At 39.1% G+C, this 889,729-nt stretch overlaps 7 protein-coding genes, 1 non-coding gene and 2 pseudogenes across 37 annotated transcripts; 3 read left to right on the top strand and 7 right to left on the bottom strand.

The window, feature by feature from the left end:
• The first annotated feature begins 782 nt into the window (after window positions 1-782).
• On the top strand, window positions 783-83,548 carry APOOL (apolipoprotein O like). 5 transcript variants are annotated; one of them, XM_056808977.1, is made up of 10 exons: window positions 844-1,089; window positions 1,253-1,302; window positions 63,973-64,068; window positions 67,819-67,938; window positions 72,845-72,899; window positions 74,779-74,877; window positions 77,513-77,604; window positions 79,319-79,429; window positions 79,596-79,701; window positions 82,846-83,548. In XM_056808977.1, the coding sequence occupies exons 2-10, from the start codon at window positions 1,288-1,290 to the stop codon at window positions 82,944-82,946; spliced, it is 795 nt and encodes a 264-aa protein (XP_056664955.1). In that variant the 5' UTR covers window positions 844-1,089; window positions 1,253-1,287; the 3' UTR covers window positions 82,947-83,548. The 5 variants fall into 5 exon arrangements, with proteins under 5 accessions (XP_056664956.1, XP_007507467.1, XP_056664955.1 ...); XM_056808978.1 differs by lacking the exon at window positions 1,253-1,302 and having other exon boundaries at window positions 783-1,089; window positions 82,849-83,548; XM_007507405.2 differs by lacking the exon at window positions 1,253-1,302 and having other exon boundaries at window positions 783-1,089.
• Window positions 79,596-138,689, top strand: LOC100617106 (probable ATP-dependent RNA helicase DDX53). Of its 2 annotated transcripts, XM_056808970.1 has the most exons (4): window positions 124,913-125,051; window positions 125,740-125,820; window positions 128,400-128,516; window positions 135,022-138,689. In XM_056808970.1, the coding sequence occupies exon 4, from the start codon at window positions 135,104-135,106 to the stop codon at window positions 137,951-137,953; it is 2,850 nt and encodes a 949-aa protein (XP_056664948.1). In that variant the 5' UTR covers window positions 124,913-125,051; window positions 125,740-125,820; window positions 128,400-128,516; window positions 135,022-135,103; the 3' UTR covers window positions 137,954-138,689. The 2 variants fall into 2 exon arrangements, with proteins under 2 accessions (XP_003342337.1, XP_056664948.1); XM_003342289.4 differs by lacking the exons at window positions 124,913-125,051; window positions 125,740-125,820; window positions 128,400-128,516 and adding an exon at window positions 79,596-79,701.
• Window positions 87,523-124,869, bottom strand: SATL1 (spermidine/spermine N1-acetyl transferase like 1). Of its 2 annotated transcripts, none has more exons than XM_007507408.3 (6): window positions 124,429-124,869; window positions 96,698-96,749; window positions 94,465-94,545; window positions 93,552-93,653; window positions 88,963-89,003; window positions 87,523-87,855 (listed from the first exon to the last, which is right to left on the bottom strand). In XM_007507408.3, the coding sequence occupies exons 1-6, from the start codon at window positions 124,699-124,701 to the stop codon at window positions 87,685-87,687; spliced, it is 720 nt and encodes a 239-aa protein (XP_007507470.2). In that variant the 5' UTR covers window positions 124,702-124,869; the 3' UTR covers window positions 87,523-87,684. The 2 variants fall into 2 exon arrangements, with proteins under 2 accessions (XP_007507470.2, XP_007507468.2); XM_007507406.3 differs by having other exon boundaries at window positions 124,510-124,862.
• On the top strand, window positions 135,185-252,214 carry ZNF711 (zinc finger protein 711). Of its 16 annotated transcripts, XM_016426752.2 has the most exons (15): window positions 135,185-135,318; window positions 147,839-147,992; window positions 152,268-152,373; window positions 159,955-160,143; window positions 163,347-163,434; window positions 186,446-186,528; window positions 188,378-188,483; window positions 217,107-217,212; window positions 227,908-228,438; window positions 237,940-238,098; window positions 241,656-241,805; window positions 243,613-243,750; window positions 244,948-244,992; window positions 248,655-248,798; window positions 249,412-252,214. In XM_016426752.2, exons 4-15 carry the CDS (start codon window positions 159,995-159,997, stop codon window positions 250,587-250,589), a joined length of 2,877 nt encoding a protein of 958 aa, XP_016282238.1. In that variant the 5' UTR covers window positions 135,185-135,318; window positions 147,839-147,992; window positions 152,268-152,373; window positions 159,955-159,994; the 3' UTR covers window positions 250,590-252,214. The 16 variants fall into 16 exon arrangements, with proteins under 16 accessions (XP_016282238.1, XP_003342335.2, XP_056664942.1 ...); XM_016426750.2 differs by lacking the exons at window positions 135,185-135,318; window positions 147,839-147,992 and adding an exon at window positions 150,138-150,292; XM_007507417.3 differs by lacking the exons at window positions 135,185-135,318; window positions 147,839-147,992 and adding an exon at window positions 150,140-150,292 and having other exon boundaries at window positions 227,908-228,141.
• A 39,581-nt stretch (window positions 252,215-291,795) lies between these two features.
• Window positions 291,796-347,221, bottom strand: POF1B (POF1B actin binding protein). The gene is made up of 16 exons (XM_007507410.3): window positions 346,732-347,221; window positions 330,560-330,634; window positions 328,158-328,238; window positions 321,432-321,533; window positions 313,210-313,374; window positions 306,568-306,701; window positions 303,922-303,949; window positions 302,350-302,424; window positions 301,053-301,145; window positions 299,428-299,541; window positions 298,096-298,248; window positions 297,488-297,607; window positions 296,659-296,787; window positions 294,717-294,802; window positions 294,160-294,274; window positions 291,796-293,245 (listed from the first exon to the last, which is right to left on the bottom strand). Exons 1-16 carry the CDS (start codon window positions 347,038-347,040, stop codon window positions 293,240-293,242), a joined length of 1,785 nt encoding a protein of 594 aa, XP_007507472.1. The 5' UTR covers window positions 347,041-347,221; the 3' UTR covers window positions 291,796-293,239.
• Window positions 330,562-885,720, bottom strand: CHM (CHM Rab escort protein). 9 transcript variants are annotated; one of them, XR_008914554.1, is made up of 21 exons: window positions 885,653-885,720; window positions 856,360-856,426; window positions 841,025-841,097; window positions 839,153-839,274; window positions 810,327-810,681; window positions 788,314-788,430; window positions 787,587-787,707; window positions 783,106-783,331; window positions 695,408-695,485; window positions 670,412-670,516; window positions 669,968-670,031; window positions 667,007-667,103; window positions 645,685-645,786; window positions 642,255-642,415; window positions 618,974-619,211; window positions 615,091-615,316; window positions 570,007-570,107; window positions 531,426-531,504; window positions 531,246-531,320; window positions 529,221-529,273; window positions 330,562-330,634 (listed from the first exon to the last, which is right to left on the bottom strand). XR_008914554.1 is itself a non-coding variant. In XM_056808972.1 (16 exons), exons 1-15 carry the CDS (start codon window positions 885,699-885,701, stop codon window positions 619,005-619,007), a joined length of 1,944 nt encoding a protein of 647 aa, XP_056664950.1. In that variant the 5' UTR covers window positions 885,702-885,720; the 3' UTR covers window positions 607,142-615,316; window positions 618,974-619,004. The 9 variants fall into 9 exon arrangements, 5 of the variants coding, with proteins under 5 accessions (XP_056664950.1, XP_056664953.1, XP_056664949.1 ...); XR_008914555.1 differs by lacking the exon at window positions 615,091-615,316 and having other exon boundaries at window positions 330,574-330,634; XR_008914556.1 differs by lacking the exons at window positions 330,562-330,634; window positions 529,221-529,273; window positions 531,246-531,320; window positions 531,426-531,504 and adding an exon at window positions 548,049-548,130.
• LOC100018138 (progestin and adipoQ receptor family member 4-like) lies at window positions 502,956-504,910 on the bottom strand. The gene has a single exon (XM_056808976.1). It carries the CDS (start codon window positions 504,820-504,822, stop codon window positions 503,995-503,997), a length of 828 nt encoding a protein of 275 aa, XP_056664954.1. The 5' UTR covers window positions 504,823-504,910; the 3' UTR covers window positions 502,956-503,994.
• LOC100012038 (annexin A5-like) lies at window positions 670,449-699,123 on the bottom strand (annotated as a pseudogene).
• Window positions 729,086-745,885, bottom strand: LOC130456115 (glyceraldehyde-3-phosphate dehydrogenase-like; annotated as a pseudogene).
• On the bottom strand, window positions 862,228-862,336 carry LOC130456205 (U6 spliceosomal RNA). The gene has a single exon (XR_008914799.1). It is a non-coding gene; the product is annotated as a U6 spliceosomal RNA (small nuclear RNA).
• Window positions 885,721-889,729: the final 4,009 nt, after the last annotated feature.

The following is an 889,729-nucleotide window of genomic DNA, read 5'->3' as shown; positions in this document are numbered from 1 at the left end:
TCAATTGTAATCGCTTTACGCAAAATCAAAAACCAATGCGCTTGCATGGTGGGGCTTCGGAACCTCCCGGAACCCCTTTGGGGAGGGACTGTCAATCCGAAGTTGCCCGTCGGAGTTGTTCCTTCAGACAGCACACCTCTGCTCTGGGGTTTGTTGGTTGGGTTGGTTTGGAGTACTTTGAAAGTTCGGAAAGCGAGGTGGGCAGGGCAACCGTTTTGCGGATGAAGAAACCAAAGCTGACAAGGTAAGCAATTTGGCCCTAGTGACACAACTAATATGGATCAGGAATGGGATCTGGACGCCGTTCTCCGGGTCCGCTAAATCGGGCCCAGTGTTCTTAAGAAGAGGGACTAGATCTAGGTCCCTCTCCCTTTGACTTTTCCCCCAAGTTAGAGAGAACGGCTTCATTGCCTTGCTTTGCTTTATTGACTTGGCTAGTCTGCCTAACAAGGAGCCTACCCTCAGGCATAATTGTGAAGAAGGCAACAGACCTTCCCTAACATCTCTAACGTGCCTCGCCTGCTCCCTCTTTCCTCCCAGTCCTGCGAACTCCCACTGGCTACCCCAGCCCAGCCCGGAATGCTAAGCCACCGGCCAAAGGCCGGCTGCCGGACTTAGCGGGGAGAAGGCAAGGCTCCAAAAGAGTAAAGGAGCCTGACCTTTTGGCCAAATCCCTTTACACTGAGATGTTAGGGCCTTAAGGAGTTAAGGACCTGCTCAGGAGCATTGGTAGAGAAGAGCCACTAGGAGCAAAGTCTCCTAGACGTCTCCAGATCCCACCCAAAGCCGGTGGGCGGGGCGACCTGCTCAGCTGGGCCCGCCCCGCCCCGCCCCAGCCAGAGGCCCCACCGGCCCAGGCCAGGGACCAACTTAAGTATTCTCTCTAGCGATGGGGATTGGCTGCCAAGGGATCATTTCAGCGCCAGCCGGGCACCGAAGCTCAAAGGCTGGCTCCCAGGAGCGGGCGAGCAAGAAGGGGACTCACTCCTTGAGTCCAACGAAGGAGCCCTCATTGAGGGGCTGCCTTCCCTAGCACCGGGCGGGGGTAAAGGGAGAAGGACAACCGCCTCTTCCCGGACTGACTCCAGGGTAAGAACTGAATAGTTAACCACGTGGGCTCAGAGCAGCCCAGCAGGGGATAGGGAGGAGGGGAAGGGCAGGGCGGAAGTGGGGAGGCTGGGGGGGGAGGGGGCCAGAGGGCGGGGCCTAGCCCAGAGAGTAGTCGGTGTGTCCCTCTCGGCTCCCCGTACAGGAAGCCAGGGCTGGAGAGGAGGGAGCCACCCGGACATGGCGGCTGCGGGGGTGAGTCTTGTCCCCTTATCCTCCTTTTGGCTTTGTTGGCAGGGCCCAGATGCCCTTGCCACGACGTGGCCCTAGTTCCATGGCTCCAGTGCGGGTGAGGCACTCGAGGCGAGGCGCCTGGAGCTCGAATGGCGGGCATGAGATAGGGTGGAGGTGGAAGGGTGGGGGTGGGGTGGGGAGCCGCTCCCTGGCATTGACCTCTCCCCATTCTCCTTGTCTTCTTACGGAACCACCACACCCTGGAGTCGGGGTCGCTCCCAGTTTCCCCATCCACCCCTCTTCCTCCCACTTCCCCTGGGCTGAACCTTGGGAGACAATGGAGGGGATGACCAGCTGGGAGGGGGAGAGGTTGGGCTGAGAATTGCCCGTCTCCTTGCGGAGCTGGCTTTGGGGGAGGAGCAAAAGGGAAACAATTGGGAGCATGAGTCAGCCTATCCCCGCCGTGTTTTGGGGGAGGGGTTTACCTCACACCCGACGAATATGATTTTTATGGGGCTTATTTTGGGGAAGGTAACCTGGAGGGAGATTTCGCCGTTCGTCTCTTAGCACAATTGAGATTTTTCTGGAGAACCTTGTGGTTTGGAAGCCATTTGCTTCCGTGAGCTGCTCCATAACCCTGGGAGATTATTCTGGGTTCGTTTTGTCCCCCATTTTAGAGATCAGGAAAATGGAGGTAGAGATTGGGCCTTACCCAAGGTCACACAGAGATAGTAAGTGAGCCAACCAGAGTTAACACGCAAATCCAGGGCACTATCTCACCGCCTGTTGGCTGTTGATCTATCTCTAAGTTTACAGCAGTGGGGCTCACCATACACTATTTTGACAACTGCGTAGGCCCTCCTGTCAGGGCCATATCATGGGGAATCAGCTTCTTCACCAGAGAACACCCAATATGATATGTTCAGCAGCATTTCTTTGTATAAACTGACCGCCCATGTCATTGGGCACTTTCCCTCAAAGCAAAGCCTGGACTAGGCTTGGGGCCAGATAAAGACTGGTAAGTTTTGGTAACACTTAAGGGGTGCCCCTCTTACCGACCTCCCCCTTGCTTTCCCTCCTCCTTTTCCTTTCTCTATGAACACTCATTCAGAATCCAAGACAGTTCCTGGTGTTTTTTTCAATTTACTGTCTAAAATATGACTATTATTCGAAGCTCGGACAAATTAAATCCAGATATTGAATGCTCCTGTGATATTTCAGTTCATCTGAATTTAAGGTTACTTTTCCTGTTAAATAGGGTAACAAGGTTTTTCACAGCACTGTTAACTGTGACTATTTCTAGTGTAATCAAGGCAACCATGCTGTAAAACCATGAGTGATATCCTAAATCTGGTCAACTTTCATGGATGTTACTTTGCCTCATAAATTAATGATGATGTGCATATATCACCGTATTTATACCATGACCTCTGTAAGACAGTCTTTCTAGACCAAACTGTTAGGAGGTGTTTTTGTGGATGTGTCTAAATATTGGAAAATTAAATATAAGGTTTAAAAATTGTTTTGTCAAAAATTCAACTGGTTCCCAAAATGATGTTTGACTTATTTGTACTTGTACATGGTGGACCCTTACAATGAATGATGTGTTAAAAAGTTTACTTGAATTTGTTGCATTTCAGAATTATAAAAGTGTTATCTGTTAGTGGAAAATTGTATGAATTAAACAATGTGATTGTTGATTTTGTGATGGGGGGGGTTCTAGTTTTGCTGTGAAAAAAGATAACCTTATTAAAGAATTGTCATTTAAATTGGGATTTGACTCTTAATGCTTAAAATCCTTATGACAAGTTGTCCTCCATGGCAAATAATAAAAGTTTGCTAATACAGCTTGAGCTTGCTTAAACTAAAAGGCTCATTATTAGCCTATTGCATTGATCTGTTGGTCTTAGATGAGACCATCTCTTTGGTAAGTAGAGCTGAGCAAAGTGTGCTTGAATTAGGAACTTATTTCTATAGCACTTCAAGGTTTAGAAGGTTAAAACCAAAACCTGTGAGGTAGGCAGGACAAGTTTTATTATTCCTGTTTTACAAATGTTGTGAAGTGATTTACTCAGGCACACATAATTTAGTGTCAGAATTAGGACCAGAAGCCAGATCTCTTGTCTCCAAGTCCATTTGCACTACATTGTGCTGATCTAATATGCTTGGTACCAATGTTGGTTTGTTGTCTCTTCCTTCTGTGGGACCTACTTGAGATCTTATTTTATTAGATCTAATTATCAGGTTCCTGTTCCCCTCAGTGCCTCCATCAGTTTGATTTTATACCTGGGAGTTTGGGTTAGAGAAATGCAGTTTTCAAAAGAAAATTAGTTGGCTAATTTTAAAAAGCAGCACTAAATGGAAGCCTTAAATGCTTTTTGATGACAGCGGGTTTTAAAGAAGGTGGCAGTAGCTGCTCTCTGACACTTTTTCAACCCTGTGGAGATGGAGGAAAAGGCAATGCTCAAATAGGCAAATGAGGCCAGTCTTAGCTTCTGTAATTCACTCTAGCAAGCAAGTATTTTTTGAGGATCGATTAATAAAGATTTTACTAAGTATCTGCTGTCTGCAAGAAAGTCATTGTGCTAGCTGCTTTGGATACCGAGATGAATAAGACAGGTCTTGCCTTCAGTCTAGCAGAGTTAAGAAATATTCAGTATTCCAAGGAAAGAAAGCCATAAAACACAGAACAATTCCATATATACAGGTTGTCTGGAAAACCTGCAGACAGATTGATAAGAGACTAATTTCCAGAACTGCATAGAACAATGGGGAAAGACTGAAACCTCTTCTTTCTTAATCCCCTTCTTTAGAGTTCATAGGATAAAGGAGATCATGGTCCCTGGTCTGTGGGTCACATCTGACTCTCAAGGTGATATCGATTCTCTATAATTCACAGACATTCCCCACCTAGTGTTCCATGAATATCTTAATATAAATTATGCTGAAATATACAGAGGAGAGCTATGAACAGAATTCCCTCAGAGTTCAGAGAAGGAAGAGATCATTTTTTTATTGGGAGAGTAAGGCTTCATTAAGGTAGCAATTTCTAAGCTGGCACCTGAAGGAAAAAAATTCACTTGACCAAGAAAGGAGAGATGGTACTGCATTTCCAGATTTTTAAGGTCAGTACACATTTGAGGGCACTGAAGATTTTTGAATTGGGTGACCTCATAGCTGTGATTTACAAAGATTAGATTGAAGTGGGAAGGAATTATTGAAAATATCTAGATGAAATGTATTGGGTACCAGAACTAAGGTGAGGATGAAGACAGCAAGAATGGAAATGAAGCAATAGATGAGAGTTAGATTCAGCATACCATTTATCAAATGATTATGAAGACTGAAGGAAAGGGAAGAATCAGAGATGAATTCAGGCCTTTGTACCTGTCTGGTGCCACTGACAGGACAAGTGAAGAGGGGAGTTGAGAGGAAAGACTGTGGGTGAGTTTGATTTTGAGTTTGAAGTATAGCCTGGCTACCTACTTAAAAGCATGTAGGAGAGAGTACTGAGACAGTATGGCATAGTAAGCACATATCTGAGCTGAGACTGAGTTTTAATCTCTCCTCTCACTCCTTCAGTGACTGGACAAGTCACTTAACATGGCCTCATTTGTAAAATGGAGTTAATATTACCACCCACCTCACAGGGTTATTGTACATATCAAATGAGATATATATGTAAAATGTTTTTACAAATCTTAAAGTGCTATATAAATGTTAACTCTTGTTAATAACATATTTTAATTATTGTAATGACTTATTGTTTTTAATAATAAGAATAAGTATGCTTAGTAATATCCTATGTTGAACTGCTACCCAATGTGGTACATTTGGGCCCATCGACACAGTTGCCAGCAGAAAGGCCATCTCTCTGAGCAATGGACACATTTATGAGCTGCTGCTTCCCTGCTTGACCCACAAAAGGTTATAGAATGATATCTGCTAAAACAGCATGAGTTCTGGAAAAGCCCTGTCGCTGCCTTAGAGGTTCTTGAGAGTGTTTTGGAGATTCTGGGGGTTGAGTCAGAACATTCCTTTCCTCTCAAGGCCTATGAAATGTATTGAAAGGTAACAGGCAACCTTTCTATTGAGCCTGCCCACTCTTCCACCCATTGAGATACAAAAACAAAAAGCAAAACCAGGACCTGCTTTCCAGAAGTTCATACCTTATGGAAGGGTGGGGGTTGCATTTGACATATCAATAATATACTAAATACTTTGAGATCAGGAAGACTAACACTAAACTAATCCAGCATTTGCCTTAAAATGAAACTGAGGTGAGAGCGTTTCTTGGGAGAGGCTGGAGGAGTCAGGGTTCTGGGAGGGGAGATGCAGGTGCGAAGGCCACTGGGCTGGTTCTAAGGGCCATTCCACTTAACACTGAAGACTTCCTCAGGAAGCTTCCATCTGTTGTTCTACCTCCAGCATACTACTGCCACTTTCGCTCACTGATGCCTTGACTGGGCCAAAGTCCTGGGAGCCTGGGAAAGGCAGAGAATTCTTTCAGACAGTGAAAGTAGGACATAGGCACAACCAAAAGTTCTTTCCCCTTTGGCATCCTCCAAGTATCTTTGGGATGACCTGCTCAGTGACTTGGTACATCATGTAACCCATGAGTGGGGCCCAGGTCTCCAAGACTGTATGGACACCAGAAGTTGTCTTTTGCCTCTGAAAATTTAGAAGAATTTGACAACTTCAAGGAACCACTTGCCTAGTTCAAAATAAAAGGCTTTTAGGTTTGTTTTTATTGGTCTCAAATGTAACACAAAACATTACCAAAAGAATAACAGTAGGGAGGAATACTAGAGGTTATGTATTCCGGCCTTTTGGTAGGTGCAAGTGTTTCAACCCCAAACACTTCCTAGTTTTCTTTTCTGTATAACAACATGCAAAAGAGGTTTGATGATAATAACAAAAGTTAAACATGAACAAAACAAGAATCACAAGCACAGTCCGATCCACCCTGCATATGTAAAGTGCTGCTACATACTACTGGAGATACACAAAAGACAAAAATGAAGAAATCCCTGTATTCGAGAGGTTACCTTCTCCTGTAGGGAAAGTACCTATACGAGTATGTACAAAATTAATCTAAAATTGGGGGCGGGGGGCACTAACAACAAATGAAGTGACCAGAAAAGGTCACTTTTAGGAGAGGGCACTTGATTTAGGGATAATGGAGGTCCAGAAGGTGAAAATGAGCAGGATGAACCCTGTGGACTTGGGGAAGAGCCCACAAGCTGAAGGAAACTGCGGAGGTCATCCAGAGTAATCCACACTAAGCCAAGAATCTCTTTGATCTAATCAACAAGGTGCTCCTTATGTGATGACCTCCTAAAAGGGGGAACCTACCACATGCCAAAGCAGCCCCTCCCCCTTTAAAATAACTCTTATTATTTGCAAGTTTTCTTTACATGAAGCTTCACTTTTCCTCTTTGTACCCTCCACCCTTTGGTCCTCATTTGAGTTTTCCAAGCACAAGCAAAACAAGTTTTAATTCCTTTTCCACATGATAACCCCTCAAATGATTAAGCATAGCTGACATTTCGGTCATCATCATTCCCCCCCCTCCCCAATTTCTGTAGGATATACATTCTTAATTCCTTTAACCTAAATTGAGGTTTGGAGAGATCATGGCAACAAAATTCTCTTGGTGGGTACCTTTTGTAGTAAATCCAGTGGCCGTACCAGAAAAGAAAATAAACAAAGCAGAAAGTACATGTACTTGCAGTCAAATTTATTGGGATAATAATCCGAGAGGGTATTCAATGGGTTCTTGGTTTCAAATGAGAGTGGCCCCTGAGTGCTTTCATTTCACTTCCCTCAGATTTGCAAAAGATCACTGGCTTCCATTGATAACCCCTTCCTGTATATATGTGAGTCAGCTGGGATGCAGGCTATTGAAACTCCCTGAGGCCCTGAGACCAGAGATCTGTTTTCTGTTATATGCAGACAAGTTTAATTTCCTTGTTGGGGTTTTGAGGTTCTCACGGTTTCTTGTCTCATGCCAATGTCTATATGACATCGGGTCAGAAGCTATAAATAGAATATAACTTGGGCCTGAATCTATGAGGAGACATCCTGTTCTGCCTGCCCACTCAGGATGGGAAGGAAGAAGTTGAAGCTTTTTGATGGGTGCTTGTTCTGTGAGTTGGTGATATTTGTACAATGGATGAGAGAGATTGAATCAATCTTAGGAATTCAAGGTCAATGATGAACAAGGATCCTTGATGCATTTTTAACAACAACAACAACAAAAAAACAGTGTAAAGAAATTCACATGCATGTACACAAGATACATATGGTGGGTAGTGTTGCTTATTGGTTAGAGAGCTAGCCTTGAAGTCAAGAAAACCTGGTTCAAATCTCCTGGCCAAACCAAATGACCTTTTTCAGTGTTTTCTAAGCCAATGGTTTTATAAATTTTTGATCTCAAGACCACTTTACACTCTTAAAAATTATTAAGGACACCAAAGAGTTTTTGTTTATGTGGGTTATGCCTATCGGTATTTTGTTGGAGTAGAAATTAAACTGATAAATTTTAAAAATATCTATTGATTCATTTAAAAACAACCCATCTCATATGAGCATAAATAACATTTTTCAACAAAAAAATTCAGTGGGAAAAATGGCATTGCTTTACCCATTTTTATAAATCGAATGTCTAATTTAATAGAATTATAGTGATAGCTAGCATTTGAATAACATTTAAGTTTTGCATAATCCTTTAAACTATTGTTTCATTTGATCCTTACCACAACCTTAGAAGGTAGTTGCTGTTATTATCCCTTTTTTTCAAAATGAAGAGACTAAGGCAGAGACTAAGGCTTGCCCTTTGTCACACAGCTAGTAAGTGTCTGAGGTCAAATTTGAACCCAGGTCTTCCTGACTCCCATTCCACCATTCTACCTATGTACCACCTAGCTATGTGGCATGTTGTTTTATTGAAATATATGAAGAAAATCTGGCCCCAAACAGATATGTAGTTGGAAAAAAGTGGACTATTTTAATAGTAAACTCTTCTTAAGCTCCTACTATGTCTCAGGCACAGTACAAAGCAACTGCTAATAAAAATGGCAAAAGACAGTCCCCTGCCCTTGAGGAGCTCCCAGGCTAATGGAGGAGAGAACAAGCAAATATGTACAAACAGGCACTATCCAGGACAGATGGGAAATAATTAACAGAGGACAGGCACCCTAGAAATTAAGAGAGGTCAGGAAAAGCTTCTGTAGAAAGTGAGATTTTAGCTGGGACTTGAGGAAACCAGGTAGCAGAGATGAGGAGGGACAGTCAGAAAAAAATACTCACACCAGAAAAATTAAATGCATTGTTTAGAGAGTTACCAGGAGGCCAGTGTCCCGGGATCAAAGAGGGGGAAGGAGAGTGGGGTTAGAGATGGAATTCATAAGGTATAAGAAGACTGGAATAGGGGTTAGAGGAAAGTAGGTTATGAAGGGCCTTGAATGCCAAATGGGATTTTATATTTGATTCTAGAGGTGTTAGGGGTTCACTGGAGTTTATTGAGATTGGGGGTGACATGATCAGATCACTTTTAAGGCAACTACTTTGATGGCTGAATGAAGGATGGACTGGAGTGGATGAAGACTTGTCAGGAAGCCAAAGCAGCAGACTATTATAGTAGTCCCAGGCATGAGGTATTGAGGGCAAGGTAGTATCATGAAGATAGTTTTGACTTCCACAAGATCCCTTGTTGTCAGGGACCCAAGGGGACTGCACTTGGAGAAACATAATTGGAGGCAGTTCTCTTAAACGAAAAATTGCAGAGGAGGTGTTAACCTATATCAGGTGAGGGAGCGGATTCATGTCCTGTACCAAGGAAATCACAGCTCTAGTCCAATACTAAATTTCATATATGCATGCCAGAGAGGTGAACAAGAACTCCAGTGGTATAGTACTAAAGAGATTTGTCTACTTTAAACAATTTCTCCATGTTGAATAAGTAGGGCATTCTTCAGTGAGTTCAGTGCATAGCTTCCCATATTTCTCTCCATCCAACTCCTCTCTCATATAAAGAGAATCCAGCTTTCATATTAATAAATGTCCCAACATGCTACTTTTTCAATACAAAACTCAATCTTCATGACCTTTTTTTCACTCTACTTTGACTATATTGAGATGGTCATATTCTTGATCTTGCTATTGCCCACAAATGTTCTGCTTCCCTGTTCATAATTCATTATCTGATTATAATATTTTACCATTCCATCTTTCCCTGGGCTTTACAATCCCTAATGCTATTCTTCATTCTCCCCATGACTTCAGTCCTTCCAACCCTCAGGATTTAGCCATTCCATCACTCCTACTCTTACTACACTGCTCTCCATTGCCAATCTTGATTTTCGTTTTAATGAACTTGTTTCATTCTACACCATCTCCTATTGCCCTATCATCATTTACAACTCCTTATACTTCTGTCATCATCTGCTTCTTCTCTTGTGATGTGCTTCTGAGGGGAGGCTGTAGGAAATCATGAAACTGCTGATTAGGCCTCCACATGTAACCTCAACTAGATACTCATTGTGACAAGGCAGTCCTTTTACTCCCTCCTCATTGTTTCTTTATATTCTATGACAAAACTGTCTCTATTGTAGCTCCTCAAACCTCTCACAGCATCCCTCACCCTTTTATTAGAGAAAATCAGGACTACACACTGAGGACTCCATACCACGTCCTTCATTCCAGACTGATGAAGAGGAAGTCATGAATCCACTACATGTATCTTCACTCCCCTCTCACATTGTACCCTTCTCTTCACTCCAACAAATTTCACCAAGGTTTAGATGCTCTAAAACTCTAGGGAGTTACCTTTTGCTTCTAGGACTAGGTATAAAGTTCTCTGGACCCTTCTTACCTTTCCATTCCTATCCCCAACTCCTTTCCATGCCCTAAGATATTATCCAATTACACTGGTCTACTTGCTGTTCTTCACACCTGAATCCATCTCCCTGTGCCTTTCTTCTGGCTTTCTCCTGTGAAGATTGGATTGAGCTCTCCCCTGATTGTTAACAATGAAGATACTTAACTCTTCCTTTATTGGGAAGATTGAATTGTAATCCACAATCTATTTTAGATTTTGATCTACAAAAGGTGATAACTCAATATTTTAAGTAGATCTACCCATTTTAACTATAAAAAGGTGTTAAGTAACCCAAAAAGGTATAATCTAACCAAAGAAGGTGTGAACTAAAGAGTGGGCAGTCCTAGAGAAAAAGCATCTGCTGTGATTGGTAGACATGAAATTTAGGGGGAGGTGACACAAGAGAAAAAGATCTTTAAAAAGAAGATCAGAGGCCAGACGAAGATATTTGATTCGGTGAGATATCTGACTCAGAGTTGGACTGGAGGAACTGGACCCCTAGAAGATATTGTGCAGGAGACCTCAGACTACTTTCATTTTAGACAGTCACCATTGGTGAGTGAAAAGCTGGCTTAGTGACCCTGCCTTTCTTGTCGGTCTAAACCTTAGTTCGAGAAAGGCCCCTCCTCTTGAGGCTTTTTCCCCCTGGCAGGGGTTAAAAATTCCAATTGATATCAGAAGAAGCCAGAGATACTCACTCTCTCTCTCTCTCTCTCTCTCTCTCTCTCTCTCTCTCTCTCTCTCTCTCTCTCTCTCTCTCTCTCTCTCTCTCTCTCTCCCTCCCTCCCTCCCTCCCTCCCTCTCTTCCTCTCCCTCTCTTCCTCTCCCTCCCCTTTTCTCTCTTCCTTAATATCTTCCCTCTATTGTAAATAAACTACCATAAATTCCATTTTACTTAGTAATTCATTTTGGGATTTAGAAATTAAATCCCTGATGACCACCTATATAAATAAATTTTCACACTCCCATTCCTTGAATTTCCTTCCTCTTCACCTCTACTCCTGTATTTATTCAAGGCTCACATCAAATGCCACATTCCAAATAAAGACTTTTCCAGAACCCTTTCCCTCTCCATGCCCTCCCTACCCCCATTCAGTTGCTACAGCTTTTCCCTCTATTCTCCATCTACTCCCTCTGTATCTTGTATATGCCCATTGATTTACATGTCTCCTTATTAGACTATGTCACAGAATTTGAGAGTTGGAAGAGACCTCAGAGGGTATCATCTTCAACCCCTCCTACTGGATTCTCCCTGACACATAGATAATAGCAACAGGCAGCTGATGGCACAGGGGACAGAGCCTCAGGTTCTTTTAGGAAGATGGGTTCAGATATAGCTTCCTTTATTAACTGTGTAACCCTGAATAAGTCATTTAATCTCTGCTTCAGTTTTGTCATCTGTAAAATGGAGATAATTATAGCACCTACCTCCCAGGGCTGGTGTGAGGATCAAATAAGATAATTATAAAGTATCAGACACGTTGTAGGTGCTTAATAAATGCTTTCCCTCAAAGGAATCCCGACTATAACATGACCAACAAGTGGACGTCCAGGAGCTTGTGCTAGAATTACCTCCAAGGAGGGGAGAGCCCCACAACCTTCCTTTGCAGCTCATTCCCTTTAAGCCTCAGGTGGCCTCTTTGTGACTTCTGCCCCATGGGGACAAAGGGAACAAATCTAAACCCTCTTTCACATGACTTGAAGACAACTATTTTGGTTTTCTCTTTCCCCTCAAACCACCCTCCCATTCCCTCTAGAGTTCTTTTCAGGTTAAACATGTTCAGTCACTTCAAAGAGTCTTCATGTCATAGGCTTGAGGCCTTTCACCATCCTGGTTGCCCGCCTACACATTCAAATTTAGATGCCCAGAAATAAAGTACTCCTGATGAGGCATAATAAGGGTGAAGTAGAGTGAGATTCTGTAAATCATTTAAGAATTTCCAAGCAAGTGCTGCCTGGCCATGCCTTCCTCCTCTTAGAGTTTTGAAGTTCATTTTTTCTGTACCCAAGTACATGATTTTACATTGATCACTGTTACGTTTCATATTATTAGATTCAGCCCAATTCTTCAGCCTGGCAGAGTTTTGGGGATGTTGTATCTGGCACTCGTGTATCAATCATCCTTCCCAGCTTGGTGTCATCAGCAAATGCCACCTTCAGCTACTTCCAGGTCACTGATAAAAAGGTTAACTGGCATTAGGCCAATCACGTGTCCCTGGGATATATTGACTTTGGACTAGTAATAACGATTCTGAATCTATACATCCAACCAATTCTGAACCTGTCATTTTCTTAGGAACTCTGGGACCCAGGGCTTCGGTTTCTTATTTTGTAAAGTGGGGATCATAATAGCACAGGCTCATTGTGAGACTCCATGGGGATGAAGCTCTTTGCACACCTAAAGGCCCTATAATAAAGGCTGTTTATTATTTACTGCTATTGTTATTTGTCATCCATAGCCCTCCCATCTTCTCCACAAGAATAGTATGTGATATTTTATGAAAAGCCCAGCTAAAATCTAGGTCCAATATATCTACAACAGTTCCTTCATCTACTTAAATTTCATAATCCTGTCAAAAGTTAGGTAATGAGATTAATTTGGCATGACCTATTCTGTGGAGGCTATGCTGGCTCTTTTTAATCATTGCTTCCCTTTCTGTATGTTCCAAATCTATCTGTTTAGTGAGCCTTTCTAGAATTTTTTCAGCAATTGAATTTTTGACCAATAGTTTGCAGGTATTGTTCTTACTTCTTTTTTTAAATTGGGATATAATTTGCCTTTCTCTATTCTTGAGGTAGCTCTTCTTTTAGAGGCAGCTGGGGAGCAGAGGCGTGGAGCCAAGGGGACCTTAGTTCATATTTGGCCAAATAGACTTACTAGCTGTGTACCCTCTGGACATGTCACTTAACCCTCTTTGCCTCAGTTTCCTCAACTGCAATGTCAGAATTTTAATAGCACCTGCTTCCAAGGGTTAGCCCTGTAATTGGCACATAGTGGGTGCTGTATAAATGTTTATTCCCTCCCTCCCTCCCTCCCCTCCTGTTCTTCATGATCTTTCAAATTTCACTTTGAGTGACTCAACATTTGACATATAAGCTCCTTGAGGACGGAGGCTGATTTTGCCTTTTTTTAATATCCTCAAGCACTTAGTAAATATCTGTAGACAGAATAAAGCGTAGCCCTAAGTAAGAGGAGGCATTGGTTGGCTTGCTTCATGATTTGGATTTAGAGTATTTTAACAAAAAGCAAAGAAACCTATCTTTTGCAAAATAAACCAGGGAACCCTGGAGGGTTTTGCGTTTTTGTTCCTGGTTTGGACTTTTTTTCTGGTGTGGGTGGGAGGAGGAACAAGCCTGAGGAAAAGAAAAGGCACCTTTTTAGTTGAAGTGCTTAGAAGTGCCACATCACTGTTGAATTTTAAAAGTTAGGATAAGGAAAAAATATTTTTTAACCCCAAATCATCTCTGGATTCTAGGAGAGTGATCTCATTTTCTAAGAGAAAGCAGCCCCTGCTCCCTCTGGCTCCATTGAGAAGGGGTGCTGTTATTGATAACTACTTCCTTCACTGATTATCTTGGAGAGCCAGGAGCCCCTTTGTCAACCTTTCCCTCAAGTGATTATCTTAAGGAACTGACAATTTAATATTAAAGAGAGAAAATAAGAAGGGCACCACGTGCTCTTGCTTGGCTGCTTTTAAGAAAGGCTAGGTCTAAAAAGAAAAATGAATTGGAAAATTAACTTTATCTCAGTACCTTGGGAGTTATTTTTCAGCCTTGGAATGCAAATCCCAAAGTCTCTACAGGATTGCGGTTTTAAGAGACATGTAAAACACTTGCCAGGTGGGCTGGCTTGTATCTGAGATGGACTGGAAAGGGTGAAAGATAGGTTTACTGTTCTGATTCTACTTCTCTGGCTGCCCTTCTTATGTGTTTCCCAGGGAGTCTGACCAAAACTTAAGAGGACACTATCCTGAGTTCATTGTAAACTAAACTCAAATTTCCCTTTTTGATTGACTCATCGAGTTTGTGGGTCCACTAAAAATTGGAGATCTTTTTCAGATAACTCATTAAGTCCGGCCCCCTTCTCATAGTTATGAAGGTAATTTTTCTAAAACCCACATGAATTTAGATTTATTACATTCCATCTTCTTCAATTTGACCCAGGATTGTAGCTTGTTACTAACCTCTTCACTAATGTCATAGAATGTTACCTTAATTCAAAGTCAAGCCCAGTGACCCATGATTTCATTGTTCCTGCCTCTTTTTAAAATTAGAGCACTATTTCCCCTTCAATCTTGATAGCACCCCTCCTATTCTTCATAATCTTTCTACATCCAGTACTAGTGGTCCAGCAATCTTTTTGGCCATTTATTTCAGTGCATTGAGGTGTAGGATATTGGTGCCTGGAAAACTGAACTTAGCAAAGACATCTAGATATTCATACTTTCTTACTACTTCTTTTTAGTATTACTTCCTTTTTTCTTCTTTTGTTCTTTCTAGTCCAGAGATCATTTATTTCCCTCTGCAGAGAAAATAGGAGCAAGGTGAGTTGAGTAGCTTCTGCCATCTCATGCCACAGGCCCATCAACTCTGGGCAGGATGTTCATAGTCTGTTTCTGTCTTTTCCCCAGAATAACTAAGAATAACAAAGAAAACCCTGTTTGTTGTTCTTAACTCTCATTGCCAATCTGAGCTTGATCATTTCCAAGCTTATTTTTTCCAGATCCATGACCTCCTGATATAGTTTGTATTTGAGATCTCTGCTCATGGTTTTTTTTAATTGAAGCTGGCTAGTAAACACACTCTCTCTCTCTCTCTCTCTCTCTCTCTCTCTCTCTCTCTCTCTCTCTCTCTCTCTCTTTGTCTCTGATCTATTTAAACAACTTCCTCTTTTCCTCCTCTGAAATCTGTTTGAGAGCTCTCATCCTCCTGAGTTAATTTCCATTGAATGTTAGACCCATCCTTTCTCTGAAGCCTTTGCAAATCTAAGTTGGTTAATGAGGTCTCCCAATATCTAAGGATAATGTTAGAATGGCTCACTTCCCCCTCCTTATGTATTATAAATTCTTAGATCAAGTAGTCACTTTCCCTTGATGTTCCTATCATTTCCACCTCCAGTAATAATTTTCTTTTTTGTTGGGCAAACTTGGGTCCAAAATAGATTTTCCCCTCCTTGATGCCTTTTTCTTTTGAAGGACAGCACAGCAGTATCCATTTACATTGTTAGTGTCTTTATCTCTTTAAAACAAGTTGGGAAATTAATTGTTTTGCTTCTGGTGCATGGAGAACTTTAGGAGCATATAGCAGAGTAATTGAAGTCTCCCGTCATGATTATATCATGCCTCAGTGTCAGACTTGTAATATTTGCCCTAAATTTTATCATTGGTTTCTTCCTTCTCTTCAGGTAATCTATAGCCAACAAACCATGAGTGTTTCTTAAAGGGTTCTGGCCTTAGCTCTTTTCCCTCTGTGCTGATTCTCCCTTTCCAGTCTAGATACACCTTCTACAACTCCCTTGCCCCATACTCTTGGATCCATCCACTGGCATTCAGGCTCTTTCACAAACAAGCCGCTTCATCTTCCAACTCTTTGAATTTCTCTGGCTACCCCTCATGCCTAGAGTGCTCTCTCTTTCTTCATCACTTACCTGTCCACTTCCCTCAAGTCCTAGCTAAAATCCCACCTACTTAACCCTCCTTCATTCTTCCATTGGAGACTCTTCTCTTTATCTTGTTTTTCTGTCTCCCCATTGCATGGTTAGCTCCTTGAGGGCTGAGATGATTTTTTGCCCTTTTTATTTATATCTATTATGCTTTGCCCAGTACTCAGCTTACAAAAAGTGCTTAATAAAAGTTTGTTTACTGTCTGTATTTATTGCCCCATTTTAGACATAAATAATAATAGCATTTATATAGGATGTTTACTCACTTAAAATTGCACTAAAACTTTTGGGACACCCTATCACTTTAAGGCTGGCAAAGTGCTTTGTGTATTAACTTATTTAATCCTCATAACAACCTTATGAAATGTAGGTGTTCTTATCTCCATTTTATAAATGAAGTTCCTGGCTGGTATAAGTTATATGACAAGGTCACAGCTAATAAGTGATGCTGAATTTGAACTCAGTTCTTCCTGGTTCTTTAAAAAAAAAAAACAACCCTTACCTTCTGTCTTAGAATCAATACTGTTTATTGGTTCTAAGTCAGAAGAGTGATAAGGGCTAGGCAATGGAGGTCAAGTGACTTGCCCAGGGTCACACAGCTAGGAAGTATCTGAGTCCAGATTGGAACCCAGGACTTCCCATCTCTGGGCCTGACTCTCAATCCACTGAGCCACCCAGCTACTCCCAGTTTTTCCCAATTCTTAAGTCTAATGTTCTGTCTGTTGTATCACCAAATTTAAGATTGTAAGTCACAGCTGAGTTTCTAAAATGTATCTATGAAGGAAATTTCCTTATTAGAGGCTGTCCATGATAAATTAGCAAACGCTCTTCCTGCCTCCCCAAAATAAATAAATCTTTCCGCCATGGATCCTCTACCCCAAATCTCAGTGATACCCATGGTATTTGAGTTGCCTTCTTGAATGTGATTACAAGTTTACCTCACTTATTACACATCATTTGGGCATTTGTGTATAGATAAGCATCTGTGTGGGGGGGAAGACTTAAAAACTTTTTTTTTAAATCTCCTTTGTCTGCATGTGGCCCATCCTTATTTTACACAGGAAGTAGATCACTTCTTATATAGTTCAGTTAATTTAGTTTAAAGTTTTCTAATTTAAGAAAAAAACATGGATATAAAAAAGTTATAACAGATAGCATATTAAGTTGTTTTTATTTGGGAACTTATTTCACAGTCCTAAACAGGGCAAGAAATATAACCCATTTCTTACTCTTCCCATATTTTGTTAGTCCTCAGTAACTGGTTTGCAAGTCAGAAAGCATTTTTTAAGCACCTACTATTGGACTAAATGTGGAGATTCAAAAAAAAAGATAAAAAATGATCCCAGCTTTCAGGTAGCCCAGATTCTAATAAGGGTGAAAACATGAAAACAACTGAACAAACAAACAAAAGAGATGGATAGGAGAGCTAGAGATAGTCCTGGAGGGAGGGCCCTAGCAGCATTAGCATTCCAGTAGAAGGCTGGAACTCATAAGGTGGAGAGGATCCCAAGTATGAATCCCCAAATGGAGTATCTTGTTGAGGGATGACAAGGAGGCCATTGTCACTGGATCCCAGAGCACATGCAGGAGAGTACTGTATAAAGACTAGAAAGATAAAAGGTGGAGGGGTGGGTTATGAAAGGCTTTTAACACTTAACAACATTTTCTATTTGGTGCTGGAGATGATGAGGAGCCTCTGGAATTTGTAGGGGGATTGGAAGGGATTGACATAATCTAGACTTATGCTTTAGGAAGATCATTTTGACAGCCGAGTAGAGGATAGGTTTGTGGAAGGGAGACCAACCCAACTAGTTGGCTCTGGAAATAGCCCAGGCATGAGGTGATGCGGTCCTGTTCCAGAGTGGTGGTAATGTTGGAGGAGAGAAGGGAACATATTCAGGAGATCTTGGGAAGGAAGGCAGAAACAATAGGACTTGACAAGTGATTGGGTATGAGGGCCAAAAGAGAAGAGCTGAGGATGACACCTAAATTGTAAGCCTGAAGCACCTCTGATCAGATGGTGGTGTACTTGATAGTTATAGGGAATTAAGGAAGAGGGCTGGTTATACAGCTTAGAATATTCTAGAATCTTGATGTTCCTTTATTAGCAGCTTAATGGATCCCATCTGGGCTTCTCTTAGAGGCAACATGATTTATGTGAATATTGATTTGCTACCTTTCAATACTTAGAATGCTGTGATGTGCAGAGTACAGGAGGAGAGGTACAAAGATTATAAATCAAGGCAGAGTTCTCACAGTCATGCTGCTCAGCAAGAAAGAGCAGCTTCTCTGTTTAACACCAAAGCAACTTCTCTCCTAGGGAATAGCATGAAAATGGAAGGCATTCAGGCCACATAATTTGAGAACTGGAAGGAACCTTGGTGACCATATCCTCCAACTTCTACACAAAAGCAATCCCTACCATAATGTACATCTTCTTAACACAACCAAGGTTGAGGAACCAACCACCTTTTTAGGTAGCTCATTCCACTTTTGACAGCTCTAATTGTTGGAAAGCTTTCCCTAATATCAAGTTTAAATGTGCTTCTTTGCATGGTTCACAAAGTCGTGCTGTGGATAGAGCATTGAACCTGGAGTCAACAAGATGTGAGTTCAGATCCAGCCTCAGATACCTGCTAGCTGTATGACTCTGGACAAGTCTGCTTCAGTTGCTTCAACTAAGGCATGGGGGAATAATAGTATTTGTCTTATAAGATTGTTTTAAGGTTCAAATGAGATAACATTGGCAAAACTCTTGACAGTGCCTGACATATAGTAGGCACTTAATAAATTTTTATTTTCTTTCCTTTGCTCCTAATTGTACACTTGGGGGAAAAATGGAACAGATTACCCCCCATTCAGCATGCAGATACTCAGTTACGCTTCTCATGTCTCCTGATTCTTCTTCTTCATGCTAAATATGCCCTGTTCCCTCAGCGAGTCTTTCTGTAGCATGACTGTCCCTTTTTGGGTAACTAGTTGCTTTTCTCTTTCTAAAATATCATAGATTTAGACCTTAGGGGCCCTTTATTTCATCTCACTCATTTTACATATGAGAAAATTGGAACCTAGAGTTGGTACATGACATGCCTAGCACGTATATTGGTGCTAAGCAACAGAGGCAGGATTGGATGAATTTGGGTCCTGCACACTTTGCATTGCATTGTATTGAAAACTGGACAAACCAACTTACTCAATTGGCTACTGTTAAGTGCCTACTATCCCTAAGGGAGACACAAAGTTAAGGAACAGGTGGTCCCCATTGTCCTACCTATTGCAGCCAAGGAAAAGGAGTTCCATTTAGAAATACTGTTGTTAACGCACAGTGTCCTCCAACTTAAACATCATAGGATTTCTTTGATACTGCTCTTATGGTGCTTTTTTATGAAAAATTTTTATTGTCATGTAAAACAAGACACTTCCATATTGGTCATTGTGTAAGAGCAAACTCATACATAATCAAAACCCCTAAGTAAAGGCACGAATAATATACTGATGTGAAAGATGACTCCAATAGTTCTTTCTCTGGAGGTGAATTGCATTCCCTGGCATAAGTCTTCAGGATTGTCTGAGATCATTGCATTGCTGAGAGTAGCCAAGATGATAGGTGATCATCATAAAGTATTGCTGTTATTGTGTACAATGTACTCCCAGTTCTGCTTATTTCATTCTGCATCAGTGCTTGAAGATCTTTCCAGCTTTTTCTGAAATCATCTGCGTATCATTTCTTATAGCACAAGAGTATTCCATCACCAACGTGTACCACAATTTATTCAGCCATTCCCCAATTGGTGGACAATCACTCAATTTCCAATTCTTTGCTACCACAAAAAGAGCTGCTATAAATATTTTTGTGCAAGTAGGCCTTTCCCCTTTTTTATTATCTCTTTGGGATATAGGCCCAGTCGTGATATTGCTGGATCAAAGGGTATGCACAGTTTTACAGCCCTTTAGGCATAGTTCCAAATTGCCCTCCAGATAGTTGGATCAGTTCCATGCGGAGCTTTCTATTAAAGTTTTTTGGGTATTTATGTGCTCCATTACAGATTATAAAATTCTTTGAGGATGGAAACCACCAACTACCATTTATTAAGATAAGACACATTGGAGTAGAGGGGGGAAAGCCTAAACATGATCTATGTGCTTGGAACTTATAAATCTGACAGAGGAATGCGCCATATAGACAGATGACTATGAAATATTTTGTATATGAAATGATTCATGAGGTCTTGGGAGTAAAGGGAAGATCTTTACTGACTAGAGGCATCAGGCACCCTTAGAGTGGTAGTAACAGAAAGATGGGAAGGGATGGATGCTAGAGATGTTTCTGAGGAACCCCACAGTTTTTTATTCTTCTCAACTTCCATAACCTTCATTCCACTTGAGTAACACACAGATGGTCACAACCTCAAAAGCACTGTCACTCACAAGTATTTCACTTCCTTGGTCAGACACTCAAATTCTCCTTTCTTATCCCTTATTCCTCTAATACTTTTATTTATCCCTTTACCTTGCCTCTCCTCAACTTATTTTTCCACCTCAATGGTCCTCTAGTCCCCATATTCATCAGTACATTTTCTTCTTCATTCTCTTATAATAAGGTGACTCTTCTCACCAAGGTCAATCCCTCTATGTATCCTTGTCCATCTTATACAGTAGACTACCCTCCACTGTATCCTCCCCCCACCCAGAAGCCTTAAAAAAACTCTCCCATAACCTTTTTCCATTTAACATAATCCTGGGGAAGACTGTTTAGCCTTAATTCTTCCGTTTTTATTTCTCTCTTCTCCCCTCTATCCACCTACCCCTTTTGCAGTACAGCTTCCAGCCCCATCACCCAACTGCAACTACACTCTCCAGAATTACCAGTGATCTGTTCATTGTCACATTTAATGGCCGTTTCTCTATTCTCATCCTTTTTCTACCCATCTCCCTGAAACATTTGGCATTGATCCCACTCCATCCTGGATCCTCTGGCCCAAAACACAGATATGATCATGTCATTAAACTCCAGCTGCTCCCTCTTACCTCTATGGTAAAATATGAATTCTTCTGTTTAGCCTTTAAAATTCTTCACAACCTGACCTTGGGCATCTTTCTGTGCTCTTATAGTTCAGCCCAACTGCATGTTTTGCCATTCTTCAGAGGTAATTCTTGTTTTCCCATCTATCCCTGCCTTTGTCCTGGCCATCTCCCTTGCCTGGAATTCACTTTTTCTCACCTCAGCCTTTTAGAATCCCTTTCTTCCTTCAGGACTAGGCTCAAACATTCCTTTCTATGTGAAGTCTTTCTTGATTGCCCCAGATCCTGATGCCCTCCTTCCCGAAATTCCTTTGTATTTTGACTTTTCTATATACACTTTGTTACATGTCTCTCCTAAAAGAATGTAATCTAAGTGGCCTTTGTTTGGGGGTACTTTGGCCTCCCACAGTACTTGACACAGTGTTAGATCCTTAGTCCTTACTGATGGGAGTTCTAATCATTGGGTTTGGGGAAGAATGTCTCTTCCCACTCTTCCAGTCTCCACCCCTCTTCATACATATTCAAAGGTTGAAAAAAGATGAGGAGCTCAGAAACCTCCAGTAGAAAGAAGAGTGGTTTAGGGGAGTAAGAGAGTGTAGAAAGTCAAGGGAGGAAAAAGCATCAGAAATGAGGGTTAATAAAGACATGTCGTGCCATCTGTAATTGATGATCATTTTCTTTATCTAAATATGACTTAGTCTGACTTATTCAGACAGCTTGATGACATAGTAGATTAAAGTGCTGGGCCTAGACAAGGAAAGCTGAGCTCATATCTGGCCACAGACACTAGCCATGTGACCCAGGCAAATTACTTAACCTCTGCCTTGGTTTGCTCAACTGTAAAATGAGGATGATAATAGCACCTACCTTCCAGGGTTGCTGTGAGGATCAAATGAGAAAATATTTGGAAAGCACTAAGCTCAAAGCCTGCCACTTATCTTGATGAATATGTATTGTCTTTCCTGTTAGAATTATAGACTCCTCATGTCAGGCAAGAACCACGTGTGCTCAGTTTCCCCAGTACTTAGCATAGTGCCTGGAACATGGCAACTACTTAATAAATATTGGTTGACTGGTTGATTGAGAGTGTTTAGAAGGCTTAGTTTTTAAGATTCATGTTGTTGATTTTTCTAACCTAATTAAGATAGAAATTGGTATTGATAATAGAGAATTGTGGAAAATCCAGTTTTTATTGATAATCTGCATAACTTTAGCTAAGAACGGGCCATGATCCTACCTGCCATTGCATGGAGATATATCTTTCTAAGCAACTCAGTAATAGGAAACCTGGGTCCCAAGAGTAGGCCACCTCCCAGTAGTTGGCAGCAACTAGATGATATACACAAATAATCTGCTTGGTAAATGGTTAAGGAGTTAGCATATATATGATGACTGCATGATGGCATTTGGGGTAATTTTCAAGCTTTCGCATATTGTAGACTCTCATACTTTGGAACCCCAGTCTGAACCACACCGTGGGGAGATCTGGAGTTGATAGACTTGACACTTGATCCAACATGCTCTCCATGAAAACATTTTCTTTCAGAGAATCCCTAAAGAGGACTTTCAGAATTTGGGGGATTTTTTTAGAAACCTTTGTTAGAAAACACTATCAAACTGAGTTTTAATTTGAATTTAACTCATTTGACTTTATTGTATTTATTTCCTTAATGGTCATCCTTGAGTTGATGTTTGGGCCTTTATTTGAAAGTAGAAAAATAGAGGACAAACATGTTTACCTTTACTGCAACAAGATAATCCTTCTACTCTTCAGTAATCAAATTACCATCCCTCTCTCCACATCAGCTAGTCCAAACCTCATCTCTTCCCATGGCATACCCTCCTGCCATCTTCTGCAGATGGATGACCTTGCCTTATATTTCACTGAAAAATCATAATCCTTTTACCATGAGGGCCCTTGTTTCCCTCTCTGTTGATCTCATATCATTCAGGAGTTTACTTACAAATAACTCCTACTTCCTTCCTGTTTAGATAGCCTTTCTCCTTGTGAAGACTAAGCCTTCTTCATATGCCTGTGATTCCATACTCTCCTGTCTACACCAGCAGGTTGCCTCCCCTTTCTCTTATCTTTGAACTAGTCCTGATGACTTCAGATCCACCTATGTCTCTCCTCCCCCATTTTTTTGAGAAATCCTCCTTTGATGCTACCTACCATACCTTTTAGCTATCTTCCAGTTGCTTCCCCCCTTTCCCAGCTACAACTCCCAGGAAAAACCGCCTATGCTGAGTGACTTCATCCCTACACTCTCTTTTACACTATCTGCAATATGACTTCTACCTTCATTCACACAAAACTGCTCTCTCTAATGACTTTAAAAAAATAGATTTTTATTGATATCTTTTGTTTTTATATTAGTTAGATTTCCCCTTTTACTTCCTGGACAAACTGCAGAAGGACAGTAAACCAGAATTGACTAAAAGAAAAAGATTGGGATGAATTGCATTCATGAAATTATATTATATTTTCAGTGAACTCAGGCTTTTCCCTGAAACAAAAAATAATATTTTTAGCCAATATTCTTTCTGTGAAGCTATATGGCTACAATTCATAGATTATTACAGTCTCAGAGGAATCAAAATGGAAGGTCATCCATAGGGCAGTAGAGGAATATAGTTTTAAAAGACTGTATCATATTACAATTGACTAAATTTCAGATTAGCTTTACAACTACCATCGGAGAGATGAATGATGAAAGAAGAGGCATACCAATCAAAAAGCAAGAATAATAGCCCTTGTGGACAGCCAGTGTGCTCCATTGATACCCATGTGGTATCAAGATCGTTTTGAGAAGAATGGCATCCTAGTAACTCTAGAAAGGTAAATTATGGGAGGGCCTGGGATACCAAGAGACTTGATCTTTACCTACTTTGAATTCTTAAAGCTCCTATTATCTACTCCCTCACTTTAGCACGTAGTCATGTCCAGCCCCAAAGGGACCAAGTGCCTTTGGGAGATAACAGTTCTCTCCTTGCTTGTGATCTTCAGACAAAAGTCAGAAGGATTTCTTTTTCAAGTATGATTTATTCTATATGGTGAATTACTGAGATCATTTCATATCTCTGAAAAAACTGTGTATTTATGATTATTAACCAACCAGTAATCCAGGCCCCAAACCTGCCCCCAAATTCACTTTCTAAGTAACTATACAACTGTTCTTAAAAGTATCTTTATACATGGGTATCAATGCAGCAGGTGGGCTGTCTACATGGGCTCTCACTCTTGCTGCCTGACCGGCTTACCTCTTTTTTCCATACAAAGTCGGTTTTGAACCAATTCTCTTTTTAAAAAGCTCTAGAGAGGAGTTGGCCATGGTCTGACTCTTGAATGGCAAGTAGGTTTTTGATTGGCAGAGAGATGGAGGACATTCCAAGCAGGAGTCAGTATAACTAAAGGCTCCAGAATGGGATTTATTACAGTATATCTCAGGGATAGAGAAGAACCAGAGAGGGCTGAAATCAGAGGGTTACTTTTAGATAGCAGTAGGAGACAAGATCAGAAAAATACTAGAGAACATGCATGCCAGGCCAAGTTTGAATTTGATGTGGTAGGCAGATGAGAGTTCTCCAAATTAAGACCAGATTCCTGTTTCTGATTTTTAATGCTGCGCTGTAGCCCCAATTCACCTCATCTCCTTTTAGTCATTTACTAAACAAAATGTGGCTTGAACAAAGTAACACTAACTACCTGCTTACCAGATATAAATAAAGTATTGTGCTAAGTGGTGGAGGAGATTGGAAAGAAGTAAGAGAGATCTATCTTGCCCTTGGAAAGCTTATAGTTTAACATTCAAAAAAATAGAGCAGACACTTGAGTATCCTAAAATACATATCGAGAAACAAAACTACTAGATCTAATGAGGGAAGGCCCATTTGCGATTGGGAGTGGGGATTGGGACTGGCCTCTTTAAAGAAGTGACATCTGAGCTGAACCCTGAAAGGGCGGAAGGATATTCCAGTTCAGAGAAAGCTATGGAAGCTAGAAATATTGGCATCAAGTAGCCTGGTCAGGATAAAGTGAGTAGCGGCCTTTTGGACTTGCAGAATGATGAACAGCCAGAAAGGTAGATTGTGTAGCCCGATGGTGGGCGGTTTCACGAAGCCAGACAGAGAGATTGGTGTCTTTAATGACTCTACTACCTGATCCCTTCAGTCTAGCAGTTGAAAATTCCTTGAGTGTTAAACCTATATTCCTTCCCCTTCTGACTCCAAGAATAGACTTTTGCCATAAAATCTACATTCCAGATCAAAGCATATTCCTCCTGACAAACAGGTATCTGTTCAAATCCTAGCTTCTTCCCATGGATCTCAGTTATCCAAAACCAATGATTTGGTAATGTTTATCTTTAGCCTGAAGAAAGTAGAGTGGATATTTCTTGGGTTACATTTTTAATTTTTATGAAAATTAATACTGTTCTACAACCTGATTTACTTCCTGGTGATCTGGTTTCTTGACATTGGCCTATGGGCCCATGATCATTTGTGGCTTATTGGGGTCTTGTTTTGAAGCAGATTCTCCTCTCCCTTTAGCTCTCAAATATTAGGCTAGGAATCAGGTCGTAGAGATAGACATGTTGTTTACTTCAGAATTGTTCTGTGAGCTGTACAGCAGTATGAGTAGGAGATAATAATCATGCATAGCCTTAGCAAATTTTCTTTAGGAATAATCCAGATTGGAGGAGGTAGATTTCCAGTAGAGTGAGAATGAAAGTCACATTCTCATTTAATTTCCATGAAAGTCTAACACAGGTGGGGTGTAAATTAAGACATAATGGAGTCCTTAATCTTGGAGGAGTGAGACATTAAAAGCTTTGTAGTTTAGTGGCTGTTTTACTCTCGTTTTTTTCACAGATTCCTTATTTTTTAATCTACCCTTTGAAGTAGATTGTTTGAAATGCACACATGCACATTCCAGTTAACAGAGGTCCATGGGTATCACTTGATTATTGGAGTTTGATTTGTTGGGCTTTAGGACCCATATCTTTGCCTAGAAAATTTGCTCTGCTTCTTAAATGTTCTTTTGCTGCTTTTTCCATGCCCCTTGATGATTCCGTGGCTGATGCACACAGCTTTTCTATAGAGCTTGACAAGTACTTGAGGGATGAGTCACCCGCCCTCTTGTGTTCTGAGGAGAATGAGCCCTATTACATGTGCAGCTCTGGTGCTGACGCACTGAATCACCCGAGATTGCTGTGAAATAGGCCAAGAGCTCCTTTTTTTCTTTTTTTCTTTTTTTTTTTTGGTATTTTCGTCAAGGAAGGGCTTTTAGACTACAGCTGCCAAATGGAACATTAGTGCTTTATTCCCTTTATTATTTCAATGAGAAAAAAAATACCGTAGTGCCTCTTAATGGAGAGGGTGGGTTGCAGTGACATATTCCATAGTCAGAAACTTAATTCCCAGAGGTAGAAGAAGAATGGAAAGGAAGATGCAAGATAAAAGGGTAGCAACTAAAATCAGGTTTGACCCAAGAATCTGAGTTTTGAAGAGAGCTTCAGGTACTTCTAACCAAATCTCAGCCTGCTTATGAATAAGGAGACCCTCTGCAGGTGTCCACACTTCCTTGCTGGCCTCTTCTAGAACTAACCTGCTGTCCTTCCAGGAGTCCCATTCCACCTTTTGAGATCTCTCATTGTTAGGAAATGTTTCCTTCCATTAAATATCAATATGCCTCTTTACAACTGCCACCCATTGGTTCTAGTTCTGCCCTTAGAGAGGAAGGAGAACTAGAACACTACTTCGACATGACAGCCTCAGTTAAACATGAGTGTCCTGCCCTTGTTTCTCTCCTCCATCCACCCTACCCTACTCCTATGTCTTTTCTCCTATAAGAGAAACCCACCTAGTTCCTCTCTTACTACATGATCTCAAGGCATTTCACAATCCTATTTCCCTTCCTCATGACATTTCCAGCTTTTTATTGCCCTTCCTAAAATTTGGCTCCCACAACCACAGTGGCTGCTATGGGGAGGATAGAAGAAATTCTGCCTCCAGAGGTTTCCAGAGTAGGCCTCTATTAGTACAACCTGACACTGTGTTTACTTTCTTGAGTCCAATATCACAGTTGACTCACAAAGTTTTCAAATCACTAAAACCCCCAGATCATTCCAGAGAAGCTACTATTCAGCCACAGCTCCCGCATTTTGTATGTGGAAAGTTGAATTTTCAAAGCTTGGTATGACTTAGCATTTCTCTTGCTTAGATTTAATTTCCTTAGATTCAGCTCACCGTTTCATTCCCTTGTCAGTCTTTTTGGTCTCTGTCACCCAACATCTTAGCCAGCCCTCCCAACTTTCTTCATTTGCACACTTACCAAGCATGGCATCTAAGCACAGCTTCTTGGATCATTCCATAAGATCACCTCTTTCCAATTTGATATCATACCTTTGCTGACTTTCTGCCTCCAAATCCATCGAACTGCAATATTCCCTATCCCATATCCCAAACATCTTCCCACAAAAATACAGCGAGAGAGTTTGTCAAATGCCTTGGGAAAATCTAGATAAACTGCATCTGCAGCAGTTCCCTGCTTTACCAGTCCAGTAATCCCATCCTCAAGGAATTGAGTGGAGTCTGGTGTGACTGTTTGATGAACTCATGCTGGGTCTTGGTCACCACTTCACTAACCATCCCTTGAATAATACATCCTAGAATTTCAGTAAGACTCAAAGTCGAATTTGCAGGCCGATAGGTTGGTAACATTTTTCCTTCTCCAGTTCTTTCCTTAAATGTGCTCCTTCCCAGAAATATTTTTAATTGTATAAATAAAATAGAAGATTCCCCCAAATTAGTGAAAATTAAATCGTAATTCTTTCCCCCTTCAAGTCCACAGACTCCATGATAAGAAGCACAGCTCTAGAGTTAGACGAGACCTACCATCTAGTCTAACTCCTTCATTTTATGTATGAGGAAACTTGTGACTTGCACCTGGTACAGTGCCTAGCAAACATTAGACATTTAATCCATGCTTATTGTTTGACTACTCAAGGCCATACAGGCAGGAAGTGACAGTTCAGAGCCAAACTTGGGCCACGTTCCACACTGCCTTCCTGACTCCAGCTTCCCCTTCTCTCTGTCATGTAGTATTTGTAGCCCAGCTACAGAAAGCAGTAACTTCACCCTTCTTTGATGCTCCTCTTTTCCCAACATAGCTTTTTAATATCAGTCATTTTTGAATACACCTCTTCCCCAGCTAGTGAGCCTTTCCCTGTAATAAAGAAGGAACAAAATAGTTGTTAAAGTAAAGCCCACCAATACACTGACCACATCTGACAGCATCATACAACATTGCTCCCCCTATTGTTCCTCCCCACCTCCCACTCGGCCCCCACTTCACCAAAGAATGATTGGAACTGTGTTTGCGTAACTCGCTCTTTTCCAAAACCAAGATAGGCCATTGTCATTGTACAGCTTTCAGCATTTTTTAAAATGACCTACAGGGCTCAGATTGTTTGGTTTTGATGGTTTGTCCTTAGTTTTCCTCACTACATCAGCTTACTCTGAGCTTTAATGTTCTTCATGCTGATCTTAACCTATTCCACTTTTGTATTCATTCTCTGCCATCTACTCTTGCTTCCATTTTCTATATGTGCTTTTCGCACCTAATTTAATCAATTCCATGTGCATGTATTTAGATTGCTTTCCTTATCATCACTGTTGTTCTTGAGTCTTCAGAATTTCATTCTGAGAGTTTCTTATCTTTTAGAGACTAACTTTTCCTGAATCCTTTGAAATCTGCTCCCTTAAAATGTATGTTATATGTCAGTAGGTGCCTGATTTTTCACTTCTTTTTTTGTCCCAAATTTAAGGAGCGTACCCAAACCAGCCATCTCTTCATTTCTTACCAGGCTATCCGCCAGACTTCTCCATCATGCTCCAGAAAACTCTTCATTCTGGAATATCATTCCAGCCTGGAATTTTACACCTCAGCCCCTTGTGATGCTTTGCTTAGATTGGATGGCTCTTCCCCCACCCTCCATTTAAAAAGAATACCCAAACTAATCCTCTCTTACTTTCTCAGCAGGTTGCTATCTGAACCTGGCTGGGTACCTTTTTCTGGTACCTCCCCCATTCCCTATTAGAATGTAAGCTTCTTGAGGAACAGGAACTGTCTTTCTCTTAGCTCATATTTGTATCAGCAGCACTTAGCACAATGCCTGACACATAATAAACTTAATAATTTATTAGATTTAGTAAATGCTTGTCCTTGATCAGCAAATTCTGTGTTCATGGAGTGTTCGTTTCTCTTTCCCTTGGATTGCCCATCATTTTCACCTTTGCAGCCAATTCTTCTTTGTTGGTGAAAATCAGGTCTCAATTAGAAGTTTTCCTTATTGGTTCTTCAATGTTTTAAAGGAGGAAACTATCCTTAAAGCATGTCAAGAAGTAATTGGTTTCTCTGCATTAGTTGCATCTGCACCTAGCAGATGTCTACATTTTAGAGTCCCCATACCATACCTCTGACTGGTTTTAAGATTTGTTTTAAAAATTCTTCATTGATTTCCTCTTTATTGTCCAAGTGGTCTGTAGCATAATCAAATAACAAGATTCCTCTTTATTCCTTAGCTGGTGATCCTCCAGATCTTCTCCACTTTGCTAACACTCACCCACTGCTGCCCCCCAAAAGACACCCACGACCCTCTTTCCTAGATTTCTTCTTATGATTATATCTTCTTTGGCATACAATTCTGCTTGGCCCCTACCATGTTAACACTAAAGTCAGTATCTCCTTCCTATTTTATTTATGATCCAGTAAAGCATAAACCGAATGGCAATGTTTAGTAGCACCATTGATTCTTTGTGGTCTGCCAGGGTTACTCTTGTCTTCTACCTAATGTCACAAAATAGGATGAAATTCCCATTGGTATTCCAGCGGCCAATTGTTCAGATTCTGGCATTTGTGTTCTTTAGTAATTCCTGAGATGCATTATCAGGGGAGGATGGTGGCAGCTACTTCTTGGTGTCCCATCCTCTTTTCCTCCCATATTCTACTGTTTCTGAAGCAAGCATCAACTTTTTGTGTTTCTTCATAAAGTTTTAACTCTTGAAGCTACAGAAAGCAGACAAGTGCTCTGCTTGAAGGAAAAAAAAAGGCTTCCCTCTAGCACTCATCTGGACTGCAGCATTGGAGGTTAGGATGGCATTGCTGAGGAGGCAAGCCCAGAACAGGCCCTTGAAAGGAAGGTTATACCACAGACAAGCAGAGATTCAGCAGAAAGGCATTTTAAGTTGGGGAAACAAATTGATCAAACATGTTAGTGCTGGGATGCTTGTGAAATGTTTGGGGAGAATGAATAGAGCAGTTTGGCAAGAGTAGTTGGGAAAGCCAGACTATGAAGGACTTTAAATGGCACAGTGATGAGTTTTTGCTTTCCCTTAAGAGCCACTGAAAGCTTTTGAGAACAGGAGTTTTAAAACACTTTAAATACAATAAAAATCCCCTGCTTGTCTTCTCAAGACACCATTCTTCCCAAACCCAATCTCTTTTGTGGTCCTGAAATGGTAATATAGACAACCAAACTTAGATGATTCATTTACATACAGACAGACATATAAACACAGTGAGCCTTTAGTATTCTTACAAAATACTGTCAGAATCACTCATTGAATTTTTTTGACTGATCTTAATTATCAAAACCTCAAAGAATCCAAATTATGAGTTATTTTGAGATAGTAAAAATTGGATGGGTTGCAGGCCTCATTTTTATTTTCTACCTTCAATTTTTTTTTGTTTAGCCAAGAGACACAATGCGACTTTCAAATATAAGAAAGTCATAAATGTTTCTCGTTGTAATAATGACATGAAAATCGCTGGATAATTAAAAATGTTCAAAAACATGTTCAGGTTATTTAATCCTAAAAAGCAGTTATTGCCTAAAATACTTTCACATTAATGTCAAAATGCTCTGCCTGTTAATTTAATAATACATTAAATTTCAACTCTGGAACCCAAAGGGAATAAGTAATTTTAGATAGCCCTACTTTTTGAAATTGCCACGGTTTAACCATTTACATGACAATTCTTCTAATGTTGCCTTAAACATTTTTTCTATCGTGTACTTATTATATCATTCCCTACCCTTAAACAGTATAGTACAAATAATTTAACATTTCTTCAGGGAAAAGACAAACCTCTGAGGGTCTCATTCAACTCCAGTATTCTGAAAGTCCAGCTTATTTCCTGTGTTGGATTGTGTTATGCTTTGATGGATATGCTGTGGTGAATTGTGAGGTACCAGAGGCTGATCACAGATCATCCCAGCTGGGACTTTCCAACTTTTATTCTTGGATCAAGTCCTTGGTGTCTACTTGTTTTAGACATTTGTCTCATTCTTATGAAATTAAACTGACTCATTCAGCACCAAGTAACGTGGACATTGTCAAAAGGATATATCTTTCAGATTGACACAGAAAAGGGAAATGACAAAACTTGGAGGGGATGTGGGAAAATTGGAACACTAAATGCACTATTGATAGAGATATAAAAAGGAAAAGAACCTACTTGTACAAAAATATTTGTGGCAGCCCTTATTGTGGTGACAAACAATTGGAAGATTTCAGAAAAACCTGGAAAGACTTACATGAACTAATGCAGAGTGAAGTGAGCAGAACCAGTAAAACCTCATACAGAGTAACAGCAATATTACATGATGAACAACTGTGAATCACTTAGTTTTCCTCAGCAATACAATGATCCAAAATAATCCCAAAGGATTCATAATGAATAATGCCATGTACCTTCAGAGAAAGAATTGATGGAATCTGAGTGCAAACCAAAGAACACTGTATTTCACACTCTCTTCATTTTTTGTTTGAATTTTCTTCAACAAAATGACTAATGTGGAATAATGTTTTAAATGATTTCACATATAAAATCTATCAGATTGCTTACAGAGGGGAGACAAGGAAGGAGAAAATTTGGAACTCAAAAATTTTGTAAAAACTGAATGTTAAAAATTGTTTTTACATGTAATTAAAGGAAAGATGAAATATTATTAATTTTTTTAAACCAATGCAGGTTAGAATCTTCTGCAATTTATAGTCTTAGAGAGTTTCTTAGAGCAGAAGTGTCACAGTTCACAATACTTCCAAGTGTTCCATAACCAGATTAAAATGTAATTGGGAAATAGTTAACCAAATAAATAAGAATACAATAAAACATATGATATTAAAACTTTTTAAAGGATGTGTCTCCCTTCTTTCAGAACTAATTACTGAATAGAGTTGAGCCTTTTCCCATGTGGTTTTCTCAACCATTCTGAATCATTTTTCTCACTAAGTTTTGCTTTATATGATCATAATAGTCCACAGGTACTTCCTTGTCAGATTTTACCCATTTTTCTTTCTCATTTGGAGTTAAGGTACATGATGATGATATGTGAAAGTGCCATATTCTTGATCACTTTGGGGAGGGTACACCTCAGAGCCTACAAATTCTTCACTAGCTATCGATCACACTAATGTAGGAAGCCACAAGTTTTTCCTTGCTATCTGACTTGGAACAGAATCCCAGGCACAAGCCACATTAAAAACTGCATCTCTTATGTTGTAACAAGATGAAAAATACTTTCTATAGAGTACGACTATGTTGGATCAACTTTCTCATAAAATGTCTTCTATAATAACGTATAATGTTATGAAGAATACACTGTTACATAGTTTGCATCAGTCTGGGAACAATGAGGGAAAGAAGCTGGTAAAAGTATTTACAGTCACTGAGTCGACTTCCTCAGGGTAAGTGCTGCAATTATCTAGCAAGAGAACTGTTAAACTTCAAAGAAGCTTTGGTTATGAAATGGTCTTTTACTAAAAGTACGAGAAGATGAGAGGGAAGAAAAGGTTTTTTTATTTTTTGTTTTGCTCTTTATCTTTGCTTAAGTTCTGTAGACAACAGGTAAGTATACGACACTTTAAAGCTAGAGGAGTGCATTTTTTACTTGCCAAAGATTTTATTTTATTGAAAGCTGAAGCATTAGCACATGTTATAACAGTCAACCTATCTTTCTTCATAAGTCCCAAGGCACTTGATTTACTGGTACCTGCAAGGTCCAAGATCTAGAGCTGTTAAGAACCTTAAAATCATTTTATAGATGAGGAAACTGAGACTCAGAGAGTCATAACCCAGCCAAAGTCTTACAGGACTTAAATTCAAGTGTGGTGATTCCAAATTGAGCATTCTTACTCCATACCATACTTCCTCCCAACAGTAGAAGTTGATCTCTATCACTGAGATCATTAATGCTGTAAAAACTGTGCAGGGTATGCTATAATTGAAGATTAATTCTCTTTCAAAAAGCTACACATGATTTGTTGACTTGACCTAATACCATATCATTATAAAATAACAAAGCTATTCTGAAAGCAGTTAAGCTGCATTTACAGACTGGTAGATAACATTTCTTTTGATTTTAGCATTAGACCAATAATAGGCATGCCTTCTGATCTTTCAACCAAAAACTATTCTTTTAAAGCACGGTCCAGATCTTTCACTTGCTATTTTTCTACTATGTTGGATGACTTGAAATGTTCCAAAAAAAATTTTTTTAAGTGCACATTGTGAGCCATGCTGTCACATGGAGACAAAATAGAAAAAGAGGGAATGGAGCCATGATAGTGGATAAAAAGGAAGAGGCTTCCCTGAGTGCTCCTAAATTCCACTCCGAACAACTTTAAAATAATGCCTCAAAACAAATTCTGTAATGGCAGAACCCATAAAAGGACAGAGTAAAACACTTTTCCTTCCCTAGTCAGCTTTGAAGCTTGGCAGGAAAGGTCTGTTGTTGTACCAGAGTGAGAATGCAGCACTGGTCCTGAGAGCAACTGAATAACAACAGATAGTAAGGTGGTGGGACAACTGATCAGAAGGGGATCAAAGGGGTCCCTTTGCTGACACTGGATACAGGACTCTGTTACATTGTCCATATGCTGTTCTGGGTGCTAGCCCTTAGTCACAGTCCCAGGGTGAGGAGGACCTCTCACACAGTAGAGCATTCAGCCAAAGAGCTGGACACTAGTAACTGTTCTGGGGATGGGTGGGAGAGAGAGAGACGAAACAGTAAGTTACTAAACCAACAATATTTTCCTAAACTCACCCCCCTACCAAGTCATAGGATTATAGTTTGAAGCTGCAAATAACTTTGGCACTCATATAGTTCAATCTCCTCGTTTCGTTTTTAATTTTTACCTTAAAGACCAAATAGACCTATTAGTTCCATATACATTGTAGAGCAGATGATTGTATGAGAAACTACAGAGCTGTATTATGTAGACTTTGCATTTAAGTTCATAATAAATTCGGCATATTACTTTAAATACTATGCCGCTTGTCATTTCTTTGGCTTTCTTTCTGTTCTTATCTCTTTTTGAGTGTGGGGAGGGGGAGAGCCTTTCTCTAGTCCCTCTCCTTTCTATATCTTTCCTTCTCCCTCCTCTGAAAAGAAAAGGAAAAAAAGTTTTGTAACAAATATACATAGTCAAACAAATCAAAAACCCACATCAGACATGTCCAACAATGTATCTTATTCTGTCTACGGAGTTTATCACCTCTGTCAATAAATGGGTTCCATGCTTCATAGACCTTCTGGAATCATGGTTGATCATTTCATTGATTAGAGTTCATAAGTTTTTCAAAGTTTTTTTTTCTTCATAATGTTGTTATATAGACTACTATCCTAATTCTGTTTACTTCACTCTGTATTAGGTCATACCTGTCTTGATGGTTTTCTCTCAAACCATCCATTTTTGTCTTTTCTTGCAGCACAGTAGTATATCATTACATTCTTATGCCATCATTTGTTAAAGTCATTCCCCAGTTGATGGACACTCCTTTACTTTCCAGTTCTTTACTCATACTAAAGGCACCACTATAAATATTTTGTATATATAGATCTTTTTCTTCTCTCTTTGATCTCTTTGGAGCATAGGCCCAATAGTTGTTTGTATTTCTGGGTCAAAGAGCATTTGAAGTTTAGTAACTTTGGGGGCATAGTTCCAAATTGCCTTCCAGATTAGCCAGATCAGTTCACAACTCCACCAGCAGTTCATTAACAGGCATATTTTCTTTTAATTCCTCCAACAATTTTCATTTTCTTTATTTGTCATCTTTGCCCATCTGAAGGTTGCTTTCATTTGTATCTCCCTTAATTATTAGTGATTTGGAGCACTTTTCATGACTGTTGATAGCTTGGATTTCCCTGAAACTTGCCCTTTCATGTCCTTTGACATCTTTTGAGAAATGGCTTTTTTGTTTTTATAAATTGGAGTCAGTTTTTGTACTTTGGTAATGGGACTTAATATAAGAGAAACTTGCTGGAAAGATTTTCCCCCTCACTTTTTCGCTTCAGTCTTAACTATGTTAGTTTTATTTGTACATAGTTATTAATTTTACACAATCAAAATTGGCCATTTTATCTTATATGATCCTCTCTGCCCTTTATTTTGTTATGAACTCTTCTCTATCCATCGTTTCCTTGCTCTAAGTGATATATCCATTTGGAGCTTAGCTTGATATATGTATTGGTCTAATTTCTGCCAGACTATGTTCCGATTTTCTCCGTGTTTTTGTCACATTGCTGTTGTTCATCCTTTTGTTTTCAAAGAGAACCAATGGTATCATGAGAGTGATGTCTTGACTTGCTGTGAATTGGATTTAAGTGAGACAGAATTGCAGAAAGTCATTGGCTTCACTCTTCCAGAATCATCTAAGTCCAGTGGTGCTAACCTGAGATGCAATGGATTGCTTTAAACCAAGCTTTAAGCACTTCATAGCACCTGCTTCAGCTACCTTCATGGCCATTGGAACAAATTGTTCTCATCTGTCCAATCAACTGGGAGAAGTCTTCCTGTGCTTATGTAGACATTCCTCCATAACTAATGTGTAAAGAGAATTCCCCCCATGCCACAAAGTTGAATATCTCAAAACTTTAGTAGTGGTTAAAAAAAGAGAGAGACAAAAGCCAATGAGTAGAACAGACTGGACACACAAAATACAAAAGCCAAGAAATGCAGTAGCCTAGTGTTTGATAAACTCAAAGATCCCAGCTACTAGAACAAGAGCTTTGTGTGTGACAAGGGATGTATGGGGTGTCCAGGGAGGACTAGCAGCTCTGGTGCAAGGGCTTGCCAAGCCCTTTCAGGGCTGCTCATCACCTTTGGTGTCCATCTCTCACTCAGCTCACGTCTAGCTGTATAAAGTAATCCTTTGGTAGTTTGATTGGCATAGTACAAAATAAGTAGACTAATATAGGTAGTATTGTCATTGTTATTATCTTGATTTGGCCTACCCAGAGGCAATTAATATTATTCTAGTTACTTTGGTCTTGATGTCTGTAAAGAATGTTCTGTAGTTGTATACATATAGTAACTGTGTGTGTCTTGGTAGGTAGAATTCCAAGTATTTCATTCATCCTTCATTATTTTAAAGGGAAGTTCTCTTTCTATTTCTTCCTGCTGAATATTGTTGTTAATGTATAAAAATGCTGAGGATTTATGTGGATGTATTTTATGTCCTGCAACTGTGCTGAAATTATTGTTTCAATTAAGTTTTAGTTGAGTCTCTAAGGTTCTCTAAGTAAACCATCCTATCATCTGTAAAATGCATTCATTTGCTTTTTGTGCTTATTCCCTCAGGTTTTTTTCTGGTCTGATTGCTATGGCTAGCATTTCTCGTACTGTATCAAATTATAATGATTATTTATAATGGACATCTTTGCTTGACCCATGATCTTTTTGGAAAGACCTCTAGTTTACCCCATTGTGGATAATGATAACTCTTGGTTTTAGAGAGATACTGTTTACCATGTTAACGGAAATGGATGTTGTATTATGTCAAAATTCTTTTCTATATTTTTTGATGCAATCATATAATTTTTATTATTTTTGTATTGATAACTTTCCTAATATTGAACCAATCCTGCATTACTGGTATAAAACCAACCTAGTCATAACATATAATCTTTTTGATTGTTGCTACCATCTCTTTGCTAGTATTTTATTTAAATTTTTTGTTCCGTTACTTATTGGGGATGTTAGTCTATCCCTTCATTTTACAAATGAAGACCCAGAGAGGTTGAGAGATTTTAGCAAGTTCACACAGGTTCAGTTCTCCCTTTTCTCTCTATGTTAGCACAGGGGTACATGGGATGTTAAGGGAGAACTGGCCCCTGTGGTATAAGGGCTGGCCCATCTGTGTTCAGGACTGCTCATCCACCTTTGGTTTCCACCTATTACCACACTCTCCCCTGTGGTTCCAAGAAGCAGTCACATTCACAGTAGCCACATCCTAGTAGAACTTTGTGACCGAGGGAGGGAGACAAGCCTTAAATTCATTAGTGAATTAGGGAGGATACATGTGAAGATTCCCCCCCAGTAGAATGGCCAGATGAGAACAGTTTGTTCCAGCAGCCATGAAGGAACAGATGCTGTGAAGCACTTAGAGTTTGATCACCTATCAAAGACGTGATCATCCTGGGGCTATGGCCAGTCATCCTGACTTTTGTCCTGCCACTGGACTGATGACTGGAAGAGAGTGAAGCACTGTGCTTCACTTAAATCTAATTCATGAGCTGCTATCATTGAGACTCTTCATAAATAAAGGATTACCAACAACAACAATTTCATTAGCCTGGAACTTGTAAAAGGTACTTTACCTTTGTCGGGTCCCTTTCCTAAAAAATATCTTAAAATGCAGAGAATTGCAAAGGAATTCAATTATATTGAAAAGCAGTTGGCAAGCTATGTTAAAAATCAAGGTCACAGACCCTATTGATTAAGAACTCCTGCTCTCAAGAAAATATAGTTCTTATCATAGGATAACTTTGGGCTCTCCTGATGCTCTGTTTACATGTAGGCCCTATTTTATGGAGACCAGTATACTTCTATGGTCCAAATGTAATTTGAAAATCTCTTTTTCTTTGGGGCTCATTTGTTCTTGGCTCTATTCATTTGTTGGCAGGAGATCACCATCAAAGAGAGGGTCTGTGTGTTATTTTCCCATCTTGATTCTGGCTCTGGTGCTTTTCTGGAATTTCATCCTTAGAAGAGCTGAAATTCTCTTTTTAAATTATCTACATTTCCTTTAGGCTCTCCCAAAAAATCATCACTATAACAGTATAAGAAAGTGGAGGGGGAAGAGTTCAGCAAAACCAATCAATGTATTTTAAAAGTCTGACATACGCTATACTGCATATCCATACCCCTTCTCCTCAGCAAAAAAAGGCAAGTAGATGCCTTTTCATGTCTCATCTTTGAGGCCATGCTGGATCATTTGCATTTCACAACATTTGATTTTAATTGTTCCATTGTTTTTGTTGCCCATGCATTCCTACAGTTATTACGTATGTAGCTTTCCTATTTCTCATATGATGTGACTACTAAACTGAATCAGCTCGTATGTTCTTTGGAAAGAAGGAAACAAGCATTTATTAAGCACCTAATATGTTTAGCCACTGTGCTGAGCGTTTTCCAAATGATTAATTTGATCCTTACAACGACCCTAGGAGATAGGTATTATTATTCTCCCCATTTTACAGGTCAAGAAACAGGTACACTCCGAGAGGTTAAGTGATTTGTCCAGAAGCACACAGCTACTAAGTTACTAAACTCTGATTTGTACTTTTGTTTCCGACTCCAGGCCCAGTGTTCCATCCACTGCGCCATTTTGCTGTAGAGTCTATAAAAAACTGCTGTTGTAATTATTTTCATATTTGTCAGGCTTTTACATTTTTCATTGATTTTCTTGAGGTTTGTGCCCAGTAATAGATCCCCTGGTTGAAAAAATTGTAGACATTTTCTTTGCATGATTTCACATTGCTTCCCAGAAAGATTGGACCAATTCATAACTCCACCATCATATTTCCACAATCCTTCCAAAAGGACTATTTCCATCTTTTAGCATCTGCCAATTTGCTTCATATGAGGTGAAACCACGGGGTGATTTTACTTCTTTCCCTCTCCTATTAGTGATTTGCAACAGTTTCACATGATTGTTAGCAGTTTGCAGTTTTCCCTTTGGCAACTATTCATTGTTGTTATTTTTTAATATCTGCCCATTGGGAAAGTATCTTTTGTGTTTTAAACATTTCTGTTAGTTGCTTCTGTGTAATCATATCTTTGTCAGAGATATTGGATACCCAGAGTTTTCCCTAATTGATGACTTTCTTATCTTAGTTCTATGCATTTTCTTTGTGCTACAAAGTCATTTCAGTTCTTCTAATTGACATTGTCTGTTTTATCTTTTATTATTGCCTTTATCCTTTTGTTTGTCTAAGAATTAATTCATCTTCCCACCCAAACTGTAAAAAGATTAGTTTCTGGGTTTTTTAGTGGTAAGACTTTTAATATTCAGATCACACATATTTGGTGTTTATTGTGTTATATGGTTTTCAAGATGTTGAACTAACTCTGATTTCTGCCAGACTGCTTTCCATTTTTCCCAGAAATTCCTGTCAAATGAATAGTTTTCCCCCAGGTAATATGTATTCTAAGGATTATCAAAATACACAGTACTTTTACAAAAATATATCCTATAGTAGGACATGGAGAATGTAAATGTCAAAAAGTAGAAATATTAAACACTTCCTTTTCAGACCTTAATATAGTAAAAAATAGTAATAAATACAGAGAGACATAAAATAGGGAGTTAATAACAATATCCTAAATTGTGAGTGGGTCAAAAAACTGTAGAAACAATTCATGACTATGTAAAAAGCAGTTATAATTATAAAGCATACCAAAATCTGTGGGACACAAGTAAAGCAGTCCTCAGGGAAAAATTATATCCCTGAAAACCATATAATTAATGAATTAGAAAAAAAGAAGATTAACCAACCAACCATATAATTTGAAAAATAGGAAATTCAAGGTTATAAATTAAAGGGGGGAGCCTAAAAGAAGAAAACCTGAAAATTAGAGGTGAAATAAGTTGATTAAAAAACAAAAGGACTTTGGAACTGATAAAATTATAAACTGATTTTTTTTAAATACTAAAATCAATAAACTTTTACCTAACTTGATAATAAATAATAATAAAAAATTAATGAACAAGGTGTAATCACAGCAAATAGGAAACAAAAAGTGTTACCAGAATTAGCTATTTGCCTTTGAAATGAAGAATTTAAAAGAAATTAAAGTTTTTTTACAAAAGTATAAAACTCCAAATAAATATTTTTTAAAAATATTTTTCCATGGTTACATGATTTATTTTTTTCTCTCTCTTCTCTTCCTTCCCCCCTCCTGGAGCCAACAAGTAATTTTACTGGGTTGTACATCTGTTATCACTTGATGCCTATTTTCATGTTATTTGTTTTTGTAATAGAGTAATCTTTAAAAACCAAAACCTCCAATAATATACCCATAAAAACAAGTGATAAATCATATGTTTCTCTTCTTCATTTCTACTCCCACAGTTCTTTTTCACAATGTGGATAACATAACATCCTTTCGCATAAGTCCCTCAGGCTTATCTTGGATCATTACATTGTTGCTAGTAGCAAAGCAAAAAAACATTTGAACATTCCACAATGGTTCCATTTCTGTGTACAATGGCTCTTAGTTCTGCTTATTTTACTCCACATCAGTTCATGAATGTCTTCCCAATTTTTATAGAAATCGAGCAGTTCATCATTCCATACAGCATAATAGTATTCCATCACCATCATTTACCACAATTTGTTCAGCCATTCCCCAACTGAGGGACACCCCCTTATTTTCCAAAATTTTGCCATCACAAAGAACTTGGCTATGCATATTGTTGTACAACCCTTTTTATTTCTTTGTTATATTATATCTCTTTGGGGTACAAACCTAATGGTGGCATTGCTGGATCAAAAGGTATGCATTATTTTAAAGCCCTTTGGGAATAATTCCAAATTGCCTTGCAGCAGAATGGTTAGATCAATTCACAACTCTACCAGCAATGCATTAGTGTCCCAATTTTGTCACATCCCTTCCAACATTTATTATTTTACTTTTTCTGTCATATTGGCCAATCTGCTAGGTGTGAGGTGGTACCTCAATGTGGTTTTGATTTTAATTTCTCTAATCAGGAGGGATTTAGAACATTTTTCATGTGATTATCGATAGTTTTGATTTCTGCATCTGAAAACTGCCTATTCATGTCTCTTGACCATTTGTCAATTGGGGAATGGCTTGATTTCTTGTACATTTGACTTAGTTCCTTATGAATTTGAAAAATTAGACCTTTGTCAGAGGTTTTTGTTACGAAGATTGTTTCCCAATTTGTTGCCTCCCTTCTCATTTTAGTTACATTGGTTTTGTTTGTACAGAAACTTTTTAATTTCATATAGTCAAAATTATTTATTTTACATTTTGTGACTCTTTCTAAGTCTTGCTTGGTTTTAAAATCTTTCCCTTCTCAAAGGTCTGACATGTTCTAACTGCTACATGAGCTCTCAAAATCGTTAGCTAATGGTAAGGACATCTGTATTCAAATATTTGATAAATACTAGTTTAGAAAAATGAAGAGTAGTGCCAATTAACTATCACTGAAAAGTTATTCTTCAGACTTCAGCCTAACTTAGATTCCTGGCAAAATGATAGAATATATTATTGAAAGGACAGTTTGTGAGTACTTGGGAAGGAACACAGTGATCACTGTCATATGCCCTCCTGGGTTCAGCTAGCCAGCAACTCCATGATCATTTATTCCTACTATGTGCCAGACATTGTGCTAAGCAGTGGGGATACAAAGAGAGGCAAAAAAAACAGTTCCTGCCCTCGGGAAGCCCTCAGTCTAATGGGTGAAACAGCTATATACACCATCATTACATGCAGGATGAATTGGCAATAAGATTGAGGAGAACAGGGCAAAGCTTCATTGAAGAAAACCAGAAATCCAGGAGATATAAAAAGAGAGGGAAAGTGTTTGAAGGTTCAGTAAAAACAAGTGATAGCAGAAGAATCTCATTTCTTTTTCTTCAAAGAATTACTTTAGTGGTAGATCAGGGCAATTCTCTGTATATAGAATGCTCGTTTTTTAGCAACGCAATTGAAACTTTTCTTGTATTTTCTTTGTGGGCTGGATGAAGTGATAGGAGTTAAGTATTAGTACAATTGGGTAGATTTGGAACTCGGATTGTATTGAAAGAATATCCATGAACAGATTGGTGTTACCTGGGAATGAGACCTCTAGTGGAATGCCACTGGGCTCTGTACTGATCAACATACTTTGCACTGGGGCATAGATAGCATCCTCATAAATTTTGCAGATGATTTGAAGCTAGAAGAAATAGTGAACATTTTGGCAGCACTGAGAAACAAAAATATTTCAGGCTAAAATGAGTGTGTATGTCCAAAAAGGTGATAAACATAAAGTCTTTTGAGTTCACAGTATCTACTTGTCTATATTTCTCACTGCATCCTATTCTCAACCCTTCCCAGACAGTATTTTTAAAGGAGGAAAAAAAATTCCACCAAAGAAAAACACAATCAGAAAAAAGTCATATATGATATCTCATGACTGTGCTCTCCCATTTTTGCAAAGGAAAAGGCAGAGTGATGTTTTCTCTTCCCTCTTTTTTGGGAGTGTGAAGATGGGATTAACTTTCACCTGCCCATTTTTAGATTTAATCACCAGAAGCTTATACACCCCACTTACACTTGAATGGGGAAGGTCTGTGACCCATGTCTGGGAAAGTGGATGACAAATCAGAAACCACTGACTGCCCCCTGGGTAGTCCTAAGCAGAACTATAGAGTATCATTTGTCCATGTAAAAGTAGAGGAAGGCACAGGAAGTGATACAAAGAAGTATCTTTAAAAGGAGTTACAACTTCCTGTGAGGCAGTTCTTTGGAATTCGAGGCTGGTGAAGAATCTGCTTGTTGGACCTGAGACCTTGGATTTGGTGAGACTGTTCTTAAATCTCTCCTGTTGAATTACCACGTTCATGAGTGAAAAAGGCTGACTCCTTCCCTGGCTTTCCTGGAGGTACTAGCCCCTGGAGGGACCCCTCATTTGGGAGGAGGTCTCTTGGCTAAAACCTTTGTTAATTGACCCTGGGGCCCTCTAGCTGGGGCTTCTGGAGCCCTGCTGGCTAAACCCAGGGCTTGAGCAATAGTCTAGCTCATTAAGCTAGATTTATTCCTCTTCTCTCTTTCTCATTTCTCTACTTTCACACTTTCCCTCTATTTTATAAATAAATTGCTAAAAAATCATTTGGAATTGATTCCATTCCTGGCGACCATACTCTTAAATAATCTAGTCCAACCCCTTAATTTCTGCCCCTTACAGGAGTCACCCCTTAATTATAATTTTAGCATATTCAGTTTTTATTGCTTTGTTGTTCTTTCTATTTTCATTGTGTATGTTGTTTTCTGTCTCTACATCAGTTCTTAGAAGTCTTTCTGTGCTTATGACTATTCCCATCATTTTTCATCTTTTGCCAATTTTTGGAGATTGAGGACAAACCAGAGGATTGTTTTGATATGCATTTCCCTTTTTTATTAGTGATTTGGAGCATGTGGTTATTTTTTTAAATTCTTACCTTCTGTCCTAGAACCAGTATAGTTCTAAGAGAAGAGTGGTAAGGACTAGGCAATGGGGGTTAAGTGACTTGCCCAGGGTCAAACAGCTAGGAAGTGTCTGAGGTCATATTTGAACCTAGGACCTCCCATCTCTAGGTCTAGCTCTCAAACCGCTAAATCACCTAGCTGCCCCAGGAGCATATGATTATTAATAGTTTTCAGTTCTTCTGAGAACTGTACTAATTGTTTTTTGAGGAATAGCTTTTGGTCTTAAATATATGTAGCTTGTATACTTATCCCTTATTAGAGACATTTATACAAAGATTTTCCCTGCATTTGACTGTTTCCCTACTTTTGTTTTTGCAGAAATTTCTTTTTCCATTTTCATATAATCAAACTTAATTTCTTTCATAATTGACTTTTTCTCGTTTGGTTAAGAATTTGCTGGGAGTACTAAGCAATCTTATGAAAAAGTGCTCTAAATAAGTAATAAATAGAGTTGCAAATTAACACAACTCCAAAGTATTACCTTATGCCCATCAGATTGGTTAAATGGACAAAAAAGGAAAAATAATAAATGGTGAAGGGCCTGTGAGAAAACAGGTACTTTAATATTCTGTTGATAATGCTGTGAATCAGTCTAGTCATTCTGGATAGCAATTTGGAACTATGCCCCAATGAAACTGTGTATACTCTTTGAGTAACACTGCTACTAGGTTTGTGCCCCAAAGAGATCCGTGAAAGGAGGTAAAAGATCCATCTGTACAAAAACATTTCTAGTAGCTCGTGTGGTAGTAAAGAATTGGAAATTAAGAAGGTGTACCTATCAGTTAGAGAATGACCAGAGAAGTTATAGTATATGAAGATCATGGAATACAACTCTGCTATAAAAAATGATGAAGGGAATGGTTTCAGAAAAATCTAGAAAGACTTGTATGAATTGATCCAAAATGAAATGAGCAGAATCAGGAGAACAATATGGTATAAAGATAAATAGCTTTGGAACTCTTTAAGAAATCTGATCAACAAAATGCCCAATCACAGTTCCAAAGGATTCATGATGTTTTTTAAAAATGCTATTCACCACCCCAAAAAGAGCTAATGTACTGAGTGAAGACTGAAAGGTATTTTGTTTTCTGTGGGTTTTTTTTTCTTGAACACATGGCCAGTATGAGAATTGGTTTTGCTTGGCATTATATATATATTTGTAATGAGTTTTGATTTTCTTGCATTCTCAGTGGATAGGAGAAGGAGAAGGCAGAAAATTTGAAACTGAAAAAATAAGGGAATAAATAAGGAAGCAATTAAATTATATTCACACAGCACAGCCATGAATTCTACATAATCTTGTAACTATTTAGGTTATCAATATGATTAAAAAGGGGAGGTAGAAAATGAAATTAACAAGAAAATTAATGAATAAGATACAATCACAGCAAAGCCAGAAGAAAAAGAAAGTAGTATCAGAACCTGCTATAAAGTTTGCTGCCCTGAAAATTGAGAACTCAAAAGAAAGGATTACCTACAAACATAAAATACTCACACTAACAGAACACTAAATAGACATCATAATGCAACCACAGAAAAAGAAGTTGAGTAAACTATAAAGGGGTAGGGAGAATCTGGATGTATATGGATTTGAAATTAAATAGATGAGAAATCTATCAGAATTTTAAAGAAAAATTAATACCCTTACTACACAAATTATTCTCAAAAATGGATAAAGAAAGCATTCTACTATGCTTCTTTTATGAGACAAATAAAAGCCTGATATCTAAACTAGGGAAGAATAGAGAAAAAAAAAGAGGAAATCTTTAGGTCAGTATTTTATTTAAACCCTTACCTTCCATCTTGGAATCAATACTGTGTATTGGTTCCAAGGCAGAAGAGTGGTAAGGGCTAGGCAATGGGGGTAAAGTGACTAGCCCAGGGTCATATAGCAAGTAAGTGTATGAGGCCACATTTGAACCCAGGACCTCCTGACTCTCAATCCACTGAGCCACCTAGCTACCCCCTTAGGTCAGTATTCTTAATGAATCTTGATTCAAAATTTTTTTAATAAAATTCTAGAAAAAATACTAAAGTAATTTATTAAAAAATTAATTCACTAGAATACCTCCCTTTCCTACTGTTATTTTACATAGTTCTAGAAATGGTACTAGTAGCAGTAGGATGAGAAAAAGAAATTAGAGACATAGATATACCATATTTCACTCCCTCTTGTTTTAATTTAATTTGAACAAAAGGGTACATTGAGGCAGATCTCTGAGCAAGATAGCATTTATTAGCAGGAACATGCTACCTGTCAGTAAATGGGTCAGTGGCATGCCTGCATTCATGTCAAAGACCCTAAGCAAAAGGACAGTTCCCTTTTTTGTACATTGGAGGGAGAATACAGACCAAAAAACAAAAAAAGGGTAGCTGACATCATGGGATTGAACACAAAGTTATTGGTTACAAAGCTGAGGCACAGAGAACAACATGATTGTTAGGAATTTGATAATGGGGACTAGCAGTGATCTCCCCTTCTTCTCTTTTGAGACTAAGAAGTGCAGGATAGTGATCTAGACTTTTGGACAGCAAATCAGACATCCCAGAATGATCGCTTGGTGACCTAAAGATAATAGACCCAAACTTCCTTTCTTTCTCATACAGTCCCTGAGGTTAGCAAAATTCCTTGAGGCAAGAATGGATCAGTGATGAGCTGGAGAGCTGACTTTCTAAACTTAACCCATTACAAACCAGCTGAATTTTGAATTTAAGTTCAGAGTCAAAGAATTATGACTTTGGCAGCTATAGGAAAAAAGCAGTTACTGGATGGATCAATAAGAAAATGATCCAGTATCAAGTTTAATCTTCTTACTATACTCCCGTCTCCTCCTGGACAATTATCTCCCCCGTTCTTCTCATAATTCTAGAAAAACTTTTGCCCTGAAGCTTGCTGTCCTGAGTGGTGACTGCCCCTTTGACTACTATTTTGGGAAAACCAGAGTCATCTTTGACTTAATTCTGTTCATTGTCTCCTCACCACCCCCTTGCAGGTACACTTCCACCTGCCTCTTTCCCTACACTCTTTGGTTCCGTGAACCACAATCACATCAGTTTGACCATTATCCTTGGATAGAATGTGACAGGCTTCTCTCTTGTGGCTCCAGTCACTATCCCTGTAATTTTCTGAACTAGAGTGCCCCCTCCCTACTCCTACCACCTCCCCCTGGCCACCACTCCAATTTGCATGTTGGCTCCCACGTTAGAATGGAAACTTCTTGAAGGTAAGCCTCTTTGCTTTTGTATATTTATCCCTAACACTTAGCACAGTGGCACATAGTAAGCATTTAACAATAATTTTTTTTAAAAATTCATTCGTAGGAAAACTATCACTACATTGATGATATAATACTTTACTAAAACAATTCTAGGGAAATAGCAAAGAAACCAGCAGTCTCTTAGTTGCCTTTTCAAAATTTATCAACTTCTCTAAAGCATTTTGACACTGTTCACTTTTTTGGGCTCTATGTCTACTCTTTCATTTCTGGTTTTTTGAGACATTGTTCTCTCTTGGTCCTCGACCACCCTATCTGATCTCTCTTCTCTATCCTTTGCCGGATCTTCATCCCTATTCCTATCTCTCCTCTGACCTTCCATTTGGTCATCTCATCAGCTTCATAAGATTCGGTTATCTACACATGATTCCCATTTTGTACAAACTAAATTCGTGTTTCCCACTCAAATAGACTCCTGTTCCCAACTACCTCATTACTGTCATGATAGCACTTTCCTTCCAGTCACCCAGCTTTGCAACCTCAGCATAATCTTCATGTCCTCCCTCCCTCCCCCCTCCCCCCACATATAAAATCAGTTGCCAAATCTTGCCAATTCTACCTCCCTAACATCTCTCACTTCCCCTCATTTCTTTCTATCTACACAGTTATCAATATAATTCAGACCCTTGTTGGTTCTTGCCCAGATCATTTCAGCATCTTCCAAATTACTCCCACTGCCTCCCATCCTTACCCTTCCAATTCATTCTGTATATAGCTGCCACAGTCCATTCCGTTATATGCAAGTTTGACCATGTTACTCCCCTACTCACTGAATTGGGATAAAATAGAAATTCCTCTGTTTAGCTTTTAACTCTCTTCACAGCCTGACCCCAATCTCTCTCTCCAACCTCACTGTACATTACTCCCTCTTCTGTAGTCTATGGTCCATCTAAACTGGTTTTCTCTCTCTTCTTCTGGCTCTGTGTTTTCGCCTTGAATATGCTCCTTTCTCGCCTATACTCCCTAGTATCCCTCTCTTCCTTCAGGACACAACTCAGTTCTGAGTTCCTTTTCCTAATCTGTTTTCCACACAGTTACCAAAGTGATATTTTCAAAATTGTAGGTCTGATCCTGTCACCTCTCTACTCAGTAAATACCAGTGGCTCCCTATTATATTATGATTAAATTTAAACTTCTCCATTTGCCATTTAAACCTTTTAAAAACCTGTGGCCATGTTGGCTTTTTTTCTGTTCCTTTCTTTCTTTCTTTCTTTAAAAAACATAACCCCGTATCTTCTGTCTTAGAATCACTACTAGGTATTATTTCCAAGGTAGAAGAGCAGTAAGGGCTAGGCAACTGGTGTTAAGTGGCATGCCCAGGGTTACACAGCTAGGAAATATCTGAGGCCAAATTTGAACCCAGGACCTCCTATCTCCACTCCTTGTTCTCTAGCCACTGAGTCCTCTAATTTCCCTTTTGCTGTTCTTCCCACATAACACTTCATCTCTTACTCTGCATGCTTTTTTTATTGAATGTCCTCCATGCCTGGAATGTTTTCCCTCCTCACTTTTACCTCTTTGAATTACTGACTTCCTTAGAAGTCATCTCAGAGACCACTTTCCCCCTGCCACCCATTTCATGCCTTCCCTTCTAAGGATGTCGTCCATCTACTTCTGTAAGGTTCTTACATGGGTCTGTTTATAGACACATTATCACCCCCATTAGAACGTGTAAGCTCATTGAGAGCGCTGTGGCTATTTGGTTTTAGCAAAGAGCTCAAGATAGTGACTAGCTCATAGAAAGGCCTTAGTGAATGTTTGTTTGATTGATTTGCTGGACTTCAAGTCCACAGTACGACATGCTGCCCATTTTAAGCCAGCCTGACCTGTGAGGTGATAATACTGCTGTGTTATCTACCCTGGTCAGACTGTATCTGGAGAATTATGGTCAATTCTTCATGAGACATTTGTGGGAGAAGATTGATAAGCCGAAGTACATATAGAAGAGAATGGCCAGAATAGAGAGGAACCTGGGGAGGGGGAGGACAAAGAAGGCGGACAGGAGACCTAACAGTTGTCTTCTGCCATATGAAAGGATGGCATGTGGACAATAGGGATTGGATTTGTTTGGGGGTTTTAAAGGGCATTGGTGACTATTAATAAATGAGTGGATTTACGTTTCAAAAGTATATTTGAGTTACTATCCAAACAAATTTAAGGTTGGTGTATGAAAACATATCTGGACAGGACAGTGATTTTACTTAAAATATCTTTGGATTATAAAATAGCTGCTGGGTTCAGAAACAGTAGGCTCTCTTGTGAATTAGTTCATTGTAATTTCCTTCTTTGAGGCCTTTGATATATACCTCAGAAAGCTAATGCCATCCTAAGCCCATGGGAAAATCAAGACCACAGTGACAGGTACTTATTTAAGAACTGATACCATGCATTTACCCCAAAAATGCTCTTGATACTTTTCTTTGTTAATTATGTCAGGATTTGATTTCATCCAAATGTACATGAAATTATAATTCAAACATAGAAATTAATAATCTTATGGAGTTCTGTAGATTACATATGATTTAAAATTGTTCCCTTAACACACAAATAGTAGTACCAGATTTGTAAAGATGCATAGATGTTGAAGGTGTACAATAATCATTTGCACCGAATTCAGAATGAGAAGAGAAAAATAAAGAACCGAACATAAAGAGAAAGTAAGCATATACTTTGTAGTTTACCTTTAGAATTATCACCATTTCCTGAGTTATAGAGGTCTTTTTTTCCCCCAGAATAAACATTCATATTTCACTGTATTTCAGTGGATTCATTCACTGTTTTTCATGCCTCTTCATCCTTGTGATTCTTGGAATCTATTTCTACTTAAAGATGTTTCCCCTTTTTGTGATTTTTAAAGTTAGCATCTTTACCTTCAGCAGAAGTACTGTGCCATATGACAATATGGTAATTGCATTAAAATGAGGAGGATGGATACTGAGTATAACTCCAATGATCTAAAAAAAAGGAGACATAAATAAAATTTTTGTTTTAAAAAAATCAGGTTATACAATAACACCTCCAGCATCTGCTTTTTTGTTGGTTTGGATACTGTCTCCAGCAATGCTAATGACAGCTTCTTGACAGGTTAGTAGACAGTCTGAGAATAACTAGTCTCCTAAACTCATTGCCAGCCTATATCCTTATTGATTAGTCCTCAGAAAGCAGACACATTTCCTCCTCTGGTTTACACTAAAAGCTTTTCCACCTTGGGAGTGCCTGCTATAGTTTGTGATCTGCTGGCACAGCCTTCAAGAATCCACAGTCACTTCCATACACATGGTGAAGCATTAGAATAAGCCCTTAGTAGAATAATCTTAATCATAATTATTATTTTAATTTGTTACTTTCAGTGGTAATTACCTATTTCCTTTGCATAGTGTGATCGCCTTATAAACCACATGCTACTCTCCGCAAAAATAGCTCTGAGTCATTATGGCATTTACTCTTTGGGACAGTTGACTCATGCTAAACATTTTTCCAAATGGACAGTGATTAGCCTTGGGAATTTTGTTTTGGACCATTAATTATACATTTTGAAATCCTTTTATGATTGCCACATCTAAGTAATTAGAGTGCAAAAGCTGACATTAGGTTCAAATAATATTCTGTTATGTGAATGAAAGTTTCCTGGTGGCTTTACCCTCTATAGTTTCTAGAAACATAGTCCAGTTCCTATGTACTATTAAATAATCCAGTTGCAAACTGTTGTGAAGTCAGGTTTTCAGGAACTAACAAATCACAGCACACTGTAGCATGCAGCGTTCTATTAAGCTCTTAATGGCTGTTCTGAATTTTGATGACTAATCTCGGGTTGTCACAGCTCATTAGTTGCAGGGAATGGACGTGCCAAATACTTCAGAGCAAATTGCACATGTAATAATGTGAGCTTAAATGGATTTTCCCACCAATCCCACTTTTCAGGTGCATCTCACCATTTACATTGGACACATAGTTCTATTCAAATATGTTAGGATTCTGGGACCATGTTACTTTGGGTGAAAAGGATATGCTTACATCATGGGGACTGGACATTTTTTCATAGGAAACATTTTTGGTGAGTTTTCATTTGTTTTGCTCTTAACTTAAACACCAGTTAAAATGAGCATTCCCATATACATAGAAGAACATAAAAAGATTATTGTGTATGAAACTCTGAGTCTCTTATATACAGCATGCTTGTTTTTGTAAAAGATATTAAATTCAACATGTTACTTCCAAAAATACTTTTTGTAGTTCCTTCTGACATTTTTTTATTCTCCTGTGCATTGTTTTTTGAAAATTTTATTTAGTCAATTTAGAATATTTTCCCTTGGTTACCAGAATCTGTTCATTTCCATGTTGTTGGTATTTGCACTAGGATGTTCATTTAGGGTCTACATCCCCAGCCATATCCCCTCAACCCATGTGATCAAGCAGTTGTTTTCCTTTTGTGTTTCTGCTCCCACAGTTTTTCCTCTGAATGTGGATAGTGTTCTTTCTTGTAGATCCCTCCAAGTTGTTCAGGATCACTGCATTGCCACTAATGGAGAAGTCCATGACATTTGATTGTACCACAGTGTATCAGTCTCTGATGGTGAACCTTTTCCCTTCTCAACAGCCATACCATTGAGAAAACAAAGAAAAGAAAAACAAACTTCTTGTAAGAAATATACATGGATAAGCAAAACCAATTTCTCCAGCGTTCATGCTCACAAATACATGTCTTTTTCTACATCTTGAGCCTATCACTTCATTGTGAAGAGTTGGGAAACATACTTCATGTTCAATATTCTGAAACCATGGTCATTGCATTTGTCAGAACATATTCTTGTAAAGTCTAGTTCTTATTAACACTGCAAATCCAGGACCATGACACAGGTCAAAATAGTGTGTTCTTGGCCCGCAATGAAATTTTTGTCCAGTGTATGGGTTGTTCTTTTCAGCATATAAAAGCAAACTAGGTCTTAATTCTTAGCCTGGAAATTAAAAAAACCATTTGTAGGCCTTGTGTTTTTCACAACCATGATCACAGACGTCAGAATTATGTTATAGACTTAGATGTTTCCCAGCTTGTAAAGAGTCTCATCTCAGAAGACTAATAGTAAAAATCTATACTCTAAAATAGGGAGTCTACCCGGGAAGATATGGCTAACACATGCAACAAATTCATGGCTGAAGTGTTTTCTTTGAGACCTCAGTGGATCCATTAGGACATCAGTTAGTGTATTCCTTCACCCACTACAAATTATAGCCCATCTCTTTTGTCTCACCTTTTTTGGTCCTTATTTCCATGGACCCTCTACCCAACATATTTGAGGCCTTCTTCTAAGTCTTGTAATAATTTGTGGATATCAATATAGTATTCAGATTGTCTGTTCTTAGCCCTTTCACATTCCAGACTCACTTCTCAGTATAGATGCCTTTTTTGATAGCTTTTATCATCATATCTTTTATGCAACTGATCATTGGTTATATGCTATAATCTACTTAGGTGAACCTTTTTGTTCTCCATTGCCCTTTGAGTTAACTATAATTTGATTATTTAGGCTTTAGGGTGATCTATAATCAGTGATAAAAATTAATAATTGTCGGTTCATCCTTTGCTTGCTTCCTTTATTTTTATAAATAGAATTTATTTACAAGTGTCTTAGCCCCTTCCTCCCCTCCCTGCTTCATAGAAGGTGTCATCCAGGAGACAGATATGTATATATACACAAAGAGAACTGCTACAAATATTTTGGGACAAATGGGTTCTTTTTCTGTTTCCCTCATCTCCTTGGGAAACAGACCTAGCAATGATATTGCTGAATCTAAGGGTGTAACTCTGGGTGTCATTTCAAATTGCTCTCCAAAATGGTTGATTACATAGCATATGTTTTTTCACTTGTTTATTTGGGTATATATTTTAGGGTATTGGTTTTATAAGATTATTCACTTACAAAACTGAACAATATATAAATATGTTTTGTGTGATAATACATGTATAGCCCAGATTGAATTGTTTGCCAACTCTAGGAGGGGGGAAAGAAGAGGGAGGGAGGGAGGGAGACAGTTTGGATCATATAACTTCAGAAAACGTATGGTGGAAATTTATTACATGTAATTGCTAAATAAATAAATACATGAAATAAAAATAAAAATAAATGGTTGGATCAATTCACTGCTCCACCAACGGTGTATTAGTGTACCTACTTTTCTACTTCCCCTCCAGCATTTGTCATTTTTGCTCCTTTGCTATTTTAGCCAATTTGATGAGTGCGAGACATCTTAGAATGGTTTTGGTTTGTATTTCTCTAATCAGTAGTGATTTAAAGGTTTTTTAATATACCTATATATGTCTCTGATTTCTTCATCTGAAAATTGTTCATATCTTTTGCCCATTTATCAGTTGGAGGATGGCTCTTATTCTTATAAATTTGACAAAATTCTCTTTGTATTTTATTTTTTTATTTTTTTTAAACCCTTACCTTCCGTCTTGGGGTCAATACTGTGTATTGCCTCCAAGGCAGAAGAGTGGTAAAGGCTAGGCAATGGGGGTCAAGTGACTTGCCCAGGGTCACACAGCTGGGAAGTGTCTGAGGTCAGATTTGAACCTAGGACCTCCCATCTCTAGGACTGGCTTTCAATCCACTGAGCTACCCAGCTGCCCCCTCTCTTTGTATTTTAGAAATGAGACTTCTTTCCAGAGGTTGTATAATTTTTTCCCTCTGTTTTCTACTTTCCTTCTGATCTTGGCAACATTTGTTTTATTTGTACAAAACCTTTTTAATTTAATGCACTCAGAATTATCCATTTTACATCTTACAATGCTTTCCATCTCTTATTGTCTCATAAATAAATCAGATAGATAATGTTTTCTGTTTTTCTAATTTTCTTATGATATATCCTTTTATGTCTAGATCATGTATCTATTTTGATCTTATCTTAGTGTATGTTCTAAGATCTTGGTCTATACCTTGTTTCTGCCACACTACTTTCCTATTGTCCCAGTAATTTTTACCAAATGGTGATTTCTTATCCCAAAAACCCAGATCTCTGCTTTTGTCAAATAGAAGATTACTATATTATTTTACTACTGTTTGTTGTATGTCTCTACTGTTCCACTGATCTACCTTTTTTATTTCTTAACCAGTACCAAATGGTTTTGATAAGTACTACTTTATGATCTAGTACTGCTGGACCACCTTCCTTTATATTTGTTCATTGATTTTTTTATATTCTTGGCCTTTTGTTCTTCCAAATGAATTTTGTTATTATTTTTTTCTAGTTCAATCAAATAATTTGGGGGTAATTTAATTGGGATGGCATTGAATAACTAAATTCGTTTAGGAAGGATTGTCACTTTATACTGGATCTGTCCATCCATGAGCAATTACTATTTCTCCAATTATTTAGATATGACTATGTAAAAAATGTTTTATAATTATGTTCATGTAGTTCCTGGGTTTGCTTTGGCAGGTATGTTTCCAGGTATTTTATTTTCTGTGATTACTTTAAATGGTGTCCTCTAATTGCAGGACATTGTTAATAATATATAAAAATGCTGATGATTTGTAGGGTTTATTTTAAATCTTGCTACTTTGCTGAAATTACTGATAGTTTCAACTAACTTTTTAGCTGAATCTCTAGGATTTTCCACATACACCATCATGCCATCTACAAACCGAGATAATTTTATTATCTGCGATTTTTTTCTTCTCTTGTTGTTATTGCTAGCATTCCTAACACTATATTAAGTAATATTAGTGATAATGAGCATCCTTGTTTCACTCCTGATGTTATTGGGAAGGCTTCCAGCTTATCTCTATTGAAATAATACTTGCTGACGATTTTAGGTAGGTACTTAATATAATTTTTTTTTAATTTTTATTTGGTCATTTCCAAACATTATTCATTGGAAACAAAGATCATTTTCTTTTCTTCCTTCCCCTCCCTCCCACCACCTCTCCCATAGCCCATGCGCAATTCCACTGGGTATCACATGTATTCTTGATTCAAACCCATTTCCATGTTGTTGGTATTTGCATTAGAGTCTCTCCTCAGTCATATCCCCTCCACCCCTGTAGTCAAGTAGTTGCTTTTCATCGGTATTTTTACTCCCACAGTTTATATTCTGCTTGTGGATAGTGTTTTTTAGATCCCTGCAGATTGTTCAGGGACACTGCATTGCCACTAATTGAAAAGTCCATTACCTTCGATTGTACCACAATGTATCAGTCTCTGTGTACAATGTTTTCCTGGTTCTGCTCCTTTCGCTCTGCATCACTTCATGGAGGTTGTTTCAGTACCCATGGAATTCCTCCACTTTATTATTCCTTTGAGCACAATAGTATTCCATCACCAACATATACCACAATTTGTTCAGCCATTCCCCAATTGAAGGGCATCCCCTCATTTTCCAATTTTTGGCCACCACAAAGAGCGCAGCTATGAATATTCTTGTACAAGTCTTTTTCCTTATTATCTCTTTGGGGTACAAACTCAGCAGTGCTATGGCTGGATCAAAGGGTAGACAGCCTTTTAGCGCCCTTTGGGCATAGTTCCAAATTGCCCTCCAGAATGGTTGGATCAATTCACAACTCCACCAGCAATGAATTAATGTCCCAACTTTGCCACACCCTCTCCAGCATTCATTACTTTCCATTTCTGTCATGTTAGCCAATCTTCTAGGAGTGAGGTGATACCTCAGAGTTGTTTTGATTTGCATCTCTCTTATTATAAGAGATTTAGAACACTTTTTCATGTGCTTATTAATAGTTTTGATTTCTTTGGCTGAGAACTGCCTGTTCATGTCCCTTGCCCATTTATCAATTGGAGAATGGCTTGATTTTTTGTACAATTGATTTAGCTCTTTGTAAATTTGAGTAATTAAACCTTTGTCAGAGGTTTTTATGAAGATTGTCTCCCAATTTGTTGCTACCCTTCTGATTTTAGTTACATTGGTTTTGTTTGTGCAAAAACTTTTTAATTTGATGTAGTCAAAATTATTTATTTTACATTTTGTGACTCTTTCTAAGTCTTGCTTGGTTTTAAAATCTTTCCCTTCCCAAAGGTCTGACATGTATACTATTCTGTGTTCACCTAATTTACTTATACTTTCCTTCTTTATGGTCAAGTCATTCACCCATTCTGAATTTATCTTGGTATAGGGTGTGAGGTGTTGATCCAAACCTAATCTCTCCCACACTGTCTTCCAATTTTCCCAGCAGTTTTCATCAAATAATGGATTTTTGTCCCAAAAGCTGGGGTCTTTGGGTTTGTCATAAACTGTCTTGCTGAGATCATTTACACCAAGTCTATTCCACTGATCCTCCTTTCTGTCTCTTAGCCAGGACCAAATTGTTTTGATAACTACTGCTTTATAGTATAATTTGAGATCTGGAACTGCAAGTCCTCCTTCCTTTGCCTTTTTTTTTCATGATTTCCCTGGATATCCTTGATCTTTTGTTCTTCCAAATGAACTTAGTTATGGTTTTTTCTAATTCAGTAAAGAAGTTTTTTGGTAGTTCAATGGGTATGGCACTAAATAAGTAAATTAATTTGGGTAGGATTGCCATTTTTATTATGTTAGCTCATCCCACCCATGAGCAATCAATGTTTTTCCAATTGTTTATATCTAGTTTTAGCTGTGTGGAAAGTGTTTTGTAGTTGTGTTCATATAGTTCCTGTGTTTGTTTTGGCAGATAGATTCCTAAGTATTTTATATTGTCTAGGGTGATTTTGAATGGTATTTCGCTTTCTAATTCTTGCTGCTGAAATGGGTTAGAGATATATAGAAATGCTGATGACTTATGCGGGTTTATTTTGTATCCTGCAACTTTGCTAAAGTTGTTGATTATTTCGAGTAACTCTTTGGTTGATTCTCTAGGATTCCTTAAGTAAACCATCATATCATCTTCAAAGAGTGATAACTTGGTCTCCTCCTTGCCTATTTTGATGCCTTCAATTTCTTTTTCTTCTCTAATTGCTACTGCTAGTGTTTCTAGTACAATGTTAAATAATAGAGGTGATAATGGGCATCCTTGTTTTACTCCTGATCTTATTGGAAAGGCTTCTAGTTTATCCCCATTGCAGATGATGTTTGCTGATGGTTTTAGATATATACTATTTATTATTTTTAGGAAAGGCCCTTCTATTCCTATACTTTCTAGTGTTTTTCAATAGGAATGGGTGTTGTATTTTATCAAAGGCTTTTTCTGCATCTATTGAGATAATCATGTGGTTTTTGTCAGTTTGCTTGTTAATATGGTCAATTATGTGGATGGTTTTCCTAATATTGAACCATCCTTGCATTCCTGGTATGAATCCTGCCTGGTCATAGTGGATGACCCTTGTGATGACTTGCTGCAGTCTTTTTGCTAGTATCCTATTTAGGATTTTTGCGTCTATATTCATTAGGGAGATTGGTCTATAGTTTTCTTCCTCTGTTTTTGACCTGCCTGGCTTTGGGATCAGTACCATGTTTGTGTCATAGAATGAATTTGGTAGAACTCCTTCTTGGCCTATTCTGTCAAATAGTTTGTTTAATATTGGGAGTAGTTGTTCTTTGAATGTTTGATAGAATTCATTTGTGAATCCATCTGGACCTGGGGATTTTTTCTTAGGGAGTTCTTTGATGGCTTGTTCAATTTCTTTTTCTGAAATGGGGTTGTTAAGGTAATTTATTTCTTCCCCTGTTAGTCTAGGCAATTTATATTTTTGTAAGTATTCATCCATATCACCTAGATTGCCATATTTGTTGCCATATAATTGGGCATAGTAGTTTTTAATGATTGCCTTAATTTCCTCTTCATTAGAGGTGAGGTCTCCTTTTTCATCTTGGATACTGTCAATTTGGTTTATTTCTTTCTTTATTTTAATTAGACTGACTAGTACTTTGTCTATTTTATTTGTTTTTTTCAAAGTACCAGCTTCTAGTCTTATTTATTAAATCAATAGTTCTTTGACTTTCAATTTTATTAATTTCTCCTTTGAATTTTAGGATCTCTAATTTAGTCTTCATCTGAGAATTTTTAGTTTGTTCACTTTCTAATTTTTTAATTTGCATGCCCAATTCATTGATCTCTGCCCTTCTTAATTTGTTAATATATGAACTCAAGGATATAAATTTCCCCGACTACTGCTTTGGCTGCATCCCATAGGTTTTGAAAGGATGTCTCATCATTTTCATTTTCTTCAATGAAGTTATTAATTGTTTCTATGATTTGTTCTTTAACTAACTGGTTTTAGAGAATTGTATTGTTTAATTTCCAATTAATTTTCGATTTACCTCTCCATGTTCCCTTACTAATTATTATTTTCATTGCATTGTGATCTGAGAAAGTTGCATTTATTATTTCTGCTCTTTTGCACTTGTTTGCAATGTTTTTATGCCCTAATACATGGTAAATTTTTGTAAATGTACCATGTGCTGCAGAAAAGAAGGTATATTCCTTTTTGTCCCTATTTATTTTTCTCCAGATGTCTACTAACTCTAATTTTTCTAAGATTTCATTCACTTCTCTTACCTCTTTCTTATTTATTTTTTGGTTTGATTTATCTAGTTCAGATAGAGGAAGGTTCAGATCTCCCACTAGTATAGTTTTTCTATCTATTTCGTCCTTGAGTTCCTCTAGTTTCTCCTTTAGAAATTTGGATGCTATGCCATTTGGTGCATACATGTTGAGTACAGATATTTCCTCACTGTCTATACTGCCTTTTATCAGGATGTAATTACCTTCTCTATCTCTTTTAACTAGATTTATTTTTACTTTGGCTTTGTCGGATATCATGATTGCGACTCCTGCCTTCTTTTTGTCAGTTGATGCCCAATAGATTTGGCTCTACCCTCTTACTTTCACTCTATGTGTATCTACCTTTCTCATATGTGTTTCTTGTAGACAGCATATGGTAGGGTTTGGGACTCTAATCCACTCTGCTATTCGCTTGCATTTTATGGGTGAGTTCCTGTATCCTAATATTCTTTATCATTACTTTTTATAAAGGTACTATGTACTGCTGAGAAATAGGTATATACTTTTCTGTTCCTATTCAGATCTCTTCAGATAGCTCTTACATTTAACTTATCTAAGATTCTATTCATGTCATTGATTTTTCTTACTTTTTAAATTAGATTTATCTAGTTCTGAGAGAGGACAATCAAGCTCCTCTATTATTTTGTTATCCATTTCCATCTGTAACTATTTAGTTTTTCCTTTTAAAATTTGGCTGCTATAATGTTTAGTGCATATAGTTTTAATATTGATAATGCTTTCATATTCTTTGGTACCTTTTAACATAATATACTTTCCCTATTTATCTTTTTATTAGATCTATTTTAGCTTTAATTTTGTCAGAGATCATGATTGCTACCCCGCCTTTCTTTGTATCAGCTGAAGTATAGTATATTGTGCTCCCACCCTTTATTTATTTATTTATTTTTTACTCTATATGTGTTTCTTGTAAACGACATATTGTTGGGTTTAGGTTTTTGGTCAATTTTGCTATCTGTTTTCATTTTATGGTGAATTCATCCCTATCACATTCAAAGTCATAATTGCTAGTTGTGTATCTCCCTCCATTCTCTTTTTCCTCCCTGTCCTTCTCTTCCTCTCTTTTTGCTGTATACCTCCTCAGACATCTGATTTTTTTTACTACCTCTCCAATTTGCACTCCTTCTTAGAACCCTTCCCTTATCTTCTCCCTTTGCATTCCTACTTCTAAAATAGCCCACCCTTCTGAAGATCTCTCTCTTGTCCAAACCTTTTTACCTTTTAGTTCTTATTCTATCTACTTTTCAAAAATCCTTTCTTTATCCCCTTCAATCCTGTCCCTCTATTTCTTGATATGAGTTCATTTCTAAAAATCTCACCTGTATCTTGTCCTTAGAGTCCTTCCCATGTCCCCTCATCTTAACCCCCAAATATTTTATGCAATTTGTAGTTACATAAAATGGAATTTTCCTTTTCTATTGTTTCTTCTTTGGTTTTCTTATTACTATATGGAAATGCTATTGATTTTTGAGGGTTTATTTTGTATCTTGCAAGTTGACTAACGTTTTTGCCCCATGTAGTATCTTTACTGTTTCCCCTAGGATTTTTCCAAGTATACCATCATATAGATTTAACAGATAGATATGGTTTTATCTCCTCTTTTTTAATCTTCTGTATCATTTATGCCTTTCATTTTTTCTGTTATTTCCTGTCCGTAGCATTTCTAGAACCATATCAAATAATAATAGGGAGAGTAGGCAACCTTGTTTCATTTCTGTATTATTAAAAAGAGGTTCTAATATATCCCCATTGCATATGATACTTGCTTTTGGTTTTAAATAAAATCTTTTTATAATATTTTTTTAAAAATCCTTTTATGCCTATTCTTCATGGGTTTGTTTTTTTTTTAGCATGTTTAGAGTTTTATTCTTCATCAGTCTTTCTTTGCATTTTTTAAAACCCTTACCTTCCGTCTTAGAATCAGTACTGTGTATTGGTTCCAAGGAAGAAGAGTGGTTAGGGCTAGGGCAATGGGGGTGAAGTGACTTGCCCAAGGTCACACAGCTAGAAGTGTCTGAGGCCAGATTTGAACCTAGGACCTCCAGTCTCTAGGCCTGGATTTCAATCCACTGAGCTACCCAACTGCCCCCTTTCTTTGCATTTTTAAGATGATTGTGTGGATTTATATGTTTTGTTTTCCTAATATGGAACTGGCCCTGCTATTCTGATATAAATCTAACTTGACCATACTGGTTGGAGTTTTAATTGTATATGTAATGTCATGGTTGTGGTTACCTAGAGTTCCATAATTTATTTCTTGACTGCAAGTACCCAAAGCATTATGTGAAAAAGAATAGCCAAAATCAAGAAGATACCCTCCAAAGCAAGGCAAGACATTAAGTGTTTTAATTGGTCAAATTGCGTTTGTTCATTTCCGTCAATATATGTACCCTTAATAATAGTAGTAGTTTTTTTAATGTGTAATGAATAGTCAAAATTATTTGTGTTGATCAATCTCCCAGTGTCCCAACAGTGTTCATGCTGCTGTAAGTTTCAGTAGTTTAAAAGTCCATGAAAACTTTGGGGGCATGCTAAGTACTTGTGCTTTTAACATGTATTTCTGTTACAAATGCAAAGTCGACTCATTTGATTCAAGAGGGTTTCTATGACAGGTGGGAATAGGACATTGGTGTAGCCAAATCCTGTGATTGGACATCAATTTCCTCCTTTCCCTTTCAATTCATTTTCTTCTTCTCTAAAATGAAGGGATTGGACCAAATGGGCTTTGAGGCTTCTTGTGCTAATGCTCCATAATTGCTCCATGAGTTTAGTAATATTAATCTGGAAGTGCTATCTGGGATAGTTTGGAAGTGAATTCGATTGTAGTTAAGTAGAGATAACACAGTCATTATAAGGAATCCAAGTAGACAGTGTGTGATGAAGAAGATCTGAATTAGGGTGCTGGAAAGGGGGATGGAGAATAAAGACGGTATGCTAGATCACTGTCTATGCCACCTGGAGCTCGTAGTGGATCCAAAGAATCAAGTAGAGTAGTGAAGTAGACTGGGGATAGGGACTACAGCTATAGGTCCACTGCTCATAAGACACTCAATAATACAGTAAAATCAGTATATCTGAATGCCTTCCCTAGGCCTTTACTCCTAACTTGTCCTGAGCCTCATTCTTCTCACAGTATAGTAGGAAGATTATAATGTAATATGCTCTACCCCTCTCAGGACTCTTGGTATTATTTTTTAATCTGCTCCAGCGTTATGTGACATGCTTTTCAATTTGAATATGTTGATGTGGTTTTCCTATCTAAAGAGGCCAGTGTTTAGAACTAAACTCTTAAGATGATGAATTTGTTAGACAGATATTCTTTTTAGTAGAAAATTGTTGAGCATTAGAGTTTGAGTGGAGGAGGAATTCTTTAAACCTCAGTTCTGGTAGCAAAAATCCCTTAGGGAAAGACAATGAGATAATGTTGATGTGTTGGAAGGGAGAAAATTGGAAAGAAAGAAATCTTACTAAAGCAAGCCTTCACCAAAGTCTCTAAGCTTTTATTCTTTTGGTAAATAAATGTACTTGTAAGGACTGAGTCTTAGGAGAGATTTAACAGATCTTCATTCATTTAAAGTTTTTCAAACTCTGTTATTTGTAAACCTCTGCAAGATGGGGTTCTATTCTAAGAACACCTTGTCCTTGTTTTAGAATTTTTCATTGATTGAAAGATACATCCAGATTTTTTAAAGTTACTAAATAGGTTAAAATTAAAAGCTTTCTCTTTCCTTAAACCTAGAACTGCTCCTGATTTTCAGTTGCTCTCAACAAAGAAGGAAGGAATGAAAGAAAATAAGCATTTATTAAGCACCTAGTAATTTCCAGACACCATGCTAAACCAGTTAACTAATGCATTGTTTCACCACCCTGGCCTGACTTCAATTCAACTAACCTCAGTCAGGTTCAGTTACCTTAACTTTAAACAGGGATCATAGGAGCAGCTCATTTCCTTTTTCTTTCTTCCTTCCTTTGTTGAGAAGTGAAATAGAACTAAGAGTTGCGTTTCCTCAACTTTTTATTTGGACAGTTTACAAGGAAAACTTGGGGTTTTTCTTGTCAGAAAGGGATTATAGAAGGCTAAATCTAGAGCTGAATAGGCCTTGAGCCACCACCTGATTATTTGAAGCCCAGGAAGTTTGGTGGCTTTGCCAAGTCTACACATGCAGTGTCTGAAGCAGGATTCAAACCCAGGTCCTCTGGTTATGGAATTAGTGTTCTTTCCCCTGTACCCAAATCAATATTGCAATGCTGTCTTGTGCTAATTTTCTTATAATATTAATTCAAAGAAAGTTCAAGGAAGGAAACAAATTTTGTCTTCATCCAAAGTTTGAAAATGATCAAAAAGAATATTTGGAGGGCAACTGGATAGCTCAGTGGATTGAGAGTCAGGACTAGAGACGGGAGGTCCTAGGTTCAAATCTGGCCTCAGACCCTTCCCAGCTGTGTACCCTGGGCAAGTCACTTAACACCCATTGCCTAACCTTTACCACTTTTGCCTTGGAATCAAAATGGAAGGTAAGGGTTTAAAAAAATTTTTTTAAGAATATTTGGAAAACAGTTCAGTGAGAATGGCTTTGTGAGTTGGGCAGATGTTGTATCCCAGAAACTTTCTTAATGAATCCTAGGGTTTCTGAGTTCTCCTCTAAAATGGGAAGGAGAGCAGTGAACTCCAAGGAGCTCTGGAACCTTGGAATCAGAAAACCCAAGTCCTGGTGTTGATCAGTGACCCTGGGCCGAGACCATCAGTACTGTAAGGATAGTGAGCTCGGCCTATTTCCTTAAGCAGCCACTGCTTAATACATACTAGGAACTTTGCCACCTGACCCTGGTTCCATTCCCAGTTCTAGAAATGAATTTTGTTCTTTCCACTTGTGCTGCCTAGATTGAAAAGCAATCCAGAGATCTTGTACTAGGTTACCACGCTATGTCTGGGGCCACAACTTGAGGCCTGCCTGAGAGTAGGCTTGGGTTTCATTCACTGCTTGGAAGAGGAAGGGGTGGGGTGAAGGTGCAAGCAGATGCTAAGACTTCTAAAAGCCTCCCACACTGAGCAGGAGAAACGACTGTTGTGAAGCTGCTTGTAGCAGTCCTTTGAAAAGCACTGGATTTGGAATTGGCCAAATCAGAATCCATTCCTAGTTCTCTTAAGCTTCTTTTATTTGTATAATCTTGGGCAAAACAATTTAAGTCTCTGGGCCTCGGTTTCCTCATTCGTAAAATGAGAGGTTTGAATCGTTTAAGTTTCATTCCAGCTCCAGGTTCTCAGAATTATAGACCTGACATTGTGAGAAACAATGCTCTAGGGAAATATTTGCCACCCACTTTCCCTTTTGTTTCTCTTTCCTCATCCACCTCCTTTCTCCCCTCCAAAATCATCCAGTTCCTTGGATCCAAAGCACATTTGTCATGCCTTACACTAAAACCTTCCCACTCTAAAAATCAATGATTCATCTTAGTGATCATACTATTACACGTTGAAATGTAGGTAGCTAGCACTTAACGTCTTCTGGTATCTGTTAATAAGAAATATGAGAAAGGGATTTGGGGGAGAAATAATAGCTGACATTTCTACAGCACTTTTTAAGCTTTACAAAGTTTCTTACATGCTTTTCATCCTTACAACATTCAGCCGAGAAAGGAAACTGAGGCTCACAGAGATTACATGTCCTAGATGGAAGGTTTCTGCCGACTCCTTAGTCTAGCTCTACCTACCCCACCAACAAATGACACACATATGATTGCAGAACCTTATAGGAAAGGGTCTTTGGTTGATGAGGTCTCTCTCATTTTTCTCAGATGAAAAAACTGGCAGCTATCACTGCTTTTGCATCTCTGAATGTGTATGCCATAACTGAAGAAGAAACCCCCCAAAAGCCTCTGCAACCAAGTCAGGTAAGTTGGCTGCTTTGAGGTTTTTCCTTTTGTGATGTAACAAGAGTATCAGACATTAATGAGTTTTAAAGCATACCGACCTCCGCAAATAAGAGAAATGAATTAAAAATAGATCTATGAATTCCATAGCCCAGAAACCAATTTCTTTTCCATAAATTAAGCTCCTACTAGGTGCTAGGCAAGATTGCAGATTTTTTGAAATATAAATTATACCTTCCCTGAAGCCATTTATTATTCATTTGTGGAATAAAACTGATTAAATTCCTAGGAGTGGGTCCTACCAGGAATGATTAGGGATGGTACTGTGACGGAGGTAGCATCTTAGCTGAGCCTTCATGAAAAGAAAGGGATTTTGAGAGATGGAGAGGGCTGAAAGTCTTCTGGGCTTGGGGGCTGAAACCCTATAAAGAAAGAAGAGTTAGAAGATGAGGAAGGAACTAGACTCCAGGTTTACTGGAATATTGCATGTTTGAAGAGAAAATACCAGGTTGGAAGCAGATTGTGGAAGTTCCTGAATGCCAGACTAAAGAGATTGTCTTTTCTTGAGTACACAGTGAGGATCAGGGGAGTGGCATGAGCAAACCTATGCATTAGGAAGATTATTTTGGCAGCAGTGTGAATGATGGATTGAAGAGGAGAGAGACCCAAGTCAGAGAGACCAGTTAGAAAGCTATTACAGTAATTCAGGCAGAAAATACAGTAATGGCAGCCTGAACTAACATCCTACCATAGTGGGATTGGAAATGAGAGGACCAGTGCAAGAAATAACAGAGATAGACTTGCTGGTACTAGACAGTTGACTGGATATAGGGGATGAGATAGCAGGAAGAGTCAGGAATGATTACAGTTTGGACGTGTGGGGTTTTAGAAATGGGTGGTGCCCTCAATAGAAATGAAGCAGTTAGGGGGCAGTCCAAAATTTGGGCTGCATTTTGATGAGTTCAGTTTAGACAGGGTGACCTGAGATGATGGAAGGCTATTCAAGGGGAGATGTCCAATAGGCAGCTAGAAAGGCACACTTGAACCTTAGGAATGAGACTTGGACTGGAAGTAAAGATTTGGAGTCATCTGCATAATATAATTGTGAGAGAAGGCCTGGTTTTTAAAATCATTTTTCCTTCTGAAAAATGGCTTTTTCAATCAAATAGCCATGCAGAGAATGTCTTAGGACTTCTGGGTAGTCTGGCATGTAACATTTACAAGAATGTGTCCTCTTAAAGAAAATCCCATGGGAATTTGCAAAACAGATAAATGAGAATTCTATCTTTTATGATAAGAGTTTTGTTGCAAAGTTCCTTTAAAAAGCAAGTATTTCAGTGCCTTAAAAAACAAAAACTAATGTATGAACATTTTAGTTAAATCATACTTGATTTGGGTATGACTTTGCAGAATACTGTTAAACAACATGTCCCAAAATTCTTAGTGAAATTTTAAGCCTTCATAGCTTTCATCTGCACTAGGACTTTGGGTCACCTGCTACTAAATGTGCTTCATTTTAAAACTATGTATAGCAAAACCTCATTTAGACAATCTTGAGGAATGGTGGTAGGTAGAGCTCTGGACCTGGAATCAGGAAGACTTAAATTTAAATCCAGGCTCAGTCACTTAACCTCTGTTTGCCTCAGTTTCCTCATTGCCAAATAGGAATAATAAAAGCACCTACCTCCCTAGGTTGTTGTGAGGATCAAATAAGATGATATTTATGAAGCACTTAGTACAGTGCCTGGCAAATAGTAGGTGCTCAATAAATACCTATTTCCTTCCCCTTTTCTAAAATATTTCTCCATCATCCAGGTAGTTATCACAATTGAATGTCTCTGGTTATTGACCTCATAAAGTCTCAGAGTTATCATTCTAAACATGAGTTTATTATTCAAGTCTGTGAACTTTAAAAGTGTATGAGACTTGATTGGAAAGCTCCTCCAGCTAATTCCTTAAAGTGGTTTTGAATAAATCCCTGGTGTTGTTTCTTGTCCTTTGTTGATTTCTACTAACAATAATTCTTAACTGAGTAAAGCACTGTTAGTTGGGTTCCATTTAATTGAGACTTTACTATTTACTGGTCTCAGTCCTCCATCCCTAATAAAGAACAAGTATGTGCAGGGTCTTGCACCCATGCTCAGGGTGTTCCTTACTGTAGGCCTTCTCTAGAAGGAGCTCCCTTCTCTGCTCTACCTCAGCCCCCTATTATTCAGACCAGAGACCAGGAAACTGGGGGACCTGAGAGGCTTTCTAGTCTAACTTTCTCATTTTAGAGATAAGGAATCTGAAGTACTAAGAGGTTTCATGACTTGCCCAGGATCCCCCAGCCAAGGGCTGAATCTGAGTATATTCTCATGTCCTGACTACAAACCCAGTGCTCTCTCCCCCCTCTACTGCTCACCCATCAGGGCCAAGGAGGTAAATGATAATCCCATGAACTAAAGGACCCTGAGACTGGTATATCATCATCCTGCTGGCTGATGTTTGAAACACTACCTTTGGGGTTTAACCTCTTTAAACCCCAAAGGGAGGGAGGGAGGGAGGGAGGGAGGGAGGAAGGAAGGAAGGAAGGAAGGAAGGAAGGAAGGAAGGAAGGAAGGAAGGAAGGAAGGAAGGAAGGAAGGAAGGAAGGAAGGAAGGAAGGAAGGAAGGAAGGAAGGAAGGAAGGAGAGAGAGAGAGAGAAAGCATTTATTAAGTTCTTTCGTGGCAAGAACTGTGACTAGAGATGCTGATACAAAAGCAGACAGGCCCTGCCATCAAGAGAGGCTGTTCCCCGCAGTGGGGGAAGTGGTGGCCAGGGAAGGACTCTTTAGTTATTGGGATAGAGTGGGCGCTAGGGGAGGAGGAGATGGAAACAGATCATTCAGCAACCAAGGAAGAATTGATTCGATCCTGGTTCATGGTTTCTTTCTTTCTCTTTCCAGCGTTTGGCACAGTGTCTGACACATAGTAGTGCTTAATAAATGCTTGTTGAGTGTGCTAGGTGGGGTTAGTGAGAAGGCTAGGATGTTGTGAAGGAGGTGCTGGTGAGGAGGGAAGGAAGGGCAGCATAGGCAGGAGCTTTCCTGAAGTGTTCCAGAGAGATAGTCACTAGTTAGGGTAGTGGAGCCCCAAGAAGGAGGTTCCTCTGGGTCCTGGTTTCTGACATAGAGCTGTTCTCTGATGTGATCTTAGATTGTTATCAAGGAGGGTGTGAAGAAGTGCCCGGAAGGGAGGGAGTGAACTAAAGAAGTCACTGGCTTCCTTGCCTCTGGAACTGCTGGCTTAGTAGTGTCCAAAATAGTAGTGAATCGACCTGGATGACAGGGAATCAATCATTCAGTAACCCTTGCCTGGCAGTAATAGTCTATTGAGAGGCCCATATCTCTGGCAGCCAGAAGAATGAGCCACCTGGGAGCCCCCAGGCGGTCTGGTTTGGTTACTGCTTTTCACACTTGGATTTTCTTTAATTATGTCTTGTACTTAATATCATGTGTTCCAGCCTTTCTAGATAATTGAAGGCTGAGCTGATTAGCCATTGTTTTGTTGGTCATTTACCTAGAATGTATGAAACACTTCAAATGTGCCAGGTACTGTGCCCCAAGGATGTAAATGTAGGGAGACTCTTTGTGAGAAGAGGGTTTTCTTCCTTGAGCTTTTTATTGTGTGTGTGTGTGTGTGTGTGTGAGTGAGACAGAGACACAGAGAGAGACAAAGGGGGGGAAGAGGGAGAGGGAGAGATAAACTTGGATATAAACTTGTGTTTTTGTTTCTTTTTGCCTTTCCAGCTCCCTATTTATAATGCACCATCTCTCCATTCTAAGTACATTGAAGAGCAGCCTGGCCGCTTACAAACGGGCATTGCTTCCATCCGAACTACAGCCTGGCATTATGTTGGATGGTGCAAAGTAAGAACATTCTGTTAGTGATCCCTCTCCTAACACAAGAGCTCTAAAGTGCCTGGTTTGTGTTCTTGTCAATACAACAGTTCGAGTGTTTTCAGGTATTGCTTGGTGTGAATTTTTCCCACAAAAACATTTCTCCAGGTTGTCGTTTCTGAATCATTCCTGATCAGAGTAAGTCCCATGTTGCTCCCAGCTGGGCCTCGCCCTTCCAGCCTTTCTCCGCAGCCCTGTTGCTGAGCACTGACCGGAATGAGCAGCGTCAGCCAGACAGCCAGCCAGCGTCATAGTGCTCTTGGTATCAGTGTGATACTGTTGTCATTGAGTGACCTTGACGCCTGCATACTGACATCAGGATCAGTGTCACCATCACTCTAGCCATCCAGTCTTGCTCCCAGACCAGCCTGTATCCATTTATTTTTTTATTTTTGAGATTTTTTAAAGCACATTTTCTGTGATTCACATACCTGTGTGTGATATGAGTCTTGGAAAATTCCACGTTGTGGATTAAGGATGGGTCTGTGAATTTGTGGGGTGGGCTGTTTTTTTTTTAATATATATTAAAAAAATATGTATGTATTTCAGTGCCTTCGTTTCCTCGGTGATCCTGGGTTTTTTCTTTTCTTTTTCATGAAAACACGATTCTGAGAAGGGGTCTGTGGGCTTCGCTAGATTCACCAGGGTCTAAGATGCACACAAAAAGGTTTAGAACCCCTCCTCTAATTGGTCTTCCTGGTTTTCTAGGAGGACATTTTGTTATTTTTTATTCTGAGCTCGTCACGATCTTTTTTCTGACAGTACTGTTTGTCTTTTTAAGGAGGCTCAATACATTCTTAATAGTTTGATCTCAGGGAAAATGTCTTGACTAATTAAGGTCTGATTCACACACCTGAGGCTAATGCCAGCAGTCGGATGATTCAGGCGGAGGTCCCTGGAGACCAAATTTTCCTTAGTGTTCTCCAATTTGTCTTTAGTGAGGCAAATTGCTCCTGAGACATCCTTAAATTGCTACCATAGCTGTCACCCAACTCAAGAGCAAAAAGGACATTTAATGTTAGAAGGAATGGGCTGAGAGGCACTTTTGAAGACATTTCATTTTGCATGTAAACAACTTTGCTCTTAGAATTAAAAAAAACAAAAAACAAAAACGCCGCCTGGTCTTCTCACTGTTCGGGTGCTATCCTAGATGTTGGCTTTGAATTCCTACCTCTGCAGCCCGAGCATTTCAAAGCTTGGGGCATCGCGCCCCCTTGTGGTCAGGACTAATGATCCAGGGTTTCTATTCCACTTTAGATTGATTTGTATGAACTATCAGTAAAGACAAACAATCGAGGAGCATTTCATTTGTCTTTGAAGCCTACCATCACGATGCTTCTATAGTTTCACTTCTTTTTCTTTAGCTGCCACTACAGTGAATATGTGCCTCTTACGAGATAAAGGAGCTCTTCCCAGGGCTTGCTGATCTCCCATGTCTTCTTTTGTTCTTGTCGAAAACAGCACCTTAGGTTTCTTTCCCTCTGAAAGCTTCTTGGGTTGTTGCCATCAGAGCATCTGGTTAAAGAATTTGGGGAGTCAGAAGGCTTGGATTGCTTATAGTATTCTGTCATGTATGTACAGCATGAGCTTCAGTGGAGAACTTTGTGCATTAGCTAGTGAGGGGAAATGGTCACATCTCAGGGCGGCTGTATTCCAGGAGTCCAGGAGCCTTCTCCCTGCCCCGGATGCCTATTTTTTATGTTCGCTACCCTTAGGGAGGGAGAAAGAAAAGAGGAGTCGGTACCCCGCAGGGGTCAGCTCTCCCTCAGCCTGCCTGAAATACTACTAGGAGAGAATGGTTTTTTTGGTATTGGCACATTAGAAAGGAATTCAGGATAACTTTAGGAAGAGAGCTGAGGACTGTGAAGTAAGGCTGGGCTGACTAGGGTATTACACTGACTTGTCCTTTGCCCCAATGAATCACTTCTCTTGTCTCTCCCAGCAGCTTTCTGCCTAGAACCTTCAAGTCATGCTGCCCCATTAAATGACCCCAGTGTCCACTCTTCTTAGTTTTCAACACTCCAAGAGGGAGTCGTTCCTATCATCTCATGGAAAACCCAGTGCCCTCATCAGACACTCAGAGATACCAAGCTACTTCCTGAATTAGAAATCTTAGGGATCTACAGAGAATCCTCAGCAGCTTCTTCCTTTCCCCATTTCTAAGATTTTAGATAGAATTAGGAAAAGAAGTGGAACCATGATTTCTCTGACATTAAGAACTCCCTGGTGAGGAAACTCCCCGTACCAGTACAGGTTGGTACCTTCATTGTAATTTAGAACCGTAGAAATTTGCTTAGATCAGAGAACAAAATATCAGTCACTACCAAAACAATCCATGTCTCCAGACCACCTTTCGGTTAATTAAAAGTCATAAACTTCAGTGTTGATGGAGCTATGGAGAAATGGACACACCACACTGGAACCACTCCTAACAGAGCTAGGATTTGGCACTGTCCTTTGGCAATATACAGTAAGAGCAATGAAACCGTGTACTCATTTTGGTGCAGGTTTTGTCTATTAAGAGTAAACCCTAAGGATGCTATTGAAAGAAGGGGTAAATTTTTTATCTGTATGTAATTAGTAGGATAATTTGTAATAGCAATACACTGGGGAGAAAAAACCTAGAGTCTAATAGTTGGGGAATAGCTGAATACATTGTGCTATGTGAATACAATGAAATATTACTGCCCCTGAAACAGAATAATCATATATTCTCCAGCCATGTGATCTAGGATATCTGTAATTGTGGCAGCTTCTTCCACTATGTGGATCACAAACCTTGAAATGGAGGAGTTGGGTCTTTGGGAGTTGCCCATGTTCACATAGCTGACAAATGGGATTTGAACCCAAGTCTCCCTAATTCTAAGGCCAGTTCTCTATCCACTTTAGTATTCTGTCTCTCCAAATATCAGCAATAAAATCCTAAAAGATGCACAAAAGTCAAGTTTCTTTATCAAAAATCAACACAAGGACTTCTTTCTACAAGAGGCCTATCTTGATTTCCCCTAGCTGGAAGCCACTGGTCATTTTCCTATAGTACCTTGTTTTCATTTTTAATGCATCCAGTGTTTTTGTATACATGTATATAGGTATCCAAGCATGTGTGTGTGTGCATGTCATGTCCCTCATGAGGATGTAATCTTGAGGGCCGGATCTATTTCACTTCTGTCTTTATACCCCTATTGGCTAATATCATTCGCATTGTATAGTAGATGTCCAACATGGGATTGCTTTATTGATTGATTGGTTACTGTCTTGTAAAATATAAGTAGTGGAGGGTCGTGATTTTATGTTAGTCACTTTTTATTTTTGATATTCTATTTGAATGCTTTTGTTATTGGTCACAGATTTTAAAATAAGAATCTTTTCTACCTTGAACAAATCACTTGGTTTGGTGCCTTTGTTTCTCCTCCAGTAAAACAGAGAAGAGGCCTGCCACCAAGTAACGCTAACCATGTTCTTCCTGGCATTCCACTAAACAAGGCCTGTTCTTGTTTTTCAGTTATTCAGTCATATCTTACTCTTCGTGACCCCATGGACCATAACTATGAAGTTTTCTTGGCAAGAATACTAGAGTGGTTTACCACTTTTCCTTTTCCAGTGGAACCTTTTTACAAGCAATCAGAGGTTAAAGTGACTTGCCCAAGGTCACACATCTAGGAAGTATGAGGCTGTATTTAAACTCAGGTTGTCCTGACTGTAAGCCCAGTGCTCTTACTACTGAGCCATAGCTGCTTCTACTACTACTACTACTACTCCTCTATAACTACTGAGCTATAGCTGCCTCTGAACAAGGCCTAGGATTATATAATAAAAGATAATAGAGCGTGCATTGCTGAAGAGCTCTGAAATGAGGCAGTGAAGTCAGAACTTCTAGATTTGAGTCATAGCTGTACTGCTGATTAGCTTTGTAACCTCAGGCAAGTTGTTTGTCTGTACCTCAGTGCACTTATCTATAAAATGAAGAGATTTGACTAGATGATCTCTAAAGTTCCTTCTAGCTTTTTAATATTTCAGACAAGATTCTTGATTCAGCTAGGGTGAGTGCTCCCTCTGCAGTGCAGATGACTCCACTACACAAGCATACACATGTATCTGCCTTCTTAAATGGCTTCACGAGTTCATCTCCTTGTAACCAACCTTTTAGTGACGGAGTCACATTTAGCTAGGCCAGCCCTCAGACAGCACAGTTCATGATCTGGACTAGGCCCAGAGCCTTCCCAGTTTGGTAGGACCTGCTACCTCTGTTCTGCTGGCATAGCCTTCAAAAAAGACACCAGCATCACCTCCCCATGAAAACATGGCATCTGAGGAGGACTTCAATGCATGGAACTCACTATGTACTGAAGAGATCTTTGCCCTTCCCTCTTTTGATTTGTTGTTTTTTGCTCTTCCAGACTGTTATGTTGTTGATGCTCTGACCACGTAAATCAAATGGTTCATCTAAAGTGAACAGTAGCTCCCTTCTTAAAATTTTGTCCTTTTTGATAGTCTTCAATTTGATAAGTATTTATGTTTATGTATTACCTTGCGAGTTGCTCTTCGGTATTTATAGATATTTCAGGAAGAAAAATTATAAGTACTCTTATTTTTACTGCATGAGAAAAGAGAGCTTCAGGTACTTTCTGAAGGTTTATGACAAAAGCTACAAGTGGGAGCCTCAGTTCAGTACCCTGTTTATTAGTATTTCCCCTTTGATATGTTCAGTGGTTCCATTTGTCTGTTACCCCCTTGACTCCTGCTTCTCCCCCAAAAGCCTTCTTCCCAAATTCCTATTCACTTGCTTTATTTTTTATCTATTTTAAAAGATACCAATTATTTTGTGTCATTTTTTTAAAGACTCAAATGGCTAATATACTTTTTCCCTTTTTTATAGGGTATTTATGTTTGGATGAAAAATGGAATAATGGATACAGTTCAGTTTGGGAAAGGTAAATAAACTAGTCATAATTCAGAATTTTCTGGCAACTACATGAATCATAAGATTAAACTGAGAGAAAATATACTCAGTCACTTTTTCCTCTAGATAGACAAGAAGAAAATAAATAAGTCAGTAAACAGATCACCTATATTGGGGCTTGGTTCCTCTTTCTAGGTTGTTTATCAAAAGTCAAAAAAGAAATTGAGGACAACAATCCAGAGTTGGGGACTATTTAAAATAAAATACACTGTTCTAAAAAATTCATGAGAAATAAGTTGCAATTGTAAACTGCCAATTGAAAACTGTAATTATAGATTATTTCATTTTTATAAATAAAAAACTTCCAGGAAGTAATAACACATAAAATCAGTCTTTGAATATTAATGCCAGTGGATGACAGCAGTGGCAGAAGAGTGACACATCCAAAAGACATTTTTATTTGCCTTGGGAAGGTGTTATATGATTTTTGGCACAACAGATTCCCCTTCCATTTAATCATGCTTGGCTTAGGTTAACAGTCAGATGAGTTTGCATCCTCTGAACATAGGAGAAGACAACTTTGGAATTTAAATTCATTACAGATAATCTACAAAGTTAATGATCCACACAGAGTTATAAGTATAGGAATTAATTTAGAGTTATAGGCCAGCCTTAGCTCATGACCCCTAAGGAATGATTTGAATGTGTGATTTCCTTTGAATAGATTGCTAATGGCAATAGTCCATTGCTTTGATTTGGTAGAGTGGTTTAGTGGGAGAAATATGAGATTGGGTATCAGAGCACCTGGGATCCTAGCCCAGCTTTTTGCTATGTGTGACTTTGGGCAAGTCACATAACCTCTTCTGGTTTCATCTGGAAAAAGGACTTGGAGTAAAGTGTCTTCCAGTTCTAAATCTGTGATCTTATGCACCATTGTGGTCTGGACTTCCCATTATGTCCCTTCTCTCCATCTATACTTCTTAACCCATCCCTGCTTATTAGTTTCCTTTCAAGGCTAATGGTCACATTGAGGCAAGTCAGGCTGGGAAAACCATGTCAGACTGGGGTGAGCAGTGTCCCAGAGCCCTTCAGAGTCATTGAAAGGCCATCATTCCAGAATTGAGACTTCTTGCCTTTGCTCAAATTGAGGTCAAGGTTTAGGTGAATTGGAGAGATGAATAGACCAAGACCGTGCTTTTCTCTTTTTGGCATTTCTCTGCTCTGCTCATTTGAAGCTTTTCAATAAAGACCTGGGTTGCCCTCTTCACCTGTACATTTTGTGGCATCTGCTGAAGGCCAAGCAAGAGCTACAGCACATTCACAATCCGGATTTCACCCTACACTAATTTCCTTGGCCTGCTATATGAGATCTTGAAACATGAACAGCATCTGAAAACTAGCAGATAATGATGTCCTGTTTTCTTCATTTAATAAATGTCTCGTGCTTACCTCTTGAGTCCTGGCTAGATCTGTATTTTGGCTAGCCCCCTTAAAGAATGAAGTTTGGTTTGGGGTAGTGAAGGATTCTATTTAGTTTTGTGTGAAGACAATACAGGACAGTGACCTAGCATGTTTGCTAAATATTCCTCCTCTTCCCATGTTCCTCTCCATCTTGTAGCCATCAAGATTCCTAAGGCCTCTGTCCAGTCTTCCAACAAGTAGTCATGTGACAATGGACAAGGCACTTCCACCCTCTGAGCTTCGATTTCTTCATATGTAAAATGGTCCCTCACAGCTCTGGCGTTTTGTGCTTTTAGGACCCTTCTAGTGCTATTGGAGAATATGTTGAAAAGTACTTGCTCAGACTGTTAGTAGGTAGTTGGCTTTGGCCTTTCTGCATTATATTTTTACTGTAATATTGAGTTAAAGTATTTTCCACTAAATTGTCATTTTTTTTGTAATTTCTTGAGATACATATGTTTATCTGAAGAATCCACCTCAAGATTTTCTTCCCAAAGTTGGTGTGATTACAGCTTCAGGACTGCTAGGCTTGATTTCATCAAAAAACGGTAACTTTTGCTTCATTATCTCTTTCTTGTCAGTTTTTTTAAAAGGATTAACATTTTCATAAATTATAGACAAAATTATTTTTAAGAGTTTTTGTTCTAGACGTGCATGCTCCTAAAAAGATTATGGTATTTCAAATAACCTTTAAAGTTTATTAAATTTTCAAAATTTGTTCTTGTTATCTATTTTAAAGAAAGGATGATAGAGTCTTTTGAAACTAGAAGGTAGTCTTTTAGGAATTTCATGTTAATATGTACATGTAAACAGCTTAAATGTGAATGTTTATAATGATTTTCATTTAGAAATAATTATAAGCTATGGTCTACCTATATAGCAAGAAGGTTATATTCATAATTTGGTTGAAAAGTTAAAGACTTTTTGAAAGTAGCACATATTACTGTATTCCCTAGGTTATTCAACAAAGTAGCTCTGGCTCTTAGGATAAGGTTGTTGACTCCAAATAGGAGTTCCCTCCTTGCCAGAGTTGCTTTTGATATCTGGTAGGGAAGAAGAGGAAGGTATGAGTTATATTTCAGTCTTTGGGGCTGAAACAACAGAGAAAAGGCAAGCATATAAACAGACTCTATCTTAATTGCTATGAAAACATATATAGTCATTTATTGTAGCTAGAGTTGAGATTCAGGAGAGAAGAGCAAGAGACAGGAAATTCAAAGGCCACACTTGTACTTATCCTGTGGCCCAAGAGAGTAGTCAATAACCTGGTGTGGCGAGCACATTGGAGATTTGTTTGGTTTTGTTTTTGTTTTTGTTGTCAATTTTAAACATTATTCCTTGGATACAATAATCACATTATTTCCCTCCCTCCCCTATCCTCTCCCTTCCTGTAGCCAATGTGCAATTCCACTGGGTATTACATGTGACCTTGATCCAAACCTATTTACATGTTGGTGTTTGCACTGGGATGTTCACCCAGAGTCTACATCCCCAGCCATATCCCCTCGACCCATGTATTCCAGCAGTTCTTTTTCTTCAGTGTTTTTACTGTCACAGTTTTTACTCTGAATGTGGATAGTAGTTTTTCTCGTAGGTCCCTCCAGGTTGTTCAGGGTCATTGCATTGCCACTAATGGAGGAGTCCATTACGTTCGATTGTACCACAGTGTATCCGTCACTGTGTACAATGTTTTCCTGGTTTTGCTTCTCTCGCTCTGAATCACTTCCTGGAGGTTGTTCCAAACTCCATGGAATTCCTCCACTTTATTATTCCTTTGAGCCCAATTAGTATTCCATCACCAGCATATACCACAATTGTTCAGCCATTCCCCAATTGAAGATCATCCCCTCATTTTCTAATTTTTTGCCAACATTGGAGGTTTTTTGCATTCAGTACACCCCACACTACCCTACACCATCTGCACATAGTACATACGCTGTCTGTTTGAGCTGGTCAAACTGGAAGTAAGCTACTGATTCATGGTGGGAGAGAGAGTAGTAAGAGAAGACCAAAATCTTCCTTCTTGCCCATTGGAGAAATGCCTGCAAAGCCTTCCTATCACTATAGTTAAGCCAGGCATAGAAATCAACTTCTAAATCATTTACAATCTGAGGAGTCTCTTTTGTCTTCCCAATGTTAATTGCCTTTCTGCTGGCAAAGATTCCTAGCCTAGTTTAATATATAAAAACATTGATGACAAAGTTGATAAATTGTTTTTTCCATTTAGCTTGAGAGTTGAATGCAGTAAAGACTGGTCCTCAAGCCAAGGGAAATGAGCAAACTTTAAGTTACTCATCCCATGAGCTGCGTGGTGCTCTTGCAGATGGGGAGGGCCTTGGTACAAGTCCTGTCTCTAAAACGTACTGCTTATGTGACTTTGGCAAGCTGTCCTACCTCTGTGCTCTTCAGTTTGGACTTCAGGACTCGATGACCTCTGAAGGCACTTCCACTACAGTGTCCATGATCCTTTGATTTAGCTAATCACCTGGTGGCAGAGATTATATTCAATATGTTTATGACATCTCTGCAAGCCATTATTGCTAATAATAATGATGATAACAGCAACATTCATGTAACACCTTAAGGTTTGCAGAGCACTTTACAATTATTATCTCATTTGCTCTTCACAATGACTTTGTGAGGTAGGTGTTGTTATAATCTTCATTTTTCAGATGAGGAAACAGGAGCAAACCGAGCTTCGTATCTCGCCCAGGGTCACTCACAGCTGGTGTCGGAGGCCAGATTTGAGCTCAGGTGTTCCTGACTCTAGTCCAGCATTCTGCCCACCATATCACCTTGCTGTCGCTACCACAATGAAACAGCACACTTTGTTTCATTTCTAAACCTGGGAAAGGTTAGGGTTTACTAGTTGTGCTTCTTGGGCATTGCAGTGATGCCTCACTTTTAAAACAATGAATAAATAGAGCCAGGAAAAAAGCTGTGTTCAAACAGTCAGCAGCATGACTGTACAAACACTGCACATGATTGGAGCATGACAGCTGGGGGATGAGGGCCATGTATTAATTGAGTTGAATTCTTCAAGGATATTTCAGCTACCATCTTGATTCTCTGATTCCCATGGGCAATTTCTTATAGGATGTTGGCTGTGAAAGGAAGATGGGGAAAACATTGATGTTGTAGAAGCATCTGTTTGGAGTTAAATACTTTGTTTGGGTTCTACAGGCTCTAAATTTAAGAAAATTGCTTATCCATTGGGACTGACCACTTTAGGAGCATCTGTTTGCTACCCAGCTCAGGCGATAGTAATTACTAAGGTAAGTTCTTTTCATAGTGATGGTATCAACATTCTTATATTTGTTTAAACTCAAAGCTTTGCAAAATTTAAATGTTGTACCACACCTGCAGCCTTTAATTTACAGAGAGATAGAGTTGATATCAACAGTCGTGTGTTGGCATTAGTCACACAAAATCACATTAGCATCTCAGCATGATAAATACCACACTCTTAATTACATGACCATCAGAAGTGAACAGACAGGATGAATTTACTTAAATAAAATTAAACAATATAAATGCTCTTTTTTATATTAAGTTCAGTGACTGCATTTGAATTTATACAGAGGGGAGTGCTCCATTGTTAAATGCTATAAAATTAAAATTTTAATTAACAGAAAATTGCACCTGCTGGCAGCTGTTCAGTGCAGCATATTAACATAATGCTAGAAACAGCCAATTGATATTCAGCGGTGGCTTCTTAAGGCTTAAAAATATGTATGTGAGTGTGTGTGTGTGTGTTTGTGTGTGTGTGTATTTCAAGTCTAGAACACCATCTGGAATGAGGAAATCCTTTCCCTGAAAATCTCATTTCTGCCCTTTTGCAGTTTTTCTTGTCAGCTCAACTGGACAGCTGAATGGTTTCTTCTCATTTCAGTCCTTGCCATTCTGGGATTTGCTTTGTGCACACATGCTCTGGGTAGTTTATAGCTTGCTGAGGCTGGGAGGTTAGAGATCCCTAGGCTTTTTCTTTTTTCCATAACTACAAAGCATTTTCCTCCTGTTTTAAATAATACAGACTTCCTCAAAGAATATTCTCTATTTTTGCTTCTATTATTCTATTTATTATTATTATTTTTTATTTATTATTATATAGCTAAAATGCCTATTTTGTGGCAAGATGTTGGAAGGAGATCAAGGATAGATTGTGATACTTTGCCGTATGACCAAAACACAGTAATAGATAAGCAGACAAGTATTACTATAGCTAGATACGAGGCCAAAGAAAAACAAGCACTGAAGAGACTGCTTAGGAATTAGCTGGATTTTGCCACTGAATTCCCATAGGTTGATAACCCACATATTTCCTGTTTCACTTTGTCCTTCAGTTCATTTTCAGTCATGTCTGACTCTTTGTGACCTCGTTTGGGGTTTACTTGGCAAAGATTGGAGTGATTTACCACTTCCTTCTCTAGCTCATTTGACACATGAGGAAACTGTGACAAACAGGGTGAAGTGCCTTGCCCAAGGTCACACAGCTAGGAAGTATCTGAGGCCAGATTTGAACTCAGAAAGATGAGTCTTCCTGACTCTAGGCTTGGCACACTTTCTTTTGAATTTGTCCTTTATACTGCCAATGATTTATCAAAGTAGAGTATAATCAGAAGCTCTTCCAAGATGGACAAAAAGAAACTAATCATTTACCACTGTGACATTATGACTGGTTAGGTTCTGTTTTTTTGTTTGTTTGTTTGTTTTGGATATTCCCATGGTATTTCTTGAGAAGTTTCAGTGAAGAGAAACAAATTGTCCTTGAAAATGTTAGAAACATTGTGTAGTCAGTACTAATATTTCTAGAGCTCCATGCCCACATCTGAAAGCTGCTAAACATTTTGATAAATGACTTTGGCTTTGTCATGGAAGGAAATGCCACCTTTTGGAACCACCACATATGCGTTATTCCAGAAAAGCTATTATTGCTATTCTCTACCCCAAAAAAAAGTTTGACTCTAAATCCTGCTGTATCCTAATTAGGTTACTGGGGAAAAGGCCCATGCAACAAGCCAGCAGATTTATGAAGTGCTCGGGTCATGGTGGACAGAAAACTACACACAAAAAGGAGCTGAACTCAAAGAAGAAACTGAAGTAGGTTTCCAGCCAAAGGAAGTGCTTTATTCTACACTTGTTTTTGTACCTGAGAGAGGGGGTGGCAGATAGACATAACATTGTTGTTAACCTGAACTCGTTAAATGTTTCATTGTTTCAATGAAGTGATTCACTTACGGAGGAAAAATATCTTTTTGGTGAACAGCTTAGAAGAGAGATCAGACTTGAAACACCGACAAAGATGGCAGCAACAGGATCTAGCACATCTGCATTCAGCGTTGAGGTGGCAAGAAAACTAGAACCATCCTCAGGTGTGTTTGGAAACATTTAACTTGGCTCTGATTTGTCTTATCCTAAATCATTTCTGATGGTAGTAAGACAAGTGTCAGCTTGTCTTTGATAGGTTTGCTTCATAAATATTCTCTTTTTCCATAAATATTGTCTTTTTCCAGCCACTTCAGGGCTAGGACTGTGTTGTGTTTTTTATCTATGCACAGTAAAGGGTTGTGCAGCTATAGCTGGCTGACTAGCTGGATTGACTTCAGGAGTAGAGACAGTTACCGTTACTTTTAAAACTTTGGGTGGAGAGAGATGCTGTGGTATATGTGGAGAGAATTACACCTTTCCGGGCTTTATAAGTTTATAGTCCACGGAAAGTCTACCATGTAGAAGAAATAGCTTATGCTCATGTTGTGCGTTCCATTTCCTTCGTCCTATCGTTCTTCTTTATTTCTCTTTCCTTTCCCATTTTCCTTCCTTCAGATGCTAGGAGGAGTTTTAGCGCCAGACATTGGAAATGATAGCAACTGTTAACATCAGTGCCTTTCCAGGTGTTAGCATTTGGGAGGTTGATCTAAGAGGAATGATCAAGCCAACTGGGGAAGCGCGAGTGTGTTCATTGTGAAGAACACTGTTTGAAACAGTCATTGATTCAAAGTCTTTGATGTCTCTTTTTTCATTCCCTAACACATGAGAGATGCTATGCTAATTGATATATTCTGTCAAGCAGTAAAATCAAATTACGGTCAACTCTTAGGACAAGGGGCATTAAATTAATTTCAGCTTACATATTCAATAATTTAACCATAGGATCTGAGCTACTTTTGGTCACTCTTGTCTTCATCTGGGTTCTGGAGCCCTTCTCGAGTATATCCTATTTCTAGGGTGGTGGATAAGGTGATGATACCATGGAAACCATTTTATAGAGCTGCTGTTCAATGATTTTATCCACATCTATGGTGCCCACTCTCAACATGTCTAATCCAGAGTTGACTTCTTCCTCAATGGCATTAGAAATGAATGATATTATTTCTATTGTATCATTTACTTAAAAAAAATTGGAGAATTTCACAAAGGCTATTATTTTTAATTTTCTCATTTATTGAATTGACTCCTATCCATTTTACATACCAAAAATTAAACAATTTCTGGCTTTCTTAAGCTTATTTAGTAGTGAAGCCTGAAATCTGTCTGGTCTTTTCCCACTTAGATGCTTGGCTTTTTTTTCCTCTTTCATTCTGTGATAGGACAACTTAAAATCTTTTCCCTAGTTCTGTACTTAGCTTAGTTCTGTAATTTTTAAAATCTTTCTTCTTTTCTTAACTTTCCTTTTAAATAGTTTGTGTCTAAAGGGACTAAACCACTATGAGTTGCCTAAAAGCTTGATGTATATTTGGAAGGAAAAGTTAGACTTTCTTATGAGAGGAACAATAAAATGCATTCCAAATAAATACACATTGATTGAAGAATTGAGAGTCAATTCAAAAGAGATCTTTAAGCACTACCTGCTACATATCAGAGCACTAGGCCAGGCCCTGGAAAAGACAGCACGGTTTAGAGAATGTATAGTCCTCGTCTTCATGGAATTTAGAATCTAGTGGTAGGCTAAGATATGCATACACAAATGACACCATTTCATTCTGAGTCCATAAGGGAAGTATAAATAGTGTCACATGAGGTGGTAAGGGCAGAGTATCACTGACTTGGGGGGGGGGGGGGAGGACATGGAGGCTTTGCAGAATCGATAGCATTTGAGCCAAACTTTCTAAGATGGGTAGGATTTCAACAGGTAGAGAGAATTCCAAGCATAGGATAGGAAAGAGTATAGCCAAAGATGTATCTGTGGCGAGTGAGTACTCCAGTTTGACCAGAGCCAAATGTGCACAGGGTGGAGAACAGTATGCTATAGGGCTAGAATGGTAGGGTGATGCCAAATTGTGGAGCTTTTTGAATGTTAAGGAGAAGACTTGGTCAATTGGGAGCTACCCAGGATTTCTGAGCAGACCTTTTGCACCTTTGTGAGGGAAGCTCTTTGACTACTGTGGGGCCAGGAGAGGAAAGCAGAAGTAGTCCCTGAGTAGATGTGGGAGGTGAAGGAGAGAGAAGTCAAAGCTCATGCCAAGGTTTCAAACCTGGGAGATGAATGATACTACTGTCTAGGAGAGGAGCAGATTTGTTGAGGAAGATAATGAGCTCTGTTGGCCACCAGCTCCACCCCCCACCCCCCAGGTTCTAATAGTCTCACCTAAACTGAATGAGAAAGCCTCTAAAGAAGCTAGTTGGAGTTGAATCCGTCCGGGGGTGAGGGTGGGCGTGGGGGACAGAAATGTCCAAGAATAGTGAAACCATTAAGCAGGTAGTTAAGCGCCCAAGTGTATGAAGTACCTATCTGTTTACATTTGCTTTGAAGAGTTTCCTCCTTAACAAAACTGCAGCTTAATGCTTAGCTTTTGATTGTTACAGCAAATATTAGTGACTTGGAGGCAGCAAATACACATTAGTAGCTCAACTTATGATACTTAGGGACTGGGGCCTTTATAGAGAACTAGATGGTGAATTTGTTCCTATTTCAGGAGTGCTTTGTTTTGTGAAAAAGGAATGTTCTGGAAAAGTTGGATGGAAAACAAATTCAGATGCCCCAAATCCTCTCATTGACTTTCACTGTAAAGTAGGATTTTCTTTAAAGGGAGGAAGAGGAAAATGGGCCCCCAAAATGGGGGAACATAAATACCTTCCCAGTAAAATGAAGTCCCTACAAGTCAATGCAAAGAAGCCAGGGTTATGTTTATGTTGGGGAGAGGGAGTTGAATATCTCGGGCAGAAGTTGCCTGGACTAACCCCTCCACCCCCACCCCTGGGAAGTTGCAAAGTTATTCGACTTTCATCATCCCCATCCTGATATTGTGCATCTCTTCAGCCACTAGTTTCTAGCACTTTGTGGATTCTATTGACACCAAGAAATACGATTTTGCTGAGCTGATTCCATAAATTCCTGCTACCACAAACCTAATAATAAAGTTTTACTAAATAAACGCCCACCCCCAGGAATCTTGAAAAGCTTTGTCATTAGGTATTGTATATCAGCGCTGTCCCTACCTTAAGCATTTCTGTATAACAAGGTATACCTGTAGCAAATGCCATCTGACTTCTTACACTTTCTCATTTTAATGCTTTAGCAGGTGCTGTTACAGCCACACAGTTTAAGGCTGACCCCAAGCTCATGGATCACGGTCAGTCCAATCCCGAAGATGTAGATATGTACAGCACTAGAAGTTGAAATAAACTGCATACAGATCTTCAAGAAATAGAAAGCTTGGCAAATGACAAAATAACAATGGAAAGATCCTATAACTGTGCCCCATAGGCTATATAGTTTAATCAGGTGTTTTCTTAAATTTTCATTCAAAAATTCATACACAGTTCACTAACTCATCAACCAGACAGACTCTGAAAGCAATCTAAGCAATACTCGGTGATTGACATCAGAGTTGAAGTTGGTGTCATCGGGATGCATTTGATGCCATACAGTGGAGCTCACTTTACACAGAAGACAGAATAAAGACATAAGCATCACAGAGTCTTTGACATTTTAAATATATCTCTCATGTAGCTGCCCTCTTAATATGTCAGCTAAGCAAGAATCCTGGGTAAATGTTTTCTTTCATTTTACACTTTGGAGGTTTGGAGCCAAATGTTCACATTAAAGTACTAGGACTTGATGTTGGCATTTTCAACCATCTTTAAATGTCAGAAACCATCTCTGGCTGCTGCATTTGTCTAATATATTGCGTTTCTTTAATATATATTTAAGCACCAAGAACAAATCTTTTCAACATCCTTTATTATTACAAGTAATTGAAATAAAATAAATTTGTGTGACATCTTTGTACAATTTTATTTAACTTGATACCAACCTCATATTGGGCTTAATACCCATGGTTAAGAAAAGTTATCAGCTCAGCTCTTGAAGCCCACGAGGGCTTATTAGGTAACTGGGTTCTTAAAGGCTATGTCACTGGAATGCAGACTCTAGCAGGTTCTGCCAAGCGGGAAAGTTGTCATGTAGGAGCTCCTGAGATGGACTGTCTTCCAGTGACCATCCTGGCTGAGTTTGAAACAGTTCATCACTAGAGTTGGCCAACCAAGTGATGACTATTACAGCCACAGCCACTCCTGAAGACCATCTCCTATGGAACGGTGGGGATGTGATCCCACATGGGTAGGGAGAATAGTGATACCAGTGAAATCACGGATTTTATGAAATGTCATCACAAGACTTTTCCAAGACCAAGTGAGGAAATACAAGCATGGTAGTGGGATTGTCCAAAGGAGAGATTTGGGCAGTAGAGAAGGAGGAGAATTCTAACTTCAGGAGATCTGCTGTTGGAACCGCCCACCATCAAGCTTACTGTTCCCTCTCTGAAGGGAGCAGCTACAAGCCTGAACAGGAGAAAGACTTTGGTATGTAAGTGGTGATAATAGGCGTCATATAGCCTTCCCAGACATATATAGCACTATTCTCTCTGATAATAAGGAACTAAATACCTTGCTTCTGATGTGTGTTTACATGCATCTTCAAATCCAAATCATTTACTCCTTCCTCACTCATAAGACCAGGATGGTTATGTACTACTTCTTTTTTTAACACTGAGATACAGTGAAATGTACTGTGATTTAATGAAAAGGATGTTTAAAACTAACTTCTTAAAAACTGATTTAAAACCTTTGATGAGCTTCATAAGTTTTGAGGGCATTATAAAATTTTCATTACACTTAAGTAGATAAATGTAGATCTAGAATAGAAAAACAAACATAAATTCATCATTTTGTGATTGTTTCCTTCTTGCATTCTTTTCCCTTCACATCTCCACAGTAAATTAAATACTTTGTGGTGCAGCCTCTAATTTCTCTAATTCAGTTTGCATTCCCTTTTGCCCTTTTGTCTTCTTTCTTCTGCTTTGAATCTTCTCTTCACACTGCTCCCTTTTTCTCTTGGCATGCGTCCTAGGCCGGGGGTGACAGTCAAGTCTCCACTGTTCTCCATCAGGATTGAAGGTGTCAGCTCAATGAGGGTTTATCCATCATGGGAGGCTGGTCCAAAATGTAAGGGCAGAATGTACTAGTGTCTTGGGGAGACTGTGCATTGATGGAGTTTTCATGGTTAGTGTGTGAGGCTATTTGCTTGGCCCATGCTTTTTTTATAAGGACTTTACCCAGAGAATTGTGTGTTTTGAGGAAAAGGCTCTTAATGACTTGGTATCGGTGCCAGAAAAGAGACCAAAATATTCTTCGGTGTGATAAAATTGTGTTGATCTTGCACCAGTTCAGTAGACCTTCATGTCATTCAGCACCACTGTGGTGAATTGACTTGCCTTAAAATAGAGAGGGAGAGCTAAAAAGTGAATTTTCTGTGCACAGTAAGTAAGTAAGACAACATTGTGCTGTTTCCATTTGCTTCTTCCAATTAGCCTCTGCTGCCAGGAGCACTTTTCCCATATTTGTAATGCCACAAAGGAGGAAATTTCTAGCCTTTACTTTCCCATGACTGCCTTATATCATTCTCCCAGCTCACTTGAGCAGCCTGTCTTGCTCCATATACATCTATGCTTCTCTGGCCTCCTACCTTGCCCCTGCCTGCCTTTGTACATCTTCCATGAGGCACATACACATGGGTCTTAAACTCGGTGGGAAGGGGGGTGGCCTCATGAAGTGTATTTGAAAAAAAATTAAATGGCAAGGTTTGGGAGTAAAAGGAGTAATGCCTTCTGGAATTCTTAGCAATTGAGGAAGTTAGAGGTGTGCCTCAACTCTTGAGATTTGTATGTTTGTTTTTTTGTGCAAAATTAGGGTTCTAGGGCAAATATTTAAAAACCATCGGTTCGGAAGTCCACTTAACAGGTCTAATACACCTGAGGAGAAGAGGTGTTACTATGCTGGATATGAAAAATGAAAACTTACCTGGTCTCTGTTTCCCTAAAACAGTTGTAAATGCCTGAAGAATATAGTCTAGCTGCATTGTAGTTAGTTGAGTGTCTATGGCTATGTTAAAATTTTGTCTTAAAACTCTTCTGTGAAATGGTATCTGGAGATTAAAGGCTCACAGGCACTGCTGCAGGGGTCAGAGAACCTTTGGGGGCGCCATTCCTGTAATTCCTTTCAGCATAAGGGATTTCTATCCTGTGAACTCTGCTAATGCAAATGAGCCCAGGTGTGTGTTTGGTTCAGAAGTTGGCCTTGATCTTCCTGTGTCTCCTCTTCCCAAAGCTATCCTCCTTTGAATGATGGGCCTCTGACTCCACATCCTGGAAAATCATGTTAAAATATGCAGAGCAGTCTTCCTCTCCCTCCTTCCCCCACCCCCATCTCACTTACCATTTGGGATTTCTCCTCTTTTTCTACTAGGAACAGTTTTAATCCACCAAAATGTATTACAGTAAAGAAGCTTAAGTAGAAAACGAATGAACTTGATTTAAAGGTGGAAATCTAGTTTCCCCAAAATTTTATCTAGTAAGATAGTTATTATTGAGTAAATTGTTTCTGCTTTGGTTGTAGCTGAAAAAATGAAATTATGTGCCAGGCACTAAAATTTTGTGTGTACTTGAAGCAATTTAGTTTTAAAATCTTAAGTAATGCTATGAGAAAAAGTGAGCCTAGCCTCTTTACCACATAATACCACCTTAAAATGGGGAATGTGGATTGGGATTCAACTCACAAGTTACATTGTAGGAAATTACTTCACATTTCTATCTCCATCTAGCCAGGGTCTGGAATAATAGCTTAGAAACCATTTGATTGAAGTTTTGTGCCTTAATTTCATTCAGAAATTTTGTAAACAAACCAGTCCTGAATTTAGGTTCATATATCCCATGTCAGAGTGAAAAGACAGAAATGTTGCAAATTGTAGAATATGGTGTTAGGTCTGGCATCATATTAGGTAGGGTGCTTGCTAGGCCTGGAGTTAGGAAGACGGCCTGAGTCTAAATTCAGCCTCAGATACTTACTAGCTATGTGACCCTGAACAAGTCTTTTAACCTTTGTGTATACCTCGGGGGCCTCAACTGTTACATGGCAATATTACTAGCACCTTCCCAGAGTTGTGAGATCAGATGAAAGACTATTTGTAAAAAGCATTTAGCACAATGCCTGGTACACAGTTGTTTCCCTTATTCCCTACCTCCTTTCCTTCCCCATCCTTGTAGATGCAGTAGTTTAGAGGACCTTATACAGAGAGTCAGAAGCCATTCCGGATGAACTTAACCATTGTTCGGATCTCTTAGGGACCAGAGAAGCATTTAGTAGCTGGGAGCTAGACAGTGGGCTTCTGGGTTCTAGCTAGGGTGTACTGAACCAGTTAGTTGTCACTTATGGTAGTGAATTTATAAAGAGAGTTCATTCAAGCCAAACCTTGCTTTGATCTTTAGAGAAATAACTACCTTGGTTTACTTGATTCATCCTTTTTGTTTGATTAATTCTAAAGACCCCCTGCAGTCTAGAAGGTTCATAGGACTTGGAGAGCATTTAGTCTATTCAACCCTCATTTTAGAGGACAAAACTAAGGCCTAGTGCTTCTGACTTCAAATGCGGTGCTCTTGGGAAAGGATGTCTCAAATTGCTCTCTTCTAAACCAAAATATCTCTAATTACCACCTCAAATTTGTATCGGGGAAGTGAAAGGCATACAGAGAGCAAACTAGAGAGAGAAAACTCCCCCATATCCTACAGGGGAAGTCCTGAGGCAGGTCTTCAAGGACAGCTTCATTGTTCAGTTTGAATTTCAAGTGTATATAAAATAGACATTTGTGTGACTGTCGACAGGCAGACAGAACGAGAAAACCACAAAACAAATAGAAGCGATTGTTAGATGAAGATAACCAAAAGTTTACTGTGTTTCACCAACTGTTTAAGCAGGGGGTCTATGTAAAGTCTCAAACTAGAGGCCGGGGATATGCTGTACCTAGTACACCTAAGTCAACAAGGTGACAGTTTAGAACTTGGAATGACAGTTTGGAAGCACTTTCAGTCTTCATTAGCCATTTTTAAGAGCTCTTTTCTTTCAAACCGGAACAGATGCCAACCTTCCCTAGTGGTTAAGTCCAGGGCCCCCCGCCTGGTGTAGTATTCTGTAGATGTCTGGTTCCATATGACTACAAGGAAGTTCATGCAGCTGCAGCGGTTCGTAATTGCTATCTGTTTAAAAAAACAAAGACTGGGCATTCTTATTTTCTAAATGGATTAGCAGATTCATTCCTTCATTCAGAGAGTGCCCTCTATACTCAAGAGGCCTTGGTGCACATCTAATTCTACGTAAGGACTCTTCCAAGATTTCTCTCTTAAAACATTTCATATCTGTAGAATGGATAATTCCATTGTTTTGAGTTTTGCAACCCTTCAGTTTAACAACCCCCAAAATAGTGCCATTCATTAGGTTTTCTACAAGTCCTACTGATTTTTTGTATAATTGTGGCATAAAATAGCTCACACTCATAATGCTGTTCTTCCATCTTTAGCATGGAACTTCACCCTGGAGGTGAAATCACTTGTAGTTAACTAACAAAAATATCATTGGATGACCTGCCTTCTGGTCAGTTCTCTTTTACAGCTATGATATAATGAAGCCTCTATAAATAAATATAATTGTAATAAATAATTGGCATTTATATATCATTCTAAGGACTATAAGCAAAGCACTATACACGGATAATCTCATTAATCCTCAAAACACCTCTGTGAGGTAGGTGCTGTTATCCCCATTTTACAGACAAGGAAACCAAGGCTGAGAGGTTAAGTGACTTGCCCAGAGTCACATTCCTAAGTCTCTTAAGGCAAGATTTGAACCCAGGTCTTCCCGTCTGCAAGACCAGGATATTTCTGAATGTAAAACCAATTTGTTTAAACTAAAATTTACACAGTATTCCTTGATGTTAATAGCTGATCTCCACATAGAGCTTTATATACTTTTTATATTCCTTTTGATTTTCTCAACAACTATGTGAAGTAGGTCCTGTAAGCATTAACACTATTTTGCAGATCAGAAAACTGCAGCTCAAAGAGTTGAAAAGTTGGCCCAGGCACAGAGCTAAAGTACTAGTGGGCCAGATTTGAATACAGGTCCCTCCTGACTCCCAAGCCTAGGACCCTTTCACACACAACTACTCTGCTTCTATATTTTGGTCTGTTTAACTTTCTGGATGAATTAGTTAATCCAATTTTACATAATTCTAAAGACTATGTGGAATGTTTAAAGATAAACAGATAACATTTAAGTTACAAATGCTAGTTATGAGTAATACAAACCTGGCTTAGTTTCTTCAAAATTTCGGACCCAATACCTAAACCTTTAAAATAGAGAATGCAAAAATGAGAACAGCAGAAAAAGTAGCCCCAAATACTAATTCATGCGTGGGTACTAGTTACAAATACAAGAGCTTCACAGACACAAGTTGCCCTATGGATTTCATATTTGGAAAAGAAATTTGGTTTGTTGGACCTTTTAAAAAGATCAGTAATAACTATTTCTTCCTTCCCCCTTTAAAGACAAGCATATATCTCATCTACTACTCTCAACTCACCAGTGAAGGAAGGATACTATTTCTCTGAAAGGAAAATATGTTGTAATAGCCTACCCAACTTGAACCTTGAAGAGGAAACAGTAAGTCATTTAGCCCTTCTATCTTATTATCAGTTCCGAGGCAGATGGGCAGTAAGGGATGGGCAATAAAGGTTAAGTGACTTGTCAGGGGTCACACAGCTAGGAAGTGTCAGAGGAAAGACTTGAACCCAGGATCTCCCAACTCCAGGCCTGATGCTCTATCCACTGAACTACCTAACTGCTCCCAAGTTAAATATTTTAAGTCCAAATGTAAAAAAATAAAATGAAGAATTGAGACAAACTTTTTGAGTTAATAACCTGATGGTTTCATTGATGGAGAGAACAGGGTACTGGTGAAAAACCTCTACCAATGTAGATAGATCTGCATTTCTTCTACAACTTGGACTCTTAGTTGGGGCTGGGGAGAGGGGTTAACCCTAGGCACTGAAAAGTTAAATGATGGGCCCATGGTCACGTAGCCAATATGTGTCAGAGGCATGACTTTACCCCATGTCTTCCCATCTCTTACAAGCACTCTATCCATTATACCCCAGTGCTTCTCAAAGCACAGTTGTGGTTCACTAACATTCTGTATGTTAATGTATAAATGATATTCCTGATTCCTAAACCTAAAGTAGAGTTTTATACTTAAAAGTGTCCAGATTTATCACCCAGTCCAGAACCTGGTGGCCATTATCTACTGACCCTCCCTCCCTCCATGCCATTCTCCTTCCTTCTAAAGTAAGTTCTCCCAACTCCTACCCTGATGATTATCAGGCAACTTCAATATTAATAATGATTTTCCTTCAAGTATCCTAAATCATCAGTTTCTAAATCCCTTTGGTTCCCATAACTCAGTGCTCCATTTCACCTCAGTTATATCTTGCTGTCATCTACAAGCATTCCAACTTTTGTGTTTGTGAACTCTGAAATCCTTTGATCTGATTTATCATAACCCAATTTTTTCATTCCACCGTTCCCTATTCCTCATAACTTCTAACCCCATTTTTGACCTCCCCAGAACCTCCAGTACTCCTGTCCATCAGCCCCCATTCTTCTACTGGCTGTACTGTCCTTTCCTAATTTTGACACCTTAGTGAACGAGTTCAGGTCTCCACTATCCTCACAGCTGAATCCCTTGCCTCTTTGTCCTGTTGCCACTCATGTCACACTGAGACTCAGTCCTTTTTACTTTCAAGCGTCCACCTCCCTTGATCTTGTTGACATTGTGCTGAATTGAGCTGATGGAAGTCATAAAACCATGATAATCCATTACAGATTGATGTCCTCTAATTTCAACTAGCCTCTCCCTGCATCAAAAGCAGTTAGTCCTTCTGTTCCTTTCTGATCAGTTCTCTAGTCCACTAGCCACAACAGCTGTTCTAACTCTCATCTCTCCTCAAACTTCTCACAGCACCCTTCTCTCTCTCCCCCTAGTAAAGACCTTACTACCTGCCTGACCAAAAAAAATTGAGGTCATTTGTTATGAGCTCCTCCTCCCTTCATCTCATCACTCAAAGGTCTTCCCTCACAATTTCCTTCACCCATCTTGGATGAAGAGGAATCCTTTCTTCTTGCCAAGGCAAACTGTGTGCACCCTTGCTCTCATCCTTCCTATCTTCTCCAATAGATTACCTCCACTATCCTCATTTTCTTACTAATTTTCATCCTGTCTCTGTTACTTGGTTCCTCTCCTGCTGGCCACAAACATGTTCATGGCCCCCCTATACTTAAAAAATATACCCTCACTTGTTCAAACCTCCTGTCTCTCCTTCACATCCTATATCACATCTTCCCGTCTTGTCTAAACTTTAAGAAGGCTGCCTACACCAGGTGGCTCCACTGTCCAAACCCTCTACTTCTGACTTCCAACATTGAATTGAAACTGCTTTCTTCAAAGTTGGCAGGGAAGGACAGAGCCAGAATGGTGGCTTAGTAGCAGCAAAAACTGGAACCACTCCAACAATTGGAAGAATTCTTCCAAATCAACCTTAAAATAGTGCCTCAAAATGACTGAAGTCACAGAACCAACAAGGAGACAGAGTGAGGGGGCTCTCTTGCAAAAAACAACTTGAAAGGTAGGCAGAGAGAGTAGATTTTCACAGAATAAAGGGGAACCATTAGTAAAATTGCACACAGAAGAGTGCAGGCCAGCCACCCCCCTACCTAATGTGCCAGGTTCTGAGCCTGGGCATAGGCCAGCTTTGGGATCCCGGGGCCTTGCCTAAGCCAACAGCAAAGGCCCTACATCTACCCCTTGAAGTTAACACTTGGCCCTTTCAAACCTACAGTTAAGCCCCTAGCCCCAGGACAAAATAGCTCATCGTGCTTTTAAGTTCTACAAGCCACCAGCAGAGAAAACAGAATTAGTAGTTTTCAGAATTGCCAGCCCACAGGCAAAAAAAAGGCTAGGAAAATGAGCAAGTAGTAAGAGAAACACCTAACCATAGAAAATTTTTATGGTGACAAAGAAGATAAAGGCACTGATTCAGTAGGGAACAGTGAGATCAAAGCAGCCACATGCACAACTTAAAAGAAAAATGAGAATTAGTCTCAGGCACTGGAAGAGCTCAAAAAGAAATTCAAAAATCAAATAAGAGATGCAGAAGAAAAATGGGAGAGGGAGAATGAAAGTGTAAAAAGAAAATAGCTTAAAAAGCAAAATTTGTCAGGTGGAAAAAGAGGCACAAAAATCCATTTTAAGAAAAGAGGGTTTTTTAAAAAATAAACAATTGACCTACTGGCAAAAGAGTTTTTAAAATCCAGTGAAGAAAAGAGTTCCATGAAAAGTAGAATTGATCGACTGGAAAAAAAAAAAAACTTTTTTAAAAAATCCAATAAAAAAAGAGTTCCAAGAAAAGTAGTAGAATGGATCAATTGGAAAAGGAGGATCAAAAGGTCATGGAAGAAAATCAGTCTTTAAAATTTAGAATTAGGTAGATAGATGCTAATAACTTCATGAAACATCAAGAAACAATAAAATCAAATCAAAAGAATGCAGAATAAAAGAAAATATGAAATATCTCTTTGAAAAAAACAACTGAACTCAAAAATAGATCCAGGAGAGACAATCTTAAGAATTATTGGACCACCTAAAAGTCATGATCAAAACAGGGGGAAAAAAAGCCTAGACATATTATAAAAAATTATCAGTTAGCAATGACCACTTAATTGTGTGGTCTAATTGCCTTTTCTCATTCCTCATTCTTAGCCTCTCTGGTGCTTTTAATGCTATTAATAACTCTCTCCTCCTGGCTATTCTCTGCTCTCTAGATTTTCATGGAACTGCTCTCTTGTGGTTCTAGTTGTTTGATTGTTCCTCATTCTCCTTTGCTGAATATTCATCCTTGTCACACCCGCTAATTGTAAATGTCCCAAGGGCTCTGTCCTGGGCCCTCTTCTATTTTTTCTTTACATTGTCTCACCTGGTGATCTTGTCAGCTCATCTCTGTGCTGATCACATCTCCAAGTTCATTCATATATCTCTATATCCATTCATATTTTCTCCCCAGAGTGTAGTCTCACATCACCAGTGACCTGTTAGTCATTTCAAACTCCATGTCCAAAATAGAACTCATCTTTCCCTTAATCCCAGCCCTCTTCTGAACTTCTCTGTTACTATTGAGAACTCCCATACTTATGACCTTGGTGTCCTCCTTGGACTTCACTCATCACTTGCCAAATCTTGCCATTTCTACCTTCACATTTTTCTTCTATATCCACTTCTCTCTACTCAAACAATCATAACCCTAGTTCAAATCCTCATCCCCTCTTGCTTAGACCAATGCAATATCCTTCTGACTGGTCTCCTAGCCTCAGATCTCTCCACCTCACAAAGTGATCTTAAGTATTGTCATGACCATGTTGGCCTCACCCCCTCTCCAATTTAAACTCCAGTGGTTGCTTATTCCCTCAAGTAACAAATATAAAGACCTTCATTTAGTAGTCTTCGTTACCTAACTTCTTTCTATCTTTTTAGCCCTCTACTTTTCAGCACCGTACTTTCCAGGACGCTACTCCCCTCCATTCCTTCTAAGATCCCCCATACTGACATACTTGTTGTTTATCACACTTATAACCATGCTTTTGCACTGATTTTTCCCTGTGCTTAAAATCTTCGCTTTCTACCTCTTAACTTCCTTCAAGTTTCAGTAGAAGTGCCACCTATAGGCCTCCTTTCCCAGTCTCCTCAGCTGCTAATGTTGTAAGCTCTTCAGGAGCAGGAACTTATTCTTGCCTATCTCTGTATCCTCTGCTCTCATTGCACATAGTAAAAACTTAATAAAAGCTTTACCTCGAAAAGGTTCCATGACATAGAAGTCTTCCAGGTACAGTAACTTGCCAATCCATGGATCATAGGTGAAATAGTACATTGCAAAACCTACTGTCAGAGTGCCTAGGGATGGAGTGTGCAGAAGGTTGAATACTTTCATTTTTACTGAGTATCAACATATGTGTTCTATTAGTCCTTCAGAATGAATTTTTGGTTAGAATCCATTTGCAGGCAGCATATTTCCAAACTCTGCATGAATCTCTGGATTAAAGTTACTGATTGCCAATCTCTGTTACCTGTTTTCCTCAGTTACTCAAGATCTTTGGCTGTGTGTCACCAAAGAGCTTTAATGGAAGTTTTTCCTACGAAGGAAATAAATCTTGCAATGGGAATTTTGTTCTGTCATCTCAGTTGTGTTTGACTCTTTATGACCCCAACATTTTTCTTGGCAGAGATACTAGAGTGCTTTGCCATTTCCTTCTCCAGCTCATTTTGCAGATGAGAAAACTGAGGTAAACAGGGTTAAGTGACTTGCCCAGGGTCACCCATCTAGAGTCTGAGACCAAATTTGAACTCGGATCTTCCTAACTTCAGGCCCAGCGCTCTATCCACTGTACCACCTAGATTCCCTTCTAAATAAGGGTAGGCCTATAGAATATGGCTTCACATTTTCCCAGGAAATATGTGTCCATGGGCACCTTCAACTTGAAAGGGTAATCTAGAACCTTTCATCTTTCTCTGTCCTTATTCTAGGTTACAATAGCAAAGTTTGCAACTGGAAAAACTGGTAGCTGTAGGAGCTTTCTCTGTAACCCCTGGGCTCTACAAGCTTCCCCAATATAGTATCTCCTATTTAGCAGCTGCTTTTTGTTACATTTTGTCTTCCTGGCAGAGTAGAGCGAGTATAAAAACAGTTCCGGGGCATATATCTTACCTGTCAGCTCTGCATCATCTGGTACTTCTGCAATAAGGCAGTAATAAAAAGGGTGGTCCCCAAAGCCATCTTTAAGTAAATCTGAAAATTCAATCCACATACAGAACCTTCAAGCAATCGCTTCTAGTGAATCACTTGCCCTCTTTGTAGTATGCGTACCTGTGCTACAGAGCATGGGCTGTCATCTGGAAGGGGGGATGATGAAAAGGCCAAACTGAGGAGGATTTGAAGCTGCAGGCCATTTAAAGACCACACTGAAGTCATAGCACACTGGGAATAGTATAAGATGCTTCCAGTGTCACAGAGCTGTAACTGCTCCCCTCCCCCATTAGGCCAGAGAGTATTTTCTAGATTTCAGTGCTCTGCCTGCTTCCATAAGGATCCAGTCCTCTCATTTACTTCCTCTTGTTTCAGTGAAACATAGGAGAAACTCTGACTTGAAAGTTGAGCTTTTACAATAATGATTACTACTGAGCGTCACAACCCAGGGATAACCTCCCTGGGCTAGACCCACTATCCCTCTGGAGGTCTTATATTTTAACAATGTCACAAAAATATGTGGAAGAGAGAGGGTATGTCAAAGGGTGATGTGTCATTCCCCCACCCCCATCTCCAACCCCCTCCACCCAAAAAAGCCTGGGTTCCTTTAGTCAAATTGTTTTATATATATATATATATATATATATATATATATATATATATATATATATATATATATATATATATATATATATATATATATATATATGAAAGCATACTTTTCGTCTGAAACCTCTTACGGTTCCTGTGACCGGGAAGGGAATCTTTATTCGAATACTTTAGCATTTGACAATCAGATTCTGCATTTATCCGATCCAGAATGTTGAGGACTTTTTAGCAATCCATAAACATATCCAAGATCCTTCTATTTCACTGGTGTGGAAAGTTCCTTCACTGACACGGATTGGAACACATCCAGAAGCTAGAAAAGACATCATGGCGCTTGAGATTCACTGACATGCAGTGACTTACTTGCCCATGGCAGCTGGGGTTGAAGCATCTTTCTAACTCACTGTGGGACACTGCTGCTTTTTACCTATGCTTTATGATGTCACTTAGCCCCTCCACACCACAGCCTTCAGCACTTCCTGCCACAGCTAAATGTTTAGAACACAGTGACGGAGATAGTCCTGGGGGAAGGGGGGAGTAAACAGTCTATCTTTTGGAGATTTTACCTTAGATAAGTGCATCTCCTTTAGATCTATTGGCCTCTCTTAAGTTCTATAGCTCGCATCTCCATACTGGCCAAAGGGCAAGGTGGTAGAAGCAATAACACTCATGTTTCTTTCACACCTGAGGGCTCACAGAGCACTCTGCTCACAACCCCTCCAGTGATCATTGAAATATATCCATTTTACAGATGACAAAACTTAGATTTTGAGGAAATGGCTTGCTCACACTCCAAATGCAATTCTCTCCATTATAGCGCAGAGGACAGGGAAATACTAACTGGATCTCCAGGGAGAAGCAGGGAAGCAGTCTGGGGCATGGAAATGGAGAAGCTAAAGTCTCATAGCTTAACATAGATCTCTGAGGAGAAAGCTAGCAGGTTTTGGAAACATAAAAGAATCCTGTAGCAGTTGTGCAAGGCAGTGCACTTTATTTTATTTTTTAAACCCTTACCTTCCGCCTTAGAATCAGTACTATGTATTGGTTCTAAAGCAAAAGAGTGGTAAGGGCTGGGCAATGGGGGCCAAGTGACTTGCCCAGGGTCACACAGCTGGGAAGCGTTTGAGACCAGATTGGAACCCAGGGCCTCCCATCTCTGGGCCTGGCTCTCAATCCACTGAGCCAGTGGATTGAGCCAATCACCACCCCTGGCAGTGCACTTTAAGTATGCATTTCTTCACAAAAGTATTGGAGAGGCCTGCCAGGTGAGTAACATTATCTTTGTTTTGTAAATAAGGAAAATGAGACTTAAGGAGAGGAAATACTGTCTTAAGATTATACCATTTGTTAGCATTGGCAGAGCCTGAAGCTGAACCATGATCTCCCTATTCCCTAGCCCCGTGGCCCCCTATTCCACCATTCTGCCTAGAAAATTTAGGCAATACATTTCAAATAGTAAGACCATTTAGAAAAGCTTATTGACTGTAGAATGGGTACAAAGGACAACATAAATAGCAGATTCCATAGACACAAACCATGGGCTTTTCTTTTTTCCATCTCCAGGAAATATCATATCACATCTTACCTAAAAGAGTTAACTTCACAGCATCAGGGCTGTTTCCATAAGCAGCTAATTCCTGTCAAGGAGAGAAATGATTTATAAGTAATTCTTGAGGGCTACATCATCATTTGACAGACTTGACATTTATACACTAGAGTATTTTGCAGTGGACAAAATGAGTCAAGATGGACCCCAGCCCTCCAAAAGCTGATAATCTACAATGGTCCCAACATACATGGAGAACATATATAGCAAAAGATTGCATACTTTGGGGAGTTTATTAATAACTGCAGTTTTTCTCCCTGAAGGCAATCCTGGCATCTCAAAGGCTAGGCCAGTGACATTCATGCTCTGACATAGAAACTCCACCACCATAATGTGTCTTACTCTAAGGCCCAACTTGGTTAAGGTTGACCACAACACGAGAACTCTAACACCCTCTTCTAAAGCTATAAAAGAAGTTGTAACTTGCATCACTGGACCCTTGAAGTACCACCTGAATTATCTAGACCGTAGCTAAATCTACTCTCTCCAGACTATATAAAGGAACTGGGAAGGAAGTTGGGCTTGTGTTTGTTTTGTCTTTGAGGCCGCTCGCTAGTCAAAGTAGATGTCCTAAAAGTTCCTACATTGGAAAGCTTGATGATTTTATCCGATCCTTTAAAGTGTACTCATGTGTATGCAAACTTCCAGAAACTCTGTGGTTATGTGTTTTCAGTAGAGGATTTCTAAGTACTGAGGATTGCCAAAGTTTGGCCTACTAACAGCAGGAAGAAGTAGCAGCTGGCAGCTTGACAGAGGAGGAAGAGACAAATCCAAGGACTCAGAAGGCATCTTGTGGCCATTTTGTACAGGGACAAATAGCCAATTAGCCCCAGCGGCATTAATATATTTTGCTAAAGTAGCATATTGTATGTTACAACTGAGTTGCCAACTTGAAGCAGTGAGGGAAGATTCCACACTGGTAGTTCCCCAAACTGACGAAATGATAGTTACTAATGTTCATAATGATCCTAAATTAAAAGCGGTCAGGGACCTTAGAGATCATCTATCCCAACTCCTTCATGTTGTAGATGAGGAAATGGGCGCAGAGGGTCAGTGACTAGCCCAGGGTAGTAAGTAGCAGACACACTGACTTAAAGTCTAGTGTCCTTTGCACTTTATCAAGAAAAATGGAAATCCTGTTTAATAGCTTTTGCTTAAAAAATTGGGATGCATACGATATATTTTGTGAAGATTTGCTTATGGTAAAAAGTTTAGCTGCTTAACATGCTAAGCTTTAGTTATCAGGAAAATATGCGCATTTTCCCAGGGAAGTCAGGTGAGTGCAGCATTACTATGGGTCCAGCATGTGCTTGCACAGGGACATTTGTGATAGTGCTGAAGGTGGAGAGACAAAATGTTTGTTTAAATGTGGACCTGGGCAAGTTGTCAACTTGTGTTTGGGACATGGTACATCAAGGACTGAAGGGGCCACAGCTGAAGACATTCTCAGTTTTAGCTTGGGAGGAGCATAGGTCAAAATGGAATCGTTGAAATAAGGTGGATGAAGTATCCTGGGAGGCGGCATGTCCAGAGAAAAGAGCTCCTGGTCCCCCATGGAGAGATGAGTAGGGAGGAGACAGGTATAGATACAGTAATGGCTCCAGCACCATCCCTCCCACCTATGAAAGGGTTTGTTTGAAACTACAAAACTTGGATCTGCTTGACTTTTTCTTTGTTCAATGGAAAACTCATACCAGGCCACAAAGGTGAGATGCTATAAACAAAGCAAATGGTGAAGATGGCAATATTTTAGATCCCAAAGCCATGTGAGTCACTCCTCCCAACAGCTACTGCCAGAAAAAAGTCCTCATCAGGATAAATGAGGACAGTGCTAAGACACCAGTGAGGTGATGGATGGTTGTGACAATCTATTTAAGTGAATTATTCATGCCAGAAACATTGTCACATGCTTCCCTCCACTCTGCTGCCCCTAGAGCAGCAGCATACCCTCTTTTCCCTACCAAGTTTCTAGGAAGTAGAATCAAATGCATCTGCTGCTGGTACTACCACACACCCACTTGGTCCTTAGCTGTTTGAAATCTTCCTTCTGTACCAATACTTCTCTCCAGGGCCACAGTCGGTGACCAAATCCAAGAATTTGTTTCAGTGCCTTGTCAGCTTTGACATCTCTCATCTGTCTGCATGCTATTGAATCATCATGGTTTTCCTGTTGCATTTACTGTTCCTCTTCATACATCTATCACCAAATGTGAGAACACCTCAAAGACCTGTCCTTGGACCTCTTTTTTTATTCTCTCCCTCGTTGATCTCATCCACTCAAGGAGTGGCTCTACAGTCTGTGTCTCCCAACTCCAGCCTTTCTCCTGAGCTCAGGTTCCATGTTTCCAACTGCCAGCTGAGCCTATATACTATCAGCACCTCAAACTCAGGATATTGAAAGTTGAACTCTTCCCTCCCTACCTGTCCAAACCAAGTCCTCTTCCTACCTTCCTTATATCTATAGTACCACCTTTCTTAGTCATCCAGGCCCCAGACTTCTATTTGTTCCCTTACTACTACTCATCCTCTAATTAGTCAGTCCCCAAACCCTACAAATAGTTGATAATTCCTTGTTGAATCTAGTTAGTGGGTGGAGAAATGTCCTCTGAGTCCATGGAGATGAATTAAAATCAAAATATATAAAGCCAGACCTTACAGTTCCACAGCTAGGTATAGTTTTCAAAAGACCTTTCCATTTCATAGGAAACCTGACCATATATGGTCCTAGGTTCTAACTGAGGAGAGCAGCATTTGCCCTATGTCAAATTTACCCAGGAAGCAGTAAATTCAGCCATTTTGTTTACCTGTATTCTGTGTAACCCCAGTCCCTTGCTCCTGCTTCATAAAAGAAATGTTCATGCTCGATTTATTATATGGCCACTTTTTAGTACAGAAGAATTTAAGTAAGGCTTCCGTAAGAATAGTGGCTAAGATCTTTTACTATAGTGTTGTTTTTAAGTATCTATCATTTCTAATGGATCAGCCAGAGCACCCAAAGTCACCTCTCAAACCTGTCTGTCCATTCCATTTGTGGATGGCTCTAATTTTTAGGTATTTTCTTTTTATCCAAGCTTAACTCCACTTCTCTACAATTTCCACCCACTCCTAGTCCTGTCTGCTGGGATTAACCAGAGCAAGTGAAACCCTTCTTCCCCTGGATAGGCCTTCAGATATTTGAAGACTGCTATCTTCTCTGTCTTTCCCAAGTCTTAATTTTCTGTGGCCTAAAGTTCTCACTTTTTTTAACTGATCCCAATATGGCATGAATTAGAGACTCACCACCATTCTGGTGGCCTTTCACAGAATGCATCCCAGACTGTATTATTCTCCCTAAAATCTCACACTTAGAAACCAAACAGTACACTCCATTTGGGTGTTGATTAGAGCAGGGCAAAGTACAGCAGGACTAGCTTCCAAGTCCCTGAACACTTACATTTCCATTTGTGCCACTTAAAATTTCACTCATTGGGAATGGGGGAGGCCCTGTCACATAAATGTCAAATGAAGCTTTCATTTCCTTTAACCCCATTACACATACACACCCTTCTCCCACATTGCCTAGGCAGACGACTTCCCTCATCGTGGATCTTTGGAACTCCCCAAAGTGGTTCTTAACATGTATCCCCATTGACCCATTGTTGGCTTGTGACAATGTTTCTGGATACCAAGACTCTTATCATCCAGTAATCTGGTATTCAATCTTTTTCTGTTTGAATTGTGTGCAGATTTTGGAAGCATGCCATCTGTACCTTCCTCCAAGGCACTGATAAAAATAATGGCCAGGTTAGGTCCAAAGATAGACCCCTGGAGTGTTCCATTAGGGGAAATAACACTAGGATATCCACATACATTTGATCAAATATATCAATTGGTTCTGTGCTGATGTGACAACTGATGTACCTTTTGCTTATGTCAGTGTATAATTGAAGCAGTAGCAACAATACAGAAAGGATGACGGTAGCATCCCTGGATTGTGAGTTAAGACCTCTGGATCCAGAGGTATTGTCAGAAAGTGAAAAGAGCCCCAAGTCTGAACTCAGGATCTGGCTTTGGAATTGTGGTTCTTCCATTTACTGGATGTTCCAATTGCCTTCCTTTTGGTCTCAGGGGGAGTTTAATCAGGTGGCCCTAGTCTCTGGTCCCTTTTAGCTCTGTTTTGTTCTTAGGATTCCTGCTGAGATCTGTGATTATCTGAAAACCAATTCCCATCTAACACCAATACGGGATAATAGTTCCCATTTGAAGAAGCCTGAAATCTTAGATCTGGAAGAGCCTAACCCGTCATGGTTAGGACACATGTCCCTGCTATTCCTGGCTGAAGCATCATATGGGATCTCTCGTTAGCACTCTACCTTCCACCTTCTATTGCTAACTCTAGACCTACCACCCTTCCACTCAGCTCTTGGGGGAATAGGGACCATCACCATTAACTCCTACCCACTCCCAATCACTTCTCTTGGAAGGAGACCTTTGCAGTTGCCCCTGGCTCTGAACCTACCACCCTTCTGCTTCTGACCCTTGGCCTAGCAATGATCACCTTTATGTCTGAACCTACTCCTCTCCCTCTCTCACCTTTGAAGGGAGGCAGTGAATCCTCCTTAGCTTTGGACCTGCCACTCTCTCACTCACTTCTCTGTGGGAGGCCAGATGCCCTTAGCTGTGGACCTAACTCTTCCCTACATCTGATCTGGTAGGGCAAGGGTCATTGCCTTTAACTTTGTACCTGCCCCTTCCTGCACACCTGAGGTCAGGATCCATTCCCTGGCTTGCCTCTCTGTAGGGGGTAGAAGTCATCTTCCTTAACTATGGAATCTCCCCTCATTGAACCCTCCTCCTGGCATGGGGGACATGGTAGACATCTAGCTTAACTCCTGACTTGCCATCTTTTGACTCCTTTCTGTGGGGGAGCCTGGATCTTTTAACTCTGGACCTCTTGCTTTCTTGCACCTACCTTGCCAGAGACTGTGGCCCCGAGTTGTGGGCCTGTTACCCTTCCACTCATCTTTCTGTGGGGACCCAGGGGCCTTTAGTTGTGGACCTGCCACCTCCCTGGGCCCATGAACCATCACCCTTAATTCTGGATTTGCCTCCCCCTCTCAATACTGGGGGGAGGGGGCACTGAGGGTATCACGCTCTTATTTCTGGATTTGATGTAAAAGCCTCTTCACACCATGTTCTCTGGGAATCATGGGCCATCTCACCAAATTCCTGATCTGACACCTCTGGTTCAACTCTCTGCTAGGAACCAGAGGTACTTATCTCTGAACCTATGTCATCTCATCAGAGTGGGTAACCAGGTGCGTGGACTCCATTATCCTTCAGCTGCTGTCCTTCACCTCTGCAGGGGAGAGGGACAGGGTCCATGACCCCAAGTCCTGTACCTGTCCCCTCCTGCTCACCTGATAGGTGGAGTAGGGGAAAAACAGAATCCATCATCCAAAGCTCTGGACATTTCTTTCCTGGTTTATATAGCAGAGATCATCTCTATTAATTCTAGACCTGTCCTTGCTCATTTCTAGTGGAGAGGATCCTGGGGCCATCACCCTTTTCTCTGGACCTGCCACTGTATGACTCCACCTTCTGCAGGGATGCCAGGATTTAACTATCAACCTGCCACTTCCTTCTCACATTTATGCAGAAGGCAGGGGCCATGGCTGTTTGTTGGATCTGTACCTGCTCCCCTCCTCACATATCTACAGAAATTAAGGGCCGTTGCTGCTTGTTAGCCCTGGGCCTCTGCCTCCTTGTCACATCTCTACAGGGGTTAGAGACTATCATGTGTAAGCTCTGGTCCTGCCTGCTTCCTTTTCACTTCTCCATATGGGGTAAGGACCATGGCTGTTTGTTAATTCTGGACCTCTCCCCCAACCAGTCACATCTCTACAAGGTATAGGGGCCATCACCTGTTAGCACTCTACCTGACCCCCTCTTTGTCATATCTCTACATGGGGTAGGTGCCAGTTAGCTTTCTACATGCCCCCATCTTTGTCACATCTCCACAGGGGGTAGGGACCATCATTACCTTTTAATTTTCTACCTGATTCCATCCTTGTCACATGTCTATAAATGGTGGGGGCCATCACCTCTTACCTCTGGACCTGCTGTCCTCTTGTCCCATCTCTACAGGGGGGTAGGGGCCATCGGTGGTTACCTGTGCCCCTACCCCTCTCCTTTACTCATCTCTATAGGAGTAAGGGTCATTATTGCTTGTTAGATCTGTACCTTTCCCCCTTCCGTGTCACATCTCTGCAGGAGGTGAGGATGAACACCTAACTCCGGACCTGTATTCTTTCTTTGTCATATCTTCACACAGGGTAGGAGCCCTAACCTACTAGTTCTGGACTAGCCCCCCTCATTGTTACATTTCTGCAGATGGTACAGTCCACCTCCAGTTACCTCTGAAAGTTCCTTCCTCTTTGTGACAACAGTACAGGTGGTAGGGACCAGCACCTCTGAGCTCTGGACCTGGCCCACTCCATATCATCTCTAGAGGAGGGACTTTCTCACTACATCTTTACAGAGGATAGGAGCCATCATCTATTGGCTCTGGGACTTGCCCCCTCCTTGTCACATGTCTAGAAGGGGGAGGAACCATGGAGCTTACCTAGCTCTGGACCTCTACCCATTTTTTACACATCTCTATAGGGGATAGGGGCCATCACCTGCTAGCTCTGGACCTCCTTGTCACATATACAAATGATATGATCCATCCCCAGTTATCACCAGTCACCTCTGAACTTTCCTTCTTGTAACACCTATACAGGTGGTAGGGACTGTCACCATTTAGCTCTGGACCTGCTCCCCCTCCCCCTTGTCACATCTGTATTTGGGATAGGGGTCATGACCTATTAGCTACCTACCTGACCCCATCTTTGTCACATCTCTACAAGGGGTAGGGACCACCACCTACTCCTTTCCTTTTCAAATCTCTACAGAGGGTAGCGATTATGACTCTTTGTTAGCTCAGGGCCTCCCCACTCCTTGTTACATCATTCCAAAAGGTAGGGACCATCATCTGTCAGCTCTGGACCTGCCTGGGCCAACATCATGACCTCTGATCATTCCCATCTCCCTGGTCACATCTCTTCCCGGGGTATTGACCATCACCTGTTGGTTCTGGACCTCCCTCCATTTTTCATCTCTACAGGGAGTAGAGGCCATAACCAGTTTCCACCTGCCCCCATCTTTATCACATCTCTAGGGCTGCAGGGATCATCATCTGTTCACTCTGGACCAGCTCCATTCAGGTCCCATCTCTACAGAGGGTCAGATCCATCACTAGTTGCCAACTTGTCACAGCTGTAAGGGGGTGGGCAATCACTCTGCCACAGCTGCACAGGAGGAGGGACCATCACTGTTTGTTGACTGAGGACCACTTGTCTCCCTTGTCTCATCTCTATAAGGTGTAGGGGCCATCACCATCACATAGATCCAACCGGATTCTTGTCACATCTCTGCAGGGTGTTGGGGCCCTCACCTTTATCTCTCTACCTACCCCTTCCTGTCACCTCAGGACAGGAATTCAGGCAATCATTTGTTAACTCTGGACATGCCCTCATCCTTGTCACATCTCTACCTCTACAGCGGGCAGGGGGGTGGGAAGGGGAGAGCCATTGAACATTAGCTCTGGATCGGCCCCTTCTTTGCCACATCTTTTTAGGAGGTAGTGGACATCGCTATTTACCTCTGGACCTGCCCCCTCCTTTTTACAATTCTGAAGGGGGCAGGAGCCATCACCTGTTAGCTCTCTACCTTCTCCCCTCCTTGTCACGTCTCTACAGAAAGTATGGGCCATCATCCTTTAGCTCTCTAGCTGCCCCAGTACTTGTCTTATCTCTACGGGGTCAGATCCATCATCACTTGCCTCTGAATGTCCCCTCCTGACATCACTACAGTTGGTAGCAACAAACAACTATTAATTCTAACCCTGCCCCACCTTCAGACAGCTGAATGGGGCCAGGGGGGGTCAGCTCTTGCCCTTTCCTCCTTTTTGTCACATCTTTAGACGAAGTCTAGGCAATCAACATTACCTCTGATTATGTCCATCTCCTGTTATATCTCTCCAGGGGCTACTGACCATCACCTATTGTCTCTTGACCTGCCCCGTCCTTGTTGCATCTTTAAAGAGGGTCAGGGTCATTAACTGTTAGCTGTGTCCCTGTCTTCTCCCTCCTTTTCTCATCTATACAATAAGGAGGGGCCATCACGGTGAGCACTGGACTTTTCCCTTTTTTGTCACATCTCTACAGGGGGACAGGCAATAACCTGCTAGCTTTCTACATGCCCCCATCTTTATCATATCTCTACAGCATGTGAGGTCCTCACCTGTTAGCTCTAGAGCTGCCCCACCCTTTTCACATCTCTACAAGGAGAATATGCCATCAGGTGTTACCTCTGGACCAGACCCCATCCTTGTGACATCTCTACAGGGGTGGAGGCCTTCATCTGTTAACTCTAAAATTGCCCCATCCTTGTCACATTTCTAGGGTGGGTAGGGCCATCACCTGTTACCTATAGATCTATTCCCCTATTGTAACAGCTCAGTTAGAGGTAGGGGTCATAGCAATTTGTTAGCTCTGGACCTGATCCTCTCATCAAGTCTCTCCTTGGGGTACAGACCAACCCCACAACTTATGACATTTCTAAAGGGGTAGGGGCAATCACCGGTTAATTCTGGATGTTTCCCCTTCCATTTCACATCTCAACAGAGGTTAGGGACCATCACCCATTCTCTCTGGACCAGTTCTCCACCTTATCACATCTCCATGAGGGGATAGGATCCATATCTCTCATTAGCTCTGGGCCTTCCCCCTCCTTGTCTCCTCACTACAGGTGATTGGGGCAATCACCTATTAGCCCTGGACCCATCTCCCTCTATATCACATCTCTACAGGTGGTAGGGGCCATCTTCTGTTAGCTCTGCACCTCTTTCCCTCCAGGTCTCATCTCTACAGGGACCAGATCCATCATCAGTTTCCTCAGAATGTTCCCTCCTGCTTTTGACATCACTATAGTTGGTAGCAACTATCTACAGTTAGATCTAGCCCTTCCCCCACTTCTGATAGATGTATGGGGTGAGGGGGGCCATTACTACTTGTTAGCTCTGGACCTTTTCCCCTTTTTGTTGCATGTTTACACTGCATAGGGATTATCACCTTCTGGCACTGGACCTGTCCCCATCCTTGTCACATCTCTACAGAGATAGAGACCTTCACCTGATAACTCTGGACCTGCCCCCCTCCTTATCACTCCTCTGCAGAGGGGTTGGGCCATCACTCTTTTATTACTTGTGACATCTCCCCAACCTTTTCCCCATTTGTACAAGGTGTAGGGGCAATCAGCTGTTACTTCTAGACTTTTTCACTGCTGGTTGCATCTCTAAAGGGGATAGAGGCCATCCCCTTTTGACTCTGAACTTGCTCCCATCCTTGTCACATCTCACAGTGAGTAGGGCCCATGGCAGTTTGTTAGCTCTGGGACTTTTCCTCTCCTGGTAACTTTACTGGTTGGGGTACAGACCAGCCCCACACCTTGTCACATTTCTAAAGGGATAGGATCCGTCCACCTATTATCCCTGAACCCATCTCCCTGTGTATCTCATCTCTAGAGGTGGTAGGGGCCATCTTCTGTTGGCCCTGGGCCTTCTTCCCTCCAGGTCTCATCTCTGTAGGGGTCACATCCATCATCAGTTGCCTCTGAATGTTCCCTCCTGCTTGTGACATCACTACAGTTGGTAGCAAACACCCACAGTTAGGTCTAGCCCTGCCCCCTCTTCTGACAGCTGTATTGGGAGAGGGGGGCCATTACTTCTTATCTCTGGACCTTTCTCCCCCTTGTTGCATGTCTACAGTGTATAGGGATTATCACCGTCTGGCCCTGGGTCTGTCCCCATCCTTGTAACATCTTTAGAGTAGGTAGGGGCCATGGTAGTTTGTTGGCTCTGGACGTTTCCTCTCCTTGTCGAGGTTTTCCCCTCCATGTCACATCAATACCAAAGAAAGCTGCCATCACACATTCTCTCTGGACCAGTCCTCCTCCTTATCACATCTCCGGAGATGGGGATAGGATCCATCACCCATTAGCGCTGGATATTCCCTCCTCTTTGTCACATCACTATCGCTGATAGGTGAAGATACACTGGACCCCCTCTTCTCCCATTCCCGTCTCTACTTGGTATGAAGACAATTACCATTACCTCTGGACCTTCCCTCCTCCTAGTCACATCACCCCATGGGGTAGGTGCCATCATCTCCTAGCTCTGAACCTACCCCCATACTTGTCACATCTCTACAGTAGGTAGGGCCCATGGCAGTATGTTAACTCTGAACCTTTTCCTCTCCCTGTCACTTGTCGCCTTGGGGTACAGACTACCACCTGTTAGATCCAGACCACTGCCCACACCTTGTCTCATTTCTAAATGAGTAGGGGTAATCACCTGTTAACTCTGGATGTTTCCCCGTCCTTGATACATCTCTTCAGAGGTTAGGAGCCATCACCCATTCTCAGTGGACCAGTCCCCCACCTTATGACATCTCCATGGGGGAATAGGGTCCATCACCCATTAGCTCTGGGCCTTCCCCCTCCTTGTCTCCTCACTACAGGTGATTGGGGCAATCATCTATTAGCCCTGGACCCATCTCCCTCTGTGTCACATCTGTACAGGTGGTAGGGGCCATCTTCTGTTAGCTCTGGGCCTCCTTCCCTCCAGGTCTCATCTCTACAGGGGTCAGATCCATCAGTTTCCTCTAAATGTTCCCTCCTGCTTGTGACATCACTACAGTTGGTAGCAACCATCTACAGTTAGGTCTAGCCATGACCCCCCACCCCCACCCCCACCCCCATTCTGACAGCAGTATGGGAAAGGGGAGTAAATACTACGTGGTAGCTCTTGACCTTTCCCCCTTTTTGTTGCATGTCTACACTGCATAAGGATTATCACCTTCAGGCCCTGGATCTCTCCCCATCCTTGTCACATTTCTACATGCATAGAGTTGCATCTCTAAAGGGGATAGAGTCCATCCCCTTTTGACTCTGAACTTGCCCCCATCCTTGTCACATCTCACAGTGGGTAGGACCATCATCTGTTAACCTGTAGATCTATCCCCCAATTGTAACTGCTCAGCTAGAGGCAGGGCCCATTTTGTTGGCTCTAAAGTTGTCCCAGTGGGTAGAGGCCATCCCCTGTTAGTATTAGACCCTCTCCACTCCTTTTCTCATCTCTACCTGGTATATAGAAAATTACGCATTAGCTCTGGACCTTCCCCCTCCTTGTCTCCACACTATAGGTGATTAGGGCAATCACCTATTAGCCCTGGACCCATCTCCCTCTGTGTCACATCTCTACAGGTGGTAGGGGCCATCTTCTGTTAGCTCTGGGCCTCCTTTCCTCAAGGTCTCATCTCCACAGGGGTCAAATCCATCATCAGTTGCCTCAGAATGTTCCCTCCGGCTGGTGACATCACTACAGTTGCTAGCAACCATCTAGTGTTAGGTCTAGGCCTGCCCCCCACTTCTGACAGCTGTATGGGGTGAAGGGGGCCATTACTACTTGTTACCTCTGGAACTTTTTCCCTTTTTGTTGCATGTTTACACTACATAGGGATTATCACCTTCTGGTCCTGGACCAGTCCCCATCCTTGTCACATTTCTACAGGGTAGAGACCTTCACCTGATAACTCTGACCCTGCTCCCCTCCTTATCACTTCTCTGCAGAGGGGTTGGGCCATCACTCTTTGTTACTTGTGACATCACCCCAACCTTTTTCCCATTTGTACAAGGTGTAGGGGCAATCAGCTGTTACCTCAAGACCTTCTCCCTGCTGCTTGCATCTCTAAAGAGGGTAGAGGCCATCCTCGTTTGACTCTGAGCTTACCCCCATCCTTATCACATCTTACAGTGGATAGGACCCATCACCTGTCACCTGTAGGTCTATCCCCCAATTGTAACAGCTCAGCTGGAGGTAGGGGCTATGGCAGTTTGTTAGCTCTGGACCTGATCTTCTCCTTATAAAGTCTCCTTCCGGTACAGACCAGCCCCACACCTTCTGACATTTCTAAAGGGGTAGGGGCAAACACCGGTTAACTCTGGATGTTTCCCCTTCCATTTGTCATCTCTACAGAGGTTAGGGGCCATCACCCATTCTCTCTGGATCAGTCCCCCACATTATCACATCTCTTTGGGGGAATAGGGTCCATCACCCATTAGCTCTGGGCCTTCTCCTTCTTGTTGCCACACCACAGGAGATTGGGGCAATCACCTATTAGCCCTGGACCCATCTCCCTCTGTATCACATCTGTACAGGTGGGAGGGGCCATCAGCTTTTCGGTCAGGGCTTGCTTCCCTCCAGGTCTCATCTCTACTGATCCATCATCAGTTGCCTGTGAATGTTCCCTAAAGCTTGTGACATCACTACAGGTGATGTTTTGTTAGTTTGTTAGCTCTACACCTCTTCCAATCGGAAAAGGCCATTCAACACCTGCTAGCTCTGGATCACCTCCCCTCCTTTTCCCATTTCTACCTAGTATATATACAATTACCCATTGGCTATGGACCATAGCTTCTCCTTGACAAATCACTGCATGGGGTAGGTGCCATCATCACCTAAATCTAAATCTACCCCCATACTAGTCCCATCTATAAAATAGGTAGTGACCGTGGTAGTTTATTACCTCTGGTCCTTTTCCTCTCCTTGTCATCTCTCTATTGTGGGTACAGACCAACCCCACCTTTCATTTCTAAAGGGCGAGAGGCAATCACCTGTTAACTCTGGATGTTTCCCCCTCCTTGATACAGCTCTACAGAGGTTGGGGCCCATCACCCATTCTCTCTGGACCAGTCCCCCACCTTATCACATCTCTATGGAGGGATCATCATCACCCATTAGCTCTGGGCCTTCCCCCTCCTTGTCTCCACACTACAGGTGATTGAGGCAATAACCTATTATGCCAGGACCCATCTCCCTCTGTATCACATCTCTACACGTGGTAGGACCCATCTTCTTTTGTGTCTGGGCCTGCTTCCCTCCAAGTCTCATCTGTACAGGGGCCAGATCCATCACCAGTTGCCTCTGAATGTTTCCTCCTGCTTGTGACATCACTACAGTTTGTAGTAACCATCTACAGTTAGGTGTAGCCCTGCCCCCCCCCCTTCTGACAGATGTATGGGGTCAGGGGAGGCCTTAGTACTTGTAAACTCTGGACCTTTACCCCATTTTGTTGTATCTCTATAAGGGATAGAGATTATCACCTTAAAGCCCTGGATCTCTCCCCATCTTTGTCACCTATCACAGTGGGAAGGGCCATCACCTGTTACCTGTAGGTTTATCACCCAATGTTCACATCTCAGCTAGAGATAGGGGTTATGATGTTGGGTCTGCACATTTTCCTCTCCTTGTCACTTCAGACCACTGCCCATATCTCTTCATTTCTGAATGAGTAGGGGCAATCACCTATGAACTGTGGATGTTTCCCTCTCCTTGGTACATCTCTACAGAGGTTTGGGACCATCACCCATTCTCTCTGGACCAGGCCCCCACCTTATCACATCTCTATGGAGGGATCAGACCATCACCCATTAGCTCTGGGCCTTCCCCCTCCTTGTCTCCTCACTACAGGTGATTAGGGCAATCACCTATTAGCCCTGGACCCCTCTCCCTCTGTATCACATCTGTACAGGTAGGAGGAGCCATCAGCTGTTGGGTCTGGGCCTGCTTCTCTCCAGGTCTCCTCTCTATTGATAACATCATCAGTTGCCTTTGAATGTTCCCTAAAGCTTGTGACATCACTACAGTTGCTAGCAACCATCAACTCTTAGTTCTAACCCTGCCCTGCTTCTCATAGCTGTATGGGGGGAGGGGAAACATTACCACTTGATAACTCTGGACCTTTCTCCCTTTTCATTGCATCTCTACAAGGGATAGGGATTATCCCCTTCAAGCCCTGGTCCAGTCTCCATCCTTGTCACATCTGTACAGGGGTAGAGGACATCACCTGTTAAGTCTAGGTCTATCACCCTATTTTCACATCTCAGCTAGAGGTAGGGGCCCTGGCAGTTTGTCAGCTCTACACCTCTTCCAGTTGGAAAAGGCCATCCAACACCTGCTAGCTCTGGATCCCCTCCCCTCCTTTTCCAATTTCTACCTAATATATAGACAATTACCCATTGGCTATGAACCTTAGTTCCTCTTTGTCAAATCACTGCATGGGGTAGGTGCCATCATCTCCTAAATCTAAACCTGCCCCCATACTAGTCCCATCTGTAAAGTAGGTAGCGACCTTGGTAGTTTGTTACCTCTGGTCCTTTTCCTCTCCTTGTCACTTCTCTAGTTGGGGTACAGACCAACCCCACCTTTCTCTCATTTCTAAAGGGGGAGAGGCAATCACCTGTTAACTCTGGATGTTTCCTCCTCCTTGATACATCTCTACAGAGGTTAGGGCCCATCACCCATTAGCTCTGGAGCTTCCCCCTCCTTGTCTCCACAGTACAGGTGTTTGGGGAAACTATGTCTTAGCACTGGACCACCTCTTCTCCCTTTCCCATATCTATGTAGTATCTGCACAATAATCCCTTAGCTCTGGACCTTCCCCCGTCCTAGTCACATCACTCCATGGGCTAGGTGCCATCATCTCCTAGCTCTGAACCTACCCTCATACTTGTCACATCTCTACAGTAGGTAGGGCCCATCGCAGTTTGTTACCTCTGAACCTTTCCTCTCCCTGTCACTTGTCCCCTTGGGGTACAGACTACCACCTGTTAGATGCAGACCACTGCCCACAACTTGTCTCATTTCTAAATGAGTAGGGGCAATCACCTGTTAACTCTGGATGTTTCCCCCTCCTTGATATATCTCTACAGAGGTTAGGGCCCATCACCCATTCTCTCTGGACCAGGCCCCCACCTTATGAAATCTCCATGGGGGAATAGGGTCCATCACCCATTAGCTCTGGGCCTTCCCCCTCCTTGTCTCCTCACTACAGGTGATTGGGGCAATCACCTATTAGCCCTGGACCCATCTCCCTCTGTATCACATCTGTACTGGTGGTAGGGGCCATCTTCTGTTAGCTCTGGGCCTCCTTTCCTCCAGGTCTCATCTCCACAGGGGTCAGATCCATCATCAGTTGCCTCAGAATGTTCCCTCCTGCTTGTGACATCACCTCAGTTGCTAGCAACCATCTACAGTTAGGTCTGGCCCTGCCCCCCATTTCTGATAGCTGTATGGGGGAGGGGACTAATTACTACCTCTGGACCTTTACTCCTTTTTGGTGCATCTCTACAGGGGAAGAGGCCTTCACATGTTGACTCTATGTCTATCCCCCTATTTTCACATCTCTGCTAGAGGTAGGGGCTTTGGCATTTTGTTGGCTGTAGACCTCCCCCAGTGTGTAGAGGCCATCAACTCTTAGCTCTGAATCCTCTCCACTCCCTTTCCCATATCTACGTAGTATCTGCACAATAATCCCTTAGCTCTGGACCTTCCCTCCTCCTAGTCACATCACTCCATGGGGTAGGTGCCATCATCTCCTAGCTCTGAACCTACCCCCATACTTGTCACATCTCTACTGTAGGTAGGGCCCATGGCAGTTTGTTACCTCTCAACCTTTTCCTCTCCCTGTCACTTGTCCCCTTGGGGTACAGACTACCACCTGTTAGATGCAGACCACTGCCCACACCTTGTCTCATTTCTAAATGAGTAGGGGCAATCACCTGTTAACTCTGGATGTTTCCCCGTCCTTGATACATCTCTACAGAGGTTAGGGCCCATCACCCATTCTCTCTGGACCAGTCCCCCACCTTATGACATCTCCATGGGGGAATAGGGTCCATCACCCATTAGCTCTGGGCCTTCCCCCTCCTTGTCTCCTCACTACAGGTGATTGGGGCAATCACCTATTAGCCCTGGACCCATCTCCCTCTGTTTCACATCTGTACAGGGGGAGGGGCCATCAGCTGTTGGGTCTGGGCCTGCTTCCCTCCAGGTCTCCTCTCTACTGATAACACCACCAGTTGCCTTTGAATGTTCCCTCCTGCTTGTGACATCACTACAGTTGCTAGCAACCATCAACTCTTAGTTCTAACCCTGCCCTGCTTCTCACAGCTGTATGGGGGGAGGGGAAACATTACCACTTGATAACTCTGGACCTTTCTCCCTTTTCATTGCATCTCTACAAGGGATAGGGATTATCCCCTTCAAGCCCTGGTCCAGTCTCCATCCTTGTCACATCTGTACAGGGGTAGAGGACATCACCTGTTAAGTCTAGGTCTATCACCCTATTTTCACATCTCAGCTAGAGGTAGGGGCCCTGGCAGTTTGTCAGCTCTACACCTCTTCCAGTTGGAAAAGGCCATCCAACACCTGCTAGCTCTGGATCCCCTCCCCTCCTTTTCCAATTTCTACCTAATATATAGACAATTACCCATTGGCTATGAACCTTAGTTCCTCTTTGTCAAATCACTGCATGGGGTAGGTGCCATCATCTCCTAAATCTAAACCTGCCCCCATACTAGTCCCATCTGTAAAGTAGGTAGTGACCTTGGTAGTTTGTTACCTCTGGTCCTTTTCCTCTCCTTGTCACTTCTCTAGTTGGGGTACAGACCAACCCCACCTTTCTCTCATTTCTAAAGGGGGAGAGGCAATCACCTGTTAACTCTGGATGTTTCCTCCTCCTTGATACATCTCTACAGAGGTTAGGGCCCATCACCCATTAGCTCTGGAGCTTCCCCCTCCTTGTCTCCACAGTACAGGTGTTTGGGGAAACTATGTCTTAGCACTGGACCACCTCTTCTCCCTTTCCCATATCTATGTAGTATCTGCACAATAATCCCTTAGCTCTGGACCTTCCCCCCTCCTAGTCACATCACTCCATGGGGTAGGTGCCATCATCTCCTAGCTCTGAACCTACCCTCATACTTGTCACATCTCTACAGTAGGTAGGGCCCATCGCAGTTTGTTACCTCTGAACCTTTCCTCTCCCTGTCACTTGTCCCCTTGGGGTACAGACTACCACCTGTTAGATGCAGACCACTGCCCACAACTTGTCTCATTTCTAAATGAGTAGGGGCAATCACCTGTTAACTCTGGATGTTTCCCCGTCCTTGATACATCTCTACAGAGGTTAGGGCCCATCACCCATTCTCTCTGGACCAGTCCCCCACCTTATGACATCTCCATGGGGGAATAGGGTCCATCACCCATTAGCTCTGGGCCTTCCCCCTCCTTGTCTCCTCACTACAGGTGATTGGGGCAATCACCTATTAGCCCTGGACCCATCTCCCTCTGTATCACATCTCTACACGTGGTAGGACCCATCTTCTTTTGTGTCTGGGCCTGCTTCCCTCCAAGTCTCATCTGTACAGGGGCCAGATCCATCACCAGTTGCCTCTGAATGTTTCCTCCTGCTTGTGACATCACTACAGTTTGTAGTAACCATCTACAGTTAGGTGTAGCCCTGCTCCCCCCCTTCTGACAGATGTATGGGGTCAGGGGAGGCCTTAGTACTTGTAAACTCTGGACCTTTACCCCATTTTGTTGTATCTCTATATGGGATAGAGATTATCACCTTAAAGCCCTGGATCTCTCCCCATCTTTGTCACCTATCACAGTGGGAAGGGCCATCACCTGTTACCTGTAGGTTTATCACCCAATGTTCACATCTCAGCTAGAGATAGGGGTTATGGCAGTTTGTTGGCTCTGCACATTTTCCTCTCCTTGTCACTTCAGACCACTGCCCATATCTCTTCATTTCTGAATGAGTAGGGGCAATCACCTATGAACTGTGGATGTTTCCCTCTCCTTGGTACATCTCTACAGAGGTTTGGGACCATCACCCATTCTCTCTGGACCAGGCCCCCACCTTATCACATCTCTATGGAGGGATCAGACCATCACCCATTAGCTCTGGGCCTTCCCCCTCCTTGTCTCCTCACTACAGGTGATTGGGGCAATCAACTATTAGCCCTGGACCCATCTCCCTCTGTATCACATCTGTACTGGTGGTAGGGGCCATCTTCTGTTAGCTCTGGGCCTCCTTTCCTCCAGGTCTCATCTCCACAGGGGTCAGATCCATCATCAGTTGCCTCAGAATGTTCCCTCCTGCTTGTGACATCACCTCAGTTGCTAGCAACCATCTACAGTTAGGTCTGGCCCTGCCCCCCATTTCTGATAGCTGTATGGGGGAGGGGACTAATTACTACCTCTGGACCTTTACTCCTTTTTGGTGCATCTCTACAGGGGAAGAGGCCTTCACATGTTGACTCTATGTCTATCCCCCTATTTTCACATCTCTGCTAGAGGTAGGGGCTTTGGCATTTTGTTGGCTGTAGACCTCCCCCAGTGTGTAGAGGCCATCAACTCTTAGCTCTGAATCCTCTCCACTCCCTTTCCCATATCTACGTAGTATCTGCACAATAATCCCTTAGCTCTGGACCTTCCCTCCTCCTAGTCACATCACTCCATGGGGTAGGTGCCATCATCTCCTAGCTCTGAACCTACCCCCATACTTGTCACATCTCTACAGTAGGTAGGGCCCATGGCAGTTTGTTACCTCTCAACCTTTTCCTTTCCCTGTCACTTGTCACCTTGGGGTACAGACTACCACCTGTTAGATGCTGACCACTGCCCACACCTTGTCTCATTTCTAAATGAGTAGGGGCAATCACCTGTTAACTCTGGATGTTTCCCCGTCCTTGATACATCTCTACAGAGGTTAGGGCCCATCACCCATTCTCTCTGGACCAGTCCCCCACCTTATGACATCTCCATGGGGGAATAGGGTCCATCACCCATTAGCTCTGGGCCTTCCCCCTCCTTGTCTCCTCACTACAGGTGATTGGGGCAATCACCTATTAGCCCTGGACCCCTCTCCCTCTGTATCACATCTGTACAGGTAGGAGGAGCCATCAGCTGTTCGGTCTGGGCCTGCTTCTCTCCAGGTCTCCTCTCTACTGATAACATCACCAGTTGCCTTTGAATGTTCCCTAAAGCTTGTGACATCACTACAGTTGCTAGCAACCATCAACTCTTAGTTCTAACCCTGCCCTGCTTCTCACAGCTGTATGGGGGGAGGGGAAACATTACCACTTGATAACTCTGGACCTTTCTCCCTTTTCATTGCATCTCTACAAGGGATAGGGATTATCCCCTTCAAGCCCTGGTCCAGTCTCCATCCTTGTCACATCTGTACAGGGGTAGAGGACATCACCTGTTAAGTCTAGGTCTATCACCCTATTTTCACATCTCAGCTAGAGGTAGGGGCCCTGGCAGTTTGTCAGCTCTACACCTCTTCCAGTTGGAAAAGGCCATCCAACACCTGCTAGCTCTGGATCCCCTCCCCTCCTTTTCCAATTTCTACCTAATATATAGACAATTACCCATTGGCTATGAACCTTAGTTCCTCTTTGTCAAATCACTGCATGGGGTAGGTGCCATCATCTCCTAAATCTAAACCTGCCCCCATACTAGTCCCATCTGTAAAGTAGGTAGCGACCTTGGTAGTTTGTTACCTCTGGTCCTTTTCCTCTCCTTGTCACTTCTCTAGTTGGGGTACAGACCAACCCCACCTTTCTCTCATTTCTAAAGGGGGAGAGGCAATCACCTGTTAACTCTGGATGTTTCCTCCTCCTTGATACATCCCTACAGAGGTTAGGGTCCATCACCCATTAGCTCTGGAGCTTCCCCCTCCTTGTCTCCACACTACAAGTGTTTGGGGAAACTATGTCTTAGCACTGGACCACCTCTTCTCCCTTTCCCATATCTATGTAGTATCTGCACAATAATCCCTTAGCTCTGGACCTTCCCCCCTCCTAGTCATATCACTCCATGGGGTAGGTGCCATCATCTCCTAGCTCTGAACCTACCCCCATACTTGTCACATCTCTACTGTAGGTAGGGCCCATGGCAGTTTGTTACCTCTGAACCTTTTCCTCTCCCTGTCACTTGTCCCCTTGGGGTACAGACTACCACCTGTTAGATGCAGACCACTGCCCACAACTTGTCTCATTTCTAAATGAGTAGGGGCAATCACCTGTTAACTCTGGATGTTTCCCCCTCCTTGATACATCTCTACAGAGGTTAGGGCCCATCATCCATTCTCTCTGGACCAGGCCCCCACCTTATCACATCTCTATGGAGGGATCAGACCATCACCCATTAGCTCTGGGCCTTCCCCCTCCTTGTCTCCTCACTACAGGTGATTGGGGCAATCACCTATTAGCCCTGGACCCCTCTCCCTCTGTATCACATCTGTACAGGTAGGAGGAGCCATCAGCTGTTCGGTCTGGGCCTGCTTCTCTCCAGGTCTCCTCTCTACTGATAACACCACCAGTTGCCTTTGAATGTTCCCTAAAGCTTGTGACATCACTACAGTTGCTAGCAACCATCAACTCTTAGTTCTAACCCTGCCCTGCTTCTCACAGCTGTATGGGGGGAGGGGAAACATTACCACTTGATAACTCTGGACCTTTCTCCCTTTTCATTGCATCTCTACAAGGGATAGGGATTATCCCCTTCAAGCCCTGGTCCAGTCTCCATCCTTGTCACATCTGTACAGGGGTAGAGGACATCACCTGTTAAGTCTAGGTCTATCACCCTATTTTCACATCTCAGCTAGAGGTAGGGGCCCTGGCAGTTTGTCAGCTCTACACCTCTTCCAGTTGGAAAAGGCCATCCAACACCTGCTAGCTCTGGATCCCCTCCCCTCCTTTTCCAATTTCTACCTAATATATAGACAATTACCCATTGGCTATGAACCTTAGTTCCTCTTTGTCAAATCACTGCATGGGGTAGGTGCCATCATCTCCTAAATCTAAACCTGCCCCCATACTAGTCCCATCTGTAAAGTAGGTAGCGACCTTGGTAGTTTGTTACCTCTGGTCCTTTTCCTCTCCTTGTCACTTCTCTAGTTGGGGTACAGACCAACCCCACCTTTCTCTCATTTCTAAAGGGGGAGAGGCAATCACCTGTTAACTCTGGATGTTTCCTCCTCCTTGATACATCTCTACAGAGGTTAGGGCCCATCACCCATTAGCTCTGGAGCTTCCCCCTCCTTGTCTCCACAGTACAGGTGTTTGGGGAAACTATGTCTTAGCACTGGACCACCTCTTCTCCCTTTCCCATATCTATGTAGTATCTGCACAATAATCCCTTAGCTCTGGACCTTCCCCCCTCCTAGTCACATCACTCCATGGGGTAGGTGCCATCATCTCCTAGCTCTGAACCTACCCTCATACTTGTCACATCTCTACAGTAGGTAGGGCCCATGGCAGTTTGTTACCTCTGAACCTTTCCTCTCCCTGTCACTTGTCCCCTTGGGGTACAGACTACCACCTGTTAGATGCAGACCACTGCCCACAACTTGTCTCATTTCTAAATGAGTAGGGGCAATCACCTGTTAACTCTGGATGTTTCCCCCTCCTTGATACATCTCTACAGAGGTTAGGGCCCATCACCCATTCTCTCTGGACCAGTCCCCCACCTTATGAAATCTCCATGGGGAATAGGGTCCATCACCCATTAGCTCTGGGCCTTCCCCCTCCTTGTCTCCTCACTACAGGTGATTGGGGCAATCAACTATTAGCCCTGGACCCATCTCCCTCTGTATCACATCTGTACTGGTGGTAGGGGCCATCTTCTGTTAGCTCTGGGCCTCCTTTCCTCCAGGTCTCATCTCCACAGGCGTCAGATCCATCATCAGTTGCCTCAGAATGTTCCCTCCTGCTTGTGACATCACCTCAGTTGCTAGCAACCATCTACAGTTAGGTCTGGCCCTGCCCCCCATTTCTGATAGCTGTATGGGGGAGGGGGACCATTAATATTTGTTATCCTCTTTTTGTTGCATGTCTACACTACATGGGGATTATCACCTTCTGGTCCTGGACCTGCCCCCATCCTTGTCACATTTCTCCTGGGTTGAGACCTTCACCTGATAACCCTGGACCTGTCCCCCTCCTCACCACTACTCTGCAGAGGGTTTGGGCCATCATTCTTTGTTACTTCTGACATCTCCCCAACCTTTTTCCCATTTGTACAAGGTGTAGGGGCAATCCGCTGTTAAGTCTAGACCTTCTCCCGTTCTTTTCCTATCTCTACCTAGTGTATGTCCCCTTACTCCTTAGATATACACCTTCCCTCTTCCTTGTGACATCTCTACATGGGATTGGAACCAACTACTGCTAGATGTAACACTGCCCCTTTCTTGTGACAGCTATGCAGGAGAGAGGAGCAATCAGCTTTTACCTTGAGCCAGCCCCACTCCTTGTCACAGCTGTACAGGTCAAGGGTCCATCACTGTTGAGTGAGAACCACTTGCCCCCTATAGTCCATCCCAACACAGTGTGGGGGCCATCAATTATTGCACATAGACTTAACCTATTCATTGCCAGACCTCTGAAGAGTGTTGGGCCTCTCACCATGTAGCAATCTCCCTACCCCGTCCTGTAACCTCCATAAAGGCGGTTCAGACTCTCACCTTTAGCTCAATACCTGCACTTCCTGTCACATCCCTACTTGGGCTGAGGTCCCTCACCTTTAACTATCTACTTGCCCCCTTCCTGTCATATACCTTAAAGAGGTTGGGACCCTAACCATTAGCTCTCGACCTGCCCCCTTCAGTAACCTCCCTAAATGAGGTTGAGGCCCTCCCCTTTAGATCAATACTGGCCACTTTCTGTCACTATCATACTAAGGATGAAGGCTGTCACTTTTAGCTCTCTACTTGCCCACTATTGTAACCTTAGAAATCATTGGGGCCCTCATTTTAAAATCTCTACCTGTCCCTTCCTGTGACATCCATAAAGGAGGTTGGGACCCTCACCTTTAGCTCTCTACCTGCCCCTTCCTGTGACATCCATAAAGGAGGTTGGGACCCTATTCTTTAGCTCTCTACCTGCTGATTACTGTCACAACCCCACAGGGGCTCAAGGCCTTTAGCTCTCTACCTGACTTTTCCTGTCACACCTCTAATGGAGGTTGGGGCTCTCACCATGTAGCTCTCTCCCTGTAACCTCCTTAAAGGCAGTTGGGACCCTCTCCTTTAGCTCTCTACCTGCCCCCTTCCTATCACATCCATCAAGGAGTTTGGGATCCTCAGGTTTAACTCTCTACTTGCTCCTTCCTGTCACATCCCTAGAGGGGCTCAGGGCCCTCACCTTTATCTCACTACCTGCCCCCTTCTATAATTCCAATAAAGGATATTTGGACCCTCACATGTATCATTCTACCTGCCCCCTCGTAACCCCTCTAAAGGATGTTGGGACCCTATCCTTTAACTCTCTACCTGCCCACTCCTGTCACATCTCTAATGGTCTTTGGGGGTCTCCCAATTTAGTTTTCTATCTATACCCCCTTGTCACTTCTCTAATGGAAGTTGGGGCCCTCATTTTTTAAATCTCTACCTGCCCTTTCCTGTGACATCCATAAAGGAGGTTGAGACCCTCACCTTTAGCTCAATACTTGCCACTTCTTATTAGACCTCTAATGGAGTTTGGGGCCCTCAACTTTAGCTCTTTACCTGCCCCTTCCTGTCACATTTATACAAGGGCTCTGATCCCTCAAATTTTCTCTCTACCTGTCCCTTCCTGTCACATCCATAAAGGAGGTTGGGACCTTCACCTTTAACTCTCTACTTGCCACTAACTGTCACAACTGTAGAGGGGCTCAGGGCCCTCACCTTTGGCTCTCCATCTGCCTTTTCCTGTCACATCTCTAATGGAGGTTTGGGCTCATACCATGTGATCTCTACCTGTACCCCCTTGTCACATCTCTAATGGAAGTTGGGACCTTCACCTTTAGCTCTCTACCTGCAACTCCCTGTCACATCCCTACAGAGGTTTAGGGCCCTCACCATTAGCTCTCCACATGCCCCCTCCTGTCTCATCTCTAATGGACTTTGGGAGGTCCCACAATTTAGTTTTCTACCTGTACCCCCTTGTCACTTATCTAATGGAAGTTGGGGCCTTCATTTTTCCTATGACATCTCTAATGGAGGTTGGGACCATCATCTTTACTCTCTACCTGCCCCTTCCTGTCACTTCTATATAGTAGTTTGGGGCCCTCATTTATTGCTTCCATAGCCCCTTCCAGTTACATCTCTAATGAAGGTTGGGGCTCTCACCATATAGCTCTCTCCCTGTCCCCTCCTGTAACCTCCTTAAATGAGCTTGGGACCCACACCTTTATCTCTCTACTTGCCCCCTCCTGTCATATCTCTAATGGAAGTTGGGGTCTTTATTATTAAATCTCTACTTGCCCCTTCCTGTCACATCTCTAATGGAGTTTGGGACCCTCCCCTTTATCTCTCTACCTTCCCCTTCCTGTCACATCTCTACCGGGTCTCAGGTCCCTCACCTTTATCTCTCTACCTGTCCCCTCCTGTAACCTCACTAAAGGATGTTGGGACACTCTCCTTTATCTCTCTACCTGCCCCTTCCTGTGACATCCATAAAGGAGGTTGGGGCCCCTTCCTGTCACATCCCTACAGGGTCTCAGGGCCCTCACCTTTATCTCTCTACCTGCCCCCTCCTGTAACCTCTCTAAAGGATGTTGGGACCCTCACCTTTAGCTCTCTACTTGCCTCCTTCCTGTCACATCTCTAATGGACTTTGGGGATCTCCCCATTTAGTTTTATACCTGTACCCCATTGTCACTTCTCTAATGGAGGTTGAGGCCCTCTTATTCAAATCTCTAACTGCCCCTTCCTGTCACATCCATAAGGGAGATTGGGACCCTCACCATTAGCTCTCTACCTGCCCCTTCCAGTTACATCTCTAATGAAGGTTGGGGCCCTCACCTTTAGCTCTCTCCCTGTCCCCTCCTGTAACCTCCTTAAATGAGCTTGGGACCCGCACCTTTATCTCTCTACCTGCCCCTTCCTGTCACATCCCTACAGGGGCTCAAGGCTCTCACCTTTATCTCTCTACCTGCCTCCTCCTGTAACCTCTCTAAAGGATGTTGGGAGCCTCCCCTTTAGCTCTCTACCTGCCACTTCCTGTTACTTCTATACTAGGGCTGAGGGCCCTCACCTTTAGCTCTTTACCTGTCCCCTCCTGTAACCTCTGTAAAAGTGGTTGGGACTTTCACCTTTACCTCTCTTCCTACCTTTTCCTGTCACATCTCTATTGGAGGTTGGAACCCTCACCTTTACCTCTCTATCTGCTCCTTCCTGTCACATTCCTACTTGGGCTGAGGGACCTCTCCTTTAGTTCTCTACCTGTCTTTTCCAGTTATATCTCTAATGGATGTTGGGCTTCTCACCATTTATTTTTCTACCTTCCCCCCTCCTGTAACCTCCTTGAAGGAGGTTGGAATCTTCACATTTAGCTCAAACCTGCCACTTCTTATTAGATCGCTAATGGAATTTGGGGCTCTCACATTTGCTTCTCTCCCTGCCCCCTCCTGTCACAACTCTACAGGATCTCAGGGCCCTCACCTTTATCTCTCTACCTGCCCCCTCCTATAACCTCAGTAAAGGATGTTGGGACCCTCTCTTTTATCTCTCTACCTGTCCCTTCCTGTGACATCCATAAAGGAGGTTGGGTCCCTCACCTTTAGCTCTCTACCTGCCCCCTCCTATAACCTCAGTAAAGGATGTTGGGACCCTCTCCTTTATCTCTCTACCTGCCCCCTCCTTTACCCACACTAAAGGCTGTTGGGGGCCTCACCTTTAGCTCTCTACCAGCCCCTTCCTGTCTCATCTCTAATGGACTTTGGGGGGTTGGCACCATTTGAATTTCTACCTGTACCTGGTTGTCACTTCTCTAATGGAGGTTGAGGCGCTCATTTTTAAATCTCTACCTGCCCCCTCCTATAACCTCAGTAAAGGAGGTTGGGACCCTCACCTGTAGCTCTCTACCTGCCCCTTCCTGTCACAACTCTACAGGGGTTCAGGGCCCTCACCTTTATCTTTCTACCTACCCCCTTCTGTAATGTCCTTAAAGGAGGTTGGGACCCTCTCCTTTATCTCTCTACCTGCCCCTTCCTGTGACATCCATAAAGGAGGTTGGGACCCTCACCTTTATCTCTCTACCTGCCCCCTCCTATAACCTCAGTAAAGGATATTGGGACCCTCACCTGTAGCTCTATACCTGCCCCCTCCTGTAACCTCTCTAAAGGATGTTGGGACCCTCACCCTTAACTCTCTACCAGCCCCTTCCTGTCTCATCTCTAATGGACTTTGGGGGTCTCACCATTTAGATTTCTACCTGTACCCCCTTGTCACTTATCTAATGGAGGTTGAGACCCTCATTTTTAAATCTCTACCTACCCCTTCCTGTGATATCTCTAATGAAGGTTGAGACCCTTATCTTTAGCTCTCTACCTGCCCCTTCCTGTCACTTCTATACAGTAGTTTGGAGCCCTCATTTATTGCTTCCATAGCCCCTTCCAGTTACATCTCTAATGGAGGTTGGGGCTCTCACTATGTAGCTCTCTCCCTGTTCCCTCCTGTAACCTCCTTAAAGGAGTTTGGGACCCTCACCTTTAGTTCTCTACCTGCCCCGTCCTGTAACCTCTCTAAAGGATATTGGGACCCTCCCCTTTAGCTCTCTACCTACCCCTTCCCATCACATTTCTAATGGACTTTGGGGTTCTCACCATTTAATTTTCTACCTGTACCCCCTTATCACTTCTGTATTGGAGTTTGGGGCCCTCGTTTTTAAATCTCTACCTGCCCCTTCCTATGACATATTTAGTGGAGGTTGGGACCCTCACCTTTATCTCTCTACCTGCCCCCTCCTGGCACATCCATAAAGTATGTTGGGTCCCTCACCTTTTCTCTCTACCTGCCCCTTCCCATCACATCTCTAATGGACTTTGGGGTTCTCACCATTTAGTTTTCTACCTGTACCCCCTTGTCACTTCTCTAATAGAGCTTGAAGCCCTCATTTTAAAATCTCTAACTGCCCCTTTTTTCACATCTCTAATGGAGGTTGGGACCCTCACCTTTAGCTCAAACCTGCCACTTCTTATTAGATTTCTAATCAAGTTTGGGGCCCTGAACTTTAGCTCTCCACCTGCCCCTTCTTGTCTCATTCATCCAGGGGCTCTGATCATCACCTCCCCTTTAGCTCTCTACATTCCCCTTCCTGTCATATCCATAAAGGACTCTCAGTTTTAGAGATCTACGTGCCACTCCCTGTCACATCCCTACAGGGTCTCAGGGCCCTCACCTTTAGCTCTCTACCTGCCCCCTCATGTAACCTCTTTATAGGAAGTTGTGACCCTCATCTTTAGCTCAATACCTGCCACTTCTTGTCACATACCTACTTTGGCTGAGGGCCCTCACCTTTACCTCTGTACCTGCCCCTTCCTGTCACATTCCTACTTGGGCTGAGGGTCCTCTCCTTTAGTTCTCTACCTGTCTTTTCCTGTTATATCTCTAATGGATGTTGGGCTTCTCACCATTTATTTTTCTACCTTCCCCCTCCTGTACCCTCCTCATAGGAGTTTGGGACCCTCACCTTTAGCTCTTTACCTGCCCCCTCCTGTGACCTCTCTAAAGGATATTGGGGCCCCTCATTTTTAAATCTCTACCTGCCCCTTCCTGTCACAGGATGTTGGGCAAATCACCTGTTAGATCTTGTCCCCCCCCCTCCTGTTCAGCTCTCTGTGAAGGTTGGCACCCCTTCTCCGTTGCACCTGCCCCGGGTCCGGATCCCTCACCCCTGTGTCCCCATCTGCCACCCTTCTCACTTGTCAGTTCCAGGTTGTTGCCCTTCATTACCTGTGGAGCTTCCACCACCTTTTGCCCACCTCCTGGCACCTGTTTGCCCATCCCCCAACCTCCTGTTCTAGGGCAGCTCACTTTGATCAGCCTCAGGATCTCAGGGCAGTCCTGAGGCTGGGCTGGACGAACTCGGAATGTGGTGGCGGTCATGGTTTGGCGGCAGAGAGTAGCTTTCTCTGTCTGGGTTGTCTGAGTTGCCCTGATTCTCTCCTCCGTCTCCTCTCTAATTTCCGGCACCAACCCCTCATGGGAATTGAACGGTGCAGCCATGGCAGGGGCTGGCGCCCATCCTCCCTGCCCAGATGAGCAGGAAGGGAAGGATTTGGGGCAGCTAGGAGAAGAAGTGGAACTATTAAAACGAGAGATGAGGAAGCCAGAGTTGGGCACTGGAGGGGGAGGAGAGTTGGAGGTGGGAGGAGTGGGCCTATCCCGGTTGGATGGAACTCGAAGGGCCCCGCCCCTCGCGCTGTCAGTTGCTGTCACAGAGGTCGTCGCTAGGAGACGCTCTATATACATTCTAACCTGAGCTGCCTCTGGTCAGAATGGTTGGGAGCTTTGACGGAGGCGGTTGGTAGTCAGCTGGCTCCGGCTCCGGACCCTCCCAAACACCTATTTCGGAGGTAATTTTAGGGGTCCCCGCTCAGGAACCTAACAAAGGACCCTCACATACTGCTTTCCAGCAGAGTCCATGTCCCGGCAGCCACTGCCTTCGAGCTCTCTTCTCCTAGGAGCTTTCCCCCTTGAATTTGCCTTAGTCTGGGGGTTTGTAAAGTACTTTAGGGTTACCCTTAAGGGCCTTTGCCGGTCCACTTTCACCCAGTTATTACGGAAGCTGCCGGAACTTTTCCGGGCCGGTTCTCTTCCCCGTGGAATCGGAGGGGCAATTTAAGGGCCCTTTCACTCCACTAGTATTCTGTTGTTCTCCTGGGTTCTAATCCTTGTCCTTTTAAAAATTAATTTAATTAATTTAGACTATTTTTCTGTATTTATATGATTGATATTCTTTCCCTCCCCTCCCCCCACCTCTCCTGTAGCCAAGGAACAATTCCACTGGGTTTTACATGTGTCATTGGTTCTAATCCTAATCCTAAAAACCAAACAAACAAATCCTAGTTCTGCCACTTATTTTGGGTAAGTCCCCTCACCTCCCTGAACACCCTTGGACCCCGCCACTGTTTTGTAGGATGGAGCCCCTGAGTTCAAGTTTCAATCCAGCTGGATAGCTTTGTTTAAGTTTCCTAACTTCCCAGAAACTCAGTTTCCTCATCTGTCAAATGAGGAGATTGAAGTTAATGACCTTATTTTAAGTTCCTTCTAGCCTAAATAGTCTGCCGTTCTGTAGTGCAGAGGACCAAAATCCCAGCCCTGCCATTTACTGTGGGACCTTGGGTAAGTAACTCTCACTTGTCACAGCCTGTTTTCCCTCTTCCACACAATAAAAGGGATGGCCCCAGATGACTTCTAAGGGCCCTTTAAATTCTGCTAGTCTCCGATTTGGGGTCAAATCCCAGTTCTTCCATGAGTGATCTTGGGTGAGTAAATCCCCTAATCTCCCAGGGGGCCTCAGTTTCCTTATCAATAAAATGTGGAGATTGGGCTAAGCAACATTTAAAATCCCTTCTAGCTGTAGTAATCTGTAGTTCTGTAGTGTAGTGGACCTGGTTCCAAATCCCAGTTTAGCCATTTACTGTGTAACCTTGAGGAAGTCCTGTCTCTGGACTCCCCAAGCTTGGGGGAGAGGGAGTGAGGGTTTTATGACCTCTAAGGGCCCTTCCAGCTCTATTACCTTATGATTCGGGGACACATAACCTGGGTTCAAATTCTAATACCATTTTTTTCTCTCTACCCTTCCCTCCCCCTCTCCTCCTTCCTTTCTCTCTACCCCTCCCCCTCCCCCCTCCCCATCTCTCTCTTCCTCTCAGTTTCTCTTCCCCTCCCTCCCTCCCTCCTTTCCCCTCTTCCCTCCCTTTCTTTCCCTCTCCCTTCCCCCTCTTCTCCCTCCTTCCCCTCTATTTTTCCCTCTCTCTCTCCCCTTCTTCCTACTTCCCTTTCTCTCTCCCTCCCCCCTCACCTTCTCTCCCTCTCTCCCCCTCTCCCTCCCCAGTCTCCTTTCCTTGCCTTCTCTCCCTCTCCCACTCTCCCTCTTTCTCCCTCTCTTTCCCTACCCCTCTCTCCCTCGTCCTCTCCCTTTCCATCTTTCCTTCCACCTCTCCCTCTTCCTTTCCCTCTCTCCCTCCCCCTCTTCTTCTCCCTGTCTCCCTCTTTCCCTCTCCTCCCTTTCCCTCTCCGTCTCCCTCCTTTGCTCTCCCTCTCCTTCCCTTCCTCTCCCTCTCTCTCTTTCCCTCTCTCTCCACCCCTTTCCCTCCTTTCCTTTCCCTCTCCCCGTCTCCCTCTCTTCCCCCTCCTTCCCTCTTTCTCTCCCTAGCTCTCCCTCCTTTCCTCTCCTTCCCCTCTCTCCCTCCATATACCTATTCCTCTCCCTTTCTCCCTCTCACTCCCTCCCTTTCCCTGTCTCTCTTCCCCCTCTCTCCCTACCTTTCCCTCTTCCTCTCCCTCTCCCTCCTCCTCCCCTTCTCTCTCTCTCCCTCCTTCTGCTCTCCCTCCTTCCTTCTCTTTCTCTCCCTCCCTCTCTATTTCTCTTTCAGTTTCTCTCCCTCTCTGCCTCCCACCTCTCTCCCTCCCTTTCCCTCTTCCTCTCCTTCTCCCTACCCCTCCTCCTCTCCCTCCTTCCCTTTCCCTCTCCCTGTCTCCCTCCTTCTCTCTATGTCTCCCTCTCACCTCCTTCCCTCTCCTCCCTTTCCCTCCCTGTCTCCCTCCTTCCCTCTCCCTCTTCCGCTCCCTTTCTCTCTCTCTCCCTCCCCCTGCTCTCCCTCCTTCCCCTCTCTCCCTCCTTTTTTCTCCCTCCTCCTGTTCTCCCTCCTTCCCTTGTCCTCTTCCTCTCCTTCCCTCCCCCCACTCTCCCTCTCCCTTTCCCTCTCTCCCTCCCTCCCCCTCTCTCCTTACCTTTCCCTCTTCCTCTCTCTCCCTCCCCCTCCCCCTGCTCTCCATTTCTCCCTCTTTCCCTCTCACTCTTTCCCTCTCTCCCTCTCCCTCTTTCCCTCTCTTTCTCTCCCTCCCTCTCTATTTCTCTTTCAGTTTCTCTCCCTCCCCCTGCTCTCCCTCTCTCCCTCCCACCTCTCTCCCTCCCTTTCCCTCTTCCTCTCTCCCTCCCCCTCCCCCTGCTCTCCTTCCTTCTTTCTTTCTCTTTCAGTTTCTCTCCCTCTCCCCCCCCCCCCATTCTATGTATAATCTTGGACAAACCACATGACTTCTTTGGGTCTAACTTGCTTCATTTGTAAATGAAGACATTAGTCTGGATACCTTGTTAGCGCTTGTTTATGATTCTGTGATCCAGAAGACTTGGGTTCAGAACTCAGTTATCTCCTTACTCCCTTGTGTGACTTTGGGTTAATCATCTAACCTCTGGACCTGTCTAGCCTGCCTGGAGGGGGCAGGGTTGGTCCAGGTCACTTCCAGCTCCTGCAGTTTAAAATCTCTGTACTAGAGATCATGGATTAAATCATAGCTGCCATTCTCCACTTGGCTTGGGTAATTCAGAAAACCTCTCAGAGTAGGGCCTCAGTTTCCTCTTCAAGAAGTGTTCAGGTTGCCCTATATGACCTCTCCCTTCCTTTCCATTCTGTAGTTCTGCGCAGCTGCCCAAGCTGTTGAGTGGCCCAATATTGCCAGGGGCCTTAAAACAACAAGCCAGGCAGTCCAGTGGATTGGGAAGACAAGCGGAAACAGGCGTGCAGCTCCCCTTCCACTGTGCTCTCCAGATAATTCATTGGGGCAGGGATATTTGGCTGGTTTGGTTTCCAGCAGAGGCCTCAGAAAGGCGGCCTTGGAGAAGATTCCTGGGCCTTGGCACCACTTGGGAGCTTTGGAGAATCCATCAACTCGCTTTATAACATTTCTCTTTCTCACAGGGCTGCTCTCGAACCAACCGAGGGACGGCTGTCTCTCCCTGCCCACGTGCAGGCCTTCCCGCCCGCCGTGCTGTTATTGTTGTACTCTCCTGCTTTAGAGTACGGCCTATCTAATATGTAAGTGTTAGAGCCTGTGTAGTCTAATCACCCATTTGTCCAAGTGAATTTCGGTATACTCTGGTAGAACTACACGTTCATTCTCAGCACTGCTTCCTCAGGCAGCTGGCCCCACCTGAGAAGCTCTTGGAAGGCAGGGTTGGAGAGCACCTTCTCAGGCCGGAGTGCCGCCTCCCCCCACCCCACCCCCACCCACCAGGTACCCTATGCAGAGAGAGCTGCAGGATCACTGTAGTTGCAGATCTCCTCCTTGGCCACGTGGTGGTAGCATCATCACTCATTATCTACTCAGATCCCTACCCATAGACAGCTAGCCTAGTCCCTGACGGAGTCACCTCAATGCCTCTCCACTCTGAACCCCGACTCAGTAATGACCTAATGATGTCCCTGAAGCAAAGATTAGTCCCTGGTTTAGCTGTAGAACACTTGAAGGCCTGAAATCCCGGTGAGAGCTAGTCTGGTTACAGGCTACAAGATTCAGCTTCCATTTCAGCAATCTGGGGAACATTTCATCTCTTTTCACCTCCTTGTCACAGTTTCATCTAGGTACCAGAACCATATTTTGTGAGACTCCCATCCCTACATCTTGTTCTTGTTACATACATTACAGTTTCAGACCTCAGCCAGGCAGATCAGGGGTATGAAACACCCCTTCCCTCCATAAAGGAAACCAGCTTGGGGGCAGCTCAGTGGATGGAGAGCCAGGCCCAGAGATGGGAGGTCCTGAGTTAAGATCAGATGTGAGACACTTGCTAGCTGGGTGACCCTGGGCAATTCCCTTTACCTCCATTGCCTAGCCCTTACCGCTCTTCTGCCTTGGAACCAATACACAGTATTGATTCTAAGATGGAAGATGAGAATATTTTTTAAAAAGAAAAGAGGAGGCATCTGGGTGGCTCAGTGGATGGAGAGCCAGGTCTGGAGACAGGAGGTCCTGGCTTCCCAGTCTAGCCTGGACAATTCCCTTTACCCCCATCACCTAGCCCTTGCTGCTCTTCTGCCTTAGAACCAATACCCAGCATTGATTCTAAGACAGAAGGTGACAGTTTAAAAAAAGGGAAAGCAGTTATCAGGGAAACAGCATAAGAAAGAGGAGATAATAAGTCTATTTTCATACACCTCCTCCCCAAATTGTCACATCTGTGAGATTTTTTAAAATTTCTCATTTTGGATACAGGATTTTGTTAATATTCTACATGGAAAAGTCTCATATTGAAATTTCCTCATGGAGGCCCTAATCACAAGCCATAGAACTTGTATGCAAGTGTGTATTTGGTTTGATTATTACATCTTACTCCTTCTCAGGCCCATTTCCCCCAATATTTATCTTCACTAAAAATAGGATTTCATCTAGAGTAGATAGCTGCTGAACCCCAACCAAGAACCCATTCTACTCAATTGAGTTTTCATTTCAAAATTTGGCAACTCCTCTCATCGCAGCCCCCACCAGGTAGGTGATTCTTGGGGGCTGTTTGTTAGGAGCCAGAAGCAGTGGCCTAGGCCATTAGCAGATGAAACCTCCCAGCTCCTTGTGATTCTGAAATGCAGCTCCAGTACTCTGACTTCACACCTGAAGCTCCTGGACGGGATTTGATATCTTGATTCAATGAAGTCAATACCATCATTGGGGAAACACAGACAAGCATAGCTGAACCCCAACTTTAAGTCAAACACATTTCTTGCAAACACACAAAAATGACCAAAGAAATGAGCCAGGGTAGTAGTTGGGACCATGATCTGCGGGATTACCTTCCACATTATACTGTATAGCTGTAGAGATAGAAATGTCCTATGTATTTTAGTGCTTTGTGTGCTGTTCCCCCCACCATTAGACCATGAGCAACGTTTGCCTTTCCGTGTATCTTCGGCTTAACCTAGTGCCCACCGCATAGCCAATATTTCATACATATTTGACTGTCCACTCCGCACTGTTTGAAGAAACCCAACTTTGGAGTAAGTTGCCTTGGCTCTTGGTAAAAGGTTCTCCCTCTACAGACATGTTTCTACAAATATCTAGTGAGGAATGTAGGCTAAACTTTCTCTTCCGCGTTAAAACTGCCCACCGCACCCCAATTCCACAAGTATTCTTAAGGAGGAACAAGGGAAAGTTGACAGTTAGCTATTCTCAGAAGGGGCTTGGAGACCATTGGGGGGTTTTTTGTTTTGTTTTTAAACCCTTGCCTTCTGGCTGAGAATCAATACTGTGTATTGGTTCTAAGAGCAGTAAAGGCTAGGCAATGGGGTTAAGTGACTTGCCAAGGGTCACCCAGCTGGGAAGTGTCTGAGGCCAGATTAGAATCCCATCTCTAGGCCTGGCTGCCCCATTGAGTGCCCCAGCTGCCCTCTTCCACAGGTATTCTTAAGGAGGAACAGAGGAAAGTTGACAGTAAGCTATTCTCAGAAGGGTCTTGGAGACCACTGGTTTAATGACTTGGCTAATTTTAAGGTTTGAGGCATTTCTCCTCTCATTTCAATGGTCAAAATGGGCTTTTCCAATTCACTTCTGTGCCTTTGAAACAATTAAGTGACTGCCGTGAAGTCTCCCCCTGCTTCTTCCGTCCACAATTAGCTAGAAATTGGACTGGAGATTTCATAGCTAGAGTGAACTCCTGGATGAGGAAATTCCCTCTGCCGGCGTGGTATCTTTCCTGCAATTTCAAGGTTTAAGAAAGAGCTAGCTGCCCACAGCTTTCAGAGGGCCGGTGGATGTGCCCAGGGTCACGCAGCCAGCATGCATCAGAGACAAAACTTGAAGTCTTCTGGCTCCAGGGCAATATTCATCCTCCCATGCCACCTTTTTCTGCAGTGCCCCTGGGTTTTTGAAGGTAGAGGACTAGCTCAGCAGACTTTCTCAAAGCCTTAGTCTAGATAACAATGTAGGCTCATTACTAGACAGTTGGCCTTGAGGTGATGGATTCCTTTTGGGCCCTAACTCATGATTTTACCAAGGCAGAGAAGGGTTTCCTTGGGCATCTGTGTGGAGGGGGGGAGTGTCCAAACTGATGAGATGACCCATTTTCAAGTCCCAAAACAAAAAAAGGAAAGGGAAAGAGTAAAATCTGAAGAGCAATGCCAAGAGCTGACTACCAAACAACTTTTCTAAACTAGACCCCTTTCATTTGTAGGCAGCCAAACCCACTTTCCCCCTTGCAAACCCTTTTCTTTTAACAGGATGGTAAGTTAACTAGTTCAAACGTCATATCCCCCAGCGGTTCTCCTACCTGTCTCTGCAACCATTCTAGGAAAGTTTCATATGGAGAAGCATCGTTTTCCCAAGCATGTTGACCAACTGTCACTGTCTAACTTCCCTTCTTCCCTTTATTTGAATTCACTCTTCAGTTAATCTGCTATGGGCCTACTATGTGGGAGGCAGGGAGCTAAGTAAGCCCTAGAGACCCAAAGAGGGAAACAAAATATAGCTATCCCTGTGCTCCTGGGAAAAACTGGATTTACTAAATATCTCCAAGGCAAACAGGGCCACATAGGTAAGGGAGGGAAGTACGGATGCTGACTTCTGAAGGAAACTAGGGATGCTTGGTGGTTGGGAAGACTTCAATTCGAGGATTGAATTGTGGACAGCTGAGGCAATGGTGCTCAGAATTGGGATATAATGATGGTCTATAAGCCTTTAGTGCCTGGAAAGCACTGTGAGAAGTGATGGGGACACACCACCTGACAAAAATGGAACTGTCCCTGCCTTCGAAGAGCTTTTTGATGGGGGGAGGGGGGGAATGGGCATGTATAGAGGAATATGCAAAATAGGATCTTGGATAAGGGAGGCATCCATCAGCATCTGATAGAACCAGGAAAGGGCCTCATCCTGGGAAGAACATTCGCTGGATAGCAAATACCAAGGCCTGGAGATAGGACGTGGATTATCTTGCACAGTAAACAAGCCAATTTGCTGGCTACAGTAGGAGTAAGAGAAGGGAAAGATGAAAGGAAGGGACCAGGTTGTGAAGAGCTTTAAATGCGCAGCAGGAGAGTTTCTATTAGATGCTGGCGATAATAGGCATCACTGGAGTTTGATTAGGGGGCCACAGGGTGGAACACAATCAGACTATGTTTTAAGAAACACATTTTGGCAGCTATGTAGAGGGTGGATTGGAGTGGGGAGGGACTTAAGGTAGGAAAACTGGGCAACAATTATACATGCAAGAAATGGTGTCCTGAACTGGGATGGTAGAGAGGAATCCTCTACCCAGAGGGGTCAAGAAGTAAAAATGACCAAAATGCACATGGCAACTGATTGAATATATGGGATAAGTGCAAGTAAAGACTCAAAGATGACTCAGTTTCTAAACTTGGATAAGTAGGATGGTGGTGCCCTTAACAATAATGGAGAAGTTCTGAAGAGGAGTTTTAAGAGAAAGATAAAGGGGAACAGTAAGTAGGCCCCTTTTTGTTGAAAAGGAGAGTATATGAAGAGGAATAAGAAGCAGCAAACCGAAAATGGTAGGCAAAAGCGATGATCCAAATTCACTTCTCCAAGTTCATGGGACTGATCTACCACTGACTCTGATTATCTTTTATCACAAAACATAATTCTCAGGGGACATTTACCTCCAAGTGCAAAAGGAAGTCCCAGATGAAAGGAGGGGACTGCTCTTTTCCAGGGCCATTTTAGAATAAGGTAGAGTTGTACCACAAGAGAAGGAAAGGGGGAAGGTAAGAGTTCTTCAGAGATCATCATAGTGTATAGATGTCCACAGAACAAAAGGCTATAGAGGCCATCTAGGCCATCTAGTTTAGAGTTCAGTTGCTAGTAAAAGGCCAAAGTAACAATCACATTTCCAGAAGCTAAGTAGAAAAGCTGATGTCAACTGTTTGAGAATTCTACTTTATTTGAACTTTGGAACCGGGAAATCATAGCACTAGATAACCCCTCGCATTAATCTAGGGTAGTTTTAAAAGGACTAGACTAAGCCTTGTTTTCAGTTACATACTCTGATATCAGTTTCTGTTTAGAACATATTCCACCCCACTTTCCCTAAGCGACCCTGTTTTTTAATAAGCAGCTGGGTGGCTCAGTGAATTGAGAGTCAGGCCCAGAGATAGGAGGTCCTGGGTTCAAATGTGGCCTCAGACACTAACCAGCTGGGTGACCCAGGGCAAGGCACTTCACCCCCACTGCCTAGCCCTTATCAGTCTTTTGCCGTGGAACCAATACAAAAGTATTGATTCCAAGACAAAAGGTATGGGTTTGTTTTTTAAATAAGCCAAGAATCACCAAGTTGGAGAGGAGCAGAAAGGCCATCTAGTCTGACCCATTCTTGTACACAAGCCCTCTCTATAGAATACTCAGTGATATTCCAACTTCTGCTTAGAGATATTGAATGAAATGGTACGTAGTGCCTCCCAAGGGACCTCATAACTTTTAGTAAGTCTCCATTTGCCTCTTTACCACCTGCCTTCTGAGATCAAACAGAACAACCCATTTCCATATGGTAGACCTTCAGACATTTGGAGTCAGCTATCGTGTCATTTCTAGATATGAAAGAATTTGATGACTGCTCAATATTTGTGACACTAAGATCATGGGGTGAACAAGAACTATCTCACTGGAGAGGCATAGTTCTAAGGAAGGAAAGCCCTGACTTGGGAGTCAGAGGACCAGGGTCTAGATTCTAGTCCTGTTTCTACCTGTCTGTGGGCAAGTATCATAACCCTGTCTGGGCCTTAGTTGTCATCTACAAAGTGGAATAGATGTTCACTCTCATCTCTTTCGACCTGAACTTTGAAAGATAGAGTTAGACTTGAAGATGCCCTTGATAGTGGGACAATTTATCCCCAACAATGAAGTTCTGTAGGAACAAATATAAAATAGATCTAGGGAAAACCAGTCTCTGCAAAGTTGTCATCCCACTTGATTACCGAAAGGATTGATCAATCCAGCAATACAGTTCTCGTATGCTAGCTGTCTAGCTATCTGATCTATCACCACACACTCATACTGGCATATCTAAGAAATAATGTACTATGGTACCTTAGAATTGTGCAGGTAGCCTAGTGACAGGAAACATGCCCAAGATGCATTCGTTGGAGTTGTTGGGTATTTAGCGAGGAAAGATGACTGCTGGCATAATTATCTTCAAGCACAGAACCAAGTTAAGGTGGTGGTAATGAATGTGGTTCCTACATTCCATAAAGATAGAACAAGATTATATTATAACTCTGCCCTGTGAGATTTCAGAGTATCTCTGAATTGGAAGGGAACTTGGAGGTCATCTAAGCTAGTCTAACCCATAGTTGAACAAAGTCCTTGCTAAGTTCTAGACTCAACTACCATAAAAGAACTATCAGAACAACCCTTTCATATGGATATTTTCAGTTACTTCTAAAGTCAAATTAGCCTTGCTATATTTTCATGGACAAATTCCTTATTTCTGACTATGAGTCACAGAGATTCAGCTCTACACAAAGGTGCACTCTAATAGTGCTTTGTGGGTCAAATGAATTTGTGATATTTAAGTACTAATTCTCAGGTCTCTTTTTCACCCAATAGGGAGGCCATGAAGAGTCTACTGCTAGACAGAGCTCTTGCTGTCCCTGATTTGGGGTAGAGACGACTCATCCCTTCCATCTGTATGGAAACGGATCGCAGCTCTGCTGCTCACTATGATGTGTCAACTTCCGGATCCCAGTCATCAGAGAATCCAGGCTCAATCCCATCTCGAGCGACCACGGGAGAAACAGATAAAAGCTATGCCGCTCATCATTTGGTGCCAGCCTCTGAACCGTGGACCGTGGAGAAGCCAAAACCACCTTTGCCTCAGTCGCCCACAGCAGAAACAGAGAGAAGGTATGCCGCTCACCTTCTGGTACCAACCTCTGATCCCTGGTCACTGGCGGAGAAGCCAAAATCACTCCCATCTCAGCCATCCGCAGTAGAACCGGATAGCAGCTATGGTGCTCACTCTTCTCTGCTAACTTCTGAGCCCTGGTCATCAGTGGAAAATCTGATATTTCCATCTCAGGCATCCACTACAGAAACAGATAGCAGCTATCTTGATCACCTTGCTATGCCGCCTTATGAGTTATGGTCACCGGTGGACAAGCTAATGCCACTCTCATTTCACTTGTCTCCTGTGGAAAAATTTAACAGCCACACTACTACGTACAATAGCAACCTTACTTCTTCTGGTTTTGACGTACCCTCAGTGGTGTCCAAGACACCATTGGAGAAGTCGCTGCCTCTCTCACCTTATCAGCTTGAATCGTATAACAACTTTGCCACATGTACCATCAGTCCTCCCTCTTCGAGCTTTGCTATGTCCAGCTCTGAGCCTCAGGCATCAGAAAAGAACCTGATATCGCCACCATCTCGTTCATCTACTAGAAGCAAGTCTAGTAGTCATACCATCCATAACATCAGCCCTGCCTCGCCTGGCGTAATCTTGCCTGCCTCTGAGTCTCAGCCATCCAGAAAGAATCTTATATCACCACCGTTCCATTTATCCACCAGAAGAAAGTCGACCGACTATACCACCCGTACCATCAGCCCTGCCTGTGCACGTCAATCATCATCAAAGCACCTAACTCCACCTCTGTCTCCCTTTTGCAGCACAGAAACAGCTAGCAGTTATGCCACCGGTAACATCGGCCCTTCCCTTCCAGGCCCAGCCCATAACATTGGTACAAAAGGGCAGGGAAGAGGCAACCTCAGGGGTTTGAGTGGCCCCCTGGCAGCACAGGAGACCCAGGCCCAGAGCTCCTGCAAGAAAGATTCACCTCTCTGCTTCATGATTAAGACCGGAGTGATTGGAGCCAGCACAAGCCAAAGAGGCAACAAAGTGAAAAAGTTGCCAGAATTTCCTGGCTCTAAAATGCGGAACCCCAGAGGAGAATCTGAGTCAGAGGCAAGGGCATATGGCAAACAACAGAGCCAGAAACCAGCTAAGTCGGCAATGGAAGAAACGGTTAAAAAAGCAGAGAGGTATTCTAAAGAGGGAGCAAAAAGGAGCGGCACCTTGAAAACATCTACTGAAAAGGCCACCGAAAGGAAAGTACCTGTGATTGATTGGGATGCAATTAGACAAAGCCACCTGCAATACATTAAAAATAAGTGGGGAAGCCTACCACCTGTCAAAAAAGATTTTTATGTTGAATCAGCGAGAACAAAATCAATGTTACAATCAGAAGCAGACAGGTGGCGCAAAGAAAACAATAATGTAACTTGTGATGATTTAAAAACCAATGAAAAAAGATCTATTCCGCACCCTGTCTGCCAATTCGAAGATGCATTTCATCAATATCCGGAAGTTATGGAAAATATCAGGAAGGTAGGTTTCAGCAAACCCACGCCAATACAATCACAGGCATGGCCAATCATATTGAAAGGTATTGACCTAATCAGTATTGCCCAAACAGGTACTGGGAAAACATTAGCGTACCTGATGCCAGGCTTTATTCATCTTGACCACCAGCCAGTAGCCAGGGAGGAGAGGAGGGGGCCTGGTATGCTAGTGCTCACACCAACCAGAGAATTAGCGATTCAAGTTGACAATGAATGTAAGAAATACACTTATAAGGGAATTAAAAGCATGTGTATATATGGGGGAGACAAAAGTGGTCCAACTGAGCATATTCCCAGGGGTATAGATATTATCATTGCCACCCCAGGCCGACTTAGCGACCTGCAGATGAACGACCTCGTCAATCTTAATAGTATTACATACGTGGTTCTAGATGAGGCTGATAAGATGTTGGATATGGGGTTTGAGCCTCAAATAATGAAAATTTTATCAGATATACGGCCAGATAGGCAAACGGTAATGACCAGCGCTACCTGGCCCGATATTGTCCGTCATTTGTCACAAAAATACCTAAAAGATCCAATGATAGTTTATGTTGGCACCTTGGATCTAACCACCGTGAACACCATAAAACAGAAAATCATCGTAACCACTGAAGAAGAAAAACGAGTTTTGCTACGTTCTTTCATCGATTCGTTGATGCCTGAACATAAAGTAATTATTTTTGTGAGCAGAAAACTTATTGCTGATGATATATCCAGTGACCTGAGCATTAAGGGCATACCTGTGCAGTCACTCCATGGTAGTCGAGAACAAGATGACCGAGACCAAGCATTAGAGGAATTTAAAAAAGGAATAGTGAAAATATTAATAGCTACAGATCTGGCATCACGAGGTATCGACGTCCTCGATGTCACTCATGTTTTTAACTTTGATTTTCCTCAAAACATTGAAGAATACATCCATAGAATTGGACGTACGGGACGAGCTGGACAAAGTGGGTCATCGATCACTTTACTCACCAAAGGCGACTGGAGCGTTGCGGGGGAGCTAATTAACATCTTACAGCGGGCCAACCAAGAGGTCCCCCGTGAGCTTGCATCAATGGCTAGGCAATATAAGCAGTACAAACACAGAAAGAACGAGGAAAAGAAGTTAAGATATTATAGCAGGCCAAGATAATGTAGATCACTTTAAGATGTCTTTATACTCCTCTTTAATGTTTAAAAAAGTGTTTTAAAGAATCCTCCTGAATTGTTTTCATCTGGTAATCAGAAAACCCTAAAATTGTGTGGGGATGTGATTAAGAGTGTGGGGAAAGGAAAGAAAAAAAAATGTACCTGGCATTCCAGTGCTCTAGTATATGTGGGAGTGGGAAGAGTCTGTTCTCCCAGGTGGTCAAGGTGAGTTTGAGCTCATGTCTCCATACCGAGTGACCGCACAGGAAAGTGGCTGAACTAAAAATACAATAATGCAATAGGTAATATAGATTCCTTCGATAAGAAGAGTAGAACATAAAGCAGGCTATCCAATCAAATGCACACAGGTCCTCTGGGAATTGAAAAAGATAAAATCCATTTCTGATTTCTATAAATCAGTTAAGGGCAGTTTGCTCCAGTGGACAAGAAATGAACATCTTTTCTACTTTTGTATTGACAGCCCACTTTCTAGACTACACTGATATGATTTAATGCAGCGGTTCTCAACCTCTCAATTTGTGGCCATGAGAATACATAATGCATATCAGATATTTACATTCTGAATCATAACTGTAGCAAAATTACAGTTTTGAAGTAGCCACCAAAAGAATTTTTTGGTTTGGGGTCACTGCAACATGAGGAACTGTATTGCGGGGTCACGGCATTAGAGAGGTTGAGAACCACTGATTTAATGGCATGAAAGCTTGCAATAACAAAAATGCCCTTCCATGCTCCTCCTTGAGTCATTCCACTGAACATCTCATCAAATAGATGATACATTTATTGTTTCATTCTCTATATCTTAGTAGAACTCACTACCAACTTTGGAGAGCCCCTAAAGTGAAGGGCATCCAATCTATATTTGAAACATTGCAGCCCTCGGAGTTTAGCACAGTCCATTTCATTCTTGGGTCATTCCTTATCCAAAGGGCACTAGTTAGCCCAGACCAATTCTGGAAAGGAACTGCAATATGAGGTCTGCCTCAGGGTATACCCAAGAGTCAAGTTCGATTTGTGATCCCTGGGACTATCCTAGAAAGGATCCAAATGGATATGAATCACCCCCACTCCAAGTCTTAAAATTAAACCATTCTCCCAGGAATCAATTCATCTAGAGATGATAGAATTGGACCAGACTGTGTGGACTGTCCCACCTTTAGACTGCTATATCCCTTAGGCTTTTCTCTTCCACTCTTCAAGCCCTAACTTTCATTTTCCCTTCAGTATATCTTATAAATGAAATTCTTCCACCTTTCTTCTGCTGCCAATCTAGTTCAGCTCATCTTGTTTCTTTCTCCTCTGCTGATCCATGTTGTATCGTACTACCACACCAGTCTTCCTAAATACCACTGATTAAAACGCCAACTATGGGCTGGGCATTGTCCTAAGCAAAGGCCTAATACAAAGAGAAAAAATGAAACATTTCTTGTTCTCAGGGAGTTTACATTCATTCTAACAGGAGATCACATGTACAAATATAAGCATATAGAGATCATATAGAAAATGAATGCAATGTAGTTTGGGAAGTATTGACAGCAGCACCGAGAGGGATCAAGAAAGGGTTCATGTAGAAAGTGAGTGGTTCTTGAGCTGGGCTTGGAAGGAAATCGAGGATTCCAAGCTATGGAGATAAAGAAGGAAAGCATTCCAACTATGAAAAACAGTCGGTGTAAAAGCGTAGAGATGGGAGATGAAATGTCATGTGTAAAAAATAGAAAGTAAACTAGTAGGACCAAACCATAGAGCATATATACGCATAAGAATATTGGGAAAATAAGAAACCTCCACTATATGAAGAGTTGTAAATGCCAGAAAGAAGAATGTATTTTTGATCTTAGAGGTAACAAGGAGCCACTGGAGTTTCTTGAGTAGGATGTTCTTGTGAGGGTAATGGGAGATATGATCAAGCCGTCATTTTAGGAAAGTCACTGGTATCTATGTAGGGCATGAATTGGAATGGGAAACATTCAAGACGGGAAACCCAATTAGAAAATGATTACAATCGTCCAGATTGAGGTGATCAGGGTCTGAACTAGGGTCATGATTGTATGAATGGAGAGAAGGTAACATTATCAATCGGGGATGTGGAGGCAGAAGTGACAAGATTTGGCAACCAATTGGATGTTTATGTTGAGAGTAAAGAGATGGGGATGACATTGAATTTAGAAACCTGGGTGACAAAGCATGGTGATATTGATACCTTAACAATGGGAAAGTTCGGGGGGTTTGACATGTTGAATCTGAGATGTCTACATCTGGATCAAAATGTCCAATAAAGGGGGCAGCTGGGTGGCTCAGTGGATTGAGAGCCAGGCCTAGAGATGGGAGGTCCTAGGTTCAAATCTGGACTCGGACACTTCCCAGCTGTGTGACCCTGAACAAGTCACTTAACCCCCATTGCCTATTAAAAAATGTCCAATAAGTAGTTTGTAATTTAGGGCTAAACTCTGAAGATGGGATTAAATCTCCCAACCATAATTTTACCCCTTACAAGACAGAGACTAAAGCTAGTTACGTAGATCTGAAAGTCATCTGTATAGAGATGATAATTGGACTCGTGGATGAGGTCACTAAGTGAGACAGTGCAGAGAGTAAAGAAGGCGCCATACCAAGCTTTGGGGGAACACAGCAGCCAATGAAGGCACAGCTAAGGAAACAACAGTCTGACAGGTTGGAAGAGAGGCAGAAGAAAGTACCCAAGAAGGTAATCAAACAGTATTAAGTGTTGCCTGGATCTAAAAACCCTATTATCCAGTTTCAGTTTCCATTGGTGGGGGTCTGTTTAAAACATCCTGAAGCTGTGGTTATATCATATATCAGGTACCCCTTGGGGGCTGACTGGCCCTGGAATGAGTGAATCATTGGAATGAGTGGTGCAAACTAACTGATGCTGTCCTCATAAGCACTTCTTCCTTCAGTGAGGAAGGTGTGTGCTACCAGATCTTGGCATTTCTCCACTCTCCAGCACAGCTCTCTACCCCAGAGTTGAACCTCTTGGAGTCCAAACTGATAGGATTTCAAGCCTCACAAATCCTTCCCTCCATACTATTATTAAGCACCTAAAAACTGGATTAAAAGGTACCAAGTAGTAACTTTCCTTGCCAAACTCAGAAAGTCCCTTGTTAGCAGAACCAAAGCACCATTCCTCCCCAACATTCACTCTCCTCTCCAGTCAGAAAGCCCCCTGCTGTCCCATGATGCTCCTTGCTTTGCTTAGAACGTTCACCCCAACCCCTTCCTAAATCCTAGCCATTCAGGGGACAACTGGGTAGCTCAGTGGATTGAGAGCCAGGCCTAGAGACGGAGGTCCTGGGTTCAAATCTGGCCTCAGACACTTCCCAGCTGTGTGACCCTGGGCAAGTCACTTGACCCCCATTGTTTAGCCCTTACCGCTCTTCTACCTTGGAACCAATACACAGTATTGACTCCAAGACGGAAGGTGAGGGTTTAAAAAAAATCCTAGCCCTACTCCAGAAGCTAGCCGAAGTCCGACTTCTTCCATCAAGTGTTCTCCTAGAGTATTCGAACCTACATTGACCTCTTGCTTCTCTCAAGTCATGTGTGTCTCTTATGCCTCCCTAGCTCAACCATGAATGGATGAACAAATGAAACATTAACATTTATTAAGTACTTTCTGTATACAAATCATAGTATGTCATGTGAATATGAATATTATTGGGCAATTACGAAATAACAACTAGAAGAAGAGATATATAGACAGATATATGAATAGATGCAGAATGAAATAAGCTAAATCAGGAAAACAGCATATGCAGAAACCAATTATGGGAACAAACCAATGAGATGAAGCTACATGTTATTTTTTTTAAACCCTCAGCTTCCGTCATAGAATCAATACTTGCATAGGCTCCAAGGCAGAAGAGTGGTAAGGACTAGGCAGTGTGGATAAAGGGACTTGCCCAGGGTCACACGGCTAGGAAGTGTCTGAGGCCAGATTGGAACCCAGGACCTCTCATCTCTGAGCCTAACTCTCCATCCACTGAGTCACCCAGCTGCCCTCTACACATGATCACTATAATGGCCAAGCTTGCAAGTGCAGAAGAAAGAAAGAAATGGATCTCCCTCTTTTCACTGTTGAGGTTATAGAACATGGATATGCACTCCAGTGCAATTAACATGTTGGCACATTTTGCTTGGTTGTTTGGTATTTTGTTTTGTTTTTCACTGTTAAAAAGGACTGAGGAAGTGGTACATTTGGAAATTACTTGTTAAACAAACAAACCCCCATTTCAATGAAAGATCATAGAGCATGGGGGAGCTGCTTTAGGACTGGAACAGTGAAAATAGCCCTGTCTTCATGAAAGGGGACGAGAATGGAATCTGTTAGCTCCATGGCGATTCCAGCTTGACTGTGATTCCTGGGAAAATTCGAGAATGTATTGTTTAAGGGATATTATTCAACATTTATAAAAGGAACTAATGTTCACCAAAAGCCAGATGGCTTTATCCAAGAACAGGTCATGCTAGATTAACCGTTTTGTTGCCAGGGTTGTTAGATGGATAAGGGAATACTATAGCTGTTGTTCACCAAAAATCTACCAACATTTTGCATAACGTCTGCCCCATGTGTTACTGTTCTGGGCAAAATGGGAGATTTTGTGATAGATAATGGGGTGCAGTTAGGTGGACTCCAAAGTGAATGGACCCACCTGAAGAGTCACAATGAATGGCTCTCTATCAGCTTAGGAAGGGGTTCTTAGTGAATTTGTCCATGAATTTGGTTTTTCGCTACTTGAAAACAATTTCACTAGAAGCGGTTTCTTTCATAAGAAGGATCTGTTTCATTTTATGAATTTAAAAACATTGTTCTGAGAAAGGGAATGCAGACTTAAGCAAATGACCAAAGGAATCCAGGACCCAAAGGGGTTGATAACCCCTTACTTGGGTCAAGGTAGCTGGTGGAGTGCCAAGGGGATCTGTACTTGACCTCTGCTGTTTAACATTTTGTAGCAATGACGAGGATGGCGAACTTATCAAATATGCAGATGACACAAAGCCGGGAGGAATAACTAACAGAGGTCAGAACAAGTTGGTCCAAATCTAAGAAGGTGAAATTAATATGGATAAATAGAAAGTTTTTCACCCGAGTTGCAAAAATACAAGGTCAGGGAACAGTTGATCTGAACAGGGACACAGCATAGTGTAGGAAGCAGCTGGGTAACTCAGTGGATGGAGAGCCAGGCCTAGAGACAGGAGGTCCTGGGTTCAAATCTGAATTGAAACACTTCCCAGCTGTGTGACCCTGGGCAAGTCATTTAACCCCCATTGCCTAGTCCTTACCACTCTTCTGCCTTGGAGCCAATTGCAATAGCTTTTGGGGCTTCCAGATAACACTCATAACACTTTTTCCAGTTTATCAATCTTGTCTCTTAAATATTTCAGTTCTCTCCTAATTGTCTCCATGAACTCATTTGTCTCTTCCTCTTTTTCTTTGTTTACTTTTGAAACACATACAGCAGTTTTTCTCAAACTACACAGTGTTGGCTCCAAGACAGAAGGTGAGGGTTTAATAAAAAAAAGCAGAGTGTACTGGTCTAAGGAGGCGACAGTCTCACAGTTGTGTGATTTGGTCAGAACCTTGAATAATATAGTTGGTTCTGAGTACCAGATTTTAGGAAAGACATTGATGATGTAGGGAATTTTCAGAGGATGGTGACCAGGATGGTAAAGGACCCCAAGATCATACCATGTAAAGATCAGCCTAAAGAACTGGAAATTTTCAAATCTGAAAAAGTGAAGATTCACAGTGGAGGGGATATGAAATCTGTTTTCAAGTCATGTGAAAGAATTAGACATTTTAAGTCTAAAGAAGTAAAGTTTGGGTGGGGGGGCATGTTTTCTGTCTTCAGATATTAGAAGGACTGCCATGTGGAAGAATAGTTCTATTACTTTGGCCTTTCTATCGATTTATGTCCCTGAGGACATGAGCTGTTTGGCTTTTGTCTTTGTATCCCCAGTGCCTTGCCCATAGTAGACACTGTGTAACTAGGATTTTGCACCCCTGGACTTCATTTGCCAGATTTCCCTTTTCTTCTCCACATTATGTTCTTACATGTTGGACATAAAAGTTTCTGGAAGTCCACCCTCTCTCGTTCTCTTCTCCCACTTGCACAGTCAGGGAAACCCCTTTTTGCTTAGGCTATCACATTCCTCTACTTCAAGTGGTTATGAATAAATCTTAAAAAGGATAATACTTGGAGTATTGGATATTAATTTTTAATCTTACAACACTAAATAAATATTGGCTCAAATTGAATTCTCTTTGCCCCAGGCTACAGAACTAAGGACATTGGGTTGTCCAAAAGAGGCAAGCGTTGGCTTGGTTTAAGGGCAAACTTTCCAACAAGTAGAACTGCATCAAAATGCACTGGACTACCTCTGCAAATGCAATGGGCTTGCCCTCTCAATGAAGGACCTCTTGGTGGGTCATAGAGGTCCTTCTTGTTAAGAGATGAGTTGCTAGAAGTCCTCAGAAATGCCTCCTTACTCTGAGATTCCGAGATAAAAGGAACAATGCTCGCCAATATATTAAATCATAGGATCATTGAATTTCCGAGCTGGAACATCAAAGCTCATCTAGAGGGAACCATGTTCCAGTGAGCTATAATAATCAATTACCAAGCATTTCTTAAGTGCCTGTCATCAGTAAATCCTTGTTACACTGGTATCTCTATCTCCTACTCTCCTAGGCACTAGGGGACACAGAGAAAGCAAGCCAGCCAGTCTCTCCATCCCCTGAAGGAGTTTCTAGTCTCTTCATTGGTGGCCTTGTAGAAAAGTTGCCTTCTCCAATGGCTGCTCTGATGATATAGAATAATGTTCTCCCAGGAGGAAGAACAAGGTGGGTACTTGGAGCAGGTCTTTGGCTTATGGAGGCAAATGCCTAAAATCATTCATTTTTTCTGTTGTAATGGATACATTGGAGCAGCCAGGTGGTACATTGGATAGAGTGCCTGGCCTAGAGTCAGGATAACTCATCTTCCTGAGTTCAAATCTGCCCTCAGACACTTCCTAGCTATGTGAACCTGGGCAAGTCACTTAACTCTATTTGCCTTGGTTGGCTCACCTGTAAAACGAACTGGAGAAGGAAATGACAAACCACTCTAATGTCTTTGCCAGGAAAACTACAACCTGACTGAATAGATAAATCAAGATTGTTTTCATTTTCTGTTTATAATACCAAAAAATCTAATACAGAATAAAAGATGAAGCATTTTCCTGAATTGCTGAAATGATACAATTTTTTTAAAACCCTTCACCTTCTGGAAGAAGAGTGGTCAGGGCTGAGCAATGGGGATTAAGTGACTTGCCCAGGGTCACACAGCTAGGAAGTAGCCAAGGCTTAGATTGGGAAGCCAGGATCTCCTGTCTCTAGGCCTGGCTCTTAATCCTCTGAGCCACCCAGCTGCCCCCTCCTTCCTTTTAAAAAATATTCTTAAAACTAGATTTAAACAATTGGAAAAACATTGATTGCTCATGGGTAGGATGAGCTAACATAATAAAAATGACAATAGTACCCAAACTTATTTGCTTATTTAGTGCCATACCCATTTAACTACCAAAAAACTTTTTTTACTGAATTAGAAAAAAACTATAGCAAAGTTCATTTGCAGGAACAAAAGATCAAGGATATCCAGGGAAATTATGAAAAAAATGTGAAGGAAGGTGGTCTTGCAGTCCCAGATCTCAAACTATACTATAAAGCAGTGGTCATCAAAACAATATGGTCCTGGCTAGGAGACAGAAAGGAGGATCAGTGGGATAGATTTGGGGTAAGTGACCTCAGCAAGACAGTCTATGATAAATGCAAAGATCCCAGTTTTGGGGACCAAAACCCACTATTTGATAAAAATTGCTGGGAAAATTGGAAGACAGCGTGGGAGAGATTAGGTTTGGATCAACATCTCACACCCTACACCAAGATAAACTCAGAATGGGTGAGTGACCTGAATATAAAGAAGGAAACTATAAGTAAATGAGGTGAACACAGAATAGTATACATGTCAGATCTTTGGAAAAGAAAAAATTTTAAAACCATGCAAGACTTAGAAAGAGTAACAAAATGTAAAATCAATAATTTTGATTACATTAAATTAAAAAGGTTTTGATCAAACAAAACCAATACAACCAAAAATAGAAGAGAAACAACAAATTGGGAAACAATATTCATAACAAAAAACTCTGACAATGGTTTAATTACTCAAATTTATAAAGAGCTAAATCAATTGTACAAAAAAATCAAGCCATTCTCCAATTGATAAATGAGCAAGGGACATGAACAGGCAGTTTTCAGTCAAAGAAATCAAAACTATTAATAAGCACATGAAAAGGTGTTCTAAATCTCTTATAATCAGAGAGCTGCAAATCAAAACAACTCTGAGGTATCACCTCACACCTAGCAGATTGGCTAACATAACAGCTATGGAAAGTAATGAATGCTGAAGGGGGTGTGGCAAGGTTGGGACATTAATGCATTGCTGGTGGAGTTGTGAACTGATCCAACCATTCTGGAAACCAATTTGGAACTATGTCCAAAGGGCAATAAAAGACTGTCTGCCCTTTGATCCAGCCATAGCACTGCTGAGTTTGTACCCCAAAGAGATAATAAGGAAAAAGACTTGTACAAGAATATTCATAGCTGCACTCTTTGTGGTGGCAAAAAAAAATTGGAAAATGAGGGGATGCCCTTCCATTGGGGAATGGCTGAACAAAGTGTGGTATCTGTTGGTGATGGAATACTGTTGTGCTCAAGGGAATAATGGACTGGAGGGATTCCATGTGAACTGGAATGACCTCCAGGAATTGATGCAGAGTGAAAGGAACAGAACCAGGAAAACATTGTACACAGAGCCTGGTACACTGTGGTACAATTGAATGTAATGGAGTTCTCCATTAGTGGCAATGCAGTGATCCTGAACAACTTGGAGGGATCTATGAGAAAGAACACTATTCACATTCAGAGGAAACACTGTGGGAGTAGAAACACTGAAGAAAACCAACTGCCTGAATACATGGGTCCAGGGGATATGGTTGGGGATGTAGACTCTAAATGAGCATCCTAATGCAAACACCAACAACATGGAAATAGGTTTTGATCAAGGACACACGTAATACCCAATGAAATTACGCATTGGCTTCGGGAAGGGTGGGTAGAGGGGAAGGAGGGAAATAATGTGATTATTGTAACCAAGGAATAATGTTCTAAATTGACTAAATAAAAAAATTAAATTAGAAAATATTCTTACCTTCCATCTTAGAATCAATATTGTATATTGGTTCCAAGGCAGAAGAGTGGTAAGGGCTAGGCAATGGGGGTCAAGTGACTTGCCCGGGACCACAGAGCTAGGAAGTAGCCAAGGCTTAGATTGGGAAGCCAGGAACTCCTGTCTCTAGGCCTGGCTCTCCATCCACTGAGCCACCCAGCTGCCCCTTCTTTCCATTTTAAGAACACATTCTTGTCTTTCACCTTAGAATCAATACTGTGTATTGACTCCAAGGCAGAAGAGTGGTAAGGGCCAGGCAATGGGGGTTAAATGACTTACCCAGGGTCACACAGCTGGGAAGTGTCTGAGGTTAGATTTGAACCCAGGACCTCCTGTCTCTGCACCTGGCTCTCAATCCACTGAGCCACCCAGCTGCCCCCAAACTATACAATCTTATAATGCTACTATGGAGTAGCATTGTATGTGATTGTTCTAATGCTGCTGCCTGCTAGGGGGTACACATCGTTGACCCAAATAAATGGTTTCTCTTCTCCAGATTCCAGCAACTCCACAGGCAATAAAAGTATATTCTACTAATAAAACCGTATACTTTCTAAGCATGTTGAATTCTGTTTTTGTTCCAGTGAAGGGCCTTAAGGCAGGACTAAATCAACAACCAAAAGAGTGAGAGAAGAAATGAGACCAAGCCGGCATGTGGAAAGTAGCAGGTAGCATCATGAGGCAGTGTTGAAGTTTGAAAATGGAGTGGGAAGAAGCTAGATGGAGAGTGTGGTAAAGGTAAGAAAATAGAAACAATTCCAGTTTGGTTCAATGCCTGCCCTACGTATGCTTTGGTAGAAAGAGCACTGGACTGGGCAATCACAGGGCCTGGCTGGGGCCAAATCCTGGCTCCTCTTGGGCAAATCTCTTCCCCTCACTGGGCCTCAGTTTCGTTGGGTGGAAAATAAGAGAGTTTGGCCTGCTATTCTCTGGGACGACTTCTAGCTTTCAATCCGATCATCCTGTCCCGAGATAATTGGGGGAAGCCTAACCTTCCCAGATTATCACAAGGACTCAAAAAGCAAAAGCTAGGCTAGCTTAGGACGAAAAGAATGAGGCTTGCTAAGAGGCAGGCGATCGTCCTCCTTCCTCAGCAAAAACAGGGCAGCCTACATGTTGCTTTATTTCCTCGGATCGAGACATCTTATCTCTTTTTGCTCAACTCTTTTCTTTGTTACAAGAGAATGTTCAGTTCTGGAGAGGAGGAGCGGGGGACACTGTGCTATGTCCAGAAATGAAGATCTCAGAACAAGTACACGTCACCCTTAACTATTCACATATTGATTTTTCCCATCACTTTCTTCATGTTGATGGACCTTCCCCTCCCCGTCACCTGGGTAACTTGGCAAAACCCATGGATTTCTTCTCAGAATCCTATAGAAAATGGAGAGAATTATAAAGAAAACCTATTATACTAAAATACATGTATAACGCAGATCAAGTTGCCAGCCAGCACTGGGACAGGGAAGGGAAGGAGGGAGATAAGTTTGCTCATATAACTTAGGAAAACTCGTGTGGAAATGTGTTGTAATGTAATTGGTAATAAATAAGTAAATTGAAAGTACACAGTTATTAGAATATTTGAAAGAATCAAGTTCATGGCTTTCAGGTTAAGAATCTCTCATAAAACAACTCTAGGTGGTTCAGTAGATTGAGAGCCAGGTCTAAAGACATGGGAAGTCCTGGGTTCAAATTTAGCCTCCAGTACTTCCTAACTACATCACTTAATCCCCATCACCTAGCTCTTACCAGTCTTGTGCCTTGGAACCAATACACAGTATTAATTCTAAAACAAAGATAAGGGTTAATAAAAAGCAACTCTTCACCTCAGTCTGGTTTCTCTCTCTTTTTTTTTAAACCCTCACCTTCTGTCTTGTAATCACTACTGTGTATTGGCTCCAAGGCAGAAGAGTGGTCAGGGCTAGGCAATGGGGGTTAAGTGAGTCACCCAGGGTCACACAGCTGGGAAGTGTCTGAGGCCAGATCGGAACCCAGGATCTACTGTCTCTAGGCCTGGTTCTCCATCCACTGAACTACCCAGCTTCCCCCTTGGTTTCTCTTTGATGCTCAAAATATTTCCAGGTCACCTCCCCTGCCTTTACTTGATGTGTCCTAAGAAACTGCAAATCATTTTAATATCAGCCTAAGCTGATGTTTTAGATGATCCATTCCACTGGCCCCTTTGTTAATAGAAATCATCAAGAGTTTAACATACTACCATGTATCAACAGGGTAGAGAAAGTGGGATGGGGGTGGGGGGCAGTTATAGTAAAAAAATGACCATATCTCCCCAGGCAATCAGATCCAAGACATACTCAAATTCATCCAGTTTGTCTCAGATGAAGCAACACTACATGAGCATAAGACCAGTGTTTCTTCATGCATGAGTTTGTCTCTGGTCCTCAGCAAAGTGTGTTCCACTCTAATTGGGTGGACTCGTCTTGAACAGGAAGAGGGTAAACCATTTCAGCAAAATGGCCACTCCCCGTCAACTCCCCTTTCCTGGCATTTTTCCTTTGCATTCTCCCATCTTGCTTTCCCTACTTTCCCTTTTGACTCCTTTTCTCCTCTTCTTTTCTCTTCTGCCCTTGGCTGCCAGAGGCATCTAATCTAAGAGGCACTGCCTAGACGCACCAGTGATGCTTAGGACAAAGAGGATGACTAACATCTGGAAAGTCCTTGGGCTTGTGCAATAAAATGTACAAAGGTGGCCAACTGGAAGCCAATCATAGCCCCTGCTTAGGTCATATTTATGCTATTTATAGGACCTGGCGCTATCAGGAATAAACCAAGAAGTTAACTAGTAATTTGTCCAAGGAAGTGCTGAAAGAGAAGGACATTCAGAAGCCCCACTCATTAATTGTGTGCGTACAGTATCAGGATTCTTCTACGGCTCTTAGTGGGGAGGATTTGCTTGGGTCTTCTAGCCTGGATTTGTGCCTTCAAAATGGTGTCTGGAAACTCCATCCTGGCCCAGATTTTGCTGGTCTCCTGCAGTTTTCTGACTGTCCATTGTTCTCAATGGAACAATTCTCAACGTAAGAAACTTTTTTTAACACTCTCTGTTACCAGTGGGTAGAAATAGGGAGGGTGCATTTTACAGTAAGAAAAGATTAAGGCCAGGATTGGTAACAAAAAGAACAAAGCGGGGTTGGTGGTCTTCCCTGATGGTATTAATGTTGCTAGTAGTAATAGTAACTTCCTGAAGTTGCCATTGTCCGGAGCAAAAAAGATCTTTATTTCTGGATGGAATGATTAAAAAGGTCTCCTTGTGTCCATGGTCGGATCCTGTGGACCATCAAGAGAAATTTAGTTACATTTCTGTCGTAACATTGTCCGAGATCGTCTTGGGGACTTTCTGAACGATTTGTTTTTCAGACTCCACATTCAGTACGAAAGGAAAGAGCAATATTTTTTTAATTGGAGGGCGGAGTGTGTAAACTGACAAAATGGGAACAGGACTCAGAAAGAAAGCAGATAGAGCAATAAATTATCTCAGCCCATTTATGTCCGAAATATCTCTAAGCATGGCGCTCTCTTTAAGAATCTGCATTTTGAAAGCAGCAGTTGTTCAAGTACCGTCCGCAGCTGCTCTGGGTACATGGCGTGTCCTCAATAAATACTCACAAATTGAATGTTACTTAGAATATGACAGTGTTTTGACTGAGTTTCTGGAATGAATGAATGAATGACACACTTATGATGTTTAATAGAAAGTGGTTATGACTTCATTGGTGTCTCCACTTACCTGATTAATTAGCACTGGTGCTGGTGGTTGGTAATGACTGAGGAAGGGAGGTGAACAATGAGGTCTTTCACTTGGCTAAAATAATCTACACACCCAGGTTTGCGTCCTTCTGTTCTCAAGGACTGAACTCTCACCCAAAATACCATTGGTGGGGTCTGTTAGCCTTTTGCTTTTTTAAAACAATTATTAATCTAGTGTAATCGGTGTGTGTCGTGTTCTACATTCAGGAAAAAAGTGCCAAATGAAGGGGAAAAATTCTTCCTCTCATTTGTTTCTTTAAACCCTCACCTTCTGCCTTAGAATCAATACTTGTATTGGTTCCAAGGCAGAAGGGTGATAAGGGCTAGGCAATGGGGGTTAAGTGACTTGCCCAGGGTCACACAGCTGGTTAGTGTCTGAGGCCGGATTTAAACCTAGGACCTCCCATCTCTAGGCCTGGCTCTCAGTCCACTGAGCCACCCAGCTGCCCCCTCTTCCTCTCATTTAGATATAGTATATTAAGTCTAATTACTGTCTCACTCTTCCCCCACCCCAGCTGCTCTGGAGTTAGGGGCATGTTGGGCAAAAGACTATCCAGAACCTCCAAGAAGGCTCATTTGGATTTCAATTGGGTCAGAATCAAAATAAGTTTCCCTTTCATGTGAATAGCATATCTTTGTGTCTACAAAATAGTATTTCATGTATATATAAACTGACTAGTTCTCACAGGGCTGTCCTGGCAACCTAGAACCAAGTATGGAAGGAACTTCAGTGCCTCCGAGGCTCCAGAGCTCTTGGTGGGGCAAAAAACACCCTGGAAACAAGACAAGTGTGATATCTTTGTGGTTCGAATTCTTGTTTTGGCTGTCCTCCTGCCATGTCAGATCCAAAGTGATGGGAACGAATCTCATTTAGGAGAAGGGGCTCCTTGAAATGGGCCCCTAAACACTTCCTTTCTTTAAAGAGCCCTGGAATCAGAATCAGAACACTTGGGTTCAAAGCTTAGCTCCACTGGGTGAGTTTGATCAGTTGACTTCAACTCTTAGAGCCTCAGTTTCCTCATCTGTAAAATGAGAGTCATTATAGCAACTCTGACTACCTCACAGGATAGGCAGGAGGATCAGATAAGGTTTATGGGAAAGCACTTTGTGGTATTATTGTGTTTTCATATTCTTAAATGTAAGTTATTTTTGGACCACTTACATGTTAGATGTGTCTGTAGTCTTTGTTAAATATTGTTGAGTGCTTTTTAAGGTGGGTTGTGGTTTTTGTCCCCTCATTTACAGCAAACTGCACATCTCTGGATGACTTTGCTGACTGCCTAGGAGATGTAGATGGCTTCTGTCCCAAAGGTATTCCTTGTGCGTGCAAAGATGAAGTACCTTTTTGCAAGTAAGTTTTCCTCCAATCCGCACAACCATCTTCCTGAAATAGGTTGTAACCAATCATTTTCCATGGCCTCATTTAGTCCCTCTATTCAAACATACAGTCCCCTGTCTTATGATGACATCTCCTCTCTGTTTGGTATAATTGAACTCTGTAACAAATATGCGGAACCATTGCTTCAATCCATTTTCCCAGTTGTGTCCCAATATGGAAGCCCCAGTGACACTGACTTCTCTTGGCCTTCAAGGTATCAGCAGTGTGCAGCGCCCCTTAGACAATATTATGTGCCTTCCTGTTCTCTCTCTGGGTACAGTTCTCACCCATCCCAGATCTTCCGGGACTCGCTAGCTTCCCAGAAAAGAGAGTACGTATCTTTTTCATCAGGCTTTGTCAAGCTATGCATACGAATTTTGGGCTCCACATTTCTCAGTTAACAGTCTGACACAGTCCAAAGAATAATGGATTTGAGTTAGCAATCCTGCGTTCAGATCTCACTTCTCTTGCTCCCTCTATGCTTTAGACAAGTCAGATTTCGTGGGGCTCAGTCCATCAAGGGGCTAGACTAGATGATGTCCAAGATCCCATCAAGCTCTGAATCTTCAGACCTACAAGAAACTAAAGGGATTAGTGGTCCTCCTCCTTCTGTGCAGTATAAATCAAGTGATATTTTAAATACTCCAACAGAGTTTGTTGTTTAATATAAACATGCAGGGAATTGTTTTGCAAATCAAACATGCATCACCTAAATTTATTATTTTTTTTTAGTTTGTATTTGAATTATTTATAGTTTTTACATGTTTATTTAAAGTAAAGTAGGTTTGTATAGATTCCCAGAATCACCTCATTGGATGTACTTCCTCATAGGGTGCTTTTCTAACCAACCCTGACCAGGAATCACCTCTTGTTAACATCCTTGATTTATGGCCATCCAGCTTCCACTTGAATACCTCCTGTAGGAGGGACTCCCTTATTTATTTTCTAATTCCATTTTGGGATCTCTCCTCACATCAATCCCAAATCTGCCTCTCTGCAACTCCTCCCCATTACTCCTACTTCTGCCCTCTGAGGCCAAAGAAGACTAATCCCACTTCCACATGACAGATTTCCAAATACTTGAACATAGCCATCATGTCCCTGCTTAACTATTTGAGCTGGAAAAGGCTTGCTGATATCTCTTGTTAAAACATGAATCTACCCTTTGTCTATGTATTTTTCCTTGTTTTCAGGTCATAGGGTCATATATCTAGAGCCAGAAAATCTCCAAGGCCACCTTGTCCTAACTTCTCTTTTTACAAGTGAGGAAAATAAGGCCTGTTTAACCTATTTTACCAAATTGCCTAAGGTCACACAGCTAGTAAGTGGAAGATCCAAGATTTGAACCTGGGTCTTTTGACTCTAGACCTAGTTTACCCTTCCTAGTGTAAGAACACCAAATAGCTTTCATTTGAAAGTTGTTAGAATTCTTAGAAAATACTTTTTATTCACTCAAAAGCTTAAGAGTGAGTTGGTCAAATGATGGAAGAAAAGATTGGCAATACCCACTTGTGAAAAGGAGTGGTTTTATGAAAGAAATGAGCAGTACTCAAAAGAGAGGGTAGTTTGGTCTAAGACTGACCCTGATTACCCTTCTCCCCCTTCTTTATCGTCACTCCTATAATGTCCTAAACATACTTCAGGGCCTTTCCTTCATTAACACAGATGACAGCCCCTTTCTATTTGAATGGAGGAACTTCTACAGTTGATGTGGCCAAAATATTCATTCCCTATGGCCATCCCAATGTTAATGAACCTCTGTGAGTCAAGCTCAACTGGCGTTTGTATGGTAGACCATCTCTTAGCCTAGACACAGTTGAGTAGGACCTCTCTGCTTTTGTGCTTTGTTGGCACAGTCATTGAGAAGCATCTACCATGTGTAACCATCGGAGGAGGATTTGAGCCTATCATTTATTTTTCAGATTTTAGTGACTGTTCATCCCTAGAGTCTGCCTGTAGATTTTTAGTGTGCCTCCTTTGAAGCTCTTATCCCAAGAAATATACCGTATCTAATACAGAGGTCCAACTTAATTCATTGCCTAACCTTAGTTCACAACCCATAACTTCTCTGTCTTACTTTGTTCTTGTTTGTGGATTAATCATACAAAAAGCACTTTGAGTTCTTTGAATGGTGGTTCCCAGGATATTTTAGGAACTCTTTTATTACTAACAATTATACAACTCATTATTTGAAGTAATCTTTAGCCAGTTTTACTACAGTAATCATTGCAAGAAATCATGAAGCCCTGCTGAGTCCTTATCTAATCTCAGTTGTATACTCCTTGCAACAATGCATTTTTTCTACTCCTCCCTGAACTTTTCTCTCTCCCACCCACCACCATGACTGTTCCAGATTTCCTTTTCTATCTTCATCCTTCCCTTCCTTTTCCCGGATCCTCTCCCACACAGAGGCCATTTGCTGAGAGCTTCCTCTTCAGCCTTTTCCTCCTCTCTCATCCCTCTGACATCAGCCTCCACCATCTCCTCTGTACGCCAGTCTCCACTGAAGACGTGGTCCTTCTCCTTTCCAAGGTCAACTGCTGTAGGTGTACCCTTGATTGCATCCCTTCCTATGTTTTTCAGTTGATTGCTCTCTATCATCTATACTCTCTCTCTAATCTCCAATCTCTTCTTATCTACTAATTTCTTCCCTGCTATCTATAAGTATGTCCAAGTGTCCCCAGCCATTCCAAACCCTCACTAGGATTGTACCATGCCCTCTGAGTATCATCGTATGTTTATGTCATCCTCTCCTTCCTCAGCTAAACTTCTTGAAAAAGTCATCCACTCCTTCTCTTCTAAACCCTCAACAATGTGACTGCCAAGACCCCCTTCAAAGTTCCCAATCATTTCTTAAGTGCCAAATCTAATGACCCTTTCTCCTTCCTAATCCTTCCTGACCTTTCTACAGATTTTGACATTGTTGACCACCCTCACCTCCTGTATATTATCTCCTCTCTGGGTTTTTGTGACACTGTTCTCTCTTCCTTCCTTTCTGACCACTCGTTCTTCATCTCCTATGCTGGGTCTTCATTAATTATGGGTGATTTGGACCCTCTTCTCTTTTCTCTTTATACTTTCTCACTTGGTGATCTCACTACCTGTCACTAAACCCACCTCAAACTCAACATTTTTAAATCAGAATGTTATCTTTCTTCTAAACCCACCCCTCTTTTGAATGGGTTCCCCATTATTGTTGCAGGTACCACTACCATCCTTGCTGTCACCCAGATTTGCACCCTCCATGTTATCTTTGACTTTTCACTGTCACTCATTCCACTTATCTTATCAGTTGCCAAATCTTGTATTTATTCCTCCACTACATCTCTTCTCACATCTTCTCTCCACTCCCACATTCAGCATCCTCATTCAGGCCCTGGTCACCTCTTGCCAAGTCTATTTCAAGAAACTTCTGAATTGGCCTTCTCGCCTCCAATCTCTTCTCACTCCCATCTATCTATCTTCCACATAAGTGCTAAAGTTATTTTCCTAAAATGCAGGTGTGTCCACATCCATCCCCTATTCAGTAAAGTCCAGGGATTCCCTGTGACTTTGGGGATCAAATATAAATTCCTTTATTTGATATTCTGAGCTTCTCACAACCAGACCCTTTCCTATAGTTCCAGTCTTTATACCCATGACTTCCCTCCAGACAGAGGAAGGATCTTTTGGTCTGTCCATTCTGGTCTCCTACTTGTACACCATACACAGTGTTCCATCCCCCAATTCTGGGTCTTTGCTCTCCCTCTTCCTCTCCCCCCCACCTCCTGGCTTTCTTCACAATTGAGCAGAAAGGACTCCTTCTGAAGGAGGCCTTCCCTAGAACTCCCAGCAGTGAGTGCCTTCCTCTCTCTGTCTACTTGGTAGGGTTCTTGCATGTATCGTCCATACACATATTATCTCCCCAATTAAAAAGGGAGCTTTTCTTTGGTCCCCCATCCTTAGGGCAGCAATAATATAGAGTAAGTGGTTATTAAACGCTTGCTGATTGGTTGACTGGCACTGACAAAATAACATTGGAAATGCCCATCAATCAGCAAGCATTTATTAAGTGCCTTCTGTGTGCCAAGCACTGAGGATACACCTACAAAGAATGAAGTAGGTCCTGTACTTGAAGAGCTTACAGTCTTACAGGAAAACTGGAAGTATCTATGTATGTATCCATGAATCCATGTATCTATCTATCTATTTGCCCACACAGAAAAATAGATAAATACACATAAATATAAGGTAGGTAAAGTCAAGGTATTTATGGAGAGAGGGTATTTGCAATCATGCGGAGCAAGAAAGGCAAAGTAAATTATCTCACAATTATTCTTAAATGGTCTCATGGCATTGCTTAAAAAAAAAGAAAAGCAAAGAAGACATATTCATGTTCAAAATGCTATTTTGCCTTAAAGCAAAACATGGAACAGAAATCAACTTGAAAATGTATTTCCAGTGGGCCGTTTGCTTTTGAAAGTAGCCCACCTCAAGAGGGACAGGTTCACCAAGCGTTCGGAACCAGGGTCAAACTGTAGCCCCCAATACTCCCAGGTGAAGCCTGGAGCCAGATGAAAACATCAGTGGGAAACAGCTAACCAAATCAATACAAGTTATTGAAGATAGATCGCATGAGTGTGTGTGGTTTTCTAAGTCAATATGTGCTCATGGGGACCTTTACATATGGTTTAGTGGCCCCCGTTTATATTTAACTTTGAAGTCATTGTTCTGGACCACTTACCCCATCTACTGACTTACAAGCAGTGTCAACATTTCACTGTAACTAGACAGCAAGACAAAATTGGAAATCTTTTTCTTCAAAACATGATTTCCAATCGGAAAAGCATTTTCGATTTTAGCGCTGACTGGTAAGACACATAGATCAGAGTTTGGTAAATAATGGAAAGTTCTTTCCTGCCACTTCCCCAAGCTGAATAACAAAGATAATTCTGATATATTTTTTATAAGAAATATATGAGCCTGGGTGAGAGCTGATCAAAGAAAACATCAACTTTCACAAATGGATTCGGTTTTATGAAGCGTTATTACTTTGCCCTACTTGGATGTATCACGGTGGCACCAGGGTGGTTCTAGATGCTCAGAAACTATGAAACACAGGCCTGGGATTGATTATCTGCCTATTGGCCAAGGAATGGGCCCAATGAAGTTATACAGGGATTGCAATTTGCAATGAAGGTAGAACCTACCTCAGCAAAATGATAACTTCTCAAAGAAGTGTGTGTGTGTGTGTGTGTGTGTGTGTGTGTGTGTGTGTGTGTGTGTGTGTGTGTGTTTAAACCCTTACCTTCTGTCTTGGAATCAAAACTGTGTATTGGCTCCAAGGCAGAAGAGTGGAAAGGGCTAGGCAATGGGGGTCAAGTGACTTGCCCAGGGTCACACAGCTGGGAAGTGTCTGAGGCCACATTGGAACCCAGGACCTCCCATCTCTAGGCCTGGCTCTTCATCCACTGAGCTACCCAGCTGCCCCCTATATGTGAGTTTTCATCTGTATCTTGTCCTTGGCAATGTGGCTATTTCTTCCAAGTCATTGCCATACTTAGTTTAGCCTGCTAGAACAACATGACAAAAAAGTAGTTTATTTACTAAGAAGGTGGCTTATTTCTTGATCCTCCCTTTCCCCTGCCCCAGCCTTATTCCCTCACCCCTCTGGGTAAGTAGAACATAGCAAGCAATTCAGCCTCTAAAGCCATTTCCCAGAAAACTCTCCCCTGACCATTGCCTTTGGAGAAGGCCTCATTTCCCAAGGCAGTCCCATTCAACAAGTGCTAAGTGCCTAATCTTGGCAAGGCCCTGTGCTGAAGGCTAGGAATACAAAGGGAGATAAGGCCCTGGCTGGGACCTAATGGGGTTGGGGAGGGGAAGGACACCTCCAGACAAACAATTGTGATAAGAGGGGGCAGCTGAGAGATCCAGGCAAAGGGTTGCTAGGAGAAATGTGAGGAGAGAGGACCTGGGGGGAGGGAGGGAGGGAAGCTTTGTGGGAATGAAAGAAAAGAACCTATTAAGGCAGATAGAAAATAATCTGGTTTCCCTGGAATGCACATGAAAGGCAGTTTGCAATTTCAGGAAGCACTTATTAAGTACCTACTATGTGCAAGGCCCTGGGGAGACCAAGACAAGAGAGGGAGAGACCCCTAACAACTTGGGGGCCAAGAATGATTTCCTGGAGGAGATGGCACATTGGGCTGAGCCTTGAAGGCAGTTAGGATCTAAGAAAAAGAGGTGAGGAGGGAATGTCTTCTAAACCCAGGGGCCCAGCGGGCCTGGCCAGAGACCCAGAAGCCTGGGAGAGAGCACCACATTCTGGGAATATACTGTGTGTGAGGAGGAATGATGGGAACTAGAGCTGCCAAAAGAGGTGCAAGCCCAAGGCTGAAGGTTTCCTGAAGGCCAGGGAGAACAGTTGGTGGGCAATAGAGAGCAGGCAGCTTCCAGAGCTCTTGGAGCCAGGGAGCGGGACATGGCCAGACTTAGTTAAGATGGTCTGGGCAGCTCTGGGAATGATGAATGAGAGAGAGGAAAGCCTACAAGCAGAGCCCTATTAGAAAGGGAGTGCAATACTCCAGGTGAAAGATGCTAACAGTAGACACGTAGTTTGGGTGACAGATTGTGGAGAGCCTGAGGATGAACAGCAGAAAGCCACGCATATTTTGGGGGTCAAGTAGTGAGAGCCATAGGGCCGTAGGCTTCTCTTTGGGGGCCCATTCTGCTCCAGTCTCCATTCTGAGATTACTAAAGATCGGTCAAGGCTCCTTCAAAAGACGAGGAGTGCAGGGGCAGCTGTGTAGCTCAGTGGATTGAGAGCCAGGCCTAGAGACAGGAGGTCCTGGGTTCCAATGTGGCCTCAGACTCTTCCAGCTGGGTGACCCTGGGCAAGTCACTTCACCCCCATTGCTAGCCTTTACCACTCTTCTGCCTTGGAGCCAATACACAGTAAGGGTTTTAAAAAAAGAAGAGGCGTGCATGGGTACCATTTATTCTATAAAATGGCTTCCTTCTAGGTTGGGGTGGGAAAAGGAACCTGAGGAGGAGGAGAGAAGAGAAGAAGAGAAAAGTCAGGGCAAGTGGGTTCTGCTGGCAATTTCCCTATTTCTACTCTTCTTCCCCGCTCCTCCCTCTATATCCAATGGGGGCCCCAGTCAGTTACTGGCTTTCTTTTCTCACTGAAGAAGGGAGAAGCAGACCTAGAAGTTTCAGATCCTGTAAGCCAGGCCCAGTTTGCTTCTTCCTCTTCCCAGCTCTCATTGTAAGAAAACAACGAAGGGGAAGGGGTCCCCAAGCATGGCAGGAGTGGGGGTTACGGCTTCCATTTCTCACCACTGGCATCATTCCCTGGCTGCTGGTTAGGGAAACCTGGACGGCAGCTATGGAGCTGCCTCACTGTGTGGGCTTTTCTGGAAAGTGTGACAACACCCATCTCTTGAGGGCCATAAAGTGAAACAGCATACACTTGGGGAAACAACGTAGTGTTTGATTTAGCTGGGGCTGAAAATGTCTCTTTTCCCTTTACCTAACTAATGAGTCATTTCTATTTCTATTTTCCATCTCTAGATGCCCAAATTTCAGAGGTCAGTGGGGAAATTACTGGTACATGGGTGCCAAGTGTGACCAGCTCTGGAATACCCTAGACTTGATTTTAATAGCAGTGCTCCCTGGTATAGGGCTGACCTTAATAGTCGCTGTAATAATGCAGACTGTCCACTACTGCCAAAAGAGATCTAAGCGGAATACTGGGGGCCGGTAAGATATTTCTGAATTTCTTTTTATATGTCGGTCAACATGCACCCGCCTCAGGAGAGAAGTACTCAGTTGGCTTTTCCATCTCTTCAGTTGCTTGGTCTGTGTGCACATCCAAATGTGAACTAGTGTGCGGGGCTGTGTGTACCAGGGTGGGATGGAATGAAATCCAGAAAGCCTCTTCCCAGAGCGCCAATCCATTTCAGTCAGCCATGGCACTCACTGGGTACCTGAAGCATGATCCCCCTGCTACCAACCCCTAACAACCTTGCTATCTCACCTGATGCCACTTTATGTTAGCACCCCTGCAACAAGGCTTATCCAGGTTGGCTATGTGGAGGCCCTACAAAGTGTAGCTGAAAAAATCCACAGGTAAATGCCAGAAAGCCCGAGCTCTAGCCCAAGCTTCTACTGGCTCTTAGCCATGTTACTTTGCCCAAGTGACTCAACCCTCTCCTCCCCCGGCCCCACCCCACCCCGGAGTGCTCATCTATAAAATGAAGATGATGGTGATGGTGGTGACGGTGATGATGAGGACAACGATGACTGCTCACATCTATGGAGCACTTAAAGGTTTACAAAGTGCTTTTGACACATTACTTCATTTGATCAATCCTTCTCACTACAGCCCTATAAAGTAGGTATTGGAATATTTTACATTTGAGGGTTTAGAGAGGTTAAGTGACTTATGGTAGTCACAGAGCTCCTTCATATGCAGGGTAAGATTCAAACTAGGTCCTCCTGGCTCCAAGTCCATCCACCCTGTCTACTTCCCTCATGGGATTCTTATGCAAATCAAATGAAATGAAGTGTGTGAAAATGCTCTATAAACATAAGATAGTATAAATATAAATAGACATTATTGAAACTCAACTCCAGGTACTTATAATGACCAAGCATGGCCCTTCTTTGCAGCGGTGGACTATGGGTATATATTTTTATTCTTTGTTCTAAGGGATACCTAGCTAGATAAGGGGAAGGGAGAGGGGGTAAATTCAGAAAAGGAGGTCATATAAAAACGATATATCAGTGAAAATTTAAAATAAAAAAAATCATCCAGTAAGTAAAATTTGCCAACAACAACAGAGAATCATCCTGGAGGCCTGGTAAGAGAGAAGATTGCAATGGTGGGTGGGGACTTCTTCCACTTTGTCCCTGAGCACAAAAAAGTTTTGGAAAAGTTAAAATCTCCTCTGTTTGGTATCAATTCATTAATTTCAAATCTATTTTGAGGTGTCATGTCCCACTGATGAGCTATGGCTTTCTTTATCCTGATATATGGATTGTTTGGAATATGGAATTCCATGACACTCCCAGTACCATATTCCTAAAAGTGCTATGTTATCTGTTAACCAGAATTAAAATTTATTTTTTTACTTTTTTGGGGAAACTCTTATCTCTTGTCTTAGCATGTATAGTGTGTATTGATTCTAAGGCAGAAGAGTAAGGGCAAGGCAAGGGGAGCAAGGAATGTCTGAGGTCATATTTGAACCCAGGACATCCTGTCTGCAGGCCTGGCTCTCTTTCCCCAGAGCCACCCAGCCACCCCTTTGTTTCTTATTTTTGCAAAATGAAATTTTAAATATTTTGTAAAATTATGACCACTATGACTCATTGCTCCCAACATTCCTACCTTCCTTTCCCCTGACTGCCATGTTAAAGTAAAAAAAAGTCCTGCCTTCCACTTTTAAGTCTTCTACTTCAATATTGGCCTGACACCCGGAGTTCTGGCCTCCATGGACCAGCTTCAGTCTGGGAGGCTCCTCATGAATCAAGACACCAACAACTATTTAGTAAGCATCTACTCTGTGTCAGGCTCTGTGCTAAGTGTTGTAATTAAGTTGCTCCGTGGTTCAGACTTCCACCCAGGGCATTCCCTAGGAACATATGAATCTGACTCACATCTTGATCCTCTTCTAAAAGGCTAAGGGCCTTCAGCTCCCAGGCAAGCATTCAGGCTAACAAAACACTGAATATAGAACAGGTTTGATTTAATATGAGAGCAAACTTAAAGGACACGTACCTGGACACATCAATAATCAAAACAAATCTTATGCCCTAGCAGGTCAACCTTCTTCAGTGACCTCTAAAGTCTATATGACTCAGCGTCCCAGTGAAGGGATGGGTTCTGATTGCTCTTTCAGCTCTATTTCTCCTAGGAGAACTTTTTGTTCTCTCTTCCCAGGGAACCTGGGCCCTGCTAGCTCTCTCTCTTACCTCCTGATGCTGAATCTGTTTCAACTGCTTGACTCGTATCTCTTCCTGGGGTCAGAGTTACCTGTCTCCTTTGAAAGGCCTAGCCCAAGCATCATTCCAAGACTTCATCATCCATGAGCCAGTTCCTTGAATCTCATTGCTTCTACCATCCTTTAGCTATCAACTTCACCAATTCCAGAACAAAGGGTCATAAGTACTGGATACAGACAAGGCCACATTGTGTCAAAGAATTTACCCAGTTCGTTGAATTTTCCCATTCTTTAGGAGTGGATAGAGGGGTGCATTTCTCATTCTTCTAGGCTGCGTCTGGGCACGTGCTACATAGGCATTGGGTCTGTGACCCTCAATGGATTCCTCTTTTTCACCAATCCTATTTCCTCCTCTCTAAACTGAGTATAACAATACTTATTTATAGAGATCAAATGAGATAACAGATGTCAAAGTACTTTATTTATTTTTTAAACCCTTACCTTCTGTCTTGGAATCAATACTGTGTATTGGTTCTAAGGCAGAAGAGCAGTAAGGGCTAGGTGATGGGGGTCAAGTGACTTGCCCAGAGTCACACAATTGGGAAGTATCTGAGGTCAAATTTGAACCCAGGACCTCCCATCTCTAGGCCTGGCTCTCAATCCACTGAGCTACCAAGCTGCCCCTGTCAAAATACTTTAGAGAGCAGAAGATTTAAAAAGAGGGGCCCTACAAGTGTATTTATTCACAGGTCTTTTTTATGTCCTCTTGTCAAAGCAGCAAACTGACCTATCTCACTCCAGGTAAGATGCAATATGAATTAGTAGGAACCCCTGAATTTTGCATTTAACCATATTGCAGTATATACTTCCTCTTTACTCATTGTTTTTAGGAGTCTTTAAATTGTGAAAATTCCCTTTTTTTTCTGAAACATGATTGAGTTCATCCAAAAAGTGATCTGGAAACCATAAACAAATATGACGCTCTGATTTTGTTTCCATGTTGTCTTTCTTCTCTGCCAGCCAAGAGGAGGCTGAACCAAGACTCCAACCTCATTGGAATGCTGCCTATGTCCATGATAAGGCACCTCCTCGACATCTGCGTGCTCAGGTAAATGATGAAACAATAGAATTCATTTGTCTGATCAACTTGAGTTCTATACATGGCGCCAAACCTAGGAAGCTTCAGATTAGAAACTCAAAGGAGATTCATAAAGTGAAAGAACTAGACAGACTTTCATGGTGAACCCTCCAAGTGCCCCACATGCAGTATGCTCTAACTGGTACATTTTCAATATTGACTTTGCTATTTGATAACTGCTGCCACTTCTGAGCGTTTTTGTGCAAGTTGACTTGTTCTATTTTGCATTGCTCTTTCAGGAATTGTCAGTACTAATCTTTGAAAATTTGCTAGCAATCAGACTGGAGTGGGTGGAGGTGAGACCCACAGCTTGGCTTCTTTTTGCATTTAGCTTGTGGTTTTCCAAGTTGTCCCACCTCGGATCTAAATTCAATGTTTCTCTGGAAGCAGTGTATGCAACTATGTTTTGTTTTCTCTTGAGGAATTCATCATTGCCCTTTTTCCCCTTGAAAAATTCTTGTGTTTTGTATTTCAGGCATATGTGGTTTCATTATTTCCATAGAACATAACACTTTTGTATCAGTTTCAACTGGTAAATTCTGTAAAGTAGCCAGACCAAAAAAAACCTCATGTGCTAGCGAGAGGCCCAAGTGATGGAAAAATCCTAAAAATCATATAAATGAATCCTGGAGTGGCTCAACCTCCTAAAAAGGGAGCCAATTATTTAGAAGCAGCTGCTGAAAATGAGCAGGAACCCTGTGTTTTGGGGATTGTTCTTGTTCTTATTCTTGTTCTCCTAATTTGGCAACGATGATCAAAGATTATGAAGCTGTTGAATTATATTTTCAAACATAATTGACTAAGAGTGGGATGAGAAAATGTAGAAGACTGTCTTCATTTCACAAAAACAGAGCAGTATTATTTTCTCTCTAATGGAGAAGCCATTTCAATGAGCATTTATTAAGTGCCTACTGTGGCTCAGGGAGAAGCTTGTGGGAATGAATGCACAAAGGCAGGAAATAGATGTTTAGGGAACAGTTAGTCCAATTTGCATGGAATAGAGAGTGAGTGAAGGACAATAATGTGAACTGTGGCTGGAAAGGTAGGTGGGTGCCAGCTTGGAGAGGACCTCAAATACTACGATGAAGGGGCAGCTGGGTGACTCAGTGGCCTAGATATGTAAGGTCCTAGTTTCAAATCGGGCCTCAGATACTGCCTAGCTGTGTGACCCTGGGCAAGTCATTTCACCCCCACTGCCTAGCCCTTACCACTCTTCTGCCTTGGAACCAATATGCTGTATTGAGTCTAAGACAGAAGGTGAGGGCTTAAAAATGCTAGGATGAGGAGGACTATGTATGTATCAATAATTGTAAGCAACTGAAAGTTTTTAATCAGTGCAGTGGCATGCTCAAACCCTGTCCTTAAAAAGATTTTGGGGAGGGGCAGTTTTGTGCAGAATGAGCTGGAGAAGCTAGAAGTGTGGCACCAGTTAGGGGGCTTAGTTGAGAGTTGCTCTGGGCCTCCACTGCCTCTGAGAGGGAGGGATGGATGTGAGAGCTCTAGAAGTAAAATCAAAGACTGATAAAATAATGGAGAGAAAAGAGGCTAGGACAGTGAACCTTTTAGAGAAAGAGTGCTGTGCCCCACCCCCACCCTACCTCCTAGACCAAGTGCCATGCCCAAGCACCCCTCAGACTGTGTGCCATGCCCTGCCCTCCCCTTACCCAAAACAGGGAGGGAAGCAGCCCCCCCATTGGGCTGCTGAGTGGAGAGGGTGAAGTGAGGAATGTCCTCAGCATGTATAGAAAGGGAGAGGGGAGTGATCCAAGTGCTCTGCTTCCTTCCAGCTCTGCCGCCTGTGAGCCCCCCACCTTACCTGCTTTGTGTTCCCATTGGGCTGCTAGGCAGAGGGGTGGGGGATGTGAAAAAATGTCCTCAGGCATGATAGAGAAGGGGAGGGAAGCAGCTCCATCAGAGACCCTCTTCCTTTCTAGTAATGAACTCTGGAGAGGAATGGCCACATGCCCACAGAGAGCACTCTGCATGCCATCTTTGGCACCAATGCCATAGCTTTACCATCACTGGGCTAGGAGAACAGAGGTTATGAATGAACCTTTGTGACTAGAAGGAAGGAAGGAAGCTGGGAAGTTGGGAGAAGGAGAGGGTTTAGGAGGGAAGACAAGAATTTCTCTCTTGGACATGTTGAGCTTCATATGCTCATTGGACATTTAGTGGAGATGTTGAACAGACAATTGGGAGCTGGGGGCTGGATGTGAACTCCTAAAGGGAGTCGTCTGAGTAAACATCACTGAATGCAGGGAAATCCAAAATGTAATCAAGGGAGAGAGTACAGGTAAGGAGGAAACGAGAGCAAGCCATGGACTAAGTTTGGGTGGTACCACATGCTTAAGGGGTAGGCGATACGTAAAAAGTGAAAAATAAATTTCCCAGTACTGTTCAAACCCCATTGATGAACTTTAGTGATCTGACTATCCAGTTTGAACGAAAAGAGATAATCTATGCTCAACTCTAAACTTGGTCCCATGATGTTTATTGTCACAGCAATCTTATTTTGCGTCATTTAGCTCCAGCTCTTCTCCAGGCACCTTTCCTTCGGGCTGTTATTGGGCAGTGCTGAGTAACTGAATTTCTATTTATATCATTCAAGTGTTTAAGAATCTGTTGAGGACATCTTCCTCTTCCAACTCATTTCCAAAGTACAATCTCCCCAACAAGGTGATGTTTTCTTGCTTGTGGTCACATTCCTGAAGCTAGTAGAAAGAAGGGGTGAGAACAAAGCTCACTTTCAGGTACCTATGGTTGGGGAAGGTCACCTAAGAAAGGGGGAAAGGGCAAAGACTCCAGAAGAAAACCTAGGGTCCTGCACTAAGCTATTAATGTCAAACATTGTCTTGTGGCACTTGACCAAAAATAGTTGTCTCCTTTTTAATTTCCACGTCCGGAATAGGGTAAACCATTTCCCCATTACTATGGAAGCAGGGGTGGTAAGCATTTGGTTTCAAGTATTCTTAGTAGACCATTTTCTTTATTCCAGTTAAACTGGCTTATATTAGGGAAGACCTCAGTTTACTTTATGGAGAATGTGGGATCATGGATTTAGAGCTGGAAGGGACCTCGGAGACCATTGAGACCCCTCATTTCACAGATGACAAAAGTAAAGCCCAGAACAATGAGTTGTCTTGCCCATAATCACATGGGTAATAAGAATTAGAATTAATTAGGATTTGAACTCACACCCTCCCATTCCAATTCCAGTTCACTTTCTACAACATCAAAGGAATTAAACATTTGCATGTGTGTGCAAGTATTCATGGGCATGCACACACACATACATTAATTCATTCATTTAATAAACATTAAGTATCTACTGCACACAGAATTCATAGACAGGAGTTTTCTCAATTTGGAAGTCTTTTGATGGCTGTTCAGTATTTTTAAAATTGCTTTGGTAATGAATAAAATTAGCAATTTTGCTTCTTTTTCCATTTGAAGAGAGGAAAAGAAAGTCACTTATAGAGGCACAGTGATAGGAGGGCTAAAAAGGATCATAGGAAGAAGTGACCACACTAATGGATGGGGCCGGGGAAAGAGGATACAATGGAGGAAGGAGTTGTTATGGCTATAGCCAGTGAGATTATACAGCTTCAGTTTAGGGGGGATATGGCCCACATTGTATTTCCCCCCCTAACAACTTGGCAAAAATTGATCCTGGGATGGTAAGGACGCTTCAGGTTGGGTTTGACTAGATGACCTTTGAGTTCTGGTTACTTCCAGGTCTAAGATTCTGTGATGCTCTCTGCTGGGGTACATTGTCATCATCATCATCATCATCATCATTTGTATCTTTCAAAACCTTTTAACATCCAGTCATTCAAACCTCATCACAACCCTTAGAGGAAGATAGATCAGTGTTATCCCTCTAGCATAGACAAGAGAATTGAGTCCCAAAGTGGTCAAGAGACTTTTTAGAGTAACACTAGAAGTTAGTGGAGGAGTCAGGACTAAGATTCCAGTCTTCCGAATCTGAGGATGAGGTCCTGGCAACAGAGGAGGGACACTTCACTAGATCAGACTGCCTTCTGTATATTTTGCAGAATGGCAGTTACTATATAATAGTAAGCAAAACAAATTCCACTGCCTACTAGTGGTTACCACCTTCTCCCCCTAGCTATTCTCTCCTTTCTGGGTTTTCGAGCACAGATCTCTTGGTTCTCCTCCTACCTATGTGACCTCCCCCCCCTCCCCAGTCTCTTCCAATGGATCATCATCTGCCTTGTTCCTGAGTGGCAGAGGGGAGCCAAGGCTCTGGCCAGGGTCCCCTTCCCTTCCTCTTCCCCTTCCCATTCCCTCCCCTCTCCTCCCCTCCCCTCTTTCTCTCTTTCTCTCTTTTTTAACCCCTTACATTCTGTCTTGGAATCAATACTGTGTATTGGTTCCAAGGCAGAAGAATGGTAAGGGCTAGGTGATGGGGATTAAATGACTTGCCCAGGGTCACACAGCTAGGTAGGAAGTATCTCAGGCCAGATTTGAACCTAGGACCACCCATCTTTAGGCCTGACTCAATCCACTGAGCCACCCTCTTTTCTTTCTACACTCTCTTGGTGATCTTATAAGCTCTCACGTGCTTAATTATCATCTCTATGAAAATGACTTCCATATCTGCCATCTATAGTAAGTGACAGATATATATTGATTGATTGACTGAGTTTTTAGGAGTAAGGAAAGCTTAGTTTTTTAGTACAGAAACTGAGAACACAAAAAACTTGGAGGACCACTACAATGATATATTGTCATAGAATATTAGAGCTCAAAGGGAGTTATTTTGCACATGAAGAAACTGAGATCCACAGGAATAAAATGACTTGTCCAAAGTAATGGAACTATTGGCACAACAGAGACTAGATCCTGCCACTGGACCATGTGACAAAAAGCATGCCATTTCCATATTTCCTGGGTTCCTTTGTCTTTTACATTTATCTGAGTCTCTTTGTACTCATTTCCCCCCAAAGTTACTGGTTTGGTGCTTTAGAAATGTATCTTTTAATCAATAATCTATCTCATCTTTAGTCTTGCCCTTGAATGGGCACAAATTATTCTTATCAGTAGATGGCGGTGTCCCACCTTCCTTGTGCCCTTGAAAACATCTCTTTACCGTAGCTTTTGATGCCTTTTTTCTTCCAAAAGTGACTTTTGTGAGAAGAGAGAAAGCCCGCTTTATTCCACAAACTAATGGTCACTCTCACGTTTGCTGTCCCGCTCTTTGGAGAAAAAATGTCACAGGTACTTGCGGCACTTGTAAGATATTTCACCATCGAGCATCACTCAGTCACCAAAAAGGTTTGCAGTTCCCACTGTGGATACAGCTCTGTGCTACCCCGGAAGGGGAACAAAAAGCAAGAAGCCAGGATCTGTGAGCCCCACAAGTTGGCAATCCGGTTAGGCAATTTAGAGCAGAAGATAGGCACAACAAGTCATTGGGTTCAGTTGTGTGGTGTAGGCCTTGAGTAGTGGAGGAGGGCCACAAAATAGAAAAGCCAAAGTGGTCCTTTGTGGAACTGACTTCATGGCAAAGTTAAAGTTCGAGCTGGACCTGAGAGGGCCAAAGGATTGGGGCAAGGGAAGGAGAGCCAAAGGAAAGGGTTACTCCTTGAATCATTAAATCCTGGAATGTTAGAGCTGGAGGAGAGAGAGCTTGGAGATCAATTTAGTCCATTCCAGTTTTACAGAGGAAACTTTAACCCAGAGAGAGGAAGTCATTTGTCTGAGATCGTGAGGTTCTTTCAAGTGTGGTGAAACTTTAACCCTTTAACCCAGGCAATCTCAAGCCTAGGCATCTAGCGAAAGGAAGTGAAAGATGAAAAGAGAACCCTCCTCTCTGCCACAGTATTTCCAGTGGCAACCAAAACAATGGAAGCATTCTGGGTGCCTAGCAGCCAAGTCACAAGCATTTATTAAATGCCAGTTGTGTTCCCAGGCACTCTGTGCTAGATAGATACTTGGGCAAAAAAAGACAAAAGTGGCTCAGTAGATTGAGAGCCAGGCCCAGAGATGGGAGGTCCTGGGTTCAAATCTGGCCTCAGACACTTCCCAGCTCGGTGACCCTGGGCAAGTCACGTGACCCTCATTGCCTAGCCCTGACCACTCTTCTGCCTTGGAGCCAACACACAGTATTGATTCCAAGACATAAGGTGAGGGTTTAAAAAAAAGACAAAAGTGAAACAGTCCCTTGTCCTCAAGGAATGGCTGAACAGCCTTAAACATAACCATAGTAACAACAATGGCAACAACTAGCATTCATCCAGCACTTTGAGGATTCTGATGCTCATTGAACCCTCACCAAAACTCAGGGATACAGGTGTATCTCCATCATATAGTTGTGAAAACTGAGACAGACAGTGGGGAAATGACTTGCCCAGAGTCACATTGCTAGTAACGGTCTGAGGCTGGATTTGAACTCAAGTTTTCTTTACTCTATCCACTGCTCCACCCCACTGCCTTGAAGGTAATGGAATGTTATTGTGTAGTACAAAATAATAAGAGGAATTCTGAAAAACAGAGAGATTTGTTCTGAACCGATGCAGAGTAATAATCAGAATGCCATCCTTGATGATGACAGCCATATGAATGAAAAGATTTTTTCCCTTTCATTTCTTTCATAGCACACAGGTCTTATCTGACAACATCCATTCTGTAGCTCCAGCCGCCTATCTCCAATTTGCAGTGAGCCTTCTGAAGACAGCTGGGTCTGATGGGGACTGGGGACTCTGATGCCTTCTGGGGATGTCTCCATTTCACTGGGACCATCCTGCAGATTGTTCTTGTCCTTCTGTTTGCATAAATTCACACAAAGTCTTTCCAAGTTTTTTTGAATTCTTCAGATGAGTCATTTCCCACAGGGCAATGGAGATGTTGCACATTCCAATTCCTTCAGCCATTCCCCAACTCCTGGGCACCCGCCCCCTTTGTTTTTAATTGTCTTGTCAATAGAAAAAATGCTGCTTTACATGAGGCCTTTCTTTGGGTCATCGTCCTTGAGGTGTATGCCCCATATGGGTCAAAGGGCATACGGCCATGTTAGCATGGCTCCAAATTGTTTTCTGGAAGGCTGTACCAGTTGACATCTGTACCAACAGTGCATTAGTATGCCTCTCTTCCCACAGCTCTTCCAGCATGTGCCATTTGTGTAATTCTTGGCAGTGTGAGGTCAAACCTGAGAGTTGTTTTAATTTGGGTTTATTGTGAGCCATTTCCTCTTTCATTTTTTCTTAGCTAATTTTGTAAAGTGCTCTGCAAACCTTCAAGTGCTACATAAATGCTAGCAGCCATTTTTATGATTATTTTATAAATAATAACTCTCAAGCATTGGATAGGAGATCAGGAAACCTAGGTTCTAGTCTTGCCACTAGCTGAATTACCTTAAGTAAGTCATTTAACTTCCTATGGGCCTAAATTTCAACTGTAAGATAAGAGGTGAATGACATCTGTATGACAAACAAATAAAAAACATTTATTAGGCCCCTATTATGTGCCAGGCATTTTACCAGAAGCCCTTCCAGCTCTAGCAATGACTGGTTTTCTGATGCTTGAGCCTCTTTTTTTTTTTTGCAAAAAAAATGCCCTTTTAAAAAAATAATTTGTCCTTCAGCAGTAACAAAACCTCAAGCATTGCAACAATTTTTCCTCCCATGACCTCCCCTCCATTCATTCCTTCAGGTGGGTGTGAAATAGCTCCCAGAATGTGCCCTACTTCCCAGTTCTTTGAGGGCCCTTCCATAGGCATCTTTCCTAGACTTCAGTGTCAAGGACAAGTAAGCTGCCTTCATTTATCAATGAACCCATTTGGTGACCTCAAGCTCCTCAGTGGCCAATGGCAGAAGAGGAAAGGGATGGTCTCAGAAGGCCTGCAGGCACTCACTAGTTATTTGTCTTATTTAGTAGAGTTATTTGCTTCAGAATCCAATTGATCTGTCTCTTGGGTTTATTTCCTGGGTTGGAAGCACTAGCTTGGTGCCCATTTTCCTAGATGTTTCCTTTTGGTCCTGTGATTTCATTGGTGTGGAGAACTTGGCAGCACCCACTCTGCCCAGGAAATGGACCCATTTCCACTGGTCCCTGGGTAGGAGAAGAGAAGAGGGGAAGCATTTGAGTAATTCTTCTCCTTGGCTCAATGGGGTATTGGGATGGAGAAGAAGGGGAGAGGCATAGTAAAGCTGATGAGCAGCCAGCCAGAGTTGGAGGCAAAATTCCAAGAAATCTATCCAGGCTGCAGGGCCTCCCCACAAGGCACTAGAGGCTCCCTTGCTAATGCCACACATATAAATCCCCCACTCTTTGCATCTAAGTCTTTCCCCTCCTCAGGTGAAACTAGAATTTCCTTTTCTGGAAGTTGTCGTCCCTCTGAGAAGGTTCTTGTCCTATATGAATAAAGGAGAGGGGCCTAGAAAGGCTAAATTAATGGACAAGGTGGTAACCTAGTACTGAGACAAATAACTAGTGTGTGAGGAATGTGGGTGTTCTTATCTTAACATTCCACCTGGTTCCCCCTCAAAAATATTTCTCCGAATGGTTTTGGTAAAAAAATCCATGATGTGTTTTTTTTTTCAAGAAGATCACACCATGAAACATTGAATTCTTGCTCGCCTCTAGCTAGAGAAATGTCTCTGGATGAGGTTCCCAGGTCCTACTTCTTCCTTGACTTTGATCTCTTAAAAGACCCAGTAGGTTGACTCCACAGTGACTCAGAAAAGTCTTTTTGTACCAGGGTAAACTCAGATCTCCCTTGGGTTTCTGGCCTTTCAGGCAGCAACAATGTCTTCAGAATCCAATTGACCTGACTCTTGGGTTTATTTCCTGGGCTGGAAGCTCTAGCTTGGTGCCCGTTTTCCTAGACATTTCCTATTGGTTCTGGGATTTCATTGGTGTGGAGAACTCCCAGAGAGGGCACTCTTTTTAGCATTATGGATCAGCACCCACTACAATTTAATAGTCTTAGAAAGTTCATCATGGCTACTGAGGGGTTGAGTGGCTGACTCTGGGTCAGTAGACAGTAGGGAATGGGTGAAGGGAGAGGGAGGGAAGCCTTGATCCCAGAACCTCTTCATGCATAGGCTGGCTCTCTAACCATTTGATAACCCTGCCTTTCTTCTTATTAATAAGGTTCAGCTGTTTCTTCTTAGTTATAGACTTTGTCTCACATTGAAGCTTATCTGCCCTTTAGTATGTTGTCCTGCTTTTGATTGCATTATGGAAAGAGTTATTAGAGAACTGCCAGAGACTTAGGAATCCAGTAGTCCAACTGGCTCATTTTAAAAAGAAAGCGAGGCCCAAAGTCACCTAGCTAGTGAGTAGCAGAACAAGGCTCAGTGCGGTGAAGAATTCTCCATTTACTTGTGTCCTCTCCATCTTCTAGATCATTGTTGAAAGCATACTGCATGAAACTGGCCCAAGCATCTCTACCCCATGGATTCTGCTCTTTGGGTTTCTTCATTCAGACTTTCTCTTCTTGGAAGTTGTTTCTGTGTGCCTCCTTGCTGGTTCTTTCACTCCTGTATTCATTTTGTGGTGTTTTTGTACTATTGATTGGAGGGGATTCTGATGGTGACCTTGAGCTGCTCTGCCTTACTCCGCCATCTTGGCTCCATGCCTGGAAGGAACTGATTATCCCCATTTCTGTCTCTAAGCCAGTTCTCCAGCCATGACAGGACTGTTTTCCCAATCTCATGATTGATCAGTTTGTAATAGTTTGGGGTACAGAACCTTACAAAACAGAGAGTTTCCTAAATACGGTGGGTCATCTCTACCATTAGCTCTTTGAGGACAAGGCCTGCTTTGGCTCTGTGTGGCTTAATTAGCACAGTACCTCAAACATGCTAAACATTTTATAAATGCTTCTTGATTGGTCGACTGATTGACAATGGGGGGGGACAAGATAGCACCATAAATTTAATATGGTGTGCATTTATTGAGCCTAGCAAGTATAGAACCCTGCTAATATGTGCTCTACCTACCTCCCAGGGTTGTTGAGGAACACAAAGACCCCAAACCAGGACAGATCTGACCCTCTAGGAGTTTATACTGGAGTACAGCCATACGGCTGATCTTAAGTGTGTGTGTGCTGCAAAAGGGATTCAGGGGAGAGGGTGATCAGAGAAGGGTTGGAGGAAGAGGTGAAATCTGAGCTGATCTGAGTGGGCTTTCAATAAGTTGGGATGGGGGCTCAGTGTCTTAGTCAAATGATTGACAAAATAAAAGGGTAGGAAAGGTAGCTAAGCGAGTCTGTGCTTCTCTAACAGTAACAAAACAAGTTCCCATTGCTCTGGCATTTCAAGGTCTGCAAAAGATCACCCCCTCCACTGCCGACCATCTTGACAGGATGTGAGTACAGATATGACCTCCCCCTTTTTCTAGATAAAAAAGCTACATTTCCATGAAGTCAAATGTGGTGTCCATGACTGTCCAATCAGAAAATTGCAAAACCAGAATTGGAAACAAAGTTTCCAGACTCCAGGACCTTTTTCCTCCACATTATATTGAGTAGTCTCATTTGGGGCGACTACAAGGAAGGGAGTAGTTGAAGATTAAGTCTGGCAGTAGACTATGAAGACCCGAATATGCGATGTGGTAAGTTTCTATTTTGTTTAGTGAGAAAGAAGGGAACGTCTTCTAAGCCTCTTATCCAGGATGGGAAGATGACTAAATTAAGAAATGTTAGACTAGAGAGTTAGAAAGAATTTAGAGCTAGAGGTAGAGATCCGGGAGTTCCCCATCTAGAGAGGCGATTGATGACACCATAGAAATAAATGAGAGCACTAAGGGAGAGAACATAGAGAAGAGGGCTAAGAACAAAAGCTTGAGGAGCACCCATATTTTGAGGGGTAGGAGGAATAAGAGAAGGCCCACAAAGGAGAAAGGGAATTATCAGAGAAGTAGAAGGATCAGAGAAGGTAAAACTTTCAAGGAGGTAGTTTTCAGTGAGGACTTAATGAGCAATCCATCATTTCTACAATTCTGCTTTTTTTTGAGTGATGGTGATGGTGTGGAGGTAGATAATGGTATGGAAAGACTCTGCACCAGTCAGATTAATAAATTGTACCTTAAAGTCTTAGAGTCTTGCCTGGGACACTGAGAGGTTAAGTGACTAGTCAACTTGTCCACTTGATGAGTATGTGTTGAGGTAGGATTTGAACCCTGAACTCTGAGGACAGCTTTCAATTGACTATGCCATTCTTTTTCTCTCTTTCATTCATAAAAGAATAACAGATTTTGTATCGGTCCTACTTTATCTCTGTAATTTCTTGATATCAATTTGTTTTCATTCTACTTAGAGAGGGGTGGAAAGGGGCTTGGGCACCCAGGCTGCTTGTGCACAGTGAAGCAGCTTCTTTTTGCTCATGGTTCTCTGACCCAATTTTTCTGATCCCAAATCTGATCACATATATCTAGCTCACTTCAGGAAATTTTAAGTGTTTCCCCAACACACACACACACACACACACACACACACACACACACACACACACACACACACATACACACATACACCTTTAGTGAGTTGCTACAATCTTTCTTGGCTCCAGGAGACATTAAATGCAGAGGGGAGATCAGGCCAAGCTCATAAAAAGCACTGAGCGAGAATCAAATCGGACATTTGGCCAAAGAGCTGACTTGGAAGGGAGGAGAAATAACAGTGTGGAAGCTAGCATAGTATCTTGTCTCTTCCGGAGTCCAGTATGTATTCACCCTTGTGCCCTGGAACCAGTCTGGCTGTGGCCCAACCCTAGGAGGAATCGAGCAATATTCTGAATTACAGAGCTGCCCAAGAGGCTTAGCTGCCCTTAGATCAGAAGTGCCAAGGTGCTGCTCCAAGACCAGCCCCATGAAGATGGGCTGGACTGAGGGAGACAGCTCAGACTAGCACCCCAAATCCTCTGTTGAGGCTGAGATGCACCCCACTTCTTCCAAGTCATCTTGGCATAGGGAATGATTAGAACCTGGGCAATGATAGAAGATACGGGCTTGGGAGGAGTGGAGTGGTTTCTCCACATCATGAATCAATCCTTAACTGTAAAAGCAGAGGCCACATCTCTGGAAAGCTAACCAGGACCTCCTCTCTTGTTTTTGGAGGTTGAGGAAGGGAAGCTGGCAGTTAAAAGTAATGAGCTCCACTATTCTCTGTGACCACAGGCACATCACACAATAGTACTGGGTTCGGTTTCCTCACCTGTGAAGAAGTGGGGAGAATGCCCTGTTCTGCCTGCCTCAAGGGACTGTTGGGAGTAGGGAGGAGAAAGTGGAAAGGGCCTTCAGAACCCACCCTAGCCAACTTAGCTAGAAGTAGCTTGGTAATTCCATTGGACAAATCTCCACGTGCATGGCACAGTCTAGAAAGCAGTATGCCCTCCAGCTGCTTCCCTTCTCTCAGAGGGAGGGATAGACCCAAGTCTCCCATAGATTAGATGGCCACATCTATGCATCTCTGTATGATCATTGGAGGAGGAGAAGGGAGGGAGCATTAAGCTGGGAGGGGCAGGATCAGAGAAGGCTTCCAATAGGAGTTGGCATCTGAGCTGAGCTTAGAAAGCAGGAGGGAAACTGTAGAAGGCAGAGGTGAGGAGGGAGTCTATTCCAGGCAGCTGGGCAGCCAGTGCCAGACATGGAGGAGGTAAGAGAAAGGCTTCTTAACTAATGCTGGATACTGAAAACAATTTAGGAATTCCAGCTTAGGGGCTGATTTTTCTTTGGATCTGTGTCTTAGCAAAGAGAATGCTCCCTTAACCTATGCATGCAGCTCATATCCCAAACATTTACTTTTAGCTTTTGTGTGATTTTTGAACACAGCCCCCTTGGCCCACCACCTAGAGAGCCTACACAGGGTGCTAGAAGTCTTCTCCTGGCTATTCTTCAACTCGTGCATGCTAGGATGGGGCTGTTATTCTACTTTCCCCCTTTTTCTGCCTATATGTGTCCTTGATTACGTCTTTTATGTCATGTCGTGGGTGAGCACAAGTCATCATTATGCTGCTGCATAGTGAGAGCCAACATCCATTTTTTCCCATTGCCTTTTGGGTCTTCTGAGATCACAGCATTCCATGAGTTTGGGCCACACAGCACTGTCGGGAAAATTTGGGGGTTAAGCAAATGCATTTTTGCAGCAGTCAGCAGCTTGGGGATCACTGAAACTTCTATATGATTTCCAAAGAACAATCCAGCCTGTTATCCTCATCCCCATCCTTCTCTTCCCCCATCCTTCTCTTCTATCTCTTCCTCCTCCATTTCCTCCTCCCCTTCCTTTTCCTCTATCTCCCCCCTTCCTCCTCCTCCTCCTCCATTCTGGGCCCTTACCATTGTCCATCTGCTGCAATTGTCTAATATATATGTTCTAATGTACTACATCAGAAGCCTGTGATGCATATCCAACTTCCACATCATGATCTGGACCACGTGCACACACGCATTCTTCAGCCATTTGGTGGAGATCCATGGGAATTTAAGACTAATTCGAAATGCCGTTCCCACCCTCAATAAATCAAATTGCTATTTCAAACTTTTGAAACCTCCAAATTCTTCTGAAAAGTGCCAGACTCCGAGTCTCAAGCTGTAAAAAAGGAAATAAAAGAGTCCAGAATTTAAAGAGTATCTAGCTTGCTCACCTAAAAAGTACTGTGAGGCTGCAAAGTTTGCTGCTGGATTTTTAGCATATTTTCCCATTTACTGTCTCTTTGGAAATAAGTTGTTACCTTTCTTGCTTGTAAAATGTAGTGTGCCGGAAAGCATTTGGACATAGCATACCCATATGAGTGCCAAAAATATGTTCTAATCTTGGAGGAGTATAGTAGCCTATTTTTCAAGCCTTCCACAGAAAATGTAACTACTGTATTTTCAGCCGAGTGAGCATTTTTTTCTTTTAATAAGAGTACAGATTGCAGGGAGGTGGAGTTGAAAAATAGGAGGAGGTGTCCATATAGTTTATTGCCAGGGGTAAAAATAGTGGAGATTACAAGAGGGAGCGTCTAAACCAAAAGAGGTTATCGGCAGTAATTCACTATGGCAATATTCTTGTTTTGTGCAGTTATGTTTCTAGAAGTTGTATGGCTTTTCCTAGAGTACCCAGCCCTTAAATACTGCCGGTGGGGAAGGCAAAGAAGCATTATACCACTAAATCACCCCATGCCTAGTATAATGCTGCACATTGAATAGGACATTGGTAATTAACAGATGATAAAGAAGAGTGGAGTTTGCCAAGCGTGCCTAGCTCATGGCCCAGGAAGCCAGAGAATTTGAGTACTTGTCACATTCCCATTACCCTCCTTCATTTCTCAGTCTCGGCTGGTTTAATGTATTTAAAGATAGTAGCTGATTACTCCTACAAATAGTAGCCACAAACGTGGCCAGGACACTTTTTATTATATATTTCTTCAGTCATATAGAATTAGTATGCAATCCATTAGCTCGCTCCCACTAGAATGCACATCGCCCATTAAGATAAACCCGAACTAGACTGTTCCAGGCTGGATTTTTCCAAAGCTCTCTCTATAGGGAACATTGCTGCTGTCCTCCCAGGGATTTCCCACTGCTTTCCTTCTTGATATGTCTGGTTCTGGCCCACTGAGGCAGCAGGACAGACAACAGACAATTGTTGTTTTATTCAACATTGTCCTTGTTTTATTCAAGCTTTGACTTGGGGTAAATTCTACATGTGCTCTGAATAAATCAAGCCTAGATTTTAATCATATACATTTGTACTGCAAAAGGGAAACTGAGTCAGCAGCTAACCCTTTAGCTCACCCCACCCAAGAGAGGTTCTGGGATATTAGTGCTAACATGCAACTTGCCCCTCGAACTATATATAAAGACACTCAAAAAATCAAGCAGAGGTAGACGTTCCTTACCTAGGGTTATGAAATCGTTCATCTGGTTTGTCTTTCTCTAAGGCTGCTGACCATACAGCATGGCCAGAACATCCATGTTTTGGAAATCTACCTTTGTCTCTCTGTTTCAATCCTGTCATTTTATTAACGGAGTCCCATTTCCTTTCCCTATGAATCTATTCCTAAATTGAGAAATGAGAATTTTATAATGTCCCTTCTCAAAATCTTAGATGCTTACTGTATGCAAATGCATCATTGGAAGCAGTTTACCCTTAGATGAGATCAGAGAATGATCAACGTATAATATCAACCCTCAGTAGTCTTCTATGTATCCTTTGCATCATTTGTCTCAGTTAAAACCATATGTCATCTCCAGCTCCAGCCTGTATTTTTTTTCTACAAATCAAAATGTAGGCCAGTATTTTTTAATTGAAAATTTTTATTTAATTAATTAATTTAGAATATTTTTCCATGGTTCCATGATTCATGTTCTTTCCCTCCCCTCCCATAGCCAACACACAATTCCACTGGGTTTTACATTTATCGTTGATCAAGACCTTTTTCCATATTATTAATATTTGCACTATGGTGATCATCTAATCTACATCCCCAAACATATCCCCATAGACCCATGTGATCAAGCAGTTGTTTTTCTTCTGGGTTTCTGGTTCCACAGTTCTTTCTCTGGGTGTGTATACATTCTTTCTCATAAGTCCCTCAGAATTGTCCTGGATCACTGCATTGCTGCTAGTAGAGAAGTCCATTACATTCTATTGTGCCACAGTGTATTCATCTCTATGTATAATGTTCTCCTGGTTCTGCTCCTTTCACTCTGCATCACTTCTGGAGATTGTTCCAGTTCCCATGGAATTCCTCCAGTTCATTATTCCTTTGAGCACAATAGTATTCCATCACCAACAGCTACCACAGTTTGTTCAGCCATTCCCCAATGGAAGGGTATCCCCTCATTTTCCAATTTTTTGCCACCACAAAGAGCACAGCTATGAATATTTTTGTACAGGGCTTTTTCCTTATGATCTCTTTGGGGTACAAACCCAGCAGTGCTATGGCTGGATCAAAGGGCAGACAGTCTTTTAGTGCCCTTTGGGCATAGTTCCAAATTGCCCTCCAGAATGGTTGGATCAATTCACAACTCCACCAATAACGCATTAGTGTCCCAACTTTGCCACATCCCCTCCAGCATTCATTACTTTCCTTTGCTGTCTTGTTAGCCAATCTGCTAGGTGTGAAGTGGTACCTCAGAGTTGTTTTGATTTGCATTTCTCTAATTATAAGAGATTTAGAACATTTTTCATGTGCTTATTGATAGTTTTGATTTCTTTATCTGGAAATTCCCTATTCATGTCCCTTGCCCGTAGGCCAGTATTTTTAAGCATAAAATAATAATGATGAATGTAATAACTAGAATACAATCAACACATGCATCTGGATAATCTACAGAGCTTGGCATCTAAGCCAATGGGATCAGGGCATGAGGCCTGATTTTCATGGGCTTTGATCCAGCTGGCAGTATTAGACTGATTGACAGGCATTGGCAGTGTTGCTAGGAGAATTCACTAGCACTTGAGACTTTGAATTTAATAAATATCTTAAATCTATATAATGTATAATCTATGTGAATTTGAGCCCATTTTAGAAAGTAGCCATCCCATGATATATTCAACTAGCTGGCCAGGCCCTCTGTTATTTCATAAAATTGGTATACCAATGGACCTCAATGAGTTGCTTTCTCACTCAGAGTGATGACAAGAACCTATAGGAAGAAAGAAGAATGAGTATACATTGGGATTATAAAACCAGGAAGGCTTTTCCTAAGCCTCAAATCCAACAAGTCAAGCTGATTATACTTTATAGATGGACCCAGTCCCACTGTATCTCTAGCATAGGAGCTGAAGCAAATGTTGTATATGTGGGCACTTCTTACAATTGATAGCCAACACAGTAGATGGCAGCCAGGATCTCTAAGGAACTTGAGCTTGTCAGGGAATAAGAGGAGGGATGCTGGAAAAAGACCCAATTTAGTGTGTGTGTGTGTGTGGGGGGGGTGCCTTAAACTCAGGTTCCAAAAAATCAGCTTTGTAAATATAAGATGGGAGAGGCTTGGCTAAATAGCAATTCATCTGCAAAAGATTTAAGGGTTTGAATGGGAGTCATATGTGTGATATGGGAGCCAAAATGGCTAATATGATCAATTATGAGCTGTACTCTTAGAGGCCTGGTGTCCAGCATGAAGAAAGTGATATAGTCCCAATATGCTTTCCTAGTCAGATAAATCCCAAAACCTTATGTTCATTTCTGGGCATCCCATTTTAGGAAAGTTGATAAGCTGGAGAACACACAGAGGATGATGAAGATCATGTCACATGAGGACCAGCTGAAAAAACTGGGGGTGCTTAATCTGAAGAAGGGGAGATTTAAAGGGGAACCTGCTAGCTATATCCAAGTATCGGAAGGAGTGTCATGTAGAAGAGAGATTAAGCTTGTCTAGTTTGACCCCAGAGAACAGAATGCAGTGGATGTCACAGAGGCTGATTTCGACTTCATGTCAAGAAACACTTCCTACCAAGTATAGCTTTCCAAAAGTGCATCCAGTGGGCTGCCTTTGGGGAGAGTAGCCTCCTTGGGATTGGAGGTCTTCCAGCAAAGGTTGAATGTCCCCTCCTTGGGGAATCAAGATAGGGGGATCCTCGTTAGGTCTGGGTTTAGACTAGAAGGCCGCTGAAGCTCCAGAGATTTGAAAACTCTGGGACATGCCTTAATTTTCATAAGTGCCAGTATAGTCTTTGAGAGGGAAATCTATAGATTGAGAGAGAATTGTGGGTCATCTAGTATAATGAATCTATTATCCCAAAGAAATTGGAACCCAGTGCAAACCGTGTGACATGTGTTAACATCTGGTCGAGCGTTATTATTCCAAATGTTACTCAGGACCGTTATTATAGGCATAGCCGAGGCTGTTATCACAGTTACTTTGGCAAGGATGCTAACTTTCTCAGCCTCGGCTGTGGCCATATGTTTCTTCTCAAATAAAAAAATCCATGGCACAGTGGTGTGCTGACCTCTAGAAGCAAGCCTATGATCTCGGCACAATACGATACAGTCACTGGGTAATTGAGCCTTGGCAGCAGCTGTTAGTTGTAGCTTTGTTACAGATACTCCTGTGCAGTTCTCAGGCTGGTATGAGGCCTCAGAGATGCAGCTGGACCTTCTCCCTGTTGTTTTGGAAAAACGTGTAGTGCCAAGGCCAGGACTTTTAAAAGGCCACATTCCCGGGGCCCACCTGAACATGGGGGCAGAATTGAAGAGGAACAATTGAGATTTGGGGTTTGTTCTAATATCTTCTCTCCTTTTTCCTAAATGGGCCAAGGATACCATTCTCCTTCCCACTCTCTTCCAGTCAATGGACACATTTTTTTCTAATTAGAAATGGACCAAAACCATGTCATAAATAGGCTATACAGGAAGGGTAGGGCCTGTAGTTTCCAGCTGAGATTTATGACTTCCGTTGGCACATAGGCATTGCTAAAGAGATTCAGTTGCTTTCTGTGTTCGTGTCTTTAACAAGAACATTGAATCCCCAAGAGATAAGTAGTCTACAAGCTGGCGTTTGCTTGTCCTTTGACTATAAGCATCGAAGTTAGCGGCTTAGTTTGTAAACTTCTGCATTCCCTAGTGAGAAAGAAGTGAGGGCTTTGATTACTCTGCAAGTAAATATCCCAGACTTCCTTTCTACTCAAAAACTGGGGATCATTTAGTCTAACCACTTCATTTTATTTTTCTTTTCTTTTTTACCATTCACGTGTAATAGCAATTTTCTACATAACCCATTCATTTTATAAAGGATGTCACCGAAGTCCTGAGAAGTAGTTAGTTACATGTTCAAGGTCACTGCATGCACTGAGTAGCAAAGGATAGATTTGGATCCAGGTCCTCCAACTCCAAGTGGCTGTATTCTTTCCATGCTTCCCCTTCCTTTCAAACCTCTCCTGCCCCAAATGGTATTTTAAGGGGGGGGGGGAAGGGTGAATACCTATAGAGAAAGATAATACTGACATTTGAAATTTCCCAAAACATTTTCTTCTTCTACATGATTTTATCTTATACTTGTAACATTCCTAATAAGATACACTCCAGAGGAGGACATTGATGCTGAGAGACATGCAGGGATTTGGCCCAAGTCACAGCTAGGCAGTTTCAAAGCAAGGGCTGGCTAAGCCAGTGATGGCAAACCTTTTAGAGACCAAGTGTCATGCCCCTCCCCACCACCACCACCACATGCTGGGTACAACCGGCCTTTACACAGGGGAGGAAGAAAGTGCTCCCATTGGGCTGCTGGACAGAGGGGCGAGGGGAATGTGAAAACATGTCGTCAGGCTTGGTAGAGAGGAGGAAGGGAGCAGCTCTGCCCGAGTCCCTCTGCCTTTCTAGTAACAAACTCTGAGAGGGAATATGGGGGTGGGGTGGGGGTGGAGAGGGTGGCGTGTGCCCACAGAGAGCCCTCTGAGTGCCATCTTTGGCACCCATTCCATAGGTTCACCATCATTGGGCTAGGCCATAGGCCTCCTGATTTCCAACCTGAAGGCCATTCCTGTGAAGTTCGATGTTTCTCTTCTACCACGGATGGAATTTCTTGTTGGCAGAAATGATGCGTGAATGAGAGCCAACTGCCAACTGCAAAACTGTGGGAAACAGGAGTCAGATTCTCTCACAGCTTAAATTACTCCCCGATTGTAAAGGAGACACCTTTGGCAGCTGTATTCATTCTTTCAGGCCTCTGGGATCCTCCAGTGCCTCGGGGTAGTGTTTCACATACTAAATAGTACCCAAGAGAGGTGAAAACGTTTTAATGATGCTTTCTCCTCTCCCTCCCTCCCTCCCAAGCTTGCTCACATACTCTAGATGGGAGTGTGACATGGTGCAGGCTGTGCTTTCAAATGCCTAATCTCATTATGCTTCTACACTTAGTAGCTGGAGAGAATCAAAAAACATGGATTCAAGGAAGAATGCTAATAAACATGGACTCAGTAAGCGGAGTTTGGCTCAGTTTTACTGGTTTTCAAGTTTGATTGGATGTGATGCTGCCCTCGTGTGTTTTCACTTATACCCACGATGGGTGGTTTTAAGTTTCTTACATTGCCTTACTGGCGATTTGGGAGTATGTTTCCTCACCATGGATGCCACACTTGCCCAGAAGTTTCACTGACCAGGGTAGGGAGTGTTCAAGAACAGCACAGAAAGGGGAGGGCAGGGGGGCCTTTAGTGCCAGACTCAGCCACAAAATTCAAGGCAAGGACATCCATATAAGCTGGTGTAGACAGCTAAAGTCAGATTTATGTTGACCATTATTGGTGCAGATGGAAAAAATCTTTTTGTACCTGGCATGATAGCTGCAGAGGAGAGAATTACAGATTTACCACCACTCTCCTTTTATCCCACTTAATCTCCATATGGGTCCCCAGTAGTTATGTTGAAAAAACAATTGGGGCAGCTAAGTGGTATAATAACTAGACTGCTGAGCCTAGAGTCAGGAAGACCTGAGTTCAGATCCATAGTAGCTGTATGACCTTGGATAAGTCACTTAATTTTTGTTTGCTTCAGTTTCCTTAGCTGTAAAATGGGGATGATAATAATGACACCTACCTGCCAGATTGTGATTGAGGATAAAATGTGAAGTGCTCAGTATAGGAATTCTAGAAATACTATTATTATTATTATTATTATTATCTGGAAGTGGAAGGAGGAGGTGGATGGGTCATATTCAGCCTACTGACTTAATTATTTCACTGGATTAATTAATTCATAAATAAGCATTTATTAAGTACCTACTATATGCCAGGCATTAGAAATACAAAGTCAAGGGGGCAGCTGGGTGGCTCAGTGGATTGAGAGCCAGGCCTAGAGATGGGAGGTCCTAGGTTCAAATCTGGCCTCAGACACTTCCCAGCTGTGTGACCCTGGGCAAGTCACTTGACCCCCATTGCCTAGCCCTTACCACTCTTCTGCCTTGGACCCAATACACTTTATTGACTCTAAGAAGGAAGGTAAGGGTTTAAAAAAAAAAGAAAAGAAATACAAAGACAAAAAAGAAACAAGCCCCTGTTCTCAAAGGGGTTTGCATTCCCTCTAGGCACCACATGCCTCAATAAGGATATTCAAAGTAAATAAGAATAATTGTCTAAGGGGAGTATGAGGGTGATCAGCGGCTGATAAGAAATGGCTTCCTATAAGGGGATGCCTCTCATCAATGTAGACACTTCCTCCAAAGGAATAGACCCAAGCCCAGCCATGTCTTCTCATACTACAAGTTCAGGACTGTGTCTTCTCAGGATGAGGTCCAACCAGAGCTGTGCTAGAGGCAACTCAATGGACTTTCGAGCTTAATTAATTAAATTGATGGTTACAATTTCAGTATGAACATTTATTGAAATCTCAGGAACTGAGAAATGCTCCAAATCAGGACTTGATTTATTTTTTGTTGATTGTCTAGACTTAAAAAATTATGGTGAAAATATTGATAATGCAGATGAAACTTAAATGTATACCCTGAGTACATTTTTGGTATGGAGAGTTGATTTTTAAATATTTAGCAATATATTCCTGGCTCTACCCAACACACTGGGATCTATATCTCCTGACGTTACAAGGGAACCAATGGAGCATACAGAGGGCCCACTGGTCAACCTCTTACTCTGGCTTCTATCCTGACCCACATTCTGGTGATACATCTTTTTGATGATCTCTCCTGTACTTTTGTAAAGTTCTCTATGAGTAATCGTTCATTCTTGACTCTCCATTGCCCCTTGGAAAAGCCACAAATACTACTTTGGAAATGGTGGTAATCCATAATTTGCAATCCTATGGCATTATTAGGCCACTTGATAATAACTTGTATAGAGCAGTAGGCCTAAAGTCAGGAAGACATGAGTTTACATTCTGCCTTAGTCTCTTACCAGCTACGTGATGCTGGGCTGGTCACTTGCCCTCTATTAGCCTCAGTTTTCTTATCCCTAAAATGAATGAATTCACTTAATGGCCCCCAAGTTCTCTTCTATGTTTAAATCTATAACCTTATATGAATATTGGTATTAAAAGACAGGTCCCTGTTTTAGAGAGAAGCTTAGAGTCATTAAAAACACTGGCACAATCTCTTAAATGCCACACAACCCACTTCCTTCCTCCTGTTTATTTCTAGGCTTAGTTCATTATCCATCTTCAGAGTTTGTCCAATTTATTGACAGACCAGCTTTATGGGCATATCATCCTCTGTCCACTTGGTATTTGTCATTGTTTTCTTGGTTTTTCCTGTGTGAAGAGTTAAGTGAAGCTTCTACAGGCGACTGTGGCTCCCATTTAGAAGGCTCACCCCAAAATAGGAGTATCTGACGGTTCTCATGTGAATCCATAGTGAATTCTTCTGCCATTTTGAACTCTACACTGGGTATCCTCCATGCCAGTGGGGAATACCACCTTTGGCTAACATACTCACCGTTTTTTTCTCACTTGATAATGAGAAGCCCATGGATAATCAAGGGGCCATTGAACAAAGTGATTTTTTTTTTATCATTTTTGCCCTAGGATCCTGGTATATAATTTGAACATAAGTGTGGGAGACATCTTGTCAGAGACAGTGTCTTGCTCTACCAAATCAAATATTTTGTCATAGTCAACCAACAAGAAAGAGGGGGATCTTTTGTTTGCTATGCCTTTCGGCATATGAGAACTGCTGTAGAATGTAATCTGCTGATGCCTGATTTTCCTTCTCCAGGCCACACAGTGCCTGGCACATACATAGTAGGTAACATAATAGATGCTTATTGACTCTTTTTTGACTTCTCATCCTGGGATATACTTGGTGTGTTGAGTTGAGAAAATAAGTGTATTTTAAGGGTAGATAAAGGTAAGCAGTTAGAATAGAAAGATGAGTAGTTATTGATACTTTCTCAATTGCCTTTTTTGGGGTAATAATAGGTTGGGATTTTGACCAAGTGTTTAATATCTTCCCATCTTGCATATATCTCAAGAATCGATCCCTCAATTCCCTAATGGTTGCGCTGCTGCTAGTGTCAACCTCCTCCATACATACCTGGGAACTCATTTCTTCTTCTTCTGTTTTAACATTTAACTGTTTACAGGAAAAGTGGAATTCACCAACACGAAATGCCTTACCAGGAAGTCCTACTTCACCACAAATACAGTTTTCTCCAAGAGACTTTAGGTAAGCTATTTATTTTTATTTAAACCCTTATCTTCCATCTTGGAATCAATACTGTGTCTTGGTTTTGGAACCAAGCAGAAGAGTGGTAAAGGCTAGGCAATGGGGGTTAAGTGACTTGTCCAGGGTCACACAGCTAGGAAGTATCTGAGGCCAAATTTGAACCCAAGACCTCCCATCTCTAGGCCTGGCTCTCAATCCACTAAGCTGCCCCAGTACACTATATCTTCATGGAAAATTAAAGATTGTAGCTTTGAGGAAGATGGATATGTTGTCAACAAAGCATTTGACAAAGTTTCTCAATCTCTATCTCCATTGAGAAAATGGAGCCATATGAGCTAAACGATAGTAGAGTTAGGTGGACCTGGAACTGGTTAAATGATCCAACCTAAAATATAGTGAGTGGATGTCAGCTTGGAGGGAAGCCTCCCATGGAATACCTCAGGGATCTCTGCTTAGTCCTATAATGCTTAATATTTTTCTCAGAGTTTTGGATGAAAGCATACATGGCATGCTTATCAACTGTGCAAGTGATATGAAGCCTTTAAAGATAGCGAATCTATTGAGTGACATAGTACAGGTTCATAAAGATCTCTTGAGGATAAAATGATAAGATTACCCAGAGAAGATGATGTTTTACAGAGATAAATGTAGTCTTTCACTTCCGTGGTAAAAATAACAATTATAATTGCAACTGGCATTTTTCTGTTGCTTTAAGTTTTGCAAAGGGCTTTATATACCACCTTATATGGGTCTAAAAAGTCAATTCCACAAATACCAGAGAGACGGAAGGGAGAAACCAGAAAACAAAAATTAATGAGAAAAAATTGGGTTTCATTTGGCCTCAAGGTTAACATGAGTGTGACATGGCAGGCAGTAAAAGTAACATGATTTTAAACTGTATTAAAAGAGGTCCAGTGCCCCAATTGAGGGATGTTGAGAGAGGTGATAATCCCATTGTGCTCTGCCCAGATCGAAGCCTATTTGAAGTATCATGTCCAATTTTGAGCTCCATGTTTGAGTACTGGCACTGGTAAAAACTAGAATGTATCCAGAGGAAGGTGGTTAGGATTGTGACAAGTCTAGAAACCATGGCATCCAAGGATAGGTTGAAGGAACTGGGAGTATTTAGCCTAGAGAAGCGAAGACAGAAAGGAGACATGATACTGTTCAAGTATTTAAAGGGTTGTCAGGTGGAAGACAGGTTAGCCTTGTTCTGCTTGGTCTCAGAGGGCAGAACCAAAAGGTTGTTTTCAGGTTGACATAATAAAAAATTCCCAACCATCCTGTGTAAAAGTCAAATGGGCTGCCTTGGAAGGTAGTGAGTTCTTCCTCATTAGAGGTCTGCAGGAAGCACGATCCATCAATGGTATCTATCATAGAGGTGATCCTTTCCAGTATGTTTTGGGCCAAACATGCTTATATTTTTTCTCTTATATTGATTGGTATATAACAGCTTGTAAATATTTCCCTAAATATTTCCTATATATAAAATATTCCTATAAATAAAATATAGAAATATTTACCAAAAGAGTTATACCATACTAGTAATCTAGTTGCCTTTTCTTTGCCTTCCTTTCTCCATTCCCAGTCCCCACCTCAAGTGTATGGAAGACCCTCTGTCATTCTGAGCATAACTAAGAGGGATCTCCAAGCAGGAGCCCTTATTTTCATGCTTTGGAGTATACAAGAATGATGATTGACTCTTATTTCTATGAAGGTGTTGTTAATTAATGCTACGAGTCAAATGTACCTAAAGAATCTGATTATAATCATCTTATTGGTTCTATTTTTTCTTAAAGCATTTGCAAATTATTTGCTATATTTTTTCTTTTTTCTTTCATGCTTTTAGAGAAGACGGTAATTATGTGCACTTATCTTCGGACCAGTTTGTGTTTCCTGACGTAGAACCAATGGAAAACATTTCTTTTTCCGATTTGAACATGGATCTTCCATCTGTACGTATTTCCTTCTCAATATTATTGTCATCATGGTTTGGGTGTCATTTCCATCTGTGCATGCATGTGTATACATTTACTCCCTCCTTCTCCTAAATGAGTTCAACAATATGATTCTGGATACCATTCAGTGACTCATCTCCTTCAACTTGTAACCATTACAAAAGAGATTTGGGGTTAATGGAAGTAAGTACTTCATCTGAACTTTTGGTAATGCTATCCTTAAGAGTTTATGCCATGAGACCACCTTCTAGGTCAGATTGCCTTATACCAAAACCTGTTTGGGTCATCATAGGAGCTTTGCTTATTTGAATGCCATCCAAGATGGACATAATTTATACTGAATTCTCTTCTACTTATAATGACTCCATGAGTAGGATTCTAGTGAGTTTTCAGGTTATTTCAGTTGAATTCCACCAAATCAATATTAATTTGAGAACAAACATATATCGTTGGGTATTTTCGATGTTTCGTATAAAAAGATCAAATAGTAGAAGAGGAGGCTTCATATATTCACCTTGTCCATTGCTTAATTAAAGAAACAAAGCCTTAATGATATGTTTGAGTTGGGTGATCATCTAGTGTTTTAAAGACATTGCAAATGCCTCCAGAGCCCAGAGTCTATTCTCTAGATCCTCTAAAGTCCATCATACGATCCTAGCTCTGAAGCTGACAGGGAACTTAGAGACTATCCAGTCCAAACTTTTCATTTTCTAGAGGAGGACCTGAGGTCCAGAGAGATTAGCTCTAACCAAGTGACTCACCTACCTTCTTTTTTCAATCATATATTCCTTGGATAGCATACTTTTTATAACTTCTTCAGATTTCCTTTTGAAAAATGTCATAGAGCCTATGACTCCCACTGTTCATCTCACCTTTTGGGTAATCTCCAACTTTATTTCCTTGGAGACTATACTATTCCATGACTTATAGCTATAAAATGTCACAAAAGAATACTGGTCTTGAAAAGGACATTTCTTTCAAAGAGAAGTTTGGGATTATTTAGAGAACTTACTTGGACTTTACTAAAGGCAAACCAGCCCAATCTTCCTACTGTTCCTAGCTGAGCCTAACTCATATGTATCTGTCCAAGATAGATATACTGATGGATAAATTCAATAAGTTTTCTATCCAACTGTACATCAAAGTCTGGACTATAGGTATTCTTCATCCACTTGATTTTTCACGTATGAATAGTTAGGCCTAGTTCTCCTGAGTGATTATTAATCTCATTTAGGAAAGTCTACAAACTTCTTTGACTGGCTTGACACCTGTCAGTCCAATGTCACACCATAACAGGAGCATCTGGAGGAACTCATCATCTATGATGGGGATCCCTCTTTGTCTTGAATTTTGTGCTGGGATACTTCATAATGATACCAAACCCCTTTAGTGAGTACATCTCACCATGTATAACACCTTCGTGATTCTTACCTTAAAGGAAAGTATACATGACATATGGGGGGGGGGTTGGGTAGCCTATAAGTCTTTAGCCTCTCTTAGTCCTTCTGAACCTTATGTTCTATCAGATATTTTCTCTACCTTCACCTAAGCCCATCTTTGCATGAAAGTCACTATGTATCAGTCTATATGGCAACCTAATTTGGAAGATCCTATTGAGATGTTCCTGGCTTTTTCTTTTGTATCATACGATGGTGCCAAAATGGCATTTTCCATGCACAATCTCATTGCACATACGTGTCATATGCCCTGCAATATGAGATAATCAGATATTCCACAAAGTGATATTTCTTATTGCCTTTGGATACATGAAAAACCCCACTCTGGCACATCCTTTACCTTTCTAAGAAGAACTGGAGCCTTTTTCCATTTAGCTGCAATTTCTTTTTTTCTTCTGGTTTCATTTCTACAAAGAATGCAAAGAAGAATATAATTCAGTTCCTCACTGGGCACACTCACATTTAGAGTAACAACAGTTCAAGTAAAAACGGTGTGATGCTTACTATCACTGCCCCCTTTCCCACCTCGCTGCCAACACAGAAGCTGGCCACACAAACCTGAAGGCTCTTTGATATTTTCCTTTGCTGAATGGGTTAACATACCCGAAGAATTCGTCACCAAATGGCCAGCCTCCGCATACTAAGCTAGGTTGGTGCTTGGAAAGCAATTTGGTCAGTTGTTGAGACCAGACTCAAAGTCTTTTGACCCGATATCAGATCTCGGACTCCACCAGCAGAGCCTTTGAAAAACCAGGGTCCTCTCCATGCCAACAGCAGTCACTGAAATAGTCCTCTGTGAAGAGAAAAAAAGGCTGGTGAGCATCGCTAAAGCCACCGATTGAATTGGTCTCCTGAAAGAGTCACGTCGACCAGCTTCAACTTGAAGCTCTGAGGAGGTGAATTTAGCTAAGCTCACTCAGCCAGTACGTGTCAGAGGCAGGACTTGAACTGATGTTTTCCTGACTCCAAGGCCAGTTGCCTTGCTATATGTTCATATATGTATACTTTAATATAGTTGTCCTTTTTAACCTGTATGAAGGTAAAGGATGACATGAAGCTGTGTGGCTATCTGAGCTAATCTGTATATAGACAAAGAATATATATATATACGACAAATTAAGCAACAGTACGAGAGTTGTTAAAAGGCAGCGTATAATTCAGCTGCAACAAAGTGGAAGAAGTTCCAGGAAGTAGAAGAAAGAAATTGGTCAGAAAGAAGGGATATTTAAATAGGACCTTGAAGGAAAAGCTATATTTTGGGAAGTTAAAAGTTAGGGGACAGAAAGAACAGTGTGGAAAAAAATTGGAAAATATGTTCAGAGGATGGCAGTGAGGATCATAAAGTTTTAAATAGATGGGACCTTAGGGATATATCTTCTAGTCAAATCCTCTCATTTTACAGGTAAGGAAAGTGAAGCCCAGAGAGGTGAAGTGACTTGTCTGAGGTCTCACAGACAGTAAGAAGAAGAGACAGGATTTGAACTCGGGTTCTCTGACTCGAAATCCTATGGTTTTTCCACTATACCACACTGCCTTTATATAAATTTGTTTCCCCAACAAGCCCCCTCTTTAGTGGTGACCTAACATAATCTTCTTTTAGCAGTTTATGGGGTGTTCAGAGAAGACAAGAGCCTTTGGTGGGAGGGCTTGCCAAGCCCTTGTCTGGGCTGCTCATCTACCTTTGGTGTCTACCTTTAACCGAACTCTCACCTCTGGCTCCAAGAACCAATAGCATGCCCAGTAGCCATACCCTAGTAAAACCTTCTTATTAGATGGACACGATAGAAATTTAGGGTTAGAAATGTAGGGTTAGGGCTAGAAATCAGCACAAATTTAGTGTTAGGGTTAAATTCATGTTAATTTCTAACCCTAAATTTGTGCCAGGTTGAAGGTAACCAGTAGGCCACCAACTCATCAGTGAGTTAGGGAGTATCTACCCTGAGCATGTGAAGACTTCTCTCAGTGGAATGGGTAGATGAGGATAATTTATTCCAATGGCCACAAAGGTGGCTGAAGCAGGCACTGTGGAGTGCTTAGAGCTTGGTCAAATGTGGAAGACGCCAAGGTCATCTCTCCATCCTGAGCCATAGCCAGTTGTCCTGACTTTTGGCTTGCCACTGGAATAGATGACTCTGGAAGAGAGTGAGGCTGACCACTGTGCCCTTCTGCCTCACTTAAATCCAATTTATACATGAGTCAAGATGTCATTGGTCTTCTTCAAAAACAAAGAAGGAAAGAATAACAACTTTTTTATCCCTCACAATAATTCCTAACAAAGAACTATGAAGAAAATATATGCTTAAGAAAAGCATGCACACTCACTCGGATTTGGATTTGATTAATCTGATAGTTTCCTGTAGTCTCAATCAGATAAAGATGTTTCACTGGAAAGGGTTCACATTCATTTCCTGTGTTTCCTCATCTCCCACTCTCTTCTCAATTCTTTGCAGTCTAGCTTCCAGCTCCACCACTCAATTCAAATGGATTCCTCCTAGGCTATAAGCAAATTCTTTAGTGTTAAATCCAGTGGCCTTGTCTCTTTCCTTATCCTATTTGATCTCTCTGCAGTTTCTCATGCTCTTGACTATCCCTTCCTTCTGGATATCTTTTTTTTTCCCACTTAGTCTCTGTGACACTCTTTGTTCTATTATCTTCTGTTCAATCCTTCTTAGTATTCTCTACTGGCTCTTCCACCTCCTACCTGGGTTCACAACCCTGGAATTGTTGACTCTTCCCTCTCCTTCCACTCACAAAGCCACTCAGTTACTAATTCTATTCAGTTCTACCTCCATAACATCTCTGTCATTTGTGCCCTTCTCTCAACTCCCATAGCTTCTGTCCTCCTTGAAACTCTTATCCTTCCTTTCCTGGACTATTGTAATAACCTCTGTCTTCTTTTAAAAAACTTTTATTCTAACATTCATATTTTTTTAAATTTGAGCTCTAAATTCTCTCCCTCCCACCCCTGCTCTATCATTCAGACTCACCAGTTTTTTCTCTGGAGTTTTTTTCATCATTTTTCATCATGTTTGGAAATATCTTGGATCATTGTATTGATCAGAATAGCTGAGTCATTCACAATGGATCAGTGTATAATGCTGCTGCTCTTGTGTACCAGGTTCTCCTGGTCCTCCTCACTTCACTTGCATCAGTTCATATATGTTTTCACAGGTTTTTCTGAAAGCATCCTGTTCATCATTTCTTATAGTAAAATAGTATCCCATCACCATCATGTGCTATAACTTGCTCAGGCATTCTCCTGTTTGATGGGCCTCCCCTCTACTTCCAATTCTTTGCTACCACAAAAAGAGCTGCTAGAAATAGTTTTGTGATATGGATCCTTTTCCTTTTTTAAAATTTCTTTGGGATAATATCTAGTAGTAGTATTGTTACATCAAAGGGACAATAATCTTTTTTCCAAAACCCTCACCTTCTGTCTTGTAATCAATACTGTGTATTGGCTCCAGGGCAGAAGAGCGGTAAGGGCTAGGCAATGGGGGTGAAGTGAGTCACCCAGGGTCACCCAGCTAGGAAGTGTCTGAGGTCAGATTTGAACCCAGGACCTCCTGTCTCTAGGCCTGGCTCTCCATACACTGAGCTACCCAGCTGCCCCCTACAGTAATCTAAGTGGTCCCTTGCCTCCATTTTCTCTTCTTTCCAATACATGTAGTCAAATCACTTCATTGTATGGATGATGATACTGCGGCACAATGGGTTGAAGGGAATTTCCAAAGGTCACCCAGTGGCAGAACCAAGACACATGAATCCCTGATCTTTGGATTCCAAATCCAGGGCTCTGTCCATTCTACTGTAATACCTCACCCCATTGACCACTGTGGTCTCAGCAAAGGACTTAGTTAGGGGATTATTTAGAGGCCAGAAAGCTACAAGAGAGAAGATTGTAGAGGTGGGTCTCAAATACTGGGATCAAAAGTTTTTTCTTTACATTGTAGGTAATGGGGAAGCATCAAAACTTTTTAAGCACAGCCGTGATGTCATGAAAGGAGTGTATTAAGAGCATAAAGTTGATGACTATGTGCTAGTTTGATTGGATAGGTTGGTGGGAAACCTGGGAGATCATTGTGATGGATTTATGTGTAATTCAGTGAAGATGGGCAAGTTGTATGTTTTCTTAAACTTTGTGAAAGATGGGAGGTACTCAGATGGGCACAAATCTTGCAGATGGCATAATATCAGAGTTTTCTTTCGGTCCTATTTTTAAGGTTTTATAAAGTAAAAACTAGGATCACCCTCAAAAAGTAACCAATTCATGTAGTATAGGAGGGGACCCCTCTCTCCCAAACATCTATAGCTTTAGAGTTTCCAATATTGGCAGTGTGTGATACATTTTGGAAGCATCACAGCATTGCTCTAATTGATGTGCCCATCACATCCTGTCATCTTGTATGAGAAGTTACGGTACAATGTGCACTTCAATATGAAGTACTCTTTGTCATGGTGCCAGAAGAAAGAACAGTGTTAGTAAAAAAGGTGGGCAGAAGACTCAAAGGGAAGCCAAGGGCCCAAGAGCCTTTTGTAGGTTCTTCTATCAAAATATAAGCAAGATGAGTGGTGGTAAGGGAAGAAGGAAGGGGCAAGAGAGTTATAGGAGTCACCTACTAGAGAAGGAATGCCAAAGAAGAAGGGTGTTCACAACACCTCAAGATGTGGCCAAACTGGTGGGAGCAGTAGATTTTCCTCAGCCCTGTATTAGTTCCATTTTGGTTCTCTCATCCAGAATGCTTATATTGTAACTAATAAATATTGGGGGGTGGGGGGCTATGGGGAACTCCTGGTTTGCAAATTCTGTTTACCAACATAGATCTCAGCAAGCAACCAGAACTTGTCACCTTAAGGAGTTGTGTGGGGCTCCTGATCAAATAGGTATTATATATGTATGAGAACTGGGACTCGAATCCCAGTCTTCCCTATTCTAAGACCTCCCATCTCTCCATTCTGTTGACATGCTACTCCTCAACAATAATAATTACTGATGTTTGTATAAAGTGCTTTCCATATATTATCTCATAGCTGGGCCTCCCAACCATTCTGTTAGGTGGGTATTATGGGCATTATGATCTCCATTTTATAGTAAAGAAAGCTGAGGGTCCGAGAAATTAAGTGACTTTCAGAGAAAGATATTGGACCCTTTGTTTTAAGAATACATAAGACCTGGAGTAGTTAGGTACTGCAGTGGATAGAACTCCAGGCCTAGAGTCAGAAGGACCTACTTCAAATCTAGCCTGAGACACTTCCCAACTGGGTGACCCTGGGCAAATTTCTTACCCCCCCCCATTGCCTAGCCCTTGTTGCTTTTCTATCTTAGAACTGATACTAAGACAGAAGGGAAGGGTTTAAAAAATACATGGGTGCCAAGACTTCCTTCTAACTTCTCGTTGCTCACAATGGCTCAGAATTTCTGAAATTTATAGTTGTGGGAAACTTGAGGACTTCTCCCCCAAGGACGGTGAGAATCATTGAATCTTCTAAAACAAAAAATAAAGACATCTCAAACTCACAACCTAAAGTAGCCGTACTTAAACCTTTTTAAATTTTAAAGTGGTAGGCTCACGGGCAGCTAGGTAGCACAGTAGATAGAGCTCCAGGCCTGGAGTTGCAAGGACCTGGATTCCAATCTGGCCTCAGACACTTCCTAGCTGTATGACCCTGGGCAAGCCACTTCACCCCCATTGCCTAGCCCTTACTTCTCTTCTGTCTTAGAACTGATGCTAAGACAGAAGGTAAGGGTTTAAAAAAAGTGGTTGAAAGGTCTCTTTCTGATGAGAACATACAGTCATTTAAGTATGAGATTTGCAATTTGCAGAAGCCAATATATGACATCAAATGAAGTTTTCGTATGGAAGCAGACATAACTAAAGTCAGGCTCTAGCTAGTGGAATATATAAGTCATATTGCCATAAGGGAGGAGAAGAAGGAAAAGTCATGTTGTGACATAAGTGTAAATTCAGATACAGAATTCTGAAAGGAAAACAAATTCAGAATCTGGTCTTAGAGCTGACACTAAAAGCACAGACTTTTTACAGCCTGGATAAATGTTTACATTATGGTACAGGTAGACAGTGTCAATATTCAGCACCATGCACGCTTGAAGTACACATCTTAATTCTGTAATACTGGGGAAAGCATATTAGTTTAACTTATGTGTGAGTCTCCGACAGGGTTTGCATTGTGCTTCCTCTTTTAATACAAACACTTTTAGTGGTGCATAGTGTTTGAATTTGTTTGTCCTAGTCTTGGTATTTTAACACTATAAGTGCAATGTGGTTTGCACACAGTAACTGTCTGTCAATATTTGTCGAATGGATGGATGGATGGATGGATGCATGCATGGATGGGGAATTGGGTGGAGTAACAAGCAGTTCTTCCAGTCACTCAAATCTTCACACAGTGATACTTTGAACTAGGTGATCCCAGGCAGAATCCTATCTAAAGGTGAATAATAAGAGATTTCTAAAATGATGCCCACTTATATTTGGTACTTTTAACTTCTTTGCAGAGATTTTCCACGCCAGGAGTCCCAATGTCAAACTACGTGCCAAGGGGAAAACAACAAACTGGATACCTAAATGTCGAGAGGCCACAAATGCCTTTTAAATTAGGAAAGGTCCAAATCAGACCTACCTATTAGAGAATTGTCTATGGAAAGGAAATTGGGGAGGCATTTATAAAATCAGGTCTGGGGACTGAGAAAAGGATGGCTTGATTGCCCCCGATGAATGCTATGTGCCTAGTGATTTAGTTATGTTCATTGATATTACTAAAATCAACCACCCTCTGAAATTTAAAGACATTCATCAGTTTATTCCATTTCTAGAATCTTTTTCTGATACAATCATTGTGCCTAAATCATGGTGCCTGGGTTTCAGATTTTAACTGAGATTCTTGTCCAAGCACTGGTACAGCTCAGAGATTCTGTGATTCTGGGGTAGCTTCTTCTTAATCTTTCAAAGTTGAGAACCATAACCATAGGCTTACCTTCTGCAAATTGAGCTGACTCTCGGCTTCAACTTTGTCCTTATCCAAGTTTCTTTCACACTCGTGGATTCTCAGTCATGTTTGACATTGCTTTGTACACTTTCCTGCCTTCTCTCTTATTTCAAAGCATCTTTACATTTTCCCTGCTTTCTCCACTCCTCTTGTCCCTTGATTCCCTGTATCCATTTTCATTAATCTAAAAGAAATGATGAAAAGCTGCTATCTCCATACTTTATCAGAACTCGGTCTTCCTGAGCTATGTGAAGTATCCAATGAAAAAGATCATTCCAGGGGCCTTGAGATTATTGAACGCTGTTAAGTCACAAAATAAATTGGGGAAATTGCATACAAACAAAACTGTAAGTACTCTCAATTTAATTCGAAATTTGTCATTTGCCCAAATGCTGAATTCTTCGTATTAATGGTTCGTATGGTTACCAAATGCCAGCAGTTTGCAGAGAGATCAGCTCAGGGGTTCTGGTTAGCCCCTGCTCTTTGGTCACTCAGCTGCCTTAGCTTTAAATCAGCATAACTCACTGTTGCCTTCTCAAAGAGTATCTTGTTGTCCCTTCTACTCCTAAGGTCTATAAGCTGTGGGAAAGGACCCACCATTGGTGACTGCAAGAGAAAAATATCCTGGGATCTCTTCCTTTAAAGTCCTAATCACATAATCATTTTCTGGGACTTTTAACTAGACTGAGGCCATCTTGGCTGACCTTATTTATACCTCTAAGAACTATTTGTACTTTTTGTTCTAGGATAAAAAATAAAGCACCATTTGCTACCTAAGGCCAAATTCAAACCAGGTCAATGCCTACCAACTGTGCTCTCTTCAGCCTTTTCGCACATGCTGAGAGAACTACACAGTCACATCATTACTGCCTCCACATCCACCATCATTAAGGAACATTCATTGTACACTTTGAGCTGTCTGAAGCTCAGGGGAGATTACGCAGTATAAACAGACCGAACATGGGCCTTCCCATATTGGGGATCCGATAACCATTATTTCAACAGTAGGGGTTAGGGCCTTGGCCTGTGTGGGGGGCTCCTGGTGAGGAACTCTCTCTCCCCCAAGACTGAATGGCCTCCTTTCTACAACTCAGGAGCTGTCTAGAACAACACTGAGAGAGGAAGGGACTTGACCAGTGGCACAGGCAGCATGAGTAGGAGGCAGGCCTTTAACTCAGGTCTTGCTGGCCTTGAGGCTAGCTTTTTATCCACTAAGAACAGTGCCTGGAGCTTTGACATTTTTCCTTATACTGAGCTCATGCTTAATGTGTGACCATTTTAAAAGAGGAGGAAGTACTTTTTCTGCATGGTTTGGTTTTGAATTAGTCCCTTTTGTCTAAACAGACACTTTAAGTCTCCTTTCACATCTTGGCTAACCGCAGGCCCAGCAGCTGCAGAGTCCATCAAGCTCCCCTTTGCCTCCTCAGGTCCATTTTTTGTTCAGGCTTAATCCAGGATGAAGAAAAGAATTCACTTCCTTATATCACTAAAGGGATCTCTGAAGCAAAGAATGTCAGAGTTGGAAGAGATACTTGCTGCTATTCGAAAAGTGACATGAGGGAATCACCAGTAGGAGGCAGGGTGAAGCACCTCATTTTCCAACCCAGGATTCTAGGATCAGAGTGCTTCAGAGTGGTAATCAGCTCTTCAATTAGTGATTCCAATTCCAAGGGGACACCAGGAACATTCAGACACACACCAGACGTATTCGTGATGCTCCATGCAAAGTAACTATTGTTAGGATTCCAGATTTCAACAGGGACTTGGGGTTCTGAATTATTAGAGTACAAAATGACTATTGAACTGCTACTTATCAAGCATGTACTATGGGGCTAACACAATACTAGCTAGCCTCAGAAGAAGACAACATGCCAGTCAACTTTAAATCTTCCTTTGTGTTTTGATTTAAGAAAGAAAAAAAGGAAATCGCTTTTTCAATGACAGCATGGTTCCATGAGAACACTTAATTTGGAGCCTGATGCTCTCTGTTCAAGCCCCATTCTGCCATTTATTTCCTGTGTCATCTCTCTGGGACTCAGTCTTCCACTGGGAAAAGGAGGGATTCCATTAGATGACCTCAGAAGTTCCTTCTAGCTCTAAATATGAGCTCCTATGAGCTCTTAATTTCTATCATTTGCCTGATTTCCCTGTTGTCTTTCAGGATAAATATGGTAAAGGTACCCTAGCAATTAAGTAATGGAAGGATGCATGGCCCAGGTACCCAAAATAGGCAGTTTTAGAGATCATCAGTTCCAAACTCTTTCTTTTACAGATGAGGAAACTGAACCTCAGAGAAGTGACAGTTCCCTATCCAGGCCACATTCCAATATACCATACAGTTTCACTAGCTTTTCATCTTTTTTGCAGTCAGAATATTTTTTTAAATTTAATATTAAAATTTTTTTACCAATTACATGTAATAACAAATTTCCACATAAGTTTTCCCAAGTTATATGATCCAAACTGTCTCCCTCTTTCCTTCCTTTCCCTCTCCTGGAGCTGGAAAACAATTCAATTCGGGTTATACATGGATTATCACACAAAACATATTTCCATATTGTTCATTTTTATAAGTGAATAATCTTATAAAACCAACCCCCCCAAACATATACCCAACAAACAGGAGAAAAATCATCTGCTTTCATCTGCATTGCCCTACTCCAACAGTTCTTTCTCTGGCCGTAGGTTGCATTCTTTGTCATAAATCCCTCAGAACTGTCCTGGATCATCATATTGCTGAGAGTGCCTAAGTCTATCAGGTCATGTATGTCTTTTGAGCTCTTTCTAAAATCATCCTGTTCACCATTCCTTACAGCACAATAGTAATCCATCACTATCATATACCACAATTTGTTCAGCCATTCCCCAGTTGATGGACATCCCTTTAATTCCCAATTCTTTGCCACCACAACAAGAGCAGCTATAAATATTTTTGTACAAACAGATCCTTTCCCATTTTTTTATCTCTGTGGGATCCCGACCTAGTAGTGGTATAACTGAATCAAAGGGATTGCATTGTTTGATAGTCCTTTGGCCATAATTCCAAATTGTCCTTGAGAATGGTTGGATCAATTCACAACTCCACCATGCATTCATTAGTGGCCCAATTTTGCCCATATCCCCTCCAACTTTTGTCATTCTTCTTTACTGACATATTGGCCAATCTGATAGATGTGTACCTCAGAGTTGTTTTAATTTGTGTTTCTCTAATCAAGAGGGATTTAGAACATTTTTATATGATTATTGGTAGCTTTTATTTCTTTATCTGATAATTTGTAGTCTTATAAATTTGACTCAGTTCTTCATATATTTGAGAATTGAGACCCTTATCAAAGAAATTTATTATAAAAATTTTTTCTCAATGTTTTGCTTCCCTTCTAATCTTGGTTGCATTGGTTTTGTTTGTATACAAGCTTTTTAATTTAATATAATCAAAATTACTCACTTTACATCTTGTAATGTTCTCTGTCTCTTGTTTGATCATAAATTCTTCCCTTCTCCACAGATCTGACAGGTAAACTATTCTATGTTCCCCTACTTTACTCATAATATCACTCTTTGTATCCAAATCTCATACCCATTTTGACCTTATCTTGGTATAGGGTGTGAGATGTTGATCTAAACCTAATTTTCCCATGCTGTTTTCCAATTTTCCCAGCAGGTTTTGTCAAATAGTGAGTTCTTGTCCCCAAAGCTGGGATCTTTGGGTTTATCATAGACTGTCTTGCTGAGGTCACTTACCTTCCTTCTGTCTCTTAGCCAGTACTATATTGTTTTGATGATCAGTGCTTTGTAGTACAGTTTAAGATCTGGTGCTACTAGGCCCCCATCCTTCACATTTTTTTTTCATTTGTTCCATTGATATTTTTTCTAATTCTATAAAAACTTTTTTGGTAGTTTGACTGATATGGCACTGAATAAATAAATTAATTTTGGTAGTGCTGTCATTTTTATCATATTAGCCTGGCCTACCCATGAGAGTCAGAGTGCTTTTTACAATTTTTTCAGAGCACAGACTCCTTCCTTGTTACAGCACTGAAATTAACCCTTGGTATAAGAGAGAAGTATTATCTCCATTTTACTGAAAAAGAAATGGAAACCTAATGTTTCAAAGTAATTTTGCCCTCTGAATGAGACCCGAAAATCCTGGCCTCATTTTTCACTCTTACCATAGATGGACAAGAAATACAAAACTGGCTTAAATAAAAGGCTTCTCTCATTAGCAAATACAGTCAGTTTTAACAGAGATGTGCCTCAGCTTCTCTAACTGTAAAATGTTCTTGAGGCCTGCCCTTCCTTACCTGCTGGGGGTGTTGTAAGACTGGAAAAATGTTCTTTGAACTCTTGAGAACAGAGATGCTTCATCACCAAGGAATTGGAGGAGCAGCTGCAGCAAGCTATGATTTTTAGATCCCAAAGGCCTTAGCTTAACAAATACAGTCAGATTTGGGGCTTCTTTAAACTTATGAAGTTTCCCTTTCTAGCAACTGGAAAACCATGTGTTTAAACCTTGAGGGGAATAATGTGTTCCTGACATGAAATGAGAACATTGTTTGCTTATATACCCTGGAGGCAGGGGGAGGAGAGTCTTGAGAATCATTGCAGGTGCAGAGTATCCTTTTGAATTGGCCTGTGTCACAACTGTAGGAAATTTTCTGACCATGAGGTACAGTTGTTAACTGTGCTAGTTAGGCCCCAAGCTTTTTAAACTTCTTCTCTCTCCTGTTCTGTTTCTCTTGTTTCAGAACTCTGATGCCACTTAGAAACACCCCACTTCCATGTTCTCAACTTGGAATTCTCCCTTTTTGATCCCAACCCCTTTTACTGTTACTACATTTGCTACTTAACCACCCTCCCTGAATTTGCATCTTGACCTCACAGGTTCTGCTGTTGCTTCACTCTGCCCAAGCTTCATAACTCCATAATTCTCCATCTTTCTTCTATCCCATGATCAACCACTTTCTGGTTCTGGCCATTATCCCCCCCACTCCTCTTACTGCCTAAAATAACACTTAGCACTGCCACCATCAGCCCTCTTCTTCTTCCTCTCTGGCCCACTCCCCCCCCCCCCCCCCCGCTACGTATAACTGGATAAAGATGAAGTATGTAGACCTAACTCATTGCAATTCAGGTGGTGCCACTTCACATGGGCTTTCACTGATCCTTTTATTTTCTGTTCCCCCACTGTGACTGTTCTAAACATTTATTGTCATTAAACACCCCCCCGTCAATGTCATTTCACTCTTCATCTTAGCAGAATGTACCTTCTGCTTGACTGAGAAGATTGAAAGTCATATCATGTGAACTCCCACATCTACCCCCTTCTTTACCTCACGGTATCTCTCTGTCCCTATACTCCCAGCCATTCCTCCTACTTTGTGTCGGATGTTTTCCATTCCATTCTCTCCCACCTCCTCTGAGTCTTTGCTTCATTAGTTAACTAATGTCTTTAATCTCTGACCTCTCAACTGCCTCTTTCCTCTCTATCTTAATAAGTAGACAGCTCTCTCCAATTCCACTTAAAACAAAAACAATGATGACAGCATGTTGCTTGGCTCTGCTCTCCTTTGAAGCTACCCTATTTTCTCTTCCTTTTGATGCTAAGGTTCTGAAATAAATGACCTCCAGCCAACGATGCCACCATCTCCTTGCTGTCCATAATGTACTTTTTAATCTCCTGAAATCTATCTTTCATCTACCCTATTATATTGCCCCCAAAGGTTACCAGTTGGCTCATCTTTGTACCTACTCACCTATACCTACTCACTTTTGTATACTGTTGATCATCTAGCCTTCTTGAAGCTTTCTCGTCTTGGCCTGCCCAACATTAAACTCTCCTGGTTCTTTTGCTTTTCCAATTGTCTCTTCTCCGTCTTTTTTTCGATGGCTTCTCTTCTTTCTCTTCTCTATTAGCTGAGCACACACACCACAAAGCTGAGCACCACAAAGAAGAATCTTTGAACTTCTGCTTGTTCTTCTCTACTTTCCATATTTTTTCCATGTGAGTGAATTGTCCAAATAATAGCTTACTCCCACTTAAGTGCCAAAGCTTAAGAAAAACAAAATGTTTTACTTATATTTTACTTATAAAAATTTTACTTATAAATAAAATATATTTACTTATAAAAATGTTTTGATATACTTCCTTGCAGAATACGTGGAATAGAATTTAACCTTATCTTCATGAATGAGGACTCTCATCTTGAACTTCTCTTCCACCATTTTGTTATATGGTGATACCTCAAGGGCTCCTGAAATATGTTAGGGCTGTTTGAGTTCTTGTTCTGCTTTTTAAATTATTCTCTTTTTAAAATTCATCTTTGTAATGAATAACATTTGCTCGCTCGCGCTCTCTCTCTCTCTCTCTCTGTCTCTCTCTGTCTCTCTCTCTCTGTCTCTCACCTCCCTTCTCCCTGCTCCACACGCTGAGAAAACGAAACGGAAAAACAAAACCCTTGTAATAAATCTATATAGTCAAACAAACCCAGTCTACTTGTTTGTCATATTTAAAAATATGTGTCTGATTTTCCCTCTTTAGTCTTGTCACCTCCTCAATCAGTCCTTTAGAGTCATGGATGGCTTTGACCAGAGTTCTTAAGTCTTCCAATTTTTTTTGTCTGGACAGTTTTTAGGACCGAAGGGTGCCTATTCAGTGTCCAGTTACTTGCCCCTACAAAAAGAGCTGCTATAAATATTTTTGCACACAGGGGTCTTTTTCTTTGACCTCTTTGAGGTCTGGGCCTGGCAGTGATTTTCTGGGGCAAAGAGTATGCAGTTTCGTAACGTTTGGCCTTAGTTCCAAATTGCTTTCCAGAAAGGCAAGACCAATTCCCATCTATACCCAACAGTCCATTAGTGTACCTGTTGTCCTTGCCTCAGTAGTTTATTTTCTTTATCAGTCTTCCTATCATTCAGCTGAGCTTGTAAACCTAGAACCTTTGATGGTTTCCTCTTTTTCTCATATCTTTCATATTCCACTTACTAAATAACTCCTGTTGATTCTTATTTTCACTGCCTTTGCCACAATCCAAGTTCCAACCTCTTTCACTTCATATTGGGACTGTTGGAATGATATTCTAACTCGTCTTCCTGTTTCCTTTTCTCAAGGCATCTTTCATACCATAAATCACCTTTGGTTTTTGGCCTAGATCTGAGATTTCCTGGTGAGGATGCTCCTTCCACAGATACAGACCTACAACTTGTCTACAATTTACAATCCTAATGAGTTGCCTTTGGTACTGAGAAATTAGGCAATTTTCTAGGCACACAGTATGTCAGAGGTGAGGCTTGAACCCATGTCTTCCTGACTCTATTATCCCAGCTGTGTCAAAACTGAAGTAAAAATCGAGGCCATTAAACCATTCAGACAGGACTCCTGTGAGATACGTGTTGATAACGTTAGTTTGAAAATGTGACAGTATCTATGTTTTATTGTCTTTTTATTTCTTTTGTGAAATATGTCCCCATGACATTTTAATCTGGGTTCACACTGTCCTGAGAAGTGTTATCTGCCCTGATTCAATGCCCTCATTTCATAGATGAGGAGACTGATACTCAGAGGGTAATTCAACTGTAGAGCTGTGAGTGGAGGAGCTAGGACTACACCTCACCACGCTGTTTCTTAATCTCTGGACATTGCCATCATTGGAAAGCTAGCATTAGAGTACAAATAGTCAGGGAAGATTTGGATTGCCAGTGGGAGAAAAACACAGATCCGACTAGTTATCAGGAAAGAGCTCTCTGAAAAACACAGTTCCTCTTTTAAAGTCATTTTGACATTGTATTAATTTTCTTTTTCCTATTGATACAGACAACTGAGAGCCAACCACATGTATTTCTTTTATCTGTTTTTCCTTACAAGATGCAACATACCCCAGAAAAGGAGAGATTTTTAGCAACTGCAGAACTTTTCTTGGGAAAAGTACAAATCCTCCTCTTTCCCCAGTGCCGCACAATAAATGGCACTTCCCATTTCTTTGGAGCCTCCCAGTTTTCCAATCGCTTCCACAAATTTATGATCACAGTTGACCTCCACAGCCACCCAATGAGATGGGCACAGCAAAGGACTACATCATGAACACAAGGCTCTGAGGAATTAAAGGATTTTCTCAGGGTCTCACAGCAGCTTCTGTGAGAGAAAGGGATAATAAATGTCAGGGGGTGAGGGGAGACCTCCTCCAGGAAAGAGACATTTTGAGAATGTATTCGGGCAGTTACCCAGTAAGGCGTTGTGTGCTCCAGGCCCAGATTATCAATTCAGTTGGGATCAACCCAAAGCACATAACTACGTTATTTTCCTGAACAAAAATTTTAGATCAGCAAAGGAGTCAGATTTATTTCAGCTGCTTTATCAGGATGAAAAGGACCCGGACTGCTGGTAGAGCTTTGGGACGATCCTTTTCCTTTCAACAGGTCAGTGTCTAAGTGTGTTTGTTTTCTTCAGGAATGAGACCAAGTGTATGTAGGTCAGGGGCCCTTAACCTTTCGTGGCAGTCTTCAGCAGCCTTTCTCTTGGAATAATGTTTTTAAATAATTGAAGGAAATACTCCATTTTAGTTAGACGAGGTTAGTGAAAATAAAGACGTCATCTTCCCCACCATCCAAGTGTGAAACTGAACCATCGTATGGGGAGAGTAAAGCTCCCTATCTTAATAGAGAGAATTTATATGGCTTTAAAGTTGCCTCTGTTCTCATTTGATTCTTACAACAACTCCAGCAAGAAGGTGTTGTTATTATCCTGATTTTACAGATGAGGAAACTGAGGTATGGAGCAGATAAGTAAATTGCTGAGGCTCACACAGCTAGGAAGTGTCTAATGCCGGATTTGAACTCAGGTCTTTTTACTCCAAGAGCAACACTGTTCACTGTACCACCTTTCATGTCTTTTGCATCTAGGAACAAAAAATAATGTTATTTCCCAATAAAGGAAACAGCCAAAGGCTTAGAAGAGTTATCTGAATGCAAAAGGTAGTCAGGAACACAGTTTCAAGAATAGAGGACAAGGATGTAGCAAAAGGCAGTGAATGGGCTGTTGTAGTAAGAGACCTGACCTTCATATCCTAGTTCTGACACATATTGGCTACGTGATTCCAGGCTCTAAGCAACTCTCAGAGTGAGATCCTGAGTTGCAGAGAAGGTAGAGGGAGTCTCCTCATCTGTGACTTCCCTACTTGTTTGAGGCTGAGAAGATAGTGTGGGGGGAGATTTATTTTTAACCCATATAGTAAAGGACACATCTCCACCAACTGCCTCAAATCTTGTCATAAAAATGGAGTTCAGTCTAGCCAAACTATCTTTTTTTAAACCCTCACCTTCCATCTTAGAATCAATACTGTGTATTGGCTCCAAGGCAGAAGAGTGGTAAGGGCTAGTCAATGGGGGTCAAGGGACTTCCCCAGGGTCACACAGCTGGGAAGTGTCTGAGGCCAGATTTGACTCCAAGACGTTTAGGCCTTGTTTTTCCACCAAGCCACCTAGCCCCTCCCCAGCCAGACCATCTCTAAGAATTTCACAGAAATTAAGCATCTGACCTGGTAACATTTATCTGAGTGCAAGTAAGCTACCTGGGACTGTGAGAGAAGAAGGCATTAAGGACTTTAGCAGTGAAATGGGTGGTTGAGAAAAGAACCCATATTTCAGATGATGAGAGCAAAAGAGTGGGGAATAAAGAAACTCAAGGAAGAAGAGGAATAGGTAGAAAACATTAGACAGAAGAGAACTCCTGAGGAAAGGATAGCTGTGCTTCCTAGGAAACAAGCCCATCAGAGATGTGAAGAAGGGGGAAAAGAACATTTTTAGAAATTAAGAGGACTGGGGTAGCTAGGTGACTCTGTGGATAGAGTGCCAGGACTGAAGTCTGAAAAGACCAGGGTTCCAGTCTGGCCTCAGACACTTCCAAGCTGTGTGACTCTGGGCAAGTCATTTAACCATATTTTCCTAGCTGTTCCCTTTCTGTTTTCGAGTTGTTGCTTAAACAGAAAGTAAGGTGTTTTTTTAAAGAAAATAATAATATATTCCTTTCATTAAAATGCTCTACTGGGGGAAGCTGGGTGGCTCAGTGGATTGAGAGTCAGGCCTAAGTTCCAATCTGGCCTCAGATACTTCTTATCTGTGTAACCCTGGACAAGTCACTTGACCCCCATTGCCAAGCCCTTACCACTCCTCTGCCTTGGAGCCAATACGCAGTATTGACTCCAAGACGGAAGGTAAGGATTTATTTAAAAAATTAAAAAGTAAATAAAAATAAAATAAAATGCTCTACTTCAGCCCTTGTAAGTGTTTTTTAAAGAAATAAAAAAAGTTCATGAGAATGAGAGAACAATCCCACTGTAGTTGAAACTCTCAAATAAATCAGTTAATAAGCATTTATTATACATTAAAGAGAAGTAATACTGGAACCCAATATAAGTAGAAGCAGAGAGATATCAAAGGAAAAGTTAAAATTATATTTATACAAATATAAGGAAAGGACTGAAGGAAAGCAGGAGCATATTGTAATGTAGAAAAGCCTTATAACTGTCAGGATAGAAATAGAGCCTTCCTATTTGACAAAGAGAAAAAAGAATTGCGTTGGGTAGGATACTTATTTACAACAGAAAGCAGATTTTGTAAAGATAAATAATACGAAGTCAATAATTTAGTTATTGAATGCATGGCCTTGGATATAAATTGGAGAGGCATATAGAGCCTTGAAAAATGCACTAGATTATCTTTTATGTGGTGATAAGAGCCAAAATTAACCCCTCAAAATGGTTGAAATGTAGCAGAAGTGTGTGGAAGATGCCTTCTCACATCTTCTGATAATTCATCGTGGCATGGAAGGAACCTTGGATTCTAAAAGAGTCTATATATCAGTAGAACACAGGCTCTGGCAAATCATATAGTTATTTGAGGATCAGCCTTGCTAGATTTGGAAAAGCTCACCATCAGGTTGGTGGGAAAGAAACATGTGTTTTGGCCACCATAGCTTACAAAGATCCTATGGCAGTGATGGCAAACCTTTTAGAGACCAAGTACTCAAACTGCAAGCCTGATACTCCATGTGAGCCCCCACCCCAGCTCCTTACCCCAGACAGGGCAGAGAGGAAGGAAGCACTCCTATTGAGCTACTGGGCAGGAGAGCAGGACATGTAAGAAATGTCCTCAGGCACCTGTGGAGAGGGGTAGGGGAGCACCCCCCTCTGTTATACGTGCCATAGGCTTGCTAACACAGTACTAAGGAATTAGAGATGATTGGATGTTGTATTAGGAGCAGTACCCATACTGACATAATCACAGATCCATGAAATATTGAAAAAAATATGTAGAAAATGAGCAAATTTCTATTAGATTATTATGGGAAATAAAATGCAGATGAGGTGATCAAGAAGGAAGCTCTACTCCCTTTTTAAGATGATAATTTGATGGGGCATGGCTTTTTTTAAGACTAATTTTCTTTTCAATGAACAAACATTTACTCCTGCCTATTCTCCCATTGAAAAAAAGAAAAGGAAAAGGAAACCTTTGTAACTAATATGCAGAGTCAAGAAAAACAAATTCATATCTTCACCCTGTCCAGAAATGTTTCTCATTTAATGTATTAATCTGTCCCCTTCCTGTCAAGAGATGGGTAACTGTCTGTATTATTAGTCCACTGGAGTCCTTACCTGGTTATTGCATTGACTACAGTTTTTAATTCTTTTAAAGATTTTTTAAGTCTCTGTTTAGGTATATATTATTTTCCTGGTTCTACTCACTTAACTCTGCATTCAAGTTTTCCTTGCTTTCTCAGAAACCTTCCCCTTCATCATCTTTTGTGGCACAATAGTGTCACATTACGTTCATTTGTTACCATGATGTTTAATTATTGTCTAATTGATGGACCCTACCTCGTTTTCCAGTTCCTTGCTCCCAGAAAAAAGCTGTTATAAACATTTTTGCACATATGGGTCATGTTCCTTTCTTTGATCTATTTGAGGTCTAGGTCTGGCTAGCAGAATGGGACTTTTTTGTTTTAAGGAAGATGAGGCTTTTGAGTAAAAAAGTAGTCAGGAATCTAAAGAGCAAGATTGATATTCCTATCTGTAGAAACAATTAATGGGGAGGTTTAAATAAAGTAAATTAAGCAGTGGTGAAGAAAGTGGATTAGAAAAGGCAAACTTTAAAGAGCAAATGAGCAAAGCTTGTACAGATGGATAGGAACAAGGTGATGAGGATGGAAAGATCAAACAAAATAAAGGGCTTATAAACACTAAAGTGTGCAAGAAGCCGAAGAAAAAAAGAAGTGGGCTTAAAAGTGAAAAACTATTGATAAGATAGATTGATGGATAACAGAAGACTTCTTTACAAAATTGTTTATGGCATTTAAGAGGCAAAAGTAGTGGGTCAACATGCTGTTTTTCTCTAATCAATGAGTGAAGAAATGGATGGTTTAATAGCAACCCTGTTGACTGAAGTAGTGAGCAACACAAACTACTGATAAAGTCAGTTTCTACAAGACTTTTAAGGGTTATCTGAAAAAATCTTTCACTTTCCAAATTTCAGTTTTCATTGCATATGGGGGAAAGGAGAAATGACAATATGCTGAAATACTACATATTAACAATAATGATTTGAAAAGAACTTAGAAACTGACAGGGATGGCAATAGCAATAGCAGTCAAGACAAGGGAGCAGCAAGTAGTGTACTAGTGATTTTAAGAGAAATCAAAGAACCCATATGGAAAGGAAGGTCGTAAGAAGGCTCTTTCAAATCATAAGAGTTTCAAAATGAGCAGGGATCTTAGAGATGATCTCATTTGACAAATGAAGAAAAAGTCACTAGAGTAGTTGAGATTTCCCCAAAGTTGCAAACCTAGTAAGGTTTTTTGCCTCTTTTAGAACCAGATTTAGATTGGGCAAAACATGATTTTACTCAAGATACACACATGCACACACACACACACACACACACACACACACACACTTTTCTTGAAGGAAAAGGGTTTCATTGGTATAAGAATTCATCTTATACTTCTATAGGTGGACTTCATCCACCAATGCAGATGGCAGGTGGTAAAATGCCTGCTTAGCAATGTAAAGGGTTAGAAAGATTAAAGGAGCATTAGGAGGTTATGTGCTTCATCCAGAATTACATGACCAGAATATGCCAAGAATAGGACTCAAATCCCAGTCTTCTTGATTCCATGCTCAGAATGCTGTCCATTTCATCAAATCAGTATTATTACATTACAACACAAAGTTCATGGAAGCACCAAGAGGTTAAATGACTTGCCTAGGGTCCTAGCCTGTATGTGTCTGAGGTGAGTCATGAACTCAGACTTTCCTCACTCTTCACTAGACTATGTTGTCTTTTACCAAAATATTAAAGGACATTCTAGATCATTGTGACCAGCATCTTCACAATCAGTGGGCAGGTAAAGGAAAGGAATTAAAGTGAGAAAGATCTGGCTGCCTGTTTAGCCCCTTACCTTCTAGTTACAAGATTTAGAGCCAAAAGAGAACTTAGAAGATAGATCATCTAGAGATCATTTTACAAATGAGAAAAGTGAGGCTCATGAAGTTTATTAATTGTCCAAAGTAGTAAGTGAGCCTCTAGGACTCAAATCCTGGTCCTCTAGCTCTAGGTACAGTGTTCATTTCAATATAACAAACTATACAAGATAAAACTATTAAGCAGAATTATTGTTTTCCAAGCAGATATACATTTTTACAGTTATGCAGTTGACTGAAAAATCTTGATTACAAGCAAGTATTTAACTTAAGTAAAATTACCTTCAAGTCCCTCCTCCAAAAAGAAGCTTTATGCATCCATTACAATTATAAAAGATTCCTAAATAAATATAACTGTAGAGGGAGATCTGTAAAGTGTCTCATGTCAGATGTGACATAGAATGAGGAAATGCTTGTCAAAAGTGTATGTCAGTGGCATAGAGAATGCCCTAGAAGGGGTCCAAATGGAAGAAGAATTCCCTATAGGCCTTGCACATGTTCATTTTAAAAAAAAAAACCCTCACTTTCCGTCTTAGAATCAATACTCTGTATTGGTTCCAAGGCAGAAGAGTGGTAAGGGCTAGCAATGGGGGTCCAGTGACTTGCCCAGGGTCACACAGCTGGGAGTGTCTGAGGCCACATTTGAACCTAGGACCTGGCTCTCAATCCACTGAGCTACCCAGCTGCCCTGGCACATGTTCATTTTTGTGGGTAGCATTTTGCTAAAATGAGATCCACAATTACTCCAAAGAAACTATCCTAACCATCCATATGGAAAAACTGAACTAAATAAATATTGTCCATGGCATGCAGTTGGATAGACACCCTGGATACTTGTTCAGATGCCACCTCTGATCCATATTAGCTGTGTGATTTGGGGATCACTTAAACTCTTAGAGCATTGGTGGAAGGAGTTTCCTCATCCTGGAGGTCCTCCTGTGATGCCCTTTCTCCATCCTGTGCTTGTCGCATTGTCACATTGCTAAATGCCCATCTTTTTCATGCCAACATTCTTCTGATAATTCTAGGCTACCGGTCATGGAATATTACTCTGTTTGCAAAGAATGCTAGTTGAGGACTATCCAGAAGGGAATAGAGAGAGAATGGCTTCACAAGGAATTCAGAAGGATGTCCTCAAAAATGTTTTTATTGAAAAATAAAATGGGTTGGCCACTTAGTGAGAGGGAAGGATCATTGAGCAACACAGCATGCACATCCAGTAATAGGGAAGACCCTCAATTTGTTGGGAAGACAAGGTTAGGGCAAGACACAAAGGGTTTTATAAAATGAATAGGCAGGTGTGTTTGGAGAATACCCATAAAGATGACATCTCAGAGCCCTGGGAGAATTGACAGCTTCTCTTCACCTATGTGAGGCAAGGGGAAATAGCTGGAATATATTCTGCTTTTTACTCTGGACCGGTATTTGAGGGACAGTGTGGACAGAGTTGGAGAGTGTTTCTGTCACAGATTTAGATCTGAAGGGGAATTTAGTGGACATCTAGTGCACCCCTATTTTGTTCTGCAGATGAAGGAAATGAGGTCCAACAAAGTTAAGTGTGACTTGTCCAAGTTCCACTGGGAGTGAGTAGTTGTCCCTGCCCCAGAAGTCCAATGGCTTTTTATTTGTGTTTTCCCCACTAGCGTGGATAACAGTTCCCCAAAGGTCTGTAGTAAATCGTTGTAGGTCACCTACAAGACTTTTTAATGTAAAATTGTGTGTGTGTGTGTGTGTGTTTCTGTTTCATCAGAGGGGCACTTGGCTTGTTTCCAAGAGAGAGACATTGCATACCGTTTGTGCACCCACAATAGAACCCCCCCTTCCCTTTTTGTCCTAGCGAGAAGGGCTGCAAATTATCGCCTGCCCAGTCGGTTGTTTCGATTGTTCCTATGTTGGAAACTTGCCCAGAAGGCGGAGGGCACTATCTCTACAGAGTAGAGAATGAAGGCGATGATCTGGATAATTTAGAAAAATAATTTTCCTCAGGAATAGTCAAATAATTTAGGAAAATGATGGGGGGGGGGCGTTGAGTGAGAATGGGAGGGGTTTTTTGTTTTGTTTTGTTTTAAGTTCTTTAGCTTTGTATGAGGCATTTGTGAGAGGCGTGGGGTAAAATAGAAGTTGGACGCCAGTGCCGTAGAGTATCAAAATTAAAGTCTCTTTCTAGCTGTTTGACCTGGGCAAGTTGCTTAACCTCTCGGTGCCCTAGGCAACTGGGACTCTAAGTTGTAAAATAGTTGCCGACTGGCTTTGGTAGAGGGAGTCTCCTCATTGGGAGTTCCCTACACCAATGAAATCTCGCGTCCGGGAGGGAAAAAAAGGGGAAAATCCAGACGGATTCCTCGATTCTTCAGTGAGCGTCGCAGGTGCACGGACGTGGCCTCCAGGTGGGATTCGCGGAGGTAAGGCCGCCTGGTTCCGATCGGACATTCCGATGGCCAGTTTTAATACTTCGTTACTCCAGATATTCGCCCGCCTTCTCCTATACCCTTAATCTCTACCCGCCTTCGGTTTTTCTGAGGAAAAAACATTTTGAGAGACCGGTGTGTGTGTGTGTGTGTGTGTGTGTGTGTGTGTGTGTGTTTGTATGTATGTGTATATGCGTGTTTGTAGGTGTGCGTGTTTGTATACGTGGGTGCGCGCGTTTGTGTATGCGCGTGTGTCTGGGTGAGGGAGAGAGGAGGGGTATGTGTGAGAGGTGGGGTATGTGAGAAAGGGGGGTGTGTATGTAAAGGGGAGGCGGGGACCTTAAGGGGCGCATCGGTTTGTGTGGAACTTGTACCCCTGCGTCCCTCCGTGACAGTGTAAGCTCCTAGAGGGTAGCAGCTTGGGTTCTGTACAGCGGCTAACACCGCGCGCTTAGTAACAAAACCGTTTAATCGGTGACCCTCTAGTTTGCTCGTTCTTGAGCTCGTTCTTTCTCTCCTTCCCCCGCCCCCCGGGAAATCCTCCAAAAAGGGATCCTTTTTCGGCGCGCTAAGACGTGGACGGCGCTTGCGCATTAACGCTAAGCGCAGCGCTGCAAGCCCTGCTGCGAGTCAGCGGTGCATTGTAGCCCAAACCTGGCGCCTCTTTTGCTGCTTCGCGCGCGCGCGCGCGCGCTTGCTTTCCCTCTGAGTCCCCTACTCTGCAGTGAAGAGTGACGTAATGCGGCCCGGGCTCGTTTACGGCACGGGGAAGGAGGCCGCGGCCGCGCGCACTCCGGGCCCAGGGTGGCCTGTGATTGGTCCAGGCCCTTAGACCTAGGGAACTCGAATGCAAGGCCTCAGTCTTTCACGACCACGGTCCCCCCCACCTCCCAGCCCCCTCTTTGGAACGGCGAGAGCTGCCGGGTCTCCAAACAACCGGCGGCAGGTAAGGCGGCTTCGGAAGGCGGCCGCGAGGAACGTCAGTCCCCGGGGTCTTTTGTAACGGTTGTGAAGAGTAGGGGAGCGCGGGCTCTAAGACTTGAATCGAGGGGGTGGGGAACAAAGGCGGGGGCGGTGGTTAGGCCCTATGCAGGCCACGCGGAAGGGGCTGGCCTTCTCGTGACCGCCGCCCCGTGGCTTCTGGGGTGACGGAAAGCTAGGGGCTCCCTTAGCCTCTCGGCCTCGCGGAGGTAGCTCGAGGCGTCGCGGAGCCCTAGTCGCCGTCGCCAGCGGCTCGGGGCGCCGGGAAAATGGCGGAGAACAAAGCTGTGAAGAAGCAGCAGCCCCGTGGCAAGGCGTGGCGAGGCGGCCCGGCCCCAAGCGGAAGCGCCGCCTCCTCTCTCCACCACACCTCCCCGGCGGTGGCGGCAGCACTACTACCGCCACCGCTGGTGAGGACGACGCTGCCAAACGAGGGCGCCGCTGGGCACCTGGGAAGGCTGAGGTGGGCCTTAAGGGGTCCTTAGCGGTCCTGGCTGTCGCCGCCGCCTCCTCCATCTTACTTCCCGATGCAGCTGAGGGGAGGGGAGAAGGGGGACGGGGGCGGAGGCTGAGGCTGGCCCGCGTGGGGTGAGCGGCGGCGGCGGCGGCTTGAGAGATGGGCGGGAGAGAGGGCGGGGAGCAAAGCGAATGGGAGGGGTGTGCGTGTGCTGGTGCTTGTGCTTGGTCCTGGGCGCGCTCTCCACATTCTCCGAGTCCTCTTCTTAGTGGCCGCTGCCGAGCTGAGGTGAATTAGGAATAAACAAAGGGACACGTGGCATGCTTTCTTGCCCTGGAGCAAATTTGAATTTTGTCTCGGTGTGGGGGAAAGGGACTCTTCGGGAATCTGGGCTATTGGGAAAAACTCTGAATTCGAACCCCAGCCTGCCGGGGCTTTGTGTCTCTCTCGGTTTCTGTCTTTGCCTCTCTCTCCCTCTCCCGCCTTCTTTCGACTTGGCCCCCCCCACCCCCTTGGCTGTGTGGAGAAGTGGAGTGTCTGAGGGGAGGTTCTGCTCTACCTTTTGGGGCCCCTTAGAGGCCAAAAAAGAAGCCTTTACTTGGTGCTTTGGTTCTGTGAGATGAACTAATTGAGAGAATCCCACGGGAAACCCATTCCAACGATTAAACATATTACGATTCTCACACTTGCTTTCTTGTTAATGAATTTAGTATTTCCCATTCCAAAAAGTCTTCCAGTTTATGTAGTTCCCCTAATATTTACTCTGGGCTTTTGGCAAGGATAAAGTTTATCTTCGGTTCCCTTTTTTATTTATAAGGATAACATTAATTTGGCTCAGAAATGTCCCAGCAAGACTTTGCTTTAATTATGGATCAGGTGGTTAAGTCCTAAGTGAATCTGGCACGAAATTTTTGTTGGAATAGATGAGTGTGTCTGTAGAAAACTTCCATTGCTCAAAACTGAGTTTTAAAACACTTAGGCCTCCCTCCACAGCACCCCTTCCTTCCCAAAGTTGGCGGTTTAGAGTTTTTTGAAACGTGCAAGAATTTTGGGTTTTCAAGTATAAAGATGAATGTTTTCTTACAATGACTGATGTTTTAAAAAAAACAACTATGCAATTTGCTATTGAATTGACAAAAATTTACCCCTCTAAACTACTGTACCTGCTTATCAGAACATCTTTTTGAAGGTAGTTAACTAAAGTTTGATCACTTTTACAAATAAAAGAAATTAAGGTCTAGATTTTTTATTACAATAATGTGTTCGTTTGAATACTAATTTAAGTAATGAACAAAGCAGCAGGTATGCTATGCGGATGCAGACGTTTTTTCTTTTTTTAATAGCATCCAACTACATTTTAATTTATGGGGGGACCCACATTTGTTTTATTCTGTCAATGGTGACTTGAGCTGTCCTCTCAATTTTCATTTTGCGTGGCTGGAAGCAAGAATATTCTATTTGAAGAAGGGGTATAGAGGAGGAATAGAACTTGTGATTTTAGTTTCTTGTGTGTAGTCATTTTTTTACTGGTCTGTTCACTTTCTGCTGCTCTAGTATGTGTGTATAACTCCTAAGGCGTCCTTTATAGGGATTACTAGGGAGCCTATTGTTTACCATGTTTTAATGATTTGGAAAAACAGATACCAATTCCAATTGCCTATGATGGATTTTTAAAACATTATTGTAATCTCATGTTCTGTCAAGTATAGTTCATTCTAATTGAGCACATGTACTAAGAAGATCAAATCCTCATTAAGTTTTTCTTAGGTAATTACTTAAACTTTTACAAGGAAAGCGGGAAATAGTCAAAATGAGGGAGTTGTACTTGAGTATTGTTTTCATTTAGAAATAGTTGATTATGAGTGGTATATATGCATATATTTTAATTAGATCAAATAACTAATAGCTGCTTTTGTGACTAGGTGTTTAATATATCCTTAATAGCTAATGTAAAAATCAGTTATAGACTTAAGTAGAAACAGCTAAAGCAAAATAATCACATCCTAAGTGTTTGTGGTATATCTTAAATGTAGGAAAGCAGTTTAATGAGACGTCAAACTTTGTGAGAAGAGAAAAAGAATTTGGTGGAATTAAATCGGAAGTGTTACTGGTTCCCAGAACCCAACAAGGCTAGATGGCTCTGGGACCAAATGGAAGGATCTTAATTAAACCTGGTCCTGTAATAGGGAGAAGGTAAAGTACAGTGAATAAAGGTTAGAAATCCTCACTGACTTACAGAGTCTCAAGGTGGTTTTTGTAAAACTTATCCTAGGGAACCATTTTCCTTTCCTTCTCTTGTAACAAATTTCTGGTACTAATTCAGAGGTCCCTGAGGAGTGGCTCCAGAAAAGCACACTGGAGATTAATCCTTGAACTGGACCCTATACATTTATTACCCAGTAGCCATGGAGCATATTTCTTTATAGTTAAGTAAGTATCTGGAACCTAGACTTGATCTTCAGCTGTGTGGTGGCTATTTTGGCTATTGATAAGACTAATTTGTGTCTGGAGGAAGGGGTATAGATTGAGTTTACTTAATACTACACCTCTCGCAATTTGTTTTTTGGGAATTCTTTGTATGTGCTGGGATTTAAATCAATTTTTTCACCAAAACTCAAATACTGGAAAATTAAGGTTCCTCCTTCTTGTTATGAAATGATTTGCCATCCTATTTCGTCCTCATTATTTGTAAAGTTGCCTCACAGCATCTCATTTAATGAGTTTGTCCTCTCTGTTTTGAACACTTGGTTAAGACACTTGTAAATTGACATTTTTTTAATCCACTACACTAACTAGTGTGATGTTTGCATGTATTTAAAATATTCTGTTTAATTTTACAGATATTTGCGAATGAACTTAGTCCCAGTATGGATCCAGGTGGTGGAGGTCTTGGATTGCAGCCACAGGAATCCAAAGGGCCCCATACTGTAACAATGCAGGATTTGGGTAAAACATTTTCATTTTTTAAAAAATTAGTTATTCGGTATAAATTTGAAGTGTTGTTTTGAGCAGTGGTTCTCTAATCCATATGCACTGTCTTTAAGCAGAGCTAGTCTTCTCTGTCTTGCTAAAGTGTCTTCCTATGCTTGTGTGTGCTGGATCTTTGGGGAAATTCTAAGAATATTGTGCTATATATTTGCTTAGAAAGTGAAATGTTAAACTGAATCATTAACTGCTTAATGAGGTTACATTTTGAGGTTTATGTTATGTGCTTGCATATATAAAATGCTTGATGAATTGCTTTTTTCAAATACTCTTAAGAAGGTATATTGTTTAAAAAAGTTGGGGGGGGGAGGGTGATTGCTCCCATCAGTAATTGCTATGGGAATGTAGGAGAAATGGTTTCTGTGTGGTAATCTGCAACTCTGGCTGCTGTATTCTTTGAAGTTTTTTTCCCATGTGAAATGCTAGGAAATATGAGGGAAATCGATCTTTCACTTATTTCCTTGGTAAGAATTCAATTCACCAAGCATTTATTGAATGATTTCTCTGTTCTGGACACCTTTTAACAGACTCTTTAAGCCATGGTCATTTAAATGTGAACTTTCAAAAAAGTTGCCTTAGGTTTTTAGGAAAGAAGAGCTGTGGTCTTAGAAGATCCAGTTCAAGTCTCATCTCATTTACTTTGAACCTCATTTTCTTCATCTGTAGAATGAGGATCACAGTTCTTGTGTTTTCTTTTGAGGTCTTTTGAAGAATGTGCTTTTTAAAGTGAAAAATATATAAAAAGTCTGTGGTTGTGTAATAGAATTTTCTTAGTTCATCCCATTCAAAATCAGCAGAAGAGCCATGTTGTACTTGTAAGAATTCTGAATAAGTAGAAGCAAGAAAATAATGACCTTAGATATCAAGCTGGGGGGGGGGGGGACCTTAAAGGTGACCTCATTCAACCTCATTTTACAAATGAGAAATCAGACCCAGAGAATAGAAATGACTTGCCCAAGGTCATTTGAGTAGTGAGTAGCAGAGCCAGGTTTTATACTAAGATCCTTCAGCTTCCAGTTCTACTACCTTTCTCCTTGTATCGGTTACTTTTTGGTGTTTTCCAGTTTTACAGGGCAGCAGATCTCAATTAGGGGAAGTGATGTGGAACTTGGGGGTAAACGTACAGGATTATGGGCCTGGACAGAGACTCAAGGTGAGATGGGATGGTACAATCTAGTAAGCAGGAAAACTATGAGGGTTTGAGAGGGCTCAATTGAAGTTGGATCTAAATTTGAGTATGAGAAACCACTTAGAGACAGTGAAACTTAGGGGAGCCCTTGCTCTACAAGGAGATGGCCTGACCTCTTGGATCCTCCCTTCCTGCTAGAGATTACTGATCCTATGAACAGGAGATTGATAGCAGGGTTGGACATAGAAGTCTGAGCAAATAGAAATGAAGGGAACATAACTGAGTAGTAGGCTTGGAGAATAATGGGAAACAGTTCCTGGAGGCAGAGGAGAATTGTGGAACCTGAGTTGATGAAGTGAGTTATAGAGTCTGGGATGAGTGTGGGAGTGGGGAATGAGCAGGGGTTAGGTCCTAGGGTATTAATAAGTATTTGGTGTAATTAGGATAGAGCGCTGAACTTGGAATCAGGAAAACCTAGGTTCAAGGTACTGCTTGTTATTGTGATTTTAGTAAGTCATTTAATGGCTCTGGGCCTCAGTTTCTTCATCTGTAAAATGAGGGATAGCTTTTAAGTTCCTTTTGGCTATGAATTTATGAGCCTGAGTTATGGAGGACTTGATGCTAAATAGACAAATGATGAAAAAGCCATTATAGGTGGTATTTGCATGCCTGCCAAAGACTTGAATTGGTAGTTTTCAAAACGCTTTGTGTCAGGAAATGAATGTATCAGGACATTCTCAACCTTCACTTTCTCATCTTGTAAATGTAGCAGAGTAAAGAAAAAAATAAATTAATATTATGGTTCCCCAAATGCTCCTAAAGACCACTTCCCAGCTTGTGTCTAGAACCCTGGCAGAGAATTTCCGTGTGCTTAAATTGTTTATTGACTGATTTAATCTAATCTTTTCACTTGACTGTAGAACTTAACTCTACTTGGTAATTACACTATGTAGATTTTTCTTTGTAGGAACACAAATTCCAATTTTGGTGATGATTTCTTCAGAGTTCAATTTAACCACCCTTTTATATCCTCTCTCACCATCTTCAGGTTTAATCTCTGTATAAAATCCAGTTATTTCTTTCCTTTTGGCTACCAGGGAAGTAAAATTTTTTTCTTGATAAATTTTCATGGCACTAGAAATAGTCCTGATTCTACTGAAAGTCACAACTCTGGATTTGGCTTAGAGTTCCTAAATTTCCCAATGGTATTTTCATATTTCATATTCATATTCAAGTATCACTTAAAGTCATCTTTAAAATTAGTGTTGGAGAGTATATGGCAAATTCTAAAAACTTCTCTTGATATGTAGATACTAGAGTTTTGTATTTGTTTTTGTTATAGCTTGGTTTATGGATCCTAAATATCGCCGGTAAATGAATCCTATGTTTAGTTGTATAGCAAGGCTATTTTCTGTTAATTTTCCAATTAAACTTGAGATGGCTACTATTCATAGGTGATTTTGAGGAGACAGTATTACATAAAACAGCTTTTAATTTGTACTAAATTCTTTGCTTTTGGGGGAGAGGGACAGTGTGTTTTTAAAGTCCTCTTAATGTACCTAGCTAAGTATATAGTTAAGTGCCCTTTTTTTGTTGTTGGGGAAAGACTGATGATGAAAGAATGTTTAGTTAGCAGAAACTCTAATAGAGATTGTGTGGAGTGCAAAATAAGTCTTTTATCTTTGGGAACAATTGTTATTAGAATTTTTCACCCTGCCATAAAAATAAACAATAAATCTGATGTGAGAAAATATGAAAAGACCTATAGAAGATTATGCATTGTGAAATGAACAACCTGAACTGTTTTCCTACTGAACAACTATATATGGGGGGAAAAGAAAAAGATCCCACAGATGATTCGGTTGTTTGTTTTTCCAAAATTGGAGGGCATCAGAATAAGAGCATTTCATTTCTTTGTTAATTATTTTTCATCTGCTTGGGTAAGATTTTTCAAATGTATATTTGATTGTTAATGATTTATTATATTCAATGTTGTTCTTTAAATTTAGTCCTTCTAGTTTTTTCCTAGGCTTTCCCTGAAAAAAAATTTTCTATAGTATTACTTTTTTTTAAAAACCTTACTGTAAAGATTGTTTGATAGTTTGTTTTCTCTTGGTTCCTGGTCAGTAACTTGGAGTTGTTTCATTTGCATTGGTAATGTTTAGTTCCTTTCTAATCTGTTTCAGCATTTTATATTGTCTTAAATTCCATTTATAAATTTTAATTCAAGAGCAGTTAGACTGGCAATGAACAAAGAGGCAATTTTTATTTGTCTATTTTTTCTATATAGGGCAAGTAAAAGAGTGAGACAGTTAAGGAAAGGAATCTTATAGCATGTAGAAGCCAGTTCTGGATAATCATGGATTATCTCAAATTGTTTCCTGTTAGCTATGTTTGATTAAACTCAGAGGCATTCCTCATTAATGTGCAGCAAGGAAAATTTTGCTCTAAAATTAATTTTTGTAAAGTTAATTTGATTCTCCTATTGATTTCTAGTACATATTTGATGTGCTGTGCTGGGAATAGTTGTCCCTTAGAAATTAAAAACTTAAAGATCACAGTAGACCTTTAAAAACGTATTTATGGATATTTAAAGAAAAAAGGGTTATCTTTCTGCTAATGTTAACAGTAATATTCAATATTAGCAGTAACTTGTACTCAGAATCCTGGAACTTTAAAAATTAGTTCTGCATAAGACTCTGGCAGTATTATCTCTCTTACTCTTCTGTTCCTACAATAGAGGTTGCGCTTTTAAACATCTACAACCTTTTTAAACATTTGTAATTTTAAGCTGTGAGATATAAGTACAACTTGCACTGTGGATCTACATGTGCCAATTTCTATCCAAATAGCCCTGTGGTATCCCAGCTTCAATTTAGTAGGCATTTTTTTTATTTAAAAAAAATTCTTACCTTCTATTTTAGAATTAATACTGTGTATTGGTTCTAAGGCAGAAGAGTGGTAAGGGCTAGGCAATGGGGGGTTAAGTGACTAGCCTAGCATCACACAGCTAGGAAGTGTCAGAAGGTCAGATTAGAACCTAGGACTTCCTGTCTCTAAGCCTAGCTCTCAATCAATAAGCATTTATTAGGAGCCTGCAAAAGCAATAGAAAAAGCAGTCATGGTCTTCTGGGAGCATACACTGTGTTAGGAAAAAAAGCTAGCTTACATCATCCTTGTCTTTGGAGAGTCCCAGCCCTTGGAGGAGAGAGTGGGAGAGACTACTGCTTTCTAAACCACTGCCTTGATGTCCAGGCCTTTCTTGGCATTTTAGGTTTCACAAAAGAGATTGGAGGAGTGGAGTAGCATGTGCAACCTTGTCAGGCTAAATGGTCTTGGATAGGAGGGAGTAAGATGATGATAATAATAACTGATGTGTTTCTAGTGCTTTGAAGTTTGCAAAGCACTTTACATACACTGTCTCATATGATCTTCATAATCCTGCTTAGATATGGATCCTGCAAATGTTAATCCCTATTTTACACTTGACACAGGCTTAGAGAGGTAAGTGATTTGCCCACAGTTACACAAGCTTGGAAACAAGATTTGAGCCCAGACCTTCCTGACTCTAAGTCCAGCATTCTCTCCGCTATGCCATGCTGCCTCTTGAGATCAATATGGTTATGCTATAAACTAATTTGCACTTTTATGACTGTCTGGAAGTGTTGATAGCATTGATAGCATGGAACTAACCTCAGTGGTAGAAAAAATTCAGCCCCAAAGTAACTCCTTTGAAGTCAACTGCAGTATGGTAGAGATCTTAGAATTCTAGTCCAGTCTTAAACCCAGTGCCAGAAATCTCCATTATAGTATTGCATACTTGACAAAAGCTCATCCAGCTCTAGCATGAACACTTTCAGTGACAGGAAGCTTATTACCACATGAGGCAGCCCATTTTGTTTATTGGACAACTCTACATGTTAAAATTCTTAAGTTGAGCACAAGTCCTAGGGACAGGCTCACAACCAGAGTCTAGAAAACTGGTTAAATCATCTCTTTTTTTTTCCATCCAAGTAGCAGTGAACTCGAATTTCAGTTCTCCCTTTCTGAATTTCATTAGCATTCGCAGTCCCAACACACATAGCATAATATTCTCTCATTATTTAGTTCTGCCCCAGATACTTTGCTCTCATCTCTATGGTCCCTCCTTGTTCTCCACAGAGGACCTTCCTTTACACTTGGCTAGACTCTAGAACTATGGTGGTAAACTTATGGTATGTAAGCCAGAGGGGGCATGCCTGCCATCTCTCCAACACAGAGTTCACCAGAATTCATTAATAGAAAACCAGAGGGATGTAGGACTGAGCTGCTCCCCTCCCCCTCTCCACACAGAGGTCAATCGCCCACCCCTCTAAAAGGTTCACCATCACTGTTCTAGTATATATAAGTTTAGTTGCTTTAACCAACCTTGGCTCCAGCTCAAAACCCCTCTTCATACATCCACCTTCCTCCCTCCTTGGACATAAAGATTAAAAGTGTCCTTAATCTGAAGGACCTCATCATTGAGGTGACCATGGAGTCTTAGAGACTATATCAGCAGAACTTAAGGTAGAATGGCTTTGATTACAGTCTGGTGATGGACCATATCTGTCTGAGGAAAATCTTTAGATTGGTGAGGCATTTGGCACCTTAAAAATCATCTGCTATGGGAAGGGTTGGTAGTGGCAATCTATATCATTGGAAGGAACATAGTGAAGAAATCATAGATCCTGAAAATGGCAGCAGAGAACCCTAGAACTGGCACTAAATTCTGAAATTCTGGGTTTGAGGGCTAGAGATTGAAGGTGTGGTTAAAATATGAAGTGTTCTGGGGGATTGAGGGGAAGTACTTCTGTCTAGAGGGATATGAATATGCTGCAAAAAAATTGTAATTTCATTTATATGAGAAAATCTCTTCCCTAATCAAATGTTTTCCTGAGGCACTTGGGGTCACATAGTTAAAGTCAGAAAAGGTAATGGAGCCAAAAGCCTTCCTGACTCTTAAAGCTCAGAACTTCACCTTCAGTATCTTATCACCTAGGAGGGGGATAGCTTTAAACAAATTTTTAAAGTGATGCTTTTTTGTAATAATTTAAATGTGCCCTCAGAGCTCAGCATGACAAAATCCTCGGAGTCCACCACATAAGACTCCTGAATCCATTATGTCTTTGGCACGAACCTAAGTAACTTAAACTTCCTTGGATAAGGTCTGAAACATATCTATGTAATACCAGGTTCCAGTCCCTAGTAATGAGCAAATGGCACATCTAATCAGGTCTGAATCATGTGTTTCAGAGGCAGCCTAGTTTAGTGGATAGAGTCCTGGGCTCAGAGTCCCACTTGTGACACTATCTTTGGGAACTGGGTAAGTTAATTAACATCTCTTTGTACCTATCTTAAGCAATTCCTTAGGGTTTATCAACAAAACTGTTGGGAAATGGCCTGGAGTGTACTTTGTACATATATTTAGTTTCATTTGCTCAAACTACATATTAACATTCAAAATGCGGCCTAATTCTCATAACTACCTAAGGGACTTCTTTGAGTGTTCTTGCCCTTTAGAGAGTGGTAATCCCATTTGTTAGTTGTTGAGTGTTTTCACCTGACTGAAAAAAAAAAAAACCTGTTTACATAGTCTCTTAAGTGATCCAATTGTTGGGTGGGTCTGAGGAGTCCACTCTTGCTCAGCTAATGCTTGCCTGTCTGTGACTTAATCTTAGCTGGGGGGAAAGTGTTCTTAATCTTTTGGAGGTCTTGCATGGCTTTGGTAGACTGGTGACTTAAATGCAGAAAATAAAGTACATGAGATTACAAAGAAATACAATTGTCAAAAATATTTTAAAAGCAAGTTCATAGACTCCAGGTTAAGAACCACTATTCCAGGAGAATCCCAAGGGACCTAGTTAGGTGAACAAGGATATTTGAGTCAGCTCTGAGCTATACCTGTGTATACTTAAATAGATGTGGGACCTGGAGGTTCACCCTAGAGTCACCCGAAATTACTAGGTGAGATCCAGTACCCCAACCCCAATTTCTGGCAGACATCTCAAGAAATGAAACTAACCTCCAGGAGCACGAGGAAGGAGAGGAGAGATCTCTGATGTTCCCTTAAACTCTTTAAAGGGGAGGGTAACTCGGCAATTTTGACACAACTTATAAGAGAAGAAAAATTAGACAATGGAAAGAATCTGCCTTTGTGCCTACTTTAATGTATAGATTTAATTTGTTTTCTAATAGATGTGCTTCTAAAAAGTAGAGAAATATAGTCAGTTGGATTTGGAAGTGGGATTTTCATAATTTCCAAGTGATTTTCTTCATTTTTTTTCTCTTAACATTTTAGCTTGACTTTTTTCTGTCCCCATAGCTTGGCATGGTCTACAAATAAACACTTAAACATTGGGAATTCCTACACCTCTGACCCTTTGGCAGTTTTATACTGAGCAGGCCCCTTAATTGTTCAGTGCCTCAGGCTGAGACTGGAAGTTTGTGTGTAGTTAGTGGCCTACCCTGGTGGAGGGAGTTTTCTTGCCCTGATAAGATGCCTGCCTTAAGTGTAAGTTCTCTAGAGTTACACTGCAGAAATTCAGATGTTTCCATGAGATTCTTTAATTGTTTAACCTTGATCCTTCTTGATCTCTGTAGCTTTTGACTTCCTTCAGTCTCCTTTTTCTGGTTCATCATTCTCTCATCCAAGGTGTTCACCAAAACTCTCTCCTGGGCCGGGCCCTCTTTTATTCTCATCTCTCCATACCTTTTATATTTGTTTTCAACTCCCATAAATCATTATCTCTCTACAGGTAATTTTAAAATCTGTATATTTATATTAGTTGCCCTAGTGGTTGGTGAAAGGGGCATCTCCTCTGGGGTTTCCCAAAGGCATCTCAAATTCAATATGCCAAAACTTAACTCATTATCTTTTTTTCAAATATTTTCTTCCTAACCCCCTTAAAAAATTATCAAACATGCCATTGTCCTTGCAGTCATTCTCAACTCTTTTTTTCCCTCCCCCACTACTATAGTTTCCTTCTCTTGCCCAGTTTTGTTCATTGCATCCCCACAACACTTCATGCACCAACCCTTTCTCTACGTTCACATAACCATTACCTGAGTTCAACGCCTTATCATTTCTGTCCTAGACTATTGCAGTAATGTCTTGATTCTTTGCTGCTTGTCCCTTCCCTCCAAACTATCCCCTTCATAGCTATGAAAGTAATCTTTTTGAAGCCCAAGTCTCACTTGGTCACTCCCTTCCTCCTCCCAAGAATCTTCCCTATTGCCTCTAGAATAAAATGTAAATCTTTGGTTTGTATTAAAAACCCTTCACAGTCTGATTACTGCTCCCTTTGCATACTATAGTCTAGCTAAACTGGAGTTCCCTATGCTGGGCCTTTTATCTCCTATTCCCATGCCTTTGCAAAATAGATTCCCCCATTGATGCAACACAGGCACTATTCTTATCATTATTTTCTAAGATCCTTATGAGTGTTAAATAAGATAACATGTAAAAGCAAGCACTACAAAAATAAAAGGTCCAAGAAAGTTTTACCTTTTTCCAAACTGCCTTCATTTTTTAGTGATTTTGCCTAATTTCAAAGTGCTTTTTTCCCCTCTCTGAATTTTCAGAGGTTTAGTCAAAAGGAAAAAAAAATCTAAAAGCAACTTTTTCAGGCCACAGAGCTTAAGAAATGAAATATGCTTTCAACTTTTTGGTCCAACAATTCTTGTATGTTAAAGACTTTCATATGTATGATTAACTTATTTTTTAAGATTAAATTGCCCTCCCCTTTGTTGTAATAGGATTTGACCTAGATGTAATAATCATACCTCACCACTAAAGTCCTCATTTGATTCCTCTCTGTGGCAAGGAGGTGCCCCTGTGTTCTCAAAGGTATTTTGAGAACATAAACTCTAGCGGTTCCCACCAACCTCAGCCCCTAGTGACTGTTGTTTGAGTACCAGTCTAGCTAAAACCTGGAAAGGCTCCAGATTGACCCCAGCAATTCTACCAAGTCTTAGAATTGAGATCTGTACTTTATATAAATGGAGGAAAGTACTTAAACTGATGAAATGGTCATGTTTAAATTATAGTGCCAGCTATATGAGGAGAGGGGTATATCTCATGTTATTTGAAAGACAATTAACAATCTCATTAATGCAGACTCACTAATGATGAAATATGGATGTGTGTGTTATTCTTATTGTTGGTCTCATTTAGAAATGTATAAAAACACTAAAGGCCCACAAGAGCACTAGTAATTTGGAATGGTCCACTACTTGGAAGAAGGGGCTAGAAATTTAAAGGAGATTTGGGAGTTAGGTGTTCAAAGTGCCATTGGTGATCACTAGCCACTTCCTAACTTGTTAAATTAAACAGTAAGTTACCATTTTGGTCTGAGTGTAGGCCATACTTCCTCCTTTTTTCCTTCTCTTCCCTCAATCTGGCTTGTATAAAACCTCAGTATGGCCTTTGATTTGTATTATTTTTTAGTTTATACTTCTATATATTTTTTCTTTTAAAGAACATTTTAGGAGGGTATCCTTTAGTTGGGCCAATATGATAGTAATAGTGAAAATTGCTCAGGACAGTGCTCAATAAGTTACTTTTTGTTATGGAGAATGATTCATATGGGAAGGGATTGGAGAAAACATTTAATGTACTATATTTATCATTGTGAAAATAAATTTGTAACTAGAAAAGCAAGGCAGTATTTCTCCCCTCACCCTCATCCCCAGGTACCTCTTGGACATATCTTTGTTATACCAATAACACTTTGTTATAGGATGATTGTATTTACATAGAATATTAATAATAAAAAACTGTTGACTATGGTGCTCAAAAACCCATCATTTAAAATAAAAGCACATTAATATTAATCCACTAATTCATAATTAACATGGAAGAATTTCTAGAACCAAAAGGTAAATAGGCATCTTTTATTTCTTGATAATTTGCCATCACGGTCAAACTTATGTAATTCAGAGGAAATAACTTTAAACTTGAAAATTTTGAGTATTATTTGAGATGGGAGGTTTTAAAATAAGTTGTGGAATTTTTGGTAACCAAGGGCTGGAGAAATGAAAGATGCCTTTAATTTCTGGGTCCAACAATTCCTGTATGTTAAAGTACTTCATATTTAGGATACATTATTATAGAAAGTAGACCTATTGTAAATAGTACTTCATCAAATTGCTGTGTTTTGCTTATTAGCACTCATGTCTTCATTTATACTACTATATTTGGAAAATAATGTAACTGCATTTTTAAAAAAATCTTTAATTCAACCATCACTGATTAATGCTGCTCCTTGTCAACCCCCCCCTTTGCCAATCCCAAGTTAGTGAGATTTAAATTTTAGTTATGTCAGTAACTTCTTTTTAAGGGCAGAAATTTTATGCTTGACCAATTCAAGTTAGAGTTTTTGTTTTTGGTTTGGTTTTGGTTTTTGGTTTTGGTTTTTAGTTTTTTGCATTTTCTGTCATTTGTTAGATTAAGTATAGTACCTATAATTGAGTAAATAACCTTTTTTTCATTCACAATTGTTTGATAGTGTCTGGAATGGCTGGTACTGCGCGTATCGACGGAGACCATATTTTTGTATCAGTTCCTGAAGCTCTATTAGTTTCTGATGTTGTCACGGATGATGGGATTAATCTTGATCATGGCCTTGCATCTGAAGTTGTCCAGGGGCCTGATATCGTCACAGAAAATGATTTTGTAACAGACGGTGTGTTTGTTCCTGAATCTGTTCTGGAAGCTGATATTGCCATTGAAGAAATTTTAGGTATTAGTGATCACATTTTGACTTCTGACCTAATAACAGAAACTGTTAGATTACCTAACCAGATTTTTGTGGCTGACCTTGTTACTGGTCCTGAAGGACATTTGGAACATGTGGGCCAGGATTCTGTGTCAGGAGCTGATTCTCCCACAATAGTATCAGAGGAAGTTCTTGTAACCAATTCAGATACAGAAGCTGTGATTCAAGCAGCCAGTACTCTTCCTGGTTCTACAGTTGCTTTAAAAACTGAAGATGATGATGATGGCAAGAGCACTTCTGAAGACTACTTAATGATATCTTGTAAGTGAAATCAAAGGTAGATAAGTGCCTGGGAGATTATCAAACTAGAAGAGGGTTGGGGAGGGCCTGCATACAGTCAAAATCATGATAGAAACGTTTTTGAAAAAAACAGTTTGTTGTAAAGTTGCATTTTCGTGAGATGCGATTGGATTTTACTCAGAGTAGGATTTCTTTTTTCCCCCATTTTTTTCATGTTTGAACCTGGAGAATTTCTCAGTTATGTGTCTATCTTAAAGAACAGAAAAAAATTCAGGCATAGAAGGGTTATATAAGAAAATTGTGATGATAGAAATACATGTGTATATTTTTCAAGACAGGAAGAAGAAAGTATTGTTTTTTTCTTCTCAGCCACAAATTTCTCTTCAGTACTATCAGGTACAGAGGTTGTGAGTTCAGTTTCATTTAGGGACTTATGTATGATCTGCTATTTCAAGGTAACAGTACAGTTTTCATACGTTCTCATTTCTTTCCTTAAAGATTTTAGTCCATATTCTAAGCTTGAACGATGGATGGGCGCTTGCTCGCCATGTGTATATCTAGATTGACTTATGTCAAGTGTCTTGTATGTATTTGATTTAAAAAAAAAGACACTGGTTACTAAAGTGCTTTCTGAAATCTTTACCTCCTATTGGGGTGATAATATAAAGATGTCATCTTAAACGATGAATTATTTCTGGGCCACCAAGAGTACCGAGCCTTGAGAAACAAAGGTCAACTGATAGAGCTTGAACCAGAAGTAGTTTGTCACCAGTGGAGTTTGGCAAGCCATTGGACCAGTTTTGTGGGCTTTTGGGATGCTGATTAGAAAGCTTTTGAGTACAAGATTTTAAAATGCATTTTGGGGAATGTGTTAAATGTGTACTGTGTGGAAGTATAGATTGTTTTAAGTGACTTTAATCTGTAAGAATAAGTAGCATATTTTGTAAATGCAACTCATAAGTCTAGCATATTCTGAGTTTTGTTATTTTTTTCAACCAAGACATTTATGAGAGGGAATTTTTATATATTTACGAGGTGTTCAAAGAGCACACTTCAGTGGCTGAGCTTTTTAATGACATTTGTGAAAATGTACATGTCTTGGGTGCGAATATTTTTGAACCAATTACTTATCTTCAACTCTCAAGCATTGTTTTTTTAAGTGTGTAGTTAGAATCTAACAAGCTTTATGACAAGGTGTAGTTTCCATGCCTAAGTATAGCATAACTTTAAATGGACATGTTTGGTACCAAAATGCTTGATATTAATGTTTTCAAGTGAAAAGCAAAAATAAATACCTATAGGAAAGTATGAATTAAAACATAGGATATGTCATATTTTTTTTAACATCTGGTATATTTGATGTCACTCCCTCTGTTTTACCCTCTCATTCTTTTCTAGAGGAGCTTTATTCAGAGAAGTAATCTTTAGATATATCATGTAAATAATCACCATTAAAGGAAAAGAATTTCAATTCTAAGAATTTAGTTAACCTTTAAGAATGATAGCAGAAAGATCAAAGCATTTTGTAGTAATGCTTATTATTGTATAGGTTTTTGTTTGAGGTTAGATCTTGTATTGGTGATATTTAAATGGAGACTTCATAGATTATTCTTTAGCCTCTTGCTATTTTTGTTTGGAATATGGATTTGGGTTTTTTCCTTCTTGCCTCTACTTCACTTCCTTTTCTTCTTGGGTTAGGGTTGGCTTCTACTGGCTCCTTGTCTGCTTTTTCCAAAATGGAGAAGATTCCAGAGAAGCCTAATGATGGAACTCAGCAACTGAACTGAAGGTCACCTTCTTGAATTCCTGCTTATCAGTGGAATAAAGAAAGCCTCAGTAGTTGGGCTTGGGAGGTAGAGAGTGTTATACTTCTCCCAATCCCAGAGCTACATCTGAGGTTCATCATCTTAACTAAACTGATTGAACTGGAAGACTTACCCCTCATAGAATGTTGGATCTGTCATTCCATCTCGGTAAATGACAATCAGTAAGAATCAACTTCATAAAAAATTGATTCCTAGAGTTCTTTATGGATGATTTTCTTTTATTCAAAAGGATTTCTATTTAACCATGTTTTAAATGAATTGCTACATATGGAAGAATATTGTATTGTTACCTCTTTTTGTAGTAGAAACAGAACTAGAATTGGCAACGTTTCCTAAAGTAAAGAACCTATAACCTGGTTGCAATAGTGATCCTTTTTAGTGTGAATAGGTGCAAGGAGTTCAGTTGTGAGGGACAACCAGCATGGTGTATTGTAAAAGGGCATTGGTTCAGGAATAAGATGATCTGGGTTTCAGTTCCAGCTCACCTCTTAGTAGGTATGTACCCTTGGGCAAGTCACAACTTCTCTGCTGGGGTGTTATCACCTATAAAATGCAGTTAATATCTGCCCTGCTGACTTGAGAGGATTGTTGTAAGACTTAAATGAAATCATGTATATGGATGTGCTATGATGATCATGATGGTGTTCGTCATGTTTTAATTCTTTTCCTAAGGCTACAAGATGCTGCAGAAATATAATGGAATGCCTTCCTTTGTGCAACTGAGTTAGTTGTCTTTGTTCTCTTTTTATGGCAAAGCAACTAAACTTTCTTCTTCAGCTAAAATACATTTAGATTAGTAGAGGGATTCCACATAGGTTTGATGATGGTTATAGATAAATACTTTAGAGGGGCTAATTTTCCATCAAAATTAACCATAATTGGAAAAGTTAGGTTTTAGTTGTGAATGTCTGTCTCCTTACAGAAATGTTTTTGCATTGGAGATACTTTACAGGGACTGCAGTTATATTTTAGATGCAAGGAAAGACAGATTTTGTGGGCTTGTTATTCTTTAGAATCATTATTTTGGAGAATGTATGATTAAAAAGGAATGTTATTGAGTATAAATCCTTGAACAGTGACGTACATGAGGACTCTCTTCTGTGTTCTCTCTCGAGGTTTATGCATTAGAGAAAGAATTCTTGACTTCAGTACTTACAGGATGATTATCTACATATCTGTAATGTGCCAAAAATACAGTGACTGGATGTTTTCTGAGGAAGTTGAAGGGGATAGGGATAAAAAATAGTAATGAACTTACCCTCACATCATGTTTTTCAGGATAATGTGCTCCCCTGCACTGTGTAAGAGCATGTGTAAAGGGGGAAAGGGGTTATTTCTATAAAAAGGTTGGACTGGGTTATATTTAAAATACGGTCACCAGGAATTTATATTAATTCTAAAGAGATTTATTTACAATTTATTTACAAAATATGGAAGGAGTGAAGTAAGAAAATCAGAGAGAGGTTAGGGTAAGATAAGATATCTAGCTTAAGCACTAAGTAATTTACTCCTGGCCCCTGGCTAAACCCGGGCAGGGAGGTTTAGTCCTTAGGTCTCGGCAAAGCCCAGGACCCTGGGGAAGTCTCTCTCAAGAGGTAAGTTTCTCCTGAGGCTAGTTTTTTCAGAAAATTCAATATGAAAGGAGGCCAGCCTTTCACTCACCGCATGTCAGTAGAAAGGAAGAGATTTTAGAACAGCTTCACCAGGAACAGGGTCTCTGGTCTAGTCAACAGATTCTCCGCCAGCCTCCACTCCAAAGAATGAAGAACTGTCAGTAGAACTGCCCTCAGGAAGTTGTCACTCCCTTTTAAAGACACTTGCTCTTGTCACTTCCTGTGCCTTCCCCTAATTCTACATCTACCAATCACAGTTGAAGTCCTGCTTTAGGACTGTCCAGGAGGCAGTCAGTAGATTCTGATTTGTCACCCATTATCTCACACATGGGTCACAGACCTTCCCCACTCAACTTTAAGTAGGGTGTTTACACTTTTGGTGATTAAATCTAAAAATAGGCAGGGGTTACAATTTAATCTTTACAATCAGAGGAGAGTTAAATTTAATCTTCACACATACCAGTTAAGCATTTTGTAAGTCAAATTTAAAACAGTTCTTGACCTTAAGGAGCTAATATTCCATCATATGTGTGTATGTGGTTGAGTGGGGTGGAGAGTACTTTAGCAGCTGCAGGGTAAGAAAAGCCTTATGGGAACTGCTTTATTTATTTGTTATCTCATGTTTATTGACTGACTGGCCTAAATTTTGTTCAAAGCTAGGAATTCTGAGAGATGGCGTTTGAAAGAACATGAATTTGGCATGGTGGATAGTCAATACAAACTCCTTTGGCAGGGTAGCAGAATATATGAAATGGGAGTGATAAATACTATTGTATTGGAAAGGTTGGCAAGAACCAGGTTGTGGAGGGCTTTATGCACCAATCACAAGAGTCTATAATTGGTTTTAGAGGTAGTAGGGACACCCTGCAAGTTTATTGAGGAGGAGAATGACCTGATCACACCTTTGTTTTAGAAATATCACTTCAGTAGGTATATAGAGGATGGATTGGAGACAAGAGATGAGGTAAGAAATCAGTTAGGCTTTCTGCAGTAGTCTAGGGTCGAGGTGCTAAGAGCTTAAACTAGGATGGTAAGTATATGTGCATAGAGACAAGAGAACAGATAGATGCAATAGATGCTAGGAAGGTAGAATGAACAAGACTTGGCAACTGACTATATTGGTGAATAAGAGGGAGGGAGCCAAGGCTGACCCAGGTTGTGAACCTGGGGTAGCCATGAAGATGAGAGAAATAGGGCATTTAGAAAGCAAGTGAATTTGAAGGAAATATAGGAGTTCTGTTTTGCATGTGAGTTTAAGATGCCACTGGGTCTCCAGTTTGGTGGCAGTGATGCAGGAGCAGATAAAAAGTCCAGGCTTGGCTCTAGAGGACCAAGAGTTATTTGCAAAAAATATCAGTCATCTCTAAGATTGGGAACTGATAAGAGTTCACCAAGTGTGGAAAGAGAGAGGAAGAGGAAGACCCAGAAATAGACTTGCAGAGATCATGGTATGTGTGGTGGTTATGAGATTAATGGGCATTAACATGCCTAACTGATAGCTTGCTGTTCCATCCTAAGGATGATAGGGAGCCACCTGAGCTTCTTAAACAGGGAAGCAACATGGTCAGACATGTAGGAGGAAAACCAAGAGCAAAGTTATACCACAAGATCTCAGAGAAAAGAGGTGGTCAACAATAAATGCTTCAGAGAGGTCAAGAATGATAAGAATAAGGGCAGCTGGGTAGCTCAGTGGACTGAGAGCCAGGCCTAGAGGTGGAAGGTCCTGGGTTCAAATCTGGTCTCAGACACTTCCCAGCTGTATGACCCTGGGCAAATCACTTCACCCCCATTGCCTAGCCCTTACCACTCTTCTGCCCTGGAACCAATATACAGTATTGATTCCAAGATGGAAGGTAGTGGTTTTTTAAAAAGAATGATGAGAATTAATAAAAATCTGTCATATGCAACAATTTAAAGATTATGGAAGGAACAAATTCACTTGAGTGAGGTCAGAACTAAACCACACACACTCTACATATTTGTGTGTGTATGTGTCTCTCTTTCTTTAGATAAATAGATTTTTTAGGGAAACTTGTCCTGAGAATATCTTTAAAGTAGTGCCACAGGGATGCCTCTTTATGAGGAAATCTGACATATGAAAATCCTTACTTGCAGAATATTGAGGAGCTTTTATTCACATTTTAAAGGTACTCAGTTTGCAGTTTCTTAAAATTATTTCTTATTTTAGTGGATTATTTCTTTAAATAATGAACCATTTTTTAATGTAGTGGATTTATTAAAATTCCATTTACACAAAACATTTCAGCAGGAAAATTTGTCTAAAATGAGGTTACATCTGTATCAGCAGTTTTCTTAAATAATAGCCACTTGCTACATATCTCCAGTTTCCTGAGTATAGGAGAAAATTCAACACATTTGTTGTTGGTTTCACCCCCTCCCCCCACATTTGTAACTTAAGGACATCCTTTTTGCTTGTCAAGATTGTGATGTCCAGACCCATTGAACATTACTAACTCCTGATTGACGTGGCCCTCCATTGTGTGCTGTTGGTGATTTCATACCCACCATGGCCTACGGTGAACTGATCTAATGGAGTAAAGTGAAACTCCTATTCTCCCACTTTTTAAAAAGGCCCAGTGTATATTTTGCTAAAGTTTTTTTCTTGGAAAAAAAAAAGAATTATTATCATAACTAATGGTATATAAAAGAATATTAAGCTTTTGAAAACTGTAATATTGCAGAATGGGATTTTACCTTACTCTCCTATTTATGTTATGTTTAGCTTTTAGTATAGGTCTGTGATGGGTATGGTGTCAACAACTTATTATAAGCTGGGATGTCATGAAATGGTATTCTACAGTAGGTCTGGACGTTGCTCACTTCAGAACAAAAAAGGTGGATTTTAGTTCAAATATCTTGAAATGCTATTTTATTTAGGAGGAAGGATTCAAGATCCATTTCTCATCATTTCCATTTTTAAAATTGTTTTTAGGGTTTTTTCCCACAGTAAAGAATTCTTAAGGTAAATTGGTTTTGGTAAAAATTGATAAATTTTCCCATAAATGTGACTTGCATGGCCATTCTAAATAATGGTAATGTTATTATCCTTTATAAGCACCACAAAACTCCATAATAAATCATAATTCATCTTGAAGTTCATAATTCAAAAAGGTTCTATTAAAATAGAAATTAATGAAATCATAAGACATCTTTATGAGGTCTCAAGAAATTAGAGTAATGTCAAGTGACATAAATTTAAAGTTAATGGTTTTAAGTTGACAAATCATGAAGTAGACCTTGTGGGCCGTAAAAAGGCATACTTAAGTGAAATCTAATTTTGTGCATCATCATTCCATATTTTATTTTTAGGATATGTGCTTTTTCTTAAGTAAACTAACTGATTAAACTGGCTTTTAGTTATCTTTGTGTTTTTATTCTCTGCCCTCTTTTCTCATTTTGGATGAAATACCAAAATATTTTAAAGCTTTATTTTATGGAATTTTGGAGTACTTTGTTTCATTTGTTACTATTGAAAGTAACCCTTCAACTGATTTAGAAAATTATGCTATTTTGTAAAAGATAATGAAATCTTTAAATCAGTTTCTTAGGTAAGCAGTTTTTATACTTCAGAGATTATTTAAAAAGGAAAAAATGTATATCCCTTAAATTAAAAAAAAATATTTCACTAATTCTGAGCCATTTTCTACATAATTAGTTCATATGGCTAGTTTTACTTTCTGGTATATAAAAGGAGTACTTCCTAATAATTACATAATGTGGATTAAAAAGACATATATCCATGTATTGTACACATACACACTAATATAAACTAATTACTGATAAAGTACTAACAAAAATATGCTCTTCCAGTTCCCCTGGAATATTTAAATAGGTGCTCAAGTTAATATGCAAAACAAGTAGTACTGTAATTCTTTCAACAACTATTTATTAAGTTCTTGGCATGCTCCAGGTACTGTGCTAGGATAGAAGGAATCCGTTTTTGCCTTCAAACAGTTCACATTCTATGGAGGAACAACATGTACACACATAACTAGGCAAATATAAAAAATGTACAACTCATACAGACATACTTGGGAGGGAAAAGTACTAGCAACTTGGGGCTTAGGGTAAACCTTATGTAGGAAAGGGACATTTCAGCTATGCTTTGAAGGAAGCTCAAGATTCTGAGGCTCACAGGATGAGGAGAGAAAGGCATTCCAGGCTGGAGAGCAGCTTGTGCAAAGGCATGAAGAAAAGAAATGGAATTTTGGAACGTGGACTATTTAAAGAGAAATAACATCAGTAAGCATAGAAAGCTAGATTGGAGCCTTGCTTTTGAAAAACTTTCAACACCAAACTGGGAGAAAAGTCAAGGAGAGAAATCACCAATGTCAAATGCTACTAATAGGTGAAGAAAAATGGAAACTAAGAAAAGTCCATTCAATTTGGCAGTTGGAGAATGTTGATAGCTTTGGAAAAAGCAATTCAATTGAGGCTGACAGTCAGAATATAGATTAGAAGGGATTGAAAAGTGTGACATTAATGACAGCATTTTTTGGCATTTGAGGTAGTGTAGGTTAGAGAACCAGGAAGATCTGAGTTCAAGACCTTCTTTTGACACTTAACTATCTGTGAGACTGAGCAAGTTAACTGCCCTCTCCCTAGGCAACTCCCTTAAGACTAAGTTAACAGAGAAGGGGCCAACCTGCATTGGTAAGGGGAATGTCTTCATATAAGAGTTGGCTCTCTATTAAAAGTTGCCTACCTATCCTGATCCTTTAGCTATGGAAGGACGGATGATATTAGGGCAAAATGCCAGTATCCAGGGAAGGTGACTTGTGATTTTTTTGTTTTAGGTTGGGGGTAGCTTGGGCATGTTTGTAGGCAGCAGAAAAGGATCCCCAGTAGAGAGAAAATGAAAATTAGAGAGAAGGGTTGATTGTAGGGGCATGCCACATAAGTTAAAGGGCCTGGCCTTGATAAGTAGGGCTTACTTCATCACAGCCTGGAGCAAAGGATGGACAGTGATGATAGCAAATGGCTTTGAGGTGGATTGCATGACCTCTTGTTTTCTTATTGTAAAGTATGAAGTGCCATCCTCTGCTAGCAAGGGGTAGGATGAATGGGAAGCTTTAAAATGTTATTCCTTGAAGATAATGTTATTTCCCCAATCAATTTAATGCACTATTAACTAGGTTAGCCAGTTGCTTTTTTGTATAAATACAATGTTTTGTTTGCCACATTATTTTTATCAGAGTGGCCAGACTTAAGCCTCTTGTGATGTTTTACAAAGTGGAATGTTGTCACTGACTTGTCAGTTCTCTAAATACTGTACCTCTCTCCTTGCACCTTTGTTTTATCTTACAAATTAGCCACAAGGGAATATTTAACTGTAAATTATAGATGAAATAGCATCTAACTATTTTATATTGATTTACCAGCTCTGTATTGTACATTTAAAAATAGATGACTAGATATCTCAAACTGATATTGGTGGGACCGTAACAAGTCTTTTTAGAATACTTTCTTAACATGTCATTCAGAGAACAGTGTTTCAATGATGTGTTTTATTACTGAAAACAGCCACTTTTGGTATCTGAAATGAAAGTTATTGCCATACAGGCTAAAAAATTTGGAGTAGTGTAATTGGGCTTCCAGATATTGCTCTTGAAACTGCAGAATATTTGAAATGTAACTATAGTTATTATTTTGAAATACATGAATTTGGAATTACCAGCTAATAATTTTGAAAATAAAAGTCTTTAATTCCTTAGCTATTCCCTCTCCTTTAATAGACTTAGTTTTCATAGCTTCTTTGGCTTTTAGGGCTTTATGCTTTGTGTAAATGGAAGGTTTGTATCATTGTGGGTCCCATAATACTGATTTCATAGCCTACTTTATTTTTTACCATATACATCTTGTTTTTCACTTTTTGTGCAGAATTAACTTATTGAAAGTAATGTGAGGTAAAAGGTTTTTTTTAAATTAACTAAGTGCTTATCAAATATTTATCACCAGTGAGAAAAAAAATGTTTGCCACATTACTGTTAGACCTCACTGTTTGAATGCCAAATGTAAGTTGTACTTGAACTCATTGTTTGCCTCCTCTTTGTTTTTTACAGTGGATGAAGATGCAGAGAAAATAGACCAAATTGCAAACCCACCAGTAAAAATCAACACTGAAGCTTCCAATGATGATGTCACTAAAGAAGATGAGTTTGGTTCAGAAGTTATAAAAGTATATATTTTTAAAGCTGAAGCTGAAGATGATGTGGAAATAGGTACAGATCCAACTTGGATTTACTCTTTTAATAGAAGCAACCAGTCCTTATCTTTGGGGGTGATCTGACAATTGTGTTAGTAAAGCTTAGACATTTTCTCTTCAACTTGGGAACAATATTCACGAAAAATAGCCATTTCTGGGTGATTGTGAGCATTTCTGTTTGGTAACATAGCTGGCCAAAGAGTTTACCATAGCATATATGTGAGTAGTGTTTTGCAACTGAATCTATCAAAAAGGTAAGTAGAGGGATTTGGTTTGAACTTTGCAGTGGTTATCTACTAATGTTAAATTTCTTTGAGGATTTCACCTAATACTCAGTGTTTTCTTACAGGAAAATATTTAACTGAGAAATAATGTTCTTCATAGCTTACTAACTTGAGTTTTGACATCTCTCCCTCTCTCCCTCAGTGCTTCTGTGGATTTGTATTATTGCATCCTGCCCACGCTGTTTTATCTTGTAAGATTCTTTTCCATATCTTTCTGTGAATCTTTCCAAGGGATGCACTCAATATGCTAGAGGCCTTTTTCTAAATATCTCCCCCCCACCATAATATCTAAAATCCTTATCTTACACTTATACTATGTTATCCTAGATTTCTAACTACCTATCCTAAGCTAAGACATTTTGGGAAGGTTTGGGATGGGAATTGGGGTTTACAAAAATGAATACAGAAAAATAAGAACAAAGGTTGAGGTAAAGCAGCCTGAGAGAGGGAAATGGCAGCCCTCCTTTCTCTCTCAGGTGATAACTAGCAGCCAATTATCACTTGAAGTCCCTTGATGTAATGGCTGGGGGGGGGGTGATATGACACTCCCCAGTCAGCACCCCTAGAGGAAGGTTGCTGTACCCTTTCCCCAAAGGAGACTTTATGCCAAGCCTTGACAGGACCTTTTAACAGTGTGGGACTGGCCTCAAGCCTGAGACCTGTCACCACTTACTTGAAGTACCCTTGCTATTACGATTTAAAGCCAGTACAGAAATCTGACTGCTGTTAAGGGATTTATTAACAGGATTAGGTAAATGGGTATGTTGATACCAGGAGAACACCCAGGCTATCGATTAATTATCTCTTATTCTTGCTATATTACCTGTCATCCTTCTTTATTTTGTCCCAGATCTCTTCATGATATCCTTTATATAGTTTCTCCTGGACAATTACTTCCTACCTGTTCCCACTCTGTGTTCCTTTGGGTTGACATCAATTCTTTGTAGAATATAGTATTATTCTATGATTCAAGGCCTTGCAGCATTATGATATTATAGGCTTATCAATCTAGAACTAGAAGATACCTCAGAGGCCGTCTAGTCCAATTCTCTCAGTTGCCCTTCTCCTCTCCCCTCCCCCAGTGGAATAGTGTGAGAATAATTAAGAGTACTATATGATCCCCCCCAAGGCAGTCCAGGCTGCTCTCTCTCTCTCTCTCCTGTTCTTGGACTCTGTTGATTGTATATGTTACGATGAATGAAATAATTCTATGGCTTTTCCACCCAATAACATGTCATTGTCTTGACTCTAGGTATTCCTATTTGATTTTTCCTGACTACAGTCATACCAGACTCGTTTGAATGATTATAGAACTCATTTTAGAAGGCTTTGCAGTGTTGCAGGAATTGATGCAACCAACCCAATTTCATCTTAGAGACATGAGTATCTAGAGAAAAATTGCTATCTCCAGGGAACCTCTCTTCTTCATTGTACACTTTTCTGGATGTCATCTGTGACAATGGGTGAACTTTAGCAAAAATATAACTCCCTATTTTATAACTTATTTCATAACGAATGTTTGTTGACTCTGATGATTATCTTAGTTGTCAAGAAATCTTGTGTAATTCTTAACGTGCTTGAGAAATATTTGGAGAAGACTACTTGAGGTAATATTTTGCTTTATCTCATTTAATACTTTTTATAGGCCACCAGCAAGCACAGTAGGATGCTTTATTCTCTCTATTTTGTAGTCAATTGTATGACTGAAAAGTTGTGGTCTGCTGTAGAATATTGATTTTCTTCCTTTCCTAAAAGCCTGTTTCTATGTTTTACCTTCTTAAACAATGTGTGTTGTTTTCTCATTTAAGAAATCTGTATAGTTGGTAAAGGCATATGGACTGTAGTTAATGGCTTTTTTTGTTGTCTCTGTTTTTTGGTATTAGTGTCTGAGATTTTTTCCAGTTTGTGGTTTTCTCTTCTGTCACATATTAAGAACCAGTCCCTTTTGTCCCCAACATGAACCACCTCTGTGCATACTTGCCATTAATTTTTCAGCTGCCTTTCTCATCTTTGTTTGCTTTATTGTGCCATTTTTACTTTGTCAGTGTAGCTTATTGGGGAAAGTGGTGGCTTGTAATTAATGGAGGGAATTATTTTCTTTTCTCCCTTTTTTGCCTTTGCTTTCCTTTTTCTTGTCACATCTTTAAAGGGATATATGACCCTTTGATTTTCTTTAGTTGGATGTATTGCCAAATCTTTTTGTAAGCTTGTTTTTCTCTCAACTGTTTTTACTGTTTTGTGATGAATTAACTACTCTTAATCTTCTACCATCTTCATATGTAAGGTTTTGCAGGTAAGTTTCTATTGCAAATCAGTGTTACTCTTGGCTGCTACATCCCTCTACTTAGGAGATCAGTCAACTCTTGGCTTACGTAATGAGGTACTTTCTAGGCTTTTTTTTTACCTCCTTGTTATGGTGATTTTCAATTAGACTTGAGCACTGGTGATACTGTTGTGGGTTTTTTTTTTAATCTTTTCTCTATTTTTCTGTATCAATAGTTTGTTAAAAACTAGAACAGGTTGGAGTTAATTTAGTTGGGTAGTACCTTCTCATACTTCTCCATACTGTTTCATCTTTCTTTTTAATTGAGATTGCTCTACCAAGTCTGTGTTCTACCTGTATACAGACAACTGATTTGGGTAGTGACTCTACAATAAAGATACCCCTTAGTAGTCAGTCACTTCCTTGATGTTAAAATATAATTAATTTCATTTTTGTGAAATGAAATTTCACAAATTTCCTGTACCTAGTACCACTTGATCCATTTAATGAGAAAGTATTCATGCTATATTGGCACAAGGCTTCTATATTGTCTGCAAGCCTTTATTTAGTGTTCATGGCATCTTACTCCTAAACCATTTTTAAAGATCATGGTGGTTTACCTTGAAAGGGAGTAATCAAATTCTTCATAAACTTTCTCTACATCCTCAGACTTCGAAAGAAATGTTGACCCATTGACTGCTGTTTCATCATATCTTTGGACTCAATAAAAATTGGGCCACCCAGTTCTTTATATTTTTGTTTCATAGGCTTCCATAACTAGTTTACTATTGCCAAACATTTACCTGTTTAGTTCATTAGCCTGGCCTGTAGGAAGTAAACACTGTTACTGTGACCTTGGCCATACCTGAAGTTTTCCAGTGTGATGGAACCTATGTTAGCTCCTTTGGCACAGCCATCAAAGACCCTTGTCTCACCTGCACTCCATGAGGAGGCACCAGCAGTGGACTTGGTGAGTGGTGGATGACGACTGTTTTTCTTAGAAAATTTCTGTTTTTAATTTTTGAGGTGGAACAGAAGTTGTTACAGACAGTGATTTCCACAATGGACATTCTGTCCCTGGAGTACTTGAACAGCAGGGATGTGTTGGCCGATTGCAGCGGGAGAAGATGGTTTACATGGCAGTTAAAGACTCATCTCATGAGGGTGAAGATATCAGTAAGAATCAAAATAAATTTTTAAAAATTTATGCGACTATAGCATTATGTAGCATGTGTATACACACACACACACACACACACACACATACACATCCAGCCTTTGTTAAATGACATAGGTAGTGTCTGAGATAGAAAGACATGACTCCACATTTGTGTCAAATAATTTTAAATGACCTAACCAAAAATATTGTGAGAATGTATCTAAATTCAACAAGAAAAATTGTAGTTCATTACTCTTCCTTTAGCCAATGGGAGAGGGCAAGTGTATCTCCCCATTGCTCCATCCTCACTCTGTTTGCCATTGAACTGGGTTTCCAGTAGTTGGCACTGAATCCATTCAAGATATGTATAAAGTATTTAGTACAATCCTTGGCACATAGCATATGCTAAAGAAATGCTCATTCCCTTCCCTAGAGATTCTTGGGTTAAGGAGGCTATCTAGGCTAGGAGGAAACCTAAGGCGATCTCTAGACTACTGTGCAATAGAAAAATAGAATTGTATATGACACAGCAAGTCTCTATTATGAACTGCTTGTAGCTCTCAAAGCTGTCTTGTTTGTCTGTGCTTCTTTCTTTCCTCTTCCAGAATTCTGTTCTCTTATTTACATTTAAAATAACAACCTTTTCCTCCTCCTCTTTCCTTTCCATTCCACTCCTATATGCTCCCCCATGGCATTGGGTCAAAAAGCTGCTAAGAGAAATATCAAGAAAAATAAATTTATGTATACTCCTCTTGCATGAGTCTTCCCCCCCCCCCCAATAAAAAGGGGAGGGGAATAGATAGTGCCAGGCTATTTTACCATCTTATTAGAAAATTATCTCTCTTCTTCCATGGTCTCTCAGTACCTACTTTACAATCTTCCTTCGCTGTTTGGGGAGTGGGAATGAGAGATGAGATTTTCTCAACTAACTCTTAATTCAGTCTCCAAATGGATAAATCTTTTGAGTGAGAGAAGCATTTGTACTAGTCTATAACTCGTTCTTTTTATTCCTCAATTCGGAGAGTGATGTCGCCTTGGGGGAATAGTGAGGTAACACAGTTCTTGGCCCTGTATGTGTGAATTGCAAGATATCTTTTAATTCTTTCACTTGGTGATTTGAAGAGGGGACTGGAAATGGGTATAGAAAACAGGAATAGAACCAGAAACCCAAATGGGTGGGGGGGGGAGAAGGATTTGAAATAAATGTCTCTCAGTGTTGAGACAAATGGGAATCATTTTTTTCGGCTGACAGAAAGATGGATGCTTTGTTAAAGTGTTGGAATCACGTCCTCAAGCACCAGTATTCAAGAGAAACTACCTCATGTTTTCATTTAATTCCATAAACATAAATATGTTCTCCATGTTAGACTTTGTTATGACTAGTATGTTTTTCTGATTTTTGTGGTTTCATAGGTGAATGTGATCAGTTCTTGCCATGAGGACTATAGCCCTGGCACACAGCAATCATATAATTAGTGCTTAATTACTGTCTTATTCCTGTGGGAAAATAATTTGGAACTTTGAATCAGGAGCTTGTGGTACCAAGCTTGCATATCAGTTGAATGACTACTGCCTCTACTTTAAATCCCAGCTTACACAGTCACAACGTAGAGCTATTTTCCTAGCATCAGGTCTTACCAAGAGAAAAAAGTGACCTCTTTTTAGGGGAGGAGCTGAAAAAAGTCAATGCATCTTCTCCTTGAAGTATCCAGCCTAAGCACAACTATTTTCATACCTTGAAAAGGAGATCTGCTTATGTTGTTTGGAAAGTTGAACCCATTTCATAAACATTTCAGCTTATAATTTAGACTTTGTCCTATTCAGATTGTGCTGACATAGCTGATGAAGTTTACATGGAAGTCATTGTAGGGGATGAGGAAGCCCCTGCTCTTCCTGAGGCCCAGGTGGAAGATTCTGGTGTGAATAAAACATTTGTTCCTGTGGCCTGGGCTGCAGCATATGGTAGGATACCCTTTTTTTTTGTGCTGAAGTAAAAAAAATGTGCATGACCATTCATCAAGCCCATTAATATACTCTGCTAATGCCATCATGAGTGCACCAGTTTACTGAAGTGGTTAAGCATATTTATCCTCCTTAACAAAATTTTAGTAATTTTATAGCAACTTAAAATGTTGCTGTTAATATTCTTCTGTTGATACTCCTTTGGATGGCATGGGTCCAAGATAAACCCCCTCCTTCTTTCTTCCTTTAGCTACAAAATAGCTCATGTGTTATGGCAGTTCTGGGAAAAACAGCTTTTTATTTTTTAGGTTATGTCTAGGGAAGCTGCTGGGCTTTGAAGGCAGGTCATTTCATATCAGATGCATTATGTGAACAGATCAATCCTTCTTTTTCCTGCACAACAGCCTGTTTCTTTTCAAATGATCCTCACTTACTTCATTGTATCTTTTTTGGGATAAACTTTCTTTTAAAAATCTACTTTATATAGGTGAGTGCCCCAAAATACAGACATTGAATCAGTTTATTATTTTTTCAAACCATAAATTTTTTTCCATTTTGAAAAGTTCATTACTTTTGCTATTTAAATAAAAAATGAAGCTGTTGGGTTTTATGAACACCAGAATACCAAACAAAAGTTTTTGGAAAATAGGTGATGGGAAATAGATTTATGTAACAAATATTATAGAATCATAGCTCTTGAAACTGGAAAGGAGCCTTGAGGCCAGGCCATTCGATGCTCACATTTTCACATTTTACATAGGAGATAAGTAACTTGCCCAAGACTGCAGAGCAGATGTCAAAACTGCAATGTAAACTTGAGTCTTATGAATCCAACTCCACTTACTTCCAATCTCTCCTTTTTCTCTCTGTCTTTAATTGTCAGAATATCCTCGGTATATTTTAATTTTTTTAAATCAAGTTCAATTTTTTTTTTTGCTTTCGCTTTGACCTAATTTTGAACATCATTTGAGTTGTTTTTCTGGACAGGTGCGTTCAGGGGAGTTGATTTTTTTCTCTCCTCTCATCCCTTACACTTTGGAATTACTTTTCTAATATATGGAATGAAATCGAAGAAAAGTAAAAAACTTAACTCCTGAGAGAAATGCGTAATGAAAATTTAGTAGATGGGTAAATGGCTCTTCTGTCGTCATTGTGATGTTTTAGCATTTCAGTTTGTGAATTACTTATTTTTTTTAGGAGATGAAAGTCTTCCCCAGAGGTATGAAGATTGTGAGGCATCAGGTGAGAATGTAGTTTGATATGAACTATTAGGTGTAAGATCAGTTCCTATTTTATATAGTAAGTAGAAAATTTGGTTATGAGGATTGGGATTTGTGTAGTATTTATACACACAAACTAGTTGGACTCTTTAAACTTGTCTAGGTGAAAAAAAAATACCAAACCCCCAAATTGCTTAAGCATTTAGACAGTGTTTGAGGAGTCATATTGTGCATGGAAAAAGCTTTGGATTTGGAACTGAAAGACATCTTACATCTTGAATCTTCCACTAGGTGTGTGAGAGAAAAGAAGTTTTAGAAATAGTAGTTTTTTATAAATATCAGGCATTTTTATGTGGATATTTCTACATTATGTGGACCTGTATAGAATTTATGAGGATACACAGGTAATAAAAGTTGCTTAAGACCTACTAACTACTCAGGATCTCTTCTGCCTATATATCTCATGAATCCCAAACTTAGCATGTCCAAGTGAGAGTTCCTCATTTCATGCCACTCTCACTGCCCTGCCCTCCAAATCTTCTCATTTCCAGAGGTCTACTCTCCTATCAGTCCAGCAGGGCTAAAAATCTTGATTTCCCCCTCTCTCACTCCTCTCAGATCTGTTGCCAAATCTTGTGAATTCTATTTGTAGAGCATTCCACAGTTCACTCCCTTCTCTCTGTTCACACAACTTCAACCCTAGTTTAGGATCTAGTTCACTTCTCTCCATTTTCATTGGTTCAGCCAGTTCTTCAGTCATTCTTACATACAGTTGCCTTCTGAATCACAGATCTGACTGTGCCACAATCCCCTGCTCTGAAAACTTGAGTGGTTTTTGAGGAATAAAATCAGGAATTCTCCTCTGCTTTTTTCATTGTTTTATATCCCCTTTCCCTTCCACATATAGTTTATTTCAACCATATTGGCCTCCTGGTGGATGTCAACTATTCATTCCCATTCCATTTCCCACTTCTGTCTTTGTACTGGGAACAAAGTGTCTGGGATATACTCTTTCCTCACATCTGCCTTTTAGATTCTGTTTCCTTTTTTTTTAGTTTAAAAATTTATTGGTATCTTTTATTTTTGCATTATTTTAATTTCCCAATATATTCTCCCTCTACTCAGGAGCCTTCCCTTTTATGTTGACTCTCACAAGAGTCTCCAGGGCTATTGAATGATTAACAAAGAATAAAAGGGGGGGAATAGTTCAGCAAAACTAACCAAATCCAACATGGTGATTGATGCACAGCATCATACACCCATAAACCCAACCCCTAAAGCTCAGCAAAGAAAGACGTGACAAAAAATCTTGATCTCTTATTAGAGGATGGGTTCAGTCATTAGAATTCTTAGTTTCCAGGTTTGATTTTTTTATTGCTTTTTCATTTTATATTGATGTAATTGTTTTCATCAAATTTTCCCTTGGGTTATCTGTCTAATGTGGATTTAACTAATAGCACATCTGGCACATAATTCTTTGGTGTTTGTGTGAGGGTTGGAGATAAAAGATTGGATGAGTTTGCAGAAAGGAACTAATAAGCTTTCTGGTAATCTGGCCCCTTGGTTATTTCTTTTCTTAAAAATTAATTAATTTGTTTGTTACATTAAAATTTCCTGCTACCTCCCTCCCTTGCCTCCTTGCAGTAGAGAAGGCATCATTTGACTTCCCCAAAATAGGTTTATATATAAATAAGTGTTTCTACAGTTTATCAACATTCACAAGTTATTCTTTAAACATTATTTATGTAACTGTTTATAATGTTTCTTGGTTCTACTTAGTTTGCTTTTCATAACTTCCTATGTAGATCCCCTCTGTTCTTTCAAAGTTGCTACCTCTTAAAGGAGACTTTTTTGTAAGCTCTCCCATTGTAAGTGGTCTTCCCTTCTTGTAATTTAATTTCTGTGTATGATTTAGCATCTACTTTGTTTTTATCAGTGTTCATAGACTACCCTACTAGTAAAATAGAAGCTCCTTTGGGACAGCTAGGTATGTCAGTGTCTTGAGAGCCAGGCCCCACAAGAGGTCGTTGGTTCAAATTTAGCCTCAGATACTTCCTTGCTGTGTGGTCCTGGGCAAGTTACTTAAACCCCCATTGCCTAGTCCTCACCACTCTTCTGCTTTGGAATCAATATGCAATATTGGTTCTAAGAAGGATGGTAATGGTTAAAAAAAAATTGAAGCTCCTTCTCAGGCTAGGAGCTATTTAGATTAAATAATCAATATTTGGTACATAACCATTTTTATGTTCCTCATAATCTTGACCATCAATGGTAGTGCTAGTTTCAGCAAGATAATAGATCCTTTGAACTATTGCTACTTAGAAGTATTAGCTAAAACTCTTAAGGAGTGCATGATGTGTTCCTTGTCCTTGATGACTAGATTTTTCTCCAATGTTATATGTTAGTGCTAAGCCTACTAACTGGAAAAGGTTAAGATGAAGCCAGTGAGATAGTTTTTAAAGGTGTTATTTAATGGAAAACACTTTCTAAGGATTGAAAGGGGACAGTGTTCTGAAATTTGGGGGCTTGAGGAGAGAGAGCCGTATTGTTTTTGCAAATTCAGATTCTGGTAGTCAAGTAGATTCAGAAATGAGGAAGAAAATGATTATCAAATCGATCGATCATTTATTGTTGGGACTCCTATGACTTGGGTATTACTGTATTAATTTCTTTAGTAACCAGTGGATTTACATGATCAATGTTTTGGTTTGTTAAAGACAAAAACTTATTTTAGTGAAATGCCTTTTATTTTTGGCCTGTGGGTTGGTGGTTGTTTTTCATTTTTGACTCTTTTTTTTTTTTTTGAGAAAAGGAATTTTTCCAACATGATGAAAGTATTTGCATGTGCTGGTGGAAAGTGATTAACAATAATGCTTTAGGTGGAAGTTGCAGAATTAATTGATGAGAGAAGCTCCTATTACACAGTAGAAGTCAACCTGCCATATTTGTTGAATTTCCAATTGTTTTAAGCCCTAAATGAAACTCAGAGCCTGCACTCAGAACGTTAATTCAACCCTTCGACCAGATTCCAACCCCTGACAAAGTCTGCCAGTGCATACTGAGCAACCAGAAGGAAAGGGAGTGCAATATGAAGACAGGGTAGGCAGTCACAAAGCATCAATGAGCCAGTGTGTTCAGGTGAACTCTATAAAAAGTTCCGAATAAAATTGAGCCTTTTTCTGTGTGTGGAAGAGACAGACAAATTGACAGAGACAAACTGTTTTGCAAAGCCAGGACTGCTGGCAGCAGTAAATTCAGAAAGCACACCCAAACCCACATAACTGAACTGTTTTTATTTGAAACTTTTACAGTCATTCTGAGTACTTTGGCATATAGACACAGGGGATATTGTTTGCCAAACCTTTAATTTCCTCCTCTTCCTTTCTGATTTTTTAGCCTTTTCTGGTAGATGGATTGAGGTTTCGGCCTAGCTTTGGGGGGAGTTGCAGAGGGGCATGGTCCTGGACTTGGGATTTTTTTTTCCATTTTGCCTTCATTGTATAAATAGTCTCCATTTCAGGGTGTGGAGTAAGATATTTTTAGGTTGACTTCAAACATTATGTGTATAATGCTTTTGTTCAACTTATCAAAAGGGCAACCTGACAATATCCAACAATACATTTGACCAAAGTATCATAGAAGAAAATCATTATATATAGCTTAATTGTCTTTCAATTTTTTCAGGAAATAATTTGGACACCAGATTAGAAAATAAAGATGGTACCCCAGCACAGTACCTTCAGATTTGTGATAGTGTTAACACAAATAAAGCACTTAAACAGAAGTCCAAGAGAAGGAAACGGGGAGAAAGCAGGCTATGGCAAACAGGTAAAATACTGTGCATTGTGAATCTTAAAATGACTCCAAATCAGGGGAGCCCTACATTGAAATCCCACCTCAAACAATTGAATCTTTTTCTACCTCATTTCAGCATCTCTAAAATGATGCAGGAATACCTGTAGTTCTCCCTTCAATAGCATTGTTGTGAGATACCTGAGAGACAGTGTATGCAAAGGACTTTGGAAAACATAAAGACTCTCTATGGCAGTTATTATTTGAATGATAACTCAAGAAAAAATTCTTTAGCGTGTAGTCATTCCCTCTCCACTTGCTTATCATTTTTGCATGGTAGAGGTCACTGTCTTTTTTTCATTGTGTGACTAGTAGTACTTGTTTGTGTATAACTTTAAGGCCTTTTTAAAGCAAGAGCATTTAGATTGGTAATTTCCTATGTGGTATATATTAACATGACTAGTCAGCAGGCCACTTTTGTTATAAAATGCTTTTACAAGAGCCTTTTTTTTGAGGATGAATCTCCCCATCCCCCCTTGTCCACTCCCCCAATACTTAATGCATAGTGAAGTTTGGCTAATATTTGCAGTACTACCTATCTTAAAATTCTTTGTTGAACTGTTGTCACAACTTTATGTTTTTAATTCAGCTATTATAATTGGTCCCGATGGGCAGCCTTTGACTGTATACCCTTGCTATATTTGTGGGAAGAAGTTTAAATCCAGAGGATTCTTGAAAAGACACATGAAGAATCATCCCGATCATATGATCAAGAAAAAATACCAATGTACAGATTGTGACTTCACAACTAGTAAGAAAGTAAGTTTTCATAACCACTTAGAAAGCCATAAGCTCATAAATAAAGTTGATAAAACACTTGAACTCACAGAATACACAAAAAGATACAAAGAAGCTAGTCCATTGAGTTCAAACAAGCTTATATTAAGAGACAAAGAGCCTAAAATTTATAAATGCAAATACTGTGACTATGAAACCGCAGAACAAGGACTCTTGAATAGACATTTACTCGCCGTTCATAACAAACATTTTCCTCATGTTTGTGTTGAGTGTGGGAAGGGATTTCGTCACCCCTCTGAACTTAAGAAGCACATGAGGACCCACACAGGGGAAAAGCCATACCATTGTCATCACTGTATTTTCCGGTGCGCTGATCAGTCTAATCTTAAAACTCACATGAAAGCCAAACATGGCACTATTTTACCATATAAATGTGAGCACTGCCCCCAAGCCTTCTCTGATGAAGCTGAGCTTCAGCAGCACCTGGAGTTATTTCAAGGACATAAAACACATCAGTGCCCTCACTGTGACCACAAGAGTACCAATTCAAGTGACCTTAAGCGACATATCATTTCTGTCCATACTAAAGATTTCCCCCACAAATGTGAAGTATGTGAAAAGGGCTTTCATCGTCCTTCTGAGCTCAAAAAGCACGGTGAAACCCATAAAGGTAAAAAAGTCCATCAGTGTAGACACTGTGACTTTAGAACATCAGATCCATTTGTGCTCAGTGGCCATATCCTCTCTGTTCATACTAGAGACCCCCCTTTAAAATGTAAACGATGTAAGAGAGGATTTAGGCAGCAGACTGAACTTAAGAAGCACATGAAGACCCATAGTGGAAGGAAAATTTATCAGTGTCAGTATTGTGACTATAATACTACGGATGCCTCTGGCTTTAAGCGACATGTAATCTCCATACATACAAAAGACTACCCACATAGATGTGAATACTGCAAAAAGGGATTCCGTAGGCCATCAGAAAAAAATCAACATATAATGAGACACCATAAAGAGACCATTATATAAAATGATATATATAATAAGAACAGAGTTTAGAGACTGGGATTGCATTGACTGGAGAAAATGAAAATCTCATGAACTGTTTCTCCTGGTTCCAAAGTTTGATATGAAATCGTAACCTTACATTCTTTGTCTTAAAAGTCTTAAAAATGTATTTGGGTTGACAGTGATCTGATAACCCAAAGAGTTGCTCATCACAGCTCAAGCACTATTTATAGATGGTGATTAGGGAGCTCCACAGAATGGTTGCAGAAAGACTGCTGAATGTTTATTTCATAGTATTATTATGCATTGTTAGGCAGAAGGGGGCAGAGAGAAAAGAGGAAGAGAGAACTGATTGTGCTGTTTGGTTGATGAGAAACATCATTGGTCTCCATAACGGTGGGATGGGAGGTCAGGAACGCTTCTAGAACAACCAAGCTTCACTTATGCAATTTTGGGATTGAGAAGGCAGAAGTAGGAGAGATGGCAATTGATCATTGATCATACTTCATCATCAGGCTTTTCTAGAACACCTGGAATGAGTTTCCAGAAATGGTTGTTGTTTCATTTGTCCATTTTAAAAAGCATTTCATTCAGAAGCTTTTTAGGTTAATTCAGTACTTTTAAAAGCTGAGTTCCAGAGCTGCTAACCTATTTCGTTATTAGATAGGTTATTTAAAAGATAGCATTAAATTAAGAGATCAGGGGCAATATTTCATTGCTGAGAGTAAGGGAGGGAGGGTGTATATAATTTCCCTTTTGCCTGACACTACAGTTGAATGTTCTATATGGCACAGTTTGCAAAAGTATACCTGTATCTAAGGTGGATTTGAAATCAAATTGATGCAGCAATAGTGTTGCAGTTCAGCACTATTTTTCCTTAATGTTTTAGGAAGCTTCTTTAAAAGTTTAAAAAATGGTTCAAAGAACACAACTTTCTTAAATTACAGTAAATATTTAGAGGTTCTTTAGGACAGTCTTAGACATGATTATTCTAGTCCTACTTGACTAACATTAATTAAAAGGTGCAATTTTATGCCATTGTTGAAAATATCAATTTTATACTATAAACATGCATTTTCATTCTGAGGCAGTATTTATGCAGTATTTAGCCAGAATAATATGCTGCCAATAGAATTAATTCAAAGATGGATCTCCAGTTTACAATGTATAAATTTAATATACGCATCCATTTTAAATGATGCTTCGTATTAGCATGCTGCAAATCAAAATGGCATTTAATATAACAAGCTGATCTAGGGCTATTTAATGAAAAACCTATTCATAAATGTTATGCATAAAATGTGTACGTTTTACCTTTTTTAAGTTGCTTCATGTTTGCACACAACTGTTGTCCACATGCTAAAAAAAAGGGAAATTTTACTTCATTTGATAGCGTGGCTTTGTAATTCAGACAACCTTCATCCTTTTGGTTTTGTACCAAAAGAGAATTGGTTCTTTGAGAATAAATTTTTTATCTTTCTGAAACCTCAAAGGGTTAAACTTGGAAGTTGAAACCAACAAAAATAAAGGTTTTAGTGTCTGTAAATGATACACACGCTGTAACATAAAATTGTCACTTATGTGGGACTATTATTTCTAAATGTTATTGTAATGAGCATACAATAAAAAGTATCTCTTGCACTTGATGCTTTTATTGAGTCTTTTTTGGATCTTCTGATGCCTAGATAACTTTTGCATTCATTTTGTTGAAATGGTTCTTTCTTTATAAAATGGCCACTTTTGTTTAAGATTGCTCAGTAATTTTAAATCTTATTTCATAATTTTCTTGACTTAAATTGGGTTGAAAATATGATGGGTAAGTCATAATTGTACTGTAAAATTGCCGGTAGTTGTGGGTCATGGTGATCCTGCCAACTAATGTTTACACTAACTGGATGAAGTGGTGCCTGACTGGAAAACCAAAGAATCTACTGCTCTATAAGTATTTGAGAACAAATTTTCTGCTAATCAAACCAGGGGAGAAAGTGATTCAATTTTGTTCAAATAAAAATTTAGAAACCTAATTCTCTGGTTTTACAGAAGAGACCAGTTTCACTGGGAATACCTTTACCAAGTATCTAGACCTGAAGCACAGGCTAGATGATTGAATATATTTGTCTAAAGGCAATATGGTATAACAGAAAAATAAAACAAAACATTGAACTAGGAGCCCAGAGACCTGGGTTTCCATCTTGGTTCTGTCCCTGACACTCTGTGATTGCAGGGTAAGTGACTTGATCTTTCTGGACTTCAAATGGAGGTTGACGGGGGAGGTAATGGAGAACAGAATGAATTCTGTTTTGAGGCCTTCCAGAGAAAGGACTCTGCTTTCCGTATCTTTGAATAGATGGAAGAACTACTTCTGGACAGAAAGTCAGGCCTACTTGGTGAGGTAAGGACTTCCTGTCTATCACAGGGAGTCTTCAGGTGGGGCTAGGTTTTATACAAGGGATTGCTCAAACTGTGATTGTCTTCCTCAGGTCCTTTTGGATCCAGAGTTCCTGTTACTTCACATATTCACTTGAAAATAAATATATTTCAATTGGTCTATTCTAGAATGCATACCAATTGGAATTTACAACACTTGTTAGCTTCTTTTTTTAAGTTAATTTTTTGTCAAAATTTTAAGTTCTGAGCTCTCTCCTCTTCACATTCCACACTACATAAGGCCACCATTTCACAAAGATATGTATAAAACTGTACAGTGCATACTTCTGTTTATCAGGTGTTCTTCAAGCAACATTGCTGTTAAATTTACAACATTCCTTTAGTTGTGATCATTTTACTTTGTATTATTTCATCCAAGTCTGTCCATGTTTTTCTAAAATCAACCTGCTTGTCCTTGCTTACAGCACAGTAGTACCCCATCACAATCACATACTATAATTTATTTAGCCATTCCCCAATTGATGGATATCCCCTTGATTTCAATTTCTTTGCCATCATGAAGAAAGTTGCTATAAATACTTTAGAACAGACCCAGTAATGGTACTGCTGGATCAAAGGTTATACAGTTTTGTAATTCTTTGGACATAATTACAGATTGCTCTCCAAAATGGTTGGATTGTTCACAGTTCACCAACAGTGTATGACTTCCAATTTTTCTACATCCCCTCCAAAATCTGTCCTTTTCCCCTTCTATCATTTTAGCCAGTTTTTATAAAGGGACAGAAGAAAGGATCCAGGAGGAGATAAAGAGAATAGTGATAGAGGAGAGAAGGGATAGGAGACAGGAGGAGTGGAGAAGGGAGATAGAGATAGATAAGGAAGAGGATAAATAAGCAGAGGACAGGAGATAAAGAGTAGAAATATAGAATAAATAGGAGAAAAGGTATATAGAAGAGAAAAGGTAGTACAGAAGATAGATGGGGCGATATAGAGAAAAGGAGAGGGAGAAATCAAGGATAGAGAGACATGGAATGGAAGAAAGACAGGAAGGGAGAGATTATAGAGATAGAGGAGAGTTAGAAAGGAGAGGACAAGTAGAAGGGAGATAGAGGATAGATAAGACAGAAAGAAAGAAGAGAAGAGGTATAGAATAGGCATGAAGAGGATATGGAAGATAGACTGGGAGAGAAGAGAGAGATGGGAGATAGATATAGAGAAGAGATGATACAGGAGAGAAGAGATGGTGAGAGGAAACAGGAGAAGACGGAGTAATAAAGAGGAGAGATGAGAGGTAAGAGAAAGGAGGGAAGGGGATATGGAAGAAAAATGAGAGCTAGAGTATAATAGAGATGGAGAAGGGAAGCAGGGAAATAGAATATAAAGGAAAGGAGGGAAGAGGACACTGGAGGGGAAAGATAGAGGGAACATGGATATAGAGAGTATAGAGTGATAAGGGAGATAGAAGAGGGGATAGATGGGCCTTCTATTCTTCCAGGTGAATTTTGAATTTTATTACTATTTTTTCTAAATCTGAAATAATGTTGGGTAGTTTCGTATGGCACTGAATAGATAAATTACCTATCGTCATTTTTATTCATTTTATGAGCAATTAATATTTTCCCAATTGTTTAGATCTGGCTTTATTTGTGTGAAAAGTATTTTATAGTTGTGTCCATATGGTTCCTGAGTTTGTCTTGGCAGGTAGACTCCCTGATGTTTTATACTGTCTACAGTTATTTTGAATGGAATTTCTCTGTCTTGGCTATTGGGCTTTATTGGTAGTATAAAGAAATGCTAGTGATTGATGTGGGCATATTTTGTATCCTGCCCCTTGGCAAAAGTGGTTGTTTTGATTAGGTTTTTGGTTAATTCTCTAGGATTTTCAAAGTATACGATTATATCACCTGCAAAGAGTGCTAGCTTTATTTCTTCATTGCATTATTCCTTGAGTTTCTTCTATTATTGTTATAGCTACCATTTGTGTAGTATAGTATTGAATAGTAGTGGTGATAATGAGTATCCTGATTTTATTGGGAAGACTTCTAGTTTGTCCCTATTACAGGTTTAAGGTAGAGGCAACTTATTCTGTTAGGGCAAGAGAAGATAATAATCAAGAGGGAACATGAAAGCTTTCCTCTAAAGGATGTCATGGAGAAGAGGGATTAGACTTCTTGCCTCTCTTTCTCCCACCAATCTTAGAATATTATGGAAGGGAAGATTTAAGCCATCTCTTGTTTTATTCCAATTGTAACTCCAAAGAATTTAAATTATTTTCTTCTTAACTGGGAGTTACGAAACTTAGCTATCATGTTCCTGTTAGTTTTCCTGCTAGGGTCTCTTACAGATATTGATCAATGGATTAAGATGGGGGGATAGATTAGAGAGGAGATAGAAGAGAGGATACTGGAAAGGGAAGCTAGATAGTGACAGAAAAGATGGAGAGATAGAGAGGTAGAGTAGAGATAGGCAAGGAGAGGATGGAGTGATAGAGGAGATAGCACAAGGACAGAATAGGGTACATAGAGGAGAGAGTATAATAAAAAGGGGAGAGGATAGATAAAAGAGATAGTAGTAGGGAAATAGAGATAGCTAGAGAAGAGAGAATATAGAGATTAGGGAAATAGAGGAGATAAAGGAGAGGACATAGGCAGGAAAGGAGATGGAGAGAATGGAGTGATAAATAGAGATAGGAGATGGAGAAAAGAGACATTAGAAAGATGTAGTATAGGGATACGGGGGAAGAGAGATAGGAGTTTTGTTCTTCCTGATGAATTTTGTTAATTTTTTCTAGCTCTATGAAATAATTTTGGGTAGTTTGGTATGGCACTGAATAGGTAAGTTAATTCATATAGAATTGTCATTTTTATTTATTTTATGAACAATTAATGTTTTTCTAGTTGTTTATATCTGACTTTATTTGTGGAAAAGTTACTTTGTACTTGTGTTCATATAGTTCCTGAGTTTGTATTGTCAGGTATTTAATTCGCCTCTTAATCATCTCTTTTTTTTTTTTTTACCAAAGTTAGTACTTTATTTGATTTTTTTTTTGTTAATTCTCTAGGATTCTCTGAATATACCATATCATCTGCAAAAAGTGATTGTTTTATTTCTTCATTGTCTATTCTAATTTCTTAAGTTTCTTCTTCTCTTATTGCTATAGGTACAATGTTGAATAGTTATGTGATAATGGGTGTCCTGATTTTATTGGGTAGGCCTCTAGCTTTATGCCCATTACAGATAATGTTTGCTAATGGTTTTAGGTAGAGGCAACTTATCTTGTTTGGGCTAAAGAAGAGAAGAATCAAGAGGGAATATCGGAGCTATCCTTTTTCTAAAGGATGTCATGGAGAAGAAGAATTGAACTTCTTGCTTCCTTTTCTTCCATTCTCAGAATATTATGGAAGGGAACATTTAAGCCATCTCTTGTATTATTCTGATTGTAGCTCCATAGTTAAGTTGTAGTCTTTTACCCTTAAACTGGGAGTTGTACAACTTAGCTCTGATGTTCTTGTGCATTTACCCATTGGGGTCTTTTACAGGTGATGATTAATGAAGTCTTTCAAATTGTGCCCCACCAAGTAAGCGTAACTTATATCCTTCTTCATATTTTTCAGAGTAACTTGCATTCTAGCCTCATAGCCCTGACCCAATTCCTCTACTTTTTTCAAGTAACTTTCATACTCCTATCTTAGTCTCCTCATAATTTGAGCTTTGCTTCTAACAAGCTCCATCTCTGACCTACTTTTCTATACTTAGAACTCATGAAAGAAAATAGCTCATTAAAAACATAATCATAATAAGTTCATTAAATAATTTCTGCTTCCTATTCTCTCTTTTTTCCTTTTTTAAATTTAGTTTTCTTTGTTTTGGTCTTCTTGAGAGGATCACATGAAATAATAATCTTAGTGAAGCTCTTCCTGGCACACTCCTGACTTATAATCACTCCTTGATAAGGATAGTTTAGTCCTAGTCACCAAACTCAATTAACAAAAGCCAGAGAAAGCACTCCCAGGCTAAGATTAGGTCTTTCCTTTTGGGTCTCAATGCCTGGGTAGAAATGAAAATCTGTGTTGTAGACAATTATCTAATTTAGGGTTAATTACTTTTAGCTATGTCCCAAGTAGCCAGGGAAATGTGACCGTTAATTTTTCCCCTATTAAAAGTAAATATTACTAGTTTCATATCTGGCCTCAGGTATTTCATAGATGTGTGACCTTGCTCTTATGACTTGGAACTGATATTTTTATCAATTCTAATACAGAAGGCAAAGACTTTAGATTTTTTTACAAAAGGAAGTATTATATCATGAACAGCTATTGCAGAAAATGATGTGCCAGAACAGGATATGACCAGTTAATAATCACTTAAAGATTATACTCACTGACCATGAGCAAGAAATTTAAAATCTCTGAGCCTCAGAGAAGTTAAGAAGAAAATCAGAATAATAACTCTAGCACCTACCTCACAGAATTGTGGTGAGAGTCAAGTGAGATGATATATATATATATTTAAGAATCCTAAAGGAAAACACAAATGTTACTATTAATGCTGGATGTTTGGTGGTCTTCTCAACCTGATATCCATGTACCTTTGTGGCCTTCTTCCACATTACTTTCTTTCATGAACTCTGGTTCAACCACACCAGCCTTCCTCCTCTTCCCCACCATCACATTCCATCTGCAATTTCTAGGAATTCATTCCCTTCCACTCTTAAGAATTTATTTTCCTTCAAGGCCCAGCGGAAGTGACACTTCCTATAGGAAGCCCTTCCCATCTCTACCCTCTAGCTGTTAAGTGCTTCTCTCCTCAAAAATTTCTTCTCTTTATCAAACTATATAGGTACATCTTTGCTTCTGAAAGAATGAGCAGGAATTGTTTTACTTTTATGCCCAATGTCACATTCCTCGCACAGGGTAGACCTTTAATGCTTGTTGACTGATCATTATTATTGATTGATCCTATCTAGCAATATGCACACTACAAGAATGAATGAGAAAAGAAGGCCTTATTTTTAGACAGGTAATGACAATAGGTAATTTAGTGAGTTCTTGTGGCTGTTAAAGGATTCTTTAATCAGGTTTATGTTACCACCCTATCCAAAGACCCATAGTAATTATAAAAATGCAGTGATATTAGTAACTTCTAGAGGATTAGTTGGATTATGGTTTTGCTTATTATTGGGGGAGAGTATGCTGTTGATGGAGCTATGAAATGATTCACTTCTCCTAGAGAGAAATTGGTGACTATAACCCCAGTCTCAAATCTGAATGTACCCTTTGACACAGTAAAACTACTGAGAGACCAAAGTTAAAAAAGGAGAGGACTCATAAGCTCAAAAATAGAGTCGCATTTGCTACATCAAAGTCCTAAAAAAACTCAGTTGGGTTGTTTAATCCATATATGGATGGAATGGAATATTGTGTTGTAAGATTTTTTTAAACCCTTACCTTCCGTCTTGGAGTCAATTCTGTGTATTGGCTCCAAGGCAAAAGAATGGTAAGGGCTAGACAATGGGGGTCAAGTGACTTGCCCAGGGTCACCCAGCTGGGAAGTGTCTGAGGCCAGATTTGAACCCAGGACCTCCCGTCTCTAGGCCTGACTCTCAGTCCACTGAACCACCCAGTTGTAAGATATTTTGAGAGATTATAAGAAACCTTGGAAGAACAATATGAAATGAAAGAAAATGATGCAAGTAGAACCAGGAGTACATTTTATACAAAGACTACATTACTGTAAAGACAGTTTTGAAAGACTTAAACTTAAAAACCATTTTCATCATAGTGACTAATTATGACTCCAGAGCAAACAAATTGTTCTTTGTGCCTCTCAGCAGAGAGGTGTGTGGCCTAGAGGTACAAAATGTGACATTTATTTCCAAACATGGCCAATGTGTGGATTTGTTTTGCATGACTATACTTATTTGTTACAAGAGAATATTTGAATGGGGGAAGGAGTTAGGGAACAAGGAGTAGTGAGAGTGTAACTTAAAAAAAAAAGAACAGTATGCATAGGAGAATATAATGAAGTTGAGCAGGAAAGAGATAAGCAGGGTAGTGTTGAAACTATCATGTTAACTTTGACATATAAGGGAAAAACAGACTCTAGGTTTTCAAGGTTTCATTCGCAGACCTCTTCTGTTAGTGGTATAAGGAAATTCTTGTTCAATGTTCTCAATACTAATAAAGAAAAAAGAAGTACTATTAAAAAACATCCCATTGCTACAATTTCCCTTTAGGAGTGAAAGAAAAGATAAAAGAAACAAAAGTTTTGGTCCTCTTTTTAAAAAAAGAAAGATTTCAAATGTGAAATTTAGTTCCAGATAGTGGTTTATGGAATGAATTTCAACTCTTGAAATGTACAGACTTCATCTATTTGTAGAGAATCTCTATATTATTTACCAACATAGGAAATACAAAATATTTCTGAAGGGAAGTTAAGAGGAATATAAGTGTTGCTTTATTGTCACATACTCCAAACAACTAGTTTGTAGATTGTATTATTTCCCTCTACTCAAGGAATCTCTTAAATATTTATGCAAATATACTCTGTGGAAGTTAATACATTAAACAAACAGTCCAGATGACCATTTTATTGCATCAGTGTTATTAAAATAGCTGATTGCAAATTGGCAATTCTAACAGCCTCTCTTTAATCATTTTCTTTTGAGATTGTAAGAGTCAAATTTCTTATCCCAATCATCTAATAACTATAATTTTTACATTAACATCCAATGATGCTAATGATTATATGGATTTAAAAATAAAGATAACCATGCAAACATTGAGGGAAGAAGTAGCTTGTCTTATTTCTATCTGAAGCTTATAGCAATAGTTGTAACCCTTTTAGAGACCCGAGTTCCCAAACCACAACCCTCACTACATTTGAGTGTGCTCGCACACGCACACGTACACACACACACACACACACACACACACACACACACACACACACACACACCTTACCCCAGACAGTGGAGGAGGAAGCTCTTCAATTGGGCTGCTGGACAGAGGGGCAGGTGATGAGAGAATTGGGAGCAAGACTCTTCTGGCACGTGTGCCATAGGTTTGCCAACAGGGGTTTATAGCTTCCTCCTGCATGGAGGAAGTATGGATTCTCAATTCCATTTCTGAATACCTGCTCATTTTGAGTTGAGATTTGATTTTCAGCCTATTGAAGACTCTGAAATAATGTAAAAACAATTTGGCTTTTATCTTTGCCCTCTCAAGTGCCTACCCTGGTGTCTTGATATTCAGATCCTTATGCTGTGTTTACACTTGCTCCAGTTGTAACCATAGGCTTTCTAATCTCCTATTGAAGTGTCATTGAAACATCTTGGGAATTTAACTGCTTAATCAAAATGCATTTTCTTTATGCATGCAGTGTATTCTTTGTCACGAAGATTCTTGTCTACTTACAAAAAATACAGATCAATGAGTGTAATTTCATTAGGTGGCCCAAAGTCTAGAACACTGATTAAAGGATAGTTTGTAAACACTTAGGTGAGAATTGTGCTAAAAATAAATTGGGTTAAATCAGAGATCTCAAACACATGTACTGACTGTACCAGATTAAAAATGTCGTTGGGAAATATTTAACAAAATAAAAATCCAATAAAACATAGATAACATCAAGTATTTCAAAATTAAGTCAATATGTGCCTGCACGGATTGTTATGTACAGACTAGTTCCTTGTTTCTGTTAGAGTTTGACAACCCTGAGATAGACTATTCTAATTCCTTTTTTTCTCGTTTTGATGGGATTATTAGGAAGATTGAGACATGAATGAATGAAATGGAATAGAAAAGCATGTATTAAGTATTTTCTATGTGCTACACACTAAGCTAAGCACCAGAGATATACACAAGAAAGAAAGTCACTGCTCCAAGGAGCTTACATAGTAAAATAGAAATAAAACACATATAGGGGAGTAGTGGTCAGGGAGGAATGTTTAGGCCCTGTTGATTTTCTTAGAGCTAGAATAAGGAAGGAGGCAGGATACAAATCCAGTTTGGTTATTAAAATGGAGGTCCAAGGAAATAGGTCCAGCTCACTGATTAGAAACCCAAGGACCTACAATAGAAATCTGGACTGCTAGAGTGGACGTAGGGGCTGGAACACTGGAGTATAGTATTAAGCAAAAGCTCTCTTTACTCCCTTTTCTCTTAAATCATGCAGACATTTTCCTTTACCGTTTCCTACCCCTTCACGCCTATCTCATACAAAGAGGTAGACATTCTCCTTGCCAAAGTTATACCCCTCTGATATCTTTAATTTGCCTTCATCCTCTCTAGCAATAGGCCTCCAATAACCCCTTCTGTTTCTATAATATTTTCTATATCCCAACTCCTTTCCTGATGCTTAGAAACATCTATGGCTCCCTCATCTTTGAAAAACACTCATTTAAGCCAATCATCCCTTGTAGATATGGTACTTGATATATTTCTCCTCTCATCAGCTAAACTCTAAGAAAACGATTTCTAATAGGTTCCTCTGCTTCCTCTTTTCTAAATGTTTTGTGACTTGGCTTCATACTTCATCATTCAATTAAAATTGCTCTTTTACTATTGGAGATTTGTATCTCATTTTTTGGTAGTTGTTTACAGAGACTGGTTTTTATTTTTGCAACTTTCTTCTTTCTCTTATGTGATATTCTCTTCTCCCTCTCTTCACACTAATGCCTCTCACACTTATCTTTCTCTGTTCTTTCCCCTCTCTCCCCTCTTCTTCACTCTTTCCTTTCTTACTCTTTTATCTCTTTCTACTTCCCTTTTTCTCTCTTTTCTTAAACTCTTGTATCTTTCTATCCTCTCTTCATTGTCTTCCCTACTTCTCTCACTACTCCTTTTCCTCTCCTTTTCTCTTCTTTCCTTTATTTTTTTTTCTTCACTCTCCTTTAATATCTAACTCTTTTCCACTATCATCTTTCTATGCTATCTCCTCTCTCTTTTTAAACCTTTACTTTCTATCTAGCAGTTCTAAGGAAGAAGAGTGGCAGTTGGGGGTTAGGTGATTTGTCCAAGATCACATAGCTAACATGTCTGATGCCAGATTTGAACTTTATATATTTCTCCTCTCAACTCCAGGACTGCCCCTCTTCTCTTGTATTTTTCAATCTCACTTTCTTTTCACTCCTCTTGTTCTTTTCTTTGTTAGCATGTGAGCCCTGAGAGGGAAGAATCATTTTTTGGGCAACATGAATCTCCACTGGTTTTTGCTGAAGATTCAATAGGATAACTCATAGTAATCTGATCAGAGAATGTGTTTTCCCATGGTTTTGTAATTAAAACTTAATGGAAAATAATTCTCTCAGTTAGAATTTGCTCATGGACATAATTCAATTATTTTAATATCAAAATTATAGAAAAATTTACAGTTCTGCGTATTAAAATGTGAAATGATATAAAATAAGGCTGAAGTAGAACTTAGCCATGGTTTTTTTCACATTAAGGAAATGAAAAACAATATATGACAACAGATTATATTTTTACCTTGTGTTAATTATCTTAGTAGCCCTCACAGCATTTTGCACATTGCCAGAGTCCAGTGCAAGGGAGGGAGAAATAGAGGGCAGGTAGAGGAGAAGAGAAAGTGTAATAGAGAAATAGAAGAGACAGAGTATAGATATAAAAAGAAGGGTAGAGGAGAGAAAAATGGGGGAGACAGAGATAAAATATGGAAATAAAAGAAATAAAGGAGAGGAGAAAACAGGATAGAGAAGGGGAGAGTAGAAATGAGGAAAGAAGAGGATAGAGCATAGAGGAGGGGAGATGGAGTATAGAGATAGTGGAGAGTCTATAGAGTATAAATATAGAAAGAATGGGAGATAGAGGACAGGAAGAATAGATAAAGAATACAAGAGAATGGGAGATAGAGACATGGAAGGGAGAGATGGAGAATAGAATGTAGATATAGAAAGGTGGGGAGATATAAAGAGAAGAGATGGAGAGGAGAGAAAGATGGATTATAGAGCAGAAGAAAGAGCTATATCAGAGAGATTGAAGAGGATGGAACACAGGATAGGAGAAATAGGGTATAGAGATAAAGGAAAGGTCAGAAAAATGGAGGGAAATAGATTTAGAGGAGAGAAAAAGGATGAGAGAAAGAAAAGAGGGAGAGAGAATTTTAGAGAAAAGGAGAATAGAGGAGAGGGCACAGGAGGGGAGAGATAGGAAGAAAAGGGGAGAGAGAAGGAGGGAAGAAATAGAAGGGAGAGATACAGGAGTAGATTGAGAAGATAGATGTAACATAGCATTTCAGAGTTTTTATTTATAGTTTTCTAATCAATAGTGATTATTTTTTCATGACTATAGATAGTTTTTAATTCCTTCATCTGAGAACTGCTTGTTCATATCTTTTGATGATGTATCATTTGGGGAATGATTTGTGTTTGATAAATCTAGGTTCTAAATAAATCTAGAAAAATGAGGCTTTTTTAAAAAGTTACCTTCCACCTGAGAATCAATATCATGTATTGATTCAAAGGCAGAAGAGCAGTAAGAGCTAGTCAATGGGGGTTAGGTTACTTGCCCAGGGTCAACCAGCTGGGAAGTGTCTGAGGCAGATTTGAACGTAGGACCTCCCGTCTCTAGGCCTGACTCTCAATCCACTGAGCTACCCAGCTGCCCCCTAAAATGAGATTTTTGTCAGAGATACTTGATAAAAATTGTTTTCTCACTTTGACATTTCCCTTCTAATTAATCTTGGTTGTATTGGTTTTCTGTAAAAACCTTTAAATTTAATGTAATCAAACTTATCTATTTTACATGTCATAATGCTTTCTATGTCTTGTTTCTAACTTTAATATCCTGTCAAATTCTACCCTGCCACTAGGTTTGACAGGTGCATTATTTTATGCTCTTCTGATATGTTTATGGTCATCCTGTATTTCTAAATTGTGTATCCATTTTATCTTTATCTGGATACATGACCTTGTTCTTGACATACTAATCGTTTTACTGGTAGTTTTTGTTGAATAATATGTTTTCTTCCAAAAGCTTGGATCTTTGAGGTTGTTAAAGAGTGAGCTATAGTTATTAATTTAATAATTAAATTAATTCAGGTAGAATTGTCATTTTTTGTTTATTTTAGGAGCAATTAATGTTTTCCCAATTGTTTAAATATGACTTGATTTGTGTGAAAAGTATACTGTACTTGTCTTCATATAGTTTCTCAGTTTGTGTTGATAGGTACATTCCCAGGTATTTTATATTATCTATAGCTACTTTGAATGGAATTTCTTCTATCTCTTGGCTTTTGGGCTTTATTGGTATAATAATGAAATACTGATGATTGATTTGGGTTTATTTTATATCCTTCCACATAGCTAAAGTTATTTGTTTTGATTAGTTTTTTAGTTGATTCTCTAAGTATGTATCATATCATCTGCAGAGTGATAGTTTTATTTCCTCATTGCCTTCCTGGCGCGCGCCGTCCCCATCCCCCCCCACCCCCCCGGTTTTGCTATAGCTAACACTTCTAGTACAGTATTCAATAGTAGTTGTAAAAGTGGCATCCTGATTTTATTGAGTAGGCTTCTAACTTTTCCCCATTATATATGTTTGCTGATGGTGTTAGGTAGAGGCAAGTTATAGTTATCCTTTTGGGTAAAGAAGAAAAGAATCAAGAGGGAACGTGAGAGCTGTCCTCTATAGAATGTCATGGACAAAAGAGGGATTATATTCCTTCTTGCCTTTCTTTTACACTAGCCTCAGATGGAAAGAAACAATTAAGCCACCTTTTATACTGATTGTAGCTCCACGATATTTAAATTGTTTTTCTTTGTAATTGCTTGTAGTATTTTCTCCTTAACTGAGAGTAACTGGGAGTTACACAACTTAGCTATAACATTCCTGTGAGTTTTCCTGTTGGACTATCCCAACAGGAAATTTATTGATTCTTTCCAGTTCTACTTTATTTTCTAGTTTCAAAACTTCAGGGTAATTTTCTCTAATGCTTTCTTCAAGTATACTCTCTAATCTTTTTTTGATCATAATGTTCAGGTAGTTCAAGAGTTGTTAAATATTATCTCTCCTCAATCTGTTTTCTGGGTTATTTGCTTTTGTAATAAGATGTTTCATTATTCTCTTTTCATTTTTATTTAGTTTTATTGTTTGTTGTTTTAAGAAGTCAGGTTCCCCTTGCTCAATTCTAATTGTTAATGTCTTAATTTTTATTATTTAATAAATTATTATTTTGAGTTATGTTTATAGAGAAGAAAGGAGAGAAGAGATGTAGAGATTAAGGGAGAAGAGAGAGGAAGGAAGTGGAGATAGAGTATAATAGAGATAAGGGCGAGGATAGGTAGGAGAGACAGGAGTAATTTAGATCTGACTATATTTGTGTGAAAAATACATTGTAGTTTTTGTTCATATAATTCCTGAGTTTGTCTTAGCATGTAAACTCCCAGGCACTTTATACTGTGTTTAATTATTTTGAATGGTCTATCTTTTTCTCTTGGCTGTTGGGCTTTATTTTATATCCTTCCTCTTTGCTAAAGTTGTTACTTGTTTTGATTTTTTTTTTTTTGCTTGCTTCTCTGGGATTCTTTTAGTCAGCGGTCCCCAAACTTTTTATACAGGGGACCAGTTCACTGCCCCTCAGACCGTTGGAGGGCTGGACTATGAAAAAAAAACAACTATGAACAAATGTGTATGCCGCTGTCTGGGATAGCGAAGGCTGCAGTGCTGCCTGGGATGGGCCTGCCACACCTTGCACAGGCCCATCACCACTACCACTATACCGGGCAGCAGCATACACATTGTGAAACCCCCTCCCCCAGATCGCTGCTCACCATGCTGCCATCTTCCATTGTGCAGCCACATAATCCTTTGAGCAGCACCTCGTTCTCATTCAGTTACTCTCAGAACAAGGCGCCACGCAAAGGTTTATGTCACTGGAAGTAATACTGTATGTGAGTGATGCCACACTTTGTGGCCACCACATACATTGCTCCTCTCACTGACTACCAATGAAAGAGATGCCCCTTCCGGAAGTGTGGTGGGGACTGGATAAATGGCCTTGGGGCCCATGTGTGGCCTGCAGGCCATAATTTGGGAACCCCTGCTTTAAGTATACCATCATATCATCTACAAAGAGTGATAATTTTATTTCCTCATTGCCTGTTCTAATTCCTTGAGTTTCTTCTTCTCTTATTGCTATAGATAGCATTTCTACAATAATATTGAATAATGGATATCCTGATTTTATTGGGTATGCTCCTAGCATGACCAAAAGGATATTACAGATAATGTTTGCTGATGGTTTTAGGTAGAGACATTTTATCCTGTTTCGGCTAAGGAAGAGAAGAATCAAGAGGGAACATGAGAGCTGTCCTTTTTCTAAAGGATGTCATGGAGAAGAGGAATGGAACTACTTCTTGCTCCTTTTTCTCCCACCGTTCTCAGAATAGTATGGAAGGGAACACTTAAGCCAGTGCTTGTGTTACTTTGATTGTATCTGCACAGTATTTAAATGGCTTCTATTTGCTTATAGTCTTTTCTCTTTAAACTGGGAGTCACACAACTTAGCTGTAATGTACGTTTTCCTTTTGAGACCTCTTATAAGTAGCAATTGATGGATTCTTTCAAGTTCTGTTCCTAAGTATCTATAACTTGCATCTAAACCTGTATCCTTCTTCATACTCTTCAGAGAAACTTGTATATTACACTAGTAACTTGCATTCTAGCCTCAGTCTTTACTCAGTTCCTCTACTGTTTTCAAGTAACTTGCATACTCCTATGTTAGTCTACTTATAATTTGAGCTCCATCTCTATCCTACTTTCCTATACTTAGAACTCACCAAAAAATATAACTTATAATAAAAACAACTCATGTTTCCTATTATCTTTAATTTCTTCCTTTTTTGGATTTAGTTTTCTTCATTTTAGCCTCCTTGAATTAGGAAGTTATGAGCTTTTCTTGCCCAATTCTGATTTTTAATGAGTTATTATTATATATTATTTTGTCTTTAATAAATTATTTTCTTGGGGGAGCTTTGGGATCTCTTTTTTTCAATTTATTGGCCTAATTTTTCTAATTTTCTTGTATTGCTTTTATTATATCTTGCTGAAGGGTCTTAGAAAACTGTTTTTCCCCCTCGAGGGGATAGTAGACTCAGTATTTTGCCCACTGAGCCATGGCTTCATCTGGAATAAGAGAAGGCTGTAGTCTTCATCAACTAAGAAACGATAGAGATTGAAAGGAGACCGTCAGGGAAATTTGTGATAGAAAACAGATAGAATAATAGACAATTGAAGTGTTGTGTCTGGTAGTATTCTGAAGGCAGAGAGAGGCAAACTTCTAAGAATAGGCAAGTAGGAGAGAGATGGAGCTTGTTTGCTTTGGAGCAAACCTCAAAGAGCCTGAAAACAAAGAATTAATGCAAGTTACTAGGGTAGGCTTCTATTTCTCTTCTCTTCCCTGATCCTGTCTGTCTGCCACAGAGCTTTTGACTTATGACTTCCAGCCTCCTCTTCTAGGAAACAATCTCTCCATTACACAAAAATTGCCATAAACCAATGAAAATCATCCTACCTTGAAACACATTTGTATCACATTATACAACAATACATTCCACATACAAGATTTAACAAACTTAAATATGGTTTTGTCGTTCACATATATAGAAGGAAAAATTCACAATTAAGATGGGACCTTAAATAGCAATGCTAATGATTTTTATTAAACCAAATTAGAATGTATTACTAGTGCATTTAGAAAAAATAGGAAAGATAGCTGGAATTTTCTTCACAGCTGCCCATTATAGATTTAAATTTAGGTCTCTGACTTCAGGCCTAGTCTAGATACCACTGAAGTACAGCTTGTACTACTGTAAAGACATTTCAATCTCTAGCCAATATGGGACTTCTTGTATGAACTATTGCTAATGAGGCCATGGAGGAAATGGATGATAGAAAACAGATGAAGTAAGAGTTGCCTTAATTGTTCCCTCTAATAGTGGACTGAGGATGCTCAGAGAAAGAGATGGAGGCTACCAGTGAAACTAAAGTTGAAAGCACAAGTTCAAGCGTTAAGGATGCCATCAGGAAAAACTATGATAGGAAAAAAGATAACAGGATTATTCTGTAGATGTTATGAAAAAGAAAGGCAAACTCCCAAACAAAGTAGGATACACACAGATTTGTTAGAAACAAATCTCAAGTTATTTGACAATTCCAGATTTACTCTACTCTTTTTTGAATACTAAGGATTAAACATCACTGATACCAGAAAACAATACAATCAATGAGTATATTACATAAGAAAAAAGTATACTGAGCCACCACTGCCTTGACAAACCCAAATTCAGTAACTGCAAAGAAAGAGGCTCTGTTCCATAAAAAAGAATCATCCTACCTTAAAATATAATTCTGTCATCAACTTTCACATTACAGATAGATTCCAAATACTCACAATGATTGCTGACATTTATAGAAAAGAAAGCTTACAACTTTCACAAGTATGCAAGGATAAGGGATACAATGCAGATTTTGACATGGGATTGATGTAATCTCAAATGGCAAGGCAAAAAAACTTAGATTGAGTTGAACTTTACACCTACTGAAAGTAGAAATTTATTAAATTGTTGTAATAGTCAGCATCTGGCTTCTAGGGTTTCAAACCCAGGTCCTTCTGACTTCAGGCCCCATCTTATTACTCCTGAACTATGTTTTCCTTCAGATTAAGAATATGTTTACATCTCTACCAAAGTGAACCTTCATTAATCAACAGATGCTAAGGATGCTATCAGGTAAAAATAGGATAGACAACAGACTGGGGAAGGAATGGCTTAATTGTTCCCTCTGATGGTATTCTAAGGATACTAAAAGAAAAACCGGCAAGCTTCCAAGGAAAGTGAAATAGGGAAGCTTGTTATAACCAAATCTCAAATTATTCTACAAAGAAAAAATTCACAAATTATTCCACAATAAAACTAATTGGGTCCTGGAAAAAAAAGAGGAAATTAGAAGAAATGAGATACAAATGTTATGAGGAACCTCTCTAAACACAAAGGCACAAACTACAAGGAAACAGCCTCTATGTTCCACAAAAATTACAAAAAATGAAAACCATCCTAGCTAAAAACAGATTTCTATCAGCATCTTTCACATTTCTAGAACAATAAATGCCAAATGCATGAACTTCTCAAATGTAAAAAGCCACTAAAAATTACAAAATAGATATCATCTGGGATACAAAAACAAGATAAACATATAATTAGGCATGGAATAAATATGAACTTGAACAGCAATACAAAGTCTTAATTGTATATGATTGAAAATTATACAAATTAGGACATGAAAAACTAAAATAAAAGGGTAAATTATTGAAAACAAAAACTATTTCAAATCTATAGAAAATCAAATAACTAAAATCGAAATCCATTAAAATCTCATTTTACACAAACCACACACACAAAATCAGGTATATTGGATTGAAAACTGAAAAATAGTAAAACAAAAAATTTTAATTACTTGCTAGATTTTCCTGTGGCATAGATTCATACAACCACACAACTCATTCTTGCTCTGAAAAACATTAGTGTGATTCATGACATTATTTTTGCACCATACATTACCTCCTACCTCTATATGCTTAGTTCTTACTTTTGTCTACATTAGAGCAGTATTTCTTTTTGTTTCATTAATGCTATTTCTGATAATTCTAAGAAAAGTAACAAAGTGGCTACATATAATCATGTAAAAATACAAATAAAAAAACATTTTATGCAAGGCCATTGAAAAAAGAATTCATCAGAAAATCCCCAAAGTAGGTCAAAAATAGGTGAGAGGATTAAATTCATGTTTTTGGTAATGAGGAATCAGAGATGAAGGGCACCCAAATGAAGTAGGATTAGGAAACTAACCTGGAGGATGCTGATAGCAAGGAAAAGAAGAGCTGAAAGAATTCCCTTTGTAAATTCTACTTTATCTCAGGGTCATTAATAGAAGAATCCTATTCAGTCAAGATGTTGAACTAAGGGTGGAGGGTACCGTTATCAATAGGTTTTTTTTTATGGTCATGGAGAGGGAGACCTTGGAGATTAACTGCATCATAAATGAAGTGCTCTACCCTGTGACACCTGGGAATGTCAAACAAACCAAACCGTGATCCAGATAGGTTTATGAGACTTCTATATAGTATCTTTCACCTAGAAGTGTGAAAATTTTGAATTGACTGCTAAATCTTCTCTTGCAATAATGATTTGTTTACTTAAGTTTAACTGCTTTTTTATTTGAGATCTCCGTATAATGTGCATTTTTGTTTCTGCCTTGATAAACCCAAATCCTTGTTACAACTACATCTCAAGCTTTTCCACAATTCTGTATTTACTTTACTGTTTTTGAATATCAGCTAAGTATTCACCACGATGAAACTTGGCTGATAATGGGACACAGTAGAGTCAATGAGAAGATTACATAAGAAACAAATATACTAAGTCACCACTGCCTTCATACACCCAAACCCACAAACTGCAAAGAAAGGTGCTCTCTGTTGCAAAAAGAAGTGCCCTAGCTTAAAATACAATTCTATCATCAATTTTCACTTTACAGAAAAATGAATTCCAAATACAAGATTAATAATGTTTACATCTCTCACAAGTATGGAAGGATAATGGACCATGCAGAATTTGACAAGGGATTGATGTGATTACACAAATTAGAATATGGAAAACTAGAAGAAATGATAGGGTAAAATTATAGGAAATGAAAACTTATTACAGTCTAATCTAGAAAATTAAGAGAAATAGCTAAAATCAAAATCGATTAAGATCTCATTTTACACAAGCAACACATGCAAATTTAGTTATATTTGCTTGGAAACTGAAAAATAATTTAGGCAGAAAAGTAAGTAAAATTAAAATTTTTAATTACTTGTTCAATCTGCACCATTTTCCTAAGTGGCATATAAATAAACACAATCACATTCATTCTTGCTCTGAAAAATATTAGTGTGACTCTCAACATTATTTTGCACCAAGCATTACCACCTACATCATTCTGTATGTGGAGTTCTTACTTTTCTGCATTAGAGCAGTATTTCTCTTTCTTTTATTAACTGTATATGATATTCTAGGAAAAGCAGTAAGAATAATAAATGTTCATATAAATATACTTGTTTAATAATAGGGTTCCCTATTACATGCAATTTTAAACTTGTACAAATGTTCTTAGAATACATTGGGCACATAAACAGGTTTTGCTTTACTCACTTGGTCAAAGTAAATCTTACATTTAAAAGAGGAGTACTTAAATTTAAAAATATATATTAACATTATTTTAATATAATTGTATTTCTTCATAGTCCTATTTATTTTAATATGATACTGAGAAGGTATCCAATGGATTCCCCAGACTGCCCAAAGGAGTCCAACACTGAAAAAGAAATTAAAAGCTTTGATTTGGAGTAAGAGATGTTAAAGATGATGTAGTCCAACCTCCACATTTAAGCTACTATTTTTCAGCATCAGCTAAGGATCAACCATGATGAAACTTGGCTGATAATGGAAAACATTGGTCAAAAAATAATTAGATAAGGAACAAATATACTTAGTCACCACTGCCTTGATGCACCCAAATCCACAAACTGCAAAGAAAGGAGCTCTCTGTCCCAGAAAAAAAAGCATCCTAGCTTAAAATATAGCTCTATCATCAACTTTCGCATTACACAAAAATGAATTCCAAATGCTCACAATATTCCAAAGATTTACAGAAAAGGTTTCTAGCTTTCAGGAATATGGAAGGATAAGGTCAACATGCAGAATTTAGAATGGGAGTGATATGAAAAAGAACAGCAATGCAAACAATGTTAATTATATCAAGTTTGACTTAACTACTTGTGGATATAGAACCATTATGCTAAATTGTTGTAATTATCAGCTTCTGATTTAAGATTTTGAACTGAGGTCTTCCTGACTTCAGACCACAGCTTCTTTCCACTGAACTATGGTTTCCTTCGCAGTAGGAATATATTTAGATCTCTACCTGAGGTAGAACTTGAAAAATTAAGAAGAGAAGAGGTATCTCAGTTATTTTAATTTGTATTTGTCTGATCAATAATTATTTAGGGCATTGTTTTTCATATGACTACATATAGCTTTGATTTTTCTCCAAAAACTACTCAATCATATCCTTTGATCATTTATCAACTAGAGAATGACTCACATTCTTAAAAATTTGACAGAGTTCCTCCTTAGAAATGAGACCTTTATTTGAGAAACTGTCTTGATCTTTCTCCCAATGTTCTGCTTTCTTTCTAATCTTGGCTACATTGGTTTTATTTGTATAAAACATTTTTAATTCAATACATTCAAAATTATCCATTTTACATCTGATAATGCTTTCTGTCTCTTGTTTATCCACAAATTGTCCTATCCATAAATTTGATAGTGATGTTCCATGTTCTTCAAATATCTCCCTTTGTGTTTAGGTCATATATCCATTTTGACCATATCTTGGTAAATAGTGTCAGATACTGGTCTGTACCTAGTTTCTGCCATATTACTTTCTGATTTTCCCAAAAGTTTTTACCAAATACTTAGTTCTTATACCCAAAACTTAATCTTTACATTTGTCAAATACGTGGGTACTATAATCACTTATTATCATATATATACATATATATATATATATATAACTGATAACTTTCGATAATTACTGCCTTATAATACAGTTGAAGATCTGGTACTGCTAGTTCTCTTTCCTTTTATTTCTTTTCATTAATTCTCTTGATATTCTTGACCTTTTGTTTATCCACATAAATTTTATTATTTTTCTAACTACATAAAATAACTTTTTGTGGAAATCTAATTGGGATGGCATTGAATAAGTAATTAGGTAACATTTTCATTTTTATCATACTGGTTTTCCCCACCCACCCATGAAGGATGAACATTTCTCCACTTATTTATATCTGATTTTTTTTTTGTATAGAAAGTGTTTTTATAATTATGTTCATGTAACGCCTGGGTTTCTCTTGGTATACTCCTGGGCATTTTATGCTGTCTATAGTTCTTTTATTTTTTATTTCTATTTTTTAAAAATTTTATTTGGTCAATTTCAAACATTATCCTTGGTTACAAAAATCATATTCTATTCCTCCCTCCCCTCCCCACAACTTTCCCGTAGCTGACACGCAATTCCACTGGGTATTACATGTGTCCTTGATCAAAACCTATTTCCATGCTGCTGATGTTTGCACGCGGATGTTCATTTAGGGTCTATATCTCCAATCATATCCCCCTGAACCCATATAATCAAGCAGCTGTTTTTCTTCTGTGTTTCTACTGTCACAGTTTTCCTCCAAATGTAGATAGTGTTCTTTCTCCTAGATCCCTTCGGGTTGTTCGTGATCAGTGCATTGTCACTAATAGAGAAGTCTATTACATTCGATTGTACCACAGTGTATCAGTCTCTGTGTACAATGTTCTAGTTCTGTTCCTTTCGCTCTGTATCACTTCCTGGAGAGTCGTTTCAGTTCCCATGGAATTCCTCCACTTTATTATTCCTTTGAGCACAATAGTATTCCATCACCAACAGATACCACAATTTGTTCAGCGATTCCCCAATTGAAGGGCATCCCCTCATTTTTCAATTTTTTGCCACCACAAAGAGCGCAGCTATGAATATTCTTGTACAAGTCGTTTTCCTTATTATCTCTTTGGGGTACAAACCTAGCAGTGCTATGGCTAGATCAAACTGCAGACAGTCTTTTGTCGCCCTTTGGGCATAGTTCCAAATTGCCTGTCAGAATGGTTGCATCAATTCACAATTCCACCAGCAAAGCATTAATGTCCTCACTTTGTCACATCCCCTCCAGCATTTATTACTTTCCTTTGTTTTCATGTTAGCCAGTCTGCTAGGTGTGAGGTGATACCTCAGAGTTGTTTTGATTTGCATCTCTCTGATTATAAAAGATTTAGAACACTTTTTCATGTGCTTATTAATGGTTTTTATTTCTTTGACTGAAAATTACCTATTCATGTCCCTTGCCCATTTATCAATTAGAGAATGGCTTGATTTTTTTGTACAATTGATTTAGCTCTTTGTAAATTTGAGTAATTAGACTTTTGTCAGAGGCTTTTTTATGAAGATTGTTTTTACTTATAGTTTACTTACTTAATTTTTAATTTAATATATTCTACTTATAGTTTCCTTCTTTATGTTCAAGTCATTCATCCATTATAAGTTTATCTTGGTGTACGGTGTGAGGTGTTGATCCAAACCTAATCTCTCCCACACTGTATTCCAGTTTTCCCAGCAGTTTTTGTCAGTTAGTGGATTTTTGTCCCCAAAGCTGGGATCTTTGGGCTTGTCAGACTGTCTTGCTGAGGTCACTTGCCCCAACTCTTTTGCACTGATCCTCCTTTCTGTCTCTTTGCCAGTACCATACTGTTTTGATGACCCCTGCTTTGTAATATAGTTTGAGATCTGGGACTGCAAGGCCCCCTTCCTTTGTATTTCTTTTCATGATTTCCCTGGATATCCTTGATCTTTGGTTCTTCCAAATGAACTTTGTTATTTTTTTTCCTAATTCAGTAAAAAAGTTTTTTGGTAGATCGATTGGGATGGCACTAAATAAGTAAATAAGTTTGGGCAGGATGGTCATTTTTATTATGTTTGCTTGTCCTACCCATGAGCAGTTAATGTTTCTCCAATTGCTCAGATCTAGTTTTAATTGTGTAGAAAGTGTTTTGTAGTTGTGTTCATATAGTTCCTGTGTTTGTCTTGGCAGATAGATTCCTAAATATTTTATATTATCTAGGGTGATTTTAAATGGAATTTCTTTTTCTAATTCTTGCTGCTCAGATGTATTGGAGATATATAGGAATGCTGATGACTTATGTGGGTTTATTTTGTATCCTGCAACTTTGCTGAAGTTGTTGATTATTTCCACTAGCTTTTTGGTTGATTCTATAGGATTCTTTAAGTAGACCTTCATATCATCCGCATAGAGTGATAGCTTGGTCTCCTCATTGCCAATTTTAATACCTTCAATTTCTTTTTCTTCTCTAATTGCTACTGCTAATGTTTCTAGTACAATGTCAAATAATAGAGGTGATAGTGGGCATCCTTGTTTCACTCCTGATCTTATTGGGAAGACTTCTAGTTTGTCTCCATTGCAGATGATGTTGACTGATGGTTTTAGATGAATACTGTTTATTATTTTTCGGAAAGACCCTTCTATTCCTATACTTTCTACTGTTTTCAATAGGAATGGGTGTTGCATTTTGTCAAAGGCTTTTTCTGCATCTGTTGAGATAATCATGTGATTTTTGTTGGTTTTCTTGTTGATATGGTCAATTATGTGGATGGTTTTCTTTTAAACCATCCTTTCATTCCTGGTATAAATCCCACCTGATCATAGTGAATAACCCATGTGATGTCTTGTTGGAGTCTTTTTGCTAGTATCCTGTTTAAGATTTTTGCATCTATGTTCATTAAGGAGATTGGTCTATAGTTCCCTTTCTCTGTTTTTGATCTGCCTGGCTTTGGAATCAGTACCAAGTTTGTGTCATAAAAGGAATTTGGTAGAATTCCCTCTTTGCTTATTATGTCAAATAGTTTGTATAGTATTGGAATGAGCTGTTCTTTGAATGTTTGATAGAATTCACTTGTGAATCCATCAGGCCCTGGGGATTTTTTCTTAGGGAGTTGTTTGATGGCCTGTTGGATTTATTTTTCTGATATGGGATTATCTAAGAATTCTATTTCTTCTTCTGTTAGTCTAGGCAATTTATATTTTTGTAAATATTTGTCCATATCACCTAGAATGGCATATTTATTGCCATATAATTGGGCAAAGAAGTTTTTAAGGATTGCCTTAATTTCCTCTTCACCGAAGGTGAGGTCTCCGTTTTCATCTATGATACTGTTAATTTGCTTTTCTTTCTTTTTTTTAAATTAGATTGACCAGTACTTTGTGTATTTTGTTTGTTTTTTCAAAATACCAGCTTCTAGTCTTATTTATTAGTTCAATATTTCTTTCACTTTCGATTTTATTAATTTTTTCCTTAAGTATTAGGATCTCTAGTTTTCATCTGGGGATTTTTAATTTATTTGTTTTCAAGTTTTTTGATTTGCATGTCCAATTCATTGAACTCTGCCCTTTCTAATTTTTGTTTTGGTTTGTTTGTTTTTTTTCCCTTTTAAACATTATTTTATTTGGTCATTTTCAAACATTATTCATTAGAAACAAGGATCATTTTCTTTTCCTCTCCCGACCCCTCCCATTGGCGATGCCTGATTCCTCTGGGTATCACGTGTCCTCTATCCGAACTCATTTCCATGTTATTGATTTTTGCATTAGGGTGTTCATTTAGAGTCTTTCCTCAATCATATCCCCTTGACCCCTGTAGTCAAGCTGTTGACTTTCCTCGGTGTTTTTACTCCCATGGTTTGTCCTCTGCTTGTGGGTAGTGTTTTTTCCCCCCTTCTTTATCCCTGTAGGTTGTTCAGGAACATTGCATTATCACTAATGGAGAAGTCCATTACCTTTGATTGTACCACAGTGTATCAGTCTCTGTGTACTATGTTCTCCTGGCTCTGCTCTTTTCGCTCTGCATCACTTCCTGGAGGTTGTTCCAGTCTCCATGGAATTCTTCCACTGTATTATTCCTTTTAGCACAATAGTATTCCATCACCAATATATACCACAATTTGTTCAGCCATTCCCCAATTGAAGGGCATCCCCTCATTTTCCAATTTTTTGCCACCACAAAGAGCACAGCTATGAATATTCTTGTACAAGTCTTTTTCCTTATTATCTCTTTGGGGTCCAAACCCAGCAGTGCTATGGCTGGATCAAACTGCAGACAGTCTTTTGTCGCCCTTTGGGCATAGTTCCAAATTGCCTGTCAGAATGGTTGCATCAATTCACAATTCCACCAGCAATGAATTAATGTCCCAACTTTGTCACATCCCCTCCAGCATTCATTACTTTCCTTTGCTGTCATGTTAGGCGATCTGCTAGGTGTGAGGTGATACCTCAGAGTTGTTTTGATTTGCATCTCTCTGACTATCAGAGATTTAGAACACATTTTCATGTGTTTATTAATAGATTTGATTTCTTTGGTTGAAAACTGCCTATTCATGTCCCTTGCCTATTTATCAATTGGAGAATGGCTTGGTTTTTTTGTACAATTGATTTAGCTTTTTATAAATTTGAGTAATTTGACCTTTGTCAGAGGTTTTTGTTATGAAGATTGTTTTTCAATTTGTTGCTTCCCTTCTAATTTTGGTTACATTGGTTTTGTTTGTACAGAAATTTTTTAATTTGATGTAATCAAAATTATTTATTTTACATTTTGTGACTCTATGTCTTGCTTGGTTTTAAAATCTTTCCCTTCCCAAAGATCTGACATGTATACTATTCTGTGTTCACCTAATTTACTTATCGTTTCCTTCTTTATGTTCAAGTCATTCACCCATTCTGAGTTTATCTTGGTGTACGGCGTGAGGTGTTGATCCAAACCTAATCTCTTCCACACTGTCTTCCAGTTTTCCCAGCAAATAGTGGATTTTTGTCCCAAAAGCTGGGGTCTTTGGGTTTGTCATAGACTGGCTTGCTGAGGTCATTTACCCCAAGTCTTTCCACTGATCCTCCTTTCTGTCTCTTAGCTAATACCAAATTGTTTTGATGACCACTGCTTTGTAATATAGTTTGAGATCTGGGACTGCAAGGCCACCTTACTTTGTATTTTTTTTCATTATTTCTCTGAATATTCTTGATCCTTTGTTCTTCCAAATGAACTTTGTTATAGTTTTTTCTAATTCAGTAAAAAATTTTTTGGAATTTCAATGGGTATGGCACTAAATTGATAGATAAATTTGGGTAGGATGGTCATTTTTATTATATTGGCTTGTCCTACCCATGAGTAGTTGATGTTTTTCCAATTGCTCAAGTCTAGTTTTAGTTTTGTGGAGAGTCTTTTGTAGTTGTGTTCATACAGTTCCTGTGTTTGTCTCGGGAGATAGATTCCTAAGTATTTTATTTTGTCTAAGGTGATTTTAAATGGAATTTCTCTTTCTAATTCTTGCTGCTGAAATGTATTGGAAATATATAGAAATGCTGATGACTTATGTTGGTTTATTTTGTATACTGCAACTTTGCTAAAGTTGTTGATTATTTCCACTAGCTTTTTTGTTGATTCTCTAGGATTCTTTAAATAGACCATCATATCATCCACAAAGAATGACAGCTTGATTTCCTCATTACCTATCTTTTTTTTAAACAATATTTCATTTGGTCATTTCAAAACATTATTCATTGGAAACAAAGATCATTTTCTTTTCCTCCCCCCCCCACCTCTCCCCCATAGCCGACACACAATTCCACTGGGTTTCAGATGTGTTCTTCATTCGAACCCATTTCCATGTTGTTGGTATTTGCATTAGAGTGTTCATTTAGAGTCTCTCCTCATACATGTCCCCTTAACCCCTGTAGTCAACCAGTTGCTTTTCCTCGGTATTTTTACACCCACAGTTTGTCCTCTGCTTGGGGATAGTGTTTTTTCTCCTAGATCCCTGCAGATTGTTCAGGGACATTGCATTGACACTAATGGAGAAGTCCATTACATTCGATTGTACCACAGTGTATAAAGTCTCTGTGTACAATGTTTTCCTGGTAATGCTCCTTTCGCTCTGCATCACTTCCTGGAGGTTGTTCCAGTCTCCATGGAATTCTTCCACTGTATTATTCCTTTTAGCACAATAGTATTCCATCACCAACAGATACCACAATTTGTTCAGCCATTCCCCAACTGAAGGGCATCCCCTCATTTTCCAATTTTTTGCCACCACAAAGAACGCAGCTATGAATATTCTTGCACAAGTCGTTTTCCTTATTATCTCTTTGGGGTCCAAACCCAGCAGTGCTATGGCTGGATCAAAGGGCAGACAGTCTTTTATCGCCCTTTGGGCATAGTTACAAATTGCCCTCCAGAATGGTTGGATCAATTCACAACCCCACCAGCAGATAATTAATGTCCCTGCTTTGCCACATCCCCTCCAGCATTCATTACTTTCCATAGCTGTCATGTTCGGTGATCTGCTAGGTGTGAGGTAATACCTCAGAGTTGTTTTGATTTGCATCTCTATGATTATAAGAGATTTAGAGCATTTTTCATGTGCTTATTAATAGTTTTCATTTCTTTATCTGAAAACTGTCTATTCATGTCCCTTGCCCATTTATCAATTGGAGAATGGCTTGATTTTTTGTGCAATTGATTGTGCTCTTTGTAAATTAGAATAATTAAACCTTTGTCAGAGGTTTTTATGAAGATTATTTCCCAATTTGTTGTTTCCCTTCTGATTTTAGTTACATTGGTTTTGTTTGTACAAAAGCTTTTTAATTTGATGTAGTCAAAATTATTTATTTTACATTTTGTGACTCTTTCTAAGTCTTGCTTGGTTTTAAAGTCTTTCCCTTCCCAAAGGTCTGACATGTATACTATTCTGTGTTTGCCTAATTTACTTATCGTTTCCTTCTTTATGTTCAAGTCATTCACCCATTTTGAATTTATCTTGGTGTAGGGTGTGAGGTGTTGATCCAAACCTAATCTCTGCCAAATTGCCTTCCAATCTTCCCAGCAGTTTTTATCGAATAGTGGATTTTTGTCCTAAAAGCTGAGATCTTTGGATTTATCATATACTGTCTTGCTGAAGTTATTTGCCCCAAATCTATTGCACTGATCCTCCTTTTCTGTCTCTTAGCCAGTACCAAATTGTTTTGATGACTACTGCTTTGTAATATAGTTTGAGATCTGGGACTGCAAGGCCCCCTTCCTTTGTATTTCTTTTCATGATTTCCCTGGATATCCTTTGTTCTTCCAAATCAACTTTATTATGTTTTTTTCCAAATCAGTGAAGAAATGTTTTGGAATTTCAATGGGTATGGCACTAAATAGATAAATAAGGTTGGGTAGGATGTTCATTTTTTATTATATTGGCTGATCCTACCCATGAGCAGTTAATGTTTTGCCAATTGCTCAAGTCTAGTTTTAGTTGTGTGGAGAGTGTTTTGTAGTTGTGTTCATATAGTTCTTGTGTTTGTCTTGGCAGATAGATTCCTAGGTATTTTACTTTGTCTAAGGTGATTTTGAATGGGATTTCTCTTTCTAGTTTTTGCTGATGATCTGTGTTGGAAATATATAGAAATGCTGATGAGTTATGCAGGTTTATTTTGTATCCTGCAACTTTGCTAAAGTTGTTGATTATTTCCACTAGCTTTTTTGTTGATTCTCTAGGATTCTTTCAGTAGACCATCATGTCATCCGCAAAGAGCGATAACTTGGTCTCCTCTTTGCCTGTTTTAATGCCTTCAATTTCTTTTTCTTCTCTAATTGCTACTGCTAGTGTTTCTGGTACCATGTTAAATAATAGAGGTGATAATGGGCATCCTTGTTTCACTTCTTATCTTACTGGGAATGCATCTAGTTTATCCTCATTGCAGATGATGTTGGCTGATGGTTTTAGATATATACTGTTTATTATTTTTAGGAATGACCCTTCTATTCCTATGCTTTCTAGTGTTTTTAATAGGAATGGGTGTTATATTTTATCAAAGGCTTTTTCTGTATCTATTGAGATAATCATGTGATTTTTGTTGGTTTTCTTGTTGATATGGTCAATTATGTGGATAGTTTTCCTAATGTTGAACCAGCTCTGCATTCCTGGTATAAATCCTACTTCATCATAGTGAATGACCCTCCTGATCACTTGCTGAAGTCTTTTTGCTTGTACCCTGTTTGAGATTTTTCATCTATGTTCATTACGGAGATTGGTCTATAGTTTTCTTTCTCTGTTTTTGACTTGCCTGGCTTTGGAATCAGTATCATATTTGTGTCATAAAAGGAATTTGGTAGAATTCCCTCTTTGCTTATTATGTCAAATAGTTAGTATAGTATTAGGATGAAGTGTTCTTTGAATGTTTGATAGAATTCACTTGTGAATCCATCAGGCCCTGGGGATTTTTTCTTAGGGAGTTGTTTGATGGCCTGTTGGATTTATTTTTCTGATATGGGATTATCTAAGAATTCTATTTCTTCTTCTGTTAGTCTAGGCAATTTATATTTTTGTAAATATTTGTCCATATCACCTAGAATGGCATATTTATTGCCATATAATTGGGCAAAGAAGTTTTTAAGGATTGCCTTAATTTCCTCTTCACTGAAGGTGAGGTCCCCCTTTTCATCTTTGATGCTGTTAATTTGCTTTTCTTCTTTCCTTTTTTAAATTAGATTGACCAGTACTTTGTGTATTTTGTTTGTTTTTTCAAAATACCAGCTTCTAGTCTTATTAGTTCAATATTTCTTTCACTTTCGATTTTATTAATTTCTCCCTTAATTTTTAGGTTTTCTAATTTAGTTTTCTTCTGGGGGGTTTTAATTTGTTCGCTTTCAAGTTTTTTGATTTGCATTTCCAATTCATTGATCTCTGCCCTCCCTAATTTGTTAATATATGCACTCAGGGATATTAATTTTCCTCTGAGTACTACTTTGGCTGCGTCCCATAAGGTTTGAAAGGATGTCTCACCATTGTAATTTTCCTCAACGAAATTATAGTTTCTATGATTTCTTCTCTAACCGATTTTGGAGAATCATATTATTTAATTTCCAATTAATTTTTGATTTGGCTCTCCATGTGCCCTTACTGATCAATATTTTTATTGCTTTATGATCTGAAAAGGTTACATTTATTATTTCTGCTTTTCTGCATTTGAGTGCCATGTTTCTGTGACCTAGTGTATGATCTATTTTTGTGAATGTGCCATGTGGTGCTGAGAAGAAGGTATATTCCTTTTTGTCCCTATTTATTTTTGTCCATATGTCTATTAACTCTAATTTTTCTAAGATTTCATTCACTTCTTTTACCTCTTTCTTATTTATTTTTTGGTTTGATTTATCTAAATTTGATAGTGGTTGGTTCAAGTCTCCCACTAATATGGTTTTACTGTCTATTTCTTCCTTCAATTCTCCTAGTTTCTCCATTAGAAAGTTGAGTGCTATACCATTTGGTGCATACATGTTGATTAGTGATATTTCCTCATTGTCTATACTCCCTTTTAACAGAATGTATTTACTTTCCCTATCCCTTTTAATCAGGTCTATTTTTGCTTTGACTTTGTCAGATATCATGATTGCAACTCCTGCCTTCTTTCTCTCAGTTGAGGCCCAGAAGGTCTTACTCCATCCTTTAATTCTGACCTTGTGAGTGTCTACCCGCCTCATGCATGTTTCTTGAAGACAACATATGGTAGGGTTTTGGATTCTAATCCAATCTTCTGTTCGTCTCCGTTTTATGGGTGAGTTCATCCCATTCACGTTCAAAGTTATGATTGTCACTTGTAGACTCCCTGGCATTTTGATATCCTCCCCTAATTCTGACCTTTCTTCTTTAGCTATAACCTTTTAAGCCAGTGATTTACTTTAAATCAGTCCCCCTAGTCCCCTCCCTTGATGTGCTTCCCTTTCTAACCCCTCCCTTTTTGTTCCCTTCTTGTTTGTTGGTTGGTTTTTTTCGGGTCTGTTAAGTTCCCTCTCCCCTCTCCTTCCCTCCCTTTTTATACTCCTTCCCCCCCTCTTAATTTTGTCTATTCCCTTACCCTGTTGTATAAGATTGATTTCAAGATCCCAATGGATCTAGATGTTCTTCCTCTCAGAGTTGATTTCACTGAGAGTAAGGTTTAAGTAATACCTCTCCTTCTTATAGAATTCTTCCCCTCCCCTTGCCATGTGTATCTTTGTGTGAGAAAGATTATTCTATTTATTTTTTTCTATTTCTTCATGTATATCTTAGTACCATCAGTGACTCCCCCCTCCCTTTTTCTTTCTTTCCCCCCTTTCTCCATATCTTCTTAATGCCCCAATATTCCCCTATGAGTGTTACTTCTAATTACTCTAACAATGCATACAATTTTTGAGAGTTACACATTACATTTTCCCCATATATTCATATATATAATTTGATATATATGTAGTCCTTATAGAAGATAGTTTGAATAAAAGAAAAAGATAACATTTCTCTCCTTTTCCCTTTCCTTCATATTTACCTTTTCATGTTTCTCTTGATCTTTGTGTTTGGATGTCATACTTTCCATAGAGCTCTGGTATTTTCTTTATAACTACTTGGAAATCTTCTATTTAGTTGAATGCCCATGCTTTCCTCTGGAAGTATGTAGTCCGTTTTCATGGATAGGTGATTCTTGGTTGAAGACCCAGTTCTCCTGTCTTTTGAATATCATGTTGCAGGCCTTGTAGTCATTCAGTGTGGAAGTTGCCAGGTCTTGTGTGATACTGATTGGCATTCATTTATATCTAAATTGTCTCTTTTTTTTTGGCTACTGGTAGGATTTTTTCTTTTGTTTGAAAGCTTTGGAATTTGGCAATTACATTCCTGGGAGTTGTCTTTTGGGGATTTAGTATAGAGGGTGTCTATGAACTCTTTCAATGCTTATTTTGCCCCCTTGTTTTAGAACCTCAGGGAAGTTTTCTTGGATGATATCTTGTATTATGATATCAAGATATCTGTTCATTTCTGGCTTTTCAGGTAGACGAATGATTCTCAGATTGTCTCTCCTTCCCCCATTTTCCAGGTCTGTCACCTTCTCAGTGAGATACTTTATGTTATCTTCTAATTTCTTAGTCTTTTGACTTTGCTTTATTAATTCTTTGTCTTTTGCAAGATGATTGTCTTCCATTTGCCTGATTCTGACCTTTAAAGACTTGTTTTCCTTTTCAGTTTGGTCTGTCCTGTTTTTTGAGGCTTCCAGGTGTTTCTCCAATAGGGTGGTTTTGTCCCTCAGATTGTTGAATTCCCTTTGCATTATTTCACATTTTTCCTGCCAGAAGGCTTCCATCTCTTTGATAACCTCCAATTTAAATTCTTCAAGAGCTTGTGGACAATTTCCATTTCTTTTGGAAGGTTTTTCAGCATTTGTTTGTGTTTCCTCTTCTGCTATTTCCTCTGTATTCTGTATTTTTCCTCCATAAAATGTTTCCAAAGTCAACCCCTTCTTCTTGCTTTTCTTGTTGGGATGTTGTTCCTGGGTACTATTTGCCATCTCTATGGTTTTTTTTCTCCCCTTTTCAGTCAGAAATCTGAGTGAGGAGGGCTGGTTCTCAGGTGTATGGGTCTAATGATCAAGGCTTTTGCCTTGGGAAAAATTCTTGATTCTCCTCAGCTGAGCTATCTTCCCTGGAGAGCTCAGGTCTGCCCTCCCAGTGTTTTGGGTATTACTGCTCTCAGGGGTAAGTCCTTTGTGGTCTTAGTTAACTCCCAAGACCTGTAGGTGTCCCTTGCTCACTTCAGGGGTTCCCTTCACACACTCGTTGATTATAGCACGCTAGTTCTGGGGGCCAGAGATCTGATCTCCCGTTGCCTGCCTGCTGGGTTTTCGGGTATTACTGCTCACAGTGGTAGGTTCTTGGTGGTCTTAGTTCCCCAGACCTGGGACTGCCTGTTGCTCAGTCCTGGGGTGCCCCTCCCTCACTTGTTGATTCTGGCACGCGCTGACTTTAACTCTGGCTCTGTAGGTGTGGTGGGGGAGGGTAGGTCAGCTCATGTTTGGGTGGGTGCTTTTTTGTTCCCTTATATTGTGGAAATGCCCAAATCCCACATACCTTCAGTTCTGCACCCTAAGGTGGAGTCCCTCCATTCTTATTAGGATGGTTTTTTGGTGGTCTTTTGAGGTTGTATCGTTGGGTCAGAGGAGGGAAAGCGAGCCGCGTCTAATCTGCCGCCATGCTCCCTAATTTGTTAATATATGAACTCAAGGATATAAAATGTCCCGAGTACTGCTTTGGCTGCATCCGATAGATTTTTAAAGGATGTCTCATCATTGTCATTTTCTTCAATGAAATTATTGTTTCTATGATTTGTTCTCTAACAGATTTTGGAGAATCACATTATTTAATTTCTAATTAATTTTTGATTTGGCTCTCCATGCATCCTTACTGATCATTATTTGTTATTTCTGCATTTATTTGACATGTTTTTATGACCTAGTACATGGTCAATCTTTGTGAATGTACCATATGCTGCTGAAAAGGTGTATTACTTTTTGTCCCTATTTATTTTTCTCCATATATCTATTCACTCTAATTTTTCTAAGATTTCATTCACGACTTTTACCTCTTTCATATTTATTTTTTAATTTGATTTATCTAAATTTGATAGTGGTAGGTTCAGGTCTCCCACTAGTATAATTTTACTATCTATTTCCTCCTTCAATTCCACTAGTTTCTTCTTTAGAAATCTGCATGCTATACCATTTGGTGCATTCATGTTGATTAGTAATATTTCCTCATTGTTTATACTCCCTTTTATCAGAATGTATTTACCTTCCTTATCTCTTTTAATCAGATCTATTTTTACTTTGGCTTTGTTAGAGATCATGATTGCAACTACTGCCTCCTTTCTGTCAGTTGAGGCCCAGTAGGTTTTGATTCTAACCTTGTGAGTATCTGTCTGCCTCAGGTGTGTTTGTTTAGGCAACATTTGTTAGGATTTTGGATTCTAATTCACTCTCCTATTTGTTTTCATTTTATGGGTGAGTTCATCACATTCATATTTAAAGTTATGATTGTCACTTCTATATTCCCCAACATTTTGATATTTTCTCTTAGTTCTGTCCTTTATTCTTTTGTTATATCCTTTTAAACCAATGGTTTACTTCTAATCAATCCCCCTAATCCCCTCCTTTGATATGCTTCCCTTTCTGGCCCCTCCCTTTTTGTTCCCTTCTCAGTTTTTAGGGTCTGTTATGTTCCCTCCCCCTCTCTTTCACTCCCTTTTTGTACTTCCTCCCCCTTATCCCCCTTAGTTTTCCCTTCTCACTTTTCCTGTAGGATAAGATATAATTCAAGACCCCAATGGATCTAGATGCTCTTCCCTCTCAGAATTGATTTCACTGAGAGTAAGGTTTAGGTATTACCTATTAGCACTCTCTTCCTTTCCTTCTTATAAGAGTATTCTTCCCCTCCCCTTCCCATGGGTATCTTTGTGTGATAAAGATTATCCTATTTATTTTATTTCTTCAAGTATCTCTTGGTGCCATCTGTGATACCCCCCTCCCTTTTTCTTTTTTTTGTATATCATCTTATAGCACTCATTACCCCCAATCTCTTCCTGTGAATGATTCTTCTAATTACTATAATTGTAAATATAATTTTTGCATTACAAATCATATTTTCCCATATATATATATGTGTGTGTGTGTATATATATATATATATATATATAATTTTATCTAATTGTAGCCCTTAAAGAAGAAAGTTTGAATAAAAAATATTTTCCCCTTTTCCCTCTCTTTCTTATTTGCCTTTTTATGTTTCTCTTGATCTTTGTGTTTGGATATCAATCTTTCCACTTACTTCTGGTCTTTTCTTTATAACTACTTGGAAATCTTCTATTTTGTTAAATGCCCATACTTTCTCCTGGAAGTATTGATGGATAAGTGATCCTTGGTTGAAGACCCAATTCTCTTCCCTTTCTGAATATCATGTTCTAGGCCTTGCAGTCCTTTAGTGTGGAGGCTGCCAGGTCTTGCTTGATCCTGATTGGTGCTCCTTGGTATCTGAACTGTCTCTTTTTGGCTTCATGTAGTATTTTCTCCTTAGCTTGAAAGCTCTGGAATTTGCCAGTTATATTCCTGGGAGTTGTCTTTTGGGGATTTCGTATAGAGGGTGTTCTATGAACTCTTTCAATATTTATTTTTCCCCCTTGTTCAAGAACATCAGGGCAATTTTTTTGGATTATTTCTTATAGTATGATGTCAAGATTTCTGTTTATTTCTGGCTTTTCAGGTAGACTAATGATTCTCAAATTGTCTCACCATGATCTGTTTTCCTGATCTGTCATCTTGTCTGTGAAATATTTTATATTTTCTTCTATTTTGCCAGTCTTTTGACTTTGTTTCATTAATTCTTGGTGTTTTGCAAGATCATTGACTTCCAGTTGCCTAATTCTGATCTTTAAGGACTGATTTTCCACTATAATCTTTTGATTTTCCTTTTCGGTTTGGTCTGTCCTGCTTTTCATGGCTTCCAGCTGTTTCTCCAATTGGGAGTTCCTGTCCTTTAAACTATTATTTTCTTTTTGAATTATTTCCCACTTTTCTTGCCAGAAGACTTCCATCTTTTTGATAAACTCCAATTTAAATTCTTCAAGAGCTTGTGGATAATTTCCATTTTGGGGGAAGGCTTTGGTTTATTTGAATTTCCTCCTGTATGTCCTCTGTAGCCTGGTTTTTTTCTCCATAAAAATTTTCAAGGGTCAACCCCTTCTTCCTGTTTTTCTTGGTTTTCTTGCTCCTGGACACAATTTGCCATCATTGTGGAGGTTTTTCTTTCCCTTTTTTGTCAGAAATCAGAGTGCGACGGGCAGGCTCTCTGTGTATGATAGTAGCTAAGGAGATAGGATTTTGCCTGATGCAAGCTCTCAAATCACCTCAGCTTCTGCTATTTGCTGCCTTTCTCTGTGCTATTTTCCCACGAGCACCCACAGTCTGTGCTCTTCAGACTGCTGGGGTTTCAGGTGTAGATGCTCTCAGGAGTAGGTCTTTCGTGGTCTTAGCTCCCAAGGACCTAGAGGTGCCCCTCGCTCACTGATTCTGGCACACACTGGCTCTGACTCTGGCGCTCAGTAGGTGGGGTGGGGGAGGGTAGATCAGCTCACAGTTTTGTTGGGGGCTTTTTCACCCCCTTATAGTGTGGAGATGCCCAAATCCCTTGTGCCTTCAATGCTGTGCCCTACTATAGAGTCCCTTCGTTCTCATAAATTTGGTTATTTTGGTCTTTTGAGGTAGTCTATATCTGTGGGTGCTCAGGAGAAAGGACAAGTCTTGCGTCTAGACTGTTGCCATGTTTACCCGTAGCCTCTATAGTTCTTTTAAATGGGTTATCTCTTATCTGTTCTTGTAGGCCTTGGTTGTGTATAGAAGTGCTAAAGATTTATGTGGGTTTATTTCATTTCTTGCTACTTTGCTTAAATTGTTCGTTTCTTTGACTTGCTTTTTAATTGAATCTCTGGGATTTTCTAAGTATACCATCTTATCATCTGCAGAAAGCCATAGTTTTATTACCTTATGGCCTGATTGGATTTCTTCAATTTCATTTTCTTATTGCTATTACTAACATTTTGCTATTTCTAGCATATGCTAGAATAGTAGTGATGGTAATGGGCAGCCTTGTTCTACTCCTGATTCTATTGGGAAGGTTTTTAGCTTATTTCCATTACAAATAATCCTTGCTCATGTTTAGGTAGGTGCGTCTTACATTTTAAGGAAAAAACCATTTATACCTATGCTTTCAAGTGTTCTTTTTTTCTTTTTTCTTTTTTTTAACATTGTTTTTTTTGTCATTTCCAAACATTATTCATTGGAAACAAAGATCATTTTCTTTTCTTCCCTCCCCCCACCTCTCCCATAGTTGACGTGCGATTTCACTGGGTATCACCTGTGTTCTTCATTCGAACCCATTTCCATGTTGTTGGTATCTGCATTAGTGTTCATTTAGAGTCTCTCCTCAGTCATATCCCCTCCACCCCTGTAGTTAAGCAGTTGCTTTTCCTCAGTGTTTTTACTCTCACAGTTTATCCTCTGCTTGTGAATAGTGTTTTTTAAATCTCTGCAGATTGTTCAGGGACATTGCATTGACACCAGTGGAGAAGTCCGTTACCTTCAATTGTACCATAGTGTGTCAGTCTCTGTGTACAATGTTTTCCTGGTACTGCTCCTTTCGCTCTGCATCACTTCCTGGAGGTTGTTCCAGTTCTCATGGAATTCCTCCAGTTTGTTATTCCTTTGAGCGCAATAGTATTCCATCACTAACATATAGTACAATTTGTTCAGCCATTCCCCAATTGTAGAGCTTCCCCTCATTTTCCAATTTTTGGCCACCACAAAGAGCGCAGCTATGAATATTCTTGTACAAGTCTTTTTCCTTATTACTCTTTGGGGTACAAACCCAGCAGTGCTATGGCTGGATCAAAGGGCAGACAGTCTTTTATCACCCTTTGGGCATAGTTTTACAAATTGCCCTCCAGAATGGTTGGATCAATTCACAACCCCACCGGCAGATAATTAATGTCCCTGCTTTGCCACATCCCCTCCAGCATTCATTACTTTCCATAGCTGTCATGTTAGGCGATCTGCTAGGTGTGAGGTGATACCTCAGAGTTGTTTTGATTTGCATCTCTCTGATTATAAGAGATTTAGAACACTTCTTCATGTGCTTATTAATAGTTTTCATTTCTTTATCTGAAAACTGCCTATTCATGTCCCTTGCCCATTTATCAATTGGAGAATGGCTTGATTTTTTGTACAATTGATTTAGCTCTTTGTAAATTAGAGTAATTAAACCTTTGTCAGAGGTTTTTATGAAGATTGTTTCCCAATTTGTTGCTTCCCTAATGATTTTAGTTACATTGGTTTTGTTTGTACAAAAACTTTTTAATTTGATGTAGTCAAAATTATTTATTTTATATTTTGTGACTCTTTCTAAAGTCTTGCTTGGTTTTAAAATCTTTCCCTTCCCAGGTCTGATGTGTATACTATTCTGTTTTCACCTAATTATAGTTTCCTTCTTTATGTTTCCTCACCCATTTTGAATTTATCTTGGTGTAGGGTGTGAGGTATTGATCCAAACCTAATCTCTCCCACACTGTCTTCCAATTTTCCCAGCAGTTTTTTCATCAAATAATGGATTTTTGTCCCAAAAGCTGGGATCTTTAGGCTTGTCATAGACTGTCTTGCTGAGATCATTTACACCAAGTCTATTCCACTGATCCTCCTTTCTATCTCTTAGCCAGTACCAAATTGTTTTGATGACCACTGCTTTATAGTATAGTTTGAGATCTGGGACTGCAAGTCCTCCTTCCTTTGCATTTTTTTTTTTCATGATTTCCCTGGATATCCTTGATCGTTTGTTCTTCCAAATGAAATTAGTTATTTTTTTTTCTAATTCAGTAAAGAAAGTTTTTTTGGTAGTTCAGTGGGTACGGCACTAAATAAGTAAATTAATTTGGGTAGGATTGTCATTTTTATTATGTTAGCTCGTCCCACACATGAGCAATCAATGTTTTTCCAATTGTTTAGATCTAGTTTTAGCTGTGTGGTAAGTGTTTTGTAGTTGTGTTCATATAGTTCCTCTGTTTGTCTCTGCAGATAGATTCCTAGATATTTTATATTGTCTAGGGTGACTTTAAATGCAATTTCTCTTTCTAATTCTTGCTGCTGAACTGGGTTGGAGATATATAGAAATGCTGATGACTTATGTGAGTTTATTTTGTATCCTGCAACTTTGCTAAAGTTGTTGATTATTTCGAGTAACTTTTTGGTTGATTCTCTAGGACTCTAAGTAGACCATCATATCATCTGCAAAGAGTAATAGCTTGGTCTCCTCATTGCCAATTTTAATACCTTCAATTTCTTTTTCTTCTCTAATTGCTACTGCTAGTGTTTCTAGTACAATGTTAAATAATAGAGGTGATAATGGGCATCTTTGTTTTACTCCTGATCTTATTGGGAAGGCTTCTAGTTTATCCCCATTGCAGATAATGTTTGCTGACGGCTTTAGATATATACTGTTTATTATTTTTAGGAAAGGCCCTTCTATTCCTATGCTTTCTAGTGTTTTCAGTAGGAATGGGTATTGTATTTTCAAGTGTTCTTGATAGGAATGAATATTATATTATTTGTCAAAAACTTTTTCTGTACCTATTGATATAATTAATTATTAATAGCTTGCCTTGTAGTAAACCATCCTTGCATCTCTTTTTTAAAAAAATTATAGCAAATCATTTATCTTATTGGTTTTTTTCATAACTCCAAGTTTTATTTATTAAATCAATGATTTTTCTTACATCAAACTTTTTTTTTAATATCACCTGTAATTTTTAGGACTTTCGATTTAGTGTGTAAATTTTTTTCCCTCAGGATTTTAAATTTTTGTATTCAGTTAATTGATCAGATCTATCTCTTATTTTTTACTGGCATAGGCATTTAAAAGTTAAAATTTTTTCTTTACTGTTTTTGCTGCATCCCATTAGTTGTGGTATGTTGCCTAATTATTATTCTCTTTAAAATTGTTTCCATCACTTTTTAACCTATTCATTTATTTATTCCAATTTTTAATGTTTCCATGGTTCCTTATCATTATTGCATTATGATGTGAAAAGAATGCATTTAATAATTCTCATTCTCTATGTATATGTATGGTCAGTTTTTGTAAAGGTGTTGTGGACCACTGAGGAAAAGGTCTATATTCCTCTCTTCCCATTCAGTTCTCTCCAGATATCTAGCCTAAGATTTTACTTATTTTTTATTAGGTTTTTATCTATTCTGAGACAGGAAGGTTGCAGTCCTCCATTATTAGAGTTTTGGTATCTATTTCCAGCTCTTTATTCACTTAACTTTTCCTTTAGAAATGTGAATGCTATATAGCCTTTGTTGCATATAGGTTTAATATTGATATTACTTCATTATCTATGGTACCTTTTAATATAATAATGTCCTTTCCATGTTCATCTCTTTTAATTAAATCTCTTATAGCTTTAACTTTGAAAGCATGATTGCCTACCTCTACTCTTTTTGCATCAGCCAGACCATGATAAATTCTATTCTGGCCCTTTATTTTTACTTTATGTGTGTCTTTCGTTTTTAACATGTTTCTTATAACCAACAAATTGTTGGATTCTGGTTTTTAATCCATTCTCCCTTTTATATGAATGTGGACTCCAAAGAGTATTGTCCCCAGCAGAAATTTTCTTTGTAAAATTTTATAACTCCTTTCCTTTTCAAAGTACAAGAGCTACAGAAAGATCACCCACATTTTATACATGTGTTTTTCATATACCATTTCCACTTTATTAATTTTGAAGAGGTAAACAAAGATAATATATCTCATTTAGTTTTGACACCATATTTTACAATTTGCAGATTTAGCCAGTGAAGAGCCCTTTTTCATTACTCTTCATCACAAATTGAATTAAGAACCACAGATCTTTAAATGGTAATAGGAGCATCACTAGAACATGTACATACACCATGATTTTTGGAAGGTGGTCCCCTTAATTGACCCCAGTTGGTTTCATTTTTAAAATTTGCAGCAGCTACAATGCCTTGATTGTAATAACATTATCTTGTGGCATGAACTCAATTGGTAAATATAGTTACCCTGAAGCCAAGTTGCTACTTTATTTTTTGGCTCCAGTTGAGTGAAAAATGACATTAACTTTTTACTTGCTCCATTCACATTGTCTATTTTATCTCCTTCCTTCCAAGGACTATTAGAAAGAAATCCAGAAAATAACCTCAAGAAAACTGGTAGTTCCAATGATTAACCAATTAGATTTAAACCCCAGACATTAAGATAATAAGAATGCCTTTTATACATCACATATATGTGTACATATACATGTAAACCATGACCTTTATGCCTCTAGTAATATTCCCTTATAAAACCATGTACCACATATAAAACTAATATGGCATAGCAGTTAGTACTGTGTAGAAAGTATGCATCCTTTTAAAAATAATCTTAAAAAGTGCTCAAAATGGGATGTTGATAAAATGCAAATAGTATATATACTTTCATTTGCCAACTCTATGGGTTAGCCAGAAATTGATGTTTTATCAGGTTTTTAAAAGTAATTCCAGAAAGTTATTTCCAGCTACAGAACTATAACTATCATGTACCTTAGTATACAAATTAGGTATTTAGTCTCTTAAGTGAGGGAGGGTCATTACTTGAATCCTTTGGCTCCTTGATATATATTTAGAGTCACCAAAGAACGATGTAAATTATTTGACTGGTGAAGGAAGTAAGAACTCTCCTCTCTTTTTCATGGCTAAGTAAAGCATACCATCACCTGAGATGTCTTCTAGAGGTATACATATCTAATCTGTAGCATTCCTTTCACTCATAAAGGGAGAAAAAAATAAATCCAAGCCATTTAACAGATGCTAATTAATTTTTTTTCTCTCTAACTACCTTCATCAAAAATAGTATCTGAAGTGAAGTGAACATGCATGCAATAACTAATCAGCGGAAAAATAATAGATTAGAATGAAGTCCCCAGCCCCAAAAGCTAATAATTCAGTGTCTTTGAAGATACTAAGTAGTAGAGTATGCTTTTCTGTATGTATGAAGTAAAAACTTTAGAAAACCTGCCATCCACAGAGATTTTCATGGGGCATATTGGATTGACCTTAATTTGTCATATTTTCCCATCACAAACAGTAATGCAGTCATTCATTGGGTGAACTTCATACAGTAGATGCTGAATTCATGGCTGGAAAAAAAACCAAATACTTGTTTTTAGGACCAAAATAAAGTCTGTCCCCAGTTAGCTGGAGACATTATGGTTTCCTGCTATCAAGAAATAACTAGTAGCATCCCTAGATTTTTTTTACTCTTCAATCAGTACCTGAATCGGGGTCACCGAATTATATAATGTGTATGTATATCCCTCTCCACTTCAACTCTTTGAGGTTTATATAGTTCTCTATTCCTTCTATCAGCCAAGCCTGCAAGGCCTGCACCATAATAACATCCTTGTTTCCCACCATCCTCAAGCAGTGCCCTCAGTGAATGTGTGACTGGTAAAAGTAGAAGAGGAATGCAAGCGGGTCAGCTGAAGTTGAGCAAACAAAAGAGCTGACTTGCCTACTACAGAATCCTCTCTAGTGTACCTGTCTTTGTTTGGGGTATTATCCCATGCTTTGTTACCACAGATAACTTAAAGCTGAGTAAGTGCAGGACAGGCTCTGGGGAATCTACTCTTTCTGAAACTGAAGGTGCCAGGGGATGTTGTTCCTGAGGTCAGCCAACCTATCCAGAACAACTCAAAGAAATCAGTTTCTTCATCTGGAAAATGGAGGGCTCTCTGTGGCTATATTTGCTATGTTAGTTTTCTCTTAAGATTTCCGGTTTTCACCACATCCAACCAAGTCAGTGAAATCCAATCATCTCCTTCCCCTGGGTGCTAATAATATATTTTGAGTTTTTACCTTGTTCAGCAGAAACAATACTCTTCTAAGCATATATGTATATATGTATATATTTATACGTATATATGTATATATATACACACACAAACATCCCTTATATATGTTATGTTAGACCTTGTTTCTTTCTAACAGGAAGGGTATATGGTTCAAACATGGGCTGTGGTGCTTTGCTTTTTGCTCCAAAGAGGGAACTTACACGAGTCCATTTGTCTTCTGTCTTTTCAATGACAATGGTCTGGGTGTCACTGCCTGGGGGAATGTATTCGTAGTCATCATAAAGGAGCCCCAGAATTGGATATTGGGTTCGGTATCTACCAAAAAAAGAGGCATTTTGAGAAACCAGTGTTTGTTGTACTTTCTTCCTCCTCCCACCTTGAGAAAACTGCTTCTTTCCTTCCCTGCTAAGGCCAAGACTCATACCCCTGAAACATTTGCTTGACTATATGGGTACTATTATTGTCTATCCACTAAATGATTTTGTAAAACAATGAATGTATTATAAGATGGTTAAGAGAATATTGATAGACTGTGGTGAGGACCTTTTCAAAATGATGACTTCAAGATGAGGTTAAGTGATGTCAAATTCAAATTGGATATTTTTAAAGAGCTAATTTGCTTTCAAAAGATGGATAGGTGCCTTGGTGAGTAAGACTAATGCAACAGTGGGAGCTTCATTAACATGGTTTGGAGGGAAGATGGATGGAGAATGATTCAAAAGAGCAAGGCCAAATAGATTAAATCTCTCTACATTACTTTTTAGTGGTAGTGATAGTAGTCCTTCCAGCTCCTGAGGTCTGATTGTGGGATGAATATTTTTCTTGCTTCAGTTTGGAGAGTTCCTTGGAAATGAAAGAGATTATAATCATTTAAAGACAATTATATCCCCCATTGTTTTTGCTTTCCTTAGGGATGTTTACTAAGTAGCACCTACTTTTCAGGGTACCTGGAAGAAGCCTGAAGTTTACAATCTACAAAAAGGTGGTGTAATGCTTTTCACATCTAGCACTTGATTAACTATCTTGTAACTTTTTCTCTCAACAATTCAGGCATAACAGCCCTAAATTTCTATTTTTCTCATTTAAACTGCTCAAAATTAAAACAACTCTGAGGTACCACCTCATACCTATAGATTGGCTAATATGACAGTAAAGGAAAATGATAAATGTCAGAGATGTGGCAAAAGTGGGACACTAATGCATTGCTGGTAGAGTTGTGAATTGATCCAACCACTCTGGAAGGCAATTTGGAACTATGCCCAAAGGGCTATAAAACAATGCTTACCCTTTGATGTAGTAATACCACTATTAGGTCTATATATCCCAGAGATCAAAAAAAGGTTACAGGACCTACTTGTAGGGATGTCTGAACAAATTGTGGTAAAATGTTGATGATGGAATACTATTGTGCTGTAAAGCAATGATTAAAACAAACTGATTTCAGAAAGAGCTGGAAAGACCTACATAAAATGATGCAGAGTGAAATAAGCAGAACCAGGAGAGCATTGTACAGCAATTTTGTGGAACAATCAAATGTGATTAATAGTCTTTGCTACTAACAGCAATATAATGGTCCAGAACAATTCTCAGGGACTTATGACAAAGAATGCTATCCACTTCAAAAGAAAGAATGGTTGTTGGGGGGCAGCTGGGTGGCTCAGTGGATTGAGAGCCAGCCCTAGAGACGGGAGGTTCTAGGTTCAAATCTGGCCTCAGACACTTCCCAGCTGGGTGACCCTGGGCAAGTCACTTGACCCCCATTGCCTAGCCCTTACCACTCTTCTGCCTTGGAGTCAATACACAGTAATGACTCCAAGGCGGAAGGTGAGGGTTTATAGAAAAAAAAAGAAAGAATGGTTGGAGTCAGAATGCAGATGGAAACATATGACTTTTCAATTATTTGGGTTTATTTTATATTTTGGGATTTGGGTTTTATAAGATTATTCACAAAAATGAACAATATGTATAACCCAGATTGAATTGCCCTTCAACAACAGGAGGGGGAAGAGAAGGAGATGAGTTCAATCATATAACTTAGGAAAACTTGTGTGGAAATTTGTCATAACATGTAATTAGTAATAAATAAAGTCAGAACAAAATTGCTCATTAACCCTTAAAAGCTGGGTTAACAGCTTTTCCACAAGTACATGAATTCCAACTCCTGTAATAAGGAGTAAAGGTTCCTTTTCTATCTATTATCTTTACCTCTCTCCTTGTCTATATCTCCTCTCCCATGCTCTGTCTTCAATTTTTTCCTCTTCTATTTCTAGTTCCTTGCTCTCCCCCAGGGAGACAGGAAGGGGAGGGAGAGGATAAATCCATTAGAGGGGTTATATAAGTATTTATTATATGTATAGACATTTCTTTCCCTCTCCTCTCCTCCCCTGCAAGGGAGAGAAGAGAGCCAATGGAGCAGAGGAGAGGACCTTGAGATAGAAAGATGAACACGTTGAAGTCAGGGAGCACAAGAGCAGAGAAATGTAGAGGACAGATAGAGTTGAGAAAAAATAGAAGACAATGCAGAGGAGAGTGAGAGAACACAAGAAAGACAAGAGTTAGAGAAGGAATAGAGAGAAGACAGCATGGGAGAGAGGAGAGGAGAGGAGAAATGGACAGAGAGGAGAATACAGCTAGGTAGGTAGCTGTAGAGAAGACACTGAGAGGAAGTATTTCCAAGTGAAGAATGCTTTATTACTCACCTCTGACTGCCGCTTTATCAGGCAATCCTTTTCTTCCAATAAGCTTGTCAGTTCGTGTAGCTTGAGCTGGTAGTCACTGCAACTTCCTTCCCTTCTTGAAACATCCTTTTGAAACTGGTTCAGTTGAGCCTGAAGTTTAAAGAAAAAGAAAAAGAAAAGTAGAATATATCATGAGGTCAATAGCAATGTGCCTAAATTTTTGTTTTGGAATGAGCTTTCTCAGAAGGCTTCTAGGATTTGGAAGGTGGAAACTGAGCGGTGATCCCTCTCTACCTGAATAAGTAGCCAGGAGGTGCATTCATTACCCTTTGGCTAGCCTGTTTACTTGGACAATCATGGGTAGTTCATTATCCTGTTGCCTAGGTAGGAGCTGCCAGAATTCATAACATCAATAGTCAAGAACTTAGGGGGATACCTCCATTCCCCCTAATGGGGCATTAAGGCAGAGCCAAGATGGCAGTTTAGTAGCAGTGAAAGCCTGAAACTGCTCTGAATATCCTTCCAAACTGATCTTTTAAAAGGAGCCTCAAAAGGACAGGAGTCAAAGCCGGATAAGTGAGGGGGCTCTCCCACTGAACACAATGTGAAAGATGGGCAGAAAGAGTGGATTTCCACAATAGAAAGGGGGAACTGGAAGCCAAACTACAAACAGAAACCATCCCTCCACCTACTGTGCCAGATCCAGAACCAAGGCTAGCTAATGGGGCATCAAACAGAAGCAACTCCTAATGCAAACCTGTACATGCCATTTTTTTTGCCTCATTTCATTTTTGCTCTGGTCACACAGAAAACAAATTTATACAAAAGCATACATACAATTTGCACATACCCTTAGCTTGGAGATCTCTCTATCCTTCTCAATTCTTAGGTTCTTTACCATTTCCATGTAATGACTCCCAATCTCATCCATTTTAGCTTGTAGCATGGGGCCCGTACAGGTCTCTGATACCTACGTGGGACAAAATTACTATGTAATTAGTCATTTATTTGGTTTCAATTAATTTCTATAACAATTTAAGATTTATAAAAAAAAATTGGGGGGGGGGCAGCTGGGTGGCTCAGTGGATTGAGAGTCAGGCCTAGAGATGGGAGGTCCTAGGTTCAAATCTGGCCTCATTCCCAGCTGTGTGACCCTGGGCAAGTCACTTGACCCCCATGGCCTAGCCCTTACTACTCTTCTGCCTTGGAGCCAATACACAGTATTGACTCCAAGACAGAAGGTAAATAAGGGTTTAAAAAAATTTGGTCATAAATCTTTGAGGATTTCCTATTACTATTTCCATTTTACAGAAGAGGAAACTAAAGCTCAGAAGAGGTGGCCAGCCAGATTTGCCAAGTGCTATAAAGTGTCAGAGCCAGGGTTTGAAAAGGGGCCTCATGAAAGTCTTCTTTACCTTCTTCCCCCTTGCTTCCTCTACCCAACTACATTTTCAGTACCTGTATTCTAAGGCTTTTATTCTCTTGTTCCAGATTTCTTTTACAGTACTCCAATTCCTTTAGTCGATATTCCGTATCTGACTGGCCATGTCGAAGAGAGAGGATGGTTTCCTCCAAGGTCCGGCATTTTAAATTAGAGTCTTGGAGTCCTTGCTATAAGGAGCAAATGTGTTCATGAGACAAATAGGTTAAGCTAGTCAAATCTGCCTATTACATCAACAGATCACTTCAAGTTTCATTGATTCAAAGGTTCGAAGGCTTTGCTGCAGCCAATAATTTTTTATTGTCTGTTTTTTTTACTCTGCTCTTGCCACTAGCTGATTTAAGAGCTGACAAAGTCAACTTAGGAGTCTATCCAGTCTAAATGCCTCAGTTCCCAGATAAGAGTGATGGGCAAGAATACTGCCAGAACAGAACAGCGATTCTTGACCTAGTAGTTAGTTCCCTATTAATCTTCCTCACATGAGACTCCAACGCCTTTCCTGGTTAGCCATAAGCCAAATGGACACCACCAAACTTGGATCACGTCATTTGCAACTGATAAGCCTGGCCCATTCTCTAAGTCCCAGCCAACATTGGGACGGATAGAGGGGGTGTGGTCCTAGAACCATATTAGTTGGTAAGTCATAAAGATTTTGGAGCTGGAAGGGGCCTGAGAGTTCATCTGTAGGAGGAACAGTAGAAAGAGTATTCCAGATCTGGACTCAACTCCTTCCTCTGTAACTTTGGGCAAGTTAATAAATGCTTTACAAATATTTCATTTAATATCCTCATCAACCCTAAGAAGATGATGTTAATCACATTTCACAGATGAGGAAACTGAGGCAGATTAAGTGACTTGCCCCAGATTATCGTACAGTTTAAGGTAAAATCTGAATTTGCATCTTCCTGACCCTAAGTCTAGAACTCTTGTCTATAACATTATCTAGCTCAACTTAACCTCCTTGGCCCTGAGTTAGATTTTAAACATGGACCTTCTGACTCCAAAAGTCTGAGTTCTGATCATCATACCATGCTGATGTTAAGAAACAAGATGAGCCCAGGAAATCTACTCCATCTGGCATTCTTGATGGATCCTAGTGAAACCACGGCTGAGATTAAGTTTTGGCATTATCTAGATGTAAATGATTTCTGCAGTCCCTTTCTCTGATGAGATAGTTCATTGAGAGTTGCTAGTGTTTTACATCTGAAATGAATAAGGGGTTTGGTTTCTCCAATGCCTTAAACTTCCTACCAATAATTGAGTTTTTATTAGAACAAGTTGTTCCTAGATTTCAACCTTGCTTGAATGTGCCGGTACCAGTTCCTACACCATTCGGAATCTCAGCCTACCTGCTGTTGGCGGTTATTAGCTCTCACAGATTCCAAGAGTGCTTCGTACTCCTTTATTTGAGTCTCTTTGAATGCTAAATCCTTCTCAAGTCTTATCTTGTCATTTTCTAGTGCCTGGGAGAAGAAGGTATTTGTTATGATCTCAAATTACAGAAATTTGTTGATGGCCACAGAAATAACACCTTGCTTCAAAGACTGAAATAATAATTCACTTGGACTTTAAATAGATTTTTCAGAGTCACTTTAAAAATACTGAATGTGAAAGTATTCAAACTTTTCAAAGCTGCATATCACAAAATTTGGATAAATTGACGTTTAAAGATTTTACTGGTTTTGCCTTTACTCCCCCAACTGACTGACACATGTCACTAATATCTCATGTCAATGATTCCCTACAGGTGGATTTTCAAACGGCAAGTACCTCTACCCCTCAACAATCACACCCGAAGTCTGCTGGAAATTACTGGCCATAGAAAAACAATAGAGAATATAAAGGATTGCATTATTAAAGGGGCTTCCAAATTATAACTAAAGAGTTATGTACTAGATGTTAAGAATAAAAATACATTGAAAAAAGTCTTTACTTGTAAGTTTATATTTAATATAGAAGACAACATGCCTACATGTACATAAATGGGGCATAAATATCAAATGAATCTCTGTGACGTGGATTAAAAAAGGGCACCAGTGGCTGGGGGAATAAAGAAAGACCATGTTGAAGATGGTGCTTCAGCTGCATCTTAGAGGAAGACAAAAGTAGAAATGAAGATGGCAGTGTCCTGTGTGTGGAACAGAGAGGCTGGACTGTGGAATGCAGGAAGGAGAAAGAAACCCAATTAGGATGGGAAGATGGCTATGCATTGCATGATAAAATCTGAAAAGATCATTTCATAGGCCACAATATTGAGTTGAATATAATACATTAATAAAATTAAATGGCAACAAATGTTTAGTTTTATATTTGAGTTCGGAAAACTAACTCAAAGGGAGGGGTGGTTAGAAAGCATTTTGTCTGAAAAAATCAGAACAGTTTAAAGGACTTTCTTTACACTCAAAATGCCCCACCTCACTACTTGAATGAGCAACTCAAAAGACTTCCCAGGTTATAAGGGGGTGATCCTGCCACTGACATCTGGAATATTGTCATCACTAATGGGCAAAACAGTTTTCAGGGTAGTATGTAGAAGAGAGCAACCAGGATGGCGAATGGCCCCGAGTTTACATCCTATAAGAATCACTTAAAGTCATAAGGAATGTTTATTTGCTCTGGAGAAGAATTGGAGGTCCTAATAGCTGCCTTCAAGTATGTGAAGAATAATTGTGAGGGAAATGGTTTGACTTGTTCTTTTTGGCCCCTGAGAACAACAGGGAGAAGTTACAGTGGCAAATGCAGGATTGGGCCCAGAAAACCAAAACTAACTTATGAAAAAATGCTTGGTAGGTTCCCTCTTACTAGTCTAGTATTCAAGTAGAGACCAGTATGCCTGTTGGTTCAGAACCGGATAGTGAAGATTAGTTTTGTGTCTAGCACTTTTATGGATGGCCACCAAAGTCCCTTTCAACTCTGAAATTAAGGTACCTACATCTGGTCCATTGAGGTTATAAAAGAAAAAGATCAATCTTACTGCCAAATCATTCTGGAGATGACCAAGTTCCTCCCGAATATTGCTGAAGGTAGACAATACCAGCCGATGTGACTTGTTTGACATCTCTCTCATCTGGAGGAGAAGAACATGTTCATTACCTTTATTTTGGCATTATTAGTAGGAACTTTCAAAATATCCAACACAAGGAAGTAAGAGTAGTCTTTGTTCCCTGCTGCTTTGCAGTCCAGGTGAATCTTATTGACAATTTTCTTGGTGGAAAGATGACCCTTGGCAAGGTCATTTTGGGCAATCTGAAGTCAACTATGCTGCTAGCTAATTCAAAGGTAAAGAGTCTAGGCTTTTGTTTCTTCTGAAGCAAAACTCCCTCAAACAAATGACTAAACATCACTTTCATTGTTTCTTTGTGGAATTACTAGGAATGTTTGACCTCAGAAAACTAGAATCCATTTCCTTAGGCATGACATGAGCACTGGCTTGTGTTTTTGTCTAGACCTGGGATTCCCTCTGTGTCAGAAATCCCCCGTCCTGGTGCAGATTGACTTCATTCATATCTAAATTATCATCTCTGAGTACTGCCTAGAGCAATGAAAAGTCAAATGACTTGCCCAAGTCACAGCCAGGGTATGTCAGTAGTGAGGCCTTGAGCCCAGAACTTCCTGCTTTTGAGGTCAGCTCTCTAACCATTAATCCACTCAAGAGCAGAAAAATACAACTAGGCTTAAAACTGAAAGGATTCTAAATAGAGTTGCTTCAAATGTCAAATTAGGTGAGAAGGCCCCCTCTAGTACATTAAACTCATTTGTTTAAAAGGTAAAAGGGAAGAGCATTCATAACCTCAAGCAAGGAGTAGCAGCCATAGTGAAGAGGCCTCCAAACAGCTGAGGCACAGGCTTACCTTTACCCCATTCTCTCTACAAGCCTAATCATGAACTCACTAAAAACCATCTCAAACATCGGATGGTTAACTCTTAGTCTAAAGATTCAGAAACTACATACAGTAGGCCAGAAAGATAAAATTAGCTACAGTAGTAACATCTCTAGGAAGGAAACCTATTGGCAAGCCAGCCAAGTGGCTAAGTGGGAATTAAAGCAAGGGAGAAAAGAGGAGAATCTCCTGCAGCAGATCAATATGGTGTCTGGTTTGTAAAGTTCTGCATGCTATAGACCTCAGATCCAGGTTTTTTTTTATGAGAGTAGCTGACTTGTACTCCTTCACATGTTTATGAAATCAGCTGTCCCCACTGTCCAAGTAAGGTAGACATCTGAGATTGGGGCAGGGGGATGGCAGGAAGAGGGACACCCTAGTTCCTCTCACCTGCAGGATGTATCGGATTTGCTGTTTTGTGAATTCTGACAGCCCTTTTGGAATTAAAGCTTCAATGTCTTCTGACTATAAAAGAAAGAGAAAGAAAAGCTGAACAAAGCTTGATTCACTTGGGGGACCAGTAAGTAATTAAATCGGCTTGATTTATACCACAGAGATGCCCTGATCCCATCCCCACACAGCACATAGTGCATATCTGAGGTCCATTAACTGGGATGAGAAGAAGCATGTTTATTTTCACCTACTTCTAAAGGAAACTTGACATTTAGTTCAATTATTTAAAAACATCATTCTGAGAAGGGTTACGGTCTATGGGCTTCACTGAAGGAGTCCAGAACCCAAAAAAGGCTAAGAATCCCCAATCGAGACCCTTAAAAGTTACTAATTTTTTCCCACAAATACATTAGTCTAAAAGGTGTAAACTTAATATACAACATAAAGGATGATAAAATTCAAGAAGTAGGAAACTAAATTGGGAAAGAAGCCACTTGAAAAACAAATCAGATGTTCAATGACTTGACAAATATTAACTGAGAGTCTGCAGGTACTGTCCTGTTAAATATCTAAAAAGAGTGATTTTAGGATAAAAGTTCATTCTCCACCATCCCTCAAGAGGCTTGATCATCACCTATCTTCAACACGTGGCCCTTTTACTGGATGGTATAAATAGGATTTGTTTATTTGCAAAATAATTAAAACTTTGAGAAAATGAGGGAAATGATCAAATTGCTACAAACTGCTGGCAATCTAGGCCTGGATGTTGTCTTGAAAGATCTGGAACATTGAAGAAATCAGCATTTCCGAGTGAGAAACATAACTTCTTCCTTTGCTCTAGTGCGAAAGTTTATACAACACTTTCTTCACAAACTTGTGCCCTAGAGTTATGCCTACTTTGTAGTTGGGGAAATCCAGACTCAGAAAGGTTCTGTGACTCACCAGTGGTTGCACAACTAGTTACGATTTGAGTGAAAATTTAAGCCTTGGGTCTCCTGATTCCAAGTCTAGCAGTATCCACTCCACCGTAACTGCCTTAGTATTCATTTTTTAGGCAATTTAGGATTTATTGAAAAAGAGTCATTAAAATGTCCTATTAATGTTTGGAAACAGATGGAAATTTATACAAAAGTGGCAATTATACCTTTTTATATTAAAATCAATGTTTTCTCTACTTAATAATTTTATGACATTAAAACAATTATTAACAGAAAGAATTAAATTACTAACAAATTGTACTCAAAACATATGTTCTGAGGTAACGAAATTTGGGATGCTGGTCTGCTATGGCATAACGGAATATACCCAACACTAAAACATAAAGGAACGGTTGTTAAAAATGCTTTATGTTTCCAGCAAAAAAGAACTACTACTACTAGAAGCAGTGCTGAGTAATCAGAGGTTATACCATTTTTATAGACCAAATGGCCATTATTCAGTCACTCAGATCCTAAGAAGAAAATGTCGCCTGATAAAGAAGCCAAGCCGAAGAGCAGACTCTGCCTAGGTGGCATAACGTAATTACCAGTTAATACAAAGCATCCGACTTTTAAACTTTGGTTTCCTTACCTCATCTGTAGAGTCAAAGTCCCGTTTGCTACAACAGAGAAGGAAAAATGGACAATCAGAAAGCAATTCTTACTTTGAGCATTATTGTTTTATTTGAGCTGATTCTTAAGTCAATCTAATCCCCCAAAGAAGCAGTTCATGAATGAACCTGGCTTGTCATGGCTCCAAAAGGCAGAAATGGAGTGACCGTAGAATAGTCAAAACTTCCCAGCTCAGGGTCCAACCTCAGCTTTCCACAGCCAAGTGCTTTCCCCATTTAAGATAATCGGATTCCACAGCCAGGATATTTACCTCAAACAGTAAGTCAGTCTACAGGCACATCAATGGCCCAGTAACCCAGAAAGTCACTGAAAAAAGGTGTTTTTTCATGCTTCAAGCCATCTCTTGAATATGGAGTGGAGCTAAGCTTCCCAGATTGCCTCTCTAGGCTATCTCTGAAGCTATGATCGTTGTCTTCTTTCTACCCTCACTCACGTAACTGTCCCCCCTCCAAGAATATTAAATCCTCTTCTCAGAAAAGACTCGTACAGTAATGACACTAACGCCAACATAAATGATAGGAGTCCTAAAGTACAGCCTCACAAGTATTTGTGTTACTTTGATAAGGAGCAGGGGCTTTAAGGGTAGAATTTGGGGCATGGAGAATTCACTAAGGGCAGCGAAGTAGCACAGTGGAAAGAGTGCCAGGCCTGGAGTTGGGAAGACCTGGGTTCAAATGTGACCTCAGACTCTTAAGCCGGAATGCTTGCCCTTGCCACTCTTCTGACTTAGAATTGGTACTAAGACATAAGGTAAAGGTTTTAAAACAATGAAACTAGAAATGGGGCACACAGGTGGCACAGTGGATAGAGAGTAAAGCCTGGAGTCGGGAGGACTTGCGTTCAAGTCTAGCAGCAGACACTGCCTAGCCTGTTTGCCCAGCCCTTGCCTTTCTGTCTTAAGTGTTGTCAGTAAGACAAAAAGTAAGGGTTCAAACCAAAAACTCACTGAGGGAGACTGACTTTCCTGCTTGCTTCTGTAGAACTCTCTAGGAAAACCCTGAAAGCACATGCAATAAGGCAGGCAGGCAGCCTGGCTGCTGGGTAGAGGAGAGTCTTCCAGCAAAACTGCTGGCCTTTGGGAACTCTCACGTGTGAGTGCTAGGCAGTCCTTGTTTGGTTTCGTTAATAGACTTTGTTCAACTTCTGAAACAAATTACCTAAAGAAACGCAACACGATGAAGTGCAATAAAAAGAAACGTATGCTAGAAAATGCAATAAAATATGTATCGAATTGCATGTCAAATATGCAGCTCTAGCAGAACAGATTGGAAGGCCTCTGTGGAAATCTCTCTTCCTGCCAAAAATAATGACTGGGCAGAGTTCATGGCATGCAAAAAGAACTACTTGTTTTAGAGCTCCCTGGTGGCATTTTGATACAATTCAAAGGAACCCCAAGAAGTGATGGAGGTGGCATTGGGCTTCTCAGAGCAGAGCAGTACCAAAGAGGCCCATCATATGCCCAGCACTGCAGCCCCAGCATTAAGATGGCTGCCCCATAGAAGGTGCTCAAGAAGTGCTGAATTCTTGTTTTATGTTGAGGTCCCCCACAGTGGCTTTTTTGGCCGTAAGAAATTCCCACAAATGCTTAGGAAAGCAGCTTTCTTTCCAAGGATACCCCAAAAGAAGTTGACCTTGAGTCAGGAGGAAGAAAGGAATCAGAGTGTACCAGCACTACCCCTAACCCTCCTCCTTCAACCCTATCAAATGCATCTCTTTGCTCAACTTCTCTAGCCCTCTGCGGAGGGGAAAGAGAAATGGAGTCACAGAGTCCCCAAGCGTAAAGGACCCCTCAGGCCATCCACTTGGCGCCACCTGAATCGAAATCGCCCACTGCGGTGTACCAGCTTAGTGGCCATCTAGCCACTCTGAAGGCTGGCCAGTCCACTCCTGGATAGTTCTAATTGTTGAGCAGTCTTCCCTTATGTCCAACTGAAATCATCCTCTTTGCAACTTCTACCTGATGTTCTGAGTCCTGCCCTCTGATGCTAAGAACAAATAGAACGTCCTTTTGCGTGGCTGCCCTCTTCAAACTCCCAAATACACAGATTGCCTTCCTGCCAAGTCTTCTCCGACTTAAACTTTCCGAATTCTCTCCCCTAGCCTCAGACACTCTGACCTTAAGGCTCTCTCACTATCCTCATCACCCTTCAAGTTGCTCAGGTGTGTTGTTCCAAATGGAACACAGAATTCCAACTGTGATTAGACCACAGAAGAGTACGTCTACATCAGGAATAACACCTCCTTATTCTTGGAAGCTCTATGCCTTTCAAAGTAGGTTTAGAGCTACCAGGTCAGTTAGTCCAACTATCTCATTTTCCAGATGAGCAAGCTAAGACCCAAAAAAAGGAAATGACTTGCCCAAGGTCACACAGGTAGTGTTGAATCCAGGTCACATGACTTCAGATTCTGTGCTTTCTGCATCACACTGCCTCAAATTCCTGAATGTCTCAGCACTCACATATGATATTACAAACATGAAATGATGATGTTGACCTTCATGTATGGTTTGTGGGGATGTACATGTTTCCACAAAATCCTCTACTACATACCGCGACAAAGTGACTCAATAAGTAGAGAGATAGCAGGCATCTCATGATTACAATACCTTCCTCCAATTTTTTGCAGATGCTCCAATAAGCAGTGATACAGGTCTGTATTCTTGCGGCTCAGGTCGGCAAGCAGTTCTCCAAAATACTTGGGGTCCAGCTTTTCAGGGCCATCATCCTGAACAACTATAACCTGAAGAGAACATCACAAGCAAAGAGATTAGTTTTCTAAGCTGCATTTCATTCCCATGATCAGCTCACTCCAAAGTCTTCTTCCGACCCAAACCATTAAATGTTTCGGTTTTGGTTTGTGTCCCAGAGCCACTTGTTTTCCATTACTAGAACTTCTGGGGCACATTTTGAGCAAAGTTGTCATATTTGGGTTCTTAAGACATCGTGATCTTGTGAATGCAAAATTGGAGCGACTTCTTCTCTGAGAAATTCTAGAATGAGAGGATTTGATATGGTAGACCACCCTTATTAAAACTCTAAAAATTGGCCATTCTTATCATTTGGCTCAGTGACTTCTTGGGAAAAGAATCCAGGCACAACTCCTGAGAGTTCTACAGTATCCCAAAGACGATTTCAGTTGAATTGGAGTCTTCATGCTGAAAGGCAACTTGATTTATTGACTTCTTACTTACACTTTGATTATGTAAATTTGCTCATCCAATGCACATTTCCATACGTCTTGCTGGACTTAGTCCATTGATCATTTCCTATGCAATCATTTGGACATAGAAAAGAGGGGCTCTGCATTAAGTTCAAAAGTACTCGAGCTTTATGGACATCATTGGATGTCCTGAGTATATACAATATGAAGAGAGATTTTCCAACATCCTGGATCAGAAACAATCAGTTCACTTCACATTGCTACCATTTTTTCCATCATCTTCCATTATCTTTTTGATAAGCTGTCTTTTGGCTGGCTGGAGGGGAGGGCAGGAAGAGACGCACTTGGGTAGAAACGAATTTCCTTTAAACCCTGAGCAGACGAGCATCGGGATTACTGAAGACGTGGATGATATTTTCACTTTGGTGGTATTTTGCCTTGGATTTTCCCACCTTCAAGTCTGTCCTGATTGAAAAGGAAAGAGTAGCCATGTTTAGCTCTCTGTCCACTATTTACTGGAGCCAGCTGGAGGAGCTGAGTGAGCAGAGGGAAAGGATCCAGTGGATACCTGAGAATCATTGCCTTTCCCAATTCAAGGCTGTCTTCATGGTCTTTATGGCCACTTGATTCAAGCAAGTATGGAACAAGAATTTGCTTCCTTTGGGGGTTACTAAATCACCAACCCTCAGTTTCAATCATTTCATGGCTAGGTACGGTAAGGCTAGCTGCAGTAGGAAATGCAAAGGACTTGGGAAAAGTGAACAAGAACAAAAATAAACCTGGCTGTCTGGCTCTTTACTGAACAATGGCTAAAAAGCAAGAAAACGGAACCACTGACATTTCCTTGGGCCAAGCACATGCCAAGGTGGAAAAGGCACCAAGTAGACTTTCATAATATATTCCCTCTGGACAATCCTTGCTCATTTTGCACAATCCACATTTAGAGAACACTGAGAGAAAAATCAATTTGGTTCCCAAGCTAGTGGCTGGGAGAACCAGATCTTCATCTTAAGTCTATGACAAGGAAAAGGTGAAATTTCCCAACCGTACACCTCAATATGCTGTCAAAGACTATCATCACTTAATCATGGCTATTCAGATTCCCTCAAGTTTAACAGTATTATTGAAGAAAATGTTTACCATACAGTTGGCCTGTGGTCCACGCCTTTGCGGCTTTTCATAAGCCAAATAAATGAGGGTATCAATGAGTAAAAGCCAAGTGCTTCGAAGCATGTTGACTTAATGGAGTCTCCTTTCTCTGTGTCAGACTCTATTACAAGTTGATAAACTTGCTGAACACAACCCATCTGATCTGAGATGGGAGTGTTGGGCACGAAGCTGAGTCACATGCATCGTAACAATACAGGAGTACACCAAAGAGATCACTTTTACCTAACAAGAAGCTGAAAAGTCTATTCCAGAATTCTTGCCCATGTGTCAATAATGCTGCTTCAAACACATCGCCATGACTGTAATGGTACAACAAACACACACCTTCATTATTCCACTGTGCATCAGGAACCTGAAATTATCCAGTTCACCAAACATCTAGTGCCTGATTCCCTTAGCTGATACATAACCTAATTCCATCTCTCCCAAGTCTTCATTTCTCCTAACCTTATTTATTGTCCTCTGTGACCCTGATCAGTTCACTGGCAAGCTGGCTTCACTTTCCACTGGAATCTCAGCAAGCTACTGAGCCACTCAACTCGGTATTATCCTTTAGGAAGCTCTTTCCACCTTGTCCTATCAGTCCTCCATCTCTGGATGACTACAACCATCCATCTGTTCCTTTCATTGCTGCCACTGCCATCCCCACTATATCTCACTAATATTCAGTCTCTGTGGAGCACACAACAATACCCATCCTAAAAAAAATGCCGGACTTAGTCTGATTGTCCCCTCTTAGCTTTTTTCCTTTTTCTCTTCTCTCCTCACCTAAAGTCCTTGAAAAAGCCACTATACTAGGTAGTTGTCTCTTCTTTTTCTCTCACTCTCTTCACACCTAGCCTCCAAACTCATCCTTCTCCAGAAATGTGCCACAGGCTTGCCAGCATGGCCTTAGACCATAATTAGCTGGATAATCCCTAAGTTCTATTAGCCTTCAGTTTGCTCATCTTTAAAATGGGGATGATGATGATGATGATGATGATAATGCTTCCTTCACAGGTTTGTTTTAAGGCTCAAATGAGATATAAAACACTTTCTAAACCTTAAGTACTACACAAATCTTATCTATTATTATTACTACTACTACTCTTTTCCTACCTTTCAATTAGCTTCTGACCTTACCACATGATTCTCCAAAGATCCCTAAATTGACCAATCCAATGACTCTGAAGCAATCATCATTCATCTTGATCCCTCTGCTCCATTTGACACTCATCCTCACCTCCAGAACATTCTCTTTCCTCTCTGCATTTCCTGGACCGCCATTTCTTGGCTCTCCTCTCATTTGTTTCTTTTGCTGGCTTATCATCCCAGCCATATCCCTAAGGTAGAGGAGACACTGTCCTGGCCCACCTTATCATTTCCCTTGATGATCTCAGCACCCACAGGTTCAATTATTATCTCTCTTTGGATGATTTCTGGATCTACATGCCCAATCCCAGCCTCTCTCCTGAGCTCCAGTCCCACCATCACCAAATGCCCATTGAACAATGCAAAATGGGCATCCAAAAGACATCTCAAACTGACCATGTAGAAAACAGAAGTCATTATTTTTCCCTACAAACCCATATCTCTTTTGAACCACCATTCTTCCCTTCTCCCTGATTCGCAACCTCAGCAGCATTCTCCATTCCTCATTCTCCCTACTTGATCCTACATAGCCAATTGTTTACAAAATCTTGTCTTTTCTGCCTCCACAACGATTTCTTGCATCTATCTCCTTCTTCCTCACTTGACCTCTACCTCATTACCTTTGCCTGGACTATGAAAATAGTGTTTTAATCATTCTCCTTGACTCTTTAATTTATCCTCCACACAGCTGCCAAAAGGATTTTCCTGAAAGAGCATCCCTGGTCACCTCACTTGACTATTAAACAGCAATGGCTCCCTATTATAATTAGGAACAAAAATAAACCCTTTGGCTTTTAAAGCCCTTTATGACCCAGACCCAACCACAACTTACCATCTAGCCTTAATTAAACATTATTTACCTTTCTATTTCCAATCTGTGCACTTTTGCATGCCTGGGATGTGTCCCCTTAGAATTGTTTCCTTCAAAATGCTCAGTTCAAGGACCAATTTCTACATGTAATTTTTTTGTTATCTCAACAGCTTCATGCCTTCCCCCTCTCCCAAAATACCTTATGTTTATTCTGTATACAGTTTGTGTATACTTGTGTTCTCTCCCCTAATGGAATGTAAACTCCTTGAGGTCAAGGGCTATTTCATTTTTGCCTTTATGGCTACCCTTTATACCTGGCACACAGGAGGCACTTAATAAATAACTGCTTGCTTGACTGCTCACTGTGGACACAGATGCTGAGAGATGTGCAAAATGGAAATAAGACATGGCCCCATGCCAGTGTGTGGCTGGTAACAAGTGGAAGGTGATTAGCTCTAATGGGAGCAATACCAGATTTGTAATCAGAGGGCCAGAGTTGATGTCCTAATTCTCCCCTTTACCTTTAAGGGACTCAACTTCCTTAGCTGTAAAAGGAGAAGGTTGAACAAGATGGGCTCTGAGGTTCCTTCTAGTTTGAGATCCTCTGATTCTATAAGTATTGGTCCTTGTCAGAGAAATAAAATGGCAGCGAATGGCTGGTAATGACAGAGACTAGAAAAGAAAGGAAGAGAATAATGAAAGTAGTGGATGCTTTCATGAGGAGATGGCACAAAAAACAGTGAGGGAATACCCGAGAACTCTACCGGCCTTCCTCCACAAACTGGTGAAGCTTGTGCTTGTGCTACATACAACATGGGGAACAGCAGGAAGAGAGGCCACTAGAATTTGGAACCATCTGCAAAGGCTACGGTAGCCAAAGGGATTTGAGCCGAGTCTTTTTCTAAAAGATTTAGAATGGCAAAGAAGAGGGGAGAGGGGATTCTGGGCAGGACACCTTTAGAGGGCCAAGCTCAGTTCTCACATCATCATCCTCTTCTTCTCTTCAAGGAAGAGGAATGAGTTCTAAGCCATTACATGAGGAAGAGAGGGGATCACAAGAGGAATCCAGAGCTTCACTCAAGAACGTAAAACCAAGGAACCCAAATCTGCTGATTCTCAGGGCTAGTGTTTGGGTGAGTCAGACAGAGACGGTACATATACATATACAGTATAGGCCTGCAGTCTTTTGTACAAAAATGCCACCTAGATTGACCTACCTTCAGAAGATGAGCTTCAAAACATTTTCCCTGAAGTAGAAAGTACATAATCACTTGGACAGAAGTGGCGAAGCCATCCACTGCTATGACTGATGGCACCACTGTGGGCTAGCCCTTGGGCTAGGAACAGTTTATAGGCATGGACTATGGCAATCTGAACCAGAATATGGGGCAGGCAGAGCTGGCCTTGCTCTTATTACCACCAAGACTAATAACTGACTGAATGGGCTAAGTGGGCTAGAGGAAGAGTGTGGTTCACACCTATTTTGAGTTAGGGGTTCATGGTTTTTAAAGGATCTTCTTTTAAGCCACTCTATCGAAATTCTTTTTCTTTTTTTTAACCCTTACCTTCTGTCTTGGAGTCAAAACTGTGTATGGTCCCAAGGCAGAAGAATGGCAAGGGCTGGGCAATGGGAGTTAAGTGACTTGTCCAAGGTCACCCAGCCAGAAAGTGTCTGAAGTCAAATTGGAACCCAGGACCTCCTGTCTCTGAGCCTGACTCTCAGTCTACTTAGCCACTTAATTGCCTCTACAGAAACTCTTTAAGGCCTTCTCTGTTGAAAGCAGAGAAGTTCAATTCAAGCCAACAGATAGTTATCATGTGCCAACTCAGTAAGTGCAAGGACCTGTTGTTATAGACATGTAATAAAGGGCCAACTGTAAGCGGACTACGGGAAAGTTCTGTTAAACAAGGTTGCAGTGCAGAATAGGAAGAAAAATCCCCTGAGCCCAGAAGGACATTATGATGTAGGGGGTGAAGAAGCTCACTCCATGAATGTTTTGCTGACATTTCACAAGCTTTAGTGCCCCGTAGTCACTCTCAATTCACTGTATTCAGGTCTTCAGGTATTCAGCAGTTGGTGGTCATTAACTGGACCAGTAAATGTACTTGGGGTGAGCCTCCCTAATGAACCTCTGGCCAAAGACAAGATGTCAGTCTTCTTAGTTTGTGACACAAATAGCAGCCTAGAGAAGTGGAGAAATCATTCTGATGAGAGCATCACCAAACAAGGGAATAAAAGCAAGTACTAAACCCGGGGATACTCTCTTTCTTTCCCAGAGATGCTCTGCTTGATACCTTCCACAAGGCCTGGCACTCTGGTGTAGGCAAAGGCAGCCCTGAGCTAGCAAAGCCTGGCCCGGTGAAGTCCAAGCTCGAGTGGAAGAATACTTCTTTCTTAACACTGAATATAATAAGTGAGTGTGTGTGCGCGCACATCTTTAAAACATGGCACTCCATTATATTAGTATATATGTCTCCAGGTATGTATGTTCTCTAAGATCGGAAACATGTAGCATAGCAAGGCCTTTTTCTTCAGCTCCTAAAAGTTCACTCAATAATTTCATGTAGTCCTAGAGTAAAGAAGAGGCCGTTTCCTCCCATGTGTTCTGGATAATCACAACTTAGAAGTTTGGAAATTGTTTTCCGAGAGAACCTCTTTTTGGAATATGTGCAGAACGAGCCTTGAAATGCTAGAGGCAGCTAATACGCTCACACGTCCACTCTTTCACCCTATTATATGGCCTGTGTGAAAGGAAGAGTAACCATGAGAAGAGCAAACCCTGCAGGATGGACGCTTCCATTGTTCATCCTCATTTATCAGCCACACTCGAGTCTGGTGGAATTTTTCTACTCAAACCTGGGAGACTGTGTGGAGGGTGATGGTTCAAGCAATGAGCTTCCGCTATGTGCCAAGCACTGTAGCGGGCTCTACATGGGACATACTGGTCTGACCAGAAGCCAGCTCCCCAGGCTTACCTGCTCGTGGGTTGGCTGTGACCCGCTGTAGCACAGTTCACTTCCAGTACTTCCAGTGATGACTTGAGTTTGCTGGGTGGAATGCAGTGGCTGGCAGAGCTGAGTCTGTACAATCTGTGGCTGTTGTATGACATGATGTTGGCACTGAATCTGAGGGTAGCATTCCTAAAGCACACCCAAAACCACCATGGAGAAAATACATGACTAAATCAGGAGCCTTGCTGTGAACTATGCAACAGACATGCATACATGTACACACGTGAGAATTAGAACACAGCTCTTCATATTTTAACCAAATGTTTTATGGAGAAACCACAATCCTCCAAAACGGTGAGGAAATCTGGTGTCTTATTTAATTACAAGTTAAGAAATATATAGATATCAATTATATCACTGTTCATTTTCAAAACGAGAAAGCAAATTGATTTAATACTGAGGTTCGGGTGAACATAATTGAACCTTTTGGTGACACCACATAAGGGAACTAAATGATCTTGGAAGTGCCTCTGACACCGTTACATCCATCAACTCTTCTTGTCCAATCTAGAAGGTCACAGACGCTTTCAAGATGAGAGTAGGCAGGGCTACTAGAAACCATTTACTTCTAACCCCTTGTTTTACAGAGGAAGAAACTGAAGGGCAAAGACGGCCTTACCTAAGGTCAGAGCTAAGGCAGTAGTAGAACTTAGGCTAGGACCCAGGCTCTGTGAGGCATCTGTGAAGGAACTGAAGATACCGAGCTTGGAGAAGAGAAGCCTCAGTAGCAAGAAAGGATCCTGAGCGCAACTGCCATATATATGAGGGGCTACCAAGTGGCTAGGGGCTCAACCTTGTTCTGTTTGACTCTAAGGGGCAGAACTAGACACAATGGTAGGAATTTGCAGCTCCAAGTAAGTGACACCTTCCTGAACAACTGCAACTATACAGTAGTGGAATGGTCCCTGCCAAGGTAGCAGCAGCTCCTCATCCCACATAAGACAGGGGTTGGAGTTGTGATGTTTCTCTCCAGGCTGAACTCAGATCCCCTTTATAACCTGCCGGCCAGCGGCGGTAATAAAAAGAATTTTCCTTTGTGGGTTGGGGCTCGAGAAGGAGCAAGAAGTCTGAGAAAATGGGTGAAGAATGAGAGACACAGACAAGTCAGTAATTTTGATAGGGAAGGCATGAACCCCTATGACATTCTCCTTGATAAGAAAATTAAAGGAATTGTAAGAGCTAATGGAACATGTGGAATTGAGAGAAAATAGGATAAGAGTATCAAGAGTGAGAATGCAAAGCCCAAGAGAGAAAGTCACGGGACTGCCTACCAAATTTATTTCAGTGAGGCTTGGAAGGTGCTCAATGAATAACAAACATAACAAAGTAAAAGTAACAGAAAAAAAAGTAACAAAGCATAGATAATTCAGATTGGATGGGATGGTAATGATGACACCTTTTGGGCCTGTTGACTTCAACCCACGCTTTAACAAAGGAATTTGACTCCACAAAATGTTAATGAGTTTGCCTTGAACAAAGGCAGCATGGCTAGGTCAGAGTCCGCCCACAAATATCAGAGTTCAAACCTTGTGTCTGAAGACACAATATCCATACATCAATTATATTTCTTAGATGTGAATATGCTTGGAATGCTACACCCTTCTACCAGGCCTACCTCCAACCTTGGAATTTACACAATGGAAATGTCCTCCATCCAGCGGATGGCTTCCCTAGGAACTTCCATTCTAGCCAGGTCTCCTTCCTTTCCAAGCCTCACTCTGGGCTTCCTCTACTATCCCCATACCAGTGATGGCAAACCTTTGAGAGGGGTGGGTAATGTCCTTAGCCACCCAGGGAGGGGGAGGGGGAGGGGGAGGGGGAGAGAGAGAGAGAGAGAGAGAGAGAGAGAGAGAGAGAGAGAGAGAGAGAGAGAGAGAGAGAGAGAGAGAGAGAGAGAGAGAGAGAGAGAGAGAGAGAGGAGAGCAGCCCTGCCTCACATTCCTTTGGCATTCTAGTAATGAACTCTGTGCCTGGGTGACAGTACACATGCCCATAGAGAGGGCTCTGAGTGCCCCCTCTGGCATGTGTGCCATAGGTTTGCCACCACATCCCTAGACTGTCTCTGCCTGTCTTTTGCTACCCACTACTGCCTTTTCAGTTCCTTCTCCTAATGATCTCTTAGTTGCCAAGTCCAGTGGCCTCTTTTCTATCCTCATTCTCCTTGACATCTGCAGCCTTTGATACTACTGATCACTCACTCCTCACTGATAACTTTCTTCTTGCTAGGTCTTAGGGACACTACTCTCCCTCAGTTCTCCTCCTACCTGTCTCACTACTCTTCTGTCTCCTTTGCCAGATTCCCCTCCAGATTGTGCCTTTGGGTTCTGTCCTGGGCCCTCTTCTCTTCTCCCTCCATATGACTTCATCTAGTGATCTCATCATCAGTTCCCATGGATTTAATTGCCATGTTTATGCTGATGATTCCCAAATCTATTTTTCTGCCCCAATATCTCTGCTGACCTGCAATCTCACATCTCTGACTGCCGTGTGGACATCTCAAAATGTATGTCCAGTAGCCTTAATTCAATATGTCCAAAACAGAATTCGTTATCTTTCTCCCTTAACCTGTCCCCCTTTCTCATTACTGCAGAAGACAACATCCTCCTAGTCCCCAAGAGTCATCCTTACGACCCCTTACATTATTGCTTCCACCCTCCAACCATACCCAAGCTGTTGCTAAGGCCTGTTGATTCGCCTCTGCAATATCTCTGGAATCCTTTTGTCCTCTGACACCTTGATTACTACAATAGCCTGCTGGTGGGTCGCCCTGTCTCGAGTTTTTCCCAATTCCAATCCAGGCTCCATTTAGCCACTAAAGTAATTTTCCCAAAATGCAAGAGTCCAATCATGTCACACCCACTACCACCACCACCACCCTATCCCTCCCATCCAATAAACTGTAGTGCCTCTGGGAAGCAAGTACAAAATGCTATTTGGCATTCAAAGCCCTTCATAGCCCAACCCCTCCTAGATTTCCAGCCTTCTTAAGCCTTAACTCTTCTCAACATGTACTTTTTGATCCAGAGGCACCAGACTCCTAGTTGTTCCATGAACAAGATATTCTATCTCTCAGCTCCAGGCATTTTCTCTGCCTGTCTTCTATCCCAGGAACCCTCTCCCTCCTCCACTCTGACTAATGACCTCCTGGCTTCCTTTAAATCTCAACTAAAGGTCCACCTTCTATGGACAGTCTTTCCTAATTCCTCTTAATTCCTGTGCTTTCCCCCTCTTTTAATTATTTCTTAATTATCCTATGTATACCTTGCTTGCTTTGTCTCTATTTGTTTGCACGCTTTCTCTTCCATTAGATTGTAAGCTCCTTGAGGGCAAGGACTGTCTTTGGGCTCTTTTTACATCCCTGGCACTTAGCACTATTCCCAGGCATTTTGTTGATCAGTTATTTCAGTTGTGTCCAACTCATGACCCAATTGGAGGCTTCCTAGGTAGAGATTCTGGAGTAGTTTGCCATTTCCTTATCTACTTTATTTTGCAGATGAAGAAACATGGGCAAATAAGTTGAAGTATCTTATCTAGGATCACACAGATTGTGTTTGAAGTCATATTTGAAATAAGGAAAATGAATCTTTTGGACTCGAGGTCAGGTGCTCTGTCCACTTCACCACCTAGCTGTCCTATGTCTGGCACTTAGTAGGTGCTTAATAAGTGTTTATTGACTGACTGAATTATCTTCTTCTACTTGAATATAAGCTCCTTGAGGGTAGGGACCATCTTTCCACTTGTATCTGTGTCCTCAGAAGTAAGCATTGAATAAATGCTAACTGACCGACTGCCATGTTGTACAGTCTTGGTCAGCAATAGGTTGGACTAGATGGTCTCTGAGGCCCTTTCAGAGATTTTGGTTACTGAGTCTGGGGCTGTCTGTGGTGAATCTATTCTGACCTAATACTGTGGCACTCTAAAATTTGCTCTTTGGAATAAATCCCTGATCCCATGAGAGCCTGTTTACTTGGGATCTGTCTCTTTTACATAAACGAGAGCACCAAATCTGAAGCCATCCAAATGATTAGTACATTCCAATTCCTTGTTTTCCAGATGAACTCTAGATCAAAATCTTTATTCGGTTATTGTTCTCTTTTGGATGGGCGTGTCCCATAAACTTAATTTATTGGGGGGGGGGAGAATGCTTCGTGTGGAATGGAATACTTATATAATGAATATAGAGCTTTTGGTAATTATTCTTCTCCATTCTTTTAAGACGCACATGTGCGTTCCAATTCCCTTCTTCCAGACAATGGAGGGAATATACCAGCTGTTCCTATGTCATTGAGTGCATGCCAGGTGCTGTGCTAAGTGCTAGAGAAAGACAATAAGCAGCCCCTACTCTCTGGGAGCTCCAGTCTAATGGGGAAGGCAGCACACAAACCAGATAAATAGAGGTTAGAAAGGAGAAGCTGAAAAAGAGGGAAGAGAAGAAGATTCAGGAAGACTAGAAAAGTCTTCTCGAAGAAGGAAGGATTTCAGATGAGACTCAAAGGAAGCAAGAGGCAGAAATGAGGAGGGAGCCAGGACAGCCAGACATTTCTCAGAGCTGAGAGGTTCGATGTTATGGGCGACAAACAGCAAGGAGGCCATTTTCACTAAGCAGGAGAGTATGTGGCGAGGGGTAAAGTGTAAAAAGACTGCAAAGGTAGGAAGGGACCACGCTAGGAAGTGCTTTAAGAGTCAGAGGAGTTTCCATTTGACGGAGAGCTTTGAGGGAGCCACTGGAGTTTACTGAATAGACACAGTAAGAACTTCATTTGAAGATAATCACAGTAACAGTATGGAAGTGGGTTGGGTCTGGGGGAAGAGGTAGCCAGATGAGTTTGGGACCCATGCTATGAGAAAGCCACTTTGAGGTGTGAGGCTGGAGGTCAGGAAAGGTTAAAGATGGATGAATAGATCTGAGAATCATCTGTATAGAGATGATAACAAGGGTGACAATGAGGTTGCCAAGTAAATCTGGAGAGAGAACAGAAGGCCAGTGACAGAGCTTTGGAGGATACCCTGCATCTTTCAAAATGCCTTCAGATACTAGATTATAATAAGAGACACTCTGCTAATCAGAAAGGACCTTCAGGGCAGCTGGGTAGCTCAGTGGATTGAGAGCCAGTCCTAGAGACCGAAGGTCCTGGGTTCCAATCTGGCCTCAGACACTTCCCAGGTGTGTGGCCCTGGACAAGTCACTTGACCCCCATTGCTTAGCTCTCACCACTCTTCTGCCTTGGAACCAACATACAGTATTGAATACAGTATTGATTCTAAAATGTGTGTGTGGGGGTGGGGGGGCTTTAAAAAAAAGAAAGGACCTTCAATCGATGGTGAGACTGTATTTCCAAGATGCTGTTTTTCTGGAATAGCTCTTGTGGATGCCTTAATCAGGAAGCAAATGAGGGAACCCGTGGCAATATTATAATAAAAGAAAGCAACACGGAACACAGCACATTTCTCAGTAGTCTTTCTGCAGTGCTGTTCATACATATTATCGTTTACCAGGTGGTATTTTAAACAGCACCCTAACAGACCCACCATCTGGAGTGGTGCAGAGACTCCCTTAGCTTACTTAGCCTCTGAACCATTTGCTCACACCACTCAAGTTTTAACAGCTTTTAAGCTTGAATTCTCACATTACAGCACTAAAGACTTCAGTGGCTATGTCAAATTCAAGCACGCATTTTGAGTTCACCACCAAATTAATTTTCAGAGCACAAAGGGCACAAGTGACCATATTTTTTCTTTAATGATATTAAGGATGGAGATCCCTGAATCACATGAAAAAAATTACTACCTTTTTTTTCAGCTCACCCTTCACAATATATCGATTTCTTTTCTGAACCTGTCCTCCTCCTCTCCAATGGGATAGGCCTGTTTGAACAGCTCTCATTCCACCGCAGAGATTCACTCAAGGTCCTCCCTGCTCATCCACATCTCCTACTTATAGAGCTTTCTCTTAGGAATTAGGACTACAGTAAGCCATTCATAAGTACTTGTAGTCATTGCCATCTAATTGTCTCTTAGCTTCCAGGGAGGTCTTAAATCTCTAAAAGCCAATTAAATTATAAATAAAGGGGGAAAAAGGCATCCAAATGGTGACAACCCAACTGTAGCATTTTTGTTGCACCTCCAAAAATATATTGCCTGTGCAATCTTGTCTTCAAAGAAGGCCTGGAAGAATTCCCGCCATCTGTATGAAGCAAGCCTTGGTATGAAAGCAGGTAGAAATCAGGTCCCACCTATGTCTTGCAAGGATAGCAAGGCTCATTCTTCTCCAGGGAGAGAGGGGTCGGTAGCAATTATCTAATCCTATCCCTTTGTTTTATGAAAGAAGAGAACTAAAAGCTCACTCACTAGGTTAAGTGAAGTGACAGTAAATGTAAGTATTGGAAGTCCAAAAGCCAGGGTTCTTTCCATTGCACCACGTGGCATGATGTTAGCCTCATTTTCTTAGGTCAGAAATCTCAAGGGCCAAAGAGGTGGAGAAGCTTTCCAAGGTCACCCGGCTGCTGCTACTAAGCACCTCTTCCAGACTGGCAACTCTGTGCTCTGAATGACGACTGAGATTTGCCTTCAATGCCTAACCAGACAGCAGAAGTTACTTCCATTTTGGATTTGCTTTTTCACAGCTTGTGATTGCTCTTTGTAAATAACTCTACAGCACATATTGCAAACAGAATCATTTCAAAATGACCTGGAGAAAGCTGTTCAGCATGGTGGGGAGGCTACTAGTGATGGACCAAGGGAAGATGTCAAGAAGAGCCACCCTGGCTATTGGGGCATAGATGAGGAAAGCTCAGCTCAGTGATAAGGACACAGATCTCCTGAAGTAAAAGGATTCAGAAGGCAAAAAACAAGCCCAACAAGCGTGGCTTTCTAAATAGACCAGAATCTGAATGACTGGGATGTAACTGATAAAGGATCTGGTCTACTTCAGTTAATACCTGTTGATCACTGGCAAGTGGAGTGGTGGCACCATGAATCCACTAACTCCAAAAATGTCATAGAAAAGATAGAAATAGGATCAATGAATAGGTTCAACAATAGTACAAATACAGAGGTTTGGAAGCAGTGGAATGGTTTTCAGTAAAGCGCCACAGGGATAGTCCTAGGCTTTCTGAGCTTTTTACCAATGGTGTTTGAAGGCACAGATAACGTACACAGCCTAGTTATCCAGTTTTCAGATGACACAAAACTCAAAGGGATAAATAAGACACTGGATAAAAGTCAGGAGCTGAAAGAGATTTGTGACAGGGAAGTTTGAACTCAAAGTAGTAAGATGAAAGCAAATGGGAATAAAAGTGAAAATCTTATGTGGGGTCAATTTCAAATTCAAATAGGAGATGGGAGAGGCAGGGCTGGCAGTTGGGTTGAAAAAGTCTGGGCCTTCTGATGGACTTTAAACTCAATCTGAGTGAACAAATATCACAGAGCAGCCCAAAAAGGCTATTGTGATCTGTGACTGCATTCAGTTCTGGATGCCACATTTTTAGAAGGGACACTTAATGAGATGAAGAATGTCTAGAGAAAGGCAGCTGGAGTGGTGAAGAGCTTGGAGACCCTGAAAATGAAGAACTGGAGATGTTTAGTGGAAAGAAGACTCAGAGGGGCCAAGAAAGCTATTTTAAATATCTGAAGGGTCACCAAGAAGGAAAGGACTTCACATTATCACTGAATCACAGAATCGTAGAGAGGTGGGACCCCAGAATCCACTTAATATAACTCATCGGTGAAAGAAGTCCCCAGCATGCCTAATTAATAGAGGTGCATCCTCTGTTCAAAAGCCTCCGACATAGGAGAGGAGTGAGATGGGGAACTTGTTCTGCCTGGCACCAGAGAGCAGAACGAGAATGGGGAAAAGAGGAAAGAAGGAGAATTAGGCTTGGTTTCTGGGGGGAAACACAACTCCTAACAAGTAGCAACCTGTAAAATCAGAATGGGTTGCCTTAAGAAGTAGTGGATTTAGCCTCCCCCTCCCCAGAGGTCCATCTTCAAGCAGAGGCTGCATGAGCAACTACTGGTTCTATGGAAGTAGAGATACTTTTCGCTGCACCAGTTAAGACAAGATGGCTACTAATGTCAAAATTCAGTATAATGTCAGTTTAGCCCAGAGCAACTGAGCTTGGTGTTATATAACTCTCTGAAAAGGTTCATAATTCTAAAGCCTCCATCTGAAAAACAAAACAACTTACCTGATCAGGATTTAACTTCTCAACTTTTCTTATTGTCTTTTCATAAATGACATTATTTCCCGGGAAAAAATTCCCTCCTCTTAGAAATGGGGACAGGGGTTCCTAGAAGGAAAACAGAGAACATGACTTCTTTTGGAAAGTCTTCTTCAGAAGATACTCGGGTTAAGCACATATTCCAAGTATTTGAAGGAAAATGTAGGATTCAGCCATATAAAGACTTGGAGAAAGGCAAGAAAATCACAGCAACGGTAACACTTGGTCTCAAGCAGGGTACCAGGATGTCTCCTATATTATACGATTCGTGACAAAGTTTTTTTTTTTCTTTTAAATGGATGCTATTTGCTTCTCTCCCAAAGGCGAAATATAATGAGTTTCCTTTGAGGTGGAGCAGTAAGTATAAGGTCAGCTTCATTTAAACTGGATTCCCTGGTAGGTTTCTATGCAAACAATCTTCAGAGAAATGCAAAACAAATGCAATTTGCCAGCACCTGGCAGACCTTTTCTGGATCTGGGTGCCCTCTAAATATCCTGTGATAGTAGAATCCTCAGCAGAACACATGTTTCTAATCATGAGCCATTGTAGCTCCAAACTAAATTGTTGCAGCATTAGAGAAGTCTTTACATGTCAAATGGTAAAACAACCAGTAACATACATGCCCACGGCCTGTCAGAGATGAGGGTGAACTGAATGAGAATCAGGCAATGGAAGGAAAAGAAATGGGATACTCTACTGTTAGCCTGTTTTTCAGAGGAATTTGTACTTGAGGTAGAGGGGGAAGAGGAGTGGTGATGGGGAGCAGGGAAGTCTAGATCACTCATAGGCAGTTGTGCTCTTTCTTTACATAACATGGAAGAAATTCAGCCAAGAAAAATGAGTGTGGCAAGGCTAGAGAAAGGGTAACATTGGTTAACAATGTAGAATCGGTAAACAATGTAGAAGGCTCAATTTTGATAGATGGTGGCAATGCAAAGTGGCAAAGAACACTTTTGTGAAAAGATGTTTGAAAAATTCTGGGAAGCAGATTTGACTGGTAAAGAGGAAAGGCCTCTGGGTTTGGGCCTTGAGTTCAAATCTCAGCTCTACTACGACTTTGCCTGGAGTACCTTTCTCATGAGGGCAGTATAAAAATCAAAAGGCATCATCAGTAAAACCTAAAAAACACCACCAAGTTGAGGTGATTGACCTAGATTGAGGTTCTAAATCTGGGGTTAGGGTTAGGAGCCTCAAGGAGGTTGTGGATGGATTTCTGAGGGTCTGTGATTTTAGAGGGGAGGAATTACAGCTTTAGTTCAGAATAACTGGTTTCCTTTGTTAATATTATACTCAGAATTTTAAGCACAAGTCCACCGAAAACTATTTTTGCTTAATTTAACATGAATCTGATATCCAAACATTTCTAACTTAATGTCCAAATGGGCACAGTGTCCCCTAATCTTCAAACAAGTCCCTTTTCTCTGAGATGACCTGAGTTAACATCTTGAATAAGAAAAGGATATACTATGTTAAAATATAATTTGGGGTTAACATTCCAGGGTAATGGTTGACCACACTTCCCAGGAAGAATTGAAAGGGTTTCCTCTTCCCATTGATCCATTTACCAATCCATCCTAAACAGGGAAGGCTGCATCAATTGCTTTGGGGAATGGGAAAGGCAAGTATCTCGAAACCAGTCTAAGAAAGGCTTCAGCCCACTTTAGAAGAGGGAAGGAGGAGGAAGTCCAGAAATGGCTTTTTGACATAAGGAATATTTTGAACACTAAAAATGGTTTTCATATATGTTGTCATACTTTGTAATTCTTTGCATTTTATTTTATAACTGAGATGGTCTCCAAGGTCCCTTTGGGCTCTGCCAATGTCTGCTTCTATTCCTTACAGGAAGATGCATGGAAGAGCCATTGGGTGCTCAAGAGGAAAGCTATCTGCACCCCAAGCTAAGCCTGCTTTCCCCCTCACAGTTGCCTGATGGGTTCTGTGCCACTCACAAAAAAAGTCCACCAATATCTAAGTTAGTCCCATTTCTGACACTAAGAGATTGCATCTTAAGTTGTTTTGGAAAATATATTCTTATGAATGTGATTTATGAAAGTCATTTTGATAAGATAGCTACTTCAGTATTTCTGCTAAAATTCTACAGCATATTAAAACAACCCTAACAGAGCCTTTTCAAGATCCCAAGTAGCCAGAAAGACCTCATTTTATTCTTTTTATAGTCTGTATTCTCTTAAGGACATTAAACAGTATCCACTAAGATTAAGAGAATTTCCTGATATAAAAAGATTAGTTTCCATTCTTCCCTGTGAACTGGTACTGGGAAAAGGAGAGGGAGAGGCAGAGGCACTGGACCTGTGATTAGTATAGGGAACACCCAGGTGAGAAAACTCCTACCACCTAGGCGGGAAGGCACCATCTTTGTAACTTGTGGTCTTTAAAAATTACCTGGGGCACTGAAAGGGGAGAGCGAGTTGCCAATATGTGTCAAGGAGGCAAGAATTAAACCCAGGGCTTCCTAGATCCCAGGTGACTTCTGGTTCTACTCTGCAGATCACCCAGACTGACTCAGTGAAATTTTAAGGACAAATATGGCTTGGGGCAATGAAACTGCTAATACTGAAGACAGTAAGGCAGTACCACTCTCTATTTGGTCCATGAAATAATTTTCAAATAGCTTGAATGCCACAAAAAAATAGCAACAACAAAAAATGGCATTCCTTCTTCTGACTCAGAAAGGTAGTGTAAGGACAGGGAATATGGGACTGTAGATGGTCCTGGCTCTGTAACCTCAAATCAGGCACTTCCCATCCTCGAGTCTTACCAGTCCATAAATCCAGAGGGTCAGCCTGGAGGAGAGGGAAAGTCCCTTTTGGCCCCAATATTTTATAATTGTGATAGTCATATGAGGACACACCGCTGAGCAAAACTAAGTAGAAGTCTTCCATTTCTCAACGGCAGCTTCTTTTTTCAGTGTAAGTATTTGAACTTGTGCCAGGTCCACCCTGAAAATTAACAGGTATTTTCTATGATGGCAGATTATTATTACTTTAATTGCTAGCTTTAGGAATTCTGGCAGAGGTTCTCAAAGGGCTATCATACGATATCTCAGAAAGTAAAACTGGTTTGTTTCATCCTTAAATACTCTCCAGTGGGACAGTCAAAATGTTTCCTTGGTCTTCAACTAAAAAATTATGCTCAAATCCTGAAATTATTTAAACAAAACAAACACAAATGGTCAGGAAGGAAAGAGCAGGACCAAGCATGAATCAGTAGTGGGGAAAATGCAAATGTGACCAATGGCTTGAATATCTGCTTTAATGGCAGAAAGGAGAAAGACTGGAAAGGCTGAACATGTAAAAAGAGAGAGTTAGATTTTGGAGGGTCAACTTATATTGGAATTAAATGAGAATATGCTCCCAAGGTTTCTAAAAAAGCAAGCCCAAAAGGAACAGATTTGAATAAATCAAATGGAGACTATCTCGAGACTGGATTTTCAAGTTGTCTTGCAAAACCAGTTAGATCGTTTTTACCTACAAAATATGCAACCTGAAATTTGGGTCATCCTCCAAGATGGAATGGAGTTAAGAACTAAAAATGGTTTGTTTCCCTCAGCCCTGTGTTCCATGTCTTCCCACTGCGACTACCATTACCTCACGAGTCAACACACACATTCAACATGCTGGCCTTTTGCAGGAAGGAATTGACTTTTCTAATACAGTATTCATTTATGTAAATACTTCAATTCCTGGGAAACTGTCCCTCTAAAACGGAGGTGGCAGTGGGAAGGGAGGAGAGGAGAGCACCTCTTCATCCACAGCCATCCTCAACCTGCAGAGTCTGATCATTATTTACCCAATGATAAGAATTACATGAGAATGAGTCCTAGAAACAACTGGAATCCAGATTACAGACCATCTCTCCCTCCTCTTTGTTTCTGTCAAGTGGGAATGATCACTACAATTCCTAAAAGCTACTATTTACAAAAACTGATTAAAAACAAGGAATTATATCCAAGACCATGTGACAGACGCAGGGTAAAAAAGAACAGAAGTTGCAGAGTTAGAAGACCTAGGCTCAAATTTTACATCTGTCATTCAAGGTCTCTGTGTGACCTTGGGCAAATCATTAAATCATTCTTGGCCCCAATTTCCTCATATGTTGAACTCTATAGCTGCTGAGGTCCCTTTCAGCTCCAAATCTATGATCTATGAGATCTGTGGTCATTTCTGCAAAGAATCTCTGGAACCACATTGCCAAGTTCCCACCAGGACATAGAAACTGGTTCGTAGAGAGCCACCTCTGTTGGAGATATCCCAGAGGCCCTCTCCACTGTCCCAAACCTTGAATCTGTTATCCTTCTGATTGGAGCATCTCTGCCATGCTATCACTCCCTAAGGTCCCTGGGGCTTTGCCATTTGCTCTACTACCTTCCCTGCCAATGTCACCACCTGGATTTCCCAACGTCCAATGTGGTCTTGCCAACTGATCCTGAACAAGAATCCTCCTTTCCGCATTGTGTTCCCCCAGTGAGAATGTGAGCTCCTTGAAGGCAGGGACCATCTTGCTTTTCTATGTGTATCCTTAGAGTTGGGCACACTCACTTCAGCCTTAGTGAGTGCTCAGGAAATGCTTTTGCATTCTGTATTTGTGTCTGGTCTGAGTACATTTTAAGACCTTCGAGGAAATTTAGGAAACATTCAGAGGAGGGTGGGAAGCCTAGAAACCATGGTCTACAAAAGTCCCTTGAAGGAACTTGACATCTTTAACCTGGAGTAGAGAAAACTTGAGGGGAACATGCTAAAGCTCTGTGCAATCTGGCAGCAGAAGGAAGTGAAAATAACCTGAAACTTGTATTTAGACAAGATACTCCATCTCTCGAGACTCCATCTTCACCATGCTTGGTCTGCTCTCTCCTTTTCTCCACCTTTTGAGTTCCCCAGCTTCCTTCCTTCTAGTACCAGCCAAAATCTCAGCTTCTACATCAAGTCTTTCTTGATCTGATCCTCTTGATGCCAGGGCCTTCCCTCCAAGACTGTCTCCAACATATCCCATATGCATCTTGTTTGTACACAGTTGTGTTCATGTTGTCACTGCATCTCCACCTCTACCTTGACCATGAGCTCCTTGAGGGCACACACACACACACACACACACACACACACACACACACACACACACACCCAGCACTTAGCAGAGTACCTGGCACACAATGGAGGCTTAATAAATGCTTGCTGACTTAATCTGAACTTTGAGTCAGGAGACTTGTGGATTCACATTCCTGGGAGCAATTAACAGAAGCTATGGAGAGGCAGATTTCAGCTTAATGTGAGGAGAAACTTCTTAACAGAGCTAGCCCAGAGTGGAATGGCCTGCCTCAGCAATGAGTAAGTTCTCCTTTATGGGGAGATCTTCATACAGAGACTGTGGAACCACTTGGTCAGGGCTCAGGGAGAGAGCAGGGAAAGGAAGAAACAAAAGCATCTCAGTTGGAAGGGATCTCCAAAAGATGGCCAGTCCAACCGAACACTTGAACAAGAAACTCCTCCCTACAACATACCTCACCCTTTGTCAAGAAGACCTTCAGGAAGAAGAAGCCCAATCAATCCTGAGATAACTCTACCACATCAAGCCTTAATTTGTCTCTCTGCCACTTCCACCCCATGACGTTAGACAATAAAATAGTCGCTATCTCCTGAGCCAAGTTTCAGGTTTGTGTTTCTATTCCTATGACTAAGGAGAAGGAACCTGAAAATAAGGGCCATCGAGTTTCCCTGAAGAGTTGGAATTGTCTAAGAAAACTGACCAAAGGCCCCAGATGATCATAGGTTATCATTCAGGTCACTGAATAGTAGCTATCACACAGCTCACTGCTGGCCAAACTTAACATTCAAAACTGTGGCCTCCACCATGCCCACCCTTCATTCATTGCTCGTAGCCTCATGTTCCAGACTGCCCTGGGGTGAAAACTGAGAGATATGAAAATGTAGTCTTTTAACCCTTCAAGAAAAACACTGTTGTGGACTTTTGGTGGTAGGGGTGGAGGTTGTTTCATACACAGCAGAACCTAGTGAAATCGAGTACATAGCAAAGAATTAGAACATTCTTGTCTAGGTCAGCTCTGCTTTCAGCACAGCTAACTGATATCTTTATAACAAGTTCCCAAAGAGTGTGTATCTTCCCATAGTCTTTCCATAGTCACTATTTTAATTTTTACTGGGGATGGGTACGGATTGGAAGGACATTATAGAAGATCTTTTTTCTTGCTTTCCTCCTTAAAGGGAGAAAATATATTGGGAAAGGAAAGAAATGAGAAATGTGATGTTCTTAGCTAGCCAGAAAAGACAATGAGACATCCTAAATATTTTTTTCTTTCCTAGAACAAATCTTAGCTGCCAGTTGGGATGGACTCCAAAAACAACCTGACTCCCAATGGCCTGAGTGTTTTTACTGTAAGGTGTATATTTTTCTGTCCTTGCCCCTTCCCCGGCCCAGTGTCTGCAATGGTTTCTGTCACAGTTGGGTGTGGCATGACTTGGAACCTTGGAAAGCTTTACAACTCAAGCATCTGAGTCAGAATATGGCTGGAATTAAGGACAGAATATGGTAGCAACAGTGATTAGAAGCTCATTTCATATGATGCAAGAAGTCTGGTTGCCAAATCGTTCTTATTTGCTCATGTTATTAAACTCAAAGGGATTCCAGAAAACAACAAGATTCAATGTGGTTTGTCTTACCTGATCAGGATTTTGGACTATATATCTCCGTATGGTGGTCTGTGGATAAGTAGTCACTTTCACTGTTGGAGAATGGAGATCCTGGGAATATGGAAGGGCACAGGAGAGAAAAAAGATAAAAAGGCACATAAAATCATAAAGTGATTCAATGGCTCGAGTTGAACTTTGGAGCGCTGAGGAGGGAAGGCAGACAAGCCTATGATTTAGCCTCCATGACTGGGTTTAATTCAAATCAATTCGATAAGCACTTATCAGATGTGTGGCCTGTGCTTCACTCGGAACTAGTATAACTTGAGTTTTAGGCTGACTCGCCAACTTCCTGCTCCCACCTTCAAGATGTTTGATGGGTTTAAAATGGATTGTAGAGGCACTTTGGCTACCAAATCTCACTTAGTAAGATTTTCTGGAGAGGTGGTCAGGACTGACTAGACTTACTCAAAACTAGGAAATACATAATATTTGTGATGATTAAGTTCCTCTTCATCAGCACCCCTTGGATAATTCTTCCCCATACTACTCCCTGGCCCAAGGCCCAGTGTTGTCCTATGGGACTCCGCACCAAGGTCTGACTTCCCAAACTCCTTAGGTCATATTCCATCCTTATTTAAGTACTTCAGGGATCACCGATTTTGTTATTCATCCATGCCTCACACCAGCAGTAATAAACTCAAATAGAAACTGATCTCTTTGGGTCACCTACTAACTTAATAAACCACAAATTAATATTGCCTGTGCTATACTGTATTTTTAAAAATTTGTTAAACATCTCCCTTGTTCAGTTGCCTTTCAGTCTTCTCTGACTCTTGGTGATCCCATTTCAGATTTTTTTTTGCAAAGATAATGGAATGCTTGGGCATTTCCTTCTCCAGGGTGGCACAGCTGGTAAGTGTCTGAAACCAGATTTGAACTCAGATCTTCCCAACCCCACACCTAGCACCCTATCCACTGTGCCACCTAGCTGCCTCACTCTTTTCCCAATGATATTTTAATCTGGTTCTGGCTTTACTCCGGACTTTTTCAGGCATGTGGCCTATGAGTCTGGCATATCTACTTTAAAAGACATTCTTCAAGAGTCACCTGGACTTCTGGAATTTGCCATCAGGTCGTGATGAGCTTGTGCTGGGCCTCTGTGGGTGATGGATGGATGTTCTCTCCCCATACATCTTCTTGAAAATTTTCAGCTTGAAATGTTGCATAATATTGGGCTTTCCCCCACTCCTCCCACCAGATTCTTTTCCTAGGCTGCATTTTCACAAGCCCAACTCTTGATTATATGCCAGGTTAACTGAATAAATGGACCCAGGTCAACACTTTACTTTGACCCAGAAGATGGCAATTTCAGAGAAGCAGAGATAGAATGGACAGAAGGGCAAAACTAGCCAGGATCAAATCCCAGCTCTGTCACTTCTTCTTTGTGACCTTGGGCAAGGCACTCAGCCTATTCTGGGCCTCAAGTAAAGGGATCTTTGGGCCTGACAACCTGGCACGGTTGGGAGACTCAAATGAAATAACCCCAAATCATCACGTGACAGAGCAATGTCAATTATTATTAAGAAGAGACTTTGACAGGAGATAGGATGCCCTAACCATCATTCTACAAATCCACATATAAGAATTGTGAGTACATTTCAGGCCAGGAGGGAGGGGATCCTCGTGTACTTCTCAGCTCAGAGCACGCTGGCAGCCTGTACCTCTGGGCTGGGTTTGCCCTTGCCCTGTAAGTTAGTCTTCCCAGTGAGGATGTCCTGGTACAAGCCTGTAGCTTAAAAAGGGTTTCACTTCATTGACAGATGGTCCTCACATGCTCACCACTTTTAAGTTTGCAGAGATCAGCCTTTGATTCTCAGATCAGAACATTTGAAGAAAAAAAGAGGCCCAGAGCCTAAAAGAAATATGGCTCTGCCTGAGAGAAATGAAAGCGGAGGCTAGTCCAAATGCTAATGCAAGTTTAAAATCCTATTCACAGCCCTAACATTTGGAATGGAAAACTCTTTTGGATCAGGAACTACTTCATTCTTTCCGTTTTGATGCGTGGCACAAGGTAGGCACTTAGAAAATGGTTGCGGATTGGATGATTGTTCCTTTAGGCTATTAATACTAACTCGGGTGAAACCACAATTCCAGAAGACCAAGAATGCACCATGCTACTCGGGAGGTGAAGGACACAGGACACAGAAGGAGACATATTTTTTGACAATTACCAATGTGGAAATTGGTTTTGATCGACTCTCCGTGTTGGTAATAGGCTTTATTTTCTGGGGTTTTCAGTTGGGGAAGATGAGAAGGAAGATTTGGACTGATTAAGACAAATAAAATATTTTCTACAGAAATACTGACTTAGTGAGCTACATCATCTATGTCACGAAAAGCTAGGCGGAGGCACAAAAGAAGGGCTCTTTTACCTGTTCAATATTATGGGTCACATGCAGAGTATTCGGGGCACAAGTAGCTACTTTTAATGTTGGAGAATGGAGTTCCTGTGAAGAGAGACAAAGAGTTTAGGCAGTTTCTGCTGGTCTTCTTTAACAGGTGTTCATTTTTCCTGAAAGAGGAAACTGTTACATTCACTCCAAACAGTCTGGCAAGCAGATGTTTTCATGCCCTAATAATAAGACAGCACCAGCTTCATGAAGGTTTTCATGGGAATATGATTTCTTTCAGCTGCAAGGAATTGGTCAATTTATGATTTGAGGCTTGTTGTTCTTTCTTTAAACCCTTTACCTTCCATCTGATAATCCATACTGGGTATTGGTTCTAAGGCAGAAGAGTGCTAATGGCTAGGCAATGGGGGTCAAGTGACTTGCTCAGGGTCACACAGCTAGGAAGTGTCTCAGTCTAGATCTGAACCCAGGACCTCCCATTTCTAGGCCTGGCTCTCAATCCACTGCCCCACTGATTTTTCTTCAGAATTTTTGCCAATATTGCCTAAGTTGTCAGTGGTCTTCAAATAAAGGCAGGATGACCAAGTATCAAGCTAAGCTGTAAAGGGAATTCTCTTTCCAGTACAAACTGGCCTCTGCAAGCTCTTCCATCTCAAATTCTGTGACATCCAAGCCTAAGTCATTCTTGTGTTATCCCACTTCAGTCCTGTTCTCCCACCTGTTTCATCACTTCAGGAATCTCACACTTGAAAAGAACCTCCAATAATAACTAGCAATGTGACCTTAGGCAAGTCACTATCCTCCCCTAGGTCTCAGTCCCTTCCTCTACATGGCAATAGGAGTTTAAAACCCAGGAACGTTAACAATGCTTGCACCACCCCCTTCCCAGGCTTATGCTAGAGAAATCTGAGTTGCCCCTCTGCTTCAGATTATAGGCACTGGGGATCCAAAGCCACACATAAAAATGAGAGGAAAGTCAATCAGTGATTTATAAAGGAAACAAGACACTCTTGGAAGAGGAAACTTGTGCCTTAGGCACGACACAGTTTTTTTATGCCAAGAAACCTCCACATACGTGGACTGCACCTTCTCTTTTATTTTTGATTTAATTTGTTAACAACATCTTCCTTTTGGTTTTTTCCCCCATTGCCCCATCAGCGTTAATGCCCCAGGTTTAACATTCCAGAGTTTGGGAGTATAGACCCAGATTTCCATCTAGGAACATTGGGAAAGACCCAAACCAACAATGGTATGAACTGCATATTACAAACAAATGAGAGCAAGCTTAAGAAGTGAGGGTTGTTCAGATTTCTGGACTTGGGACGCAGAGGAGCACATCTTGGATTCAAATCTAGGCTCTGGCACAGACTATAGCCAATGAACACCCTGGAGAGCACTTTCATATTCTCTCTGCTCTAAAATGGGAATAATATTCTCTGGTCCCACTGGCTGCCCTGTGTCACATTCATGGAGCAAGCTGAAAATTTACCAAGTGCTTTCCACATAACAACCTCCTTTTCATCACCTCGCTATGCTGAATGAAGACTGCCAGCAAGGAAACTTTACATGGACTTCAGAAGGAAATATACTTGCTGCAAAGCAAGATTCCTGAACCGGGAGTCTGAGAAATTATTTTTAAAATATTTTGACAATTGCATTTCAATATAATTACACACCTCTCTATTTTATTTTTAGGTATAGATCTCTTGAAGCTACTGAATGGAACAGAAAAGTTTACATATTTCTCAGTCATGCATGGCACCTTTGCAAAAACTGACCATGAAATAAGCCATGAGAAACCTCACAAACAATGTAGAAAAGTAGAAATAGTGAACACTTTGTTTTTTCCCTCCCTTCCTCTCTCCTTCCTTTCCTTTCCTTTCTTTCTCCCTTACTCTCTGTCTTAGTAACAGTTCTAAGACAGAAGGTCAACAGGTAGGCAAACAAGGTGAAATGACTCATCTAGGGTCACATAGCTAGGAAGTGTCTGAGGCCAGATTTGAACACAGGTCCTCCCAACTATGCTACCTGCCTATCCTGAACACATTCTTTATCTAACTGTAATACAATAAAACTTTATCCAAAAAAGGGTATTGGAAGAAAGAATTAGAAATCAGTTGGAGACTAAATAACTTAAACTAAAGAATTGGTGAGTCAAAGAATAAATTACAGAAACAACAGAAATTTTAACAAAGAACATGAAAGTGAAGAGACAATATACAAAACTTATAAGATATAGATAAAGAAGTCCTTATGGGAAACTTTACATATCAAACTAATTTTATCAATCAAAATGAGAAAGAATAAATTAACAGATTCAGCATGCAAATTAAAAAAAATACTAGAAAAGCAACAAATCAAAATCTGTCCAACCTAACACCAAAGTAGAAAATCAGAAAATCAAAGAAGAAATTAGAAAAATAAAAGTTAAAAAATACTATTCAAATTGACAAATAAAACTTTATCAAAGATAAAAGAGAGATAAACAAGCCATAGAAATAAACTTGTGCAGAGATCCTACTGTTCAATAAACTAATGGGTTGGAAAAACTTCAAAGAAGGTTAAATGAAAATAGGTCTGAATGAAATCAACTTCGAGGCCACTCCTTATGTCTATCAAACTGACAAGCGAGGAAAACAACAAATGTTAGAGTGGCTATGTGAAAACAGCTATACTGTTAGTAGCCTTGTGAATTAGTCTAATTCTGGAAAGAAATTTGGAATGATGGCTGGAAAGCTATCAAACCATGCATTCCCTTGAATCCAACTATACCACTACTAGGCCTATACCCCCTCCCAAATAAATCCAAAAAAGGGAAAATGATCAATATGTGTACTAATAATTGTAACAGCCCCTTTTATAGTGGTCAAAATTGGAAATTTCTTTTGGTGAACAGCTAAACAAACTATGACATATTAATGTAATGGAAATATTATTGTGCCACAAAATATGATAGAATGGATAATATCAGATGAAACTGGGAAAATGTTTGTGAACTGAAGCAAAGCAAGTAGAATTAGGAGAACAATTTGTATAATAATATAAAGAAAAATCAATTTTGAAAGACTTTCAAAGCTAAGCTTTATATAGTGTTCTTTACACATATTAATTCATTTGATCCTCACAAAAACTCATGAAATGAGTGCTATTATTATAGTATAAAGATGAAAATATTAAGACACAGAATCTTAGAAGCTAGCATGGCATGGAAGATTTGAACTCAGGCCTTTCTTATTCTAAGACCCATACTTAATCTACTACTCCACCTAGCTACACTTAAGAATTTTAATCAACTCAATGATGAATCCCTAGTACAAAAGAAAGAAGGTGGATCAAATCACTCACAATCTGACTGAAAGGTGAAGAATTTTCATAATTTTTGGACATGATTTATGTAGAAATTTGTTTTGCCAGAAGTGGTAGTTTTTCACTGAGGGATCTGTTTTTTCAGGTTCAAAACAATAACAATCTAGTCACTGTTCATTTGTGGGGTGATGGTTAGTAGAAGTAACAGATTCATATTAAATATTTTGTGCTTAGAAAACAAAAATCATAATTATTTTTAAAAATAGGGTTAGACCAACAACCCATATCATATACCCAAATAAATTATAGTTTAAGAGTGATTATCCCAATAGACAAAGTGATCAAAGGAAATGAATTAAGTTCTCAAAAGAAGAAATGTAACTATCAACAACCAAATGAAAAATTATTTAAAACACCAGTAATCAAGAGAAATGGAAATGAAAACAATGAAATATTTATTACTCTACATGCATCAAATTAGAAAACGTGGAGAAATTCTATGTTGGAAAGTCTCTTACAGAACAACCATGTAAATTATTGCTGATGAAACTGTGAATTGTTTTAACCATTCTGGAAAACAATGTGGAATTATACAAGAAAAGTTACTAAATTATTCATATTCATAGTGAACTCAAAGTTTCCACTGTTGGTACTATATATCCTCTCCCTCCCTCTACCAAGGAGCTTTACTGACAATAAGAAAAGACTCAAATGTACAAAAATCTTCAAAACCACATAGTGAAAGTAAACTATATTTTCAATAATTAAGAGATGGCAGGAGAAACTGTGGTATAGTAATGCAAAGAATGACATGCTAAAAGAAGTCATGAACAGGAAGAGTTTAAAGGAACACGGGAAGACTAATGAAATAATGCAAATTGGAGAGCATAGCTACAAGAACAATATACACAATGATTAAAACACTAAAAAGAGTAAACCCTGACTGAAGACAACCCTCAGGTTAAGTAGAATAGACAATGTTGATCTTCTATTTCCCCCAAATTAGAAGCTCCAGCCTTCATTTATCTGAGGTCTGGACTAGGCCAGTCCAGAGGGGGGCTCATCATCAGATTGATCATGGGCAGATGAATTTTTCAACTACAACTCTCCAAGACCTCTGCAATGGAGGAAATGTTTGAAATGAAATCATAGGTCACCGAGGATTTCAGATAAACCAGGTAATGTGAGGATTAAGAGGCAACATAATTCTAAGGGAAACAATAAACTGGGGAAATTTTTTTAAAGAAATTTCTCTGATAAAGGTCTAATTTCTCAAATTTATAAGAATACATGCCATTCCCCAACTGACAAATAGTCAAAGGATATGAACAAGCAGTTTTCAGATAAAGAAATCAAAGCCATCAGTAATCATATGAAAAAAATGTTCTAAATTCCTCTTGGTTAGAAAAATGCAAAGGTTCCACCACACCTATCAGGTTGGCCAATATGGCAGTAAAAGAAAGTAATGAATGCTGGAGGGGATGTGACAAAATTGGGATATTAGTGCATTGTTGATGGAGTTGTGAATTGATCCAACCATTTTGGAGGGCAATTTGGAACTCTGCCCAAAGGGTTATAAAGCTATGCATACCCTACGATCTTGTGATACCAGTATTGGGTCTATATCCCCAAAATATTTGAGAATCCCAAAGAGATGATAAAACAGGGGAAAGGACCTACTTGTACAAAAATATTTATAGCAGCTCTTTTTGTGGTAGCAAAGAATTGGAAATTGAGTGATTGTCCACTAACTGGAGAATGGCTGAACAAATTGTGGTACACGCTGGTGATGGAATACTCTTGTGCTATAAGAAATGATGAGGAAGAGGATTTCAGAAAGAGCTGGAAAGATCTGCAGGCACTGATGCAGAGTGAAATAAGCAGACCTGGGAGAACACTGTTCATAGTAACAGCAAAATTATATGATGATCAACTGTGAAAAGTTGGCTACTTTCAACAATGCAATGATCTGGAACAACCCTGAAAGACTTATGAAAAGGAATGCAATTCGCCTACAGAGAAAGAACTGTTGGAGTCGGATGGATGGGGATCAAAGCATTCCATCTTTCACATCAGGGTATTTATGATGAATAACATGGAAATAAGTATCAAGTGATAACATTTGTACCACCCAGTGGAATTGCTTGTTGGCTCTGGGAGGGGGGAGGGAAGAGGAGAAGGAAAGAAAATGAATCATGGAAACATGGAAAAATCTGTGAAAATAAAAAACAAAATCAGTGTATTTAGGGTTGTATTGTGGGGTTTCAGTGTTGTACGAGTGTGCTCTTCCAACAATGACCACTATGGAAATGTGTTTTGCATGATAATAAAATATTTTTTTTTAAAAGAGGCAGCACAGTACATGACTGCACAAACAACACTGACATGGCTACTACTTGATATCTCTATGTGATCCTTAATAACATACTCTAGGCCTTCCCATATAAAAAACAAGGAGATTGTACTTCCAGGCTTTGAATCTGCAACTAACATGCCAAAGACAATGAGATGACGTGCCGCTTACAGTAGACAATTCAATTTAACAAACATTTATTAAGCACCTAATACATGTACAAAGCCCTGTGTTGATAGCGTAAGTAATAGAATTACAGCCCTTGAGAAACAGCAACAGATGGCAGACTTTGGAGGGGAAACTTGGAAATTGATTTTCTGGCTACTGAAGTGTGTAAATCTTCCAATGTGGGAAAATGTATCAATCCAGAATGGGTGCTGAATTACAATGCCATTTCAGACCAATACCCTGACAGCCAAAAAAGAAACGATTACCAGCATCCATTTGGTATACACCACAAAGGTGTAGAATATGAACAAGGAGAGAAAAGAAACTAAAAGGCTAAAACCCAGAAAGGTTTACTGAGGGATGTTTTGATAATAAGAAAACATTTCAATCTGGAATACTACAGTTAATTTATATAAAAACAAAGGGCTTGGAGGCAGCTGGATGGCTCAGTGTATTGAGAGCCAGGTCCAGAGACGGGAGGTCCTGGGTTCAAATCTGACATTAGACACTTCCCAGCTTTGTGACCCTGGGCAAGTCATTTGACCCCCATTGCTTTGCCCTTACTGCTCTTCTGCCTTGGAGCCAATACACACTATTGATTAGAAGACGGAAAGTGAGGGTTTAAATTAAAAAAAATTTAAAGAGCAACTATAAAAAAAGATAAAGGAGGTGTTATGGCAGGAAGACTGGACTGGGAATAATAAAATCCATATTGTAGTCTGGGTTCTGCCATTAAGTTACCAAATGACTTTGGGAATGTCACTTAACCTCATCTATAAAAGCGATAATCACCTCTGCCTTGCATACCTCACAGGAGCTAGTAAAATATGGAATGTGTTTCAAAAACTACCAAGTACTATTCAAATATAAGAAATTTTCATTATGATATAGAGTTGTTCATTTTTGTTCATCCTTGTATAACGAGACTGAAATATATAAACGGGACCAAAAAAGCCCTATGTAATAAGTAAAGGCATGGAGATGGAAAAATACAAATGAGTTTAAGAAAAAGAAAACTGTTTATTTTGGTTAAAGAGTAAAATGGGAAAAGGCCAACAGAGGACTGGGCTAGAAAAAGAGGCTGAGGCCAGCTTCTGGAGGGCCAGGGAGTTTCGCTTTTATTTGATGGGCAGTAGAGAGCCACTAAAGATCTTTAAGTAAGATAATAAAGATGTGGGTGTGTGTACAACAATGCATATGAAAGATTCTCAAGGATTTTAGGCAGAACTCTAAGCACACGATAAAGTGCAGGACTAGAAAAGAAATATTCCTGGAAAACGATCCCCAGAATATTTAGAATATGCACAATATTATGGAGAAGAGTCCCAAATTATCAGCAGCAGTTTTTTGTTGTCCTGTCTTCACCTCCAAAGAAAAGGGGAGGTGGGAGTAGAAACCCAGAAGAAAAACAACTGCTTGATCACATGGGTCGATGAGGATATGATTGGGGATATGATTGGGGATGGAGATTCTGAGTGATCACCCTGATGCAAATATCAATAATATGGAAATGGATCTTTATCAATGACACATGTACAACCCAGTCGAGTTGCTCATTGGCTATGGGAGGGGGTGGGAGAAGGGGAGGGAAAGAACATGAATCATGTAACCATGGAAAAATATTCTAAATTAATTCATTAAATAAAATTTTCCAAAAAAGAAAAGGGGAGGGAGAAAGGGACAAGAGCATTTGGGAAGCATCTTAAGGTTTATAAAACAATTTCACCACAACAGCTCTAAGAGGTAGGTAATGGAGGTATTAAAATCCCAATTTTATTATTATTTTTTTTAACTCTTACCTTCAGCCTTAGAATCAATATTGTATATTGGTTCCAAGGCAGAAGAGCAGTAAGAGCTAGGCAATGGGGGTCAAGTGACTTGCCCAGGGTCACACACAGCTAGGAAGTGTCTGAGGCCAGATTTGAACCAGGACCTCCTGTCTCTAGGCCTGGCTCTCCATCCACTGAGCTACTAAGCTGCCCCCCCCCCCCATTTTAAAGGTAAAGAAACCAAGGCTAAGAGAGGCTCAGTGATTTATCCATGGTCACATAGCTGGCAGGGGATATAATCAAGTTTCCATATCCAGTATTTTCTCCAGTACAAGGTAGGGAAGGAAAGACCAAAAGACCAACTTAAGGGCTGCTTGTCTTATTTTCCTAACTTGTCTAAATATTAGCGTTGATCAAATATTTGATTAGAAGGGAAAAACGTACCAAAAAAAAGTAAAAGACAACACTAAACACAATGAAACTCAAGTGTAGTCCTGGAAACTCAAAAAATAAATCAAATGATTATCAATTTCATTACCCACCCTCCCTGCCCTAGGCACAAAAAGGAAAAAAAAAACACCTTACAATTTGGTAATTTTATGTATCTATCTGGTTCAGTTACAGAAATAAAAAATAATATAAGGGGAAAAGAAGGCTAAGTCGATCAATTATTCAAAATATAATCTGGAGCGTTTGTTCATCAGTCCCAATTTTTTTTAAACTTTACCTTCCATCTTGGAGTCAAGGCAGAAGCATGGTAAGGGCTAGGCAATGGGGGTGAAGTGACTTGCCCAGGGTCACACAGCTGGGAAGTGTCTGAGGCCACATTGGAACCCAGGACTGCCCATCTCTAGGCCTGGCTCTCAATCCACTGAGCTACCCAGCTGCCCCCGCATCAGCCCCAATTTGAAAACTATGCACTGACTGTGGGAATTCTGTGCTGATGAGCCTGGGAAACTATACCTATTATAGTCCCACTGAAAGCCAATGAGCAGACATGACATCCTTCAAAAACCCTAGACCAGCACGTCCCACTAGAGAACACAACTTCTGGGCAGGAGGAGCTTGAAGCGACCTGCTGCCGAAGGAGAACATGGGATCACTAGGAAATGACAAGATGATGGAGCCAATGTACTACCTCTTTACCAACGTTTAGAGCAATAAATAAAAACACAAAATCATTCATTCGAGTATAAAATAAAGATAACTATACCAAATCCAGATGTTTAGTGGAGCTCAAGAATTAAACAAAGAATCATAACTGACTTAGGAAATGAATTCTTACATTTATTTTATGTGGAATTCTTTCAAGAGGGAAAGCTTTCTATTTTCTGTTCAAAGAGAGAGCAATGAAGTAAAAATCCATAAATAAGCTCAATCCGGTGATGCCATTACCATACTAGCCATCCAGGCTTTACCTAAAAAGCTGCTAAGTAGCCACATCTCTGAGCGATTTAAGGTTGCAATACAGCAGAATGAGCCCAGAAGGAAGAGAAACTGTCTGGTGGCTAAACTGGGCTCATCATTTTTCTCCTCTTAGCAAGTTGGTGCAATCTAGACAAAATGTGTCCTCCATGTGTATAAATAAGGTTCATGTGGTCCACAATTAAGCACTTCCATATTCGATCTCTTTACACTGAAGCATTAGGACATGACAGTATACTTTGAGAGAACATGGAGCCCCCTCTTCCTCTTTTCCAGGTCTGATTTAACTAACAATGAAACTTCCCTGTTTCTGCAGCATGACATCTTCATTTATTTGTATGTGATTAGCCTCGGTCTGTTTTTAACGTTTACTTCCAAAATGGCTTGAATTTGGAAGAAAGAAACAGGTAAGAGATGGGCCATGAAGTACTCTTTGATCACTGTGTCACTTGACACAGAAAAAATTCAAGGTTTAAGTTCAAAGAAGAGCACTGGAACATTTAGGTAGGAAAGCATTGGAGGTACATTTCTGTTCTGGCTTTTGTTTGGAAAACTGTGTAAACATCTTCGTTAGTTCTTTGGGGCTACCGTATTCCTTCCTAATATGAACCTTCAAAAACTCATACTTCAGTCCTTCAAGTGTCAGAAGAAACTCGTTTATTCCATTCATTTAGTCTAGCATGTTTTCACATTCACTATGAGCTTGAGGCTTTTGTGGAAAAAATTTTTATGAATCAAAAGATAACTAATTTATCTCTTGTAATTCTCCTGGAGGCATCTCTCTCTCTCTCTCTCTCTCTCTCTCTCTCTCTCTCTCTCTCTCTCTCTCTCTCTCTCTCTCTCTCTCTCTCCTTCTCTCTCTCACTCACACACACACACATGCGCATGCACATCCTTATAGCCCTTTTCTTTGTTTTCAGAGCGTTCCCTTATAACTTATCAGTCAAGCAAAACTTATGAGGCTCTCATCTTTCCCACGCCCTGGAGGGATACTCCAAAAACTGATGAGAATAAGAACTGAGACCTAGAACACAAAGTCTTGGCTTTTGATGTTCAATCAGATACTTGGAAACGTGTTTGGTTATAAAATATGTTGAAACAAAGAGCTGGTCTATGGGACCAAATGGAAAATGTTTCTACATTACATCATAACTTGGTATGTCATACCAAGACAGACAGACAATGTTCATGGGAACATTTTGCTGCTGATAATATCTTCGTGATGATCTTATGGGTTTTTGAGAATTATCCCCAAACAATTTACAGGACAGTAAGAATAGCTTGGGCTAGTCATTGGGCTTCGGGATTCACCCAGTTAAGCTTCCCTTTGAATGAACTATCTTCATGGCAGAGCAGATGCTTTTGTTCAAATGTTTTATTAAAACAGAAGAGGAGTACCGTCTTCCACTGCCCAGTTAAGAGTTGAAATGGTGGTCTGGACTCTATTGAACATCAGGGGTGATATACTATTCTCTCCTGGTTCTCCTCCTACCTCTCTGATTACTCCTTCCAATTCTCCTTTGCTGGATCTCCATTCAAGTCACTTCCACTAAACATAAGTGTTCCACAGAGTTCCCTGGTCCTGGGTCCTCTTCTCTCTTCTCTTCATGCCTTTTATTTGGTGCTCTCACTCCCATGGACTCAATTATCATCTCTATGCTGATACTTATCTAGCCCTCTCTGCTGCCTTCTCTGCTTCCCTTCCTGCTGCCTTCCAGGCTTCCATCTCCAACTGCTTATTAAACTTCTCCAACTGGATGTCCAGTAGATGGATATCATAAAGTCAACAGGTCTAAACTTGTGCTCTCCCCCTTCAGAACTTCCCTGCTGCCATCAAGGACACCACTATCCTTCCAGACACCCAGGGGTCACTCTCTACTCTTCCATCTCCCTAAACAATCACAAGGGTTGGTACATTTTACCTTTGTAACATATCTTGATGATGTTTCCTTCTCTTCTCTGATACTGCTACCAAGCTGGTGAAAGGCTCTTATCACCTCAAGCCTAGAGTAAAACAATAATCTGTGGGCTGATGTTATTGCCTCAACTCCTAACCCCAGTCCATACCTCACCCAGCCAGCAAAGTGATGTTCCTAAAGTGGGACTCTGATCGGGTCACCTCACTACTCAATATTCTCTGAGAGCTTGTTTGAGCATTTGAAGCCCTTAATGACCTGCTCCTCCCCAACACACCTTTTCACTCTTTTAATACTTTACAATCTCCCACCTACTCTACCATCCAGTTCCTCCAACAAAAAGTTCCACCTCTTGGCTCCAGGTACCTTCCCTATCGGGCCGTCATACAAAGAATGTTTTCCCTCCACTTCTCTACCTCTTGGCTTCCCTGGCTTCCTTCAGTTCCCAGTTAGAGTGCCACCTTCTACAGTAAACCTTTTCTGATTCCTCTGGATTTTAGTCTCTTTTGTCTGCTCATTATTTTCCAATTACCCTGGATATGGTTTGTTTGTTCATAGTTGTTTTCAGGTTGTCTCCCCCCCCCCCTCAGACTGTGAACTCCTTGAAAGCCAGCACTATCTGTTTATGCCTTTTCGCATAATCCCGGCAATTAGCCCAGTTCCGGACACATGGTACTGTTCCTTAATAAGTGTTTACTGATCTACTGGCATCTTTTTTGTGAGGCATTTTCATTATGATCATTGTGTCCTTACGCTTGGAGAACAATACAGTGTTCAAATATGCCTATCCAACAGGTCACTTGCGAATCTTGGTCCTAATTTCTTTTTCTAAGCCCAAGAAAAGTACACGACACAGAAAGAAAACAGAAGTCATTCTGTAGTATATATCGACCATTTGGGGCTTGGAAAAAAATCACAACCATGTGTGCTCTCCCACATACCACCAATGACTCGGATCATGGCTATTGCCAAGAAAAGTAGAATCAAACATTTTTGTTTTGAAAGGTTTGCACTCTCCATGGGTTTGAATGGCTTTGCAACTCTCCCCGCTATGTCTGTTGCCATGAACTGTCAGCAGAAAAAAAGGTGAATAATGAGCGTTGGATAGAAAAAATCCAACCCAGACAAATTTAACTCTTAAAATGTAGAGCCACGGCTATTTATGACTCTGAGGGAACAAAAGTAGAGCTGAGGATCAATGTCGCCTCGCTGGGTAAAGACTGGTATGATTCCGGAGACTACCAATTTGCTATGAGCAGTGCCCTGGGGATTTCTGCGGCATAAATTCATTTCAGGCCCCAAGAGGCAGGATAAGGCAGAAACTGTTGACCATGTAGCCACGGGCTCCCTTTCAAGTAGCCTACTCCCAGGAACAAGCATTCACCTAAAGGACCGCACCCTTGAACAACAATTGATTCGGGCAACACACCTGCAGTGTCATTTCAAAGGGGGAAAAAAATCAATCCTTGGAAATATGTTGAAGCTTTGTTTGTAATGGCAAGCTGAGCCTTAGTGTAGACATATGGATCCTTGAGGATCAGCTAACTGGCCATACAAACACTTAGATAGTGGCACAGCACAGGCACACACCAAACATGTAAACAAAGGCAAGTCAGTCCCATGAATGATGAGGCCAGATGCTTCTTCCCTTGGGTGACACCTTCAAGGTGACTTGGATCACAAAATGAATTCGGAAACAATGGAGGAAGAGGAGCACAGGGAAGAGCCTTCATCCATCAATTATTGAGGAGCAAACCACAGAGTTCTTTCTAAATGGGGGGAAAATGTGTGAGAGTTCCAAGAATCCATCCTCAAAGGTGAACTGGCGAGAAGAAAATACCTGTCCAGCCTCGGAGAGAGCCTCCTACTCAAACCTAACAGGTGCTAAGTTAACTTTGCTCCAGCTTATGAATAGCTTACCAGACTATTATTGCGGGCACATTTTGCCATGCACAGAGCCCCCATTCTGCACTCCAGGAGAGTCAAATGAACAGAGGACACCCTCCATTCCTCAGGATTGTTCCCTAGTCAAGTATTTTTATTTCTATTCATGGTATCCAGAGGGTGGCTATTTGGGGATTATTCTGGAAAGTGAGGCTCGATGATCTCAGCCCTTACCATGCACAAACTGCCTCACAATAGGCATGACAAAAATCGTCTCTTGACTTGGGTAGTCCTGGTAATCCCACAGAATGCAGGGGCTTTAACTCTATGGTTCAATGGAAACCAGCTTATTGCCATTCCTGCATAACTGAGGCATCCTGAGCCTGAGCCAGAAGAGCGAACTCCCCACTGGGCTCCTCTTAAATACTGCATACTGCAGCCAGCAGCCCGAATGGAAGCTCAGAGAAGCCCCACAGACAACTATGGAGCAGCAGCTTCCTATAGCTTGAGGGCTTCTGGGTCTAAATCCCTTCTTCTGGAGGAAGCAAGGAGCCAGCCCCCAAAGGGCAGAAAGGGCCCACTCCAAGTTCCCTCAAAGCCACTTTAAAGCTGGAAAGGAAAAAATGAAGGGACAAAGGTCTGGTTCCCAATTAAGATCTAAATACAATGCTCCAAATTAGACTTGCTGAAGGCTTTAACCATTTATTGTCCACGGGATGACATTTGAACCTAAGCCCCGCTAAACATCCACCATCCAAAACCTTGTAAAGAAAAACTTTACTGAAATGTTCATGAAACTCTGAGGACTGGAAATTGTCAGTTGTCAAGCCTCTGGCTCCCTGTCGGTCTCTTTCTGTCTGTCTCTAGCTCTGTTTTCTCTCTCTCTCTCTCTCTCTCTCTCTCTCTCTCTCTCTCTCTCTCTCTCTCTCTCCTCTTCTCTGTCTCTGTTTTGTTCCCAGTTTTCCTTCTTCTATCAAGAACCTATCCGGGGACAAATTTCCATTCTTTTCCTTCCTGGCAGCCACAAGTATGATTTTTGCCTTTGGGCCTCTCTCTCCTCCCAGCAGCACAGACACAATTTCTGGCCCTTCAGCACCTCTAGCCAAAGGCACACTTTCAGGAGGGAAACCCGGTTTGAAAGCTTGCCTTAGAAAAACCACTATCCACATCCAGAGGAAGAACTGTGGGAGTAGAAACACTGAAGAAAAACAACTGCCTGAATACATGGGTCCAGGGGATATGGCTGGGGATGTAGACTCTAAAGGAACGTCCTAATGCAAACACTAACAGCATGGAAATAGATTCTGATCAAAGACACAAGTAATACCCAGTGGAATTGCACATGGGCTACTGGGGGGGGGGGGGAAGAATGTGATTCTTATAACTAAGGAATAATGCTCTAAATTGACTAAATTAATTAATTCAAAAAAGAAAGCAACTCGCTTTAGGATCAGTGGGGTAGAAAGAACAAAAGTCTGTAACAGCAAGAAAAAGAGAAAGACCAAAGGACACAAATGAGCCCAGGGGGTAGATGCTAACTACAGTGCTTCTCTCATTAAGGCGCAGTTGCAGGGAGAAAGAAGGAAATTGGACAGGGCATTTGAATGGGGAAGGGGGTCTGGAATTCCATTGGCTGAGGGAATTCCCAAAGATCCCGGCAGCTCAGCTACTTGTTTTCACCCAGGCTAAAGGATGGGTCTCAGGGCCCCGTACTATATGGAAGCACTCCATGTCCCTTCTTTTCTTGGTTCTATTCAGATACTTCATTTCCCCATCGGTCCTCGGTGCTGACCCCCCCCCCCCCCCCACACACACACCTTCCCTCCTTCTTCTCGGAGCTGGGCAGCTAGCTGATCTCTACACTCCAGGCCTGACACAGTAATTACTTTCTGGAGGGTTTTCTAGCCTAGGGAATGAATGGGGAAATTAGCAATCTAATAAGGGGGTAAGAGGTTAGTGGTTAGCGCTCACACCTGGATTCCTCTCTCTGGCTGAGTCACCATTGGCCCAGAAGCCTCATTACAGGGATGTGGCTTCGCTTCTATGGGAGTTTGCCCTCAGACTAGGCTTGGCCACCGGGTCGGTGGGCCTCACCTTTTCTATTTTAACCAGGAAGGACTTTTCTTTTGAAACAAGTCTCTATCAGTCCCAAGTGACCAGCAGCTGCTGCTCCTGCTGCTCCAGCTAAGTGGCTGGGCGGTGCTTTCCCCAGGGGCGCTTGCGTCTCCGAGACAGCACTTCAGTTCCCGCAGAGATTCCCGGGAAGACTTAAGAGTCTAACTGGAGTGCAGCCACAGCTCGGAGCAAAGGAGCCGCCCGGCGCTCAAAGAAGAGGAGATCTCGAGTTCCAGAGTACGCGACCCACAGAGAGTTTACCAACCAGTTGGTTTCGCGGAGTCACTTCTTTTGGGGGCGTCAGAGAACCCCCCAGTTTTGCTTTTCCTCCTTTGACAGCCCCGTCTAGTCTTCCTCAGCCCTATCTACAGGCACTTTTTCAAGCACTCCTCCGTCATCCCTTCCCCTCTGTGGCCACAAGCCGGGTGTCATCCTCGGATGAAACCTGGGTGCCAACTCAAACAATCTGACAGTTCGTTTGCATCTGCCAGTAACCTTTGAGGGAAGCTCCAGGAAAGACCAAAGGCAAAGTTCAACACGAAAACGCTACTGACAGAACAAACAGAGGAAGCCTGCCCCTTTTCCTTGGGGCTCAACTGAAAGAGGGCAGAGGTTCTTTCTAAAGTTATTCTGGGGAGCTCCTGGGTTCCAATCCCGCCTCAGACACTTCCTAGCCGGGTGACTCCAGACAAGTTACTTGACCCCCATTGCCTAGCCCTTACCACTCTTCTGCCTTGTAGCCAATATACAGAATTGAGTATAGGATGCAAGGTGAGGGTTTAGCAAGAAAGATATGAGAGAGACAGAGACAGAGACAGAGACAGAGACAGAGACAGACAGACAGAGAGAGAGAGAGAGAGACAGAGAGAGACAAAGAGAGAGACACAGAGAGAGAGACAGAGAGAGAGAGAGGAATGAATAAACAAACAGGTGAATAAAGAAATGAATGAATGAATTTAAAAAGCTATTTTGTCTAGGTTTAAGGAACAAACAATTGGTTTGTTCCTCCATCCAGGCACAGCTCCGCCTTAGCCCCTTTTTGCAAGGAGAATGGCTAGCGGCTTGCAAACACACTACAGGAGGGGACTCGGATATGGCGCTTCAAAGAGGGAAGTGGGTAGCTTTCTAGGGCAAACCAAGGGACAAAGAAGCCAAGCCTCGACTATGCAACCCCCCCAGAAACTAGCAGGTGGAGAATTCGCCACAGGAAAGAGTAGGCTAAAGGGAGTGAGCGGCTTCCCCTGGCAATGGGTCTACCTGGGAATGATCGCTGCTCCACACCAAGTTTTGGTAGGAGGAGGAAGCTTTGATAGGAGAGAGCACTTCCGCAGGAGAGCCAATGGGGTCCAGAGCCTGCACCACCTTGTTCATGGGGCCGCTATAGGTCCGCACTCGCTCGTACACCACGTTCTTGTCCGGCTGCGTCTGCGCTTGGCTCGACTGGTGGTAGCAGTGGTACTGCTGGGGCTGGCACTGCAAGCTGGACGGAATCTGCAGAGGCTCCGGCCGCTGCTGGTGCCCGCAGCTGCTGCTGCTGCTCTCACTCCAGTAGCTCGAGGTCATCATCTTCTCGGTGGGCAGCAAGGGAACTAGAAGAGCGGGCGGCTGGGAACACTGGAGGGGGAGGGAGGAGATAGAAGAGAAGGAAGAGACGGGAGGGCCAGAGCTGAGCACAGGCAACTGTGGGCTCCACCGGAGAGACAACAAAGCATTTGAGGCCAAACAGAAAGCTGAAGCACCCTGGGTGATTGAGCGCTCCAGGGGACGGGCGGGCGGACACGCCTCTGAGGGGCGGATTCAGTCAGCAAGTTTACCTGAGAGAGCTTGAGCTGCCTGCAGAAGGCACCTCCTGCCTACCTGCCTACCTGCCTACCTGCTTGCCTGCCATGGGAGTTTGCTGCAGGGCCTGGGGGGGGGGGGAGGGCAGAATCTCCCAGCTCGAACTCTGCACGGCCCAGCCCAAAGGAATCCACCTCAGCCTGTCAACTGGCACATGTGTGCACGTATTGCCCCGAGACTTGTTGTTACCACCCAAATCACACCAGTAATGAATTTCTCACATTCCCCAGCATCTGCCTGGCCAGACAAAATGGCAGCACTAGGAGCAACCCAGAAGAATCTTCGGATCTAAAGAAGAGGAGAGAAAGCCTGGGCCAGGCTCAAGGACCTGGCAAAGCTGGCCTTCTCCCTTCCTCTAGAATAGGGAGAGCAGGAGGGGAGGCCGCCGGGAGGGTTTCCTACTAGCAGTGCTATTCAGCGACTGTTTATTTATTTTTTAATTTTTAACCCTTACCTTCCATCTTGGAATCAATACTGTGAATTGGTTCCAAGGCAGAAGAGTGCTAAGGGCTAGACAATGGGGGTCAAGTGACTCACCCAAGGTCACAAAGCTGGGAAGTGTCTGAGGCCAGATTTGAGCACCTGTTTATCTTATCCCAGTCCAGTGTGTCTTTCCAAATGCTGGAGCTGCCCTCACCCCACCCCACCCCACCAACTGAATCGTTAGCAGAAAAGAAAGAAGAGAGAGGGAGAAGAGATCTTTCCAGGCATGGCTGGCTCTTCTGGGTGCCATTTGGAGTTTTCTTTTTTCCCCCACTGTAAATAATATTTTATTTTTTCCACAACATTCTTTTAAAAAATGTTCAATTCTACAGTCCCTCCCTGAAACATCAAACCATTTGCTATAGGTTTTTTACATGTGCAATCAGGCAAATGTATTTCCATATTAGTCATGTTGGGAAAGAGAACAGAGACCAAAAAAAAAACCTCCCCCCCCCCAATAAAGTAACAAAGAGCAAGCTTTCATCTGCACCTGGGCTTCATGGATCTTTCACCGGAGGTGGACAGCATTTTTCATTATGAGTCCTCCAGATTTATCCTGAATTTTTAAAAATTGGGCAAAGGGGGCAGCAATACAATGATCCAGGACAATTCGGAGGGACTTACGAGAAAGATGCTCTCCACATCCAGAGGAAGAACTGTGGGAGCAGAAATGCAGAAGAAAAACAACTGCTTGATCTCATTGGTTGAGGGGATATGGCTGGCATGTAGACTCTAAATGATCATCCTAGTGCAAATATCAATAACATGGAAATAGGTCTTGATCAATGACACATGTAAAACCCAGTGGAATTGTGCATTGGCTATGGAGAGTGAAAGAACATGAATCATGAAACCATGGAAAAATATTCCAAATTAATTAATTGAATAAATTTTAAAATGGAAAGATAATTAGGCACTGGGGGTTTTGTGACTCACACAGGGACACACAGCTGGAAGAGTCTTGGATCTTTGTATTGCTAGGAATAGCAAATGTATTTGGAGATACTTATCGTCCAGTATTGCTATTACTGTGTATGTTCTCCTGGTTCTGCTTATTTCACACTGCATCAGTTCACGTATGTCCAGGTTTTTCTGAGGACCTCCTGCTCATTATTTCTTACAGCACAATTACAAGTGTATAACAAAATGTGTTCAGTCATTCCCCAATTGGCGGGCATCCCCTCAATTTCCAATTCTTTGCTACAAAAAAAGAGCGGCTAGACATTTCTTTGACTGACTAGGTTCTTCTTAATCTCTTTGGGACACAAATCTAGTAATGGTATTGCTAAGTTAAATGATATGCATGGATTTATAGCCCTTTGGCCATAGTTCCAAATTGCTCTTCAAAATGTTTGGATCAGTTCACACCTCCCCGGAACAGTGCATTAGAGTTCCAATCCCCCCCCCCACATCTATTATTTTTCTTTTTTGTCTCATTAGCCAATATGATAGGCTTGAGGTGGTACCTCAGAGTTATTTTAATTGGCATTTTTCTAATCAAAGCTCACTTAGAGCACTTTTTCACTTGACCATAGATAATGGGTTTTTTCCTCTGAAAACTGCCTGTTTATATCTTTTGATGATTTATCAATTGGGGAGTGACTTGTATTCTTAGAAACCTGACTCAATTCACTATATTTTTGAGAAATGAGGCCTTTATCAGACATACTTGCTGTAAAATTCTTTTCCCAGGTTTCTACTTTCCTCCTAATCTTGAATGCACTGGCTTTGTTTACACAAAATCTTTTAAATTTAAATTTAATAAAAATTATCCATTTTATACCTTGTAACGTTTTCCATCTCTTGCCTGATAATAAATTCCTCCCTCATCCAGAGATCTGACAGGTAAATTATTCCAATGTTCCCTAGTTTTCTTATGGTATCCATCTTTATGTCTAAATCATGGACCCAATCTGACCTTATCTAGATATATGGTGTGAGATATTGGTCTATATCTAGTTTCTTTTTTTTAACTCTTCACCTTCTGTCTTAGAATCAGTCTTGTGTATTGGTTCCAAAAAAGAACAGTAAGGGCTAGAGGATGGGAGTTAAATGACTTGCCCAGGGTCACACAGCTGAGAAGTATCTGAGGGCAGATTGGAACTCAGGACCTGCATCTCTAGGCCTGACTCTCAATCCACTGAGCTACCCAGCTGCCCCCTATATCTAATTTCTGCCAAACTGTTTTCCAATTTTCCCAACAGTTTTTGTCAGATATTGAGTTCTTGTCCCAAAAGCCAGAATCTTTGGGTTTATTAAATGTGATATTACTATTGTTTACTACTGTGTAGTGTGTGCCTCATCTGCTTCATTGATTTACCATTCATTTTCTTAGCCACTACCAGATTGTGTTGATTACCGCTTTATGATCAAGCCTGAGATCTGGTACAGCTAAGTACCTTCCTTCCTTCATTCCATCAGGGGTTTTCTTGGTAAAGATAAGGAAGTGATTTGCCGTTTTTTCTCCAGCTCACTTTACAGATGAGGAACTGAGGCAAACAGGGTTAAATGGCATGCTCAGGGTCACTCAGCTAACAAGTGTCTAACATTCGATTTGAGCTCATTAAGAGGAGTTTTCTTGACTCAAGGCCTGGCACTATCTCTAGCCACTACACCACCTAGTTGCGTGCAGTGAATATTTCTTAAATGAAGGAGATGCAATAAATACTTTTAAATGAAGAGATGTTTTTAGAAAGTGTGCAAATGCATTTGGTAAGACAAGAATCCTTTTCTGGGGGCAAGAAACAAGGCATAATAATAATTTAAAAATAACAACTAGCAATCAAACAGTATTTCAAGATTTGCAAAGCACTTTGCAAATATCATCTAACTTTATCCCTGGGAGGTAGGTAGTATTGTTATCCGCATTGTATAGATAGGGAAAATGAGGCTTCCAGTAGCCAAAGGGTAGCACAGCTAGTCAGTGTCTGAGGTGGGATTTGAATTCAGGTCTTTTTGATTCCAAGTCCAGCATTCCATCAATGGCACCATCTAGATGCATGGCCGACAAGAGTAAACCAACAGGCCCAACTGAACCACACCTCTGGATTTTTGGAAGTAAGGCAAAGGTTGGCCTTAACAAAGCTCTTTAAAATAATTTAATTGCATATTTATGTTCATTTGGGTGTACTATCCTCTAAATCTGTTCTAGAAGAATGGCCTTTTTGCCTTTGATCATTTTAATACTATATTTCCAGGGTTAACAAACGTCTAATTAGAAAAATCAGCTGTTCCATGGATTTATCTTTTTGGGGTTCATATATTTTAGGGAGGGTAAAGACCAAATATCAACATCTTTCCAAAAGTTTTCTGTGCAAACTGAGAACTGCTCAATGGGGTCAGATCAGAGTTTAGTCAAAGACATTACTAAGTACTGGAAAATGCCTTTCTGTGAGAAAAGAAACCACTCAAAAAGGCAGGATCATTAGGTAATTTGCTGAGGAAGGGAACTAGTAATAGGCAGGCAGAAATCAACCAACAATGAGTTTCTTAATAGAATTACTGTGTAAGTGAAGAATAATTTCTAATACTTTGTAAATTCTTTGACCAAAACACACAAATGCACGTCTCCTGCTACCAACTGCAGTGGAAAGAAGATTCGACTTGAAGCCATAGGCCATGACTTCAAATTCATGCCTTAACACTTAGGCACTATATGGCCTTTCTGGTCCAATTTCCAAACCCTCCTCTTTGCACATTCTACATTCAAGCTAAATCAACTTTATTTGCTTTTCCTGGCAGCTGGCTCTCTACAAGCTGTATCCCTTACCTCCAATGCTCTCCATTCTTAAGTCTGCCTCTTAAAAGTCCAAACTTCATTCAAGACTCAGCTTATTAGCTAGCTCCTTAGTCAACTTCCCTAAGCTTCAGTTTCCTCAACTGTAAGGTTAATAATGCATGCAACGGGGTTATTGTATGGAAAGAATTTTGGTGATAAACTGAAAACCACTATGGGAATGTCAGCTAAAACTACTGTTCTGTCACTTCAAATTTAATATGTCAGACAGTCAATCAACTAGCATTTGTTGAACACCTACTATGTGCCAAGGCACTATGTTAAGTACTGGGGATTCAAAGGCAGGACAAAAAAACCCAAAGTCAAAATTTTAGCTATTTCTTAAGCTAGCTCTCCCATTTCTGAAACATCTCAATCTGAACTTGAGAGTTATCTCCTAATGCTATCATTCTATACCTTGCCTCCATTTTGAGGACAAACTCTTTGAAAAGATTTTTCCACATTTGTTGTTCTGCTTCCTCATTAGCTAGACACTTCTCAAATCCTTCACGTTTGACTTCTGGACTTACCACCCAGCTGTAACTGCTCTCTCTAAGGATACCAATGATCTCCTAATTGTTAGATTGCATCATTTCCCCCCAATCATCTTGCCTTGACCTTTCAGAAGCATTTGACAATGTTGACTACCCTTCTTCCTGGATGCTTTCTTCCCAAATTTGTCACAGTATCAACATCTCCTGGGTCTTCCTCCTTCTCTCCAGATGCTCCTTTGTAGTCTCCATGAAAGCCTATTTTAATGCTCTTTTTTAATCTCATCCATGACCACCCTTACCTAGGCATGGCATACAATAGGATTCCATTCTGGCCTATCTTTTTTTCTTCTTAAAATATTTTCTCAGTCGTCTCTCATCAGCAACCATAGGTTATATCTATTATCTATGCAGATGGATCTCAGACCTATATAGACAGCCCCAGACTATCTCCTGAGCTCCTGTCCTATATCACCAACTGCCTATGAATATTTAAAACTAGCTGTTTCGTAGTCATCTTGGACTTAAGGTATCCAAAACAGAACTCACTGTCATTCCCTCTAAACATGACCTTCCAGAAAACTATCCTATTTCTGTTGTGAGTACAATTCTTTTAATCACTCAGTTTTGCCACATCAATTACTTTCAATTCTTCCTTCTCCCTCCCTATTCTTATGAGCCCAGTTTGAGAAAGTCTTGTTGATTCCGCTGTATTTGGATATTAATTTTTAATCTTACACAGGTTATCACCTCTTGCCTGGATAACAGCCTTCTCATTGGACACCTGGTTTCTGTCTATGGCCACTTCAATCTGTCAACCTCAGAGGAGTGACACAACTGGCCTAGCTTCAGGATTCCCGAGTGCCTCTAGGATAAAACAGAAACTCTTCTTTCAATTTGGCATTTAAAACCCTTCACAATCTGGTTTTAGACTACCTGTTTGGGCCAATTCCACATCGCTCCCCTTTACAGCACTCTACATTCCAGCCCAGTGGTTTGCATTCCATCTTTTTGCTATGAAACTTTACACATGCCTAGAACATTCTCTCTCTCTTTCTTGTTCTTAAATTCTTAGTTTCATTCAAGGGTTAATTTGAGCTGGATCTCCTGCCAGGAGCCTTTTCAGATACCCTGATAAGTATTAGCACTTTTCTCCCACAGGTTATCATGTATGTGTGTTTTTGTTTCTGAAGCCATCTAGCCCAGCACAGTGCTGTCTATATAAATAACTCTTCGTTTCCTTGGGATCCTTGACACTTTCCACTCCCTTGCCCCTCCACTTTTCTGTCAGGGAGTCCTCTTGTTTCTTCCTTCCTCCTGGGCTTCATAACAGCTCCTGCCTTTCCATTCCAATTACCAAGGCTCTAGTTCAAAACAATAATTCCTCTTTCCTGAGCTTGCAAGAATTGGAGTATTTTTTCTGTTTCTCTTGATTCTTTTCCTTCTAATCCACACTGCACAGAACTGTCAGATTAACCTTCCTAAAACATAATCTTCCTTTCATCAAGCTATTCCCTAATGCTAATGGGATGAAATCCAAATTTATTAGCCAGCAGCCAATAACCTCCCCAATGTGGCTCCAAGCTTCTTTTTCTCTAAAAAGCTTCAGCTCCCACCCGATGAGTCTGTTCAGTGCCTCCCCCAGTCAGTGCTTCCTCATTTGTTCTTGGCACATATTTGCTCCCTTTTTTGTTGCCCATCTTGGGTGCTCTCATTCCCAGTTCTCCTGGCCCATCCAGATCCTCCAAATCCTCCCTGTCCTTCATGGATCAGCTCAAGGCCCTTTTCTTTGAGGAAGCATTGCCTCATTACTCCAGCCTCCAGTGATTTCTCTTTATTCTTACTTACTTAACACTTACTGTCAGTTTACTTCATTACTCCTTGAGCACTTAATCATATATTACCTGGTCCTGTCCTGTTCTGTTCAGTTAACTTACAAGGGTGTGTAAGCAGCTAGATGTGGTTGGCTTCACAGCTACGCTCAGATATACATTACCACTGTACTGACATATCAATCAGAGAATAACTAGGTTGACAGGTAGTTGACTGGGGTATCAAACCCTCTTTGCCCCATTCCCAGGTGAATGCTCTCTCCCCAAGTGTTCTCCACAAAGCACTCAACTCAGTTCCAAATTAAATGCTCCATTTCCCAGATATATAAGGGGAAGAGATAAATCACTCACTGAAAAACAAACTTCTCCAGCAGGTCTTCAAAATGCCAATCTCTCCACCCAGGAACCAGATAGGATACTGCAGCCCAAGACATGGCTGCCATTTTCTCTCCCTTCCTTCTGAGCTAACCTGTGCTTTTTCAGACTTGTCTTTTTCAAGACTTTCCATAGTATTTTTCAAATCTTCCTTCATCATCTTATTCATCATGCCAAAAAGTCATGCAAAGTCTTCTGGGGAAAACAGTTGAAAAGGGAGGGGGCACAATGACACTACTAGACCTATACCCCAAAGAGATAAAAGAAAGAAGAAAAAGCACTGATACATACAAAGACATTTAGAGTGGCTCTTTTTACAGATGAGGGGGAAGGGAAGGGGACCTATATTAATTAAGCACCTACTATATGCTTGGCACTGTGCTAAGCACTTTATAAATATTAGCTCATTTGGTCCTCACAACAACCCTAGGAAGTATGTGCTATTACTCTCTCTGCTTTACAGTTAAGAAAATTGAGGCAGACAGAGGTTAAGTGGCTTGCTCAGGGTTGCACAGCTAGTAAATGTCTGAGCCTAAATTTTAACTTAAGTTTTCCTAACTCTATCCCAGGCACCCTATCAATTACACTACCTAGCACCTTTCTTTAGTGGAAAAGAATTGGTAACTAAGAAGGTGTCCATCAATTCAGGAATTGCTAAATAAATGATAGTATATTAATATAATGGAATACTACCGTACCATAAGAAGTTAGAAAAGGGACAATTTCAGACAAACCAGGGAAAATTTGTATAAAGGGCATCATTAAGAAAAGCAATTTTGACTTGGGGCAAATAACCCGGGCAAGACAGTGTTTGATAAACCCAAAGATCCCAGATTTGGGGACAAGAACTTACAATTTGACAAGAACTGCTGGGAAAATTGGAAAACAGTATGGGAAAAATTAGGTTTAGATTAAGATCTCACACCCTACACCAAGATAAACTCAGAATGGGTGAATGACTTGAATATAAAGAAGGAAAGTATAAGTAAATTAGGTGAACACAGAATAGTGTACTTGTCAGATATTTGGAAAAGGAAAGATTTTAAGACCAAACAAGAGTTTTTAAAAAATCACAAAATATAAAATAAATAATTGTGATTACATTAAATTAAAAAGGTTTTGTACAAACAAAACCAATACAACCAAAATTAGAAGGGAAGCAACAAATTGGAGGAAATCTTTATAACAAAAACCTTTGACAAAGGTCTAATTACTCAAATATATAAGGAGCTAAATCAACTGTACAAAAAATCAAAACATTCCCCATTGATAAATGGGCAAGGGATATAAAGAGGCAATTTTCAGATAAAGAAATCAAAATTATCAATAAGCACATGAAAAAGTTTTCTAAATCTCTTATAATCAGAGAAATGAAAATCAAAACAACTCTGGGATACCACCTTACACCTAGCAGATTGGCTAACATGACAGCTATGGAAAGTAATGAATTCTGGAGGGGATGTGGCAAAGTCGGGACATTAATGCATTGCTGGCAAAGTTGTGAATTGATCCAAACATTCTGGAGGGCAATTTGAACCAGCCATAGCACTGCTGGGTTTATACCCCAAAGAGATAATAAGGAAAAAGACTTGTACAAGCATATTCATAGCTGCGCTCTTTGTGGTGGCAAAAAATTGGAAAACGAGGAGATGCCCTCAATTGGGGAATGGCTGAACACATTGTGGTATCTGTTGGTGATCCAATACTATTGTGCTCAAAGGAATAATAAACTGGAGGAATTCCATGTGAACTGGAACAACCTCCAGGAAATGATGCAGAGTGAGAGGAGCAGAACCAGGAGAACACTGTACACAGAGACTGACACACTGTGGTACAATCGAATGTAATAGATTTCTCTACTAGCAGCAATGCAATGATCCAGGACCATTCTGAGGGACTTATAAGAAGAAGCTATACACATCCATAGGAAGAACTGTGGGAATAGAAACACAGAAGAAAAACAATTGCTAGATCACATGGGTCGAGGGGGATATAACTGGGGATGTAGATTCTAAACAATCACCCCAGTGTAAATATCAATAATATGGAAATAGGTCTTGATCAATGACACACATAAAATACAGTGGAATTGTGTGGTGGCTATGGGAGGGAGGTGGGAGGAGAGGAGGGAAAGAAAACGAATCATGTAACCATGGGAAAATATTCCAAATTAATTAATTAAATAAATAAACTTTAAAAAAAGAAAGAAAAGCAATTTTGAAAGACTTAAAAATTTGGGTCAGTACAATGATCAACCATGATCCCAAAAGACTGATAATAAAACAAGCTAACCAGATTTTGACAGAGAAATAAACTCAATGTACAGAGTAAAGCATAACTTTTCCAGACATGACTAATGTGAGGATTTGCAGCAAACAAGGGCTTATACTTCTTTCTTTCCATTGGGAGAGTGAAGTTTGGTGGAGAAGAAAGGGGTTAATGATGGATTTGCCAAAAACAGAAAAAGGGGGAAAAGGTAATAAAAGGGGGCCACTGAAGCATATTTTAAACACATAAAAGAACAGAATAATGGGCTGTGGAAATAAACAAGACGGGTTTACAAAATAATGGAAGAAAAAAGGAAGATAAAAAAGTCAGAAAAGAGGGTCATTGAAGTGGGGGCAGTTTAATGCATGGAATAGAACAGAATGAAGGTCAGAAGGAAAAAACCAAGGAGAATAATTTTGAAAATAGCATCTTGAATTCATTGTATTCTTTTTTTTTAAACCCTTACCTTCTGTCTTGGAGTCAATACTGTGTATTGGCTCCAAGGCAGAAGAGTGGTAAGGGCTAGGCAATGGGGGTCAAGTGACTTGCCCAGGGTCACACAGCTAGGAAGTGGCTGAGGCCAGATTTGAACCTAGGACCTCCCGTCTCTAGGCCTGGTTCTCAATCCACTGAGCTACCCAGCTGCCCCCTGAATTCATTATATTCTTAAGGTTATAATACAGATGAGCTTTTTTCTGTTCCACTTTGTACATGGGAAAGACCATCTTATTTGATATTGGTTAAGTTCATAATGAAAAAATAACCCACCAACTAAAAACCTTAGCATCCATCTTCTCTCCCCAACTAGATTTTAAACTCCTTTATATAGAGTATGAACAGTAGCTTGACATCATATACTTCTTTATATATCTTCATTTAAAAAGGTCCACAAGAATCTTACATAAGCCAATCAATTTTCCAATAAGAAAATCCCAGGAAACCACGTTAGTTAAAAAGGCAGCCTGTGATGGCCTCTTGGCCTTTTGGCTAAGGTCAAGTGTAGTAAAAAGGCAATCTGTGGGTTTAGGGAGGCTTCAGTTGGGCCCTGGACCACTTGAGCTATAATGAAATTAAACTGGCTGCTGAAGGTCTGTGGAAAAGGAAGTCTCACTTGGGCATTTATTTATTAATTCATTCATTTTTTAAAAATGATTTTAAAAATAAACTCTTACCTTCTGTCTTAGAACCATTGGTTCTAAGACAGAAGAGTGGTAAGGGCTAGGCGATGGAGGTTAAGTGACTTGCCTAGGGTCATACAGCTGGGAAGTGTCTGAGGTCAAATTTGAATCTAGGACCTCCCATCTCTTAGTCCACTGAGAGACCTAGCTGCCCCCTACTTGGGCATTTAAACAGGTGCAGTAAGGTAGGAGATTTTGCTGAGAAGCAGACCTTGGAAAGAGTTCAAGGAACAGCCTCCAAAGCAATATTTGAAGAGGTGCTAAAATAATTGTCAGTTACTCAAAATATCCTCCTCTTCTCCTTCTCAGTGACTCTATCAAAAATCCCCATATTATATTTAGATTAAGGCATGCTGTTAAATTCCAAGTGGCATTTGGGATACTAATCAGCTATTAATCCTTAGCTAGAGTTAATCAGATTAGTCCTAATAGAGAGTAAGGTCCAGAGAACATGGGGCATAAGACAGGAAAGAATGATTGGGGGGAAGGAGAGGTTGAAGTAGTTAGCAAAAAGACAGAATAAGGGATGGTGGGAGGCAAGGGAACTCCCTAATTAATTCCCTCTCCTTTCTGCTTATATGAATCCTACATACCCTTCAAGGTTCTTTTCAAGTTCAAGGTAAGCCCTTTTCAGCCTGGCTCCTCATCCATCTTTGGGGTCTACTTTCACCCAACTCTCACCTGTGCTTCTAAGAAGCTGTAGTGTGCACAGCAGCTGCACCTCGGTAGACTATTTTTTTTTAATTTGGAAAATTTTATTTAGTTAACTAATTTAGAATATTTTTCCATGGTTACATGATTCATGTTCTTTCCCTCCCCTCCTCCAGCCCCCTCCCATAGCCAATGTGCAATTCCACTGGGTTGTACATGTGTAAATGATTCAGACCTATTTCCATATTATTGATATTTACACTGGGGTGTTTGTTTAGAATCTACATCCCCAATCATATCCCCTTGACCCATGTGATCTAGAAATTGTTTTTCTTCTGTGTTTTTGCTCCCACAATTCTTCCTCTGGATGTGGATAGTGTTCTTTCCCATAAGTCCCTCAGAATTGTCCTTGGTCATTGCATTGCTGCTAGAAGAGAAGTCCATTACATTCGATTGTACCACAGTGTATCAATCTCTGTGTACAATGTTCTCCTGGTTCTGCTCCTTTTGCTCTGCATCACTTCCTGGAGGTCATTCCAGTTCACATGGAATTCCTCCAGTTTATTATTCCTTTGAGCACAATAGTATTCCATCACCATCAGACTATCTTGACAGACAGATTAAATCAAGTTGAGGGTAACTGATAGGACTTAAATGTGTCAGTGAATTAAGGGGACTGAGTACTACAAGCATGTGGCGGAATGGGTAGGTGAGAACATTGTTTCAATGGCTATGAAGGTCATTGAAGCAGGTGCAATGGAGTGTTTAGAGTTTGGTCAGACATCAAAGATGCCAAGGTCATTCATTATATCATGGGCCAGCTCTAGTCATCTTGACTTTTGTCTTGCCACTGGACAGTGAGGCTGATGACTTTGTGCAACTCTGCCTCACTTAAATTGACTCATGTACAAGACATTAGCCTTGTGACATCATTGGTCCTCTTAAAAAATGAAGGACAACAGAATGATTCAAAGGGGCTTGTTACAAAAAGAATGCTCTCCACCTCCAGAGAAAGAATTGTTGGAGTCAGAATGCAGATGGAAGCAGACAATTTTTCACTAATTTATTTGGGATTATGGTTGGGGGTTGGGGTTTTATAAGATTAGTCACTTACAAAAATGAACAATATGGAAACATGTTTTGGTGATAATACATGTATAATTCAGACTGAATTACTTGACAGCTCCAGGATGAGGGAGGGAAGAAGAGAAGGAGGCAATTTGGGTTATGTAACTTCAGAAGACTCAGGTGGAAATTTGTTATTAATTTTTTTAAGTTTAAATAAAGTATATAGGTCAATGAAAAATGAAGGATGACAAGTTCAAGGTAATCTACCACAGCAGAAGGCCCTAGGTAGCAAAAGGCAAGTTAGAAGGCTGGTGATGTGAGCAGGGTGCTGCGGAAAATAAGATGGGATGTAGAAAGGGAGACAGAAGAATACTGAAGTTCAACTTGCTTTATAATTTTCTGAGGGTCATCTAATTACAGCCTTCACATAATGACAGCAGGGAAAATCATAACCTGGACTCTGGTTGAATATGTGAGTTTTAGGGAATGGCATATAACCAAACCCCTCATGGATTTGGACCTCTATGACTTGAAGAGAACTCTGGGGATCTCTGAGATCTTCTTCATGACTACCTTCAAGTACATTAGCCACTCATCAATTCCTCCCCAAAAGCCAGCAGAGCACTCTGGCAATTTCTACCAAGCTGGCCCAGTAGTGGTCTGGGTGGTCATCTGAGAGAGAGACTCCTCATCACTGGGCTGACCACAGGCTGACAAAGTTTTCAGCCAAAGAACAACATATTGCAAAATGGAAAGAAAATCAGCTTGGCAGGGAGGGGGAGGTCAAGAGACTTAATAGTTGAGTAACTATAGGCAAGTTACTCCACTTCTTCTATTCTCGATTTTCAGCTGTGACATAGGGACACCAAGACACCAAATCTTGTCTCATGGCGTGATCAAATTAGATAAGAGAAAGGTACTTTATAGGAAGAGAGAAAGTATGATTGCTCCAGGTATGTTCTTCCATGATGGTGGCAACGTACTGGTTTTGGGCATTTGATTTTGGTTTTCTCCCGTTATAGCTAGAACTTAGAGGGAACGTATTTGGGCAGAAAAGGTTTTATTCCCTGAACATCCTGATAACTTTAAAGCTCAGGGTAAAAATGAGTTACATTATGTCTTGGGCTAGTTCTATAATTTTGCTGTTCTATAAGTATTTTCATAGTAGGCCCTTTATAACTTATTGAATAGATAATAAATGGCAAGCTTCTAAGTATATGTCTCCTCTCATCCTCCCCACAGCAACTAGAGCATTTCTAGGCAAAGAGTAGATGCTCAATAAATCCACGACATTTTGTTTACCAGATGCAAAGCTAGTGAGCACTGGGAAGGAAGAGCTGTGATCATCTTTTCTAGCCTCTGCCACCTGCTTATAGAAGGCTGCCATTAGGCTGTTGAGGCTAATGCTGAATGGAAGGTGGGAAGAAGGGCTTCCCAGGCTCTCTCCAGTGGAACCCTGACACTAATTCAGCTTCTGGGGCAAAAGGAATGCTTGCTTTCCAATGGCCAATTAGGACAATAGACATTTCTCTAGCCTTCCCTAGAAGGTTTATGAAGTCCCTTTTTCCAATGACCTTGTGAGGCAGATATTGCTGGCATTAGCATAGTTTGGATCCTGCCTCAGAAACTTAACAGTGCTTCTTGACCCTAAATTCTTCTACCACATTATGCCACCTCACTCATGCTGAATACACACTTATATCTAAGTAGTAAAAAAAGAAAGTTATTAGTTATGTGACTCTGGGCAAGACCGGTAAGAAGCACTGAGCCTCAGTTTCTTTATCTGTAAGAAGATAATACTACTTGCATTATTACTTCCCTCACAACGTTTCTGTGAACCTTAAAAGAGATGATGTCCAGAAAGCACTTTCTGAACCTTACCATCATGCACCAATCTCAGCTGCTCTTTTTATTTCCATTTTACAGAGGAAGAAACTGGTCACGTGATTCACCAAGAGACAGTAAATAACAGCTGAGATCCAAAGCCAGTCCTCCTGGCACAACAATAAATGATCATTCTACCACATTGTGCTGCTGCCTTGGAATAGACCCTAAGCTTTTTGACAAAGGAACTTGCCTACACCCTCATCCCATGCTAGGGATCATCAAGTAGGTAAACATACTGTAAATCCCAATTATTCCACCACAGTATGAAAATATCCCACCAAACGGACCAAGGAAAGCAAGGAGAGGAAAATGCTGACAGTGAATTTCACAGACTGCAATGCTCAATATTAAGGAGTTAAAATGTTATTGGTAATTTGAGTCTAGACAACAAAGTAAAGACTTAGATGCTACTGAGATGAATTAGACCAGGCTAGTAAAAGCGAAACTACACCTAGAAAGATTACTATTAGAATATGAGCCATTCTGATTAGTGAGAAGCAATAAGCCAACAATGTGCGCTTGGATGATAACGGCAAGGATAAATTATTACAATGCCATAATAAAAAATTGATAGAGGAGAAAAGAGGGAAATTGAGAAATAAAAACTACTACTAGATCTGAGGGAAAATGCATTTCTCATGTTCATATGCTTTCCTGGTTACAAGTGATGTATCAAAGGAGAAGTGCCCAGCACAGTTATATCATTTCAAACTGGTCGAGTTCCATTTAGTGGCCCCCTTTCAAAATGCCAACGAACTAGGTAGTCTTCTTAAAGTTTCTGTGGGCCTTCTCTTTCAAGTGATAATCCCTCTAAATTGTTCTTCTTGCTTCTAGACTTTTCTCTTTGACACCTGCTGCCAGATCAGTCTTCTTAGAGCACCATTTTCATTGTTGAAAGTCAAATTTAGGATCATCAGCTCCAAGTTCAAATCCAACCCCTGTGACCTGGCCTATTAGCCTAGGAAAAATCCCTAAAATTCTTGAATCCTCAGTTTATTTGTAAATCGAGAAAGTTGAAATAGATACTCTCAAAGCTTCTTTCCAATTCCATATCAATGATCATGCCACCTCTTATTAAAAAATTACTGCTAACTCCCCAAATGCCTAAGGAGTGAAGTCCAAATGAATTAGCCTGACCCTCAAAGCCAATCTGGCCCAACCTGTCCTACTAACCTTATTTCCTACAGTTCCCACATAGGAGTTCAAATATTCAGATCTACTCTCTGCTTCCCCAAGTGTGTCTTGTGTCTGCTAGGGGTTATAATGGCGTTGAACCATTTCTTTTCTTTTTTTCCCCTTAAAAGTTGTTTTTTATTTCTTTTTAACCTTCTTTTTCTTTTTAAATTTTCAGTTCCAGATTCTCTCTCTCACTTCTCTCCCACCTGCTGAGAATGCAAATAATGTGGTATCAATTATACATAGGAAATCATGCAAAATATATTTCCATATTAGCCATATCACCAAAAAAGCAACAAAATTATCCTTTGCTTTACACTCAGAATTCATCAGTTCTCTCTCTCTGGAGGTAGATGGCATTTTTTCATCATGAGTTTTTGGAATTGTCTTGGATCACTGTATTGATCGGAATAGCCAAATCTCTCACAGTGAATCATCATTACAACATTGTTGTTGTTTAAACACTTACCTTCTGTCTGAGAATCAATACTGTGTATTAATTCCAAGGTAGAAGAGTAGTAAGGGCGAGGCAATGTTGGTTAAGTGACTTGCCCAGGGTCACACAGCTAGGAAGTATCTGAAGCCAGATTAGAACTGTAAATCCTCAAATTTCTCAGACTTGTGAATGTTAAAAAATTTCCCCATCGGGGAAATTTTTATTGGAACAATTCCCTACTGGGAATATTCCACATTTGGATGTGAGAACTCTACTTGGATCAGAAATGGGAGGACCTCTGCTCCACCCATACTTGGGACTGCTTTGGGGGAGAGAACTCCTTGCTAAACAATGAAAGTACTTTAACCCATACCTATTTTTAGAATTAATACAATGGGGTGCTAAGTACCTATTAAAAGGTCAGGTAATTTGTAAACTTGCCAGGAGCAAAGAGGTGAAAACTTATTCAGAAGTTTTTCTGGTTCAAACTTACTAAAGAGATTAGTCGACCCAGCAGTGTTTTTTCTGATTCAAACTTACTAAAGGGATTAGTCGACCCAGCAGTGAATTCAGAATGGGTTGTCCTTTGGAAAAACGTCTACTGTGATTGGTAGATGTAAGGACTTAGGGGAGGTGACATAGGAGAAAACCCCCTATATAAGAAAAAGCAAAGATCTCTGAAAAAAATCCTTTTGGAAGAAAGCTCTTATGAGAATCCTTTTGGGGAAATCCTTTTGGAGAGCTCAGATGAGGATCGCTTGGGAAGAATCTCTTGAGAGAGGCTCTGGAGAAGGGAAGCTCTTGGAGGACAATCTCTAAGGAGGTCTCACTAGAGCTCCTCTGAGGCGACTCTGTCCCTCTGGAGGCTCTGGAGAGAGGCCCTTTGAAACAGTCTCTGGCTGGATCTCTCTTTGAGGAGGACTCTGGCTGGAACTCTCTCTAGTGAAGTCATCTGAGATGGAGCTGGCCTGGTGTCACTAGAATCCTTGCTTAGACCTTGTGGTGAGTGATAAAAGACTGACTTACTGATCTCTCTCTCTTAAGACTCAGGTCTAGGCCATGTTGGCTTAAGGCCCTTCATACTTATTCCTTTCTTACTCTTTCTCTCCTTCTTTGATTACTCATTGTATTATTAATTAAATTCTCTATAAAACCAAGTTGACTTGGGTATATTCATAATTGGGAATATTTCCGTGGCGACCACCTTATATTTGATTTAAAACCAAGACATTGTAGTGAAACATATTTTCTGTGGTCAAATTTACTCACCCACTCTTATATTTATCATAATTTATGGCTCCCACTCTTTTAACTGCCACAGTTTATGACAGACAACTATTTTAAATATAACAGTTTATGGCTTCACTATTTTAAATGTTACAGAACACAGAACCTCCTGTATCTCTAGGTTGGGATCTCAATCCACTGAGCCATTCAACTACCCCCTAACATTGCTGTTACTGTGCATAATGATCCCCTGGTTCTTCTCACTTCACTTTGCATTAGTTCATATAAATCTTGCCATGTTTTTTTAAACTACCCCTTCATTCCTTATAGCACAATAGATTGAATCCGTCACAATCATATGCCACGGCTTGTTCTGCCATTCCCCAATCAATGAATATTCCCTCGATTTCCATTTTTTTTCTGCCACAAAAAGAGCTACTTATCAATCTTTATATATGTATATGTAGGTCCTTTTTGTTTTTCTTTGATCTCTTTGGGGTAAGGACCTAGTAGTGGTATTACCGAATCAAAGGATATGACAGTTTTATAACCTTTGAACATAGTTCTCGATTGTTCTCCAGAATGATTGGAGCAGTTCACTACTCCACCAACAGTTCATGAATGAACCTATATTCCCTCATCCCCTTCATTATTTGCATTTCTGATAGGTGTAAAGTGATACCTCAGAGTTGCTTCAATTTATATTTCTCTAAATAATAGTGATTTAGAGCATTTTTCCATATGCCTATGGATAGTTTCAATTTCTTCTCCTGAAAACTGCCTGCTCATATCCTTTGACAATTTATCAACTGGGGAATGGCTATTGTATTTTTAAAAAATTTGACTCAGTTTTCTATATTTGAGGAATGAGGCTTTTATCAGAGAAACTAGATGAAAAGTTTTTTAATATTACTTCATTACCTATGGTGTCTTTTAATTTTATTTAAAAAATGCTTACCTTTTAAAAACAATACTGTGTATTGGTTCCAAGGCAGAAGAATAGTAAGGGCTAGGCAGTGGAGGTGAATTGCCTTTCCCAGGGTCACACAGCTGGGAAGTGTCTGTGGCCATATTTGAACCTAAGACCCTATGGTACCTTTTAGCCAAAAGTAGTTTCCTTGATTATCCCTTCTAGGTAGGTCTCATTTTGCTTTTGTTTTGTCTGAGTTCGTGATTGCCACTCCTGCCCACTTTACTTTAGCTAAAGCACTATAATAGACTCTTCTCCAGTCCTTCATTTCAACTCTGTGTGTGTCTTTCTCAATTATGCCGATCATACACAATACACTGGTGGTTTCTAGTTTCCAATCTATTCTGCTAACTCCTTCTGTTCCATGGGTGAGGTCATCCCATTCATATTCACAGTTATGATCACTAACTATGCATTTTCCTCCAGGCTCTTTTCCACTGTCCATCTTTCTCTCTCTTTTCATCTTGTCCCTTCTCAAAAGTCTGCCATGCTTCTGAACACTACCTCCCTCTGTTCTCCTGTAGTCACAAGTGATAGCATTCCTTGTGGCCCTGAATCTATGACCAGTATCCTTGCTCCCTTGTGACTGATCTCCTCACTGGAACTATGACCCAGAACTGTCTATGAGCAATAAAGTTGCCAATCAGTACTAGCTGCACCCAGTGCCAGCAAAGGGTGCCCTGCCATCACTTTCTGACTAAAGCAGCATTGATGCTGCTCCTACTCCATGTCACAGCTCCTCAAAGACCCTCTGCCGATTCTCCTGCCCAGTCCAAGTCAGCTCCTATCCCAGTGTTACAGATCTCTCCTGCAAACCTCCTAAATTGTCTTGGGCAGTAAAGATGTTTCCTTCTGACCTTTTGTTGCCTCGACCACTCCAGAATTTGATTTGAGGCTTTAAAGAGGTTTGGAAAGGAATGTTAGGAGAGTTCTGTACTCTGCCATCTTGTCTCTGCCCTCCTTTCACTTTATTTACAACCACAGGATAGATAATTGTGTCATCTATCTGACAGAAATTGGCTGGATGAACAGAATTCCTATTGCTGCTGTTAATTTGTATTCTGCAGAAACATTATAGTGAAAGGATATAGGTTCATTGTGCCACAATTGCCAAAAAGGCCAAGAGATTGGTCAACAGGGAAAAATTAGAAACAAAAGGGAAACAGTATTGTACCTTGGAACAGAAAGAAGTCTACAAAGAAGCAAATACATATATACATACTATAAAGAAACAGTTTGCTTTGGAGGATAACATCTTGTTAGTCTGTACTTTTCTTTGAAGATTTTTCTTGGGAGGGTTTCTTCTCTTTCTCCCGCCCCCTTTTTTTCAATCTGGGAGGGGATTTGTTGTAGTTTAAAGGTGGGTCAGTGGACTTTAACTCTACTACCCATTCAGCCATCTTCCCAGAAGCCTCTAGGGTAGCTTTTTGGAGGCATTTCAAAAACTGCTAGGTACAGTTATATTGCTAGCTACTCTAAGGAATTACAAAGGACACATTCAAAGAGAAAGGACATTTTCTTAAGACCTAAGGAGAATAATCCTTTTTAAAAAATTCAGCCTGAATATCCTGGCTTCCATACAAATTCATTGTTCTCTAATAGTTGCATATATATTAAATTTATCCATGTAGCCCAAGCTCAGTGAAGACAAGATGTCTCTGACACTCTGTAACCCTTGTAGCACTTAATCGAAGCATAGTGTAATAGAGAGTATACTGGATTTGTAGTCTAAAAATCATCTTGTAGTACCTAGTAAAAGTTAAAAAAGTAATGATTCTCTTTAATTCCATCCCCAGCTTTCTTCTTCAATAGTTTTGTACCCTTAGGCAAGTCACTTGCCCTCTCTGGTCCTCGGTTTACTTATGTGGAAAATGAAGTGATTTGGCATAATGACCCCTAATGTCCTTTCCTGCTTTAGGCCCTATTAATACTTTTGGCCCTTTGTGGATTCACTAGATGCACACCACTCCTATAGGTGCATAAATTAGACACATTTCTACCTCTAACAAGCTAACAAGGACAAACCAAATGAGTATGTAAGTGGTGGTAAATGTATGCACATGGAGGCAGTAAGTTCATACTAATTAACTTTTTACTGTGGTGAATGGTGGATGGAAGGAGTTCAGAGTTATGTGCAGTTGGTCTGCGTTCCTTAGAAAGAGTTTCTTAGATAAGCTGTGGTCTTCATCATCATCAACATGTCCCAAGAACCCTTCCAAGCACATGGCGCTGAACAAGCGTTTCATAAAAAGAAAGAGAGAAAATGACTGCTCGTTAATTTTTCCTCATCAAGGCAGACGCACTGCACTTTAGAAGAATTGGACAAATTGAATTCTCTAGATAAAGTCTTATCTAGCCTTCCCTTTTTCCTAGTGTCTTATGGGCAGGAGACGTTGTAGGAGCTTCTGAAGATCACTGCAAAGGCAATTAGGAGGAAATAGGTCACAGACTTCTTTCCTTCATTTCAACACTTGACAAAGGCGACAAAGGCGACAAAGGCACCAAAGACAACCGGTGTAATCAACTCTTCTGAGCTTGCCACAGTTGGCAAGGAAAAAAAATCCATTCTCCCCAAATAGCAGCTTCACTGATGGATAAATGAGGCTTGATTTTTAGTGAGAGCTTCTGTTTAGAGGCAAGAAGACTGACTAGCAACCATAATGCAATGATTCCTCTCTGTTCTAATGGCAACAGTGGAACCATAGAGGGGCCAACCAGGACATCGCAGACTGAACACTGAGAGATTATCTTTGGCTGAGACATTAGTAAAGTTAACACTAGAAGGCCATTCATTGTCTTCTGAATGTCTCTATATTTCTGTATTTTCTGAAAGTATGAAATAAAAAATAGCATCTTTTCAATGGCTTGAGCAACTCCTAGGCTACAATTCCTCATATTTCATTTGACTGGCACACCCACATCATTTAAAAGTTAACACAAACAGCAAACGATGTTTTAGGGAGGAATGAGCTAAAGCACATGGCCTTGAAAATAAACGAGGAATGGGGCACCTAGACGGCACAGTGGAGAAGAGTTCCAGATATGGAGTCAGGAAGACTCCTCTTCGTTTTTTAAAAAATCAATCAATTAATTAATTTAGAATATTTTTCCATGGCAACATGATTTGTATTCTTTCCCTCCTCTCCTCCGTCCCTGCTCCCATAGCCAACGAGCAATTGAACTGGGCTTTACATGTATCATTGGTCAAGATCTAGGAAGACTCCTCTTCTTAAATTCAAATCTAGCCTCAGACACTTACTAGCTGTGGGACCCTGGGCAAGTATTGAATTCTTTTTGCCTTAGTTTCCTCATCTATAAAATGAGCTGGAGAAGGAAATGGCAAAGCACTTCAGGGTCTTTGCCAAGAAACCCCCAAGTGGGGTCATGAAGAGTGTGACAAGACTGAAATGGCTGCACAACAACTATAAAGCTGACTCTGTGTTGCCAAACATTTATTAAAAGCTAACCTTAAACTGATGCGTTTTTGTCATGGGAAAAAGGGAAAATCTGAAAAACTAGCCCCTCGTGAGTGGGTATTCATGCCTCACCCAAAGTCAGGCTCTCTGCCATCCCTTTCTAGATCTCAGTAATCCAAACAAGACAGCAAGAGAAGAGCAATAGGGATGGAGAGGGAAAAGGGGGCGGGGAGGAAAACAAAAGAAATGGAATGAGGAGAGGAGAACTTGGGCAAAAGAAATGGAGAGAGTAAGAAAGAAGGAATGGGAAGAGGGGAGAGAAGAAAGGAGGGAGTGGGAGAGAGAAAAAGGGAGAGTGTACATGAGGAATATAAGAGAAAGAGAGGAATGGAGTGAGCAGAGAAAAGGGGGAAGAGAAGAAGATGGAGAGGGCAAAAGGGATAGAGGGATAGAAAGATGAAAGAAGAAGGAAAGAGTTTGGAAACACCTTTTTCATATTCTATCAAAAAATCAATAAGTGCTTGCTACGTGCCAGCAACTGTGCTCAGTGCTAGACATATGAAGGCAGAGATCACGCTATTCTCAAAAGCTCATATTCAATTGAGGAAACAACATTTATATATGTAAGTAAATGCAAAACACTTAGAAAATTAACAGAAGGTAATCTGGGGGCTGGGAGAAGCACTAGCAGCTGGGGAGGTTATGGAAAATTTCCTAGGTAGGAAGCCATACTTGAGCTAAGCTTTGAAGGAAGTTAATGGTTTCTAAGTCAAGAGGTAAGGAGGGGCTATATTGGGGGGGCAGTCTTTGCAATGGCATAGAGAAACAGTAAAGTGAATATTCTGGGTGACAAATATCAAGAAGGCTAGTCTGGCTGGATTGTAGAGAGCTTAAAGGGGGAACATGTAAAAATTCAAGAAAATTAAGTTTGGCCACTCGGGTTCAGGTTAGGTGTCATTCTCAATTCCTCATTGTCACTTGCCCCATGGATCTAATCAGTTGCCAAATCTCATCCCTTCTATTTCCACAACACTCCTCTCATATGTCCCCTTCCCTCCATTCACAGAGCCAGTACTCTGATCAGGGGCCTTTTCACCTCTAACTTATTTGTCTTCTCTGGCTTACTTCAATGAGGACACCACATAGGTGACCGGGTCATTTCCTAAAGTATAATTCTATCTCCCCTCTTCACTCTGCTGTCTCCTGGATCCTAGCTGTTCTTCACACTGGACAATCCATGTCCTCCAGTCAGTGCCTCTGCACCCCATGGGTCCCCCCCCCCATGCCTGGAATGCACTCCCTCCTCCCCTTTGCCTATTGGAATACCTGGTTTTAAAGAAGTCCCAGCTTGTGTCACATTCCAGCTAAAACCTTTCTTTAATGTTAATGCATGCCCTCCTCAAACCAGCTCCTATTTATTTTGTATATATTTTGCATGCATTCCATATATTCTATATATTATTATTTCTCCCATTAGAACACACATTCCTTAACAAGTCACACAATGACAGCAACAATATAGAGAAAAACAACTCTGAAAGACTTAAGAATTCAGATCGATTCAATGATAAGCCAGTAATATCCATTTTCAGCAATGGCCAATGTGGACATTTGTTTTGCTGGACTATACATGTTTATGATGAGTGTCTTATCTTTCATTTTTTGTTGTCCATTCTAATGGAAGAGGAAATGACCCGGATAATACAAAATGGCGGACGACACACCAATCTCCTATAATATGGTAGTGACCCTGAGGAAAACCTGGCTCTGGAAATTGCTGCTATGAGTAGATGAGATAATAATTCTAGGCGGTGGGAGTGAAGGTCATTTCTGTAATCCAATTGTATGAGTTTCCCTGGGAAGCTAGAAACAAGGATAGCATTAATAAATTGTGTGCTGACAAGCTCAGTAGTCTATATTGTAGATTCTGAGAAGCAGCATGGTGTAGTGAACAGAGTGCCAGTCTCAGAACTGGGAAGCCCTGCGTTCATGTCCCACCTGATACCGAGTGTTTGGCCTTGGGCAAGTCACTTAACCTCTAGACAATTCTCTCTGAGTCAAAGTTGCAGAGAATGGGGCTGTCCTGCATTAAGAGTTCCTTCTTCCAGGAGTTGACTCTCCCAATGAAATCCCAGGTTCAATTTCTATTCCCATTATAGATTGCCTATCTAGGTTCAATTTTAGCAGATCTTTCTGCTGTCCAGTAAAATGTGGGCCACTTTTCTGTCCTCTCCTGCATGGCTAGATCCCTTGCCATCCCAACATTTAATTGGGACTATGTTGTAGAAAGATAAAGTAGTTTTCCCAAGCCTGTAATCAGTTGCTGGGTTTTATTTAGCACCTCAGATGGACCAGAGTGATAGGAAGAAGAGTTCTTTCTTGTGGGAACTACAGAAATTACTTCTGCTTCTTCCTCAATTTCAGCCAAATTCTACTTTCAGTATTTCCCAATCCATCATCTTGTCTCTGCCATGGTTTAATACTTCAATTATTTCTGCCTCTTAATTCATTTGAGAACTGTTCCTCCTAATCTTCATTCATCACCAGCTGCCAGACCTCTGTCACCATGACCTCATACTCCTCTCTTTGCTCTCCTATGAGAATTCCCTCGCTTGAGCATTTTCTACATTTGGGGCTGTTCACTCTTTTCTGAGTGGACATTTTTCTCCAATGTTCATCTTTCCCACAAACTAACCAAAGTTTGCCTCATTGAACTTATTAGGGGATTAGATGGCAATAACTTTATGTCATGTTCCTTGTAATTAGAAATGAAAGACTACTGTTTAAATATGCAGTCAAACAGGTAGGAGGAGAACCAAGAGACAGCAATGCCATAAAAACTCAGCAAGGAAGGAATAGACACAAAGATGTGAGCTGTGATTAGTGCAAATGGAAAAGAATTAAGAGATGCTGTAAAGAGCAACAGATTAAATAAATGGGGTGAGTGAGAATGAGCAGTCAGGGGGAATGTGAAGAACTGAGCCACTGGGAAGATGGTGGTACCCTAGATAGAAATACAAAAGTTCACAAGAGGGAAGATTTTGGGTAAAAGGTAAGTTCTGTTTTGGACAAGTTGAGTCTGAAATGCCCAGTAAGCAGGGGGTGGTGTGGGATTGTAGGTCAAGAGAGAAAATTGGACTGGATATACATATATGCGAGTGACAGACAAGCAGGGAGGTGACAATTAAACCTAGAGGAGCTGATGAGGTCATCAAGTGGAGAAAGTATAGACAGAGACTAGAAGAGGGCCCAGGACAGAGCCTTGAAGGACAACTTCCATTAGAGGGTATGCTATGATAATTATCTCCCAAAGCCAGGCAGCCAAGTGGCCCAGAATGCTAGATCTAGAATCAGGAAGACCTGAGTTCAAAACTAGTCAAAACCTCAGACATTTACTAGCTGTGTGACCTTGGATTGGAGAAGGACATGGCAAACCATTTCAGGGTATTTGCCAAGAAAACCCCATGGACAGCATTGGCCTGCTATCATCCATGGGGTCAAGAAGAGTTGAACGTGATATTGCAAGAGAACAAAGACAGTAGGAGGAAAACCAGGAGAGAGCAATGTTACAAAACTGAGAGAATTTGAGTGTATCATGAAGGAAAAGGTTGGTATCAAATGCTTCAGTAAAGTTAAGAAGGATATGAATTAAGAAAAGGCTATCAGATTTGGTAGTTAAGAAAGTTGTTAAACCATTTAGGCTTGAGGCAAGGAAAAAAACATCCTAAAGATTAAAGCTACTGAAAAATGGAATGGGACACCTCCAGAGGTTGTGGGTTCTCCTTAATTAGAGGTCTTCAAGCAAATACTGGATCATCACATATGTCATAAAGCTAATTCTTGTTCAGGTACAGGTTGGGCTAGGTTGGCCTCTGTGGCCTTTTCTCACTCTGAGACTCCAAGTATTAAGCATCTTGAATGAGGTGCCTGCAGTATCTTCATCTTTGATTAGAGGACTAGTTTTGTTGTTCAGTTATTCAGCTGGGTCCAATCCTTCTTGACCCCATGGACCATGCCAGGCCCTCCTAACCTCTACGATCTCTTAAAGTGTGTCTAAGTGCATGCCTGCTGTTTCCTTGACACTATCCATCCATCCCATCCTCTGCTGTTTCTTTCTTTTGTCTTCAATCTTTTGCAACAACATGAGTAGTCTTCTCATTATGCGACTGAAGCATTTAAGCTTTAGCATTTCACCTTCCAGTGAATAGTCTGAACTAATTTCTTTAAGTAATAACTGATTTGATCTTCTTGCTGTCCAAGGAACTCTCAAACGTCTCCTTCAGGAAATCCGTGTGATCTGGAACAATCTCCAGGAATTGATGCAGAGTGAGATGAGCAGAACCAGGAGAAAAATGTACACAGGGACTGATACACTGTGGCACAATTGAATGTAATGGACTTCTCTACTAGCAGCAATGCAATGATCCAGGACAATTCTGAGGGACTTATGAGAAAGAACACTATCCACATCCAGAGGAAGAACTGTGGGAGTAGAAACACAGAAGAAAAACAACTGCTTGATCACAAGGTTTGATGGGGATATGATTGGGGATGTGGACTCTAAACAATCACCCTGGTGCAAATATCAATAATATGGAAATAGGTCTTGACCAATGACACATGTAAAACCCAGTGGAATTGTGCATCGGCTATGGGAAAGGGTTGTGGGGGAGGGGAGAGAAAGACCATGATTTTTGTAATCCTGGGAAAACACTCTAAATTAATCAATTAAATAAAACTGAAAAAAAAGAAAAAAGTCTCCCCCAGCACCGCAATTCAAAAGTATCAATTCTATGGCCCCAGCTCTCACAGCCATACATTACTACTGGAAAAATCATAGCTTTGACTATTCTGACTTTTGCTGACAAGGGAACATCTTTGCTTTTTAGTAAGCTCTCCAGCTTGCTGTAGTTTTCCTTCCAAGAAGCAAGAGTATTTTAATTTCATGGCTGTAGTCATTGTCTGCAGTGATCTTTGAGCCCAAGAATATAAATATAAAAGATTCAGTACTGATATCATATCTTAATGGCAGTTTTTCGTACTAGCTAATCTCCCCAATCTTTAGTTCAAGTACTTAGCCCTGTAAAAAAGGTCAAAGGGTCCAAATAGCACATAGATATCTTAAAAAACTATACTTCAGATGATCACTCCTCCTTTGCCACAGCATAGATATATGTGTCCTTTATTTTAGTTTCTCTCTCTGCTTTTGCCCACTGCCTTGTTCTTGGATAAACTTGTTTTTCTTTCCCTGCCTGGCTTTACAAAACATTTCCATATCTCTCTCTTTCACAGTGCCCTCACTCACCATTGATGCATTCAGCCACATGTTACAGGCTCACTACTGTTACTTTTCTATATCAGCAGATATGCTATTCAAAGATCATGATTTGTTTGAGAAAAGTATGGGAGAGACACCCTGGGGACTGCACCTTGCCAAGTTTTCATTAGTAAACAGACTAATGTTATACTGAGGCTATTGGAATGAGTGGTATGTCTAGTTCACTTGTCTACCTGCTTTTTCAGTCCAAATATTGTCCCTGTCTTACATTTATCTATCTTGATTACTTTCTTTCCATCTGTCATGTCCACAGGTACCCTTGTTGAAATCCTGCTCATTATGTAAGGCCCAACTTAAATGCTACTTCCTCCACGAAGCTTTCCCTTATTATTAGTCCTTCTCTGTACTTTGTACCTCCTTTATAACACTTGTCAGATGTAGCCTTCTGGTATATTTGTTTGTATTCCTCCCATGAAATCCTATTCTGGTGACATTAAAGCATAGAGGTGACCCAGGGTTCTCGAATGATATTTTAGTGTCATGTAAGCATTGGTAGGTCCTATTAATTTGGAAAGACTTCAAGTAGGGGGGGCTTTGTGGTGTACCATATGTCTGCTGCCCAGGACCAACCTAGCTAAGTTGGGAAAGGCTCATCTCCAAAAACTTGACCAATGGGCAATGAATTGTTTTGGCCACAAGAAATTCAGGAAGATTTGTCTAATATGACATGTAGGGGTTGCATGTTATAAATGTTCAATAAATATTTGTTGAATGAATGAATGGACAGGTCACTTATAGAATCATAACCACCATCTCAGAATTGGAAAGGATCTCAGCTGCTTCAACTCTCAAAACAGAAATCAAAGTATTTCATATCTGACAAGTGATCAGGTTTTTACTTGAAGACCTCAAGTGATGGGGGGGGGGGGCTCAATACCAATGCAGTCCATTCCACTTTGGGATAACTTTAATTGTTTGTATTTTTTATTAAATCTAACCTCTTTCCAACTTCTCCCCACTGCTTCCAGTTTTGTCCTCTGAGGTCAAGCAAAGCAGCCATTCAAGTATGTGAAGACATCTATCATGTTGTCTCCTCTTCCAGTTTGTCAGACTTTTCTTCTCCAGGCTAAACATCTAATTCTCATTTGGTTATCTTCTCTGGGCTCTTCACTAGATTGGTTTCCCTCCAGATCACTGGCTAAATGATACATTAATAGATACACTGCTGCACCCGGAAGCAGGGAGACCTGAGTTCAAAATTCTACCTTGGACAATTACTAAATGTAAACTCATCTGAGGTGTGACCCCAGGCAAGACACTTACTCTCTGTCTGCCTCAGTTTCTGCATCTATAAAATGGGGACCATAATAGCACCTACCTCCTAGAGTTATTGTGAGGATAAAACAAGATATTTATTTGTAAAGCTCTTGGCAAACCTTAAGGTTCCATATTAATGCTAGATTTTGTTACTATCAATATTACATTACCAGTTTCTCAGTGTCCTTCCTATATTGTGACAGTGAGAAATGAATATAGAACTCCAATGGGATCTGACCAGGGCTGAGCACAATGGTGATACCATCTTATTATATCTGGCAACTACATATGATTCTCTTAATGCAGTCTAGAATTATATGCCTCATTATATTCCGTTAACTTTGAAAATCATTTTACTAAAAATATCTCATTATATTAATGTTATATTTGTAACCTATCAATCTTAGATTGATCACATTTAAATGTGAAGAGAAAAACCCTTTAAATCTGAAATTATATTGAAAGTAAAAAGTAGAATCTATATTTGAAAATCAACCTACTAATTTTGATCTGGTTTCACTCACACATATCAGAGAATTGAAAGCAAAATCAATGGAAATGTAATATACCAACTCCTAATGGCTGGCCTTCACCCATGGACATTAAGTTACTTCATCAATGAGGGTACTATCTCCTGAAACATAACTCACAGTCTCTCTACAACTTAGTAAATGGCCTTTGAGAGTTAATGTGGGCAAAACTGATGTGGGCTGATGATATCATGGGAAGGACAGCTTCAAGACGGAATGACCAAATTCTATTGACCTAGAAAGAGAATGTTGGGATAATACATTAGAAAAAGAAATGAGATAATACTTTAGAAAATTGTTAAAGTTTAGAGAAATGATAGATGTGATTTCATAGTGAGACACTACTAAAGGGACAATAATTCGAGCAGGATCAGTGCCTCTTTGACATTTTGATGGATCTGTGATGTCAACACAGTGAACATTTCCTCCAAAATGCAGGTCATATCTCATCTTACTCCTCATTCCGAGCAACTCTTGTCCATGTTCTTTTGTAAATTCTCCATAGAAGGTCAATCCAATGCACTGTGGACCTTCCTATATCTCTTCTAACACTATCTGAAGACAAGGAATAATAAGGCTTTCCATCAAAAATCTCTCACTCTTGCAACATGTCTCACCCCAAACCATACTGTTTGTCAAACAATGCCTTATTAAGTCCTTCATCTCCTTCTCTGGGATTCTTCATTGATACTATGTTGTTGCCAATTCACCATTATCAAACAATCTCTCCATAGGCCTTTGGATAATCCTTTATAGATAGTGATAGTTCATGACTTGCTTTCACACAGCATCACTAGAAGTATATGCCTGATTTTAAAAGAATGGGCCTCAAATTGTGGCATAGGAGTATAATGGAATAGTGTACAATGAAGAATTATGAATACAAGGCATTCAGAGAAAGATTGGAAAAATCTGATGTGAAGCAAACAGAACCACAAGAGAAATGTACACAATGACTACAATAATACAAATGAAAAGAATCCTAAAAAGAATCCAGGGACTGAGTAATTATAATAACTGATCTTGATCCTGAAGAACAACCCATGCAAAGGCCCAGAGAGAGGAAATGGAGGGGCATGTGTGAAGAACATGACGATGGATGCAAGACTGCCAGGGTCCTGAAGTATGTGGAGGGGAGTAATGTGTTGCAGGGAAGGAAAAGTAGAATAAGAACAGGTATCAAAGAGCTCTAAATGCCAAGAGGAACTTCTATTTTCTCCAAGAGGTTACTGGGAGCCCCTTGAGTTTCCTGAATATCAGGGTTGGCATTGGCATCCTTGTGCTTTAGGAAAAACACTTTGGTGGCAGTGTGGAAGATGGAGTAGAGTGGGAGAGACTAAAGGCATATCACAGGATCTGGGCTCTACAGCCAGAAAGGCTATCAGAAGTCATCTAGCCCAACTCCTTCATCTGCATAGGAGGAAAATGAGACTCAGGGAGTTTAAATGACTTGCCCAATATCACACAGATAGGAAGTGCCAGAGTTGAGATTGGAATGTGAGTCATTTAATTCCAGATTCAGCTCTCTTGTCACTGCACCACAAATACTGAGCAAGAGTTGTGATGACCAGGATTAAGGTGGTTGTTCTGTGAATGGAGAGAAGGGGATATACTACAGAATCACAGAATGTGAGAGCTGAACAAGATCTCGGGAAGCATCCCACATAGTCATTCAGCCAACAATGGAGATGCTAACACAATATAAGTGAGAAGTGCAATGCAATTGCTAAAAAAGTCAATGCCATCTTAGACTGCATTAACAGAAGTAATGGGTCCCCTATATGCTACCTCATGTGGAACATCATGTTTGACAATGAGCATTCACACTTTTAAGAAGAACATTGAAAAACTAGATTGTGTCCAAAGGCTTGAGGCAACCAAGATGGTCAAAGACCTTGAACCTGCCATATGATGCTTGCTGAAAGAAACTGGCTTGGAGAAGTGAAGACTGAAGTGGGACATGATACCTGTCTTCAGGCATCTGATTTGCCTTAATGAAAAAAGAAGAGACTTGTCACATATTAGTATTGAAGCCAATAACACCTAGGCAATCCAGGGAAAAGGTTGATCCTTGCCAATTCTGTCCCCATGACATGAGTTAGACTCAAACGTCTCATGAATCACTACAAATTGAAGGCTGTGCTATATTCGCAGTCAAGCATTTTCTTAGCTCAGCTGCTAAGCCTCAGTGGGAATTTATAGGTTTTCTGCTATCAGATACTTCTTCTAGTTCACATGGTTAGCTTGTTTTCAGCACAGACATTTTCATAAATGGCACAAGGAGATTTGAGTGTAGCGAGTGAACAGACCAGAATACATATGTATATATGGCCTGCTGAATGAATGCTTTTTTGAAATGGAAACTGACACAAAAAATATCATCCTGGTAAAGGCACACTTGGCTGGGAAACCATGCCAAAGGGATTCCCTACCCCAGTTCCGGATTAGGGACTTTTAAAGCTTCTGTCAGCACAAGAAGTTGCCAAATCCACCAGCTTCCTCAGCCTGACCCTAAGGGTATAAACAACACAATCCTTTATGTCTCAGTCACATCTAGGCAAGTTCTGTTAGTGGAGAAAAAGTATGAATCTATTATGATCATTCTCCCAAGGAATCCTCCTGAATCAAAATGATGCAGTGTGGGAATTACTAAAGCCATGTAGCTATAGTTTCCTGGACAAAAAGGATGAAAGGATATAAGTACAAAGTGAATGGCAATGTTGGACTAACCATGACCAGAATGTACTTGAGTTTCAAGAGAAAATGACCAGGATAGAAACACTTCTCTGATCTAAGAAACACCTCACTTAGATCCTCTTGTTCAGGGGTCCCCAAACTGTGGCCCCATGAGGTCATTTATCCAGCCCCTACTGCACTTCCTGAAGGGGCACCTCTTTCATTGGTGATCAGTGAGACTGCACAAAGCACGGTGTTGCTCACATACAGTACTACTTCCGGTGACATAATCCTTTGCGTAGCACCTTGTTCTGAGAGTAACTGAACAAGAACAAGGCACCAAGCAAAGGATTATGTGGCTGCACAATGGGAGACGTCAGCATGGTGAGCGGCGATGTGGGGGAGGGGATTCCGCACTGTGTATGCTGCTGCCCAGTATAGTGGTGGCAGTGATGGGCCTGTGCAAGATGTGACAGGCCCATCCCAGCCAGCGCTGCAGACTCCGCTATCCCAGAAAGCGGTATTTAGATTTGTTCATAGTTTTTTTTTTTTTTTTATAGCCCAGCCCTCTAATGGTCTGAGGGAGAGTGAACTGGTCCCTTGTGTAAAAAGTTTGCTCTTGTCTAAGGAAAGAAAAGGCCTGGGGAATGACAGGCTTTTTAAAGAATTAAACATGAGGCAATTGAGATAAATGGAATTAAGTGACTTGCTCAGGGCCACATGGTCATAATTCCCTGTTCTCCTGCAGTTGCAAACACTAGTGCTCCTCTCTGCCTTGGAACTGTGACTCAGAACTCCTTACTGGCAATAGAGTTGCTAATCAGTTCAGTTGCACCCAGTGCCAGCAGAGTCTTCTATAATCTCTTTCTGCCCAATTGTCCACCCTCCTTACCATCTCTGGGTTGACAGCTCCCCAAGGTGCTGCTGCTACTGTGCCACCTCCAAGGAGCACTGCTGGTGCTCCTAGCAAGTCTAGGCCAATCCTAACCTTGATGTCATGTACCTCTCCCTGCTAACCTCCTAAATTATCTTGGGCAGTAAAAATGTCCCATTCTGACCTTTTGGGGCTCTGCCACTGCAAAGTTTGACTTGAGGTATTATTTTAAAGTTGTTTGGAGGGGAAGGTTGGGAGAGTTCACCTAGGATGCTACTTGTACTCAGCCATTGTGGCTCCTTTACTTCCTCACTTTCACTAGCCATGCCCCATGTTTGGAGCATTTCTCCTTATCTGTGCCTCCTGGCTTCCTTCAAGTCCCAGCTAACATGCCCCCATCTCCAGGAAAGCTTCCCAGACCCCCTGTAACATTAATGCCTTCCTTCTGGGATTCTCTCCAACTGATCTTGCAGATGCCATGTTTGTGTAAGTTTCTCCATTACACATCACCATACTCTCTCAGAAACAGGTTCTCCAGGATCCCTCATTTAGGGAATTGTTATCATCTCAGCAGGTGGATATACTCTATGTGCCAGGCCCTGGTACATATGTTTTGAATGAATTTTCTCTCACTACCTCAGGTCAGAGACTATCTCTTGTACTTCTTGTATATTCTTTACCACATCCCCACATCATCCCCATTCCACACGGTAGGAGATCAGTAAATAATTACTGTTAATGATGACTGGGAAAACAGTTATTAGCCTCATCCTTGCCTCTTCTTTTCCCCTCACCATCTGTTGATTGTTTCTCCTCAAAGTTTCTTCCTTCTGTCCCCTCTTTAGTCAGATGACCATGTGTGGTAGTGTCCTAGATCTCACCATTACCCACAGGGATTCTACTTCCTCAAGTAGAAACTCTGTCACATCTGACCATAAACCTTCTATCATTCCAGACTTCCCTCTGCCTCACTCCTCTAAACCTATTCTTCACTTCCGTTGGTGTCTCTAATCCCTCCAACCTTCAGTACTCTCTTTATAATGATTTTTGTTCTAACATTAGCAAACACCAACTAAAATGAGTATCCCCTCAGCACTTCTTAGGCTATTATTCTGCTCTGACTTCATTTTCATTCCTGGTGCATTCAAATCTGTAGAACTTCCCTAATTTGCCCACTGTTTTGCTTGACTAAATGGGTTTACTTGCTATTTCTAAGGGTCTTTTGTGGAACCAGTGTTTGGTGGGAAGGAGATAAGATGGTGAATGTAAACTAAGAGCTACGTTCTCCCCTAACAATGACCAAGGAAGAAGCTTTCCTTCTAAACTCACATCTGTACATCTTGATCAGAGATATTTGAAAAGGGCAGGGAGATATCATTTTAGATTGATAACTCTCTTACAGCCTGGAAAAAAGAATGTCCAGTCTTTTAGTATTTAATGAAGTGCCTGGCACACAGTAGGTGCTTAATAAATGCTAGCTGTCTGACTAGAGATCCTGAGGTCCACCGGTTTTTTCTACTTCTCCCCAACCACCCAGGTAACATGCTAATATTACAGGTACAAATATAAGCCAGATCTCAACACTATACCTATTAATGCCACCCATAGGCCAAGTTTATAAATCTATACAATTAGAAAACCCATTAGGACATACATACCTTATATAAACATTTTAAAAATACACATAAGAGAGGAGAAGAAAATTTTGAAAGTGACATGGATAAAAAAGGATAGGCAGGTGGTAGCTGGGTGATTCAGTGGATTGAGAGCCAGGTCTAGAGATGGGAGGTCCTGTGTTCAAATCTGGATTCAGATGTTTCCTAGATGTGTGACCCCGGGCAAGTCACTTAGTCCCACTGCCTAGCCCTTACTGTTCTTCTGGCTTAGAACCAATACACAGTATTGATTCTAAGGCTGAAGGTAAGGCTTTAAAAAATAGGTGGTATTGGTATGATCATGTAAAATTTAATATAGGCTTTTATAAAGTTCTCTTTGGCAGATTCACAGTCACATCTGAAAGCTGATTTCTTTAGCCTTTGTATATGCAAATATTCTTGTTAGTTGATGACTGTCAAGTTCAAAATAAAAAATAAATTCAAAAAATAGGTTACAGGCTGCTTGCCTCTCATAGTTTGGTTTGGTTTGGTGTTTTATCCTTGCTGCTCTCCTTGAAAGCTAGGGGATGAGAGAGTATGTCCAAACATAAACCCAATTGATTTGCTCTTTTAAAATGCACCTGTTGCCCTTAGGACTGTCTAGATCCTCATTGGCAAAGAAGTGGCACGCATGCCAAACCAGCATTCAGGGACCTGCTCTGTCCAACCTTGGTCCAGATGATGCTCACCAACTAGACTATTTTCTTATCCAGTGCAAAATGAATGTCCTTTTGCAAAGTTGTTTTATTTTGGTACCCATGTGTACTTGGGGTAGGGTGGGGGCCAGAGGAAGAGTGAGAAGTGAGGAAATAACCACAGCAAAGTTGATTCCCATTAGAAACTATTTAGTTCAGTCACAGCTGAATAAGCCAGCTCCTAGGTAAAACTGCTGTAGCAGCTAATATTATCCACCCAAATAGGGCAGTTCTCCCTCCCTCTCTTGTTCAAGGCATGCCTCCTTCTTGGGCAGGAGACCTCATCTGCATGAGTTCTCTGGGTCCTAGTTTTCAATAATTTTGGCATCAGAGTTGATGGCCACCACATGGCATCAAATACAGGGGTCCTAATTATTTTTCTAAGTGAAGTTATTGAAATGGAAGAGCCAAGAAATAGGTTGGTTTTTACTTTGTTATATTCTTTTTTTTTCATCCAAATCTATGACTTCACCTTCCTACCTGCATATAAGATGGGAATGTAATTAGGATCATGCAAACCAGCAAGTTCAGAGTCTGCACATACCTCCCTAATGCACTCTGTGGCCTGCATTGTCTTCTCAGCCAGCACTTAGCATAAGTAGATACCGAAGAAATCCATGGCTGTTAAATCAAAAACTTTCATTCTCCATACTTGGGTATTCTGAAGGCACTCTATTAATTTATGAGCATTGGTACAAAGAAACAATGCCTTGGCAAACATTCCTAAACCTTTCAAATATAGACAAATTATAAATTCCCTTCAGGAAGGAGGCAATGCTATGTCTTCTCTTTCTTTCTGGTGTTTTGTTGGCCCTTTATACAGGGGTCAGCACACAATGGGACTGTTTGGTAAAGATGGCCCGCCTGCCTGTCTCTTAAAAGGTAGTAAAATGAGGCCTGGCTTCTGGGGAAAGGGAGAGATGGAGTTTAACTCTAAGCTCTGATACTTACTGTGTGACCTTAGGCAAAGCACTTTGCCTCTCTGATGAAGTTTCCCCATTTGTAAAATGAGGATAAAAATATTTGTATTACTCCCTTTCTCTCACAGGAGGAAGGAAAGTATTTTGTAAATCTTCCAACTCTAGAGATATATGAGATATCATCAATGATGGCTGTTAAAAAGGTCTCAGAGTTCAGAAACCAAGATCCCACAGGGAAAAACTGTGTCTCCTGGTCCCTGAGAGTCCAGCTTTGGTGTTAGTTTCCAAATGTCCCCAAATCTTACTGATTGCTTTAATAAATTTATCTCACCAACTCCAACTCCATGGAGAATGATGAGGATCATAAGAATCATGGAGCATAAGAGCACCATTTGCCACACCCCAAAGAGCTGGATTGCTGCATTATCTGGCAGCTAACATTGCTTGCAAGGCATCTCCTTTTGTGGAATCAGAGATGCTGATCTATGATTGTGGGGAAATCATAGCTGTCATATATAAAGTTTTATCACTGGAATTTGGGGCATTATGAAAGGCCCAGGCTAATCACACAAGCATCCTAAGCAGTTATTTGGAGTAATATATTTTTAAGGCTGGGCTTCTAGGGTTGGGAACTGGGTGAGCCACAAGCCACAAGCCACAGAGGTACATATGAATGTCTCTCCCCATAACATCAGGAACTCAAAGTACAGAGTGTACTCATGCTACAACCATGAGTTTAGGACAGCCAATAGGAAGCAGTTTGCACACTGGAGCCTCCACACTTACTGAAGTTACAGGGAGCCCCCAATTAGAAATTATCCTTCCCTTTGGTGATCTCCTAGAGAATTCCATAACTCACGCAATTTCACACTTGGTATATTTATTTGTGTATAGAAGAGGGATGTGGAGTCTGTTTTGGTTGGCTCATGTATGTGTGTCTATGTGGGTCTGTCTAGATATGGTTCACAGAAAGGCAAGAACAGGTATCGCTAGCATCTTGTCCCCATACCTCTTTCTGCGGGAGACTTTGATTTCTCTCAGACAGGAAGTAATAGGTTAGGGATAGGGCTGGCCACTCTGCTTTCCTCAGAGAGGAAGGGAGAGAGTGTCTACCAGACTAGAATTACATCTATGTGCTCATTTAAAAGACTATTAATTGAGGAAATGTACTTTTTAGGCTCAAGTTACATTCCTAATTGAAATTCATGAGTGGGAAAGAAAGAAGCGTGCCAAGCTCAGTGCTCAGTATCCAAGCTTCAAACTTTCTCACCAAACTCCAGTTCCACAATGAATACACGTAGACAATTGCGAAGAAATCTACTTATCCAAGTCAGTAGCAAAACAGAAAGCAGAGAAGTATACATATAAGAACATAAAATGAATGAAGTCTTCTGTTGGGAGCAAGATAACTCACCTCAATCAAGAGGGATATCTCCAATCTCACCCAAGGGAAAATTCCTTGAATCTCTTGTGTAGCAAGATGGAAATAGGGACATGATTGAAATGCTACATGTTAGCTTCTTCCCAGAGACTTTCTCCCATCAAGGACCTGAAGAGAAGTTGGAATTGCCCATATTCTCTCTTGAAGCTGGACACCAGAAAAGCAAGGCTCTCTCTTTGCCCTGGCTGTCACCAATTCTGGACCACCTTTCACGGAGGTGCTCGGCTTTGAATAAGAGGAGAAAATATCATAGAAATGACCTTTGAACCAAAGGATACATTTATAATTTAATAGACTGCTACTAGTAGCAATGCAATGATCCAAGACAATTAAGAGGGACTTATGAGAAAGAACTCTCTCCACATCAAGAGAAAGAACTGTGGGAGCAGAAAAACATATGACTTATCATTTGTTTATATGGGTACATGATTTGGGGTTTGGATTTTTAAAAAATTGCTTTATTGCAAAAATGAATAACATGGAAAAAGGTATCAAGTGATAACACTTGTATAACCCAATGGAAGTGCTTGTTGGCTCCAGGAGGGGGGAGGGAAGAGGAGAGGGAGAAAAAATGAATTTTGTAACATGGCAAAATCTTAAAAATAAATAAATAAATAAAATTTAAAAATCAAAGGATACATTCATGTCTCATTTTCATTTGGGGTGGGTAATTGCTAGATTATAAATTCCTCAAGGGTGAGGGCTGGCTCATTATTCTCTGTATACTCAAAGGCCTAGCAAGGGCAAACATATAGAGTATATGTTAAATAAATAAATGTTAGTTGAATAGGGGAATTTAATTTCTTTAATTTAATTTGCAGGCCTTCTCTCAGACCCCCTAGCTTCTACTTGCTTCTCTCATAAGAGAAATAGTTGGGATTAGATATAGGGAGATACGACTGAGGCTGACAGAGAGATATTCAGGAAAATTTTAATGATGTAAAAATATGTATGTGTATATATGCATATTAATAAAACTTTATTTAAAACATAAGTTCTAAGCTAAAAAAGAAAAGAAAGTCATCTTCATGGAAGCTATAATGAAAGTAGATATGGTTCCTTTTGAAAATGAAATTTAGAGAAAATAGCTGGATCTAGAGAACAGTTTTGAAGAATGTAGAATTTCCTACTTTTTAGTATTTCCAAGTTCCCCTTTTGCATATGTTATTTCACTTTAGAGATAATATATTCATCTGAGATAAGTAGGGCGGATATTTTTATTATTCCCATTTTACAGATGTGCAAACTGAGGTTTAGAGTGGTTAAGAGACTTGTCTAGGATAGTATAGATGTTAAATAGCAGATCTAGGACCAAAAGCAAAGGTTTCTGGTTTCTAGTTCAGTACCATTTCCATGCAATTCCATTGCATTATGACTTCAGAGAATAGTAGAGACATTTGGGGTGTTCCTTGAGAATTGGCTCATGTTTTCTGTTGCTACCATTCACAATCCTTCACCAATGAAAAGCCATTTTATACTCATAATTGACCAGCAAACTGGGTGATAGGTGGGCCAGTAAAAAGGCCAAAGGAAAAGAAAAATGGACACATGTTTGTAACCAGCCCTACGTAGTACGGGACTGACTATATAAACTTTTTCTTCCTCCAGTATTTTCCAAGTTATTTTTTTCTAGAGTCGGGAAAGGCTCTGGGACTCTTCCGCTCAACAGAGCTGTGTTTTAATTCTTGAAATGAGTACATTGCTTTTCTACTACAAATGGAATTTGTCATTATTTTTCTGGCGGTCATATATGGCAACCTCAAAGGAACATGTGCTCTGTGTTCACTCTGCTAACTCCTAATCACATTGGCAAGTAGGTCTCCAGAGATTGCATGTGCCCACACGATTCTAAGGGTAGACCTGGAGGGTGGTTTTCTAATGCTATCCATCAGAAGCCCTTACCAATATGCTTCCCCTTTTATCAGTTGGTAGCGATTAGCGAGCAAAGCTTCATTAGCTTTTAGTCAGGGGTATTTACCCAGGGTGCTATAGTAAGCACAGTTGGTGATGGTACCTTTCTTCCTCGCCCTAAGCATCTCCTTATGTGGGGAACAGGAGAAAAGGGAAGAAGAGATAGGAATGGAAGGCCTCCATGTGAAGCCGTCAGATGTTTGAATCCCGGCTAGCTCACTGGTTTTCTACAGCTGCACATGACAGAACCAATCCAACTGTTGCATCTGAGATATTGAGACCTCATTCACACTTCATCTATTCCTCTGATTGATTGATTTAAACAATCCAGTTCTCACTTGATGATGGTTTCAGAGCTAAGTGTAATGATGTGATTTACAGGCTGAGGCACCTCCCGCCCTTACAAATGGAACTGACTACACTTTTATAAAAAAGGAAAGTACTTATTAGGAGCGTGAAAGTTGTATTTGAGTCAGCTATCTGTGCAGTCAGGCCACTGACTTGTTAGGGCTTAGAACAGACTTTAGAACAAACAAGAAGAATGTGAAAAAGAAAAATATATGGCATTCACTTATTAAGATCTTACCCTGAATTATTTAAACAAGCTATTAAAAACCTCAAACTGTGAAGTAGACAACAGAAATGACATCAACATTGGCCACAAGAATTTTGTCTACAAGATAAACTAATGAAAATTTTAATTGCTACAACAAGGAGATCAAAAGAAATCCAGCAAGTGTCCTAGTCAGCAAACATCTGACTTACTCATCAAGTGGAGAAAGTTGACTACCCAAGGCAATACCAGGAATGGCTATAAACCCATGGTGTTCAGGGAGGGGTAGTATCTCTGGTATGGAGGGCTTATCGTGCCCTCCTAGGGCAGCTCTCCAGCCTCTGACCCTCACCTGACACCCAGCTCTCACTTGTGGCTCCCAGTAGCTGCTAGCATGCAGCAGTGGCCACACTCCGGGCAACGGCTTCGACAGGCCGGCTAAACCTTGTGAGGGTAGCCATCGGGTCGTCATCGACCCCTGGTGAACCAGGGCTTTGCTCACCCAGCATGTGAAGACTGCATCGGCGGAACAGGCGGAAGAAACCAATAAGAAGGTTCAACGGCTGAGATGGCAATGCAGCAAAGCACTGTGGAGTGCTTAGGACGTGTTGGAGCACAAAAGACAACACGGCCATCCAATGCAGCTGAGGAAGTCTCCAGGTGTAACGACTTTTCATGCCAATGGACCCAGGCTTCCAACAACGAGAGAGTGGGACTGTCTCTGTGCATCGACTTTTCCACTTAAATCTCCTTCACGCACAAGTGTCTTTGTGCACACTCATCTATCATAGATGAAAACGCACAAAGACAATTATCATACTCGGTTACCGAGAGACTAGTACTATACTATACTATAAAATGATGCCTTTTTCTTTTGGATATGGACAGTGTAGAAATGTGTTTTGCTTGACTATACATATTAATGCCAGAGATTTTATTTCTCTCTCATTCTCAGAGGATGGGATGGAGAGAGGGTGCATTTTTTCTGATTGAAAAAATAAAGCATAACAAAAAAGAGAAGAGAATTTAAAAAAATACAAAGTCAGTAGAAAAGGCACACCTGTTTTCAGCCCTTGTGTGGTAGCCAGAAAGCTGGTAGACAACTACTAAAAACAGCAAACTTGTCAGAAGGTGCAAATCATTGCATATTCCGGAGCATTGGGAATGCCTATCTCAAGCTCAAATGTGAATTTTCCTCTCCTTTGTTTTTTTAAAAGTTTTTTTATTGATATCTTCTTTTTCTTGCATTACCATAGTTATCCCAAATACTTTCCCTCCTTCTATTCCCCCAAGAGCCATCCCATATGACAAACAGTATTTTTTTAGAGAGGAAAAAAAGTCAGCACAACTGATCAATGCAATGAGAAACTCTGAAAACCTGTGCAATGTGTAACACCTACAGAGTGCAGTAGGTTGGGAGTGTCTCATAGCTCTTCATTTTGATCCTGTTTGATCTTTACAAATGTGTTACATTTACTACTCATTTTTTGGCATGTAGTTTTTTCCATTTGCACTGTTGTGGTTACAGTTATGGTGTATGTTGTTTTCTCGGTTCTGCTTATTCCATCCTTCATCAGTTCACAAAGATCTTTCCACATTTTTCTGTTTTCATCTTTCCCTTCATTTTGTCACAAGATGACTTTCTTATGTCCTTCTTTACCAGTAATTCTTTTAAGCACTGACGGGACAATGTACTGTTCGCACATTATAAGATTAGTTCAATCATGTTTTATCCAGTATTATGTAGCTACTGTGAATCAAAAAAGTAAATTATTTCCTCTCATAGTCTAAATTAATTTGAAATAAATACCCCCCCATTTTCATAAACATTCCCACCAAATTTTCCTGGTTTTTATCAGTGCATCACCAAAACCTTAATTGATGCCTCACTCCTAATTATGATTAACCATGATGTAGGTAGGTTTAGATCAACATCTCACACCCTACACTAAGATAAATTCAGAATGGGTGACTTGAATATAAAGGAGGAAACTTTAAGTAAATTTGGTGAACACAGAAGAGTATACCCTTCAGATCTTTGGGAAAGGAAAGATTTAAAGACCAAGCAAGAGTTAGAAAAAATTACAAAATGTAAAATAAATAATTTTGATTACACTAAATTAAAAAGGTTTTATACAAACAAAACCAATGCAACCAAAATTAGAAGGGAAGCAACAAATTGGGAAAAATGTATAACAAAAACCTCTGACAAAGGTCTAATTACTCAAATATATAAGGAGCTAAATCAATTGTACAAAAAACCAAGCTATTCCCCAACTGATAAGTGGGCAAGGGACATGAATAGGCAATTTTCAGATAGAGAAATCAAAACTAATAATAAGCACATGAAAAAGTGTTCTAAATCTCTTATAATCAGAGAAATGTAAATCAAAACAACTCTGAGGTACCACCTCACATCTAGCAGATTGGCTAACATGACAGCAAGGGAATATAATGAATGCTTGAGGGGATGAGGCAAAGTCGGGACATGAAGGCATTGTTGCTGGAGTGGTGAATTGATCCAACCATTCTGGAGGGCAATTTGGAACTATGCCCAAAGGGTGCTAAAAGACTGTCTGCCCTTTGATCCAGCCATAGCACTGCTGGGTTTGTACCCTAAAGAGATAATAAGGAAAAAGACTTGGACAAAAATATTTATAGCTGTGTTCTTTGTGGTGGTCAAAAATGGAAAATAGGGGATGCCCTCCAATTGGGGAATGGCTGAACCAATTGTAGTATCTGTTAGTGATGGAATACTATTGAGCTCAAAGGAATAATGCACTAGAAGAATTCCATGTGAACTGGAACAACCTCCAGGAATGGATGCAGAGTGAAAGGCGCAAAACCAGGAGAACGTGGTACACAGAGATAGATACACTGTAGTACAATCAAATGGACTTTTCTACTAGTAGCAATGCAATGATCCAGGACAATCCTGAGGGATTTATGAGATAAAGCACTATCCACATTCAGAGAAAGAACTGTGGGCATAGAAACACACAAGGGGGCAGCTGGGTAGCTCAGTGGATTGAGAGCCAAGCCTAGAGATGGGAGGTCCTAGGTAAAAATCTGGCCTCAGAACTTTCCTAGCTGTGTGACCCTTGGTAAATCACTTCACCCCCATTGCCTAGCCCTTACCACTCTTCTGCCTTGTAACCAATACACAGTATTGATTCCAAGATGGAAGGTAAGGGTTTAAAAAAAAACACAGAAGAAAAACAAGTGCTTGATCACATGGGTCAATGGGGATGATTGGGGATGTAGACTCTAAACGATCCCTAGTGAAAATAGGAAATAGATCTTGATCAATGACACATGTAAAAACCAGTGGAATTGTGTGTTGGCTATGGGAGGGGGTGTGGGAGGAGGGGAGAGAAATGACATGAATTATATAATCATGGAAACTTTTTGATTAACCAATTAAATAATTTTTTTAAAAACCATGATGTAGGGGTGATACTAGGATCTGGAAAGCTGTGTCTGGAGAGTGTGAGCTCTAGCAGACAGTTCCTCAAAAATTGGAAAGGCTTCCAATATAGACCTGGCAAGGAACCGAATATCTTTATTTTGAATACCAACTTAGCTAACTTTAGAGAGCCTACTCACTAGACTGTAGGGTGAAAAAATTTTGTGCCACTGTAACACTAGCATGCCATCTACTGAGTTTTAGAGGGCTTGTTATCTGCATTGGTGAAGAGAGTACCCCAACTTGTAAAATGACAGATTCTAGGCATGATGAAGTACCAACAGAGATGTTCTTATAGAAAAACACAAAAAGAACCATAATCACCACTGAAAATGAGAACAAGAGAATTCTTTGTTAAAAGAGATAACTCCAATGAATGGGAAAAAAATAAGAAATTATGCTAGGACCAAGCAGGATTTTATCCCTAAACTTACTGAGGGTATCTCAGGCCCCTGGACTTGTGGCCTTCCTAACAGTTCCAGGGGTGGAGCTGTGGATGAGGAAAATAGATAAAGACCTAAGTAATAAAAGGATGAGAGACTAGAATCAAATCAGCATGGATTAAAGAGCTATGAAGGATCTTTTTTTTTTTTAAATATATTTTTTTTGATCATTTCCAAGCATTATTTGTTAAAGACATAGATCATTTTCTTTTCCTTCCCCCACCCCCCCATAGCCGACACATAAGTCCACTGGGCATTAGATGTTTTCTTGATTTGAACCCATTGCTTTGTTGATAGTATTTGCATTAGAGTGTTCATTTAGAGTCTATCCTCTGTCATGTCCCCTCAACCTCTGTATTCAGGCAGTTGCTTTTTCTCGGTGTTTCCGCTCCCATAGTTTATCCTTTGCTTGTGAATGGTGTTTTTTTCTCCTGGATCCCTGCAAGTTGTTCAGGGACATTACACTGCCACTAATGGAGAAGTCCATCACGATGGATTATACCACAGTGTATTAGTCTCTGTGTACAATGTTCTCCTGGTTCTGCTCCTCTCGCTCTGCATCACTTCCTGGAGGTTGTTCCAGTCTCCATGGAACTCCTCCACTTTGTTATTCCTTTTAGCACAATAGTATTCCATCACCAACATATACCACAGTTTGTTCAGCCATTCCCCAATTGATGGGCATCCCCTCGTTTTCCAGTTTTTGGCCACCACAAAGAGCGCAGCTATGAATATTTTTGTACCAGTCTTTGTGTCCATTATTTCTTTGGGGTACAGACCCAGCAGTGCTATGGCTGGGTCAAAGGGTAGATATTCTTTTGTCGCCCTTTGGGCATAGTTCTATGAAGGATCTTAAATGAGAAATGTTGAGGTTTTGTCTAGAAAAAAATGACTGAGGAAGCTTTATTTGCTTTTTCCATAACCAATTTTCCCAACTGGAGAAATTCCTATAAAGGCTCATGATACATTTGATAACCTCTGAGTGTGTCTACTATAAGTCATACCTCTGCAAGGAAAATATGGAAAATGAAAGAGAAGTTCCTTTATAGGGGGAAATAAATCAATAATCCAAATATCTTTTTATCCTCTTGAAGACAGAGAGGTAGGAAAACTAAAGGATCAGGGGACAATCATTTCATTTTGAATTCTGATCCAGGCAAAGTTGGTCTTTGAGACTTGACTCTCCAAGTGGTTTTCTGTACAGATGCAAACTGTGTCTCTTGTCTAGTCACTGGGGGGCCAGACCCCTTAGTCTAGGAGATTTTAATGGCTCCATCTAACAATGTTGTAACATACTCCCTTGGCTGACATGGTGTTGCTTAATTTGAGCTAAACTGTTCCATGTTCCGATTTTGCAAAAATGAGTCATTTGAAGAGTAAACCTTCAGAAGATTGTTGTTATAGAATATTGAAACTATTACCTCCAAAAAGGAGCTTAAGCCATTAAAATAATTACTCATGCAGTGACTCATACCTTGACATCTTTACTATTATTCTAACAACATTTTATAGCTCTATTTACATTATTAGTGGTATAGCAGGAACAACAAAGTACAAAGGACTTAAATCTCAATGCACTTTTTACACCCAATAAACAATTTACAAATTAAGACTTATGCTTTATGTTCTGGGTCTTATTTCTCTCATTGAGATCAATTTTCTATTATAGTTTCTGAAATGATGTGGCTTTAGTGGAGCTCAATATATGGACAGACTTTTTTGAGATAATAATAATGTCACTTGAAACAAACTCTTCAATCAGAAATGGACTTATCTATTTATGTTAGTTTTATTGCCAATAACAGAATAAAAGTTACAGTATAGAGAGAAAGGAAATGGACCAAGAGAACTAATCATCAGCAATGTAAGCAACTGATAGTCCACAGAGTAGCATAAATTATGTCAAATGAGATGATGGCTCAAGAGAGTATCCTAAAACTGTAATCAACTGAATATTTCCCCCAAATATTTGCATTTTTCATCTCGGTGGTAGACCAAAATCTTGACAGCACCTGAAAATGAAGTTCTCTTTGATAATGTTACTCCCAGTCTCCACTTTCTGTAATGGAAGTCTTTTCCCCCCAGTGAGGGCAACTTACTGGAGTAGGTCTGAAATGAGTACTTTAAAAAAATATTTGTCTGAATTTTTTGCCATTGAAAGGAGAGGACTAGTCACTAACCCTATGCATATATCATGTTTCATTTTTGTTTATTTTTTATCCCTGGCACCCATTAATCCTTTAACAAATTTTGATTAAGTGTAAGTTTTAGGCATACTATATTTGGTAAAAACAAGAAACGATATCAGTTATTCCATGAGAAAATGTAACAGAGCACTCATCAGCTTGAAAATATCAACCTTAAAACAATGGATGGGGTACAAGATAGATTCCAGAGAGCTCTCCAGAAGCTGGTATGACACATTATTGATAAGGTTGCTGCATGACCTTGGCTGAGTCTTCTAGCCTCTTTCTGCTTCCATGTCAAGCTGAGATAACACTGCTTTATTTTTCATGTTTTACTTTAAGGAATACATGGGTTCACTAATGGATTTTTATGTTAATGGCTTACATAGATGTTAGGAAGAAATAGTAGGAGTTGGGGATGAAGGAAGATTAGGATCATTCTCCAAGGTTTAATAATACGTAGACACTGCTATGCAAAAAGGCCCAGAAGAACAGACTGTCACCCTTGTGGTATGATTTGAGGGTGACATTTGAGTGTCCCTCAAAGGATATCCTCTTACGCAAAATAGCATCACCTCTATTATCAGCCTACTACAATGCCCCAAATTATAGTTGTTCCTTTGGGTCAAGGCATTTCCAGCAAAAACAAATGCACTGACCTATTATTGGATGTTACTATGACTTAGTTTGTCAGATGAACTTCATTCATTCACTAAGCAGGGGTCTGAAACTTTGGGCATATACATTTTGAAAGCAGGCTCAAGGAAGGAGAAGTCCAGAGTATTGAGCTGCTTTTGGAGAGATGCCCTGGCCAACCAGAAGGCACCAGAGACCTGGGACAAGAGACTCACAAAAGATGAAGAGGGGCACTCTAGGTACTTAAGATAAAATTTGTCTACATCAAAAGGCAAACCTAATAGAGTAACAAATCAAGCCAACTGCCCTCCATGCCAAGAACTTCCCGCCCATTATAAGTAACTGGAGCGTCTATTAGGAAATGAGAACCAGTATAGGGAGGGAGGTGGAAAATGACAAGAGCATGAAGGGTGTGTCTACATTATGAATTGTGAAACAACTGTTATTTCTTATGTGATGCTGAGAATTCTGGGTGATTATTTGGCCAACCCATTAAAGCTCACCCTGGTCTCCTTCCCTTATGACTAGTACCAACAGTTGCATTGCAGAGGAAGGGACCAAACAGGTCTTCCTGGTCTTGAATCTCTCCACAGGTGCTTCCTATACACACTAAGGTTCTCCACCCATGATCTAAAAGCCTAGTCAAATTTCCAAAGAATTTTTCTCATGAAAATTCTCAAGAAATATCTTTAGTGGTGACAAACAATTGAGAAATTAGCGAATTTCACCAAAGTTTAGTTTAATTATCTAATCCTACATAGGTTTTGCTTATCTAGAAATAGGCTTAATATGGCATAATAATAACAGCAATTTTTATATAGTGTTTTATATAATTTCATTTGAATCTTCTAAGAACCCCATGAGGCCTGTACTAAAGGTATATCCATAGAATACTGATTCCAAGACATCTAAAGCCAGTATTTAAATGGAAAAATAAGCATTTTAGCTGAAGAAACGAGATGGTAGATGATCTGAGATTCAGAGATTTATGGCACCCTAGAAATCATTTCATCTTCATTTGACAGATAAGGAATCTGAGGCTTAGAGAGACTAAACGCCTTGTTCATGGTCACACAGTCCTTAAATACGAATGGGCAGAGAGGATAACAGGCCTTCTAGACTCTGTCCTATCCCTATGATGGCAGCAGCAGAAAAAGCCCTGGAGTCAGAGAACCTCAGCCAAGATGGTAACAAGTGGCTTCACCTCTCTGGGCCTGGTTTTCATCTATAAAAGGAGAATATGACCAAATGGAAGCAGAGAGAAACTTGGTTCATTTCCTCAGGTATGATGTTGATTTCACTGTATTTGAGTAAAGTAAAGGATTTCAATCTCTAAGAATCTTTTCTTGTTTCTGAGCAATACAATGATCCAGGACCATTCTGAGGGACTTGGGAAAAAGAACGCTCCCTATCCCTAGTACACAGTGGGCACTACGTGACATAGGACATATGCTTAGTGCCTATTGGGTTATTGAAATGGAGTCAATTTAGAAAGAGAGATATTACAGAAAGTGTTGTCTGAAAGCTGTTCTCATTCCTTCAGTAATGAAATCCTGCTTTGGAAATGGAGGAATGAATCTGTGCTAGGGCATTCATTGAGCTCTTAGTATGTGCCAGACACTGTGCTAAGAACTAGGGGAAAAAATAAGAGAATGAGATGATCCTTGGAGGAAGACAGGAGCTACAAGGGAGATAGCTGGGAAGGATGGTGAGAGTGACCTGCAAGTATCCAGTAGCAGATGGCGCCCAACATCATAGGATCAGAATCCAAGGCTCCAGTGGGAAGAGGACCAAGGGGAGAAGGGGGATGGTTGGAGTGAAGGGGGTATGGTACAGAGAGGAATCATATATAAGAATACTACCAGTAGAGCCTATTGGAGAGATGATGGGGCTTAAACAAAACTGGAATGCCTGTCTGCTGTGGGCCCTGCACACACAGCTGAGACAGAATCAAAGAGCCATTACCATTACTTTGGAACTGCTCTTTAGAGCAGAGATGCTAGATCTGTGGCCCCTTGTGGCAGCAAAATTCTGGAATTCAGCCTGGACCAACTAAAAGTATAAATAGGTAATGTTTGACAAAATAAATAGAACTTCAACATAATTCAGATAATATTCATATGTGGTCTTCTAAGTCAATATGAAGCCTTCATCACTAATTTAGAAGACCACATGAAAAAGTGGAAGCCTTTTTTCAGGATCCCTCTATTGGGATTAGGATTAGCTTAGACCTTGGGAGAAAGGAAGCATTGGTGTCCCATTCCCCACCTCTGAAACGCTCTGCTTCCAGGAACTTGATCAGAAGAGACCTTTGCAAAGGAATTTGTCTTTTTGCAAGTTTGCTCAAAGCAGAGCTAGAGGAGGATGCTCTCAGCTCAAAGGCTACCTTCACAGCCACTATTATCACAGTTGATAACAAACAACAAGCAAGATACCTATGTTCCAGACTCTTATGCCATATGGACAAACATTTATCTTTTTCTATAAAAGCTTGTCAGCTAAATGACTAAGCAATCCACTTGGTCTTAACAATGGTCTCCTACTTTTTGTGTTAAATATCTAATGATAATCATGAGAAAGCATGCACAGTGAAGATTCAAGTTAGGAGGCTCTGAATTCAAATCATATCTGGGGGACATAGTAGCTCTGTGGCTTTGCACCAGCCACATCATCTCCAGGTGCTTCAGTAACTCCCTACCACTTACTGCTTTAGTTCAAGACCAGAGCCATCTCTTGTTGAGAGGGGGACTTCTCACACTCTGAAAATCATAGCTCCTTCCATTGTATTCGAGGAAATAACAAAAAATACTATCCATTTGTTTGGAGGTGCTATTTGGAGTGATGCAGGCATTGTGGCATAATAGATGGAAAGCTGAACTTAAAATCAGGGACATGAGTTCCAATTCTGTCTAATGTTTACTATCTATGAGACCTTGAGCAGGTCATTTAACTCTGAAAGCCTCAATTTCCTTATCTACAAAATGGGCCTATTAGCAGTATCCACCTTACAGAGTTGTTATGAGGATAAAATAAGATACTGTAAATAATGAACTTTGTAAAACATGAAAAGAAGCAAATGCGAGCCATTATTATTGTTGCCATTCATTGTTTCTATTGTTGGATATTGGCTCTTGTTTCTACTGTAGCTATAACTACTAAGCAATCCCACAAAAAAGTAAAAGCAGAATTCTCTAAGGTGGAGCTTAGTTCAGTGAAAATTAATTCTAATAAATCCAAGTGATTCTGAATTCCAAAGAGAAAGACAGATGAGTTCTCATTATCACTGCAGAAGATGATCCCAGGAAACTTTCTGAGCAAGTTTTAGAGTGTTAGACATCTATACAAATTGGATCTTTTAAAATAGCTTCCCTTTCATGGGCAGAAGGAAGGAACAAACACATACAATTGGGTGAATCCAGATTTCTCTTATAGTAAACGCAAAGGATGGATGGAATTCATTTCCTCTACCATTGCGATCCAAGCCCTAGGTCACCACATTCACCTTTATAGAGGAGTAGTCTTAAATCTCCATATTCCCAGCAAAGCAATGCTATTATCAATCCTTGGGTTTACTTTTCCTTATCATTTTTGGTTTCCTGCTGGAATTACAGTGTATTTGGATTACTAGTGCTGTATTTATTGTCTTAGAAAGACAAGCGTATGCTTACCAAACTACCCCTGGGCTTATTTATTTTCAGTGTTTCTGAAGTATCTGAGTCTAAAGACCCCTGTCCTTTGAAATCAAGGTATTACTGGGGCTCTCGACTTTGATGCTAGTTAGCAAAGGTACTGCTCCAGGTTCAGTGAACCACAAAGGCTGGGAAAGGAGTCCCTGATGGATGGACAGAGCTCCTTAGTAGTCAAGTTTACAAAGTTGTGTATGCTTGATTTAATTAAAGAAAATAACAGGCAAAGGAAGACTCATCAGAGGAGACATACTGCACAAGCTTATTGCTACATACTCATCAGATAGGATACTGCTTAGCCTTGGAGAACCCCAAGAAGACACTATCCTTAGACAGATACACAGTCTGTTTCCCTAGACAATACTACTTCAGCTTTTTGCCAGGTCAGCTCCCTTTTCTTCCACTAGCAATAAGGAAGCCAAAGTAGCTACAGCCATGTATAATGGACATAGCAATAGGGTGCACGCAGTCATCCTCTTGGATTTAGAACGTGACTACCAACCTCCCCCCAACAAAGTCTGGGAAACAGAAATCTTGAAGTAGATTCTTACCTTGCCTCATCCAGAATGCTACTGAATTAACTGATTAAAAAACCTTTGTTTTTCACACAATAATACATCATTCTTCCCAACCCTAACATGCATACATGGTGTTAGTGTCCCTTGAGGCAGTCAGTATATGCAAATTAATATAGAAAATAAGGATTCTGAAACAAGAGTCCTGGCACTTAAAAGACACATAGACATAGACATAGACATGGACATGGACACATACATGCACTTATGCAGAAAATATTCAGCCAAATGACTGCTAACTAAAGGCCTATTTCTTCCCCTGTAAAGTTAGGGGGAAGGAACAGATGCTATTTCGGGTCCATCCTAATGCAGACATACTATCTTTCTAAGATCAGTGCCAAATCATGATATTTATTGCATCCTCTCAGGAGGGGTAGAAGGGAAATGAAGTTAATGCCAGCCTCCCAGTTACCTTTTGGATATTCAGTAAGTATCACAAACTCAGTATCCTAAAATAAAACTCATTAAATTTATGCCCAAACATGCCTATTTATTCTGAGATCACCACCATTCTTCCAGTCGCCAGTTTCACAATTTCAGTCATTCTTGGTCCTTTCCTCTCCCTCATTACTCCCCACTCACAAGCAGGTGTAAAATCTTATAGCTTGTATTTCCAGGAGCATTCCTATCCCTATCTCATCCTTTCCATTTGCATAGCTATTTTCTTGGCTTAGGATCTCATCCCTTCTCACTTGGACCATTGCAATGCCTTCCTAAAATGGTCTTCCAACTTCTAATTTCCTAACAATTCTACATCTATTTTTTTTATAACTGGACCTAAACAGTTATAGGGTCTTTAGAGTAACTATCAATTTTCTAGTGAGTTTATTTACTATAGATTACTACTCCAAATATTTTAGATCTTCAAAACACTTGTAAAAAATCTCTCAGTAGCAGGGGTTTGGGCTGAATTACCCACAGAACCACCTGAGGACACTTCTTCATTTGGCCTGGGTAAACACCCTAATTCTATTTGTTAAACATAACATACTGTCTTTAACAATTTGCCAAATATTTATTGAGAATCCATTGGATACTATGAGGGATTTAAACAATGATAGTTTAATTGAGCATAGTCCTTTAGGAGGAAAAATGGATATTTAATGAAATAGAGGACTTTCAAGCACTCCTAATGGAAAGAGCAGAGCTGAATAGAAAATTTTATTTTCAAACAGAAGACTCAGGAGAAGCACAAAAGAGAAATTATAAGAGTTTTAATAAGGTTAAACTATTTATATTCTTACATTGAAAGATGATACTTTTAATTTCTAAGAACTTTAGCATTATTTGGGCAGTTAGGAGTATACATAGACAGAGGGCATGGGTGTGAGTTCATTAAATAGTATGATTTAAAAAAATAAGATTAATGGGTTAGAAAGAGGGATGTACTGGAAGAAGGGGGAAGATAGAGATAGAATGGGGCAAATAATACCGCATAAGAGAGGTGTGAAAAATGCTTTTACAGTGTTAGGGAAGATGGGGGAGGTAGGGAACAACAGTTGAACCTTACTCTCATCAGAATTGGCTCAAAGAGGGAATAACATACACTCTCAGTTAGGTATAGAAATTGCTCTTGCCTCACAGGCAAAGAAGAGAGGAGTGGGATAAACAAAGGTGGTGAAAGAGCTGACAAAAGAGAGGGCAGATTGGAGGAGGTAGTGGTCAGAAGCAAAAAAGACTTTTGAGGAGGGTCAGGGTTAAAGGAGACAGAAAGAAGGATAAACGGGGGAAAATGGGATGGAGGAAAATACACTGTCATCAAAACTACAAATGGGAATGGGACGCACTCACATAAAACAGAAGTGAGTAGCAGAGTGGATTAAAAACCAGAATCCAACAATATGATATTTATAAGAAACACGCTTAAAGCAGGCAGAGACAAGCATACAGTAAAGAAAAGGGGTTATGCTTCAGAAGAAGTAAAAAAAAGAAGGCAGGGGTAGCAATTATGATTTCAGAAAAAGCAGAAGTAAAAATAGATATAATTTTTAAAAAAGATAAGCAGGGAAACAATATTTTGCTGAAAGGCACCACAGACAATGAAGTAATATCAAAACTAAACATATTGGCACCAAATGGTATAACATCTAACTTCTTAAAGAAAAAGTTAAATGAGGTACCAAAAAAAAATAGACAGTAAAACTATTTTAGTAGAAGACCCCAACTTTCTTCTCTTAGAACTAGATAAATCTCAATGTTAAAATAAACAAGAAAGAAGCTAAGGAAATGAAAAGAATTTTTGAAAAGTTAGAGATGATAGACCTCTGAAGAAACTTGAAAAGGAATACAAATAAATTTTTACCTATACAAAAATTGACCATGAGTAGGGCATAAAACCCTAACAGCCAAATGAAGAAAAGTAGAAATATGAATGCATCCTTTTCAGTTGAAAATGTGATAAAAAACACATTTCTTAAGAACTGTAGAAACACAGATTAAAAATTCAATGGAAGCTAAAAATCTAATCCTAAAGAATGAATGGGTCAAAGAACAAATCATAGAATCAATAATTTCATTAAAGAAAATGATGAAATAGATATTTCAAAATTTGCAGAATATAGCCAACAAATAGCACTTGAGGGAAAACATATCTCTAAAGGCTTACATCCAATAAAACAGAGAAAGAGAAGATCAATGAAATGGCCATGTAGCAAAAAAAAACTAGAAAAAGAATTAAAAATCTCCAATTAAATACCAAACTGGGAATCCTGAAAAATCAAAGGAAATATTATTAAAAAGCATTGTACTAATAAATAAAACTAGGAACTGATTGTGTGTGTGTGTGTGTGTGTGTGTGTGTGTGTGTGTGTGTAAACAATAAAATAGATAAATCATTGGTCAATTTGATTTTTAAAATGAAATAAGAAAACCAAATTATCAGTTTCAAAAATGAAAAAGGTGTGAATTCACAACCAAATGAAGAGGAAGCTAAAGCAATTATTGGGATTTATTTTGCCCAACTATATGCCAATAAATTTGACAATCTAAGTGAAATGGATGAATATTTACAAAAATATAAATTTCCCAGGTTAACAGAAGAGTAAATCGAATACTTAAATAACCCTATGTTAGAAAAAGAATTGAACATGCCATCAGTGAGCCTCCTCTTCCCTACTCCAGCATGGAAGAAAATATCTCCAGGATCAGATGGAGTCACAAGTGACTTCCAGCAAAATTTTAAGAACAATTCATTCTCATACTATATAAACTATTTGGAAAATAGGCAAAGAAGGAGTCCTACCAAATTTCTTTTATGACACAAATATGGTACCTAAACCAGGAAGAGAAAAAACAGAGAATGAAAAGTATAACTCAATCTTCCTAATGAATACTGAAGTAAAATTTTTAAATAAAGCAAGCTATTAGAAAATAATTAAGTATTAATGTTTTGTGGCATATACTCAAAATAGAAGCTCAGGCAAGGAAGAAATAAGTGTAGACTAGAGGAATTAAAGAAGATTTTTATGGAGCCAGGAATGTCCAGAGAAGCCTTGAATTATTACATTTCAATAAATATTGCTCCAACTGTTCCAAATAGTGCTCTACAAGGTCTTTTAGAGTGTAATAAAGTGTCCCTTTATTCAATGTAAAGGTACAAGCTGAGGGCAAGTATTTATTAAATTGTTTTAAATGAACTATTTAACATGAGTTAAACATTAGGCCTTGGAGACTAGATATTCCAAGAAAGCAAAATCATAGTGGGAAGGGGCCAGTATTTGTCCATTTCCCTGGAAAATTCATCCAGAGAAATAGCGTGGACCCTTTTTCATTTAAAAACATGACTTAAGAGGAAAGTTATTCTCATTTCTTTATACTTATGGAGTTCTTTTTGAGAAGAAAAAATTCCACCAAATGCACATCCAAAGTAGGTGCTGCTTTTCTTCCAAAAGAACTCAACAAAATGCATTGCAAAGATAACCCTGCTTTTGAGGATTCACTCATGAGTCGATGCCTGGACTATTTGATGAACCTCCTCATTGGTCTCCCAGCCTCCAGTCTCTCCCCTCTTCAAACCATCTTCAACACAGCTAACATGATTTTTCCTAAAGCACAGGTCTGACCATGTCACTCTACCACTTCATAAACTGAAGGAGCTCCCTATAGCTTTGAGCATCAAATATAAACTCCTCCATCTGGTGCTTGAAGTGCTTTATGACTTGTCCGAGGGCTGCCCTAGTACTCTTGAGATCTCCCAAGTCATCATTCTGTTTTTTGTCTTCTCTGGGAAAAGCAAAGTGTTCTTTCTCACTGTCAGCAGTTTGGGGACCACAAAAATGAACGTGAATATGTTTTTAAGGACATGATTAGCTCAGTGCCTAGCCAATTTCTCTCAACAGCTCCTTTGCCCCCTCTTCAGTGTAGCTCCACTTTGATGATTCAGACCTTCTCACTTGAAAACAGGTTCATCTAAGATGTGTCTTCATTCTTCCTGGTGTTTTCCAAATCCTGCTGCAAACTCTCTCCCAACTTTAATGTGGAATTATACCATTTCACCCTGTAGAACATTCTGTTTATCGACTGTGTGAAACACATTATGTACAATATATGATTGCAAAGGCCCATATGATTAGACATTGACAAAACGATGCTTCTGCTCTGAGATAAGAGGTGGGAGTCTGGAAATGACTGAATTGTCTCTTTTCTTCATTCTATCAGGTTGCAGAATTGTACATGGAAAAATTCTCTGATGAGAGGCTTGTTTCTCATACTTCAAAGCACTGTAGTAAATATGATTTAGCTTGAACTCACATTGTTATTGGGTCTGTGCCTACAGAAACTGCCCTGTTAATGTGTTTGTATGACACATAATTAGGTTCAAGCTATAACTTGTTCTCAGCTACAAGACACATCAATTTGAACAAGCTGCAATATCCAAGCATAAATTAAGACCCGTGTTAATCATTATGTCTGACAAATTTCCTTAACAGTGGTGACCCTCTTAAACTATAATATGTTTATGAAAGAAGCATGAGGATTGCGAGTGGGGAGCACTAAAGGAAACATCACATGAGATGAATTACTCAACTTATTCTCTACCAGCAATCTGAATGTATTCGAGTTAGAGTTCATTTCAAATCGTGCCCCAGCAGATGATCTTTTCTTTTTTTCCCCATTAAAAAATGTCTACTTAATTGAATAAGAAAATTTCTCCATGGTTACATGACTCATGTTCTTTTCATCTCCTCCTCCTCCCTCCTCCTGTAGCCAACACACAATTCCACTGGGTTTTACATGTATCCTTGATCAGAACCTGTTTCCATGTTGTTGATGTTTGGGTGATCTTTAGAGTCTACATCCCCAATCCTATCCCCATCAACCCATGTGATCTAGCAGTTGTTTTTCTTCTGGGTTTCTACTCCTACAGTTCTTTCTCTGGATCATGTGATCTTTTTTTTCAGATTGTTAATGATGGCCCCTGAGATATAAGCTACACACACACACACACACACACACACACACACACACACACACAAATTAGGGAGATATGATAATTCAATCAGGTCACTAAGGGTCATGGACCAAAACTTCAAAGAGAACCTGAAGGTTTTTCCTTTACTTCCATCTGAGGGGTTGGTTATAACAATCCTTGAGGATTTTGTTTTGGAGGGTGTTAGGAAGGGAGTCATGGCAGTAAAGCAGGGAATGAAAATTCTTGAGGACAAGTGATCTCATTTTTTTCCAAGTCCTTCAGTAGATATGAATTGGTTCAACCTTCTGAAAAATGATCTGGAATTATGCAAGAAAAGTATTTGTACTGTTCATACCCTTTGACTCAGTGGTCCTACTACTGGGTATATAACACCAAAGAAGTCAAAGACAGAAAGGAAAGCTCCATAGATCCCACAATATTAACAGAAGCATTTTTTGTGGTAGGCAAAAAAGGAGATTCCTTTAAGTGGAAAAATTAGTCATTCATTCAATAGTTATTATTATTATCATTATTACATGTATTACTATGTGCCAGATGCTATGCTAAATGCTGAGAATACAAATAGAAGCAGAAATGCATTCCATTATATACACATACACACATATATATATATATACGCACATATATGTATATATAAACACAATTTATCTAAAGGAGCATTAATGGTATTTCCCTGAGACACAAGCTAACTGAGGACACATCCAGTTTAGGGAGGTACAATAATTCATTCAGGCCACTAGAGACCATGGACCAAAACACAGAGTTATATGAAGACTGGAAAGGGGGGTGGCAGGTTGTGAAGAGTCAAACAGAGGGTCCTATATTTAATCCTGGAGGTGATAGAGAGCCACTGGATTTCATAGAGTAGAAGGATGACTAGATCTGACCAGGACTTTAAGAAGGTCACTGACACCTAAGTGGAAGATGGCCTGGAGTGGAGAGAAGTTTGTGGCAGTGAGAAAAACAGTAGGCTACTAGAATAGTCCAGGCATTAACTGAAGACAAAAATCAACAGGGTGGGATGGGGTGAGAGAGAATGAGAAGTTGAGGATGATCCCTAAATTGTGAGCCTGGATGGAGAAAGGTGCCCTTGAGAGTTTAAAAACAGTTTGGAAGGGGGCGGATGTTTGAAGTAAAAAATAATAAGTTGAATTTTTGACATGTTGAATTCAAGATGTCTATAGTACATCAAGTTTGAGATGTCTACCAGTGGTGGTTGAAGAGAAGTTGAAGAGAAGAATTGAGGTCAACAGAGAGACAAGTAGATTTGAGAATCACCAGTATAGACATATTCATTGAATTCACAGGACCTGATAAAATCATAAGATGACACAGTATAGAGAGTATAAAAGAAGGCCCAGGTCAGAGACCTTAGGGTTAACCATAATTAGTGGGAGTGACCAAGATGAAGATCTAGTAGTGCAAAATGAGGAGTGGTCAGATAGAGAGGAAGAGAATCAGAGAGTCTCAAAAACTTAGAGAGAAAAGAATATCAGGGAGAAGAAAGTGATCAACAATATCAAAGGCTACACTGAGGTCAAAAAAGGATGAGGATGAAGAAAAGGCCAACAAATTTGGAGGCCTAGCTTAAAACTCAGGCTCAAGCATCCACTTTTGGGTAATACCCTTGCTATGGATCTCATGCTCCTTCTCTATAAAATGAGGAGACTGGACAGGATGGCCTCTAAGGCCATTTCTAACTCTAAATCTATGATCTTATAATTTAATTAATTTACAATCAATATAGTAACCTAGGGAGGGTCAGGCTTGTGAGGAATGTTTGGGCTGATAAATGCCTGTTCTTACATTACTCATATAATCTAGTGAAAGTAAAAGACTATAATGTTATTTTATTTCATTGTGAATTTCAACATAGACATGCTTTTATGTGCTTCACTCAACAGTCTTTAAATACATTTACTCAGTTGCTTGTAAATAATATATTCTCATTTCATTTATGAATTTGTTTAATATTTAGTTGTATAACCACATCAAGTTGAGTTTTCTTCTATTAAAAATTGCTGGAAGGCAGGAATTCTGTCTAACTTGCTTTTGTAAAGAGTGTACAGTCTAGTACCATACAAAAAGAATGTTTATGATAATTATTATATAATAATATATTCATATTTTTAAATGACTATTATCTTCCTTCTCTTATTTATAATACACAGAGATTGGCACTACACATTCAGTCCGATTCACCATTGTCTAACAATCAATCAAGTTATCAATAGTGTGTCTCAAATGGTTGTGATGACTTAATGGCAGTTGTTGATAGTATTATAGAACATTAGATCTGGAAGATACTCCTTTATCATTCAAATTCAGAAACTAAAGCATGAGAGGTAGCTGATTTGGCTAGGCAAGGTCAGTCAGTTAGACAACAAGCATTTATTAAACAAATTTCATATGCCAGGCATGGTGCAAAAAGGGGGGAAAAACCCCATGGTTTATGGCCTCAAGAAACTCTCATTCTATTGGGAGAGCTGATATGTAAACAATTATGCACATTTATGCACATTGGGAAGCAGTGGAAGGATCTAGGAAGGGCCATTTGAAGAAGGGAAAACTAAATCTTGAAGTAAACTAGAGAAGCCTGGAATTATAGATAAGGAAAGAGAGTATGCCATGCATGAAGGACAGTCAGCAAAAAGGCATAGAGTTAGCAAATGGAGTGTTATGCCTGAGTAACAAAAAGAAAGCTAGTGTGGCTAGATCATGGAGTATATGGAAAGTGCAAAAAGCTTGCTAAGGCAGACACAGGTCAGATTGTGAAGGGCTTTCAAAGCCAAAGAGAAGTTTATATTTGATTCTGGAGGTAATAATGAGCCACCAGGGTTTACAGAATGACAGGGAGAGAGATCATGGTCAGATCTGTGCATTTGACAGCTGGGTATAGCATGGTCTAGAGTGGGCAGAGACTAGAGGCTTGGAGAGCAGTTAGAAGGCTATTCCAATAGGCCAAGTGAAAGGTGATGGCTGGAAAGAGAATGATAACTTGGATAGTAATAGGGTAGTAGGGAAAGGGGAAGACTTGGGAGGAAAGACAGAATTTCTGGTTTGAGAAGCCTTTGGGACAGTTTGATATGTTTAATAGGCAGTTGAAGATGTGAGTAGGGAGGTCAGGAGAGAGGTTAGGGCTAGGTAAATAGGTCTGGGAATCATCTAGAGAGATGATAACTGAACCCATGAAAGCTGAAGAGCTCACTAAATGAGATAGCATAGAGGGAGAAGAGAAGAAGTTCTAGGGTGAAACCCACAATTAGTGGGCCTGACCTATATGAAGGACAAATCTGTCAAAAGAAACTAAGACAACAACATGGCAATGGGTTCAAATCAAGGACACATGTGATACCCAGTGGAATCGTGTGTCGGCTATGGAAGGGGTGGTGGGAGGGGGAGAGGAAAAGAAAATGATCTTTGTTTCCAATGAATAATGTTTGGAAATGACCAAATAAAATAATGTTTAAAAAAAAAAGAAACTAAGAATCAACAGATATGTTGGGGGAGAACCAGGAGAGAGAAGTGGCAGGAAAATCTAGAGAGGGAAGCATATCTAGAAGAAAGTGATTGACAATGTCAAAGGTTGCAAAGAAGTCAAGAAGGATGAGGACTGAGAAAAAAGCCAACAGATTTGGTAATTAAAAGATCATTGGTAACTTTGGATAGAGTAATTTCAGTAGATGATGATCATGGAAACTGGACTGCAGAGAAGAGGAGAGGAAGTGATGATGTCTACTATAGATGGTTTTCTTAAGCAATTTATGATTGCCTAACAAGGAATCCAATCATAAACAATGTGTCTCTCTTGGTTTTGAATGACTGAATGCCATCTGGTTAGTCATAGCATTACAGAATATTAGAACTAGAAGAGACTTTAGAGATTGTTTCCAACCCCATTTTCATGAGGAAACTGAGACCTGGAGAGGTGACTTGCCTAGACAAGGTGACACCTAGCCAATTATCTAATCAGGTTTCTAGACTCTTTCCACTATCACATTACTTAAGTCTTTTTAAAGGCCAACACAGCCTAATTTTGTTGGTAGTTGACATTACTGAATCAGATGGATTAATTAGCAATGACTTGTGCTTCCCACTGGCTGAGAAGCTATTGATGACCAGACCAATCAGCCCAACCTGACAGATGAACTGGAGGCAGAATGTAGATATGACCTCAGTTATAGAAGAGGAGCTTCTGGCTCTTGTCCCAAGTGATTACAGTTTACATTAACCAAACAACTACGCATCATAACACATAGTTAATATTTTCATTCATTTTTCTCCTTACCACTATAACTGCAACAGCATTTTCAGAACTCAAGAATGTCTCAGTAGTTATTCTTTCATAAGAGGGATACCACTTTCCTCCAGGGTTTCTTCTCTGATTTTTGTTGGACAGCGATCATTAGACTATTATCAACTTTAGAATCAGAACTGTTAGCTAGAGGAGATATTCTAAAATTTTACATTGTGTGTGTATATGTGGAGAGAGAGAGAGGGAGGGAGGAAGGGAGGGAGAGAGAGAGAGAGAGAGAGAGAGAGAGAGAGAGAGAGAGAGAGAGAGAGAGAGAGAGAGAGAGAGGGAGAGGGAGAGGGAGAGGGAGAGGGAGAGAGAGGCGGGGGGGGGGGTAATCTTGGGGAAAAATCCCACTGAGCAGAATGAGAAATCATTATCTTCCGTTAGCTTATCCCACCTGAGTTATCTGATTAGTTCTTTGTTTGGGGTGAAAAATGATTTTAGAACAATGTTTCCATAATGAAAAGCCGAAGAGTTGAAACCTAGACAGGTGTTAGTCATGCCTTCTAGAACAGACACATCAAGGCTTCCAGACCATTACACTCTACTGTGCAAACAGAGAGTTTAAATATGTGGATATGAAAGCTGATGACTTCCTTGTGAATGTGTATATTGGGAGTGCTTAAAGTGGGAATTAATGAGCCAATAGTTTAAAATTATTCCTCAGCTGCTTTTATAGTCTATGATGCAGATACATATTCATGACTTTGTAACAGGTGAATTGAGTCATTAGGAGCTGTCATGTCACATGAAAACTGCCCATGACTGTAGAAGAGATGTGGAGAAGCATACCGAATGAGCAGTGCGTGGGTAGGGAAGACAATGATTCCTTGTCCTGGATGGCTCCCTTGCTGCATTTTCCTCTTAGGTGAGGGCCATGTGTCTGCCTGCTCTTCCAGTGCTTCACTAGCCAGACAGCCTGGGCCACAAAGGGCTTATTGAAAGGGCTGTAAATATGCCTCAGGTATAATAACCCCCAGCAAACAGGAGGAAATCAAGTGGCCCCTTTCTCTCCCTTCAAGTCAATAACACCAGCCCAGCCCTGCCCTCCCAACACACCCACTAGTTCTGATTTTTAGAGGACTCCTGGGAGTGGACTACAAAAAGAGAGCACTGTGTATGTACATTTAAGGTGTTCTATAGCAATTTCCCTGAGCTGGCAACCTCCAAATTAGAGAATTTCAGAGAAGGAAGGGCCTTAGTGATCATTCAGTCCAACCTGTATCTGAGCAGAAATATTCAATGATTTATATCTTCCATTTTATTAACCTGCCTCTTATTGAAGACCTTTAGTGATAGAGAATTGACTTTCTTCTGAAGCAACCATTTTGCTTTGGTTATTAACCAATCAACAGAAGCATTTTTCATTGCTTACTCTGTGCCAGGCCCTGGGCCTACGAAGAAAGCTAAAAAGAGACCCTACTTTCAAAGACCTCATAAAGGATGGAAGATATTTTCAGAAGGGAAAGCATTGCCAGGCAAGGAGACTAGGAATGGCCTCCTACAGAAGGTGGGATTGGAGTTGGAACTGGAAGGAAACCAGGGAAATTAATAGGCAAGAAGAGATCAGGAGAGAAAGTTTGGGAGACAACCAGTGAAAAAGGCCAGAGGCTGGAAACTTCAGAAAGTTTGTCCTTAAAGCAAGTCAAAATCTGCCTCTCCGCAAGTTCCACTTAGTTCTCCTCTAGGGTCAGGACAATAAACAAATATGATCTTTCTTTCATATATCACCTTTTCAAATGCTTGAAGATGGCCCCCTCCACTCTTAGCCTATCACTAAATCTTTGCTGATTCGATTCAACAAGCATTTGTTGAATATCTCTTGTATGTAAGATACAGTACTAGATGGTGGGAACAATAATAAAAAAATAAGTCACTCCTGCCCTCAAGGAGCTGTATACAACTGGCTCACTTGCTGTCCTCCATACTTTACATTGTACCAAGTCTCACCCCCATGTCTTTGCACAAGAACATCATTTGAAATGGGCCTCTTCCTGCTCTCTGCCTTAAAGTATGCCCAACTTCCTTCAAAGCACAGCAAAGGCACCACTTTTTCTGTAAACTTTTTCTGATCTACTTAGTTTTTAATGCTCTTATTCACAAATTTCTTCATAATTACTCACTCTTTATTGGGCATACATTAATCTATGTACATGTTCCCCCCGCCTCATAGTTTGTTGTAGGTGGGTACTGCTGCATTACTGTTTTTGTGTCCCTGGCATCTAATATAATGGAGGAAACATCTACAGCTGGCTTTTTCCAGAAGTTTGGTTATGAAAGAGAAGAGAGATATAAGATGATATGCTTGAGTGTTTGGAAGGATCAAAGAAAGCCTTGCTAAGGGTATGGAAACCTCAGCATATATTCAGGCAGCAGAAAAGAGCCCACGAATGAGGAAAAAATAACAGATTAGAAAGTAGGGACAGAGAACAAATCATTACATATTAATGTAATATAATATTATTGTACTATAAGACATGATGGATGCTAGATTCAGAGAATCCTTGGAAGATTTGTGTGAACCAAAGCAAAGTGAAATAAGAAGAAAGAAAATAATTTGTCCAATGACTATAATAAAGGAAAAGAAAATAACTTAAAAAGACTTTAGAACACTGACTAATGCAAGGATGAATCCTGGTGTACTTGCCATCTCTAGGTAGAGAAGTGATAGACTAGGAGGGGCAGAATTTTTAGACGCAGCCACCTTTGTTTTGCTTGACTATGCTTATTTTTTACAAGTGAATGTTTCTACTGAAGGATTGAAGTCAAGGGGAGAGAGTTGGTAAGTAGTGATAGTGATGCAAAAAAAGGAAAAAGAACATCAGTGAAATATAGGCCTCAATAAAGAGAAGGATCAACTCTTTATTAGATGCTGGAGCAAACGGAACAGAGAATTCTGAGAATTATTGTGAATTATGAGAATGGCAAAATATATCAAAGGGTTTTGAGGTGTAAAACTAGGTCTCAGTGAAATAGGACGTGAGATTCTCTTCTGTATGCAGGGGAAGTAGACAACTTAAGGTGAGAAGTTTATCCATCAATCAATCCTCATAGAGCATCCAGTCTTTTTCTATCCCTATTGACTTCCTCTGAAGACAGCTAACTTTTCAGCATACTTCCCAAGGTGTGGCAACCAGAAGAGAACATACTATCTCAGATTTGATCTAACCAGAGGAGGGGCCAGTTGGACTGTGTGTGTCCTCATTTGGGGCATCATGCTCCTCCTAATGCTACTAAAGCCCATACTGATATTTTTGGATGCCATGTCACACTGGTGATTCTATTAGGCTTGCAGTCAAACAGAATCTGCCTTTTTTACAAAAACTATTGTCTAACCACATCCCTTTTAATTTTTGTATTTGTACAGTTGACTTTGAGACCTCAGTAAATGTCTTTATCTTTATTCCTATTAAATCCTGCCTCATTAGATTTATTGTATAGTAAAGTACACCTGTGGTACCTGTTATTACAGTCTGCAAATCTCACCAAAGAAACAAGAGAGATAACAATTGATTGGGTATGAAAATACAAAGTAAAGGATGGATGATATAGAAGAAGAAAAGCAAAGAGTAATAAAGTTAAAAGAAAACAATCTCTATACAAACAAAACATTGACTCTGAAGACAAGATGTTTAGAAAGCATTTAGGATTATAGGCCTCCCAGAAGAAGTTTAAAAAAACCGAATACCATAATGCATGAAACCTCCCTTGATTCCCCACAGGTTTCAGTGCCCCCTTCTAAATACTTGTCTTGTATTTATTTTGTATACATTTATATATGTGCTGTCTTTTCTATTAGAAAGTCAGCATCTTGCCTGATGAGTATGTTTCATTTTTGTCTTTGGATCTCCAACACCTAATATAGTAGTAGGGGCTCAATAAACATTTAATTGATTTCTTGCAAAGCTTTGTTCTCTCCCCCCATCCCCCTCTCTCACACACACTAAAAATCTATTGAGTAAATTCTAGAGATTGATGAGATTCAGACTTCCTCACCAAAGCCAAGTCTAAGGACATCATTGGCTATTTTGGTATAAGACTTCTCTATCAGCATTACTCAAACCTAGTTCAAGTCTAAGTTAACTGATCATTTTTTTATATTTTTCCCAAATGTGTGTTGGCTTTTTTTCCTGTAAGAATTCCACTTTTTTGGTAATTATTCAAATGGGAGCGCATTTGGAATAAACTTTCATTAGATTTTGTACCATATACAGTAGTAGTAGTGGTAGTCTCTTGGGGACCGAAAATGACTATTGTCTTTGTGCAGTTTCATCTACGGTGTACCCTCATATGGCTTTGGAGTCCAAAGGCTGAGGCACAGAGTTTGTGGCACATGGGGCATGGGACGCCAGTCGTTATGGGAGGTGAGGCTGTGGCCTGGTGTTGGCGTTCACGCGCAGCGCGGCAAGACGTCGACGTCGCTCATCTTCAAAGGTGGTGGCGGCATGGTGAATGTGGGTTCGCCAGCTGCTTCTGTCAGAGGCAGCGAGTTCTAGTTGCTTTGGTGTGATGCCAGCCCACTTCAAGTTGGACTTTAGCTGATCCTTGAATTTTTTCCTTGGTCGGCCTTGTTTCCTAAGTCCAGCTGACAGTTCACCGTAGAATACCTGTCTTGGTATTCGCTGTGGGTCCATGCGGATGACATGTCCAGACCATCGTAGCTGGGTTTTGAGGACCAGGACTTCGATGCTGGTGAAGTTGGCTCTGTCGAGGACTTCCTGGTTGGTGATTCGGTCCTGCCATCGGATCCTCATGATTGACCGGAGAGAGCGTTGGTGGAATTGCTCCAACTGCTTCATGTGCTTCCGGTACAGTGTCCATGTCTCACAACCATACAGGAGCGAGCTGAGGACCACTGTGTTATATACACTTTGAGCTTCGTCACAGTGCTTACACCGCTGTGTTGGAGGACTTTGGAGCGCAGCTGCCCGAGTGCCTGGCTGGCCTTTTGGATCCTGGCATTAATCTCGTGGTCTAGGGACCCGTCGTTGGCGATGGTGCTGCCCAGGTACTTGAAAGTGTTGACGTTAGAAAGCTGCGTGCCTTCGATTGTAATTCACGGCTGGTTCGTTGGCCTCCCTGGTGCAGGTTGTAACAGCACCTCTGTTTTGCTGAGGCTAATAGTCAGGCCAAACAGTTTTGTTGCAGTGGAGAACCTGTCCACAATGGTTTGGAGATGATTTTCTTGGAGGGCCATGAGAGCACAGTCATCTGCGAAGAGAGCTTCCAGGATGAGTCTCTCTGTTGTCTTTTTTTTTGCAGTCAGGAGGCAAAGGTCGAATAGTGAGCCATCCAGTCAGTATTTGATGTAGACGCCCAGGTCTAGATCCATCACAGCATGTCATAATACTTGGGTGAAAAATAGGTTGAATAGTACCGGAGCAAGGACACAGCCTTGTTTCACGTCATTGGAGATGTTGAAGCGATCAGAAGTCTCTCAACCAGATAGGACTTCCCCTGTCATGTCAACATGAAAGAGCTGGATCAGTTTGACGAATTTTGCTGGGCAGTCGAGCTTGCTGAGGATCACCCACAATGCATCCCTGTTCACTGTGTCAAACGCCTTTGTCAGGTCTATGAAGACAATGTAGAGACTTAGGTTCTGCTCAAGGCATTTTTTCTGCATTTGCCTCACCGTGAAGACCATGTCGATGGTGCTGCGATCTGGTCGGAAGCCACATTGTGATTCAGGCAGGTTCTGCTCTGAAACAGATGACAGGAGCCTGTTGAGTATAACACGGGCAAGGATCTTTCCAGCAGTGAAGAGTAGTGAGATGCCTCTGTAGTTGTCACAGGCTGCTTGTGAGCCTTTGTTCTTGTATAGAGCTACGATGGAGGCATCTCTGAGTTCTGGGGGCATGTCTTCCTCTTCCCATATGCTGATCAGTACTATGTGGAATGCCTGGAGCGCCTTTCCATTTAAGGCCTTGTACACCTCGGTTGGGATCTCATCTTTACCGGGTGCCTTGCCTGCACTCATTTGTTTAATGGCTTTTTGGACTTTCTCTATTGAAGGAGGGATGTCAAGTTGTTCGATGGTACGGTTTTGGGGGATCTGGTCAAGGGCGTTTTGGTCGACTGAAGAGGGTCGGTTGAGAAGCTGACTGAAGTGTTCTTTCCACCTTTTGCTGATACCTTTTTTATCTTTTATGAGAGTGTCACCGTCAGAGGATAGCAAGGGAGTGGTGGTGGGTTTTAATGGCCCATAGACAGTCTTGAGGGCACTGAAAAATTGTTTGTAGTTTTTCGTATCAGCAAACTGCTGGAGTTCTTCTGCCTTTTTTCCCCACCATAGGTCTTGCATCTTCCTGATCTCACACTGCGCCGTGTCTTGGAGAGACTTGAATCTGTCCTTTTTAGGAGCAGAGTTTGGTTTATTTTGCCACTCCATAAAGGCTTTGTTCTTTTTGCTCAATAGGTCTTCAATAGCAGTGTTGTTCTCGTCGAACCAGTCCTGGTGGTTGCGTTGTTTTGGGCCTAGGACTGCCTTTGATGTTTCCTTCACTGTGTCTCTGAACTGGTTTCATTTCTCGGTTGAGCTTCCAGTGAGTGGTCCCTTGGCAAACAGCTTGTCGTCCAGGCAGGACTGGAATGTTTGCAAATAAGATGGATCTCTAAGATGACTCACGTTGTAAAATGAGCGAACTGTCTGGGCGCGTTTTGGATGGCGAGGCGCAATGCGCATTTGAAGAGTCACTCTAACCAATCGGTGGTCTGTCCAACATTCAGCTCCTCTCATGGCTCTGGTGATCTTTACATCCTGGATGTCTCGCCGGCTTACAATGATGTAGTCAATGAGATGCCACTGTTTTGATCATGGGTGCATCCACGTTGCTTTATATTTGTTCGCCATTCTGAACACAGTGTTCGTGATGGTGAGTCCGAACTTTGAGCATTTGCTGAGTAGCAGTAGGCCGTTGTTGTTCATTTTGCCCATGCCGTGTTTGCCGAGCACTCCTTTCCATCTTTCATGGTCCTGGCCAACGCAGGCGTTGGAGTCTCACAGTAGTATCAGCTTGTCATTTCTGGGCACTAAGTGCAGGACGGCACTTAGGTCTGAGTAGAACTGCTCGATGGTCTCCTCTATGCTGGTCAGTGTTGGGGCATATGCGCTGATGATTGTGGCATACAGGTCTTTGCTGAGAGGCAAACAGATCTTCATTTGCCTCTTCCTGATGCCCACAGGCAAGTCTGGCAGCTGTTTGAGCAAAGTGGTCTTGATGGCCAGGCCAACACCGTGGATTCTGTCTTCATTTGTGGCTCTACCTTTCCAGAAGAAGGTGTATCCAGTGGTGGGTTCACTGAGTGATCCCTTTTCTGGTAAGCGTGTTTCACTTAAGGCTGCGATGTCGATGTTATATCGCGCCAGTTCTTTACTGATTAGAGCTGTTCTTCTCTCGGGTCTTGGGGTATTCTCTCTATCAAGTTATGTTCTGATGTTCCATGCTCCTAGTAGGAATTTCTTTGTATTTTGTTTCTTTTGATTTCGACCACTTAAAGGGATGACCCGCCAGCCGCGGTGTGCTGACCGGGTGTTTGTAGGGCAGACAATGTTTGGGACACATTTTCTAGTCCCCTCCCTTGATTAGGGTGAGCAGTGCTGTCCTAGAGAGGGCTGCTCAGTTGCCCAGGATGCTGCCGAACATCCCTGCTGCCCACAGGGCCAAGTGACCACTGACCCGTGGGCCGCCTACGTGCAGGATCGTGACTACAACTGCCAGTGGTCACCTCCACCTGTTGCGTCGCCACTCCCCCATCACCGCAGGTCTTGAAGAGGGTAGACAGGGTCAGGATAAATGAGTGTGCACAAAGATACTTGTACGTGAAAGAGATTTAAGTGGAAAAGTTGATGCACAGAGACAGTCCCACTCTCTCGGTGTTGGAAGCCTGGGTCCAGTGGCATGAAAAATTGTTAAGTCTGGAGACTTCCTCAGCTGCATTGGATGGCCGTGTTGTCCTTTGTGCTCCAACACGCCCTAAGCACTCCACAGTGCTTTGCTGCATCGCCATCTCAGCCGTTGAACCTTCTTATTGGTTTCTTCTGCCTGTTCCGCCGATGCAGTCTTCACATGCTGGGTGAGCAAAGTCCTGGTTCACCAGGGGTCGATGTTGACCCAATGGCTACCCTCACAAGTAAGCCGGCCTGTCGAAGCCGTTGCCCGGGGTGTGGCCACTGCCACATGCTAGCAGCTACTGGGAGCCACAAGTGAGAGCTGGGTGGTCAGAGGCTGGAGAGCTGCCCTAGAAGGGCATGACAAGCCCTCCATACCAGAGATACTAACCCTCCCTGAGCACCCCATACACCCCACCATATACAGACTGTCTGTAAAAATTGGTAGATTTTATTCCTAGAATCCCCTCTATGTTCAAGTGCTAAACTTGTTAAATTATTCTCCAAATCAGGTAATTAGATGATCTAATCTGTGGAAGCTGCTCTTCTTCAGCACCATCGATCTAGCCTTGAAACCACCTTGTGTGAAAACTGTCAATCCCCCCCACTCCCCAAAAAGTTCCAAAGCATGACTGATGAAGGATAAGGGCAGCTTGGGAAGTAGAAAAAGAGAAAATGAGGTACATAAAGGACCAATCCTAATGTCTTGATGATCTTGAAATTACACAAGACTTGAGTCAAGAAAGATGTTCTTGATGATGAAAAATGTCAAAAGAAGAATGTTAGACTAAATACCTTTTTTTCTTGGCAGCCATTGGAATAGAGTTAAGTCTTTAAGTAACAAACTATGAAGAAGAACTAGCAGGTTTTCACCTAGTAAGTCCAGAAAGAAATGAAGTACAATTTACAATGAATTAAATAGCAATGTCTTATTTCCCTACAGAATGAAGAACATGTTAGAAAGAGAAAGGGGGAGGCTTTTCCTTGCTTGCCATTCCCAATATGCAGTGGCTTTTCAAAATCTTCTAAAATATACTAGGTAACAGTTTAGTGAATAATGTCCCACTCATTGAGTTTAAAGAAGTCAAGAATACAAGCACTTAAGTTCTAGGTCAGCAATAGAATACAATAGATCCTTTAGTCCAGCCCTGATTTATGGAGGAGGAAATTGCCCAGAGAAGCAAAACCACATACCAGGGACCCACATTGCAAAGCCCTGCTCCAGAGATCTTTCTATTATATCTCACTGCTTCACATCGAGTCAATGGTCAGGCCTTCCCCAAAGTTCATGGTTGTCTTGGCCACTGACTCTCAGTTGCATGTTAAGTTAATCTAAAGGCCCCTAAGGTGAAGATATCACAGGAAAATAAAGCCATTGCCTCAGTTAGGTTTCCACCTTCAAAATTAGAGTTTGAACCTCTCAGAAAATGGTCCTAACTACAGTAGGAGGTATTATTATAATAATTTGTGGAGTTCAGTAGTAACATGCTCGCTTCTACATTATCCAATTTTCAAGCAAAGGCTGAATATTAGAGCATATGTGCTAAAGTTCTCAAAGAAAAAAGCTTGCCTGATTTATAGATAAGACTAGTTCCAACTGTTCTCCAACCAACTTCTGAAGTTGAGAATGTGAGGTTTTTGGCAAACTGATCTCTATATTTAACTCAGTGTTAAAATGATTTCAGGAATTCTGAAACCAACCTAACTGCACACACCCTTAACATAAATACTATTGGGAGCCAAAGTGTACAACAATACACTAAAAAACCTGGGCCTCAAATACTATATTCAAGATAAGCTAAAGGCATAAGGGCTACTCTTGGACAATTTCCCTCTTTAGAGACTTGGTACAGCTCCAAAAAAGATTTTATATTGCTTAGTAAATAAAGTAGGTGAGAGGAGGGAAATGTGTAAAAATGCTCAGAAGGGATAAGGTTATCTTATGACAATGGCACTATTGTGGCACACACAGGGTCTTGAAGAATCAAGGGGCCAGAAACAGCAAAGCTGATACTCTGCCTTTAATATACATAATTTGACAGAAACCATCTCCAATCCCTTTTTTATCAGGGATATTCTCCATAAAGCTGTTGTCTTCTGCGTTCTGTGTCTAACTGGCATTTTGTTTAGGATGGATTTTCAGTTTCAGGGTTATATTCAAACTCTAGAGCTTGAGAGTGAATTAAAAGATTCAAAGCTTCAGTAACACCAATTTCAGGCTCTTTGGGGAGGATGCATTTGTGTCATTTTAAGGTGTAATAATAAAATGCAGGTTGGGATTTTGGTTTCTCAAATAAGAACAGTTGAGTCCTCATATTTGCAAAAATTTGTCAAAGATCTTCAATGATTTTTCCACTTGGAAGTATTGTCTTTCTGGAGTTTACTTTGTCTCTACTTGCACAAAAACTCCAAATCTGAGATTTTTAAAAATCACTAAGCCACTCTAATCCATTATCATCATTTGGAAAGCCGCTTAGTGCTGGAGAACTCAAGTTAATTTTGCTGCTTTTTTCACATAGACTATGAAGAGAAAGTCTGAGAACAATGATTTTGGATTCCTACGTTCTAGAAATTGGCTACTTCAGGTCTTCATACATGTGATGAAAATGCTGTGGAATTTGGCTTAATATCCTAACAATGAAGTCAATTATTCCTTTCAATGGTATAGACATTTTACTCTGAGGGAGACAGATAACGTTTTATTTCCTATAGGTCAGTGTACTTGAAACAGCATAATTAATACTAAAGACAGGATGTAATTTTAAGTAATTCTAGCTGTGATCAAATCAATTGGATTCCTTTTATGATTATATATTAGTGTTGACATGGTGGATTTCTAGAAGTGTTTTCTTTTGAATTTTCAGTGACTCATAAATGAACTTCAGCCAGACTTCAGCAAGCTGTGATTTGCCAATCTGAGCAAGGCAAGTGTGTACAAATTGAAAACTGGTTCAGTTGGGTGTGCCTAACATTTGTGAAAACACAAGGTGGTTTTTTTTTACTCAAATGCTAAGATATAAGATTAAAACTTTTGTGAATGGGATTTCTTAAGGTATCTTCCTGGGAAAAAGAAAATTCTTTTCATTAAAAGCAGCTACAATTTCCAGTTAGTGCAAAAGAAAACTTTTGGTTATGAAGTCTTACAAAAGTAACCCAGGATTTGAAGCAATACAACCTTGACCAGATCATCTAGTTCAAATATAATATACAGAACCCATAATATCCTGCTATAGTTCATGACTTTCTATTTAACTCATTGCTAAATCAAAAAGGCTAGGAGGTAGTAGTGGAGCGAATCTAATCAGGATATTATAAATCAAAATACCAAGTTAAAACATAATATTGTGCCACCTGAACCCAATGGCACAGATTCAGTTTCCTGATTTATGAATTACTTGTGATATATCACAGAGATAGACCAGCAAAATGAGTGGAAATGATCAAATCTTAATATATGATTTATTGGTGTGGTTTATAATTCTGTCCTTGGATTTAATTAGGCACTTTAAGCTGTTGAATCTTTTTTTAAAAGCACCTTTATTTTCTGACTTGCAGAGAACAGTCTTAAAACACCTGACAAAATGATTTCTTAAGGTTTTGTGACTTGGGTTTAATTTTAGCCTTTGTAAACATAGCCAGTAAGAAGTGACAGAAACTCTGTGGACAATGATTGTACTCGTAAATATAAAAGAGCCAGTTGTAAAATAAACATCCTGAAACATTCTTTAAAATATTCAATATGTAAAATTTTAAAAACATAATTGGGAAATACTTGATGAAATAAATAAAAATATCCAACATGAAATTTCCCTTTAGACCTTATCATCTCTTATTTTATTGTTCCTAACTCTTAGGTAACTTACAGGAATTTCTTACCATTTCAAATCAATAGCCATGTATATGTGTTCATAAGAGCACATGTATATAAATATATGTATGTGTATGTGTGTATATATATGTATATTCAGAGGACCTGCAATATATATTGCTTTTTCTGTGCCTCAATGAATGCCAAGACTACTGCTGACAACACTAGGGTATTACTGTAGCTATACTACTGTGAAGTCAGCATTTTTTATACATTTAAGTATTTTCATGTGTTAAGCTTTTCTTTGTTTTCTTTTGTAATGTTCTTAATTTTTTATAAAATACCTAAATAAAGAAGTAGAAAGGATTGGTTTTATCATGGGTCCAAAGGCAACAAGAAACATAATTTCACAGAACATTTGGTTATCTAGTATTACAGCGCTCATAAAGTCTTTGCAAAAAAGACCACCATGAAAATTCCTGCAGTTTATTGCCAACATCTGTAGCTTACTGCCAGCATGTGTTACAGAGGACGAAGAAGAAGAGAAATACTATGAAAAATTTAGTAAGACTTTATGAATTAAATCAACCTACAGTTTAAAACTCAGTTACTTCAATATAAACATGGGTATGAATATTAAAAATATGGTTCAAAAGTAAAAAGAGAGGTAATATGATTGTAGATTATATGAAAAACTCATACCTATATTTCATGAATATTTTCTAGGTAAAACAATTTGGAAGCATTAAGCATAGCAAGCACCAAATAATAACAACAATAATAAAAAGAAATAGAAAAAAGGGGGAAATGAAAAAGGAGAAAACCAATATATATTTTTAAGGGTGAAGATCATTGAGTCATATCAATCACCCAATCCCACTTGAAGTGATAAGATGTAAAGACCTTAAAGAGATGAGAACACATCTCAAAGACTCAAAGATTTTAGACAATTTGTGAAAAATCTGTGATTAATATGTCCTTAAAAGCCATCGGATGAACTACAGTGACCAATGCACAGAAAATTAAGGTGACTAAGGAAATGTGGTAATTTCTTTATGGGTCCTGTCTATATAAAACAAGACAGCTAATTCAGAACCTTAGAAATTAGATCTAGCACAAGCCAAAAGATAGTGATCCCGCAAAATGCCTGAGAAGGAAATTCTTGGAGGCATAGAGGGAAGAGAATGTCTTCGCTATGGCCTTCTCCCCTGATTGGAGAAAGGTATTTTCAAAAGGGCCTGGAGGATTTTGAACTTCCTATCAACAACCTCATCAATCCCTGACACAGCAGTGACTGGTGGCACTTGTCTATTCCAAGAGTTAAGAAGAGACTGGGTATGCCATGAAAAGACAAGATTCTAAGATCCACAAGGAACCCTGTGGATAAGTGATACCATAACAGAGAGGAACTTCATGAATACCTCATGGAGGTGATAAAAGGACTTCTAGCATCATATGAGTTCCCAGTTACTCTGAGTTTACTCTAATCTTGAGCTCATTTTATCCTAGATTCAACAAGCACTGATGGGAGAATATGTCTTAAATTGGGGACTAGGAGAGGTAGGATATTTTGTGCCGACTATTCTTATTGTACTATTGTAGTAAAGAATCTCTGTCTAAAAATTAATTGCTTCTGGTTGACTAATTGATAATTAAGTCACAATCATGTAAAGGAAATTCCAGAATAGGAGCTCCAGCCAAAAGACTTAGAAAGACACCCACCCAAACCCCTAAAATATTTAGGGGACCCAGTAGTTACTCTCTGATGATATGACTCATCAGTGTGGGTGGGAGGTGGAGTAAGGACCACTGAAGTCTCTATGTGACGTATTTAAAAGCCAGGAAATGATTCATTATTGATATGAGTCATTCCTGAATCAGCTATCTGTTTATAGTCAGACTCCTAGCTTGTTACAGCAAAAATCAAAATCAATACAGGTCTAGGAGAATAAAAATGAGAAAAATCTATAATGAGTGGATAAACAAATTTCAACCATAGCTACTTAAATTATGGATACCAATGAATTATAAGCTCTTTGAAGGTGGATGTTATTTTTTCCTTCCTTTGCCTCCCCGGTTCTTAGCAAAATGCCTGGTATGATGTAAGTGATTAATAAATATGTATTGACTAAATGACTAGTTGGTGTCAAAAGAAGGGAAATTAAAAGAGGAAGGAGCATCAACAGCAACTACAATTTTGTATATTAGTTTACCTGATATAAATTGCCAGGAGATGATGAAAAAAATCTAAAAATCATCTTAGTCGACAGACTTGAACCATAGTGATATAGTAACCAAGATAGGAGATAGGCTAGATTTCTGATTTTATAGGTATAACTCTATGGTGAGGAAACTGTTCTACAAATGCAAGCCAGAACGTTCCCTTCAACTTAAAATCTTAGAGAGTTGCCTAGAACATTGAGAAGTTAAGTGATTTGTCCAGGGTCCCTTAACCAGGTTGTGCCAGTCTTCTTGGATATGAGGTCAGCTCTCTATCACTATATTAAGCTGCCTCAAATTTGTAAAATTTTATACAGTATGGTAGAAGGTTAAAAGAAATATCATCTGATATAATAGCAAGAACAAGGAGAGGGAAAACTAAACATCAAGAAAGCTTGGTGAGAGATCCAAGCAAACAAAATACCCCATGGGAATCAAAGGATACTACTAGATGGAGAACAGCAAACAGACGCAAAATTGGAAAGAACTATACAAATCTTAATTGCATGTTCTTTTCACCACCAAACAGTAAAAACTACAACATCTGCATCTGGACTTTCAAATTGCAGTTCCAGATGTGCTATGTGAGGATGTAGAAATGGCTTTGAAGAAAACAAGAAAAGCAGCTGCATCAGACAAAATGTGCACAGTGGAGGTTGGTGAGGGAGGTAAGAACATTTTGAGGGTGCTGCAAGGTATGTGAAAGAGGGAAAGACATCAAAGGCAAGGGAGAAATCTCAGACCTAATTACATGGACCAGTCTTAAGATGGGATTAGCTAACCATTCCGGATGGCAATTTGGAACTATGCCCCAAAGGGCTTTAAAAGACTGCCTGTCCTTTGATCCATCCATATTACTGCTGGGCTTATATCCCTAAGAGATAATAAGGAAAAAGACTTGTACAAAAATACCACTCTTCGTGGTGGCAAAAAAATTGGAAAATGAGGGGATGTCCTTCAATTGGGGAATGGCTGAACAAATTGTGGTATATGTTGGTGATGGAATACTATTGTGCTGTAAGGAATGATGAACTGGAGGAATTCCATGTGAACTGGAAAGACCTCCAGGAATGTATGCAGAGCAAAAGGAGCAGAACCAGAAGAACATTGTACACAGAGACTGATACACTGTGGCACAATCGAATGTAATGGACTTCTCTACTAGCAGCAATGCAATGATCCAGGGCAATTCTGAGGGACTTATGAGAAAAAACACTATCCACATCGAGAGAAAGAACTGAGGGAGTAGAAACACAGAAGAAAAACAACTGCTTGATCACATGGGTCAATGGGGATATGGCTGGGGATGTAGACTCTAAACGATCACTCTAGAGCAAATATCAATAATATGGAAATAGGTCTTGATCAATGAGACATATAAAACCCAGTGGAATTGTGTGTTGGCTACAGGAGAGGAGAGAAAGAACATGAATCACGTAACCATGGAAAAATATTCTAAATTAATTAAATAAAAAATTTTAAGACCAAAAAAATGGGGATTAGGTTCTAAAATCAGTGTGCTGGTTGCTATGGAAAGAATGAGATTTTATTTTTCATACAACCTGTCCAAGTTACTGCTTAAGGAGAGGTAGGGAGCCAAGACCTCTCAAAGAGAAGAGAAGAAAAAAAAACATTAAAGATCTAGTTAGCATCTTTCTCCCTTCTCTGCAAAACTTGAAGAATATGGATTGCAGTAATACATATGCATGTGTTGACTTTGCTGATGTAGCCAGCTTTTGGAGGGAACAATTGCTCCTCTCCCAAAGAATTCAGTCTCCCTTCACTGTCCAAACCCAGGCAACCGAATCATTACACTGAACTGCTCTGTCTCTGTCTCTTTCTCATTCTGTTCTAAGGGCTAGCTCTCTTGAGAAGAGAAAGAGATATCTGGGAATGAAGGTGACGTAAAAACAAAATATGTCAATAAAAAGTTAAAAACATAGCTGGGCAGCAAGGCTAATGACTAGAGAACAACATTCATGAAAGTGCTTCACACATGAGTACGATTATAGTAGAGGGTGATCATATCTTCACATAACTGTTTCCTCTTCCTGATAGGCCATGAGGTGAGAGAGGACACAAGGAAGTAAAAGGGAACACATCAATTGGCTTGGGAAAGAAAGTTTAGATTGTCAACTTGAGTGATCCCTCTCAGCTCTACCAGCCCAAGCAAAATGAATAGATTGTGGGTATGGCAAAGAGGAGACTGCAGAATTTCACTGAGCACAAATAGGGGTTCCCATAGTGAGAGGTACATGAGAAATTATATCAAATGAGAGAAAGGCACATTCACATCTCCTATCTCCTGCTTCGTCCAGAGCTTGTGAGCATTGAATGGAATGGTAGTTAAAATCATCCACACTAATTAAATCATTTTTCTTTGTCACCAAGCTTGTATAACTGAATTTATGTAAGTTAAATCCATTTATGATATTTCTCCATTGTACTAGCCAAGAAAGGTAAACAAGAAAACATTAATAACCACCAAACTATATGTCCATTTTCCCATTATACATAATTCTTATGAGACTAATTTACACATGTACATAAGGTATCCTTGATGAAGGTATTTGGAGGAGTAGGCAGGTCTTTACAATCAACATTCAACAGCAGAATATATCTTTACCATCACACAATTGACCTAACAATGTAAATGAATTAAGATTCCACTGTGCTAATTGTTAATTTACTATTAAAAAAGTTATTGACTCAGCAGAACAAAATGCCTCCTAAAGTCCCTCGTCCAAAAAAGTTTCTCCCATGCATAAACCAAAATGATATAAGATTCCTTTAAAAAGATAACCAGAGCAACTGATGTGGACCAAAATAAGCAGAACCAAGGGGACGATACACACAATGACTATGACAGTGTAATTGAAATTATTCTGGAAAGGAAGTTGAATTCTTAGCAAAAGAAAGTCTTAGAGTAGAGATACTAAAATATTCTTCCTCCACAACAAAGAGTTGAAGAACTAATAAGATAGAATACTGTACAATATCAGATAATGTTTCCATATCAGACATTTTTGTTTAATTGTTTTTCTTTGTTGCAAAGGAAGATTCAATTTGGGGAGTGAGAAATAACTCTAATGTGAAGGCAAAAGGCATCATAAAACATTTTTAAAAGAAAAAAAATAAATTGATTATCTCATGAATACTTTTTCTTTATAATCTGTATCTATTATTATTTTTCTTTTTTTATATTTTATTTGATCATTTCCAAGCATTATTCATTAAAGACATAGATCATTTACTTTTCCTCCCCCCCTACCCCCCATAGCTGATGCATAAATCCACTGGGCATTACATGTTTTCTTGATTTGAAACCATTGCTATGTTGATAATATTTGCATTAGAGCGTTCATTTAGAGTCTCTCCTCTGTCATGTCCCCTCAACCTCTGTATTCAGGCAGTTGCTTTTCCTCGGTGTTTCTACTCCCATAGTTTATCCTTTGCTTATGAATAGTGTTTTTTTCTCCTAGATCCCTGCAAATTGTTCAGGGACATTACACTGCCACTAATGGAGAAGTCCATTACGTTCGATTATACCACAGTGTATTAGTCTCTGTGTACAATGTTCTCCTGGTTCTGCTCCTCTCGCTCTGCATCACTTCCTGGAGGTTGTTCCAGTTCACATGGAATTCCTCCACTTTATTATTCCTTTTAGCACAATAGTATTCCATCACCAACATATACCACAATTTGCTCAGCCATTCCCCAATTGAAGGGTATCCCCTCGTTTTCCAGTTTTTGGCCACCACAAAGAGTGCAGGTATGAATATTTTTGTACAAGTCTTTTTGTCCATTATCTCTTTGGGGTACAGACCCAGCAGTGCTATGGCTGGATCAAAGGGTAGATATTCTTTTGTCGCCCTTTGGGCATAGTTCCAAATTGCCCTCCAGAATGTTGGATCAGTTCACAACTCCACCAGCAATGAATTAATGTCCCTACTTTGCCACATCCCCTCCAGCATTCATTACTTTCCTTTGCTGGTATGTTAGCCAATCTGCTAGGTGTGAGGTCAGAGTTGTTTTTATTTGCATCTCTCTGATTATAATAGATTTAGAACACTTCTTCATGTGCTTATTAATAGTTTTGATTTCTTTATCTGAGAACTGCCTATCCATGTCCCTTGCCCATTTATCAATTGGAGAATGGCTTGGATTTTTGTACAATAGATTTAGCTCTTTATAAATTTGAGTAATTAAACCTTTGTCAGAGGTTTCTATGAAGATTTTTTCCCAGTTTGTTGTTTCCCTTCTGATTTTAGTTACATTGGTTTTGTTTGTGCAAAAGCTTTTTAATTTGATGTAGTCAAAATTATTTATTTTACATTTTGTGATTCTTTCTATGTCTTGCTTGGTTTTAAAGTCTTTCCCCTCCCAAAGGTCTGACATGTATACTATTCTGTGTTTACCCAATTTACTTCTTTATGTTTAAGTCACTCACCCATTTTGAATTTATCTTGGTGTAGGGTGTGAGGTGTTGATCTATTCCTAGTCTCTCCCACACTGTCTTCCAATTTTCCCAGCAGTTTTTATGGAATAGTGGATTTTTGTCCCAAAAGCTGGGATCTTTGGGTTTATCATATACTGTCTTGCTGAGGTCTCTTGCCCCCAGTCTATTCCACTGATCCTCCTTTCTGTCTCTTATCCAGTACCAAATTGTTTTGATGACTGCTGCTTTGTAATATAGTTTAAGGTCAGGGACTGCAAGGCCCCCATCATATGTGTTTTTTTTTTCATTATTTCCCTGGATATCCTTGATCTTTTGTTATTCCAAATGAACTTTGTTATGGTTTTTTCTAAATCAGTGAAGAAGTATTTTGGTAGTTCAATGGGTATGGCACTAAATAGATAAATACGTTTGGGTAGGATGGTCATTTTTATTATATTGGCTTGTCCTATCCATTAGCAGTTAATGTTTTTCCAATTGCTCAAGTCTAGTTTTAGTTGTGTGGAGAGTGTTTTGTAGTTGTGTTCATATAGTTCATGTGTTTGTCTCGGGAGATAGATTCCTAGGTATTTTATTTTGTCTAAGGTGATTTTGAATGGAATTTCTCTTTCTAGTTCTTGCTGCTGAGCTGTGTTGGAGATATATAGAAAAGCTGATGATTTATGTGAGTTTATTTTGTATCCTGCAAATTTGCTAAAGTTGTTGATTATTTCAATTAGCTTTTTGGTTGAATCTCTAGGATTCTTTAAGTAGACCATCATGTCATCTGCAAAGAGTGATAACTCGGTCTCCTCCTTGCCTATTTTGATGCCTTCAATTCCTTTATCTTCTCTAATTGCTACTGCTAGTGTTTCTAGTACAATGTCAAATGGTAGAGGTGATAATGGGCATCCTTGTTTCACTCCTGATCTTATTGGGAATGCGTCTAGTTTATCCCCATTGCAGATGATATTAGCTGATGGTTTTAGATATATACTGTTCATTATTTTTAGGAATGACCCTTCTATTCCTATGCTTTCTAGTGTTTTTAATAGGAATGGGTGTTGTATTTTATCAAATGCTTTTTCTGCGTCTATTGAGATAATCATGTGGTTCTTGTTGGTTTGCTTGTTGATGTGGTCAATTATGTGGATGGTTTTCCTAATATTGAACCAGCCCTGCATCCCTGGTATAAATCCTACTTGATCATGGTGAATGATCCTTCTGATCACTTGCTGGAGTCTTTTTGCTAGTATCATATTTAAGATTTTTGCATCTATATTCATTAGGGAGATTGGTCTATAGTTTTCTTTCTCTGTTTTTGACCTGCCTGGTTTTGGAATCAGTACCATGTTTGTGTCATAAAAGGAGTTTGGTAGAACTCCCTCTTTGCTTATTATGTCAAATAGTTTGTATAGTATTGGGATTAACTATTTTCTGAATGTTTGATAGAATTCACTGGTGAATTCGTCAGGCCCTGGGGATTTTTTCTTAGGAAGTTCTTTGATGGCTTATTGGATTTCATTTTCTGATATGGGATTATTTAAGAATTCTATTTCCAATTCTGTTAGTCTAGGCAGTTTGTATTTTTGTATATATTCATCCATATCCCCTAAATTGGTGTATTTATTGCCATATAATTGGGCAAAGTAATTTCTAATGATTGCCTTAATTTCCTCTTCATCGGAGGTGCTGTCCCCCTTTTCATCTTTAATGCTGTTAATTTGCTTTTCTCCCTTCCTTTTTTAAATTAGATTGACCAGTACTTTGTCTATTTTGTTTGTTTTTTCAAAGTACCAGCTTCTTGTCTCATTTATTAAATCAATAGTTCTATCACTTTCGATTTTATTAATTTCTCCCTTGTTAGGATTTCTAGTTTGGTTTTCTGCTGGGGGGTTTTAATTTGATCGCTTTTGAGTTTTTTCATTTGCATTTCCAATTGATTGATCTCTGTTCTCCCTAGTTTGTTAATATATGCACTCAGGGATATGAATTTACCTCTGATTACCCCTTTGGCTGCATCCCAAAAAGTTTGAAAGGATGTCTCGCCATTGTCATTTTCCTCGATGAAATTATTGTTTCTATGATTTCTTCTCTAACCAAACGATTTTGGAGTATCATATTGTTTAATTTCCAGTTAGTTTTTGATTTGGTTTTCCATGTACCATTACTGATCATTATTTTTATTGCCTTGTGATCTGAGAAGGCTGCATTCATTATTTCTGCTTTTCTGCATTTGTGTGCTATGTTTCTGTGACCTAATGTATGGTCAATTTTTGTGAATGTGCCATGTGGTGCTGAGAAGAAGGCGTATTCCTTTTTATCCCTATTTATTTTTCTCCATATGTCTATTAATTCTAATTTTTCTAAGATTTCATTCACTTCCTTTACCTCTTTCTTATTTATTTTTTGATTTGATTCATCTAAATTTGATAATGGTTGGTTTAAGTCTCCCACTAATATGGTTTTACTATCTATTTCTTCCTTCAATTCTCCTAGTTTCTCCATTAGAAATTTGGGTGCTATATTATTTGGTGCATACATGTTGATTAGTGATATTTCCTCATTATCTAAAGTCCCTTTTAACAAAATATAATTACCTTCCCTATCCCTTTTGATCAGGTCTATTTTTGCTTTGGCTTTATCAGATATCATGAATGCAACTCCTGCCTTCTTTCTGTCAGTTGAGGCCCAGAAGGTCTTATTCCATCCTTTAATTCTGATCTTGTGGGTGTCTACCTGCCTCATGTGTGTTTCTTGAAGACAACAAATGGCAGGCTTTTGGATTCTAATCCATTCTGCTATTCGTCTACGTTTTATGGTGAGTTCATCCCATTCACGTTCAAAGTTATGATTGTCATTTGTGGACTCCCTGGCATTTTGGTATCCTTCCCTAATTCTAACCTTTTCTTCTTCGGCTCTACCTTTTAGTGCAGTGATTTACTTTGAATCAGTCCCCCTTGTCCCTTCCCTTGATGTTTCCCTTTTTAGTCCCTACCTTTTTGTTCCCTCCCCCTCCCCTCCCCCCTCTCTTTCCCTCCCTTTTTGTTTTCCCTCTCCCCCTCCCCCCTTGGTTTTCCCTTCTCCCTCCCCTTGTTGGGTAAGATAGAATTCAAGATCCCAATGGATCTGGATGTTTTTCCCTCTCAGAGTTGATTTCTCTGAGATTAAGGTTTAAGTAAAAAACCCTCTCTTCCTCTCCTTCTTATAGGAATTTTCTTCCCCTCCCCTTCCCATGTGAATCTTTGTGTGAGAAAGATTATTCTATTTGGTCTTTCTTTACCCCCTATTTATACATTACATTTTCCCCACATGTTAGTATACATAGATTGATATAAATGTAGTCCTTATAGAAGAGAGTTTGAGTAAAAGAAGAAGATAACATTTTTCTCCTTTCCCCTTTCCTTAATATTTACCTTTTCAGGTATTCCTTGCTCTTTGATTTTCGGTATCAAACTTTCCACAGAGCTCTGGTCTTTTCTTTGCAAAAAGTTGGAAGTCTTCTATTTTGTTGAATGCCCATACTTTCCCTTGGAAGTATATAGTCAGTTTTGCTGGGTAGCTGATTCTTGGTTGAAGACCCAGCTCTCTTGCCTTTCTGAAGATCATGTTCCATGCCTTATGATCATTCAGAGTAGAACTTGCAAGGTCTTGTGTGACCCTGATTGGTATTCCTTTATATCTAAATTGTCTTTTTCTGGCTTCCTGTAGGATTTTTTTCTTTTGTTTGAGAGCTTTGGAATTTGGCAATTACATTCCTGGGAGTTGTCTTTTGGGGGTATAGTGTAGAAGGTTTTCTGTGAGCTCTGTCAGTGGCTGTATTACCCCCTTGTTCTAGAATCTCTGGGCAATTTTCTTTGATTATATCTTGTATCACGATGTTGAGTTTGGTGTTTATTTCTGGCTTTTCTGGAAGTCCAATTATTCTTAAATTATCTCTTCTTCCTCTATGTTGCAGATCTGTCACCTTGTTGGTGAGATATTTTATGTTCTCTTCTAATTTCTTGGTATTTTGGCTTTGCTTCATTAATTCTTGCTCTTTTACACGATCGTTGTCTTCCAGTTGCCTGATTCTGGCCTTTAAAGCCTGGTTTTCATTTTCAGTTTGGTCACACCGGTTTTGTAGATGCGTGAATTTCTTTTGCATTATTTCCCACTTTTCCTCCCAGAAGGCTTCCATCTTTTTGGTCATTTCTGATTCAAATTCTTCATGGGTTTGTGGAGAGTTTCCATTTCCTTTGGAAGGTTTTGGAGCATTTTCTTGTGTATCATCTTCTATCTCCTCTGTATTTTGTATTTTGGCTCCGTAGAATGTGTCCAAAGTCGCCCCTTTCTTCTTATTTTTCTTGGGATTTTGGGGCTTCTGTGCTTCTGTGGAGTTTGCCATCTCTGAATGGGGAGGATTAGCTTTTCTTATCTCTGTCTGGTGTTCAGAGGCTTTAGTCCTAGGCAGATTGTCGGTTCTATGAGCTTTCTCTGGGTTAAACTGAGTATGCCTTAAGGCAATGACTTTCACTGGAACTGGAATGGAAGGGTCAGACCAGGGGGCCACACTCTCCCCCGGCTCTCTCTGTTTCCCTGCTGCTAAGGTGCCCCCTCGACTGGACTGGGTCGGGTTGCTTTCCGGAAGTTGGCTTCAGAATAGCTGGCCGTGAGGCTGTTTTGTCGGCCCTGAGGGTTGCTGTTGTTTCAGAGAACCCTGCTCTCTGAGGGGGAGGGGTCGCGGCTTCCCGGAGCTCTGAGGGCAGTGACTTTCACTGAGACTTGGATAGCAAAATCCAGCTGGTGAGGCTGTCTTGCCTGCCCTGAGGGTTGCTGTTGTTTCAGACAACCCTACTCTCTGAGGGGGGCGGGGCCGTGGCTTCCCGGAGCCTTGGACTCTGTGCTCCTACCCCTTAGGTCCGAGTGATCTCGGGTTCTGGCTTTTGAGGGGGGCCGTACCTTTTGATCCAGGTCCAGGTCCAGGAGGAGGATTCCCAGGGTCTATGCTGTTGATCGTTTTGAATTTCGGTGCCTTAGGAGCTTATAGTTTGAGATCGGTCGGGAAGAGTTTTCCGGAGATCTCAACTTTAGCTTTCTCTAAGCCGTCATCTTGACTGGAAGTCCTCATGAATACTTTTTACTGAAGAAAGTCCAATATACATAAAAAAATCAAGTAGCTTATCAGTTAATACAGCATTGTTTCTTTGATGGAGTATTTATGCACCACTAGTAATTCTGTAAAATTCAAGATCCATTCAGTAAATCATGTATTTCTATAACCTCTATTCATATTTAGAATTTCACAGAAATTTATAATAAGTTTCCAAAGATAATTTTCACCAAGGCATGAACTAACATAGATAACTTTGTTCCATGATTCTCTGGCTATTAGTAAATCAAATGAAGCTCAATATCCAAACTGAAGAGTGATTCTTGGGAGTTACAGATGGTTTGTGATCGACATGAGAGGTGTCAGACTTGCTGCCAGTCAACATCAAGAGTGACACAAGTCCAAATCATTACAGATTAGATAAAGGCAAAATAAAACAGCTCTGAGATACCACCTCACACATACCATGACAAAAAGGAAACAAAAAAAACAATTGGGGGGTGGGTGGAGGAAAATTAGGACACTAAAGCACTGTTGGAATTGTGAACTGATACAACCATTTTAGAAAACAATGTGGAACCATGACCAAAGGACCATAAAATTGTGCATACCCTTTGACCCAGTAATTCCAGCATTGGGTATGAATCCCAAAGAAACCAGAGGTAAGAGAAAAGGATCTATTTGTACACAAAATATTTTAGTAGATCTTTTTACAGTGGCAAAGAATTGGAAACTGCGGGGGTAGCTACTGATTAGGGAATGGCTAAACAAGTTGTAGTATTTGATTGTAATGGAAAACTATTGCTTCATAAAAATGATAAACAGGTTAAGATCAGAAAAACCTGGAAAGACTTATATCAACTGCTGTGAAGTGAAGAGAGCAGAACCAGGAGAATAGTGTATACATTAATAGAAACAGTATACAATGATTAACTGTGAATGCCTAATTATTATCAGCAAAACAAGGTCCCAAGATAACCCAAAGGGATCATGATAAAAAATGCTATCCAAAGCCAAAGAAGGAACTACTGGAGTCTGATTGCAGATCAAAGCATGCCATCCTTCATGAATTTTGACTGGCTATGGGATGTGTTTTCATATCATGGCATGGTGAATATGGAAATATGTATTACATGAAAGCATTGACATATCCTATATCAGACTATTTACTGCCTCAAGGTGGTGGAATGGAAGGAGAGAGACAATCTGAATCACAAAATGTCAGAACACAACTGCCAAAAAGTATTTCTACATGTAATTGAAAAAAAATACAATTCAATAAAAAATAAAGTTTCTACTAAATTAAAAAAAAAAAGAGTGCCACAATGCTCTCAGAATGCTGCTACAGTTAAATTAAAATGTAACTCGGAAATGTTTAACAAGACAAATAAAAATACAATATAACACAGAGAATGTTCATTTGTGGTTTTCTATATCAATATTTGGTCCAGAGGGATCCCTTACTCTTTGCATTTGACACCTAGATTTATATCATTGGAGGGAACACCCATAATTAATTAAGTCAAAGATGCATTATTTTCTAAGCATAATTTTCAGATGATAATGAGTCAAAAGATTAAATGTTCCTCTTTGGAATACCTATAGTCTGACAACAAATAGGAAAGAATAATTTGATCTTCTTTTACTTAAGTGCCTATGTTTTTTCCTTTGTTAAATAAAATAATTATCACGGAGTCACAAATTATTTCATAGGCTCTGAAATGAACAAAATGCCTTATATTCCTCAAATGATGGGGTCTATAAACTTGTTAAAATTTTTTGATAACTTTAAAAATACAGTTGTTTCCTTTACATTTTATGTATTTTGATATAATTTATTTCCTATGTATTTTGAAGTATTTCCCATGAAATTTAGATCAAAGAAAGTATCCATCTCTCCCAATTACAAGTTGAAAATCTAAGGATTAAAATGAGAATTCAAAGAAACTCTGGCTTATATAATAATATCAAGAAAACTTGTTAACTTCCCTCAGTAAGATCTTACACTGTCCAAGATAGCATAGAAACATGAATGTATGCATTCCAAAAACAGTTTCTCCAGGAGAGGGAAAGACAGAACCAGAGCTGGGGCACATACTGGAATCTTCCAAAGCTATGTTACTGCTTTCCAACCAACCAGAGACAGAGGATCTTAGAGAGAGACTCTCAAAAGGTATGTTGATATCTCCTCTCATTTCATCCAAATCCAATGGAAGTGGGATCCCAGAGATTTGGTAGTTCTTTCCAATGCTATAGATCCCAACTCATCTTCACCTGTCTGTCCTGTGGGACTCTTGTGAATCAGATGGCTGTTAAAGTCCTTTCTATCTCTAAATCAATCACTAATGTGCCTATTGAGTGCCAAGCATTTTGCTAAGTGCTAGAGATTTTTTAAAAAGGTGAGATAGTTCCTACCCTCAAAGAGCTTATATTCTATTAGGGGAAACACACAGGGATATACAAAATAGACCTGTGGTTTTGTGGGCTGGAGGAAGAGCAGTTGCTGTGATCATGTAAAGCTTTTGATCTGATGTTCCCATGTGGCCAACAGATAGACTCATTCTAATATGGTGATGTCGTATATTACTGTGTGAAAGGACTATAGAATAATTTGAATCTACAAGGAAAATAGCTCTTCTATGAGACAAAGCAGGGCTTCTCTCTGCCTAGCAGACAGTCTAGCTCATTCGGAAGCCTCGTCCCAATCTTCATAACAGGTTGTGAGCTTAGGCACTGGGAGTACACCAGAAATGTGCATGATATATGGCATAGCAATGATATGTATGTCATATCAACGTGAAATCACAGCATATAAAGACGATCCACCCACTTGAATGTTCAACCCAAGTGATACTGTAAGATGTCTAGGGCAGGGACGCAGTCTTTATGTGTCAGTCTATAAAAGGCCATGTAGATAATGCATAGCACAATGAAAATAATTATCAGTAATAACAGCAATGTAGTGTCAGAGTCAACTCCACCTTAGCTGAAACCAACCCTAACCAGTTGGGGAGGTTCAGGAGCATGATCTTTGTTACAAAAGGTTTATTTCACTATTATTTCTGCCACTACCTAAGTAATACTAGGATTGGGGAACCTCCCTGTGTTCTCCTCAATTTTCATTCTATAAGAGAATGCATTTGTTAATCACAATTCAATTCCAAAATGACTTTTAATCCTTTTTGGACTGTAGGGTAAAGCTATTAAGAGTTTATTAGTAATTAAAAGGAAAATTAAAACTGAAAAATATAGTAAGGATCACTTTACAAAAAAGTTTCTGCACTTTGGAGACTCTCTTAAGGCACTCATCGTTTATTATTTTGGATTATAATTATGGTTTATCTACCTACCAAATTGTGAGATCCCTGAGAACAAGTAATATGTGTTACAGAAAGTTTTATCTCCTCTAGTACATAGCATGGCTCTCTGCAAATAGTAGGTGTTTATAAATGTCTCATTTGATTTACTGATTTCTACATAAGGACATTTATTGCAATGAAAAAGCATTTTCATACAAGAAATACGCACAGTAACTCTCAGCCTACCATGACTAGTGTGAGGGGATGGGCATAAACTGATGCTCAAGCTGTCACTTGCATTGCTTGGGTGTTCAGAAAAGAAGAATTTTCCCCAGGTGCATGGAAAGGAGACTCTTGGAAACTAAAGCTACTCCTTTGCAAAATCCTGTTCAGGCAATTAGAACTTAATCTTTTACTTTGGGTTCAGGCTTTGAAGTTCACCTCAGTTTGAACCACAATCACAGAAATCAAAAGCCACACTCAGGAGATCCTATTTTAGCCATTCCCTTATCACCTCCAAATCTACCTTTACACAAAAGAGTTTCAGTGTCACCTAGATCAAACTCTCCTCTTTTTGCTGCCATCTTGGAAATAAAGTATAAATAAGATGCCAAATTCTAGAGCCCAGTTGAGCTAATCAATTACCTGCAAGTTCTCTAGACTAAAGCAATCAATTGATGAACAAAAAATTCAACCAAATTGTTCCATGTTGTATGAACTAACCAGATGACTAAATTTTATTTTTCATCTGGCTTTGTGGCAGAGTATAGATACCAAAAGGTAGAATGATATCTCTAAGTTCATGAAGGCTAAGCCAACAGAACATATCTTAAAACTCCAACAGACTTTAATTTAACTGATTTTATTATACTCTGATTACTATTTCCTCAGGATTTATGTCTATGAAGTTTATATCTGAATTTATAAAGCATATGGGTTCATGTGTAAAAAACTGTTTACATGAGAGAATGGTCTATTAACAATTTTTGTCTTTTCATCATAGTTGCTTCTGACCCCTAATCCCAGATTAAATCCTCACTTGTGACAAAGAAAAATATAAAGCAAAAAAATCTACTACAGAAATCTTCTTAGATAAATGTACACAAAAATATGCCTTATTGTCATTGTTCTCTCTCTTCTGGTATGGAAAAGGCATGCTTCTTTAACTTCTTCTGGAACCTTCAGTTGTATTTCCATAGAACTGAAATGTTGGGAATTGAATTACATTGCTTACTGATGTTTTGGAGACTAAACACTCAAGCAAAGTTTGTCCTCAAGACTTCCTTTAGTGTTAAGTCTGATAGGTTTAGTCTGTTATTATAGATGTGGCTATTCATGGTAAAATTAACCATTTATCCAGGTACCCCTAGTTAATGGCTTTCCCAATGCACTGGGAGCTGTTTTTTCTAACTCCAGCCATCACCGTGATTTCCATGGACACTTGGTGACAAGTCCTCTGCCCCTCGCAATATATAACCTGCCATTAAGGGGGAAAATGACAATGCAACAAACCTTTTGTCATCTTATATTCAGCAGAATACATTTCTTTTTTAAGCTAAATTTTAATTTTTAAACCAAAAGCCATCTTTTCTCTCCCTTCTGCCTCCTCTCCCTCTCCATTTAGAAGGTGAGAAAAACAAAATTTCCATTATTAGCATGTACGGTCAAGCAAAACAAATTTCTTCCTTGGCCATGTGACCCTCCCAAAATGTCTGTTTGCACCCTGAGTCCATCGCCTCTCTCTCTGGAGGTTGATAGCATGTTTCATCACAAGGCCTCTGGAATTGTGTTGATCAGAGTTATGAAGTCTTTCCAAGTGAACTGTCTTTATAATACTGTTGATATCATATAAATTATTCTCCTGGCTCTGCTCACTTCACTCTGCATTAGTTCATATTAGCCTTTCAAAGTTGTCTCTGAAACTGCCCCCTTCATCATTACTTCTAGTATAGTAGAATTCTACCATATTCATATTCTGAAACTTGTTCAGCTCTTTCTCAATTCATGGGTCCCCTCTCATTTTCCAATTTTTTGCCAATACAGAAAGAACAGCTATAAACATTTATGTACAGAAGGATCCTTTTTATCTTTCTTTGATCACTTTGGAGTATAAACCTACTAGCAGTATCACTAGGTCAGAGGATATGACCAGTTGAATAGCTTTGGGGGCATAGTTTCAAATTGCTTTTTAAAATACCTGAACCAGTTCAATTTTACCTTGTACCTATTTTCCCGGAGAACTTTTATCTTTTTCCTTTTTTGCTAACTTTGCTAATCAGATGAGTATGAGGTGGTACCTCAGAGATTTTTTTAAAACCATTTACCTTCTGTCTTAGAATCAATACTATGTATTAGATCTAAGGCAGAAGGGTGGTAAGGGCTAGGTAATGGAGGTGAAGTGACTTGTTCAGGGTCACACGGCTGGGAAGTATCTGAGGTCATATTTGAACCTAGGACCTCCCTTCTCTAGACCCAACTCTTCATCCACTGAGCTACCCAACTGCACCTCAGAGTTATTTTAATTTGTGTTTCTCTAATTGTTAGTGATTTAGAGAATTTTTTTCATGTGGCTGTTAATAGCTTAGATTTCTTCCTTTGAAAATTGATGATTAATTGATGATTAAAATTGATGACTTATACCATGCGACTTTCCCTTTTACCAGTTTATGAATTAACTCCTATACTTTAACTGGGAACCACAACTTTCTAGCTTGATTCTGGTAATCAGTAGATTCTTTAATAGAGTTATTTTTATAGTCATATAGGTCATGAACTCTTATAAGATTTATATAATTTTCTGAGAAGAATCAAAACAACATCCTTTCTGGAAGTCGAGTGCATTTTTAAGATAAGCAGACAGTGTACGCAGTGGGACATCCTATATTCTTTACATTTCTCAGTTGTGTGACTCTGAAGATGTGATTAGTCATAGAAAACATTTGTTACCTTTTTCCATTTTCATTGAGGATAGTCTTGATATGTGTACAGAGATTTGATAAATATAAAAAAGTAAATAATTGGGTCTTGTAGCTACTGATGTCTTCTTAGTCACCAACTTTTTGGTAAAGGTGCTGCTTGTAATGTTTTTCATTCTCTTGGACTCTCAATCTTTGAGATATCTTTGAAAATAAGTCCCTTTAGAATTGGGTCAACCGTAACTCTGTAGTCATTCTATTCCTGTTGCTGATGAGAATTGAGAACTAATGAAACACTAATATATTTCCTCCATTTTTCAATTTATCCTAGTTTTTAATGCACCTTGCTACCTGCATGACCTTGGACAGATCACTAAATCTCTTAAAGTCTCTGACTCTACAAGGGATTAGGTCCTTGAAGTTTCTGTTTAGTTCTAAAGTCTATGATCCAATAATGCCCCTGAGCTGTCCTAACTCTACTGGATCATATACCTGATCCTCTAAAAGACTGCTTTCCACTTACCCTCTTTTTACCGTTCTAGGACACAATATGTTTATTCCATCCTTCTCCTCCAAAATGTTTTCCAAGTAAACTTACAAGCTAAAGTGGTGTTCTTGATTTTGGTGTCTCAACTTGGCAAGATCACCAGTTTCCTGACCAACACAGGTTCTGAGCCCTTTAGGCTTCTTTATTGTGGTGACTATTTTTTTTTATCAACTAATCATTTCTAAAAATGGTGATAAGGTCAATACTTGTGCTTATTTTACATGGATAGCCTGTTTTTCGATAGCCTGTTTATGCAAGGTGACTTGGTGTCATTTTTGGATTTAGTGTTACTGGCTTCTCTTTATCTTTCTAATTTGGTCCTGATGTTGATCTTTGACCTAACTTGAGGATTTGATGTCCTAAGGGGGAGGGAGGACAAAGTACATGAAAAGTAGTCTATATAACTAGAAAAATGATGGAACAAAACATCAAAACAACCAAAATGGAGAAATATGGAAGAGGATGTTTTGGGGTAAGAGATGATGAGCCCTTTTTTAGATATGTTGAATTGGAAGTACAAGATAGTTATCTAAGATGAGATGTTGAACTGTCATAAGTGAACTCTACAACACAGTCCTCTGTTATTAGTTTGAAGGAGTTAATTCATAAACTGGTAAAAGGGAAAGTCACATGGTATAAGTCATTATCAAGACATGTGGGTGGATTAGCCACAAAGGGCAACCCAGGAGTAAAACCAACAAACAAAAGCTAGGAAATCTTACTGGAGATCACAGTAAGGTTTAATAGATCTTACTCAAGCCACAACAAGAATTTTTAATTCACTTCCAAACTTGTTTTTAACCAGTCTTTTCAAGCCAACTTGAGGGCTTCTGGCACAACCATGTAATATATATATATACTAGCAAATAACTGGAAATGTAGGATAGAAAATTGTAGGAGAAATTGAGTCTGAAGACATAGATTTGGAAGTCAATGAATGAAATCTCAAAGGAAAGGTAAAAAAGAAAGGAAAAGGGGGCAGCCAGGTAGCTCAGTGGATTGAGAGTCAGATCTAGAGACTGGAGGTTCTAGGTTCAAATCTGACCTCAGACACTTCCCAGCTGTGTCTCTATGCAAATCACTCAACCCCCACTGCCTAGCTCTTCTGCTTTGGAGTTGATACACAGTTTTGATTCTAAGATGGAAAGTAAGGTTTAAAAAACAGATAGGAAGGGAAGAATTAATACTATGTAATAGACGCTAGGGAGTTTTAGTAAAGGAGAGGTGGTCAATAAATGTTTCAGAAAGGACAAGGAAGAGAACTAAGAAATAGTTATTGAATTTTGCAATTTGGTCATTGGTGACATTTAAAAGAGAAGTTTCAGTAAAGTAGGATGAGGTAGAAGACAAATTGCAAGATATTAAGAGATGAGTTGGTAGTAAAAAAGAAAATGCAGGGAGGTGGGGTTATTTTTGAAGGGGAAGAGGAAGAAATTTCACTGAAAGGAAATATAGAGAGCAGTAGCATAAGTGGTTAGCGTGAGAGCTGATTATGTTTGTAAGTAAAAGGGAAGAAGAAAGGAGAAAGAAAGACATTGAAGACACAAAAGAGAGAAGGGACTAATTCAGCAAGGTCCTGAAAGAAGTGGGAGGGGAAAGATGCATGGCATAGGTGAAGAGTTAGCCTTGCTAAGGGAGGATCAATAGGTTGACTTACAGGAAAATTAGAGAAACAAAATACATTCCTTTTCTTTCTGATTCCTTTTCAGAGAAGTTTTCAATATAGCTAAGTCCTTATTAGTGAGAAAAATGAATCCTGTGAAGTGGTCACATTTTCTGAATTTGTACTATGAATTTCTATCATGCTGAAAGGAATGACCATATTTTACATAATTATAACTTTGAATTGTGCCAATGGGACTACTTCATGGGATTCATCAAGACATACACACACACACACACACACACACACACACACACACACACACACACATATATTTAAAAGACTGCCTTTGCCATTTACATATGGAAAAATCAACTCTATACAGTGGGTGGCATAGAATTCAATTATTGAACCCAGAGTAATGCAGTGTCTAATCTTAGTTTTAGAGGACAGATATGGAATCCACATCCCTTTTCTCTGTAGGGAAGTGGGAACCTGAAGAGTGTAATGTTGCATAAATGTAGGAAGATAAGAGTTGGTTGGCTTTGCTCAACCATTTTGCTTGCTTTTTAAGAGAGAGCGTTCTATGGGAATGGATGTTGGTAAGTGTCTGTCATGTAAGAAACAAAAGGTTGACTGCAAAACTTTAAAAAGAATACAATCATTAAATAATGTGCTAATACAACTTGACATGATTTTTCTATAATGGTCCCTTTTCATTGGCTCTGCTTAAGTAGAATAATCAAGTCAAAGGACTATTTCACTTCAATTACTTCTTGTCTTGGGGTGTATGGGGTGCTGGGGTGTACGGGGTGCTCAGGGAGGGGTAATATCTCTGGTATGGAGGGCTTGTCGTGCCCTTCTAGGGCAGCTCTCCAGCCACTGACCCTCACCTGACACCCAACTCTCACTTGTGGCTCCTAGTAGCTGCTTATATGCGGCAGCGGCCACACTCCAGGCAATGGCTTCGACAGGCTAGCTAAACCTTGTGAGGGTAGCCATCGGGTCGTCATCAACCCCTGGTGAATCAGGGCTTTGCTCACCCAGCATGTGAAGACTGCTTTGGCGGAACAGGTGGAAGAAACCAACAAGAAGGTTCAATGGCTGAGATGGCGATGCAGCAAAGCACTGTGGAGTGCTTAGGGTGTGTTGGAGCACAAAAGACAACACGGCCATCCAATGCAGCTGAGGAAGTCTCCAGGTGTAACAACTTTTCGTGCCAATGGACCCAGGCTTCCAATGCCGAGAGAGTGGGACTGTCTCTGTGCATCGACTTTTCCACTTAAATCTTCATGCACGTGTCTTTGTGCACAAAAACACACAAAGACAATCGTCATCCTCGGTTCGAGAGACAACCAACAACTTCTTGTCTAGTAAAATGACCACAACATCCATGTGAAAAGCCTTTTCTACTACTTTGTAGTACATTACTTTTTACAAGAAGTTTTGTTAAAGTTTCTTTACCAAATTAAGAGATTTATAAGGACCAAGTTAAATCTTAAGGAATACATAATTTTTTGTTTATATTCCCATTCAGGATCTCCCCTGGGAACACCAAAATATGGCTCATGTCTAGGTATCAACCAAAAAGGCACAGATCTCAGCTACCACACAAGCCCTTAGGCTAAAAATACATCAAATACAGGGCAAGTTTTACTTTTCCTAACAGAAAGTGCAAAACACAAAAAAGCACTCATGCCCAAGACCATAAACATTCAAGGCAACTCTACCTTAAAGTGAGCTCTACTTCCTTCCAATATGATCTTCTAGACTTAGAGTAGTACCTTACAGTTGGGGCTCCCCAGTCAAAAGGGGAAAAAACTTGAGTTTCCCAGAGTTCACCACTCTTCTAATTCATAATATGGATAAAATCCATTCCAAGAGGTTTGTTTTTTGCTTCCAAATAAATGTGTAGATATGCTACATTCCTCAATGCTTTAACAAATCTTGATGTAATCGGTATAAGTATTGTACCTCCATACAATATACATGTTACTGTGAATTAAAGACTCAGTGGCAAAGCTAGAGATGAGCCCCAGTGAACTTTGCAAGGCTGGTTCTCATGCATACCATCTGCCAGTGGGCCTTTCCAGTTGGGAGGAAAACCCCCATTGGAAAAGCTTTGTAAGGATCCCTGTGAGTGGAGTATTGGCTCAACGATCTACATATTAACCTATCTATGTCTTGTTGCATTTGAGTTTTATTAAATATTTCTTAATTCCATTTTAATCTGGTTCAGGCGCTGTGCAGTTTTCTTGTGGGCTTCATGCAGCCCATGGACCATGGATGTGACACCTCTGCACTATGGATACCAGGATGCCATCTTATGTTTTGTAATATTTATCTAAAAGATGTAATGACAATTCTTTGTCAAACTGTAAAGTGCTAGACAAATGTGAATCATCATTATCTCCATTATTGTTAACTGTATTACTTGAGTAGATGAGGTTCTTAGAAGGCAGGGTTCTGTGTTAGGCATATATTATGAGCAGGACCTGGCATTTTTGGAATACTTGCAAGTTTAATCAATTGGTTGCTTAGTTATACCAAAGTGGGTTTCTTTACTCCAGTTCTCATGTGTATTCTTGTATTCCTAGCACCAAGCACAATGCCTGGAATACAGGAAGTGCATAATAAATGCTTGTTGGTTTATTCCTACAGTCATACCATTTCTGAACCTACTTTAAAATGATGGCCTTGCTCCTTCTGGCCTTCTCCTCCTCTGGACAGGGACGGTCCTATTCTTGATCCTGTACTCACAAGGGTTTCACTTCCATGTTGATGAATTCTGAAATTCCTTTATGTGATTGTAATATTTTTTTTATGAACCCCAATGCTGTTCTTCATCCTCACCACAGACTCCAATCCCTCTACCCTTCAGCTATTTTACAGTTCTTCATCCCTACATTGGCTACACTATCTTTCTTTCCATAACTCCACCCCTTGGAGGCATCTGGGTAACACAATAGATAGAGTACTGGGCCTGGAGTCAGGAAGACCTGAGTTCAATTCTGGTCTCAGACACTTACTAGCTTTGTAACCTGGATAAATCACTTAACAAATGCTGCCTGCCTTAGTTTCCTTAACTGTAAAATGTGGACAATAATAGCATCCATCTCACAGGGTTCTTGTGAGGATGAAATGAGTTATTTGTGAAGTGCTTAGCATAGTGCTTGGTACACAGCAGGCACTAAATAAATGCTTGCTCTTCCCCCTTTCTTCCTAGGTGTACCTGTTCAACTCTACACTCAAGTCCCTTGTCCCCTTATCCTACTGCCAATTATTCATTGTCAAGACCTGACCTTAAATTATTCTACCACCTACTGCCTTTGCTTCTGTTCACATGCTATAGAATACACTACAGAAGATCATAAAAACTGTGGTGATTAGGTCCACTACAAATTTACATTATGTAATTTCAAGTGGACCCTCATTGCAAAAAGGTAATCCTCCCTAATCAATTCACTCTCTTACTGCACAGAGTTCACCTTTTTATCTCTCCTCAAATCGTTCACAGCACCCCTTCTTCTCCACAGTTGGGAATATTGCCTCATATCTTGCTGGAAAAAATTGGGCCTATATGCTGACAGCTCCTTCTTCTTCACTCCTCCACAAATTGTTCATATGCCTTCTGCCACTATCTCATCCTTTACTCCATCTCCCATGAAGACAGGGCCCTCTCTTCATATGTCATTGTCATATGTCAACCATATGTCATTGATTCTCTTCCACCCAATCTTCTCCAGGAGATTGTTCCCTCTATGATTCCTACTCTCTCAATCCTCAATCTTTAATCTCTCCCTGTTGCTTACAAACACATCTGAGAATCTAGCCCTTTCTAGTCCACCAAAATTTCTATCCTGGAAGTTGGCAAGATCCCCAAGTGGGATAATCTAGAGGGAGAAGAGAAGATAGCCTAGGAAAAATCCTTGGAGAATATCTACAGTTAGGGTGGCTGAGGATCCAGCAAAGGAGACAGAGAAGGGACAGTCTGGCATGTAGGTGGGGAACTAGGAGAGAGCAATGTCACAAAGACCTATCTGGAAGAGGAGGGTGATTAGCAGTGTCACAGACTTCAAAGAGGTCAAGGTGGATGAGGACAGAGAATATTATCATTAGGTTTGACAAAAAAATCATTGGTGACTTTAGACAGAGGAATTTCAGTTGAAAGATGAAATCAAGAGCCAGATTGAAGAGAGTCAGAGGCTTACACATATAGTTTAGCTACAGAAGGAAGTAGAGATGAAGGACCATAGCTAGACTCTCAGATTTATTTATCCAGCCCTAAACTCACTCCTGAACTCCAGTTTCACATATCCAAATGCCTGTTGGATATCTTGAATTGTGTGTCCTGCAGACATCTCCCATTCAATAGATTCCACACTGAATTCAAACCCTATATCCCCCATCCTTCCCAAATTCTCCAATCTTCCAAACTTCCTCATTATTGTTGTCAACATGGCATCGAGGAACCCCAAACTTGTAGCTCAGTAAGATCTGATGAACCCCAAGTTTCAGGGCTAGATTGTAAGTTGGAGACCACAAAGTTTGTCCTTGTTCCTTGTTCCTATGAGAATCCACCCTGAAGGGAATCTCAGGCTAGAGATTTCAGACTGAATAATGGACGCTATTGTGTCAGAGACTCTTTCCCAAGAAGATCCACACCTGTTCAGGGACTCCCCTTTTAGTACCCATTATAAGCAGCCTCTTCCCTTAGACCCTCGCCTCTAGCTATGATTCTTTTCCCAAACTTGATGATATTCTGTCAGTCTACTTTGAACACTCCCATTTCCTTGTAACCATAGTAATGCCAATCAATCATCTTTCCCTGCCCCTGGATCCCCCAATTGGTATATAGGTTCCCCAAAGTCTTTTGTTTCTTGGAGTCCTCATCTAGCATGGTGGCAGTCCCAGAGTCCCAGAGTCCAGGGTGTAAACCCTGTAAATTTTGTGGTGCCAGACTCTGAGTAAAGAGCCAAATATTGGACTTATCCCTTTCCTGGTTAAAGACTTGGATTTTCTGACTACTTTGGGAGTTCTGTGTTATTTCTATGTTAACACTGTCAATGAATTTTTGGAACTACCCTTCGTTAGGGAGAACAAATCTTCTAAAGTCCCTAATGACCAAACTTCTTCCTACTTTTTCCTTCTTCTACTTTCCTCTCTGCCACATACTCCACAATCTCGCCATACTGGCCTTCTGGGTATTCCTCTTCTTAAAAAACTCTATCTTCAGATTCCCAAGACTTTTCATTGGGTGCGCCTCATGCCTGGAATGCTCTATCTTTCTCTTCTCATCTTCATCTCATAGAATCCATGGTTTCATTCAAAACCCAGCTCAAATGCCACCTTTTGGGGCCCTCGGAGATTATATCATACTTGCACTGTACATAGTTGTTTGCATCTGGCTGGCTCTCTCATTAGAATGGGAGCCCTTTGAGGGCAGGGACAGAGTTCTTACCTTTCTTTGTATTCCTAGAACATTGTAAGTGTTTAACAAATGCTTCTAGAATCGACTTGATTTGACCAGTATATACTGATTTTATTCTTTCTGAGTCCTTAGTACTATTTTATGGTTACAGCCTGGAGATTAGATAGAGTTCCTCCCCTTGAGGAGCTTCATAGAATAGCAAGTGCCGTGGCCAGTTTGCTGGGGTTGCCCATTACTCCACCATCTCTTGGAAGGTTACACATTTGTTCGTCCTAATGAAGGGCAGTTCCAAAAATTCAAGACAAATAAGAGGGTGTTAAACTGATGATTTTGCAATGGCATTTTAGGTCAAAGATGCATGCCATTACCCTTTTGTTAGGTCTACTGCTGACACATACTGGACCCAGCCCTGGCTATTCCAGTAAAACTTCCATCTTGGGCACCCCTTCTATCCTGCGAATCTGTCACAGATTATTCACTATTTGTTCACTTCTCTCAAGGGAGAAATCCTAGCAAACTGCAGAGCTACTCCAATAAACATTGCCTTAAGGACTTAATGACCTACAGTGAGGTAAAAAAGAGACATCTAAATGGTGACCTGACTACACTAGAACGAGATTTTCTATGATTTTCATCTGAATTTAGACAGCAGTCCAAGTAAGGTGGAGAACATACTGCACTGAGAATAGTCTTCAAGTTTTTGCTTTTGCTTTTTTCAATCGTTTTTCAATCATGTCCGAATTGTCATGACCCCTTTTGGGGTTTTCTTGGTAAAGATACTAGAGTGGTTTGCCATTTTCTTTTGTAGGTCATTTTACAGATGAGGAACCGAGTAAAACAGGACTAAGTGACTTGCTCAAGGTCACACAGCTAGGAAGAGTCTAAGGCCAGATTTGTACATAAGCAGAAAATTCTTCTTGACTTTGGGCTCAGTATTCTACTATGCTATTTAGCTGCTTTGTTTTTAACTTGTGGTGAAATATTATTCATTGGGTCAAAAATGACCTAGAGGAATCTAAATTGGCCTGATCTAACTTCTCTAAACTATAAAAAGATAGTAAATGTCTGTGCCCTCCCCTCATCCCCATTACCCTGGTAATATTTCTGTTAAGGGAATATAGTGGAATTTTATCTGATACAATTTGCTTTGCTTGTAAACCTAACTGGAAAAATGTTTAATAGCAATAATCATCATCATAATAATAGCAATAATGGCAATATAATAGCTGAGAGTTACATGATACTTTAAGATTTGCAAAATGCTTCATATATACTATCTTATTTGATCCTCACAATAATCTTACGTAGGTAGTATTACAGATATTACTAAGCAATTTAACAGATGAGAAGACTGAAGTTCAGAAGTGACTTTTTAACTGTTCTAGAACAAGCCAAAGGCAGGATTCAAACCCAAGACTCACTCCATGCCTAATACCCTTCCCACTATACTTTACTACCACATATTAAATGGTCTAGGGCTTTTACTGGATCTTTTCCTATAGGGAAGTCATTTATGTGAATCCAACAACTTGCCCAGACCAACAAAGGTATGATTACCTTTTTCTGTGCCATAAGAAAAATGCTTCAGACTGTAACATAACTGACATACACATAATTTCCCAAGATTAATCTTGTCTACTCTTGTAGATTACAGACTTCACATAGAACTTCATAGTGCTTAATGTTGGTATATATTCTCTTATTAATCATACAAACAACTCATTGTCATTTCACTCAAATCTCCTTTTCTTCTAAAGGCATCATCATTTGTCAATTTGGAACTATGCCCAAAGGGAGCTAAAAGACTGTCTGCCCTTTGATCCGGCCATAGCACTGCTGGGTTTGTACCCCAAAGAGATAATAAGGAAAAAGACTTGTACAAGAATATTCATAGCTGCACTCTTTGTGGTGGCCAAAAATTGGAAAATGAGGGGCTGCCCTTCAATTGGGGAATGGCTGAGCAAATTGTGGTATATGTTGGTGATGGAATACTACTGTGCTGTAAGGAATGATAATCTGGATCATTTCTTTAAGAACTGGAAAGACCTATATTAACTGATAGAGAGTGAAACGAGCAGAACCAAGAGAACACTGTACAGAGAAAGTGAAACACTGTGAAACTATGCAATGAAATGGACTTTACTACTACTACTAATCCAGGACATTCTGGAGGGACTTATGAGAAAGAATGCTGCTCATATTGAGAGAAAGAACTATGGGAGTAGAAATGCAAAAGAAAAACATATGACATCATTTATCACATATATATATATATGGAGATATGATTTGGGGTTTTGGTTTCTTCTGCAAAAATGAATAATGTGAAAATAGGTATCACATGATAACGTGTACAAACCAGAGCTTGTTGGCTCTGGGAGGAGGGAGGAAGAAGGGAAGGGAAAAAACCAATCATGTAAATATGAAAAAATATTTTTAAACAAATAAAAATTAAAAAAAAACAATCCCTGCTCAAAATCTTCTCTCCATCTACAGGTGAGTTTTATAGAGTATTGCATTCATTTTTTAATATAGTATGGCACTAAGAAATTTTCTATTGTTTGGTTTCTCTTGTGACTTACTTTGCTATTGAGTTCCAGTTAAATACATTGCTATTTGACTAACTGTTCCTACCTGCTTCTGTTAGTAGAGTACTTATTAGATGGGCGCTCAAGGCATAAATTGCCCCTACACTGGATCCAGAAACCCTTGAGTAGAACAGGTAGGTTACACATATGGACCACAATGTGACCTGAATGTTTATTCCCTGGGGGTAATATTTTCAATTTAGACTTTAAAATAATTAAAAGATTGATACTCATCTGAAATAAATAAATAAATCCTTATCACCCTGGACTTAGCCACAATAGTCAGTTTTACATGTCACACAAACACCCACACACTTCAGATCCCAATTTAGGCATACTCTGCTATAAAGCTCCCGATAACAATTAGAGGGATTGTGTGCTTAACTGACTGCAAATCCAAATGAAATCCAAAAAAGTTGAAGAATTAGCGTGGACTTCAGTGATTCAAGATTAAGCTTTGAAATAAATATCACACACACACACACACACACACACACACACACACACACACACACAACTTTGTTGGTAAGTTAAATCATTCTGGTTTTCTACTTTGGTAGAGGGAAACAGTTTGCAACATTTCTAGTGCCGTGGATTATTTATAAAGATGCTGTAGAACACAGCTTCATTTGGCAAAGAATTTCATATGCTTCAGTAGAAAACACTACATTCTCCAGAGTTAAAAAAAAGATTCCCTCTAGCTGTGCAGAAACAAGCATTAGGTACAATCGATTATGATCCAAGTTCTATTCACACAATTCTTTTTATAATAGGGATAGGACCATATTAATTATTAACGAATGAAGGTGACTAGTACCATCTGGATTTCTTTGATTTTGTTTAAGAAAAGAGTGCCATAATTACCAATAATATGGAAATAGGTCCTGATCAATGACACATGTCAAACCCAGTGGAACTACATGTCAGCTACGAGGGTGGGGAGGAGGGGAGGGAAAGAACATGAATCATGTAACCATGGAAAAATATTCTAAATTCTAAAAATTCTAAATTCTAAAAAAAATTCTAAAAAGTTCATATGAATTAAATAAAATTTTTCAATTAAAAAAAGAAAAAGAGTGCCATGCAGCTGAACAGTTGATCATTAACTAGGGACTAACTGGTTATTTTAAAATAGTTCATTTGTCTGAATTCAATAGTTCTTTTCTGAGTACAAGTTTTATATTTGTAGATACGGCCATATCTGTTCTCTCTCATCTCCTTATGAGGGGCAGTAAGACTGGGGCAGTGGTTAGAGTGGCTGAATGGGAGTCAAGAAGACCTGAGTTCAAATGAGGATTCACACATTAGCTATATGATGCTGAGTAATTTCATTCTTTGCCTCAGTTTCTAAATTTGTTAACTGAGCTGTAATGTAAAACCCAGTGGAATTGCTCATTGGCTCTGGGAGGGGGGAGGAGTAGATGGAAAGAACACGAATCATGTAACTAAGGGGAAATATTCTAAATTAATTAATTAAATAAATTTATTTTTAAAAAATAAATAAAATGAGCTGGAGAAGGAAATGGAAGACTGCTCCAGTATCTTTGCCAAGAAAACCCAAAAGGGGATCATAAAGAGTCAAACATGATTGAAGTGACTGAACAACAACAAACAATTCACTTTCTTCCTAAACTCTGGGATTTCTCTTCATAACTCTAAAACTGCATACATATGAATGAGTTCATAGACGTGCTCTAAGAAATAAGGGCAAAAGTAATCATCAAATAACTGGCATCCATTTTAGTCAAACATATTTCCAAAAGCACAGAAATGGAATGGTAAGTTTGTTTCCTTTTAATGATCATCTTTCCATAGAATATTCTCATTCTTATTCATCAAATGTTTATTTTTTTGATTTTTATTTTTTTAAAACCCTCACTTTCCGTCTTGGAATCAGTACTGTGTATTGGTTCCAAGGCAGAAGAGAGGTAAGGGCTAGGTAATGGGGTTGAAGTGACTTGCCCAAGGTCACCCAGCTGGGAAATGTCTGAGGTAACATTTGAACACAGGACCTCCCATCTCTAGGCCTGGCTCTCAATCCACTGAGCTACCCAGCTGCCCCCAGTTGATTATTTTTAATTACACACAGCTTTGAGGGAAACCATCTTCCAAATCTCTAAAATAGACTTCTTTCTTTTTTTTAAATTTTGTTTAATTAGGTGATTTAGAATAATTTTCCATGGTTACAAGACTCATGTTCCTTCCCTCCCCTTCCCCCAAATCCCTCCCATATACATTGCACAATTGTGCTCGGTTTACCATGTGCCACCGATCAAGACCCATTTCCTTACTATTAGTATTTGTACTAGGATGATCCGTTTAAAGTCCACTTTCCCAGTCATAGCCCCACCGACCCATGTGATCAAGTGGTTGTTTTTCTTCTGTGTTTTCTAAAAGAGACTTCTAAAAAAGGCACGTGAAATTCAAACTTTGGTGACTAATAAAAACCGGCTACCCACAAAGCTGAGAAAAGGCACTGAGGTTAGTTTTTGCATTTGGGCTTTCACATCAAGCGAACAATGTGGAGAGCTTAGCAAATTAATATATTATTCAATCTGAGCACATTTTTTTACATTGGAGAACTTCTGGCAGATGCCCAAACAAACAAACAAAATGCAGGCGTAAATGATCCTTTACATTGGTTAATGTAAAAGTTCTTTTGGATCGTGAGAAAGTAGCGCCCTCTGCTGTTGATTCTTAGAAAAACTCCCAAACGACCAGACAACTGGCCAACAAAAATCCATCAACAAGGTTAGACCTGCACAAAGATTGTAGCAGCTGAAAGCTTCACCAAGAAGGGGATAAAACACTTGGTTATTCTGCACTAAAGAGACTAAGGCAGTTTTAAAATAGCAAACGGAGCATAAGATTTCCAAGTCCGGAACTCGTTAAAAACTAGAAGAAAAGTAAATATTGTTTTCTTTAGGTTTAAGACAAAACAACCCATCACTATTAAAAATGCTAGTAAAGCCCTCATTCTACCCCACCCTCAATGGAAAAAAACACTAATCTATTAGCTTTATCTACACCCATGAAAGTATACACTTCCTCATGCAAGGAGAGAAATCAGCAAGAAAAAGAAGGCTCTCTAAGAGCTATGGTACTGAGGCTGAGATTGAGATAAGCTTCAGGAAAACGTACCTGACACACTGCCAATGGAAGTGGTCACTGTTTCTCCAGAAATTCTTCATTCAGTGCTTTCTTGACTCTTAGGAAATTTGATATCAAGGAAGATGTAGAGATCTATTTTTAAAATTGACTTATGAGTCCTATTGGCTTTCATAATATATTATTTTTATAGTGTATTAATAACATGATTTATTGTGAAATGTTTGTTTCATCTAGAATCAATTTTAACAATCATTCAATGACACTGAGAATATTGAGAATCAAGGTGCACATTTTTTCTTTTTTTTCCCTTTTTTATTTAAATATTTTTCCAACATGGTTACGATTCATGATCCCACACACACACGCTTTCCTCTCCTCCCTTCCACAGTTGACAAGCAGTTCCACTGGGAGATATATATATATATATATATATATATATATATATATAATTGATCAAGACTTATTTCCCTATTATTATTTGCACTAGGGTGTTCATTTAGAATCTACATTCCCAATCTTATCCCCCTTGACCCATGTGGTCAACAGTTGTTTTTCTTCTGTTTCTGCTCCCACAGTTTTTTCTCTGGATGTGGAGAGGATCTTTCTCATAAGTCCCTCAGAAATGTCCTGGATCATTGCATTGCTGTTACTAGAGAAGTCCATTACATTTGATTGTGCCACAGTGTATCAATCTCTGCATACAATGTTCTCCTGGTTCTGCTCCTCTCACTCTGCATCAATTCCTGGAGGTCATTCCAGTTCCCATGGAATTCCTCCACTTTATTATTCCTTTGAGCACAATAGTATTCCATCACAACAGTTTGTTCAGCAATTCCCCAATGGAACGGCATCCCCTCATTTTCCAATTTTTTGCCACCACAACAAAGAGCGCTGCTATGAATATTCTTGTACAAGTCTTTTTCCTTATTATCTCTTTGGGGTACAAACCCAGCAGTGCTATGGCTGGATCAAAGAGCAGACAGTCTTTTGTTGCCTTTTGGGCATAGTTCCAAATTGCCCTCCAGATTGGTTGGATCAATTCACAACCCCACCAGCAATGCATTAGTGTCCCAATTTTGCCACATCCCCCCCAACATTTATCACTTTCCTTTGCTGCCATATTGGCCAGTCTGCTAGGTGTGAGGTGGTACCTCAGAGTGGTTTTTATTTGGAGTTCTCTAATCAGGAGGGACTTAGAACACTTTTTCATAATTTTTTTAAACCCTCAACTTCTGTCCTAGAATCAATACTGGGTATTGATTCCAAGGCAGAGCAGTAAAGGCTAAGCAATGGGGGTCAAGTGACTTGCCCAGGGTCACATAGCCAGGAAATGTCTGAGACCAGATTGGAACCCAGGACCTCCCATCTCTAGACCTCGCTCTCAGTCCACTGTGCTATCCAGCTGCTCCTGTTCATACATTTATTGACAGGACTAAAAACTGTTGTGGAAACATTATTCATATTTATATAAATGCTATACCTTAGAAGGATTTTCCCTATATAATATATGTATTTCATTAAATATAGACATCATCACATGTGGAGAATATCTCCATTAATGCAGTCAGCAATTCTTCTGTAACTTATTATCTCAGGGAATTGTCTTGGACACCAAGAGATCATTATGTAACTTATCCACTGTAAGGAAGGACTTGAACCCACACCTTTCTGACTTCACTGTTAGTCTGCTATCCACTAAGCTACAACCATGCCTTATCCCATTAAATATTATGGACATTTAAAAAATACTGTTTTACTATTATTTTATATTATAGGTTCATTTAAAGATTAAGAACTATATAGAAGACTTTAATATCCTTTAAAGAAGAAGAAATAGGGGCAATCCCAGAAGTAGAAGAAATGGCACAGAAGAAAGAGCACTAGACTTGGAGATGACCCAATTGGACGTGAATACTAGATTGGACACCCAGCGTAGGATCAGGAGTAAGTCACGTAACATCTCTGGGTCTCAATAATGAATGAACTTCACCAATAAAAGCATGTGCTTTAGACAGAGCTATGGAAATGTGGGCTGTTGTTATCAAAGTGAGATAGAATCTGTTTTCTACAAAACACAAAAACAGCTTCTTGGCCCGTCATTCATAATCTGGTGACTCTAATCAGACCAAGTGTAAAATCAGGGCAGTATTTGGCCCAATAGCAGGCATATTTTGGTGTCTAGTTAGCAAAGGTAAAATGGATTTTTCTAGTCACACTGGGTAGTAAGGATTATCTGTGCAAAAATTGGTTGTGCCATCACCTTCCAAAGCAGCAAGTAGCAACAACTTTGCTTATGAAAAAAAAATAAATAAAAGAACTTCACCTGGTCAGGAGCTCTAATAATTTCGGAAAGTACTATAAGGAATGTTAGTCTCTGTAGAAATGATATGAGATGAAATAACTGACCCCATTCCAATTCATGAAGAGGGGATTGAATCAATAAATTAAAGCAGTAAACCAGGTACAAATAAATCCTTAATAAATTGGGGAAGACTGAAGTGCTTTGATAATTGTGTAAAGAGAGATGATGTTACCCAGTTAATAAATCTCTTATAATTGGCTGAATCAAGAATACTGCAAGTCAAATATCAATAATATGGAAATAAGTCTCGACCAATGACACATGCAAAATCCAGTGGAATTGTGTGTCGGCTATGGGGGGGGGTCGAGGGAGGGAAGGGAAAGAACATGATTCTTGTAATCCTGGAAAAATACTCTAAATTAATCAATTAAATAAAAATTTTAAAAACTAGGAAAAAAAGAATACTGCAAGTCAGTTCAGACTGGAGAATTCTAGTCATGACTGAAACCAAGAGTGACAGACTCCTGAGAGGGATCAACCCTTGGGAAAGGAAGGGTTTTCCTGCTCCCCTGGCCCCAATTAGATGCGGTCTTGGGGAACTTCGAAAGGTCAAAAGATCTAGAGTGTCTACTGGAGCCAATAACAGTGTCGCTGAAGCAGAAGTAGCTGACAGAAGTGTTTGCATTGGAAGTTAAGACAAATCAAGCTGAAACAAGATATACTCAGAAAAGGAAGCATCAGGATTCTACAACAGCATGGATTCTCATAGCATAGCAGATTTATAACCGAGAGAAACTTCATGGGGCCTCTCTGAAGAAAGAAAAGGAATTGCAGAATCTGGGAGCTATGAGTTTGCCTTTAAGCCCACATCTTCTCTTAAGTCTGAGTCCACTCTTAGGGAGAGTAGTTTGGGGATCTTTTTTAACAGTTATCCCTGTTACACCTTAGTAAATACCCTTTAAAAAAGCTAATTAGCTCTGATAATCACTGGGGATCACACCAGATGGGGGTTCATGGATAACTACAAATCCCAAGCCCACTAATGTGTGGGAATTAGAGAATAAGTTCTGGAGGAAGGGCTATTAATGAATCAATTAGTAGATTTCAATCTCCCATTTTTAATTCTCCAGTAATACTCAATATATTCTTAGTGACATCATTTAGACACTACAATTTAGATTAGAAATAAAATGTATATCTCTTTTTATTTCTGTGTTAAAGATTTATGAAATGAGAATTCAATTTTCCTTTATTTTCTCCCAGTTTTGAAAGGTGAAATTGTCAAGATCACAAAGGATCATAAGAAAAGGTTTGATTTGAAATGGAGGTTGACTAGCTTATCTAATAGCATAGGACTTAGTTTGAGATTGGAAAGAAAAAAACAGACTTCTTTCTCCAGAAGGAAGAGTAAATGAGAGAAGATAAAGATCTGATGCTTCACCTGTCCTGAGCCAGGAAGGATAGCAGCGAACAAGTTCCTAGTGTCTGTCTCCCTTATTATTCCATAGAGAGGAGACTACAAAGAAACAAAACATTTTGAACTTGACTGAGATTTACTGATTACTGACTGCATGGGAAAAATATTAGGATGCTAGAAGGTGTTAAGAGAGCCAGCCTTACAGGTGAGCTATTTCCCATGTGCTATAACTTGGGGTCCTCCCATTCCCAGATATTTTGGACAATTCCTAAAATGGCACCTCCAGAGGATTACCTCCACAGGTAGCCTTTTCAACTCATAAGTTTCTAGGATAGATAGCACAGCACTGAATCCCAAACAACTTAGTCTGAATAGTTTTTATCAGATGCTGTTCTCCATATTACTGGGATAGTGTTGCAGAATGGCCCTATGAATTCATTAGTATATGAATGAGGAAACTCCCTCTGATAATGCAGGTCAGCACCTTCTCAGCAATTTATAAGCTTAGAGAGTTGCCCGGAGCACAGAAAAAACTATGAGACCTGCCAAGGGTGACACAGCCAATATATGTCAGAGGTAGAACTTAAACTCAGATTTTCCTTACTCCAAGACCAAATCTTTAACCACCATGCAATCCTACCTCTCTAGGGCAGCGAAAGGAAACCTAACACTTAGTAAACCTGCATAAAGGCTCTCAAGAAGGTCTATGGGATGGCTCTATATGACATACATAAACAATTAAAATGTGTGGTAGAGGAAAAGAGAAAGGAATGATAAAAGACAAAGAAGGCAAAGGCCTAGAAAGGAGAACAAAGGTAGCTTTGAAAACAAATTTTGGCCCACATTAATCTTTGTAGCCTCAGACTTTTTTTTGTTATTTTTAAAATTTTTTTAAAATAATATTTTATTTGATCATTTCCAAGCATTATTCATTAAAGACAAAGATCATTTTCTTTTCCTCCCCCCCCCACCCCCCATAGCTGACACATGATTCCACTGGGTATCACATGTGTTGATTCGAACCCATTGTCATGTTGTTAGTATTTGCATTAGAGTGTTCATTTAGAGTCTCTCCTCTGTTATGTCCCCTCAACCCCTGTAGTCAAGCAGTTGTTTTTCCTCGGTGTTTCTACTCCCACAGTTTGTCCTCTGCTTATGAATAGTGTTTTTTCTCCTAGATCCCTGCAGATTGTTCAGGGACATTACACCGCCACTAATGGAGAAGTCCATTACGTTCAATTATACCACAGTGTATCAGTCTCTGTGTACAATGTTCTCCTGGTTCTGCTCTTCTCGCTCTGCATCACTTCCTGGAGGTCATTCCAGTCTCCATGGAATTCCTCCACTTTATTATTCCTTTTTGCACAATAGTATTCCATCACCAACAGATACCACAATTTGCTCAGCCATTCCCCAATTGAAGGGCATCCCCTCGTTTTCCAATTTTTGGCCACCACAAAGAGCTCAGCTATGAATATTTTTGTACAAGTCTTTTTGTCCATTATCTCTTTGGGGTACAGACCCAGCAGTACTATGGCTGGATCAAAGGGTAGACATTCTTTTATCGCCCTTTGGGCATAGTTCCAAATTGCCCTCCAGAATGGTTGGATCAGTTCACAACTCCACCAGCAGTGAATTAGTGTCCCCACTTTGCCACATCCCCTCCAGCATTCATTACTTTCCTTTGCTATCATATTAGCCAATCTTCTAGGTGTGAGGTGATACCTCAGAGTTGTTTTTATTTGCATCTCTCTGATTATAAGAGATTTAGAACACTTCTTCATGTGCTTATCATAATTTTGATTTCTTGATCTGAAAACTGCCTATTCATGTCCCTTGCCCATTTATCAATTGGAGAATGGCTTGGATTTTTGTACAATAGATTTAGCTCTTTATAAATTTGAGTAATTAAACCTTTGTCAGAGGTTTCTATGAAGATTTTTTCCCAATTTGTTGTTTCCCTTCTGATTTTAGTTACATTGGTTTTGTTTGTACAAAAGCTTTTTAATTTGATGTAGTCGGAATTATTTATTTTACATTTTGTGATTCTTTCTATGTCTTGCTTGGTTTTAAAGTCTTTCCCCTCCCAAAGGTCTGACATATATACTATTCTGTGTTTACCCAATTAACTTACGGTTTCCTTCTTTATGTTTAAGTCATTCACCCATTTTGAATTTATCTTGGTGTAGGGTGTGAGGTGTTGATCTATTCCTAATCTCTCCCACACTGTCTTCCAATTTTTCCCAGCAGTTTTTATTGAATAGTGGATTTTTGCCCAAAAGCTGGGATCTTTGGGTTTATCGTATACTGTCTTGCTGAGGTCTCTTGCCCCCAGTCTATTCCACTGATCCTCCTTTCTATCTCTTATCCAGTACCAAATTGTTTTGATGACTGCTGCTTTGTAATATAGTTTAAGGTCTGGGACTGCAACTCCCCCATCATATGTGTTTTTTTTTCATTATTTCCCTGGATATCCTTGATCTTTTGTTATTCCAAATTAACTTTGTTATGTTTTTTTCTAAATCAGTAAAGAAATATTTTGGGAGTTCAATGGATACGGCACTAAATAGATAAATACGTTTGGGTAGGATGGTCATTTTTATTATATTGGCTCATCCTATCCATGAGCAGTTAATGTTTTTCCAATTGCTCAAGTCTAGTTTTAGTTGTGTGGAGAGTGTTTTGTAGTTGTGTTCATATAGTTCCTGCGTTTGTCTCGGGAGATAGATTCCTAGGTATTTTATTTTGTCTAAGGTGATTTTGAATGGGATTTCTCTTTCTAGTTTTTGCTGATGAGCTGTGTTGGAGATATATAGAAATGCTGATGACTTATGTGGGTTTATTTTGTATCCTGCAACTTTGCTAAAGTTGTTGATTATTTCAATTAGCTTTTTGGTTGAATCTCTAGGATTCCTTAAGTAGACCATCATGTCATCTGCAAAGAGTGATAACTTGGTCTCCTCCTTCCCTATTTTGATGCCTTCAATTTCTTTTTCTTCTCTAATTGCTACTGCTAGTGTTTCTAGTACAATGTCAAATAGTAGAGGTAATAATGGGCATCCTTGTTTCACTCCTGATCTTATTGGGAATGCGTCTAGTTTTTCCCCTTTGCAGATGATATTAGCTGATGGTTTTAGATAAAGACTGTTTATTATTTTTAGGAACAACACTTCTATTCCTATGCTTTCTAGTGTTTTTAATAGGAATGGGTGTTGTATTTTATCAAAGGCTTTTTCTGCATCTATTGAGATAATCATGTGGTTCTTGTTGGTTTGCTTGTTGATGTGATCAATTATGTGGATGGTTTTCCTAATTTTGAACCAGCCCTGCATCCCTGGTATAAATCCTACTTGATCATGGTGGATGACCTTTCAGATCACTTGCTGGAGTCTTTTTGCTAGTACCCTATTTAAGATTTTTGCACCTATATTCATTAGGGAGATTGGTCAAAGTTTTCTTTCTCTGTTTTTGACCTGCCTGGTTTTGGAATCAGTACCATGTTTGTGTCATAAAAGGAGTTTCGTAGAACTCCCTCTTTGCTTATTATGTCAAATATTCTGTATAGTATTGGGATTAACTGTTCTCTGAATGTTTGATAGAATTCACTGGTGAATCCATCAGGCCCTGGGGATTTTTTCTTAGGAAGTTCTTTGATGGTTTATTGGATTTCATTTTCTGATATGGGATTATTTAAGAATTCTATTTTTTCTTCTGTTAGCCTAGGCAGTTTGTATTTTTGTATATATTCATCCATATCACCTAAATTGGTGTATTTATTGCCATATAATTGGGCAAAGTAATTTTTAATGATTGCCTTAATTTCCTCTTCATTGGAGGTGATGTCCCCCTTTTCATCTTTGATGTTGTTAATTTGCTTTTCTTCTTTCCTTTTTTTAATTACATTGACCAGTACTTTGTCTATTTTGTTTGTTTTTTTCAAAGTAACAGCTTCTTGTCTTATTTATTAAATCAATAGTTTTATCACTTTCAATTTTATTAATTTCTCCCTTAATTTTTAGGATTTCTAGTTTGGTTTTCTGCTGGGGGGGGGTTAATTTGATCGCTTTCGAGTTTTTTCATTTGCATTTCCAATTGATTGATCTCTGCTCTCCCTAGTTTGTTAATATATGCACTCAGGGATATGAATTTACCTCTGATTACTGCTTTGGCTGCATCCCAAAAGGTTTGAAAGGATGTCTTGCCATTGTCATTTTCCTCGGTGAAAATATTAATTGTTTCTATGATTTCTTCTCTAACTAAACGATTTTGGAGTATCATATTGTTTAATTTCCAATTAGTTTTTGATTTGGTTTTCCATGTACCATTACTGATCATTATTTTTATTGCCTTGTGATCTGAAAAGGCTGCATTTATTATTTCTGCTTTTCTGCATTTGTGTGCCATGTTTCTGTGACCTAATGTATGGTCAATCTTTGCGAATGTGTCATGTGGTGCTGAGAAGAAGGCTTATTCCTTTTTATCCCTATTTATTTTTCTCCATATTTTTATTAATTCTAATTTTTCTAAGATTTCATTCACTTCTTTTACCTCTTTCTTATTTATTTTTTGATTTGATTCATCTAAATTTGATAATGGTTGGTTTAAGTCTCCCACTAATATGGTTTTACTATCTATTTCTTCCTTCAATTCTCCTAGTTTCTCCATTAGAAATTTGGGTGCTATATTATTTGGTGCATACATGTTGATTAGTGATATTTCCTCATTATCTAAAGTCCCTTTTAACAAAATTAATTACCTTCCCTATCCCTTTTGATCAGGTCTATTTTTGCTTTGGTTTTATCAGATATCATGATTACCACTCCTGCCTTCTTTCTGTCAGTTGAGGCCCAGAAGGTCTTACTCCATCCTTTAATTCTGACCTTGTGGGTATCTACCCGCCTCATGTGTGTTTCTTGGAGACAACATATGATAGGGTTTTGGATTCTAATCCATTCTTCTATTCATCTACGTTTTATGGGTGAGTTCGTCCCATTCATGTTCAAAGTTATGACTGTCACTTGTGGACTCCCTGGCATTTTGATATCCTTCCCTAATTCTAACCTTTTCTTCTTCAGCTCTACCTTTTAGTCCAGTGATTTACTTTGAATCAGTCCCCCTTGTCCCCTCCCTTGATATGTTTCCCTTTCTAGTCCCTCCTTTTTATTCCCTCGCCTCCCCCCTTTTCTTCCCTCCCTTTTTTGTGTTCCCTCTCCCTTCCCCCCTTGGTTTTCCCTTCTCCCTTCCCTTGTTGGGTAAGATAGAATTCAAGATCCCAATGGATCTGGATGTTTTTCCCTCTCAGAGTTGATTTCCCTGAGAGTAAGGTTTAAGTAAAAACTCTCTTCCTCTCCTTCTTATAGGAGTTTTCTTCCCCTCCCCTTCCCTGTGAATCTTTGTGTGAGAAAGATTATTCTATTTGGTCTTTCTTTTCCCCCTATTTACACATTACATTTTCCCCACATGTTAGTATACATAGATTGATATAAATGTAGTCCTTATAGAAGAGAGTTTGGGTAAAAGAAAAAGATAACATTTTTCTCCTTTTCCCTTTCCTTAATATTTACCTTTTCAGGTATTCCATGCTCTTTTTTTTTTTCGATATCGAACTTTCCACAGAGCTCTGGTCTTTTCTTTGCAGAAACTTGGAAATATTCTATTTTGTTGAATGCCCATACTTTCCCTTGGAAGTATATAGTCAGTTTTGCTGGATAGCTGATTCTTGGTTGAAGACCCATCTCTCTTGCCTTTCTGAAAATCATGTTCCATGCCTTACGATCATTCAGAGTGGAACTTGCAAGGTCTTGTGTGACCCTGATTGGCATTCCTTTATATCTAAATTGTCTTTTTCTGGCTTCTTGTAGGATTTTTTCTTTTGTTTGAAAGCTTTGGAATTTGGCAATTACATTCCTGGGAGTTGTCTTTTGGGGATTTAGTGTAGAGGCTGTTCTATGAGCTCTGTCATTGGCTGTATTGCCCCATTGTTCTAGAATCTCTGGGCAATTTTATTTGATTATATCTTGTATCACGATGTTGAGTTTGGTGTTTATTTCTGGCTTTTCTGGAAGTCCAATTATTCTTAAATTATCTCTTTTTCCTGTATTTTCCAAGTCTGTCACCTTGTCAGTGAGATATTTTATGTTCTCTTCTAATTTCTTGATCTTTTGGCTTTGCTTTATTGATTCTTGCTCTTTTACCTGCTCGTTGTCTTCGAGTTGCCTAATTCTGACCTTTAAAGCCTGGTTTTCCTTTTCAGTTTGGTCAAACTGGTTTTGTAGATGCGTGAATTTCTTTTGCATTATTTCCCACTTTTCCTCCCAGAAGGCTTCCATCTTTTTGATCCTTTCTGATTCAAATTCTTCATGGGTTTGTGGAGCGTTTCCATTTCCTTTGGAAGGTTTCAGAGCATTTGCTTGTGTTTCCTCTTCTATCTCCTCTTTATTTTGTATTTTGGCTCCATAGAATGTGTCCAAAGTCACCCCCTTCTTGTTTTTCTTGGAATTTTGGGGCTTTTGTGCTTCTGTGGAGTTTGCCATCTCTATCTGAGTGGAGAGGACTAGCTTTTCTTATCTCTGTCTGGTGTTCAGAGGTTTTAGCCCTAGGCAGATTGTCTGTTCTATGCAGTTGTTGTTCTGTCTTCCCGGGGAAGCCAGGAATTGCTGGTGTTTCCGTGTACTACCCTCCTCAGTTCCCTCCCGATGCTTCTCTGTTGCCTTACTTCCATGCTCTGAGCCTGGCTCTGCCCTATCCCTGGGGTGTTTGTTTCTGTGCCTTAGCTGGCCAGGAGAGCCAGCACTCTGAGGGGGAAGGGACTGCGGCTGCCAGTAGCTCCGAGGGCTCCTGATAAGATTAACTTTCTCTGGGTTGAACTGAGTATGCTTTGAGGCAGGGACCTTGAGACTCGGATGGAAGGATCCAGCCAGAGGGCTGCAGGCTCCCCCCGTCTCTTTCTGTTTCCCTGCTGTCTGGGTGCCCCTGAGACTGGGTCAGGTTGTTTTCAGAATGTGGTCTTCAGAATAGCAGGCTCCCCAGGCCCTTTTGCCAGCCCTGAGGGTTACTGTTGTTTCAGAGGACCCTGCTCTCTGAGGGGGGAGGGGCCGTGGCTTCCTGGAGTTCTGAGGGCTGGTGATAGGATTAACCTCAGACTGAGTATGCCCTGAGGCAGGGACCTTCGGTGAGACTCAGATGGAAGTATCTGGTCAGGGGGCTACAGGCTCCTCCTGTCTCTCTCTGTTTCCCTGCTGTCTGGGTGCCCCCTCAACTGGGTCAGGTTGTTTTCAGGAAGTGGCCTTCAGGATAGCTGGCCCTGAGGATGTGAGGTTCCCTCTGCTGCTTCGGACTCAGTGCTCTGGGTTGGGGGGATGGGTCCTGGGACCTTCCTTCTGCCTACCCCTTAGGTCCGAGTGATCTCGTGTTCTGGCTTTTGGGGGGGCCATAACTTTTGATTCAGGTCCAGGTCCAGGAGGAGGATTCCCGGGGTCTATGCTGTTGTTTGTTTTGAATTTTGGTGCCTTAGGAGCATATAGTTTGAGTTCGGTAGGGAAGGGTTTCCAGAGATCTGAACTTTAGCTTTCTCTAAGCCACCATCTTGACCGGAAGTCTCTCAGACTTCTTACCAGATGCTTCTGATGGAAAGTGCTGGATTTGGAGTCAAGAGGCTGAGGTTTAAATTCAAACGGACAATTATGAGCCAGCTGTGTGACCTTTGGCAAGTCACTTCATTTGGCTCCTTCTTAATTGTCTCCTCTATAAAATGAGTGTGATTACATTTATAGCACTCCCTATCTGTCACCGAATTCTCCTAAGGAAAGCACTTGATAAGGGCTTCTTAGCCTTGTTTGTGACATGGACCCCTTCTTCATTCTAGTGAAACCTCTGGACCTCTTCTCAGAATAATGTTCAAAATGCAGAAAGTAAAATAGATAGGTAAACCAATTGTATTTTAGTAGAAATATCAAAGTATTCTTTTACGTTGACTAGACTCCCAGTTATGAAGCCTCATACTACGGTAACTACTACTGAATATTTCACAATTTTGTCAGAGGCTGGTTCTCTATGCTACGTGAGTTTTAAAATGGAATTACTCAGCGATTCCCTTGTTCAAACCTAAAATGAACAAGATACCTAACAAGTGATCATCTTGACTCAAAATCCAGAGTTCTTTCCATTGCACCAGGAACTTCCAGTAAGATTCCAAATGTTCTTCCTTATGAAATGGAAAGTGTCTACTGAGTCAATAGTCCCACCTCTTTTACAATAACTAAGAAGATACCTTCATTGGATGAGAGCATCTCTAGAAAATAGATCAATCATTCAGACATTACAGGTATATCTTGTCAAGCCCTGTGGGTCTTCTATAAAATAGCAAGCCAACTCAGAATCTAGCATTATTCTAGTGGCGAGCCAGGAAAGACTAGTTCCAAACACCCCCACTTAGGTTGGGAGGAGAAGAGTCACATTCTTTTCTCTCCTCGACCCCTGACCAGAGAACAACCTTATAAATGTGAACTTCAAAAACTACTCCACCCTATTCAGACTGTACTTTAGAAGATTGGATTTAGCTATCTCCTGATTGTAACAATGAAGACACTCTCTTTAACAGAATCAGGAATGTCTTGTAGTACTTTACATTACTCCACCCTACTTAGACATACTTTAGGGGAAGATAAAGTTGTAATCTCCTAATTGAACAATGAAGGTACTTAGTTCTCACCTTATAGTGAAGCTAGACCTTTATGATAAGTCTATTTTTAGTATCCTAATACAAAAAGATGTTAAGTAACTGTAAAGGTTAAATTAATCACAAAAAGGTCAAGTAACTAACAAAAGGTGAACTTAACAAAGAAGTGTGAAATAAGTCTAAAAGATATAATCTAATCAAAGAACTTTAGAACTAAAAGTATGGGCAGTCCTAGAGAAAGCCTTTGATGTGTTTGATAGATGTGAAAATTTAGAAGTGGAAGCACAAGGGTGAAAGGTCTATATATTTGGGATTTTTTCATCTCTCCTGAACACTTTCCCTAGAAAGTTGGATCTGGCTGATCACTTCCTGTGAGCAGCTGGGCGCCAGTTCGATCCTGGAACTCAGCCTGGAGGAGCTCGGACAGCTTCATTGAGACAGTCTCATGGTGAGTGATAAGACTGACTTCCTTTTCCCTTGGGCTCAGGGAGGCCCCTTTGGCCAAGGCCTTTAACTCCTGCCTGGCTAAGCCTGAGCTGGAGCTGTTTAAATTAACTCTTTCCTCTCCCTCTTTCTTCTCCTTAATTCCTTCTCTCTTTATTAATTAAAATCACCATAATTTCCAGCTGACTTGGGTATTTTATTATTTGGGATATCCCATGACGACCAATTAATTTAGATTTTAAGCCACAATGCTAAAATGATCCTTTACATAAATCAATAAACATTTATTAAGGTCCTACTATGTGCAAGATGATGTGCTAAGTGATGGAGATACTAAAAGAGGCAAAAGACAATTCCTGCTCTCAAGGAACTTACCATCTAATGGGAGAGGCAGCATGCAAACAAATATATACAAAGCAAGCTATAGACAAATGAGAAATAATTAAATGAAGTAAAGTACTGGAATTAAAAGCATTTAGGGAAGATTTCTTGTAGAAGGTAGGATTATAGTTGGGACTTAAAGGAAGCCAGGAGATCAGTACTCAGAGTGGAGGAAGACAGCATTCCAGGTAAGGGGAACCATTGGAGAAAAAAGCCAGAACCTTAAGAGGAACTGTCTTGTGCCTGGAACAGCAAGGAGGTCATTGTCATTGGATTGAAAAGTAGGAGTCAGGGAGTAAGATATAAAAAGACTGGAAAAGTAGGAAGAGGCTATGCTATATAGGGTTTTGAATGTCAAACAGAATATTTCATATTTGATCTTGGAGGCAATAGGGAGCCACTGGAGTTTATTGAGTAGTGGGGTAATATGATCAGATCCACATTTTAGGAAAATCATTTTAGTGGCTCGCTGGAGAATGAATTGGAGCGAAGAGATTCTAGAGACAGGGAGACTTACCAGCAGGCAACTACAAAAATCAAGGCATGGGGCGATAAAGGCCTGCACTAGAGTGGGGGCAGTGTCAGAGGAAATAAGGAGGCATATTCAAGAAATATTATGGGGGGATCTGAGTGCCTGAGTGGATTGAGAGTTAGGCCTAGAAACAGGAGGTTCTGGGTTCAAATCTGAACTCAGACACTTCCTAGCTGGGTGACCCTGGGCAAGTCACTTAATCCCCATCACCTCGTCCTTACCACTCTTCTGCTTTGGAACCAACATAGTACTGATTTTAAGATGGAAAGTAAGGGTTTAAAAAAAGAAAGAAATATTATAAAGCTTAAATCAACAGGCCTTGGTAACAGATTGGATATGGGGAGGTGAGAGAGAGTGAGGAGTCCTGGATGACTCCTGGGTTGTGAGCCCCTGAGGGACTGGGAGGGGTGTGTGGCCCTCTCCAGTAATTGGGAAGGTAGGAGGTTGGGGTGTGGTTTAGGGGAAAAGATAACGAGTTTTGGACATATTTAGTTTAAGATGTCTGTGTATTGAACATTCAGTTTGAAATGTATGAAAGGTAGTTGGAGATGTGAAATTGGAGATCAGCAGAAATACCAGGGTAGGAAAGGAAGATTTGAGAATCCTCAGCATTTTTTGTTCAGTTGTTTCATTTGTTTCTGACTCTTCATGGCCCAACTTGGAGTTTTCTTGGCAAAGATCCTGGAGTGGTTTGCCATTTCCTTCCCCAGCTCATTTTACAGATGAGGAAGTAGTCACAAATAGGGTTAAGTTGACTTGCCCAGGGTCACACAGCTAAATGTCTGAGGTCAGATTTGAAGTCAGAAAGATCAGTCTTCCAGATCCCAGGCCCAGCACTCTATCCATTGTGCCAGCTAGCTGCCCCATCTTAAGTATAGAGATAGTAATTAAATCTCTGGTAAGAGATGAGATCACCAAGTGAAATAGTATAGAGGGAAAAGAGAAGAGGGCCTACTACAGATCCATGAGGGACCCCTATAGTTAGAGGGCATGATCTAGAGGATGGGAAGGTTTGGACTTCTCATTGGTGTGTCCTGGAACCAGTCATTAAGAAGCTGGAAATAAACAAGATATACTGAAGAAAGGCAGCCTCTCAACTCTACAGAGGGACCACTGGACAGCTACGCCATAGCTCAAGGAAACCTCTTGAGGATGCCAGCAAAAGAACTTCCAAGAGTTGCGAATTACCCTTTTGCCACATTTGCTGTCTAAGTGCAAGCCCAGTTTTCCTGGACTATGCATGTCTTTGCAGGAGTGTAGGTCCCAGACTTCTGGGGAGCTGTTTGGTACCAACTGTTCCTACTATACCATCTTAGTAAGCATTGTTTTCTAAAAGCTAATTAAGACTGGCTGACAAATTGATATCAAATAATAATCAGTGGTAGGGGTACACCAGCGGGGGCTCATGAACAATAGCCTTTAAATAAATAGTGTTCACTCAGAACCTCCCCTCAATCCCCTTGGAGTTCCCTAGAACCCTGAAGGGAGAAGGAACTAGCTATCTTCTGTGTCTCAATCTGTCAATGGGAAGAAGTTGGGATAGCAGAGAAAATACTGCACTTGGAAACCGTTTTCAATGAAATGCCTTAGGCATGAAATTATTTGGAATGAGAATGCCAGGATAAATAGTATCGATGGGTCTAGCACTTGCAAATTCTGCTAACATAAATTTATGGGAAAGATTTTTCTTCATTTCAATATGTTCTAGAAAAAATAATTCACAAATTTGGACAACCTCTACATGCGTACCTACGTCACGTCCATATCAGTAGCGGATGGCTCTGATGTATGTTAAAATTCTTTTCTGCACTAAATATATAAGTGGTCTGTTTCTGGTTAGCAGCCGTCTTGCCATTTGCTGGCCCTACATAGCAGTTCCATTTGCCAGAGGTTATACAAAGCAATGGAAATAAGAGATACTTACTATGATAACTGGCCTTTATTCAGGTTAAGTCACTGACATGAAAAATACAAGACACAAGAGCCCATTCCCAAAGTTGTAGTAATGTCTCTTTGTCAGGGAATTTTAAACAATAAGACAGAGGTCAGCTTTAGGGGGTAGTTTGACTGTGATCCTGGCTGGCGGTAAGATGAACTAGATGCCCTTAAATACTAGTTGTTCCATCATTTGTCTCTTTGGGACCTATTTAGGCTTTTCTTGGCAAGGACCCTGGAGTGGTTTGCCATTCCCTTCATCAGTTCATTTTACAGTTGAGGAAACTGAGGCAAAATGGGCTAAGTGACTTACCCAAAGTCACGCAGCTAGTAAGTATATAAGGCCAGATTTGAACTCAGAAAGACAAGTCTTCCTGACTGCAAGCCCAGGGCTCTATCAAATGCACCACCTAGTTGCCTAATCCAAATACATGGAAACGTTAACATGATTTATATCATCATTCATACTCATTTACATGGCTACATGAAAATCACACAGCAGTCTATACAAAAGTGGTTTGGGCAATTCTTATCAAGAGTACCAAGTAGAGATTTTTGTTTGACAGGCATTATAAGGCTCACATAAATTATTACATGTGGCATACTCTAGTGCAGTGATGGTGAGCTTGTGACACACAGAACACTCTCTGTGAGGACATGGCCACCCTGCCCCCCCCCAGTTCCTTAGTAGAAAGGCAGAGGGTCTCAGGCAGAGCTGCTCCCCTCCCCTCCCCCTCTCCACCATGCCTGAGGACATTTTTTCAAATCCCCCGCCCCTCTGCTCAGCAGCCCAATGAGAGCGTAGAGGGGGTAAGGTGGGCGACTCACAGGAGGCAGAGCTGGAAGGTAGCAGAGCACTTGGGACACTCCTCTCCCCCTCTCTACACTGGCTGAGGACATTCCCTACTTCACCCACCCCTCTTCCCAGTAGCCCAATGGAGGTGTTTCCTTTCTTCTCTGTGTAGGGAGAGGGGAGGTGTACCCAGCATGTGGTGGAGCATGGCATACAGTCTCTGGGGGTGCTCATTCTGTCTCTAAAAGGTTCCCCATCACTCCTCTAGTGTATGGACCTATCATGGAATGGTATAACAATCACTGGACTTGGGACCACAGTATCATGGAGTGTTAAAATTAGAAAGGACATTAGAGTTAATCTAAGAAAAAATGAGGCCAGAAGGGGGGGGGGGGGATCAATTTGCCCAGTTTCACAGATAGTAAAGAGCAGAGCTGAGATCTGAGCATCCTTCCCCCGTGCGTGCTGCTTGCACTCTCATTTCAGTCTTACCTCCACGATGTCCCCACTACACATCTACTCATCTCTTTCACTGAGCCCCCTGGAACTTGTGTTTTATAACCAACGCATTTCTCTTCATTTCAACCCTGTTCCTTTTATATTTCTTGCATTTGGCTCTTGCTGAGACATCCAGGGATGACACGGAATCTCTATTGACTCTTTCCAGTACAGGTTGCACCTTGTCTCACTCATGTCTCAGTGGTGCCAGAGAGGAAATCAGAGAGCTATTTCCCACTGACAATTCCAGACTATCCCTTTACTACTGTCATTTGGCAACCTCTTCTCTCTTGAGATGTACTCTCTCCAAATTTATCTCTCAATTTGGATTTTGGTGGCTGTTATCTACTACTTGTCTTCTCCTTACCCCCAACCCCAGGATATTCTCTCTTTTTCCCCTTGGGTTTAGTGCCTGGCTTATTGGCTCCCTCCCCACCCTGACTCCTTCTATTATAGTAGGGGAAGTCAAGAAACATTTTCATGTCTCATGAACTCCAAAATTCCTTTATTCAATTACAGTCTTGGAGCATATCATCTCCTTCCATGCCCTTCTCTTCCTAAGCCTGTTTCTCTTGACAGAAACTTCTAATTCCTCTACCTCTCATTACAATCCCAACCAATTAGTTGGTCAATAGTGTTTATTAGGTATATGCCAGGCAGAGTACAAAGCACTGTGGATTCAAAGAAAGGCAAAAGATGATCCTTGCCTTTGTGGAGCTCACAATCTAACAGTGGAAGTTACACCTTCCTCTGACCATATTCTTTTCCTTTCCTTAACTGGATCCCTTAGTGAACCAGTTGAATCCCACAAGATCTGCTTTCCTTGTTCTATCACTTCTCATACCTTACCATACCCCAAACTTGGATTATTCACACCAAAAACCTTCTACACATTTAGTCAGGTACTTCAGAACAGAGATAAAGGAAGTCCTACAGCCACACTGATTGTCTTCACAACAAATTTGTGTTATTTATACTCAACTGAGTCCTTACTGCTTCAAAACACTCCTCTTACTCCTCCCTAATAGATTCTCTATCCTACCCCCAACAGAGGCTATTCCAACCCTTCTCTGTTCCCTTCAAGCATCAAAGAGCCTTCCCTACCTATTCTCATCTAGGGACCTCACCTCATACTTAACTGAGAAAATAAGGCCATTTCCCCACTTATCTTATGCCATTGTCCCCTGATATCTCCTACCACTTATTCCTTTATTAGTCCCTGATGAAGAAATAGCTCTTCTCACCAAGCCCTCTACATGTACCCTTGATTCCATCTCCTTCCATCTTTTCTAGCAGACTTGCCTCACTATAATTCTTTATGTAATCTTCATTCTTTCCCTATTCCACTTGTTCCTTTATTGTTGCCTATGAACACATCCAAGTACCCTCCTTTTCTCCCCTTAAAAGAAAAAACCTTCATTAGGTCCTGCCATCCTCACTAGCAGTCAGCAAGAATGTCTCCTTCCTTTTCCAATCAAACTTCTTGAAAGAGCCATTTATACTCAGTATTCTTATGTCCTTTCTTTTTAGTCTTCTCTGAATCCTCTGCAATCCCGTTTCCAAATAGTCTCACTAAAATGAAACAACTCCCACCAAGGTTACAACTGATCTCCTAATTGCTAAATCGAATTGTCTCTTCTTCCTCTTCTCTTGATCTCTCTGTAGCATTTGGTATTGCTGATAACCCTCGATTGTCGGATATTCTCTCCCGTCTAGGCTTTTATGATGCTCTCTCCCAATATCCTTCCTCTCTGTCTCACCACTCTTCAGTTTTCTTTGTTGTGTCTTGAGACAAAATGCCATATTCATTAACTGGAGGTATACTCTGAAGCTCCCTTCTGCATCTTCTTCATTTCCTCTCTGGTTCTCATTTGATCATCTCATCTTGTCAGTTCCAATGGGTTCAAGTGTCATCTCTATGCAGATGATTCCTAGATCTTTATAACCTTTTTGCAGACATTAGTCTCACGTCTCCTACTGCCTATTGGGCATCTCAGCTTGAATGTTCCACAGACATCTTAAACTCAACATGGCCCAAATTGAAATCAGTATCTTTCCCATAAACCCCTACTCTCTTCCAAATTGTCCCATTAATGCTGAGGGCACTGCCATCATTCTAGTCCTTGATTTCTCAATCACATATCCAATCCGTTTCTCAAATTTTAATTTCTATCTATCCAGTGCCTCAACTATGTTCTCTTCTCTTTACTCCTATAGCTAGCTCCCACTCTGACTGAGGAGAGAGCTTCCCATTTGGTAGAGATAGACACTATATGATTTTTTATCAGATTCATTTGTCTAAATATTTGTTCCTCAGGCTAACAGCTAAATAAGTTCACATTTTATATATACAAAGCAGTTAGCTATAAGGGAGGTAATCTGCAAAGGGTAGATAACTCACATGTGGATAGCTGAGAGATGAACCTCTTCAATTCTGTTTATTGTAGCTCCTCCATTAGATTTTGAGATCCTTAAGGGGAGTAATTATAATGGATACGCAAAACCCTAACTAAAAGTGATTTGACCGACCGTATGCCTCAAAACATGCTTCTTTACAATGTATGGGGAAGAGCCTCGAGAGCTGGTGAAATTAAGTAGCTCGACATAGAAACTGAGTTTTACAAAACTTCATGAAGAGCTGTAAAATCTCTGAGTAAAAACCAGAGTGAAGAGAGGAAAACGACTTGAAGAATTAAATGTTTAGGTGACCAAGTTCTTACTACAATAGAATAAAATGTACATATGTGTGTATACATATGTGCACATAGGTGTAAAATCTCAGTGTTATATTTTCTACAATGTGGCTCATTTTCTTATAAAATGTATATAGGCACATATATATTAAATATAGGATGCCTATATAAGTATATACACACACACACACATATATATATACACGCACATGCACACATATACCTAGTTTTGCAAAAAAAAGAAATGATGCACATGAAATTTTCCAATCTGGAGGCCTCACTTTTGATATGCCTGCTGGGAATTTCCCACCTGTGTCAGGAGCAATATCTGCTATCACCCAATTATGCTACTAACGAGTGAGCTGCAAGAGAACTGATTTTGCCCAAATGAAAGCAGAAGTGTTGAGGCTGCATCCAGTCCATGAGCGCCAATGGGCTTCTTTTTGCTGTCCTCAGCACTACTGAAATTATTTTAGAAAGTAAGCACAAAGAAATAGAATTTGCCTCCCCGCTTCAGGGGGAAATGACTCAGTTACGAAAGTTCTTTCTAGTCAGTAGTTAGGTTGGAAGTGCTCATCATCATCTGCCAGCCTCTTAATAACATTTTCCTTAAGGAAAGATAGCTGGAAGGTTTTCGGCTCCCATGAAATAAGGAAGGCAGAGCCCTTGAAATGGCATAACTGCCAGGCCACATCAATGCCACTGGATTCCAGAGGATACACTGGGTCAATAGCTAATATTACCTCTACTGATAGGACATTAGTTCTGACCTCTTATCCCATCCACTATGCCCAGGTTTAGCTCCCTAAAGCAGTCTCTCAAATCCCAAATGAGATGCACACAAATCTCTATTCTCCAAAGAGTCCCCCAATTGTCTGGAGCTCCGGGAATTTCATACCTCCCAGAGGAAACTGTGCTCAATTTCAGAGAATATAAATACATTTGATTAATTCATTTTCCTTCTGAAGACAGTTTTGTCAAGCTGGGTAAGGGTACATTTTCTACCCTTCCCACTATGGTACTATGAAAAGTAAAAACCTAAAAGATTTCCTCCTTTGGAAGTTACTAGACCATTTCTAAATGAAAGCCATCATTTCATGGTTTTCTGATTGCTCTGGTGTTTGAGTTCTTTAATTACCACAAAAAAAGATGACTTGTTTTCTCTTCCATGAATTTATAGAAAGTCTACAGGATGGTATAAGTGGAGAACATGTATTCTTGTCTTAATGACCTCGATGTGTAGTGATTCATTGACAAGTTGTTTTCTGCAGCAGATGGCACTTGAGCTGAGCCTTGAAGGAAACTAGGGATCCCAAGGAATGGAGGTGAGTATTCCATGCTAGGGTGCCAGCCCTTACAAAGACAAAGAAGGGAGATGGAGAGGATGTGTGTGGAACAGCAAGTGGGCTAAACTACAGAGTAAGTCCAAGGGAGTAAATGTAAGAAGACTAGAAAGATGGAAAGGAGTCAGTTTGGGATGAGCTTTGAATGTCCAAAGAGAAATTTATATGTGATCTTAAAGGTAATAGAGAGACATTGATTGTGCTTTATGCATGTGTGCATGCATGTGTGTGTGTAGGAGTGCAACTTTATCAGATGTCTACCTTAGGAAAATCATTGTAGCAGATGTGTGGAGGATGGATTACAGTGAGTAATGACTTGAGACTGGAAGCCCAATTAGGGGGCTCTTGCAATGGTCCAGATGAGAGTTGATTAGAGTCTTAACTACAGAGGTGGCTGTCTGCGTGGAGACAAGGGGACATGTGATATTGTGGGATAAGTAAGAGTTCGGGGAAGAGGGTGACGCTGAGCCTGAGACCCAGAGTAACTAGAAAGATACAAGAGATTGCTTTTCTTCATCAGACTGGAGTAAAGGCAGGTACAGTGGGGGGCAATGTCAGGGGGATGGGAAATGGAATGCTGTTTATTGGTTTTGGAATAGTGCAACTTCTATGCCTATGAATAACTGCCCTATTTGTCTACCTATTCATTCTTTAGAGTTCATGGCCTCTAAAGGTTTCTTTCAGATCCTAGGTCTCCTCCCCACCTACCACAGATGAAGGAAAGAAAAAGGCATCACTTGCAAAGTCAAGGGGGGAATGACCATAATATAAAGTAAAATGGGAAAGACAGGCCATAAAATATAAGGCAAGGGCATATAGAACAATGATTGATCCTCGACAAAATGTTTAAGTGTTTTCAACTTTCCTTTTCATTTTCCACAGCTCATTCTTTCCAGTGCTGCCTCTTGGCAACCCACTCCTGTAACCCCAACTTCCACCCCCAGAATTTCCCAGGCCTTCCTCTCAACATCAAACCTTATTTCTCTGTTTTATTTTATGGGACTGATAAAACAAATGAAGCTGCTAATGGCATAAGCAGAGGTTGACAATTCCCTGCTACCTCAGTTAAGAATGGTTTTTATATTTTTGTAAAAGCTTTATTGTATTTAAAAATACAAACACCAATCTTAGCTTATGGATTCGATTTGGTTCTCATGTGCATTCTAAATAAGGCCCAGAAACTTTCATCTGAAGGCACAGTGGGTGGATTTCAAGCAGAAGGACAAGGCAGGGAGAATTTAAGGCAAGGAAGTTACAGTTGGCCTCAAGTAGAGCAAAGAGCATTAGCATTAGGACTTACATTGACCAAGCTCATAACTTATAGGTGAAGGGATACAGAAAAATCAACTGAAGAAGGTAGAAAAAATAGAGAAAGAGAGAAGTAGAATACTGGTCATTGCCATTAGATCAAATGATTAATCCAACTTCAACTCTCCCCCTCCCCCTTTGATTCTGGTCATCCCTTAGGGTTCCCTGCATGTTATTTCCCTTACCCTTCTATTAGGGTCATTCAATCCAGTGTAACCAATCAGTTCATTTCAGTCGGAAATAACCTTTCATGGAGTTGTCATCAGATCTCAAAAGGGCTGGAGATCTTATCCACTTTGCTTTTAGAGGTAACAGAACCAAGGATGAGAGCTGCCAACGAGAACAAATTACGCTTCAAACCCATTTTTCCTGATTCCTGGGCCAGGGCTCTTTCTACTCTAACAGACTTGGGAAGAACACTTAGCTGGACATTTAATTCTCTTATGTTAACAAAACCATGGGAAAACATATGCATCCACCAACAAATGACAAACTAGATCGGCTTTAATGGCACCCCAAGAAAGAATTCTAGCAGATTTTAAAATGTCTTTCTATTTGCAGAGGGTCGCATAGTCAACAAAGTGTTTTAAGCAATATTAAGTTCCTGCCTGGTGAAAAAACTCATCTTGCCAACATGGAAGTTTTCTCCTTAATGCCGAATGGTTGTAAATCTTGGAACACCCCAATCTCTGAGCAGTTTAAGTTTGGGTTATCCAAATATCAAGGACAAATGGTGAGTATGAGCAAGTTGTAGCATATTTACAGTGATAACCTATATGAGAGAAGCGGCATAAGGGAAATCATGGAGGAAATATATGATGAGAAAAGGAAGTGGGCTGGTCACGTAGGACCGACAAGGGATAATAAATGCACAGTCTGACTTCTCCCTTGAAATTTAAGAACTGGAAGAAGGACTCTAGGATGATAGATGGATCCACTGGGGAGCATGTAAAGAATAATATGGACAAGAATCACTGAGGATGAGAAAGCATGAACTGAAAGCTACACCAGTGGAGGGAATACTCACATCAGTGAAATCAGAGATCCATTGAAGACTCTCATTTAATTCTCACCAGAGCCTTGGGGGTAGGTGAGACAAATTTAAGATGAGTTCTGAGTTAATGTTCCTTTTTAAAATTAAATTCTTCTCCACACACCTGGTGGCATGACTAGGTCAGAAAAACATGTATGATTACCTGGATAGGTATCACCTTTTCTTTCCCAGAAGCTCTAAGATAGAAGCAGAAGAGAAGCGACAGGGATTACCCCAGAGCGTCAGTGCCTTCGTTTTCTAATCTGTAAATTCATTGGCCTCTAAGGTACTTTCAGCAATAAGTTTATGATCCTTTTTCTTAAGATAGTAAATGAAGGCGCACAGTACTGCTCTGTGGCAATGCTCAGTGTAAGCTAAAGGAGTGGGTTTGTTGGACCCCAAACAACATTGATTTCTGGTATAAAGCATCAAAAGCAGGCCTTTGCTATAGACATACTACTTAGGAGCAGATGTTGCCCAAGTCCTGTATATCCCAGCAGATGTCACTATAAGGCAGTTTTGGATACAAAGGAAGCAGAACTGTAGGATTCAAAAATGACACATGTAGAGACAGTAATAAAGTAGCAAACTGGGGGATGGCCCGAGGAAGTGACCAAGTCACTAAGAAACATCAAGAAACTGAGGAAGATAAGAGCCTGCCTCAGGCAGTTACAAGAATTCAGAAGAGGCCAATGTGAGATTTCTCAGGCACTGATAATCCTTGAGAGTTGTTCAAAGGCAATCCATAGTGAGGCAGAAGGCACTATACAATTTTATCCTAGTAAGGAAAATGGTGAATAATAATAAAAAGAACACTAGCTCTGCAGTCAAAGGAGCCAGGTCTGAATTCTGATTCTGCTATTTGCTGGGTGCTCAGTGTGGTATGGTGGAAAGAATCATGCAAGGCAGCTAAGCCTTTTAAAGGTATCAAGAAACCCTAAACTGTCACCCTAGTGCAAACATCAACAATCTGGAAATAGGTCTTGATCAACGACACATGTAAAACCCAGTGGAGTTGTACGTTAGATATGGGAGGGGGTTGGGGGCAGGGGAGGGAAAGAACATGATTCACGTAATCCTGGGAAAATGCTCTAAATTAATCAATTAAATAAAAATTTTAAAAAAGAGTCAGTGAATTATCTTTGATCCAAAACCTTTGGACTAACCTGAAAGAGAAAATACTTGGCAGTTTTTAATGATCGGTTCAGAAATAATATCTTGCTTCTTCCTCTTTCCAGATCAGCCTAGGAAAGATTCCTCCCTTCAAAATAATTAGGAGAGTGACTTGGCAAGGGCAAGGGTCTTGGTCTTTATCTAAGAGTTGCTATTGTGAACATTCCCACCCCTCCTCAAGTCTCCCATGGCACCCCTTTTCCCTAATCCTCAGTTGAGAATTTAACCTCATAGTTTACTGAAAAAAATGAGGGCCTTTGTGAAAAGCTCCCTCTTTCCTCCTCCTCATTTCACATCACTCCTCTCTCTTTCCCTTCCACTATCTCTTCCTTCACTCCTGTCTCATACGAAGAGGCAGCCTTTCTCTGTACCAAGGTAAACTCCTCTCCATACAGCTTTGATTTCATTCTATCCCATCTTCTCCAGCAGATTGCCCTTTCTATCATTCCTGCTCTTTCACTCATTTTCACTTCTCCCTGTCAACTGGCTGCATTTGTGTAGCTAGCAAATGTCCATATCTCTGCTAGCCTTAAAACCCCCCATCACTTGACCCTACCAACCCCGCTAGCTGTCATTCTATCTTTCCTCGCTTTTGTAGCTAAACTTCTCAAAGAAAATCATTTATGCCAGGCACTTTCTCTTTTCCCACTGTCTTGGAAAAGGTCTGTAATCTGGCATGGAACCTCGTCATTCAATAAAAAATGCTCTATCCAAAATCTTAATTGCCAGAGCGAATGGCTTTTTCTCAATCTTCATCTTTCCTTTCCTTTCCAAAGCTTTTGATGCTATTGCTCATACTCTTCTTCTAGTTATTCCCTCCCTTCTAGATTTTGGAAATGCTGCACTCTCCTGGTAATCCTTCTACTTTTGTGAAAATACCCGAGTTTCCTTTGCTAGTTCTTCATCCAGGTCATACCAACTAAGCATGGGTGGCCTCCAAAGGTCTACACTGTTCTCTTCTCTCTCCATACTTTTTGACTTGGTGATTTTATCAGCATCTTCATATAAATGATTCACATTTATATTTATCCATCTCTGACATGCCTCCTGACCTGACCTCCAGTCTGGATGCCCCAAAGGTGTTCAAACTCAGTGTGCCCCAAACTGACCTCATCTTTTCCCCCAACCCTAACCTTTTTACAAATTTTCCTATTATTATTTAAGGCATCACCATACTTCCAGTCTCCCATACTCACAACCTTGAAATTATACTAAACTCCTCATTCCCAAATACTCCACATATCTAATCTATTTCCAAAGTTCTGTTTCTACCTTTAAAACATCTCTCCTATTTGCCTCCTTCTTTCCACTCACACAATCACCACCCTCGTTCAGGCTGCCATCACCTCACACTTGGACCATGACAATAGGTTGATTACTCTGGCTCAAGTCTCAACCCACCAGTCTATCCTCAACTGTCAAAATAATTTTCCTAAATTGCAGATCTGACCATGTTGCTCTCCTACCTGACTCAATGAACTCTTATGCTCCCTATTACCTTTAGCATCAAATATCAAACCTTATCTAGCTTTTAAAGCTGCTTACAAACTGGTACCTTCCTACATTTTCTAGTCTTCTTATACTTTACTCTCTTCCACATATTCTAAAATTCAGCCACATGGCCTTTCTGTTGTTCCTCTCATTCAATACTTCATCTCTACACACTGTGCCTTTTCCCTGACAGTCCCCTATTTTTCCTCTTCACATTAACCCCTTCACTTTCATGGCTTCCTTCCAGACTTAGCTCAAATTCCACTTGCTTGAGGAGGTCTTTCCCAGGAGAATCCCTTCCTTTTCTTTCCCCTTCCCTCCCTCCTGGTACTCCTCTCATAGGATTAACTCCTGTTTAATATATATATATATATATATATATATTATATACATCTATACTACATACACACATGCACAGAGTATATGTACATAATTATTTGAATGGCATCTCTTTCATGAAATTGAGAACTCCTTGAGGGCAAGGAATATTTGCTTTTCTTTGGGTCACCAACTTAGCATGGTACCTGCCTTTTAGTAGGGGCTTAATAAATCTTTAGGGCACCTAGTTGGCACAGTGAATAAAGTGCCTGGCCTGGAGTCAGAAATATTCATCTTGAGTTCAAATCTGGCTTCAGACACTTAGTAAATATGTGACCTTGGGCAAGTCATCTTTCCCAACTTGCCTCACTTTCTTCAAGTCAAATAAGCCAGAAAAGGAAATGGCAGAACTCTCTAGTATCTTCTCCAAATGGGAACATGAGAGTGGGACAAGGCTGAAAACAACCAAACAGAAGCAGATAATAAATGGTTCCTGATTGAAAAACTAATAAGTGCTTAATAGAAGCTTATGTTGCTGACAAAGTTAGAGAAAACCATGGAACCATGCTGACAGAGACCACTAGAAATTTCTGTTACATAACATCAACCAGGCCCTCATTATCCCAAGGCAATCCTTTTAAATCTCTGTTATTAACTTACTATTCTATTCATCAAAGAAGTAGGGCCCTTCTTTTTGCTAACTCTGAGAGAGAAGGCGGGGCCATACACAACACACATAACCTTTTACAGCTAGTTTCCATTTTTCCATTGGCCCTCTTCCGATTCCATCCTTAAATGCTCTTGAGCATCTCCTTAGGTGGATCAGTTGACAAGTTTTCTGTAAGCTACACACTGTTTTATAGAGTGATACTGCTGAAAGTATTTGCTGCCTGAGACAGTTTCTTAAGTCTTTTGGTCTCCTTATGGTATTAGATAGATGTTTACTAACCTTCTGAGGGGACAATTATAATCTAGGCTAAAATCTATTCATTCTTCTATTTCTTATTTTTTGCAGTATCAACAACTTATTTGAATAGCTCAGACTGAAATTATTTTAATTATACAATACTGTCTTTTTCCCATTTTATTTCTTTTATCTTATAGTAACCAAGGTGATCCTGGGGGTTTAAAAGCTATACCTATAGAACACAAGCTCTAGTAGGTTCTACCTTGCTAGAAATGATTCGTGAATTGTAACAGCAACATATCTGATCTGCTTTTCAAGGTCTAGTAAGTAGAGAAAGTTCCATCACCGGTAGACTGATCACGTGATTATGAATTCTTGAGTGACAATAACCTATTATTCTAGTTTTAGGTTAATTTTTATATTTTCCCTTAGAAGTTGCTTTTCTGACTCTCTATAATGAGTGGATTTATGAATGACTACAATAGTACATTACTGATTTTTTTATAGCTCATCATGCCCAATGCCTTGATGTTTCTCTTAAAGTATTCCTGGCATATAAGCATTAATGTTCAATGTAGTCTATAGGACTTTATATTCCCTTGTTTCTTACTCTTAAACCATATTTTTTGGAATTGTCCCTTTGTTTTTAAATTTCATTTAATTAATTTAGAATAGTTTTTCATGGTTACAGGATTCATGTTCTTTCCCTCCCCTCCTCCCACTCTGCTCCCATAGCCAACGTGCAATTCCACTGGGTTTAACATGTGTCCTATTTCCTATTAACAAGACCTATTTCCATATTATTGATATTTGCAATGGTGATTATTTAAAGTCAATATCCCCAATCTGTAATCTTCACTTTGCACTGAAGTCACAAGGTATCAAAGAATATACTTGATATGGATCCACCATTCTTCATAGAATTTCTCTACCATCTCATCTCATACCATGCTACATGGAATATAATTATTTTTATCATGGTCTTTCTGAAAATATTTATAAAGAGCACTGTAACAGGAGATGTCTAAATGTTCCATGAAATGATGTCTTATTGGCTTTGGACATACAGTAGAACTAATTCTATTAATTCCTTTATTTGTCATTTAAAATAGAATTTGGGAGCCATATTTTCACTTAGCTACAACTTCCTTTTTTCTGGGATCATTTATTTAAAAAAAGATAGCACTGAGACAATTCATTTCCTCTAATAGTAAGTTCACTCATCACAGATGATTGGACAAGGATCTCATACTTAAGTGTCAATGGTAAAATTAGTAGTCATAGATGATTTACAGGTCATCCTTGATGAAGGTATAAGAAGGGAACAGTAAGGATTCTATAAATGGCATTCAAGAGTTAAATAATTTATGGAATGCTGCAGAGAATAAAAAATTATAAACTATGCTTATTTTTATTAAAAACCTTGATTTTAAAAAAGCAAATATGTCATTTTAAAGGCACTCCTCCTATAGGAGGGGGTTGGGAGGAGGGGAGGGAAAGACCATGATTCATGGAACCATGGAAAAATATTCTAAATTAATTAATTAAATAAATAAACTGAAAAAAGAAGTAAAGGCACTCCTCCATTAAGACATCTCCAAGAACATGTCAAAGTCAGATAAGATTCTTATTAAGATGGAAAAACAGAAACAATTTGTTTAATGACCAAGATCATTATTATCAAGTGATATGAGAGGGATATGAGAGAAGTGTAATAATAACAATAAGAATAACCATACCATCAAATCCATTATTGAGAGAAGGCAAAATAAGTGAATGTAAGTCTAGATAACATAAAGTGGGGATTCTCTATGCCCTGAGATAACTACAGTAACTTAGAAGGCCTGGCAAGAATCCTGAAATGTTGGCCAGATTGGCTCCCATAATACTACTAATTATGTAAACAACAAGTCTAAGAAACAGGGCATCATAGGGTTGCAGTCTGGCTGGCCTTAAATGAAACCATCCTGACCATCAGCTTAAGATGAAAGACAAGATGACCAAGAGGTATTCTATGTTTCGGTGTGACAAGAAGCCAAGGTATATTGTAAGAAATTATAAAAACCAATACTCCACTGAAAACACTTTAGAGCAAATGATGCTGACCACTAATGCAGGCAAACCATAAGTATCAATGGAATGAAATAAAGGCATAAATATTTTCATTACATAGCAGTACTATGCCATGAGAAAACTGAAAACACATCACCAGCTTTAAGCAAGGACTTCACACTGCTTCTTGTCAATGGTACCCTGATCTCCAAGTCACATTAAGTAATCCTAGGGCAATCTTTATTTCTTAAGTTTTTTTTTTACTTAAGTATTTTTCCATGGTTCCATGATTCATGTTCTTTCTCTCTCCCCTCCCAGAGCTGACAAGCAATTCCACTGGGTTATACATGTATTATCACTCAATATCTATTTCCACATTATTCATTTTTGTAATAATATTTTAAAAACCAAAACTCCACATCCAATATCTGAATAAAGAAGTGAAAAATCAAATGTTTTCCTTCTGTGTTTTTACTCCCACGTTTCTTTCTCTGGATGTGGATAGCGTTCTTTCTTATAAGTCATTTGGTATTGTTCTGGATCATTGTATTGCTATCAGTAGCAAAGTTGATTACATTTGATCATCCCACAATGTTTCAGTCTCTGTGTCCAATGTTCTCCTGGCTCTGCTCATTCCACTCTTCATCAGTTCATGAAGGTCTTTCCAGCTGAAACTTTGATATTTTATGTTTCATCCAGAAGTTACTTTTTCTCTTTAATTTGGTTTTTTATGTTTTTGATTTTTCTTTTGACAATTGATTCATATACCTCATAACTCAGCCATGTATCCCTGGGTGATCCATGTTTTGGTCAACATCCTCCTAAGGGGGGAATTGTATTACTATCCTATAATGCAAAGTTTAAATTCTTTTGAGAGTAATTTTAGGATAAGAAACTTGCTACCTCTTCATATCAAGAAAGTGAACTGTTTGGAGAAGGCCCCATGAAGATGCCTGCAGAAACCACACGCTACACCAAAAGATCCAAAATGAACTTTCAGATGTGGTGGAAATTGAACTGTGGGGGATTGTATGCATTTGTTTTGAATGTACACTCTTATGCCAACGAGGACTGCCTCCATTTGGCCTTTTGTCAATGCACTTAACACTGGTTTTGCTCCCTTTTCCTTTTATTTCCCTCTTATCACCAAATTATTGTAATTTCCCCTTAGAAAGTACAATATTGTATGTACCTCTAGTTGAAGATCTTTAGAGATGTAAGTTGGTTATGTGTACTGATTCCATGGGGAAACTAGGCATGTAAATCTGGAAGATTTCTATAGGCTCATTTTCCATTGGAATCACAGGGAGGATTATATCATTGGAATCTGCTCCCCAGGACTCCAATTCCTAGCATCCCACTTTCATTCTCACGTTACATCCTTATGTTGTGGAGATAAAGTTTGGTGTGACCCTGCCTCTCACTCTTTTTCCTGTTAACGTGGCTAGGAAAACTCTTTATTCAGGTTTTTACTTCTATATTTTTATTTCTTTTACTTCAAGTGATTAATAAATCTTATAAAATATAATACTTGGAGTTATGGGATATTAATTTTAATCTTATGCAGATCATATGGAAATCAAGCAGTTTATCGTTCCTTATTGCACAATAGTATTCCATCACCATTATATACCACAATTTGTTCAGCCATTCTCCAAATGAGGGACACCTCCTCATTTTCCATATTTTTTTTGCCACCAAACAGTGCAACTATGAATATTTTTGTACAAACATTTTTCCTTATTATCTCTTTGGGAGACAAACCTAGTAATGGTATTGTTGGATCAAATGGGCATGTATTATTTTTAAAGCTTTGGGGGCATAATTCCAAATTCTAGGGTAATATTTAAAAATAAGCAAACAAAAAAACCTTCATTCATATGCCTACAAGAGGACAAATAAGAAGTAAAAATTCAGGGAGATGGTGGTCCAAGAGGTTTTGACTCATCCAGAACATATGACTTCCTGTCTTTCCCTTAGAGTGCCTCACTATTTTGCAATTGAAGATAACTGTCGGGAACAAATGCGTTCTCACACAGTATCTGATCATGATTTTTAGGCAGTCAATTCTTATTCTCCATGAACTATTTTTCAGGTCAATTGTTTTTTATGTCATATTCCTTACATTATCTTTTATTTTTCTAATCTTGATTGTTTTAATATTTCTTGTTATTTCATTATTAAGCATCTACAATGTGTAAAGCACTGTACTAAGCACAAAGAAAGGCAGAAGACAAGTCCTATCCTCCAAGAGCTCACAGTCTAATGAAGGAGACAAGATGAAAACAACTATGTACAAAGGATAAACAGAGAAAAATCAATGGTGAGAAGGCCCTAGAACTAAGAGTAGTTGGGAAAGTTTTTCTTTAGAAGGTGAGATTTTAGCTGAGACTTGAAGGAAGCCAAGGAAGCCAGGAGGGAGAGAATGACATCTGTTGAGAAAATAGTGGACATCCAGGTGCTAGGCCAGAGGTTTGGGGGAAACTATTATTACCAAGGTTTTCTTTGGTTTTCTTTATCATTGTTCATTCTGGTGCATTATTGGAGATTTGCTGGAATATTTGGTGTGTGAATTAGATCTGGGAAGTCATAATCTAACAATCCTTCTCTCCCACTACATTTGATTAAAAAATATAAAAATATTTTGGTATCTGAACCCATAAGTACACTGGCAGATATTGCTATAAAAAGAACCAGAGGAGGAAAGGCAAAACTAGCAAGGAATAACCCCAAGAATAAACATTACAACCTAGAACGACAACTAATGACTTTAAGAGAGCTATTAACAATCTGTGGCATTAGAAGGTTACAACAATGTCTAGCTGGCACACACAGTAGAAAAACCTGAACATCATCTTGCCCAATTAAAGAAAACAAAAAAGAAACACACAGAAAGGAATCTGGGAAATAAAATCATATCTGATATTATAGATTCCTTTAAACAGTAACTGGAGGCAAAGTCAAAACCTTAAAGCAGTAGAAGGAATCAAAGTAGCTCAAGGAACAGAATAAATAATTCTATGTCAATTAAAAAAAAACTTTCCAAAGAAGCTTGAAAAATAAAGAAATCAGAAACGAGAGAGAAACCCTGGTCATCTGTGTAGTCACAATAAGTTTAGCCCAACAAAAAATTAAGTTGGATCAAATGAGAAATAGAAAACCCACATGCTGATAACATAATGAATGACAGAACAATCACATGAAGGATAGTCATAAATTTGGACTTCTCTGCCCAAATGAAAGTGGAAAGGAAAGATACTCAACACAAATGTCTCCATGATCTCACTGATTTGGGAGTTCTCTCCAACAATGCAGACCTGAGCATGTACATATCTCACCATCCTGTACTACTCCTATCAGAAGTTTTGTCACCTAGAATCTACTCAATATGTTAGGAGTCTTCCTCACCTTATCACGAGGGGCTGCATCAGATCCATAAACAGAGGCTCATCTTCTTCACAATGAGTCATAAATAACTAGCAAGCATTTTATCATCGTGCTCTCAGATGCAAGTCTCATCCTGGATACTACCCCAAAATGTGAATTAACAGCAATTCCTCCACATACAGGCCAATTATATTTAAATATTCTATATAAGAATGAAATCAATATTTTAACAAATATTTATTATGGAAGTTGGAGTTATCCTTGGAGCATCTATCTACAGAATCTATTTATCAAATCTAAGGTCAAAATTTATAATAAGAAACAATAATAATGAGAAAATGTATGACATGCAATTAATTTTTGTTTTAAAAAGCTTATTATTTTTATTTTTCAAGTCACAAGGTTTAAAATGTTTACTTCTTCTCTATAAGGAATTTCCCTGATCTACTTTGGGTGTAGTAACCCTGTTGCATAAGGAAATGGGGCTAATCTGACATGATCAGATCTTGATGAAGTATGTGATCACCATCATTGTGTTAATGATTGATTATACATTTTTTGCAAAAAATCATATTCAAGCTCACTGACTTTGCAGATTCCATTCTTTTCCTTCAAAAAATTGGGATATTTGCCTTCTCCAGTCATGTGGTACCTAGTACCCATACTGTTCACCAGGATAATTAGACAACAATTATATAAAATCTGTCAAGACTTTTTTTTAAAATAATAAACCCTCACCTTCTGTCTTAGAATTAATACTGTGCATTGGTTCCAAGGTAGAGGAGTGGTAAGGGCTAGGTAATGGGGGTTAAGTGACTTGCCCAGGGTCACACAGCTGGGAAGTGTCTGAGATCACATTTGAACCCAGGACCTCCCATCTCTAGGCCTGGCTCTCAATCCACTGAGCTACCCAGCTGTCCCCTCTGTCAAGACTTTCAATTTATAACTCTTTTGGTAGGAGAGAGGGAGAGAAGGAGGGAGTGAGGAAAAAAGGGAAGGAAGGAAGGAAGGCGAGAGGGAGAGGGAAAGAAAGATGAAGGGAGAGGGAGAGGGGGGGAGAAAAGGAAGGAGGGGAGAGAGAAAGAGAGAGAAAGAGAAAGAGAGAAGGAGGGAGGGAGGGGAGAGAGAAAGAAAAAGAGAGAGGGAGAGAGAGAAAGTCATCTTGATCTGGTGACTAACTCATCAAGAGTATCTAGAGCCTTTCTTACTACCTCCCTGCTTATCTAGGATATCTACTCCCTATGAAGCATTTGTGTTTTATCCTTTCCAGTTGAAATTTTTTTCTCCTTGGCAGAGAGTAAAATAAGAACTGAACAGTTCTTCCTTTTTTCAATTATCCATTGTTATTGTTCTCTCTACCCCCCAAACAATTCTAGTCTATCTTTGAGCCTCTTTCCTCAAAAATGATCTTTTAAAAGTCCACCTTTTTACCGTCCTTAACTTTTCTCACCAAAATCGTATACTTTTGAGCTTTAGCACACTGGACACTATTGTTAGAAAAACAAAGATTGCTCTTGTTTTCCTCTTCTTCCCATATAATCTCTTTCCTTTTCAGCCCATTTGCTACATCTGGCACTGCTGAATAGCATCTACTCCTAGATCTTCTCTCCTCTCTGGGTTTTTGTGACACTACTTTGTCCTGGTCCTCCTCTTACTTCTCTGACTGCTTCTCAGGCTCCTAGTTCATCATCCATGTCATTTCTCTAAATGTGAATGTTCTCCAAAGTTCTCTCCAGGGCCCCTTCTCCCTCTAGAGAGGGATTAACCTTTATGAACTCCTTTGGTAGTCTGGAGAAACCGATTTTTAGACTAATGTTTTTAAGCATATAAAATCAAATGCATAGGATTACAAAGTAAACAAATCATACTGAAATGGCTACCAATTTTTTTTAGAGCAAATTAAGAATCCTAACCGTAAACTCTCTCTCTCTCTCTCTCTCTCTCTCTCTCTCTCTCTCTCTCTCTCACCTCCCATGGGAAAAAGAAGGGAATATAACAACAAAAGATATCAAGAAAAATTTAAAAGATAAAATTTAAGTTGATGAGCTCCCTATAGATACTCTTTGGTCTCTTTAAACAATTCTTCTTTTCCCCACTCATTCAAATCATTTCTCCTTGTGCCTTTGGAATTTCATGGTTGAGAGATTCTAATCCTTCCTGGGTTATCTTTCATTGTTTAATTTTAGTCCAGTGGATACTAACTAGCCTTTCCCTGAACCCTTTGAAATCAGCTCCCCCCAAACCTAAAATGCATGTCCAACTCTGCTAGGCTTTCATCTCCTTCTCTGTTACAAATTTTAAAAGTCACTTCCCTCAAAGGTTCCTGTTGTTTCTATATAGGCAAACAATATCCCTTTGTTAGCACAAATTGGGGTGAGCATAGAGGTTCCTCTCAATGGTTGTTCTACCTTTTGAAGAATTAAATTATAATTAAGGTAAATCCAAACATTTTTGTCTCTTTCTTTCTTTTAAAAGTCCAAGTAACTGAAGTCCCCACTAATTACACACAGCAGTACCATATCATGCTAGGCTTGGCTTGTGATGTGTTTTCCAAACTCTTCAATCATTTCCTCCGTCCATGTAACCTGTATTTGCCAATAATAAGACTGTTTCTATGTCTGCCTTAATAATGTATGTGAAGAGCTTCATCAATCGTAAGGCTCTTTCTTAGAGCCACTATTATTAGTGTTAAGCTCTCTGGAGAATTTTATTTTATTTCACTGGCTCTCTTTGTAAACTTTAACTTTTCTACCATCTCTGGTCTTCTTCACTTGTTAACAGTCTGAGTTTTGTTGTATGCTTTACAGGCTTTCGAAAATTCATTTCACCTCTCTGAGTCTTAATTTCCCTTTGGTATTCGGTCATGTCTGATTCTCCATGATGCCATTTTGGGTTTTCTTAAAAAGATACTAGAGTGGTTTGCCATTTCCTTCTCCAGCTCATTTTACAGATGAGGGAACTGAGGCAAATAGATAACCCTATCTAAGTGACTTGCCCAAGGTCATACAGCTAGTATCTGATGCCAGATCTGAAATCAGGAAGATGAATCTTTTTGACTCCAGGTATGGCTCTCTACCCACTATACCACCTAACTGCTCTGATTCTCCTTTGTGTCTCAGAAACAGGGAAATGTGGAGGAGTTGCCATAGTTCATGCACTATGTACCTCACAGAGCTGTTGTGAGTCAAGTACAATATAATTGTGAGGTAGTATCATCATCAATCAGATATGCAGATATATTATCTCTAGTATCCTATGTCACTGATTTTTAAAATTTTTTTATAAAAGAGTTTTCATGGAAGATATTACTGAAATATCTGAAAACTTCATCCCCTTCAGAGATAGATGTCTGTTTGCAAGCTGTTGATGAAGTATTTGCTGAATCTGGTTGACCGTACTGTACTTTTATGGTCATGTTCACTGGGCAATTTGACCAAATCAGTTCAATACAATCCATATTTAAGTGTCTACTCTTTGCGAGGCATGGTAGTCAGACCTCATTTAAAGCACTGGGTCCAAATTGGGGTGCCACAGTTTAAGAAGGACAGTGATAATTTGGAGGGCTTCCAGAGGAGGGCAGCCAGGCTGGGGGAGAGCCTGGAATCCATGGCATTTGAACGAACTGGAGTTGTGCAGTCAGATAGCTTTCTTTAATATTTAAAAGACTGTCAAACAGAAGAGAGGTCAGGCCTGTTCTACTTACCCAGGAGGGATGAGAGGAAGTTTTAAAAAGGCAAACTGATGCTTGATGTCAAGGGAAACTTCCTCACAATTAGAGCTGTCCCAAGGTAGAACAGGCTGCCTTGGAAGACAATAGGTTCCTGCCCACTGAGGGTATACTATCAGGTATGTTCTAGGGGAAACATTCCATTTGGATGGGAGTAGGATCAGAGGTCCCCTGAGGGCCGTCCTGACTCTGAACCTCTATGATTCTATAAAAAAATTGCAGCAAAGATAGTCTTAATCTGTTTTAAACAGATTTCCACATATCACTTAAACATTTTCTTAGCATTGGAAAAAGATGACATAAACAAAAAAAATTGAGCTAGGACAGGCCACATCACACATTTTAGAGCCGAGGAAGAAGAGGCCCAAAGATTTTAAGTCCCTGGTTGAAGCCAAAGCCATTCAGCTAGTTAATAACAGAGCTGGGACTAAAATTGGTCTAAATCCAAGTTCAGTGCTTTCCTGTATATCATACTGAATTAAATGATCAAATACTTTCCTTTAGGATGTCAACAAAACTTTGGAAGGTTATATGATACAAAGGAAAGGACACTGTCCTAGAGTCAGAAGATCTGGGTTTGAATCCTGGTTCTCTAACTTACTCTGGGTATAATTTTTTTTTTAAACTCTCACCTTTTGTCTTCGAATCAATTCTGTGTGTTGGTTCCAAAGCAGAAGAGTGGTAAGGGCTAGGCAATGGGGATTAAGTGACTTGCCCAGGGTCACCCAGCTGGGATGTGTCTGAGGCCAGATTGGAACCCAGGACCTACCGTCTCTGGGCCTGACTCTCAATCCACTGGGCTACCCAGCTGCCCCCTCTGGGTATAATCTTGAGCAAGTCCCTCAGTCCATTTGGGCCTTCAGTTTTCTCCTCTATAAAAAGGAGTTAGGTAGACAACCTCTAAAGACCTTTCTAGCCCCATCATCCCTTTTTGAAGAAGCATGCTAAAGTAGAAAAAAGTATATGATTTTGTCATAGGACCTGGGTTTCAATCATGGATTTGTTACAAACTTCTTGGGTAACTCTGGGCAAGTCACTTCTTCCCCACGTGACTCAGTTCTCTTGTCTGCAAAATGACAAAGTTGGACAAAATGACTTCTAAGGTCCCTTCCGGCTATAAAGCCATGGTCTTAACATCAGCTGTTTAGGTGATAAGCAGTTATTAAGCACCTACTATATGCCAGGTACTGTGTTAAGTGCTAGAGATATAAAGAGAAGTTCAAATGTGATTCTTTACCCCTAAGGTGGTAATTTTCTAATAAGGGTGACAGCATGAAAATAACTATGTATGTACATTATAAATGGAAGGCAGTCTCAGAGGAAAGGGGGAACAGGAAGGGGAATCCAGAGAAAATCTCTTACAGAAGGTGGGATGTGACCCAAGTCTTAAAGGAAGCCAAGGAAGCTACTAGGTAAGTGGAGCTGAGGAAGACCAGCATTCCAGGAATGCAGAACAGTCAATGAAAAGACATGGAAACAAGGATATGATAAGGAAGAAATGGACTATGGTAGCTGGATCACATGGAGGGGAATGAAACATATGAAGATTACAAAGGCAAAAAAGTTATGATCATTTTATATATGACCCTTGAGGTGACAGGAAGCCACTGGGATTGATTTGGTGGGGAGGTGGGGTGACCTGTCTGCACCTCCAGAAAATCATTTTGAATGGGTGGTAAAGAAACATGACGCCTGGAAACCAGTTTTCAAAGGTTACTAACTGCATTGGAGGTGATGATGAGGACCTCTCTAAGGGTAACAGCTGGGTGAGTGGAGAGAAGGGGATATATTCTAGAGCTGTAGCAGAGATAACATCAGAATGGATAAGTAAAGAGAATATGAGAGAAGAGTTAAGATTGAAGCAAAGGCTACGCATGACCCTGGGTAGCTATTAGAATGATGGTGCCCTTAAGGGTAATAGGGAAGCTTAGAAGAAGGGGGAGGGTATGGGAGTTCTGTTTTGAATAATAGAGGTTGAGATGTCTATAGGACACTGAATTAGAGATGTCCAAGAGGCATGTGGTGATGTGGAGCTGCAGTTGTTCTACAACTGCTTAATATGTACATATGAGCCCAGAGAAGAGGTCCAAATTCGAGGAGTTTGATGCAAAACTGATCTTATTTTTTAAAGTTGAATTTAACATTTTACTCTAAATTTAACACCAAATAAAATGAGAATTTACATAGAAGTAGAACAAAAAAGAGGACTGTACACGAAACTACAAATTTATTAGGCACAGCTTGCTTTTCAAGTATGTAATAAAATCAATATATAACTTTCAAAGCTTTCCTGCTTGTTTGTGTTTCCTTCTGGTCTTCTTAAAACTGATCTTTTAAAAATCAGTTCAGAATAGGGTGAAATTAAGCCCACTAATTCTTCATTTTCCATTGATATTGCATGAAGATATATGTGGATACTCAAACAAATAAATATTTATTAAGCATCTACTAGGTACAAGGCACTGCTGCTAGTACTTTGCTATCTAAAAGCCATTCTTAGATCTCTCAGTGGCTCCATGATCTAACTCATATGGTCACTCTCTCCATTACTGCAGACTGAAATCTCTATCTCATCCTGTACAATTCCTGTCATTGTCTTTCTCCACAAAGAATCTGTCCAAAACAGTGGAGGTTTTTCTCTGAGTTCTTTAATATTGCATGGTGCATGAACTATAAGACAGGTCATGTCCTTTTTCAGTCACTCAGAATCTTGATCATATCATTTAGGCAATTTGCATGTATGCTGCATGGTATAACCAGCATGTGACTTTCTGTTTTGGATCACTTAGTGTTCCATTATTCGCAACCACATAAGATCACCAAGAAAAACGCTTATCACTGTATATTTCGTGGGAATCTACAGGATACTTGGTATTGTACAAAGTACTTTATGGAATCCAGAAAAGATATGATGCCAATCATTTTAGAAATGAAATTCTTTCTGATAAATGCCAATGGATGCTTTTAGGCACATAATTTACTTTTTTGTATTTTATTTTTTCTAATTACACGTAATAGCGATTTTTAACTTAATACGAATTTTTGAATTCCATATTCTTTCCATGCCTCCTCTCTTCCCTCACTGAGAAGGCAAGCAATATGATACAGAGTATACATGTGCACTGAGGCAAAACTATTTCCATGTTAGCCATGTTGTGATAGAAAACACAAACCAAAAAAAAGTTTTAAAAAATATGCTTCAATTTGCAGTCACTCTCTATCAGTTCTTATTCTGGAGGTTGATGGCATTTTTCATTAGAAATTCTTTGGAATTTTCCTAAGTCATTTTATTGATGAGAATAGCCAAGTCATTTACAACTGATCATCACTCAATATTGCTATTATTGTGCATCATGTTCTTCTGGTTCTGCACACTTTGCATCAGTTCAAATGTCTCTGTAGGTTTTTCTGAAATCATCATTCTCATCATTTCTCGTAGCACAGTATTCTATTACAATAATATACCACAACTTGTTCTACCATTGCCCAAATGATGGATATCCCCATAATTTCCAATTCTTCACCACCACAAAAAGAGCTGCTGAAATATTTCACACATATAGGTCCTTTCTCTTTTTGTTTTATCTCTTTGGAATACATCATTTATTTTTAATGATTTGACTGCTATGCACCTTTTAAACAACATTATAAAGTGAGACATACTTGAAGAGCACTTTGCTTTCAATGCTATAAATTTCTTAAAGCTTCCTATGATACTATTAACAATATGCTTCAAAATCAATAGTATAAAGGATGGAATCCTTTTTTACATCTCAGAACATCTGTAAATTCACTATAAATGTTCCAAATTTACATATGTACCCACTGAAGGTGCTTAAGGAAAATGTCATGGATTTTGTATAAAGGAAGAGAAAGTTATCTCTGATCCACTCCAACTGATACCACTGAATACCAATTACAGTGATAATTCAAGGGGAATTAGATTTTCCAAAAGTAAATGTCAAATGAAGAATAATTTAAAAAAATACTTTGATATTCATTTAAATCTATATCCTAACAACAGGTTGATCTTTCCATGGCTGTGTAAGCAGAGATTAGAATGCATGTAACTTGCTTCCTTCAGTCTCTTATCTGCCCAAACAGAACTTCTCCCAAAAAAAGATAGTAAAGCAGTTAAAATGGCAAGCAATTGAAATACTAACTTCAACTTTAGTGAACAGACATGCTCTCTGTAGGTACCACTGGGAAATGCTAAGTAAGTGATTTGGGTTTTTAAAGCGGGGAATAAAGATGATTTACACTGGGAACTTGTCCTATCGTCGGTAAATTATTTGTATGTTGTAAAATGATTCATCCAGGAGGCCACAGAACTATACTTTTTCCAGCATAACTTCCATTTCTGCTGCTAGGGATGGAGGTATCTAATTTTCCCTGGATCATATGGAATCAGTATACGCAGAAAAGAGCTTTCCTAAAAGTGACCAGTTTTGAAGGTGTTAAAAGAAAGATTCTCAAGATATCTCAGGAGGGATTAAACACTTGGGGAAAAAAAATCACAGATGTTATTATCACTCAAAAAAAGACAATAGAGAGAATATCGAGAAAAAGAAAAAAACTATCAGTTTATAAGTATAGACTCCCATCTTAACCAAATCTTTAAGAGGAAGATCAAGGAAGGTTTCTTGGAAATAATTACAATGTAAAATCTAAAATCAATAACAAAACATTAATAACAAAAAATTAAAAACAAAAAATATAAAAAATAAAAACCATAAAAAAATAATCAAAATGTGTTAAGGACATCCTTAATGAAGATCTCAGAGTAAGGTGGTAAACTTTTGTGTACAGTATTTTACAAGACCATATTCACACATATATGATGCATATAAAATATAGAATATAATATCAAAAAATGCACACCCCTTTGTGCTTAATGGTTGTTATCTTAAAAGAAGCTCCTGGTTTTATTTAACATAGCAAAATTCCTTATTAAAAATACTCCTCCAGGAATAGCAACCATACTCATTGGTATGTGGAATCCTATCTTACCCTATAGAGAAGTAGGAGGGGAATAAGACCAGATAAGGGGAGTGGTAATAGGAGAGAGGGGGAATAGGGCCATGATAAAAAGTAAAACACCAATGGTGAGAGACAGAATGAAAGGAAAAAGAGCAGAATCAAAAGGGGAAAACAAGAAGGAGGGGAATAAACAGTTGGTAATCATAATTGTGAGTGTGAGTGGGATAATCTCATCTACAAAATGGAATTGGATAGCAGAGTGGGCCAAAAACCAGAAGCCTATTATATGTTGTTTACAATAAACACATTTAAGGCAGAATGACACACACAGAGTAAAGGTATGAGGCTCGAGAAGAATTTATTGTGCATCATCCTAAGTAAAAAAAAGCGGAAGTAGCAATCATGATCCCAGAAAAAAGCTAAAGCAAAAATAGATCTGATTAAAAGAGATAAGGAAGAAAATTATTTCCTGCTAAAAGGAACTATAAACAATGATATAATGTCAATTCTAAACATATATGCACCAAATGGTAGATAGCCTCTAGATTTTTAAAGGAGAAATTAAATGAAATTCAGGAGGAAATAGAGAGTAAAACTATACTAGTGGGGAACCTCAACATTCTCCTTTCAGATCTAGATAAACCAAAAAATAAACAAGAAAGAAAAAAGTGAATGAAATCTTGGAAAATTTAGAACTAATGGATCTCTGGAGAGAAGTGAATGGGAATAGAAAGGAACATATATTCTTTTCAGCAGTATATGGCTCCTACACACAAAAACAAATGACCATGTATTAGGGCATAAAAACTTCACAACCAAATGCAGAAAAGCAGAAATAACAGATTCATTCCTTTCAGATGATGATGCAATAAAAATTATAATCAATAAAGCTCCATGGAAAGAAAGATAAAAAATTAATTGGAAACTAAATAACTTAATGCTAAAAAGAACAAATTATAAAAACAATCAATAATTTTATTAATGAGAATGAAAATGAGGCTATAACATCAAAATTTATGGGATATTGTCAAAGTAATACCTAGGGGAAATTTTATATCTCTAAATGCTTACATCAATAAAATGGGGAATTGGGTATGCAATAAAAAAAAACTAGAAAAAGAACAAATTAAAAATTCTTAACTAAAGACTAAATTGGAAATCCTAAAAATTAAAGGAGAAATTAATAAAATTTAAAGTAGGATAACCATTGAACTAATAAATAAGACTAGGAGTTGGTTTATGAAAAAAACAAAGTACACAATGTTGGTTAATTAGATTTTAAAAATAAAATAGACTAAAAAAAGAACTCACCACCAATGGAGAAGAAATTAAAGCAATCCTTAGACACTATTTTACTCAACTATAAGGCAATAAAACTGACAATCTAAGTGAAATGTATGAATAGTTACAAAAATATAAATTCCCCAGATTAACAAAAGAGGAAATAGAATACTTAAATAATTACATCTCAGAAAAAGAAATTGGACAAGCCATTAATGGATTCACAAGTGAAGTCTATCAAACATTTAACGAACAATTAATCCCAATACTACATAAATTCTTTGGGAAAATAATTAGAGAAGGACTCCTACTAAATTCATTTTATGAAACAAATATGGTACTATTACTTAATCCAGGAAGAGGAAAAACAAAAAGAAAATTGTAAGGCCAATTTCCTTAATGAAGATAGATGCAAAAATTTTAAATAAAATAAGAAGAAAGGAGACTACAGCAATATGTCACAAGGATCATTCACTATGACCAGGTGAGATTTATACCAGGAATGCAGGGCTGGTTTAATATTAGGAAAACTATCAGCATAAATGACCATATCAAAAACCAAACTAACAAAAATCACATGATTATCTCAACGGATGCAGAAAAAGCCTTCAACAAAATACAACACCTATTCCTATTAAAAATACTAGAAAGTATAAGAATAAATGGGCCATTCTTTAAAAAGATAAGTAATATCTACCTAAAACCTTCAGCAAGTATTAACTGCAATGTATATAAATTAGAAGCCTTCCCAATAATATCAGGAGTGAAGCAAGGATGCCCATTATCACCACTCTTATTTAATATTGTATTAGAAATGCTAGCTTTAACAATAAGGAAAGAAAAGAAAATTGAAGGAATTAAGGAAGGCAATGAGGAAACTAAACTATCACTCTTTCTGGATGATATGATTAGAGAATTCTAGAGAATCAACCAAAAAGAAACTTTAAACAATTAATAACTTTAATAACGTTGCAGGATACAAAACAAATCCACATAAATCATCAGCATTTCTATATATTACCAACAAAGTATAGCAGCAAGAGTTAGAAAGAGAAATTCCATTTAAAATCACTCTAAATAATATAAAATACCTGGAATCTACATGCCAAGGCAAGCACAGGAATTATATGAACACAATTACAAAACACTTTTCACACAAATAAAGTCAGATCTAAACAATTGGAAAAATATTAATTGTTCATGGGAAGGTTGAGCTAATATAATAAAAATGACAATTTTACATATATTAATTTATTCATTGAGTGCCATACCAATCAAACCACCAAATAATTATTTTAGAGAACTAGAAAAAATAATAACAAAATTCATCTGGAAGAACAAAAAGTCAAGAATATCAAGGGAAATAATGAAAAAAATGTGAAGGAAGGTGGCCTAGCAGTACCAGACCTAAAAATGTATTATAAAGCAGCAATCATCAAAACAATTTAGTACTGGCTAAGAAATAGAATGGCAGATCAATGGAGTAGATCAGATTCACAACATACAGGGGTAAATGACCTTAGCAACTTAGTGTTTGATAAATCCAAAGATCTCCGCTTTTTGAATAAGAATTCACTAATTAACAAAAACTTCTGGGAAAATTGGAAAACAGTATGGCAGAAACCATGTAGAACCCTCACACCCTATACCAAGATAAGGTCAAAATGAATGTATGATTTAGCTATAAAGAGTGATACCATCACTAAATTAGGGGAGCACAGAATAGTTTGCAGGGCAGAGCTTAGGAAAAGGGGAGTATTTATGACCACAAAAAGGATTATAAGATATAAAATGAAATAATTTTGATTATATTAAAGCTTTTGTACAAATACAACTAATGTAACCAAGATTAGAAGAGAAACAACAAATGAGGGGGGATTTTTATAATGAACTTCATTGAGAAAGGCCTAATTTCTCAGATTTTTAGAGAATGGAGTCAAATTTGTCAGAAAACAAGCCATTCCTCAACTGACAAATGGTCAAAGGCTATGAACAAGCAATTTTCAGATGAAGAAATCAAAGCCATCAATAATCATTTGGAAAAGTGTTCTAAATCACTCTCTATTAAAGGCATGCAATGTAAAACAATTCAAGGTACCACTTCACACCAATCAGATCAGCCAATATGGCAGTATAGGGAAGTGGTAATTGTTGGAGGGGGTGTGGCAAAATTGGGACACAGGGATTGTTGGTTGAGTTGTGAACTGATCCAAGCATTCCGGAGGGCAATTTGAAACTATGTCCAAAGGGCTATAAAACTGTACCTACCCTTTGATCCAGTAATACCACTACTGGGTCTGTATCCCAAAGTGATAATAAAAAAGGGGAAAGGCCCTTCTCATACAAAAATATTTACAGCAGCCCTTATTGTTGAGACAAAGAATTGGAAATTAAGGGAGTGCCAATCAATTGGAGAATGAAGAAGTTGTGATACATGTTGGTGAAGGCATACAATTGTGCTATAAGAAATGATTAGCAAACTAAATGACAATACAATGATTGAGGACAATTCCAAAGGACACTTATGAAAAAGAATGCTATCCACCTCCAGAAAAAGAACTGTTGCAACAGAAATGCAGATGAAAACATGTGATTTATCACTTCTGGATCTGGATATATATTTTGGTCTCATAAGATTATTTGCTTACAAAAATAAATAATATGGAAATATATTTTGTGTGATAATACATGCATAACCCATATTGAATTGCTTGTCAGCTCTAGGAGAGGGAAGAGACACAAAACTGATCATATAACTTTGGAAAACTTATGTGAAATTTTATTAAAATAAAAATTTTAAAGAAATAATAAGCAAGATGATTCCAGAAAAAGCTGGAAAGATCTGCATGAATTGATGCAAAGCGAAATAAGCAGAACCAGAACATTGTACACAATAACAGCAATATTGGATGATGATCATCTGTGAAAACTTTTATTACTCTCAGCAATGCACTGGTCTCAGACAATCTTTAAAGACTTATGATGGAGAATGCTCTTCATCTTCCTTCAAAGAAAGAACTGTTGAAATCATCTTTCACTTCAGTGTATTCATGGTTTTATTTTGGGGTTTTGCTTGTGTATGAGTGTGCTCTGACAACAGCGACCAATGTGGAAATGTGTTTTACATGACAACAAAAATAATTTCATAAAAAAGATAATCCTTCAGCCTTCCAGTAATCTGTTGAATTCATATGATTCTTGAGAGATGATAATCCTAAAATAACTCTCTCACCCAAGTAACTTTGTTTGACAAGCCTCTCATTATTCATATAAGACCAGCAAAAGATAGGGAGACATATGCTTGCCAAAGATGTTTGACACAGCTATGGAGGAAATCCAGACATATCAAAAGAAGAATGATTCTCTATAGATGCCTAATTTTCCCCCTCATTTCTGCCAGGGTTATATACTTTGGTCTCTTTTTAACTACTGCTATACCAGCCAACAGGAAGTTTCTTGAAATGGCATGGTAGAAACTCCTGAACTAAGATGGCGGCAGAGTAAAAGGAAACGATTCCCTCTCCTCACAACCAAATCACATTTTATAAATATCTCAGAAAAACAAAAATCAGACAAGTCAAGTGGCTCAGCCACAGGGCACAGCCTTGAAAGTAGGCAGTTTGGGGGCATTTCCATCCTATAAGGGGCAAAACTACACCTACCAAAGCACAAGCTGATCACCTCCTCTCCCACACCACCAACCATATCAGTCAGAGCAAGGGCCAGGGCAATCTCAAAATTCTCGGGGGCTGTCTGAGGGCACCACAGTCTTACCTCTGAGGAGAGAGCAAGGTCTTGGCAGAGAGACTGGGGACCTGAGGTTGAAGAGTGCGAAGTGTGTAGTATGAGGGTGCAGAGCACAGAGTGTGGAATGTGGAATGTGGGCGCAGAATGCAGAGCACAAACACAAAGACAAAGCAGACCTGGACTGGTGACAAGAGAATCATCAATGACTGGAAAAATAGCCTCAGGGCAAAACTTTTTAAAGCTCACTACACCAAGATCTGCCTGCCCACTTCACTCAGACTTCTGGCTGGGAAGCCAAGATAATACAGAGAAAAAGGAACTCAAAAAGGAGTTCAAGAACCAAGTAAGAAAAATAGAAGAAAAATGAGAAGAAAAGTAGGAAATAGAAATGAAAGTAATTCAAAAAGAAAATAACAGTTTAAAAGGATCACCCACTTGGAAAAAGAAGCCCAGAAATCACATGAAAAAATCCTCAAGACCAGATGGATTCACAAATGAATTCTATCAAACATTCCAAGACCAACTAATCCCAAAGCTATACAAACTATTTGACATAAGAAGCAAAGAAGGAGTTCTACCAAAATCCTTTTGTGATACAAATATGGTACTGATTCCAAAGCCAGGCAGACCAAAAACAGAGAAAGAAAACTACAGACCATTCTCCTTAATGAACATAGATGCAAAAATCTTAAATAGAATACTAGCAAAAAGCCTCCAGCAAGTGATCACAAGGGTTATTCATTATGATCAAATGGGATTTATACCAGGAATGGAATAATGCTTCAATATTAGGAAAACTATCTACATAATTGACCACATTAACAAGCAAACCAACAAAAATCACATGATTATCTCAATAGATGCAGAAAAAGCCTTTGACAAAACATAACACTCATTTCCTATTGAAAACACTAGAAGGTATAGGAATAAAAGGGCCTTTCCTAAAAAAATTAACAGTATATATCTAAAACCATCAGCAAACATCATCTACAATGGGGATAAACTAAAAGCCTTCCCAATAAGATCAGGAGTGAAACAAGGATGCCCATTATCACCTCTATTATTTAACATTGTACTAGAAACACTAGCAGTAGCAATTAGAGAAGAAAAAGAAATTGAAGGCATCAAATAGGCAACAAAGATATTAAACTATCACTCTTTGCAGATGATATGATGGTCTACTTAAAGAATCCTAGACAATTAACTAAAAATCTAGTGGAAATAATCAATAATGTCAGGATATAAAATAAACCCACATAAGTCATCAGCATTTCTATATATTTCCAACACAACTCAGCAGCAAGAGTTAGAAAGAAAAACTCCACTTAAAATCACTCTAGATAATATAAAATATTTAGGAATCTATTTGCCAAGACAAACACAGGAATTATATGAACACAACTACAAAACACTTTCCACACAATTAAAAAGATCTAAATAATTGGGAAAACATTAATTGCTTATGGGTAGGGTGAGTTAACATAATTAAAAAGGACAATCCTCCCCAAATTAATTTATTTATTCAGTGCCATACCTATCCAACTACCAAGAAACATTTTTTTTGAATTAGAAAAATTATAACAAAGTTCATTTGGAAGAACAAAAGATCAAGAAAATCAAGGGAAATAATGAAAAAAAAAGTGTGAAGGAAGGTGGCCTTGCAGTCCCAGATCTCAAACTATACTATAAAGCAGCGTTCATCAAAACAATATGGCTAAAACAAAACAATATGACTAAGAGACAGAAGGGAGGATTCAAAGGAATAGACTTGGGGTAAATGTCCTCAGCAAGATAGTATACAATAAGCCCAAAGAACCTAGCTTTTGGGATAAGAACCCACTGTTTGACAAAAACTGCTGGAAAAATTGGAAAACGGTATAGGAGAGATTAAGTCTAGATCAACATTTCACACTATATACCAAAATAAATTCAAAATGGGTAAACAACTTAAGTATAAAGAAGGAAACTATAAGTAAATTTGTTGAAAATAAAATAGTATACCTGTCAGATTTATGGGAAAGGAAAAAAATTAAGACCAAGCAAGAAATAGAGAATATTATAAAATGTAAAATGAATAATTTTGATTACATTAAATAAAAAAGGTTTTGTACAAACAAAACCAATGCAATTAAAATTAGAAGAGAAGCAACATTAGAAGGAAAAAATCTTTATAACAAAAACCTCTGACAAAGGTCTAATCTCTCAAATATATAAGGGACTAAATCAATTGTACAAAAATCAAGCCATTCCCCAATTGATAAATGGGCAAGGTACATAAATAGGCAGTTTTCACATGATGAAATCAAAACTATTAATAAGCACATGAAAAAGTGTTCTAAATCTCTTATAATCAGAGAGATGCAAATCAAAACAACTCTGAGGTATCACCTCACACCTAGCAGACTGGCTAATATGACAGTAAAGAAAAGGAATAAATGTTGGAGAGGATGTGGCAAAATTGCGACACTAATGCATTGCTGGTGGAATTGTGAATTGATCCGGTCATTCTGGAGGGCAATTTGGAACTATGCCCAAAGGGCTATAAAAGAGTGCCTGCCCTTTGATCCAGTCATACCACTGCTAGGTTTGTACCCCAAAGAAAAAATAAGGAAAAAGACTTGTACAAAAATATTTCTAGCCACTCTCTTTGTGGTGGTGGAAAATGAGGGGATGCCCTTTGAGTAGGGAATGGCTGAACAAATTCTGGTATCTCTTGGTGATGGAATACTATTATGCTATAAGGAATAATGAACTGCAGGAATTCCATGTGAACTGGAACGACCTCCAGGAATGGATACAGAGTGAAACAAAGAGAATCAGGAGAATATTGTACACAGAGACTGATACACTGTGGTACAATCAAATGTCATGGACTTCTCCATTAGTGGCAATGCAGTGATCCTGAACAACTTAGAGGGACTTATAAGAACACTATCCACATTCAGAGGTAAAACTGTGGGAGTGGAAACACAGAAGAAAAACAATTGCTTGATCACATGGGTCAATGGGGATATGATTGGGGACATAGACTCTAAATGATCATCTTAGTGCAAATATTAATAATATGGAAATAGGTCTTGATCAATGACACGTGTAAAAGCCAGGGGAATTGCTTGTTGTCTATGGGAGGGGGGAGGAACAAAGAACATGAATCATGTAACCATGGAAAAATATTCAAAACTAATTAAATAAATATTTTTAAAGGACATGGTAGACTATTTTCTGAGACCACATACACACCACTTCAATGACTAGCCTCGAAAACAGTAGAATTTCAGCATAAAGATACATCTGTGAATTCACTGAATTTTATTACCTGCACATAAACCACAATTTTAGAGGATCCTTTAATTGTTCATGTTAATCTACTGTAACGAGAACCTAGATGAATCCAGATTCATTTTTTTTTTCAAAAAGTTCCTTTTTGTATTGGTATGGTTTGGAAGTGACAAAAGATCTCAAGAGAAAAGTCCCTGAGAAGTCATAGGTCACGATAAAGCAGCTCCTTCCATAGCTGCTGACTCTGAACCTCAAAAGCCTCTTTAATGACATAAGAGTGACATTATACTAACATTTACTGAAAAAGCAGTGCTCAAAATCAATGTGTTTGGTTATCACGTAAATGCAATAAGTACTTCCATAAGAAATTCATTCTAATACTGTACACCATTAGTGAATTATTAGAGTAGTTAATAGGTGCTTAAATTAATTAGATACCCTTGTGGCCTAATCTTGTGTGTTGATGGGGAATAAGTGTTTGTCACAATCAGTTACTTCTATGGAAGAGAATATATTTGTCACATGAAATGAATGTCTATAGAGTGACTGAAATAGAATTGGGTCAGTGTTATTCTTGTTTAGTGACATTTTACAGCATAACAACCTGAGCTTAAACTTGAGAAAGAAATAAAAATAAATCATCAAGTGCTCAGTGTAAACGAATCCCTGAGGGGAGAAAATAGAGCTACTCAATTAATCTTTATATAAGTACTTTACTGCAGTCCAGAAGCTAGAAGTCCTCCCCAGAGGGCAAGAACAACTATTTCCAAAGCTGATTCTCCCTTTGCTGTCTCACGGTCCTTTAGGAAGTTGGTGACTAAGATTTGAATCTCCTCTGAAGAGGGAAGAATAGACCAATCCCTCCTTGTATCCTTGGCTCAAAGGTGCTGCTTCTTCTTGGTAACCCCTTCTTCCTTCTCAGCCCACCCCCAAGTGTTTTTCCCCTAGGCAAGGCATCTCCTGAAGTAATGTTATCAAAAATGTTTTTAATCAAACCAAGTGAAATATATAAAACTCATTTTATGGGTTAAGATGAACAAAATGATTTTAAATTCATGCCTCTTCTCCCCATGCTTTTTCCAAAAAACTTTGGCATTTCTGAAAACTTTACAACTCTACTCATATTAGGAGGTGATACCTGTCTATTTAAAAGCATCTGTGGACCTGTTCTGATAAAAGTTTCCATAAACATGGCAGTATAAAAATAACAATGGACTTGGAAATGTAGGTACAGTTCTAATCCAAAGTCTATTCCCACGTACCTTTCGTTATAACTGTGGGCAAGCCAACTTCTCTGAGCCTCAGTTTCCTTTTCTGTAAAATGGGAATAATCACACTTCTACTACCTGCCTTTAAAAGTCATTATGAGGGAAGTGTTTGGCAAACGAGTATATTAATGGGAGAGGTCTCTATCTATCTATCTGTCTGTCTGTCTGTCTGTCTATCTATATGTGTAGGGGTTAGAAATTCTGACAGATCCTGCTAAACTAGAAAGGTTTCTTTCTATGGATCTAGGGATGGATTGTAAGTCTGTTGACCAAAGACTAGCCTAGTTACACTTACAGGAGGCTCATCGCCAGCTTGGCTACAGAGTAAATACTTTTCTCAGTCTAAACAACTCTAAAAGATCATCAAATAAACATATTTAAATTTTAAAAATTTATTTAATTAATTAATTTAGGATATTTTTCCATGGTTACATGATTCAGGTTCTTTCTCTCCCCTTCTCCTTCTTCCCTTCCATAGCCAACGAACAATTCCACTGGGTTTTACATGTATCAATCAAATAAACATATTAAATCACAACGGGAGGCAGCTAGGAGACTTGGTGGATTGAGAACCAGGCCTAGAAACAGGAGGTTCTGGGTTCATATCTGACCTCAGACACTTCCTTAGCTGTGAAACCCTGGGCAAGTCATTTAACCCCCATTGTCTAGTCCTTACTGCTCTTCTGCCTTGGAACCAATACACAGTACAGATACCCAGATAGAAAGTAAGGGTTTAAAAAAAACCATAATGGGGCTGTGAATTGCATCAGTGAAAAAAATATCCATAGCCAAGAAATTCAAAATACCTGAAGCATTGAAGAGTTATGACTTTCTGGTTTTTAATGATTCCCACCTCTTCTGAACCTTACTCACTTTTGCTCAAGTATGAATTCTTGATTAGGAAAAAAAAAAGGAAACTGGGTCATCAAATTTCAAAAAAACGGCAAGGCTCTGTGTCTAAGATGCTAGACATTCAGATAAAAAAGCAAAGACAAATCAGTCAACCATTCAGATATTTGGTGTTGTATTAACAAAAATGTGCCAATGATTGACTGCATTTTTCTTTTTTTTTTCCTTTGGATATCTTACTGACAGACACAGAATACGCACATGGGATATCTACAACATCTTTGTGACCTTGATTTTTAAAATAATATTTTGGCTTCGCTGATACAGAATAAACTAAGGTTGGGTCTTAGGGAGAACTTACCAATGACAGAAGTTGTGAAATAATCATTCTTTTATCAAGGAGAGTTACATAGACTATATCTAGGAATAAGACATGTTCTGTAGTAGCATAGGGTAAGGGGCAAACGAGTGATATTCTCTACATTAGGCTGATTCGGAAAGCAGAGCAGAATCAGAAAGAAGCAAATGCAGAACACAAAGAAAACAGAAATGCTTGCTTGCCATGGTGTCTGGGAAAGAAGAGAGAGAACGCAGAGTATTAAGGGAAGAAAAGGAACATACTCCCAACTCTACTGGCTTTCATCAGTGTGGGTACTTCCTCATTTGAAGCCCAATGTAACCCCTCTGCAACTCTGCCAGTTGCTTTTGAGAGCAGTTGTGGCCCAAAAATAATTACCAAATAAATCTCTCCAAACTTTTTTAGGATTGTCCTGGTACAACAAACATACATTCTACCTCTGTGGCCATATACCCTGTCTCTGAGGATATCTAGGTAAAGGGGCACAAGAACATAAGCACAATCAAGCACCTAAAGGACCATGGAATGAACCATCATGAGTCCAAAATACTAACTTACACACAAGTGTGTTTCCTCTTCTTCTAGTTCTATTGGTGGGAGTTGCCCTTGGCTCTCTAAGATAGGTCCTAACGACTTGGGATCCTCTTGTTTCAAGGGATGGGAATCCTCAGGCAGGAAAAACTAGTATCTTTGTGCCATGAATGACAAAGTTTCCACAAATGGCCAAGATGAGGTGTGAAACGGTTTTTATTTCTAGTACAATCTTCAGGACAAGTATATATATTTTAGGCCTGGGCGGCTGAAGTCCAAAGAAAAGGCTGGAAATGTTCTTGGATGTTTTAGGCCTCTCTGGATCGTGGTCTTCTCGTGATCTGGGTCTTAGGCCAGAGAACCAGCAAGGCTACTTTTCCTCTTGAGGGGACATTCTGGCCCAGTCATCCTGATGTTCTGGATCCTTAAATATACAGTCCTTTGGGCTTATCCTTATCCTTGTTCTTGCTTTCGTTTCTTTGGGGGTGAGGGAGGAAGGGAGGAGTTCCAAAGAGCCTTGCTTAAAGTTAGATGGTGAGTTGCTAGCACATGGAGGAAGGAGATCTCAGTCGATAGCAAACAGCATGAGGAAAAGAAGCAGTGTGGACAAGGAAGCTGAAGTAAGGCTGGAGTCAAAGGGATGCCTGAATGCTTTCCTGAGAGGTGATTTACTAGGGGTCCTAGGCCCAAGGTGTCAACTGAAGGGTTGCTGGTCTTGCACAGCTACATGAAATTCTAGTACTTTAAGAGTGTAATTAATTACAGCTAAGGGAAATTTCAGTTTAGGGGCAGAGCCAGGACTGGCTCCAGGAGTTTTGACTCCTTGTCAGGTTTCCCTTTTTCTTCCCATACTATTTCTTGGGCTAAACAACTGAGGGAAGGGGGAGGGGGTGGGAGAGGCATGGGATGGAGTCTTGGACTGTGTTTTGGGGAAGCAAACCCAAAGTTCCTGAGAGGTGGTTGGCCACCTTTCTAGAGCCCTAAGAAAGGGTGGTATTCTCTATAGGTCTGGGAAAATCCCAGCGAGAGAGCAAACATACAGGGAGCCTTTAAGATGCTAAGGAAAGGGGGGAGGGGAGGAGAAGCGGGGCAAGGGGTACTAGCTTTGAAAACAAGGGCTTGTGGGTGCTTTCAGGTTTCTTTTGATGGCTTCTTTTGTGTGGTGGTGGTGTTTAGAGGCTTAATTTGGGCTTGTTTTTATTTGCTTTGGTTGGTGGTAAAAAAACAAAACCCCCGCTTAGTCATCAGGGCAGGCATAATCATGGCTAGCAGCCCAGACAAGATCTGGAATGACCCCTGCATGCATCTGTAGGATGGAAATCACACTCAGGAAGTGCATGATCTGGTGGGAATTGCACCAATAGTCAAAAATCCCGGGTCCCCAGCGCTCGGGCAGCCGGGCCACGTTCACCAGCCCTCCCAGGAGGGCCAACGCATCCATTCGGAGATAGCACAGCAGGGACCTCGGCGCACCAGTGCCCAACCCTAGCCACCGGATCCCAAATACCAGCAGGCGGGCGATGGCTTGCCAGCCAAAGGCCTGGAGGCGGGCGGTAGTGGACAAAGCAGTGAGGGCCCACCAACCAGCCATGACGGACAGGAAGGCATACATCACCAGGGCGAACAGGCGCAGGCAAGGCCAGCAGAGCAGGGTGCACTGGATCATGGGGATGGCTCCGAGGCTGTTGGCCAGCCAGACCCCGCACATATCGAGGGCTAGGAGGTGGGAGTACACTCGGTTGCCCCCTCGGTGGCACATGAAGAGGTGATAGAGGATAGAGCCAGCAGGGGGTGCCAGGCAGGCCAAGAAGTGGGTACAGCCCAGCCAGTGGCCCCAGCCCAGTTGGTCCCAGGGGATGGTAAGGGGCAGCATCACCAAGAAGGTCAGGAGGGCTAGGACGTGGATGTAGATGTTACCGAGCTCATTGTGTAGGTAGAAGAGGCTGCGCACACACCCAGAGACGCTGCTGGCGGGCCGGTATCCTGTCAGGATGAACGGGTTGAACTGTAGGTGAGAAGGGGTGTTAATCCAGTCCAGTAAGCGGGGGCCCGACCTCCGAGCCATGGCAGGGTGGCCCGCTTTCAACCCTGCCAACTCAGCACTGGAGAGCTCCCGGGGTCCGCGTCTCTTAGCCCTTGAAGGTTCTATGACGTACAAAGACCCCGGCTTCTCCCTTGTTCTACGTAGAGGGCCTTCCAGGGTGGGGGGAGGGGCGTGCACCAGAGTGGGTGAGAGGGAGGCTCCGCCATAGTACAGTCAAGTTCAAGCCAGAACGGAGCTGAGCGAGATGAGGCCAGTAGCTCTTTCTAGCAGCAAGCTGGGCGGCCACATTTAAGGAAGGTCTGGAGGCCACGCCCTAAAATATCAGCCCAATCAGAGCTGTAAGAAAGGATGAAAGGGAACCCAGAGAAGATTAACCTGAACTGATGCAGAGCGAGGGAAGAACCAGCAGAACAGTTTATATACAAAGACAACAATCCTACCAGGGAAACTTGGAAACCCTCACTGGCTCTGACCACTGCACTTACCAACCATGTTTCTGAGGGGACTCCTGATACAATATGCTCCCCATGTCCTGCTAGAGAGGCTCAGAGGTCATACTGTGGGAATAGTAGGGAGACAGGGAACCTAGAGGTGAGAGGGCAGAGCCTCTTGGGCAGGTCAAAAATCACAAGGAGGAAAGGGGTGGGACGATTGGGTACACACACACACACACACACACACACACACACACACACACACACACTTTCCAACCTCTAAGAGTTTAGCAAAGTAAAAAAATAAAATAGGTATGAAGGGAGAAGAAAACAGGAGCTGGCAGCAATCAGATCACTAAATAAATGATGAAGGAAAGAAAAGCAATAACTTAGGTCAAAACCCCCAACGAGGGAAAGAGTAGACCAATGAGGAGGAAGGTTTTGAGACAGAGAGGCCAGAGGAATGGTGCAGCATTAAACAAGTAGTTAAAACCAAAATCAACTGTAGGGACACAAAGTAATGACTTAAAAAGGAACGCGATTTTTACAAATCGAAAAAAGCACTAAAGAAACAAATGAAAGCCACAAGCATACCTTACCTAACTTTAAACAGTGAAGAGACTAGACAATGTAATAAAATGAGAATGGTGAACTGGCTAAAGAAATCGGTACATAAAGCATTGACAATTGCTTATTATGAGCCAGGAAGTGTTAACTGCTAGGTATACACAGAAAGGCAGAAAACACGGTCCTTAACCTGAGGGAAGGCACTAGCAAAAGGGGAGGTTCAAACCAGGGATTGGAAAAATTTCTGGCAAAAGGTGGGATTGAAAGTGAGTCTTGAGGGGGCAGCTGGGTAGCTCAATGGACTGAGAGCCAGGCCTAGAGACGGGGGTCTTGGATTAAAATCTGACCTCAGACACTTCCCAGCTGTGTGACCCTGGGAAAGTCACTTGACCACCATTGCCTGGCCCTTACCACTCTTCTGCCTTACAGTACTGATTCCAAGATGGAAGGTGAGGGTTTATAAAAAAGGGAGTCTTGAATGAAGCCAGGGAATTTAGGAGGTAAGGGGGAAGAGGAGAGCATTCCAGGCAAGGGAGACAGTCGATGAAAAAGAAGAGAGTGGGAAGACAGAGCATTATCTGTGAAGAGGAGCAAGTGAACAGAATTATAGGGTATATGGAAGGGAATATGTGGAAGAAGACTGGAATGGAAGGAAGGAGGCAGATCATAAAGGGATCTGAACATTGAAAAGAGGATTTTCTGTTTTGATCCTGGAAGTAATTGGGAATCATTAACATTTATTGGATAGGTAACATGATCAGATTTTTTTTTTTTCATTTTAAGAAAATCACTTCAGCAGCTGAATGGAGAATGGATCCAAATGAGGAGAGACTTGGGGTAGGGGGACCAATCAGAAGTCCAAATACAGACTGATGAAAGCCCGAACCAGGGCTGGAACAATGTGAGTGGTGAGAAGGGAAGCTAAGTCAAGAATTGGGAGGGAAGAAATGACAAGACTTGACAACAGTGAATGTATGTGAAAGGTTCAGGATGACATAAAGGTTACTAACCCAAGGGGCTGAAAGGATGGTAGTGCCCTCAACAATTATAGGAACATTGAAAGGAGGGAAGGGTTGGAGGAGAAAGATAATGAGTTCAGTTTTGGACACGGCAAATTTGAGACACTTCTGGGACATCGTCTGAGATGGCCAATGGACTGTTAGTAAAATGAGCCTGGAGCTCAGGAAGGAGATAGGGGATAAAGAGATAAATAAATCTATGAAGAGGAATAGGGAAACATCGATGCTAAATACATCTGCACCAAGTGTACAACATCTAAATTCACAAACTAAGTTGCAAAAAAGATAAAATAACACGATAATGGTAGATGACTTCAATATTTCTTCCTCAGACAAATCTTTCCAAAAGGTAAATGAAACTGAAAATAGAGAGTTGACTAAAGTGCTGGGGTAGTTAGAGCTGAAAGACTTAATGACATCTTCTGAATAGGAACATTAAAGAATATTCTATCTCTCAAGACCACATGGCTCCTTTACAAAAACAGACAATGTACTACAGAAAATGTCAATAAATATAAAAACCCTCAGAAATACTAAAACATCCTTAACAGACAATAGCACAATAAAAATCAATAGAGGGAGCACAAGCCAAAGAACCTGACCTAAATGGAGGCTTAATGATGACATGCTGAATAATGAGTGGGTCAAAGAACAAAACATAGAAAAAAAATTAATAACTATGTGAGAGACAAAAATAATGATGAGAAAAAACCACTAAAAGTTCTGGGATGAAACAAAGGCAGTCCACAGAGCAAAAATTACATCCCTAAGATCCTAATGTTTTTTAAAGAAAAAGAGAGCATCAATGAACTGAATGTACAGTTTTAAATAATTAGAGGACCAATGAAGAAAAAATAAGCACAAAAGATGAAAATGAAAAGAAAAAGAGATAAATTTGGAAAATCAAAGGGCTATGGAAGTGGTAAACAAAACCAAAAGCTATTTCTTCGAAAAGACGAAAAAAAAAAGATAAAATTTTAATGAACTTGATTTTTAAAGGAAGGAAAGCCTAATTAACTACATTTTAATGAACAAGGTAAAATCAAAATACAGTGGAAATTATGTACCTGCAAAACTGAGAATTTGAAAGAAATAGATTATCTACAAAAGTATGAAATACCCAAATTAGCAGGATACTAAATAAAGCTCTTAACTAATCAATTTCAGAAAGGGCAACCAAATACCAAAAGGGAGGGAAGGGAACCTCTGACCTAGTTGGATTTAGGAGAGAATTGTATCAAAAATTAAAAGAAAAATATCAATAGCAAATTATCCTCAGAAATGGAAAAAGAAAATGTTCTACCAGACTCCTTTTATGATAAAATATGGTATATCCAAAAAAGCATCCAATATTATTGAGTTAGAACCATAGGAATAATGCAAGGGTGGTCTAACATCCATGAAAACAATTGACATAAAATAATTATGCTAAAAATAACACTATCCAAAATCATATTATTAATTCAACACATCAGTCATCAAAAATTCATGAAGTATCTACTCCATGGCAGGCACTGGGCTAAGCATTAGGAATAGAGAGAAAGCCCCCAAACTGACTCCACTCTCAAGGAGCTCCCATTCTAATGGGAGAGGCCACAGGTGACACATTTAACACAGTGCCAGGAACATGATAGGGGCTCCACAAATACGTATTCCCTTCTCCCACATCCCCCTAAACTAAGGTTACTTCCAGCTGGAGAGCTCATTATCCATTGATGCAGTCTTTTTTGCTCCTCCCAATAATCCTTAGAGATCAGGAGGATGACTAATTTTTCCTGTTTTACAGAAAGGGAAACTGAGGCTTAGAAAGATTGAGTGACTTATCAAAGATGGTGCAGTTCGTTGGCATCTCAATTAGCACTTGAACCCAAGTCTCTTTGACCATAATTCAGTGCTCTTTCCATCACCTGTTTGGTCTTCTCATCAAGGTCATCCTTAAATGATAAAGCATAAAACTTTCTGTGGGAAAACTATGTGCTCCTCACTCAACAAGACAAGGAGGCTACAGTGTTAGCCTGCCTTGATATGCATGGCCCTTCCCAGGCTGCCTTTTTCATTGCCTTCTGTATATCATGGCTATTCTCTTCCAGGACAGAGAAAAATTATCCCACAGAAATGGAACTTCCTCATTTCTATGCCGCAGGAACTCATATTCATTTTCTGAGCTGTTCATAGCTTCAAAAAGCTAGTTATTGTTAGCACAGACCATTCTTGCAGCCAGAAATGCTCTGGTGTGGATACTTCATCAACCAAATCCCAGTTGTTCTGCCTTGGGGTGAGTGATATCCTGCTGTCCTCACCTCCTAGGAAATTACTCCAGGGAAAAGGGTCGCGTGGGACTAAACTGCTTCACACAGTATCTTTATTTGTCTTGGAACAAGTCTTTCTCTTCAGAGATAACAATATTCACAGCTAGCACCCTGTAATGCACCCCCCGAATGCTCAGGCTACTAACTGAGTGCTCTATTTGAGAGAAGCAATCTTTTCCAAGTTCTCTCATCTCCTTTCATCTAGACTTGTCCTTTGGAGCTTTTTAATTCTTTCCAAGCAATTTGTGGATGACAACAAATAGCTCAAATCTTGCATTAATATCTTTTGAGCATCGATGTGTATGTGTATGTCTCCCGTAGATAGGCAGGCTTGTATGGTCAGAGTACTGAGTAAGAGGCCTTCACTGCCCTTATTTTACAGATAGGAAAACTGAGGCTGAGGGAAGGGGAAGTGCCTTAGGATCACAGACTTAGAGTTGAAGAGGACCTCAGAAGTCATTTAGTCCAGTGGTGTCAAACTCACCATATAAATGCATCCCTGCAGCCACATATTGACTTGGAAAACCACAAATTAACAGTATTTGTTTTTAAAAATATTTCTCAATCACATTTTCTCTGATTTCAGTAGTCTTAGGGAGGTGGCAGGCCGCAATGCCCCATGTCTAACACCTCTGCTCTAGTCCAACCCCATCGTTTAACTGATGAAGAAACTGAGGCCCATGGACACAGGAGGTCACATAGCAAGTAAAAATGCAAGTGGAGATTTGAACCCAGGACTTCCAAAACCATATCCAAAGATATTTTTCAACAAATGTATTCAAATTCAAAGTGCAATAACTTGAGTCCAGTTAGATGTGCATTTTACACACATAATTGCAGCTGAAATTCATCATAACTGGGTTCAAGTGACATGAATAATGGAATGGTGGCAAAACCAGCAGATGAGCAGTTAGCAGACCAGGCCATATGTCTCCTTTTGATCACTAACCAGCTGTGGGAGCACACAGAACTCACGCGAACACTCTGAGCCTGGTTTCCTCATCTATAAAAAGAGGGAGTCAGAATGGAAAATCTCTAAGGTCTCTTCCTGTTTTAACAATCTATGAGTCCATATTTAAGCATGAAAATATGAAAGACATTTTTAGCAGGACAGCTCCCAGCTAATCAGGATTTGTATAGCTCCTACTATGGGCCAGGCACTTTACAGATTATCATCTCATTTGATCTCCACAACAACTCTGGGAGGTAGGTGCCCTTATGATTCTCGGTTTACAGATGAGGACACTGAAGCAGGCAGAGATTAAGCGATTTGTCCAGAGTCACACAACTAGTCTGAGTATTATTTGTCTGAGGATAATTTTGAACTCGGCTCTTCTTGACTCCAGGGTCAGTACCTCTGTACTGTGTTACCTACTACCTACCTTTTTCTGCAAGCGGGCATCACCCCATCTTTCAAGTTTTACCTTACACAACAACTCATACCAGTGCTCCAACTTCTACCCATCCCTTGAGGCCCATCTCAAATAACATCTATCAGGGATCTCTCCAAAGAAAGACTTTCTTAGACTCTGTATGCCATGTTGTATTCTCTCCCAGAGAGCAGAGACAGTCTTTTCTTTAAAATATGCATTTTCTTAAATATTTCCCAATTACATGTAAAATTCCTTTTAGTATCAATTTTTTTAAAACCTTCAGTTCTGGATTCTCTCCCTCCTTCCCTGGCCTTCTCCACATCTTGAGAAGACAAGCAATAGGACATCGATTATACGTGCAAAGTCATGTAGACCCCAAAAGGGCCTTCCCTCTGAGACAATCTCCATTTGTCTGTCTATAGCTGTTTGCACCATTTTCTCCCCCATTAGACTGTGAGCTCCTGGGGGGATTCTCTTTTGCCTCTCTTTGTATCTACAGTACTTAGCACAGTGCCTGGCACCACAGTAGGTATTTAATAAACTCTAGGGAAAAACTGACCGAACTCAAATCTTCAGGCTCTAAGTGCTATACTCTTTTAACTGTAGCACACAGGTTATTATCCCTATTTTACAGATGAAGTAACATAGTTTCGGAAAGGATAACATGCCAAAAGCCACATGGCTAGTAAGTGACAGAGTTGGGGCTTGAACACAGATCTTCTAACTTCAAGTTCAACATTCTTTTCACTATATCACACCACCTGCCCTGCCCGATAATCTTCAGGGGCCCTCAGCTATCTCCAGGATCAAATATAATAATTATAAGAGCAATAATAATACTAGTTAGCATGTATGTAGTGCCTACTATGGGCCAGGCACTGTGCTAAGTAGCTTTTACAAATATTTCATTTGATCCTCACAAAAACCCTGAGAGGTAGGTCCACTAATATTCTCATTTTATAGCTGAGGAGATTGAGGCAGAGGTTAAGTGACTTGCTCAAGGCCATAAAACCAGTAACTCTCTGAGGATGGATTCAAAGTCAGGCCTTCCTGATTTCAGGCCCAGCACGCTATTCACTCTTCCACTTAGCTGTCTACATAGCAAACCGGCCTAGCTGAAGCATCAAAGTGTCTGGGGGAGGGGGATAGAGAAGATGCATCATGTGCCAGGTGGGTCCCACTACAGGCCTCCTGTAAATTACCACCTCCTCTTAGACTGTGATAGAGAAAGCCAAAGACAAAGTTCAATAGTCCCAGAACAAAAACCCTGTTTGTTTAAGTGGCCAAGGCGATATAGGAGAGGCCCAGAAAAAGCGGTCTTGTCCTGGAAATTCAGGGTACTATCTTATCAGCCAAAAAGCCTTTATTAAGCATTACCAAGCCAGGTACCTGTAGATATAAAGAAAATCAAAAGAACAGTTCCTGGTATGCTTCTATTTAATAAGAAGATAGTTCATCAGCATTTCTATACATTTCCAACAAAGCTCAGCAGCAAGAACTAGAAAGAGAAATTAAATCAAATAAAATAAAACAAAATAAAATACTTAGGAATCTATCTCCCGAGACAAACACAGGAACAACTACAAAACACTCTCCACACAACTAAAACTAGACTTGAGCAATTGGAAAAACATTAACTGCTCATGGGTAGGACGAGCCAATATAATAAAAATGACCATCCTACCCAAACTTATTTATCTATTTAGTGCCATACCCATTGAACTCCCAAAATATTTCTTTACTGATTTAGAAAAAAACATAACAAAGTTCATTTGGGAAGAACAAGGGATCAAGGATATCCAGGGAAATCATGAAAAAAAAATACTAAGGAAGGGGGCCTTGCAGTCCCAGATCTCAAACTATATTACAAAGCAGCAGTCATCAAAACAATTTAGTACTGGCTAAGAGACAGAAAGGAGGATCAGTGGAATAGACATGGGGCAAATGACCTCAGCAAGACAGTATATGATAAACCCAAAGATCCCAGATCTTGGGACAAAAATCCACTATTCGATAAAAACTGCTGGGAAAATTGGAAGGTAGTGTGGGAGAGATTAGGAATTGATCAACACCTCACACCCTACACCAAGATAAATTCAAAATGGGTGAATGACTTGAACACACAGAAGGAAACTATAAGTAAATTAGGCAAACACAGAATAGTATACATGTCAGACCTTTGGGAAGGGAAAGACTTTAAAACCAAGCAAGTGATAGAAAGAGTCACAAAATGTAAAACAAATAATTTTGACTACATCAAATTAAAAAGCTTTTGTACAAATAAAACCAATGTAACTAAAATCAGAAGGGAAGCAACAAATTGGAAAACAATCTTCATAAAAACCTCTGACAAAGGTTTAATTACTCAAATTTGCAGAGCTAAATCAATCATACAAAAAATCAAGCCATTCTCCAATTGATAAATGGGCAAGGGACATGAATAGGCAGTTTTCAAATAAAGAAATCAAAACTATTAATAAGCACATGAAAAAGTGTTCTAAATCTCTTATAATCAGAGAGATGCAAATCAAAACAACTCTGAGGTATCACCTCACACCTAGTAGATTGGCTAACATGACAGCTATGGAAAGTAATGAATGCTGGAGGGTATGTGGCAAAGTCAGGAAATTAATTCATTGCTGGTGGGGTTGTGAATTGATCTAGCCATTCTTGAGGGCGATAAAAGACTGTCTGCCCTTTGATCCAGCTATAGCACTGCTGGGTCTGTACCCCAAAGAGATAATAAGGAAAAAGACTTGTACAAGAATATTCATAGCTGCACTCTTTGTGGTGACCAAAAATGGGAAAATGAGGGGATGCCCTTCAATTGGGGAATGGCTGAACAAATTGTGGTAGATGTTGGTGATGGAATACTATTGTGCTAAAAGGAATAATAAAGTGGAGGCATTCCATGGAAACTGGAACAACCTCCAGGAAGTGATGCAGAGTGAAAGGGGCAGAACCAGGAAAACATTGTACACAGAGACATACACTGTGGTACAATCGAACATAATGGACTTCTCCATTAGTGTCAGTGCAATGTCCCTGAACAATCTGCAGGGATCTAGGAGAAAAAACACTATCCACAAGCAGAGGACAAACTGTGGGAGTAAAAACATTGAGGAAAAGCAACTGCTTGACTACAGGGGTTAAGGGAACATGTCTGAGGAGAGACTCTAAATGAACTCTAATGCAAATACCAACAACAGGGAAATGGGTTCGAATCAAGAACACATGTGAAACCCAGTGGAATCGCGCGTTGGTTATGGGTGAGGGGGGAGGAAAAGAAAATGATCTTTGTCTCTAATGAATAATGTTATGAAATGACAAAATAAAATATTGTTTTGAAAAAAGAAAAGTTACTAAAATAAAAAAAAGAAGATAGCATGCGAAGAAGAAATCTACAGGGTAAACAGAAGGTCATCTGAGAGGGAAGGCATGGGAGTAGTGCAAGTTGGGGGAACGGGAAGCTCTCCGGAGGAAGGTGAGGCTTCAGCTGAACCTTGAAGGCAAATAAAATGTAGTGATCAGAGGGCAGAGCATTTCAGGCCCGGGCAATAGCCAGGAAAAAGGCATAGTCAATAGACTGAGCATCTTGTAGCAGGAGCAGCCTTGCAAAAAGACTGTAACTGAATCACAGACAGTGTGGAAGGGAGGAAAGTATGCAAAGACTAGGAAATAGGAAGCATCCAAGCTGTGCATGGCTTTATATATCAAACAAAAGGCTTTAAATATTTGATCCTGGAAGAAATAGGGAGCCACCAAATTGTACCGAGCAGAGTAGGTGACATTGTTATACCTGCCCTTCATGAAAATCACTTTGGTAGCTGAATGGAAGTCAGATTAGAGTGAGGAGACTTGCAGTCAGGAGACCAACACAAAAGCTAATACAGCAGTCCAAGAATGAGGTAATGAAGGCCCACACCAGGTTGGTGGCAGTGCCAGAGGAGAGAAGGGAACATGAGAGAAGATGTTATGAAGAGAACTAAAAGGCATGGTAACAGACTGGATATGGGAGGTGAGCACAAGTGAGGACTCAAGGATGGCATCAAGTTGGCAATCTTGTGTGATTAGGATGATTACTCAAAAGTAAAAGGGAAGTTCTGAAGGGGGAGGAAAGCTACCAAGTACTGGTTCGGGCATGGTGCATTGGAGATGTCTATAGGTGGTGAAGCAAAGACAGAAGTTGGGAGAGAGGTTAGAGCCAGATGAATTGAACTGAGAATCATCAGTGCAAAGGCAATAGATAATTAAAGACATGGTTACCAAGAAGATGAGCAAGCAAGCTCGTGCCCAATTGGCCATTCAGAGTTAGTGCAAGACCTGGAAGAAGACCCAGCAAAGGACACAGAAGGAGTAAAACAGGTAGGAGAAATAGGAGGGAACGGTGTCTCCAAAACCTAAAGGAAAGAGAATGACCAGGAGGAGAGAATGGGAAATGGTCTTTAGATTTGGTGATTAAAAGATCCATTATAACTTTGGAGAGAGCAGTTCCATTTGAACAATGAGGATGGAAGTCCAGCTAGAGAGGGTTCAACATCAGAAATCAATAGTGATTCTATTCGTGGAAATAGCACAAAATAAGATGCATTGCCATCTGCTTTAATGGTAATTCCATTGGATTTGTCACTAAAACCTCCGATGATGTTGTCTATCTCAATTGGAGGGTCAATGAGCATATGAGCTTCTTGAGAGCAAGGACTATCTGGCTTTCCTATTTGGATCCCCAGGGCTTTGCCTGTATAAATGTTCATTCATTTACAGCTCTGCCAAGGTCTAGGATAGCACTTTGAGTATAGAATACTTGTTGTTGAATGAATAAATCTCACTTTGACAATTTTTAAGAAAAAGAATGTCAAATCATGGTTTGGTTTATAAAGATATTATATACATTGTTGTTATTATTATTGAAACAGTGACTCGTCCTCTTTCCAGTTCTTTAAGATGGATGTTTCCTAAGGCTTCTCTTTATAATCTCTCCCTTGGCAAATATCACCTACTCTCAACGCTTCAACTACCACCCATGTGCAGATGGCTCTCATTTCTTTACAACCAGGCCTATCCTTTAAACTGAGCTCTAGGCTACCTCTGCAACTGCCTATAAGGCATTTCTACCCAAGTATCCCAAAGGCATTTCAAACACAAGTTTCCCCAATAGAGCTCCTCCTTCTGGACTTCACTGTTTCTAACTTTCATGATGCTTTCCATCTGTTTTTCCCTGTTTAAAACCTTGCAACTGTCTTTGACTCTTCCCTTGCTAATATCTCTCATAGCCAACTGAAGCCTGGCAACATACCAGGTCTCCTATCTCTAATCTCTGTGATCCATTCCCTTTCCCCAGCCCCATTTTCCCACTGCCATCATGGTAGAACTGGTCCTCATTATCGGGAACCTGCCTGGTGATATCTTCCTAGAATCTTCATAGGATCAGAGCTTTAGAGATGGCAGATAGCTTTAAAATAATATATTCCAAACTCCTCATTTTATAGGGGAAGAAACTGAGACTCACAGAGGAAGAGTAAGGAGCAAAACCAGAATTCAGCCCCAACACCTAGACTCTAATTTCACTATACACCATGGCCTCTCCAAGTACCTCTCTAGTGGTCAAGGTCTTTCTTCAAATTCATACTTCTTAAGTGGACTTGGCCAGGAATCTGTGGCCTTCAAGTTGTTGTTATGCTAGAGGTCAAAGAGAGAGTTGGTATACCAGAGAACCAGTGTGATTCCAGTGAGAACCAGTAAAGTGTGCCCTGTATCTTGACAGAGAGGTAGCAGACTACAGGGACAGAATGAGGCTTATACTGTCAGAAATGTACATTGTAGCTGCCTGTACTTCTGTGTTACAAGAGAGGATTCTATATAAGAAGGGTGATGGAGAAGGTGCAAATAATTGAAGAGATAGTGTTGGAAAAAAAGAACCTCAAGGAAGAATTTTCAAGACAGATCACCTAATTCGACTCTCACATTTTACAGATGAGCAAAGTGAGACCCAGAGCAGCAGCACACTCATTTGGAGGGTCATTGTCTCATGGGACTTCTAAAAGAAAAAAAACAACCAACCAACCAAGCAAAAACAAATCCATTGCTTTATATTATTATTTGTTTGATTGCATTATGCCAATATAAAGTGTCTTCCCAACTCGAACCTGTTATGTGTCCTAAGGAAGGGTACGTTTAGATTGGATATTAGGGGAAATGTCTCAATGGTGAGATCTATTAAACTGTGAAATTGCCTCTCACGGGAAGCAATAGCAACTTTGTCTGGGTCATTTAAAAGGGCCCACATAGAACACTAGAAAATGTGCTGGCTGAAAAAAAACACATCATTAACAAGTGGGCTATGACCTCCTCAGTTTTTCTGTTTCTCATTTTCATGATCCTCTACTGTGCTGGCCATTTCTTTTTGGGGAAAGTTGTTCATTTACTTGAAGATGGCACACTATTTCTTCAAAAAGCAACTCGTTTGCTTGTGTCTTCTTCATTATTCATAGGAACTTCCCATTAGACTAGGTGGTTGGCCGAGCCCCACCCAGATGCCAATTGGCAGCTCGGCCACTCTCTCACCCTCCTTGATGAACACTGTCGCAGACAACATGGCCATCTGGCAGTGAGGAGAGAAACCGCGTAAAAATGAGATATGCGTGTGTAAATACAATATTGATGAATGAAACCCTGAAAGCTTAGATGAAAGTAAAGCAGAACAGACAGGTAAATCATTCTGATACTTGTGTTAGTGCTGAAATTATGTTCCTCTACTTTCTATTTTTTCCTGCTGACAGCAGGGGCAGGTGACAAAAAATACTTTCAATTTTGCTGCTGACACAAATACTGGGCCAGGAGAAGCAGTTGCAGTTGTGTTGCTGAGAAAGCAACCTGCCCTTGGGAGGAAAGGGAAGGATGCCACAAGATTGGCCCATTTACAGTAGACTCCGTGGTCTGGATTTAAATGAGGGTAAGATGGTTTCTGAGGAAAATTAAAAACAAAAACAAATAAACAAACCTAGACCTCTAAAAGATGGTTCACCCAAGCCCCAAATCCTTTTGTTTCATTATTTTTTTAATAATCGTCTCCCTCTTTCCTCTCATATATTCCTCTACGTTGAGTTTTAGAAGGGAATTATCTTACCTTACCCAGTAGGCTTCATTAATCTTCTAGAGTCCCACCTCCATCGACTAAAGAACACTGACCAGTTAGTTACACAGCAATCAGAGACTAAGCAAGTGGGAATCTAAACATGTACAGACATCCATCCCTTCCTTTGTTCCAGTCAGGTATTCCTATCTCAGGAGCACCCGTTCTGGCAAACAGAATGCTCCCACTTCTAAACTGTGAACACTTGGAAATACGACTTTACCTATTTGGCACAGAGCAAAGCAGCTTAGAATTGTAGGTGAGCTCAAATGTCATCTAGTAGGAACTCAACATAATTCCTGCCCCACGACAGAGACAAGTGGTCTTATAGCCTTGGCATGAAGAGCTCCAGGGAAGGGGAACACATGAGCCCCTTGGGAAGCCCAGGGAATTTGTAGGCAGATATAATTGTTAGAAAATATTTCCTCACCTCCACACCAGCTTATTCTGCTGTAGGTTTCCCACCTGTCCTGAGGCTGGAATCCAGGCCCTACCTGGAGCCTGGAATGCTCCATTTCTGGAGTCCAAGTCACTCAACTACTACTTGCTTCTGAACTTTTCTTGAATATCATCCCTAGACCCAAGTCTCTGCTCAGCCTGCTGATCTATGACCTGGAACTGGGTACTGGATGATGGAACTGCTAGTTGGCACCTCTATCTAAACCCTGCACTCCACCAGAATATTCTCTGTGGGTCTGGGACGTCTTCTTGCACTGGTGCATACATAGCTTCACCCTGCCATTCCTGGCCAGCCCCCCGTTTTGGAAGCTGACTATGACATTCACTATGTTTGCTCTTTTAGTTTCCTCAAAGCAATCGAGTAATGAGAGTCCTCATTCTCCTGCTATATTTCCAAGCTCTGGATCCAGGCATCTTTGGTAAGATAGCCCATTCTCAATCTGGCTCTTAAATGTGGGTACCTCTTAAGTGGGACACTTAGTGGAGTTCTTGGGTGCAAAGGTCTGACTGGGGGCCATTTCATCAACAACAAGCAAATCAATAAAATGGTACTAAGAACCCACCAAAGAAAGCAACTGTCAAAATTCAGATGACAGCACTAAACAGTTTATAAAGCTGCACACCACATGAACAATCTCAACTGAGTTTCATAACAACTCCACCAGACAGGCTGTATACATTGCCATTTTACAAAGGAGAAAATTAAGGCTCAGAAAAGTTGAATGACTTGCCCAAGATCACATGGCTACTGAGTGGAATAGTCCAGACTCAAACTCAACTCTTCTGCAACCATTCTCCCAGAGAATCCTACAATCACAGATGTAGGGCTGGAAGGGATTCCAAAGGTCATCTAGTCCAACTCTTGCTTTTATTTCTTCCATCTCCATTTTCCTCTTCTAGTTCTATCTCTCTTACATGCATGAACCTGGAGGACATTGTTCACAATAACAGCAATATCATATGATGATCAACTGGATATCTTTGCTATTCCCAGCAATATAATGACCGGAGACAATTCTGAAAGACTTATGATGAAAAATTCTATCTACCTCCAGAGAAAGAACTGATGGAGGCTGAATGCACATTGAAACATACTGTTAAAACTTTCTTTATGTTTCTTGTTTTTGGAGAGACAGAAGTGGTCTGTGTTTTCTTTTGCAATGTGGCTAATTAGGAAATATATTTTGCATGACTATAATTCTATAATATATCTCAAATTGGTTGTCTTTTTAAGGAGGGACAGGTGAAGGGGAGGGAAGCGAGAGAAGGAATTTGGAGCTCAATCTTTTTTAAAGAATATTTAAAATTGTTATTACATGTAATTGAGAAAAAGAAAAGAAAATCAAAAAAGAAAAATACTGTCACATGCTTTTTAAAAATGTTCCTTGCTTCATAAAGGACTCAATTCTTGTCACTGATTAAATATTTATTAATCACCTACCATGTGCCAGGCACTGTGCTTGTTATGGAAGCTCTGGAAATACAAATGCAAAAAAAGACAGTCCTTGCCCTTAAAGATATTAAAATTTAACAAGAGAGGAAGCAAGTAGATCACTTAGTGGATTCAGAGTCAAGTCTAGAGACAGGAGGTCCCAAGTTCAGGCCTGGCCTCAGAAACTTCCCAGCTGTGTGACCCTGGGAAAATCACTTGACCCCCATTGCCTAGCCCTTACTGCTCTTTAGCCTTGAAACCAATACACAGCATTTATTCTAAGACAGAAGAGTTCAAAAAAAATTTAGTGGGGGGAGAAAACATGCAACCAACTATGTACAAACAAACTATAAACAAGGTCAAATAGAAAATAATCAACACAAGGAAGACATTAGAATTAAGAGAAATTGGGGCAGGCTTTCTATAGATAACCTGGGACTTCAGCTGGGGCTTGAAGGAAGCCAGGGAAATCAAGAGGCAGAGATGAGAAGGGACAGCATTCCAGGCACAGTCAGAGAAAATGTCCAGAGTTGGGAGATGGAGGGCTTTGTTTGAGGAACCAAAGAGGCTCAAAAGTATGGGAAGTAAGTCTAAAAATACTGGCAAGCAGGAGGCAGCTTATGAAGGGCTTTGAAAGTCCACCAGAGGATTTTGTATTTGAGCTTGGAGGTAATAGTGTTGCTGGATCCTACTTATGAAGTAGGGAGACAACATAGAACTATACTTTAGGAAAATCACTGAGTTGAGTGGAGAATTGAGTGGAGAGAGACCTGGGGCAGCAGCCATGTCATATCTGGGAAGGATGTTAGGCACTTGGGAGTTGATTTCATCAACTAAAATGGTCACTGTTCGAGAGAGGAGACTATGATGAGTTTTCTCAAACCTTAATACTCAGAATGTGAACATGGCCCCTGACTGCTCACCAGAAATCATATACCACTGGCCAACCCTGTCAAAATGTTCCTTAAACCTGTAATTGGCACTTTGGGGCTACTCTGTAGTCTTTGGCGGGAATTACATTGCAGTGGCAGATACACACATCTACCCCAAACCCTCCAACCAGATGATGAGAATACAAAGGCAATGGGGAATTGAGAATGAAACTTCTAGGTTGAAGGGTCATAGAGGAACCTTGGAACAAACTATAAGGGAAAGATGGTAAGGCAGCCTAAGAGGGCATGGACTGAGTTCCCTTTTAAGCTCGACAGTGCAAAGCTGAGTGTGTCCTGGGACATGCTGAGAAAAGTGGAACCAAGGAAGAGAAATATACTGAGACCATCAGGTTCACACAGGGCCACCATGTGCTGAGTTGATGACAGAACAGACAGACCCAAGAGGAGATTGCAAATGTCAAAGCATACACAATTCCATTCCTGAATGCAAGGACTACGCATGTTAATGCTATGAGTTCACAGGATGGTGAGTAAAACTTCTGGGAAGGTAAATGAGCTTAGCAAGGAGGTTCTGTTCCCCCAACTGTTTTGTTACTGGCTCAGATATTGCATCAGTCAGTCAGTCTGTCTGTCTGTCTGTCTGTTCTTTACTGCCTTTAATAATATGGTTCTATGTTGTTTAACACTTTTGTTGGCCTCCGTACTTACAGGTGGCCATTAAAGAGATAGAAATTAAATTCTCATATGTCTGAGAGGAACTCTGGCTGGAGGCAAAATGATTTAGAGTTTCTTACTAGAAAGAACAGGGCCTGGTGCCTGAGTGCCAAAATGACAAAATGCTTACTTTTGCCATGTCCATAGGCACCTCAGTCAGTAGCTGTCTGCATCACTAAGACATTAATGTTCTCTGATTTATCAAAGTGTATCTACACTACTTGCACTGATAATTCACAGTCCTTCTATGCCTACCATCTGGTCTTCAATTGTAGCTGTGGCCAAAGCATTCCTCACTTTGTAGACAGTCTGAGTATGGTGCTCTCCAAATGAGCTAGATCAGTGCTTGGGCTACATGTTACTGCCCAGTGTATTTAAATTCCTTCTAGCTCGGAAAGATCTGACAAAGCTTACTCTCCACTGACAAAGCTTTGAGAATCCAAGGTTGCTTCCACACACCAGTGAGCCACTAGAATAAGAGTGCAGTGAAGGGTGTTTATAAATGGGCATGGAAATATTGGTTCTACTCTGTTTCTTATTTATCAAAAGGATACAAGTGATTTTTCTTAGATTTGTGACTTTTGGTTTCCATGAGAAAAAGTCTCAACTGGTATTCATATCTTCAACTCATTAGAGCATTCTATTAAAAAATTTCTCCTTTTGTTTTCTTTGGAATATTGTATAAAAGCGAGAGAATCTCTAAAAGTAACAATATAGCCAAATAAACTAATCAAAGAACAACCAGTCTATGGGATTTTGCAGGCAGTATGATAACCTCATTTCTAACAGTTCAATAATTTCTTGCATAACATTTATGCAACCAACTCATTTTACAGTTCAGTAACTTCTGAGTTTATTAAAATAGACCTTGTCTGAATGAATTGGGTGAAATTGGTGTAGACTATAAAAAATATACCATGTCAGCTTATGTAAATGTTAACCTCTTTGGTGAAAGTGGTATTTATACATTTTTACTTGATAATCTGAAGAATCAAAGTTGAATTTTCTAAGAGCAAAAAAATAAAGATGGTTATTTACAGTTAAATGTTTTTGATCTTTAACAATTATATCTTCACAAATGCAGACTTGAATGCCTTGCCACTGAATGGAGATGACCCTAAAATATGAGACACTATGGGGATGGAGCACAAACAGTGTCAGATTCTGCCAAATCAGAAAGGCTGAGTGCACAGTCCTGGGGATAGTCATATTTGCTGTCCAAAAATGAGCCCACGTATGGAGAGTCTCACCAGAAAGCTGGTAACTCCATCACTCTAGGATGAATTCTTTTGTTATGGAAAACCATGAAACAGATAATAGTACCAAAAGATCAGGTCCTGGGCAGCACCCTTTTGCCTTGGCAATGACAGTGGATGGAGGCCAAAAGGAAAACAAAACATGTTAAGTCACAGTTTTTAGGTTCTCCACAAATCTAGTCTAAATATGAGTTCTGTGGCTCAATGACTATAATGAACTAACTCACACTTATGGATGGGAATACAGAAGTCAAAGATGCTTCAATTAAATAAAGGCTAGATCACAGGTTCTCCTTGGGGGTGACCAATTAACAAGGTTGTAGAGTTAGTTTTATTTTATGACTAAAAGCGAGGAACATCACTGCACACAACAGTTGGTCATCTCATTCATGATGAATATATGCAAAGGAATATGATGAAGATAATGGAAGTTTATACTCCAATATCCATTATGAAGGAGGAAGAGTAGAGAAATTCTGTGAAGAACTAAGGTCTTAACCTTCAAAACAGAGTTTTTAATCTGTTGGTAAGAGCTGAGTTAGATCTAGCCTCAGATACTAGATGTATGTTCTTAGGCAAGTCACTTCACTTTTAAGCTTCAGTTTCTTCCTCTTTAAAAGGGAGATGAATTCGTACCTTTCTCACAGAATTATTGAGAGTATTAAATGAGATAGCATGTCAAGTGCTTTGTAAACTTTAAAGTGCCATATAAATACTATGATGATGATTGTGTGAATTGATTTTAAAAATATTTCGATAACTGTATTTCATTATTGTTTTAATTTAGGCATTTAAAGACAGGATTTTGAGGTTTTATGAGACTGCCAAAGGGGCTCAATTAACAAAAATTTAACAAGTCTATCTCCATCTGAACATCTGGTGACTTCAATGGGAAGGTGAATACATGAGAGAAGACCCTAACCCAGTATTGATTCTAAGATGGAATGTAAGGGATTACATAAGAATTTAAAGATGCCAAAGGCTAGTAGTAACCAGAGACAGACAATGAGCAGGACCCAGAATTGAAAATTAGAGTAAATTAGGGAGAAAGACAATGTTTTCCAAGATCTCAAGCTGTTTACTAACACACAAATCCATCCGTATTTTTTAAATGCCAATATTCTCCTAGTCATTTGCCTAGGATCACACAGCTTCATATTTGAGAATCATGGAATATAATGATAATAACTGGAATTTATGATATACCTGTAAAGTATGACAGATTCTATCCCCATTTTACAGAAAGACTGAATGAAAAAGAATTTATTACATACTTACTCTGTGTTGGGCACGTATGGGCAGGAGATACGAATATGAGCAAGTACAATAGTCCCTGCCTTTAAGGAGCTTACATTTTCTAGAAGGTCAAAGCCAGAAATGCCATCAAAAGTGACTGAAGAGCCTCACCCAAAGCACAAGCACATAAAGTGACTCCAGAGCTGCAAGAGCCTGGAAGCTCCTCTACTGTCTCCTTTTCTTGCCAACTTTGTCCTGCCCCTCATACAAGTGCAGGGTGCATCTCTATCAATCAGGATAGAGCCCCATACCAAAGAGGTTTGGGAATTCATATCATATTTGTAAAGCACAGTGCCTGGCATGTAGTCAGCACATAGTAAATGCTTATTCTCATTCTTTTCCCTACTAAAGTGGGGACTTGCCAAAGGTCACTCAAATAGGAAGGAAGTTGCAGAGCTGTTTCCAACCTGGGCCCTCTGACTCTCAATTAATGGCTTTTCCAATATACTCAACTGACTCATCTCTACTCTTTTAGGCAGTAGACTGTGCCAGGATTTTATATTGTCAAGGTTATGTTTGGGTGCAGAAGTAATCCTGGCCAATAATTTGACCTGCCTGATAATTCAGAAGATGGGCTGAATTATCACAAGGGAAAAAAATTAACTAAGATTCAAATAAAATACAATGGCTAGAGGCATCACAGTTTTCTAACTGTTCTTTAAATCATATGATTAAATTTTAGAGATGAGTAGGTAATACCCATCTCTGAACTTGCCTAATCACTGTATATCAATGTATCATTTTAACTGAATGGTAATTATTTTTATTTAAACATGGATAGATATGCATGTCATAGAGTTAGGGATGAGACTTATAGTTTCATTGGTATGACTGATTGCTCCAGGAATGGAAGGATGGTTCAATATTAGGAGAACCATCCATATAATCAACCATATCAATAATCAAACCAATAGAAATCACATGATTATCTCAATAGATGTAGAGATTCTATTTGTAAAAGTACTTAGCACAAAGGTGTGCTATAAAAATGATTATTCTCTTATTTTTCTCCCATGATCTAGTTAAATTGGCTTCCTCATCCCTTTAAGTAGCAGTCCATATTCCACTTATACACACTTTTTCTTTGGTCACCTCCCACACCTGGGATGTACTGTATCTCCTCTTTCTTTCCAAATCCTTAGCTTCTTTCAAATACCATGTTAGGGCTCACTTTCTATTTCAGGCCTCTCCTGATTGCCTTGAGTTATCTCTACTTTTAGAAAATACTTTGTATTGTTCTTGAAGTGTTTGTATTACTCCTGAAATTAGTCTTTATTATTAGAATATAAGCTCTTATATATAACCTGTAAATAAGATATATTTTATAAGAATATAACAGAATATAAGGATATAAATAATAGAATATTAAAAGATTTAGCATAGTGCCTGGTTTAGAGTAGCTGCTATATAAATAAATGCTAGCTATAATAATTACTATTATATTTCCTTGCTATATTCTACCACAAAGTCGCCTGGAAAGGGATGCCCATTCTCTTTTTTAAAACCCTTACCTTCTATCTTAGAATCAATACTGTATATTGGTTCCAAATCAAAGAAGTGGTAAGGGCTAGGCATTGAATGTTAAGTGATACGGCTAGAAGTGTAGGAGGACAGATTTGAATCTGGGACCTTTAATCTTTAGGCCTGGCTCTTAATCCACGAAGCCACCTCACTACCCCCTAACAAGGAAAGCCCTTTCTACATGAGATGCCTTACATATATCTAAGGCTCCATGGAACTCTCAATCTATCCAACAACTTGGAAAATGGTCTTTATGAGTTGCTGTGTTCAATATATTCATCTCTTGGCTCTCAGTTGATCATCTAGTAGGTCCCATTCAAAGTCTTTCCAGTTTGCTAGAGGAAATATCAACTGTCTGTATGCATTGAATGGAACTAGTATATAACATATATCTGTAGAATCAATCAGGTCATGGGCATGGGCTCCTGAAAAAAGGTACCATTGTTGACATAGTGCCACTCTAAACCCACAGACATGCAAACAACTTAATTTAAGCAACTCATGAGGTTTGCCACACACTATGAACTGAACAAAAATATATTTTGCTGGTCATTAGAAGTCATTTTGTCGAATAAGAAAGGGCAGGTCAGAGAAGGCTAACAAAATCTTGTTGGAAATTGACAAAGGACTTTTAAGTCCAAACAGGCTGGCCAGATTGAATGGAAATGAGCCAATAGGACTGACCTTCTTTGGCCCAAGAATCCAGGGAGTTCTGACATATTAATCTTATGACCCAGATCTTGATATCATCAGCTTCACAGACTATACCTCAATTCTCTTGAGATTATCACATAAGTTATGTAGTTTCCCAACTTGCTGACTTAGCCAACACCATGGAGGTGACTTGATTCATCTCCTCATGTATGTGACTCAAAAGTAAACTGACTTGAGACTATACTACCATTAGCAACTCATCTGTGTTAGAAACCTGAGACACTCGGTGATAGAGAGGAGAAAGGAGAGACAGGTGTAACCATGAGAATATAAGGAGATGCAAGTATATACAATTCTCTAGGCCTCCTTAGGAGTACAAGGAAGAAAGCTTTAGGGCTATTGTTCTCTCATGCATGAAATATACTACCTTCTCAATTCCAACTCAGAATTCTTAGTTTCATCCAAAGCTCAGCTCAAACACAATTTTCTACATGAGTTCTTTCCTGATCCCCAGCTAGTGTCTTTACTTAAAAAATTATCTTCTATTTATCTGCAGTTACCCAGGAACCAGTGTGATAGAGGGGAGTCTATACTTCAGGTTTTTTTCAGGGGGGGAGGGGGAACATTTTCTATTCTTAATACTTCTGTTATTACTACTCTTCTCAGGAAATATCCTTCTATGGAAGGTAATTAGTTGAATTGACAGTACAACAGTAATTAATGGTATTGATGATATTAATGCATTAGCAATTGATATTGTGGGGAACCTACTGGAATGGGGGCTTGAGTTGATAGCATTGGAAAAATGCCCCAAACACTCATGATTACCCTTTGAACCCTGAGGGAAGATGTAGCTACCATCTGGGGGCTCAAATATCCAGCACATGAGGGGAAGGTAGGATATGGATGGCCCAGAGTTCATTTGCATACTTAAAAATTCATAAAATGGATGGATTCAGAGAACCATTGAAGGACTTATATGAACTGATTCAGACTAAAATGAGTAGAACCAGAAGAACAATTTGTACAAAGCCAACTATAGCCAAAAGGAAAACAACTATGAAAGACTCAAGATATCTGATCAATGTAAGGACAAATTACAATTCCATAAGACTGAATGAAACATGCTTCCTATCTCTTTTCAGAGATGATGGACTGTGAGTACAAAATGATACTATTGTAGGAATTTGTTTTGTCTGTCTAAACTTATTTGTTACAAGAGAGGGATTTTACTCTTTTTTTGAAGAGAGTATTACAGGGAAGAGGTGGATTGTGATAGTGGTGCAAACAATATTTCAAAAAGATACAATGCCAGTGAAATATTTTAAAATATACAAAACAAAGGAGATGAAAGTTCAGAAGGGCACATAGAAAAACAAGATAATTGGTACAATTGTGTTCAAGTGAATATTTCCTTTAAATAAGCAAGCTGTATATAAGAAGGATTCATAGTATCACGGTCTTTTTTATGTGTTTTTTTAAACATGGGAATAGTCATGTTGTCAGTGTAAGTTCATAAATAAAAAAGAAACTGTTCAGAATTTAAGACTAAGAAACAAATAGCAAAACTGAAACAAATAAAAAGAAGAAATTTTTAAAGTTAGAGTAGAAATAGAGAAAAGAAGGCTGCAGAACAAAGAATGTCAAGGAAACTAAAAATTATACATCAAAAAGTACAGAAGGGAACAGACAAGTAGGGTGCATTTGGTACTATCATACAGATCTAATATATACTTTAAAAACTATATAATTTCACATTTTCATCTTTTTTTCTGAAAATATTTTTCCTGTTCATTTCTAATCTTCAAATATTTGTGGGTTTTTTGGCATTTGTTAGGTTCACAATTAAAAAAAAGAGAGAAGCATTCCAAATGGGGATAGAGTATTATTAACTTGGTTACTAATCTCTCCCCACAGCATTTCTAGTGAAATGAATTGTGAGAAGGGGCTCTAAGATTGGCTTTTGTTTTACACACTGTATATGAACTATGGGGTTGTTTCTGAGCTCCTCCTATTTTCTTGGGAATCAGGTCATCCCTGGCATAGGGCACTGTGATAGTCGGCACAATGTGTCCCTGCACAGAGTAAAGGGAATTTTTCACCCTGAATAAGTCCTGTCATTACTTAGAATCAATGTGGAGAAGTATATTTCTGCAAATAAATTGGCATCATAGGCTTCTGAACAGGAGCTTTCATAATGCTTACTGACACAACTTATCAAGTCATTTAGGATGACATTCAGCAGAATTAAATGTCAAATTCTCCTGAGAAAACTGGCGTTAGCAAATGTCAGCCAGCCCCTCTGCTAGTTCATATACATACACTGTGGAGGATGTTTTTCATCCATGTTGCTTTGTAACATACTCTGCATAAAGCTACTGATGTTTGAATTCAAACAAGAAAGGGAGAGCTTTGCCATCTAGAAGAACCCCTGAAAGGTCATTTAATCCAACTCCTTTCTAGTATTCATAAGATCATAGATATGGAGCTGGAAGTGACCTGAGAGACTATCTAGGCCAATTTCTTTTATTTTACTAATGAGCAAACTGAGGCTCATAGAGAGGGGACAGACGTGCAAGATCACACACATAGTAAATAGTTGATTCAAATTTCAAAACCAAGGCATAGATCTTTCTACTATTCCATGCCATCTAGGACTGGACTACTTCCATCAATCTGGCAAACAATTTGCTATCCTTGGTGGAATAAGATGACAATTCTGTCCCATCATTACTGGGGCATGTGTGAATTATTTTCCTAATACCGAAGACAGGCTCTGCACCTCTCCAATTGGCAACAAAACTTTAATATTAACATATTGCATTCAGGACAGTAGGCAAAAGATATTGCTTCCCCTACTCTAGAGAGAACTGAAAAAGCAGCCCACAAATCTCTGAGCAAGGGCCCTGTTTGCCATCTATAGAACAGAAATGGACAAGATCCATAAAGGGCACCATTCTATCCTAAACCTATACACTAAATGGTACCTAAAGGACAATGTAAATCCCTCAAGTGCTGAAACATTCTTCTAGGGAGAAACAGAGCTTTTGTGAAAACATTTTTTCCATGACTAGAATGGTATTTTTTAATAACTCATGAATGTGATAGATCCTTTAGGGTATACTGACTTAGAAAATCACATATTAATATTATCTATATTCTTCTGTATTTTTATTTTGTGAAATGTATCCCAATGATATTCTCATTTGGTTCAGGCTACCTGGGGCCTGTTGTGGGTCATGTGTTATACCTCTGCTCTTAAGGACCATAGGAAAGGTAAGTATTATGGTACAGGAGACCTGAGTTTAGGTTCTAACCTCAACACTTACTAGCCATGTGGCTGCGAGCCAGTCTCCTTACCTTTCTGAGTCTGATTGACCAAGTCTAGTAAGGCCACAACACCGGTTGTCTCCCTAAAGATAAAAGAACAAATTTTCATGTTAAAACAGTGTTATAATATGAGACTTCTCATATTGAATGAGTCAGTTAACTGAGGACAGCCCTCATGACCTCATGAGGACATGACCACAGACCCTTTCTGGGTCTCAGTATCTTCACTCAGAGAATAAAGGAGTTAGACTGAATGACTTGTAAGGTTCCTTACAACTTCAGATCTATGATCCCATGGGTAGATTGGACAACTAAAACCATATTTAAAGAAAGGTATACTGGTAAGATGAACTATACTAGAAAGACTCACTAGAGGGCTGAGAAAGAGTTCTCTAAATCAGTGGGTGGGGCCCCATTCAAATAGAAATGGAGGCCACTCAGCCTTACATCATGACTTTAAAAAACCACATATTCACATTATCTATGTTCTATTGTATTTTAATTTTGTTGAATATTTCACAATTGCATTTGAATCCAGCCCCTATTTGATACTTGTACTTTAAATAACTAAAGATTATACTGAGAGAAAAATAGGCCTATTAAATCATTTAACAGCTCTGACTTAAAAAATACAGTTACAGATAATTTACTGGTTTTGAATACAGTGAATATCACTGAATTCCTACTGTCCCATAATAGTGTAGTATCAAATAGCAATACTGCTTCCTAGGCTGTTACTCTAGGATTTTCATTTTCCAATTTCCAATTTCTAATTTATTCCCAATAAATAACTCTCCTTGATACATGGACCTCATCATCTTAAAAATGTTCCTAAAATGATGAAACTCACCTTACTCCTCTCAGTAGACAACTGGAAAACTATGGGCAAGAAATGGTGTATGTCAGCATTGGTGAACATTTTCAAGTTTGGGTGCCCAAACAACAATTTCAAGCTGCCTGTGAGCCCCCCACCTTACTACAGAGAGTGGAGGGAGGAAATATTCAATTTGGGTGGCTGAACAGAGGAGCAGGGGCATACAAAAATGTTCTTCAGTGCTAAGAAGAGGGAGAACAGAGCAATTCTCCATGCTGGCCCTACATGCATGCCAATACTTTGCCAACACGGACGTATGTGCTACCAGACCTAGTTACTGAGTTGTTTGCTGTTGCTTAAATGTTTTTCTGTGTTACAGGAGAGTTCACTGTGGATAGCTATATGAGGAAATGATCATTTAAAACGAAACAGAATCAATAAAATTTAAAAGAATAAGCCCCTCTCAATCTTCCTTGCCATGTTATAGCTGCATAACACTGCAACCCATAGTACTCTGAGCTCTTAGAGATGACCATTTCTCACCTAAGAGAAAGAGAGTTCCAACCTCAGTAATCTTGAATCAATATTGATAAAAATAAACAAGGATTCATTGATGAGTACTGATTTCAATCACACGTATCAAGATACAAAAACATCTTATTAAACCATGATACACACACAAAAAAAAAACAATGGGCAATGAGTAACATTTAAAAATTCTTATACAGTCTTTAGTTGTATCGGCAGGAAGGATACTATTAGAGTTTTACAGAGGAAACAAGGGAAGGTAAAGATTTACATATCAAAGAACCAATAGCAGAAGGGAAAGATCTACATCAGGTAAAATAATATTTGGATTAGCAAATACTAGGGGGTTTTAATTGGAATTTGCAGACAGACAGATAGAGTAGAAACTAATCAGATAGCAGCAGGTCTAAAACTGGATGTCTAAGATAAAGTAAACTGAGGTAATCAAGCTGGGACAGAAATTCTTCTGTTATCAAACAAATTTAAACTTTTGAGGGTCTCAGATAAAAAGAATAAGGTTTGAGGAAATTATGTGCCTTGTTGCCTCAGGCAAAGTGGTGGCAATTCTAAAATTCTCTTACCATAGCATCATGTTTTCCTTGAGTTGGGTAGTTTTTTTTTTAACCTCTGGCTGGTCTAAAAGATTTCTCTATTCCACTTAATAATTACCAGTGAATCCTTTCATCGGGTGAACTTTTTCTCAGGTCACTTACTCTGTGGTATGGGGAGATTGAAAGTATCCCTGTTTCTTTTCTGTGTGCTCTTTTCTTCAAGTGCTCATGTCCCTCCTATAAAGAACATCATAAAAACCTGTTACTAAGGTGTTGTGATAATATAACCCTTGTATCAAAGGATCCCCTCTTGCACCAAGGGCTCAAGTAAAGATTGCTTACTTTTTCTCACTTGCTGCCTCTCCATTCAGCTCACTTGGGAATTTCCATTCCTGATTCTTTCCAGTTTTCAATCTATTATCTGAAAAACAAGAATATGGAATTGTTCTAGATGACTGCTCAAGGTCTCTTCCAGTCTTGAAATCTCAAAAGCCAGTCAATTAATCAATCAAATAACAAGTTTGTATTAAAGGTCCACTAGGTGTCAGGCATGTTGCTCCCCATGGGGGATACATTAACAGTCGTCCCTCACTAAATCATAGTTCACTTATCATGGCTTCATTATATTGTGGGTTTTTTAAAAAAAAATCTAATTCTGTATTGTGGAGTTTTTGCTATATCGCAGGATTTTGTGGATGAAAACCATACTGTACACAATATAAATGTGGTACACCACTACTGCTTGCTCAAGTTTGCCAACATGAGTTTGTACATGCACACTATTGACTGATGGAATAAAAGGCGATCAATCACAGTGCTGTGTTCTATGTCCTGGGCACTGACTGGCTCAATGACTGTAGTATCGGTCTGTTTGCTCTCCCACATTGTGCCCATATGTTCAGCATCTCTCCTTGTCCATTTCATATCCACTCCTGATTGCTGTGCATAGTGTTGCTCTGCGGTGTTGTTTTTGTGACGTTTTCATAAAAGTTTGAGTTTATTTCAAGCCCTATGTCACCCAAACATTCTGTACCTTCTAAGACTTCTCGCAGTGAACCCAAGTGTCAGAGGAAGATGCCTACCATCAAAGAATAATAAAATCATAAAGCCGCTATTTTGCAGATTTTCAGCCATCACAGGGGTCTCTGGAATGTAACTCCTGCAATAGGTGAGGGATCACTGTACAAAGAAAGACATGATTTCTACACATGAAGGGCTTATGTTCTAGTGGAAGAGACAACAAATACATATGAACTAAATACCACAAATATAAAGGGAATAAAAATATATGCAAAGTACATTAGTAAAAGGTAGTGAAGGAAGATACTAGCAGATAAGTGTGTGGAGTGGAATCAGGAAGAATTCCTGAGGATATGGGGTCTGAGTTTTATCTTAAAGAAAGAGGAGGGCTCTAGGAAGTAGAAGGTCCTTGTGTGAACACAGAAGGAAGGCCAATGTGGATGGATCTCAAAGAACAGGAAGGGAAGTGATATAGGAAGCATGGGAAGATGAGTTGGGGCCAGGTTGTATGAGGGTTTAGAGACAACAAGAAGCCATTTGAATTGGTTGAGAAGATGAATCATATGGTCAGGTCTTCTCTTAAGATCTCTTTGGTAGCAGCATGTAGGATGGATGGGACTGGTTAAAAGTTGGGGTTAAGGAGTTCAATTAGGAGGCTGCTGCAATTATTTAGGTCAGAGATGATGAGGGCTCAGACTAAAGTGGTTGGATACAAAAGATAAAATCAAAGGTAGATGTGGCAATTTAAGACAACTAATTGGATAGAAACGAAGAATGAGGAATGCAGGAAAAGGCTGGGATTATGAACTTCTCAGACTGGAAGGATGATAGTGCCTTAAATAGGAAGAGGGAAATTTGGAAGGGAGAGCTGAAGGGAATAGAAAATGGGTTTATTTTTTTTTAAACTCTTACCTTCTGTCTTAGAATTGATACTTAGTATCATTTTTCCAAGGCAGATGAGGTCAAATTTGAATCCAGGACCTCCTGTCTCCAGGTCTGGCTCTCTATACATTTAGCTACCTAGCTGCCCTGTGTTCAAGTTTAAATAGTTGGAAGTGTTCAACAGACAACTAGTGATGTCAGGCCAAAGCTTTGGGGAGAAACTAAGGTTGGAAGGAAAGAACTGGGGGTCATTTGTATAGATATGATAGTTCCAGAGGAACTGATTAAATTACCTAGAGAGTATAGAGGGAGAAGATAGAAGGGCCCAGGACAGAAGCTTGAGGAATACTCACTGGGTATTATTATATACATGATGAGGCAGGAAAAAATCTGAGGAGTGGCCAGATGATTAGACTGTGGACCAGGAGAGAGAAGCACCATCAAGGCCAAGAGGAAAAAGGGCATCCAAAAGGAAAGAGTAGTCAACAAGAATAAAGGTAACAAAAACTGAGGAAAGACCATCAGAGTTGGCAATGAAGAGTTCATTGGGACTTTGAGATAGTAATCTCAAATGAATGATGATGTTGAAAACCATATTGCAAAGAGTTGAGGAAAGAATGAGAGGAAACGGAGATAGTGCTAATAGCGTTTTCAAGGAATTTGGCTGAGAAAGAGAGGAGAGATACAGGAAGACAGCTTAAAGGGGTAGTAAAGTCTATAGAAGGTATGTGTGAAAAGCAATAGGGAAGGAAAATAGTTGAAGAGACAGAAATTTGAGAAAGAACAAGGGATGTGTGTAGATGGAATCTACTGGAGAAGATGAGAGGGGATAGGATCAAGTGTACAATTAGAGTGGTTGGTGTTGACAAAATGAACAGGCACCTCTTTGTCAGATACTGGGAGAAACCCAGATACCACATGTGGCAGGTGCCATCAGTCCTCTCATCACCATTGCCACTATTTAATTTGTGCCACCAAGGTGTACTTGGTACCTTCTCCTCCCCCACACCTAAATCCACTTCTGCCTCAGCTCCATTTGCTGTTCCTCACAGTTTGACTTTACTCCAGGAGATGGCACTCTTCCTCTTTTACTCAGTGGACCAGCTCACAGAACTGACCCATTTAGGACAAGTCTTCAAAGGTCTTTTTTTTTTAAGTAAAAAAATAGGCACATATCCATCCATTAACTCTTAAGTCTCTTTTGTATAAAGTCCCCACAATTCCAAGTCTCACATTTCCTGAGGCTTATGGGGAAGAGGGAAAGAGAAGAGAAAGGTGGGTAGGATCCCTCCAAGTGGGTTTTTATCTCCAAACTCCTTATAGGCTTATGGTAAATTACCAGATTCTACCTTCTCAAGCCCTCTCTCCCTTTCTGTCCTCCAAAGCAGAAGCCCAGAGTAGGTTTCCCTTTTATGTGAGCACTTCTTACAGATTCCTTTAGCTGCAAGGTATATGGCTGCTCTCTTTCCAGTTGTCCTTCCCTTCCTCAATTTCCCCCTGGGGCAGTTGGGTTGGATTATTTCAATCAAAATGAGACTATTTCTTGAAGGACCTCCAAAAGAGAGGAGATAGGCTTAGATCTGGCTGCATGGGAATCTTAGCTAGGAAAAGAGGCATGTGTAGTTAGTGCTATAAAACCTTAGATTTGTAGGGCCTCCTTTGAGGTTTACACAGAGCTTTCACATCCATTATTTGTAAGAAAAAGATACAGGAGTTTTAGTGGCCTGCAAACTGACCGAATGAGTGAATAAAAAAGCAATTATGAAGGAGTTATAAGATGCTAAGCATTGTCCTAAGTACTGAAGACAGAAATGTGAAAGTAAAGACAGACTGACCTCAAGAGATCACCGACACAAATAGGAGAGTAGTAGCCGGTAGGGACTTTGGACAAGAGCAATGTCCAAGTTGATTGGCCGTGGTCCACTGTCTACAACTAGAGGGAAGAGGGGGAGGTAAGGTTGGGTGCAAGGAAGTCCGTGAAGTCATGGAGGAGGTGGCTGGAAAGGAGAGTGAAATCAAATATGATTGAAGCATTTCTGAAATTGTCATCCATGAGGGACAGTTTGCTCATTGTGTTAACTATGTGAAATGCCTCTACCTTTACTTAAAAAACAATAAGATAAAGACAGCCTTTGAACTCATGCCATATGAAGATCATTTAAGAATATAGGGATATCTGGCCTAAAGAAAAGACCAAGGAGAGAGACATGAAAGCTGTCCACATGTTGGAATGACTGTCACAAAAAAAGAGATTAGGCATATTCAGTTGGGACCCACTGGGTAGAACTTATGGCAAAGATTAAAGGAGAAGTTGTAGAGGGTGAGGCTTGATGTAAAGGCAAGCTTCCAAACAAGGAGAGGGAAAACAAATTGCTGTAGAAGACAGGCAAGCAAAAACTGGCCAAGTGTTTGCTGGGTACATGATATCAGAGATTTGAGCTGAGGCATCAGCTGACTAGATGGCCTCTGAGATCTCTTCCAACTCAGATCCTTCGAGTCAGCTTTTAACCCCAAGACACTGGCATAAGAAATAGCATCAATGTCATGTAGAGCAAAGGAGAAAAGACACAACCGATGGAAGGCCTGAGCATTGCACTGAGAACTATACAATGTCCAAAAGCCTAATGGAAGCCTTCAGTAGCTCCCATATGGAAATTTATAGGAAGACAAAGTCAAAAAGTGTCTAGGAAGAATGAGAAGGTGTGCACCAGTGGTGACATGCCCAGGTGGTAGGAGTGGTCATGTGGATTAATCACAAATCAATTGGATTCAAGAAATCCTTACTTGGGGGCAGCTGGATAGCTCAGTGGATTGAGAGCCAGGCCTGGAGATGGGAGGTCCTGGGTTCAAATCTGACCTCAGATGCTTCCTGGCTGCCATTGCCTAGCCCTTATTGTTCTTCTGCCATGGAATCAATACACAGTATTGATTCTCAGACAGAAGGTGTGGGTTTAAAAAAAACCTTACTTTGGTGCCCACTATGTGCAAGGTCCTGTGCTACAAGCTGGGGATACAAACATTAAAACAGTAGCTCCTATCCTCAGGGAACTTACAATTAGGAAGAATTACAAAGACACCAAAAAGAGGGATTTGGGACCTATATAAAAAAGGTCATTTTGTGAGGACGATCACACAGAAATGGGCTGCCTGGGGAAGTTTGAGAATCTCTGGATCTACAAGTTAAGAATGAGAGACTAAATGTTGACCAGTTTTGTTGAACTAGGTATTATTCACTAATAAGTTAGAAGATTATTTTGGAATAACCCCTTTGAGTGTCTATCAGCATCCTTAAATTTCCCCAAAGTGCCTGATTTCAACTATATATTTGTTGAACCAGTTTTCAAACATAAGCACTTACATTCTCCCAACTTCTGATCAAATATGGAATGTAGAGAATAGTTAATTTATTCATTAAAGTATTGAGGTTTAGCTCTAAGGACTGTGTAGTGAGTGGAGGGAAGTTGAGAATCTCTGGCACCTAGGCAGAGGCTGTGCTGTGGGATGTGCCATCCTAATATTCTCCAAATCAAACTTACATAATATATTTTAACCCCTCACCTTCCGTCTTGGAGTCAATACTGTGTATTGGTTCCAAGGCAGACGAACGGTAAGGGCTAGGCAAGGGGGGTCACATGACTTGCCCAGGGTCACACAGCTGGGAAGCATCTGAAGACAAATTTGAACCCAGGACCTACCATCTCTAGGCCTGGCTCTCAGTCCACTGAGCCACCCAGCTGCCCCCAAACTTATATAACATTAATGGATGACATTAACAGAGTGCTGTGAGGTTTGCTAAATGTTTTGTGTACATTATTCCACTTGTGCCTCACAAAGAATCCCATGAGAAATGTACTCAAAATGTGTTCTCCCATTTTACAGATGGAAGAAATCCAAGCTGAGAGCTTAAGTTAGTAAAGCTGGAATAGCTAGAAAATATAACATAGGCAACTCCACTCATCCTGCCCCTGTGAAAGGCTGGTCCTGGGACCCCCTATTTCATCCCTGCCTGAATCTAAGGATGGCCCAGCTGAAGTGAATCGCCCTGTCTGTCCCCTCTTCCCTGCCCCCCCCACTCCTTTTTTAAACAAACTGTAGCTTTGGAATGTTTTGCTTTGCTGGTAGAAGGCTCAATTTACAAAGATCTCTTATGAACTCATCTCAAAACAGAGCGAGTGAAACGAAAGATGAAGTTCCAGCCTTCCTCTGCTCAGGAGGGAAAAGGAAAGGGGGGAGGGTGAAGTTGGAGGTGACACAGTGGGTTTTCAGAAAATGCCTTTTTATGACTTGAAGAAATCTCTTTCCAAAACCAAATCACCTCCTGTAATGAGAGACCATCAGAGCATTTTTTTCTTACCTTATACTATTTTGTCAATGTATTTCTACAATCTGGCCCAAATGGAGAAGTTTGGGGCTTGGTATTTTTTCCCCTGATTCCTTCAGTTATTATTGTCTCATTACACAGTCATTTGTACACTGTTTTGGCAGACATTTACTGTTGCATAAATTAAAGTCACAGAATCTCGTTTTGCCTACAGGTCTTTATGAAAATACCAGCAACATTTTTATTTGAATGTCAAAGTTTGTCAACCATTAAACTGATGGATTTTTCATTATACAATCCAATAGAAGAGGCAATCTTCAGTTTGTATGCAACATTACTCCAAGAAAAAGACTCATCGTTGAAAAATCCTTCCTGCTTATGCTTAAAAAATGATATTCCTTTCACACGAAAGCCACATGTTTTCAAGCTATCTTTATACATGAATTGTTCCATTAATATGCCTAGCACAGGTAGAGCATACTAATTCACTTCACCTGCCTATTCACTAGGAGGAAAACTCGCTCTCTAGTTTTCAACTCTTTCCAAATGAACCTGAGGGTCGAGCAATTTAATTTAGCTCACGGACTTCCGTAAAACTCTCAGATGAACAGACTTGGAGAGGCAAAAAGGATGGATTTGGAGTCAGAAGATCTGGATTGTAATTCCCAGTGTCACACTTAGGAGCAAGGGGATGTAGGGAGTAACCTTTCTCCCTTGGGACTCCATTTCCTCTTCTTATTGAATTCCACAAAACCAGGGGTTCTTTTTCTTTTTTAGGCAAATGGGGTTAAATGACTTGCCCAGGGTCACACAGCTAAGAAGTCTAAGGACGTATTCGAACCTAGGTCCTCCCAAATCCAAGCCTGGAACTCGATCCTCTGAGTGGCTTAGCTGCCCTGCCATTTCCTCTGTTGGGTGGTTATGGATGGAACTGAAAGTAAGGATCCAAGTTTTCTAGTGCTAGAAAGTTCTGCAAACATCTTTTAATCCACCCCTTTGCTTTAGAGATAGAGCAAACAATCTCAGGAAGAGTAATTTGCCCAGACACAAACCTAATGAATGGCAGAACCAAGGGTACTGGATTCAAAAGCCAGGTTTCTCTCCCTTACACCATAGCTATTTCCTTAGCTGGCTGGCCTGAAACAAAAATAAGTATTTCTACAGTTACCTACACTAATACTCTTAGAGCTGCTCTGAAATGTTGCCCATTTTCCATCTGGGTTGATCCAAAGCATCGGCAGAGACAAAGCATCTCTCTCCGTAAAACTCTTCCCATCCATGTTTTACATGATTGTACATATAAAATCTATAAAAGATTACTTAGAATTTGAGATTCAATATTCTTTGAAAAATGTTGGAAACTCTTGTTACATGTAATTGGAGGGAAAGGAAATGAAAGGGAACTCAACAAGAAAAAACCAAAACTCTTCCCATGATATATGCAAAGCATGAGAAATATCCTGCACTAGAAGATGACTCAGTCAACAAAAGAAAAATACCTCACTTCCACTTGCAAGATATACAGCCCCCAAGAAGACAGAGTAGTAGTAAGGAAAAATAATAGCCTTGTTAAGAAAGGGGCCAAGAAAGTGGAATGAAGTTCAGAGGGTTCAGCCTGTAAGATCACAATATAACGTAAGGGATCATGGGAGAGAGAAGAGAGAAATTAGCAAGTAACCTTGAATGTCTAACTATAGGGGTGCTATGAGCTCATAGACTCACAGAATTCCATGCAGATTTGGAAGATCTGTCAGCCTAATAGACCCAAGCCACTTTTGGCTATTGGAGGTTGAAGTTCAATTGAGAATTACAAAGTTAAGCTCATGTGTTGAAGAAACTTCAGCCAATGACCATCCTTGAAATGGAAATCCTTTAGCTGCAGACATACCCCTGTTTCTCCGGGGAACAAGGCAGGCTCTAGGAGGACAAAGATGTGGAGGATTTGGACTTGATCAAACTGAGAGTTCCAATTCAGTTTTCAAAAATAGGATCAACTTTCACATAACTAGGAGGATTTTAATGCAGTTGGGTTTATCCATTCCATCCAATTCAAGAGGTACTTATTAAAATCCTATGTACAATGCAGTGTGCTGAGCACTAAGGGTAGAATAACAAAAGTGAGATAGCCCCTACCCTCAAGGGAACTACTATGGGGAAATGAACACACACAGGCAAATACAGGTCATTTTTTCCCCTAAAGGAGAGTCACTACCACCTGGGAGGACTAGGAAAGGTATTAATCATGTGAAGTAGGTAGATTAACAAGAATTCATACCATAATACAATGGACCACGATCATTTCTTTTTTTTTAACTGCTTACCTTCTGTTTTGGAATTGATACTGTGCATTGGTTCCAAGACAGAAGAGCAGTAAGGGCTAGGCAATGGGGATCAAGTGACTTGCCCAGGGTCACATAGCTGGGAAGTGTCTGAGACCAGATTGGACCTGGACCTGTCTATGGGCTTGACTCTGAATCCACTGAATCACCCAGCTGCTCCTAATCATTTATTATAGTAATGGGCTATGTTCTAAGAGTAGGATGGCACATCATGGGATTCTGAGCTCAGGGCTTCTCTTGTATTATCATGGCCCTGTGATAACCTGTTCTGGATCTCAGTATCCAGGATGCAATGTTCCTGGAAATGAATAATGATGTAAACAAAAGAAAAAATGAGACATGTTTGGATGGCTATTAAGATAAAGGAGAAAAATTCACAGCCTTCTATAGAAGTGGTTTTAAACTGAACAGAAAAAAACAAACAAGTAACCTATGACATGGAACATTTTTGCTTGCATTCATTAAACATGGCCAAAAATTTATCACTGCATGCAAAGCACTGTGCTTGACACTGGATGTCATACAAACATAAGCCATGGGCTGTTCCTCCAAGTCCTTGTTCTCCACACAGAGCATGGACTCCATTATCTAGGCCCTGGGCTGCCTTGCCTCTCCTCTTGTGTTTCTTTTCCTCTAGCATCAACCTTGTGAACATCAAAAGTTCTTAGAGGGCATGCAAATCAAGTCAACAGACTTTTATTAAATGCCTTCTATGTGCCAGGCACTGAGCTGAGCTTTGGGGATACAAAGAATAATGGCCAAATCAAAAAAAAAAAACCACAGTCCCTGCTCCTCAAAGATACTCCCATGGGGGAAACTGCAAAACACTATGTACAAATAACATATATTCAGGAAAAGCTTTTTGCTGAGAAAGCCAGGGAAGCCAGGAGGCAGAGGTGAGGAAGAAAGGAGTTCCAATCATAGGAAACAGTCAGGGAAAACGCCCAGAGCAGGAATGGCAATGAGGCCAGTGTCACCAAATTGCAGAGTCCACAGAGGATGGTAAGATAGGAGAACACTGGAAAGGTAGAAGGGGGCTAGGTTATGAAGGGCTTTAAAAGCCAGATAGGTTGTTATATTTGATCCCAGGATACAGGGAGCTGTCAGGATGTATTAAGTCGGGAATAACACATAATGTTCAGGAAAAGGCAATGGTCCAAGGGCCCACTATGTCCAGAGCAGAGAGGAAGAAGAGGCAAATGAAGATAGAAAAGTAGTAGTGGGGATTCAACAATTTTGAGCAGTTGGAGTGATCATGCTCATTAATTCAAGACTCAGCTCAAATTCTACTTTCTCAGTTCCCTCTTCTCTCCCCCCACTCATCCTAAAGCAGCCTTCCCTATAGGGTTGCCTCCCATTGCCCCTATATATCCTGTATATACATAACTGTTTGTATGCTATTTCCCCCCATGAGGCTGGACCTCCTAGAGGGAAGAACCCATGTTTTTGACTTTGTAACCCCAGAGTACCTATTACACAGCAGGTGCTTAATAAATGCTGGTTGCTTGACTAGGAAGAGCAATGTAACTCTTTCCTCAACTCCCTAACCTTGAACCTTTCCATCCATAAGGTTGAATGACAGCCAAATTTGAATAATCAGAGATATACTTTGTAAATTGCCCATAATCAAATCTAAATAGAATTGTACTTAGGTCAGGGGTCTTGGGGGTTTTGAATAAATAAGCTCTTATTAAACATTTACTGTATACTTAACACAGGAGACAAAAATAGGAGGGCAGTGAGGTGACCCCTTGCTCTCAAAGAACTCACATCCTAATTGGGGATGGGGGAAGGGGATAAATAGATGTTGTTCAATTTGTGGTTGTGCTAAAATATTTAATTGGTGGTCACCAGGGATTTAATTTCTAAATTCCAAAATGAATTACTCAAATAAATGGAATTTAGTAGTGGTTTATTTTTACAATATAGGGAAGATCTTAAGGAAGGGAGAAAAGGGGGGAGAGAGAGAGAAAGCTCCAGCTTCCTCTGAACCAGTTAGGAATTCTAAGGCATCAGTCAGGGGAAAGGAGTCTCAAGATGATAGGCCTTTCTCGGAGGTTCACACCTCCAGAAAGGGCAAGGAAAGAAGTCAGCCTTTACACCCACCACTGTGACTGTCTAAAAAGAAAGTAGTCTGAGGTCTCCTGCATGTCAGTTCCATAGTCAAGTGTCTTCACTCCAAGTTTGAGTGTCTGTCTTCCAGTCTGTCTTCAAGTCTCTTCTCAAGTGTCTCTCTTCACTCCGTCTGAGAGTCTGTCTTCCAATCCAACTCTTAGTGACTGATGATCCTTGTGTGTCTCTCTTTCCCCTACTTAAAGACCTTTTTTTCCTTGCGTCACCTCCCCTAAAATTTATGACTACCAATCACAGCAGACACTCCTCTCCAGGACTGCCTACTCTTTCACACATGGGTCACAGATCTCCCACCTAATGTATGAAATGGGTGTTCACACCTTTTGTGGTTAGTTCACATCTTTTTGCAGTTAGTTCATACTGTTTTGTGGTTAAAATGGGTAGATCTATTTTAAATACTGGGTTTACACTTTAGGGATTAGAATCTAAAAATAGACAGGGGATTACAATTTAATCTTCACAATCAAGGAAGAGCTAAGTACCTTCATTTTTACAATCAGGAGATAGCTAAATCCAATCTTCACAATGTAGGAGAGATCAACTACAGGGTGAAGAAAAAGGCCCAGGAGTCCTTACAGAACAGGGCTGGATCAGATAGTAGGGTCTAGTGGTTGGTCTCCTATTTTACTGAAAGTCTGAGTTGTCTGCAGTTTGCTCATCGAATCTTTGTGAACAATCATGTCTACCTCAAATACAGGGATTGCTGGGGAGAGGACCTGAAAAATCAGAAGAGATTGGGGGCTGCTGGTCCTAGACCATTTAGGGGTTGGAATCCAAGAGGGGTGGTAAGATTTCAGTCAGAAGGGAGACTGAAGAGAGAGGCATTTATAGGAAAACTAGAGAGAAGGGGGGATTCTAGTGGGACCTGGGCAGGGGGATGGACTGGAGCAGAGTATGCTTGGATCTCCAGTGCCTGGTGAATTAAGTGAGAAGGGCAAAGTCTCCTTTCAGCTATGGGGGAGAACATCTAAATGAACTAATTTGACCTCAAAACCGTTACCTGCTCTTTGAAGATCACTGCTGTAGGAGCTGAGGAAGAGGCAAAGTTTAGGTAAGACACAAAATCCTGCCTTATGGACTTTGGAGTCCAAAAAGAGATATCAAATCCTAAGAGCTCCATTGATTTGACAAGAAGACAAATAAGGGAAGAGGCAGTGGAAAATTTGGTCTGTCAATTGGACTGCTTAAAAGCACCTTCAACAATATCTGGGCAAACCTCAGAGAAATGATGGTACTATGATGGCTTGCCAATTTTAGAGTGGGAAATATGAAGTGGTAAACCTTGACTGAGACTGGATTCTGACTTGCAGATACAATTGACTTCATTTATTTCAATAGAAAACTGGTAATAACTGGTCTTGGAATCTTATTGATGAGTGTTCTGAGAACACTTTGGGCAACTAGATGGTACAGCAGAGAGATGCCTGAGGAAGACTTCAAGCTCTCTGACTCTGGGCTAGCCACTGAACTTCTGTTTGCCTCACTTTCTTTAACTGTAAAATGAGGATAATAATAGTACTTTCCAGGTCCTGAAATTGAAATGCTGTTGTGAGGAGTAAATGAGATCATATTTGCATAGTGTCCACTTCTTCCCTTTCCCTATTAAATGAAAAATGAAGTTGAAGACATGGTATTCAAATCTGGCCTCAGATATGTACTAGTTGTGTGACCTTGGGCAAGTCATTTAACCCTACTTGCCTTAGTTTCCTCATCTGTAAAATATGCTTCAGATTTGTACTTGGAATTTGCCAGTTACAAAATGAGAGAGTATTTTTAAAGTGCTCAGTACAGTGCCTACCACATAGTAAGCACTAGATAAATGTTACCTATTATAAGGAAAATAGAAAAAGTAGATCAAATGTTCCTAAAAAGGTGAGAGAGGAAAAAGTATTGATTTGGCTCTGGCTGTATATTTGCCCTCTAATTCTCTCTACACTACCAAGTCACACTTTCCTCCTCTATAAAAGGTTAGGGCTAGAATGGTGACTGCTGGAGTTCCCCTCTAGCTTTCAATCATCAACTCTCTTCATGTACAGATGAGAAAGGATAAACTCAAATGAAATGTCTATTTTCTATCCTCCCAGACATTTTTTGGGTGGCCTTGTTAATGCTGGTGGTTCAAAGGTTAAGACTTTAAGAATCCTGATTCCTAAGCAAACATTTCTCACACTAGTTTGGAATTTGCAGAGTTTGATGCATTTGGAAATCGAGGAGAGACAAAGGCAAAATATTTTTTTTAAACCAGCCTTCTCCCATAGTGTTTCTAAAACCAGTGACAGGTAAGTTGCCATTTGCAGCTACAATCAGGCTCAGAGTTCTTACTTGATGGAAAATGGTATGCCTAGTTCTATTCTGTTGGCTGTGAGCACCTATAATGTAGTGGGAAAGGTACTGGGGCCTGAAGTCAGGCTATTTACTGTGAGAACTTGGATGATGGGCTTTAAAATTCAGGTTAGTGGGGGCAACTAGGTGGCTTAGTGGATTTTGAGCCAGGCCTAGAGACAGGAGGGACCTGGGCTCATATCTGGCCTCGGACACTTCCCAGCTGGGTGACCCTGGGCAAGTCACTTAATTCCCATTTCCTAGCCCTTACCACTCTTCTGCCTTGGAACCAATACATAGTATTGATTCTAAGATGGAAGGTCAGGGTTTTAAAAAATGGGGTCAGTGTTGATATTGTCATAAACTGTCATAAGAATCAAGAAACAAATGCATGTCAAATGTTTTGTAACCATGGTAGTCTACAAACAGGACCTGGTCTCATCATCAGGGGTCTGGAGACCAAGTGATAAGCTTTTTTGGCCAAGGTACCTCATGCCATCATGTTTGATGAGGCATAAAGCGGTTGCCTACATTGATGAAATTATATATTTTTTAATATTAAAATGTCAATGAGAATTATTATCATTATTATTATCACTCTCCTCCATGCTATGTTAATCATCTTCATGGGAAATGATACTCTGGGGAGGCTTACTATATAGAGCTGTGTGGGTGTTTAACATCGCACCTTGAAGCTTTGTGATCCCCATGATATTTTTGAATAGAATTTTGTACCAACACTTCCTAAAGACCACATCTGGGGTTTTATAGCTGTTAGGTAGGCATAAGAAAAAAGAAGGGTATTCCAGACAAAGAAGATGAAAGTTATAAAATTACACAATGGAGTAATTGAAACCAAATGGCATAGCAGAATGTTTTCATTCAGGGGTGTCAACATGATAGTCAACATAGTGTCATCACTTACAGATGGTACTGATATAACATTGCAAAGTAAGAAATGGGCAATGCCATCTACCTGGCTTGGTAATGCAGTAACACTTGGTAAATTAGAACTTGACTAATTTCACATTTTTTGAGTCAGTTTATTTTTGCTCCTTGAGAAAGAGGCTGAGGCTAATCATGACTGAAGGGGGAAGATATGTCTTCTTAAAGGAACTGTTTCCAATATCAATTTATGTGCCAAAAAAAGATAAAAAGAAAGGGTGTATTGATAACTTAAAATGGAAATTATTCTTATTTCTTTGAAGAGGTCCTTTACTTGATGAACTATGATTGGCTTTGGTCCATTTATTACACACATTTTTAGATAATTCTCCACTTATTAAAAATATTCAGAAAGTAATGAATGTTGGAGGGGATGTGGCAAAGTTGGGACATTAATTCATTGCTGGTGGAGTTGTGAATTGATCCAACCATTTTGGAGGGCAATTTGGAACTATGACCAAAGGGCGATAAAAGAATGTCTACCCTTTGATCCAGCCATAGCACTGCTGGGCTTGTACCCCAAAGAGATAATAAGGAAAAACACTTGTACAAGAATATTCATAGCTGCACTCTTTGTGGTGGCCAAAAATTGGAAAACGAGGGGATGCCCATCAATTGGGGAATGGCTGAACAAATTGTGGTATATGTTGGTGATGGAATACTATTGTGCTCAAAGGAATAATAAAGTGGAAAAATTCCATGGGGACTGGAACAACCTCCAGGAAGTGATGCAGAGTGAAAGGACCAGAACCAGGAAAACATTGTACACAGAGACTGATACACTGTGGTACAATCGAACGTAATGGACTTTTCCATTAGTGTCAATGCAATGTTCCTGAACATTCTGCAGGGATCTACGAGGAAAAACACTATCCACAAGCAGAGGACAAACGGTGGGAGTAAAAACACCGAGGAAAGGCAACAGCTTGACTACAGGGGTTGAGGGGATATGACTGAGGAGAGACTCTAAATGAACACTCTAATGCAAATACCAACAACATGGAAATGGGTTTGAATCAAGAACACATGTGATACCCAGTGGAATTGCGCGTCGGCTATGGGAGAGGTGGTGGGAAGGGGGGAGGATAAGAAAATGATCTTTGTTTCCAATGAATAATGTTTGGAAATGACCAAATAAAATAATGTTTAAAAAATATTCAATAATTTATTTTTTTAAACCCTTACCTTCTGTCTTGGAGTCAATACCATGCATTGGCTCCAAGGCAGAAGAGTGGCAAGGGCTAGGCAATGGGGGTCAAGTGACTTGCCCAGGGTCACACAGCTAGGAAGTAGCTAAGGCCAGATTTGAACCTAGGACCTCCCATCTCTAGGCCTTGTTCTCAATCCACTGAGCTACCCAGCTGCCCCCTCAATAGCTCTTATTTTGCACTAATTTTCTTCTAAAAATGTGGTGTCCAGAATCAAAATGATAGTTCAGAAGTAGTTGGGCCATTTCCCTTTGCCTCTCCTAAAACAGCCTAATATCTCATTAGTGTTTGGGGCTCCCAAATATCAGTCTTAATTCGTACCAAAATTGTCGACCACATAAACCCTCAGATTTTTTTCAAATAAATTAAATTTTCACCATGCCTCTTTCATCTTGTATTGGTGAAGCTGCTTGTTTTTGAATCTCAGTAAAATCTCAGCAGCTCCTTCTACATTTCATCTTATTCAGCTCAGTGTTTTAGCTTGTCAAGATCTTTTCAAATTCTTACAGTCATCTAAAATAAATGTTGGGCATTTCTTCCAACTTTGCAACATTTGCATAACATCACATTTGAGAAGCATGTCACTTATGCTCTTATGAAAATAGTTGATGAAAATGATTTTTAAAACCCCATTGGGCTGAGGACAGCTGGGTGGCTCAGTGTATTGAGAGTTAGGCCCAGAGATGGGAAGGTCCTGGGTTCAAATGTGGCCTCAGACACTTCCCAGCTGGGTGACCCTGGGCAAGTCACTTGACCCCCATTACCTAGACCTTACCACTCTTCTATCTTGAAACCAATATACAGATGGAAGGTGTGGGTTTAAAAAAAACCCACAGGGCCAAGCAGAGTTTTCCCAGGCATTTTATTCTCATAGACTTTCCTAAGTGACATTGAGTCTTTGATAATTAGTAAGGGAAGTTGCCATTCAATCTACACCAAATCCATTTCATTGTACTGGCTCACTGGCCAATGAGAGGCAAACTCCATGTTTTTCCCTCTTTTCAAAAATTGGGGCAATATTCACCTTCCTCTAACCCCACAGCTAGTAATACTATGGGAGCCTGGCCAGTGGGTACTCCATCCTCAGAGCATGTCCAGTAGTCTTTACCTGCTTCTACCTCGTGGAAGAAAATGGACAGTCTTTCAAAATGGTGTGAAGATGTGCAGTGTAAGGACCCTGCAACCAGATTTGGAACATGCACAGACATTCTAGAACTAGTTCTAGTTATCTAACCATGTGATGAAGAACAGACATTTGATTGGCTTCTGAGATTAAAATGCTCAGCATTTTAAGTATTCAAAAGGCAATCATTGGGCAGAACAAGTTTCTTGCTTTTTTACTGCCTACCTGTGTTGGAGTGAGAGGGACATACTGTAAGTCTGAGGAAGGGGAGAGACCTCAAACCGTGCTCATCCATTGCTAACATGTGATCCATGAATGTAGGCCTCCTTACACATGCTCTTTCCTACCTATTGGTTATTTCTCTTATTAGGTACTGGAGATGGCCATAACCTTGAGAGCTTCAAAGGGTCAGAATGGCAAACCACTGGTCTAGGAATCAGAGTTCATACCATATTTGGAGACCAGCTCATCTGAGGATGGTGAGGAATAAAGTTTGGAGCAACCAGTTTGACTGCGTATAGACTGAAGGCAACTGGAAAGAAGCTTTAGAATTCATTCATGCTCTGCTGAATTTAGAAATGAACTTGAGGTGGGTTGCATATGCTATATAGAAATTGCTTTAAGTTTGAGCCTGCTCTCCCTGGGGACACAGGTAGTAGGGGGAGAACTTGCCTTCCAGTTTGGGGGCAGGGGATGTTCATCGTTCTTTTCTTGCTGTATCTTCTCAGTTGATTGTGCTGACTAATGGTTGATTCTGGAGAGAACATATGAAAACGGAAGGTCAAATTGACAGCATTAGAGCAAGATATCCCCTTTGAACCCAGAAGGAAGCCGATACAGCCTTGCTCCAAGAGACCTGACTCATCAGCGAGAGTAGGACTCAGATGAAGGATCCTTAGAGTTTATGGGCTACACTTAAATGATCCTCACTAGAGCTTTGCTATGAGGAAGGTTTTTTTTTTAATTTGTAAAATAATCCCTAAAGACATGCTTTTAAGAGATTGCAAGCTAATCAAAGGGCAGGATGGTGCTTTGCTTATCCTTGTATGTGGACTTACACACAATTTGTTCTGAACAAAATTTTCTTGGGTAAAAATGAATTTAATGTTAAGGTAGTTGGGTTATTTTGGGATCTAATTTATATTTATGAGTGTGGGGAATATTTGCATTAGACACTGCCGTTATATATCTGCAAGTCTGTATCATATAGTCTTGGAGAGCTACCTGGAGGGGTTAAGTGACTTGCGCATGGACATCTAACAAATGGGTGGTACAGAGTATTTGAACTCAAGTCTTCCCAACTCTGCCCAATGAAGGATGCCTTCTCCCTGTTTATAGTTTCAAAATCATATGCTAATATCATGATGCCCAATAATATCCATTCCCCTAACAATGGCCACCCATTTCAAATACCTTTGAAAATGAAAATATTTGATCAAATTAACTTTCAAACTATGAATCACAGAGGCAGATTACTTCCTTCATTACTTGCTCATAAATAGCAGAAGCCATAGCATCATCATGCAGCAATGTAATGACATTAACATGAAGTCCTAATTAAACAATGAAGACATATACAATCTACTAGCAAGCCATCCACCAAAGCAAAACACATTTCAATAAAATGTCATTTTGTGTTACACTTTAATTACTTTTGTTGTTATTAAACCCCCAACAAAGCTCTGTTTCTATTGGTCAGTGAAAGTGAATTTTCTTTTTAATAAGAAGGAACACATTATTGATGGGAATGGTACTTGGCCTGTGAAACATCTGTTGTTCCTTCGCATGCCATTATGGCTATATTCGATTTTCCCCACAGAAATCGTCCACACCTGTCCTTGGGATTTTCCCCCAGCACATATTTCCAGCATGCCATTAACACACATTGTTTATTTTCTCCAATAAACAACGCTGTTTAACTGTGACTGCTACCCACTGTAGAAGTCGATTTCACCCTTGATCACTGTGGAGAGCAGGGTTCAGGTCTCTGCTCCTCAGAAGAAATTAGACTGACTTTAGTCAATCCAACCTGGGGTATCCAGGTATATCATCAGATATCATACTGGAGGAGTATGGCAGGGACATGAATAGTAAATACAAAGAAAGTCTATATTTTAAAAAAAGAGAGAGAAGGGCTTCCGGTTAAGATGGCGGCTTAGAGAAAGCTAAAGCTCAGATCTCCGGAAAACCCTTCCCGACCGATCTCAAACCAAAAGCTCCTAAGGCGCCGAAATTCAAAACGATCAACAGCACAGACCCTGGGAACCCTCCTCCTGGACCTGGACCCGGTTCAAAAGGTACGGCTCCCCTCAAAAGCCAGAACCCAAGATCACTCGGACCTCAGGGGTAGGAGCGCAGAGTCCAAGGCTCCCGGAAGCCACAGCCCGGCCGGGCTCAGAGAGCAGAACCCTCAGGGCCTTCTACCCGAGTCCCAGTGAAAGTTACTGCCTGGGGCTTCCGCAGCAGAGAGCTGGTCTAAACAACAGCAACTCTCAGGGCGGGCAAGACAGCCTCACCGGCTGGATCCTGCTATCCAAGTCTCAGTGAAAGTCCTCGCCCTTGGAGCTTGGGAAAGCTGCAGCCCATCCCCCCGGCAGGCCTACAAAACAGCCTCACGGCCAGCGATTCTGAAGGCAACTTCCGGAAAGCGAGCCGGGGGGAGAGTGTGGCCTCGTGGTCCGACCCTTCCATTCCAGTTCCAGTGAGGCATATTCAGTTTAACCCAGGGAAAGCTCTTAGAACCATCTGCCCAGGACTAAAGCCTCTGATCACCAGACTGAGATAAGAAAAGCTAATCCTCCACATTCAGAGATGGCAGCAAACTCCACAGAAGCACAGAAGCCCCAAAATACCAAGAAAAATAAGAAGAAAGGGGCGACTTTGGACACATTCTATGGAGCCAAAATACAAAATACAGAGCAGATAGAAGAAGATATACAAGAAAATTCTCCAAAATCTTCCAAAGGAAATAGAAACTCTCCACAAACCCATGAAGAATTTGAATCAGAAATGACCAAAAAGATGGAAGCCCTCTGGGAGGAAAAGTGGGAAATAATGCAAAAGAAATTCATGCATCTACAAAACCAGTTTGACCAAACTGTAAAAGAAAACCAGGCTTTAAAGCAAGAACTAATAAAGCTAAGCCAAAACACCAAGAAATTAGAAGAGAACATAAAATATCTCACCGACAAGGTGATAGATCTGGAAAATAGAGGGAGAAGAGAAAATTTAAGAATAATTGGACTCCCAGAAAAGCCAGAAATAAACACCAAACTGGACATGGTGATACAAGATATAATCAAAGAAAATTGCCCAGAGATTCTAGAACAAGGGGGCAATACAGCCACTGACAGAGCTCACAGAACACCTTCTACACTAAACCCCCAAAAGACAACTCCCAGGAATGTAATTGCCAAATTCCAAAGCTATCAAACAAAAGAAAAAATCCTACAGGAAGCCAGAAAAAGACAATTTAGATATAAAGGAATGCCAATCAGGGTCACACAAGACCTTGCAAGTTCTACTCTGAATGATCGTAAGGCATGGAACATGATCTTCAGAAAGGCAAGAGAGCTGGGTCTCCAACCAAGAATCAGCTACCCAGCAAAACTGACTATATACTTCCAAGGGAAAGTATGGGCATTCAACAAAATAGAAGACTTCCAACTTTTTGCAAAGAAAAGACCAGAGCTCTGTGGAAAGTTTGATACCAAAAATCAAAGAGCAAGGAATACCTGAAAAGGTAAATATTAAGGAAAGGGGAAAAATGTTATCTTCTTCTTTTACTCAAACTCTCTTCTATAAGGACTACATTTATATCAATCTATGTATACTAACATATGGGGAAAATGTAATGTATAAATAGGGGGTAAAGAAAGACCAAATAGAATAATGGTTCTCGCACAAAGATTTACATGGGAAGGGGAGGGGAAGAAAACTCCTATAAGAAGGAGAGGAAGAGAGGGGGGGGTTTACTTAAACCTCAATCTCAGGGAAATCAACTCTGAGAGGGAAAAACATCCAGATCCATTGGGATCTTGAATTCTATCTTACCCAACAAGGGTAAGGAGAAGGGAAAACCAAGGGGGGGAAGGGGAGAGGGAGAACAAAAAGGGAGGGAAAGAGAGGGGGGAGGGGGAGGGAAGAAAAAGGGAGGGACTAAAAAGGGAAACATCAAGGGAGGGGACAAGGGGCACTGATTCAAAGTAAATCACTGGACTAAAAGGTAGAGCCGAAGAAGAAAAGGTTAGAATTAGGGAAGGCAATCAAAATGCCAGGGAGTCCACAAATGACAATCATAACTTTGAACGTGAATGGGATGAACTCACCCATAAAACATAGACGAATAGCAGAATGGATTAGAATCCAAAACCCTACCATATGTTGTCTTCAAGAAACACACATGAGGCAGGTTGACACCCACAAGGTCAGAATTAAAGGATGGAGTAAGACCTTCTGGGCCTCAACTGATAGAAAGAAGGCAGGAGTGGTAATCATGATATCTGATAAAGCCAATGCAAAAATAGACCTGATCAAAAGGGATAGGGAAGGTAATTATATTTTGTTAAAAGGGACTCTAGACAACGAGGAAATATCATTAATCAACATGTATGCACCAAATAATATAGCACCCAAATTTCTAATGGAGAAACTAGGAGAATTGAAGGAAGAAATAGACAATAAAACCATACTAGTGGGAGACTTAAACCAACCATTATCAAATTTAGATAAATCAAATCAAAAAATAAATAAGAAAGAGGTAAAAGAAGTGAACGAAATCTTAGAAAAATTAGAATTAATAGACATATGGAGAAAAATAAATAGGGATAAAAAGGAATACACTTTCTTCTCAGCACCACATGGCACATTCACAAAAATTGACCATATATTAGGTCACAGAAACATAGCACACAAATGCAAAAAAGCAGAAATAACGAATGCAGCCTTCTCAGATCACAAGGCAATAAAAATAATGATTAGTAATGGTACATGGAAAACTAAATCTAAAACCAATTGGAAATTAAACAATATGATACTCCAAAACCGTTTAAAGAAGAAATCATAGAAACAATTAATAATTTCATCAAGGAAAATGATAATGGCGAAACATCCTTTCAAACCTTTTGGGATGCAGCCAAAGCGGTAATCAGAGGCAAATTCATATCCCTGAAAGCTTATATTAACAAACAAGGGAGAGCAGAGATCAATCAATTGGAAATGCAATTGAAAAAACTCGAAAGCGATCAAATTAAAAACCCCCAGCAGAAAACCAAATTAGAAATCCTAAAAATTAAGGAAGAAATTAATAAAATCGAAAGTGATAGAACTATTGATTTAATAAATAAGACAAGAAGCTGGTACTTTGAAAAAACAAACAAAATAGACAAAGTACTGGTCAATCTAATTAAAAAAAGGAAGGAAGAAAAGCAAATTCACAGCATTAAAGATGAAAAGGGGGACAGCACCTCCAATGAGGAGGAAATTAAGGCAATCATTAGAAATTACTTTGCCCAATTATATGGCAACAAATACACCAATTTAGGAGAAATGGATGAATATATACAAAAATACAAACTGCCTAGACTAACAGAAGAGGAAATAGAATTCTTAAATAATCCCATATCAGAAATTGAAATCCATCAAGCCATCAAAGAACTTCCTAAGAAAAAATCCCCAGGGCCTGATGGATTCACCTGTGAATTCTATCAAACATTCAGAGAACAGTTAACCCCAATACTATACAAACTATTTGACATAATAATCAAAGAGGGAGTTCTACCAAACTCCTTTTATGACACAAACATGGTACTGATTCCAAAACCAGGCAGGTCAAAAACAGAGAAAGAAAACTATAGGCCAATCTCCCTAATGAATATAGATGCAAAAATCTTAAATAGGATACTAGCAAAAAGACTCCAGCAAGTGATCAGAAGGATCATTCACCATGATCAAGTAGGATTCATACCAGGGATGCAGGGCTGGTTCAACATTAGGAAAACCATCCACATAATTGACCACATCAACAAGCAAACTAGCAAGAACCACATGATTATCTCAATAGATACAGAAAAAGCCTTTGATAAAATACAACACCCATTCCTATTAAAAACACTAGAAAGCATAGGAATAGAAGGGTCATTCCTAAAAATAATAAACAGTATATATCTAAAACCAACAGCTAATATCATCTGCAATGGGGATAAACTAGATGCATTCCCAATAAGATCAGGGGTGAAACAAGGATGCCCATTATCACCCCTACTATTTGACATTGTACTAGAAACACTAGTAGTAGCAATTAGAGAAGATAAAGAAATTGAAGGCATCAAAATAGGCAAGGAGGAGACCAAGTTATCACTCTTTGCGGATGACATGATGGTCTACTTAAAGAATCCTAGAGATTCAACCAAAAAGCTAATTGAAATAATCAACAACTTTAGCAAAGTTGCAGGATACAAAATAAACCCACATAAATCATCAGCTTTTCTATATATCTCCAACACAGCTCAGCAGCAAGAACTAGAAAGAGAAATCCCATTCAAAATCACCTTAGACAAAATAAAATACCTAGGAATCTATCTCCCAAGACAAACACAGGAACTATATGAACACAACTACAAAACACTAGCCACACAACTAAAACTAGACCTGAACAAATGGAAAAACATTAACTGCTCATGGATAGGACGAGCCAATATAATAAAAATGAACATCCTACCCAAACTTATTCATCTATTTAGTGCCATACCCATTGAACTACCAAAATACTTCTTCACTGATTTAGAAAAAACCATAACAAAGTTCATTTGGAAGAACAAAAGATCAAGGATATCCAGGGAAATAATGAAAAAAAAACACATACGATGGGGGCCTTGCAGTCCCTGACCTAAAACTATATTACAAAGCAGCAGTCATCAAAACAATTTGGTACTGGCTAAGAAACAGAAAGGAAGATCAGTGGAATAGACTGGGGGAAAGCGACCTCAGCAAGACAGTATACGATAAACCCAAAGATCCCAGCTTTTGGGACAAAAATCCACTATTCGATAAAAACTTCTGGGAAAATTGGAAGACAGTGTGGGAGAGACTAGGAATAGATCAACACCTCACACCCTACACCAAGATAAATTCAAAATGGGTGAGTGACTTAAACATAAAGAAGGAAATCATAAGTAAATTGGGTAAACACAGAATAGTATACATGTCAGACCTTTGGGAGGGGAAAGGCTTTAAAACCAAGCAAGATATAGAAAGAATCACAAAATGTAAAATAAATAATTTTGACTACATCAAACTAAAAAGCTTTTGTACAAACAAAACCAATATAACTAAAATCAGAAGGGAAACAACAAATTGGGAAAAAATCTTCATAGAAACCTCTGACAAAGGTTTAATTACTCATATTTATAATGAGCTAAATCAATTGTACAAAAAATCAAGCCATTCTCCAATTGATAAATGGGCAAGGGACATGGATAGGCAGTTCTCAGATAAAGAAATCAAAACTATTAACAAGCACATGAAGAAGTGCTCTACATCTCTTATAATCAGAGAGATGCAAATCAAAACAACTCTGAGGTATCACCTCACACCTAGCAGATTGGCTAACATTACAGCAAAGGAAAGTAATGAATGCTGGAGGGGATGTGGCAAAGTAGGGACATTAATTCATTGCTGGTGGAGTTGTGAATTGATCCAACCATTCTGGAGGGCAATTTGGAACTATGCCCAAAGGGCGACAAAAGAATATCTACCCTTTGACCCAGCCATAGCACTGCTGGGTCTGTACCCCAAAGAGATAATGGACAAAAAGACTTGTACAAAAATATTCATAGCTGCGCTCTTTGTGGTGGCAAAAAATTGGAAAATGAGGGGATGCCCATCAATTGGGGAATGGCTGAACAAACTGTGGTATATGTTGGTGATGGAGTACTATTGTGCTAAAAGGAATAATAAAGTGGAGAAGTTCCACGGAGACTGGAACAATCTCCAGGAAGTGATCCAGAGCGAGAGGAGCAGAACCAGGAGAACATTGTACACAGAGACTAATACACTGTGGTATAATCGAACGTAATGGACTTGTCCATTAGTGGCGGTGTAATGTCCCTGAACAACTTGCAGGGATCCAGGAGAAAAAAACACCATTCATAAGCAAAGGATAAACTATGGGAGTGGAAACACCGAGGAAAAGCAACTGCCTGAATACAGAGGTTGAGGGGACATGACAGAGGACAGACTCTAAATGAACACTCTAGTGTAAATACTATCAACAAAGCAATGGGTTCAAATCAAGAAAACATCTAATGCCCAGTGGACTTACGCGTCGGCTATGGGGGGTGGGGGGAGGAAAAGAAAATGATCTTTAACGAATAATGCTTGGAAATGATCAAATAAAATATATTTAAAAAAAAAAAGAGAGAGAGCACTAATAATGGGGGTGGGAGGGGAAGGAGGAATCAGAGAAGGCCTTGTGTAGAAGATGGTACCTGAATCATGCTTTGAGAAAGTACCCTCAGGGGGCAGACTGCCAGGAGAAAATTCAGTTCCTATCAACATGCATTTAAACATCTGGGATGCCTAACAAAACATATTAGGTTTTGGAGATACAAAGAGGAAAGAAAATGGGGCCTTTGCCTTCAGGAAAGTTTGCACTCTATAGGTTTAAAGATATTCAATCGAACTTAGACTTGACTGTTGTCAACCAAACAGTATGATTGAAACAAGAGGTCACGTTGACATCATACAACAACTTCAAGGATGTGTTGCTGCAACAATATAGAGGATAAAAGCTTAAAGGTCTTGGCAAGAGGGAAACAAATATGATTGCTCTGAAGTGGCACTTTTTGATTCCATTTCCACTGGATGGCCTTGGTTCTCAGGGCACGGGAAAGGCCACATCAGTAAGTACTGATTGACTCGATTCAAGTAATTATTATAGTGTCTGTGTGTACTGCACTGCCAGATGTATTAGGTGGAGCCAGAAGTAATGTGTCTGTCACTTCAGGGTTATAGCATAATCCTACTATGATTTCCTTAAGCAATTGATATGGTCTCTAAGCCCTCATTTATTCGAAGTGCAAAGGGGCGTTAATGTGCCCAATCAAGTATTCTGAGAAGAATGAGGAGTTGTCTCTTTAAGAAAAGCAGGCCTGGCTGGCAGCCATGTCTATCTACTTTCCATAACTCAAAGGCAACACCAAAGCACCCAAGTGAATCATTCTCTACTCCTGTACACAAATATGGCAAAGCAGAAAAGCTTATAATAATGCTATTGAGCCTGGGAGAAAACAAAGAAGATGGAATGTTTAGAAGCTAATGAAAAAATTTAAATGACATATATCTTTTTTTCTAGAGTAAAAGGGCGATACTGCAGAAGGAACATGGGGTTTGGTGTCCAAGGCAGTGGGTTCAAATATTGAGCCTGGTTGCTAGCTAACTGGGTGACGTGAGGACCAAATCAGGAAAGGGAGAATTCTCATTTTCTTATTGTACTGAAAGCATCCTATGGATGCCTGGTATTTGGCCCCACCTTTGAGAAACCGATCCTGCAGCAAGGGAAATTGTTAACTACCTACTGATCTTTTTAGGGTCCCTTCTGCATCTGAATCACCACCACTACCTATGTCCAGAATACTTCAATAAATCAAAAGAGCGAATTCACCGGAGCTTAATGTGGCCTCTTATTTATTTTGGTCAATGTTTTCTATTCCATTTTGCTTCCAGAGAGGGAAGCAAATCACTTATTCATGATTTGTTGTGTAAGTCAATTGTGTTTTTTTCCCAGTGACCTTATCCACTCAATACATTCACCTCATTCTCTCCCAAGGAAGTTTGCCCTGAATCATCAGTCTCATTTCTGCAGGTCTTTAAATATGGGAGGGGAGCAATTCCACCACACTCTCCTGGGCACCTTTGCCCAGTGCTACCCAGCTAAACAGTGAAATCTCCAGTCAGTGTGTTTGAAAGCCTTCTTTTGCTGATTAGAAAGGTTAAGAGCTTGCTTGATCAAGCTTCCCTCAATCCCTATCAGAATTAAATGTATGTCAATTGCAGAAAGCAGAGTAGGCAGTCCCATCTGGGAGCTAGTGAGATGGGGCCAAAGCACAGGGAATTTCTGCAGTCTTACCAATTCTGTTTTTTTTAAGCTACTTGGAGGCAAGGGTAAGTTAGGGAATGTATATCTGGGAAAAGTCACATAAAGAGGACCACAGATAACAGCTAGCTAGCCCAAGTAGGAAGGGAAAAACATTTACTAAGTAAGCATGTACTAGGTTCCGGGCCCTGTGCCAAGTGCTTTCCAAATAGGATCTCATTTGATCCTCAGAGCAATCCTGAGAGTTAAGTGTTATTATGATCCTCATTTTACAGATAAGGAAGTTGAGGCTGTGAGATTACATGTCTTGTTGAGGGTCAAAAAGCTAGCACGTGTCTGATGCCAAATTTGAACTCAAGTCTTTCTGACTTCAGGCCCAGTTCTCTACCCGCTATGCCACCAACTGCCTACCCAGGGAAAGTTAAAAGATAAGCCTTGTTTGATGTGACATCACCTAAGTGAGCCAAAAAAGGGAAAATCCATTTCAAAATGATCACAATCAATGCAAAAGGAAGGCAACTTTGAAAGACTGTAGAATGCTGATCAATGCAAGGAAATCCCAGCTTCCAAAGGCTGAGGATGAAGCATATTCCCTGCTTTTGGCAGAGAGGTGGTAGACTGCAGGTACAGAATAGGACATTTATTTTCTGATGGGCTTGTTTTGCTTGGTACTTATGTAACAAAGGAATGTTTCAGAGCAAGGGCAGGGGGTGGATGGTGATAATGAAGCCAAAAAGAGAGAAAGATAGAAACAAAAGAGCATCAACAAAACATTAAAATATGCACAAGAAGAGAAAAAAAGGGGATAGAAACAAGCAGTTGTTTTCTTATATTACTGTGATAAATTTAACATTACCTTTTTAAACACTGCATGTACCACAAGTTTACATTTTCATTGACACTCCTCTTTTTGGTTCTTTGCTATGTATGGAAATGTTCCTGTCTGAACATGTTTGAGTTCATAGCAAAAGAAATTTGCTTTAAAGATAGTTTAGCCATCTAGAAGAAGGCCTTTAGCATAATAAAAAGACATTCTACTGGGAGATTCATGGATGCCCATGGAACAGGATAGTACGGGGTGAGAAGGCACAGACAAGGGGGGTGATTTGCATCAGGAGTGGCCATATCAATGTGCTCAAGGGTTCATTTTTGGTCCTGAAGCATAGCATTAGTGATATTGGTCACGATTCAAAAAGTGGTGCCATTGCTAAACTTAAAAAGCCACCATTCTGGCTATTTACCCAACCTGTGCTGAAAGATCTCTCATGAGGACAATTTCCCCTCTTCCCCTGAAGCAGCCTGTACCACTTTGGGTCATGCTGGAGATCACTCCAAAGCATAGCTCAAAAGAAAGAGCCCAGATGAATTTTGCACTCCTATTTCCATTATGATGACAATATGTAACATTAATAATGTTATATCTAAAATCAAAATCAGTATTTCAAACTCACATATGAAAAACTTCTTTAATATCATTCTCCATGTACTTGATTCTATTTGCCCACCTGCTCACTCTTTGAAGAATGGCACCGAGGGACTGGCCTCACTCTGCTGCTTGTATTGACCCAAAAAAGAGTGGTTTGTTTCTGAGACACTCTGACTTAATTACTTCTTAGGCTATGTATATGGTAATATGTAATATTACTGTGTAATAATATAATATATATATATATATATTTATACAGAGAGAGCAAATATGTCCAGTGTTGAGACCAATATTAAATAAGGATCTCATATATGAAATGTCAGCTGCAAGGAACCGAGGAAGTTAGCAGTCCTGTTTGGGAGTTGGCGGGATGGGGCCAGTGCACAATGAATTACTTCAGCTTTACCACGTAATTCTGATCTTTTAAGCCACTTGGAGACAAGTATAATCTAGGAAATGTATATCAAGAAAAAGAGAGGTGCTAGTTATGAAGTGAGAACCAGGGATAACATCTGGACAGCCCAAGAAGGAAGGGAACAAGCATTTATCATGTCTCCGTTATGTGCCGTAAATTCTATCATATGGATGGCAATAGGAGTATAAAATTAATCTAGGCTCCCTCTTTAAGCTATTGCCCAAAGTATTCTCCAGCATGACCCCAAGGCTACTTCAGGAGAAGATTGGGATTCTTCTCATGAGAGAATGAAATAATACTATAGCAACCTAGATAGCATTACGCAGCCAAGGCAGGGTTCTCTATGAAAAAGGAGCCACAACTGTCATTCTTTTGGTCACATCTCACCCTCCTCAACACCACAGCTTTGGATCTGAAGAAATTGAAAAGAATCAGCTTGTTCTCCCCAGTTCTTGCAGCCAAATAAGTATTGGCTCTCTATGTAGTAAGTACCCCCATACTGCTCTACCATCATGATGTTCCTTCAGCTGGTTAGAGTGGATACTTCCTCATTTCATATACACTGCAGGAGCCAACTAAGTCACAGTGGAAAATAAAGAAAACTGTTGTGTGTGGGGGGGTATAAGTAAGTACTCTTACTTGTACAAGTAAGATTAGGTGAGCAAATATAGTCGTCAATCATTGGAATTGCTTTGTTATTTCATGGGAAGGAGTTTCATTCCTGCAAGTCTTAATTTCTCCTGCAAGCCCAAGATTTCTGTCATGGCAAGGATACATGACTGCTAAGAGGGAAAAATACATCATATCCTACTCTCTGCCTTCTGGAAGTCCTTGTTGAGGTGGTGGCCAATGGTGCCCATCTTTCTTAAGCATCAGAAAGAGAGGTTGTATCCATAGAAGGGCTCCAATAGCATCCAGTCTTGGTTATATAGTAAGATAACTCTTGTGACTTCCTTTGACACTGGATCAAACCATTTATATAGCCACTGGTTTTTGTGGATGACTCCATTATGGGGGAGGGTTATTTCTTATTTTCAAAGTATGAATGGATTTTGTGGACTAGGCAAGGCTCTTCACCCGCTTAGTCTCCAACTTTCTAACCCTGTAAAATAATGGTCTCTATGGCCCTTTTCATCTCAAAATATCATACCTCATAGGGCTTCTTAAGGTCTCTTATGGTCCTACGATTGGGAGATTCCTAGAGTGACACACAACTTCATTAACATGGGCACAAAGACCCCAGAGAACGCTAAAAGAATAAGATTTTGAAAGGGTAGGAAAATAAACAAGAAAGAAGCATTTGCTAAAACATCTAGGAATTTAAATGTTGATATTTTAGTGTCCGAATTTTTGGCAATAATTCTGTGACAATATCAAAGATGGAAGGGACCTCACAGGGCAATATAGTCCAATCTAGACCTGAACAGTCTCCTCTACGCCAAACCTGACACATGGTTGTTGAAATCCTGCTGGACAACATTCTGCAAAAAGGAACTTTGCTTCGCTTCTGAGGTATCCTAGTGAACTTTGGAGCAATCCTCACTGTTAGGAAGTTTCTTAATCTGCTTTTCTGCACCCTCTCCAGTGCCCAACAGAATTAGTCTAATTCTCTTTAAAAAAACTACCTTACTTTCTAGTTTAGAATTGATACTAAGTATCAATTCCAAAGCTCTTAGACCCAATACTACATATTTGTTCCATGACAGAAAAGCAGTAAGAGCTAGGTAATCGGGGTTAAGTTACTTGCCCAAGGTCACAAAGCTAGGAAATGCCTAAGGCCAGATTTGAACATAGAACCTCCAATCTCCAATTCCTTTCCCATACTGGCTACCCTCTTCTGGATGGTATCCAACTTATCAATATCCTTTCTAAAACCTCAACAGAATATGATTCTTTCATATGTTGTATGATCAGAGCAGAGTACAGTGATTCTACTGCCTCCTTATTTCTTGAAGCCTAATATTAGCTTTCTGGAGGGTAGTCTATCATACTATTGACCTACTGAGCTTGTGATCCATTAAAATCCCCAAATCTTTTACAGATGAGCCACTGTCCATTTATGTAGACAATTTTATCTTAGTAGATTTGGTACAATGTTCTAACCCATTAAGATCTTTTTGGAACCTGATTGCAACTCATCATGTTAACTAATACTCCTATTTTTATGCCATCTGGAAATTTAATAAGCACACTGACTAGGTCTTCATCCAAGTCCCTGATAAAAATAACGTCAAATGTCATAGGGCCAAACACCGATCACTGGCTCATCCTGCTAAAAATGTCCTTTGAAATTGACACTGAAGTAGTAATGACATTCCATTGGCTATATATGAGCTATCAGTTTTGAATTCATGTAGCCCCCATATCTCTGTTTTGTCCACAAGAATGATATGTTACAATTGTCAAATGCTTCCTTAAACCCTAGGTGAACTATACCTACCATATATATTTACATATATCCACATACATTGACAATTGTTTAATAAGGAAAAATTAGGTTAATCTAGCATGACCTGTTCCTCTTTTTAAAAATAATTTATACCCAGTGGAATTATGTGTTGGCTACGGGAGAGGGGGAGGGGGGAGATGAGGGAAAAAACATGAATCTTGTAATCATAGAAAAATATTCTAAATTAAGTAAAAATAAAATTTTAAATGTTATACTTACAAAAAATAAAAATAATTTGTTTATAGCATTCTTTTCTTTTTTTTAAATTTTAAACATTATTTTATTTGATCATTTCCAAACATTATTCACAGGAAACAAAGATCATTTTCTTTTCCTCCCTGCCCCCCCTCCCACCACCTTTCCCTCTCCCATAGCTGATGCATGATTCCACTGGTTATCACATGTGTTCTTGACTAGAACCTATTTCCCTCTTGTTGGTATTTGCATTAGAGTGTTCATTTAGAGTCTGTCCTCAGTCATATCCCCTCCACCCCTGTAGTCAAGCAGTTGCTTTTCTTCGGTGTTTTTACTCCCACAGTTTATCTTCTGCTTGTGGATAGTGTTTTTTAGATCCCTTCAGATTGTTCAGGGACATTGCATTGCCACTAATGGAGAAGTCCATCACCTTCGATTGTACCACAATCTATCAAGTCTCTGTGTACAATGTTTTCCTGGTTAGAGTCCTTTCGCTCTGCATCACTTCCTGGAGGTTGTTCCAGTCTCCATGGAATTCCTCCACTTTATTATTCCTTTTAGCACAATAGTATTCCATCACCAACATATACCACAATTTGTTCAGCCATTCCCCAATTGATGGGCATCCCCTCGTTTTCCAATTTTTGGCCACCACAAAGAGTGCAGCTATGAATATTCTTGTACAAGTGTTTTTCCTTATTATCTCTTTGGGGTACAAACCCAGCAGTGCTATAGCTGGATCAAAGGGCAGACAGTCTTTTATCACCCTTTGGGCATACTTCCAAATTGCCCTTCAGAATAGCTGGATCAATTCACAACTCCACCAGCAATGAATTAGTGTCCCCACTTTGCCACATCCCCTCCAGCATTCATTATTTTCCATAGCTGTCATGTTAGCCAATCTGCTAGGTGTGAGGTGATACCTCAGAGTTGTTTTGATTTGCATCTCTCTGATTATAGGAGATGTAGAGCACTTTTTCATGTGCTTATTAATAGTTTTGATTTCTTTGGCTGAGAACTGCCTGTTCATGTCCCTTGCCCATTTATCAATTGGAGAATGGCTTGATTTTTTGTACAATTGATTTAGTTCTTTGTAAATTTGAGTAATTAAACCTTTGTCAGAGGTTTTTATGAAGATTGTTTCCCAATTTGTTGCTACCCTTCTGATTTTGGTTACATTGGTTTTGTTTGTACAAAAAGTTTTTAATTTGATGTATTCCAGATTATTTATTTTGCATTTTGTAACTCTTTCTAAGTCTTGCTTGGTTTTGAAGTCTTTCCCTTCCCAAAGGTCTGATATGTATGCTATTCTGTGTTCGCCTAATTTTCTTATAGTTTCCTTCTTTATGTACAAGTCATTCACCCATTTTGAATTTATCTTGGTGTAGGGTATGAGGTGTTGATCTAAACCTTCCAATTTTCCCAGCAGTTTTTATGAAATAGTGGATTTTGCCCCAAAAGCTGGAATCTTTGGGTTTGTCATATACTGTCTTGATGAGGTCACTTGCCCCCAGTCTATTCCACTGATCCTCCTTTCTGTCTCTTAGCCAGTACCAGATTGTTTTGGTGACTGCTGCTTTATAATATAGTCTGAGATCTGGGACTGCAAGGCCCCCTTCCTTTGCATTTTTTTTCATGATTTCCCTGGATATCCTTGATCTTTTGTTCTTCCAAATGAACTTTGTTATGGTTTTTTCTAAATCAGTAAAAAAAATTTTTTGGAAGTTCCATAGGTATGGCACTAAATAGATAGATGAGTTTGGGTAGGATGGTCATTTTTATCATATTGGCTCGTCCTACCCATGAGCAGTTAATATTCTTCCAATTGTTCAAGTCTAGTTTTAGTTGTGTGGAAACTGTTTTGTAGTTGTGTTTATATAGTTCCTGTGTTTATCTCGGGAGATAGATTCCTAGGTATTTTATTTTGTCTAAGGTGATTTTGAATGGGATTTCTCTTTCTAGTTCTTGCTGCTGAGCTGTGTTGGAGATATATAGAAAAGCTGATGACTTATGTGGGTTTATTTTGTATCCTGCAACTTTGCTAAAGTTGTTGATGATTTCAATTAGCTTTTTGGTTGAATCTCTAGGATTCTTTAAGTAGACCATCATGTCATCTGCAAAGAGTGATAACTTGGTCTCCTCCTTGCCTATTTTGATGCCTTCAATTTCTTTTTCTTCTCTATTTGCTACTGCTAGTGTTTCTAATACAATGTCAAATAATAGAGGTGATAATGGGTATCCTTGTTTCACTTCTGATCTTAATGAGAATTGATTTAGTTTATCCCCATTGCAGATGATATTAGTTGATGGTTTTAGATATATACTGTTTATTATTTTTAGGAATGACCCTTCTATTCCTATGCTTTCTAGTGTTTTCAGTAGGAATGGGTATTGTATTTTATCAAAGGCTTTTTCTGCATCTATTGAGATAATGATGTGGTTCTTGTTGGTTTGCTTGTTGATGTGGTCAATTATGTGGATGGTTTTCCTAATATTGAACCAGCCCTGCATCCCTGGTATAAATCCTACTTGATCATGTTGGATGACTCTTCTGATCACTTGCTGGGGTCTTTTTGCTAGTATCCTGTTTAAGATTTTTGCATCTATATTCATTAGGAAGATTGGTCTATAATTTTCTCTCTGTTTTTGACCTGCCTGGCTTTGGAATCAGTACCATATTTGTGTCATAAAAGGAGTTTGGTAGAACTCCCTCTTTGATTATTATGTCAAATAGTTTGTATAGTATTGGGATTAGCTGTTCTTTGAATATTTGATAGAATTCACTGGTGAATCCATCAGGCCCTGGGGATTTTCTCTTCGGAAGTTCTTTGATGGCCTGTTGGATTTCTTTTTCTGATATGGGATTATTTAAGAAATCTATTTCTTCTTCTGTTAGTGTCAGCAATTTATATTTTTGTAAATATTCATTCATATCACCTAGGTTGGTATATTTATTGCCATATAGTTGGGCAAAGTAGTTTTTAATGATTGCCTTAATGTCTTCTTCATTGGAGGTGAGATCCCCTTTTCATCCTTGATGCTGTTAATTTGCCTTTCTTCTTTCCTTTTTTAAATTAGATTGACCAGTACTTTGTCTATTTTGTCTGTTTTTTCTAGTCTTGTTTATTAGCTCAATAGTTCTGTCACTTTCGATTTTATTAATTTCTCCCTTAATTTTTAGGATCTCTAGTTTTGTTTTCTTTTGGGGGTTTTTAATTTGTTCGTTCTCAAGTTTTTTGATTTGCATTTCCAATTCCTTGATCTCTGTCCTCCCTAATTTGTTAATATATGCACTCAGGCATATGAATTTTCCTCTAAGTACTGCCTTGGCTGCATCCCATAAGGTTTGAAAGGATGTCTCGCCATTGTCATTTTCCTCAACGAAATTATTGTTTCTGTGATTTCTTCTCTAACTAACCGATTTTGGAGTATCATATTATTTAATTTCCAATTAATTTTTGATTTGGCTCTCCATGTACCCTTACCGATCAATATTTTTATTGCCTTGTGATCTGAAAAGGCTGCATTTATTATTTCTGCTTTTCTGCATTTGAGTGCCATGTTTCTGTGACCTAGTGTATGATCTATTTTTGTGAATGTGCCATGTGGTGCTGAAAAGAAGGTGTATTCCTTTTTGTCCCTATTTATTTTTCTCCATATGTCTATTAACTCTAATTTTTCTAAGATTTCATTCACCTCTTTTACCTCTTTCTTGTTTATTTTTTGGTTTGATTCATCTAAATTTGATAGTGGTTGGTTCAAGTCTCCCACTAATATGGTTTTACTGTCTATTTCCTCCTTCAATTCTCCTAGTTTCTCTATTAAAAATTTGGATGCTATACCATTTGGTGCATACATGTTGATTAGTGATATTTCCTCATTGTCTATACTCCCTTTTAACAGAATATATTTACTTTCCCTATCCCTTTTAATCAGGTCTATTTTTGCTTTGGCTTTGTCAGATATCATGATTGCAACTTCTGCCTTCTTTCTATCAGTTGAGGCCCAAAAGGTCTTACTCCAACCTTTAATTCTAACCTTGTGAGTCTCAACCCGCATCATATGTGTTTCTTGAAGACAACAAATGGTAGGGTTTTGGGTTCTAATCCAATCTGCTATTTGTCTACGTTTTATGGGTGAGTTCATCCCATTCACGTTCAAAGTTATGATTGTCATTTGTGGATTTGCTGGCATTTTGATATCTTCCCCTAGTTCTGACCTTTCTTCTTTAGCTATCTCCTTTAGAACCAGTGATTTACTTTAGGTCAGTCCCCCTAGTCCCCTCCCTTGATATGCTTCCCTTTCTAGCCCCTCCCTTTTTTTGCTCCCTTTCCCTCCCCCCTCTCCTTCCCTCCTTTTTATACTCCCTCCACCCTCCCCCTCCTTAATTTTCCTTTCTTTCTTGCCCTGTTGGATAGGATAGAATTCAGGATCCCACTGGATCTAGATGTTCTTTCCTCTCAAATTTGATTTCACTGAGAGTAAGGTTTAAGTAATTCCACTTCACGCTCTCTTCCTCTCCTTCTCATATGAGAGTTCTTCCCCTCCCCTTCCCATGTGTATCTTTATATGGGAAATATTATTCTATTAAGTCCCCCCTATTTCTTGAAGTAAATCTTAGTGTTATCGACAGTTCCCCCCCTCCCTTTTCCTTTCTTTGCCCCCACTTTCCCCAAATCTTCTTAATGCCCCAATCTTTCCCTATGCATGTTTCTTCTAACTACTCTTATGATGCATACAATTTTTGAGAGTTACACAAAACATTTTCCCCACATATTAATATACATAATCTGATGTAAATGTAGTCCTTATAGACGAGAGTTTGACTTAAAGAAAAAGATAGGATTTATCTCCTTTTCCCTTTCTTTCATATTTACCTTTTCATGTTTCTCTTGCTTTCTGTGCTTGGATATCAAATTTTCCACTAAGTTCTGGTCTTTTCTTAGCAAATGCTTGGAAATCTTCTATTTTGTTGAATGCCCATACGTTCCCCTGGAAGTATATAGTCAGTTTTGTTGGCTAGTTGATTCTTGGTTGGAGACCCTGCTCTCTTGCCTTTCTAAATATCGTGTTCCATGCTTTGTGGTCTCTTAGTGTGTTAGCTGCTAAGTCATGTGTGATCCTTATGGGAGCCCCCCTATATCTGAAGCTCCTCTTCTTGGCTTCTTGTAGGATTTTCTCCTTTTCTTGGAAACTCTTGAACTTGGCAATTACATTCCTAGGGGTTGTCTTTTGGGGATTTAGTATAGTGTTCTATGAACCCTTTCTATTTCTATTTTGCCCCCTTGCTCCAGAACGTGTGGGCAATTTTCTTTTATAATCTCCTGTAGAATAACATTGAGTTTATTGTTTATTTCTGGTTTTTCTGGGAAACCGATAATTCGGAGGTTGTCTCTTCTTCCTCTGTTTTCCAAGTCTGTGACCTTTTCAGTGAGATATTTTATGTTTTCTTCTAATTCATTAATTTTTTGGCTTTGCTTTATTGATTCTTGCTGTTTTATGATCTCACTTTCTTCGAGTTGCTTAATTCTGGTTGTTAGGGACTGGTTTTGCTTTTCAACTTTGTCTGCCCTTCTATTGGATGTTTCCAGCTCTTTTTCCAATTGAGCAGTCTTATCTGTCAGACTGCTGATCTCTTTCTCCCATTTTTCTTTCCAGGTTTCCATCTTTTGGGTAAGTTCCAGTTTGAGATCTTCCAGAGCTTGTTGATAGTTTCCATTTTGGGAGGCATGTTCTGATTTTTTTTTTTGGATTTCATCCTCATTCTCTTCTTTTCCTTGGGTACTTCCACCTTAAAAGTTTTCAATAGTCACCTTTTTACCTTTCTTCCTGGAGCCTTGATTTTGGACCATGTGAGCCATCCCTTTGGTGGTTTTATTCCCCTTTCCTTTTTGGTCTGGGGTCTGGGTGATATGGGCAGGTTTTCTGTGAATTTAGGTTGCCTCAGACTAGTTCTTCCCAGCCTCCAAGGTTTCTTAGAGTGCTGGGCCCCTGATCACTGCCAAACTTCCCAGGTGTTCAGCTCTGCCCAGATAATCAGCGCGTGGTCCGCCCCTGGTGTTTAGCTCCGCCCAGATGCTCAGCGCAACCACCCCGAGTATGGCTCCCTGGGCCCCCTGTGATCAGCGCAGGATTCTCCCGTGAAACTGCCCCAAGACATTTTTTCCTGGCAGTCCCCAGATCCCAAGGACCCTGGAGTTCCCCTGCCCCCCCCCCCCCCAGACAGAGACGTTCCCCATTCACTCGCTGTCCCAGTGAGCGCTCCGGTAGCTCACTCTGGTTTGGTGGGGGAGGGGGGGGGAAGGGCGGCTCAGTTCACGTTTCTGTGCAAGCTTTTCCTCCTTCTTATTACAGTGTGGAAATGTTCAAACTCCACGTACCTTCGCCTCTGTGGCATACTGCGGAGTACTGGGGAGTCCTTCTGTTCCTCCAAAGGTGATTTTTATGCTCCTTTGATGTAGTCTATTTCATTCGGTGCCGGGGAGAGGAAGTGTGTGGTGTCTAGATTACAGCCATGATTACTTGGAATATATAGCATTCTTTTCTAAAACATTTTGAGCTCTAAATTTTCTCCCTCCCTCTCATACCTACTCCACCCATTGAGAAGGCAAGAAATGTGATATCAAATATACCTGTGAAATTATGCAAAATGCATTTCCATATAAGCTGTGTTGCAAAATATAAACAATGGAAACAAAAACTAAGAAGTATAAAGTGAAAAAATTATGGCACAATCTGCTCTTGATGAATCAGGCACACTCTTTATAATGATTATTTCCTATCTTAGATGCTCACCAACCATCCCTTTAAAGACATATTCTTGAGTTTTGCTCAAAATAAAATCAAAGTCAGGTTTATCTACCTGTGACTTGCAGATTATATTCCCCTTTTCTTTTTTGAAAATTAAGAAATTTGTTGAGTATAATAAACTTTTCTACCAGCAGCAATGAAATGACCCAAGACAATTCAGAGGAACTTAGGAGAAAAAATGCTATCCACATCCAGAGAAAGAAATGTGGGAGCAGAAATGCAGAAGAAAAATTATGATCAATCATGCAGTTTGATGAGGATATGATTAGGGTTTTGATGTTAAAAGATTGCTCTACTGCAAATATGAATAACATGGAAATAGGTTTTGAATGATGATACATGCATAACCTAGTGAAACTGCTTGTTGGCTTTTGGAGGGGGATGAAGGGGGGCAGATCATGAATCATGTAACCATGTAAAATATTCTAAATAAAAATGTTAAAAAGAAAATTAAGATATTTGCCCTTCTAGGCCAGGAGGGCGTTAATATGGGAAAAGATTGGGTAAGCACTAAGGGAACACATGATGTCTTGTACATAGTAATTGCTCAACAAATATTCATTGGATGACTGAATAGCCTTATTTGTCAAAAACACATCAGTCATAATAGATTTAAGCCAAAATCTGCTAAATACATTAACAGGTTTTTCACTTTGCTATCAATAATGACAAAGTCTGTAGGAATTGTTTCCAGAAAAGGTGGTATTTACTAGTTTTTGTGAAGATTCAAAACTAAAAGAAAATGATTTTGTCATATCAGAGAAAGTTCAAATTGAGGCTTCCCAAGAGAAAGTTGCCCACCATGTGATAAATTGTTTCAGCTATACCAACACATGAAGACTATCTGCCAATAGCTGAGAGAATGCCAGAGTACAAAGGACTCATGCTGAAGGAGGGAATGATCCTTGAATTATACCTAAGATAGATAGCATGATTTACCCTTAGGCTTCTAATGGACATTACCCAGAAGAACTCTGTTGCTGACAACTACTATCTAGCAAAGAAACAACAACAATAACAAATCCCAGGCTGCTCTCAACTTTGAGGCAGATAAAACGTATCAGATATCTTAAGCATGAAGGAATTTATTTCTAGCCTTGTCTACTTACCAGGATCTTTCACAAATTCCTCAGGAATACTGCCTGGCAGGAGAAGCAAGGGCTGAAGCATATGACATATTGACATCATTTCTCTAATCTCTAAAAGAATTTTTTAAGTTATTCTAACTGTGGAAATACATACCAGGGATCACCTTGATAAATGGTTCTTGAGGGCTGTTGGATATCTTGGCTGTATCTTGACCTCTGATTTATTTCAGATGGCTTCATTACAGGCATCTGAGGCTGGAAAATAGATAAATGTTGGTATCAGACATTAGTTTTTAATTAAAAGAAAACTCAAAAGAACAGTAACAAAACTTGTGTTCTATACTATAACCCATTATTAGTATTGCTATTAGAATTATCTGGGGAGTCACATTTTGGTACAGTTGAGAGAACTGGGAGAAAAGTTAACTTCTCTTTAGAACCAGAGATCTCTCTCAAATTCTGACACTCAAAGGAAGCACTTACTTGCATGCATATATATATATATATATAAACACACACATATAATATACACATATGCCCAAATAAAGGCCTATCGTTCCACTCATTTCTAAAGCCTACATTTCAACAAATACAGGCAAATTTTGATATACATTCAAGTTGATTTTCTTCCCACGGACCCAACTCCAGGACTGTTTATTGTCTGTTAGAGTTATAGCATCAATAGTATTTCCTATTACAATTTCCTTTGATCAGACCTCCCACACAGGCAACGTGTGTGTGTGTGTGTGTGTGCGCGCGCGCACTCACTGGATTTGGACCTGTCAAGTTCCTAAGTCTCAACTGCCTGGGAGATTTACTGCACTTCTCTGATTGGGACGCACCAGTCTGTATTAAGACAGAACCTGTAAATAAAGATAATGGTGGAATGCATAACAAACTATGCTCTGCAAAAAATGTAATTCCTGCAGAGAGAATTTCAGATTCACTCTCCCCTTCTTAGACCTTAGGGCCATATTTCAGGTGCTTTGGGGAGCAGTTACCTTAATAAGATCTGCCTACAAAGGCAGTATTGGGGGGACAGTGGGGGAGTGTTCAACTAGGCTGAAAACAAGTTGTAAACCTCAATATGCGTTACTTAGACATTTCATTGAAGGACAGCAGTATAGATTTTTCTTTCCACCTTAGAGTGTCTAATAGAAAACGTATCAGACATGGAGAAGAATTGCCTATTAGAAATATGACAAAAGTTGTATAAGTCAGAAAATGGAAGCCCAAGTTTCCCAAGAACTCAAAGCACCACCAAATCTCAGATTTGGAAGGAACCTTAGAGGTCATCCACACTGACGTGTAATTAGACAAGACTTTCCAAGAATTAAGAGACATAATATTCAGGAACAAGACTGGAACCTAAATATCATGTACCCTGCACCCCTCTCCCCTGAATCTTCTCCAGAAGTTTTTTCTTCCAACTCCCAGAAGTCAGTTGCAAGGCCCCTCACTACTGTGGTTGCCTTCCTCTGCACAACCTCAATGTCCCTCCTAAAATGTGGCACTGAATGAAATGTGCCAAATGTCATCTAGCCAAGGCAGAATGTGTTCCAATGGCTGCCAACTCCATTCTAGTCCCACTGTCTCATAATACAGACTAAGGTTTCAGGAGATTTTTTGGAAGTCACATCTAACTATTGCTTGGCACTAGTGACCCACTAAAATATCAAGATGATGTTTCCTCGAATTCACTGGCAGTAGCTTTCTTCAGATGAACACATTACAGAAATGTTGCTTTTCTAACACTAACTTAAACTTGAATCTTTGTAAGTATACTATTCCTTGTATAGTTTTATTTCAATATTAATATTTCATACCATAGTCAATTGCCTAAGGCACACATTTAGCCCACAAAACGCCTATATGCAATACTCTGTGACAAGTATTAGACATACAGAGATGAAACAAGGCACAGTTCCCACCCTCAAGGAACTTATAATATGCAGATGAGGGCATTAAGAAATGCGAAACGACTTCCATCATCTTTCAAGGCTTACAAAGAGTTTTCATTACAATAACTCTACATTACAACAGCCATTTTTTTTTAATTCTGCCTTTGAAAAGTGACTCTAGGAAGATTATTTAATCTCTGTAGGGCTCAATTTCCTGAAGGGGCATGAACTACAACACCCATTTTTAAAAGAAGAATCAACTGAGGCTCAGAGGTGATGTCACATGCCCACAGTCACACAGCTAGGAAGCTTCTGAGGTAGGCTAGGAATCTAGGTACTTTCATTCTAAGTTCTGCATTTCATCAATCTCAGCACACTACACACGATACACCTGAGATTTACTAATGGGTGTGTGTGTGTGTGTGTGTGTGTGTGTGTGTGTGTGTGTGTGTGTGTGTGTGTGTGTAATCAGGGAACACTTCATGGAAGGGCAAGTGATAGCCAAGTTGGGCTGGGAAGGAAGAAAAACATTTTAACAAGGGGATATTCGCATGGGGGCTGGCATGAGTCAAAGCATGGTGCCTAGAGGGCACAATGAGAGGCAGACCAACCTGGCTGGGATGCAGAGAGTGAGGAAAGGAAAAATCTATGCTAAGGTTGGAAAGGTGGATAGTATTGGGAACAGGACACAGGTGGGGATATATCTTGGGTCAGGGTATGGGGGAAAGGGTCCAAAAGGCCCAATCTTCTTGCCCAGCCACTGCAATCAACTCTAACCCCAAAAATGCAGGAAGCAGCAGCCATAGAAACCCAGAGGAAGGAGCCAAGGGAGAAAATTCCATACCTAGAAAAGGTGTGAGTAAACAAGTTCCAAGGAAGAAAGCTGCTCCAAGGCTACCACAGGAGGTCACTACCTGGCTAACAATGAGCAAGTCCCTTCCCTTCCGTGGACCTCAGTTTCCTCCTCTGTACAATAAGGAGATATTAGACTCCAAAGCCTCACATCTGTCTCCTGTCTCAGACTGAAGAGAAGCTGCCCAGGCTCCAACAAACCACCCCCTTTCCCCAATCAGTGTTAATGATTCACATCTGGCTACACTGGGAGTAGGGCTTATGAGCAACCATGCCCACTAGCAATAGCCCTAGCTTCTCCCTAGGTCACTTGTGCAACTAACCTTCCCTCACCCCAACTCCCCACAGAAAACTATCACTTTGATAAAGAACTTCTGCAGGAGAAGGAAAGCCAAAATGTCTCCTTTTCCTGTTCTTTTTTATTCGGTTCTAGATATGCTAGCAAGAGCAATAAGACAAGAGAAAAAAATCAAAGGCAGACAGATAGGCAGAGAAGACAGAAAACTTCTGATTTACTGATGACAAAATAGTTTATTTAGAATCCCCTAGGCAACTCACAATAGAACCTAACTGAGACAGTTAAAAACTACAGGCATGTTTCAGGGCACAAAATAAACCCATTAACATTTACAGCATTTCTAAATAGTACCAATGGCAGAGGAGAGACTCTAAATGAACACTCTAATGCAAATATTATCAACATGGCAATGGGTTCAAATCAAGAAAATATGTAATGCCCAGTGGATTTGCGCGTCGGCTATGGGGGGTGAGGGGGTGGGGGCAGGAAAAGAAAATGATCTATGTCTTTAATGAATAATGCTTGGAAATGATCAAATAAAATATAATTAAAAATATATATATAGAGACAACTGACAGAAATAATACCAGAAACCAGTCCCTAATAGAGAGATGGTCAAAAGATATGAACCAAAGCTTCTAAAAGGAGGAATTTCAAACTATTAGCAACCATATAAGTAATGATCCAAATAATCAATAATCAATAATTAGAGAAGTATAAATCACACCAACCCTGAGGTTTTACATTAGATTCAGCAACTATAATAAAAATTGGAAATGGTCAATGTTGGAGGTCTGAGGAAAGACAAGGACCCTAATGCATTGGTGGTGGAGTTGTGATTTAGTACAACCATTCTGGAATGCAATTTGGACTTATGCAAATAAAATGGCTTAAATGTCCAAATCCTTTGATCTAGAGACTCTAAAGCTAGGTACACACCACCACAAAGCAAAAACTTGTTTCCTGATTGCAAGGAACCCTCATAGTCCTAGCTATACATACATTAAATAGTAAGAATGTTAATGCCTTCTAAAGAAAATCTTTGCTGTTTGGTAGCTATAATTTAGAGAGTTTTCCCAGGCTATGTTGCATCGAAATTTATGTTCAAATACCCTGTGACTCCAAATAAGTTTTGAATTTTCAGCATAAGTCTAACTAGACAAGGTCTAATTATACTAGGAAAAATAAGAGCATTCCACTTATCTTGATCAAGAAAACAACATCCAGAGAGCATTAATGAAAAACAGGAACCAAATATGATGTGGCATTTTGGAAACTAACATCCCATTGTTTTACTAATCCAATCCAAAAACTGCAAATATAGGTATTGTACTCCTTGAGACAGTTAAATCCAAGCTTACCTCTTATGTAAAGTAGATTTTGGTAGATCTAACTAGATTTTCCCTTTGAATTACATTATTACTTCAGACCTGATCTGTCTTCCATTGATCTTCTATCACAGTAGCTCCTAGCTCTCTTTCCATAGAAGTTAATGATCTGTAAAATACTTAAATGCACTAAAGGAATAGTTTCTACTTAAAGGAGCCTCAAATTCTTTCCTAAAGACCTTTGGGGTATGAATGGTCACATCCTCTAATTTGTCAATTTTGTAAATTTGGATTTTCCCTATTAAAGGTTATTTTAAAATAGATTAAAGCTGTAATTTGGTCACCTTCTCAACTCAGGCAGTCAAAAATATTATTTCTAAAAGTTCCCAAAGATAAATGATGTTCAAAGATCTGTCCATCTGCCCTTTCAATTTGCAAATCCAGTTTTCTAATCATGAAGGCATTTCCTGCAGGCACAGTTTTTCCTGTCTTAATGAAGACTTCTAGAGAGCAATTTTAAGTCCCACAAAAACCTTCTTTGTTGTTTTTTGGCAATCACATTACCTCAGTGAAACAAAACCATTTCCTGGTAGTTTGCCCATTTCTAACAGAGTTAGAAATCCTCCAGGCACAGACTATTTATCTTCGGTTTCATGCTTTATGAAATAATCTGAAAAACTTATTTTGAAATTATGCTAATTATTCTCATACCAAATACAGGTGGTCTTTTAAAAAATCCAACCATACAAAGTAGGAAACAGGTATTTTTAATTCTTATAAGCCTTATTCCTTATTCTATGGCTCTAAATTAGAAGAATGAATAAGATATGATGTGTAATGATAACAGCTCCAAGCTAATTTATTTAAGCAAGCTATTAACACTGAAAAATAAGAAACAGATAAAGGAACTGATATTAACATAGAAGATCACTATGTTCTTCAGAAACTTAGTTGTTTGGGGGCGGAGTCAAGATGGCAGAATAGAGGCAGCGAAAGTTCAGACCTCTGAAAACCCTTCCTTACTGATTACAAACTAAATGCTCCTAGGGGACTGAAAATCAAACCTAACAACAAGACAGAGCCAAGGAACCCTTCTGCTGGACTCAACTTAAAAGGTATGCTCCCAAAAACTGGAATTTGAGAACACTTGGGTCTATGGGGAAGGAAGAAGGAAGGTCTGAGGACCCTTCCCCCACCTAGAATGCTAAGCTTCCAGCAGTAGCTGGAACCTCTGGGCGGGCAAGGGTGCTGGTATGGAGGGAATACCTTATGGGCAAAGCTGTGCCAGACTCATAGTGTCAAACAGGTGGTGGGAACGCAGTTAGAGAAGCACAGAGTGGGCAGCCTAGTTGTAGCAGTGGAGACACTCCATATTTCCCCCCACCCCAGGGTTTTGGCCTCAGGGCACATCCAGCTCTGCAACTCAGCTGGGATTAATCTCATCAAACCTTCAGAGGGTAGGAAAACTCAAGCTCCAGCACCCCTTCCCCTCAGACTACTCTGAGAAATTTGCTGACAAAATTGCAAGGGTGAAGGCTGACAGAAAAGTTCCAAACCACAAAAAAAAAATGAAAGGAGAAAAAGCAACTGCAGGGAACAAAGAAGGGGTACATATGAGCAAACAACAGAAAAAGAAAAAAGAAATTACAATCAACAACAGGCAATGAACAAAGAGCAAACATAACAGAGGATGATGAGGGAACACCAAGCAAAAAAAAAAACAACAGAAACCCCAGCAAATTGGATACAGGCTTTGGAAGAACTCAAAATACAATTCAAAACACAATTAAGAGAGGCTGAAGACAACTGAGAAAAGAACTTAAAAAGTAAGATAAGTCATCTGGAAACAGAAAACAGTGTCTTGAAAGCCAAAATTAATCAGTTTGAAAATGAGGCAAAGGAGATGAAAGATGAGGCAAAGAAGATGAAAGATGACCTCCAAAGAAAATCAGACCAGAAAGAGAAGGATGACGAAAAAGCCAGGGAAGAAATCCAGTCTTTAATAGCCAGAATACAACAACTAGAAGCAAGCAACATCACAGGCAGCATGACACTATAAAACAAAATCAAAAGAATGAAAAAATTGAGGAAAATATGAAGCACCTCATTCACAAAACAGAAGATTTAGAAAATTGTTCCAGGAGAAACAATTTAAGAATCATTGGTTTACCAGAAGACCATGACAAAAGAAAAAGCCTGGACATCATACTACAGGAAATTATCCAAGAAAACTAACCCAATATTCTAGAACAAGAGGGAAAAGTAGAGATTGAAATAATACTTAACCCCCAACTAACAACACCCATGAATGTTATAGCCAAATTTAAGAACTATCAGACCAAGGAAAAAATATTACAAGCTGCTAAGAAGTCATTCAGATACCATGGAACTACAGGATCTGGCTGCATCTACACTGAAGGACCGAAAGGCATGGAATATGATATTCCAGAAAGCAAGGAATTTAGGTCTACAACCAAGAATTAATTCCCCAGCAAAACTGACCATATTCTTACAAGGGGAAGTATGGACATTTAACAAAATAGAAGAATTCCAAGCATTTGTAAAGAAAAGATCAGACCTGAACAGAAAATTTGATGTCCAAGCACAGAACTCAAGAGAATCATCAAAAAGTAATTAAGAAAGAGGGGAAAAAAGAAAAACAAACACCCAAAACCCCTTTTTTAAGAGACCCAATAAGTTAAAATGATATGTACCCCTACAAGAAAAGAGGTCATTGGTAACTCTTAACAAATGTTATCACCTGGGCAGCTAGAAGAATTACACTTAGAGGGAACAGTGACAAAATGTATAGGGTAAAATGCCAATACATAAATATTTATATAGATATACATATGCATAAATATATATGTACATTTATATATATATACATATATATATATATAAAACTAAAGCTAAAAAGAGGTTAAGGTTAATACTAAAAGAAATGGGAAAAGAAACAAAGGGGGGTAAGTTCACAAAGAAGCTCATGGCGCAAGGTGGGAGAACATCAATACACTGGAAGGGTAAAGAGGTTGGAGATAAGAAATACTCAATCTTAAGCAAATTGAAATGGCATCAAAGGGGGGGGGGAAATCAAACATATTGGGGCAGAGAACTGACTTGTGCCCTATAGGGAAGTAGAAGGGTAACAAACAGACTAGTGTGGAGGGAAGCAGTAAAAGGGAGGGAGAGGGTGTGGGAGTAGTATAAAAGACTGTAAAGAAAATAAGAGGGGAATAAATGTAATGAAAATAATAATTAGTAAGGGTACATGGAGAGGCAAACCAAACATTAATTGGAAATTAAGTAATACGATTCTCCAAAATTGGTTAAAGAACAAATCATAGAAACAATAAATTCATTGAACAAAATGACAATGATGAGACATCCTTTCAAAATTTATGGGGTGTAGTCAAAGCAGTATTCAGGGGGAAATTTATATCCTTGAGTTCATAAATTAACAAATTAAAGAAGGCAGAGTTCAATGAATTGGGCATGCAAATTAAAAAACTAGAAAGTGAACAAAAAATCCTCAGATGAAGACTAAATTAGAGATCTTAAAAATCAAAGGAGAAATTAATAAAATGGAAATTAAAAGAACTAGTAAACTAATAAATAAGACTAGAAGCTGATACTTTGAAAAAACAAATAAAATAAACAAAGTACTGGTCAATCTAATTAAAAAAAGGAAGGAAGAAAAGCAAATTAACAGCATCAAAGATGAAAAGGGGGACAGCACCTCCAATGAAGAGGAAATTAAGGCAATCATTAAAAACGATTATGCCCAACAATATGGGAATAAATATGTCAATCTAGGTGATATGGATGAATATTTACAAAAATATAAATTGCCTAGACCAACAGAGGAAGAAATAGACTACCTAAACAACTCCATATTAGAAAAAGAAATTGAACAAGCCATCAAAGAACTCCCTAAGAAAAAATCCCTAGGTCCAGATGGATTCACAAATGAATTCTATCAAACATTCAAAGAACAACTAATCTCAATACAATACAAACTATTTGACAGAATAAGAAAAGAAGGAGTTCTATCAAATTCCTTTTATGACACAAAAATGGTCCTGATCCCAAAACCAGGCAGGTCAAAAACAGAGAAAGAAAACTATAGACCAATCTCCTTAATGAATATAGATGCAAAAAATCTGAAATAGGATATTAGCAAAAAGATTCCAGCAAGTGATCACAAGGGTTATCCACTATGATCAGGTAGAATTCATACCAGGAATGCAAGGATGGTTCAATATTAGGAAAATCATACACATAATTGACTATATTAACAAGCAAACTGACAAAAATCACACGATTAACTCAATAGATGCAGAAAAAGCCTTTTATAAAATACAACACTGATTCCTATTGAAAACACCAGAAAGTATAGGAATAGAAGGGCCTTTCCTAAAAATAATAAACAGCATAATATCTAAAACCATCAGCAAACATCATCTGCAATAGGGATAAACTAGAAGCATTCCCAGTAAGATCAGGAGGGAAACAGGGATGCCCATTATCACTTCTATTATTTAGCATTTTACTAGAAACACTAGCAGTAGCAATTAAAGTAGAAAAAGGAATTGAATGTATTAAAATTGGCAATGAGGAGACCAAGCTATCACTCTTTGCAGATGATATGATGGTCTACTTAAAGAATTCTAGAGAATCAACCAAAAAACTAGTAGAAATAATCAACAACTTTAGCAAATTTGCAGGATACAAAATAAACCCACATAAGTCATCAGCATTTCTATATATCTCTAACCCATTTCAGCAGCAAGAATTAGAAAGAGAAATTCCATTTAATATCACCCTAGACAATATAAAATACTTAGGAATCTATCATCCAAGACACAGGAACTATATGAACACAACTACAAAACACTTTCCTCACAATTAAAACTAGATCTAAACAATTGGAAAAACATTAATTGCTCATGGGTAGGATGAGCAAACGTAATAAAAATGACCATCCTACCCAAACTTATTTACTTATTTAGTGCCATACCAATTGAACTACCAAAAAAATTTTTTACTGAATTAGAAAAAAACATAACAAAGTTCATTTGGAAGAACAAAATATCAAGGATACACAGGGAAACAATGAAAAAAATGCAAAGGAAAGTGGCCTTGCAGTACCAGATTTCAAACTATTCTATAAAGCAGTGTTCATCAAAACAATATGGTACTGGCTAAGAGACAGAAAGGAGGATCACTGGAATAGACTTGGGTTTAAGTGACCTCAGCAAGACAGTCTATGACAAGCCCAAAGATCCCAGCTTTGGGGACAAAAATCCACTATTTCATAAAAACTGCTGGGAAAATTGGAAGACAGTGTGGGAGAGATTAATTTTGAATGAACATCTCACACCCTACACCAAGATAAACTCAGAATGGGTGAATGACTTGAATATAAAGAAACTATAAGTAAATTATGTGAACACAGAATAGTATACATGTCAGAGTTTTGGGAAGGGAAAGACTTTAAAACCAAGCAAGACATAGAAAGAATCACAAAAAGTAAAATAAATAATTTTGACTACATCAAATTAAAAAGCTTTTGTACAAACAAAACCAAGGTAACTAAAATCAGAAGGGAAACAACAAATTGGGAAAAATCTTCATAGAAACCTCTGACAAAGCTTTAATTACCCAAATTTATAAAGAGCTAAATCAATTTTACAAAAAATCAAGCCATTCTCCAGTTGATAAATGGGCAAAGGACATGGATAGGCAGTTCTCAGATAACGAAATCAAAACTATTAATAAGCACATGAAGAAGTGTTCTACATTTCTTATACTCAGAGAGATGCAAATCAAAACAACTCTGAGCCACCACCTCACACCTAGCAGATTGGCTAACATGACAACAAAGGAAAGTAATGAATGCTGGAGGGGATGTGGCAAAGTCAGGAAATTAATACATTGCTGGTGGAGTTGTGAATTAATCCAACCATTCTGGAGGGTAATTTGGAACTATGCCCAAAGGGCACTAAAAGACTGTCTGCCCTTTGATCCAACCATAGCACTGCTGGGCTTGTACCCCAAAGAGATAATAAGGAAAAAGACTTGTACAAGAATATTCATAGCTGTGCTCTTTGTGGTGGCCAAAAATTGGAAAATGAAGGGATGCCCTTCAATTGAGGAACATCTGAAAAAATTGTGGTATCTGTTGGTGATGGAATACTATTGTGCTCAAAGGAATAATGAACTGGAGGAATTCCATTTGAACTGGAACAACCTCCAGGAATGGATGCAGAGTGAAAGGATCAGAGCCAGGAGAACATTGTACACAGAGACTGATACACTGTGATACAATCAAATGTAATGGACTTCTTCATTAGTGGCAATTCAATGATCCTGAACAACTGGGAGGTATCTATGAGAAAGAACACTATCCACATCCAGAGGAAAAAACTGTGGGAGTAGAAACACAGAAGTAAAACAACTGCTTGATTACATGAGTCGAGGGGATATGGCTGGGGAGGTAGACTCTAAATGAACATTCTAATGCAAACACCAACAACATGGAAATGGTTTTTGATCAAGAACACATGCTATACCCAGTGAAATTGCGTGACAGCTATGGGAAGGGTGAGTGTAAGAGAGAGAGGGAAAAAAATCTGATTCTTGTAACCAAGAAATAACATTATAAATTGACTAAATAAGTTAATTTAAATTAAAAAAAGAAATTTAGTTGTTGTGCACTAGAAATAGTACTAAATTTAGAGTCAGACAAAAGAGCTCAATATCTGTCTGTACTATTTGCTACCTATTTGACCTTTGGCAAATAACAAAATCTCTCTGATTCTCAGTTACTTCATCTGTAAAACTGATAGAGAGGAATAGATGATCTCCTTGAATCTTTTCAGTTCTAAATCTATGATCCCCTAATCATAAATAAAGTGACAGCAATCAGGAAACCAAAAAAAAATCTAGAATATTATTGAGCCAAACACAATTTTCTTGCTAATGCAAAAAAGATGTGACAGTCAAGCCAGTTTAGATTCTAAATGCATTTGGAAAAGCTAGGTGGGAGATGTTGGAAGATGAAAAAGCAATACAATGTCATAAAACAGAAAAAAGCCATGGAGTGAAAGATGAGTTTACAGAAAGTTTAATACAGAAATATATACAGAATATATAAATAATACAGAAAGTATTATAGGATGAAACTAGAAGGAAAACAACAAGCAGATGAAACATAGAAAAATTTTGTTAAGATTTCTAAAACCATTTTTCCCTCATCAATGATAGTGGAGTATATATACTTTTAAACTCTAATATCATAATCCTTGTTGTACTATGTTAGGAAGTAGAAATAGGACATGCATAATCTAGCCATTTAGAGAGATAGATATGTATTTACTACATGTACATATATGGTCACAACACATACATATATACATATATATGCATATGTATAAAATATCTATATGGACAGATAGATGCAATCCCCAAAGAACAGATAGACAGATAAAATACCTACGAACTACCTTTTTCACATTTTCTTCCCCTATTAGAATGTAAGCTCCTTGAAGACAAGGATTATTTTTCTTTTTTCTTTGCATTATATTTCCGACACTTAGCACAGAACCTGACACATAATATGCTCCTAATAATTGCTTTTGACTTGCTTTGACAAGGCACCAAGGATACATTGACAGAAACAAAATAGTCCTAGCCCTCATGAAGCTTATAGTCTACTGACTGGTAGGGTGAATTAAATATACACAGATAAATATATTATAAGATAGGGAGACAATCAAAAATTATAATCCATCAAACATTTAAAAGTAGACTTTATTGATAAATTCTGTCTTTACACTACATACATTTCCCCTTGTATTGCTTCTCTTTACCTATCCCACTTCTTAGCTAGGCATGCCTTATAACAAAGAGATTTTTTAAATAAAGAGGAAAAAATCAGGAGAAGTAATTGACACCTCAAAAAAATCTCCATTGCCTCACTGTCAAAAGGAGGATAACATGCTTCAACATTCACCTTCTGGAATGGTGGTTGGACATTGCACTGCCAATCATTCATAAGTCTTTCCAAGATGTTTGTCTTTACAATGTTGTCAATTTAATGGGTAAGAGGTAGAACTACAGAGTTGTTAATGTTTAAAGTTGTTTACTTCTCTACTTACTAGTGATTTGGAGCAATTTTTCATATAGTTGGTGAGAGTTTGTATTACTTCTCTTGAAAATTATTTATTTCCCTTGACTATTTATAAATTTGGTAAATGATTTTATTCTCAAAACTTTGAATTAGTTCTTTATATAGCTTTGAAATGAAGTATTTATCAGTCAAATTTGCTGCAAAAATATTCCCCAATTAACTCTTCAACTCTTCTACTCCTAATTTTAAAAGCATTGGTTTTGCTTATGCAAAAACTTTAAAATTCTATGTAATCAAAATGGTCTATTTTATCTTTTGTGGACCTCTCTATCCTTTGATTATTAACTATATCCCTATCAGTGGATCAGCAAAAATAATTTCTTTAATGCTTCTCTAATTTTTAAGAAATATATCTTTCTTATATCACATTTTAAATCTAAGTTTGGTATTCAACTGGAGTTTACTAATATTAGGTCTTGCTTCAGTTTTGGCCCTAAAAGGGATTGGAGGCCAAGAGAAAGATTAAAGTTTGACACAGAGATTTAGGACTCATCTGCTTAGAGGGGACCAGTGAACATTTAGGAATAGGTGAGATTACCAAGGCAAAGAGTACAGAAAGAGAAAAGGATACAGAACAAAACCTTGAGAGATATTCATGCTAAAAGGGCTGGCAGTTAGATGATGAAAAAACAAAAGCAAATGAAAAGCCAGCAACAGAAAAACTAGGATAGAGTAGGATAAGGCGGGGGCGGGGAGGCAGAGAAAGGCTAAGGAAGGTGAGGATTGTAAAAAGACCATTAGCAATTAAAAGATCAATTGAAAGATGTTAGAAAGAGCAGTTTCAATAGAGTGGTGGAAATGGAAGACATTTGCAATGAATAAAAGGACGGTAAGGAAGTAAAAGTCCAAGTTTTAATTTTTATATAGAAAAATTTAAGTTGAACTAGGAGCTAGAGATACAAAAAGAGACAAGACAGTTCCTGCCCTCAAGAAGCTCACAATCTAAGGGGAAGACAGCAAGCAAACACATATGTACAAAAATGCTATAGATAAAAAAGTAGGAAATAATTTAAAAAGGGAATGCACTAGAATTAAGAGGGGGTGGGAAAGGCTTTCTGTAGTACAATGGTGTTAAACTGGTTGTGTGGGAATCAAATGTAGCCCACAACACTCACAGATTAAAACATAGTTGAGAAATATTTAACAAAATAAGAGGAGGAAGAGTCAATATGGCAGAGTAGCAGAATGGAAAGCTGGAACCATTCTGAGAATTCTCTCTAATCGATCTTAAACAGTGCCTCAGAATGAATACTGGAGTCCCAGAACCAACAAGGGGAAAGTAATTCTCCAGCTGAAAAAAAAACTTCAGAGATAAGCAGACAAAGTCTATTTCACTGGGAGGGAGAAGGGAGCCAGAAGTAAACTCACACACAGAGGAGCACAAATCCCCCACCTACTGCTCCGGGTTCTGAAACTTGGCATGAAGCAACTTAAAAACCCCAAGACCCTGCCTAATCTAATAGCAGAATACCCCGTGCCCACTCTTTGAAGTTCCATACCCTAGCACAAGCCTATGAGGCCCCAAGTTCTATCATATGGCAGTCCACAGTGTAACAGGCTGGTATAAGCCCAGAGTGAGACTTTGAGACTCTATCAAATCCAGAAGTGAAGACATGAACCCCACAGCAACCCCAGGTGAAGATAGTACATATATGGCTAGTAGTGCTAGCCCAAGGTGAGGCTCAGAGGCCCACCCAAGCCTGAATTGAGGCCCCAAGTCCCAGGGAAAGGTAGTCTGCAGCATGCCTAGATGATGTAGTCCCAGGGTGAAATTCAGAGCCTCTGACCAAGCCAGAAGTAAGGCCCCAAGATTAGCATAAGGGGGTTTGAACTCTTCAAACCATTATCAATCCCTAGAGGAGAATGAATCAGCAGTGGAAGATGGCTTTCCAAAATCCCATCCCACAGACTCTCATGCAGTTGGAAGAACTAAAACTTGCAGAAAACTCAGAACTAGGGGGCAGCTGGGCGACTCAGTGGATTGAGAGCCAGAACTAGAGATGGGAGGTCCTAGGTTCAAATCTGGCCTCAGATACTTCCTAGATGTGACCCTGGGTAAGTAACCCCCATTTCCTAGCCCTTACCACTCTTCTGCCTGGGAACCAATACACAGTATTGGTTCTAAGACAGAAGGGAAGGTTTTTAAAAAAAAAAGAGAGTCAGAACTAGAGCTGAGGGAAGTAGCAAGGAAAAACTGAAATTTAAGAGAATGTCCTCTCTAAACTGAGAACAGAGCCTACCTTTAAGATAAACGTAAAAGACAACAAAAATACTAGGAAAATTGCTGTGGGGTGGGCCAGCCTCCCACAGGGGATGGGGTCTTGGAGGTGGGACAGTGTTGGCAAAATGATGGATGAGACACAGCTTTTGCATTCAACCCACAGCACAGGTCTCACAGGATAAACTGCTCTGCCTTGACTGAGGCCTCGCTTTATTTTATACCCTCATGATCACACATCTACTTGGCACACAATTTCATTCTCAACATACGTATTTCCATGGAACCTAACAACAGACAGGAAGCCTAGGGAGATAGTCAATGAACCTTTGTTGCTAAGTGCAGGATCAGAGGGTAGAATCAACATGGCCCAGATATATCAACATGGCCCAGATATAGGTTAGGGAATTCAGAGTACAGATTTTCCAGAAGTTTTTATGCCCAGAAAAGAGGGTCCTATCTAAGTGGGTATATAAGAATCCTTAGGCTTAATTTTGTAAGTGGGCTCTCCTGATAATATCCTGGGGGGACAGAGTAGGACATCTGTATTAACCCTGTAAGCATGATGCTCTCATCTATTTTTTCTGGGGCTAAGTAAAAATAATAATCATAGCAATTCCAATAATAAGGGGATGTTAATAATGAAAGTCACTTTGGGGGGTTTCAGTGGGTGTTTCCATCCTTCCTGGGGGTTGCTTTTCAGTCCCCGGTTTCCATGTGGACCGTGTCAAACAGCGTAGTCTTTGATGGCTCCCAGCAGAAAATGAGCAAACAGCAAAAAGCAAGACCAAGCAAACAACATCTAATTGAGAAAAATTTTATAGAGACAAAGAAGAGCAAAGCACAAACACCATAGGGGGAAAGGAAATCAAAGGAGCCATAAGCAAAACATCAAAGAAAAATGGGAATTGGTCTTAGGCTTTAGAAAATCTCAAAGGGGAATTAAAAAATCAAATAAGAGAAGCAGAATAAAAATGGAGAAGTTAAATGAAAGTAATGCAAAAAGAAAATAACATAAAATGCACAATTGGTCAAATATAAGAAGAAGCACAAAAATGCAATGAAGAAAAGAATTTAATAAATGGAAAATGAGGTTCAAAAGATCATTAAAGAAAATCATTCTTTAAAAGTTAGAATTGGGCAAATAGAAGCTAATAATTTCATGATAAAATAAAACAAAATCAAAAGAATGAAAACATAGAAGAAAATATGAAATATCTCAATGTGAAAAAAATACTGACCTGGAAAATGGATCCAGGAGAGACAATCTAAGAATTAGTGGATTACCTGATAGTCATGATAAAAAAAAACTAGACATCACATTACAAGAAATTATCAAAGAAAATTACCTTGATAATCTTGAATAAGAGGGTAAAATAGAAATTGAAAGAATCCACCAATCACCTCCTTGCAAGAAATTCTCAAATGACAACTCCAAGGAAAATTATATACAAATTCATGAGCTCCCAGTCTAAGGAGAAAATACTGCAAGCAGCCAGAAAATTCAAATACCATAGAGCTACAATCAAGATTTAGCAGATTCTACATTAAAGGATTGGATGGCTTGGAATATGATGTTCCAGAAGGCAAGGGAACTAGGTTTACAACCAAGAATCACCTATTCAGCAAAACTGAGTATATTCTTTCAGGGGGGAATATGGTCATTTAATAAAATAGAAGATATCCAAGCATTCCTGATAAAAATATCAGACTTAAAAAGAAAATGTGATATCTAAATACAAGATTAAAGAGCAGCATAAAAAGGTAAACGAGAAAGAGAAAACTTAAAGGATCCAATAAGGCCAAACTGTTTATATTCCTACAAGGAAAGGTGATATTTGTAATTCAAATTTTTTATCATTAGTGGGGCAGTTAGAGTATATATAGATAGAGGCTCTGGGAATAAGGATGGTTAGGATGACATGATACTAAAAAAATCAAGGAGTGAAAAAGGAGATTACACTGAAAGAAAAGGGGAAAGAGAGGTAAAATGGAGTAAACTATCTCAACAAAAAATGAACAAGATAGAAGGAAGAGAATAAAATTTTAGAAAAGTTAGATTTAGTAAATTTCTGGAGAAATTTGAATGGGGATAAAAAGGCATATGCCTTATTTTCAGCAGGATATTGTCCATGCACAAAAATTGACCATGAATAAGGGCATAAAAACTCCACAACCAAATACAAAAAAAAAGCAGAAATAATAAATGCATCCTTTTAGATCATAATGCAATTAAATGATAATCAATAAGGATGCATGGAAAGACAAATTTAAAATTAATTGTAAACTAAATAATCTAAATCTAAAAAGGGGGGGTTGTCAAAAAACAAATTATAGAAACAATTTCATTAAAGAGAATGACAAGGAGACAACATATCAAAATTTATGGGATACAGGCAAAGCACTATTTGGGGAAATTCTATCCTCTGAATGAGGAAAAGAGTATCAATGAATTGGGCATACAACTAAAAAAATAGAAAAGGAACAAATTAAAAACCCCCAATTAAAGACTAAATTGGAAATGCTAAAAACCAAAGGTTAAATTAATAAAATAGAAAGTAAGAGACCTATTGAACTAATAAATAAGGCTAGGATTCAATTTTATGGAAAAAAAACAAATAAAATAGTATTGGTTAATTTTATTTAAAAAAGGAAAGAAGAAATTCAAACTATCAGTATCAAAAATGAAAAGGGTGAATTCACCACCAATGAAGAGAAAATTAACGCAATCATTATGAGCTATTTTGCCCAATTATATGACAATAAATTTGAAAATCTAGGTAAAATGGATGAATATTTACAAAAATATAAATTGCTCAGATTAACAAAAGAGGAAATAGATTACTTAAAATAATCCCATCTCAGAAAAGAAATTGAACAAGCCATCACTGAACTCCCTAAGAAAAATCTGTGAGGCAAAATAGATTCACAAGTGAATTCTATCAAACATTTAAAGAACAATTAATCCTAATACTAAATAAACTATTTGGGAAAATAGGTAGAGAAGGAATCCTACTAAATTATTTTTATATCACTAATATGGTGCTGATACCTAAGCCAGGAAGAACAAAAATGGAGAAAGAAAATTGCAGACCAGTTTCCTTAATGAATATCAATGCAAAAATCTTAAGTAAAATACTAGCAAGGAGACTAAAGCAATACATCATAATGATCATCTGCTATGACCAGGTGGGATTTACATCAGGAATATAAGTTTAATATTAGGAAAACTATCAGCATAATGGAACATATCAAAAACCAAACTAATAAAAATAACATGATTATCTCAATAGATGAAGAAAAAAAAAACTTTTGACAAAATACAACACCCATTCCTATTGAAAACAATAGAAAGTATAGGAATAAAAGGGCCTTTCCTCAAAATAATAAGCAGTATATATTTAAAACCATCAGCAGGGGGCAGCTGGGTAGCTCAGTCGATTGAGAGTCAGGCCTAGAGACGGGAGGTCCTAGGTTCAAATCTGGCCTCAGACACTTCCCGCTGGGAGACCCTGGGCAAGTCACTTGACCCCCATTGCCTAGCCCTTACCACTTTTGCCTTGGTGCCAATACACAATATTGACTCCAAGATGGAAGTTATTGGTTTAAAAAGAAAAACCATCAGCAACTATCATCTGCAATGGGGACAAGTTAGAAGTCTTCCCAATAAGATCAGGAGTGAAACAAGGATGCCCATTATCACCACTATTATTTAATATTGAATTATAAATGTTAACTTTAGCAATAAGAGAAGAAAAATAAATTAAAGAAATTAAAGTAGGCAATGCAGAAAATAAACTATCATTCTTTGCAGATGATATGATGGTATACTTGGAGAATCCTAGGAAATCAACTAAAAACTAGTTAAATTAATAGTTTAAGCAAAATTGCAAGATATAAAATAAATCCAAATGAATCATCACCATTTTTATACATTATCAACATGGTCCAGCAACAAGAGATAGAAAGAGAAATTCCACTTAAAATAACTCTAGATGATATAAAATACTTGGGAATTTATTTGCCAAGACAAACACAGGAATTATATGAACACACTTTTATTTATTATATGAAAACACAAATATAAGTTAGACTAAACAATTGGAAAAACAATAATTGGTCATGGATAGGCCAAACTAATATAATAAAAATGACAATTCTACCTAAATTAATTTACTTATTCAGTGCCATTTCCATTAAACTTTCAAAAAAATGTTTTGTAAAACCAGAAAAAATAATGACCAAATTCATCTGGAAGAACAAAAGATCAAAAATATCAAGGGAATTAATGACAAAAATGTGAAGGATAAAGGCCTAGCAATATCAGATCTTAGACTGTACTTTAAAGCAGTAATCATCAAAACAATTTAGTATTGGCTAAGAAATAGAATGGTAGGTCACTGTAATAAATTAGGGGGTAAATGACCTTAGCATTCTAGCGTTAGGTAAAAACAAAATACCCCACCTTTTAGGATAAGAACTCACTATTTGAGCAAAATTGCTAGGAAAAATGGAAAACAGTATGGCAAAAACTAGGTATAGACCAATATTTCACACCCTAAACCAAGATAAAGTCAAAATGTGTACATGGTTTAGGCATAAAAGGTGATATTATTAGTAAATTAGGGGAACATAAAATAGTTTACCTGTAAGATCTATGGAGAAGGTAAGAATTTATGACCAAACAAGATATAGACGTTACAAGATGTAAAATGAATAATTTTGCCTAAATTTAATTTTAAAAGGGTTTTATATAAACAAAACCAATGTAATCAAGATTAGAAGGAAAACAACAAAGAAAAAAATTACAGCAAATTTCTCTGATAAAGGTCTCATTTGTCAGATAAATAGAGAACTAAGTCAAATTTATAAGAATACAAGCCATTTCCCAATGGGCAAATCACCAAAGAATACGAATAAGCAGTTTTTGGAAGAAGAAATCAGAGCTATGAATAATCATATGAACAAAGGTTCTAAATACTCTTGATTAGAGAAATGCAAATTAAAACAATTCAGAGGTATCACCTCATAGCTATCAGTTGGCCAATATGGAAAATAATACTGTAATAATTAATAATAAGGAAAGTGGAAAATGTGGCAAATTTGGGACAATAATGCATTGCCAGTGGAGTTGTGAACTGATCCAAACATTCTGGAGCAAAATTTGGTACTATATACAAAGGGCTATAAAACTGCATACACTTTGATCAAAGAATACCACTAATAGGTCCTCATCTCAGATATTTTTTTTATTTGTAACATTTATTGTGTGTCTATGATTACAGAATGTTTTTTGATAGTGCTAGGGAGACACAATAAAACAGAGGGCATCTCTGACTGAAGAACTCTTGGCTAAGGCAGCTCCTCTAGTTTCATGGCTCTAGCTATCACTTCTAAAGCAGTTGCTTCTCAGATCTACATTTTCTATGTCACTGGTCTGAGAGCTAGCCTACCCAAATTCAGAGACTTATCATAAATGTTATCCTTTTAATGAATTTTCAGCCACTCAGCAACTTATGAAGACTTACAAAGACTAGAGTTCATATTCTCAATTGTCTTTACCACAAATTTATCACACCCCAAAGTGAACTTTAAATCTCGATCTCTTTTTTTTCTGATATTGGTACTACTTATTCTTTTGGATTCCTGAAACTTTGTCATGTAATTTCACATTCTGCATTTGAAATCTCTTTATGCTGACCTTAACCTTCACATATTACCATCAGTATAGTCCAGGCCCTAACATTACCTTCTGAATGGATTTAAAATACTCTCCTTGATTGTAGTTATGTTTCTTTTCTAGTCCAGTAGATGTAGTGCTGCTACCTGACTAACTTTCCTAAAACACTTTTTTTTATCATTTCATTTCCTTAATCAAGAACCCACAATGGCCCCTCATTTCATATTATACCAAATTCAAACTCCTATGTTTGGTTTTCAAGGCCTTTCACAAGTTCTGCACATCCAGGGAATGGTGTGTCATGGGAAAATCATCAGATTGTCAGGACTAGATTCAAGATTCAGAATATCTGATTTTTAGTCTTACCTGTGTGACTTAGTAGTTATTTGACCTTGAGCACACCACCTAATCTCTGAGCTTGTTTTCTCATCTGCAAAATGGGAATAGTAATCTTTGTACCACTTATCTCACAGTCATTTTAAGGAACAAATGAGATATTTTCATTTTTATACTTCACTTCTAATACTTCAAGGATCTCTGATTACATTAATGTGGCTAATCCCTTCCACAAAACAGATTAAAATACCTTCATGTCTTACACTTTCTTTATACAGTCTTCATGAGTTGCTGGGCTGAATACTAATCAAATTGTTATTCTTATGGTGATGAGCTTTTTTATTTTTATTTTTCAAACCTATATCATCTTAGAATTATTATTTAATTTTAAAATTAAGTTATTAATTAAATTAATTAAACTTAGGAAGCCTGACTCTTGGATAAGAGACAATGCAGTCAATTATTAGAGCTGTATTCAAAGCCTTTCCAAGTGTTTCTGGGCTTATGCTCTGGCTGTACTGCCTTCAAAAGTCCAGCATCAATTTCATGATGCATTAAGGTCACAAAGCATTTTCACCATCTTATTTAGTCTCTACTTCTTCATTCTTCTCTGGGTTCTTCTTCAGACGTCTTTCTTCACCATGACTTAGCAGCTATCATGCTCTAGAAGATCCCTTTGATTCTGTGGCCTCTTTCTTTAATTGGTCAGCTTCTTCCAGGCCTCACAAGCTACTGTGAGGCACATATAAAATGAAGGATGGGAGCATTATCAAGATGCCAGCTGCTCTAACTGACACAGCCCGAGTGAGAGTCCGTCACTCCTGACCTGGTCTGTTGGCTATGACTTCTTTACAGCCTTTCTTTTCTGCAACAGGGTCCCAAGAAGAAGACAGCGGGGAAACATCCTGGGAGAAGGAAGAAGGAAGCACTCATCCCAATAGGCCCAAACTTCCATTTAAGAAACCCCCAGGCAGCTGGCCGGCGACCCAGAAACCACAAAAAGATTTTTTTTAATGGAAAAGAACCTCTATTTAAAAATACATTTATATCAGTTATTTTTGTGGTGGCATAGAATTGGAAATTGAAGGGATGTCCATCAGTTGGGGAATGGCTGAACAAATTACAGTATATATTAGTGATGGAATACTGTTGTGCTGTTGAGAAATGAACAGGATAATTTCAGAAAGAGCTAGAAAGACCTTAATGGACTGATGCAAAGCAAAATAAGCAGAACCAAGAGAACATTGTACACAGTAAAAATAATATTGTGGAATGATCAACTGTGAAAGACTTAGCTATTCTCAGCAATACAAGAAGGCAAGACAATTCTGAGGGACTTATGACAATACTATCTACCTACATTGAAAAAACTATGGGCGTTGGAATGCATATCAAAGCATACAATTTTTTACTTTAGTTAATTTGAGTTTTTATCTTGGGGTTTTGGTTTTATATGAGTATTCTCTTACAAAAATGAACAATATGGAAATGTTTTGCAAGATAACATATGTATAACCCAGAATGGTTTGCTTGTCAGCTCTGGGAAGAGAGACAATTTGGATCATATAACTTTGGAAAACTTAAGTGAAAATTTGTTATTACATGTAATCAATAAAATATCTTTACCAGGGTGGAGTCAAGATGGCGGCTTAGAAGCAGCAAAAGTTCAGACCTCTGAAAACCCTTCCTTACCAATCACAAACTGAATGCTTCTAGGGGACTAAAATTCAAACTTAACAACAGGACAGAGGCTGGGAACCCCCCTTCTGGACTCAAATCAAAAGGTACACCCCTTAAAAGCCAGAATCAGAGAACACTTGGGTCTAAGGGGAAGGCAGAAGGAAGGTTCCAGGACCCCTCCCCCCCCCCAACCCAGAGCACTGAGCCCCCAGCAGCAGCGGGGGTGGGTAAAGATGCTGGTTTGGAGGGTCTACCTTGTGAGCAGTGGGGTGCTGGGATCAGAGTGTCCAGCGCGGGCTGTGGGGAGGCAGCCAGGGAGAGACCGGGGAGCCTGCAACCCTGTGGCTGGGTCCTTTCATCTGGCTCCAGTCTCACCGAGGATTTTGCCTTGGGACACATCCAGATCAACCCAGTTGAACATAATCCCATCAGGACTCCTCAGAGTTCAGGGAGGCCAGGACCCCTCCCCCACTAGAGTGCAGGGCCTCCCACAAGGACAGGAACCTTGGGGAGGGCAAAGGCACTGGGGTAACTTGCCGACAGCAGAGAAGCAGCTGGAGAGAACTGGAGAGAGCCTGGGTGGCTCCAGCCTTCCAGGAGTCTTAGGCCTCAGAGCACATACAGCCCAACCCAGTTGAACTTAATCCGATCAAAAGCCTCCAGAGGTCAGGGAAGCTAACATTCCTCCCATAGAGACTGTACCAAGAGATCTGACAAAGCTCCTAGAGGGGAAACTGACAGCCCCAAAACCAAAAAAAAAATGAGAGGAGCAAGAGCACAGACAAATACGGGGAGCAAAGAAGTGGTAAACTTGAGCAAACAACAGAAAAAGAAGAAAGAAATTACAAGAGACAGCTTCTGTACAGGTAATGAGCAAAGAGCGAACGAAACAGAGGGGGAGGGATCAGCAAAGGAAAAATCAGAAATCCCAGCGAATTGGATACAGGCTTTGGAAGAACTCAAAAAGCAATTCAAAACACTATGCTATGGATGAATAATTACAAAAATATAAATTGCCTAGACTAACAGAGGAAGAAATAAATTACCTAAACATCCCCATATCAGAAAAAGAAATTGAACAAATCATCAAAGAATTCCCTAAGAAAAAATCCCTAGGTCCAGATGGATTCACAAATGAATTCTATCAAACATTCAAAGAACAACTATTCCCAATATTATACAAATTATTTGACAGAACAAGTGAAGGAGGAGTTCTACCAAATTCCTTTTATGACACAAACATGGTCCTGATCCCAAAGTCAGGCAGGTCAAAAACAGAGAAAGAAAACTATAGACCAATCTCCCTAATGAATATAGACGCAAAAATCTTAAATAGGATACTAGCAAAAAGATTGCAGCAAGTCATCACAAAGGTTGTTCACTGGGACCAGGCAGGATTCATAGCAGGAATTCAAGGATGTTTCAATGTGAGGAAAACCATCCACATAATGGACCATATTAACAAGCAAACTGACAAAAATAACATAATTATCTCAATAGATGCAGAAAAAGCCTTTGATAAAATACAACACCCATTCCTACTGAAAACACTAGAAAGTACAGGAATAGAAGGGCCTTTCCTAAAAATAATAAACAGTAGGACTTCTGGTCACGATGGCGGCTTAGAGAAAGCTAAAGTCCAGATCTCCTGAAACCCTTCCTTACCGATCTCAAACCGAATGCTCCGAGAGCACCGAAATTCAAAACAATCAACAGCATAGACCCTGGGAGTCCTCCTCCTGGACCTGGACCTGGATCAAAAGGTACGGCCCCCCACAAAAGCCAGAACCCGAGACCACTCGGACCTAAGGGGTAGGCAGAAGGAAGGTCCTAGGACCCATCCCCCCCAACCTAGAGCGCCGAGTCCAAGTCCGAGGCAGCAGAGGCAACCTCAGAGCCCCACAGCCTGCTATTCTGAAGGCCACATCCTGAAAACAACCTGACCCAGTCAAGGCGGCACCCAGACAGCAGGGAAACAGAGAGAGATGGGGGAGCTCGTAACCCCCTGGGAGGAACACTTGGAGCTCTGGGAAGCCGCGGCCCCTCCTCCTCAGAGAGCAGGGTCCTCTGGAACAACATCAACCCTCAGGTCTGGCAAAAGGGTCTCAGGAGCCGGCTATTCTGAAGGCCACATCCGGAAAACAACCTGACCCAGTCGAGGGGGCACCCAGACAGCAGGGAAACAGAGAGACGGGGGGAGCTTTTAACCCCCTGGTTGGATCCCTCCATCCAAGTCTCATATCCCTGCCTCAGGGCACACTCAACTCAACCCAGGGAAAGCTAATCTTCTTATCAGGAGCCCTCACTCAGAGCCCAGGGAAGCTGAGGCTCCTCCCCCTCATAGAACAGGGTCTTCAGAAACAACAGTAACCCTCAGGGCTGGCAAAAGGACCCCAGGGCCGGCTATTCTGAAGGCCGCTTCCTGAAAACAACCTGACCCAGTTGAGGGGGCACCCAGACAGCAGGGAAACAGAGAGAAGGGGGGAGCTTATAACCCCCTGGCTGGATCCCTCCATCCTAGTCTCAGGTCCCTGGCTCAGGGCACACTCAATTCAAACCAGGGACACACCAGCAATTCCTGGCTTCCTGGGGAAGACAGAACAACAACTTCATAGAAAGGACAATCTGCCTGGGGCTAAAACTTCTGAACACCAGACAGAGATAAGAAAAGCTAATCCTTCCCACTCAGATACAGATGGCAAACAACACTGAAGCACAAAAGCCCCCAAATTCCAAAAAAAACAAGAAGAAGGGGGCAACTTTTGATACATTTTATGGAGCAAAAATACAAAACACAGAGGAGACAGAAGAGGAAACACAAGCAAATGCTCCTAAACCTTCCAAATAAATGGAAATTCTCCACAAACCCATGAAGAATTTGAATCAGAAATGATAAAAAAGATGGAAACCTTCTGGGAGGAAAAGTGGGAAATAATGCAAAAGAAATTCACGCATCTACAAAACCGGTGTGATGAAACTGAAAAGGAAAACCAGGCTTTAAAGGCCAGAATCAGGCAGCTGGAAGACAACGATCGTGTAAAAGAGCAAGAATTAATGAAGCAAAGCCAAAATACCAAGAAATTAGAAGAGAACATAAAATATCTCACCGACAAGGTGACAGACCTGGAAAATAGAGGGAGAAGAGATAATTTAAGAATAATTGGACTTCCAGAAAAGCCAGAAATAAACACCAAATTGGACATCGTGATACAAGATATAATCAAAGAAAATTGCCCAGAGATTCTAGAACAAGGGGGTAATACAGCCACTGACAGAGCTCACAGAACACCTTCTACACTAAACCCCCAAAAGACAACTCCCAGGAATGTAATTGCCAAATTCCAAAGCTCTCAAACAAAAGAAAAAATCCTACAGGAAGCCAGAAAAAGACAATTTAGATATAAAGGAATGCCAATCAGGGTCACACAAGACCTTGCAAGTTCTACTCTGAATGATCGTAAGGCATGGAACATGATCTTCAGAAAGGCAAGAGAGCTGGGTCTTCAACCAAGAATCAGCTACCCAGCAAAACTGACTATATACTTCCAAGGGAAAGTATGGGCATTCAACAAAATAGATTTCCAACTTTTTGCAAAGAAAAGACCAGAGCTCTGTGGAAAGTTAGATATTGAAAATCAAAGAGCATGGAATACATGAAAAGGTAAATATGAAGGAAAGGGAAAAGGAGAAAAATTTTATCTTCTTCTTTTACTCAAACTCTCTTCTATAAGGACTACATTTATATCAATCTATGTATACTGACATGTGGGGAAAATGTAATGAGTAAATAGGGGGAAAAGAAAGACCAAATAGAATAATCTTTCTCAAACAAAGATTCACATGGGAAGGGGAGGGGAAGAAAACTCTTATAAGAAGGAGAGGAAGAGAGTTTTTACTTAAACCTTACTCTCACGGAAATCAACTCTGAGAGGGAAGAACATCCAGATCCATTGGGATCTTAAATTCTATCTTACCCAATAAGGGTAGGGAGAAGGGAAAACCAAGGGGGGGAGGGGGAGAGGGAAAACAAAAGGGGAGGGAAAGAGAAGGGGGAGGGGGAGGGAACAAAAGGGGAGGGACTAAAAAGGGAAATATATCAAGGGAGGGGATAAGGGGGACTGATTTAAAGTAAATCACTGGACTAGAAGGTAGAGCCGAAGAAGAAAAGGTTAGAATTAGGGATGGTTATCAAAATGCGAGAGAGTCCACAAATGACAGTCATAACTTTGAACGTGAATGGGATGAACTCACCCATAAAACATAGAAGAATAGGAGAATGGATTAGAATCCAAAACCCTACCATATGTTGTCTTCAAGAAACACACATGAGGCGGGTTGGCACCCACAAGGTCAGAATTAAAGGATGGAGTAAGACCTTCTGGGCCTCAACTGACAGAAAGAAGGCAGGAGTTGCATTCATGATATCTGATAAAGCCAAAGCAAAAATAGACCTGATCAAAAGGGATAGGGAAGGTAATTATATTTTGTTAAAAGGGACTTTAGATAATGAGGAAATATCACTAATCAACATGTATGCACCAAGTAATATAGCACCCAAATTTCTAATGGAGAAACTAGGAGAATTGAAGGAAGAAATAGACAGTAAAACCATATTAGTGGGAGACTTAAACCAACCATTATCAAATTTAGACAAATCAAAAAATAAATAAGAAAGAGGTAAAGGAAGTGAATGAAATCTTAGAAAAATTAGAATTAATAGACATATGGAGAAAAATAAATAGGGATAAAAAGCAATACACCTTCTTCTCAGCACCACATGGCACATTCACAAAAATTGACCATACATTAGGTCACAGAAACATAGCACACAAATGCAGAAAAGCAGAAATAATAAATTCAGCCTTCTCAGATCACAAGGCAATAAGAATAATGATCAGTAATGGTACATGGAAAACCAAATCTAAAACCAATTGGAAATTAAACAATATGATACTCCAAAATCGTTTAGTTAGAGAAGAAATCATAGAAACAATTAATAATTTCATCGAGGAAAATGACAATGGCGAAACATCCTTTCAAACCTTTTGGAATGCAGCCAAAGCAGTAATCAGAGGTAAATTCATATCCCTGAGTGCATATAGTAACAAACTAGGGAGAGCAGAGATCAATCAATTGGAAATGCAAATAAAAAAACTCGAAAGCGATCAAATTAAAACCCCCCAGCAGAAAACCAGACTAGAAATCCTAAAAATTAAGGGAGAGATTAATAAAATCGAAAGTGATAGAACTATTGATTTAATAAATAAGTCTAGAAGCTGGTACTTTGAAAAAACAAACAAAATAGACAAAGTACTGGTCAATCTAATTAAAAAAAGGAAGGAAGAAAAGCAAATTAACAGCATCAAAGATGAAAAGGGGGACAGCACAGCCAATGAAGAGGAAATAAAGGAAATCATTAAAAATTACTTTGCCCAATTATATGGCAATGAATACACCAATTTAGGTGACATGGATGAATATATACAAAGATACAACTGCCTAGACTAACAGAAGAAGAAATAGAATTCTTAAATAATCCCATATCAGAAAATGAAATCCAACACGCCATCAAAGAACTTCCTTAGAGAAAATCCCCAGGGCCTGGTGGATTCACCAGTGAATTCTATCAAACATTCAGAGAACAGTTAATCCCAATACTATACAAACTATTTGATATAATAAGCAAAGAGGGAGTTCTACCAAACTCCTTTTACGACACAAACATGGTACTGATTCCAAAACCAGGCAGGTCAAAAACAGAGAAAGAAAACTATAGGCCAATCTCCCTAATGAATATAGATGCAAAAATCTTAAATAGGATACTAGCAAAAAAACTCCAGCAAGTGATCAGAAGGGTCATCCACCATGATCAAGTAGGATTTATACCAAGGATGCAGGGCTGGTTCAATATTAGGAAAACCATCCACATAATTGACCACATCAACAAGCAAACCAACAAGAACCACACGATTATCTCAATAGACGCAGAAAAAGCCTTTGATAAAATACAACACCCATTCCTATTAAAAACACTAGAAAGCAGAGGAATAGAAGGGTCGTTCCTAAAAATAATAAACAGTATATATCTAAAACCATCAGCTAATATCATCTGCAATGGGGATAAACTAGATGCATTCCCAATAAGATCAGGAGTGAAACAAGGATGCCCATTATCACCTCTACTATTTGACATAGTACTAGAAACACTAGCAGTAGCAATTAGAGAAGAAAAAGAAATTGAAGGCATCAAAATAGGCAAGGAGGAGACCAAGTTATCACTCTTTGCAATTGACATGATGGTCTACTTAAAGAATCCTAGAGATTCAACCAAAAAGCTAATTGAAATCATCAACAACTTTAGCAAAGTTGCAGGATACAAAATAAACCCACATAAGTCATCAGCTTTTCTATATATCTCCAACACAGCTCAGCAGCAAAAACTAGAAAGAGAAATCCCATTCAAAATCACCTTAGACAAAATAAAATACCTAGGAATCTATCTCCCAAGACAAACACAGGAACTATATGAACACAACTACAAAACACTCTCCACACAACTAAAACTAGACTTGAGCAATTGGAAAAACATTAACTGCTCATGGATAGCACGAGCCAATATAATAAAAATGACCATCCTACCCAAACTTATTTATCTATTTAGTGCCATACCCATTGAACTCCCAAAATATTTCTTTACTGATTTAGAAAAAACCATAACAAAATTCATCTGGAATAACAAAAGGTCAAGGATATCCAGGGAAATAATGAAAAAAAAAACACATATGATGGAGGCCTTGCAGTCCCAGACCTTAAACTATATTACAAAGCAGCAGTCATCAAAACAATTTGGTACTGGCTAAGAAACAGAAAGGAAGATCAGTGGAATAGACTGGGGGAAAGCGACCTCAGCAAGACAGTATACGATAAACCCAAAGATCCCAGCTTTTGGGACAAAAATCCACTATTCGATAAAAACTGCTGGGAAAATTGGAAGACAGTGTGGGAGAGACTAGGAATAGATCAACACCTCACACCCTACACCAAGATAAATTCAAAATGGGTGAGTGACTTAAACATAAAGAAGGAAACCATAAGTAAATTGGATAAACACAGAATAGTATACATGTCAGACCTTTGGGAGGGGAAAGGCTTTAAAACCAAGCAAGACATAGAAAGAATCACAAAATGTAAAATAAATAATTTTGACTACATCAAACTAAAAAGCTTTTGTACAAACAAAACCAATGTAACTAAAATCAGAAGGGAAACAACAAATTGGGAAAAAATCTTCATAGAAACCTCTGACAAAGGTTTAATTACTCATATTTATAAAGAGCTAAATCAATTGTACAAAAAATCAAGCCATTCTCCAATTGATAAATTGGCAAGGGACATGGATAGGCAGTTCTCAGATAAAGAAATCAAAACTATTAATAAGCACATGAAGAAGTGTTCTCAATCTCTCACAATCAGAGAAATGCAAATCAAAACAACTCTGAGTTATCACCTCACACCTAGCAGATTGGCTAACATAACAGCAAAGGAAAGTAATGAATGCTGTAGGGGATGTGGCAAATTAGGGACATTAATTCATTGCTGGTGGAGTTGTGAATTGATCCAACCATTCTGGAGGACAATTTGGAACTATGACCAAAGGGCGACAAAAGAATATCTACCCTTTGATCCAGCCATAGCACTGCTGGGTCTGGACCCCAAAGAGATAATGGACAAAAAGACTTATACAAAAATATTCATAGCTGTGCTCTATGTGGTGGCCAAAAACTGGAAAACGAGGGGATGCCCATCAATTGGGGAATGGCTGAGCAAATTGTGGTATATGTTGGTGATGGAATACTATTGTGCTAAAAGGAACAATAAAGTGGAGGAGTTCCATGGAGACTGGAACAACCTCCAGGAAGTGATGCAGAGTGAGAGAAGCAGAACCAGGAGAACATTGTACACAGAGACTAATACACTGTGGTATAATCGAACGTAATGGACTTCTCCATTAATGGCGGTGTAATGTCCCTGAACAATTTGCAGGGATCTAGGAGAAAAAAACACTATTCATAAGCAAAGGATAAACTATGGGAGTGGAAACACCGAGGAAAAGCAACTGCCTGAATACAGCGGTTGAGGGGAAATGACAGAGGAGAGACTCTAAATGAACACTCTAATGCAAATATTATCAACTTGGCAATGGGTTCAAATCAAGAAAACACATAATGTCCAGTGGATTTGCCCGTCGGCTATGGGGGGTGAGGGGGTGGGGCCAGGAAAAGAAAATGATCTATGTCTTTAATGAATAATGCTTGGAAATGATCAAATAAAATACAACTTAAAAAAAAGGAAGGAAGAAAAGCAAATTAACAGCATCAAAGATGAAAAGGGGGACATCACCTCTAATGAAAAGGAAATAAAGGAAATCATTAAAAATTACTTTGCCCAATTATATGGCAATGAATACACCAATTTAGGTGACATGGATGAATATATACAAAAATACAAACTGCCTAGACTTACAGAAGAAGAAATAGAATTCTTAAATAATCCCATATCAGAAAATGAAATCCAACACGCCATCAAAGAACTTCCTTAGAGAAAATCCCCAGGGCCTGGTGGATTCACCAGTGAATTCTATCAAACATTCAGAGAACAGTTAATCCCAATACTATACAAACTATTTGATATAATAAGCAAAGAGGGAGTTCTACCAAACTCCTTTTATGACACAAACATGGTACTGATTCCAAAACCAAGCAGGTCAAAAGCAGAGAAAGAAAACTATAAACAAATCTCCCTAATGAATATAGATGCAAAAATCATAAATAGGATACTAGCAAAAAGACTCCAGCAAGTGATCAGAAGGATCATTCACCATGATCAAGTAGGATTTATACCAGGGATGCAGGGCTGGTTCAATATTAGGAAAACCATCCACATAATTGACCACATCAACAAGCAAACCAACAAGAACCACACGATTATCTCAATAGACGCAGAAAAAGCCTTTGATAAAATACAACACCCATTCCTATTAAAAACACTAGAAAGCAGAGGAATAGAAGGGTCGTTCCTAAAAATAATAAACAGTATATATCTAAAACCATCAGCTAATATCATCTGCAATGGGGATAAACTAGATGCATTCCCAATAAGATCAGGAGTGAAACAAGGATGCCCATTATCACCTCTACTATTTGACATAGTACTAGAAACACTAGCAGTAGCAATTAGAGAAGATAAAGAAATTGAAGGCATCAAAATAGGCAAGGAGGAGACCAAGTTATCACTCTTTGCAGATGACATGATGGTCTACTTAAAGAATCCTAGAGATTCAACCAAAAAGCTAATTGAAATCATCAACAACTTTAGCAAAGTTGCAGGATACAAAATAAACCCACATAAATCATCAGCTTTTCTATATATCTCCAACACAGCTCAGCAGCAAAAACTAGAAAGAGAAATCCCATTCAAAATCACCTTAGACAAAATAAAATACCTAGGAATCTATCTCCCAAGACAAACACAGGAACTATATGAACACAACTACAAAACACTCTCCACACAACTAAAACTAGACTTGAGCAATTGGAAAAACATTAACTGCTCATGGATAGCACGAGCCAATATAATAAAAATGACCATCCTACCCAAACTTATTTATCTATTTAGAGCCATACCCATTGAACTCCCAAAATATTTCTTTACTGATTTAGAAAAAAACATAACAAAATTCATTTTGAATAACAAAAGATCAAGGATATCCAGGGAAATAATGAAAAAAAAAACAGAAATGAGGGGGGCCTTGCAGTCCCAGACCTTAAACTATATTACAAAGCAGCAGTTATCAAAACAATTTGGTACTGGCTAAGAGACAGAAAGGAAGATCAATGGAATAGACTGGGGGAAAGCGACCTCAGCAAGACAGTATACGATAAACCCAAAGATCCCAGCTTTTGGGACAAAAATCCACTATTCGATAAAAACTGCTGGGAAAATTGGAAGACAGTGTGGGAGAGACTAGGAATAGATCAACACCTCACACCCTACACCAAGATAAATTCAAAATGGGTGAGTGACTTAAACATAAAGAAGGAAACCATAAGTAAATTGGATAAACACAGAATAGTATACATGTCAGACCTTTGGGAGGGGAAAGGCTTTAAAACCAAGCAAGACATAGAAAGAATCACAAAATGTAAAATAAATAATTTTGACTACATCAAACTAAAAAGCTTTTGTACAAACAAAACCAAGGTAACTAAAATCAGAAGGGAAACAACAAATTGGGAAAAATCTTCATAGAAACCTCTGACAAAGCTTTAATTACCCAAATTTATAAAGAGCTAAATCAATTTTACAAAAAATCAAGCCATTCTCCAGTTGATAAATGGGCAAAGGACACGGATAGGCAGTTCTCAGATAACGAAATCAAAACTATTAATAAGCACATGAAGAAGTGTTCTCAATCTCTTATAATCAGAGAGATGCAAATCAAAACAACTCTGAGGTATCACCTCACACCTAGCAGACTGGCTAACATGATAGCAAAGGAAAGTAATGAATGCTGGAGGGGATGTGGCAAAGTGGGGACACTAATGCATTGCTGGTGGAGTTGTGAATTGATCCAACCATTCTGTAGGGCAATTTGGAACTATGCCCAAAGGGAACTAAAAGACTGTCTGCCCTTTGATCCAGCCATAGCACTGCTGGGTCTGTACCCCAAAAAGATAATGGACAAAAAGACTTGTACAAAAATATTCATACCTGCGCTCTTTGTGGTGGCCAAAAATTGGAAAATGAGGGATGCCCATCAATTGAGGAATGGCTGAGCAAATTGTGGTATATGTTGGTGATGGAATACTATTGGGCTCAAAGGAATAATAAAGTCGAGGAATTCCATGGAGACTGGAACAACCTCCAGGAAGTGATGCAGAGAGAAAGGAGGAGAACCAGGAGAACATTGTACACAGAGACTAATACAATGTGGTGTAATCGAACGTAATGGACTTCTCCATTAGTGGCGGTGTAATGTCTCTGAACAATCTGCAGGGATATAGGAGAAAAAACCCTATTCATAAGCAGAGGATAAACTGTGGGAGTAGAAACACCGAGGAAAAGCAACTGCCTGACTACAGCGGTTGAGGGGACATGACAGAGGAGAGACTCTAAACGAAACTCTTATGGAAATATTAACAACATGGCAATGGGTTCGAATCAAGAACACATGTGATACCCAGTGGAATCACACATCGGCTATGGGGGATGGGGGGGAGGAAAAGAAAATGATCTTTGTCTTTAATGAATAAGGCTTGGGAAATGATCAAATAAAATATTATAAAATTAAAAAAAATAATAAACAGTATATATCTAAAACCATCAGCAAATATCATCTGCAATGGGGATCAACTAGAAGTCTTCCCAATTAGATCAAGAGTAAAACAACGATTCCATTATCACCTCTATTATTTAACATTTTACTAGAAACACTAGCAGTAGCAATTAGAGAAGAAAAAGAATTGAAGGTATTAAAAATGGCAAGGAGGAGACCAAGCTATCACTCTTTGCAGATGATATGATGGTCTACTTAAGGAATCCTAGAGAATCAACCAAAAAGTTACTCGAAATAATCAACAACTTTAGCAAATTTGCAGTATACAAAATAAACCCACATAAGTCATCAGCATTTCTATATATCTCTAACCCATTTCAGCAGCAAGAATTAGAAAGAGAAATACCATTTAAAATCACCCTAGACAATATAAAATACTTAGGAGTCTATCTGCTGAGACAAACACAGGAACTATATGAACACAACTATAAAACATTCTCCACACAGTTAAATCTAGATCTAAACAGTTGGAAAAACAATGATTGCTCATGGGTGGGATGAGCTAACATAATAAAAATGACAATCCTACCCAAATAAATTTACTTATTTAGTGCCATACCCATTCAACTACCAAAACACTTCTTTACTGAATTAGAAAAAAACCTAAGTTCATTTAGAAGAACAAAAATCAAAGATATCCAGGGAAATCATGAAAACAATGCAACAGAAGGAGGACTTGCAGTCCCAGATCTCAAACTATTCTATAAATCAATGATCATCAAAACAATTTGGTACTGGCTAAGAGACAGAAAGGAGGATCAGTGGAATAAGACTTGGCGTAAATGACCTCAGCAAGTCAGTCTATGACAAACCCAAAGACCCCAGCTTTGGGGACAAAAATTCACTATTTGATAAAAACTGCTGGGAAAATTGGAAGACAGTGTGGGAGAGATTAGGTTTGGATCAACACCTCACACCCTACACCAAGATAAATTCAGAATGGGTGAATGACTTGAACATAAAGAAGGAAACTATAAATAAATTAGGTGAACACAGAATAGTATACATGTCAGACCTTTGGGAAAGATTTTAAAACCAAGCAAGACTTAGGAAGAGTCACAAAATGAAAAATAAATAATTTTGACTATAGTAAATTAAAAAATTTTTGTACAAATAAAACCAATGTAACTAAAATCAGAAGGGAAGCAACAAATTGGAAAACAATCTTCATAAAAACCTCTGACAAAGGTTTAATTACTCAAGTTTACAAAGAGCTAAATCAATTATACAAAAAATCAAGGCCTTCTCCAATTAATAAATGGGCAAGGGATATGAATAGGCAGTTTTCAGATAAAGAAATCAAAACTATTAATAAGCACATGAAAAAGTGTTCTAAATCTCTTATAATCAGAGAGATGCAAATCAAAACAACTCTGAGGTATCATCTCACCTCTAGCAGATTGGCTAACATGACAGCAAAGGAAAGTAATGAATCCTGGAGGGGATGTGGCAAAGTAGGGACATTAATTCATTGCTGGTGGGGTTGTGAACTGATCCAACCATTCTGGAGGGCAATTTGGAACTATGTTCAAAGGGCGACAAAAGAATATCTACCCTTTGATCCAGCCATAGCACTGCTGTACCACAAAGAGAGAATAAGGAAAAACACTTGTACAAGAATATTCATATCTCCACTGTTTGTGGTGGCCAAAAATTGGAAAATGAGAGGATGCCCTTCAATTGGAGAATGGCTGAACAAATTGTGGTATCTGTTGGTGATGGAATACTATTGTGCTCAAAGGAATAATTAAGTGGAGGAATTCCATGGAGACTGGAACAACCTCCAGGAAGTGATGCAGAGAGAAAGGAGCAGAACCAGGAAAACATTCATTGTACACAGAGACTTATACACTGTGGTATAATTGAATGTAATGGACTTCTCCATTAGTGTCAATGCAATGTCCCTGAACAATCTGCAGGGATCTAGGAGAAAAAACACTATCCACAAGCAGAGGACAAACGGTGGGAGTAAAAATACCAAGGAAAAGCAACTGCTTGACTATAGGAGTTGAAGGGATATGATTGAGGATAGACTCTAAATGAACACTCTAATGCAAATACCAACAACATGGAAATCGGTTCGAATCAAGGACACATGTGATACCCAGTGGAATCGCAAGTCGGTTATGGGAGAGGTGGGGGGGGAGGGAAGAAAATGATCTTTGTTTCCAATGAATAACGTTTGAAAATGACCAAATAAAATAATGTTGAAAAAAATAAAATAAAATATCTTTACCCAAAAAATAAGAAAATATAACCAAACATAGATAAAATACACATGTTGTTTTCTAGATCAACATGCACCCTGCAGGGATCCTTAGTGAGGTTTATTGGGCTCCATTTCTATTTGAGTTTGATGGCAATGTTGTAGAATATAGGATTGTTGTAGGATATAGGATTTTAGTTGGGAACTTGAAGGAAGCCAAGAAAGCCAGTAGGTGGAGGTAAGGAAGCTCAGGGACAGCCAAAGAAAAATGCCCAAAATTGAGAAATAGTTTCCTGGGGAATGAAATGTTACTGCATCAAAAAGTATGAGTCAGGGAGTAAGGTATAAGAAAACTGGAGAGGTAGAAAGAGGCTAGGTCATGAATGGCTTTAAAAGCCAAATAACCATTTTGTATTTGATCCTGGAGGCGATAGGGAGCCATTGGAGTGTATTGAGGGGTGATATGATTGGACCTGGAATTTAGGAAAATCAACTGAGTGGCTGAATAGAAGATGGTTTGGAGTGGGGAAAGACTTGTGTTAGGCAGACCTACCAACAGGTTATTGCAATAGTCCAATGGAGATGTTATGAGATCTATAGGAGGGTGATGGGAATATCAGAAGAGAGAAGGGGACATATTTGAGAGATGTTGCAAAGGTAAAATTGGTAGACCTTGGCAACAGCTTGGGTATGGGGGTGGTGTGAGAGATAGTGAGGAGTCCAGGATGACTTCTGGGTTGTGAATCTGGGTGACCTGTTGATCTTGATCAGGAAAGCATGAGGGGTAGCGTTTAAGGGGATAGATCAACAACACATATAAAACCTAGTGGAATTGAGCATCAACTATGGGAGGGGATTAGTGGGAGGGGAGGGAAAAAACATGAATCTTGTAACCATGATAAAACATTCTAAATTAACTAATTCAATAAAACTAAAAATAAATAAATAAATGAATGAATAAAAAAATAAATGAATGAATGCATATATAAATATGCATAAATATGCAAATATAAACACGCAAAAATAAATAAATAAATAAAAGGAAAGGCAGCTGGACAAGCAAGATTGTAGGTCATCGGGGAGGTTAGGATAGGACAGGTAGATTTTTTTCATTGTAAGTTATTAAGTCAATTTAGAATATTATTCCTTGGTTACAATAATCATATTCTTTCCCTCCCTTCCCTCCCCTCACTGTTCCTGTAGCTGATGCGCAATTCCACTGGGCATTACATGTGTCCTTGATCAAAAGCTATTTCCATGTTGTTGGTGTTTGCATTAGGATGTTCATTTACAGTCTTCATCCCCAATCATATCCCCTTGACCCATGTAATCAAGCAGTTGTTTTTCTTCTGTGTTTCTACTCCCAGTTTTTCCTCGGAATGTAGATATTGCCCAACATGGCTCCCCCAATGGGATGGGGGGACAGATGTAGGGTACATGTGGACACACGCACAGATACCCAGAAACCTGTTTTTATCAGTTGTCATTCTCAACTACTCCACAGCCTTTGACACTTAATCACCCTCTGTTCCTTGATAGTCTCTTCTCTCTAGGTTTTTAAGAAACTATGACCCCACTCTCTCCTGATTTTCCTACATAAGTAGGAAAAAGGTTGATAACTTTGAGAATAGCTTCAGTGGAATGGTTATATTGGAAGCTGGATTGTGAAGTGTCAACAAATGAGTGAGAGGACTGAAAGTGGAAGCACCTATTGCAGATGGTTGAAGACTTTGGCCACAAAGGGAACAAGAGATATAGGATGACAGAGAGAATGGAATGATCGAATAAGAGTTTTTTGAGGACTGGGGAGACATGGGCATGATTGCAGGCAGTAGAGAAGGAGCCAATAGACAGGGCAAGTTTGAAGATATGTGAAAGAATGGGAATGACAGAGGAAGCAATTTGATGGAGCATTCAGGAAGGAATGAAATTGCTTGTGCAAGTGGAAAGGTTGGTTTTGGCAAGGAGAAGGCTATCACTGTGGAGTGACGGTGGAAATGGTCAAGTCAACCAAGGCGGAGTCTTAGCAGGACACAATCAGCAAGATGATGTGTGAGGCAAGGACTCAAGAGGACAGGTTAGACTTGAACTTATTGATCAAAGGGTCAAGATGGAAAAAAAGAGTGGCTAGTAGTGGGGAGATAGCCTGGGAGAAAACTGAGGGGTAAAGGGATTAAAGGTTACAATGTGGATTAAAAGTATGGCTTGGTAAGGAAAAGTAGAAAGGCAATATGATCTCATAAGAGAAATTCAGAATCCTTTTTTTAAATTTTTATTTCTTTTTTCCCTATTTGAATTAGTTTATTTAGTCAATTTAGAACATTATTCCTTAGTTACAATAATCACATTATTTCCCTCCCTCCCCTCCATCCATCCTTCCCACAGCCAACTCATAATTTCAATGGGTGTTACTTATGTCCTTGATCAGAACCGATTTCCATGTTGTTGGTGTTTGCACTAGACTGTTCACTTAATCTACATCCCCAACCATATCCCTTTTATCCATGTATTCAAGCAGTTGTTTTTCTTTGGTGTTTTTACTCCCACAGTGTTTCCTCTGAATGTGGATAGTTGTTTTTCTTGTAGATTCCTCCAAGTTGCTCAGGGTCACTGCATTGCCACTAATGGAGAAGTCCATTACATTCGATTGTACCACAGTGTATAAGTCTCTGTGTACAATGTTTTCCTGGTTCTGCTCCTTTCGCTCTGCATCCATTCCTGGAGGCTGTTCCAGTTCACATGGAATTCCTTCAGTTTATTATTCCTTTGAGCCCAATAGTATTCCATCGCCAACTGATGCCACAATTTGTTTAGCCATTCCCCAATTGAAGGGCAGCCCCTCTTTTTCCAATTTTTTTGCCACCACAAAGAGGAAATTTGGAATTCTTGAACATGGAGGTGGTACAATTGTGAGGGATCGCAAGAGCAAGGCTTTAATGATCTTTGTGTTTAGTTGAGGGGGTGTGTGAAAGAGTGAGTCATGGTAAGTGAATAGGCTGAGGAACTGAGTGGTGAAGGTGTTTGGAGAAGAGTCAATAAGTATGCATGTATGTTGAAATTTCTTAGTATAAGGGCAGGATTTGGGAAGGAGAGCAAAAAATGTGATCTAAGTATTGAAGACATTGAGGAAGGAAATGGAATGAGCTGGAGGCCTATAGATAGTAGCCATCAGGATTTTGATTGGGAAGAAAATTTACTAAGTGATGGAGGTAAGGGGGAGAAATCTAAAAATGACAAAGAGGAACAAGGAAATTATCAAATCCTTGCCTTAATCAGTGAGCAGAGGGGAATGAGTAAAGGTACAACCAATATTGGCAAGGTGTCCAGAGAGACTATGCCATCAGGGAGGAACAAACTTCCAGTGCTAGACAGAAGATGAAAATGGGAAAGAAAACGATTTAGGATGGAAAAGTTTGTTCCTGTATAATAGGCGTTCCAGAAGGCCCAGTGAGTACAAGTTACAGGTAATATATCCTGTTGGAATTGGGGTAGAAGGTTCAAGGGGCATAGACATAAGGATTAGGGGGATGGGGATGGGTTGTGGATGATGACCTAGAGGGATTAAGAATCACTAAGGCAGAGTTGGAGAACCTTTTACCAGTTCAAGTGCCAAGAGGGCAAATTCAAGTTGTCTACGAGACCCTGGGATTATCAGACAGATTTGAGGGAGAATGTACTTGTTTTGGGTGGCTGGATATGCAAAAAAATGTCTTGGGGGCCTGGGAAGAGGAGGAATCGAGCAGCTCTCAGGGTGCCGGCTGAGCAAGGGTGCGACTACTTCACCAAGGAGACTCTGAGTTATGAGAATACTCATCACTGAAGGGAAGTGCCCCTCCTAGGTTAATAAAAAGAGTAAATAAATAAAAAGAGAGAATTCTGAGGTTATCAACTTAATTGAGAGTTTTGACTATTACTGAGAAAATGTCTGGCTCCCAAGTTTCCTAGGGAGGTAAAATATAACCCATTTTCACAGCTTACATTCCTTAAATAACTTCAAAATGAAGAAATTCTTTTACATTGCTTAATTAAATGAGATCTTTTCCCCCAATGGCTTAGAAGGTATATCTCTCAGTACCAAAATAGCCACTGAGAAATGAGTAGACCCTAACATAAGATAGGGCCCATCCTATCTTAGCTGTTGCCTAGATTATGTCAAAAGATTTCCGGCTTCCAGTCTCTCCCATCTCCATTTACTATAGAGCTATCAAAATAATCTAAAGCCCATGACCCACTGGACCAGCTCAATCAAGGACCTCCAGGGGTTTCTGATTGCTTCTACAAAAAAAAATCCTCAGCTTGGCATTTAAAACCATTTATATGATTCTAGCCTACCTTTCAGGCTAACTTCAGATTGCTCCCCATTACTACATTCTATGGTACAGCCAAATTGACCTCCTTACTTTTCCCTTAACTCAGCGTTTCGTTTTCTACTTCCATGCCTTTGTCTTTCCTTCCACTCCCATCTTATTTTAATTCTTTTTTTCTTAAACCCTTACCTTCTGTCTTGGAATCAATACTGTGTATTGGCTCCAAGGCAGAAGAGTGGTAAGGGCTAGGCAATGGGGGTCAAGTGACTTGCCCAGGGTCACACAACTGGGAAGTGTCTGAGGCCAGATTTGAACCTAGGACTTCCCGTCTCTAGGCCTGACTCTCAATCCACTGAGCAACCCAGCTGCCCCCTCTTATTTTAATTCTTAACTAAAACACCAAATGAAATAAACATTTCCATATATATTATGGCACAGATAGAGGCTAGCATAAAAAATTAAAAATCTTTCCTGCAGAGCTTACTTTTATGTACTTCTACACCTTCATGGCTGGAATCCCATCCCTCTTCATCTCCACCTCTTAGAATCCTTGGTTCCCTTCAAAGTTCAGCTCATATGCCACCTCTTCTATGAAGCTGGTCCCAATCCTCCTCATTGCAAATGCTCTATTTTCAAATAATTCTGTATCTAGTTTCCTCTCCACATGTATACTCCCAATACAATGCAAGCACTTTGAAGGCAAAGCCATTTGTCATTTTTTATTTGTATCTCTAGAGCCTGCCATATAGGAAGCCCTTAAAGTTTACAGAATTGTATTGGCTCTATGGCTGGGTTTCCTGGGAAAGGGATCCTTGGAAATGACTGCCAGGTAGTCAGATGATAATTGAAGACTGTATACTTTCAAAGGGACTGGCACAAGCAATTAAATGATCATGGAAGTAGATTGGATCTTGTTCGAATTAGCTAATGTGAATAGTTCTTGAATGTTCATGAAAGTTCATGAACAAAAATACTGATCAATGAAAGCTAAAACTGGTTTTTAAAAATGACTGTCAAATCTTGGAGTACTGAAAAATGATTATGCGTCAAAAATGCCACCAATAGAGGGAATACCTGTGACCAGCCAAGGCCCTCTGGCTACCTTCAACAGCAGGAGTCAGTGAGTCAGTGAGTCAGTGGGGTAGATGTTTGGGGAAGAGAAGGGAAGGAACTTCCAAGAGAGCTGGTTTGCAGGCTTGACTTGTGCATAAGGAAACAGGGAAGGCCATTTATGCAATAAAGGTCATAAATATCAATCCCATTAATTCAACAGCCATTTACTTAACATCTACAATGTGTGCTTCAGTAACTGCACTAGGTGCTGGAGAAGGATATGAAGAAGCAGGTATTCAGGATAAGACCTCTTTTAGTGAGGCACTTAAATCAGAATCCCATATTCTTAGTTCTCAGTACACTATCACCCATCCACAGGAGCATTCCAAGAAACTCATTCTTTTTCCATTAGGTCTCTGCTAGGGACCTTCTTCTAGGCTCTCTTCTAGGACAGTGATGTCCTTAAACTTGGAGAGGACCAACATGACATCACTGGGGTGATGTCTTTTTACTTGAGGATGGAGTGGATTAAAACGAGGCAGAATTGCACAAAGTCATCAGCCTCATTCTCTCTTCCAGAGTCAATTAAGTCCAGAGGTAAGGTAAAAGTCAAGGTGACTGGTGATGGCTTGGGATGCAGTGGATGACCTTAACATCTTTGACATCTGACCAAGCTCTGAGTGCTCCACAGAGCCCACTTCAGCTACCTTCATGGCAATTGGAACAAATTCCTCTGCTGGGAAAGTCATCACATGCCTTTGGCAGACACCCCCATAACTTACCTACAGGTTGAGGCTTGTTGTTTACCCTCAACCTGGTTTAGCCCATCTGCTGACAGAGTTTATGAGGGTGTTACTTCTACATAAGTTATAGCTTCTTTGAGCCACAGGTGAGAGCTGGATGGCAGGTGAACACCAAAGGAGGAAAACAGTCTTGAAAAGGGTCCAGCAAGCTCTCTTTCCAGAGGTTCCAGTTTCCCTCATATACCCTATACATGACAGGGATAGATATCTTTGAAAGGCATTCTTCTCCCTTGTGCTTCACTCGGTATTAACAATCAGAGAGACAGCAAAATGAGGTTTTTGTGAGGCTGCATCAAAACCCAGAACATTCTAAGATCTCTGCAATGGGATTCATGATCATCCAAAAGACTTCAGTTTAATGATTCATATAGAGATAACTGATCAAGAAAGTGTTAACTGTTGGCGGAGTCAAGGTGTCAGAGTAAAGGCGGGGCCTCACCTGAATTGTCCCAAATTGCCCACCAAAGAACTTGAAAATAATGCCTCAGAATGAATTCTAGAGCAGCAGAACCAACAAAAGGACATGGTAAAACAATTTTCCATCCCAGGACAACTTAGATGATTTATAGGACAGGTTTATCTTACTGGGGTCAAAGTGGGGAGGACAGTACAGCAAACCAGCAACAGGCCTTGGGGGCAAGTGAATTGGTGGTGGCTTCTTGAGCTCTCTGCCCATAGATGGTAAGAGGGACAAACAATTGGTCAGGAGAGCTAGTCTTTGCTGGCACTGGGTGAAGGACTCTGTTGCATTGTCTGTGAGTGACCACAAGTACTCTTTTCTGTCATGAAACTGTGACCATGGTCCCAGATCCATGTATTGGCATGCTCTAGAGTGTGACTGCTCCTCCATACCTGGGTAGCAGTGGACAGGGTAACAGTAGGGATAGGGATTAGGAAAGGTGTTATCAGACAAGGAGTTGGGCTGGTTATATAGCAGAGAGGAAATTTAATAGATGAACAACCCAGGTACTACATTGATACTCATTAAATGAAAACAAGCCCACGCAGAGCCTCTGCACAGGCTCTATGGGAGAACAAAGACAAGGATCAAAAAGGGTGATTGTGCAGCAATGGAGGAATGTACATAGAAAAACAAACACCAATGTTCTGAAATAGTTAAATGAAAGCAATTCAAAATCCTCAAGCATTTCATGTAGAATGTCCTACATAGTACTTCTAAACCTTGTGGAAGAGCAATGTTGAACACATGGGTTACAAAATAAATCCTTGCTTATGCTGGAGCCTTGAAATTGACAGATTCTTTCTACTTTTCAAGGAACCATGATTTTGGTAATGTGATTAATTCCCTTCACCAATACAGATGGCAACTTCTCTGTCTTAAGAAATGGTCTTGGTGAGCTTTCTTGGCTGAAAAATATCATCATTCCATGGCAGCTCTGGTCACAGGTCTCTGAGATTGACCAGGCTCTGTCTTTGAAGTCCTCTCTACCAGAAAGAGCCCTAGATTTTCCGCCAGTGAATAACTCAGTCCAATGGCATTCAATGCTTCATTGACATTTTGTTTGAGAACTCAGGGTTGTCTTTCTAACACAGTGAGGCAAAGGCTAGGTTTGGAGGGGCAAAAGAAATCCTACTTTGTATCTCTTAAAAAACCCAACAGAAATCCTTACCTAAACAGAAAATCAAGCCTTTAGTGGAAAATAATTAAGGAATAATGTTACCTATGGTATTACATTATGGAAATATAAATAGAAATTCAAAACACCAATTCTCTGGCTTTCCTCACATATGGGACACCCAAATGGGTCTGTTAGACTTTCTTTATCAGAAAAAGAGTCAAACTTAAAACACGAGCTCTTTTTTTAAAATTCTTACCTTCCCTCTTAGAATCAATACTGTGTATTGGTTCAAAGGCTGAAGAGCGGTAAGGGCTAGAGGATGGGGGTTAAGTGACTTGCTCAGGGTCACCCAGCTAGGAAGTTTCTAAGGCCAGATTTGAGCCCAGGTTCTCCCATCTCTAGGCCTGGCTCAAAATCCACTGAACCATCCAGCTGCCCCCAAAGCAAGAGTTCTTAACAATTTTTTTGTTCCAGAGACCCCTCTGGCCATCGGATAAAGCCTATGGATCCTTTCCCAAAGTCGAGCTTTTGAGAACATGAAGGAAATGTTAAATTTCAGTTAGAGGATTAGTGAAAATAAAGATGCCTTTTTTCTCCCATCAAACCCCTTCTTCCCCTTAAAAATCTATTCATGGACTCCTTATGGGTTCATGGACCCTGGCTATTCTAAAGGAATATTTCTTTTAGGGGTTAACTGTCCCATTGATACAAGGAGGACTTACACATGCAATTCCTATTAGCATTAATACAAGTTACCAACATAAATCCCCTGGTAATGATAGGAGAAAAGACCCCATGGTTTGCATGGATCCAAGTTCTAATGATTACCTGTCAAATGGCCCTAAGCATCATCATGATGAGAAAGAGCAAACATAGCAACTTATATGGAAAGGGCATTGCATTGCAGTCCCACAGCCAAACCTATACATTAAAGAATACAGGGAAATGGCCTTCAAAGTGTGATTTGGGATGTTCAGGATTAAACCAATTAACTAATATTAAAAGAAAGGCTCTCATTAAAAAAAGGAATTCAAACATATCAAAGTACTTGTTTTAAAAAATATGAATATCATATGAGCTCCAAGGTTCTTGAAGGATAATTCAGCTACCTGCTTAAAAATTCAATTAACCTTATCTTTCTCAAACTTGATTTATTAATAATCTTAGAGATAAATGGCTGATTTTTATGGAGTCCTGCTATCTTCTGAATGGGCCCAGTCTAAAAGGCTTTAAGAACTACTTGGAATCCATGGGAAAACTTCATTTTGCCCTCTGCTTGAGCTGTTTAATTTGAGAACAAATGCCAGTTCAGTAGATGATTTAGGTACAAAAAAGCATGTGAAGGGTTACTTCTGAGTCAATCCCCTTGGTGCTCAACAACCATGAACTAAGATATTTCTGACTCACCTCCACTGAGAGAATAAGTTGCCACGCAGAGTTTGGAGGCATTCACGTAAAGTAAAGCTATAGCTTAGGACTCAGAAGTTTTATGGCTTCCATGAAGCGAATTTCAAACAGAATGAAGACTTCCATTCTTTGCCTTGATCCTGAAATCAGTTCTCCTTTTGAAGTGATGGAAGTACACTCAGATTGGCTATATTTTCCCAAAATGTGACATAAAGGGGACGGCTGTCTGGAAATGTATTGGATATAAAGTTAAACAAAGATTTGCTCTAATGAGATGGGGAAAAATCTTTTTTAAGCCCACATTTAATTTTCAGGTGCAGATTATATAGTAATACAAAAGGAATAACATAAAAAGAAATAGGGTTGATAGTGAAAGGCAAGAAGAGCTGGTTATTTTTTCTTTATTTCCTATGAAAACTTGCTGCTCCAGTGTGCAAATGAGTTCCTGAATTGATACTTTCTGATATAAACACAGGAACATCAACCTCAGTTGAAAATGAAGACAAAGAACAACAATACTAAATTCTCCCTTCTTCTAGGTCAGCTGATTGGATAATTCTACTTTGCAAAGATAACTAATTTTGCAATTGAAACTGAAAAAGCATCTTTCTCTTTTCCTAATGTTTCATTAAGTTAGAGGTTCTTAACCTAGCATCTGTGAGCTTAAAAAACCTTTTTTGATAATGATATTTCAATATGGTATGTTTCTTTCCTAATCCTATATATTTTATTTTATGCATTTAAAAACATTGTTATAAGAATTAAAGCATATTCACAACACTACTGAAGAGGTCCAGGCCCCCCCCAAAAGTTAAAAAGCCCTAATTAGGCTTTTACAAATGGTGTTAATATAAAAAAGCTATGAATGTGACAAAAATAAATGTGAGTAAAAAAAATCTAAACTTGAATTTGCTGCTTATTAATAACGATGATTAAAAAAAGAATCTGACCTTAGGGATATAAATCTACTTCTGGGGGTAGGAAGAATACACAGAAAAGTAGCAATGAGGTTCCCATGTTAATTGTAGAATTGAACAGCATGATCATTTTTTGCTAAACACATTATCTTAAGCATGTGAAGTAAATTAAGTCCCTGAAAAATGGTGTTTCAAAACTTTTCATGAACCATTTCAAGTTTTTAATTATGTATAACTTTACTTTCTTAAAAACTGATACAGACTGCATGTAGTAAACTATAGATGAAAATGTAGATTCTATAACAAACCTTTTACACATGGAATTCACCCTGAACCAAAATTTGTTGGTAGGACTTCAGAGGTCCCAAAAGAATAACTTCTAATACATTCAGATGCAACAAGGTGGTGATGCAATGAGGTGATCAAGGTCCATAACAAGGTTTGATGTCAACATGGGCCAGATTTGTAATCTTTTCATACTTTGACAACAGGTGGGAGATTGTATAGCAGACTCAGGGAGCCCCCTTGCACAAGTAATCCTCGCTGAGCACTTCAGGAAGTGCTAAACTAGGGTTTGGCATGAGTTAAGCCTTTCTTCCCTATGGTGCACCCTAAACTGCTCTACAGAGTGAACCAAAAGTATAGTACTATGATTTTTTCCTACAATCTGGGGCTACCCTGATTTGTATATGGTTTGCATAAATTTATGTACTGTAGTTAAGAAGCTAACTTAAGATGATTTAATAAAATAAAGCAAAAGATGGAAATTAGTGCAGCCTACTGCATTTGTATTCAGACCCAATATTCACATACAGGAGAACCCTTTTATATTGCTAGAGTCTAGGGACAAAACTAAAACCTGGAGCCCTAAGACTAACAGGGTTACATATAGAGAGATATATCAGGTTTTCATTGCATGCAGTAGTTGGTTTTCAAGGGCTTCAATCTGACTTATTGTAAGACTAAAACCATGGAACAAGCCATGTTATAAGGGAATTCTACCACACCTGAAATTCATGATATGTTAACATCAGAAGAACAGAACAGGGAAGATTCTGCACTCAGATAAGGAAGGCTATTCACTGGCAGCAAATAGCCTTGAAAGTTCGAGGGGCAAGGGGTTAAGACTTCTATATTTCCTGGCTTCAAAAATACCTGTGCAGATTCATACTATTCTGCTTCTCCCTCTTCCCAGGGAGAAAACATATCAAAGCACCAGCTTTCTTCCTTGAAGATTCCTATAACAGGAAATTCAAGGACAAGTAATAGCTAAGGTACACTGAAACACGTGTTTTCCTATGTAGTGATGGCTTTTTGAAGAGAAAAAGAGTAAACAGGTCAAATCTCATTCCAATGAAGTTCAAATTTTTTTATACTAGAATCTAGAGGTACTAAATATTGCCCCCCAAGTGGGGGGCATCTGCCTGGCCCTGGCTATTTCTTTTATACATACAGGCAATGTCATCATAACTGGCTTTCGCCTTTAGATGTAGAATTCTTTCCATTTTACACACCCTTGCACTGACTAATTGGAAAGTTCTGTTCACTAGTTTGGGATTTGTTGGTGAGAAAAGGAATATGAGTTAGATTTACATATGACCTTTCTTGCTCAGAGCTCAAAGCCATATTTCCATGTCGTAATATTTTAGAGGAGGAGCTATTTAATGCTCTTGACTATTAAAATAAACTGATGTGTTGAAATGAATACATCTAGTTGATGCATTTTCATTTTGAAATCTTGGTACATGGTAGTAAGAGCAGTTATAGATGACCTAGTTGTTTTCTCAGGAAGCCTAGGGTCGCCTTTCTGTGGGGGCTATTTAACTGTTCATCTTGAATCAAAAGCCAGAAGAGAGAGCTTAAGAATTTTAGAACATTTTTCCCCTGGAAAAAGTAAGTTTTTTTACTCTACACAAATATATTTTATCATAATAGTATTTCCATGAGGTACAAAAGGAATGGTATTATTATTTCCTTTTTAGAGAAGGAGAAACTGAGACACTGAGAGGTTAAAGTGTTTCCCCAAAGCTGTAGCACAGCAAGGTTTTAATCTTTGTCTCTAGGCTGTCAATCAGGTTGGTCCAGTGCTGTTCCTGCCATTTATCGCTATGGCTTCTTTCAGTGCCAAGAATACATCTAAATCTTATTTTCAAAGCCATCACTGTTTCTAATCCTAATTATTAGTTTCCTACTGACAAAAAATATTTCAAACACTGAGAGAGCATTCTGCTTAAACAATATGTGGTTAGTTAGTAAGACTGAAGCTTAAGAACGCTGGTCTTTAGTAAGTTCAGGTATAAAAAGTTTCTGCAAAACATCAACAATAAGCTTATCTTGGGGCTTCTTAAAGATGGGAAAACTCCTCAACATAGGGGCAAAGATAAACCTTAGATTTTCTAAACCATACTTACTTATGGATGTGTATGTGGCTGTCCCACTCATGAAAACATTATAATTGGAACCAAGTCAGGGAGGTATTCAGTATTCCAAAGATCCAAGCCTTTGGAAAATGACTCCACAAAGTGAGAGTGAGGGGAAGGGGAATGGGAATGGGAAGGGGAAGGGGAAGGGGAATGGAAAGTGGAAGGAGGAGGAAGAGGAAGAGGAGGAGGAGGAGGAGGAGGGGAAGGGGAAGGGGGAGAAGAAGGGGAAGAGGAAGGAGGAAGGGGAGGGGGAAGAGAGGGGAGGGGAGGGGAGGGGAAGGAAATAGGTAACAGCCAACAGTTGATCAGGTCCCTTAACCCGAACAGTGAAAGCACTGGAAAATGATATCTGTTATTTCTGGTAATTCAAAAGTTCTGATATTTTAATACAAGGAGAAGAAATATGTTTTTAAAATGTGGTTTGACTTCATACAATGCCTTCTTCAAGGAGGGAAAAATTCTCCTGGTTTCCTTCAATATGTGATTTGGGGAAAAAATATGCATGGCTATTACTTTTTAGTCTTTTTCTAATTTTTCTCTCACATTAAGATAATTTGGATGCTGAGTAAGATTCTTAAAGTAGGGTTTCCTGTCTTGCTGTCATCTCTTTTGCAGACTTCTCTTCTTCATCTCCTTGACCTGTGATTTTTTCAGTGGTATCTGGCTTAGGTGCAGGAACCTCAGGTTGATCACCATCTCCATCGAAAATAATATCTTCAGGATTTGGTGGAGGGGGGCAGAACTCTTCATTTGGCAAGATGAGCTGGAAAAGTTCTTCAGCCTATCCAGAGAAGGAATGTCAAAATGTTAACTGCAGCCAAATTCAACTCAAGGCTCTTACAGATGCATGCTTTTAAAAAATTTCAATAACAAAATACATTTCATTGAAAGAAACCCTCTCATAGTATTTTAGGCTATTATTAGAACATATTTAATTCTTCTAAAGTAAATGAAACCTGCACTTCCTGATCCCATAATCTCACCTCTCCCTCAACCCCAACCACCAACTCTTTCGGGAGCTTAGGATTGGGTATAAATTGATCAGATTTCTCAAGACCTCAAGATCACTCGACATGTCAACAAAAATGCAAATTGCCCTCCATAATGGTTGGATCAGTTCACGACTCATGATAGTAACAATGTATTAGTGTCCCAATTTTTGCCATATCCTCTCCAATATTTATCACTTTACTGTAATATTAGCCAATCTTCTAGGTATAAAATGGTACACCTCAGTTGTTTTAATTTGCATTTCTCTAATCAATAGTGATTTAGAATATTTTTTCATATAATCATAGAGAGCTTTAATTTCTTCATCTGAAAACTGCCTGTTCATATCCTTTGACCATTTGTCAACTGGGGAATGGCTTGTATTCTATAAAGTTGACTTGGTTATCTATATATTTGAGAAATGAGACCTTTATAAAATAAAAAAAATTTTCCCAGTTTGTTGTTTCTCTTCTAATATTAGTTACATTGATTTTGTTTGTACAAAGACTTTTAAATTTAATATAATCAAAATTGTTCATTTATTGTTCTCTATCTCTTGTTTGGCCACAAAATCTTCCCTTATGCATAAATCTGAAAGGTAAACTATTCTATGCTCTCCTAATTTGCTTATGGTATCACTCTTTATGTCTCACTCATATACCCATTTTCACCGTATCTTGGTAAAGGGTTATTAATGCTTTTTCATATTGTAGAAGTTATTCTTGACTTCCAAACAACATACAAAGTCAGCTATAAAGTAAGTGCAGGTTCTTTTGTTGTACAGTCATTTTCAGTCATGTCCAACTCTTTGCGACCCCATTTGAGGATTTCTTGGGAGAGATACTGGAGTGGTTTGCCATTTCCTTCTCCTGCTCATTTTATAGATGAGGAAACTGAGACAAATAGGATCAAGTGGCTTGCCCAAGGTCACATAGCTAGTAAGTATCTGAAATTGGATTTGAACTCAGGAAGATGACTCTTCCTGACTCTGGGTGTAGCATTTTATCCACTGTGCCACCTACCTACCCCAGGTTCTAGCAAGTACATAAAGGGCCAAGGGAATTTTTGAGTGGACGATGACAGTGAGATGAAAAAGGATAGTTCCCCTGCTTCTTATGCTGGGAGTCCTTTTCAGGGTGGCTCATCCACCTTTGGTGTCCACCTGTCCCCTGTGGTTTCAAGAAAATATAGAACACAGCAGCCACACCCCAGCTTACTTGTCTTAGCAGATAAACTAAATGAGGTTAAGGGTAACTGATAGGAGTTAAGCTGTCTACCCCAAGCATGTGAAGATTTTTCCCAGAAGAGTAGGCAAATGAGAACAATCTATTCCAATAGCCATGAAGGAAGCAGGAGTGGGTACTGTGAAGAGCTTAGAGCCTGGTCAGACATCAAGGGGGCCAAAGTCCTCCAATGCATCTAGGGCCATTGACAGTCAGCCTGACTTTTGTTTTGCTACTGGACTTCAATGATTCTGGAAGAGAGAATGAGACTGACAACTCTGCAACTTGGCCTTCCTTACATACAATTCATGCATCAGTCAAAAGACATTACCCCATGATGTCACTGATTCTCTTCAAAATGAAGGACAAACAACAATAAGGGCAGAAGAGGAAGAGGAATATTTTGAGTCAAGTACTATATTCAATGAGGAAAGAAGGAGAATGTCTTGTGGAGTCAATATCAATCATTGAGTGCACTATGCCTGGCATTAGGAATCCAGAGACAAAAGTGAAACAGTTTAGCTTGGGTGAGACAACTTAGACATACATAGTTATATTCAAAATATATATAAAATAGGTACAAGATGATTTGGGGGAAAGGTACTATCAGTTACAGAAGCCAAGAAAAGTTTCATGTAAAGGTGGTTCTTGACATAAGCCTTGAAAAAATTAGAGATTCTAGATGATGTGGCTCAGAAGGGAGTGCATTTCAGGGCTGGAGGACAGCCATTGCAAAAGCAAAGAAGTACAATACAGTGTGGAAAGACAAGTAAGATCAGTGTGGTTGGCTATACTGTGTGTAGAAAGAAGAATACTGCTTAATATGACTGAGAAGATAGGTGGAGGCCATAATATAAAAGACTTTAAATGTCAAATAAAGGGTCTAGGCCCCCCTCAGCTAGTGCCTCAGCACTCCCACCTGGAAGCACATGGCCACTGGCTTTTTACCCCTGGAGGAAGGGGGAAGGAAGAGAGCTCTTAGCTAAAACTCAAGGCTTTTCCTGCCCTCCATTCAAATGAGTCTAAAGACCAGACATTATGGGAAACAAATAGATTAAAACCAGTAAAAGTGTCTGAGGTTTCTCCATTACATAAGATATTATGTAGTTGGAACGATCAAGTGTTTCCTAAGGAGGCTTGAATGACAAAGAAGGAAGTTAAAAAAACTTTTCAAAGCCTAGACAGATAAGTCCCTTAACTGGCCAAAGTATGGCTCTTTTGATTTCAAGATCTTAAAAGATTTAAAATTCGCCATTACTAACAAAGATTCCAAAGACTATAAAGACTCCAAAGATGATAAATACTAGCTCTTGTGGGCATATCATTTTGATAAATCAACCACACCCAGCCCCTCATTGCTTTGCAGAGAGGAGGCCATTCTTTCTTTGGATCCAGACTATTCTGGCATAATGCCTTCAGTCACTCATCTTAAACCCTTGATTAAATCTAGCAAGAATAGCACCCTGTCATCCTCCCACATTGACTGTAAGGAAGTTTTTTTCTGCTGACCCAAACCATCCTTTCAACTTCCCCCACCCCCACCTTCCATGCCCCTCTCACACCTCCTTTGGTACCATTTATCTATCTCCTCTCATCATCTAAGCCTTCTCAGTCTCTGCCTCACCCTTCCTTTTGCCCTACCTACCCTTCCTCTTGCCCTGGTCACTTTCTCTCTTGCCTTGCTTTTCTCTGTCTACTTCCCAAACCCACCCTTTCCTCCCCTTGGCTTGAATTCTCCCCCTGCCTCTCCGTCCCCCTCCCCTTTCCCTACTGGTTCAGCTCCTGTCTCTTCTTCTCCCCACCCTTACTGTCACCCTGCTCAATCTCCCTTCATCCTGCCTCTCCCTCTCCGCTTACCTATTCCTTCCCCTTCCCTTATCCATTCCACTACAACCCAAACAATCCAAACTGCAACTGAAACAACAAGCCAAGCTGCAGCAATCACAGATGATTCAAATAAAGGCCTATTCCCTCTATGTAATGTCCCAACTTATAATAAATGAGGGGACTTAGTGAACATTAGACGTCATACACTTTTCTCTCCATAAGACATTGAGAAATTCAGAGAAAAAACCTCCTTCCTTTGAAAATGAGCCCAGTGTAGTCATAAATAAGGTTGAAAGCATTTTCTGCATGTATAATTACACATGGATTGATGTGGAAGATTTGCTCCAAGGCTTGCTAACAGAAGAGGAAAGAAATAAGATTCTTTCTCTTGTTAATCAGGGCCAGGAAGAAGAAACAATTTGTTAGGCAACTGAAGATCCCAAACGGGATCCAAATTCAGAGGAGGATTATTTACAACTACCCCAGGCTAGGAATGCATTACTAAAAGCAATGAGAACTTGTTCTGATAGGCCTGGTACGTGGAATAAATTTGAACATACAATGCAGGAAGATAATGGAAACCCATCTCAGTTTATGAATAGGTTTATTGAGCTGGCAGGCAGATATATGGACCTAGACCTTTCTATGGAAAGAGATATTAGACAAATCAGGATACAATTCGTAAAAAAAAAAAGGAAGAAAAAAAAACAGCTGTAAGGTTGTTAAGAAGTATTTTGTGACTAGCTGCCAAATTGGCCTAATATGGACCTCGATGAATTAAAAAGAGTGGCAGTTTATGCTTTTGATGGACATGAGGAAAAGGAGAAAGAGAACACTGATATAATGGAAATATTAAGGAAGGAAATAAAATAATTAACTGCAAAACAGGGACAGAAGGATAAAAAGAACACTGATTTAGTGGAGACATTAAGGAAAGAAATAAAAGCATTAACTGAAACAGTTGGAAAAGCAAAACAGGGCGAAGTCATAGATCCCTTATAGGAATCCACGAAGCAACCACTAACATTATTTTTGTGGAAATGTAGGTCACGTAATTATGAATTGTAGGAAGCAGAATTAGGAAAATAGAAATAGTAGCTTAAGGAATAATAACAATAATAGGAGGAATAGTAATTCAAATGAGGCAAATTAAAATATCTGTACTCAGTGTGGGAACTCCTCTCAGTATGGGGGACTCCAGAGGTGTGGACAATGAAATCTAGATGAATGATGGTACTCGGGAGAGGAAGGGACCTCAAAGCGTCTGGAGGTGAATTTTAAGCCTTTTTGGAACCCATTGCCTTATTGATGTTAACCGTTTCAGTTTGTTCCCTTCCCCATAATGAAAAGGTCTCTATAACACAATGCTAAATACAAGATGTATGTAATTTCCTGTTAACCACTTCAACAGCTATCAAACTTGGATCAAATGACTCTTGGATCCATTGCTCACATGTTAAACCTTCTATTGACACTGAGTGACTGTATCCTGTAACATATATTATATTTGCTGATTGTTTTAAGATTTAATTTTGTTTTTACATTCACATAATAATCTAATCTATAACATTCCATTACACTATAACATTCCATTACACTATGTCACTTTCAATTAATGTGTTTTGGCTATTAACTATATGTTCTGATACACTGTTTTTATTTGTACCCCCCTCCTATGACTGGACTGGAGAAAATACCATTATAAAAGTCCATAGACAAGTTGGACAAACTTTTCTGTGGTTAAGTCAGAGGTATATTACCACAGCTTGCAACACAAGGAGGTCACATGTTGCCTAAAAGGCCTTTTGCTCCTTTTTACCTTAGTTAAGTGTCACATAGGTGATAATGGATGGACTCCATCAAAATGGTTACAACCTGTATCAGTAACCTTTGGAGAACTTAATGAGCTAAAAATCTCAATTGATTTTAACTGGTCTTTTGAAGTGATTTTGTGATATCTAGGAGCACCACTACCTCTAACTGATTCTCCTAACTTTTGACTTGTGTGTAACAAGAGTTAACGGTCCATTTAGTAGTAAGTACATGAGTGAGAGAGTGAAGTGTAACAGCACTATTGTATTCCCCAACTCCACATTTATAAAAATGTAATGGATGAGACATTAGAAGTGATTTTTACTATTGTATTCCTCACCTCCACATTGCAATGGGTGAGACATATAAAAAGATGCCTTTTACAACTGTTACAGTCTCATCAGGGAGGAGGGAAGATTTCCCATGGGACTTGGTGACCCAGGATGGTTTTATAATCTCATCTAGAAGGAGAGAGGATTTCCCATGGGTTCTGGTGACCTCTGAGCAGTTTTATATTTGTATGTCTTCAGCTTGCTCTACCCTTCTACCAGAAATCTAGATTTTTGGTGGTATTTTAGACCCAAAAAGTCTTCATAAGCAGTACAGAGGTTTTTCTGAACTCTCCTGCTAAATTTTGGAATGATGGCAATAATTGACTCTATTAGAAATATCTCAGATGAGGTTGAAATATTGGCTCAAGACACAGCTCAAGAACTTCCGGTTAAGATGGCGGCTTAGAGAAAGCTAAAGTTCAGATCTCCGGAAAACCCTTCCCGACCGATCTCAAACTATAAGCTCCTAAGGCGCCGAAATTCAAAACGATCAACAGCACAGACCCTGGGAACCCTCCTCCTGGACCTGGACCCGGATCAAAAGGTACGGCCCCACTCAAAAGCCAGAACCCGAGATCACTCGGACCTCAGGGGTAGGAGCGCAGAGTCCAAGGCTCCGGGAAGCCGCAGCCCGGCCCGGCTCAGAGAGCAGGGTCCTCGGAACAACAACCCTCAGGGCCTTCTATCCGAGACCCAGTGAAAGTCACTGCCCTCGGAGATCCCCTGGCAGAGAGCAGGGTCAAACAACAGCAACCCTCAGGGCCTTCTATCAGAGTCCCAGTGAAAGTCACTGCCCTCGGAGCTCCCCCGGCAGAGAGCATGGTCGAAACAAGAGCAACCCTCAGGGCGGGCAAGATAGCCTCACTGGCTGGATCCTGCTATCCAAGTCTCAGTGAAAGTCCCTGCACTCGTAGCTCCGGGAAGCCTCAGCACATCCCCCCACAGGTCAACGAAACATCCTCACGGCCAGCTATTCTGAAGGCAACTTCCGGAAAGCAACCCGACCCAGAGAGCCAGGGGAGAGTGTGGCCTCGTGGTCTGACCCTTCCATTCCAGTTCCAGTGAGGCATATTCAGTTTAACCCAGGGAAAGTTCATAGAACCGACAATCTGCCCAGGACTAAAGCCTCTGAACACCAGACAGAGATAAGAAAAGCTAATCCTCCACATTCAGAGATGGCAAACTCCAAAGAACCACAGAAGCCCCAAAATACCAAGAAAAATAAGAAGAAAGGGGCAACTTTGGACACATTCTATGGAGCCAAAATACAAAATACAGAGCAGATAGAAGATGATATACAAGAAAATGCTACAAAACCTTCCAAAGGAAATGGAAACTCTCCACAAACCTATGAAGAATTTGAATCAGTAATGACCAAAACAATGGAAGCCTTCTGGGAGGAAAAGTTGGAAATAATGCAAAAGAAATTCACGCATCTACAAAACCGGTGTGACGAAACTGAAAAGGAAAACCAGGCTTTAAAGGTCAGAATCAGGCACCTGGAAGACAACGATCGTGTAAAAGAGCAAGAATTAATAAAGCAAAGCCAAAATACCAAGAAATTAGAAGAGAACATAAAATATCTCACCAACAAGGTGACAGACCTGGAAAATAGAGGGAGAAGAGATAATTTAAGAATAATTGGACTCCCAGAAAAGCCAGAAATAAACACCAAATTGGACATCGTGATACAAGATATAATCAAAGAAAATTGCCCAGAGATTCTACAACAAGGGGGCAATACAGCCATTGACAGAGCTTACAGAACACCTTCTACACTAAACCCCCAAAAGACAACTCCCAGGAATGTAATTGCCAAATTCCAAAGCTATCAAACAAAAGAAAAAAATCCTACAGGAAGCCAGAAAAAGACAATTTAGATATAAAGGAATGCCAATCAGGGTCACACAAGACCTTGCAAGTTCTACTCTGAATGATCGTAAGGCATGGAACATGATCTCCAGAAAGGCAAGAGAGCTGGGTCTCCAACCAAGAATCAGCTACCCAGCAAAACTGACTATATACTTCCAAGGGAAAGTATAGGCATTCAACAAAATAGAAGACTTCCAACTTTTTGCAAAGAAAAGACCAGAGGTCTGTGGAAAGTTTGATACCGAAAATCAAAGAGCAAGGAATACCTGAAAAGGTAAATATTAAGGAAAGAGGAAAAATGTTATCTTCTTCTTTTACTCAAACTCTCTTCTATAAGGATTACATTTATATCAATCTATGTATACTAATATGTGGGGAAAATGTAATGTATAAATAGGGGGTAAAGAAAGCCCAAATAGAATAATCTTTCTCACACAAAGATTCACATGGGAAGGGGAGGGGAAGAAAACTCCTATAAGAAGGAGAGGAAGAGGGGGGGGGTTACTTAAACCTCAATCTCAAGGAAATCAACTCTGAGAGGGAAAAACATCCAGATCCATTGGGATCTTGAATTCTATCTTAACCAACAAGGGTAGGGAGAAGGGAAAACCAAGGGGGGGGAGGGGGAGAGGGAGAACAAAAAGGGAGGGAAAGAGAGGGGGGAGGGGGAGGGAACAAAAAGGGAGGGACTAAAAAGGGAAACATCAAGGGAGGGGACAAGGGGGACTGATTCAAAGTAAATCACTGGACTAAAAGGTAGAGCCGAAGAAGAAAAGGTTAGAATTAGGGAAGGCTATCAAAATGCCAGGGAGTCCACAAATGACAATCATAACTTTGAATGTGAATGGAATGAACTCACCCATAAAACGTAGACGAATAGCAGAATGGATTAGAATCCAAAACCCTACCATATGTTGTCTTCAAGAAACACACATGAGGCGGGTTGACACCCACAAGGTCAGAATTAAAGGATGGAGTAAGACCTTCTGGGCCTCAACTGACAGAAAGAAGACAGGAGTGGTAATCATGATATCTGATAAAGCCAATGCAAAAATAGACCTGATCAAAAGGGATAGGGAAGGTAATTATATTTTGTTAAAAGGGACTCTAGACAATGAGGAAATATCATTAATCAACATGTATGCACCAAATAATATAGCACCCAAATTTCTAATGGAGAAACTAGGAGAATTGAAGGAAGAAATAGACAATAAAACCATACTAGTGGGAGACTTAAACCAACCATTATCAAATTTAGATAAATCAAATCAAAAAATAAATAAGAAAGAGGTAAAAGAAGTGAATGAAATCTTAGAAAAATTAGAATTAATAGACATATGGAGAAAAATAAATAGGGATAAAAAGCAATACACCTTCTTCTCAGCACCACATGGCACATTCACAAAAATTGACCATACATTAGGTCACAGAAACATAGCACACAAATGCAGAAAAGCAGAAATAATGAATGCAGCCTTCTCAGATCACAAGGCAATAAAAATAATGATTAGTAATGGTACATGGAAAACCAAATCTAAAACCAATTGGAAATTAAACAATATGATACTCCAAAACCGTTTAATTAAAGAAGAAATCATAGAAACAATTAATAATTTCATCGACGAAAATGACAATGGCGAAACATCCTTTCAAACCTTTTGGGATGCAGCCAAAGCGGTAATCAGAGGTAAATTCATATCCCTGAATGCTTATATTAACAAACTAGGGAGAGCAGAGATCAATCAATTGGAAATGCAAATGAAAAAAATCGAAAGCGATCAAATTAAAACCCCCCAGCAGAAAACCAAACTAGAAATCCTAAAAATTAAGGGAGAAATTAATAAAATCGAAAGTGATAGAACTATTTATTTAATAAATAAGACAAGAAGCTGGTACTTTGAAAAAACAAACAAAATAGACAAAGTACTGGTCAATCTAATTAAAAAAAGGAAGGAAGAAAAGCAAATTAACAGCATTAAAGATGGAAAGGGGGATAGCACCTCCGATGAAGATGAAATTAAGACAATCATTAGAAATTACTTTGCCCAATTATATGGCAATAAATACACCAATTTAGGAGAAATGGATGAATATATACAAAAATACAAACTGCCTAGACTAACAGAAGAGGAAATAGAATTCTTAAATAATTCCATATCAGAAATTGAAATCCAACAAGCCATCAAAGAACTTCCTAAGAAAAAATCCCCAGGGCCTGATGGATTCACCTGTGAATTCTATCAAACATTCAGAGAACAGTTAATCCCAATACTATACAAACTATTTGACATAATAAGCAAAGAGGGAGTTCTACCAAACTCCTTTTATGACACAAACATGATACTGATTCCAAAACCAGGCAGGTCAAAAACAGAGAAAGAAAACTATAGGCCAATCTCCCTAATGAATATAGATGCAAAAATCTTAAATAGGATACTAGCAAAAAGACTCCAGCAAGTGATCAGAAGGATCATTCACCATGATCAAGTAGGATTCATACCAGGGATGCAGGGCTGGTTCAACATTAGGAAAACCATCCACATAATTGACCACATCAACAAGCAAACTAGCAAGAACCACATGATTATCTCAATAGATGCAGAAAAAGCCTTTGATAAAATACAACACCCATTCCTATTAAAAACACTAGAAAACATAGGAATAGAAGGGTCGTTCCTAAAAATAATAAACAGTATATATCTAAAACCAACAGCTAATATCATCTGCAATGGGGATAAACTAGATGCATTCCCAATAAGATCAGGAGTGAAACAAGGATGCCCATTATCACCTCTACTATTTGACATTGTACTAGAAACACTAGCAGTAGCAATTAGAGAAGATAAAGGAATTGAAGGCATCAAAATAGGCAAGGAGGAGACCAAGTTATCACTCTTTGCGGATGACATGATGGTCTACTTAAAGAATCCTAGAGATTCAACCAAAAAGCTAATTGAAATAATCAATAACTTTAGCAAAGTTGCAGGATACAAAATAAACCCACATAAATCATCAGCTTTTCTATATATCTCCAACACAGCTCAGCAGCAAGAACTAGAAAGAGAAATCCCATTCAAAATCACCTTAGACAAAATAAAATACCTAGGAATCTACCTCCCAAGACAAACACAGGAACTATATGAACACAACTACAAAACACTTGCCACACAACTAAAACTAGACTTGAGCAAATGGAAAAACATTAACTGCTCATGGATAGGACGAGCCAATATAATAAAAATGACCATCCTACCCAAACTTATTTATCTATTTAGTGCCATACCCATTGAACTACCAAAAGACTTCTTCACTGATTTAGAAAAAACCATAACAAAGTTCATTTGGAAGAACAAAAGATCAAGGATATCCAGGGAAATAATGAAAAAAAAACACATATGATGCGGGCCTTGCAGTCCCTGACCTAAAACTATATTACAAAGCAGCAGTCATCAAAACAATTTGGTACTGGCTAAGAAACAGAAAGGAAGATCAGTAGAATAGACTGGGGGAAAGTGACCTCAGCAAGACAGTATACGATAAACCCAAAGATCCCAGCTTTTGGGACAAAAATCAACTATTCTATAAAAACTGCTGGGAAAATTGGAAGACAGTGTGGGAGAGACTAGGAATAGATCAACACCTCACACCCTACACCAAGATAAATTCAAAATGGGTGAGTGACTTAAACATAAATAAAGAAACCATAAGTAAATTGGGTAAACACAGAATAGTATACATGTTAGACCTTTGGGAGGGGAAAGGCTTTAAAACCAAGCAAGATATAGAAAGAATCAGAAAAAGTAAAATAAATAATTTTGACTACATCAAACTAAAAAGCTTTTGTACAAACAAAACCAATGTAACTAAAATCAGAAGGGAAACAACAAATTGGGAAAAAATCTTCATAGAAACCTCTGACAAAGGTTTAATTACTCATATTTATAATGAGCTAAATCAATTGTACAAAAAATCAAGCCATTCTCCAATTGATAAATGGGCAAGGGAAATGGATAGGCAGTTCTCAGATAAAGAAATCAAAACTACTAACAAGCACATGAAGAAGTGTTCTAAATCTCTTATAATCAGAGAGATGCAAATCAAAACAACTCTGAGGTATCACCTCACACCTAGCAGATTGGCTAACATAACAGCAAAGGAAAGTAATGAATGCTGTAGGGGATGTGGCAAAGTAGAGACATTAATTCATTGCTGGTAGAGTTGTGAACTGATCCAACCATTCTGGAGGGCAATTTGGAACTATGACCAAAGGGCGACAAAAGAATATCTACCCTTTGACCCAGCCATAGCACTGCTGGGTCTGTACCCCAAAGAGATAATGGACAAAAAGACTTGTACAAGAATATTCATAGCTGCACTCTTTGTGGTGGCCAAAAACTGGAAAACGAGGGGATGCCCATCAATTGGGGAATGGCTGAGCAAATTGTGGTATATGTTGGTGATGGAATACTATTGTGCTAAAAGGAATAATAAAGTGGAAGAGTTCCATGGAGACTGGAACAACCTCCAGGAAGTGATGCAGAGCGAGAGGAGCAGAACCAGGAGAACATTGTACACAGAGACAAATACACTGTGGTATAATCGAACGTAATGGACTTCTCCATTAGTGGCGGTGTAATGTCCCTGAACAACTTGCAGGGATCCAGGAGAAAAAAAAACAGCATTCATAAGCAAAGGATAAACTATGGGAGTGGAAACACCGAGGAAAAGCAACTGCCTGAATACAGCGGTTGAGGGGACATGACAGAGGATAGACTCTAAATGAACACTCTAATGCAAATACTATCAACAAAGCAATGGGTTCAAATCAAGAAAACATCTAATGCCCAGTGGACTTACACGTCGGCTATGGGGGGTTGGGGGGAGGAAAAGAAAATGATCTATGTCTTTAACGAATAATGCTTGGAAACGATCAAATAAAATATATTAAAAAAAAAAAAGATACAGCTCAAGCCATCTCCCAAACCACTAAGGCCAACTCTTATCTACAGGAAGAGATTGACTCCTTAGCAAAAACAGTTCTGCAAAATCAGCTGGCCCTTGACATGCTCACAGCCAAATTGGGAGGTACATGTGCCTTTATTAATCAGTCTTGTTGTTCTTATGTAAATAGATATGAAGAACTTCTAACAAATATACATAAGCTTCAAATGCTTTTAAGTGACGCACAAATAGCTATAGAGACTCATGTGAATCCTAATGATAGCTTTTGGAACCTCTCATGGCTGCAAGGAATGAATTTGTTTGCAATTGTCATAAAATGGGCTCTTATGATTTGAGGGATTTTGGTACTTCTTAGAATCTGCATTAATTGTTGTACAACTGTTTTTAAAAAAGCTGTTTGTTACCTGGTGAAAAAAATCATGTACATGCACTGTGGATGATGGCCAAGTTACAAAAGAAATAGAACTCATTTTTGAGTGAAAAACCTTTGTGTTTTGCCTCTGCTTGGCTAACACACAGTCATATGGAATGTGAACTATGAATTTATGATTTTTAAAATTATTATTATTGTTTTTCTTTATGTTTGCAATAGGATATTTGATTTTTTCTTATTTTTTTATACCTGAAGTACATGAAATCAGTATTAATATTTTTTATTTTGAAGGAGAAGTCTACAATTAGCCTTAAATATCAATGCATGCCCAAAAGCTTAAGAATATGGAAACCTGTCATTGATTGTTAAGTATTATGGGACTTTTACTAATAATTGTGTCTGATTTTAGAAGAAGGGATCACAAAAGATCCACTGCACAGAGCCAGGAAGCAAAGACCAATAATCCCTGTGGGATTGATGAGAATCTGTGCAAAGACAGAGGACTTGCTTTGAGGTTCAAGGAAGTGGCTCTTTGACAGCTTCAGACACAGGACTCCCTCATGCCACATTTCCAACAAGTACCTTAGTTTGGCTTTCATTTTGGCTCCCCTATCCCTGAGATTGAAGGTAAAATCAGACCAGGGAAATATACTTCCCTTTTAACTCAGAACCTAGTTCCTTCTTTATAATTTGGCAATGTTCTGTAGTCCTTGCTGCTGATGGGTAAAGTGTTATATTGCTGAAATTGTCCTACGGGCTTGTGGGAGAAAAACCACTTTTATTAGACATTGCTGGTGATTCAAGTATCTGTTACAGGTTTATTCTTTTTATTACTCAGAATTTTATACATGTAAACATTGTTATTTTTTAATTTTAATTTTATCCAGAATTTAATTTTTGCTCTTTTATTTGGGACATTTGGGGGGGGGGGTGTTTCTTTTGACAATTGATTCATATACCTCATAACTCAGCCATGTATCCCAGGATGATTCTGGTGTTGATCAACACTTTCCTCAGGGGAGGATTGTGCAATTTATCCTAAAATCCAAGGTTTAAAATCTTTTGGAGAAATTTCAGGAAAAGATACTCGCCAACATCCTGAATCAAGAAAGTGGATCTTTTTGGAGAAGGTGCCACAAGGATGTCTGCAGAAACCACATGCTGCATCAAAAGATGAATGAACTTTAGGATATAATGAACTAAATTGGAGGGGATTGAACATACTTATTCTGAAAGTAAATTCTTATACCAAAGGGGAATGCCCCCTAATTAGCATTTTGTCAATGCATCGATCAATCCTTTTTTGTTTTCTTCCTTTTTCCTTTCATTCTTTTTAAATAAATATTATATTTAATATAGTTACATATTACTAAATATAGTTCTCCATTAAATTTTATAATAATGACTATCTTTTTTCCCAATTTAAACATTATTTTATTTGGTTATTTTCAAACAATATTCCTTGGAAACAAAGATCCTTTTCTTTTCCTCCCCCCCTCCCACTGCCCCTCCCCTAGCCAACGCACAATTCCACTGGGTATCACATGTGTCCTTGCTTCAAACCCATTTCCATGTTGTTGGTATTTGTATTATTTTCTTTCACTCTTATCCCCATACTGTTATATTTTCCCCTTTGTAAAGTGCAATATGCTATGCACCTCTAGTCAGAATCTTTAGAGGTATAAGATGGTTATGTGAAATGATTCATTGGGGAGACTAGGCATGTAAATCTGGGAGATTTCAACATGCTCATCTCCCAATAGAATCACAGGGGCGATTGGGTAGAGGAAATTTCATCACCTTTCCCCTCCTGGATTGCCGACTTGGTTCATCCCATTTTGTGTGCCAGCACTGTGTCCACGAATGTGAATAAAAAGGTGTAGATGTGACCCGATCTCTCTCTTCTTCCCTGAATGCAGCAAGGGAGATGGACAGAGAATTGTCTGGGAGGATCTACACATGGTCAGACTTAGAGTAGAAAAGAGACTTTAAATCTATGCCTTTCTGCTTTCTCTATTTCAAGTGATTGTTAACAAACTCTATGGGAATAAGTACCTGGAGTTTTTAATTTAAATCTAACTGAAGAGACTTGAGGGAAAGAGACCAGTTTGAAGGCTATTACAATAATCCAAGTAAAAAACAAGCAAGGCTTTAATGAGGGTGGTAGCCTGGTAAATAAAGAAAAGCGATTTGATTAGAGATATTGTGGAAATAGAAATAAGATGTGGCAATTGATTAGATAAAATATATGGAGAAGGGAAAGTCAAAGATAACAACAACCTTGCAAACCTAGAGTTAGAAGGATGGTGGTATTTTGATAGCCAAAGGAAATTTGGAAGAGGGGTAGATTTGATGAAGAAAGATATGTTCAGTTTTTGATATGTTCAGTTTAAGGCCTTTATGGGACACTTGGCTTGACATATTTAATAGGCAGCTGACAATACAAAACTAAGACTCGGGAAAAATACTAGGTCTGGGAATATAAATAAATATAATAATATAGAATGGAACAAAATAATAATATATAAAAATATAAAGGCAATAATCTAATGATAATATCTGAACCCATAAGAGCTGATGAGATCACCAATATGATGTAGAGAGAAAGAGAAGAGGATAGGCTGAGTCAAAGACTTGGGGTACACCCAGATTTAGGGAACACAATATGGATGATGATCCAGGAAAGGAAACTATCAAAGGGATAGAAGGAAAATGAAGAAAAAGCAGAATCTTTAAAATCCAGAAAAGAGGATATCCAGGAAGAAAGGGTGTTGTTCAATGCTGTAGTAAGGTTAAGGAAGATGAGGTAAAATATTAGCTTTGTCAATTAAGGATCATTTGTAACTTTAGAGAGAACAAATCTGTTGAGTGATTAGCTGGGAATCCAAATAACATTTAAGTTGAGTGAAAGAAGAGAAAGTAAAAATATCAAATATAGATAGCCTTGTCTTGGAATTTGAGAATAGGAGAGAAATGAGCTTGAAGGGATGGTAGAGTCTTGTAAGGCTACTTCAAGAATGAGGGAAACTTGTGTACACTGGGAGGTATCAGAGAAAGAAGGAGTAGATAGGGAAAAACTGAAAATTAGCATGGATAATTATGGCTGCAACCTGCTCAAGACAATAGGTAGGGATGGGATCAAGGGTACATGTCTATAGTTGTCATTGGTAAAGAGAAGTATCATCTCTTCATCATAGACAAGCGTACAGGAGGAAAAAACAGAAGATGATATATAAGAGGCTGATGAAAAGTGACCTTTCAGCAAGTATTAGGTAAGATCCCATTTCTCTGCATTGGTAAAATTAAGCATATTAACTGTAAAACCTCTACTTATATTCCCCTCAGATACGTTATTTTTCTGGAGAGATAGATTGAGGTTCTCAAAGGTCATGACAAACGTTTGTAAACATTTGTTGAAGAATGAACCAATGCATACTCAGACTCTGTCAGGCCTTGAAGGCTTGAGAAACTTAAAAGTAGAGGCCAAACCTGCAAAGCAGCCTTGCTGGGTTAAGAGAAGCTTCTCAACTGAGGACTGACCATGAGGGGAGCAATTGATTCATAAAGTGGGACTAAAAAAGGCTGCATCCTGAGGACCCATCATCTACCTCTGTAGCAGGGAAAACACTCCTATCAAGGAAAATAACCTGGGAAACATCTAGAAACACACTTAATCTTTGACATTCTATTTAGGCCAAGTTCAGGTACTAGTCTACAGAACTTTTGCAAAATGTACTTAATTTTGTCAGCCTAAACTGAGAGAGTATTTAAGATTTGCCCATGATAATACACTGGAATGAGAATCTCATTTTATCTGCAAGTTCTCATTTGTGATACTGGTTTTTATAAATGTTGTTTAAAATATTAAGTTCTCCTCACCACCACCATCAAGTGATATGAAACTAAAACCTAAGTAACTGTTTAAAAATCAATTATATTTTAATAACATATAATAATTAGTACCAATAATAACAGTATTTTATATTATGATAATATTTTTATTCTTATAATTTATCCTCTTGGAAAACCAATTACCCCATTTTAAAAATGCACTCTTACCCTTTAATTATAATCTTCTAGCACCACAGTGTGGGCCATGCTAACACTACTCTAAGCCCCAATTTTAAATGCTTTGCAGTTTTGTTTAAAGTGGCATCAGGAAAAAGAAGTTAAACCACTGACAACTGGCACACTGACTAGCTGGAAATCTTTCTGAATGTCAAAGCCAAAAGCTTTGAGAATGTGTTAACAAAGAAATGTAGAATGTTTCCAGTTTATGTCTGGTAGAGCCAGGGGCTAGACTCAGGCTCTTGGGATTACAGAGAGACATTGGGGATAGATGAGAAGAAAAAATAAAATGGGATAGAAAGTCAGGATCCTATGGTATGGAGGCCATCTGTTATTACTTAACTCAACAAATATTTATCAAACACCAATTATGTATAGGGAATAGTGCTTTCCACTGGGGAAACAAATATGATAAAAAAGGACAACAAATATTCCAGTACCTATACTTGGTTTAATGATGCATAAAGATGATCCAGAAAAAGTGTTATAAGAAAATGTGAGAAGAAAGGAGAGAATCAAGGAAGAATTTATTGAGGGGGGTGGCACCTGATATAGACTTATACGCATGTGGACAGGTAGAGATCCTAATGGAGGACAAGCTATAGACATGAAAATTGATCAATGGAGACAAGAGAAAATATCCAACAGGATAAGACCAGGAAAAAAATGGCAGTGTGGTGGGAACAGAGTGCATGAAAGGAATCCCATGAAATAAGGCTGAAAGGGCCAAATGGAGTGAGAATGTAGAGAGCCTTCAAAGTCTTATCTTTTTTTTTAAATAGGTAATGTTACCTTGAGGGGTTTTGAATGTGAGGAATGATATAGGTAGACCCAGGATGAGGAAGATTGTTTTGGCTATTGAGTGATGGATGAATGGAAGTAGGAAAAATCTAGAGGCATAGAAACCAGCTATAAGACTATTAGATAGAGATGTTTTAGGGCAGGGGTTCTTAACTTGGGATTTGTGAAAACGTTTTAAACAATATTTGTAGAAATGTATTTCAAAATTGGAAGACAGTGTGGGAGAGATTAGGTTTGGATCAATACCTCACACCCTACACCAAGATAAACTCGGAATGGGTGAATGGCTTGAACATAAAGAAGGAAACTGTAAGTAAATTAGGTGAACACAGAATAGTGTACATGTCAGACCTTTGGGAAGGGAAAGACTTTAAAACCAAGCAAGTGATAGAAAGAGTCACAAAATGTAAAATAAATAATTTTGACTACATCACATTAAAAAGTTTTTGTACAAACAAAACCAATGTAACTAAAATCAGAAGGGAAGCAACAAATTGGGAAATAATCTTCATAAAAACCTCTGACAAAGGTTTAATTACTCAAATTTACAAAGAGCTAAATCAATTGTACAAAAAATCAAGCCATTCTCCAATTGATAAATGGGCAAGGGACATGAACAGGCAGTTCTCAGATAAAGAAATCAAAACTATTAATAAGCACATGAAAAAGTGCTCTAAATCTCTTATAATCAGAGAGATGCAAATCAAAACAACTCTGAGGTATCACCTCACACCTAGCAAATTAGCTAACATGACAGCAGAGGAAAGTAGTGAATGCTGGAGGGGATGTGGCAAAGTCAGGAAATTAATTCATTGTTGGTGGAGTTGTGAATTGATCCAACCATTCTGGAGGGCAATTTGGAACTATGCCCAAAGGGCGATAAAAAGACTGTCTGCCCTTTGACCCAGCCACAGCACTGCTGGGTTTGTACCCCAAAGAGATAATAAGGAAAAAGACTTGTACAAGAATATTCATAGTTGTACTCTTTGTGGTGGCCAAAAACTGGAAAACAAGGGGATGCCCATCAATTGGGGAATGGCTGAACAAATTGTGATATATGTTGGTGATGGAATACTATTGTGCTCAAAGGAATAATAAAGTGGAGGAATTCCATGGAGACTGGAACAACCTCTAGGAAGTGATGCAGAGTGAGAGGAGCAGAACCAGGAAAACATTGTACATAGAGACTCATACACTGTGGTACAATAGAACGTAATGGACTTCTCCATTAGTGGCAATGCAATGTCCCTGAACAATCTGCAGGGATCTAGGAGAAAAACACTATCCACAAGCAGAGGACAATACTGTGGGAGTAAAAACACCGAGGAAAAGCAACTGCTTGACTACAGGGGTTGAGGGGACATGACAGAGGAGAGACTCTAAATGAATACTCTAATGCAAATACCAACAACATGGAAATGGGTTCGAATCAAGAACACATATGATACCCAGTAGAATCGCGCGTAAGCTATGGGAGAGGTGGGGGGGGGGGGAGGAAAAGAAAATTATCTTTGTCTCCAGTGAATAATGTTTGAAAATGCTCAAATAAAAAAAATAAATGAAAAAAAAAGAAATGTATTTCAATATAACTGGCTTCCTTGGTAATCATATGTATTTTATTTAATTTTATGCATTTGGAAACTTGATTTTGAGACTGGATTTACAGGCTTAATAAGACTGCCAAAGAGGTCAGGACACAAACAAGGTTAAGGATCTTTGTCAGAGAGGCTTGTGGAAAAGGGACAAAGGGAGGGAGAAAAGGAGGGATTGGATATATAGATCTGAGAGTCACTTGCATGGAGGTAATAATTTCAACCAGAGGTGTCAAGCAACTCAGGAGGTTGCATAGGGCCCACAACACTCTTGAGTATGGCCTGAGTCACACTAAAATGTAATTGGGAAATATATAATAAAATAAATAAAAATACAATAAAACATATAAATCTTAATATGTGGTCTTCTAAGCTAGAATGTGGCCCATAGGGATCCTTATGTATAGTTTAGTGACTCTTGTTTCTATTTAGTTTGATACCATTGATTTAAAACAATGGGAGTGGATCATGTTGCCAAGGGAGAGATCGGAGCTAGAGAAGAGGACTGAAAATAGAGCTTTGGGGTACACCCACACTTAGAAACCAGGACAAAAAAAAGATGAATCAGAAAAGAAGATGGATTATATGTTCTGAGGTCCAAGACAGAAAGAAAGGTTCCATATATACCCAAATATTTATAGCAGCACTTTTTCTGGTAAAGCATTTGTTTTAAAAAAACCCCACCAGTAAACAAAGTGCATACCCATCGATTACAGACTTGATGAACAAACTGCGGTATATGAATGCAATGAAATACTTTGAAACCATTAATGAATTACAAATATGGGAAGTCAAACTTATGAACTGATTAAAGAAACAATTAGAAGAATATACTCAATGACTATCATAATGTAAATGAAAACAACATTAAGAGGTAGATGTTCTTGGAGAAAATGTGATAACCAATGTTAATATTGGAGAGGAGACCATGAAAAATATTCCCTTCCTTTTGGTAGAGGGCCAAAGGACTGTAGAGTTTCAGAAAGTTACCTACACTAAACACAGCTACTATGGCAGCTTGTTTGCTTTTGTTATATGGGAAAGTTCGAAGGTAATAAGGAGAACAAGGGGAAAAAAACCACTGCTGTAAAAACCTTGAAAAAAGAAAGGACAAGAAATGGAAATGGAATGGCAGATTGGTCAGTATCATAGAAGATGACCAAGGAGAGAGGACAGGATTTCCAAAGTGGAAGGAGAAGGAGGTATCTAGAAGTAGGTACTCATCAGAATTAAATGCTACATAAAGGTCAAATGAGATAAAGTCTTAGAAATTGCCACAAGATTTGGCAATTAAGAAGTAACTGGTGACAATGGATAGGAACAAAAATCTCTTAAAAGATGAATTTCAAACTCTGAAAAATCAGGTAAATGCTTGTTCTAAATTGCTCATAGGAGAAATGGATACCAAAATAATGGAAACATCATGTCACACTTAACACATTGGCAAAGATGACAAAAGATAGAAATAGTCAAAGTCAGAAGGTTGTGGAAAGCCAGACATATGAACTGATAGTAAAGTGGTGTGACGATACTGAAAAGCAAATTGGATTATGCTTAAAAAAAGTGACTAATATTTTCATAGCATTTACCCAGAGGACTCATTGATATACCTTCAAGGAGGCTGAAGAAAGATAGAAAGGTCTTATATACTTTGAAATATTTATAGCAACCTTTTTGGAGTAGCCAAGAAGTAGGAATAGAGTCAGATGGCCAAACAAATTGTGATGGACTCATTTAATGAAATATTGCTGTGCTATAAGAAATAATGATTATTGAGAATTTAAAGGAACATGACCTAATAGAAAGTGAAAGAAACAGAACCAGGAAGAAAATATGCCCACTGACTAAAAAATGGGAATGGCAAGAACAAGAGAACAATCAAGAATGACTACTGAGTCCCAAGGAAGAGCTATGAGCACCTACTTGCCTTCCTTCTTTTGTGAAGACTATGGGCATGTGCAATATAGCATATAACAGGGGACTTGGGTGATGAGTGAACTGAGTTTTTTATTTTTTTCAATTATTTCTCATTGGGGTTGATGCTCTGAGAAGGAGACAGGTGACATATTGGGAAATGTAGGTGATAGCTAAACAAAGGGATATCAATAAAATAAAGGAAAAAAAACACCACTATGTGTGGAGGGAGCAGGTTCAGTATAGTGGTGGAGATCAAAGCCAGATAGCAAGGGGTTGACTTGAGGAGTGAGTGGGTGGGAATGAAGCAGCCAGTATAAAAAACATTCTTTCTAAAGTTTGGCAGAGAGGTGGTGATAGGTTAATGGAATAGCAGTGCCAAGTGAAGGATTATAAGAAAGAAGCAAAGGAGACAGGAGAGAGACACGGAATACCACAGAGAGGGAATGATGAATGGAAAAGCAAAGATGGGAGGGGATGGAATCAAGGGCATCAGTGGAGGAGTTAGTCTGGGCAAAGAATGTCACATTATCTTCTGAAATTGGAGGTAAAGAGGAATGAATGGTTGAAGACAGAAATGTTTTGAGTTATAAAGGAAGGGAGATGAGAGAGCTCATGATAGATGGCCTTAATCTCAATGAAATTAGGAGAAAAAGTAATCTGAGAGAATGGGAACTTTGGGATGAAAAGGTGATGGCTTAAAAAGAGAAAAATGTTTAGAGCAGCTGTTATGAGAGAGTGATAAATGAGTTAAAGAATTAATGTGCAGTGGTGAGGGCTCATTTGAGATTATATTAACCTAGTCAGCATAGTCTTGTGCTGGGCAAATGGGAAAAAGAAATAAAATAGATGTTGGGGATGAATGAGGTTTGAGGATTCGTAAAGTGTGCAGAGAGATGACAAGATGTTAAAGAATTCAAGGGTGGAAGAGAGTAGCTTGTTGAAATGGCTGGACAGAAGGTTTAAGACTGTGAAAAGAAGGCAGTGAAGTCAGAACAAGAGTGTTGGAGTAGGAGAATAGAGGATAGATCACAGAACCAAATGCTCTGATGAGGGTGACGTTCAGGAGTGATGTGTCTGAGGAAAGGAACAGGAAATTGTGATCAAAGAGGGGAGTTTATGGTGTTGAGGATGGCTGAGTGCTGTATAAAGTGAGAAGAAGCTGAGAAGTTCATGGGTAATTATGGAGATGATGGAGTAACTCAGAAGCCTAAAGATTTGAAAGGTCAACTGTTAGCATTAAAGTCACCAAAAACCATGGTAGAAGTTATAGTGGAAAGATACAACAGTGAAGTCAGTATCACTACAAAAATGGTCAAATGAGGCTGCCCCTATGAAGTTTCTACCACTTATGAGAAAGACCCCTCTATCCACAATCTTGGAACAGAGCTGCCTTACTAGTACTCATTTGTTTTAAAAAGGACTGTGCCCAACACAAATAATGTGGTGTGCTTTTTGTCTCTGTCTTCCAATTAAGAGTGCAATGACATTAATGGGAACCTTCTGGCATCTGTAGTAATCCTTCCTAAAACTTTTCACAGCATTGAAAAAAGAGATTTCTCAACAATCCTATCGATCTAATTCTAGCACTGTGGTGCCTGGGATACTAGCCTGTGTCAAAATATTCATGGGATCTTTTTATTGGGGGGAGGAGTTAAAAACAAAACAAAATGAAAAACATTTTGCATATTACAATTTTTATGTACTAAAATACATTAAAACATTTTAAGATTGCTTTTCATATACCCTAATGTTGATAATTTACTATCAGTCAACAATGTTTAAGTAATTTGAAAATGTCCACTAGGGGTCTGGCATATTGAATGAGAAGCAAGGGTCCCTGTAAGCCATTTGTCTAACTTATTTCCCTCACAAAGCCATCCTCAGGTACTCCTTCACCACATTCAAGGAGGCTTAACTCTGGCATTTAACTTTGCTGATCTCAAAAAACAGAAAGTCTTAAGATACATGACAAAATTGACATACCCCAACACCAATACTTCATTTAAAAAACCAGAAAATTCTGAAACAGACAGAAAGACAGAATGATCACCTTACCTGTTTGACAGCAAGCTCACTTCCCAGAAAACCGTTTGGCCCAGAGCAGACATACACATTTGAAGGTAAGTCATTATAAGAATCTTTGTTGATGTCTGAAGAGTCTCTCATATTGAAATAGAGGGCCCACAGAAGGTTTGGCTTTTCTACTTCTTCATTTTCTAAAAGCAAGACAAAATGTTCATGTATTCACATGCCAGAGCAATGTGAGATCAGTATAGGTGATTTACCAGGATCAGAAACCAATCAATTCCAACTCCTTCATTATGCATAAATGACAAAGTGGCACTGAGAATAGAGTGCTAGGCATGGGGTCAGAAATCCCTGAATTCAATATCTCAGACATTGAGTAACTGTGTGATTTTGGGCAAGTCACTTAATCTCTGCCTCAGTTTCTTCACCTGTAAAATTGGGATAATAATAGTACCAACCTCCCAAGGTTGTTCTGAGGAGCAAATGAGATAATATTTGTAAAGTCCTTAGCACAGTGCCTGGTACATAGTAGGTAATTAATAATTGCTGAATAATTTTCCTTTGGTCCAGAAGGAAGAGCTACACTTAATCCCTTGATGTCTCAAAGAACCCGGTAAGCAAATGACCATGTTTGGACAATTTCAACCCAATGTGGCAGCTGACAGGTCTAGCATATATACTGAGATGATCACTTTATGAAACTGATGCTCCATTTGTAATAACCTAACTATTAAGGGGGAGAGTAGGAAGGGAAGTGAATAAGCATTTACACAGTTTCTACTCAGTTGAGAAAACTAAGAAAAAAAGAATTGAAGGGATTTACCCGAGATCACAGAGCTGGATTTGAACTCAGGTCTTCCTGACTCCAGGCCGAGCACTCTATCCATTGTGCTACCTAACTGTTGGTGGATATGTGAGTGATCTTGTGACCCATGATTGGATATATTATAGAGGTAGAATTAATAAGATTTGACAACTGGCTGGGTAAGTGAAGAGGAGGAAAGAGGCAAATGATAATCCTGAAAGTGTTAATAAAAGAGAGAATGTTGGAACACCGTATAGGGCACATTTGAAGATAATCATAATGGGCAGAGGGGTGTGTGGTGAGAGGTGAGGAGAGAGAATAGGTTCCATTTTGGCCACTCTGAATCTGAAATGTCTACAGGGCATCCAAGAAGAGATATGCTAGAAGTAGTTGGAGATGCATGAGTCACATCTAGGAGAGATATTAGGGCATTATATATAAAATGGGAGGCATCCGCAAAGAGATGACAACTCACACTAAATCAACCAAGTTGGCTAACAAGGGCAACCATCAAAGTTATTTTTATGGCAAGTGGTAAAGTAATTATTATTTTAAAACCTTTACATTCTGTCTTAGAATCCATACTGTGTATTGGTTCCAAGGCAGAAGAGAAGTAAAGGGTAGTAGGCATTGGGATTAAGTGACTTGCCCAGAGTCACACAGCTAGGAAGTATCTGAGGCCAGATTTGAACCTAAGACCTCCTGTCTCTAGGCCCGATTCTCAATCCCTTAAACCACCTCGCTGCTCCCTAGCAGTCAAGTAATTACTATACTTAAGAGCAGGTTATTCTTTTCTTTTTTCTTCTTAAATCCTCATACAGCTAGGATGTGCCTGGTTCCTAACTTGAACTCAGGTCTCCCCAACTCCAGGCCAGGTGCTCCATCCACTGAGCCATCTAGTTGCCTCAGGTTATTGTTTTCTACAAAAAATCCACACTCTGGAAATATGCCAGTGCTGACAACATGGGGTGGGGGGGCTTCTGAAATTGTGAAGCTTGAAACAAAAACTAAATGGTTAGAAAAATCCTGTTCCTGTAACATCTATTTTGAAATAATAATTTCAGAGTTTTAGCCAAAAAATCTCTAGCAAATAATTTTTAAAGTACAGATTAAATTCATCGATCTGTGAAAATAGGGTTCTCTCTGCAGAGAGCAATGCATTTTAATGTATTAAAAGTTCTTCTTCCTCAGAAAGTTCCTTCTTCCTCATTTAGGCAGGAAAATGAATCGAGCCCTCTTCTCCAGGTGACTTTGCCTCTTTGACCTGCCATGGCCCAGTGCTCACTTTATCTGGTGATTCATTTTCAAGAACTCCAACAGTATTTGTTCTGACATTTTAATTAAAATACGACCACTACCTCATCCTGATGATAAAAAGGCCCATGTGTCAGTGAAAACTAGCTTTTCAGTGCCTCGATGCACCTGAGGACCCTTCTGATCTCAGAGTTCTTACTAAAGAATTTCAGTCAGCTTCTAAACAATACATCATTTCAAAATGGGATCACTTTAAGCATTAAGATTAATGTTTTAAAAAATGGCTAGAAGATGTTAAATAATAAACATGCATTTGTTCTCTAGGCTGATTTTTACAAATAACTACAAAATGTATTAAAAAAAAACAACCCTAATGGTAGCATCAGGAGGAATGTGCTCCTTAAGATGGGTGTTGGCCTTAGGAGCAGCCCTCACTGGGATGAGCCTACAGGAAAATGAACGAGCCAAGCCTCATGGACAAAGTTGGGAGTTAATGTAAGCACATTATGGATTTGAGGGAATCAAAGGCTGACAACACAACTTCGTACTTGGCCTGAGAATAACATTTTAGTAAAATTTATGGCACCTTTTTAACCCGAAGGTATAATAACAATCGCAAACACTGATGAATCTGAAAAATGCAGAAAATCTTGATATTTTAGTAAAAACCGAGTTAAATAGCAGCTCGCAGTGAAAGACACTTTGGGGTAGGAGAATTTTACTCAATCAGTACAAAATGAAGTGAATTAGTGATCACATGAGCAGTTACATTTGAGAATGAAGCGATGTGTATTTTCTTATGTAAATCTATCAGCTCCTCTATGGCTCTTTGGCATTAGGACAAAAAAAGCAATGTATGTAGTGGGGGGGGGGGGGGAGAAGAGCCTGTAGTAGGAGAAACCCAAGGCCATGGGGCCAGATGCTACCAACCAAAGGAAGTAAAGAACTGGAAATCAGTCTGAGGATTCAACGGGTAGCACAAGGAGATCTGGAAATAGGGATTCAATGGGCCATTTCTGATTCTGAACATAAAAAACAAACAAGCTCAATTTGCTTGAATTGCCCTCTTGTGGCCAAACTTTGATAATGCAAAGATGAAAGGATTTGTGTTGTTTCTTTTCCTGTACCAGTTCTCAATAGGGCTGTTACATTAAAAAAAAATGTCTAAAGCACAGTGAAGGCTCTGGATGATTAGGAAGGACTGCTATAGATTTCATCAGTTCCATTGTTATTATGGATTTTTTTTTTACTTCACTCAATTGATCAGAACACCATCTCAAGTATTCTAATACAGTACTTGCAAAACGTGGCGCATTACATTTCAAGAGACAACTAAAAGGAAAATTCAGATTCAAAGTTCAACTATCTTTCTATCAGAAATGGCCACAATAGTCTTACCCAACTCTGCCTCATCGTATGGGGTGAACAATTTCCTCACAACTAACTCTAAATCTTCTCTTGCTGTTTTTTTTGAGGATGGACACGTCAAATGGATGAGATCTGTTTAAATGTGAGGAGAAAGAGAATGGAAGAGAAAAAATTAGGTTAGCATATTTCAAATCCTTGCTTGTTTCAGCAACAATATACCTACAGAAATCAGCTTTTCTCCAACACAGGAATACAAGCATTTAAATATGCCAAGCCCTGGTTTGTAATGGTGTCCTTTATAGTCATTCAGTAAAAAAGTTTATTTTTCAAAATAGATTTTCAAAATCAACATTACAATAAAGCTTTACCAATTCAGACTCTCTTAATTTAGAATTTGTCAGGTATGTTATATTATATACTATTTATGAAGAAGTGATTTTAATGAAATAAAACCTTAAAAGAGACTAATTAAGACTTTAATTATTTAGAATAAAATTTTCAAGTACTCAAGAGGAATTCAAGCATGTATGAACCACCAATATGCCAATAACAAATAATGGATTTATTAAATTGTATCCACAATGATTTCTATGTAATAATACATCTTATTGGCTTGCTTTGAAGAATTTGACAACAAACATGCCTGAGTTAAAATAGTCCACAGTCCAGATTATTCACTAGATAAAACTCTCCTCTTCAATTATTTCAAATGAATGAGATTTTACTCTAATTGATTTTTATGAAATCTGAAGCCTTGACCTTAAGGCTTCGGTTTTTCAGACTAAAGAATATCACATGTTTAAAGAAGGCACTTCTTGGCAAAGTCCACTATTGTGCAAGAAGAGAAAAACAGTCCAAGATTCAATTCAACAAATTTGTTAAGTGCAGAGAGATGTTGGATATACAAAGACAAAAAGAAACAATGTTGAAAATATTAGAGCCAGAGATGTAGGAAAGGATTTGGGGTGACAGCAAAATGGGAGCAAAATGGAGACAGATCTAGAGTCCAGCTGCATGCACATAAATACCAATTCCAACAGTATCACACCAAAAATGATCCACTTTTGTGGTACCCTTGGACACTTTTTTCTCTTTTTTTCCCAAGGTTTTTTTCAGTCTACTGAGGAGGATGCATTTCCAATTTCTGAATGGAAGTCAATGTGAGAAAAGATATAGGGTTATAAGAATTCATTCCACAAATAATTTAGCTAGAAAGCATTTTTAATTGGCAGAGATACTAAAAATTTATGCTCATTAAAACCAGTTTTCCTAGTTCTTTATCTCTGGACATTTTCTTTAAAGAACCAAATTCAAGGTCTCTATAAAGACCTATGTTACTTTAGCACAATTTATTATACTTGTGCAAATATTGTAGTGATTCCCAAAATTAAATTTTGAAACATGCCAGAAAAATTATTAGTTATTTCAAAGGTCACCTCAAGAGTTCTCATATTTAATTTAATTTTATTTCACTCAAATAGAAATATGCTTTACAGCTTTTTTTCAGGGAAGACAGGAAACAAAGGTCAAAATCAAAGGGGGTCTGACAAGTCTAAAGAATGAAATAATTTTTGATATATTGTAATTTCACTACACTAAGTTGTCTCTCCATTTTCTGTAAGTACTCAACAATTTGGTAACATATCCTTTACATTACTTAAAGAAATGCCTATATTTCTTTACACATTCATTTTTTAGCAGTGGAGGGGGGGAGTCTTCAAGCAAAAAATATCTAGGAGATATTTTAATCAGCAAGCATTTTGTAAGATCCTGTGTATCAGGGATAGTCCAAAGCACTAAAAATATAAAGACGAAATCCCTGCCTCTGAGAAGCTTCGTTTCCATTAGGGAGAAACAATGAGCACACATATACACAAAATCATTGCAAAGTAAATGAAAGGGAATTTTTTGCAGAGAGGCACTAGTAGCAGGGGATGAAGAGATGGAGATCAGAAAGTATTTCATGTAGAGGGTAACACTTTAGCTGACTGCTGAAGGAAGTTGGGACTTACAAGAAATAGAAATGATGAAGGAATGTATTTAAGGCATCGGGGACAGCCAATGCAAAGGCACAGAGACTAGAAATGGAAAGACACATGTGAGAAATAGCAAGCAGGCTAGTCAGAATGGACTATACAGTGCCTCAAGGAGAATAATGTGTAATAAGATGAAACATCAATGCTTTTGCCTGCAGTCTCAATTTTCCAGTTCCTTCCTATCCAATTAAACCTGACTACATTATTAAAAATCAAACCATTCATGGGAAATTCAGAGGATTAACATGAATTCACATGAGTATTTTAATAACTTGAAGAAAATGTACTTTTGAAAAATCTCCTACAGGCTATAATATTAGTTCTGCTAAATAGGAGTCTCTCTCTCTCTCTCTCTCTCTCTCTCTCTCTCTCTCTCTCTCTCTCTCTCTCTCTTTCTCTCATCCCCTTCCCTCCAACATATATATTATATAAAAATACACATGATTTACATAGTTCCACATACAAAGAAATTTTATCCTCCATTTTAAGCTGGATATATAAACTTATTTTTTCCTTCTTTTAATCCTGTGACGATTTCCTTTTCTTGTTACCTAAGTTGCCTCTGCCTTCTTCTTCTCATCTTTTTCTGTGGTTCTCCTTGAATGACAGCTGGCCTGAAGCTGCATTCTTCTTTCATTCCCAATATTTCTATAATGGTTGCTTAGGCTCCCTCCCTGCTAAGAGGCCGGCTGCCCAGGCCAGCTTTGTGCCTCTGCCCATACCACAGCAGGTGCTCCTTGGCCATGGATAAAACCATGGCTTAGCCAAAGATTTCCATAATGCCTGGCAATAATCTCCTGTATCTCATTGAACACGTTAGCATCAACACTCAATTACTCAAGCTGCATCTCCAGGGGCTGGAAAATACACACTAACAGAAAGTCCTTGAAATAATTTCTATTTGCTGTGATAATACAGTCACAGTTCTATTCAGACACACAGACAAGGAAGAGATTTCTTGGTCTCCGCAGAAAATCTGCAAAGTAAATAACCTCCTTATTTAAAGCCAGGCTCCCCTTTGGGTTCTAATATGTTATAATACAATATCACAATTGTCTCGATACCTCTTCAATAATAATTTCTTCCTGTAAATTCATCTCAAACCTCATAAGGTCTTATGCAAGGCTGAAAAAAAACATGCTTCAGAGACTATGCTTTCCCACTCTCTCAAACATCCCCTTCTTTTTGGCCTAGGCTTTTTGTTCTTCTCCATTGTACCTAACATTTACTTTGCTCAATAAAGGCTCAACAACAACCAATGGGCTGGGGCAAAGTACACTTTTCCCTAATGATGACATTTCATTAGTATCAATAATGACAATTACTACTATGTGAATCCGACAGAATCAGTAACTATGGAAACCTTTCTCCCTGGCCTCACATGAGAGTATAAAAGGCTTGAGGGTCCATTAAAAAACCCAAGCTCTTTTGTACATGTTGCTCCTTCTACCTCATCTGGTAACTTTTGTTCAAAGGTTTAATGGATTCGAAAATTACAAAATGAGTTTCCTGTTAGTGGTCTTTTGTCTACAATAGTGCTAGTGTATCTGCCCATGGTGGATTTGTATAGGCAACAGAGAAACCCTGAAAGGAAAAAGCCTTAATTCACAGGGTGCATAAGTGATACTTGAAGAAGCATAAGGACCAGGGAGCCAACAACATTCAGACGAGTGAATGAATGACTCTTTAGTGATGGTGATGAAAACATCAAAAATCTTCAAGGTAGAAGCTATTCAACACAAAACTGAGGGCAACAGCAGTGTGTTAACTCCCTGACAACATATTTGGAATATTGTTGGCCCATGTCATAAGTTATTTTCCTATTCAAAGTCTTAATACAGTAAAAGTGCTTCTGTTGAAAATGAGTTTTCATTTTCATAAAATGAGTTAAACAAATGGATGGTTTAAAACTACTTTGAGCAGCATCACAAATTTCCTTAAATACAGTCTTTCAAGGATGAAATATCTCAAAATAGCCAACCTGAATACAAAAGCAAATGGAAAGTTCTGTCGAAACTTTGGATCTTGGAAAAGTCAGGGAACCTCTTTTTCAGGTTTCTAGCACTACTCACGACTTGTAATAACAGATACTCACAGACCAATCTTTCTGGTAAACAGTGAAAACACCCGGTTATGTGTTAGAGAAATGTGTTTGGACTTCTATCTCAGGACAGTAAAATATATGCTTATCAAATAAGGGATGTACCCTATGAATTATCGATTGTATGGCACAAGTCTGAATATATGCAGTCAGATGTTTTCTTGCTAATGCTAAGAGACAAAGAATGGCATGTGAAGCAGGTACACTGTAACATTCAAGCACACAGTGGGCACCGCTGACTCCTAAAAAGACAACAATGGAACATTCAAGTCAGCTTGTAGATACCCTAAAGAATTTAGAAAGCAATACAAAAAGTCAACTTAAGAACATAAGCTCACGTATTTACTTCAGAAAATCAATTCTCTGCTTTATAACACTATTACAAATGAAGGAATTTATTTAAATAATCAGGCAAAGGTCAACAAAATCCCAAAAGGAAGAAAATTATTCCCTAATCGTACACTTATAAAGAATGTAGGGTGTTTTCTTAGGTCAGACAAGTTAACTCGAGGATCTGATTTTGTCATTTAATTCGAAACATTGATTTTTAGAGTTGTATGTACTCCTTCTGCTAGCCAAAATCACAGTTTCTCTATGACCTGGAGGAAAGGGAACCTTTGATTGCTAATATGAAATTTAAGAGGGACAAATATAAATTTTTAGACTTTTATTTAAAAAAAAAACCTCCAGCAACGTCATGAGTATGAGTGAGATGTGTCTAGACAGCTGTTTCTCTAAAAAAGATCCCAGAATTTAACAAGACTGTAAGTTCAAAATATAACGTGGGAGCCAAGAAAGTCACTAGGATCTTAAGAAAGATGATGTCTAAAATCTCAAAGGCAGTAAATAATGGAAAAATAGCAAATGAAGCATGACTACATTCTAAAGCTGTGATCATCTAAACTATTTCTTTAATTGAACAAATGAGTCAGTGATACAGATTAGATAAATAAGGTTCAGTCAGCCCAGCAACATTTATTATCGGCCAAGGACTGAGGTATAAGCACTGGAGAGGGGAAGACAGATAAACATAGAAACTGCCCTCAAGGAGCTCACATTCTAAAGGTGGAAACAGCACATAAATAACTAGGTACAAACAAAAAATATACAGTATAAGAAAGAAGTAATGTCAGAAGGGGAGGCACTAGCAGCTCTGGAGAGAGGGAAAAACCTGCAGAAATTTGATCTGATTTTGAGTTTAGATCAGAAGAAAGGCAGAGTTAAGAGACAGAGGCAGAGGAACATTCTAGGAATGGGGGACAGACTGTTCAAAGGCATGAAGCAAGTGAGATGGAATACTCCATGAGGGCAACAGAAAGAACGGCTGTGGCCCAGAAAGCAAAGTGTAGAGGGGAATAAACTGTAAGAAGAATGGAAAGGTAAGAAGGAGCCAGGTTGTGAGGAGCTTGAAAAACCTATGAATCAAGACAAATATGAAAAAGGTAAATAGTTTGAACAATTGCCAAGGATTGTACAAAGATGGAGTATTTACATTCTAAAAGGGGAGAAAAAAAACAATTGTCCCCTCAGAACTGGAATGTCATCAAAGGTCACAGAGGGAGTTAAATAAGACAAAGGGTCTGGGAGTGGGTTTTGTTAAGTTTTGACAGTCTGAAGAGAAGGAGGAAAGGAAGAAGGAATAAAATGGGGATGAAAAGGGAAGGAAAGAGAGGGATTTATTATTTTACATAATTAGAGTTTGCAAAGAGAAAACTACAAAGAGGAAGGGGATAGCAAAGTGGGCATCCCTTGAAGCTCACTTTCATCTGAACTAGTCAAAAAAGGATGGAATACATAGACACCCAGAAAGAATATAGTGAAAAATATACATTCAATATAACAGGAAAACAAGAGGCAAGTGAGGAGAAAGGTGAAAAAGAAAGAGGGCTACAATCAGGGAATGATTAAGCAAGAGTAAAAGAAAGCCCATCCTCAGATGGTAGATTATGAAGAGGGTTTAAAAGGAAAGAAAGAGAAACAACATGTAATTGGGTCTGGGAAAAGAAGAGAAGGGGGCAGGGGAGTGAAAATCAATTGTATGAAGCATAGATCAACAGTGCTGTGTGCTTATTCCTTCTGATTTGCTGTCCTCTTTTCTGTAAAGGGGGGAAGCAAAGGACAAAGAGAAGAAAAAGGATAAGAGAATAGGATGGAGAGAAATATACAATTAATGATCAGAACTGTTTATACGAATAAGATGAACTCACTCATAAAAGAAGATATCAAAATGGATAAGAAGACAGAATCAAATAAGTTGTTTACAAAAAAACACTAGAAACATAAAGATTCAAACAGTGTTATAAAAAGGTCTTGGAGCAAAATCTACTTAGCTTCAGCTGATTTTTAAAAAGCAGAGGTAGCAATCATGATTTCAGAAAATAAGAAAAAATCAAAATGGATTTGGTGAAAAGAGAAGGGAAATTGTATTATGCTTAAAGGAGACAATGCCTATCAGTATATACCATATGTAAACCAAATGGCATAACATAAAAATACTTTAAGGAAAGTTCAACAAGTTGTAGGGAGAAATTGAGAGTAAAACTCTAATAGGGGACCTCAAATGTACCTTTGAAATGAAAGTTAGGATAAATCACTTGAAAGGGATTTTTGACAAGTTAGCTATGACAGATATGATGATTACTTAATGGGAATAAAAAGCGGCACACATATTTCTCAGCTGTGTAACACACCTTTAAAAAAATTGACCACATATTTGAGCATACACCTTAAAATGAAATGTGGAAGGGCAGTGATATTAATTACATGCTTCAGTGACCTCGGCACAAAAAATAAAAATTATATTTAGTAAAGGGTAATTTAAGAAAGCATTAAAATTAAAGACTAAAACCTAATGAATTGGTGGATCAAAGAACAAATCCTAGAAATAATATGTAATTTTATTTTAAAGTGTCAGCACACTAAAATCTGTGGGATACAACCAAAGAAGTCATTAAGTAAAAGTTTATTACCTCTAAATCAGTACTTTTAAACTTTTTTTCTGTCATGGAATGCTTTGACAGCTTGATAAAGCCTAAGGATATCTTCTCAAAATAATATTTTTAAATGCACAGTTCAAAATATATGGGATTACTAAGGACATCACATATATTGAAAGATAGTTATCAGAATCTTAAAAGAATACCTCACAGAATCCAAGTTAGAGAAATCCTTCTCTAGACTCTTTCATCAGCAAGAGAGAAAAAAAACCAGATCAATGAATTGGGCCTGCAACTAAAAATATTTTAAAAGGTACATGTTAAAACTCTAAATAGATAACAGAAATTCTGAGAAACATAGAGAAGATTAATAAAATGGAAACCAAAACTCTACTGAATTAGGAAATAAAACTAAGAGATAGTTTTTGAAAAAAATGGATAAAGTATTAATTGGATTTTTTAAGCAAGAAGAAAATCAAATTACCTACCTCAAGAATGAAAAAGAATTTACAAGAAATGAATAAGAGAAATTACTAGAAACTATATGCCAACAGTAAACAACTGAAATGAAACACATTAATATAGTAAGTAATATAAAATACTGAGATTAAAAGAATAAAAAGAGAATTTAAATAACTCAATCTCAAGAAAAGAAACTGAACAAGCCATAAATGAAATCCCAAAGGGAAAAAGAAACCTGGGACCAGATGGCTTTACAAGTGAATTCTATCAAATATTCAAACAACAATTTATTCCAACATTGTATAAACTGCAAAAATGAAAAGAGAAGGTCTCCTACCAGATTCTTTCTAAGATACAAATATTGTCTTGCTACTCAAACCAGGGAAATTTAAAATGGAGAAAGAAAACCATAGACTAAAAACTAATGAATATAACTGCAAAAAAATTAAACATTGTCAGCTCTGAGAGGGGGGAGAGAAGAAGGGAGGGAAAGAAAATGAATCATGGAAACATGGGAAAATATTTTTTTTAAAAATAACAAAAATGTAAATAAAATATTAGTAAAGAAGCTAAAAGAACATATAAAAATGACATACTACATGTCCTGGATTTGTACCAGGAATGCAGTGTCAGTTTAATATTGGAAAAACTATGAGCATAATAGACTAATGAGAACCTCAGCAATCATATGATTATATCAAGAGATGCAGAAAAAGCATCTGACAAACTATAGCATCCATTTCTGTTAAAATAAAAAATCCCACGAGAAAACAGAGAAATACATGGTATTTTTCAATCACACAGTAAATAGCATCAATTTAAAACCGAGAGCCAGAATTACACATAAAGGGAATAAACTATAGGTTTTTCCAATAAGATTGGGGTAAAGCAAAGATATTTATTATCACTGGTATTATCTGACATGGTGGTAGAAGTATTAGCTATAACAATAAGATAAGAAAAAAATCAAGGGAAAATGGGCAAAAAGGAAAAAAATTTGCTTTCTGTAAATGATATATTGGTCTCCATATGAAAGTAATTCTAATCCTAGCTGAGGTGTTCTTAACCTAAGGTCCATGAACTTGTTCTTTATAAGATTTTGAAAAGTGCAGAGGAAAACAGAAACAGAAAAGAGAAGGAGATAACTTTCAGACCTGTGGTTAAAGGTAGAACTCATAACCAAATAAGGGACAAAATAGTATGTTCATAAAACCAAAAAGTTTTTACATGAGAAAAATCAATGGGACTCGAAGAAAAGCTATCAAAGGGGGAAAATTTTTGAACCAAATATATCTGATAAAAGCTCAGAATCTAAGATACACAGGGAATTGACCCAAAGAGAAGGGTGAGGAAATTCTGCTCTCCTGTCCTCCTCTCCAACAAGCGAGTTGCTGGTAGCGACAGCAAAGGTGTTCCTTAGAATTGGAACATGTCCACTTTTTAAAAGCCAATCATTTTATTTACTTACTGAGCATGTTAGTGGGGGTACAGGAGAATCAGAGAACTTCAGTTTCAATTCTGACTCTGACCCTCTTTACCTTTGTGGATCAGCTTCTTCATATGTCAAATAAGAGGGTTGGTCCAGATGATCTCTGACATTCCTTTCAGCTCTAAATCCAGGATCCAAATCTCCCTTCCTCATTTCACCCCCATCCATTACACAAAGTATAACTAAACCTCTGCCCAAATTATAGCATCAAAAATTCTGAATTAGTCAAGTTGGAATCAATATGATTTTATTATGCTTCGAAACACAAATAAAATTTGTTGATTTCAACTACCTGTCTGTGGCAAATTTTTGTTACTCCACAGCTTTTCTTCTGAAAAATGCATACACATTTTTTTAAACCCTCACCTTCCATCTTGGAGTCAATACTGTGTATTGGTTCTAAGACAGAAGAGTGGTAAGGGCTAGGCAATGGGGGCCAAGTGACTTGCCCAGGGTCACACAGCTAGGAAGTGATTGAGGCCATATTTGAACCTAGGACCTCCCATCTCTAGGCCTGGCTCTCAATCCACTGAGCTACCCAGCTGCCCCCCAACCCATACACTTTTAAAATGGATTCTTCCCTGCTTTCCCCTCTTATTTGCTTCTTTCTCCCCAGATACCTGACCTTGTCTCTTGAGGCTCCACTTTGACAAAAAAAAGGGTAAAAGGCAGAGTGATAAGAGATAGAGAATTGAAGTATGTGACTGAACAAGAATAGCGTTTGAGCTGGGAAACACTGCTCTGAGCCACCTCTCAATCCTTTCCAGTTCTAAGGTGAAAACTGACTCTGAGCAATATTGGCTGCATCTTAAAAACACAAGGCAGAAGGTCCACCAATACAAGGTTCAGTCATTCTGGAAAACAAGTAAGAACTATGCCCCTAAAGCTACCTAATTATGTATATACTTCAACTCAGCGATACTACTACTAGATCTATACCCAAAAGGGACCAAAGAAAGAGGAATAAAACCCATTTGGACAAAAATATTTCTGGTAGCATTTTTTGTGGTGGCAAAGAATTGAAAACTGAGGGGATGCTCAGAAACTGGGGAATGGCTGAACAAGTTGTGGTATATAAATGTGATGGAATACTACTGTGCTATAAGAAATGAGGGAGGTGATTTCAGAAAAACCTGGAAAGACTTCTATAAATTGATGCAAAGTGAAGTGTGCAGGAGTAGGAAAAAATCTACACAGTAACAGCAATACTATACAGGTAATCAACTTTGAAAGATTTAGAAACTTTGACCAATATAATGAACTACCACAGTTCCAATTGGGTTCATGATGAAACACGCTATCTACCACTAGATAGAGAACAGATGGACTTAAGAGAGCACAGTAAAGCATCATACTTTTTTCTTTTTATTTATTTTCTTTTTTACTGAACTAATATGGAAATTTGGTTTACATGACTATACTTTAAAAAATTAGCCTTACTTTCTGTCTTAAAATCAGTTCTGTCTATTGGTTCCAAGGCAGAAGAGCACTAAGGGCTAGGGCAGCAATGGGGGTTGAGTGATTTGCCCAGGGTCACATAGCTACAAAGTGTCTGAGGCCAGATTGGAAGCCAGGACCTCCCGTCTCTAGGCCTGGATGTCTATCCACTGGGCTACCTTGCTGCTCTGACTACACATATTCTTAATGAGTTTTCATTGTCTTGCCTTCTCAATGGCTGGAGGAGCGGGGAGGAGGAGGGAGGCAATTTAGAACTGAAAAATACATTTTACTTTTTATTTGAAAATTTTTCTTTAATTAATTAATTTAGAATATTTTTCCATTGTAACATGATTCATGTTCTTTCCCTCCCCTCCAGCCACCCCTCCCATAGGCAACAAGCAACTCCACTGGGTCTTACACGTGTCATTGATCAAGACTTATTTCCATATTATTAATATTTGCACTAGGGTGATCACTTAGAGTCTACATCCCCAATCATGTCCCCATCGACCCATGTGATCAAGCAGTTGTTTTTCTTCTGTATGAAAAATAAATTTTTAAAAAAATTCATGTGCTTTAAAAAATAAACCAAAATGAAACAAATAAAGAGGAATTTGAATTAACCAAAAACAAGAATACAAGGCAGAGTTCTAATGATGCCCCTTAAGAAGGTAGTAAAAAGTAAGTGAGGCTTGAAGAAGGTAGTTGAATATCACTTTACCCATTTTTAATAAATATCACTAACTTAAAATAACAAATGCTATAAAATCCATTTCATTTGTTAAAGCTGCACTCTGAAGGACAGTGTTAGCATAAAGACACTATGAAACAAAAGTAAGGTGATACGTAGTAGTGGCCAACCAGACTTTGGAGAGAATTAAATGCTAAATGTCAAGGCTCCCAGATTTCTGGCCAGCTACTTGGGTAGAAAATGTCCTCTTATTTTCTAGTGAGATGCCTAAGCACAAGACTAGATAAGGGATCTGCGCTTATGTAGAGATGAATGAATTTGAGGAGCATATAGGATGGCACTGAACAAAGGAGAAACATAAGTTGTGGACTATTATCAATCAACAAGTATTTACTGAGGGCTTGCCACATGACCATGGTAGCACAGTGGATAGAGTGCCTGACCTGGAGTCTTCCTGAACTCATCTTCCTGAGTACAAATCTGGCTCAGATGCTTCCTAGCTGTGTGACCCTGGACAAGTTACTTAACTCCTTTTGCCTCAGTTTCCTCATCTGGAAAATAAGCTGGAGAAGAAAAAAGGCCAACCACTCTAGTGTACCCCAAATAGGGTCACAAAGAGTTGGACATGACTGAAAACAAAAGAATGTGACCAAAAAAAACTCAAATTCAACTGCACTAAATGGTAAATCTCATTCTATAGACTTCTGGGTCACTTCATGATGCTGCCTGTCAACTGAGGACATGCTCAGGGAATCTGAAATCATTCTAAAACTACAACAAAGCAATACAAGGGTATTGGCAGCAGTTACCTTCTCCCTCCCCCTACCCCACATCACTAATGCTGACCTGATCATATCAAGTTATGTGATTAATGAAACCCTGGGAATTCAGCCACTGGAGAGGCATTGGACATTTAGTAGAAAACGCACCAGGTTTTATTCAAGGCTCTGAAAATTAGAAAATTTTATTTTTACGTATCTTAGAGATAAGCTAATTTGTTCATGAATTCATCTTATAAAAAATAGAATTCTTTTTGGGTTACCAAAAATGAGTGATAAATCAGCCAAGTTCACATTACTTTTTTTAAAATCCCTTTTTATTACTACTGAGGAACTGACTATGAGTCACAAAGGCTCATCAGTATATATTTTGATTATGTTTGATTTACTCAGGTATAACTGCATTAGTTACAGTGGTTGCCAACATTTGTCTTCAAGTAATTCGTCCAGCAGGAAGAAGGATGGGTTGAGCTCATGATTCCATCATTATAGGCTCCATTTTTAGGACAAGTGAAGGAGCTTGGTTCCACTCAGCTGGCAATGCCGATTACATGCCTGTCACTTATACAAGGTGATCAAAGACCAGGTGTATTTGTATACTTTTGTTAAGTAATTGTTTAAAGGGAAAAACATTCACTACAAAACCTAGTTGAAGTAAATGGTAAAAAAAATTAAAGATTTATGGAATTTATTCTACTTGTAGTATTTGTTCTTCCCTATTACCATATATTTTCATACTTGATTTTTAAAAAATCTTTTAAAAATGAGCAGTTATCACTAGTCAAGCATAAAATATATCTAAATATGCAAACCCCTCAAATTCCTCATCTAAATATATTCTAACAAAGACATTCAGAATAAAATCCAAAATAATTTTTCTAGAAACAGATATTATTTGTAAAGAATCTAACTTGAAACTAATTCATATCAACTTAGCTATTTACTTTGATTAATTTTAGTTCAAAGCAATACTCTTAAGGTACTAGTAATGGTAATAAAAAAGCTAACATTTATAGAGTGCTATAAGGTTTGCAGTAGTTCACATTACATCTTATTTCATTTTATCCTTACAGTGCTATGAAGTAAGAGCTATTATCCCCATTTTGCAGTTGAGGAAACCAAAGCGGACAGAAGTTAAGTGACTTGCCCAGCTATTTAGTATCTGGGGCGGGATTTGACATTAGCTCTACCTCACTCTAGGTTTAACAATCTCTCCAGTGAGCCACTTGACATCCTATTGAATATTTTCATTTTCAATATGGTAACAAAGAAATAGAATGAAGTAACACAGGCTGCCAAGATGAGGGAAGGCCAGCCTAACTGCATTTAAAACTTTTCTGTTATATTTGAGTAAAGCATCTGGTTCTGCCCTTTGGGTTCAAGCAGAACAAGTCCATATGATGATTCTTCAAATATTTGAGGTCAACTATCAAATCTCTCCTAAACCTCTTCTCCAGGCTAAACATTTAGAATTCCTTCAGCTGATCCTTCGCTGGCCCTTCCCTATCCTGGCTCTCCATGTCCTTAAATATGTCACACAGAGTTAACATGGTCATCCTGATATGAGCTGACTAGGGCTAAGTATAATACATTGGCCAATTACCTTCCTAGTTCTGTACATCAGGCCTCTCCTACCCTCCCCCTTTTAAACCTTTACCTTGTGTCTATGAATTGATACTAGGTTTTGGTTCCAAGGCAGAAGAGTAGTAAGGACTAGGCATTTGGAGTTAAGTGACTTGCCCATGGTCACATAGCTGGAAAGTGTTTGAAGCCACATAAGGTCTCTTTTAATGCAGCCTGAAATCATATTAATTTTTTTGGCTGCCATAACACATTGAGCTTGCCGTCCTCTAAATTTTTTTTTTCAGACTAGCTATACCTTCCCTCCTCTTGTACTTGTGATAATGAATTTTGGAACTATACATTTATGTATATCAAATCCCATCTCCTTTGATCCTGTCCAGTGTTGGAGTATGTATGCCAAGCTCTCTTTGAATCTTGATTCTGTCACCCAGTGTTAGCTCTGCTTTCCACTGGTTTGTAATAATCTGCAAATCTGCTCAGCAGGTCATCAAGGCACCAAATCCTAACCATACATCCAAGTTTTGCTAATTGCATCCCCAGTACCTAGCACATTGCCATTAGTACCACACACAATGAATTGCATCAAATTAATTGACTTTTAAAAGGTTTAAGAAAAAAGGAAAAATCTCCTGAAGAAACATTTTGGAATGACTAATTAAAATATAATCTTTAGCTATGTGTGCAAAATAGCTTCTATACAAACTGAAAGCTTCAAAGGAACAGAGAGTGGCCTAGCAGCAGGGCTGCAGAACACAAGGATGACATAGGGTGATCCTTCTGCCAACTTTTTCTGTTTCTGATGTCAAAGAAGAAAGATCAAGAGAGGAGAGCCTAAACAGAGACAAAAGGTGGATTGGAGGCCTTCCCTAAGATTAGCAAGACAGTTCTATTTCAGGAGATAGACTAGCTAATTACTGAGGGAAAAGCAGTGTTGTGAATAAGCCGTGCCATCTACAACTTGCAATCAAGTCAGGCAGCAGGAGCGAGAGCCAAGGCTGCCAGGAGTCTGGAGGGGCTCTGAGTAAAAAGAAAAGCTTTAGTTAAGAACTTACTAACAAAAGTGAGGTAGTGACAACTGGAGTCATTGCTGGGTAGCTCAGTTTCTTTAAACCTTAATCTACTCTACAGATTTACTTCAAAAGCAGAGTTTTTATCACATGTTTTCCTCAGCATCAAACTTATCATGGGGTCTGTGGAATCAGCCATGGAGAACTGCAGGTTATCTGCTGGTAGCTGCTAGAACTATAGCTAGACAGACAGATTCTAGAGAGAAATAATCAGTCTCTACAGCACAGGCTTTACATTTCTAAATCCATTAGGTGGAAGGCCAGCAAATGTCCACCAGAAAGTGGAAAAATTCATGAACTTTTTGTTCTTGAAAAAATACAAACATAAAGAGGGGAGTTGAGTGGCAGCTCACTATGGTCATTATCATGACCTTATTACCTCTTACTTGTACTACAATTACTATAATAACCTTCTATTTGTTTTATTTTTTTACTTCTGGCCTCACCCCTTGCCAATCACATAGCTACAAGATTATGCACAGGTCTGTCAGGTCTCAACAATTTTCAGTGGCTCTCTGTTGACAATAAGGTAAGATACAAATGCCTTAGACTGGTATTTAAGATCCTCCATAAGCTGGCAACCTAACCTTCCAGGTTTGATTTTATATTATTCCCCTTCATGCATACTACATGCCAGTCAAAGTACACTGCTGGCTGTTCCCTAAAATTAACATTCCATCTTTCATCCCTGTACCTCTGAATGCCTGGAATGTACTCCCCTGCTCATTTCTCCCTAGCTGAAAATCTTGTGATCCTCCTTAATTTTCTTATAACACCTGATTTAGATTTCTCCTTTTATCTGGCTCTTCATTTCCTTTACTCCTGTTTGTCCTTTCTCATGAGATTAGCTTCCATCTACTCTGAAGGCATCTTGTTATTTGCAGATAATCTTTTCCATTAGAAAGTAAGCTCCCTAAGGACAGGATTGTTTCTGCCTTTCTTGGTCTCTCCAGAGTTTAGTATAGCACCAGGGATGTAGTAAGCACTTGATAAATGCCTAATGACTAAATATTTTTTGTCATCATATCAAACTTTGTATTGCCTCATTCCAAGTAATGCCGTATACTTACTGTCTCCTCTCCTCCTTTGTAATCTTCTGGAGGGAAGGAATCATGCTGTTATTAACTTGACATCCTCAAGTACTTGGTACAAGTGATTTACACAGAACAGATGTCTAATGTTTGCTGAACTGAATTTTTATTTTAAAAAGATTTAATGTACAACTATTTCCAAGGAATTTTCAGGCTACTGTATTCTTTATAAAAGTTACTGAAATAGGAATAAATCTTATCATTTTATGGCTAAAGCAATTGTTCTACTCCATAACCATAACAGAAAAGTAACTAGGAGTAGAGTCAAGAGGCAGAATAAGAGGAAGCATTTTTACCAAGGTCACCAAGTGCACCTTCATTGCAACAATCTAGGAAATGCACTACACTGAATTCTGATCAGGAAAGCAAGGAAAAAGTCAGCGAGTCATTTGTCCAGCCTGGGGAAGCTTAGGGAGACAGACAAACAGGTTTACAGATACTGGGGAAAGAGAAATGGAAATAGAAGATTTCTAAGCATTCCTGAAGAAAAGACCAGAATTAAACAGAAAATTTGATGTCCAAATATAAGATTCAAGAGAACCATAAAAAAGGTAAAGAAGAAAAAGAAAAAAAATTAAGGGCTTCAATAAGGTCAAATTGATTATACTCTTATATGGAAAAATGATATCTGTAACTCTGAAAACTCTTTTCACTATCATAGTAGGTAGAAGAAATATACATAGGCAGAGGGTGTAGCATTAAGGTGTTTAGGATGATATGTAAATACAATTAGGGGTAAAAATGAGGATTGTACCAAGAGAAATGCAAAGGAAGAGGTAAAAATGGGGTAAATTACACCACAGAAAGAGGCACATGGGAAGGTGGAGAATACTATTACAAGAAGGGACAGATGAGGGTAGTGACAGGTAATTCCTAAACCTCTCAATGGAATTGGTTCAGAGAGGGAAGGACAGCTAGATTTATTGGGATATAGAATCCTATCTTACCCAACAGAGAAGTAAAAGGGGAAATAAGGAAGAGGTGTATGGGGAGGGGAGTAATATAAGGGAGGAAAAAGTTGGGGGGAGAGATTAAAAGACACTATAGAGAAGTAGGGGGGAATAAGAAGGGAGGGGATAAGAAGAGGAGTAAAGTAAGGGCAGGGAAAAGAGAGACTGATTAAAAGCAAAACACTGATGTGGAGGGAAAGAGTGAAAGGGGGATGGGCAAGATTAAAAGAGGAAATCAAAATGATGGGGAATACACAGATGGTAATCATGACTGTGAATGTGAATGGGATAAACTCACCCATAAACTGGAAGTGGATAGCAGAGTGGATTAAAACCCAAAATTCCACCATACGTTGTTTGCAATAAATACACATGAGGCAGGTAGACATACGTAGGGTAAAGGTAAGAGGCTGGAGCAGAATTTATTGGGTATCAACTGAGAAAAAGACATGAGTAGCAATCATGATCTCTGACAAAGCTAAAGTAAAAATAGATCTGATTAAAAGAGATAAGGAAGGTAATTACATCCTGATAAGAGGCAGTATAGACAATGAAGAAATATCATTACTCAACATATATGCACGAAATGGCATAGCATCCAGATTTTTAAAGGAGCTTAAGGAGGAAATAGATCATAAAACTATACTAGTGGAGGTCCTCAACCTTCCTCTATCAGATCTAGATAAATTAAACCCTGGGCAAGCCACTTAACCCCCACTGCCTAGCCCTTACCACTCTTCTGCCTTCTAAGATGAAAGGTAAGAGTTTTTTTTTAAACAGAGATCATAGAAACAATCAATAATTTCATTAAAGATAATGAAAACAAAGAGACAAGAAATAAAAATTGTGGGATGCAGTCCAAGCTGTACTTGGGGGGGGGGATTTATGTCTCTAAATTCTTTCATCAATAAAAGGGAGAAAGAACAAATCAATGAATTGGACACTTAATTTTAAAAAAATAGAAAATCAACAAATTAAAAACTTTCAATCAAACACTAAAATTGAAATTCTGAAAAGAAATCAATAAAATAGAAAAAATAAAAATGATGAATTAATAAAATTAGGAAACGAGTTTTTAAAAAAGTAAATAAGCCATTAGTTAATTTTATTTTTTAAAAGAAAGAAAATAAAACGACCACTATCAAAAATGAAAATGGCAGATTCATAACCAATGAAAAAGAAATAAAGTAAATATTAGGAATTATTTTACCCAACTATGTGTCAATAAAACTAACAATCTAAATTAAATGGATGAACATTTACAAAAATATGAATTGCTCAATTTAATGAAATAGAAAACAAAATATTTAAGTAACCCTATGTTAGAAAAAGAAATTGAATGAATCATAAATGAACTCCCTAAGAAAAAATTCCAGGATGAGATAGATTTATAAGTAAGTTCTATGAAACATTTAAGGAAATAAGTAAATCAAATACCTCTTAAACTATTTGAAAAAATAAGTAAAGAAGGAATCCTAACAAATCTCTTCTATGACTTAAATGAAATCTTGATACCTAAACTAGGAAAAGTCAAAACAGAAAAATTAAATTATAAACCAAGTTTTCTAATGAATATTGATTCAAAATTTTTTTTAAATTAAGTATTAGCAAGGAATACTACAGCAATATATCACAAATATCAGAGAATGTTTTGCATACTATACATTTTTGTAGTAGTTTAAAGGGTTTTTTTGCCTCTCAATAAGTGAGGAATAGGGATGAAAGGAGAGAAAGACTCAGAACTGAAAATAAAAGGAAAATTAATTTTAAAAACCACAAAAAAATAAAGGAAAACAACTTTAAAAAGAAAAGCAACTAATATTCTACAGAATATGTTACCTTTTTTAAATCTCAGTAATTTTGTTTTTCATGAAAAAATTTTTTTTACCAACATGTTCTGTAGATCTGGGCAATTTCCTGACTATTTTCTTCATGGTCTTCTGCCTAACTTTACTTACAAGATTACTCTTGTATTCTGCTATGCCACTTGCTACACATTCCTTCATATATTTCTAGACTTCACTTCCTACTACATTCTCAGGCCACCTGTCCCATAGACTGTCTAAACAGATGAAGGTAAAAGTGTAGACACTCAGGATTTTGTCTGATCACAACCATTATTAAGGTGAGATTTTCCAAGACTGAACTGTGTCTGAAAGTGTGGTCCTCCTATCATTTAAAAATGAATACTCGGGGCAGCTGGGTAGCTCAGTGGATTGAGAGCCAGGCCTAGAGATGGGAGGTCCTAGGTTCAAATCTGGCCTCAGACACTTCCCAGCTGTGTGACCCTGGGCAAGTCTCTTCACCCCCATTGCCTAGCCCTTACCACTCGTCTGCCTTGGAACCAATACACAGTATTTATTCCAAGATGGAAGGTGAGGGTTTAAAAAAATGGAAACTCTTCTGTAACTTCAGACCTCTATGCTGACTCTTCATATTTTGCAAGTGAGGAAAACAAGACCCAGAGAGCATTCCAAGGTTACACAGGCAGCATGGAGGAGAGGTGAGATGTAAACCCAGGTCCACTGACTGACTTCCAAATCCAAGGCCCTTTCTACTCCAGCAGGCTGATAGTACCTGCCTTACCTGGCCTCTAAGACTGCAGTATGAAGAAGTGGATAATGGGTGTAAAATTCTGAGACCTTTTTGGTGATTTAATTTTTAAAGAAGGGTTAGTTCAACTAATGGATTATAATTATACTACAGATAAAACTACCACAAGAAATATATGGAAGACCACTTTTCTGGTGTTTTCCATGGAGGATCCATGGGAAATTAGACCTTGCCAACCTTGCAATGACCTATTCTAGTAGGTGGTATTCTAAATATTTCTGATACTGATTTTTTTAAATTTAAAGGTCATAATACTATTTCGCTTAGTATTATGAATTGTACTACAACAGGAGAGACTGAAATACTACTGGCAAAAACAGATTTTCCAGTCATGGAGAAGTAACCTAGACAGATACTAAGCAGTAATGCAATCCAGATGACAAAAAAAGAGATCTGTGGTAAAAGGTCAATCAACCAAATAAATATGACTTTAGAGCTAGTTTCAAAGGCTTAAGGTCGAAAATACCCAATAATCAAGGCATGGCTGAGTGATCTGAAAAGTAACTTACATTTTGAGAAAGATCTTGGAAATTGTAATGAAAGTTCAATAATTTCCATCATTTAAACAATAGAAAATTCTGGGACAGCTATCAGGGCATGGGAATTAACAAGGACAAAGGGTTGCAGTAAAGACTCTAAGAGAGAGCACAATATCAGCATTTGGGAATAATCTAGTCATTTGGGTTCTTATCAGTCCTTCCAGAAGCCCTTTCCCTAGTTCTCTTCCTGACATGCTGCTACCTTCTGGGAACAGGAAATGCTTATCCCCTCCTGTCTGCCAAAGTACTGACTACTGCTTGAAGGCACAGCTCTATTTCTACCTAGTTGTCCAGAAGCTTTCCAAAACTGTCCCATATCTCCATGGTGATCCCTCCTTCTACCCATTCTTACAGTGTTTACTGACTGTACCATTTAACTAGCATGGATCATAAAATGCCTAATATTTCAGCTGTTATCTTGTCCTAGATATAGATTCTGTCTTTGCATCTTAAAAAATCTAAGAGAGGGAGCTGGGCGGTTCAATGTATAGAGAGCCAGATCTGGAGTCAGGAGGATCTGAGTTCACATCTGACCTCAGACATTTCCTAGCTCTGGGGCCCTGAGCAAGTCCCTTAACTCCCATTTATTGGTCCTTCACATTCTTTTGCCTTGGAATCAATACTTAGTGTTGGTTATGGGACAGAAGGTAAAGGTTTGTTTAAAATGGCAATAAAAAGGTCCCAAACTGAACAATGTTGTGTATCATTCTTTAGCTAGTTTATGTGGTAGGGCCCTATGTTCTCAAAAAGATAGTAAGCACCTCAAGGGCAGGAGAGAAGTTTTCCTATGTATGTCCATAAGCACAGTTGGAAGGGAACTTAGAGCTAGTCTAGCTCCTTCACTTTAGAGAGAAACTGAGGACCAGGGAGTTGAATGATTTGCCCAAGTTCATAGGGGTAGGAAATAAGAGAATCAGAATTTGAACTCAACTCCTCTGACTCCAAACCCAGCTCTTTCCTTTGCATGGCACTGCTCTTCTATATCCTTCATAAATGCTTAGATCTACAGGTGAGCATATGATAAGGGTTTAATAAGATTGAGATGATTTTGATGATGCAGTCATCTGCTAAAAAAACAGCAATGGAAAAGCCAGAGAATAACTGTTAAGTGCTCGGAGTATGTGTGCCACAAGGCAATTTTAAGTGGCAAAAATAAACAGAGAAAGAACGAGTTCATAGTTTAATTCTCATCAAAAGTAGAAAGTCAGTTGAAGATTTAGAGCTAGATGAAGCATCAATAAAGGGAAATCAAGCACTGAAAAAAGATGTGATTCTAAGGAACAAAAGAAAATCAGCAATTTAGAATGTTAATTTTGTGAAAACAAAACTAAGGCGATTAGAGGAAGCCATTCTATTCTTTCTTCATAGAACTTCAATAGGACCTACTGTTATGTGAACAAAGATGGAGGGCCAGACCAAGACATTTAGAAGCAAAAATGAAATGGCTTATTGTCTCTAGGGAGCAATGGACATACAAAACGAGGTGATCTCCTTAGAAATCAGGCCCTTTTCCTCTCCCCATCCCCTTTATCCTCGAAAGAAATATAGAGAATAAACAATCATACTGTGCTTACATGTCCCTTTCATGCATGTCATGGTGGAAGAGCACAACTCAATGACCTGTATAGCAGCAGATCCTGGCTCCTGTGGCGGCACTGTCAAAACAGAAATCTCCAAAAAAGACACAGAGCAAGAGAAACAATTAGATTTTTATTTCATTCCTGCTGGTATCTCCCCAATGAAGTATCTTCAATACTCATAAACATTTAATACTCTGATATATAAAGTTTTAACTGGGGAACAGAACTGAAAGCAGAGAGAAGTATAAGAATGATCTTTTACAAGTGATTAGGGATTTTATTGGCAAAAGACTTTTAAGAGGAGGAAGCTCCTGTACAAAGGCATTAAATGACTGGCTTGTGGTCACATAGCCAGTGTCTAACAAAGCCAGGTCATCTTGGCTCTCACACAAGCTCTATCGATTCCACCATGTGGCCTTCAATTAAGTGAGTAAATTACAAGGCTTTCAGAGCTCTACACAATATGGCATATGATCATATTTCTCTCTTTCATGCATTGTATACTTTTGCTGAACCCTAACCCTAACTCTCTGTGGCCCAACAGAAACCATACCCTCTCCTCTCTGTGGCTTTGTGCTCATGTGCTTCCCCATTGCCTGGAATTCCCTCCCTACATTTTCCCTACTGAATTCCTTACCTATGTAGTAATGTCCAACTCAAATGCCATATCCTCCATAAATCTATTCCTGATCCTGCTAGTTGGTGACAACCCTTCCCAATGGATCCTCACAGTGCTATTTTGCGTGACAAATGCACTTAGTAGATAATATTGTGAATTATATTTTCTTGTTCTTATATCTTATCTTCTTGATAGACTGTAAATTTCATGAAAGTAGAGATAGTTTAAACTGTATTTTAGCTCCCATTGATGAGCACAGAGGACTTGCTCAATGCTTGCTGAAAGAATATTTCAAATATCTTGATAACATATCTACTTGTATGATTATTAGTAAAGAAAAGCATTTTAGACATATATGATAATATTTAAAGCCTTTAAGTGATTTTCTATTAGGATAAAAAGGTATTATATCATCAACTCTGAAATGAATACAGACTTGCATTTAATATCATGCCTTTAAAAAATTCATTTTGAATAAAAACATGGAAAGGTTGCAACCTTAAATCTACTAGAATTAGATGGTAGTGACTTTTATTGAGTAAATTCATGCTCAAATATTTTAAAACAAAAGTCTTAAAAATTAACTAAAGGAATATTTTAGTGAGGTAGAATCAGAGAAGGCCCTAGAGTTAAAATGATCAAATTGCATTCACCGTTAACATGTCCTATTATGCTAGGAACTACTGAGATTTTACCTTACTTTAATTTTCCAATAAGCATGAAAATGGCCATAACATCACGGTTACCCTATAGATGATAGCATCCTAAGAATATAGTTATTAAGCCCTAAAAATAATAGTTATTTTCAGTAGTCTATATCCCTAGTGGGATACAGCAAAGCCCTCATCTGCAGCCTGAATTCATAATGTTGTGCTTATATTTCAAGCATCACTGCAAGAATAAATATGGAATTTATTTATTTTGGGAATTTGACTGTAATAGGTTGACTGCTTGCATAATGATGGGCTCAAAAGCTATGTTTCTCACATTATTTCTCATTTTCTTCACTATCATTCATAATAGAAAAGATCACTTCAACATGAAAAGAAGGATATACATTTGGCTTTTTAAGAGTGGACTTGGGACTAAGTTGGGATAAGGAGTTCCTGGTGAGCAGCCCATTGCATAATGGCAACTGGTCTGCAAATGATAATTTTAGATAATATAACACTTATATACTGTAAAGTAAATATAGAATGATGAATTATTAAAACACCATTTTCCTTTGAAAGATATATTAACAGATGTGCCAACCTAGTCATCTTAGGCAATCAGACTTGCAGTACCACTTCTATACAAGTACCCCTTAATTTCATAAAGACTGATCTACCATGAACCAAACAGAATTGATAAGGAAGAATTGACTCATTTTTTATAACAGGTTACTCCAAACTTAACGAGTTGTCAGAAGCAAATCATGTTTGAGAGCAGCAGTACCTTTTGAAAAACTCAGATAATGCAGCATAGATCTGAGCCATTGTAAACACCAATAAAAGTAGGAGGGAAACAGACTCCTGCAATATGAGCAAAGTCAGGGAACTGACTAGTAGGGGAGAAGTACCTGTAAGACTGGGATGGTGAAAGGGGCAAAAGCTGGGGAGAGATCTAAACAGGAGCAAAAGTAAAGTGTAGAAAAACTTTCCGAATGGGTATAATGTCACTTGTAATATCATGAGACTGGAAATCTCAGCTTTCAACTCAATCTCTTCAGATATTGTCTCCTAAATCAATGTGGTATGGTAGAAAAATTATTTTACTTGTCTATGCAATTTCTTCCAAGGGTTAAGTTGTTTTTGTTTTTTAGGGGATGGAAATGAGAGAAAAGAAATGTTCAATTTAGGATTTTTTATTTAAAACTAAAAAACTCAAAACTATTATCTTTTTAAAGGAAGGCCTGGATTGAGAGACAAGAGACAACTAGATTAAAATACTGAAACTCATTTGGACCCAGGATAAGCCAATTTACCTTCTTCCAAGTCTGAGCTTCCTCATCTATCATGCAGATATTACATGCAGAGTCGCATGTATAAAATTAGAGATGGACAAGTGAGAGTTAAGATGATGAAATGTGGAAGAAAGCTAAAATTCACTTTGAAATAAAACTCTCTTGGAATGTCATTATTCTATAAGGCAATGACTATCTATCTTCCTATATAGAACATTCTCTCAAAAATTCAAAGCCCTTAGAGCAGTTACTGCTTTGAGTTAAAACATAGGCATTAGAAAAAAATAAGTGTAAGTACCCAAGGCTTGACAAACTCCATTTCACTAACAGTGACCTATAAAATTGCAGTAAATTAGCAACGAGTTAGGAAAAAAAGCACAGCTGAAATTACCTGCTGATCGGAATCTGCCTTCAGTACAGATCGATCTGTAATCAGCACTGCCCTCGAGATCTGCCTGTAATTCCACAAACCAAGAAGTTTGAGATTGACATTTAATAGCTGATACATTTATAGATTCAAAATGCAGAAACAAAGACCTCTCTTGTTATTCTGATCGTGTGGTTTGCAAAGCAAAGGCTAAAGTTGACGCACTCCAGCAGAAGGGCAGCTCTGCTTAGATTATTAATTGGCTCATGAACAACATAAGAAATGACACTAATTCAAAAAAGGAATTGAATTAAGAATAGCCGGGGTTTGGCCTCCAGCGTACATTTTGCTACGTGTGTTCACATATTTGGTGTCAACAACAGGCTACCTGGATGACATTAAAAGGTGGCTATGAAGGCAGAACAGAACTTTCACCCACCTGAGCTTGAGGAGTAAGGAAGCCCTTACCTGTAGGTCACATTTGAACATGTTTGCTCAGAAAGGCAGCTATCTTCCACTATAAAATGCTTCGCACTTATCCTCTGACCACATTGATCTATGATCGCCTTACATCTACATAAAAAGAGAAGGAAAACAAAGATATGGAATTTAAAAAATATATTTAAATATTAATTCTATTCTACAAGTCAATTTGAAAGATTACTCACACACACACACACACACACACACACAAACACCCTCTGGAAACTTTTGTTTACAAACAAACAAACAAAAAGTTGTTTACAAAAAGTTTCCCAAAAAATCACAAAAATTATTTTTCAGGAGCAGATAAGCCATTTAAATTTACCATAAACTGTACTGGGAAAAGGGAATAGGTACTTATCTAGTGCCTACTTTGTATTAAGCACTTTGTACAGATATCATCTCATTGCATCCTCCCAACACCCCTGTGAGGGAGGTGCTACTATGATTCCCACTTAACAGGTGAGGAAACTGAGGTAGACATGGAGGAAGTGATTTGCTCATGGTCACAGAGTCAGGAAATGTGTAAGGCCACTCAGGTATTCCTGATTCCAATACTTGGTGCCCCCTCCATTGTAGTGCTCCCTAGCTGCTACTACATTACCATATTTTCATATTGCCTGCATTTCCCAACTTATTATTCCCTATTCAAAATCCCACAGATCCATTCCTATAAAAATAAGAGAAAAAGTTCAGTAAAACAAACATATGGAAAAAGACTGATGGTCAAAAACCCTGAGCTCTGAAAATCCAGGGGAGATCTTCTTCCTCTTATTTGGGGCAAAGTTTGGTCCTTATCATTTGACAATATTCAATTTCCATTGTTTTGATGAGTTGTACATTCCTGTCATCATTGTGTGCATTGGCCTCCTGCTTTGCTTGCCTTGTATATGTTCATATATATCTTCCCAGGCTTGTCTATAGACATCATAGTTGTCATTTCTTACAGTCCTGTAATATTTTATTAGATTCACATAGGACAAATCATTTAGTCATCTATCAATCAACAAGCATCTTATTTTGCTTTCAGTTTATCTCCAGCCTTTGGAAGGAAGAGTAGACAAACAGGTCTTCTTATCTGATGGGTGTGCCAAGCTTACATCCTGTGCCACCCTTGTCTCCTGCTCTGAGAAGGACCTTCCATTCAATGAGGAATATTTTCATACCTGGTCAAACCCTATACATTCTAGTGATTCTGAATTTATATAGATCATCATCCAAACCTCATCCACTGTCCCTATCAACCCTCTCACTCCCAAATCCCAACCAAACACCATCCACTCCTTCCACTGTGCTGTTGGAAAGCCTGTTCCACAAGGAACAAATTTTCCTTCATTCTGAACCTTTTCCTCGTCTTTTGCTTCTATTCTATCTCCTAGGAATCAGCAGAACCTGGCTCCCTTCTTATGACACAGCCTCCCTGGCTATTCTCTCCAGTACTAGCTTCACTTTCATTAATTCCCTTGGCTCATTGGGGGCATAGTGGAAGAGCTGGAACACTCCTTGTTCCCCTTTACCAAGTTTAGGTTCTCCCCCATCTCCCATCACTCAGTAACATCTCCTTTGAACCTCTGAGATTCATACAATTCATATTTCCCTACAATCAAAATCCTGGTAGCTTTTGTCTGTAGATATTTAGGTCACTTCTCCTTCCTTACTCAACAAGTTAATTTTTCTCTCCTTCCCAACTCCTGCCCTCTTAGTAAGGCTTCAACATACATATTGACTCTTCCTCAACAATGCTAACAACTCAGTTCTTCAATCTGTTCACTTTCCATGACCTATTCCTCCATCACATCTCAGCCACACATAAAGATGATCATGCCTTTGATTTTGCCATAACTCATAAATGTACTACCCCCATGTTTAAGAATTTTAGATTCTCCTTATCTGATCATAATCCATTGGCTTTCTACTTCTTTGTCTGTCTTCCTTTACCAAACATTAGCCTTCTGATCTCTTTTGTCTCCAATCCCTCAGTCTTTCAGTTTTCTCCCAGACCATCTTCCCAACATTAGCCACTCTCCTTTTTTCTCCACCTTGACCCCTTGGGGAATCAGTTCAATTCTACATGATCCTCTTCTCCTGAGTCCTTGGCCTCCTCATCATATCATTAATTATACTCTGCCATGCCTTAGCCTTGGATGACTCCTACTATACACTGCCTTGGCCCATGCACATGTGCTGCTGAACATAAGTTAAAATTATACAACTATTCTAAATGGATCCACAATTTTATAGTACACAACCTCAACAGGACCCTCACTGCCACTTCTAAACCTTTTTATCTCTCTTCAAACTTCCCATACCCCTCTCCTGTCAGCTGATAAGCATGCCTTATATTTCATAGAAAAAATAGAAGCCATTGAGCTCCCTCTTCTTCCCTATTTTCACTCAAATACCTTCTGCCACCATCTCCTTCATTCATGTCTCACACAACGAGGTGACCCTATTCCTTATTAAGGCCAACCCCTGTGGCTGCACAAGAAATCCCATTCTATCTTGACTCCTTCAAGAAATTGCCCCCTCTGCCATTCCTATTCTTTAACTTATCTTCAATCTCTCCTTGTCTATGAGTCCCTTCTTACTACCTATAAACATGCCCATTTCTCCTCTATCCTCAAAAAACACTACGCTTAATCCTCATATGTCTATTTCCTTATATTTCTTATGCACTTTGTGGCTAAACTCCTTGAAAAGGTCCTCTGTCACAGATATCTCTACTTTCTTTCCTCTCACTCACTTCTTAACTTCTTATAGTCCAGTTTCTAAAGTTATTCTATAAAAACTATTCTCTCCAAAGTTATATATAGATGATCTCTTAGCTGCCAAATACAATGGCTTTTTCCCAGTCCTCATTCTCTTCAATCAGTCTGTAGCATTTGACACTGCTAATCATCCTCTCCTCTTTAACACTCCCTTCTATTTTGATCTTTAAGATGCTGCTTTCTCCTAGTTCTCATATATATCAGACTGCTTATTCTCAGTTTCCTTTGCTGGACTATTTTCCAGGTCAAGTCACAGGATTCTTTCCTGGTCTCTCATATCTTCTCCCTCTATATTTCCCTTGATGATAACATCAGCATCCATGGACTAAATTAGCATCTCAAAGGTGAGGATTCTTAAATCTACCCATCCTGGCCTAATCTCTAATCTCACATCTCACACAACATCTCAGATATTTCATACTCGATATTCAGTCAGCATCTTAAATTCAGTATGTCCTGAACTGAACTCATTATTCTTCCCTAAAACTTTTTCCATTCTCCTTAACTTTCGATTCCTGATGAGGACAACACCATCTTTCCAGTTTCTAAGTTTTACGAGTTAGAGATCATCTCAACTTCTAACTATCTCTTATTCCACAATATTCAATGTTGTAAAAATAAATTTGGTGACTTACATAAAATATTTAGATGGAAAAACTGTTTCAATATAGGCTCAAAACTTTTCAAAACTGTTAAACTCGCCAATTAGGTTCAAACTGTTTGGACACTTTTGATAGAGGTAATCAAAAGTATCCTAATGATGAGGTGAAGCTCAAATGTGAACTTCCCTTCAAGGCCAGGTGCAAGGATGCTAAAGAGACTCTTATTATAAACATAAAATATTTATTGAAATATATAAGGATAAATAAAGAGTTTCTAATTCTAAGGGATTCCAACTCCACCCAAGTAAACCCCCAGGTTCCACAAGGAACTGCTTCTCCAGGATTTCACAGGCTACACTACTCCTCCCTGATCTGACTAACCTAAATTTATACTATGTAAATAAAAACTACTGCTATTATCTTTATAAATCTTAACTTCATCTTCAAATTATAAAATAGCAAAGGCTATTTGGTTGAGTTTCAAGAAGAATCCAGTTAGGACTCTGAGTTTTACTCGGTTTACTCAGAGTTCAAACCAAGGACCAGGTTTTTCTTTGGTCTTCTCAGAGTTAAACAGTCTATAAAACCACAATAGATAGTCAATAGTGTTTCCCAAGTTGGGAAAGGAAAACACTGAGCTCCTTCAGATCTTTCCCTCAAACAGAGATAGAGGCAAAGATGTTACCTCCTCCAGCCCTGAGAGAGAGTCTCTGAGAGTGTGTCTCTGCCAACTGCCAGAAACCAACTTCCAATTGCCAGAGAGAGTAATTGACATAGTTATATTTCAACATGTCAAATATGTCAAAAATGGATATAACTATCAGCAGTTGAAATTAACATGCTCTCTCAGCTCTGCTTCAAACTCCAATTTTTTTCTTAATCCAGCCACTTTACTTCTTATCCCTAAACTAATAAAACAATACTTATTTTCTAATATCATCCTTACAATGTGTTACCAAGGCCTTTCATTTTTCTTTGCAACATCTCTCAAATATGACCCCTTTTCTCCTCAGATACTGCTATCATTCTAATATAGGACCTCATTTCACACCTGGGCCACTGAAAAAGCCTGTTGGTGGATCTGCCTAATTCTCTCTCCTTCAAGTAATCTTCCATTAAGCCAACAAAGTGCAGGTCCAAGCATATCAACTTTCTCCTCCCCTGACACACTTTCAATAAACTCCAGTTTCTCTCTTTCACCCCCATGATCAAATCAAATTCCTTGTTTGGTATTCAAAGTCATTTATGCTTAGCCATCTCACCCTTCCAAACATACCCTTTCCAGATTTCTTACATCTTATTCTATAACATATACTTTTTCATCCAATGATACTGGTCTCCTTGTTGCCTCCTGTACAAGACACATGATCTCTTGGCTCTGGGCTTTTTTCTGGCTCTATCCCAGGCCTAGAATGCTCTCCTTCCTTGGCGGTGAGACTTGGGACCTAAGCCTGAGCATGGCGATAGGGCTGACTACAACAGATGCAACAGAGACTGGAAAAATAGTATCAGGGAAAAACTCCTTAAAGCTCACTATACCAAAAACTGCCTGCATACCTCACTCAGACTTCTGGCTGGGAAGCCAAAATAATACAGAGAAAAAAATCAACACAGCAAAGGCCTCCAACACAAAGAAGCCACAATCTGTAAGTATCAAAAGAAATAAGCTGCAACAGAAAAAGCCTTTGACCTTGGATAACTTCTTTGGAAAAAATGAGCAGAGTTCAGAAGAGACAGCAGAGAGTGACAATTAAGCAAACAACCAATTGTCAAAAAAATGGAAATTGGTCACAAGCTCTCAAGGAACTCAAAAAGGAGTTCAGGAACAAAGTAAGATAGAAGAAAAATGAGAAGAAAAGAGGGAAAAAGAAATGAAAGTAATTCAAAAAGAAATTAGCAGTTTAAAAGACAAAATTTCCCACTTGGAAAAAGAAGCACAGAAATCACATGAATAAGCAAATTGGATACCAGAACTGACCTTCTAGAAACCATGAAAAGCAGGATAGACCAAACCAAAAAGGAAAATCAAAAGATCACAGTTGAAAACCAGTCTTTAAAGGCTAGAATTGGGCTAATACAAGCTAATGATCTCACAAGACAGCAAGAATTAATAAGGCAAAGTAAAAAAAATGACAAAATAAAAGAAAACATGAAATACTTATTTCCTGCCTATTTAATATTATAAACCTTAAAATTTCTTAGACTTATGAATATTGGAAATTTCACCATTGGAAAATTTCATACTTGGAAAAAATTTCCTACTGATAGTAAGAACCCTATTGGAATGTGAACCCCCTTGGCATGGGAGGATCCTTCTCCTCCCTACCTAAGACTACTTTAGGACAGAAACCTTTTGCTAAACAATGGAAAGGGCTTTGACCTATGCTTAAGCATAGAACAGGAAGTTCTTTGAGTCATGATTGATTTTAGAATTGATACAATAGAGATACTTGGAATGACAGAACCAGGTCTTGAAACTACAATCTCCACCCTACTCAGAGTAAAAGGATTTAGGAAGGGCTGCAGCAAGGATCAAGATTTAATTATTTGAGAATATGACCTTTAACAGATATGTGCAAAGGGGAAGACCTCTGGGCAGTCCTGGGTTAAGCTAGAGCCACCATTGGCACAGGAAAGACATGGACAGTGATTGGTAGATGTGAGAACTGAGGGGAGGGAACTTAGATGGTTTCCTTAAAGATAGCGGGGTCTGAGAACTGGGGGAGTTCGAGAGGTTTTGTTCTGAGAGGTTGTGCTCTGAGAAGCTTGCTCTGAAGGAGGCTGGAGGTGGAGGCCCCTGAGACTGTTTCTCCATTTTGGTCATGTGAGTGATAGGGACTGATCTCTTTTCTTTGCCTCAGCTATCTAAGGGCTTGGGCCTTTTGGCCCAGCCTAAACAGAGGGGGTATTTAAGCCCTACCCCCCCCTCTCTCTCTAATACCTTTCTTCCTCCTGTTTGTAATTAAAAACTCCATAAAAGGTTGACTGCTGACTTGAGTTTTCATTTAGGAATTACATAGCTGAATTCCTTGGCGACCTTAAATTAATATATATCAGTCTTTTAAAGCGATTTCCTTGTCACAATATACAGCTTGTTTGTATAAATTTATTTGTTTGTTATTGACACTGTTAGATTGTGAGCTCCTTAAGGGTGGAAGCTATCTTTCTTCTTTTTGTATTTCTAACTTGAAACATGGTAGGTACTTAGTAAATGTTTATTGACTCAATGTCTCAGCTGTTTTCTATTACAAAAACATTTTTTTTTACAAAAAGCAAAAAATTTTTTGGTGTATAGCTTCTAGGTCAAAGGGTATGGACATTTTGGTCACATTCTTTCCTTAATTCAAGGTTTCTTTCTGTAATAGTTGTACTAATTCCTAGCTCTACCAACAGCATAATTTTCCACAATCCCTCCAATATTGACTATTTTCATTTTTTGGTCATGTTTTTATCAACTTGATAAGCATGCGGTAAAAATCTCAGAGCTATTTTGATATCTATTTCTCTATTAATGATTTGTAGCATTTTTTCATGCGGTTGCCAATAGTTTGTAATTCTTTTGAGAGCAATTTGTTCATATTCTCTGGCTTATTTATGGGAAGAGTAAATAGGTGGTTTTATATATTTCTGTTAGATGCCTATATATCTTGGATAGTAGACTCTTATTAGGAATATTTGATGCAAAGTTATCTTTTTCCTCCCAATCAACTGCTTCTCTAAAAATCTTTCCAATTTCATGTAGTCAAAATTATATATATATTTTTGTAACTGCCTATGTTACTGGTTTTGTTAAGAATATATTCCCTTCCCAGAACTGGGAAAGGTATGTGACTCATTTTTATTCTATTTTAAAATATATTTAATATTCAGCTCATATTATTTATTTTGAATTTATTATTAAATATCATAAAAGATGATGGTCTTTTTTTTCAAACCCTTACTTTCCGCCTTAGTAACAATTTTAAGACAGAAGGGCAAATGGAGATAAATTATTTGCCCAGGCTTACACAGCAAGGAAGTGTCTGAGGCCAGATTTCAACCCAGGTCCAGCACTCTAACCACAGCATCACTTGGATGTCCCAAAAGATGTTTGTCAGTCTAATCCTAATTTCTGTCAGATTACTCTTTAGTTTTCTAAGCAGTCCTCATTAAATAAGGAATTTCTTACTAGTTAATTTATATGTTCAGATTTTATTATATAGTAGTTTATGGAATTTGATTATTTCTAATGCTTCCTTATATATTCTGCCCCAGTGCTCAACTTTATAATTTTTTAAATGGTACCAAATAATTTTGGCAGTTACAGCTTTATAATATAGTTCAACTCTGGAAGTCTATTCTTTGATTTCTGCTTTTCTCCACATTTTTTCCTTTTATATTTTAGATATATTCTTCTTCCATGTAAAATCTTTTTATTATTTTGTCTAGTTCTACAAAATACAACCTTGGTAATACGACTGGCATGGGATTAAAACTGTAAAATAATTTCATTAGTATTTTCATTTATGTTATATTGGCATTGCCCAACTATATATATATATATATATATATATATATATATATATATATATATATATATATATATATATATATATATATATATATATATATATATATATACTGAGTTTATTATTTCCATTCCTCCTAGAGTTTTTTATTTCTCCTGATTCTAGATCATACCACCAGAATCAATGTCCTTAAACCTTCATGAAATACTTTATCTAAAGCATTTGCTGTTCTAGCTTGTTTCAACTCCATAGAACAAAATGTCCCAGTGCTGGGTACCTCCTGTTAGTCCCATCCCCCACTTTCTTACCTCCTTTTTGGTGTGGTCTAGCCACTCCCCCTCCTCCCCCATCAAACTCTAAGTTCCTTGAGGGAAGGAACTATCTTCCTCTTTATTAACTGCATACACAGGCCTTAGCATAGAGTCTGGCATATAACCGGTGCTAAATAAATGTTTATTGGATTAGATTAGATTGAGCCAGTGAGTTGGGAATACCTAGGTTCAAAATCTACCTCTAAGGTATGACCCAGGAAGATCACTTAACTTTTTATCTAAGTCAATCTGATTGGTGGAATGAGTTCTTACAGTGGCAGCTCCCCACGTGAAGAAATTACAGATGCAACCTGTTTGCATGTATATAAACACATATCATTCTTCTAGAGGAAATAATTCACATTGGCTCAGAAAATTTCTGTTTAACATTTGTTCAAGAATCAATAAAAAGAAATGATCTGTCAACAATGAAATATAAAATTACAGATAACTTCTATTTCTAATATGGGACCCATACTCCATTTCATGATGCTTTCCTATTTTGCTTTCTATGAAGTCACCTTATAAAATAAAAGCCAAATACTACTCAAAACAATTTTGAATAAATTGAGCAGAAATGAGCAGAAAAACTAGGGCATTTGATACATAACTATAACCTATCCTATTGTTTAGTAAACAGGCTTTGGGGGGAAAAGTTGATTAAATGTCATGTTATAAAAAGCAAAGGCAGTAAAACCACTAAAGGCTTTTTATTTTTCTGTTAAGTGTTGCTTTTGCTTTTGTTCAAGAATTGCTATCTGGTCATATACTTGATCATGTTTGCATCAAGGGAAAAAAGGAGAGCGGTTCTTTTAATATCTGTCTCCACTTTACTTCAAAGGATGAACATAGGAAGATTTCTTTCAAGTGCTCTTTCCAAATAAGGAAAACACTTCTGCACTGACATTATCAGGTCTCTGTCATCTGCAATGTGTTGGGACAATGAATCATATAGAACCCTCCATTGACCTTCTTTCAATGTGTCTAGATAAAAGGATGAAAATTAGAATCCATCTCCTTGCAGTGCCACAAGTTATAAATGTACTTTATAGGGCTCATTATCCAAACTAATGGACTAAGGGTGACATCCTTGAAATGGACTTACCAGCACTGACAAAGCCAGTATGCAATATTTCAGGAACGATATGTAAATGACTGTGTGTTTGCTATAGCTTTTTATTATGGAAATATAAATTTACATTTGTCACAGCTCCATAGTTTGGGGCCAGAATTATTTTATTGAAAATGCACTTTTACTTTGCTCCACATAAAATGTGAGCAATTATTTTTAATGTAACCATATTTGAAATATACTAGTATAAATTAAACTATCTTAAATCTTTCGAAAATAAGCCAAATAAGCAATATCTACTGGGCATAATAAGGGCATTAAAAGTGAGAACACTAACAGAGAAGACTGATAGTGAAAGGAATTCAATTTGTATTTGCCTAAAGAAATAGTGTAATGGGGTGGTATACATAGCCCAATAGACTTAAGTCAGGTCCATAATGGTAAGCAATAAAATAATTTTTGACCCATTAACCATCTTTTCGTACTTAAGTTGCACAACATTACCTGTTTTAATAAACTTTAAAAAATGTTTTGCTCTTTTTTCCTTTTTCTGTTTATGTTTCACTGAACTGAAGCCCTTGTCTTATAAAAATACTTACTCAGTCAAACAGGGATAGGGCTTTGGGTTTTTCTTAGGGGGAGGGGGTGATAATAGGGGGAGAAATCCTCCAAATACCTCCTGTGGAAAATCAACTAAGCCCCAAATTTTCCCTTAGAAAGGATTCTTATACAATTTAGGAAACCAAAGGCTTTTGCTTTTTCTTCAGTGAAAAAGAGAGAAGATATTGTTGATACAACAACTATCAAGTTCATAACATCTGTACGAGCCTGAGCTAACAAATGAGAAGATCTGACAGATGCCGGAAGGATATATCATCATAGTTTGTTGACTTTATTCAACCACCAGTTCATACATTTTCTGTGTTCATTTACTTTTCGATACTGTGCTAGATGAAACGTTTGTGGGTTTTGTTTTCTTCTGAATTGGCTTTATTTTCTTTTTCTCTTTTGTTCATTCTGAATTGCCCTCTGTGACCAATGTCTTTTTCATACCTTTAGTTCAGATGACTGTAGAAATGGTAGAAGGTAAGACAGGCAGAAACAAGTGGTGTGAGTTTAAAGTGGGGGCACCAGTGTAAGACTTTGAAAAGTGTTCCCCCTTCTTCTTTTAGCCCCCTTCCCCTGAATAAGTGCCTTGTTCATAAACTTTCTAAATCAACCATTTTTGTGGACCCCAAAGAAATGTTAGAGCTTCTTTGACAGTAGCTAGTCCTCTGGTAACCAGAAGGCATTGCTTTCAGAGGCTATAACCTAGTGAGGACCACTATGGTCATTCACAATGAAGTGAATGGAAAGTCAAATAAGCCTACAATCCCAGAACAAGATTTTCTAGGGTGTTACTATTCAAGGTGGAATTTCAGGATGAGGCTATATGGGACATCATTCATTTAGCTGATGATCGGAGGTACTCAGTTTCCACCTGGGCAGTCTAACCTCTAAGTTGCTGCAGAAAAGCTCAAGGTTCAAAGACTAAGTGAAGCTATACAGACAAAGACATGTTTCAAACCTATGATATAAACTGATGTCTCACCAAATACTTGACTAACCTCACAATAAATGGATTAATAAGAATAATAAAGAAAATATTGAATTTCATCAATTCAGCACCTATCAGTGACTGTGGGAGGCTATGAGAATACAAAGAAAATATAGAGTCCTGGTCCTCCAAGAACTTAAGATGAAAATTAGCATCTAAGTAATAAATAGTCTGGAAAATAAAACCAGAATACTAAGGGAGTATCACTTTTTAAAATTCAGAAAGGGATGAAGCCATTAACTTATTTACCATCTAGGATTTGAGTGGGGTCCTGGACTAGGCACCAAAAACAACATTCAGAAGAGAATTTAAAAAACATGCAGTTATTTGAGTTCCATGATCAAGTTGATGCCTCCCAATCACGGCTGCCCAGACACATTCCTATGTATTTCCTCTAAACGAATGAATCTCAGCTATCATATAGTTTCCTGACGTAGTGATTTAAGAAGGTAAAAATTTGTTCAAAATTATGGTTTGGAAAAAAAATTGCCTTCCCAGCAGGAATAAAATGCTTCAACTAGAATTTGGCTCAGAAAAGAAAGCATACTCCAACGGGAAGAAAAATTGAACAGACCTTAGAAAATTATTTTTATATAGAAAGAAGAGTAGATAGCATTTTTGAAACAATTAAAATGTTATTAAGCAAGTAATTGTGAGAATTCATTCTCATTCACTATCTCTCTCTCAAAGTTAAAAGAGCTTTCCTGTTACCAGCCTTCTATACCACATCCTAAATCTTTTCTGCTCTTTCTACATTCCAGTCTGAACTATATCCTGATGGTATAGTATAGTGTTGCATATTGGTGCATATGTCCTATCTTACTTTCTTTCCTCTCCAAGAATCCAAACCATATGAAGGAAGGACTTGTACATTATTTATCTTGTTCTCTGCTCCCAGTATCTAACACTGTGCTTTATACACAGAAGCCTCTTATTAAATGGTCCCTAAAAGAGAAAATGTTCTTCCATAAATTAAAAATAAATTAGCTAACTAATAGTAGAAAGGAAAATGGGCAATGAACAAGCTAGAGCAGCACAGAGAAAGCTTGAATAAACAAGGTGGCTAGGCTGAAGCAGACACAAATCCATTAGCAGCAGAAGAAGGGGAGGGAGGGAGAAGGATGGGTGGGGAGATAGAAGCAGGGTGGGAGATAGAGACAAAGACAGAAAGGCAGAGAGACAAAACAACTGGGGGACAACTTGGAGTGTGTCTGGGGAAAAGATAAGAATGCAAAGGCAAAGCAATATGAAAATGAATAAAGAAGAGAAATAAGAAATAAAAAGAATACAGGACTGAACCATGACTGATAACTTAGGATCTAGTCTCGGCTTTCCCTTTAACACTGTATGGCCATGAGCAAGTCATTTAACCCCTTTGGGACTCAGTCTCCTGCTATGTAAGATGAGGGAGTTTGAACTGGATCACCTGTAAGGAGACTGCTGGCTCTGATCTTCTGGGATTCTCAAAGTATCTGGAGATGCCATTTTTGCTCCAAAGCAGTCTAACCCTCACGCTGTATGCAAATCTACATAAGCAAATAACTAGTACTAGGCCAGAAAATAAATGGCAATGAAAATGGAGGCTATGAAATGACCAGCAATTTCAAGTAGTAATTATTTCATTAAGTATCTTAATTAGACAAATCGAGCACAAAGATGATTTCTAAACTGTGCCTCCTACGTGCCCCAGACTCTTTTGAGCTTTATAAAGAGGTCAGGATCTGTTTTCCATTTCATTTCTATACCCAGTGCTTAAAAGATCTATAATACTGATGATGCTTACTTTTTGTGTTGGAATGAATTTCAGGCCACCTAAGTGGCTTCTTCCAATACTACCTGCACTGGCCAGAAAGTTCCCTAATGGTCCAGATTAGAAATACCCCAGAGAAAAGTATTGAACTGATTCCAATTTTAATCATATGCATAGGACTGACACATATCTTATTATTACTTCTACCATTTTATATATGGAAAGACAAAGTCACAAAGGGCAAAAGCAACTTTCCCAAGATGACAAAGGAAATGGCTGCAATTCTCCTGATCCTTGGTCCACTACCATGCATCTGGGAAAAGCATAGTTAATACTGAACATCAGGAACAGATGTCTCAAAGAAATGGGCAGAGCAGGAAATCCAGCAAGTGGGACAGCTGAAGTGCACATGGAACACTGGCTAAGGTAATTAGATCCAGATTATTGGTTACACAAGTTACTTGGTCCAAGGTCATTACTGCCATGTCTAAATATCAAGTACTATACCAGTAAACTGAAAAATCTCATTGACAGGAGTTTGCTATGGTATGCAAAGCAGGATAGGGAAAAAGAAATTAATTTAACAAGGGGATGCAGGGCTTCTTCTTCAAGTCAACAGAAGGAGTTCAGTGTGAGACCACAGCAAGAAGATACAGTCCTGAGATGAAGTCAGAAAAGAGTCGCACAGGAAAAATGAAATGGAAATATGAGAAAGACACACAAGATTCAGTTGGAAAGAGATGTGGCTGGCTTGACCCATCTCAGATATGCAAGTATCTCAACAATTTTTGTCTTTCTTCTCCTCAACTATGTTTACCATTTCCATGTGTGTCATCATATGATACAGAATCATAGAAGCAAATAAATCATATAATTCAGAATGTTCTATTTATTCTAGCTTCAACCAGTCTGTCTCCAGTCAAAGTGAGAAGCAGCATACGTTTCTTATTCAATATGTAAGAATTGAATTTGCCTTTCTGGCAATATAAAAAGAGCAGGTTTCCTGCTAAGGAGGGCAGGGAGAAAGAGGAAATCAATAGAAAAGAATGAAAAGAAAATTCTTTTGCTTCAGATGCTTAAAATAATTGCTAAACACTTGCAAATTTCAGTTTAAAGTGCTTGCGAAATGATCTAACTAGGAAAAGTCCTCAAGATTAAGCTTATTACATTTCTCAGTATTGGGGGGGAAATACAGTTATTTCTAAGCACTTAGTTGGCCTATATTATTGGCCCGACAATGTGAACTATTAGTCAATAAGCATTTGTGATATTAAATATCTACTATATACCAGGTACTGTGTGGTAGGCACTAAGAGTATAAAGACAATCAAAAATTCAACAATCATTACCTTTAAGGAGCTTACATCCTAGACAGAGGGGGAGAAGGGAGAGGATAATACAAAATATATTCGAAGTAATTCAAAGCTAAATTCAAATGGGGAGACCTTAGTATCTGGAGGGATCTTGTGGGAGGTATTCATTCAGGTGATCTTTGAAGGAAGTTAAGAATTCTATGAGGTGAAGGTAGGAAGAAGTATATCCCAAATATAGAGGACAGCCTTCATAAAGTAATGGAGGTGGGAAATGGAAGGTTGTGAGGATCAATAGGTCAGCTAGTTTAGCTGGATTACAGGATTAATCTGGAATAGGGCAGAAAGGAAGCTTGGTCCCAGATTGTGAGGGATTTCCAATGACAGAATAGTTGTTTTATTTGACCCTAGTCTTTTTAATTAATTTAACTAATGGGAAACCCCTGGAGTTCCAAATACATAAAATACAAGAAAATTAATAAATATGCAAACAACCCATATCGAAAAGCAACAATATACCCAAATTCTTAGAAGATCTGCCAGGTTTATTGTAGTAATGCCATGTAATGCATAACAAAGGTCTATGGTCTCTAGGCTACCATAAGGTCCAATATTAGATTCCAAACGCACAGCTTTAAATTCTCTAGGTTCTTTAGGCCTTTATAAATATCTTCATTTTCAGCTATCTGTTTTATCTACAACTGGCAGAGAGAAGTTCCTCTGACAGTGTAACTAAGCAAAGGCCAAAATGAAGGCCAACTTCAAGGCACATATATAACTGCAATTGGATAGCCAAACTTCTAAAAATATGAACCACATAGACAAAATCAATATGGATACAAGGAAATAAACTAGTGACCAAGAGAAAAACCTTTGCATCAAATATCATTAAGAAAAGTCTTATGATTCAGGCAATATAAAGACAAATGACCAGAAGCCATTTCCCAAGAAATAAGTGGTCAAACAGTATAAACAGTTTTTAAAGAGGTGTAAACTACTGACAACAAGCTCTAAATTGCAAATATCAGAAAGGCAAATCAAAATAATTCTTAGGTTTCACCTCATATCCAAACAAAATAGCCAAGATTACCAAAACCAAAAAAATCGGTTTAGGGTGGGGTCTGAGGATAGGAAAGATCTGCTGTAGAAAAACAGGCAGACACTATTGATTATGGAACTGGGAAGTAGTCCAACTGTTCTAAAAAACTATTTGGAATAATGGAAGAAAAATGGTTAAACTTCTCATATATTTTGACCCAGCAGATCCCACACTACTGGGCATATGGCTCAACAAGTTCAAGACAGAAAAGAAAAATCCCACACATAGTAAACTAGTCACAGAGCACTCTCTGGGGTAGAAAATAATGGGAAACAAAATGGGTGCTTACTATTTAGGGGAATGGCTGAAAAAAGGACTGGACATGAATGTAATGAAACATTTTTGTGTAACAAGAAATAATGAACACGAGGAATTTGAGAAAACCTAGGAAAATTTCTATGAACTGATGCATAGTGAAATAAACAAAATTAGGTTAACAATATACATGGTGGCTACAATAATGTATTAAAAAGAACAAAAAAGAAGCCAAACTGATTGGCCAAAATAGCCAATCAAGAAATATATCTTCCCTTCTCTTGGGCAGAAGTGTTAGAGAATAGTAGAGCAAAACATTCAATACATTGTCAGAGGAAGTCACATTATTGGTTCGTTTTGGATAAATGTACATTTTCTTTGTTATAATGCAGGGCACAATGAGGATGAGGAATATTTAAGAAGAACATATGAAAAGAAAAGATATCAATAAAACTTATTAAAGAAAAAAATTGGTCACATAAATTGTTCATGTGCCTGAGAGTTACATGCAAGCTTAAAACTGAACCCAGAAAAAGATACAAGCAAACAAATGTCAAGAAAGTGATTGACTTCCGGTTAAGATGGCGGCTTAGAGAAAGCTCAAGTTCAGATCTCCAGAAAAACCTTCCGACCGATCTCAAACTATAAGCTACTAAGGCGCGGAAATTCAAAACGATCAACAGCACAGACCCTGGGAACCCTCCTCCTGGACCTGGACCCGGTTCAAAAGGTACGGCTCCCCTCAAAAGCCAGAACCCGAGATCACTCGGACCGCAGGGGTAGGAGCGCAGAGTCCAAGGCTCCCGGAAGCCGCAGCACGGCTGGCTGGGCTCAGAGAGCAGAACCCTCAGGGCCTTCTACCCGAGTCCCAGTGAAAGTTACTGCCTGGGGCTCCCGCTACAGAGAGCTGGTCGAAACAACAGCAACCCTCAGGGCGGGCAAGACAGCCTCACGGGCTGGATCCTGCTATCCAAGTCTCAGTGAAAGTCTGTGCTCTCGGAGCTTGGGTTAGCTGCAGCCCATCCCCCCGCAGGCCAACGAAACAGCCTCACGGCCAGCGATTCTGAAGGCAACTTCCTGAAAGCAACGTGGTCCGACCCTTCCACTCCAGTTCCAGTGAGGCATATTCAGTTTAACCCAGGGAAAGTCATAGAACCATCTGCCCAGGACTGAACACCAGACAGAGACAAGAAAAGCCAATCCTCCACATTCAGAGATGGAAAACTCCACAGAAGCACAGAAGCCCCAAAATACCAAGAAAAATAAGAAGAAAGGGGCGACTTTGGACACATTCTATGGAGCCAAAATACAAAATACAGAGCAGATAGGAGATAATATAAAAGAAAATGCTCCAAAACCTTCCAAAGGAAATGGAAACTCTCCACAAACCTATGAAGAATTTGAATCAGAAATGACCAAAAAGATGGAAGCCTTCTGGGAGGAAAAGTTGGAAATAATGCAAAAGAAATTAACGCATCTACAAAACCGGTATGATGAAACTGAAAAGGAAAACCAGGCTTTAAAGGCCAGAATCAGGCAGCTGGAAGACAACGATCGTGTAAAAGAGCAAGAATTAATAAAGCAAAGCCAAAATACCAAGAAATTAGAAGAGAACATAAAATATCTCACCGACAAGGTGATAGATCTGGAAAATAGGGGGAGAAGGGATAATTTAAGAATAATTGGACTCCCAGAAAAGCAAGAAATAAACACCAAACTGGACATGGTGATACAAGATATAATCAAAGAAAATTGCCCAGAGATTCTAGAACAAGGGGGCAATACAGCCACTGACAGAGCTCACAGAACACCTTCTACACTAAACCCCCAAAAGACAACTCCCAGGAATGTAATTGCCAAATTCCAAAGCTATCAAACAAAAGAAAAAATCCTACAGGAAGCCAGAAAAAGACAATTTAGATATAAAGGAATGCCAATCAGGGTCACCCAAGACCTTGCAAGTTCTACTCTGAATGATCGTAAGGCATGGAACATGATCTTCAGAAAGGCAAGAGAGCTGGGTCTCCAACCAAGAATCAGCTACCCAGCAAAACTGACTATATACTTCCAAGGGAAAGTATGGGCATTCAACAAAATAGAAGACTTCCAACTTTTTGCAAAGAAAAGACCAGAGCTCTGTGGAAAGTTTGATACCGAAAATCAAAGAGCAAGGAATACCTGAAAAGGTAAATATTAAGGAAAGGGGAAAATGTTATCTTCTTCTTTTACTCAAACTCTCTTCTATAAGGACTACATTTATATCAACCTATGTATACTAATATGTGGGGAAAATGTAATGTATAAATAGGGGGTAAAGAAAGACCAAATAGAATAAATATTCTCACACAAAGATTCATATGGGAAGGGGAGGGGAAGAAAACTCCTATAAGAAGGAGAGGAAGAGAGGGGGGGGGGTTACTTAAACCTCAATCTCAGGGAAATCAACTCTGAGAGGGAAAAACATCCAGATCCATTGGGATCTTGAATTCTATCTTACCCAACAAGGGTAAGGAGAAGGGAAAACCAAGGGGGGAAGGGGAGAGGGAGAACAAAAAGGGAGGGAAAGAGAGGGGGGAAGGGGAGGGAACAAAAAGGGAGGGACTAAAAAGGGAAACATCAAGGGAGGGGACAAGGGGGACTGATTCAAAGTAAATCACTGGACTAAAAGGTAGAGCCGAAGAAGAATAGGTTAGAATTAGGGAAGGCAATCAAAATGCCAGGGAGTCCACAAATGACAATCATAACTTTGAACGTGAATGGGATGAACTCACCCATAAAACGTAGACGAATAGCAGAATGGATTAGAATCCAAAACCCTACCATATGTTGTCTTCAAGAAACACACATGAGGCGGGTTGACACCCACAAGGTCAGAATTAAAGGATGGAGTAAGACCTTCTGGGCTTCAACTGATAGAAAGAAGGCAGGAGTGGTAATCATGATATCTGATAAAGCCAATGCAAAAATAGACCTGATCAAAAGGGATAGGGAAGGTAATTATATTTTGTTAAAAGGGACTATAGACAATGAGGAAATATCATTAATCAATATGTATGCACCAAATAATATAGCACCCAAATTTCTAATGGAGAAACTAGGAGAATTGAAGGAAGAAATAGACAATAAAACCATACTAGTGGGAGACTTAAACCAACCATTATCAAATTTAGATAAATCAAATCAAAAAATAAATAAGAAAGAGGTAAAAGAAGTGAATGAAATCTTAGAAAAATTAGAATTAATAGACATATGGAGAAAAATAAATAGGGATAAAGAGGAATACACCTTCTTCTCAGCACCACATGGCACATTCACAAAAATTGACCATACATTAGGTCACAGAAACATAGCACACAAATGCAGAAAAGCAGAAATAATGAATGCAGCCTTCTCAGATCACAAGGCAATAAAAATAATGATTAGTAATGGTACATGGAAAACCAAATCTAAAACCAATTGGAAATTAAACAATATGATACTCCAAAACCGTTTAGTTAAAGAAGAAATCATAGAAACAATTAATAATTTCATCAAGGAAAATGACAATGGCGAAACATCCTTTCAAACCTTTTGGGATGCAGCCAAAGCAGTAATCAGAGGTAAATTCATATCCCTGAATGCTTATATTAACAAACAAGGGAGAGCAGAGATCAATCAATTGGAAATGCAAATGAAAAAACTGGAAAGCGATCAAATTAAAAACCCCCAGCAGAAAACCAAATTAGAAATCCTAAAAATTAAGGGAGAAATTAATAAAATCGAAAGTGATAGAACTATTGATTTAATAAATGAGACAAGAAGCTGGTACTTTGAAAAAACAAACAAAATAGACAAGGTACTGGTCAATCTAATTAAAAAAAGGAAGGAAGAAAAGCAAATTCACAGCATTAAAGATGAAAAGGGGGACAGCACCTCTGATGAAGAGGAAATTAAGGCAATCATTAGAAATTACTTTGCCCAATTATATGGCAATAAATACACCAATTTAAGAGAAATGGATGAATATATACAAAAATACAAACTGCCTAGACTAACAGAAGAGGAAATAGAATTCCTAAATAATCCCATATCAGAAATTGAAATCCAACAAGCCATCAAAGAACTTCCTAAGAAAAAATCCCCAGGGCCTGATGGATTCACCTGTGAATTCTATCAAACATTCAGAGAACAGTTAATCCCAATACTACACAAACTATTTGACATAATAAGCAAAGAGGGAGTTCTACCAAACTCCTTTTACGACACAAACATGGTACTGATTCCAAAACCAGGCAGGTCAAAAACAGAGAAAGAAAACTATAGGCCAATCTCCCTAATGAATATAGATGCAAAAATCTTAAATAGGATACTAGCAAAAAGACTCCAGCAAGTGATCAGAAGGATCATTCACCATGATCAAGTAGGATTCATACCAGGGATGCAGGGCTGGTTCAACATTAGGAAAACCATCCACATAATTGACCACATCAACAAGCAAACTAGCAAGAACCACATGATTATCTCAATAGATGCAGAAAAAGCCTTTGATAAAATACAACACCCATTCCTATTAAAAACACTAGAAAGCATAGGAATAGAAGGGTCATTCCTAAAAATAATAAACAGTATATATCTAAAACCAACAGCTAATATCATCTGCAATGGGGATAAACTAGATGCATTCCCAATAAGATCAGGAGTGAAACAAGGATGCCCATTATCACCTCTACTATTTGACATTGTACTAGAAACACTAGCAGTAGCAATTAGAGAAGATAAAGGAATTGAAGGCATCAAAATAGGCAAGGAGGAGACCAAGTTATCACTCTTTGCGGATGACATGATGGTCTACTTAAAGAATCCTAGAGATTCAACCAAAAAACTAATTGAAATAATCAACAACTTTAGCAAAGTTGCAGGATACAAAATAAACCCACATAAATCATCAGCTTTTCTATATATCTCCAACACAGCTCAGCAGCAAGAACTAGAAAGAGAAATCCCATTCAAAATCACCTTAGACAAAATAAAATACCTAGGAATCTATCTCCCAAGACAAACACAGGAACTATATGAACACAACTACAAAACACTCGCTACACAACTAAAACTAGACTTGAACAAATGGAAAAACATTAACTGCTCATGGATAGGACGAGCCAATATAATAAAAATGACCATCCTACCCAAACTTATTTATCTATTTAGTGCCATACCCATTGAACTACCAAAATACTTCTTCACTGATTTAGAAAAAACTATAACAAAGTTCATTTGGAAGAACAAAAGATCAAGGATATCCAGGGAAATAATGAAAAAAAAACACACATGATGGGGGCCTTGCAGTCCCTGACCTAAAACTATATTACAAAGCAGCAGTCATCAAAACAATTTGGTACTGGCTAAGAAACAGAAAGGAAGATCAGTGGAATAGACTGGGGGAAAGCGACCTCAGCAAGACAGTATACGATAAACCCAAAGATCCCAGCTTTTGGGACAAAAATCCACTATTCGATAAAAACTGCTGGGAAAATTGGAAGACAGTGTGGGAGAGACTAGGAATAGATCAACACCTCACACCCTACACCAAGATAAATTCAAAATGGGTGAGTGACTTAAACATAAAGAAGGAAACCATAAGTAAATTGGGTAAACATAGAATAGTATACATGTCAGACCTTTGGGAGGGGAAAGGCTTTAAAACCAAGCAAGATATAGAAAGAATCACAAAATGTAAAATAAATAATTTTGACTACATCAAACTAAAAAGCTTTTGTACAAACAAAACCAATATAACTAAAATCAGAAGGGAAACAACAAATTGGGAAAAAATCTTCATAGAAACCTCTGACAAAGGTTTAATTACTCATATTTATAATGAGCTAAATCAATTGTACAAAAAATCAAGCCATTCTCCAATTGATAAATGGGCAAGGGAAATGGATAGGCAGTTCTCAGATAAAGAAATCAAAACTATTAACAAGCACATGAAGAAGTGTTCTACATCTCTTATAATCAGAGAGATGCAAATCAAAACAACTCTGAGGTATCACCTCACACCTAGCAGATTGGCTAACATGACAGCTATGCAAAGTAATGAATGCTGGAGGGGATGTGGCAAAATAGGGACATTAATTCATTGCTGGTGGAGCTGTGAAATGATCCAACCATTCTGGAGGGCAATTTGGAACTATGCCCAAAGAGCGACAAAAGAATATCTACCCTTTGACCCAGCCATAGCACTGCTGGGTCTGTACCCCAAAGAGATAATGGACACAAAGACTTGTACAAAAATATTCATAGCTGCGCTCTTTGTGGTGGCCCAAAACTGGAAAACGAGGGGATGCCCATCAATTGGGGAATGGCTGAACAAACTGTGGTATATGTTGGTGATGGAATACTATTGTGCTAAAAGGAATAATAAAGTGGAGAAGTTCCATGGAGACTGGAACAACCTCCAGGAAGTGATGCAGAGCGAGAGGAGCAGAACCAGGAGAACATTGTACACAGAGACTAATACACTGTGGTATAATCGAACGTAATGGACTTCTCCATTAGTGGCGGTGTAATGTCCCTGAACAACTTGCAGGGATCCAGGAGAAAAAAACACCATTCATAAGCAAAGGATAAACTATGGGAGTGGAAACACCGAGAAAAAGCAACTGCCTGAATACAGAGGTTGAGGGGACATGACAGAGGATAGACTCTAAATGAACACTCTAATGCAAATACTATCAACAAAGCAATGGGTTCAAATCAAGAAAACATCTAATGCCCAGTGGACTTACGCGTCGGCTATGGGGGGTGGGGGGGGGAGGAAAAGAAAATTATCTATGTCTTTAACGAATAATGCTTGGAAATGATCAAATAAAATATATTTAAAAAAAAAAAAAAAGAAAGTGATTGATTCTGACACCTCAGCAATGGGAATGTATGTACCAGGAAAAAAATGGTACTGTCTGACACAGATCTCTCTGTGAGCCTCCTTGGAGCTGTTCATGATTCATGTTAGGAATAAGTATGTCCTTTAGGGATGTATATTTCAATATGGATTATTATTTTAACTATAGGAAGCAACTTTCTTTTGTGCTGTAAAATAGAACATTTATAACATATTATAAATATTCCCATATTAAATATAAATATTTATGAAGCTTTAAGCCAATAAGTCAATTTTATCTCACATCACAGAACACTTTTTTTTAAACCCTTACCTTCTGTCTTGGAATCAATACTGTGTATTGGCTCCAAGGCAGAAGAGTGGTAAGGGTAGGTAATGGGGGTCAAGAGACTTGCCCAGGGTTACACAGCTGGGAAGTATCTGAGGCCAGATTTGAACCTAGGACCTCCCGTCTCTAGGCCTGGATCTCAATCCACTGAGCTACCCATCTGTCCCCCCACAGAACATTTTTATGAGAAAAAATTACTGCCCAAGTGTAAGTTTTCTGAATAGGATTATGTTTTTTTCTTTCTAACTCTTAAAAATGCTGGTCCCTGGACCACAAATTAGGTTATCAGAAATTAATAAAAATATTTTAAAGTTGCTAGAGTGCACAAAATTATTTGAAAATGGCCTAAACAACTTAAAAAGTTTTATTGTGGCACTTTTATTTTAACAAGATACTCAAGTATTCCACAATCTGATAACTTTTCATTACAATTCTTCTGAAAGAATCATGAGATATGTGTCACTTGCTGCTTAACAGGGCAGTAGCAATTTTAACTGCAAAGCCACTCCTAACAGCCACTCAGATAGTAATGAAAATCTTTTAACAGTATTTAAACAACTAATCTGCCTTTCTCACTACCACCATCCCAACTGAGCAAATTTTAAAACAAATCAACCCAGAAAACCAGGTCCCTCAATACATAGTGACATAGTCTGACAAAACAAATTCCCACATTAGTCATGGTGGAAAACATATGTTCCCTTCTGTATTTTCAGTTCATCACCGCACTGGCAGGAGGCAAGCAGCCTGTTTTATCATTACTCTTCTGGACTCATTGCTCAGCATTGCATTAAGTAGAATTTTAAAGGCTTTCAAAGTTGTTTTTCTCTATAATGTTATCATTATATAAATAATTCTCCTAGTTCTACTCACATGTCTCTGCATCAGTTCATAAAGATCTCCACAGTTTCCTCTGAAATTGTCCATTTCATCATTTCTTATGGCACAATAATATTCTATGACATTCTTATACCATAATCTGCTTAGCTATTCCTCAAAAGGAAGAAACTCCATTACTTTCCAGTTTGGGTCTACCATAAAAAGAGCTGCTATGAATAATTTTGTACATATGGATCCTTTTCTGCTTTTCTTGAGGTCTAAGCCCAGCTGAGTTGAAGGGAATGCAGAGTTTGGTAACTTTCTGGGCCTGGTTCTAAATTGCTTTCGAGTGGGGCTGGACCAATTCACAGCTCTGAAAACATTCTAATGATTAGTTTCCCACAGCCTCTCCAATATCTGTCATTTAATCTTTTGTCATCTTGACCAGTATGATAATTATGAGGAAGAATTTGCATTTTTCTACTTGTTAGGGATTTGGAGCATTTTTTCATATGATTGATAGCTTGAATTTATGCCCTTGAAAACTGCCTCTTCATAACCTTTGACCATTTATCTACTAGCTCTTAGTCTTATAAATTTGAATCCATTCCATTTATATTATCTTGGAAAATAGATCTTTTGTTTAAAACCACAAAGTGCCTGAATATGAAGAATGCAGAGTAACATAAAAAGGCTTATAAGAACTGCTGAAGCAAAGCAAGCCAAAGCAAGAGAATGATGTACATAATGGCTATGCCAAGGCAAACTAGACTACTCTAGGCCAGCCAACCAATCTTTGTCATAGAGGACAAAAAATGAAACACATTTCTCTCTAAATTAGAAATGTAAAGGAGTTTACAAACAAAATATGGCATATCTACTTAGAAGGCCATTTCTTTTTCGTTAGTTTGGGTTACCTATTATGGGTCATAAAGGAAGGTAGTGCTGTGGTATTAAAAAAAGGCATCCTGTTGGAAAAAAACAAACACAGACTAATACTTCATTTAGCTTTATCTCAGACAATGACACAATCTTATTTTTGAGGATTTATAACTAAGTTTTAAAAGTAGATGTAATATATACATAATACACAGAAGTGCAAATTATGTTCAGAGTTCAAAAAAATCGGAAGCATATTTCTCTCAGTTCAACTCTAAACTTGCCTGCAGGCCTGATACTGTTGTAAAAGAATTTATCCTTAGATAAGAGGGCAGCATAGTTTATGACAACAATCTACCTAAAAACTCATTAAAGTCTTTTCTCTTGGAGTGACATGCATTATCAGCAGAGATTAATCTGATGAGTCTTTAGGTGAGCTCCATTTTTAAAAATGCAATAACAGAGGGCTTTGTTGTCATCTGATGAAAATCAATTAGAGTAGGTAAGGCCACAAGGAAAACTAACATCACTCATCAGCAGCCCCCCGGCAGCTGAAATGATTTGTCTTCCAAGCTTGGGTGATCAGGAGCTGTGGTAATATTGCAGGGAAATTAATTTAGTTTCTATATTCTGCACCCACTTTCCTTGTTCTGGAGGACCTATACACAAATTACTTTTAATCAAGGTTGATATGTTATTAATACCAAGGAGGATCTTGGAAGAATCATTTTTTTAATCGACTGGAGCATTTTTCATCTGTGTTTAGTGTGTAAATAGAGGAAGGTTCCTTTTATTATCCTTACTTTCCAGATCCTTTGTCCACTACAAGGCACTGTACTGCATGGTTAAGACAATAGGTTCCACCAAACACCGCACACATCCTGCAAAAGGAATTGGGAAAAACAAACAAAAAAAGCCCCATCAGATTGGTTATTTCTTTGTCAGGCAAAAGCACTTACCTTGGATTTCCTTTTTCCGTTATTTTATACTCTTGAATGTGTTACATGGAAGAATAAGTTCATTGTTTCTCTCTTAATTACAGTAGTATCAATCTCCCAAAGATCCTTTGGAATAGAAGAAAGCCATTTTGTCATGGTGTAAATGCTATACCTTAGAATGTTTAGGCCAAGAATTGTGATAACACCTGAAGTCTTTCTGACCACAAGTCAGGCTCTTCTACAAAGAAGCCTTAACCATCAGCTACTGACTATGGAGTCAAATGTCTGCCTAGAATCATCAGAGCTCTTATATAGGCAGATTACCAACTCAATAATTGACAGAATGGAAAACCAACAGAAGTGAACCACAGAAATGTGAGGAGGTTGGCCAAGTATGGAAATCTATTAGATGGGGGGTGCGGTGGGGCAATGGAGTTGAGGATACAGGCATAATTATGATGTCTTAGTTGTGGGAAGGATAATGTATGGCAATTGAAGCAATAGATTTCCAGACATATCTTTAATCATCTTAAATTCAGTTTCTCTAGAGGATACTAATACACTCTGATGGTTAAGAGTTTTTTTTTTTCACTTTGTGGTTTAGAATCTGCAAGACAAAGACTTAATGTTACTAGAAGGTTTACAAGTGCACATTTTGGAATGTTACAACAAGTAAATTAGAACACAAACATGCAAACTCTCCACAAAACAATGTTGAACCTTCTGATGCCAACAGAGTCCAGATGCATGTGATAAAATATTAAAGGCATGAATTCAATTTAAATTAAATTAAAAAGCTAAATTACATGAGTTCAAAGAGGCACAAAAAAACTGTACCAAGAGTTCTCATCATTACCATCTTCATCACTATTGATAGCTGAAAACCTCATAGAACACTTAAAATTTTTCAAAGCATTTGCAAAAGTGATCTCATTAGATTCTGCATCTTAAATAGTACAAATATTAAGATCCTCAACTTAATGATGAGAGAACAGGCTCTAAACTCAGCTTTTTAAACTCCTCTTTCCACTACATCCTTTTATGCCATTTGAGTGGAAGGAGCAGAATTACAAAATCCCAGATACCTAGCTTGTCTGGAAAATTGAGGTACGATCACTGAAAGCAGTGAATTTTGCATTTTCATCCAATTAGGATATGATTGTACCCAACATCAGAGGCATCACAACCTTACACTGACAAAATCTCTTGTGAGAAATTAATGATAAAACGAAGATTTTTTAATTCTAAAAAAATCCACTGGAGTCCATTTCAGTCCTAGTTAAACTGTTGTATAATATTCAAGTTTAAAAAGAATGCTATGGAATATCACATGTCAAGAGCAGAAGAAATATGCTTAGTTCTAATATTAAATGTAATGTTTTCATAATAGCTTCCTCCTTAAAATTATCTCTGCATTATACTTTTTAGAAAAAATGTTGCTTAACTTAGTGCAAATAAGTTAACAAAACACACTTCCACAAATTTCTATACATTAAAAATTAATGTATTTGAAGGAGCTAGCTATATAAAGCCTTGGGAGGGTGGGGGACATGCTTTCAAAATGATGTAAAGGCATACAGAATGGTTTATTTCAGCAAAATGCCTGTCAAAATAACATGTTCTGGTTTTCAGAATACAATTCTTTTGCTGATAGTGGGCAGTCTCCATAAAGAGGACATGCTACATGGATTGAAGAAGACTGAGCCTCAGGCTGTCACTGTTGTGGCCAAAAGAAATGGTATACAGGAAGACCTAAGTTTGAATGAAAAACAGCACTGTCACACAATAAGCCAACCAGACATCAGCCTGACCTGGAAAATGGGAAGCATGTTTTGCTCAGGACCACACAAAGATGCTGTCACCTAGACAGCTGTGTTCTTACAGTCACCTGGTTAATGGAAAGGATCTACATGGTTCATAGTGGCAAAGGTTTCATTCTGATCATCTCACAGGCTCAATGATAGACTTTCTGGATCTCAGGGACTGAAAAAAACAGGTAAGAAGACAGAAAATGCAAAGGGTAGCCACTGAAGTCTTCCAGGAACTACCTAAGCCACAGTTTCTTTTTTAAATACAAATTTCCTTTTTAATCATATAACGTGACGATAGTATCTTGGGGTCAGACTCTGAACTTAGTCCTGAAGGAGGAGTTAAGGATTTTTTTTGTCTCTGAAGAGGGCTCTGTGATCACAAAATCCATAAAATAGGAAAATTTCAGTGTAGCCATTGGAATGAAGAACAAAAAATCACTTCTACAACATGCTTCCACTTAGGGGACAATCATTAGCATGCTAGTATGAATAAGGAAATATAGGAAGCACTAACATACAAAAATGAGGCGACATGGGAGGCTAGCTGGAAGGCACTTGGGTGGGGCCAGATTAGTCATCTTTTCCTCCACAGAGCAGGAGGCCTCTCTTGTAGTCTCCAGATGTGTCGTCCTTAATCATATAATAAGGAGAAGTTGCAAAGTACTTTCTAAATTCTTTTTGGATGTTGAATAGATCTTTTTCACTCTTGGAAACTATGACTCTTATGAGAGTGTGGTCCATCTGTGCCAGTGCCCTTCATGGCATAGTAGAGCATCTCAGCAAGGTAGGTAGGTATGCTTCAAATAGATTTCACAATAGCAAGGAGCAGATGTACCAGATGACCTGATGTTTTCTGGTCAATGATTTCTTGAATTTGAAATCCTAATATTGTCTTGTATTTGTTGAACATCCCTCTTCAGTAAGCTACACTTCATGTTCCAAGAATGGTGATGAACTTTTCTTCATCCTTCCCCTATTTCAGTTCCCCAGCTTGGAAGAGGTCCTTAGCATCCTGTTCCACTTAGTCTTCATTGAGCTCATCATCAATCTCAGTAAGCCTACTGTAAAATGGAGAACCACCAACATTCTCTAGTAGTATCCAGAAGTACAGTGATTGCTCAACTATTGAGGAAGTTACGTTCCAGAGATTGCCAGGATAGGAGAAAACCAGTGAAGTACCAGAGTTATATTTAGTTTATTATTTATATATACTTTAAGGCTTTATAAACTCTTCCCACTCTCCTATAAACCTTTTCCACACTCTTATTAACCTATAGTCACTGAGCCAATCAGCACCCAGGATATAGTTTGCTGCAATAAGTGTAATTCCTCAATACAGAATTCGATATATATTTTTTTAAAACCCGTGATATAGTAAAGTCCCAATAAGTGAACCTCAGTATAGTGAGGGATGACTATATCTCCAATGACATCATTCTCCAGACTGGAGCCATATTTTTCCTCATAAGCTTGTTTTATGCTCACTAATTCAAGAGGGGTTCTGGGTACCAGAATTTCAGTCGATACTTTTTCATTTGTCCTAGCTCTCTTCAAAGCAGCCTTCAATTCATAGGCATCGTAAAGCCTCACCTGCTTCATCAGAGACACAATGAGCTTCTCAAACTTCCTGGTCAGTTCTGATTTCAAGTCATCCAGAAGATCCCTGCCAAATGAAGTTCTAAATGCCACTGCAATTTCTTGGCATTGGGTGTTGCTTCGGAATGTGAGTAGGGTCAGGATGCTTTCTTCATTAGTACCCAGGCCTTTCATTGCTTTCTAAAGAGTTTCAGTATCAGCCTGGTCATCAAACCTAGAGAAGGCAGTCACTGTGCCTCTACAAGCCATGTTGGTCTCTGGGATGTAGGAAAAAGATGAAGAGAACCCTCAGAGTCTGCTTCTCTGATGTGCTGGGGGCTGGCGGGGCTGTGCTGGGGGACACGAGGCTGCACTAGATGGTGGGCCAGGATGCCACAGTAGCAGTGGGAGGGCCAGAGAAGAGAGACTTGGTACAGCAGACAACAGACACAGACTCCACTGCAGCCCCAACCCCAGGTCAGTCCCACCAGGGACTCTGGCCCCATCCCACCTAGGCTACAGCTTCTATAGGTACCCATGTACAGAGTCCTTCTTTGTCAACAAAACAACATGGCATCACTTTCAAAATACAGTCAACAGTGGACACCCTTTTAGCAGGTTCTTCTCCTAGCTGTCTATTTCTTCCCAGTCACTTTTTCTGGACAATCATTCATCCCTTGACTGTCAGTGTCACCCAAGTCTCTGACCTGAACCCTCTTCTCAGTTAATATTCTATCACTTGGTGACCTCATCAGCTACCATCAGATTAATTATCATCTTTAACAGATGACTTCCTAATCTATAAAGCCAGCCTCAGTATCTTTCCTGAACCCAGATTCACAATACCAACTATCGACTGAACAATGGATGTCCCATGGGCATCTCAAACTCAACATGTCCAAAACAACTCATATTTCCCCAAAAAGACATCTTTTGTCCAAACTTCCCTATTTCAATTGAAGGCTCCATTATTATTTTAAATTAGATCTGTAATCTTTGCATTCTACTTGATTTTTCATGCTCTCTCAATCTAACTCAGCCTCAATCTCCAAAGAACTGCCAAATCTTAATGTTTCTACTCCCACAAAATCTCTTTAATCTATACTCCTTTCTCTCTAATCACAAGCCTACCTCTCTGGTTCTGAGCTGAAGAACATCTCACCTAGACTATTGAAATTACCTACAAATTGTTCCCTCTTAAGTCTTTTCCCTCTCTAATCCATTCAACACAATTTGCCACACTGATTTCTTAAAAGTGCAACTGATCTAGTCACTCCCCTAATTCAAATGCTGGTGTTTTCCTAGCACCTCTAGAATTAAACATAAGCACCTTTGTTTGGTTTTGAAAGAAAATCATAACCTGTTCCAACACACCTTCCCAATCTACTCATACATTATCTCTCATTTCACACTCTACAGGCCAGCCAAATGGGCTATTTCTCACTTATTTCCCTGCGCCTCTTGACACTGGACCTCAGTACTTGCTGCCCTCCATACCTGGAATGGATTCTTTCTTGGATTCTTAGACTCTCCTTCAAAGTTTGATACCATATTCAAGTGGGGCCTTTCTGATGCCCTCAGTAAATAGTGCTGGCTCCCATACATTTACTTTGCATAAACTTATTTACATATACTAGAATTCAAGCTCCTTGAGGGCAGGAACTGTATCAGTCTTATCTCTGTATTCCTAAAAATTATCATAGTAAATGATCATAATGTCAAGCAAATAGCAGGCACTTATAATGCTTACTGACTGATATATTTTGCTATCAACTGATGGCAAACAATATCTAAGGATAAAAATGGAGGAGAGGAGAGAGAAAGAGAATTGTGAGAGTGTACTTAGAAGGTGGTAACACCAAATCCAACATCAATCATTTATGTGTGTTGAGCATGGCTTGGAAGAAATTGTTGGTTATACACATCTTTTCAGGTATGTTCACACAGAAATAATGATCACTGTTATCATTATGTCCCTTGAATCATAAAGGACAGTAAGAACAGAGTAGGATAGCTGCTTTCATTTCTGTAGAACGCCATGAATTACTGCAGGAAAAATAAAATAGGTCCTTTGTACTTAAATAACTTCCAAAAATGAAAAATTTTGTATGTGAACATATGATGCATGGAATTTTTCATATCACTTTATAATGTCTGCTCCAGGGCAGAAGTAACCATATGTACGCTATTCAAAAAGCCCCTAAAATAATATGAACACTCAAGTGATAAACCACTATCACCTGAGGAAGTCAAACTCTTTGTACATAAGCCTTTTTTATTAAAAAAATGATCTTCAAAAGTGATGACAGAAATGTCCTAAAGAATTAACAATAAAAATGCTTGGACATGTCTGTTGAATATTCAATTTTAAAAAATATTCATTTAGTTCTATATGACAGTCACAGGGTGGGTGCTGTAGATACAAAGACCAAAATTAAACAGTTTATGTCCTTGAGGAGTTTACATTATCCTGGAAGAAACTATACACACACACACATACACATACACACACACAGATATGTAAGTACAATATATATATATATTTAATACAAATTAATTTTAGGCAAGAAAGCATTAGGGGCAGCTGGGTGGCTCAGTTGATTGAGAACCAGGCCTAGAGATGGGAGGTTCTAGGTTCAAATCTGGCCTCAGACACTTCCCTGCTTTGTGACCCTGGGCAAGTCACTTGACCCCCATTGTCTAGCCCTTACCACACTTCTGCCTTAGAGCCAATACACAGTATTGATTCTAAGATGAAAGGTAAGGGTTTAAGAAAAAAGAAAGCATTAGTACATGGGTAGAATGAAAGAAGACTTAAAGATAGGAGATGAAACATCTTGAACTAGGAACAAATAGGCTATTATATATGTAAAATGTACAGTGAATGAAGGAGTGATTTAATGATGTGTAAGAAGGAAAAAGTAAAAATCAATCAAACTGTAAAAGTTTTAAATGCCAAAAGACATTAGATTTGATCCTAGAGATAAGAGGGAAAGACCTCTGCAGTTGCTGATGAGAATATTATTTTGAGAAAAGCAATTAGGGCCTGACTTTGAGTGATGGTTTGATCAACAGAGAGTTGGGGAAGTATTTGAAAGATTTTGGAGAAAAAGAAATGACAAGATTTGGCAACTTTGAGTAAAAGCGAACAGTCAAGAATGACACCAAGGATTAACCATGATGACTGAAAAGATGGAAATGCCCAACATATTAATAGAGTTTAATTTAGTAAATTATTTTTTCTAGAGCAGTAAAATGAAAATTCCAAAAGTTAATGTACCTCCAAAAATTAACAATTACCCCCTAACTACAATTATGAAGCCACATGAAATCTAAATTCTGCTGCAATCCAATTCTTTGAGCCTGAAACTGAGCAGACAATCCTGAGGCCTTATTAAGTTCCTGTTAAGGTGGTCCTATTTTCTTATCCCACTTCTTGTAAGGAAATATGGCTTTATAGGAAAATAAAGAACATATATATATAGAAGTCTCTCGGTGATCGAGAATGACTATTGTCTTTGTGCAGTTTCATCTACGGTGTACCCTCATGTGGCTTTGGAGTCCAAAGGCTGAGGCGCAAATTTTGTGGCACATGGGGCATGGGACTCCAGTTGTTATGGGAAGTGCAGTTGTGGCCTGGTGTCGGCGTTCATGTGCAGCAGCAAGACGTCGATGTCACTCATCTTCAAAGGTGGTGGCGGCATGGTGAATGTGGGTTCGCCAGCTGCTTCTGTCAGAGGCAGTGAGTTCTAGTTGCTTTGGTGTGATGCCAGCCCACTTCAAGTTGGACTTTAGCTGATCCTTGAATCTTTTCCTTGGTCAGCCTTGTTTCCTGAGTTTCCTACAGTTCACCATAGAATACCTGTCTTGGTATTCGCTGTGGGTCCATGCGGATGACGTGTCCAGACCATCATAGCTGGGTTTTGAGGACCAGGACTTCGATGCTGGTGGAGTTGGCTCTGTCGAGGACTTCCTGGTTGGTGATTCAGTCCTGCCATCAGATCCTCATGATTGACTGGAGGGAGCGTTGGTGGAATTCTCCAGCTGTTTCATGTGCTTCCCGTACAGTGTCCATGTCTCACAGCCGTACAGGAACGAGCTGAGGACCACTGTGTTATATACACATTGAGCTTCGTCGCAGTGCTTACACCTCTGTGTTGGAGGACTTTGGAGCTCAGCCGCCCAAGTGCCTGGCTGGCTTTTTGGATCCTGGCATTGATCTCGTGGTCTAGAGATGCGTCGTTGGCGATGGTGCTGCCCAGGTACTTGAAAGTGTTGACGTTAGAAAGCTGCCTGCCATCGATTGTAATGCACGGCTGGTTCGTTGGCCTCCCTGGTGCAGGTTGTAACAGCACCTCTGTTTTGCTGAGGCTGATAGTCAGGCCAAACAGTTTTGTTGCGGTGGAGAACCTGTCCACAATGGTTTGGAGATGATTTTCTTGGAGGGCCATGAGAGCACAGTCATCTGCAAAGAGAGCTTCCAGGATGAGTCTCTCTGTTGTCTTTATTTCTGCAGTCAGGCGGCGAAGGTCAAATAGCGTCAAAAGGATTATCAAGTAAGGGATTATTGGTAGCCTTGGATAGAGCAGTGGGAGTCGGGAATCAGAGAGAGAGAGAGAGAGAGAGAGAGAGAGAGAGAGAGAGAGAGAGAGAGAGCGCGAAAGGGGAGAGAAGGGAATAGGGCTTAAATACCCCCTCTGTTTAGGCTGGGCCAAAAGGCCCAAGCCCTTAGATAGCTGGGGCAAAGAAAAGAGATCAGTCCCTATTACTCACGTGACCAAAATGGAGAAACAGTCTCAAAGGCCCCCACCTTCAGCTTCCTTCAGAGCAAGCTTCTCAGAGCAACCACCACCAATGGTCAATAAAGTAGAATAAAATTTTGTCATGCAGTAGAGAGTGCCAGACAGAATATATAACATGAAACTGTAATGGGTCCAGCTGAAAGAATAATAATTAATTTTTTAAGTGGCATTCAATAGATTGGGTATACCACTGAAAAGTACACATAGTGGAGTGATCTGGAGTTAAAGATTGGTAGGAAGAAAATGGTGGTGGGACAAGGAGTCAAGAGTGGAGAAGAGGGTACAGTTAAAAGGCTCAAAAATTGAAAGGAAGGAAAAGCATGCCAAAGCAGGGATGGAGGTAGAAGGATAAAAGATTGTGATCAAAGGGGAAATTTTTTTAGTTCAAAATCAACAAGGTGGTGTGATTATGAGTGATGGTGAGGCCTAGGGTATTATAATTCCTATGGATAACTAATGTAGAATAAAACTACATGTTATAGAAGCTGAGGAGATGGATGAATTAGAAGCCCATGGAATTTGAGGGGAAATCAGTAGGTAAATTTTTATATATGAAAGCAGGGGTACAGAGAACAAGATTGTGAATCAAGAATCAGAAATGTAAGAAAAGATATAAACTGATTTGGGACAGGTATATAATGGCAAAAAGAGATTATTAGACTGGATAATATGTTAATATGGCATGAACCAGAAAGGAGAGATTGATGAGTGATAGTGGTTGAAGAAAGGTCTGAAGTGGCAATGGAAATCAAGGAGTATATTACCAGCCAATCCTAGCCCAACCTGTAAAAGGACCATCCAACATCAAAGAAGGTAGACAGTGGTACACAGGTAGATGACAAAAACCAGGTTTCTACAAAAACAAAAAAATGGGAAAAGTATTAAAAAATGAAGGATTACAAGAATTTTGTTAATAATCGTGGTGGTGGTGGTAGTGGTGGGGTTTCATGGAAAGGGATCTTAGATGAGGAAGGGAGCTAAAGAATGGCAGTACTGAGCTAGATGGAGAAAATTTGTTGAGGGAAGGATAATTTCATTTTAGGAGATATCTACTTTGAATTTCTGGGATTAGTGGAGCAGGAGGTACAAAAATCTCCTGGCAACAGGTTCCAATTGTTTACCCTTTTACTTTGAAATTATGTTTAGAGACAGCACTGATAAAGTTGTATCTCTCCAAAATGAGGATGTTGAAGCTAGAAGTCTAGTTCCCCAAGGACTGGACTAAATGCAAACAGAGCACCATCTCAGTAGTTATATTCCGAGACAATAGGGAATGGGACACATCTAGAAGATATACTATACATTGAATATGCACCCACCTGAGTGTTGGCTCAGTAGTCTACAAAAGACTTCTTGAAATGCCAGGCTTTCCAAATCAAAACAAGGTTACCTGGAAGCCATGCCTTCTCAGTGGGTCACAGAGGAAACAAAGAGAGAGAAGCAATTGGGATGGTGGTAAGATTTCAGAAGGAAACACCTTATAAAAGGAGATGAAGTGATTGAGTATTTCTTGAAATTCTGGTGTCAGAAAACAAAGTCATTCAAATAAAGTGGGGCAGGAAGGAGGTGGAAGATTCATGGACCACAATCTTAGCCAGAATGAAATGCTAATGAGGTCTCCAAGTAAGAAGGAAAGAAGGCACTCTAAGACAGGGCCTTGAGAGATACCTATGGTTAAGATGGGGATGCTAATATAGAAAAAGAGATTGAAAAGATGCAGTCAGAAAGGTAAGAGAAGAACCAAAAGAGAGACAAGTCCCCAAAATCAATGGAATGAAGAATATCCAAAGGGAGGTAATTCAATAGTGTCAAAAGTGGTTGAGAGATCAAGAAAATGCAGTTCTAAGAAAAGGTCTTCAGATTTAGCAAATTAAGTAATCACTGGTCATTTTGATTAGAGAAGTTTTAGTCAAGAAGCATGGCATTTTTGTAAGCATGGAATGTATGTAAAAAGAATATTAGCCTAGGAGAGACTTGGGTAGAAGTTCTTCCTCTGCCTCTCACTAGCCACACGAGCAAGGCATTTAACCTCTCTAATTAGAAGCATCCTCTTCTTCAAAATGATTAGAATAATACCTTCAGTGCCTGCCTCACAAGTGTTGTTGTGTGGTACAAATCCAATAATATATGTAAAATGCTTTATTGACTTAAATATCAACTAAACTAAGTTTTTTCTTTAAATGTCAACTAAACAAAGTTACAACCAAAGTATTGAAGCAAAAACATCCATGAATTGAATTAGAGTTCGAAAGGAATTGAATATGTCACAGCATGAAAGGCGATCTTTAAAGCTTTGAACAAAAACAAAATTTCAGGGTATAGACCCACGCTATCATTGGTGTCAGGAACTCCTGGAGGAGAAACCCCTTTTAACCAATGCAGATAGGCAACTGTCTGGGGGATTATGTCTTCCAGAGAGGCCTTTGGTATTGATGTTAAATGACTAAGACAATGGTGGCCAACCAGTGTCACTCAGATACAGGACATGCATGACCTCAAAACTACTTAGCATCAATCTCTTCACTGCATCCCAATCTGGGCATTCCACAGCTATGCATGAGGCATAAATGCATATATTAAATACCATAGTAGGTCAAAATAATGCTCTTAACCCATTACATTATAAACTAATAATTCATGTTTGAAACCTCCTCAAGACACATTACTTTACATATTCATGCAAAAATTAATCTGTCCACTCACATGGCTATGAGAGATGCTCCTACAATTTAACTTGTCTTTTTTCAAACCCTTACCTTCCATCTTAGAATCAATACAGTGTTTTCGTTCCAAGGCAGAAGAGTGGTATGAGCTAGGCAATGAGGGTTAAGTGACTTGCCCAGGATCACACAGCTGGGAAGTGTCTGAGGCCACATTTGAACCTAGGACCTCAAATCTCTAGGCCTGGCTCCCAATTTTAACTTGTTGTTTTACTACCAGGAAGTCCTTGGCATACAGTATCAACTTGGAGATTTCACTGTGAAGTCCCTCTAGCACACAGGACACCACCAAATGTGTTGAACTGATTCTGTTCCATTTACAAAAATATTAATTAACATCTAGCATTGGCTGCTCATGGGATTATACTGCTTAAACTTATCTCCATGGATAAGAATTCATTTATGATAACTGTTTTCTATGCTTGGGGTAGTTCTCTATTCACTGAAAAACATTACTTTAAAATTAATAATTAATATTTGTTTAAGGTGTCGTCTTTATAAAATGTGGGAAAAAACTTTAAAAAATTATATCTACCCTACCTCCGAATCTTTATATCCTTTTTTTTCTTTTTTAAGTATAACTTCAACAAACACAAATATTTAAATACACAAAAGAACAAAAATGAGGCTTAAATATGTAATTGGTCATGGAATGAGAGAATTGACATTTATATAAAGATTTAAGATTTGCAATATGCTTTCCAAATATTGACACATTTAATCTTCACAGAAACCCTAGAAGTTAGGTGCTATTATTATTCACGTTGTACAGATGAGGAAACTGAGGCTGGCAATGACTTGCCCAGGGTCTTATAGCTAATAAGTACGGGAGGCCAAATTTAGATCTTCTTGACTCCAGGACTCTATTCACTGTGACAGCCAGTTGCCTCAGTTTTTAAAACAGGACCAAATTGAACAAGATAGTAACAAAATTATTGCTTATTTATGACCATTTGTGATTTTTTTTAAATTTCCATTCTGGACAGAGTCAAGATGGCGGCTTAGAGGTAGCAAAAATTCAGACCTCTGAAAACACTTCCTCACCAATCAAAAACACAATGCTTCCAGGGGACTGAAAACCAAATCTAACAAACAGGACAGAGCTGGGAACCCTCTTCCCACACCCAACTAAAAGGTACTCACCACAAAAAGCATGAATTCTAGCACACATGTGTTTAAGAGGAAGGAAGAAGAAAGGTGCCAGGACTCCTCCCCCACCTACAGCACTGAGCCTCCAGTGGCAACTATAATCTCTGGGCAGGCAAGGGCAATAGTCCAGAAGGAGAACCTTTCTGGCAAAGCTGTGCCAGCTTCAGGGCTTAGAACACAGGTGTCTTAGAGGCAGCTGGAGAAGAAGCTCAGAGCAGGCATTCCAATCATAGCCAAAATGCTCCATTTTACATCCCCCCCTTTTCTGGAGGTTTTATCCTCAGGGCACAGCCAGATTTGCAGATCAACACCTCTGCCTTGGCTCAATCTCATCAATAAGGGCAGATAAGAAGCCCTCATAGTGCAGAAAATCTCAAGCTCCAACAGCCCTCCCCCACAGACTGATCTGAGAGCCTCCCTGATTGAGCTCCAAGGGGAAAAGGCTGCAACAAACTACAGGCAACAGCCTTGACTACAGGGCAGGAAGTCCAGCTCCTTTTCAGATTCTGCTGTCAGCCAGGGAATATCAGACTGCCTGATCAAATGTCAGAACAGAGAAGAAGTCCCTTCAGGATAGAACAGCCCAAACTCACAGATCCAGCACAAAAATGAGAGGAGCAAGAATACAGGTAACTGCGGGGGGAGGGGGGGGGGAGAAGAAGGGGGAAATAGGAGTAAACAACAGAAAAAGAAAAAAGAAATTGCAATCAACAGATTCGATCCAGGCAATGACCAAAGAAAAAATGAAATACAGGGGGATCAAGAAACACCAAGCAAAATTACAGAAACTCCAGCAAATGGGACACAGGCATTGGAAGAAGTCATAATACAGTTCAAAAAACAATTAAGAGAGGCTGTAGACAACTGGGAAAAGAACTTAAAAAGCAAAATAAATCATCTGGAAACAGAAAATAGCATGTTGAAAACCAAAATTAATCAGCTTGAAAATGAGACAAAGGAGATGAAAGATGAAGCAAAGAAAATGAAAGATAATCTCCAAAGAAAATCAGACCAGAACGAAAAGGATGACCAAAAAGCCAGGGATGAAATTCAGTCTTTAAAAACCAGAATACAACAAATGGAAGCAAACAACTTCACAAGGCAGCAGAAAACTATAAAACAAAATCAAAAGAATGAAAACATTGAGGAAAATATGAAGCACTTCATTTATGAAATGGAATATTTAGAAAACGGGTCTAGGAAAGACAACTTGAGAATTATTGGTCTACCAGAAGATTATGACAAAAGAAAAATCCTGAACATCATTCTACAGGAAATTATCCAAGAACACTGCTCCAACATTCTAGAGCAAGAGGGAAAAGTGGAAATTAAAAGAATCCACAGATCACCTCCTGTACTTAATCCCCAACTGAACACCCAGGAATGCTGTAGACAAATTCAAGAACTACAAGACAAAGTTAAAAATATTACAAATTAGGGACTTCCAGTCAAGATGGCGGCTTAGAGAAAGCTAAAGTTCAGATCTCTGGAAACCCTTCCCTACCGAACTCAAACTATATGCTCCTAGGGCACCGAAATTCAAAACAAACAACAGCATAGACCCCAGGATTCCTCCTCCTGGACCTGGACCAAAAGATATGGTCCCCCAAAAGCCAGAACCCGAAATCACTTGGACCTAAGGGTAGGCAGAAGGAAGGTCCCAGGACCCATCCCCCCCAACACAGAGCTTTGAGTCTGAGGCAGCAGAGGGAACCTCAGAGCCTCAGGGCCGGCTATTCTGAAGGCCTCTTCCTGAAAACAACCTGACTCAGTTGTGGGGGCACCCAGACAGCAGGGAAACAGAGAGATACAGGGGAGCCTGTAACCTCCTGTCTGGATCCTTCCATCTGAGTCTCACGGAAGGTCCCTGCCTCAGGGCATACTCAGTTCAACCCAGCAAAAGCTAATCTTATCAGGAGCCCTCAGAGCGCCGGGAAGCCATGGCCCCTCCCCACTCAGAGTGTAGGCTCTTCTGGCCAGCAAAGGCATTAAAACACACCGCGGAGAGTGCCGAGCCATGCTCAAAGTGTAGAAATAAGGCAACGGAGAAGCATCGGGAGGGAACTGAGGAGGGCAGTAACACAGAAACACCAGCAATTCCTGGCCTCCCCTGGAAGACAGAACAGCTGAGGAGAACAGACAATCTGCCTAGGGCTAAAACCTCTGAAAACCAGACAGAGATAAGAAAAGCTAGTCCTCCCCACTCAGATAGAGATGGTAAATTCCACAGAAGCACAAAAGCCTCAAAATTCCAAGAAAAACAAGAAGAAGGGGGCGACTTTGGACACATTTTATGGAGCAAAAATACAAAATAAAGAGGAGATAGAAGAGGAAACACAAGCAAATGCTCCGAAAACTTCCAAAGGAAAAGGAAACTCTCCACAAACCGATGAAGAATTGGAATCTGAAAGGATCAAAAAGATGGAAGCCTTCTGGGAGGAAAAGTGGGAAATAATGCAAAAGAAATTCAAGCATCTACAAAACCAGTTTGACCAAACTGTAAAAGAAAACCAGGCTTTAAATCAGGAACTAATAAAGCAAAGCCAAAAGACCAAGAAATTAGAAGAGAACATAAAATATCTCACTGACAAAGTGACAGATTTGAAAGTTGAAAGATAGAAAGAGAAACCCCATTCAAAATTACCTTAGACAAAATAAAATACTTAGGAATCTACCTCCCGAGACAAACACAGGAACTATATGAACACAACTACAAAACACTCTCCACACAACTAAAACTAGACTTGAGCAATTGGAAAAACATTAACTGCTCATGGATAGGAAAAGCCAATGTAATAAGAATGACCATCCTACCCAAACTTATTTATCTATTTAGTGCCATACCCATGGAACTCCCCAAAAATTTCTTTACTGATTTAGAAAAAAACATAACAAAGTTCATTTGAAATAACAAAGGATCAAGGATATCCAGGGAAAAATGAAAAAAAAAACAGAAATGAGGGGGGCCTTGCAGACCCAGACCTCAAACTATATTACAAAGCAGCAGTCATCAAAACAATTTGGTACTGGCTAAGAGACAGAAAGGAGGATCAGTGGTATAGACTGGGGGCAAGGGACCTCAGCAAGACAGTATATGATAAACCCAAAGATCCCAGCTTTTGAGACAAAAATTCACTATTCAATAAAAACTGCTGGGAAAATTGGAAGACAGTGTGGGAGAGATTAGGAATTGATCAACACCTCACACCCTACACCAAGATAAATTCAAAATGGGTGAATGACTTAAACATAAAGAAGGAAACCATAAGTAAATTGGGTAAACACAGAATAGTATACATGTCAGACCTTTGGGAGGGGAAAGGCTTTAAAACCAAGCAAGACATAGAAAAAAATTACAAAATGTAAAATAAATAATTTTGACTACATCAAATTAAAAAGCTTTTGTACAAACAAAACCAAAGTAAATAAAATCAGAAGGGAAACAACAAATTGGGAAACAATCTTCATTAAAAACCTCTGACAAAGGTTTAATTACTCAAATTTATAAAGAGCTAAATCAATTGTACAAAAAATCAAGCCATTCCCCAATTGATAAATGGCCAAGGGACATGGATAGGCAGTTTTCAGATAAAGAAATCAAAACTATTAATAAGCACATGAAGAAGTGTTCTAAATCTCTTATAATCAGAGAGATGCAAATTAAAACAACTCTGAGGTATCACCTCACACCTAACAGATTGGCTAACGTGACAGCTATGGAAAGTAATGAATGCTGTAGGGGATGTGGCAAAGTAGGGACATTAATTCATTGCTGGTGGAGTTGTGAACTGATCCAACCATTCTGGAGGGCAATTTGGAACTATGCCCAAAGGGCGACAAAAGAACATCTACCCTTTGATCCAGCCATAGCACTGCTGGGTCTGTACCCCAAAGAGATAATGGACAAAAAGACTTGTACAAAAATATTCATAGCTGCGCTCTTTGTGGTGGCCAAAAATTGGAAAACAAGGGGAATCAATTGGGGAATGGCTGAACAAATTGTGGTATATGTTGGTGATGGAATATTATTGTGCAAAAAGGAATAATAAAGTGGAGGAATTCCATGGAGACTGGAACAACCTCCAGGAAGTGATGCAGAGGGAGAGGAACAGAACCAGGAGAGCACTGTACACAAAGACAAACACACTGTGGTATAATCGAACGTAATGGACTTCTCCATTAGTGGCAGTGTAATATCCCTGAACAATCTGCAGGGATCTAGGAGAAAAAACACTATCCATAAGCAGAGGACAAACTGTGGGAGTAGAAACACCGAGGAAAAGCAATTGCCTGACTACAGCGGTTGAGGGGACATGACAGAGGTGAGACTCTAAACGAACACTCTAATGCAAATATTAACAACATGGCAATGGGTTCAAATCAAGAACACATGTGATACCCAGTGGAATCACACATCGGCTACGGGGGGTGGGGGGGAGGAAAAGAAAACAATAATTGTCTTTAATGAATAATGCATGGAAATGAGCAAATAAAATACTATAAAATTTAAAAAAAAAACACTAGAAAGCATAGGAATAGAAGGGTCATTCCTAAAAATAATAAACAGTATCTATCTAAAACCATCAGCTAATATCATCTGCAATGGGGATAAACTAGATGCATTCCCAATAAGATCAAGAGTGAAACAAGGATGCCCATTATCACCTCTACTATTTGACATAGTACTAGAAACACTAGCAGTAGCAATTAGAGAAGAAAAAGAAATTGAAGGCATCAAAATAGGCAAGGAGGAGACCAAGTTATCACTCTTTGCAGATGACATGATGGTCTATTTAAAGGAGCAGAACCAGGAGAACATTGTACACAGAGACTAATACACTGAGGTATAATCGAACGTAATTGACTTCTCCATTAGTGGTGGCGTAATGTTCCTGAACAATCTGCAGGGATCTAGGAGAAAAAACACTATTCATAAGCAGAGGACAAACTGTGGGAGTAGAAACACTGAGGAAAAGCAACTGCCTGACTACAGCGGTTGAGGGGACATGACAGAGGAGAGACTCTAAATGAACACTCTAATGCAAATACTAACAACATGGCAATGGGTTAGAATCAAGAACACATGTGATACCCAGTGGAATCAGGCATCGGCTATGGGGGGTTGGGGAGGGGAGGAAAAGAAAATGATCATTGTCTTTAATGAATAATGCTTGGAAATTTTCAAATAAAATATTATAAAATTTAAAAAAATAAATATAATTTACCATACAGACAAAAAAAAAAAGAAAATGTGTTCTGCAAATCAGTTGCCTACGTCTATTAGAAGCAGGATTTGAATTTAGATTTTCCTGATTCTAAACCCAATTCTCTATCTCCTATGTTCTGCAGTCTCTCAGTGTATACGCCACATATATTACATGTTACATCACAGGACAGTTGTTGGCTAACAGACCTACCTAATCTGGATAAAGATATTCCACAAGGGCAGGTTGAAACATGTTGGATAAACAAGGCAGAATGTTTGCGAGGACAAACTCCAAGTCACTGTGGTCTCCATGAGGATTCTAAAATTCAGCTCTGATCTGAAGCTGGCTATACCCTTAGAGCAAGGGAACAGGAACCCAACAAATTTGTTAGTTAAGGACCATTTTTAAAAATGCTAAAATAAAATAAAATTCTCTGAACACACAACAAAAAAAATATTAAAAATTACTAAGAAGTCATTCAGATACCATGGAACTGCAGTTAGATAACACAGGATCTGGCTGCAGCTACACTGAAGGAATAAATGGCATGGAATATGATATTCTGGAAAGCTAGGGAACTAGGTCTACAACCAAGAACCAACTACCCAGCAAAACTTGCTAATGGCTATACTCTTGCAGGGGAAAGCATGGTCATTCAATAAAATAGAAGACTTCCAAGCATTCATAAAGAAAATACCAGACCTGAACAGAAAATCTGATGCCCAAACACAGAACTCAAGACAATCACCAAAAGGTAATTAAGAAAGGGGAAAAAAACAAAAAAAAAGCTTTTTTTAATGGACCCAATAAGTTAAAATGATTGGTATGCCTACAATAAAGGAGGATATTAGTAACTTAAAAATTGTTATCACCTGGGTAGCTAGAAGAATTATACATAGAGGGAACAGTGACAAACTGTATAGGATGAAATGCCAAGACATAAATATGAATATAGATATATATATGCATATATATATACATATATATTATATATAATGAGGTAAAAAGAGGTTAATACTAAGAGAAATGGGAAAAGAAAGAATAGGGTAAATTTATATGTCATAAAGCAGTGCATGTGGGAGTGGGGGATAACACCAATACACCAGAAGAGAAAAGAGGTTGGAGAAAGGAAATACTTAATTCTTATGTGCATTGAAATTGACTCAAAGAGGGAAAAATAATCAAATCCATTGGGGAAGAGAATTGATTTGCATCCTATAGAGAAGTGGAAGGGTAACAAATAGACTGGTGGGGAGGGAAGGAATACAAGGGAGGGAGAAGGTGGAGGGGGTAGTTTAAAAAGCTGTAAAGAAAATAAGAGGGGAATAAAACACTGGTGTAGAAGGAAATAGTGAAAGAAGAAAAAGCAGGACTAGGAGTAGAAATCAAAATGCTGGGAAATACACAGCTGGTAATCATAACTCTGAATGTGAATGGAATGAACTCACCCATAAAATACAAGCAAATAGCAGAGTGGATTAGAATCCAAAACCTTACCATATGCTATCTACAAGAAACATACATGAGAAAGGTAGACACACATAGGATAAAAGTAAGAGGATAAAGCCAAATCTATTGGGCATCAACTGAAAAAAAGAAGGCAGGAGTCTCAAGCATGATATCTGACAAAGGCAAAATAAAAATAGATCTAGTCAAAAGAGATAGGGAAGTTAATTGCTTCCTGCCTACATACAAGCCATTCCCCAATTGATAAATGGGCAAGGGACATGAACAGGCAATTTTCAGTTAAAGAAATCAAAACTATCAATAAGTACAAGAAAAAGTGTCCTAAATCTCTTATAATCAGAGAGATGAAAATCAAAACAACTCTGAGGTATCACCTCACACCTAGCAAACTGGCCAACATGACAGCAAAGGAAAGTAATGAATGCTGGAGGGGATGTGGCAAAGTAGGAACATTAATTCATTGCTGGTGGAGTTGTGAATTGATCCAACCATTCTGGAGGACAATTTGGAACTATACCCAAAGGGCGCTAAAAGACTGTCTGTCCTTTGATCCAGCCATAGCACTGCTGGGTTTGTACCCCAAAGAGATAAGAAGGAAAGAGACTTGTATAATAATATTCATAGCTACGCTCTTTGTAGTGACAAAAAAAAATGGAAAATGAGGGCATGCCCTTCAATTGGGGAATGGCTGAACAAATTGTGGTATATGTTGGTGATGGAATACTATTGTGCTCAAAGGAATAATAAAGTGGAGGAAATCCATGGGGACTGGAAAGACCTCCAGGAATTGATGCAGAATGAGAGGAGGAGAGCCAGGAGAACATTATACACAGAGACTGATACACTATGGTACAATCGAATGTCATGGACTTCTCCATTAGTGGCAATGCAGTGATCCTGAACAACATGGAGGGATTTAGGAGAAAGAACACTATCCACATTCAGAGGGAAAACCTGTGGGAGTAGAAACAAAGAAGAAAAACAACTGCTTCATTACATGGGTCAAAGGGGGATATGACTGGGGATATAGATTCTAAATGATCATCTTAGTGCCAACATCAACAACATGAAAATAGAATTTGATCAAGGACACATGTAAAACCCAGTGGAATTGAGCATTTGTGATGGGAAGAGGAAAGGGAAAGAATATGACTCTTGTAATCAAGGAATAATGTTCTAAACAGAATAATTAAATAAAATTTTCAAAAAATAAAAAATAAATAAAAAATAAAATTTCCCTTCTGTATTTTTTTCAGTTTTTATAGAAATTGTTTTCTTGTGCTTTTATTTTTCTATCACTACTAGAACCCATCAACACCCACTTTCCTCTCCCTTATAGCAAACATGAAATAGAACAGAACAACACATGGGTCATGTCTAGTTTTGTGTCTCTTCCATCACCTTTGCCAAGCAGTAGAAGGCTCATGTGACCATCACGATTTTTAAGTCATGATTGGTCCCTGCTCTGATAGTATACTCCCATTTCACCTCTACCTCTTCAAACACGTTGGTTCCTTCAAAACTTTGCTCAAGTCTTTCTTCATTCTCCCAATCTGCTAACATCGTCTTTGACATAAATTTTCCTTGTATTTATTTGGGATTATAAATTTGATATGAGTAGACAGAGTCATATCAAAGCTTTATTGAAAGGCAAACTGTCCAGGACTAAGTAATTGATAGTCTGATTATAGTCTTTCCTACTCATACCATATCCGGAATACTATGTACAAATCTAGGCTTAATACTTTAGGAAAGACCTTGGCAAGTCAGAAAATATCCAAATAGTACAGAGTCTAAAGATCATGTCACATGAGAATTGGCTGAAGCTACTGAGGATGTTTAACATAGAGAAAGAGAAGGTCTATGAGGAATGATATCTGTCTTCAAATATTTCAAGTACTGGCACATGGAGGAGGATTTGATTTGTTCTATTTGATCCCAGAAATAGGAGCAATGGGTAGAAGACCCAAAAAAACAAATTTTGACTTGATATAAACAACAATCTCCTAACCATTAGAACTCCTCAAAAGTTGAATGGGCAGCTTCAGGAGAGAGTAAGAGCCCCACCCCCCTACAACTCCATTGAGGTCTTCAAGGAAAGGCTGGATTGAATATTTATCTTATATGTTATAGAGGGGATTTTTGTTAAGGTATAGGTTAGGTCATAGAAGAAGCTAGGTTGCACAGCAAAGAGAATGCCAAATGTGGAGTCAGGAAGACCCAAGTTCTAATCCCACCTCATACCGTACCCATGCCACTTTTGGCAAGTCACTTAACCTTGTTTGCCTCAGTTTCCTCATGTGTAAAAATGAGTTGGAGAAGGAAATGGCAAACCCTCTAGTGCCTTTGCTAAGAAATCCCAAAATGGGGCCAATAAGAGTTGGAAACAACTGAGAAACAATTGAGCAACAATAACATGGGTTAGACCTGATATCTCAAGAGTCCCTTCTAAGTCAGATTCTGAAATTCTAAGGAAAGAATAGGTGACCTTACCATATTTGATTCAGTAGGTCCTAGAAGTTTTTGGGTACCAGTGACATGAAGGAAGTCTGGCAGTGGTATGCAGGGAAATTTGCAGTAGGATCTAGAAGTCCAGCTTAAGAAATGATTACAGTTCAGTTCACAGGCAATTTGATCAGGAACTTGAAATAAGGCGGTTAAAAGAGAACTAAAAGTCCTAATATAAATAACATTTTAAATAAGGAAACATCAGAATCTAAAGACAAATAAAATATGATTAACAAAATGAGAAACAAAGATGACTTTGTGGTTCTGAAGGAGATTGGAACAGCTGTACCACTGCCAGCTGTAGGTGGTGTCCCTGTGAGGCAGAACACTTTTACAGCAAGTCTAAGCCAGAATTACTGAAGTGAAAAACCAAAGGGACCTGGGAAGTCATTGTAGGTGATGACATTTTCTGGGCCACAATGGTGGAAATTAATTTGGATTAATAGTGGAACATTTATGAGAATACCTACAATAACTTTAGGAGCTGTTACTTTCTACTCAAATGTACACAATCCAGGTTGTAGTCTTCCCCCACAAAATTTGCTGGTTTATATAGGTGCTCTTACACTCAAGAGTTCTCTCAGTATAACCTTTTATGGTTTCTGAACTCACATAAAAGAGCTATCATCAACACAAAGTTAAGAGACATAGATTATACCAAAAGAGAAAATGTTTTAGAAAGTCAAAGTGAGAGTGAGATTGGTAAATTCTAAAATGCAAATTCATTTTAACAGGTAGGGAGGAAATAGGAAGCTACAAATGGATAGGTCTGAGAATTATTTGTGGGTTTCCATTATGAATGAAATGTAATCAGCAATAGCAATAATTAGGAATTACTTGCAAATGTATAGGTCTTTTTGTCTCTTATTTTAGATGTTTTACTATCCTTAAGAGATAAGAGTCATGGATGAAGGAAGAGGCTTAATCCCAAATTTTTATCCCCCTAACTTACAACACTCAAGTGTTGGTGCTTCCCCAGTCTCTATTTCATTCACTCAAAGATGTTTTCCAAACCTGTCAGGAGCTTTGAAGGGTTGTGGAAATGAGGAGAGGATTTCTGTTGGAAAACAAGGTTGGTATTTTTTATAAGAGAAGCAAATACTGGGGATCTGCTAGTGGAGTGGGGATAAACACTTTTCTTCACTTAGAAATAAGCTAGTTAAGTAAATAATAAAAAAAAAAATCACCTTTTTATTCCTAAGACATGAAAGAAAGAAATCAATTTTATTACATAATAATAAAAACTCTAACTTTTTAATGACTTGTTTATGTTTTCTAGATGTACTTTTTATTTTAAAATAAATGCAGGACTTGAGATCAATAGACCCGAATTCAAATCCTGCATCAGGTTGTACTAGCTGGGAGACCTTATCTAGGTCCCTTAACTCTCTGATCCAATTTCCTTCTCAGGGATATGAGACACACCTAATCCTAGGGATTTTGTGACAATCAAAAGGGACTATATATAAAGGTCTTTGCAAACCCCAAAGGACCATAGAAATGGTAGTTATGCAGAGGTAGAGAGGGCTCTAAGGCAGGAAGTTATTAGTAGAGTTGGTTTTCAAGTTTTTTCAACTCTGTAACAGAGTGGTCATGATTTCTACTATTCTCATACATCCAACCCAAAAAAGTAAAATTATAAGAGCAAATATTCCTCAGTGTGGCACAGCCTAACTTTCGTTTAGAACAATAAAACTAGAATGATTCCTGAAGAGGGTTCCCAAACTGTTCTTTTTTTAAAAAAATAATATTTTATTTGATTGTTTCCAAGCATTATTCATTAAAAACAAAGATCATTTTCTTTTCCTCCTCCCCACCCCCCATAGAGTAATTGAGTAATTAAACCTTTTTCAGAGGTTTCTATGAAGATTGTTTCCCAATTTGTTGTTTCCCTTCTGATTTTAGTTACATTGGTTTTATTTGTACAAAAGCCTTTTAATTTGATGTAGTCAAAATTATTTATTATACATTTTGTGATTCTTTCTATATCTTGCTTGGTTTTAAAGCCTTTCCCCTCCCAAAGGTCTGACATGTATACTATTCTGTGTTTACCCAATTTACTTATGGTTTCCTTCTTTATCTTTAAGTCACTCACCCATTTTGAATTTATCTTGGTGTAGGGTGTGAGGTGTTGATCTATTCCTAGTCTCTCCCACACTGTCTTCCAATTTTCCCAGCAGTTTTTATCAAATAGTGGATTTTTGTCCCAAAAGCTGGGATCTTTGGGTTTATCATATACTGTCTTGCTGAGGTCCCTTGCCGCCAGTCTATTCCACTGATCTTCCTTTCTGTTTCTTAGCCAGTACCAAATTGTTTTGATGACTGCTGCTTTGTAATATAGTTTTAGGTCAGGGACTGCAAGGCCCCCATCATATGTGTTTTTTTTCATTATTTCCCTGGATATCCTTGATCTTTTGTTCCTCCAAATGAACTTTGTTATGGTTTTTTCTAAATCAGTGAAGAAGTATTTTGGTAGTTCAATGGGTATGGCACTAAATAGATAAATAAGTTTGGGTAGGATGGTCATTTTTATTATATTGGCTCATCCTATCCATGAGCAGTTAATGTTTTTCCATTTGTTCAAGTCTAGTTTTAGTTGTGTAGCGAGTGTTTTGTAGTTGTGTTCATATAGTTCCTGTGTTTGTCTTGGCAGATAGATTCCTAGGTATTTTATTTTGTCTAAGGTGATTTTGAATGGGATTTCTCTTTCTAGTTTTTGCTGCTGAGCTGTGTTGGAGATATATAGAAATGCTGATGACTTATGTGGGTTTATTTTGTATCCTGCAACTTTGCTAAAGTTGTTGATGATTTCAATTAGCTTTTTGGTTGAATCTCTAGGATTCTTTAAGTAGACCATCATGTCATCCGCAAAGAGTGATAACTTGGTCTCCTCCTTGCCTATTTTGATGCCTTCAATTTCTTTTTCTTCTCTAATTGCTACTGCTAGTGTTTCTAGTACAATGTCAAATAGTAGAAGTGATAATGGGCATCCTTGTTTCACTCCTGATCTTATTGGGAATGCATCTAGTTTATCCCCATTGCAGATGATATTAACTGATGGTTTTAGATATATACTGTTTATTATTTTTAGGAACGACCCTTCTACGTTTTCTAGTGTTTTTAATAGGAATGGGTGTTGTATTTTATCAAAGGCTTTTTCTGAATCTATTGATATAATCATGTGATTCTTGTTGGTTTGTTTGTTGATGTGGTCAATTATGTGGATGGTTTTCCCAATATTGAACCAGCCCTGCATCCCTGGTATAAATCCTACTTGATCATGGTGGATGACCCTTCTGATCACTTGCTGGAGTCTTTTTGCTAGTATCCTATTTAAGATTTTTGCATCTATATTCATTAGGGAGATTGGCCTATAGTTTTCTTTCTCTGTTTTTGACCTGCCTGGTTTTGGAATCAGTACCATGTTTGTGTCATAAAAGGTGTTTGGTAGAACTCCCTCTTTGCTTATTATGTCAAATTTTTGTATAGTATTGGGATTAACTGTTCTCTGAATGTTTGATAGAATTCACTGGTGAATCCATCAGGTCCTGGGGATTTTTTCTTAGGAAGTTCTTTGATGGCTTGTTGGATTTCATTTTCTGATGTGGGATTATTTAAGAATTCTATTTCCTCTTCTGTTAGTCTAGGCAGTTTGTATTTTTGTATATATTCATCCATTTCTCCTAAATTGGTGTATTTATTGCCATATAATTGAGCAAAGTAATTTCTAATGGTTGCCTTAATTTCCTCTTCATCGGAGGTGCTGTCCCCCTTTTCATCTTTGATGCTGTTAATTTGCTTTTCTTCCTTCCTTTTTTAAATTAAATTGACCAGTACTTTGTCTATTTTGTTTGTTTTTTTCAAAGTACCAGGTTCTTGTCTTATTTATTAAATCAATAGTTCTATCACTTTCGATTTTATTAATCTCTCCCTTAATTTTTAGGATTTCTAGTCTGGTTTTCTGCTGGGGGGTTTTAATTTGATCGCTTTCGAGTTTTTTTATTTGATTTTCCAATTGATTGATCTCTGCTCTCCCTAGTTTGTTGATATATGCACTCTGGGATATGAATTTACCTCTGATTACCACTTTGGCTGGATCCCAAAAGGTTTGAAAGGATGTCTCGCCATTGTCATTTTCCTCGATGAAATTATTAATTGTTTCTATGATTTCTTCTCTAACTAAATGATTTTGGAGTATCATATTGTTCAATTTCCAATTAGTTTTTTATTTGGTTTTCCATGTAACATTACTGATCATTATTTTTATTGCCTTGTGATCTGAGAAGGCTGCATTCATTATTTCTGCTTTTCTGCATTTGTGTGCCATGTTTCTGCGTCCTAATGTATGGTCAATCTTTGTGAATGTGCCATGTGGTGCTGAGAAGAAGCTGTATTCCTTTTTATCTCTATTTATTTTTCTCCATATGTCTATTAATTCTAATTTTTCTAAGATTTCATTAACTTCTTTCAACTCTTTCTTATTTATTTTTTGTTTGATTTATCTAAATTTGATAATGGTTGGTTCAAGATCCCACTAATATGGTTTTACTGTCTATTTCTTCCTTCAATTCTCCTAGTTTCTCCATTAGAAATTTGGGTGCTATATTATTTGGTGCATACATGTTGATTAGTGATATTTCCTCATTATCTAAAGTCCCTTTTAACAAAATATAATTACCTTCCCTATCCCTTTTGATCAGGTCTATTTTTGCTTTGGCTTTATCAGATATCATGAATGCAACTCCTGCCTTCTTTCTGTTAGTTGAGGCCCAGAAGGTCTTACTCCATCCTTTAATTCTGACCTTGTGGGTGTCAACCCGCCTCATGTGTGTTTCTTGAAGACAACATATGGTAGGGTTTTGGATTCTAATCCATTCTGCTATTCGTCTACATTTTATGGGTGAGTTCATCCCATTCACGTTCAAAGTTATGACTGTCACTTGTGGACTCCCTGGCATTTTGATATCCCTCCCTAATTCTAACCTTTCTTCTTCAGCTCTACCTTTTAGTCCAGTGATTTACTTTAAATCAGTCCCCCTTGTCCCCTCCCTTGATATGTTTCCCTTTCTAGTCCCTCCCTTTTTGTTCCCTCCCCTCCCCCCTCTCTTTCCCTCCCCTTTTGTTTTCCCTCTCCCCCTCCACCTCTTGGTTTTCCCTTCTCCCTACCCTTGTTGGTTAAGATAGAATTCAAGATCCCAATGGATCTGGATGTTCTTCCCTCTCAGAGTTGATTTCCCTGAGAGTAAGGTTTAAGTAAAAACTCTCTTCCTCTCCTTCTTATAGGAGTTTTCTTCCCCTCCCCTTCCCGTGTGAATCTTTGTGTGAGAACGATTATTCTATTTGGTCTTTCTTTTCCCCCTATTTACACATTACATTTTCCCCACATGTTAATAAACATAGATTGATATAAATGTAGTCCTTATAGAAGAGAGTTTGATTAAAAGAAGAAGATAACATTTTCCTCCTTTTCCCTTTACTTCATATTTACCTTTTCAGGTATTCCATGCTCTTTGATTTTCGATATCGAACTTTCCACAGAGCTCTGGTCTTTTCATTGCAAAAAGTTGGAAATCTTCTATTTTGTTGAATGCCCATACTTTCCCTTGGAAGTATATAGTCAGTTTTAATGGATAGCTGATACTTGGTTGAAGACCCAGCTTTCTTGCCTTTCTGAAGATCATGTTCCATGACTTACGATCATTTAAAGTAGAACATGCAAGGTCTTGTGTGACCCTGATTGGCATTCCTTTATATCTAAATTGTCTTTTTCTGGCTTCTTGCAGGATTTTTTCTTTTGTTTGAGAGCTTTGGAATTTGGCAATTACATTCCTGGGAGTTGTCTTTTGGGGGTTTAGTGTAGAGGTTTAGTGTGAGCTCTGTCAGTGGCTGTATTGCCCCCTTGTTCTAGAATCTCTGGGCAATTTTCTTTGATTATCTCTTGTATTGCGATGTCGAGTTTGCTGTTTATTTCTGGCTTTTCTGGAAGTCCAATTATTCTTAAATTATCTCTTCTCCCTCTATTTTCCAAATCTGTCACTTTGTCAGTGAGATATTTTATGTTCTCTTCTAATTTCTTGGTCTTTTGGCTTTGCTTTATTAGTTCCTGATTTAAAGCCTGGTTTTCTTTTACAGTTTGGTCAAACTGGTTTTGTACATGCGTGAATTTCTTTTGCATTATTTCCCACTTTTCCTCCCAGAAGGTTTCCATCTTTTTGATCATTTCAGATTCAAATTCTTCATGGGTTTGTGGAGAGTTTCCATTTCCTTTGGAAGGTTTCAGAGCATTTGCTTGTGTTTCCTCTTCTATCTCCTCTGTGTTTTGCATTTTTGCTCCATAAAATGTGTCCAAATCGCCCCCCTTCTTCTTGCTTTTTTTTAAATTTTGAGACTTTTGTGCTTCTGTGGAGTTTGCCATCTCTATCTGAGTGGGGGGGATTAGCTTTTCTTATCTCTGTCTGGTGTTCAGAGGTTTTAGCCCTAGGCAGATTGTCCGTTCTATGCAGTTGTTGTTCTGTCTTCCCGGGAAGTCAGGAGTTGCTGCTGTGTCCCTGTTACTGACCTCCTCTCCTCGGCACCCTCCTGATGCTTCTCCATTGCCTTACTTCCACGCTCTAAGCCTAGCTTGGCCCTTGTTCCTGTGCTTTAGCCGGCCAGGGCCTGCACTCTGCCTGGGGAGGTGCCGCAGCTTCCAGGAGCTCTGAGGGCTCCTAATGAGATTAGCTTTCCATGGGTTGAATTTAGTATGCCTTGGGGCAGGGACTTTTTTCGTGAGACTGGGATGGAAGTATCCAGCCAGGGGATTACAAGATCCCCCCTCTCTCCCTGTTTCCCTGCTGTCTGGGTGCCCCCTCGACTGGGTTAGGTTGTTTTCAGGATGTGGCCTTCAGAATAGCCAGCTCCCGAGGCCCTTTTGCCAGTCCTGAGGGTTGCTATTGTTTCAGAAGACCCTGCTCTCTGAGGGGGAGGGGCCTTGGCTTCCTGGAGCTCTGGGCTCCTGATAAGAAGATTAGCTTTCCCTAGGTTGAATTGACTGTGCCCTGAGGCAGGGATCTGAGACTTGGATGGAGGGATCCAGCCAGGGGGTTATAAGCCCCCTCTCTCTGTTTCCCTGCTGTCTGGGTGCCCCCTCAACTGCGTCAGGTTGTTTTCAGGAAGAGGCCTACAGAATAGCAGGCCCTGGGATCCTTTTGCCAGCCCTGGGGGTTACTGTTGTTTCCAAAAACCCTGCTCTCTGAGGGGGAGGGGCCATGGCTTCCCTGGGCTCAGGGCTAGGGCTCCTGATAAGAAGATTAGCTTTCCCTGGGTTGAACTCAGATTCTGATGAAAGGTTCCAGCCAGGGGTTTATGAGCTACCCCGTCTTTGTTTCCCTGCTGTCTGGGTGTCCCCGCGACTGGGTCAGGTTGTTTTCAGGGTGTGGCCTTCAGAATAGCTAGTCGTGGGGTCCTTTTGCCAGCCCTGCCGGTTATTGTTGTTTCCAAAGACCCTGCTCTCTGAGGGGGAGGGGCCACGGCTTCCTGGAGCTCTGGGGGAGGGCTCCTGATAAGAAGATTAGCTTTCCCTGGGTTGAATTGAGTGTGCCCTGAGGCAGGGACCTGAGACTTGGATGGAGGGCTCCTCCCAGGAGGTTACGAACTCCCCCATCCCTCTCTGTTTCCCTGCTGTCTGCGTGCCCCCTCGAATGGGTCAGGTTGTTTTCAGGAAGAGGCCTTCAGAATAGCAGGCCGTGGGGCTCTGAGGTTGCCTCTGCTGCCTCGGACTCTGACTCGGCACTCTGGGTTGGGGGGGATGGGTCCTAGGACCTTCCTTCTGCCTACCCCTTAGGTCCGAGTGGTCTTGGGTTCTGGCTTTTGTGGGGGGCCGTACCTTTTGATCCAGGTCCAGGTCCAGGAGGAGGACTCCCGGGGTCTATGCTGTTGATCATTTTGAATTTCGGTGCCCTAGGAGCATTCAGTTTGAGATCGGTAAGGAAGGGTTTCAGGAGATCTGAACTTTAGCTTTCTCTAAGCCACCATCTTGACCGGAGTTCCCAAACTGTTCTTAAGGCTACAGATATAATTAGAAATATTTTGGTTTCTATTTTTACGAAGTTTTATATTGTACATTACATGTCATTGCAACTGTGATATAATCAGGTAAAATTCACTGTACCAACTTAACTACCACACCAGTGTAAAAATTAAATCTCTAATAAAAATATTATATTTTAAGAGATTTATTAATGATCATTAGAAATCAAGGAATAAAGAAGATACAAAATAAAGACCACGTGACCATGGCTGATCAGCCAGTTCAAATACCTGTCTTACCACCACCAAGCTCGGGACAGGACCAAATGCCTTGATATACTTGGAATATGACACAACTCTTTGATGCCATTAACCACAAAAGAAAGATGCTTAAACCAATATTACTCTAATTAACTGGCAAGAATGATTCAAGTTTTGCTGAAAGATATGACTAACTGTGGACTCAAGTTCAACTTTGCCCTGGTGACATCAAATCACATTACAGCTAAATTAACAGTTGTGAAAATTTTTGGCCTAGTAGCCTCCATCCTACATAGCCTTTAAATGTAATTTCAGTTCCTATCGAGGCAGGAATCAGCCATTATAACTTTTTATACAGCTGCAAAACAATAGGACCAGTGAATAGCTGAACTTTTGACAGCACTATTCATGATGATTTATGAGTTTGTATATAATTTGATTATTCTATTAATTCTGCTGATTATTGTTTCAGCTAATGCAGTGAAGGTCACGTCCAAAATAAATCTTCATTACATTTCACAGAAAGTAACTGCCTCCAAGTAGTTGTTTTCTTTAATTAAACACTAATGTAACAAGAAAGAAAATAGGCTTCAGGGTTGATGCATCTGTTGCTACAAGAGAAATATACTGCACTGATATAAAACAGCCAATGCTAACATAAAAGCACAAAGAGCTTCTCTTCCTCAACCTTGCTGTTCAACAACAAACTGCTTCGCAAATACATTATTTTTGATCAATCCAAAATCACAGAGAACTAAACTGTACTAGTGACAAAGAAACCAAAATCATACCACACAACTAGAAGACTTAAAAAACCCACTTGCTTCCAGTTCATGTGTAAAAAGCAATATAATGTTTTCATTTCTAAAATTATGTATGTAGGATTCTGAGTATGAAAAATGAATAGGAGTCTTTGTCATAACTGCTGTTTTTTAAAGGTGCCAATAGGCTTTCTCTACTCCTAAAGATGAAAACTGGGCACAAGGCCCTTAAGAATGCTGGAGAAAGATCAAAGAAAAAATGCCAAGATGCCACATTAATACATTATCCTAATTCAGCTTATTTTTTGTACATAGAAAATGCTATGTCCTGGATGTCATGTTTTATTTCCTTGGTTCTCAAAGGTCTCAAGGCCTTCAGCATTTCCTAGATTATAATGTCCTACCTAAAAAGAAAATACGTATTGTCGATATATAAAACAGATACTTCAGACTGGTAGGACTAATAGAAAAATGAAAGGGCATTCTCAAACTCAGTATTTAAGAGACATGTAAAGTTTGACTATATAAAGTTGTGTGAGGTCAAGATGATGTAAATGAATATATCATTGCTAATTGTGTATACAAGACACATAAAACTGAAGATTGGAAGACACATAAAACTGAAGATTGGAAGGGAGGGATTCAGATGTGTGTGTGTGTGTGTGTGTGTGTGTGTGTGTGTTTTAAGTACTGGATCTCTACATACTGACTAGACTGGAAGTGTAAGGGCTCCACATAGGTTGGCTCCAACTACTGATCTGTGAAAGAGTTTTGACCTCCTCTGTTTCCAATTTGGATCAGTTTACTCCTCCTTAGACAACTTGGTCTCCCCTGTGCATTCCACTCCTGGGAGTTTAGAATACTGATGACAAACAATGTGGATACTTTGGATAGACCAACAGGTCTAGCCTAGTGCAGTGCAGCTCTAAACTCCTGAGCTCAAAAGATCTACCAGTCTTATCCTTTCTGGAAGCTAGAATTTTAAGGATGGGTTGTGATACCTAGCTTCATATTCATATCTTGATTATCTCATAACCGAATTTCACATACATCTCTCAAAAATAAACTATAAGACTTAGTCAACAAGATGAAAAGCCAGAAATTTTCCAAGTCTCATGACCTCTCAAACCTTTTCAAAAGAGAAATTATGTGCCAAAGATCAGCCACTTCCATGGATAAGAAAACAAAACTCTACAATCTGCTAATTACAAGAAACACATTAAAAATAAAACCAAACTAATACTGAGGGGATAGAAAAAATTTATTATGCATCAAAATAACAAAAAGCAGAACTTAGAATCATGCTTTTTGACAAAGCAAAAACAAATATTTGAAAAGTAAAAAGTAAAACTAGGGAACAAGTTATGCTAAAAAGAATCATAAACAACAAATCAATATAAAAAAAATAAACATAAGGGGCAGCTAGATGGCTTAGTGGATAGAAAGCCAGTCCTGGAGTTGGGAGGACCTGGGTTCAAATTTAAACTCAGACACTTCCTGGCTGTGTCACCCTGGGCAAGTTACTTAGCCCCCTTGCCTAGCCCTTATCAATCATCTAGGTAATAGATAGGTAAGAGCCTAAAATTTTTTTAAATAAATAATATAATAAATAAATATAATATAAATAAATAAAATAAATAAATAAATGTATATACTCCAAATGCCTTAGCATACAAATTCATAAAGGAAACATTAACTGAGCTACAAGAAGATATAGATGGTAAAATAATAATGACAGAAGACTTCAATATTTTTCACTCAGTTTTTGATAAATCTTAAAAAGGAAATATAGAACTGAATAATTTGCTAGAGTAGTTAAAAGTAGTTAAAAGACATAGCATCTTCTAAATGTGAATATATTTATTTCTTAGCACCACATGGAAATTTTACAAAAATTGATTATATATTAGGACACAGAAATGATGTAAATATAAAAAGGCAGAAATAATTCACATATTCTCTAAAGATCATAACATAATAAAAAACAATCATTGGTTCAGAGATCACGGAGGAAAGACAAAGTCTCAAGTGGAGACTTAATAATCAAATCCTAAATAAGTGTATCAAAGTAGAAAATCACAGAAGCAATTACTAATTATGTGAAAGAAAATGATGATGAAAGAAAATGCCAAAACTTCTAGAATGAAGCTTAAAGCAACACTTAGGGGGGGAAATCATATCCCAACAAACATACAATAACAAAATAGAAAAAGAGAGGACTAATGAACTGAATATGCATTAAAAAATTTAAAGAAGACAAATAAACCTAAACAGCTCAAAAGAGGTATTAAAAATTAGAAGAGAAATAGATAAATCAGAAACAAAACCCCATTGAAACAATGATTACAATTAAAATCTGGTTCTATGAAAAGACTAATAAAGCTGATAAAACTTTAGTTAATCTAGAGAGTGGAAAACCATATCAATAAAATAGCAAATGAGCAAAAGTGAAATCATAACAAAACCGGAAGAAATAAAAAGAATAAGCAGAATATAACATGCACAACTAAATGATAAAACTTAGAACTCAAAAAGAATACCTTAAAAATATAAATATTCAACTATCAGAAGACTAGACGGAGATATTAAATAACATCTCAGAAATAGAAATAGATCTGGCTGTAAAAGAACTACTAAAGAAAAAACTCCTGGATCTGATGGATTCATAATAAAAGTCTTCTAAATTTTTTTAAAACCCTTACCTTCTGTCTGTCTTAGAATCAATACTGTGTATTGCTTCCAAGGCAGAAGAGCAGTAATGGCTAGGCAATGGGGGTTAAGTGACTTGCCCAAAATCACACAGCTAGGAAGTGTCTGAGTTCAAATTTGAACCTAGGACTTCCTGTCTCTGGGTCTGGCTCTCAATCCACTGAGCCACCCAGCTGTCCCCTCTTCTAAAATTTTTTATAAGATTTAATGATAATAACTTGAATTGAAGCACAGGAAAGAATAGCCTGAGAGAAAAGAGGAAATCTTCCCAGACTGCACACCTGGGAGAGCGCACGGAGCTTCGGAGAAGCCTCCCATGGCAGCCTTCTAAAATTTTTAAAGAATAATTAGTACCAAACTAATTCAAATGGAAAAAAATAAAAAAGAATAATTAGTACCCACACTTCACAAATTATTCTCAAAAATAAAGTACCCTACCAGAATATCTTATGAGGTAAATATAGTTATAATATCTAAACCAGAAGAAAATAAAGAATAGAAGAAAAACTATAGGTCAATATCATTAATGAATATTGATTAAAATTTTTCAACAAAATCTTGTCACACTGTAGTATTTCAATCAAGAAATCATTCATTATAACCAAATGAAATATATACTATGGATGCAATGACAGTTCAGCATTAGGAAAACAATCAACATAATCACATTGAAAACAAAAGCATTGAAAACCAGCATCATCTCAATGGATGCAGGAAAAGCCCTTGACAAAGTATAGCACTCATACCAAAATGGCAATCAAATTATAGGCATAAAAGGTACCTAAAATCAGACACTAAAATCTTTTCCAATAAATATGAGTGAAATAAGGATATTCACTCTTCCTGTTATTTGATATTCTGGAAATACTAGCAACAGCAACAAGATAATAGGAAGAAATTGGAGGCAAAAAGATTTGTAAAGAGGAGTTAAAACTACCCCTATTTGTTGATATGTTGGCATATTTCAAAAATCCTAAGGAATTAGCAAAATTTAGATAACAGCTTCATTAAAGTTGTAGTCTATCTGAAAAATCCCTCAAAATTAACAGAATTCCTATATAAGAATATTAAAACTCAAGAAGCAAAAATAGGGAAATTTCATTCCAAATAACTATAAAATGAATAAAATACCTGGGGATCAACTTTCCAAAGCACACAAAAGACTTACATAGATTCAATTACCAAGTCTCAGAGGGTTAGAACTAAAGAACCACTTAAATAGCAGGAGAACTTTTCAGTAGAAAATGGATGAAGAGACTGCAGTATATAAATGTAATGGAATATTACTGTGCTATAATAAAGGGTATGATGAATACAGAGAAGCATGGAAAAATCTACATGAACAGATGCGGAGTGAAGTAAAGGACATACATATTGACTACAAAAATGTAAATATCATAAGCAACCACACACCAAAAAGTTGAAGTGAATATAGTAGAACTATAAAAATCAAATAGAACTCAAATTAAGAGATACAAGAGAACCCTCCTCAACCCTTCATGAAAGTAGGAAAACTGCAGGTATATGTTTTTAGATTTTTTCAATGTACTAACTGTTTATGTTAACTTTCCCTCCTTCTTTAAAAATTACAACTGGTTATATGACAGGGAGAAGGATACTGGAGATAACTAATGATGTAAGAGAGAGAAGGCATCAATACAAACTTATTTTAAAACCAGAAATCAATACTGAGTTTATCAATGGCATTTTTCTAACTGCTTGTGGTTTTATAATTGCTTGAGTTTCCAACCTCTGTCAGAGAATCCATTAAGTGTCAGTAATACCTACATATTGTTCTTAGAACTCTCTTGGATACTTACATAAAGTTACTAAATAATTTGAATGAGATCTCAGTGATGCCACAAACAGCATATACAGTTGGAGTTGTGTTTCCGAATGATAAGCAACAGTATTAACAAGGTACAAGTCAAGTAGTAAGCAGGCCAACTTCCACAAAATATACATGTGAAGTCATTTTGTTATTTTGTGTTGAGCAGACAGAAAAGAAACATTAGATCTTTGAAAATACAGCTTACAGAATTACAGAAAGTGAAAGGTAGAAGGACCCCAATGGCTGCCATATCCTAACTCCTATTGATTCCACTAGAAACTATAGATCTTTTCCCAAACATCTGTCTAATCACATCTCCCCATTCTCTATTTATGAAGTTGATTATTTTTGTACTTAAATATATATGACTTTACTTTTATCCTTACTAAATTCCAATTTATAACGTTCAGTCAGTCCAATACTCTAGCCCAGGGGTCAGCAAACTATGACCCAGAGCTAGATGCTGACTGCTTTTTATGGTTTCAGAAGTAAAATATGGTTTTTACATTTAATTTTTTTTACTGTATTTTAAAAGGAAAAAATCATTCTTAGCTAAAAGACTTTATGAAAACAGGCTGTGGACTTGCCCCCTTCCAGTCTGTTTGCCTGTCCCCATTCTAGTCTTGCAAGATTTTTTAGGATTCTGACTCTAATATTACCAGTGACCTTAACTGCAAACCTGATGGTCTTTTTCTTAGTCCTAATCTTTTATCTGTCTTTGCCTTGCTCCTCTCTCCTCTCTAGGTTTTCAGGACATTACTCTCTTCTGGTTCTCTTCCCTGTCTGATTGCTCCTTCTCTATCATCTTTGCTGGCCTACCATACATATCACATCCCCTATATAATGGGTTTTCCTGAAGGCTCTGCCCTTTTTCCTCTATACTTGTCCCCCATAATCTCATCAACTCCCATAAGTTAAACTAGCAGATGACTTCGTCCTTTATACCTATATCCTAATAATACTACTTCCCAGCTCAAACTCCAGTGTTTCCCTATTATTTCTAGGATAAAATACAAACTCTTCTCTTTGGCATTTAAAACACTTCACAGCCTGGCTCCAACTTGCCTTTCCATATTTCCCACACATTCTTCATTCTCTTTACATGTATACTTCTATTTAATCAAACTCACCTTTCTGCTGTTCCTCATATTTTTATATACTCTACCACTTATTGTCTTAGAGAGTTACCTAGGACAATGTGTAAACCACAAAGTGTGGTTTAGAGAACCCAGGGGGAGCCACAAGACCCTTTGGAGGAGTATCTTTGAGGTCCAAACTATTTTCATTCAAATACTTAGACATTATTTGCCCTTTTCACTCTCATTCTCTCACAAGTATACAGTGGGGTTTTCTAGAGCCTACAGGACCTTTGAATTAGACTTAGCAAACATTAAGACTGAGTTAATATTTCATCTGCAAACTTGTACTTTTGCCTTACAAATAGAAAAACTCCAGCTGTGGTTGGACTTGTTTTGCTTGTATCCATCTGATATCAGAATCGATTAATCATCAAAGAAGATCTTTGATGTAAATGTTTGACAACAAAAACAGGTGGTTTTGAAATATTCAAAGTGAAGAATAATTTCTGTGAATTTCATGGTTTATCCTGAAATAACTGTGCTGCTACTCGCACTGAGGATACAAAGAAATGGTGAGCAAAACCGTTGGTACCTTAGCACAAATCAAAGTAGTGGCACCAAACAGTACCAGGAGTCACTATTTTCTTCACTGCCAAGCATATACAGTTAAAAATATCTAGTTTCACTTAAAAATGTCCTCAAAAAACAGAAATTATTATATTTATTCAATTTTGACATGAGTACATATCTTTTTAATATTCTGTTGACAAAATTAGAAGTATGCACAAAACACCTCCACATACAAAAGTATGAAGGTTGCCCTTTGGAAAAAACATTTGTACAACTAAGTTGTGAGATTACCTAACAGCTTTTTTGCATGGAATACAATTTTTACTTGAAAGAATGACTAACAAATAAACTACGGTTCTTTAGACTTGGCATTAGGCTGGCATTTTCTTGAAAATGAACAAAGTAAGCCTGTCACTTCAAAGAAAAAAACTGACAGTATTTGTTGCCAATGACAAAATTCAAGCTTTTAAAAGAAAATTCAAATTTTACAAAACTTTTATCACCTCTATGAGCTTGACAATCTCTAAATACCTGAAGATTTTTCTGATGATTATTGGTGGCAATGTTAACAAATGTGATTTTTTATGCTCTTTAATTAAATGTATCTAAATTTGGAAGATGTATATAACTCAAACCAATATTTTCCAAATAAGCAATGCATGAAGTTACAAAATCATGCATGGGTAAAAGACCTATTAAAAGTGAAAAATGGACTAATAGATTTCATGGATGTATAAAAGAATCATTCAAAGTGCAAAAAAGAACAACAGGTTAAAATCTAAGAGGGCAAAACGTTCATTCACATAGTTTCAGATTCCACTTGTAAGGTAAGATTGTAACTTACCTTTAAGAAACTGTCATTTGTTGCACCTCCATTTTCGAACTACCTGAGGTAGAATTTCCTTCATACACTTTAACCAAAATTACATATTACGGCAAAATGAATGCACAGATGCACAGTTTTCTATTGTTATGGTTTTTAAAGAGATTAGCAAAATGTAAAAACAATGCTACCCTTCTCACTACATTTTTTGGTTTTGGAATATAGTTAATTTTCATAAAAATGTTAATGGGTAATAGATTTATTATTTTAAGTAAATTAATAGATTATATTTCAGAATTCATCATTTCTTAATTTAAAATATGGTAAATATTGATAGATGCAACCCACATAGACAAAAGTTCTTCATACAAAAGTATGAAGGGGCCCAGAAGCCAGAAATTTACAGCACTGAGAGGTTAAACACCTTGCTCAAGTGTCAAAAGACAGTATATGTCACAGAGGTAAGACTTGAACTATAATATTCCTGGCACCAAGGCTAATTTTCTATCCACTTCACCACACTATCTCTTGCCAGGTGCCATTTAATTATTAATCAACATGTATAAAACAAACCCCTACTATATGCTAGACACTAATGGAGAAGATAAAGCAAAAACAAATATCTACAAATAAGCTAAATACAAGATAAACAGCAAATAAAATTAAAAAGGCTTGATCACTCAAAAATACATGAAAATATAAATAGATTACTCTGTAGTCTCAAACATTTTCTCTTTTTCTGAGAGACAAGTAGAGAACTTTTGTGCCATTCTCTCTTAAATATAAGAACCATAGGTTCCAAAAGAACAATAAGTTATTAGACATTTAAAGATATTTAAATTATTATATTTTATATAAAAATATATATGATATAAATATTATAATTAAAGATGATTAAAATCATTTGGCTTTCAGACTTAGTTTAACAAGAGATTCCAATTCAAAGATAGACTTTAGCCACTGTTTCACTTTTTTCCAGGTACACAAATGAAATCCAATGTATTGATTTTGATAATCTCCAAAATTTCCATTACTGTCTCTGGGTCTTTGCCTGGCCATCCATCTCCAGTGCCTAGAATATACTTCCTCCTTCTGCACTTCATTAAAGTATCCCTTCCCTTAAGATGTGAAATCTTTCCTGATCCCCTGATTGTTATTGTTAGTGTCTTTTCTCCAAAAAACATCTTGTTTAAACAACTTGATATGTATGTGTGTGTGTATGTATATATATATATATATATATATATGTATGTATGTAATTAGTATTTGTTATTATGACACATAGTGGGTACTTAATACTTGTTGATTAGTGGATTGATTGATTTTGTCAAGTAATCCTAGCTTCCAAAATAATCTTTCTAAAGGCAGCCATTATTGAATTACTCTCTAACTCAGAAAGCTCCAATGCTTCCCTACTACATCTAAAGCTAAAATACAAACTGCTCAACCTGCCATTCTGTTTGATTATTTTTAAATTATATTTAATTAGATGATTTAGAATAATTGTTCATGGTTACAGGACTCATGTTCCTTCCCTCCTCTCCCCTTCCCCCAAACCCCTCCCATATACGACGCATAATTTCACTGGGTTTAACATGTGCCATCCATCAAGACTCATTTCCTAATCTGATTAGTATTTGAACTAGGGTGATCTTTTAGAGTTGGCTTTCCCAGTCATAGCCCCAATGACCCATAGGATCAAGTGGTTGTTATTCTTCTGTGTTTCTTTTCCAACACTTCTTCCTCTGGATGTGGATAGTTTTCTTTCTCATATGTCCCTCCAAATAGTTCTGGATCATTGCATTGCTACTAGTAGAGAAGTCCATTACATTTCAATTTACCACAGTGCATCAGTCTCTCTGTACAATGTTCATCTGGTTCTGGCTCCTTTCACTCTGCATCAATTCCTAGATGCCATTCCAGTTCCCATGGAATTTCTCCACTTCATTATTCCTCTTAGCACAATAATATTCCATCACAAACAAATACCATAATTTCTTCAGCCATTCCCCAATTGAAGGGCAGCCCCTCATTTTCCAAATTTTCCATCTGAATAAGCTTAGTCAATTTAAAACATTAATCCTTCATTACAATAATCACATAATTTCCCTCCCTCCCCTCCACCCATTCTTCCTGTAGCCACCGCGCAATTTCATTGGCTATTACTTCTGTCCTTGATCAGAACTTATTTCCATGTTTTTGTTTACACTAGGATGTTCATTGAGAGTCTACATCCCCAACTATATCCCTTTGACCTATCTATTCAAGCAGTTCTTTTCTTTGGCATTTTTACTCCCGCAGTGTTTCCTCTGGATGGGAATAGTGTTTGTTTTTTTTTTGTAGGTTCCTTCAAGTTGTTCAGGATCACTGCATTTCCACTAATGGAGAATTCCATTACATTCGATTGTACCATATTGTATCAGTCTCTGTGTACAATGTTTTCGTGATTCTGCTACTCTCGCTCTGCATCCATTCCTGGAGGTTGTTCCACTTCCCATAGAATTCCTCCACTTTATTATTTCTTTGAGCACAATTAGTATTCCATCATAAAAATATACCACAATTTGTTCAGCCATTCCCCAACTGAAAGGCATCCCCTCATTTTCCAATTTTTTGCCACCACAAAGAGGGAAGCTATGAATATTCTTGTATAAGTCTTTTTCCTTCTTATCTCTATGGGTACAAACCCAGCAGTGCTATGGATGGATCAAAGGGCAGAGAGTCTTTTATCACCCTTTGGGTATAGTTCCAAACTGCCCTCCAGAATGGTTGGATCAATTCACCACTCCACAAGCAATGCATTAATGTTCCAACTTTGCTATATCCCCTCCAACATTCAGTACATTCCGTAGCTGCCATGTTAATCAATCTGCTAGGTGTGAGGTGATACCTCAGAGATGTTTACTCTGATTATAGGAGATTTAGAACACTTTTTCACGTGATTATTAATAGTTCTGATTTCTTTAACTGAAAATTGCCTATTCATGTCCCTTGCCCATTGATCAACTGGAGAATGGCTTGTTTTTTTGTACAAATGGTTTAGCTCTTTATAAATTTGAGTAATTACAACTTTGTCAGAGGTTTTTGTAATGAAGATTGTTTCCCTTCTAATTCTGAATGCATTAGTTTGGTTTGTACAAAAACCTGTTTTATTTGATGTAATCAAAATTATTGATTTCATATTTTGTGATTTTTTTCTAGCTCTTGCTTGGTTTTAAAGTCTTTCCTTTCCAAAAGATCTGACACATAAACTATCCTGTGTTCACCTAATTTGCTTATAGTTGCTTTCTTTATATACAGGTCATTAACCCATTCTGAGTTTATCTTGGTGTAGGGTGTGAGATGTTGATGCAAACCTAATCTCTCCCATACTGTCTTCCAATTTTCCCAGCAGTTTTTTTTTTATCAAATACTGGGTTTTGGTCCCAAAAACTGGGATCTTTGCACTTATCATAGACTGTCTTGCTGAGGTAATTTACCCCAAGTCTATTCCACTGATCCTCCTTACTGTCTCTTAGGCAGTACTAAATTGTTTTGATAAGCACTACTTCATAGTATAGTTTGAGATCTGGGACTGCAAGTCCACCTTCCTTTGCATGTTTTTCACAATTTTCCTAGATACCTTTGATCTTTTGTTCTTCCAAATGAACTTTGCTATGGTTTTTTTCTAATTCAGTAAAAAAGTCTTTTGGTAGTTGAATGGATATGGCATTAAATAAGTAAATTAATTTGGGTAGGATGGTCATTTTTATTATATTAGCTCATCCCACCCAGGAACAATCAACATTTTTCCAATTGTTTAGATCTAGTTTTAATTGTGTGGAGAGTGTTTTGTAGTTGTGTTCATATAGTTCCTGTGTTTCTCTCTGCAGATAGATTCCTAAGTATTTTAAATTGTCTAGGGTGATTTTAAATGGAATTTCTCTTTCTAATTCTTGCTGCTGTGATGGGTTGGAGATGTATAGAAACGGTGATGATTTATGCGGTTTTATTTTGTATCCTGCAACTTTGCTTAAGTTATTGATTGTTTTGACTAGCTTTTTGGTTGATTCTCTATGATTCTTTAAGGATATCATCATATCATCTACAAAGAGTGATAACTTGGTCTCCTCATTGCCTATTTTAATACCTTCAATTTCTTTTTCTTCTCTAATTGTCACTGCTGGTTTTTCTAGTACTATATTAAATAATAAGAGGTGATAATGGGCATCCTTATTTCACTCCTGATCTTACTGGGAAGTCTTCTAGTTTATCCCCACTGCAGATGATGTTTGCTCATGGTTTTAGATATATACTGTTTATTATTTTTAGGAAAGGCCATTCTATTCCTATGCTTTCTAGTGTTTTCAATAGGAATGAGTGTTGTATTTTATCAAAGGCTTTTTGTGCATCTATTGAGATAACCATGTAATTTTTGTCAGTTTGCTTGTTAATATGGTCAATTATGTGGATGGTTTTCCTAATGTTGAACCATCCTTGCATTCCTTGTATGAATCCTACTTGGTCATAGTGAATAACCCTTGTGATGACATACTGGAGTCATTTTGCTAGTATCCTATTTAAGATTTTTGCATCTATTTTCATTGAGGTGATTGGTCTATAGTTTTCTTTCTCTGTTTTTGACCTGCCTGTCTTTGGGATCCGTACCATATTTGTGTCATAAAACAAATTTGGTAGAATTCCTTTTTTGCTTATTCTATCAAATAGTTTGTATAATGTTGGGATTAGTCATTCTTTGAATGTTTCATAGAATTCATTTGTGAATCCATCTGGATCTGGGGATTTTTTCTTAGGGAGTTCTTTGATGGCTTGTTCAATTTCTTTTTCTGATATAGGGTTGTTTAGGTAATTATTATTTTTATTGCATTGTGATCTGAGAAAGTTGCATTTATTATTTCAGTTCTTTTGCACTTGTTTGCAATGTTTTTGTGCCCTAATGCATGGTCAATTTTTGTGAATGTACCATGTGCTCCTGAAAAGAAGGCATATTCCTTTTTGTCTCTATTTATTTTTCTCCACATGTCTACTAACTCTAATTTTTCTAAGATTTCATTCACTTCTCTTACCTCTTTCTTATTTATTTTTTGGTTTGATTTATCTAGTTCTGATAGAGGAAGGTTCAGGTCTCCCAGTAGTATAGTTTTTCTATCTATTTCATCCTTGAGCTCTACTAGTTTTTCCTTTAGAACTTTGGATGCTATGCTATTTGGTGCATACATGTTGAGAATGGATATTTCCTCATTGTCTATACTGCCATTTATCAGGATGTAACTACCTTCCCTATCTCTTTTAACTAGATTTATTTTTACTTTGGCTTTCTCAGATATCATGATTGTGACTCTTGCCTTCTTTTTATCAGTTGATGCACAATAGAATTTGGCTCCATCCACTTACTTTCAGCCTATGCATATCAACCTTCCTCATGTGTGTTTCTTGTAGACAGCATATGGCAGGGTTTTGGATTCTAATCCACTCTGCTATTCCCTTGCATTTTATGGGTGAGTTCATTCCATTCACATTCAGAGTTATGATTACCAGCTGTGTATTTCCCAGCATTTTGATTTCTACTCCGAGTCTTGCCTTTCCTTCTTTCACTATTTCCTTCTATACCAATGTTTGTTTTTAATCAGTCCCCCTAGTTCCCTACTTCCCTTTCTACCCCCTCCCTTCTTATTCTCCCCTTATTTTCCCTGTAGTCTTTCTAAAATTATCCCTCCCCACTCTCTCCCTCCCTTCTACTACTTCGCTCCCCACCAGTCCTTTTGTTACCCTTCTACTCCCCTATAGGGCACAAATCTATGCTCTACCCCAATGGATTGGATCCTTCTTCCCTGTTTGGGTCAATTTCAAAGCAGGTAAGTGTTGAGTATTTCCTGTCTCCAACCTCTTTACCCTTCCAGTGTATTGATGTTCTCTCCTCTCCCATCATGAGCTTCTTTGTGACATATAAATTTACCCCTTTTGTTTCTTTTCCCATTTCTTTTAGTATTAACCTCTTTTATACCTCATATATATATATATATATATAAATACACACATGTATATGTATTTATGCGTGTATATATCTATATACCTATTTATGTCATGTCCTTTCATCCTATACAGTTAGTCACTGTTCCCTCTAAGTGTAATTCTTCTAGCTGCCCAGGTAATAACAACAGTTTTTAAGAGTTACCAATGACCTCTTTTCTTACATAACATTTTAGCTTATTGAGTCTCTTGAAAAAAAAAAAGGAGTTTTTTGTTTGTTTTGTTTTTCTTTTTTCCTTCATTTTTAATTACCTTTTGATGATTCTCTTGAGTTCTATACTTGGGCATCAAATTTTCTGTTCAGGTCTGGCCTTTTCTTTCCAAATTCTTGAAATTCTTCTATTTTGCTGAATGACAATACTTTGCCCTGTAAGAATATAGTCAGTTTTGCTGGGTAGTTGATTCTTGGTTGTAAACCTAGTTCCCTTGCTTTCCAGAATATCATATTCCATGCCCTTCGGTTTTTCAGTGTGGATGCAGCCAGAACCTGCATAATCCTTACTGTAGTTCCATGGTATCTGAATGACTTCTTCTTGTCAGCGTGTAATATCTTTTCTTTGGTCTGATAGTTCTTGAATTTGGCTATAACATTCCTGGGTGTTGTCAGTTGGGGATTAAGTACAGGAGGTGATCTGTGGATTCTTTCAATCTCCCCTTTTCCCTCTTGTTCTAGAAAATCAGTGCAGTTTTCTTGAATGATTTCCTGCAGGTTTTTTTTTTCTGTCATGGTCTTCTGGTAGACCAATGATTCTTAAATTGTCTCTCCTCAACCGTTTTTCTAAATCATGTGTTTTGTGAATAAGATGCTTCATATTTTCCTCAATTTTTTCATTCTTTTGGTTTTGTTTTTTAGTGTCCTGCTGCCTTGTGAGGTCACTTAATTCTAGTTGTTGTATTCTGGTTCTTAAAGACTGGATTTCATCTCTGTCTTTTTGATCATCCTTTTCTTTCTGGTCTGATTTTCTATGGAAGTCATCTTTTATTCTCTTTACCTCATTTTTCATCTCCTTTGCCTCATTTTCCAGCTGGTTGACTTTGGCTTTCAAGACACAATTTTCTCGTTTTAGTTCAAGTGCCTCTGTTTCCAGATAACTTATCTTAGTTTTTAAGTTCTTTTCCCAATTGCCTTCAGCCTCTCTTAATTGTGTTTTGAATTGCATTTTGAGTTTTTCCAAAACCTGTATCCAATTCACTGTGATTTCTGAATTATCGTTTGCTGATTCCTCCCCCTCTGTTACATTCGCTGTATAGAAGCTATCTATTGTAATTTCTTTCTTCTTTTTCTGTTGTGTGCTCATGTTTATCCCTTCCTTACTCCCCATATTTATCTGTGCTCTTCCTCCTCTCATGTTGTTGGTTTTGGGAGCTTCTGTCAGTCTCCCCTCTTGGAGCTTTGACAGAAGATCTCTCGATTTAGTCTGTGGGGGAGGGTTGTTGGGGTTTAAGCTTCCCTATCCTCTGGAGGCTTTTGATTGGAGTAAAGTCCACCAATCAATGTGGGAGGCATTTGGAGCCTGTGCTCTACATTCTGAAGACTTTTGATGGGATAAGTTCAGCTGGGTTGGGCTGGGTGTACTCTGAGACCAAAACCTCCTGGAAGGCTGGAGTAAATATGGAGGATCTCCACAGCTCTCGCCAGGCTGCGAGTTCTATGCTCCCTCTCCAGCTCCTTCCCCACTATCTGTTTTGCATGCTCTGAGCTTGGCACAGCCCTGCCCTCAAGGTTCACCCTCCAGACCAGCACCTTTGCCCACCCAGAGGTTTCCACTGCCTATGGAGGCTCAGTGCTCTAGGTGTATGGAGGAGGGGTCCTGGGACTTTCCTTCTACTTTCCCCTTAAGGCCAAGTGTTCTCGGATTCTGGGTTTGGGGGGGGGGGGCGCGTATCTTTTGAATTGAGTCTAGCAGGAGGGTTCCTTGTCTCTGTCTTGTTCTTAGGTTTGATTTTCAGTTCCCTAGGAGCATTCAGTTTGAGATCCATAAGGAAGGGTATTCAGAGGTCTGAACTTCTACTCATTCTAGGCTGCCATCTTGACTCTGGCTTTTTCATTTTCCAATTTTTTTGCCACCACAAACTGCACAGCTATGAATATTCTACTACAAGTATTTTTCCTTATTATCTCTTTGGGGTACAAACCCAGCAATGCTACAGTTGAATCAAAGGGCCAATAGTCTTTTAGCACCCTTTGGGCATAGTTCCAAATTGCCTTCCAGAGAGGTTGGATCAATTCACTAAAGTCCCAATTTTGGCACATCTCCTCCAACATTCATTACTTTCCTTTGCTGTCATGTTGGTGAGTCTGCTAGGAGTGAGGTGACACCTCAGAGTTGTTTTGATTTTCATCTCTCTGATTATAAGAGATTTAGAACATTTTTTCATGTGCTTAGTAGATTTGATTTCATCTAAAAATTACCTATGCATGACCCTTGCTCATTAATCAACTGGGGAATGGCTTGATTTTTTGTACAACTGATATTTCTCCTTATAAATCTGAGTGATTAGACCTTTGTCAGAGGTTTTTCTCATAAAGATTTTTTCCCAATTATTTGCTTCCCTTCTAATTTTGACTGCATTGGTTTTGTTTATATAAAACCTTTTTAATTTACTGTAATAAAATTATCTATTTTGCATTTTGTAATGTTTTCTAACTCTTGCTTAGTCTTAAAATCTTTCCTTTCCCAAAGATCTGACAAATATACTATTCTGTGTTCACCTAATTTCCTTCTTTATGTTCAAGTCATTCACCCATTCTGAGTTTATCTTGGTATACAGTATGAGATGTTGATCTAAACCTAATTTCTCCTATACTGTTTTCCAATTTTCCCAACAGTTTTTTTCTTTCGAATAGTGCATTTTTGTTCCAATAGCTGGGATCTTTGGGTTTAACACAAACTGTCTTACTGAGGTCACTTACCCCAAGTCTATTCCACTGATTCTCCCTTCTGTCTCTAGGCAGTACCATATAGTTTTGATGATCACTGCTTTATAGTACATGTTAAGATCTGGTACTGCCAGGCCACCTTCCTTCTCATTTGTTTTCAATGTTTCCCTTGATATTCTTGATCTTTTGATCTTCCAAATGAACTTTATTTTTTCCTAATTCTATAAAAAAGTGTTTTGGTATTTTGATGGGTATGGCCCCAAATAAGTAAATTACTTGGGGTAGGATTGTCATTTTTGTTACGTTAGCTCATCCTACCCATGAGCAGTTAATGTTTTTCCAATTATTTAGATCTAGTTTTAATTGTGTGGAGATTGTTTTGTAGTTGTGTTCATATAGTTCCTGTATTTGTCTTCGCAGATAGATTCCCAAGTATTTTATACTGTCTGTGGTGATTTTAAAGGGAATTTCTTTTTCTAGTTTTTGCTGCTGGGATGAGTTGAAAGTATATAGAAATGCTGATGATTTATGTGTGTTTATTTTGTATCCTGCAACTTTGCTAGAGTTATTGATTATTTCTACTAGCTTTGTAGCTGATTCTCTAGGATTCCTTAAGTATACCATCATATCATCTGCAAAAAGTGATAGCTTGGTCTCCTCACTGCCTATTTTAATACCTTCAATTTCTTTTTCTTCTCTAATTGTCACTGCTAGTGTTTCTGGTACCATATTAAATAATAGAGGTGATAATGGGGATCCTTGTTTCACTCCTGATCTTATTGGGAATGCATCTAGTTTATCCCCATTACAGATGATGTTGGCTGATGGTTTTAAATATATACTGTTTCTTATTTTTAGAAAAGGCCCATCTATTCCAATGCTTTCTGGTGTTTTCAATAGGAATGAGTGTTGTATTTAGTCGAAGGCTTTTTCTGCATCTATTGAGATAATCATATGATTTTTGTTGGTTTGCTTAATGATATGGTCAATTATGTGTCATGATATATGTCAATTCTAATATTGAATCATCCTTGCATTCCTGCTATAAATCCCACCTGACCATAATGAATAACCCTCATGATCACTTGTTGGAGTCTTTTTGCTAGTATTTTATTTAAGATTTTTGAATCTATGTTCATTCAGGAGATTGGTCTGTAGTTTTATTTATTTTTGTTCTGCCTGGCTTTTGAATCAGTACCATATTTGTGTCATAAATGGAATTTGGTAGAACTCCTTCTTTGCTTATTATGTCAAATAATTTGGATAGTATTGGGATTAGTTGTTCTTTGAATGCTTGATAAAATTCACTTGTGAATCCATCTGGATCTGGGGATTTTTTCTTAGGGAGTTCTTTGAGGGCTTGTTCAATTTCTTTTTCTGATATAGGGTTAAGTATTGTATTTCTACATCTGTTAATCTAGGCAATTTATATTTTTATAAGTATTCATCTGTATCACCTAGATTGCCACATTTATTGCCATATAATTGGGCAAAACAGTTTTTAATGATTGCCTTACTTTCCTCTTCATTTGAGGTGAGGTCTCCCTTTTCATTTTGGATACTGTCAATTTGGTTTTCTTCTTTCCTTTTTTAATTAGACTGAACAGTACTTTGTCTATTTTGTTTTTTCAAAGTACCAGCTTCTAGTCTTGTTTATTAATTCAAGAGTTCTTTTACTTTCAATTTTATTAATTTCTCTGATTTTTAGAATCTCTATTTTAGTTTTCATTTGGGGTTTTTTATTTTGTTCACTTTCTAATTTTTAATATGCATGCCCAATTCATTAACCTCTGCCCCCTATAATTAATATATGAACTCAAGGATATAAATTTACCCCTAAGTACTGCTTTAGCTGTATCCCATAGATTTTGAAAGGATGTTACTTCATTGTCATTTTCTTCAATGAAATTTTTTTTTGTTTTGCACTGAATGTGATGACTTTATTGATGGTATACAAGATAGGACTCTATGCTCCCCCCCCACTACAAGGGTGCTTTGGGGCAGGGATGTGAACGGGGCATGGTCTCCCCAGCATAGGGGATATAGGTTGTTATGGATGTGGGTTCCCCAGTGGTAGAACTACTTTTTTGGCTGGGGATGAAGATACACGGCTTTCCACTTTACTACTTGGTGGCTATGTACATCATGAGGTCTACTACATGGTGGCTGTAACCGTACTCATTGTCCTACCAAGAAATGATCTTGCCAAAATGGTCGTTGAGCACAATGCCAGCACCAACATCGAAGGTAGAATGGGTGTCACTGTTAAAGTCACAAGATACAACCTGGTCCTCTGTGTAGCCCAAGATGCCCTTTAAGGATCCCTCTGACACTTGCTTCACCACCTTCTTGATGTCATTGTATTTGGCAGCTTTCTCCAGGCATCAAGTCAGATCCATCATGGACACATTGGGAGTGGAAACATGGAAGGCCATGCCTGTGAGCTTCCTGTTCAGCTCAGGTATGACATTGCCCACAGCCCTGGCAGCACCAGTGGAAGCAGGGATGATATTTTGGGCAGCCCCACACCCATCACACCACAGCTTTCCAGAGGGGCAATCTACTGTCTTCTGGGTAGAGGTAATGGCAAGTACTGTGGTCATGAGTCCTTCCAGAATGCCGAAGTTGTTGTGAATGACCTTGGCCAGGGGGACCAAGCAGTTGGTAGTGAAGGAGGCATTACTGATGATCTTGAGGGAGTTATCGTATTTCTTATGGTTCACCCCTCTCATGAACATTGGGGCATCAGCAGAGGGGGCAGAGATAATGACACGCTTGGCTCCACCCTTCAAATGAGGCCCAGCCTTTTCCATGGTGGTAAAGATGCCAGCAGACTCCACAATGTATTCAGATCCAGCATCTCCCCATTTAATGTTGGCAGGATCCTGCTCCTGGAATATGGTAATGGGTTTTCCATTGATCACCAGCTTTCCATTCTCTGCCTTTACAGTGACCTTGAATTTGCCATGGGTGGAATCATACTGGAACATGTAAACCATGTAGGCGAGGTCAATGAAGGGGTCATTGATAGCCACAATATCTACTCAACTGGAGTTGAATGTTGCCCTGATCACCAAGCGTCCAATACAGCCAAATCCATTGACTCTGACCTTCACCATCTTGTCTAAGGGATGAGACTGCAGCAGAGGATCCTGGCAGCGAGCTTGAGAGAAGAGCTGAGCTCAATGAAATTATTGTTTCTATGACTTGTTCTTTAAATAATCGATTTTGGAGAATTGTATTACTTAATTTCCAATTAATTTTTGATTTGTCTCTCTATATACCCTTACTATTATTTTCATTGCATTGTGATCTGAGAAGGTTGCATTTATTATTTCTACTCTTTTTCATTTGTTTTCCATGTTTTTGTACCCTAGTACATGGTCAATCTTTGTGAATGTACCATGTGCTGCTGAAAAGGTGTATTTCTTTTTGTCCCTATTTATTTTCCTCCACATATATACTAACTCTAATTTTTTCTAAGATTTCATTCACTTCTCTTACCTCTTTCTTATTTGTTTTTGGTTGAATTTATCTAGTTCTGATAGAGGAAGGTTCAGGTCTGCCACTAGTATAGTTTTTCTATCTATTTCGTCCTTGAGCTCCGCCAGTTTCTCCTTTAGAAATTTGGATGCTATGTCATTTGGTGCATACATGTTGAGTACAGATATTTCCTCATTGTCTATACTGCCTTTCATCAGGATATAATTACATTCCCTATCTCTTTTAACTAGATCTTTTTTTACTTTGGCTTTGTCAGATATCATGATTGTGACTCTTGCCTTCTTTTTATCAGTTGATACCCAATAGATTTTGCGTCATCCACTTACTTCTACCCTATGTATATCTACCTTCCTCATGTGTGTTTCAGGATTTCGGTTTCTGATCCACTCTGATATTTGCTTCCGCTTTGCAGGTGAATTCATCCCATTCAAATTCAAAGTTATGATTACTACTTGTATATTTCCCAGCATTTCCATTTTCTCTCCTTGTCCTGTTCTTTCCTTTCATTATTTCCTTCTACACCTGAATACTGTTTTTAATCAGTTCCCCTAATCCCCACCCTTATTTTACTTTTCTTTCCCCCCCTCTCCCTTTATATTCCTTTCTTAATTTTCTTTTCCGGTCTTTTTAAGCAACCCCACACACTCTCCTCCCTTGAATCACTTCCCTCCCCACCCTCCCTTTCTGCTCCCCTCTTTTTATTCCCCTTTTGTTTTTTTAAATCTATTAACTTTTCTTCCCCCTCTTTCCTCCCCCCTTTTTAACTCCCCTCTCCACTCCCCCCTTTACTTTTTGCCTCTTACTTTCCCTATAGCGTAAGATAGAGTTCAATACCCCAATGGATCTAGATGTTCTTTCCTCTTGGAATTGATTCCACTGAGAATAAATTTTGAGTATTACCTTTTAGCACTCTCTTCCTCTCCTTCTTATAGTTGTATTCTTCCCCTCCCTCTCCCATGTGCTTTTTTGTGTAGTATAGGTTATCCTAATTTTCTTATTCCTTCAAGTTTCTCTTGATGTGATCCCCCTTTCTTTCTTCTTCTTTTTCTATATATGATTTTGAACCATTTAGGACCCCAATCTCTACCTATGGATAATTCTTCTAACTACTATAATAGTAAATACAATTTTCGACAGTTACAAATAACATTTTTCCATATAGGAATATAAATGATTTGGCCTTATCTGAGGCACTTAGAGAAAAAAAATAAGACCCCCCTCTTTCTTATTTACCTTTTCATGTTTCTCTTGGTTTCTGGATTTCGATATCAAATTTTCTGTTTAGTTCTGGTCTTTTCTTTACAAATATTTGGAAGTCTTTTATTTTGTTGAATGCCCATACTTTCCACTGGAAGTATATAGTCAATTTTGATGGGTAGCTAATCCTTGGTTGTAGACCCTATTCTCTTGCTTTTCTGAATATCATATTCCCAGCCTTGTGGTCTTTTAGCATGAAGGCTGGCAGATCCTATGTAATCCTGATTGGTTTGCCTTGATATCAGAATTGTTTCTTTCTGGCTTCTTGTAATATTTTCTCTTTAGCTTGGAAGTTCTTGAATTTGGCAATTATATTACTGGGAGTTGTCTTTTGAGGGTTTAGTTTGATGGGTGATCTAAGGACTCTTTCAATGTCTATTTTGCCTTCTTGTTGTAGAAAGTCGGGGCAGTTTTCTTGAATAATTTCTTGTAGTATGGTGGAAAGATTTCTGGTTTTTTCCAGATTTTCAGGTAGGCCTAAGATTCTCAAATTGTCTCTCTGACTTCTATTTTCAAGGTCAACCACCCTCTCAGTGAGATATTTTTTGTTGCTTTCTAATCTGTCTTTTTTTTTTTGGCTTTGCTTTATTAATTCTTGCTGTCTTATGAGATCATTGGTTTCTAATTGAGCAATTCTAGTTTTTAATGATTGATTTTCAGCTAATATCTTTTGATTTTTCCTTTTTGGTTGGATCTATCCTGCTTTTCATGGCTATCAGAAGGTCATTTCTGGTCTTCAATTTGCTTATTATTTCATTTGATTTCTGGGCTTCAATTTCCAAGTGGGAGATCTGGTCTTTTAAACTGTTATATTCTTTTTGGACTATTTCCCACTTTTCCTGCCATGTCTCTTCCATTTTTCTGACAATCTCAGATTTAAAGTCTTCAAGAACTTGTGACCAATTTCCATTTTTCCCCAAAGTTTTGGATGTGTTTAATTGCTGGTCATCTTCTGCTGCCTTTTCTGTAGCCTGGGTTTTTTCTGTATAAAAAAATATCAAGGGTCAATATTTTTTCTTCTTGATATTTTTGGTATTAGTGGATTTTAGTTCCTGGGAGCTGGTGGCCATTGCCTTGTTCCTTCCCGGTCAGATGTATATGTAAAGAATGTGGGTGATCTTTGTATTGGGTTATGGGGAGATTTTTGCCCTGAGGATATTTTATCCCAGTCCTCAGCAGTGTCCAGCTGCTCTTAGGGGCAGGTCCAGTCCCCAAGATCTAAAAGATTACCTTGCAGAGGTCTGAGTGTGGAGTGTAGGCAGTCTCTGTATTGAGCACTGGAGAGGTTTTAGCTCAAGGGCTTTTTATGGTTCTCTGTGGCATTTTTTTTTTTGCTGTGAGCTGCCCTCTCTCCCCAAGCTCTGCAATCCCCTTTCTCCATGTTTCCTCAGCCTCCCAGTGTTCTGAGTCATTTCTCTTAGGGGTAAGTCTGTGTTGAATTCAGCCAGCCTCCCTCCTAGAACTTAGAAGTTTGTCCTGTGTTCACACGGATTCTGGAAAGGTAGATGAAGTGGGGGAGGGGTGATGAGCTCACCCCTTGGTGGAGGAAATTTCACCCCCTTTTAGCAGAAATACCCTAACTTTGCCTACCTCCTGTGCTGTGTCCTACCATGGAACTCTTTCGCTCATTTGATTTTGTTTTTGTCTATTTGAGGCACTCTGTCTGGATCGGTGGAGAGGAGAAGAGCTCTGCTTCTCCTCAGTAGCCATCTTGACCTGGAAGTTCTCAAACTGCCGTCCTTTAGGCTCTGTACAATCACTCTAACTTATGTTCCCAGACTCTGTGCTACATAGGCAAGGCCAATAAAGGGTCACAGCCAGAACTAAAATTCAGGGCTTGATTCATGCATTCAGACAATAATTTATTCAACCCATTTTAAGAAATATCTATTCTTTTCAAGGAGATACAAAAATAAATAAGAAAGGCCCCATCTTAAAGATACTTAAAATCTAATATGACAACCAACACAGGAATTAAAACAAAATGATAGAGGTTCTACGATAGGTCAAAGGAACATCATTTCTGATTGGGGAGAATGCTGGAAATCAAGCCTTTAAAGTTTCAAAAGGGATAGCAATTGAGCTAGAAAGCCAAAGTAGGATTTAAATAAAAATAGATGGAGAGAATTCAGCAACTTAGGTATCAGGAACTACTGGAATCAAGTACCAGGGCAAGAATGCTCAGGATGTGTTGTTCATGGAAAAACAAGGAGCCAAGTTTGACAGCTATGGTTGGCAATTATGAAGAAATTTAGGACAAGCTGGGAAATAATATGAGATCGGGTATTTATCCCCCATGTTGTACATTCTCTAAGTCGGAATAGATTATATGAATGCTTTCTAACATGGTCATGCAAATTCTCCATGTTACTGTGGCTAAGATTGGGTGGCTAAGTTGGGCAAGACTAAACAATCGTTGTCTAATGTCACCAGTGATACGATCATATCATTCTGTAAGAGCCTAAAAATATCTCCCTCTTAATGCTTATATGGCTCAAGGCAAATTAAACAACCCAAAAGCTTCAGGACTAGACTTGTGCTATGAAGAATCAGCCTTAGTTACTTTTAATTTACTGAAAGATTATTTAGTACCAGAACATTCATCTGCTGAAAGATTGTAATACTGTTTTCTCCTTCACAAGTACATAGAACTCAGAATATCTGTGCTAGAAAGAAATCTCAGAGGTCATCTAGTCCAGGCTGTTACAATTATCCTTTGATTTAGTTGTAAAATAATTAACTGAAACATTACCATGAAATAGGAGAAGGTATCTTAGAGTCACCTCACCTCACCAACGAAAAAAGATTATTGGACTTTTTGTAGGGAGTTCAGTGATAAATTCTAATCCTGGGATAATAGCAGGAGCCCCATATTTGTCTGTGTTCATAAACTCTACCCACAGTCTTTCTGTCATTAAACACCATAACTGTAGCCTTTAAGTAAAGCCAAGGACCTGAAAGTTGCTTCTAAGGGACATGATAGTAAATCTCAACATACTAGCTTCAATCCTGTACTAAGGTGTGGAAAACCCATTTCATACATTCCTACTCACACTAGTATGAGAAACCTTTTCTTGAAAAGAACTATTTCAGTGTCAATCAGAGAAATCACAACTGAGTATTCCAAATTCTTCCACAAAACTGCATAAGCATCATGAATCTAACATTTCATTGATTATCAGGCTTCCAGGAGGAATAGTCTGGATTCTGGAGGAAATAATTTCTGATTCCACTACAATCAACAAGAGATATAATAAAGCTTACAGTTATTGTAAGGAAAAAAAATGAAAACATGTATAAGAAAAAAGACTGTGAGTTTGACAGATTATAAAGCGCACACCAAAAATGCAATAAAATCTTATTTAGTGTTTACAAAGTAGCGTGGAAGTCATTTGAATTTGGAAGTGGCAAGGTTATTATTTTTCATGTCTATATGAGTTAATCTCTCTTGGTCTTGGTATCTCCTCCACCTTTAAGATGAGAGAGTTTGAACAGATGATGTCTAAGGTCTCTTCTAGCTCTAAATCATATAATCTTATGATCACTAATAAATGGCTAAAAGGGTTACCAAGTAAGAATTATTTTGCATACAAATGAGTGATTTCAGAAATTTTAAAAACCAGTTTGTTTTCTTTAATAGGTCAGATAGGCCCCATGAAATCTTATTTTTTCTCCATAAAGTATAAAGTAAATCTTACTTAACGTTATCATGAATTCCAGGTGACATCAAAATGAATCAGCATTACCATATGCAGACATTTAAAATATATTTTCTTTAATTATATCAGATAGGAAACTTGCATATGTTCATACACACATATACACACAAAGCATTTGCTTAAACTATACGAAAAGGGGTCAGGATGACAGCAAAATTAGAAGAACATAGACTTGTTATTAGAAGGGCATCTGTATCTACCTAAGCTGCTGATATTCACAGAAGCTTGATGTCACCTTCATTGATATGACTACTGATGCAAAGAGATGCAACCAATCTATGAGGGGGTAACTTGACATCAAACTCTATCTTATTGTGAGTCATCCTCACAACTCTACCTGGACTGACTAGTCCAAAAAAAGGCTTCTCAAGTGGCTGTAAGATATTAAGATTTATTTCCCTCATCTCTTCCAAGGGAAGTCCCCAATCATTAGTTACAGCTGAGTTAAGAGTGAGCCAGAAAGAATTCCTTTCACCTCTGCCAAGCCTTGGGGTACAAGCAAGGTGTACAGTCAGCACTTCCTGAAGAGTTTGGCTTGAGGTTGAGAACAAAGACATACCTGTTTCCATTAGGCCCTTAGATTCTTGTCATGCCCCTAGGTAACTTGCTGACAGTCATCCAAATTCTCTTAAAGCTTCCATAAGCCTCAAGAACACTGACAGTTAGGGCATAAGCTGCTGATGAAACTGGCCAAGCCCTGATTTCCCTTAAATATTAAATATTTAAATAAATACATGGGTAATATAATAAATAAGTAAAATATATAAATATTTATATGTATATAAATAAATATAGAGAAATATTTCTGGGTATTTACAGTGGTCCCAAGAGATACAATGGGAGCAGTGGGGTTAGTGAATTAAGAAGGAAGAGAAACTCTATGTGACTAAGGTTACCCTATGCAGTAGGTTCAGAATTGCTCTTGTCAATTGTGGTTGGCCATGTGAGAACCCTAGGGTTTGCCCGTGGTAGTGGGGGTGACCCACTTCTGAAAAACTTTGGCCTTGTGGTAAAATGTAACAAATCCTACATGATCTTTTGGTCTTCCTTCCCCCTCATGGCAGCAGCAGGGTTCAAAGAAAAGAAAGTTTTCAGGTCAATTGACACTGAAGGAATTATCATGTAATTCTGAGACTTCCAGCAAGTAGTGCAGAGGCTTTCCTCTGCCCCAATATTGTAGCAACTGAAATCACAAGGCTGCCACAGCAGAAAAACTCAAACAAACAAGCTTGCACCTAGGCACCTGGATGTCCTTTCCATTTTTGCATTTGCTCTTCCCTGATCTTAGCTAAATGAGTATCAGATCTGAGGTGGAAGCATCCAAGTTTAGAGGTGGGGTGACCATTGTGAGTTTGAGAGGCCTGGAGGTTCTCAGTCCCAGTAGTGGTTGAAGCTGACAGATGGTGGGGAGTCCTCAGATACTACTCCAGTTTTCTTGGAGAGATACTGGCCATCAACAAGAAGATTGGTTTGAACCTTGTCAATTACCAGTACTAAGAGTGGTGCAGAAAATGTGGAGCCAATGTATAATGCAAAATGCCTTATTAGCAATCTTACAAGCTGTTCTATGTTCTGTTGAAGTTTAAGTTCTAGCCTTTTAAGAGTTTTTAATGGTAGCTTTAAGTTATCAAATCCTGTTTGGGGGGGGGGGGGCGGTAGTGGTAGTTATTATTGTTAAATGTATCCTGCATCTAGCACTCTTTTTGTGTGAACAAATAAATTCCCTATCCCATGCCAACCAGAGTGTATTAAGTACCTTTTATTCTTTCTTTACTTGGAAAAAAACACTAGGCATGAACCATAGCCCAGGCTACAAGTAAACTGGTTCCTAGATACACAGATTTGGGGGAGGTGGGAAGATAAAAATGAGGAAATCTAGCATCCTTCTCATAAGAGTCCAGACTTTTCAGATCTGAACTCCATGTTTGGAGTCAGAATAGGGAGCAGAAGTAAAATCCCAACCTCTATGGGTCAGTAGCAGTTAGTCAAGTTCAGATCTATAATTCTGCAAATAAATCTAATGAAAATAAAAGTAATTTTTCACCCTTTTAAAGTAGTAACTTAAAATTCTCCTAAAAAGAAACATTTCCACATACAGAACACAAAAAGAATATTCTATATGAAACTATGAATCTCCATTTCATACAATCTAGTTGATTTTTTTAAGTATATAATAAATTCTACACATTACTTTCAAAACTGTCCTGCTTATCTGTGCTTCCTTTTGAATTTTCTTCTGTTTTCTTCTGAGCATTTTTAAATGCTAGATTCTAATTATAACACTGGGTAAAATTTATTCTATAAATTTCTCACTATTGCATGCAATTCCCTATGTCTAGTTCTTATTCCCCTAATCTTTATGACTCAAAGCATTTTTTTAATATTTTTTTTAATTCAGAATATTTTCCCATGGTTACACATGATTTATGATGGCCCCCTGCCCCACTCTTTCTTCTTCCCTCCTGGAGTTGGCAAGCAGTTCCACTGGGTAATACATATAAGAATTTAAATTTGGGTTTTATGCTAAATATGAGAATTCTGAAGTAAAACTGTGGTTGCTGATTTAAAAATATTATAGCTTAAATCAAAATGACTTTTAGCAGTTTTATTTACAAAGAGGTGGAAAGAGTAAAAGTGGAAAGATGTAGATAAAGAGACAGAAAGTACTGCCTAGCTAAATACTCTGGGTTTAATTCTAATGTCTACAGACTGCAAATGTAAATCCAAAAGCAAATCTCACAAGAATCCACAGTCCTAATTAGGAATCTGAAATCGGAAGAGCCAGGAAACACTGAAGAATATACCGAGAACATTCAGTGTACATGATGCTAAGACTGCCAAGAATCTCACCAGAACTCACGCTGAAGGGAGTGTCCCACTGAAGCACCAACAGAGAGGGTCTCCTCAACACAGAACCAAGGAAGAAATCACTCCACTCACCACCACAGGATCCAAGTAAAGAGTCTCTTCCTCCAGTCGGGCTCACTGATGCAGAATGAGTGACTGAATCCTCAAGCTGCCTTATTAAATCAATTTTCTCAACATCACTACCTGTTGCTCCTCCATTTTATGGGAACCAATCGCAGTCTTTAAATTTGCCTAGCACTGCCCATGGGGTGGGCAGTAGCTTTTGGAGTTGTCACCTACTCTAGCAAGTGACTTGTGAACTCTCATACTTAGTGACTGGTAAGGTACTAAGTAGAGCTACTTAAGTTTTTGATTAACTTAAAAGTTGCTGATTGATAGACAAAGAGTTTGATTCACTCTTCACATACATGTATCATTGTTCAAAACCTATGTTATTCATAGTTGCAGTAGTGATCATTTAACATCAAAACTCTAATCATATCCCTATTGAGCTACATAATCGATCATGTTTTTCTTCTGAATTTCTGTTTCCACAGTTATTTCTCATAAATCCCTCAGAATTGTCCTGGATGATAGCAGTGCTTCTAGTAGAGAAGTCCATTACATTCAGTTGTACCACAATGTATTCGTTTCCGTGTACAATGTTCTTCTGGTTCTGTTCCTTCCGCTCTGCATCCATTCTAGGAGGTCATTCCAGTTCACATGGAATTCTTCTAATTCATTATTCCTTTCAGCACAATAGTATTCCATCACCATCAGATAGCACAGTTTATTCAGCCATTCCCCAATCAATGGATACCCCCCCATATTCCAATTTTTGGCACCACAAAGAGCAAGACTATAAATATTTTTGTACAAGTCTTTTTCCTTATTATTTCTTTGGGGTACAAACCCAACAGTGTTATGGCTGGGTCAAAGAGTAGGTATTCTTTTTTTGTTTGTTTTTTTTTAATATATTTTATTTGATCATTTCCAAGCATTATTCGTTAAAGACATAGATCATTTTCTATTCCTCCCCCCACACCCCCATAGCCGACGCATAAGTCCACTGGGCATTAGATGTTTTCTTGATTTGAACCCATTGCTTTGTTGATAGTATTTGCATTAGAGTGTTCATTTAGAGTCTATCCTCTGTCATGTCCTCTCAACCTCTGTATTCAGGCAGTTGCTTTTTCTCGGTGTTTCCACTCCCATAGTTTATCCTTTGATTATGAATAGTGTTTTTTTCTCCTGGATCCCTGCAAGTTGTTCAGGGACATTACACCGCCACTAATGGAGAAGTCCATTACGTTCGATTATACCACAGTGTATTAGTCTCTGTGTACAATGTTCTCCTGGTTCTGCTCCTCTCGCTCTGCATCACTTCCTGGAGGTTGTTCCAGTCTCCATGGAACTCCTCCACTTTATTATTCCTTTTAGCACAATAGTATTCCATCACCAACATATACCACAGTTTGTTCAGCCATTCCCCAATTGATGGGCATCCCCTCGTTTTCCAGTTTTGGGCCACCACAAAGAGCGCAGCTATGAATATTTTTGTACAAGTCTTTGTGTCCATTATCTCTTTGGGGTACAGACCCAGTAGTGCTATGGCTGGGTCAAAGGGTAGATATTCTTTTGTCGCCCTTTGGGCATAGTTCCAAATTGCCCTCCAGAATGGTTGGATCAGTTCACAGCTCCACCAGCAATGAATTAATGTCCCTACTTTGCCACATCCCCTCCAGCATTCATTACTTTCCTTTGCTGTTATGTTAGCCAATCTGCTAGGTGTGAGGTGATACCTCAGAGTTGTTTTGATTTGCATCTCTCTGATTATAAGAGATTTAGAACACTTCTTCATGTGCTTGTTAATAGTTTTGATTTCTTTATCTGAGAACTGCCTATCCATTTCCCTTGCCCATTTATCAATTGGAGAATGGCTTGATTTTTGTACAATTGATTTAGCTCATTATAAGTATGAGTAATTAAACCTTTGTCAGAGGTTTCTATGAAGATTTTTTTCCCAGTTTGTTGTTTCCCTTCTGATTTTAGTTATATTGGTTTTGTTTTTACAAAAGCTTTTTAGTTTGATGTAGTCAAAATTATTTATTTTACATTTTGTGATTCTTTCTATATCTTGCTTGGTTTTAAAGCCTTTCCCCTCCCAAAGGTCTGACATGTATACTATTCTGTGTTTACCCCATTTACTTAAGGTTTCCTTCTTTATGTTTAAGTCACTCACCCATTTTGAATTTATCTTGGTGTAGGGTGTGAGGTGTTGATCTATTCCTAGTCTCTCCCACACTGTCTTCCAATTTTCCCAGCAGTTTTTATCAAATAGTGGATTTTTGTCCCAAAAGCTGGGATCTTTGGGTTTATCGTATACTGTCTTGCTGAGGTCCCTTGCCGCCAGTCTATTCCACTGATCTTCCTTTCTGTTTCTTAGCCAGTACCAAATTGTTTTGATGACTGCTGCTTTGTAATATAGTTTTAGGTCAGGGACTGCAAGGCCCCCATCATATGTGTTTTTTTTCATTATTTCCCTGGATATCCTTGATCTTTTGTTCCTCCAAATGAACTTTGTTATGGTTTTTTCTAAATCAGTGAAGAAGTATTTTGGTAGTTCAATGGGTATGGCACTAAATAGATAAATAAGTTTGGGTATGATGGTCATTTTTATTATATTGGCTCATCCTATCCATGAGCAGTTAATGTTTTTCCATTTGTTCAAGTCTAGTTTTAGTTGTGTAGCGAGTGTTTTGTAGTTGTGTTCATATAGTTCCTGTGTTTGTCTTGGGAGGTAGATTCCTAGGTATTTTATTTTGTCTAAGGTGATTTTGAATGGGATTTCTCTTTCTAGTTCTTGCTGCTGAGCTGTGTTGGAGATATATAGAAAAGCTGATGATTTATGTGGGTTTATTTTGTATCCTGCAACTTTGCTAAAGTTGTTGATTATTTCAATTAGCTTTTTGGTTCAATCTCTAGGATTCTTTAAGTAGACCATCATGTCATCTGCAAAGAGTGATAACTTGGTCTCCTCCTTGCCTATTTTGATGCTTTCAATTCCTTTATCTTCTATAATTGCTACTGCTAGTGTTTCTAGTACAATGTCAAATAGTAGAGGTGATAATGGGCATCCTTGTTTCACTCCTGATCTTATTGGGAATGCATCTAGTTTATCCCTATTGCAGATGATATTAGCTGTTGGTTTTAGATATATACTGTTTATTATTTTTAGGAATGACCCTTCTATTCCTATGCTTTCTAGTGTTTTTAATAGGAATGGGTGTTGTATTTTATCAAAGGTTTTTTCTGCATCTATTGAGATAATCATGTGATTCTTGCTAGTTTGTTTGTTGATGTGATCAATTATGTGGATGGTTTTCCTAATGTTGAACCAGCCCTGCATCCCTGGTATGAATCCTACTTGATCATGGTGAATGATCCTTCTGATCACTTGCTGGAGTCTTTTTGCTAGTATCCTATTTAAGATTTTTGCATCTATATTCATTAGGGAGATTGGCCTATAGTTTTCTTTCTCTGTTTTTGACCTGCCTGGTTTTGGAATCAGTACCATGTTTGTGTCGTAAAAGGAGTTTGGTAGAACTCCCTCTTTGCTTATTATGTCAAATAGTTTGTATAGTATTGGGATTAACTGTTCTCTGAATGTTTGATAGAATTCACAGGTGAATCCATCAGGCCCTGGGGATTTTTTCTTGGGAAGTTCTTTGATGGCTTGTTGGATTTCAATTTCTGATATGGGATTATTTAAGAATTCTATTTCCTCTTCTGTTAGTCTAGGCAGTTTGTATTTTTGTATATATTCATCCATTTCTCCTAAATTGGTGTATTTATTGCCATATAATTGGGCAAAGTAATTTCTAATGATTGCCTTAATTTCATCTTCATCGGAGGTGCTGTCCCCCTTTTCATCTTTAATGCTGTGAATTTGCTTTTCTTCCTTCCTTTTTTTAATTAGATTGACCAGTACTTTGTCTATTTTGTTTGTTTTTTCAAAGTACCAGCTTCTTGTCTTATTTATTAAATCAATAGTTCTATCACTTTCGATTTTATTAATTTCTCCCTTAATTTTTAGGATTTCTAGTCTGGTTTTCTGCTGGGGGTTTTTAATTTGATCGCTTTCGAGTTTTTTCATTTGCATTTCCAATTGATTGATCTCTGCTCTCCCTTGTTTGTTAATATAAGCATTCAGAGATATGAATTTACCTCTGATTACCGCTTTGGCTGCATCCCAAAAGGTTTGAAAGGATGTTTCGACATTGTCATTTTCCTAGATGAAGTTATTAATTGTTTCTATGATTTCTTCTTTAACTAAATGGTTTTGGAGTATCATATTGTTTAATTTCCAATTGGTTTTAGATTTGGTTTTCCATGTACCATTACTAATCATTATTTTTATTGCCTTGTGATCTGAGAAGGCTGCATTCATTATTTCTGCTTTTTTGCATTTGTGTGCTATGTTTCTGTGACCTAATGTATGGTCAATTTTTGTGAATGTGCCATGTGGTGTTGAGAAGAAGGTGTATTGCTTTTTATCCCTATTTATTTTTCTCCATATGTTTATTAATTCTAATTTTTCTAAGATTTCATTCACTTCTTTTATCTCTTTCTTATTTATTTTTTGATTTGATTTATCTAAATTTGATAATGGTTGGTTTAAGTCTCCCACTAGTATGGTTTTATTGTCTATTTCTTCCTTCAATTCTCCTAGTTTCTCCATTAGAAATTTGGGTGCTATATTATTTGGTGCATACATGTTGATTAATGATATTTCCTCATTGTCTAGAGTCCCTTTTAACAAAATATAATTACTTTCCCTATCCCTTTTGATCAGGTCTATTTTTGCATTGGCTTTATCAGATATCATGATTACAACTCCTGCCTTCTTTCTATCAGTTGAGGCCCAGAAGGTCTTACTCCATCCTTTAATTCTGACCTTGTGGGTGTCACCCCGCCTCATGTGTGTTTCCTGAAGACAACATATGGTAGGGTTTTGGATTCTAATCCATTCTGCTATTCGTCTACGTTTTATGGGTGAGTTCATCCCATTCACATTCAAAGTTATGATTGTCATTTGTGGACTCCCTGGCATTTTGATTGCCTTCCCTAATTCTAACCTTTTCTTCTTCGGCTCTACCTTTTAGTCCAGTGATTTACTTTGAATCAGTCCCCCTTGTCCCCTCCCTTGATGTTTCCCTTTTTAGTCCCTCCCTTTTTCTTCCCTCCCCCTCCCCCCTCTCTTTCCCTCCCTTTTTGTTCTCCCTCTCCCCCTCCCCCCCTTGGTTTTCCCTTCTCCTTACCCTTGTTGGGTAAGATAGAATTCAAGATCCCAATGGATCTGGATGTTTTTCCCTCTCAGAGTTGATTTCCCTGAGATTGAGGTTTAAGTAAACCCCCCCCCCTCTTTTCCTCTCCTTCTTATAGGAATTTTCTTCCCCTCCCCTTCCCATGTGAATCTTTGTGTGAGAAAGATTATTCTATTTGGTCTTTCTTTACCCCCTATTTATACATTACATTTTCCCCACATATTAGTATACATAGATTGATATAAATGTAGTCCTTATAGAAGAGAGTTTGAGTAAAAGAAGAAGATAACATTTTCCCCCTTTCCTTAATATTTACCTTTTCAGGTATTCCTTGCTCTTTGATTTTCGGTATCAAACTTTCCACAGAGCTCTGGTCTTTTCTTTGCAAAAAGTTGGAAGTCTTCTATTTTGTTGAATGCCCATACTTTCCCTTGGAAGTATATAGTCAGTTTTGCTGGGTAGCTGATTCTTGGTTGGAGACCCAGCTCTCTTGCCTTTCTGAAGATCATGTTCCATGCCTTACGATCATTCAGAGTAGAACTTGCAAGGTCTTGTGTGACCCTGATTGGCATTCCTTTATATCTAAATTGTCTTTTTCTGGCTTCCTGTAGGATTTTTTGTTTGATAGCTTTGGAATTTGGCAATTACATTCCTGGGAGTTGTCTTTTGGGGGTTTAGTGTAGAAGGTGTTCTGTGAGCTCTGTCAGTGGCTGTATTGCCCCCTTGTTCTAGAATCTCTGGGCAATTTTCTTTGATTATATCTTGTATCACCATGTCCAGTTTGGTGTTTATTTCTGGCTTTTCTGGGAGTCCAATTATTCTTAAATTCTCTCTTCTCCCTCTATTTTCCAGATCTATCACCTTGTCGGTGAGATATTTTATGTTCTCTTCTAATTTCTTGGTGTTTTGGCTTTGCTTTATTAGTTCTTGCTTTAAAGCCTGGTTTTCTTTTACAGTTTGGTCAAACTGGTTTTGTAGATGCATGAATTTCTTTTGCATTATTTCCCACTTTTCCTCCCAGAAGGCTTCCATCTTTTTGGTCATTTCTGATTCAAATTCTTCATGGGTTTGTGGAGAGTTTCCATTTCCTTTGGAAGATTTTGGAGCATTTTCTTGTATATCTTCTTCTATCTGCTCTGTATTTTGTATTTTGGCTCCATAGAATGTGTTCAAAGTCGCCCCTTTCTTCTTATTTTTCTTGGTATTTTGGGGCTTCTGTGCTTCTGTGGAGTTTGCCATCTCTGAATGTGGAGGATTAGCTTTTCTTATCTCTGTCTGGTGTTCAGAGGCTTTAGTCCTGGGCAGATTGTCGGTTCTATGAGCTTTCCCTGGGTTAAACTGAATATGCCTCACTGGAACTGGAATGGAAGGGTCGGACCACGAGACCACACTCTCCCCCCGGCTCGCTTTCCGGAATTTGCCTTCAGAATCGCTGGCCGTGAGGCTGTTTCGTCGGCCTGCGGGGGGATGGGCTGCAGCTTCCCCAAGCTCCGAGGGCAGGGACTTTCACTGAGACTTGGATAGCAGGATCCAGCCTGTGAGGCTGTCTTGCCCGCCCTGAGGGTTGCTGTTGTTTCGACCCTGCTCTTGACTTTCACTGGGACTCGGATAGAAGGCCCTGAGGGTTGTTGTTCAGAGGACCCTGCTCTCTGAGCCGGGCCGGGCGGCTTCCCGGAGCCTTGGACTCTGCGCTCCTACCCCTTAGGTCCGAGTGATCTCGGGTTCTGGCTTTTGAGGGGAGCCGTACCTTTTGATCCGGGTCCAGGTCCAGGAGGAGGGTTCCCAGGGTCTATGCTGTTGATCGTCTTGAATTTCGGCGCCTTAGGAGCTTATAGTTTGAGATCAGTCGGGAAGGGTTTTCCGGAGATCTGAACTTTAGCTTTCTCTAAGCCGCCATCTTAACCGGAAGTCAAGAGTAGGTATTCTTTTAAAGCCCTTTGGGCATAGTTCCAATTTGCCCTCCAGAATGACTGGATAAATTCACAAGCCCACCAGCAGTGTTTTAATGTCACAATTTTGCGACGTGCCCTCCAACATCTATCACTTTCCTTTGCTGACATATTGGCCAGTCTGCTAGGTGTGAGGTGGCATACCTCAGAGTTGTTTGGATTTCCATTTCTCTAATCAGCAGGGATTTAGAACACTTTTTCATTTGCTTATTTATAGTTTTCATTTCATCATGGGAAAACTGCCTATTCATGTTGCTTGACCATTTATCAATTGGGGAATGGCTTGATTTTTTGTAAATTTGACTTAATTCCTTATATATTTGGGAAATTAAACCTTTGTCAGAGAGTTTTGTAATAAAAAATGTTCTCCCAGTTTGCAGCTTTCCTTCTAATTTTGGTTGCGTTGGTTTTGTTTGTACAAAAACTTTTTTTTAAACCCTTACCTTCCATTTTAGAATCTGTGTACAATACAGTACAATACAATATTGTGTATTGGTTCTAAGGCAGAAGATTGGTAAGGGCTAGGCAGTGGAGGTTAAGTGACTTGCCCAGGGTCATACAGATAGGAAGTATCTGAGGGCAGATTTGAACCTAGTGCCTCCCATCTCTAAGCCTAACTCTCAATGCACTGAGCCACCCAGATGCACCCTGTACAAAACCTTTTTAATTTGATATAATCAGTCATTCATCAGTCATTCATTTTAAATTTTGCCATGTTTTCTATCTCTTGCTTGGTTTTAAATTCATTCCTTTCCCACAGATCTTATAGGGATACTATTATTCTATCTTAATCTAATTTATTTATGATTTCACTCTTTATATTTAAATCATTTACCCATTTTGAATTTATCTTGGTGTAGGTTGTGATATGTTGATCTAAACCTAATTTTTCCCATATGCTTTTCGAATTTTCCCAGCAGTTTTTGTCAAATATCGAGTTGTTGTCCCCAAAGCTAGGATCTTTGGGTTAAGCATACACTATCTTCCTGAGGTCATTTACCCCAAATCTATTCCATTGATCCATCCTTCTGTTTCTAAGCCAGTACCATAATGTTTTGATTAAGACCGCTTTATGGTACAGTTTAAGATCTGGGATTGCTAGGCCTCCATCCATCACTTACATTCATCATTTACCTCCATCCATCACTTACATTCATCATTTAACTTGATATTCTTGATCTTTTGTTCTTCCAGATGAACTCTGTTTAATTATTTCTAATTCTATTGAAAAAAAAAGGTTTTTTGGTATTTGATAGGCATGGCACTGAATAAGTAGATTAATTGGAGTAGGATAATTTTTTATAATACCTCATCCTATTTAGGAGCAATTAATGCTTTTCCAATTTTTTACATCTAGTTTTAATTGTGTGAAAAGTGTTTTGTAGTTGTGTTCATATCATTCCTGTGTTTGTCTTGGCAGATAGATCCCTAAATATTTTATATTGTCTAGAGTAATTTTAAATGGAGATTCTGACTTGACATCTAAGGGGATGATAATAGCATCTTTCTATGGGTAATTGGAAATATCAAATAATAATTATGTAAAATGCTTTGTAAATTTTCAAGTGCTATATAAATATCAGCTATTAGAATTATGCATTGTATGTTACAGCCAAACTGGCCATGGCATCTCCTGCTTTCATTTATTTGCATGATCAGTTTCCCACACCTGGAATACTACACTCTTCCCTCAGAATTCTCTTCAGCTCATGAGTCACTGGGTAATGTTTCTCCAGAGAGCACTTTCGCTAGGCTTTACCTTGCCTTCACTGCATCCTATCTCCTAATGTTCTACCAATGTACCTGTCCCCTGGAATGAAAGATAGGCTTTCCATGTGAGGGAATTGTGCCTTTTTCTGTCTTGGTACCCTTGAGACCTAGTACAGATTAGGGGCTTAATAAATGTTTGGAGAATTTGATAACACCCTATGTTACATACATACATACATACACACACACACACACACACACACACACACTACTACTACTACTACTACTACTACTACTACTACTACTACAGAACACCATGCATGTATATATGATGTAGGTTTCAATAAAAGGTTATTTTCAAATTAAAAGTATTTTCCTGTCAATACTTGAGGAATAATGCATGCTAGGACACAAAGTATTCCATAGCTTTATTAATGACAATGCTCACTGATCTGTGAATAACCTGAAAAAAATGAAGATTATTGAGTTACTTCACCAATCTATCCATCCATCACCAGAGAACAGGTTTCAAAATGATGGATTATCTCACCATTCTGCTGTTTATCCCAAGTAAGACTTTCTCCTCAAGGGAAAAACAAACAAATGATCATACAAACATAACAGCCATGCTTACCTTCTATGGTTTATGGATTGTCCTGATGCCAATATAACCTATTAACTAGAGGGGCAGCAGTCTTTAGAAGTAGCAACAGCAAGTTCAGAAAATAAGGGACAATACTGCCTTTTCAGAACTCTATGTCTTTGTCTTAATTTCATTTCAAGTGGTCTCCTTAAAATGTGGGGAAATTCTTGAACATTGTCACTGGCATGGGAGCCTCCAACTTTACTTCATGCTTCCTTTTCCATTTCCTAAGTGATTGTTTTGCCAAGGAGAATTATACTGCCTAGAAAAGGAAAATGGAGTCAAGCATCTAGTTGGGCCTTCAATCTAGGACTGAACTCAAACACAGAAATTCTTTTCCTTGCTCCAGCACTGACTCTGAGCAATACCTCTATGACCTCAATGATCTTTTCACTTGACTTGCCAAAGTTCTTTCCAAACTCCAAAATTACAAATTAAATTAAATTTGTGCTTCTTGGGGAAAGGTGGACCAGTCCAGTTCTAATGATTCAGTAACACGTCCAATTCTCCAATGAGGAAACATCTGCTTTTATATTCTGTTGTTTCAGATATTCAATCAACAGCCATATTTTGAGTCATTCTTTAAAAGATCTGTTACAAATTTTCTATAGACAAGGGACTCTGGGATACAGAGCAGCCAAAGGTTAACACACGTTTCAAACATAAACTCATTACAAAAGAGGGTGTCAGATGATTACACAGAGTTATCACTCACCAAATGGCAAAAAGCCATTAAAGTTTAAGAGGACAGTGAACTTGTATGAGACATCTATGGTAGATCATATCAAGAGCATTTGGAGGTGAAACTAAAAGTAAATCAAATGGACAAAAAATTGAATTGATCAGCCTCCTAAAAAGATCCATTCCTCATCAGTCTCTCTCTCTCTCTCTCTCTCTCTCTCTCTCTCACACACACACACACACACACACACACACACGACACACACACACACACAGATCACTACTATATATACATATACATTATGTCATCTCTAGAAAATAGAATGGTGTTTATGTTCATTAATGAAAACACAAGAGGATAATAAGCAGTCTTTTGCAAACCATTGTAATTAAGAATTGGAAGCGAGAAGACATGAATATGATTCCCAATTCTATTACTTATTACTTGTATGGACTCAATCAAGTTATTTAATCTCTCTTACTGCCGTTTTTTTCATTTGTAAAATGATAGAGTTGAACTTGACAATCTCCAAGTTTCTGACAACTCAAAATCCCATGATTTCTATAGGCAATCACATCTCCCTGCTGCACAACTGACAGGGGTAAGGAATAGAAAATCCTGTTGTGTCTCTTATTGATAACCCACCCCAGAAAGCATAAAGTCCAAAAGAGCCAAGTGAAGAAGGCTAAATCTTCTTCTCAAATAATATATATCCATCATGTATTTTAAAACTATACAAAGATACATGACAAATACAACAAATACAGTTACTTTGTTCAATAATCTGCTGAACAGTGACATTGAGTGAGACATAAAACAGGTCTCTGTCCTAGGCAAATACCTTCCTGAAAAAGGTCCATGCTCACTTAAAAAACATCAGTCTAGTCAGTCAGATAGGAAAAATTAAGAGAATATAGCAATCAGATTTCATGAAGTTGGACAGTAACGCCAAATAAAAGAGATCAAATATAATAGAACTGTATGCCATAATATGTGTAATCTGAGTTTTATAGCTACCTTGGCCAGGTACTACAGATGATAAAATGGGCCAAAAATTAAAAAGGATAAAATCTGGCTGGATTACTTTTGGGAAATTGTACACCATGAACAATGTTGCTCTACTACAAAAAAATCATGTTTTTAACACGATTCTCCTGGTGACACTATGGAGTTGAGAATCAAACACATTAACTCTGAAAAATAAAAACTGTACAGGATTCTAAGGGCAAGACAAAGATGCATGTTAGATACTATATTATCAATGACTTGCATGAGAAGTAGTACAAAAGACATAAAATCAAACAATGTAGAGAAGGATATGATCTTAATCATCTATGCCAATGTCCTTAATATGATGTATGATAATATACAACATATGATAACATAAACAATATAAGGCAGAATATGATCAGTGTTATGAGAGTAGTATAAAGTCCTGTAAAATCTCACAGAATAGAAAGATTATGTCCAATTGGGGATGAGGGGAATAGGAAAAGCTGCAGGAAGCCAATGGTATGAGTTAGGTCATAAAAGGGATGGTCATTTCAAGAAAAGAGAATGGAACAAGCAAACACACAAAAAAATGAGAATATACTGTGCATGGTTGGAAGGGAAGATGTATGGGAGATAAGGTTCAAAATGCAATTCTAAGGCTACAATGGATAACCTTTCAAAGGATATCAATAGGAACTATAAAAAACAGAACACACAACTTAGTGTTAATCACTTGAAGTGCTCCACCTCATGTACCAATCAAAAAATACAAATGGTCCCTTCCAAGTCAAATCACCAAATAAATAAACATTTATTAAGTGTTCACTGTCTGCCAGGCATTGTGCTACTTAGCCCTGGGTATAAAAAGAAAAACAAAACCAATCTTGGCCCTCAAAGAGTTAACATTCTAAAAAGGGGACACAACATGGAAACAACAATGTATAAAGAAGACATTTTCACTGTAAATGATATGGAATCTCAGAAGAAAGGAATCTATGGGGAGGTATGGGGGACAGTCAGTGAAAAGGCTCAAAGATGGGAGAAGAAAAGGCATAAAGATGATACATGGAGTCTTACAGGAGGAAAAGCAAGAAGTTCAGATTCCCAGGATCATTGTAAAGTGTAAAAACACTGGGAAGGAGAGGACCAGGGGGGAGATGTTGACGTGGTCAGGCCTATGCTTAGGAAGACCACTTTAGCAATTGAGTGGACAATGAACTGGGGTACAAAGAGACTTGAGGCAAGGAGTTGAATCAATAGGCTATTGCAATAGTCCAGGAAGTGATGAAATTATGCAACAGCACAGCAGCTCTTTAAGAGCAGAGAAGATGTATACTAGAGATGCTGGAAAGGGAGAATTAACAACATACTGGATATGTGTGAAGAATAACTAAAAGAATCCATAATAGCACCCAGGTTGTGAGCCAGTTGGGAGACATGGAAAATTGTGGCTCCCTAGATTGTAACAATCAACAATGGCAAGAAGGAAAAATTTGGGGACAAAGATGAAGTCAATGTTAGACATCTGAAGATGTCTACCAGACATCTAGTTTGAGATGCCCAATACAAAGTTGATAGTGTGAGACTAGAAGTCAAAAAATAGGTTAGGGCAAATAGATAAGAGAATCATCTGTAATGAGATAATAATTGAATCCATAGCAGCTGGAATCTCTGAGAAAAATTATACGGAAGAAAAACATAGTTGATAGAGCCCCAGGTCTGGAGTTGAGAGGACCTGGCTTCAGATCTGGCCTTAAACACTTCCTACGTATGTGGCACAGGCCTTTCTGTCATGGAATATGATAGAAGAAGCAATCTCTTAGAGAAGGCCAGATAGAATGGAAGCAAAGGAATGCAGAGGGGTTTGATTTAGTAAAAAGAAGAGCCATGTGAGACAGAAATGAAGGAGATAATTAAGGAAGGCAATTGAGTAATGTGACATGAGGAGAAGAAAAAAATGGATCTTTTCCATTTTTTTAGAGATCAATGAGGTAAAATTCTCAGCTGGGAGAGTGAAAGGAGAAAGTGCCAGAGGAAGTTTAAGGACACATGAAATGGTTTAGAAAAGTCATTGTAGTGAGACAGTAAATTGATTAGGGAAATATAAAAAGAATTCCTTTCTACAATGAGGGTCCAGTTGAGATTAAGGAACATAAATTTATAATACTCCAGGTGACAACAGTTTCACAACTTCTCCAGTTCTACAAAGTAGTATGTGAATAGAATTGAAGGTTGTAGATGGTGGAAATTATCCATGATTCAGGTTTGACAATACATAATTGACCATGGACTGATGGGGTAAAGGACTCACCTGTATATGGTAGTATAAAGATGGAACAAAATGAGAAAAAAAGAAGTCAAAGTTGAAAGCAAGTTTAAGTATGGAGGAAATCTTCCAGAGAAACATGGTGGAAAGGACAAAGATATGGAATGACCCACTGGAGGAAAAGAAGGGTTGACAGGGATTGGAATAAAGGAGTAAAAAGCAGAGGACAGGCAATGAGGTTTGTACACTGAAAGTTGGAGAGCTCAGAACCACTAGGATGGAGAGAACACAGGTACTAATATGATAACCATTAAAGAATGAATATCTGTGGCTGGAGGGAATTCTAGTGAGGAAGGATGGCTCTTCAGGTCACCTTAGCACATAGGAGAATATAAAAATACAGAGTAAAGGAGACAGACAGGAGGTAGGGGACAGTAAAAGGAGATTACACATCCTATTTCTGTAAAGCATAAATGAAAACATATAGATATTTAATTTTATTTTTTCCATTTGAATTAGTTTAGTTAGTCAATTTAGAACATTAATCCTTGGTTACAATAATCACATTATTTCCCTCCCTTCCCTCCATCCACCCTTCCCACAGCCAACACACAGTTTCATAGGGTATTGCTTGTGACCTTGATCAGAACCTATTTCCATGTTGTTGATGTTTGCACTAGGATGTTCCTTTAGAGTTTACATCCCCAACCATATCCCTTCGACCCATGTTTTCAAGCAGTTGTTGTTCTTCAGTGTTTTTACTCCCACTGTGTTTCCTCTGAATGTGGATAGTGGTTTTTCTTGTAGATTCCTCCAAGTTGTTCAGGATCACTGCATTACCACTAATGGAGAAGTCCATTACATTCGATTGTACCACAGTGTATCAGTCTCTGTGTACAATGTTCTCCTGGTTCTGCTCCTCTCACTCTGCATCAATTCCTGGAGATTGTTCCAGTTCCCATGGAATTCCTCCACTTTATTATTCCTTTGAGCACAATAGTATTCCATCACCAACATATACCACAATTTGTTCAGCCATTCCCCAATTGAAGGGCATCCCCTCATTTTCCAATTTTTGGCCACCACAAAGAGCACAGCTATGAATATTTTTATACATGTCTTTTTCCTTATTATCTCTATGGGGTACAAACACATCAGTGCTATGGCTGGATCAAAGGGCAGACAGTTTTTTAGCACCCTTAGGGCATAATTCCAAATTGCCCTCTAGAATTGTTGGCACAATTCACAACTACATTAGCAATGCATTAATGTCCTGACTTTGGCACATGTCCTCCAGCATTCATTACTTTCTTTGCTGTCATGTTAGCCAATCTGCTAGATGTGAGGTGATATCTCAGAGTTGTTTGATTTGCATTTCTCTGATTATAAGAGATTTAGAACACTTTTTCGGGGTTTTTTTTTGGGAGTTCCATGGGTATGGCACTAAATAGATAAATAAGTTTGGGTAGGAAGGTCATTTTTATTACATTGGCTCTTCCTATCCATGAGCAGTTAATGTTTTTCCAATTGCTCAAGTCTAGTTTTAGTTGTGTGGAGAGTGTTTTGTAGTTGTGTTCATATAGTTCCTGTGTTTGTCTCGGGAGATAGATTCCTAGGTATTTTATTTTGTCTAAGGTGATTTTGAATGGGATTTCTCTAATTCTTGCTGCTGAAACTGGTTGGAGATAAATAAAAATGTTGATGACTTATGCAGGTTTATTTTGTATCCTGCAACTTTCCTAAAGTTGTTGATTATTTCAAGAAACTTTTTGGTTGATTCTCTAGGATTCATTAAGTAGACCATCATATCATCTGCAAAATGTGATAACTTGTTCTCCTCATTGCCTATTTTAATACCTTCAATTTCTTTTTCTTCTCTAATTGTTACTGGTAGTGTTTCTGGTACCATGTTAAATAATAGGAGTGATAATGGGGATCCTTGTTTCACTCCTGATCTTATTGGGAAGGCTTCTAATTTATCCCCATTGCAGACAATACATACATACACACACACACACACACACACACACACACACAGACACACATATATATACACTGTTTATTACTTTTAGGAAAGGCCCTTCTATTCCTATGCTTTCTAGTGTTTTCAATAGAAATGGGTGTTGTATTTTATCATAGGCTTTTTGTGCATCTATTGAGATAATCATGTGATTTTTGTCGATTTGCTTGTTAATATGGTCAATTATGTCGATGGTTTTCCTAATATTGAACCATCCTTGCATTCCTGGTATGAATCCTACCTGTTCATAGTGAATAACCCTTGTGATGATGTACTGGAGTCTTTTTGCTAGTATCCTATTTAAGATTTTTGCATCTATTTTCATTAAGGTGATTGGTCTATAGTTTCCTTTCTCTGTTTTTGACCTGCCTGTCTTTGGGATCAGTACCATATTTGTGTTGTAAAATGAATTTGGTAGAACTCCTTCTTTGCTTATTCTGTCAAATAGTTTATATGATATTGGGATTAGTTGTTCTTTGAATGTATGATAGAATTCATTTGTGAATCCATCTGGACCTGGGGATTTTTTCTTAGGGAGTTCTTTGACGGCTTGTTCAATTCCTTTTCCTGATATAGGGTTGTTTACATAATTTACTTCTTCCTCAGTTAGTCTAGGCTATTTATATTATTATAAATATTCATCCATATCACCAAGACTGACATATTTGTTGCCATATAAGTGAGCATAATAGTTTTTAATGATTGCCTTAATTTCCTCTTCATTAAAGGAGAGTTCTCCCTTTTCATCTCGGATACTGTCAATTTGGTTTTCTTCTTTCCTTTTTTTAATTAGATTGACCAGTACTTTGTCTATTTTATTTGTTTTTTCAAAATACCAGCTTCTAGACTTATTTGTTAAATCAATAGTTCTTTGACTTTCAATTTTATTAATTTCTCCTTTGATTTTTAGGATCTCTAATTTAGTCTTCATCTGAGAATTTTTAATTTGTTCACTTTCTAGTATTTTGATTTGCATGCCCAATTCATTGACCTCTGCCCTCCCTAATTTGTAAATATATAAACTCAAGGATATAAATTTCCCCCTGAGTACTGCTTTGGTTGCATCCCATAGGTTTTGAAAGCATGTCTCATCATTGTCATTTTCTTCAATGAAATTAGTAATTGTTTCTATGATTTGTTATTTAACCATTTTTGGAGAACCATATGGTTTAATTTCCAATTAATTTTTGATTTACCTCTCCATGTTCCCTTACTAATTATTATTTTCATTGCATTGTGATCTGAGAAAGTTGCATTTATTATTTCTGCTTTTTGAAATTGTTGGCAATGTTTTTATGCCTTAATACATGGTCAATTTTTGTGAATGTACCATGTGCTAATGAAAAGAAGGTGTATTCCTTTTTGTCTCTATTTATTTTTCTCCATATGTCTACTAACTCTAATTTTTCTAAGATTTCATTCACTTCTCTTACCTCTTTCTCATTTATTTTTTGGTTTGATTTATCTAGTTCTGATAGAGGAAGGTTCAGGTCTGCCACTAGTATAGTTTTTCTATCTATTGCATCCTTGAGCTCTACTAGTCTCTCCTTTAGAAATTTGGGTGCTGTGCTATATGGTGAATACATGTTGAGTACGGATATTTCCTCATTGTCTATACTGCTTTTCATCAGGATGTAATTACCTTCCCTATCTCTTTTAACTAGATTTATTTTTACTTTGGCTTTCTCAGATATCATGATTATGACTCCTGTCTTCTTTTTATCAGTTGATGCCCAATAGATTTGGCTCCGTCCTCTTACTTTCACCCTATGTGTATCTACCTTCCTCATGTGTGTTTCTTGTAGATAGCATATGATAGAATTTTGGATTCTAATTCACTCTGCTATTAGCTTGTGCTTTATGGGTGAGTTCATTCCATTCACATTCAGAGTTATGATTACCAGCTGTGTATTTCCCAGCATTTTGATTTCTGCTCTGATTCTTGCCTTTCCTACTTTCACTATTTCCTTCTACACCAGTTTGTTTTTAATCAGTCCTCCTAGTTTCCACCCTTATTTTATTTCCCTTTCGATCTCCCTCCCTTCTTATTCTCCCCCCCCTTATTTTCTTTGCAGTCTTTTTAAAACTACCCCCACTCTCTCTCTCCCTTGTACTGCTTCCCTCCCCACCAATCCGTTTGTCACCCTTCTATTCCTCTATATGGTGCAAATCTATTCTCTTCCCCAATAGGTTGGATTGTTCTTCCCTCTTTGGGAAAATTTCAATGCACTTAAGAGTTGAGTATTTCCTATCTCCAACCTCTTTACCCTTCCAGTGTATTGATGTTCTCCCCCATCCCTCCATGAGCTTCTTTGTGACATATAATTTTATCCCCTTTTTTTCTTTTCCCATTTCTTTTAGTATTAACCTCTTTTTACCTCTAGTTATATATATATATATATACACATATATATACACACACACATATATATATTAATGCATACATATATCTATATATCTATTCATGTCTTGTCATTTCATCCTATACAGTTTTTCACTTTTTCCTCAAAGTGTAATTCTTCTAGCTACCCAGGTGATAATAGCAATTTTTAAGGGTTACCAATGACCTCTTTTCTTATAGGGATACATATCATTTAACTTATTGAGTCTCTTTAAAAAATGGTGTTTTTGTTTTGTTTTGTTTTATTTTCCCTCTTTTTTACTTACCTTTTGATGATCTCTTGAGTTCTGTGCTTGGGCATCAAATTTTCTGTTCAGGTTTGGTCTTTACTTTACAAATGCTTAGAATTCTATTTTGTTGAATGGCCATATGTTCCCCTGTAAGAATATAGTCAGTTTTGTTGGGTAGTTGATTCTTGGTTGTAGACCTAGTTCCCTTGCTTTCCAGAATATCATATTCCATGCCTTTTATTCCTTCAGTGTAGCTGCAGCCAGATTCTGTGTTATCCTCACTGTGGTTCCATGATATCTGAATGACTTTTTCGTGGAAGCTTGTAATATTTTTTTCTTTAGTCTGATAGTTCTTGAATTTGGCTATAACATTCATGGGTGTTGTCAGTTGGGGATTAAGCATAGGAGGTGATCTGTGAATTCTTTTAATCTCCACTTTTCCCTCTTGTTCTAGAATATCGGGGCAGTTTTCTTGGATAATTTCCTGTAGCATTATGTCCAGGCTTTTTCTTTTGTCATGGTCTTCTGTTAGGCCAATAATTCTTAAATTGTCTCTCCTTGAAAGATGTTCTAAATCTTCTGTTTTGTGAATGAGATGTTTCATATTTTCCTCAATATTTTCATTCTTTTTGTTTTGTTTTATAGTGGCCTGCTGTCTTGTAAGGTCACTTAATTCTAGTTTTTGTATTCTGGTTCTTAAAGACTGGATTTCATCCCTGGCTTTTTAGTCCTCCTTCTCCTTCTGGTCTGATTTTCTTTGGAGGTCATCTTTCATTCTCTTTACCTCATTTCTTATCTCCTTTGCCTCATCTTTCATCTTCTTTCCCTCATCTTTCATCTCCTTTGCCTCATTTTCAATCTGGTTGATTTTGGCTTTCACAGCACTGTTTTCTGTTTCCAGATGACTTATCTTAGTTTTTAAGTTCTTTTCCCAAATGTCTTCAGCCTCTCTTAATTGTGTTTTGAATTACATTTTGAGTTCTTCCAAAGCATGTATCCAATTCACTGGGATTGCTTCTTCTCTGTTCCATTTGCTATTTGTTCCTTGCCTATACAGAAGCTGTCGATTGTAATTTTTTTCTTTTTCTGTTGTTTGCTCATGTTTACCCCTTCTTTACTCTCCGTATTTATCTGTGCTCTTGCTCCTCTCATTTTTTTGGTTTTGGGCTTGTCTGACAGTCTCCCCTCTTGGAGCTTTGCCAGGAGATCTCTCGGTACAGTCTGTGGGGGAGGGGTGTTGGAGTTTGAGCTTCCCTGTCCTCTGGAGGCTTTTGATTGAATTAAAGTCCAGCAGTCTGTGAGGAAAGGGTGTTGGAACTTGGGCTTCCCTGACCTCTGAAGACTTTTGATGGGAATAAGTTCAACTGAGTTGGGGAGGATATGCTCTAGGCCAAAACCTCCTGGAAGGCTGGAGCAATATGGAGGGTCTCTGCCACTGTGACCAGGCTGCCCGCTCTGCACTCCCTCTCCAGCTCCTTCCCCACTTCCTGTGTTTGATGTTCTGAGCCTGGCACAGCCCTGCCCACAAGGTACACCCTCCAGACCAGCTCCTTTGCCCGCCCAGAGGTTCCCACTGCTGCTGGAGGCTTTGCACTCTAGGTGGTGGTGGGGGATCCTGGCACCTTCCTTCTGCCTTCCCCTTAAACCCTAGTGTTATCAAATTCCAGCTTTGGGGGGCATACCTTTTGAATTGAGTCCAGCAGAAGGGTTCCTTTGCTCTGTCTTGTTGTTAGGTTTGATTTTCAGTCCCCTAGGAGCATTTAGTTTGTAATTGTTAAGGAAGGGTATTCAGAAGTCTGAACTTTTGCTGCTTCTACACCACCATCTTGACTCCACCCCATACAGATATTTTAGAATGAGAGGAGAAAATAGAAATTGAAAATCTCAAAATGAAAACTCCCAGGAATATTACAGCCAAAATCCAGAGTTCCTAGGTCAAAGAAAAAATGCTATAGGCAACCAGAAAGAAACAATTCAAGTACTGTGGAGCCATAATCAATATCATAAAAGATTTTGCAATACTATTTTGAAGAACTAGAGAGCTTGGAATATGATATTCTATAAGGCAAAAAATCCAGGATTCAAAACAAGAATAATTTGTCCTGCAAAACTGAGTATATAATTCTATGGGGGATGGAGAACATGGGTGAGTGTTGGTAATGGTCCCTTAATGAAAGAGGACTTTGAAGCATCTCTAATAAAAAGACCAAAGTTGAGTAGAAAATATGACCTTCAAATAAGGATTCAAAAGAAGTATAAAGAGGGAAACATGAATGAGAAATCATAATGAATTATAAATGGCTATACTGTTTACATTTTTTATGGAGTAATGACATATGTAGCCCCGCAGAACTTTATTATCACTGGAGGTCATTAGAGGGAGTCTTGTGAAACAGAAGGACTGAGTGTGGTTCTATTATGTTTGGATGACCTCAAAACAATGGATAAGTAGGAAAGAGGAATTCACTGAAAAGAGCAGAAAATGGAGAAATAATGGGGGAAATTATCTTGAATAAATGGGGCATTCAAGGAAGAATTTATACAACAAAGGAAGTAGTAGAAGGGAAGCAAATGATATTTGAACCTTTCTCTAATCTGCAATAATTAAAAGAGGAAAGAATAAATATATACTGTTAGGTATGAAAATTCATATAATCCATCTAACCCAAAAGAGAAGTAGGAAGGAAAAGAATTAAAAGAAAGGGAGAACAGGATAAAAGAGAAGGTATATTATGGGAGTCAGGGGTTAGGAACAAAATGCATCCTTAAAGAGAAGGAATAGTATAAAAGAATAGAATTGAGGGAAATAACATTTGTGAATGTGAAAGGTATGAATTAATACATAAAGTGGAAGAGGATAACCGATTAGATTAGAAATTATAATCCAACAATATGTTATTTATAAGAAATATACTTGAAACAGAAATATTTAACAACAATCTTTATTAAAATTAACAAAAAGTTAATATGAGGTGCAGGAGCAGAATCTACTTCAGATGGAGTAAAAAAGGCAGAGTAAGAATTATGATTTCATATAAAACAAGAGCACAAATAGATTTATTTAAAAGAGCTAAATAAGGAAATTATGTTTTACTAAAAGGTGCCATAGACAATGAATGTGCACCAAATGGCATAGCATCTAAATTCTTAAAGGGGAAGTTAAATGAGTTATAGGAGCAAATAGGTTAGTAAGGGATTTCAATTTATCCTTGTGAAATAAATCAACCAAAAAAAAAAAAGAAAGAAAACAATCAAGGATCTGAATAGAATTTTAGAAAAGTTAGATTTGATAGACCTCTGGAGACTATTGAATGGTAAAAGAAAGTAGTATAGCCATTTCTCTCTTGTTCATGGAACCTTCACAAAAACTGCCACATATGAAGATATAAAAACCTCACAAATAAATGCATAAAATCAACAATATTAAATGTATCTGTTATAGAGTATAATGCAATAAAAATATATTCAAAAAAGGTTCTTTGAGACATAAATTAAAAATTAATTGTAAAATAAATAACTTAATCCTAAAGAATGGATGGGTCAAAGAAGAAATCATAAAAATAAATAATCCACAATATCATTAAGGTGATGATAATACTGAAACAACATACCAAAATTTGTAGGATGTGGTCAAAGCAGTACTTAGAGGAAATTTATATTTCTAAACATTTACATCAATAAGAGAGAGAAAGAGCATAACAATAAATTGGTTATACATTTTTAAAAGCTAGAAAACCAAAAAACTAAAAATACCCAATTAAACAAGAAATATATTTGAATTAAACCCTCAATTAAACAACAAAATAGAAATTCTAAATATTGAGAGGGATTAACAAAATTGAAAGTTTAAAAAAAATTAGAACTGATATAAATAAATCTAAGAGAATTAATAAAGAGATACACCATTAGGTACTTTAACTAAGAAAAATAAAGAAGAAAACCAAATTACCAGTATCAAAAATGAAAAGTTTCAGAAAAACCTTTGAAGGTTTGCACAAACTGATGCAAAGGGAAGTGAGCTGAACCAATAGAACAAGTTATACAGTAATAGCAATATTGTAAAAATAATCAACTTTCAAAGACTTAGCAACTCTAATCAACTCAATGACCAATCAGAATTCCAAAGGATTCATTGTGAAACATGCTATCAACTTTCAAATGAAGAGTGGATGGACTCAAATAGAACATTGAAGTATATGTTCTTCTCTTCCTTTTTCTTTCCATTTTTGGACATGGCTAATGAAGGAATTTTTTGGCATAACTAAACATATGTGTATGGGCTTTTGTTTTTATTATCTTACAAATGGATAAGGGAGAGGTGGATTCAGAATTGAAAATAAAATTGATTTGTTGAGGAAAAAAACAATCTTATTGGTCCTTAAAAAGAAGGAAGCTTTTCTAACAAATACATTCAGGGGAATGTACCTTATCAGAAGTTTACTGAAAGATAAAAATTGTCCTACTACAGGTATCTCATAGATAAATGTCAACTTCCAAGACTGGCTCAACACAATTCCTGTGTAAAAATTATACACACACCCACAGATATACATTTATGTCTGTATTACATAGTAATCAAACAAATTTTAAAGATATTTTTAAACCCAAGAAATTAATTTAAATCCCATTCCCCAGTTTAACAGTAGTTTTAATCAACATGCTAACTTGTTAGTTATAGCTTTCTCTCAAGAAAAAAACCCCGAAATTCAAATCAATTTGCATTACTTCCCTTCAACTGTTGTCTTTGCAGTTTGTTCATATTTCAAAGATTCTTTATTTAAATATGCTCTGCCTGAAATGACTACTGACCAGTCCCTTTCTTAACTCCAATTCATATCATCCGTTATAAATGACTTATAACATTATACACAGAGACTGATACGCTGTGGTACAATCAAATGTAATGGACTTCTCTACTAGCAGCAATGCAATGATCCAGGATAATTCTGAGAGACATACAAGAAAGAACACCATCCACATTCAGAGGAAGAATTGTGGGAATAGAAACACAGAAGAAAAACAACTCCTTGATCACATGGGTTGATGATTAGGGATATAGACTCTAAATGATCACCCTAGTGCAAATATCAATAATATACGGAAATTGTTCTTGATCAATGACACATGTAAAACCCAGTGGAATTGTGCATTGGCTATGGGAGGGAGGTGGGGTTAGGGGAGGGAAAGAACAAGAATCTTGTAACCATGGAAAAATATTCTAAATTAATTAATAAAATAATTTGAAAAAAAAAGACAAGACTATTTGAAAAAAAAATGACATAGTAGTAGTCTCCATATTCCTCTCCTTTGAGATTATTCTATATCTACGAAGCCTGGTAAATTACTTTTTGCCATCTCACTTTGAATTTAAAAACCTCCAAAATATATTTCTTTCCTTACTACTTCCTTTAAAGCAAAACCAATCAAAATTATCTCCTCGCTCTGCCTCAAAACAAATCTCAACTGAAACTGACTCAAGAAAAATGGCTCAGTGTTCAGAACTCCTGAGGTTCTTTTCTAATACCCAAAACTTTTATGCACTTTAGTCTGTAAGTCAGCAACACAAATTGGCCAAAAAATCTTAAAGTAATTAAGCAGACGATAAAGAAAAGCAGCCCGGTACAATGAGAAATCATTTACAAACTCATTTGAACAACATTATGGAGGCCTTTTTCCCAAGATGGTATTGAAACAAGGCCAAAAAACATTGAATTAAGCAGACCATAAAGAAACTGTATGACATCACTGTGATTGAGGTCAACACAAAGATCTGGCCTGATGGAGAAAAGGTGGCCTCTCTGACATGACCCATTCTATAATGCTCTAGATAATGCCTACAAAACTGGAGTCATCTAAGCTATATCTAGTCAGGTCACAGCACACACCAAAAAGTTTTCCACTATAGTCAGTTTAAAATGTAACACAAAGTTTTATGTTACTTTTTTAAAGGCAGTAAGAGAAGAGGAAAGTTGAAGATTACAAGCCATATTGTTTCATAAGACAACAAAAAGTAATAAAGGCAAAAGCAAGTTCATGAGAAGCTTGATGTGAGACTCTTAATGCACTGATCACTCCAAGAATATGTGTAAATGAAGCCAGTAAGGCAACAAATAGGAGAAAAATGGAAAAGATCTGTCAACCTTGCTATAATATAATGATGTACTTTTATTGCCAATGACAGAAGAATCATCACATTTACAGATAAGTGCCTCAGTCTTCAAAATGCTATAGAAATAAGAAAAAATGGTGCATGATAAGAAACTTGTAAAGAACAACTGAACCAGAAGGACTATTCTGGAGCAGACAATTTTGAAACCATAAAGAAAAAAAATTTATAATATATATTAGAGACAGGAAGATACCAAAAGAACAGAAAATATTACCTACACCAATACCCCACTCCCAAACACAAACAGAAATTAGCTTTCTGAAAATATATTCAGACTCAGTCCAGGACTCTTCAATTGCTTTTCTTTGTATTTACATTGTAGTATTCGACAATTCAGTCTCTACTTCACACATATCAACTAGCCAAAGACATTAATAACTAATGACCCATCTGCTTATTTTCTCACCCTTATAAAATCTTTGAGAAGAATCCACATATATATCTAAGTTATCCTTGATGAAAAAAGAATAGGAAAAGTGAACAGGGAGACTTTCAGAATTGATTTTCTACAACATAGTACATATTTATTGTTACAACTGTAGAGCAGAGAATACAAATACTGCAAGATTTCTTTTCATTAATAATTATAAAAGCATTTTTTTCAGTAGAGAAAAATATAGCACTGAAGGCTTTTTTTCTTCCAGGAAAAAATATACTCTCATGTATATGTTATGATCTATCATACAATTTTCCTTGATAAATGGGACCATCTGATTAATAATATGACAGAGACTGGAGCAACAGATGCTCACCAAAGCTGCTAAACATCATCATCATGGAGGATATGCAAATAGAAGGATTCCCTATAGATGATGAGCTGCTCCTGTTTGTGGATGATATTATGTTGATTACAACAAGCTCCAGAACATCAACAATCTTTCTCAGTAAGATCTATGATTATTTAAACAGATAGTTCTAGCAATCAATTTTTAAAAACCATATTGATAAAACATGCTTATTGCCCAAATTATAGCAAAAAGGTATGAAAAGTCTCTTAATAAAAGCCCAGCACACATACACAGAAATACATATGTAGGAGCAACTGGGTAGTTCAGTGGATTGAGAGCCAGGCCTAAAGACGGGAGGTTCTAGGTTCAAATATGGCCTCAGACACTTCCCAGATATGTGACCCTGGCAAGTCACTTAACCCCCATTGCCTAGTAGCCCTTACCACTCTTCTACCTTGGAATGAATACACAGTATGGAAGGAAGGAAGGAAGGAAGGAAGGAAGGAAGGAAGGAAGGAAGGAAGGAAGGAAGGAAGGAAGGAAGGAAGGAAGGAAGGAAGGAAGGAAGGAAGGAAGGAAGGAAGGAAGGAAGGAAGGAAGGAAGGAAGGAAGGAAGGAAGGAAGGAAGGAAGGAAGGAAGGAAGGAAGGAAGGAAGGAAGGAAGGAAGGAAGGAAGGAAGGAAGGAAAGAAGGAAGGAAGGAAGGAAGGAAGGAAGAAAGGAAGGAAGCAAGCAAGCAAGCAAGCAAGCAAGCAAGCAAGGAAGCAAGCCAGGAAGCAAGCAAGCAAGCAAGCAAGCAAGCAAGCAAGCAAGCAAGGAAGGGAAATACATATGTAGTAGAATGAGGAAAAGCTTGAGGTAAGGAGATAGGTCAGACTGAAGATGACAAAGTCATAAATAAGAATGGTAGATGTAAGAATAGAAAGGAGACAATGGCAAGACATTACAACTGACTTGACATGTGGGATGAATCAGAGCAGTAGTCAAAGGAGACACAAAGTCAACGAATGTGGGTGTTTGGAAGGATGCTCATGCCTATTAATGGGGGAGGTGGAGCTATGAATCACTACACTCATTCTGAAAAGCAATCTGGAACTCTGTAAGCCCTAAATCTCTAAACTGTGTATACTTTTTGACCCAGTGGCACACTACAGGGCCCAAATGTTCCAAAAAATCAAAGAGAGAGGGAAAGGACTTGAATAAAAATATTCATAGCAACTCTTTCAGTAGCAACAAAAAGCAGTAAAAGTTAAAAGGATTTACAACTATTCAGTAAGTACTTGAAAAAATTCAGTTACATTTCAATGTGAAGAAATACTTATGCATCATAAGAAATGACAAAAGAGATGTTTTCAGAAAAACCTGGGAAGACTTGTATGAAATGATGAAGAATGAAGTGAGAACCATTTATATAATAAGAACACTGTAAAGACAAATAGCTTTGAAATACCTAAGAACTCCAATTGATGCAGTGGCCACCCACAATTCCAGCTGACAGATGATGAAGCATGCTGCCCACCTCCTGACAGTGAAGCAATGGACTCAGGGAGCAGAATGAGAAATATACTTTGGGCATGATCAATGTGGGAATTTATTTAACTTGAGTGCATATTTGTCAAAATGGTTTTGGTTTTCCTTTTTATTTTTTAACCTAAATGAGGGTGGTACATAGAGATGAGACTGATATGAGACTTAGTGAGAAGGAAAAACCAATAAGATTTGGCAGCTGCCTGGAGAAAGGATGGTGTGGGATGTCAAAGGTAGCCCCAAAGGTGTGAACCTAATCTAGGGTAATGGGAGAGAATGGTGGTGCCTTCATCAAAAATACAGGAGACTAGGTAGAGTTGGACTATGAAAGTGAGTGGTAAATATAATGAATTCTGGCTTAGACATGGTGAGTTTGAGATACTGCAAATGATACTTATACTGCAAATGATTTCTTAAAACCTGAAAATCCCTTTTGTGTAAGGATGGTCATTAGTTACCAAGATGGTAAGACTGTTTTAATATCATGTGGAGCTCTCTTCCGTTACTATTTTTCAAGACAGATTGAAATAGCATTCAACTTATTTTCTACTGAATCGATTATTTGATGCCTTTTTTGTACATAGAAAATAAAGTCTTGATAGTGTAGAAATTATTATTAAATATTTTATAAATAAAAGGTCATGAAATATATATAACAACATTTCAATTTCTTCATGCTTATCCAAGCAGGTTAGGTGAAGTTAAGAATCTACTTTTCCTGGCTGTCCCCCATGGCTAGAATGCTTTCCTTCCTCCTCTCCACCTTTTGGCTTTCCTAGCTTTGTTCAAGTCTCCACTAAAATCCCCTCTTTTACAGGAAGCCTTTCCAGTCTCTTTAATTCTAGTGCCTTCTCTTTAGGGATTGTTTCCCATCTCTAGATGTACATAGTTTATTTTACATAGTTGTTTGCCTGTTGTCTTCCCTTATTAGATGGTGAGCTCTGGGAGAGCAAGAGCTGGTTTTTGTTTTTGTTTTTTGCTTTTCTTTGGATCCTCAGCCTGGCACATAGATGCTTAACAAATGTTTTAAACTGGCTTTCTTTAGCTATCCAGTTTCAAACGTAGTCTTGATTCTAATTCATGACTGCTACAAAATCTTTAGTTAGTCCACACTCTTAACTATCATTATTGAAGGAATGTATAGGATTGCCTTTAGATTCTAACATTGCTGCCCCTTCATCCTCTTATCTTTATGACTTCCTGTGTGTGTATGTGGGTGGGGGTGGGGGTGCCTAAAGTTAGAAAGATTTGAGTTCAAATCTGGCCTCAGACACTTACTAGTTGTGTGACCCTGGGCCAGTTACTAAACTCTGTTTGCTGGCAAACCACTCCAGTATCCTTGCCAAGAAAATCTCATACAGGGTCACAAAGAGTTGGACATGACTGAACAAATGAATAACTTCATGTGTTTTGAGCTTAAACTCTTGCCAAGCAGTTTCTTTAGGTATTGTGAAAGTGTGGCCACCTGTTTACAGATATCTATTCTATTGATATTTCAACTCCTGACAGGCAGGCTACACGGATGCCTGTTTCTTTTGATAACACCCAACACAATGCATCCACCATTCCAATATGCTCCAGGTAAACACTCAACATGGCATCTGTTCACAACTCCACAGGATAAGAGCAGAGACCAAAACTAGATCTTATACCTGCCATCTAGGAACCACTGCCTTCTCCTCCAAAGGCAAGGCAAGCAACTACTCCTGTATCACACAAAGAGAATAATGATCATTGGGTGCTCTGAGTAACTGAAAGAAAAAATTACAGCCTGTTTGCTCTACAGACATTTCCCATGTCATAGTATTTAAAAATATGGTTAGAACTTTTTTGGATGTGAAGTAGTTTCAGAGGCTGAGATAATATAACACTACAACAGAGATCAGTAAGTCAAAAAGGATTTAGCTAGGACTTCTGGGTATAACCCAATGTGAAATTCTACGTAGGTTGCAGGTTAAATGCTTTACCTATTTAATGGAAATAAACCTGATCACTCCAGAAAAAAAAAAACTAACTCCTAAAGTAAACTAGGGAAAACTTGGTGACTGGGCCAAATAGAAAAATAATTAACTCTTACTGCTCTCTCTTGTAAAAGAATCTGTAATTCACACCTATGAACTTAGAGATAGAAAGTAGTTTAATTTCCCTTATTAAAAAATCTACTGATTTAAACTAGTAAAAACCGCCAAGTACTTTTATCTTCTGATGTATCTTGAGTAGTTTCAAAATGCTATTCGGCTTATGCAGACTTCCTTTAGAATGTAAGGATATGACTTACAAATGTCTTTGAATCATTCACATAAATATGCATGTGTGCCATTTATAACAGTAGCCTTGATGAGAACACACAGTGTAACTGGTCGTGAGCAACGCTTAAAGAGGCTTACATTAAAACCGACTAGAGAATGGTGGTTAGAAATCACAGAACAGGTGACACCTTATTCTGATAAGCAGGTGATAAAAATTGTAGGCTGTGATGTATAGGCAGTGGTAGAGTTACTCCACTAACATACAAACAGAATAGGAGCCATAGGAAGATAGTCAGTTCTGACAAGACAACTGGGTACCACATTAGGGAGGGAAGGGAAGAGAATAAGAATTCCTACAACAACTACTATATGTCAGGAACTGTACTGAGTGCTTTTTTACAATATTATTTCATGCTATTTTCACAATAATCCGGCAAGGTAATTGCAATTATTATCCCCATTTTTCAGATGACTAAATTGAAGCAAAGGTTAAGTAACTAGCCCAAGATCGCATAGCTGTTAAGTATCTGAGGCCAGATTTGGACTCAAGTCTTTTTTGAATCCAGATGTAGCAGATTATTTTTTATTCATTCCATCACCTAGCTACTTGCAGTCTAACTCAATTCCACATTGAGGGTATAAACGTGGTGACACAGAAAATGTTGAGGCATGACTTCCTCTAGAAACCCAACTTTAGGAAAGCGAGTCTTAATGCAGTAGACTGGAGATGCCATGAGGACATCTGGTCTTTAGGGGCTCACAATTGTCACAGTGACTCACCTATGGTGAGTGCTTAATAAAGGATGGGTAAACTGAAGGGCTTGTGGATAAACAAGTCATTCTGCCATGTATAGAAATCAACTCATTTAATAACAAAATTCTCTACTCATCTTTAGGCAAAATATGAACTAAGAATTTTGCACCAGCCTCAGCCTATCCTAGGTGATAAGAATACAATTTATTCCTGGCATCATTTGACAAATTCCCAGTGCTTAGACTATGTTTTTCTTTAGGTGGGAGCCAGAAAGGCATATTGTGAGTGGTTCTCTCCAACTGAGGCTCCAATGACTCAATCCAACATCCAAAGCTGACAGCAATTACATTGTCATGGTCCTCCCTTTGGCATAAACAAAAATACCAAGTCAGACTTACCTGCAGAAACACTGGGGCATTTCTCCTTGGCCATACAAGGGAAACAAGAAGGGAGTGTTGCCATACCGCCCAAGACACTGAAGAAAGTTTCGCGTTTCTCTGAGGCCATCTAAGGTGCTGGTGGATGTCTCTGATACCATTGCAATGGAATGAAGGACAAAGTGTTGCAAATTGGGTGTCAGTCTTTGAGTTTTTAAGTATTCTGAAAAGGTACAATCCTCATAAGCTGTTCAAAGAAAGAAACAAATCAGGGTCATGAAAACAATTTGTTACTGTTATTATGTATTACAGTTAGCTCCTGATTAGTATAAACAATAAACTCTGTGAAGAAGGCACATGTACTCATACTCTCTGAAGTTATAATTATATAAAATATGGTCACCGGTTCCAGCACAGTGAAAATATGCAAGGTAAATTCAAATTTGCAATCACTTCAATGGATTCATTGCTCACACCAACCAGGTCCTGATTATAGATGCACAATTCAGTTTCTAATTCCTTGTCCTTGAAAATGAAACTACCCCAAAACTCAAGACTATGGTCAAGGCTCCCTAAATCACTGTGGCCAAGAGGTGTGCAAGCCTTTTGGTGAATAATCAATGTAGATGAGGAAATAATAGAATAGAAAACTTTTTGCATATCCAAAGAGTTTGGGAAATCAGCTGTCATTTTCTTTCAAAAGCAGCCTTTTAGGCCTACAAAATTACTTGTTTTATTTATTACGACCAGTTAAACAGGAAAGATAAGACTGAACATGAATGGCACAGCAAATTGAATTTAATATCTCTTCATGAATTCTTTTTTCCTCCTTAAAACATTTGTCTTGGGGGTAGCTGGGTGGCTCAGTGGCCTACAGACAAGAAGTCCTAGGTTCAAATCTAGCCTCAGACACTTCCTAGCTGTGTGATCCTGGGCATGTCACTTACCCCCTCATTGCCTAGCCCTTACCACTCTTCTTCCTTGGAACCACACAGTATTAATTTTAAGATGGAAGGTAAGGGTTTTTTTTAAAAATCTGTCTTATTCTCATGAAAACTATAAAGTGTCACCAATAACTACATTTTAAAATATAAAATTTCCATAAGAAAAAAAAATTCTGAAGGAAACTGAATCAATATTCACCAAGGCTTTAAAAAAGGAAAACATTATTTCATAGTAAAGCTAATAACACAATTTGTAAATTAACAAGACTGCATATGGTGTGTGGAATGAATTTTGTTGCTTTATAGTCACACAAACATCAGGAACTTCCTAAACAACTTTTCATCTTTAAACAAAGAACATATGGTACTCAGTAAATAGATTTTTCAAAAGGAAGGAAATCCCATCCCTTTAGAAAATATAAACATTGATTGATTGCAATATTCATTGAAAATATAGTTAAAGAACTCCCAGGTCTAATGGAAGGCTTCTTTGTTGGAAAAGGAGAGATTAAGAAAATGCACAAGGGGAGGAGTGACGTTGTCCAGGCAACATAAGGATAATGGAACAAAAAAAAAAGAACATAAGGATAATGGGTCAGGGGTGGATTTCTCCAATTTTGACAAGTGGTCAGACTACTAGGAATCTATTGCTCCCTGAGCAGTGTGGGAGTGGGGAGGGGAGTCAGGGGGAGGAGGTGTAGTATATGTTTAAAATTATCTCTAAAACCTGGATCCTGCTCCATGTTCAAATTACATCATTTTGCCCTTATGGCAAACAAAAGTGTTTAAACTAGAGGGCTTTTAAGGTCCATGTCCACAGTTGATTATCTAGTACCATAGAATGACCTAGAACAACATTGGTGAAAGTTTTCAAGTTTGAGTGCCCAGAGGGCAAATTCAAGCTGTCTGTGAGCCCTCCATGCATTATGGGAGAGAACTGAGGGAGGAAGTGCTTGTTCTGGGCAGCTGGACAGAGGGGAAGGGCATTCAAAAAATGTCCTCGGGTGCTGAAGTGCAAACTGGACATGTGTGCCAATACTTCACCAATGCTGACCTAGAACATTATGCTAAAGGAAAAGCCCTAGCATTCTGACAAAAGAGTCTACTCAGAAAGTCCAACCTATAGGCATATTCTACCAGTTTTCATTACAGATTTATAAAAGTTTCCAATTTGTTTATTGTACTTTAGGAGAAACTTGCCAAGTCTGTTGTTTGGAAATCAATATTTTATTCGCTCCTGTTTATAGAGCACTTCAGGATAACAAAGCACTCAATATATTACCTCATTTGATCCTCATAATAACAATGAAGTAGATAGTACAATTCTCTGGACAGATCACCAGATAAAGAAGCAAGACAGAATCAAAAGGCCCACGATATGAGGCCAGCTTTGTCCCTTGCAGGTTATGTAAACACAAGCAAATCATTTCTCCTTTACCTTTTCTCCGATGGTATAGCCAACCACCCCGGTGCAGGCCTTCATCACCTCACTCCTGGACTGTTACAATGGTCTGTTGGGGAGTCTGCCTGCCTTATGTTTCTCTTCACTCCAATCCAACCTTCATTCAGACACCAAAGTGATCACTTTAGCCCAGGACTGAGCATGTTCCCTTCTCTTGCCTATTCAATAAACTCCAGTAACTCCTTATTACTCCAAGATCAAGTATAGAATCCTCTGGTTTTTAAAGCCTATAATTAACTAGTTCTTCCAATCTTTCCATTCTTTTTAGGATAATAAGAGCTATCTTTTATATGGGGCTTTAATGTGAGCAAAGTGCTCTGCAAATATGTCAATTTATCTCAACAACCATGGGAAGTAAGTGCTATTATTACATCCTTTTTTCCAAATGAGGAAACTGAAGCACATAAAAGACTTAATGACTTGATCAGGGTCAAATAGCCAGTAAGTTTCCAGTTGTAGCTCTTTCCCCTTCATACATTCTATGTAGTGCAGTGACACTGAACTACTTGCTCTCTCTTACACAAGATACTCTCTCAGTTCTGAGGACTTTTACTAGCTGTCCTCCATGTCTGGAATGCTTTTCCTGCTCAGCTCTACCTCCCACATTTCTTGCTTTCTTTTGATATTCAGTTAAAGTTTCAATTCCTACAAGAAATCTTTCCCATTCCTCCACATTCTTAGAGTCTTCCCTCTGAGATTGGCTCAATTTAACATACATACAATGTTGTTCATCCTTGTTTTCAAAGAGGACCAGTGATGAGATCACAGGACAATGTTTTGGTTTACGTGTAAACTGGACTGGAGCAAGACAGAGTTGCACAAAGTCCTCGGCCTCACTCTCTCTTTTCCAGAGTCATCCAAGTCTAGTGGCAATAGAAAAGTCAGGGCAACTGGCTATGGTCTGAGATGCAGTGGAAGACTTGGCATCTTTAATGTCTGACCAAGCGCTAAGTGCTCCACAGTGCCTGCCTCCACTATCCTCATGACCTTTGAAACAAATTGTGCTCATTCACCCATTCTGCTTGGGAAAGTCTTCACATGCTTTTGGTTGACATCCCTTTAACTCACCTGTAGGTTTGAAGCTTACTCAAACTGGGTAATCAGGGAGGGCTGGCACTTCTGGTACACCCTGGTAAAACTATCTTGGCAGATGGGCTAAATCATCTTTGTACACATTCTTGTTTATACAAAGCTGTTTGTTTGCGTGCTGTTTCTCCAATGAGACCATGAATTCCTTGAGAGCAGGGACTGGATTCTATTTGGTTTATCTTTTCTTTTTGGTCTTTTTTGGTGTCCTGAGCACTTAGTAGGTACTTAATAAGTGCCAGCTGACTGAATGGCTTTGCAAACATAATCAAGTATATAATCCAGGTTTTATGAAATGTAGGCAAAGAGAAGTCCATGCCCAGGGTATAATGAGGTATAATAAGACCTACATCTTAACTCTTAATTCAGCATTCTTTCCCCTAAATCACCTTTCTCCTGTTTGTTTTCTGGAACAAAAACTAGAGTCATATGAGGAACTCAAGACCTCAACCAGAAAATTCCCAGAAAAAGGAGGGAATACATAGCTACTGACATCTACAAGGTATTCCCACTATTGAAGCTTAAAACTACACAAAGACTTTTGGGATATCCTATATATGTATGTGAATATATTTTTTTTATTTTGGGGTAGAGACTCTGTGATTTTATTGCTGATGAGAATATCTTGTATAAAGACTATCTCGTAATAATCTAGATGAGCAGTTCCTTTGTAACTCAGTCTTAGCCATTAAGTTTGTTGGCTAGGTTTGTTACAAAGCTAATATATAACAAAGAAAGGACTTGGTCTTCCTGACTCTAAGCAAGGCCATGATATCTCCCTATTCCAGTGGTAATAACAGAGTACAATAAAGTCATAATTTAAAAGCTGGCAGACAGGGAAAATCAAAGGCCAAGGCACTTATCTGGGAGATACCAACAGGTAGTGATAAAGTTAAAGCTGAGTGGATTAAAAATAATGAAGGACAAGTCTTCAATAGAGTGAATCACAGTAATTGGCAAAAACAATCCAAAAAACAAATAGTATGAACTGCTTAATGAAATAACAGTACCTTTGTAGTCATCATGGTGCTGTTCGTAGTCCAAACAAAATGTCAGAAATTTCATCAGCATTCTCTTTTCCACCATACTGAGTTTCTTGCTATTAAAAACATCTGCTCTGGAGCAAGGTACCTGCAAAACAGGATGATTTTTCAGTGGAGAAACAGCTCTGTTACCCTGTTATAGCAATTGGCTGTTAATTATTTTAATGTCAAAATTACCTTCCTAGTGGTCAAAGTGTTCAAACTAATGTTTTGCAATTTTTCCTTAAAACAACTGGGTAAATCATTTCAATTCTAGTCAGGTTGTTTTTTGTTTCTACCCATCAATTCTGACGGCGTTTCTGTTGACTACAGAACTAATTAAATGTGAGTTCCCTTGTTTAATTCTGCCAGGTTGCTCTATGTGCCATTAAAAGGACAATGGCGTGGAGGGGGACTGTCAGCTTATGCCACCTGCCTAATGCTATCTGAGAAACTTAACATTTTCTCAACTCCAATATGAAGCTGCTAAAAAACCCATGAAACATTACTAAGAACAGATGTAGAACACATTTTTGCACTTTTAGTATCTCCTAGGCATTTCCTAGACTATGAAACCTAAGACTTTAAAGTGACCACCATGAGAGCAAATGAAGAAGTCTATAAGCCAGAGGGTGGTTCTGCTTTCACCTCAAACATACTTAACAAGTAGGAATTTGGATTTGTTCATAATCCCCACTTGCCATCAATACACTACCTGCAATACATTTCCTTCTTGGTATCCAAGAATCCTGGTGACACTTTTGAACTCCGCATATCGACTAACATTTGATTTGATTAGAAGGTCAATTAACAATCCTCGAGAATAAAGCAGCTGCACAAAAAGAAGGAAAAAAATTGCAAGAGTTGAAAAGGAGAAAAAACTAATATAGAATGATAAACTGGGTATTTGGTTGTAAAAATGTTCAAATATTCATTTTAGGCTCTCCACATGGAACAAAGTCATTTTAAGAGACATAAGTAATAATAATAGGTTACATTTATATTGCCATGAGGTCTTCAAAGTGCTTTACATTTATTATCTCATTTGATCAAATCAACAATGCTGGATGGTTGGTATCTCAGGTTATCACTATTCCCATTTTATGGTGGAGGAGACAAAGGCTCAGAGAGCTTAAGCAATGTGTTTGGGGACATGTGGCTACTTAAGATTTGAACCTAGATCTTTCTGACTCCAAATTCAGCACTTTATATTTACTATGCCAGCTGCCTCAGTACATTAAGTTCTATAATAGCCACATGGTCAAAGTGACATTGAAAAATAGATTGTGAGTCCTAGAAAGCTAAGGAAAAGGAGAAAATACATAAGCAAAGGATTCCCATCAAAATAATTCCAAATATAAAAAAACATTTCATATGTAATAATATATTATTTAGAATTAATTTAGAAATTAATATATTAAAAATTAATCATTTTTTTAATTTCACAAAATAAAATTAATGAAGCTAAGATTAAAAAAAATTCTAATTGGGGAAAAATCTTTGCATTCTATCTCTCTAATAATAACCTACTATTTAAGTTATATAGTTAATTAAAAAAATTATATAAGACCAAGAGCCATAGTAGTCTGAGGACATGAAGAACTTTTCATTATTCTTTTAAAAACTACCAATAGCCATATGAAAGATTGCTCCAAATCACTAATGAGAGAAATGCAAATCAAAACAACCCTGAGGTTTCACTCACACCCAACTAATAGGCAAAGATGACAAAAGATGTAAATAGTCAACTTTGGAGGGACTTTGGGAAGACAAGATATATTACTGGTGACACAATTACTTCATATAACTGTTCTGGAAAAAATAGGGAACCATATAAACAAAGTAGATTTTTCATACTTTGATCCAGGGATTCCATTGCCAGATACATACCAAAATGAGGTAAAAAAACAGAAAGGCCCAAAACACACCAAAACATTCATGGTAGCATTGTTTATGGTAGCAAAGATTTTGGAACCAATCAGATACCCATCACCTAGACAATGGCTAAACAAATTTTAGCATGAAAATTTAACAATATCATGATATTAAGAAGGAATAAATATGAAGAATTCAGAGAAATATAGGAAGACTGATGGTATCTGATACAGAACAAAGAAAGCAGAATCCAGAAAACAGTATACAAAAGGATTACAATAATGTAAACAGAAAGAATAATAAGAGGAAGCTGAATGTCATTGTACTATAAGGACCAATCTGGACCTAGAAAAAAATATAAGGAAAGGAAGATGAGAAAGTGTCCCTTTATGTTATAGGTACATATTGCATATGCTCAGAAATGACTGCTATATCGGCTTAACTACTTTTCTTTGTTGTAAGAAACAGAGGATGGGAGAAATGGGATGGGGAGGCCTTTATAATCATAAATTACAATATAAAAATTAGACATCAACAAAATTTTAAAAATTAAGCCACTCAAATATAATATCCTTTTTTAATTATAGCAAAGCAGCAATGTTAAATTATTTATAGAATGCAAATATAACCCAAGAATTAGTAATGGTCATTGTTAACATCCATGTAGAGGTGTGACTTAGTTTTTCAAGAGTACCTCTCATAAGGAATACCAGAGAAACAAATATTCTAATTTTTTATAAAGTATCATGTAACAAGAATTAAATGCAGAAAAGAAATCACTATAGCATCTGTGTGTTCAATACACTGAGATGGCTCTAAATAACTATAATTCCATAAAGGTTAAGACAAATGTTACAGAAATAGAAAAACAAAGACAAAAATAAGATTAGCTTTACTAGTAGGAAAAAAAAAAGGAAGCTCAAAAAATCAATCCTGGCCATTATACTGAGCATCAGAAAGGTCACTTACGACTTTCTGTTAATCAATATCAGTTAAGGGAATTTTTATAAACTATTATATCAATTCAGCATTACAGAGAACAAATACAATTGACGTAGCTTTTGTGGAAACAACTAAACTGATTACATGGACTAAATGACATGTTGTCTCATTATCTCCTTTAATGTGACTTTAAGATTTGTTTTTTTTTCCTAACATGTTCTTTTTTTCCTAACATAATATACAATATATCACCAAGGTATTGAATAACAAAATTAATAAGGAAAAAAAACTATCTCTCTTCTTCTATTATCTCACTTACCTATAAAAACAAATCTTAAGGATATCATTCAATACCACACAATTTCACTGACCAGGCATCTTATGGTAGGACATAGCTATGTTACATATGCACTCTAATAAAATTTAACAGATTTTAATCACAAACTCATGCATTTCTTAAAATTAAAAAAAAACTAAAGAAGAGATATTAGAACTTGAGAAATCCCTTGACTTGAAAGGAAACTACAAAAATTAAGGATTTTTCTAGCCCTCTATAGTTCCCTTCCTGCTCTTATGAGTCTGTGATTCTAAATGTATTTTCAATATATCACATTCTGGAAAGAAAACTGAAAATTGTTTTGAGATAGATTTTTAGTCTTTTTCCTTGTATATTTCTTTCAAGAAGAAAAAGATAAAATATTTTAGGTACCATTGAATTTTGATTATCCAATAGAATATTGTTACAAGTAAGAGAAAACTGTAAGTGGTTAGATAAGGATTCTAGATTTTTAAAAAATTGAATGGCACATTGAATAAAATGAGTATTAATGCAAAATGCTTAATTTTAATATCATACTATAAAGTGCCCTTATCAAGCCACAGGCTGTTAAGAGCAGAAAAGGAGCTAAAGAGGTGCAGAGAAGTGAAGTTTCAAACTAGTTTAGAAGGAGAGTAAGGAAGTCAAGTGCTATACCATATCTAACCTTGCTTCTAGATCTTTTCATTACATTACCAAAAAGATATCATTTTGATGAAACATAAAAATTATCAAATTAAATTAAAATCTTGCTACAATTTCCAAAGTAATTAAGGAAATCAGAGATTACAAGAGGTAGAGGTGATAAAGGAAAGTACTCCAGGCATGAGGAACAACCAGTGCAAAGACAGAGAGACAAGAGATGGAATTATTTTATAGAGCTAAATAAAACAATAACAAAATTCACCTGGAAGAAAAAAAGGTAAAAAAAAATCAAGGAGATGGATAAAAAAGTGAAGGAACATGGCTTAGCAGTACCAATCTCAAACTATACTATAAAGTGGTAATCATATCAAAACAACTTGGTGCCATCTAAGAAATAGATGGTAGATCAGGAGAATAGATGAAGTATGCAATACACAGTAGTAAATGACAGAGGAATCTAGTATTCAATAAACCCAAAGATATAAAATTTTGAAGCAACTGGCAAAATTTGACAAAAAGGGGTAGGAAAATCAAAGAAGAGTTTGGCAGAAAATAGGCATAGATCAATATCTCAATTTTATTAAGATAAGATCAAAATAGTTTAGATATAAAGGGTGGCATAATAAGTAACTAAAGCAAGCATGAAAATTTTTACATTAGATCTATGGATAAGGGAATAGTTTATGACAACAAAACAAGAAGATCATGGGAAATAAAACAAATAATTTTGATGTCATAAAAATAAAAGTTTTGCACAAACAAAATCAATGCAGTCTAGATTAAAAGGAAATAGGAGACTAGGAAAATTTTACATCAAATTTCTCTGATAAAGGTCTTATTTATCAAATATGTATGGAATTGAGCCAAACTTATAAAAATACAAGCAATTACCAAATTGATATATAGTCAAAGGATATAAATAGGCCATTTTCAGAAGAAGGAATCAAAGTTGTCAATAGTCACATGAAGAAAATACTCTAACATCTCTGAAGGACCAGCTCACACCTATCAGATTGGCTAACAAGGCAGAAAACGAAAATGACAAATGCTGGAGGGGATGTGGAAAAATAGGGACACTAAGGTGCTATTGGAGTTATGAACTAGTTCGACCATACTGGAGAAATATTTTGAGCTATGGCCAAAAGACTATAAAATTGTGCATATCTTTTTACCCAGAAATATATTAAGATCAAATAAAAGAGAAAAGAACTAATAAGTTCAAAAATGTCTATAGCTCCTCTTTTGTGGTGGCAAAAAATTAGAAACTGAGGGATTCCCACTAAGAAAAAACTGAACAAGTTGTTGTATATAGCCCTAATGGAATGTTATTGTGCTATAAGAAATGATGAGCAGGATGGTTTCAGAAAACCTAAGACTCATATGAAATGCAAAGTGAAGTAAGTAGAACCAGGAGAATATTGTACAGATTAACAGCAATATTGTAAGGAAGAATGTGTAATACTTAGCAATTCTGATCAATACAATGATCCAAGATATTTCCAAAGGACCCATGATGAAAAATTCTCTCCAGCTTCAGAATTCTTCAGAGACCTGATGAACTGAGTGCAGAATGAAGCATAATCTTTTCACTTTCTTTAGGTATCTAAGTTTTTATTGTGTATTTTTTGCAACATAGTTAATATAGAAAAATACTTTGCATAACTTTGCACGTATAATTGATATAAAATCCACTGCCTTCTCAATGGGTGGGATGGGGTAGAATTTTGAATTTAAAATCTTTTAAAATGAATGCTAAAAATTAACAAAAATATACTAATGAGTTGAGGGAGGGAGGAAGGGAGGTAGGAAGGGAAGGAAAGGAGGAGAGAAGGGAGAACAAAAGGAAGAAGTCACAAAACCCTTCCCTCAAGTTTTTTCTCCTCTATCTTTCTAATAAGAACACCATTCCCCTTTTCCCATGGTTTTGCCATTCCCTTTTGGGCCTCAAATTCTGTCTTTGCTTGGTCTACAATCTCAAATGATGTTACCACTGAAGAAAATGGCTCTCTACACTTTTCCACTAAGTGCCTTGCCCATAACCCACCTACTTGTGCATTGCACTCTTCAGAGACCCCAGCATAGAGTGTCCTCTAATTATGTCTAAGGATAAAAACCACATCACAATCACCAACATAAAGAACAGTCCTTCTGTTCTAATACTAGACATTTTCCCTGTTCCACCAAACTCTTCAGAATTCAAATCACCTTAACCAAAATACCAATATAAGACTTATTCATAATATTTGTTTTACAAATATGCAAAAAGATACTGTACACAAATAATCTATCAAAAAGACCTTATTAATAGATTAACCATAAGTAAGAGACATCTTGTCAATGGAGAAAGAGCTCTAGACTTGCAGAAAACCTGGGTTGAATAATCCTTCATGACCTCTATGCGGTATGACAGTGCTATCCATAATCTCCTGGAAATTCAGTGCTCTCTGGGTTATAATGGCATTACTCTCTTCTGGTCCTACATATTTGAATGCTCCTTTTTAGTCTCTTTGCTAGCTCATCATTCATATTACTAACTGTGAGTGCTCTTGAAGGTTCTCTCTTGGCCCTGTTCTCTTCTCCTTGAATATACTCTTTCTCTTTGTAACCCCATTAGCTCCCATAGAGTTATCATTTCTACGCAATTGAGATCAAGGTATCTAGTTCTAGGCTTTCCCCCAAGATTTAATCCTGTATCATCAACTGTCTATTAGATATTTCAAACTAGATGTCCCAGAGACATATTAAAATGTATTATTATAAAATGCATAAAGAAAAAACTGAAGAAATATAAGTAATCAACATTTATGTACCAAATGGCACAGCATCCAAAATTCTAAAGGAGAAACCAGTAGAGCTCAAGGATACAATAGATAGAAAAACTATACTAGTGGAAGACATGAACATTCCTCTATCAGAACTAGATAAATCAAACCAAAAAATAAATAAGAAAGAGGTAAGAGAAGTTATTGAAATCTTAGAAAAAATAGAGTTAATAGGTATGTGGAGAAAAATAAATAGGGACAAAAGGATTATGCCTTCTTTTCAGTAGCGCATGGTACATTCACAAAGATTGACCATGTACCAGGGCATAAAAGCATTGCAAACAAGTGCAAAAGAGCAGAAATAATCAATGCAAACATTTCAGATCACAATACAATAAAAGTAATTAGTAAGGGTACATGGAGAGGCAAATCAAAAATTAATTGTAAATTAAAAAATATGATTCTCCAGAATTGGTTAAAGAATAAATCATAGAAACAATTAATAACTTCATTGAAGAAAATGACGATGAGACATCCTTTCAAAATCTATGGGATGTAGCCAAAGCAGTACTCAGGGGGAAATTTATATCATTGAGTTCACAGATTAACAAATTCGGGAGTGCAGAGGTCAAATGAATTGGGCATATAAATAAAAAACTAGAAAGTGAGCAAATTAAAAATCCTTAAATGAAAACTAAATTAGAGATCCTAAAATTTAAAGGAAAAATAAATAAAATCAAAAGCCAAAGAACTATTGGTTTAATAAATAAGAATAGAACCTGGTACTTTGAAAAAAATCAAATAAAATAAAGTACTGGTCAATCTAATTTTAAAAAGGAAAGACGAAAATCAAATTGACAGTATCAAAGATGAAAAAGGAGACCTCACCTCGAATGAAGAAGAAATTAAGGCAATCATTAAAACCTATTATGCCCAAATATATGACATTAAATATGGCAATCTAGGAGATACAGATGAATATTTACAAAAAATATAAATTGCCAATATTAACAGAAGAAGAAATAGAATACCTAAATAACCCCATATCAGAAAAAGAAATTGAACAAGCCATCAAAGAACTCCCTAAGAAAAAATCCCCAGGAACAGATGGATTCAAAAATGAAATCTATCAAATGTTGAAAGAAAAACTAATCCCAATATTATACAAACTATTTGATAGAAAAAGAAAAAAAGGAGTTCTACCAAATTCCTTTTATAACACAAATATGTTACTGATTCGAAAGCCAGGCAGATCAAAAACAGAGAAAGAAAACTATAGACCAATCTCCTTAATGAACATAAATGCAAAAATCTTAAATAGAAAACTAGCAAAAAGACTGAAGCAAGTGATCACAATAGTTATTCATTATGATCAGGTGGGATTAATACCAGGAATGCAAGGATGGTTCAATAATAGAAAAACCATCCACATAATTTACCATATCAACAACCCAACTAACAAAAAATCACATGATTATCTCAATAGATGTAGAAAAAGCCTTTGACAAAATACAACACTCATTCCTATTGAAAACACTAGAAAGTATAGGAATAGAAGGGCCTTTCATAAAAATGATAAACAGTATATATCTAAAACTATCAGCCAACATCATCTGCAATGGGGATAAACTAGAAGCCTTTCCAATAAGATCAGGAGTAAAACAAGGATGCCCATTATCACCTCTATTATTTAACATCATACTAGAAACACTAGCAGAAGCAATTAGAGAAGAAAAAGAAATTGAAGGTATTAAAATTGGCAATGAGGAGACCAAGCTATCACTTTTTGCAGATGATATGATGGTCTACTTAAATAATCCTAGAGAATCAACTAAAAAGATAGTAGAAAATAATCAACAACTTTAGCAAAGTTGAAGGACAGAAAATAAACCCACATAAGTGATCAGCATTTCTATATATTTCCAACACATCTCAGCAGCAAGAATTAGAAAGAGAGGGACTTCCGGTCAAGATGGCGGCTTAGAGAAAGCTAAAGTTCAGATCTCCGGAAACCCTTCCCTACCGATCTCAAACTATAGGCTCCTAGGGCTCCGAAATTCAAAACGATCAACAGCATAGACTCTGGGAATCCTCCTCCTGGACATGGACCTGGATCAAAAGGTACGGCCCCCCTCAAAAACCAGAACCCGAGATCACTCAGACCTAAGGGGTAGGAGCTCAGAGTCCAAGGCTCCGGGAAGCCTCGGCCCCTCCCCCCTCAGAGAGCAGGGTCTTCTGAAACAACAGCAACCCTCAGGGCCTGCAAAACAGCCTCACAGGCCAGATCCTTCTATCCAAGTCTCGGTGAAAGTCACTGCCCTCGGAGCTCCGGAAAGCCATGGCTCCTCCCCCCTCAGAGAGCAGGGTCGGCTGAAACAACAGTAACCCTCAGGGCCGGCAAGACAGCTTCAGGGCAACCTATTCTGAAGGCAACTTCTGGAAAGCAACCCGACCCAGTCAAGGGGGCACCCAAACAGCAGGGAAACAGAGAGAGTCAGGGGCAAGTGTAACCCCCTGGCTGGACACATCCATTCCAGTTCCAGTGAAAGTCACTGCCTTAAGGCATACTCAATTCAACTCAGGGAAAGCTCATAGAACCGACAATCTGCCCAGGACTAAAGCCTCTGAACACCAGACAAAGATAAGAAAAGCTAATCCTCCACATTCAGAGATGGCAAACTCCACAGAACCACAGAAGCCCCCAAATCCCAAGAAAAATAAGAAGAAAGGAGCGACTTTGGACACATTCTATGGAGCCAAAATACAAAATACAGAGGAAATAGAAGACGATACACAAGAAAATGCTCCGAAACCTTCCAAAGGAAATGGAAACTCACCACAAACCCATGAAGAATTTGAATCAGAAATGACCAAAAAGATGGAAGCCTTCTGGGAGGAGAGGTGGGAAATAATGCAAAAGAAATTCACGCATCTACAAAACCGGTGTGATCAAACTGAAAAGGAAAACCAGGCTTTAAAGGCCAGAATCAGGCAACTGGAAGACAACGATCTTGTAAAAGAGCAAGAATTAATAAAGCAAAGCCAAAATACCAAGAAATTAGAAGAGAACATAAAATATCTCACTGACAAAGTGACAGATCTGGAAAATAGAGGGAGAAGAGATAATTTAAAAATAATTGGACTTCCAGAAAAGCCAGAAATAAACACCAAACTCGACATCGTGATACAAGATATAATCAAAGAAAATTGCCCAGAGATTCTAGAACAAGGGGGTAATACAGTCACTGACAGAGCTCACAAAACACCTTCTACACTAAAACCCCAAAAGACAACTCCCAGGAATTCAATTGCCAAATTCCAAAGCTCTCAAACAAAAGAAAAAAATCCTACAGGAAGCCAGAAAAAGACAATTTAGATATAAAGGAATGCCAATCAGGGTCACACAAGACCTTGCAAATTCTACTCTGAATGATCGTAAGGCATGGAACATGATCTTCAGAAAGGCAAGAGAGCTGGGTCTTCAACCAAGAATCAGCTATCCAGCAAAACTGACTATATACTTCCAAGGGAAAGTATGGACATTCAACAAAATAGAAGATTTCCAACTTTTTGCAAAGAAAAGACCAGAGCTCTGTGGAAAGTTTGATATTGAAAAACAAAGAGCAAGGAATACCTGAAAAGGTAAATATTAAGGAAAAGGGAAAGGAGAAAAATGTTATCTTCTTCTTTTATTCAAACTCTCTTCTATAAGGACTACATTTCTATAAATCTGTGTATACTAACATGTGGGGAAAATGTAATGTGTAAATAGGGGGTAAAGAAAGACCAAATAGAATAATCTTTCTCACACAAAGATTCACATGGGAAGGGGAGGGGAAGAAAACTCCTATAAGGAGGAGAGGAAGAGAGGGTTTTTTTTTACTTAAACCTTAATCTCAGGGAAATCAACTCTGAGAGGGAAAAACATCCAGATCCATTGAGATCTTGAATTCTATCTTACCCAACAAGGGTAGGGAGAAGGGAAAACCAAGGGGGGAAGGGGGAGAGGGAAAACAAAAAGGGAGGGAAAGAGAGGGGGGAGGGGGAGGGAACAAAAAGGGAGGGACTAAAAAGGGAAACATCAAGGGAGGGGACAAGGGGGACTGTTTCAAAGTAAATCACTGGACTAAAAGGTAGAGCCGAAGAAGAAAAGGTTAGAATTAGGGAAGGCAATCAAAATGCCAGGGAGTCCACAAATGACAATCATAACTTTCAACGTGAATGGGATGAACTCACCCATAAAACGTAAACGAATAGCAGAATGGATTAGAATCCAAAACCCTACCATATGTTGTCTTCAAGAAACACACATGAGGCGGGGTGACACCCACAAGGTCAGAATTAAAGGATGGAGTAAGATCTTCTGGGCTTCAACTGATAGAAAGAAGGCAGGAGTGGTAATCATGATATCTGATAAAGCCAATGCAAAAATAGACCTGATCAAAAAGGATAGGGAAGGTAATTATATTTTGTTAAAAGGGACTATAGACAATGAGGAAATATCATTAATCAATATGTATGCACCAAATAATATAGCACCCAAATTTCTAATGGAGAAACTAGGAGAATTGAAGGAAGAAATAGACAATAAAACCATACTAGTGGGAGACTTAAACCAACCATTATCAAATTTAGATAAATCAAATCAAAAAATAAATAAGAAAGAGGTAAAAGAAGTGAATGAAATCTTAGAAAAATTAGAATTAATAGACATATGGAGAAAAATAAATAGGAATAAAGAGGAATACACCTTCTTCTCAGCACCACATGGCACATTCACAAAAATTGACCATACATTAGGTCACAGAAACATAGCACACAAATGCAGAAAAGCAGAAATAATGAATGCAGCCTTCTCAGATCACAAGGCAATAAAAATAATGATTAGTAATGGTACATGGAAAACCAAATCTAAAACCAATTGGAAATTAAACAATATGATACTCCAAAACCTTTTAGTTAAAGAAGAAATCATAGAAACAATTAATAATTTCATTGAGGAAAATGACAATGGCGAAACATCCTTTCAAACCTTGTGGGATGCAGCCAAAGCGGTAATCAGAGGTAAATTCATATCCCTGAATGCTTATATTAACAAACAAGGGAGAGCAGAGATCAATCAATTGGAAATGCAAATGAAAAAACTGGAAAGCGATCAAATTAAAAACCCCCAGCAGAAAACCAAATTAGAAATCCTAAAAATTAAGGGAGAAATTAATAAAATCGAAAGTGATAGAACTATTGATTTAATAAATGAGACAAGAAGCTGGTACTTTGAAAAAACAAACAAAATATACAAGGTACTGGTCAATCTAATTAAAAAAAGGAAGGAAGAAAAGCAAATTCACAGCATTAAAGATGAAAAGGGGGACAGCACCTCCAATGAGGAGGAAATTAAGGCAATCATTAGAAATTACTTTGCCCAATTATATGGCAATAAATACACCAATTTAGGAGAAATGGATGAATATATACAAAAATACAAACTGCCTAGACTAACAGAAGAGGAAATAGAATTCCTAAATAATCCCATATCAGAAATTGAAATCCAACAAGCCATCAAAGAACTTCCTAAGAAAAAATCCCCAGGGCCTGATGGATTCACCTGTGAATTCTATCAAACATTCAGAGAACAGTTAATCCCAATACTACACAAACTATTTGACATAATAAGCAAAGAGGGAGTTCTACCAAACTCCTTTTACGACACAAACATGGCACTGATTCCAAAACCAGGCAGGTCAAAAACAGAGAAAGAAAACTATAGGCCAATCTCCCTAATGAATATAGATGAAAAAATCTTAAATAGGATACTAGCAAAAAGACTCCAGCAAGTGATCAGAAGGATCATTCACCATGATCAAGTAGGATTCATACCAGGGATGCAGGGCTGGTTCAACATTAGGAAAACCATCCACATAATTGACCACATCAACAAGCAAACTAGCAAGAACCACATGATTATTTCAATAGATGCAGAAAAAGCCTTTGATAAAATACAACACCCATTCCTATTAAAAACACTAGAAAGCATAGGAATAGAAGGGTCATTCCTAAAAATAATAAACAGTATATATCTAAAACCAACAGCTAATATCATCTGCAATGGGGATAAACTAGATGCATTCCCAATAAGATCAGGAGTGAAACAAGGATGCCCATTATCACCTCTACTATTTGACATTGTACTAGAAACACTAGCAGTAGCAATTAGAGAAGATAAAGGAATTGAAGGCATCAAAATAGGCAAGGAGGAGACCAAGTTATCACTCTTTGCGGATGACATGATGGTCTACTTAAAGAATCCTAGAGATTCAACCAAAAAGCTAATTGAAATAATCAACAACTTTAGCAAAGTTGCAGGATACAAAATAAACCCACATAAATCATCAGCTTTTCTATATATCTCCAACACAGCTCAGCAGCAAGAACTAGAAAGAGAAATCCCATTCAAAATCACCTTAGACAAAATAAAATACCTAGGAATCTACCTCCCAAGACAAACACAGGAACTATATGAACACAACTACAAAACACTCGCCACACAACTAAAACTAGACTTGAACAAATGGAAAAACATTAACTGCTCATGGATAGGACGAGCCAATATAATAAAAATGACCATCCTACCCAAACTTATTTATCTATTTAGTGCCATACCCATTGAACTACCAAAATACTTCTTCACTGATTTAGAAAAAACCATAACAAAGTTCATTTGGAAGAACAAAAGATCAAGGATATCCAGGGAAATAATGAAAAAAAAAACACATATGATGGGGGCCTTGCAGTCCCTGACCTAAAACTATATTACAAAGCAGCAGTCATCAAAACAATTTGGTACTGGCTAAGAAACAGAAAGGAAGATCAGTGGAATAGACTGGGGGAAAGCGACCTCAGCAAGACAGTATACGATAAACCCAAAGACCCCAGCTTTTGGGACAAAAATCCACTATTCGATAAAAACTGCTGGGAAAATTGGAAGACAGTGTGGGAGAGACTAGGAATAGATCAACACCTCACACCCTACACCAAGATAAATTCAAAATGGGTGAGTGACTTAAAGAAGGAAACCATAAGTAAATTGGGTAAACATAGAATAGTATACATGTCAGACCTTTGGGAGGGGAAAGGCTTTAAAACCAAGCAAGATATAGAAAGAATCACAAAATGTAAAATAAATAATTTTGACTACATCAAACTAAAAAGCTTTTGTACAAACAAAACCAATATAACTAAAATCAGAAGGGAAACAACAAATTGGGAAAAAATCTTCATAGAAACCTCTGACAAAGGTTTAATTACTCATATTTATAATGAGCTAAATCAATTGTACAAAAAATCAAGCCATTCTCCAATTGATAAATGGGCAAGGGAAATGGATAGGCAGTTCTCAGATAAATAAATCAAAACTATTAACAAGCACATGAAGAAGTGTTCTACATCTCTTATAATCAGAGAGATGCAAATCAAAACAACTCTGAGGTATCACCTCACACCTAGCAGATTGGCTAACATAACAGCAAAGGAAAGTAATGAATGCTGTAGGGGATGTGGCAAAATAGGGACATTAATTCATTGCTGGTGGAGCTGTGAACTGATCCAACCATTCTGGAGGGCAATTTGGAACTATGCCCAAAGGGCGACAAAAGAATATCTACCCTTTGACCCAGCCATAGCACTGCTGGGTCTGTACCCCATAGAGATAATGGACACAAAGACTTGTACAAAAATATTCATAGCTGCGCTCTTTGTGGTGGCCCAAAACTGGAAAACGAGGGGATGCCCATCAATTGGGGAATGGCTGAACAAAGTGTGGTATATGTTGGTGATGGAGTACTATTGTGCTAAAAGGAATAATAAAGTGGAGAAGTTCCATGGAGACTGGAACAACCTCCAGGAAGTGATGCAGAGCGAGAGGAGCAGAACCAGGAGAACATTGTACACAGAGACTAATACACTGTGGTATAATTGAACGTAATGGACTTCTCCATTAGTGGCGGTGTAATGTCCCTGAACAACTTGCAGGGATCCAGGAGAAAAAAACACCATTCATAAGCAAAGGATAAACTATGGGAGTGGAAACACCGAGAAAAAGCAACTGCCTGAATACAGAGGTTGAGGGGACATGACAGAGGATAGACTCTAAATGAACACTCTAATGCAAATACTATCAACAAAGCAATGGGTTCAAATCAAGAAAACATCTAATGCCCAGTGGACTTACGCGTTGGCTATGGGGGTCGGGGGCGGAAAAGAAAATGATCTATGTCTTTAACGAATAATGCTTGGAAATGATCAAATAAAATATATTTAAAAAAAAAAAAAGAATCCTAGAGATTCAACCAAAAAGCTAATTGAAATCATCAACAACTTTAGCAAAGTTGCAGGATACAAAAAAAAAACCCACATAAATCATCAGCTTTTCTATATATCTCCAACACAGCTCAGCAGCAAGAACTAGAAAGAGAAATCCCATTCAAAATCACCTTAGACAAAATAAAATACCTAGGAATCTATCTGCCAAGACAAACACAGGAACTATATGAACACAACTACAAAACACTCGCTACACAACTAAAACTAGACTTGAACAAATGGAAAAACATTAACTGCTCATGGATAGGATGAGTCAATATAATAAAAATGACCATCCTATCCAAACTTATTTATCTATTTAGTGCCATACCCATTGAACTACCAAAATACTTCTTCACTGATTTAGAAAAAACCATAACAAAGTTCATTTGGAGGAACAAAAGATCAAGGATATCCAGGGTAATAATGAAAAAAAAAACACATATGATGGGGGCCTTGCAGTCCCTGACCTAAAACTATATTACAAAGCAGCAGTCAACAAAACAATTTGGTACTGGCTAAGAAATAGAAAGGAAGATCAGTGGAATAGACTGGGGGCAAGGGACCTCAGCAAGACAGTATACGATAAACCCAAAGATCCCAGCTTTTGGGACAAAAATCCACTATTTGATAAAAACTGCTGGGAAAATTGGAAGACAGTGTGGGAGAGACTAGGAATAGATCAACACCTCACACCCTACACCAAGATAAATTCAAAATGGGTGAGTGACTTAAACATAAAGAAGGAAACCATAAGTAAATTGGGTGAAACACAGAATAGTATACATGTCAGACCTTTGGGAGGGGAAAGACTTTAAAACCAAGCAAGAGATAGAAAGAATCACAAAATGTAAAATAAATAATTTTGACTACATCAAATTAAAAAGCTTTTGTACAAACAAAACCAATGTAACTAAAATCAGAAGGGAAACAACAAACTGGGAAAAAATCTTCATAGAAACCTCTGACAAAGGTTTAATTACTCAAATTTATAAAGAGCTAAATCAACTGTACAAAAAATCAAGCCATTCTCCAATTGATAAATGGGCAAGGGACATGGATAGGCAGTTCTCAGATAAAGAAATCAAAACTATTAATGAGCACATGAAGAAGTGCACTAAATCTCTTATAATCAGAGAGATGCAAATCAAAACAACTCTGAGGTATCACCTCACACCTAGCAGATTGGCTAACATTACAGCAAAGAAAAGTAATAATGAATGCTGTAGGGGATGTGGCAAAGTAGGGACATTAATTCATTGCTGGTGGAGTTGTGAACTGATCCAACCATTCTGGAGGGCAATTTGGAACTATGCCCAAAGGGCGACAAAAGAATATCTACCCTTTGACCCAGCCATAGCACTGCTGGGTCTGTACCCCAAAGAGATAATGGACAAAAAGACTTGTACAAAAATATTCATAGCTGCGCTCTTTGTGGTGGCCAAAAACTGGAAAACGAGGGGATGCCCATCAATTGGGGAATGGCTGAACAAATTGTGGTATATGTTGGTGATGGAATACTATTGTGCTAAAAGGAATAATAAAGTGGAGGAGTTCCATGGAGACTGGAACAACCTCCAGGAAGTGATGCAGAGCGAGAGGAGCAGAACCAGGAGAACATTGTACACAGAGACTAATACACTGTGGTATAATCGAACGTAATGGACTTCTCCATTAGTGGCGGTGTAATGTCCCAGAACAATTTGCAGGGATCTAGGAGAAAAAAACACCATTCATAAGCAGAGGATAAATTGTGGAAGTAGAAACACCGAGGAAAAGCAATTGCCTGAATACAGCGGTTGACGGGACATGACAGAGGAGAGACTCTAAATGAACACTCTAATGCAAATATTATCAACATAGCAATGGATTCAAATCAAGAAAACATGTAATGCCCAGTGGATTTACGCGTCGGCTATGGCGGGGGGGAGGAAAAGAAAATGATCTATGTCTTTAATGAATAATGCTTGGAAATGATCAAATAAAATATTAAAAAGAATTAGAAAGAGAAATTCCATTTAAAGTCACACGAGACAATATAAAATACTTAGGGATCTATCAGCCAAGACAAACACAGGAACTATAAAAACATAACTACAAAACACTTTCCTCACAATTAAAACTAGGTCTAAACAATTGGAAAAACATTAACTGCTCATGGGTAGGACAAGCTAACATAATAGAAATGACAATCCTAGCCAAACTAATTTATTTATTTAGTGCCAAATCCATCGAACCACCAAGAAACTTTTTACTGAATTAGAAAAAAAAACATAACAAAGTTCATCCGGAAGAACAAAAGATCAAGGATATCCAGGGAAGTCATGAAAAAAATGTGAAGGAAGGGGGCCTAGCAGTACTAGATTTCAAACTATACTATAAAGTAGTGGTCATCAAAACAATATGGTACTGGCTAAGAGACAGAAAGGAGGATCAGTGGAATAGACTTGGGGTAAGTGACCTCAGCAAGACAGTCTATGATAAGCCCAAAGATCCCAGCTTTTGGGACAAAAATAGACTATTCGATAAAAAGTGCTGGGAAAATTGGAAGACAGAACGGGAGAGATTGAGATTGGATCAACATCTCACACCCTACACCAAGATAAACTCAGAATGGGTGAATGACTTGAATATAAAGAAGGAAGCTATGAGTAAATTAGGTGAACACAGAATAGTATACTTGTCAGATCTTTGGGAAAGGAAAGATTTTTAAGACCAAGCAAGAGTTAGAAAAAATTACAAAATGCAAAATAGATAATTTTGAATACATTAAATTAAAAAGTTTTTGTACAAACAAAACCAATGCAACCAAAATTAGAAGGAAAGCAACAAATTGGGGGAAAATCTTCATAACAAAAACCTCTGACAAAGGTCTAATTACTCCAATTTATAAAGATCTAAATCAATTATACAACAAATCAAGCCATTTCCCAATTGATCAATGTGCAAGGGACATAAATAGGTAATTTTCAGATAAAGAAATCAAAACTATTAATAAGAACATGAAAAAGTGTTCTAAATCTCTTATTATTAGAGAAGAAAATCAAAACAACTCTGAGGTACCACCTCACACCTAGCAGATTGACTAACATGACAGTAAATGAAAGTAATAAATGTTGGAGGGGATGTGGCAAAATTGGGACATTAATGTGTTGCTGGTAGAGTTGTGAATTGATCCAACTATTCTGGAAGGCAATCTGAAACTATGCCCAAAGAGAGCCTGTCCGCCCTTTGATCCAGTCATAGCACTGCTGGGTTTATATCCCAAAGAGATAATAAGGAAAAAGACTTGTACAAGAATATTCATAGTTTCACTCTTTGTGGTGGCAAAAAATTGGAAAATGGGGGGGATGCCCTCTGATTGGGGAATGGCTGAACAAATTGTGGTATCTGTTGGTGATGGAATACTATTGTGCTCAAAGGAATAATGAACTGGAGGAATTCCATGTGAACTGGAATGACCTCCAGGAATTGATGCAGAGCAAGAGGAGCAGAACCAGGAGAACATTGTACACAGACTGATACATTGTGATACAATCGAATGTCATGGACTTCTCCATTAGTGGCAATGCAGTGATACAGAACAACCCGGAGGGATCTAGGAAAAAGAACACTATCCACATTCAGAGGGAAAACTGTGGGAGTAGAAACACAGAAGAAAAACAACTGCTTGATTACATGGGTCAAGGGGGATATGATTGGGGATATAAACTCTAAATGAACATTGTAGTGCAAACATCAACAACATGGAAATAGGTTCTGATCAAGGGCACATGTAATACCTAATGGAATTGTGTGTCGGCTACGGGAAGGGTGTGGGGAGGGGAGGGAGGAAAAGAATATGATTCTTGTATCCAAGGAATAATGTTCTAAATTGACCAAATAAAATTTTTTAAAAACAATAAAGAGAAGTAGCTATATTACAAAAAACTTACCCATTTTGCATCCTTATTTTTTATCTTTTTTTAATAAACCCTTATCTTCTGTTGTGGAATCAATACTGTGTATTGGTTCCAAAGAAGAAGAGTGGTAAGGGCTAGGCAATGGGGGTTAAGTGACTTGCCCAGGGTCACACAGTTGGGAAGTGTCTGAGGGCAGATTTGAACCTAGGGCCTCCTGTCTCTAGGCCTGGCTCTTAATCCATTGAGCTACCCAGCTGCCCCCCATTTTGCTTCCTTATTAAGCATCTCTATCTCATTTGGTCATAAATTCTTCTACTGTTCAGAGATCTGACAGATAATTTCTTCCCTGCTCCACTAATTTGCCTATAATATTATACCATGTCTAAATCACGCAATTATTTCAAACTTTTCTTGGTACACAGTGTGAAATGTTCTAGTTTCTGTAAGACTACCTTCCAATTTTCCTAGCAGTGTTTGTCAGTGAATTCTTGACCCAATAATTGGGATCTTTGGGTTTTACCAAATACTAAGTAACTGTTAATTTGCTTCTGTATACTGAGTACCTAATTTCTTTCACTAATCAATCTCTTTATTTCTCACCCAATACCAGATTGTTTCAATGACTACAGCTTTGTAGTATAGTCTGAGATCTGATATTTCCTGTCATCCTATTCTTTTATTCATTTCCTTCTCTTTCTCCCTGTTTTTTCTTTTTTACTTCTGACTAATGCCTCCCCTGAAGCTAGGTGGCACATTGGATAGAGCCCTAGACTTGAAATCAAGAAGATTAAGTTCAAATCTGGCTCAGGCACTTATTAGCTACATTACTTTGGGCAAATCACTTAACCCTGTTTGCCTCACTTCATCTTCTATAAAATGAGCTGCAAAAGGAAATGGCAAACCACTCCAGTATCTTTGCCAAGAAAACCCCAAATGTAGTCACGAAGTCAGACACAACTGAACAACAACAAATGCCTTCCATAATCTTTCCTCCTACATATTACTCACTTTTTCTTGACCTCTTTTCTCTCAATTTGCCTTCTAGGTAAAGCCATGTTTCTGTCCCCAACTGTACATATGTATATTTGTTTCTCCTTTAACCAATTCAGCTAGCAGTAAGATTCAAATGTCATATACTTCTCATCCCACAGTGGTCCCACTTGCTTATAAACTCTTCCTTGTATTCCCCATTTATATAAGATAATTTCTTCCATTCTCCTTCTTTCTTATATCTTTTCCCAATGCATTCCTTTTCCACTTCCATTCAATCTTCTTTTGAGATCATCCAAATGTAATGGAATCAAATCCAGGCCTTTTGTCTAATTAATTAGTCTCCCTCTAGGATTCTGGTGATGGTAAAGATCAGAGGGGCTATATGTATTCTTTTTCCATTTAAAAATATAAACAGTTTAACCTTGTTTAATCTCCTATAATTTTCACTCATGTTTACTCTTTTACTCTTCTCTTGACTCTTGTGTTTCTGTCTTCTAAAATAGTATATTCCAAGCTCTCCACTCCTTTGAATTGGTAGCTGCTATATGTTATGTGATTCTTACTGTTGCCCTTCCATACTTGAATGCTTTCTTTCTGATTGCCTGCAGTGTTTTTTTCCTTGACCTGGGAGCTCTGGATTTGGGCTAAATTATTCTTAAAAATTTTCATCTTCAATTTCCTTCAGGAAGTGGCCAAAGGACTCTTTGAATTTCTACTTTCCCCTCTGGTTTAAAGATATCTGGAAAATTGTTCTTTTATGAGTTCTAAAATATGATGTCTAGGATCTTTCTTATTCAAAGCTTTCAGATAATATATTGATTCTTAAATGATCTCTCCTTGATCTATTGTCCAGTTCAGTTGTTCTTCATATGATATATTTCATATAGCCTTCTTTATTTTTCAGTTTTTTTGGCTTTGTTTTATTATTTCTTAATGTCTCATGAAGTCATTAGCTTCTATTTGACCAATTCTAATTCACAAGGAATTATTTTCTTCATTAAAGCTTTGTACTTCTTTTTCTGAGCTTTTATTTTTCTTTTCATATCCTTCCACTCTACCTTTTGTCTCTTTTCTCATTCCTTCTTCTATTGTTCTCATTTGGTTTCTAAAATAATTTTTAGCAACTTCTTCAACTCTTCTAGGAGTTCTTGTTGGATTTATGTCCAAACTGCATTTGTCTTTAAGGCTTTTGGGGGGTAGATTCTTTCAAGTTATGCTCATCTTCTGTATTTGTGTCTTGAACATCCCTGTGACCACAGTAGTTTTCTATGGTCGGATTTGCTTTTTGTTGGCTAATTCTTCTATTCTATTTCTTGGCTTTGGACTTTATATTAGTGCTGAGCTCTGCACACTTCTGAAGGGAATATGTGTTCTATTCACTGCTCTCCTTGTCTGAGTTCTACAACTTCCCAACTCAGCTTTAGATCTATCAGCTTGTTTCTGGTTGGGATCTTCAACAACCAGCTGTAAGACTCATTCACTATTGGCCTGTAAGACTCATTCACAAGGAGGTCTTGCAGGGTCAGAGACTGAACTGTAGGCTCCTCTTTGGTCTGAGACAGTGCTTTTTGCTCTTTTGATCAGAGCCACTCACACAGCTACCGTGTGCTTCCTGGAACTTGTTCCATGCTCAGTCAAAACTAGGGCTAGTACTCATGACCATATTGTTCTCCACCTTGAATTTGTTACTTGGCACTGGATATGATGTAACAGGGCTGTCAGATACTACATGTTCTTGTACCCAGCACTTGCTCAGGGTTCCCCTGAGATCTCTTTCAGGTGCCATATCTCACCTCTTGTTCAGTTCCTGGGTACTAGAATGCTCCCAGCTGCCACTACCACAGCCATGCACTTCTGGCCACATTCCCTCTCCAGAGTCCACAGATCCCTATGTCTTCCTAAGCTGCCTTAGTCAAAAACAATGCCTCATGATTTCTTCTTGGATTTCCTAATCATAATTCAATCTGGTACATTCTCTTGTTAAGGAGCTACTGGGTAATGAGCTAGACTCTAATGTTTCATCTCACTCTGCCATCCTTATTCCATTCCCCAGGTGCCATATTGTGATGTTTCTACTTCCACAACACCTTTCTTATCCAACCCCTTCACTCTATTCACAGAGTTATAATTTTAGTTCAGGGTCTTGTCACTTCTCACCTAGATTATTGAAACAGTCTCTGAATTGGTCTCCTTGCATTAAAAGTCTTACGTCTCCAGTTCATTCTATACACTGCTACCAAAGTAATTTTTGTTAAGTTCATATCTGACTTCTTGATGCTAGGATCAAATAAAAATTCCTCTGCTTAACTTTTAAAACCTTAAACAGCCTAGTCTCAATCTATCTTTGTGTTCTAATGGAACATTATTTTCCCTCCTACACTCTGTGATCCAGTCTAACTGGACTCCTCTGATCCTCATAGATAACACCACATATCCCCTTGTACTAGTTATCTCCCAAACATGGAATGCCCTCCCTCAGAGAACCCCCTTCTTCTTTAAGACACAGCTCAAACATTACACTCCACATGAAGCTTTTCCCAATCCCCCCAACTGTCAGTGCCCTCACTCCTTTGCTATTCTGTATTTAATGACTGTATATATTAATATTGATTCATCTTATATTTAGGTTGCATATATTTTCATATATCTTTGATTCTCTTAGTAGAATATAAGCTTCTTGCAAGTAGAACTTATAACCTCAAAGCCTAGTGTAGAGCCTGGCACATAATGAGGGAATGATAAAAACTTGTTGAGTGATTGGCTGACTCCTGGCTCTGATATTTACTAGTTGTCTGACCATGCTATCATCTCTTTACAAAAGAAATGCTTTACCTCCCTTTTCCAGTGGAAATTGGACTTACAGGCCTTCAAATTATATTTAATCAATTAAAAGTAAGCACTAGCCTATGATAAGATAGGTAAAATTAGTGCCTACCTTTGAGGTCAAATCAATATTAAATCTCCTGCCTTCTTTAACAATTTGGGAGTAAGTAATCCTATTCTTCTTGGTTGAATCAACATCTTCTACAGGTACATTTTCAGCTTTTTCCTGTTCCAGAGGTGATTGGCTACACTCCGCATCACCACCACAGTTTTCATTCCCCAGTGGCATATCTCCTTTGGGTACTTCTTGTGCTGTATCTGGCTCACTGAGCTGTGCTGTTAATTCAGACGTATCAGAGCAAGCTGTGCCCATCGAGTCCAGAGGGTCATTTGAGCTAGCAGACGTCACAGAGGTCGGATTTTTCTGCACAACACCAAGTTCTTCAACATGTTCATCTGACTCCTGACTAAATGAGAAATAGCAATATTCAGCAATAAGCCTAATGTCAAAATAGCAACTTAAATCAGGAAATTTTTATAAACATGCTTCATCTACGGTAATTTCATCACAACTAACTTTCCTTGCCTTCTTTGGTACTAAAGAGTCCTAAATATATTCCATAGGATCATGAGATAATGGTGTGAGAAGAGATCACAAAAGCCTTCTAATCCAAACTCCTCATTTTACAACAGAGGAAAATAAAGACAAGAAGGGAAATCATTCACTTAAGGTCACAAAACCAGGCAATGATACAAGGAGGATTGGAACCCAACTCCTCTAACTCCAAATATAATGCTTTCTCCACTGTACTTAAATAGGTTTTTTGTGGAAAATCAAATAGGTTATTATCTGTAAAAGTCTACATTTGTATTTGGGGAACAATTGCCATATATACACAAACATGCATATAGTATATACATACACATAGCCACTGCCACATGCACACATGTTTCTATAGATGCATATATACACACATGAGTATAGACATATATATGTACATAGTATGTTTGTACAGGTGTGATGATATATAATGCATTATTATGTGTACTCATATATGTATGTGAATATACACATATAGACATATAAACACTTCTAAAAGGTAAGGATAGGGATTGTCTTTGTATCTAATTCCGTGTCTTTTCTGAGGATAATAAAAAATAAAAATCTTTCCTAACTTCTTTACCAACAATAGATGGTCAAAGGGTTTTTTTCCTCCTTGGATCTTATCTGGCCATTCTATTCCTAGCAAATTTTTCTATACTGTTAAGCTCATTTTCCTAGTTATCATCCTTAATATCAATCCTCACCAAATATGTCCGGACTACTGAATCAAGAACTCTGATTAGTATATGACAAACAGTATTTCCCAGATATACCTAATCCCTACGTAACACTGGCAGGAAAACAGTATTTTATCAAATTATCCAATTGCTTCAGTGTCTAGCATAATTTTGCTGCAAGTCCCAAATAAAGAATTCAAGTAATATTTGTCAAGTATCTGCTGTGCTGGGTGCTGGTGGTCAATCAGTCAACCAACATTTATTAAGTTCCTACTATATACTAGGCACTGTTCTAAGTGCTATGTAGAAAGGCAAAAAACAATCCTTGCTCTCAAAGAGCCCACATTCTAATGGGGGAATACAAGCAACTATGTATAACTATATACAAACCAACTATACACAATATAAATTGTGGAGTCTCAGAGGAAAGGAGTTAGCATTAAAGAAGTCTAAGGAAGGCTTCTTGTAGGTGGGATTTTAGCTGGGATTTGAAGGAAGGCAGAAGGTGTAGGTGAGGAGGGAGAGAGTTCGAGGAATGGGAAACAGTAAATAAAAATGATGAAAATGGCAGAAATAAAGATGAATAAAATATGTGTCACCAGGGAACTAGTGCAGTTTAAGCCCATACCTCCTTTTCCCTTTCCTTCTCTCTATCAATCAATACATAAACATTTATTAATCACTATGTTCCAAGCACTGTACTAAGCATTAGGAATACAAGAGGCAAAGGACATTCCCTTCCCTCAAGGAACTAATGATCTAAAGGGGGAGACAACATACAAACAAATATATTCAATGCAAGCTAAATTCAGGATAAAAAGGAAATAGTAAAGAGAATGGAGACACCAAAATTAAGCAAGATTGAGAAAAGCTTTCTGTAAAAGCTTCTTCTACCCCTCCAATTACTACAACCATCACAAAAACACTTCATTTCTAGCTATTCTCTAAGAGAACTCATCTGCTCTAGACAGGTCAGGTCAATGGCTTAAGTCATTCCTTCTTAGGCAGCTTTCCCCTTTCATGTCTTTGACAATTTAGGTCTACTAGTTACTTCAAGATTCAACTCAAAGTTCTCTTCCACTGAAGTCTTAGAAACAGAGAATCACAGACTTAGAACTGGAAGGGGTCATAGAGGTCATTTAAAAAAACTTCATTTTGCCTACCAAGAAACCCAGGAATTAGAGGAGTCAAGTGACTTGCTCAAGGTCATGAGGTCAGGTACCAGGTATCCAGGTCAGGATTTGACTCCAGATTCTCTATCTCTCAATCAAGTTTTCTGCTTTATCCAACCTAATCTTTCCTAACTTTACTCCATGCTAATCTTTCTATAATTATTTCCAATTTCTTCAATATTTATACATGCAATTCATACTCTATATTCACATCTTGATCTGTAACTGTTCTTTACTGCTTTTGTGTGTGTATATGTGTATGCATACATACCTATATATTGCTTTTTTTTTAAAGTTCATTGATATATTTTGTCTTTTACGTCATCTACATTTTCCCTGCACCCTTTCCCTTTTTCTTCTCTCAAAGAGCCAATTTTTATAACAAATATGTTTTTTTAATTTTAAAACCCTTACCTTCCATCTTCGAGTCAATACTGTGTATTGGCTCCAAGGCAGAAGCGTGGTAAGGGCTAGGCAATGGGGGTGAAATGACTTGTCCAGGGTCACACAGCTAGGAAGTGGCTGAGGCCACATTTGAACCTAGGACCTCCCATCTCTAGGCCTGGCTCTCAATCCACTGAGCTACCCAGCTGCCCCCATAACAAATAATTTTTAAAAGATGAGAAGAAAAAACAGGCAAAATCAATTTTACACCTCAAAAAAACATCAAAAACAACTAACCGATACATCAGAAAAATCCATTTGGCTGTGAGGTCATAGAAAACAGGTACTATCTTTTACCTTTCTTTTTAATCCCAGTGCTTCACAACATGCCTGGCAACATAGTAAGCACTTAATAAAAGTTTGTTTACTGATTTGGAACTTTCATATGGATGGTAAATTACTTTTAGGCTTCTTTTGAGAACTGTTTATCCAAACTTTTTTTCCCTTAAAACCCTTAGCTTCCATCTTAGAATCAATACTAAGTATTAGTTCCAAAACAGAAGAGCAATAAGGGCTAGGCAATGAGGGTTAAGTGACTTGCCCAGAGTCACACAGCTAGGAAGTATATAAGGCCAGATTTGACTCTAGGGCCTTCTGTCTCTGGGTCTAGCTCTCAATCCACTGAGCCATCCAGCTGTCCCTATTCAAGCTTTTAAGTACTTCTCTATTTGGAATGTATTTTGGTGTCATTCCTCTTTATTGTCTATATATCTTAGATATCAACCCCTTCTCAGAGATATCTGAAAATTACCACCACTTCCCATTTGACTACCTTCCTTCTTATCTATATTTTAAAATTAAATTAAATTTATTTTTCAAACAACTATTATTGCTTGGTAAGCCATTTAAAGTCCATGACTCTTTTCTCTGGAATTTCACTCCTAGCTACAAGTTCCCTCCTTCATCAGCCCTAGATCTGTGTCTCAAGACTGGATAGTCTGCAAAAGAACTGACAGTTGGTAGCTATTTTATCAAGTTTAGGTTCCTCTGTTCAGGATTTAGGATCTCCTCTTGCCCTGGTGAACAGGCTCTCCCTGAGTTAGAATGTTCCTTTCCTGGCTAGACTTTATGTCTATTATTCTGGGATCTCTATGTCTGTCTCCCTATGCTGATCTGGACTCAAAAAATAATGCACTGTGATTTTTTCTTAGATTTTTTGACCAGGACTCAGTCTAGTGCACTTTCTAGATCTGTTTGGAAGAGTTGTGTGGTAGAGCTGGGCTATATATACTCATACTGATGCTGCTCCAACTTGGAACCTAGGGTTATAGATACTCATTCCTCATCATATGAGATATTTCCCCATACTAGATTGTAAGTGCCATGAGGGAAAGAAACATATTTTTCTAGCCTATGCATAGTGCCAATTTAACAAATGTGCAATGAATAGAATTAATCTTCCCAACTAGATCATTAATATCTAGGGCAGGGATTGTTTTCATGTTTTATATCCCTCAAAGGACCAACTCTAGGGGTATGTAGACAGATGGTAATTAAACACATTTGGAATACTTTTGTATACAAATTGCAATAAAGATTCATTACTTTAGAGAAAGCAAGAAAAATCAGAAAACAGAAAAAATTCAACTAATTCCAACTAGGCATTCAGGATCTTAAAAATTATAGTAGCAATGACTATAAAGTGCCATACTAAAATGTACTCAATGCTGCAGCAAAAGGAGTGATTAAAGAAGAAAAGAACTCACATGAATACCAAGAAACAAAATATTTGTTTCTTCTAGAATTCTCTGGTCATTTTACTAAAATGTCACAACAAAGAGTGTCCTAGTAGCAAGCATTAGAGAAAAAAAAACACAGAGGTACTAGGATGAAGTCCTAGGTAAGCCACAGAGATTTCTTGAGCCTCCATTTCCCCATTCATAAAATAAGGCAAATATTATATTACCTGTCTTGTCTACTTGATGGGATTACTATGAGAAATAATTGTCCCTGCTTAAGGTATGAGGTTTTAAAATTTATCTCATAAAAGCAGTTTGGTAGGATCTCTTCTTTGCCTGTTTTTAAAAACAATCATTTTAATACTGGAGTTATTATTTAAATGCTTGACAGAAATCACTCTTAAATCCATCCTGATCCTATGGTTGTGTTTTGTTTTTAAAATTTGGAAATTCACTTATGACTTGCTTAATTTCCTTTTTTGAGAATGGATTAGTTAAATTATTTCTCATTCATTATTCTGAGTTATTTGGATGTTTTTGTAAATATTGATTTTGCTTTCTATTTTTGATTGTAGCCATATAGTTTTACTCTTTTTTATCAAATTAGCTAATAGTTTATCTACATTTTAGTTTTCTTTTAAAATCTACTAAATTTATCAATTGAACTTTTTCTTTTCATTTTTATCTTTTTTTGATTTTCAGATTTTGTATACTTACTTGGAGTTTTTGATATGTTGCTTTTCTAGTTTTTTTTGCTGTTGTTGTATGCTCAATTAATCAATCTTTTCTTTCTCTTTTTTTATTGATGAAAATGTTTCTTTAATCTGGGTTAAGCCTGATTTGGGCCAGTACCACTGGCATTTTAGGCTGAATATTGGAATGAAATGATATACTTGTAGGTCACTGAACAGTTAACAAAAGGATATTTACTTAGCAATAAATGACAAGGCAAGGATAAGCATGGAAAATATAACTCAACTCAGCTTTGTGAAGCTCCAGGCCTCTGAGTTACACATCACTGTTTGCCAGACAAGCCTCAGAGAAAGACTAGAGCTCCTCCTGGGGTTTTTTGTACTCAGGTGACCAGAAGTGACCATCAGTCAACAGCCTAAGTATTCGGTTCTCTGAGTCAATAAAATCTCTAGGACCATTTCAATAAATTCTAAGGAAAAGCTAGCCTAATTTGTATGGGGTGGCCCAGGCAAAAGGCAGACTAGCATAACAGATAGATAGCTTTGGATTAAGGAAAACATGGATTCAAGTCCTGTTTCTGATGGCTACTAAAGATGACTCTGGTAAGTTGTTTTACCTCTAAGAGTCCCAAGCAACATTTTAACGCTATCAGTTACAGAGAAATTGCCAGTATGCTTCAGCAAAGAGAATTTTCATACCAGAAAGACCTATACTAATGGAACTAAAGTCTAGATTTTAGAAAAAGGAGGATAAAATTTTTAGGATACCCTAACCTAAAATCTGTATTTTTAAGTCTGAATATTCACAATTTTATTCTCACCTCTAAGAATTCTTGAGAAGAATTCCATTAGCCCCTGAACCTAAGCAATTAGAATAGATCAATTAGATCAATCATATCAGATACCTAGTTCTAAGGAAGTAGACTTTTCACCCTGAGCAGGATCTCTTAAGGTGTATATAGTGGGTGGTATTGCCTGTTTCTCATTCACCACAACAAGGAGAATAAGTAAGAGAATTGAGATTGTTTTGCCTGAAAAGATCTAGGAGAGGGGGAAGTGACATAAAAATGAAATTTTAAAAAGCTGTGTTTGGAGATAGAGGGCCTGGATTTAAAATTTGATTCTGCCACTTACTGAAAAGTTACCTGAATGGTCCCTTGATCATCATTACCCACAACTGTTCTACCACCATGATTAATAATTCTGAAATCCCTTTAATCAAACCACGATTTCCTATTATTCCATCTCTTCCTATGGCTTATTCCTCATAAATTTGTTCTGTCATAACCATCATCTCTGCTTGCTCCACACCTCAGTATCTTGTCATGCTTAGCACCTCTGCTCTGACTTCACTCTCTTCCTTTCCCAGTTCTGACCTTTTAACACTTAACCAATTCAATATTGCATTCTACTCTCACGTTCCCTTGCCTCTCTGTCCTTTCCTTGTTCACATCTTCTAAACTCCGTCCCCAAGCAGGCTGCCTATTCTACTCTTTGCCTCCTCATAGCACATAATCATGCTCACTGGGTCTGCCATAAAATTCTATTATCTAATCGTAACTGGGCTCTCAGTTCAGTAAGTGATTCTTTTATTTCTCCTTGATTCTCTATCAAACTTCTTATAGGAGATAACTCCAAAATTTACCATGTCTCCTCAAACCTCCCATCCATCTTCTTAGCAAAAGATGTTGCTTCCGAGAAATTCAAGGCTATTTGCCATAAGCTCCTTCTTCTCCCCTTCCCTGTATCTCACAAAGTCCTCATATTTCATTTTCTGTTTCTTTACTCCAGTGTGATGAAATAATGATCTTTCTTCTAACCAAAACAACCCTTTTCCAAACCTGGGCCCTTGATTTCATCTTTTCTCATGTTCTTTATCAAAACTATGGCCATCCATCCAGGGGAACACACTCTGGAGAAAGGATCTACAACCTCCACCATGACCACTACAGATAGGACAGACATGAGGGGGATTCGGGAAATGGCATAGCACAAGCAGATAAAGTCACCTCAACCAATGTGAATACTACATCCCCTAGTAATCCAATGCTTACAGTGAGAATTCACCAGGCAAGAGACTCAGTCTAAGTTTCTCAGAACACTGGTCTTATTTCCCACCCTGTTCCCCATCAACTAGAGGAGTAACTTTAGTGGAGAAGGAGCCTGCCCTCCCAGCTACCACCAATACCAATCACTGATCACCTGCCACCACTGGGCAGGTATGCCCAAGAGCCCAGGGAATATTAATGTTGCTCCCACCACCCAAGGCCCCAAGCATGGCTCCCATAGGTGTCATCTATGAGAGCAACTTTTGTGGAGATTTGATCTGTCACTTGCCTCTAAAAGTACAGCAGCATGGCCCTTACCCTGCCTTGTCTCAAATAGCCATAGTCAGCAAAGAGCCAGAAAAGACAGTTCACCCCCCACCCAAGTCCTTGGCACTGTAAAATGACTTAGCAGCAGAAACATGGTTTTCTCAATAGAAGCTACATTAAAGAATGCATTACCATCTGTTTTGTTGCTATACCCTAAGGAACAAGAGGCCTTCCAATGTGACTTGTAGCTGAAACCTCCTATGTTGTTTCCCACAATGAAAATGTAAGAGCCTATACAACTAGAAGTAACTTGCATTTCTATTTGCATACCCAGGCTCAGAACAGCCTTCTGTACATAAGAAGTGTTTAATAAATGCTTTTCATTCATCCATCTCATTAACACATTATTATACTCTCTCTAATCTCCAAACACTGTCCCTATCCATGGATTCATTCCTTCCTTCAATAAACTCAGGCCTCCTGAACTTAAGAAATCATTTCTTCCATGAAACTCTTCCTCATGCTATCATCCTACATTCCTCTTTCCTTTCACAAACTCCAAAAAAAGCTGTCTCTACTGATTTTTACTTCCTCTCCACTCATTTTTCTTGCTTCTCAACACCTTCCTCAAATGAAATGGATTCTCTCCACAGTTATCAATTATCACTTAAAAAACTTTTTAGTGATCTTCTTTAGTTTTGTATAGGTTAAATTTTTTTCCCTAAATCCTTCTGCCTCCCCCACCCCCTGAAAGTCATCCCATACAATGAAGATTTTTTTAAACCCTTACCTTCTGTCTTAGAGTCACCACTGTGTATTGGTTTTAAGACAGAAGAGTGGTAAGGGCTAGGCAATGAGGGTTAAGAGACTTTCCCAGGGTCACAGCTAAGAAGTGTCTGAGGCCAGATCTGAACCCAGGACCTCCTATCTCTAGGCCTGAATCTCAATCTACTGAGTCACCCAGCTACCCCCAAGAATTTTTTTAAAAAGAGAGAAAATTGGGGACTTCCGGTTAAGATGGCGGCTTAGAGAAAGCTAAAGCTCAGATCTCCTGAAAACCCTTCCCGACCGATCTCAAACGATAAGCTCCTAAGGCGCCGAAATTCAAAACGATCAACAGCACAGACCCTGGGAACCCTCCTCCTGGACCTGGACCCGGATCAAAAGGTACGGCTCCCCTTAAAAGCCAGAACCCGAGATCCCTCGGACCTCAGGGGTAGGAGCGCAGAGTCCAAGGCTCCCGGAAGCCGCAGCCCGGCAGGGCTCAGAGAGCAGAACCCTCAGGGACTTCTACAGTCCCGGTGAAAGTTACTGCCTGGGGCTTCCGCTGCAGAGAGCTGGTCGAAACAACAGCAACCCTCAGGGCGGGCAAGACAGCCTCACGGGCTGGATCCTGCTATCCAAGTCTCAGTGAAAGTCCTCGCCCTCAGAGCTTGGGCTAGCTGCAGCCCATCCCCCCGCAGGCAGACGAAACAGCCTCACGGCCAGCGATTCTGAATGCAACTTCCGGAAAGCGAGCCGGGGGGAGAGTGTGGCCTCGTGGTCCGACCCTTCCATTCCAGTTCCAGTGAGGCATATTCAGTTTAACCCAGGGAAAGCTCGTAGAACCAACATCTGCCCAGGACTAAAGCCTCTGATCACCAGACAGAGATAAGAAAAGCTAATCCTCCACATTCAGAGATGACAAACTCCACAGAAGCACAGAAGCCCCAAAATACCAAGAAAAATAAGAAGAAGGGGGCGACTTTGGACACATTCTATGGAGCCAAAATACAAAATACAGAGCAGACAGAAGATAATATAAAAGAAAATGCTCCAAAACCTTCCAAAGGAAATGGAAACTCTCCACAAACCTATGAAGAATTTGAATCAGAAATGACCAAAAAGATGGAAGCCTTCTGGGAGGAAAAGTGGGAAATAATGCAAAAGAAATTCACGCATCTACAAAACTGGTGTGACCAAACTGAAAAGGAAAACCAGGCTTTAAAGGCCAGAATCAGGCAGCTGGAAGACAACGATCGTGTAAAAGAGCAAGAATTAATAAAGCAAAGCCAAAATACCAAGAAATTAGAAGAGAACATAAAATATCTCACCGACAAGGTGATAGATCTGGAAAATAGGGGGAGAAGGGATAATTTAAGAATAATTGGACTCCCAGAAAAGCCAGAAATAAACACCAAACTGGACATGGTGATACAAGATATAATCAAAGAAAATTGCCCAGAGATTCTAGAACAAGGGGGCAATACAGCCACTGACAGAGCTCACAGAACACCTTCTACACTAAACCCCCAAAAGATAACTCCCAGGAATGTAATTGCCAAATTCCAAAGCTATCAAACAAAAGAAAAAATCCTACAGGAAGCCAGAAAAAGACAATTTAGATATAAAGGAATGCCAATCAGGGTCACCCAAGACCTTGCAAGTTCTACTCTGAATGATCGTAAGGCATGGAACATGATCTTCAGAAAGGCAAGAGAGCTGGGTCTCCAACCAAGAATCAGCTACCCAGCAAAACTGACTATATACTTCCAAGGGAAAGTATGGGCATTCAACAAAATAGAAGATTTCCAACTTTTTGCAAAGAAAAGACCAGAGCTCTGTGGAAAGTTTGATACCGAAAATCAAAGAGCAAGGAATACCTGAAAAGGTAAATATTAAGGAAAGGGGAAAATGTTATCTTCTTCTTTTACTCAAACTCTCTTCTATAAGGACTACATTTATATCAACCTATGTATACTAACATGTGGGGAAAATGTAATGTATAAATAGGGGGTAAAGAAAGACCAAATAGAATAATCATTCTCACACAAAGATTCACATGGGAAGGAGAGGGGAAGAAAACTCCTATAAGAAGGAGAGGAAGAGAGGGGGGGGGGGTTACTTAAACCTCAATCTCAGGGAAATCAGCTCTGAGAGGGAAAAACATCCAGATCCATTGGGATCTTGAATTCTATCTTACCCAACAAGGGTAAGGAGAAGGGAAAACCAAGGGGGGAAGGGGGAGAGGGAGAACAAAAAGGGAGGGAAAGAGAGGGGGGAGGGGGAGGGAACAAAAAGGGAGGGACTAAAAAGGGAAACATCAAGGGAGGGGACAAGGGGGACTGTTTCAAAGTAAATCACTGGACTAAAAGGTAGAGCCGAAGAAGAAAAGGTTAGAATTAGGGAAGGCAATCAAAATGCCAGGGAGTCCACAAATGACAATCATAACTTTGAACGTGAATGGGATGAACTCACCCATAAAACGTAAACGAATAGCAGAATGGATTAGAATCCAAAACCCTACCATATGTTGTCTTCAAGAAACACACATGAGGCGGGTTGACACCCACAAGGTCAGAATTAAAGGATGGAGTAAGACCTTCTGGGCTTCAACTGATAGAAAGAAGGCAGGAGTGGTAATCATGATATCTGATAAAGCCAATGCAAAAATAGACCTGATCAAAAGGGATAGGGAAGGTAATTATATTTTGTTAAAAGGGACTATAGACAATGAGGAAATACCATTAATCAATATGTATGCACCAAATAATATAGCACCCAAATTTCTAATGGAGAAACTAGGAGAATTGAAGGAAGAAATAGACAATAAAACCATACTAGTGGGAGACTTAAACCAACCATTATCAAATTTAGATAAATCAAATCAAAAAATAAATAAGAAAGAGGTAAAAGAAGTGAATGAAATCTTAGAAAAATTAGAATTAATAGACATATGGAGAAAAATAAATAGGGATAAAAAGGAATACACCTTCTTCTCAGCACCACATGGCACATTCACAAAAATTGACCATACATTAGGTCACAGAAACATAGCACACAAATGCAGAAAAGCAGAAATAATGAATGCAGCCTTCTCAGATCACAAGGCAATAAAAATAATGATTAGTAATGGTACATGGAAAACCAAATCTAAAACCAATTGGAAATTAAACAATATGATACTCCAAAACCGTTTAGTTAAAGAAGAAATCATAGAAACAATTAATAATTTCATCGAGGAAAATGACAATGGCGAAACATCCTTTCAAACCTTTTGGGATGCAGCCAAAGCGGTAATCAGAGGTAAATTCATATCCCTGAATGCTTATATTAACAAACAAGGGAGAGCAGAGATCAATCAATTGGAAATGCAAATGAAAAAATTGGAAAGCGATCAAATTAAAAACCCCCAGCAGAAAACCAAATTAGAAATCCTAAAAATTAAGGGAGAAATTAATAAAATCGAAAGTGATAGAACTATTGATTTAATAAATGAGACAAGAAGCTGGTACTTTGAAAAAACAAACAAAATAGACAAGGTACTGGTCAATCTAGTTAAAAAAAGGAAGGAAGAAAAGCAAATTCACAGCATTAAAGATGAAAAGGGGGACAGCACCTCCAATGAGGAGGAAATTAAGGCAATCATTAGAAATTACTTTGCCCAATTATATGGCAATAAATACACCAATTTAGGAGAAATGGATGAATATATACAAAAATACAAACTGCCTAGACTAACAGAAGAGGAAATAGAATTCCTAAATAATTCCATATCAGAAATTGAAATCCAACAAGCCATCAAAGAACTTCCTAAGAAAAAGTCCCCAGGGCCTGATGGATTCACCTGTGAATTCTATCAAACATTCAGAGAACAGTTAATCCCAATACTATACAAACTATTTGACATAATAAGCAAAGAGGGAGTTCTACCAAACTCCTTTTACGACACAAACATGGTACTGATTCCAAAACCAGGCAGGTCAAAAACAGAGAAAGAAAACTATAGGCCAATCTCCCTAATGAATATAGATGAAAAAATCTTAAATAGGATACTAGCAAAAAGACTCCAGCAAGTGATCAGAAGGATCATTCACCATGATCAAGTAGGATTCATACCAGGGATGCAGGGCTGGTTCAACATTAGGAAAACCATCCACATAATTGACCACATCAACAAGCAAACTAGCAAGAATCACATGATTATTTCAATAGATGCAGAAAAAGCCTTTGATAAAATACAACACCCATTCCTATTAAAAACACTAGAAAGCATAGGAATAGAAGGGTCATTCCTAAAAATGATAAACAGTATATATCTAAAACCAACAGCTAATATCATCTGCAATGGGGATAAACTAGATGCATTCCCAATAAGATCAGGAGTGAAACAAGGATGCCCATTATCACCTCTACTATTTGACATTGTACTAGAAACACTAGCAGTAGCAATTAGAGAAGATAAAGGAATTGAAGGCATCAAAATAGGCAAGGAGGAGACCAAGTTATCACTCTTTGCGGATGACATGATGGTCTACTTAAAGAATCCTAGAGATTCAACCAAAAAGCTAATTGAAATAATCAACAACTTTAGCAAAGTTGCAGGATACAAAATAAACCCACATAAATCATCAGCTTTTCTATATATCTCCAACACAGCTCAGCAGCAAGAACTAGAAAGAGAAATCCCATTCAAAATCACCTTAGACAAAATAAAATACCTAGGAATCTACCTCCCAAGACAAACACAGGAACTATATGAACACAACTACAAAACACTCGCCACACAACTAAAACTAGACTTGAACAAATGGAAAAACATTAACTGCTCATGGATAGGACGAGCCAATATAATAAAAATGACCATCCTACCCAAACTTATTTATCTATTTAGTGCCATACCCATTGAACTACCAAAATACTTCTTCACTGATTTAGAAAAAACCATAACAAAGTTCATTTGGAAGAACAAAAGATCAAGGATATCCAGGGAAATAATGAAAAAAAACACATATGATGGGGGCCTTGCAGTCCCTGACCTAAAACTATACTACAAAGCAGCAGTCATCAAAACAATTTGGTACTGGCTAAGAAACAGAAAGGAAGATCAGTGGAATAGACTGGGGGAAAGCGACCTCAGCAAGACAGTATACGATAAACCCAAAGATCCCAGCTTTTGGGACAAAAATCCACTATTCGATAAAAACTGCTGGGAAAATTGGAAGACAGTGTGGGAGAGACTAGGAATAGATCAACACCTCACACCCTACACCAAGATAAATTCAAAATGGGTGAGTGACTTAAACATAAAGAAGGAAACCATAAGTAAATTGGGTAAACACAGAATAGTATACATGTCAGACCTTTGGGAGGGGAAAGGCTTTAAAACCAAGCAAGATATAGAAAGAATCACAAAATGTAAAATAAATAATTTTGACTACATCAAACTAAAAAGCTTTTGTACAAACAAAACCAATATAACTAAAATCAGAAGGGAAACAACAAATTGGGAAAAAATCTTCATAGAAACCTCTGACAAAGGTTTAATTACTCATATTTATAATGAGCTAAATCAATTGTACAAAAAATCAAGCCATTCTCCAATTGATAAATGGGCAAGGGAAATGGATAGGCAGTTCTCAGATAAAGAAATCAAAACTATTAACAAGCACATGAAGAAGTGTTCTACATCTCTTATAATCAGAGAGATGCAAATCAAAACAACTCTGAGGTATCACCTCACACCTAGCAGATTGGCTAACATAACAGCAAAGGAAAGTAATGAATGCTGGAGGGGGTGTGGCAAAATAGGGACATTAATTCATTGCTGGTGGAGCTGTGAACTGATCCAACCATTCTGGAGGGCAATTTGGAACTATGCCCAAAGGGTGCTAAAAGAATATCTACCCTTTGACCCAGCCATAGCACTGCTGGGTCTGTACCCCAAAGAGATAATGGACACAAAGACTTGTACAAAAATATTCATAGCTGCGCTCTTTGTGGTGGCCCATAACTGGAAAATGAGGGGATGCCCATCAATTGGGGAATGGCTGAACAAACTGTGGTATATGTTGGTGATGGAGTACTATTGTGCTAAAAGGAATAATAAAGTGGAGAAGTTCCATGGAGACTGGAACAACCTCCAGGAAGTGATGCAGAGCGAGAGGAGCAGAACCAGGAGAACATTGTACACAGAGACTGATACACCGTGGTATAATCGAACGTAATGGACTTCTCCATTAGTGGCGGTGTAATGTCCCTGAACAACTTACAGGGATCCAGGAGAAAAAAACACCATTCATAAGCAAAGGATAAACTATGGGAGTGGAAACACCGAGAAAAAGCAACTGCCTGAATACAGAGGTTGAGGGGACATGACAGAGGATAGACTCTAAATGAACACTCTAATGCAAATACTATCAACAAAGCAATGGGTTCAAATCAAGAAAACATCTAATGCCCAGTGGACTTACGCGTCGGCTATGGGGGGTGGGGGGGGGAGGAAAAGAAAATGATCTATGTCTTTAACTAATAATGCTTGGAAATGATCAAATAAAATATATTAAAAAAAAAAAAAAGAGTTGTGTTTGGGGGCAGCTGGGTAGCTCAGTGGATTGAGAGCCAGGCCTAGAGACGGGAGGTCCTGGGTTCAAATCTGGCCTCAGACACTTCCCAGCTGTGTGACCCTGGGCAAGTCACTTGGCCCCCATTGCCTAGCCCTTACCACTCTTCTACCTTGGAGCCAATACACAGTATTGACTCCAAGACAGAAGGTAAGGGTCTTAAAAAAAAAATAAGAGTTGTGTTTTTCTTCCTTTTTTTTTTCAATTGGGGAGATGGGAAAGAAAAAATAAATGTCTGTTATTTTTAACAGTAATTAAATAAAGTTCCTTTTAAACTCAAAAAAAAAAAAGAGAGAGAGAGAGAGAGAAAATTACTTCCCTCTCCCTCAGTAAAACAGATGAATATCAAGAAAAAATGCATATTATATTATAATGTAATGTTCCACATCAATAGAATGCCCCTCTATCTCTGAAAAGGAATAGGGAAAAGTATCTTTTCATATCTCTTCTTGGAATCTAAGCTTGATCATTTTGAAGAATTCATTTTTCATTATTGTGTAGTTGTTGTTCTCAATTCACATTGTTATGTATTGAATTCTTATTTTAGATCTGCTACCTTTATCTTGCATCAGTTTAGGTTAAGTTTTTCCGAGCTTCCTTCTCTCTATTCATCATATTGTTCATTTCTTAAAGAGTAATATTCCATTACATCCATATACCACAATTTGCCTAGCCATTTATCTACTTTGTTTCCAGGTCTGCTATAAGAAAAAAAATGTTGCTACTAATATTTTGGTGAATATAGAGTCTTTCTTTTTATCAATTACTCCAATGGGGTACATGCCTCCCAGTGGAATCTCTGAGTCAAAGCCTACGGAAGTTTTAGCCACTTCAATAGCATAATTCCACATTACTTTCCAAAATGCTAGTACTGGTTCGCAGTTCCACCAAAAATACATTGACGTGCCTATATCTCTACACCCTCTCCAACACTGATCATTTCCATCTTTTATCATGTTTGCCAACTTGTGAGGTATGAGGTAAAACCTAAGGGTTGTTTTGATTTCCATTTCTTTTACTATGAACGATTTGAAGCATTTTTTCACATAGTTGTTAAGAGTCTCCAGTTCTTAATTTGAGTATTGTTTTTGTTTTTTTCATTTTCTTTAACCATTTATCTGGGGAATGGCATTTGGTCAGATATTTTTATTAGTTGTCTATGTATCTTGGATATCAATTTCTTTTTGGAGAAATTTGAAACAGAGATTTTATCCCATTTTGACACTTCCTTTCTTATCCCAGATGCATGAATTATGTTTATGCAGAAGTTTTCAATTTTATGTGACCAAAATGATCTCTATTAAAATTACCTATTTTGTCTTTTGTACTGTTCTATCCTTTTGTATTACCACATTTGGTTAAATACATCTACTCATAGCTGTGAAAGGTATAAGATCTGCTTCTAAAAATTTTATGGCATGATCTTTAATATTCAGGTTATGTTTTGAATTCATAGTGAAATAAGGTATAAGGCATTGGCTAAAGATCTCTCAATGGCCAAATCTACACTTCTTTTCAGAGCCCTCATCTTTCTCCACTTTTCTGAGTAATTGGACTCCAGCAACCACCATTGCCTCCGAGATATTGTTTCTTCTCTGGATTTTTATGGCATTGCTTTCTCTTGGTTTTATTCCTGTTTGCCTGACTGTTCTCAGTATCTTTTGCCAGATCATCATCCCTATTCTGCCCTCTAATTTCAGGTATAACTATAGAACTTTATCTTGTACCCATTTCTCTTGCTAGTCTTTTACTGATTTCATCAACTCCTCCTATGAAGTCCATTATCTCTGTGCATGACTCTGAGATACAGTATCCAGCCTAATTTCTCAGTAGACATCCAAGAATACATCTCTAACTGGATGTCCTGCAGGCATCACAAACTCAACATAGCAATAAGAACTCATTATCTTTTCTTCCAAACTCAGTCATCTTCCAACCATCACTATTTCTGTATTTTTAAGAATTTTGGTTTACAACATCATTTACTTTCTCTCATCCCACGTGTCCAAATAGTCATCAAGTCTTATCAGTTCTATCTCTACTACATCTCTCATACCTGTTCCTCTCTGTAATATAAACACAACCCTGTTCAAGCTACAACAGCCTCAAGTTTCTCCCCTATTCAATTCACCATTCACAAGGTTTCCAAAATGATTTTCTTAAATAAACCACAGGTCTGCTTATGGCAGTCCTCTGCTTAATAACCTCCAGGGGCTCCCTTTAGACATTTTAAGTCCTTTATAAACAGGCCCCAACTTAGCCTTCCAGACATAGTATACATTTCTCCCCTTCACAGACAAAGTCATCCTTATCCAGTCAAACTGGCATTAATCTTGGTGCCTTCTTTCTCCAAAGATCGCCAATTATCCTGTCTATCTCTTACTTGTACACAGTTCTTTACATGTTTTTCCCCAATACTCAGTTAGTCACATACCTACTATGTGCCATGCAATGTGTTAAGTATCAAGGAAACAAACAAAAGAAAAAAAAAAGCAAGAGTCCCTGTCCTTAAGGAGTTCATAATCTAAGAGGGGAGACAACATGCAAACAACTATGAATGAGCAAGCTTATAAACAATAAAAAGAAAAAATCAACAGAGAGAGGCACTGGAATTAAGAGGGGTTAGGGAAGGCTTCCTATAGAAGGTAGGAACTGAAGGAAGTCAGAGTAGATTAGATGACAGAAAACATTCCAGGCATGGGAGACAGCCAAAGAGAAGGCCTGGAGAGGAGAGGAGAGATGGAATGTCCTGTTTGTGGAATAGCCAGGAAGTCATTGTCACTGGAATGGAGAGTAAATGTTAATGTGACTGTAAGAGTATGTGTGTAGGGGTGGGGAGAAGTTGGTTATGAAAGATTATAAACATCAAGCAAAGTTTTATATTTGATCCTGGAGGTGATATGGAACTATCAGAATTTACTGAATAGGGGAAGTGATATGGTTGGATCTGGGTTTTAGGAAAATGACTTAAGGTGGCTAAGTGGAGGACAGACTAGAGTAGGGAAAGACTTGTTACAGGCAGACACCAGCAGGCTATTGTAAATAATCCAGGCATGTGGAGAAGAGGAACTATACCAGGGGGGCAGCAATATCTGATGAAAGGAAGCATAGAGGGGAGACATTGCAACAGTGAAATCAATAGGCCTCAGAAACAGATTGGGACATGGACTGTCTTTTGCCCACAGTGTTTGGCACAGAGCAGACAATTAATAAAGGCTTGCTGACTTGACAGTACCATATACTTCCAGATCTATTATGCGTGCTTAATAAATTTTTCAAAGTAATTGACAACCTCTCTAGACCTCTATTTTTGGTCCTATGAAAAATAAGTCCAGTATTTTGTATACCCCCACACATAATTCCAGCCTACCCAGGCTTTTTTCAATGCTTCATCATGTTATAGCAATGTCATTGGATTCTTGAAGTCAATACTAAAAAAGCACAAAGTTTCCATGTTTGAAAGTTTAAAAATCTATATTCCTGCTTTCTGATGACTAGTCAAAGTACAGAGAGATATATCATCAATGTGTTGGGCCCTAAGTGACTAATTATTGGGCCCCTCAGATCTTTTCCTCTTACATTGATGACAGCTAAGTGGGAGAATTGAAGAGGGGGAAGCAAGAAATCAAGAGTTGCTAAGAATCACACATTTTATACATTTTATAAATGTTATATTTCATAATATTTTATAAATGTATGATTACATTTATTACTACATAGTATATTAGGTATTAGGTAAGTTATTCTGAAAATAAAACATGCAATATATGTAAATATATTATCTATTATAAATATATGAATAATTATATTTATAAATATGATAAATATACTGTCAAATAAATATAGCTAATTAAATAAACTTGTACTTAACCACTTCTGCTTTAAAAGTATGAACCTTATTGAGTGACAAGTAGACAGACTACTAGAAGAACTGAATGACTTACATCAATATTTACTTTGCTGTTATAAATGAAATCAGAAAACAAAAGGAAATTGCACTTCAAAAGAAGGCAGCCTCAATGAGTTCTTTCTTTTGAAAGGCAAATAAAGGAGTTGACAGAGATGGTTCTGCCCCATGTCCAAGGCAACAAGAATGAATGAATGTTATTTAAGCACTTACTCTGTGGCAAGCATTGTGCTAAGTACTAGAGACCAAATACAAAAAGCAAAGATAATCTCTGTCTCAAGAAGCTTACATTCTAATGAAAAAGACATTTTTCTAGGGAGACAATGTAGAAGAAAGGTGGCCAGGGAGGGGCACCTTGGACCAGAAAGTTAAGTGGATGGTGAGTGGAACTGTAGGGCACTAGACTGATATGTTCCATTCAGAAATAGTACAAGAGCTGATTTTGTTGTTGTTCTAGAAGCACAGTTGATTCTGGAACAAAAAGCATCACTTCAAGGGAAACTTGGTAGTTATCGTATATTGTAATATTTCTAATAAGCATTTGAAAAAGAGCAAAAGGCAGAAGGGAAGCTGTATGAAGAATTTGTTGTTGTTGTTGTTGTTGTTGTTCAGGCCTTCGCAGTCGTGTCTGACTTTCTGTGACCCTGTTTGGGGTTTTCCTGGCAAAGATACTGGAATGGTTTACCATGTCCTTCTCTAGCTCATTTCACAGGGGAGGAAAATGAGGCAAACATAGTTAAGTGATTTGCCCAGAGTCATACAGCTAATAAGTAGTGCCTGAGGTTGCATTTGAACTTAGGTCTTCCAGACTCCAGGCCCAAAGCACTCTCCACTGCACCATTCACCTGCCAGTATGAGGAACTAATACCCTCCAAATGTAATCATCATATGCTTATGTGTGTAATAAAATCAATGCAAAGTATACATGAAAATAGATTGCATGGAGTCTGTAAACTTGGATGGGGGGGGGGAGCACATCTTTATTTCCACTAACTTCTAACTGAAATTTAACATTTCCTTTAATAACTTAGAAAAAGATAATTCTGAAAAGGGGTCCATAGGGTTTCATCAGACATGTAAAGGGGCCCATGAGGAAAAAAAAGGTTAAGAACGTCTGATATAAGGGAAAATCTTTCTAAAAATGTAGAGGTACCAGGAAACGGCATGTGCTGCCCCATGAGGTGAGTTATTAATGATTGGAGGTATTCAAGAAGAAGCTGAATGATCACTTTGGGAGAATACTACAGAAAAGATTTATGTATCAGGTAGGGAACTGGACTAAAAGATGTCTCTGTGTCCTCCCAATGGTAAGTATATGATGCTATAATTCAAGGAAATAGTTTAACTAGCTCTGGACAGTGAGGAAAATGCAAGTCAAAATACATGCAAGGCCCAAATAAGTATAGACAGATAAACAAGGGGAAGGCAATAATTCCCTGGGAATAGATCTATATAATCACACTAGGTTTTGGCTATAATCTGGGGTTTTCTTTAAAACTGTTATGTGAATAATTACTGGTATGTTAAAATTCTTCAACTTGTGATTCCCTACCATTATGCTTTTGTGACTTACTCCCAAAAGGGTAAGACCAAAAAAAAGATTATAAAAACAAAATATTAACAAAAACAAAACCCCCAAACCCTCAAAATGAAATAGTATTTTGATTTTTCAAAGAAACTCAACTGATAAAGACTCTCTGACTTCTCGTAAGTTTTAAAAGTGGTTATGCTATGACTCTATCCATTTTTCTTTTTAAAATACTTTTCTAAATGAAATTAATAGTTCTAATTTATTTGAGCTGTAGAAATATATATTACTTAGATGAAATTTCCCATTAGTCAAATGAGGAGATGGTTAGAATAGGTGACTTTAAAGGTCCCTTTATTGCTCTAAAGAAGTCTAGAAACTACTCTACATAGTAATTAAGAAAAATCAATACATGTATTATTTTCATGCAAATTCTCACTGTCAAAATACATTTCTTTCAAAATTGGGAGCTAATAATGAGGTTTATCTGGGTAGACAATTTGAATTCCAAGGGTCATAATTTTAAAATATGGCATAACGGTATCTTTGACATTATTTTACATAAGCACCGTCCTGAATAATGCAATAATGCTGCCTAAAGAAAAATTTCCAATTAAACTTTTGTGCAAATTAGTTTTTCCACTAATTCACAAAAAGTATACATCTGTGAGTAAATTTTTGTATAAATTCTGAATATTGTCTAGCACAATTCATCAATTAATGGCAGTAACAAAGAAATATCTCAAAGTGAATGTGTCTTATTGATGCCTTGTAACAGTCACCCCTTTAGATAGGTCAAATGAAAAATTGCCAACCAGCTGGTTAATTTATTCCGCACAGGTGTTCACTATTTATTTTTCAGCCATTTGCCTTTTCCCCCAATACAGCTTGTTGCAGAAATTGTATTCTTGTCCTTTGATGGATGCACTTTGTTCTAAGGCCATTCATTTCCGATTTGCACAGTATATGTTATACTGCTTCCCAGCTGTTTATCCTTGCAAATAAATGTAGAATGGTTATTTTAAAAGACTTCCCAAACTTGGTTGGTCCAGAAAATATCAATATGAATAATACTGTCATCAATTTTGTATCACGGCAATGTTGAATCTTTGTGGTAAGGCTTCCCCTCCACCACTTGGCACCAAGCAATAACAACAGTTTGGGTGTGAAAATGTGGCTCTCATACCAACCATGACTTTTCTCCTCCAAAATTACTAACAAGTTCAGGTTCTTGATAGAATAGACATAGCTTCTGGCTTCAAAACTCTAGAAAGTGAACTCACTTGTGAATACAAGAGACGATTTTCCATCCCACTTTAAAATGGTGTAGAAGCAGTGTGCTTCAGGGGGAAATGTGATAAACTTAGGAGTCCAAAGATCTGCTTTCAAATCCTGGTTGTGTCACCCTCTGTGTGACCTGGGGCAAATTGCTTTTTCTGTGGGTCTCAGTTATCTCATCTGTAAAATGAGGGAGTTGGACCATGTGACCTCTTAAGTGCCTTCTAGTTAAAATTTCGATTGTAGAATTTTATGTGAAAGGAAATATGCCTGATGCTCTATCCAAGAAATGAAACAAAAGAAAGGCATATGTAACTATATGAGAGTGGCAAAATGAAAAAAGATCACTGGAATAGTGGCAAGGGAACTCATTAGCTCTGGACTGCAAGGGCCTGGATTCCAAGGCTACCTTGAATGTTACCTGGGTGACCCTGAACAAGTGACAGCCTCCCAGGGCCTCAATTTCTCATCTGTAAAATAAGGGAAAAGACTGAGGTGATGTTCTTTGAATTTCCATCTAGCTCTAGATTTGTGATTCTATGAGGCTGTAATAATAATAATAATGATAGCAGCATTTATATGGTACCTACTGTGTTGCCAGGCACTGGGCCTTTAAGCACTTTACAGACAGCAATCTCATTTGATCCTCACAACAATGCTGGAAGGAAGGTACTGGTATTACCTTCATTTTACAGATGAAGAAACTGAGGCAAACAGGAGTTAGTCACACAAGTTAGTGTCTGAGGCTGGATTTGAATTCAGGTCTTCCTGACTCCAGACCCAACACTATCTGCTATACCAGCAAGTTGCCATTAACTGATGTTTGTGTCCTTAACAAGTCAAATTAACAAGCATTTCTTAAGCACCAATTATGTGCCAGATACTGTAAATATTATCTCCTTGGATCCACACAACAACCCTGGGAAGTAGATGCTATTATTATCCCCATTTTACAGATCAGAAAACTGAAACAAAGCTTACGTGCTGCCTTTATTTGATGGCATGCCATGAACAAGTCGAGTTAACCAGCATTTCTTGAGTGCCTTCCACACTCCATGTGGCACTCTATTTTTCTCTCAAAAACCAAATTATATTGGCTTGAAGGCTCCAAAATGTTTCTTTCAAGCACCCAGTTTCACCTAGGCAACCTTTTAGTCACTTGGTTAGAGACTGTGCCTGTGATACTGATAATTCTTTCAGTTCCAAGAAGTCAAGATGGATTTTAAATAACATTCATTCTTAAGAATAAGATTTTCAAGCCCCAGCAAGTCAATAAGCACTTATTAAGTTCTTACTGTGTTCCAGGCATTGGGCTAAGTGCTCAGAGACACAAGAAGCTCATAGTCTAATTGGGGCAGACAAGAAAAGAATAAGGAGGTATAGCTGTTCAGTTGTTTCAGTCGTGGCCAACTCTGTGATCCCTATATGAGGTTTTCTTGGCAGAGATGCTGGAGTGGTTTGCTATTTCCTTCTCTAGTTCATTTTGTAGATGGGGAAACCGAGGCAAACAAGGTTAAGTGACTTTCCTAGGGGCATACAGCTAAGAAGTGCCTGAGACTGGATTTAAACTCAGGTCTTCCTGATTCCAGGCCTCGAACCACTGAGCCACCTAACTAGGTATATCAAGACATATACAGACTAGATGGAAGAAAATATCCAAAGGGAAGGCACTAGTAGATAGGGTGACAAGGAAAGGCCACCTACACAAGATGGGATTTGAGTTAAGTCTTAAAGGTAGTCAAGGAATCTAAAAGGCAGAGGTATGAGGACAAAGCAGCACTGCGTGGGAACAGCCAGGGCAGACACAGAGATTATAGCTGGAATGGTGTGTAAAAAGAACATGGAGTAGGCTAGGGCTGATGGATCACACTATATACACAGGAAGGGGAGCAGAGTTAGGAAGCTGGAAGGGTAGGAAGGGAGAGGTTGAAAAGAAGGGTATAAACATCCTTGAACATTCTGCAGGGATCTAAAAGAAAAAACACTAGCCACAAGCAGAGGATAAACTGTGGGAGTAAAAAGATGGAGGAAAAGCAACTGCTTGACTACAGGGGTTGAGGGGACATAACTAAGAAGACTCTAAATCAACACCCTAATGCAAATACCAACAACATGAAAATGGGTTCGAATCAAGGACACATGTGATACCCAGTGGAATTGTACGTCAGCTATGGGAGGTGTGGTGGGGGGGGGATAAGAAAATTATCTTTGTTTCCAATGAATAATGTGTGAAAATGACCAAATAAAATAATGTTTAAAATGTTAAAAAAACTCAGTTCTTTTCTTTGGAGGTATATAACATTTTTTCATAATAAGACCTTCAGAATTGTCTTGGATCATTGTATTGCTGAGAATAACAAAATTGTTCACAGTTGATTACTGAATAATATTGCTGTTACTATGTTTAAAAAAAAAGAAAGAAAGAAAAGAAGGGTATAGAGTTGCCTCTGGAGGTGAGCACTGAATGGTCTCTCATTTAATGATCAGGAGTCTAAATCTGACAACATGACTTAACTGGACTTTTGTCTTGCTTATTTCAAAAGAACAAAACAAATGTTATTTAAATTTGAATGGTTACAGTACATTATAAAATGGGGGGGGGGGCAGAGTGTTAATCCAATAATAATTTCCATTCCTATGAGAAAAGGAGGCAATGATGGCTTCACCAAGAGTTGTTGTAGTAATTTTGCCAGTAGTGGTGAAGGATAGGTACTTAGCAATGCCTGTAGTCAGTTCCCCCAAAAGCCAATGGCAAACATTTGGTTGCTATCTAGAGATGGTAGTACAAGGCATGGACTTCAGGAAATGGAATTTGTCTGGGTGTTGCCAAGAGGCACATGCGCAGATCAGGCCCTAGATTCTGGCCTTGTAGCAGGCACTTACAAATGAGTTACCCATTCACATTAACACAATGAAACAAGTCATAAAAGAGGAATTCCAACATAATATTAGAACCAATTTCACACCAATCATTTCTGTAAACATTTTAAAAAGTCAGCAGTCACATGGCAAATATTTTAATTATATTTCTACCAATGCATTGAAAGAGGAAGGAAAGGGGACGGGAATGAGCATTTATTAAGCTCCTACTAGGTGTCAGGCACTGTGCTATGGGATTTACAAACATTATCTTATTTCATCATCACAACAACCCAGTGAGTGAAGTGCTATTATACCCATTTTGTGGTTAAAGAAAGGAGGCAGGGAGAGATTAAGTGACCTGCCCAAGGTCCCAGAGCTAGTTGCAATCAAACAAAGGTTTATTTATCTTTTTATCTACTATTTACAGTCTGGTTTCTGATCTCATCACCCAACAGAAACTGATCTCTCCTAAGTTACCAATGGCCTCTTACTGGTCAAATATGATGGTCTCCTCTTAATGATCTTCCCTTGAGCTCTCTACAGTAGTGAATACTGTTGACTATCCTCTTCTTCCTAAATCCTCTCTCTTCTCTAGGCTTTTATATCACTTTTTTTCTCTTGGTTCTCCTGTTCCCTACCTGAGTGTTTCTCCTCAGTTTCCTTTACTAGATCATTATCCATACTGGGCCTGCTAACTGTGGATGTTCCCAGGGCTCTGGCCTGGGGCCTCATCTCTTTTCTCCTTATACTCTCTCTTAGTGACTTCTCTAGCTCCCTTGGTCTGAAGAGGATTCAATTTCTATCTCTATGTGGATGGTTCCTATCTCTATATATCCAAGCCTAGCCTCTCTCCTGAGTTCCAGTTCTGCATTACCAACTGCCTACTGGGCAAAACAGAATTTAATATCTTTCCCCCAAAAATCACACCCCTCTTCCAAGTTTCTCTGCTTCTGTTGATGGCATTGCCATCCTTTCAGTATGTGATTCCTTGATTCCCTGCTGTCATTAACTTCCATATCCCATCAGTTATCCAGTTAATTCTAACTCCCCTATATCTCCCAAATCTATTCCTTTCTCTCTACATATACAGGCACTACCCTGGTTCAGGGCCACCTTACCACTGGCTTGATCTACTGCTCCTCATGCCTTCATTCCTCCCCTTTCCCCAATTCATCCTCCACTGGCCTCCAAAGTGACTTTCCTAAAGCCCAAGATTGAGTATTCCTCTGCTCAAACGCCAGGGGCTCCCTACTGCCTCTAGAAACTCCTCTCTTGGGCATTGGAAGCCCTTCATTCCCCAGCTCCAACCTCCCTTTCTAGCCCTTTTATGCACTCCTCCCTTTCTCATATTCTTTTGCCTAATCTAGACTTCTTGCTATTCCTTACCCACAAAATTCCACGCCATTGTACTTGTCATGCTCAATGCACAAAATGTATTTTCTCCTCACCTTTGATTCTTGGCATCCTTTACTTCCTTCAAAACTAAGCTCGAGCAGCATCTTCGACATACATGAAGCCTTTTTTTTTTCCTGATCCTCTTCCATCCCACTCCAAAGCATACTAGAAAGGCCTTTCTTTTTTTTTCTAGACATTATTTTATTTGGTCATTTTCATACATTATTCATTGGAAACATAGATTATTTTCTTTTCCTCCCCCCCTCCTTTCCGCCACCCCTCCCCTAGCCAACGCGCGATTCCACTGGGTATCACATGTGTCCTTGCTCCAAACCCATTTCCTTGTTGTTGGTATTTGCATTAGGGTGCTCATTTAGCATCTCTCCTCAATCATATCCCCTCCACCCCTGTAGTCAAACAGTTGCTTTTCCTCGGTGTTTTTACTCCCACAGTTTGTCCTCTTAGAAAGGCCTTTCTTATTGCCCTCCATCTTCCAAAGACCCTGTATAGATGCACTTCTACACGTACACATCTCTCCACACAGAATGAAGGTATATTCAAGGACAGTAACTGGTTTCAATGTCTCCAGTGCCTAGCACATAAAGTGCATTCAATCACTGAATGATCCATTCTGGGGAAATGGAGATAGTGTTCCCCATGAATGAGACGTCCAAATAACTGAGGCTTAAAGTATACCTTTAATGCCATTTTGTCTTTCTTGTTAAAATTGGTAGCATTACAAGGATTGTTTCATTTCTTTTCTTTGCATCCATAGTACCCAGCACATAGTAGGCACTTGAGAAATGCTTGCTGACTAGTAGCTTAAGTTGGTTTCAAAAGGCTGAAAATTATTTTTTAATAACTCTCTCTCTTAACATACTACCTGCCACCTGCCCTGCCTTCTCAGGAGGAATAACTTGAGAATGCTAATTTAACCTTGCTTTTGTACTCAAAAGATTTGCTATGATCTTCAGTTGGTGTGCTTCTGGAGTTCCTGCATTGCCTTCATATGATTTATTTCTTATTTGAGGCCACTTAGTATTGAGATAAACACAATCCTCCAGGGTCCCCTTCTATCTCTGCTGCAATTACTTGCCTACTTTAGGAAGTTCCAAAAGGAATATCAAGAAGCCAGGAGGTTAAAAAAACAGAATTTCCTAGGTTTTATGCTACTTTGTTATACAACAGTCTCATTGGGTTAGTCCAAATCTTAACACCTGAGATATGGGACTCAAAAAGCCATATTTGCAATAACAATATTTCAGAGATGAAAGAGAAATCAACAAGAATACCATCTAGAATATACCCAATGGAGGGTAACCTGACTTCAGCCTAAAGATCTCTGGTGAGGGAAAACTCACAGCCTCCTGAGGCTGCCCAGACCACTGTGGGGCAACTCTCATTTCTACCAAGTGTAAACCTCCTTCTAGTCAGAATGGGACAGAAGGCAGGAGGTTACTTCCAGAAAGTAATGAGTATATATCTGTTTAAAAACCCACAGTAATGCCTTTCTGCAACTTCCACCTATTGCTTCTAGTTGTACCATTGGAGGTCATGCAGAAATAAGACTGTTTGCTCTTCCATGGGCCAGTGGAGCAGCCGTTCAGTGTCCACTAAGCTAAGATCACCACATAGGAACAACTGATATTTATGAACATTCTATAGGAAAGCTGCCTAACATGTTCATCTTTTCCTCCCTTTCTCCTTCCCTTCTTCCCATTCCCTTTCCCAACTCCCTCTGTCTCTCTCTCTGTGTCTGGTACTGTTGGATATTACTTTTTAGTAAACCTGAATCACTGGTTAAAAGCTTACGCAGGCCTTGAACACTCTTAGACTGTTTTTACCCTCTTGTGAGGCCTTTCCCTGTATGTAGTTCCCTATCAATTCAAACCTATATCAGACATTTAGAAGGATATGCTTTTGGGAGGCAAGTCAGAGAAAATTGGCTGTGTCCTTAAGATAGGAAATGGTGAAAAGAACTTTTCAGTTCCATAATACTAACAGGGTCTCACAAATGAGTGAAGAAACTCTGGGAGCCCACAGGTTTTTCACAGGTACACAAAAGGGGAAGCAGCTGTACTCAGAATTGCCACCATGAATAAATAGCCTACCATTTCCCTAGTGTGAAGGGCTGTTTTTTAAAGTCTCCACAAATACACTTGGCAGTCTAATGGCCTAGACCCTGGAGGACTATACTAATGTGAATGGATGAATTAACATGGAGGATGCAGACTTACCTTCTTAACTCACCAGTTACATGACATCTAAAAAACTCAGTTACCCACTCAAATGGTTGTGTTTGCTCAATTAAATATTCAGGTAGTTCGAAGCAAGGATTTGTAGTTATCAGTCTGCCTAAATGTACATCTTAAAATGGGGAGGCAGGGGAGGAGGAGGAGGAGGAAGAGACAGAACACTAAGAGCAGCTGACATTTACCTAGGACTTCGAACACTCTAAAAGCACTTTGCAAAGTGCCACTCCATACATTACCTATTCGGTAGGGCTGGGAGAAGAGAGGGATGAGAACTCTCTGTGTCCTGAAGAGTAGTCATGTGAGAGCAGAAGACTTTTGCTACTTGGCCCCTGAATAAAGCAAGGAGTGGGAATGGCCAAGAAAGTGATTTTGGTCAACAGGAAAAAATTCTCCACTAATTAAGGGCTCTCCAAAAGTGGAAAAATATGTCTTGGGCAGTACTGAGTTGCCTATCATGGAAGGTCCTCAAGGGATGAGGGAGAGAACATTTTCCAAGGCTGTTGTGGAATGTTTTCAGGCTCAAGTCCAAGCAGCTTGGAGAGGACAACCTCCAAGGTCCCCTCCAACTCTGGGATCCCATTATTCTATGATTTTAAACATATACCTTTGCAGAGAAATGGAGAATTCTTGGTTCTTAGGGGCAACAGAAAGAAAGAGGGAAATGATTATAGCTCAAAGAGTAACAAATATATGCTGGTTTTTATAATAAAAGATAAAGGAATGTTTGTCTTTCAATTACTGCTCATACCTGGCATAACAAATGACTTCTACATGTTGGATGGTCTGGTCTTTCTTACGAAGAGCAATGGCTTCTTCTGTTTCCAGTATTAGCTCTTGCCATGTTGCCCACTCTTCCTTATCACGCTTTTCCTAAACAATGCACAGATGAAGGATTCTGATTCATTTTCATTGAGATGGAACAAGCCAAATGGGTACTCAGAGAATCAATTACTTTTTAATTTAAAGTATTTTGATTTCTAGAAGTAAGCACCCAGTCCCATTGTTTCTCAGAGACATATCACAAGACACAGACAGACAGATGGATAGACACACACACATTCACATTTTCACTAAAATTGAATTCAGTTCTGACAAATTCAAAACAAAGGAATTATTAAAGCCACAATCTGCGGATAGAAATGATCCAACTTGTTCAGCCTGATGTAGGTTCATCACTGACAACTATCAGTGTACATCTGCTCTTAATTACAAAGAATAGGTAAGCAAATAATACATTCACATTCAACAAACATTGGCTTGGAAATGTTTATATATGACAGGTGTGGCCAATCTAATTAGAGGAGATATATACAGTACATGTATATATAAGTATGCGTGTATATACACACATTGGATATAAAAATAGTCTAGAATGAAAACAGAAGAGAAAACAAACACAACAGTTTGAGAAACTAGAAATTACCTCTGGATTTGAACTTTTGAATGCAGGTCATGTGATAGATTATAACTGATATACGAAGAGAAATTACTTTGAATAGCATAAATGCAAGAGAGAGTATCTGAGTATAACAAGTACTGTAATACCTAATTCCAAATTATTCTATAATCTAAAAGTTAGCCAATAGAGAAACACATAGTACACCTGACTTACAGAAATTTTCTCAGCAACAATTCAAAAAGCATCATATATTTTAAGGATTTTGTATTTAAATATAACACTTCATAGGTTGCTACAAATGTGTTTAAAAGGCATTCCTCACAAGATCTTCAAAGAACATGAATTCAAACAATTAAGACACAAGAAAGCACTGACTGAATGGTTCAATGCTGATGAATCTGTGAGGATTATTATTTTGGAATAATGGACAAGATTCCCTAAGCTAAAATCCAAAAGACTGAAACCTGTAAAGCAATAATCTCTGTAGCCAACAAATTTCTTTTGCAGAGTGCTGCTGAATTAGAGAATTGATGAAGGAGGGATCTCATTCATATTATAGAATCTGAAGCCTCGAATGTCAGGAATGTCTACACTAGTCAGTCCTATGCAGCCAGTCCTAGTGAAGTATGTCATTACAATCTATTTAGACATTGGAAACTCTCACAAAAGGTGAAAGGCTACTTTGAGTTAAGAAAACTCTTAGCGTGGAGTCATAGTAGTCTTCAAACAGAAGAAAAATGCTTATGGTCCAGGGAATTAGGGCAAATATGTCAACAAAATCAAAATTCTAGAATCAAACTAGAACTTTCAAGTTCTAAAACTGCTATATAAAAGGCTTCTTATAATCAACAAAGTCAACATGTTATGATTCTGGTTATCACTCTCCCTTCCTTCCTTAGCAAAGCTTTCCATTCAGACTGTTGAGGGATTCTTTTCCCTGAATGATTTCAACTTGACCCTGAAGAAAGTGGAATGGTGGGTCTTGTTTTTAAAGAAAATGACTTTCTGGCCAGCACATCTATTCTATGATGAAGGGGGGAATAGCTGGAAACTTATGCAAGCAAGAGCAGCTCTGGAATATGCGTAAGCTGAATGCACAGCATGTTTGGTACAATGAAAAACAACAAGATGAACCCCACAGTTAAGGTGAAGGTTTATGAACTGGCACAGATGACATGTTAAAATTGGCAAAACAAAGCAAAAATCATAGTAGAACTTTACCTGATACTCCTTTATCCAGGACAATAGTCCTGAAAAGCTGAAACTGGCCCAGTTTCCTCCATAATAGCTTCTTCTGTAACAGAAATAAGAAGGAAGGAAACATCAGGAAATGCTCAAAGCAATTTACTCATCTCAATAAATTAAACAGCTGTGAGTGCAGGAGGCGCCACCAAGTCCACGAGGCTTTGGAAACTCCTTTTGAAGCCCTTAACTTCCTGAGAGTCCGGTTTAATGGCTTGTTAAAGCAACTGGCGAACCTGTGAAACTCGAGGACCGAAGACACAGATAGAGTCAAGGCCTGGGACAATCTGCACCTAATGAATCCTAGGATTAGGGCTGGAGGAGATGCTAAGGAGTAGCTAGTCTGTCATTTTCTTCTTACAGATGAGAATCAGAGGAACCGGAAACGAGAGCTTTGCCTCTGGTCACAGAGCCCTTAAGTAGCAGAGGGAAATCCAAGCCTAGGTCTTCACTACCTAAAATTCTTTTGGTACTACAGCCTGGGTTTCTTCCACTGCAGCTTTCCCTGAGTCGGAAGCCAGGGCCCTGGTACCCATTCCTGAAATAAAACGAGTAGCCACAGGGCTAGGAAAATCTCTCTTGAAAACATTTTTCAGTTCTTACTCCATCCCCAACTCTGTCTCTTCTCGGGTCTAGCTCTACAGGACTCCCCCTCCCCCTTCCAGTGTCCTGGACCCAACAGAGCCAAGTCAATGCAAAGACTGTGCCCTGAGAGCAGGGTTAGGAGAAAGTGGGTGGCAAAGCCCTAGGCTGCTCTGATCCCCAGCAGGGCTCGACTTCACTGATTATTTTCTCCTCCTTTCCCAAAGTGTCCTTTGGTGGGTTTGAGCACAATTCATTAAAATCACTCAGTCAGTTATTCAAGCTTTGCCCTGGGGCTCCTTCTGCTTCCTGTACAGCCCGTTGCCCAGAACCCACAAGAGCCCTTTCTGGCATTTTCTGGAGGATTCCAACTATCACAGCCTCAGCTAAAGGGCTGGAATTTGAGGAACTTGGAATCTTTGATCCCTTGGGTCAAAGCTTTGATCAGCTGGGGGAAAAGGGGGGGTGGGGTGGGGAGAACAGGGATCCTGGGGCTTCCCTTCCTCTACCAAGAAGCCCAGACCACCAACCACCACATTATACCAGGCAAACTTGGCAAACAGGCTGGCGACTTTAATTCAAAAAGCTTTAGCAGAAAACAAAGACACTAAACTAAGTTTTCCTTTGGAGGAGGCCAACTTCATGTCCTCCATAAATACTTTCAGCTAACATAGCAATCAAAGTGAAAGACATTTTATATACAAATGGAAATGGTCCCAGGCCAGGGAGCAGGAATTCGAAGTCTGGACTTTCCACTAGGCTTTGGAAAGACTACAGCAATCATCAGACTAGAGCTCCCATGGTGGCTTTCCCCTAGACCCCCGGGCCAGTTCTAGTGCTCTAAAGACTATTGGCAGGATGAAAGAAAAGGATAGGGATAGGGGCACCCAGTGCACAACATGCCTTCCAGCAAACTCTCACTTTAGAGCCAGAAGCAAATTAAAATGTAACTGGGAAACCTTTAGCTAGATAAAAAATACAAAAGAGCATAGATAATGCTAATTTGTGGTTTTCTAACTCAATATGTAGCCCTCAGGGATCTGTGGCTATTTGAGTTGGACCAGACTGGCCTTAGAGCACTTTACAGTTAAGTGACTTGCTCTAGGCCACAGAATCAGACCAGGAGCTCAGTCTTGGTGGCTTCAGGGCCACCTCTCAGTATAAGAACCAGTCAGAAGGTCAGGATCTGGTCCAAATCTGGTCTTCATGCCCCCACCCCCATGTTCAGTCAGAGAGCCTCAGACCGAGCTCCTGGGTCCTAATATTTTTCCATCCATCCATGTCTCATTTTTAACTTTTCCTGTTGATCTGCTCCTAGCATCACCATCTGGTGATCTCATCCAATTATGTGTGTAAAAGGTGAGGCAAGGCGGGCCTTTATTAGTCTAGTGTCTCGGACAAAAGAGGGCAACATAATACCAGCAAACTAGGATTTCAAGGACACTAGCTGCAGCATTCCCATGCTTCCCAGGGAGACATTTCAATATCTGCTAATACAAAAAGGGACAGCAGAAATGTTTACCGTTAAAACCAGCCTAAACCCCCCTGCATTAGTAGGAGTGAGCATCTTGCAAATTTGAGATTCAAATTCCCCTTCTAAAATGTGATTGCCTCTGGCTTTGGGACTGCAGTAAAACTGCTCCAAAAGGTTAGGCTACTGATTTGAAACCTCCCCAGGCAATTTATTTTAAGGACAAAGTGAGAATTTCCTGACTTCACGAAAAGGGGGAAACTTCCTGCCAACTTTGTGTCACAGCTGCCTCCTCACTTCAACCCAAGAAAGAAGCTGCTCGGATGAGGGATGGAGTTTGTTATCATTACCAGGAAATAGCTGGAGAAAGACTTCACTCCAAGCAGCACCAAAGGACTCGTCTACTCCGCCTTTTCCGACAGTTCGAAGTGATCTCATTTGTCACCACTGAAAAGCCTCCTCTTGAAATCCTCAACAAGTCACCGAGGGGCCCTTGGGTTCTCCACAGCCGAAAAGAGTGAAGGAAGTCCAATGACCAAAAGAAGTCCCGGCTGCCCGTAACTGAAGAACAGAGGATTTCACGTTTCTAACCTCCCAACGGCATCATTAGGATGCCCCCGCATTTTCTCCCCCAAGACAAGTAAGAATATGGCTTCCAAAGCGGATTTCATTAACCCCTGGAAAGCCACAGCACAAATGAAATCAATGGACTCTTCTGTGGCCTTTCCACAAGTGTTAGCGTCTCGAGACAGCAGCCCATGTGCTGGGCTGTGTCTAGGAACAGGAAAATACATTACAGACAGGGAAAAGGTGTCTGAAGAGTCTGGGAACCTTTCTATTAAATGAGTCTGACATTCATTAACTGCTGACTAGCTTCTTTTCCACTGTGACTCGTCATTATACTGGCCCTTCTGCAAAAATGTATACATTGTTAGCATATTCCCATAATAAACTACCTAGAGCAAACTCAAGGGATTCTGAGTGCTAATGAAAGAAAAAACCGCTGACATTCTTGAGGAATTCGCAGGAGAAATGCTTTCGTGACTCAGCTGTCCAGGGGTTAGGAATGTTTTCAGGCAGAGCACCGCGAGGAGGCAAGCTTATGGCTGGGTACAAAATGGACATCAGCCACTGTCTTCCCCAGAGAAACATGACTACTAATGCCACATTACATATTTCAAGCAGTTCCATGATCGACAAACATTGACTTGGGGCCTACTGTGTGCAAGGCAAAGAGGACACAGAGACAAAAGGCAACAGGGCCCAAGGAGTTTATACCATAATGGCAGAGCAGAACAACTGCACAGATAATTAAACAAAGTATCCACAAGGTTTAATACAAGCTAATTAAGTACTTCCATAGATTTGATCCTCACCTCGAGCCAGTAAAGAGGGCATTAGATAACACAAAGAAGAGCTTATATGAAAATAGATAATGTAAATATATGATAATTCAGCACTTCCCATAGATTTGACTCTCACCAGTAGACAAGCATTATCTCAATTTACTAAGATGAAATTAAGAGCCAGGAGATACAAATGAAACAAAGATTATCACTAAGAAGGGGCAAAATGACTTTTTCCAAATTAATATTATGCCTGTGCTATGCAACTCTGCTTCTCCAGTTCTTGAGAGAGGGCTGACACTTCAGCTAGATTTATGTTGAACATGGCGGCACCTATGGCCCTAAATAAGTAATTCATATACTAGTAACAACTCAGACACTAGAAATTCTGAGGTCTAGACCAATGGTCTTCAAAGTGGAGGCCAGGGCCTGACCCTAAGGGGCAGGTGATCAACCAGACATAGGGTAGGAAGAAGGGTTGCATCTCACCTTTCCTGCAACAGCCAATCAATTTATCTCGATTTATCTCAAGCAAACCACACTTAGCCACATCCCTGTCAACTCTCAAATTCACTGAGCTGCAGCCCCTCCACCAAGAACTCTCCCTTCTGAGCCAAGTTTTAGCCCCTCGGAGCAACTATAACTTGAAGACACCATTGCAGCAGGTACCATTGGGAAGATTCTCTGCCTTCAGGCTATGCCCTTCTCACATATATGTCCTCTGCCCCAGGAATCACCTTCAGAGCAGCAGATGCTTTGAGCAGCAGCTGGTGAATAAACACTTTTGTAATCTTTCACTCCTCACTCTTCCTCACCCCAAAGAGCCAATCATTTGCCAGACCTTATTGTTTGTACTGTACAACATCTTGCATCTATCTCCCCTTCTCTCAGCTCCCTCCCTCATTCGGGTCTTCATGGGCTCAAGCCTGGACTATTACAGCAGCCTCTTAATTGCCTTTCCTGCATCCATTCTCCCCATCTCCAATTCATCTTTTTCTAAAGAAGAGATCTGATTAATTCAGTCCCCTACTCAACAAACTTCAGTGGCTTCTGATTGACTCTAAGATCAAATATTATTGCATTTTTGTGTCATCCTTTTCATTATTTACAATATATACAGAATTATCAGTGCAGCAGTCCATATGGATAATTTAGAGCTAAGTAATAAGCATGTATATTAGGGGTGCATGCTCCAAATAGTGTCACTGATGGAGTACATGACTGAAAAAGTTTGGGGGGCTATTATTTGAACAAAAACAATGAACACAACTCTACTGAGGGCCTGGTGAGACTATTTACCAAGCTTGGATAATATGAAGTCTAGACTCTTTTCTACCCTAATTCATGTAAATAATGGCCATGGGAGTAATAACTGTATAACTTCTAATGTTGGAGTGACTCTTCATTTCTAGAACCTGACATAACACAGGTTTTATTGCCTGTCTTGTATTTTAAACAGAATATGCAATTATCTTCTGGTATATTGGAGCAATAGGACAATAATTGTTTGGCACTACTCCTAGTATCCATTTATCAGTTAGCACTGAGCCCAATGTACTCTGCACATCATCAAGAGTCACTATTCAGTCCAGAGCTGGCACAAAGTGTGCCCAGTCACTCAAAAGTGGCTCACGATGCTCCTTGTTAACCCCACAGCTTGGACTCAGGCTCCCCCACCCCATTTCACATTTAATAATAATCTACCTTATCTGATATAAGTGGAAATGCCTGACAGAGAGGTTAGGAAAGTGAACTTTCTTCTGTCTGCGCTCCTCTCTGCTAACTAACATGGAAAACAGAAAGGGCAGTAAACTTGAGGACTCCCTCCCAATTTTCCCCAAGGCTCTGTGAGAGGCAGGGTGTTTTCTGAGAAAGGAATGTGATACCAGATGCTGAGGTTGCAAGAAGGCCTTCCCAACTTTGGGGCACTGTTTGAGGGGCACCTGACCATTCCATAAGACTAACCTATCATTCTCCTATCAAATCCAATACCATTTTGAGGCAGCTAAACCAAGTAGGTGAATTGCTACTTTTCAAATAGCAGTAGATCTTTAGTTGGACTCTTTTGTCTTAAGACTGAGTAATGCAATTTGTTCTCTTTCCACTACATGAGATATTGTCCTCACGTAGAACATAAGTTTCTTGTACATAGGGATTGTTCATTCTTTGTACAGTACTTGTATTTCTAGTGCTTGGCACATAGTAGGCACTTCATAAATATTTGTTAATTGACTGACTCTGTGCTCTTTCAAGGCAGTAACGGATTTGTTCCCAGAGCCTAGTATGGCTTCACAGCACAAAACAGACACAGAAAAAAGTGCTGAACTGAGGTCTCAAGTATTTCAATGCGTTCTCCTTTCCTACGTCTAGCCTTTTTCTCTGTCAGCTTCATAGGGCCTGCACCCAAAAAAAAAAAATAAAAATAAAAAAACATTCAGAGGACCAAATCTCCTGTAACAACAGCTTTACACAGGGAGTACGTAAACCTCAAATCAAGCACCTGATGATAAAGGGATGGCAAAATAAGATCATATCTAGTCAATCAACTCCCTTCCTTTTCTTCCTCATATCTTGGTCTAAAACTAAAATGGAAGGAAATTGTAAGCATTTGGCTGCTGGTCCTGGTTTGGACATTTTTAGGGAAAATCTCTATTTTAAAACCATGTTCAAATTGTTCTACTCTGCCTAAAGGGCATAAGATCTTCCAGATGATTTTTGCAAAATAAGCATTTGCTTATGCAATTTATAAAAGAAGGCCCAGGCAGCTGATTCACCCCACCTTGCCACTACTGCAATCACAGGGATTCATACATGAACAAATTGCACATATATTCAAGATACTTAATATAATGAGCTTTGAAGAGCCAAATATTGAATATCCTTTTCTATAAGGAGACAAAGAAAAATGAATTTGTAACTTCCCTTTAAAAATTGGTGCAACAATCTTGACTCGTATTAAAAACTAGTTAATTTCCTTTTGGGCCTAAAGTTGCACAATTTGAAAGAGGAAATTAATAGGAACCTCTCTCCCCACCTGCAAAAAAAATTCAAACAAAACAACCCGTAACAAAACTGTGAGGAAAAAATGAAGACTAAGAGCATGAACAATTACTGAGAATTATGACACCAAGTTCACAAGAATATACACTTTTGGTGTTCCTGTATCTTCTTTTTAGTAACTTCAAGTTGAAACTTAATGCCAATCTCTCCATTTTGAATTGCAAATTACTTTTCTAAATCATTTAGCATCTATCCTTGAAATTTCACATGTCAACAGCTCATTAATATCTACAGTAAATGTAGCTCTTTGAAAAGAACCACAGATTTTACAGTTATTGAGACAGATAGCTGGCACACAGAAATAGAGCTCCTTCAATTACAATTTGGCAGAAGCTAACTTTAGTTTAAAATCTGTCTACAGGAATTTATGGCAACACAGCAATGAAGTGACTATTTTGAATAAGATTAGCTGCTGTTGATGGTGACGCTTGGACAGTGTTTATAAATCAACAGAGGTTGCACTTAGTATTTTATAATGGGCCACTTCAGAACCATCAGCCACCATTACTTATGTGGTATATTAGGATAGATGAAAACAATAGTTGGAGATTAAAAGTAATAAGTTGATCTTTACAAAATAATGAATGCAATACATACATGTAAATAGCTTGAAGCTGATGGTTGCCTACAACAATTTCTAATGATTTTTAAGCTTCAAATTTTAATGAAACACACGTTAATCCAAATAAGGTAAATTATTCCAAGCCCTTATTAGGACAAATTAGAGATATGTTCTGACTTATGAAATCATTAAAGCCCATAAAGTCTAGAATAAAGGCAAGCTATATCATTTTCTAACTGAATAGCTAAATAAACCTGATCAAAGTGATTTTTAATCTATTAATTACTAATTTTAACCTACATCCTTTCTGTGATTCTGGAATTATGCAAACTCACCAAGTCAAGCTGACTAGGGGAAAAAATGGTGTTGGAATAAGTAAAAGAAGTGAAACTACATGCCTACCTAAATGGGTACTGTAATGTTAATCTAATGACAACCTGGCCCACCAGTAGAGCTGCCAACTCTGGTACATCCAGGTGATTCTTCCACAAGAATAATCCTTCACAGAGGATTCTGTTTTTATTTTTCTAAGAAACACTGAACATCAATAAAAGAAAATTATATTTGCCCAGTAATTTTTTTCATTCCAATTAATTTGTCTCTGTGTATAAAGTATATCAACAATTTTTCAATATGCTCTCATAGGAATTTTTTGTCCAGTTAGCCTCATTTATTTTTCCTCTGATGTGATCATAGTATGTTTAATTCTTATGGTTTTTTTTCCCTTGACACTTCATTGGCATTATTTCATTAAGATCTTCCCACTCATGCTTACTGTTCATAATTCCATTTCAGCATTCAATTCCATTCCATGAGGGTACCACAATTTATTTAACCATTCCCCTGTTTTGGAACTGTTAGTTAACTTCCCATTGAGGGAGAGGGGGGTTCAACCATTACATTTAACACTACTATGAAAGTACTTTAAAAGAACTTTTTATGGTGGTGATTTAGGCAACACATTCAGGGCATATTACCTACAATGGAATTATTGGGTCAATGGCATGATTGGTTTGGTAACTGTCATGTTACCAGATTATTATTCTTCAAAATGGTAGGTTTGCAATTCTACCAGAAATCATTAAGTATACTTGGTCCTCCCCAGCCCCACTGGCACTTTTTAAAATTATTTTTTCTTTGGGTTTTACTGCTGTTAATAATTTAGGCCAATTTGATGAACATAAGATGGTACTTCAAATTGATTCAACTATCACTTTGATTATTAATGAGGTTAAGTATTTTTCATGTGAATATGAATCATTTCTTTCCTCATTTGAAAACTTTCAGGTCCTAGCTTTTGACCATTTATCCACTAGGGACTGAAAGTTATCATTATGAATTTTTAAATAGTTCCCTATATATTTTAGACTTCAGATTTTTCATCTGTCAGACTGTCGTTTTTTTTCTTTTTCTTTTACATTTTGTTGATTGCAGATAATTTTTCAAAAAAGTAGCCAGGGGCATTTATCTTGTCCCCAACAAGTTATTCCACTTGTTGAACATTAAAAAAAAACTCATCTCCCCTTCACAACTGAGAAATGCTTCACTACATTTTGTTCCATTATTCTTTGAGTTTATTTCTAATTGTCTAAGTCTCATCAAGTTGGAATTCACTAGGGCATACACTTTAAGTAATAGTTCTAAATCCCCTTCCAAGAGAGCTGAAACCAATTTTACCAAGTACATCTGTTAAATAATGAATCCTTTCCTCCGTTTTTATTGGATAAAGATTTGTCATACTACTAATTTTTTTGTAAAGTAGATGTCTTATGTACCCATTTTGTTTCACTGAGATATTTTACTTTTGCATACATTCAGTACTACACAATTTTGATAACCAATTTATAATGTTTTAAAATCTAGGAATACAAGACTCTTCATCAACTTTGCTTGACTATCATCATTAATATTCTGGCACTCTTCTTTTTCCATATAAATTTTGTTATAATTTTATCTAGTGCCATGAAGAAGTCTTTTGGTGTCTCGAGTGGATTGTACTAATAACTAAATATATAAATTATCTGGGGACTGGGAAGTCATTTTTTCCTATGGTAATCTGAATCATATGCTAACACTGAATATTCCTCTAGTTACTTAGGTCCTTCCTTTTTTGTCCCACTGAGTATTTTTATAACAAAATACAAAAACTATCTGGAAATCAATTTTTCCCAAATCTTAAAAGAATTTAATACCTTGATAATATTTTATTTTGTTGCTTCCATTACAAGCACTGGAATATCTTATCTAATACTGGAAACAATTCTGAGTGTATAATTTCTAAGTTTACAGAAGTTTCTCACCATAGAGCTGGTCAAATGGTAATGTATGTGATACTACATAACAAAAAAAGGAGTTCATGGAAGCAGCTTTCATGATCCAAGATTGGAGAAATTTAAATGCATCTGAAAATGTAAAAAGCAAATCCACTTAGGTAATCTGAAAACAAAATGCAGTTTAACATTTGGAAGTACAACCTTCTCATCCTTCCCACACTCTATTGTGAGCTCTCCAAACCTTCTCCAGCACTGAAAAACATCCACTAAGTAGCTGTTTGTACATGGTGCACTCCTACAGGTAAATATATCTGCCTTCCCATATCAATAGGGCCCTATGCCATCAATAAGCCCCAAGGCAGGAAGTTTTGTTATCAAATGTCATTTGACAGAAACTAGAGATCTGAAGAAGAAAAAATAAAGAGGAAGCGAATTATAGGTACAGGGACAGCTTAGGCAAAGGCTCAGAGATAAAAAGTATTGACTTTTAGGAACAGCAGTTGGGCCAGTTTGGCTAAACCATAGGGTATACAAGGAAAATAATGTACAGTAGGGCCAGAAAGATGGGTTTCAGGGTGGTGAAGGCCTTTAAAGAGTGAGGAGCTTTGTATTTGATCCTAAAGGCAATAGGGAGTCACTGCAGTTTACTGAAAAGAATGACATGATGAGATCCGTTCTTTAGGAAAATCTTTTGGTAAGATGGATTAGTCTGAGCTAGGGCAATGGCTATGTGAATGGATACAAGGGGAGGGACACAAGATGATTTGTGGTGGCAAAATCAACAAGACTTGGCAACTAAGTGATTTGAAAAGTGAGATGAGAAGGGTCAGTCAGGCTCCCTCAGCACCCTGGGGATTGGCCCTGCTGGGGATTGGAGGCACAGTTCTGGGTCTATCAACTACCCCAAACTGGGATGTAGGTCCCCACCACAAGCCTGGGCTGGGACTCCTGGCCTCACTCTGGGCCCACACAGATCTGGCTGTTCAGCACAGACTAATCTGGGCTGGAATTCTGGACCTCACTGCAGAGTCCTCATAAGACATCATGAAAACTAAGGCAGGAGCTGGGAAAGAAGACAATTCCTGATATGAAATGTAAATAATGCAAGCAATTCAGCATATCAGATGACTCAGTCATTCTCTTTTTGAAAAGGAAGGAGAGGAAGGAGAGCAGAAAGAAGAAGCAGAAGAGGAAAACCGAGCAGTGCTACCTTCTCTCTGAGTTATCATTATTCTATTCACCCTCAAGAAATGGTCTTATTATAGTACTTCTTTTATTTTTTCTTCCATTATAAAACTTTAAAGGTTATTTTCTGTTATGTAGCATTTTAATCAGTCATTTTTATTCAGATGTTTACTGAATGGTTTTCAAATTCTTCAATTATAAAAACTCACAGAATTTTCTATATGATAGGATCTCAGTGGCCATCTAGTATAACCCATACATGAAAGAAACTATCACCAGAACATATCTGAAAAGTGGTGACACAGCTTCTCCTTGAAGAGTAAGCCCCTCTTCTTGTGAGTCATTTCACCTTTGGACTGCTTCCATTGTTTAGATTTTAGATTTTGATTCCTTGTCACATAAAACTCAAATTTTGGGGGGGAAAGTGAGGTGAGAAAGAGTAAGGAGATGGTGATTTTAAAGTTGAGAACCCAGGTGACTAGAAAGATGGTGATACCCTTGACAAAAACAGAGTAGTTAAGAAGGGTGACAACTAACATCCTTCCAGCTCTGAAAGCCTATGCCTTTTTTCCTGCATTCTACAAATGTAATCAGATACAACTTTAAGAAGGAACCATTCAGGAGCAATAACTAAGGCCTTTCCACCTTCCCTTCACTTTCCATTTAGACAAACTGACTGCTGACAGTGCTGGGAATGATCTCTGATTCTAATTAAGCAGAAAGGTTAACCAGATAAAGTCAAGATTTGGCCTTCAACCTTGGCCCAAAGTCTCTCTGGAGAGACATGGGCAGTCAGGGCATTCTGTGATGAGTAGGAAAGCCCCCTCCTCTCTCTTCTAGGGAGCACGGTTTCATTCAGTCAGCCATTGTCCGAATTGTTCATCTTGGAGCCCTGAGTACTGGTAGGATGTAAGTGCGTGAGGAAGGAAGGGAAGAGATTCCTAGATTTCTGTCTTTTCATCCCCAGTGGGAAGCATAGTGCCTGGCATATCATAAATGCTAAGGAAATGCTTGGTGAATTGAACTGAATCCAGAGGGGGCAATCTGGATGGAGAAAAGTCTTCTGATCATGCCATATAAGGATTGAATGAGGATTAATCTTGAGAACAGAGAGATTTTGGCTAAGTGGCTTGACAGGCTTTTACTTGGGAGAATGGATTTGTTCTGCCTAACCCCAGTAGTCACAACTGGAAGAAATATAGGGAAGTTGTAAAGATACAAATTTAGACAATGTGAGGACAAACTTCCTAACAATCAGTTACACAAAAATGGATTGAATTGCCATAAATCTTTAAGCTAAGACTCAAAGACCACTTTCAACTCTGTTACAGAGGGAGGTCACTGTTCTTATACAAGTCCAAATAAATAGCCACTTAAGTCCAAACCAGATTCTAGGATGTTATCAACAGTATAATAATAGCCCCCAAAAAGCATATAGAATCAAGCTGCTCTAAGATAGGAAGTGTCCAAAAACTGGGAGATAATGGTCCCAATATACTACATTCTAGTCAGATCACATCTGAGATATTTCATTCAGTTTTAGACACCACATTTTAGTAATAACATTGATAAGTCAAAAAAGGCAAAGAGGAGGGCAAATAAGGAAGTGAAGGCCCTAGAGTTCATATCATATGAAGATAAACTGAAGAGATTAGGGCTGTTTTTATATTGAAGAGAATATCTGGGGAAGAGCATGGGTAGTGCCTGAGAACAGTCTTATCAAAAGGCCTACTAGATAAAAGAGGAATTAGATTAATTCTGCTGAGTCCCAGAAGGCAGAACCTAGAATTACTTCAGTGCAAATATTAATGTGCCTACTAAAGAGGAGGTAATGTGCTAGCCACTGGGGATACCAAGACCAAAACAAACAAGGAACTGATATTCTTTTGAAGGGACTTGAGTGTATGAAAATAAGTATGTTAGAAGGAAAACCAAGGGGGAAAAGAACAGCAACAACTGGAAGAATTAGAAATCATCAAGAGGATGATTTGAAATAATCATTTGATTATTTTTTTGAAATTTCAATTTTGAAATTGAATTTGAATTGAAATTGAAAATGAAAAATTTCAAATTTGAAAATCTGAAAAAAAAACTTGAAATAAAACTGAAAGGAAGACAAGAATTCTGGGAAGCCACTAAGATGTACAGGAGTTGTATCATAGACATAAGAGACAATATCCCAGATAAAGGCACAGGTTGGTTATCAGTTCAGGAATTTGGTAGGTCCATAAACAGTATGAAATAAGACTGGAAACATTTGCTCAAGATACATTATGAAGAACCTTTCACACCAGACTAAGGAGTGTGTGGTTGATCCTGCAGGCACTAGAGAGACACAGAAGTTCCTTGAAATGAGTTAGGCCTGCAGCTGATCTTGGTAGTCATAGCAAAGGATGAACTGGAAAAGAGAGAGACAGCAACCTATGTTAACCAATCAGGAGGCCAGTATAGCAGGTAAGAGGAGATTCGTGAACATTGGTGGTGGTCCTTTGAGAGGAAAGAAAGCAACAGCCTAGAGACATCAGAAATATTGCAGAGACAGAATTAACAATATTTGGCAACTGATTAGAGATAAGGTGAGGAGGATCCATAAACTCACATACCCAATTAATCAGAAAAGAACCCCAAGGATATACTCTACAGCTTAGCACTCTATTTAGAAAAGATACTCTTGAGGACTAGGAAGAGCCTAAGAATGAAAATAATCACATAATAAGCCACAGTAATAACCCAAATGAACCAAGATGACTGTCATTTCCAAACCAAACTATGGTACCATAGTTCTAAATACCCAAACTCAAAAGCTACATATCTGAAACTTTCCCACTAAGAGGAAAAGGAAGTTTCATCAGCTTCAAAGACCCAGCCTAGACTTTAAAACATGTGTTCCTCAGATAGGTCCTCTAGTCCAACATAGGAGCTTCCTTACTTCAAGCATTTTTTGACTTTCAGACAGCCGGAAAATCCCAATGGTTAATTAAAAGATTAATGTGCATTGCAAGGTAAAACTAGAAAGGGTAAAATGTAAACCAATAACAGATCACCTACTTCTGTACACAATGAAAAGTATAATGTATACTATTATAAGTGGCTGATTTGCCTTGCTACAAGGAATGTTTTTACCAGAAGCTACCTATTGCTTTCAGAATCAAATAACAAATGCTCATTTTGACATTCAAAGCTCTTCATAACTTACATAACTTAGCCACTTCCTACCTTTCCAGTTTTCTCACACATTGTTTCCCAATACACTGGCCTCCTCCTTGTTTTACAAATGAGACACTCTATCTCTTGGCTCTGGATATTTTCTCCAGCTTCCCCTCCATACCTGGAACATTCTCAGTTCTGACTATTGACTTCCCTGGATTCCTTTATGTTCCAACTAAAATCCCATCTTTTACAAGAAGCCTTTCCCAATCCCTCTTAATTCTAATGCCTTCTTTTTGTTAATTATTTTCTATTTATCACACATATATGTGAGAGAGAGAGAGAGAAAGAGAGAGAGAGAGAGAGAGAGAGAGAGAGAGAGAGAGAGAGAGAGAGAGAGAGAGAGAGATTGCTTTGGATATATTTGTTTTCATGTTGTCTCCTTCATTAGACTGTAAACTTCTTGAGGGCAGACAGAGACTGCCTTTTGCCTTGTTTTGTGCCTGGCACATAGTAGGTGCTTAATAAATGTTTATTGATTAATACTTAACAATTTTATTTATGCATGGGAATTGATATTTTTAGTCAGTAAATTATTCCCCAAGGGAATTAACTCCTCCCTCCTCTCCAAACAGTGTATAGATCCTATATGTGTATGCCCTTAGTGATTCCTCCCAATAACTCTATGAGGAGGAGCAAGGTGGTAAGATGCCTGGACCTGTGTTTAAGAAAAATCACTTAGTGGCTGACCAGAGAATGGACTGGAACAGGGAGAGACTTGAGGCAAGCCAACCCACCAGCAGGTGACTATAATAGTCTAGTATGAAGTGCTGAGGGCCTGTACCAGAACACAGTGTCAGAAAAGAGAAGGTGGCATATTGGAGAGATAGCACAAAGGTGAAATCAAAGAGGCCTTGGCAATCAGACTGGATAAGGGGGGATGAGAGATAGTGAGAAATCTAGGGTGACTTCCTAGGTCATGAACCTAAGAGACCAGGAGGATGGTGTTACTGTCTACAGTAGTGGGAGGCACAGCACAGTTTAGAGGGAAAGATGATGAGTTCCATTTTGGTCATGTTAAGTTTAAGATGCCTACTGGACATCCAGTTTGAAAGATCTACTATGCAACTGGAGATGCAGGGCTGGAGGACAGCAGAGAGGTTGGAGCATAATAGATAGATCTGACAATCATCAGAATAGAGAAGGTAATTTAATCCAGGGGAGCTGATGAGATTACCAAGTGAAGTATTTGGGTTTGGGGTAGAGTGTTGTACCTGAAGTCAGCAAAGACCTAGGCTCAAATCCTGTGTCTATCACTTATTAACTGTGTGACCAAGGGCAATTAATGTCTTCACTAAGTCTTAGTCCTTCATCTATAGAATGAGAACAATATCACCTTCACAAGGCTGTGAGCCTCAAATGAGAAAATGTATGTAAAATGCATGGCAAACTCTAAAATTCTCCATAAATACTAGGTATTTTTTCTATAGAAAGTTGTGATATTTTGATATATACATATATGTATTACACATGTATGTTTTACATGTGCATATATGTGTGTATATGCCTCAAGAGTTTTAATGGACACCATCCATTATAATTCTTCCATGACAATAAAAGTTTAAATTCCTATTTATCGTGCATATAAATATTTAACAAGCATAAAGGGTTGCAGCTGATAGACTTACGAATCAACGTGTAGAACACACTGGCCACTCCTTGAGCAAGCAGCTGCAACGATGGACTCTGGCAAACCTAAAAAATACACAAATATCTTTTAGAAGATAGAGAGAGAATACAGAATGAAAAGTTTCACCTTTTTTATGGCAGTATTAGACTTGAGGGGTAACTTATGGTCTTGAAAAACAATTCATTATGTGAGTCAAGTATTAAGGGGGAAAAATAATGATCATTGATTCAATTTTAGCTATGTCAGCTCAGTTTAACAAATTTCATTAGTTCAACTGTTCCTTATCGATGGCTCAGCCCAAAGCTCAATTATTTTAATATTTATAATATGCAAGTATTTTTAAGAGGCTATGTGTCAGGCATTTTGGGAATATAAATTCAAAAGTGATGGGACCCTGCTCTCAAGGAACTTGCATTCAAATGGGAGCACCCATAGTCGCAGATGAACAAACCAAGGATGTGAGCAAAATAAATATGGGGTACATAGATATGGTGAGATTAGCCTTTGAGAAAGTGAAGTACATCAATTCAGGAGAAAAAATAGTCTAGGCACAAGGGGAAGAGAGCATTGCAAAGGTGAGGAGTTGAGAGCTGGAGAGGTGTGTACATAGAAAAAAAGGAGGCAAACTGGAAAGGATCCACTGGAAAGAGAATGATAGCTAAAAGGAAGTCAAGGCAAACTCCCAAAAGAGACAATGGAAAGTACAATAAGGGCACAGAAAGAGGGATTTGGCCTAGGTAAGAAAAATTGACCACCTCTTCTTCCAAGATTGAAGCAAAGGGAGAGAATTGGGAATGTTGTCAAAGAGACATGAAACCTGGAAGTAGGAAGAAGATGGAGCTCTTGAAGGGATTAATTCAGAAATGAATTTGATACTTACTGAAGTATTAAAGATGTGACAATTATCTAAAGACAACATGACACTATTTGCCATATCCCATCTTATGGTACTACATTCACACATCAGGTGAAGCACTATTCCAGGAGGCAGCAATCAGTATCAAAGGGTCAAGGTTATAAAGGGAAGAAACTTCCCTGAGGTAGCCATGGGACCAGGATCTTGATAGGCTTTGGCTATAATGGATGAACAATATGACTGTGGAGTGTCATAGGTGAATTATGTAGGATGAATGGACTAACAACAAACCATGATATCTCTATAGTCTTCGTGCTGGCCATCTAAAGGTTCCTGTATGTCACCCATTTGGGAACTATGAAGAAAGGTCTCTAGCACTTTCTGTGGGACTTCGCCATCAAGTGAGATAATGTATATAAAGCACTTTGAAAATCTAAAATGCTTTTTAAAGGTCCGCCATTGTCACAGAATCTTCCATTTGGCTGGAGACAGCTAATCTTTGCACCCCAAACAAAAGAAAATGTTTTGAAAGCACAGGACCACTTACTTATGCTACCGGCTCTTTTAGTGTAATCCAACACAAGCATGCTCAGCTTATTACCACAAGAAAACAATATAGGCCCATCTTTTTGGCACAAGACTCCACTCCACAGGAGGCGAAGAACAGAGCATTGCACATCATACTATATAGTAAGTACCTAATTCTTTTTTATATGCACACTGAGGCAATTGACAGAGTGGAGTTCCATTGAAAAACCACATTAACCATCAGCTCCAGCTTCCTTCACTGAGAAAATACAGTTTTGGCAAATTCTTTGGGGATATACCCAAGGCCTTAAATACACAGAATATAAACCATTAAAAATCAGCACTTGGAAATAAGCCATCACAAAATTCCAAATGTAAGTCAACCTTAACTTTGGATATAATTCAGGAAAAACTAAACCAAAACGTGGAAGGGGAGGGCAGTAAGAGAAAACAGAAGGAAAGACTTAAGACATTACATTCAGTTCAATCTGTTAAATTTAAGTTATAGCACCCTGAATCCCAGAATATCTCCAACTATGTTATACCTACAAGAATAACTTTTTTATATTATTGAATTCAACCACTGTGATAACTTAATATAGCTAAAGTTGTGAATGGGGGGGGGGGGAAGCAAAGAAATTTCAAGGAGAATGAACAATTATTCAAGTTAGTACTGGCCTCCCAAGCCCAGCTTAATCCACACAATACTGGCAAGGGCTGGCTGGACAGTGTTACTAGGGGCAGTTAATTCCATAGAGAAGTTGTAACGCAAACACAATATGGCAATGATCAACTGCTGCCCAGGTTCAAACATGAAAGAGTTCAGATGTTAGTTGAGAAGATGATGAGCAACTGTTACATCTCAATGGGCTTAGCGATGTTATGCAGGACATTACCTATGTAGTATCTCCAGTTATGAGTACAAGGAATTTGATGCTCTTCAGAAAGGCCACATCAGAAAGCATTATAAGACAGCTTTGCATATTAAGAGAACTCATTAGATCCTTTTTCACTACTTCAAAACCCTGTACTTTCATCGGCTTGGTACTCCTTCTACCAACACAGAGCACCGATCCTCTACAACTCTATGGGGGCTTTTCTGGACTTGCTGTGGCTGAAAAAATAAAGGCAACCCAATGATGAACCAGTCCAAACTTAGCCAGGTCAGACAAAGACATCGATGGCCTGTCCTTAGGTTGTAAGAGCAAACACAAGCACTAATATGGCAATGATCAGAAATCTGAATTTGGGGTCCATACTCAAAAGTCCACTCGATTTCACTGGACCCATATAGGAAGCTTTTCCAGGGTGGCAGGACCTGCCAGAGTTTATGCTCTTCTGGCATAACCTGGAAGAAACCATAGAAACCTCCATGCTGCCTAGACAGACATAAATGTAGTAGGTATGCACACATACACCTTTTTTCCCCTATCTTTTCTAATTAACATTTAAACTGAGATTTAAAATTTGTGAAGAGTTTTACAGAGATTCTCTCACTTCCAAACGATCCTTGGAGGTAGGTATTACAGCTAACATGAAGTTAAGGAAAACAGGGTTCAGGAAGGCCTGGTAAATAGTGAGGAGAATTCCCAAAGAGAACATTTTTTCTACCAAGAAATGCAAGTCAACAACTGCTGAGCAATTTACTCTTAAGGAGTAGCCAATACCACTAAACTTGAAGACAAATGGTCATGGTTAAAGCCCAGTCAGTCAGTGACAGAGGTGGCATGTGAAGCCAGGTCTTCCTGACTCTGGGGCCAGTTCTTTACCTACTGTTTCATGGTACCTCTCAGTCACATCCCTAGTTAGAGCCAGAAAGTGTCGGGGGAAGATTTGAGCCCAAGTCTTCTTGTTTCTGAGGCTAGCACTCCAGAAAAAAATCTGATCCTGTTCTTCTAGAGATGGAGAATGATTAAATGGCTATTTACAGCTAACTACAGGAATGCAAACATAAAATTAGATCTCTGCAATGCTCAATTCAAAAAGATCTCAGAGCTCATTAACATAGCTACTACCCTACCATTCATTCCTGTCCAACCTGTTTTCTACATACTCCCAAATATTTATCACAGGAGATCTACCCACTATACTGGGGACCCTTCTTCACTTTTTATTAGCAACACAAGGATATTACACTTTCCACTGATGTCTTTCATCCACATCATGTGACAAATCCACTTCATTTCATTCATCTTTATTACGTTCTTTAAATTGATCCTCTTGCATAATTATTTGTCTGTAAAATATTAAAGCTTGTTTATGCTCACAAAATGCCTCTCTATTGCCCACCAGATTGGCCTTCTTCAGTTGACTCACAGTAATATAACAACACTGAAAGAATATTGGCATTAAAAAGATGGGTCCTTGTTTCAGAGATAAGCAAAAGAACTTTATAATTTCCCAAAAGCAATCTAACCTACTTTCCCCCTCCTGTGTTCAATTTTGGGTGCAATTCATTGTTCCTAGACATTATCCTTCCACTCTCTCAGTTCAGTAACTGAAGTAGTATCCTCAATTCCTCCCTCTCCCCCTCATCCCACAATTACCAATCAGCTGCCAAACATGAATTCCCAAGCTACACTTATATTTAATTACTTTGCGTGTATTTGTATTCATTAACTTTATACTGTTTCTTTTTTATGTACTTGTTGTCTCCATTAGGTTCTCTGCCACTGATAAGGAGGCTTAATTTATTCTTTGTACTTGCATCCCAAGTGCTTAATAAATATTTGTTGACTGATATCTGACCAAGATGGAAATGAGAGATGATCTCTGTAGTCTGAACAAGAAATATTCTTCATCCACTTAGTTGTACCAGTGTCAGTAGTTATACTCATCTCCTAAGAGTGAGGATGGATCTAATTTTGGAGGCTCTGCATGTTCTGAGACCTGCTACATGTTACAAAATGTCATACTCAAATGAGAGTATCTGGAAGACCACTGGATGTCCTCCATGACAATGGATAACACCTTTATTGAGCCTCTATGCCCCAATTTTATGCCTTGTTTGGCATCAGTTACAAAGGGTTGCCGAACAAGATTCTATTGATTTATCTTTCAAAGCCTCTTGCATAACTTTAACATATGCATAGCATCCATGTTGTTAGAGAGCTATTAAGATGATGTCTTGTTCTTTCAAATCAAATTATATTTAATATATTTATTAATGTGTTGATAATATATTATGATATTTGATATTGTATTATATCATGTGGTGTTATTAATTATTGGTGATAAATATTAATTATTAATTAAAATAAGAACAAATTTTATTTCATTGTTTTAACATAAAAATAAACACACAGGCATATAGCAAAATAATAAAATTATAGGCATCACTCAAATTTGAAAGAAGACACATTCAAGAAAAAAAGTAAAGACCATATTCTAACCAGTATAGTAGCCTTTTCCTACTTGGTCTGAATAATTGTCACTTTTGGTAGAAAAACAACTAGATGGTTATTTCTAGGTCTGCCTCTTTCTCTTGCACTTCCTGAAGCCAGGTCTCTGTAGGTTAAGCAGAGCATTAAGAAAAGTATTGCAATGTCCTGATCAAGGAATGCTTCATTATTATATTGAAATATCTGCTTTCAATAAGATGTATATACAAGTCAACATTTATTAAGTACCTATAGCTAGGTATTACAGAAAAAGATAAAAAGACGAAAAAGTAGCTTTGCGCTTAAGGAGTTTACATTCTACTAGAGATGGCCAGTGATGCAGTGGCTGGAGGAAAGGCCAAAGTTCAAATTTAGCCTCAGACACTTTACTAGCTATAAGACTGTCTGCCTCAGCTTCCTCAACTGTAAAATGGAGATCATAATAGCACCTACATAACATAACAGGATGTTGTAAGAATCTAAAGAGATAACACTTAGCACAGTGCCTGGCACTGGGTAGGCACTAAGAACACTTGTTCCCTTTTCTCTTCCTCCTACTAGAAAACACGAAAATGTAAAAGGTAAGTAAATATGAGATAATCTAAGCAATTGGATAAAATATGAATAACTCAGAAAAGGACCAGGAAAGATATTCCTGAGGAGGTGGAACCTGAGCCTTGAAGGACACAAAGGCTTCCAGGAGGCAGAGAAGTATAAAAGGAGCACAGTGCAGGCATGGGGGACAACCCATGCATAGGCAACTGGGTAGGAGAAATAATGCTTAGTTCTGGAAAGAGTAATACAGTTTGACTGGTAAGCCACTGAAATATCTATAAGCAAAGGAATGACAAGGTGTGCCTTGAGGAATATCACACTGGCAGTTGTGTGGTAGAAGAAGAGACTAAAGTCTGGGAGACCAATTAAGAGGCTTTTCAATAATCCAAGCAAAAGGTGAAAAAGGGTTGGCCCAGGAGAGAGAAGAGGATCCGGGAAGCTGAGTGGCTAGAAGGATGCTAGTGTCCACCACAAAAACAGGCAAGCGAGGAAGAAAGGATGGGTGGGGCAGCGGGGGAAGGAATCCATTGGGAATATGTTGAGTTTGAAAAATATAGATACCTTCACTAATTTGCTTGTCATCCTCCTTGCTCAGAGAGCCATGCAAGTCTTCTGTGTATTGTTCCAATAAACCATAAATCACCTTCATTTGTATTTTCCCTTGACATTTTCATCTAGACACCAGTTTGTAAAACTGATACACTACTCCAGGGTTAAGATGGCAGGGGTCTATTATCCTCATGTTAAGTGGGATTCAAAGTTTTTAAAAGACTAATAATAACCTCAGTCAAATCGCATGACTGACATTCCCTTTGTTTTCTTTCAGGAAAGTCACATGTTTGGCTCAGGGTTTCAAGATTTAGTCATATTGCAAAACCTGAAGCAGAAAAAAACACAATACTTAAACTTCTAGGTGAGTACACATGGCCCAAGGAATAAGTCAGGACATCTCATTTGAAACCAAGCATTCCAAAGTTCCATTTTAAACATCACTGAAACAATACTTGATTCATTTTGAAGTTAGAATGTTTTTTGTAACACCAGGCACACTAACAAAAAAAGAACAACCCCCCCCTAAAAAACCAACTTTCCTGCTGACACAGGAAGACCAGTTTCTGCTTCCAAAATGCCATTTACTATTTAGAAATTGTATTTCTTCTCATTTCATATTATCACATCTAGTTAAATACTCAATAGTCTGGAATCAGGGGCTACCTACAAGGCATAGAAGAGCTTTTTTATCAGCCTACTTGAGAATGATGACTTAAATATACAGGCATTCTGCCTTAAGACAATCTGGAAATCTCATCTTCATTTTATAAATAAATAGGTTTGTTCTTAAAGATTTATCTTTAATAATTTGAACAGCTCCTCTGCCTCAAAGGACACAATTTCTGGTATACAGTCACACAAATGAAATTACCAACACACACTAAGTGGCAGCTTTTTTTAAAAAATGCAGCTTCATAAAGAATCCAGGAAAATAGGCAAATACAGATAATCACCTGAACCAGAAAAGCCCAAAGCTCACTAATCTTAGTTTTGCTTCAACTGTAAAACTCAAATCTCAAGAATTTTCTCTAACAGAAATAGCCTGGAAGTCTTTCAAATTCAAACAATTGATGCTCTTAAAGGTAGTCAAAGAGTCCATTAAAGATGCAAACTGCAGAGCCAACTTGCTCTTTACCTATGGCTTTGGGGAAAAAAAATGTATAATTCTTAGACTGAAAAAAAAAGAAAGAAAGAAACTTGCTGTGGATGGATCACTTCTTTAACCATAAGTAAATATTAGTTCTTAAAGTCAGCGTACCATGATAGCTTGTGATGAGGGTAAATGAGGCTGCTGCAACACTGCACCCTTTTCAGTTGATGTTTTGTTACAAACTTGGCACAAGAAAACCTAAAAAAATATTTCACAAGCTCATGGGATGTTATATGATCATATAGCCAACTTGCCCTGTCTAGGTTTTCCCCACCAATGTTCTAAATACATATTTGTCTGTGCAAAATAGAGATGTGTTAGTGGGAAACTAAGGAAATGGGAGAAAAAATAAAGATAGAAAAATTATGAGTATAACAGTTTGGGCATCCTTAAAATATTCCAGAGGAATAAAACTATTAGTTATTCATTTTTCAAGATGTCCTTTCAATCTAAATCCTTAATGTTCAACTTCATCACTCACATCTATAATATTTGGGTTAGTTTTCCATGATATATTTTTTAAAACTGTATTAGTATCTGAAATTGATTTTTCCTAACACTATACTTACATAAGATAAACATAAAATAAAGTACTTACACCACTCCCAGCATATCGAACAATAAATAATAGATTCCCCTGACAGGACTTTGATGACCTGGCAAAGCCCGAGTGCTTTCAGCCAAAATCATATGAAACCATAAATCACTCTTTATTTTATAGAACATTTCAAAATGGATTCCTGCTTTCTACCTTGAAAGTCATTTCATGTGTTATTTATAACCAGTGAAGACCAGAATGGAAAGAAAATTGCATAGAACTAGAAAATTTACTGTGACTGCTTTTATAAAGGATAACTTCTTTTTAGGAAAAAAAATTAAAATTACTGACAAGGAAAAACTCGCAAATACAACAAGCTTTTAGAGAGCCACATCCTTTCTTTTTATAACTTAGTCTCAAATACAGACCTTGTGCACTATCATAAACAACTGCAAACAGCATTAAGGCTATAAGACTGCCAGGCTGAGCGGGGGAGATGCCAAGTGAGAGCAGTACAGCGAACTCTTCCTATTGCAAACCCAGGAATTGAATGACCCCATCATATTAAATGCTGGATTGCAGCTGAAAACACGTTTTTTCACTGCTTCTTATTGTCAAATACATATTAACATTTTATCCCCTGGATTTGCTCCTTGGCAAGATTTTAAATGTGAAAAAAGGGGGCATAGAACAACAGTGGTCCAGGAACTACTAAATCTAATATGTAAACATGGTTTAAACATCTGAATCTATTATAATAGTCTACAGTTACAATCACTCTGATCCTGAATGTGGCATATCTTAGAAGAGTATAATCATTTCAATATTGTGGCACTTACTTTTTGAATAGCTTTAATACTATTTGGAACCACTTTGGCCTTCTATGTAATTCCTGCTACATTAAAAACATGTTTCCTTAACTTACTGATTTGCTAAATTTTTGTTTTTAAAACACTTTGGTAGCTTTTCTAATACCAGTTGTATAAACATTAAGAATCTTATTTGAGGGGACAGCTGAGTGGCTCAGTGGATTGAAAGCCAGGTCTAGAGATGGGAGGTCCTGGGTTCAAATTTGACCTCAGACACTTCCTAACTTAGTGACCCTGGATAAGTCACTTAACTCCATTTGCTTAATTCTTCCCATTCTTCTGCCTTGGAACCAATACACAGTGTTGATTCTAAACTGGAATGAAATGGTTTTCTAAGAAAACAAGAAATCCTATTTGTCACCTTCAGTCCTGAACTTCAAGTCAAGGCAACTAGAATAGGTGCCTTGTAACAAGCCACTTCCTTCCTTTGGATCTCAGTTCAATCATGTAAAATGAAGGCATTAGGCCTTCTCATTTTTCAAATCCTTTGCAGCTAGCTCCCATGTGCAATCCCATCAGGTTTTCCTGGCCAATGATTCCAGCAACCTTGTCTTAGGGCTTCAAATATTATATCTTGTTATCCTCATCAACCGATAAAATGTCCCAGAAATGCCAAAATTCCAAGAACTAGTAACAAAAAAAACCAAGCTAGTAAACATTATAAGAAGGAAAATACATGTCACAAAAGATTTACAGTCATGCACTATAGACAACAACCGACTGAAGAAACATGGCAACTGCACATTAAAAAGTACACATGCTTACTTCTGCTATGTACCCCTCTAGCTAGACAAGTACTATGGGGCTAAGAGGGGTACCTGTTGGACAAAGTTGTAGAAATAATTGGCATCTATTTCTGGTTAAAAAATCTTGAAACTGCTTGTTGCATGTGCAGTCCAACTGTCTACATGTAGAAGAAGGAAAAAAACCTGCTTTTTTCTAATCCTATGTTCCAATGGCTAGTTTGGAAAAATGAAGCTAGCATCTTATGAGTACAATATTGCAGCCCGCAGTTTAATTATTTAAGGTAGCAAGGTGGCACAGGAGACACAGCACAGGGCTTAGAATCAAGAAGAGCAGGATCCAAATTCAGCGTCAGACACTTACTGAGAGACTCCAGACAAATCACTAACCTCTGGAATGCCTCAGTTTCTTCAACTGTAATTGAAGGATAATAGTAACATCTATCTCCCAGAGTTGTTGTAAGGATCAAATGAGATAATATTTGGGAAGCACTTAAGAATTCCTCAAGTACTAAATAAGATCAAGCCTTTATTATCATTTTAAAGGGTTTCATGGTCTAGCTAAAGAGCTTGGAAGATGAACAATGAGGTAAGCAGAACCAGGAGAACAAGGCCTACAATGGCCACAATAATGTAAAGGAAAGCAACTGAAAGCCTTCAGACCACTGTTCCTTGGAGGAATGGAAACCTTCTGGAAAGAAAAATGGGAGAAAGAGATCAGCAGTCTGATAGACAAGACTTCACAATTGGAGAAAGAGTTGGAAGCATCTAATAGAAGGGCAGACAAAGCTGAAAAGCAAAACCAGTCCCTAACGACCAGAATTAAGCAACTGGAAGACAGTGAGCACTGGGTAAGCTCCAATTTGAGTTCTTCCAGAGCTTGTGGATAATTTCCATTTTGGGAGGCATGTTTTGATTTTGTTTGGGTTTCATCCTCTTTCTCTTCTTTTCCTTGGGTACTCCCGCCATAAAAGTTTTCAATAGTCACCTTTTTCCCTTTCTTCCTGGAGGCTTGATTTTGGGCCATGTGAGCCATCCCTTTGGTGGTTTTGTTCCCCTTTCCTTTTTGGTCTGGGGTCTGGGTGAAATGGGCGGGTTTTCTGTGAATTTAGGTTGCCTCAGACTAGTTCTTCCCAGCCTCTGAGGTTTCTTAGAGCTCAGGACCCTGTTCTCAGCGCAGCCGCCCCTTTGCTCAGCGCAACCTCTCCTGTGTTCAGCATGGCCACCCCTTTGATCAGAGCAGGATTCTCCCATGAAACTGCCCTGAGAGGTCGTTTCCTTGCAGCCTTTAGATCCCAAAGACCCTGGTGTGCCTCCCCAGAGACGTTTCTCACTCACTCGCTGTCCCAGGGAGCACTCTGATACCTTACTCTGGTTTGGTGGGGGAGGGGTGGGGGGGAAGGGCGGCTCAGTTCGCGTTTTTCTGCAAGCTTTTCCTCCTTCTGATAGTGTGGAAATGTTCAAGCCCCAAGTACCTTCGTTTGAAGTTTTGAAGTGGTATTACTTAAACCTTACTCTCAGTGAAATCAACTCTGAGAGGGAAGAATATTTAGATCCAGTGGGATCCTGAATTCTATCTTATCCAACAGGGTAAGAAAGAAATGGAAATTAAGGAGGGGGAGAGGGGAGGGAGTATAAAAAGGGAGGGAAGGAGAGGGGGAAGGGGAAGGGAGCATAAAAAAGGAGGGGCTAGAAAGGGAAGCATACCAAGGGACTGACATACAAGGAGGACTGACCTAAAATAAATCACTGGTTCAAAAGGATATAGCTAAAGAAGAAAGGTCAGAACTAGGGGAAGATATGAAAATGTCATAACTTTGAACGTGAATGGGATGAACTCACCCATAAAATGTAGACAAATAGCAGATTGGATTAGAACCCAAAACCCTACCATATGTTGTCTTCAACAAACACATATGAGGCGGGTTGATACTCACAAGGTTAGAATTAAAGGATGGAGTAAGACCTTTTGGGCCTCAACTGATAGAAAGAAGGCAGGAGTTGCAATCATGATATCTGACAAAGCCAAAGCACAAACAGACCTGATCAAAAGGGACAGGGAAGGTAAATATATTCTGATAAAAGGGAGTATAGACAATGAGGAAATATCACTAATCAGTATGTATGCACCAAATGATATAGCATCCAAATTTCTAATGGAGAAACTAGGAGAATTGAAGGAGGAAATAGACAGTAAAACCATATTAGTGGGAGACTTGAACCAACCACTATCAAATGTAGATAAATCAAACCAAAAAATAAATAAGAAAGAGGTAAAAGAGGTGAATGAAATCTTAGAAAAATTAGAGTTATTAGACATATGGAGAAAAATAAATAGGGACAAAAAGGAATACACCTTCTTTTCAGCACCACATGGCACATTCACAAAAATAGATCATACACTAGGTCACAGAAACATGGCACTCAAATGCAGAAAAGCAGAAATAATAAATGTAACCTTTTCAGATCATAAAGCAATAAAAATATTGATCAGTAAGGGTACATGGAGAGCCAAATCAAAAATTAATTGGAAACTAAATAATATGATACTCCAAAACCTGTTAGAGAAGAAATCATAGAAACAATTAATAATTTCATTGAGGAAAATGACAATGGTGAGACGTCCTTTCAAACCTTATGGGATGCAGCCAAAGCAGTACTTAGAGGAAAATTCATATCCAAGAGTGCATATATTAACAAATTAGGGAGGACAGAGACCAAGGAATTGGAAATGCAAATAAAAAAACTTGAGAACAAACAAATTAAAACCCCCCAGAAGAAAACCAAACTAGAGATCCTAAAAATTAAGGGAAAAATTAAGAAAATCAAAAGTGATAGAACTATTGCACTAATAAACAAGACTAGAAGCTGGTACTTTGAAAAAACAGACAAAATACACAAAGTACTGGTCAATCTAATTAAAAAAAGGAAAGAAGAAAGGCAAATTAACAGCATCAAGGATGAAAAGGGGGACCTCACCTCCAATGAAGAGGAAATTAAGGCAATCATTAAAAACTACTTTGCCCAACTATATGGCAATAAATATACCAACCTAGGTGATATGGATGAATATTTACAAAAATATAAATTGCCTAGACTAACAGAAGAAGAAATAGATTTCTTAAATAATCCCATATCAGAAAAAGAAATCCAACAGGTCATCAAATAACTTCCTAAGAAAAAATCCCCAGGGCCTGATGGATTCACCAGTGAATTCTATCAAACATTCAGAGAACAGCTAACCCCAATACTATACAAACTATTTGACATAATAAGCAAAGAGGGAGTTCTACTAAATTCCTTTTATGACACAAACATGGTACTGATCCCAAAGCCAGGCATGCCAAAAACAGAGAAAGAAAATTATAGACCAATCTCTCTAATGAATATAGATGCAAAAATCTTAAATAGGATACTAGCAAAAAGACTCCAGCAAGTGATCAGAAGAGTCATTCACCATGATCAAGTAGGATTTATACCAGGGATGCAGGGCTGGTTCAATATTAGGAAAACCGTCCACATAATTGACCACATCAACAAACTAACCAACAAGAATCACATGATTATATCAATAGACGCAGAAAAAGCCTTTGATAAAATACAACACCCATTCCTATTAAAAACACTAGAAAACATAGAAGGGTCGTTCCTAAAAATAATAAACAGTATATATCTAAAACCATCAGCTAATATCATCTGCAATGGGGATAAACTAGATGCATTCCCAAGAAGATCAGGAGTGAAACAAGGATGCCCATTATCACCTCTATTATTCGACATTGTACTAGAAACACTAGCAGTAGCAATTAGAGAAGAAAAAGAAATTGAAGGCATTAAAATAGGCAAGGAGGAGACCAAGATATCACTCTTTGCAGATGACATGATGGTCTACTTAAAGTATCCTAGAGATTCAACCAAAAAGCTAATTGAAATAATCAACAACTTTAGCAAAGTTGCAGGATACAAAATAAACCCACATAAGTTATCAGCAATTCTATATATTTCCAACACAGCTCAGCAGCAAGAACTAGAAAGAGAAATCCCATTCAAAATCACCTTAGATAAAATAAAATACTTAGGAATCTATCTCCTGAAACAAACACAGGAACTATATGAATACAACTACAAAACACTCTCCACACAACTAAAACTAGACTTGAACAATTGGAAGAACATTAACTGCTCATGGGTAGGACGAGCCAATATAATAAAAATGACCATCCTACCCAAACTCAATTATCTATTTAGTGCCATACCCATTGAACTTCCAAAAAAAATTTCTTTACTGATTTAGAAAAAACCATAACAAAGTTCATTTGGAAGAACAAAGGATCAAGGATATCCAGGGAAAAAATGAAAAAAAAAAATACAAAGGAAGGGGGCCTTGCAGTCCGAGATCTCAGACTATATTATAAAGCAGCGGTCATCAAAACAATTTGGTACTGGCTAAGAGACAGAAAGGAGGATCAGTGGAATAGACTCGGGGTAAGTGACCTCAGCAGGACAGTATACGACAAACCCAGAGAACCCAGCTTTTGGGATAAAAATACACTATTTCATAAAAACCGCTGGGAAAATTGGAGGACAATGTGGGAAAGATTAGGTTTAGAACAACACCTCAGACCCTACACCAAGATAAATTCAAAATAGGTGAATGACTTGAACATAAAGAAGGAAACTATAAGAAAATTAGGTGAACACAGAATAGTATACATGTCAGACCTTTGGGAAGGGAAAGATTTTAAAACCAAGGAAGACTTAGAAAGAGTCACAAAATGCAAAATAAATAATTTGGAATACATCAAATTAAAAAGTTTTTGTACAAACAAAATCAATATAACTAAAATCAGAAGGAAAGCAACAAATTGGGAAGCAATCTTCATAAAAACCACTGACAAAGGTTTAATTACTCAAATTTACAAAGAGCTAAATCAATTGTACAAAAAATCAAGCCATTCTCCAATTGATAAATGGGCAAGGGACATGAATAGGCAGTTCTCAGCCAAAGAAATCAAAACTATTAATAAGCACATGAAAAAGTGCTCTACATCTCTGATAATCAGAGAGATGCAAATCAAAACAACTCTGAGGTATCACCTCACACCTAGCAGATTGGCTAACATGACATGAATGCTGGAGGGGATGCGGCAAAGTAGGGACACTAATTCATTGCTGGTGGAGTTGTGAATTGATCCAACCATTCTGGAGGGCAATTTGGAACTATGCCCAAAGGGTGATAAAAGACTGTCTGCCCTTTTATCCAGCCATAGCACTGCTGGGTTTTTATCCTAAAGAGATAATAAGGAAAAAGACTTGTACAAGAATATTCATAGCTGCACTCTTTGTGGTGGCCAAAAATTGGAAAATGAGGGGATCCCCTTCAATTGGGGAATGGCTGAACAAATTGTGGTATATGTTGGTGATGGAATACTATTGTGCTCAAAGGAATAATAAAGTGGAGGAATTCCATGGAGGCTGGAACAACCTCCAGGAAGTGATGCAGAGCGAGAGGAGCAGATCCAGGAAATCATTATACACACAGACTGATACACTGTGGTACAATCGATGGTAATGGACTTCTCCATTAGGGACAATGCAATGTCCCTGAACAATCTGCAGGGATCTAAAAAACACTATCCACAATCAGAGGATAAACTGTGGGAGTAAAAACACCAAGGAAAAGCAACTGCTTGACTACAGGGGTGGAGGGGATATGACTGAGGAGAGACTCTAAATGAACACTCTAATGCAAATACCAACAACATGGAAATGGGTTCGAGTCAAGAACACATGTGATACCCAGTGGAATCATGCGTCAGCTATGGGAGAGTTGTGGGGGGGGGTAGAAAAGAAAATTATTTTTGTTTCCAATGAATAATGTTTGAAAATGACCAAATAAAATCATGTTTAAAAAAAAAGGAGGAAGGGAGGGAGGGAGGAAGGGAGGAAGGGAGGGAGGGAGGGAGGGAGGGAGGAAGGGAGGGAGGGAGGGAGGGAGGGAGGAAGGGAGGAAGGGAGGAAGGGAGGGAGGGAGGGAGGGAGGGAAGGAGGGAGGAAGGAAGGAAGGAAGGAAGGGAGGAAGGGAGGAAGGGAGGAAGGGAGGAAGGGAGGAAGGGAGGAAGGGAGGAAGGGAGGAAGGGAGGAAGGGAGGAAGGGAGGAAGGAAGGAAGGAAGGAAGAAAGGAAGGAAGGAAGGAAGGAAGGAAGGAAGGAAGGAAGGAAGGAAGGAAGGAAGGAAGGAAGGAAGGAAGGAAGGCACATCAATGGAACATTTAAAAATACACAGAAGAGGGAAGAAGGAAGTTTAGAAGGGGGACAAAGATAAGTAGGGCTGTGTTGTTAATGTTCAATATTAAGTTCAATATATGCTTTAAAAAAACTTACTTTCTATCTTGAAATTGATACAAGTATAAGTCCCTAGGCAGAAGGCCAATAAGGGCTAGGCAATTGTGGTTAAGTGACTTGCTCAGGGTCACACAGCTAAAAAGTGTCTGAGACAATTTGAACTCGGGTCCCTGACTTTGGGCACGGTACTCTATCCACTGAGCTACTCAGTTGTCCCTTAAATTCACTACATACATACATACACAAGCTATATATTATAGACATTCATGATTTCATATAGAATCCTCCTGTCTTTTTGTATATAGAAATGTTCATGTTTGTTGATGTTTAATGTCATACTTTTTAAAAACCCTAAAACTTCAAGTGGAAAAAATACTAGACCAAGTCAAGAGAACTAATTTTATCCATTAACTATGGCAGACCCGGGGCAAGTAATCTAATTTCTCTATGTCTCGTTTATAGTGTCTTTTTTGCAAGAAAATTTCATAATCCTATAAAGTAAAATATTCATCCAAATTTAAATAGGCTCACATCTCAGTTATTGTGAACTGATTATGAAAACTGTAAGGTTAGAAGAGACATATACTACATAACTGAAAAGGTACCAGGTCTTAAAATTGGGTGAGTGGAGCCTAGGCCACTAACTTGAACTCTCTTCTTGAGCAAGTGACTTAATAAACGTTTTTACAAGTCAATTCAATACTGAATTTCAGAGGACTAAAGGCAAAAGGGGGCTATCAAATAAAATAATTCCTTGTAAAACATTTTTAGTGCTATATATCCAACCTTTAAGTTGTTATAAAAAAACTACACTAACTCAAACTCTTCTAATGAAAGTTTAATTCAGTAATGCCAATATTTGCTAAAGACCTTTACCATTCCAGGAAATGAAACTGGCAGTCAGGCTACAGTTAATTCTACTTAATTTTCTTAAAAATAACGTTTATGTTCTATCACTATGAATGACTGAAATGATCTTTTCACAGCAAATGGTATCCCAGCCCAAGCTTCCTCCCACCTAAAACACTAACAATATTTTAAGCTGTGATCAGGAAAGCAAGATTCTTGTGGTAAGGCTATGCCTTACTTATGTGCCACAGAAGAAACACGACCCTCACTGTATTAGCCGGGAAGTCATGAAGTTTAAAAAGCTTCTGAATGAGGTGGAACACTGATCTCCAAAATTTAATAAAATCACAGAAGAAAAAAGAACTAAGTGACTCTCAAAGATACAAAAGGCACTAGAGGATCTAAATTCCTATCGCTGAAACCCTACCTGATAGGGAAACTGCATATTAAGAACATAAGTAAGTTTCAAATACATTCACTGCCATCTATGACAGCACATTATTGTGCATAAATCAATATTTCAAAATAAGTCATCCAAATGTAGTCTCATTCCAAGCTTAAAGGAGAAATACTCCTAGCTCCTTTCCTTTATTGGCTAAGTCAAATAAAGAAAACCCAAAGCTCAGCCTGTTCCAGTTTCTGTGTATGAATATAAAATGAAGTGGGGTAAACACTGAGGTAACATGAAAGGCCAATGAAAAATGATATTCTTCTATTTGGACAAAAACCTTCCCCAGTAAACTGGACTTTGCATTCTGCATATTAAAAAGTTAGATATCACCAGCAAGTACCTCAGAGGCAACTTCATGGATAAAATGAACACTGGGCACTGACAACCTGATTCCTAATAAATGCTCCCTGGAGGAGAATTTCCACAAGGATGAGCCTTGTCCCTAGAAATCAAGACAAAAGGCTCAAGGGAGCCATTTATTAATGTTTAAAATTTAAAAAAACCAAAGCAACAATGCTGTTTATTGGTTGTTTCTAGTGTGCTTTTTGATTAAAAAAAGAATTAATCATACTAGAATTAAACAAAAGCATGGCATTTTTGCTTTTATTTTTCCAATTCCTTTTAAAAGAAAAATCTATTATTCTAGTCTTTTAACTAAGTCTATCAGGCTATCTATTGAAGCCAGTCAGAAGGAGATGTGGCTCACTCAGATAAGCCACATTATCTCTGACCTTAAGACAACTGGCAAGTCTCTTAAGCTTGCTTGACCTAGGGGGCCTCACTAAGAGAGAAGGGGGGGGGGGAAGGGAGATGAATAGAGGGAGAGACAGAGAGAGAGAAGGTGGGAGGAAAGGAGGGGAAGAGGGAGAGAGGGAGGGGGAGGGAGGGAGGGAGGGAGAGAGAGAGAGAGAGAGAGAGAGAGAGAGAGAGAGAGAGAGAGAGAGAGAGAGAGAGAGAGAGAGAGAGGACTTTCTGTATATTTGGCTATGGTTAACAAAAACCACAACTAGCTAGAGAGCATTGGATTCCAGGTGTCGCAACTTAAGGAAGGCCATGGACAAACTGTATGGCACTCAGAGCAGGACAAGAAGGATGGTAAAAGGCCTCAAGTCCATTCCATATGGATCCAGACTGAAGGAACTGGGAAAGTTTAGCCTGGAGAAGATTCCAAAGTACTGTCTTTTAAGTGCTTGGAGTACTCTCTCAAAGAAAGACTAGATTACACTCATTCCTTTTGGTCTCAAAACTGGGAGCCATAAGTAGATGAGCCCAAGCATGGAGAGACCAGACAGCTAAGGATCACATTTGAGAGATAAGGACTCTGAGGCCTGGGGAAGTACAGTGTGCAAGGCCAATCCATGGCAGAGAGAGGAAACAAACCCAGATACTGTAACTCAGTCCAGCTGGGCAAGAAAAATTCATATGGGATTGATACCAGGAAAAATTTCCTAACAATAAGAGCTCCCCAAAAGAGGAATGGCCTGGGGTATCTGGGTGCCCCCTTGGAAATCCTTAAGGAAAAGCTATATGACCCCTTGGAGGACACATGGGGCACAGGAGTCTTTTCATGGTACAATTTGGACTCCATGGCACTAAGGCTCTTTCCACCTCTGTAATTCTGGGATTCTGAGTCAAAAAAGAATCTAGAAAAACAAGGCACACAACAGGATGATGACACTGAGTTTGAAATTCAGTTCTGATCTCAAACTACCATTACTATCATTTATGAAGAGTTGACTGAATGCAGAGCACTATGGCAAGGCTAAATAAGACTACTCAAGTCAACAAGCACTTATTAAGTGCTTACTACATACCGGTCACTGTTCTTGACAGGGCGGTAAAGAAATCATCCAAGTAGAAAAAATTTTATATAGTGTTTTGAGGTTCACAAAGCACTCTGCATAGGTTACTTTATATGAACCTCACAACAATTTTCACTGTAATAGAAGTGTTTTTACTATCCCCATTTTACAGATGAAGAAACTGATGTGGGATATGGCTCTGCTTTTCCTGACTCCTTCTCCAATACTATCTATGGCAAGTTGCCTCCTTGGGAATAAGACATAGACACAGATTAACTATAATAATATACCAAGAATAATTAGAATAAGAATAGCATTTATGTAGCCCTTTAAGTTTTGTAAAGCAAATTATATATGTAAACTCACTTGGAGTTAAATGGGAAAGTTATTTATTACCTACTGGAGGAAAGAGGGGCACAGGGAAGCTTTCTGGGAAGAGGTAGGATGTGAGTTAGACTTTAAAGAATAGGAAGAAATTCGGCAGACAAATAGGAAGGGAGAGTATTCCAGGCCTAGGGAACAGAATGAGCAAGGCTTTGGAAGCATGAATGAAATGAATGAAAAAGGAAAGGAAAAAGCCCATCTTAAGGACCTATTATATGCTAAGCACTTTAAAAATATGATTTCATTTGATCCTGGTAGGTAGGTGCTATTGTTGCTCCCATTTTACACCTGACAAAATTGAGGCAGGAATAGATTAAGAGATTTGCTCAGGGTCACACAACTAGCCAGTGTCTGAGGTAGGATTTGAGATGAGTTCTTCCTGACTCCAGACCTACTGTGCAACCAAGTAGCTTAAAGGATGTCATCCGGTATTTGCAAAGAGTCACATCTGTGCCAATGCAAGTAGGGTCATACAATTTATCCTTTAGCAAAACAGGGCCTGGAGCCCAGGTATCCTGCCTCAAGGGCAGTGGGATCTTTTCCCCAAGGTCACCATGCCTCTCTAGATCAAATACAAAAGGGGGAGGTCACTATGACATGACAGAAAGAACGGTAGCCTTGAATTCAAAATATTTGAATGTAAATTCTAGCTTTGCTAAGTATTAGCTTCTGATCTGGGACGAGCCCTTGAATCCATTTCCTCAAATATAAAATGAGAATAATTGCGCTCCCCCCTCAGAGGGTTAACCACAGCATCACCCAATCTGACTTAGAAGGGCCCTTAACAGCTAGTTAGTCCAGCCCATACATGAATGCAATCCCAACTAGAATATGCCCAACAAGAAGCTGTCCAGTCTCTGCAAAGAGTCTTCCAAGGGAGAGAAACCGACATCTTCCTCTTTTGGACAGCTATAATCATTGAAGTTTTCCTTATATCAAGCTGAAATTTACCTGTTTACAACTTATACCCATTGCTCCTACTTCTGCCTTGGGGGACTAAAAGACAAATCTAACCCTTCTTTCACTTGCCAGCTCTTCAAATACTTGAAAGCAGCTGGCAGGTTCCCTCTTCCCCCCCCTACTCCTCCCAAGCCTTCTCTTTTCTAAGTTCAACATACCCAGTTCATTCAAGTAATCTTCATAAGACATGAACTCAGGGCCCTCTCCAGGTTAGCAATGTCCTTCTTAAACCCACAGCAGCCAGAAATGAACACAATACTTCAGATGAGATCTGATGAGGAGAGACCACAGTAGGACTGGAATCTTATGTTTCTCTTAAGGAGTAAGCTTTTTTTGGCTGCCACATCATACTGCTGGTTCAAATTAAGCTTAAAATTCTCTTTTCTTCGGCATAATCAGTGATCTCTAACCATACCTCTCCCATCTTGAATTTGAGAAAGCTGCCTTTTGGTACCCAGATTAAGACTTTATACCAATAACTAATGAATTTCATTTCATTATTTCCCTAACTCAGAACTCCATCTCCTGCCAACATGCCTTTGCACTGGCTGTGCCCTCATGCCTGGAATGCCATCCTTCCTCTCCTCTATTTCTTGGAATTCCTAGCTTTCTTCCAGGTTCAGCTCACATTTCATTTCCTCCATATATCACCTTTCTAGATCCCCTTACTTAAATGTTCTTTCCCTCCTCCTCAAAGCTTTAGGTATAGAGTACGTTTATTTGTATATAAACTGTATTCCCCTAATTGATCCCTTGCTCCTTTTGTCTCCATATCCCTAGTACCTAGAACAGTGCTTAGCATATAATAAACATTTAAATTTTGATTCTGTAACATGTATGCAACACACTTTGTCAACTACATAATGCTATGTAAAAGCAGGAAGCAACATTATTTTGGTGAAGTAAGACAAATAGGAGTGTCATCTTACAGATGAGGAAACTGGGGCTCAGGGATGTTAAGTGACTTGCCCAAGGTCACATTGCTATTTAGCATCAGAATTCAAAGCTGGTTGTTCTGGCTCTCAGCCCAGAACTCCTTCCAATGCCCAAGGACCTCCTGACTATCAGTATGTGAATTAAACTCCCTCTGAACAGCAACAGAAAAATAATACTTTATGCAGGCAAGACAGGCAGAAAACATATAAACCAGTAAAATAAGAGTTGGCCCAAGTCTAGATCTCCAAAGCATCCTGGTGGGTACAAAGGATACCAGAGGACTTGGTTAAAAATCGATGGGATCTTTTCTTGGAAGTATGTTTCTTAGCAAGCTACTTGATCACAGCTAAACACATTTCACATTATGATCTAACTTCCCATCTGAATTGAAATGCTAGTGTGATGAAAACACCAACTACAACAATAACCCACTGGCCAAACTGTCAGTCCGCTTTTCTTATGTATGCTTCCCACATGTTTGGATCAAAAAAAAAAAAAGATCCAATATGATGACATTGATGCAATTATATTTTGATTTTGATCAACTGAAAATTCAAACCTTTATTACTTAGATAACCACTGCCTTTTATGGGACACACTAAAAACACCTTCAAAATGTAAACATCATGCCCTTTTCTGTCAGGCAATTATATAATAATACTATATGTCCCAAACCCCTCTGTGCTCCAGAAAACGTGAAGAGGCACCAGCAACATTTTAAAAGGCTGTTATCACCCTCCTAATCATTCGTAAACACACCAGGAACATTCCAGAGTTTATGTTTAAAAAAACCTTGCATGGAAATTGGAAAACAGATGATTTGGCATGAGTAACAGGTCAATTATATGGAATTATAATTATTTCTGTGTATTGGGAGTTTATGTTAAACATGAGAATGTGAGAGTGAGCAGCAGTATTTGATTTTAATTGCTAAAGCCTGGGTTATCCAAAACATCATGAGAACACTGGAGAAAATGAGAAAATGACATGAGGCTAGGGAGCTAAGGCTCAAGCTATAGAGGGAACTCTAGTAACAGATGCAGTCCTCTCTGAGGGATTGGCTTAAACTTATGATTTACAGGATGGAGTCAGCTTCGCCCCAAGAGTCAGCTCCAGTTAGATAACTCTCTTTGCCTTTCTTGGTATCAAGAGTGTATATGGCTGAAGAATTGCAAAGCATTTTTCACAGAAGCAGCAGATTTGAAGGCTTTCTTCAGCTCCTTCACCATCCCTTACACTGACAAGGGAAAGTTTGCTATAAAGTCCCAAATAAGACAAATGGGAAACATGCTCCAAACCTGTAGGCAAAACAAACGATAAATAACCCTAGCTGGTCAGCATGACAAAATGGAAGGCTTCAGAAGGCAATGTGTAAGCCCCCAAATAAGATCATTAGAGAGCAGTGTGGAAGGAAAGGGACCAAGGGAAGATGAAGCAGATCCCTGACCATTTCCATCAACCTAAAAACAGGTCAGTGATCCCTTGTCAATAGGCAACTGGGCCAGGGACATTGGATGAAATCTCAGAGGTCATCCATTACAATCCTTCCCATTTTTCAGGGGGGAAACTGAGGTCTCAGAGAAGTGATATGACTTGGTCAGGGTCATATAGCTAACAAATAGAAGATAAAGGATTCAAACATAGCTAGATTTAACACATGGCAGTGGGAGGGAAGGAAGCGGGGGGGGGGGGGGGATGGGGTGAGGGGACAGGAGCCATAAAATCAGCTCAATAGAATATTTTCATGACATTTGTGTCCAAAAAAAATGGGAAGATACACTATGTGAGCCAACGAGAAAGATGTAGTGTTTTCCTCATCCTTTCAAACTGTGATATTCGTTTGGTCAGTACTCCTTAGGTCACAAAATAGGGGGATAGAGATCTGAGCGTAAAGGCAGAGGGGAATATGATCTATCATAGGATGTCAAGTTTGAAGAAGTCCTTGTCTACTCCAACTCCTGCATTTTACATGTGAAGCACTGGAGTTCCAGGAAGTAGAAAGACTTGCCTAAAAGAAAGAAGAGTCTCTCTTTGAATGCACATTCCCTGATTCCAGACCCATTGCTCTTAGAATCTTAATGAAAGCACAATGTTGCAGTCCTTTCCATTGAAAGGGATGGATTTCGATCCAGAGAAATGGGCCTGGAGTCAGGAAGACCTTAGTTCAAATTCAGCCTCAGACACTGGCTAGCTGTGTGACTCTGGGCAAATCACTTAACCTATGTTTACTTCAGTTTCCTCAACAGTAAAATGGGATACTAACAGCATCTACCTCCCAAGATTGTTGATGGGGTATAACATAAGGGTGCTTTGTAAACCTTAATGTGCTACATAAATATGCTATTAATTTCACTTTGCCTTTTTCATGAGGCTCTAAAAAAAACATTTCACACTTTGCTGTTGTAAAAGTAGAAGAAAAATATGACTTTTGCATAGTGATTCAGGATCATGACTACAGATATCAAGTTATAGGTTTGGTTAGACCACATTTTACAGATGAGCTCAAAAAATGATAAATGATTTGGTCCAAGGAAGCCCGTTTATTAGTGACAGAGCCAAGGACTAGAAACTGAGTCTTCTCAGTCCTGGTCTTACTACCTCAACTGTTAAACTAGGCTGTCATTCAGTGGTATCCTCAGGACCAATTATAGGGAAGAAGGGGTGGCTACTGGGACCTATACAAAATGTTTGGAAACTGCTGGGTTTTAAGAAGTGTGCCTTTTTCTTTGACTTTTTGTCTTGTCTTGCACTAGTTACTGGACTAGTTAATGTCAATACATGATATACCTTTAATTTTGCCATTTTTAGCATGTGCTAAACTAGGAGATCATGTGGTCTTGACTGTTACTAAAACCTGAATGAACCTGGTAGGGTTCCTCAATCAATGAGGTGAAGGAAGCTTTAGGAGACAGACATCCTGTCACCTAATTTCCACATCCTCTCACTCTCTAGCTCATTTTACCCTTCTTGGATCTCTCAAAATCTCTTATGAGAACTTCATATGATTAGAGAAGTAGAAAGGAACAGATAACAATCTATCTCAACTTCTGTCCTTTATAACATACCCACCCAATGACCCTCCAGCTTAGAGGGATTTCATCTACTGTCTCCTAAGATGGCTCACTCCACCTTCAGATACCTCTAGTTGTTAGGAAGAGCATCTGATTTGATCCTCTTGCTGCTATTTTTGCCTCTGTGACCCAAAGAGGCCCAAACCAAAAGACCCTTCTTCATGTCAACCCTTCTTTAAGACAGTGATTAGTTTCTCTTCCCCAAGTTACCTATGCCCAGCTCTTTCAGCTGAGTCTCAGATGGAATGCGATTGAGTCCCTTTAACACTTTCATTGCCTGCCTTTGTATGCTCTTTTGATTACATTAGATGATTTAGAATAATATTCCATGGTTACGAGACCAATTTAACATTGGTCAACTTCTTATCAAGGAACCCAGACCTGAACATAGTACTCCAGATGTGATGATCAAGAAAGGAATGCAGTAGGATTATCACCAACTTCTTGACACTGTATGTTTCAGGGTCTAAGTGACTCACATTAGCTTTCATCACATATTTAGCTTTTAGTCCAGTAAAAAATGTCTCGTTTTCTTCCACTGACAGTTTGTCAGCACCTCCTCCATCTTGAACTTATGATGTTAAGTGTTTGAAGTTAAGTCTGAGATATTTAACTCTTCACATTCATCTTATTAGATTCATCCCAATGTTCTAAGAGTCTGTCAGGTTATTTTAATATCTTTTAATTGCCAACTAACAGGTTAAGCAGACCTCCTTGCTTTGTTATCTGTGTAGCAGTATATCACTAAGAACCATTATAAACAATTTTCCCTCCTTTCCAATAAGTTTTAGGATTTGCAGTTTTTCACAAAAAAAAAATTCAGACAGGCCAATTAAGCAACAGGCCTTTATTATGGCACATTTTAACACACAAATGAAGGCCCAAGGCCTTAAGCCAAACACCTTGGGTCAGAGGCATGAAGAAACATCGGCAAGGGGGTATAGTAGGGAGGTCATAGGACTCCAGGTAAAGAATGTGTCTAGATCTCAGGTGCCAGAGCCTAATGGGATGATCGTCTGGGACCAAAGCAGGAAGAATCAATCAGGGAGAGAATTGGGGTAGGGGTGGGATTGATGGTCAATGATGATGTTTTGGTGAGGTTGCCTTTCGACTTGGCATACCCAGGCTCCCCCAAATGTTTCTCTTCTCTTCCTAGTTGATGTGTGGGATGGCTGGATTCTTCCCTTCTTCCACATGCCAAAACAATTCTGAGTTTTACAAAAAGGATCATAGAATTATAGGATAGGAAGTAAAAGGGACCTTAGAGGTCATTTAGTCCAACCTTTCTATATCACAGATGATCAAAATGAGGTCTGGTGAGGTTAAGTGATGAGATAAAGAATATAGAATACTTGAAGAGAAATATAAATGTGAGTTTTATTATTGCACAAATTAACAAATATTAAACGGCAGAACTAGAATTGGACCTCGAGCCCTCTGACTACAAATTTGATAGGCTCACCATCTCAGTATCATACACTCAGAGACATGTGATTAAGACATATACCTAATTTGGGAAAGCTTTCAAGAAAAGGCAAAAAGAAAGTATGGTCCAAAACACGGACGGCCTGCCACAAGTGAGTCTTATGGGTCTCAGAATAAGCAGAAGGCCAAAGACAAATTCCTAGGGCTCTCTACTAGAAACTGTCTTCCAATCAACCACCAATCCTTTCATGATTCTAGCATGGTCATTCAACCATTCTGAATGCACTTTAATATAGTGTCATCCAGCCCACACCATTCTATTCTATCCAAAATAACATCTACAGTATTTCCCTTTATCTACCAATCTACTAATCCTGTGGTTAACTGGGAATACCCTGCTCTTAGAAAGTCACTCTGACTTTGTAAACTGTTCAGTAGCAATTCTTTTCATGTGTTCTAGGATTTTGTCAGAAAACCAAGTCAAGCCAACTGGTCCCACAGTTGCAGATTTTTCTTCTTAAAGCTGGGACAGCATTTGTGTCTCTTCACTTACCATCATTTATCAGATATCACAAATTGAGTCAACAACCACATCCACCAGTTTTTTCAGTACCCTGGGATGTAGTTTATGTAGAACTGAACAGTCACTTGAACTCAGAAACAGGATGAGCACTCCTATTATCTATCCCTGTATCTCTCACCCTTCCATCAGTCATTTTCAGCATTAGTTTGAACCACCTCAGTAGCAAGGGCTCTGTCATATCCTTGTATCTCCACATCAGTGGTTTTGTTTTGCTGCACGTAATCCCTGGAACAATAAAGATGACAATCCCTCTCTGATTTAGAAGATGGTCTTTAGAGACCAGCCATGACTGAAAAATGTATCAAAATGATGAGAAACCTCAGAAATTAGTTAAACTGGTTCATGGATAACAGACAAAGTCTATTATCTGTCTTACATTCTAAGCCTTGCCAGCTTGGTAGGTCCCTGACAGAGCTTGGAGTTAAACTGTCATAGTCTTTGAGAACCTCCATGCCATAAAGAAGCATTAAGGTAGAGTTTTAGGGAAAGATAAGACATCTATTTATTAAGTAAATTAATCTCTTTTGGCTGTTCCAAGGCCCTTCTTGCTTACCTTTAGAGTTCCTAGCTGTGTTCTACATAGCTGAGATTGTTAGATGAGCTAAAACTGAATCTCTCTATTTGACCTCTACTCCAGGACTTGTTCCTATTCCCCCACAAAACAAAATGTGCATTAACATGAGAGGAAAGGGAAAGAAAAAGGTGGCCACTTAGGAACACAGTCTTTATTATTGCTGAAAAACCATAGAAGAGATTTCCAAGGCCCTCTTCGGTCCATGAGCACTTTTAAGTCAGACAACCTATTTCTGTCTAATGAGCAAAGTGGCTGCCTCCTTTTATCTTCTCACTGTCCTCTAGATTTTATCTCTACTTAAAAATTATTTTATTGGCTTCCACTTGAAGGCTCAATGCACCAGGTGCATTTTTGTGAAGAAAGGAGAATGGATTTAATTTAAAAGGATGCATACAGAATTGTTTCAGTTTTCAAAACACAATTTCTAAAGAAAACTCTCTCTCACTAATATGGCCCAACATTAATTAACCAAGGTGAATAGAGTTTAAAAGACTCACAGATGACTTTATTTGATGAAGGTAAATGGTTTCTTGATGACATTTTAATGAACTAAATTACCTAAGCGAAATATTGCATCTTAGTACATTTTGCTAAGCTTCTGCTATATTAGTGATGAATGTGTTAAATAAAAATGCTACTTTTACTATGATTCACTTAACTAATGTACTCAGTAAAGGAACACTAATTCTGGGAAGTTCTTTCATAAGTGTTATATGCAAAATAAAGTTGGTTCATTCAAATGAAATTAACAAGCCTAATTTTGCTTTGAAATATTAAAATACAAGTTCTGTTTTATGAAGAGTTCAATTTTGGAGCTTTTTTGGATCCAATTCTACTTCTATAGCATCTAATAAATCGCAAATTCTTAGCATCTAAAAGAAATCAGTGTCCTCTAATGGAACCTAAAACTGCCATTGTTAAGAGAAATTTTCAAATATATGGCTGTATATAGAATTTAAAATTATGTTCATTAAATTCTTCCCATATATGTAGAAACTGCATTTTCTCCTATCACACCAGACTCCTTCTGAAGAAGTATTCTATATCATTTGAGGCATTTCCCCACCACCAAAGTTCAACTAGTACTGATTCAACAGTTTAAGTTCCATGCCTTCAATTTCAACATTACATAAACAGTTTATTCCAAGAATTAGCATCAGCTAATTACAAGAATTAATGAGTCTAAGCTGTTAACCAGAATCAGGTGAAAAAAAATGCTCATAATAATTTCAGCAACTTTAAAAAAGTATCATCCTAAGCATCAAGATTTTTAAAAGAAATAATACCACACACTAAATGGAACTGTTTTCACTTTTCCAGACGGAATAAGCAGAAAGTAGAATTTTAGAGGCATTTCCTATTTTTATTTTCATCCCTTATCTTTATCCCCTCCAACATGAAAACTAATTTGATTTTGCTTTTATCCAGTATCTATTCCTACGACTTTCCAGACATATATAACTGCAGTAACAAATATAAATTTTCTTCTTATTGAAATGCTGTGTAAAACCTTCATTCTGCCCCCTTAAAAAAGATGGCTACTTAATGCAATGATCCAGAACAATTCGGAGGGACTTATGAGAAAGAACACTATCCACTTTCAGAGGGAAAACTGTGGGAGCAAAAACACAGAAGAAAAACAACTACTTGATTACATGGGTCGAGGGAATGATTAGGGATGTAGACTCTAAATGGTCACCCTAGTGTACACATCAACAATATGGAAATAGGTTTTGATCAAGGACACATGTAAAACCCAGTGGAATTGCCCATGGGCTATGGGAGGGATTGGGGGAAAGGAAAGAACATGACTCTTGTAACCAAAGAAAAATATTCTAAATTGACTAAATAATTTTTTTAGTTGATTACTGCTGGTTGTTGACCACTAACCTGGCCATGGTTTACAGGATGGCCATAATCAAGGGAAATGATGAGTCTTAGGAGTTTCACTCATTTCTAAACACCTCGGGTATGAATTCCGCAGACCATCCATACATCCTAGGACATAAACTAGGATACTTGCGTTTAGAAAGGCAAAGAAGAATCAATAGCCCCCTGCCACAACAAAAGTTGTGCATTCTCTCCCTTAATGAACAATCCCACTTGGTGCTAGAAATAATATAACACCAAGTTAAGAGTGACAAACCACAGAGCAGGATGTTCTAACACTCAGACTTTTTCTCAGAAAACTTGACACTTGGCGGGCCGGTGAGAAACAGGTTTTCTTGGAGTTACTACTACTCTTGGAAAGGAAGAAAAGTGACCTCCAAATTAAAACGCCGGAACTGTCTACATCCACCGCATCTAGGCTAAGCTCCCACCCTGGGATTTCGCTTCCGACTGGCACCAAAGACCGAATGCCTCCCTTGCCCCGGCAGTTGGCAACTTCGGGCAGCACCCAGCAGCTTCTGCGCTCCTGCTTGGAGGAATCCCAAGAATTTGAAAAGTGGAAAGAGTGGGCAACGTCACCCAGAAGGCAGCCCACGAGGAGGCCTAGCAGATCCTCTCAAGGAGTGCCGGGCCGGTTCCAACGGCCCAGCCCCGGGAAAGACAACTCGGGTTCAAACCTCCGACTCGAGCCGAACTCAGTACAGTTAGCCCAGTCCCGCCTCGGAGGGCCGTGGACTGTGGCCGATAGGGCAGCCCCGGAGGAACCCCGAATGCCCTCCTAGGGGACCAAAGCCCGCCGCCCGTCCAGAAGTCATGGCCCGCCCTAGGTCAAGTCCTGAATCTTTACATACCGGTCCCTATCACCACAACATCGAACTCCGAAGGGAGTTTATCTGCCATCTTGAGAGGGGCGGAGTCATGTGACAGTTCCTGTCGGAAGTACTTTTCAGTTCTTTCCCAAAGGCCGGGCGCGGGAGCGCAATGCATTCTGGGATTTGTAGTTCGTGGCAGGACCGAGTGAGAGGAATCCGGTGCTGAAGGCAGTATTTGGATATAGCTCTTCTTTATTACAAGCCATGCAGTTACGGGAGTCTGGAAGACCTGAGTTTACATTCCTCCCCGGACGCTAGCAAGTTTAGTGATCCTTAGACAAATCATTTAATCTCTTATTTACTCTAGTTTCTTCAACTGTAAAATGGAGATCATGACAGCACCGACCAATGGGAGTGGTTTTAAGGACCAAATGAGTTAGTATTTACCAGGTGGTGCCTGGTACATTCGTAGTAGTTGTTGAGGCCTTTGTGACTCCATCTGGGGTTTTCTTAACACAAATACTGGAGTGATTGGTCATTTCCTTCTGAGGTTCATTTTACAGATAAGGAAATTGAGGCAAATAGGGTTAAGTGACTTGCTCAGGTTCATCCAGTCTATTAGTATCTGAGGCCAAATTTGAACTCAAGAAGATGAGTCTTCCTGATTCCAAACCCAGTACTCTAGTCACTGTGCCAATAGCAGACACTTAATAAATGTTAGCTATTATAACTATAACTATGTGGGATTGTTGCTTAAAGAACATACAAAGATAATGGTATGATATAGTGGGAGCAGATTGACATTAGAGGACCTATATTTGGATAGTAACTCTGCCACTTTCTGACTGTGTGCCTGGAAGGAATATTAAACAAAGGCATAGCCCAATAGTGATTACAATATATTTAGCAGGTAATAAAAAATTTAAAAACCCACCAAGGGTTGGACCTGGAAGCAACCTTACTTAATTATGACACCCCCCACTTTCTTTTACAGATGAGGAAACCGAATAACAGAGCAGAGACTAGAACTTAAGGCAGAACCTGGTTAGTGTCTTTTTGAACTACAAATACCTCAGGTTTCTATTCTCCAGACAGAGAATATTTTGACCCAAGAGAACTTTAAAATTAAAAATAAAATGAGTTAACAAATGTATGATGAATTGGTGTCATCACTGGTGTAGAGAATCCAATGTGGATAAAATAGATTGTAAGTTAATGTGATCTTTGCAATGACTAGGTGGGCAAACTACTGAAACATTATTAAACCCATTTTATAGATGAGGAAACTGAGCTAAGAGAGATTAAATGATGTAGCCATGGTCACTCAAGCTAATGAGTATTGAAAGTAGATTTCCAAGAAGTTTTCCTGACCCTAAATTTAGCAGATAGGGAAACTGAGGCAAAAAAGGTTAGATTACTTCCTAGAAAGTATATAGTGGTAAGTATCTAAAGCAGAAATGATTCCAAGTGAGGAAATGGGTTAAGAAAGGTTAAGCAACTTACCACAAAGTCACAAAACTAGGAAGGGAAGTCCAAGTCTTCTTGAACTCAGAATCTAGACTTCTACTACATGCTACACCACCCCTAAAATCAAATTGCATTGAAGAATCACAAAGGAGATAACAAAGAGCCTGTTACATTAAAGAAGGACAACTTCTCCTCTTCCTCCAGGATTCCTGTACATTCATCTTGGCTCTGACCCCATGGTTCCCACATGGATATTCCTGTGAATTACTGCAAAATGAATAAGAAGCAAGCCTGCTACTACAAATAGCACTGGCTGCACCAATGAGCCAATGCACCAGTGGGTGATTGCTTTGATTGAGGTCAGATGGCCTTAATAAAGTGACTGTCTTGATGAAGGGCCATAGTGCCAGGCAACTAATATAGCATTCAGAGGCATTGCAAGGGCTACACCGAAGTTACTTAACAGTGAAATGGAAAGCCAAATAAGCAAACATGGCAGGGGGGGGCACTTTTTGCCCATCTCAGAAATTATCTGTGCAGTCTAAAACCAAAATTCAAGTCACTGATCTCCAGAATGGTAGTTTCAAAGAGTAAGAATAAGAATTTGCTCTTGTGATTCAATATATAGCCATCATTAGCTCAAACTCAAGAGCATAGATAAATGCTTGATAATCTTCATTATTTTAAGCACACCAGTAAAGAAGCCCCTTCAACTTTGTGTTTCACTTGGCCCTCATCCTTAGTAGGAATTCTCTGCCTCACTCTTCAGAGCATTTTCATCATCACCCACCTCTTGTGGGTCATCTTGTGATACTACAGAATAAATGCTTATTAATTAACTAATTTACAAGCACTTATTAAGCACCAACTAAACACTGTGCTAGATGACAAAAAGGAGAAAGGTCTTGTTCTCAAGGAGCTTCCGTTATCCTCAGGATTTTCTTGAGAAGGTTTGCCAGAGTCTTTTGATGAGTCTGATGGAGAGGACTCTCTGAAGAGTTCAGTATAAATGTAGTATTTAATAAATTAAATTGCTGGTTTATATATGTATATAATATATAATATAGTATAAATATAAAATATATAGTATAATATAAAAAGAAATCTCATAAATAGGTTTGGGTTATTGTCTATCAGGGATTAAATGAGGCAGAATCCCATATAATTTTAGGACCTTCTATGAAAGTGAAAATTATTAGATTTCTAAAGGTAAATGCTTAACTTTCCATTTTGAACCTACCAAGCTGATTTTTTTCCACCCAAGTATAAGACTTTACCTCTGAATCTAAAATTGGCAGAGGTAACTGGGCAGCTCAGTGGGTTGAGAGCCAGGCCTAGAGACAGGAGGTCCTAGGTTCAAATCTGGCCTCAGACACTTCCCAACTATGTGACCCTGGGCAAGTCACTTAAACCCCCATGGCCTAGCCCTTACTGCTCTTCTGCCTTGGAGCCAATACACAGTAGTGATTCTAAGATGGAAGGTAATGGTTTAAAAAAATGGCATAGTTCTCCCCAGTGGAATGGGAATTCTTTCTGGTCTGTGATGGCTTTGTTCTTGTCTTTGTATCCTCAACATTTAGTGTGATGATTTGCACATTGTAGGTGGTGTAGGAGTTAAATTAATATGCAATACTTCAAGTATTACATTTATAAAGTTTATTATCTGACGAAATAGAACCACATGACTAAGTTTTTTCTACCTGCTCAAAAAGCCCACTCCACCAAAACCATGATAGGAAAGAAAAAAGAGCCGAGAGATGAAACTTCACTGAGTTTCTCTCCTGTCTACATCAGTAGTTAACAAGAAAAGAATAGGGTGCTGGGAATTATAGTTTTGCTGGGAATTGTAGTTTTTAGGGCAGGGGTCCCCACTTTCCAAAGGGGCACCTCTTTCATTGGTGGTCAGTGAGAGGAGCACTGTATGTGGCGGCTCCACAAAGCGCAGTATCATCGCTCACATACAGTACTACTTCCAGTGAAATAATCTTTTGCGTGGCGCCTTATTCTGAGAGTAACTGAATGAGAACGAGGCGCCTGTGCAAAGGATTATGTGGCTGCACAATGAAAGACATCAGCATGGTGAGCTGGGATCTGGGGGAGGGGATTCCACACTGTGTTTACTCCTGCCCGGTATAGTGGTGGCAGTGATGGGCCTGTGCAAGATGTGACAGGCTCATCCCAGCCAGCGCTGCAGCCTCCGCTATCCCAGACAGCCCTATACAATTTTGTTCACAGGTTTTTTTATAGTCCGGCCCTCCAACGGTCTGAGGGACAGTGAACTGGCCCCCTGTGTAAAAAGTTTGGGGACCCCTGTTTTAGGGTTACAGTTTCAAATTATGCAGTGGCTGTCCCACATTCTTGGAATTCACTTCCTCTTTCCTTTTGCTTGTCTATAAGTCCCTTTCTTCCTTGAAGACACAGTTCAGGCATTGTTTTTTACAGTCTTTTCTGAACCCCTCAATGGCTAGTGCCCTCTCTCCCAAACTAGTCAGTCAACCAGTATTTAAGCTTTTACTCTTTGCCAAGCCAGTTGCTAAGTAGGTTTTTGATCATTTCAGACTCCCTGTGATCCCATTTGGGGTTTTCTTGGCAAAGATCTTGGAGTGGTTGGCATTTCCTTCTCTGGCTCATTTTACAGATGAGGAAAGA

The sequence above is a fragment of the Monodelphis domestica genome, chromosome X (genome assembly GCF_027887165.1).
Source record: "Monodelphis domestica isolate mMonDom1 chromosome X, mMonDom1.pri, whole genome shotgun sequence".
NCBI lineage: Eukaryota > Metazoa > Chordata > Mammalia > Didelphimorphia > Didelphidae > Monodelphis > Monodelphis domestica.
This window is presented reverse-complemented; position numbering and strand designations above follow the sequence as displayed.

Excerpts from the sequence above, each read along its gene's own strand:
- APOOL (XM_056808977.1), top strand. Across the intron at positions 77,605-79,318 it reads AGGCGATAGTAATTACTAAG|GTTACTGGGGAAAAGGCCCA; the intron begins GTAAGTTCTTTT and ends TATCCTAATTAG. Across the intron at positions 79,430-79,595 it reads AACTCAAAGAAGAAACTGAA|CTTAGAAGAGAGATCAGACT; the intron begins GTAGGTTTCCAG and ends TTTGGTGAACAG.
- SATL1 (XM_007507408.3), bottom strand. The coding sequence starts at position 124,701 with ATGGCTGCACCGTTCAATTCCCATGAGGGGTTGGTGCCGGAAATTAGA. Across the intron at positions 94,546-96,697 it reads TGTGAAGTTAACTCTTTTAG|ATTTACTTAAAGATGGCTTT; the intron begins GTAAGATGTGAT and ends TTGAATTTTCAG. Across the intron at positions 93,654-94,464 it reads AGATGATGCAGAGCTGACAG|GCACTCTGACAGTAGGTTTT; the intron begins GTAAGATATATG and ends CTCCATCCCTAG.
- LOC100617106 (XM_003342289.4), top strand. The coding sequence starts at position 135,104 with ATGGAAACGGATCGCAGCTCTGCTGCTCACTATGATGTGTCAACTTCC.
- ZNF711 (XM_016426750.2), top strand. The coding sequence starts at position 150,202 with ATGGTGTCTGGAAACTCCATCCTGGCCCAGATTTTGCTGGTCTCCTGC. Across the intron at positions 217,213-227,907 it reads TGTAACAATGCAGGATTTGG|TGTCTGGAATGGCTGGTACT; the intron begins GTAAAACATTTT and ends ATTGTTTGATAG. Across the intron at positions 244,993-248,654 it reads TGAAGATTGTGAGGCATCAG|GAAATAATTTGGACACCAGA; the intron begins GTGAGAATGTAG and ends CAATTTTTTCAG.
- POF1B (XM_007507410.3), bottom strand. The coding sequence starts at position 347,040 with ATGATGACCTCGAGCTACTGGAGTGAGAGCAGCAGCAGCAGCTGCGGG. Across the intron at positions 328,239-330,559 it reads TGACCCATAATATTGAACAG|GATCTCCATTCTCCAACAGT; the intron begins GTAAAAGAGCCC and ends CCATATTCCCAG. Across the intron at positions 313,375-321,431 it reads AGAAGTTAAATCCTGATCAG|GAATGCTACCCTCAGATTCA; the intron begins GTAAGTTGTTTT and ends GGTGTGCTTTAG.
- LOC100018138 (XM_056808976.1), bottom strand. The coding sequence starts at position 504,822 with ATGGCTCGGAGGTCGGGCCCCCGCTTACTGGACTGGATTAACACCCCT.
- CHM (XM_056808972.1), bottom strand. The coding sequence starts at position 885,701 with ATGGCAGATAAACTCCCTTCGGAGTTCGATGTTGTGGTGATAGGGACC. Across the intron at positions 856,427-885,652 it reads TGTTGTGGTGATAGGGACCG|GTTTGCCAGAGTCCATCGTT; the intron begins GTATGTAAAGAT and ends TGTATTTTTTAG. Across the intron at positions 841,098-856,359 it reads TGTGTTCTACACGTTGATTC|AAGAAGCTATTATGGAGGAA; the intron begins GTAAGTCTATCA and ends TTTCTGTTACAG.